The sequence below is a fragment of the Mobula hypostoma genome, chromosome 1 (genome assembly GCF_963921235.1).
Source record: "Mobula hypostoma chromosome 1, sMobHyp1.1, whole genome shotgun sequence".
Taxonomy (NCBI): Eukaryota; Metazoa; Chordata; class Chondrichthyes; order Myliobatiformes; family Myliobatidae; genus Mobula; species Mobula hypostoma.
In genome coordinates this window covers 246125546-247278978 of record NC_086097.1, presented here as the reverse complement: position 1 = coordinate 247278978, position 1153433 = coordinate 246125546, and the positions used below count along the sequence as shown (strand labels likewise).

The 1153433-nt window shown below is 43.4% G+C and overlaps 5 protein-coding genes and 1 pseudogene across 11 annotated transcripts in view; 5 read left to right on the top strand and 1 right to left on the bottom strand.

Moving 5' to 3' along the window:
* Positions 1–89770, top strand: part of pou6f2 (POU class 6 homeobox 2) — a 711266-nt gene extending 621496 nt beyond the window's left edge. For both annotated transcript variants that reach the window (XM_063066795.1, XM_063066786.1), the window contains 4 exons: positions 27419–27628; positions 40058–40226; positions 64349–64517; positions 84573–89770. In XM_063066795.1, coding sequence (XP_062922865.1) covers positions 27419–27628; positions 40058–40226; positions 64349–64517; positions 84573–85077 — 1053 coding nt within the window. In that variant the 3' untranslated portion in view covers positions 85078–89770. The remainder of the gene's footprint in view (positions 1–27418; positions 27629–40057; positions 40227–64348; positions 64518–84572) is intronic.
* A 111021-nt stretch (positions 89771–200791) lies between these two features.
* otulina (OTU deubiquitinase with linear linkage specificity a) lies at positions 200792–220123 on the top strand. Its single transcript, XM_063066757.1, has 3 exons — positions 200792–200916; positions 214804–214925; positions 216966–220123. Exons 1-3 carry the CDS (start codon positions 200809–200811, stop codon positions 217405–217407), a joined length of 672 nt encoding a protein of 223 aa, XP_062922827.1. The 5' UTR covers positions 200792–200808; the 3' UTR covers positions 217408–220123.
* A 39053-nt stretch (positions 220124–259176) lies between these two features.
* LOC134356131 (ras-related protein Ral-A) lies at positions 259177–292543 on the top strand. The gene is made up of 5 exons (XM_063066773.1): positions 259177–259334; positions 280325–280491; positions 282389–282597; positions 287149–287323; positions 289706–292543. The coding sequence occupies exons 2-5, from the start codon at positions 280378–280380 to the stop codon at positions 289826–289828; spliced, it is 621 nt and encodes a 206-aa protein (XP_062922843.1). The 5' UTR covers positions 259177–259334; positions 280325–280377; the 3' UTR covers positions 289829–292543.
* Positions 292544–332251: 39708 nt separating this feature from the next.
* LOC134356117 (cyclin-dependent kinase 13-like) lies at positions 332252–468459 on the top strand. Of its 2 annotated transcripts, none has more exons than XM_063066747.1 (14): positions 332252–333402; positions 339531–340169; positions 367597–367770; positions 376692–376831; positions 393950–394120; positions 396124–396313; positions 403161–403217; positions 409112–409213; positions 409587–409664; positions 415668–415784; positions 424420–424551; positions 438027–438124; positions 452733–453185; positions 465053–468459. In XM_063066747.1, the coding sequence occupies exons 1-14, from the start codon at positions 332429–332431 to the stop codon at positions 465916–465918; spliced, it is 4191 nt and encodes a 1396-aa protein (XP_062922817.1). In that variant the 5' UTR covers positions 332252–332428; the 3' UTR covers positions 465919–468459. The 2 variants fall into 2 exon arrangements, with proteins under 2 accessions (XP_062922817.1, XP_062922808.1); XM_063066738.1 differs by having other exon boundaries at positions 438027–438226.
* A 40139-nt stretch (positions 468460–508598) lies between these two features.
* On the top strand, positions 508599–1071954 carry sugct (succinyl-CoA:glutarate-CoA transferase). 5 transcript variants are annotated; one of them, XR_010020283.1, is made up of 15 exons: positions 508600–508830; positions 554556–554601; positions 554698–554771; positions 558635–558720; positions 576282–576332; positions 604200–604320; positions 642884–642975; positions 676304–676447; positions 708947–709042; positions 729410–729481; positions 730165–730262; positions 738188–738290; positions 902035–902098; positions 1068224–1068484; positions 1071798–1071954. XR_010020283.1 is itself a non-coding variant. In XM_063066707.1 (14 exons), exons 1-14 carry the CDS (start codon positions 508761–508763, stop codon positions 848359–848361), a joined length of 1143 nt encoding a protein of 380 aa, XP_062922777.1. In that variant the 5' UTR covers positions 508599–508760; the 3' UTR covers positions 848362–848368. The 5 variants fall into 5 exon arrangements, 4 of the variants coding, with proteins under 4 accessions (XP_062922777.1, XP_062922763.1, XP_062922796.1 ...); XM_063066707.1 differs by lacking the exons at positions 902035–902098; positions 1068224–1068484; positions 1071798–1071954 and adding exons at positions 847604–847636; positions 848305–848368 and having other exon boundaries at positions 508599–508830; XM_063066693.1 differs by lacking the exon at positions 1071798–1071954 and having other exon boundaries at positions 1068224–1071772.
* Positions 535732–539683, bottom strand: LOC134356697 (modulator of apoptosis 1-like; annotated as a pseudogene).
* Positions 1071955–1153433: the final 81479 nt, after the last annotated feature.

The window sequence follows — 1153433 nt, the reverse complement described above, 5'->3', positions numbered from 1 at the left end:
TTGAAGATGTCTTCGATTCTGGGGAGGCTGGTGCCCATGATGGAGCTGGCTGAGTTTACAACTCTCTCCAGCTTTTTCCGATCCTGTGCAGTGGCCCCTCTGTACCGATGGTGATGCAACCAGTCAGAAAGCTCTCTGCAGTACCTCCGTACAAATTCACTGGAGTCTTTGGTGACGTACAAAATCTCCTCAAGCTCCTAATGAAATATAGCCACTGGAGAACCTTCTTTGTAATTGCATCCATAAGTTGGGCCTTTAGAGATAGTGACAGCCAGGAACTTGAGGGTGCCCATCCTTTCCACTGCTGACCCCCCATGTGTTCTCCTGACTTCCTGAGGACGGGTTGCCAGAACAGGGGCAAATCACATGGAGTTTTTGGCATGGGGACAGACGTCAGCACACCTAGTCTATGCCACCACATTGCTCCATGCACCCATTTCGTTCTCTCATCCTACCCTTTCCTTTTCCTTTCTCCTTCTTGTCCATATCTTGCACTTCCTTGAAAAGACTTTGGCCTTCTCTGTAACAAAACTATATGCACGCTTGGGGTGAAGTCACTTTTTCTATACCTTCATTGGATTATTACTGGATTTCACATTTATCATCCCTAGTTTTGGATGTTCAAGTAGAAACTCTTTCTCTTCCTTTACCCACTTCAAAGTTCAAAGAAGATGTATTAACGAAGTATGTACAGTCCAGTGCAAGGGTCTGAGGCACAATTTCAGACTCGGGTGTCTAAGACTTTTGCACTGCACTGTATCTGTCAATATGAAGCAGAGAGCGAGTTTGTAAATCTGGCGGGAGCAAAGGATGTTGGGATTTGTGAGGGTGGAGTGCCGTGGGAGGGGCGTGGGACAGATGGCAGAGGAGTGCCAGGAGCAGAAGGTGGCACGGGCACAGAGATACCAGCCCTGAGACACCAGGCAAGATCATTTGATTCCAAACAATTGGCGTATTGATCATTACAGAATGTCTCTCCAGTGCTTCCCGCTCCCTCCCCTCTCCCTTCCCCTTTTCCCAACCATGATTCCCCTCTCCCTGCCCCCTTCCCACTCTCAGTCCACAATAGAGACCCATATCAGAATCAGATTTATCATCACTCACATACGTCATGAAATTTGCTTTTTTTTGCAGCAGGAGCAGTACAGTGTAATACATAAAATTACTACAGTACTGTGCCAAATTCACAGGTACCCTAGCTACATAGCTACATGTGCCTAAGACCTTTACACAGTACTATATCACTGACACACAATATATAAAATAATATTGCCACAAATTAATTTTCTTTAAGATTAGATTATGAGGACACGCAGTCCTCTTTTATTGTCATTTAGTAATGCATGCATTAAGAAATGATACAATATTCCTCCGGTGTGATATCACAGAAACACAGGACAGACCAAGACTGAAAAACTAACAAAAACCACATAATTATAACATATAGTTTCAACAGTGCAACAATACCATAACTTGATGAAGAACAGTCCATGGCACAGTAAAAAAGTTCAAAGTCTCTCGGAAGTCCCACATCTCACGCAGACGGGAGAAGGAAGAAAACTCTCCCTGCCATGCCCGACCACAGTCCGACTCTGAGTCGTCCGAAAAACTTCGAGCTCCAATCAGCCCTTCGACACCGAGTACCGAGCGCCATCTCTGTTGAACACTTCGACCTCAGCCTCGGTTGCCAGCAGCAGGCAAAGCCGGGGATTTTGGGGCCTTCCCTCCGGAGATTCTCGATTGCACAGTAGCAGCGGCAGCGAACTGGGCATTCCAGAAATCTCTCCAGATGTTCCTCTGTGCCTTCTCACGTCTGTCTCCATCAAATCAGAATTGTGCACCGCATCCTACTTACAAATAAGATATCATTTCACTGGAGTGCTGAATAATAAAATATATTCTAGAGGATTGACATTTAGCATCAGGTGCATTTACAACACAAGTTAAAAAGTAAACTGTATAATGCTGCTGTGAGAGACCCGGGCGGTGGCAGGGAGCTCAGGAGTTTGGGGGGTATAGCTGTTTCCCACCTGAAGAGTCCTTGTCCTAATGCAGATTTCCTGATGGTGGGGGGTAAAGGAGATTGCTGGACAGATGAGAGGGATCACTGACAATTCTAAAAGGCCCTGCTCATGCAGTGTTCCTGGTAAATCTCTCTAAAGGGTGGAAGAGAATCAGAATCCGGTTTAATATCACCGGCATGTGTCGTGAAATTTGTCAACTTTCGGGCAGCAGTACAGTGCAATACATAATAATAGAGAAAAAAATTTGTGAATTACAAGTATATATATATTAAGTAGTTAAATATGTAGTGCAAAAATAGAAACAAAAAGTAGTGAGTTAGTCTTCATGGGTTCAATGTCCATTCAAAAATCTGATGGCAGAGGGGAAGAAGCTGTTCTTGAATCGTTGAGTGTGTGTCTTCAGGCTTCTGTACCTCCTCCCTGACGGTAGCAATGAGAAAAGAGCATGTCCTGGGTGATGGGGTGATGGGAGAGACCCTGGTAACCCCCTCAGCAATCCTCGTTATTTTTTGTAGGGTCTTGTGGCCAGATGCCTTGCAATTCGCGTTCCAGACGCTGCTGCAGATGGTCGGGGCACTCTCGATAGTGTTCCCGTAAAAGTTGTTTAGAGTGGCGGGGGTTGGGGGCCTAAAAACAAATGAGTAATGCAGCTGTTATGTGCAGCAGAGCAAAATAATCCAATTGTCAAACTGCTTTCGATTAAAGGAGTTTTACTACATTTGTAATCAATGGAAAAGGAATCATATAAAATGGATTACCAGTTCATAATGGGTGTTTCCATCGATGACCAAGGTACCCAGAGGCAAAATCATAGCCACATGAGTTAAATCAGCAATAAATGCATCTTGTTACAGGTCAGTCAATAAGTCAGTCATTTGTAACATAATTCATCAAATTTATTCACTGAGGCCCCCTCACTTTTAATTGTTTATAATACAATAAAACTATTTATTAAAATCAGTCTGATTATTGTACCAAGTTAGCATAAAAACTTATTAGAGTAGCGTAATGGTTAGTGTAACACTTTACTAACAAGAGATCAGGGTTCGATTCCCAGCACTGTCTATAAAGAGTTTATATGTTCTCTTTGTGATTGTGAGGGTTTCCTCCCACAGTCTGCAGGCGTACGGGTTAGCTCTAGTCAGTTGTCGGCATGCTATGTTGATGCCAGAAGCATAGTGACGCCTGTGGGCCGCCCAGCACAAATCCAAATGCACAAAGGAGAACAATCTATGCCTACAAACAAATTACTAAATCTGAGAACATCTGTTGGAGAGTCTTTGAAAGTGAGTCTGTAGGTTGTGGAATGCAAACAATGTAGTTATGAACGTTCTCACCCCAAAACTTCGACCGCTTATTCCCCTCCATAGATGCTGCCCAACCTGCTGAGTTCCTCCAGCATTTTATGTGTGTTTCAAGTTATATATGACAAATAAAGCTAATCTTCCTTCCTTTTTTTCTTTTTTAAAAGCCAGTCTAGAAATTATTCTGTTATTTAAGTTTGTTAGAATTGCTTGCTTACCCAAATCAACTAGAAACGCCTTAAAAGAATTCAGTTGTCCGTCTTGTCATCATGCTTTGGAACAAAGATTAAATCTGCAGTTTCAACAGGGCATTGAAAAAGAAACCTGGATCAGAAAGTACGGTCGTATGGAGAGATTCAAAGAGTAAATGTGTCACTTCTCATTGTAGAAGTAAGTGGCACAGCAGAGAACTCCAAATCCCTCTCTACTGCCCACCGAGAAGGTTCTTCTCCACACTCCTGGCACATTAGTGTGGCACACTTGGCATTCAACACAAGAAATGGACTTGCAGCATCTAACTGAGGACTGGGATGAGATTTAAAATCAGGTTTATTATCAGAGTTCAAACTAAATTTATTATCGGAGTACGTATACTGTATGTCACCATATACCACCTTGAGATTTATTTTTTGCGGGTGTTTACAGAAGAATACCTACTGTAAAAGAATTCCCTCCTCAACTCCATTCTAAAGGAACGTCCCTCTATTTCAAGGTTGTGCCCTCTGGTCTGAGACTCCCCCACTACAGGAAGCATTCTCTCCACGTCCACTCTATCTAGTCCTTTCAATATTTGACAGTTTCCTTTGAGATTCCCCCCTCATTCTTCATCACTCCTCATACATTAAGCCTTTCATTCCCAAAATCATTCTTGTGAACTTCCTCTGGACCTTCTCCAATGCCAGCACGTCTTTTCTTAGATAAGTAGCCAAAACTGCTCACAATGCTCCAATCCCTTTTAAAGCCTCAGCATCAATCCTTGCTTTTACATTCTAGTCTTGAATGAGGAGCCCAGTGGTTGAAGGGTGGTAACTGTTCCTGACCTTGGTGTGTGGGATCTAAGACTCCTGTACCTCTTTCCGGATGGCAGCAGCAGGAAGAGAATGTGACCTGGATGGTGGAGATTTTAGATGATGGATGCTGCTTGAAATGTAATGTGAATTTTGTTGTTTTGCGGCAGCAGTACACAGCAATACGTAAAATATAAGAGAATTTTACAGTAAGTGTATATGAAAAAATAATTAATGCAAAAACAGAGCAAAAATAGAAAGCATTCATGGACAATTCAGAAATCTGACATCAGAGGGGAAGAAGCTGGGTGTCTTCAGGGTCCTGTACCTCCTCCCTGATGGTAGTAATAAGAAGAGAACGCGTCCTAGGAGATAGCGGTCCTTAACGATGGATCCTGACCTTGACCCTTCATTTACTGGCCCTGACCTCTAACTCCTCTTAATCTCTGTCCTTAAACACTAAACTGACAACTAATTCCATGTGCTGCCCCCAAAACTTTCCCCACCGATCAGTAAACTATACCTGTGTAATGAGCTCTTCAGGCCTGTGTGGGGCACCAGAGAGAAATGGGCTCAGAAGATCTTAGAGCTCCGGAATTGGTTAATTGTTGTTTAACGAGAGTTGTTAATCCTTTAGAATTCCCTTGTGTTTTTCTCAAGCGACTCGCTCTTTGTAATGGGTCTCCTGGTGCTTTCTGTTCCAACCTGTTAAATTTGTTTTGATAAACTAAGGAATTCTGTGTTAATTGTATTATTTATGCAAACGCAAAATTAGTACTAATCACGTGGTCTTCGTTTTGAGAATGTTACTTCTCTCAGCAAAGCCACTAATGTTCTTTTGTAATTATTATGAATAGACTCTAATCACCGTCTTTACAGCGGAGTCCGTCTTTCCTCCGCACTTGGGTTCCGATGTTGACAGCACACATCCTGATAGTCTGAGCCGTGACCTCAATGGAGACCACAGCCCGACCTGATCCAATTCAGCAGGCAAACTTTTTGAGGTTTAGTTTCATGTGCATCTTTATTGTCCCATTACTTTGTTACATGGAGAGTACATGGGCATTCATGATCTAAGAATGTAAATGCTGATCAGAAAAAACTGATAACGATCAATTGAACAGCATCTCACATCAAAGTCACACATCACACATCAGCACCACTAGGAAGTCAACGTTTCGGGCCGAGACCCTTCGTCAGGACTAACTGAAGGAAGAGCTAGTAAGAGATTTGAAAGTGGGAGGAGAGGGGAAGATCCAAAATGATAGGAGAAGACAGGAGGGGGAGGGATGGAGCCAAGAGCTGGACAGGTGATTGGCAAAAGGGATATGAGAGGATCATGGGACAGGAGGCCCAGGGAGAAGGAAAAGGGGGAGGGGGAGAAAAGCCCAGAGGATGGGCAAGGGGTATAGTCAGAGGGACAGAGGGAGAAAAAGGAGAGAGAGAGAAAGAATGTGTGTATACAAATAAATAACGGATGGAGTACGAGGGGGAGGTGGGGCATTAGTGGAAGTTAGAGAAGTCAATGTTCATGTCATCAGGTTGGAGGCTACCCAGACGGAATATAAGGTGTTGTTCCTCCAAACTGAGTGTTGGCTTCATCTTTACAGTAGAGGAGGCATGCATGGTAGTGCGCCTTACCGCACCAGAGATTGAGGTTCAAATCCCCTCGAAGTTTGTACGATCTCCCCGTGACCATGTGGGTTTCCTCTAGATGCCCTGTCCTGCCTAAGGGTCTCGGCCTGAAACGTCAACTGTTTACTTTTTCCATAGATGCCGCCTGGCCTGCTGAGTTCCTCCAGCATTTTGTGTGTGTTCCTCCGGATGCTCCGGTTTCCTCCCACATTCCAAAGACATACATGTTAGGGTTAGTAAGTTGCAGGTTTGCTCTGTTGGCACCGGAGGCGGGCTGCCGTCAGCACAAACTCAGACTGTGTTGGTCATTGATGCAAATGACGCATTTCACTAACACAAAATACTCTGCTGCTGCTGGGGTCAAAGCAACACGCACAAAACGCTGGAGGAACTCAGCAGGTTGGGCAGCATCCGTGGAAAAGAACGGTCGACGTTTCGGGCCGAGACCCCACCTTCTTTATAGGGCTCCTGCCCCCTCCCTCTTCAGTCCTGACGAAGGGTCTCGGTCCGAAACGTTGACTGTTCATTTCCACGGAAGCTGCCCGACCTGCTGAGTTCCTCCAGCGTTTTGTGCGTGTTGCTTTGACGCATTTCGCTGTGTGTTTCAATGTTTTGATGTCTATGTGACAACTGAAGCTAATCTGAGGTGGAACAGTAGGAGGAGAGGAGGAGAGAGAGCAGCGCGCCGCGTGTGCGCAGCCCTCCGGTGAAAAATGATATCGTATCTGTTAAATAGGAGCCGTGGACAATTCTGATTTGATGGAGAATGGACGTGAAATCACAGAGGAACATCTGGAGAAATTTCTGAAACGCTCATTCGCTGCTGTTGTTACTGTGTGGTCGGGAATCTTTCAGAGGGTAGGCCTCAAAATCCCTGGCTTTCCCTGCTGTTGGTGACCGAGGTTGAGATCGAATCATTCGGACAGAGATGGCGCTCAGTACTCGGTGTCGGAGAGCTGATCAGAGCTCGAAGTTTTCGGATGACTCAGAGTCGGACTGTGGTCGGGCATGGCAGGGGGAGTTTTTCTTCCTTCTCCCGTCTGCGTGAGATGTGGGACATTTGAGAGACTTTGAACTTTTTACTGTGCTGATGGACTTCTTCATCAAGTTATGGTATTGTTGCACTGTTGTAACTATATGTTATAATTATGTGGTTTTGTCAGTTTTTTCAGTCTTGGTCTGTCCTGTGTTTTGTGATATCACACCGGAGGAAATATTGTATCATTTCTCAATACATGCATTACTAAATGACAATAAAAGAGGACTACGTGTCTTCATAATCTAATCTAAATCTAAACAGTAACGCAGTAGCTAGCGTAACACTACAGCAGTGCCAGCGATCACCGATTGGCTTTCGATTCCTGCCCATCAGGGCAAATGGGGCAGACAGGGTTGTCAATGTGACCCCCACGCTTACAGTGTTCATAGATTCTTTGGAGCAACACAGCATTGTGGTGGTTAGCCTAACACTATTACAGCACCAGCGGCCCGGGTTCAATTCCACCACTGTCTGAAAGGAGACATTCTTTCCGTGACCGTGTGGGTTCCTCCCACTTTCTAAAGACTTGCCGGTTAGGGTTAGTGAGTTATGGACAAGCTGTGTTGGTGCTGGAAGCATGGTGACAATTGTACACTGCCCAACACAATCCTCACTGATCCGGTTTGACACAACTGAAACATTTCAGTGTATACAGTACCGTGCAAAAATCTTAGGCACATGTAAAAAAAAATCTGTAAAGTGAGGATGCTTTCAGAAATAATGAAATGAGAAGTTTCTAAATACCAATAAAATCCCATAAAGAGCAGTAAACAGCAAAATACTAAATCAAATCAATATTTGGAGTGACCACCCTTTGCTTTTAAAACTACCTCAATTCTCTTAGGTACACACTGGTGTGCAGTTTTATCAGAAAATCAGCTGGTAGGTTGTTCCAAGCATCTTGCTACACTTCTTCTACTGACTTTGGCTGCCTGGCTTGCCTGTGTCTCTCCAGATAACCCCAGGCAGCCTCGATGATGATGAGATCAGGTCTCTGTTAAGGCCATCCCATCTGAAACCATATATTAAAAAATCTAAGGCTCCTCAGACTCTTACTGTATCTAGACTTACATGCAAGAAATAAGGCTTATCTTTATGTTTAACCTCCATCGTGCCACAGGCTCCTGTAGGGTGCAGTGACTGGAGACGAGTTGTAGGAACTCGGACAACTCTTTCCTTAACTACTTGAGGGGAAACAAGACCATAATAACAACCCTCTCTGCGCAAGTGAAAATATTTGATTGCCACACACCACCTTCATAAAAATGTCACAAGTTCAATTAAAAATAAATCTAGTGTCAGCCATACTGTCACCTTAAATGAGTAATGATCTCATTAAGTGCCTACCAGGCTCCAGAGAGGTGAACTAATGCAACATTGTGACAGCTGGGTTAAACAAGGAATAAAAATACAAATTAAATCCAAAATGAAGTCTTGCGTAGTTAGTAATGCAATTCCTTCTTTATCTGCTTTTTATGTCAAAAGAAAGTTTGCAATTGCTTTTTATAAACATTTTAAACTTTCTACCTAACCCGCGCCACAACACAACTTGTGTTCAGGTTAAGTATTTCTAAATTTCAAAGGGAGAGTCGTACAGATTGTAAGTTGTGGATTTGGGCATAGGACCGTAATATATAGGAGCACAATTAGGCTATTTGGCCCATCAAGTCTGCTCTGCCATTTCATCATGGCTGATCCATTTTCCCTCTCAGCCCAATCTCCTGCCTTCTCCCCAAATCCCTTCATGCCCTGACCAATCAAGAATCTACCAACCTTTGCCTTAAATATGCATAAAGGCTTGGCCCCCACTGCCACCTGTGGCAACAATTTCCACAGATTCACCTTTCTCTGGCTAAAGAAATTTCTCCTCATCCCCATTCTAGAAGGATGCCCCACTATTCTGAGGAACCGGCTGGTGGCATCAGCACTGGACTTCGGGGCGAGAGGTCCCGAGTTCGAATCCGGCCAGCACCCTTGCATGCTCTTCATCCGTGCCTGGGCTGAGTGTCGAGCTAACAACCCGACCTTGTAAAAGAAACCTGGAGAGGGATGGGCTCCACCAGGGCTCAGATGCCCAAGACACACTGTACGATGAGCATACCAAAAAAAAGCTTGTCATGATGGCACCCTGACGACTCCACCAGGAGTTAAGGGCGCGCACACACACTATTCTGAGGCTATGCCCTCTGGTCTTGGACTTCCCACCATAGGAAACATCCTCTCCACACCCACTCTATCAAGGCCTTTCACCTCTCTATAGGTTTCGATGAGGTGACCCCTCATTCCCCTGAATTCCAGTGAGTACAGGCCCAGAGCTATCAAACGCTTCTCATATGACAGGCCTTTCAATCCCGGAATCATTTTCCTGAACTTCCTTTGCACCGTCTCCAATATCAGCACATCCTTTCTTAGAAAGGAGGCCCAGCTGTACGCACTGGTAGTAAGCTGTGAGCGTGGGCACGTTACGTTGGCGCCAGAAGCATAGTGACACTTGCAGGCTGCCCCCAGCACAATCCTCGGACTGTGGTCAGTATCAGGTTCAGAATCAAATCTTATTGGAGTATCGTGTGTAGTTTTGGGCTCCTTATTTTAGAAAGGATATACTGACATTGGAGAGGGTTCAGAGAAGATTCACGAAAATGATGCCAGGAATAAAAGGGTTACTGTATGATGAACGTCTGGCAGCTCTTGAGCTGTATTCCCTGGAGTTCAGGAGAATGAAGGAGGATCTCATAGAAACATTCCAAATGTTACAAGGCCTGAACAGATTAGATATGGCAAAGTTATTTCCCATGGTAGGGCAGTCTAGGACAAGTGGGCACGATTTCAGCATTGCAGGAAGTCCATTTAGAACTGAGATGCGGAGAAATTACTTTAGTCAGAGGGTGGTAAATCTATGGAATTTCTTGTCATGAGCGGCTGTGGAGGCCAAGTCATTGGGTGCATTTAAGGCAGAGATAGACAGGTTCTTGATTAGCCAGGGCATCAAAGGGTATGGGGAGAAAGCAGGGGAGTGGGGATGACTGGAAGTGGCCATGATTGAAAGGTGGAGCAGACTCAATGGGCCGAATGGCCTACTTCTGCTCCTATATCTTATGGTCTTATTATCACTGATATCTTCTATAAATTCACTGATTTTATATTCCACTGAGGTTGGGTGGGACAACAACTAGAGGTCATGGGTTAAGGTTGAAACATCTAAGGAGAACATGAGTGGAAACGTCTTCACTCAGAGGGTGGTGAGAGTGGTACATGCCAGCTTGATGTCAACATTTAAGAGAAGTTTGGATAGTAGGTGTATGGAGGGATATATTCCGGGAGCAGGTCAGTGGGACTAGGCAGATTAAATGGTTCAGCACAGACAGACGAGATAGGCTGTATCTGTGCTGTAATTTTCTATGACTATATATGTATATCAGGAAATTTGTTGTTTTGCGGCACCAGCAATTATATTACGAATTACAGTATTAAGTTGTGCAAAAATAGTGAGGCAGTGTTCACGGGATCTGATGGTGGGATGGAGGGGAAGAAGCTGTGCTGAAACATTGATTACGTGTCGTCAGGCTCCTGTACCTCTTCCCTGATGGTCGCAATGAAAAGAGGGCACGTCCTGGGTGGTGGGGGTCCGTCATAACGGATGTTGCCTTCTTGAGGCATCGCCGTTTGATGTATCCTCGATGGTGGGCAGAGGAGTGCCCATGATGGACCTGGCTGAGATGAAAACCTTCTGCAGCTTCTTTCAATCCTGTGCAGTGGCCCCTCCATACCCGGCAGTTAGTCTCCACTTTATGTTTCAATGTTTCGATACACATGTGACAAATAAAGCTAATCTTTAAAATGCGGATGCCTCAGTGCATATTCACAACAATCTCACCTTCGTTCAACTGAATCAGACTTTTCCTGGTGCAATGGGCCCCGCGGAACGGGCTTGGATGGGATCGAGATCATATCCAAACCACGACAGAATGGAACCACACTAACAGTGAACCACACTAAAAGCCATGTCAAATGAGAGTTTGCTATTACATCTCCACTACCTCCAGCCCGACATCAAAGTGATTGACCTGCAACACCTTCTCATTCCCGGTCCCGAAATGGGACAATCTCATCGCGGCGGCAGTGATCAGAGCAGTCGCTCTTAGTGTCTCAGAAGTAGACAAATGCTGTGCCACTTTAAACATTGCAAAGGGGTGATCAATAACTCTGTTGAGATAGATTGGCCATGACAGTGGCCACCCATCCCTAATCTATAAGAGTACTAAGCACTTCAGTTGAAATTATTGACTCTCCCAGCAGGACACTCACATCCAAACTAGTCTGAAAATAAAACCAGACTGATGCAAAAGATGTGTGGCAAATCAAACAGGGCTGGAATATAGGAAAGAACATAGAACATTACAGCACAGTATGAGATCTTTGGTTCATGATGTTGTGCTGACCTTTTAATCTATGCCAGGATCAATCTAACCCTTCCCTCCTACAAAGCCATCTATTTTTCCTTCATCCGTGTGCCTTCCTAAGAATATTAAATGTCCATAATATAAGACCATAAGATTTTGGAGCAGAATTGGGCCATTTGGCCCATCGAGTCTGCTCTGTCATTTCATTATGGCTGATCCAATTTCCTCTCAGCCCCAATCTCCTGCCTTCTCCCCAAATCCCTTCATGCCCTGATCAATCAAAAATCTATCAACCTCTGTCTTAAATAGACACAAAGACTTGGCCTCCACAGCTGCCTGTGGCAAAGAATTCCACAAATTCACCACCCTCTGACTAAAGAAATTATAAGACCATAAGGCGATAATTATGCCTCATCTCTGTTCTAAAAGGATGCCTCTCCTTTCTTAAGCTGTGTCCTCTGGTCTTAAACTCCCCCATTATACGAAAAATCCTCTCCACATTCACTCTATCAAGGCCTGTCAACATTCAATAGGTTTCAATAAGGTCACCCCTCATTCTTCTGCATTCTATTGAGAAGAGGCCCAGGGTCTTCAGACACTCTTCATATGACAAGTCTTTCAATCCAGGAATCATTTTCACGAACCCCCCTTTCAACCTCTCCAATGTCAGCATATCTTTTCTTAGATAACGAGCTCAAACTGCTCACAATGCTCCATGTGAGGCCTTACCAGTGCCTTATAAAGCCTCAGCATTACATCCTTGCTTTTATATTCTGGTCCTCTTGAAATGAATGCTAACCTCGCATTCGCCTGCCTCACCACAGACTCAAGCTGATAATCAACCTTCAACCAACATACATCAAAGTTGCTGGTGAACGCAGCAGGCCAAGCAGCATCTATAGGAAGAGGCGCAGTCGACGTTTCAGGCCGAGACCCTTCGTCAGGACTAACTGAAGGAAGAGTGAGTAAGGGATTTGAAAGCTGGAGGGGGAGGGGGAGATGCAAAATGATAGGAGAAGACAGGAGGGGGAGGGATAGAGCCGAGAGCTGGACAGGTGATAGGCAAAAGGGTCACCCCCCCCCCCGTCTTTCTCCCTAGGCCTCCTGTCCCATGATCCTCTCGTATCCCCTTTTGCCTATCACCTGTCCAGCTCTCGGCTCTATCCCTCCCCCTCCTGTCTTCTCCTATCATTTTGCATCTCCCCCTCCCCCTCCAGCTTTCAAATGCCTTACTCACTCTTCCTTCAGTTAGTCCTGACGAAGGGTCTCGGCCTGAAACGTCGACTGCGCCTCTTCCTATAGATGCTGCTTGGCCTGCTGTGTTCACCAGCAACTTTGATGTATGTTGCTTGAATTTCCAGCATCTGCAGAATTCCTGTTGATAATCAACCTTTATGGAATCCTGCACAAGGACTCCCAAGTCCCAATGCACCTCAGATTTTTGAATTTTCTCTAACTACTACTCTCTGTGTTAAAAAAAAGCTACCTGTGACATCCTCCCTATACTTTCCTAAAATCACCTTAAAAGTTTGACCTCTTGTATTAGCCATTTCTGCCCCGGGAAAAGTCTCTAGCTGTCTACTCAAGTTATGTCATTTTGTACACCTCTATCAAATCACCTCTCATCCTCCTTTAATCCAAAAGAGAAGCCCGAGCTCACTCAACGACATACGACATGCTCTCTATATCTCCCCTGCATCCTCTCTAAAGCTTCCACACCCTTCCTACGCTGAGGTGACCAGACCAGACCTCAAAGTTCAAGTTCAGAAGTACTTTTGTTATCAGAGTATGTATACATTACAGAACCTTGTGATTCAAGATACAAAACCTTGATCCTAACACCGGGGTCCTCAACCTTTTCCGCACCGTGAACCGGTTTAATATTGACAATATTCTTGCGGACCGGCCGACCCGGGAGGCAGGGGTGCGGTGTACAGGTAGGGTTAAAACTCATCTCAACATGTCTTTTACAGATAGGGTTGCCAACTTTCTCACTCCCAAATAAGGGACAAAAGTAGCAGTCAAATACGGGACACTTTACCTCAGGAAAGACTACAATGACCATGAAGCCTTGCGCGGGCATCTGTGTGCGCATGGATGACGTGCATGCGCGTATGTGCCGATTCTTTTCCCCACAAATCGGTTTTGCCTTCATCTTCCCGACCGTACTGTATATACATTATTTCTACTTTATATTTATCATATCGTTTATCATAACATATGGTATTTATCATATCATTCCTGCTTTTACTATATGGTAGTGTTATTTTAGGTTTTATGTATTATTTGGTATGATTTGTTAGGTTTTTTTTTGGTCTGGGAAAGCTGAAGAATTTTTCCCATATAAATTAATGGTAATTAATGGCTTCACGCCATTTCGGCACGAAAGGTTTCATAGGAATGCTCTACCTTAGCAGGGGAAATACGGGACAAACGAATTTAGCCCAATATACGGGATGTCCCGGCAAATACGGGACAGTTGGCAACCTTATGTTCAAGTTCAACAGTGCGTGACAGGGAATGAGGAAAGGTGCAGCTGACTCGTATCATTTCCTCATGGCCCGGTAGCACATGCTTTACGGCCCAGTGGTTGGGGACCGCTGTCCTAACAGACAGCCGCGGAACAAGGAAACCCCAAAGAACCCATAAAAAAAGACCATCAAACAACTGATGTACAGGAAAAAACTAATCGTGCAAACAATAAACGCAGGCAAATAGCGATCTGAACTGAAGTTCACGAAGAGAGTCTGTCCACAGACAGTGCAGAGCAAACAGCAGCAAACTAAACTGGCCCTTTCCTCTCCTCAATCCCAACACCTTGAGGTTCTCAATCTGGCCCGCTGCAGAGATCATCGCCCAAACATTGGGTTCAGTCGCTTCAGTACACCTTGGGGCCTGGACCCTCCGCCTCGATCCAGGCTGTACTTGACCCTTCCAATTCGGCCCAGCACTTAAATCAACCCAACTTTGAGTCTTCCTCACTCGCGGCAACGGGCCCACTACATCACCTCGGCTCAGTTCTGCCACATCGAGTTGCCTCCAAGTCCAAAAGGGAAGTTGCAAACTATTGCTTGCAGTGGTTCATCGCCAGAAGAAGGGTGATTAATAAAGTATTTAATTTGCTTTCCTTATTTCATCGGCCACCAGTCAGAAGCCGCTGAAATTTACCAGCATCATCTTAAACCAGAACTGAACACAATATGCCAAGTGCGGTCTGACCAGAGTTTTATAGAGCTGCAACATCACCTCTTGGCTCTTGAACTCAATCCCCCAATTAATGCCAGCCAACGCATCATATGCATTCTGAACAACCCTATCAACTTACACTGCAGCTTTGAGGGATCTGTGGATGTGGACCCCAAGCTGTATTACATTGATTTTAATGATTGAAGTATGCCATTGGATCCGACTGTTTAATTCTTAGATTAGACTGTTTAATTGTTACTTTCTTTGCAGATTAACAATGAATTATCTGCTTGTATCTTAAATAGTTTTATATATACATGTAACAGTTTATTATGCTCCCTAGTGGCCACAGTATTATATGCAGTGTGCCCAAGTGTTTATAGGGAGAAGGCAGGAGAACGGGGTTGAGAGGGAAAATGGACCAGCCCTGATGAAATGGCAGAGCAGACTTGATGGGCTGAATGGCTTAATTCTGCTTCTATGTCCTATGGCCTCATTTGTATGATTTTGGAAAGCTCTGGAAGCTTCTCTGGTGCTGCTTTATTTGAATAGGGGATTTCTGATTATTGCTGACTCTTATCTGCAAATCTGAATGGAATGTTACTTATCTGTAGAAGCCATGTATCTATTTTCTATCTGTACTGTATTTTGTGTTAGGAGTTTATTATGTTCATTATGGTAGTTAGTCACGTGGGTTGGGGTGTGGCAGACGTGAAGAGTTTAGTTATTTATTTGCGCTTTGTGTTTGGGGTCAGTTTCGTTTGGGTAGAGCGAAGGGAGTGCGCAAGGGGGTGATTTCCTTTTTGTTGACAGCTTAAGACTGCATAGTTACATTTAAAATCGCTTCAATATATTTGTATATTCTTGGATACATTTAAGAACACTTGGTTTAAGTATGTTCATTGTGCTGAGATTGTTTATTTTGTTATATCGCTAGTTTTAGTTTCATTAGTTTTTATCATTTCAAGATTGTTTGTTTTACTAGTTTATTAATAAAAGATCAAAAGTATTCTTCGCCATTAGAGCTTCATTATTGGATAGCGTGTCATACAAGATCAAATCCACCCCCCCCCCATGCTTAGTCTCTAAGTGGTGTGGTTTGTTAGCGTAACTGCTGACCACGAGGCAACGCCATCTGTTAGTTTTTGTTCTGCTTTCTGTTGCTGTTACTGTTTGTTTTCCAATTTTCTTTGTTATATTAATACTTAATAAAATGATTGTGAAGCAACAAGTTTGAGCATCCTTCCTGACTTCTGAAAGAACCTTGGATTAAAAACATCAGACCAGCAATGGTCAAGATTACTTGGGTTGCATTTGGGCTATAACTCAGCAGGCTCGCAGCAATATCTCCCTGTGATACTACCGCAAGTAAGTTGACATTGCACGTGCTGGTGCATATGGCAATACATTTGACCTTGACTTTGGCTTTGATAAGAGGGAATGTTTCTGTCATTCATTCTATTGGGTTTCATGTTTCATAGATGTTTGTGAAGAGTAAGAAGTTCAGGTTGTATGCTGTATACATTCTCTGATATTAACTGTACCATTGAACCTTTGAATCCCTTCTAGTCTAAGGGAATAATGTCCATAAGACATTGGAACAGAATTAGGCCATTCAGCTCATCGAGTCTGCTTAGGTCACTCGACTCAGCTCGGAGATAGGGATGTAAATGATGAGCTGGGACCACTCCTTCATATTTCTCATCTTCCCCTGTAACCAGAGGGAATAAGCTCACTCAACTTCACTCGCCCCAACACTGAACTGATTCCACAACTCAATAGTTCCATTTAATATCAGAGAAATGTATGCAATACAGGGCATCAAAGGGTATGGGGTGAAAGCAGGGGAGTGAGGATGACTGGATGAAGTGGATCAGCCCATGAATGAATGGCGGAACAGACTCAATGGGCTGAATGGCCTGTTTCTGTTCTTATATCTTATGGTCTTGTGGTCTAATGTTCATCCTGAAATTCTTGTTCTATGCCAACATCCAGGAAAACAGAAGAGTGCCCCAAAGAATGAGTGACAGTAAAAACTTTAGCACCCCAAAGCCCTCTACTCCCCCCTCACATGCACAAGCGGCAGCAAAGCAAGGACCCTCTCCCTCCCCCTCCCCCACTTACTTCTACAAATAAAGCAATAGCACCTCCACCCACTAAGCACACAATCGCAAGCCCCAAGAAAGACCATGATCTGCAGAACAACAAAAGCTAACTGTTCACCCGATAATTCGACATACCACAGTCTCTCTCTCCCTCCCTCCCTAATAAAGGGAGAGAGAGATGTCACACTTTCACAGCAAGAGGGGAGACATAACAAAACAACTTGCTGATTTGCAATGATAAAGTCTGTTGCAGTGCTTCTTTCCAAGTTCTCCAACTCAAGAATCAGCAATAAACACCCCCACCAATGTGTGAGAGAGAGAGAGAGAGAGAGCACAATTCACCGAGTACAGAGCCTCTGACAGCTGATCCATTGTTCTCAATGTTCTGTTCTCTCCCGCAACGTTTCAGTCAGCGGTTCTGGCTTAGAATCAGCCCGTCCCCAGGGCTGCAAGGCCTCAAAACCCCCAAGGCGTGCTCGTCTTCTGGGCCGCATCCTTGGGATTTTGAAAAGCGCCCGGTGGTGAGCCCTCGGTAGTGGGTCCCACGACTGAAGTTTGAGTGTAATTCCAGGTCAGGGTCTGTAACAGAACCCCACCCACTCTGAAAAGGTAAAAGAGAGACATCAAAGGTAGAAATCAAGCTGTTTCCGCAGATGAGCTCGAAGGAGTCACTGTTCAGTGCCTCTGTCACTCCACACCATTATGGTGACCAGTACGTACTTCGATCATAAATGTATTTTGATTATGACCTTGACCTGGTACCTACTGGTGGACAGAGGGTGGGGTAAGCCCTTGAGATTCCGGGTCCCTGCTGGGAGCTATGCACTCACCCATCAGCGAGAACATGCTTCCTGCCTCCAGCGTGTCCAATCCCTTAATAATCTTATATGTTTCAATAAGATCCCCTCTCAGCCTTCTAAATTCCAGAGTATACAAGCCCAGTCGCTCCAATCTTTCAACATATGACAGACCCGCCATCCCGGGAATTAACCTTGTGAACCTATGCTTCACTCCCTCAATAGCAAGAATGTCCTTCTTCAAATTTGGAGACCAAAACTGCACACAGTACTCCAGGTGTGGTCTCACCAGGGCCCTGTACAGCTGCAGAAGGACCTCTTTGCTCTTATACTCAATTCCCCTTGTTATGAAGGCCAGCATGCCATTAGCTTTCTTCACTGCCTGCTGTACCTGCATGCTTACTTTCAGTGACTGATGTACAAGAACACCTAGATCTCGTTGTGCTTCCCCTTTTCCTAACTTGACTCCATTTAGATAATAATCTGCCTTCCCGTTCTTGCCACCAAAGTGGATAACCTCACATTTATCCACATTAAACTGCATCTGCCATGCATCTGTCCACTCACCCAGCCTGTCCCACAGTGAGCTTAGAAGCTGCGGTTACCGAAAATAAAGAGGTTCACCACTTGGCCGAAAGTAGTTTTCTTGATGCCACATATGGCATTATCAACAGAAACAGTTTGCAATTATTCTGAAATTGAGGGTGATCCTGTCTGAGAGAAGACCATAAGACATAGGAGTGGAATTAGGCCATTCAGCCCATCAAGTCTGCACCGCCATTGACTGGTTCATTATCCCTCCCAACCCCATTCTTCTGCCTTCTCCCCATAACCTTTGATGCCTTACTAAACAAGAACCTCTATACAACCTCCACCACCCACGTCATGCTCTCTTCTCACTGCTGCCATCAGGAAGAAGGTACAGGAGCCTTAGGACTCACACCACCAGGTTCAGGAACAGTTATTACCCCTCAACCATCTGGCTCTTGAACCAAAGGGGATAACTTCACTCAACTTCACTAGCCATATCATTGAAATATCCCCACAACCACTGAACTCAATTTCAAGGACTCTTCGTCTCATGTTTTTGATATTTATTGTTTATTTATTTATCATTATTATTATTATTTCTCCATTTTGTACTTATGGAGTTTGTTGACTTCTGCACTCTCTGGTTGAACACCATAGTTGGGTTGTTTTCTTTGATTCTGTTGTAGTTATTATTCTATGGATTTATTGAGTATGCCCACAAGAAAATGAGCCTCAGGGTTGTATACGGTGACATATATGTACCTTGATAATAACATTTACTTTGTGCTTTTTTCCATTAATGCTGCCTGGCCTGCTGAATTCCTCCAGCACTTTGTGCTTGCATTGCTTCCAGTTCTTCATAAGAACACAGATTCACAGATTTACCACCCTCTGGCTAAAGAAATTCCTCCACATCTCTGTTCTAAAGGGACATCCTTCTATTCTAAGGCTGTGCCCTCTGGTCCTACATCTATGCAGCTCTGCAAGACCCAGGCCCAGGAGAAATATTGTCCCTGGCAACTGTGATCTAATACAGTTGGAATCTCATTCTGCATGGCAGCTTTCAAACATGCACTGGTAGACTTTATTAATTTACTTTTTATCTTTCAATTATGCGATGGAAAGTTGCAAATTTTAGTTTATGCAGGTTGAGTGATATGAAAATTATGGGAGATCTTGTATATGTCTGTATTTAATTTAATACATACTCCCTTGTTTTAATCCAAATGGACTTGATGAAGGATATTGAGCACCCTGTCCACTGTCTTTTGTTTGTAAATTTGCTGATATCATGCAGCTTATAAGAGGCTGGGAGGGAGGAGGATGCCAATAGTGGTGAGAAGGTGGGGTTTATGTAGAAAAGGAGACAGTGGGGTTGGATGGTGGATTGATTAATAGCGTGTGATCGATAGTTTGTGTGATTGATTTAGTGGTTGCACATACTGTGTATGTGAGTGAGTGTGTGAAATAGTGTGTAATTCACCTTGACCAACCATTTCAATTCTACTCCCCATTCCCATTCTGGCATGTCTGTGCACACCATAAGAGCAGAATTAGGTCATTTGGCCCATCGAGTCTACTCCATCATTTCATCATGGCTGATCCATTTTCCCTCTCAGCCCCAATCTCCTGCCTTCTCCCCGTATCCCTTCATGCCCTGACTAATCAAGAACCTATCAACCTCTGCTTTAAATATACCCAGAGACCTGGCCTCCACAGCTGCCTGTGTCAACAAATTCCACAGATTCGCCACTCACTGGCGAAAGAAATTTCTCCTCATCTCCATTCTAAAAGGACACCCCTCTATTCTGAGGCTGTGCCTCTAGTCCTCGATGCTGCTACCACAGGAAGCATCCTCTCTACATCCACTCTATCAGGCCTTTCAGCAAGGTCACCCCTTGTTCTTCTGAATTCCAAGGAGTAGAGGCCCAGAGCCATCAAACAAAATATTTAGGAGACTGTTTACTGCTCAGAACAGAATTAGAATCTGAATCTGATTCAGAATCAGGTTTATGATCACGGACTTAAATCTCATAGTCTTATGGACTGGGTAGATCCCAGTGACTACAATGGTATCATCAGATTTGGCAATTGGTCATTAGATAGCAATCGTTACCACAGATGCTGCCGCACAGGTAATACTTTATGAAGAACTGGAAGCAATGCAAACACAAAGTGCTGGAGGAATTCAGCAGGCCAGGCAGCATCCATGGAAAAAAGTACACAGACTGAGATCCTTCATCAGGACTGGAAAGGAAGGTGGGAGGAGCACGGCTAAGAAGGTGGGGGGAGCGGAGGAAGAAGTAGAAGGTGGCAGGCGAAACCGGGAGAGGGGGAGGGGTTGAAGTAGAGAGTTCCGAAGTTGATCAGTGAAAGAGATAAAGCGCTGGAAAAGGCAGCAGGCCGGGCAGCATCTCTAGGAAGAGGTACAGTCGACGTTTCAGGCCGAGTCCTGACGAAGGGTCTTGGCCTGAAACGTCGGTCCTGACGAAGGGTCTCGGCCTGAAACATCGACTGTACCTCTTCCTAGAGATGCTGCCTGGCCTGCTGCGTTCACCAGCAACTTTGATGTGTGTTGTAAGAAAAGAGGGTGTGAGAGGGAAACAAGAATGGGCAATGGTGAACGAGGGGTGGGGGCTATTACTGGAAGTTTGAGAAATCGGTGCTCATTCCATTGGGCCGGAGGCTACCCAGACAGAATATAAGGGGTTGCTCCTCCAACCTCACCTTTTCTCATATTTGAAGAACTGTAAATTGGGTCCCAAGAAGCCAGCACTCACAACTGATAACTAGGGATACGGGCCAGTGGAGAACACTCAGTTATCCAGTTGGCCGGGGGCCAGAACAACAGCCATCCATTCAAAACGACTCAGACCGATATACGGTAAACACGAGCACTGGGCAGAAACAACACTCAACTGCGCACTCCTGATGCCACGTCGATTGGTGACAAAATGTTTGTGACCTAACCACCAGGCTCAGCAAACAACCCTACAAACAAGCAGCCAATCTTCTCTTTCATTTCAAACTTATAAAGAAAAAAACACCAACAATGTCATTATTTCCTGTTTTATCCGTCGTCTCTTTAAATCCTCCGAACAATAATAAGCTTCCCTTGCTAAAATTTTCACTGCCCTTAGGGTTAATGCTTACAGCGTTTAGGATGTCATTTTCATGTAGATAACAGCTTAAAAGTGCTATTAAACTTATTGTGTCCCGTGTTATGAAAAGCGACACTGTTTGAGTGAGGTGTTCGATGCTTTATTGCCTGATACTTCGAGGTGTAAAGACAATAAGCAACAGAAGGTGTATTAAGATAAAAAGCTGGGCCATTATCGCCACTGTGCAGTGAAGCCTTGTAAGATCTTATCAAACGTTTCCCATAGATTAACTGCTAATGTTAGGTTAAGGCTGCCAAGAAGCTCCTTTCCATTTGTAACCGTGCCTTGTTTAACAAGCGGCTCCTGATTTAAAATGCACTTTGTATGCAGAATTAAATGAGTTATCAATCAAATGTTTACATTAACCAGATTCATGAAGATAAGCTCAGTGGCCACTTTATTAGGTACAGCTGTACACCTGCTCATTAACACAATATCCAATGAGCCAATCATGTAGCAGCAATTCAATGCATAAAAGCATGCAGACATGGTCAAGAGGTTCAGATGTTATCAGATCAAATATCAGAATGGGGAACACATATGATCCAAGTGACTTTGACCGTAAAATGATTGTTGGTGCCATTTGGGAGTGATTTGAGTATCTCAGAATCTGCTGATTTTCTGGGATTTTCACACTCAACAGTCTCTAGCGTTTACAGAGAATAGTGCGGAAAAACAAAAAAAACATCCAGTGAGTGGAAAACGGAGGGGTCAGGGGAGGATGGCCAGACTGCTTCAAGCAGTAACTCAAATAACCATGCATTACAAGAGTGGTGTGCAGATGAGCATCTCTGAATGCATACCTTGAACCTTAAAGTTCACGGGCTACGGCAGCAGAAGACCTCGAACGTACATGCAGAGGCCACTTTGTTAGGTACAGGATTTATTAATTTGTTGATGTACAGCACGGAATTTGCCCTTCCAGCCCTTCGACTCACGCTGTCCAGCAATCTCCCAATTTAATCCTAGCCTAATCACAGGACAACTCGCAATGACCAATTGACTTACCAACCTGTATGACTTTGGACTGTGGAAAGAAACTGGAGCACACAGAAGAAGCTTGCGCGGTCACGTGGAGAGCGTACTAACTCCTTACGCAGTCACGAGGAGAACGTACTAACTCCTTACAGGAATTGAACCCGGATTACCTGTACCTCACGCTAACCACTATGCTACTGCACCGCCCCCAAAGTGGCCACAGAGTGTATGTTTCAACCCGCAGACTACAATATTAGGCAAGTAGATCGGTTGATTGAATTAAGGAATGCTCGGTGCTTTGGGGCTTCCTCATTGTTCTGATGAGATAATGTTTATTTGTCTACAAGGGACTCTGGTGCTAACTAATGAGGTTTGATGGATTCTCGGCTTTGCAGCAAGCCTGTGGCTGTACAAGTCATTACTTGGGAACGGGGCTTGATGGGAAGCACTTGCCTGTGCAGTATCTCAGCCGCTGAGACTCGCCGACATAATCAGGTCATAAAACTGGTCGCAGGCATCAGCAGAAAAATAAAGGCACACATACACATGCTCCCATCTCTCATCGTCAGAGTACAGTATTGAGCTTCAAAGCCAAATCCTTCCCTCAGCAAGCCTTTTCAATATCATATGCTTCAATCCTCCACTACCCTGCCCCATATTTTCAGATTTTGCAGTTTATGAAATACATTGTGATAATAAGAGACCCTTTGCCTTCGCTGGTTAAGGTTCGAAGTAAATGTATTATCAAAATCCATATTCATCACCATACACTTGAGATTTATTTTCTTGCAGGCATTGGCAGTAGAACAAAAAATATAATAGCTACACAGAGAGACTGAGAAACAACTAATGTGCGAAAGAAGACAATTTGCACAAATACAAAAACAGGGTGCATTTAAGGCCGATATTGATATGTTCTTGATTCATCGGGGCATGAAATATAAGAAGGAGAAGGCAAGAGAATGCGTTTGAGAGGGAAATGGATCAATCATGATGGAATGGCAGAGTAGACTTGATGGGCTGAATGGCCTAATTTTCTCCTATGTCTTTTGGTAATAATAAATACATAAATACTGAGAACATGAGTTTATACAGTCACAGAAGCATAGAGTCTTAGACCACTACAGCACAGAAACAGTCCCTTTGGCCCATCTAATCCATGCTGAACCATTATTCATAATAGAGCGAAGAGTCCTTGAAAGTTAGTCCATAGGTTGTGCATTAGAGTGAAGAATACATATATATTCAAATATGTTTACAATGTACTACTTCCAGACTTCAGTTTCATATAATTAATTATAAAATTAAATTTGTTATTGTATTCCGATTATATATAAAAGTACATTAATTGCAGCTTTGGGCAGCACAGTAGCATAGTGGCTAGCACAATGCTTTACAGTACAGAGACCCACGTTCAATTTCCACCACTACCTGTAAGGAGTTTGTACGTTCTACCTGTGACTGCATGGGTTTTCTCCGGGTGCTCCAGTCTACTCCTGCTGTCCAAAGACATATGAGTTGGTTTGTTAATTGGAGTTTATAAATTGTCCCATGATGAGGATTAAATTTGGGGATTGCTGGGCGAGGCTCAAGGGGACAGAAAAGCCTACTCCTCACCGTTTCTTGATAAAATAAATAAATAATGTCGCTTTTCTCTTCAATCTTTATTTTGCAGGTTTGTTTCTTTTTCTTTTACTGAGATACTATAGTAGAACAAGTCTTTAAGAATGAGTAAATATTAAACCTACTGTGTTGCCTTTAAGGCATTTATCTGACTTTGTTGGGACTACATTTTAAATGATCTGTTTGCAACTATTTTCTAGTTAAAGTTAAAGGTTGATAATTAAGTTACAGTATAACAAAGGTAAATTCATTGTCTATGGTATATCGCGGCATGTGATGACGTCACCTCTGCTTTCGCCGCATCTTATGTGTAACCTCCGGTTCGGAGAAGGTGTGAAGGTGGGTGCCATGCGTGTGGCATGATCGTGAAGATCTCCGTGACTACCCACAAAGAAACATTATAGAAGCAACGCCTTTTCACCATACGATGTTAATGTGGAAGAGTGAACAGTAAATGGTTAACCTTACTACGACTCTGTCTTCATTGGCTCCAGTTTAACTTGGTGTTTAGTCAGAGTTTCAACACACTGCACGAGAGCACTACACCTACTATGAATGAAAACAAGAATCGGAGGTGCAGATTAGAATTCACTATTGAAAAGGGATTTTTGTCCATAACCAGTCTTTCTAGAACACAGCATTCCATTCTGGGCAGCACAATCAGTGCAACACGTGACTGCACCAGCGTCAGCGATCGGGGTTCAAGTCCGGGCGCTACCTGTAAGGAGGCTGCACGCTTTTCCTGTGACCACGTGGGTTTCCTCCACGTGCTCTGGTTTCCTCCCGCATTCCAAAGATATACGGGTTAGGGTTAGGGTTAGTAAGTTGTCGGCAAGCAATGTGGGCACTGCAAGCAGGCTGCCTCCAGCACATAGAGCTATAGAAAAGTACAGCACAGAATCAGGCCCTTTGGCCCATTTAAACTGCCTACCCCCATCAACCTGCACTGGGACCATCGCCCTCCATGCCTCTACCATCCATGTACCTATCTGAACTTCACTTAAATGTTGAAATCAAGCTCGCATGCACCACTTGTGCTGGCAGCTCGTTCCACACTCTCACCACCCTCTGAGTGAAGAAGTTTCCACTCGTGTTCCCCTTAAACTTTTCACCTTTCACCATTAACCCATGACTTCAAGTTGTAGTCCCACACAACCTCAGTGGAAAAAGCCGGTTGCATTTATCTGATCTATACCCCTCATAATTTTGTATGCCTCCCAACCTTCTACATTCCAAGGAATAAAGCCCGGACATATTCAATCTTTCCTTATAACTCGGGTCCTCCAGAAGCGGCAACATCCTTGAAATCTGATGGTTGTGGATGGAAGTAATGCGTTTCACTCTATGTTTTGATGTACTCATGAGAAATAAAGCTAATCTCTTTATTTTTAGTCCGGAGTTGTGTGCATCTAAAGACTTAGGACAAAGGAGCAGAATTAGGCCATTCAGTCCATCAAATCTGTTCCGGCATGCCATCCAGCAAGACAAGCTCCAAGGCAGAGTACAAAGTAAATGGCAGGATACTTGGTAGTGTGGAGGAGCAGAGGGATCTCGGGGTACATGTCCACAGATCCTTGAAAGTTGCCTCACAGGTGGATAGGGTAGTTAAGAAAGCTTATGGGGTGTTAGCTTTCATAAGTCAAAGGATAGAGTTTAAGAGTCGCGATGTAATGATGCAGCTCTATAAAACTCTGGTTAAGCCACACTTGGAGTACTGTGTCCAGTTCTAGTCACCTCACTGTAGGAAAGATGTGGAAGCATTGGAAAGGGATAGAGGAGATTTACCAGGATGCTGCCTGGTTTAGAGAGTATGCATTATGATCAGAGATTAAGGGAGCTAGGGCTTTACTCTTTGGAGAGAAGGATGATGAGAGGAGACATGATAGAGGTATACATGATATTAAGGGGAATAGATAGAGTGGATAGCCAGCACCTCTTCCCCAGGGCACCACTGCTCAATACAAGAGGGCATGGCTTTAAAGTAAGGGGTGGGAAGTTCAAGGGGGATATTAGAGGAAGGTTTTTTACTCAGAGAGTGGTTGGTGCGTGGAATGCACTCCCTGAGTCAGTGGTGGAGGCAGATACACTAGTGAAGTTTAAGAGACTACTGGACAGGTATATGGAGGAACTTAAGGTGGGGGCTTATATGGGAGGCAGGGTTTGAGAGTCGGCACAACATTGTGGGCCGAAGGGCCTGTACTGTGCTGTACTATTCTATGTTCTATGTTCTGTGTTCTATCGTAGCTGATTTATTATCCGTCAACCCCATTGTCCTGCCTTCTCCTCATAACCTTCAACACCCTTATTAATTAAGAACTTATTAACTTCCACATTGAATATACCCAATGACCTAGACTCCACAGCCATCTTACTGAGGAAATTCACACATAGGCCTGTAAGCCCTATTCACTAACATACAGGAAATTCCATTAATAACTCTGCCTCCTCCCATGGTACTGCACCCAGACCATCACCCTCCATTCCTCTTCCATCTATTTAATGTCCCTTAAATGTTGAAATCAAACCCGTATTCACCACTTGTGCTGGCAGCTCATTCCACACTCTCACCACCCTGTCTGTGAAGCAGTTCCATCTCATGTTCCTCTTAGACAGTTCACCTTCCACCCTTAATTAATCCAGGATTAAACGGCTTGTCATATGAAAAGGGTTTAATGGCTCTGGGCCCATATTCGATATCATTCAGAAGAATGAGGGGTGACCTCATTGAAACCTATTAAATAGTGAAAGGCCTAGAGTAGATGTTGAGAGGATGTTTCTTATGGTGGGAGTGTCTAAGACCAGAGGACACAGCCTCAGAATAGAGGGGTGCCCTTTTAGAACAGAGATGAGGAGGAGTTTCTTTAGCCAGAGAGTAGTGAATCTATGAAATTCATTGCCACAGGCAGCTGTTGAGGCCAAGTCTTTATGTTTATTTAAGGCAGACATCTTTGATTGATCAGGGCATGAAGGGATATGGGGGTAGGCGAAAGGTTGGGGCTGAAAGAGGAAATGGATCGGCCATGATGAGATGGTGGAGCAGACTCGATGGGCCAAATGGCCTAATTCTGCTCCTGTGTCTTATGGTCTTAACCTTCGTCTCACCCAACCACAGTGGAAAAGCCCGTCGTCATTTACCCTATTTTCACGCACAGCTGTCTCTAGAGTTTACAGAGAATGGAGTGAAAGTCAAAAACCATCCAGTGAGCAGCAGTTCTGCCTTGTTACTGAGAAAGGTCAGAAGGGAATGGCCAGACTGGTTCAGGTTGACAAGAAGGTGACAGTAACTCAAATAACCACATAAAAAATTAATCTCAGGGTTGTGTATGCACTTTGATAATAAAATTACTTTGAACTTTGTACAGCAGTGGTGTGCAGAAGAGCATCTCTGATCACACAGCACACGGAACCTTGAAGTGGATGGGCTACAGCAGCAGAAGACCATGAACATGCTCTCAGTGGCCACTTTATTAGAAACAAGAGTTAGCTAAGACAGTGGCAACTGAATTTATAACATATTGTTCAGTGTACTCAATACTGTTAAATATTTCAACAGGAAGCCTAGTGGAGAAAATCACATTGAATTCCTTGCTGATGTTTTTCAATATATTCTTTTTTTCTCTCATTGTAGATAATTGGGACAATCCCTTTAATGTCGAACCCTACAGTGCCATCCAATCAAAATGCAGGTGGGACTCAAGGCATCCAAGTGCAACCAATTACCCCTCAGCTTCTGACTAATGCCCAAGGTCAGATCATTGCCACGGTGATTGGAAATCAGATCCTGCCAGTAATCAACACACAAGGAATTACACTGTCACCCATCAAGCCAGGCCAGCAGGTAAATATTTACCTCTTCCTATTCCGTCAGTGTTCATTTACCTTGCCAGGAGCGATACCCAAGGAGAAAAAAGTGGAAGGAGGCAAGGGTTAAGGTACAGATTAAAAATTTTAAAAAAATAGAGGGCAGGTTAAAAATTGTACCTTCATTGTAACACACACAAATGCCAGAAGAAGTGGGATCAAAAGAATTCAGGAACACGGCAGGTCTCAGCCAGAAACTGTGACTCTTTATTTCTGTCCATAGATGCTGCCTGACTTGCTGAAATCCTCCTGCATTTTGTGTGTGTTACTCTGGATTTATCTGCAGAATCTCTCCTGTTTATCATTTAATTTTTAAAAAAGCTGATGAATTAGCTCATGGAATTGAGGGATACCCCATTGTGGAACTGCTCAGAATCAGAATCAGAATTAGGGTTAGTATCACCAGCATATGTCATAAAATTTGTTGACCTTGCAGTACCTTGCAATACATAATAATAAAGAAATAAACTGAATTACAGTATATATATATATACAGAGAGAGCGAGAGAAATTAAACAAGTAGTGCAAAATTAGAAATAAAAAAGTGGTGAGGTAGTGTTTATGGGTTCAATGTCCATTCAGAAATCAGGTGGCAGAGGGGAAGAAGCTGTTCCTGAATCATTGATTCAGGCTTCTGTACCTTCTTCCTGATGGTAGCAATGAGAAGTCCTGCGTTATGGGGGTCCTCAACGATGGAATCCGCCTTTTTGAGGCATTTCTCCCTGAAGATATCCTAGATACTATGCAAGCTAGTGCTCCGTTTTATAACTGGACATCCATGGAAACCAAGCTAACCATAATAACCTCTAAATAAAAACCCTACTAGCAAAACTAATAACGCCACTAACCTGGGGGTGAAAGCAGGTGTCTCAGAACAAACAATACGACTCTAGGAGCAGGAAATGTGATGTATAGGTCACAAATGTCATTAAAGTCTCACAAGTGTTTTTTGAAGTGGACGCATTTACTCAAAGGCTTCATTGATCCGCACAAGCATCCCCTGTTTCCTATCTATTTTTCGACCTATTTCCCTTAAGGCATTGACTATTTTCTAAATGGGGAGAAAAATCTATCCTAGAATCTTTCCTGTAATACCACGGGCTCGTAGCTTGTTATGCAGCCTCATATATGGCACCTTGTCAAAGGCCTTTTGAAAATCCAAGTAAACAACATCTACTGACTCTCCTTTGTCCATCCTGCTTGTTATTTTCTCAAAAAACTCCAACAGATTTGTCTGGAAAGGTTTTCCTTTGAGGGAACCATGCTGATTTTGGCTGATTTTAGCATGTGCCTCTAAGTACCCCAAAACCTCATCCTTAACAATGGACTCCAACGTCTTCCCAGCCACTGAGGTCAGGCTAAGTGGCCTATAATTTCCTTTCTTCTGCCTCCCTCCCTCCCTTCTTGAACAGTGAATTGACATTTGCAATTTTCCAGTCCTCAGGAACCATGCCAAAATCCTGTGATTCTTGAAGGATCATTACTAATACCTTCACAATCTCTCTAGCTACTCTTTCAGAACCCTCAGGTATAGTCCATCTGGTCCAGGTGACCCATCTACAGACCTTTCAGCTTCATAAAGCACCTTCTTCTGAGTAAAAGCAACTCCACTCACTTCTGCCCCTGACACTCTTGAACTTCCACCACACTACTGGTGTCTTCCACAGTGAAGACTTCAGTTCACCTGCCATTTCCCTGTCCCCCATTACTACCTCTCCAGCATCATTTTCCAGCAGTCCAATATCTACTCTCACCTCTATTTAACTCTTCATATATCTGAAAAAAATATTGGTACCTTCTTTGATATCATTAGCTAGCTTACCTTCAAATTTCATCTTTTTATTCCTTTTGGCTTTTTAGTTGCCTTTTGTTTTTTTTACAGAAAAAAGCATCATTGTTAACTGATTTCTATAGTTCTGATATAGAAAACAGGGTGTTTTGTTCTAAGGGTGAAGTCTCCATTAGTACTTTTTACAGCATCCTGAGGGAATGTTCTTGTGGAGAGGCAGAGCAGCTGGGAAGGATCTGGGAGGGAGGGCTGGGAGTAGAAATTACAGCTGAAACATGGGAAGACATCTGTGATAGTGCTAAGAAAATTTCAATTTGTAATAGAACTAAAGCATTGCAACTCAAAATTCTTCATAGAGCCCATCTGACTCCAGATCATCTCTTGAAATTTAAGATGGGGGTTTCTCCAATGTGTTCCAAATGTAAAGTAAATACTGGAACTTTCACCTACTGTTTTTGGACTTGTCCCAAACTTCAGGCATACTGGGGTGTTATTTTGGGTGAAATGGAAAAGATTCTGAAGATGGAGCTTGAACTGGACCCAGTGTCTTTTCTCTTAGGCTTACCCAGCAGTCATATTATTAATGCACATCAGAAAAAACTTTTTAACATCCTGACTTTTTGTGTGAGGAAGAACATTTTACTTTGTTGGATATCCGATAAGGCCCCTGGACTTTTTGGTTGGCGTAAATTAATCATGGAATACATTCCTTTGGACTTTTTGATGTATGGTATACTCAAAAACAAATAGTTTTCATAAAACATGGCAACCTTTTCCGCAGTATGTAGATGTAAACCTGTCTGCTATACTAATAAGGGCTTCTGTATAGGATGTTGTGGTGATGTCTATATTTTGATGGAAGTGTTCTGATAGCTGATATCTGTGAGGGGAAGAAATGTAAATGTATCTCGAAATTGAAAGTTTTATTATGCTGAGCAATAAATAAATAAATACATAAATAAACAGATTTTTAAAAATTAAAGAGTTTCCCAATCCTCTAACCTGACTAGTTTTTGCTCTATTATATGCCCTCTCTTTTGCTTTTATGTTGGCTTTGACTTCTCTTGTCAGCCACAATTGTTTCATCCTGCGTTTAGAATACTTCTTCTTCTTCTTTGGGATGTGTCTATCCTGCGCCTTCCAAATTGCTCCCAGAAACTCCAGCCATTGCCATTCTGCTGTCATTGCTGCTAGAGTCCCCTTCCAATCAATTTTGACCAGCACCTCTCTCACGTCTCTGTAATCTGACATTCACTTTACTCCACAGTAATAACGATGCATCTGACATTAGCTTCTCCGTCTCAAATTGCAGGGAGAATTCTATCATTTTATCATCACTGTCTCCTAAGGGTTCCTTTACCTTAAGCTCCCTAAACAAATCCGGTCCATTATAAATCCAACCCAATCAAAAATAACTGATGGGCTCAACCATAAGCTACTCTAAAAAGCCATCTTGTAGGCATTCTACAATTTCCCTCTTTAGGGATCCAGCACCAACCTGATTTTCACAATCCACCTGCATATTGAAATCCCCTATGACAATAATAACATTTCCCTTTTGGAATGCATTTTCTACCTCCCTTGGTAATTTGTAACCCAAATCCTGGCCTCTTTTCGGATGCCTATATATAATTATATAATTCCTATCAGGGTCTTCATACCCTTGCAGTTCCTTAAATCTTCCCACAACAATTCCACATCTTCTGTTCCTATGTCACCTCTTTCTAAGGATTTGATTTCATTTTTTTTCCCAACAGAGCCATGCTACCTCATCTGCCTACCTGCCTGTCCTTTCAATACAATGTGTATCTTTGGATGTTAAACTCCCAACGATAATCTTCTTTCAGCCAAGACTCAGTGATGCCCACAATGTCACAGCTGCCAACCTCCAACTGCACTACAAGATAATCCACCTAATTCCATATGCTGTGTGCATTCAAATATAACACCTTCAGTCTGTGTTTGCCACCCCTGCAGTCCCCCGTTGCACTGCAACTCATCCCACTGACGGCAGCTCATCCCTATCACCTGCCTGTCCTTCCTGACAGTCTCACCACACACTGCCTCTGCTTGTATACCGACCACCCCATCCTCAGTCCTCTCCCTCAGTTTCCCATCCCCCTGCTAAATTAGCTTAAATTTACTGTGCAGTTTACTGCGCTGCTCACTACCTTCACTTTAATTATATTTTATTAACTTATTTGTGGCAATGTTTTGGTGTATGTGCTGTGTGTGATATCTGTTTTGTGGGTGCACCGTGGTCCACAGAAACATTGCTTCATTTGGTTGTATATCTATGTACAGTCAGGTGACACAAGCGGACAAAGTGATGACAGAGGTTGCATTGAGAATAAGTCTGGGACGTCATGTTGCTGATATTGCTGAGACCACAGCTGGAATATTGTGTGTATTTCTGGTCACCGTACGATAGGATTAAGCCAAAGAGAGTACAGAAAAGAAAAGATGGTGGGACAGGAAGATTTGAGTTACACAGGTAGGCTAGGACTGTTTTCCCTGGGGTTGGAGGATTCTGAGGGCTGACCTTTTAGAAGTTTGAAACATCATGAGGGACATGAATAAGGTGAACAGTCACAGTCCTTTTCCCAAAGTTATCTGCCACGCCAAATGACACAGGCAATCTTGCTCTTTTCATAACCATGATAGTTCTTGGCAAATTTTTCTACAGAAGTGGTTTGCCATTGCCTTCTTCTGGGCAGTGTCTTTACAAGACGGGTGATCCCAGCCATTATCAATACTCTTCAGAGATAGTCTAACCGGTGTCAGTGGTCACATAACCAGGATTTGTGATAAGCACCAGCTGCTCATACGATCATTCACCACCTGCTTCCATGGCTTCACGTGACCCTGATCGGGGGGTCTACACCTTGCCCAAGGGTGACCTGCAGGCTAGCAGAGGGAAGAAGCGCCTTACACTCCTTTGGTAGAGACGTATCTCCACACTACTGCCCTTATGTTCTAAAACAGAGCAGAAGATGCTGGAAATGCCCAGCAGGTCAGTCTGCATCTCTGGGAAGAGAAATCCCAAGCAGAGAGCTGGCTGTCTGGACCAAAGAATATACAACACAGAGCATAGGAAATTGCAGCACAGTTCGGGCAAGGACTTTTCTCAGGGCAAAAATGGTTAATATGAGAGGGGTATGATTTTAAGGCTATGGGGGAAAGTATAAGTGGGATGTCAGAGTTAAGCTCTTTACACAGAGAGTGGTGGGTGCTTTTGGCCCAGAAGGTTGTCTCAGTCTTTTAACCTACTCTAGAATCAATCAAACTTTTCCCTCCATTTTACTTTCATCCATGTGCCTGTCAGAGTCCCTTAAATGTCCCTAAGGTATCTGCCTCTACCACCATTTTGGCAACATTCACCCACCACTCTAGTATGACGCAGTACAGCACATTACAGTACAGCACATTACAGGCCCTTCGGCCCACAATGTTGTGCCGACCCTCAAACCCTGCCTCCCATATAACCCCCCACTTTAAATTCCTCCATATACCTGTCCAGTAGTCTCTAAACTTCACTAGTATATCTGCCTCCACCACTGACTCAGGCAGTGCATTCCACGCACCAATCACTCTCTGAGTAAAAAACCTTCCTCTAATATCCCCCTTGAACTTCCCACCCCTTACCTTAAAGCCATGTCCTCTTGTATTGAGCAGTGGTGCCCTGGGGAAGAGGCGCTGGCTATCCACTCTATCTATTCCTCTTATTATCTTGTACACCTCTATCATGTCTCCTCTCATCCTCCTTCTGTCCAAAGAGTAAAGCCCTAGCTCCCTTAATCTCTGATCATAATGCACACTCTCTAAACCAGGCAGCATCCTGGTAAATCTCCTCTATCCCTTTCCAATGCTTCCACATCCTTCCTATAGTGAGGCGACCAGAACTGGACACAGTACTCCAAGTGTGGCCTAACCAGAGTTTTACAGAGCTGCATCATTACATTGCGACTCTTAAACTCTACCCCTTGACTTATGAAAGCTAACACCCCATAAGCTTTCTTAACTACCCTATCTACCTGTGAGGCAACTTTCAGGGATCTGTGGACATATACCCCCAGATCCCTCTGCTGCTCCACACTACCAAGTATCCTGCCATTTACTTTGTACTCTGCCTCGGAGTTTGTCCTTTCAAAGTGTACCACCTCACACTTCTCCAGGTTGAACTCCATCTGCCACTTCTCAGCCCACTTCTACATCCTGTCAATGTCTCTCTGCAATCTTCGACAATCCTCTACACTATCTGCAACACCACCAACCTTTGTGTCATCTGCAAACTTGCCAACCCACCCTTCTACCTCCACATCCAGGTCATTAATAAAAATCATGAAAAGTAGAGGTCCCGGAACAGATCCTTGTGGGACACCACTAGTCACAATCCTCCAATCTGAATGTACTCCCTCCACCACAACCCTCTGCCTTCTGCAGGCAAGCCAATTCTGAATCCACCTGGCCAAACTTCCCTGGATCCCATGCCTTCTGACTTTCTGAATAAGCCTACGCTGTGGAACCTTGTCAAATGCCTTACTAAAATCCATATAGATCACATTCACTGCACTAGCCTCAGGACCCTCGCTACCAGTTTCAGGAAAAGTTATTACCTCTCAACCATCAGGCTCTTAAACCAGAGGGAATAACTTCACTGAACTTTACTTGCCACATCTCTGAACTGTTCTCCCAACCTGTGGACTCACTTTCAAGGGTCTTCATCTCATGTTACTGATACTTATTTATTCATTCATTCATTTGTTTAATTATTTATTCATTCTCTTTTGTAATTGCACAGATCGTTGTGTTTTTCTTCCACATTGGTTGTTTGCCCGGCCTGTTAGGTACGGTCTTTCATTGATTCTATTGTGTTACTTGTGTTTACTGTGTATGCCCACAAGAAAATGAATGTCAGGGTTGTATATTGTGACATATACATACTTAGATACTCTGAACTTTGAACTTTGGGAGTGAAGGGAGAATATTTGAACTTTGAACTTTGGGAGTGACGGGAGAATGGCAGGAGAGAGTGGGTTCATGCAGAAGAAAGGCAGATTGAACCTCATTCATTGGAAAGGCAGACTGAACAAGCAGGGAAGGATGTAAATTCCATGCCCTCTTAATTTTTGGCTTGAGTCTGCAACCTTTGTCCAATGAACTGAGTATCTAATGCCAGAAGGAAGGAAGGGTCAAAGTGCCCCTCAGGGAGCACATAATGTACGATATCAGGTTATCCACTCCTTTTGCACTACTTACCTTTCTTTTGGGTGGTGGGGTGGAAATACGTCTCTACCAAAGGAGGTGTAAGGTGCTTCTTCCTTCCGCTGGCCTGCAGGTCACCCTTGGACAAGGTGTAGCACCTGCTTAGTCCCTTCGATCAGGGTCACATAGAGCCACGGGAGCAGGTGGTGGATGGTCGTATGAGCAGCTGGTGCAGATCACAAGTCCTGGTTATGCGACCACTGATGCCAGGCAGACAATCTCTGAGGAGTATTGATAATGATTGGGGGTCACCCATCTTGTAAAGACGCTGGCAATGGCAAGTCACCTCTGCAGAAAAATTTGCCAAGGACAATCATAATCACCATGATCATCTACGTCATATGACATGGCACAAAATGATGATGATGTTGGCTTATTTTTTGTATTTCTTACTGTAAATTATAATGTATCGCACTGTACTCTTGCCTCAAAACAACAAATTCCTCGACATTTCACAACAATCTCAGCACCCTCTGAATGAAGAGGTTTCCCCTCATGTTCCCCTTAAACTTTTCACCTTTCACCCTTAACCTATGACCTCTGGTTGTTGTTCCACCCAACCTCAGTAGAAAAAGCCTGCTTGTATTTACTGTATCTATACCACTCATAACTTTGTATACCTCTATCTCCCCTCAGTTATCTATATTCCAAGGAATAAGGTCTTAACCTATTCAGTTTTTCCTTATAACTCAGGTCCCCCAGACCCGGGAACATCCTTGTACATTTTTCTGTATTCTTCCAACCGTATTTACACCTTTTCTGTAGGTGACCAAAACTACACATAATACTCTAAATTGGGCCTCATCAATGTCTTATACAACTTCAACATAACATCCCATCTCCTGTACTTAATACTTTGATTAATGAAGGCCAATGTGCCAAAAGCCTTCTTTATGACACTATCTACCTGTGACGCCTCTTTCAACGAATTCTGGACCTCCCAGATTCTTTTGTTCTACCACACTCCCCAGTGCCCTACTGTTCACTGTGTAAGACCTACCCTGGTTGGGCCGACCAAAGTGCAAAACCTCACACTTGTCAGCATTAAATTCCATCTGTCATTTTTCAGCCCATTTTCCCAGCTGATGCAGATCCCTCTGCAAGCCATGGTAGAATTCCTCGCTGTCTACTGCACCCCTAATCTGGTTGTGTCATTGCAAATTTGCTGATCCAGTTAACCACACTATCATCTGGATCATTGATATTGATGACAAACAACAAAGGACCCAGCACCGATCCCTGCGGCACTCCACTAGTCACAAGCCTCCAGTCAGAGAGGCAACCATCTATTATTGCTCTCTGGCTTCTCCCACAAAGCCAATGTCTAATCCAATTTGCTACCTCATCCTGAATGCCGAGCGACTGAACCTTTCTGACCAACTTCCCATGTGAGACCTTGTCAAATGCCTTGCTAAAGTCCATGTAGACAACATCCACTGCCTTGCCTTCATCCACTTTCCTAGTAACTTTCTCAAAAAACTCTATAAGATTGGTTAGACATGACCAGCCATGCACAAAGCCACACTGACTATCCTTAATCAGTCCATGTCTATCCAAATACTTATATATCCAGTCCCTTAGAATATCTTCCAATAACTTTCCCACAACTGACTCACCAGCTGATAATTTCCTGGTGTCTGTTTAGTGCCTTTTTGAAACAGCAGAACAATATTGCCTACACTTCAATCCTCCCCTGTCGCTAAGGGTGTTTTAAATATCACTGCTCGGGCCCTGGCAAGTTATGCACTTGCCTCCCGTGGGGTCTGAGGGAGCACCTTATCAGGTCCTGGGGATTTATCCACCCTGATTTGCCTCAAGATAGCAAACATCTCCTCTTCTGTAATCTGTACAGGGTCCATGAAGGCCTCCCGTGGGGTCTGAGTGAACACCTTGTCAGGTCCTGGGGATTTATCCACCTTGATTTGCCTCAAGATAGCAAACATCTCCTCTTCTGTAATCTGTACAGGGTCCATGAAGTCGATGCCACTTTGCTTCACTTCAATAGATTCTGCGTCCACATTCTGAGTAAATACAGATGCAAAAAAATAATTTAAGATCTCCCCCATCTGCCTTGGCTCCACACACAGATTACCATTCTAGTCTTCCAGAGGACCAATTTTATCTCCTGCAATCATATAAACCATATAACCATATAACAATTACAGCACGGAAACAGGCCATCTCGGTCCTTCTAGTCCGTGCCGAACTCTTACTCTCACCTAGTCCCACCGACCTGCACTCGGCCCATAACCCTCCATTCCCTTCCTGTCCATATATCTATCCAATTTACTTTAAACGACAACATCGAACCTGCCTCAACCACTTCTGCTAGAAGCTCATTCCATACAGCTACCACTCTCTGAGTAAAGAAGTTCCCCCTCATGTTACTCCTAAACTTTTACCCTTTAACTCTCAACTCAGGTCCTCTTGTTTGAATCTCCCCCACTCTCAATGGAAAAAGTCTATCCACGTCAACTCTATCAATCCCCCTCATAATTTTACATTCCTCTATCAAGTCCCCCCTCAACCTTCTACGCGCCAAAGAATAAAGATCCAACTTGTTCAACCTTTCTCTGTAACTTAGGAGATGAAACCCAGGTAACATTCTAGTAAATCTAGAAATCCTTTTGCTCTTAACAAATCTGTTGAACCCCTTAGGATTCTCCTTCACTTTGTCTGCTAGAGCAACTTCATGCCTTCTTTTAGCTCTCTTGATTTCTTTCTTAAGTGTTTCCTTGCATTTCTTATACCCCATAAACACCTCATTTGTTCCTACCTGCTATGCACCTCTTTTTTTCTCTTAACCAGGGCTTCAATATCTCTTGAAAACCAGCATCCCCTACACTTGTTATCTTTACGTTTTATTCTTCAGGCATATACAAGCTACTGTATGTACTCTCAAAATCTTGCTTTTGAAGGCCTCCCACTTACCAAGTACACTACTGCCAGAAAACACCTGTCCCAATCCACACTTCCCAGATCATTACTAATACCATTAACATGGAGCCAAGTTAATTACAGTTCATTGTCACCCTGGACACAAGAGGTTCTGCAGATGCCAGAAATCTTGAACAACACACACAAAACCCTGGAGGAGTTCAGCAGGTCAGGCAGCATCTGTGGAGGGAAGTGTACGGTCAACATCAACTTCAACTTGAACGTTTCTGGCCAAGAGTCCTGATGAAGGGTCTCGGCCTGAAATATCAACTGTTCATTGCACTCCATAGATTTCCCAGTGGTCTACATTTTTAATTCCAGTCCCCATTTCTATTCCGACATGTCAGTCCATGGCTTCCTCTACTTCCATGGTGAGGCCAGTCTGAGGCAGGAGGAGCGCAACATCTTAATTCCATCTTGGTGGCCTCCAACCTGAGGGTATCAACACTGAATTTTTCCAGCTTCCAGTAATTTCACCCCCTCCCCTTCGCTCCTTTTCCATTCCCCACCCTGGCTCCCTTCTGGCCCCTTCTCTTGCCTCGCCTGCCTATACCCTCTGTCTGGTGCCCCTCCTTTCAAGTGTTTATGACATGTTTTTGTTGGTGGTGTTAGTGGAAGAAAAATATTGGGAGAATTGTCTGCACTTTTTTAACTGTTGCCACGGGATCTTTTACTTCATTGGCACCCTCGTTTGACATTTAGACCTTAAAACCATAGGGCAAAGGGAGCATAATCAATCCATTGTCCATCGAGCCTACTCTGCTATTCAATCTATCTATGTCTTCAACATTCCATAGGTTTCAAAGAGATACCTCCCTCATTTTTCTAAACTCCAGGGCCATCAAACGCTCCTCATACACTAACCATTTCATTCCTGGATCACTTTTGTGAGCCTCTGGACCCTCGCCAGTGCCAGCTCATCCTTTCTAAGTTGAGGCCTTCATTGGTCAAGGTCAAAAATCCCAACTGTATCGATATGCCAGCCAGTAGGTAAACCAGGAGAGTAGAATATGGAGAGCAAGCTGTTGCCCGTGTAGTAGACTCTCCCTCTCCGCACAGCTGATGAATCCAAAGGAACAACAGAGACCGATACAGCTCGGTACCAGCAGCATCGCAGGAGTTGCCAGTCAGCGTTGAACTCAACGCAGGACTGCCTTAGGGACTCCAGCTCCGGATTTCTTCTTGGGGTTACTCCTGAAGTTTCCTGCATGAGTGGGTACAACCACAAGGTAGCGGAGGTTTGCGATCAGAGTCTTACTTCTCCTAGGTAAGCTGCCAACCACTGCTGACAAACCCCCCTCTGCCCAAAGCGACTGATTTTAAGGTGCCCGTAATTCGCCCTTTCCCTTCCTCCTGCCCGTAGGAACAGTTCCACCAGGCACAATAGCTGAGCCACATGTGAAGGCCAGGAGCTGGACTTGGCTGAATTGAATTAAATTGACTTTATCCTTACATCCTTCATATACACGAGGAGTAACAATTTTCACGTTACGTCTCCATTCAAATGTGCAATTATAGTCATTTATAATAAATATTATGTACAACAGGATAGTCAATATAACATAGAAATACAGTTGCGTCAGCATGAATTAAGCAGTCTGATGGCCTGGTGGAAGAAGCTGTCCCGGAGCCTGTTGGTCCTGGCTTTTATGCTGCGGTACCGTTTCCCAGATGTTAGCAGCTGGAACAGTTTGTGGTTGGGGTGACTGGGGTCTCCAATGATCCTTGGTAGAGACTATTTAAGATGCATGCCATTAGGAGCATTTAATAGATAGTGGGAGCTCTTCAATTGTGGTCTGACTAATGCCTTATAAAACCTCGGCATCACATATTCTAGTCCTCCTGAAAAGAATGCTAACATTCCCTGCCACCAACACAACCTCAAGTTAACCTGTAGGGAATCCTGCACAAGGGCTTTGCACCTCTGATTTCCGAATTCACATCCTGTTTCGAAAATATTGTTTAAATGTGTAGCCAAAAGGGAGGTTTGATGGAGGTGTACAAAATTATGAGGGGCATGGAGAGGGTAAATGCAGGAAGGTTTGCATCCACTGAGGATGGGTGAGACTAGAATAAGAGGTCATGGGTTAAGGGTGAAAAGTGAAATGTTTAAGGGAAAGTTCTCTCAGAATGTGGTGGAAGTGGTTCAATTTCAACATTTAAGAAACATTTGGATAGGAGTATGGTTGGGAGGGGTATGGAGATCTATGGTCTGGGTGCAGGCCGACTAACAGTTCAGCTTGGACTAGATGGACTGAAGGGCCTGTTTCTGTGCTGTTGTGCTCTATGATTCTATTCTTTGAAGCATTAGATCTGGTTTATGTGAAAACGTGTGAGAACTGATAATTGCTTTTCTGAACAAGTGAGTGTATTCTAACCTTTGGCCGTATGTTTGTGTGTTCTCTTTCCCCGCAGCCACCGCAGCCACAGCACCCGCAGGTAGGCCACGCAGTGTCGCAGGCTAACCTTCTGCACATGGCACATGGGCAGTCCTCCCTCGCACAAAGCCCGGTGCGTCAGGCCTGCTCTTCCTCCTCTTCGTCCTGTTCATCTTCAGCTCTGAGTGTCGGACAGTTAGTCAGCAGTAAGTAGGGGCTTCTCTCCGCAATGTTTTCCGCCCACCTCCTTTGTTCTCAGACAAGCACTCTGATGGGTTTAAAAATGCATCTGGCACAGAATCTTTGGTCTGTAGTTTCTTTCTCGAGTTCTGTCAAGGCCAGCTCAGTTCAAAGTTTCAAAGTACATTCAATATCAGAGAACGGATACTGTACACAGGTTTCCCCCGCCATCCGAAGGTAGAGCGTTCCTATGAAACAGTTCGTAAGCTGGAATGTCGTAAAGTGAAGAAGCAATTACCATTTATTCATATGGGAAAATTTTGTGAGCGCTCACAGACCCAAAAATAACCTACCAAATCATGCCAAATAACACATAAAACCTAAAATAACAGTAACATATAGTAAAAGCAGGAATCATATGATAAATACACAGCCTATATAAAGTAGAAATACTTTTCCACAATCATTGCTGCACTGTTCTCCGTAGCGAAAATCTCACGCAAGCGTTGTCGGCAAAAACAAAGCGCGAGCGCTATTGGCAGAAAATCTCACGCAAGCGCTGTTGGCAAAAACACTCTCTCCAGTAAACTTTAAGCTATGAAGCTGCCAAATCATACCAAATAACTCGTAAAAATACACAGCCGATATAAAGTAGAAATAATGTATGTACAATGTAGTATCACTTACGGAATCGGGAAGACAGCGCAGAGCACACGGATGATGGTGTGTTAGACTGAGTCATCGGAGTTTGGATGGTGCAGTGGTCCCCACCCTCCGGGCAGCGAACTGATACCGATCCGCGAAGCATGCAGGGGTACAGCGGTAGCCAGGAGGCACACAGCACATCTTTAAGAAAAAAGCCGAAATAAACATGTTAATTAATTAGGTGCCGTCCAGCACGTAAACATTGGCCCAGATCAGAGGCGATTGCCGATTGCGTCGCCTCTGATCTGGGCCGACAATTACGTGCCGGGTGGCATCTAATTATTTAGCATGTTTATTTCAGCTTTTTTCTTAAAGATTTGCTGTGTGCCTCCCGGCTACCGCTGCGTTCTCCGCGAATCGGTATCTGTCCGCGGTCTGGGGGTGGGGGTGGGGGTGGTGGGACACCGGGGTGTCATCTCATCATCGTCTGTTTCCATTAGGGCAGGCAGCTCATCTTCTCCTATGACTGCCCGCCTCGATGTCAAAGGTCGAGGTTCGTCGTCTGCTGTGGCTGATGTGGAAGGCTTGCTTGACTGCTGAGCCTCGCACATTTTTCTATCATACAGTTCTTTGAAAGGACTCAAACCATCCTGCAAATATCCCCTAAACCTACGTACCCTTTCAAAATTAAAGTCGTACTTTATCATTGCAGCGAAAATCTCACGCAGTTGCTTCACGTTCAGTTTGCTACTGCATTCGGTTTCGATTGTTATCCTTTCCTCTTCCAATTGCATCAGCTCTTCATCTATCAGTTCTTGGTCATGAGATGCGAAAACCTCTTCAACATCATCTTCGTCAGCTTCCGCAAGCCAAACTCACGTTGTCCTTACTTCGTTCACCACGATCAAAACGCTTAATTATGTCTAGTTTTACGCTAAGTGTAACACCCTTACGAGCTCTTCCAGGCTTTTCCGACACCTTAGAACTCATCTTGCTAACGGCTGCTCACAGACACGTGTTTAAGCAATGCCGGCGAGAATGCCGTTCCAAATCCGAGGGAGAGCAGCTGCTCGGGGCGCGCGCTGCTTTTTATCGCACGCTGATTTTTTTTGTAACAGTGAAAACACCTTCTGTTAGCAAAAACAGGGAACTAATGTAGGTCTTTCGTAACAGTGAGGTTTCGTAAAGTGAACACTCGAAAAGCAGGGGACACCTGTACAACCTGAAATTCATCCTTTTCATGGACATCCACAAAACAAAGAAACCCCATAGAATGATAGAAACATTGAAGCCCTGAAGCTCCTCTTTCCTCGCACAAGCAACAGCAAAAGCATCGACCCCCTCCACCCCCACCCACACCAGTAGAAGCACCGACCCCCACCTCCACCACCCCCCACACACACACACACACGTGCAGGCAGCAGCAGATGCACCAAAGAGTGCATTGGCCCAGAGTCCATCAAACTACAGTTCACAAACCGCACTTCGGTGTCTCAGACTCTCCACTGAGGGAGAGGCGGGTTGCTCTTGCCACAGCGAGAGCAGGGGCCAGAAGCTCGCTGTTCCAGAGTTACAATCTTCTGCATCACTTCACCAAGCCAGTTCTCATTGAGAGTCAAACTTAGAAGATTTTTACGGATCAGAATTAGAAACTCTACAGATTCTAATCAGACAAGGGAGCAAAGCTAGAGTATCCAGCCCATTGAGTCTGCTCCACCATTTGATTATGGCTGACGTATTTTCCCTCTCAACCCCTTCTCCCTTTAACCTTTGATCCCCCCCCCCCCAGTATCTATCAACCTCCACTTTAAATATACCCAATCACTTGGTCACCGCAGCCGTCTGTGGCAATGAATTCCCACCCGTTGACTAAAGAGATTCCTCTTCATCTCTGTTCTAAAGGGACATCTTTCTATTCTGAGTCTGTGCCTCGGATTCTAGACTTGTCCCACGATGCAAAAGTTGTCAACCTGGGGTCTATGAACCCATTGCTAAATGGCATTGGTCCATGACATAAAAAAGGTTGGGTGCCGTAATGTATGGATCTATTTCTTTTGGAGCAATGACCACCCCACCCCCCCCCCCACAACCAGCACTACATATTGATCTGTTGGCTGTGCAGGCACTGTCGCCTTTGCATGCACATTGTTTTCTGTCTCTGTCTCTGTCTCTGTCTGTCTCTCTCTCTCTCTCTCGCTGCAATATGAATAAACCAGTTAAAGCCATCTCCCCGCGTGCGTGCTTTTATTTAATCGGGATGTAGCTGTGCACAGGCGCAACGAATTGGCAACAAGTACGAACCTGAATATCAGAAAATATCACGAACCACACCAACAGCTACAGGATGAAACAGCAAGAGTTAAGCAGCACGAGAAAGCTCTCATGGAGGCTAACAAAGGAACGCGTGAGTAACTGTAAAAGACGCGCTGAATTTAAAGTGCAGATAACGTGGCAATGGCTTCAGTCAGAAAAGTTGTTGAATTTGATAGCACTAATGAAGGCTGGGAGTCATATATCGAGAAGGTTGAATTGTATTGTAACAAGAGCAACGTGGAGGAACAAAAGAAAGCCCCTGCACTTTTTAGCTCAATGGGCCTGTCTCTTATGCAACTTAGTAACCCCTGGAAACCCAGCAAGTAAGACATTCGATGGAACTGTTACAATTTTACAAAATCACTTGACCCCTAAACCAATGGTAATAGCTGAGAGATTTAGATTTTACAAAAGGAACCAGTCAAAGATGAAAACCTTTCTGAATACATTGCAGAAACGCACAAAATTCCCAGTACTGTGACTTCAGTGATGAACTTTCTGATAGATTAAGGGACAGGCTTGTATGTGGCATGCATAGTCAAAGCACTCTAAAGAGACTATTACTGAACGAGACCTAACCTTAGAACAGGCATTCACCATTGCAATATCATTAGAGACTGCAGCAAAGGATGCAGCAGAACTACAGAACAGGAAGTTAGAACGTGAAATGTACAAAATATCCCTGAATGGTACAAAAAGCCAAAAATGTTATTAATGTGGCAAATACTCTCCGGATGCAAATGACTGTTGGTTCAAAGAAAAAGTCTGCAGAAAGTGTCATAGGCAAGGTCATATAGAGAGAACAGGCAAGGTGAACAAAAAGCACACAACCAAATGAAAAGTCCCAAACACAAAACTAAGCAAATGCATAAAGTTACCGAATGTAAAACAGAATCGGACAACATAGAGTCTGACCAAGGTGAACTGTCATGCTAGGACTGCAAAGTACGACTGAAGCAGATCACAAAATCGTATGGATCACAACTGATGGTTTTCTCATTTACCATTAGAGAAGACCTCAGTGACTTTCACAGGCAAAATAGAGTCTCCCAAAGGCAAACTGAAAGTAAATGTGATGTATGGAGGCCAAAGACAACAGTTAGAGCTTTATGTGGAAGTGGAAGGCCAGCACTTTGCAGACGTGAATGGTTGAGAAAAATCCAACTAAACTGGTCCTCAATCAAAGCTCTCAGTGTGACATCAATAGGCAACGCAGGCCCAAAAGGAAGCATGAACCGGAGACTGTCACAGCTGCATATCCACTTATCCACTTTGGTGGCAAAAACAGGAAAACAGATTATTATCTGAATGGTGGCCGATTAGGAAAAGGGGAGGTGCAACGAGACCTGGGTGTCATTATACACCAGTCATTGAAAGTGGGCATGCAGGTACAGCAGGCGGTGAAAAAGGCGAATGGTATGCTGGCATTTATATCAAGAGGATTCGAGTACAGGAGCAGGGAGGTACTACTGCAGTTGTACAAGGCCTTGGTGAGACCACACCTGGAGTATTGTGTGCAGTTTTGGTCCCCTAATCTGAGGAAAGACATCCTTGCCATAGAGGGAGTACAAAGTAGGTTCACTAGATTGATTCCTGGGATGGCAGGACTTTCATATGATGAAAGACTGGATGAACTAGGCTTATACTCATTGGAATTTAGAAGACTGAGGGGGGATCTGATTGAAACGTATAAAATCCTAAAGGGATTGGACAGGCTAGATGCAGGAAGATTGTTCCCAATGTTGGGGAAGTCCAGAACGAGGGGTCACAGTTTGAGGATAAAGGGGAAGCCTTTTAGGACCGAGATTAGGAAAAACTTCTTCACACAGAGAGTGGTGAATCTGTGGAATTCTCTGCCACAGGAAACAGTTGAGGCCAGTTCATTGGCTATATTTAAGAGGGAGTTAGATATGGCCCTTGTGGCTAAAGGGATCGGGGGTATGGAGGGAAGGCTGGTACAGGGTTCTGAGTTGGATGATTAGCCATGATCATACTGAATGGTGGTGCAGGCTCGAAGGGCTGAATGGCCTACTCCTGCACCTATTTTCTATGTTTCTATGTTTCTATAATGCTAATGAGAAGGAGTCTGAGAAGAGGATTGGTAAACTCAAAGGCATGAACACCAGAATTGAACTGGGCGAAGCAGCAACACCAAGATTCCATAAAGCACGTCCATTGCCTTACACATAATGTCTTAGAGTGGATGCTGAACTGCCGGGCTTGGAGGCATCTGGAATTCTCTCCAAGGTTGAGTGGAGCAATTGGGCTACGCCCATTGTCCCAGTAATCAAGGGAAGGCTGGAGCCATTCACATATGTGGGTATTTCAAGGTGAGCATCAACCCAGTGCTGCGTATTTTCAGTATCCCTTACCACAAATAGAAGACATTTTTGCATCTTTGGCAGGCAGGAGAGGTTTTCAAAGATTGACTTGTCACAAGCCTATCTGCAAGTGGAGATTGAGGAGTCAAGCAGGAAGTTCCTCACAATCAGCACTCATAAGGGACTGTTCCAGTATAATCGTCTCATCTTTGGTGTCGCATCAGCTCCAGCAGTTTGGCAAAGAGCAATAGACCAAGTGCTCCAAGATATCCCAGGAACACAATGTTACCTAGACGACATCATTGTGACTGGCAAGAATAATGAAAAGCACCTCCAGAACCTTGGTAAATGCTTACTAAGCTGAGTGAGTATGGTCTGCATGCAAAGAGAGAGAAATGTGAGTTTTTCAAGAACGAGATTTCATATTGTGGACATGTCATTGATATGCAGGGCTTACATAAGTCACAAGAGAAGGCTGAAACAGTGCTACAGGCACCCAAACCAGAAAATGTGTCACAACTCAGGTCATATTTGTGCCTTGTAAACTACTACCATCATTGAATGCACTGTTGCAGACAAGAGCAAAGTGGGAATGATCAGAAAGATGTGAAAGAGCATTCAAGGAAACAAAGAGACTAATAACATCTGATGAACTGCTCACCCATTATGACCCCATCCCTGCCTATCAGATGGGCAATGGAGCCATTTTACTTTATACTTTATACTTTATTGTCACCAAACAATTGATACTAGAACGTACAATCATCACAGCGATATTTGATTCTGTGCTTCGCGCTCCCTGGAGTACAAATTGATATTATTATCAATTATTATATTAAAAATTGAAATTATAAATCATAAACAGAAAATAGAAAAGGGAAAGTAAGGTAGTGCAAAAAAACTGAGAGGCAGGTCCGGATATTTGGAGGGTACGGCCCAGATCCGGGTCAGGATCCGTTCACAGTTGGAAAGAAGCTGTTCCCAAATCTGGCCGTACGAGTCTTCAAGCTCCTGAGCCTTCTCCCGGAGGGAAGAGGGACGAAAAGTGCGTTGGCTGTGGTTTTGTCACACATTATGAAAGATGGATCTAAACACTTGATTGCGTTTGCTTCAAGATCACTGAGAACAGAGCACAACTACGCACAGATTGATCGCGAGGCCCTTAGTCTGGCATGGGTTATAAAGAGGTTCCACTACTACCTCTATTGACAAAAGTTTACGCTGATGATAGATCACCAGCTCCTTGTGCCCATTTTCAATCCCAGGTGGGGAATTCCAGTGACGACTGCTACCCGGTTATGATGTTCCTAGGAGCCCATTCTTATGACATAGAGTTCAAGGATACCAAACAACACAGCAATGCTAACACGAGGAAATCTGCAGATGCTGGAATTTCAAGCAACACACATAAAAGTTACTGGTGAACGCAGCAGGCCAGACAGCATCTCTAGGAAGAGGTACAGTCGACATTTCGGGGCGAGACCCTTCGTCAGGACTAACTGAAAGAAGAGCTAGTAAGAGATTTGAAAGTGGGAGGGGGAGGGGGAAATCCAAAATGATAGGAGAAGACAGGAGGGGGAGGGATGGACCCAAGAGCTGGTCAGGTGATTGGCAAAAGGGATATGAGAGGATCATGGAACAGGAGACCTAGGGAGAAAGAAAGGGGGAGTGGGGGAAGCCCAGAGGATGGGCAAGGGGTATAGTGAGAGGGACAAAAAGGAGAGAGGGAAAAAGAAAGTGTGTATATAAATAAATAAATAACGGATGGGGTACAAGGGTGAGGTGGGGCATTAGTGGAAGTTTGAGAAGTCAATGTTCATGCCATCAGGTTGGAGGCTACCCAGACGGAATATAAGGTGTTGTTCCTCCAACCTGAGTGTGGCTTCATCTTTACAGTAGAGGAGGTCGTGGACAGACATGTCAGAATGGGAATGGGATGTGGAACTAAAATGTGTGGCCACTGGGAGATCTTGCTTTCTCTGGCGGACAGAGTGTAGGTGTTCAGCAAAACGATCTCCCAGTCTGCGTCGGGTCTCGCCAATATATAGAAGACCACATCGGGAGCAGCGGACACAGTATATCACCCCAGCCGACTCACAGGTGAAGTGTCGCCTCACCATGCTAATGGCTTGTCACATCTTTCACTATTGGCAACTAAAAAAGAAAAGTCTTCAGAAGTGTTCCACACCGCATTGGTGAACCAGTTGCAGGTTACAAATTCCGAAATACAAAGAGAAACAAGGAATGACCCAACATTGTCAAAGGTCTATGAAATCACCATGCAAGGATGGACAGCTCATGGTAACCCTATGTTTCCAGGGTTCTAGGCAAAACAAGACCAACTGTTGGCATGTCAAAGGACGCTGATGTGTGGATCTCGTGTTGTGGTTCCCTCTAAACCGCACACCAGATTGTTAGAAAATCTTCATGAAGGACACATGGATACAGTCAAGATGAAGAGTCTCACCTGGAGCTACATGTGATAGCTGGGAAGAGATGAACAGATTGAAGACTTGGCCAAAAGAAGTTTGGGATGTCAAAAAATTCAAAATGCAACTGCACATGCACTGTTACACCCATGGGAGTAACCGTCATCACTATGGCAAAGAGTACATATTGACTTTGCTGAGTCATTCATGGACTCCATGTTTCTGATTGCTGTGGAAGCTCATTTGAAGTGGCTGGAGGTCATACCAAATTACATCAGCCACCTCAGAAAAGATTGTCTCTGTTCTGAGGACTATCTTCACCAGAAACGGCTACCTGAACAAATTGTGAGTGACAATGGACCACAATACACATCAGAATAATTCAGACTACTTATGACAAAAAATGGCATCAGACTTTTCAAGTCATCTCCTTACCATCCAGCAATGAATGGATTAGCTGAAAGGTTTATCCAAACATTCAAGAAGTCCATTAAAGTTATGGACAAAGAGGTCATTTCTCTCTAGCACGAGGTGGATAACTTCCTTTTTGTGTATCGGATCTCTGTTCATATGATGACAAATAAAACACCTGCAATGCTGTCCGTGACCAGGAATCTGAGCTCTCACATAGACCTCCTGAAACCAGGTCTACGGAGGGAAGTACAGAATAAACAGTTCAGCCTGTTGCCAAGTGAACCAGCAAGGAACTTCAAGATTGGACAGTAAGTCCGAGCACATGATTATCGAGAAGATGAGTGGATATCCGGTAGATTTGCTACAAGAACTGAAACACTAATGCACACAGTGAATGTTGGCGATCAGACATGGAGACGTCATGTGGACCAGATACTGGATGCTCAACTGAAGAACACACCTGAATCAACTATATCCAACAAGATGGATGCATTACAGACACCGGCCCGAAACGTCGGCTGTACCTCTTCCTAGAGATGCTGCCTGGCCTGCTGCGTTCACCAGCAACTTTGATGTGTGTTGCTTGAATTTCCAGCATCTGCAGAATTCCTCGTGTTTACTTCTCAGTGATGATGTCACTGACAGCAATGTGACACGGGAAACTGAGAACGTCGTCTTAGACAAGACCCTACCAAGCCTAATGCCACTCCACAGGTCCAGAGGCGCAACAAGAAAGTTATCGTTGACAAGACCCCTGCCAAACCTGATGCCATTCCACAGGTCCAGAGGTGCTATCCAGAAAGAAACAGAGTGGCACCCAAAAGACTGAACCTTTAGAACTGTGAAGTTAGATATGGACTGTTACTGTGGTGAAAGCATGTTTACTTGGAATATGGATTTATGAAGGGGAAATTGAATGTTTTATACATTTACAATTTTATGTTGCACTAATCTAAAGGGGGGAAAGTGTAATGTATGGATCTATTTCTTTTAGAGTAGTGACTCCCCTTAGCACTACATACGCATTGTTGTCTGCACAAGCGCTGTTGTCTACACATGCACATTGTTCTCTCTCTCTCTCTCGCTCTCTCGCTCTTTGTCTCTCACTGCAATGTGAATACACCAGTTAAAGCTGTCTCCCATGTGCATGCTTTTATTTAATCGAGATGTAATTGTGCACAGACACAACAGGCGCCCCTGCACCATTGGAAATATCCTCTCCAAGTGCACTCTGTTTAGGCCTTTCAGTATTCGATAGGTTTCACTAAGATCCCGTCCCCCCGCCCCCCCATTCTTCTGAACTCCAGTGAGAACAGGCCCAGAGCCATCAAACACTTATCATATGTTAACCCTTTCCTTCCTGGGATCATTATCACAAACAACTTCTTGACCCTCTCTCACGTCAGCACATCTTTTTCTCAGATAAGAGACCCAAAACTGCCAGATACTCATTATTCTAGTTATTAGAGTCCACCAGGTGTTTTACAATGACTGGTCATTAAAACATCATATCAAAAGAAGTGGAGTAAGTCTTTGACCAAGCATCGTAGGAAAGGGAATGGGGTAAAGACCAAGAAATAGGACTGAAGTGGTGTGCTCTAGCTGAACTGCCAAGGTGGGTATTTAGTTCATTCGTTACGTGCCATGGGTGATTATGGTATCATTACCAGGATTGTTCTTGGCAAATTTTTCTACAGAAGTGGTTTGCCATTGCCTTCTTCTGGACAGTGTCTTTACAAGATGGGTGACCCCGGCCATAATCAATACTCTTCAGAGATTGCCTAGCGTCAGCAGTTGCATAACTAGGACTTATGATAAGCACCAACTGCTTAATCGACCATCCACTAACTATTCCCATGGCTTCACGTGACCCTGATCGGGGGGCTGAGCGGGTGCTACACCTTACCCAAGGGTGACCTGCAGGCTAGTGGAGGGAAGGAGCGACTTACACCTCCTTTGGTAGAGATATAACTACGCCCCACCAGCCAAAGGTACTTTGTGAGTAGGGTAAAAGACCATAAGACATAGGAGCAGAATTAGACCATCTGGCCCATCTAGTCCATGCTGAGCTATTAATCTTCCTAATCCCATTGACCTGCACTTGAACCATAGCACTCAATACCCCTCCCATCCATGGACCTGTCCAAATGTCTTCTAAATGTTGTGATATGAGGATGAGGTTATGGAGTACTTGGTGACACAGGACAAGATAGGGCAATGTTAGCATAATTTCCTTCAGGGAAAATCCTGCCTGGCAAACCTGTTGAAATTCTTTGAGGAGATTACACGTAAAATAGATAAAGGGGATGCAATGGATGTTGTATATTTGGACTTTCAGAAGGCCTTTGACAAGGTGCCACACATGAGGCTGCTTACCAAGATAAGAGCCCAAGATATTACAGGAAAGTTACTGGCATGGAAAGGGCATTGGCTGATTGGTAGGAGGCAGTGAGTGGGAATAAAAAGGTCCTTTTCTGATTGGCTACCGGTGACTAGTGGTGTTCCGCGAGGATCGGTGTTGGGACCACTTCTTTTTCTGCTGTATATAAATGATTTAGATGATGGAATAGATGGCTTTGTTGCCAAGTTTTCAGGTGATACAATGATTGTTGGAGGGGCAGGTAGTGTTGAGGAAGCAGGTAGGCTGCAGAAGGACCTAGACAGATTTGGAGAATGGGCAAGACAGTGGCAAATGAAATACAATGTTAGAAAATGCACGGTCATGCACTTTGGCAGTAGAAATAAATGTGCAGACTATTTTCTAAACAGGGAGATAATCCAAAAATCTGAGATGCAAAGAGACTTGGGAGTGCTTGTGCAGAACACCCTAAAGGTTAACTTGCAGGTAGAGCTGGGGGTGAGGAAGGCAAATGCAATGATGGCATTCATTTTAAGATGTCTAGAATACAAGAGCAGGGAATGATGCTGAGACTTTATAAGGCCCTGGTGAGGCCTCACCTTGAGTATTGTAAACAGTTTTGGACCCTTCATCTGAGAAGAGATGTGCTGGCATTGGAGAGGGTCCAGAGGAGGTTCACAAGGATGATTCCAGGAATGAAAGGGTTATCATACAAGGAACGTTTGACAGCTCTGGGTCTGTACTTACTGGAATTTAGAAGAATAGGGGGCAGGGGGAATCTCGTTGAAACCTTTCAAATGTTGAAAGGCCTGGATGTGAAAAAGATGTTTCCCATGGTGGAGGAGTCTAGAACAAGAGGGCACAGCCTCAAGATAGAGGGGCACCCTTTCAAAACAGAGATGCAGAGAAATTTCTTTAGACAGAGGGTGATGATTTTGTGGAATTTATTACCACAGGCAGCTATGGAGGCCAGGTTGTATTTAAGACAGAGCTTATTAAGTTCTTGGATGGACACATCATCCAAGGTTACAGGGAGAAGACCGAGGAGTAGGACTGAGGTGGGGAAAAAAGGATCAGCCATGATTGAATGGCTGAGCAGACTCGATAGAGGTGTACAAGATGATAAACAGCATAGGTCGAATGGACATTTTCTTCTAAGTTTTACACTTTTGTTGCCTTGAAAATCCAGCTGGCTCCTCATTTTAACTTCTCCTTGTATAATCTCTCACATATTCTTATATAATTTTTTTAGTCTTTATAACTAATAATGTTTTTGTTGCATGGCTCACCAACACTCTACAAGAAATTCATAATACATGGAAATGTACAGTGCTGTGCAAAAGTCTTAGATGCATACAGTCCCTATAAAAAATATTCACCCCCCCCCCCGGAAGTTTTCATGTTTTATTTGTTTACAATATTGTATCACAGTGGAATTAATTTGGTTTTTTTTTTGACACCAATCAATTGAAAAAGACTTGGGTCAAAGTGAAACCAGATCTCTACGAAGTGATCTAAATTAATTACACATTTTAAACATAAAATGATTGATTGCATAAGTATTCACCCCCTTTAATACGACACATCAAATCATCACCGGTGCAGCCAATTGGTTTTTCACATAATTAGTTAAATGGAGATCACTTGTGTGCAGTTTCAATTGATTGTAGGGAAAATACCCCTGTATCTGGAAGGTCCAACTGCTGGTGAGTCAATATCCTGAAAAAAACTACACCATGAAGACAAAAGAACATTCCAAACAACTCCTTGAAAAGGTTTTTGAAAAGCAAAACTTGGGAGATGGATACAAGAAAAGTTCCAAATCACTGGCTATCCCTTGGAGTACAGTTAAGTCAATCATTGAGAAGTGGAAAGAATATGGCACAGCTGTAAATCTGCCTAGAGCAGGACATCCTCAAAAACTGAATGACTGTGCAAGAAGGGGACTAGTGAGGGAGGCCAGCAAGAGACCTATGACAACTTTGGAGAAGTTACAAGCTTCAATGGCTGAGATGGGAGAGATTGCACGTACAACAACTATTGTCCAGGTGATTCACCAGTCACAGCTTTATGGGAGAGTGGTAAAGAGAAAACCACTCTCGGGGGGGGACTCACATGAAATCTGGGCTAGAGTTTGCCAGAAGGTATGTGGGCTGTTCACTAATGATTTCCATGCAATCTGACAGAGCTTGAGCAGTTTTGTAAAGAAGAATGAGGGAAAAATGACAGTGGGAAAGTGTGTATGGAACTGGAGGAAATAACAGAGGTACTTAATGAATACTTCAGTTTTCACTATGGAAAAGGATCTTGGTGATTGTAGAGATGATTTACAGCAGACTGAAAAGCTTGAGCATATAGACATTAAGAAAGAGGATGTGCTGGAGCTTTTGGAAAGCATCAAGTTGAATCAGTCTCCAGGACGGGCTGAGATATACCCCAGGCTACTGTGGGAGGGGAGGTGAAGGAGGAGATTGCTGAGCCTCTGGTGATGATCTTTGCATCATCAATGAGGACAGGAGAGGCTCCGGAGGATTGGAGGGTTGCAGATGTTGTTCCCTTATTCAAGAAAGAGAGTAGAGTTAGCGCAGAAAATTATAGACCAGTGAGTCTTACTTCAGTGGTTGGAGGCGATCCTGACAGGCAGGATTTATGAACATTTGGAGAGAGAAAATATAATTAGGAATAATCAGCATGGCTTTGTCAAGGGTGGGTCATGCCTTACGAGCCTGATTGAATTTTTTGAGGATGTGACTAAACACATTAATTAAGGAAGAGCAGTAGATGTACTGTATATGGATTTCAGCAAGGCAATTAATAATGTACCCCATGCAAGGCCTATTGAGAAAGTAAAGAGGCATAGGATCCAAGGGGACATTGCTTTGTGGATCCAGAACTGGCTTGTCCACAGAAGGCAAAGAGTGGTTGTAGACGGGTCATATTCTGCATGGAGGTCGGTGACCAGTGGTGTGCCTCAGGGATCTGTTCTGGGACCCTTACTCTTCGTGATTTTTATGAATGACCTGGATGAGGAAGTGGAGGGATGGGTTAGTAAGTTTGCTGATGACACAAAGATTGGGGTTGTGGATAGTGTGGAGGGCTGTCAGAGGTTACAGTGGGACACTGATAGGATGCAAAACTGGGCTGAGAAGTGGCAGATGGAGTTCAACCCAGATAAGTGTAAGGTGTAAACACGAGGAATTCTGCAGATGCTGGAAATTCAAGCAATACACATCAAAGTTGCTGGTGAACGCAGCAGCCCAGGCAGCATCTCTAGGAAGAGGTGCAGTCGATGTTTCGGGCCGACACCCTTCGTCAGGACTAACTGAAGGAAGAGCTAGTAAGAGATTTGAAAATGGGAGGGGGAGGGGGAGATCCAAAATGATAGGAGAAGACAGGAGGGGGAGGGATGGAGCCAAGAGCTGGACAGGTGATTGGCAAAAGGGATATGAGAGGATCATGGGACAGGAGGCCAAGGGAGAAGGAAAGTGGGGGGGGAACCCAGAGGATGGGCAAGGGGTATCATCAGAGGGACAGAGGGAGAAAAAGGAGAGAGAGAAAAAGAATGTGCGTATATAAATAAGTAACAGATGGGTACAAAGGGAAGGTGGGGCCTTAGCGGAAGTTAGAGAAGTCGATGTTCATGCCATCAGGTTGGAGGCTACCCAGACGGAATATAAGGTGTTGTTCCTCCAACCTGAGTATGGCTTCATCTTTACAGTAGAGGAGGCCGTGGATAGACATGTCAGAATGGGAATGGGATGTGGAATTAAAATGTGTGGCCACTGGGAGATCCTGCTTTCTCTGGCGGACAGAGCGTAGGTGTAAGGTGGTTCATTTTGGTAGGTCAAATACAATGGCAGAATATAGTATTAATGGTAAGACTCTTGGCAGTGTGGAGGATCAAAGGGATCTTGGGGTCCGAGTTCATAGGATGCTCAAAGCAGCTGCGCAGGTTGACTCTGTGGTTAAGAAGGCGTACCGTGTACTGGCCTTCATCAATTGTGGATTGAATTTAGGAGCCGAGAGGTAATGTTGCAGCTATATAGGACCCTGGTCAGACCCCTCTTGGAGTATTGTGCTCAGTTCTGGTCACCTCACTACAGAAAGGATGTGGAAACCATAGAAAGGGTGCAGAGGAGATTTATAAAGATGTTGCCTGGATTGGGGAGCATGCCTTATGAAAACAGGTTGAGTGAGCTCGACCTTTTCTCTTTGGAGCGACGGAGTGTGACAGGTGACCTGATGGAGGTGTACAGTATAAGATGATGAGAGGCATTGGTTGTGTAGGTAGTCAGAGGGTTTTTCCCAGGGCTGAAATGGTTGCCACAAGAGGGCCCAGGTTTAAGGTGCTGGATAGTAGGTACAGAGGAGATGTCAGGGGTAAGTTTTTTACTCAGAGAGTGGTGAGTGTGTGGAATGGGCTGCCGGCAACGGTGGTGGAGGAGGATACGATAGGGTCTTTTATGAGACTTTTAGATAGGTACATGGAGCTTAGAAAATACAGGGCTATGGGGAACCCTAGTAATTTTTAAGGTAGAGGCATGTTCAGCACAACTTTGTGGGCCGAAGGGCCTGTATTGTGCTGTAGGTTTTCTATGTTTCTAAAATTGCAGTGTCCAGATGTGCAAATCTGCTGGAGACCTAACCACACAGACTCAAGGCTATAACTGCTGCTAAATGTGCATCTACTGAATACTGATTTGAAGGGGGTGAATACTTGTGCAATCAATTATTTTGTATTTAATAATTGTAATACGTTTAGATCAATTTGTAGAGATTTGTTTTCACTTTGACACAAAAACAATTTTTCTGTTGATCAATGTCAAAAAAGACAAATTAAATCCACTATGATTCAAGGTGGGACCTGTACAGATTGGATGGGTTGCACCTGAACTCGAGGGGGAGCAATATCCTTGCAGGTAGGTTTGCTAGCATGGTTCGGGAGGGTTTAAACTAATTTGCGAGGGATATGGGACCCAGAGCAATAGAGCAGTGAAAGAAGTGCATGGAGTAAAGCCAGATCTAACATACAGAGAGGCTTTGAGGAAAGAGAAGCAGAATAAACGGTGTAAAGACAGTAAGGTAGAAGGGCTGAAATGTGTGTACCTCAATACAAGAAGCATCAGGAACAAAGGTGATGAGCTGAGAGCTTGGATACATACATGGAATTATGATGTAGTGGCCATTACAGAGACTTGGCTGGCACCAGGGCAGGAATGGATTCTCAATATTCCTGGATTTCAGTGCTTTAAAAGGGATAGAGAGGGTGGAAAAAGGGGAGGAGGGGTGGCATTACTGGTCAGGGATACTATTACAGCTACAGAAAGGGTGGGTAATGTAGCAGGATCCTCTTTTGAGTCAATATGCGTGGAAGTCAGGAACAGGAAGGGAGCAGTTACTCTATTGGGGGTATTCTATAGGCCCCCTGGTAGCAGCAGAGATACAGAGGAGCAGATTGGGAGGCAGATTTTGGAAAGGTGCAAAAATAACAGGGTTGTTATCATGAGTGACTTTAACTTCCCTAATATTGAATAGCACCTGATTAGTTCCAAGGGTTCAAATGGGGCAGAGTTTGTTAAGTGTGTCCAGGATGGATTCCTGTCACAGTATGTGGACAGGCCGACCAGGGGGAATGCCATACTAGATCTCGTACTAGGTAATGAACCGGGTCAGGTCACAGATCTCTCAGTGGGTGAGCATCTGGGGGACAGTGACCACCGCTCCCTGGCCTTTAGCATGGAAAAGGATAACATCAGAGAGGACAGGAAAATTTTTAATTGGGGAAAGGCAAGTTATGAGGCTATAAGGCTAGAACTTACGGGTGTGAATTGGGATGATGTTTTTGCAGGGAAATGTACTATGGACATGTGGCCAATGTTTAGAGATCTCTTGCGGGATGTTAGGGATAAATTTGTCCCGGTGAGGAAGATAAAGAATGTGGGGTGAAGGAAACATGGGTGACAAGTGAGGTGGAAAATCTAGTCAGGTGGAAGAAGGCAGCATACATGAGGTTTAGGAAGCAAGGATCAGATGGGTCTATTGAGGAATATAGGGAAGCAAGAAAGGAGCTTGAGAAGGGGCTGAGAAGAGCAAGAAGAGGGCATGAGAAGGCCTTGGCGAGTAGGGTAAAGGAAAACCCCAAGGCATTCTTCAATTATGTGAAGAAAAAAAGGATGACAGGAGTGAAGGTAGGACCAATTAGAGATAAAGGTGGGAAGATGTGCCTGGAGGCTGTGGAAGTGAGTGAGGTCCTCAATGAATACTTCTCTTCGGTATTCACCAATGAGAGGGAACTTGATGATGGTGAGGACAATATGAGTGAGGTTGATGTTCTGGAGCATGTTGATATTAAGGGAGAGGAGGTGTTGGAGTTGTTAAAATACATTAGGACAGTTAAGTCCCCGGGGCCTGACGGAATATTCCCCAGGCTGCTTCATGAGGCAAGAAAAGAGATTGCTGAGCCCCTGGCTAGGATCTTTATGTCCTTGTTGTCCACGGGAATGGTACCGGAGGATTGGAGGGAGGCGAATGTTGTCCCCTTGTTCAAAAAAGGTAGTAGGGATAGTCCGGGTAATTATAGACCAGTGAGCCTTACGTCTGTGGTGGGAAAGCTGTTGGAAAAGATTCTTAGAGATAGGATCTATAGGCATTTAGAGAATCATGGTCTGATCAGGGACAGTCAGCATGGCTTTGTGAAGGGCAGATCGTGTCTAACAAGCCTGATAGAGTTCTCTGAGGAGGTGACCAGGCATATAGATGAGGGTAGTGCAGTGGTTGTGATCTATATGGATTTTAGTAAGGCATTTGACAAGGTTCCACACGGTAGGCTTATTCAGAAAGTTAGAAGGCATGGGATCCAGGGAAGTTTGGCCAGGTGGATTCAGAATTGGCTTGCCTGCAGAAGGCAGAGGGTCATGGTGGAGAGAGTACATTCAGATTGGAGGATTGTGACTAGTGGTGTCCCACAAGGATCTGTTCTGGGACCTCTACTTTTCGTGATTTTTATTAACGACCTGGATGTGGGGGTAGAAGAGTGGGTTGGCAAGTTTGCAGATGACACAAAGTTTGGTGGTGTTGTAAATAGTGTAGAGGATTGTCAAAGATTGCAGAGAGACATTGATAGGATGCAGAAGTGGGCTGAGAAGTGGCGGATGGAGTTCAACCCGGAGGAGTGTGAGGTGGCACACATCAAAGTTGCTGGTGAACGCAGCAGGCCAGGCAACATCTCTAGGAAGAGGTACAGTCGACGTTTCAGGCCGAGACCCTTCGTCAGGCCAAGTGGTTAAGGCATTGGACTCGCGACCTGAAGGTTGTGAGTTCAAGCCCCAGCCGAGGCAACGTATTGTGCCCTTGAGCAAGACACTTAATCACACATTGCTCCGCGACGACACTAGTGCCAAGCTGTATGGGTCCTAATGCCCTTCCCTTGGACAACATTGGTGTCGTGGAGAGGGGAGACTTCCAGCATGGGCAACTGCTGGTCTTCCATACAACCTTGCCAAGGCCTGCGCCCTGGAGAGTGAAGACTTTCCAGGCGCAGATCCATGGTCTCACAAGACTAACGGATGCCTTTATGAAGACGAGTTAGCCACCTTGTTCTTTTTCAGCAGCTGGATCTCCATGCTCCCATCTGAATGATGTTGTAAAGCTGTATTTTATTATATTTCTTCCAGCCTGAATTTGTAGTGAGTTTTTAGCTTTTTATTCTTCCCCCACTGCAGCCTGTTTTTCTTAGTCTTCCTCTTTATACTTACAGTCATAGAGCACAACAGCACAAAAACAGGCCCTTTGGCCCATCTAGTCCATGCCAAACTCTTACTCTGCTTCATCCTGTCGACCTGGACAATATTCCTCCATACCCTTCCCATCCATGCACTTATCCAAATTTCTCGTAAACCCATATCCGCGACTTCTGTGACAGATTGTTCCACACTCTCACCACCTTCTGAGTGAAGAAATTCACTCGTGTTCCCCTGAGCATTTCAACTATCACTCCTAACCCATGACCTCTAGTTCTAGTCTTCCCCACCCTCAGCAGAAAAATCCTGCTTGCATTTACTCTATCTATACCCCTCATAATCAACTAATTTACCAGTTTATTTAAATCAGATCAATATTTATTGCATTTTAAGTTTTGAAATCCAAGGTTTTGTATTGTTTTTTTTTCCCCTAAACAGATGAAGCTACCAAGGCTACTGCTTACCCTGTCTATACCCCTCATAATTTTGTATACCTCTATCAAATCTCCCCTCAGTCTTCTGTGTTCCAGGGAATAAAATCCTAACCTATTAAATCTTACCCTGTAAGTCAGGTCTTCAAATCCCAGCAACGTCCTTTTCTGCACCAAAATTTTCTGCACTCTTTCGATCTTATTGGTACCTTTCCTATAGGTGCGTTGAAGTTGTACAAGACATTGGTGAGGCCTAATTTGGACAGGTTTTAGATTTAGTTTATGAAGACATGCAGTCCTCTTTTATTGTCATTTAGTAATGCATGAATTAAAAAATGATACAATATTTCCTCCGGTGTGATATCACAAAACACAGGACAGACCAAGACTGAAAAAACTGACAAAACCACATAATTATAACATATAGTTACAACAGTGCAACAATACCATAACTTGATGAAGAAGTCCATGAGCACAGTAAAAAGTTCAAAGTCTCTCAAATGTCCCACATCTCACGCAGACGGGAGAAGGAAGAAAAACTCTCCCTGCCATGCCGACCACAGTCCGACTCTGAGTCATCTGAAAACTTCGAGCCTCCGATCAGCTCTCCGACACCGAGTACCGAGCGCCGTCTCTGTCCGAACGCTTCGACCTCAATCTTGGTCGCCAACAGCAGGCAAAGCCAGGGATTTTGAGGCCTTCCCTCTGGAAGATTCCCGACCGCGCAGTAACGACAGCAGCGAATGGGCGTTTCAGAAATTTCTCCAGATGTTCCTCTGTGGACCTGAGTTACAAGGAAAGATTGAATAAGTTAGGATTTTATTCCTTGGAGGGGAGATTTGACAGAGGTATACAAAATTATCAGAAGTATAAATAGGGTAAATGCAAGCAGGCTTTCCCCACTGAGGTTGGGTGGGATGACAAGTAGAGGTCATGGGGTAAGGGTGAAAGGTGAAGGGTTTAAGGGGAACATGAGTCTTCACTCAGAAGGTTGTGAGAGTGTGGAACAAGCTGTCAGCAGAAGTGGTGCATGCAAGCTCAATTTCAGTGTTTAAGAGAAGTTTGGGTAGGTACATTGATGGTAGGGTTTTAGAGGGCTATGGGTCGATGGGACTAGGCAGATTAAATGGTTTTGGCATGGACTAAAATGGCCTGTTTCTGTGCTGTACTTTTCTATGACTCTAACTCTAAATATGTAGTTGACCAGAACTGCACACAATATTGTCTTGCCTTCCATTCCTTCAACCAGTCCCCCACTCGAGACATTCATACCCACTCTGCTCCCAGCCCAGTCACTTCCACACCTCGTACACATGATGATACAAGTCCCATTTTTCAACAGAGGGGCTTTGCTATAATATTAATGTGTCTGGATCCTTGGGGTTCATTAAAGTGACGATAGTGTAGAATTGTCACTGTGCATGTAATGACTCACCCCTATTGAACCTAAAGTTCCAGAAGTTTTGAGGCAGTGAAAAAGGTGGCATCCATCATTAAGGACCCCATCACCCACAACATGCCCTCTTCTCATTGCTGCCACCAGAGAAGAAGTAAAGGAGCCCAAAGGCACACACTCAATGATTTTGGAACAGCTTCTTCTCATCACCCTCAGATTTCAAAGTTCACAGTACATTTATTATCGAAGCATGTATGCAGTATTCAACTCTGAAATTCGTCTTCCCCGCAGATGGCCACGAAACAAAGCTGAACCATGGAACCAACCCATTCAAAGAAAACCGTCAAACATCAAACCCCCATCCTCCCCCTCACACACAAAAACATTGTGCAAACAGCGACAAAGGCGTATTTCAGTACAGTCCAGCTCAGTGTTCGCTGTCTGCAGGCTGTCCCAATTCAAAAACCACCAATGGGCAATGAACCCATGTACACTACAGCACTACTCTTGATTTCTTGTTTTTTTATGAGGGGTATTGATCGTGTGGCTAGCCAGAGGCTTTTTCCCAGGGCTTAAACGGCTAACACGAGGGGGCATAGTTTTAAGGTGCTTGGAAGCAGGTACAAGGGGATGTCAGGGGTCAGTTTTTCACACAGAGAGTGGTGGTGTGTGGAATGGGCTGCCAGCGATGGTGGTGGAAGTGGATACAATAGAGTCTTTTAAAAGACTCTTAGATAGGTACATGAAGCTGAGAAAAATAGAGGGCTTTGCGGTAGGGAAATTCTAGGCAGTTTCTGGAGTAGGTTACATGGTCGGCACAACATTGTGGGCTGAGGGGGCTGTAAGGTGCGGCAGATTTCTTGTGTTTCTATGTCTTTCTCCCCTCTTGCACTATTTATTTATTTTTTATATATACATTTAATGTCATTTACCGTGTTTATTATGTATTGCAATGTACAGCTGCCGCATAACAACAAATTTCACAATGCATGCCAGTGATATTAAACCTGATCCTGATTTAAATTCTGATTCTAGAACAGAAAACACAGAGCAGTACAGCACAGGAACAGGCCATTCAGCCCACAGTGTTGTGCTGACCTGGCTAAAAGGCAAATCAAAATCACCCAAACACTAATCCCTCCCATCTACAGCATGTCCGTATCCCTCCATCTTCCTCACATCTATGTGCCTATACAAACACCTTTTAAAAGCCTCTAATGCATTTGCCTCTACCACAACTGGGCATCTACCACTCTGGCATCCCCCTCTCACCTTCAATGCATGCTCTTTTGGTATTAGCCCTTTCAACCCTGTGAAATAGATACTCTATCTATGCCTCTATCTTATAAACTTCCATCAGATCTCCCCTTGGCCTCTGGCACTCTAGAAAAAACAAACCCAAAAAACAAACCCAGCCTCCAGTGATAGCACACACCCTCTAAACCAGGCAGCACCTGGGTGAACCTCTTCTGCACCCTCTCCAAAGCACGAAGTAGATTTAAACATCACAGGCAGTTTAGTCAGTTCCTGTTTACTGGAGCTCTCTTTCAAATGGTAGTAAATAAACAAAGTAAATGAACCAATCAGTGAATCTGACCTATAGCTCTAAGTGTACTTGCAGCTTTGCCTACCTCAGTGCAGTGGCTGCTTTTACATGCATTTGTGTGTGTTTCAGTTGTAGGGTAACGTCGTGGGTGACAGATGACACACATTGTTCATAGTGGAAACTGTTCTACATAATTCACTAACACTGTCATTGAGTGGCATTCAAAGGTTAATTTCATTATCAAAGTATGTATGCAGAATACAACTCTGAGATTAGTCTTCTCCAGATAGTCATGAAATACAGAAAAACCATGAAAGTCGTTGAAAGAAAAGGCATCAACCTCCCTCCCGCATGGGGGAGAAAAAAAGAAACAAAACTCGGAGACCTCAACCCCTCCCTCACACAAAAGCTAAGAGATTGTCCACCCAGAAAACAGCAGCTACAACATCAAACCAGCCACCCACCACCATCTTCCCTCACACACAAAAATCTAGCAGATCGTTCACATGGAAAAACACTAACAAGAACATCAGACTCCACATCCCCAACTCCTCCCTGCTTAAAAACTAACATATCACCCAACCGCCAATCGGCAACAAGAAAACACTCTCTAATTTTAAGAGAGAGTGTCGGACGTAACGTCATCAGTGTAAGGCGACTCCTTTTTTGGTTTGTTCGTAATGGAATGAAGGGCTGCAGCTTTTGTTTAGCATGTAAAAGGACTCTCGCCTGTTTTATTCACAAAATCCTACATAATCAGTGTGTTCAGTTTTGGTTTATGCATGCCCGTGTGGAACAGTCATAGTCATAGTCATACTTTATTGATCCTGGGGGAAATTGGTTTTCGTTACAGTTGCACCATAAATAATAAATAGTAATAAAACCATAAATAGTTAAATAGTAATATGTAAATTATGCCAGGAAATAAGTCCAGGACCAGCCTATTGGCTCAGGGTGTCTGACCCTCCAAGAGAGGAGTTGTAAAGTTTGATGACCACAGGCAGGAATGACTTCCTATGACGCTCTGTGCTGCATCTCGGTGGAATGAGTCTCCGGCTGAATGTACTCCTGTGCCCACCCAGTACATTATATAGTGGATGGGAGACATTGTCCAAAATGGCATGCAACTTGGACAGCAAATATTTGCTCGTGCGTAGGTGGGTGTTCGTGTGTGTGCACCATTACACCGTGAGTTGAAATGTTCTCACTAGGAAGTCAGAGATCTTCCTTTTAGGCAATCCCTAGGTGACTTATTGCCGGAGTTTTGTGGGTCCTGAGGAGGTTCATGTGGGCACCGCAGACATTCACAGATAGGTCTCCAGTTGGCTGACTGTACAGGCGGATGAGTCATAAACACAGGAGATTCTGCAGGTGCTGGAAATCCAGAGCAACACACACAAAATGCCAGAGGAACTCAGCAGGTCAGGCAGCATCTATGGAGAGCAATCAGAATCAGGTTTAATATCACTGGTACATGTTGTGAAATTTGTTGTTCTGCAGCAGCGGTACAATACAATACATAATAAAAACTGAAGATTAAAGAAAGTATATATATTTTTTAAAAAGTTAAATTAAGTAAGCAGTGTAGAAAAGAGAAAGAAAAATAGTGAGGTAGTGTTCACGGGTTCAATGTCCATTCAGAAATCTGATGGCAAAGGCGAGGAAGATATTCCTGAATAGTTGAGTGTATGTCTTCAGGCTCCTGTACCTCCTCCTTGATGGTGGCAATGGGAAGAGGGCATGACCCACCTCACGAGGGTCCTTGAAGCTGTCCTGGATTCTGGGGAGGCCAGTGCCCATAATGGAACTGACTAAGTTCACAACTTTCTGCATCAATATTTCAAAGGGAAAAGAGTACAAGGTTTCATTTCTGCACGTGAGGCACAGCCAAAAAACTGGGAAGAGTGTCAAACATGTGATCAGCACAGGTTCCTCAATATCCTTCCCTCGCAACAATTAAAACCCAGCTCTCCTTGTCAATTGATAATACCATAAGACCATAGAGCCTAAGAATGAGATCATTCGGCCCATCGAGTCTGTTCCGCCATTCCACCATGGCTGATTCGTTATCCCTCTCAATGCCATTCTCCTGCCTTCTCCCATAACCTTTGACATCCTTACTAATCAAGAACCTATCAACCTCCACTTTAAGTATGCCCAACAACTTGGTGTCCACAGCTGGGTCTGGAAACATAGATTCACCACTCTCTGGCTCATCTCTGTTCTAAATGGATGTCCCTCTATTCTGAGCCTGGGCTCTCTGGTCATGGACTCCCCCACTACAGGAAACATCACATCCACTCTATCTAGGCCTTTCAATGTTTGATAGGTTTTAATAAGAGCCCCCCTCGTTCTTCTAAACTTCAACAAGTACAGATCCAGAGCCATCAAACATGACCCCTTTCATTCCCGAGGTTATTCTCATGATGCTCCTCTGGACCTCTGCGTGAACACACGTAGGCATCTGCGTCTGTCTGTATTTGTTTAATGTGTTTGTATTCCAGAGTGTTTACTCCCTGATTCACTGACACGCCTTGTTTATGCACTCACTGCAGATCCTCAGACAGCGGCCGGTGAAGTCGATGGAGTGAACCTTGAAGAAATTCGTGAGTTTGCAAAAGCATTTAAAATCCGACGTCTGTCTCTTGGTCTGACACAGACGCAGGTTGGACAGGCCTTAAGTGCCACTGAGGGACCAGCATACAGCCAATCTGCCATCTGCAGGTAGCTAAGTACTTTGTGACTTTTGGAATTTGACCAGTATGCTTGGTGAGTGTGTCAAAACATGTTTAACAGCAACTTCTTTCACTTCCATTCTGAGCAATGCAATTAATGACATCTGAAATAGGACATAAGCTGTGAAATTTGAAGCATAGTTTTTAAATAAATGAATAGTTGATATCTATCTTATCAATTTTATATTTTAAATTATCAAATAAATATCTGATGAATAAATTCATCAATTTTATTTTTTTATTTTATTTATTTAGAGATGGAATGTGGAATAGGTCCTTCTGGCCCTTCGAGCTGTGGCGCCCAGTGACCCACCAATTTAACTCTAGTCTTATCACAAGACAATTAAAAATGACAAATTAGCCTACTAACTGTATACTTTTGGACTATGGAAGGAAACCAGAGCATCTGGAAGACAGACACACACACACACACACACACACACACACACACACACACACACACACACACACACACAGGAATGAATGTGCATATTCGCTAACAGAGCATGTCAGAATTGAACTCTGAACCCTGACACCCAGAGCTGTAATAAGAGTCATGCAAGTCACTACGCTTATGTAATTGAAAGCGTAAAATATTTCCGTCAGAAATGAGATTGAAGGAGTGCAGAGAAAACTTACAAGAATGGTGCGGGACTGGAGGACCTGAGTTACGGGGCAAGATTCGATGGGTTAATACTTCATTCTGTGGAGTGCAGGAGATTGAGGGGAGGTTTGAAACATAGAAAACATACAGCACAATGCAGGCTCTTCAGCCCACAAAGCTGTGCTGAACATGATCCTACCTTAGAACTACCTAGGCTTTACCCATAGCCCTCTATTTTTCTAAGCTCCATGTAGCCATCCAGGAGTCTCTTAAAAGACCCTATCATTTCTGCCTCCACCACCACCGCCAGCAGCCCATTCCATGCACTCACCACTGTCTGCGTAAAAAAAACTTACCCCTGACATCTCCTCTGTACCTACTTCCAAGCACCTTAAAACTATGCCCCCTCGTGCTAGCCGTTTGAGCCCTGGGGAAAAGCCTCTGACTATCCACACGATCAATGCCTCTCATTATCTTGTGCACCTCTTTCAGGTCGCCTCTCATCCTCTGTCGCTCCAAGGAGAAAAGGCCACGTTCACTCAACCTATTCTCATAAGGTATACTCCCCAATCCGGGCAACATCCTTATAATCCTTGTTAGATACAGGTATACAAAATTCTGAGGGCTATAAATCTTAGAGGTATACGACATGATGAGAGGTGTAATTATGTGAGTGCATGCAGGCTTTTCCCTCTCAAACTCGGTGAGACTAGAACTAGAGGCCGTATTGTAGGTGCAGGGTGAAAGGTGAAATATTCAAGTGGATCCTGACAGGGATCTTCCTCACTCAGAGGGTGGTGAGAAGGTGGAACGAGCTGCCAGCGCAAGTGGTAGATGTAGGTTCAGTTGTAATATTTAAGGGAAGTTTGGATGAGGGGGAAATGGAGGGCTATTATTATCTATTCCTCTTATTATCTTGTACACCTCTATCATGTCTCCTCTCCTCCTCCTTCTCTCCAAAGAGTGAAGCCCTAGCTCCCTTAATCTCTGATCATAATCCATACTCTCCAAACCAGGCAGCATCCTGGTAAATCTCCTCTGTACCCTTTCCAATGCTTCCACATCCTTCCTATAGTGAGGCGACCAGAAATGGACACAGTACTCCAAGTGTGGCCTAACCAGAGTTTTATAGAGCTGCATCATTACCTCACGACTCTTAAACTCTATCCCTCGACTTATGAAAGATAACACCCCATAAGCTTTCTTAACTACCCTATCTACCTGTGAGGCAACTTTCAGGGATCTGTGGACATGTACCCCCAGATCCCTCTGCTCCTCCACACTACCAAGTATCCTGCCATTTACTTTGTACTCTGCCTTGGAGTTTGTCCTTCCAAAGTGTACCACCTCACATTTCTCCGGGTTGAACTCCATCTGCCACTTCTCAGCCCACTTCTGCATTCTATCAATGTCTCTCTGCAATCTTCGACAATCCTCTACACTATCTACAACACCACCAACCTTTGTGTCGTCTGCAAACTTGCCAACCCACCCTTCTACCCCCCAAATCCAGGTCGTTAATAAAAATCACGAAAAGTAGAGGTCCCAGAACAGATCCTTGTGGGACACCACTAGTCACAACTCTCCAATCCGAATGTACTCCCTCCACCACAACCCTCTGCCTTCTGCAGGCAAGCCAATTCTGAATCCACCTGGCCAAACTTCCCTGGATCCCATGCCTTCTGACTTTCTGATAAGCCTACCGTGTGGAACCTTGTCAAATGCCTTACTAAAATCCATGTAGATCACATCCACTGCACTACCCTCATCTATATGCCTGGTCACCTCCTCAAAGAACTCTAGCAGGCTTGTTAGACACGATCTGCCCTTCACAAAGCCATGCTGACTGTCCTTGATCAGACCATGATTCTCTAAATGTCCATAGATCCTATCTCAAAGAATCTTTTCCAACAGCTTTCCCACCACAGACATAAGGCTCACTGGTCTATAATTAATTACCCGGACTATCCGTACTACCTTTTTTGAACAAGGGGACAACATTCGCCTCCCTCCAGTCCTCCGGTACCATTCCCGTGGACAACGAGGACATAAAGATCCTAGCCAGAGGCTCAGCAATCTCTTCCCTCGCCTTATGGAGCAGCCTGGGGAATATTCCGTCAGGCCCCTGGGACTTATCCGTCCTAATGTATTTTAACAACTCCAACACCTCCTCTCCCTTAATGTCAACATGCTCCAGAACATCAACCTCACTCATATTGTCCTCACAGTCATCAAGTTCCCTTTCACTGGTGAATACCGAAGAGAAGTATTCATTGAGGGACTCGTTCACTTCCACAGCCTCCAGGCACATCTTCCCACCTTTATCTCTAATTGGTCCTACCTTCACTCCTGTCATCCTTTTGTTCCTCACATAATTGAAGAATGCCTTGGGGTTTTCCTTTACCCTACTCGCCAAGGCCTTCTCATGCCCCCTTCTTGCTCTTTTCAGCCCCTTCTTAAGCTCCTTTCTTGCTTCCCTATATTCCTTAATAGACCCATCTGATCCTTGCTTTCTAAACCTCATGTATGCTGCCTTCTTCCACCTGACTAGATTTTCCACCTCACTTGTCACCCATGGTTCCTTCACCCTACCATTCTTTATCTTCCTCACCGGGACAAATTTATCCCTTACATCCCGCAAGAGATCTCTAAACATCGACCACATGTCCATAGTACATTTCCCTGCAAAAACATCATCCCAATTCACACCCGTAAGTTCTAGCCTTATAGCCTCATAATTTGCCCTTCCCCAATTAAAAATTTTCCTGCCCTCTCTGATTCTGTCTTTTTCCATGATAATGCTAAAGGCCAGGGAGCGGTGGTCACTGTCCCCCAGATGCTCACCCACTGAGAGATCTGTGACCTGACCCGGTTCATTACGTAGTACTAGATCTGGTATGGCATTCCCCCGGTCGGCCTGACCACATACTGTGACAGGAATCCGTCCTGGACACACTTAACAAACTCTGCCCCATCTAAACCCTTGGACCTAATCAGGTGCCAATCAATATTAGGGAAGTTAAAGTCACCCATGATAACAACCCTGTTATTTTTGCACCTTTCCGAAATCTGCCTCCCAATCTCATTACAAGAGGATACGGGGCTGGGGGGGGTTGGATTCTCGTTGAAGCCTATGGAATGTTGAAAGGCCTCAACAGAGTGGATGCGAAGGATGTTTCCCATGATGGGGGAGTCTAGAACCAGAGGGCATAGCCTCAGAATAGAGTGATGTCCGTTTAAAACGGAAATGAGGAGGAATTCCTTTAGCCAGAGATTGATCTTACAGTAGGTGAAGACTGTCACAACATTGTGGGCCAAAGGGCCTGTAATGTGCTGCACTGCTCTGTGTTCTATTTAGTAGATCCAGCAGCAGCTCATCTGTGCATCAACACCAATAAGGCCTCCTTTATTGCACAAACACAAGATCATAAGATGTCGGAGCAGAGTTAGGTCATCGAGTCTGCTCCGCCATTCCATCATGACTGATTTATTATCTCTCTCGACCCCATTCTCCTGCCTTCTCCCTGTGACCATTGACATTTTTACTAATCAAGAACCTTTCAACCTCTGTTTTAAATACACCCATTGACTTTGCCTCCACAGCCACCTATGGCAATGAATTCCACAGATTCACCACCCTCAGGCTGAAGAAGTCCCTCCTCACTTCTTCTCTAAATGAATGTCCCTCTATTCTGAATCCATGCCCCCTGGTCTTAGACTCTCCACTATTGGAAACAATGTCTACTCTAACTCAGCCTTTCAATATTCCATAGGTTTCAATGAAATCACCACCCCCCCTACTCTCATTCTTCTAAACTCCGGTGAGTACAGGCCTTTAAATCTACACCTGCTTTATTCTGTTCCTTGGGATGCTGATGAGTTGTGCATTTTTCAGTCCAGCACACATGGGGCAAATACTGTAACTGAACCACTCAAACGCTTCAAACCACCCTTCAAACTATGTCTCCTGCCTGTTGTCTTCACATTCTGATCTAAAGGGCCTTGTAATTTTGGACCGTTCACTTGCTACTCCCTGTAACAGCAATAGATCGTTGATATAGTGTCCATAAGCCCGTTGGAGTTGCATTTCACTGTGTGTTCAGTTAATTGTTTTTTAAATTGTTTATGGATTACAACTCGGAATTCAACATCATCATGGGATATGGACACCGAGTGTATAGAAGTGAGGCAAATTAGCATCAGCTTCATGGACCCTGTACAAATTACAGGAGAAGAAGTGTTTATTGCCCTGAGGCAAATTAGAGTGGACAGATCCCCAGGGCCTGACAAGGTGTTCCCTCAGACCCTGTGGGACGCAAGTGCAGAAATTACTGGGGCCCTGGAAGTGATATTTAAATCATCATTAGCGACAGATGAGATACCAGAGGACTGGAGGATAGCCAATGTTATTCCGCTGTTCATGAAAGGCTTTAAACATAAACCAGGAAATTATAGGCCGGAGAGTCTGACGTCAGTTGTGGGAAAGTTATTGGAAGGTATTCTAAGGGACCGGATATGTAAGTAGTGGGATAGACATGGACAGATTAAGGATTGTCAGCATGGCTTTCTGTGCGGTACTTCATCTGGTGAATCTTGTAGAAATTTTCAAGGAAGTTGTCAAGAAAGTTGATGAAGGCAAGGCAGTGGATGTTGCTTACCTGGACTTCAGCAAGGCACTTGACAAGGTCCCGCAAGGGAGGTTGATCAAAAAGGTTCAGTTACTCAGCATTCAGGATCAGGTAATACACTGGATTAGACTTTGGCTTTGTGGGAGAAGCCAGAGAGTGGTAGTAGATGGTTGCCTCTCTGACCATAAGACGTAGGAGCAGAATTAGGCCATCTGGCCCATCGAGTCTGCTCCACCATTCAATCATGACTGATCCTTTTTTTTTCTCCTCCTCAACCCCAGTTCCCAGCCTTCTCTCCATAACCTCTGATGCCATGCCCAATCAAGAACCTATCAATCTCTGCCTTAAATACACCCCAACAACCTGGCCTCCACAGCTGCAAGTGGCAACAAATTCCACAAATTCACTGCACTTTGGTTAAGGAAATTTCTCCACATCTCTGTTTTGAAAGGGCGCCCCTCTATCCTGAGGCTGTGTCCTCTTGTCCTAGGCTCTCCCATCATGGGAAACATCCTTTCCACATCTACTCCATCTAGGGCTTTCGACATTCAAAAGGTTTCAATGAGATACACCCTCATCCTTCTGAATTCCAGCGAGTACCGATCCAGAGCCATCAAATGTTCCTGGTATGATAACCCTTTCATTCCTGGAGTCATCCTTGTGAATCTCCCCTGGAAGCCTGTGACTAGTGGTGTGCCACAGGGATTGGTGCTAGGCCTGTTGTTGTTAGTCATCGATATCAGCGATCTGGATGATAATGTGGTTAACTGGATCAGCAAATTTGTGGATGACACCAAGATTGGGGGTGTAGTGGACAGACAGGAAGGCTATCACGAATTGTAGAAGCATCTGGACCAGCTGGAAAAATGGGCTGAAAATGGCAGATGAAATTTAATGCTGTCAAGTGTGAGGTGTTGCACTTTGGTAGGACCAAACAAGGTAGACCTTACAGTGATCAGTAGGGCACTGAGGATTGCAGTAGAACAAAGGGATCTGGGAATACAGGTCCATTGAAAGTGGTGTCACAGGTAGATAGGGTTGTAAAGAAAGCTTTTGGCACATTGGCCTTCATAAATCAAAGTATTGAGTACAGATGATGGGATGTTATGTTGAAGTTGTATAAGACTTTGGCGGGGCCTAATTTGAAGTATTGTGGGCAGTTTTGGTCACCTGCCTATGGGATACATGTAAATAAGTTTGAAAGAGTACAGAGAAAATTTACAAGGATGTTGCCGGGTCTGGAGGACCTGAGTTATAAGGAAAGATTGAATAGGTTTGGGCTTCATTCCCTAGAACGTAGAAGATTAAGGAGAGATTTGATAGAGGTATACAAAATTATGTGAGTTATAGATAGGGTTAATGCAAGCTAGCTTTTTCCACTGAGGTTAGATAGAACTGCAACCTGAGGTCATGGGTTAAAGATGAAAGGTGAGAAGTTTAAGGGCAAGATGTGGAGAAACTTCTTCACTCAGTCATGAGAATATGGAATGAGCTGCCAGTGGAAGTGGGGCATGCAAACTCGATTTCAATGTTGAAGAGAAGTTTGGATAGGTATATGGATGGCAGGGGTATGGAGGGCTATGATTCTGGTGCAAGTCGACGAGGGTAGGCAGTTTAAATGATTCGGCATGGACTAGAGGGGCCAAAAGCCCTGTTACTGTGCTGTACTTTTCTATGACTCTATCATCATCCCCTCAGTACTAAACAACAGGCTTCAAAATATTAACTCCTTGTCTCTCCCCATCCTTGCTGCCTGACCTGCTGAGTTCTTCCCGTTCTGGCATTTCATCAGCTGTACTATTTTGTCCTAATATCTAACGGCCTCATTCATCTTCACCCACATCAGCAGTCCAACTTCATCTGATTGACCTAATTCGTTCTGCTTTTGATGGTCCCTAAAAAAACAACTCCAAGCTTTTCAACATTTTGTGTTCTTGATGCACTTCCTTCAGAGTGGGAAGGTGCTTTTCCTGCATTTTGAGATCCGTGTTATGGGGAATCACAGTAGGGGGCACTGAGCATATAGTTTGAAGTAGCCCTGCTCGATATGCTGCATCGATTGCTGGTGCAGACAGAGTTTCAGGGAGTTCACCACAGCAACCCCTGACTACTCTGACCCTCCCCACTGTCTTGTCAGCAGTTTCTGTGCAGAGAATTACTCTGTTTATTCAATCCTGTCAAAAAGATCACTATTTAAACTGGTCACTTTACGTATTTGTGCATTATGGCAAGATCGTCTTGCTGGCTAGACTCATAGTACTATGTAAATTTCAAAGACTACAGCTGGCTTAAAGAAGTAAGCACATAAAAAGAAATAGGATTATTTTGAACCTGGCTTGTGAAATAAGGGTTTGGTGGTACAAAGGAGCTTATAAAATCTCAAATGCCAATGCCTTATATAGTATTTTGCACTTAAATAAGGCAGGGTGGATAATGCCTTGTTGATTTCCATAATCCTCATTGTGATAAGCCATGAATCTCAGCAGTACAATTGGAAAAATAGGGTATATTTTGACTGATGGTGAACAGCGATCCAATTGTAGAACACGTGCCAGTACCGTTCTTCTTGTGTCATAGAGTCATAGAGCCCTAAAGCTCAGAAACAAGTCCTTCAGCCAATCTGGTCCGAACTGTTATTGTTGCCCAGTCTCATCAACATGCGTCTGGACCATGGCCCTCCATCCCCTGCCCATCCATGTACCTGTCCACATTTTTCTTAAATATTGAAATTAAACCTGCATCCAACACTTCTGCCGGCAGCTCATTCCACACTCTCACCACCCTGAGCGAAGAAGTTCCCCCTCATATTCCCCTGAAACATTTCACCTTTCACTCTTAATCTGTGACCTCTAGTTCTGGCCTTATCCATCCTCAGTGGAACAAGCTGCTTGTATTTGTCCTATCGATACCCTCATAATTTTGTAGACCTCTGTAAACTCTCCCCTCATTCTCCCATGCTGCAGGGAATAAAGTCCGAACCTATTGAAAGGACAGGGAGGGAGGCAAAAGAGGTGGGGGTGTGGCTGTGTTGATCAGAGATGGTGTCATGGCTGTAGAAAAGGAGGAAGACATGGAGGGACTGTCTACGGAGTCTCTATGGGTGGAGGTTAGAAACAAGAAAGGGTCAATAACTCCACTAGGTGTTTTTTATAGACCACCCAATAGTAACAGGGACATCGAGGAGCAGAAAGGGAGACAGATTCTGGAAAGGTGTAATAATAACGGGGTTGTTGTGGTGAGAGATTTTAATTTCCCAAATATTGATTGGCATTTCCCTTGAGTGAGGGGTTTAGATAGGGTGGAGTTTGTTAGGTGTGTTCAGGAAGGTTTCTTGACACAATATGCAGATAAGCCTACAAGAGGAGAGGTTGTACTTGATCTGGTATTGGGAAATGAACCTGATCGGGTGTCAGGTCTCTCAGTGGGAGAGCATTTTGGAGGTAGTGATCACAATTCTATCTCCTTTACCGTAGCATTGGAAAGGGATAGGAACAGACAAGTTGGGGAAACATTTCAAGTCAAGTCAAGTCAAATCAAGTCAAGTCAAGTCACTTCTTATTGTCATTTCGACCATAACTGCTGGTACAGTACACAGTAAAAATGAGACAATGTTTTTCAGGACCATGGTGCTACATGAAACAATACAAAAACTACACAGAACTACGTAATACAACACAAAAACTACGCTAGACTACAGGTTTAGGGCATTTTCCAGAGTTTTTGTTGAAATCATAAATGAATTCCATCTGGAGCTGAAGAACATTAGGACTAGGAGCAAGTTGAGACCAAATGTCTCCACCAATGAGTAAGATCAAAGATTCAAAGTACATTTATTATCAAAGTATGCATACATTATACGATCTTGAGATTTGGCTCTTAATAAGCAGTCACAAATCAAAGGAACCCAAAAGAACCCATATAAAAAAAGATCATCAAACACCCAATGTGTAGAGAAAAACAAAACACAGTCAAATAGCTTTCTGCACCAAAGTCCACAAGAGAGCCAAGTAAACCTGGTGGATCAGTGATCTGAACCGGTCTGCACCTCGCCTCGGGCCTGCCACGCTGACCTTCTTAATCAGGCTGGGCGCCTAAATCAACTTCCACACTTCGGGTCCAGCCACCTCAATATGGTCTGGGGCCTGGGGCCTGGGGCCTGGGGCCTGGAGCCTGCCGCCTCGATTTGACCTGCAACCGACACTTCTGATTCGGCAAGGCATTTAAATCTCTGTTCAAACATCGAGTTCTGTATGCTCTGGTGCCTGGGCGCCGCTGCTTTGATTCAGCCTGTGACCGAACCTTCAGATTCGGCATGGCGCTTAAGTCTCCATCCAAACATTGGAATTGGTCCACTCTGGTCCCCATATCTCACCGCCTCGATTCAGCCTTCAGCACAGTGCTTAAATCGATCAAACCTCGGGTTCTCCTCGCTCTTGGCGACTGGCCCACCTCCTCACTTCGCATCAGTCTGCCACATCGAATCGCTTTCAAGTCCAAAGGGACGTTACGGACTATTACTTGCGATGATGGTTTGCCAGAAAAAGTGTGGCTGGAAAAGTATTTAGTTGTTTTCCTTGTTTCATTAGCCAGAAGTCGCTGAAGTTCACCAGCACCATCTTAAACCATGGCTGATCTGATCTGGGCCCCGCCTCTGCTATATTACCTGTTCTTCATAACCCTAGAATCCCTTTTGATCTGCCTATCTTTTGAATATATTCAGTGATTCAGTCTCCGTAGTTTCATTTCTGGAACAACCATCATGCTTCTGAACTGGCGTGGATAACTTCAATCACCAGAACTCCAAACTGATTTTGATTCTACAGAAGTGCAAACACGAGGAAATCTGCAGAGGCTAGAAATTCAAGCAACACACACAAAATGCTGGTGGAACGCCGCAGGCCAGGCAGCATCTGTAGGAAGAAAATGTGTGGCCACTGGGAGATGCTGCTTTCTCTGGCAGACAGAGCAGATCAAGAGCGGGTCAAGAAGATTCAGTGGCTTGGCGGTCAAAATGAAGTTGTCAATTGGATGAGACATTGACTTTGTGGAAGAAGCCAGAGGGTGGCAGAAGATGGTTGCCTTTCTGAATGGAAGACTGTGACCAGTGCCGCGGGGCTCTGCGCTGGGCCCATTGTTATTTGTCATTTTCCATGTATAGATGAGCTGAATGATAATATGGTTAACTTGATCAGCAAATTTGTAGATAACACCTAGTTAAGGGGGACAGCGAGGAAAACTTTCAACGCCTGCAAGGCGATCTGGACCAGCTGGGAAAATGGGCTGAAAATTGAAGATGGAATTTAAAGCAGACAAGTGTGAGGTTTTGCACTTTGGTAGCACCAACCAGGGTAGGTCTTACATGGTGAATGGTAGGGCACTGAGAGGTGTGGTAGACAAAAGGGATCTGGGCATACAGATCCATAATTCCTTGAAAGTTGCATCAGAGGTAGAACATAGAACATAGAAAACCTACAGTACAATACATACCATTTGTCTCACAATGATGTGACAAACATGTACTTACTTTAGAAATTACCTGGGGTTACCCATAGCCCTCTATTTTTCTAAACTCCATGTACCTATCCAAGAGTCTCTTAAAAGACCCTATTGTATCTGCCTCCACAACCGTCACCGGCAGCCCATTCCACGCACTCACCACTCTCTGCGTAAAAAAAAAACATACCCCTGACATCTGCTCTGTACCTACTGCCAAGCACCTTAAAACTATGCCCTCTCATGTTAGCCATTTCATCCTTGGGAAAAAGCCTCTGACCATCCACACGATCAATGCCTCTCATCATCTTATGCACCTCTATAAGGTCACTGCTCATCCTCCGTCGCTCCAAGGAGAAAAGGCCAAGTTCACTCAACCTATTCTCATAAGGCGTGCTCCCTAATCCAGGCAAGATCCCCGTAAATCTCCTCTGCACCCTTTCTATGGCTTCCACATCCTTCCTGTAGTGAGGTGACCAGAACTGAGCATAGTACTCCAAGTGGGGTCTGACCAGGGTCCCATATAGCTGTAACATTACCTCTTGGCTCTTAAACTCAATCCCACAATTGATGAAGGCCAATGTACTGTATGCCTTCTTAACCACAGAGTCAACCTGCGCAGCTGCTCTGAGTATCCTATGGACTCGGACCCCAAGATCCCTCTGATCCTCCACACTGCCCTTACCATTAATGCTATATTCTGCCATCATATTTGACCCACAAAAATGAACCATCTCACACTTATCTGGGTTGAACTCCATCTGCCACCTCTCAATCCAGTTATGCATCCTATCAATGTCCCGCCGTAATGTCTGACAACCCTCCACACTATCCACAACACCCCCAACCTTTATGTCATCAGAAAATTTACTAACCCATCCCTCCACTTCCTCATCCAGGCCATTTATAAACATAACAAAGAGAGAGAAGGGGCTCCAGAACAGATCCCTGAGGCACACCACTGGTCACCGACCTCCAAGCAGAATACAACCACTCTTTGCCTTCTGTGGGCAAGCCAATTCTGGATCCACAAAGCAGGGTCCCCTTAGATCCCATGCCTCCTTACTTTCTCAATAAGTCTTGCATGGGGTACCTTATCAAATGCCTTGCTGAAATCCATATACACTACATCTTTGACAAAGCCATGCTGACTATTCCTAATCATATTATGCCTCTCCAAATGTTCATAAATCCTGCCTCTCAGGATCTTCTCCATCAACTTACCAACCTCTGAAGTAAGACTCACTGGTCTATAATTTCCTGGGCTATCTCTGCTCCCTTCTTGAATAGGGGAACAACATCTGCAACCCTCCAATACTCCAGAACTTCTCCCATCCGCATTGATGATGCAAAGATCATTGCCAGAGGCTCAGCAATCTCCTCCCTTGCCTCTCACAGTAGCCTGGAGTATATTTTGTTCAGTCCCGGTGACTTATCCAACTTCACCCTTTCCAAATGCTCCAGCACATCCTCTTTCTTAATGTCTACATGCTCAAGAGTTTTAGTCCACTGTAAGCCATCCCTACAATCGCCAAGATCCTTTTCCATAGTGAATACTGAAGCAAGGTACTCATTAAGTACCTCTGCTACCTCCTCCAGTTCTATACACACTTTTCAACTCTCCACTTGATTTGTCCTATTCTCTCACATCTTATCCTCATGTTCTTCACATACTTGTAGAATGCCTTGGGGTTTTCCTTAATCCTGTCCGCCAAGGCCTTCTCATGGCCCCTTCTGGTTCTCCTAGTTCCATTCTTAAGCTCCTTCCTGCTAACCTTATAATTTTCTAGATCTCAGTCAGTCCCTAGTTTTTCGAACCTTTCATAAGCTTTCCTTTTCTTCTTCACTAGATTTTCTACAGCCTTTGTACACCATGGTTCCTGTACCCGACCGTCCTTTCCCTGTTTCATTGGAACATACCTTTGCAGAATGCCACACAAATATCCCCTGAACATTTACCTCATTTCTGCCATATATTTCCCTGAGAACATCTGTTCCCAATTTATGCTTCCAAGTTCCTGCCTGATAGCTTCATTTTTCCCCTTACTCCAATTAAACGCTTTCCTGACTTGTCTGTTCCTATCCCTCTCCAATGCTATGGTGAAGGAGATAGAATTGTGATCACTATCTCCAAAATGCTCTCCCACTGAGAGATCTGACACCTGACCAGGTTCATTTCTCAATACCAGATCAAGTACAGCCTCCCCTCTTGTAGGCTTATCTACATATTGTGTCAGGAAACCTTCCTGAACACACCTAACGAACTCCACCCCATCTAAACTCCTTGCTCTAGGGAGATGCCAATCAATATTATGGAAATTAAAATCTCCCACCATGACAACCCTGTTATTATTGCATCTTTCCAGAATCTGTCTCCCTATCTGCTTCTCAATGTCCCTGTTACTATTGGGTGGTCTATAAAGAATACCCAGTCGAGTTATTGACCCCTTGCTCTTCCTAACTTCCACTCAGTAGACAATCCCTCCATGACTGCCTCCTCTTCTGCAGCCGTGACACTATCTCTGATCAGCAGTGCCACACTCTCACCTCTTTCGCCTCCCTCCCTGTCCTTTCTGAAACGTCTAAAGCCTGGCACTCTAAGTAGCAATTCCTGCCCCTGAGCCATTCAAGTCTCTGTTAGGGCCACAACATCATAGCTCCAAGTATTGATCCACGCTCTAAGATCATTCGCTTTGTACATGATACTTCTTGCATTAAAATAGACACATCTCAAACTATCAGTCTGAATGTATCCCTTCTCTATCACCTGCCTATCCTCCCTCTCACACTGTCTACAAAGCTTTCTCAAACGTGAGCCTACTGCCTCTTCCTCAGTCTCTTCAGTTTGGTTCCCACCCCCCAGCAATTCTAGTTTAAAATCTCCCCAGTAGCCTTAGCAAACCTCCCTGCCAGGATAATAGTCCCCTTTGGATTCAAGTGGAACCCGTCCTTCTTGTACAGATCACTCCTATTATGGATTATAAGACCATAAGACATAGGAGCAGAATTAGGCCATTTGATCCATCGAGTCCACTCCACCATTCAATCATGGCTGATCCTTTTTTTTCCCTCCTCAACCCCATTTCCTGGCCTTCTCCTTTGATGCCATGTCCAATCAAGAACCTATCAATCTCTGACTTAAATATACCCAATGACCTGGCCTCCACAGCTGCATGTGGCAACAAATTCCACAAATTCACCACTCTTTGGCTAAAGAAACCTCTCTGCATCTCTGTTTTGAAAGGATGCCCCTCTATCCTGAGACTGTGCCCTCCTCTCCTTGACTTTCCCACCATGGGGAACATCCTTTCCACATCTACTCTGTCTAGGCCTTTCAACATACAAAAGGTTTCAATGAGATCCCCCTCATCCTTCTAAATTCCAGAGAGTACAGACCCAGAGCCATCAAACGTTCCTCATATGATAACCCTTTCATTCCTGGAATCATCCTCATGAACCCCTCTGACCCTCTCCAATGCCAGCACAACTTTTCTAAGATGAGGAGCCCAAAACTGTTCACAATGCTCACCAATGCCTTATAAAGCCCAGCGTCACATCCCTGCTCTTTATTCTGGACCTCTTGAAATGAATGCTAACATTGCATTTGCCTTCCTCAGCACAGACTCAACCTGCAAGTTAACCTTGAGGATGTTCTTCACAAGGACTCCCTAGTCCCTTTGTATCTCAGATTTTTGGATTTTCTCCCCGTTTAGAAAATAGTCCGCACATTTATTTCTGCTACCAAAATGCATGACCATGCATTTTCCAACATTGTATTTCATTTGCTACTTTCTTGCCCATTCTCCTCATCTGTCTAAGTCCTTCTGCGTCCTACCTGTTTCCTCAACACTATCTAGCCCTCCACCAATCTTCATATCATCTGCAAACTCGGCAACAAAGCCATCTATTTCATCATCTAAATCATTTATTTACAACATAAAAAGAAATGGTCCCAACACAAACCCCTGCAGAACACCACTAGTCACTGGCAGCCAATCAGACAAGGATCCTTTTATTGTCACATACTGCTTCCTACCAATCAGCCAATGCTGTAACCGTCTTAGTAACTTTCCTGTAATACCATGGGCTCTTAACTTGGTAAGCAGCTTCATGTGTGGCACCTTGTTAAGAACCTTCTAAAAGTCCAAATATACAACATCCACTGCATTCCCTTTATCTATCCTACATGTAATCTCCTCAAAGAATTCCAACAGGTTCATCAGGCAGGATTTTCCCTGAAGGAAACCATGCTGACTTTGTCCTATCTTGTCCTGTGTCACCAATTACTCCATCACCTCGTCCTTAACAATTGACTAACATTTTCTCAACCACTGAGGTCAGGCTAACTGGTCTATAATTTCCTTTCTGTTGCCTTCCTCCTTTCTTAAAGAGTGGAGTGACATTTGCAATTTTCCAGTCCTCTGGAACCATGCCAGATTCCAGAGTCCAGACTAGATGGGCTGAAGGGCCTATTTCTGTGCTGTAATGTTCTATGACTATTGGACTCTATTGAAATATACTAGTGCTGCAAAATAATGAATTTCACAACATATGTTAAGTGAAATTAACCTGATTCTGATTCTCAAGCTAACTTTCTGTGTTTCATTCTCATGGGCATATGGATCTCTCCGTGCAACAGATTTCTGTACTCGCTTTTCTATTTAAATATTAAATATTGTCCTGTTTTTCTGTTTTTTTCTACCAAAGTAGATCACCTCACACTTCCCCATTTTGTAACTACACTGCCAAATTTTCATTCATTTAACCCATCTATTTCCCTCTGAAGATTCCAAAAGACCAAAGGAGCATTTACAAAATTATGATGCTATAGATTGGATTGATGCAAGCGGGCTCCTTCCTCTGAGGGTGGGTGAGACTAGAACTAGAGGTCATGGGTTAAGGGTGAAAGGTAGACTATTTAAATCGAGCTTGAGGGGGATCGTCTTCAGTCAGAGGGTGGTACAAGTGTGGAACGAGCTGCCAGCAGAAGTGGTGGATGTGGGTTTGATTTCAACAGTTCAGAGAAGTTTCGATAGGTACATGGATGAGAGTGCTGTGGAGGTCTGTGGTCCGGGTGCAGGTCAATAGGACTAGGCAGAATAATAAACATGAGAAAATCTACAGGTGCTAAAAATCTACACTCACAATGCTGGAGGAAGATTCTCAGCCCGAAACGTCAATTATTTACTCTTTTCCATAGGTGCTGCCTGACCTACTGAGTTCCTCCAGCATTTTGTGTAGGCAGAATAATAGTTTGGCACAGGCTAGATGGGCTGAAGGGCGTTATTTCTGTGCTGTAGTTCTCTATGGCTCTACGTAAGAGTTTTTCTGGACTCAGTGAACTCATTTTATTGAAAGCATTCACTCTAATGTTATCTACAGTTATATTTACAGTAGAGTTCACATAATACTGCTCTTTACTGTCAATCTTCTTCTGTGTCTGTTTTTTAAAAATTCTACAGCTCCTCCATTAACAAAGGCTCCGATATTAGAACCAAGAAATCAATGCCTCCCAGCATTGCCATGTGCAGTATCTTAACAATACAATTCCATCATTAAAAGAAGAAAGATCAATAAAAAGGTCCATTTTGCCAAACCTTATGTATGTGAAAAATGTTTAGAGTGAAAAGAAATATGAGGAGTGATTGATAAGTTTGTGGCCTAAGGTAGAAGGTGTCAATTTTAGAAAACCTAGCACATTTATTTTTCAACATAGTCCCCTCCTACATTTACACACTTAGTCCAGCGGTCATGGAGCATACGGATCCCTTCTTTGTAGAAGTCGGCGTCTTGGACCTCCAGTAAGTGGTCTACAGCAGGGGTGATTGATAAGTTTGTGGCCTAAGGTAGAAGGAGATGAGTTATACAGCTCTCGTTACATGTGCGTGCAGTTCAACTCTTTGAGTGATAATGCAGAAACTTTTAAGTTAATAACTCGTCTCCTTCTACCTTAGGCCACAAACTTATCAATCACCCCTGCTGTGGACCACTTCTACAAAGAAGGGATCCGTATGCTCCACGACCGCTGGACTAAGTGTGTAAATGTAGGAGGGGACTATGTTGAAAAATAAATGTGCTAGGTTTTCTGAAATTGACGTCTTTTACCTTAGGCCACGAACTTATTAATCACCCCTCGTATTGTCGCTTCTTGAGATTCCACAATTAGTGTGTCTTTATTTTATTTTACTTAGAGATACAGCACGGGAACAGGCCTTTCCGGCCTACTGTGCCTGCAGAGCCCGATTACACCCATGTGACCAATTTAATGGGAAAAAGTAAACAGCATTGGATGCCCCCCCTCCCTATCTGTTACCCCCATCACTGCACTGTACTGTAAACACTTTAAACCACTTTTAATAATACTGATTATGTTGTAAATGCATGCTGGTATAACTTCTAACTTTATTGCTTACATAGTTCTTTATAATTAATGAATGTTCACATAATGCTGCAGGAACTCAGCAGTTCCGGCAGCATCTACAGAGAGGAATAAACGGTCGACGCTTCAGGCGGAAAATCTTCATTGGGTTGTCTCATGAAATGTTGACTTCTGCATAGATGCTGCCTGACCTGCTGAGTTCCTCCAGCATTCAGTGTGCGTGCTGCCCTGAGTTTCCAGCATCTGCAGGATCTCTAGTGTTGATTGTTGATTTTTGTTCCATGTCACTCCCTGACCAACACATCACAGCAAATTCCTAACACATATAAATGTATATGATGAATAAAGTTGATCCTTGATCCTTCGGACCATATGGAAATCAGTCTTTTCATTGAAATATCATTGTGCTAACAGAATGATTTTAAAGTTCCGTAAGCACTCTGTTATAATGAATCTTGGACCATAAGACCATAATACCATAAGACATAGGAGCAGAATCCCAAACAAAAGAAAATCTGCAGGGGCTGGAAATCCAAGGCAACACACACAAAATGCTGGAGGAACTCAGCAGGCCAGGCAGCATCTATGGAAAAGAGAACAGTTGACGTTTCGGTTCAAAACCCTTCGGCAAGACTGGAGAAAAAAAGCCGAGGAGTAGATTTAAAAGGTGGGGAGAGGGAAGAGAGAAACTCAAGGTGATAGGTGAAACTGGGATGGGGAAGCTGATTAATGAAAGAGATAATGGGCTGGAGAAGAGGGAATCTGACTGAAGAGGACAGAAGGCCCTGGAAGGAAGAAAAGGGAGGAGGCGCACCAGAGGAAAGCAATGGGCAGGCAAGGAGATATAGTGAGAGAGGAAGAAGGGGGCGGGGAATGGGGAAGTGGGGGAGCACTACCAGAAGTTCAAGAAATCAATGTTCATGCCAGCAAGTTTGAGGCTGCCCAGACAGAATATAAGGTGTTCCTCCAACCTAAGCATGGCATCATCACGACAGTAGAGGAGGTCATGGATGCACATATTGGATCTGGAAGTGGAATTAAAATGGGTGCCCACTGGGAGATGTAACTATTCCTGGTGGAAGAAGCATAGGAGCTCGGCGAAGCAGTTTCCCAGTCTACGTTGGGACTCACCAATATACAGGCGACCACACTGGGAGCACCAGACTTAGTATGTGACCCCAACAGACTCACACGTGAAGGGTCGCCTTACCTGGAAGGACTGTTTGGGGCCTGGGTGGTAGTGAGGGAGGAGATGTAGGGGCAGGTGTAGCACTTGTTCCGCTTGCAAGGATAAGTGCCAGGAGGGAGATCAGTGGGAAGGGACGAATGGACAAAAGAGTTGTGTAAGGAGCAATCCCTGTGGAGAAGCCATCTCCAACTGGATCCCACCACCAAGCACATCTTTCCTTCCACCCCCCCCAAACTTTCTGCTTTTCCTTGTCCATTAGTCCCTCCCCACGGATCTCCCTCTTTGTCCTTATATTTGCACGCCCTAAACAGCCCTTCCAGGTGAGGCGACACTTCACCTGTGAGTCTGTTGGGGTCATATACTGTGTCTGGTGCTCCCAGTGTGACCTCCTGTATATCGGTGAGACCCAATGTAGTTTGGGAGACTGTTTTGCCAAGCACCTATGCTCCACCCACCAGAAGAAGAGGGATCTCCCAGCGGCTAACCATTTTAATTCCACTTCCCATTCCGATATGTCTATCCGTGGCCTCCTCCACTTCGTGATGAGGACATACTTAGGTTGGAGGAACAACACCTTATTTTCTGTCTGGGGAGCCTCCAACATGATGGCATAAACATTGATTTCTTGAACTTACAATAATGCCCCCACTTCACCATTTCCCATCCCCTTTTCCCTCTCTCACCTTATCACCTTGCCTACTCATTCCCTCCCTCTGGTGCTCCTCCCCCTTCTCTGTCTTCCATGGCCTTCTGTCCTCTTCTTTCAGACTCCCCTTCTCCAGCCCTGTATCTCTTTCACCAGTTAACTTCCCAGCTCTTCACTTCATCCCTCCCCCTTCAGGTTTCACCCATCACATTGTGTTTCTCCCTCCCCTCCCTCCACCCCCACCTTTTAAATCTACTCCTCAGCATTATTTTCTCCAGTTCTGCCGAAGGGTCTCAGCCCGAAATGTCGACTGTACTCTTTTCCATAGATGCTGCCTGGCCTGCTGAGTTCCTCCAGCACTTTGTGTGTGCTGCTAGGAGCAGAATTTGGCGACTTGGCCCAGCCATTCCATCATGGCTGATTTATTATCGATCTCAACCACATTCTCCAGCCTTTATTGAAAATTTTTTTTGAATTTGGTCATCTACAGAGTTATAGAGTGTAATTAAATGTGGTCTGTGCAAGACAGCCAAACGATCTTTTAAGCACTTACCCAAGGTGACATTCAGTTATAATGTCGCTGGTATGGAAATGAACAAGTAATTGATTCCTCTCATGTACCCTGAATGCTTGTCCACACCGTGAGGTCAGAACCAGGCTGCCCTGGCTAAAGTTTCCTCTCTCTCCTGTAACCCTGGGTGGAATCCTAGATGCTGCACAGTGCCTGATAGAACCTCCACCCTTTTTCCCATCCCTCACCCCCGTCCAGAGGTTGCAATCTGCTTTTCTCTGAATGGTTTAATTTTCCCAAATTAAATTGCCGTTCAGTGCATGGTTATCACATTTTACAGGTAATGTAGACACATTGTTGACTGGGACAATTGTTTAAATGTGTATGTTTATATGTTACTGGAATATAGTTTTGATAATTATCGTAGCAACGTGAATTAATGGAGTTTTAATTTTAAAATTAATTCTTTCTGGCAAATGGTCTTCCTGTAATGTCGCAGGGCAAATTCTAAGTGTTTCTGCCGCTTAATTGATCAGTAGGATCCCACCCTGGCAGAGCACCAGAGTAAGACTTTTCTTTCTCAACTTTCCTCAGACACACCATCCTGAGAAGCCACTTTTTCCTACCACAGGATGCCCAAGAGAGCTCTATAGCTAGCAGTCTGACAGCCAAACTGAACCCTGGCCTTTTATATCCTGCCAGGTTCGAAAAGTTGGACATCACCCCTAAAAGTGCCCAGAAGATTAAGCCCGTTCTTGAACGGTGGATGGCTGAAGCTGAAGCCCGCCACCGCGCAGGAATGCAGAACCTAACTGAGTTTATCGGCAGTGAGCCCTCCAAAAAACGCAAGCGACGAACGTCTTTCACCCCCCAGGCCTTGGAGATCTTAAATGCCCACTTTGAAAAGAACACGCACCCGTCCGGCCAAGAAATGACAGAAATCGCCGAGAAACTGAACTATGACCGGGAGGTAGTTAGAGTTTGGTTCTGCAACAAAAGGCAAGCGCTGAAAAACACAATTAAACGCTTAAAGCAACCTGAGCCCTCGACAGGCCTGGCCATGGAGCCTCTCACGGATTCTTTCGAAGAAACCTCATAAAAGAACTAAAGCTCCACCAATGGATCACGAGGCAACGTCTTCGGAAGAGCCCTGGTACTTCTGCAAGAGGAAGAATGCAGAGTGCTGTGTGGACACGTTTTCAGACTGTCTGTTGAGTTTACTATTGAGAAAAGCAACACATTATTGTGCGGTAGAATTAGTTTTAATGAAAAGAAACATCCAGTCTTTTAGCAGGCTGATACTGAACCAAATAGACATTTCTTGTACTGTAAAATATGTGAAAATATTTGACTGAGAAAGAAACACCTTCCATGAGTTACAGAGAGCTCTGTATTTCACAGAGGAAAGACGTATGAAGTTGTGCCTGTTACTCACTTACAGGTGCCAAGTGCTGCATTAATACTAATCTGTTAACCAAAGTCCGATAAACAAAAATAGCACCAGAATCAAGTTACTAGCCTACTGGTTTTGAACGTATGTTGTGTTTAAATTTTTACATTTGTGATTACAGAAACTGGATGAATTACTTTTCTTCCCCCCACCCCCTCTCACAGATTGTGTCTGTTTGTCACGTCGTGGTAACACAACTATGGAAACCATTACAACGTTGTCACTTCGTCTTTCTTACATGCTACTGTAAGACCAGAAATGTTTGTGTGCCAACAATTTCTAAGTAATAGGCAGCTGCCAGTGTTTCTGTGTGATGAGTTTTAAATTGCACTCTATTTTAGTAGTGTGTTACAAAAGGGGGATTATAGACACCGCCAGCAATGTAATGTTCGGTTCCCTTTAATTACAAAGTGGTCACAAACATGAAGAAGTTCTATTTAACGTTCTTGTGCCACAACATCAATTGTCTGTGTAATTGCAACATCGATGTAAAATGTGTGTGCAAAGCAATTTTTCCCAAAGTCTGTTAGCCAAAGAATTTCAATGCTATTGTGGTTAAGAGAGAATTGATAAAGGTTAAACGAGAGATTAGGATTGGGTCATGACCACACCATGGATTGTTTCATTGTTAATCTTAATTATTCCAAATACATATTGGAACAATGCATAAATTAAGGCATGAAACTACAGTAATCATATTTCATTTACAGTTCTTGTTTTAGATTGCCAAATATTTATCAGTTCCCCAAATCCCTGCAACACTGGGAGCAGAGATCTGCCAGATGTTCTCTTCAATTACAGGTGTGCTGTCTCTTTTGTTGGTCAATAAAGGTATTGCTGAAAATAGTCAATTAATCTAACTAAAGCTCTAAAAATGGGGAGAGAGTGCAGTTCAGTATTCGTTATTGAAAGTAATTTGCAGATGATAATTTGGCCCAGAAGGAATTAGAAATATATTGTAGATCTGAAAACACAAAGTCTTGTCCTCATCAGAACTCAGCAGAAGATTATTTTTCTTTGGAAACGATGGTTTTTCAGTTCTATTCTCTTTTTTCACACTCAGATCAGGTGCATTAAGCACCCAGTGAAAAGTAATATTTCACAATCAGAGTCACAGCACAGAAACAGGCTCTTCGACCCATCTAATCTATCAGGTTGAGTGAGACTATAGAACTAGCAGTCTTATCAGATACTTGTTTTCATAATACTCATTCTATCAATTTAAGATCAAATAAGGAGATTAAATAAATGTGGTTATTCCAATCTGAGGAGAATTCACCCCAAATGTATTCAAGATTCAAAGTATCAAAGTACATTTATTATCAAAGAATGTGTAAATTATACACCTTGAAATTTGTCTGCTTACAGGCAGTCACAAAAACAAGAAACCCAAAGAAACCATTTTTTTAAAAAAAGACCAAAAACCACTGCACAGAGAAAGAGAAAGAAAAAAAATTGCACTCTATTTTAGTAGTGTACTACAAAAGGGGAATTGTTAAATTAAGATGGCTGAGCTTTGAGTGATAAGACCCTAAGATATAGGGGCAGAATCGAGCCATACAGCCCATCGACTCTGCTTCACCATTCTATGATGGTTGAATTTAATATCAAAAAATATACACAGTATGCAACCTGAAATTCTTACTCTTCACAGACATCCACGAAACAGGAAAAACAACAAAGAATGAACAGCAGAAAACATTAGAAACCCCTCCCCTCCCCCTCCCGCACACAAGCAGCAGCAAAAGCATTAACTTCGCCCCCCCCCACCACCACCCTGCATGCAAGCAACAGCAAAGCCCTCAGACACCATGATCTAGACTTTCCATTGCACTTACTCCAACAGGTCACCGTTCATCTGCACGACCAAACAGTGAATAAAGCTGAGCGATAACAAAGCACCGCCAAGCTCACGACAAACATTGCATACAGTTATTGTGGGGGCACTAAAGAATGTCAGGACTGTTGCATATGCTCCCTGAAGCCAACTCAAACCATTGCACCTGGTTTGAAAGGAGATATCCTCTGGCAAATGAAGAATGGAGGACAAAAACATGGAGATTACATGGATTAAGAAAACAATTCTAGCCAGACTGCTGCCCTGAGGATCTTTATAATCCTAAACTCTTCAAGATCTCAGCTCAAAACACACCAGAAAGAGACACCATTCCTAACAAGCTACAGCCACACCACTTAACGTGTTATTACAGAACTGTTCTATTGGGCAATCTCATCATGACGACCTTTGCTTTGCTAAATTAGACCGTAATATCATCGTAGCAGAATTAATTCAAGTCTGCTCCACCTTTCTATTATGGCCAATTTATTATCCACCTCAATCCCATTCTCCTGCCTTCTCCCCGTAACCTTTCACACCCTTACAAATCAAGAACCTACCAGCTGTTGTTATATATTCAATGGCTTGTCCTTCACAGTTGTCTGTGGCAATGAATTCCACAGATTCACTGCCCTCTGACTAAAGAAATTCCTCCTCATCTCTGTTCTAAAGCCACGTCCTTGTATTCTGAGGCTGTGCCCTGTGATCCTAGACTCACCCAATTTATAGGAAACATCCTCGCCATGACAACTCACTCTTATAGATTGTGCACCTGCAAGTAATTCCTTGAATAGACTGAATCAATTAAGTTATAACCAAAATATTTTATGTGAAGTAGCACTCCAGTCCAGATATTATAATCATTTTTAAAATTGTAACCAATATTAACAAGAAAATATTGATAAAGAGTCTCAGCCCGAAACATCAACTGTTTGTTAATTGCCATAGAAATTAATATGTCTCTCCTTTCTCGGACAATATTTACCCTAAAGGAAACTACGCTGAGTTTGGCCTATTTTATCATGTGCCTCCAAGTAATCCAAAACTTCATCCTTAATAATGGACCCCAACATCTTCCCAACCACTGAAGTCAGGTTAACTGGCCTATAGTTTCATTTCTTCTGCCTTCCAGAGTGGAGTGACATTTGTAATTTTGCTGTCCTCAGGAACCATCCTAGAAATTAGCGATTCTTGAAAGATCATTACTAATTACTTTAAGGGGACCATGAGGGGGAATGTCTTCACTCGGAGGGTCGTGAGAGTGTGGGGTGAGCTGCCAGTGCGAGTGGTAGATGCAGGGTCAATTTCAACACTTAAGAGAAATTTGGATAGGTACGTGGATGGGAGGGCTATGGTCCAGGCTCAGGTGGATGAGACTAGGTGGGCCGAGGGGCCAGTTTCGGTGCTGTAGTGTCCTATGACTCTGTGTCTCTAGCTGCTGAGTTCCTCCAGCATTTTGTGTGTTTTGCTCTGGATTTTTGTGTATTTTGCAGAACGTTTTGTGCTTACTAGAACATTGTTGGCCATCAACAGAGACATTGCAATAGGACAGTTGATGTTATTACATTGTGTCTTACATTGGTGTCATATCCCTTATCCCGTTCTCTAGCCTGGTTTCGCATCCCCCTTCAATGTCTTTGCCTAACCGTAGAGAGTGTGAAAGTTTGAATACTTGAAAAGGTTTTAACACATCCACTCATTGCCACCACATTAGCAGATATAAAATATACAGAATGGAACTGAGAAAGATAAGTAGAGGCTTAATGTAACTCAAGCTGTAACCAAATATAGAATCAAAATGCCTTTGCTCATCTTATCAATGCTGGACCAAAGCTCTAAGTATTTGAGTATAGGTATATGCACATGGTATAGATGTGGCTCGATATTACAGACAATCTCACAATATTAAACTGTTACTTTTTAAATCTCTTTATAAATACTTTACCTCAACACTCTCCTTCGATTGCCCTAAATTACAACACTCGAAACCACTAATTTCCTTGTTAGACTTTAACGAATTGAGTGAAATCTGTTTGGGTTGAAGTTTGCATTGTTTCCGCTGAATGTGAACTGTCATGTGTTTTTGCTGATTTATAAATTACGAAAGCTCTATTTGTAGCACAGTGTCCATGAATTCATTTGCAAATGAGCGTTTTTTGCTAAAAAAAAGCTATGAAATTGTTGCCAGGGTTACTCAATTGCTGCAGAGAGTGAAGGTGTGAAACGCACCACTGTTGAACTGACAGTAAGGAGATTATCTTTTTGGGACTTTTAATGCAAAGGAGGATAAACACCGGAGGCAGAGACAAAACTCGCCAGATGAAGATCAATCCTTACTGTTCAGACATCTAAACCAAAGCTGACTTACCTGCACAGGTTGCTTCCCTTTTTTAGACTGAAGATACTGTACTTTATCCACAGCAATATCTGTATGGTCAGTTAAGCTGCACTTTGTGTGTTCCTACACAGCTTCAGATCTGTCACTTTTACTTTGTACCATAGAAATAAAACCAAACGTTTGAAATGATTTTTTTTAAACAAAATGGTTATTTCACGGATACTTCAGCCTTGACGTTGTGCGAAATTTCATGCCGATCCCTCCACAGCGTGGAAAGCATCCTCACTCTGGTCTTCGGGGAAAAAAAAACTTGATCTTTTTGGGTATCGTCGTTCCAGACATTTAGTGATGACCTTCAGCAGGTAGGTGTTGAATTTAAGAGGACTGCAATTCCGATCTACTGATTAACATTCCCTCATTAATAGTGGGTGAGTTAATTGTTCTTATTGTTGGGATAACCGCTGTTTTAACAAAATACTTCAGGTCACAGAAATCATAAATAATGATTTGAGTTTTTCTGTAGGCTAAGACTTCACAAGCAGAAAATGGCTGCGTTTATAGAAATCACTTTGTGGTTCCACAACATCCTAAAGCTTCTTTTGGTTATGACCTACATGTGCAAAATGCTAGAAGAACTCAACAGCTCAGGCAGCATCTGTGGAGAGGAACTTCATCAGGACTGGAAAGGAAGGGGAATGAAGATTGAATAAGACATTTGGAGGGGGAGGAGTACAAGCTTGAAGGTGATTGGTGAAGCCAACTGAGGGGACTGTAGGTGAGTGAGGGAGGGGTATGAAGTGACAAGCTGATAGGTGGAAGAGGTGAAGGGGCCAAGAAGAAGCAATCTGACAGGAGAGGAGAATGGACCATAGAAAAAGGGGAAGGAGGTTGGGCACCAGAGGGAGGTGATAGGCAGGTGAAGAGAAGAGAAGGGGTAAAAGGGGAGCCAGAATAGGGAATGGAAAAGGAGGGGTTAGGAATGATCAAAAATGAGAGAAATTGATGTACAGTACGTGCCATCAGATTGGAGTCCACCCAGACAGAATATAAGGTGGCCTCCTCAAGGCAATAGAGGCGACCGTGGATCAGCATGTCAGAATGGGGAGTGGAACTTAAATGATTGGCCATTTATTATGTGGACATGCTGAGACTCCATTTTCTCCCAGTTGGTTCAGTCCCTTCCCTTCTCCAAAGGCACTGCCTGACCTGCTGAGTTCCTCCAGCATTTTGTGTGTCTTCCTCCGGATTTCCAGCATCTGTGGAATCTCGTGTGTTTAAGTATTAACAATTAATACTTCAGAGTACCACAATCACCAATAACGATTGAGTTTTTTTCTGTAGACTAAGAACATTTGCGTTTATAGAAATCTCTTTATGATTCCAGCACATAATAAAAGATATAATGAAGGAAGTCAGCAGTGTCTATGGAGAGCTGTAATGAGTTAATATTCCATGCCGAGAACATTCATCAGGACTGGAAAGGAAGGGGGAAGAAGCCAGAATAAGAAGGTGTGGAGGGGAAGGAGGACAAGCTAGCAGGTGATTGGTGAGACCAGCTGAGCGAGAATGTGGGGGAGGGGGAGTGGGTGGAGTAAGATGCTAAGAGATGATAGGTGGAAGAGCTAAAGGGTTGAAGAAGCAGGAATCTGATGGGAAAGGAGAGTGAACCATGGGAGAAAGGGAAGGAGAAGGGCTCCATTTTATCCCCCTTCATAAATGCTTCCTGACCTGTTGAGTTCCTCCAACGTATTGTATGTGTAACTCTGGATTTCCAGCATCTGCAGAATCTCTTGTGTTAATTGTTGGATGTTATTGTATCAGAAGGGACTTTGTAGTGAAGTCTCAAACAAAGGAAAATCTGCAGATGTGGGAAACCCAAGCAACACACACAAAATGCTGGAGGAACTCAGCAGGCCAGGCAGCATCTATGGAAAAGAGTACAGTCGGCGTTTCAGGCCAAAACCCTTCAGCGGGACTGGAGCAAGAAAGCTCCAAGTACAAATCCAGTCCTGCTGAAGGGTCTCGGCCTGAAATGTCAACTGTACTCTTTTCCATGGATGCTGCTTGGCCTGCTGAGTTCCTCCAGCACTTTGTGTGTGTTGCTTGTACTAAAGTCTCGTGTGTGGGAATTGAGCCTACAGCCTTCTGGTCTGATGCAAGGATGGACTCGAGAGCCACAGCTGACAAACTTTGACCCTCCTGGCACAGAATCCAGTAAGCGCAATGTTCTTTTCACAGTCCGAGTGAAATGTTACCATGCATTTTATTTACATAATAGAACATAGAACAGTACAGCTCACTAAAGGCCCTTGGCCCACGATGCTCTGCGGTCCTTCAGTCCTGCTTCAAGATCAATCTAAACCTTCCCTTAATAGGTTTCAATAGGTACATTTAATGTCAGAGAAATATATACAATATACATCCTGAAATCCTTTTTCTTCGCAAACATCCACAAAGACAGAGGAGTGCCCCAAAGAATCGGTGACAGTTAAATGTTAGAACCTCAAAGCCCTCCAGCTCCCCCTCCCACGGTAGTAAGCAGCAGCAAAGCGATGACTGCCCCCCCCACCAGCAAAAAAGTATCTGCACCCCTGCACCGAGCACTCAAGCATGCAGCAAAGCATCAGTAAAGACACAGACTTGCAGTACCCCAAAGACTACTCGTTCACCCGATGATTCAACAGGACACGGGCTCTCTCTCTCTCTCCCTAATAAGGGAAAAAGAGATGTCCCCGTTTCACAGCGAGAGAGGAGACATAACAAAAACAACTCGCTGATTTATGATGTTAAAAATCTTTTGCGTCACTTTTTGTGAGCTCTGAGCCCAAACAACACGGGTCTCTGGGCACACAGCCAGCAGCCAGCTCGCTGCTTTCGATCTTCTTTTGCCCCGTCGTGTCTGCTCCGTCATTCAGTCGTGGCTGATCCTTGTTTGGAAGAGATTTACCTGGATGCTGCCTGGATGGAGAACTTGTCTTGTGAGGAAAAGTTGAGTGAGCTAGGGATTGGCAATTTGGCATGAAGGAGAGGTGACTATGATAGAGGTGTACAAGAAGATGGGAGGCATAGACTGAATGGACAGCCAGAGAATTTCTCTTGGGCAGAAATGGCTAACAAGAGGGGGTATAATTTTAAGGTGAATGGAGGAAAGTAGTGGGGGGGGGGAGACTGTGCAGTGGGTGCATGGAATACGCTGACAGGGTTGGTGGTAGAAACATTTAAGAAAAATGGAGGGTGATGTATGAGGGAAGGGTTGCACTCATCTTAAAATAGTTTAAAAAGTTGGCTCAACATCTGGGACCAAAAGACCTGTATTGTGCTGCACTGTTTTATGTTCAATGTTATATGACATAAAGATCAATTGCTGATATGGGCAGAGAAACGGCAGATGGAGTTTAATGGAGCCAAGTGTACTTTGTTCTATGTTCTGTTCTATCTCCATGTTAAATGAAAGATTCCTTTTATCATAAAGAGTGACTCCTAGTTCCATGTTCTCCCACAAGAGGAACCTTCCTCTCCATGTGTGCCCTGTGGAGACCTTGCAGAATTTCACACACCTACCTTTCAATCATCTAAGCCCCAGCAGCTGCAAGCGTGCTCATCCGACCTTTCTTCAGTGATGTACAGTGTAAGTGGTATAATTTCATGAGAACGTGGGCTTCCATGTTGTGAGAGAACAGAAATTATTGTTAAAGGACATTATTTTATTCTCTCCCATGGTTACTTACGGCTGAAAGCAAAGCTCCCATCCACTTTGGAGAGGTCAAGGAATGGGCTGCTTTTAAGGACGTAGTTGTTCTTTTCACACAATAATTTCAGGAACTTTGTTACAATGTTACACAGACCTCTTGAAGGTTGTGATTACCCATTTGTCCTCTGAGCACTGATCATTACTACATCTCCAGGAACAAAATTGTGGAGTAGAGTGGTCTAAAGCATTTGGAAGAGTACTGGTGAGGAGCGTAAAAGGCTTATATAACCTACCCCTTCGGCTAGTTCTGGTATTCACAGTAACATCAAAGTGAAGGATATATTCATACCAAAGAGAAACAGGTATTCTAAAGGAAAAAGACACAGCCATAGCTAAAAGGAGAAGTCAAAGTCAACATAAAAGCCAAAGAGAGGGCATATAATAGAGCAAAACTTGCTGGGAAGTTAGAGGATTGGGAAGCTTTTAAAAACCAACAGAAGGCAACTAAAAAGTCATTAAGAAGAAAGATGAAATATGAAAGTAAGCTATTAATGAGGTTACAAAATGTTTCTTCAGATACCTAAAGTGTAAGAGAGAGGCGAGAGTGGATATCAGACCACTGGAAGACAATGCTGGAGAGGTAGTAAAGAGGGACAAGGAAATGGTGGATAAACTGAATAAATATTTTTTATCAGTCTGTGCTATGAAAGACACTAGCAGTATGGTGGAAGTTCCAGATGTCAGGGGGCACGAAGTGTGTGAAGACACCATAACAAGAAAGAAGGTTCTCGAGAAACTGAAAGGTCTGAAGGTAGTTAAGTCACTTGGACCAGATGGTAAATACCCCAGAGTTCTGAAACTGGTGGTGAAAAGATCTTAGAAGCATTAGTAAAGACCCTTCAAAGGAATCACTAGATTCTGCGATGGTTCTGGAAGCCTGGAAAGTTGAAAATGTCTCTCCACTCTTCATGAAGTGAGAGAGACAGAAGAAAGGAAATTATAGGCCAGTTAGTCTGACCTCAGTGGTTGGAGTCGATTATTAAGGATGTCGTTTCAGGGTACCTGGGGGCACATGTTAAAACAGGCCATAGTCAGCATGGTTTCCTCAAAAGAAAATTTTGCCTGACAAATTTGTTGGAATTCTTTGAAGAATTAACAAGCACGATAGACAAAAGAGAATCAGTTGATGTTGTGTACTTGGCTTGCCAGAAGGCCTTTGACAAAGTGCTACACAAGAAGCTGCTTAACAAGATATGAGCCCATGGATTATAGCATTCCAAGTAAGATTCCAGCATGGATAAAATAGTGGCTAATTGGCAGGAAGCACAGAGTGGGAATAAACAGAGCATTTTTTGGCTGGCCACTAGTGACTACTGGTGTTCTAGAAACATAGAAAACTTACAGCATAATACAGGCTCTTCGGCCCACAAAGTTGTGCTGAACATGTCCCTACCTTAGAAATTGCTAGTGTTACCCATAGCCCTCTATTTTTTCTAAGATCCATGTACCTATCCAAAAGTCTCTTAAAAGACCCTATCGTATCCATCTCTACCACCATTGCTGGCAGCCCATTCCATGCATTCACCACTCTGTGAGTAAAAAACTTACCCCTGACATCTCCTCTGTACCAACTCCCAAGCACCTTAAACCTGTGCCCTCTTGTGGCAGCCATTTCAGCCCTGGGAAAAAGCCTCTGACTATCCACACAATCAATGCCTCTCATCATCTTATACACCTCTATCAGGTCACCTCTCATCCTCCGTCGCTCCAAGGAGAAAAGGCTGAGTTCACTCAACCTATTCTCATAAGGCATGCTCCCTAATCCAGGCAACAATCTTGTAAATATCCTCTGCACCCTTTCTATGGTTTCCACATCCTTCCTGTAGTGAGGCGACCAGAACTGAGCACAGTAGTCCTAGTGGGGTCTGACCAGGGTCCTATATAGCTGCAACATTACCTCTCGGCTCCTAAATTCATTTCCACCCTTGATGAAGGCCAACACACTGTATGCCTTCTTAACCACAGAGTCAACCTGTGCAGCTGCATTGAGCGTCCTATGGACTCGGACCCCAAGATCCCTCTGATCCTCCACACTGCCAAGAGTCTTACCATTAATACTATATTCTGCCATCATATTTGACCTACCAAAATGAACCACTTCACACTTATCTGGGTTGAACTCCATCTGCCACTTCTCAGCCAAGTTTGAAATCCTATCAATGTCCCGCTGTAACCTGTAACCTGTAACAGCCCTCCACACTATCCACAACACCTCCAACCTTTGTGTCATCAGCAAATTTACTAACCCATCCCTCCACTTCCTCATCCAGATCATTTATAAAAATCACGAAGAGTAAGGGTCCCAGAACAGATCCCTGAAGCACACCACCGGTCACCGACCTCCATGCAGAATATGACCCATCCACAACCATTCTTTGCCTTCTGTGGACAAGCCAGTTCTGGATCCACAAAGCAATGTCCCCTTGGATCCCATGCCTCCTTACTTTCTCAATAAGCCTTGCATGGAGTACCTTATCAAATGCCTTGCTGAAATCCATATACCCTACATCTACGGCTCTACCTTCATCAATGTGTTTAGTCACATCCTCAAAAAATTCAATCAGGCTCGTAAGACATGACCTGCCCTTGACAAAGCCATGCTGACTATTCCTAATCATATTATACCTCTTCAAATGTTCATAAATCCTGCCTCTCAGGATCTTCTCCATCAACTTACCAACCACTGAAGTAAGATTCACTGGTCTATAATTTCCTGGGCTATCTCTACTCCCTTTCTTGAATGAGAGAACAACATCCACAACCCTCCAATCCTCTGGAACCTCTCCCATCCCTATTGATGATGCAAAGATCATCACCAGAGGCTCAGCAATCTCCTCCCTCACCTCCCACAGCAGTCTGGGGTACATCTCATCTGGTCCTGGTGACTTATCCAACTTGATGCTTTCCAAAAGCTCCAGCACATCCTCTTTCTTAATATCTACATGCTCAAGCTTTTCAGTCCGCTGCAACTCATCACAACAATCACCAAGATCTTTTTCCATAGTGAATACTGAAGTAAAGTATTCATTAAGTACCTCTGCTATTTCCTTCGGTTCCATACACACTTTCCCACTGTCATACTTGATAGGTACTATTCTCTCACGTCTTATCCTCTTGCTCTTCACATACTTGTAGAATGCCTTGGGGTTTTCCTTAATCCTGCCCGCCAAGGCCTTTCATGGCCCCTTCTGGCTCTCCTAATTTCCTTCTTGAACTCCTTCCTGTTAGCCTTCTAGATGTCTAACATTACCCAGCTCTCTGAACCTTTCATAAGATTCCCTTTTCTTCTTGACTAGATTTACACCTTTGTACACCATGGTTCCTGTACCCTACCATAACTTCCCTGTCTCATTGGAACATACCTATGCAGAACTCCACACAAATATCCCCTGAACATTTGCCACATTTCTTCCGTACCTTTCCCTGAGAACATCTGTTCCCAATTTAAGATTCCAAGTTCCTGCCTGATAGCCTCATAATTCCCCTTACTCCAATTAAACACTTTTCTAACTTGTCTATTACTATCTCTCTCCAATGCTATTGTAAAGGAGATAGAATTATGATCACTATCTCCAAAATGCTCTCCAACTGAGAGATCTGACACCTGACCAGATTCATCTCCCAATACCAAATCAAGTACAGTCTCTCCTTCTGTAGGCTTATCTACATATTGTGTCAAGAAACCATCCTGAACGCAACTAGCAAACTCCACCCCATCTAAACCCCTTGCTCTAGGGAGATGCCAATCGATATTTGGGAAATTAAAATCTCCCATCACGACAACTCTGTTATTATTACACCTTTCAAGGATCTGTTTCTCTATCTGCTCCTCGATATCCCTGTTACTATTGGGCGGCCTATAAAAAACACCCAGTAGAGTTATTGACCCTTTTCTGTTCCTGACTTCCACCCACAGAGACTCAGTAGACAATCCCTCCATGACACCACCTTTTCTGCAGCTGTGACACTATCTCTGATCAGCAGTGCCACACCCCCACCTCTTTTGTTTCCATCCCTGTCCTTTCTGAAACACCTAAAACCCGGCACTTGAAGTAACCATTCCTGTCCCTGAGCCATCCAAGTCTCTGTAATGGCCACCACATCATAGCTCCAAGTACTGATCCATGCTCTAAGCTCATCTGCTTTGTTCACAACACTCCTTGCGTTAAAATAGACACATCTCAAACTGTCACTCTGAGCGCGTCCCTTCTCTATCACCTACCTATCCTCTCTCACACACTGTCTCCAAGCTTTCTCTATTTGTGAGCCAACCTCCTCTTCTCCAGTCTCTTCAGTTCGGTTCCCACCTGCCAACAATTCTAGTTTAAACTCTCCCCAGTAGCCTTAGCAAACCTCCCTGCCAGGATATTGGTCCCCCTGGGATTCACGTGCAACCCGTCCTTTTTGTACAGGTCACACCTGCCCAAAAGAGGTCCCAATGATCCAGAAATCTGAATCCCTGCCCTCTGCTCCAATCCCTCAGCCACACATTTATCCTCCACCTCATTCTATTCCTATTCTCACTGTCACGTAGCACAGGCAGTAATCCCAAGATTACTACCTTTGTGATGCTGCTTCTCAACTTCCTTCCTAACTCCCTGTAGGCTGTTTTCAGAACCTCTTCCCTCTTCCTACCTATGTCATTGGTACCAATATGTACCACGACCTCTGGCTGTTCTCCCTCCCACTGCAGGATATCGTGGACACGATCTGAAACATCCCGGACCCTGGCAATGGGAGGCAAACTACCATCCGATTTTCTTTCCTTCATCCACAGAATTGCCTGTTTGACCCCCTGACTATAGAGTCCTCTATCACTGCTGCCATCCTCTTCCTTTCCCTACCCTTCTGAGCCACAGGGCTGGACTCTGTGCCAGAGGCACGACCACTGTTGCTTCCCCCAGGTAGGCTGTCCCCCCCAGCAGTACTCAAACAGGAGTACTTATTGTTCAGGCGGACAGCCACGGGGGTACTCTCTAGCACCTGACTCTTCCCCTTCCCTCTCCTGACTGTTACCCACTTGTCCGTCTCCTGAGGCCCTGGTGTAACCACCTGCCTATAACTCCTTTCTATCACGTCCTCGCTATCCCTGACCAGACGAAGGTCATTGAGCTGCAACTCCAGTTCCCTAATGCAGTCCCTTAGGAGCTGCAGCTCGACACACCAGGTACAGATATGGCCATCCGGGTGGCTGGGAGACTCCAGGACTTCCCACATGTGACACCAAGCACAGAACCTCGGCCTCACACACATATTTCCTTTCCGCAATTAACACAGGTAAACCTACCTCACCTCGTTACCACCTAAGCCCGTTGAGCCAAAGCCCTCTCACTCCACTGGATATGGCGGTCTTCTTTTCAAACTTTTCCCGCTGAACTGGCTGACGTCACTCACCTGCGCAGTCTTGCCTCTCTTTTACCCGGAGTAGTAAAATGCCTTCGCTCCAGAAACCCTGAGCCGTTCCACTCGCAGGCTTCTTGCTTCGAATCTTCTATTGGTGTTTGTGTTGAGATCAATTCTTTGTGCATTATTAGACAATGATTTGGATGATGGAATTGATGGCCTTGTTGCAAAGTTTGCAGGTAATGTGAAGACAGGCGGAGGGGCATTCAGTTTTGAGGAGGTAGAGAGGCTACAGAAGGACTTTAACAGATTAGGAGAATAGGCAAAGAAATGGCAGATGGAATACAGTGTTTGGAAGTGTATTGTTATGCACTTTGGAAGAAGAAATGAAAGGGTTGACTATTTTCTAAGTGGAGATAAAATACAAAAAAACTGAATTGCAAAGGTATTTGGGAATCCTTCTGCCGGATTCCCTAAAGGTTAATTTGCAGGTTGAGTCTGTGGTGAGGAAGGCAAATGCAATGTTAGCATTCATTTCAAGAGGACAAGAATATAAAAGCAAGGATGGAATGTTGAGACTTTATGAAGCACTAGTGAGACCTCACTTGGAGTATTGTGAGCAGGTTTGGGTCCCTTATCATAGAAAGGATGTGCTGAAACTGGAGAAGGTTCAAAGGAGATTCACGAAAATGATTCCAGGTTTGAATGGCTTGTCATATGAAGAGCGTTTGACAGCTGGGGGCCTGTATTCACTAGGAATCAGAAGAATGTAGGGTAAGCTTATTGAAACCTATCGAATGGTGAAAGGTCTTGATAAGAGTGGACATGGAGAGGATGTATCCTATGGTGGGAGTGTTGTAAAAAAAATACTGCTTCTACTTATAACGATGTTTAGTGAGGCACAGAGAGATCTGTATTTACTGACAAGTACCTTTATTGTTCAAACTAACAAGTACGTGAATTCATACACTAAATACGTGAATTCAGACACTAAATACCTTGTGTGCACAACCGCTAAGTATCCCTGACTCTCCCGAATAGTCAAAGAATAGCAAAAATATTACCCGGGCAAAAGAGTTTATGCTGGCCAGGCATTCCTTGTTGTCTCGATTCACTCACCACATGTTTCACGCAGGGTTGCTCACGCTTGTATCTGCGATGGTTATTCTTCGAAGTTACCACTCCAGTACACACAAAGCATCCACTTTTATATCCATTCCTTATCAATTCAAATATTGCATTCCAGTGTCACTGGCCACAGGCCATGTGTCTGTCCTTTAACGCCTTGGTATTGGCTCTGATCCAAGCCAGCATACATTTATTGCCCTCTTCCCATCAAGTGACAGTCAATCATTTACGGCTCTTTGTTCTCAATCAGCAATGAGCTCGAATCACTTCAGGCAGGCATCAACCCCAACATTCACAAACCTGCATGTTATAGCCAACCAAAGAACATCTCACAAATAACCTCTTATTTGGAAATGATCTCCAGTCCAGCAGATTACCTGAAGAATCATTGTGTCTTCTTTAAAACGTTGATCAAGCCCAGCATGTCAGGCTTACAAAATGGAGAACAGAGTGTCTTCACGAAATGGCAGCCTCCATCCCCCAAGCATGCAGCAAGAACAAACACTGCTTCCACTGTCTTTGATTCATTTGAATTCACTGATTTGTAGATTGTCATTCTTTCTGGCCAAGAGGAGAGACTAAGACCGGAGGACACAGCCTCAGAACAGAGGTGCATCCTTATAGAACGGAGATGAGAAGGAATTTCTATAGCTAGAGAGTAGCGAATCCGTGGAATACTTTTCCATAGGCAGCTGTGGTGGCCAAGTCTTTATGTATATTTAAGGCAGAATTTGATAGATTATTGATTGTTCAGGGTACGAAAGGATATGGGACAAGGCATGAGATTGGGGCTCAGAAGAAAATTGGATCAGACATGATGAAATGGCAGAGCAGACACGATTAAACCAAATGGCCTAATTCTGCTCCTGTAGCTTATGATTTTATGGTCTCCCACATAGCCCTTCATTTTAAAATGTCCCTAATGTATCTGCCTCTTCCACTACCCCGGCAGCACCTTCTCTATTAGTCCCACTGCCCTCTGCATAAACAGTAATGTAGAGTGTGGAAGATAGAACATTACAGCACAGTAATACCCTTTGAACCATGCGTTTGTGTGTGGTAAACCATATATGTGTTGTAACTGGGTTAACCGTCTGGTCACGCCCCTCTGCTGACTGCCCCTGTGGCTCCTTCCACAGACCCCTGAATAAAGGTGATTTCGTCTTGCCCCTCCTCCTCAGTCCAGGGGCAGACACTCAGCATGGAGGTCGTATTTTACTGCAAATAAAAGCCTTTCAGTATTTACTCTACTGCAGTCTTTTGGAGTTATTGAAGGCGCTTCATTGTAGCAACCTTTTAAATTACTCTAAGATCAATCAAACCCTTTCCTCCTACATAACACTCCATTTATCTATCATCCATGCGTCCATCTAAGAGTTTCTTAAATGTCCCTAATGTATCTGCCTCTACCAGCACCCCTAGTGGGGCATTCCACTACTCTCTGTGTAAAGAAGCTACCTCTGACATTTCCACTCCCCCCAATACTTCCCTCAAATCACCTCAAAATTATAAACACGAGAAAGTCTACAGGTACTGGAAATCCAGAGCAACACACAAAATGCTGGAGGAACTCAGCAGATCCGGCCACATCTGTGGAAATGAATAAAGAGTTCTTCAGGACTGGAAAGGAAGGAGGAGTATGTCAAAATAAGAAGTTGGGATGGGTGGGGGGAAGGAGGATAGATAGGGGCTGGGTGAGTACATGGTTGAAGAACTGGAGAGTGGAGGAGATCACAGAGGTGAAACAGTGAAAGAGGTTTTCACTGAACTCCCGTCGAAAAGAAGATTTGTAGTTGGGCATTCCACAAAGAGTCTTTGTAGCAAAGCTGCAAATCATAAACACCAGAGATTCTACAAATCCAAAAGAAACGCACACAAAATGCTGGAGGAACTCAGCAGATCAGGCAGCGTCTATGGAGAGGAATAAACAGTCAACGTTTCAGGCCAAGCCACTTCATCAGGACTGGAAATGAAAGGGGGAAGACATCAGAATTAAGAGGTGTGGGGAGGGAAAGGAAGATAGCTAAAGGTGCTGGGTGAAGCCCCCTTTAAATGTAAATGTACTTTGCTGTGCAATTTTGCATTACCTCCCCTCTGGTTTCTGTCAGCAATGCATGTATTGAACAGCCAATTGCAGGTCACTAGGCAGAGGTACTGAAGAGAAAATGGCTATTCTGTCCTTGGGGATCTTTTTGACAATTCATGTTGGGCATAAACATTTTGTTTGCACATCAGCTTGTCTTGAATCTCCAGAAGCTGTCCAAGCAGTCTACCTCTTGCTATTGCTCTACCTTCTGCAAGAAAGCAGCGGCCATCGTCAATGACCCCCACCATCTGGGCCATGCTCTCTTCTCACTGCCGCCAAAAAGTCAAGAGGTACAGGAGCCTCGGGTCCCACACCGCCAGGTTCAGCAACAGTTATTACCCCTCGACCATCAGGCTCTGCTGCAAGCAAATAATAAATTTGCTAGATACTTGCCTAGCATCGGTCATGGCTAAGGGGCGAAAGGTGGAAAGATTAAGGGAACATGAGGGGAAAGGTCTTCACTCAGAGGGCCGTGAGTGTGTAGAATGAGCTGTCAGCACAGGTGCTCGATGCAATTTCAATTTCAACATTTAAGCGAAGTTTGACTAGGTACGTGGATGGTAGGAGTATGGAGGGCTATGGTCCTGGTGCAGGTTGATGGGACTAGGCAGTTTCAATGGCTTGGCACGGACTAGATGGGCCAAAGGGCCTGTTCTAAGACTCTGTGACTCTACGTCTGGAGCAAGAGGATAACTAGGGAGAGGGTAGGACCACTCAAGGGTAAAAGCGGGAAACATCTGCTTGGACGCAGAGGATATGGGTGAGGCCCTTAACGAGCACTTTACATCAGTATTTACCAAGTAGAAGGGAGGTGGAAGATAGGGAGATCATGCCAAGGGAATTAATGTGCGTTTCAAAGTAAAAGAGGAGGTAGTATTGGATCTCCTAAAGATCACTAAGGTGGAAACATCCCCAGCACCTGATAGGATATACCCAAGTTATCGAGAGAGGCTCGTGAAGAGATTGCTAGGGCCTTGACCAATATCTTTGTGTCCTTCCTGGCCACAGTCGAGATCCCAGAAGAATGGTGAGTAGCTAATGTTGTTCCATTGTTCAAGAAGGAACCAGAGATAATCGTGGAATCTATAGACCGGTGAGTCTCGTGTCAATGGTAGGGAAGTTACTGGAGAGGATTCTTATGGATGGGATTTATGAGCATTTGGAAAACCATGGCCCAATTAGGGAGAGCCAACCTGGCTTTATGTGGGGCAAGACATGTCTTACTAACTTGATTGAGTGTTCTGACAAGGTGACAGTGCTGATTGATGAAGGTAAAGTTGTGGATGTTGTCTACATGAATTTTGTAAAATGTTTGACAAGGTCCCTTATGGGAGGTTATCTAGAAGATGAATTTGCCAGTTGGATTCAGAACTGGCTTGCCCATTGAAGACAGAGGTAGTGGCTGACGGGAATTTTTCTAGCTGCAGGTCTGTGATTAGTGGTGTTCTGCGGGATATGTTTGTGATGTCTACAAACAGATATGGACAGAGTATATGGACAGTATCTTTTTTCTCACATTTGAAATGTCTAGTAACGGAGGGCATGGATTTAAGGTGAGAGGGGGGTAATTTCAAAGGAGATGCGAAGGGCAAGTTTTTTACAGAGAGCAGTGGGTAAATCACAAACACGAAAAACTATGCAGAAGCTGGCTTGCGCTGCGTGGGGTGGTAGTAGAGGCAGATACATCAGAGACTTTAAGAGGTGCACATGAATGTGAGGAAAACGGAAGGATATGGACATTGTATACACATAAGGGATTAGTTTAATTGGCTATTTGATCAGAAGAATGAAAGGAGATCTTATAGAAACATAAAATTATGAAAGGGATAGATAAGATGGAGGCAGGAAAGTTGTTTTCACTGGTAGGTGAGACTAGAACTAAGAGGCATAGCCTCAAGATTCGGGAGAGTAAATTTAGGACGAAATTGAGGAGGAACTGCTTTTCCCAGAGAGTGGTGAGTGGTGAATCTGTGGAATTCTCTGCCTAGCGAAGCAGAGGAGGCTACCTCAGTAAATATATTTAAGACAAGGTTGGATAGATTTTTCCATAGTAGGGAAATTGAGGGTTATGGGGAAAAGGCAGGTAGGTGGAGATGAGCCCATGGCCAGATCAGCCATGATCTTATTGAATGGTGGAGCAGGCTCGATGGGACACATGGCCGACTCCTGCTCCTATTTCTTATGTTCTTAAGTTATTATTACCAATTTATTTTGTTTGGTGCTACATTGTGGGCCGAATGGCCTGTTCCTTTGCTGTTCTGTGTTCTGTGTTCTATGACCGACACCTGGACCATGGCTCTTCCATCTATGTCCTTATCCAAATTTTTCTTAACTGTTGAAATCAAACCCACATCCATTGCTTCCACTGGCACCCTGTTCCACTCTTATACCACAGCATGAGTGAAGAAGTTTCCCCTTAAGCATTTCATCTTTCACCCCTATCCCCCAACCTCCAGTTCTAGTCTCACCAAACCCTAATGAGAAAAAGCCTGGTTGCATTTATTCTCCGATGCTCTAGGGAATGAAGTCCTCACCTATTCAACCTATTCAAGTCTTCACTCTCCAGGCCACAGGCCTGGGCAAGGTTGTATGAAAGACCAGCAGTTGCCCATGCTGCAAGTCTCCCCTCTCCACGACACCAACGTTGTCCAAGGGAAGGGCATTAGAACCCATACAGCTTGGCACCAGTGTCGTCGCAGAGCAATGTGTGATTAAGTTCCTTGCTCAAAGACACAACACACTGCCTTGGCTGGGGCTCGAACTCATGACCTTCAGATCACTAGTCGAATGCCTTAACCATTTGGCCACATGCCCACACATATATATGTACTTTAATATTAAATTTACTTTGAACTTTGAACAATGCTCCAAACTAGATCTGACCAACATCTTATACAACTTCAACACAGCATCTTGAATCTTGCTGTTATTTTACCTTATTCCACCTCAAAGCACTGTGTAATTATTTGATCTGTCTGAGTAACATGCAAGACAAGTTTCACTGCATCTTGGCACATATAACAATAATAAACCAATACCAATCAATACGAAATCAAGTCAGTACCTGGGACATGCTGCCTGGGGTGGTGGTAGGGGCAGAAACATTAAGGACTTTTAATAAATATTTAGATTGGCACATGAATGTGAGGAAAATGGAAGGATATGGGCATTGTGTAGGCAGACAGGATTAATTTAGTTGGCCATTTGATCAACAATTTAATTGACTTGCATGATATTATAGACTGAAGGACCTGTCCCTGTGCTATACTATTCTATGTTCAATGTTCTATGTTCCAATACCAATACCAAACCACTCAAGACTACATTTACACTTATATACATGACAGAGACATGGCCAAAGGTCTTTGCACAGAATATCATTCAGCACTGTGCAAAAGTCTAAGGCACATAGCTAGGGTGTCCGAGTCTTTTGCACAGTACTGTAGTAATTTTATGTATTGCACTGTACCTCTGCCGCAAAAGAGAACAAATTTTGTGACATATGTGAGAGATGATAAACCTGATTCTGACATGGATTGCTATAGTGGACTGAGAGTGGGAAGGGGGCAGGGAGCGGGGAATCATAGTTGGGAAAAGGAGAAGGGAGAGGAGAGGGAGCGGGAAGCACCAGTGAGACATTGTGTAATGATCAATAAACCAATTGTTTGAAATCAAATAACCTTCCCTGGTGACTCAGGGCTGGGAAGGTCTGCACCCACACCACTCCACCCACCTGGCACACCTTCTCTGCCACCTGTCCCACACCCCTCCCACGGTCTTCCCCCTCGCCATTCCCAACATCCTTTGCTCACACCAGATTTAAAAACTTGCTCTCCGCTCCATGTTGACATATACAGTACTGTGCAAAAGTCTTAGGCCTGTGGCTACAGTATATAAAACCACACAGGAGCAGAATTTGGCTACTTGGCCCATTGGGTCTGCTCTGCCCATTTCATCATGGTTGATCCAATGTTCCTCTCAGTCCAAATCTCCTGCCTTCTCCACATATCCCTTCATGCCCTGAGTTATCAAGGATATTATCAGCCTCTGCCTTAAATATACCCAATAACCTGGCCTCCACAGCTGCCTGTGGCAACGAATTCCACAGATTCACCACTCTCTGGGTAAAGAAATTCCTCCTCACCTCCATTCTAAAAGTACACACGTCTATTCTGAGGCTATTGCCTCTGATCAAAGACTGTCCCATCATAGGAAACATCCTCTCCACATCCACTCTATCAAGACCTTTCACCATTTGATAGTTTCACTGAGGCTACCCTTCATTCTTCTGAATTCCTCCGATTATAGGCCCAGAGCCATCATACGACAAGCCATTCAATCCTGAAATCATTTTTGTGGATCTCCTTTGAACCCTCCCCTCTCCACTTTCAGCTCATCCTTTCTAAGGTAAGAGGCCCAAACCTGCTCACAATACTCCAAGCGGCTCACTAGTGCTTTATTAAGTCTCAGCATTACATCCCATGCACTTCTCAACACTATTCCATCTGCCATTTCTTTGCACGTTCTCCTAATCTGTCTAAGTCCTTCTGTAGCCTCTCTACTTCCTCAAAACTACTTGCCCCTCCACCTATCTTCATATGATCTGCAAACTTTGCAATAAAGCCATCAATTCCATCATCCAAATCCTTGGCATATAACATAAAAAGAATCGGTCCCAACACAGACCCCTGTGAAATATCACTAGTCACCAACAGCCAGCCATAAAAGGCTCCCCTTATTCCCACTCTCTGCCTCCTGCCAATCAGCCACTACATTATCCATGCTAGAATCTTTCCTGTAATACCAAGGGCTCAAAGCTTGTTAAGCACCCTGTGAAAGACCTTCTGAATATCCAAGTACAAATCCAGTCCTGCTGAAGGGTCTCGGCCCAAGACATCGACTATACTCTTTTCCATAGATGCTACCTAGCCTGCTGAGTTCCTCCAGCATTTTGTGGGTGTTACAAAACATCAACCATTCTCCTTTCCCTATCCTGCTTGTTACTTCTTCAACGAATTCCAACAGGTTTGTCAGGCGAGGTTTTCCCTTGAGGAAACCACGCTGACTATGACCTATTTTATCATGTGCCTCATCCTTAATAATCAACTCCAACATCTTCCCAACCACTTTGGTCAGACTAACTGGCCTAAAGTTTCCTTTCTCTACCTCTCTCCTTTATTGAAGAGTGGAGTGACATATGCAATTTTGTAGTCTTCCGGAACCCTTCCAGAATCTAGTGAATTCTTGAAAGCTCATTACTAATGCCTCCACAATCTCTTCAGCCACCTCTTTCAGAACTCTGGAGAGGACACCATCTGGTCCAGGTGACCTATCTATCTTCAGACCTTCCAGTTTCCCCAAGAACCTTCTCTCTAGTTATGGTAGCTTCACACACTCATGTCCCCTATACCTGGAACTTCCATCATACTGCTAATGTCTTCTATAGTGAAGACTGATGCAAAATACTTATTCAGTTCGTCTGCAATTTCACTGTCCCCCATCACTCCCTCTCCAGCATTATTTTCCAGCAGTCCAATATCCATTCTCGCCACTCTTTCACATTTTTTGTATCTGAAGAAACTTTTGGTATCCTTTTTTAATATTATTGGCTAGTTTGCTTCTGTATTCTATCTTTACCTTCTTATTGACTTTTTAGTTGCCTTCTTTTGGTTTTTAAGAGCTTCTCAATCCTTTAACTTCCCACTAATTTTTGCTCTATGAAATGCATCATCTGTGCCTTTTATGTTGGCTTTGACTTCCCTTGTCAGCCATAGTTGTGTCATCTTGCCTTTAGAATACTTCTTCCTCTTTGGGATGTATATATCCTGTTCCTTCCAAGTTGCTTCCAGAAATTCCAGCCATTGCTGATCTGCCGTCATCCCTGCCAGTGTTCTTTTCCGATCAATTCTGGCCAACTCCACTTCTCTTTACTCCACTGTAATATTGATACATCTGACTTTAGATTCTCCTTCTCAAATTTCAGGGCAAATTTGGTCATATTATGATCACTTGCCCCTGAGGGTTATTCTACTTTAAGCTTTCTAATCAATCCGGGTTCATTACACAACACCCAATCCAGAATAGGATATATATGTGCCTAAGACTTGTGCACAGCTCAGAATATCTTAGTTATGATAGTCGCAGAAAATCCTGGACGGTGGTGAAGTAAGGAGCTGGGAGGTGATAGGTGGAGACACTAATAACTATTACCTCCCAGTTTCTTACTTAATCCCCCTTCTCCCACCCACCTACCTTCCCCCTCACCTGTTCTCACCTATCACCTGTCAGCTTCTACTCCTCCTCCACCCACCCCAACCACCTTTTTATTCAGGATTTCCCCCCTTCATTTCCAGTCCTGATGAAGAGTCCGAAATGCCGACTGTTTATTCATCTCTATAGATGCTGCCTGATCTGCTGAGTTTCCCCAGCATTTTGAGTGTATTGATCTGGATTTCCAGCATCTGCAGAATCACCTGTGCTTATTGATCTAACAACCAGCATATCCTTCAGACAGGGAGGAAATTGGAGCACCCAGGGGAAGCCTGTGTAATCCCAGGGAGAACATGTAGATATGCAAGCTCCACACCATGACTATAGAAAATAGGACCAGAATTAGACCATTCGGCCTATTGAGTCTGCTCCGCCATTTCATCATGGCTGATCCATTTTCCCTCTCAGTCCCAGTCTCCTGCAAGACCGTAAGAGATAAGAGCAGAATACACAACTGCATCCAAGACCAGGATTGGACATGCCTTATTTATACAGTACTATTGTGGTTCCTTTTCATAGCCGGGGGGGGAGGGGGGGAATAAACTCCCACTACCTATTAAATACTCCCAAATGTGTACATCTCAAATAGCCTCAACAACCAAGTCCAATTCCTGCCCTTCACAAGTGGCTTAGCTACTAAGCCCAATGAAACCATTTCTACTGAGAGGAAAAGGGGCAAAGGTGGGTTACTGGCACCTTAAAACCAGTTACTTCAGGCAGATGGGCCTTGTCAAGCATGGTTGGCAGTTCATCTAGAAGAAGGAAAACCCTAATCTCAAACCTCAGCTGACTTGTGGCTATACCCACTATGGGGAAGGCTTTGGGAGTAAACCGCGAGGAAACATCTGGTGCTGGAGTCCCTAAGGCAGACCTACACTGAGCTTAATGCTGACTGGCAACTCAGGAGATGGCACTGCTGCCCAACTCTGCAGTTCCTTTGCCATCGTCATAGTCATACTTTATTGATCCCGGGGAAAATTGGTTTTCGTTACAGTTGCACCATAAATAATAAATAGTAATAGAACCATAAATAGTTAAATAGTAATATGTAAATTATGTCAGAAAATTATCAAGTAAGTCCAGGACCAGCCTATTGGCTCAGGGTGTCTGACCCTCCAAGGGAGGAGTTGTAAAGTTTGATGGCCACAGGCAGGAATGACTTCCTATGACGCTCTGTGTTGCATCTCGGTGGAATGAGCCTCTGGCTGAATGTACTCCTGTGCCCACCCAGTACATTATGTAGTGGATGGGAGACATTGTCCAAGATGGCATGCAACTTGGACAGCATCCTCTTTTCAGACACCCCCGTGAGAGAGTCCAGTTCCATCCCCACAACATCACTGGCCTTACGAATGAGTTTGTTGATTCTGTTGGTGTCTGCTACCCTCAGCCTGCTGCCCCAGCACACAACAGCAAACATGATCGCACTGGCCACCACAGACTCGTAGAACATCCTCAGCATTGTCCGGCAGATGTTAAAGGACCCCAGTCTCCTCAGAAATAGAGACGGCCCTGACCCTTCTTGTAGACAGCCTCAGTGTTCTTTGACCAGTCCAGTTTATTGTCAATTCGTATCCCCAGGTATTTGTAATCCTGCACCATGTCCACACTGACCCCCTGGATGGAAACAGGGGTCACCGGGACCTTAGCTCTTTGTATTCATTAGCTGCGTGAAGAGGGGGAGCTTGCTGCATGGGCAACAACTTGCTCTCCATATTGCACTGCCCTGTCTTCTGTATCATGTCAACAGCTAGGATGCAACGTCCTCATGCAGGATTTCCCAAAGCTTCTCTTGCAGGTTGAGTCTGTGGTGAGGAAACACAGATGCAACGTTAGCATTCATTTCGAGAGGACTAGAACATAAAAGCGAGGATGTAATGCTGAGGCTTCATAAGCCAATAGGTCAAACCGCACTTGGAGTATTGCGAGCGGTTTTGGGCTCCTTGTCTTAGAAAGGGTGTGCTGGCATTGGAGAGGGGCCAAAGGAGAGTCACAAAAATGATTCTGGAAATGAGGAGCGTTTGATGGCTCTGGGACTGTACTCACGGGATTTTAGGAGAATGAGTTGGGATCTCATGAAAATCTGTGAGTGGATGTGGAGAGGAAGTTTCCTACAGTGGGGGAGTCTAGAACTAAAGGGCAAAGAGTCAGAACTGTAGGACATTCCTTTAGAACCAAAATGAGGGGGATTTCCTTTTGCGAGAGATGGTGATTCTGGGGAATTCATTGCTATAGAAGGCTATGGAAGCCAAGTTATTGGGTGTATTTAAAGTGGAGGTTGATAGGTTCATGATTAGTCAGGGTGTCTAAGGTTACTGGGAGAAGGCAGAAGAATAGGGTTGAGTGGGATAATAAACCAGCCATGATGGAATGGCAAAGCAGAAAAGATGGGCCGAATGGCCCAATCATGCTCCTCTGTCTAATGATTTCAAGTTCTAACCTCCCATGCACTGAGGATGAAGAAATGCCATCAACTGCAATTTACAAACTATTTTCTCAGGTCAACCCTATTTTTCCCCCACATGGCTGCAGTTACAGATTTACTGTTGAACAGCTTCTAAAAATTCTCAGCAAAGTCTATAGCAGTTTCGAAGCAGATCAGTGCTTCAAACTTCTATACCCATGCCTACAGATGAAAATGCCACTGTGTGAGTAGTTGGAAACTTCATGGAAGGGTGCACTGAAATCTAGCATCAACACAGGAAAAGCCCTCCCCACCGTTCAGCACATCGACATGGAGTGCTCCCACAGGAAAGCAGCATCCATTATCAAGGACCCTCACCATTGAGGCCATGCTCTCTCCTCACTGTTGCCATCAGGAAGGAAGTACTGGAGCCTTAGGTCCCAGAGTCTCATATACAGCATCTTGTCAAAGGCCTTCTGAAAATCCAAGTACACAACATCCACTGATGCTTTTGTCTATTCTGCCTGCTATTTCCTCAAAGAATTTCACCAGATTTGTCAGGCAAGATTTCCACTAAAAAAAACATTCTAACTTCAGCCTACTTTACCATGCGCCTCCAAGAACCCCAAAACCTCAGCCTTAATAATGGACTCCAACATCTTCCCAATCTCTGAAGTCAGACTAAATGACCAATCATTTCCTTTCTTCTACCTCTCTCCTTTCTTAAAGATTGCAGTGACATTTGCAATTTTCCAGGTCCTCCAGAGCCACTCAGAAATCTAGTGATTCTTGAAACTTCACTACTAATCCCTCCACAATCTCTTCACCACCTCTTTCAGGACTCTGGGTTGTAGTGCATCTGGTCCAGGTGACGTATCTTCCTTCAGACCTTTCAGCTTCCCAAACACCTTCTCCTTAGTAATAGCAACAACAATCAGTTTTGCCCCCTGACACTCTCATATTTCTGATACACTACTAGTGTCTTCCACTCTGAAGACTACACAAAATACTTATTAGGTTCATCTGCCATTTCTTGTCCCTCATTATTAACTCTCCAGCATCAATTTCCAGCAGTCCAATATGCACTCTCGCCTCTCTTTTACTCTTTTTGCAACTGAAAAATGTTATTATCCTTATTATTAGTAGTGGTATTTTATCCTTATTATTATTGGGAAGCTTAGAATTGGAGTCAGAATCAGGTTTATTATCACCAGCCTGTGTCGTGAATATTCCATCTTTTCTCTGATAGAGTCATAGTCATAGAACACTACAGCACAGAAACAGGCCTATCGGCCCATCTAGCCTGTGCCAAATCATTAATAAGCCCAGTCCCATTGACCTGGACCCGGACCATTGCCCCCGATACTCCTCCCACCCATGTATCTATCCAAATTTCTCTTAAAAGTTGAACCCGCATCCATCACTTCCAGTGGCAGCTCGTTCCACACTCACACCACCCTCTGAGTGAAGAAGTTCTTCCTCATGTTCCCCTTAAAAATTTCACCTTTCACCTTTAACCTATGAGCTCTGATTCTATTCTCACACAACCTCAATGAAAAAAGCCCACTTGCGTTTACCCTGTCTATGCCCCTCATAATTTTGTATACCTCTATCACAATTTTCCCTCATTCTCCTACACTCTAGAGGATACAGTCCTAACCTAGTCAATCTTTCCCAATAAATCAGGACCTCAAGTCCTGGCAACATACTTGTAAACATTCTCTGCACTCTTTCAATCTCATTTACATCTTTCCTGTCGGTAGGTGACCAGAACCTCACTCAACACTCCAAATTAGGCCTCACCAATGTCTTATACAACTCCAACATAACATCCCAACTCTTGTACTCAATACTTTGATTTATGAAGGCTAATGAACCAAAAGCTCTCTTTACGACCTTATCTACCTGTGATACCGTTTTCAAGGAATTATGGATCTGAATTCCCAGATCTCTCTGTTCTACCACACTCCGCAGTGCTCTATCGTTCACTGTGTAAGACCTAACCTGGTTGGTCTACCGAAGTGTAACAGCTCACATTCTGCATTAAATTCCAGTTGGCATTTTTCCACCCATTTTTCCAGCTAGTTCAGATCACGCTGCAAGCTTTGATTGTCTTTCTTCCTGTCCAACACACCTCCGATCTTGATGTCATCTGCAAATCTGCTAATCCAGTTATTGATATAGATGATAAATAACAATGGACCCAGCACTGAACCCTGCAGTAATCCACCTCCAGTCAGCGAGACAACCATCTACTATCATTCTCTGACTTCTCCTGCAAAGCTAAAGTCTAATTTACTAACTCATCTTGAATGCCAAGCCACTGAACCTTCTTGACCTACCTCCCATGAGAGACCTTGTCCACGTAGACAATATCCAGGGCCTTGCCTTCATCAACTTTTCTGGTATCACCTTGAAAAACTCTATACGTTGCGTGAGACACGACCTATCATGCACAAAGCCATGTTGACTATCCTTAATCAACCCCTGTCTATCCAAATACTTATATATCTGGTCCCTTAGAATACCTTCCAATAACTTTTCCACTACTCACCAGCCTATAATTTCCTGGTCTATTCATAGAGCCTTTCATAAACAATGAAACAATAATGGCTATCCTCCCATCATCTGGTACCTCTCCTGTTGCAAAGGATGTTTTGAATATCTCTGCCAGGGCCACTGCAGTTTCTGCACTTGCCTCCCACAGGATCCAAGGGAAACCTTATCAGGCCCTGGGGATTTATCCAACCTCAATCACCTTGGGAGCAAACACCTCCTTTGTAATCTGTATAGGGCCATTGACCTCACTGGTGCTTTGCCTCACTTCTATAGATTCTGTGTCTGTCCCTTGAGTAAACACAGATCCAAAAAATCCATTTCATTGAATTGACTTTATTACTTTCATCCTTCACATACCTGAGGAGTGAAAATCTTTATATTACATCTCCGTCTAAATGTGCAATTTATAGTAATTTATAATAAATAGTATGTACAACAGGACAGTCAATATAATATTGAAATACAATTGTATCAACATGAATTAATCAGTCTGATGGCCTGGTGGAAGGAGCTGTCCCGGAGCCTGTTGATCCTGGCTTTTATGCTGCGGTACCGTTTCCCGGATGGTAGCAGCTGGAATAGATCATGCCTGGTGTGACTCGGTTCCCCAATGATCCTTCAGGCCCTTTTTACACACCTGTCTTTGTAAATATCCTGAATATTTAAATATATTTAGATTATGAGAACACTCAGTCCTCTTTTATTGTCATTTCGAAATGCATACATGCATTAAGAAATGATACAATGTTTCACCAGAGTGATATCACAGAAAACAGGACAAACCAAAGACTAACACTGACAGAACCACATAATTATAACATATAGTTACAGCAGTGCAAAGCAATACCATAATTTGATAAACAACAAACCATGGGCATGGTAAATAAAGTCTCAAAAGTCCACGAGTCGATCGACTCCCAAGTCCCCGATAGCAGGCAGCAAAAGGGAGAAACTCCCTGCCATAAACCTCCAGGCACCGTCAACTTGCCGATGCCTTGGAAGCAGCCGTCCACAGCCGACACTGAGTCCATCCGTCCGAAAACTTCGAGCTTCCGGCCAGCCTCTACGATACAGCCTCCCGAGCGCCATCCTCTGCCGAGCGCCTTCGACTTCGCCCCGGCCGCTGAAACACGCAAAGCCGACGATTTCGGGGGCTTCTGCTCCGGAGATTCTGGTTACCACACAGTAGCAGCAGCAGCGAAGCAGGCATTTCAGAAGTTTTCCAGATGTTCCTCCGTACTCTCACGTCCGTCTCCATCAAATCAGAATTGTGCACAGTCCCCTACTTGACAGATAACAGATATCATTCATTCACCAGAGAGGCCGCGCGCGCTGCCGTCGCACCGCCATCCTCTCCTCCTTTATATAGTGGGAAGTTCACAACTACAGCTGCGCTGGGCTGTCCGCACCACTCTTCGCAGAGTCCTGCAATTGAGGGAAGTACAGTTCCCATACCAGGCAGCGATGCAGCCAGTCAGGATGCTCTCAATTGTGCCCCTGTAAAAAGATCTTCCCATCTCTTTTGGCTCCACATGTAGATTACCACTCTGGTCTTCCAGAGGACCAGTTTTGTCCCTGGCTATCTTTTTGCTCAATATATCTGTAGAAACCCTTAGGATTCTCCTTCCCTTTGTTTGATAAGGCAACCTCATGCCTTCCTTTAGCCCCTTGTGTTCTCTTGCATTTCTTATACTCCTCAAGTACCTGAATTGTTCCTGCCTGCCTATACTTGCTATGCACCTCCTTCTATTTCTTAACCGGGGCCTCAATATCTCTTGGAAACCTAAGTTCCATAAATCTGATCTCCTTGCTTTTTATTCTGACAGGAATATACAAACTCCGTACTCTCACAATTTCACTTTTGAAGGCCTCGCACTTTCTAAGTACTCCTTTGCCAGGAAACAACCTGTCCCAATCCACACTTGCCAGATCCTTTCTGATATCATCAAAGCTGACCTCCCTCAAAGTTAGAATCTCAACCTGTAGACCAGACTATCCTTTTCCACAATTACGTTGAAACTAATGGTATTAACATCACAAGATGCAAAATGTTCCTCGACACAAACTTACTTTCATCATCTGTCTCTCTCTCTCTCTTTCTCTCTCTAATAGGAGATCTAGTATCACTTTCTCACTCTCATTGGGACATTGTGAAGAGCCAGAGGTCCTGGTACATATAGGTACCAATGACATAGGTAGGAAAAGGGATGAGGTCCTGAAAGAAGAATATAGGGAGCTAGGAAGGGAGTTGAGAAAAAGGACCGCAAAGGTAGTAATCTCGGGATTACTGCCTGTGCCACGCGACAGTGAGAGTAGGAATGCGATGAGGTGGAGGATAAATGCGTGGCTGAGGGATTGGAGCAGGGGGCAGGGATTCAAGTTTTTGGATCATTGGGACCTCTTTTGGCGCAGGCGTGACCTGTACAAAAAGGACAGGTTACACTTGAATCCTAGGGGGACCAATATCCTGGCAGGGAGATTAGCGGGGGCTACTGAGGTGACTTTAAACTAGAATGGTTGGGGGGTGGGAATCAAATTAAAGAGGCTAGGCGTGAGGAGGTTAGTTCACAACAGGGGGATGGGAACCAGTGCAGAGAGACAGAGGGGTGTAAAGTGAGGGTAGAAGCAAAAAGTACTAAGGAGAAGAGTAAAAGTGGCAGGCTGACAAATCCAGGGCAAGCATTAAAAAGGGCCACTTTTCAACATAATTGTATAAGGGCTAAGAGAGTTGTAAAAGAGCGCCTGAAGGCTTTGTGTGTCAATGCAAGGAGCATTCGTAATTAGGTGAATGAATTGAAAGTGCAGATTGTTATTAATGATTATGATATAGTTGGGATCACAGAGACATGGCTCCAGGGTGACCAAGGATGGGAGCTCAACGTTCAGGGATATTCAATATTCAGGAGGGATAGACATGAAGGAAGGGGAGGTGGGGTGGCGTTGCTGGTTAAAGAAGAGATTAACGCAATAGAAAGGAAGGACATAAGCCGGGAAGATGTGGAATCGATATGGGTAGAGCTGCGTAACACTAAGGGGCAGAAGACACTGGTGGGAGTTGTGTACAGGCCACCTAACAGTAGTAGTGAGGTCGGAGATGGTATTAAACAGGAAATTAGAAATGTGTGCAATAAAGGAACAGCAGTTATAATGGGTGACTTCAATCTACATGTAGACTGGGTGAACCAAATTGGTAAAGGTGCTGAGGAAGAGGATTTCTTGGAATGTATGCGGGATGGTTTTTTGAACCAACATGTCGAGGAACCGACTAGAGAGCAGGCTATTCTGGACTGGGTTTTGAGCAATGAGGAAGGGTTAATTAGCGATCTTGTCGTGAGAGGCCCCTTGGGTAAGAGTGACCATAATATGGTGGAATTCTTCATTAACATGGAGAGTGACGTAGTTAATTCAGAAACAAAGGTTCTGAACTTAAAGAGGGGTAACTTTGAAGGTATGAGACGTGAATTAGCTAAGATAGACTGGCAAATGACACTTCAAGGATTGACGGTGGATATGCAATGGCAGGCATTTAAAGGTTGCATGGATGAACTACAACAATTGTTCATCCCAGTTTGGCAAAAGAATAAATCAAGGAAGGTAGTGCACCCGTGGCTGACAAGAGAAATTAGGGATAGTATCAATTCCAAAGAAGTAGCATACAAATTAACCAGAGAAAGTGGCTCACCTGAGGACTGGGAGAAATTCAGAGTTCAGCAGAGGAGGACAAAGGGCTTAATTAGGAAGGGGAAAAAAGATTATGAGAGAAAACTGGCAGAGAACATAAAAACGGACTGTAAAAGCTTTTATAGATATGTAAAAAGGAAAAGACTGATAAAGACAAATGTAGGTCCCCTGCAAACAGAAACAGGTGAATTGATTATGGGGAGCAAGGACATGGCAGACCAATTGAATAATTACTTTGGTTCTGTCTTCACTAAGGAGGACATAAATAATCTTCCAGAAATAGTAAGGGACAGAGGGTCCAGTGAGATGGAGGAACTGAGCGAAATACATGTTAGTAGGGAAGTGGTGTTAGGTAAATTGAAGGGATTGAAGGCAGATAAATCCCCAGGGCCAGATGGTCTGCATCCCAGAGTGCTTAAGGAAGTGGCCCAAGAAATAGTGGATGCATTAGTGATAATTTTTCAAACCTCGTTAGATTCTGGACTAGTTCCTGAGGATTGGAGGGTGGCTAATGTAACCCCACTTTTTAAAAAAGGAGGGAGAGAGAAACCGGGGAATTATAGGCCGGTTAGCCTAATGTCGGTGGTGGGGAAACTGCTGGAGTCAGTTATCAAGGATGTGATAACAGCACATTTGGAAAGCGGTGAAATGATCGGACAAAGTCAGCATGGATTTGTGAAAGGAAAATCATGTCTGACGAATCTCATAGAATTTTTTGAGGATGTAACTAGTAGAGTGGATAGGGGAGAACCAGTGGATGTGGTATATTTGGATTTTCAAAAGGCTTTTGACAAGGTCCCACACAGGAGATTAGTGTGCAAACTTAAAGCACACGGTATTGGGGGTAAGGTATTGGTGTGGGTGGAGAATTGGTTAGCAGACAGGAAGCAAAGAGTGGGAATAAACGGGACCTTTTCAGAATGGCAGGCGGTGACTAGTGGGGTACCGCAAGGCTCAGTGCTGGGACCCCAGTTGTTTACAATATATATTAATGACTTGGATGAGGGAATTAAATGCAGCATCTCCAAGTTTGCAGATGACACGAAGCTGGGTGGCAATGTTAGCAGTGAGGAGGATGCTAAGAGGATGCAGGGTGACTTGGATAGGTTGGGTGAGTGGGCAAACTCATGGCAGATGCAATTTAATGTGGATAAATGTGAAGTTATCCACTTTGGTGGCAAAAATAGGAAAACAGATTATTATCTGAATGGTGGCCGATTAGGAAAAGGGGAGGTGCAACGAGACCTGGGTGTCATTATACACCAGTCATTGAAAGTGGGCATGCAGGTACAGCAGGCGGTGAAAAAGGCGAACGGTATGCTGGCATTTATAGCGAGAGGATTCGAGTACAGGAGCAGGGAGGTACTACTGCAGTTGTACAAGGCCTTGATGAGACCACACCTGGAGTATTGTGTGCAGTTTTGGTCCCCTAATCTGAGGAAAGACATCTTTGCCATAGAGGGAGTACAAAGAAGGTTCACCAGATTGATTCCTGGGATGGCAGGTCTTTCATATGAAGAAAGACTGGATGAACTGGGCTTGTACTCGTTGGAATTTAGAAGATTGAGGGGGGATCTGATTGAAACGTATAAGATCCTAAAGGGATTGGACAGGCTAGATGCGGGAAGATTGTTCCCGATGTTGGGGAGATCCAGAACGAGGGGTCACAGTTTGAGGATAGAGGGGAAGCCTTTTAGGACCGAGATTAGGAAAAACTTCTTCACACAGAGAGTGGTGAATCTGTGGAATTCTCTGCCACAGCAAACTGTTGAGGCCAGTTCATTAGCTATGTTTAAAAGGAAGTTAGATATGGCCCTTGTGGCTACAGGGGTCAGGGGGTATGGAGGGAAGGCTGGGTTCTGAGTTGGATGATCAGCCATGATCATAATAAATGGCGGTGCAGACTCGAAGGGCCGAATGGCCTACTCCTGCACCTATTTTCTATGTTTCTATCTATATCCAGATTAAGGAAACTTCCCTGAACACAATTGACAAACTCTTTCCGATCCAGCCCTTTTACAGAATGGGAGTCCCAATCAATATATGAAAGCTAAAATCACCTACTATCACAACCTTATGTTTCTTGCACCAGTCTGCAATCACTCTACCAGTCTGCTGCTCTAAATCCTGTAGACTGTTGGGTGGACCCCTTCTGCCTTCCTGCCTGTCCTTTCAAAACAATGTGTATCCTTGGATGCTAAGCTCCCAACTGTGATCTTTTTTATTTATTTATTGAGATGTAGCACTGAATAGGCCCTTCTAGCTCTTTGAGCCTTGCTGCCCAGCAAAAACCTGATTTAATCTAAGCCTAATCATGGAACAATTTTCAATGACCAAGTAATCTACCAATCGGTTTGTCTTTGGACTGTGGGAGGAAACCGGAGCACCTGGAGGAAATCCACACGGTCATGGGGAGACAATTGGCAGGTGAGTGATCTGTTAATTTTTTGTGTGTATGGTGGGGGGTTGGGGGTTTGGTGCTACTGTGACTGTTCCTTTCCACGAGGAATTTGGGGATTATTACGTGTAGGGGGCCGTTGATTGTCATTGTGGCTGTTTTTTGCTGTGGGCGTGAGGGGAGGGATTTTGGGGTCTGCAAGTTATTTTCTTTTTAATGCCAGTTGGGGGGCCATTTTTCTTTTATCCATGCCCGTGGTCGTTCTGTACTTCATGGCTATCTGGAGCAGACAGATATCAGAGTTGTATTGCACATGCATACATTGACAATGAAATGAACCTTTGAACCTTTAGAACATACACATTCCTTACAGACAATGGGGCGGGAATTGAACCTGGGTCACCTGTACTGTAAAACGTCATGCTAACCAGTACGTTATCTTCTTTCAGCCATGACTCAGTGATGCCCACAACATGATGCCAGCCAATCTCTAACTGCACGACAAGATCACCTACCTTATTCTGTACACCGCGCACATTCAAATATAACATCTTCAGGCCTCCATTCATCCACACGTCAACTCACCTCTTGTCCAACACTTTGACTGGAATTTTACCCTATCGTCTGCCTGACCTTCCTCATGTTTTCATTGTACACTGCATCGACTTGTATATTGACTTCCCCATTCTCAGCCCTATCACTGTGGTTTCCATACCGCTGCCAATTTAGTTTAAAACCTCCCCAGTAGCTCTAGCATACAGGTCCAAAAGGATATTGGTCCCCCCTCGGGTTCAGCATGTCTTATGAGGCAAGGCTGAGCTTATCGTTTTGGCGCTAAGGAGGATGAGAGATGACTCGATAGAAAAGATAAGAAACATTTTCCCAGGCGAAAAGGACTAATACAAAGGGGCATTTAAGGTGATTGGAGGGAAGTATGGGGGGGGGATATCAGAGGTAGGTTTTTTACACAGAGAGTGGTGGGTGTGTGCGCGGAACCAGGGATGTTGGTAAAGGCAGATACATTAGGGAACATTTAGGAGATTCTGAGATAGACACATGGATGATAGAAAAATAGAGGGCTATGTAGGAGGGAAGGGTTGAATTGACCTTGGAGTAGGTTAAGAGGTTGGAACAACATTGTAGGCCGAAGGGCCTGAACAGTGTTCTGACGTACTATGTTCTATGCCTATGAGGCCCTCAGATGGTCAGGGTCAACCATGGGTGTTGCATCCCAGCTGTCTATGTGATATGTAAGCCAGACCAGTACGACAGGGAGAGCAAGCTGTTGCCCATGTAGCACACTCTCTCCACACAGCTGATGGACCCAAGGGAACTGATACGGTTTGGCATCAGCAGCATTGCAGGAGTTGCCTGTCAGCATTGAACTCAACGTAGGACTGTGTTAGGGACTCCAGCTCTGGATTTTTCCTCAGGGTTTACTCCTGAAGCCTTCCCCATGAATGGGTATAGCCGCAAGGCAGAGTTTTCCTCCTCCTGGTTGAGCTGCCAACCATAGCTGACAAGCCCCATCTGCCTGAAGCTACTGGTTTTAAGGTGCCAGTAACCCACCTTTGCCCCTTCTCCTTCTCAATAGAGATGGTTCCCCTGGGCTTAGTAGGTAAGCCACATGTGAAGGCCAGGAGGTGGACTTGGTTGTCAGAGGCTATTTAAGGCGCACACCATTGGGAGCGTCTAATATGTGGTGGGAGCTTATCCCCACTGCCACCCCCGGCTAAAACAACATTAAAGAATCATGTTTTATGATGTGAATGCTTTATCACCAGCCTCACAGATAATGCCTGCCAGATCCTGCTCAATAAAGAAAATAAATCTTTTCACCTCATTTACCAGCTTCCACACGCAGTTCCTGATCAAAATGTCCCAGTATGCCACCAACAAGGAAACACATTACCCTCAGAATTAGCTCCACCGCCAGGCTTCCTGGTATGAGAGCCACCAAGGCTTTGGAATGGGTGCGAAAATCTCCAGTCACTCAAAGTTCAAAAGTAAATTTTATTATCAAAGTACATAGATGTCACCATGTACAACCCTGAGATTCGTTTTCCTGCAGGCATGCTTAGCAAATCTATAGAATAGTAACTATCACAGGATCAATGAAAGATCAACCAGAGTGCAGAAGACAAGACTGTGCAAATGGAAGTATAATTAAATAGAAATATATAACAAGAACGTGGGATAACAAGCTATAAGAAAGTGGTTGAAAATAAATGGCATGCTATCAGGATAGATCAGGGAGGAATTCGGAAGGAGCTGTGTTGTCCAAAGCAGGAAAGGGTCAGTAGCATGATGAAGGATCCCACCCACCCTTCTCATGTTTGTCGCACTCCCATCCCGGATGAGGCTATGTAGCATCGACACCAGGACCACCAGACTCAAAAGCAGTTAGTAGTAAGGCTGATCAACACCTCCGCCCGCTGACCCACCCCTCCACAACCCCTAACACCAGCACCTGTCAGAGTCGCCTGGTGTGCACACACACCTGCCAGCCAGCATGGTGCTCAGGTTTCCTTCTCTTTATCTGCAGCTGTCACAATGTGCGCTGGGGATGCCGGAAGCCAAGTGCAGAGGAAAGACGGACTCCCATGCAGAGACGGCAATCAGGGTTTATTCATAAGAATTTCAAAAGAACATCAGTGGCTCGGCTGAGTGACGCCGCGAGAAGTAACGTTGTCAAAACTAGGACCCCATGCTTAGCTCTAATCAGGCGTCTGCTTAATTAATACCGTAACAGGGAATCCCCGAGACTATCAAAATAGACTTGACAAGTTTAAACACAACCCACCAGGAGTCCGCGTTACAAAGGGCGAATCGCTTGAGGCAAAACACAAGGAATTCTGAACGATTAAGCAATTCAGGTGGTTTAAACCTCAGAGCCCAATGCTCTCTGGCGCCCCCAGAAGTCCAAAGTGCTCATTACAGCAGCTACATTCAGTATGGCTAAACGTGACCAGCTATGTTCATGTTGGGTAATAGCATAGACTGGATGTATCGACTGTCCTGCTCCTGCTTCCAGTCCGGCAAAGTTGTGGGCCTGAAGATAAACAAGTCCCCTGGTCCTGATGGAATGCATCCCAGGGCACCGAAAGAAATGGCAGAAGTTATAGTAAAGGCTTTGGTGATAATTTACCAAAATTCTCTGGACTCTGGGCTGGTCCCAGCAGATTGAAAGATGGTGAATGTCATGCCACTGTTCAAAAAAGGATGTAGGCAAAAGGCAGGTAACTGTAGGCTACTTAGTTTAATATCTGTAGTTGGGAAAATGCTTGAAGCTATCATTAACGAAGAAATAGCGAGACATCTGGAAAGAAATGGATCCATCAAGCAGATGCAGCATGGATTCAGCAAAGGCACGTCCTGTTTGACAAACGCACTTGACTTCTTTGAGGATAATTCCAGAGGTCCAGTCAAGGCCAGGAGCAGAGCACTGGGAATTAAATAAAAATACAGAAGGGGCAAGCAGGGTGGCCATTTTTGGGAGTAGGCCAGCGGTGAGAGTAGAAGTGTCAGGCTTGGACTCAAGAGACTTTGATGAGAGGAGGCTGAGGCCAAAGAAAAAGGTTAGAAGATTTGGTCTTGGTTGCCCCTTGTACAGTGCAGGCAGAATGGCAGATATGGCATCGGAATGCTCCTCCTGTAGGATGTGGGAACTCATGGAACCTGATGGTCTTTCTGATGACAACACCTGCGGGAAGTGCAGCCAGCTCCAGCTCCTGAAAGACTGCATGAAGGAGCTGGAGCTGGATGAATTAAGAATCACCCAGGAGGAAGAGCAATTGCTAGATAAGACTTTTGAACAGGTGGTTACACCCAGCATGCAGAATTCAGGGAGTAGATGAGTGAACACCGAGAGAGGTAAAGGAAGAAAGAAGTCAACCCCTTTAGATACTGCTGAGGGGGGTGACCTATCTGGGCAAGGCAGCAGCCAAACCAATAGCACCGTGGTTAGCTCTGAACCTCAGAAGGGTATGGTGACGTCAGGCAGAGCAATAATTATATGGGGCTTGATAGTTAGGGGGATAGATAGGAGATTCTGTGGCAGCAAAAGAGATACCAGGATAGTGTGTTGCCTCCCGGGTGCTAGGGTCCAGGATGCCTCTGAGTGGTTGCAGAATATTCTTGAAGGGGAGGGTGAGCCTCTGGCAATGACCTTTGCATCACCAATAGGGACAAGGGAAATACCAGAGGATTGGAAGGCTGCAAATGTTGTTCGCTTGTTCAAGAAAGGGAGTAGAGATAACCCAGAAAATTATAAACCTGTGAGTCGTACTTCAGTGGTAGGCAAGTTGCTGGAGAAGATCCTGAGAGGTAGGATTTATGCACATTTGGAGAGACATAAACTGATTAAGGATAGTCAGCCTGGTTTTGTCAAGAGCAAGTCGTGCCTTATAAACCTGATTGAATTCTTTGAGGATGTGACCAAACACATTGATGAAGGTAGAGCAGTGGATGTAGTGTATATGGATTTCTGTAAGGCACTAGATAAGGTTCCCCATGTGGGGCTCATTCAGAAAGTAATGAGACATGGTATCCAAGGAGACCTTGTTTTGTGAATCCAGAATTGGCTTGCCCACAGAGACAAAGGGTGGTTGTAGATGGGTCATATTCTGCATGGAGGTCAGTGACCCGTGGTGTTCCACAGAGATCTGTTCTGGGACCCCTCCTCTTTGTGATTTTTATAAATGGCCTGGATGAGGAAGTAGAAGGGGCGGGGTTAGTAAGTTTGCTGATGACATGTTAGTAAGTTTGTTGTGGATAGTCTGGAAGGTTGTCAGAGGTTACAACAGGACATCGATAGGATGCAGAACTGAGCTGAAAAGTGGCAGATGGAGTTCAACCCAGATAAGTGTGAAGTGTTTCATTTCAGTAGGTCAAATTTGAAGACAGAATATAATGTTAATGGTAAGACTCTTGGCAAAGTGGAGGATCAGCAAGACCTTGGGGTCCGTGTCAATAGGGCATGCAAAGCTGCTGTACAGGTTGAAAGTGTTGTTAAGAAGGTATATACTGTGTTAGAAACATAGAAACATAGAAATCCTACAGCATGATACAGGCCCTTCAGCCCATAATGCTGTGCCAAACGTGTACTTACTTTAGAAATTACCTAGGGTTATCCATAGCCCTCTATTTTTCTAAGCTCCATGTACGTATCCAGGAGCCTCTTAAAAGACCCTATCGTATCTGCCTCCACCACCATCGCTGGTAGCCCATTCTCTGCGTAAAAAAAAATTTACCCCTGACATGTACTCTTTACCTACTTCCAGGCACCTTAAAACTGTGCCCTCTCGTGTTAACCATTTCAGCCCTGGGAAAAAGCCTCTGACTATCCACATGATCAATGCCTCTCATCATCTTATATACCTCTATCAGGTCACCTCTCATCCTCTGTCACTCCAAGGAGAAAAGGCTGAGTTCACTCTCCAATCCAGGCAACATCCTTGTAAATCTCCTCTGCATCCTTTCTATGGTTTCCACATCCTTCCTGTAGTGAGGCGACCAGAACTGAGCACAGTACTCCAGGTGGGGACTGACCACGGTCCTATATAGCTGCAACATTACTTCTCGGCTCCTAAGCTCAATCCCACAGTTGACGAAGGCCAATGCGCCGTATGCTTTCTTAACCACAGAGTCAACCTGCGTAGCAGCTTTGTGTGTCCTATGGACTCGGATTCCAAGATCCCTCTGATCCTCCACACTATCAAGAGTCTTACCATTAATGCTATGTTCTGCCACCATATTTGACCTACCAAAATGAACCACCATTAGTCCTGACGAAGGGTGTCGGCCTGAAACCTCGACTGTACCTCTTCCTAGAGATGCTGCCTGGCCTGCTGCGTTCACCAGCAACTTTGATGTGTGTCACCTCACATTTATCTGGGTTGAACTCCATCTGCCACTTCTCAGCCCAGTTTTGCATCCTATCAATGTCCTGCTGTAACCTCTGACAGCCCTCCACACTATCCACAATACCCCCAACCTTTGTGTCATCAGCAAATTTACTAACCTATCCCTCCACTTCCTCATCCAAGTCGTTTATAAAAATCTTGAAGAGAAGGGGTCCTGGAACAGATCCCTGGTCACCGACCTCCATGCAGAATATCTGGATCCACAAAGCAATGTCCCTTTGGATCCCATGCCTCCTTACTTTCTCAATAAGCCTTGTATGGGGTACCTTATCAAATGCCTTGCTGAAATCCAAATACACTACATCTACGGTTCTACCTTCATCAATGTGTTTAGTCACATCCTCAAAAAATTCACTCAGGCTCGTAAGGCATGACTTGCCTTTGATAAAGCCATGCTGACTATTCCTAATCATATTATGCCTTTCCAAATGTTCATAAATCCTGCCCCTCAGAATCTTTTCCATCAATTTACTGAATTTACTGAAGTAAGACTCACTGACATATAATTTCCTGGTACTCCCTTTCTTGAATAAGGGAACAACATCCACAACCCTTCAATCCTGCCATACCTCTCCCATCCCCATTGACGATGCAAAGATCATCGCCAGAGGCCCAGCAATCTCCTCCCTCGCCTCCCACAGTAGCCTAGGGTACATCTCGTCCAGTCCCGGTGACTTATCCAACTTGATGCTTTCCAAAAGCTCCAGCACATCCTCTTTCTTAATATCTACATGCTCAAGCTTTTCAGTCCACTGTAGGTCATCCCTATAATTGCCAAGATCCTTTTCTATAGTGAATACTAAAGCAAAGTATTCATTAAGTACCTCTGCCATCTCCTCTGGTTCTATACATACTTTTCCACTGTCACACTTGATTGGTCCTATTCTCTCACGTCTTATCCTCTTGCTCTTCATATATTTGTAGAATGCCTTGGGGTTTTCCTTAATCCTGTCCACCAAGGCCTTCTCATGGCCCCCTTTGGCTCCTAATTTCTTTCTTAAGCTCCTTCCTGCTAGCCTTATAATCTTCTAGATCTCTGTCATTACCTAGTTTTTTGAACCTTTTGTAAGCTCTTCTTTTCTTCTTGACTAGATTTACAATAGCCTTTGTACACCACGGTTCCTGTAGCCTACTATCCTTTCCCTGTCTCATTGGAACGTACCTATGCAGAACTCCACGCAAATATCCCCTGAACATTTGCCACATTTCTGCTGTAAATTTCCCTGAGAACATCTGTTCCCACTTTATGCTTCCAAGTTCCTGCCTGATAGCCTCATATTTCCGTTTACTCCAATTAAACGCTTTCCTAACTTGTCTGTTCCTATCTCTCTCCAATGCTATGGTAAAAGAGATAGAATTGTGATCACTATCTCCAAAATGCTGTTCCACTGAGAGATCTGATACCTGACCAAGTTCATTTCCCAATACCAGATCAAGTACAACCTCTCCTCTTGTAGGCTTATCTACATATTGTGTCAAGAAACCTTCCTGAACACACCTAACAGACTCCACCCAATCTAAACCCTTGTTCTAGGGAGATGCCAGTCAATATTTGGGAAATTAAAACCTCCCACCACAACAACCCTGTTATTATTACACCTTTCCAGAATCTGTCTCCCTTTCTGCTCCTCGATGTCCCTGTTACTATTGGATGGTCTATAAAAAAACACCCAGTAAAGTTATTGACGCCTTCCTATTCCTAACTTCCACCCACAGAGACTCGGTAGACAATCCCTCCATGACTTCTTCCTTTTCTGCAGCCGTGACACTATCTCTGATCAACAGTGCCATGCCCCCACCTCTTTTGCCTCCCTCCCTGTCCTTTCTGAGACATCTTTCTTTTTTTCTTTTTCAATATTTTTATTGATTTCTATATAGAAGAATACAGAGTCCAAGAGAATACATATTATAAAACAAAAGAGAAAATATAATAATACCAGATACAGTATATTGAATCACATTAACGAACTCCTTACCCTATATTCATATAGATTAGATTAATTCATGTATTAGAATATAAACAGTTCTATAGAAAAAAAGATCTATACCCACTACCAAAGTCGAAGCTGTTTGGGGAAAAAAAGGAAAAAAAACCTTATCAGATAATAAAATATGCTATTAACCAACTTCTGTACTTTAACGAGAAGTCAAAGATTATGAAAATAATTTTAAGATGGCCTCCACAAATTTTGAAAATCTTGGTTAGATTCAGAAATTGAACAGCAAATCTTTTCTACATTAAGGCATGCCAAAACATACTTTATACTTCATTGTCGCCAAACAATTGATACTAGAGCGTACAATCATCACAGCGATATTTGATTCTGCTCTTCATGCTCCCTGGAGTACAAATCGATAGTAAATATTAAAAATTGAAATTATAAATCATAAATAGAAAATAGAAAATGGAAAGTAAGGTAGTGCAAAAAAACCGAGAGGCAGGTCCGGATATTTGGAGGGTACGGCCCAGATCCGGGTCAGGATCCGTTCACCAGTCTCATCACAGTTGGAAAGAAGCTGTTCCCAAATCTGGCCGTACGAGTCTTCAAGCTCCTGAGCCTTCTCCCGGAGGGAAGAGGGACGAAAAGTGTGTTGGCTGGGTGGGTCGTGTCCTTGATTATCCTGGCAGCACTAATCCGACAGCGTGCAGTGTAAAGTGAGTCCAAGGACGGAAGATTGGTTTGTGTGATGTAACAATAGAGAAGCTTCATTTATTCATATGTTTTGGACACGTCCAAGTCTTGGAAAATATTGGAAGGCAGTATTCCAAACTTTTCATCCCGTAACCACTGAGCATGATTAGGTGGAACAGCATCCTTCCATTTAAACAAAAGCGCCCTCCTAGCCATAAAAGAGATAAAGCCAGAATGTGCAAATCAGATGTCTTCAAAATGATATCTTCCCTTCCAACAATACCAAATAGGGCAGTCAAAGGATTAGGCTTAAAATTTACTTTAAAGAGTACAGAAAAAGTTTGGAATACTTCCTTCCAATATTTTCCAAGACTTGGGCATGTCCAAAACATACGAATAAATGAAGCTTCTCCATTGTTACACCTATCACAGTAGGGAGATATATCCATATAAAAACCAGAGAACTCATCCTTGGTCATATAAGCCCTATGAACCACTTTAAATTGTAGGAGGGAATGACGAGCACATAAAGATGAAGTAGTAATCAATTTAAAAATTTCATTCCAAGTTTCTTGTTCCCAAAGGTTTCTGATTTTGTCTAAAGAATCATTTCTTATTCCCAACAACATATCATAAATATTGGATATTGAACCATTATAAAATGATTTCATATTAAGAATTTCATCTAATACGTTCTTATTAGGAAATGTATATAATTGAGACCGTAGAAAATCTCTAATTCTTTCTGAAACATCTAAAGCCGTGCACTCTAGGTAACCATTCCTGTCCCTGAACCATCCAAGTCTCTGTCATGGCCACTACATCATATCTCCAAGTACTGATCCACGCACTAAGGTCATCTGCTTTGTTCATAATACTCCTAGCATTAAAATAGACACATCTCAAACCATCGGTTTGAGTGTATCCTTTCTCTATCACCTGCCTATCCTCCCTCACACACTGTCTCCAAGCTTTCTCTATTGGTGAGCCAACTGCCTCTTCCTCCGTCTCTTCAGTTTGGTTCCCACCCCCTAGTGATTTTAGTTTAAACTCTCCCCTGTAGCCTTAGCAAACCTCCCTGCCAGGATATTGGTCCCCCTCAGATTCAAATGCAACCCCCTTTTTGTACAGGTCACACCTGCCCCAAAAGAGGTCCCAGTGATCCAGAAATCAGAATCCCTGCCCCCTGCTCCAATCTCTCAGCCACACGTTTATCCTCCACCTCATTCTATTCCTATACTCACTGTCACGTGGCACAGGCAGTAATCCTGAGATTACTACCTTTGTGGTCCTGCTTCTCAACTTCCTTCCTAACTCCCTATAGTCTGTTTTCAGGACCTCCTCCCTTTTCCTATGTATGTCGTTGGTATCAACGTGTACCACGACCTCGGGCTGTTCTCCTTCCCACTTCAGGATATCGTGGACGCAATCAGACCTTCATCAACTATGGGATTGAGTTCAAGAGCCGAGAGGTAATGTTACAGCCATATATGACCTTAGTTAGACCCCACTTGGAGTACTATGTTCAGTTCTGGTCACCTCACTACAGGAAGGATGTGGAAAATATAGAGAGGACATTGCCTGGATTGGAGAGCATGCCTTATGAGATAAGATGCCACATCAAAGACTTATCCATTAGATAGGGATGTATAGAGTTTGGGCTGATGTATTAGCATGGATAGAGGATTGGTTAACCAATAGAAAGCAGAGAGTTGGGATACATGGGTGTTACTCTGGTTGGCAATCAGTGGTGAGCCGTGTGCCACAGGGGTCAGTGCTGGGTCCACAACTGTTCACGCTATACATTAACGATCTGGAAGAGGGGACCAAGTATAGTGTATCTAAGTTTGCTGATGATACTAAATTGAGTGGAAAAGCAAATTGTGCAGAAGGTACAGAGAGTCTGCAAAGAGATATAGGTAGGTTAAATGCTGATTTATACTTGTGCATAATAGCTTATGCCGTAGCCTACGCAGGTGACCTACGCCATTATGAGCATTTATACTTGTACGTTGGTGTGTCTGCGTCGCTCTGCAATTCACCACAGTGGGGTTTCTATGCCACTGTGTGGAGTTTCTTCGTGTTGAAACTCAACACGAAGAAACTCAAACTTCAAACAATGGCGACTGAAACTGAAGGAGGGTGAATTTTCTGTGCTTGTCCAGCCACTGAGAGACATGGACAAGGAAATACATTTCAAATATTTTCGGATGTCGGCAGGTAGATTTGATGATTTGGTTCATCGTCTCCAACCATTTATTTTGCATCAGTGTACGCACAGTATACTCAGAGGCTGGCAATCACCATTTGAGTTTTAGCTTCAGGTGGAAGTCAACAGGCTGTAGCAGCTAGGTACAAACTGGCATCAAGCACAGGGTCCTCCATAATTTCGGAGGTCTGTAAAGCTTTATGGAAAGCATTGCAGCCAGAGTTCCTTCTCTGCCCTTCAGTCGCCCACTGGGAAGCTATTGCAACGTAGGAGGAAATGCGATGCTACCAAGCAGACCAATTACAGTTGTTTCGGTCTGCGTCGCCACGACGCGTAGTTACATTTTGGGAGAGGTGCGCGTTAGGCTACAGCATAGGGTTCGGCGTAGAGAACAGCATAGGGTACGCCGCTACGCCATACCTACGGCGAACATTTGACGCACAAGTATAAATCAGCCTTTAGTGAGCGGGAAGGGTCTGGCAGATGGAATACAATGTTGGTAAATGCGAGGCCATCCACTTTAGAAAGAGCAGATTGTTTTTTAAATTGCAAAAAAATGCAGCACGCTGCTGTGCAGAGGGACTTGGGAGTGCACGTGCATGAATCACAAAAGGTCAGTTTGCAGGTGCAGCAGGCTATCAGGAAGGCAAATGGGACGTTGGCCTTCATTGCTAGAGGGATTGAATTCAAGAGCAGGGAGGTCATGCTGCAACTATACAGGGTACTGGTGAGGCCGCACCTGGAGTACTGTGTGCAGTTCTGGTCTCCATACTTGAGGAAGGATATACTGGCTTTGGAGCCGGCGCAGAGGAGGTTCACCAGGTTGATGAGGGGATGGACTATGAGGTGCGATTGAGTCACCTGGGACTGTAGTCACTGGAATTCAGAAGAATGAGAAGCGATCTTGTAGAAACATATAAAATTATGGAAGGGATAGATAAAATAGAGACAGGAAAGTTGTTTCCACTGGTAGGTGAGACTAGAACTAGGGGACATACCTCAAGATTCAGGGGAGTAGATTTAGGATGGAGATGAGGATAAACTGCTTTTCCCAAATAGTGGTGAAACTGGGGAATTCTCTTTCCAATGAAGCAGTGGAGGCTACCTCAATAAGTATAGTTAAGACAAGAATGAATAGATTTTTTGCATAGTGGGGGAATTAAGGGTTATATGGAAAAGGCAGGGAGGTGGAGATGAGTCCATGGCCAGATCATCCGTGATCTTATTGAATGGCAGAGCAGGCTTGATAGGCCAAATGGCCGACTCCTGCTCCTATTTCTTATTTTCCTATGTTCTCAGAATCAGTTTTTTTAAATCAGGATTCAAGATTCAGGATTGCTTAATATAATTTCCAGTGCACAAATGTATAGGAGAACAAAATAACTATTACTCTGGATCCAATGCAGCACAAAAATACAATAAGATAAAAAAAACATAATAAAGAATGCACAATATAGCAAATAGCTTATGACAAAGGTGACATATGTTATATGTCTGACATGTTGTGAAATCTGCTGATTTGCAGCAGCAGACATGAAAATTATTCTAAGTTACGATAAGAACCATGAACTATAAGTAGTGCAAGAAGAGAACAAAGTAGCGAGATAGTGTTCATGGGTTCATGGACCATTCAGAGATCTGATGGCGGAGGGAAAGAAGCTGCTTCTGAAACGTTGCATGCGCATCTTGTGGCTCCTCTACCCGGGCTCTGATGGTAATAATGAGAAGAGGACATGTCCTGGATGGTGAAGGATCTTCACCAGGGTCTTCTGGAGGCACTGCGTTTTGAGGATGTCCTCGATGGTGGGGAGATGAGTCCCCCATGATGGAGTGGGCTGGGTTTACAACCCTCCACAGCTTTTTCCGATCTTATGCTGTGGCCTCTCCGTACAACTGATCAGAATGGTTTCTACCGTACATCTGTGAAATAGGTTTCTGTGTCTTTATACAGTATTTCAACACATTTGTTCCTTAAGGTGAATTAGATGAGAAATAGTACAAAAGATTGTCTTTCTACCCAAAGTAATTTCTTAACAAAGGGTAATCTCAGATGTTTATTAATACTGAGTGAGCTTTTGAACAGAGAAGGAAATTTGTGCTTTATTTTAGGAACTTGTCAATTGTGCACTGAGATTTTAAAAACATAAGAGAGAAACATCTTTCTGAGTAAAGTGCATTTACTACAGACCTGCAACAATGGTCTGGAGAATTCCTCCTGTGCAGAGAGGAGTATTGGACTTTTAAGCAGGTCTGTTAGGAAAACCACGCCCGGCTCTCTTGCTCAAGAGAACAAAACCAAATGAACAGGTCAAGTCATCTGACACATTTCCGTCCAATTTGTACAGTGGAATGTGTTCATTTTCTGCCTAATGGCATGTCATTTTAGGTCAAAAATAAATCTTGGAATCAGAACAGATTTTCCAGGGAGCAATCTTCCATCAACTATTGATTTTTTACACTCGCAAAGTCTGTACTATCTAATTTAACGTGACAGTATGTAGCACAATGGAGCAACAGCACCTTGGCAGCTCGCAGATCGACTTAGACCAGAAGGAACTTAGTGTCTTTATTTTGAAAAGTGAAAAAACAAAGCACTTCATTGTCGATCCATCTGGGAGTTGGTGTTGCTTCTAATTACATGTGAATGATTGAAAGCAACGTTCCACACAAAACAAAAATGACCTAAGCATTGGAAAAATCAAAATTATAAGCTGAGTTAAAAATTATGTTTTTGCTAATAACATTTTAACTGCATTAATGGAACAAACTGTGAAGTGGAGGTAAACAACAAAAGAGGCCTGAGCTGTAAGGACCCCCACCACCCAGGACATGCTCTCTTCTCACGGATGCTATCAGGAAGAAGGTACAGGAGCCTCAGGACCTACACCAGCAAGCTCAGGGACAGTTATTAACCTTCAGCCATCAGGCTCTTGAACCAGAGGGGATAACTTCCCTCAACTTCACTCACCCCTACATGGAAATGTTCCTGCAACCTATCGACTCACTTTCAAGGCCTCTTCATCTCATGTTTTTGGTTATTTATCGTATTTTTTAGTTTGTTGTCTTCTACACATTGGTTGTTTGTCTGTCTTGTGTGCGGTCTTTCATTGACTCATTGTGTTTCTTTGTATTTAGGCCATTAGGTATAGGAGCAGAATTAAGCCATTTGGCCCATCGAGTCTGCTCTGCCGTTTCATCATGGCTGATCCATTTTCCCTCTCAGCCCCAATCTCTTGCCTTCAATCTGTATTCCTTCACAGTCTGACTAATCAAGAATCTATCAGCCTCTGCCTTAAATATACCCAATGACTTGGTCTTCACAGCCGCCTTCGAATTCTGCTTCACCCATGACAATGAATTACACTTCGCCTGTAGCAACAAATATTTACAGACATCCCACCTCTCCTGGAAGTTCCGGGAGTCTCCCGCATATTAATAGCGGCTCACTGATGCCCGCAAATTATATACAATATCCCGGAGATTGATTTTTTGAGACCGAGTGAGTGAGAGAGAGAGAGAGAGAGAGAAAGCAAGAGAGAGAGCGAGAGAGAGCGAGAGAGAGAGCGAGAGAGAGAGAGAGAGAGCATGAGAGAGAGAGCAAGAGAGCGAGCACGAGAGTGAGAGAGAGAGACAGAGAGCACGAGAGTGAGAGAGAGCACGCCATGGCAGAGTGTTCCAAAAAAAGAAAATATAAAACGTACTTCATCCCAGACTACACTAAAGTGTACCCCTGCCTAACAGGGGTCAAATATAATGACAGTGTTGATCGCTGCACTGTTTGCAACAGTGACTTTTCTATTGCCCATGGTGGGTTAAGACTGTAAAAGACATGTTGAGATGAGTTTAACAGGTGTCATTCGTTCATTCGCATAGCTAACGTTATTTAAACTAGCTGGCTAGCTGCTAAGGAGCTACTCTATTGCAGACATCCCACCTCTCCAGAAGTTCCGGGAGTCTCCCACAAATTGATGGTGCTACCTCCTTGAAATGAGTTTTTGCAGGGTGGGATGTCTGCATTTACTGCGAATGCTTGCAAGGAAGTAAATCTCAGGGTAGTATATGGTGACATATATGTCTGTCTGTCTAGGTACCATATCCGATGCGGACGTTGGTGACCATGGTTTTCCATATAGATCTATCCTTCGTTTTTTGGATGACTTCCATTTCCTCGATGTGTAGCCACCTGGCTATGCTTTTGATGTACATAAGCCGAGGTCTTCCTCTGGGTTTGCTCCCCTCGATCTTTCCAGAGAGTATGAGTTTTTCTAGTTCATCTTTCCGCATGATGTGTCCTAGGAATCTGAGTTGTCTTTCTCTTATTGTTGGTATGAGCGATCGAACTGCTTGGGCTGTTCTGAGAACTTCTTCATTTGATGTGTGTGTGGTCCATGATATTTTTAACCTTCTCCTGTAGAACCATAATTCAGCTGCTTCTAGTCTCTTTTCCATTGCTGGGGAAATGGTCCAGCATTCACTTCCTTAAGTCAGGATAGAATAAATGTAGCACTGCAGTATTCTGTTTTTAGTGTACGTGCTCATCTTTCTGTCTGTTAATATGGTCTTCATTATTTGTACTTTGTATATATGTACTTCGATTAATCAACTTTCTTTAAACTTTGAATTACAAAAGAATCTGCTTTCTGCAAGAGCCAGGCCTGTGGCCTGTCAACGTTGCCAGTCAGAAAAGGGGATTCTTCTTCTGAGAGGAAAAGATTCAGTTGATCAAACCGCAGATACACAGAAAAGAGTTGTGTTCCCTTGTTCAAATGCAGCGGAGTTGCATTGTAACAGCATAGTGTGTCGGCTGCAGTTCCAGGCATGTTGGCAATATTTGTTTTCACTTTAACTGATTATTAAAAAAACATGTCCCAGGTTTAGAAAGAACCATTTACAACATCTCTGAAGTGCAGAGACATTCAGAACACACTCAAAATTGATGTAATATATGGAAGTGTGTTAGGTTACCTGCACAGTACATTGTGTTATATCTGTTAAAATCTTTCTCTGGGAAGGAAGAACCATCATCTTGAATAAAGCTAGATAAATATTTCATCATGCAGGTGGAATTTGCTTCCGATCTTTTAACCTCTGTGGGATTAATGCTGGGCTATTAATCCAATTTGTTTTTGTTTTAAAGCGCTGCCAGTACCATTAAGATAATAAAAGAATATCGTCTTCATAAAGTAAAGCTGTTATGGAAGGAATCATCTTTTCTCATTGAAAAGCAACATAAAATATTAACATATTTTGTAACCCCTTTTTAACAGCACAGTATTATTTCCCAACAGCAATGTAAAATTGCAACTGACGGTTGAACGAAGGGGAACAATTAAAACTAAAATCTGTAGCTCAAGTTCAGGTTCACGATCATTGTCGTCTGAGTGTACATATCTACTGTACTGCACGAAACTTTTAGGCACATATATGTAGCTCAGACTTTTACACAGTTCTGTATTTGTCAACTCGGAGCAGAGAGTGAGTTTGTAAATCTGGCGGGGGCAAAGGATGTTGGGAATGGTGAGGGTGGAGGCCGTGGGAGGGGTGTGGTCAGGTGGCAGAGAAGGAAGGAATGCTGGGGGGGGGGGTGGTGGCACAGGTGCAGACACATCCATCCCTGAGATACCAGGCATGGTGATTTGATTCCAAACAATTGGTTTATTGATCATTACAGAATGTCTCTCTGGTGCTTCCTGCTCCCTCCCCTCTCCATTCCCCTTTTCCCAACCCTGATTCCCCTCTCCCTGCCCCCTTCCCACCCTCAGTCACAATAGAGACCCATATCAGAATCAGGTTTACCATCACTCCAACCATACCATTGACTTTGGACGATGAAGATTCTGAATCTCATTGCCGAGCAAGCATTGACCAGAACACGAGGAGAACTCCCTTCTCCTTCGAACAGTGTCACGGAAACTTTGCGCATTCACCCCCGAAGACTCATACAGCTGTAGTTTGGTGTGGTGAGGCACGGGAGATCTTAAAGAAAGCAAGAGTCAATAAACTTCTTCTTTTAAGACCATCACCACCTCTGGGGCATAGTCCACTGACAGCAGCTTGCCAGAGTTATCTGTCCTGGGCCAGCCTTTCAAGCTGTCCCCAGGTATAGCCCATCTTCTCGGTGTCACCTTCAAGGCTGTGCCTCTGGGTGTTCCTTGTCCGGCCTCTCTTCTGCTTTCCCCAGGGATTCCTGGATGATAGGACGATGATTGGCCTTGTGTCTTCCATGGATTTCTGGCTTCCACCGCACGGCCACATATGTCTTCCAGGCAAAGATCCTTCCTTTCCTCAGGGATGAGGTCTTTGGATCTTCTGTTGGCGTTTCTGTAGCTCCGGATTTTTAGAGGATGGGGTTCCTAGTCCTGGGCCCAACACTCCTCCTCTTGCATCCGGGCTGGGGACCGTCCATGGCAGGGTTGTCAATAACATCAAGGAGCCATAGCAAGATGTGCCTCAGTAATAACCGCTGATAACTTAGGTCGGGCAAGTGAGAAAAAAAAGGAGGAGGGAAAAGCAGTGAGGAAAGTGGACAGTAAGTAAAGTCCTGCATTTGTATTTAGTGTAAAGCTTTACAGTTCCCGCTGTAAGATCAGGGTTCGATTCCTGACTCTTGCTAGCTCTTCTTCCAGTTAGTCCTGACGAAGGGTCTCGGCCCAAAACGTCGACTTTACCTCTTCCAATAGATGCTGCCTGGCCTGCTGCGTTCACCAGCATTTTATATGTGCGTTGGTTTCAATTCCTGACGCTGTCTCTAAGGAGTTTGTACGTTCTCCCCACGACCACGTGGGTTTCCTCTGGGTGCTCCGGTTTCCCCCCACAGTCCAAAGACGTACAGATTAAGGTTGGTAAGTTATGGGCGTGCTATGTTGAAGCCGGAAGTGTGGCCACATTAATGGGCTGTCCCTGGCGCATCCTTCGTCTACGCTGGTCGTTGGCACAAACACTATATGTTTCGATGTATATTTGACAAATAAAGTTCCTTTTTTTCTTTTGTTAAAAGTATTTTTTTTTATCCTTGTTCAACAAAGCAAGCACTGATAACATCTATTTCTTTCCTGGGGAAGCCAAACTTAGCGGATACGTTTCAGCTGAGTGCAGGTTCAACAGAAGGACTTTGGCAAGTGTGTGGGGATTTGCTGAAATGGTGAAACGGTGACCATTTAGAAAATGGAACTAAATTAATAAGAAAATTATGATGAGTTAACCAATAAAATATCCTGTAATCACCTAAGAGCACAGTTTAAAATTTGTTATTTATAATATTTAATGAAGGGTTGACAGGGCACCCACCCCAAACAGTTTCTCTTCTCCCCCCCTCCCCAATCAGACAGAAGATAAAAAGCCTGAAGACACATACCAACAGGCTCTATCCCACTGTTATCAGACTGTTGAATGGTTCTCTGGTGTATATGTAATAAGATAGACTCTTGGCCTCACAACCTACCTTGTTGTGACAATGCACCTTGTTGTCTGGCTGCTCTGCCCTTTCTCTGTAACTGTTACACTTTATTATGCATTAGACCATAAGACATAGGAGCAAGGTTAGGCCATTCAGCCCATTGAGTCTGCTCTGCCATTCCATCATGGCCGATTTGTTATCCCTCTCATTCTCATTCCCCTGCCTTCTCCCCTTAACCTTTGATGTCCTTACTAATCAAGAACCTATCAACCTTCGTTTTAAATATACCCAATGACTTGGCCACCACGGCCATCCATGGCAAAGAATGCATTCTGCCATTGTTTTCCCTTGTTATACCTCAGTGTACTGTATACAACTGATCTGTAGGACCAGATACAGAGAGAGATGGAGGTGTGTGCAGCAGGGTAGCTATTACAGCTCTGGGCATCGGAGTTCAGAGCTCGATCCCGGCATCCTCGAAAGGAGCTTGTACCTCCTCCCTGTGGAATGCACGGGGTTCTTTCCTGGGTGCTCCAGTTTCGTCCCTCAGTGTACAGACCTACCGTGTAGGTTAGGTGGTCATTGTAACTTGCCCCGTGATTCAGCTAGGGTTAATCGGATTTATTGGGGGTTGCTGGGCAGCGTGGCTCGAAGGGCCAGAAGGGTCTATTCTGCACTGTATCTCTAACTAAATAAATAAAGTATGAGAAATCAGATGTGCAGAGGAAGTGGCCATCACTCGTCAGCTCCAAAGTGTACAGGAAATGACGTCATTTGATGCCTATCCAACGTGGAAATGACATCATCAAGTGACCATGGGCCCCACCAAATTCAGAATAAGAATCGGGATTGTTATCAATGATATATCTCATGAAATTTGTTGTTTTGGGGCAATAGTACAGTGCGAAACATAAAAAAATTACACAAAAATACATTAAATTAGTGCAAAAGATGAATAACAAGGTAGTGTTCTAGGTGAGAGTAAGCGTTCGGCACGGACTAGAAGGGCCGAGATGGCCCGTTTCTGTGCTGTAGTTGTTATATGGTTATATGGTTTCATGGACCATTTAGAAATCTGAAGGTGGAGGGGAAGAAGCTGTGGTTCAAACGTTGAGTGTGGATCTTCAGGCTCCTGTACCTCCTCCCTGATGATAGTAGGGTGAACCAAAAGATGGATGCCGCCTTCTTGAGGAACTGCCTCTTGAAGATGTCCTCGATGTTAACCTGCAGCCATTGGTTCTACATCTGCTTTTCACTCCCCTACCTCAAGTCAGTTCTTCCTCACTTGTGTCACACTCTCATGCACAATATGCTCTTTGCTGTTTTATCTCAATTACCACAGTAATCATTAGTATCATGCACATGTAGTAGGACAGATGGGATACAAACTGATCTTGTATCTGTCACCATATACGACCCTAGGGTTCATTTTCCTGTGGGCATAATTATGAATAAGGTCAAAAGCTTTAAGTTCCTTGGGGTCAATATCACAAATGACCTGACTTGGTCCAACCAAGCAGAGTCCACTGCCAAGAAGGCCCACCAGCGCCTTTACTTCCTGACAAAACTAAAGCAATTTGGCCTGTCCCCTTAAACCCTCACTAATTTTTATAGATGCACCGTAGAAAGCATTCTTCTAGGGTGCATCACAACCTGGTATGGAAGTTGTCCTGTCCAAGACCGGAAGAAGCTGCAGAAGATTGTGAACGCAGTGCAGCACATCACACAAACCAATCTTCCGTCCTTGGACTCACTTTACACCGCACGCTGTCGGAGCAGTGCTGCCAGGATAATCAAGGACACGACCCACCCAGCCAACACACTTTTTGTCCCTCTTCCCTCTGGGAGAAGGCTCAGGAGTTTGAAGACTCGTACGGCCAGATTTGGGAACAGCTTCTTTCCAACTGTGATAAGACTGCTGAACGGATCCTGACCCAGATCTGGGCCGTACCCTCCGAATATCCGGACCTGCCTCTCAGTTTTTTTGCACTACCTTACTTTCTATTTTTCTATTTTCTATTTATGATTTATAATTTAAATCTTTAATATTTACTATCAATTTGTAATCCAGGGAGCGGGAAGCACAGAATCAAATATTGCTATGATGATTATACGTTCTAGTATCAATTGTTTGGCGACAATATAGTATAAAGTAAAGTAATGACCATAATGGAATCAATGAAAGACCACACCAACCAGCGAAAGACAACAAACTGCAAATACAAAAAGAAAGAAATAATAATAACAAATAAGTAAGCAAAAAATATCGAGAACATGAATGAAGAGTCCTTGAAAGTGAGTCCATTGGTTGTGGAAACATTTCAGTGTTGAGCTGAGTGAAGTTATCCCCCCTGGTTCAAGAATCTGATGGTTGAGGGGTAATAGATGTTCCTGAACCAGGTGCTTTGGAACAGCACTTACCCTCAACCATCACATGAAGGTTGGTGGTGTTGGGGACGGTGCAGAAGATTGTCGTAGATGCTCTTGGTTGAAGGGTAGTAACTGTTCCTGAACCTGGCGGTGTGGCACCTGAGACACCTGGACGTCCTTCCTGATGGCAGCTGTGAAACGAGAGCGTGACCTGGGAGGTGGGAGACCCTAATGGTGGGTGCTGCTCTCCTACAACAACATTTCATGTGGACGTGCTCAATGGTGGGGAGGGCTTTACCCCTGATGGACCCCCACCAAATTCTTTTAAGCATTCCCCATCCCACAGATTCCCAGTTAGATTAATATTATGGTCATACTTCGTTTAATTGCTTTCATTTCTACTTCCTCCAAACAATTGATTCCATTACTGACACGGTGATAGACAGTGAGAGGCAGCTTAATGCCCTTGCCACTAATCTATTTCAGCCATGTCTGGTGTGTCATTGTCTCTGTTGCTGTGATTGATATTCCTCAGCAGGAAATGGTTTTAAAGGAAAGTGCAGAATCTTAGACTTCCAGAAATCGTCTCCAGTACTCTTTCCTGTGCACCAATTTGTAGCCCAGGTCCTGTCTGCAGAGATGATTGAGTGCCTTTGGTAACCTACTGTGGGAAGACTAGGTGGCTCACATCAATCTGGCGCCAAATTACAAAGCAGAGTCACTGGAAAATCCAGCAGATTCTGGACATAAAGAAAAAACAAAATGTCTCAGACTTCCAAGGTAATGTTGCAGCTCTTTAAAAACCTGTTTAGATCACACTTGGGTTACTGTGTTCAGCTCTGGTTGCCTCACTATGAGAAGCTTTTGAGAGGGAGCAGAGGAGATTCAGCAGGATCCTGACTGGATTAGACAGCCTGTCTTATGAGGGAAGGTTGAGCGAGATGGGTTCAACGAAAAATGGATGGTTACGTGGGAGGGAAGAGTTAGATTGATTGTGGAGTAGATTAAAGAGTCAGCACTGTATCCTGGGCTGCAGTGATTTACTGGGCTGCGGTGATTGTACTGGGCTGCAGTGATTTACTGGGCTGCAGTGATTTACTGGGCTGCGGTGATTGTACTGGGCTGCAGTGATTATACTGGGCTGCAGTGATTGTACTGGGCTGCAGTGATTTACTGGGCTGCAGTGATTTACTGGGCTGCGGTGATTGTACTGGGCTGCGGTGATTGTACTGGGCTGCGGTGATTGTATTGGGCTGCAGTGATTTACTGGGCTGCAGTGATTTACTGGGCTGCGGTGATTGTCCTGGGCTGCAGTGATTTACTGGGCTGCAGTGATTTACTGGGCTGCAATGATTGTACTGGGCTGCAGTGATTGTACTGGGCTGCAGTGATTTACTGGGCTGCAATGATTGTACTGGGCTGCAGTTATTGTACTGGGCTGCAGTGATTTACTGGGCTGCGGTGATTGTACTGGGCTGCAGTGATTATACTGGGCTGCAGTGATTGTACTGGGCTGCAGTGATAATACTGGGCTGCAGTGATTGTACTGGGCTGCAGTGATTATACTGGGCTGCAGTGATTGTACTGGGCTGCAGTGATTTACTGGGCTGCGGTGATTGTACTGGGCTGCAGTGATTTACTGGGCTGCAATGATTGTACTGGGCTGCAGTTATTGTACTGGGCTGCAGTGATTTACTGGGCTGCGGTGATTGTACTGGGCTGCGGTGATTATACTGGGCTGCAGTGATTGTACTGGGCTGCAGTGATTATACTGGGCTGCAGTGATTGTACTGGGCTGCAGTGATTATACTGGGCTGCAGTGATTGTACTGGGCTGCAGTGATTTACTGGGCTGCGGTGATTGTACTGGGCTGCAGTGATTGTACTGGGCTGCAGTGATTATACTGGACTGCAGTGATTTACTGGGCTGCAGTGATTGTACTGGGCTGCAGTGATTTACTGGGCTGCAATGATTGTACTGGGCTGCAGTTATTGTACTGGGCTGCAGTGATTTACTGGGCTGCAGTGATTGTACTGGGCTGCGGTGATTATACTGGGCTGCAGTGATTATACTGGGCTGCAGTGATTTACTGGGCTGCAGTGATTGTACTAGGCTGCAGTGATTATACTGGGCTGCAGTGATCGTACTGGGCTGCAGTGATTATACTGGGCAGCAGTGATTATACTGGGCTGCAGTGATTGTGCTGGGCTGCAGTGATTGTACTAGGCTGCAGTGATTATACTGGGCTGCAGTGATTTACTGGGCTGCAGTGATTGTACTGGGCTGCAGTGATTGTACTGGGCTGCAGTGATTATACTGGGCTGCTGTGATTTTACTGGGCTGCAGTGATTATACTGGGCTGCAGTGATTGTACAGATCTGCAATGATTATACTGGGCTGCAGTGATTGTACTGGGCTGCAGTGATTATACTGGGCTGCAGTGATTGTACTAGGCTGCAGTGATTCTACTGGGCTGCGGTGATTATACTAGGCTGCAGTGATTGTACTGGGCTGCAGTGATTATACTGGGCTGCAGTGATTGTACTAGGCTGCAGTGATTATACTGGGCTGCAGTGATTGTACTGGGCTGCAGTGATTATACTGGGCTGCAGTGATTATGCTGGGCTGCAGTGATTATACTAGGCTGCAGTGATTGTACTGGGCTGCAGTGATTGTACTAGGCTGCAGTGATTATACTGGGCTGCAGTGATTGTACTAGGCTGCAGTGATTATACTGGGCTGCAGTGATTGTACTGGGCTGCAGTGATTATACTGGGCTGCAGTGATTATACTGGGCTGCAGTGATTGTACTAGGCTGCAGTGATTGTACTGGGCTGCAGTGATTGTACTAGGCTGCAGTGATTATACTGGGCTGCAGTGATTCACTGGGCTGCAGTGATTGTACTGGGCTGCAGTGATTATACTGGGCTGCAGTGATTTTACTGGGCTGCAGTGATTATACTGGGCTGCAGTGATTGTACAGATCTGCAATGATTATACTGGGCTGCAGTGATTGTACTAGGCTGCAGTGATTATACTGGGCTGCAGTGATTATACTGGGCTGCAGTGACTTACTGGGCTGCAGTGATTTACTGGGCTGCGGTGATTGTACTGGGCTGCAGTGATTATACTGGGCTGCAGTAATTGTACTGGGCTGCAGTGATTATACTGGGCAGCAGTGATTATACTGGGCTGCAGTGATTGTACTAGGCTGCAGTGATTGTACTAGGCTGCAGTGATTCTACTGGGCTGCGGTGATTATACTGGGCTGCAGTGATTTACTGGGCTGCAGTGATTATACTAGGCTGCAGTGATTCTACTGGGCTGCAGTGATTATACTAGGCTGCACTGATTATACTGGGCTGCAGTGATTATACTGGGCTGCAGTGATTGTACAGATCTGCAATGATTATACTGGGCTGCAGTGATTATACTGGGCATCAGTGATTATACTGGGCTGCAGTGATTGTACTAGGCTGCAGTGATTCTACTGGGCTGCAGTGATTGTACTGGGCTGCAGTGATTTACTGGGCTGCAGTGATTGTACTGGGCTGCAGTGATTGTACAGATCTGCAATGATTATACTGGGCTGCAGTGATTGTACTAGGCTGCAGTGATTGTACTGGGCAGCAGTGATTGTTCTAGGCTGCAGTGATTGTACTAGGCTGCAGTGATTGTACTGGGCTGAAGCTGGGGCTTTTCTCTTTGGAGCAAAGGAGGATAAGAGTTGACTTGATAGAAGTGTAGAAGGAGTTCCCAATATTTTTTATGCCAAAGACCAATACTATTGAGCAAAGGGTTTGTGGACACCAGGTTAGGAACCCCTGGTATAAGATGTAAGAGGCATTGATAAAGAGGACAGCCCTTTTCCCTGGGCAGAAAGAGCTAATAGGAGAAGCCATCATTTTAAGGTGATGTGGCAGGGGAGTCAAATGTAGGTGTTCACACAGAGAGGGGTGGACATATGAAATGCCCTGCCAGGGGTGGTGGTGGAGGCAGATACATCAGAAGCATTTAAGAGACTCTTAGGGAGGCACATGGATGATGAAAAATGGAGGGTTTTGTGAGAGGGAAGGATTAGAGCAGGTTATAAAGGTCAGCACAACATCTATGTTCTAAGATGACAATATAAGTGCAGCAAACCTAAGTAATACAGCACTGTGCAGAAGTCTTGGGCACATATACGTATATGTATCGCTAGGGTACCTTAAGACTTTTGCACAACACTGCACTTGTCAACGTGGAGCAGAGAGTGAGTTTGTAAATCTGGCAGGAGCAAAGGTTGCTGGGAATGGTGAGAGTGGAGCACTATGGGAGGGGTGTGGGTTAGGTGGCACAGAAAGAGTGCCAAGGGGTGGTTACAGGCGTGGTTGCAGACAGACCCAGCCCTGAGACACCAGGCAAGGTGGTTTGATTCCAAGCAATTGGTTTATTGATCACTATAGAATGTCTCTCTGGTGCTTCCCACTCCCTTCCCCTTTTCCAAACCATGATTCCCCTTCCCACTCTCAGTCCACAATCGAGACCCACATCAGAATCAGATTCTGAAGGTTGTGAGTTCAAGCCCCAGCCGAGGCAACGTGTTGTGTCCTTGAGCAGGGCACTTAATCACACATTGCTCTGCGACGACACTGGTGCCAAGCTGTATGGGTCCTAATGCCCTTCCCTTGGACAAATCAGTATTGTGGAGAGGGGAGACTTGCAGCATGGGCAACTGCTGGTCTTCCATACAACCTTGCCCAGGCCTGCGCCCTGGGGAGAGAAGCCTTTCCAGGTGCAGATCCATGGTCTCGCAAGACTAACAGATGCCTTTTTTTTAATATATATATGTGCCTAGGACCTTTGCATGGTACTGTACATATAGTACCTGTCTGACTACAGATTACAGAACAGCCAAATGCATAAACCCTGATAATTACTCTGGTGGAGGGGATACTGCATTGTGAGGCTTTACTCTGGCACAAATTCCGGAACCCCTGTGACCTGGTATTGGTTTATGCCTGCATGGAAGCAAGAACCCCAGTTAAATGACATCTTTAAAAGTTCAGGCATCCCTAGGCACATCACAGCCAATGGAATTACCTCAGAAAAGAAGTCACATTCTGCTTCAGAGAAATTAACAGCCAATTTGCACAGGAGAAGGGCTATCATGGGCTCCATCATAGAATACAGAGAATATAGCACAGAAACAGGCCCTTCAGCCCACAATGATGAGCTTCATTAACTCAAAAACACCCAAACACTAATCCCTCAAACCTACACAATGTCCATATCCCTCCGTCCTCTTACATCCATGCCTATCTAAACGTCTCTTAAAAGCCTCTAATGTATCATGGGCTCTAGCTTTGCCAGCATCGAGGACCACGTCAAAAGGCGACGCCTGGAGAAGGCGGCGTTCATCATTAAGGACCCCCGTCACCCAGGTCCCTGATGATTCCGTCAAGGAGGAGGTGCAGGATCAGGCCTGAAGACACACACTCAACATTTCAGGAACAGCTTCTTCCCCTCCGCCATCAAAGTTTCAAAGTACATTTATAATCAAAGTATGTATACAGTGTACAACCCTGAGATTTGTCTTCCTCACAGACAGCCACGAAACAAAGTAACACCAGACAACCCATCTAAAGAAAACCAGCACACAACAAAGACTACGAAACAACCCATGCGCAAACAAAACAACAAATCGGCCAAACAGCAAAAAGCCAATAACACACAGAAAGATTTCTGAACGGACAATGAACCCATGAACACTACTTCACCTTGTTTTTGCTCCACTTAACTAAATTTAATTTTTCACATAAATTAGTTATTGTAAGAAATCTTCTTGTTGCTGCAAAACAACAAATTTCATGACATATGCCAGTGATATTAAACCTGGTTCTGATTCTGAAAAGCTAGCGATTAAACGATGAGTGGTGACCTTTTATCTAATACAAACACGGGATTATGAGCCTTTTGAAATCCACCCCATTTGAAAGAATGGATCAGATTAGTTTAACGTTTTGATCCAAAACATGAGATTCTCGAACAACATCTGAACACCCCACAAAGTGTCTCTTTATGGAGTGTATCACTCAGTGGCCATTTTATTAGGTACACCTTTGCACCAACTCGTTAATCGAAGTTCAATGTAAAATTTATTATCAGAGTACATACATGTCACCACATACAACCCTGAGTTTCTTTTTCCTGCAGGCATACTTTGCAAACCTATAGAACAATAAATGTAAACAGGATCAATGAACTGCGCAAATGTAAATATAAATAAATAGAAATAAACAACGAGCAGGAAATAACAAGATAAAGAGTCCTTAAAGTGAGGCCATTGGTTGTGGGAACACCAGAAATAGAATGGGTGTAGTTATCCTCCTTTGTTCAAGAGCCTGATGGTTGAGGGGTAGTAGCTGTTCTGGAACCTGTATGCTGAATATAAATATCTAATCAGCCAATCAAATGGCAGCAACTCAGTGCATACAAGCATGCTGACATGGTCAAGAGATTCATACGTTGTTCAGATCAAACATCAGAGTGGGGAAGAAATGTGATCTAAGTGAATAATTGTTGGTGCCAGATGGGGTGATTTGAGTATCACAGACTGCCAATCCCCTGGGATTTTCACGCGCAACATTCTCTAGAGTTTACAGAGAATGGTGTGAAAAATTTTTTAAATCCAGTGAGCAGCATCTCTGGAAGTGAACACCTTGTTAATGGGAGAGATCAGAAGAGAATGGCCAGACTGGTCCAAGTTGACCAGAAGGTGTCTGTAACTCAAATAACCGCAGGTTACAACAGAAGAGCATCCGTGAGCGTGCAACACATCAAACCTTGAAGTGGGTAGGCTACATCAGTGTAAGACCACAAACAGACCCTCCGTGGCAACATTATTAGGACAATAACGAATCCCCTGTACTGGGCTACCAACCACTCATTGTTATGAGAGAGTTCGCTTATTTCATTCCAAAATAGACTGTCCCACGCGAGATCCCTTAAACTTTCCCTGATCCGCAAAGGCCAAGTCAAAGCCCAGAAAGAAATAATAAAGTAAAGCTTATCTCGCGCCCAGGAGACTAGAGTGGCTGGGAAAAGCAGCCCTAACAATAACATACAGACTAGAGATTCAGCTGATACCTGACAGCATGAACATCGATTTCTCTAACTTCTGGTAATTTCTCTCCCTTCTCCCTTGTGTAAGGGGGTTTCGTCTTTTATGTTACCGTGTAGGCTAATTAAAATGGCTTCTTTGTTATTTTATACTTGGGAATGTTTCTTTGTTATGTTATACTTGGGAATGCTCCTTTGTTATGTTAAATGCTGAGGAAGTCCTTCCCGCTAGCAGTTTGTTTTGTATTATCTATTGATAGGAGGACGAAAGAACTAATTGCGATAGTTGTTATGCTTTTGGTGGGTCTGAAGATACTGTATGCGTGGGGTTTTGGGGCAGAAGGTGGGAGAGAGGGACAGAGGATGGACCAGGTGCTGTGAGTCCGCTAACGGGGTCGGACCCCGAGCGGGGCGTTCGGCAAGGAGAGGAGACGGAGACGGACTCGTGTGGAACGTCTGGTTGACCACCATTGTTGGTCCCAGGCGGCTGGTTGAGGTAGTTCGAGGGGCCGCAGGGTGAAGAAGAAGGGTCCTGATCTCCAACTGTTCGTGCACGAAGAGATTGAACTTTGATAAGTGTGGCACCTTTTATTTTCCTTTTATATTTTATTCTCTCTTAATTATATAGTTCTAGTAATATCTATAAACTGTAAATCATTTAATCGTATCTGGTCTGTTATTTGGGCGGGGTGGGGTACATCACACAACATCCACACAAACTAATTACCCAGTTTGCCGGGGCCGAGGGCTGTTTCCCTAGATGACAGCGAGCCGAGCGACCCTGAGGCTGGCCAGGGGGGCTACACTTATCTCGTTTGCCATTCCCCATTCCGAATCCCATCTTACCCCTTCTCTACTCACCTGCCCATCTGATGGCCCTGCTCCTTCCTATGGTCCAAAGTACATGCATGTCACCATGTACAACCCTGAGATTCTTTTTCTGTGGGCATAGTTAGAAAATCTATAGAACAGTAACTGTAAACTGTAAACAAACTGTGCAATTGCAGATATAAATGAATAGCAATAAATAACGAGCATGAAATGACAAGACAAAAGAATTCTTAAATGAGTGTAGTTATCCTCTTGTTCGAGAGCCTGATGGTTGAGGGGTAGTAACTGTTCTTGAACCTGGTGGTATGAATCCTGAGGCTCCTGTACCTTCTACCTGATGACAGCAACGAGAAAAGAGCATGGCCTGGGTGGTGAGGATCTTTGATGATGGATGCTGCTTTTCTACAGCAACGTTCATGTAGATGTGCTCAATGGTTGGGAAGGTTTTACCCCTGATGTTCTGGGCCGAATCCACCACCTTTTGAAGGATTTTCCACTCAAAGGCATTGGTGTCCCCATACCAGGCCATGATGTTGCCAGTCAGCACACTTCCCACCACACACCTATAGAAATTTGCCAAGGCTGTTGATGACATGAGTCTCTGCAGAGTCCTGAGGAAGTAGAGGTGCTGTGCTCCGAGATGAGCTGCCAACCACAGCTGACAAGCACCATCTGCCCAAAGCGACTGGTTTCAAGGTGCCAGTAACCCACATTTGCCCTTTCTGCTGTCAGTAGAAACAGTTCCAACAGGCTTAGTAACTAAGCCACAGGTGAGGGCCAGGAGCTGGACTTAGTTGTCAAAGTCTACTAGAGTCATACATCATTGAGAGCATTTAGTAGGTAGTGGGAGCCTATCCCCATTACCACCCCCAGCTATAACAACCTTAAGGCATCTCTCCTAACAATACTACTGAAAATTTTACATACCGCTATAGGTCACCTCTCAGTGTCCTTCTCCAGAGAAAACAAACCCAGTATATCTAATCTTTCCCTATAACCGAGGACCTAACATCCTGGTGAACCTCCACCACACTGAGCTGATTCCACAACCTACAGGCTCACTTTCACAGCTCATGTTCTCAGTATTATTTACTTTTTGTTGTATTTCCACAGTTTGTCTTCTTCTGCATATTGGTTGTCTGCCAGTCTTTGTGTGTAGCTCTTCACTGATTCTATCTCCCAGTGGCCACACATTTTAATTCCACATCCCATTCCCATTCTGATATGTCTATCCACGGCCTCCTCTACTGTAAAGATGAAGCCACACTCATATTGGAGGAACAACACCTTATATTCCATCTGGGTAGCCTCCAACCTGATGGCATGAACATTGACTTCTCTAACTTCCGTTAATGCCCCACCTCCCCCTCGTACCCCATCCGTTATTTATTTATATACACACATTCTTTTTCTCTCTCTCCTTTTTCTCCCTCTGTCCCTCTCACTATACCCCTTGCCCATCCTCTGGGTTCCCCCCCTCCCCCTTTTCCTTCTTCCTAGGCCTCCTGTCCCATGATCCTCTCATATCCCTTTTGCTAATCACCTGTCCAGCTCTTGGCTCCATCCCTCCCCCTCCTGTCTTCTCCTATCATTTCGGATCTCCCCCTCCCCCTTTCAAATCTCTTATTAGCTCTTCTTTCAGTTAGTCCTGACAAAGGGTCTCGGCCCGAAACGTCGACTGTACCTCTTCCTAGAGATGCTGCCTGGCCTGCTGCGTTCACCAGCAGCTTTGATGTGTGTCACTGATTCTATTGTTTCTTTGTTCTACTGTGAATGCTTCAGAGCTCCATGGGCTCTGTTTACACTGCTCACTCCACAGTTTAGGAACAGCTTCTTCCCTTCTGCAGTCAGATTTCTGAATGGTCTACAGACTGATGACCACAAACTCACTATTCTTCTTCCGCACTTTTTTTAAATTTATAGTAATTTTTTGATGTATTGCACTGTACTGCTGCCACAAAACAACAAATTTCACAACAGGTCAGTGATAATAAACCTGATTTTGATTGTAAAGCAGCCACCATAATCAGCAACCAGCCTCCCCTCCACGGACTCTGTCTACGTTTCTAACTGCCTCGGCAAAGCAATCAGCATCATCAAAGACCCCGACCACACCAGACATTCTTTCTTCTCCCCTCTCCCCTCTTGCAGAAGGTCCAAAAGCCTGAAGGCTCGAGGATATCTTCTACCCCACTGTTGTAAGACCATTGAATGGTTCCCTAGTATGATAAATGGACTCCTGACCTCATGATCTACCCTATTATGATCTTGTATCTTATTGTCTCCCTACACTACACTTCCTGCAGAACCATAAAACTTTATTCTACATTCTGTTATCGTTTTACCTTGTATTACAGACCCCATGCACTGTGGGATGAATTGATCTGTATGAATGGTATGTTTTTTCCACTGTAAATAGGACGTCAACTAATTCACCAATTTATTCATAAGACCATAAGACCATAAGACAAAGGAGCAGAAGTCGGCCATTCAGCCCATCGAGTCTGCTCTGCCATTTTATCATGAGCTGATCCATTTTATCCTATTTAGTCCCACTGCCCCGCCTTCTCACCATAACCTTTGATGCCCTGGCTACTCAGATACCTATCAATCTCTGCCCTAAATACACCCAATGACTTGGCCTCCACTGCCACCCATGGCAACAAATTCCTTAGATTCACCACCCTCTGGCTAAAAAAATTTCTTCACATCTCTGTTCTGAATGGGCGCCCTTCAATCCTTAAGTCATGCCCTCTTGTACTAGACTCCCCCACCATGGGAAACAACTTTGCCACATCTACTCTGTCCATGCCCTTCAACATTCGAAATGTTTCTATGAGGTCCCTCCTCATTCTTCTAAACTCCAAGGAATACAGTCCAAGAGCGGACAAACGTTCCTCATATGTTAACCCTCTCATTCCCGGAATCATTCTAGTGAATCTTCTCTGTACCCTCTCCAACGTCAGCACATCCTTTCTTAAATAAGGAGACCAAAACTGCCCACAGTACTCCAAGTGAGGTCTCACCAGCGCCTTATAGAGCCTCAACATCACATCCCTGCTCCTATACTCTATTCCTCTAGAAATGAATCGTCATCTCCATATTGGTGCCAAGGTTAGGTGACTGTCATGAGTTCTGTGGCCTGAAGTAAAGTGTCGGACTTCTCGGGTTCTTGAGCACCCGTATTTACCAATCGTTACCTTAACTAGAGCCGTTAAGCCCCTGCAATTCCAATGTAATCTGGTCAAGTTAATTGTGACTGGCAGGGGTTTCCCGCAGGCTATGATTATTTAAAGAGGGCTCTCGTTTCGTGCCTTAGCAGAGCCATTGCGTCGGGGAGAATGAATCGTCTCGCAGTGTCGCTCCTCCCAGGCTCTGTCGGTAATCCAATGTCTAATCTCCTATTTCCATCTCCTCCTGGGGATTCAGCCGTTCCTCCACTCCTGGGTCAAGCAGTGAGCCTGCTGTCCACAGCTCCAGGGTTAAGCCAGGCCAGCGACCCCCCCCCCCCCCCGTAACAGAGAAAGCCTGCAGTTCCTCCGCACCTGGGCCCTCTGACAGCACACTGTGACAGTGACTTATTATAAGGAGGAAGGTCACGTAGATGCCATAATCAAAGAGAAATAAATCCATCTCATCTGTTGTGAGGGGCTGGAGAACAGTGTCTGTGTGTCTACACATGTCATCTCTCCTCCCCCACCCACCTCACTTGCCAGCTTCTACTCCTTCCCCCTCTCCCCCACCTTCATATTGTGACCCCGTCCTCTCCACTCCTCACGAAGGGTCGGCCTGAAACATAGAGTGTGTATTCCCCTCCATAGACGCTGCCTGACCTGCTGAGTTCCTCCAGCGTTTTACGAGTGCGTGCAGAAACATGACTCCAGGAAAACATCCCACGCGCCATCTACCTACAGCTATGGCACTCAGAGACTCGGACTACGCTATTATTTGTTGTGAACGTTTGTTTTTCTGCTGTTGTAATTATATGTGTTAGAGGTACCTTGTGCTGTGAGTGACTGTCAGTATTATATTTTCCACCTGGGCTGCGGAAGAAAGCTTGTTTCATTTAGTTGTATTCATGTGTACGGTTGAGTGACAATTAAACTTGAACTTGTTTAAAAAAAATTAAACTTGAACTTGTGTTGCTGAAGATTTCCAGCATCAGCAGAATCGCGTGTGTTTGTATTCTCATTATCTGTTGTCCTTTCTGTTATTTCACTTGCTGCAGTGATACGTCTTGACAACAAAATGCTGATGCTCATGATAACATGTTAGCACAGTGAAGCTCTAAAATCCTCAGAATCTGAATCAGGTTCATTATCACAGAAATACAGAGCTGTGCAACAGTACTAGGCATGTACATATAGCCAATAATACACACAGTGGGCTGCAAGAGCTCAGCAGGTCAGGCAGCATCTATAGATGGGAATAAACAGTCGACGTTTTGGCCGAGACCCTCTTACTTTAGCAGTTCCTCTTGTGTCTATGTATAGCTAGGGTGTCTAAGACTTTTGCACAGTACTGTATTTGTCAACGTGGAGCGGAGAGAGAGTTTGTAAATCTGAGGGGTGCAAAGGATGTTGGGAATGGAGAGGGTGGAGTGCTACGGGAGGGGTGAGGGACAGATGGCACAGAAGGAGTGCCAGGGAGCAGGGGGTGACGTGGGTGCAGACACACCCAGCCCTGAGACACCAGGCAAGGTCATTTGATTCCAAACAATTGGTTTATTGATCATTACAGAAGGTTTCTCAGGTGCTTCCCGCTCCCTTCCCTCTCCCTTCTCCTTTTCCCAACCATGATCCCCCTCTCCCTGCCCCCTTCCCACTCTCAGTCCACAATAAAGACCCATATCAGAACCAGGTTTATCATCATTCCCGCATGCCATGAAATTTGTTTTTTTTTTGAGACAGCAGTACAGTATGTCATGACAACACACGCAAATGCTGGAGAGACTCAGCAGGCCAGGCAGCATCTATGGAGGTGAGTACAGTCAACATCCGGGCCGAGACCCTTCAGCAGGACTGAATGGCTCCTCTGCTGATGGTCTTATGGTCTGTGTCCTGCTAAAGGGTCCTGGCCTGAAACAGGAATTGTTCATTTCTTTCCGTAGATGCTGCTGGAGCCGCTGAGTTCATCCCAGTAGCTTGTGCGTGTGTCGCTCTGGATTTCCAGCATCTACAGAATCGCTTGTATTTATAATCTCCCTAAACGTTCAGCTGTTCATGACCACTTCTGCCTGGTAGCCAAAGAACAGGAGGGCAGGGTGGGACACCACTTTCTGGGTGGGAAGGGTGGGCTCCAGTCTCTGGATGATGCCAGCTTCACACTGCACCTCAGGCATTCAGGTCAGCCCTGCCAGCACTCGAGCATTTCACCTTTCACATCCACCCATTTAGACCACATGACATTGAAGCAGAATTAGGCCATTTGGTCCATCAAGTATCCTCCACCATTGGATCATGGCTGATTTATAATCCCTCTCAATCCCATTCTCCAGCCTTTGTCCCTGGAACCTTTGACGCCCTGAATAATCAAGTACCCACCAACCTCGGTTTTAAGTATGCCCAACGGTCGTGGCCTACACAGCTGCCTGCAGCAGCAAATTCCATAGATTCACCAATCTGGCTGAAGAAATTCCTCCTCATCTCTGTTCTAAGGCAACGTGTTTCTCTCCTGAGGCTGTGCCTTCTGGTTCTAGTCACTTCTACGATAGGAAAGAGCCTCTTCACATCCACTTTATCCAGGCCTTTCTGTATTCAATAGGTTTCAATGAGATTCCCTCATATTCTTCTAAACTCCAGGGAGTACAGGTCCAGAGACACCAATTGCTCCTCATACATTAACCCTTTCATTCCGGGGATCATTCTCGTGAATCTCTCTGGAACCCCTCCAAACCAACACATCCCTTCTTAGAAAAGGGGCCCCATGCTATGTCTTGGTTTGGAGAAAATTAGAAGTCGAACCTTTGACCTTTATTTGATTTTGAGAAAAGATGGGGCTCATTTGCTCGTTATTATCATTTGAGTTAATTGATATCATTTTTCCACGATCTAATTGTAAATTTTTTAGTATATTTTTTTTTCTTGCTGGCGGTTTGATGTTTATTTTTAGAAGCTTTTTGTATGACGCATGGCTCCCGGGTTGTACACCCAATGGGTTCTTTTTTTTCCTCACTTTTCTGCTTAGTAGGTATTTTTTTTGTTATCACAAAATTTTTTTCCAATCTTTAAGATAATGTCTTTTTTGAGGCATTGTAAGTGTTGTTACTTCAATGTAATCATGTTATTTTTCCTGTATAATATAACAATAAAAAGATTTGAAAAGAAAGAGAAAAGGGGCCCAAAACTGCTCACAATACTCATGTGTGGTCTGACCAATGCCTTATGAAGCCTGAACATTACATCCGTGCTTTTATAGACTAGTCCTTTCAAAATAAATGCCAACATTGCAGTTGCTTTCCTTACTACATCTATGGTTCCCTTGCACCATTTTTTATGCGTGACGTTCAGACATTAACACATGAGAGGGGCTGTGTGGCTTAAATGCCGCAGGTATTTCAAGTTTTAATGCTTCTTTCAAGTTAAGTTTTGCTTGCCTGGTGTTGTTGGCAATTCTGGTGTTTATTTGGTAACGATAATCATCTGGAATATAATTATATCTACTATGTTGTGTCTTGTTACGAGGCACCAGGGTCCTCCAGGCTCTGATGTTCCTCCTCCCCGATTACGAGCTGAGGATTTTCGACTGTGAATCCTTTTAGTTATCAGTGTACCTGGGCTTTGTTTTGTTTCTCTACTCTGGCATCTACCTACCCTGTGTGTAGTGATTCCTGAGTCCCTACAAATCCTCCAGTAAAGATTATTCTTTGAACTCAACCATTGTCTCTAATCTCTGTCCGCACTTGGGACAACCTGGAATATATTTCTCCTGGTAGTGCACTAGTTAAAGATACTGAACTTCACCATAACCCAGCAACCACCCCTTAAGTAGCTATGTAGCTTATGTTATAGAAACATAGAAACATAGAAAATAGGTGCAGGAGTAGGCCATTCGGCCCTTCGAGCCTGCACCGCCATTTATTATGATCATGGCTGATCATCCAACTCAGAACCCTGTACCAGCCTTCCCTCCATACCCCCGATCCCTTTAGCCACAAGGGCCATATCTAACTCCCTCTTAAATATAGCCAATGAACTGGCCTCAACTGTTTCCTGTGGCAGAGAATTCCACAGATTCACCACTCTCTGTGTGAAGAAGTTTTTCCGCATCTCGGTCCTAAAAGGCTTCCCCTTTATCCTCAAACTGTGACCCCTTGTTCTGGACTTCCCCAACATTGGGAACAATCTTCCTTCATCTAGCCTGTCCAATCCCTTTAGGACTTTATACGTTTCAATCAGATCCCCCCTCAATCTTCTAAATTCCAACGAGTACAAGCCCAGTTCATCCAGTCTTTCTTCATATGAAAGTCCTGCCATCCCAGGAATCAATCTGGTGAACCTTCTTTGTACTCCCTCTATGGCAAGGATGTCTTTCCTCAGATTAGGGGACCAAAACTGCACACAATACTCCAGGTGTGGTCTCACCAAGGCCTTGTACAACTGCAGTAGTACCTCCCTGCTCCTGTACTCAAATCCTCTCGCTATAAATGCCAGCATACCATTCGCCTTTTTCACCGCCTGCTGTACCTGCATGCCCACTTTCAATGACTGGTGTATAATGACACCCAGGTCTCGTTGCACCTCCCCTTTTCCTAATCGGCCACCATTCAGATAATAATCTGTTTTCCTATTTTTGCCACCAAAGTGGATAACTTCACATTTATCCACATTAAATTGCATCTGCCATGAATTTGCCCACTCACCCAACCTATCCAAGTCACTCTGCATCCTCTTAGCATCCTCCTCACAGCTAACACTGCCACCCAGCTTCGTGTCATCCGCAAACTTGGAGATGCTGCATTTAATTCCCTCATCCAAGTCATTAATATATATTGTAAACAACTGGGGTCTCAGCACTGAGCCTTGCGGTACCCCACTCGTCACCGCCTGCCATTCTGAAAAGGTCCCATTTATTCCCACTCTTTGCTTCCTGTCTGCTAACCAATTCTCCATCCACATCAATACCTTACCCCCAATACCGTGTGCTTTAAGTTTGCACACTAATCTCCTGTGTGGGACCTTGTCAAAAGCCTTTTGAAAATCCAAATATACCACATCCACTGGTTCTCCCCTATCCACTCTACTAGTTACATCCTCAAAAAATTCTATGAGATTCGTCAGACATGATTTTCCTTTCACAAATCCATGCTGACTTTGTCCGATGATTTCACCGCTTTCCAAATGTGCTGTTATCACATCTTTGATAACTAACTCCAGCAGTTTCCCCACCACCGACGTTAGGCTAACCGGTCTATAATTCCCCGGTTTCTCTCTCCCTCCTTTTTTAAAAAGTGGGGTTACATTAGCCACCCTCCAATCCTCAGGAACTAGTCTAGAATCTAACGAGTTTTGAAAAATTATCACTAATGCATCCACTATTTCTTGGGCTACTTCCTTAAGCACTTTAGGATGCAGACCATCTGGCCCTGGGGATTTATCTGCCTTCAATCCCTTCAATTTACCTAACACCACTTCCCTACTAACATGTATTTCGCTCAGTTCCTCCATCTCACTGGACCCTCTGTCCCCTACTATTTCTGGAAGATTATTTATGTCCTCCTTAGTGAAGACAGAACCAAAGTAATTATTCAATTGGTCTGCCATGTCCTTGCTCCCCATAATCAATTCACCTGTTTCTGTCTGTAGGGGACCTACATTTGTCTTTACCAGTCTTTTCCTTTTTACATATCTATAAAAGCTTTTACAGTCAGTTTTTATGTTCCCTGCCAGTTTTCTCTCATAATCTTTTTTCCCCTTCCTAATTAAGCCCTTTGTCCTCCTCTGCTGAACTCTGAATTTCTCCCAGTCCTCAGGTGAGCCACTTTTTCTGGCTAATTTGTATGCTTCTTCTTTGGAATTGATACTATCCCTAATTTCTCTTGTCAGCCACGGGTGCACTACCTTCCTTGATTTATTCTTTTGCCAAACTGGGATGAACAATTGTTGTAGTTCATCCATGCAACCTTTAAATGCTTGCCATTGCATATCCACCGTCAATCCTTTAAGTGTCATTTGCCAGTCTATCTTAGCTAATTCACGTCTCATACTTTCAAAGTTACCCCTCTTTAAGTTCAGAACCTTTGTTTCTGAATTAACTATGTCACTCTCCATCTTAATGAAGAATTCCACCATATTATGGTCACTCTTACCCAAGGGGCCTCTCACGACAAGATTGCTAATTAACCCTTCCTCATTGCTCAAAACCCAGTCCAGAATAACCTGCTCTCTAGTTGGTTCCTCGACATGTTGGTTCAAAAAACCATCCCGCATACATTCCAAGAAATCCTCTTCCTCAGCACCTTTACCAATTTGGTTCACCCAATCTACAAGTAGATTTAAGTCACCCATTATAACTGCTGTTCCTTTATTGCACACATTTCTAATTTCCTGTTTAATACCATCTCCGACCTCACTACTACTGTTAGGTGGCCTGTACACAACTCCCACCAGCGTCTTCTGCCCCTTAGTGTTACGCAGCTCTACCCATATCGATTCCACATCTTCCCGGCTTATGTCCTTCCTTTCTATTGCGTTAATCTCTTCTTTAACCAGCAACGCCACCCCACCTCCCCTTCCTTCATGTCTATCCCTCCTGAATATTGAATATCCCTGAACGTTGAGCTCCCATCCCTGGTCACCCTGGAGCCATGTCTCTGTGATCCCAACTATATCATAATCATTAATAACAATCTGCACTTTCAATTCATCCACCTAATTACGAATGCTCCTTGCATTGACACACAAAGCCTTCAGGCGCTCTTTTACAACTCTCTTAGCCCTTATACAATTATGTTGAAAAGTGGCCCTTTTTAATGCTTGCCCTGGATTTGTCAGCCTGCCACTTTTACTCTTCTCCTTAGTACTTTTTGCTTCTACCCTCACTTTACACCCCTCTGTCTCTCTGCACTGGTTCCCATCCCCCTGTTGTGAACTAACCTCCTCACGCCTAGCCTCTTTAATTTGATTCCCACCCCCCAACCATTCTAGTTTAAAGTCACCTCAGTAGCCCCCGCTAATCTCCCTGCCAGGATATTGGTCCCCCTGGGATTCAAGTGTAACCCGTCCTTTTTGTACAGGTCACGCCTGCGCCAAAAGAGGTCCCAATGATCCAAAAACTTGAATCCCTGCCCCCTGCTCCAATCCCTCAGCCACGCATTTATCCTCCACCTCATCGCATTCCTACTCTCACTGTCGCGTGGCACAGGCAGTAATCCCGAGATTACTACCTTTGCGGTCCTTTTTCTCAACTCCCTTCCTAGCTCCCTATATTCTCCTTTCAGGACCTCATCCCTTTTCCTACCTAGCTTGATCTGGAGGAATGTTGTTTCATTTGGCAGTATACATGTACAGTCAATGTAAGACTGTGGAAATATCTCTAGCACATATATATATAGCTAGGACATTTGCACAGTCCTATATTTGTCAACGTGGAGTGGAGAGCAAGTCTGCAAATCTGGTGGGAGCAAAGAATGTGGGAATGGCGGGGAAGGAGTACCACGCGGGGGGTGTGCGACCAGAGGCAGAGAAGGAGGCCAGGGGTTGGGAGTGGAGCCGGAGCAGACACACCCAGCCCTGAGAAACCAGACGAGGTTTATTCATCGTTACAAAATGTCTCTCTGGTGCTTCCCACTCCCTCCATTCTCCCTCCCCCTTCTCCAAACCATGATTCCCCTCTCCGTGTCCCCTTCCCACTCTCAGTCCACAGTAGAGACCCAAATCAGAATCAGGTTTATCATCACTCACATGTCATGAAATTTGATTTTTTTTGCAGCAGTACAGTGCAATACATAAAATTATACAGTACAGTGCAAAAGTCTTGGGCAACCCCTCTATATATGTATGCCTAAGATTTTTGCACAGTACTGTATACAGCTGAATGACAATAAACTTGAGCTTGCAAATTGTTTTATTATTGTCATAAACTCTGAGGGACAGTGAAAAACTTGTCTTGCATTTCGTTCATGCAGATCACTCCATTACTTCAGTGCATTGAGGGTGACCAGTAATGGAGTGCAGAATAGTTGGCCTAAAAGATAATGGTGAGCTTCCAGTTTGAACCATTCCGGAGCTTTTGGTGAAACCATTCCCATGGTACTGTTAAGGTGGGAGTTCCAAGAGTTAAACCCAGACAAGGAATGGTATATTTACAAGTGGTCTGATGTGTGAATTTAAATATTAAGGATAAAGATTAGCTTTATTTGTCACATGTACGTTGAAACATCAAAACCGGCGGTGAGATGTGTCGTTTGTATTCATGACCAGCACAGTCCGAGGATGTGCTGGGGGCAGCCCGCAAGTCTCGCTACTCTTCCAGCACCAGCGTAGCATGCCCACAACTCACTAACCCCAACCCGTACGCCTTCGGAGTGCGGGAAGAGACTGGAGCACCTGGAGGAAGCACCCCTCGGACACGGGGGGAGCATACAGACTCCTTACAGACAGCGACAGGAATTGAACCTCAATTGCTGGCACGGTAAAGCGTAACACAGACAGCTGCATTACTGTGCCGCTTAACAATAAGAGAGTGCAGAATAATTGCCCAAAATAATGACAGCGAGCTACTATTTTGAACCATTGTGGACCTTTTGGTGAAAGCACTGGTATGGTGCCTTAGAGATGGGAGATCCAAAACTTAAACCTAGAGTCAATAAAGAAGTTAAGCCCATTGCCCCTACTGGGGCATAAGCCACCGACATCTGTTCACCAGAGTCCTCTGTCCTGGGCCAGCCTTTCAAGTTGTCCCCAAGTATAGCCCATCTTCTCAGTGTCACCTTCAAGGCTGTGCCTCTAGGTGTTTGTCCAGCCTCTCTTCTGCTTTCCATGAGGATTCCTGGATGATAGGACGATGATCAGTCCTGTGATTGCCACATGACTGCAGGAAGAGAAGATGGCGGCACGACACAGCGCGCGCATCCACTCCAAAATGTTATCATATTTGTTAAGTAGGGGCTGTGCACAATCCTGATTTGATGGAGACAGACGTGAGAAGCACGGAGGAACATCTGGAGAAACTTCTGAAATGCTTTGCTGCCGCTGCTACTGTGCGATTGAGAATCTCCGGAGGGGAAGGCCCCAAATCCTCGGCTTTGCCTATTGCCTGTTGCCCAGGGCCGGGACCGAAGCGCCCCGCAGAGATGGTGCTCGATGTCGGAGGGCTGGTCGGATGCTCGAAGTTTTCGGACGGACTCAGAGTTGGCTGTGGTCGGGTGTTTCCAGGGTGCTGCATCGGCAAGTTTGCGGTACTGGAGGTTCATGGCAGGGAGAGTTTCTCCCTTCTACCGTCTGCGTGAGATGATGGGACTTTCGAGAGACTTTGAGACTTTTTTTTACCGTACCCATGGTCTGTTCTTTATCAAATTTCAGTATTGATTTTCACTGTTGTAACTATATGTTATAATTATGTGGCTTTTGTCAGTTTTTTAGGCTTGGTTTGTCTTGTGTTTCTGTGATATCATACTGGAGGAACATTGTATCATTTCTTAATGCATGCATTAATGACAATAAAAGAGGACTGCGTGTCCTCATATTCTAATCTAATCTATCTTCCAGGTAAACATCGTTCCTTTCCCAGGGTTGAGGTCTTTGGAGTTTCTGTTGGTGTTTCTGTAGCTCTAGGCTAAGGGATGGGATTGCTAGCTCCATGTCCAACCCTCCTCCTTTCGCAGCCAGGCTTGAGACCGCCCATGGCAGAGAGAGGCAATACAGAAGCAATGCTATTTTTCCAAGTGCTCAGGCTTGCAAACTGAAGGGAAGCCTGCAGGGTGTAATGTTCTCTTCCACTCCAAGGATCACCACCTTGTCGTGGTGAAGATGCTTGTGAGTTCCTGAGATCCCAAGAGCGGTGCAGACTGGAATTGGTTCCTCCATGGCGGTAAGTTCAAGGGGGAGGTTTCAGAGAAAGACCAATCCAAACAAGACCTCAAAGGTAGAGTTGGAGGAAGCTGCTGAAACATCACAACAGCAGTGAATGTGGAGGAAGTCCTGCACTCCATGACACTGGACCCTGATCCTGATCTGTCAAAGACCATGCGATGGCTGCCCACGCATCAGCCTCTCCACGTCAAACAGAGTCACGCACAGGTGTTCTCCTCTAGGAGAATCCACCCTAACATCCCAGATTGTGGCAATCATCAAACAGTGAAGGGCAGGATTGTGAGGTGTGGAAGCCCCTCAGAAAATATGTGGATCTCAGATCAGCCTCTACAGCCACCTGAGGACCCACCAATAGAAAACCCTTTAGGAGAACATCATACCCAACTTGAGAGCTCACATTAATACTACTACTGCTCTGATGCGCCTGTAGCCTTTGTGACAGAGCTCACAGGTTTGGTTACAACACAAAGAGCATAAAAATATAAGACATAAGAGAAGGAACAGGCCATCTGCCCATTGAGCCTACTCCACCATTCAATAAGATCATGGCTGATCTGGCCATGGACTCATGTCCACCTACCTGCCTTTTCCCCATAACCCTTCATTACCCCACTGTACAAAGATCTATCCAACCGTGCCTTAAATATAGTTACTGAGGTAGCCTCCACTGCTTCATTGTGTGGAGAATTCACCACTCTTTGGGAAAGCAGTTCCTCTTCATCTCCGTCCTAAATCTTGAGGCTATGTCCCCTAGTTCTTGCCTCACCTACCAGTGGAAACAACTTTCCTGCCTCTATCTTATCTATCCTTTTCATAATTTTATATGTTTCTATGAGATCTCCTCTCATTCTTCTGAATTCCAGCGAGTACAATCCCAGGAAACTCAATGAATTGATTGGTCTGCCGTTAATGTACCGAGCCCCACAAAACGTTCCTTTTTTAAACTTTTCTCCCTGACCTGTGTGAAGCTCTCTCTCTCTCTCTTCGAATTGATTGGTCTGCCGCTAATTATGCCTAAGCAATGGAGACTGTAACGGAATGATGGAGGATTTGGCTAGTGTAGACTGGGAACACAGGCTATATGGTGAGACAGTTGAGGAACAGTGGGAGACTTTCAAAGAAATTTTTCACTTTGCTCAACAAAAATATATTCCAGTTAAAAGTAAGGACAGTAACGGTGGGGCGAGCCAGCCATGGATAACTAAGCAAATAAAAGAAGGCATCAAACTTAAAGCTCATGCGTAAAAAGTCATCAAGAGTAGTGGGAAACTGGAAGATTGGGAAAACTTTGAAAAGCAACAAAGTACCACTAGGCGAGTGATAAAGAAAGGGAAGCTAGATTATGAAAATAAATTAGCACAAAATATAAAAATGGATAGTAAAAGTATTTTATAATTATATAAAGTGGAAAAAGATGGCTAAAATGAATGTAGGTCCCTTGGAGGACAAGAAGGGGGAATTGAGATTGGGTAATGAAGAAATGACCAAGTCTTTGAATGACTATTTTGTGTTGGTCTTCACGGTGGAGGACACGTCTAACATGCCAAAGGGAGATGTTATGGATGAGATGGGAGGTGAGGACCTCGATACAATAGCTATCGCTAAAGAGGTAGTGCTGAGCAAACTTGTGGGCCTGGAGACAGATAAGTCCCCTGGTCCTGATAAAATGCATCCCAGGGTACTGAAAGAAATGCCAGAAGCTATAGTAGAGGCTTTGATGATAATTTACCAAAATTCACTGGACTCTGGGAAGGTCCCAGCAGATTGGAAGTTGGCGAATGTCACATCATTGTTCAAAAAAAGGACGTAGGCAAAAGGCAGGTAGCTATAGGCCAATTATTTTAACATCTGTAGTTGGGAAAATGCTTGAAGCTATCATTAAAGAAGTAGCGAAGTGTCTGGAAAGAAATGGATCCATCAGGCAGATGCAGCATGGATTCAGCAAAGGCTGAATCCCTTTGACAATCCCTTTCCCGTCTGACAAACTTACTAGAGTTTTTTGAGGATATAACAAGCACAGTGGATAGAGGAGAACAGGTGGACATTATTTACTTGGATTTCCAGAAGGTGTTCAATAAGGTGCCACATAAAAGACTTATTCATAAAATGAAGATGCATAGAGTTGGGGTGATGTATTAGCATGGATAGAGGATTGGTTAACTAATAGAAAACAGGGAATTGGGATACATGGGTGGTACTCTGTTGGCAATTAGTGGTGAGTGGTGTGCTGTAGAGGAACTGTTCACAAAACAGGTTAACGATCTGGAAGAGGGGACCGAGTGTAGTGTATCTAAGTTTGCTGATGACACGAAATTGAGTGGAAAAGCAAATTGTGCAGAAGATACTGAAAGTCTGCAGAGAGACGTAGATAGGTTAAGTGAGTGGGCAAGGGTCTGGCAGGTGGAGTACATTGTTGGTAAATGTGAAGTCATCCACTTTGGAAGGAACAATGAAAGAGCAGATTATTATTTAAATTGCAAAAATATTGCAGCACGCTGCTGTGCAGAGGGACTTGGGAGTGCTTGTGCATGAATCACAAAAGGTCAGTTTGCAGGTGCAGCAGGCTGTCAAGAAGGCAAATGGAATATTGGCCTTCATTGCTAGAGGGATTGAATTAAAGAGCAAGGAGGTTATGCTGCAACTGTACAAGGGACTGGTGAGGCTGTACTTGGAGTACTGCATGCAGTTCTGGTCTCTTTAGTTGGAGAAGGATATACTGGCTTTGGAGGTGGTGCAGAGGAGGTCCACCAGGTTGATTCCAGAGATGAGGGGGTTAGACTATGAGGAGAGATTGAGTTGGCCAGGACCGTACTTGCTGGAATTTAGAAGAATGAGAGGAAATCTTATAGAAACATATAAAATTATGAAAGGGATAGACGTAGGAAAGTTGTTTCCACTAGTGGGTGAGATTAGAACTAGGGGATATAGCCTCAAGATTCGGGGGAGTAAACCTAGGACGGAGCTGAGAAGGAACTGCTTTTTCCAAAGAGTGGTGAATCTGTGGAATTCTCTGCTCAATGAAGCAGTGGAGGCCACCTCAGTAAATATATTTAGATTAGATTATGAGAACACTCAGTCCTCTTTTATTGTCATTTAGAAATGCATACATGCATTAAGAAATGATACAATGTTCCTCCAGAGTCCTCCACAGAAAACAGGACAAACCAAAGACTAACACTGACAGAACCACATAATTATAACATATAGTTATAGCAGTGCAAAGCAATACCACAATTTGATAAAGAACAGACCATGGGCACGGTAAAAAAAAGTCTCAAAGTCCCAAGTCGATCGACTCCCGAGTCCCCGATAGCAGGCGGCAAAAGGGAGAAACTCCCTGCTATAAACCTCCAGGCACCGACTACTGCCAATGCATTGGAAGCACCTGACCACAGCCGACACTGAGTTCGTCCGTCCGAAAACTTCGAGCCTCTAACCAGCCCCTCCGATACAGCCTACCGAGCGCCATCCTCTGCCGAGCGCCTTTGACCTCACCCTGGCCCCCGAAACAAGCAAAGCCGAGGATTCGGAGCCTTCTGCTCTGGAGATTCCGGTTACCACACAGTAGCAGCAGCAGTGAAGCGGGCATTTCAGAAGTTTCTCCAGATGTTCCTCCGCACTCTCACGTCCGTCTCCATCAAATCAGAATTGTGCATGGTACCCTACTTGACAGATTACAGATATCATTCACCGGAGAGGCCACGCACGCTGCGTTGTGCCGCCATCTTCTCCTCCTCCCACAAGGTTTAAGACAAGGTTGGGTAGATTTTTGCATGGTAGGGGAATTAAGGGTTATGGGGAAAAGGCAGGTAGGTGGAGATGAGTCCATGGTCAGATCAGCCATGATCTTATTGAATGACGCAACAGGCTCGGTGGGCCAAATGGCCAACTCCTACTCCTATTTCTTACGTTCCTTTAATACATTGGTTTTCGATTTAACTATTGTGTCCTCTATTTGTATCAGAAACTCATTCATACTGTGATCACTGTTTGCAAGAAGATCCCTCACTACAAGATCCCCAGCTGCTAATTTTACCTGTCTCATTGCACAGGACCAGGTCAAAGATAGCACATTCACTTGTACATTCAGTGCAGGTGATAAATCATTTTAAGGATATTGTATTAAAATGAGCAAAAAAGCAATATTTTAAAAATGCAGGAGTGTCAGTCCCAGTTGTAGATTAATTGTATTTCACTGCCCCCTGCTGGTTAAAGCAATGAATTCATCATCTAACCATAGAACATGGGTCACTGCAGCAAATCACATTAGAGTAAAAATCAGAATCAGGTTTATTTATTATTACTAATATACTGTATGTCTTTTTTTTTGTTTTGCGGCAGCAGTACGGTGCAATACATAAATATGTATTGCAAATTACAATAAGAAATATAGATTAAACAAATTAAAAAGTAGGTCCAAAAGAGAGCCAAAACAGTGAGGTAGTGTTTGTCATTGATCCTTGGACCATTCTAAAGTCTGATGGTGGAGGGGAAGAAGCTGTTCCTAAAATATTGAGTGAGTGTCTTCCGGCTCCTGTACCTCCTCCCTGATGGAAGGAATGAGAAAGGGGCTTGTACTGGGTGATGGGGGTCTGTAATGATGGACGTCGCCTTCGTGCGCCATCACCTTTTGAAGTTGTCCTCCATGCTGGGGAGGCTAGTGCCCGTGATGGAGCTGGCTGAGTTTATAATTTTCTTCAGCTTTTTCCGGTTTGTAATCCTTCCCACTTGTTTCAAGAAGGCAACAATTATACCAGTGCCTAAGGGGAATAATGTGAGCTGCCTTAATGACTATCACCGGTAGCACTCACATCTACAGTGATGAAATGTTTTGAGAGGTTGAACATGACTAGACTGAACACCTGCCCCAGCAAGGACTTGGACCCATTGCAATTTGCCTATCGCTACAATAGGTCAACGGTAGATGCAATCTCAATGGCTGTCCACACGGCTTTAGACCATCTAAACAACACAAACACCTACGTCAGGATGCTGTTCATCAACTATAGCTCAGCATTTAATACCATCATTCCCACAATCCTGATTAAGAGGTTACAGAACCTGGGCCTCTGTACCTCCCTCTGCATCTGGATCCTCAACTTCCTAACCAGAAGACCACAATCTGTGCAGATTGGTGATAATAGGAGTGAGATATGCCAACTAGTGGAGTGGTGCCACAGCAACAACCTGGCACTCAACGTCAGTAAGATGAAAGAGCTGATTGTGGACTTCAGGCAGGGTAAGATGAAGGAGCACATACCAATCTAACTGACCTCCCTGTCACTTAGAGTCATTGAAAACTACAGGACTGAAATGGGCCCTCTGGCCCATCTCAACCATGCTGAATCATTTAAACTGCCTACTCCCATCAACCTGCACCGGAACCATAGCCTTTTACACCCCTACCATCCGTGTACCTATCCAAACTTCTCTTCAACCTTGAAATCAACTCACATGCACCACTGGCAGCTCATTCCACATTCTCATGGCCCTCTTGGTGAAGAAGATTCCCCTCATATTCCTCTAAACTTTTCACCTTTCACCCTTAACCCATGACCTCTGGTTGTAGTTCTACCCAACCTCAATGAAAAAAATCTACTTGCATTTATCCTACCTTAGATCACATTTCTTCCCCATTCTGATGATTGGTCTGAACAACAACTGAACCTCTTGACCATGTCTACATGCTTCTATGCATTGAGTTGCTGCTGCATGATTGGCTGATTAGATATTTGCATTAATGAGCAGGTGTAAAGGTGTACCTAATGAAGTGAACCCTGAGTATACCTTACTCCTGTACATCTTGTTGGTCAGGGTAGTGTTCTGGGCCCAACAATGTTCAGTATTGTTCTTCCTTCCAACATAATATCAGAAGGTGAGATGTTCAGTGGTGACTGCACGATGTTCAGTTCATCCACAACTCTGCAACCACTGAAGCTTGCTGTGGCATCTAGACAGGGGTTGACAGTGGCAAGTAACATCCGTGCCACGGAAGTATCAGGCAACAACCAACTAGAAAGACATAAGTTAACGTTCAAAGTTCAAACTAAATTTTACTATCAAGGTAGGTATATGTTGTTGGGGCGTATTCCAGAGTTATGGTATACAGCAAATACTAAATTCAACAGCAGCAGTCGTCAGACCTGAACATGGACTGTAGATTAAATTTAAAATGCAGCTCTGAACAATGGTCTTCCTGCGCTGCATTTTGGGGTTGATTCCAAAGGAACACCCCAATTGACCTCAGATGCCTGCATGTGCATGAATGCAGTCCAGAGTCAGTGGGAATTAACATTCTTTTTGAGTGTCTGGAGTGTGGGTGTGAAGATAAAGGTGTTTGAAAATTATATGTAATTCAAAGGAAGCATGGTAAATGCATTGTAGCTGTAAAGTTGTCCTGCTGGGACCTTTGATCTTTGGCATATAAAAATGTCCGGCAATATTGGGCCAGGCAGGCCTCAACTTCCAAGAGTGTCCTGAATATGATGCCCGCTGCTCGCTCTGCTGAATAAAGGCTTCTATATCCACCAGCTTCAGTGTTTCTCCAGTGATTTTGTACACATTACAACCTGTCACCAAACACTATCACAAACAAGAGAAAATCTGCAGATGCTGGAAATCCAAGCAACACACACAAAATGCTGGAGGAACACAGCAGGCCAGGCAGCGTCTACGGAAAAGAGTACAGTCGACGTTTTGGGCTGAGACCCTTCGTCAGGACTGCTGAAGGGTCCTGGCCCAAAACGTTGACTGTTTACTCTTTTCTGTTGATGCCTCCTGGCCTGTTAAATTCCTCCAGAATTTTGTGTGTGTCACCACATACCATCCTCAATTTCTTGCAAGGATTCACTATTGAACAAAGAAATACAATTGAATCAATAGAAAACTACAGACAAGACAGTCAAACTGTCAATGTGCATATACAAATAATAATAATAATAACAATAATAATAATGCAAATACAAATAATAATAATAATAAATATAAAAACAACTAGTACTGTAATTGATTCCGTAATTCTAACTCAAGCTTGGCGGGGAAACAGAAATCTTTCATGATACTGTATTGACTACCAAAAAGCATTTGACTCTGTCCCACACTCGTGGTTAATAAATGTTCTTAATATGTATAAACTACACCCAATAGGTGGAATTCCTTCCACATGAAGCATTGGCGTACTGTAATCACCCCATTAACACCACCATTATCAACACAAACCGAGGCATTCTCCAGGGCAGCTCTCTAAGCCCACAATGATTCTGTCTAGCTTTAAACCTGCTCTCTAATTTAATGAATCGGATGAAATTGGTTGTCAAATCAGAAACAATAAAATAAGCTACATCACGTCACATGCCGGCAATAATAAGCCTAATTCTGATTCTGACATACCTTTTATACATGGCTGATTTGAACCCTGGGACCATTCTCAGACAAGTAGCTATTTGTTAGGTAATGTGTGTGGACTCTGAACTGATTCCTACTCTGGGACAATCTAATCAGAGCAATTGAATGTGGACACAAGGAGCTTCAGGTAATGACCAGCTAATCCCGAGACCGTTCTCAGATGAGTAGCTATTTATAATATAAATTGCCAGACCTACCAAAGAAGCAATCTGTAATCTCATTAGGCTCTGTCTGGGTCGCCTCATTTAACTGGTTTGGACCAATCAGAGTTGAAAGACACAAGGCTGGGGTGGGCAGAACCATGAAACAGTGTTGATTGTAGCTCTGGCCTAGAACCAATAAAAAATGACCCAGGTAGGTCAGGTGACCTTGAGCCAATAGGTGAAGATCCAACAGTTCAACTGATGAGGAACAGTATAAGAGTCAGGAGCTTCCAATAGGCAGGGGTGATAACACTCCAGCAACCAGAGATCAACAGTTGAGGATAAGGAGGGTCCAACGGACGTGTGAAGATAGGAACGATGAGGAATGCCTAGTCAGTGTTGACTCCTTTCCCGGGTAATACCCTTTCTCTTCATTGTTTGTTCATGGAGGGTCAGGGGTTCTAATGGGGTGCACACAGGGAGATAATTTGTGAACCCACGTGCCTTTTAGCTGAGGCATTAAAGTTACTTGTCGGTAAATACAGATGCTCTGTACCTCACTGATCAATATTACAAGGGGTGATTGGTGTAACAGAATTGGCATCTATTCGCTCCTTCAGCAGTTAAGCTAAAGCAATTAATTCAAATAGTAGAACTATTTTTGAAAGACATAAAAGTGAACTTTGGACTGGATAAGTGCAGAATATTAGGTATAAAGAAAGGTGCAATAGAACTGGTAGAACTGTGACAGGGTCCTAGATTACCCCTATGAACTGTGCTCGTTAACCCCTATGAACTGTGCTTTTGAAAAGAGAGAGAGGGAGTTATTTAACACCAACAACTTGTTTTTAAAAGAGAGAGAGAGCGATGAAGACTGCTCACGGTTGTTCATACTTTCTTCAAGGACATTTGCCTGCTTGCATTTCTTACACACAGAGAGGAAGGAGGAGTTAATTGAATGATAGCTGGTATCCAGTACAGTGAAATAAATAGGAGGTCAGATGATATAGACCTTAGACACATGTTTTGGACACTGAATGAGCATTGTTGTGCCCACAGAAAAAGTGGGTTTTTTGGGAGGATCAACCAGGTGGATCGATCAGTGGCTCTTGCAGTGAAAGGAAAAGGCAGTGACTGGTGGGGAGTTGTCCATGTGTCCACCCTTGCCTGGGTGATAGCTCCACCACAGAATACCAGTCCCCTTTGTTAAAGTCGCAGTCAGTGACTTTTAAAGGATTTTGAAGGACAACGAGAAGATCGACGGCGTCAGTTTACCTGAAGATTCAAATCTCTCCCTCTCCCTCTCTCCATCACTACTCAACTCAATACCACAAACTGAACTGAACTTTACTCATCATCGTAAGACTAAACAACAGGAATTCTGCAGATGCTGGAAATTCAAGCAACACATATCAAAGTTGCTGGTGAACGCAGCAGGCCAGGCAGCATCTGTAGGAAGAGGTGTACCCTTAGACTTAGAAAGCTTGGTTTTTCATACATATATTTCCACACTTACTGATATACTTACTTATATATATAATCATTGCTAACCTGTTTGATTTATCTACATTTATGTTACTGTATTGCGTAGTTGCTAATAAATATTATTGGTTAATAGAAATACTGGACTCCAAGGTGTTTTCCATCTCTGCTGGTTCTTTATTTCCGTCATGGGGTACGTGACAGAATACAAAACAGAGCGGCAGGATACAATACAACCGATGGATGGATATGAAACATACACGATCTGGGATATCAACTCAGAAAGAAATTCGGTCATAGCGTGATAAAGGGAAAACTATTGGCAGGATTTACTTCAAGGCTTAAGAAAATCTGCCAAACAGAGCTCAACAGTAAAAATATAACAAAGGCAATAAGCACTTTCACTACATTGTATTCTTTTGGCACAATATCCTGGTCCAAAATTGGTTGGAGAATTTACAAAGAAAAATAAAAACTGAAATGACAAATTTCAGAAAACGTAATGTACATTCGAATGTGCTTGGATTAACACTACCTAGGACAGAAAGGGAAAGAGGAATAATAGACATTAAAAATCTACACAACAGTCAGATAAAACTTCTAAGGATATACTTTCATCAATGAAAGCAGGAATCAGCACTCCAAACAAGCATGTGCAATTCTGATAAGAAGTATACACCACTGAACTTAAGTGAGACCACAACCCAGAAAAATGAAGAAATTATCACCATAGATGAAAAAGTTAATCAATGGAAGAGCATGATCCTCCATGGAAGGCATCTTCATGACCTGAGCTCTCTAGATGTCAACAAGGAAGCATCAAACGCCTGGTTCAGAATTAGAGACTTCTTCCCAGAAACAGAAGGGTGCAGGACACAAAAAAAAAATCAAAAATACATAATAAAAAGACCAACAAATTCAAGATGATAAATGTAGAAAATGCCAAGAAAAACCAAAAGCAATCCAACACATTATAGGATCCTGTAGCAGTTTAACACAATCTGATTACTTACACAGACACAATCAAGTGGCAAACATCATTCACCAACGTCTTGCTTTAAAATATAAACTCATAAATGAAATCATACCTTACTATAAATACAAACCTGATCCAGTTTTAGAGTCAGAATACCACAAATTATATTATGACTGATCGGTTATTACAGATAGGACAATCCATAATAACCGTCCGGATGTAATAATACAGCATAAACAAGCAAGATCAACTTATTCAATAGACAGAGCCATTCCAAACACACATAACTTACAAAAATCAATAAGTGAAAAACACCAGAAATATGCTGAATTAAAAGAGGAAATTGAAAGACTTTGGAACATGAACATTATCCCAATAGTAATACCTACAACTAGTGTCATCCCAAAGTCACTACACAATGGCACTAAACAATTAGGCCTTCACAGTAATATCTGTGTAAATCTTCAGAAAGCCACAATAGAATAACCATCACTAGAATAGTCCGAAAGTTCCTAGTAATTTTGCAAATGAGCGTGCTTGGGTATGCCTGTACCTTGGGTTTTACCAACTTGAGCTGAGAAAAAAAAAATAAAATTGAATAAATAAAGCTGAGAATATTACAGTAGAATGATTGATACCAAATTCACCACCATCATCATTCATGGGCGTCACCATTTAGCTGAAACTCAACAGGACCACTCTCGGAAAAACTGACCGTAGGAGTAAGTCAGAGGTTACAGTGGGCCTCTTACCTCCTAACAATCCAAAATCTTTGCATAGTCTCATGTCTTCATTAATGCTGTTGAGGCTGAGAAGGGCAACAGCTTCAAGCTCCAGGGTGTAAACATCGCCAATATCTTTTCCCCATCCATCCAAGTTTTAGATTAGATTAGATTAGATTCAACTTTATTGGTCATTGTGCCAAGTATAGATACAAAGCCAATGAAATGCAGTTAGCATCTAACCAGAAATGCAAAGAATAGTGTTATTTACAAAATAACTGTGAATAAAAAGTAAGTGCTACAGCACACACATATGAAAGTACTGAGACAGTAGTTTCTACACTTCATCCTGCATTGTTATTGTTTTACCTTATTCTCGCTCAACACACTCTGTGTAATGCATCCTTGAACAGACTTCCTGTACGATACAGTGGACTCGGCCTCACAATCTACCTTGTTGTGATCTTGCACTTTATCATTTACCTGCACTGCACTTTTTCAGTAGTTTCTACACTTCACTCTGCACCGTTATTACCTTGTTCTACCTCAATGCCCTGTGTGACAATTTGGTCTGTATGAACAGCATGCAAGACAAGTTTTCACTGTGCCTCAGTACTTAAGGCAATAAGAAACCAATACTAATACTGAGAGATACCAATCCCAGCTGCATTTCTGTCACTGCAACACCAGCCATTAATATTTTTTCTCCCCTTTGGGTTCTTTACAAGCAGCAAAGAGAGATTAGGGTGACATTGGTGAAGACACCACATTTGTCTGTAATCAAACGTTGACTGATGCACTGTTCCAAAGCACAGACAGGGCCATTCATTTCATCAGAGCCTGATGCTATTTCTGGATTCGGGGTGTGGTGGGACATACCACTGTGGGGATTCAACCAGCATTCTGAATGAACATTCTTCAATTACCATGGTGATTCTCAAAGCGGGCTCTGCCACTAGCTGCCATCAACAAAGACATCGACCATCCAGTCCTTGCTCTCTTCTCGCTGCTGCCATCGAGTAGGAGGTACAGGAGTCTTAGGTCCCACGCCACCAGGTTCAGGAGCAGTTATTGCCCCACAACCATCAGACTCCTGAACCAGGGTGGATAACTTCACTCACCTGAATGCTGGACTGATTCTTTCTTTCTTTATACTTACTTACCTACTTAGACTCATCTCCCCTACTGGGGCACAGGCTGCCCACAGCATATTGCTAGAGTCCTCTGTCCTGAGCCATCAGCTCCTCAGAGCTTCTCCAGCTCCGGTTATCTTACGTGTTGGGGTTTCCTAGCCCCATTCCCACCCCTCCTCCATCTCCAGCTCCGGTTATCTTACGTGTTGGGGTTTCCTAGCCCCATTCCCACCCCTCCTCCGTCTCCAGCTCCGGTTATCTTACGTGTTGGGGTTCCTAGTCCCATTCCCACCTCTCCTCCGTCTCCAGCTCCGGTTATCTTACGTGTTGGGGTTTCCTAGCCCCATTCCCACCCCTCCTCCGTCTCCAGCCGGGCTGGGACTGCCCGTGGCGAAATTCCACAACCAATGGGCTCACTTTCAATGACTCTACAACTTAAGTTCTCAGTGTTGTTTATTTAATTACTAATTGAGTGATTTGCCTTCTTTTCCACATTGACAACAGACAATAGACAATAGGTGCAGGAGTAGGCCATTCGGCCCTTCGAGCCAGCACCGCCATTCACTGTGATCATGGCTGATCATCCACTATCAGTATCCAGTTCCTGACTTCTCCCCATAACCTTTGATTCCGCTATCTTTAAGAGCTCTATCCATCTCTTTCTTGAAAGCATCCAGAGACTTGGCCTCCACAGCCTTCTGGGGCAGAGCATTCCATATATCCACCACTCCCTGGGTGAAAAAGTTTTTCCTCAACTCCGTTCTAAATGGCCTACCTCTAATTCTTAAACTGTGGCCTCTGGTTCTGGACTCACCCATCAGCGGGAACATGCTTCCTGCCTCCAGCGTGTCCAATCCCTTAATAATCTTATATGTTTCCATAAGATCCCCTCTCAGCCTTCTAAATTCCAGAGTTTTCATTGGTCTTTTATCAGATGTTATGTTAAGTTGTTTTTCATAAGTTCTATTGTATTCCTTTATTTTCCTGTAAATACCTGCAAGAAAATGAATCACAATGTAGTATATGGTGACATACATACTTCGATAAGTATGTATCAAAGTACATATATGTAATCGTGTATAACCCTGAGATTTGTTTTCTTAAGCACATACTCAATAAATCCATAATAAAATCAATGAAAGACCTCACCATCTTGGGCATTCAACCCAATGTGTAAAAGACAAGAAACTGCGTAAATACAAAGAGAAAGAAATAATAATAATTATAAATAAACAATAGATACAATATCAAGAACATGAGATGAAGAGTCCTTGAAAGTGAGTCCATAGGTTGTGGGAACATTTCAATGATGGGGCAAGTGAAGTTGAGTGAAGTTATCCCCTTTGGTTCAGGAGCCTGATGGTTGAGGGGTGATAACTGTTCCTGGTATGAATCCTGGGGCTCCTGTACCTTCTTCCTGATGGCAGCAGTGAGAAGAGAGCATGATCTGGCTGTTGGGGGTGGGGAGGTCTCTAATGATAGATGCTGCTTTCCTGTGACAGCATTCGGTGTAGATGTGCTCAATGGTGGGGAAGTGCTTTAAATGTAGGTCTTTCCATTCAAGGGTATTGGGTGTTTCCATACCAGGCTGTGATGCTGCCAGTCGATATACTCTCCACCACACGTCTATAGAGGTTTGTCACAGTTTTAGATGACATGTCGAATCTTCGCAAGGAAGGTGAAGTGCTGCTGTACTCTCTTCGTGGTTTCACTTAGCGGAATGATAACACTGGGGAGTTTAAAGTTGCTGACCCTCTCCACTTCAGGTCCTCTGATGCGGACCAGCTCACAGACCTCTGGTTTCCTCTTCCTGAAGTCACTAATCAGCTCCTTGGTCTTGCTGGCATTGAGTAAGAGATTGTTGTTGTGGCACCCCTCAGCCAGATCTTCTCTTGGTAACTAATTCAATTAGTAACCGCCTCCGTCCGAAGTGATCTACGTGTAATACTGATCAGCTCACCGAATGACTCATTTCCGGTGACATTAACCTTACCGCTGTTTACATTTTAGCCACACTCACAATGCCGGAGGAACTCAGTGGGTCAGGCAGCATCTTTGCAGAGAGATAAACAGTCGACGTTTCAGCCGAGACCATCATCGGTGACATATACACTCAGCGGCCAATTGGTTGTGCATCTCCTGTAATGTGACCATTGAGTGAATGCTCGTGGTCTTCTGCTGCTGTGGCCCATCCACCTCAAGGTTCAACGTGTTGACCATTCAGAGATGCCCTTCTACGCACCACTATTGAATTTGTGTTACTGTCGCCTTCCTGTCAGCCTGAACCGGTCTGGCCATTCTCCTCTGACCTCTCTCATTAACAAAGCATGTTTGCCCACAGGACTACCACTCACTGGGTGTCTTTTTTGTTTTTTTTTGCACCATTCTCTGTAAATTCTGGAAACGTGAAAATCCCAGGAGATCAGCAGTTTTTGAGATACTCAATCAACCCGTCCGACTCCAACAATCACTCCACCGTCAAAGTCACTTTGATCACATTTCTCCTCCAGTCTGATATTTGGTATGAAGAAAGACTGAGCCTCTTGACCATGTCTGCATGCTTTTGTGCATTGAGTTGCTGCCACATGATTGGCTAATTAGATAATTGCATAAACAAGCAGGTGTTTATAATCTCAGGTGGTGATGAGAGGGCATACAGGAGTGAGATATGCCAACTAGTGGAATGGTGTCGCAGCAACAACCTGGTACTCAACGTCAGTAAGACAAAAGAGCTGATTGTGGACTTCAGGAAAGGTAAGACGAAGGAACACAAACCAATCCTCACAGAGGGATCAGAAGTGGAGCGAGTGAGCAGTTTCAAGTTCCTGGGTGTCAAGATCTCTGAGGATCTAACCTGGTCCCAACGTATCGATGTAGTTATAAAGAAGGCAAGACAGCGGCTATACTTCATTAGGAGTTTGAAGAGATTTGGTATGTCAACAAATACACTCAAAAACTTCTATAGTTGTACCGTGGAGAGCATTCTGACAGGCTGCATCACTGTCTGGTATGGAGGGGCTACTGCACAAGACCGAAAGAATCTGCAGAGGGTTGTAAATCTAGTCAGCTCCGTCTTGGGCACTAGCCTACAAAGTACCCAGGACATCTTTAGGGAGCGGTGTCTCAGAAAGGCAGCGTCCATTATTAAGGACCTCCAGCACCCAGGGCATGCCCTTTTCTCACTGTTACCATCAGGTAGGAGATACAGAAGCCCGAAGGCACACACACAGAGATTCAGGAACAGCCTCTTTCCCTCTGCCATCCCATTCCTGAATGGACCTTGAAGCTTTGGACACTACCTCAGTTTTTTAAATGTACAGTATTTCTGTTTTTGCACATTTTTTAACAATCTATTCAATATATGTAATTGATTTACTTGTTTATTTATTATTATGTTTTATTTTATTTATTATTATTATTTTTTCTCTCTGCTAGACTATGTATTGTATTGAACTGCTGCTGCTAAGTTAACAAATTTCACGTCACATGCCGGTGATAATAAACCTGATTCTGATTCTGAGTGTAGGTAACAGAAATAAAATGTAGAAGTTTTTCCAAAGTCAAGGAGAATTGGGTTTACATTTCATTTCTATTACCTGTATGTCAGACCAGTGGGTGAATGGGAGAGGTGGGATGAAGTAAGAAGCTGTGAGCTGATAGGTGGAAAAGGTGAAGGGCTGATGAAGAAGGAATCTGATAGGAGGTTAGAGTGGACCATGGGAGAAAGGGAAGGAGGAGAGGCACCAGAGGGAGGTGATTGGCAGGAGCTGAACATTTAAACTTTTCCTTGTCAATAGTCTCCGTGGTTTCTCGCCTCACTGACAACACAATCCCAATTTTGGTGTCCTATTCTGATTTCCAGAAAGCATGGCTGCCACTGAAGGGCTATTCATCTGGTGTAAGTGAAGATTCATGCGGAAAAGCAGCTACCAAACAGAGATAAATAAAACTCCGGGAATATCTCTCCCTGCCTCCTTCTCTACTTCTCCATTCACCCAGTCCGGTTACTTTCTCACCCCTTCAAAGTTCAAAGTAAATGTTAATTACTTTGTTATCATTATGTGGAATAAGCCATTCTGGCCCTTCAAAGCACACCGCCCAGCAATACCCTGATTTAACCCGAGCCTAATCACAGGACAATTTACAATGACTAATTAACCTGCCTACTGGTACATCTTTGGACTGTGGGAGGAAACCCACACAGTCGCAGGGAGAACGTACAAACTCCTTACAGGCAGTGGAGGGAATTGAACCCGGTCCATTGGTACCGTAAAGCTTTGTGCTGACCACTGCACTACTGAGATAAATTTATGACCAAAGTACAAATATTTCACCATATCCTACCTTGTGATTCCGCATCTTGCAGACATTCACTGGAAAAATAAAGAAATACAATAGAATCTATGAAAAAACATACGTACACAAAGACAGACAAACAACCAATGTGCAAAAGAAGACAAATAGAGCAAATAAAAATACTGAGAATGAGTGTAGAGACCTTGAAAGTGAGTCTGTTCAGAACTGTGGAATCAGTTCAGTGTTGAGGTGAGTGAAGTTATCTACACTGGACAGTTGAGGGGTAATAACTGTTTCTGAACCTGGTGATGTGGGACCTGAGGCTCCTGTACCTCCTTCCTGATGGCAGCAACAAGAAGAAGGCATGGCCTGGATGATGGGGTCGTTGATGATGGATGCTGCTTTCTTGTAGTAGTGCTCTCTGCAAATGCGTTCAAAGGTAGGGAGAGCTTTTACTGTGATGGACTGAGCTGTTTCCATCACTTTTTGTGGACTTTTCTGTTCTTGGGCATTGGTGTTTCCATACCAGATCATGAAGCAATCAGTCGGGATGCTCTCCAACGTGCGTCTATAGAAGTCTGGCAGAGTTTTTGGAGACATGCTGAATCTACATAAACTTCTAAGAAAGTTGAGGTGCTGTTGTGACTTCTCTGGCACAGCAATTCGTCGTTGCTGCTGTTGTGACTGAGCACACATTCAATTATCAGCCATTGGAAGTTCAGAGACAGTGCAGAAGCCACAATGGCACCAAAGAGCCTTCATTACAACCTCACAGGTGAAAAATAATCATGTCACCGAAGAAAGAAAGGAAATTTTAGGAAAAGACATTATAACCGTAACATTTTTTATAGTGTCACTTCACTTTCTGTCAAGAACATCATCCTGAGAGCATTCAAGGTATGTTCCACAGTACTGTGCAAACATCTTAGATATATAGCTATTTGTATATAACATATATAATATATATTATATTTAATAAATATACCTGTATATAGCATTTATTAAAGTGGAGCGGAGAGTGAGTTTGTAAATATGGTGGAAGCAAAGGACGAAGGGAAAGGTGAGGGTGGTGGCCGTGAGAGGGGTGTGGGACAGGTGGCACAGAAGGAGTGCCAGGGAGCAGAGGGTGACGCGGGTGCAGACACACCCAGACCTGAGACACCAGGCAAGGTCATTTGATTCCAGGCAATTGGTTTAATGATCATTACAGAATGTCTCTCTGGTGCTTCCTGCTCCCTTCCTGATGTGTTAACAGGAAAATAGATGTTGTAATTAACAGTGTTTCTGGAATTTACACGATCTTTCTCGTTTGAGCTGGTGAATAAATCAATTGTGTCACTTTCCGCGTTGAAACGTCAGATGACAACTAGCGTCTCCTCCTGGATCAACTGAGCAAATTCACTTCCCAACACTGATAGCAGAAGCTGAACTGTACAGTACAAATGCAGACTACTGGAGGAAATCAGCAGGTCAGGCTTCATCTATGGAGAGGAGTAAATGGTCGACGTTTCAGGCCGAGATCCTTCTTCAGGACTAGGAAGGAAGGGGGAAGAAGCTGGATTAAGAGTGGGGGGAGGGAAGAAACAGAAGCTGGTGACTGATTGGTGAGACCCAGTGAAGGCGAAGGCGGGTGGGGGAGGGGAAGATGAAGTGAGAAGCTGGGAGGTGATAGGTGGAAAGAGTAAAGGGTTGAAGAAGAAGGAATCTGATAGGAGAGGACAGTGGACCATAGGAGAAAGGGAAGGAAGAGGGACACCAGAGGGAGCTGATGGGCGTGTTGCCAGAAGTTAGAGAAATTAATGTTCATGCCATCAGATTGGAGGCTACCCAGATAGACCATAGATGTATCAGGTCTGCTCTGTCATTTCATCATGACGGATCCACTTCCCTCTCAGCCTCAAAGTCTTGCCCTCTCCCCATACCCCTTCATGCCTTTACTAATCAAGAATCTGTCAAACTCTACCTTAAATGTACCCAATCACTTGGTCTCCACAGCCACCTGCGGCAACGAATTCCACAGATTCAGCACTCTCCTGCTAAAGGAATTCCTCCTGATCTCCATTCTAAATGGACGTCCCTCTACTCTGAGCCGGTACCCTCTTGTCCTAGACTCCCCCCCCCCACTATAGTAAACACCCTCTGCACATCCAGTCTGTCGAGGCATTTCAACATTTGATTGGCTTCAATGAGATCTCCCCTCATTCTTCTGAATTCCAGTGAGTTCAGGCCCAGAGACATCAATCGGTCCTCATATGGTAACCCTTTCATTCCAGAATCATTCTCGTGAACCTCCTCTGAACCCTCTCTAATGTCAGCACTTCAATGTCAGCTCACGATACTCCAAATGAGGCCTCACCAGTGCTTTGTAAAGCCTCAACATTACAGCCTTGTTTTTAACATTTAACTTGTTAAGAGCCTCATGTGTGGCACCTTGTCAAAGGCCTTCTGAAAATACAAGGACGCAACATCAACTGGTTCTCCTTTATCTATCTTGCATGTTACTTATTCAAAGAATTCAAGCAGATTTTATCAAGCAAGATTTACCCTTGAGGAAACCATGCAGACTACAGCCTATTTTATCAAGTGCATCCCAAAACCACATCCTGAGCAATCAATTCCAACATCTTCCCAACCACTGAGGTCAGACTAACTGGCCTATAATTTCCTATCTTCTGCCTCTCTCCCTTCTTGAAGAGTAGAGTAACATTTTTAATTTTCTAGTCCTCCGGAAGCATGCCAGAATCTTCTTGAAAGAGCATTACTAATGTCTCCACAATCTCTTCAGCCACCTCTTTCAGAACCCTGGGGTGTACACCATCCGATCTAGTTGACTTCTCTACCTTCAGACCTTTCAGTTTCCCAAGAACCTTCTCCCTAGTAACGGCAACTTCACACACTTCAGGGCCCAGTCTCGAACTTCTGGCATACTGCTGGCGTCTTCCACGGTGAAGACTGATGCAAAATACTTGTTCAGTTCTTCTGCTATTTCCTTCTCCCCCATCACTACCTCTCCAGCATAGTTTTCCAGCGGTGTAATATCCACCCTCACCTCTCTTTTACTTTTTATGTATCTGAAGAGGCTTCCAGTATCCTTATATTTCATCTTTTCCTTTTGGCTGTATGACTTTCTTAGTTGCTGAGTTGTTGCTGCTCCAACCTGAGAGAGTGGCTAAAAGTGCTGCCTGACCCACTGAGCATTTCGTGTGAGTTACTCCAGATTTCCAGCAAAGTGTTTATGAAAGATATAAATCTCACTCCCCTTGACTTTGGAAAAACTTCTGCATTTTAAGTTGGTGCCCTGTCTGTCAGAAACTCATATCATTTTGTTCAGAGACAAAAGATAAAGAGATCTCTTCAAGGTGCAGGTTGATTGGACTAGAGAGAATAATAATTTAGATTATGAAGACACGCAGTCTTCTTTTATTGTCATTTAGTAATGCATGCATTAAGAAATGATACAATACACAGGACAGACCAAGACTGAAAAAACTGACAAAACCACATAATTATAACATATAGTTACAACAGTGCAACAATACCATAACTTGATGAAGAAGTCCATGAGCACAGTAAAAAGTTCAAAGTCTCTCAAATGTCCCACATCTCACGCAGACGGGAGAAGGAAGAAAAACTCTCCCTGCCATGCCCGACCACAGTCCGACTCTGAGTCATCCGAAAACTTCCAGCCTCCGATCAGCTCTCCGACACCGAGTACTGAGCGCCATCTCTGTCCGAACACCTCGACCTCAATCTCGGTCGCCAACAGCAGGCAAAGCTGGGAATTTTGAGGCCTTCCCTCCAGAAGATTCCCGACCGCGCAGTAACAACAGCAGCGAACCGGCGTTTCAGAAATTTCTCCAGATGTTCCTCTGTGCTTTCACGTCCATCTCCATCAAATCAGAATTGTCCACAGCCTCTATATAATGGATACGATATTATTTTTCACCGGAGGGCTGCGCACACGCGGCGCGCTGCTCGCTGTTATCTCTTCCTCCCGCCTAAGGTCTAACATAGTCTAGATGGGCTGAAGGGCCTGTTTCTGAGCTGTAGGGTTCTATGACTCTATGATTCTGTCAGCATCAGGTTAATTATCACTGACAGCAGTCATGAATTTTAAGGTAATTATGTGTCTCAAATTTCCCTGCAGACACTCCCTCCTCCCCCCCCCCCACTATCTGATCACTTCCTTCTTGGACGACCCACCAGGTTCGTTCACTGTGTCACTGTGACTATAATCAGAATCAGGTTAATTATCACTGACATGCTGTGGGGCCCATGAAATGATACTGTACCACAATGTGAGGACCAAACCTGGTAGTCAGGGAAACAGCTTCTTCCCGCAGGCCGTGAGGCCACTGAACTCCTGCCACCACCCAGGTCCCATCACGTGTGAAGCACCAGCAGCATCATACTGTCTACTTCTTAACTTACCAGAATGTGAATCACTTTATTGACTGTGTGTGAAATAAAGGCATCCGTTAGTCTTGCGAGACCATGGATCTGTGCCTGGAAAGTCTTCACTCTCCAGGGCGCAGGCCTGGGCAAGGTTGTATGGAAGACCAGCAGTTGCCCATGCTGCAAGTCTCCCCTCTCCACGACACCAATGTTGTCCAAAGGAAGGGCATTAGGACCCATACAGCTTGGCACCAGTGTCGTCGCAGATTAAGTGCCTTGCTCAAGGACACAACACGTTGCCTCGGCTGGGGCTCGAATTCACGACCTTCAGATCGCTAGTCGAATGCCTTAACCACTTGGCCACATGCCCACACTAGTGTGTGTGAAACAAACCAGAATTAATTGTGGTCCGGTGCCAACCGTAAAACACAGGACAATACCATAACAGACAACACAAGTTCAAAGTAAACTACATAAATGTCACCATTTACAACCTTGAGGTTCCTTTCCTTGTGGGCATACTCACTGAACCCAAAGCAGAATCAATGAAAGACCACCCAACTTGGGCATTCAACCTGAGTGCAGAAGTCAACAAATTGTCCAAGGACAAAAAGAGAGAAATATTATTAATAAATAAGCAATAAATATGAGATGAAGAGTTCCTTGAAAGGCTGTGGGAACATTTCAATGATGGGACAAGTGAGGTTGAGTGAGGTTATCCCCTTTGGTTGAGGTGTAGTAACTATTCCTGAACCTGCTGGTGAGGTCCTGAGGCCTCTGTACCATCTATCTGATGGCAGCAGTGAGAAGAGAGCATGGCCAAGGCAGTGGGAGTCTCTGATGATGGATGCTGCTTTCACGAAGCTGTGCTCAATGGGAGCAGGACTTTACCCGTGACAGGCCGGGCTACATCCATTACTTTTTGTAGGATTTTCCATTCAAGGGCATGGGTGTTTCCATACCAGGCTGTGATGCAGCCAGTCAATATACTCTCCACCACGCGTCAAGAGAAGTTTGTCAAAGTTGTAGATGTCGTGCTGAAACTCCATAAACTCCTAGGAAGGTGGAGGAGCAGTCATGCTTCCTTCGTAAATGCAATTACAAGCTGGACCCAGGACAGGTCACCGAGATAACAAACCCAGGAACCTGAGGTTGCTGGCCCTCCCTACCGCTGATCCTCCAATGAGGACTGGCTCATGGACCTCCGGTTTCCTTCTCCTGAAGTCAATAATCAGCTCCATGGTCTTGCTGACAACGAGGAGATGTTGAGGCACCACTCAGTCGGGTCCTCAGTCTAACCCCTGTATGCTGATTCATCACCACCTACAACAGTGGTGTCATCAGCAAACTTGGATATGGCATTGAAACATAGAAACATAGAAAACCTACAGCACAATACAGGCCCTTCGGCCCACAAAGTTGTATCAAATATGTCCTTACCTTAGAAGTTACCTATGGTTACCCATAACCCTCTATTTTTCTAAGCTCCATGTACCTGTCCAGGAGTCTCTTAAAAGACCCTGTCGTATCCACCTCCACCACCATTGCCAGCAGCCCATTCCACGCACTCACCACTCTCTGCGTTGAAAACTTACCCCTGACATCTCCACTTTACCCATTTCCAGGCATCTTAAAACTGTGTCCTCTCGTGCTAGCCATTTCAGCCCTAGGAAAAAGCCTCTGACTATCCACATGATCAATGCCTCTCATCATCTTATACACCTCTATCAGGTCACCTCTCATTCTCCATCACTCCAAGGAGAAAAGGCCGAGTTCACTCAACCTATTCTCATAAGGCATGCTCCCCAGTCCAGGCAACATTCTTGTAAATCTCCTCTGCACCCTTTCTATGGTTTCCACATCCCTCCTTTAGTGAGGCGACCAGAACTGAGCACAGTACTCCAAGTGGGGTCTGACCAGGGTCCTATATAGCTGTAACATTACCTCTTGGCTCCTAAACTCAATCTCATGATTGATGAAGGCCAATGCATCATATGCCTTCTTAACCACAGAGTCAACCTGCACAGCTGCTTTGAGTGCGGACCCCAAGATCCCTCTGATCCTCCACACTGCCAAAAGTCTTACCTTTAATACTATATTCTACCATCATATTTGACCTACCAAAATGAAACACTTCACACTTATCTGGGTTGAACTCCATCTGCCACTTCTCAGCCCAGTTTTGCATCCTATCGATGTCCCACTGTAACCTCTGACAGTCCTCTACAATATCCACAACACCCCCAATCTTTGTGTCATCAGCAAACTTACTAACCCATCCCTCCACTCCCTCATCCAGGTCATTTATAAAAATCACGAAGAGTAAGGGTCCCAGAACAGATCCCTGTGGCACACCACTGGTGACCGACCTCCATGCAGAACATGGCCCATCTACAACCACTCTTTGCCTTCTGTGGGCAAGCCAGTTCTGGATACACAAAGCAAGGTCCCCTTGGATCCCATGCCTCCTTACTTTCTCAATAAGCCTTGCATGGGGTACCTTATCAAATGCCTTGCTGAAATCCATATGCACTACATCTACTGCTCTACCTTCATCGATGTGTATCTCTCCATCAATTGAAATTGTGCTTAGGGTGTGACACTCCAAATTATCACTGACATGCTGTGGGGCCCATGAAATGATACTGTACGAAAACGTGAGGACAAAACCTGGTAGTCAGGGAAACAGCTTCTTCCCGCAGACCTCCAAATTAGGCCTCACCAACGTCTTATAAAACTTCAACATAACATCCCAACTTCCATGCTCATTACTTTAATTTATGAAGGCCAACGTGCCAAGATGTATTTGAGTTGTCACATGTACATGGAAACGTAGAGAGAAATGCATCGTTTGCATCAAATCAAATCGGAGGGGATTGTGCTGGGTGCCCGCAAGTGTCACCACACTTCCAATGCTAACGTAGTACGCTGACAGCTCACTAACCCTCACCCCTACATCATACACGGCCACAGGGAGGATGTACAAACTCCTTACAGAGAGCAGTGGGACTCAAACCCCTATCAGTGACTGCTAGCACCGTAAAGCAATTGCGGCAATCACTATGCTGCCATGAATCAAGTGTCTATCTCTGTTGCCTACTTGTTTCTTCACTTACATACACACCGAAACAGCGAGTTGCTGACCTCCACTCTCGTTGTTCCAGGAGCAACCTCTCCCTCCCTCGCTGGAGACAGAGAGTCTGTCTGAGATACCGTAGTGCTGGGTTATGGACTGTAGTGCTGGTGGACTCTGGGTCAAGGTCTCTTTGGGGGCTTTTGCTGTTGCATGTATGTTGGGGCCGGGGGTGGTGTCAGTGCTTCTGACGGCAGAGTGTACAGGGGAGTAGGGGGTTGATGGTTTTGAGTAAGCTTCTGCGAAGGGTGGAGAGAGGGAGGGCTTCGGGGCTGTATCTGATGTCCTGTCATTCATTCTTTGGGGGGTTTCTTATTTTGTGGATGTCTGTGAAGAGCAAGAATTTCAGGTTGCATACTGTATCCATTCTCTGATATTAAATGAACTAACATTGAAATTAACTGAAACATTCATTCTAAATTCCTTCAGTGTAAGCAACGGGAAACAGCAGATAAATTTTGTATATACACGCCTGGTGTATTGATAGAAATAGTGAGGGAACTCCCTGGTTAACATCCTAATCAGGTTCCTGGGTGTCCACATCTCTGAGGATCTATCCTGGGCCCAGCATATCGATGCAGTTACGACTGCAGCTATATTTCATTAGGAGTTTGAGTAGATTTGGTATGTCACTGCAAATTTTCTACAGATGTACTGTGGAGAACATCTAACTGGTATGGGGGCGGGGGTAGGAGCTACTACACAGGATCAAAATAAGCTGCAGAAAGTTGTGAACTCAGTCAGCACCATCACGGGTACTAAGCCTCCCCAGCATTATGGACACCTTCAAGGAGTGATGCCTCAAAAAGGCAGTGTCCATCACTAGGGACCCCCATCACCCAGGACATGCCCTCTTCTCATTGTTACCATCAGGAAGGAGGTACAGGAGCCTGAAGACACACACTCAACCATTCAGGAACAACTTCTTCCCCTCTGCCATCCAACTTCTGAATGGACAATGAACCCATGGGCACTCCCTTAGTGTCCTTTTGCTCTTTTTGAATTGAATTGACTCAATTCAATTCCTCAAAGGAAGTCTTGCCTGACAAATCTGGTGGAATTATTTGAAGAAATAAAATGATTTGGATGATGCAAATTGATGGCTTTGTTGCAAAGTTTGCAGGCGATATGAAGATAGGTGGAAGGGCAGGTAGTTTTGAGAAAGTAGAGAGGCTACAGAAGGACTTAGACAGATTAGGAGAATGGGAAAAGAAATGGCAGATGGAATACAGTGTTGGGAAATGTATGGTAGAAGAAATGAAAGGCTTGACTATTTTCTAAATGGAGAGAAAATACAAAATCCTGAGATGCAAAGGATCCTTGTGCAGGATTCCTCAGGGTTAGTTTGCAGGTGAGGAAGGCAAATGGAAGGTTGGCATTCATTTTAACAGAACTCAAATATAAAAAAAGCAAAGATGTAATGTTGAGACTTTATAGAGCACTGGTGGTGCCTCACTTGGAGTATTGTGAGCAGGTCTGGGCCACTTACCTTAGAAAGGATATGCTGAAACTGGAGAGGGTTCAAAGGTTCACAAAAATGATTCTAGGATTGAAAGATTTGTCATATCAGGAGAGTTTGATGGCTCTAGGCCTGTGTTCACTGGAATTCAGAAGAATGAGGGTTGACCTCATTGAAACCTATCGAACGGTGAAAAGCTTTGATGGAGTGGACGTGGAGAGGATGTTTCCTGTGGTGGGGGAGTCTAAGACCAGAGGACACAGCCTCAAAATGGAGGGGCATCCTTTTAGAATGGAAATGAGGAGGAATTTCTTTAGCTAGAGAGTGGTGAATCTGTGGAATTCTTTACTACAGGCAGATGTGGAGGACAAGTCATGTATATTTAAGGCAAAAGTTGATAGATTCTTTGGGAATGAAGGGATACAGAAGAAAGCAGGAGATTGGGGCTGAGAAGGAAATAGGATCAGCCACGATAAAATGGCGGAGCAGACTCGATGGGCCATATGGCCTAATTCTGCTCCAATGTCTTATGGTCTGATGGTCTCTTTGCAGGCAGCCACAAAACAAAGGGACACAACAGAACCCATTAAAAATAACCCACACAACAAAGACCGACATACATCTGATGTGCAAAAAAAAAAGAACAAATAATGGAAATGATAAAAAAAATTAAATGAATTATACACAGATCGTGAACTGAAAGTGAGACCACAGCCACAGAGCCATTCAGTTCTGCAGCCAGTCCGAAACCCCAGTGTCTGCAGAGCCACAGCTACAGAGTCAGGCTCAGTGCTACACCAGTTCAGGGCCCTGATGGGCGCAGGACAGCAGGAGATATTTTCAGAATTTGCATGTTCTCCCTGTGACCCTAAAGGTTTCCTTTGGTGCTGTGGTTTCCTCTCGCATTTCTAAAGACGTACAGGTTGTGGGCACGCCACATCAGTGCCAAAAACATAGGGACCCTTGCAGGCTGCCCCCAGTGCATTCTCGGTCTGTGTTGGTCACTAACGCATACGACGCCTTTCATGTATGTCTCAACGTTTTGATTCACATGTGACAAATAAAGCTGATCTTATACTTGTGCATGAATGTTTTGTGATAAACAGGAAGGTTTGTTTCTGTCCAGCAGAGGGCAGTCTAGTCCCACTGAGAAAGTAATGACTGATGTACAGATGTGCTAGGCTGAAAATTCTTTCACCTGTGGAAGCATCGCGCCGGATAGTCGAAAGACTTCTGTGCAAGACCACGGGAGAACACCTTTATTTAGAGATACAGTGTGGAACTGCCGTGTCTTCAGGAGTTTGTACGTTCTCCCCATGAATGCGTGCGTTTTCTCCAGGTACTCCAGTTTCCTCCCACAGTCCAAAGATGTCCCGGTTAGTACCCTGATCAGGCGAGGGTTAAACCGTGGGGTGCTGGCCAGAGCGGCTCAAAGGGCCAGAAGAGACTGTTCCACAAATAAATAAAACAATAAAAGAAAGCAGAGACTTGCCGCCCATCAACCCGAACCTAATCACGGGACAATTTACAGCGAACAATGAAACTACTAACTGGTAGATCTTTGTGGGGTGAATCCGGAGCACCCGGAGGTTTCCTGCTGTACACATCATACGAAGGGTGTGGTAGGATCATGTCGCGGTTAACGTAATGCTCTGCCAGCATCAGACACCTGGGTTTAATTCCCACCACTGTCTGTATGTTCCCCATGTAACTGCGTGGGTTTCCTTCCACATTTCAAAAACTGTGGGGATAGTAGTTTAATTGGCCACATGGATGTCATTGAGTGACATGGGTTTGTTGGATCCAAAGGGTCTGTTTTATACCGTTTTAACTATTTCCATGAAACTTCCGCTAATTGGGGTAGCCACTTACTTGTGCCAAAATGTACCGGTTCCGATGTGTCCCAATTAGCCAGAATCCACTTTCCATTCCTGAACCAAGTATCCACACTTTGTAGAGACACAAGAGATTCAGAAAATCCGGAGCAACCCACATAAGATGCTGGAGGAACTCAGCAGGTCGAGCAGCATCTATGGAGGGGAATCAACGGTCAATGTTTTTGGGTCGTGACACTTCATCAGAAAAGAGGGTTTTTGTCTTTGGAGTGAAGGAGGATGAGAGGTGACTTGATTGAATTGAATAGACTTTATTTCTTACATCCTTCACATACATGAGGAGTAAAAATCTTTATGTTACATCTCCATCTAAATGTGCCATGTGCAATCACAGTAATTTATAATTTATAATAAATAGAACAGTCAATGTAATATAGAGCAGAGGTCCCCAACTTTTTTTGCACCGCAGACTGGTTTAATATTAACAATATTCTTGCAGACCAGCCGACTGGCGGGGTGGGGGGGGGGATGTCCAAGTAGGGTTAAACTCACCTCAACATGTCTTTTACAGTTAGGGTTGCCAACTTTCTCACTCCCAAATAAGGGACAAAAGTAGCAGTCAAATCCCGGGATTTCCCGGAGAGACTACAATGACCATGATGCCTTGTGCGGGCACCTGCGTGCGCATGCGTGTACGTGCCGATTTTTCCCCCACAAATCGCTTTTGCCTTCATCTTCCCGACTATACTGTACATACATTATTTCTACTTTATATATTTATCATGTAATTCCTGCTTTTACTATACGTTAGTGTTATTTATTTTTGGTTTTATGTGTTATTTGGAATGATTTGGTAGGTTATTTTTTGGGTCTGGGAACGCTCAAAAATTTTTCCCATATAAATTAATGGTAATCGCTTCTTCGCTTCACTCCATTTCGGCACAAAAGGTTTCATAGGAACGCTCTACCTTAGCGGGGGAAATACGGGACAAAGGCGGTCCCATATGGAACAAACGAATTTAGCCCAATATACGGGATGTCCCGGCAAATACGGGACAATTGGCAACCCTATGTTCAAGTTCTACAGTGCGTGACAGTGAATGAGGAAAGGTGCAGCTGACTCATATCGTTTCATATCACCAAATCATATCGTTTCCTTGCAGCCCGGTAGCACGTGCTTTGCGGCCCGGTGGTTGGGGACCGCTGAATAGAGTACACTCAAATCAGCGTGAGTTAATCAGTCTGATGGCCTGGTGGAAGAAGCTGTCCCGGAGCCTGTTGGTCCTGGCTTTTATGCTGTGGTACCGCTTCCCAGATGGTAACAGTTTGTGGTTGGGGGTGACTCGGGTTCCCAATAATCCTTTGGGCCCTTTTTACACACCTGTCCTTGTAAGTGTCCTGAATCATGGGAAGTTCACATCTACAGATGTGCTGGGCTGTCCACACCACTCTCTGTAGAGTCCTGTGATTGAGGGAGGTACAGTTCCCATACCAGGCAGTGATGCAGCCAGTCAGGATGCTCTCAATTGTGCCCCTGTAGAAAGTTCTTAGGATTTGGGGGCCCATACCAAACTTCCTCAGTCGTCTGATGTGAAAGAGGCACTGTGGTGCCTTTTTCACCACACAGCTGGTGTGTACAGACCACGTGGTGTCCTCGGTGATGTGTACGCAGAGGAACTTGAAGCTGTTTACGCCCTCAACCCCAGATCCATTGAAGTCAATAGGGGTTAGCCCGTCTCCATTCTTCCTGTAGTCCACAACCAGCTCCTTTGTTTTTGCGACACTGAGGGAGAGGTTGTTTTCCTGACACCACTGTGTCAGAGAGATGACTTCCTCCCTGTAGGCCAGCTCGTTATTGTTTGCAGGTATACAAGATGATAAGAGGCATAGATTGGGTGGACAGCCAGACACTTTATCCCAGGGAGAAACGGCTGTTACCGGGGGGGCATAATTTTAAGGTGATTGGAGGTAAGTATTGGGGGGGGTGATATCAGAGGTAGTATTTCACACAGAGATTGGAAGGTGCGTGGAATGTGCTGCCGGGGGTGTGGTAAGGCAGATACACTAGGAACATTTAAGAAACTCTCAGACAGACACGTAGATGAAAGAAAAATGGAGGGCTATGTAGGAGGGAAGTGTTAGATTGATCGTGCAGTAGGTTAAAAGGTCAGCACAACATCGTGGGCCGAAGGGCCTGTACTATGTTCTGTTTTCTATAGACTATGTTAACTATTAGTAACTTGGTGTCTTCAAACTTTACTGGTGTCATGAAACAAATTTCTCATCATGAAAGTCAGTGATAGTGGAATTAACTCTGCGTCTGATAGCTCGTTTAGGAAAGGTGTCAAGGCTCTAGGCCTAACATGAACAATTCGATTAGCGTCCATGGGTATTAGGGTCAGCACAGGTGAGGTGGGCCTATGCTGTTCATTTCTGTGACTGTGATTTCCTGTGAATGTCACTTCCCATGGCGAGGTACTCTCCCAGCCCCAGTACAGCAGACAGCCAGACAGGGCTCTACAGGTCACGTCACCAGCTGAAGTGATGCAGCTTGCTAACGCTGGGAACTGCCATTTTAATGGACTGACTTTATACAATGCACCCTCCCAATCTTCATTTTCATTGTAACATTCCAGATGATTGCCGATACCCTCAAATTCTTCACAATTTCAAACTTGTTGAAGTCGGGAAATTGTTTTATTTTCGCTCGAGGCCATTTCTGGCATCTCTGAAACTGAACGCTCAAAACCACAGTGAGCAAAACAGTTTGGAATTCTCTTGCGGCTTATCTTTCGCCAACTATTAGTGACAATAATCACTGCTTTTTGAACAGAAACACGCGTAACCAACAGTAGGTGGAGATGAGTCCGTGGCCAGATCAGCCGTGATCTTATTGAATGGTGGATCAGGCTCTCAATGGGCCAAATGGCCGACTCCTGCTCCTATTTCTTATATTTAAAAAACTGATTGCTTTAAGTGCAGAATAGTGTCTAACAGCCACACAAGCACACACATCTGACACTAGTTAGAAACTGGTTGGCAACAGTCTCCAGTCCCAGTTATTTGGCATTGTGTCCCAAGTAAACAAAAGGAATTCCAGCTATTTTCTCATTTCGTGTTTGTTCTTTAAGAGTATCCCCAAATAAGCAGCTGTCCTGAATAACCGATGACTCAATTAACTGGAACCTACTGCATTTCGCAATCTAATTACTTTATTACAGGAACTAAACAGGGCATCTTCACTTGTGATTCACCATTGCACAATTGCAGCACCAGTCACATTGAGGTGATATCACTCTGCAAGTGAAGCCTAGGCAACTAGGTCAGAGCACTGGGAAGGGCAACCAACAATGAGCAACAGTGTTATTTAAAGTGGGTCACTGACCAGCTGCCATGCAGGACCTTGTGAAAGGCCTTGCTAAAGTCCATGTGGACAACATCCACTGCTTTTCCTTCATTAACTTTCCTGGTAACTGCAACGAAAAGCTCTATAAGGTTGGTTAGACCTGTCTGTAACTGTTAGGTTTTTATAAAAAGCGACATAAGACCATAAGACATAGGAGCAGAATTTGGCCATTTGGCCCATCGAGTCTACTCCGCCATTCAATCATGGCCGATCCTCTTTTCTATCTCCTCCCCAACCCTAGTTTCCGGCCTTCTCTCCATGACATGGTAGCACAGTGGTTAGTATGACACTATCACAGGGTCGGATTTTGAGAATAAGCATGTGAGGGTCCTTTTATGTGCTTAGCAAAACCTGCAGCCCTGGACCTCCATTACAAACAAACCAAAGCAGTCGTCTTACACTGACGTCATTATGTCAGACACCGTGCCTTAATGAGAACACAGCACCTCAATGACGGTGTTTGTGAATTATGTAGAACAGTTTCTGTTATGAACAGTATGTGTCATCTGTCACCTATAGCAGTACCAGCGACTTGGGTTCAATTCCACCGGTCTGTAAGGAGTTTGTACGCTCTTCCCGTGACTGTGTAGGTTTCCTCCGGGTGCTCCGGTTTCCTCCCACAGTCCAAAGGTGTATGCTCATTGGTCACATGGGCGTCGCCGGCCTGTTGGACTGGAAGGACCTGTCACTGTCTATATCAACAAAACCAAGCTAAAAACCATTCCATTTCAGCTGGTTTTTAAAAATGCATCTCTACCAAAGGAGGTGCCCAGTGCTCCTTCCCTCCACTAGCCTGCAGGTCACCTTGGGCAAGGTGTGCACTGCTTATCTCCCCCCCACGCGCCCCCCCCCCCGATCAGGGTGATGTGAAACCCCGGGAGCGGGTGGTGGATGGTCATATGAGCTCTCCTGGTGCAGATCACAAGTCCTGGTTGTGCGACCTCTGACAGCAGCAGACAGTCTCTGAAGAGTATTGATAATGGCTGGGGTCACCATCTTGTAAAGACTCTGGCCAGAAAAAGGAAAAGGAAAATCACTTTTGTGGAAAAACTTGCAAAGACCAATCATGGTGATGATATCCTAGGTCTTACGACACAGCACATAACCAACAAACGGTGCGCCAGTGTCTTCACTCTCGCTGATAGAGCTTGATGACAGTGACATTTAGAATGGCAACTGAGTCCTTGACTATATCTTAGTTGAGAAGCTCATCTATTTCAACAGACCAGCACTGTATGGCTTTCTGCAATTGGACCCTCCTATTTCAGCTTCTGTTTGTACGCAGGGAGAAGGAGTATAGCCTGCTGGTTTGACTTACCAAAGTGTGGTGGGGGTGGGGGGGGATGGACATTAGGCATTTTTAATGGCTGTGTAGCAGTGAATGTGTGTGTTTAGACCCCTGGTGGGACAGGAGATGCGCTGGTAGGATTCTGGCAGCACACCCTTGAATTAGGGCTGGTTATGGAAGTCACTAGCTATGATGAAGAGGGCCTCAGGGTATCTTCACTCAAAGATGTTGGTCACAGTGGATTGTTCATTGAGTGCAGGCTTCATCCAGTCCAGTTGGTTTCCATGGGTTCACTCTGCAGAAGGTTGTTCTGACATCTGTCCGCTATCTTGACCACTGTTGTAGGTATGCTGGAAGCTCTTGGGGTGGGTGGAGTCATTTCATTGCCAAACGACACTTTGTCCAAGGTTGTGAATTCCAGTCCTGTTTCTTCGAGGTGTTTACAGATGCTGCACAAAACGCTCTCAAGTGAATCTGTTAGGGCCACTCCAGTATTTCGAAGATCATGGGAATTCTTCCCCATATCCTGGTCCATGTGCATGCATCAACCTGTACCACAAAAACATGGTCATTGGATGATGGCATGGGACTTCTCTATATTTCCATTTCATTATTCCCGCCGCTGCTTGTAAGGAATTTCTGCCTTCTCCCCATGACCGTGTGGGTTCCCTGTGGGTGCTCCCACAGTCCAAAGACATACGGGATAAGGTTATTGAGTTCTGGGAATGCTAATTTGGTGCCGGATGGCAACACTTAGATTTATAGAGTATAGCGCAGAAACAGGCCCTTCGGCTCATCTAGTCTATGAGGAACCTTTTAAACTGCCCATTCCCATCAATCTGGACCTGGACCATAGCTCTAAATATCCCTACCTTCCATGTACCAATCCAAATTTCTCTCAATATTGAAATCAAGCTCGCATGCAACACGGGAGCTGGCAGTTCATTCCACACTCTCATGAGCTTCTGAGTGAAGGAGATCACCTTCTGTGGGCTACCCCCAGCACATGCTCAGACTGTGCTTCAGTCTCCTCCCACATTAACATAGAGGCCTATGGCAAATATCCCACATTCCAAAGGTGTACGGATTAGGGTTAGGGTTAGGGTTAGTGAGGTTTTGGACACGCTACATTGGTGCTGGAGACGTGGCAACACTTGTGGGCTGCCCCCAGCTCATCCTAAGACTGTGTTGGTCATTACTCAAATGACACATTTCATCATATGTTTCGATATACATGCGACAAATAAAACTAATCTAATCTAAAATAGTTTGTCTGCTATCTATTTCATCCACTTATGTGTAGCCACTCAATGTGGGGGTATAATTTTCAGATGACTGGAGGAAAGTATAGAGGGGGATGTCAGAGGTAGGTTTTTTACACAGAGAGTGGTGAGTGTGTGGAATGCACTGCCAGCAGTTTGGCAAAGGCAGGTACATTCGGGACATTTAAGAAACTCTTGGATGGGTACATGAATGATAGAAAAATGGAGGATTGTGTAAGAGGGAAGGGTTAGATTGAAAACATGAGCATGTCTGCAGATGCTGGAAATCCAAAGCAATGCACACAAAATGGTGGAGAAACTCATCAGGTCAGGCAGCATGAACAGAAATGAACAGTCAACATTTTGGGCAGAGACCCTTCTTCGTGGCTGGACAGGAAGGGGAAAGACACCAGAATAAAAAGGTAGGGGGAGGGGAAGGAGGATAGTTCAGAGTAGGTTAGCAGGTCACCATGATGTAGTGAGTCGAAGGACCTGTGCTACAACGCCCTATGTTCTGTGTTCTATGTTCAATGCTCTGTCCTCTATGTTCTATGTTCTATGTTCTGTGTTCTATGCTCTGTGTTCTGTGGTCTGTATTCTATGCACCATCTCCTGTTGCAGCCTGCAGTAATCTGGAGGTAAGAAATTAAAGCCGATATTTTATTTGGTCATCTCTGACCACCGAAACCAGATGCAGTACTTCTGGATCTAATAATCTCTCCATCTGGAAGCACTGTTCTTTTGACATTTCAAGGAAACTAAGTCTTTGCTTCCTGCATCACGCCTTCTCCATCTCTGGCTCCCTTTTCCGAAGGTCTTCCAATCTGACTCAATTAAATTTCAATTCGGATAACTCATTTAAAGGTCTTCAAATTTTGGTCAGCCAAAGACTTTTACCCAGCATGGAAATAGCTAAAACCCAGAGCATATTTTTAAGGTGATTGGAGTAAAATACAGGGGAGATGTCAGAGGTAGGGTTTTGCACACAGAGAGCACTGGGATGCCCCACTGATGATTCTGGTAGAAGCAGATACATTATGGACATTTAAGAGACTCTCTTATGCTATTGAAATGATGTAATGGTCTCATACCATTGGAATGATGTAATTGTCTTGTGATCGTGGGGTGATGTGATGTCACATGATGGCATGTTCCAACTGGTATAGAAGGGGAAACCGCAGTTGTTGCGTAGTTCGTTTTGATGGGAGTCCACCATTGGTAGTTACGCCATCGGAGGAGAAGAAGAAAGAGTGAGAGTGAAGAATCCCCAGCTCTGAATGAACTCCAAGATGATTGGGGTTAACCAACAGCATTCAGCGCATTACGGGCGTGACTGACATTTGGAATCGTCTGTACATGGCACGCACGTTTTGTTAACCCTGACATGGTTTGGGTATTGTGCGATGATCACTTTGTCGAAAGGTCAATTACTTTGAGAAATTGTATTCTGCGTCATAACTTCGGACAAGGCATTTCGGCTGGGAGATGCCTCAGCAGTGACGTCTTTACTTCGGGGACTGTTCCAAAGCTGGTTTGGGAAGTCTCTCCTCTCGACTATTTCAGGAATCATTTGGACTTACTAAATTACCACCTTAAGACTGTGCTTAAATAAGATCTGTTAAGAATTGTCTTTAAGTTCGACTGTTTGATAACTATAGAAGCATATCGCTGTTAACATCCGTTTAAGTTAATCGTTCGTTTACTGTTCCATGTTTATTTGAGTAGAGGTTAATAAATGCCGTTGTTTATTTTATAAAAACTCGACTCAAATTCATCTTTGTTGCCGCTGATTTATAACAATTCTGACTCCAGTGATACAGCCATTTCAACTGCTCTTTCAAATATGAGTTGTGCTTCAGTTAGGAGCCATTTTTGAATGATTCCACAAACTCAATGATCTTTCGTTGCATTATCAAACTCATTACTGAACTGTCAATGCTTGGGCAATATCTTCAATTCAGCCACATAAGCTAAAATGGACTCTCCATCATTTTGATTCTGATAATGAAGCAATGGGTTTGGTTCTAAATGTTCCTGCATTACTTTTAGGATAGCAGCAAAGCTCATTTCATCTGGTTTGGTTGGAGCAATTAACCCACAAAGCAAACTCTATCTCTTCCACCTGTTACAGGTAATAGGTAAGTGAATGAATGGACTTTTTTTTCCTTGCCTTTTTTTCAGGGAATAAAGAGCATGTCCGTAGGGTTAGTACTTTGCTCTGAGTGTCAGGTGTGGGAATCCTGGGAATCTTCCAGTCTCCCAGATGGCCACATCTGTGCCAAGTGCACCGAGATGCAGCTCCTGAGAGACCGTGTTAGGGATCTGGAGCTGCGGCTCGATGACCTACAGCTTATTAGGGAGAGTGAACAGGAGATAGAGAGGAGCCACAGGGAGTTAGTCACCCCAAGGCTGCAGGAGTCAGATAAGTGGGTGACGGTCAGGGAAGCGAAGGGAAGAGCTCAGATGGTAGAGAGCAACCCCGTGGCCATCCCCCTCAGTAACCGTTATCTCGTTTTGGAAGCGGTTGGGGGGTGGGGTGACTTGACAAAGGACAACCACAGTGATCGGGTCTCTGGCACTAAGCCTGATTCTGTAGTGCAGAAGGGAAAGATGAGTTGCACGGTGGGTTTTTTTTGGGGTTTTTTTTTTCCTTTTCTCTATTGATATATATATATATATATTAGTATACAATTATGTTACCTTAGTATGTTATGTTTAAATTACGTTGTTTGTATCACTTTTTTTCTGTATTAATATCTCCTGTAATTTTATTATATTCTAACAGTGTATTAGTGTCTATATGGCTTACCTTTTTGTATACTTATTCAATAAAAAGATTTAAAAAGAAAGAAAGAAGGGAAAGATGATGAGGAATGCAGTTGTCATAGGGGATTCCATCGTGAGGGGAACAGACAGGGGGTTCTGTCAGCCTGATAGAGATACCTGCATGGTCTGTTGCCTCCCAGGTGCCAGGGTATAGGATGTCTCGGATTGGGTGCAGAGTATTTTGAGGGGAGAGGTTGAACAGCCAGAAGTCTTGGTATACGTTGGTACCAATGACATTGGTAGAAAAAGGCAGGAGGTCCTGAAGAAAGAATTCAGGCAGTTGGGTAGGAAACTAAAAAGCAGGACCTCCAGGGTAATAAACTTGGGATTGTTGCCTGTGCCACGTGCTAATGAGCGCTGGAATAGCATGATCAGGTATATTGATGTGTGGCTGAGAGACTGGTGTAGGGGGCAGGGCTTCGGGTTCCTGGATCATTGGGGCATCTTCTGGGGGAGGCATGACCTATACAAAAAGGACAGGTTACACCTGAACCCAAAGGAGTCCAATATCTAGGTAGGCAGGTTTAATAGAGCTGTTAGGGAGGGTTTAAACTAATTTGGCAGGGGGACGGGAACCAAAATGACACTGGAGATATTGTAATGAGAGACGCGGAGATGGCAGAGGAACTGAATGTGTCATCTTGGAGTTCATTCAGAGCTGGGGATTCTTCACTCTCACTCTTTCTTCTTCTCCTCCGATGGCGTAACTACCAATGGTGGACTTTTCAGAGGCCTTTGACAAGGTGCCACACATGAGGCTGCTTAGCAAGATAAGAGCCCATGAATTACAGGGGAGTTACTAGTGTGGGTGGAACATTGGCTGATTAACAGAAAACAGAGGGTGGGAATAAAGGGATCCTATTCTGGCTGGCTGTTCTGGAGTTCCATAGGGGTCGGTGTTGGGACCACTGCTTTTTACGATGTATGTCAATGATTTGGACTATGGGATTAATGGGTTTGTGGCTAAATTTGCCGATGATACAAAGATAGGTGAAGGAGCGGATAGTGTTAAGGAAACAGAGAGCCTGCAGAGAGCAACACACATAAAAGTTGCTGGTGAACGCAGCAGGCCAGAGTCAAAGTTAAAGTAAATTTATTATCAAACTATGCATATAGGTATGTTGCCATATACTGCCTTGAGGTCCATTTTCTTGCAGGCATTTACAGGAAAATAAAGAAATACAATTGAATTTATGAAAAACTGTACAGACTGACAGACAACCAGTATGCAAAAGAAGACAAAATAAGCAAAAAAATTACTGAGATCATGAGTTGTGCAGCTCCTGAAAGTGAGTCCATAAGACCATAAGACATAAGAGCAGAATTAGGCCATCTGGCCCATCAATCATGGCTGATCCTTTCTTTTCTCCCTCCTCCTCAACCCCAGTTCCCGGCCTTCTCCCCACAACCTTTGATGCCGTGTCTAATCAAGAACCTATCATTCTCTGCCTTAAGTACACCCAGCAACCCGGCCTCTATGGCTGCTTGTGGCAACAAGTTCCACAAGTTCACCACCCTTTGGCTAAAGAAATTTCTCCGCATCTCTGTTTTGAAAGGGTGTCCCTCTATCCTGAGGCTGTGCCCTCTTGTCCTAGACTCCCCCACCATGGGAAACGTACGTTCCACATCTACTCTGTCTAGGCCTTTCAACATTTGAAAGGTTTCAATGAGATCCCCCCTCATCCTTCTGAATTCCAGCGAGTACAGACCCAGAGCCATCAAACGTTCCTCATATGATAACCCTTTCAATCCTGGAATCATCCCTATGAACCTCCTCCGGACCCTCTCCAATGCCAGCACATCTTATTTTTAGTTAAGGAGCCCAAAGCTGTTCACAATACTCAAGACGAGGCCTCACCAGTGCCTTATAAAGCTTCAGCATCACGTCCTTGCTCTTGTATTCTAGACTTCTTGAAATGAATGCTAATATGGCATTTGCCTTCCTCACTGCTGACTTGAACTTCAAGTTAACCTTCGGGGTGTCTGCACTAGGATTCCCAAGCCCCTCTGCATCTCAGATTCCTGGATTTTCTCCCCGTTTAGAAAATAATTTGCACATTTATTTGTACTACCAAAGTGCATGACCATGCATTTTCCAGCATTGTATTTCACTTGGATAGTTCAGTCATTCCACACAGACATGAAGGGCGTCGTTCAGTTCGACGGCTCTTCTTCGGAGGCCTTCAACATCCGCAGCGGTGTGAAGCAGGGCTGTGTGCTTGCCCCCACCCTGTTTGGCATCTTCTTCGCAGTCATGCTGAAGCACGCCTCTGGAACACCAACTGATGGTGTCTACCTCCACACCAGATCGGACGGGAAGCTGTTCAGTCTGTCCCGGCTGAGGACAAAAACCAAGATTCACGAAGTACTCATCAGGGACATGTTGTTTGCAGACGATGCAGCACTGGCAACACACTCTGAAGAGCAACTGCAACGCCTCATGGACAGCTTCTCAAGAGCCTGCCAGGACTTCAGCTTGACCATCAGCCTGAAGAAAACCAACGTGTTGGGCCAAGGCATTGAGCACCCCCTGCCATTACCATCAACAACTACGAGCTGGAGGTAGTTCATGAATTTACATACCTTGGCTCCACCATCACGGACAGCCTCTCCCTAGACCCCGAGATCAACAGACGGATCGGACGAGCAGCCTCAACATTCGCCAGGCTGACAAAGAGAGTCTGGGAGAACAGAAAGCTGATGATGCACACCAAAGTTGCAGTCTACAGGGCCTGCGTCCTCAGCACACTGCTTTACGGCAGCGAGACCTGGAGCCTGTACTAGAGACAAGAGTGGTGTCTCAGCGCCTTCCACCTTCGCAGCCTGAGACGCATCCTGGACATCACGTGGACTGACCAAGTCACCAACAATGAGGTCCTGGCCCGTGCCCAGATACCCAGCCTCTTCATCCTGCTCCAACAATGCTGTCTCCACTGGCTGGGCCACATACACTGCATGTCAGACGGGAGGATCCCAAAAGACCTGCTGTATGGGGAACTGGCCTCCGGCAAGAGAGCACAAGGGCGGCCCCATCTTCATTTCAAGGATGTCTGCAAGAGAGACATGAAGTCACTGAAAATGAACGTCGAGAGGTGGGAGGACATCACAAGTGATCGCTCTCACTGGAGGCTGGAACTACGCAGAGGTCTAAAAAGAGGAGAAGAGAAGCTGAGGCTTGCTGCTGAAGAAAAACGCACTCGTCAGCAAAACAGCACCAAGACAACACTAGAGGACAGTGCCTTCAAGTGCAGTTGCTGCAGCCGAGACTGTCACTCCCGTGTGGGCCTCTACAGCCACAACAGACGCTGCTCCAACACAGACTGAAGCAAGACTTTCCAGGCCCAGATCCATGGTGTTGCGAGACTAACAGATGCCACCACCACCATTTCATTTGCCACGTTTTTGCCCATTCTCCTAACCGGTCAAAGTCCTTCTGCGTCCTACCTGTTTCTTCAACATTACCTGCCCCTCTACTAATCTTCGTATCAACTGCAAACTTGGCAACAAAGCCATCTATTCCATCATCTAAATCATTTATATCCAGCATAAAAGGAAGCGGTCCCAACACCGACCCCTGCGGAACACCACGAGTCATAAGTTGTGGAATCAGTTCAGAGTTGAGTTGAGTGAAGTTATCCACACTGGTTCAGGAGCCTGATGCTTGAAGGATAATATCTATTCCTGAACCTGGTGGTGGGGGATCTAAGGCTCCTGTACCTTCTGCCTGATGGTAGCAGCAAGAAGAGAGCATGGTCTGGATGGCTGGGGACTTTGGATAGAAACATAGAGAACCTGCAGGTACGGTCTCGATTCCTTCTGCTGAATGACAGAGTTGGGTAGGCAAGCCACTCAAACAATGAAAGGGCTAAACCAGACAAAATGCCAGAGGAACTCAGCAGCATCTGTGGAGGGAGTAAACAGCCGATATTTTCGTCTGAGACCCTTCATCAGGATCATTGTTTCAGCTTGAAATGTCGACTGTTTATTTTTCATCATAGATGCTGCCTGACTTGCTGAGTTCCTCCAGCATTTTGTGTGTGTGTTACTCAAGATTTCCAGCATCTGCAAAACCTCTTGTGATAATGTAAGTGGGCCACATGAATGGCAATGGGGTTATATTCGTTTGTTGTTAAAAAAAAATTCACACCTCCGAATGGAACTACCTTGAATGCACCATTTTACACTGCTACCTGCTTTGCATAAATATCATGAATGAATAGAGATGTGTGGCATGTGACTCGCGTAACCAGGAAACGGCCGCTGACGTAAGATCGGGTCACGTGGCCGCTCGGCCGTCCGCTCCTCCCCGTTTCCCCGCCTCCGGGCGACAATGTGGCGGCTGAAGTTGGACCCGGGCGACGATGTGTTCGATGAGGAGGCGGATGAGCTGCGGCTGCCGCGGAACGAGTGGAATGTCTGCATGGGGAACAGACTCAAGGTACGGGTGGGGCCTGGCCCACGGGGGACGGGGACCCTCTGTCCCTCTTCTCCTGGCCGAGGGACGGGGACGGGTGGGCGAGCGGCCCTGCGCCCTCTGTCGCACTTGTACTGGTCCAGGGATGGGAACGGGTGGGAGCCCGGCGTCCGCTGACAGGGCTCCCTCTGTCCCATCTGTACTGGACCGGGGATGGGAACGGGTGGGAGCCCGGCGTCCGCTGACAGGGCTCCCTCTGTCCCATCTGTACTGGTCCAGGGATGGGAACGGGTGGGAGCCCGGCGTCCGCTGACAGGGCTCCCTCTGTCCCATCTGTACTGGACCGGGGATGGGAACGGGTGGGAGCCCGGCGTCCGCTGACAGGGCTCCCTCTGTCCCATCTGTACTGGTCCAGGGATGGGAACGGGTGGGAGCCCGGCGTCCGCTGACAGGGCTCCCTCTGTCCCATCTGGACTGGACCGGGGATGGGAACGGGTGCTGGCGTGGGCAGTAAGTCTGCACCTTCTGTCCCCCTCTTGTGATGAAATTATACATTTAATACCTGTTCACAGTTGGAACTTGAGTATGATGTTTATCAAACGTTAAATAACTTCTTCTGCCGCTGTTTTATTTATGGGGTTGCCACCAGTTTGAATGTGGCTTGTTGAAATAGTCATGATGCTCTTGGTTTGGTGATGAGAGTTTGTCAAAACCTTCTAATTTTGATCAGTAAAATGTATAAAGTTTGTTTACTTTTTGGTCTCTAAGTGCAACCAACTGAAAATACAGGAACATGTATATTTAGATTTGTATTACTAAAGTTTACAGAATTGCTTGCACCTGGCACCTTTAGTTACTACCTCAAAGAATTCTAACAGGATAGTTATTTCTCTGATAGTGACAAACCTGCTTGTCAGATATCAGAGCATCCACATAGTTTCTGATGCAGCAGGGAAATGTCACACATTGGAAGGTCTAGATAGAGTGGATGTGGAGAGAATGTTCCCAATAGTGGGGGCATCTAGGACCAGAAGGTACAGTCTCAGATTGGAAGGACATCCAGTTAAAACAATGATGTGGAGGATTTTCTTTAGCCGGGGGTGGTAAATCTGTGGATATATTTAAAGCAGCTGATAGGTTCTTAATTAAAATTTCAAAGTAAATTTATTATCAAAGTACAATATACGTCTCCATATACAACCCTGCGATTTGTTTTCTTGCAGGCATACACAGTAAATCCAAGAAACATAATCAAATCAGTGAGAGACCACACCCAATAGGACGGACGAACAACCAATATGCAAAAGGCAACAAACTGTGTAAATACAAAAGAGGATAGAATAATAATGAATAGATAACCCAATGAGATGGAGAGTCCTTGTAAGTTAGTCCATACATTGTGGGAACATTACGGTGATGGGGCAGGTGAGGTTGATTGAAGTTTTCCCCTCTGGTTCAGGAGCCTGATGATTGAGAGGTAATAACTGTTCCTGAACCTGGTGGTGTGGGTTCTGAGGCTCCTGTACCACCTTCATGATGGGACCTGGGTGTTGGGAGTCCGTGATGATGGACGCTGCCTTCCTGCGACAGCAATGTAGAGTGAGTTCAGTGGTGTGCCGAGCTTTACCCATGATGGACTGGGCCATGTCCATTATATTTTCAGGATTTTTCCATTCAAGGGTATCTGCGGTTATCCATGATGTAACCAGGCAATAAACTCCCCACCGCACATTTATAGAAGTTTCTCAAAATATTCAGATGTTATGCCAAATCTTTGCAGGTTTCTAAAGAGGCAGAGGCACAGCTGTTAGTAAAGGTGTGAAAAATTATAGGGTGAAGGCAGGAGCATGGGGTTGAGAGGGACAATACATCAAACAAAATTGAATGACTGAGCGGGATGGATGAGCCAAGTGGCCTCATTCTTCGGAAGAGGACCTGACTGTGACCACTCTCTAATGAGTAAATGGATCCTTTGGGAAGTTGTTTTGCACGAGGCCAGGCCCGCAGCACAAATTGCAACATGCTCCAGGTGTGTGGAGTTACCATAACTAGAGTGAAGTTTCTTGGGAAACTGAAAGGTCTGAAGGTAGATAAGTCACCTGGACCAGATGATGTACACCCCAGGGTTCTGAAAGAGGTGGGTGGAAGCATTAGTAATGATTTTTCAAGTGTAACCTTCAGCCTCGGCCAGCAGGTGTTCGACTAGGGGAAAACACTTCTGGCCCCGCCAAACTGAGAAATCTCGTCTGTGTGGATGTTGCGTGATGTGTTTCCCGGTTACAAATCCACAATATCAAACAGTACACAATATGCGATTAAATGATTGATCTTTATAATTCTTAATTTGACTATATGGTTAGTAAAGAAACAGAAAAGGGCCCATTCTCATGAAACAGTCTATTGAACATCGTTGGAGCTCACTGTTCAGTCATTTGTTCCCGTCGACCTCCAAGCGTAGACGTCCCTCGGACCCTTGCTCCTCAGTCCACTCCCTCCGGTGGTCTTCCAACTCTCTCCATTCGCGTCCTATCTCTCCATCGCTCTCTGACGAAAGACTGCGGAAAAATCCAGCTTCCAGACACACAAGAAAGAACAACATTTCTCCCATTGGATAGCCCCTGCAGTCCAAAGTTCTGTTATCTCTAGTCATAACCCAAACATTGCTGCTACAGAGAAACCATTACCTCAGCAGTGGAACATTACATAGAAGCCATGAAACCCTACAACATGTTACACAAGAATCACTAGATTCTGGAATGGTTCTGGAAGACTGGAAAATTGCAAAAGTCACTCCACTCTTCAAGAAGGGAGAGAAGCAGAAGAAAGGAAACTTTAGGCCAGTTGGTCTGACCTCAGTGGTTGGGAAGACATTAGAGTCGATTATTAAGGATGAGGTCTCATGGTACTTGGAGGTACATGATAAAATAGGCCACAGTCAGCGTGGTTTTCTCAAAGGAAAATCCTGTCTGACAAATCTTTTGAAATTCCTTGGTGAAATACCAAGCAGGATAGACGATGGAAAATCAATTGATGTTGTGTACTTGGATCTTCAGAAGGCCTTTGACAAGGTATTACACAAGGCTGTTTAACAAGCCACGAGCCCGTCCTATTACAGGAAAGATTCTAGCATAGATAAAACAATGGCTGATTGGCAGGAGGCAAAGAGTGGAAATAAAAGGAGCTCTTTCTGCCTTACCACCGGTGACTAGTGGTATTCCACAGGAGTCTGTATTGGGAACAACTCTTTTTACGTTATATACCAATGATTTGGATGATGGATTGATATCTTTTTTGAAAATTTTGCAGACGATATGAAGATAGATGGAGGGGTTATGGAGTACTTGGTGACACAGGACAACATAGGACAAAGTCAGCATGGTTTCCTTAAGGGAAAATCTTGCCGGATGAACTTTGAGGAGATTACAACTAGGATAAAGGAGATGCAGTGGATGTTGTATATTTGAACTTTCAGAAGACCTTTGACAAAGTGCTACACATGAGACTGCTTACTAAGAGCCCATGGTATTACAGGGAAGTTACTGGCATGGTTAGAGCATTGGCTGATTAGTAGGAGGCAGAAAGATTAGGAGAACAAGAAAGTGGCAAACGAAATACAATGTTGGAGAATGCACTTTGGTAGAAATGTGTGGACTATTTTCTGAATAGGGAGAAAATCCAAAGGAACTTGGGAGTCCTTGTGCGGAACACCCTGAAGGTTAACTTGCTGGTTGAGTCGGTGGTGAGGAAGACAAATGCAATGTTAGCATTCATTTCAAGAGGTCTAGAATACAAGAGCAGGGATGTGATGCTGAGGCTTTATAAGGCACTAGTGAGGCCTCATCTTTAGTATTGTACATAGTTTTGGGCTCATCTAAGAAAATATGTGCTGGCATTGGAGAGGATTGAGCGGTGGTTCACAAGGATGATTCTGGCAAAGAAAGGGTTATCATACCAGGATTGTTTGATGGCTCTGAACCTGTACTCACTGGATTTCAGAAGGATGAGGAGGGATCTCATTAAAATCTTTTGAATGTTGAAAGGCCTAGTCAGTAGATGTAGAAAGAATGTTTCCCATTGTCGGGAAAGTCTAGGACAAGAGGGCACATCGTCAGGAAAGAGGAGTGTCCATTTAAAACAGAGGTGCAGAGAAATTTCTTTAGCCAGAGGGTGGTGAACTTGTGGCATTTGTTATCACAGGCAGCTGTGGAAGCCAGATCATTAGATTTACTTAAGGCAGAGACTGATAGTTTTTGATTGGACATGGCATGAATGGTTACGGAGAGAAGGCCGGTGAGTGGGACTGAGGAGGAGAAAAGTAGCTCAGCCATGATTGAATGGCGGAGCAGACTTGATGGGCCAAATGGCCTAATTCTGCTTCGATATCTTGTGCTATACAGCATCCTCTATCCCTTGCTCCTGAGGAAATTACCTATTTCATACTTGTTTATAGTAGGTACTATTTTAGCAAACAATAAATATTTTTCCTCGCCATTTTCTATGTTCCAGGGATGTTCCTGCCGTGAATGCATCCAATTTTGGTTCACATTCAGGGTGGTCTTAGTTTGACAAAAACAAAGAACTTTGGTTATTAAACTTACATTGGTAAACTAAAGTTTGTTTACATTTTGATCTCTAAGTGCAATCAAATTAAAATACGATAACACATTTATTTGAAATTATACTTATAAAATTTGCAAAATTGCTTGCATCTTGATACCTTTCAGAAATGTACAATGAGAATCCATTTTATTAGCACTGCCATATCAAAGTTCAAAGTAAATTTGTTGTTTTGCGGCAGCAGGTCAATGCAAGACAAAAATTACAATAATTTACAATAAGGAATGTATAAAAATAGTGCAAAAAGAGGAAAACATGGACCACTCAGAAATCTGGCAGAGGAGGAAAAAGCTGCTCTTAGAATGATGAGTGCATACTCAGGCTCCGGTGATGAGAAGAGGGTATGTTCTGGATGGTGAGGGTCCTGAATGATGCCTCCTTCCTGCGGTACCATCTTTTGAAGATGCCCTTAATGGTGAGGAGCTTTGTGCCCGCGATGGGGGTAGCTGAGTCTGCAACCCTCCGTAGCTTTTCTTGATCCCGTGGATTGGACCCCTGTACCAAATACTGATGTAACCAGTCAGTACATAAGGTAGAAATTTGCTTTAGTCTTTGTTGACATGCTAAATCTCATTAATCTCATGCCATTGGCGTGCCTCCTTCATGATTGTATGAATGTGTTGGGTCCAGAATAGATCATCAGAGATGTTGACACCCGGGAACTTGAAACTGGCCCCCCCCCTTTCCACTGCAGATCCCTCGATGAGAATGTGTGTGTGTGTGTGTGTTTTCCCCCCGCCTCCCAACTTCCCCTTCCTGAAGTCCGCAATCAGTTCCTTGGTCGTACTGACACCGAGTGCAAGGTTGCAGTTGTGACGCCGCTCAACTAGTTGATCTGCTCTCTCCTTTGTGCCTCTATCACCATTTGAGATTCTGCCAATAATAGTTTTGCCATTGGCGAATTAATGGATGGCATTTGAGCTTTGCACACTCGCAGTCCCGAGTGTAGATAGAGAAGATCAGTGGACTACACATGTATCCCTGAGGTGTGTCGGTGTTGATCATTAGCGAGGAGGAGACGTTATTTTTGATCTGCACTAAATGTGGTCTCCCGATAAAGTCAAGGATCCAGTTGCAGAGGGAGGTACAGAGGCCCAGGTGTTGAAACCTGTTGAATAGTACTGAGGGGATGATGGTATTGAGTGTTGAGCTGAAATCAATGAACAGCAACCTGAATTGGGTATACTGTTGCTGTTATCACATTCTCTAAATGTGTAGTGGAATATGGCTGCATCGCAGTCTGATATAGAAAATCCTACAGAAAGTACTGGAGACAGTCCAGTACCTCACGAGTAAAGCCCTCCCATCCATTGAGCACATCTACAAGAAATGCTGTTGCAGGAAAGCAGCATCCATCATTGGGTATCCCCACCATCACTCAGGTCATGCTGTCGTCTAGTTGCTGCCACCAGGAAGAAGGTACAGAGCCTCGACTCGTATCACCGGGTTCAGGAACAGTTATTACCCCTCAACCATCAAGCTCTTGAACTGTAGGGGTAACTTCCTTTGCCCCCATCACTAAAATGATCCTACAACCTGTAGCCTCACTTTCAAGGACTCTTCATCTCGTGTTCTCGATACATATTGCTTACTTGTTTATTATTATTTCTTTTTGTATTTTCACAGTTTGTTTTTGGCATTCTGGGCAGTCCTTCTATTATGGTTATTTATAGATTAATTGAGTATTTCCACAAGGGAATGAATCTCAGGGTTGTATATGGTGACGTATATCTACTTTGATAATAAAGTTCACTGAACTTTGAAAAATTGTTTCAGATATCAGAGCGTCCACATAGTTTCTGGAGTAGTACAGTTTTATTGACAGAAATTGAAATACAAAGTTTTTTAAAAATGGGAAAAGAAACATTAAAGATTAGCCTAAAGATTAAAGGTTTGGCTTTATTTGTCACATGTACATCAAAGCGTATAGTGAATGCGTCATTTGTGTCAACGACCAACATTGTCCAAGGATGTGCTGGGAGCTGCCCACAAGTGTCGCTAAGCCCACAATTTACTAATCCTAAACTAAAGCACCCAGAGGAAATGCATCCAGTCACGGGGTGGGAAAGAGGCATACGAACTGCTTATGGACAGCGGTTGGAAATCAAACGGCCACCTTCCAATCACTGGTGCTTTAAAGCTTTACGATAACTGCTTCATCTGTGGCCACATTGAAATAAGTAAATGGGTCTCTTGGTAAACTTGCACAAAAGATGCCCTGCAGTAAGTATTTGAAAGAATTCTTGTCAGCATGGTAGGTACATAGTGCTAGAAAGTTTGTGAACCCTGTAGAATTTTCTCTATTTCTGCATAAATGTGACCTAAAATGTGATCAGGTCTTCACACAAGTCCTAAAACTAAATAAAGAGAACCCAATTAAATTAACCACAAAAAAATTTTACTACTTAATTTATTGAGAAAAATGATCCAACACTGCATGCATTTGTTGGAAAGTATGTGAACCTCTGGGGTAATGCCTTCTACAAAAGCTATTTGGAGTCCAGTGTTCTAATCAATGAGATGAGATTGGAGATGTCGGTTGTAGAGGTGCCCTGCCCGATATTTAAAAAAAGATATGAAGTCAAGTTACTGACAGAGCCTGTTCTTCTCGAGAAAGATTTGTTTCTGTGCACCGTGCATCAATCAAAACAACTTTCAGATGACCTTTGAAGAGCTGTGGAGATGCACAAAGCTGGAAAAGGCTACAAAAGCATTTCTGAAGACCCGAGTGTTCATCAGTCCACAGTTAAAAAAAAATGTCTGCAAATGGAGGAAATTCGGGTCTGTTGCTACTCTCCCTGGGAGTGGGCGTCCTGCCAAGATCACACCAAGAGCACAATGTGCAATGTGAGGTGCAAAAGAACCCAAGGGTAACAGCAAGACCTGCAGAAATCTCTTGAACTTGCTAAAGTCTCTTTTCTTATGTCCACTGAACAAGAATGGTGTTCATGGAAGGACACCATGGAGGAAACCACTGCTCTCCAAAAAAAATTGCTGCGTGTCTCAAGTTTGCAAAAGACCACCTAGATGTTCCACAGTGCTGGGACAATGTTCTGTGGACAAGGGGGTCACACCAGTTACTGAAAGCAAAGGTTCACATATGTTTTCCAAAAAATACATGTAATATTGAATGACTTCTCTCAATAAATAATGTTTTCGAGTTTATTTAATTGGGTTCAGGTTCTCTATCTCATTTTAGGACTTGCTTGAAGATCTGATCACATTTTAGGTCATATTTATGCAGAAATAGAGAAAATTCTACAGGGTTTTCAAACTTTCTAGCACCACTGTAGTTGATGCAATGGCGTTACTTTTATTAATGGTCTGAGAGGCTAAATAATGCAGCTGCTGGGACTGGGTGTAGGTGTGGGCAGCAGCCCTGTAGCCTCTGCCCCTCTCTCATGGTGAGGGTACATTATTTCTGTACGTGTTCTCTGATAACAGGGCAAGTGGAGGAGTCCAAGACCAGAGGGCGTATCCTCAGAAGAGAGGGATGTCCATTTAGAATGAAGATGAGGAATTTCTTTAGCTAGAGAGTGAATCTGTGGAATTCGTTGCTGCACATGGCTATGAGGCCTGGTCATTAGGTATATTTAAGGCAGAGGTTGATAGATCTTTGATCATTCAGGGCACGAAGGGATATGGGAAGAAGGCAGGAGATTACAAGTTGAGAGGGAAAATGGATCAGCCATGATGAAATGACGATGGGCCAAATGGCTTAACTCTGCTCCTATAACTTTGTGGTTTAAAAATGATTGTAAACTGCAAAACTGCAAATCCATCCCCCAGCAACAGTATGTGAACAGGTTCTTGAATATTCAAATTCATGGGGTGATATGATAAACCTGTGCACTATTTCTACAACTTACCTGGCAAACTTGTTCTGCAATTACCCTTAGTCTTACTGACGTTGAGCGCTGTTACCCTGTTCTTATTGAGAGAAATGTCCATGCATGACCCCAGTTGTTTGTGCTCGAGGATATAACAACAGACTTTAACTGTTTCTTTTAAATAGGCATTGGATTTTGTCCCTGGTAGTTTATTCATGGGAATTGGAGGGCCACCTTTACAATCTACCAACCAATGAAAATGTTCCTGTCAGCTGGAGATTTGTTAATGTTGTTATACCAAGGCCATTAGCTGCATTATTGAACGTTGGAGATGGCTTATAAATTTACTACTGTGTAACAGCCTATAAACAACGTTCCCTCTAACTTGTCATGACCAGTGTGCGCAAAAATCTTGTGCCGTGCAATTTTTTATCCAGTGACAATGTGTGCACTAATTTTTAAGTGGAAAGCAAACCTAAAGCTATTCTAAGCATAATAAATTACCCAAGTCCAGTTTGTTGATAGCTTTTGGCGTAGCAGTTTCTACTGACTCATTAAGCCATTCTGCTTTAAATGAACTAGCAGTTCTTTGGTGCTTCATGTCCTTTGCTTCTTTGGAATTCGACATTGCCTGCAGAGTAAATTCTCTCGAGCTGCACAAGGTTGGCAAAATCTTCATTTCCCACATGCATAACTTCATTTGTTTATCTTTGCCATCTGATTTCTACCTCCTAAAGATTAAAGCACTCAAGCTGTTCTAATTAACTGGCAAACAATGCATCACGAGTCAGCTGCCTGCAAAGCTAAGCTTCTGTATTCCACTCCAGACATCAATCACATTTGATTGTTCTAGCTTATTTTCCACTATTGTCACATGCTGACAGCTGCACTTTACAGAGAAATGGGATTGGTCTGTACACACGTAGAAAGCAACATGTTTTCTGCATAATTTTCATTTACTGTTTTGTCAGTTAAAAAGAAATAAGTTTCCATCTTGTCTTCGAACTTTTTAAACGATCAAAGTACATTTATTGTCAAAATATTTATACATTATATAACCTTGAAATTTGTCTCCTTATGGCAGCTACAAAATAAAGGAACCCAAAAGAACCCATTTTTAAAAAAGTTCACAAACACAGTGTGCGGGGGCGAGGGTGGAACAAATCATCGAAACAATAAAGGTAATCAAGTAGCATTCAGAGAGAAAGTGAGTTCACAGACACGAAGCCTGAGGCAGGCCACAGCCTCAGTTCATCGCAGAGCTGAGTAGGTGTCGAGTAGCAGCAAGCAGGACTGGCCCAACCCTTGCTCCTGCTCCTGACACCTTGCTTTTTAATGTCGCCCAGCATTTAAATCATCCAAACATCGGGTCCTTCCTCGCTCACGCTCTGCCACCACGTTTCAGCCGGTACCTGACCTTTCCAGATCGGCCAGTGATCAAGCCTCAGTGTTTTTCCTTACTCTCGGCATTGGTGGATAGGCCTCGACTCTGCCTTGCCTCGCTTGCTTCTCCATTTGTTTGCGGTGATTGTTTACCGGAAAAAGTGGTATTAATAAAGTAGTTGCATTCTTTCAAAGTTGCTGGTGAACGCAGCAGGCCAGGCAGCATCTCTAGGAAGAGGTACAGTCGACTGTACCTCTTCCTAGAGATGCTGCCTGGCCTGCTGCGTTCACCAGCAACTTTGATGTGTGTTGCTTGAATTTCCAGCATCTGCAGAATTCCTGTTGTTTAGTTGCATTCTTTGTTTTGTTTGCTGTCGCTGGGCTTCACCACTGCCATCTTAAACCAGAAATTATTTAATAACAAAAAGATAAAGTAGTTTTATTATTTGTCACATGATATTGAAACACCAAGTGAAAGGTGTCATTTGTGTTAAATTATCAAGGATTGTGCTGCACAGACCACAAATATCTCCAAATATAGCACGCCCACAGCTCACTAGCTTTAAGCTGTACGTCTTTGGAATGTGGGAGGAAACCAGAGCACCCGGAGGAAACTCGCACAGACGGAGGAAACGTACAAACTCCTTACAGACAGCAGCGGGATTCAAACCCTGTTCTTGGAGCTGCCACTGCCAAACGATATGCTGTCTGCAACTGATGTGAGGAATCAGTTGCAGACAGCTCTTTGTGTCGGCAGAACCGGTTTGGCTCTTTGAAAAAGGAATCCAGTGCTTTATGGAAATTCTCGCTTTCAAGTAACTCATTAAGTTCAGAGGGCTGTTGCCGGTGCTCACTGACTGAAGAATCCTGGGCCCTCCTGTCTGGAACAACGTAAGGAGGATCCAATGCAGAGGATTGATAAAGGCTGCAGAGAGGTGTAGTCTCGGCCAGCTCCATCATGGGCATTGGAATCCTTTTGAAGATGTCCTTGATGGTAAGGTGAGGCCCCCAATGGACAGATCCATCATAAATTACCTTCACCACCCAGGACATGCCCTCTTATTGCTACCATCACAGAGGTGGTACAGGAACCTGAAGGTGCACACCCTATTTCGGAGGAACAGGTAATGGTCCATGGACCATTACCTCACTCTTCGTCTTTTTCATAACTTATTTTAATTATAACTTCTGGTAACCTTTCTGTCTTGTACTGCTGCAAGAGATCAAATTTCACAGCATATGTTAACATTGATAAGATTGAAAGAGTACGGAGAAAATTTATGATGTCGAAGCTTGAGGAACTAAGTTCTAGGGAAAGGTTGAATAGGTTAGGACTTTATTCTCTGAAGTGTAGGAGAATGAAGGGTGATTCGATAGAGGTGTATAAAATTCTGGATGGCAGGGTGGAAGTAAGTCTACCAGAGGAGGTGTAAGGTGCTCCTTCCATCTGCTAGCGTGCAGGTCCCCCTTGGGCGAGGTGTAGCACCTGCTTAGCCTCTCTGATCAGGGTCACATGAAGCCACGGGAGCAGGTGGTGGATGGTCGTTGAGCATCTGGTACATATCACAAGTCCTGGTGGTGCGACCATTAATGCCAGGCAGACAATCTGAAGAGTATTGATAATGGCTGGGGTCACCTGTCTTCTAAAGACACTCCCAGAAGGCAATGGTAAACTACTTCTGTAGAAAAGTTTGCCAAGAACAATCATGATGGAAAGACCGTGATCACCTATGTCATATGACATGGTACATAACGAACAAACTCCAGTTGTTATGACTTGAGGAACTAAGTTCTAGGGAAAGGTTGAATAGGTTAGAACTTTATTCCCTGGAGTGTAGGAAAATGAGAGGAGATTTGACAGTATCACTCTCGCTTCGGCTAGCGGCTTAATATAGGAGATGATAGCCCCCCGGCCCGGCCAAACTTAAGAAATCTCATTTGGGTGGATGCTGCGTGATGTGTTTTCTGTTACAAATCAGTACCCCAAAATAACAAATAGTACACAACATGCAATTAAACAATTGAGCTTATAATTCTTAATTTGACTGTATGGTTAGTAAAGAAAACAAAAAGAAAAGGGGCCCATTCTCATGAAACAATCTAATGTGCAACGTTGGAGCTCACTGATAAGGCCACTCGTCCACCATCGACCTCCTCCGATCGTCGCTGACCTTCGGACCCTCGCTTCAAGTCCACTTCATCCGGCGGTCTATCAACTCTCTCCATTCGCATCTTCTCTCCTCATCTCTCCCCGGAAGAAGGCCATGAATTCTTGGCTCCCAGACACACAAGAAAGAACAACGTCTTACTCTAGTCATAACCCAAACATTGCTGCTACACAGAAACCATTACCTCAGCAGTGGAACATTGCAGAGAAGCCATTACATTAGCAGTGAAACCGTACAGCGTGTTATAACAGAAATATACAAAATAGACGGGTAAAGATAGGGTAAATGTAAGCAGGCTTTTTCCACTGATGAAGCTATCCTGAGTCTGTTCACTCCATTTCCCAACCCCCTGCCAAATTGATTTAAACCCTTCCAAAAGCTCTAACATACCTGCCCACGTAAATATTGGTCCCCCTTGGTTCAGGTGCAACCCATCACTTTTGAACAGGTCAGACTTCCCTCAGAGGAGATCCCGATGATCCAAGAACTTGAAGCCCTGTCCTCTGCGAAAGCTTCTCAGCCATGCATTAATTTGCCTTGTTTAATTTAATCTTGTTTCTACCCTCACTGGTGCCGTGCACAGGCAGCAATCGCAGAAATTACTACCCTGGAGGTCCTTCTCAGCTTTCTACCTAGCTCTATAAATTCTCTTTCCAGGACCTCATTGCTTTTCCTTCCTAAGCCATCGGTACCGATATGTACCAAGATATAACGCTGCTTTCCCTCCCTCTCCAAAATGCTGTGGATGCGATCTGAGACGCCCCTGTCCCTGGCACCTTAGAGACAAGATACCATTCAGGTGTCCCATTCACATCCTCAGCGTCTCCTCCCTGCTCCCCTAACTAATCAGTCCCCTATCACTACCACTCCCCTCTTCTGCCTCTCTCCCTTCTGCACCACAGACCCATGCTCAGAGCCAGTAACCCGGTCTCCATGGCATTCCCCTGGGAGCTCATCCCTCACTGCAGTATCCAAAATGGTGTACTTGTTATTGAGGGAAATGGCCACAGGATTGCTCTGTGCTAACTGCCTATTCACATTTCCATTTCTCCTGACAGTCACCCTGTTACTCGTCTCCTACAACCTTGGGGTGACTACTTCCCTGTAACTGTGATCAATTATTCTCTGTCTGTCTTTCTGTCTGTCTCTCATCCAGCTGCTGCTCCAGATCCCTAACATGGTCTTCAAGGAGCTGCAGCTGGATGCACTTTACACAGATGTAGTTCCCTGGGAGACTCTTGGTCTCCCAGGACTCCAACATCCAACAGGAAGAATACACAACAGCCATGTACTACACTAGGTACAGTGAGAGGGGGGGAGAAAAGGGAACCTTAACAGTAGCTTACCCGGAGCCAAAGCCTCTTTCAAGCTGAAGCCTCCTTTGAGCCAAAACCTGACACTCCTGCTCTCACCACCAGCCTATTCCCAACAGTGGCTGCCCCGTTTGTCCCTTCTGTGCTTTTAAAGCCATATGTCTGGATTGTGGGAGCCAACAACTCATAACACTAACCTTGCATCTTTTGGAATGTAGGACACTGGAGCCAACACAGCATGCCCACAACTTACTAACCCTATCCCATTCCTCTTCGGAATGTGGGAGGAACCCAGAGCAGCTGGAAGAAGCCCATGCGGTCATGGGGAGAACGTGACTGTGGAGGGAATCTGAACCTGGGCCAGTGGCACTGCTGTAGTGTTACGCTACCTTGCTGCCCTGAGTTTTCTGATTCCTTATCCAGTCCTCTCTCATTAATCCAACAATATAGTAATTATGTCTTCCTTCTCCGAGCAGGAATTCGCTTTTTAAAAATATGATTGTTAGGCAGAGCATTTGTAAGTTGAATGTGCATTGCCACGCCATCAAATGCAGATAGCCAGCTTTGATTCAGTGATTACTTTTAACTGTTTATTTCTAGGAAGGCTATCGGGACGGGCTCAATGCTGGCAGAGAATCTACGTTACAGCACGGTTTCAATAAAGGCTACCAGGAAGGTGTGAAGAAGATGTTGATCCCTGGACAGATGCGAGGGCTTCTGAGGTGAGTGCATCGAGGGGTATACAACGCAGTTTCCAGACTGCTATGGCTTTTCTTTGTGATTCTGTAGTCCACTTACTCACAGGACAGTGTATCTTTACCAAGTGCACAGACAATGACCATTTTGCAGAACTTTCTTGCTGAACATGAGTTTTCTTTCTTCCTGTTTTACACAGAACAAACACCACAGTACAGTCTCGGTAGCCCACAATGTTGTGCTGACATTTTAACCAACTCTAAGATCAATCTAACCCTTCCCTTCTACATAGCCCTCTGGTTTTTCTATCATCCATGTGCCTATCTAAGAGTTTCCTAAATGCCCCTAATGTATCTGCCTCTACCACCACCCCCAGCAGGGCATTCATTGCACTCATCACCCTTGGTGTAAAAAGAAAAACTTACCTTTGACATCCTCTCCATCTTACTTTCCTCCAAAATTATGCCCCCTCATATTAGCTAGGAGATAAAAGTCTCTGGCTGTCCACTTGATCTATGCCTCTTATCATCTTGTGCACCTCTTATCAAGTCACCCTTCTTCACTCCAAAGAGAAGCCCTAGCTCTCTAAATCCAGCCTGCATCCTGATAAATCTCTTCTGCACCCTGTCTAAAGCTTCCCTTAATGAGGCAACCAGAAATGAACACTCCCAAGTGTGGTCGAACCAGGGTTTATAGAGCTCCTCACATCAACATTTCCTCACTCAATCCTCATTGTACTCTTCAATGTATTCTTTATTCCCATACTTGTGCCGATCAGGATTTCTTTTTTGAATATATTTATACTACCAATTCAATCACTTCATGTTATCCAGGGATATATCCGTTCGTGCCTTGAGGAAAAGCTGCATAGATAGAGGCTCAGAGACATCTATACTGATGAGGCATGGATAGAGTGGATTTCCTTTCTCGAGGAAGAAATGGCTAATACCAGGAGGCATAACTTTAAGGTGATTGGAGGAAAGTATAGGGCAATGCCAGAGGGCAAGTTCTTTACACAGAGTGGTAGGTGCCTGGAATGCCCTTCCAGGGATGGTGGTGGAGGTACATGTATCCATTAGGGACAGCTTAGAAACTTTTAGATAGACACAACGATGATAGAATGGAGAGTTATGTGTCTCAGGGAAGGGTGAGATTAGTCTTGGAGTACGTTAAAAGTTACAGCTTAATAAAACTAGAGGATTGCGTACAGTTCTGTTACATTACTGCCTATTATATCACTGGTGTTTAGGGCAACAATGAAGTTCCTCCATCTGTTTGTCCATACTGTTGCACAAATATAAAAGGTTCTTAACTGCTGTTTCCGTAACAATTTTTTTGGACTAGTCAGGGTTATTATGTCTGAGCTGCATCTCTGAACCTGAAGGATCAGTGGACCACTCTTAGTCTGGCCTCTACCCTTTGACCTGTTTGGCATGGGTGACCCTACCAAGAGCCAAAGCATAAAGCCCTGACTCCAGCCAACATAGCTCTCTGGGTCATGGAGGCACACGAGCCTCCAAACCGTGATGAGGTTGTGGTCCTCACAGAGGATACAGTTTTGGTGGCTTTGGAGAGGGTGCAGAAGAAGTTTGCCAGGATGTTGACTGGATTAGAGGGCATGTATTATTACGAGAGTTTGGATAAACTTGTGTTGTTTTCTCTGCAGCGGTGGAGGCTGAGGGGAGATCTGAAGGTTTACAAGATTACGAAAGGCACAGATAAAGGAGACAGACAGTATCTGTTTCCCAGGGTTGAGATGACTAAAACCAGAGGGCATGCATTTAGGGTGAGAGGGGATAAATTCAAAGGATATGTGAGGGATGAGTGCCTGGAATGCACTGCCTAGGGTGGTGGTAGAGGCAGAAACACGAGAGACTTGTAAGAGACCTTTCGGATTGACACATGAATGTGAGAAAAATGGAAGGACTGGGCATTGTGTAGACAGAAGAGACTAGTTAGCCATTTGATTACTAATTTAATTTACAGTTCTTTATATTAGCATTTGTGGTTCATGAGTTTTGCATCAGAAATACTAATGAATAAATCTGTGTTTTCAATTTCCGCAGTGCACTGCTGTCATGGTGTCACCTCAATAAAAATGATCCTAATCTCCTGTCCAAAGTAAATCAACTCCTTGATGTTGCTACCCAACAGGAAGAAGTTATTTTTAGAAACCTGAGTTTACCCACCAGGGAAACCAATGTCAGTGATGTGACCGAGTGCATTGAGGACATGGGATTGGACACTGGACCAGAGCAGCCGGATAGGGATCATTCCAATGAGGCTGTGAGCAAAAACTGCTGCCCTACTGCCAGTGGAACGGGACAACATGATCCTGGAACAAACCGGACTGGTTTAGTTCACCAGACATGCGGCAGAAAATCATCAGGAATTAATGAAGCAGAAATGGTTCAGCAGCTTTTTCGAGACTGCGAGCTCTTGCTGAAAGACTATCAAATACCAGTGGATATAGCGCATATTTTCAGTGACAGCCATATCTGTCAATAAATGAGTCTATTCCCTGCTGGGGACTTTTGTAAAGTAGGAATAGTTGAGAATATTCAATATCTGCTCAGATATTTAAATTTAATGAACAGTAGTTTCAAATAATATTTGGTTATGTTGTGTTTTATACAAGAAAAAAGTCTTTGTGCATAGTCATCACCAGCCCCTGCCTACCTGCCATGTAAGTGTATGTATGTATATATATATATATATATATATATGTATATTACACACTCATACATATACACTTACACACACAGAAAGGCATTGAAAAATAGCGACACAGTAGTACAATACTTTACCAATGACCCGAGTTCAGTTCCTGCTGCTGCCTGTAAGAAGTTTGTATGGTCTCCCCGTGACCACATGGGTTTCCTATGGGTACTCCAGTTTCCTCCCACAGTCCAAAGGGTTGGTAGGTTAATTGCCACTGTAAATGGTCCCGTGATCAGGCTAGGGTTAAATCGGGGGCTTGCTGGGCGATGTGGCTCGAAGGATCGGAATGGCCAATTCCATGCTGGATCTTAATTTTTAAAAAATGTGTATAAATGGCAAGCGATACCCACCCTGCTCATGGACTGTTTGTCCCCGCTAGGACCACCAGACTCAAAAAGTTACTTTCCCCAAACAGCAAGGCTGATCAAAACCTTCAACCACTAACCCAGCCCTCCACACCCCTAACCACCACTATTTTATCATTTCCTGCCAGTCACCTTATGTACAGACACTCCTGTGCCTAGCGTCACTTTATGGACGTACAATCAGTCTATGTACATAAGCTGTCTTATGTTTGTTTTTATTACTGTGTTCTTTGTCTTATTGCTTTTTTTTCCTGGTGCTGCATCAGATCTGGAGTAACAATTATTTTGTTTCCCTCTACTGTGTGCTGAAAATTAAACTATTTTGAGTCTTGAATTTCTTTGTCTTGACTTATCCTTTGTAACTTCCCTCCAGTGACCTACAAATATAGATTACAGAACAGGAACAGGCCCTTCAGCCCACAGTGTTAAACTGGTAATCGAAAGGCCAACTAAACTAATCTCTTCTGCCCACCCAACGTTTATATCCTTCAATTTTTTTCCTCACATTCATACGCCTAATGTCTCTGCCATAAACAGTGCATTCCAGACATCCACCACTCCGTGTACGATAATAAAAAAAAGTTGTCCCTCGCATTTTAAGTTTATTTAAAACAATCAGTGCTTCCAGTGAGAAAATCCATCCTTAAGTGATGTATGGTGGGGCTCATCAGCAAAAATGATGAAACAATGTACAGGGAGGAGGTCAATCACCTAGAGAGCTGGTGCAGTGATAACAACTTGATGCTTAATGTCACCAAAACCAAGGAGATGATCGTCGATTTCAGACGGTCTCTGCCTGAGCACCCACCACTCAGCATCAGCGGCTCCACAGTGGAGAGAGTGGAAAACGTGAAGTTCCTTGAGGTGCAGATCTCGGGACAATCTCACCTGGTCCAGGAACACCACTGGGATTGTGAAACGGGCCCAGCAGAGATTGCACTTTCTGAGGAAGCTTAAACAAACATCACTCCCCACTAACATCCTAACTACATTCTACAGAGGCGTGGTTGAGAGTGTGCTGACCTTTTGCATCACAACCTGGTACTCCAGCTGCAGTGCTGTCGACAAAAAAGCCTTGCAGAGGGTGGTTAGGGGAGCAGAGAAGGTTATTGGGGTCTCCCTACCTTCTGTCCAAGACCTCTTTCAGAGTCAATGCCTCCAGAAGACAGGGTACATCATTAAAGACCCCTCACACCCTCTCCATGAACTGTTTGTTCTTCTGCCATCAGGTAAATGTTACAGGAGCATCAAAACTAAAACCACAAGGTGACTAAACAGCTTCCTCCCACAGGCAGTCAGACTGCTAAATAGCTGCTCTACCTGACTCTGCTTTGGACACTTTTAACTTGCACTAGACACTTATAACTTGATTTTAACTGACATGTGGCTGTTGTGTTTTACTATTTATTGTTATGTTTATTATTTAGTATCACGTTTGTTATGTTATGATTGCATTGCTCCTGGGAAACGCTGTCTCATTCTGCCCTGCAGAGCTGATGTACGGTTAGAATGACAAAGTTTTTTGAATCTTGAGTGTAGCTTGGAGACATAGCCAAGTTCCTCACATGTCCCGAAGAAGGGTCTCACCTCGAAACATTGACTGTTTATTCCCCTCCAGTATTTTGTGTGTGGTGCTCTGTGACATCACCTGACCCAATGCCACAGCTGTTTAGCCAATGAGCTCTCTTACAGTGAATTATAATTGATTTTCTTTAAGAATATTACCTCAACTGTATCAAATTGCTTTGCTTCCCAATTTAAAGTTTGTATCATTCACAATAAATAGGCCCACAGTCGTCTGCTGTTATTCAATTAAAATCACAGCTGATCTGTCTGTAATTTCAACTCCTCCATCTGTCTATATCCACTAGATCAAGTGGACAGCCAGAGACTTTTTTTTCCCCAGGGCAGAAATTGCTAATGCAAGGGGGCATAATTTTAAGGCGATTGGAGGAAAGTATTGGGAGGGATATCAGGAGGTTTGCTTTTTAGAGGGTTGTGGGTGCATAGAACACCTTGCCAGATCTAGTGGTAGGGACAGCTACGTTAGGGAGTTAAAGAAATCCTTAGGCACACAGATGATAGGAAAATAGAGGACTATGTAGGAGTGAACGGTAAGATCGATTTTTTAAGAACAAGGTCAGCAGGACATCGTGGGCCAAAGAGCCTGTACAGTGCTGTTATGATCTACGTAACCTCAATGCCTTCTATGCTCACTTTGATCGTCAGGACAGGGAGGAACCATTGCACTCCCCCACGTCTCCCAATGATCCTTTGGTCTCAGTATTTGAAGATGTCGTGCGGGCTGCCTTCAGCAGAACGAATCCAAGGAGAGCATCCGATCCGGACGGAATACCTGGCCTAGAACTGAAGACCTGTGCCGACAACTGGCTGTTGTGTTCACGGATTATCTTCAACCTCTCACTCTGGCAGTACGTGGTACTCACCTGCTTCAAGCAGGCTTCAGTGGTACTGGTGCCCAAAAAGAGCGTGGGAACCTGTCAAAATGACTTGCCCAGTGGCACTCACAACCACGGTGATGAAGTGTTTGAGAGGCTGGTGTTGAAGCACGTCAGCTCCTGTCTCAGTGGCGACTTGGACCTGCTCCAATTTGCCTACCAAAGCAACGGGTCTACAGCAGATGCCATCTCACCGGCTCTTCACTCAACCCTGGAACATCTGGACAGCAAATACATCAGAATGCTCTTTATCGATTACAGCTCAGCATTTCACACCATCATCCCCTCAAAACTAATCAGTGAACATCAGGACCTGGGCCTCAACACCCCCTGTACAATTGGATCCTGGATTTCCTCATTGCAGACCCCAGTCAGTTCGGATTGACAACATCATCTCCAAAATCTTCATCAGCACGGGAGCACCACGAGGCTGTGTGCTTAGCCCCCTGCTCGACTCGCTTTACATTTATGATTGTGTGGCTCAGTACAGCTCCAACACCATATACAAGTTTGCTGATGACATTACTGCTGTGGGCCGTATCAAAGGTGATGATGATGATCAGCATACTTGGAGGGAGATTGTAAATTTGGCTGTGTAGTGTGATAAACAACAACCTTTCACCCGATGTCAGCAAGACCAAGGAATTGATTGTAGACTTCAGAAGAGGGAAGCCAGAGGTCCACGAGCCAGTAATCATCAGAGGATCAGAGATGGAGAGGGTCAGTAACTTTAAATTCCTGGATGTCATTATCTCAGAGGATGCGTCATATACTATTGCAAAGAAAGCACAACAGCTCCTCTACTTCCTCAGGAGTCTGCGGAGGTTCGGCATGTCAACAAGAACATTGACAACCTATAGATGTGTGGTAGAAAGTGTGCTGGCTGGCTGCATTGTGGCCTGGTACGGAGCCACCAATGCTTTTGAGTGGAAAATCCTACAAAAGGTAGTGGGCTCGGCCCAGTCCATCACAGGTAAAACCCTCCCAACCATTAAGCACATCTACATGAAGTGTTGGCGTAGAAAAGCAGCATCCATCATCAAAGATTTTCACCACTCAGGCCATGCTCTTTTCTCTCTGCTACTGTCAGGTACAAGACCCTCAGGACTCGCCACCAGGTTCAAGAACAGTTACTGCCCCTCAATCATCAAGCTCTTGAACAAAAGGGGATAATTAAAGGACTCAGTTGCATTGTTATTTCATGTTCATTATTTATTACTATTTATTTATATCTGCATTTGCGTAGTTTGTTTACAGTTACTGTTCTCTAGATTTCTAGGTAGAAGGGGATAACTACACATTCAATTTCTTGTGTTCCCACAACCAATGATCTCATGTTAAGGACTCTTTATCTTGTTATTTCATGCTCTCTTTTTTTTTATTATAATTGCATTTGAAGTTTGCTGTCTTCTATGCTCTTTCACTGATTCTGTTTACAGTTACTGTTCTATAGATTTGTTGAGTATGCCCACAGGAAAAAGAATCTCATGGTGAAATGTGCGTACTCTGATAACAAATTTTACTTTGAACTTTGAACCTTTCAGCCTCTTGCTTAAGAAGAACTCATGTACCATCTTTCCTGCCTTAAAGATGTTCACAGTTCACTGTGGGAGCCATGTTTTCTATCTGCATTGTATTGTTATGGTAGTTTGTCACATGGGTGGGAGCGTGCTAAAAGCGAAGGGAATAAGTTGCGTTTTCATGCTTCTCTTTAGTTTTAGAGCTGGGGAGTGCCGGGGGTGATATCTTTTGTGACCAATTAATTATGTTTGAAATTGCTTAATTCTACTTTACTTAAGTCCACTTAAATACATTTAATATCTTTAATTTTCGTTAAATGCTGAGTTCCTCCAGCATTTTGTGTGTTACTCGGATTTCCAGCATCTGCAGATTTTCTCTTATTTACGTTTAATATCGCCAGTTTTAGTTTCATTAGTTTTATCATTTTAACATTGCTTTGCAGGTTAATAATAAAGAATCAAATACATTTCTTCGACTTTTTGAACATTATTTGGGATTGGATCAGAAGGCGCGTCATAGAGGATAACTCGCTGTGCTTGGTCCCTAACAGTGGTGTTGGTTTGTTCGAGTTGCCCCAACAACTGCGTTTTGAGGTAAAGGTTCAAAAACTTGCAACTCTCAGAGGGAAAAAAAAAAATTCACCTCATCTTAAATGGTAAGTCCTTAATTCTACAGGAAGAAGTGACCCCGAGTTCTAGATTCTTCCATAACAGGTAATGCCATTTGTGTCGAGACCTTTTGGAAATCTTGTGTGTTTCAATCATATCCCCACCCATACAAACTTCAACAAATACAAAGCTAGCTTGTTCAACATTATTTTAAAAAAGCCAGCCCGTACCTTATATTGGCATCATTAGCATATTTTCTTAATAAGACCAATACTGTAGTCATGGGAGATTTTAACATGCAGGTCGATTGGGAAAATCAGGTTGGTAATCAATTTTGAGAGTGAGTTTGTTAGATGGCTATGAAATGGCTTTTTAGAGCAGTTTGTCATTGAGCCGACTCGGGGATCAGCTATACTGGCTTGGGCCGGAAGAGAGGGAGCTTAAGGTAAAAGAACCCTGAGGAGGCAGTGATCACAATATGATTGAGTTCAACTTGAAATTTGATAGAGAGAAAGTAAAGTCTGATGTAGCAGTATTTCAGTGGAGTAAAGGAAATTACAGAGGTATGAGAAAGGAGTTGGCCAAAGTAAATTGGAAAGAGGTGCTGACAGGGATGACAGCAGAGCAGCAACGGTGTGAGTTTCTGGGAAAAATGAGGAAGGTGAAGAATAGATGTATTCCAAAAACAAAGAAATACTCAAATGGCAAAATAGTAAACTTGTGGCTGACAAGGGAAGTCAAAGCTAATGTAAAAGCAAAAGAGAGGACATACAGCAAAGCAAAAGTTAGTAGGAAGACGGAGGATTGGGAAGCTTTTAAAAACCTACAGAGAGCAACCAAAAGAATCATCAGGAGGGGAAAGATGAAATATGAAAGCAAGCTCACAAACAATTTCAAAGTGGATAGTAAATGCTTTTGCAAGTACAGAAAAAAAGGGAAATGAGAGTGGGTCTAGAACCATTAGAAGATGAGGCCAGAGAAATAATAACAGGGGGACAAGGAGATGGCAGCTAGATTAATAAGTATTTTGCATCAGTCTTCACTGTGGAAGACACAAGCAGTGTGCCAGATATTGACAGGTGTGAGGGAAGAGAAGTGAGTGCAGTTACTATTACAAGGGAGGAGGTGCTCAAAAAGCTGAAAGACCTAAAGGTACATGAGTCACCCGGACCAGATGAATTGAACTCTAGGGTTCTGAAAGAGGAAGCGATAGAGATTGTGGAGGCATTAGTAATGATCTTCCAAAAATCACTGGATTCTGGCATGGTGCCAAAAGGAAATTAAAGACCAGTTATCCTGACCTCAGTGGTTGGGAAGATGTTGAAGTCAATTGTTAAGAATGAGGTGATGGGGGGTACTTGGTGACACAGGACAAGATGGAATAAAGTCAATATGGTTTCCTTAAGGGGAAAAATCTTGCCTGACAAACCTGTTGGAATTCTCTGAGGAGATGACACGTAGGATAGATAAAGGGGATGCAGTGGATGTTGTAAATTTGGACTTTCAGAAGGCGCCACACATGACACTGCTTACCAAGTTAAGAGCCAATGGTATTGCAGGAAAGTTACTGGCATGGTTAGAGCATTGACTGATTGGTAGGAGGCAGTGAGTGGCTGCCAGTGACTAGCATTGTTCCGCAGGGGTGGGAACTGGGACCACTTCTTTTTATGCTATATATCAATGACTTAAATAATGGAATAGATGGCTTTGTTGGCAAGTTAAACCATAAGATATGGGAACAGAATTGGGCCCTTCAGTCCATCAAGTCTCCTCTGCTATTCCATCATGGCTGATCCCGGATCCCACTCAACCCCATACACCTGCCTTCTCATCATATCCTTTGATGCCCTGACTGATCAGAAAACTATCAACTTCCATTTTAAATATACACACAGATGTGGCCTCCTGCAGTCTGTGGCAGAGCATTGCACAGATTCACTACTCTCTGGCTAAATAAAATCCTGCTTATCTCTGTTCTAAAGGGTCACCCCTCAATTTTGAGGCTGTGGCCTCTAGTTATGGATACCTCCACTACAGGAAACATCCTCTCCACACCCACCCTATCTAGATCTTTCAACATTTGGTAAGTTTCAATGAGATCCTCCTGAATTCTTCTCAATTCCAGTGAGTACAAGCCCAAAGCTGCCAAACGCTCCTTATATGTTAACCCCTTCATTCCCGGAATCATCCTTGTGAACCACCTCTGGACTCTCTCCGATGACAACACATCCTTTCTGAGATATGGGGCTCAAAACTGTTGTCAATACTCCAAGTGTGGCCTGACTAGTGACGTATAAAGGCTCAGCGTTATCTCCTTGCTTTTATATTCTATTCCATTTGAAATAAATACCAACATTGCATTTGTCATCTTCACCACAGACTCAACCTGTGAATTAACCCTCTGGGAGTCCTGTATGAGAGCTCCCAAGTCCCTCTGCAGCTCTGATGTTTGAACCTTCACCGCACTTAGATAATAGTCCGCACTATTGCTCCTTTTACCAAAATATACTATCATGTATTTCCCAACAATGTATTCCATCTGCCACTTTTTTGCCCATTCTTCCAATCTGTCTAACTCCTGCTGCAATCGCATTGCTTCCTCAGCACTACCTACCCCTCCACCTGTCTCTGTATCGTCCACAAACTTTGCCACAAAGCCATTAATTCCATTATCCAAATCATTGACAAATAAACAATGTGAAAAGTAATGGTCCCAATACTGACCCCTGAGGAACACCACTAGTCACTGACAGCCAACCAGAAAAGGCCCACTGTATTCCCACTCGCTGCCTCCTGCCTGCCAGCCATGCCAGTATCTTTCCTGTAACACCATAGGATTTTATCTTGTTAAGCAGCCTCATGTCTGGCACCTTATCAAATGCCTTCTGAAAATCCAAGTAAATGACATCAACTGCCTCTCCTTTGTCCACCATGCTTGTTACTTCCTCGAAGAACTCCCAACAAATTTGTCAGGCAAGATTTTCCTTTACAGAAACCATGCTGACTTTGACTTATCTTATTAGTCTCCAAGTACCCTAAAATTTCATTCTTAATAATAGACTCTACCACTTTCCCAACCACTGATGTTAGGCTAACTGACTTTGCAGATGCGACGAAGATTGGCGGAGGGGCAGGCAATGTTCAGCAGTGTTAATAATAGGCTTCAGAAAGACTTAGAGTAGGAGAACGTGCAAGAAAGTGGCAAATGAAATACAATGTTGGAAAATGCATGATCATGTACTTTGGTAGTAGAAATAAATGTGCAGACTATTTTCTAAATGGGGAGAAAATCCAGAAATCTGAGATGCAAAGGGACTTGTGAGCCCTTGTGCAGAAACCCTAAATGTTAACTTGCAGGTTGACTCTGTGGTGAGGAAGGCAAATACAATGTTAGCATTCATTTCAAGGCGTCCAGAATATAAGAGCAGGGATGTGATGCAGAGGCTCTATAAGGCACTGGTGAGGTCTCATCTTGAGTAATTGTGAACAGTTTGAGCACCCCATCTAAGAACAGATGTGCTGACATTGAAGAGCATTCAGTGGAGTTTCACAAGGCTGATTCCAGGAATGAAATATTTATCATACAAGGAATGATGGCTCTGGGTCTGTACTCCCTGAAATTCTGAAGGATAAGGAGGGAATCTCATTGAGACTTTTTGAATGTTGAAAGGCCTTGACAGAGTAGATGTGGAAAGAATGTTTCCCATGGTGGGAGAGTCTAGGACAAGAGGGCACAGCCTCAGGTTAGAGGGGTGTCCACTTAAAACAGGTGCGGAGAAATTTCTTTAGCCAGAGGATGGTGAATTTGTGGAATTTGTTACCACAGGCAGCTGTGGAGGCCAGGTCATACGGTGTATTTAAAGCAGAGATTAATAGGTTCTTGATTGGACACGGCATCAAAGGTTACGGGGGGAAGGCTGGGTAGTGGGGCTGAGAAGAAGATAAAAGGATCAGCCATGATTGAATGGCAAAGCAGCCTTGATGGGCCAAATGGCCTCATTTTGCTCTTCTGTCTTATGGTATTATGGTCTTAGAATATCCCAGATGTATTGTCACCATTTAATTGAAGTAAACCTCCAAAGTTTACATTCAATTCCTCCCAACAAAAACAAACACGTCAGCTTTATTACTTGCGTTCTGTAAGACCATAAGACATAGCAGCAGAATTAGGCCATTTGGCCTATCGAGTCTGCTCTGCCATTTCATCATGGCTGATCCAATTTCCCACTCAGCCCCAATCTCCTCCCTTCTCCCCATATCCCTTCATTCCCTGACTAATCCGGACTCTATCAACCTCTCCCTTAAATACACATAAAGACTTGGCCTCCCTTGTCACAACAAATTCCAGAAATTCGCCCTCATCTCCATTCTAAAAGAATGCCCCTCTATTCTGAGACCGTGTCCTCTGGTCCTATAAACACCTTCATCATAGGAAGCCTCCTCTCCACATCCACTTTATCAAGGCCTTTCTAAGATGAGGGGCCCCAAACTGCTCACAATACTCCAAGTGAGGCCTCACCAGTGATTTATAAAGTCTCAACATTACATCCTTGCTTTTATATTCTCGTCCTCTTGAAATGAACGCAAACATTACATTTGCCTTGTGTTTAGAATGGTACTATCACAAATTTTCAAATATTTACAGTCTTTGAATGACTGAATAAAATCTGTTCTTAGAGAATACACACAGCACAGGAACAGGCCCTCACCCCACAGTGTTTTGCTGAACCAATTAAATTAGTCATCAAGTGACCAACTAAACTAAGACCTTCTGCCTGCACAATGCCCATATCTTTCCATTTTCTTCTCCTTCATGTGCATATCCTAAAGGTCTTTTAAAGGTCCCAAATATATCTGCCTCTCCCCACGTCCCTGGCAGTGCATTCCCAACACCCACCACTCTCTGTATAAAGAATAACTTGCCCCTCCTATCTCCTTTGAAACTGCTTCCTCTGAAGTTAAATGCATTCCCTCTGGTATTACACATTGCAACCTTGCAAAAAAGATCATGTCTGTCCAGTCCATCAATGTCTCCTAATCTATCAGAACCCCTCAGCCTCTTGTGCTCCGGAGAAAACAACCCAAGTTTGTCCAACCTCTCATTGTAGCACACGCCCTCTAATCCAGGCAGTATCCAGGTAAACCTTTTATGCCCCCTCTCCAAATCTCCAAATCCTCAACATCTTTCCTTTTAGTGGGGTGACCAGAACTCCAGATGCAGTCGAACTGAAGCTGCAACATAACTTCTTGACTTTTAAACTGAGTAACTTATAAAGGCAAGCATTAGGGGAAGTATATCTTTAACTGCTGGCTTCGTCAGTGTGTGGTACCCACCTGCTTCAAACTTCAATTATACCGGTGCCCAAGAAGAGCGTGGTGACCTGCCTCGATGGCTATTGCCCAGTAACACTTACATCCACAGTGACGAAGTGTTCTGAGAGGTCGGTGATGAAACATGTCAGCTTCTGCCTCAGAAGTGACTTAGATCTACTTCAATTTCTGTACCAGAGCAACAAGTATTTCATTGGCTCTTCACTCAACTCTGGAATATCTGGATAGCAAGGTGCATATTTCAGAAACAAACAAGAGAAAATCTGCAGGTGCTGGTAATCCAAGCAACACACACAGAATACTGGAGGAACTCAGTAGATCAGGCAACATTTTTGGAAAAGAGCACTGCTGACGTTTCAGGCTGAGACCCTTTGGTAGTCGTGCATTCAACACCATCATCCCCTCAAAACTAATCAATAAGTTCCAAAACCTTGGCTTCAATAACTCCTTGTGCAATTAGATCCTCAATTTCCTCACTTGCAGACCCCAATCAGTTTGCAAGAACATCTCCTCCACGATCTCCGTCAGCACAGGTGCACCACCTGGCTGTGCGCTTAATCCCTGGCTCTGCTCACTTTACAATCAGCTGTGTGGCTAAGCACGGCTCCAATGCTATGTTCAAGTTATGACCACTGTCGTGGGCCAAATCAAGGGTGGTGACAAATTAACATATAGAAGAGAGATTGAAAATCTGGCTAAGTGTTGCCACAACAACCTCTTACTCAATATCAACAAGACCAAGAAGCTGATTATTGACTTCAGAAGAAGGAAGCCAGAGATCCATGAGTCAGTCCTCAGCTGAAGATCAGAGGTGGAGAGGGTCAGCAATTTTAAATTCCTCGGTGTTACTCAGATCCTGGTCACAGCAGGTAAGTGCAATTACAAAGATAGCATACCAGCGTCTCTACTTTCTTAGGAGTTTATGAAGATTTTAGCACAACATCTAAAATTTGACAAAAGTTTTTAGTAATACACACAAAAAGCTGGAGGAACTCAGCAGATCAGGCAGCATCTATAGAAAAGATAAACTGTTGACTTTTCAGGCCGAGACCCTTCTTCAGGACTTCTATAGATGGGTATGTTGACTGGTTGTATCACAGCCTGGTATGGAAACATCAATGGCCTTGAATGGAAAATCCTATAAAAAGTAATGGGTACAGCTCGATCTGTCAAGCCCTTCCAACCATTGAGCACATCTACAAACATTGTTGCAGGAAAGCAGCATCCATCATCAGGGACCTCCACCACATAAGTCATGCTCTCTTCTCACTGCTGCCATCAGGAAGAAGGTACAGGAGCCTCAGGACTCGCACCACCAGGTTCAGGAACAGTTTCTACCCCTCGATCTCCCCCTACCTTCTTACTCTGACTTCTCAACTTTATCTCCAGTTCTGATGAAGGGTCTCAGCCCAAGGCATCAACTGTTTACTCTTTTCCATAGATGCTGCCTGATCTTCTGAGGTCCTCCTGCATTTTGTGTGTTGCTTGGATTTCTAGCATCTGCAAATTTTTCTCTTGTTTGTGATGGTTACTATTCCATAGATTTATTGAGCATACCCAGAAGAAAATTAATCTCAGGATTGTATACGGTGATGTATATATACTTTGCTAATAAAATTTACTTTGAATTTGCATATACAAGGACAGTCAGGTCCTCTGAATATCACCAACTTTTAATCTGTCAAGACTTCAAAGCAACACTGCCTTTCCATTTTCCTTCTGTCACAGTCGATAACCCTGCACTTTTTCATATTATCTTCCATTGGTCTGTCCTTGCCCATTCCCTTAGCCTATCTGCATCCCCTCTCTGTGTCTCCCTCAGGCCTCACTGCCACTCAACACTATATCAACTCTCCCTGCAAGTTGTACCTCAGTGTGTACATGTAGAAATTAGCTGTATAAATTACTCGATTATTAATTCCATTGACTTGGTTCATTGTGAGCACATAGGGACAAAAAACATGCACTAATTAATTCATTCAGGCAAATTTTGACTCTGCACTATAGTGCAAAAAGATAACTCTCTTTAAATACTCCGTCAGTAACTATTTTCATGATCACGTGCACTGTGATATCTATAATAGCTCTAGTTTATTGAGCATCACTGGGAGAGCCAGCCTTTATTGCCCCTTATTCAAGGGGCTTCCTCTAAGACAACCACAACCTTGTTGGAGGGTTTGGAGGATTGCATGCATATGGCGTTCATCAACTGTGGGGTTGTGTTCAAGAGCCGTGAGGTAATGTTACAGTTATATAAGACCTTGGTCAGACCCCACTTGGAACACTGCGCTCAGTTCTAGTCACCTCACTAAGGAAGGATGTGGATACTATAGAGACAGTGCAGAGGAGATTTACAAGGATATTGCCTGGATTGGGGAGCATGCCTTATGGGAATAGGTTGAGTGAACTTGGCCTTTTCTCCTTGGAGCGACGGAGGATGAGAGGTGACCTGATAGAGGTGTATAAGATGATGAGAGGGATTGATTGATTGATTGGCCTTCATAAATCAAAGTATTGAGTACAGGCATTGGGATGTTCAAGACTGCTAGATTGTTTAATGTCATTTTCAGTAAAGAGTGTAAATTGAACAAAATAATTGTTACTCTGGATCTGATGATAAATATAAATAACATAGCTTATTTACTTAGATTGATTGAATGTCCATAAAGTAACACCAGGCATGAGTGTCTGTACATAAGGTAACTAACAGGAAGTGATGAAGTAGTGGTGGTTTGGGGTAGGTGGCTGGAGGTATTGATCATTCTAACTGCTTGGGGATAGTAACTGCTTTTGAGTCTGCATACAGTTCTGGTCACCCCATTATAGGAAGGATGTTGAGGCTTAAGAGGTTTACCAGGATGTTGCCTGAATTAGAGGGCATGTGCTATCATGAGTTGGAGAAACTTGGGATGTTTTCTCTGGAACAGCAGAGTCTGAGGGGAGATCTGACAGGGGTTTATAAGATTGAGAGGCATAAATAGAGTATCTGTTTCCCTGGCTTGAAATGTCTAATACCAGAGGTCATCTATTTAAGGTGAGAGGGGAAAATTTCAAAGGAGATGTGAGGGGCAAGTTTTTTTTTAACGCAGAGGGGTGGGTGCCTGGAATCAGATACAGTATTGTACATTAGAGACTTTCAAAAGACATTTAGATAGGCACATGAATGTGAGAAGAATTGAGGGATATGGACATGGAGTAGGCTTAAGGGATTGGTTTAGTTGGACACTGAAAGGTCTATTCCCCTCCAAAGATGCTGCCTGACCTGCTGAGTTCCTCTACCATTATGTGTGCATTGTTCAAGATTTCCAGAATCCGCAGAAACCCTTGTGTCGATGCACACAAGACCCCCATGCCCAGGACATGCCCTCTTCCCACTAGTACCATCAAGGAGAAGGCAGAGGAGCCTGAGGGGACACACAATATTTCAGGAACAGCCTCTTCCACTCTGCCATCAGATTTCTGAATGGAGAATGAACCCATTTACACTACCTCACTATTTTTGCTCACTTTTTGCAGTATTTATTTCATTTAGTTTTATATAATGTGTATAAGATGATGAGAGGCATTGATCGTGTGGATAGTCAGAGGCTTTTTCCCAGGGCTGAAGTAGCTAGCACAAGAGGGCACAGTTTTAAGGTGTTTGGAAGCAGGTACAGAGGAGATGTCAGGGGTAAGATTTTTACGCAGAGAGTGGTGAGTGCGTGGAATGGGCTGCCAGCGACGGTGGTGGAGGTGGATACGACAGGGTCTTTTAAGAGACTCCTGGACAGGTACATGGAGCTCAGAAAATTAGAGGGCTGTGGGTGACCCGAGGTAATTTCTAAGCTAAGGACATGTTCAGCACAGCATCGTGGGCCGAAGGGCCTGTATTGTGCTGTAGGTTTTCTATGTTTCTATAATCCTGTATTTCTTACTGTAATTCTGAGACCTGCTGTTGGTTGGAGTCGACAATGGATATTCCATGCCAGCTGTCTACATTATATACAAGCCATTACACAAACCAGGGCAGTACGATATGGCGAGCAATCTGTTGCTCATGTAGCAGGCTTTCCCTATCCATGAAGCTGATGAATCCAAAGGAAAGGCAGAGACTGATACAGTTTGGCACCAGCAGCATCGCAGGAGTTGGCAGTCAACATTGAACTTGCTGAAGGACTGCCTTAGGGTCTCCAGCTCTGGAACGTTCCCTTGGGGTTTACTTCCGAAGCCTTTCCCATGAGTGGGTGTAGCCACAAGGCAGCAGAGGTTTGATTTTCCTTCTCCTAGATGAGCTGCCAACCATAGCTGATGAGCCCCATCTGCCCAAACTAACTGGTTTTAAGGCACCAGTAACCCACCTTTGCCCCTTCTCCTGTCAGTAGAAATGGTTCCACCGGGCTAGGTAGCTAAACCACACGTGAAAGCCAGGAGCTGGACTTGGTTGTCAGAGGCTATTTGAGGCACACGCCATTGGGAGCATTTGAAAGCAATGGGAGCTTATCCCCATTACCATGCCCAGCTACAAAATTCATAGTTGTTTTTTATTATTATGTATTGCAATGTTCTGCTGCTGCAAGACATATGTCGGTGATATTAAACCTGATTCAGATTCAGTACAGAACTAATACAGATACGATAAGGTAATTGCAAAATCCAAACACAGCATTCCCTATGAGGACACTGGAATTTTAGTAACAATGAATTCAATGCAATTCTATCATCAGACTCTGCTTCACAAAGAACTAATTATCTGTGAAGATAATCCCAACACTCTTCTACGCTATGTTTTAAACTGTGTTTAGTTTCCTTTCTTTTGTACAACAATGTGCTGCCGGACAATGCAGGGGCCACACAGCAGCTGAGGCAGCGTCTCTGGGGCAGACATGGTTCATGTTAACCGCATAAGGAGCTTGTACCTTCTTCTTGTGAACGTGTGGGTTTCCTTTGGGTGCTCTGATTTCCTCCCACAGTCCAAGGATGTGCTGGTTGGTAGGTTAATTGGTCATTGTAAATTGTCCTGTGATGAGACTAGAGCTAAACAGGTGGGTTGCTAGCAGTGCAGATTGTTCAAGTTGAAGTTTAAAGTTCAAAGTAAATTTATTATCAAAATACATAAATGTCACCATATACAACCCTGAGATTTGTTTTCTAATGGGCATACTAAGTAACTGTAATAGCCATAATAGTCATAGTCATAGTCATACCTTATTGATCCCAGGGGGAAATTGGTTAAATCATAATAGAATCAAGAACCAAACATGACAACCAACCAGTGTGCAAAAGAAAACAAACTGCACAAATACAAAGAAAAAGTGATATTATAATAATAAATATTGAGAACATGGGATGAAAAGTCCTTGAAAGTGAGTCCAGAGGTTCAGTAACGGGGCAAGTGTTGTTGAGTGAGCTTATCCCCTGTGGTTCAAGAGCCAGATAGTTGAGGGATAGCAACTATTCGTGAACCTGATGGTGTGGGTCCTGAGGCTCCTGTACCACCTTCACAATGGCAGCAATGAGAAGAGAGCATGTCTTGGATGGTGGGAGTCTTTGATGATAGATGCAGCTTTCCTGTGACAACAGTGCAAGTAGATGTGCTCAATGATTGGGAGGACTTTGCCCGTGATGGACTGGGCCATATCCACTACTTTTTGTTGGATTTTCCATTCAAGGGCATCAGTGTTTCCACACCAGGCCGTGAAGCAGCCAGTCATATCCCTCCACTATACATCCTTAGAAGTTTGCCAAAGTTTAGATATCACGCCTGTGGTAAACCATATATATATTGTAACTGGGTTAACCGTCTGGACACGCCCCTCTGCTGACTGCCCCTGTGGCTCCTCCCACAGATTCCTGAATAAAGGTGATTTTTGCCTTGCCTCCCCCTCTCAGTCCAGGGGCAGACACTCAGCATGGAGGTCGTATTGTACAGCGAATAAAAGCCTTTCAATATTTACCCAACTTCAGTCTTTTAGAGTTATTGAAAGTGCTTCAATGCCAAATCTTTGTAAACTACTAAGAAAGTTTAATTGTCATTCAACCATCCATGAATACCGTTAGGTAGAAGATGCAGGTGCCTCAGAACTTGCACCACCAGGTTCAAGAACAGTTACTACCCCTCAACCATCAGGCTTTTGACCAAAAGAGGATAATTGCACGCATCTATGGAGATGTTCCCACAACCAATGATCTCACTTTAAGGACTCTCTACCTTGTCATTTCATGCTCTCGTTATTTATTGCTATTTATTTATATTTGCATTTCAACAATTTGTTGTCTTCCACGCTTTTGCTCTTTCATTGATTCTGTTTACAGTTAATTTTCTATAGATTTGCTAAGTATGCCCGCAGGAAAAAGAATCTCAGGGTTGTACGTGGTGACATGTATGTACACTGATAATAAATTTTACATTGAATACCCATGAATACAGCAAAACAAAATAGTGTTCCTCCAGGACCGAAGTGCAAAATGCAGTATCAACAGTTACACACAGCACAAGGCACATATAAGATAGCAATAAAAATACAGTCACACTAAAAAATATAATATAGCCAGTGCCATGTTCTGTAGATTGTTGTCATCAATACAGTGATAAATAAAGCTCATCTTAAAAACCCTTGCTAATATTTATCCAGTGGCCAACCATTTTAATTCCAGTCCCCATTCCCATTCCAATATGTTGATCAGCGGCATCTTCTACTGTGGGTTGGAGATGCAACACCTCTTATTCCATCTGTGTACCCTCCAACCTGATGACATGAGCATCAATTTCCCCAACTTCCAGCAATTGCTTTCCCCTTTCTCTGCTCTCCTTTTCCATTCCCCATTCTGGCTCCCCTCTTACCCCTTCTCTTCTCCTCATTTGCCTATCACCTCCCTCTGGTGTCCTTCCTCCTTCCCTTTCTCCCATAATCCATTGTCCTCTCCTATCACATTCTTTCTTCAGCCTTTTACCCTTTCCACCTATCATTCCCAGCTTCTCATGTCACCTCCCCCCCCCCCGCCCCGGTCTCACCTATCACCTGCCAGCGTGTACTCCTTCCCATCTCCTTATTCTGGCTTCTTCCCCCTTCCTTACCGGTCCTGATGAAGGGTCTTGGCCCGAAGCATTGACTCTATTCCCCTCCAGAAATGCAGCCCTCCAAGAGGACCACAACCTTGTCATAGGGTTCAGAGGCTTGTGTGCCTCAATGACCCAGAGGGCAATGCCCGCTGGAGTCAGGGCTTTATAGGCTGTTGTAGGGTCACCCATGGGTAACAGGTCAAAGGGTGGAAGCTGGACTAAGAGTGGTCCACTGGTCCTCCACATTCAGAGGTTCAGCTCAGGACTAACCACACTGACTGGTCAAACAAAATTGTTACGGAAACAGCAATCAAGAAAACATTCTTTGCTGCCCTAAGCACCAGCGGTGTATTGGGCAGTAAGTAAATAGATGCCGCCTGAACTGCTGAATTCCTCCTGGATCCAAACCAGAACATCTGACCATGAATCACAGGTTCAATAGAGGTGAAGGATTTCCTTAATCCAATACCTCTGGATTAACTATTCCCTACTCCCTTACAGCTCTAGCATCATGGATAGGGGATGAGTTTGTGGTGGAGATGAAGGAGGTCCCATGAATATGATTGTCAGATTGGTGAGTAGGGTTGAGGAAGTCCTGAGAGACTCCAAGCATGGTCTGGACTCTTCCCGTGGACAGTTCTTCACTGCACTCTGTGGAATCTGAATTAAAAACACAAAGTGCTGGGAGTACTTGGACAATCATGGGGTCTTGGAGGTAAAGCCTCAGTTCAGTGACCTCCTGTCAGAGAGGGGTAGGGAAGGTGTTATACTGTAAAGGAAGTAGGGAGGAGGGAAGGAATGGGACAGTTAGCAACAGGGAGGCAGGTAATGGTCAGTGATGAAAGTGATGATGGTATACTTTGGTTGTGAATAGAACCTGTCAGACTCTCAGCAGTGGGTTTGTCCAACTGCTGGTCGGAAGACCAAGAGCTCCTTGAGCACCTCTCAAGTGCCAAAACCATGGAACTTGTGGGGACCACCTCCCCTGAGCTTAACATAGAACAGAAATCTACAGAACATTACAGGCCCTTCAGCCCACACGTACCCTACTCTAGAAGCTGCCTAGAATTACCCTACCACAAAGCCCTCTATTTTTCTAAGCTCCATGTACCTATCTAAGAATCTCTTAAAAGACCCTATTGTATCCAATAGAAAACAGAAAACATCTACAAGGATGTTGCCGGGCCTTGAGGACCGTATGTGTAGGGAAAGGACAATTATGTTAGGACTTTATTCCTTGGAGCATGGGAGAATGAGGGGAGATTTGATAGAGGTGTACAAAATTATGGGGGGTATAGATGAGGTTAATGCAAGCGGCCTTTTTCCACTGAGGTTGGGTAAGATTAGAACTAGAGGTCATAGGTTATGGGTGAAAGGTGAAATATTTAAGAGGAACTTCCTTCACTCAGAGGGTGGTGATAGTGTGGAACAAGTTGCCAGCAGAAGTGGTGGTTGGGGTTCGAATGCAACATTTAAGAGAAGTTTGGATATGTACATGGATGGGATTGATATGGAGGGCTATGGTCCAGGTACAGGCTGATGGGACTAGGCAGATTAACAGTTTGGCGTGAACTAGATGGGCTGAAGGGCCTGTGTCTGTGCTGTTGTGCTCTGAGTCTATGACAACCGTCAGGTCAGTTCCCTGTGCCCCGACTTTAACTTGCATCCTGCAAACCCCTACACTATCAGCAAGGAGGTCTTTGACCCCAATCCGTAACTAAACCCAAATCAACTGCCTCTGCTGAGCAGATGGTTGCCACTCTCAAGGTCAAATTCAACTTTATTGTCATTCAGCTGTACACGTGTATACCACCAAATAAAATAATGTCCTCCAGATCAAGGTGCACACACAGTACATATAACCCATGTGCCATATTTGTTTGTTAATGACACCACTGTTGTAGGCTGAATCAAAGCTGGTGATGAATCAGCATGTAGGAGGAAGATTGAAAATCTGGCTGAGTGGTGTCAGAACAACAACCTCACACCCAATGTCAACTAGACCAAGGTGATGATTATAGACTTCAGGAGAAGGAAAGTAGAGGTCCATGAGAGGACCATCGGAGGATCAGAGGGCAACAAAGGGGATGACTATACTCACTTGCCCATCCATTGAGATGTTCCCACAACCAATGATCTCACCTTAAGGGCTGTGGAAGACTCTAGCAGTGTGCCAGAGGTCTTTGGGTGTCAGCAAGGAGTAGTAGGGTACCATCATCATTACAAAGGAAAATGAGCGAGCAAACTGAAAGGTCTTAAGGTGGATAACTCACCTGGACCAGATGGACTGCATCCCAGAGTCCTCAGAGAGGTTGCTGAAGAGATAACAGATGCATTGGTCATGACCTTTCAAGAATCACTTGATTCTGGCATGGTCCTGGGGAACTGGAAAATTGCAAATGTCACTCCACTCTTTAAAAAGGGACGAAAGCAAAAGAAAGGAAATTATAGGCCAATTAGCCTCAGCTCAGTGGTTGGGAAAGTGCTGGAGTCCATTATTAAGGATGAGGTTTCGGGGTACTTGGAGACTAATGATAAAGTAAGTCAAAGTTAGCATGGTTTCTGTAAAGGGAAATCTTGCCTGACAAATCTGTTGGGCTCTTCAAGGAAGTACCAGCAGGGTGGGCAAAGCAGAGGCAGTGGATATCATTTACTTGGATTTTCCGAAGGTGCCATGTATGAGGCTGCTTAACAAGATAAAATCCTATGACTTTATAAGAAAGATTCTGGCATGGATAGCGGAATGGCTGACAGGCAGGGGGCAGCGAGTGGGAATGAAGGGGGTCTTTTCTGGTTGACTGCCGGTGACTAGTTGTGTTCCTCAGGGGTTAGTCAGTATTGGGACTGGGACTTTTCACATTGTTTGTCAATGATTTGGATAATGGAATTGATGGCTTTGTGGCAAAGTTTGTGGATGATACGAAGATAGGTGGAGGGCTGAGGAAGCAATGCGATTGCAGCAGGAGTTAGACAAATTGGAAAAATGGGCAAAAAAGTGGCAGATGGAATACAGTGTTGGGAAATGTATGATAATATATTTTGGTAAAAGGAATAATAGTGTGGACTATTATCTAAGTGGGGAGAAGGTTCAAACATCAGTGGTGAGAAGACACCTAGGATTCCCCATGCAAGACACCCAGAAGGTTAACTTACAGGTTGAGTCTATGGTAAAGAAGGCAAATGCAATGTTGGCATTTATTTCAAGGGGAATAGAATATAAAATCAAGAAGGTAATGCTGAGCCTTTATAAAACACTAGTCAGGCTGCACTTGGGAGTATTGTCAACAGTTTTGAGCCCCATATCCCAGAAAGGATGTGTTGTCATTGGAGAGGAGGTTCATGAGGATGATTCTGGGAATAGAGGGGATTAACATATGAGGGGCGTTTGGCAGCTTTGGGCCTGTACTCACTGGAACTTAGAAGAATGTGGGGGATGTTACTGAAACCCACAGAATGTTTGAAAGGACTAGATAAGGTGGATGTGGAGAGGATATTTCCTATGGAGGGGGTATCCAGAACTAGAGGGCACAGCCTCAAAATTGAGGGATGACCTTTTAGAACAGAAGTAAGGAAGAAATTTTTTTAGCCAGAGAATAATGAATCTGTGGAATGCTCTGCCACAGACTGTGGTGCAGGCCAAGTCCATGGGTATATTTAAAGAGGAAGTTGATAGTGTTGTGATTGGTCAGGGCATCAAGGGATAAGGTGAGAAGGCAGGTGTATGGGGTTGAACGGGATCCAGGATCAGCCATGATGGATTGCCAGAGCATACTTGAAGGGCTGAATGGCCTAATTCTGCTCCTATGTCTTATGGTTTTATGGATTCTTGTTACCTCATGTTCTCATTTATTGCTATTTATTTATATTTGCATTTGCACATTTTGTTGTCTTCTGCACTCTGATTTTTTACTGATCCTGTTTACAGTTACTATTCTATAGATTTGCTGAGTATGCTCACAAGAAAATAAATCTCAGGGTTGTTAATGATGACATAAATGTACTCTGATAATAAATTTTACTTTGAACTTTAAAGGTAGTTTTTTTCCCCCACACACAGAGCCGTGGGTGTGCAGAATGCACTGATGTGCTGCCAGGAGTGATGGTAGTGGTAGATACATTTGGGACATTTAAGAGACTGTTAGATAGGCATATGGATGTAAGAAAATCGTTGGTGGTTATGGGCTGTGTAGGAGGGAAGGGTTAGATTGATCATGGAGTGGGTTTATATTGGTCAGCACAATATTGTGGGCTAAAGGGCCTGTTCCCATCTGTACTATTCCATGTTCTAAAGAAAGAAAGATGGGGTTTATTTGTCTCATGTACATTGAAACATGCAGTAAAATGTGTCACTTACATCAACAACACACACAGTCCAAGGATGAGCTGGGGGAAGCCCACAATTGTGGCCACTCTTCAGTCGCTAATATAGCATGCCCACAACTTACGAACCTTAACCTGTACATTTATAGATTGTGGGAGGAAATAGGAGCTTCCAGAGGAAACCCATGTAGTCATGGGGAGAACGTAAAAACTCCTCACAGACAGTGGCATGAATTGAACTTTGATCTTACAGATGCCTCTATACCATGCCACTAAATTGATGCTATGTGCTGGTGACACTCTGAGAGGAAGTTTCTCATTGCACGTGTGTATACTTGTATTTGTACACATGACAATAAGCTGAACCTTAACTTGGAAACTGGCTATCCGAACTAGTTCTTTCACAGTCTACTGAGGGAAGGCACACGGTTTAACTAGATACAATTATTGGCTGGTATTATATATGGGCATAGATTGAGGAATGGTTAAATGATAGAAACAAAAAGACTTGAATAAGCAAGTGATTCCAGATTGAAAGGGTGTAATTAATTGAGTGCTGGGATATCAATGTTCAGAATCTAGGTCAATGATTTGAATGACCGAGTTAATAAATCCAATCCTGCTGATGCTAACAATAGAGTTGTGAGGAGGAGGAGGCACAGAGCTGATACATTTCAGCAGATGTACTGTCGAAATTCTGGGTGGCTGGGTGAAGATACGTCTCTACCAAAATAGGTTTAGGGCATTCCTTCCCTCTGCTAGTCTGCAGGTCCCCCTTGGGCGAGGTGTAGCACCTGCTTACCGCCCCCCCCCCACACATCCCACTGATCAGGGTCACGTGAAGCCATGGGAGCAGGTGGTGGATGGTCATATGTGCAGCTGGTGCATATCACAAGTCCTGGTTATGACCAGTGACTCTTGGGTGTTGGGGTCGGTGTTGAGGCCGCTTCTTTTTACGCTGTATATCAATGACTTAGATGATGGAATAGGTGGTTTTGTTCTCAAGTTTGCAGATGATACAAAGATTGGTGGAGGGGCAGGTTAGTGTTGAGGAAACAGGTAGGATGCAGAAGGACTTTGACAGATTAGGAGAATGGGCAAGAAAGTGGCAAATGAAATATAATGTTGGAAGATGTATGGTCATGCACTTTGGTAGAAATAAATGTGCAGACTATTCTCTAAAGGGGAGAAAATCCAGAAATCTGAGATGCAAAGAGACTTTGTGCTGAACACCCTAGAGGTTAACTTGCAGGTTGAGTCAGCGTTGAGGAAGGCAAATACAATGTTATCATTCACTTCATAAGGCCTAGAATATAAGAGCAGGGATGTGATCCATCTTCTAGGCGAAGATCCTTCCTCTTCCAGGGATGAGGTTTTTGGAGCTTGTGTTGGCATTTCTGTAGCGTTGGGTTTTTACGGGTTGGGGTTGCTATTGAAGGAGTACTTCAATGGAGGAAGAGCAAAGAGATTTCGGGTCTGGAAATCTAAGCTCAGGGCTAGTCAGCTGAACTCATAATTACGAGAGAAAGGAAGTCAGGGAAGCACAAGACAGAAGAACAGTTAGAGCACAGGGATTTAGGAGGATTGTAAAGTAAGAAGATGTGGCAAGAAAAATGAAGCAGTAAGATCTTGGGGAGATTGGAACAAAGAGAAATGAATTTTAAAATCAAGTCTTTTGTGAACAAGGACCTCAGTTACAGTACTGTGCAAGAGTCTTGGGCACATGTCTGTATTTGTTAACATGGAACGGAGAGGGACCTTGTAAATCTGGCAGGAGCCAAGGATGTTGGGAATGGCGAGGCAAATGCCATGTTAGTATTCTTTTCAAGAGGTCTGGAATACAAGAGCAAGGATGTACTGCTAAGGCTTTATAAGGCACTGGTGAGACCTCACCTTGAGTATTGTGAACAGTTCTGGGCCCCTCATCTTAGAAAAGATGTGCTGGCATTGGAGAGGGTCCAGAGGAGGTTCACAAGGATTTCAGGAATGAAAGGGTTATCATACGAGGAACGTTTGATGGCTTTGGGTCTGTAGTCACTGCAATTCAGAAGGATGGGGGGGGGATCTCATTGAAACCTTTTGAATGTTGAAAGGCCTAGACAGAGTAGATGTGGAAAGGATGTTTGCCATGGTAGCAGGGAATAGGACAAGAGCACATAGCCTTAAGGTAGAGGGCGCCCTTTCAAAACAGAGATGCAAAGAAATTTCTTTAGCGAAAGGGTGATGAATTTGTTGTCACAAGCAGCTGTGGAGGCCAGGTCATTGGGTGTACTTAAGGTAGAGATTGATAGGTTCTTGACCGGACATGGCATCAAAGGTTATGGGGAGAAGGCTGGGAACTGGGTCTGAGGAGGAGATAGAAAAAACGGATCAGCCATGATTGAATGGCGGAGCAGACTTGTTGAGCCAGATGGCCTAATTCTGCTCCAATGTCTCAAAGTCTTATGGTTGAACACTCAAATTGGTGCAGTCTTTCATTGATTCTGTTATGGTTATTATTGTATGGATTTATTGAGTATGCCCACCAAACAATGAGTCTCTGGGTTGTATATGGAGACATATATGTACTTTGAGAATAAAGTTACTTTGAATTTTGAATAACTATTCCTGAACCTGGTGGTGTCTCCTTACTGATGGTAGTAGCAAGAAGAGAGCATGACCTGGATAATGGGGGTCTTTGATGATGGACGCTGCTTTCTTGTGGCAGGACTGCATGTAAGTGTGCTCAATGGGCTGTATCCAACACTTTTTGTAGCCTTCTCCATTCCTGGGCATTGGTGTTTTCACACGAAGCCATGATGCAACTGGTTAGGATATTCTCCATTATGCATCTATAGAGATTTGTCAGTAAACACCAGGATGAATGAGCCTTGAAATAAAATAAGAAACAGGAAGCAAGATGTTGGAAGCGCTCAGCTCTCTGGATGGTGAAAGGTTGAAGCTGAATAATTTGGAGAACTAGTGCAGCCAAATTTTATCACGAGTCAGCACTGAGAGTGCTGGGATGGATGTAGCTCTCCACCAAAGGAGGTGTAAGGCATTTATTCCCTCCACTAGCCTGCAGGTCTTCCTTGGGCAAGGTGTAGCACCTGGTTATCCCCACTGATCAGGGTCATGTGAAGCTATGGCAGCAGGTGGCGGATGGTCCTATGAGCAGATGGTGCTAATCACAAGTCCTGATTATGCGACCATTAATGCCAGGCAGACAATCTCCGAAGAGTATTGATAATGGCTGGGGGGGGGGGGGGTCACCCCTCTCGTAAAGACACTGCCCAGAAAAAGACAATGGGGAAACCACTTCTGTAGAAAAATCATGGTCAAGACCATGATGGCCCATGTCATACGACATGGCACATAATGATGATGATGAATGGGGCAGTATGGTAGTGTAGTGATTAGCACAATGCTTTACAGTGCAGGCAACCTGGGTTTAATTCCCACTGCTGCCTGTGAGCAGTTGGTACGTTCTCCCTGTGATTGTGTGGGATTCCTCCCACAGTTCAAAGACTTGTAGGTTAATTGGTCATTGTAAATTGTCCTGTGATTAGGCTAGTATTAAATCAGGGGTTACTGATGGTGTGGCTGAAAGGGCCAAAAGGGCTTATTCTGTGCTGTATCCCAATCAATCAATCAATAAATCGATAAATAAATAAGTGACGATGATGATGATGTTGCAGTGAGAGGTCAACAGAGGCAAGAAATATTTCAACGTAAATTTATTATCAAAGTACATATATGTCATCATGTACAACCCTGAGATTCATTTGCTTGTGGGCAATCACAATAAATACAAAAAACACAATAGAATCAATTAATATGTTGAGGGAATTGCATAAAAGCACGTCATCACTAACATCCCATTAAAACAAGAAAGGGCTTTTCCTGATACATCCAATCAGATTATATACATAAATTGTTTCTAAGAATTCTGATAGTTTCTAAAATGTTAAATCCCACAAAAAAAGATAACCAACCTTGTGCAAGGATAAAAATAATGCTGTGTATCCTCTAATTGAATCCCACAGCATGACACTGGGGAACAAGCATCCGAGAAATGCAAATAAAAATAAGCCATGCGAGGGAAAAAAAACAGTGGTGGTCTAAATGCAGGAAAAAAGTATAATGACAAATTAAAAAAAGAATGTCCCTGAGAAACTCTTTAACATAAAGAAATGAATCATTCTCAGCTCCATTGATGCAGTCATCATAACATCCCCAAAACCATAAACGAAAGTGGAGATCATGCGTTTAAAAATAAAGATTGCATGTGTACCGTCAGTTTGAAAGTTATGTGTAAGTTTTACTGTAATGTAGCATCGATTTTGACTGATAGGATTGAGTAAGGGTTTTGAGTGATCTTGAGTCTATTTTGACTGACATTCAAAATAATTTATTACTAAATATTCTGACTCAGTGGTTTGTACTTTCACAGCGTCAGAGTGTCCCATAGCTTTATACCTCCAGAAGATTCGTTTTTGAAATGTAGTCACTTTTGTAATGCAGGAAACACATCAACAACTTTACATGCAGCAAACTGCCCCAAAGACTATTGATAATGGCCAATCTCATTCAGGAATACGAATTAAGAGATAAATATTGGTTTGGACTCTGGGAAAAACTTCTGTTCCTCCAGTAGATCTACTTAATCCTCCTAGGGAGCAGGTATGACCTTAGATAAACACCTTGTCCAAAAGTAGTAGCACTGCCATCACACAAGTGGTATGATGTTCTCCTAAGGGGTTGCCTATTGGTAGGTACACAATCCAGGATTTTAGGGTGGATTCCAACTATGGAGAATGCTTATGCGTGACTTTGTTTAATATGGGGAGGCTGATGCACAGAGAAGACTGCCACATGGTGCTTGACAGATTAGTGTCAGGGTCCAGTGACATGGAATGCAAGAGGACTGAGGACCCTTCACGGCTGCGGCCTTCCTCCACCATCACTGCCGTTGTGATGTGTCATCATCTTCCGACAGTTCCACTGTTAAGGTCTTGGTTGGATCGCTGTTTGTCTGGCACCTCCCACTTGACATTACTGCCATGGAGCTAAGTGCCAATTGCATCATTCTCAGGACTCAGGAATTTACAAGGCTTCTCCAACAAGACAAGGTAATACTCCTCAGAGAGGTTTTGTCCAAAAGGCAACACCTGCAGTCATAGAACAATGCCTTCCTGTTCATTTCCAGACTGAATTTTACACATTCATTCATCGAAACATATGAAAATATCTTCCAATTCTTTCTTCAATTTAGACTACATTGAACGCGGTAGTGTAGTAAACAAGAGAAAATCTGCAGGTGCTGGAAATCCAAGCCACACCCACAAAATGCTGGAGGAACTCAGCAGGCCAGGCAGCACCTTTGGAAAAGAGTACAGTTGACGTTTCAGCCCTGCTGAAGGGTTTCGGCCTGAAGTGTCGACCGTACTCTTTTCCATAGATGCTGCCTGGCCTGCTGAGTTCCTCCAGCATTTTGTGGGTGTAGTGTGGTAGTGTAGCAGTCAGAAATCCCCACTGCTGTCTGGAAAGAGTTTATATGTTTTCCCCAAGACCACGTGAGTCTCCTCTGGGTTCCTCCGACGTTCCAAAGACGCAAGGTTTAGGGTTAGTGAGTGGTGGACATGTTATGTTGGCGCCAGAAACATGGAGACATTTGCGGGCTATTGCTGGCACATCCTCAGACTATGTTGGTTGTTGATGCAAAATAATGTATTTCACTCTGTGTTTCGATAAACATGTGATAAAGGCACCACATTCAATTTCGAGGAAACTCATTACACACAAAAGTATTCTCTCTGAAGCAAGCATCAGACACTTGTCCTGGTACAGCAAAAGCAAGTGGCAAGTGCCACTGAGCCAGGCTGTAATTACTGAACCACCATGAGAAGATAGTTGTGGGGGGGGGGGGTCCTCACTGAAATTTATTCAAGGCTGAGACAGATTGGACATGGAGAGAATGATTTCTATAGTGGGAGAGTCCAGGACCAGAGGCACGGCCTCAGAATGGAAGGACATCCTTTTAGAACAGAACTGAGAAGGAATTGATAGGGTGGTAGGTCTGTGGAAGTCATTGCCACAGACAGCTGTGCTGGCCAAGTCATTGGGTGTATTTTAAGCAGAGGGTGAAAGGCTCGTGATTAGTCAGGGTGTCAAGGGTTATGGGGAGAAGGCAAGAGAATGGGGTTGAGAGGGATAATAAATAGGCCATGATGGAATGGCGGAACAGACGCAAGTGCGGGAAGCATCGGAAGAACTGGCGGCAGCGGAAGGAAGGCAGAGCACCACCAAATGTGGTGAGGCAACAAACCAGGATAGTGTGTTGTCTTCCGGGTGCAAGGGTCCAAGACGTCTCTGAGCAGTTGCAGAATATTCTTGAAGGGGAGGGTGAGCAGCCAGAGGTGGTGGTACATGTTGGTACCAATGACATAGGCAGGAGAGGGGTAGAGGTCCTGTGCAGTAAGTTCAGGGAGTTAGGAAGGAGGTTGAAGAGCAGGACCTCCAAGGTGGTAATATCCAGATTACTCCCAATGCCACAAGCTAGTGAAGGTCAGAAAAGGGAAGATAGCACAGATGAATAAGTGGCTGAGGAGATGGTGCAGGGGGCAGGATTATTGGAACCTTTTCTGGGGAAGGGGGTGACCTGTACAAGTGGGACGGGTTGCACCTGAACTGGAGGGAAACCAATAATCCTGGGCAGGAGGTTTGCTAATGCTATTGGGGAGGGTTCAAACTAGATTTGCAGGGGGGTGGGAACTGAAGTGAAGATGCACTCAGCCTGAAGGTTTCAGATGTGTCTCTTTTAATGCAAGGAACATCATAAGCAAGGCGGATGAACTTCGAGTGTGGATCAATACATGGAAATATGACGTTGTGGCCATTACAGAAACTTGAATGTTTCAAGTTTCAGGGGCAGGAATGGCTGCTGAGTGTCCTGGGCTTTAGATGTTTCAAAAAGGATAGGAAGGGAGGCAAAAGAGCATTGCTAATCATGGCTGCAGAAAAGGAGTTAGTCATGGAGGGATTGTCTACTGAGTCAATGTGCGTGGAAGTCAGAAACAGGAAGGGGGTAATAACTCTACTGGGTGTTTTTATAGACCCCTCAGTTGTAACAGAGACATTGAGGATCAGATAGGGAAGCAGATTCTGGAACAGTGCAATAATAATAGAGTTGTTGTGATGAGAGATTTTAACTTTCCTAATAGACAATAGAAAATAGCTGCAGGAGTAGGCCATTTGGCCCATCGAGCCAGCACCGCCATTCACTGTGATCATGGCTGATCATCCACAATCAGTACCCCGTTCCTGCCTTCTCCCCATATCCCTTGACTCCGCTATCATTAAGAGCTCTATCTAGTGAAAGCAACCAGAGAATTGGCCTCCACTGCCTTCTGAGGCAGAGCATTCCTCAGATCCACAACTCTCTGGGTGAAAAAGTTTTTCCTCAGCTCAGTTCTAAATGGCCTACCCCTTATTCTCAAATTGTGGCCTCTGGTTCTGGACTCCCCCAACATCGAGAACATGTTTCCTGCCTCTAGTGTGTCCAATCCCTTAATAATCTTATATGTTTCAATAAGATCCCCTCTCATCCTTCTAAATTCCAGTGTATACAAACCCAGTATCCAACCTTTCAACATATGACAGTCCCGCCATCCTGGGAATTAACCGTGTGAACCTCCGGTGCACTCCCTCAATAGCAAGAATGTCCTTCCTCAAATTTGGAGACCAAAACTGCACACAATACTCCAGGTGTGGTCTCATCAGGGCCCTGTACAACTGCAGAAGGACTATTTTGCTCCTATACTCAACTCCCCTTGTTATGAAGGCCAATATGCCATTAGCTTTCTTCACTGTATGCTGTACCTGCATGCTTACTTTCAGTGACTGATGAACAAGAACACCTAGATCTCGTTGTACTTCCCCTTTTCCGAACTTGACACCATTCAAATAGTAATCTGCCTTCCTGTTCTTGCCACCAAAGTGGATAACCCTACATTTATCCACATTAAACTGCATCTGCCATGCATCTGCCCACTCACCCAACCTGTCCAAGTCATCCTGCATTATCTCAACATCCTCCGCACATTTCACACTGCCACCCAGCTTTGTGTCACCTGCAAAGATTGACTGACATCTCTATAGAACAAGGGGTTTAGATGGGATGGAGTTTGTTAGGTGTGTTCAGGAAGGTTTCCTGACGCAAGCCAACTAGAGGAGAGGCTGTACTTGATCTGATATTGGGAAATGAACCTGGTCAGGCATCAGGACTCTTGGTGGGAGAGCATTTTGGAGATAGTGATCACAACTCTCTCCTTTACCATAGAGCTGGAGAGGGATAGGAGCAGACAATTTGGGAAAACATTTAACTGGGGTGGGGGAAATATGTTGCTCTTAGGCAGGAACTTGGGAACATAAATTGGGAGTAGATGTCCTCCGGGAAATGCACAGTAAAAATGTGGCAAATTTTCAAGGAACATTCTACTTAGGTATGTTCCATTGGGGCAGAAAAAGGATGGTAGGGTAAAAGAACCATGGTGTACAAAGGATATAGAAAGTCTAGTTAAAAAGAAAAGCTTCCAAAAGGTTCAAGAAACTAGGTACTATTAGAGCTCTAGAAAGTTACAAGGTTGCCAGGAAGGAGCTTAAGAATGGAATTAGGAGAGCAGGAAGGAGCCATAAGAAGACCTTGGTGAGCAGAATTAAGGAAACCACAAGGCATTCTACCAGTATGTGAAGAGCAAGAGGATGAACCATGTGAGAAGAGGACAAATCAGGTGCAATAGCGGGAATGAATGCATGGAGTCAGAGGAAGTAGCAGAAGTACTTAATGAATACTTTGCTTCAGTATTTACCTGGGCTTCTCCGTGGATTGTCACCTTGTCGCGGTGGAGAAGCTTGTGTGGTCCTGAGATCCCGAGAGCAATGCTGTCTGGAGCTATGTTCCTGGTAGGGTCACCCATGGCAGTAAGGTTGAGGGTGAGGTCCCTGACAAAGAACAATCCAACCAAGACCTCAACAGTGGAACAGGCGGACGAAGTTACTTCAAACTCAACGGCTGTGAAGGAGGATGAAGGCTGCCACAAATCCTTCAGCTCCAACTGTTGTGGTTTCTATGCCATTGGAATCAGTTGGTTGATTTGTGAAGTATCGTGTGCTTCTTGGAGTGCAACATCAAGTACACGTAAAACAAATACACGCACAGGTGTCTTCACTCTGTGAGCCACTTCTTCAGAACGAAGACCATCATCCTTGACCTCGAGGGATAGCCACGACGACGATGATTTACCCAGGAAAAGGACCTTGGTAATTGTTGGGATGGCTTACAGCGTACTGAAATGCTTGAGCATATATATGTACATTAAGAAAGAGGATGTGCTGGTGCTTTCGAAAAGCATTAAGTTAGATAAGTCACTGGGACTGGACGAGATGTACCCCAGGCTACTATGGGAAGCAAGGGAGGAGATTGCTGAGTCTCTGGCAATGATCTTTGCATCATCAATGGGGATGGGAGAAGTACTGGAGGATTGGAGGGCTGCAAATGTTGTTCTGTTGTTCAAGAAAGGGAGTAGAGATAGCCCCAGAAATTATAGACCAGTGAGTCTGATTTCAGTGGTGGGCAAGTTGTTGGAGAAGATCCTGAGAGGCAGGATTTATGAGCATTTGGAGAGACATAATCTGATTAGTGATAGTCAGCATGGCTTTATCAAGGGCAGGTCATGCCTCACGAGCCTGATTGAATTCTTTGAGGGTGTAACAAAACACATTGATGAAGGTAGAGCAGTGAATGTAGTGTATATGGATTTCAGTAAGGCATTTGATAAGATGCACCATGCAAGGCTCATTCAGAAAGTAAGGAGGCATGGGATCCAAGGAGACTTTGCTTTGTGGATCCAGAATTGGCTTGCCCAAAGAAAGCAAAGGGTGGTTATAGATGGTTCATATTCTGCATGGAGGTCGGTGACCAGTGGTGTTCTGCAGTGATCTGTTCTGGGACCCCTCCTCTTTGTGATTTTTATGAATGGCCTGGATGAGGAAGTAGAAGGGTGTGTTTGTGAGTTTGCTGATGACACAAAAGTTGGGGGTGTTGTGGATAGTCTGGAGGGTTGTCAGAGGTTACAACGGGACATCGATAGGATGCAGAACTGAGCTGAAAAGTGACCAATGGAGTTCAACCCAGATAAGTGTGAAGTGGTTCATTTTGGTAGGTCAAATTTTAAGTCATAATATAATATAAATGGTAAGACTCTTGGCAGTGTGATCAGGAAGATGTTGGGGTCCGTGTCCATAGGACACTCAAAGCTGCTGCATATGTTGACGGTGTTGTTAAGAAGGCGCATGGTGTGTTGGCATTCATCAACCGTGGGATTGAGTTCAAGAGCCAAGAAGTAATGTTACAGCTATACAAGACCTTAGTTAGACCCTATTTGGAGTACTGTGTTCAGTTCTGGTCACCTCACTACAGGAATAATGTGGATACTATTGAGAGAGTGCAGAGGAGATTTACAAGGTTGAGTGAACTCGACCTTTTCTCCTTGGAGCGACGGAGGATGAGAGGTGACCTGATAGAGGTGTACAAGATGATGAGAAGCATTGATCATTTCTCAGGACTGAAATGGCTAACACTAGGGGACATAATTTTTAAGGTGCTTGGAAATAGGTACGGGGGGATATCCGGGGTAAGTTTTTCCACACACACAGTGGTGGGTGTGTGGAATGCACTGCCAGCGGTGGTTGTGGAGGTGGATACAATAGGGTCTTTTAAGAGACTCTTAGATACATGGAACTTAGAAAAATAGAGAACTATGCCGTAGGGAAATTTTAGGGAGTTTCTAGAGTAGGTTACATGGTCAGACCAACATTGTGGGCCAAAGGGCCTGTAATGTGCTGTAGATTTCTACGTTCTATGTACAATTCTGCTCCTATGTCTTATGCTCTTATCTCCACACAGGACAAGGCACTGAAAATAGAGAGATAGATACTGTATTTTATTGATCCCAAAGGAAATTACAGTGTCACAGTAGCATTATAAGTGCACAGATATAAATAGTAGAAGAGAAGTAGAAAGAATTTTTAAAAAGTTATCACAAACACTATCAGGAGGGTTCATCACTTCCCCAGCTACAGGTTGACTCATTATCGAGGTTAAGAATGACCTCATATAGCGCTCTTTGGAACAGCACAGTTGTCTTAGTCTGTTACTAAAAATGCTCCTCTGTTCAGCCAAGGCGGCATGCAGAGGATGAGAAACATCGTCCAGAATTGCCAGGATTTTCCAGGGGGTCTTTTGTTCTACCACAGGCTCCAGTGCCCAGTTTGACTCCTATAACAGACCCAGCCTTTCTAATCAGTAAATACATCCATAAAGGTGCAGAGAACTTTTACCATCTGTTGGAACTTAATTTGGCCATTGATATCAGTCTAAAAACAACCTGGTAAATTTAAGTTGCAAACTTAATCTGCTTTATATTAAGTTCAGAGACCAAAGCTTAGTAAAAGAAGTAGGTTTTAAGGAGTGCACTTAAGGAGAGAAAGGAAACAGAAAGAATTTCAAACTTTGCAAGTTCAAAAGTTCAAAGTAAATTCATTATCAAAAGTACACACAGTACTGTGCAAAAGTCTCTGGCACATATATATAGCTTGAGTGCCTAAGACTTGCACAGTACTATATTTGTTAACATGGAGCAGAGAGCAAGTTTGTAAATCTGGCGGGAGCAAAGGATGTTGGGAATGGCAAGGATGGAACGCCACAGGAAGAGTGTCGGAGAGGTGGCAGAGGAGTGCCAGGGACCTGGGGTGGCGCAGGTCCAGACACACCCAGCCCTGAGAACTCCAGGCAAGGTCATTTGATTCTCCAAACAATTGGTTTATTGATCATTACAGAATGTGCCTCTGGCGCTTCCTGCTTCCTTCCCTCCTCCTCCTCTTTTCATAGAACATAGAACATAGAATAGTACAGCACGGTACAGGCCCTTCGGCCCACAATGTTGTGCCGACCCTCAAATCCTGACTCCCATATAAGCCCCCAGCTTAGATTCCTCCATATACCTGTCTAGTAGTCTCTTAAACTTCACTAGTGTATCTGCCTCCACCACTGACTCAGGCAGTGCATTCCACGCACCAACCACTCTCTGAGTAAAAAACCTTCCTCTAATATCCCCCTTGAACTTCCCACCCCTTACCTTAAAGCCATGTCCTCTTGTAATGAGCAGTGGTGCCCTGGGGAAGAGGCGCTGGCTATCCACTCTATCTATTCCTCTTATTATCTTGTACACCTCTATCATGTCTCCGCTCATCCTCCTTCTCTCCAAAGAGTAAAGCCCTAGCTCCCTTAATCTCTGATCATAATGCATACTTTCTAAACCAGGCATCATCTTGGTAAATCTCCTCTGTACCCTTTCCAATGCTTCCACATCCTTCCTATAGAGAGGTGACCAGAACTGGACACAGTACTCCAAGTGTGGCCTAACCAGAGTTTTATAGAGCTGCATCATTACATCGCGACTCTTAAACTCTATCCCTCGACTTAGGAAAGCTAACACCCCATAAGCTTGCTTAACTACCCTAACCATCTGTGAGGCAACTTTCAGGGATCTGTGGACATGTACCCCAAGATCCCTCTGCTCCTCCACACGACCAAGTATCCTGCCATTTACTTTGTACTCTGCCTTGGAGTTTGTCCTTCCAAAGTGTACCACCTCACACTTCTCTGGGTTGAACTCCATCTGCCACTTCTCAGCCCACTTCTGCATCCTATCAATGTCTCTGCAATCTTTGACAATCCTCTACACTATCTACAACACCACCAACCTTTGTGTCGTCTGCAAACTTGCCAACCCACCCTTCTACCCCCACATCCAGGTCGTTAATAAAAATCACGAAAAGTAGAGGTCCCAGAACAGATCCTTGTGGGACACCACTAGTCACAATCCTCCAATCTGAATGTACTCCCTCCACCACCACCCTCTGCCTTCTGCAGGCAAGCCAATTCTGAATCCACCTGGCCAAACTTCCCTGGATCCCATGCCTTCTAACTTTATTAATAAGCCTACCGTGTGGAACCTTGTCAAATGCCTTAGTAAAATCCATATAGATCATATCCACTGCACTACCCTCATCTATATGCCTGGTCACCTCCTCAAAGAACTCTATCAGGCTTGTTAGACACAATCTGCCCTTCACAAAGCCATGCTGACTGTCCTTGATCAGACCATGATTCTCTAAATGCCTATAGATCCTATCTCCAAGAATCTTTTCCAACAGCTTTCCCACCACAGACGTAAGCTCACTGGTCTATAATTACCCGGACTATCCCTACTACCTTTTTTGAACAAAGGAACAACATTCGCCTCCCTCCAATCCTCCGGTACCATTCCCGTGGACAACGAGGACATAAAGATCTTAGCCAGAGGCTCAGCAATCTCTTCTCTCGCCTCGTGGAGCAGCCTGGGGAATATTCCATCAGGCCCCGGGGACTTATCTGTCCTAATGTATTTTAACAACTCCAACACCTCCTCTCCCTTAATATCAACATGTTCCAGAACGTCAACCTCACTCATATTGTCCTCACCATCATCAAGTTCCCTCTCATTGGTGAATACCGAAGAGAAGTATTCATTGAGGACCTCGCTCACTTCCACAGCCTCCAGGCACATCTTCCCACCTTTATCTCTAATCGGTCCTACCTTCACTCCTGTCATCCTTTTTCTTCACATAACTGAAGAATGCCTTGGGATTTTCCTTTACCCTACTCACCAAGGCCTTCTCATGCCCCTTTCTTGCTCTTCTCAGCCCCTTCTTAAGCTCCTTTCTTGCTTCCCTATATTCCTCAATAGACCCATCTGATCCTTGCTTTCTAAACCTCATGATGCTGCCTTCTTCCACCTGACTAGATTTTCCACCTCACTTGTCACCCATGGTTCCTTCACCCTACCATTCTTTATCTTCCTCACCGGGACAAATTTATCCCTAACATCCCGCAAGAGATCTCTAAACATCGACCACATGTCCATAGTACATTTCCCTGCAAAAACATCATCCCAATTCACACCCGCAAGTTCTAGCCTTATAGCCTCATAATTTGCCCTTCCTCAATTAAAAATTTTCCTGTCCTCTTTGATTCTATTCTTTTCCATGATAATTATAAAGGCTAGGGAGCGGTGGTCACTGGCCCCCAGATGCTCACCCACTGAGAGATCTGTGACCTGACCCGGTTCATTACCTAGTACTAGATCTAGTATGGCATTCCCCCTGGTCGGCTTGTCCACATACTGTGACAGGAATCCGTCCTGGACACATTTAACAAATTCTGCCCCATCTAAACCCTTGGAACTAATCAGGTGCCAATCAATATTAGGGAAGTTAAAGTCACCCATGATAACAACCGTGTTATTTTTGCACCTTTCCAAAATCTGCCTCCCAATCTGCTCCTCTGTATCTCTGCTGCTACCAGGGGGCCTATAGAATACCCCCAGTAGAGTAACTGCTCCCTTCCTGTTCCTGACTTCCACCCATATTGACTCAAAAGAGGATCCTGCTACATTACCCACCCTTTCTGTAGCTGTAATAGTATCCCTGACCAGTAATGCCACCCCTCCTCCCCTTTTTCCGCCCTCTCTATCCCTTTTAAAGCACTGAAATCCAGGAATATTGAGAATCCATTCCTGCCCTGGTGCCAGCCATGACTCTCCTCTCCCTGCTTACTTCCCACTCAGTCCACAGCAGAGTCCCATATCAGAATTAGGTTTATCATCACTCACATGTCATGATTTTTTTTGTGGCAGCAGTACAGTGCAATACATAAATTTACTAGACAGATAGGTAGTTTATTGATCCCAAAAGAAATTACAGTAGAAATTATGGTGTCACAATGCCATTACATGTACATACATATGCAAATATTAAAAGAGAAGTAAAAAAGAATAAAAAATAAGTTACCTCAAACAGTCTAACAGGAGGGTGTCATCACTTCCCCAGCTACAGGTTGACTCATTATAGAGCCAAATGGCCGAGGGTAAGAATGACTTCATATACTGCTCTTTGGAGCAACACAGCTGTCTTTGTCTATTATTAGAAGCACTCCTCTGTTCAGCCAAGGTGGCATCCAGGAAGTGAGAAATATTGTCCAGAATTGCCATGATTTTCTGCTCTGTCCGCCAGAGAAAGCAGGATCTCCCAGTGGCCACACATTTTAATTCCACGTCCCATTCCCATTCTGACATGTCCATCCACGGCCTCCTCTACTGTCAAGATGAAGCCACACTCAGGTTGGAGGAACAACACCTTATATTCCGTCTGGGTAGCCTCCAACCTGATGGCATGAACATTGTCTTCTCTAACTTCCGTTAATGCCCCACCTTCCCTTTGTACCCCATCCCTTATTTATTTTTCTTTCCCCTTTTTTTCCTCTTTTTTTCTCCCTTTGTCCCTCTCACTATAACTCCTTGCCCATCCTCTGGGTCTTTCCCCCGCTCCTCCTTTCTTTCTCCCTAGGGTTCCCGTCCCATGATCCTGTACCTTCTCCAGCCTCATATCCCTTTTGCCAATCAACTTAACAACTCTTAGCTCCATCCCTTCCCCTCCTGTCTTCTCCCATCATTTCGGATCTCGCCCTCCCCCTCCCACTTTCAATTCTCTTACTATCTCTTCTTTCAGTTAGTCCCGACAAAGGGTGTCGGCCCGAAACGTCGACTGTACCTCTTCCTAGAGATGCTGCCTAACCTGCTGCGTTCACCAGCATTTTTTGTGTGTGTTGCATGATTTTCTGTAGGGTCCTTTGTTCTATTGCAGCCTCCAGTGTGTCCAGTTTGACCCCTATAACAGGGCCAGAGTTTCTAATCAGTTTATTGAGCCTGTTGGCATCACCCACTACAGTACTGTGCAAAAGCACCCGAGCTATATACATATGTGCCTAAGACTTTTGCACAGTACTGTATATGTCACTATATACTACTCTGAGATTTGTTTTCTTGTGGGCATTCACAGGAGGACGAAATACACAGAATAAGTGAAAAACTACCACACACACAAAGACCGACGAACAAATGATGTGCGAAAGGAGACAAACTGTGCAAATAACATAATAAAAAATAAATAGTAAGTAAATAATACAGAAAACATGAGTTGTAGAGTCCTTGAAAATGAGTCTATAGGTTGTGGAATCAGTTCAGAGTTGAGGTGAGTGAAGTTATCCCCTCTGATTCAGGAGCCTGATGGTTGAGGGGTAATAACTGTTCCTGAACCTGGTGGTGTGGGTCCTGAGGCTCCTATACCTCCTTCCTGATGGCAGCAGCAAGAAGAGAGCATGGGCTGGATGGTGGAGGTCCTTGATGATGAGATCTGAAGTCACTGCCGACAGTGGAAGATCAATTATATATTGCAGGGTGTATGAAGATTAACAAAGGTCAGACTGCCTTTTTAATACACTTTCAAACCTGAATCTAAACCAAGTGCAGAACGTAGGCAGCTGCAACCACTTTAAAGCAAGTGGCCTTGCTATGCAAATGAACTAACTTGCTGCTGCACGAGAAGAGTGAGGATATAATTTGCGGCACAGTAATGTGTCCATGAATGTAACCAAACCTCACTGCTGCATAACCTACATAGAGCTGGAGGAGCTCAGCAAGTCAGGCAGCATCCATGGGAAATGGACAGCTGAAATTTCAGACTGAGGCTCTTCATCCAGAGCGGAAAGTTTTTGACCTGAAACACTGACTGACCACAGACACTGCCTGACCTGCTGAGCTGCTCCAGCACTTTCTGCAGACTGCAGCATCTGTATTTAGAGATACAGCACAGTAACAGGCCCTTCTGGCCCAATGAATCCGTGTGACCAATTCACCTATTAACTGTATGTCTTTGGAACGTGGGAGGAAACCAGAGCACCTGGAGGAAACCAACGCGGTCATGGAGAAAATGTACAAACTCTTTACAGACAATGGCGGGAATTGAACCCAGATCTTTGATACTAGAATAGTGTTATGCTGACCACTACATTATTGTGCTGTCTATTCTACTATGTACAGAATAATCTGTTGGGATGGCATGTCAACAATAGTTTTTCCCTTTATCTTGTTACCTGCAACAATAATAAACCTATAACCAATTAAAATATACGAGTTCCTGATTGGTCTCACGTGTCTTATGTCACTGCTGGTCTTTTAATATTCTTGGCACATTACTCCATTCCACCAGACAAATATGAATCACAGCTTGAACAACCCATTACGGATTCCAGAGGAACTGAAGCTGACTGTCCTTGTCACGTGTCCAGCCGCTTGAAGGGAGATTCCAGTTGGACTAACAATCAGCCAACATAAAATTAAACCATGTACTCATTTGCAACCCAAAGACAAGATTTGTCAGAAGTATTCAGTCAGTTGTTATATCACCAGACCCTCCACTAGTCAGGCTCAACTATGGATGTTGCACCCTAGTCATCAGCATGACACCCAAGCCAGGGCAGTACAATATGGAGAGCAAGCTGTTGCCCACGCAGCAGGCTCCCCCCTCCCCCACCCCCCCTCTCCACGCATCTGATGAATCCAAAGACCGGCAGAGACTGAAACAGTCTGGCACCACCAGTGATGCAGGAGTTACCAGTCAGCGTTGAACTCAATGTGGGACTGCCTCAGGATTCTTCCCTGGGTTTACTCCTCAAACCTTTCCCGTGAGTGGGTCTAGCTGCAAGGCAGCAGAGATTTGAGAACAGAGTTTTCCTTCTCCTAGATGAGCTGCCAACTACAGCTGATGAGCCCCATCTGCCCGAACCCACGGGTTTCAAGGTGCCAGTAACACACCTTCGCCTGCTTCTCCTGTCAGTAGAAATGGTTCCAGCAGGCTTAGTAGCTAAGCCACACGTGAAGGCCAGGGTCTGGACTTGGTTGTCAGAGGCTATTTGAGGTGCACACCATTGGGAGCATTTAATAGATAGTGGCTATAACAACATGGACTATGAGGCAGAAAATATACAGACTAATGGATAAGGTTTTTCAAAAATATTGTCACCAATTTTTAACAAATATATTTCAAATGCCATCAATTAAACAAGTAAGAAATATGACAGCACTATGCCATGAATTCTAACAAGATGAAATAAGAAAAAGATTAATTTAATTACTTCCACTTTTCTTTATCTTCAGTCAAAGAGAAATGTCCTTGGTACTAATGTAATTGTACTATATATGGCTACAAACTGCAACTTCACATTTTGATTTCTAATATTTGATAATGAGTATGAATTCCAACCAAGTTTAACTTAATTTTGAGAAACAGCAAGCTAACAGGCCCTTCCAGCCAAACAAGCCTCATCATCATCATCATCATCATTATGAGCTGTGTCATATGACCTGGGCAATCATGGTCTCATGATCATGATTGTTCTTGGCAAATTTTTCTACAGAAGTGGTTTGCCATTGCCTTCTTCTGGGCAGTGTCTTTATAAGATAGGTGACCCCAGCCATAACCAGAACCTGTGATATGCACCAGCTGCTCCCATGGCTTAGTATGACCCTGATCCGGGGGGGTGGGCTAACCAGGTGCTACACCTTGCCCAAGGGTGACCTGCAGGCTCGAGGAGGGAAGGAGCGCCTTTTTCCTCCTTTGGAAGAAACGCATCTCCACCCCACCCCCCAACACGCCGTTGTTGCCCAATTACAGCCATGTGATCAATAAACCAACGACATGTATGTTCTTGGAATGTGGGAGCACACCGGCGCACCAGATGCCGTAGACAACCCCAACAGATTCACAGGTGAAGTGCTGCCCCACCTGGAAGGACTATTTGGGGCTCTGAATGGTGCTCAAAGAGGATGTGAATGGCAGATGCAGCAACTTCAATGCGATCCTATCATTAAACACATTTTTTTCCCCACCACTCTCTGCTACAGGAGCCTAAAGTCCCACACCACCTGGTTCAGGAACAGTTACAACTTTTCAACCACCAGGCTCCTGAACCAGCGTGGAAAAACTTCACAATGAACTGATTCCACAATTTACGAACTCACTTTCAGGAATTCTACAACTCATCTTCTCAGTATTCTTTACTTGCACAATGTATTCTTTTGCTAGCCTCATTCCCCTTGCCCATCTTTTTATCCTGTTTGTTCGTCATAAAAGATGCTGCCCGACTTGCTGAGTTTTCCCAGCACTTTGTGTGTGTCTTCTTTTGCCCATTGATTGTATAGACTTTCATAAATTCTGTCTATAGGAAGAGGTACAGTCGACGTTTCGGGCTGACACCCTTCATCAGGACTAACTGAAAGAAGAGCTAGTAAGAGATTTGATCTTCTTAGCTCTTCTTTCAGTTAGTCCTGACGAAGGGTGTCGGCCCGAAACGTCGACTGTACCTCTTCCTAGAGATGCTGCCTGGCCTGCTGCGTTCACCAGCAACTTTGATGTGTGTTGCTTGAATTTCCAGCATCCGCAGATTTCCTCCTGTTCATAAATTCTACTGTATTTCTTTATTTTCCTGTAAATGTCTGCAAGAAAATTAATCTCAAGGTAGTATATGGTAAAATATTTATGTTCTAGATTATCCCAAATTCAACTAATCCACTATTTGCAACTACGCCATTAACTACTGGAATTCAGTCCACAATTTCCTTTTCTTTTCCAGTCGCCGTTCTTTAACTGGAGCTGGAGCTGCCAGCCCCAAGAGCGCCACACCCATTCCCCCGCTCTGTTGCTACCCTTACCAAACACCGCGGTAAATTTTACCACGGTAAAGCACTGCATCAACAGCAGGGGTGAAAAGACTGTGAGATTTACACCAGCCGAGGCCACTCGGTTCCCACTTGCCTGCACAAAGCCCGCGCCATGGCGGGCCCCCGCCCTCGCCCAGGGTTAGCAACGCTCCGGAAGCGGCGGTGCCGGCGCGCGACGTCACTTCCGCCGCCACCACCACCGCCTGGTTGTTGTCTGACGTTCGGCCGCCGCTCCCTCTGACGCCGTGATCGGAGCGGCCTGGGTGGGCGGCAGTCGGCGGGGCTGGGCGGGGCTGGGCTGGGCTGGGCGACGATCGCTGAGCGCAAGGAGGGAAGGAGCGTCGAGGAAAGATCGGTCACGACCGCCGTCGACGGTGGGTTTGAAGTCTGTGGAGGGGTGGGTGGTGGGACTCCGGTCCCGGGCATTCAACCGTTGTCCCGGCCCCGGGATCCGATTCATGGGGAGACCCCATCCCCGGGCCTTCATGGTACCACACCCCGCGGGGAGACCCGGGCCTCGATCCCCAGGGAGATGCCGTTCCCGTGCCTCCACGGCACCACGCCCCTGATCCACGGGGAGTCCGCAGGCCCCCACGGTACCTCACCACCCTCAACCCCCTCCCCAATCCCCCGTCCCCCAGCTCCTGTTACCGAGCCTCCAGCGTACCACCCCCGATCCATTGGGAGTCCCCGTCCCTGGTCCATTCAGTAACTGAGTTCAGGAACTCAGCAGGCCTGGCAGAGTCTATGAAAAAGAGTACGGTCGGCGTTTCGGGCCGAGACCCTCCAGTAGGACTCAACCGCTGCAAAGCCCCTCCGTCCCCGGGCCGCTCATCAACCCGCCCTGTCCCCCCACCCCTTTTACGGGCTTGTTCTACTCCGAACCCCAAATCGCTAGGCTACCTACTAAACTCACCTCGCCCACTTCCTTAAATATGATTTCTGTAGTGGAGTAAGGTGCTTGGCGGGAGTGTTAGTAAATACAATTTGACACAGCTTCTCTGAATCGGGTATAGTACTGTGAAATTTGTTGTCTTTTTGCGGTTGCAGTGCTTTGAAATAAAGCTAAATTACAATATTAACTAAGAGCAAAAGGAGAGTTCATGGGTTCATTGTTTATTCAGAAATCTGATGGTGGAGGTGAAGAAACTGTTCCTGAATCATAAAGTGTGTGTCTTCAGGCTTCTGTACCGCCACCTTGATGTTAGCGATGAGAAGAGGGCATGTCCTGGGTGATGGCTGTCTTTGATGATGGATGTTGCCTTTTTAGAACATAGAATAGTACAGCACGTTACAGGCCCTTAATGTTGTGCCGACCCTCAAACCCTGCCTCCCATATACCCCCCCCCCCACCGTAAATTCCTCCATATACCTGTTTTTGAGGCATTGCCTTTTGAAGGTGTCCTTGATGCTGGGGAGGCTAGCGGCCACGATGAAGCTGGCTGTGTCTACAACTCTGAGACAGGTGACCAATGGGGAAGTTCCAGCATTCCTTTTCAAAGAGTATCAAAGGGGAGATGCAGTGTTTTGGAAAACAGGTTCCAAGTGTCGTTAAAAGCACACCAGCAATAAATCCATTACCTTAGATACAAGGGGCATTAGATTAAAATAGATTGTGGAGCCAGGGAAGAGGAAAGGGTTTGAGAGTGAACGTGACTTTTTGGTTAATGAAAACAACGGCAAGTATGCTGAAGCAGCATCGGCAGAGGGAAATGGACAGTCAATGTTTTGAATTGAGACCCTTATAGAGCCTTATAACACAGCAACAGGCCCTTTGGCCCATTTTAGTCCATGCTGAGCTGTTATTCTACCCAGTCCTATCGACCTGCATCTGGATCATAGCCCTCCTGTCTTGTGGGGGGGGGGGCGGGTGAGTGCGTGCCTTATTCTGATTGTCGAAAGCTACTTCCATTGTGGTTGGTTTGTTTAAAAGGAGCACCTGCTTTTCCCATTGGATAGGTGCCCGGTGTCCCCTTTCAAATGCCCTTGGTGTATAAAACAGCATGTGAACGGGGCTTGCTCTCTTCTTCCTTTGTTTAAGACATGACCATTGGGATGGTCTGCTTGGCACGCACTTTTAACCAAGTAGGTAAATTGAATGTACGAATGTCTATTGAGTATTCGGCTTTGTCGTGTCAGTAACTTGGGGAACATGAATTTTTACTGTTTGTAAATAAATGATCACTATACCTACTTGCAGAGAGTGCTTTCTGTAACACTTGCTAGACTCACAAACATGATTGAATATTACACCTGTATGTATTTCCTGTATAATATAACAATAAAAAGATTTGAAAAGAAAGAAAGAATATTACACCTCCATACCCCTCCGATCCATGTACTTAACCAATCTTATCTTAAGTGTTGAAATTGGACCCATATCCACCTCTTCTGCTGGCAGCTCATTCCACACACTCACCGCCCTCTGAGAGAAGAAGTTCCCCCCTCATGTACCCCTTAAGCATTTCACTTTTCACACTTAACCCATGACCTCTAATTCTAGTCCCACCCAACCTCAGTGGAAAAAGCCTGCTTGTATTTACCCTAACTATAGCCCTCATAATTTGTATGCCTCTATCAAATCTCCCCTCATTCCCCTACACAGAGAATAGAGTTCTGACTTACTCAGTCTTTCCCTATAAATCAGGTCTTCAAATCCTGGCAACAGCTTTGTAAATTTTCTCTCTGTTGCATGTTAATCAACCCCTGGTGATCTCTTCTGTGTCAGGGACTGCACAGGCTTCAGAGTAAATGGTTTTGGATTGCCTGTAGTTTATGGAGGATATATTAAGGAGGACCTCAATATGGCCATCAGAGGTGGCCTCGAGATGAAGCCTTACAGACTGGTTTGAAGAGGAGCGAGCTGTAGCAAAGTCACGTGGGGTTATGGTGACAATTTTGTAGAACACTCAGAATGGTTTTCTGACACATTAGAAAAGAATTTTCTAAATGTTGTGCAAACGTTCCCTCATCCATCCTGTGGGACTTGACTGGATGCTTCTTGCATGTCCACTGAGTGTGTATAGTGTCCCAATTATCAGGAACAAGGCTTCAAGATAGATTAATGTCGTTTACCGTTCACAAGTGTCAAGAGCAAAAATAATTGTTACTCCAGATCCAATGCAGCATTAAAAAAACACAATAAATATAAAGAGAGCTTATATACATTGATTGTATGTTCATAGGCACAGGAGTGACAGGAAATGATGAAGTAGTGCTGTTGGGGTGGGCTAGTGGGTGGGGGTGTTTATCAGCCTTCCTGCTTGGGGCAAGTTAACTGTTTCTGAGTCTGGTGGTCCTTGATGTGGATGCAACGTAGCTTTCTCCCTAAGAGGATAGGGACAAACAGTCCATGAGCAGGCTGGGTGGGATCCTTCATGATGTTACTGTTGTTTTTTTTCCTGTATCTCTGTCCTTGCTAGTGCCAGCGATACACTCGATAGTTTTGATTACCTGTTGTTCGCTGCAGCGTAGTTTCCTTGAATGGCTAGTTGATTTATTTCTGTTTTGAATTTTGTGTGGTGAAGGGGAGTATTGAATAAAGTAGCAACAGGATATTTTACTGCATTAAAACAACAGTGTCCAGAGCCTCGAACTGCTTCTCGCTCAACCCTGTGTGGTATTGTCAACACGTCTGTTCATGTTGACTCAAGAGTGTCCTGAATCTGAGGTACAATGTTCACTCTTGTGCTGTGGGGTTTGAGTTTATTTTTTAACTCAAATTGTCAAGCTACGCTGGTAATGTTTCTCATATTCTGATTAGTCTAATTAAGTGAACATTTAATTTGCCAGATTCTTTCCCACTGCCCCTAGTTTGCACTTGATAATCTGGTTATTTCTACAAGTAGGAGTTGGATTTACTTTAATTTCAGGAATACTTCATTGTGTGCGTACCTGTTCCTTACTGGTTGGATGTTTGAAGTCTTGAAAGGAGATAACCAAAATAGAAAATCATGCAAAGGCCATCGTGTGGGGTGAATTGCAGAAAATCATCAATCCTGAAAAACTCCTTCCATTGTCAGTAACCAGAAATTCAAAATAATTGGCAAAAATAGTCAGAAGAAATTAACTAAAAGCTCTAGTGAGTTATATCATCAAAGTAGGAAGAGGAAATGAGATTTGGAAAATCTTAAAAGGGAAAAATCTTCAGGGAATGTTGGGGGGGGGCAAAGTAGTGGGTGTAGAGTGGAAAAGTGTTTAGAGTTGATTCTATCAGCATGGATCAAAAGGCCTCCTCCATCGATTTCAAGGCTCTCTAGCTTGTACTTGAAAGAATCAGGTTAATATCACCAGGTTATGTTGTGATATTTGTTAACTTTACAGCAGCAGTACCATGCAATACGTAATGTTTTATATAATATATGAAAAACTAATTGCAGTAAATATATATAAATTAAGTAGTGCAAAAATAGAGATTAAGAAGTAGTGAGGTAATGTTCATGGGTTCGATGTCCATTCAGAAATCAGATGGCAGAGGGGAAGAAGCTGTTCCTGAATCGTTGCGTGTGTGCATCCTACCTGATGGCTGCAATGAGAAGAGGGTGTGTCCTGGGTGGCGGGGGTCCTTAGTAATTGAAACTATAACAATAAGTTTTGATATTTTTAAAGATGGTCACTGAACATGGATGTTTTCATTTTCTGATTTATTCCCTTAGATTTTAACGTTGTCACCACCTAATTGCCTTTGATTAATGCTCTTTATTTAAAAGAGGTTGAAGAGGAAAATTATTGTCTACAAATCTCCTTGCAATATAGTGGTTTAAAATTGTATTGATTTAACATTATCTCAAATTATAACGTTCATTGTGGAAAGGGAGTCTGACTAAAATAAATGAGTTTGTATTATAAACAGGAGAGATTCTGCAGATGCTGAGAAACCTAAACCATCACGCAATGCTGGAAGAACTCAGCAGGTCAGGCAGAATCTAATGATAACTGGTGATAATGATATGATTTCTCTTTGCAGGATATAGATGTTGTCTGACCTGCTGAGTTCCTCCAGCATTTTGCGTGTTATGTGTGAGTTTGTATTGGTCTTCACTAAAAACTGATAACATTCCTGTGGTTATTTGTTACCCAATTTTGATGATATAACTTTTTTTGATGTCCAATCTAATCCTTGTTCTCTTGCTCAGTGTTGGATGGAGTTTTCTGGAGTTTTCTACACCGAGCAAGAGGTAAATTAATGTTAATTTTCTTAATTTCTAAGTGAACTGTGAGTGTTGCTGGCAACGTGGGCATTTCATAGAACAATACAGCAAAGTTCAGGCACTCTGGTACACAATATTATGTCAGCTTTTTAACCTACTCCAAGATCGATCTAACCTTTCCCTCCTACATAGCCCTCCATTTTTCTGTCGTCCATGTGCCTACCTAAGAGTTTCTTAAATGTCCCTAATGTGTCTGCCTTCACCACCACCCACCACTGTCCGTGTAAAGAAGTTACTTCTGTAATCCCCCTTACACTTTCCTCCAATTACCTTAAAACTCTGCCCCCTGTTAGTAGCTGTTTCTTCCCTGGGAAAAAGCCTTCATGCCCGTCCCTAATCCCTTTTGAGAAGGTTGTGCCGAAGCACCCCACTGAACTGTTAAAATCCAAATTAAGCTGCTTCCACATCCTAACTTTGACCTGGGAGTCCGTATCCCACCACCTGTAAATGACCACTGTTCACATTTGGGTGTTGCAGGTTCTGCAGGTGCTGGAAATCCAGAGCAACACACACAAAATGTTGGAGGATCTCAACAGGTCAGGCAGCATCTCTGGGAAGGAGTAAAGAGTTTAGTTTTGGGCAGAGATTCCTCTTCACAGCTGCTGTTGACCTTCTACAGAACTTTGTTCTGATTTACTAGTTACAGAAATGTTAGACTTTGCTTCTGCTGTTCAGCATGGATGGAATTTTTTAATTTATAGTTATTAGATTGGCATGTCCTGGTCAAACATTACTTCCGCGCCTGCTATGTTCCTCTACTGATGTTTAACTAGGCTTGGTTAATGATGGTGATGGTGTTACAGACAGCTCAAGAGACATCTAGTTTTAAGCTGCTAGGTTTTCAGATCCATCCATCTGCGTGCATTGGGGAGTGTCCTCAATGTGAAGTTGTCTTTACCAGTGGCAGTTAGATTGGTGAGGACAAGACACTATTCACTCACACCGCTATCTCCTTTCAGTAGACGTGGCATTGTTGATTTATACTACGATTCAAAGTTCAAAGTAAATTTTGTTGTCTGAAGTACATAGTCACAGTTTATTTTCTTGTGGGCATACTCAGCAAATCTAAAGAATAGGAACTATTGCAGGCTCAATTATAGATTGACTAGAGTGCAGAAGACGACAAACTGCAAATGCAAATATAAGCAAATAGCAATAGATAACGAGAGCATGAGATAATGACATAAACAGTCCTTAAAGTGAAATCATTTCAATGATTGGGCAAATGAGTGTAGTTAGAAAGATAGAAAACCTACAGCACAATACAGGCCCTTCGGCCCACAAAGTTGTGCTGAACATGTCCCTACCTTAGAAATTACTAGGCTTACCCATGACATCTCCTCTGTACCTACTCCCCAGCACCTTAAACCTGTGTCCTCTTGTGGCAACCATTTCAGCCCTGGGGAAAAAAGTCTCTGACTATCCACACGATCAGTGCCTCTCATCATCTTGTACATCTCTATCAGGTCACCTCTCATCCTCTGTCGCTCCAAGGAGAAAAGGCCAAGTTCACTCAGCCTGTTTTCATAAGGCATGCTCCCCAATCCAGGCAAGATCCTTGTAAATCTCCTTTGCACCCTTTCTATGGTTTCCACATCCTTCCTGTAGAGAGGCAACCAGAACTGAGCACAGTACTCTTAAGTGGGGTCCTATATAGCTGCAACATTACCTCTCGGCTCCTAAGCTCAATTCCACGATTGATGAAGGCCAATACACTGTATGCCTTCTTAACCACAGAGTCAACCTGCGCAGCTGCTTTGAGCATTCTATGGACTCAGACCCTAAAATCCCTCTGATTCTCCACACTGCCAAGGGTCTTACCATTAATACTATATTCTGCCATCATATTTGACCTACCAAAATGAACCACTTCACACTTAAGCAACACAAACAAAAAATGCTGGTGAACGCAGCACGCCAGGCAGCATCTATAGGAAAAGGTACAGTCAACGTTTCGGGCCGGGACCCTTTGAAAGAAGAGATAGTAAGAGATTTGACTTTTGTGTGTGTTGCTTGAATTTCCAGCATCTGCAGATTTCCTCGTGTCTGCACTTTACATTTATCTGGGTTGAACTCCATCTGCCACTTCTCAGCCCAGTTTTGCATCCTATCAATATCCCACTGTAACCTCTGACAGCCCTCCACACTATCCACAACACCTCCAACCTTTGTGTCATCAGCAAACTTACTAACCCATCCCTCCACTCCCTCATCCAGGTCATTTATAAAAATCACCAAGAGTAAGGGTCCCAGAACAGATCCCTGAGGCACACCACTAGTCACTGACCTCCATGCAGAATATGACCCGTCTACAACCACTCTTTGCCTCCTGTGGGCAAGCCACTTCTGGATCCACAAAGCAAGGTCCCCTTCGATCCCATGCCTTCTTACTTTCTCAATAAGCCTTGCATGGGGTAACTTATCAAATGCCTTGCTGAAATCCATATACACTACATCTACTGCTCTTCCTTCATCAATGTGTTTAGTCACATCCTCAAAAAATTCAATCAGGTTCGTAAGGCAGGACCTGCCCTTGACAAAGCCATGCTGACTGTTCCTAATCATATTATACCTCTCCAAATGTTCATAAATCCTGCCTGTCAGGATCTTCTCCATCAGCTTACCAACCACTGAAGTAAGACTCACTGGTCTATAATTTCCTGGGCTATCTCTACTCCCTTTCTTGAATAAAGGAACAACATCTGCAACCCTCCAATCCTCCGGAACCTCTCCCGTCCTGATTGATGATGCAAAGATCATTGCCAGAGACTCAGCAATCTCCTCCCTCACCTCCCACAGTAGCCTGGGGTATATCTTATCCGGTCCCGGTGACTTATTCAACTTGATGCTTTCCAAAAGCTCCAGCACATTATCCCCTTTTGTTCAAGAGCCTGATGGATGAGGGGTAGTAACTGTTCTTGAACCTGATGGTGTGAGTCCTGAGGCTCCTGTACCTTCTGCCTGATGGCAGCAGCGAGAATTGAGCATGACCTGGGTGGTGGTGATCTCTGACATGATTCCATCATTGAATGTCATTTTCCCCAGTCATTCTGTGCTCCAGAATGAAATGGGGTAATGAGCCGATAGAACTGCTTGATTGGTAAAGCCTGACTTGTTGAGACAGCATTCATAATACATTGTGGTATGCCTGACTGACTCATCCCTTTTAATTGCATATTGTGGTTGGGATCCCTGGCTGCCTGTTTAATGTGTCTGTTTAAGGTAAAGTTTAACAAAACGATACTGTACTCTTGTCCATATCGCTGTTCATTAAAGCAAGGCTTTCTCTTCCTCTGTGTAATTTGAAATACAGCAGTTTGTTCACAGTGAGGGAAAAGGATTTCTGTCGTGTTTAACTTGTCTGAACAAGTATTTTAAAACATTGTGATATCGCAGTGTTGATTTGAAGCTGAACTGGTGCTGCTCCTGCAGTTCAGTGGCCCTAACTTGATTTCTAGCAACACCTTGGTCGTGGTATTCTTTGTTACAGGCAACTTTATTTGTAAACACTGTTGCATGGGCGTTAACCTGATTTGAGGAAGCTTTTAACTTCAGGCTGTAAACTTTTTGTATGTGTGTGTGAGAGACGGTATGGTTGTTATTCAGTTGCAAGTTAGAATAAGCACCACACCCAAAAAATGAATCTAGGCACCAGGAAGCTGCAGAATGTGTCACCTCTTCATTGTTTTTGTGGAAAAGCGTGGCGATTATTGGTTGTAATGGTGTCAGCGTAAATTGCTTTTATTTGAATTTATTGGTGAATATATTGTTACGATAAAGTAAGAATTAAGCTGAGACTCCTATCTGAATGACCTGTTCATTATATAATATAGTATTATAGAAAGTTCATAAAGATTGAACAAGCATTCAGGTTCCTTGCTTTGGTTTACTGGTCTGGCTCATTCCAAAACAATTTAATCCAGGACATTTGTCTCTTAAGATTCACAACCCTTCTGGCTAAAGAAATCCCTCCTCATCTCTGTTCTAAAGGGACGTCATTGTATTCTGAGGCTGTGCCCTCTGGTCTAAGACTCCCCCACAACAGGAAACATCCTCTCCACATCCAGTTTATTCTTAATGCATTTGCTTTGTCTGTTTTGGGTCATTGTAATCTTGTTGAACGTGGCTGGGTGACTTAATTTGAGATCAGATCACTGGAAAAACTGAATCTGGTGATTTTTTTTTATCGTGTCGCACCAGACAGTCAGCCATTCTTGTCTGGCACGTGGTGTCAGGATTGGTCTCCTTTCGGATTAACCGGGCCACAATATGAATGTTCCTGACTCGACTCTTTTTTTTTACAAGGCCGAGTGAATAGCTCGATGCTTAACCCGGCATGGATGGAAAGTGTGCTGGGGTGGCGGGGGGTGGCCCAACTTGGATTCGAACTCAGGAACCTTCGTTCCGGAGTACAGCGCTGATGCCATTGCGCCACCAGCCGGCCAATCTGGTGATAATGGAGTCGTTATTAAGCAATCAGAAAAAAAAAGTTGTGAATGCTTCATCAACCAGCTAAAGGATCAGGAACCTTTTTTTTCATGTTTTGAGGAAATGGGCATTGCTGGCATTATTAATGTATTAGGTCCAAAACCCTAACAGTTCTGGACTGTTCAGTCGGTGTAAACATATAAAACTTAGTATTACAATACATGTCCTTCAGCCCACAATGTTTTGCTGAACTTTTAATCTACTCCTTGACCAATCTAACCCTTCCCTCCTACATAGCCCTCCATCTTTCTATCATCCATGTGCCTATCTAAGAGTTTCTTAAATGTCCCTAATGTATCTCCTCTACCACCACCCCAGGCAGTGTATTTCACACACTCTTCACTCTCTTTGTAAAGAACTTACCCTTGACATTCCACCCCCACCCCAAATACTTACCTCCAGACACCTTAAAATTATTCTACAAGTGCAAATTTTTCCGTTTTGTGTAAAGTGATCAAGAACAGTAACTACCCCCGAACCATCAGGCTCTTAAACAAAGGGGGGGCTATTTTATCTTGTTATTTCATGCTCGTTATTTATTTATTATCTACATTTGCACAGTTTCTTTACAGTTTGCAGTTCTTGATGTTTACAGTTTACAGATCCTGTACAGTTACTGTTCTGAAGATTTGCTAAGAATCTCAGGGTTGTGTATGGTGACATCTATGTACTCTGATAATTTTTACTTTGGAGTCATGAACAAGGACTGAACCTGAGGACGAATTCTGTATACATGGAAGCGGTGAAAAGCTTTTCACCTCTTCATTCTTGTCTAGCTAGAAGTGGACAGGGTCAAGTGATGCCCTATGTAAGGGACGAGTTAGTCGTGGCAGGTTGTAAAGAGTGAGCGGTTGTGAGCAGTTTTTTTTTGGAGCTCAGTGCTAGTTGGTGAAATTTACCCTTGCATTTCTTGCAATTGTGCAGCTATCGTACAAAGTCCAATTTCAAAAATTGTGAGAGAACTTTAGTCTGTAGCGGAGTGGTGAACCTACAGCAGGCTTGCCCAAGGTGGCACATGCAAAATTTTGTAGCACACAGCATGCGGTGTTGCCTCTTGATTCTTTAAACTCCACCCGTAAAGATAGATAATAAATATCTTTATTGCCAAATGAAGGAGTGAATGATTTGTTTTACATCTTGAGAGCAGCGCGACATTTTCACAGGAACAGTCTCACACCAGCGTTGTACCAGCTAGAATGTTGCCTGAACACGTGACATTAGGTGATACGTTATGAAATCCTCATAGATTTCATAATCCTCAAAGATTTGGCCCCCCTGCCCCATGGTATCCTTCCCATTTGCTGTGGCGTTCCATCTGCTCTTGCATTGTTTGATCAAGCTCCGGCATGATTTTGCTGTTTCCCATCTGTTCATTAGGATTCATGTGTAAATGACCTAATATCAAATTCACTCCAATTAAGTCCTTGCACGTAATCCCACAAAGTCCGCAGGGGATCTCTTGTAGTCTACAGCAATACTCAATAAAATAGCTAAAGGATGCAAAGGGAAACTGCTATTCAGGAAATTTTTAAATTAAAAAAAATAATGTGCAGCTTTCTGGAATGGATTTTTGAGATTTTTCAGTAGAATATTACAGCTGGCCATTGTAATCTCATTTGTCCTTGGACAAATATTGGTGGCCACAGTGTGACACTGGAAATGTTTTTGGATATATAAAAGTCATTTTGAATTTATTAGGTAGAGCACTTGTTTAATTTTTTTCTTTTTTTTTTGTGATGAAATCTAACGATTTGCAACCTTGCTTAATTAAGAATGCTTTTCCTACCATGTATACAGTTGATCTAGTTAATTGGGCTGTGTTATTTGGGACAACTCTTTAAGGACAAAAACTAATCGATAAGATAGGTGGGAATCCCTTACTTTGTTTGGGACTAGCATTACTCGCTTAGTGCACTTGTGTGGCTATTACACACTACACCATGCTTAGAGAGAACAGTTTTTAAATAGTGTCATTTGTGTGCGTTTCTGTAAAAAAAAAGTGGTTTTTTTGTCACTGATAGATGGTGATAAATAAGCAGTAAGACAATTCAGAACTGGTTTGCTCACTGTGGTTTCAAGTGTTCTCAGAGATGCCAGTAATAGCCAGGAATGAAGATGAAATGATTTCACTACTTCAAGTTGGAAACTACAAAAAATTTGAAGGTATTGACAATCATCTTGAATATTACAATGAAAATAAAGATTTGGAGGATGCGATTGTCAAAAGGCATTCTATGAAGGTAGTCCATGATCTGCACCAGGTGTCTGTCCTGATTTTATTCAATTGTAATAATCAAAAGAACACAGCAGTGTACACTGGATGAATTCCTCTGTCGATAATTATTGGAATCTAATACACAGTTGTATTGGTAGTGTTCTAATGTGTTCTGTATTTCACTTAAATATGTAATTTGTTACTCAGTTAAATGGTAGTTTATCTTTTTTGTACCTTTTTAACTGTTCCCATGAAACTTCAGCTAATTGGGGCAGCTGCTTAATTGGGCCGAGATGTCTGGTCCCGATGTATCCCTGTTAACTGGAATCCACTGTATTGTAACATTGTAACTAAATGTGCAACTAATGAGCAGCCTGGTGCCATATCAGTGCCCATTGCTCTCTGTAAGGAGTTTGTACCTTCTCCTTGTGACCATGTGGATTTCCTCCCACATTCCATGATGTACTAGTTAGTAGGTTAATTGGTTGTTGTAAATTATCCTGTAAAGAGGCACTCAGAAATGAACACACTATTCCAAATGTGGTCTAACCAGAGTTTTATATAATTGCAACATTACCTCGTGACTCTTGAACTCAAATTTCCCCGGACTATTGAAGGACAACATACCATATGCTCTCTTAACACCTGTGTCAACTTGGATTGCAACTTTGAGGGATCTATGGACGAGTTACAGATGTTGATGGATGAAACTGCACTTGACATCTTGTGTGCAGTTCTGGTCACCAGACTATAGGAAGGATACGATGAACCTAGAGAGGGTGTAGAAAAGATTCTGACACTGGAGGACTTGAGTTATAAGGCAAGACTGGGTAAAATATTTTGCAGTTTTTCAGTCCACTTGAACACTGTTTGAATCATAATCTCTGGAATATTATTGGTAATGTATTAAGATATTGAAACTTTTCTGCAGGGTTTCCCAGCCTGGGATCCATGGACCCCATGGTTAATGGTAACGGCCAGAGACATAAAAAAGATTGGGAACCCCTGCTCTAGTGCAATATTTATGGTGTCACATTCCTGATTCGGTATAGTTCATTTGTAACGTCAAAATAATGCCCGATACCTGGCTCTTACTCATTCGTTTGTTATGTAATGTGTCGTATCAGGTGGGCGATCATGACCATGACTGTTCTTGGCAAATTTTTCTACCAGAAGTGGTTTGCCATTGCTACCTTCTGGGCAGTGTCTTTACAAGCATTACCCTAGTCATTATCAATACTCTTCAGAGACTGTCTGCCTGGTATCAGTGGTTGCTTAACCAGGACTTGTGATATGCACCAGCTGCTCAAATGACCATCCACCACCTACTCCCATGGCTTCACGTAACCCTGATCGGGGGTGGGGGGTGCTACAACTTGCCCGAGGGTGACCTGCAGACTAGTGGAGGGAAGGAGCATCTTGCACCTCCTTTGGTAGAGACTTGTCTTTATTGTCGCCAAACAATTGATACTGGAGCGTACAATCATCACAGCGAAATTTGATTCTGCGCTTTGTGCTCCACCATCCCCCAAAGCTATTACTACTAAGGCAAATTCATTTTGTCTGCAGTCTTTTTCATTAAAAATTACAACAGCCTATACAAGACTGCACATCTCCTAACCACTATTATAATACAATTTAAAAAATTATTTTAATCTTTTTTCTTTGCTCATTTTTTTGTAGATTTTTATCATCTATTTTGCAAGAGATATACCAGTTCTTCTCTTTTTAATTTTGTATTATCCTCTAGCTTATGTCATTCCAAGGCTGGGTTTTCCTGACAAGTGCAGCTCTGGCTGTTTGGGAACATAATTAATATGACACAGGACCAGTATGGATAAACACTCTCCATTGCTTCCTTGGCATTTTAGTCATTAGGAAATTGGACCATGGACCGTCTAGCTTATCACAAGGTTGCAAATCCCTGGAGAATGGAGTTGCATTCTTCAGTTACTTATGAATTTTTAAATAGTTTAGATGCCAGTTTGGGCAACCCATTCTTTATGGCTGCTCAGATTACAGAAATTCGCTCATACAGATCTCAAGATTCACTGCCCGAAAATCTGAGATGTGATTTAAAATTGGCATTCACAGAATTGGTGTGGATTTAAAAAAGTAAATAAAATAACACAATTTTCTCATCTCGCGATTATCGCCGCATGCACAGATGATGTGACTTTGCATTACTAAAAAATTGTGATATGGCCCATTTTCCAGGAACACAATCTGCTGCTCCCCCATAACAAAGGGATCACTTGTATGTTGCTATAGACTTGAATTATGTTAATTTCAAAAATGAATCTCGGGGAAGTATATGGTGACATAAATGTATTTTGATAATAGATTTACTTTGAACTATGAGTAAGATTCTGCAGTTGTTCAAATCCAATTTGCAGCACTTTAGTAGTTTTTGGAAAGTTTTGGGGATTAACAGATGTCTTCGAACAACCTAGACCCGTTGGGTTACATCTCTTATAAAGCAGCTGATACCTCCTTCCTTTCCTGACGTTTCAACCTCTGCCTTGCTCTGTAAAGTTCAAGTTCAAAGTAAATTTATTATCAAAGTACACATCACCATATACAGCCCTGAGATTCATTTTCTAAGTAAATCTAAGGAACATGATAGAATCAGTGAAAGACCACACCCAACACGACGGACAAACAATGTGCAAAACACAACACATTGTACAAATACAAGAGGGATAAAAGAAATAATAAATAAACAATAAATATCAAGAACGTGAGATGAAGTGAATCCATAGGTTGAGGAAATAGATCAGTGATGGGGTAAATAAAGTTATCAGAATCCTTTATTATCGCCAAGTATGTGGACACATACAGGGAATATGATGCCGGTTGCCCTGAGCTCTCGCTGTACAAAATCAAAAAGCAAACAAAACATTAGTGCAAATAATCGTGAACTATATACAATGAGGTATGCCTGTGTATGTACAGGTGAACTTGGTTTATAATAGACTAAAATTCAAGTGTTCATAAGACTGATGGCATACAAAAAGAAACTGAACTTGTACCTATTTGTCCTGGCATACCCACTGTATTAAGAGTCTGATGATTGAGGCCTAATAAATTCTCCTGAACCTAGTGCCATGGTTCCTGAGTCCCCTGTACCAACTTCCTGATGGCAGCAGTAAGAACAGGGTGTGGCCTAGGTGCTAAGGGGATGGACTGGGCTGTACCCACTATCTTTTGTAGGATTTTCCGTTCAAGGGCATTGATCTACCATATCAGGCTGTGATGCAACCAATCAATATACTCTTCCACTGTACATCTAGAGAAGTTTGTCAAAGTTTTAGGTGTCATGTTGAATCTTCGCAAACTTCTATGTAAATAGAGGCGATGCTGTGGTTTCTTAGGAACCGCACTTAGAGATAGATTGATACTTTATTGATCCCAAAGGAAATTATAGTTTTACAGTAGTATTACAAGTGCACAGATAAAAATATTAAAGAGAAGTAGAAAGAATTTAAAAAAAGTTACCACAGACAGTTGCACAGGAGTGGTCATCGCTTCCTGTGCTATAGGTTGACTCACGGTAGATCCTTATGGCCAAGGGTAAGAATTACCTTACAAACAGCTCTTTGGAGCGCCGCAGTTGTCTTAGTCTATTATTGAAAGTGCTCCTCTGTTCAGCCAAGGTGGCACACAGAGTGTAAGAAACGTTGTCCACAATTGCCATAATTTTCTGTAGGGTCCTTTGTTCTACCACAGCCTCCAGTGTGTCCAGCTTGACTCCTATAACAGAGACAGCCTTTCTAATCAATTTATTGAGCCTGTTGGCATCAACCGTAGGAGGTTATACTGGCGACAACAAATTGGTAGAGCACGTGAAGGAGAGGCTGGTAGAGCACGTGAAGGAGAGGCCTACGTACTCCAAAGGACCTCAGTCTCCTCAGGAAGTAGAGATGATTCTGGCCATTCTTGTACACAGCCTCTATGTTGGTGCTCCACTCAAGTCTGTCATCTGGATGCACCCTCAGGACAGAACCTCTAAAGTGATACCGAAGAATTTAAAATTGCTGACCCACCCCTCCTCAGATTCCCTAATAAGGTCTGGCTATGGACCTCTGGCTTCCTGTTCCTGAAGTCAATCAGTTCCTTGGTCTTGCTGACATTGATTGAAAGGATGTCGTTGTGGCACCACTTAGCCAGCTTTTCAGTTTCCCTCCTATATGCTGATTTGTCACAACCTCTGATTCAGCCAACAACAGTGATGTCGTCTGCAAACTTAATTATGGCATTGGAGCTGTGCTTAGCCACACAGTCAGAAGTATAAAGTGAGTACAATGGGGGGGCTAAGCATGTAGCCTTGTGGTGCACCTGTTCTGATGGAGATGGTGGAGAAGATGTTTTTGCCATTCAGAACTGACTACGGTCTGCACCTGAGGAAATCGAGGATCCAGTTGCACTAGGAGGTTTCAAGGCCAAGGTCTTGAGGCTTGTTGATTAGTTCTGAGGGGACAATGGTATTGAATGCTGAGCTGTAGTCGATGAAGAGCATCCTGATGTATGCATCTTTGTTGTCTAGATATTCTATGGTCGAGAGAAGAGCCAATGAAATAGTATTTGCTGTTGACCTGCTGTGACAGTAGACAAATTGAAGTAGATCCAAATTGCTCCTCAGGCAGGAGTTCATACTTCTTCATCACCAACCTCTCAAAGCACTTCATCACAGTGGGTATAAGTGCTACTGGGCAATAATCATTGAGACGGGTCACCAAGTTCTTCTTAAGCACAGGTATAGTTGAAGCCTGCTCGAAGCAGTTGGATACCTCAGACTTCCAAATTGAGGGGTTGATCAGCACAGGCCTCGGTCAGGTACCCCATCTGGGCTGGATACACTTCATGAGTTCACCCTCCTGAAGGATGCTGTCACGTTGGCCTGAGTGCCTGATTGCTATCGGCTTTCGGCAGTATATAAACTGCGGTTAGGATCACGGAGGAGAACTCTCTTGGTAAGTAGAACAGTTGGCACTTAATTGTTAGTTGTTTCAGGTCGGGGGAAAAAAAAGGATATGACTAAATTGCCATGACTGAGCACCACAAAGAGTTTATGCACTTTGGTGGTAGAAATAAATGTGCAGACTTTTCTAAACGAGGAAAAATTCCAAAAATCCTAAAATCTGAGATGCAAAGGGATTTGGGAGTCCTTGTGCTGAATACCTTAAAGGATAACTTAGACCATAAGACATAGGAGCAGAATTAGGCCATCTGGCCCATCGAGTCTGCTCCACCATTCAATCATGGCTGATCCTTTTTCTTCTATCTCCTCCTGAACCTTAGTTCTCGGCCTTCTCCCCGTAACCTTTGATGCCATGTCCAATCAAGAACTTATCAATCTCTGCCTTAAATACACCCAAGGACCTGGCCTCCACAGCTGCATGTGGTAACAAATTCCACAAATTCGCCACCCTTTGGCTAAAGAAATTCATCTGCATCTCTGTTTTGAAAGGGTGCCCCTCTATCCTGAGACTGTACCGTCTTGTCCTAGACTCCCCCACCATGGGAAACATCCTTTCCACATCTACTCTGTCTAGGCCTTTCAACATTCAAAAGGTTTCAATGAGATCCCCCCTCATCCTTCCTGAATGCCAGCGAGTACAGACCCAGAGCTTGCATCCCTAAGGCAGTCCTATGTTGAGTCCAGTGCTGACTGGAACTCCTGTGACACCAATGGTGTTAAACTGTATTGGTCTCTGCCATTCCTTGGATTCATCAGCTGTGTGGAGAGGGGGAGGCTACTACATGGGCAACAGCTCACTCTCCGTATCGTACTGGCCTGGCTTGTGTATCATGTAGACAGCTACGACGCAATATCCATGGCCGATCCCGACCAATGGAGGACCTCCTCTCTCTTCTGGTTATTTTTCTGTTCTGTTAAAGCTGAGGCATTGTGTGGTGCATTTGACATTGGCTTAGGACTGTGGTTTCCAAACAGTGGTTTCCAAATTTGTTGTCTGTTGAATTGAACAATTGAATGGGGTGGTATTATGTCACACATCTGTGAACAGGAACAAGAGGAATCTCCTCCTTCCTCACTTCCATTCAGGGCCCCAAAATAGTTCTTCCAGATGAGGCAACACTTCGCCTGCAAATCTGTCAGAGTCATCTACTGTTTGTACATGTTCGGCACAGCATTGTGGGCCAAAGGGCCTGTATTGTGCTGTAGGTTTTCTATGTTTCTACTGTATCTGGTGCTCCTGGTGCAGCCTCCTGTACATTGGTGAGACTCAGCATAGATTGGGGTCTGCTATGTCAAGCACCTTTGCTCTATCTGCAACAGGCAGGATTTCCTGGTGGCCAGCCTTTAATTCCAACCCCTATTCCCATTACGACATGTAAGTCTATGGCCTCATTGACTGCCATGATGAGGTCACTCTCTGGTTGGAGGAACAGCACCACATTCTGTTTAGGTAGCCTCTAACCTGATTGCACGAACATTGAAGCAACACACATCAAAGTTGCTGGTGAACGCAGCAGGCCAGGCAGCATCTCTAGGAAGAGGTACAGTCGACGTTTCGGGCCGAGACCCTTCGTCAGGACTAACTGAAAGAAGAGCTAGTAAGAGATTTGAAAGTGGGAGGGGGAGGGGAAGATCCAAAATGATAGGAGAAGACAGGAGGGGAAGGGATGGAGCCAAGAGCTGGACAGGTGATTGGCAAAGGGGATATGAGAGGATCATGGGACAGGAGGTCCGGGAAGAAAGACAAGGGGGAGGGGGGGAAAACCGGAGGATGGGCAAGGAGTATAGTCAGAGGGACAGGGAGAAAAAGGAGAGAGAGAGAAAGAATGTGTATATAAATAAATAACGGATGGCGTACGAGGGGGAGGTGGGGCATTAGCGGAAGTTAGAGAAGTCAATGTTCATGCCATCAGGTTGGAGGCTACCCAGACGGAATATAAGGTGTTGTTCCTCCAACCTGAGTGTGGCTTCATCTTTACAGTAGAGGAGGCCGTGGATAGATATATCAGAATGGGAATGGGATGTGGAATTACAATGTGTGGCCACTGGGTACTCTTCATTCTGGTAATTTCTTCCCCCTTCCTCTTTTTCCATTCCTCTTTCTGGCTGCCCACTTACCCCTTCTCTTCTCATCTGCCCTTCACTTCTCTCGGGGTACCCCTCCACCTTCCCTTTCTCCCATGGTCCACTGTGCTTGCCTTTCAAATTCATCCTCCTTCAGCTCTTTGCCTCTTCCACAGATCACTACCTGGCTTCTCATTTCATCTCAACCCCCACCCATCCATCTCTGTCTCACCTGGTTTCACCTCTCATATTCTACTTTGTACTCCTTTCTCTCCCCCACCCCCTTCCTTTCCAGTTTTGATGAAGGGTCTCAGGTAGAGTCATCTCTATTCCTCTCCATAAATGCTGCCTGACCTGCTGAGTTCCTCTAGCATTTTGTGTGTGTGTTGCTATGGATTTCCAGTATCTGCCGAATCTCGTGTTTATGAGTAGAATGATGAACTGCATTTAATAGAAGCAAATCACCTGCAACAAACAGAAATGCCGTTCACCTTTCCAACAAAAAGCTGATTTGCTCAATTTGTTTCTTGACTATGAACATGTGAATTAGAACCAAGCCCACACAAGAGCTGTTTTATATTTATTTCATGTGAATTCAGTTGTATCAGGTTCATTAATCTGATTTGTTTTTGTTGGAGATTACAAAGGGTTACAGGAAAGGGCAGGTCACCAGAACTGAGTCCACAGCCACATCAGACACGATCTTATTGAACGGCAGAGCAGGCTCAATGGACCAGATGGCTGATTCCTACTCCTAGTTCTTCTCAACGCATCAGAGTTTCTGCAGATGCAGTAGATCTTGAGTTACAAGCACAAAATGCTGGAGGAACGCAGCAAGTCAGGCAGCATCTATAAAGAGGAAGAGATGCTGCCTGACTTTTCAGGCTAAGACCCTTCGTCTTCCTGGTTCTTATGTAACTAGACTTTTGAGTTTTTTTTTGAGGCCTGAGTAATATTAGACAGCAAAGCTATGTTAGTGAAGTTGGTGGTTCCTGTTTATTGTTGAACCATTGTTTGTACACTTCACCATGATCTATCACTATTATTTCATCTGATGCCCTCTATTGTCGGGCCTTCCTTGGTTGCATGGTTTCATAATTGCTTGAAGTGCTTTACAGTCATGCAAGGAGATTAGCAATAATTCAGAGATGTGAAGAATATAGGCCTGACCCAGGTTAATTCCTTAATCTGATGTGGAGAAGCAAGTAACTTGAAACTCAATAGTGTGCTGTTTCATGTTTGTGAGCAGGATATCCATCCCCAGCCTACACACAGTACCTTGTTTTCCTACCTTTAGTTGACTGTGAGAATTGAGAATCACGTTAACAGTCTCAGAAGTCGAGAGAACCCAGCTAGGAAATTCTGTGTTTGCATGATACTGTAGATTCCATCCAAAAATACTGCTTTATCATGAATATTGAATCCAAGTACAATAGTTTCTGTAGATTCAAGATTGTTAAATCTCACGTAGCCTTCTCCCTGATGAGAGTGGAACAAACAGTCCAGGCGCAGGGAAGGGTGGCTAGGATCCTTCACGACGTTACTGGTCTTTGTACTGTCCTTGGTGATGGATAGGCTGGTGCCAGTGATGCACTGGGCAGTCTTGACTACCCATTGCAGAGCCTTCCTGACCGCCGCAGTGCAGTTCCCGAACCAAGCCACGATGCCACATGTTAGGATGCTCTGGACTGTGCATCTGTAGGATGTGAGTATAGATGTACATAGTCCAGCTCGTCAGGCTCCTAATACGGCAGAGGTATTGGTGAGTATACCTGAGCGAGATGTGCACTCCCAGGAGTTCGAAAGTACTCGCAATTTCCACTGCTGTGCTGCCGATATAAAGAGGGGTGTGAGTGGTGGTTTACAGTTAATAGATTTGATTGCCTTTAATTTTGATGGTTCTTTCATCAGATGGCTTGACTTTAGCTTCTGGTAGTGATTTTAAAATGTGGAAAGTTTCACTTTCAAATGCAGAAACAACCTGCTGCTTGTTCCTTGCTACCAGTTTTCAAATAATCACGTGGATTTTGACTTCATTATGTTAGCTGAATAGTCAATCCAACTTCATTATTACTGTTAATTCGCGTACTATTTTACAATTAGTTCTGACTTTAATGGGCTTCATTATACCTAATTAAGACGATGGCCTTGCATTCAACTGTGTTCTTACAAAAGTAGGCAGCCTTCCTTCTGCATTCAGTAGATGGTATAAGAACAGAAAATGAAAGCAGAACAAGGCCAGATGGCCTCTCAAACCCACTGTGCCATTCAAATGATTGTGCTCCTGTCTTTCACATCTATGTAATCCCAGACTGTGCCAGTTTTTCTGGTGTCACCATTATTATTTGGACACTATGATTTCAAAATGTACCCGTGTTTCAAGGTTGTTTTTAATTCATGTTTTAGGTGGAAATTCATCTATCAAACTTCACACTCGGCAAATCTCCTACATTCATAAAATGGCAGCAACCAAGACCAAAGGCCAGAATTCCTTGGCACTCCACAAAGTTATTATGGTTGGAAGTGGTGGTGTGGGAAAATCTGCCCTAACACTGCAATTCATGTATGATGAGGTAAGAATATTTCTATTGTACCCTCTTTTCTCTAATGATTAGTTATATTAATTTCTTGTATCTTCGATAATAATTTGAAAGTTTTTCTCTTTTGGGGCCAATGTTCTGTAATAAATAAATATAATATCTTTTCATTAAAAAACCAGGGAGCATTTAAAATGCCTGAGAATCGGGATCATGTTTAATATCACTGGCATATTTGCGGCAGCAGTACAGTGCAGTACATAATAGGAAAAAAACTGAATTACTGTAAGTATGTAAATAGTTAAACAAGCAGTGCAAAAATAGGAAAAAAAGTAGTGAGGTAATGTCCATGGATTCAATGTCCGTTCATAAATCAGATGGCAGAGGGGAAGAAGCTGTTCCTGAATCATTGAGCGTGTGCTATCAGGCTTCTTGATAGCAATGAGGAGAGGGCGTGTCCTGCGTGATGGGGGGGGGGGGGTCCTTAACGATGGATGCCGCCTTTTTGAGGCATCGCTCCTTGAAGCTGTCCTCGATCTTCAGATAAAATTTAATATCTTTTACAGAGACTTAAATATTCCGATTCAGTAATTTGATTGTAGATTATTGATGCATTAATCTGATTGTTCTAGACTGGAAGGAATTGCAATGAAGCTGTGTGCTTACATATTTAATGTAATGGAACAATCACACGAGAAGAATTAAATGACCAAACATACATTCCAGTTTAGGTGCTGTTCTCCGTACTATTTTTTTGGGATTTGGAGGGGGAGGTGTGACTGGACTTACTGGCCATTCATAGTTGCCGTTAGAAAGTTCTGTGCACACAACCGGCAGAATGGTGGTATAGTGGTTAGGGTACCTAAGATTTTTGCACAGTACTGTACCTGTTAATGTGTATCAGAGGAATCTGCTGTAAATCTGGTGGGAGCAAGGATGTTGGGAATGGTGAGGGTGGAGCACTGCTGGAGGGGTGTGGGACAGGGGTCAGGGGTTGCTGCGGGCATAAACACACCCAGCCCTGAGACACCAGGCAAGGTCATTTGATTCCAGACAATTGGTTTATTGATCGTTACAGAAAGTGTCTCTGGTGCTTCCTGCTCCCTCCCCTCTCCCTGCCTCAGCTGTTTTTGTCTCAATTATGGGAACATTTCAGATTGAAACTGAGTCTGGAAGAATGGGGGGGGGGGGCGGAAGAGGGTAATCTCAATGAAACCTATTGAATATTGAAGGCCTAGATACAGTAGAGGATGTTTCCAGTAGTGGAGGAGTCCAGGATCAGAGGGCACAGCCTCAGAATAGAAGGATGTCCCTTCAGAAGAGAGATGAGGAGGAATTTCTTTAGCCAGAGGGTGGTGAATCTGTGGAATTCATTGCCACAGATGGCTGAGGAGGCCAAGTGATTGGGTATATATAAAGCGGAGGTTAAAGGTTGTGGAGAGAAGGCAGGAGAATGGGAGTGATACATCAACCACGATGGAATGACGGAGCAGATCCAGTGGACCGACTGGCTTAATTCTGCTCCTATGTCTTATGGTTTTATAATCTTTAAACAGATTATCCAGTCAGGTTTTCAACTCAGGAATAGTAACTGTGTTTCTTCTCCCCAAGATGCACCCTGACCTGCTAAGTATTTTCAGTATTATCCCTTTTTGCTTTAAACATATCAGATGATCATTTGTATCCAAAGTTTTAGTAAATCCATTTTGATATGTCTTATCTATTTTGTTTTAAATTGGATATTCTTGTAATGTTAGATGTTTAAGTGGCAAAGTCATTTAAATTGTTGGCTTAAATAATGTTTTAAAATGCCAACTTGCAAACTGTTTATGTTTCCCATTCTCCCAAAACTTGCATTTGGTTTCTAACAAATTAGTGTCTGCATCACAAAGACTGTATTGAATCACTGTTTGTAACATACTGTCTATTTTAGTTTGTTGAAGATTATGAGCCTACGAAAGCAGACAGTTACCGGAAGAAAGTGGTTTTGGATGGTGAAGAAGTCCAGATCGACATCCTGGATACTGCAGGTCAAGAAGATTATGCTGCAATCAGGGATAATTATTTTCGTAGTGGAGAAGGCTTCCTGTGTGTTTTCTCCATCACTGAGCAAGAATCTTTCGCAGCTACTGCTGACTTCAGGTGTGTTTTTATATATAACCCAGTAGAAATATTTTCATAAGCAATACTATTTTACTTGGTGTTTTTACTGTGTTTTATGAAGATATTAACCTGATAAGGGAGCAGCCGAATACAAAGAACCTCTAAAAGGACCACAACCTTGTCGTTTTTAAAAACGCAAACATGAGGAAATCTGCAGATGCTGGAAATTCAAGCAACACACACAAAAAATGCTGGTGGAACGCAGCAGGCCAGGCAGCATCTCTAGGAAGAAGTACAGTCGACGTTTTGGGCCAAGACCCTTCGTCAGGACTAACTGAAAGAAGAGATAGTAAGAGATTTGAAAGTGGGAGAGGGAGATCAGAAATGATAGGAGAAGACAGGAGGGGGATGGAGCTAAGAGCTGGAAGGTTGATTGGCAAAAGGGATACGAGGCTGGAGGCCTAGGAAGAAAGAAAGGGGGAGGGAAGCCCAGAGGATGGGCAAGGAGTATAGTGAGAAGGACAGAGGGAGAAAAAAGAGAGAGAGAGGGAAAAAAATAAATAGCAGATGGGGCCTCCCATCCCATGATCCTCTCCCTTCTCCAGCCTTGTATCCCTTTTGCCAATCACCTGTCCAGCTCTTGGCTCCATCCCTCCCCCTCCTGTCTTCTCCTATCATTTCGGATCTCCCCCTCCCCCTCCCACTTTCAAATCTCTTACTAACTCTTTCAGTTAGTCCTGACGAAGGGTCTCGGCCCGAAACGTCGACTGTACCTTTGCCTATAGATGCTGCCTGGCCTGCTGCATTCACCAGCATTTTTTGTGTGTTCTACAACCTTGTGCTTTGGAGGCTTGCTTGCCTCAATGACCCGGAGAGCTGAAGTCACTGCTTTATGCTCTTGGTAGGGTCACCCATGCCAAACAGGTCAAAGGGTAGAGGCCAGACGAGGAGTGGTCCACTGGTCCTCCAGGTTTGGAGTCAGCTCAGGGCCCGACGTCAAAAAAAGAATTGTAACGGAAACAGCAGTGAAGAATCCTCCTACATCTGAGTATGATGGTATTCCTGAGTCTCCGCCCGGAACTTGCATGGCTGACAGTAATGAAAACTGAGAGGAAGTTACTGACATGATGAAGAAAACCCCTGAACACCACCAGAGATGGAGGACCTTCATTGCTGCCCTAAACACCAGTGGCGTTACAGGCAGTAATGCACTGATATAAAGAAAACAACATTCTTAAAGTTCAGGTGACTTTTCCCCAAACAAGTGCAATTTTATTTGCTTTTCTCATTTTTAATCTCCACAAGAATAAGGACACAGTTAGAGGTTGATATGTTCATTTATCTAACAAATCAGTGTTATATATTTTGTGAAGGCACATTTTGTTTAATGTCCATAATGGCATCTTGCTCTAGGATTTGTATATTACTCAGCGTTTAGGTTTTTTAGACTCGCGTATTCAAAAATGTTCCACTTTAATGGGGCCACCAACATATTCCAGTCTATACTATATGGCATTAGCATGGCTAACTAAGCTTTTTCAAAGGACAACGTCCTATCTCTAAAGCACTGAACTGTATTATAAGGAATAGGGCAACTAAGCTGTAGCCACTGTATCATGACTATTTCGAACATTTTTCACTATCCTCTTTACCTCTTCATTTGTAACACAAATGGGTGGCTAGGATAATGAAGAATGCCACACTCTTTAAACTTATGACATATTCTTAATTTGCCATTCCTTTGTCTTTTTGAACCTGAAAGCTAATTTTTTTTATTGAGATGCCGCACAGAGTAGGTTCTTCTAGCCCATCCGGCAACCCGTGATTTAACCCTAGCCTAAATTGAATTTGGCATCTAAAGGAAATTATTGAAAGCTGTCCAGAGAATATTAAGCTTAGTACAGTTTACAAGAATTTAGGAGACTAATCCTAGAAGAGCATAAGCCCGCCTCAATTTTATACGGGTTCATTTTCTCCTTGGTAAGGTATTTTAAAAGTATAAGAACATAATAAGGGAAAGGATTTAGTTTATACTTGGTTCAGCTTATATCTAGTAGAACATAAATCAGTGCAGCACTGTACATGTTGTGTCGAAATTTTAATCTACTTTAAGATCAATCTAACCCTTCACTCCTATATAGCCCTCCATTTTTTTATCATCCACGTGCCTATTAAGAGTTTCTTAAATGTCTCTAATATATCTGCCTCTACCACCACCCCAGCAGTGTGTTTCACACACCCCACCCTCTGTGGCAGGGGGGGGGAATTAATTTACTTCTGACATCCCATTATACTTACCTCCAATCACCTTAAAATGATACCCGCTTGTATTAGCCGTTTCCACCCTGGGAGAAAGTCTTTGGCTATCTACTTATGCCTCTTATCATCTTGTACACCTCTATCAACTCACCTCTCATCCTCCTTCGCTCCAAAGTGAAAAGCCCTAGCTTGTTCAACCTATCTTTATAAGACATGCATCCTGGTAAATCTCCTCTGCACCTTCTCGTCCACATCCTTCCTGCAATAGGCAGCAAAAACTGAAGGCAATATTTCCATTGTGTCCTATAACGAGGGTTTTATGGAGCTATAACGTTACCTCACAGTTCATGATATTTCAGATATTTAATTTCTTTTGATATTGCACTTTGTGGCTCTGTTGTGGGCCTAAAGTTAAAACATTGACATACCAATATGGAAAAACTTAACTTTAAGAGCACGGCTGCGAGCGGTGCTACTGTAGCGTAGTGATTAGCACGATGCTATTACAGCTTGGGGCTTCAGAGTTGATAGTTCATTTCTGAGGTCCTCTGAGAAGTTTGTATGTCCTTTCTGTGAGCATGTGGGTTTCCTTTGGGTGCTCCAGTTTCCTCCCACAGTCCAAAGACGCAGCGGTTAATAGATTAATTGCTCATTGTAAATTGCCGTTATTTAGCTAGGGATAGATAGGTAGGTAAGTTGTTGGTTCCATGCTGTATCTCCAAACCAGGGGTCCCCAACCTTTTTTGCACCACGGACTGGTTTAATATTGACAATATTCTTGCAGACCGGCCGACGGGTGGGGTTGGTGTTAATCACGATCGGAATATAGGTGATAAGCCAACTGTAAGTCACTTATAAGTGGCTAATACACTCAATTTAGTTTCTAAAAGGGTTTATCTAATGAAATTTATATTAAACACAGTGCATATTTTCCTCGCATGAATATAGTGATAAGTCAATTATGTCACTTATAAGTCAATAGCATCATAACATTTTAAGTAATGTTTGGATATTAAACACAGCGCATATTTTCCCCGTATGAACATATAAAATCATTGTGACGCACCAATATCGCTGAATCAGTGGGAGTTCTGGGCTTGTTCCCCTGCAACAAGACGGTGCCATCGAGGGGTGATGGGAGACAGCGATACTTGAAGGGGGTTCCTTATGTCCAGTCTATTCCGCAATTTAGTTTTCGTTGCATTCATTGCAGAGATATGTTGGAAATGGAGGCAACGTTTTCAGTGCTTTCGTGGCTATCTCAGGATATTCAGCCTTGACTTTGATCCAGAATGCCGGCAGAGATGTTATATCAAACATACTTTTCAGCCCGTCGCCATTTGCAAGCTTGAGGAGTTGATCTTCTTCCTGCGCTGACGTGGATGATTCACCGGGGACATTCACAAATGTGTCATGGACCCGTTCCTTTGCACGTCTTGGGTCATTTGCGGTTGGGTATTAACACTCAAATTCTGTTGACAGTGAAGTTAGGTGTTCGCGCACCAGCTGTGGGAAGGATGGTGCAACCTCATTCTCTCCCAAAATCCCAGCTAATGTTGGGAACATGTCAAATATACCCCTGTCCACTTGCCGTCCCCATAGTTCCATTTTGGCTTTGAAAGCAGACACTTTATCTGCCAACTTGAAGACAGTTGTCATCTTCCCCTGAAGTGACAAATTGAGTTCATTGAGCAGGTTGAAGATGTCACACAGATAAGCAAGTTTTGCTGAAGTGTGCTGCCAGTGGTGACTTTTTTCCTGAAAGAAATCTCTGTAGCTGCTCTCTTAACTCAAAAACCCTGGCCAGGGCTCTCCTCCTTGATAGCCACCTGACTTCAGTGTGTAAGAGAAGGCGTTTGTGCTGTGCATCCATTTCCTCGCAAAGCTGCTCAAACAGACGTGAGTTAAGGGCTTTTGCTTTGATGTGATTGATAATTTCAACAACGTCACTCAATATGCTGTTAAGATCAGGTGACATTTTTCGGCTAGTCAGCATTTCCCTGTGTATGACACATTGTTAATGACCGACTGATGACCTCGCGTGGGTAATGACCTTGCATGCGTTCAAGTTCAACAGTGGGCGTGACCGGGAATGAGGAAAGGTGCAGCTAGCTGGCTCATATCGTTTCCTCGTGGCCTGGTAGCGTATGCTTTGCAGCCTGGCGGTTGGGGACCACTGTTCTAAACAATATAAAGAAGTCTAACCAATAGTACCATTATTACATTTTCACACGTGTGAGATAGCCTACTCCACTTTTCTACACAAAATGCATCTAAGAATTAACATGAAGCAGAATTTCAAAGATTAAATTTGGGGTTTTCTTTCTCCAGGGAGCAAATTCTCAGAGTGAAGGAGGATGAGAATGTTCCCTTTCTACTGGTCGGCAATAAATCAGATTTGGAAGACAAACGACAAGTGTCGGTGGATGAGGCAAAGAGCAGAGCTGAACAATGGAGTGTGAATTACGTGGAAACATCTGCAAAGACAAGGGCAAACGTTGATAAGGTGTGGCCATCTCAGTGAAATTTGTAACCACATTTTCCAGATGCTGGAACTGTGAAGTAAAACCAACTTGCAAGTACACAGGTCAGAAAGCATCTACCATGAGCAACACACACAAAATGCTGAAGGAACTCAGCCAGTCAGGCCGCATCTACAGAAAGGAATGAACATTTGATGTTTCAGGCCAAGATTTCCTCAGTCCTGTGTATTCCTTTCCATAGATGCTAGATGCTGACTAACCTGCTGAGTTCCTCCAGTATTTTGTGTGTGTTGCTGTGGATTTTCCTGTGTTTGTGATTCTACCATGAGCAAAGTGGAGCTGTTTCAGGTTGATGTACTTAAACTGTTAACTTAATTTCTTGTTCCGTAAATGTTAAGTATTTCCTGTGGGTTTTTTTTTTCTATTTTAATCCAATTTGAGGTTGTTACACATTGCAGCTTTTCCCTTTTGTATATAGAATTACAAATGTTTTCAATTGACTTCAGTTTTTTTTGTATAGAATATTAGAATTTTCTGACAGGCATTCATATGCAAGTAAGATGGGATCACTGACATGAGAAGAAAGAAAGATCCAAAGTGCAGTGCCATTTTACGGTCAATCAAAAGGGTGAAGGATGGGAAAATAAGTAGGATGTAACAAAATATATTGACCAGTTAAAGTCCCTTTCTTTGGATCTGATGACCCATTAGTGTGGTTTTGTACTTTTTTTTAGCTGAAGAAAGAAGGGAAGAAAAATCCTAATGGTGAATGGGCCTTGATGGGATGTGTTTCTTTTATGGTTACTGAGACAATTGCTGCAGGAAGTCCTTAGGTCCAGTTCAGAAATAATTGCCGGAGAAATTTACAAAATAGTGACATTAAAGGAGTTCAGTTATGCTCCAAGTTTGCTTTAAATTTTGAATACCTTGGCACAGATGATTTTGCCACCCAAATGAATATAGGTACTATGAGTTTTGCAGTCTTCTGCCCACCCCTCTACAAGAAGTCTTTGCAAATTTTTATTCCTAATTAATTAATTACTTCCTTTCCTTGTCTTAGGTTAAATCTGAGTTGCAGTTGACCTTAATTTATTGATTGATTGATTGATTGAGATACAGCATGGAAGAGGCCCTTCCAACCGTTCCACCCAGCAACCCCCGATTTAACTCTGGACTAATCATGGGGCAATTTACAATGACCAATTAACCTACCAACCAGTATGTCTTTGGAATGTTGAAGGAAACTGGAGCACCTGGGGAAAACCCATCCATTCCATGGGGAGAACATATAGACTCCTTACGGATGATACCGGGATTGAACTCCAAACTCTTATGCCCTGAGCTATAATAGTGTTATGCTAATCACTGTGCCACTGTGGTGCCATTCTTTACACTATGCTAAGTTTGGAAAAAAGGTTTGCAAAATAGCGAAGGTTAGTAGATTTAGTTACGGTGAATTGTAGGAGGATAGCAGGTGAGTCATTGGGCAGTTGATACGAAGAATACATTGCAGAAGCATAATTGGGAGAATGATGCGGTTTCTCTAAGAACCAGCAAACATTCAAATGGTTACCTCCTTTACCATAAAAGTTGAGATAGTAAAATATGAGATATACAGAAGCAGTTTGGAATACCTAAATGGTAGCGGGAGTGGCACAGTAGTCTAGTGGTTAGCCCATCACTTTACAGTGCTCACCAGCTGTGGTTCAATTTCCACCACTATCTGTAAAGGGTTTGTACCTTCTTGCGTGGGTTTCTCCCACGTTCCAAAGACATAGTCAAAGTTAGCAAGTTGTCGGCATGCTACGTTGGTGCCAGAAGCATGGCAACACTTGCACAATCCTTGCTGATTTGAGCTGACACAAATGATACATTTCATAATGTTTTGATGTACAATATGTCAAATAAAGCTCATCTTTATTTGGTAAATTCTTGCACCTTGAAGTTAGAAAGCTGTCTAAGATGTTTCCATAAGTCGGCTTTTCTTCTTCCCCCCCGCCCCCCCCGATGCAGGCCCTTCATGGTCTGAGTCGACATTCCCTCCCTCCTTCTTCCCCTTAACCTTCATTCAATTCCTCTCCCATTTTCCTTTAGAACTCAGTGTGTGTATAACCTGAGGAATTCTGTGTGTGGCTTTCTGACGAAGTGCTCACTTTTATATCAAAATATTTGCTTTGCATTTTAGGAAGAAAAAGTATCATAGTTAAATTCTAGCCTGAGTTAAAGATCTTGGTCATGCTCCCCTTATGATGGATTATTGAACTGTGATTTCTTTTAGACTAGCATATGAAACCATCGCAAGTATTTCCCAATTTAATATTTTTAACCTTTCAATGTTTTAGCCTGCTGTGTTAACTCCTACATGTGTGCAATTCTCTAACTCCAAATTCTTTCTTTCCTTGCAGGTTTTCTTTGACTTGATGAGGGAAATACGAGCAAGAAAAATGGAAGATAGTAAAGAGAAGAATGGAAAGAAGAAAAGGAAAAGCATAGCTAAAAGAATCCGGGAGAGATGCTGCATTTTATAAACTTGGTAGACTAAACTATTTTAGAAGTCCAAGCATACTAAGTATTTCATTTCATTTGCTGTTCCTTCATAATGATTGAAGGTACACTAATGTCATACAAATTCAGATTTCCAAAAGCATGAATTGGACCCAATTTTACAACAGACTATCAGGAGGTTTAATGTCAATTCAAAGTACTTTTGTGCTGTGTCAATTGGTATATAGGCATTGGGTTTATATCCTTTTATCACAAGTACCATTGGAAGTTTTTTTTTGAATGGATTTTCGGGGAAAGGTTAATCAGTTCAGTCGTTTCAAATACACAATGAAGAGGTAACTTCTCTTGCAAGGCAATGCATTTTGTTAAATCACATTTTGAGTTCAAACTGTTTTTGCAAATTCTGTGTAATTTTTTTTACTTCCTTAGTACAACTAATCTAAGTGCTGATATTTGGGAGAGGAATATTTGGTATTAAGGGAATCTTGCTCTTACCAAATGTGCTCTTTTAAAAAAACTGCCTCCCTGTATATTCAGTTATTAACGCTGATTTTTTACCTTTGATTTTTTAAAAAAATCAAATACACTTGCTGTTTACATTTACATCAAGAATTATCTTAAGCTGTTGCTAGCTGAGACAAAGCTTGGTGCATAATAGTTTGGAAAGCCTCACTAGAGTTTAAGCAGAGAAAACTGTGAAACTATAAAGTGAGTCTCAAAGTAGATTTAGTTGGATTATTGGCAGCTTACCTTTGGATATTTTGTGTTGCTTTGACCTTTATAAATTTGCTGGAAACCCACTGAAGCTATTAATCTGGAGCTGTGTGTTTCTGATGCAGGTTAGACAGAAAGTAAGGCTTCTTTTAGAGTGCACACGTTTTTGTCACTAGTCACACTGAAATTAATAGGAAAAAGTTTGCACATACTGTACATTTTTTTACTTTGTTTTATTTCACAGTATTCTACACAAGTCTCTTGTGAGAAGTCAGTAGCTCATACAAATGTTGAATCATTAGGCCTTAATAACAAAATGGATTAACACTTTTCAAGTCTAATAAAAGTACAAGAGCACTTGCTGTTGAGTTCTACAACTTTGGTAGTTGGATGGTTGAGAAAAACATGTATTCTCGTGTTTTTTGAGTATTGTCTTCCTGAAATGGTCTACATTTTGTTTAGCCTTGAGCAAATGGAAGATCTGACTTCATCACTGTGCTTTGATATCAAGACTGAAAATTGAGAAGCTGTTTTGTAAATATCTAAGCTTAAATTATGATCTCCAGTTTTTAAACTACAAATAATTTATTACATTTCCATCAGTGAATTGATCTGCTTTTCTCTTTGGGTTAGCAATGGAGCTTGATCATATTAAATTTTACTTTGGTATATGGGTTGATGGAGTTTGTATTTCATTAGATAATTCATATACAATAGAACTCTCAGCTATTTTAATTTAACCCACCCATCCGTAAATCCACTGTACCAAATGAACAGCTGTTTTTTCAGTACTACCTTTGAAGACATTTAAAAGTATTATTTCATTGGATGCAAAATCCTGTCTTCCATCTTGTGCTTTTCCCATTTGGCAGGTTGGATTAAAGTGAATCTCCATAAAAATTTGAGAAAACCTTGTAGGTATGCTGTCACACAGCAAGGGAACGTAAAGATGATTAACATTAGGCACGAGTTACTGGGTTTGCTCAAGACAACAAACTGTTCATGTTTTGTGTTACCTAGCTTTCCAGAATTGCATGTAAATGGATCTCAGTATGTCATATCAAATGATTGTGAGTGGAACTTTGTTTTTTTTTCAAATGATTCACTGATGCACAATAGATATATAATCAAGCTGAGCTGTACTATAGCAAAGCAATGTAAAACTTGTATATAGAAACTTATCTGAATATGCCTTAAATTGAAATTTTTACAGGTTACATCCATCAGGAATGTGGCAAATGAATTATGCAGATGAAAACTGCTAAAAACCCTGTAAAATAGTGCCATACTTTTGGGTCTGCTGGCCTAGAACACAATACCATCTTCAGAATTATGCATTACAGTTCAAAGAGCAGTTTCTTTTTTTTTGTAAAAATATATGTATTGTCTGTATTGCAGTCCTTAGCCCTGCAGAGAAGCGGTGGGGAAAGTAGAGGTATGAAGAAAGGTTTAGTTTGGAAGCACATTCCCATTCCATTTTGTTCACTTTCTATTGACAGAGATTCAGACAAAATTTAATATAACTGCAGATGAATTCTTCGAAGTTCAACTAGGAACACGAGGACATTGTCACTAAATCTGGAGTGCTGAGAATCTGGAATGTATAACCTAGTAAATATCATTTTTTTGTCTTTTAGATGTACCGTTTACCTTTGTCACATGTATATTCAACTTGTCTTTTTCAATCTAGGGTTCATTTGCACTGTATAGAATTGAGGGAATTGTTGCAAAATATAGACATTGTTTTAGACATTAGCTTGGGTCCTTTTTTTCTACTACTTGTGTGCATTGCATAGCTGTGAAATTTGTATGGCAGTGTGAATTTTTAAAAAAGTGAAAGTGAATCTAACCACTAGCATGAGGCTCACAGTAATTGGTGAAATTTGGGTTTAATGGTGTTATGAAGCTGAAAAACACAATTAAGTGTTAAAAGGCTGATGCCCTTGCCCTAATAACATTTTAATTGTATGCTAAACTACTAGAAATAAAATAACATTTTTACAGCATCTTGTATTTATTATGCATTATTACTACTTTGCTTACCAATAACAAAAAATCTTATAATGTTTAACCTTAACTTTGTATAATCTGTTTATAGAAAATGACTACAAGAGTGATAACCTTAATCAGAGTTCCATTCTCTTGTCTACAATCATAATTATGATGAAATGATTGAAGGTGTTTTACTTTCAGGGTATTGAAGCAAGTACCGAAACATGAACCAGATGGCATTATAATAATTAGAGGAAGTCTCTGATGTGTGTTCAATTTCAGGCACCAGATGAAATGATATGATACCTCTGCATTTAGCTTTACTGACAATTAAAAATACTTATTCCCAAAACCCATCAGAGGCTTCTCGAGGTGAATGGGGAAGATCGGAGTGATGGCAAAACCTCCAATAGAATGATGTGCAGAAGTCATGGAGACAGCCAAGACATTGATTATTTCTGTGAATAGATTGTATTACTTAAAACACCAATGGAATTAGCTGGTTGTGTCAGAGGGAATATATCTTTAAATTAAAGAGTGGGATCGGAATGGACTAAATTTAAGAAAATTTATCGTGGTGAAAAGTTGTAGAAACTAGGAACAGTATAAATGAATAAAGAATTCTAAGATTGAGAGCAGAGTACTTAGCCATGAATGAAATAAAATGAAGTTAATACAACATAGTTGAAGGGCAATAGGTGATGTAATAAGAAGAAATTTCATCTATTTTAAAGATTTAAGATTTGTGATGGTACAAAAACTTCCACATTCATTCGTTACATAAACACAAGAAGATTTGCAAATGCTGGAAATCCAAAGCAACACCACACAAAATGCTGGAGGAACTCAGCAGGTCAGGCAGTGTCTATGGAAATGGGCCGAGACCCTTCTTCAGGACTGAGAAGGTGGGGAAGGAGGATAGCTAGAAGGTGATAGGTGAAGGGTTGGAGAAGAAGGAATCTGGTAAGAGAGGAGAGTGGACCAGAGGAGAAAGGAACAAGGACCAGGGGGAGGTGATGGGCAGTTGAGAAGAAGTGAAAGGTCAGAGTGGGGGAGGGAGGGGTGGACTTTGTTCATGGAGAAATCGATATTCATGCTGTCAGGTTGGAGGGTATGGACAGAATATAAGGAGTTGGCACTCCACGCTGAGAATGGCCTCCTCTTGGCACAAGAGGAGGCCATGGATTGACATGTCAGAATGGGAATGTGAATCAGAATTAAATTTAATAGACATCATTCAATTTATTAACTTAATGGACATCTTTCAGTTTTAATTGCAGTAGTATAGGGGAAATGCATAAGCTGCTTCCAGTATTCAGGATTCAGGAAACAAAGTTCTGTACTATTATTAAGAATTACATTAAAATTATGGTTATATGATCAAATATTAGTAAATGAATTACTATATCCAAAAGCCCCACACCGGTCTGTGCATGAGCTGCAAATGCTAACATGCATGCTTAAAAGAAAAATGTATTTGCAATGGATTCTGGTTAATTGGGCCATCAGTTAATCTTGGCAGCTGCTGATTTGAAACAACTCTAACTAAGAAAATAGATGGGATTCCCTTTGTTTATTTGGGATATTAAGCTGCTTAACTGGGACTGGAGACTCTTGCCAAACAGTTTCAAACTAGCGTCAGTCATGTGCATGTCATAGAGCCATTAAGACACAGACAGTCTTAGCATGAAATTTTTAAATGGTATTATAGGTCGACCCTCACTAATCCGGCACCATTGGGACCTGAGGAGTGACGGATTAGTGAAAATGCTAAATTACAGAAGGATCACATTAAGCATAATTAGTGTCGGATTATCGAAGGAACCGGATTACAGGTAGTCAGATTAATGAAGGTCGACCTGTACTTGTGTTTATGTTGTTATCCATTTGAGCTGATGGACTCCATTTCTAAAAGCAATAATTTTTCTTTCTTTTTCCAATATTTTTATTGATTTTTATACAGAAGAATACAGAATCCAAGAGAATACATATTATAAAATAGAAGAAAAAATATAATAATACCAGATACAGTGTATTGAATCACATTAACAAACACCTTACTCTATATTCATATAGATTAGATTAATTCATATATTAGAATATAAACAATTTTATTTAAAAAAAGATCTACACCCACTACCAAAGTCAAAGCTGTTTGGGGGGAAAAACCTTATCAGATAAAAATATGCTATTAACCAACTTATGTACTTTAACGAGAAGTCAAAGATTATGAAAATAATTTAAAAACGGCCCCCACAAATTTTGAAAATCTTGGATAGATTCAGAAATTGAACAACAAATCTTTTCTAAATTTAGGCATGCCAAAACTCGTTAGATTCTGGACTAGTTCCTGAGGATTGGAGGGTGGCTAATGTAACTCCACTTTTTAAAAAAGGAGGGAGAGAGAAACCGGGGAATTATAGACCGGTTAGCCTAACGTCGGTGGTGGGGAAACTGCTGGAGTCAGTTATCAAGGATGTGATAACAGCACATTTGGAAAGCGATGAAATGATCGGACAAAGTCAGCATGGATTTGTGAAAGGAAAATCATGTCTGACGAATCTCATAGAATTTTTTGAGGATGTCACTAGTAGAGTGGATAGGGGAGAACCAGTGGATGTGGTATATTTGGATTTTCAAAAGGCTTTTGACAAGGTCCAACACAGGAGATTAGTGTGCAAACTTAAGGCACACGGTATTGGGGGTAAGGTATTGGTGTGGGTGGAGAATTGGTTAGTAGACAGGAAGCAAAGAGTGGGAATAAACGGGACCTTTTCAGAATGGCAGGCGGTGACGAGTGGGGTACCGCAAGGCTCAGTGCTGGGACCCCAGTTGTTTACAATATATATTAATGACTTGGATGAGGGAATTAAATGCAGCATCTCCAAGTTTGCGGATGACACGAAGCTGGGTGGCAGTGTTAGCTGTGAGGAGGATGCTAAGAGGATGCAGGGTGACTTGGATAGGTTGGGTGAGTGGGCAAATTCATGGCAGATGCAATTTAATGTGGATAAATGTGAAGTTATCCACTTTGGTGGCAAAAATAGGAAAACAGATTATTATCTGAATGGTGGCCGATTAGGAAAAGGGGAGGTGCAACGAGACCTGGGTGTCATTATACAGCAGTCATTGAAAGTGGGCATGCAGGTACAGCAGGCGGTGAAAAAGGCGAATGGTATGCTGGCATTTATAGCGAGAGGATTCGAGTACAGGAGCAGGGAGGTACTACTGCAGTTGTACAAGGCCTTGGTGAGACCACACCTGGAGTATTGTGTGCAGTTTTGGTCCCCTAATCTGAGGAAAGACATCCTTGCCATAGAGGGAGTACAAAGAAGGTTCACCAGATTGATTCCTGGGATGGCAGGACTTTCATATGAAGAAAGACTGGATGAACTGGGCTTGTACTCGTTGGAATTTAGAAGATTGAGGGGGGATCTGATTGAAACGTATAAGATCCTAAAGGGATTGGACAGGCTAGATGCAGGAAGGTTGTTCCCGATGTTGGGGAAGTCCAGAACGAGAGGCCACAGTTTGAGGATAGAGGGGAAGCCTTTTAGGACCGAGATTAGGAAAAACTTCTTCACACACAGAGTGGTGAATCTGTGGAATTCTCTGCCACAGGAAACAGTTGAGGCCAGTTCATTAGCTATATTTAAGAGGGAGTTAGATATGGCCCTTGTGGCTACAGGGGTCAGGGGGTATGGAGGGAAGGCTGGGGCAGGGTTCTGAGTTGGATGATCAGCCATGATCATAATAAATGGCGGTGCAGGCTCGAAGGGCCGAATGGCCTACTCCTGCACCTATTTTCTATGTTTCTATGTAACATCCCGTAACCACTGAGCATGATTAGGCAGAACAGCATCTTTCCATTTAAACAAAAGCGCCCTCCTAGCCATAAGAGAGATAAAAGCCAGAATGTGCAGATCAGATGTCTTCAAAATGATATCTTCCCTTCCAACAATACCAAATAGGGCAGTCAAAGGATTAGGCTTAAAACTTACTTTGAAGAGTACAGAAAAAGTTTAGAATACTTCCTTCCAATATTTTCCAGACTTGGGCACGTCCAAAACATATGAATAAATGAAGCTTCTCCATTGTTACACCTATCACAGTAGGGAGATATATCCATATAAAAATGAGATAACTTATCCTTGGTCATATAAGCCCTATGAACCACTTTAAATTGTAGGAGGGAATGACGAGCACATAATGATTAAGTATTAATCAATTTAAGAATCTCATTTTAAGTTTCTTCAGAAATTGAAGTCTGTAAATCTTGTTCCCAAAGATTTTTGATTTTGTCTAAAGAATCATTTCTCATTCCCAATAACATATATAAATATTGGATATTGAACCATTATAAAATGATTTCATATTAAGGATTTCATTGAGATCGCAGAAAATCTCTAATTTGTAAGTACTGGGAAAAAAAAGGGTTTTTGATAAACTAGTTGACATTTGTTCGAATGAAGAAAGACTTCCTTCAACAGATCCCGGAAACATGTAATGCCCAATCTTTCCCATTGTTTAAAAACTACATCAGTCATAGAAGGCTTAAAAAAAAAATTTAAAATGGGACTAGAAAGGGAGAATCTCAATAAACCAAAGTGTAAATTGTATCCAAATCCTCAAAGTATGTTTGACTACCACATTTTCAGTTATCTTACTTAAGGATAAAAGAAGTGAAGATCCCAAAATAGAGATAATAGAAAATTTATTAACTGAGTTAGCTTCTAAAGAAACCCACCCAGGACAGTCATCATGATTAATATAGTATAACCCAAAATGTGAGATTCTGTTTATTAGCTGCCCAGTAATAAAACCTAAAATTTGGTAAAGCTAAACCTCCATTCTTTTTAACTTTCTGGAGATGGACTTTATTCAGTCGAGGACGCTTATTTTTCCATATGTAGTAGGATAAAATAGAGTCCAGAGAGTCAAAAAAGGATTTAGGAATAAAAACGGGTAAAGCCTGAAAGAGGTATATAAATTTAGGTAAAACATTCATTTTAATAGAATTAATTTGACCAATCAATGATAACGAAAGGGGTGACCAATTTGATGATCTTTTTATATAATTTAATAAAGGAAGAAAATTTTCTTTAAATAGGTATTTATAATTCTTAGTAATTGTTACACCCAAATAAGTGAATTGGTTTCTTACCATTTTAAAAGGAAGGTTCATATCAGTTAATGGCAAATTATTCAAAGGAAAAAGTTCATTCTTGTGTAGGTTCAGTTTATATCCAGAAAACTGACTAAAACAAGAGAGCAAAGAAAGAAGAAGGTAATGAAGTTTCGACATTAGAGATGTAAAGCAATCAATCATCCGCATAAAGTGAAACTTTGTGGGTAGTACCCTTCCGTAAAATACCAGCGATATCATTAGATTCTCGAAAAGCAATAGCTAAAGGTTTTAAAGCCAGGTCAAAAAGCAAAGGACTCAAAGGGCAACCTTGTCTGGTTCTACGTTGAAGTTTAAATGGTTTAGAATTCTGAGAATTAGTAAGAACCGGAGCAAAAGGGGATAAATACAGTAATTTAATCCATTGAATAAAGTTGGACCCAAAATTAAATTTTCTAAGATTTTAAATAAATAATGCCATTCAACCCGATCAAAAGCCTTTTTGATCATTTTGTTTGACTTTTAAAAAGAAAATTCAAACCCTTGCTACGATTGCATGAGGAGAGTTGACTCAAAAAAAATTTACCCTAGATATCTATGCTGATTTTGTTCACTTATAGTCAGGCATGATAGCGTAGTGGTTAGCACGACATTATTACAGCTCAGGGCGTCAGAGTTTGGTTTCCAGTGTCCTCCATAAGGAGTCAGTATGTCCTCCCCGTGGAATGCATGGGTTTTCTCCGGGACCTCCCGTTTCCTCCCACAGTCCCAAGACATACCAGGTCGGTTAATTGGTCATTGTAAATAGCCCCGTGATTAGGGTAGGGTTAAACCTGGGTTGTCGGGGGTTGCTGGGCAGTGCGGCTCGAATGGGCGCAAGGGTCTATTCCATGCTAAAATAAGTCAAAAGTTCAAAGTAAATTTTATTATCAAAGTACATATATGTCACCATATACAACCCTGAGATTCATTTTCATGGGGGCATACTCAGCAAATGTATAGGATAGTAATTTTAACAGAATCAATGAAAGATAAACCAGAGTGCAAAAATAAATAAATAAAAATTAAAACTCCATGGCAGCGTACACCGAATAAACTCCTCTTTTGAAAATGGTATGAATTCCTAATAGTTCCATAGTACTGTAGTAACATTCGTCTGGCCAGGGGTGTAGTAGTATCAGCACTGGACTTCGAGGCGGATGGTCCCAAGTTCGAATCTGGCTGGGTCCCAACCTGGGCAGCAGTTGTATCTGTGCAGAAGGAAGGCCTGACGATCTACTTCTGTAGCTTGCCAAGAAAAACCCTTTTTCACTTCCATGAAACTTCAACCTAATGGGGCAATCACTAATTGGGCCAAAGTGTACTGGTCCTGATATGTCCCAATTAACTGGAATCTACTATACTCGTTTAATGTCATACCAGTTTTTGAATTGGTATTCAGGCAACTCTTGTTGTCTGTTTGGGTAATGGAAATTCGTTCTTACAAAATTCACAAATCACTACCTAAAAATTTGAGGTACTTAATAAAATTCACTCTGACTCTGTGAGGGAAGCAGTTTAAATAAACTCTGCCTTCACCCTAACTTCTTGACACATGTGCAAATGATGGAGCTTTGTGCTATGGAAGATCTTAAGACTGTGAGAGCAGAATCTATGGAATTCTTTGCCACAGGCAGCTATGGAGTCCAAGTGTTCATGTATATTTAAGGCAGAGGTTGATTGATCAGGGCATGAAAGGATACGTGGAGAATGCAGGAGATGAGGGCTGAGAGGAAAACCAGATCAACCATGATGAAATGGTGGCGCGGACTCAATGTACCAGATGGCCCAATTCTGCTCCTGTATCTTATGGTCTAATTAGGCCATTTAGCCCAGCGAGTCTACTCTGCCATTTTATCGTGGCTGATCCATTTCCCCTAACCCTGATCTTCCGCCATGATATGGACTTGGAATGTAACTCCTCCATGAGGCAGGAGTCACCTGTAATATTTCAAAAATGACAATGTCGACTCATCAGTGGTGCTGAGTAAGAGCCACACTTACAAAATGTGGCATTTTTGGGGTGAGAATTTAAATGTGTCCATCTTAGGCACGCATAAGTGAATCCATTGGTGTTATTTTAGAGAATCAGTGCCTTTGTGGCATTCTGACTGATTGTTATCCTTCACAATCTGTTCATCAGTCATACTGTGATCACTCGAGTCAAGTATGATGCTCTCCTTAGGGGTTGACAACTGGTGAGGCTTCAGGTGGCTGTAGACTCCATTCTGAGATCCACATATTCTGAGGGGCTTCCAAATCTCATAGTCCTGTCCCCTTCACTATTTGATGATTTCTATGGAGATTTAGTCCGGGATGTTACAGTGGATTCTCTCAATGGAGAAAGCCTGTGCGTGTCTTAGTTTAACGTGGGGGCTGATGCACAGGCAGCCACCACACGGTCCACGGGGTCAGGGTCCAGTAGCGTGGAATGTAAGACGACTCGGGACCTTTCACTGCTGCAGCCTTCCTCTGCCTTCACTGCCATTGTGAAGTGTCATTAATCTCTCCCAGCTCCACCGCTGAGGTCTTGATTAGATCGCCCCTGTCTGGAACCTCCCACTTGACCTTAACTGCCAGGAACTAAGCACCAAATGACTAAACTCCAGATGACATCGCTCTTGGGATCTCGGGAATTCTCGAATCTTGGGGAAGAATCTGCTTATTATCCAGTTCATATGTGAAATTGCTGTGAGCAATTTGTTATGCTTTCTAGATTGCAGGATTTGGAAAGTCATGTGGTTGTGAAAGATGCTCAGGAATGTAAATCTTGAAGTTGAATGTTGCATAACAGGAGCATGAGGGATATTTTTGAAATACTTTTTGTTCACTGCAAGTGATTCAGCTGTAGAGTAGATATTTCGGAATGTAATTCAGTACAAGTATGTTTCACTTCAACTAATTTTTGCATGCTGGTAGTTTTTCAGGAACTGAGTACAAGAGTTTGAATATGTTATGTTGAAGTTTTTTAAGGGGTTGTTGAGGCCGCATTTGGTGTACTATGTGCAGTTCTGATCACCTATCTACACGAAAGATGTCAATAAGGTTGAAAGAGTACAGAGAAAATTTACAAGGATGTTGCCAGGATCTGAGTTATAGGGAAAGGTTGAATAGGTTAGGACTTTATTCCACAAGACATCAGGCCATCTGGCTCATCAAGTCTGCTCCCCATTCAATCATGGCTGATCCTTTTTTTTCCTCCTCAACCCCAGATTCCCGGCCTTTTCCCCATAACCTGTGATGCCATGTCCAATCAAGAACCTATCAATCTCTGCCTTAAATACACCCAACGACTTGGCCTCTACGGCTGCGTGTGGCAACAAATTCCACAAATTCACCACCCTCTGGTGAAAAAAATATCTCCGCATCTCTGTTTTGAAAGGGTGTCCCTCTATCCTGAGGCTGTGCCCTCTTGTCCTAGACTCTCCCACAATGGGAAACATCCTTTCCACAGCTACTCTGTCTAGGCCTTTCAACATTCGAAAGGTTTCAATGAGATCCCCCCCTCATCCTTCTGAATTCCATCGAGTACAGACCCAGAGCCATCAAACGTTCCTCATATGATAACCCTTTCATTCCTGGAATCATCCTTGTGATCCTCCTCTGGACCCTTTCCAATTCCAGCACATCTTTTCTAAGATGAGGGGCCCAAAACTGTTCACAATTCTCAAGGTGAGGCCTCACCAGTGCCTTATAAAGCCTCAGCATCACATCCTTGCTCTTGTACTTAGACCTCTTCAAATAAATGTTAACATGGCATTTGCCTTCCTCACCACTGACTCGACCTGCAAGTTAACCTTTAAGATGTTCTGCACAAGGACTTCCAAGTCCCTTTGCATCTCAGATTTTTGGATTTTCTCCCAATTTAGAAAATAGTCTACACCTTTATTTCTGCTACCAAATTGTATGACCATGCCTTTTCCAACATTGTATTTCATTTGCCACTTCCTTGCCCATTCTCCTAATCTAAGTCCTTCTGCATCGTACCCGTTTCCTCAACACTACGTGCCCCTGCTCCAATCTTCATACCATCTGCAAACTTGGCAACAAAGCCGTCTATTCCATCATCTAAATCATTTATATATGGCATAGAAAGAAGTGGTCCCAACACCGACCCCTGCAGAACACCACTAGTCACTGGCAGCCGACCAGCAAAGGATCCTTTTATTCCCACTCGCTGCCTCCTACCAATCAGCCAATGCTCTAACCATGCCAGTAACTTCCCTGTAATATCATGGGCTCCTAATGGACCCCAGTTGTTTACAATATATATTAATGACTTGGATGAGGGAATTAAATGCAGCATCTCCAAGTTTGCGGATGACACGAAGCTGGGTGGCAGTGTTAGCAGTGAGGAGGATGCTAAGAGGATGCAGGGTGACTTGGATAGGTTGGGTGAGTGGGCAAGCTCATGGCAGATGCAATTTAATGTGAATAAATGTGAAGTTATCCACTTTGGTGGCAAAAATAGGAAAACAGATTATTATCTGAATGGTGGCTGATTAGGAAAAGGGGAGGTGCAACAAGACCGGGGTGTCATTATACACCAGTCATTGAAAGTGGGCATGCAGGTACAGCAGGCGGTGAAAAAGGCGAACGGTATGCTGGCATTTATAGCGAGAGGATTCGAGTACAGGAGCAGGGACGTACTACTGCAGTTGTACAAGGCCTTGGTGAGACCACACCTGGAGTATTGGGTGCAGTTTTGGTCCCCTAATCTGAGGAAAGCCATCTTTGCCATAGAGGGAGTACAAAGAAGGTTCACCAGATTGATTCCTGGGATGGCAGGACTTTCATATGAAGAAAGACTGGATAATAAATGGCGGTGCAGGCTCAAAGGGCCGAATGGCCTACTCCTGCACCTATTTTCTATGTTTCTATGTTTCTATGTAACCTGGTAAGCAGCCTCATGTGTGGCACCTTGTCAAAGGCCTTCTGAAAGTCCAAATATACAACATCCACTGCATCCCCTTGATCTATCCTACTTGTAATCGCCGCAAAGAATTCCAACAGGTTCGTCAGGCAGGATTCTCCCTGAAGGAAACCATGCTGACTTTGTCCTATCTCATCCTGTGTCACCATGTACTCCCATCACCTCATCCTTAACAATTGATTCTTAACATCTCCCCAACCACTGAGGTCAGGGTTCTTTTACCTTAAGCTCCCTAATCGCCTCCGGTTCATTACATAACACCCAATCCAGTATAGCTGATACCCTAGTAGGCTCAACGACAACTGCTCTAAAAAGCCATCTCTTAGGCATTCAACAAACTCACTCTCAGAGTTTCAGAGTCAGATTTATTATCACTGTCATATGGGGTGAAATGTGTTGTTTAGCAGGAACAGATCAATGCAAAAGACAATTACTGTAAATTTAAAAATAAGTAGTGTGACTAAAGGAATAATGAAGTAGTGTTCATGGGTTTTATGGACAATTCTGAAATCTGAAGTTGAGGGGAAGAAGTTATTTCTGAATCACTGAGTGTGGATCTTCAGGCTTCTGAATCTCTTCCTTGGTGCTAGTAACAACAAAATGGCCTTCCCAGTTGGTAAGGGTCTTTATTGATGGATACTGCTTTTTGAAAATGCCCTCAATCATGGGGAGGCCTGTGATGCAAGTGGCTGAGTCCATAGCCTTTTGCAATCCTGTGTATTGCAAGTCTCCTCAAACTAATGAAACAGAGCCACTAATATGTCTTCTTTGTGTGAGGTATAGGGAAGCAAAGCATCATTATTTGAAATAAAACCAGTCGGGCATCCTATTGGTTATATTTTAAACACGAGAGATTCAGCAGATGCTGGAAATATATAGCAACCCACACAGAATGCTGGAGGAACTCAGCAAGTCAGGCAGTATGTATGGAGGGCAATAAACAGCTGATGTTTCAGGCTGAGATCGTTCATCAAGACTCAGGCCTGGAGCGAAGAAAAATGGTTGGTTGTCTACAGCAGGTATAAGGGAGAAGCAGCAGTACCAGTCCCCTGCCACCTATGCCACTGGTGCTAAGTGCTCGCCCATTCACTTCTCCACTTCATGTTTAGAGTGTTAGTTGGTTTCGATAGAAGCCAGAAATAAACAATATTTTAACCTGTGTGTGTATAGTTTCTGTTATCTCCCCACTCCCACCCATAAATATGCCCAATGACTTGTAAATTCTAACAATGCACATAAGGCACATAAAGTTTTAGATCAGAAATTTGAAATTTTAGAAAACAGCAAAAAAAACCTAAAGAGGTCATTAGAAAATTCAATCTGAGGGAGAACTTGCATATAATATCGAAACAAACGGCAAGAATACAGCACAGAAATTGGTCCTTTGGCCCATCTAGTCTACCTATTCCCATCGACTTGCACCGGGACCGTAGCCCTATGATCCATGTACCTATCCAAACTTCTCAAACATTGAAATTGAACTCACATGCACCACTTGCGTTGGCAGCTGAAGTGATAAGAATGCAAGTGTGATATCTCTAGAGAATAAGGCAGGCAAATGAATAACAGGAAACAAAGATATAGTAAATATGTTATTTGCTTTGCAGCTGCTTTCACCATGGAGTGCACTGCAAATATCCCAAAGTTAACAGAATAATTGTTGAATTTATTTTGAATAACTGGTGAACTAATTTCAAATAACTTAGAGGTACTTGTAGTAACAAAACTCCAATCATAAGGGATGAACTATTTAACCGCTGGGGCCCATTGACCTGTAACCAAAGGTTTTAAAGGAAGTGGATATTTTTCAAACTCTCCGAGTTCTGGGAGGGTACCAGAGGATTGGAAAACAGCCAATGACTCTGTTGTTCAAAAAGGGAGCAAGACGAAGTGAGGAACCAGTTAGTTCCCTGAAACCATAACCATAACTGCTATGTGCTGTTGGTAGTGTATTTTGCAGCTTGGCCCCAGAGGAACACTGTGTTGTTTGGCTGTATTCATGTATGGTTTAATGCTAATTGAACTTGAACTTGAGTTTAACACCCATAGTTGGCAATAATTAGAGGAAATAACTAATCATTTAGGGAAAAAAAATCAAACTTGGCCAATATAGTTTCATAAAGGAGCTAAATTATGTTGACAAACTTTAAGGATGTGAAAGGGGAAAGCTGGTTGAGGGGAACATGCAGATGAAGTGTATTTAGATTTCTGTAAAACATGTGGTAGGTTACCATACAAGAGCTTGGTGAGTAATGTAAGATCCTGAAGCGTGGGGGGACGTATTTTAGCATAGATTAAACACTGGCTGCCACATTGAAAACAGTTGGAATAAATGGGTCTTTTTCAGACTGGAGGGGTGTAACTAATGGATTTCCCCAGGGTTGGGTCATTGTCCCTCAGTTATTTACTGTTGGGGTCAGGCAGACAACAATCGTTTCAGCCAGAGCTTGGAAGAACAGGAGAAGGGTCTTGACAGGTTGGATGTGGAGATGATACTTCTTCTTACAGAAATCTAGAGCTTATTCTTTAAAAATATACTTGCCCATTCCTTGGACTCTGCTTCCACTGGTCTTTAAATATTTAAGAGAGGGCTAAAAACGTTTCTCAATCACCTTGATGGTGAAAGGTTACCCCTGGTGAATGGGAAACTGAGATTACATTCAGATTAACCACATCCTTGTTAAATGGCAGAGCAGGTTCAAGGGGAAGACTGGCCTTTTTCTTGCTCCTAATATGTGTTTGTAATTTGGGATCTGAGCTAACAAATTTGCACACAGAACATGACGTTGATCAAGTGGATTAATACTGACTGAACAGCTCTTCAGTAGAGTGCCATGAAACATGAATAAGATCCATTGATAGTCCATACTGTTGTAAGTGAAGATGAAAGGCTTTGTTTGGTAGTGAACAAGTGAGTAATTGGAACCGTTACACTACAATTAGGAATGCCTACTTTTTAATGCCTAGACCAAATTTCGGGAAATCTAATCATTTAGCTGTCCTCCTTGTATCTGCAAACAGGCAGAGCCTAAAGAACAAGGCTCCAGGGATAAGGACACCAAAGAGGTAGTCACAGGAGGCTGAGGAGCAGTTACAGGATTGCTTCAAGTCGGTGGACTGGGCTGTGCTCAAGGACTCATCAAAGGATCTGAAAAGACACACCATGGTTGGCACGGACTATATAAAAAGTTGTAGACAAGTATGTTCCCACAAAATCATCCAGACTCTCCCCCAACCAGAGGCCCTGGACGAATCGAGATCTGCAATCTGCTGAAGGTCAGATTAGTGGCATTCATGTCTAGTTAAATACGAGATCTAGGTATGATCTCTGGAAAGATATCTCGCATATGAAATGGCAGTTACGGACCAAACCTGAATCACTGAAGGATGCTCGACATCTGTGGCAGGGTTTGAATGCTATCACCTCCTGCCGAGTGAAACCGAGTGACAAGGCTTCGCTCCCAGATGAGCTCAATGCCTTCTATGATCGCTTTGACCATCAAAACTTGGAGATCTCCCAGAGCCCACACTGACCCTGTGATTTCAGTCTCTGAGGCTAATGTGACAGCATCCTTCAAGAGGGTGAACCCATAGAAAGCACCTGGCCCAGAATGGGTACCTGGCCAGGTACCAAAGATCTGTGCTGATCAACTAGTTCATCAGCATCTTTAACCCCTTGCTTCAACAGTCTGAGGTACCCATCTGCTTAAAGCAGGCTTCAATTATACTGATGCCTAAGAAGAATGTGGTGACCTGCCTCCGGGACTATTGTCAAGTAGAACTTGCATCCACTGTGATGTGCTTGAGAGGTTGGTGATAAAACATATCAACTCCTGTCTGAGAAGTGACTCGGATCCACTCCAATTTGCCTACCATCACAACCGGTGCCATTTCATTGGCTCTTCACTCAACCCTAGAACATCTGCACAGTGAAGATTCATATATCAGGATGCTCTTCATTGACTACAGCTCTGATTTCAATTCTATCATCCCTTTAAAATTAATCAACATGCTTCAAGGCCTTGGTCTCAATATGTCCTTGTGCAACTGGATCTTCGATTTCCTCATCTGCAGACTCCAGTCAGTTTGGATTGGCAACAACTCCTCCATAATCTCCCTTAGCAAAGATGCACAAGGCTGTGCTTAGCTCCCTGCTCTACTCACCTTATGCCTATGACTGTGAGGCTAAACACACATGCAAAACCATATTCAAGTTTGCTGATGACATCACTGTTGTTGGCTGAATCAAGGGTGGTGATGAATTAGCATATAGGAGAGAGATTGAAAATCTGGCTGAGTGGTGCCACAGCAACAACCCCTCACTCACTGTCAGCAAAACCAAGGAGCTGATTATTGACTTCAGAAGGAGGAAACTGGAGGTCCATGAGCCAGTCCTCATTGAGGGATCAAAGGTGGTGAGGCAGCAAATTTAAATTCCTCGGTGTTATCATTTTGGAGGATCTGACCTGGGTCCAGCATGTAAGTGCCTCTACTTCCTTAGAAGTTTGCAAAGATTCAGCATATTAAATAGAACTGATGAACTTCCATAGATGTATGGGGCAGAGCATGCTGTTTGCATCAGGGCCTGGCATGGAAACACCAATGTCCCTGTATGGAAAAGACAACAATAAGTAGTGGATATGGCCCAGTCCTTCACAGTTAAAGCCCTCTCCACCACTGAGCACATCTACTGGAAAGAAGCATCCATCATCAAGAACCCCCACCAGCCAGGCCATGTTCGGTTCTTGCTGCTGCCATCGGGAAGAAGGTACAGGAGACTCAGAACCCAGACCACCAGAAAGTTATTATCCTCAACCATCAGGCTCTTTAACAAGAGGGATAACTTCACTCTACTTCACTTGTCCCATCACTGAACTGGATTCACTTTCAAGGATGCTTCAATTCATGCTCTTGATAGTATTTATTTATTATTTCTATTTTTCTCTTGCTTTTTGTATTTTCACAGTTCATTGTTTCTTTTTGCACATTGGTTGTTGTCCATTCTGTTGGATTTAGTCTTTCATTGATTCTATTGTGTTTCTTTTATTTACTGTGATTGCCTGCAATGAATGTCGGGGTTGTATATGGCGATATGTATGTACTTTGGTAATAAGTTTACTTTGAACTTTGAATGATTTAGTTATCAGTGAGGGGGTACTGGAGCCAGAAGAGCAACACTCAATGATTCAGGAGCAACTCTTTATCCTTCGTCATCACATTTCTGAATGGTCTATGAATACAAACTTATTATTCCTTCTTGAGAATTTAAACATTTTTTGTAATTCATAGTAACTGTACTGCGCTAATTGACATGATACTGAAAAGATGGGAATTCCGAGTATGGATGCTAATTGTAGGAATGTGGAGAATTAGATGTTTTAAATTTTGTCTTATTTTAATATCCCATATCAGATTCGAAGAAGGAGTCCGAGAGTCTGAGTGGGAGTGCCGAGAAAGACATTTTTGAAATTTTCTTTATTTTTTTTCTCCAACGGCTTTCTGAGAGGCGGGACTGCGCAGGCGTGTGACGTCGGGCTGTGCAGCGCGGCAGATTTAAAAGGGCAGACATCCTGCTTCGGGTTTGATTCGAAGAAGGAGTCTGAGAGTCTGAGTGGGAGTGCCGAGAAAGACATTTTTGAAATTTTCGTTATTTTTTTTTCCAACGGCGTTCTGAGAGGTGGGACTGCGCAGGCGTGTGACGTCGGGCAGTGCAGCGCGGCAGATTTAAAAGGAACAAAGCCCCATAGAGCGGGCAGCGTAGTTTGCGGGCTGCGGAGTGAGCCGGGAGCAGAGTGAAGACATAAGGGCTTCGGCTCACCGGGCTTAGGCGGAAGCGGGCGAGGCGAGGAAGGTTTGACATTCATTTTCTGTTGCTGTTTGAGGAGAGGGGCATTATGAGTGTGAGGGCAGTTTGCTGTTCTCGGTGTCGGATGTGGGAGGCCCTGGAGTCTCCAAGCCTCCCGGACGTCTACATCTGCGCCAAGTGCATCGAGATGCAGCTCCTAAGGGACCGCGTTAGGGAACTGGAGCTGCAGCTCGATGACCTTCGTCTGGTCAGGGAGAGCGAGGAGGTGATAGAGAGGAGTGGAAGGCAGGTGGTCACGCCGGGGCCACGGGAGGCAGACAAGTGGGTCACGGTTAGGAGGGGGAAGGGGAAAAGTCAGGTGATGGGGAGTACCCCGGTGGCTGTGCCCCTTAACAACAGGTACTCCTGTTTGAGTACTGTTGGGGGGGACAGCTTACCCGGGGGAAGCGACAGTGGCCGTGCCTCCGGCACAGAGTCTGGCCCTGTAGCTCAGAAGGGTAGGGCAAGGAAGAGGAGGGCAGTTGTGATAGGGGACTCGATAGTATGGGGGTCAGATAGGCGATTCTGTGGACGCAGTCCAGAGACCCGAATAGTAGTTTGCCTCCCTGGTGCCAGGGTCCGGGATATTTCTGATCGTGTCCAAGATATCCTGAAGTGGGTGAGGAGCCAGAGGTCGTGGTACACATAGGTACCAATGACATAGGTAGGAAAAGGGATGAGGTCCTGAAAGGAGAATATAGGGAGCTAGGAAGGGAGTTGAGAAAAAGGACCGCAAAGGTAGTAATCTCGGGATTACTGCCTGTGCCACGCGACAGTGAGAGTAGGAATGCGATGAGGTGGAGGATAAATGCGTGGCTGAGGGATTGGAGCAGGGGGCAGGGATTCAAGTTTTTGGATCATTGGGACCTCTTTTGGCGCAGGCGTGACCTGTACAAAAAGGACGGGTTACACTTGAATCCTAGGGGGACCAATATCCTGGCAGGGAGATTAGCGGGGGCTACTGAGGTGACTTTAAACTAGAATGGTTGGGGGGTGGGAATCAAATTAAAGAGGCTAGGCGTGAGGAGGTTAGTTCACAACAGAGGGATGGGAACCAGTGCAGAGAGACAGAGGGGTGTAAAGTGAGGGTAGAAGCAAAAAGTACAAAGGAGAAAAGTAAAAGTGGCAGGCTGACAAATCCAGGGCAAGCATTAAAAAGGGCCACTTTTCAACATAATTGTATAAGGGCTAAGAGAGTTGTAAAAGAGCGCCTGAAGGCTTTATGTGTCAATGCAAGGAGCATTCGTAATAAGGTGGATGAATTGAAAGTGCAGATTGTTATTAATGATTATGATATAGTTGGGATCACAGACGGTGACCAGGGATGGGAGCTCAACGTTCAGGGATATTCAATATTCAGGAGGGATAGACATGAAGGAAGGGGAGGTGGGGTGGCGTTGCTGGTTAAAGAAGAGATTAACGCAATAGAAAGGAAGGACATAAGCCGGGAAGATGTGGAATCGATATGGGTAGAGCTGCATAACACTAAGGGGCAGAAGATGCTGGTGGGAGTTGTGTACAGGCCACCTAACAGCAGTAGTGAGGTCGGAGATGGTATTAAACAGGAAATTAGAAATGTGTGCAATAAAGGAACAGCAGTTATAATGGGTGACTTCAATCTACATGTTGACTGGGTGAACCAAATTGGTAAAGGTGCAGAGGAAGAGGATTTCTTGGAATGTATGTGGGATGGTTGAGGAACCATCCCACATACATTCGTAATAAGGTGGATGACGAGGAATGTCAAGGAACCAATGTATGTCGAGGAACCAACTAGAGAGCAGGCTATTCTGGACTGGGTTTTGAGCAATGAGGAAGGGTTAATTAGCAATCTTGTCGTGAGAGGCCCCTTGGGTAAGAGTGACCATAATATGGTGGAATTCTTCATTAAGATGGAGAGTGACATAGTTAATTCAGAAACAAAGGTTCTGAACTTAAAGAGCGGTAACTTTGAAGGTATGAGACGTGAATTAGCTAAGACAGACTGGCAAATGACACTTAAAGGATTGACGGTGGATATGCAATAGCAAGCATTTAAAGGTTGCATGGATGAACTACAATAATTGTTCATCCCAGTTTGGCAAAAGAATAAATCAAGGAAGGTAGTGCACCCGTGGCTGACAAGAGAAATTAGGGATAGTATCAATTCCAAAGAAGAAGCATACAAATTAGCCAGTGAAAGTGGCTCACCTGAGGACTGGGAGAAATTCAGAGTTCAGCAGAGGAGGACAAAGGGCTTAATTAGGAAGGGGAAAAAAGATTATGAGAGAAAACTGGCAGGGAACATAAAAACGGACTGTAAAAGCTTTTATAGATATGTAAAAAGGAAAAGACTGGTAAAGACAAATGTAGGTCCCCTGCAGACAGAAACAGGTGAATTGATTATGGGGAGCAAGGACATGGCAGACCAATTGAATAATTACTTTGGTTCTGTCTTCACTAAGGAGGACATAAATAATCTTCCAGAAATAGTAAGGGACAGAGGGTCCAGTGAGATGGAGGAACTGAGCGAAATACATGTTATTAGGGAAGTGGTGTTAGGTAAATTGAAGGGATTGAAGGCAGATAAATCCCCAGGGCCAGATGGTCTGCATCCTAGAGTGCTTAAGGAAGTAGCCCAAGAAATAGTGGATGCATTAGTGATAATTTTTCAAAATCCGTTAGATTCTGGACTAGTTCCTGAGGATTGGAGGGTGGCTAATGTAACCCCACTTTTTAAAAAAGGAGGGAGAGAGAAACCGGGGAATTATAGACCACTTAGCCTAACATCGGTGGTGGGGAAACTGCTGGAGTCAGTTATCAAGGATGTGATAACAGCACATTTGGAAAGCAGTGAAATGATCGGACAAAGTCAGCATGGATTTGTGAAAGGAAAATCATGTCTGACGAATCTCATAGAATTTTTTGAGGATGTAACTAGTAGAGTGGATAGGGGAGAACCAGTGGATGTGGTATATTTGGATTTTCAAAAGGCTTTTGACAAGGTCCCACACAGGAGATTAGTGTGCAAACTTAAAGCACACGGTATTGGGGGTAAGGTATTGGTGTGGGTGGAGAATTGGTTAGCAGACAGGAAGCAAAGAGTGGGAATAAACGGGACCTTTTCAGAATGGCAGGCGGTGACTAGTGGGGTACCGCAAGGCTCAGTGCTGGGACGCCAGTTGTTTACAATATATATTAATTATATATTAATGACTTGGATGAGGGAATTAAATGCAGCATCTCCAAGTTTGCGGATGACACGAAGCTGGGTGGCAGTGTTAGCAGTGAGGAGGATGCTAAGAAGATACAGGGTGACTTGGATAGGTTGGGTGAGTGGGCAAATTCATGGCAGATGCAATTTAATGTGGATAAATGTGAAGTTATCCACTTTGGTGGCAAAAATAGGAAAACAGATTATTATCTGAATGGTGGCCGATTAGGAAAAGGGGAGGTGCAACGAGACCTGGGTGTCATTATACACCAGTCATTGAAAGTGGGCATGCAGGTACAGCAGGCGGTGAAAAAGGCGAATGGTATGCTGGCATTTATAGCGAGAGGATTCACGTACAGGAGCAGGGAGGTACTACTGCGGTTGTACAAGGCCTTGGTGAGACCACACCTGGAGTATTGTGTGCAGTTTTGGTCCCCTAATCTGAGGAAAGACATCTTTGCCATAGAGGGAGTACAAAGAAGGTTCACCAGACTGATTCCTGGGATGGCAGGACTTTCATATGAAGAAAGACTGGATGAACTGGGCTTGTACTCGTTGGAATTTAGAAGATTGAGGGGGGATCTGTTTGAAACGTATAAGATCCTAAAGGGATTGGACAGGCTAGATGCAGGATGATTGTTCCCGATGTTGGGGAAGTCCAGAACGAGGGGCCACAGTTTGAGGATAGAGGGGAAGCCTTTTAGGACCGAGATTAGGAAAAACTTCTTCACACAGAGAGTGGTGAATCTGTGGAATTCTCTGCCACAGGAAACTGTTGAGGCCAGTTCATTGGCTATATTTAAGAGGGAGTTAGATATGGCCCTTGTGGCTACGGGGGTCAGGGGGTATGGAGGGAAGGCTGGGGCGGGGTTCTGAGTTGGATGATCAGCCACGATCATAAATAATGGCGGTGCAGGCTCAAAGGGCCGAATGGCCTACTCCTGCACCTATTTTCTATTTTCTATGAGTTGGAAGACAAACTTCCATTGTAAAGAATATAGACTCCTGTCTTTAGTGATTTTCAGTGAGTTCCACTGAAGGAAATCAAAGTAGGCATATTAGCTACAGATTAAACTCAATTGCTTATTTTAGGAGATTTTTCCATTAAAGTAACAGACAGATTAAATTGAATGCAAAGCCAAATTAAGAGCTGCTGGAAAGGTGACAAAAATATAGGTCATGGGTTTTAGATGTTTTTAAAGTAAGTGAATAGTGGGATGGAGTTCAATGAGGTAATTTGAATTTGAAAAAGTGAGTAAGAGAGAATAATTTAAAGACCATAAATTATAGGAGCAGAATTGGGCCATTTGGCCCATCTAGTCTGCTGTGCCATTTCATCATGGCTGATCAAATTTTCCTCCTGCCTTCACCCCATATGCCTTCATACCCTGACCAATCAAGAATCTATCAACCTCTGCCTTAAATATACATCAAGACTTTGCCTCCACAGCTCCCTGTGGCAAAGAATTCCACAGATTCACCACTCTCTAGCTAAAGAAACTCCTCCTAGTCTCTGTTCCAAAAAATGCTCCTCTATTCTGAGACTGTGTCCTCTGGTCTTGGACTCTCCCACCATAGGAAACATCCTCTCCACATCCACTCTATCAGGGACTTTCACCATTCGAAAGGTTTCAATGAGGTCACCGCTCATTCTTCCGAATTACAGTGAATACAAGCCCGGAGCCATCAAATGCTCTTCATATGTCAAGCCATTCCATCCTGGAATCATTTTCATGAACCTCCTATAAACCCTCTCCAATTTCAGCACATCCTTTCTAAGGGGCCTAAAACTGCTCACAATACTCCAAGTGAAGCCTCATCAGTGCTTTATAAAGTCTCAACATTACATCCATGCTTTTATGTTCTAGTCCTCTTGAAATGAATGCTAACATTGCATTTGCCTTCCTCACCACAGACTCAAGCTGCAAATTAACCTCCAGAGAATCCTGCACAAGGATTCCCAATTCCCTTTGCACCTCTTTCTCTCCATTTAGAAAATAGTCAACCTATTCATTTCTTCTACCAAAGTGCATGACCTGACATGTATTCCATCTGCATTTCTTTGCCCATTCTCCTAATCTGTCTAAGTCCTTCTGTAGCCTTTCTATTTCCACAAGGCCAGTCCACCTATCTTCATATCGTCTGCAAACTTTGCAACAATGCCATCAATTCCATCAACCATATCATTGACGTATAATGTCAAAAAGAATCGGTCCCAACACAGTCCCCTGAGGAACACCACTAGTCACTGGCAGCCAGCCAGTAAAGGCACCCTTTATTCCCACTCTTTGCCTTCTGCCACCAGCCACATCTTTATCCATGTTAGAATATTCCCTGTAATACCATGTGCTCATAGCTTGTTAAGCAGACTCATGTGTGGCACCTTGTCAAAGGCCTTCTGAAAATCCAAGTACACAACATCAACCAATTCTCCTTTGTTCTCCTCCGATTTTCCTGTTTGTTATTTGAAGTTATAGAAACATAGAAACATAGAAAATAGGTGCAGGAGTAGGCCATTCGGCCCTTCGAGCCTGCACCGCCATTTATTATGATCATGGCTGATCATCCAACTCAGAACCCTGCCCCAGCCTTCCCTCCATACCCCCTGACCCCTGTAGCCACAAGGGCCATATCTAACTCCCTCTTAAACATAGCCAATGAACTGGCCTCAACAGTTTGCTGTGGCAGAGAATTCCACAGATTCACCACTCTCTGTGTGAAGAAGTTTTTCCTAATCTCGGTCCTAAAAGGCTTCCCCTCTATCCTCAAACTGTGACCCCTCGTTCTGGACCTCCCCGACATCAGGAACAATCTTCCCGCATCTAGCCTGTCCAATCCCTTTAGGATCTTATACGTTTCAATCAGATCCCCCCCTCAATCTTCTAAATTCCAACGAGTACAAGCCCAGTTCATCCAGTCTTTCTTCATATGAAAGACCTGCCATCCCAGGAATCAATCTGGTGAACCTTCTTTGTACTCCCTCTATGGCAAAGATGTCTTTCCTCAGATTAGGAGACCAAAACTGCACACAATACTCCAGGTGTGGTCTCACCAAGGCCTTGTACAACTGCAGTAGTACCTCCCTGCTCCTGTACTCGAATCCTCTCGCTATAAATGCCAGCATACCGTTCGCCTTTTTCACCGCCTGCTGTACCTGCATGCCCACTTTTAATGACTGCTGTATAATGACACCCAGGTCTCGTTGCACCTCCCCTTTTCCTAATCGGCCACCATTCAGATAATAATCTGTTTTCCTATTTTTGCCACCAAAGTGGATAACTTCACATTTATCCACATTAAATTGCATCTGCCATGAGTTTGCCCACTCACCCAACCTATCCAAGTCACCCTGCATCCTCTTAGCATCCTCCTCACTGCTAACACTGCCACCCAGCTTCGTGTCATCCGCAAACTTGGAGATGCTGCATTTAATTCCCTCATCCAAGTCATTAATATATATTGTAAACAACTGGCGTCCCAGCACTGAGCCTTGCGGTACCCCACTAGTCACCGCCTGCCATTCTGAAAAGGTCCCGTTTATTCCCACTCTTTGCTTCCTGTCTGCTAACCAATTCTCCACCCACACCAATACCTTACCCCCAATACCGTGTGCTTTAAGTTTGCACACTAATCTCCTGTGTGGGACCTTGTCAAAAGCCTTTTGAAAATCCAAATATACCACATCCACTGGTTCTCCCCTATCCACTCTACTAGTTACATCCTCAAAAAATTCTATGAGATTCGTCAGACATGATTTTCCTTTCACAAATCCATGCTGACTTTGTCCGATCATTTCACCGCTTTCCAAATGTGCTGTTATCACATCCTTGATAACTGACTCCAGCAGTTTCCCCACCACCGATGTTAGGCTAAGTGGTCTATAATTCCCCGGTTTCTCTCTCCCTCCTTTTTTAAAAAGTGGGGTTACATTAGCCACCCTCCAATCCTCAGGAACTAGTCCAGAATCTAACGAGTTTTGAAAGATTATCACTAATGCATCCACTATTTCTTGGGCTACTTCCTTAAGCACTCTGGGATGCAGACCATCTGGCCCTGGGGATTTATCTGCCTTCAATCCCTTCAATTTACCTAACACCACTTCCCTAAAGACTGGATGAACTGGGCTTGTACTCGTTGGAATTTAGAAGATTGAGGGGGGATCTGATTGAAACGTATAAGATCCTAAAGGGATTGGACAGGCTAGATGCGGGAAGATTGTTCCCGATGTTGGGGAGGTCCAGAACGAGGGGTCACAGTTTGAGGATAGAGGGGAAGCCTTTTAGGACCGAGATTAGGAAAAACTTCTTCACACAGAGAGTGGTGAATCTGTGGAATTCTCTGCCACAGCAAACTGTTGAGGCCGGTTCATTGGCTGTGTTTAAGAGGAAGTTAGATATGGCCCTTGTGGCTACAGGGGTCAGGGGGTATGGAGGGAAGGCTGGGTTCTGAGTTGGATGATCAGCCATGATCATAATAAATGGCGGTGCAGGCTCGAAGGGCCGAATGGCCTACTCCTGCACCTATTTTCTATGTTTCTATGTTTCTATGTATTTCACTCAGTTCCTCCATCTTACTGGACCCTCTGTCCCTTACTATTTCTGGAAGATTATTTATGTCCTCCTTAGTGAAGACAGAACCAAAGTAATTATTCAATTGGTCTGCCATGTCCTTGCTCCCCATAATCAATTCACCTGTTTCTGTCTGCAGGGGACCTACATTTGTCTTTATCAGTCTTTTCCTTTTTACATATCTATAAAAGCTTTTACAGTCCGTTTTTATGTTCTCTGCCAGTTTTCTCTCATAATCTTTTTTCCCCTTCCTAATTAAGCCCTTTGTCCTCCTCTGCTGAACTCTGAATTTCTCCCAGTCCTCAGGTGAGCCACTTTCTCTGGCTAATTTGTATGCTACTTCTTTGGAATTGATACTATCCCTAATTTCTCTTGTCAGCCACGGGTGCACTACCTTCCTTGATTTATTCTTTTGCCAAACTGGGATGAACAATTGTTGTAGTTCATCCATGCAACCTTTAAATGCTTGCCATTGCATATCCACCGTCAATTCTTTAAGTGTCATTTGCCAGTCTATCTTAGCTAATTCACGTCTCATACCTTCAAAGTTACCCCTCTTTAAGTTCAGAACCTTTGTTTCTGAATTAACTATGTCACTCTCCATGTTAATGAAGAATTCCACCATATTATGGTCACTCTTACCCAAGGGGCCTCTCACGACAAGATCGCTAATTAACCCTTCCTCATTGCTCAAAACCCAGTCCAGAGTAGCCTGCTCTCTAGTCGGTTCCTCGACATGTTGGTTCAAAAAACCATCCCGCATACATTCCAAGAAATCCTCTTTTTTCAAAGAACCCCAACAGATTTGTCAGGCAAGATTTTCCCTTGAGGAAACCATGCTGACTCCAAGTACTCTGAGACCTCATCCTTAATGATAGACTTCAACATCTTCTCAACCACTGAGATCAAACTAACTGGGTTTTAGTTTTCCAACCATAAACAAGAGAAAATCTACCTACAGCAAAAAGGACTGCCGAAGGGTCTCCGACTGAAATGGCGACTGTACTCTATAGATGCTGCCTGGCCTGTTATGTTCCTCCAGCATTTTGTGTGTGTTGCTTGGCCTATAGTTTCCTTTCTTCTGCCTCTCTCCCTTCTTGAAGAGTGGAATCACATTTGCAATTTTCCAGTCTTTCAGAACTATTTCGGAACCTATTGATTCTTGAAATATCATTACTAATGCCTCCGCAATCTCTTCAGCCACCTCTTTCAGAACCCTGGGGTGCACACCATCTGGTCCAGGTGACTTATCTACCTTCAGACCTTTCAGTTTCCCAAGAACCTTCTCTCTAGTTATGGTAACTTCACACACTTCATACCCCAGACACCTGGATCTTCCACCATACTGCTAGTGTTTTCCACAGTGAAGACTGTTGCAAAATACTTGTTCAGTTCATCCACTATTCCATTGTCCCCCATTACTACCTCTCCAGCATCGTTTTCCAGCGGTCTGATATCCATTCCCGCATCTCTTACACTTTATGTATTTAATGAAACTTTTGGTATCCTCTTTAATATTATAGGCTAGCTTACTTTCATATTCCAGCTTTACCTTCTTAACGACTTTTTTAGTTGCCCTCTGTTGGTTTTTAAAAACTTCCCAATCCTCTAATTTCCAACTAATTTTTGATCTATTGTATGCCCTCTCTTTGGCTTTTATGTTGGCTTTGAATTCTCTGAATAGCTTTGATTGTGTCATCTTTCCTTTAGAATCCTTCTTCCTCTTTGGGACGTGTATATCCTGTGCCTTCCGAATTGCTTCCTGAAATTCCATTGCTGCTCTGCCGTCATCCCCACCAATGACCTTTTCCAATCATTTCTGGACAACTCCTCTCTCATACCTCTGTAATTCCCTTTACTCCTCTGTAATACTGACACATCTGACTTTAGCTTCTCCTTCTTAAATTTCAGGATGAATTTGATTATATTATGGTCACTTGACCTGAAAGGTTCTTTTACCATAAGCACTCTGATCTAATCAATTTTGGTTCATTGCACAACACCCAAACCCAAATAGCTTGTTCTCTAGTGGGTTCAACAACAAGCTGCTCTAAAAAGCCATCTCGTACGCACTCTAGAAATTGCCCCTCCTGTAATGCAGCACCAACCTGATTTTCCCAATGTACCAGTATATTGAACTCCCCCATGACTATTGTAGCATTGTCCTTTTAGCATGCATTTTCTATCTCCCGTTATAATTTGTAGGCCACATCCTTACTACTGCTTGGTGGATCTGTGTACAATTCCCATCATGGTATTTTTACCCTTGCAGGTCCTTAGTTCTAGCCACAATGATTCAACATCTTCTGACCCTATGTCACCTCTTTCTGAAGACTTGATTTCATTTTTTACCAACAGAGCAACGCTGCCCCTCTGCCTTCCTGTGTATTCTTTCGATACAATGAGTACCCTTGGACATTAAGCTCCCAGCTATAATCTTTCAGCTATGATTTACTGATACCTAGAACATCAGACCTGCTAATCTGCAACTGTGCTGTAAGTTCATCTACCTTATTCCGTACATTAAGCACAACACCATCATACAACACCATCAGTCCTGTATTCACCCTTTCAAAATCAAATCAATTCAAATTTAATTATCACTCAGACCATACATGGATAGTCGAATGAGACAGCGTTCTTCTGGGGCCTATGTGCATAACCTACATTCAAAAATAGTGAGAGACAGAAAAAACCACACACACACACACACACACACTCACACTCACTCATTGTTACTCAAGAAGACACCTGTATAGTCCGAGCGACGTGCAAATTGATGGTACAGCTCCAGGCAATCCAGCCTCCTTCAGCTAGTCGAACACTGGAGGGCACTGGCAGGAGAAGCCAGCTCCCAACTGAGCACAAACTCCACACGATATCACCTCAAGCACTGTCTCACCTGGACTGCAGCAGTAGGCGAGCCCGCTTAAGGCCTGGTCCTCGCTACAACCAAGGCAACACTGCTGTTTTGTCACTCGTCTCCCCACCAATCAAGGGAAACAGGCCTGTGCCACCTCACATTATCGATGCCCAAAAGGGTCTTGCAATCACAAAGTCTTTCGATTTTGTCCACCTCTTACGTTGCAACTCATCCTGCTGACTGCAATTTTGCCCTATTCTCGCTATACAATGCCTCTGTTTGTAAACCAGCTGCCTCATTTTCAGCACCATTGTCCACCTTTCTTACGTTACTCTTGCAATAAATATATGCAGCTCAGGACACTAGTCGCACCATGCTCAACTTTTTGATTCATAACTTTGTCTGAGGTCTTAACAACATCTGCCTCCACAAACTCTCCACTAATTATTCTGGCACTCTGGTTCCCATCCCCCTGCAACTCTTGTTCAAACCCCACCGTGCAGCATTAACAAACCTTCCCACTAGGATATTAGTCCCCCTCCAGTTCAAATGCAATCCGTCCTGTCTGTACAGGGCCCACCTTCCCTGGAAGAGAGCCCAGTGATCCAGAAATCTTATGCCCTCCCTCCTACACCAACTCCTTAGCTACGTATTAAACTGTATAATCTCCCTAGTTCTAGCCTCACTAGCATGTTGCACGAGTAGCAATCCTGAGAACATAACGCTGGATGTCCTGCCCTTTAACTTAACACCCAACTCCCTATGCAGAACCTCGACACTCATCCTGCCCATGTCATTGGTACCTACATGGACCATGACTTCTGGCTGTTCACCCTCCCACTTAAGAATACTGAGTACTCGATCCGAGATACCCTGGACCCTGGCATCCGGGAATCTCGTTCTTGCCCACAGAACCTCCTACCCGTTCTCCTAACTAATGAATCCCTATCACCACAGCATGCCCCTCCCTTCTGAGTCACAGACACACACTCAGTGCAGAGATCTGACCGCTGTGACTTTACTCTATTAGGACACCCACCCCCTCTCCCCTCCCTGACAGTATCCAAAGTGATATATCTGTTGTTTCTGTTGTTGAGGGGGATGGCCACAGGGATACTCTGCACTGGCTCCTTAACCCCTTTCCCCATCCTGACTGTCACCTAGCTTCCTGTGTCCTGCACCTTGGGTGTGACTACCTCTCTATATGTCCAATCCATCACCCCTTTAGCCTCCCGAATGATCAGGAGTTCATGCAGTTGCAGCTCCAGCTCCTTAATGCGGAGTGTTAGAAGCTGCAGCCAGATGCACTTCTTGCAGTTGTCGTCAGGGTCACTGGAGGTCTCCCTGCCTTCCCACATCCTGCAAGAGGACCATTTCACTATCCTACCTGGCATCTCTACTGTCCTAGCTGAGCAGATATAAAGAAGAGAAAGAAAAAAAAAACTTGAGGCTTTAGCTCTTCAAGGCTTCAGCAAAGAGAGCCTTCACTCAGAGAAAGTCAAAGGAAAGAAACGCTCAAGACCACCACTCTGATGATGGCCACAGCGCTTGCCCTGGCTTCCTTTAATTTGTTCTTACTAATTAATTCCAAATGCCGATGGGTCAACTATTACACAGCTACAACTGCTCATACCTTTTATCCTTGGGCAGTGAACCTGACTGAAATCCCATCCTCTCCAAACCTCTGATATCCGGATTGGTCGCTGGTCGAAGCTGTATTAAAGACTTCTCTTTATTTCATTTATTTTTTCATTTATTTTGAGATGCAGTGTGTAACAAGATGGCGCCGGTATCTGGCGACTTTGCGCGTGCTCTCCCGAGCAAACTGCCCTCTACAATATCCTGTACCCGAGAAACACTTCTAAACCTCCAACCTGCTACATCTAGCAAGATCAACAACTCACTGCATCGATGGAAACCTGGAAAGATGCACTATTTACCGAGGAAGCCTGGGAAAAGAGCTGGGCTGCTGGGCAGATTGAAGCTGAGGGGCTTCAGGGTCCCTATGCCCACCATCCTACTAGCTAATGTGCAAGCTATAGAGAACAAGGTGGATGATCTTAAAGCGAGACTCACCTACTGCAGGGAGATGCAGAACTGCTGTGTATTCTGTTTCACCGAGACCTGGCTCTCCCCTGCCAACCCTGACTGTGCCATCTGACCAGAGAGATTTTCGATCCATCGGATGGACCACACGGCGTCTTCGGGCAAGAAGAGGGGAGGTGGTGTCTGCCTACTGATCAACACTGCATGGTGCTCGGACACAGTGGCACTGACAAGCTCCTGCAGCCCGGACATGGAACACCTGTCGGTGAAGTGTTGTCCCTACTATCTGCCACGGGAATTCACCTCGGTCATACTGACAGCAGTCTACATTCCCCCCCCAAGCGGACGTGGAGTGTGCTCTGAACATACTGTATGCCAACATCAGTGAACTTGAGACCAGGTATCCGGAGGTTTTGCTCATTACAGCCGGGGACTTCAACCAGGCCAACCTCAGAAAGGCACTGCCAAAATTATACCAACATGTCTCCTGCCCTACTAGAGGCCCGAATATACTTGACCACTGCTACACAAGTCAAGGATGCCTACCGTTCCGTCCCACGACCTCACTTCGGAAAATCGGACCATCAGGCCGTACTCCTCCCGGCTTACAAACAGAAACTGAAGCGGGAGGTCACGGTGTCAAAAGTGGTGTCGCGTTGGACGGAGGAAACGGATGAGGTCCTCCGTGACCGCTTTGAATCGGTGGACTGGTTAGTATTCAAGGACTTGGCAGCTAACCTCGATGAGTATGCCTCAGCTGTCACGGACTTTATCTGAAAATGCACAGAGGACTATGTGTCTCGCAAGACGATCCAGGTATTCCCTAACCGGAAACTTTGGATGAATTATGAGGTCAAGTCCCTTTTGAAGGCTAGAGCTGCGGCTTTTAGGTCCGGGGATACCAGTCGCTACACGGAATCCAGGCGTGAACTCCGGAAAGCCATTAAGAGCGCCAAGAGGCAATATCGAACCAAGTTGGAAGCCCAGGCTAACCAAAGGGATGGCAGTAGACTATGGCAGGGTCTAAATGAGATCACTGGGCGCAAAGAAAAAGCTGGGAATATCAATAACTGTAGCGCTTCTCTTCCTGACGAACTTAACATATTCTACGCAAGATTCGAACAGAAGAGGAGCATCCCGCTCCCTCCGGATGAACCGGACCTGGTGGCATCGAGATTCATCGTCACCGAGGAGGACGTTAGAAGGGACTACAGCTCTGCCTTTAAAACCATCATTCCAAATAAACTGATTCCTACGCTCCAGAACCTGGGCCTTAGCACTCAGATCTGCAGCTGGATCTTCAACTTTCTCACAGACAGGACCCAGGCTGTAAAAATAGGGGACAAGCTCTCCTCTACAACCACTCTGAGCACCAGTACCCCACAAGGCTGTGTACTCAGCCCCCTACTGTACTCACTGTACACCCATGATTGTGTAGCCAAGTTTCCATCAAACTCAATATATAAGTTTGCTGATGACACCACAATTGTAGGCCCTATCTCGGGTAATGATGAGTTTGAGTACAGAGGCGAAATTAAGAACCTGGTGGTATGGTTCCCTCAACGTCAGCAAGACAAAGGAATTGGTTGTTGACTTCAGCAGGAGTAGCAGACTGCATGACCCAATTTACATCGGTGGTGTGCAAGTGGAACAGGTCAAAAGCTTTAAGCTCCTCGGGGTCATTATCACAAATGACCTGACTTGGTCCAACCAAGCAGAGTCCACTGCCAAGAAGGCCCAACAGCACCTTTACTTCCTGAGAAAGCTAAAGAAATTTGGCCTGTCCCCTGAAACACTCACTAATTTTTTATAGCTGCACCGTAGAAAGCCTTATTCTAGGGTGCATTACAACCTGGTACGGAAGTTATCCTGTCCAAGACCGAAAGAAACTGCAGAAAATCGTGAACACAGCCCAGCACATCACACAAACCAATCTTCCGTCCTTGGACTCACTTTACACCGCACGCTGTGGGAGCAGTGCTGCCAGGATAATCAAGGACACGACCCACCCAGCCAACACACTTTTCGTCCCTCTTCCCTCTGGGAAAAGGCTCAGGAGCTTGAAGACTCATACGGCCAGATTTGGGAACAGCTTCTTTCCAACTGTGATAAGACTGCTGAATGGATCCTGACCCGGATCTGGGCCGTACCCTCCAAACATCCGGACCTGCCTCTTGGTTTTTTGCACTACCTTACTTTCCATTTTCTATTTTCTATTTATGATTTATAATTTAAGTTTTAACTATTTACTATCGATTTGTACTCCAGGGAGCGCGAAGCGCAGAATCAAATATCGCTGTGATGATTGTACACTCTATTATCAATTGTTTGGTGACAATAAAGTAAAGTAACAGGCCCTTCGAGCTGTGACACCAGCAGCCCACCGATTTAACCTTAGCCTAATCATGGGACAATTTACCAATTAACCTAATAACCGGCACACCTTTGGAATGTTGGAGGGATCAGGAGAGAATCCCTGCGTTCCATGGGGAGGATCTACAAACTCTTTATAGAGGACACTAGGATTTTAACTTTGAACACTGATGCCCTGAGCTGTCATAGCGTTGCACTAACTGCCATGCTGCCAGGGTTCCCAACACGATAATTCATTCTAGAACTCGACTGGTTACCAGCCATGCATAAACAGCTTAGATACTTATGTTCAATGCATTCATGTGGAGGTTTCCAGAGGATTATTAATACCTCTCAGGTCAAGTCACAGTGTTGCAACTCATGGCTCATAACCACAGCTTTTCCAAACAGAAACAGCAGTTTAATTCAGACTAGGTCATTTTCAATGGGAAGGTCTCAGGACAGTTCTGGAGCCCATACGTGCTCAGTCGTAAATACACGGCACATGAGATTGCAGATGTTGGTATCTGGCGCAAGACCATACAAGACAGTTACAGAATGAGGCCATTCCATCATGGCTGATTTATTATCTCTCTCAATCCCATGCAGCTGCCTTCTCCCCACAACATTTGACCCCTGACTAATCAAGAACCTCCACTTTAAATATACCCAATGACTTGGCCTCCACTACTGACTATGGCAATACATTCCACAGATTCACCACCCTCTGGGTGAAGAGATTCTTCCTCATCTCTGTTCCAAATCTTCGTTTCTCTATTCTGAGGCTGTGCCCTCTGGTCCTAGAGCCCCCTCCCCCCACTATAGGAAACATCCTCTCCACGTCCACTTTATCTATGCCTTTCAATATTTGATAGGTTTCAATGAGATCTCCCCTCATTCTTCTGAACTCCAGCCAAGTACAGGCTCAGAGCCATCAAATGCTCCTCATACACGAACCCTTTCATTCCCAGAATAATTCTTGTGAACCTCCTCTAAACTCTCTCCAGTGCCAGCACATCTTTTAGGTAAGGGGCCTGAAACTGCTAACAATACTCCAAGTGCAGTCTGAACAATCTATATACTACTAAAATTCTCATGCTGTTTGTCTGTTTGTGACCTCCAATTAGCCCAAACGGTGCATTACAGCAGCACTTTTTTTGACTAAATCGACTTAAAATGCACTAACTTACAGAATGCATGCAAAGTTCAGGGTTATATATTCGTATAAAATTGCTCACTCGTCAATCAACAGGCCCTGCTTTCCACAACCCAAGCTGATTCCACCTTCCATGGAAACCGCGATGCAACACCACGACGCATGCACACGGCCAGCCTCAGCAGCCCCTCACGATGCTCACAGCAGCGACACCAACTGCAGCAAAAGGGCAGGGCTGTCACGTCCATTTAGGAGAGCGTCAACCACACTATCAAGAAAAATCAGCATCCTGGCGGCTTTGGTGTTACTGCTTCGTATCTTCCATCAAGCATTAGGGTAAAAAAAAAGGACAACTTAATTATGCCACATGGAACGAGAAGGGGGATATTATGGTCAAGAGATGATGCCAAACGTCATCGTGAAGCAGCAAGGAGAGGGAGAGAACAACAATCAGATGAGGCCAGGGCCGCATGACTCCAGGATCAAAGAGTCAGGACAAAAAAGATGAGAGAAGAAGAGACAGAGGAGGAGAGGCATGCACGTCTCCAAAATGACAACAAAAGGCACAGAAGGAGGAGAGAAGAAGAATTGGATCAGGCCAGGGCCGCATGACTCCAGGATCAGCGAGACAGAACAAATAGTAGAAGAGATGAAGAGACGAAGGATGAAAGGGCTGCACACCTCCAGAATGACAAAAACAGGCGGAGAAGCAGCAGAAAGGAAGAGACAGAGGAGAAAAGGAAAGATCAACTAGAGAATATACGGCAAAGAGTACCCTATTGAATAATGAGCAAAGAGAAATATATGAATATGTGTGCCACTGCTTGGAAAGGAATCCCTCTTCAATGATTTTCATTGATGCACCAGGAGGAACGGGCAAGACATTTATCATCAACTTGATCCTCACTAAAGTTAGGAGAGATGGAGGCGTTGCTATTGCTGTAGCATCATCAGGTATTGCAGCAACATTGATGCCTGGTAGTAGGACAGCGCATTCAAGATTCAAAATACCCCTCAAAGTCAATGGAGAGGCCCTTTGTAACATCGATAAAAACACCAATACTGTAAATATACTCCAAAATATACTCCGACGCTTATTGTCTGGGATGAGTGCCCCATGATTAGCAGCCAGAGCTTTGAAGCCGTGGACTGGACTCTTTGCTATGTATGCGGCAAGAATGAGGCCTTCGGGTGTATTTTAACCATTTGCTGTGGCGATTTCCATCAGCTTCTAGCAGTTGTGAAATGCGGAAATGATGCTGATGTGGAGAATTCATGCATAAAAAAATCCTACCTATGGAGAAGCTTCATCAAGTTTCAATTGAAGAGAAACATGCGATTGAGTGAGGGAGAAAGACGATATTCTGAGTTCTTATTGGATGTTGGAGAAGACAAGATTGAGCAAAATGAAAACGATGAAATCGAATTACCTGAAGATATGATTCTGCCAGCAAAAACTATGGAAGAATGCATTGATTTCATCTACCCGACATTCGACAATCCTGCAGAACTGTTCTCGAGGAATTCTATCTTGGTTCCTCTCAATGAAATGGTGCGAAAAATAAACTTCACATGCATTAGACGCTTCCCCGGAATCATGAAAGAATACTGTTCCTTCCATACCGTAAGTGAAGGAGCTATCGCCACTCATTTTCCAACAGAATTCCTTGATGCGGTCGAACTGTCTGGATTGCCACCACATAAACTGGAATTGAAGAGGGGATCTCCCATTATTTCAATGAGGAACTTGGATCCACCAAGGCTTTGCAATGGAACATGAATGATGGTGGAAGAACTGCATGATAGTCTCATCGTAGCAAAGATAAACATTGGTGAGTTCAAAAATGACATTGTCATGATCCCAAGAATTACTCTCTATTTATCAGAAGGGGAAGATGTCCCTCTTCAGCTGAGCCAGTTCCCGATACAGTCATGCTTTGCTATGACTATACATAAGGCGCAAGGCCAAACCATGGAGAATGTGTTGATTTATTTGGAGAAACCGGTATTCCAGCATGGTCAGCTGTGTGTGGCTTTAAGTGGGGGGAAAAGAAATGAAAATGTTAGAGTATTCTTGAGGAGTGGCAGATCAACCAGAAATGTTGTCATCAGAAGTGTCCTTCGTTAAACGAGGAGAAGCTATATTTGTCTTGCTATGTGTCTTTCTTCTTTAATAAACTGAGTTTTTCTTCTTTAATTTCTAAAGCACATCACATCAGACTGCACTAGCTTTCTCCCCAAGGGTGCCCCAATGGGTCACCTGGTTATCTAGTGCCTTATAAAGCCTTGGCATTACATCGCCTGCTTTTATATTCTAGGCCTCTCAAAATGAATGCTAAGATTGCATCTGACCTCCTTACCACTGACTCAACCTGCAAGTTAACCTTTAGGGAAACCTGGACGAGGACTCCCAAATTGCACCTCAGATATTTGAATTTTCTGCCCATTTAGAAAGTAGGCTATGCTTTTGTTCCTTCTACCAAAGTGCATGACCAGACACTTGTCTACATTATATTCCATCTACCACTTCTTTGCACGTGCTCCCAATCTGCCTAAGTCCTTCTGCAGACTCCCTGCTTCCTTGACTCCAGCTGCCTTCGGGCCTATCCATATTGTCTGCAAATTGGTCACCAATTCCATCATCCAAATCACTCATATATAATGTGAAAAGAAACAGTCCCAATACTGACCCTTATGGAACACCACTAGTCACAGAGAGCCAACTAGAGTAAGCCCCGTTTATTCCTACTCTTTGCCCCCTGCCAGTCAGCCGATCTTCTATCAATGCTAGTATTTTTCCTGTCATACCATGGGCTCTTAATTTATTAATTAGCTTCATGTACAGCAGCTTGTCAAAAATTACATCCACTGACTCTTCCTAGTCTATGCTGCCTGTTATTTCCTCAAAGAATTCCAGCAGATTTTGTCAGGCAAGATTTCCCTTTATCACGTGCCTCCAAATATGCAAAAAACCCATCCTTAATAATAGACACCAACATTTTCCCAAGCACTGAAGTTATGCTAACTGTTCTATAATTTCCTTTCTTCTACCCCCCTCCCTTCTTAAAGAGCAGGGTGACATTTTACAATTTTCTAGACCTCTAGAACTATTCCAGAATCTAGTGAATCTTCAGTCCGCTGGAGGAACACAACAGGTCAAGCAGCATCTGTAAAACTGTAGTAAACCATATATATGTTGTAACTGGGTTACCTGTCTGGACATGCCCCTCTGCCGACTGCCCCTGTGGCTCCTCCCACAGAATCCTGAATAAAGGTGATTTCGCCTTGCCCCTCCCCCTCAGTCCGGGGGCAGACACTCACCATGGAGGTCGTGTTGTACAGCGAATAAAAGCCTTTCAGTATTTTACCCAACTTCAGTCTTTTGGAGTTATTGAAGGTGCTTCAGGGAGGAAAGAAACTAATGCTATTTTGGTCAAAGCCCAGTATCAGGACTGAGGGTGGAAGCACGGATGGCCAGTAAACTCCCAGGTTAGGGGCCTGTGAGAAGTGACAGACAGTTCATGCCAGGTAGAAAAGGGTGAGTGGGGTGGTGTTGGAAGACCGCAGCAGGTGAATGTTGGTTGGAGGTACAGAGAAACAAAAAAGGGGTAAACCAAATGGAACAAGGTAGAGGGGAGGGTGATAAGAGACAGCTGCTAGAGGGAGATGCACAGGAATGCAAAACGCTACAAGTTCTGGATTCACATAAATAAAGGAGGTGAAAATGGGAACCAGAAGGGATTAAGGTGAATAATGGTTGGAAACAGATTTCTTTTTTGAGTGGGTGGGGGGACGTGTGTGTGAAGTGGGTAATGGAGCCAGGAAGAGGAAGGGGCAGAGATGGGAGGGGGGAGGGGACAAAATGGGAGGACCAGAGGATTAAAAGATTTCATGCCACTGGATTGTAGATTACACAGGCAGAATATAAAGTGTTGGCCCTCCAGGTTGCATAGGGCTTTATTATGGCAGTACAGAGGGTCAGGGATGGACAGGTCAGTGTGGGAATGAGAATAGGAAGGAGAATCAAAACAGTCTCCAACTGTAAACTTGGGATTGCCATTGCAGACCGAGCATGGGTGTTCTGCAGAGCGGTCACTGGGTCTCAGCCTGGTCTCACTGATGTAGGGGGAGCACTGAGTGCAGTAGACCAGGTTAGAGGAGATGCACATGACCTTTCGTATATATGTTTCACATTACACTGATTCTTAAAATGACAATGAACCATAATTTGTGGTAGTTTAAAAGAATTGCTTCAAAATATGGGCCATGTGCTGTAAAGCAAGTTAGAGCTTTCCCATTTAATTGAACTGAACGTTTCAAAGACAACTAAATATTTTAGGATAGGGTATAAAATGGGAAACTTCTACAGAGGAGTGGGACAGAGTAACAGCTGTACAAATATATGTTTTTGCGCGTGGTGGGAGAGGGGGTTTGATGGTTTTCTTTGCTTATCTCCATGCTTCATGACTGTCTGTGGCGAAGGGTTGTAAACTGCATAGATACTTTGATTAATAAATGTACTTTGAACTTTAATGGAGCAAATGTGGTTGACAGAACTTCTGCAGAGAGGGCCAGGGCAACAGGGTAAGTTCTACAGAGGAGTGAGACAGGGTAACTCGTACAAAAGAACTGGAATTAGTACAGAGGAGTAATAGGAATTAATGTCATAGAACATAGAATAGTACAGCACAGTACAGGCCCTTCGGCCCACAATGCTGTGCCGACCCTCAAACCCTGCCTCCCATATAAGCCCCCACCTTAGATTCCTCCATATACCTGTCTAGTAGTCTCTTAAACTTCACTAGTGTATCTGCCTCCACCACTGACTCAGGCAGTGCATTCCATGCACCAACCACTCTCTGAGTAAAAAACCTTCCTCTAACATCCCCCATGAACTTCCCACCCCTTACCTTAAAGCCATGTCCTCTTGTATTGAGCAGTGGTGCCCTGGGGAAGAGGCGCTGGCTATCCACTCTATCTATTCCTCTTATTATCTTGTACACCTCTATCATGTCTCCTCTCATCCTCCTTCTCTCCAAAGAGTAAAGCCTTAATCTCCCTTAATCTCTGATCATAATGCACACTTTCTAAACCAGGCAGCATCCTGGTAAATCTCCTCTGTACCCTTTCTAATGCTTCCACATAGTGAAGTGACCAGAACTGGACACAATACTCCAAGTGTGGCCTAACCAGAGTTTTATAGAGCTGCATCATTACATCGCGACTCTTAAACTCTACCCCTTGACTTATGAAAGCTAACACCCCATAAGCTTTCTTAACTACCCTATCCACCTGTGAGGCAACTTTCAGGGATCTGTGGACATGTACCCCGAGATCCCTCTGCTCCTCCACACTACCAAGTATCCTGCCATTTACTTTGTACTCTGCCTTGGAGTTTGTCCTTCCAAAGTGTACCACCTCACACTTCTCCGGGTTGAACTCCATCTACCACTTCTCAGCCCACTTCTGCATGCCATCAATGTCTCTCTGCAATCTTTGACAATCCTCTACACTATCTACAACACCACCAACCTTTGTGTCGTCTGCAAACTTACCAATCCACCTTTCTACCCCCACATCCAGGTCGTTAATAAAAATCACGAGAAGTAGAGGTTCCAGAACAGATCCTTGTGGGACACCACTAGTCATAATCCTCCAATCTGAATGTACTCCCTCCACCACCACCCTCTGCCTTCGGCAGGCAAGCCAATTCTGAATCCACCTGGCCAAACTTCCCTGGATCCCATGCCTTCTAACTTTCTGAATAAGCCTACCGTGTGGAACCTTGTCAAATGCCTTACTAAAATCCATATAGATCACATCCACTGCACTACCCTCATCTATATGCCTGGTCACCTCCTCAAAGAACTCTATCAGGCTTGTTAGACACAATCTGCCCTTCACAAAGCCATGCTGACTGTCCCTGATCAGACCATGATTCTCTAAATGCCTATAGATCCTATCTCTAAGAATCTTTTCCAACAGCTTTCCCATCACAGACATAAGGCTCACTGGTCTATAATTACCCGGACAATCTCTACTACCTTTTTTGAACAAGGGAACAACATTCGCCTCCCTCCAATCCTCCGGTACCATTCCCGTGGACAACGAGGACATAAAGATCCTAGCCAGAGGCTCAGCAATCTCTTCTCTCGCCTCATGGAGCAGCCTGGGGAATATTCCGTCAGGCCCCGGGGACTTATCTATCCTAATGTATTTTAACAACTCCAACACCTCCTCTTCCTTACTATCAGCACGCTCCAGAACATCAACCTCACTCATATTGTCCTCACCATCATCAAGTTCCCTCTCATTGGTGAATACCGAAGAGAAGTATTCATTGAGGACCTCACTCACTTCCACAGCCTCCAGGCACATTTTCCCACCTTTATCTCTAATCGGTCCTACCTTCACTCCTGTCATCCTTTTTTTCTTCACATAATTGAAGAATGCCTTGGGGTTTTCCTTTACCCTACTCGCCAAGGCCTTCTCATGCCCCCTTCTTGCTCTTCTCAGCCCCTTAAGCTCCTTTCTTGCTTCCCTATATTCCTCAATAGACCCATCTGATCCTTGCTTCCTGAACCTCATGTATGCTGCCTTCTTCCACCTGACTAGATTTTCCACCTCACTTGTCACCCATGGTTCCTTCACCCTACCATTCATTAGCTTCCTCACTGGGACAAATTTATCCCTTACATCCCGCAAGAGATCTCTAAACGTCGACCACATGTCCATAGTACATTTCCCTGCAAAAACATCATCCCAGGAACCACTAAACTCTGTACTACTTTGCAGGGTTATAACTTAACTAGAGAATAATCGAACATTAACGCCCTTCCCCAACCAGGACATGTCCTTTTTTCATGACTATCACTGGGGATGAGGTACAGGAGCCAGAATACCCACACTCACTGTTTTAGGAACAGCTTCTTCTCCTCTGCCATCAGATTACTGAATGGTCCACAAACACTACCTCTCTATTTCCCTCTTGCACTATTTACTTATTTATTGTAACTTCTGGTAATTTTTTTTATCTCTTACTCTGTACTGCAGCCGCAAAACGATAAATTTCAGAACATATGTCAGTAATAATAAACCTGACTGTGAATGTTTTCCTGGACCACTACATTTCTGAATGATCCATAAACTCACGAACCCCATGTCATTATACATGTCTGCACTATTCATTCATTTCTGTAATTTACTGTAATCCTATGTCTTTGCGCTGAACTGCTGCCACAAAGCAACAATTTTCATTCCATAAATCAGGGATAATAAAGCTGATTTAATAATAAAATGATAAACTTGTTTTTCAATTTGTAGTCAGTGAACCTGATTTTTTTTTAAATTTATCAGAAGTCAGTGTTAAACCTGATTCTGAAGTCAGGGACGAGGTAACAGTTGCACGCATAAGTAACGGAGCGAAACGTGGTCACAGAAGCAAACCTTGTCCCGGGTTATTGCTGTCATTAGACGGCGTTAAGCTGCTCCATTCCCCCGGGAAGGTTCGAACGCCAGACCCGGGCTCCGGTTCTCCTCACCGCGCTCACAGGCCCGAACGGCCGGATGTGGGGCGAGTGACGTCGACGAGGGTTTCCGTGCGCCCCGGTGTGGCGGCCATTTTGTGAGTCGGCGCGGAGGGGCATCGCGCGCCGCGGAGGCCCGGATGTACCGGCGCTGCTAGAGTCGCGGCTGCAGGGCCCGGTGGACAGGAGAGGGCAGGGCCTTGTGTGATGTCCGGCGGCGCCGAGCCCATGGAGTGAGGGGGGTCGGTCGCTGCTCGTCCCCCGCGAGTCAATGCCAAGCACGGAGACCCGCGGCGGGAGCCGGGGTCACAGCCCCAGCGTCAGGAGACGCCTGAGTGAGAGCGGCCTGGCGCAGGCCCGGGACCAGGGCCGCTGCGCAACGGCCACCGCTCCCCGTTCCTCGAGTTCGCGGCGTAGGAAACGCCGCAAGAAGCGCTCGGCCGAGAGCCGGGCCCTGCGGCGGGATGGTAAACACCCGGCGGTGGCAGCGGCTGTCGCCGCAGCAGCTGGCGCCTCCTCGGGCCCGTCGGCTCTGCCGCTGTCGCTGCGGGGCTTGGTGGAATATGAGAACGTGAGCTCGCAGGCGGAGGGCGCCGCCAGCCGCCGGCCCACCGAACGCTGGCGAGAGAAGGAGCGACGGAGGCGGGGCCGGGCCAAGGAGAGCTCCCGGTCGCGGGCCGACGGCAAGAGAAGCAAGAGCCGGAACCGCAACAAGGCGGCGGCGGCATCGGGGGCCGAGCAGTCGGGCCAGGAGGCCCGAGGGAGCCGCGCCTCGCATCGCACTGACAAAGAGACACCCGCCGCTTACCGGGAGCCTCCGCCGCGGGCTTACCGGGACTTGGATTGGGATACGCCGCGGGCTTACCGCACCTCGGCTTCGCCCGGGCCTCGCAGCCCGGTGTACAGGGAGCCGAGCCCGTACGGGACGGCCGTGCCTTGTTATCCGCAGGTGTACGGACCCGGCGCCGGCCACAGCCCCGTCAGGCCGGGCGCCTTTGACCTGTACGGCCGCAGCCCCCCGCCGCCGCTCTTCGCCTTCAAGCCCCTGTACGGTTCGCGGGAGCAGGGCTTGCACCCCGGCTACACGGGCCGCTCTCCCAGCCCCTACTCGGTTCCCCGCCGTCGCTCGCCCAGCTTCTCCCGGCATCTCAGCCCCTATGAGTTTGGCGGCCTCTCTCCCAACCCCTACTCCAGCAGCAGCCGCCGCCGCTCGTCCAGCCCATTCAGCCGGAGCCCCGAACTCAGGTCAGTCTCTGTGGGGGAAGATAACCGGGCAAGGGGTGGAGAAAAGTTATGTGATTATTGTATTGCCTTGATGGGTATTCAATATCGTAAAGTAACACGGCTTATACAACAAAGGTTATTGCAAAGTTAGTGGTTATACAATCCAGAGGTTCCTTTAAGAATGTGTACAGTATACAACTTGAAATTCGTACATTTCACGGACATTCACGGAACAAGAACTGCCCCACAGAGTGAATGATAGGAACATCGAAGACCCCCCCCTCCCTCCGCACAATTAAGTGTGCTGGTGTCAAATATGGTACGTCAGTAATTCCATAGAACTGACACATATTATTCACCTTTCCACTTCAGTTTACCTGATGTCAAATTCTTCCATAGCAGATAGATTTTTACTTTTAATTACAAGAGTTAGTGTAAAATCTAGTAACATATGTCATAGCATTCCCATGAATTGAGTTTCGTAGTGCTAAGGGCTCAGTGTCCAATGTCTTATATTAAATCCTGAAAAGTAATAAGATTTTAAGTTCTATTATGTTGAATTGGTGTAACGTCAGTGCTCTTGCAAAGTTAGATGTGATCTGAAGGAAAGATTGTCAATGAATGATCATTGTCTGGGCTAATCCAATAAATTTTTGTATTTTTGATATTTATGTAATAGACATTATGTAAATTATAATCTCAAAAGTTTTAAGCAAGATGAAATGCTTTATGTTTCGTGGCTCTTGACATTAATTCCTACAGCTCTTGCTCTTTAGCAGCCTTTTAGGTACATGATAATACCGTTTTCCTTTCAGATAGTTCATGAGATCGTGATTTCCCTGTTTTAATAACACTTCAGCACTTACGAGCTAAAATACCTGTTAAGTATAAAGCATTCTGGCATACAAGGCTATCTGTTGAGGAATTGATTTTGTAAAATTAACAGTTGGTAGTAGCTGTAGTCACAGTGTTGGTAATGTGTGAAGTTGGAGTGCATTGTTGTATGCATGCTTTTGTATTGCATTATTTGCACCATTGGTGGTTTTATGTACTACTGCTGCAAAATGAATTTCATGTCAGATTGGTCGATGATAGATCTGATTTTGTTATGGAGTATTTCATGGGATTTAGAACATTAAAGCGCAGTAGAGACCCTTTGGCCTACTATGCTGTGTCAGCCTTTTAACCAACTCCTATCAATCTATCCTTCTTACATAATCTTCTGTTTTAATGAGTCCTAATGGGGACTGTTGGCCCGAAATGTCACCTCTTTATTCCTTTTCATAGATGCTGCCTGACCTGCTAAGTTCCTCCAGCATTTTGTGCATGTTCCCCTCCATTTTTCTATCATCTACTTGCCTTTTAAGGGTTCCTTCAATGTCCCTAATGTACATGCCTCTATTACCACCCTTGGCAGCCTGGCAGAGTGTACCATGCCCTTTCCTCCTCCCCGCCCCCCCCCTTTATTAAATCATAAGAAATTGGAACCATCTGGCTTGTCGAGCCTGCTCTGCCATTCAATAAGACCATGGCTGTTCTGACCATGGACTCAAATCCATCTGCCTTTTCTCCATAACCTTTAATTCTCGGATTGTGCAAAAATCTTTTCAACCTTGTCTTAAATACATTTACTGAGGTAGCCTACACGCTTCTTTGGGTAGAAAATTCCACAGATTCACCACTCTGGGTAAAGCAGTTCCTCCTCATCTCCCTTGAATCTTGAGGCTATGTTCCCTAGTTCTAGTCCTGCCTACCTCTGGAAACAATCTATCCCTTTCATAATTTTATGTTTCTATAAGATCTCCTCTAATCCTTCTGAATCCCAGATGATTCAATCTCTCCTCATAATCTAACCCCCTCATCACTGGAATCAACCTGGTGAGCCTCCTCCAAAGTCTCAAGTAAGGAGACCAGAACTGCACACAGTACTCTAGGTGCGGCCTAACCAGTCCCCTGTACAGTTGCAGCATAACCTCCTGCTCTTAAATCCGATCCCACTAGCAATGAAGGCCAATATCCCATTTGCCTTCTTGACAGCCTGTTGCACCTGCAAACCAACCTTTTGTGATTCATGCACAAGCACTCCCAAGTCCCTCTGCACAGCAGCATGCTGCAATCTTTTACCATTTTTTTTCCTTTTCTTTTTTTTAATTTTATTTTTATTTGGATAAGGAATTCACAATTATCATGTACTTTTTTCACACATATAACCTTTTCCATTTTTTTATATGTATAAAACTACAATTATTTATACATTCTTAAGTACACATTGAGATGATATAAAAGGAAAATAAACATTTAAATAGATAATTATGTACTGTGGTAAATCTAACCTATTAGGCTAAGTAATGAAATTAGTTGTTAAGAAAAATGGTAATAATAGTTTCCATACAACCCTTCTGGACCATTTCCACTGGTCCAAAATGTTGCATACAAGCCTATATACCAACCATTGTAGGTGTTTATATCCCAATTTGTTCGTGCTTGTTCCTGCCCGCCGACATAATTATGCAATCCCTATGTACTTATTTACTTAATTTTTTCATTTTTTTTATCCCTTTGCCAAATCTTTCCATTTACTTGTGTTAATTCTCTATTTTCCAAAAAAAAACAAACATTTAGACTAGGGGTGCTTACGTTAGCAATATTACTGTGTTGATGAGAAGAGCAATATAAATCATTAGGAGAGTCATCTAAAGTCTGCTCGCATTGGGGTTATATATTCAATCCATTTATTCCAGATTTGATAAAATGTTTCTTTTTGAGTTCTCAGGGAGTAAGTCAACTTTTCCATTTTAAATATTTCCAAGATAATTTCGTACCAATCTTCTAATGTAGGTGGTATTGGATTTAGCCATTTTCTAGTGATTGATTTCTTACTTGCCGCTAAGAGGGCCTGCAGCAACTTTGTATCTTCCTTCTGTTCAAGGAACAATACATGCCCCAAATAGAGCGTCTCAAAGTTCAGAGGTATCTGGGACCTAAGTACCTTAACTAATGTTCTATGAATACCTTCCCAAAAAAGACTTAATTTAGGGCAATCCCAGAAAATATGAAAATGATTTGCCTCCTTGGAGCCACACCTTCTCCAACACATCACATTTGTATCTTTATATTTTTCCTGATATGGGGTCTTGAAGTATCTTATAATGTTTTTCCAACAATGTTCTCTCCAAGTAATCTTTTACCATTTAAATAATAATCTGCTCTTCCATTTTTCCTTTCAAAGTGGATGACCTCGCCCACTCACTTAATCTATCTATATCTCTCTGCAGACTCTCCATATCCTCTGCACAATTCGCTTTTCCACTCAATTTAGTGTCATCAGCAAACTTAGATACACCACACTCAATACCCTCTTCTAGATCATTAATGTATATCATGAACAGTTTCTGGCCCAGCACCAACCCCTGCGGCACACCATTGATTGCCAACCAGAGTAACACATATGTATCCCAACTCTCTGCTTTCTGTTGGTTAACCAATCATCTCTCCATGCTAATACATCACCCCCAACTCTATGCAACCTTATCTTATGGATATCTTATAATTTCCTTCAGTCACCTTAAAATGATGCCCCTTGTATTAACAATTTCTAGCTTGGGAAATAGTGGGGTGTGGTTTCTAGTTTGCAAGGATGAGCTGGCATTATAACTAAGTTATCTCTGCTGTAGAGTCAAAGGGAAGTTGGGCATTATAGAGAGAGTGTAAACTACCTGAGAGTAAGGGTAATGGGTCTGTATTAGAAACTGGCACAGGCCCCAATGGCTTGAATAGACAATGGCCATTTTAAAGCACTTTCTGATCTTTCAGCAAAAAGTTTTCTTTTTGTAAAAACACTATCTCAGCCTTCATGGATAACATGAGGCCTGGCTATTAATTTGAAGTAATCCCCAGATGGTAATGCAGGCATATTTTGGTTCTGATTTGAGACCTGAAAGATAATGCTTAGAAACATATCTATCACATAAAATTTTAATCAAAACTGAAAGATAGAATGGTGATGATGTTACTAGGCGGTCTCCAAAGGGTTGAACAGTTATCCTGAAACTAGAATTTGAATATATATATATATATATATATATATATATATATATATATATATATATTTATTAATTCAGGTGAGGAAACTGGCTAGAGACCCACAGAGTAATGTGGGGGCACTTTAATGACTCTCAGAACAGACCTTGTAAGCTACTGGTCAATTTTGCAGCCAAAGACCATATGAAAAGAATGATTTATTTTGGAAAGTTGAGTGCTCTAATTCTTGAACTAGTGATGTTTGAGACTGACTCTTCAGATCCAGTTATTTTTTTGTGCACAGGGCTGCTCAGGTTCTCTGAGACAACATTCCATCTTTTGCAGCTCCAGGTATATTGCTCATGCCCAGCATTTACAGTGTAGACAATACAAACTTTTGTGCACAATGTGAGGAAAAACTACTCATTTTCAGCACTCTATGAAATGTTTCATTGAAATTTATAGTGCAGAAGAAGGCTATTCAAACCATTTTGTGAAGTCCATACAAAAATGGGTTTAACTAATCCTGGGTCTGTAAGTTGCATCAGACACGCATTCGATGGAATGAGTGCAATGACTTTCAGACAAAAATTGCAGTCCATCATCCCCTCTTCACTTGGTTCCACTAATCATCTAACAGCTCCTGTCTCTCACCCCTTGATGTGTTTTACCTTACTGAAATGAGCCAAAAAGGAAAAAAGAATGAAATAAATCTGCAGATGCTGGAAATCCGAGCAATACATACACAAAATGCTGGAGGAGCTCAGCAGGCCAGGCAGCATCGATGGAAATAAGTACAGTCGACGTTTCGGGCTGAAACTCTTTGGCAGGACTGGAGAGAAAAGGCTGAGAGTAGATTAGAAAGGGGGGAGGAGGAGAGAGAGAAATGTCAGGTGATATGTGAAGCTTGGAGGGGGAGGGATGAAGCAAGGAGCTAGGAAGCTGATTGGTGAAAGAGACAGAAGGCCATGGAAGAAAGGGTGGGGGAGGAGCACCAGAGGGGCATGGGGTTGGGAAATGGTGAAGTGGTGGGGCGGGGGGGGGGAATGGAAGCATCACTGGAAGTTTGGGAAATCGACGTTCACCCAAACAGAGTGTTGTTAGGTGTTGTTCTTCCAACCTAAGTGTGGCCTTATCCCGACAGTGGAGGAGGCCATGGATGGACATAATGGAATGGGAGTGGAAGTAAAATGGGTGGCCACTGGAAGATCCCGCTTGTTCTGGCGGATGATGCGTAGATGCCTGGCGAAGCCGTCTCCCAGTCTACATCTGGTCTCACCAATACATAGGAGGCCACACCGGCAGCCCCAAATGCAGTATACGACCCCAACAGACTCTCAGGTGAAATGTCGCCTCACCTGGAAGGACTGCTTGGGGTCCTTAATGGTAGTGAGGGAGGAGGTGTAGGGGCAGGTGTAGCAGTTATTCCACTTGCAAGGATAAGTGCCAGGAGGGAGATCAGTGGGGAGGGACGAATGGTCAAGGGAGTTGCAAAGGGAGTGTTCCCCATCGAAACAGTAAGTGGGGGGAGGGAAAGATGTGTTTGGTAGTGGGATCTCGTTGGAGATGACAGAAATTTCGGAGAATTATGTGCTGGACATGGAGGCTGGTAGGGTGGTAGATGAGGACAAGAGGAACCCTATCCCTGGTAGGGTGGCGAGAGGATGGGATAAGAGCAGACGTGTGAAATGGAAGAGCTGTGGTTGAGGGCAGTGTTGATGGTGAAAAATACCAATTTTAGGTGTTGAATAGCCATTGTAATTCTAGCATATTCTGGCATCTTCCCCCTTCCCTTTCAGTTTTGATGAACTGTCGACTTACTTATTCCTCTTCATAGATATTACTTGACCTGTTGAGTTCCTCCAGCATTTTTTTGTATTGTTCTGGATTTTCCAGCATTCGTAGAATTTTTTGTATTCATAGTAATTAAAACAATTGAAACTTTCATCTACTTTGTGAATCCATGTGGGTCAATTCGAACATTTTTCAATGTGTATTTCTTATGGCAAGAAACTGGCATCAAATGCTCATGCCTACTTCTTCAGGCTTTATTTGCCTTCACAATAAATGACCTGCACTTTTTATTTAATTAATTGGATCTTTATTGGTTTCATGATTTGCACTTTCAGGAGACCCAAGTCACGGAGCAGAAGTCCATATTATTCCAGACGCTCAAGATCTCGCAGCAAGCATCGTGTTTCAAGGTCTCGTAGTCGGCAGTCAAGCATTTCACCAAACAGTTTAACTTATAAGACTAGTCTTGCTGCTGAGCTGAATAAGCATAAAAAAGCAAGAGCTGTTGAAGCTGCTAAGAATAATGCTAAAACCTCTAATGCACTTAATGTGACTGCTGCCAAGGCAAGTGGCAATGCCAGTTCAACAGCAGGCCACACATCTCAGACAAAGGATACAAAGGAAGCTGGTAAGCTCAAGTCAGAGCGAGCACCTGCTTCCCCATCGAACACTGGAATCCAAGCGGCAGTTAAAAACGAGAAACTGAAAACTAAGCCGATTTCCCAGGAGGTAAAAATAGACCCTGAGTCAACCTTGGACAAAAAGGAAGCGGTATTGGTGAACCTGGTAACAAAAACTCCCAAAACGCCATCACTTAAAGTGGAGTCAACCACACCAAAAGAGAAACCCAGGCAAGCTCTGCCAAGTGAGTCTACAAAGGAAAAAGAGAAGAATTCACAGCCACTTACATCAACGTTACCACCACTACCTCTGCCCCTAGTGCTGACCAAGGAGGAGCCAGAGGGTGTGAGCAGGTAAAAGATGCTTTTCAGCATAGCTGGGACAATCTAGTGAAGAACTTGCATTGAAGCCTGGTTTACAGTAATTTTACACAATGCTCTTTTGGAATAGACTTGAAGGCTTTTCCTGGATTTTCACTGGATTTTAGAAGAATGGTGGGGGGGAGATCTCATTGAAACCCATCGAATATTGAAAGGCCTAGATACAGTGGACGTGAAGAGTAGGTTTCCTATAGTGGGAGAGTCTAGGATCAAAGGGTGCTACTTCAGAATAGAGGGACATCCATTTAGAATAGAGATAAGGAGTAATTTCTTTAGCCAAGGATGGTGAACCTGGAACTCATTGCCCACTGATGGCTGTGGAGGCCAAGTCATTGGGAATATTTAAAGCAGAAGTTGATAGGTTCTTGATTAGTCAGGGTGTCAAGGGTTATGGGGAAAAGGCAGGAGAATGGGACTGAGGGGATAATAAATCAGCCATGATGAAACAGTGGACCATACACAATGGGCAGAATGGCCTAATTCTCCTGCTGTGTCTATTCGAGCTATTTGTTTTCAAGGATGCAGTTATTGTTTTGGAGATGGTGGTGACTTTTATGAACAGGAAAAGTTGGGCTTGCGTTTGAGGAAAGTTCTTTCTGAAGGTACCTCAAGACTTGGCAAAGTGCTTCACAGCCACTGATTGACTTTCAAAGTGTTGCTTTAGGAACATGGAGTATCTACATTGTTCACAGCTTTGTTTCACGGGTAGCAATACAGTACAGGTGACCCTAGTGCTACACTAAGGGTGGGGGTGGAGGGGGCAGGGTGCATTTCTGGGACAAGGTCCATATTGCATTTTTTTTCCATAATGCAAAGCTGCATCAAGAAGCGTAAGTTATTTTTTTTAAATGCAAATTTTATTTCTTGGATTCCATGAAAGCAAAATTTATTACACATCAAATTTTTGGGTCATGAATTGTGAATTCTGTAAGATGAAATTTCCTTCACCCAAATGCTGGAACAGGGAGTTCGCTCGTAAATACACACAAAACACTGGAGAAATTTAGCAAGTCAGGCAGCATCTATGGGGCGGAATAAACGGTCGATGTTTCGGGCCAAAACCCTTCATCGGGATTGGAAAGGGAGAGGGCAGAAACCAGAATAAGAAGGTGGGAAGGGTAGGTGAAGGAGTACAAGCCAGCCAGGTGATAGGCGAAACCAAGTCAGGAGCAGGTGAGAGGTGGGGGATAAGTAAGAAATTGGGAGATGATCACCTATCACCTGCCAGCTTGTACCCATCCCCTTTATTCTGATTTCCTCCCACCCCACCCCAGCCCCATTTTTATTTATTGAGCTACAACACGGAACAGACCCTCCCAGCACTTCAAGCAAGTGATACCCCAATTTAACTCTAGTCTACCAACCGATATGTCTTTAGACTGTGGAGGAAGCTGGAGCACCCGGAGCAAACCCAGGTCATCATGGGGAGAACATACAAACTCCTTTAGGCAGTGGTGGGAATTGAACCCAGGTTGCCTGTACTGTAAAATGCTGTGCTAACCGCTATGCTATGGTGCCGCTCTTTTCCGGTACCTTTCTTACCCTTCCCTCCACATAGCGCTCCATTTTTCTTTTATCTATATACCTATTTAAGAACCTCTTAAATGTTTCTAATGTATTTGCCTCTATCATCATCCCTAGCAGCTTGTTCTACAAGCACACCATTCTACGTAAATAAAAAGAACTACTGATTCCCCCACCCCCAACCCATATTTTCTCTAAATTATGCCCCTTAGTTTTAGCCATTTCTGTTCTGGGATTAATTTGCAGGCTGTCCACTATCTATGCCTCTTATTGTCTTATACACCTCTTAAGTCACCTCTCTTCCTCCTCCATTCCATTGAGAAAAGCTCTTGCTTGCTCAACCTGTCCTCATAAAAACGTGCTTTCAGATCCAGGTGGCATCCTGATATCACACACAAAATGCTGGAGGAACTCAGCAGGCCAGGCAGCATCTGTGGAGGGGAATCAGTCAACGTTTCGGCCCGAAACCTGGACTGCACTCTTTGCTACAGATGCTGCCTGGCCTGCTGAGTTCCTCCAGCACTTTGTGTGTGTTGCTTGGATTTCCAGCATCTGCGGATTTTCTCTTGTTGGTGACTGGCATCTTGACATGAAATATTTCAAAATGGGTAAAAGCTAACTGGTATCGACTGCCTCCCACATACCGTGATTTCATCTGCTCCACACCTCTTGGCCAATGTAGCAGTAAGAAAAAGATTGCGCACAGTGTGTTATTTTCTCCATCTCTGTTGCATTCGATGCATGCTGGAGCCATAGCTGTGCAGTAGAGCCTGCAGTAGAGGTGATCCCCTGCATGGCAGCCATTTGGGTAATGGAAATATTCCCTCACCAAATTCACATCACTACCTGAAAATTTGAGATGCAGAATAAAATGTGCTCTCACGGAGTATATGTTATACATCCACAGATGTGGCGCTTTTATTTTTGGAAAATTGTGATACAGAACCTTTCGTAATCAGGCAATAAGGTCATGAGACATAGGAGCAGAATTAGGCCATTTGGCCCATGGAGCCTGCTCCACCATTTCGTCATGACTGATATATTTCCCCTCTCAACCCTAATCTCCCGCTGCCTTTCTACGTAACCTTTGATATCCTTACTAATTTGGAGCTATCAACCTCCGCTTCAAGTATACCCAATTACTCGGCCTCCATAGTCATCTGCAGCAATGAATTGCACAGATTCAGTCCCATCTGGCTAAAGAAATTCATCCTCACCTCTGTTCTGGAGGGATGCCCTTCTGTTCCCGAGAGTGTGCCCTCTGGTCCTAGACTCCCCCGCTATTGGAAGCAACCTCTCCATGTCCACTCTCTTAGCCTTTCAAGATTCAGCAGGTTTCAGTGAGATCCCTGCCCTCCCCCCCATCCCCCATAGTGATATGGGGGTTACTTGTACACAACTTTGGAGGTTGTGATAATGGAATAATTTCAAGTTGTGAAATTGATTTTAATGAAATTGGTCATTCGTATGTATCAGTAATGTGCTAGGAGGCTAGCTGAGCACGGTAGAGCTGTGACTGTTGTAAAGTGGCAAAAAGAGTGTGAGTGAGAATAAGCTGATGTAATTGCTTTGATAGGAGCTTGCACAAATCCATTCGGATGCATGATGACCAATGGTATTGACGGGAATGGTTCCTTTCCTGGATACTTCTGAAACATTTGTTTGACATCCTAACTTGTTAAGCAAAATATTTAAAAACAGCAAGATATCTACCTCTCTTAATTTCTCTATCCCACTGATATAATGGCATTGTTCAGTTGTTAATATGGATTATAAAGAACACTTTGGATTATAGCTCCTTGAAAGTCGCTGCACAGCTCAATGAGTTGTTTAAGAAGGCTTGTGAAATGCTTGCTTAGAGGTTATGTTGCAAATTTAAAACTCTGGTTGGGCCACATCTGGAGTATTGCACACCGTTCTGGTTGCCCCACTATAAGAAGGATGTTGAGACTTTGGAGAGGGTGCAGAAGATGCTTGCCAGGTTGTTGCCTGGTTTAGAGGACATGTGCAATCACGCGAGGCTGGATAAACGTGTTGCTTTCTCTGGAGTGCGGAGGCTGAGTGGAGAGCTGCTGGAGATTTATAAAATTATGAGAGGCAGAGATAGTGGACAGAGTATGTTTCCCAGGGTAGAAATGTCTAATACCAGAGAGCATGCATTGAAATTGAGAGGGGGTAAGTTCAGAGGGGATGTGAGGGGTAAGTTTTTTTTTACTCAGAGTGGTGGATGCTGGGAATGCGCTGCCTGATATGGTGGTAAATACATTAGAGACTTTTAAGAGATGGTTGGATAGGTACGTGGATGTAAGGAAGATGGAGTGAATATGGGCATTGTGTAGATAAGAGGGATTAATGTTTGGGTGTGTTTGATTTGCCTTTTAGCTGGTTCTGCATAGCATTGTGGGTCGAATGGCTTGTTTCTGTGCTCTACTGTTAAATGATTCATAAGAACATAAGAAATAGCTGGAGTTGGCCATCTGGCCCATCGAGCCTACTCTGCCATTCAATAAGATCATGGGTGATCTGGCCATGGAGTCGTCTTCACCTACCTGCCTTTTCCTCCATAACCCTTAATTCCTCTACTATGCAAAAATCTATATCGTCTTAAATATACTTACTGAGGTAGCCTCCACTGCTTCATTGGACAGAGAATTCCATAGATTCACCACACTTTGGGAAAAGCAGTTCCTCCTCATCTCCGTCCTAAATTGACTCCCCCAAATTTTGAGGCTATGTCCCCTAGATCTAGTCTCACCTGCCAGTGGAAACAACTTTCCTGCCTCTATCTTACCCATCCCTTTCATAATTTTAGATGTTTCTAAGATCTCCTCTCGTACTTGTGAATTCCTTTTATTCCTCCTGAAGTCTTTTATGTGGCACCTTATTGAACGCCTTCTGGAAATCCAAGTAAGTAATGTCCATCCGTTCCCCTCTATCCACTGCACTTGTTATATCCGCAAGAAACTCCAGTAAGTTTGTCAAGCCTTTGCTGAACCCATGTTGCGTCTGCCTGATGAAACCATTTACTTTCCTTCTTTTTTAAGTTGCTGCACAGTACAATTATATAACCATTATGATGCAGCCAGAGTTCTGGACCAGATCCAGAGACACAAAGTCAAATCCCACCATAATTGCTTTTTTATCAAAAATAAATTGAATTGGAAGGAAAATATGGTCTTCAGAACAATAACCATGAAACCACTTGATTTCCATTAACTCAACTGGTTTACTAATGTCTTTCAGGTAAAGAAACCATAGCTTCAAGCATTTTTCCATCTACAGATGTTAAACTAACTGGCCTGTAGTTGCCTGCCTTTTACCTACATCCTTTTTTGAACAGTGCGTGACATTTGCTGCCTTCCCAGAGTCCGGAGAATTTTGGTAAATTATCACCAAAGCCTCAACTATAACCTCTGCCATTTCTTTCAGTACCCTGGGATGTATTCCATCAGGACCTGGCGACTTGTCTAATTTTAGGTCCACAGATTTGCTCAGGACTTACTGTTTAGTGATGGCTATTGTTTTGAGGTTCTCGCTCCCCCCCCATTGCCTGTGTATCATCTCTTTCAGACATGTTAGACGTGTCCTCCACTGTGAAAACCAACACAAAATGGTCATTCAAAAGCTCAGCTGTTTCCTCATTACCCAGTACCAATTCCCCCTTCTCATACTGTAAGGGTCCCTTGTCTGCTTTATATAATTATAAAAACTCCTACTCTCCATTTTTATATTTTGTGCTAGTTTATTTTCATGATCTATGTTCCCTTTCTTTATTGCTCGTTTAGTGGTTGCTTTTTAAAGTTTTCCCAGTTTTCCAGTTTCCCACTACTCTTGGCAACTTTCTACGTACAAGCTTTTTGTTTGATGTCTTCCTTTATTTCCTTCATTATCCAGGGCCTGCTCTTACTGTCCTTGCTTTTAACTGGAATATACTTTTATTGAGCACTGTGAAAAATCTCTTTGAAAGTCTTCCGCTGTTTCTCAACTGTCCTACCATATAGCGTAATGTCCCATGACTGCAGGATATCCCTGCACCCTTTGGACAATGAAGTGTAGTTGGTTATCACATAATGTGGCATTCTGAAGCCTGTGTTCTTGATTAATAATGTCACTTCAACTCATTGCCAATGAATAATGAAATGCTAGAAAGGTGTTACATCATGCGATGTATGTTATGTCAATACATCAACCTTCAGAACTGTACAGCACAGGAGTAACAACACAAGCACAGGAATAGGCTCTTCAGTTTGCCAATCTGCCTGTGCAAGGTCCATATCCCTCTGTCTCATCTCTTTTGTTGATATCCCTGTTCAAATGCCTCTAAATGTTATTATTGGATCTACTTCTACCATCTCTCCTGGCAGTGCATTCTAGGCACCTATCCCTCTAAGAATAAAAAATTGCCTCAAGTCTCAACTCTCCCCACTCTTACCTTATAGCTTTGCTCTCTAGTATTTGACATTTCTTCCCTGGGGAATAAGACACCTGTCTTTGTCTCAAATTTTATGCTTGTGTTAGGTCACCCCTCTGCCTCTGATGGTTCAGAGTAAACAACCACATTTAACACTTACAACACGCTGGAGGAACTCAGCAGGTCGGGCAGCATCTGTGGAAAAGACTGGTTGACGTTTCGGGCCGGAAGGATTCTGGCCCGAGACATCAACCAGTCTTTTCCACTGTTGCTGCCCGACCTGCTGAGTTCCTCCAGTGTGTTGTGAGTGTTGCTTTGACCCCAGCATCTGCAGAGTATTTTGTGAAACAATCACATTTGTCCAGCCTCTCCTTGTAGCTAATCCTCTGTAAGCTGGGCAACATCCTTGTGACTCTCATCTGTACCTATTCCAAAGTCTTCACACCCTTCCTGTAATGCAGTGACCAGAGCCAAATGCATTTCTCCAGATATGGCCTAACCAAAGTTGTTATACATCTTCCAAGATGGCTTTTTGACTTGTGTATTCAACATCCTGGCAGGTAAAGGTAAGTACGCCATAGTCCCTATCAACTTGTGTTGCCTCTTTCGGGAAGCTACAGACTTGCAACCAAAGATCCCTCTGATCAACAATGCTCTTGTCATTTACTGTATACTTTCCCCTTGCTTATGACCTCCCAAAGTGCAACACCTCGCACTAGTCCAGTTTAAACTTTTTCTGCCATTTCTTTACATTCATTTCTAAGTAGACCATATCCTAATGTACTGAAAATCTATTTCAAAGTTCAAAGCAAATTTATTATCAAAGTACATAAATGTCATAAACAACCCTGAGATTCATTTTCTTGTGGGCATCCAATAGCCATAATAGGATTAATAAAAGACAGCACCAACTGGACATACAACCAGTGTGTAAGAGACAACAACTAAATACAAAAAGAGAAATAATATTAGTAAATAAATGAACAATAAACATCATGACATGAGATATTGAAAGTGAGTCCAGAGTTTGTGGGAACAGCTCAGTGATAGAGCAAGTGAAGTTGAATGAAGTTATCCCCTCTGGTTCAGGAGCCTGCTGGTTAAGGGGTAATAACTATCCCTGAACCTGGTAGTGTGAGCCCTGAGGCTCCTGTACCTCCTTCCTGATGGTAACAGTGCGAAGAACCATGTCCTGGGTGGTGGGGGTCCTGATGATGGATGCTGCTTTCCTGTGACAATGATTCGTGTAGATGTGCTCAAATGCACCTTCAATGGGATTTTTATCTAATACTAAAATAAGAGTTGGAGGCTTTAATTAACCTTGTTGCATTATTGTCATTTGTCTTTGAGCTGAACTTTGGTAATGAATCTGGTTTTGTTTTAAAGCAATAGTCATTGCTAGAGAACACTTCAGGAACTTTACTGTAAAACTTGACATTAATTTGGTGAGAAAAGTCTTGTGCTTGAAATTTTAGTTCCACATCGTAGTATGAACTGGATTTAAATAAGGGAAGGAGTATTTACCGCTTCTAATAACATTGCTTTGGTGAAGTTTTGATTATCTTTGTCTATAGAAGGTTTGTTCCGGGATAATCATTGTTAAATAGATCAGTTAATTTATTAAGAGTTATTATGTTGTTCTAATACTATTCTATTTTGATAATCTTGTTTAAAGTTCTTGAGTCATGCAAAGACGAGGCTGTTGGGCATTGAAACAAAATTTGATTGATTTTACAAACTTGGCTGTCTTCCCACTTTGGATATGTTGGACAGCTTTCTGGAGAAAATGTTCTTATTACGGTTTTGATTTACTTCTGGGGAAAATGCTCTTATGGTTTGAATTTCTTAAAGAGCAAATTTATATTCATTTTAAGAGCAGGGTTTTGCTGGAATGGCTTTTAATATAGTGAGATTAAGAATGCCGTACATTTTTGCAGAAGAGCATTTTGTTTGCATTCCTTCTGTCAGTATTTGGCCAAGACCCGGGAGTGGAGGAAAATGGTTAATATCTTAAACACCATGTTTTGATGTCTTATTTTCCCAACTGTTTGTCCTGAAATTCAACTTTTCTTTGGATGTTTTGATAATGTAATTTACTTGGGCTTTGAGTATAAGGAGTTACCAATAACAAATCTTTTCTCTCAATTGGCTTTTTCATTTAGGTGATGTGAAACTGGGTATTTTTGATTTCAACCAAGTTGAGATGTAATTAATTATCTCTAAATGGCTCATTAAATTTCCCCTGGAGGCTTAAAGAACAAATATAACATTTGGTATGTCACGTAGCACACAAGGTAAGAGGCTACAAAATTGATCCCTGATTTCTGCCAGTGTTTGGAATGATCTGTGTTAGTGATAGCAGTTCCACCAGACCTCTGGACTATGTACATGTTAGATAAGAACATCGGTTGGTATTCTGTGTGCTTATGTTTATTGTTGACTGTTGTCACCTTAGCCAGGAGATGGCTGCTTGTAGTTTTTCTCTAAGAGTGTCAGGTCTTCTGCTCTGCCAGCAGAAAATACCAGGTGTTGGTGCCAAAGTTAGGTCAAAGGAAAGTTGGTGTTGAGGCAGAATTTGGATCCAATTCCTTGCAAGTTAGGACAGAATATTTCTTGAGGAATACCATTTCTAATCATGGAATCCCTGATGGTGACATCAGAAAATGCTGCACACAGTCTGAGCATACTTCTGTTGGATGAGTAACGAATTCATGTGATCTCCTAAAAGTTTTGTATTTTCATACTAGGTTAACTTTGTTATACTTGGATTAAAAAAAAAATCAAGTAAAGTGAAGAGACATACATCATTTGCAAAAATATTATAAATTACCTTGTCATTTTAAGTAACTGCTCGACATGAAAGCATAATGTTTCTTGGTTTTTATTCCATTGTAATTAAGTGGTCTGACTGACTAACAAAATTTAAAGGTCATATTAAATTAAAAGACAAACATGCTCCCTAATTAAGACAAGCAACACACATCAAAGTTGCTGGTGAACGCAGCAGGCCAAGCAGCATCTATAGGAAGAGGCGCAGTCGACGTTTCAGGCCGAGACCCTTCGTCAGGACTAACTGAAGGAAGAGTGAGTAAAGGATTTGAAAGCTGGAGGGGGAGGGGGAGATGCAAAATGATAGGAGAAGACAGGAGGGGGAGGGATAGAGCCGAGAGCTGGACAGGTGATAGGCAAAAGGGGATACGAGAGGATCATGGGACAGGAGGTCTGGGAAGAAAGACGGGGGGGGGGTGACCCAGAGGATGGGCAAGAGGTATATTCAGAGGGACAGAGGGAGAAAAAGGAGAGTGAGAGAAAGAATGTGTGCATAAAAATGAGTAACAGATGGGGTACGAGGGGGAGGTGGGGCCTAGCGGAAGTTAGAGAAGTCAATGTTCATGCCATCAGGTTGGAGGCTACCCAGACGGAATATAAGGTGTTGTTCCTCCAACCTGAGTGTGGCTTCATCTTTACAGTAGAGGAGGCCGTGGATAGACATGTCAGAATGGGAATGGTATGTGGAATTAAAATGTGTGGCCACTGGGAGATCCTGCTTTCTCTGGCGGACAGAGCGTAGATGTTCAGCAAAGCGGTCTCCCAGTCTGCGTCGGGTCTCACCAATATATAAAAGGCCACATCGGGAGCACCGGACGCAGTATATCACCCCAGTCGACTCACAGGTGAAGTGATGCCTCACCTGGAAGGACTGTTTGGGGCCCTGAATGGTGGTAAGAGAGGAAGTGTAAGGGCATTTGTAGCACTTGTTCCGCTTACACGGATAAGTGCCAGGAGGGAGATCAGTGGGGAGGGATGGGGGGGACGAATGGACAAGGGAGTTGTGTAGGGAGCGATCCCTGCGGAATGCAGAGAGAGGGGGGGAGGGGAAGATGTGCTTAGTGGTGGGATCCCGTTGGAGGTGGCGGAAGTTACGGAGAATAATATGTTGGACCCGGAGGCTGGTGGGGTGGTAGGTGAGGACCAGGGGAACCCTATTCCTAGTGGGGTGGTGGGAGGATGGAGTGAGAGCAGATGTACATGAAATGGGGGAGATGCGTTTAAGAGCAGAGTTGATAGTGGAGGAAGGGAAGCCCCACCTCCCCCTCGTACCCCATCTGTTACTCATTTTTATGCACACATTCTTTCTCTCACTCTCCTTTTTCTCCCTCTGTCCCTCTGAATATACCTCTTGCCCATCCTCTGGGTCACCCCCCCCCTGTCTTTCTTCCTGGACCTCCTGTCCCATGATCCTCTCGTATCCCCTTTTGCCTATCACCTGTCCAGCTCTCGGCTCTATCCCTCCCCCTCCTGACTTCTCCTATCATTTTGCATCTCCCCCTCCCCCTCCAGCTTTCAAATCCCTTACTCACTCTTACTTCAGTTAGTCCTGACGAAGGGTCTCGGCCTGAAACGTCGACTGCACCTCTTCCTATAGATGCTGCTTGGCCTGCTGCGTTCACCAGCAACTTTGATGTGTGTTGCTTGAATTTCCAGCATCTGCAGAATTCCTGTTGTTTGCCCTAATTAAGACATTTTGATTCTGATGAATAAGACCAGGGTTGAATGTCAATGCAGTTCCTGGAAGTTCTCCCAGTCTCATGTTTTTCCATCGGGAGTTGGAGAACCCTTGGATTTGGATTAACGTTTCTTTGGAGATGAGGGTGAACTTTGGCAAGGGACTTTACTTCCAGCAGCACTACCAAGTAAATGTTTAAAGTTCCAATGCTGTGTTCTTAGGAATGGAGGTGAAGTCATTTATTATGGAAAAAGGTTCTAATATTATTGACAAGATGTCTGTGTTTCAGATTTCTCTCTGATAATAAACTAAATTTATGTTTTTGTACTTAATGGGTAATAAACAATAATTCTGCAATAGAGACATATGAAGGGCTTAGTGAAAATAGTGTTAAAAAGATTTATTCCCTTCATCATCATCATCATCATCATTATGTGCTTTGTCGTATGATTGCGCAACCATGACCATGATTATGTTCTTGGCAATTTTTTCTGCTGAAGTAGTTTGCCATTGGCTTCTTTTGGGCAGTGTCTTTACAAGACACTGAGAGTATCAATACTCTTCAGAAATTGTTTGCCTGGTGTCAGTGGTTGCATAAACAGGACTTATGATAGACACCAGCTGCTCATACGACCATCCAACACTTGCTCCCATGGCTACACTGACTGATCAGGTGGGCTAAGCAGGTGCTACTCCTTGCCCAAGGGTGACCTGCAGGTTAGCAGAGGGAAGGACCATCTTACACCTCCTTTGGTAGAGACATATCTCTACCCTGCCAATAATAGACTGAATGTGACTTGTTTTTGTACTTGATGGATAATGAACACCAACTCTCTGTGATAGAGCTGTGTTAAGAGCTTTGTGAAAATAGTGTTTAAAAGATCTATTCTCAATATAGAAGTATCTCAGGAGAAAATGGAACCAAATATTGACCAATCCCCTGGTGGGGGAAGGAGAAAAGGATTGTTTAAGCACTGAGAAGCAGTGATACATTATTAAAGCAGACCTGGGGCATAGTTTTAAGAGCTAGCAAGTATTGTGGCTAATTGGAGAAAGTTGATTTTTAAGAGTACAGAATTAAAACATTTTACTATAATTAGGTGGGGCATTGTTCAGAATATCCTTATATATAGTTTTCCTCTACTTAGACCAAGGAAGGATTTATGGTCCTAAAAAAAATGCCAGGTGATCTTGTTGAATGTCAGATTTTGCACAAGAGCCCAAATGACTTCCATTCCATTATTCATACTCTTATTTCCCATGAATGAATAAACTATTTAGCCAAGAAGGGAGTTTTTGTGAATTGCTTACAATTTTTAAGGTACTTGACAATGGGAGGGTGTTCTTTCGACTGAGAGTTCAGAAGTCAAAGTACCAATAATAGATATCACCTGAGCTGAGAAATTTCTTCACTCACATGAAGACACGTCTATCAGATACATGTCTTCATACTTAATTGTTAATAGAGATTGACAAAAGATAATAGATTTTCTCAGCTAGTGAGACAAAAGAATAAATCAAAGTTGGAAAGTTCGTAGAAATTACTGATATGGAACAGGCTTAGGGGTGTGAAGGGTAATATGCAAATGGTGTGCTTTTGTTCCCATTATTTTTTCCTCAGGATTTAAAGGTTGTCATGTTCTTGTGGCACCTTATTTGTATTCAACAGCAGTTTCATTAACCTGCTGGGTTATGAATAGATTTGCCATCAACTTAGTGTATAACAATTGGACTTGTCTTCAGACCTTGATTTTTACCATTTACTATCTGAATTAAAGCATTCACTTCATTGTGGTTGTTGTCCCATTGGCAAATGACATTTCCACAGCTGTGATTCTAATAAGCCATAGGTTGATGTAACTTTGTAGAACTTAGTTATTTGCCTATACTACTACTCTTGCTGATTCACAAGTTTTGAGAATTACTGACTACTTTGAGGTTCAGAATATTCATCATCATTATTATGTGCTCCATCTTATGGCTTGGGCGATCGTGGTCTTTGACCATGATTGTTCTTGGCAAATTTTTCTACAGAAGTGGTTTGCCATTGTCTTTTTGGCATTTCTTTACTAGGCGGGTGACTCCAGCCATTACCTATACTCTTCAGAGATTGTCTGCCTGGCATCAGTACTTTTGAATGCCTTGAAATTATATTTCTATTCCATATTAAACTGCTTTATTTGAATTGGTTCAAATATGCAATGAACCATCAGACTTTTGATACGGGATAATTTTACTCAACTTGACTCATCCCCAACATTGAACTGATCCCACAACTTATGAATTCACTTTCAAGGACTCTTAACTTGTGTTCTCCATACTTACTGCTTATTTATTTTCTATTATTTTGATTCTTTTTTTATTTTGCACATTGGTTGATTGTCTGTCTTTGTTTGCAGTTTTTCATTGATTCTTTTGTGTTTCTTTTTATTTATTGTGAATGTCCGCAAGAAGATGAATCTCGGGGTTGTATATGGTGACTTACATGTACTTGGATAGAAAATTTACTTTGAACTTTGGTTGCTACCCTCTGGTCAGATGTGTTGCATTGCTTTCTTTGGTTGTTCTGCTCTGTGAACTGCTGTTAACGCCGTAGGATCTTTCAATCTCTGGACATTCCTACTCATTCACATTGTCACTTGACCAAACCATGTAGTTCAATTTTATTTATTGTACATCTTTTGAAACTGCAAATAAAATCCTCACCAAAGAAAAGCCCAAATTAATATGAGATTGGGAATAAAGTTTGAGTTGATTTCCGTGGTTCAACAGCATTAATGTTACTGCCTATAGACAGTGTGTGTGTGTGTGGCTGTAGTATTGGTACTCTCAACTGCATTGTGTTGTTGTTTGTGCATTGTACGTCGATGAGGACCTCGACACCATTATTGATGGTGTCGAGACTAGCGCGTGACTTGGATTTAAGTGAGGGAGAGTTGCGCAGCGTCAGCCTCACTCTCTCTTCCCAATTCCCATCTGGATCCAGTGGCAAGACAGAGTCGAGACGGCTGGAGATGGGACTAGGCGCAGTGGATGACCAGGACGTCTTCTGTGTCTTGTCCTGCTCTACACGTTCCACGACGCTTGCAGAGACCGCCTTCTTGACCATTGGACCTTACATTGGTCTCGTCCGCTCAATCCGCCGGAGTCTGTCTTCACATGCTGGGATAGACAACTCCCTATCTCACCGAGGGTTTGAGACCTGTCAGCTACCCTCACTTGGTTTAGCCGGCTTGTCGAAGCCGTTGCCCGGGGTGTGGCCACTGTCGCATGCAAACAGCTACGGGGAGCCACAGGTGAGAGCTGAGTGCCAGGTGGGGACCAAAGGTGGACTAACCGCCTTGAAAAGGACGCGACATGTTACCCCACCAGAGGTGCTACCCCTCCCTGACACCCCATCCACCCCAGTGTAATTTACTCAACTGCATACACAAATAACCGTAGTGGGGTGTTGTCTATCTGGTCTAGTTGAGTTATCCACCTTCATGCCTTTCAACTTTCCCAGCACCACCACCTTAGTAATGGCCAACACACTCACCTCTGACCAGTGATTTTCTGGCATGTTGCAGGTGTTTTCCTTTGTGAAAATTGATCCAAAGTACTTAGTTCCTCAGCCTTTTCCCTGTTCCCTATTACTACTCAGATATCATGGCAACAAAACTTCTGTCTTTGTGCCTTTTTGTGTCTAATATCTGTGATAATATGTCTACCTCGCCCCTCTTGACTTTTCTAGACTGTCTATTCTATCCTTTAGCCCTAAATGCTTGGGATATTTTATGCTTAAGGTTCATTGGTTTTCAAGTTGTTTATAATGTACAGGTGGCCCCCGTTTTCTGAGCATTCGTTTTACGACACCTCGCTGTTACGAAAGATCTACATTAGTTACCTGTTTTCACTAACAGAAGGTGTTTTCACTGTTAGGAAAAAAGGTAGCGTGGGCCTGAACAGCCAAGCTCCTCCCCTGGAACTGCATTCTAGCCGGCATTGCTTAAACACGTGCTTTATCTCAATTTATTTTGTACATCCAGTAGCAATGTGAGTTCTAAGGTATCATAAAAGCCTAAAAGAGCTCGTAAAGGTGTTACACTTAGCGTAAAACTAGACATAATTAAGCGTTTTGATCGTGGTGAATGAAGTAAGGACATTGCGCGTTGAACTTGCCTGCGTCCACCATTTGCACTATACGCAAAGAGAAAGAATTTTGAAAGCTGCCGATGTTACTGTTGGTTCTGCTCGTAGCAAAGTGATCTCCCTTAGTCGGCACCCAATAATGGATAAAATGGAAAGTCTATTGCTTGAGTGAATTGATAGGTGTACAAAGCATGGTGTTCCATTAAGTTTTCTTATACTTAGGGAGAAATCAGTCAGTCTTTTTAATAAGCTGAAACAGAAAGCACTGGACAATGGTGATGGAAGTGTTGCGAAAGTGGAATTTAAAGGTAGTCAGGGGTGGTTTGATCGGTTTCTGAAGTGAGGGCAGCATCATAATTTAAAGTGGTCCCTAACCTCCTGGCCGCGGACCAATACATTGCCGCGAAGAATGCAGTGGTGCAGCGGTAGTCGGAATGCACCCAGCACATCTTTAAGAAAAAAAGCCGAAACAAACAAGCTAATTAATCAGGTGCCACCCGGCACGTAAATGTCGGCCCTGATCAGAGTCAATTGCCGATTGTGTCAGGTGGTTATTTGTATAAGCAAGTGTTTAACTGTGACGAAACTGCAATTTATTGGAGTCTTCCAGATTCTGGTAAGTGAAACTACACTGTACATTAATCAATTCCCCCCCCCCCCCCCGGGACTAACCAATTTCCCCCAGGATCAATAAAGTATGACTATGACATACATTATTTCTACTTTATGCAGGCTGTGTATTTTTATCTGTTATTTGGTATGACTTGGCAGCTTCATAGCTTAAAGGTTACTGGAGAGAGTGTTTCTGCCGAGAGCACTTCCGCGAGATTTTTGCTGCGCTAGGCAGTGCTGCAGAAAAGTACTTCTACTTTATATAGGCTGTGTGTTTATCATATCGTTCCTGCTTTTACTATATGTTACTGTTATTTTAGGTTCTGTGTGTTATTTGGCATGATTTTGTAGGTTATTTTTTGGGTCTGGGAACGCACAAAAATTTTCCACATATTAATGGTAATTGCTTATTCACTTTATGACGTTCCGGCTTACGAACCGACTCATAGGAATGCTCTACCTTCGGATAGCGGGGGAAACCTGTACATGAAAGCAAAATAATTTCCAGTAGAGAGGTTAATAACACACCCCATAAACCTGGCTCTCTCATTATAATTGGGAACTGTGCTAATTAGGGACCATTTTGCTCTTTTAATTTAATATGACTTTTAACTTCATTTGTTGGACAATTATTTTCAATAAATAATTGCAATAGAATAAAAACTAGGGAACATTGTGCTTTCACATCAAGCAGTTACTTAACTAGCTGAAAAATGACAAAATAATTTAAAATATTCTTTTGATTCTTAAGCTTATATGAGCTTTTAAACATTGTGTATTCTCAGTGTTTACAGTTTTGTAAAGAAAACGATTCCATTGTTCTACTTTGAGAAGTGCTCTGCTCAATTGCTCTTAAGATGACTTCCTCTTATGATTTGTTCAAAATTAATATTTTTACTGTTAGTGTACCATATTAAAAAGCAAACATTATATTGGTTGTTTCCAGGTCCTAGTATCTTGTGACAGTAATGATATTCTGCTGTTAAGTTCTGTGAAGTTGGAAACTGATGACTAGAAGTGGGGGCTGCTGCGTATGAAAGCATTGTGCATAGCATCAGTGACTCAAATGTTCACCAGTGCCAGAAACTGATTTAAGAATTCAGCTAATTAGGCTATACCATTAATGTTACTGAAAAGAAATATCGAGACCCTGAGAACTTAAAAAGAAAAATAATTAGCACATTCTCCTTTCCAAAGTGGCTTGCGGGAATACTTAGAATACACTAAAATAAGGTAACTGAGTTTAGCTTTGTCTGATTTGATAAATCAAGCTTCCCAGGTATATTTGGCAAGATTTTCCAAAAACAGATGGAATGGATGCTGATGACCTGAAGTGAAGTTGTGTTTTTACAAGGTTTTTGGGAATGATACATCTGTCATTTTCTTAATGCAATTTGGTATATTTTGAAGTAATGTTCTATAATGCATTCCTTTTCAAAATGATTATTAAAAACAAATGCCTTACTGTGAATGTATATCCCCAGCAAGAGCTGTTCCTTGTTTGGAAAGTTCTAGGTAAGGGATTCTCAACCTGGGGTCCGCGGACCCCTCGTTTAATGGAATTTCTCCATGGCATAAAAGATATTGGGAACTCCTGTGTTGATTTTGATGGCTCAGCATTCTCAGTTCTGAGATGGTGTAAGCTCCAGTCCTTTTCCAGAGATGTGAGCAGAAATCTAGGCTGGTTCTCCTGTTCAATACTGAGCTGGGCTGTGCTGTTCTTTCACTTTCTCAAGTCAGTTAGTGAATGCCATAATATGCTGTATCAGTAAGGCAGATTGTACTAGCCATTGTACTTGTTGTGTACGATCTGCTGGGTTTATTTCCTGTGCTGTAGCAATGATTGCACTTAAAGTAATTCATTGGCTCTGTGTCGCTTCAGCACACAGTGTAATTGAAATGGAAAGTGTTCTGTGATAAGTATGTTTCTCTTGCACTGTTTTAGTTTGAGCAATGCTATGACAGTAACTTGGGAAACACAGTAATGCAGCTGATGAAGCTATTGCCTGTCAACATCAGAGGCCTGGGCTCAGTCCCGGCCTGTGCACCATTTATACTTTCTCCTTGTGACCGCATGAATAGTCCTTTCATGAACAGCACTGGGTGCTCTGGTTTCCTCCCAAATTACAGGTTGGTAGTTTGGTTGACTGGGTAATTTCCTCTGGAGCAGGGGTTCCCAACCTTTTTTATGCTATAGAACCCTGCTCTAGAGTGTGGATGAGTGGTAAAATCGGGATGGCAGAGAATGGGAATGTAGAGTAAAGGGAAAAAATGGGGGATATGTAGGAATGCTGTACATTGGGTGGTATATTCAGTGCTGGCTTGGGTAAAAGGGTTTACAAGTTTTCGTTCTTCATGTATAATGGAATAGGTATATTTCTCTCTCAATTATGTCATGCCATCACTAACTTGCTCTTATTCCCACCTCGGTACTAATACCCAACGTAACTGCTGCTAAAACTTTAGTGTCTTTGTTTTTTTAAGACTTAAACAGCTTGAATGTTTTACTGTTTTACTCTCTGGAAACTTGAGACCTTTGCCTTCTGCCGCCTTCTACTTTTCAGCCAGTTCTGTTTATTCATTAATCACTTGTTAACCTGCTTAACTTTCTAGTTAAATAGTATCTCTGTTTTTAAAATGCCTTTCCTCCTCGATTTTAGGTTTTTCCATAGTGTAGCCTCTCCCTATTTCAGTAATGTGCGACCCTAAAACATTCTAGAATATGAGTACTTAAAATCAGTGAGTGTAGTGGAACCTAGGAGTACAAGGACATAGTCCTTTGAAAGCAGTGTCACAGGTAGGATGTTGCAATTGGCATTTAATATGCTGGCTTCCGTTAGTCAGGCTCTAGGTATAATTTGGGACATTATGTTATAGTTATACAAGTCATTGGTGAGGCTGCACTTGGAGTACTGTGTACAGTTTTGGTCACTCTTACAGGGGGAAAGAGGTAGTTAAATTGCAAGGTGTGCACACATTTTTAAGAATGTTGCCAGGACTAGAGAAACTGACTTATAGGGAGAGATTTTTCAGGCTAGGTCATTATTCCTGGAATATAGGAGAATGACGAGGCAACCTTGTTGCAATCTTTAAAATTATGACAGGTATGGATAGGGTGGATGGGAAGAGGGTGGGAAAGAGCAAAACTAGGGGCCATAGATTTAGAGTGAGAGGGGAAAGATTTGAAAGGGACTCGAGGGGCAACTTTTTCACGTAGAGGGTGGGTATATGAGTTGATCTCTGAGGAGGTGGTTGAGAAGCACTTCGGGTATGTGGAGTTGTGGGTCTTCAAGGAATGAGAACTGTATGCAGGAAATTGGTAGGAGCTGAATGGGCATTGTAGTCGGCATGGGCTTGTTGGGCAAAAGGGCTTCATTCTGTACTATATTGCTCTATGACTCTAAACAGGAATAGGCTATTTAATCTCTTGCAACACACAAAATGCTGCAAGAACTCTGCAGGCCAAGTAGCATCTATGGAAAAGAGTGCACAATTGGCATTTTGGGCCGCAACACTTCTTCAGGACTGGAAATGAAGGGTAGAAGTCAGAGTAGGAAGATGGGGTGAGGAGAGGAAGAAGTGCAAGGTGGCAGGTGATAGGTGAAACTGGGAGAGGAGGAGGGGTGAAGTTGATTGGTGAAAGAGAAAAAGGGTTGGAGGAGGGAGGAGTCTGATAGAACAGGATAGGAGACCATGGAAGGAAGGGAAGGGGGGAGAAGCACCAGAGGGAGGTGATGGGTAGGTAAGGAGATAAGGTGAGAGAGGGAAATGGGAGTGGGGAAAGGTGAAGGAGAAGGAGGGGTACAATTAATGTAAGTTTGAGAAAACTATGTTAATGCCATCAGACTGGAGGCTACCCAGACAGATTATAACTTGTTGCTCCTCCAACCTGAGTGTGGCCTCATTGCTACAGTAGAGGGTGCCATAACCTGACATGTCAGAATGGGAAGTGGAATTGAAATGGGTGGTTATAAGGAGATCCTGCTTTTTCTGACAGACAGAGTGTAGGTGCTCGGCAAAGCGGTCTCCCAATCTATGTCAGTTCTCACTGTACAGGAGGGAGCACTGGATACAGTAGATGACCCCCAACAGACTTGCAGGTGAAATATCGCCTCACCCGGAAGGACTATTTGGGGCTTTGAATGGTAGTGAGGGAGGAGGTGTAGAGATAGGTGTGACACTTGTTCTGCTTGCAAGGATAAGTATCAGGAGGAAGGTCGATGGGAAGGGATAAGTGGTCAAGGGATTCGTTTAGGGAGCAATCCCTGTGAGAAGTCGTGGAGGCCAAGTCATTGGGTGTATGTGAGGCAGAGATAGACAGGTTCTTGATTAGCCAGGGCATCAAAGGGTATGGGGTAAAAGCAGGGTAGTGGGGATGACTGGAAGAATTGGATCAGCCCATGATTGAATGGTGGAGCAGACTTGATGGGCTGAATGGCCTACTTCTCCTATATCTTACGGTCTTATGGAGAAAGGAAAGCTGTGCTTGGTGGTGAGATCCAGTTGGAGATGGTGGAATTATGTGCTGGATATAGAGGCTAGTGGGGTGGTAGGTGAGGACAAAAGGAACCATATCCCTGGTGCAGTAGCAGGAGAGTGTGGTGAGGACAGATGTGCCTGAAATGGAAAAGATGCAGGCAGCATTGATGGTGGAGGAAGGAAAGCCCCTTTCTTTAAAGAAGGACAACATCTCATTAGACCTGGAATGAAAAGTCTCATCCTGAGAGCAGATTCGGTGGAGACAGTAACTGAGAGAATGGGATGGCATTTTTACAAATGACAGGGTGGGAAGAGTTATAGTCCAGGTAGTGGTGAGAATCAATGGGTTTATAAAAGATATCAGTAGATAAACTATCTCCAGAGATAGACAGATCGAGAAAGTGGAGGGAGGTGTCAGAAATGGGCCAGGTAAATTTGAGGACTTCGATGGAGGTTGGTGGCAAAGTTGATGAATTCGATGAGCTCAGCATGGGTGTAGGAAGCAGGACCAATGCAGTTGTCGATGTGGCGTAGGAAGAGTTGAGGAGTGATACTGGTTAAGGCTTGGATCATGGAAGTGAGAGGAGCCGAATGAGAAATTATTGAGAGTGAGGACCAGTTCCACCAGATGGAGGAGAGTGTGGTGGAGGGAAACTGGTTGGTTCTGTTGTCCAGAAAGAAGTGGTGAGCTTTAAGGCCCTCCTGCTGGGGGATAGAGGTATATAAGGACTGGACATCCATAGTGAAAATGAGACAATTGGGGCCAGGAACTTGAAGTCATTGAAGATCAAGAGCATGTGAAGTGTCATGGATGTAGATAGGAAGGGACTGAACCGGGGGATAAAACAGAGTCGAGGTATGTAGATATAAGTTTGGTGGGGAAGGAACAAGCAGAAACAATGCGCCTACCTGGGCAGGCAAGTTGGAGGAGCTACACCTTGTATTCCATAGCCTCCAACCCATTGGCATGAACATTGATTTTTTGCACTTCTGTTAATCTCCATCCACATTACCATTCCCCATTTCTGTTTCCCTCTCTCACCTTATCTCCTCCGCACTAATCCTAACCTTATTATTAAACCCGCCAATAAGGGGGATGCTGTTGTAGTCTGGCGTACTGATCTCTACCTTGCCGAGGCACCTCCTCAATCGTGACCCCACTAAGGAGCACCAGGCCATTGTCTCCAACACCATCACCGACTTTATCCGCTCAGGGGATCTCCCATCCACTGCTACCAACCTTATAGTTCCCACACCCCGCACTTCCCGTTTCTACCTCCTACCCAAGATCCACAAACCTGCCTGTCCTGGCCGACCTATTGTCTCAGCTTGCTCCTGCCCCACCGAACTCGTTTCTGCATACCTCGACACGGTTTAATCCCTCCTTGTTCAATCCCTTCCTACCTATGTTCGTGACACTTCTCACGCTCTTAAACTTTTCGATGATTTTAAGTTCCCTGGCCCCCACCGCTTTATTTTCACCATGAATGTCCAGTCCTTATATACTTCCATCCCCCATCAGGAAGGTCTCAAAGCTCTACACTTCTTTTTGGATTCCAGACCTAATCAGTTCCCCTCTACCACCACTCTGCTCCGTCTAGCAGAATTAGTCCTTGCTCTTAATAATTTCTCCTTTGACTCCTCCCACTTCCTCCAAACTAAAGGTGTAGCTATGGGCACCCGTATGGGTCCTAGCTATGCCTGCCTTTTTGTTGGCTTTGTGGAAAAATCTATGTTCCGTGCCTATTCTGGTATTTGTCCCCCACTCTTCCTTCGCTACATCGACGACTGCATTGGCGCTGCTTCCTGCACGCATGCAGAACTCGTTGACTTTATTAACTTTGCCTCCAACTTTCACCCTGCCCTCAAATTTACCTGGTCCATTTCCGACACCTCCCTCCCCTTTCTAGATCTTTCTGTCTCTGTCTCTGGAGACAGCTTATCCACTGATGTCTACTATAAGCCTACTAACTCTCACAGCTATCTGGACTATTCCGCTTCTCACCGTCTCTTGCAAAAACGCCATCCCTTTCTCGCAATTCCTCCGTCTCCGCCGCATCTGCTCTCAGGATGAGGCTTTTCATTCTAGGACAAGGGAGATGTCTTCCTTTTTTAAAGAAAGGGGCTTCCCTTCCTCCACTATCAACTCTGCTCTTAAATGCATCTCCCCCATTTCACGTACATCTGCTCTCACTCCATCCTCCCGCCACCCCACTAGGAATAGGGTTCCCCTGGTCTTCACCTACCACCCCACCAGCCTCCGGGTCCAACATATTATTCTCCGTAACTTCCGCCACCTCCAACGGGATCCCACCACTAACGACATCTTTCCTCCCCCCCCGCTCTCTCTGCATTCTGCAGGAATCGCTCCCTACGCAACTCCCTTGTCCATTCGTCCCCCCCATCCCTCCCCACTGATCTCCCTCCTGGCACTTATCCGTGTAAGCGGAACAAGTGCTACACATGCCCTTACACTTCCTCCCTTACCACCATTCAGGGCCCCAAACGGTCCTTCCAGGTGAGGCAACACTTCACCTGTGAGTCGGCTGGGGTGATATACTGCGTCCAGTGCTCCCGATGTGGCTTTGTATATATTGGCGAGACCCGACGCAGACTGGGAGACCGTTTTGCTGAACATCTACGCTCTGTCCGCTAGAGAAAGCAGGATCTCCCAGTGGCCACACATTCCACATCCCATTCCCATTCTGACATGTCTACCCACGGCCTCCTCTAATGTAAAGATGAAGCCACACTCAGGTTGGAGGAACAACACCTTATATTCCATCTGGGCAGCCTCCAACCTGATGGCATGAACATCGACTTCTCTAACTTCCGCTAAGGCCCCACCTCCCCCTCGTACCCCATCTGTTACTTATTTTTATGCACATTCTTTCTCTCACTCTCCTTTTTCTCCCTCTGTCCCTCTGAATATACCTCTTGCCCATCCTCTGGGTCCCCCCCCCCCGTCTTTCTTCCCGGACCTCCTGTCCCATGATCCTCTCGTATCCCCTTTTGCCTATCACCTGTCCAGCTCTTGGCTCTATCCCTCCCACTCCTGTCTTCTCCTATCATTTTGGATCTCCCCCTCCCCCTCCAACTTTCAAATCCCTTACTCACTCTTCCTTCAGTTAGTCCTGACGAAGGGTCTCGGCCTGAAACGTCGACTGCACCTCTTCCTACAGATGCTGCCTGGCCTGCTGCATTCACCAGCAACTTTGATGTGTGTTGCTTGAATTTCCAGCATCTGCAGAATTCCTGTTGTTCACCTTATTTCCTTACCTGCCCATCAACTTCCTCTGGTGCTCCCTCCCCCTTTCCCTTTCTTCCATAGTCTTCTATCCTATCTTATCAGATTCCCCCCCTTCTCCAACCCTTTATCTCTTTCACCAGTCAATATCCTAGCTCTTTACTTAACCCCTTCCTCCTCAGTTTCACCTATCACCTACCACTGTATTTCTTCCACCCCTCCCCTCACCTTCTTAGTCTGACTCCTTCCCCCTCCCTTTCCAGTACTGATGAAGGGTCTCAGACCAAAATGTCAGTTGTTTATTCTTTTCTATAGATACTGCCTGGCTTGCTGAGTTCCGACATTTTGTTTATGTTGCTTTGGATTTCCAGTATCTGCAAATTTTCTTATGTTTAATTTAATTACTCAATTGATCGAGCATTTATTGAAATTATGATTGATCGGTATGGGCCAGTTGGGCTGAAGGTCCTGCTTTATGTTGTGTTACTGCAACTATGACTACAATCAAGGAATATCCCCATTTTTAGCTTAGTATTGGGCGGGGGGGGGGAAGGAGCATCATTAATCTCCTGAAGTAACTGGGACTAAGGAGCTCTGGTTGCGAAGTCTGAGCATGAGTGGTTATCATCATTGTGTGCCATGTAGTATAACCTGGGTGATTATGGTCATGATTGTTCTTGGCAAATCATTCTACAGAAGTGGTTCGCCATTGGGCAGTGTCTTTACAAGATGTGTGACCCCAGCCATTATCAGTACTTCAGAGATTGTCTGGTGTCAGCAGTCACATAACCAGGACTTGTGATATGCACCAGCTGCTCATTTGACCATCTACCACCTCCCATGACTTCACATGACCCTGATCAGTGGGGGGGGGGGGTGCTAAACAGGTGCTACACCTTGCCCAAGGGTGACCTACAGGCTAGAAGAGGGAAGGAGCATTTTACACCTCCTTTGGTAGAGACGTATTGGTTTGACTGGCAACCATTCTTGCCTTTCATACAATGAAATCTGTGGCTGCTTGTTCACATTAAAGGGTCCAAAATAAGTAGGTTATTAGTTAGTGAGTAATGCTTGATTGTGATGTTGGATGTCAGGAAACAGCTAAAAGAGTGGAAGGCAAGAATGGTAAGATCGGGAGCTCAGGGTGACAAGGGACGTTGAGGGTTTGAGGAAGAAACAAAAATTATATTATAGTGTGTGTGCAGTGATCAGTGCCAGTAATCACTGACCAGGGTTTGATACCCTCCACCGTCTGTAAGGAATTTGGGCACTCTCCCCTTGACTGCATGGATTTTCTCCGGGTACCCTCACATTCCAAAGATGTACAATTAGGGCTGATAAGCTATGGGCATGCTGTTATAGCTCCAGAAGCATGGTGATACTTGCGGTCTGCCCCCACATAATCCTCGGGCTGTGATTATTGATACAAACAACACCTTTCACTATGTTTTCATGTGCATGTGATAAATGAAACTAATCTTTAAATCTTTCAGCTAATCCTTTGAAGAGAACATGGTAGGTGGTGAGTTCAGGGCAAGGCATGTTGATGTGTTAGAGTGCATTTACTTTGAGAAGACCGAGATCTAACCTGTCTTGGAATAAACAATTGTTTGTAGTTCCCAGTGCTTGGTGAGGTACTTGGGATAGTAAATTCTGTTCCTTTATTTAAAAAGGGCAGCAGGTGCAAGTCAAATAATTACAAGCCAGGAAGTCTTAGATTAATGGTAGAGCCATTACTGAAACAAGTTGTACGGGTCAGGATTTATCTTAATCTTTAAAGGCTTTGTTCATCTGAAATTACTTTTTCATTTGATAGGATTTTTTTGAAGACAAGATCATGTGTGGTAAGCTAGTTCAAACAGTTAGAGCTCATGACATCGAAGACAAACTTGCAAGTTGTATAAAAAACTACCTTCATGGGAGAGATGGTGGTGACAGGGAGTTGTTTTTCTGATTGAAAGTTTGTGGGTAGTGGATGTACCTCAGGGATTATTGCTGGCACATTTGTTTATATTGTGCAATGACTACTTGGATGTGAATGTTGTTGTATGATGAAGCTTGGAGATGACCAGGAGCAAGGTATTGATCTGCTAGAAAGTTGGGTGGAGAAATGTTAACTGGCATTTGAGGCTTAAGAAACTCTTGCCTTTGTCAGCCATGCATAGAATGTAAGAGCAACGATGCTGTGTTACAGTTTTATAAAACAGCGGTCCCCACCACCGGGCCGCAGAGCATGTGCTACCGGGCCGCGAGGAAACGATACGAGTCAGCTGCACCTTTCCTGATTCCTGTTGAACTTGAACATAGGGTTGCCAACTGTCCCGTATTTGCCGGGACATCCCATATATTGGGCTAAATTGCTTTGTCCCATACAGGACTGCCCTTGTCCCGTATTTCCCCCCGCTAAGGTAGAGCGTTCCTATGAAACCTTTCATGCTGAAATGGAGTGAAGCGAAAAAGCAATTACCATTAATTTATATGGGAAAAATTTTTGAGCATTCCCAGACCCAAAAAATAACCTAACAAATCATACCAAATAACACATAAAACTGAAAATAAATAACACTAGCATATAGTAAAAGCAAGAATGATATAAATATACAGCCTATATAAAGTAGAAATAATGTATGTACAGTATAGTCAGGAAGATGAAGGCAAAACCTGATTTGTGAGGGGAAAAATCGGCACGTACGCACATGCGCACACAGGTGCCCGCGCAAGCCATCGTGGTTATAGTAGTCTTTCCTGGGGTAAAGTGTCCCAGGATTTGACTGCTACCTTTGTCCCTTATTTGGGAGTGAGGAAGTTGGCAACCCTAACTGTAAAAGACATGTTGAGGTGAGTTTTAACCCTACTTGACCACCACCCCCCACCCCCGGTCGGCTGGTCCGCAGGAATATTGTCAATATTAAACCGGTCCACGGTGCAAAAAAGGTTGGGGACCCCTGTTATAAAGCATTGGATAGTTCTGTTCACCACTATGGAGGATTGTGCTGGAGAGGACGCAGAGGAGATTCACCAGCATTTCAGTTGGGAGACATTGGATAGGGCTGGATTTGTTTCCCTCAAGGAGAGGAGGATGAGGGGCTGACCCGAGAGCAACATTAAATTGAGCGGAATCTATAGTAAGGATCTTTCTTCCCTTTGGCGTGTGGGGTTATACAAAGGAGAAAGGCATGGGTCTGAAATGAGATGTAAGCTTGGAGGGGATTTGAGGAGATATGTTTTTCAGTTGTTGATTCTGAAGTACTCGTTGGGAAGGTGGAGACGGGTAGTCTGAAAACATTACAAAGTATTTACGAGTACTTGAATCACCGGAACATTGGGTTATAACCAAGTGGTGGTAAATGGGATTAATATAGATGAATAATGAACAGCTGAAGAGCTGAATTATATGACTGACCTTTGAAGTACAAACATCTCCCTTTCAACTGCAAGTAATCTTTCCAAATAAGCTCTCTTAATTTGAAGGATGCATGGTATCAAATCAGATTAATTAATACTGACTCGTATGTCATGAAACTTGTTTCGTGGCTGCAGTGCAGTCCAAGGCATTGAGTTACTATAAATTACAAAATAAGTAGTTTAAAGAAAACAAGAATAATGAGGCAAACACGAGAAAATCTGCAGATGCTGGAATTTCAAGCAGCACACATAAAAAATGCTGGTGAACGCAGCAGGCCAGGCAGCATCTATAGGAAGAGGTACAGTCGACGCTTCAGGCCGAGACCCTTCATCAGGACTAACTGAGATAAGAGACAGAGATTCGAGAGGGGGAGTGGGAGATCCGAAATGATAGGAGTAGACAGGAGGGGGAAGGATGGAGCTAAGAGCTGGAAAATCAATTGGCAAAAGGGATATGAGGCTGGAGAACGGAGAGAATCATGGGACGGGAGGCCTAGGGAGAAAGAAAGGGGGAGGGGGGAAGCCCAGAGGGTGGGCAATTAGTATAGTGAGAGGGACAGAGGGAGAAAAAGGAGAGAGAGAGAGGAAAAAAATTAATAATAAATAAATAACAGATGGGCTATTAACGGAAGTTAGAGAAGTCAATGTTCATACCATCAGGTTGGAGGCTACCCAAACGGAATATAAGATGTTGTTCCTCCAACCTGAGTGTGGCTTCAACTTGACAGTAGAGGGGGCCATTGATAGACATATCAGAATGGGAATGGGACGTGGAATTAAAATGTGTGGTCACTGAGAGATCCTGCTTTCTCTGGCAGACAGAGCGTAAGTGTTCAGCGAAACAGTCTCCCAGTCTGCGTCGAGTTTCGCCAGTACATAAAAGGCCACATCAGAAGCAACGGACACAGTATATCAGCCCAGCCGACTCACAGGTGAAGTGTCACCTCACCTGAAAGGACTGTCTGTGCCTTTGTGTGTTAATTTAAATAAAAAATATGCATTGAGAGGAGGAAATTACATGTTTGATTGCCATTTAGCAATCAAATGGATTTATTTAATGAAATTTTATCTTTTCTAATTACAGCCCAAAAGAAGGGGTCTCAATAAAGCCAGTGAAAAAGGAGCCTGAACGAAAGTCTCGACACTTACTTACAGACCTTCCATTGCCACCTGAACTTCCAGGATCTGATTCAGCTTCACCAAAAACTCCTGAAGAGAAGAAGTCAACTCTTCAGTCACAGATTAAAAAACGGCCCAAGTGAGTGATAATGTTTTATTTTGAAGATCTGTATTTCTACATGAATCATTCCAGGCACCTTTGAGGATTGTAAATGTAGTTATCAATTCCATTTTTCATTCATATGACCATAGTTATGACAGTAACTGCAGGTCACCTCAATGATGTTCTCAGGCATGATAAATGATTTCAAACAACTCGAGTCACTTTTGAGCTGTTCAGAACATGCACCTCTGTTCTACCAAAGTGCATGACCGTGCTCTTCACAACATTATATTCTATCTGCTACTACTTACCTTCTGTCCCTTTTGTATTTCCAAATTTGCCTGGCGTATTGAACACAGGCAAAAGGGCAATGTCGCACTAAAGTGGGCCTTTTCTGGTTGGTTTGCTGGTGATTTGTGCAATGCAGGAGCTGGTGGTGAGGCCGCTTCCTTTCACATTATGTCAATGATTTGGATGAAGGAATTGACAGATTAGGGAATTTGAGTCCACGGAAGTAGATGGGTATCCAATTCCATTTTAGTTTTATAAGTGTACTAGATTAGTTGATTCAGTCAGCAGGTGTGTTCAAAAAGTCATAAGACCATAAAGCCAAGGGGAAGAATTGGGCTATTTGGGCCATTAAGTCTGTTCTCATTTGTTCATGGCTGATTTATTATACCTCTCAACCCCATTCTCCTGCCTTCTCCCTGTAACCTTTGATGTCCTGACTAATTAAGAACCTATCAACTTCCACCTTAAATACACCGAATGACTTGCTTGCACAGCCATCTGTGGCAATGAATTCCACAGATCCACTACGCCCTGGCTAAAGAAATTTTTCCTGGTGTTCTAAATGGTTGTTCTTCAGTTTTGAAGCTGTGCCCTCTGGTCCTAGACTCCCTCACTATAGGAAACTTCCTCTCCATATCCATTTTCTTCATCCTTTCAATATTCGATAGGTTGCAATGAGAGCACCCCTCATTCTTCTAAACTCCAGAGAGTACAGACCCACAGCTACAAAACACTCCTCGTATGTTAACCCTTTCATTCCCGTGTTCATTCTTGTGAACCTGCTCTGGGCTGTCTCCAGTGCCTGCACATAAGGAGCCCAAAGTTGCTCACAGTGCTCGAAATGTGGTCTGACAAATGGCTTTTAAAGCCTCAGGGTTACACCCTTGATTTTGTATTTGAGTCTTCTCAATAAATACTAACATTGCATTTGCTTTCCTTCCCAACAACTCAACCTGCAAGTTAAACTTTTGGGGAATCCTGCACGAGGGTTCCCTGGACTCTCTGTGCTTCTGATTTTTAAAAATTTTCTTCCCATTTACGAAGTAGTTCTTCGACCAACATGCACGACTGTACTCTTCACTACATTATATTCCATTTGCTACTTCTTTGCCCATTCCCCCAATCTAAGTCCTCCTACAGACTCCCCACTTCCATAATGCTATCTGCCCTTCCACTTACCTTCGTATCGTCCACAAACATGCCCACAAGGCCATCAATTCCTTCATTCAAATCATTGACATATAACGTGAAAAGAAGTAGCTCCATCTCTGACCCTTGTGGCATAGCAAAAGTTACTGGCAGCCAACCAGGAAGGTTCCCTTTATTCCCAATCTTTGCCTCCTGTCGGTCAGCCAATCTTCTTTCCATGCTAGTACCTTTCTTGTCATACCATAGGGTCTTACATTTTTAAGCAGCCTTATGTGTAGCACCTTTTCAAAGTCCTTCTGAAAATCCAAATAAACAACATCCACTTACTCTCCTTTTTCTACCTTGCCAGTTATTTCCTCAAAGAATTCGAACAGGTTTGTCAGGCAAGATTTCCACTTAAGGAAACCATGGTGACTTTGGTTGACTTTTCTCATGTGTCTCCAAGTACCCTGCAACCCCATCCTTAGTAATGAACTCCAATATATTTCTAGCTATTGAAGTCAGGCTAACTGGCCTGTCCACCTTGTCCCCATTCCAACCTCACTCCTTCGGAACGCTCTGCTCTCCACTCCCTCCGCACTAATCCTAACCTTATTATTAAACCCGCCGATAAGGGGGGTGCTGTTGTAGTCTGGCATACTGACCTCTACCTTGCCGAGGCACAGCGACAACTCGCGGATACCTCCTCTTATTTACCCCTCGATCGTGACCCCACTAAGGAGCACCAGGCCATTGTCTCCCACACCATCACTGACTTTATCCGCTCAGGGGATCTCCCATCCACTGCTACCAACCTTATAGTTCCCACACCCCGCACTTCCCGTTTCTACCTCCTACCCAAGATCCACAAACCTGCCTGTCCTGGCCGACCTATTGTCTCAGCTTGCTCCTGCCCCACTGAACTCGTTTCTGCATACCTCGACACGGTTTTATCCCCCCTTGTTCAATCCCTTCCAACCTATGTTCGTGACACTTCTCACGCTCTTAAACTTTTCGATGATTTTAAGTTCCCTGGCCCCCACCGCTTTATTTTCACCATGAATGTCCAGTCCTTATATACTTCCATCCCCCATCAGGAAGGTCTCAAAGCTCTACGCTTCTTTTTGGATTCCAGACCTAATCAGTTCCCCTCTACCTCCACTCTGCTCTGTCTAGCGGAATTAGTCCTTACTCTTAATAATTTCTCCTTTGGCTCCTCCCACTTCCTCCAAACTAAAGGTGTAGCTATGGGCACCCGTATGGGTCCTAGCTATGCCTGCCTTTTTGTTGGCTTTGTGGAACAATCTATGTTCCATGCCTATTCTGGTATCTGTCCCCCACTTTTCCTTCGCTACATCGACGATTGCATTGGCGCTGCTTCCTGCACGCATGCAGAACTCGTTGACTTTATTAACTTTGCCTCCAACTTTCACCCTGCCCTCAAGTTTACCTGGTCCATTTCTGACACCTCCCTCCCCTTTCTAGATCTTTCTGTCTCTGTCTCTGGAGACAGCTTATCCACTGATGTCTACTATAAGTCTACTGACTCTCACAGCTATCTGGACTATTCCTCTTCTCACCCTGTCTCTTGCAAAAACGCCATCCCCTTCTCGCAATTCCTCCGTCTCTGCCGCATCTGCTCTCAGGATGAGGCTTTTCATTCTAGGACGAGGGAGATGTCTTCCTTTTTTAAAGAAAGGGGCTTCCCTTCCTCCACTATCAACTCTGCTCTGAAACGCATTTGCCCCATTTCACGTACACCTGCTCTCACTCCATCCTCCTGCCATCCCACTAGGAATAGGGTTCCCCTGGTCCTCACCTACCACCCCACCAGCCTCCGGGTCCAACATATTATTCTCCGTAACTTCCGCCACCTCCAATGGGATCCCACCACTAAGCACATCTTTCCCTCCCCCCCGCTCTCTCTGCATTCCGCAGGGATCGCTCCCTACACAACTCCCTTGTCCATTCGTCCCCCCCATCTCTCCCTCCTGGCACTTATCCGTGTAAGCGGAACAAGTGCTACACATGCCCTTACACTTCCTCCCTTACCACCATTCAGGGCCCCAAACAGTCCTTCCAGGTGAGGCAACACTTCACCTGTGAGCCGACCGGGGTGATATACTGCGTCCGGTGCTCCCGATGTGGCCTTTTATATATTGGCGAGACCCGACGCAGACTGGGAGACCGCTTTGCTGAACATCTACGCTCTGTCCGCCAGAGAAAGCAGGATCTCCCAGTGGCCACACATTTTAATTTCACATCCCATTCCCAGTCTGACATGTCTATCCACGGCCTCCTCTAATGTAAAGATGAAGCCACACTCAGGTTGGAGGAACAACACCTTATATTCCGTCTGGGTAGCCTCCAACCTGATGGCATGAACATCGACTTCTCTAACTTCCGCTAAGGCCCCACCTCCCCCTCGTACCCCATCTGTTACTTATTTTTATGCACATTCTTTCTCTCACTCTCCTTTTTCTCCCTCTGTCCCTCTGAATATACCTCTTGCCCATCCTCTGGGTCCCCCCCCCCCCTGTCTTTCTTCCCGGACCTCCTGTCCCATGATCCTCTCGTATTCCCTTTTGCCTATCACCTGTCCAGCTCTTGGCTCTATCCCTCCCCCTCCTGTCTTCTCCTATCATTTTGGATCTCCCCCTCCCCCTCCAACTTTCAAATCCCTTACTCACTCTTCCTTCAGTTAGTCCTGACGAAGGGTCTCGGCCTGAAACGTCGACTGCACCTCTTCCTACAGATGCTGCCTGGCCTGCTGCGTTCACCAGCAACTTTGATGTGTGTTGCTTGAATTTCCAGCATCTGCAGAATTCCTGTTGTTGGCCTGTAATTTCCTTTTTTTGCCTTCCCTGCTTCCTTAAAAATGGAGTAACATTTGCAATTTTTCAGTTGTTCGAAACCATTCCAGAATCTACTGATCCATGAAAGATAGTTAATCCCTCCACAATTTCTTCAGCTACCTCTTTCGGAACACTGAGGGTAGTCCATCTGGTCCAGATGGATTATCTGCCTTCAGACTTTTCAGCTTCCCAAGCACCTTCTCCTTAGTAGTAGCAACAACTCTTATTTCTGTCCCCTGGCACTCTCAAATTTCTGGTATTCTGCTAGTGTCTTCCACAGTGATGACTGACACAAAATACGTATTAAGTTTGTCCACTATTTCTTTGTCCCCCGCTACTACCTCTCCAATGTCATTCTTCATCAGTCCAATATCTGCTCTAGTCTCTTTTACACTTTACATATTTGGGAAAAAAAACTTCTTGTATCCTTTATATTATTGGCCAGCTTACCTTCATATTTCATTTTTTTCCTTTTTTGTTTTCTGTTGGTTTTTAAAAGCTTCCCAATCCTCTACCTTCCCATGAATTTTTGAAATATTATATGCCTTCTCTTTGAATTTTATGCTGTCTTTGACTTCCCTTGTCCGCCATGGCCGCAACCTCTCTTTAGAATAGTTCTTCATTTTTGGAATATATCTTTCCCAAACCTTCTGAGTTTAAACCTTAAACACCAGTCATTGCTATTCTGCCTTCGTCCCTGGTAATGTCCCCTTCCAGTCAGCTTTGGTCAACTTTTCCCTTAAGCCTATGTAATTTCCTTTGCTCCACTGTAATACATCCAATTTTAGCTTCTTCTCAAAATGAAGAGTGAATTTTATCATTATGATCACCTTTCTCCTAAAGTTTCCTTTACCTTCAGCTCCCTAATCAAATCTGGGTCATTACATAACACCCACTTCAGAATTGCTGTTTTCCTAGTGGGTTTAAACACAAGCTGCTCTAAAAAATCATCTCATAGGCATTCTACAAATTCCCCCTCTGGGCTCTAGCACAAATTTGATTTTTCCCAATCTCTGCATATTGAAATTCCCCATGATTTTTTGCAACATTACCTTTTTACATGCCTTTTTTTCTCTCCAGTTGTAATTTGTATCCCACATCCTGGCTATTCTTTGGAGGTCTTTATGTAACTCCCATCAAGGTCTTTTTACCCTTGCAGTTTCTTAACTCTAACCACAAGAATTCTGCATTTTTTGATCCTTTGTGACCTCTAAGAATTTGATTTCATTTTTACCAAAAGAGCCACCCCACACCCTTTGCCTACCTGGCTGTCCTTTTGATATAGTGCGTATCCTTGGATATTCAGCGCCCGACTATGATCTTCTTTCAGCCATGACTCCAGAGATGCCCACAACATCATGCCTGCCAATCTCTAACAGCGCTTCAAGATCATCTACCTTATTCTCCATACTGCATGTTTTCATGTATAACCTTGCAACAGTATAATCCTGTATTCATCACCCTTTTTTGATTTTTGCCCCGTTACACTGACTGCAATTTTGCTATCTGCCTGTCTTTCCTCACAGTCTCACTATGCACCACATCTAGTTGTATACCAGTTGCCCCATCCTCAGCCCTATCACTCTGGTTCCCAACCCCAACAGCTCTGGCAAACTTGCCTGCTAGGTTTTTGGTCCCCATTGAGTTCAGGTGTAACCAACCTTTTTGTACAGGTCATATCTTCCCCAGAAGAGATCCAAATGATTCAGAAATCTGAAACCCTGCTCCCTGCACCAATTCCTCAGCCATGCATTCATCTGGCAAATCATACTTTTCTTACCTCTCTGGCGTGTAGCACAGGCAGTAATCCAGAGATTGCTACCTGAGAGTCCTGCTTTTCAGCTTTGTGCCTAACTCCCTATATTCTGTCTTCTGGCTTTTCGCCCTCCCTCTTTAGAATGCTGTGGACACGAGCCCAGACATCCCTGGTACCTTATGAGGACAGGCAGTCCTCTTTTATTGTCATTTAGTAATGCATGTATTAAGAAGTGATACAATGTTCCTCCAGAAAGATATCACAGAAACACAAGACAAACCAAGACTAAAAAAACTGACAAAAACCACATAATTATAAAATATAGTTACAACAGGGCAAGACAATACCGTAATTAGATGAAGAACAGACCATGGGCATAGTAAAAAAAAAGTCTCAAAGTCTCTCAAAAGTCCCATCATCTCACGCAGACGGTAGAAGGAAGAGAAACTCTCTTTCTGCCATGAGCTTCCAACGCCGCAAACTTGCCGATGCAACACCCTGGAAACACCCGACCACAGCCAACTCTTGAGTCCGTCCGAAAACTTCGAGCCTCCAACCAGCCCTCAGTCACCAAGCACCATCTCTGCCGAGCGCTTCAATCCCGGCAACGGGCAGTAGGCAAAGCTGAGGATTTGGGTCCTTCCCCTCCAGAGATTCTCGATCGCACAGTAGCAGCGGCAACGAAGCGGGCATTTCAGAAGTTTCTCCAGATGTTCCTCCGTGCTTCTCATATCCGTCTCCATCAAATCAGGATTGTGCACGGTACCTATTTAACAAATACGATAATCGTTTCGGAGCAGCCGTGCGCACTGTGTTGCGCCACCATCTTCTCCTCCCCTCCACCTGGGAGTCAACATACCATCCTGGTGTCTCTTTCACATTCCCACAAACTGCTTTCTGCTCCTCGAATTATGGAATCCCCTGTCACTACTGAACTCCTTTTTTTTTTCCCCTCTTCCCTTCTAAGCCACAGAACCAGACTCAGTGCAAGAGCACTGCTCTCTGAAGCTGCATTCCCCCAGTAGTATCCAACGCGGACGCGGTATACTTATTATTGAGGGGAATGGCCACAGGGGTATTCTGCACTGGCTGCCTATTCACTTTTCCTCTCCCGACAGTCAACCAGGTACAGCTTCCTATGACTACCTCCCTGTGGCTCCTATCTTATCAGCTCCTCACTCTCCCATATGATGCGAAGGTCATGGTGCTGCAGCTCCAGTTCCTTAACGGTCTCTTGAGGAGTTGCAGCTTGATGCATTTCATACAGATGTAGTTATCAGGTAGCTGGAGGTCTCACAAAGAAGAGAGCAGCTCCTCCAGACCCATTCTCAGTGGACCAGCAATGCACTAACAGAAAAAAAAATAGTTTTTAGCAGCATACCTATTTTCATTTGAAAGTTGTCAAAATTTCTTGATACTGACGCAGATATGATCAGTGTTGATGCATAAACTTGACCTGTTAAAGCTTGTACTACGTGTGAATTTTTTACATATTCCTAGCAATGCACTGCATGATCCAAGTTGTTTCTGCTGATTTTTCTTTAACATAACTGTTTCTTCTCCTGCCCACAGCTCTGTGTATGTCATCAAAGTTGAAATATAGCCATTCTGTGCAAACCCAAAGAGACTTTCAAATTTAGTCCCACTAGAATCAGGTTTATAATCGGTGACATGTGTCGTGGATTTTTGTTTTCTGACAGCAGTATAATGCAATGCGTAAATTGCTCTTAAATTCCAATAAAAGTATTAAGTTGTGCAAATACTGAGACAGTGTTCATGAACTGGTCAGAAGTCGGATGACGCTCGGGAAGAAGCTGTTCTTTCAAAGCTGAGTGTAGGTCTTCAGGCTCCTGTGCCGCCACCTCTGATGGTAGTAATGAGAAGTGGGTATACCCTGAATGGTGAGGATCCTTGATGATGAATGCATCTTTGGAAAATGTCGTCAATGGGGAGGAAAGTGTCTGTGATGGAGCTGGCTTAGCATACAACCTACTGTAGCCCCTTTTGATCCTGTACATTGGAACCTCCATAGCAACTGGTGATGCAACCTATCTGTAGAAATTTGCTATCTTCTTTCTATTTCCTCTGGTTGTGCAAATACAAAAGAAATGATCATTAAATATCAAAAATGAGTTGTACAATCTGTGAAAATGAGTCTACAGATTGTGGAAAGTTGAGGTTATTCTTGCTGGTTCAGGAGGAGCCTTGTGTTTTTTGGATAATAATTGTTCCTGAACCAAGTGGTGTGGGTCCCAAGGCTCCTTTATCTCCTTCTCAATGGCAGCAGCAAGAAGAGAGTATGGCCTGAGTGGTGGAGGTCCTTGATGGATTCTGCTTTCTTGTGGCAGTGCTCAGTGGTAGGAGGAGCTTTGACTGTGGACTGAGCTGTATCCATCACTTTTTGTAGGTTTTTCCATAATGGGACATTGGTGTTTCCGTACCGGCCCAGTCAAGGTAATCTCCACTGTATATCTATAGAAGTTTGTCAAAATTTATGTGACCTGTCAAACTTGCACAAACTTCTAAGAAAATAGAGGCGCTGTGCTGCCTTCGAAATGGCTATTAATGTGCTGGTCCCAGGACAGATCTTCTGGTGTGAAAATGCCAGGGAATTTAAATTACCGACTCTTTTCACCTTCAGGTCCTAATAAGCTCATGGACCTCCAGTTTCTTGCTCATCAATAATCAGCTCTTTGGTTTTGCTGACTGGGGAGTTGGTATCATTCTCTCAGGTTTTGAGGTGGTGGTTGGTAGGCAAGGAGCTTGCTGCTATTGGGTGAGTGATTTTTAAGTTACAGTTTGCATTGACAAGCAGTGCTTTTAATGTTTTGACTCTGAATCTCTTCTGTTATATTCATATTACTCCTAATCATCCATCTGTTAATTGATTATTTTTAAGTTTGTAACTGTGATCTTTTTATTTATAGAATTTGTGGTCCTCGACATGGTGAGACAGAAGTGACGGAAATTGACTGGGGAAAACGTTGTGTTGACAAATTTGATATCATTGGAATAATTGGGGAAGGAACATATGGCCAAGTCTACAAAGCTAAGGATAAGGATGCAGGTAAATTGTTATTCCTTAGTGATTTATTTTGTAATACTGTTCATATTAAGGAGCAGAGTAGGTTTAATATTTTGGGTTACTGAAAAAATGTTACTTTTTAACAATGCCTGATCTGAGTCATTCCAGCACTTTCGAGAAATGTGGCATTTGTATATGATAGGATATAGAGCAGTACAGCACAGCCCCATAATGTGTCAAACCAATTAAGCTAGTAATCAAATGGCCAACTAAATTAATCCCTTCTGCCTACACAGTGTCTGTAATCTTCCATTTTCTTCACATTTATGCGTCTATCTAAATGTCTCTTAAAAGTCCCTAATGTATCTACCACTATCCTAGGCAGTACTTTCCAGGCACCCACCACTCTGTGTTTAAAAAAAACACTTGCCCTTCACATCTCCTTTGAACTTGCCCCCTCTCACATTAAGTGCATTCCTTGTATGAAACGTTTCAGCCCTGGGAAAAATACAGTCCATCTATTCCTCTCGTAATCTTATAAACCTCAATCAGATCTCTCCTCAGTCTCTGCCTCTCCAGGGAAAGCAACCCAAGTTTGTCCAAAACCTCTCATTTTAGCACATGTTCTCTAATCCAAGCAGCATCTTGTTAAACCTCTTCTACACCCTCTCCAAACTCTCTGCGTTCTCCATATAATGGGGTGACCAAAACTGTATGCAGTGCTTCAGATGTGGCCAAACTAGATTTATATAAAGTTGCAACATAACTTTCTGACTTTTAAAATCGGTGCCTTGACTAATAAAGACACACATGCCATATACCTTAATCACCCTGTCAACCTGTATAGCCACTTTCATGGAGCTGTGTACTTGGACCTGAAGATCCCTCTGCTCATCAGCACTGTTAAAGATCTTGTCCTTGACAGTGTACTGTCTCTTTACATTTGACCTAACAAAAAGGGCATGGATGAAAGAAAAATGGATTGCTATGCAGAAGAGAAGCATTAGATTGATTTTGGAGTAGGTTAGAAGATTGGTGGAACAAAGGGCCTGTTCTTTGCAGAACAAAGTCACCAGTAAGCACTTTATATTCTGTTTTTCTTGTTGTAGAGTTTTTTTTTATCACTTATCCTCCCCTAGATATGAAAGTACTATTATAAACAGGTTGCCCTATATATTGTTATCTTTGGATTTGTGCTTTCCTCTCAGTTAGCACTTTTAATTGTCTCCCGCATAGTTGTTCCTCAGAAAAGGCAAGGGTAACTTGTCATCTCATTTCAAGTTTCTGCCTACTCCAGTCTGCATTAGGCAAGTTGTAAAATGTAGCAGAGGTTTAAATGTTCTTTGTATTGTCCTTCAAAAAATGAAGAGCATCTTGTTGATTTGATACAAAGTGAGGATCTTAAACACAAGCAAATGTGCTGATGCTGGAAATCCAAAGCAGCGCACAAAATGCAGGTGGACTTGGTGTCTCCAGAGGGCTGAGTCCATCCAGTCAGCCTCGCATGTTCTTGCACCAGGACAGGGCCAGGGTCGGGCAGCACCTATGGAGAGAAATAAACAGTCAACTTTTTGGGCTGCAACCCTTCATCAGGACTGAAAAGGAAAACGGAAGGAAATAGAATAAAAAGGGGTGAGGGGGTGGAGGAGAAAAAGCTGTTGATAGATGAAACTGGGTTATTGGGTGGGTGGGGAAGGAGGGGGTGGTGAGTGAAAAGCTGAGAGATGACGGGTGGAAGAGTAAAGGACTGGAAAAAGAGGGATCCTATTGCGGTGTGAACGATATGTAGCTTGGTCCTGCCTATAGTGTGGTATCTTTTCAAATTTTTTGTAAATATGTAAATTAGAGCAGGCCAAATGGTCTCTCCAGGCTGCCCTAGCATTTAAGAAATTGTGGCTGACCATCCATTCCCTGTTGAAGAGGTGAGTTCCAATGATTCATGATCCCTGATGTAGAAATTTTACCTCTTTTTTTTTTCAAAAGCCCATTTCTGGTAAGATGGCAGTGCGCTCGGATGCAGAGATCACTCTGGGTCCAACAAGAATTCATCCTTGATGTCTTTTTTATGATTGATGGACATTGTTGGTTAGCAAGAACATAGGAAACTGTTGGTCTACCCCATCTGTGAGCTGCTTGATAGCAGTGGAGCTGGATTTGCTATGTACCAATGTTGTGTTGTCACGTATCATTATTGTGCTGAGACAGTGCACAGTCCCCCAAAAAAAAGTGTGAGTATTGTCTTGGATGTTTTCCTTGTGATAGCAAAACCCTGTTGGACATTGGTAACGTAGAATACTGCAAATCATGTTCACTGGTTCTTTGGTGAGACTGACAGTGGGAGAGCTGCGTTGCCTCAGTTGTGGTGAGGATCAGGCTTTCAGGCTGCAGGATCACTTGTTGCAGTGGCCCAAGAGAATCCAAGGTGGTTGGAGAGATTGGAGGCCTCTGTGAGAGCTGGAGCCAGTGCTGGGTTGGGGGCTGGTCCCCTCTTGGTGCTGCTCCCCAGTGTTCGCTCAGTGGAAGAATAAGATGGACTAGGACAACATCCCATGCACCATTATTCTACAGGCTATGCCATTCAGGGACTTTTTGTGACTCTATGTTTTCTGCTATCATAACCACATGTGATGTGTGCTGTGGGTAATGTTTTGCACCTTGGTCCTGGAGGAACACTATTTCATTTGGCTATATTCATGTACGGTTGAGTGATAATTAAACTTGGACTTGAATTTTCACTTCAGTGAAATGAGTGACTTCCCATTTTAAATAGGCAATCTCCTGTTCTAGATTCTCCCACTAGGAAATGTCCTCTATACACCTTCTCAGAGACCATAAGCAGGTGCAAGCTTAGCCTGTCCAACCTTTTTGCATAAGAAAAGCTGTTCATTACAGGTATTTAATAAACTTTTGAGATTGCAAAGGGAGCTGGAAAAGGCATGTAATAAGGGTAATGTCACAATTGTAATGGAGGGCTTCAGTATGCAAGAGGATTGGGAAAATCAGGTTGGTGTTGGATTGTAGAAGAGGGAATTTGTTGAATGCCTCTGAGATGGCCTTGTGCTTGAGCCTACTCAGTGAAAGGCAATCTTAGATTGGGTGTTGTGTAATAACCCAGATCCTATTAAATAAAGGCATCTGTTAGTCTTGCGAGACCATGGATCTGCACCTGGAGAAAGTCTTCACTCTCTAGGGCGCAGGCCCGGGCAAGGTTGTATGGAAGACCGGCAGTTGCCCATGCTGCAAGTCTCCCCTCTCCACGACACCGATGTTGTCCACGGGAAGGGCGTTAGGACCCATACAGCTTGGCACCAGTGTCGTCATAGAGCAGTGTGTGATTAAGTGCCTTGCTCAAGGACACAACACGTTGACTCGGCTGGGGCTCGAACTCACGACCTTCAGGTAGCTAGTCCAGTGCCTTAACCACTTGGCCACGTGCCCACAATCCTATTAGGGAGCTTAATCTAAAGGAACCCTTAGGAGGCAGTGATCATAATGATTTGAATTCATACTGCAATTTGAGAGAAAGAAGCATAAGTCACACTGGAATAGAAGGAATTCCAGAGGCATATGAGAGGAGCTTGTCCAAGTGGATTGGAGAAAGATACCAGCGGGGATGAAGCGAGCAGAGATGGCTGAAGTTTCCGGGAATAGTTCACAAGGCTCAGGATGGATATGTCCCACAGAAGTAGTTCTCAAATGGCAGGGTTAAGCAACCGTGGCTGACAAGGGACATTAAGGACTGCATAAAAGCCGAGGAAACAAAAGTGAGTGCGAAGTTGGATGACTGGGAAGCTTTTAAAATCCAGCAAAAGGCAACTAAAGAAGCTATAAGAAGGTAAAAGATGAAATATGAGGGCAAACTAGCCAATGATATAAAGCAGTAATATATGAAATTTTTTTCCCATTTATTTAAAGAGTGAAAGGGAGGTGGGAGTTGATTTTGGACCACTGGAAATTGATGTTGGTGAGGTAGTAATGGGGGACCAAGAAATGGTAGATGAACTTAATGAGTAGTTTGCATCAGATTTTTCTGTGGAAGACACCAGCAGTGTGCCAGTGGTCCATGAATGTCAGGGAGCAGGAGTGAGTGCCATTGCTAATACAAAGGGAAAAAGTGCCAGCCAAACTGAAAGGTCTTAAGGTGGAGAAGTCACTTGGACCAGATGGACTACATCCCAGAGTCCTGAGGGAAGTTGCTGATGGAATAATAGATGCTTTGGTCATGATTTTTCAAGAATCATTTGATTCTGGCATAGTCCCAGAGGACTGGAAGATTGCAAATGTCACACTACTCTTTATGAAGGGAGGAAGACAAAAGAAAGGAAATTATAGGCCAGTTAGCCTAACCTCAGTGGCTGGGGGTGTTGGAGTCTATTCTTAAGGATGAAGTTTCTGGTTACTTAGAGTATAATGATAAAATAAGTCAAAGTCAGCATGGTTTCAGTAAAGGGAAATCTTGCCTGACAAATCTGTTGGAGTCCTTCGAGAAAGTAACAAGCAGGGTGGACAAAGGAGAGGCAGTGGATGTCATTTACTTGGATTTTCAGAAGGCATTTATTAAGGTGTCTCTCCTGAGGCTGCTTAACAGGAATAAAGGAGGCCTTTTCTGGTTGGCTGCCAGTGACTAATGGTGTTCCTCGGATCATTATTGGGACCACTACTTTTCATGTTGTTTGTCAGGGATTTAGATAATGGAATTGATGGCTTTGTGGCAAAGTTTGCAGATGATATTGTTACGTACCCCGTAATTGGGTTGCCAAGCCAGCAGAAATGGACCACTCGTTGGAGTCTGGATTACTAGGAGCTAATAAAGTTTTACTAAAGGAATAAGTAACACAGTACTCTAATAGTAAACATATAAATGCAACAGGTTAGCAATGATAATACACATGTACACAGAACTAGGGTAATAGGAATCAACCAAGCTCTATCGCAGTCTAGGGGTAAAATGATCAGTCTTAAGTGACGCAGAGTTCAGTTCAGCTTAGTACAGTTCACAGTAATCACTGTTGTGCCGTTGGGGGAGGGGATGCAAATTTGATTCAGGCAGACCTTTGATGTTCTTCGCAGTTGATTTCGGGCTGACCCTTTTATGTCTTCTATCCCGCTGTGGTCACCGACTGTGACCCCTCCGTTCCGGATACGACCGTTCTTCCGCGGTGAACTCGGCACCCAGGCAAGGGCGGGACACACACACCAAGTTCCCACCGATCGTACCTTTACACCCTGTGAGTCTATGGTCGGTTCCCACAAACTGGACCTCCAAACTCCTACCAACTTGTGGGGGCACACCGCTCTTCCAGGGTCTCGTTATCTTGTGATCTCGTGGTGTGTGTCGTGCCTTAGCGAACCTGTTCTTTTTATCCCCCTGCTGGGGTATCGCCTGTCCATCAAACTTCAAACAGTTCAGATTCAAAGCAACCGGTCTGTCAATATTCTGAATTGTGTTTCTTTTCCGTTATCTCTCTCTCCTCTCTCATTAACATTTTAAATGTTTCTCCATTGTCTCCCTTATCTCTCTCATTAGCATCAATTGTCTGATAACTTGGTTTGTCATCACACCCCTACCCTTCAAAGGATTTTTACCGGGGTAAAAATTATGGGCATGAATACATTATTAGATACACCACACTAATATACAGGGTCATCAGCTATTCGGCTAATACAGAGAACTTTAAGTTTTCAACACCTTGACAGTCAGCAATCACATTGTCCATTCCTTTTATGTTTTATTTTAATATCAAATTCCCGTAAGACCAAGCTCCAACTTAGCAACCTTTTGTTTTTATCCTTCATAGTGGCCAAAAACACTAATGAGTTGTGATCAGTGTAAATTATCAGTGGTTTCCGTGCCAGACAAATATAACAAAGGTCGTCCCACACAAACTTTGCATTCGTTGGCAAGAGCTTAGTGAGCGGGAGGGTAATATCCGCAAAGTTTTTGCAAAACTTCTGATAGTACCCCACCATCCCCAAGAACCTTCTCAGGGCTCTCTTGTCTGTCGGAGTGGAGACTTCAGAGATAGCCCGCACCATAGCCTGCATTGGTGCCAGCTGCCCCTGTCCTACCACAAATCCCAGATAAGTGACCTTCTCATGGCCGAATTCACTTTTTGTGAGGTTCACTGTCAGGTTGGCTTCCGACAGCCTCTTAAACAGTTCCTCTACTGCTACAATGTGCTCCTCCCACCTGTCACTCCAGACCACTAAATCGTCAATATACGCTTCTGCGTTCTTTAGCCCTTTTGTCACTGAATTAATCATCCTATAGGGGTGTTGCTTACTAGGCTGACCTGATGTGACAACACTATGTACCGGCTCTTTGCATCGCCTCGGGACATCCGGACATACGTCTGCGTGCTGGTTAATTAGCATACTCAGCGGCTCGCTCTGTTCGGGGGTTAAGGGAGAGACCTTATTAGCAAAGTTGGCCAAAGCAATAGAGTTCTCCCATCTGGTCGGCCTCATACTTACCTTTTCAGAATGGGTTTTCCCCTTATCAGGTGGCACCCTAGCCTCATTAATTTTTATGATAACACCGACTAGGTCTGCTCGCTTATCGTGGCAAGCTGTTAACGTATCAATAGGCTGTGTTGGCTCACGTCTACAATACTCAATAATATCCTCCCTCATGCTCGGTCAGTAAAACTCTTTCATAATTCTATTGACTGTCTTCCTCACCCCAAAATGTCCACCGAGGGGTATCTTGTGGGCCAGGTTAAAAATCTCATCCCCATAAATTTTCAGCACTACCACCTGGTGCACCACCCCCCATTCCTCATCTGTGGGCACGGTACTTGGTCTCCATTTCCTCATCAGTACTCCCTCCTTCACATAATAGCCCACTGGCTCCCTTTTTAATTCTGCTCCGGAGAGAGCTGTCTCCGCCAAAACCATTAGCTCCTTGTTCCTGTGCCTATATAAATTCCTTTCCTGCTAATGATAAGTCTACTCAACTCCCTCACTTCCTTCCATTTCACTATGCTCCTTCTTCTCACTTTCGAACCCCTCCTGGTACAAGGCTGGTAAAAACGTCTCAGCTAAATCTACATTCGCTTCGGCAGCCTTTCTGGACATGCGCCGAGTCACTGCGCAAACGGGATAAACCTGTGAGTCTATGGGCAGGGCCCACTGCTTCCTCACATTCTGGAACCTCTGCCGGTATGCCTCTGGGACCAACTCATAAATCCTGAGTGTCGCTTCTTTCACCACATCATACCTCTGGGCATCTTCTGCGGACAATGCCGAGTAAGCTTGCTGAGCCTTCCCTTTAAGTACGCTCTGAAGCAAAACAGCCCACTTATCCCTCGGCCAGTCCTGACTTGCAGCGACTTTTTCAAAATGTAGAAAGTACCGATCAACATTGGCCTCCTCTAATGGGGGAACCAGCCTAACCTCCTGGGTCACCCTGGACCGTCCACCTTGGTTTTCGGCATGGGACGCTGCGCTAGCGTCATCCTTAACTTCTCCAGCTCAAATTCCCTTTCCTTCTGCTTCTCCCTCTCTTGTTGTTCTAACTGCCTCTCTCTCTCTTGCTCTAACTGTTTCTCTTCTTGTTCTAGCTGCCTTACCCGGAACTCGTGCTCGAGTCTCAATTTTTCCATCTGCAGCTGCACTGCTTCTCCACCAGGTTTGCCCATAGATACCACCTCCAGCTCCCTTTGGCGAAACACACCTTTAGATACATAATGCGCAATGATAGCTCTGTGCATCTCCGCTCTCCTCATTGTCGACTTCCCCTTAAAAAGATTCAACCGTTTGGCAACAGTCGCCAATTCTGATTTCCTAGCATCCTCTAATGCCTCCAAAGTTGGCGCCTTTAGAAATTCCTCAATCTCTATTTCTGCTGTTTGCCCTTTCTTTCTTTCGGGAATTTTAACCCAATCAATTTACCCAGTCCCAAATTTGGCATTCAAAATCACGGACGAGATCCCCACTTATGTTACGTACCCCGTAACTGGGTTGCCAAGCCAGCAGAAATGGACCAGTCGTTGGAGTCTGGATTACTAGGAGCTAATAAAGTTTTATTAAAGAAATAAGTAACACAGTACTCTAATCGTAAGGATATAAATGCAACAGGTTAGCAATGATAATACACACATGTACACAGAACTAGGGTAGTAGGAATCAACCAAGCTCTATCGCAGTCTAGGGGTGAAATGATCAGTCTTAATTGACGCATAGTTCAGTTCAGCTTAGTACAGCTCGCAGTAATTGCTGTTGTGCCGTTGGGGGGGGGGGGGATGCAAATTTGATTCAGGCAGACCTTTGATGTTCTTCGCAGTTGATTTCGGGCGGACCCTTTTATGTCTTCTATCCCGCTGTGGTCACCGACTGTGACCCCTCCGTTCCGGATACGACCATTCTTCCGCGGTGAACCCGGCGCCCAGGCAAGGGCGGACACACACACCAGGTTCCCACCGATCGTACCTTTACACCCTGTGAGTCTATAGTCGGTTCCCGCGAACCGGACCTCCAAACTCCTACCAACTTGTGGGGGCACACCGCTCTTCCAGGGTCTCGTGATCTCGTGATGTGTGTTGTGCCTTAGCGAACCTGTTCTTTTTATCCCCCTGCTGGGCTATCGCCTGTCCATCAAACTTCAAACAGTTCAGGTTCAAAGCAACCGGTCTGTCAATATTCTGAATTGTTTCTTTTCCGTTATCTCTCTCTCCTCTCTCATTAACATTTTGAACGTTTCTTCATTGTCTCCCTTATCTCTCTCATTAGCACCAGTCGTCTGATAACTTGGTTTGTTGTCACCATATGAAGATAGGTGGAGAGGTAGGTTGTGCTGAGGAAGTAATGTGATTATAGCAAGACTTAGCCAAATTGGAGGAATGGGCAAAAAAGTGGCAGATGGAATAGAGTGTTGGAAAATGTATGATAATGCATTTTGGCAAAAGGAACAATAGTGCAGACTATTATCTAAATGGGGAGAAGGTTCAAACATCAGAAGTGCAGAGGGACTTGGGAGTTCTCGTGCAAGGCTCCCAGAAGATAAATTTACAGAGTGAGTTTGTGGTAAAGAAGGCAGATGCAATGTTGGCACTTATTTGAAGGGGAGTAGAATATAAAAGCAAGGAGATGATGCTGAGGCTTTATAAGACACTGGCCAAGCCGCACTTGGAGTATTGCCAACAATTTTGGGCACCATATTTCAGAAAGGATGTATTGTCATTGGAGCAAGTCCAGAGGAGGTTCACGAGGATGATTCCGGGAATGATTTTTTGGCATGTTTAAGCCTGTACTCACTGGAATTTAGAAGAATGCATGGGGTCTCATTGAAACCCACTGAATGTTGAAAGGACTAGATAGGGTGGGTGTGGAGAGGATGTTTCCTCTGGAGGGAGTATCCAGAGCTAGCCACAGTCTCGAAATCGAGGGTTGAGCTTTTAGAACAGAGATAAGGAGTTTTTATAGACAGAGAGTAGTTAATCTGTGGAATGCTCTGCCACAGACTGTGGTGGAGGCCAAGTCTGTGGATATATTTAAGGTGAAAGTTGATTGATGCCCATCGGGAAACAAAGGATATGGCGAGAAGGTGGGTGTATGAGCTTGAGTGTGATCCAGGACCAGCCATGATGTAATGATAGAGCAGATTTGATGGGCTGAATGGCCTAATTCTGCTCTTGTCTTATGGACACTTGATTGCTGCACAGCACAATTTTCACTGATTTGATGGAAACTGTTTATTTCAATGTATTTTTGATGTACATGTGACAAATAAGTCTTTCTTGCACTTTCACAAAACTATATTGGCTTTGCCTAATAACCTTGAAATATTTTCCAAGTGCTGTCCAATACGATTTTTAAGAACTTCTAACATAGCTACTAAGCTAACTTTTGTTGTTTGCTGCTCTCTCCCTTTTTGAAAAAAGGAGTTGCGTTTACTGTTTTTTGATCTAATAGAACTTTTCCAGATCCAGGTGACTGTAGAAAAGTAAAACTAATCCTTTAAGCATCTTATTAGGCACTTAAGACCAAAGGCTGAAGTGCAAGGGCACCTAGGGTGTTATCAGCCTGAAGCTTCAACCATTTGCTCAGTGCTATTTTACCGAGTTCTCTCCTTCCCCATTTTAAGTTCTTTAATTCTTGGATGTTACTTGGAGCAGCCATCTCATGAGGGCTGATGAAAACTTAAGTTTGTTTCCATTATTTATTTCTTAGAGTCACTTTACTTAGGAACAGTGTCTTTTGCTTTACACATTTAAAATGTCTGTGGGAACCTTTATCATTAATTCACCTTTATGGCCCTTGTGGCTACGGGGGTCAGGGGGTATGGAGGGAAGGCTGGGGCGGGGTTCTGAGTTGGATGATCAGTCATGATCATAATAAATGGCAGTGCAGGCTCGAAGGGCCGAATGGCCTACTCCTGCACCTATTTTCTATGTTTCTATGTTTATTTTGGAGATACATTTTTTAAAAATTGGATGTTTAAAATTAGACATTCCAAAGACACTGTGTTGGTAAGTTAATTCGTCACATGGGTGTAATTGGGCAGTCTGGGCTCATTGGACCGGAAGGGCCTGTTACTGTGCTGTATCGTTCTTAAAAAAAATTGAAAAGATGGCTTCCGCTGTTTTATCCAGTGGCAGCTGCAAATCATGTTGAAATCACGTAGCTCATTGTTTGAGTAGAATTTACAGCCTCTTCAGCAATCTTGGTGCAATAATCTTCTGGCTTCTGTAATGAAAAAAAATTGGTAAATCAAGGAAAGTAAATCATGAGTTGATGTTAACAAAGGAAAAGTACATGGTTGATTGTGAACAATTCGGGGACTTCCGGTAGAGCTCATGGAGTGAAGTCGTGTTCTTGACTCGCTCCATTACCTCTGAGTTTTTCTTCTTATGATCAGCTATATTTTAATTAACCATTAAGGCAGCGACTTCTACAATATTTTGAAATAAATTGGGCTCTTTGATAATCGGATGCGTTTAAGGTCTGCTATGTCTAAGAATGGAAAAAACGGGAAGGACGGCAAACCTCCGGTTAGACCGAAAGGTACTGATTTTCCTCCGACTGAACCACCGCTGACTTTGAAAGCTATATCGGAGCTAATTCAAAGGGAAATTTCAATCTCTGTTACGGAGCTGATTCGTGCGGAAATTTCAACCTCTGTTACGGAGCTGATTCGTGCAGAAATTTCAATTAATTTCCAGAAAATTGCCGATTCAATCGATAAGATACAAACATCTATTACGGAACATCAGTCGGCTATATCTGATCTTCAAAAATCCACGCAACAAAGTGAGCTCAAGATGGAGAAAATCGAAGAAACAATTAATGTAATGAAGAAGAAACTTGACTTTCTGACCTTTAAAAATTCTGACTTAGAATCCAGAATGCGACGGCAGAATCTTCGAATGATTGGGGTGCGTGAAGCTGTTGAATCTGATAACCCTATGAAGTATATTTCTCAACTTTTAAAAGATGCATTTCCTACTGTATTGCCTGACCAACCACCGTTATTGGATCATGTTCACAGAGTTCCATCATACTCGTCTAAGTCAGATAAACCTCGACATGTTATATTACGTTTTCATTACTTTCAAGACAAGGAGAAACTGTTTCGTTTCGTTCGATCTAAAGGTTACATTGATTTTTTGGATCTTAAGTTCCGATTCGTGGAGGATTTCAGTAAACCAATTCGGGATCAATGGGTTCGTTACAGATCTGTGATGTCGGAACTCTACAAGATGGATTTAAAACCAGCGCTGCTTTACCCTGCACGTCTAAGGATTCGTACGTCGGATGGAGCCCTCCGTTTTTTTGAATCTCCATCGGATGCCCAGAGTTATCTGGATCAATTTTCACCTTCAACATCTTAATCGTAATTTTTAACTATCTCCGTTTGATCGGAGGTTGTGAATTTGTCAGTTTTAATTTTTTTTTTGCCTTATATGGGCAGAAAAGTTTATTTTTGATTAATTAATATGGTTGCTAAACTTTCTTTCTATCTGCGTCATTCCTTTCTTTTTCCCAGGGGATTCTGGGTGGTTATTCCCTCACCGTCATTCTACGTATTTCCTTTGAGGCCTTAAATTTTGTAGTTTTTAAATCTACTTCTTTTTGTAGGTTTTCATAACTAGTTTATGTTAATAATCTCATTTCTTTTTTTGTGTACTTAATAGGGTCTGGGGTTTGTTGCGGTTTTTTTTATATTTTCTGGCTTTTTCTCTGTTATATTGTGTTTGTTTTAATTGATTTACCTTTTTTTATTTTTTTTACTGTTTTATAACTAGCTGATCTTTTTTATATTTACACTTTTTTTAGGGAGCATATACCGGAAGTCATGGGGGTAGTTTTAGTGCTTGCTTCTTTCTGGCCGGTCTGTGTTAGATTTAGCCTTGGGCTCATGGGGTGGGGGGTGGTGGGAGGGGCTTCACGTTTTAGTTTCTTTTTTCTTGGGCTATGTATACTATTGAAGTATTGGTTGCGTTCTGCTTCCCGGTATCTCTTATTTGTTCTGTTCCCTTTCTGGGTTCATGGGTCGAGCCTATCGTCAATCCTCCTTGTTGCGGGTTGACTTTAGGGTTTATGGAGTCTATTATTAATTTTGTCTCCTGGAATACTAATGGTCTTAATCATCCTATTAAAAGGAAAAAAGTTTTTAAAGTGTTCCGGAGACTTAAAGCACAAATTTTATTTTTACAAGAGACCCATGTGCGGAGGGGGGACAGACTACGTTTTTTTAAATTCTGGAAGGGATAACAGTTTCATTCGAACTCCAACGCTAAGATTCGAGGCGTCTCTATTTTTATAGACTCCTCAGTTACTTTTATACAACATGATATTATTTCTGATCCGAATGGTAGACTGCTATTGGTTAGTGGTCTACTATTTAATAAAAAGGTAGTTTTGGTTAATGTTTATGCTCCTAATATGGACTGTTCGGAATTTTATAAATCATTATTTAATCAGTTCCCGAATTTGAATGAGTTTTCATTGATCTGGGGCGGAGATCTTAATACCTGTTTATCTCCAGCTTTGGACCGTTCGGCTCCTCTACGGACCTTACCTAACAAATCTGCAACTTTGTTTAATTCATTCCTCTCTGATTCTGGGTCGACGGACATTTGGCGTTTTTTGCATCCTTGGAAAACGATTTTTCTTTTTTTCACATGTTCACCATTCCTATTCAAGAATTGATTATTTCTTTATTGACTCTCGTCTTATTTCTTCAGTGATTAAATGTGATTATGACTCTATAACCATTTCGGATCATGCTCCACTTAAGCTTTCTATTAAAATTCAGGCCAATACACAAAATAATAGACAATGGTGTTTTAATTCGCTGTTGCTTCAGGACTCGGACTTTATTAACTTTATGAATGAACAGATTGATCTTTTTTTTACAATCAACTATACAGAGGATATTTCTGTGAACATTCTTTGGGATACTTTTAAAGCTTATATTCGTAGTCAGATTATCTCATATTCTGCTGCTTTGAGGAAGAAGCTGAAGCAGGAGGAGTTGGTAATTGTGGACAAGATTAAGGAAATTGATAAGAAATATGTTACAGCTCCCTCTGAGGAGTTATATAAACAAAGAACTGAACTTCAAATGGAACACAGTTTATTACTTTCGTCCTCGATTGTAAACCAATTAAAGAAAACAAGAAGTGAATTTTATGTACACAGTGACAAAATTGGCAAACTGCTGGCTAATCAATTGAAGTGTAAGTATGCTAAATCTCAAATTAATCAGATTTATAACCAAAATGACCGACTGATACTTGATCATGCAGGGATTAATCAAACCTTCTGTGATTTTTATTCTTCCTTATATCAATCAGAGTCTCCTCGAGACTCTAAATATATGAATGATTTTTTTAGATAACCTAGATTTCCCTGAGATTTCACAGGATATGTCTTCTATGCTAGATACTCCCATTACCACTGATGAGATTAAGAATGTTATTTCCTCTATGAATTTGGGGAAAGCTCCTGGCCCTGATGGGTTTACCGTAGAATTTTATAAATGTTTTGCACCTTCATTAATCCCTTGGTTCTGTAGGGTTTTAGAGGCTTCATTAAAACTTGGTAAACTTCCCGAATCTTTCAATAGAGCATCAATTTCTCTAATATTAAAGAAGGATAAAGATCCTGCTCAATGTGCATCTTATAGACCAATATCTTTATTAAATGTTGATTCTAAAGTGTTTTCTAAGTTATTAGCAAACAGATTAGAAAAAGTACTTCCTTTTATTATTTCGGAAGACCAAACGGGTTTTATTAAAGGTCGTTACTCTTTTTATAACATTCGCACACTGTTAAATATTGTTTATACCCCCTCACAAAATGTTCCTGAATGTGTTATCTCTTTAGATGCTGAGAAAGCTTTTGATAGAGTAGAATGACCTTACTTATTTAAGGTGCTTGAAATGTTTAATTTTAGCTCGAAATTTATATCCTGGATCAAACCGTTCTCCTGTGGCCTCGGTCCGTACTAACTCTCTAAGCTCACCTTTTTTCCCTCTTTTTCGAGGTACTCGACAAGGTTGTCCTCTTAGTCCTTTATTATTTGATATTGCATTAGAACCTCTTGCAATTGCCATTCGAGAATCTCCAAATATTACTGGGATAACACGGGGCTTAAAGTCCCATAAAATATCACTCTATGCTGATGACTTACTTTTATATATTTCTAATCCTCCAAAATCCATCCCTGCTGTTTAGAGTTATTAGCACAATTTAGTCTCTTTTCAGGTTATAAATTAAATCTTAGTAAGAGTGAACTTTTCCTGATTAATAAACAACTTCCCTTATATCATAACTTTCTGTTTAAATTGATTAATAATTATTTTTCATATCTTGGGATTAAAATTACTTGTAAATACAAAGATTTATTTAAGATTAACTTTTTACCCTTAATTGACCATATTATTCAACTTTCATCTAAATGGTTTCCTTTATATTTAACTTTGATTGGTCGTATTAATGCAGTTAAGATGTTTTTTTTGCCAAAATTTCTATATATATTTCAGGCATTACCAATCTTTGTCCCAAAATCTTTGATAAAGTTGACTCAAAAATTTCTTCATTTATTTGGCAAAATAAAAACCCGAGGCTGGGTAAAATACATTTACAGAAAGCTAAGAGAGATGGAGGCTTAGCATTACCTAACTTTAGATTCTATTATTGGGCAATTAATATTTGACATATGAAATTTTAGTTACTTGACCAGGATATACTATCTATTCCTAAATGGGTAGCATTGGAATTACAATCTGTTCAGGGCTATACACTTGGCTCTATTTTAGGTTCCTCTCTTCCTTTTGATTTGAAACGCCTCAAACAGGTATCTAACCCGATAGCTAAATATACCTTACGTATTTGGTTTCAATTCAGAAAATTTTTTGATCTTAACCAATTTGGGCTAGCGATTCCTATTTTAGGTAATATATTTTTTCCTCCCTCTTTTACGGATCATGCTTTTCAAATTTGGAAGACTAAGGGTATTTCACGGTTTTTGAATTTATTTTTAGATGGTTCCCTTATGTCTTTTGAACAATTATCTAATAAATATAATTTATCAAGAATACATTTTTTTTAGATATCTACAAGTTAGAAATTTCCTAAGTACTATACTTTCTTCCTTTCCAATGCTTCCTCCTACATATATTTTAGATTCGATAATTAACCTTAATCCATGTCAGAAAGGTGCATCGGCTATGATTTATAATATTATTATGAAACTTAGGAAAGCTCTATTTGATAAGAATAGGGTAGATTGGGAACAGGAATTGGGGTCTATCATTTCCGTGGATGACTGGGGGCAGATTTTACAATTAGTCAATACTTCCTCTATCTGTGCTAAATATTCCCTAATTCAATTTAAAGTTGTTCATAGAGCACATATGTCCAAAGATAAATTAGCTCACTTTTATTCTCATATTAATCCTTTTTGTGATAGATGTCTGGGGCAGATAGCCTCTTTAACTCATATGTTTTGGTCTTGTCCTACTCTGGAAACTTTTTGGAGAGACATTTTTAATATTATCTCCAAGGTATTGAATATAGATATCTCTCCTCACCCTATTACTGCTATCTTTGGACTACCTAAAATTTCCAGTAACCTTTCTCCTTCAGCCCGTAGAATGATTGCATTTCTTTCTTTAATGGTGAAAAGATGTATCTTACAACATTGGAAAGAGCTTAATGCTCCAACTACCTTTTTTTGGTTTTCTCAGACGATATTATGCTTGAATTTGGAGAAAATTAGAAGCAATCTTTATGATTCCTCACTTAAATTTGAACAGACCTGGAGATCTTTTATTCAATATTTTCATTTAATGTAATTTTTTTTCTCCTTTTTTTTGCTCCATATTTATATACCCTTCTTGTTTTTTTTTACTGTTTTTAATGGAGGTCGGGATTGAGGACGTGATTTTAAGTTTTTTTAACTCTGCTTGGTTCCAAGTTAGCCCATTGCTTTGCTTTGCTTTTAGTTAGTTGCACGGTGGTTTTTTTTGGGGGGGTTTTTTTTTTCTTTTTCTCTATTGATATATATATAAATATAAAAATTAGTATACTATTATGTTACCTTAGTATGTTATGTTTAAATTACATTGTTTGTATCATTTTTTTTGTATTAATATCTCCTGTAATTTTATTATATTCTAACAGTGTATTAGTGCCTATATGGCTTACCTTTTTGTATACTTATTCAATAAAAAGATTTAAAATGAAAAGATTGTGAACAATTCTACATGAGGCTTCTGCTCATGCTTGGCAAGATTATGGAAGTCCAAGATGAGCTGGATAATAGATCCCACCTAGTGCTCTGCCGTTGGGCTCATTGCTGAGCGCGACAGCAGAATGGTACATTTGAAAGATTGCCAAGACTTGGAAAAAGAAACGGCACCTAACTGTTTAGAGTTATTTTGTTAGACTTAAGTATTGATTGTCAGTACTTTGAAATGTTTAAATTTTTAAAATTTTATAATCTATTTGATTAATATTTAAATGTGCATGTCAGAGATTCTCCAAACGTCAAAAGCCTTATGCTATTGAGCTGTCAAGGGCCACTGACTTTCCAGGACAATTTCTGTATCTTATGGGATTCCATTATATCAATAGAAGTGTTTGTTGCATGTTGCCAGCTCTCAATGTCTCTGAGAAACTGCAAATTAATAGTTGTACATTTGTTTTCAGGTGAAATGGTAGCTTTGAAGAAAGTCCGCTTGGACAATGAAAAGGAGGGCTTCCCTATAACTGCTATTCGAGAAATTAAGATACTCAGGCAGTTACATCACTCAAGTATCATAAACATGAAAGAAATTGTGACAGACAAGGAAGACGCATTGGATTTTAAAAAAGATAAAGGTACCTTTGCCCATTAGAATTATTTTCAAAGTGGTTATTTAGACTCTCCATAATTTAGATTTGTTGTAACAGATTGAATGGGTTTGACTATACATTTGACTAATGCAAGTTGTACAGAATGCTGGCTGTGACTAATGAATTTTGAATGTGCATGCTTCAATCTTGGTTTTAAGCCATAGCATGGAAACCTTAGATGCAGTCCCTGGAAGATCTTAAATTAAAATAAATGCCGAAGATTATATTATGCGTAGTCTTAGAATTCTCTTGATTTTTTCCATATCAAGAATTTATCCAGTTCCCTGTTCATACTGTTAAATCTACTTCTGCAATCCTGTCAGAAATGGATTCCAGATCAAGCGCTCATTACTCATGTTTTTTCCCCCCGGTTTGCCAGTTATTTTAAATCATCATTTCCTTTTGCTGACTCATGTTGCTAGAACAACCCAATTATTTGTTGGTTTCAGGATGTTTCTTGCTTTACCTCCTCTAACTGTTACCCCCTTGACCAATTCTGCTCTCAAAAAATGTTTTCCTACTTCCTTGTTGTAACTTCCAGCTGGAATAACATTCAGTAAATATTGACCATTCCCAGCCATGGCCTTGGCATCTTTCCAAAATGAATCCAGAACTGAAGGCAACCCACAAACTGCAGTTAATTTAAATTCCTAGATGTTGTACTTTTCATAAAATTACTGACATCTTGAAAGACTTGTCTGCTTAATCAGCTGGTACTGTATGCACTAGTCATTTAGACACTATTCAGCAATACATTTAGAATAATGTTTCTTTATTCCTAACTAATGTATCACAACTCTATATTTTGTCAAGTGCCTGCTCATTTCAAAGTCTGTGCTTCCCTAATGATTGATTGATTTATAATGCTTCCAATTTTGCATTACATGTGCTCTACAAGTTTAAATATGTCCATTTTGGTCCCAAAAGTGAATCTCAAGGACACACCATATTGTCCCTCCTATCTGGAAAGATAGTTTTTCAGTTGTGACTGAGTCTTGTTACTTTGGAGTCCTTATTGTAATAAAGTTGTTATTCCTAAGGGCTTCAGTTTTGCAGACAATTTGATTGGTATTTTTAACATTCCTTTTGAAATTGTTTTGCATAACATCAATTGCAATCAGCACTCTCCATCACGTTATCGGAAACTTGTCTGCAGGGCATTTGTTCAAGTCTTCAGTATTTTCTGAAATACCAGTTAATTTTTGTCATGATTAATACCACTCAGATTTCCCATGTCAGGTCAACTGGTAGTTGAATTTATCTGTCCCACTTTGTGGGAGATGTAACATTTGGAATGTTTTAATTTGCTCTCTTGCTCCAAAGGAAGACTGGAAAGATAGCCGGAACTAATTCAATTTCCTCCCTTTCTTCCTCTATTGTGTAGAAGTCATGTCTATATTATCTTACATGTAACCCAATATCTGTTTTCATTCTCTTCAATTTGTCTGCAAACTTTTTAAATTGTGACATTGGGAACATCATCTGTAATGACTGAGGTTAGTGTAATGCTTTACTGTTCCAGTGATCAGAGTTCAATTCATGCCACTGTCTGTAAGGAATTTGCACATTCTCCCCATGACCATGTGTGTTTCCTGCATTTTCCTCCCACATTCCAAAGACATATGGGGTAGGGTTAGTGAGTTAGGGTTCACTATCTTGACACCAAAAGCATGGCAACACTTGTGGACTGCCCCAGCACATCCTTAATGCAAGTGACACATTTCACTTTATCTTCCAATGCACATGTGACAAATGAAAAGCTAATCTCTTTTGAAGTATTTATCTCAATCAAGTTCCTTGCATTCACAGGATGATATTTTTGGTCTCTAACATAATTTCCATGTTCTTGAATGTAAAGCACATAATATCCATTTTTCCAAGATGGAAATGAGCTTAGTTCCTCTTTGACAGCATTCAACAATTTCTTATTACTTGATAGTAAATCTGGCCATGCTACTTTACAATATATTCTATTTGATCTCTCCCAGGTGCATTTTATTTGGTATTTGAATATATGGATCATGACTTAATGGGACTATTAGAATCAGGACTGGTGCATTTCACTGAAAACCACATCAAATCTTTTATGAGGCAACTTATGGAAGGTCTGGACTACTGCCATAAGAAAAATTTTTTGCATCGTGACATCAAGTGCTCCAATATTTTACTTAATAACAGGTATTCCTATTTTCAGCTCAGTAAATCGATCGCCAAAGATCTAAAATGATATGTTTGTATATTAACAACAAATTTGGAGAATCAGTTTTGAGCCCTTTGTGCTCTTAATGTTATATGATTCTTTATGATTGTTAAATGTTTTGTTGTATGTTGCGCTAACACACCATAGCAAATTCCTAATACATGTAAATGTATATGGCGAATAAAGTTGATCCTTAAAGTACTGCTTATTGTACTTCAATACTTCAGGTACAGGAAGGTAATGGCTGTTATTCAATATTCAGTTCTGGACTTCGTATGTACTACAAAGTCTGAAGGCCCGCAACTGACCAGTTTTGGATGCATCACTTTGCCCTTCTGAATTCCACTCATTTGTAGAGATCCCAGATCCTGTTAATTTCAATGAGATTGTTAGTGTACAAATTATAGCAGTCCAGAAGCTGTTACATTTAGATGCATTCCAGAAACTTTTAAAAATTACATTAATCTATTTTTATAATTCCTGGAATAAAAGCCTCTCTCATGTTGGAGGAACAATACCTCATATTCTGTTTGGGTAATCTCCAATCTGATGGCATGGACATCAATTTATTTCTTTCCATAGATGCTTCCTGACCTGCCAAGTTCCTCCAGGATTTTGTATGTGTTACTCTTTGTAATTCCTGGATCCCATAACATAGTTTAGGACTTTTGGAGTCTTCACTGCATCTATTTGTTTTTACCTACATGTGTATTCTACGAACAAGAATGGGACAATATTTCTCAGCTGGTGTGATATATAATTTGTTATTCCTTAATGTTCATCCTTGCCCTCCCCTCTCCCCGGATTGATTCCTAAATTGTATTTAATTTCCTCAATCTGGGTGATTGACCCAAATTAGAAACAACTTGGCATCACCTTGTGAGAAACCCCACTTGATACCTGTATCTGTATCACTTATTTAACAAGTATCGCTTTGATTTTTCAATCAGCCATTATCTTATCATTCCTAGGTTTTAAGTTGAGCTCCATCTGTCCTTTAAGATCCACGTTCCTGAAAACTATTACACAACATCAGGCTTTGTACGGTCCACACAGAATTCCCTTAAAAGGGGATTAGTAGGCAGTATTAACTTTCTGAAACCATCATAGCTTAAGTTTACAAGCTTACTGTGCAGGTGATCCTCCAGTATTTTGAACTTGTGCAAGGGTATAGTTTGGTGATTTATCTTTCTGCTCTATGAATTTGGACACTCACTTGCTTTCGATTAAGTACAATTTTGATTGTCTCCTTCTACCTTAATGAAGACCTGCATATAATGTATTGTCTTATTTAGGGAGTAATTGTATTTGGATATTTGAGTTTTCCCTCATTTATCCAACTTCAATGTTTTAAAGTCAATTTCTGCAGTTATTTCATGCTGAGATTTCTTGTTAGTGTTGCTCCAGTTCCCTCTCTTGTCTGTCCTTTTAATCAAAGATTCTTGTAGCTGGTGTTAACCTTGCCTTTCTCTTTGTAATTTAGAATTCATTATTGATGTTTTAATCTAGTTTCCTACCCAATGTTGAGATGTACATCATTTAACTTGCATTTAAATTGTGATTTATCCTTATTGTGATTCAATTTGGAATGCTTGATTTTTTTGTTGCTTAGAATTCAATCTCACTTTAAATTAACCCCATACAGGGAAGTAAAAGTATGGGTCATGTAAATGACTGACACTTCTAAAAATTAAACCTTGAGTGGTCATGACCTAACCGATTAATATTTTGGGTGGCTTGTTCATTTAGCGTATATTGCATTTTTGTAGAATTATAATTGCATGTAAGCCTGGCTGGTAAAAGACGCCAGGTTTCCTTCCTGGAAGTACATTAAAGCTTTTGGCAATGTAAGTGCCTACCCCGACGCTTTTCACATCCTTACCCAAGACTGCAGTCAGGCTAGCTTGAAGAAATGTCTGCCCAATTACTATCAACACGTCACCTGCAGCACCAGTGGACCCAATACACTCAACCACTGCTACACTGTCACCAAGAATGCCTGTCGTTCCATCCCTAGATCACGTTTCAGGAAATCTGATCATCTGGCTGACCTCCTACTCTCTGCACACAGGCAGAGGTTAAAGAGTAAGGCACCAGAGGTAAGGACAGCTAAGAGGTGCTCATGAAAGACAGTGGAGTGACCACAGGATTGCTTCAAGTCAGTGAACTGGGCTGTGTTCAAGGTCTTATCAGAGGATCTGAATGAATATGCCACGGTTGTCACAGACTCTGTGAAGACACTTGCGGACAAGTGCGTCCCTGCAAAATCATTCAGAGTCTTCCCTAACCAGAAGTCGTGGATGAACCAAGAGATCGACAATCTTCTGAGGAATAGATTGGTAGCGTTCAGGTCTGGTGACCAAGGAAAGTACACGAGATCCAAGTATGACCTCTGGAAAGCTATCTCACATATGAAATGGCAATTCTGCTAGAATCACAGAAAGATGCTGGACAGCTGTGGCAGGGCTTGAGTATTATCCCTTTCTACAAAGCAAAACCAAGCTACAAATGTGATAATGAGGTTTCGTTCCCAGATGAGCTCACTGCCTTTTATGTTGCTTTGACCAAAAGAACATGGAGGCACCTTCACAAACTCCCACAGTCCCTGACGACACATGTGATTTCAATCTGAGGCCAACGTGAGAGCATCCTTCGGGAAGGTGAGCCCATGGAAAGCATCCAGCCCGGATAGAGTACCTAGCTGATCAACGGGCTGCAGAGTTTTAAAGATGAAAGTCCGTCACGAGCCTTGTGGCCCATCAGGCCGGTGCTTATGCTGGTTTCCGTGGCGTGAAGCAACTGGGAGTACGAGACTCCCCCCGGATAGGACGCCAGTCTATCGCAAGGTTAACCCCCAGCATTTTTGCTGGTACCCACTTTCAGCTGGGCAAACTGGAGCATTGTGTAGTTAGGTGCCTTGCTCAAAGACCACACGCTGCTTCGTCTGAGGCTTGAACCCATGAGCTTCAGGTAGCTAGTCCAACGCCCTAACCACACGCCACACCCGCAGAGTTTAATGACATCTTTAACCTCTCACATCAGCAGTCTTCAGAATGTTGTGACCTACCTCAATGACTGTCATCCAGTAGCACTTAAAACCACTGTGATAAAGTGCTTTGGGAGGTAGCCCCCTTCTCTACTCACTTTATTATTATGACTGTGAGGCTAAGTACAGCTCCAATGCCATATTTAAATTTGCTGTTAGCCGAATCAAAGGTAGTGACAAATCAGCATAAAGAAGGGAGACTGGAAAATCTGGTTGGGTGGTGCTACAACAACTTTCACTCGTCAACGAACCCAAAGGACTGATTATTGACTACAGGAGGAAGAAACCTGGGGACATTAGGGGACCAGAGGTGGGAGAGGGTCAGTAGCTTTAAATTCCTTGGCGTTATCACTTCAGAGAATTTGTCCTGGGACCAGCACATTAGTGCCATCACAAAGGGGACACAGCAGTGCCTCTACTTTCTTAAAAGTTTGTGTAGATTTGGCGTGTCACGTAAAATTTTGACTACCTTCTACAGATGCCCAGCAGAGTATTCTGGCTGATTGCATAATGGAAACACCAATGCCCCAAAATGGAAAAAGCCTCCAAAAAGTGGTGGATACACTCTAGTCCATCAGAGGAAAAAACTCCCCCAACTATTTGGCACATTTACAAGGAACACTGCCACAAGAAAGCAGCATCCATCATCAAGGACCCTCCCCCCCTCATCCAGGCCATGTGCTCTTCTCACTGCTCCCATTGGAAGGAGGTACACGAGCCTTGGATCCCACACCACCAGATTAAGAAACAGTTATTTTCTTTCAATCATCAGGTTCCTGAGCTGGTGTGGATAACTTCACTCACCTCAACACTGAACTGAATCCAAGATCTATGAACTCTAAAACTTGTGTTCTCTGTATTACTTATTTACTTGCTACTTGTTTCTTTCTGTATTTGCAGTTTAGCTTTGGTGCACAATGGTTGTTTCAGTCTTTGTGTGTAGTTTTTCATTGATTCTATACTATTTCTTTGTTCTACTGTGAATGCCTGAAAGAAAATGAAACTCGGGTTGTATATGGTGACGTACTTTGATAATAAATTTACTTTGAGCAGCTTAAATAGCAGTTACTGATACTTAATTTATTACTTCTGAATTGTTTAAATTGATTCCAAGTAAATTTGTATGTTTTGAATTACTAATCCTGTGGCATAATGGCTGGGATAAGGAATAATGTAGTAAAATTTTCCAAAGTGCTTAAGTTCCCATCTTATTTAATCACATGTATAAAAATGTCATTCAAAAGGCAGATTATTTTTGTCCATTATATAAACACATGGTTTGACTAGGAATTTTACAATTGGGCAGGTATCAAATGGATTTTTAATAAGGGGAAGTTATCTCAATTGTTGACTCATACCTTTTCCCGGGGAAAATATGCATTAAAGAATCAACTGTGATCTATCTCATGGTTGAATTCGCCAAGAGTATTCCCCATTTTAAATTTAACTTGAATTTGGCATTATGTAAGTGATAGGCATGTTTCCGAGAGGAGAAAAAATTGATAACGTATGTATGTTTGAAATTGAATTTTGGAATGTTGACTTGTTATGAGAGTGCTTAAAGCACTGTACATTCACTCCACTCACTGAATGCTGTTCATCGACTTCAGTTCAGCATTCAATGCGATCTTCAGAAGCTGGTGGGTAAACTGTCCTTGTCTCAACACCTCCCTCTGTTACTGGATCTTGGACTTCTTGACATGGAGACCTTAAGACACGTTTGCAACAACATCTCAAGCTCCATCACGCTAAGCACTAGCGCTCCCCCAGGTCTGCATGCTCAGCCTGCTGTACTGCCAGATCCAGCTAAAAGTTCTCTGATGAGACTACAGTTGTTGGTGTCATCAGCAACAATGAAGAGTTTGCATGGGGGTAGAGCAGTGCAGCTTGTGAATTGGTGCGAACGTAGCAACTTGTCTCAATATGGACAAGTTTAAAGAGGGAATTGTGGACTTCAGAAAGATGTAGGCTGACCGCTCCACTGCATGTGCACAGCTCCTCTATGGAGAGAGTTAGGAGTATCAAGTTTCTTGGAGTGTGCATCATGATCTCACCTGGTCCCTCAACACCAAGTCTTTAGTCAAAAAAAGCACAGCAGCACCTCCACTTCCTGAGGTGAGTGAGGGTCCCCACCCCATTCAAACCAGGAACATCACTGAGTGTTTAGTCCAGCTGTATGGAAATTACAAGGTACCTGACTGCAAGATTGCCGCAGGCTGGGAGAATCATTGATGTCTCTCTTTACCCCCAGCCCCACCCACAATCCAGGGCGTGCACCAGAAGTGCTGAGTTCGCAGAGCCCTCAACATTGCCAAGAACCCCTCCCATCCATCCCACAATCTTTTTGACCTCATAGCGGCAGGCAGAAGGTCCCGCAGTTTCATAACAAAGACAGTGAGTTTGGGTAACAGCTTCTTCCCACAGGCTATGAGATTTCTGAACATCCTACTTCCACCAAGTACACATTATTTATGACAGTGCCAGCTGCATTATACGGTTGTATATTTAACTGTGTCGTATATTGTACTTTATGTCAACTTTTCTGAATATTTTTTATATCTGTAAATATTATTGTGTTAATATCACTGTATGCCATACATGTACTATGTTTTGCACCTAGGTCCCTGAGGAACATTGTTTCCTTTAGCTGTGTATTAATTTATTTATAGATTTCTTTTCATACAATGTAGTTCAAAGTGCTGTACAATTGGGAAAAGTGCAAACAGGAAAAGAAAAGACAAATGATGTTAGTTAAAAGCAAGGTTAAATAAATGACATTTAAGTGTTAATTGAGTCTGCATCCCTTATAGTTTTACGTATTGAGTTCCACAATTTAGGAGTGTAGTTTAAAAAAAAAATTTGACCTCCAATTTTCTTTTTGAGGGAGATTGTTTAAATTTAAGAGATCAGCGAAAGAAGACCTGAGAGCTTGAGCAGTATAAAATGGAAGCATACATGTGTATGATTGAATGACAATGAACTTGAACCAAATTACTTGAAATAGATTTCCAGAGTTAATGGAATATAATTATCTGAATATTCAGATCATGTGAAAGATAAAATATTTGTGTGTTGGAATGCCTTCACAAAGCAGAAAGTGCTAGAGATGTTCACATCAAGCAACAGTCTAATGCTAATGTCTTGGTTATTGTCCTTTGTGTATATCTGGGGAAAGATTGTGCAAATACTAAGTTTATAATTCATAGGTTATGCAGCCCTGAGTATCAGTGTTAAATTTTATTGGAATGGCAGTTGGATAAAAAAGTAAAATCCTTGAAATTATCCATCAGTTGTGCAGAATTCCTTACCAGCACTTTTGCAGAGACGCCATCCCTTATGAGGAAATGAAGGACAGATGTATCAGAAGTTTACTTGAGAAGCAGGATAAAGGTTCAGAAATAGAAGGATGTTGTTCTCAGTTTATTTAATACTGGAAATGTAGTTTATTTGTAATAATTTTTCGATCATAGTGATTTGTGCCAGGCTCTCATTTTGGAGATCATGATGTGAGTTTGCTGATACTTTGTTAAGTACATTTTTAAAATACAACATCAAACCCACATTCTTGATCTCTGGGACTTAATGAATTTATGATCCTGCCATTTTAGATGCAGTTGCAAGTATTGAGAGCATTAGGTTTTGTTGTTTTTTCTAACTTTAGTGTACTTCATGTAGTGTAACACTTATTACATAAATTACCTATTTTTAAATTCACATTTTGTTAGTAACGAGAGAGATGAAGGTTTTGAATGGAATAATGGAATTTTCTTTGTCACCAGGGGACAGATAAAACTTGCTGATTTTGGGCTCGCTCGACTTTACAATTCAGAAGAAAGGTATGTAGCATTTTAACAATATTTCATATTGATTTTAATGAGCCTCCTGAACAAAGCATGTTTCCACCCACTCAATTAAACTATGGATGAAGTGTTTGTTAACTTCAACTACCCATTATTGCTTCTGAATATTACCAATTACAGGTGTGCGCCGCTTAACGTCCATTCGGACAACGTCCAATCGCATATATGTCTGTAGTCCCAATCGGAGAACGTGACGTAGCGGACGTAACCAGTCTTGTGTATCGCGCGTCTCTTGAGTGTAGTAGCGTTATCTGTTTAATTTTCTTTCGAAAATATTATCGTAAAGTGCATCATGGCTTCCAAACGTAGCTAAACCACTCCTAGTGATAGCAGCAGCAAGAAGCAAAGGAAAGGTATTGATTTGGAAGTGAAACAAAAGGTTATTAAACAATATGAAGGTGGAAAACTAGTGAATGTAATTGCTTGGGGTTTAGGCATGTCGCACTCGACAATCACGACGATCCTGAAAAACCAAGAAAAAAATTCTCGAAGCTGTTAAAGGATCGGCTTTACTGAAAACTACAAGCCTCACAAAAATGCGAGAGGGACCTATATCTGATATGGAGAAATTGCTAATGACATGGATTTAGTCAATACAGGTACACTACAGTACTCCATATAGGTTTGCGAAGTATATAACATGGTGTTCGCACAACGTCCAAATCACATAACGTCCGATTTCACAGAACATATCGTGGATGTTAAGCGACGCATACCTGTATTAGGAAAGATCTTCAATACTGTAAAAATTGATCATAATTTTAATGCTCACGTGAACTCTGTAGCAGGTAGGAGAAATAGGAGTAAAATTAGGCCAATTTTTCAAATTTGCTACATTATAATGAAATGCAAATGAGACACTTCAACTTGAACTTCCTGCATTATCTCCATATTCTCTGTACCTCCATATTAACTTTGTGGTTCATTTATTGTCCCTGTGAATATTTGCATCTTTCAAGAAGCTTGCCAAAATTGTCAGGTAATTCTCTAACTTTCCTGATGCCACATACAGGTCCTTTCACTAATGTGCAATCTACCAGGCTGTTGTCCTAGATTTTCTTTCTCTCCTTTCCAACATCTAGGGACAATTTTATAGCCAGCACATTTCTGGACAATCAAAACCAATGCATCCTCTTAAAAACCTTAAAATGTAGATCACTGCAGTGACAGATATTTTGGCCTTCTACTGTAATTCCCCAAGACACTTGCTTTACCAAAACAAATTAATTTTATTAATTTTCTTATTTTCAGTTTTATTGTAATTTGATCTTTTTCCTTGGCTTTTATAAGTACAGTATTTGTTTACTTGTCCGTTCACTTCTATTCCCTATTATTTCTCCTCTCAATTGTGAAGAACCCATTTAGTTTTTTATTTTATTTAAACTTGTTCTTTTGTATGTTAATGTTTTTCTAATGCTGATTATTGCATCACACAAAATGCTGGAGGAACTCAGCAGGCCAGGCAGCATCTATGGAAAAGTGTAAACAGTCCTGATGAAGGGTCTCGGCCCAAAGCATCGACTGTTTACTCCTCCATAGATGCTGCCTGGCCTTTTGAGTTCCTCCAGCATCTGCATATTTTCTCTTGTTTGTGATTAATTACTGCATGGTTGTTACACTATCCTATTACATTTTATTGTGGTTTTTGCTTCAGCAAGCAAGGAATATGCCTAGTGTGCGTTAATGCAGCAGGAACAGCACATCTGTAGCTTGTCAATAGCTGTGGCATTTTTTTTAAACAGCTGTTACTGTATATTCAAACTTTGTATATTCCCCTTAATTTCAAAAGAAACCACCTACAATAAATGTCCAGGAGCAAGAGACAGTATACACAAAGATGTGAAATAAAAACAATCATTGTGGTCCACGATTCAATAAAATCACCACTGATCTTTCACCTCGGCCATGGTTTCCCCATTATATCCATAAATCTCTCCTTCTCTAATTTCAGTATTCTAAATGACTGTTGCTACATGCGCTTCATGAGCAAAGTAGTACTGTTTGGATGAAGAAATTTCTTGAGTTATTTCAAAATGCTGCTCCTTTAATTTGAGATTGTGAACCTGATTCTAGGCATTGACAAGAGAGCACATCAGTTCTATGTCTACCTAGTCACTCTCTTAATATTAGAGTATGATACCAATCTGCCTAATTCCTCCTCATATAGCAACCTTCTATCTCAAAATCAGCTGGTGAACACTCACTTTTGTGTCATAAGTGAAATTGGTTAGTTTTCAGTGTATTAGAAAGGTGGAATGGAATCAAAGATTGGTGCAAAATAGTATTGGAATAGTGACAACTTTTTAGACAGATTCACATTCGGAAGAAAGAAAAGACATTAGAAGTTAGAAATCCTGCAAGGCTGACAGTGCAGGGATTCAAGTTAAGTAAGAGTAAGCTTGGGTTTCTTGTATAGTGAAAATTCAAGCCTAATACTAAAAATGGGAATGCTGGTTTTATGTGACTGGAGTGGTTATGGTTACAAAGGTGCACATACAGTACCTATAAAAAGAATTCCACCCCCTTGGAAGTTTTCATGTTTTATTGTTTTACAACATTGAATCACAATGTATTTAATTTGGCTCTTTTTGACACTGATCAACAGAAAAAAGACACTTTCATGTCAAAGTGAAAACAGATCTCTACAAAGAGAATTAAATTAATTACAAATATAAAATGCAAAATCAATTGATTGCAAAAATATTCACCCTCTTTAATATGACACACTGGTGCAGCTGTTTGGTTTTAGAATTCACGTAATTAGTTAAATGGAGATCACCTGTGTGCAGTCAAGGTGTTCCAATTGATTGTAGTAAAAATACCCCTGTAACTGGAAGGTCCAACTGCTGGTGAGTCAGTATCCCGGCAAAAACTACACCACAAGGACAAAAGAACAAGCAATGCCACAAAAAGGTTGTTAAAAAAAACATATGTCAGAGGTGAATACAGGAAATTTTCCAAGTCACTGAATATCCCTTGGTGTACAGTTAAGTCAGTCATCGAGAAATGGAAAGAATATGGCACAGCTGTAAATCTACCTAGAGCAGGCCACCCTCAAAAACTGAGTGATCGTGCAAGAAGGGGATTAATGATGTAGGGCACCAAGAGACCTATGACAACTCTGGAGGGGTTACCAGTTTCAGTAGCTGAGATGGGAGACACTGCGCAAACAACAACTATTGCCTGAGTGCTTCACCAGTCGCAGCTTTATGGAGAGTGGCAAAAAGAAAGCCACTGTTTAAAAATACTTGCATGAAATCTCAGCTAGAGTTTGCCAAAAGAAATGAGGGAGACTCTGAGGTCAGCTGGAAGAAGGTTCTATGGCCTGATGAAACCAAAATTGAGCTTTTTGGCCAACAGACTAAACGCTATGCTTGGCGCATCATCAAAAATACACCATCCCTACCGTGAAGCATGGTGGTGGCTGCATCGTGCTGTGGGGATGCTTCACTGCAACAGGCCCTGGAAGGCTTGTGAAAATGTAGGGCAAAGTAAATGCAGCAAAATACAGGGAAGTCCTGGAGGAAAATCTGATGAAATCTCCAAGAGAACTGAGACTTGGGAAAAGATTTGTTTTCCAGCAAGACAATGACCCCAAGCATAAAGCCAAAGTAACACAAGATTGGCTCAAAAACAGCAAAGTTAATGTCCTGGAGTGGCCAAGTCAGAGTCCAGACCTCAATCTAATTGAGAATTTGTGGCTGGACTTGAAAAGAGCTGTTCACTCACAATCCCCATGCAATCTGACAGAGCTTGAGCAGCTTTGTAAAGAATGAGGAAAAATTGCAGTGTCCAGATGTGCAAGACTGATACAAACCTATCGGCACAGACTCAAGTCTGTAATTGCTGCTGAAGGTGCATCTACTACATACTGACTTGAAGAGGGTGAATACTTATGCAATCAATTATCTTGTGTTTAATAATTGTAATAAATTCAGACCAATTTGTTGATATTTGGTTTTTACTTCGACGTGAAAGAGTCTTTCTGTTGATCAGTCTCAAAAAGCCAAATTAAATGCACTGTGATTCAATGTTTGTAAAACAATAAAACATGAAAACTTCCAAGGAAGGTAAATACTTTTTATAGGCACTATAGTTGAAGAGTGAAGGGAAGATGGGGAAATTTCACAATATGGAAAAGATACTAAATTAACATTTGTTCTTTAGTAAAGAAAAGACTGTGATTGTAAAAAATAAAGGGTGAAGTTGCAAGTGAAAAAATAAAGTTAGACTTTTAAAAAACTTGCTTCTCTACAAATATGTGCATCTTGCGATGTCTGGGGATGCAGAGTTGAAGGTAGTGAAGGCTGTGCATGCAATCTATCAGCATTTCTTTGGTATGTCATTTGTGTGTAAATATTGCACGATTGCCAGTCGATAAAATGAAATAAAAACTAGCCATTTCTGGCCACTAGTTGGTCTAAAAACCATTTAATTTGGGGTATTTACACTGGATTACAGTTAATTGGGACTCGTAGGGAAGTGGCCCAATTAAATGAATGGCTCAAGTAGCCTAGGTTTCATGGAAATAGTTGAAGTACAAAAAAACGAAGTAATAAATTATGCAGTTAAATACCATACTGAACAACTTAAAGCACTATCAATACTAATGCACACTATAAAATTATATTAATTCCTAATACTTATTGGTGGAGGAATTCATCCATGTTGCGTTCTTTTGATTGTGAATGAACAAAACCAGCACCTACACCAAGTGCAGATCATGGACTGCCTTCGTATAATGTTGATGATTCTATCCTCCAAATCCTCAGTTTCATTGACACATTTAGGATGATTGTCGATACCTTCAGTTCTCTGTAGTTTCTAATTTGTTGAAGTAGTGAAGTGGTTTCATTTCATTCACTCCCATTTCTGGCATTTTCCAGCCTGAATGCTTGAAACTGCAGTGAGCAAAACAATTCTGGATTGTCTTGTTGCTGCATTTTTAACACAAACACATGCAGCTGACGCTAGTTAGAAACTGTTTAGCAACAAGCTCCTGCCCCAATTAGGCGGCATAGTGTCCCAAATAATCAAAGGAATCCCATCTATTTTCTCAAATAGTTCTTGTTCTTTAAAAGTTGTCCTTAAGAAGTGGCTGCCCCAATTAACCGATGGCCCAATTAAAAGGAATTTGGACAGATTATCAGGTAACAGAAAACACACTTGGGGAAAATAGCTTATTTTCTTGTTGGCAGGCTGTTAATTTATCAGTCACTACACGGATTGGGTTTAGTGCCTCAGGTGTAGATGGTAAAATAATACAGATGGCAATGCAGAGGATTTAAAGGTTAATAAAATATCAAGAAATCATTATAAAAGGTTTCCATCCCTGACTGTCTGTACCACTTAAGGGGTTGTCCTTTGCATAACTGAGCAGAATATCTGCTGCAATAAATGCCTGCTCCAATTTGCCCACAGTGTGCTCATTCTCCAGGAGAGAGCTGTGAGCACCAGTAGATGCCTTGCCTAGTACCTCACTTTTGGGGAGGAATATTCATTCTAAACAATTTACTTTAAATTTAACATAACATTCCAGTCCACGCAGACAAGATCTTTAAAAAAAAGTTGTAATTGAGTTCCATAGGATGGTATAATCAAATTTGGCATGTACTGAATCTAAATTTCACTCTCGTGTGGAAATTACCGCATGCAGCAATTCTAACTCTATACGAGAAATGTAAAGGATGCAGATCGCGTAGGTGGTGTGTTCGAGGTCCTGGCAAATCTTAATTAATGCTCTTGGCACTGGATGGAGGTGGAAAGCTTTATTTGCTCTTAGGTGTATTTCCATCACCACAGCCTTCATTTATTTTGTTTACCTTGGGTTTTGGAGGTTCTGGTGTTTCATTCTCTGTTTATTATTTCAGTCGGCCTTACACAAATAAAGTCATTACGCTCTGGTATCGGCCTCCGGAACTCTTGCTTGGAGAAGAACGATATACACCCGCTATAGATGTATGGAGTTGTGGGTAGGTGACTCGTTGAAGACTGCCAGGAAAATCATAGAAAAGTTTTTTTAAAGTTTTATTTGGATATACACCATGGTAACAAGTTGTTTTGGCCTAATAAGCTCGTGCCACCCAATTAGTCCCATGTGACTAATTAACCCATAAGTCTTTGGGATGTGGGAGGAAACCAGAGCACCTGGAATAGATCCACGCAGTCATGGGGTGAACGTATAAACTTCTTACAACCGTAGAATTGAATCCGAGTCGCTGGCACTGTAATAGTGTTATGCAAACTGCTACGCTTTAGCATGCTGCCCCTGAAATACAGAAGTATTTTGTTATCACATAATTGAACATTAGCCTGAAGATGTTTAAAACCTTTTACTTTATACAGGTGTATTCTGGGTGAGTTGTTTACGAAGAAGCCCATCTTTCAAGCGAACCAAGAACTTGCTCAGTTGGAATTGATCAGGTAGGTATTGATGTTAAACTTTGCTAAAATTAAAGTCCATGTTACGATTTACAAACTGTGCTGTTAGTGTGCTATGAAATAATTCCTAAAATGTAATAAAATAGAGGAAATTCAGGAAATAATTTAAAGTAATGACAGTCATAATGAGTTAGGCTATTGATTGCCACCTGAAAGCTTAAGCCTGATAGTTGAGCCATAAAACAAGTGAACAGATTTAGGCCACTCGGCCCATTGAGTCTGTGCTGCCATTCCATCATTGATTTATTATCTCCCTCAACCCTATTCTCCTGCTTTCTCCCTGTAGCTTTTAATCCCCTCACTGATCAAGAACCTATCAATCACTGTTTTAGATGTACCCAGTGAATTGACTTCCACAGCTGTCTGTGATAAAGTATTAAGGGAATTGGGGGAATTCTCAGATTCCTGTAAATAATGGGTTAAGGTTGAGTACTGTGTCTGTGTATTCTGGTTTGTGAATGGCTACAGCATGTTTAAGATGTCTCACAGCTGCTTCTTTGGAGTGAGATAAGAGGTAAAGCTCACACAGATCCACAAAAGATGTCTCCTGATTTTTCACACCTTTTGGTTTTGACAGAAGGTGATTGCTGATGGAGATAAGACGGGACATTCCTTTCTTAATTAAAGCTTAAATTTGGTGGAGTCTATTACCTAAGTTGTTAAGTTTTGCTCTATTTGAGTAGCTGGAATGTCTATTGAACTGATTGTTCTTTTGTATCGGTGGCCTTATAAATTGTAACAATTCTGGGAGTCGAGCAGTGAACTTGTTTGATCCGCCAGAGGGATGAGAACGTTTCTCCCCCTGATGTCAGGACCAAGTTCCCTCGCCGGCTGAGCTCAAAGAAATAAACTGGTGAAAAGATAATTAACAATCTTTTTGCGCTGTGGTTATTTGGTCTGGTGAATTTAAGTTTACATCTGTGGCAATGAATTCCACAGACTCACCACCCTCTGGCTAAAGAAATTGCTCCTTGTCTCTGTTATAAACAGACATTCTTCTATTCTGGGGCTGTGCCCTCTGGTCCTAGACTCACCCACTATTGGAAATATCCTCTCTATGTCCACTCTTATCGAGGCCTTTCAATATTCGGTAGGTTTCAATGAGATTCCTTCCTCATTCTTCTAAACTCCAGGGACTACAGGCCAAAAGCCATCAAACTCTTCTGATACGTTAACCCTTTCATTCATGAATCATTCTCATGAACATTCTCTCAGTTTACAATAGCAAGATTTGCTAAATTATCACCTTGTTAATTGTATGTGGGTGGTGTAGTGTACGCAGTCTCTGAAACAGAAAGTTTGGGCACCCGTAGAGTACTACAGCACAGAACCAATCCTTCAGCCCAGTCCCGTTGACCTGCACTCCTCCCATCCAAGTACCTATCCAAATTTCTCTTAATGTTGAACTAGAACCCACTCTGCTCGCAGCTCATTCCACACTCTCACCACTCTGAATGTAGAAGATCCCCCTCATGTTCCCTTTAAACATTTGAACCTTGAACCCATGGCCTGTAGTTTTAGTCTCAAGCAACTCCATCCATGCCCCTCATAATTTGGTATAACTCAAAGATTCATTTATTATCAAAGTATGTATCCATATACAACTCTGAGATTAGTCTTCTCTAGATAGCCACGATACAAAGAAAGAACATGAAAATCGTTTCAGAGAGAAACATCAAACCCACCTGCATCCCGCACAAAAAAGAATGGCATCCCGATCATCAACCTTCCAAACCCTTCCTCGTACAAAATGCAGCAAGAGCATTGACCTGCACAACAAAATGGGGAAAAAAGGTGAAAACACAAAATAAAAACCATGTCCAAAAAAGTCCATAGTCCATAAACGCAAAAGTCCAATCCATAAACACTGAACTGTAGTAACGTCCTCCTTCATCATTGAAAGAAGGACACCACACGAAAGCAGAAGCCTATCCACTGATCACAAAGAGCCACACAGCAATTGAGATCAAATCTTAAATATTTTGGCTGAGTTTCTTACTCACATGACCATTAAAAGCACCTAAAATGCCAAAACAGACTGATTTCTTGCTCATGCCACGAGGCTCACTCCTCACAAATTCATTTGGTAGCCGTTATGTCAATGAATTAAAGATTACAGAGAGAAGGCAGGAGAATGAAGATGAGAGGGAAAATAAATCGAGCATGATAGTATTATGGAACAGATTTGATGGACTGAGTGGCCTAATTCTGCTGTTATGTCTTATGGAATCTTAAAGTGAATAGACTCTATAAAAACGCAGACATGAGGAAATCTGCAGATGCTGGAAATTCAAGCAACACACACAAAAAATGCTGGAAGGGTCCTGGCCCGAAACGTCGACTGTACCTCTTCCTATAGATGCTGCCTGGTCTGCTGCGTTCACCAGCATTTTTTGTGTGTGAGACTCTATAAAAAGTTACTTTGCTCATTTTGGTCTGTCCTTGCTCACCTGACACATGTTTGGCTTTGTCACAAAGTAACTTGATTTAGAAGTGTGAAATGTGCCCTTTGTTTTTTTTCTCTCTGTCTACTGTATCATGTAAAATGTAGGCTGCTCACTTGTGACCCAGATGTAATAAAATTATAATCATAATACAATATACCAATTTAGTTTAGTACCTGGTTCATGGAGTTATTTTTAAACTGTCAAATATATACAAAACTGTTCAGAACTGAAAAGCAAAAAAAGCAGCAGCTGCTGAAAACCTGAAATAAAAATAAACACTACTGGAAGTTCTCAGCAAGTTGAGCAGCATCAGTAGTGAATGCCAATATTTCAAATCAGAACTAAAGAAAAAGAAAAATTGAGTTTTAAATCGTATAGTCAGAAATTACAAAGAAGAGGGAAGAATGAAGCAAGCAAAAGAAAATACAGAGGAAAATTTTCAAGGATTTTGCCAGGGCTTGAGGGCATGAGTTGTAGGGAGAGGTTGAATAGGTAAGACTTTTATTCCCTAGAATGTTGGAGAATGAGGAGAGGTTTGATAAAGTACATAAAATTGAGGGGTGTTGATGGGGTAAATGCAAGGAGGCTCTTCCCTCTTAGCTTAGGTGAGACTACAACTAGAGGTCAGAGTTTAAGTGTGGGAGGTGAAATGTTTAAGGGGGAACTTCACACTCGGTGCTGTGTATGGAACGAGCTGCCGGCAGAAGTGGTGGATGTGGGTTTGATTACAACATCTCACAGAAGGTAAAATAAGCATATGGATGGGAAGAGGATGGAGCGCTGTGGTGCAGGTGTGGGTCAATGAGAGTATGCTGAAAAACCATTAGGCATGGACCAGATGGGTGGAAGATGGGTTGTAGTGCTCTATAATTAAATGTATGTGATGATGTGGGGTCTAAAATGGACTGACACAGGTTATGGTGGTGAGGGCCTGTTCAATCACCACTGATGTCAAGTGGTCTTTTTGGAAATGAATGACAATCTCAACTTCTGAGGACTCCAACATGCCTATCTGGACGATGTTCATCAAACTTGCATTGGGTTTTGTTGGGCAAAGGGTTGGAAGATCAGAATGGGATTTGAAGAATTAAAGTGACAAACAGCTAGATACTCAGAGCAGTGTGCACACAAAAATGCTGGAGAGGAATAAACAGTCAGTGTTCGGCTGAGACCCTTCATCAGGAATCGTTCTTTTCAGCTGAGTGGAGGTTGTTCCATAAAGCAATCAGATAACATGTAATTTAAAAAACCTGCATATATGGAAAGAGTAATGATTTAATAATTAAGAAGACTTAAGCAGAACAGAGAAAGTGAAGGGAAAAAGATAGTCGTATTTTTTTAGAAAAGATGGGGGAGGAAAGCTGAGTGAAATGGGTAGAGGAAGTTCAGGGTTCGGTTTCTGTTTGATGTCAATGAATACCAAGAGAGAACAAGCACAGCAATGTGATAAAGCTGTGAAATGCAGGATAGGGTTGAAGCTGAAACTATGAAGAGAAGGCAGGAAATGCTCACTAGATCAGGTAGTGATTTGATCTGTCACCCAGGTGTTTGGTTTCCTTCAGTGTAGAGGAGACCAGATTGTGATCATAAAATTCAAAGTACAATCTATTCAAAGCTGGATTTGTGTGCACTCGTAATGCATATAAGCTCCCATAATATTAAAATCAAAAATCCAGTGTATGTGCACACATTCGTTCCTATGCAGGACAGCACTCTACACTTTCAGCTATTGTTTCTTATCAGTGGTGTTGTTAAATTGAATGGTCATTAAGGTGATCATAATCCAGATAATCATGAAGACAAGGATAATTTGCAGATGCCGTGTAGTCAATCCCAGTAAGAGGTATCTTTGAAGAGCATAGCTTCCCCTTACATAGCATGCGGCCCATGCCATTTAGCATTCCAGGACAAGATAATTATGCAAGTGAAGCATTGTAGGGTGACACTTATTATGGGTCAGTTACTTTACTAAATCTGTATTATTGGCCTTTAAAGTCTAGATTTAATTGGTTATTAATATCTGTTATTGTACTGTGATTGATGATTCATAATGGAAATGGAGAAATTAAACATCTGCAAGGTTAGCAATTTGTCAATATCTGCATCCAACTAGTCACTTTCTGAAAGAAAAAAACAGGTTTTTCCTTATTCCAAGTTTAGAACAGTGTGGTGAGAAGGGCTATGCTGTCCTCGTGCATAATAAAGTGCAATTGATAAATGAGTGCCAGTTGTCAGAGTTGAGTTAACTGGTGGTGACGTGTTTTTGATGCCATTCGTTGCAATACTGTGAAGATATGGTTATCTTATTGAGTGATATTGTGAATTTTCTGCACTATGGACAAACTAGACTTAAGGGTGTCTGTAAACAGAACTAGTTTGTTTCCCTGGGAACTCAAGTGAATAGCCTCATCTCCGCTTGGTCCTCTGGAAGGAAAGGGGTGAAAAGGCATATTCTGGGGTCGTATAGGAAGCTGCTGTGAAATCAAGGCTTGGGAGCTTTATTATTGAAAGTTGGGTAATGCAGCACTCTTGACTGAGAGTTCCAGCATCTCAACACTTCTGTGTAAAGCTGGTGGCAATGTCAGTGAAGGATATTGACACTGGAGTAATCCAGCAACATGTGATGCTCAAGTCCCTTAGTGCACTCTTGTCTAATAGCTGACCAGAAAGAGGGTACTTTTAGCTACCACAAAGTAGTCTTTGGTAAGCGCTTCTTTAAGTAAATTGTAAATGTCTTTCTAGAAAAAAAGAATGACCTTTTAAACAGCAATGATTAAAAAGTACAAGCCATCTCTTCTGTACCAGAATATTTCTTGCCCTTATTTCAGCAGGGTTTTAAGGGGAGGAGGATTCCAGAATAATGATAATTGATCAATATTGCTGAGGTGCGGAGGGGGGAAACTGATGCGTATCAGGCATAATCACTCATTGTCTTGCAAAGTCAAAGTCGAGCTCACTGTCATATCCCCAAGCACATATATACACAGCTGCTTCCAGTTGCATCATGAGCAGCTGGCAACAGATAACTGAGCATGCATAAAGACACAAGTTTTCCAAAGTTAAACAAGACAGAACACAAAACAGGGAAAAAAAAAGTTCATTGTAGTGCCAAGTCGTCATAGTGATGATTTGGGCTGAGTCTGCTGCACTTTGCAGTTTCTTGTGCTCTTGTCTGCTTACATAATAATTGGAAACGGCAACAGGAAATGAAAATGTCTGCAAATTCTGAAACAAAGCCTGAAAGGCCTGGCGGCATCTGTGGAGAGCAATCTGCTCTGTTCCCCTTCATCAGAAGAGACGATATCCTGGTTTGTTCTGTGTTGTGGGGAAAAGTCAAAACTATTTGGACATGTTAGGTTCAATAACCTGCATTTTTCAAGGTGGCAACTATTAGGTCAAGCTCTCTGGCATTAGTTGGCATACACTGAAGGGTTTGGTAATGGATTTACTGCATGTTCAAGCAATAGTAGTATTTTGGTAATGTCATAATGTACTAAAAAGAAATTATGGTTCATCCATCAACTTGTTTGTCTGACAGTCGAATCTGTGGTAGCCCATGTCCAGCAGTGTGGCCTGATGTGATTAAACTACCATATTTCCACACAATGAAGCCAAAGAAGCAGTATCGCAGACGGCTAAGAGAGGAATATTCTTTGTAAGTATCAAAGTTCAAAGTAAATTGATTATCAAAAAACATAAATGTCACGATACACAATCCTACGATTCATTTTCTTGTGGGCATACTCAATAAGTCTATAGAATAATAACCATAACAATCAATTAAAAGACTGCCCGAGTTGGGCATTCAACCAGTGTGCAGAAGACAACAAACTGCAAATACAAAAAGAAAGAAATAAAAATGGTAAATAAATAAGCAATAAATATCGTGAACATGAGATGAAGAGTGAGTCCATTGGTTGTGAGAACATTTCAGTGATGGGGCAAGTGAAGTTGAGTGAAGTTATCCCCTTCAGTTCAAAAGCCTGATGGTTGAGGGGGTAGTACCTGTTCCTGAACTTGGTGGTGGGGGCTCCTGTACCTCCTCCCTGATGGCAGCAGCAAGAAGAGGATGATGGAGGTTCTGGCTGATGAAGATCCCTGATGATGGATGCTGCTTTCCTGCAACAGTGTTTCATGTAGATGTGCTCGGTAGTGTAGAGGGCTTTACCCTTAATAGACTGTGCCATATCCTCTACTTTCTATAGGATTTTCCGTTCAAGGGCATTCGTGTTTCTGTACCAGCCTGTTTTTACTGAAAACACTGGGGCCTTTCAATTCCCTGGCCCTGACTGCCTCATTTTCACCATGGATGTTCAATCCTTATTTATTTATACCTCCCATCAAGAAGGTTTCAAAGCTCTCCACTCGTTTCTTAACAAAAGAATCAACCAATTCCCCTCCACCACCACCCTCCTCCATCTGGTAGATCTGGTCCTCTCCCTCAACAATCTTTCCTTGGGGTCCTGCCATTTTCTCCAGACTGGAGGTGTAGCCATGGCCCCAGGTATGCCTGCCTCTTTGTTGGCTATGTAGAACAGTCCTTGTTTGACACCTTCCCTGGTAATACTCCCAACTCTTGCGCTACATTGACATCTGCATTGGTGCTGGTTCATGATCTCATGCTGAGCTTGTCAGTTTCATCAATTTTACCTCCAACTTCCACCCTGCCCTTAAATTCACTTGATCCATTTCTGACACCTCCCTCCCCTTTCTTGATCTCTGTCTCCATCCTGGAGACAAACTTTCAACTGATTTCTTTTATAAACCTACCAATTCCCACAATTATCTTGACTATACCTCTTCACACGCTATCTCCTATAAAAATGCTATTCCCTTTGTACAGTTCCCGCGCCTTGGTCTCTGCCATATTTGTTCTTTCCTTTGCCGGAAATCGGCGAATGGGGTTACATTCCTCCACTATTGATGCTGCCCTCACCCACATCTGCCCCATTTTCCAAACATCTGCGCTCATGTTATCTTCCTGCTGTTTTAACAGTGATAAGAGTTCCACTTCCCAACCACCCTATGAACTTGCGCATCCAACTCACCATCCTCTGCAACTTCTGCCATCCCCAAAAGGACCTTACTACTAATCTCCTTCTTGCCACTTATTCCTGCAAGTGACCAAAGTGCTACACCATTCAGGAGGCAGCACATAGGAATAAAAGGGCCTTTTCTGGTTAGCTGCCAGTGACTAGTGGTATTCCTTGAGGATCAGTATTGGACCACTACTTTTCACATTGTTTCTCAGTGATTTAGAGAATGGAATTGATTGCAGTTTACGAATTATACAAAGATAGGTGAAGGGGTAGGTAGTGCTGAGGAAGCAATGCAATTGCAGCAGGACTTGGACAAATCGGAAGAATGGGCAAAAAAGTGGCAGATGGAATACATTGCTGGGAAATGTATGATAATGCATTTTAGTAAAAGGAACAATAGTGCAGACTATTATCTAAATGGGGAGAAGGTTCAAACATCAGAGGTGCAGAGGGACTTGGGAGTCCCTGTGCAAGATTGCCAGAAGGTTAATTTACAGGTTGAGTCTGTGGTAAAGAAGGCAAATGCAATGTTGGCATTTATTTCAAGGGGAATAGAATATAAAAGCAAGGAGATAATGCTGAGGCTTTATAAGACACCAGTCATCCCGCACAAGGGCTATTGTCAACAGTTTTGGGCTCCTCTCAAAAAGGATGTGTTGTCATTGGAGAGAATCCAGAGGAGGTAAACAAGGATGATTCTGGAATAAAGGGGTAACATATGAAGAGTGTTTGGCAGCTTTGGGCCTGTACTCATTGGAATTTAGAAGAATGGATGGGGATCTCATTGAAACCTACCAAATATTGAAAGGACTAGACAGGGTGGATGTGGAGAGAATGTTTCCTAAACTAGAAGACACAGCCTCAAAGTTGAGGGGCGACCTTTTAGAACAGAGGTAAGGGTAGTGAATCTGTGGAATGTTTTGCTACAGATTCTGGGTATATTTAAGGCACAAGTTGATAGTTTTCTGATCAATCAGGGCATCAAAGGATATGGCGAATAGGCAGGTGTATGGGGTTGAGTGGGATTTGGGATCAACCTTGATGGATTGGCAGAACAGACTCAATGGGATGAATGGCCTAATTCTGCTCCTATGTCTTATGACCTTATTCACCTTCTCCCTTGCCTCCATGCAGAGTCCCAGTGTCCGGCACACCTGATGTGGCCTCCTTGACATTGGTGAGACCATTTGTAAACTGGGCGACTGCTTTGTCGAGCACCTCTGCTCCTTCTGCCAAAAGCAGAACTTCCCGATGGCCAAGCATTTTAATTCGCATTCTCGTTCTGACATACAGGTACAGGGCCACCTCTTGTGCCACCCTCAAGGAGGACGAGTGACACCTTATATTTCATTTGGGTAGCTTCCAACCCACTGGCATGAATATCGATTTCTCCTACTGGCTAAAAAAAGACAACCTACTTTCCCTTCTCCTTCCCTCCCATCTTCTATTCCCCACTCAGGCCTCCTCACTTACCTATCACTTGCCCCTGGGTCCCTTCCTCCTTCGCTTTTCTCCTACAGTCCTCTCTCCTCTCCTATCAGATTCCAGCCCTTTACCTTTCCTATCCACCTGGCTTCACCGTACACCTTCTTGTTATGCTCCTTCTTTCCCACCCCACCTTTTTATTCTGGCATCTTCCCCCTCCCTTTCCAGTCTTGAAGAAGGGTCTCAGCCTGAGATGTCGGCTATTTATTCATTTCCTTAGATGCTGCCTGGCTTGCTGAGTTCCTCCAGCATTTTGTTTGTGTAGCCTTAACAAGAAATAGGGATTGATCATAGATTAGGATTAGGAAGTCTCTATTGGGAATATGGTGTAATAGGCTAATACTAATAAGATGCCAGGTTCTAGTAGCAGAAATCCTGCCATTTATTCTTGTGCTGTAAGAATCCAGTTTTTATATCAATAGGGAGAGGGGATGCTCATGTCTAACAGCTGAAATTAAGAGGTTAGTTTGACACATTTAATAATAGATGACATTCGTCTAAGTTTCATGTCCCAAGTAGAGTAAGAAAGTAGAAGTCCATGTTATTGAAGTAATTTGGCAAGTTGAATTCAAGATTCCTTGGTGGGAGAAAGCAGGGAGGTAATGGTTGCCAAGGCTGATGCTAACCAGATTTCTGCCTTTTCATGGAATTTGCAAATGATTTGGAAATTTATGGCAGGGATTGCAACTAAGAGGTTTGCTAATGATTCCCAAATTAACAAGGTGGCGGATAGGAGGAAGATTTTAGGTTACAGAAAGATATCTATGAATGGCTTATGTTGGTACAAATATGGCAAATGGATGCCAATTGGAGTGTGGGATGAATCACTTTGAGGGGACAAAAAAAAAGCAAAAGAACAAAGGAGCTGCCAGCATTGGGTCCGTATCCCTCTATGCCTTAGACGTAACAGTTATATCTGATTCCACCGCCACTTCAAGATCAACTATTCTCAGCATATTTTAAAAAAACTTTACCCCAAATCTGCTTGAAAACCCCTTCAGCCTATGCCCTCTTGTTTCTCATACTCCTACCATGGGTAAAAGCTCCATCTATGGCATTTTCTCACCTACCTATGACTTGCTGCTGGGAAAATGCACTCCAACTTATCCACTCTCCTCATAACACATTCTTCAATCCAGGCAACAGACTGGCGAATCTCCTGTGCACTCTCACCTGCACAATCATATCTTTCCTATAGTGTGACAACAGTCTGACTAGTGTTTTATAAGGTCTCAACATAAAAGTTGAGCTGTTATATTCCGTGCAATGCACATATGCATTCACCCTATCTACGTGCATTGCCATTTCCAGGAGACTATGGACAATGCCAATGTCCCTCTGTTTACTATTCCTGTATTCATCATTTCAATTTTTAAAATCTAATCTATTTAGTATTTTACTTTATTTCCAAAATGAACCCACTAGATTTCACAAATTCAACCTTGGGTTTGCTTTTATGAACTGAAGGTTGCACAACACAAAGGTTAAGTCCATCAAAGCCTTTAAGAGATTATAAAATATGCTGAAGATAGATTAAGCAAGATGATGCTTGTTTCATCTTGAATTAAATTTGTCTAATTCATTACCTGAAAACGAGTCTAAAGCTCAGATATGCAGTGTCCATTTCTTCTCTCATATTTACTGGGAGGCCAATAAACCAGTTAACTTCACTCGCTGACTTCCTTTTTTTTAAATTTTGTAATAAACTAAGGAATGAAACAATATTTTACTATGCGGCAATCCAACCTCGTGAGTGCAATGCTGTAGTAATTAGCCAGCTGAATTACACGTTTGACAAAATATATTAAATCTTTGCTATGGGCAATTTCAATTGTATGGAACAATGTATAACATATAAATAGTTAATTCACTTCATTTTAAATTTCAACAATTGCACATTTCTTAAACAGAGTGGGACTCCAATCACCAAGCTAAACATTCAGTCATGGGATTCCAGTTTAAATTGTTAAGGATATGGTATGTTGGTACTGAAAGCATGGTGACACTTGCAGGCTGTTCAGCTCAATTCTCGCTGATTAGATTTGATGCAAACCACATATTTCACTGTATGCTTTAAGGTACGTGACAAATAAAGCTGGAACTTTATTTCTATAACACGAAAGCTACAATTTTTATAAAATTAATCTTTGTCTTAAGTTTTAAAACAAAAATGAATAAAACTTGTCTTCTTTTAATGGGTTCAGAGAAATGTTTTCATTGTCCATGTGCATCTCACTCAGATGGACTGCAAAAGTAGTTTTTTAATGCTGAAGTCTTTTTTTAAACCTAGAATTAAGATCTAAACAATAACAAAATATGCTGCTATCAATTGGGATGAGCCTTGTCAACCCTGGGCAACATAATATAAGCTGTCAAAGCCTAAAAACAGGCACAGGGATGATTTAGTTAGATCATTCAAAATGCTGGCAGCAGACCTGGCATTCATCTTCCATTTTTAGTGACTTGTCAGGAGGGATCACAAAATCTCAATGACTGCTGCATAATGTTAATGTTGTGAATAGGAAATCATTTTAAATTATATTGGATGAGGTTGTTAGAGGCAAACAATATTATCTTTGCTCTCCTTGCAACAATATGCCTTGTGCTTCAGAGTTTGAACTAAAAATGATGGAAGCCATGCCAAGGAAAACCACATTGCAAGATGACCAAATGCCTAATCGAAGAGATGAACTTGTCAAAAACTGTAGAGTGGAATTCTTAACGCTGTATTCGACAACGCTGACAAGTTGACTTGCAAATCCATGTTTGTGCTTCTGGAACCAAATTTACAACAGAGAAACTGTTGTAAATAGGTACAATAGGATAGGGTGATTTCAATAAAAGCTGAAAAGATTCTGGCTAGTTGTCAATACACAATGATAACCTATTATGCAAAATAATAAAGGAACATTAAAACTCTGTTATTGGTGCGGCATGGTTTAAGCATCTGGTATGGTGGATTAGAGCCCTTCTTTCTCCCCAGTCACCACTCCTTCGGTCAGCAAGCTTGGTAAAGGAGGATTGGAAAATTTTAAGTTTCCTTGAGTGGAACAAAAACAACAAGAGACTTCACAGTCAACACTCCCCCCCCCCCCCCGAAACACTAAATAGGATTCAACCATATGTTATGAATTGTTGAAGCGACAGTGTGGTTCATGATGTACTGTGTACAGAATACTCTGACAAGACTATTCATACAGTCTGACATGTGGCATCTAGATGATAAGAAATGGCTTGTTTCAATATCCAAAGCATAGAATACAAGAGCCATGATATCAGGCTATACTAGAATTATAGCCCTGTGTACAATTCCAGTCATGATCCCTCAGGATGTTGACACCAGAGGGTTCAGAAGGGATTAATGAGCATATTGCAAAGGCTGACAAATTAGTTATGATAGGTGATTAACTCAGTTGTAGTTGTTTGCTTTAGAACAAAGAAAACCTAGGGGAGATCGGTAAAATTGAGTAATCTAGATTTGTTAACAGAAATATCCTATTCCCTTGAGGGTAATGACTTTTCATAGATATTAGGCTGAATAATGTATCCCCTATAGATTTGATTCTATGAAGGACGCGGTCTGAAGCTGAAATATTTGCGATCTTAAAGTGACAGTTCTTCATTAGACATCCCTCATCTATCTGTTTCCCTTTTAATTATGGAACTTCAAACTGATTATCTAGAGCCTCAGCTGTCGAGTGGTTGAGTAGCAATCTATTAGTACATCTCACTTTTAGCAACAGCTATTTTTGCATTTCAACTCACAAAATATCTCAAAACCTTTCTCAGTAATTGGTTTAGTATTGTCAGATTTACTGAGAGTGAGAAGTTGTTTTGCATGCTGTGTGAACAGGTAGGTCAAGTCAAGTCAAATTTATTTATAAAGCACATTTAAAAACAACCCATGTTGACCAAAGTGCTGTACAAACCATAACAGGTAGCTAAAATCACAAATACAAGAAACACAGATATAAGCAACAAGACGCACAGCTTATTGGCACAAAATAAACAACACATGAGCCTCAGCACAAGCCAAAAATCACCCACATCAGGAAGATTCAATCACAAGTGAATAAAGGTAAGTTTTGAGCCTGGACTTAAAAGAGTCAATGGAGGGGGCAGGTCTGATAGGGAGGGGAATGCTGTTCCACAGTCTAGAGGCTACAACAACAAAGGCACGGTCACCCCGAACTTAAATTTAGATCGTGGGACAGCCAGGAGCCCCAAGTCAGCTGCCCTGAGGGACCTGGAAGTAGAATAAGGGGTTAGAAGGTCTGTGATATAGGAGGGGGCCAGCCCATTTAGGGCTTTATAAACAAACAGGAGAACCTTAAAATCAATTCTAAACCATACTGGAAGCCAGTGGAGAGAGGCCAGGATAGAAGTAATATGGCCCCTCTTCTAGGCACCTGTCAGGAGCCTGGCTGTGGCGTTCTGGACCAGTTGCAGGCGGGACAGGGACGACTGACTAATCCCAGTATACAGGGAGTTGGAGTAGTCCAAGCGGGAGGATATAAGGGCGTGGGTGACTTTCTCGAGGTCTTTGAAAGAGAGAAACGACCTTTGGCAATAGTACGAAGCTGGAAAAAACTGGCTTTTACTACTGCATTAACTTGCTTGTCAAACTTAAAGGCGGAATCAAATACTGAGGTTCTACAAAAACACAATGCAGAATAGTGTTATAGTTACTGAGAAAGTGGAGTTAGGTGGATAAGATGCAAGGGTTATGCTGAGGTAGATTGAGATCAAGATGCCTGTTCATGAGTGTTACGACAGCAGGAAAGAGATTGTTCTTAGGCCTGGTGTTAGGGGTTTTCAAGCTTTTGTATCTTCTGCCTGATGGAAGAGGGGAGAGTGGCCCACTGTAAGGGGTCTTTTATTATGGTGGCTGCTTTCCTGAGGTAGCAGGAGATGTAATCAGTAAAATCCTCTGTCTCTTGCCTTATCAATTTTATTGCCCCTTCAGTGCTTTGTTAACCTATTCCAAATTGGCCGAACCTCCTATTTCTCTTCCATAATCCTATCTATATATTCCATTATCACTTGAAAATATTTCCTCTTCTGGGTGATCAAATATTTTTAGGTCTTAGCTCTTGTATGCAAAAGGACTACTTTCCAAGGCCGAGCTGTTAATGATAAAGATGGTTGGAAAACATTGGAAGCTTCATGCCTTAATCCTTAATTTGTCATTGCTGATATCAGAAAAAGAAATCATCTAAGATTTATTGTAGTGCTAGACTTACAACTAGCCTCAAAGCTGTAGTCTTTTTCTGTTAACGTATATTCACTGTTGACACACAATGTACTACAAATATTTCTGGGACTTACCTTTACAAAGATCTTCTCATCAGGCTGCTTGTGTCATTTTCTTAACTTCTGTAATTTTAAACCTACCCCCTCTAATTGTGAGAGAGATGTCTTCAGATGTTGGATTTAATCAGTGTGGATACATGCTTATGACTTCATTGATATCCTATTCTTTGTTGCTCCATCTTTGTAAAATATACTGCACATAAAGTTTGAATCTTATTTTGGAGTGACTGTATTGTTTATTGGGGGCAGGGTGCAGATACGTTACTACCAAAGGAGATGTAAGGTGCTTTTGTCATCTGCTACCCTGCAGGTCACCCTTAGGCAAGGTGTAGCACCTGCTTAACTTGCGTTTAGATGTAGTTCAAGGAAATGCAGTAAAAATTGTGAACTTATCTGAAGATGTTGAAAGAGATGAAGATGGGCTTATTTCCAATGTTCTGTTTATGCTTTCAGTATTCCGGCAACTGCTTTGGATCTCTTTGATCACATGTTAGCTTTGGATCCCAGTAAGCGCTGCACGGCAGAGCAGGCTCTTCAGTCCGACTTCCTGAGAGAGGTGGATCCTACAAAAATGCCTCCGCCTGAGTAAGTCATTCTTTGGACTTCTGATTGCATTAGGACCTTCTGCACAAAATGCCAGATTTGGGGGAGAGAAGAAAAATTGATGTTCAGCTAGTGTTTGCATTTCTGTATGGGAGTTGCTGGGTTCTAATCAACTCAATCTACAGTTATTCTACAGAAAAGATTATCATGGATGTTTTTAATGAAATCACAATGTAAACCTCCAATAAGCAGGATGGTCTTAATTAGATGGTTAGGAAAGTTGCATCAATGTGATTTGAATCACAGCTCCCAGAGGTTAGGTGACATTGCTCTAAAAGCAGCAAATCCAGAATAATAAAGCATTAGTGGTACTGCAGCAAATTACTTGAGGGGCTGCAGATGTCTGTTTTCTTGGGTGAAGACTTGGTAGTGAGTTCCTCTGTGGACTTAGCTCCATGCTAAGATCAAACCATTATTTTTATTCGTAGAGACTCAGAAACTGTTTTATTGCTTGGCAGGCAGCAGTTTCATAGATTCCTCATGTCCTCTATCATAACTGAAGTCCTTCATTTATGCAACACACAAAATGCTGGTGGAATGCAGCAGGCCAGGCAGCATCTGTTGGAAGGGTTACAGTCAACGTTTCGGGCCGAGACCCTTCATCAGGACCCTTCGTGGGTGCTGACAAAGGGTCTTGGCCTGAAACGTCGACTGTACCTCTTCCAATAGATGCTGCCTGGCCTGCTGCTTTCCACCAGCAATTTGTGTGTGTGGCTTGAATTTCCAGTATCTGCAGATTTCCTCGTGTTTGTATTTTTCCTTCATTTATGATAAGATAATTGCAAGTATCGGTACAAATAAACAATATTAACAACTGCACATCAGAAATATAAACAGATGAGATTGGAAACACTCAGCAGGTCTAATGACCAGTTTGACACCTGAAATATTAACACTCTGCTTGGCCTGCTGAATGTTTCTAGCACTTCTGAGCAACTTGCAAGAGTTTTTTGGAAAACAAAAATTGAGAGGCCTCCATTTGTCGGGGTCGACTATGAATATTGCATTCTAGCCATCTATGTAGCTGATATACAAGCCAGGGCAGTACAATATGGTGAGCAAGCTGTTGCCTATGAAGCAGGCATCCCCTCTCCAGGCATCTGATGATACCAAGGGAACGGCAGTGGCATCGCAGGAGTTCCCAGTCAGCATTGAACTCAATGTATGACTGCCTTATGGACTCCAGTTCTGGATTTATTTGAGATCAGTATTTTCCTTCTAAATGAGCTGTCAAACACAGCTGAAGAGCCCCATCTGCCCGAAGCAGACAAAAATTAAAATTGCAGTAACTGAAGGCCACACCATTAAAGCTGTACAAAATGTACAGTTTGTCCCGCGAGGCAACATAAGTGGCATTAAAGATGGTATTGCTGCCTCAGCTCTAGTGATGAAAGTTCAAATCTGACATCTACTGTTGTCTGGAGATAGTTTGCATGTTCTCCCTGTGAACACAATGATTTTCTTAACTCTTCCCAGCGATGTGCCATTTGTTGGGTACACTGGCTACCGTAGGTAGGGGATGGGGCAACGTTAGTATGGCAACTGTGAGGGGATAAAATACAGGGAAATAAGGTGGAGGATTGGAATAGACTTGAGCTGAATCTGAGAAGTTACCAGCTGACTGGATAGACACAATAATGAATGGAAAATGAAGGAATACAAGCAAGTGACTATGTAGGCCTGTTAGTTTTACATCTGTTGGCAAAATGTTGCAGTCTAAAATCAAGAAATAACCTGTGATTTAGAGAAGCTTAATGCAATTAAACAACATCAGCATGACTTTCTGAAGGGTTAATCAAGTTCAAAAATTTTGCTGAAGTGCTCCAACGATGTAACAAGCGGAGTCAGTAGACTACCTGTAGATGAAGTGAATTTGGATTTGTAGAATGCATGTTTATATTTTTGCTTACAAGATCAGTGTGTTTTTACTTAAAACCGAGGCACAGAGGAGCTCCTCACTGAGAGTGGGGAATCTCTGGAACCCTCTACCACAGAGGGTTATTAAGGCTACATGCTCTTGTGTATTCACAATGAACTTTTGAATAAACATGGAATCAAGAGCTATATGGGGAGCTAGCACAGAAATGAAGGCTGGGCCATGATATTAATTGGCATGGATGCTAGACTAGCAGAGTAGCCTGCTCCTCCCTCTCTGTGATGTCATATGTTCATGGAATGAGGATTTGCAAGTGATGCTCTTCTAGTGTGTAGGTTGTACTTTTTTTTTCACTTGGAGGCAAAGGGCTGAATGACATAAGACATAGGAGCAGAATTAGGCTATCTAGCCTATCAAGTCCACTCCGCCACTTCTTCATCGCTGATCCCGGATCCCATTCAACCCCATACACCTCTCTCACCATATCCCTTGATCTGATCAATCAGGACTCTTGTCATCTTCCGCTTGGCCTCTACCACAGTCTGTAGCAGAGCATTGCACAGATTCACCGCTCTTTGGCTTAAAAAAAATTCCTCTTTCCTTCTGTTCTAAAAGGTCACCCCCTCAGTTTTGAGGCTATGCTGTCTAGTTCTGGACATCCCCACCAGAGGAAACATCCTCTCCACATCCACCCTACCGAGTCCTTTCAGCATTTGGTACGTTTCAATGAGATTCCCTTGCATTCTGCTAAATTCCAGTGAGTACAGGCACAAACCTGCCAAATGCTGCTCATATGTTAACCCCTTCATTCCCGGAATCATCCTCGTGAACCTCCTCTGAATGCTTTCCAATGACTCTTATCCTTTCTGAGATATGGGGCCCTAAACTGTTGACATAACTCCAAGTGTGGTCTGATTAGTGTCTTATAAAGCTTCAGCATTATCTCCTTGTTTTTATATTCTAAATCCCTCTGCACCTCTGTTTGAATTTTCTTCCCATTTACTAATGGGACAGTCCTGCTAAAGGGTCTCAGCCCAAAATGTCGACTGTATTCTTTAACATTGCCTTGCCTGATGAGTTCCTCCAGCATCTTGTGTGTGTTGCTTGAATTTCCATCATCTGCAGACTTTCTCTTGTTTGTGGCTGTCACTGTGTAGTTATACTGCAAAAGAGCAGCTGTTCCAACCAACTGGATGGGTTGAATGGAATCCACCACTTTCTATCTGGTCACCATATTTATGATTAGAGCTGTTGGGGAGGGTTTAAGCTGACTTGGCAGGGTGGTGGAAACCGGAGTGAAGGGACTCGGGGAAAGGACTGAGGATAAAAAAGTAAAAATAGCGTGCAGTCAGATTGTCAGGAAGGGCAGGAAGGTGATGGGACTTAGTTGCAGCAAACGGACTGAGTATCAAATCATTAGGGATGCAGAGTCAAAAAGGACAGCAAATACTTTACTCAAGATGTATCTAAATGTGCGGAGTATAAGAAATAAGGTGGATGATCTTGTTGCAATATTACAAATTGCCGGGTAGGATGTTGTGGCCGTAACTGAATTGTGGCTGAAGGATGGTTGTGGTTGGGAACTGAATGTCCAAGGTTACACGTTATATTGGAGGGATAGGAAGGTAGGCAGAGGGGGTACTGTGACTACTGGTGAAGAATGGCATCAAATCAGTAGAAAGATGTGACACAGGATTGGAAGGTGTTGAGTCCTTGTGGGTTGAGTTAAGAAACTACAAGGGTAAAAGGACGTTGATGGCAGTCATGGGAGATTTTAACATGCAGGTCGATTGGGAAAATCAGGTTGGTAATGGATCTCGAGAGTGAGTTAGTTGAATGCCTAAGAGATAGCTTTTTGGAGCAGTTTGTCATTGAGCATTCTAGGGATCAGCTCTACTGGATTGGGTGTTATGTAATACTTTATACTTTATTGTCGCCAAACAATTGATACTAGAACATACAATCATCACAGCGATATTTGATTCTGCGCTTCCCGCTCCCTGGATTACAAATCGATAGTAAATATTAAAAATTTAAGTTATAAGTCATAAATAGAAAATGGAAAAATGTAAAGTAAGGTAATGCAAAAAAAAACCGAGAGGCAGGTCTGGATATTTGGAGGGTACGGCCCAGATCCGAGTCAGGATCCGTTCAACAGTCTTATCACAGTTGGAAAGAAGCTGTTCCCAAATCTGACCGTACAAGTCTTCAAGCTCCTGAGCTTCTCCCGGAGGGAAGAGGGACAAAAAGTGTGTTGGCTGGATGGGTCGTGTCCTTGATTATCCTGGCAGCACTGCTCCCACAGCGTGCAGTGTAAAGTGAGTCCAAGGGTGGAAGATTGGTTTGTGTGATGTGCTGCGCCATATTCACGATCTTCTGCAGCTTCTTTCGGTCTTGGACAGGACAACTTCCGTACCAGGTTGTGATGCACTCTAGAAGAATGCTTTCTACGGTGCATCTATAAAAATTAGTGAGGGTTTTAGGGGACAGGCCAAATTTCTTTAGTTTTCTCAGGAAGTAAAGGTGCTGGTGGGCCTTCTTGGCAGTGGACTCTGCTTGGTTGGACCAAGTCAGGTCATTTGTGATATTGACCCCAAGGAGCTTAAAGCTTTTGACCTGTTCCACTTGCGCACCACCGATGTAAATTGGGTCGTGCGGTCCGCTACTCCTACTGAAGTCAACAACCAATTCCTTCGTCTTGCTGACGTTGAGGGATAGGTTATTGTCTTCGCGCCATGCCACCAGGTTCTTAATTTCCTCTCTGTACTCAAACTCATCATTACCCGAGATATGGCCAACAATTGTTGTGTCATCAGCAAACTTATATATTGAGTTCGATGGAAACTTGGTTACACAATCATGGGTGTACAGTGAGTACAGCAGGGGGCTGAGTACATAGCCTTGTGGGGCACCGGTGCTCAGAGTGATTGTAGAGGAGAGCTTGTCCCCTATTTTTACAGCCTGGGTCCTGTTTGTGAGGAAGTTGAAGATCCAGCTGCAGATGTGAGTGCTAAGGCCCAGGTTCCGGAGTTTAGGAATCAGTTTATTTGGAATGATGGTATTAAAGGCAGAGCTGTAGTCAATGAAAAGGAGCCTTATGTATGCGTCTTTATTCTCCAGCTATTCTAAGGAGGAATGTAGAGCCAGAGAGATGGCATCTGCTGTTGACCTGTTGCTCCGGTAGGCGAATTGCAAAGCATCGAGGTTGACCGGTCGGCTGTGGTTGATGTGTGCCATAACCAATCGCTCGAAGCACTTCATAGCAATTGATGTCAGAGGCACAGGTCGATAGTCATTCAGGCATGCCACCTTGCTCTTCTTCGACACCGGGATTATCATTGCCTTCTTAAAACACGAGGGGATCTTAGACCGATGCAAGGAGCAGTTGCAGATGTCAGCAAACACTCCAGCTGGCTCGCTTGCACAGGCCCGGAAAACCCATCCTGGGACGCCATCTGGGCCCATCGCCTTCCTTGGGTTTATCTTTAGGAAGGCCCTTCTAACGTCCTCCTCGGTGACGATGAATCTCGATGCCACCAGGTCCGGTTCATCCGGAGGGAGCGGGACGCTCCTCTTCTGTTCCAATCTTGCGTAGAATATGTTAAGTTCGGCAGGAAGAGAAGTGCCACAGTTATTGATATTCCCAGCCTTTTCTTTGCACCCAGTGATCTCATTTAGACCCTGCCATAGTCTACTGCCATCCCTCTGGTTAGCCTGGACTTCCAACTTTGTTCAATATTGCCTCTTGGCGCCCTTAATGGCTTTCCGGAGTTCATGCCTGGATTCCATGTGTAGCGACTGGTATCCCCAGACCTAAAAGCCGCAGCTGTAGCCTTCAAAAGGGACTTGACCTCATAATTCATCCAAGGTTTTGGGTTAGGGAATACCCAGATCGTTTTGTGAGCCACACAGTCCTCCATGTATTTCCAAGTAAAGTCCGTGACAGCTGAGGCATACTCATCGAGGTTAGCTGCCGAGTCCTTGAATCCTAACCAGTCCACCAATTCAAAACAGTCACGGAGGACCTCATCCGTTTCCTCCGTCCAACGCGACCCTACTTTTGACACCGTGACCTCCCGCTTCAGTTTCTGTTTGTAAACCGGGAGAAGGAGTACGGCCTGATGGTCCAACTTTCCGAAGTGAGGTCGTGGGACGGAACGGTAGGCATCCTTGACTGCTGTGTAGCAGTGGTCACGTATATTCGGGCCTCTAGTGGGGCAGGAGACATGTTGGTATAACTTTGGCAGCGCCTTTCTGAGCTTGGGCTGGTTAAAGTCCCCGGCTGTAATGAGCAAAGCCTCCGGATACCTGGTCTCAAGTTCACTGATGTTGGCATACAGTATGTTCAGAGCACACTCCACGTCCGCCTGGGGGGGAATGTAGACTGCTGTCAGTATGACCGAGGTGAATTCCCGTGGCAGTTAGTAGGGACAACACTTCACCGACAGGTGTTCCAGGTCTGGGCTGCAGGAGCTTGTCAGTGCCACGTGTCCGAGCACCACGCAGTGTTGATCAGTAGGCAGACACCACCTCCCCTCGTCTTGCCCGAAGACGCCGTGCAGTCTGTCCGATGGATCGAAAATCCCTCTGATCAGATGGCACAGTCAGGGGTGGTAGGGGAGAGCCAAGTCTCAGTGAAACAGAATACACAGCAGTTCTGCATCTCCCTGCGGTAGGTGAGTCTGGCTTTAAGATCATCCACCTTGTTCTCTATGGCTTGCACATTAGCTAGTAGGATGGTAGGCATAGGGACCCTGAAGCCCCTCAGCTTCAATCTGACCAGCAGCCCAGCTCTTTTCCCAGGCTTCCTCAGTAAATAGTGCATCTTTCCAGGTTTCCATCGATGCAGTGTGTTGTTGTCAGCTCTTTGAAGTTGGTGGACGCGTCCCGTGGAGATCGATCGGCGGGTCGGGTCCCGAAGCCGACACTTAATCCCGGAGGGCCTGGCTCCTTTCTGAAACAAGTCCGTAAGCTGAGCCACGGTTGCAGAGGCCTCCGCTCCAGCCGAACCTCGGGCTCGATTTCCGAGGTCGGCGGCGGACGCCTCACTTTCGGCAGCAGTGGATGTCCATCAACGGGGCTTTACAGTGGTCGCTCTGGGGAAGTGTCTGGGGCACCTTGAGGTCTCCGACATCACTTCTGCGTGGTCGTCTGCTCCAGAGAGGTGCTGGTCGGAATGGGTCGTGTCTCCAAGCGCTCCGGCATGGTCGCAGACCGTGAGTCTCCAGGAACGTGGTGGGCCTCGGACCAGCCCTTGCTAGTCGGGTCCAGGTGCGGTCCGGAGTTGAAGAAGCACTTCTGGCATGGAGATCTCCAGCTGGGTCAGTAGCTTTGCCAGGGTGTTGTTGATCTTGCTAGATGTCGCAGATTGTAGGTTTAGAAGGGTTTCTTGGGTATAGGATAGTGTAGAGGGCGGTATGCTCAGGAGAGCATGCGCAGAGTCACCAGTTACCGGCGCTATCTTGTTCAGGAAGATTATGGAGCTAAAGGTAAAAGAACCCTTGGGAACCAGTGATCACAATATGATTGTATTCAACTTGAAATTTGATAGGGAGAAAGTAAAGTCTGATGTAGCAGTATTTCAGTGGAGTACCGGAAATAACAGTGGTATGAGAGAGTTGGCCAAAGTAAATTGGAAGGAGCTGCTGGCAGGGATGTCAGCAGAGCAGAAATGGCGTACGTTTCTGGGAAAAATGAAAAGGTGCAGGACATGTGTATTACAAAAATAAAGAAGTACTCAAATGGTAAAATAGTATAGCCATGGCTGACAAGGGAAGTCAAAGCTATTGTAAAAGCAAAAGAAAGGCCTACAATAAAGCAAAAATTAGTGGGAAGATGGAGGATTGGGAAGTTTTTAAAAACCTACAGAGAACAACTAAAAAAATCATTAGAAGGGAAAAGATTAAATATCAAAGCAAATTAGCAAATAATATCAAAGTGGACAGTAAAAGTTTTTAAAAGTATCTTTAAAAATAAGAGATGAGAGTGGATATAGAACCGTGAGAAAATGAGGCAGGAGAAATAATGGGAGACAAGGAAAGGCTGATGAATTATTTACATCAGTCTTCACTGTGGAAGACACTGGCAGTACGCCTGATGTTGTAGTGTGTGAAGGAAGAGAAGTGGGTGCAGTTACTGTTACAAGGGAGAAGGTGCTCAAAAAGCTGAAAGACCTAAAGGTACATAAGTCACCCCAACCAAAGGAACTGCACCCTAGGGTTCTAAAAGAGGAGCATTAGAGATAGTGGTGGCATTAGAAATGATCTTTCAAAAATCATTGGAGTCTGGCATGGTGCCAGAGGACTGGAAAACTGCAAGTGTTACTCCACTCTTTAAGAAAGGAGGAAGGTAGCTGAAAGGAAATTGTAGACCAGTTAGCCTGACCTCAGTGGTTGGGAAGATATGAGAGTCAATTGTCAACGATGAGGTGATGGAGTACTTGGTGACACAGGACAAGATAGGACAAAGTCAGCATGGTTTCCTTCAGGGAAAATCCTGCCTGACGAACCTGTTGGAATTCCTTGCGGCGATTACAAGTAGGATAGATAAAGGGGATGCAGTGGATGTTGTATATTTGGACTTTCAGAAGGCCTTTGACAAGGTGCCACACATGAGGCTGCTTACCAGGTTAGGAGCCCATGATATTACAAGAAAGTTACTAGCTTGGTTAGAGCATTGGCTGATTGGTAGGAGGCAGCGAGTGGGAATAAAAGGATCCTTTTCTGTTTGGCTGCCAGTGACTTAGTGGCATTCTGCAGGGGTCAGTATTGGGGCCACTTCTTTTTATGCTATATATGAATGATTTAGATGATGGAATAGATGGCTTTGTTGCCAAGTTTGTAGATGATATGAGCATTGGTAGAGGGGCAGGTAGTGTTGAGGAAACAGGTAGGACGCAGAAAGACTTAGACCAGTTAGGAGAATGGGCAAGAAGGTGGCAAATGAAATATAATGTTGGAAAATGCATAGTTCTGCACTTTGGTAGTCAAAATAAATGTGTGGAATATTTTCAAACCAGAGAGAAAATCCAGGAATCTGAGATGAGTGGGGCTTGGGAGTCAGTGGTGAGGAAGCCAAATGCCATGTTAGCATTTATTTCAAGAGGTCTAGAATACAAGAACAAGGATGTATTGCTGAGGCTTTATCAGGCACTGGTGAGGCCTCACCTTGTGTATTGTCAACAGTTTTGGGCCCCTTATCTTAGAAAAGATGTGCTGGCATTGGAGAGGGTCCGGGAGTGAAGGGGTTATCATGTGAGGAACATTTGATGGTTCTGGGTCTGTACTCACTGGAATTCAGAAGGATGAAGGGGGATCTCATTGAAACTTTTGGAATGTTGAAAGGCCTAGACAGAATAGATGTGGAAAGGATGTTTCCCATGGTGGGAGAGTCTAGGACAAGAGGACACAGCCTCAGGGTAGAGGGGCGCCTTTCAAAACAGATGGGGAGAAATTTCTTCAACCAAAGGGTGGGGAATATGTGGAATTTCTTGCCACATGCAGCTGTGGAGGCCAGGTTATTGAGTGTATTTAAGGCAGAGAATGATAGGTTCTTGATTGGACATGGCATCAAAGGTTACAGGGAGAAGGCCGGGAACTGGGGTTGAGGAGGAGATAGAACAAAGGATCAGCCATGATTGAATGGTGGAGCAGACTCAATGGACCAGATGGCCTAATCCTGCTCCTATGTCTTATGGTCTTATTATTTCTGAGCCCAAGAAGGTCCAGAAGTGTGGAATTCAATTTGAATACTGCCAACGGTCTGTCTGAAATACTCTTCCATAAATGTGTCCAATCTTACTCATTTGATTTATACTTCCAATCTACTTGAGTCTATCAGGATTAGTTCAAAGACAGTTTGCTTATGGAAAGTTGAGGTGAAATAATTAACATTATGTGTGAAAAGGGTGATGCTGGAGTTTAGAGAAAGAGAGGGATAACTTCATAACTCCATTATTTAGGGAGGGATGATGGGAATCTGAAATGGCTTCCCTCAAGGTAATTACAAACTAAGGTGATTATATTTCATTTGTGCAAAGGTAATGTTATAAAACCAAATTGGGGCTAGGAATTAATATGCAAATTATTCATGAAGTAATTGAGTGGCCCGAAAAAGTTCAACTGCAGTTCTGACTGGAAAACATTTCATTAAAATCAGTAATTCTGAACACCTGTCAGAATGCTAGCTTTTCCTGCATGTTTCTGGTCTTTAATAAAAATGAGAAAGCCTTCTACAAGTAATGGAAGACTGAGCAGGTCTTCTTTATTCTGGGGCTGAAATAGCACCAAGTCCATCAATGGGCCTTGCTGCCTTAGAGTAAGTGCGCAAGTTCTTCTGATATTGAACACGAAGGGGCCGAGTTGAGTGAGGAGACCCCTCATTTGCTATAGTAGTTCACCAGTCTTGGGGCCACATGAGTGGCAACGGTCCTCCTGGTTTTCAGGAATGTGACGATGCTCATGGTGGCATCGAGCTGCCATCTTGAATCTTAATAGAACACTACTTAACACATTGATTCTGAATGTAAGATTGAAAAGGCATTGCATGGTTTACTCTTGTAAATTTTTTTTATTTATGATGTATATTTTTTTAAATTTGGATGCCACAGTAGCATAGCTTTAGCTATTACAGCTCAGGGTGTTTTGGAGTTCAGTTTCGGTGCTGTTCTGTATGGAGTCCCTGTACATCCTCCCTGTGGAACATGTGGGTTTTCCCCGGTGTTCTGGTTTCCCCCCACAGTCCAAAGACCGGGTTAATTGATCGTTGTAAATCCAAAGTGCTGATTGCGCAACCTCCAACTCTGACTCCAGCCTTGACCTCCAGGCTGGGTCTTCACACACTGCTGCTGGAACCCCTATCACCCCTTTCCCCACCACCTCTCCGCAATCCCATCTCTCACAGCTTCCACCACCAGCTCTTGGGCCTTCAGAGACTCCATCTTTATCTCATACCACCATCCCTGAACACCCCAAACCTCCTTCTCAAACACTACCAACCCCCTCCCCTCCCCACCCCGATCCTAGCTCTCATCTGTGCTGGGTCTTCACTATTCCTTCTGACCTCCTCCTCTCTGAGGCAGAATGTTCTGTCCTCATTAAGGATCTCACCATTGTCCCCCTGCGTCCACACCTCAGTGAGTTCCGTGACTGCCATGATGCTGAGCTTTTCTTCTGCCGCTATCATCTTCGAGCCTCCTCCTTTGGCGAGGACTCTCCACCCCTGCACCGATGACCCCTTCTGCCATCTTCAACCCTTCTCCTCTTCCTGGACACCCTGCCCTGGTTTTCTGCCTGCTCTGGACCTTTTCATTGATAACTGCTTACGGGACATCAACTGTCTCAACTTCAACACTCCTCTCTCCAATTCCAACCTCGCCCCCTCCAAGTGCTGTGCTCTCCATTCCTTCTGCACTAATCCTAACGTAACCGTCAAACCCACGGTTAAAGGGGGTGCTGTAGTCGTCTGGCAGGAAAGTGGACCTCTACCTTGCTGAGGCGTAGGGACCACTCTCAGACACCTCTTACCCCTCGAACAGGATCCCAGTGAGGAGCACCAGGCCATTTTCTCCCACACCACCACTAACTTTATGGGGAGCTCCCACCCACTGCCATCAACCTCATAGTTCCCGAACCTCACACCTCCCATTTTTACCTCCTACCCAAGGTCCACAAACCCGCTTGTCCAAGTAGACAAATCATTTCAGCTTGTTCCTGCCCTATATACCTCGACTTTGTCTTATCCTCCCTAGTTCAATCCCTTCCTATCTACATCTGTGACTGAAAAGATCCAGAGTGTGTGAACAGTGATTTCAAGTTACCTGGCCCCCATCATCTATTTTCCACTATCCAGTCCCTGTACACCTCCCTCCTCAACCAGGAAGGCCTCAAAGCTGTCTGTTCCTTTCTGGACACCAGACCCAACCAGATCCCCTCCACCACCACTCTCCTCTAACTAGCAGAACTTGTCCTCACTCTTAATAATTTCTCCTTTGGCTCCTCCCATTCCCTTCAAACAAAAGGTGTAGCTATGGGCACTCACATGAGTCCCAGCTATGCCTGCCTGCTTATCGGCTACGTGGAACAGTCTGTGTTCCAAGCCTACAATGGTATCCATTCCCCACTTTTCCTATGCTACACCGATGACTGCATTGGTACTGCTTCCTGCATCCACACGGAGCTCGTTGCCTGCAACTTCCCATCCTGCCCTCAAATTTACCTGGTCAATTTCCAATACCTCCCTTCCTTTTCTTGTTCTCACTGTCTTTATCCCTGGAGACAGCTTATCTACTGATGTCTATTATAAACCCACGGACTCTCACAGCTACCTGGACTATACCTTTTTCCACCCTGTTAAATGTAAAAATGCCAAATGTAAAAATTCCTCCATCTCTGCTGCATCTGCTCTCAGGATGAGGCTTTTCATTCTAAAACTAAGGAGATATCCTTTTTCAAAGAAAGGGGCTTCCCTTCCTCCACCATCAATGCTGTCCTCAACCACATCTATTCCATTTCACGCTCAAACCATCCTCCTGCCTCCCTACCAGGGGTAGGGTTCCTCTTGGCCTCGCCTACCACTCCACCAGCCGCTGCGTCCAGCACATAATTCTCCGTAACTTTTGTCACCTCCAGCAGGATCCCACCACCAAGCACATATTTCCCTCTCTTCTGACACTTATCCTTGCAAGCAGAACAAGCCCTACACCTGCCCCACACTACCTCCCTCGTTACTATTCAGGGCCCCAAACAATCCTTTCAGGTGAAGCAACACTTTGCCTGTGAGTCTTTTGGGGTCATATGCTGTGTCCTGTGCTCCCAGTGTGGCCTCCTGTATATCATTGAGAGATGATGTAGATCACAAAGTACCTAAGCTCCATATGCCAGAAGAAGCAGGATCTCCCAGTGGCCATCCATTTTAATTCCATGTCCCATTCTCCTTCCAAAGTATTTATCCATGGCCTTCTCTACTGTCATGATGAGGCCACGCTCAGGATGGAGGAACAACACCTTGTATTCCATCTGGGTAGCTTCCAACCTGATGGCATGAACATGGATTTCTCAAACTTCTGGTAATGGCCCCGCCATCCCTTCAGCATTCCCCATCCCCTTTTCCCTCTCTCACCATACCTCCTTGCCTGCCCATCTGCTGCTCTTCACCTCTTCTTTCTTTCATAACCTTCTGTTCTCTCCTAACAGACTCTTCCTTATCCAGCCCTGTATCTCTTTCATCAGTCAACTTCACAGCTCTATACTTCATCCTACCCCCTCCTGATTTCACCTTTTGACTCGTGATTCTCTCTCCCCTCTCCCACCTTTTAAATCCATTCCTCATCTTGTTTTTCTCCAGTCCTGCCGAAGGGTCTCGGCCCAAAATGTTGCCTGTACTTTTTTCTATAGGCGCTGCCTGGCCTGCTGAGGTCCACCAGCATTGTGTGTGTGTTGTTTTAATGAATACAGTTTATTTTGATAATTTTCGAAGCAGAAGTAGGAATAATGCTCATAAATAGTTATTGGTGTAGAGCTGCTGAGAGAACACAGAAAGTGCATCTTAAAACACAACTAATTATATCAATATTTCTTCCTAGCCTGCCACACTGGCAAGATTGTCATGAATTGTGGAGCAAAAAACGGCGAAGACAGAAGCAGTCTGGAATTAGTGATGATACAGCACCAAAAGTTTCTCGTAAGGACTCTGCTTTAAGTTTGGATGATAGCAGGAACAACACACCTCAAGGCTTACAACTCCCTCAACATAAAACTCAGGGCAATTCCAGTATAGGAATAGGTCAGTGATAACTCTGCTTTCTGTTGGCTTTGTTTTCTCATTTGTGCTGCTTGTTCATTAATAAAAGGGTCTGCTACAAATATGCCTTCAGCTCGTCTCCATGTTCTGTCCTTAAGGCTCCAAAACTGAAATTTGGCTTTGTTTCTCTGTTAAAACAGAATGTGCTTTAAGTGGCATTGATGATAAAGTGCTAGACTGACTTCCTTGTATATGTAAAATTAACACTAAGGTGCTGTTGAACTCAAACGCTCAGTCAATACAATCTCTCAGTTAATTGACATTACTGCTCCTTTACATGGCTGTTGGGCTTGCTGTCCCCAAAAGTTAACTACCTATTGACTACCATTTTGATTTTATCTTTTTAATGGTACCTTTTGTTTCTTCAACTTTGTATGTGTATGCACGTCTCTCTGCCCTCCTATTTCACACTGTGCAATTGCGCCCCTCTTTATGTCTGGCCTTGATGTCTCTTCACCTCTTCAATTTTCCTCACATCATGTGTTCTGTTTTCTGGATGCTTCCTCGGCACCACCTTTCTTGTCCCTATGTCTCTCTCTTAATTTGCAAATGTTAATGTGCTTAATTTAAGCTTCGGAGCACTGACCCCTCTGAACTAGATAGTTGTGGGTTCATGCAATAAATCAAGATTTAAATACACAATATAGATATACACATAATTGCATTACTGAAGATTTTTGAGTTATTTGATAATTCAGCGTCTCCCAAATTTGGGCTAAATGAAGAATTGTAGAGTTCACTCGTATGTAACTAATTTCTCATCCTTATCGAATGCCATCCAAGCCTTAAAATGTATTAATAAGCTCTTTGTGTGGTACTTTACATAGGTTTTTGAGCCTTAAAACAATTATTTGTGTTTATGGTTTATGACTTTAAGTTCAGAGATCTGTTTGCAAATAACTGAAAAGACCATGATAACTAAGGTGCATCTTTAAACACTGCTTTTCAATTGTTACTTTCACGCTCTTTGTCCTACTAACTCAGACAGTTATTTGGGAACCAGCAATGTATTTGGATTCCAACTTGTATTTTCAACCTCTCTTCTTGTCTGGTGAGCATTCAGAAAACAAAATTTCATTTTAAACCTGTCGCATTATGATTGTGCCCCAGGTGTCCAGCTACAGTTTACCCCATGGACTATAGGTAAAGGATATATTCCAAAATTTCATCAATAATTTCAATATTTTGAAATGACCAACCTCAATATCTGAGCATCCTGAAAAATTTAATTCAAACCGTGTTGCTGATTTTCTCGTAAGTGACCTATTGTGCACTCATAGTCCCTGAATAAGTTTATCATTTAACTCATCAACTCTAATTTGGTCAATTTTGACTAATTATTGAAGGGAAACTGGACTGTACTGAACGGGAGGGTACAATAGAAATTTATACAAGTTTTTTTTCTTACAAGGAAAGGTATATATTAATGGAGGAAAAAGCTTCAGATTTGCTTATCATTTTTGTCTATATTAATGAATGTTCCTCATTAGATGTTAATTTATGATAATAGTCGTGGAGCACAGTGACTGGCCTTTTGGCCCATCTACTCCCTGACTACCTGTTACCAATCTACTCGCACTCAGACTATAGCCTTTATACCCTTCCCATCGATGAACTTGCATCCGGCACTTGCATTAACAACTCCTTCCACACTCTCATAATCATCTGAGTGAAGTGTTCCCCCTCAGGTTCCTCAAGTATTTCTCATCAAGATTTTTATTTTACCGTTGCAGTTTCTTAACTCTACCCACAAGGATTCTAAACCATTCCTTCCTCTTTCTAAGCTTGTGATCTCATTTTTCTTCCCAACAGAGCCACCTCACCCCCTCTGCCGACCTGTCTGTCCCTTCAATACAAGGTGTATCCTTGAATTCCCAATTATGATCTTTCAACTACGATTAATTAATGCCCACAATGTCAAAACCCAATCTCTAACTGTGCTACGAGATCATATTCTGTATCATGCATGCATTCAAATATACTATTACATCTTCAATCCTGTATTCATCACCCTTCTTGATTTTTGCCCCCATGTTACAACTCATCCCACTGATTGCAATTTTACCCTATCAAGAACTTGTTTTTCCTCAGTCTCACTACACACTGCATCTACTTGTATATCAACTGCCCTATCCTCAGCACTATCACTGTTTCGTATCCCCATGCCAACTTAGTTTAAACCCACCCCAAACTTATACTTAACGTGCCAATTTAATTCTTCAAAGCAAGCAAAAGAAAAATAGATGAATAATGAAATTAGCAGATTTGGATTTTTTTAAACCATTCAGTAATGTAAAAGATAACAAGTGTTCGGAGTTAAACACATCTTTTACATTACTGAATGCTTTAAACTCTTGAATGTGCAGAGCTAAGAACTAAGTTGCAGAACAGACAGCAGAATAGTTACATAAAACTGGGACAAAAATGGAATTTGAAGATGGTCAGGATTGCAAAAAGTATTTGTTCAAGAGGATCAATAAAGGGACTATCGTTCACTATTTAGTTAAAGAATTGGCATTGTGGAATTGGAAGTACTATTTTAAAGTTTGCAATAGGTACAAAAACAAGTAGATAATAAAGTAAAATATACTTCCTTTTCAGAAATGCTCTTCTCCGTACTCCAGTATGCATCAATGAAAGTACCTGGAGGCATGGAGAAGAGAAAGTTTGTTCAAAAATCTAGGAGGATACAAACAATTTTGAACAGGCTGGAGTTTCTTTTAAATAGAAAAGAGACAATGACAGAATGTAATCTTTGGGAATTAAAAAAAATTAAAAGGCTAGATGTGGATATGTTTTGGTTTGTGGCTTACTTGAGACCTGGGGGAATAAATATTAAAATTATAAATCCAAAAACTGACAATGAGAAGAATTCCCTTTGCTTGGCGATTAGACTGCAGCAACTAGCATTTTGTAGTGCTTGAGATATACAGTACCCCCAAATAGTTACAAGGGGAAGCTTAATAAACTCAAGAAATAGATAAGTTGATGTGGTTATATTTTTCAATCAAGGGACTGGCGTGTAGTTTGCAAGAAGCACAAACACTTATTGCACCAAATAGCTTATTTCAGTGCTGCAGTTATCTGGTAAAAAGGGAGAATTTGGACATCTTATTTTATTTATTTTGAGGTGCGGTGCAGAACAGGCCGTTCGGCCCAGCGAGTCACTGTCTAGCAACCCACCCATACAGCACCATTCTAATCACAGGACGAATGATAATGACCAATTAACCCACTAACTGGTATTTCTTTTGTTCGATTGTTAAGGTTGAGGTTTCAAGGTACTTGGATGCACATGTAAAATAGGCCAAAGTCAGCATAATTTCCTTAAGGGAAAATCTTGCCTGATAAATCTGTTGGAATTCTTTAAGGAAATAACAAGCAAGATAGACAAAGAAAAATCAGTGGATGTTGTGTACTAAAGGCCTTTGACAAGGTATCACACTTGAGGCTGTTTAGTAAGATAAGGGCCCATGGTATTACAGGAAAAATATTAGCATGGACAGAGCATTGGCAAAGAATAGGAATAAAGGGAGCCTCTTCTGTTTGGCTGCTGGTGATGAGTGGTGTTCTGCAATGATCGGTGTAGGGACCGCTTCTTTTTATGTCAATGACTTGGATGATGGAATTGCAGGTTTTGTAGCCAAGTTTGTAGACAATACGAAGATAGGTAGAGGGGCAGGTAGTGTTGAGGAAGTAGAGAGACTCCAGAAGGACATAAATAGATTAGGAGAATGGGCAAAGAAGTTGAAGATAGAGTACAGTGTTGGGTAGTGTATGGTCACGCACTGCGAGAAAATTAAAATATCTAAGGTGCAAAGGGGTTTGGGAATCCTTCTGCAGGATTCCCTAAAGGTTAACTTGCAGGTTGAGTCTGTGGTGAGGAGGGCAAATGCAGTGGCAGCATTCATTTCAAGAGGACTAATATGTAAAAAGGAGGATGTAATGCTGAGGCACTGTAACTTAAGGCACTAGTGAGGCCTCACTTGGAGTATTGTGAGCAGTTTTGGACTACTTATTTAAGGAGGGATGTGCTGACATTGGAGAGGGTATAGAGGAGGGTCATGAGAATGATTCTGGGATTGAAAGACTCATTTTATGAAGAGTGTTTGATGGCTCTGGGCCTGTACTCACTGGAATTTGAAAATTGTGAGATCTCATTGAAACCAATCGAGTGTTGAAAGGCCTAGATCGGGGGTTCCCAACCTGTGGTCCACAGATCCCTCGGTTAATGGTAGGGATCCATGTCATTAAAAAAGATTGGGAGCCCCTGACCGAGATAGTGGATAGTTGTTTCCTGTAGTGAGGGTGTCTAGGACCAGACAGCCTAGAGAAGCGTCCATTTAGAATGGAAATGAGGAATTATTTTAGCCAGAGGGTGGTGAATCTGTTGAATTCGTTTTCGCAGACCAAGACCAGGTCATTGAGTGTATTTGAGGTGGAGGTTGACAAATTCTTGATAAGTCATGGTGTGAATGATTATAAAGAGAAGAGAGGAGAATTGGGTTGAGAGGGAAACAGATCAGCCATGATGAAATGACGGAGTAGACTTGATGGGTTGAATGGCCTAATTCTGCACCAATGTCTGATGGTCTTTGGACTGGGAGGAAACCAGAGCATTCAAAAGAAACCCAGGTGCTCACAGACAACATTCAAACTCCTTACACACTGAGCCAGAATTGAACTCTGTACTTCAGAACCCCACCCCCAAATGTTAATAGCGATGTGCGAACTGCTACACTACCATTATGCCCCATAGGCAAGGCCTTTGAATACCAAGGCCCAGGTGACCATTGCCCAGTGCTGTGTGCTCGCTTGTCACTTATCAGCCCATGCCAATGCATCTTAATCTTCTGGATCAGCCTGCCATGTGGTAGGATGACGCTATTAGCTTTGAAGTGAAAGCTAGCAGAATAGAAAAGAGTGAATTATTTCCATTTTTTTTGGAATCAAGGTGTCACTTGCATAAAACATAGAACAGTACAGCCTTCAGCCCACCATGTTGTGTTGATCCTTAACTTAGGCCACAATCAATCTAACTCCTCTTCCACACGATGCTGCATTTTCTTTCATCCATGTGCCTTTCTAAGAGTTTATTAAATATCCCTAATGTACCTGCCTCTACCACCAACCCTGGCAGTGTGTTCCACACACCTATCACTTTCTGTGTGAGGTGGAAAAAAACACCTCTGACATCCCTCCATGCACTCCTTCAAACTCTTTCAAGTTATACTCCCTTGTAGTAGCCACATCTGCCTTGGAGAAAAAGTCTCTGGCTGTCCACTCGATCAATACCCCTTATCATCGTGTATACCTCTATAAAGTCACCTCCTCTCCTCCTCTCCTCCGCCACTCCAAAGAGAAAAGCCCTTGCTCACACAGTCTATTCTCTTAAGACATGCTCTCTAATCCAAGCAGCAAGCATCTATTGCTAAATCTATAATTGCCATTAGAAAGCAGCGAGAAGCCATCTTGAACCACAGCAGTCCTTTTGGTGAAGGTATTTTCGCAGTGTCTTTGGTACGGAATTCTTCGATATAGTAAAAACAGCCCTTACCTCAACACTGATTTGATCCTACAACCTGTGGACTCAACTTGAAGGTCTCTACATCTCCTGTTCTCAGTATTATTTACTTACACATTTATTTGCAGCTTATCTTTTGCGTTTTAGTTGTTTGTTCGTCTTTGTAGTTTTTATTGATTCTATTGTATTTTTATTCTACTGTAAATACCCATAAGAAAATGAATCTCAGGGTGATATATATATATATACTTTGATAAATTTACTTTGAACTTTGTATTCTCTGATCTAGATATGTGACTTTGAGGTGGAATCTGCTGGTGGTGGTGGTTTCCATGCCCTGTGCTTCTTGAAGGTGGAGGTTGCAGGAGTGGGCTGTGCTGTCAGTAGCCTGGCAAGGAGCTGCAGTGTATCTTGTGGATGTTGCACACTATAGACTGTCTGTCATTAGATGGAATCGATGGCTAAGTTGTGTAGTATGCCTGTCAAAAAAAGCTGCTCAACCTGTGTGGTGCTGAATTGCTTGAGTTTTACTTTTCTAAGCACATGTTGAACAGTATCCTATCTCGAGATTAATTTTCTTGCAACCATTTACAGGAAAAGTAAATCCGTTGGATAGGGTTAACCATGGATGTCCCATCCTAGCTGTCTATGTGTTACACAAGCCAGTGCAGTACGATATGGAGAGCAAGCCGTGGCCCCTGCAGCAGGCTCCCTCTCTCCACACAGTTGATCAATCCAAAGGAACGGCAGAGATTGATACAGTTTGGCACCAGCAGCATTGCAGGAATTGCCAGTCAGCGTTGAACTTGACGCTGGGTTGTCTTCAGGACTTCAGCTCTGGATTTTTCCTTTGGTGTTTACTCCCAAAGCCTTCCCCATGGTTGGGTATAGCCACAAGGCAGTGGAGATTGGAGATCAGGAGTTCCTTCTCCTGGCTGAGCTGCCAACCATGGCTGACAAGCACCATCTGCCAAAGTGACTGGTTTTAAGGTGCCGGTAATGCACCTTTGCCCCTTTTCCTGTCAGTAGAAACTGTTCTGCTGGGCTTGGTTATCAGAGGCTATTTGAGGCACATACCAATGGGGGCATTTAATAGGAAGTGGGAGCTTATCTCCACTACAGGCCCCGGCTATGACAATAGAACTTATGAATAACTACATCAAGACTGACAAACAATCAATGTGCAAAAGAAGACAAACAGTGCAAATGGAAGAATAATACTGAGTGCATGAGTTGTAAAGCAAATTGAATGTATTTCATAATAATCCGGATTTGTACCTTGTAGGTGGTGAAAAGGCATTAGTTGATATGGAAGCAAGTCACCTGCTACAGTACAACCATTTTCTCAATAGTTGTATTTATCAGGCTCTTGAACCAGAGGGGATAACTTCACTCAATTTTACTTACCCTGTCACTTAACTGTTCCCACCTATCAACCTACTTTCAAGGACTCTTCATCTCATGTTCTCATTATTTATTGCCTATTTGTGATGTATAATTTGTGTTTTTCACATTTGGCCCATTTTTTTCATGTTGAATTTAAAAATCAGCACTGATCCTAGTAATAAACCTGGTGGCACACTATAGAACATAATTAGCCTTTTAGCCCACTATATTGTGACAGCCCTTCAACCTACTCCTCCATCTCCTCCACAAACTCCATCAGCCCAAGGTGCTCCTCTGGTTTTTGCTTAGCCCCCTGCTCAGTTCACTTTATACTTGGACTAAGAGGTAAGTACAGCTCCAGTGCCATATTCAAGTTTACTGACGGTACCACTGTTGTGGGCCAAATCAAAGGTGGCGATAAGGCATATAGGAGGGAGATTGAAAATCTGGCTGAGTGGTGCCTCAACATCTCCTCAAAAACATCTCCTCAATATCAGCAAGACCATGGAGCTGATTATTGACTTGAAGAGGAAACCAGAGGTCCATGAGCCAGTCTACATCGGGGGATCAAAGGTGGAAAGTGCTGGAAACTTTAAATGACAACAGTGTTATCATATCAGAGGATCTGTCCTCAGTCCATCATGTAAGTGCCATTACAAAAAAAGCACGGCAGTACTGCTACCTTTTTTCCTGTTTCAGAAGTTTGCATGACATCTAAAGCTTTCACAAGCTTCTATAGAGATGGTGTGGAGAGTATATTGACAGGTTACACAAAGGCCTGGTATGGAAACACCGATGCTCTTGAATGGGAAATCCTACAAAAAGTAGTGAACACAGCCCGGTCCATCACAGGTAAAACCCTCCCCTCTACTGAGCACATCTACACAGAATGCTGTCACAGGAAAGCTGTATCCATCATCAAGTTCCACCACCATTCAGGCCGTGCTCTCTTCCTGCTGCTGGCACGAGGAGGAAAGTACAGGAGCCACAGTGCTGGGTTCAGGGAGAGTTACTACTCCTGAACCATCCAGAGAGGATCACTCCACTCAACTTCTCTCACCCTATCGCTGTTCCCACAACTTACAGACTCACTTTCAAGGACTCTTCATCTCATGTTCTGTATATTTTTATTACTAGTATATTATATCTTTTGTATTTGCACAGTTGTCTTTTGCACAATGGTTGTCTGTGCATGCCATTGGGTGCTGTGATTCCATTGCATTTCTTGGATTTGCTGTTTTTGCCCGCAAGAAAATTAATCTTAGGGTTGTATATGGTGACATAAATGTACTTCAATAATACATTTGCTTTGATTGCTTTAAGATCAATCTGACCCGTCACACATAGCCCTTCATTTTTCTTTCAGCCATCTGCCTGTCTTTAAGAGTCTCCCTAAATGTCCCTATTGTATCTGTCTCTACCTCCACCCTTGCAACATGTTCCATAAGCCCACTACTCTGTGTATTTTAAAAAACACTACCTCTATACTTTTCCTCTAATCACCTTAAACTATGCTATGCCTCTAATTGTATTAGCAATTTCTGCCCTGGGAAAAAGTCTCTGGCTGTCCACTCTTCCACTGCCTTTTATCAGTTTATACTTGACTTTATACTTTATTGTCGCCAAACAATTGGTACCAGAATGTACAATCATCACAGCGATATTTGATTCTGCGCTTCCCACTCCCTGGATTACAAATATTAAATATTAAAAATAGTAAAATTAGTAAATATTAAAAATTTAAATTTTAAGTCATAAATAGAAAATAGAAAAATGGGAAGTAAGGTAGTGCAAAAAAACCGAGAGGCAGGTCCGGATATTTGGAGGGTACGGCCCAGATCCGAGTCAGGATCCGTTCAGCAGTCTTATCACAGTTGGAAAGAAGCTGTTCCCAAATCTGGCCGTACGAGTCTTCAAGAACTCTGTCAAGCCAACTCTCATGCTCCTTCATTCCAAAGAGAAATGAGAAATAGACTATGCCTACGCTTCCTAAACAAACTGGGTAAACATTTGTTTTTTATCCTAAGCAATCTTGAGTACATCATGCCACCACCCAATTTAGCCAATGGACTTGAGTTTAGTTTGGAAGCTTAAGTTAATTTATCATTAAATGCTTTTTGGAATGTAAATACAATGGATTCTGGTTAATTGGGACATATCAGGACCAGCACATTTTAGCCCAATTAAGTAGTAGCTCCAATTAGTTTCATGGAAGTTTCGTGTTAAAGGTATTAAGAAAACACAAACTGAGTAACAAATTATGTTTCAAGAGAAAAACCCGCAGATGCTGGAAATCCAAGCATCACACTCAAAGTGATGAAGGAATTCAGCAGGTCAGGCAGCATCTATGGAAAAGAGTACAGTTGACGTTTTGTGCCAAGACCCTTCAGCAGGACTGGAGGAAAGAAAGAGAGAAACACCTGAAACGTTGACTGTACTTTTTTTCCATAGGTACTGCCTGGTCCACTGTTCCTCCAGCATTTCATGTGTGCTGCAACAAATTATGTATTTAAATTAGAATACTATCAATGGGTACTGCAGTACTATAAGATTGTGTATTAGTTCCTAATAGTTAATGGTAGAGGAATTCATCCAGTGTATACAATGAACAAAATCAGCGCAGACACCTAGTGCAGATAGTGGACTGCCTTCATGCAATGCTTTTGATGATTGCGTCCTCTAAATCATCATTTTCATTGTAACATTCAAGAGGATTATCGATACCTTCAAGTCCTTCAAAGTTCCTAATTTGTTGAAGTGGTGAAATAATATCTTCACTCCCAGCTGTTTCTGGCACTTCCAAACCTGAATCTGCAGTGAGCAAAACAGTTCAGAATTTTCTTACTGCTTTTTTTTTTACCAACTGTCAGTAACAAAAATCACAGCTTTTGAACACAAACATGTGCAACTGACTAAAATAAGCACCGGGTAGCTTCTTATGGCGACACACGTATGCAGTAGACACTAGTTAGAAACTGTTCAGTAACAGTTTCCTGCCCTAATTAAGTGGCATAGTATCCCAAATAAATGAAAGGAATCCTGCTATTTTCTCAATTTGATTTGTCCCAAATAAGCGGCTGCCCTGATTAACCGATGGCCCCATTAACCAGAATCTCCTGAATGTAGATTAGCTGCACTAACCTCATCAAGAGATTCAGTCCAGTTAGTTGTAATGATTTCCCTTACTGAATCTTCCATATACTGATCTTTTCATCTATTGATCCAAGTGTCTGACAGCTTATTATTCTAAGAAGGCTTTGAAAAGCTCATCCACTGATAGGACTATAATTCCTAGATTCATGCTTCTCTTTCTTCTTTTCCTGTATTTGAGCAGAAGTGGAAGATTTTCCCACCTGGACCAGATAACAGTGCCAACAACCTTCCTAGCAACTCTATTTTTATCCTACCCAATAATTATTGAATCTGAGTTTACTGCAGCTTTGGCAAAGTCCTTTTTAATAGATGTTGATGCAAGGTATTCATGTGTGAGCTCAACTGTATTTTCTGCCTACATTAATAGAAATCCAGTTTGGTCCTAAATGGACCCATCAGCCCTAACAATCCACTTGCTGTTGGTTTAAATTCTTTGGTGCAATGGTCAGACATTCCTTTCTCTGTCTTGCTCCCCCTCCCCCACCTCAAAAACATGGGCTCTTCAACTCCAACATTCTCCACTTCCTTGGACCATACTTAAAAATTGCCACCTCCTCTTGTAAATCAAAAGTTCCGCTCTTTCTCTCTTGCATTAGAATATAGAACAGTACAGCACTAGACGGACCATTTGGGCCACAATGCTGTACTGATCAAGATGCCATTGGCATCACGATTACTGCAACATTGTGGGGCAAATGTCGTCCATCCATATATCCCTCAATTTCCCTCGTATTCGCATGTCTATCCTGAATTCCACCAAGCTTTGTTTCCACGATTTCCCTGGTAACCAATTCCAGGCAACTAACCATCCTATGGTGTGGTGTTTTTTAAACTTGTCCCTTACACCCCTATAAACGACCCTACTCCAGCCTTAAAAATGTGTCCTTTGATATTTGACATTTCTACCCTGGGAACAAGATTCTGACTCTACCTATCTCTGCTAAATATTTCATTTGATGTTGGAATTGTTAAATTTGCAAGGTATTCAGTTTATTTTTTTTTTAAATTTTATTTTTATTTGGATAAGGAGTTCACAATTATCATGTACTTTTTTCACACATATAACCTTTTCCATTTTTTTATATGTATAAAACTACAATTATTTATACATTCTTAAGTACACATTGAGATGATATAAAAGCAAAATAAACATTTAAATAGATAATTATGTACTGTGGTAAATCTAACCGCAAGGTATTCAGTTTATATTGGTAATTTACATGCAGAACTTTTCTATCTACTTTCCATTATTTGATAAAAAATATTCTAATTATTAGCATAATAGCTACTTTATTATTCCTTCACTTCAACCAAATAGTCTCTTTGACACCACCCCCCACCCCCCCATACATTTTCTCTTTTAAGCCCTGTTAACATAGAACTGAGAATATTACCGCACAGTACAGGCCAACCTTTTAACCTACTCCAAGATCAATTGAACTCTTCCCTCGTACAAAACTCTCCATTTTTCTATTTCTATCATCTACATGCCAGAGTTTCTTAAAATATCATTAATGTATTTGCCTCTACCATAAATTGAGTGGAAAAGCAAATTGTGTAGTAAATATGGAGAGTCTGCAGAGAGATGTAGATAGGTTAAGTGAGCGGGCAAGGGTCTGGCAGATGGAGTACAGTGTTGGTAAATGCAAGGTCATCCACTTTGGAAGGAAAAATGGAAGAGCAGATTATTATTCAAATGGTAAAAAATTGTAGCTTGTTGCTGTGCAGAGGGACTTGTGAGTGCCTTTGCATGAATCACAAAAGTTTGGTTTGCAGGTACAGCAGGCCATCAAGAACGCAAATGGAAAATTGGCCTTTATTGCTATAGGGATTGAATTTAAGAGAGGGAAGGTTATGCTGCAACTGTAGAGGGTACTGGTGAGGCTGCACCTTGGGGTACTGTGTGCAATTCTGTTTCCTTACTTGAGGGATATACTGGCTTTGGAGGCAGTGCAGAGGAAGTTCACCAGGTTAATTCCAGAGATGAGGGGGGTTAGACCATGAGGCGAGATTGAGTCGCCTGGGACTGTACTCGCTGGAATTCAGAAGGATGAGAGGAGATCTCATAGAAACACATAAAATTATGAAAGGGTTAGATAAGATAGAGGTAGGAAAGTTGTTTCCACTGGTAGGTGAGACGAGAACTGGGGGACATAGCCTCAAGATTTGGGGGAGTAAATTTAGTTCTGAGATTATGAGGAATTGCTTTTCCCAGAAACTGCTAAATCTGTGGAATTCTCTGCCCAATGAAGCAGTGGAGACTACCTCAGTAAATATATTTAAGACCAGGTTGGATAGCTTTTTGCGTAGTAAGGGAATTAAGGGTTATGGGGAAAAGGCAGGTAGGTGGAAATGAGCCCATGGCCAGATCAGCCATGATCTTATTGAATGGCAGGGCATTCCATGCACCCACTATGATTTTAAAAAACTTGCCTTTGGCACTAAACTAAGATTTCCTTAATTTCACTTTTTTCCCCCCTTTTCTGAATGCATTATGCTCGGTGACAGCAAGTACTTTTTTAAAAAAAAACTTGGAGTCCCTTATCACAATTGCAAGTAATCACTCACAACCATAGTAACCACTTCATGCATTTGCACTTGCTCCAAAATGAACTGTTTTTGATAATCCACCTAACTCTCACAGTTATACAAAACAGAAACTGGCTTCTTAGCCCATCACTTCTGTAATATCTATTAAACATCCATCTGCTTCAATCTCTTGTTACATTTTACATCACTATCAAATCTCCCAATTCAAGTGACAGTTAACTGTGGCAATTTACCTACCAATTAGCGTGTTTGGCTGAAACCATCTGGTTTGCTCCAATTATTTAAATTGAGTGATGTCCCTCAGTTTTCAATACTTTTAAATGATATATTTAGATGTCTGCCACAGCTTTAATTATCCAATATGCAAGAATAATTAGTCCTTTTTGTGTTTAAATGTAATGTATGAGGAGTGTTTGGCTATGGACTTGTATTTGCTGGATTTTAGAAGAATGAGGGGGGAATCTCATTGAAACCTATCAAATATTGAGATACCTGGATAGAATAGATGTGGAGAGTATTGGACTAGAAGGCATAGCCTCAGAATAGAAGAATGTTTAGAATAGATGAGAATTTTCTTTATCTAGTGTTGAATTTGTTCAATTCATTGCCAGAGATTGCTGTGGAGGCCCAGTCATTGTGTTTATTTATAGCAGTAGTTGATAGGTTCTTGATTAATAAGGTCATAAAAGGTTATGAGTGGAAGACAGGAGGAGGAGAGAGAAAATAAATCTGTCAAGATCGAACTGCAGCATAGACTTGACGGGCTGAATGGCCTAATTCTGTTCCTATGTTTTTTGGTCAGATGTGATTAAATTCATGCTGACACCAATATGTTACCAATGGCAAAGCCTGCACAACTTAATCTCACAAGTAAGTGGCACTGAGGTAACCAAAAGATTGCTTGAAGTCCTAGGATTTCTAGTTCCTTTAGGACCTCTGCCATCTTTCTTTCTAGGTCATTAGTTTTAATATGGATAAGGTTTTTGACTCTCCTATACAATGTACTGCAGTATCCTAGGCCCTGCTGCCAGATAAATGGCATACTGAATAAGGATCCTTTCTGTTCTAATCCCCAATTATCATCGTGCTAATGCGCTTTGTTGCACTTTAAGGGTCATCACCTTTGATTAGCTTAACTGAGTTTGATCACATTATATTCTGTGTGTAGCAGATAGCATTACGCTGTACAGTGCAAACAATCGGTTCAATTCTTGCTGCTGTCCGTACAGTTTGTACATTCTCCCTGTAACTATGTGGGTTTCCTCCAGGTGCTCCAGTTTCCTCCCATGTTCCAAAGACAAATGAGTTATGGTCAGTGAATGATAAGTTGACAATGAAAGCATGGCAATACTTGCTGGCTGCTGACACATCCTCATACTGTTGATCGTTGACACAAGCAACGCATTTCACTGTATGTTTCAGTATATGTGTGACAAATAAAGCTAATCTCTCTCATCATTATTAAATCACTTAGTGAACTTAGTGTCGGCATTCATTTCCATTGCCATCTGTAAGGAGTTTGTGCATCCTCCCCATGAATGCATAGGTTGTTTCCCAGTGCTTCGGCTTCCTCCCATATTCCAAAGTCATACCAGTTAGTGGGTTAATTGGTCGTTGTAATTTGTCCTGTGCTTAGGCTAGGGTTAAAAAGGTGGGTTGCTGGGTGGTGTGGGCCTGTTCCACTCAGTATCCCTAAATAAATACATTAAATTTATCTGCATTCACAATATTTAAAAGTTGTCATGACTGATCAAATTTCTGTATTTATAAATATGCATGAAGTATTTGAAGATCTATAAAATATGTGCTAAGCTTTTAATTTTAAAGATGTCCTGTATTTTTGCTGAGCTTTAAAGGAGGTGTATTTCTCTGCAGAGAGTAAAGGTACTGGACAGCCGCTAAACCAGAATGACCTGGCCATCCTTGTGAACCTGTTGAGATCCAAGAACAGTCTTAGCCTGGCACATCTCGCTCAAGCGTTGAATATTAAGGTGAATCCGGAGACTCAGCAGCAGCTCAGCACAGTGAACCTTCCAGCCGGAGTCCTGGCAGCAGCTGCTAAGCAACAGCAAGAAGTCGAGAAGCCACCAGTGGTAACACCGTCTGTGCCGCCTCAACCCACGCAGCCACCACAAAAAAGTGAGATTGATTCCGCTCAGACCGCCATTCAGAGTGCACTGGCCGTTTTATTAGCCCAGCTGATTAAGACACCTCAGCCAAAAGAAAAGGAAGTTGTTGCTGAGGCGGAGAGCACTGTTTCTGAAGTTGAGATGCCAGCGGAACCCCCAGAACCCCCGGATCCTCCTGAACCCATGCCTGCCGGACTTGGTACGTTAACCTGCACTCACTTTCACTTTGCACTTATTTTAACTCCAGCGAATACAAGCCCAGTGCCATCAAATACTCCCTTTCATTCCCAAAATAATTCTCATGAACCTCCTCTGGACCCCCTCTAATGGAAGCACAACTTTTCTTAGATAAGGGGCCCGAAACTGCTAACAGTAGTGTTAGTGTTGTCTGACCAGTGCCTTGTAAAGCCTCAGCATCACATCCTTGCTCTTATGTTCTTGTCCTTTTGAAATGAATGCTAACGTTGCATTTGCCTTCTTACCACTGACTGAACTGGCAAGTTAACCTTTAGAGAATCCTGCACAAGGCCTCCCAAGTCCCTTTCCACCTCAGATTATTCCGTTTTCTCCCTGTTTAGAAAATAATTTACACCTTTAATTCCTTCTGCTGAAGTGTACAATCATACACTTATGCTATATTCCATCTGCCACTTCCTTTGTCCATTCACCTAATCTGTCCTACAGACTTGCTGCTTCCTCAACACTACCTGCCCCTTCACCTATCTTCATATCATCCAAAAACTTGGCCTCAAAGCCAACAATTCTGTCATCAAAATCATTGACATAACGTGAAAAAAGCAGTCTCAGTCCTGACCCCTGCGGAACACCGCTTGTCACCAACAGCCAACCAGAATAGGCTCCCTTTATCAATCTTTGCCTCCTGCCAATAAGAGAATCTTCTATCCATGCTTGTATCTTTCCTGTAAAATCATGGGCTCTTACCTTGTTACGCAACTTCATGTGCAGCACCTTGTCAAAGACCTTCCGAAAATCCAAGTAAACAACATCCATTAACTCTCCTTTGTCTATCTTGCCTGTTATTTCCTCAAAGAATTCCAACAAATTTGTCAGGTGAGATTTTCCCCTGAAGGAAACCTGACTTTGGCCTACTTTATTATGTGCCTCCAGGTACTCTGAAAATTCATCCTTACTAATGGGCTCCAGAAGCTTCCCAGCCACTGAAGTCAGACTAACTGGCCTATATTTATCTTTTTTCTGCCTCCATCCCTTCTTAAGGAGTGGAGTGACTTAACAGATCGTACCTTCCCTGTAGAGATCCCAATGATCCAGAAATCTGAAACCCTGCTCCATGCACCACTTCCTTAGCCATTCATTCATCTGTGCTACCATCCTTTTCTTGCTCTGACTGGGTTACTAGGAGTAACCCAGAGATTACTACTTTGGAGGTCCTGTTCCCAAACTCCCTATATTCACTGTGCAGGACCTGTACCCCTTTCTACCTAAGTCATTCATGCCAATGTGCAGTACAACCTGTGGCTGCTTACCCTCCCACTTACGATTCTTCTGTAACTGCGCTGAGACATCCTGGACCCTAGTCCCTGCGAGGCAACATACCATCCTGGCTTCTCTTTCGTGGCCACTCAATATTCTGTCTGTCTCCAAACTAACTCTGGAGAGGGTCCAGAGGAGGTTCACAAGAATGATTCCTCCACTACATTCACATGTGCATTGGTGCTGTTTCACGCACCCGTGCTTGCCTCCAACCTCCAATCTGCCCTTAATTTCACTTGGTTTATTTCTGGCACTTCTCTCCCCTTTCTTGATTTGTCTCCATCTCTGGAGACAAACAGTTGACTGACATTTTTCATAAATCTGATTACTATGGCTGCCCCGACTAAACCTCTTCCCACCAGAGATGTCCTCCTCCTTCAAAGAACAGGGTTTCCCTTTATTCACCATTGATGCCGCCCTCACCGTACCTCCTCCATTTCCTGAACATCCATGCTTACCGCATCTTCAGTGATAGAGTTCCCCTTGTTCTTACCAATCATCCCATGAACCACCACATCCAACACATCATTCTTCACTGCTTTCGCCATCTCCAAAGGGATCCCACCACCAAACAAATTATCTGTCCACTCTGCTTTCCATGGGGATCACACCTTCCGTGATTTCCTTGTTCATTTGCACTTCCCCCGTTAATCTACCTCCTGGCACTTATTCTGCAAGCAGTCTAACTGTTGCACCTGCCCATTCACCTCAGTTCAGGGCCCTAAACAGTCATTCCAGGTGAGGCAACACTTCACCTGCCAATTTGCTGGGGTAGTCTACTGTGTCCAGTGCTCCTGATGCGGCCTCTACATTGGTGAGACCTGTTGTAAATTTGGGGACTGCTTTGTTGAGCACCTTCGCTCCATCCGTCAAAAGCAGAACTTCCCAGTGGCCAAACATTTTAATTCCCATTCCCATTCCCATTCAGACGTTGCCTCCTCTTGTGTCATGATGAGGTCACTCTTGGAGGAGGAACAACAGCCTGTATTCTGTCTGGGTAGCCTCCAACATGATGGCATGAGTATTGATCTCTCCTTCCGGTAACAAAAAAAAAATTCCCTCCTCCTCCCCTCTTCTATTCCCCACTCTGGTCTCTGCCGTCTTGTCTATCACCTTCCCTAGTTCTACACCACCTTCCTTTTCTCCTATGGTCCACTCTTCTCTATCAGTTCTTTCCTCTCCAGCCCTTTACCTTTTTTTACCCACTTGACTTCACCTATCACCTTCCAGCTATCCTTCTTCCCCTCTCCCCACCTTTTTATTCTGGTGTCTTTCCACTTTCCTTTCCAGTCCTGAGGAAGAATCTCAGCTCGAAACATCGATTATTTATCTATGGATGCTGCTTGACCTGTTGAGTTCCTCCAGCATTTTGTATGTGTTCCTCTTTTGCAATCTGTATATGGTTCAGGCCCTCTGCTGCTTTCTACGCTTCTATAGACTCTGTTCCCTTCTCCCAGTTAAATACAGATGCAAAAACAAACCATTTAAGATCTCCCATTTTTTGTTTTTGGTTCCATGTATAGAATATCATTCTAATCTTTCAGAGGACCAGTTTTGTCCTTTGCTATCCTTTTGCTCTTAATATACCTGTAGAAGCCCTTGGGATTCTCCTTCACCTTGTCTGCTCGAATAACTTCAAGCTTTCTTTCAACTCTACTGATTTGGTCCTTCCTGCCTATACCTGCTATGCACCTCCTTTTTCTTAACGAGACCCTCAATATCTCTCAAAAACCAAGGTTTCCTAAACTTGTTATGCTTGCCTTTTATTCTGACAGGAACATCCAAACTTTACTCTCAAATTTTTACTTTTGAAGACTTCCCTCTTACCATGTACACCTGCCAGAAATCAACCTGTCCCAATCCACACTTCCAGTTCCTTTTTGATACCATCAGAATTGGCCTTTCTCAACGTGTGGACCAGACCTGTTCTTTTCCATAATTATCTTGAAACTAATGGCATTATGATCACTAGGTACAAAGTGTTCCCCGACACAGACTTTTGTCACTTGCCCTGTCTCATTCGATTTAGGAGATCTGGTATTGCACTCTCTCCAGTTGGGACTTCCATGTACTGTTTAAGGAAACTTTCCTGAACCCATTTGATAAACCCTTGCCCATCTAGACTTTTTACAGTATGGGAGTCCCAGTCAATATGTGGAAGTTAAGATCATCTAATATCACAACTTTGTTTCTCTTTGTCTGTAATCTCTTTACAAATTTGGTCTTCTAAATCCCGTGGACCGTTTGGTGGTCTCATTAACATGATCATCCCTACTTTATTTGTCAGCTCCACCCATAGAGCCTCAATAGATGAATAGCCTCAATAGTCTGTCCTGTCTGAGCACTACTGTGCTATTTTCCCTGACAGTAATGCCACTCCTCCCCTTTTAATCCCTCCTACTCTATCATGTCTTAAACAACAGAACCCTGGAATATTGCGCTGTCAAACTTGTCCCTACTTGTAACCAAGTCTCACTAATGGCTACAACGTGTGCTGATCCATTGCTTTACTTACAATACTCATTGCTTTGGAATATACACAACTTGGAACATTAGTCCCACCATGCTCAACTTTTCAATTCCGGACTTAGGCTTAACAACATCTTTCTCTACAACCCCTCCACTATGCAAGTCTAGTTTAAACGTCTTCTTCGTCTGTATAGGTCCCACCTTCCCAGGAAGAGAGCCCTATGATCCAAAATTCTGAAGCCCTCTCCTTAGCCACATGTTAAACTGGACGATCTTCCTAAGTCTGGCCTCAGTAGCATGTGGCACAGGTAGCAATCCTAGATTGCAACCCTGGAGGTCCTGTCCTTTTCCTTAGCACCTAACTTCCTGAGCTTACTTTGCAAGATCTCATCACCTTCCCTACCTATGTCATTGGTACCAAAATGGACCATGACCTCTATCTGCTCACCCTCCCACTTGAGAATGCGGCGGACTCGATCTGAGATGTTCCTGGCCCAGGTGTCTGGGAGGCAACAAACCATCCAGGAATCTCGTCTCATCCATAGAACCTCCTTTCTGTTTCCCTAATTGATGAATCCTCTATCACTACAGCTTGCCTGTTCTCACTCCTTCCTTTCTGAGCTGCAGAGTCCTGACTGCTGTGACTTTCATCTCCCCCCCACCGCCCCCCCAACAGTATACATAGTGAGGGGATCGGCAACAGGGGTTCTCTGCACTAGCTACCTACCCCCTTTCCCCCTCCTGATGGTCAACCAGTTACCTGTATCCTGCACCTTTCTGTATATCCTGTTTTATCAACCACCACCACCCTCCCAAATAATCTGGAGTTTATCCAGTTCCAGCTCCAACTAGGGGAGAACCAGTGGATGTGGTATATTTGGATTTTCAAAGGCTTTTGACAAGGTCCCACACAGGAGATTAGTGTGCAAACTTAAAGCACACGGTATTGGGGGTAAGGTATTGGTGTGGGTGGAGAATTGGTTAGTAGACAGGAAGCAAAGAGTGGGAATAAACGGGACCTTTTCAGAATGGCAGGCGGTGACTAGTGGGGTACCGCAAGGCTCAGTGCTGGGACCCCAGTTGTTTACAATATATATTAATGACTTGGATGAGGGAATTAAATGCAGCATCTCCAAGTTTGCGGATGACACGAAGCTGGGTGGCAGTGTTAGCTGTGAGGAGGATGCTAAGAGGATGCAGGGCTTGGATAGGTTGGGTGAGTGGGCAAATTCATGGCAGATGCAATTTAATGTGGATAAATGTGAAGTTATCCACTTTGGTGGCAAAAATAGGAAAACAGATTATTATCTGAATGGTGGCCGATTAGGAAAAGGGGAGGTGCAACGAGACCTGGGTGTCATTATACACCAGTCATTGAAAGTGGGCATGCAGGTACAGCAGGCGGTGAAAAAGGCGAATGGTATGCTGGCATTTATAGCGAGAGGATTTGAGTACAGGAGCAGGGAGGTACTACTGCAGTTGTACAAGGCCTTGGTGAGACCACACCTGGAGTATTGTGTGCAGTTTTGGTCCCCTAATCTGAGGAAAGACATTCTTGCCATAGAGGGAGTACAAAGAAGGTTCACCAGATTGATTCCTGGGATGGCAGGACTTTCACATGAAGAAAGACTGGATGAACTGGGCTTTACTCGTTGGAATTTAGAAGATTGAGGGGGGATCTGATTGAAACGTATAAAATCCTAAAGGGATTGGACAGGCTAGATGCAGGAAGATTGTTCCCGATGTTGGGGAAGTCCAGAACGAGGGGCCACAGTTTGAGGATAGAGGGGAAGCCTTTTAAGACCAAGATTAGGAAAAACTTCTTCACACAGAGAGTGGTGAATCTGTGGAATTTTCTGCCACAGGAAACAGTTGAGGCCAGTTCATTGGCTATATTTAAGAGGGAGTTAGATATGGCCCTTGTGGCTACGGGGGTCGGGGATATGGAGGGAAGGCTGGGGCGGGGTTCTGAGTTGGATGATCAGACATGATCATAATAAATGGCGGTGCAGGCTCGAAGGGCCGAATGGCCTACTCCTGCACCTATTTTCTATGTTACTTAACACAGGGTGTTAGAAGCTGCAGCTGGATGCAATTCTTGCAGGTGTAGTTGTCAGGGAGACTGGAGGTCTCCCTGCCTCCCCACATCCTGCAAGAGGAGCATTCAGCTATCCTGCCCGACATTCCCACTGTTCCTTCCCCCACCTCTGCCCACGGAAAGACTCCTGGTTCCCTGTCTGTCTGTATCTTGTTTTACGGCGGTTGGCATCTAGCTTAATGGTGCATTACCACCACCCTCTGCTCCAGAATGTGCACTAGGCATACATTCTAAATCCCTTCAATCAATCTCAATCTCTATCTATCTATCTATCTATCTATCTATCTATCTATCTATCTCTATCTCTCTCTCTCTCTCTCTCTCTCTCTCTCTCTCTCTCTCTCTCTCTCTCTCTCTCTCTCACACACACACACACACACACACACACACACACACACACACACACACACACACACACACACACACACACACACACACACACATATATATATATACACAAACCTACACTTCACCCTCCCATCTTTGACCATCCTAGTATCCTATTCCTGTTTATTCGTCATATTCTATAAAAAAACCCCTGTACCCCTTAAAAACACTAAAAATACCCGGACTTGTGCTCTCTCACCCATGCCCAGCAACCCTTTTAATGTGAATTCCTGCATCCCCAACTCCCTTAATTTATTTCTCATCATCTCTCTCTGTATCCCATACTTCCTGCAACACAAAACTACATGTTCTACTGACTCCTCTTCCTGACATTCCTCACACAATCCTATCTGGTGTTTCCCTATCATTTTCAATGTTTTGTTTAATGCACAATACCCCAGCCTTAAACTAGTCCACACAATTTCCTCTCTTCTGTTTCCATTACCTACCCTAGTAACTGCAACACTCTTTTGTATTTGATATAAATGCCTCCCTTTCTCCTCCCTGTCCCATCTTTCTTGCCACATTCGGTTGACTTTTTCCCAGATTACACACTTAACCTCTGCTTTACTGATACTAATGTGCATTTCCACATTTTCTGTTTTTAACGCCCTCTTTGCCATCCTGGTTCCCTTCCACATCAGTCTCTTTATATAATAGCCACTTAACTTATCAGTCATCACATCTCTGGCATGCAGCAGTGGGCTATTATTACAAAGGAGAATAGGCCTCACCCAAGATTAGGATCAAACTCAGGCAGTGGTGCTAATCATCGAGTCATTATATCTTCTTTACCATGCATCCTTTCCTGAGTCCCTTCACGCTGCTTCCCATCCCCCTGCCAAATTATTTTAAACCCTCCCCAACAGCTCTTATAATATTGTTTCCCCTCAGGTTTAGGTGTAACCCTTCCCTTTTGTACGGATCATGCCTCCCTCAGGCTACATCCACACTAGACCGGATAATTTTGAAAACGCTGGTTTTGAGTGAAAACGACAGGCGTCCACAATAGGCGTTTTTCAAAATATCTCTGTCCACATTAAAACGGATATTTGGGCGAATCTACTCCTACTGGGCATGCGCAGACACATCTACAGAAAACAAGCGAAGGGAAAACGGTATAATATTTGCGTTTCCGCGGCGGCGTTGTGCTATTTCCATTGGTCAAAAACTAGAGTACCTACAACAACAGCGAAAGAAAGTTTTCAACAATGTCTTCGAGGAATACGAAGAAAACCTCCACTGGAAAAAGCAGACCGGACTTCTTCGTTTAGACAGACAATGAAGTTGAGCTGTTTCTGTGAGTTACAAACGACTACAAAGTCAGCAAAGCAGTGGAGAACGTGGAGATGTTTAACTCCAAACAAGCTATTAACGTAGACAATAAAGTAAACAACACATGCATGAAGCCGTCCTCTACCCAAGATCAACAAGAGAGTGGAATCTTCTGCCGCCAGACCTGCACAGTATTTCTGACATTAATATTTTTAAAGATAGACTCAATCAAATCAATTTAGGGGATCTAGTCAAAAAAGTTCACTTTACAATTTAACTCTCACACCGTTCACACCGACTGCGCGTTGTAACAGCCGTCCGGCAGTGCTTGTGCAGTACCAAGCAGAAGCAGAAAAAGCATTGTTGTTGTGGTGTTGTCACGACAGTGTTTTTAAATATCTCCGTTTACCCCGTCCTCACTACAACGCGCAACAATCGTTTTTAAATTTACACACTCTGGAGAGTGTTTTAGAAAAGCTCCATTTTCGGGGGATGAAAACGCCGTTTCAATGTGGACAGAGGGTCAAAACGAAGAGCAAAAGCTTCGTTTTCAATATTATCCGGCGTAGTGTGGACGTAGCCTCAGAAGAGATCCCAATGATCCAAGAACCTGAAGTTCTGCCCCCTGCGCCAGCTTCTTGGGCACGCATTTATCTGCCAAATCATCCCTCACTGGTGCATGAGTGGCAAAGGTAAAATCCAGAAATTAATACCCTAGAGGTCCTGCTTCTCAGCTTTCTGCCCAGTTCTCTAAATTCTCTCTTCAGGACCTCTCTGCTTTTCCTTCCTATGTCATTGATACCAATACGTACCAAGACATCTGGCTCTACTCTCTCTCCCTCCAAAATGCTGTGGACGCAATCTGAGACGCCCCTGACCCTGGCACCTGGGAGGCAGCATACCATTCGGGTTTCTTGTTAACATTCACAGAATCCCCTGTCTGTTCCTCTGACTATTGAGTCCCCTATCACTACTGCTCCTCTCTTCTTCCACTTTCTGTTCTGTACCACGGACCCATGCTCAGTCCAGTAACCTGGTCTCCATGGTATTCCCCTGGGTGGTCATCCCCCACAACAGTATACTTACCTTTGAGAAGAATGGCCACAAGTATGCTCTGCGCAGACTACTACCCTGTCACTCCAATTGATGATCTCACTCTTCCATGCAAGCCAAAGGTCATCCAGCTGCTGATTCAGATCCCTATCACGGTCTTCAAGGAGCTGCAGCTGGATGCACTTCACGCAGATGTAGTTCCTTCTGAATCTCTAGGTCTCCCAGGTCTCCAAAATCCAACATGAAGGACACAAATTGGCCATTTAAACTACACTAAGTACCCCTGACAGTAAGAAAAAGGGGTAACTTAACAGAACCTTACCCAGTCAACTTGCCCAGAGCCAAGCCTCATGTGTGGCACCTTGTCAAAGGCCTTCTGAAAAAATAAGTACAGAACATCAACCAATTCTTCTTCGTCTACCCTGCTTGTTATTTCGTCAAAGAATTCCAACAGATTTGTCAGGCAAGATTTTTCCTTGAGGAAGTCATGCTGACTATGGCCTATTTTATCATGTACCCTGAGACCTTATCCTCAACAATCATCTCCAACATCTTCCCAACCACTTTGGTCAGACATCTGACCTATAGTTTCCCTCCTTTTTGAAGAGTGGAGTGACATTTGCAATTTTATGGTCTTCTGGAATCATTCCAAAGTCTAGTGATTCTTGACAGATCATTACTAATACCTCCTCAATCTCTTCAGCCACCTGTTGTCCTTCATGGGAGCCCTTCTGCCTTCCTGCTTGTCCTTTTGATAGAATATGTATCCTTACATTAAGCTCCAAGCTATAATCTTCTTCCAGCCATAATTCATAATACAACATCATACCTGCCAATCTGCAACTGTGCTACAAGTTCATCTACTTTATTCCATGTACTGCACACATTCAAATATAACACCTTCAGCCCTGTATTCATCCTTTTCGATATAGAAACATAGAAAACCTATAGCTCAATACAGGCCCTTTGGCTCACAAAGTTGTGCTGAACATGTCCCAACCTTAGAAATTACTAGACTTCCCCACAGCCCTCTATTTTTCTAAGCTCCATATACCTATCCAAAAGTCTCTTAAAAGACCCTATTGTATCTGCCTCCACCACCATTGCCGGCAGCCCATTCCACGCACTCACCACTCTCTGAGTGAAAAAACTTACCCCTGACATCTCCTCTGTACCTACTCCCCAGCACCTTAAACCTGTGTCCTCTTGTGGCAACCATTTCAGCCCTGGGAAAAAGCCTCTTTGACTGTCCACATGATCAATGCCTTTCATCATCTTAAATACCTCTATCAGGTCATCTCTCATCCTCTGTCACTCCAAAGAGAAAAGGCCGAGTTCACTCAACCTATTCTCATAAGGCATGCTCCCCAATCCGGGCAACATCCTTGTAAATCTCCTCTGCACCCTTTCTATGGCTTCCACATCCTTCCTTAGTGAGGCGACCAGAACCGGCACAGTACTCCAAGTGGGGTCTGACCAGGGTCCTATGTAGCTGCAACATTACCTCTCAGCTTCTAAATTTAATTCCATGATTAATGAAGGCCAATGCACTGTATGCTTTCTTAACCACAGCGTCAACCTGCACAGCTGCTTTGAGCGTCCTATGGACTCGGACCCCAAGATCCCTCTGATCCTCCACACTGCCATTAGTCTTACCATTAATACTATATTCTGCCATCATATTTGACCTACCAAAATTAACCACTTCACACTTATCTGGGTTGAACTCCATCTGCCACTTCTCAGCCCAGTTTTGCATCCTATCGATGTCCCGCTGTAACCTCTGATAGCCCTCCACACTATCCACAACACCCCCAACCTTTGTGTCATCAGCAAACTTACTAACCCATCCCTCCACTTCCTCATCCAGGTCATTTATAAAAATCACGAAGTGTAGGGGTCCCAGAACAGATCCCTGAGGCACACCACTGGTCACCGACCTCCATTCAGAATATGACCTGTCTACAACCACTCTTTGCTTTCTGTGGGCAAGCCAGTTCTGGATCCACAAAGCAATGTCCCCTTGGATCCCATGCCTCCTTACTTTCTCAATATTGTACTTATCAATATTGTCCACCTTTTACCTTGCAACATATCCCATTGGCTATTTTGCCTTGGCAACAGCTTCTCCTCACTGCACGTTGCTTCTGTTTATGAACGAGCTAGTGTCTTCAGCCCTATCCATCTGCCTTTTCAATGTATTCTTGCATTAGTAACTTTGATAAAGATTAGAAAGGCTATTAATGTTACTGTGATGCCTGCATTCAGGAAATGTTTTGAGCTTACTATAATTAAAGTATGAAAGTAAATAGTTTAAATTTGACCGATTTTATCATTCAGTTTGTACAGAGTAAAGTAATATCATTGCCCATGAATCGTGCTGTTAGAACATTACAGCACAGCGCAGGCCCTTTGGCCCACGATGTTTTCCTACTCTAAAATCAATCTATCCCTTCCCTCCTACATAGCCCTAGATTTATCCATGTGTTTATCTAAGAGTTGCTTAAAAGCCCCTGATGTATCTACCTCTAGTAGGGGGTTCCACACGTTCATCACTCACTCTAACAAACTTACCTCTGACATTCCTCTGCCCCCGCCCCCCCATACTTTCCTCCAATAACCTTAGAATTATGTCCTTTCGTATTAGCCATTTCTTTCCTGAGGGGAAAAGTTTCTGGTTACCCTCTTGATTCATGCCTCGTATCATCTTGTATACCTCTATTAAGTCACCTCTCCTTCTGAGAGAAGAGCCTTAGCTCACTCAATCTAATTCTCCAGGGTTTGGAGCGGGTGGCTTGTGTATTAGCTCATCCATTAACAGGTTTAAGTTTCATGTTTCCGTACATTGAAGCTATATGCTGTGTGCCTGCATCCACATGTTTTGTGCCATGACCACCTTTAACACCATTCCTGTTGGAGCATTAGTTTAATTCTGTGAGCAGGAGTTACCTTGTGTTCATCTGCATCACTTTCAGTGAGTTTGGTTACCAGGGCACGGGGATATTCCATGCTTAAGGTACAACCGCTTTGCATATGTCTGAAAAGGAGTAAACATGAGATTCTGTGGGTGCTGGAAATCCAGAGCAATGCACACAAAATGCTGGAGGCATGTCCGAAACATCAACTCTTTATTTCCCTCCATAGATATTAAATTCCTCCATCATTGTATTTCCAGCATCTGTAGAATTTCTCGTGTTGGTTCTGATTTAAAATCTTACAATTTTGTACAACATGTACAATGTAACACATAGTCATAACGCTAACCTTTGCAGTTTCAGATTTCGACGATCACTCCACTGGTCAGTTGGATCTCAGTGTCTCAGATCAGTCACCAGTGCATGAGCATCCTCGGATTCTGCCCCCAGACCAGAGACCTCCAGAGCCTCCGGAGCCTCCACCTGTTTCGGATGGAAGCTTCCAGGCTGAAGACCAGCATGAGGCCACCCCTTGCTCTTCGAGTGATCCAACCGCAGGAGTGAAGGCGGCCCTTCTGGAGCTCTTGGCTCAGCACCAGGCCCAGGAACTAGGACAGCCAGCTGTTGACTATCGAGCGGGCAGCAGCTTGAGAGCTGCTGCAGACTACGGGGATGGATTTGGGACATCGTATTCATCGAGCAATTTCAATAGTGATGGGTACAGCAGCAGACTTGGCAGGGGCACCTTCCTGGGCAGTGCGGATGCCCCCAGTCATTCGCTCCTGGATTCAGTCTCGTCGACGTTCAATGCTCCATCATCTCGCACTGGTAGTGCACACCTACATTCTGGTTACCCTGAGGCCTTTCCTAGCTCAGTAACAGCTTACAGAGAAAGTATTGGTTATCTTGGGAACAGTGCTATGCAGTTCACTGGAGATAAAGACCACAGATTTGAATACAGTCGCACTGCGCTGCCCCCGCTGGCCAGCAGTGGAAGTAATCCTGCAGCAATACCTAATAGTACTAATAGTGCAAATGTGCCTCTTGCTAAAAAACTGCAGAATTACGGATTTGTTGCCAACAGACAAGAGAACCTAGCTACCACTGGCTCTCTTCACGGACAGAACTGGGGATCCCCTGGGCGTGGAGTAGTTTATTCTCATGCCTATAGTGGGCATATTAGCACACCAACCATCGGACGAGGCAGAGGTTTACCATATTGATTTGCAGACCAGACTCCATCTGGTATACATGAGTTATACACTGATAGACAGCTGGGAAGTCCTCTGCATTGACGTGGTTTGTAGCAGGGATTTTTTAAAAAAAAATGTAAAGTGTATATTTGAATGCAAATACAAGTTATTAGATTTGACAAATTTGAAGTGTGTTCTATTACAAAAACTGATTTGTACTCACAGAGAAGTAATGAAGAAAACACTAGGCTTCTCTCACGAACTGCAACATTTTCCCCATCTTCCTCTTTCGTTTAGTTTTAAAAAGATTATTTTTATGATTCTCTTTTGACAGGTTACACCCATTGGTATTGTAGGAATTTTGAGCGGAATGGAGTTTCTAGGCTAGCTGACATTTGAGGTACTTGTTACAAAAAAATAACAAGACTACAGCCAAAAGATTGGCAAAAATTCTGTATGTGAAGTGCTTTTCTGAGTTTGGACCAACTATTATCTGTGAGCTACTTGACGCTGCAAGTCTCTTAAGTAGTGTGCTTTTAGAATAAATATCTAATTAGCAAGTAGTTGTCATAAACTTGGAATTATTGAAGGAAGTGTGGTGAATTCACATTGTGACTGAACACCTCATGATTTACCCCATTTATAAAATAAGTCTGTGGTCCACTTCCCTAAACAAAATGGACCAAGATGTCAGAAACTTTGAGTAAAGTCCTTGCAAACACTGTTGCCTTGTTTTGTAGTCTACTACCAAACAATTCATACTAAATAAAAAAAAGCTGCAAACATCCGCTGACCCCCGTATTTTTACATCCGTCTTTCTTTATTCCCTTAGGCAGTTTGTTTCTGCCTGTTGTCAAAGTAGTTTACATGGCATCAAACAATGGTAGCTACAATCAGGATTTGAAAAGGAGGGGTTTTAGCAGAGATTTTTCTGCATTGGTGAACTTTTCTCACAATTTGTGTTACAAGACAATTATTTCAAAAGCCTTTTGCAATGCTGGTTGTAGTTTGAAGCAAACAGTCAAGTAAGTGACACCTATTATTCCCGATGAATTAATACTTTAATTCAATCTTCAAACAAGTTTATAAACTCTTTTCTTTTGACGTGTCAGATCTCACAAGTCATTAGTTGTTTTGAAGTATTCATTGCTGTAAATAAATGAAAATTGTCTGAAGGGATCTGTGAGGAAGGAAGCTGACATGACTACAGTTCTGGGCGTATCGTTTTGTTCTAAAGAGGAAATCTATCTTATTGAAATTGAAATGGATTTTTCATCTCTGAATTCCTGTATCTTATTCTTGGACTTGAGGGGCGCTGATGATGAATTGGATCCAAAGCAGCCTGCAAACCCAGGTTTATTGACTTGGCAAGAATTCCTCCTTAATTCGCGTGGAAGTATAAAACTGTGCGCTGAAGTGGAATGTTATTTTGGTGCACGATGAGTGGAGTATGGTGGTCCACATCCCGAATCACTGCTCTGCTCACCATGGTTCATTTTGCCATCACATCCTATATACGAGCTTTCTGGTGCTGGACATACAGCAGAAGATTCTACTTGCAATGAAATCATTGTTGCATTTGACAGGCACATTTGATTTTACTCAGTCTTATATTTTTCGTTAGTTCAATCTCCCCAAAGCAAAGTCTGATTATAGACCAGTAAACTTCCATGTTAAATTTATTTTAACCAATTGGGTGCATTTACATTTTATTATCTTACATTTAGCTCATTCGAGCAAATTTTCAACTGGGCACGTTTGGCAAGGGTGTATAAAATTAAAGTCTGTTAATAGCTGTTCCATGCACTTTGGGGTGATACCATTGCTGGGATTAGAAAATTGCAGAGTGTTGGTGAGTTAAAGATTTTTCAAACCTGCTTAAGATTTATTAAAACTTTATTTTCCCCACTAATAAAATAATCCTTGTGTAATTCATTGGCAGTCAGAATTTTGATTAAAACAAGTGTACATTTCAAAGTCGTGTTCTATTCCTTTATTTTCTGTGCCCAATTTTTTTTCCCCCAAACATACAATGTAATAAGATCTCAGGTGCCCAGACGGAGTGGACATCATTACTTACTGTGAACTAGCGCTGCCCTGTACAACAATTGCTATTGTTACACTTGTATAAATGAAGACTTTTTAACTTTCACTGTTGTGCATAAAAGGTACAGGTTAGATATCATTCCAAAATTGTAATATACTGTACTCGGGGATAAATGGGCACATTGACATTTTAATGCACACTCAGCTGCAAAATGCTTCCCCATTCACCCTGAATCAGTTGGGTATTTTAGTTCCAAGTCTTCAGGACATCATTCTGTTAGCCTGCTTCGTATTCTCTTCGGAAGAAGAATTCAAAGTAAAAGCTATTTATACTGTAATGTTTTATGAATACTATGGCCTTTTCAAAAAGTTACATGTAATTTGTTTAAAAAAATTCTGGCATTGTAATTTTGTATGGATCTGTAAATAAAGATGGAGATTAATTTCTGCAAAACTTCTGTTTGCACTGCCTGTGAATGTGGGATGGATACTGTACGCTGAGGCTTGGGCCAAGTGCAGCCACCAGCTTAATGTTATAAATATTTTCTCAACAGGAAAATTTGGTGAGCATTTGAAAAGAATTATTAAAGAGTGCAGTGGCCTCATAAACTAGGGAAAATTTAAAAGGGAATAGAATTGGTAAGAAAATGTATGATTTTTAATTATTTTATGGTAATTTTATTTATAAATAATTTTTGAAACTAGATTGTTGGACAGTTCTCCTGCAATAAACCTTACAACTGAATTTGTTTAATTAAGATGATCATCATTACAGTGCTGCAAAGGAATTCTAAATTCTCTGCTGTCTACATTCTCTCCACTTTAAAAACAATATTGACGACTGTGAATATTTTTGTTACGCCTGCGCGGTGCAAGAATGACAATGGGCAAGTATGATTAAACGCTTTTACAGAGTCGTGTTTGGCACAGTACACGCTTGGTAACTTAGTGTAGTGACAAACTGGGCTTGCCAAGCCAAGAGCATGTGTACTCAAAAGACCGAGCCCAAAAGAGATTGCTTCCTGCACGTAGGATTCCCAGTCAATCACCGCACGTGCCACTTGCCGCATTCTCACAATATATGGTACAGTTTTTCTCTAAGATTTTTGACAGCATTGTGCTAACTGCTATGCTACTGTGCAGCAATTTCCAGAGCCAGCCAGTGATTAACAGTTCCCACCATCGCCTGTAAGGAGTTTGTACGTTCTCTCCGGGTGCTCTGGTTTCCTCCCACATTCCACATGTACAGGTTAGTATTGGTGAGCTACGGACGTGCTATGTAGGCTCCAGAAGCAATAGCAACACTTCCCGGCTGCTCAGAACAGTCCTTGCTGATTTGATGAAAACGACACGTTTCGCTGTATGCTTCAATGTTAGTGTGACAAATAAAGCTAACTTTTTCATCTTTTGTCTTGGTTCCAGAATACTTCAGTGGAAGTCATCCATTTAAGCTGAGGAAACAATCCTAAACCTGGGGTAACTGAACTGTAGAATGGTGTCCCGTAATGTGCTCAAGTAGAATAATACACGGTTAGTTTTCTCGAGGCACTTAAGCATCTTCTTTGCACTGACATACTGATGAACTATTGTGCTTATGGAAGTTGTCTAATGAATATAGAACATTTAGCACAGTATGGGTCCTTTGGACTGCAATGTTTTGCAGATCTTTTAGCCTACTCTAAAATCAATCGGACTCTTCCCTCCTGCATAGCCCTCCGTTCATGTGCCTACCTCAGAGTTTCTTAAGTACCTCTAATTTATCTCTCTGTACCACCATCCCCACGCGTGTTCCATGTACTCACCACTCTTATGTAAAGATCTTACCTTGGACATTCCCCCATACTTTCCTTGAAACACCTTAAAATTACGCCTCCTCGTATTAGTCATTTCCCCCATGGAGAGAAGTCTCTGACTGTCCACTCAATCGATGCCTGGCCATCTTGTACATCTAGAACATAGAAATCTACAGCACATTACAGGCCCTTTAGCCCACGATGTTGTGCCCACCATGTAACCTACTCTAGAAACTGCCTAGAATTTCCCTAGCACATAGTCCTCTATTTTTCTAAGCTCCATGTACCTATCTAAGAGGTTCTTAAAAGACCCTATTATATTTGCTTCCACCACCACCATCGGCAGTGCATTCCATGCACCCACCACTCTCTGTGTGGAAAAACTTACCCTGGCATCCCCTCGGTACCTATTTCCAAGCACCCTGGGAAGAAGACTCTGGCTATCCACACGATCAATGCCTCTCATCATCTTGTACAGCTTTATCAGGTCACCTCTCATCCTCCATTGTTCCAAGGAGAAAAGGCCAAGTTCACTCAACCTGTTCTCATAAGGTATGCTCCCCAATCCAGGCAACATCCTTGTAAATCTCTGCACTCCCTCTATAGTATCCACATCCTTCCTGTAGTGAGGTGACCAGAACTGAACACAGTACTCCAAGTGGGGTCTGGCCAAGGTCTTATATAGCTGTAACATTACCTCACAGCTCTTGAACTCATTCCCATGGTTGATGAAGGCCAACACACCATATGCCTTCTTAACAACACTGTCAAACTGCACAGCAGCTTTGAGTGCCCTATGGACGCGCACCCCAAGATCTCTCAGATTGTCCACACTGCCAAGAGTCTTACCATTAATATTATATTCTGTCTTCAAATTTGATCTACCAAAATGAATCACTTATCTGGGCTGAAGTCCATCTACTGCTTCTCAGCCCAGTTCTGTATCCTATCGATGTCTCGCTGTAACCTCTGACAAGCCTCCAGACTATCCACAACACCCCCAACGTTTGTGTCATCATTGGCTTGACCTCTATCAAGTCACCTCTCACCCTCTTTTGCTCTAAAGAGAAAGCTTTAGTTGCTCAACCTTTCCTCATAAGACATGGTCTCTAATCCAGGCAGTGTTCTGGTAAATCTGTTCTGCACCTTCTAAAGTCTCCATACCCTTCCTATAATGAGGTGATGAGAACTGAATACAATATTCCAAGTAACACACATAAAAGTTGCTGGTGAACGCAGCAGGCCCGGCAGCATCTCTAGGAAGAGGTACAGTCGACGTTTCGGGCCGAGACCCTTCGTCAGGACTAGAAGAGCTAGTAAGAGATTTGAAAGTGGGAGGGGGAGGGATGGAGCCAAGAGCTGGGCAGTTGATTGGCAAAAGGGATATGAGAGGATCATGGGACGGGAGGCCTAGGGAGAAAGAAAGGGGGATGGGGGGAAGCCCAGAGGATGGGCAGTATCGGATGGGGTATGAGGGGGAGGTGGGGCATTAACAGAAGTTAGAGAAGTCAATGTTCATGCCAACAGGTTGGAGGCTACCCAGACGAAATATAAGGTGTTCCTCCAACCTGAGTGTGGCTTCATCTTTACAGCAGAGGAGACCGTGGATAGACATATCAGAATGGGAATGGGATGTGGAATTAAAATGTGTGGCCACTGGGAGATCCTGCTTTCTCTGGAGGACAGAGAGTAGTTGTTCAGCGAAGCGGTCTCCCAGCCAGCGTTGGGTCTCGCCAATATATAGAAGGCCACATCGGGAGCACCGGGCGCAGTATATCACCCCAGCCAACTCACAGGTGAAGTGTCGCCTCACCTAGTCCAAGTGTGGTTTTCTAATGCTGAAAATTTTATAGGTATGTCCCAGAGGAGATTCTAAACATGATAAGGTATAAAAAGAAAATGCAGGGAAATCTTGGATCATAAAGAGTTCAAGCTCACGAAAAACCTCAAATATTCCATGATCTTCGTTGTATGATACACATTAGATCTCGGCCGGAAATATTGACTGTTTATTCATTTCCATAAAGGCTGCCTGACCTGCTGAGTTCCCTCAGCATTTCGAGTGTGTTGCTCTGGATTTCCAGCATCTGCAGAACCTCTTGTGTTTAGTTCATGTGAATTAGCTTTCTGAGCCTGTTCTGTCATTTGGGTTCAAGACTGATCTAATAGTTCCTCAAATCTGCTTTACAATCAACCTATGGCAACCTTCATTCCTTCCACACCCTTACTCATTAAGAATCTATTCCTTAAAATATTCAAACACTCTGCTTTCATCATCTTTTAAACAAATGATTCTGTAGCTGCTGGAAATGTGGACACACAATGCTAAAGGAACTCAGCAAGATCACGCAGCAGTTATGGAACCGAGTAAAGAGGCAATGTTGTGAGTTGAGGCCCTTTATCAGGACGCTACTCCTGGATTAGAGTGCATATCTTATGAGCAAAGGTTGAGCGTGCTAAAGCTTTTCTCTGGAATTTCAGCCTCTTTTGACTTGTTTCAAAGATTTTCAACTATCTAGTAAATAATACTGCGCTTCCTTTCCTAAGTGGATAACATTTAATAGTGATCACTAAAGTTCCAAAGTAAATTTATCATTAAAGCATTGTACTGTACTGCTGCCACAAACAACAAACTTCATGACATACATTGGTGATGATAAACCCGAGTCTGATTCTCTGGTTTGGTTTGGAGGAGGAGGAGGTCCTGCAAAAGAAAGTTTAGGGAGTTAGGTGCAAAGTTGAAGGACAGGACCTCCAGGGTTGCGATCTCAGGATTGCTACCCGTGCCATGTGCAAGTGAGGCTAGAAATAGGAAGATAATGCAGCTAAATACGTGGCTAAGGAGTTGGTGCAGGAGGGAGGGCTTCATGTTTCTGGACAATTGGACTTTGTTCCAGGGAAGGTGGGACCTGTTCCAACGGGACGGTTTAACCTGAACTGGAGGGGGACTAACGGCCTTGCGGGTAGGTTTGCTAGTGCTGCTCCAGCGGGGTTTAAACTAGATTTGCAGGAGGAGGGGAACCAGAGTGGTTAGAGCAGATAGTGAGGTGGAGGAGGATAAAGGTCATGCGAGGACTGCATGTATAGACAGAAGTCAAAGGTTTGTACGTGATAGACATGTTCTCAGGTGCATCTATTTCAATGCAAGGAGTATTGTAGGTAAGGCAGATGAGTTTAGGGCGTGGATTCGCACGTGGGATTACGACATTATTGCTATTAGTGAGACTTGGTTGCAGGCGGGGCAGGACTGGGGCAGTTTAATGTTCTGGGGTTCCGTTGTTTCAGACCTGATAGAGGGGGAGGGATGAAAGGGGGAGGAGTGGCATTACTAGTCAGGGAAAATATCACAGCTGTGCGTAGATAGAACAGCCCGGAGGGCTTGTCTACAGAGGCCATATGGGTGGAGCTGAGGAACAGGAAAGGTGTGACCACACTAATAGGGTTGTACTATAAACTGCCTAATAGTCAGAGAGAATGGGAGGAGCAAATCTGACGAGAGATAGCAGACCGATGTAAGAAACAGAAAGTTGTAATAGTAGGGGATTTTAACTTTCCACATATTCACTGGGACTCCCACACTGTGAAAGGGCTAGATGGCTTGCAGTTTGTCAAATGTGTTCAGGAAAGTTTTCTAAATCAATATATAGAGGAACCTACGAGAGAGGATGCAATACTTGATCTCCTTTTAGGGAACCAGACAGGTCAGGTGATAGAAATATGTTTAGGTGAACATTTTGGGTCCAGCGACCATAATGCCATTAGTTTCAAGTTAATTATGGATAAGTATAGGTCTGGTCCTCGAGTTGAGGTTCTAATGGAGAAGGCCCAATTTTGAGGAAATGAGAAAGGATCTAGGAAGAGTGGATTGGGATAAGTTGTTTTCTGGTAAGGGTGTGTTCAGTAAGTGACTTTTCATTGACTACAGCTCTGCCTTTAATACCATCATTCCAAATAAACTGATTCCTAAGCTCCGGAACCTGGGCCTTAGCACTCAGATCTGCAGCTGGATCTTCAACTTCCTCACAGACAGGACCCAGGCTGTAAAAATAGGGGACAAGCTCTCCTCTACAATCACTCTGAGCACCGGTGCCCGACAAGGCTGTGTACTCAGCCCCCTGCTGTACTCACTGTACACCCATGACTGTGTAGCCAAGTTTCCATCAAACTCAATATACAAGTTTGCTGATGACACAACAATTATAGGCCGTATTTCGGGTAATGATGAGTTTGAGTACAGAGAGGAAATTAAGAACCTGGTGGCATGGTGCGAAGACAATAACCTATCCCTCAACGTCAGCAAGACGAAGGAATTGGTTGTTGACTTCAGAAGGAGTAGCGGACCGCACGACCCAATTTATATCGGTGGTGCGCAAGTGGAACAGGTCAAAAGCTTTAAGTTCCTCGGGGTCAATATCACAAATGACCTGACTTGGTCCAACCAAGCAGAATTCAGTGCCAAGAAGGCCCACCAGCGCCTTTACTTCCTGAGAAAACTAAAGAAATTTGGCCTGTCCCCTAAAACCCTCACTAATTTTTATAAATGCACCGTAGCAAGCATTCTTCTAGGGTGCATCACAACCTGGTATGGAAGTTGTCCTGACCAAGACCAGAAGAAGCTGCAGAAGATCGTGAACACGGCGCAGCACATCACACAAACCAATCTTCCGTCCTTGGACTCACTTTACACCGCACGCTGTCCGAGCAGTGCTGCCAGGATAATCAAGGACACGACCCACCCAGCCAACACACTTTTCGTCCCTCTTCCCTCCGGGAGAAGGCTCAGGAGCTTGAAGACTCGTACGACCAGATTTGGGAACAGCTTCTTTCCAACTGTGATAAGACTGCTGAACGGATCCTGACCCGGATCTGGGCCATACCCTCCAAATATCCGGACCTGCCTCTCGGTTTTTTGCACTACCTTACTTTCCATTTTTCTATTTTCTATTTATGATTTATAATTTAAGTTTTTAATATTTACTATCGATTTGTAATCCAGGGAGCAGGGAGCGCAGAATCAAATATCGCTGTGATGATTGTTAGTTCTAGTATCAATTGTTTGGCAACATTAAAGTAAAGTGGAAGGTCTTCAAAAGCGAAATTTTGAGAGTGCAGAGTTTGCCTGTTCCCGCCAGGATTAAAGGGAAAGTTAACAGGCATAGGGAACCCTGGTTTTCACGGGATATTGGCGATCTGGTTAAGAAAAAGAGAGAGGTGTATAGCAGGTTTAGGCAACAAGGAACAAATGAGGTACTTGAAGAGTGTAGAAAATGTAAGAAAATACTAAAGGAAATCAGGAAGGCAAAAAGAAGACATGAGCTGCTTTGGCAGATAATGTGAAGGTAAATCCGAAGGGTTTCTACAAGTATATTAAGAGTAAAAGAATAGTAAGGGACAAAATTGGTCCCCTAAAAGATCAAAGTGGTCGTCTATGTGTGGAGCCTCACGAGATGGGGGTTTAAACAGTTTTTTTGCATCAGTATTTACTCAGGAAATTGGCATAGCGTATGTGGAAGGAAGGGAAACAAGCAGCAGTGTCATGGAACATATAGAGATTAAAAAAGGAGGAAGTGCTTGCTGCCTTACAGCGAATAAAGGTAGATAAATCCCCCGGGCCTCTCATGATATTTCCTCGGACCTTGAGAGAGACTAGTGTAGAAATTTCAGGGGTCCTGGCAGAAATATTTAAAATGTCCTTAGCCACGGGTGCGGTGCTGGAGGATTGGAGGGTAGCTTATGTTGTTCTGTTGTTTAAAAAAGGCTCCAAAAGTAAACCAGGTAATTACAGGCCGGTGAGCCTGACATCAGTAGTAGGTAAATTATTGGAAAGTGTTCTGAGAGATCGGTTATACAAATATTTGGACAGCCAAGTGCTGATTAAGGATCGTCAGCATGGCTTTGTGCGTGGTAGATCATGTTTAACGAATCTTGTAGAGTTTTTCGAGGAGGTTACCAAGAAAGTAGATGAAGGAAAGGCTGTGGATGTTGTCTACATGGACTTTAGTAAGGCCTTTGACAAGGTCCCACATGGGAGGTTAGTTCAGAAGGTTCAGACACTAGGTATCCATGTAGAGGTTGTAAACTGGTTCGAAATTGGCTGTATGGGAGAAGACAGAGAGCGGTAGTGGATGATTGCTTCTCAGACTGGAGGCCTGTGACTAGTGGTGTGCCTCAGGGATCTGTGCTGGGACCATTGTTGTTTGTTGTCTATATCAATGATCTAGATGATAATGTGGTAAACTGGATCAGCAAGTTTGCTGATGACACTAAGATTGGAGGCGTTGTGGACAGCGAGGAAGGCTTTCAAAGCTTGCAGAAGGATCTGGACCAACTGGAAAAATGGGCCAGAAAATGGCAGATGGAATTTAATGCAGACAAGTGTGAGGTGTTGCATTTTGGAAGGACAAATCAAGGTGGGACATACACAGTAAATGGTAGGGCACTGAGGAGTGCGGAGGAACAGTGGGATCTGGGAGTTCAGATACATAATTCCCTGAAAGTGGTGTCACAGGTAGACAGGGTTGTAAAGAAGGTTTCTGTCATCCTGGCATTCATAAATGTATTGAGTATAGGAGTTGGGATGTTATGGGGAGGTTGTGTAAGACATTGGTGAGGCCAAATTTGGAGTATTATGTACAGTTCTGGTCACCTAACTATAGGAAGGATATCAGTAAGAGTGCAGAGAAGATTTACTAGGATGTTGCCAGGCCTTCAGGAGATGAGTTACAGGGAAAGATTGAACAGGTTTGGACTTTATTCCTTGGAGCATAGAAGAATGAGTGGGGATTTGATAGAGGTTTACAAAATTATGAGGGGTATAGACAGAGTAAATGTGAATAGACTCTTTCCACTTAGATTAGGAGAGATAAATGCAAGAGGACATGGCTTTAGGATGAAAGGGGAAAGGTTTAGGGGGAACATTAGGGGGAACTTCTTCACTCAGAGAGTGATGGGAGTGTGGAACGAGCTGCCATCTGACGTGGTAAATGCGGGCTCACTCTTAAGCTTTAAGAATAAATTGGATAGGTACATGGATGGGAGAGGTCTGGAGGGTTATGGACTGGGTGCAGGTCAATGGGACTAGCGGAATAAAGTTACGGCACAGACTAGAAGGGCCGAATGGCCTGTTTTCTGTGCCATCGTGTTCTATGGTTTTTACAATGTGGAGATTTTATTGCATATTTCCTTAAACACTCTGTTTCTCATCTTGATGAAGGATCATTGATGTGAAACATTTCCATTTCTTCAGATGCCATATCATCAGAGTTTTTCCAGCATTTTTCAGTTTTGGTTGAGAAGGTTCTTTTGCAGGCAAGGAGTGAACCTCTAAAGTGTTGTGAGTATGAAACTTTAATGAAGAGCAAAGGTGGATTAATGATCAACCCATTTCTAATTAATCTCCTGCATCATTTCAGAATGTCAGAGTAGATTGTTTAGATGGGTTAGGGAATTTGATAACGATTCCAGAAAGCTATAGTAGAACAAGGTAATTATGGGTGGTGGGTGGTTAGTGGCACGGTAGTGTAGCAGTTAGTGCAAGGCTTGGCAGTGCCAGCAATCACCAAACAGCATTCAATTCCCACCCTGTCTGTAAGGAGTTTGCATGTTCTCTCAAGATGCCCTGCGTTCTTCCACATTCCAAAGACATATGGATTAGAGTTAGCAGAATTAGGCGTGTATGGGGAGTCCAGGCAGGGTTAGTTCTTCTGGTGAAAGGGCTTGTCGTGCCCACTCTGATTCAGCTCACTCACCTTTCGTTCCCACTGGGCATTCAGCTCTCACCTGTGGTTCCAGGCAGTTGCTTGCATGTGATAGCGGCCACAGCCCCAGCACAGAAGTCATGGTCATCCACGGTGACCAAGAAAGACTCCAGTCTGTGATGACCACTCGTACCACTGGACCCAGACTTCTGAGGTCAAGAGAGTGGAACCGCCCCAGTGCAACGGCTTTACCACTTTAAACTCTCCGTCGTCATTGTACACAATAGAAAACAATGTCTTTCTCTCTTTATTTTCATGTTTGCACGTTGAATCACATTGTATAAAAATGCTTTATGAATATTATAATTAATGTTATGTTTGTGTTTTTCTGCTAAATCCGATCCTGACTAACAATCATTTCACCCTCCTTAACACTCCTGTGCACTGAAGAATGGTAATCAACAATCCTGAAACTTGCATGGGAATGAGCAGTTGTGTTCTCTGCTTCATTAAATGAAGAGTGATAGACCCTATCCAAGGCATAAAGGCATCAGCTTCATGGATCCTATACAGATTACAGAGGAAGAGGTGTTTACTGTCCTGAGGCAAATCAGAGTGGATAAATCCCCAGGATTGACAATGTATTTCCTCGGACCCTACAGGAGGCAAGTGCAGAAATAGCGGGGGCTCAAGTAGAGATATTTAAATCATCTTTAACTACAGCAGAGGTACCAAAGGCTTGGAGAACAGCCAATGTTGTTCTGCTGTTTAAGAAAGGCTCTAAATGTAAACTAGGAAATTATAGGCCAGTGAGCTGTGGGAAGGTTATTGGAAGGCATTCTAAGGGACCAGATATACAGTCCCTATAAAAAGTATTCATCACCCCCCCCCAGAAGTTTTCATGGTTTTTGTTTTACAACATTGAACCACAGTAGATTTAATTTGGCTTTTTTGACACATCAACAGAAAAAGGCTCTTTCGTGTCAAAGTAAAAACAGATCGCTACAAAGTAAGTTAATTACAAATATATAACACAAAATAATTGATTGCATAAGTATTTGCCCCCTTTATTATGACACACCAAATCATCACTGCTGCAGCCAATTGGTTTTAGAAGTCACATCATTAGTTAAATGGAGATCACTGTGTGCAGTCAAGGTGCTCCAATTGAAAGTAAGAATACACCTGCGTCTGGAATGTCCAACTGCTGGTGAGTTAGTATTCTGGCAAAAACTACACCACAAAGACAAAAAAACACTCCAGGTGACTCCACAACAAGGCTATTGAAAAGCAAAAGTCAGGAGATGAATGCAAGAAAAGCATGGTGGTGGCTGCATCATGCTGTGGGGATGCTTCACTGCAGCAGGCACTGGAAGGCTTGTGAAGGTAGAGGGTAAAATGAATACAGCAAACTACAGAGCAATCACGAAGGAAAACCTGATGCAGTCTGCAAAAGAATTGCGACTTAGGAGACGATCTGTTTTCCATTAAGACAGTGCCCCAAGCATAAAGCCAAGGCTGCACGGAATGGTTCAAAACCAACAAGTTAATGTCCTGGAGCGGCTAATTCAGAGTCCAGACCTCAATCCATTTGAGAATTTGTGGCTGGACGTCAAAAGGTCTGTTCACTCATGATCCCCATGCAATCTTACAGTGTTTAATCAATTTTGTAAAGTAGAATGGGGAAAAATTGCAGTGTCCAGATGTACAAAGCTGATAGAGTCCTAACCACACACTCCACGCTTTAATTGCTGCCAAAGGTGCATCTACTAAATATTGACTTGAAGGGGGTGAGTAATTATGCAATCAATTATTTTGTTTTATATTTGTAATTCATTTAGATCACTTTAATCTGCTTTCACTTTGACATGAAAGGGTATTTTTCTGTTGATCAATGTAAAAAAAAAGGCCAAATGAAAATCCACTGTGATTCAATGTTGTAAAACAATAAAATATGTGAACTTCGGGGGGGAGGCGGGGGGGGTGAAAACTTTTTATAGGTACTGTGTAAGTACTTGGATAGACATTGACTGATTAAGGATAGTCAGCATAGCTTCATGCGTGGAAGTTACCAGGAAAGTGGATGAGCTCTACTTAAACTTGGTAAGGCATTTGACACAGACCTGCATGAGAGATTGGTCAAGAAGGTTCAAGATGAGGTCGTTTAGACATTGGCTTTGTGGGAGTTGCCAGAGAGTGGCTGTCTGACTGCAGGCCTGTGACTAGTGGTGTACCACAGGGATCAGTGCCGAGTCATTTGTTGTTTGTCATCTCTATCAACAATCTGGATGATAATGTGGTCAACTGGATCAGCAAATCTGCGGATGACACCAGGATTGAGGATATAGTGGAGTGCGAGGAAGGCTATCATGACTTGCAGGGGGATCTACGCCAGCTGGAAAAATGGGCTGAAAAATGGCAAATGGTTTTCAATGCACACAATTGAGGTTTAGCAGTTCAGTGAGACCAATCACGCTAGGTCTTGCACAGTGACCAGTCGGGCACTGAGGAGTGTGGTGGAACAAAGTGATCGAGGAGCACAGTCCGTGATTTGTTGAAAGTGGTGCCACAGGAATATAGGGTTGTAAGAAAATCTGGCACATTGGCCTTCATAAATCAAAATATTGAACACAGGCGATGGGATACCATGTTGAAGTTGTATAAGATGCTGGTGAGGCCTAATTTGGAGTATTGTGTATTTTGGTCACCTACCTACAGGAAAGATGTAAACAAGGTTGGAAGAGTACAGAGAAGATTTACCAGGGTGTTTGCTGGATCCGGAGGACCTGAGTACTGAGGTAAGATTGTACAGGTTCGGAACGTAGAAGATTGAGAGGTGACTTGATAGAGGCATACAAAATTATGAGGGGTATGGATAGGGAAAAAGCAAACAGACTTTTTCCACTGAGGTTGGATAGGACAACAACAAGGGTGGAAGGTGAAAAGTTGAAGGTGAGAAGTTTAAGGGGAACATGAGGGGAAACTTCTTCACTCAGAGGGTGGTGCGAGTGTGGAATGAGCTGCCAGCACAAGTGGTGCATGCGTGCTTGATTTCAACATTCAGGAGAAGTGTAGATATGCACATGGATGGTAGGGGTGTGGAGGGCTATGGTCCCAATGCAGGTTGATGGGAGTAGGCAGTTTAAATAGTTCGGCACAGACTAGATGATCTGAACTGCCTGTTTCTGTCCTGTACTTTTCTATGACACTAAATCACACAACTTTGCAAGGTAACACATAAAAATGCTGGGGGATCTCAGCAGGTCAAAGTTCAAAGTAAACAATGCTGAGATTAATTTCTATATGGCATTCACAGTAAACACAAAGAAATACAATATAATGAATGAAAAGCAGCACACAAAACAGACAAACAAACAGCCCGAGAAACTCTGCAGGTCAGGCAGCTTCTATGGAAGCTGATAAACAGTTGGCCTCTGGGACGAGAACCTTCTTCAGGACTGGAAAGGAAGGGGGAAGATGTTAGAATAAAAAGGTGGGGAAGGGAAGGAGGGCAAGCTGGAAGGTGATAGGTGAGGCCAAGTGGCTGGGGGAGGGGGAATTAAGTCGTACACTGAGAAATGATAGGTGGAACAAGGCAAAGGGCTGGAGAAGGGAATTGATAGGAGAGGAGGGCTCCAGGGAGAGGTGATCGTCAGGGGAGGAGAAGAGGTCAGAGGCCAGAGTGGTGAAGAAGAGGGAAGTGGGAGGATAAAAAATTACCATAAGTTGGAGAAATCAATGTTCACGCCATCAGGTTGGAGGCTACCTAGACAATACGAGAGTGGCAGGAGGCAATAGGCATCTCCTAATGGTAATGGGGATAGGAATTAAAATTGTTGGCCACCAGGAAATTCACTTGTTGTGGATAGACTGGAGGTGCTCTACAAAATGGTCCCCCAATCTATGTTTGGTCCCACCAAAGTAGAGGAGGCTGCATCAAGAGCACTGGATACAGTAGACAATCCCAACAGATTCACAGGTGAAGTGTTGCCTCACCCGGAAGGACCGTTTGGGGTCCTGAATGGTGATGAGAGAGGAGGTGAATGTGCAGATGTAGTATTTCTGCCGCTTGCAGGAACACGTGCCAGGAAGAAGATTAATGTTGAGGGTCAAAATGGACAAGGGAATTGTGGAGGGAGTGATCCCTGCAGAAAGCAGAGAGATGGTGAGGGGGAGGGTTGTGGAGTAAAGATGTGTTGGTGATGAGATTTTGTTGAAGAAAGCGGCATTTTTGGAGAATGGTATGTTAGATGCGGAGGCTTATGAGGTGGTAGGTGAAGACAAGAGGAACTCTATCACTGTTAAGGCGGTTGGAAGATAAAATGAGGGCAGATGTCTAGGAAATGGAGGAGGTGCGGGTAAGGGCAGCATCAATGGTGGAGGAAGGCAAAACGCGTACTTTGAAGAAGGAGGATGTCTCTGATGTCCTGGAAAGCAAAGCCTCATCTTGGAGACAGAAATGGTAGACACGAAGGAACTAAGAAAAGGCAATGGCATTTTCAGAGGAGATAGGGTGGGATGAGGTAGAGTCAAGGTAACCATGGGAATAGTTAGGTTTATGAAAGATGTCAGTCGACAGTTTGTCTCCTGAGATGGAGGCAGTGAGATCGCGAAAGGGGAGAGAGGTTTCAGAACTAGACCAAGTGAATTTAAGGGCAAGGTGGATTTTGGAGGCAAAGTTGATGAAACTGACCAGCTCAGCACCAATGCAGCCATCTGTAGCAGAGGAAGAGTTTGGAGCATGGCCTGTTCTACTAGGGAGGATCCCTTCTTCTCCATTCCTTTACCTTTTCCACCCATTACATCCCTGCTTCTTACTTCATCCTTCCTACCCCACCCATCTGGATTCATCTATCACCTTCTAGCTTGATCTCCTTCCCTCCCCCTATCTTCTTGTTCTGGCATCTTCCCCCTTCCTTTCCAATCCTGATGAAGGGTCTTGACCAGAAACAGCGACAGTTTATATCCATCCGTAGATGCTGCCTGACCTGCTGAGTTCCTCCACCATTCTGTGTGTGTGTGTTGCTCTGCATTTCCAGATTCTGCAGAGCCTTTTGTGTTTAGGACGGACAACCAGTGTGAATACAAAAAGTAAAATATTCAAAATAAATAAGCAATAAATATTGAGAACATGAGATGAGGAGTCCTCGAAAGTGGGTCCGTAGGTTGTGGGAACAGGTTCAATGCTGGGATGTGGGGAAGTCAGGTAGACACAACAAATTTCAGTGATATCAATTGATGTTTCAGGCCAAGGCCTCTCATCAGCACTGGAAAGCAAGGAGGGAGAAGCCAGAAAGTTGGAAGAAGGGGAAGGAGTACAAGCTGGAAGGAGATAGGTGAGATCCGGTGAGGAGGGAAGATGGGTAGTTGGGGAGGGTAAATGAAGGGAAAAGCTGGGAGGTAACAGGTGGAAAACTTAAAGGGCTGAAGAAGAAGGAATCTGATGGGAGAGGAGACTGAACCATGGGAGAAACACCAGAGGAGGTGGTAGGCAGCTGAGAAGAGATAAGAGATGAATTAGAGTTGGAGAATGGAAGAAGAGGGAAGGGGAAAAATTACTGGAAAAATCGATGTTCATGCCATCAGAATGGAAGCTACCTAGACATAACATGGGGTGTTGCTCCTCCAACCTGAGACTGCCTTCATCGTGGCAGTAGAGGAGGCCATAGACCGACAAGTTTCTCTTCAAATATTTTTATTGTTATACAGGAAAAATAACATGAGTACATTGAAGTGACAACGCTTACAATGCCTCAAAAAAAATTATCTTAAAGATTGAAAAAAAATTTTGTGATAACAAAAAAAAACCTACTGAGCAGAAAAAGTGAGAAAAAAAAAAGAACCCATTAGGTGTACAACCCCGGAGTCATGCGTCATACAAAAAGCTTCTAAAAATAAACATCAAACCTCCAGCAAGAAAAGAAAATATACTAAAAAACTTTACAATTAGATCGTGGAAAAATTATATCAATTAACTCAAATGATAATAACGAGCAAATGAGCCCCATCTTTTCTCAAAATCAAATAAAGGTTCAGAGGTTCGACTTCTAATTTTCTCCAAACTAAGACACAGCATCACTTGAGAGAACCGTTGTGACAAAGTGGGAGCTGATGTATCCTTCCACTTCAACAAAATGGCCCTCCTAGCTATCAATGTAACAAATGCAATAACACGTTGGTCAGACACAGGAATACCATGAATATTTTGAGGAATTATTCCAAAAAGCACAGTTAATTTATTAGGTTGTAAATTAATTTTAAGTCCTTTAGAAATTGTTGAAAAAACCGACTTCCAGAACTGTTCCAATATAGAACAAGACCAAAACATATGTGTCAGTGTAGCTATCTCAGTTTTACATCTATCACAATGACTATCAACATTAGAAAAGATTTTAGAAAGTCTCTCCTTGGTCAAATGATAACGATGTACAATTTTAAATTGAATCAATGAATGGCTAGCACAAATTGAGGAAGAGTTAACCAACTTCAATATCCGCATCCAATCCTCCATCATAAAAGTCAAATTAAGTTCCTTTTCCCAATCCTGTTTAATCTTAGATAAAGAACGCTTATCCTATTGTAATAATAAATTATAAATTCTTCCAATAGAACCCTTAATCAAAGGATTCATACTCATAATAATATCTAACAGGTCAGCCTCCAATATGTAAGCAAAATTACTTAAATATTTTTGTAAAAAATGTCTAACTTGAAGGTATTGCAGAAAGTGTGAGTATGAAAGAGAATATTTATCAATTGTTCAAAAGACATCAATCTATCTTCTTTAAATAAATCCAAAAAAGAATTAATACCTTTATTTTTCCAAAGTAAAAAAATTGGATCACTCAAAGAAGGCTTAAAAAAGTAATTTCGGTAAATTAAACTACAAAATTTAAATTTTTTAAGATTAAAAAAATTGCAGAATTGGAGCCAAATTTGTAAAGAGTACTTAATCACAGGATATAGGTTTAAATTAACAACTTTAACTAATTGCATAGGTAAAGGAGCTCCCAATAACGAGGTTAAATAAAACTGTTTTACAACTTTCAGTTCCAGGTCTACCCAAATTGGCCGATCACTCTTATCAACCCAGTATAACCAAAAAGACATATCGCACATTAACAGCCCAATAATACATTTTTAGATTAGGCAAAACAAGACCTCCATCCTTTTTCAATTTTTGTAAATGACATTTACTAATTCTTGGTCTTTTATTATTCCAAATAAAAGATAAAATAATAGAATCAATCTGATCAAAAAACTTCCCAGTTAAAAAAAACAGGAATATTCTGAAAAAAATATAAAAATTTTGGTAAAATCATCATTTTAACTATATGAATACGACCAGCAAGTGAAAATGTAAGTGGACTCCATCTACTAAATAAATACTTCATAGAGTCTACTAAAGGAACAAAGTTGGCTTTATAAAGATCTTTATATTTTTTAGTAATTATAATACCTAGATATCTAAAAGAGTCTGTAACTTTAAAAGGAGTATTATCATATATAGAGACAGAATCATTTAAAGGAAACAATTCCCTTTTACTAACATTTATTTTATATCCTGAAAAATCTCCAAATTCATTAAATAATTTTAGCAAGGCAGGAATAGATTTGTCAGGATTAGATCGATAAACAAATAAATCATCAGCGTAAAGAGAGACCTTATGCATGGTCTCATTCACAAAATTCCCATGGATATTTTTAGCCTCACGAAGAGCAATAGCAAGGGGTTCTAATATTAAGTAACAAAGGACTTGATGGACAGCCTTGCCCTGTCCCGGGTGAAAGCTGAAAAAAAGGAGACCTACAATTGTTAGTGACAACAGTAGCAATAGGGGCTTTATATATCATTTTAATCCAATTATTAAAATTAGCACCAAAGCCAAATTTCTCTAAAACATTAAATAAATATTTCCATTCGACTCGGTCGAACGCTTTTTCAGCATCCAAAGATACAACACATTGTGGAGTTTTAAAAGAGGACGAATATATAATGTTAAATAGTCTCCAAACATTTGAAAAAGAATAGCGATCCTTTATAAAGCCTGTTTGATCTTTAAAAATAATTTTACCCAAAATATTCTCCAAGCGATTGGCCATTATCTTTGACAAAATCTTAGCATCAACATTCAGTAATGAAATAGGTCTATATGAAGCACAGTCAGTGGGATCTTTATCTTTTTTAAGAAATAAAGAAATAAAGCTTCATAAAAAGTAGAGGGTAAGTCGCCTTTCACAAAAGAATCCTTAAACATTTCCAACATATACAGAGAAAGCAACTTTCCAAATTTTTTATAAAATTCTACAGGATAACCATCAAGTCCTGGGGACTTAACAGATTGCATTGAAAAAATGGCTTTATGAATTTCGGCTTCAGTAATTTGAGCATCGAGAGTTTTTTGATCCTCAGCCGAGATTTTAGGAAAAACAATCTTTCGTTAAAAAAAAGCATTCATTTCAGAGGAATCTAACGGACATTAAGATTTATAAAGCTCAGCATAAAAATCTTGAAAAATCTTATTAATTTCTTCGTATTCCTGAGCCAAGGTATCATCTTTCCTACGAACTTTCATGATTTGCCTTTTGGCTGCAGCCATTTTTAATTGAGATGCAAGCAGTTTATTATTTTTATCTCCAAACATATAAAATTGGCTCTTTAACTTAAGCAAATAGCCTTCAATGGGATGAGTTAATAACAAGTTATATTGTGATTGAGGTTCCACCCTCTGTTTAAAGAAATCAGTACTGCGGGAAATTGCATGGATATTATATAAATCTTTAATTTGTTTTGAAATTCTATCTAATTCTGCTTTAGTTTGTTTTTTAAGTTTAGCTGAATAAGAAATAATCTGACCATGTAAAAATGCTTTAAATGTATCCCATATAACTAATTTAGACATACCTCCTAAATCATTAAAAAGAAAAAAATTCTTTTATCTGGGTTTCAATGAAACTGACAAAGTCAGAATTTTGCAATAACGTCTGAGACATGCGCCAAGGTGGGTGGGCAAGAATGATATCGTCAAATTCAAAAGACAAACTCAGAGGCGCATGATCAGATATATCAATAGCGTTATCTTCGCAAGTTTTAACACTAGGCAAGAAGTGGGGATCGATTATAATATAATCGGTCCTTGAATATTTTTTATAAACATGTGAGAAGAAAGAATATTCTCTATTATCGGGATGGAGATACCTCCACAAATCAATCAACCCAAAATCAATCAAAAAGGAATTAATAAATGATGCGGATCGATTTGGAAGTCGCTGATTGGTTGAGCTCTTATCAATCATAGGATTTAGGCAGCAATTAAAATCCCCACCCATTATCAGCATGTATTAATTTAAATCAGGCAGTAAAGCAAGTACCTTTTTAAAAAAAGAAGGATCATCTAAGTTAGGACCATACAAATTAACCAAAACAACTTTTCTGTTACAAGGAGCTAGGGCTTTACTCTTTGGAGAGAAGGAGGATGAGAGGAGACATGATAGAGGTGTACAAGATAATAAGAGGAATAGCTAGAGTGGATAGCCATCGCCTCTTCCCCAGGGCACCACTGCTCAATACAAGAGGACATGGCTTTAAGGTAAGGGGTGGGAAGTTCAAGGGGGATATTAGAGGAAAGTTTTTTACTCAGAGAGTGGTTGGTGCGTGGAATGCATTGCCTGAGTCAGTGGTGGAGGCAGATACACTAGTGAAGTTTAAGAGACTACTAGACAGGTGTATGGAGGAATTTAAGGTGGGGGCTTATATGGGAGGCAGGGTTTGAGGGTCGGCACAACATTGTGGGCCAAAGGGCCTGTACTGTGCTGTACTATTCTATGTTCTATGTTCTATGATTGTTCCTTTAACAATTAAAAATCTACCATTAGAATCTGATTCAATATCCTCTTGAATAAATATATTAGGTTTAATAAAAATAGACACGCCTTTTGTTTTACTCTGAGAAGTAGAGTGGAATTGAAAACCATTCCACCATCTAAAAAATCTATTTTGATCTCCCGCCCTGATATGTGTCTCTTGAGCAAAAATTATATCAGGTTGGAATCGGTTAATAATTTTAAAAGTCTTTTTTCGTTTAATAGGATGATTCCAACCACGTACATTCCAACTTATTATATTAATCCATTTAAATACCAGACTATAATTTTATTCTACTTTATACATGCGCAGAGCACATACCAATACAGGATGATCAAAAATGGCGGTGATGAAGAATACAACCAAATAAAAAACATGCACGCTCCAGAACCACCCAATGGGAAAAAAACTCCTAACTCTAAACCCACCCACCCACACCCGGTAACACGAAAAAGGCAAGCGATCTACGATAGAATTCAAAGCTGCTGTCTGCTCTGTCTGTGTTTTCCTTCCCTCCCCCCAGTTAGTAAAAAAGTAGAGTGACCTTGTGAAAAAAAACAATAAAGTCTCAGCAAAAAAAGGTATTTACATTCCATCGACTAATAAACAAGAAAGAACCAAAATAATATTGTCTCTTAGCGAGAAAAACCAGCGCCATCTTCAAGTTTAATATTAATTCCCTAAAAAAGCTTTAAATTCAATTATAAAATGTTATAATAAAACAGAAAAAAATATAAAAAGCCCTATTAGTAGGAAAAAGCTACCAATTAGCTAATTAAAAAAAAAGAAACAAACCAAGTATTAAATTGGAATAGAATATCTTTATTGTCATTGTTGTGGAGCAATGAATCACAGTTTAGCAGCTCAACGTTTTGCGGCATGACAAAGAATATATACATAAAATAAACTCTAAAACCTCAGGAATGCAGTCCAAAATTAATAATATATGGATGGGGGGGTAGGACTATTGCACACCTGTCCTTCCTGGAAGTGTGATGCATTTAGCTGCCGCCGTCTTAGGACGGGGGCAGGAGAAGGGAAGGGGTTGTTATACATTTCACTGTTTGTGGGTAGAAGCTGTTAAGGAGTCTCTTTGTTTTCGTCCTTAATGCTCTGCATCTCTTCCCAGAAGGTAGAGGGGAAAACAGGTGATGTCCAGGATGAGTGGGATCCATTGAAATACAAGTAGCCATTTTTTGAAGTCTGCCAGTATAAATGTCTCTGAGGGAGGGTAATGTTGTGCCAATAACCCGCTCTGCTACCCTCACCACCCGCTGCAAGTCCTTCCTGTTCTGTTCTGTGCAGCTGGCAAACCACACTGCACAGCAATATGTCAGGAGGCTCTCTATAGTAACAAAGTTACTATTGATGTGTCCTCGGTGGATGTAGAGGCCAATCTGGAATCCGCATACTTAATCTGGGATGTTCAGGTGGATTCCCTTAATGGAGTATGCCTGTGTGTGACTATTTCAATGTGAAGCACGGGCAGCCACCACACGGCCCGTGACAGATCGGGGTCAGGGTCCAGTGACATGGAATGCCAGATAACTGCTGATCTGTGCTATTATGTTTGCTGTTGTGTGCTGGGGCAGCAGGCTGAGGGTGGCAGACACCAACAGAATCAACAAACTCATTTGAGTTGCCAGTGATGTTGTGGGGAAGGAACTGGACTCTCTCACGGTGGTGTCTGAAAAGAGGATGCTGTCCAAGTTGCATGCCATCTCGGTCAATGTCTCCCATCCACTACATAATGTACTGGGTGGGCACAGGAGTACATTCAGCCAGAGACTCATTCCACCGAGATGCAGCACAGAGCGTCATAGGAAGTCATTCCTGCCTGTGGCCATCAAACTTTACAACTCCTCCCTTGGAGGGTCAGACACCCTGAGCCAATAGGCTGGTCCTGGACTTATTTCCTGGCATTTACATATTACGATTTAATTATTTATGGTTTTATATTGCTTTATTTATACTCTATTCTTGGTTGGGGCAACCGTAACGAAAACCAATTTCCCTCGGGATCAATAAAGTATGAGTATGACTGTTATGACCCTTCACTGCTGCCACCTTCCTTCTCGCCGTCACTGCCGTTGTGATGTCTTCATCGTCTGGCAGCCCCACCACTGAGGTCTTGTTTGGATTGGTCTTTGTATGGAACCTTCCCTTTGACCTTACCACCAGGGGTGACCCTACCAGAAGCTAAGCTCCAGACAGCATCTCTCAGAAACGCACAGACCTCTCCACCACGGCAAGATGACGATCTTCAGGGAAGGATTTTATAGATTAGTTTTATTTGTCACATGTACATCGAAACACACAGCGAAATGCGTCATTGTGTCAAATCAAACCAGTGACGATTTTCTGGGCAGCCCACAACTGTCGTTCCATTTCCCGTATCAACATGGCGTGCCCACAACTTATTAACCCTAACCCATACGGGAGGAAATTGGAGTACCTGGAAAAAAAAACCCATGCAGTCACAGGGCAAATGTACAAACTCCTTACAGACAGTGGCGGGAATCGAACTCTGATCTTTCAGCAGGTGGTGTAATGGTCTTACATGAAATGCTGCTCTCCCAAGCTCCCTCATTCTTAATAATCTCAAGGTGAAGCCTCTGGAGAGTGACTTAAAAATCATAGCATTCTATTCTAACCCACGCAAGAGCGCGAAGTGAACTGAGTCGTCAGTTCATTCAGCATTTTGAATGATATGTAATTACACCCTTATTTGATAGTTAAAGATGAGAGTGGGATTAAAATAAATAGCTCTACTTAAGAAGTTGTGAAGCAAGCATAAAGGAGTAAATAACATCTTTCTTTACTATAATTGAATGACTTGAATGTATATGATATTTCAAGTTTATTATCATCTGACTGTACATATATACAACCAAACGAAACAATGTTCCTGTGGACCATGGTGCACCCACACAATATATATCGCATACACAAAACATAAAACAAATATTAAACATGAGCAATTCTGCAGATGCTGGGAATTGGGAGCAACACACACAAAATGCTGAAGGAACTCAGGTTAGGCTTCATCTGTGGAGAGGAATAAACGACATTTTGGGCCGAGACCCTTCATCAGGACTGGAAAGGAAGAGGGAAGGTGCCAGAATAAAAGGGCGGGGGGGGGGAAGGAGGCTAGCTCAAAGGTGATATGTCAAGCCAGGTGGGTGGGTGGGAAAGGTAAAGGGCTGGAGAGGAAGTATTCTTATAGGATAGGAAAGAGGCCAATAGGAGAACAGGAAAGAGGGAACCCAGGGGGAGGTTATTACCACAAATAAGTTAACAAAATATAATTCAAAGTGCCTGTCATGCGTAACAGAGGTAAATGATAAACAGCTCACTGTCCTGGTGACGAGACCTGGGTGGTGACAGGGTATTCATTAATCTCACAGCCAGAGGGAAGAAGCTGTCACCCAGTCTGACAGTCCTCGTCAGATGCTCCTGTACTTCCTTCCTGAGGGTAGTAGGTCAGAGAGATTGTGGGATGGGTGGTCGGGATCCTCAACAATGCTTCATCTGCAATGCTCCCAACAAATCTCACAAATAGAGGGAAAGGAGATCCCAGTGATCCTCATCCCAGTTCGGTACCACACAATGATGCAGCCTGACAGGACATGCTCTTTGAGAAAGTTGTTTCTTCACAAAGTGTAGCAAATATTTAATTTAGTGAAGTACTCCCTAAGGAGCTCCACCCCACCCCCTTAGCTCAACCCCCTTCCCCTTCAAGAAACAGAAGAATAGGAAACATGTCCCAGCAGTTATTTGTTTGATAGACTATAAAGACCATAAGACATAGGAGTATAATTAGGCCATTTGACCTCTCGAGTCTGCTCCACCATTCTATCATGGCTGATCCTTTTTCTTCCCCACTCTTCAGCCCCACTCCCCAGTATTCTCCCCGTAACCTTTGATGCCGTGTCCAATCAAGAACCTATCAAGCTCTGCCTTAAATACACCCAACGACCTGGCCTTCACCCAGCTGCCTCTGGTAACAAATTCCACAAATTCACCACCTTCTGGCTAAAGAAATTTCTCCACATTTCTGTTTCAAATGGACGCCCCTGTATCCTGAGGCTATGCCCTCTTGTTCTAGATTCCCCCACCATGGGAAACATCCTTTCCACATCCAGTCTGTCCAGGCCTTTCAAAATAGGAAAGGTTTCAATGAGATCCTCCCTCATTATTCTAAGTTCAGTATGTACAGGCCCCAAGCCATTAAACGTTCCCCATATGACCATTTCATTCCCAGAATCATCCTCCTCTGAACCCTCCCTAATGCCAGCACACCTTTTCATAGATAAGGAGCCCAAAACTGTTCACAATACTCAAGGTGAGGCCTCACCAGTGCCTTATAAAGACTCAGCATCACATCCCTGCTCTTATATTCTAGACCTCTTGAAATGAATGCTAACATTGCATTTGTCTTCCTCACCACTGACTCAACCTACAAGTTATTATATGCTCTAACCATGCCAGTAACTTTCCTGTAAAACCATGGGCTCTTAACTTGGTAAGCAGCCTCATGTGAGGCACCTTGTCAAAGGCCTTCTGAAAATCCAAATATACAACATCCACTGCATCCCCTTTATCTATCCTACTTGCAATCTCCAGAAAGAATTCCAACAGGTTCATCAGGCAGGATTCTCCCTGACGGAAACCATGCTGACTTTGTCCTATCTTGCCCTGTATCACCAAGTACTCCATCACCTCATCTTTAACAATTGACTCTAACGTCTTCCCAACCACTGAGGTCAGGCTAACTGGTCTATAATTTCCTTTCTGCTGCCTTCCTCCTTTCTTAAAGAGTGGAGTGACATTTGCAATTTTCCAGTCCTCTGGCACCATGCCAGAGTCCAATGATTTTTGGAAGATCATTTCTAGTGCCACCACAATCTCTACCACTACCTCTTTCAGAGCCCTAGGGTGCAGTTCCTCTGGTCTGAGTGACTTGTGTACCTTTAGGACTTTCAGCTTTTTGATCACCTTCTCCCTTGTAACAGTAACTGTACCCTCTTCTCTTCCCTCACACCTTCAACACCTGGCACAGTTCTAGTGTCTTCCACAGTGAATTCTGGTGCAAAATACTCATTTAGTTCATGTGTCATCTTCTTGTGCCCTGTTATTATTTCTCCAGCCTCATTTTCTAGCAGTCCTATATCCACTCTTTTATTTTTTGCATACTTGAAATGGGTTTTACTATTACGCAATGCCTCTTGCTGATCGGCTGCTTCTCAACTCAGTGTAACTCACAAAACTCTTCTTTTGAAATCTTGATTGCTGCTCTGATTAAAAAGTAGCTCTTACTGTGCACTCCTAATGTAGATTGTGTGTGTGAGAAAGAGAGAAGCAGAAGAAAAGAAGAAAAAAAATGAATACCCTCTTGAGGACTGTGCCCATGATGGAGTGGGTCCACAACCCTCTACAGACTCTCCCATCCATAACCCCATTAGGCATAGGAGCAGAATTAGGCCATTCAGCCCATCGAGTCTGCTCTGCCATCCCATCATGGCTGATCCTGGATCCCACTCAACCCCATACACCTGCCTTTTTGCCATATCCTTTGATGCCCTGACCGATCAGGAAACGATCAACTTCCGCCTTAAATATATTTGGCCTCCACCACAGTCTGCGGCAGGGCATTCCACAGATTCATGACCCTCTGGCTAAAAAAAAATACTCCTTACCTCTGTTCTAAAGGGTCGCCCCTCAATTTTAAGGCTGTGCCTTTGAGTTCTGGATACCCCCACCATAGGAAACATCCTCTCTACATCCACCCTATATAGTCCTTTCAACATCTGGTGGGTTTCAATGAGATCGCCCTGCATTCTTTACCACAGACTCATCCTGTAAATTAATCTTCTGGGAGTCTTGCACGGGGACTCCTAAGTCCCTCTGCACATCTGATGTTTGAATTTTCTCCCCATTTAGATAATAGTTCGCACTTCTGTTCCTTTTACCAAAATGCATTACCATACATTTCCCAACACTGTATTCCATCTGCCACTTTTTTTGCCCATTCTTCCAATTTGTCTAAGTCCTACTGTAATCACATTACTTCCTCAGCACAACCTACCTCTCCACCTATCTTCATATTGTGACGACAAACCAAGTTATCAGACGATTGATGCTAATGAATGAGGGAGATAAGGGAGACAATGAAGAAACGTTGACTTTGTTTTATTTTATTTTATCATTAGCCTCCAAATAGCCCAAAACCTCATCCTTAATAATGGACTCCAACACTTTCCCAACAGCTGACTAACTGGCCTATAATTTCCTTTCTTTTGCCTTCCTCCTTTCTCAAAGAGATCCTGGGCATTGGAACCTCTATACTAACTAGACAGTAATGCAACCTGTCAGAATGCTCTTCATCTGTAGTCTTTGAAGATTTGATGGATGGAGGAAAGGGGAAGGGGATAGAGATGGGTCAAGGGCGGCTAGGGTGAGAGTGGCATGGGGGACAAAATTAAGAAAACGAGAGGATTTGTGGGAGGGAGGGGAAAAGAGAAGGGAGAAAAGAAAAAGCAGGGGAGGTTACCAAAAACTGCGTAACACAACATTCATGGCATTAGATTGTAATGTGCAAGACCAAGCACTAGATGGCAGCAGAACCTCAATATTCGCGATAAATTAACGGTGGAAATCTTGGCGCGGTCGGCGAAGCAGGATTCCCAGACTAGCGAATGTTATTTTTCAACGCACATTTAATTCACTACATTCCAAAAAAGTTACATAATATCACAAGTTTCCAGTGGACATGGAGAAACAGAAATGGTAAAATTCCAAGGCAGTGTAATCGATGGAACCAGGCAAGAACAGGAAACGAGAGATCTGAAAGGCAGACAGGGAACCTGGGATCCGGAACCCCAGTGTGTGGACAGGAGAGTGAGATCTAGAACCCCAGCGTGTGGGAAGGAGAGTGAGATCTAGAACCCCAGTGTGTGGGAAGGAGAGTGAGATCTAGAACCCCAGTGTGTGGGCAGGAGAGTGAGATCGAGAACCCCAGTGTGTGGGCAGGAGAGTGAGATCTAGAACCCCAGTGTGTGGGCAGGAGAGTGAGATCGAGAACCCCAGTGTGTGGACAGGAGAGTGAGATCTAGAACCCCAGTGTGTGGGAAGGAGAGTGAGATCTAGAACCCCAGTGTGTGGGCAGGAGAGTGAGATCGAGAACCCCAGTGTGTGGACAGGAGAGTGAAATCTAGAACCCCAGCATGTGGACTGGAGAGTGGGGTCCTGGGCCCCAGTGTGTGGGCAGGAGAGTGAGATCTAGAACCCCAGTGTGTGGACAGGAGAGTCGGGTCCTGGATCCCAGTAGGTGGACAGAAGACTGGGGTCTGGAACCCCAGTGTGTGGGACTGGGAGAGTGGGGTCCAGAAGCCCAGTCAGTGGCCAGGAGTCGGGTCCGGAACCCCAATGTGTGGACAGGAGAATGAAATCTAGAACCCCAGTGTGTGGACTGGAGAGTGAGGTCTGGGACCCCAGTGTGTGGACAAAAGAGTGGGATATGGGTCCTAATTGAGGAGGAGGAGAAGATGGCAGTGATACGCAGCGCGCGCGGCCTCTCTGGGGAATGATATCTGTTATCTGTCAAGTAGGGGACCGTGCACAATCCTGATTTGATGGAGAAAGCCGTGAGAGTACGGAGGAACATCTGGAAAACTTCTGAAATGCCTGCTTCGTTGCCGCTGCTACTGTGTGGTAACCGGAATCTCCGGAGCAGAAGCCCCCGAAATCCTCGGCTTTGCTTGTTTCAGCGGCCGGGGCGAGGTCGAGGGCGCTTGGCAGAGGACGGTGCTCGGGAGGCTGTATCGGAGGGGCTGGTCAGAGACTCGAAGTTTTCGGACGGACGGACTCAGTGTCGGCTGTGGTGGGTTGCTTCCAAGGCATCAGCAGCTGTCAGTGCCTGGAGGTTTATGGCAGGGAGTTTCTCCCTTTTGCCGCCTGCTATCGGGGACTCGGGAGTCGATTGGGACTTGAGACTTTTTTTTACTGTGCCCATGGTCTGTTCTTTATCAAATTATGGTATTGTTTTGCACTGCTTGTAACTATATTATAATTGTTATAATTATGTGGTTCTGTCAGTGTTAGTCGTTGGTTTGTCCTGTTTTCTGTGATATCACTCCAGAGAAACATTGTATCATTTCTTAATGCATGTATGCATTTCTAAATGACAATAAACGAGGACTGAGTGTTCTCATAATCTGATCTAACGTGTGGATCGAGAGAGTAGGATATGGGATGCCAATGTGTGGATTGGGAGAAAAGGACCCAGGATCCCAACATGTGGACTGTGAGGTGGGATTCGGAGCCCAGAGATAAGACAGGGAATGCTAGAATTAAATCACACACTCAATGATTCAGGCCATCAGAGTTCAGAATGGACAACAAACCCATGAACACTACCTCACTACTTACTGATCTTTTTTATATCTACATTTGTTATAATTTATCATATATTTATATATTACCCTGTACAAATTTCATGACAGATGCTGGTGAAAGAATACCTAAACCTGAGGCTGTTGTCAGTGGGTGGGGATCGCAGGAACTGGGCTGCCAGTGAATGGGAAATACAACTGACACCTGACCCAGTGAGCCAGGAGCCAGCAGTCTTATCGGGACTTCTGAACAGTGGGATAAGGATTATCCGACCATTTGGAAATGCATCCTCGCAGGAGGATGTCCTTCCTGGGTCTCTGGGTCCCAGGGTCCCAGTTTCTCCCGCTCTCTTCCCACTGAATCCGATCTGCCTCCTGCACCCTCGTCCCACCCAGAGGGCCAGAGCTTCCTGTGCCCCATTCACCTGACCAAGTTCATTGGACCACATATCGTCCTTCACTGTGTAACATATTTAACAAAGAAATTTAGAAATCTGAATGAGGACTAATATAAGTAACATCCAAAATCTGTTAACACTAATATTTGGTCTTGGTATTGGTTTACTATCGTACAGTGAAAAGCTTGTACTGCCTACTGTTCAACAGACAAATCCCAAGTGTGCCATGAATCGAGTACAACATTGTTAAACGTAATGATGAATTGAGATCCAAGTCTGGATCCAATGAGGAATACCGTTGTTGATTGCCTGTTACCCTCCACAACATAAAATCTTGTCGAGAGAAAGTCTGGGGGAAATGTATTCATGGAGATGTTGATTAGAACTTCAATGCTCTGCTGACAGATATTTCAATGGTTTGGGGAAAGACAGTTAAATAATTGTGCTTGGGGTAATGGGTCAGGTGAGAGCACGGTGCAGTGTAAAACTGTTAGATTGCTCACAGAGCCAGTGTAGATACATAGTCATAGTCAAACTTGATTGATCCCGGGGGAAATTGGTTTTCATCACAGTTGCACCATAAATAAATAGTAATAAAACCATAAATAGTTAAATAGTAATATGTAAATTATGCCAGGAAATAAGTCCAGGACCAGCCTATTGGCTCAGGGTGTCTGACCCTCCAAGGGAGGAGTTGTAAAGTTTGATGACCACAGGCAGGAATGACTTCCTATGATGCTCTGTGTTGCATCTCGGTGGAATGAGCCTCTGGCTGAATGTACTCCTGTGCCCAACCAGTACATTATGTAGTGGATGGGAGACATTGTCCAAGATGGCATGCAACTTGGACAGCATCCTCTTTTCAGACACCACCGTCAGAGAGTCCAGTTCCATCCCCACAACATCACTGGCCTAACGAATACAGTGCCCTGACTGGATTTACAGTCTTCCCTCCCCCCAACCCCATACATATAGCTCCCTCTCCCCGGTCATGCCCTTCAACTCTAAATCCTTGCCCACACCAATGTCCCACTTTCCCACACACAATCACGCTTCACAAGTCAGCAGATGTGCATTCTGTACATTTCCCTCACCCTCTCTTTTCCACTACTCCCTCTAAGCTGCATGGGTGCGTGACCGCACAGTAACCAAAATGCTCCTGTGCACATAGCCTTTGTTGCCTTGCAGCTGGAATTTCCTTTAACATAATGTTAGCATAAGTTTGGAATTGTGTTAATATAATTTTGAAAGCTATTTTTATATAATTGTAAAACACCTTGTTATTATGTGTTAATGAATGTAAGCCATAAATTTTCTAAATAATAAATGTACCACAACCTTTACTTCAAAACATTTAAGAGGTTCAACTGTATTTACATTGTTAGTGTTTCAAGTTACAACACAGTTGCAAATTAAAGCAATAAACACAGAATGGAATTTAGCTCATTGTTAGTAAGTCACTGGCCCACTGAACACCGACACCATGGAGTCAAAACATTTTATTTTTGCCATTATGCTTGTCAGTTGTTTTAACAGCTGTTTACTTGTTAAGCAGCCCCCACGTGCGGCACCTTGTCAAAGACCTTCTGAAAAATCCAAGTTCACAACATCCACTGACTCTCCTGCCTGTTATTTCTTCAAAGAATTCCAACAGATTTGGTCAGGCGAAACTTGCCCTTAAGAAACCATGCTGACTATCACGTGCCTCCAAATATTCTGAACATCATTAACAATTGACTCTAACAGTGACTGTGAGGAGAAGGAATGGGAACGTGAAGAGGCAGTTAGCACAGAGCACCCCCGTGGCCATTCCGCTCAATAATAAGTATACCATTTTGGATACTCTTGTGGGGGATGAGCTCCCAGGTGAATGCCATGGAGACCAGGTTACTGGCACTCAGCATGGGTCCTTGGTGCAGAAGGGAAAGAGGGAGAGGAGGGGAGTGGTAGTGATAGGGGACTCAATAGTCAGAGGAACAGACAGGAGATTCTGTGGACATGAACAGCTCACCTGGATGATATGTTGCTTCCCAGGTACCAGGGTCAGGGACGTCTTGGATCACATCCATAGCATTTTGGAGAGGGAGGGAGAACAGCCAGATTATACCAATGACACAGGAAGGAAAAGCAAAGAGGTCCAGAAAAGAGAATTTGGAGAGCTAGGTAGAAAGCTGAGAAGCAGTACTTCCAGGGTAGTAATTTCTGGATTGCTGCCTGCGCCATGTGCCAGTGAGGGTAGAAACAGGATGATTTGGCAGATAAATGCGTGTCTGAGAAGCTGGTGCAGAGGGCGGGGCTTCAGGTTTCTTGGATCATTGGGTTCTCTTCTGAGTGAGGTAGGACCTACGTAAAAGTGACAGGTTTGCACCTGAACCCGAGGGGGAGCAAGAACCTAAGGGGGAGCAATAACCCATGGGCAGATTTGTTAGAGCTGCTGGGGAGGGTTTAAACTAATTTGGCAGGGGAATGAGAAGCAGAGTGAAGGGACTCAGGATTGGACGGATGGTAAAACAACAAAAATAGCATGCAGCCAAACTGTCAGAAAGGGCAGGCAGATGATAGGACATAATTGCAGCCAGCAGGGCGAGTCTCAGTGCACTAGGGATGCAGAATCAAAAAGGGCAGCAAATACAGTATTCAAAATGTTATATCTCGATGTTATATTTCAATGTTATATCTCAGTGTTGTATCTCAATGTTGTATCTCAATGTTGTATCTCAAAGTTATATCTCAAAGTTATATCTCAGTTATATCTAAATGTTATATCTCAATGTTGTATCTCAATGTTGTATCTCAATGTTGTATCTCAATGTTGTATCTCAATGTTGTATCTCAATGTTGTAGCTCAATGTTGTACCTCAAAGTTATATCTCAAAGTTATATCTGAAAGTTATATCTCAAAGTTATATCTCAATGTTACATCTCAATGTTACATCTCAATGTTACATCTCAATGTTTTATCTCAATGTTATATCTCAATGTTATATCTCAATGTTATATCTCAATGTTTTATCTCAATGTTATATCTCAGTGTTATATATAAATGTTATATCTAAATGTTATATTTCAATGTTATATCTCAATGTTGTATCTCAAAGTTATATCTAAATGTTATATCTCAAAGTTATATCTCAATGTTATATCTAAATGTTATATCTCAATGCATAGAGTATAAGAAATAAGGTGGATGATGTTGTACACCTGGACCATCTGGACAACACAAACACCTATGTCACGATGCTGTTCATCGACTATAGCTCAGCATTTAATACCATCGTTCCCACAATCCTGATTGAGAAGTTGCAGAACCTGGGCCTCTGTACCTCCCTCTGCAATTGGATCCTCGACTTCCTAACCAGAAGACCACAGTCAATACGGATTGGTGATAAGACATCCTCGCTGACGATCAACACTGGCCCACCTTGGGGTTTTGGGCTTAGCCCACTGCTCTACTCTCTGTACACATGACTGTGTGGCTAGGCATAGCTCAAATACCATCTATAAATTTGCTGACGATACAACCATTGTTGGTAGAATCTCAGGTGGTGATGAGAGGGCGTACAGGAGTGAGATATGCCAACTAGTGGAATGGTGTCGCAGCAACAACCTGGCACTCAACATCAGTAAGACAAAAGAGCTGATTGTGGACTTTGGGGAGGGTAAGATGAAGGAACACATACCAATCCTCATCGAGGGAACAGAAGTGGAGAAGGTGAGCAGCTTCAAATTCCTGGGTATCAAGATCTCTGAGGATCTAACCTGGTCCCAACATATCGATGCAGTTATAAAGAAGGCAAGACAGTGGCTATACTTTATCAAGAGTTTGAAGAGATTTGGTATCTCAACAAATACACTGAAAAACTTCTATAGATGTACTGTGGAGAGCATTCTGACAGGCTGCATCACTATCTGGTATGGGCGGGGGGAAGGGGCTACTGCACAGGACCGAAAGAAGCTGCAGAAGGTTGTAAATCTAGTCAGCTCCATCTTGGGCACTAGCCTACAAAGTACCCAGGACATCTTCAAGGAGCAGTGTCTCAGAAAGGCAGCATCCATTATTAAGGACCTCCAGCACCCAGGGCATGCCCTTTTCTCACTGTTACCATCAGGGAGGAGGTACAGAAGCCTGAAGGCACACACTCAGTGATTCAGGAACAGCTTCTTCCCCTCTGCCATCCGATTCCTAAATGGACATTGAACCCTTGGACACTACCTCACTTTTTTAATATATATTATTCCTGTTTTGTGCAGTTTTTGATCTATTCAATATATGTATACTGTAATTTATTTATTTATTTTTAATATTATGTATTGCATTGAACTGCTGCTGCTAAGTTAACACATTTCATGTCACATGCCTTGATAATAAACCTGATTCTGATTCTGATCTTGTTGCCCTTTTACAGATTGCCGGGTATGATGTTGTGGCCATCACTGAATCGTGGCTGAAGGGTGTTTGTAGTTGGGAGCTGAATGTCCAAGGTTACATGTTGCATCGGAGGGATAGGAGTGAAGGTAGGCAGAGGAGGTGGTGTGGCTCTCCTTGTAAAGAATGGCATCAAATCAGTAGAAAGATGCGACATAAGACTGGAAGATGTTGACTCCTTGTGGGTTTGGTTAAGACACAGCAAGGGTGAAGGGACCCTGATGGCAGTTATATACAGGCCTCCCAACAGTAGCTGGGATGCGGACTGCAGATTACAATGGGAAATAGAAAAGGCGTGTCAAAAGGGCAATGTTACGATAGTCATGGGCGATGTTGACATGCAGGTAGATTGAGAAAATTGGGTTAGAAATAGATCCCAAGAGAGTGAATTTATTGAATGCCTACGAGATAGCTTTTTAGAGCAGTTTGTCGTTGAGCTGACTTGGGGATCAGCTATAGTGGATTGGGAGTTACGTAATGAACCGGAGGTGATATGGGAGCTTAAGGTAAAAGAACCCCTAGGAGGCAGTGTTCAACTTGAAATTTGATAGGGAGAAAGTAAAGTCTGACATAGCAGTATTTCACTGGAGTAAAGGAAATTACAGTGGTAAGAGAGGAGTTGGCCAAAGTAAATTGGAAAGAGATGCTGGCAGGGATGACAGTAGAGCATCAATGGCTTGAGTTTCTGGGGAAAATGAGGAAGGTGCAGCATAAATCATTCCAAAAACAAAAGAAAAACTCGAACGGCAAAATAGTACAACCATGGCTGACAAAGGAAGTCAAAGTTAATGTAAAAGCAAAAGAGAGGGCATACAACAAACCAAAAGTTAGCGGGAAGATAGAGGATTGGGAAGCTTTTAAAAACCTACAGAAAGTAACTACAAGAATCATTAACAAGAGAAAATCTCTAGATGCCGTAAATCCAAGCAACACACACAAAGTGCTGGAAGAACTCAGCAGGCCAGGCAGCATCTATGGAAAAGTGTACAGTTGACGTTTCAGGCCGAGACCCTTCGGCAGGACTGGAGAAAAAAAACTGAGGAGTAGATTTAAAAGCTGGGGAGAGGGGAAAGAGAAACACCAGGTGATAGGTGAAACCGGGAGGGGGAGGGATGAAGTAAAGAGTTGGGAAGTTGACTGGTGAAAGAGTCACAGGGCTGGAGAAGGGGAGTCTGACAGAAGAGGACAGAAGGCCATGGGAGAAAGAAAGAAAAAGAATCACAAGGAGGGAAAAGATGACATATTAAAGCAAACTAGCAAACAATATCAAGGTGGATAGAAAAACCTCTTGCAAGTACAGGTATCCCCCGCTTTTCGAAAGTTCGCTTTACGCCACTTCGCTTTTATGAAAGACCTACATTGGTACCTGTTTTCGCTAACCGGAAGAAATCTGAAGAGGATTTTCGCTTTTACGATAAAAGTTGAAAAGTGAAAATAGCATTCAGCATTTGTTTTGCGGTGAGCACCCAGAGTAGCGAGAGTGGCGCCACCAAGCGCCTTCCCTGGGAACTACACTCAGCACCAAGCCGCCATAGCTTTGAACTGTGTCTGTGAGCATCTGTGCTTTATCTTGATTTATTTTGTGCATCTGTTAGCAAGATGTGTCCTAAGGTATCAGAAAAACCTAAGTGTTGTGAAAGTGAAATTTGAAGGTAGTCATGAGTAGTTTGATCGGTTTCTGAGGCGAGGGCGGCTTCATAGTTTAACGTTTACCGGAGAGAGTGCTTCCGCTGATACTGAAGCTGCTGAAAAGTTCCCAGAAGAACTGAAGAAAATAATTACAGAAGGTGGTTATTCATACAAGCAAGTGTTTAACTGTGAAGAAACGGCAATTTATTGGAAAAAATTGCCGAACAAGTCATTTATTTCGATAGAAGAAAAGCAGGCTAAGGGACACAAGGCATTGAAGGATAGGCTGTGTATTTATCATATCATTCCTGCTTTTACTATATGTTAGTGTTATTTTAGGTTTTATGTGTTATTTGGTATGATTCGGTAGGTTATTTTTTGGGTCTGGGAATGCTCAAAAATTTTTCCCATATAAATGAATGGTAATTGCTTCTTCGCTTTACACCATTTCGGCTTACGAAAGGTTTCACAGGAACGCTCCACTTTCAGATATCGGGGGATACTTGTATATAAAAAAAGAGTTGAGAGTGGATATAGGATCGCTAGAAAATGAGGCCGGAGAATTAATAATGGGGACAAGGAGATGGCAGATGAACAAAATAAGTATTTTTGCATCAGTATTCACTGTGGAAGGCACTAGCAGTATGCCAGATGTTGAAAGGTGTGAGTGAAGAGAAGTGAGAGCAGTTATTTTTACAAGGGGAAGGTGCTCAAAAAACTGAAAGACCTAAAGGTGCATGTGTCACCCGGGCCAGATGAACTGTACCCTAGGGTTCTGAAAGAGGTAGCAGTAGAGATTGTGGAGGCATTAGTAATGAACTTTCAAATTCACCAGAGGACTGGAAAATTGCAAACGTTACTCCACTCTTTAAGAAAAGGAGGAAGGCAACAGAAAGGAAATTATAGACCAGTTAGCCTGACCTCAATGGATGGGAAGATGTTAGTCAATTGTTAAGGATGAGGTGATGGAGCATTTGGTGACACAGAACAAGATAGGACAAAGTCAGCATGGTTTCCTTCAGGGAAAATCCTGCCTGACAAATCTGTTGGAATTCTTTCTGGAGGTTACAAGTAGGATAGATAAAGGGGATGCTGTGGATGTTGTACATCTGGATTATCAAGAAGGCCTTTGACAAGATGCCACACATGAAGCTACTTACCAAGTTAGGGGCCCATGGTATTACAGGAAAGTTACTGGCATGGTTAGAGCATTGGCTGATTGGTAGAAGGCAGTCAATGGGAATAAAAGGATCCTTTTCTGGTTGGCTGCCAGTGACTAGTGGAGTTCTGTAGGGGTCGGTGTTGGGACCGCTTCTTTTTATGCTGTAAATCAATGATTTAGATGATGGAATAGATGGCTGAGGAAACAGGTGGGCTGCAGAAGGACTTAGACAGATTAGGAGAATGGGCAAGAAAGTGGCAAATGAAATATGATGTTGGAAAATGCATGGTCATGCACTTTGGTAGAAGAAGTAACTGTGCAGACTATTTTCTAAGCAGTGAGAAAATCCAAAAATCTGAGATGTAGGGAGACTTGGGAGTCTTTGAGTTGGTGGGGAGGAAGGCAAATGCAAGGTTAGCATTCATTTCAAGAGGTCTAAGATACATAGAACAGGGATGTGATGCTGAGGCTTCACTTTAAGGATTCTGAACAGTTTTGGGCTCCTTATCTACATTTGTAAGAACAGATGAGGTTCACTTTAAGGATTCTGAACAGTTTTGGGCTCCTTATCTACATTTGTAAGAACAGGTGTGCTGGTATTGGAGAGGGTTCAGACGAGGTTCACAAGGATGATTCTGAGAATGAAAGGGTTATCATATGAGGAACATTTGATGGCTCTGGGTCTGTAGTCACTGGAATTTAGAAGGATGAGGGGGGATCTCATTGAAATCTTTCGAATGTTGTAAGGCCTAGACAGAGTATATGTGGAAGGGATGTTTCCCATGTTGGGGAGTCTAGAAGAGGTCACAGCCTCAGGATAGGGGGGCATCCATTTAAAACAGAGATGTAGGAAAACTTCTTTAGCTAGAGGGTAGTGAATTTGTGGACTTTGTTATCAAAGGCAGCTGTGGAGGCCAGGTCTTTGGGTGTATTTAAGGCAGTGATTGATAGGTTCTTGATTGACCACACCATCAAAGGTAAAGGGGAGATGGCTAGAAGTGGGGCTGAGGAGAGGCAAAAAAAGGTTCAACCATGATTGAATGGTGGAGCAGACTCATAGAAACATAGAAAACCTACACAATACAGCACAATACAGGCCTTCGGCCCACAAAGCTGTGCCAAACATGTCCCTACCTTAGAAATTACCTAGGGTTATCCATAGCCCTCTATTTTTCTAAGCTCCATGTACCTACCCAGGAGTCTCTTAAAAGACCCTATCGTATCCGCTTCCACCACTGTTGCTGGCAGCCCATTCCACGCACTCACCACTCTGCGGAAAAAACTTACCCCTGACATCTTCTCGGTACCTGCTTCCAAGCACCTTAAAACTGTGCCCTCTCGTGTTAGCCATTTCAGCCCTGGGAACAAGCCTCTGACTATCCACATAATCAATGCCTCTCATCATATTATATTATAATGTTGGACTAACATTCCCAGGAGTTCCAAAACACTTTTGTGCCAATGAACTGCTTTTGAAGTATAATCACCTTTGTAATGTAGGAAATGCACAGGCCCATAAATGATAAAGATCATTTGTTGTGTTTTAATTATGTTGATTAAGCGATAAATGCAGGATATTGAAGTGAGCACTTGGCAGGAAAAGGAACATAATGAGGTATGTACCAAATACTAGAACATTAAAGTTGGCAACATACACGTTTCTGCATGTCTGCAAAAATAAGTATTTGTGCCAAAACAGCAAATGACTGGATTATATTTTCCATGCTACATTTTAAAATATTTTATTTCAAACTGATAGATTTTCTAGATTACAGCTACTGTATAAAATATACTGTATGCAAAAATTGCTTTATACAGTAACAACTTCATTTTAACTCTACCTGAATTAGTTATAAGGAAACCAACTTCTCATTTTATCAACTCCAACATCAAGTTCAAGTTTATTGTCATCTATCTACAAATATTCAACCAACCAAAACAACATTCCTTTGGACTACGGTGCAGCAACAAAACATCTATCACACACAGTACATAAAACAAAACGTTACCACAGATATGTTAATGAAATATAATTGAAAGTGTGCAGCACAAGTAAGTGGTAAATAGTAAACAACTCACTATCCTAGTGACAAGATTTTGGCGGCAGCAGAGAATTCATTAGTCTCATCAAAATATTTGTAATCATAATGAAAGACAGTTCAAAATTATACTTCAAATTTTGAAATGTGCTTCTAACCTAAGTTATTTTTCCAGCAGGCAACATCTTGCAAGACATGGAGAATCCAAGTCTACCGATACTGCTTGACATGCGTAGTTAATTGAAAAGCCAAACTTGATCACCCATTGCCCTTGTGCTTGCTGATGTGTATTGACTCCTGATTCACCAGGACCTCTTGTTTGAAGTTCTTAACCTTGTCTTCAAATATCTTCATCGTTGTGCTCAATTGTGACTTTTCGGACTTCCATCACCCTGCAAACTCAATGTCCCTGTACCTCTCAGCTTTTAAGCATTCCTTGAGTACAACTCATAGACACAAGAGATTCTGCGGATGCTTTGTATCTTCAGCAACATACACAAAATGTTGCAGGTCAGGTAGCATCTATGGGGTGGAATAAACAGTTGACATTTCAGTGCTTTAGAGAAGCTCTTCAGAGCTGAGTTGAATGTCAGTGTGCACAAGAATATATGCATTGTTAATTTCAAACTCTCCTTAAAGATTTCATTACCAGAGCTATTCTGAAGAATAGAATCAAAGGAAGCATTAATAACAAAAAATATTTATGACGAATTTAAAAGGATGACATTATAATGAATGTCTTATCCAATCACCGTATTGCTGTGGTGGTGGTCCGTCATATCCGACAGTAACAGTAAAGTGAAAAAGCCATTGTACTGGGGCTGTTCCACTCTCTCGGTCCCATGGTAAAGTGGATGTCACAACCGGGGTTATCTCTTCCATTCCCCAATCACCCCATCTTTCTGAGACCTTAACAGTCCCTCACGTTCTCATCTACCACTCCATGAGTGTCTGCATTAAACACACCATCCTTTGGAAATCCCACCATCTTCAGTGGGATCCAACACCGAAACATACCTTTACCTTACTTCCCCCATCCCAACTCTCCACTTTCTGTAGGGATCGCTCCTTCCGTGATTCCTTTGTCTGTCCATCCCTCCCCACTAATCTATTTATCCCTGCATGCAAAAGACCATAAGACAAAGGAGCAGAAGTTGGCCATTCAGCCCATCGAGTCTGCTCCGCCATTTTATCATGAGCTGATCCATTCTCCCATTTAGTCCCACTCCCTCGCCTTCTCACCATAACCTTTGATGCCCTGGCTACTCAGATACCTATCAATCTCTGCCTTAAATACACCAATGAGTTGACTTCCACTGCCGCCTGTGGCAACAAATTCCATAGATTCACCAACCTCTGACTAAAAAAATTTCTTCGCATTTCTGTTCTGAATGGGCGCCCTTCAATCCTTAAGTCATTCCCTCTTGTACTAGACTCCCCCATCATGGGAAACAACTTTGCCACGTCCACTCTGTCCATGCCTTTCAACATTCGAAATGTTTCTATAAGGTCTCTCCTCATTCTTCTAAAGAAGTGCAACGCCTGCCCATTCACTCCTCCTCACCTGAGGCAACACTTCACCTGCAAATCTTCTGGGGCCATCCATGGTGTCCGGTGATCCCGAAGCAGCCTTCTCTACGTTGGTGAAATCCAACATAGACTGGGGGACTGCTTTGTTGAGTACCTTTACTCCATTTACAAAAAGCAGGATTTCTTGGTGGCCAACTATATTAAGTCAAACCCCATTCCCATTCCAACACGTCGGTACATGGCCTCCTCTTTTGCCATGATGTGGTCATTCTTAGGTTGGAGGAGTAACACCTTATATTTCATCAAAATAGTCTCCAACCTGATGGCATAAACATCAATTTCTCCAACTTCTGGTAATTCCCCCCGCCCCCCCCTTCTTCAGTTTCCCTTTCTGCCCCCTTACCTTTTCTCCTCACCTGCCTATCACTTCTGCCTGGTGCCCCTCCACCTTCCTTTTCTCAATGGGCCAAATCACCTAATTCTGCTCCTTTGTCTTATGGTCTAACATCTTCCCAACCACTGAGGTCAAACCAACTTTCATCTGCTTCTCTCCCTTCTTGAAGAGTGGAGTGACATTTGCAATTTTCCACTTTCGTACATTGTGGGTAGTAACAGTCTTCCCATGATCATGATTGTTCCTGGCAATTTTTTCTCCAGAAGTGGTTTGCCATTACTTTCTTCTGGGCAGTATCTTTACAAGACAGGTATTCTTCAGAGATATTCTTCAATAGTCTTCAGAGATTGTCTGCCTGGTGTCAGTGGTCACATAACCAGGACTTGTGATATGCACCAGCTGCTCATACGACCATCCAACACCTGCTCCTATGGTTTCACATGACCCTGATCGTGTTGAAGGCTGAGCAGGTGCTATACCTTGCCCATGGGTGACCTGCAGGCCAGTGGAGAGAAGGATCACCTTACACCTCCTTTGGTAAAGATGTATCTCCATTTTGCCACCCAATCTGTAGGTTACTGTGTGCTTTTTTTTGTTATTTTTGTTAAGTTCTTTATTTTATGGACACAAGAAAGGCTGCAGATGTTGGACATCCAAAGCAACACACACAAAATGCCAGAAGAACTCAGCAGGTCAGGCAGCGTCTATGGAAATGAACAAACAGTGGATGTTTTGGGCTGCGATCCTTCTCCAGGGCTTCTTCATGCTATTGCGTTTTTTTGTGCTGCATTGGATCCAGATTAAAAATTATTTCATTCTCCTTTGCACTTGTGGACTGGAAGTGACATTAAACAACCTTGACTCTTTCCTCCCCCCTCTCACCCAGAAGCTCTGCGACATCCCACACTGGACGCCGCCTCATCGAGTCGTCCGCTCTGCATGGTCCCGCCACCAGCCGCGCGCACGCCCTCATCTCCTCCCGCGGCCGCGCGCTCGTCCCCATCTCCTCCCGCGGCCGCGCGCTCGTCCCCATTTCCTCCCGCGGCCGCGCGCTCGTCCCCAACTCCTCCCGCGTTCGCGCGCTCGCCCTCATCCAACCCCGGGGCCGCGCGTTCGTCCCTATCCCATCCCGCGGCCGCGCGCTCGTCCCCATCTCACCCCGCGGCCGCGCGCTCGTCCCCAACTCCTCCCGTGGCCGCGCGCTCGCCCTCATCCCACCCCAGGGCCGCGCGTTCGTCCCTATCCCATCCCGCGGCCGCGCGCTCGTCCCCATCTCACCCCGCGGCCGCGCGCCCGTCCCTATCCCACCCTGCGCGCTCGCCCTCATCCCTCCCCGCGGCCGCGCGCACGCCGTCATCCCCCGCGGTCACCCCTCACCCTGCCTCCGCCAGCGAGCTCCCCACACTCACCCGCCACCGGGTCGGTCCTGTTTCCGCGGTGCACCTTTCCGGTTTGTGGTGAGATCGCCACCGGCGGACGGCGGCCATTTCCGGCGAGGAGATGCTGCGGAGGCGGGCGGCGGCGGGAGCAGGAGCGGGCTGGCGTTGGGTCTGGCGGCGGCTGAGCGCAGGTAGGGCCGGGCAGCGGAAGGCCCGTGTCCCGGGGAGTCCGCTCAACCACTCCGATCATCCTTAACAACCTCAGTCAGCCTCCCTCAACTCTCAAACTCCCCGAACCTCCCTCAACTCTCCTCATCCCACTACACCTCCTCCCTCAGATCCTCCAGCTCCCACCTCACCCACTCCCACGGTGAGACAGGCAGTTCTGGATGCTCTGCTGCTGTACGACAAGTTTGCTGCTTAGGAGAAAGTTCCTATTAATCCAGCGTAGGAGTTTCCATGTGCTGAGTTCAACCATGCATGAATACAGCCAAACGAAACAGATTCCTCTGGGGCCAAGATGCAAAACACAGTACCAACAGCACATAGAGTTACAATTACAGAAAAACATAGTCACAAGAAATAATATAGCCCAGGTCCCTGAGTCCATGGCCTGTAGATTGATGGTGCTTGGGATATTGTCCTGGTCTAGCAGCACCTTTGACTCAGGAGGGTAGAATTTGTTCTCTACAACAGAACATCTGGCTGGGGGTGCAGAGTGGAGCTTGAAAATTTCAATGCATCTTCAGTGGAAGTTGACTGCACCTTATTGTGTGGAGTCTGTGGGCAAAATGCTCTGCAATGGCTTGCTAAGCGAACCTTTCCCTATTTCTGATGAGGAAATCTGAGGTGTTGGAAATCTAAGGAACGCACACAAAATGCAGGAGGAACAGATTCTGGAAAGGAGTAATAATAACAGGGTTGTTGTGGTGGGAGATTTTAATTTCCCAAATATTGATTGGCATCTCCCTAGAGTGAGGGGTTTAGATGGGGTTGAGTTTGTTAGGTGCGTTCAGGAAGGTTTCTTGACACAATATGTAGATAAGCCTACAAGAGGAGAGGCTGTACTTGATCTGGTATTGGGAAATGAACTGGGTCAGGTGTCAGATCTCTCAGTAGGACAGCATTTTGGAGATAATGATCACAATTTAATCTCCTTTACTATAGCATTGGATAGGGGTAGGAACAGACAAGTTAGGGAAATGTTTAATTGGAGTAAGGGGAACTATGAGGCTATCAGGCAGGAACTTGGAAACATAAATTGGAAACAGATGTTCGCAGGCAAATGTACCGAAGAAATGTGGCAAATGTTCAGGGGATATTTGTGTGGGCTTCTAAGTAGGTATGTTCCAATGAGACATGGAAAGCATGGTAGGGTACAAGATCCACGGTGCACAATGGCTGTTGTAAATCTAGTCAAGAAGAAGAGTTTACAGAAGGTTAAAAAAAAAACTAGGTAATGATATGAATTGAGAAGGTTGTAAGGCAAGCAGGAAGGAGCTTAAGAATGAGATTAGGAGAGCCAGAAGGGGCCATGAGAAGGCCTTGGCGGACAGGATTAAGGAAAACCCCAAGGCATTTCATAAATATGTGAAGAGCAAGAGGATAAGACGTGAGAGAATAGGACCAATCAAGTGTGACAATGGAAAAGTGTATGGAACCGGAGGAAATAGCGCAGGTACTTAATGAATACTTCAGTATTCACGACGGAAAAGGATCTTGGCGATTGTAGGGATGACTTGCAGTGGACTGAAAAGCTTGAGCATGTGGATATTAAGAAAGAGGATGTACTGGAGTTTTTGGAAAGCATCAAGTTGGGTAAGTCACCAGGACTGGATGGGATGTACCCCAGACTACTGTGGGAAGCGAGGGAGGAGATTGCTGAGCCTCTGGCAATGATCTTTGCATCATCAATGAGGATGGGAGAGGTTCTGGAGGATTGGAGGGTTGTGGATATTGTTCCTCTATTCAAGAAAGGGAGTAGGGATAGCCCAGGAAATTATAGGCCAGTGAGTCTGACATCAGTAGTTGGTAAATTGATGGAGAAGATCCTGAGAGGCATAATATGATTAGGAATAGTCAGCATAGCTTTGTCAAAGGCAGGTTGTGCCTTACGAGACTGATTGAATTTTTTGAGGATGTGACTAAACACATTGATGAAGGTAGAGCCGTAGATGGATTTGAGCAAGGCATTTGATAAGGTACCCCATGCAAGGCTTATTGAGAAAGTAAGGAGGCACGGGATCCAAGAGGACATTGCTTTGTGGATCCAGAACTGGCTTGCCCACAGAAGGCAGAGACAGGTTATATTCTGCATGGAGGCCAGTGACCAGTGGTGTGTCTCAGGGATCTGTTCTGGGACCCCTACTCTTTGTGATTTTTATAAATGACCTGGATGAGGAAGTGGAGGGATGGGTTGGTGAATTTGCTGATGACACAAAGGTTGGGGGTGTTGTGGATAGTGTGGAGGGCTGTCAGAGGTTACAACGGGACATTGATAGGATGCAAAACTGGGCTGAGAAGTGGCAGATGGAGTTCAATCCAGATAAGTGTGAGGTGGTTCATTTTGGTAGGTCAAATATGATGGCAGAATATAGCATTAATGGTAAGACTCTTGGCAGTGTGGAGGATCAGAGGAATCTTGGGGTCCGAGTCTATAGGACACTCAAAGCTGCTACGCAGGTTGACTGTGTGGTTAAGAAGGCATACAGTGTATTGGCCTTCATCAATCGTGGGATTAAGTTTAAGATTTTATTTATTTATAGCCCTTAACTCGGCAGTGGAGTTATCGGGGCACCGTCTTTTGACAGTGCTTCTGTAGCAAGCTATTCTTGTTTTAACGAGGCCGAGTTGCTAGCTCAACGCTCAACCGGACTTGGATTCGAACTTGGGAACCTTTGGTCTGGAGCGTGGTGCTGATATTATTGCGCCACCAAGTGGGACACTGAGTTTAAGAGCCAAGGGGTAATGTTGCAGCTATATAGGACCCTGGTCAGACCCCACTTGGAGTACTGTGCTCAGTTCTGGTTGCCTCACTACAGGAAGGACGTGGAAACCATAGAAAGAGTGCAGAGGAGATTTACAAGGATGTTGCCTGGATTGGGGAGCATGCCTTACGAGAATAGGTTGAGTGAACTTGGCCTCTTCTCCTTGGAGTGATGGAGGATGAGAGGTGTACAAGATAATGAGAGGCATTGATTGTGTGGATAGTCAGAGGCTTTTCCCCAGAGCTGAAGTAGCTAGCACAAGAGGGCCTCGTTTTAAGGTGCTTGGAAGTAGGTACAGAGGAGATGTCAGGGGTAAGTTTTTCATGTAGAGAGTAGGGAGTGTGTGGAATGAGCTGCCGGTGGTGGAGGTGGAAATGATAGGGTCTTTTAAAAGACTCCTGGATGGGTACATGGAGCTTAGAAAAATCGAATGCTATGGGTAAAGCCTGGGTCGTTCTAAGGTAGGGACATGTTTGGCACAGCTTTGTGGGCTGTAGGGCCAGTATTGTGCTGTATGTTTTCTATGTAGCTCAGCAGATCAGGCAGCATCTAGGAAAAGGGTACAGTCGACATTTCAGGCCGAGACTCTTTAGCAAGACTGGAGAAAAAGAGATAAGTGGATTTATAATGTGGGGAGGGGAGGGAGAAGCACAAGGTGATAGGTGAAACAGGGAGGAGGAGGGGTGCTGTAGAGAGCTGGGAAGTTGATTGGTGAAAGAAGTACAGGACTGGAGAAGAGGGAATCTAATAAGAGGTAGAAGGTCATGGAAGGAAGAAAGTCGGGAAGGAACACCAGAGGGAGGCGATGGGCAGGCAAGGAGATAAGGTGAGAGAGGGAATAGGGGATGGGGAATGGTGAAGGGGGGGGAGGGACATTACCGGAAGTTTGAGGTCAATGTATATGCCATCAGGTTGGAGCCTACCTAGATGGAATATAAGGTGTTGTTCCTCTTACCTGAGTGTGGCCTCATCGTGACAGTAGCGGAGGCCATGGATAGACATATTGGAATGTGAAGTGGAATTAAAATGGGTGGCCACTGGGAGATCCTGCTTCTTGGTGCTCCTGGTGAGACCTGACGTAGATTGGGAGACCACTTTGCCGAGCACCTACGCTTCGTCCGCCAGAACAAGCGGTATGTCCCAGTGGCCACCCATTTTAATTCCACTTCCCATTTCCATTCCGATATGTCTATCCATGGCCTCCTCTACTCTCGCGATGAGGCCACACTCTGGTTGGAAGAACAACACCTCATATTTCGTCTGGTTAGCCTCCAAGCTGATGGCATGAACATCGATTTCTTGAACTTCCGTTAATGCCCCCCGTTCCCCCCCTTCACTGTTTTCCATCCCCTTTTCCCCTTCTCACCTTATCTGTTTGCCTGCCCATTACCTCCCTTTGGTGCGCCTCCCCTGCTTTTTCTTTCTGACTTCTATCAGATCCCCCCTTCTTTAGCCCAGTATCTCTTTCACCAATTAACTTCCCAGCTCTTTTCTTCACCCCTCCCCCCTCCCGGTTTCATGCCATCAGGTTGGAGGCTAACCAGACGAAATATAAGGTGTTGTTCTTCCAACTTGGGTGTGGTCTCATCAGCCTTGTGTTTCTCCACCCCCCCCCCCACCTTTTACTCTACTCCTCATCTTTTTCTCCAGTCCTGCTGAAGGGTCTCGGTCCGAAATGTCAACCGTACTGTTTTCCATAGATGGTGCCTGGCCTGCTTGAGTTCACCAGTATTTCGTGTGTGTTACTTTCCCTATGTAACACTCGCTTTGCCTAGTGGCATGATCTCGGGGTGATAACCCCCTGCCCGGCCAAACCTTAGAACTCTTGTTTGGGTGAATGCTGTGCGATGTGTCCCCTGTTTCAAATCAGTACCCTGTAATGACAAGCCGTGCACAGGATGTGGTTAAATAAATAAGATTTTATAACTCTTACTTGACCTATGGGATTAGTAGAGAAGCAAAATATAAAATAAAAAGGCGCCAAGAATAATAATTAGACAGTTCGAGCACAAGTAACTTGTTGGAGCTCACGCAGTATCCTCGGTCCACCATACGATTTCCTCCGAACTCCACGGGTCCCGAGCCCCCGCTCGCGGTCGGCTCCGCTAGCCAGCTCACAGCATCTCTTCGTATGCGTCTTCTCTCTTCATCCCTGTGGCACGTTCTCCCCAAATCCCACGCAAACAACAGCTTTCACACACACAAGAAAGAATAACATCTATCCCAATTGGTTTGCAAATGAATACAAGTCCCGTTATCACTGATTATAACCCAAACATGCTGCTACAGAGAACCCCTTACCTCAGCAGTTAACATTACAGAGAAGCCATTTTATTATAACACTACAGAGAAGCCATTTGATTAGCCTTAGCAAATAACATGAAAGAAGAAACCCCTTACACCTATTTCTCATTCTTCAGAATAATTCCTCACCCAGCAAAGCTCCAGGAATTTGGATCCTGCCCAGTCAGACCTTTCTGAAGCAGTTCCAAGTGATTTCAGTCGTCTGGCTATTTCAGTTTTCAGGGTTTGTGGTGTGGATCCACAAAAATGCTGGAGAAAGCTGTCTGATGTGAGAGTCTGTTTACTTAGCAGTACTGATTCAAAATTGTTTAATGTGATTTCCAGAATACAAGAGAATAAAATAATTGTTACTCCGGATCCGATGCAGCACAAAAACCCTCAATAAAATGAAGAACACAATAATAAAAACCAAAATAAATATAAATACAAATGATTGGTTATATACATAGACTGTATGTCCATAAAGTGACGCCAGTCGCAGGAGGGTCTGTACATAAGGTGACTTTCAGCAAGTGTGTTGATCAGCCTTACTGCCTGGAGAAAATAACTGCTTTTGAGTCTGGTGGTCCTGGTATGGATGCCGTGCAGCCTCCTCCCTGATGGGAATGGGACAGACAGGCCATGAGCAGGGCGGGTAGGATCCTTCATGGAATTGCTGGCATTTTGTAGCACCTTCCTGTATATATGCCCTTAATGGTAGGTAGGCTGGTGCTGGTGATGTGTTGAGAGGTTGTGGAGGTGACATGGCAGAGCATAGAGAGATTGGGAGTCCGCAGACTCTCAAGTACCAAATGGTGAAAGGAGGCATTTTGAGGGTAACAGGAAAAAGTGTTCAGTGATTTTTTTTGCTGGAGATAGAGCATGATTTTTTTCATAGGCTTTAGCGCATTTAAGAAATCCAGCAGCCTGCAAACATGAATTATTGTTGGTAAACTTCGATCTCGGCTGTGCAGTAAAGGCAACTTTGTTAGATCATTGATTAGCATGACGCTGTTACAGCTCAGGGTGTCGGACTTCAATTCTAATTCCAGAGTCCTCTGTAAGGAAGTTTGTACATTCTTACCGTGACTGTATGGGTTTCCTCCCACAGTCAAAAGATGTACAGGTTGGTAGGTGAATTGGTCATTGTAAACAGTCCTGTGATTCGGATAGTGTTAGGGTAGGGTTGCTGGGCAGTGTGGCTCAAAGGGCCACAAGGCTTTGTTCTGCGCTGTATCTATAAATAAATAAAGTTGAAACAAAAATTGTTGGAAACACTCAACAGGCTAGGTAGCATCCATGGAAAGAGAAACAGAGCAAATCTTTCAGGTCAGCGATGCTTTGTCAAAATCAGCAGAGTTCTGATACATTACCTCTAGCTTGACACGTTAACTCTATCTACTATACAATTAGCTAAAGTTACTAATTTAGACCTATACCCTGTGATTAAGCATTCTTTACAAATTTGGCTCCAGTTCCGCAAATCTTTTTAATCTTAAAAAATTTAAACTTTGTAGGATATCAAGTAGGTTTTTTTATACAGAGCGGTTGTTGTTATTCCTTTCCGTGCCTTGTGGTGCATCGGGTGGCATCCTTGCCATTTCTTTAGCACTTTTGTCTGTTTTTTTTACAAAGCTGAGTTGCTAGCTTGATGCTTAACCCAACATGGATGGAAAGTGTGTAAGGAGCTGGCTGAACATAAGAAATAGGGGCAGGAGTCGGCCATCTGTCCCGTCAAGCCTGCTCTGCCATTCAATAAGATCATGGCTGATCTGACCATGGACTCATCTCCACCTACCTGCCTTTTCCCCATAACACTTAATTCCCCTACCATGCAAAATTCTATCCAACTTTGTCTCAAATATATTTACTGAGGTAGCCTCCACTGCTTCATTGGGCAGAGAATTCCACAGATTCACCACTCTATGGGAAAAGCAGTTCCTCCTCATCTCTGTCCTAAATCTACTCCCCTGAATCTTGAGGCTATATCCCCTGGTTCTAGTCTCACCTACCAGTGGGAACAACTTTCCTGCCTCTATCTTATCTATCCCTTTTATAATTTTATATGTTTCTATAAGATCTCCTCTCATTCTTCTGGATTCCAGTGAGTACAGTCCGAGGCGACTCAATCTCTCCTCATAGTCTAACCCCCTCACCTCTGGAACCAGTCTGGTGAACCTCCTCTGCGCTGCCTCCAACGCCAGTCCATCCTTCCTCAAGTAAGGAGACCAGAATTACATGCAGTATTCCATATGTGGCTTCAACAGTACTCTGTACAGTTGCAACATAAACCCCATTGCTCTTAAATTCAATCCTTCTAGCAATGAAGGCCAACATCCCATTTGCCTTCTTGACAGCCTGCTGCACCTGCAAACCAACCTTTTGTGATTCATGCACAAGCACTTCCAAGTCCCTCTGCACAGCAGCATGCTGCAATCTTTTACCATTTAAATAATAATCTGCTCTTCCATTTTTCCTTTCAAAGTGGATGACTTCACATTTATCAACATTGTACTCGATCTGCCAGACCCTTGCCCACTCACTTAACCTATCTACATCTCTCTGCAGACTCTCCGTATCTTCTGCACAATTTGCTTTTCCACTCAATTTCGTGTCATCAGCAAGCTTAGATACACTACACTCGGTCCCCTCTTCCAGATCGTTAATGTATATTGTGAATAGTTGTGGGTCTAGCAGCGACCCCTGCAGCACACCACTCACCACTGATTCCCAATCAGAGTAACACCCATGTATCCTCACTCTCTGCTTTCTATTGGTTAACCAATCCTCTATCCGTGCTAATACATCACCCCAACTCTATGCATCCTTATCTTATGGATAAGTGTTTCATGTGGCACCTTTTCAAACGCCTTCTGGAAATCCAAGTAAATAACGTCCACCTGTTCCTCTCTATAGACTGCCCCAGTGGTGAAATAGCATTGTGCTAACTGCTACTCTACCCTGGTACTGAGATGGGTAGCGTGACTAGATGGGCCAAAGGGTTTGTGTCTGTGCTGTAGTGCTCTAAGACTCTGATACTAACAGAATTACACTTAGGAATGTTGTCAGCCAATTAATTTCAAAAAGAAAAGATCATTATTTCATTCATCAGTGTGATTTGCTGGATTTGAACCCGACAGCACATGGCTCGAAGTCCAGTGCTGATGTTGCTATACCAGCAGCTGGCTAACACAGAGTGGTGGTTGTGTGGAACGCACTGCCAGGGGTGTTACAGGTATAGTAGATTCATTAAGGGCATTTAAGCTCTCAGAGAGGCACATGGCTGGCTGTTCTGGAGGGAAGGATTAGATTGATTTTGGATTAGATTAACAGGTCAGCACAACATCATGGGCCGAGCGTGCTGTGCTGTAATATTCAATATTCTAGATGCTGCCTGACCTGAACGTATTCAATCACAAACGAGAAAATCTGCAGATGCTGGAAATCCAAGCAACACGCACTAAATGTTGGAGAAACTCAGCAGGCCAGGCAGCATCTATGGGCCGAAACGTCAACTGTACTCTTTTCCATGGATGCTACTTGGCCTGCTGAGTTCCTCCAGCATTTTGTGTGTGTTGTGAACATGTCCAATGTTTTTTTAAAAATTTCAGTTCTCTGCAATTTTTTTTTCATTTCTTAGGTAATCAAGTTCGAACATTTTTAGTATTTTCCCTTTGCCCTGTCACCAATATCCATACAGGGGGAAAGTGAGAAAGAAAAGAGACAATGAAGGAATGAAGATAGCCCATCTAGCATCTAGTGACGCAGTGCACCAGACTTTGATGTGACCGCTTGACCTATCGGTAGTTCTCTGCTTGGATTCTGGCATTCTGTGAGACCACATCCTGAAGTCCAAGACATGCTTGAATCAGTCAGACACATCGCTGATTATAGACTCAGTATAAACATATTTATAAATCATAAACTATTGAGGGTTAAAGCCAGTTCACTGTCTGGAACAGAGGATTGCAAATCGCATTGATGGATGCAATAATTTTCTTTTTGAAATTTATTGGCTATCAACATTCCTAACTGTAATTCTGTTAGTATCAGAGTCATAGAGCACCACAGCACAGAACCAGGCCCTTCAGCCCATCTAGTCATGCTACCCATCTTGGTGCCATGTTCAAGTAGTGGTTAGCGCAATGCTATTACACCTCTGGGGCAATCTGGAGTTCGGCGTTCAATTCCCATCGCTGCCTGTAAGTTTTCCCTGTACGTTCTCTGGGTGCTCTGGTTTCCTCCCACACTCACATCACTCTCGTGAGTGAAGAGGTTCCCCCTTGGCTTTGATCTGTGTTGGTAGTATTCGTGTTGGAGATTCAAACCCACTTAAATGATGAAACCTGCATTGCAGTACTGAAGTACTGAAGTAGGTGCTGCCTTTTTGATGAGATATGATATATACCATTACCTTCTTACTGTTCGAAGAAGAGCAGTAACTATAAGAGGTTGTTCATTGGAGTTGAAAGTATTTTGGAGATTGCAAAGCAGCTTTGTAAACTATACAAAAATGAGCTGCTGGAGTAACTCAGTGGGTCAGGGAGCACCTGTCGATGGACAATTGATGTTTTGAGTCGAGATCCTTAATTTGTACTGATGAAAGGGCATTTTATTTTGCTCCAGGTTCCAGAAATTGTGCCTCCAATGTAAGTGATCATAATTGAATAATAGAATTGTGCCTTCAAGCACCAGTATATGGAATATAGAACAGAACAGCACAGTGTAGGGCTGTGACGTGCTGACCTTTTAAGGCACTCTTAAGATCAATCCAACCCTTCCCTCTCACATAGTCCTCTTTTTTCCACCATTTAAGAGTTTCTTATATATCCCTAATTTGTCTGCCTCTGCTACTACCCATGGCAGGGCATTCCATAAACCCATCACTCTGTAAAAAAAAACTTAGCTCTGACATCCCCCTCCCAAAAGCTTTTCTTAAATTTATGACCCCTTACATTAGCCATTTCTGCCCTGGGAAAAAGTCTCTGGCTGTCCACTCTATCTATGCCTCTTACTGTCTTGAACTCCTCAATCAAGTCATCTCTCATCCTCCATGGCTCCAAAGAGAAAGGCTGTAACTCACTCAACCTATCTTCATAAGACATGCTCATCCAAGTATCATGTAATTGAAAATCTTGGCGAACTTCTATAGATGTGTGGTAGAAAGTGTGCTAATTGGCTGCATTACGGCCTGGTGTGGGAACACCAATGCCCTTGAGTGGAAAATCCTTCACCAGGTAGTGGATTCGGCCCAGTAAGTCATGGGTAAAATCCACTTAACTACTGAGCACATCTACATGAAACCTTGCCAAAGAAAAGCAGCACCCATCATCAAAGATCCTTACACTCAGGCCATGCTTTTTTCTCGCTGCTGTCGTCAGGTACAGGAGCCTCAGGACTCACACCACCAGGTTCAAGAACAGTTACTATCCCATACCATCAGGCTCTTTTAAGGACCTGTTGTGTTGTTATTTCATGCTCATTATCTATTGCTAGTTATATCTGCATTTGCAGTTTGTTTACCGTTAATGGGTCTTGATGTTACAGTTTACAGTACTATTCTATAGATCTGCTAAGTATGCCCGCAGGAAAAAGAATCTCAGGGTTGTACGTGGTGACTTGTATGTACTCCGATAACAAATTTTACTTTGCACTTTGACCTTCTGCAGTTCTGAGATATATAGATGAAAATGCTGGCTTTTGAATGAAATGTTAACGGGGTCCAGAGGATGTTTCTGAAAACGATCCAGGGAATGAAAGGGTTAATGTATGAGGAGCATTTGATAGTGCTGGGCCTGTATTCACTGGAGTTTCGAAGAATGAATGGGGGGTGTGGTGGGGGGGGATCTCATTGAAACCTGTCAAATATTGAAATGCTTAGATAGAATAGACGTGGCGAGGATGTCTTCTATAGTGGGGAAGTCTAGGACCAGAGGACACAGCCTCAGAATAGAAGGACATCCCTTGAGAACAGAAGTAAGGAGTTTCTTTAGCCAGAGGGTGGTGAATCTGGAATTCACTGCCGCAGATGGCTGAGATCTCATCTTTGGGTATATTTGAAACAGGATGATAGGTTCTTGATTAGTCAGACCATAATCTGATCCTATCCACCACTCTCATTAATCTTTGTGAAGTGCTATGCCTGTCCATTCATCTCCTCCCTCACCTCCATTCAGGGTCTCAACATTCCTTTCAGGTGAGGCAACACTTCACCTGCAAATCTGCTGGAGCTCACACACAAAATGCTGGAGGAACTCAGTAGGGGCAGTATCTATGGATAAAGTACAGTCGACGTTTCAGCCTGAAACATTGATTGTACTCATTTCCGTAGATGCTACCTGGCCTGCTGAGTTCCTCCAGCATTTTGTGTGTGTTGCAGCATCTGCAGATTTTTCTCTTGTTTGTAATCTGCTGGGGCTGCTTATTGTGTCGGGTGTTCATGATGCAGCCTCCTTTATATTGCTGCCTGGCCTGCTGAGTTCCTCCAGCATTTTGTGTGTGAACTCCTGCAGATGTGCATTGCTCAACAGCCCTTTATGTTTTGTACCCACATGGTTTCACCTATCACCTTCTAGCTATCCTTCCCCTCCTCCCACCTCTTTATTCTGTCTTCTTCCCCCTTCCTTCCCCGTCCTGATGAGCGGTCTCAGCCCGAAACGTTGACGTTTATTCATTTCCATAAATACTGCCTGACCTGCTGAGTTCCTTCAGTGTTTAGTATGTGAATCTTTGCTCATTCATCTTTAACTTGTGTGCGCTGCTAATTTCCCCAGCTATTTTACAGGATGTCCTGACAAGGACAAACTGGCAGTCTTGGTCAGATCTTGCCTGTCCTGGAACTACCCACAATAACCCAAAACTCCAAAGCCTCCCCTTCCACAATTCCCTTGCACAGCTGTACGGTACTGTAGCAATTAGTGTAACGTTTTATAGCACAAGCGATCACTGATTGGGGGTTTGATTCCTGCTGCTGTCTGTAAAGAAGCCGCTGGTTTCCTCCCACATTCCAAAGACACACGGGTTAGGGTTAGTAGTTATGGGCATGCTATGTTGGTGCTGGAAGCATGACCCAGCGTAATCCTTGCTGATTTGATTTGATGCTAACGACACATTTCACTGTGCGTTTCAGTGTACATGTGACAAACAAAGCTAATCTTTATCTTTGCCTCATGTTCCGAGTAACAAATTAATCTGTATTTGTTTTCCACTTTTTTTTACTTATGCTGGCATTTTACAAAAATCCCACTTTCTAACTTTGTTCCTCGCTCCTGAAAATCTGATTGTTGCACGTATAATGAGTTGCCTATTGGGAATCGGTGGAATGCATCATTAGCATGGAAACGTGGAAGATCTTGCTTTTTTCTTCCCCTTTTCACCGCCAAACAAAACATGTTCTTTGCCCTTCATGGTGCCCTTTACTTTATCACTGAGGAACCACTGAGCCACTTGGTTAAATTTTCTTGAAGTGACGTTAGGCATAAATGACCTTTGAGCTCCAAATGTAATCATGCAAAACTCTAGAATTCCAAAACTTCCTGTATTCGTGGTGTAGTTTCCATCCTCTGCAGAAATATACTGTGTCTTGTGAATCAAATCAGGTTTATTATCACTGACATACGTCATGAAGTTTCTTGTTTTGCGGCAGTAGCATAGTGCAATACAGTATAAATCATAAGAAATATATATTCAGTGGCCACTTTATTCTGTACCTCTGTACCTAATATAGTGGCCACTGAGTGTATGTTCATGGTCTTCTGCTGGTGTAGCCCAGGGGTCCCAACCTTTTTTGCACCGCGGGCTGGTTTCATATCGACAATATTCTTGTGGACCAGTCAACCAGGGTGGTTGGGGAGGGGGTGGTTCTTCAGGTAGGGTTGCCAACTTTCTCACTCCCGAATAAGGGACAAAAGTAGCAGTCAAATACGGGACACTTGTGTTTGCCCCGAGAAAGACTACCATGACCATGAAGCCTTGTGCGGGCACCTGTGTGCGCATGCGTGTACGTGCTGATTTATTTTCTACAAATCAGTTTTGGCTCAATCTTCCCGATTCTGTTAAGTGAAACTACACTGTACATACGTTATTTCTACTTTATATAGGCTGTGTATTTGTCATATCATTCCTGCTTTTACTATATGTTAGTGTTATTTTAGGTTTTATGTGTTATTTGGCATGATTTGGTAGGTTATTTCAAGTTCAACAGGGAATGAGGAAAGGTACGCTGACTCATATCGTTTCATATTGCCAAATCATATTGTTTCCTCGCGGCCCGGTAGCACATGCTTTGCAGCTCGGTACCGGTCTGCGGCCTGGTGGTTGGGGACCATTGGTGTAGCCCATACACTTCAAGGTTCGACTTGTGTGTTCAGTGATGCTCTTCTGCTGTTAGTAGATGCTCTACTGTTGTAACACGTAGTTGTTTCAGTTACTCACATCAAAGTTGCTGGTGAACGCAGCAGGCCAGGCAGCATCTCTAGGAAGAGGTACAGTTGACGTTTCAGGCTGAGACCCTTCGTCAGGATTAACTGAAGGAAGAGTTAGTAAGAGATTTGAAAGTGGGAGGGGGAGATCCAAAATGATAAGAGAAGACAGGAGGGGGAGGGATGGAGCCAAGAGCTGGACAGTTGATTGGCAAAAGGGATATGAGAGGATCATGGGACAGGAGGCCTAGGGAGAAAGAAAAGGGGAGGGGGGAAACCCAGAGGATGGGCAAGGGGTATAGTGAGGGGGACAGAGGGAGAAAAAGGAGAGAGAGGGAAAGAATGTGTGTATACAAATATATAACGGATGGGGTACGAGGGGGAGGTGGGGCATTAGCAGAAGTTTGAGAAGTCAATGTTCATGCCATCAGGTTGGAGGCTACCCAGACAGAATATAAGGTGTTGTTCCTCCAACCTGAGTGTGGCTTCATCTTTACAGTAGAGGAGGCCGTGGATAGACATATCAGAATGGGAATGGGACGTGGAACTAAAATGTGTGGCCACTGGGAGATCCTGCTTTCTCTGGCGGATAGAGCGTAGGTGTTCAGCGAAACGATCTCCCAGTTTGCGTCGGGTCTCGCCAATATATAGAAGGCCACATTGGGAGCGCCGGACGCAGTACATCACCCCAGCCGACTCACAGGTGAAGTGTCGCCTCACCTTGAAGGACTGTCTGGGGCCCTGAATGGTGGTAAGGGAGGAAGTGTAAGGGCATGTGTAGCACTTGTTCCGCTTACAAGGATAAGTGCCAGGAGGGAGATCAGTGGGGAGGGATGGGGGGGAAGAATGGACAAGGGAGTCGCGTAGGGAGCGATCCCTGCGGAAAGCTGTGCTTAGTGGTGGGATCCCGTTGGAGGTGGCGGAAGTTACGGATAATAATATGTTGGACCCGGAGGCTGGTGGGGTGGTAGGTGAGGACAAGGGGAACCCTATTCCTAGTGGGGTGGTGGGAGGATGGAGTGAGAGCAGATGTGCGTGAAATGGGGGAGATGCGTTTGAGAGCAGAGTTGATGGTGGAGGAACCTTTTTCTCCCTCTGCCCCTCCCACTATACCCCTTGCCCATCCTCTGGGTTTTTCCCTCCTCTCCTTTTTCTTTCTCCCTGGGCCTCCTATCCCATGATCTTCTCATATCCCTTTTGCCAATCACCTGTCCAGCTCTTGGCTCCATCTCTCCCCCTCCTGTCTTCTCCTATCATTTTGGATCTCCCCCTCCCCTCCCCCTCCCCCTCCCCCTCCCCCTCCCCCTCCCCCTCCCACTTTCAAATCTCTTACTAGCTCTTCTTTCAGTTAGTCCTGATGAAGAGTCTCAGCCCGAAACGTTGACTGTACCTCTTCCTAGAGATGCTGCCTGGCCTGCTGCGTTCACCAGCAACTTTGATGTGTGTTGCTTGAATTTCCAGCATCTGCAGAATTCCTCGTGTTTGTGTTTCAGTTACTGTCGCCTTCCTGTCAGCTTGAATCAGTTTGGCATTCTCCTCTGACCACTCATTAACAAGGCATTTTCAACCACAGAACTGCCACTCACAGGATTTTTTTGATCTTGCACCATGTAAACTCTAGATCAGGGGTTTGCAACCTTGGGTCCATGGCCCCCTCGCTTAATGGTAGAGGTCCACGACCTTGTGCGTGACAATCCCAGGACATCGGCAATTTCTGAGATGCTCAACCCACCCCATCCATGGTCAAAGTCACTTAGATCACATATCTTCTCCATTCTGATGTTTGGTCTGAATAACAACTCAACCCCTTAATGATGTCTGCATGCTTTTATGCATTGAGTTGCTGCCATGTGATTGGCTGATTAGATATTTGCATTAGTGAGCAGGTGTGCAGGTGTACCTAGTAATGTGGCCACTGTGTGTTGTTTAGTCCTCATGCAATTAATTACATCACCCCTCTGCAGAAATACACCATGTCCTGTGACCTATTTAATCAGCTCTGACCTTTTGCCACCTTACAATATTCAATTGTGTTCATGCTACACACAGTGGATTCTGGTTAATTGGGACATACCGAGACCAGTACATTTTGGCCCAATTAGGTAGCTGCCCCAATCAGCTGAAGTTTCATGGAAATAGTTGAAAAAGTATAAAAGAGATAAACGGTTGTTTAACCGAGGAACAAGTATTACAGAACACATTGTAATACTACCAATACAAATACAGTACTATAAAGCTGTATATTTGTTCCTAATAGTAAACGACAGAGGAATTAATTCAGTGTACGCTGCCGTGTTCTTTTGATTGACTGTAAATGAACAAAATCAGTGCTGACAGCTAGTACAGATATTGGACTGCCTTCATACAATGCTTTTGACGATTGAATCCTCCAAATCTTGCTTATTCATTGAAATGTTCAAGGTAATTGTCGATACCTGCAAATTCTTTGTGGTTCTTTGAAGTAGTGAAATGATTTCGTTTTCACTCCTGGTTGTTTTTGGCATCTCCAAGCCTGAATGCTTGAAACTGAAGAGAGCAAAACAGTCCTCTTACTGCTTGTTTCCTGCCAATTATTAGGGACAAAAATTACTGCTTTTTGAGCTCAAAGCACACGCGACTGACACGAGTTAAAAACTGTTCCTGCCCCAATTAATCAGTATAGCATTCCAAATAAATGAAGGGAATCCTGGCAATTTTCTCAATTAGTTTTTGTTACAGAAAAGTACAGCACAGAAACAGGCCCTTTGGCCCATCTATTCCATGACTAAACTATTTAAACTGCCTACTCCCATTCAAGGCCACCAAGACCATAACCGTCCATACCCCATCTTTAAGAGTTGTCCCAGATAAGCGACTGCCTTGATGAACAGATAAACAGATGATCTGGAATCCACTGTATCTTTTTAGTTTTCGTTAGACGCAATTCTCTTGCTCACATTCACTACTCTGATGCAGAGGAATAAAGAGTCGACCTTTCAGGCTGAGACCCTTCATCAAGACTGGCAGGTGGAGCGGACTGATGAAGGGTCTCGGCTCAAAACTTCGACAATTTATTCCTTTCCATAGATGCTGTCAGACCTGATGAGTTCCTCCAGCATTTTGTGTGTGTGCCATCTTAATTTTGTTTTTAAAGAAATATCTCTAGGATTAATGCAGAGCTGTTAAATAGTGTAAAATCCTTTCCGCTGTAAATATGTACGTACCTGAGTGCATCGGTTTTTATTGGTTCTTATCAGTGCTGCATGTACGCAACTTGCTATGCTGCTCTCTGAAATGATTTTGCTCCCTTTAGCTCAGCATAAATGAGATTATTCTTTGGTTAAGACTTTTAGACTGATGTGCCAAACCTCATGGTTTATTAAAATTTATCATCACATGTAAAGGGGATTTGTCAATAAGTTGTTTTGCTAAGTTTGTTTGGTGGAAAAGGCTAATAATGTCTGCTAATCAACTAACTCTCCTGGGAAACATTTGTTTGTAAAGTATTCACAGTCACATAGCTAACAGGACTTCCGAAAGTACCTAGTAACCATTTGAATATCTTTTGAAGGATAATCACTCTTAAGATCATAAGACATGGGAGCAAAATGAGGCCATTTGGCCCATCAAGTCTGCTTTGCCATTCCATCATGGCTGATTTATTATCCCTGTCAACCCCATTCTCTTGCCTTCTCCCCGTGACTTTGACACTCTTACTAATCAAGAACCTATCAGCCTTTGCTTTAAATATGCTCAATCACTTAGCCTCCACAGCTGTCTGTGGCAATGAATTCCACAGATTCACTGCCGGCTGGCTAAAGAAATTCCTCATCTCTGTGATAAGACTGCTGAACGGATCCTGACCCGGATCTGGCCGTACCCTCCAAATATCCAGACCTGCCTCTCGGTTTTTTTGCACTACCTTGCTTTATGTTTTTCTATTTTCTATTTATGATTTATAATTTAAATGTTTAATACATACTAATTTTTACTATTTTTAAATATTTTAAATATTTAATATTTGTACTCCAGGGAGTGGGAAGCGCAGAATCAAATATCGCTGTGATGATTGTACGTTCTAGTATCAATTGTTTGGCGATAATAAAGTATAAAAGGATATCCTTGTATTCTGAGGCTGTGCCCTTTGATCTTAGACTCCCCCGCTACAGGAAACGTCCTCTCCATGTCCATTCTATCTTGGTCTTTTAATATTTGATTGTTTGCAATGAGATTCCCCCTCATTATTTTAAACTCCAGTGAGTACAGGCCCAGAGCCATCAACCGCTCCTCTATCTAACCTGGGATCATTCTCGAGTAAATCCCTCTGCAAGTCGAGGTGAGTGAAGTTATCGATGTGGTTCAGGAACTTGATGGTAGAAGGGTGATATTTGTTCCTGAACCTGGTGCTATGGGACCAGGCTGTTGTACCTCCTTCCTGATGGCAGCAGTGAGAACAGAGCATGGCCTGGTTGGTTGCCGGGGCGGGGGGGGGGCGGTGGGGGTGGGGGGCTTTGATGATAGATGCTGCTGTAACAATAATGTAGTGTGCACGGGTTTATGGACCATTGAGAAATCTGATGGCAGAGGGGAGGAAGCTGCTTCTGAATCACTGTGTGTGGGTCTTCAGGCTCCTGTTCTTCCTTTCTGTAAGGAATGAGAAGAGGACATGTCCCAGATGGTGCGGGTCCTTAATGATCAATGCTGCCTTCTCGAGGCATTGACTGTTGAAGCTAACATTGATGGTGGGGAGCTGTGATGGAGCTGGCTGAGTCTACAATCTTGTGCATTGGAGACTTTATGCTAGACTCTGATGCAACCAGTCAGAGTGCTTTCCACTGAACAACCATTTTATTTGCGATATTGTTGATCTTGACAAGTCTGTTGGCCAGGAATGTGGTGAAAGTTCGAAGTTACATTTTTAGTATTTTATGTAGGACAGATCAATCTTTGCCTTAGTTTCTCATTTGGTGAAGGGCATTTCCATTACTTTCAGATTCTGAAGCTTTCATTTCAAAATTATGTTGCATTTTCATTTATCATGAGGGATTTCAATATGCAGGTAGCTTAGGAAAATCAGATTGGTGCTGGATCCCAAGAGAGGGAATTTGTAGAATGCCTATGAGATGTATTTTTAGAGCAGCTTGTGTTTGAGCCCACTTGGGAAAAGCTAATAATGGATTGTGTGTTGTGTAATGAAACAGATTTGATTAGGGAGCTTAAGGTAAAGGAACCATTAGGAGCGAGTGATATAGAACTCACTCGGCAGTTTCAGAGGGAGAAGCTAGAAGTATTGGACTAAGGGGAATTACATAGGCATGAGAGAGAAACTAGCCAAAGTTGATTGGAAAGGGACACTAGCAGGGATGACGGCAGAGCTGCAATGGCTGGAGTTTCTGGGAACAGTTCTGAAGGTGCGGGGTAGATACATCCCAAAGGAGGAGTATTCTAAAGGAAGGATTAGGCAACCGTAGCTTTTAAGGGAAGTGAAAGACAGGGTATATAGCAAAAACTAGTGGGAAGTCAGAGAATTGAGAAGCTTTTAAAAGCTAACAGAAGGCAACTAAAAAAGCTATAAAAAGATAAAAGATAGAACAGAATAGAACTTTATTCTCATTGCTCAAGACAATGAGATTGCAGTGCTACTCCAGTCCGTGCAAAACAGATATTTACAATGCGCGCGATGTAATAAAACACATTGATAAATGTAGTGTATATGGATTTCAGTAAGGCATTTGATAAGGTTCCCCATGCGAGGCTCGTTCAGAAAGTAATGAGGAATGAAATCCAAGGAGACCTTGCTTTGTGAATTCAGAACTGGTCTGCCCACAGAAGGCAAAGGGTGGTTGCAGGTGGTTTGTATTCTGCATGAAGGCTGGTGACCAGTGGTCTTCTGTAGGGATCTGTTCTGGTACCCCTCCTCTTTGTGATTTTTATAAATGACCTGGATGAAGAAGTAGAAGGGTGAGTTAGTATGTTTGCTGATGACACAAAAGTTGGGGGTGTTGTGGATAGTCTGGAGGGTTGCCAGTGGTTACAGTGCGACATCGATAGGATGCAGAACTGGGCTGAGAAGGCCAAGAGTTGGACTTGGTTGTCGGAGGCTGTTAGAGGTGCTCGTCATTTGGAGCACTTAATAGGTAGTGGGAGCTTATCCCCACTACCACCCTCGGCTATGACAACCTTAGGAACCTGTTCTATGGTGTGGCTTAATTTAAAAAAAAACATATGTGCATGCAACAAGTGATTTTGATAGTCTATAACACTCAAAGACCATTGACAAGCTGGGGTGTAGCGTTATTCAGCTGCACAACAGCCCTCGTGAAGAAGCTGTTTCTTTAGTCTTACTGTCTTGGCTAAGAAGTTTCTGTATCTCCTACCAGATGGCAGGCGATTGAACAGATAGTGTCTGGGATTGGATGTGTCTTCAGTGATGTTACAAGTGTGCCATAGGCATCGAGAATTGCAGATTGTCTCCAGGTCCAGCAGTTGATTCCCAATAATGAGCTGAACCATCCCAATCACCTGCTGGAGTGCTTTGTGATCTGTCTTACTGCAGCTAGAGTACCACACGGTCATTCTGCATGGTAATATGCTCTCTATTGCACATCAATAAAAGTTGTCCAGCAATTTTTGGGGCAAATTAGGTCTTAAGCACCTCAGGTATATAGCTGCTGTTGTGTCTTCCCTACCATCGAGGTTGTGTTGTTCATGCCCAAAAATGAAAACCCTTTTCACTACTTCAGAATTTAAGAATATGAAGCCAATGATATTAAATGGGATACAAAAAGGTTTTTTAGATATATGGAGAGTAAAAGAGGTGAAAGTGAATATTGGACTGCTGGAAAATGATACTGGAGAGGTAGTTATGAGGGACAAAAAAATGGCAGGTAAAAATGTCAGTGGAAGAAACTAGCAGTAAGTCAGAAATTCATATCAGGTTACTGCTTTGTTGCTATTACTAAGGAGAAGGTGCTTGGGAAGCTGAAAGGCCTGAAGGTAGATAAGTCACCTGGCCCAGATGGACTACATCCCAGGGTTCTGAAAGAGGTAGGTGAAAACATTGTGGAAGCGTTAGTCATTGGAAATGTCACTCCGCTCTTAAAGAAAGGATGGAGGCAGAGAAGTGATATTATGTACCAGTTAGCCTGATTTCAGTGGTTGGGAAGATGTTGGAGTCTATAATTGATCATGAAATTTCAGGGTACTTGGAAACACATGATAAAATAGGGCAAAGTCAGCATGGTTTTCTGGAGAGGGAAATTGTGACTGACAAATCTGTTGGAATTCTTTGAGGAAATAACAGGCAGGATAGACAAAGGAGAGACAGTGGATGTTGTTTACTTGGATTTTAAGAAGGCCTTTGACAAGGTGCCACACATGAGGCTTCTTAACAAGATAAGACCAGATGGTATGACAGGAAAGATACTAGCATTGATGGAAGATTGGCTGATAGGCAGGAGACAAAGAGTGGGAATAAAATAAGTCTTTTCTGGTTGGTAGTGGTGTTCTGCAGGGGTTCATGTTAGGACCGTTCCTTTTTACATTATAGGTCAATGATTTGGATGATGGAACTGATTAGTTTGTGGCCAAGTTTGTCGACGATATGAAGATAGGTGGGGGCAGGTAGTGTTGAGGAAGCAGGGAATTTATAGAAGGACTTAAACAGATGAAGAGAACGGGAAAAGAAATGGCCGATGGAGTATTGTGTCGGGAAGAGTATGGTCATGCAATTTGCTAGAGGGGATAAAGGCGTAGACTATTTCTAAATGGGGAGAAAATTCAAAAATCAGGGAGACTTGGGAGTCCTCGTGCAGGATTCCCTAAAGGTTGCTGATTGAGTCAGTGGTGAGAAAGGCAAATGTGATGTTAGTTGTCAGAATAGAAGGATATCCCTTTAGTACAGAGGTGAGGAGGAATTTTTTTTATCCAGTTGGTGATGAAACTGTGGAATTCATTGCCACAGACTGCTATGGAGACCAAGTCATTGAGTATATTTAAAGCTGAGTTTGATAGTTTCTTGACTAGTCAGGGCATCAGAGGTTACAGGAAGAGGGATAAAGAATCAGTCATGTTGGAATGGCGATGCAGACTCGATGGTCTGATTGGCCTAATTCTGCTCCTATGTTTTATGGTCTATGTGAATGTTGTCTGCATAGACTTCAGCAAGGCCTTTGACAAGATCCTGCATGGGAGGCTGTTTCAGAAGGTTCAGTTGCCTGGCATATAAGATGAAGGGGTAAATTGGATTCAAAATTAGTTTAGTTGTAGAAGCCAAAGAGTTGCCTCTCTGAGTAAAGGTATGTGACTAGTGGTGTGTCACAGGGATCGGTGCTGGGTCTATTGTTATTTGTCATCTGTATTAATGATTTGGATGATAGTGTTGCAAACTGGATCAGGATATTTTCAGGTGACACCAAGATTGTGGGCATAGTGGACTGCGAGGACTGACGAAGCTTGCAGCGAGATCTGGATCAGCTGGAAAAATGGGGTGAAAAATGGCAGATGGAATCTAATGCAGACAAATGCAATGTGTTGTACTTTGGGAGGACAAACCAGGGTAGGACTTACGCGGTTACTGGTAGAACACTGTGGAGTGTGGTCGAACAGAGTGATCTGGGAATACCGACCCATAATTCCTTGAAATGGCATCACTGGTGCATAGGGTCATAAAGAGAGCTTTGGCACATTGTCCTTCGTAAAAAAGACTATTGAGTACAGGAGTTGGGATTTGATGTTGAAGTTGTTGAGGCAAGATTTGGAGCATTGTGTGCAGTTTATTTGCTAGTTGAAGCCAGCTTCCTCCATGTCACTCGTTGATTGGCCGGTTTAAAAGTTGTGGCCACTCTTTTCTATTGGTGTGCTTGCTGTGGCACCAATTTCTGGTTCTGCCTACAGGAAAGATATCAATAAGATTGAAAGAGAACTGAGAAAATTTACAGGAGATTGGGTGAGTCTAGAACTGGAGGTCATGGCTTAAGGATGAAAAGTAAAATATTTATGGGGAACCTGACAGGGAACAACTTCACTCAGAGGATGGTGTCAGTGTGGAATGAGCTGCCAGCATGTCGAGTGGGCGGTTGGTTTATTTGCTGGTTGAAGCCCGCTTCCTCTATGTCACTGGTTGATTGGCCAGTTTAAAAGTTGTGGCCGCTCTTTACCATTTGTTGGTGTGTGTGCTACGGCATGGATTTCTGGTTCTGGGCACCTCAAGGGGTATAAGAATGGCACATGTGGGAGGCTTGGCTTCTGTTTGCTTTGTCCCCACGTCGCGACCAGTGCCGATGAGCCATTGGCAAGGTATGCTCTGCGTGCACTCTTAGCTAAGTATCTGCTGAATATTTAGTTTTGTAGCTTGTGCAGCTTGGGGGAACTTAAATGTTGGTCAAATCTTTTACTGCTTGTAAGTAAGTGATTAATATGCTTATTCATAATTAACATCTGCTGTCTTACTCCCCAAACCCGCGAACCTGCTTCCACATTACACAGCAGGAGTGGTAGATGCAGGTATGATTGCAAAATTTAAGAGAAGTTTAGATCGATACATGGATGGTAGGGCTCTAGTTAAAGTGCCATTGATAGGGCTACGCAAATTAACAGTTCAGCATGAACTAGATGGGTAGTTTCTGCTCTGTTGTACTCCATGACTCAATGACTTGAACTTGTTGTTCTTGTTGCCTTGATCTTCGGTAGTACTTTCCATTTCATTGTTTGTTATTTGGTTTGCATCATTTGATTCTCCTAAAGGCTGATTTATACTCGTGCGTCGAATGTATGCTGTAGGTATCGTGTACCCCTCGCCGTACCCTACGCCGTAGGGTGACGTGCACCTCCCCAAAAATGTAACTCACGCATCGTGGCGATGCAGACCGCAACAACTGTGATTGGTCCACTTGGTAGCATCGCATTTCCTCCTACGCATTTCCGATTGCTTTGCTCCACCATGTCTGTACATCATCATCATCATCAGGTGCCATGCCCAGTTTGAGCTTTGATTGCCATGGCCCACACGCTCCTGTTCGGGTCAAGTGGATCAATTCATTGGTATTCATTTCCAATTCTCTGGCTGCTGTCTCCATCATCATTTGTCTTTGTCTTCCTCTTGCTTTCTTCCCTTCAATCTTTCCCATAATTACCGTGCATTCTAACTCCTCTTTCCTAATCACATGTCCAATGAAGTTATGTTGCCTTTTCATGATCTCATACATTATTTCTCTTTTTTTGTTTGCTCTGTTCATGACATCCTCGTTAGATATACGTTTCGTCCATGATATTCTTTGCATCCTCCTCAAAAACCACATTTCTGCTGCTACAATTTATTTCCTCATGTTACTAGATATTGTCCAACATTCTGAGCCATATAACATAACTGGATAAACACAACATTTCAGTACTCTGAGGTGGGTTGTCATGCCTAGTTTAGTATTGGTCAGTATACTCTTCATTCTTGTAAAGGTGTCTTTTGGCATCCCTATTCTTCTTTTGATGTCCACTGTACATGTCTGTACACTGACGCGAAATAAATGGTTGGAGATGATGAACCAGATCGTCAAATCTACCTGCTGACATCTGAAAATATTTGAAATGCATTTCCATGTCTCTCATGAAGAAACTCAACACAGTGGCATAGAAACCCCACCGCCAACTAGCGTTTTGGCGGTGAATTGCAGAGCAACGCAGACACAACTATGCATGCTCGCTACGGCGTAGGGCTACGCAAAAGTATAAATCAGGCCTACGGCGTAGCCCGTATATATAAGTATAAATCAGCCTTAACTCTGAATGGCTTGAAGTATTTCTCTGTAATACTTACACAAGCTGTGTGTGAATAGATTTGGGTAGTTTCTTCTTTGAATTAAGGTGCTGGTATTTAGGTGTGCAAGCAGGAAAAGAAATGAAAATGTAGAATTTATAAAGTTAAAATCTCCTTGTTGATGGAAGCCAGGTTCATGTTTCAGTGCACCCAAAACTACCCATAGTTTATTTATCCTAGCTATCAAAACCTTATACTTACCAAAACATTGATTCCACTCTCCAGTGTCCACTGTACTGTGTCCAGTGTTGTTTGTGTAACGCTCAGCTATATCGGCTCGTATTTATCTAGGGGAAACCCCGTCCGCTGCCCAACTGTGTCTCCCGGTTGCGTCGGTTCCTGATTCGGCCTCAAAAACCTCAATCATCAGCCAGCACACAATGTACATTTTACAGATTACACTTTATAAATCTTACTAGGACTATGAGATTAATAGAGATACAACATAAAAGGAAAAGAAAAAGGTGCCAAACTTACCAAAGTTCAATTTCTTAGTGCGCACACAGTTGGAACTCAAATACCCGGGGTCTTCTCTCTTCACCCTGCGATCCACTCCGACCCCCTCGACTCGCAGCTCGGGACCACCCAAGGTGATTGAACAGAGCGCTTCCAGCACGTCCGTCTTACTCCCGGTCTCTCCTCCAAAAGCCCGCCGAAACCCCCGTTTCCCAGCCATATGAGACAATATCACCCCCAAAAAAAATCTCTTATCAATAATATAACCCAAACAAGCTGCAGTGAGAGAACCTTCTCAGCACTTAACATAACAAAGAAGCCATTTTGATTAACATACGCAGTAACATAAAAGAAGAAACCCCTTACACTCTCCCCCCACCAAATAAAAGTCATGCCCTCATGACATTAACAGAGTTAACCATTGCTCCTTGCAAAACAAAAAACCCAACCCAGGTGCATAAAGCAGTGACATAACTTCCCAGGGCAGTAGAGATCACACCCTGTTCTCCCGGCGCTGTATAGGTCAACCTCTCAGGGAGGTGCCTACTTCTGAGACCTCCGTACCTCCTCTGCCGACCCTTCCGGCTCAGACACCACGGGTGACACCCTGGGCCTTACCTGTCAGACCCTCACCCTCTCTCTCACTGTGAGCCCTCTGTCTCGGGTTCTGATTCCACCCTTTCTTCCCCCAATGCCGGCTGTATCTCAGGCTGCCCCCCAACACCCTCCCTCCTCTCACCCAACTCAGTGGTGGTACTGGGGAATTTGCGAATGGAAATAGGTGCCACACGTCCGAATCATCGTCTTCTGAAGCAGTATCCCTTTCCGGGGTGGGGACTGGTCCTGTCTCTTTTGCAGCGGGCTCTTCCCTCGCCCTACACCCTCGCAGAGTCCTCGTACTAGGCGTAAACTTCCATTTGGGCTCTTGGTCTACCTGCACTTCTCGACCCAGAGGTAACAGGTGGTTCCGATGGCGTACCTTGACAGGCCCCTTCCTGTCCTCGGGTCTCACCCGGTAAACAGGTAGATTCGGCATCTGCCTCTCTACCACATAGGGGGTGGCTGCCCAACGGTCCGCCAACTTGTGCTTACCAGGTAGTCCTATATTCCGTATAAGGACCCGGTCTCCCGGCAGTAGTTGGGCAAACTTCATTTTCTGATCATACCTCCTCTTATTCCCTTGATTCTGCTTGGTGGCCGCCGCCTCAGCCAACTGGTATGCCCCTTTCAACTCTCTCCTCATATCGGACATATACTTCAGATAGGGCTTTGAAGGTAATTCACCTACTTCAGTCCCAAAACACAGGTCAATGGGCAACCTCGCTTCCCGCCCGAACATCAGATAATAAGGCGAGTACCCTGTAGCGTCATTGCGAGTACAATTGTAACAGTGAACCAAATGTCCGATGTGCTGACTCCAGTTACTCTTCTGACTGATCTCCAGAGTCCCGAGCATGTCCAACAGGGTCCGGTTAAACTCCTCGGGCTGAGGATCACCCTGCAGGTGTTAGGGGGTGGTCCTGGATTTCTCGACTCCAAGCATACCCAGTAATTCATGGATAAGCCTGCTCTTGAAGTCCTGTCCCTGATCACTGTGGATCCGCCGGGGAAGGCCATAATGAACAAAGTACTTCTCCCATAACACCTTCGCCACTGTAGTCTCTTTCTGGTCCTTAGTGGGAAACGCGTGAGCGTATCTAGTGTAGTGATCCGTGATGACTAAGACATTCGCGGTGTTGCTGGTGTCTGGCTCAATAGACAGGAAATCCATATGCACCAGGGCCGTGGGTCCCGCAATCTGCAAGTGGGACAAAGGAGCTGCCTGCGCAGGCAGGGTCTTCCTCTGGATGCAGCGACTGCATTTCTTAAGTATTCATCAACCTCTCCCCTCATCCGGGGCCAGTAAAACTGGTCGAGTAATCCATAGGTCTTTTCCACTACCAAGTGCCTGGAATCATCATGTAGTGCCTGGAGCACAGTCTTCTGATACTTCTCAGGCATGACCAGCTGCCAACGCCGGGGGTGGTCCAGGGGCGACGTGACCCGGTACAAGATTTGGTTCTTCAGCTTCAACCGAGGCCACTCCTTCTGTAGTAAGGGCACTGAGGCGTGCTTCGCCTTCTCCACCTGAGCCATATCCCCCTTTTTAGCCGCGTACTAGATACTGCCAATGCTCGGGTCTTCACGCTGAGCTGCCCCCACTTCCTGGGGGCTCACCTCCGGCAGCTGCCTGTTCCTCAGAGCAGTCAAATTACAGTACCCAGTGGCTAACGCGTCATCGTCAGCCCCCAATTGATCCACTGCCCGATCCGGCCCCATTGGGACTCCTGCTTTAGTGTCGCTTGCAAATTGACACATGGCCTTCACTCCCGGGGCAGGGACACTCTCCCACTCCTCAGCCGTGCCTGACTCATCATGCGCCCGACGAGATAAAGCATCTGCATCGATGTTCGGACCCCCCGGCCAGTACTTCAGGCTGAACTCGTAGGCAGACAAGGCTGCCAACCACTGATGCGCAGTAGCGTCCAGTTTTGCCGATGTCAGGATATAAGTGAGAGGGTTGTTGTCCGTTCTCACCCCAAACTTGGCCCCATATAGATAGTCGCTCAACATGTCCACCACCGCCCATTTCAGTGCCAGGAACTCCAACTTGTGAGTGGGATAGTTTCTCTCAGATGGCGACAAACTTTGGCTGACAACCACCACCGGCCTCAATCCGTTGTCCTGTTCCTGGTACAGGACAGCCCCCAGACCCTCTCGACTGGCATCAGTGTGCAGTACATACGGCTTCCGGGGATCGGCTAAAGCCAACACCGGGGCCTGCGTCAGCGCCCTTTTCAGAGATTGGAACGTATCCTCACATTGAGCATCCCACCTCGATCCAAAGGGCTCCGCCGGGTTCAAGTATCCTCCTGCCTCCGGCCCACAGTCTCCCTTCCTTTTCTTCCCCACAGGTGGATAGCCACACAACAGCTGGTTCAATGGGTGACTCATTTTAGCGTATCCTTTCACGAATCGCCGGTAATACCCACAAAACCCTAAAAACGAGCGCAGGGCGCTCACCTTCTGGGGTCTCAGCCAGGTGGTCACTGCGTCTATCTTAGCCGGATCAGTAGCCACTCCATCTCGCGAAATTATGTGTCCAACATAGCCGACCGACGGCTTACAGAACTGGCATTTATCCAGGGAAAGTTTTAACCCTTCCTCCTTCAGCTGACTCAACACCTTCAGCAGCCACTCCTCATGTTCCTCCAGCGTAGATCCAAACACTATCAGATCATCCAGATACACCAACACCTCGAGCAGGTTCATATCCCCCACTGTCCTCTCCATGAGCCTCTGGAAGGTGGCTGGGGCCCCTGATATGCTTGGGGCATTCGTTTGAACTGAAAGAATCCCGGGGACAGATGAAGGCCGTCTTCTCTCTATTGGCCCCACTGATCGGAATCTGGTAATACCCACTCCGCAAATCCAAGACACTAAACCACTGCGCACCACTCAAACAGGCCAACGCGTCTTCAACCCTCGGGACCGTATACTGGTCGGGGACAGTGCGCTGGTTCAGGGTCCTATAGTCCACACATGTGCGTACCTTCCCATTTTTCTTCCTGGCCACTACTATGGGGGACGCACAGGGGCTCCGGGACTCCTCAATAATCCCTGCATCCTTCAACTGCTGCAAGTGCTGCCGCACATCTTCCATATCTGCTGGGGCCAACCGCTACGATCTTTCTCTAAACGGTGTGTCATTTGTCACCTGGATAGTGTGACGAGTGCTCTTGGAGCAGCCCACATCAAACTCGCCCTGAGAAAAGACATCCCCTAGCTTCAGCATCTTCTCCACCAGCCCTCTCTTGTACTCCGGCGGTTTGGGGGAGTCCTCAAAATTAAAGGCCTCATTGGTCAGTCACCCCCGTTCTCTAATAGTTTTCCTCCAGTGGGCTTCACGGGGGCGCTAGACATCATCGTCACCGGGAACAAGTGCGCGAGGGGCATCTTGCGCTTAAAGGTGATCTCCCTCTCCGTTGTGTTCCTTACAATCACCCCCATCCGGCATCCCTGTACAACCGAGGGCCTCTGCAATTCAGGTCTCACCAGTACCCCAGCCAGGAACCGGGATTCCCCTTCAAGGTCTTCCAGGGCGTCTACTAACAGGGCCTCGCCCGCCGGTACTCCGGGGAATCTGGAGGTCCCCATTACTAGTGCCACCTCCCCTGGCCGTATCACTTTAGACCTCGCCTGAGTACACCACATCGTCCCTCGTTTGCACTCAGGATCCAGCCCCTGGGGGTCACCCACTCCTTCGTACACCGCTCGGAACACTGGGTGTACCGAGCGGGTCTCCAGAAAGTTCTCCCCCGCCTTCTCCTTACAGGCTCCCAGGAGCTGTCGCACAAGAGGGGAGTTATTCCCCTCCAGAAGGGCAGCGTCACCGGTTTCCACCGGGTCCGGACAAACCAACACCAACATCTCAAAGGCTTCCGACACTCCCACATCGCCCTCCGAGAATTCCAATCTCACTGACAGTACCTATTGTACGGTTAATCACCATCATTTATGCCCCAAATATCCAGTGCATTAAACGGGGTTACTGGCAAATGCTTCAGATATTTGTTGTAGAACGACTGGTACAATAAGGTAACCTGTGATCCTGTGTCAAGGATGGCTCTTGCAAAGATTCCCTCTATCTATAGGGACACGCTGGAACGGGGTCCCACTAATCCATCCGGAATAAGGGCTTGAGCTTACGGGGGTCCCATGGCTGATTTCTGGGAACGTGGTCCTCCAGAGACTCCAGTCCGTTCCCTCACTGAGTCTCTCCCAGGTTTCCCAACACCTCTCCCTTCTTAGTCGCCAGGGGGCTTGCCCTCTGCAGGGCGCTTTGTCTCTCACAATCCCTCCGAAAGTGGGCCTCTTCCCCACAGCTTCCTCCTGAGACGCCCGCCACTCCCAGCCCACTGCGCAGGCCGTCCCCCAAAGGGGGTACTCTCCCTGTCCATCCCCTCAAGTGAGGGGTCCCTATCCCCCAGGCCCCCTTAGGTTTCTTGGTTCTCAACCTCCTGTACCGCTGGGGATTGTCCCCGGTGACCAGAGCCCCCTTTCCGGCCCAACGTGCTCTCATCCTCCCGCACCTCTCTAATCAGCTGCCCGAATGATGGAGGGGGACTCCTTTTATAGGACTGCCGGAGACTCCAAGCCACCTTGTCCTCCTCCAGGGAACCACTGAATATCTGACTCATCCTCAATCTCGCCACTTCGTCCGCCTTCACTACCCCTCAGCGCCGCAACCCAGTAAACATTCTCTCCAGTCAAAAAATGTACTCTGAGAGCTTTTCCCCTCTACCCTGCTGCATGTGGTGAAACTCCGCTAAGAGCTCCCAGGATTCTCCCGACATTCCAAACGCTCCCTCCAAAGCTTCCGGATACTCTGCCAGGAAAGCCAAGGGCTGTTCAGCTTTCAGCTCCCGGATGACACCGGCCGCCCCTCCCCTCAAACTTTCCACCAATCGCTGTCTCTTTTCCTCATCTGAGCCTGGCCACGCCTCTAACAACTGGGACATATTTTCGATCCATGTGTCATAGTCGTCCTCCCCTTCCGGGGTAGGTGTGGCTCCTGAGAAAATTCGCAGCTTCGGTCGGGGCCCCTCGGCCCTTCTCACCAGGGAGGTAATGGCGGCTGCTAACTTGGAGGTCTCACCTCTAGCTGGGGGAAGGGGCCTGGCCAAGCCTTCCCGCTCTGACCCCCCCCCACCACTGGCTACTGGCACCTCCCTTGGGGTCTCATCTAGCTCCTCCTCCAGTGTCTCCTCACTTTCTTCCTCCGGGAGGGTGTGGAGGCCTCACGGCCCCACCTCCCCCGGACACTGACTGTCGCTGGCAGTTCCAACGTCATGACGTCAGCACTCGTACGAACCAACACCCAGCTGGGTTCCACTTCTTTACCGCACCTTCTAGCTATCAGTTCTACCTGCCCGATACCTTTAATCAAACTCAACCCCCGTACTAGTACATCTCCTGAAATGCGGAAATCCACCCCACTTAACATGCACGCATGATTAACCGGTACGTCCTCTAACTCACACCAGCTTACCAGTTTATCTCGATCCATCTCCGCACTACTTAACGTGGCGATTTATACAGCTTACCGAAAATTCAATCCCTGATGTTGGCCCCCACAAATGTAACGCTCAGCTATATCGGCTCATATTTATCTAGGGGAAGCCCCGTCCGCCGCCCAACTGTGTCTCCCGGTTGCGTCAGTTGCTGTGCAATGCCACCTGATTCGGCCTCAAACATCAATCATCAGCCAGCACACAATATACAAATGTTTGTACATTTTACAGATTACACTTTATAAATTTTATTAGGACTATGAGATTAATAGAGATACAATATAAAAGGAAAAGAAAAAGGTGCCAGACTTATCAAAGTTCAATTTCTTCGTGCACACACAGTTGGAGCTCAAACACCCGGGTCCTTCTTTCTTCCCCCTGCAATCCACTCCGACCCCCTCGACTCGCAGCTTGGAACGACCCAAGGTGATCAACCAGAGCGCTCCCAGCATGTCCGACTTACTCCCAGTCTCTCCTCCAAAAGCCCGCCGAAACCCCCGTTTCCCAGCCATATGAGACAGAATATCACCCCAAAAAAAGAATAACATGGACACCCATTGGGTCATTCGCTCTCTTATCAATAATATAACCCAAACAAGCTGCAGCGGGAGAACCTTCTCAGCACTTACCATAACAAAGAAGCCATTTTGATTAACATACGCAGTAACATAAAAGAAGAAACCCCTTACATTTGTCATATACATTAATGATCTGGATGATGGAGTGGTAAATTGGATCAGTAAGTATGCAGATGATACTAAGATAGGTGGAGTTGTGGATAATGAAGTAGGTTTTCAAAGCTTGCAGAGAGATTTAGGCCAGTTAGAAGAGTGGGCTGAAAGATGGCAGATGGAGTTTAATGCTGATAAATGTGAGGTGCTGCATTTTGGTAGGACTAATCAAAACAGGACACACATGGTAAAACATAGGGCATTGAAGAATGCAGTAGAACAGAGGGATCTAGGAATAATGGTGCATAGTTCCCTGAAGGTGGAATCTCATGTAGATAGGGTGGTGAAGAAAGCTTTTGGTATGCTGGCCTTTATAAATCAAAGCATTGAGTATAGGAGTTGGGATGTAATGTTAAAATTGTACAATGCATTGGTAAGGCCAAATTTGGAGTATTGTGTACAGTTCTGGTCACCGAATTATAGGAAAGATGTCAACAAAATAGAGAGAATACAGAGAATATTTACTAGAATGTTACCTGGGTTTCAGCACCTAAGTTACAGAGAGAGGTTGAACAAGTTGGGTCTTTATTCTTTGGAGCGTAGAAGGTTGAGGGGGGACTTAATAGAGGTATTTAAAATTATGAGGGGGATAGATAGAGTTGACGTGGATAGGCTTTTTCCATTGAGAGTAGGGGAGATTCAAACAAGAGGACATGAGTTGAGAGTTAGGGGGCAAAAGTTTAGGGGTAACATGAGGGGGAACTTCTTTACTCAGAGAGTGGTGGCTGTGTGGAACGAGCTTCCAGCAGAAGTCGTAGAGGCAGGTTCGATGTTGTCGTTTAAAGTTAAATTGGATCGCTATATGGACAGGAAAGGAATGGAGAGTTATGGTCTAAGTGCAGGTCGGTGGGACTAGGTGAGAGTAAGTGTTTGGCACAGACTAGAAGAGCCGAGATGGCCTGTTTCCGTGCTGTGTGTGTAATGGTTATTTGGTTATTTGGTTAAATGCTTTATATAATCCCACTGTTTCCTGTTCATCTGTTTTCTTGTCAGAGACAAATTTTTGTGTTCTTTGATTTTACACATTAGAGTCAATAATTAAGTGCTTCACAGGAGAGCAAATTTAGAACAATATATTTTAACTGAGGGAATTTTACAGATTTATATTTAATTGAAGAGGGAAAAGTGTGAAAAATATCTTTAAAGAATGACTTGCATTTGGATAGTACTCCTTGCATCTCTAAGAGAACGTCTCAAAACACTTTACAGCCAATGAATACTTTTGAAATTACATTTTTAATATAGAAATGTGATAGCTAATTTGCGTTTGGATAGTACCTTTCACACCTCTAAAAGAACTACCCCTCAACCATCAAGCTCTTGAACCAAAGTAGATAACTTCACTCAACTTCACTTACCTCAACATTGAAATGTTTTCACAACCAATGGACTCACTTTCAAGGACTCTTCTCTATAATTATTTCTTTTTCTTCCTCCTCCTCCTCCTCTTCCTCCTCTTTCTCCTCTTCCTCCCCTTCCTCCCTCCTCCTCCTCCTCTTCCTCCCTTCTCCTCCTCCTCCTACCCCTCCTCCTCTTCCTCCTCCCCGCCCCCGCCGCAGCTTGTTGCCTTCTGCACTCTGGTTGAATGCCCTAGTTTGTTTATTTATTGAGATACAGCGTGGAATAGGCCTTTCTGGCACCTTCGAGCCATGCTGCCCAGCAATGCCCTGATTTATACCTAGCCTGATCATGGGACAATTTAGAATGACCAGTTAGCTTACCAGCTGGTACTGATCCTGGTGGCCAATCAGCAACGGGAGCAGCACACAGCAACGAGGGTTCTTGCACGTTGGCGACACTTGTTTAAAAGGAGAGCTTTGTGGGTGGTTCGGGCTCATTCTGATGGCCCGTTCAGCGGCAGGAGCAGGCTACAGCAACAAGGTTTTTCGCAGGTTGGCGACACTTGTTTAAAAGTACAGAAGGGTGGCTATTGTTGGGAGTAGGCCAGAGTGAGAGTAGGAGTGTCAGGCTTTGGCTTAAAGGAGGCTTCAGCTCAAAAGAATGTTGGCTCTGGGTTAGTTTCTGTTAAGGTTCTCTTTTTTTTCTCCTCTTACCCTAGTGTAGTAAATGGCCGTTGTGTGCTCTTCATGCCGGATGTTGGAGTCCTGGGAGACCCTGAGTCTCCCAGGGAACTACATCTACATGAAGTGCATCCGGCTGCAGCTTCTTGAAGACCATGTTGGGAATATGGAACAGCAGCTGCATGATCTTTAACTTGTATAGGAGAGCGAGGAGATAGTCGATCAGAGTTGCAGGGAAGTAGTTACCCCTAAGTTGCAGGAGGTGAGTAGCTGGGTGACTATCCAGGGAAATGCAAATGTGAAGGCAGTTAGTGCAGAGCACCCCTTTGGCTTCCCTTCAATAATAAGTATACTGCTTTGGATGCCGTTGTAGGGAATGACCACCCAGGGGAATACCATGGAGACCATGTTACTGGCACTGAGCATGGGTCCGTGGTGCAGAGGAGAAGAGGGGAGTGGTAGTGATAGGGGCTCAATAGTCAGGGGAACAGACAGGAGATTCTGTGAATGTGAATGGGACACCCGAATGGTATGCCGTCTCCCTGGTGCCAGGGTCAGGGACATCTCGAATCACATCCATAGCATTTTGGAAGGGGAGGGAGAACAGCCAGATGTCTTGGTACCTACTGGTACCAATGACATAGGAAAAGCAAAGAAATCTTGAAAAGAGAATTTGGAGAACTAGGTAGAAAGCTGAGAAGTAGGATCCCCAGGGTAGTAATTTCTGGATTGCTGACTGTGAGGGTAGAACCAGGATGATTTGGCAGATTAATGCGTGGCTGAGAAGCTGGTGCAGGGGGCAGGGCTTCAGGTTCTTGGTTCATTGAGATCTCTTCTGGGGGAGGTATGAGCTGTACAAAAGTGACGGGTTGCACCTGAACCCAAAGGGGACTAGTATTCTCACGGGCAGGTTTGATGGAGCTGTTGGGGAGGCTTTAAGCTAATTTGGCAGGGGGTGGGAACTGGAGTGAAAGGACTCAAGATAGGACGGATGTTAATAAAGATAGTGTGCAGTCAGACTGTCAGGAAAGGCAGGCAGATGACAGGACGAAATTGCAGCCAGCAGGGTGAGTATCAGTGCATTAGGGATGTAAAATCAAATGGGTAGCAAATAAGGTACTCGAATTATAAGAAATATAATTATAAGATTATAAAATTATACAGATTATAAGAACTAAGAGGGATGATCTTGTTGCACTATTACAGATTGACAGCTATGATATTGTGGCCATCACTGAACTGTGACTGAAGGATGGTTGTAGCTAGGGGCTAAATGTCCAAGGTTACACATTGTATCGGAGGGATAGGAAAGTAGGCAGAAGGTGTGGTGTGGCTCTGCTGGTAAAGAATGGCATCAAATCAGCAGAAAGATGTGATTTAGGATAAAAAGATGTTGAATCCTTGTGGGTTAGGTTGAGAAACTGCAAGGGTAAAAGGGCCCTGTTGGCGGTTATATACAGGCCTCCAAACAGAAGCTGGGATGTGGACCCCAGATTACAATGGGAAATAGAAAAGGCTTGTCAAAAGAACAATGTTATAATAGTCATGGAAATTTCACCATGCATGTTAATTGGGAAAATCAGGCTGGAAATAGATCTCAGGAGAGTAAGTTTGTTGAACACCTATGAAATGGCTTTTTAAAGCAGTTTGTCATTGTGCTTACTAGCGGTTCAGCTATACTGGATTGGGGGCTATGTATTGAACTGGAGATGATTAGGGAGCTTAAGGTAAAAGAACCCTTAGGAGGCAGTAATCACAATATAGATTGAGTTCAACTTGAAATTCGATTGCGAGAAAAGTAAAGACTGACTTAGCAGTATTTCAGTGGAGTAAGGGAAACGAATATCTAACGAGGATGTCATGAACAGAGCAAACAAAAAAAGAGAAATAATGTATGAGATCATGAAAAGGCAACGTAACTTCATTGGACATGTGATTAGGAAAGAGGAGTTAGAATGCACGGTAATTATGGGAAAGATTGAAGGGAAGAAAGCAAGAGGAAGACAAAGACAAATGATGATGGGGACAGCAGCCGGAGAACTGGAAATGAATACCAATGAATTGATCCACTTGACCCGAAACAGGAGTGTGTGGGCCATAGCAGTCAAAGCTCAAACTGGGCATGGCACCTAATGATGATGATGATGAAAGGAAATTACTGTGGTATGAGAGAGGAGTTGGCCAAAGTAAATTGAAAGGAGAAGCTGGCAGGGATGACAGCAGAGCAGCACTGGTGTGAGTTTCTGGGAAAAAATGGGGAAGGTGCAGGATAGATGTATTCCACAAATGAAGAAATACTCAAATGGCAAAATAATACAACTGTGGCAGACGAGGGTAGTTAAAGCTAAAGTAAAAGCAAAAGAGAGGGCATACAACAAAGCAAAAATTAGTGGGAAGATAGAGGATTGGGAAGCTTTTTAAAACCTACAGAAAGCAACTAAAAGCATCATTAGGAGGGAAAAGGTAAAATATGAAAGCAAGCTAGCAAATATTATCAAAGTACGCAGTAAAACCTTTTTCAAGTATCTAAAAAAATGAAAGATATGAGTGTGGATATAAGACTACTAAAAAATGAGGCCGGAGAAATAATAACGGAGGACAAGGAGATGGCAGATGAACTCAATGAGTATTTTGCATCAGTCTTCACTGTGGAATACAATAACAGTGCCAGATATTGAAGGGTGTGAGGGAAGATAAGTGAGTGGAGTTACTATTATTACTAGGGAGTAGGTGCTCAAAAGCTGAAAGACCTAAGGGTTCATAAGTCACCTGGACCAGATGAACTACACCCTAGGATTCTGAAAAAGGTTGCAGTAGAGATTGTAGAGGCATTCGTAATGATCTTTTAAAAATCATTGGACTCTGGCATGGTGCCAGAGGACTGGAAAATTGCAAGTGTCCCTCCACTTTTTAAGAAAGGAGGAAGGTAGCAGAAAGGAAATTATAGACCCGTTAGCCTGACCTCAGTGGTTGAGAAGCTGTTGGAGTCAGTTATTAAGGTTATGGAGTACTTGGTGACAAAGGACAAGATAGGAGACAGTCAACATGGTTTCCTTCAGTGAAAATCTTGCCTGACAAACCTGTTGCAATTCTTTGAGGAATGTAGAACATTGCAGGCCCTTTGGCCCGCAATGTTGTGCCGACCATGTAACTTACTCTAGAGACTGCCGAGAATTTTCCTAGTGCATAGCCCTCTATTTTTCTAAGCTCCATGGACCTATCCAGGAGTCTCTTAAAAGACCATATTGTATCCGCTTCTACCACTGTCGCCGACAGTGCATTCTACACACCCAACCACTTTCTGTGTGAAAAACCTACCCCTGACATTCCTTCGGTACCTATTTCCAAGCACCTTGAAACTATGCCCCCTCGTGTTAGCCATTTCAGCCCTGAGAAAAAGCCTCTGGCTAGCCACACAATCAATGCCCCTCATTATCTTATACACCTCTATCAGGTCACCTCTCATCCTCCATCACTCCAAGAAGAAAAGGCCGAGTACACTCAACCCATTGTCGTTAAGGTATGCCCTCCAATCCAGGCAACATCCTTGTAAATCTCCTTTGCACTCTCTCTATAGTATCTACAGCCTTCCTGTAATGAGGTGACCAGAACTGAACACCGAACCGCAAGTGGGGTCTGACTAAGGTCTTATATAGCTGTAACATTACCTCATGGCTCTTGAACTCAATCCCACGGTTGATGAATGCCAACACACCATATGCTTTCTTAACCCTGTCAACCTGCGCAGCAGCTTTGAGTGTCCTAGCGACACAGACCCCAAGGTCTTTCAGATCTTCCACGCTGCCAAGAGTCTTACCATTAATACTATATTCAAGTTTGACCTACCAAAATGAACCATTCACACTTATCTGGGTTGAAGTCCATCTGCCATGTCTCAGACCAGTTCCATGTCCTATCGATGTCCCGCTGTAACATCTGACAACCCTCCAGACTATCCACAACACCCCCAACCTCCTTTGTGTCATCAGCAAACTTACCAATTCACCCTTCTACTTCTTCATCCAGGTCATTTATAAAAATCACCAAGAGGAGGGGTCCCAGAACAGATTCCTGTGGAACAACACTGGTCAGTGACCTCCATGCAGATTACAAGTAGGAAAGATAAAGGGGATAGAGTGGATGCTGCACATTTGTACTCTCAGAAGGCCTTTGACAAGGTGCCACATGAGGCTGCTTAGCAAGTTAAGAGCCCATGGTATTACAGGAAAGTTACTAACATGGTTAGAGCATAGGCTGATTGGTAGGAGGCAGTGTGTGGGAATAAAAGGATCCTTTTCTGGTTGGCTACCAGTGACTAGTGGTGTTCTACAGGGGTCAGTGTTGGGAACATTTTCTTTTATTGCTGTAGATCAGTGATTTAGATGATGGAATATATGGCTTTGTTGCCAAATTTGCAGATGATGCGAAGATTGGTGGAGGGGCAGGTAGTGTTGAGGAAAATTAGGCTGCAGAGGGACGGACAGATTAGGAGAATGGGCAAGAAAGTGGCAAAAAAATACAATGTTGAAAAATGCATGGTCATGCACTTTGGTAGTAGAAATAAATGTACAGACTATTTTCTAAACAGGGAGAAAATCCAAAAATCTGAGATACAAAGGGACTTGGGAATCGTTGTGCAGAACACCCTAAAGGTTAACTTGCAGGTTGAGTTGGTGGTGAGAAAGGCAAGTGCAAGGTTAGCATTCATTTTAAGAGGTCTAGAATACAAGAGCAGGGATGTGATGTTGATGCTTTATAAGGCACTGGTGATGCCTCACCTTGAGTATTGTAGCAGTTTTTGGCTTCTCACGTAAGAAAAGATGTGCTGGCAGGCATTGGAGAGGGTTCATAGGAGGTTCACAAGGATGATTCCAGAAATGAAAAGGTTATCATACGAGGAATGTTTGATGGCTCTGGGTCTGTACTTGCTGGAATTTAGAAGGATGGGGTGGGGGGATCTCGTTGAAAACTTTCAAATGTTGAAAGGGCTAGACAGAGTAGTTGTGGAAAGGATGTTTCCCATGACGGGGAAGTCTAGGACAAGTGAGCACAACCTCAGGATAAAGGGGCACCCATTTAAAACAGAGATGTGGAGCAATTTCTTTAGCCAGAGGGTGGTGAATTTGGGGAATTTGTTACTGCAGGCAGCTGGGTGAAGGCCAAGTCGTTGGGTGTATTTAAGGCAGAGCTTGATAGGTTCTTGATTGGATATAGCATCAAAGGTTCCGGGGAGTGTGGCTGAGGGAAAAAAAAGATCAGCCACGATTGAATGGCGGAGTGAACTCTATGGGCCAAATGGCCTAATTCTGCTCCTGTGTCTTATAGTCTTATGGTCTTTGTGCACCCGGAGGAATCCATCGCGGTCACAGGGTGAACATGGAAACTCTATACAGGCAGTGGCAGGAATTAAACCTGGGTCACTGGTACTGTAAAGTATTGTGCTATCCACTACGCTACTAGTGGCACTTTCATTGAATCTGTTATGGTTATTATTAACATCAGAGTTATTGAGTATGCCCTCAAGAAAATGAATCTCAGGGCTGTATATGGTGACATATATGTACTTTGATAATAAAATTTACTTTGAACATCCCATAGGACTTTATAGCCAATGAATACTTCTGAACTTCTATTTTAATGTAGAAACGTGATGGTCAATTTGCATTTGGGTGGTACCTTTCACACCTCTAACAGAAAGTCCCAAACCACTGTACAGTCAATGAAGTTACATTTTGAATACGGAAATGTGACAGACAATTTACATGCCATGGGCTTTCACTATCAGTAATGTGGTTGTCTGAGTAATCTGTGCTTTTAGGAATGTGGATTGAGAGATAATTATTAGCTAGAAATAGGGAATAACCCTTTGCTCCTCAAAATTGTGTAGTGATGTATTTTATGTCTACACTGGAGAGCAAACTGAGCCTCAGATGAGAAAAGAATGTAAGATAACCTTTGCCCTGTGTAGTCACATAATAGATGTATTGGCATTATTTCAAAGACTAAGGGAGTCATCTCTGGTGCACTGGCCTATGTTTATCTGTGAGTCAACATCCTGATCGTTATCAGTGCAGATTCTGGAAGTTTGATGAGTGCAAGTTGGCTGATGTTGTTTCTATATTAAATTGGTAACTCCATTTCAAAATTGCTTAATTTGCAGTCAGGCACTTTTGAATGTGAATGTGAAAAACACATAAATGTGAGGCTTTCTTTACAACCATTTTAATGTATTAATATGATAGAAATGAAAACCTTACATTTACTAAAATTATCTTAAGTTTGATATTTTGGATATCAGGATGTCTGTTATAAGTTTTTTTTAAAGATTAACTTTACTTGTCACTAGCATATTGGAACAATGTCATTTTCGTCAATGGCCAACACACTCCTAGGTATGCTGAGGGCAGCCAGTAAGTGTCCGTACTTCCGGCACCAACATAGCATGGCTACAAGTTACTATGTTTGTATGTTCTATTTTTTTTAACACTGTTTCTCCCAGGTGCTCTGGTTGCATCCCACATTCCAAAGACTTGCTGGTAGGTTAATTGGCAACTATCAGATTCAGATTTATTAATCACATGTACATTGAAAGATAGTGAGATGTGTCGTTTCCATTAACAACCAACACAATCTAAGGATATGCAGGGGGCAAACTGCAGGAGTTGCCACACATTCCAGTGGCAACACATCATGCCCACCATGTTCAGCAGATAGCAGCAGCAACAAAAACGCAAAACAAAACAACAACAGCAAAGCAAGCCCCTTTCCCAGCCTCCCACCCACCCATCCATACACCCAAACAAGCCTCTAACCCTAGTAGGACAGGACACTTTCAGTCCTTGTTCTTGGATTCTTAGACTTGCAGACATCAGGCTCCATCCAACTTCAGACTTCACCCTGGGATGCCCATCACACTTTGCTGCAGGTTAATTGCAAAAAAGAAATCCAAGATTTAATGGACATTTGTGTAAATGTTTAATTTGAATAGCTAACCCAAGTTATTAATAGAGTTGGAGTAATTCAGCATGGAACCAGGCCCTTCAGCCCAACTGATCCATGCCAACCCAGATGGCTAATCCAAGCTGTTCCAATTTTCCCATGTTTGGCCCATATCCCTGTAAACCTTTCCTATCCACATACCTGTCCCAGTGCATTGTAGCACTTGTTATTGTACTTGATTCAACCGCTTTCTCTGGCAGATATACTGGCCACTCGCTGTGTGCAAAACATTGCTGCTCAAGTTCCTAATACATCTTTTCCCTCTGCCTTCTGTGAACAAGCCAGTTCTGAATCCATGTAGCCAAGTTCACATGGTAAAAAAGACATTCAACCTATCAACTTGCATGGCAACTTTGAGGGATCTCTGTACTTGGACCCCAAGACCCCTCTGTTCCTCTGTACTGCTCACAATCCTGCCACTAAACTTGTACTTCTCCAAGTTTGATCTTCCAAAGTGAATGACTTTACAGTTTTCTGGGTTGAACTCCATCTGCCACTTCTCAGCCCTGCTCTGTGTCCTATCAATGTCCCACTGCAACCTTCTACACTATCCACAATTCCATTGACCTTCTTGTCTTCCGCAGTCTCACCCTTCCACTTCCTCATCCAAGTCATTTATAAAGATCATGAAGAGCCAGGGTCCCAGAACAAATACATGTAGAACACAACTGATCACTGACCTCCAGGTAGAATACGCTCCATCTTTTATCACCCTCTGCCTTCTGTGAGCGAGCCAGTTCTGAGTCCACACAGACAAGTTGTCAGTAGAGACATTTCAGAAATGTCTCTAGTCCCACTATGTTGAGCTCTGGTGCTCCGTAGGGCTGTGTGTTCAGCCCGCTGCTGTTCACACTGCGGACACATTACTGTGTCAGGGTTCATCTCAAACCATATCATCAAGTTTGCGGATGACACAACAACGATGAGTTTATCAGGAGTGCTGTATACCCTGGGCCCTTAGTATTTTCAAAGATCCCATCTATCCATCCAGCATCCTCTTTCAATAGTTCAACGGTTCCATTTAATATCAGAGAATGTGTACAGAGAGGAAGTGGAGCGGCTGATGGACTGGTGTGAGAACAGCAATCTAAGTTTGAATGTGGAGAAGACCAAGGAAACGATTGTGGACTTTCGGAAGGTGCAGATGAACCACTCCTCCTACCCACACATGCATGCCTCCTCCGTAGAGAGAGTTAAGTGTGCCAAATTCCTGGGAGTCCATGTCACAAACTGATCTCTGAATATCACCTCCCTGAGTAAGAAGGCACAGCAGCACCTCCACTTTCTGAGGAGATTGAGGCCAGTGAGGCTTCCCACCCTCCTCACCACCTTGTCTGAATTTTTACAGGAGCATGATTGAGAGTGTCCTGACGAGCTGCATTACCACCCGGTATAAGAACAGCAGAGCATCGGACTGGAAATCCCCACACAGAACTGTGGGAACAGCTGAGAGGATCATAGATAGATATACTTCATTGATCCCGAGGGAATTTGGGAAATAGGGACCTTCCTACCATCTATCGGGGACATTTATCAGGAGTCAAGTCAGGTCAAATTTATTTATAAAGCACATTTAAAAACAACTCAGGTTGACCAAAGTGCTGTACAATCCATAACAGGTAGCTAAAATCACAAATACAAGAAACACAGATATAAACAACAAGGCACACAGCTGATAGGCACAAAATAAACAACACATGAGCCTAAGCACAAGCCAAAATATCAGGAGTTTATCAGGAGTGCTGTGTACCCTGGGCCCTTAGTATTTTCAAAGATCCCATCTATCCATCCAGCACCCTCTTTCAATAGTTCAACGGTTCCATTTAATATCAGAGAATGTGTACAGTATAGAACCTGAAATTCTTACTCTTCACAGACATCCACAAAACTTCAGCGTCGCTTATTCGAGTTCCCCTGATCCGGAGCCAGCAGACTCACTCTCCATTGAAAGATAGAGAGATACCACTGGAGTGTAGAGGCCTCTGACAGCAACGCCTGCTGTCTCAATGTTTCCATCTCCTGCGACGCTTCAGCTGGTGATGTCGGTGAGGAATCGAGTCATCCACAGGGATGCACCCCAAAGACATACATCTTCCAAGCTATTCCTGGAGATCTGAATCACTGGGCCGCTCAGTGAGTTCTGAGAGTGAGAACCCACCACCCATGAAGACCGTAGCTTGAGCACAGCTACAGATCATCAACCCCAGTCAACTTGAAAAGGAAAGAAGAGACATGAGAACAGGAGATTTAAACTGTTTCATGGACAGACTGGAAGAAGTCGCCCAGGCCCACAAAAATCGCTGGCGCCATCTTTAGCTTTTCCCACAACTGACATTCTACCATCAGGCAGGAGACTCTGGTGCATAAAGACAAGAAGACCATAAGATGGAGGAGCAGAATTCGACCACTTGGCCCATTGAGTCTTCTCCGCCATTCAATCATGGCTGATCCTTTTTTATCCCCCTCCTCAGTCCCACTCCTAGGCCTTCTCACTGTAACCTTTGATGCCGTGACCAATTAAGAACCTATCAAACTCCTCCTTAAAGACACCCAGCGACCTGGTCTCCATAGCTGCCTGTGGAAACAAATTCCACAAATTCACCACTCTGGCTGAAGAAATTTTTCCGCATCTCTGTTTTAAATGGACACCCCTCTATCCTGAGGCAGTGCCCTCTTGTCCTAGACTCCCCCACCATGGGAAAGCATCCTTTCCACATCTACTCTGACTAGGCCTTTCAACATTCAGAAGGTTTCAATGAGATCCCTCCTCATCCTTCTAATGTCCAGTGAGTACAGGCCCAGAGCCATCAAATGCTCCTCATAGGAAAACCGTTTCATTCCTGGAATCATCCTTGTGAAACACCTCTGAATCCTCTCCAATACCCCCACATCTTTTCTTAGATAAGGAGCCCAAAACTGTTCACAATACTCAAGGAGAGTCCTCACCAGTGCCTTATGAAGCCTCAGCATCACATCCCTGCTCTTATACTCTATACCTCTTGAAAAGTATGGTAACATTGCATGTGCCTTCCTCACCAACGACTCAACCTGTAAGTTAACCTTTCGGGTGTTCTGCACAAGAACTCCCAAGTCTCTTTTGCATCTCAGATTTTTGGATTTTCTCGCGTTTTAGAAAATATTCTTCACATTTATTTCTACTACCAAAGTGCATGATTATTTTCTAACAGTGTATTTCATTTGCCACTTTCTTGCCCATTCTCCTAATCTGCCTAAGTCCTTCTGCAGTCTTCCTGTTTCCTCAGCACTACCTGCCCCTCCACCAATTCTGAATAGTCAGAGTGGGAAACAGCTTCTTTCCGCAGGTCAACAACAGGAATTCTGCAGATGCTGGAAATTCAAGCAACATACATCAAAGTTGCTGGTGAACGCAGCAGGCCAGGCAGCATCTATAGGAAGAGGCGCAGTCGACGTTTCAGGCCGAGACCCTTCGTCAGGACTTCGTCAGGGTCTCGGCCTGAAACGTCGACTGCGCCTCTTTCCGCAGGTCATTAGGCTTCTGAACTCCCTACATCATCACGTTCGAAGTGACTCTGGATAATTTGTTCTGTAGCCTACAATATTTAATTTATGCACTTTGCTTTGTTTATCTATGCATAATTCATTGGTAGATTTAATTCTTCCTTTCCTGTGTTATTGTGTGTTTGTTTGTGTGTGTGTACTACTACTGTGCTTTACACCCTGGTCTGGTGCGGAGAAAAGTTATCTTGTTTCGTGGTAAACATGTATATAGTTAAATGACAATGAATTTTATTCGATTTGACTTGACAGTGACAATGATCCCTTTTCCCTTATTTTTATTTGTTTCCAAACTTACAGGAATCCTACTCTTACTGTATATCCATCTTGCACATTGATTTTAATATCTTCAACACTAACGGCTCTGCTTTCAGCTGGCCTGACCTGGGACTCCATTCCCAAAACTCTTCTAGTTCTCTCTTTTAACTTGTCTCTCAAGATCAGCACGGTAAAGTAGTAATTACCACAATGCTTTTCAGCATCAGCTATAAGTCCAGGGTTCAATTCCTGCAGCTGTCTGTATGGAGTTTGTACATTCTCCCCGCGACTGAATGGATTTCCTCTAGGTGCTCTGATTTCCTCCCACAGTCCAAAGATGTACAGGTTAGGGTTAACAAGTTGTGGGCATACTATATTGCCACTTGAAGCATGGCGCCACTTTGGGCTGCCTCCAGCACAATCCTTGCTGATTTGATTTGATGCAAACAACACATTTCACTGTATGTTTCAATGTAAATGTGACAAATAGAGCTACTCCTATTTAGATAGTTGACCAACTGTTTGTTCATCTGCTTTGCTATCCTTTTCTGTGGCTCAGGTTCAAAATCTATCTATTTGTTTCCCAGCACTCCTATCAAGCAGCCTGGAAGTTTGCAATAAAATTCTAAATGTTGTATAAGCTCATCAAAAAAAAAATGACCATTGTTTGTGTGCAGACGGGGTCATGAAAGTATCATGATTTTACAATTTCCAAAATTTTTTGTATATTTGTCATTCAGAACTTACACCTGATGATTTTCTCTCATTGTTTCAAAAGTTATCTACTCAGCCAGCTGTAGCAAAGACATAATAATACAATTGATAATGCAGCCAGACTGCGTTCCTGGAATCACCCTTTGTCTCAAATCTGTAGACCAGTCTGACTGGGCTGTCTACAATTTGCAGTGCGTTCCTTCTCTTTTAAGTCAATGCTATGTTTGTGTCACATCTTTCATGTGCACAACTTGGTCAGAGGCATACATGGAGTGGAGAAATAGCCAGAGACTGTTTCCTAGGGTGGTAATGGCTCATACTAGGCTGCATAATTTTAAGGTGATTGGAGATAATTAAGGGGATGTCAGAGGTAGGTTTTTTTACACAGAGAGTGGTAGGTGTGTGGAACACCCTGCCAGATACATTAGAGGCATTTAATATGCTCTGAGATAGGCACATAGATGATAGAAAAGTTGAGAATTATGTAGGAGAAAGGGGTTGGATTGATCTTAGAGTACGATCTATACTGTACTGTATTGACTGTGTTCCATGTAACTTGAATGTGTGTTATTTGATGATGACTTCTAAAACTGTGTTTTGGTTTACAGGAAATGTGAAACCGTTAGAAGGAATTAAAGTCCTAGACCTCACAAGGTATACTCATGTTCCATACCACAAATAAATCTGTTTATTTTGTGAGAATTTAGCAATGTGAATCTAATCATTTTTTCCTTTGCCTATTTCAAACAGGGTGTTAGCAGGACCATTTGCTACAATGATCTTGGGAGACTTGGGTGCAGAAATTATCAAAGTAGAAAGACCAGGTAATGGAATACTGAACTTGAATAAAAATATTGTTACAATCAGCATCTGTGGAATACAGAGTGAAGGTTGGTATGTTTGGTACATTTTATGTTTTCCGGTAGCCTTGACTTGGTGTTAATTTTCCTGCTCAACTCAGTCATCAAATTTGCCAACAACACAACTGTGATTGGCCTAATTACAAACAATAACAAATCTGCATATAGAGAGGAGGTGCTGAAACTGTCCAATTGGTGCAGGAACCGCAACATGTCAATCAACATCAAGAAGACAAAAGAAATGATAATTGACTTCAGGAAAGCAAGAGGTCCTGAATAAGTTCTATTATTCATAAATGGGGAGTTTTGAGTTTTTGGGAATGGACATCATCGAGAAGCTCTCTTGGTCCATCAACACAACCTTGATGGTAGGGAAGGCACAACGGTGACTGTACTACCTGAGGTGCTTACGGAGAGCTGATCTGCCTCAAAAATTGCTGCGACCTTTTATCATGCTGACATACAGAATGACAGTGTGGTACTCTAGTTGCAGCAAGACAGATCACAAAGCACTCCAACAGATCAGCACATCATTGGGACTCAACTACTGGACCTGGGGATGATCTACAACTCTCGATACCTATGGCATGCTCGTAACGTCATTAAAGACCCATTCCATCCCGGACACTGTCTGTTCAATCTCTTGCTATCTGGAAGGAGATACAGAAACATCTTAGTTAAGACAGTAAGTCTGAGAAACAGCTTCTTCCTGAGGGCTGTTATGCGTCTGAATAATGCTACACCCCGGCTTGATCAAAGTCACTTGTTGCGTGTAAATATAGGAATTTTTATTTTTTAATAAATAAAAGGGAAAATAAGAGGGAAAATAAATCAGCCATGATGGAATGGAAGAGCAGATATAATGGACTGAATGCCCTAAATCTGCTCCTACGTCTTATGGTCTTTTTCTACAGCCCTTTCTTTCCCAACCTTCACCTATCACCTTCAAGCTTAATCTGCTTCCTTTTTATTCTGGTGTTTTCTCCCTTCCTTTCCAGTCTTGATGAAGGATCCCAGCCTGAAACATCGACTGTTTATTCATTTCCATGGTTGCTGCCTGACCTGCTGAGTTCCTCCAGCATTTTCTGTGTGTTGCCTCACAACAGCGATGTGTTAAAGGGCATGTCTGAATGCACAACATGTTGAATCCTGGAGTGGATGGACTACCGTAGCAGAAGACCACATTACATTCCTCTCCTGTGCCTAATAAAGTTGTTACTGAGTGTTTCTGATGTGGCAGCAAGGAGAGAACAGGGACACTGGGGTAGCAATCATAAGGATGTCGGACATTAAGGGTTTTTTGTTCCAAAAATGGGAAAATATCCAAGAGGAGAGAACTAGCTAATGGTCTGGAAGGGAAGTTTGTGGTCAGTATGTAAGATTTACTATTTTTAGGTTTGTACTTTTTTCAAGGATGAGCTTGATTAAAATCCTGGGACTTATTTGTGTCCTACAGGAAATTAGTCAAGTATAGAAATCCTACTTAAAAGCAGAGGAGGTGGATTAGGTGATTTATGTGGAGTACAAACAAGCAATACATTTTATCAAGGCGACAGTCACAGTCTGTTCTTTGGTGACTTTCTGGGTAACTACGGCACACTCTCCTTTTCCCTCTATGTATTTTTTTGTAGTTACTCATATTCTCCCTCTCCCTCCCTCCTCCTCCTCCTCCCCCCTCTTCAGAACAGAGATGAGGAGGAATTTCTTTATCCTGAGGGTGGTGAATCTGTGCAATTTATTGCCACAGATGGTTGTGGAGGCCATCCGTGTCATTAGGTATATTTAGAGCAGAGGTTAATAGATTCTTGATTAGTCGGGCCATCAAAGGCAGGAAAACAGGGTTGACAAGGGTGTTGTATCTTTTTGAATGGAATGGTGGAACAGACTTGATGGGCTGAATGGCCTAATTCTGCTCAAATGTCTTTTGGTCTTATGGCAACTGAATCGCTCGAACGATATGTATCCAGTTGTCTGGAGAACATCCAAACTCCATCCTCAGTGGACTCATGGACAGGATTGAGCTCAGGCGCTGTGAAGCAGTGACTTTGTTAGCTGTGTCACCGTGCCACCCTGAACTTCTGGTAACCCGTTTGAAGTAAGAATATTCAAAATTGGGAAAGGGCTTTAGGAAGAAGGTTTGCAGAAGAAGTCCGGATTTTAGATAAATTCTTACCTTTCAGGATGATCCTGAACTAGTGAAGAGTAGTAAACAGCAAAGTGATCTTACAGTACTTTAAGTGCTTCAGCCCATAGAATCCACGGTACCCAATTACACCCTGTAGCCAATTAATGTACTAACCCGTTTGTCTTTGGAATATGGGAGAAAACCTGGGCACCCAGAGGAAACCTATGCAGTCAGGGAAATAAATTACAGACAGCGGCGGGAACTGAACTTGAGTCACTGGCACTGTAATAGCTAACCGCTGCACTACCGTGTTCGATGGATCTTAGATGCTGCTAATGTGCAGTTTAATAGGAAGGAATTGTTACTTTTTAATTCATTAAAACTCCCACTTTAATTATGAGAGATTATCCTTTGTAGATTTATTAACACAGCTTAAGAAGTGTTTTTATTTTATTTGGTGATACAGCACAGTAACTATCCCTTCTGGCCCAACAAGCCCACGATGTCTAATTGCACTCATATGACCAATTAACCAACTAACCCAAACATCTTTGGATTGTGGGAGGAAACCAGAGTACCCAGACAAAACCCATGCAGTCACAGGGAGAACATATAATCTCCTTACAGACTGTGGCATAATTGAACGCAGGTCACTGGTACTGTAAAAGCATAGAAATAGCTACACTACTGTGTCACCCCCTTATTCGATTAACTGTTTCTCTTGCCATTGTTTTCACTGACAGATTTTTTTTACAAGACTAATCCTTCCTTGAATATTTCCCCAGTTCTAGTGAATTCCAGTGTGGCACACTGGTTATTTGCTTCAGTCTGAATGCTTCCCAACATACCCCAGGGTTTTTCTGCGGCAGAGTTGAACCCAGGTCGCTCTGGTGGAGTTTCCCAAGTTCATCTTCTCGTGCACAAGCACCATTTTCCCCACAGAGACCTGAAAAAGGATAGCAAAACAACAAAGGGATCAAGAATAAACTTTATTCACTATATACAGTACTTCGCAAAAGTCTTAGGTACCCTAGATTTTTTAAATGGTATCAGATGGTATGGCCCCAACAGAGCCCTGATCTCAACATCATCAAGACTCTCTAGGATTGTCTGGAGAGACAAGCAAGTAAGACAGCCGAAGTCTGCAGAAGAACTGTGGCAAGTTCTCCAAGGTGCTTGGACCAACTTTGCCAGCTGAATTTCTTATAAAACTACACGACAGTGTACCAATTGATACAGTTTTAAAGGCATAGGGAGGTCACACCAAATATTGATTTGATTTAGTTTTTTACTGTTTACTCTTCTTTGTAGTATTTTTAGAAACTTCACTACTTTTGAAAGCATCTTCACTTTACAGAACCTTTTTTGCATGTGCCTCAGACTTGCACAGTGCTGTACGTTTATATGCATTGTGAGTTTGCTGTGGTATGTTGGTGAGGGTGTAACATGTAACAAAAAACAACATTTGGAAATGATCATAAATAAAGAGTTATATAAATATTAAACAAGTAATATCAAATTTATATAACAATAGAAATAAAGTGCAGATGTTAATGGTAAAAGAAACTAAAGTTAGAATTTAGGAAGTGAGATAATTAAGGAGAGAAAGGTAAAAAAATAAAAACTCATCTTTAATGTAGTAAAAGTAAGTAATAAAAAAGTAAGATGTGATCATATTGTTAAATCTTTCCCATGTTAACAGGTGCTGGCGATGAAACTAGAGCCTGGGGACCACCATTTGTGGGAACAGAGAGTATCTACTTCCTTAGTGTAAATCGAAATAAGAAGGTGAGGCTGAAACATTTGAATTGTAAGAAGTTTAATGTTTCTTGTGTCCTTCATCTGTTCAACTTAGATTTACAATACAGGTGTAAAAAGCCCACAAGCTGGTATCTACGTAGTTATTTGTGGGGGAGTTTTGGATCGAAGAGCGCAGACTCAGAATACACAGATGTCCCTTTGGAACAGAGATGAGGAAGAATTTCTTTAGCCAGAGAGGTGGTTATTCATTGCCACAGAAAGTTGTAGAGGCCAAGGCATTGGGTATATTTAAGGTGAAGGTTGATAGGTTCTTTATTATTAAGGACATCAAAAGTTACGGGAAGAAGGCAGAAGAATGCAGTTGAAAGGGATGATAAATCAGTCATGATAGACTGGCCGGGCAGATGATGGGCTGCCTTCTGCCTTCTGCACCTATTTCTTATTTACTGTGGCAGTGGAATGTGAAAACCCTGTGAGGTTCAAATAGTTCAATTTAATATCAGAGAATGTATACAAGGTACAATCTGAAATTCTTACTCTTTGCAGACATCCATGAAACAAGAAACCCCAAAGAATGAATGATAGAAATAGAATCCCAAAGCCCCCCTTCCCCCTCCCATGCAAAGCAGCAACAGAAGGATCGACCCTCCCCACTCACTCCCCTCACTTACACCAGCAGAACCACCGATCCCTCCACCCCCCAGCATGCCAGCAATAGCAAAATCCCTCAAAGAGACCTTGGTCTAGAGTCCATTAAAAACTTCAGTCCGTAATCCAGCACTTCGTTATCTCAGACGGGCTCTATCTCTCTTTTACCAGTGAGGGAGAGAGGGAAGCCCCTGCAACAATGAGTGTGGGGGACCAGCACTTGGTGTTCTGATGTTATAAACCCCCGCGTCACTTTTCCAAGCTTCCTGACTTGGGGGGAGGGGGTGGGAGGCAGGGAGGGAGAACATGAACAAGTGGGCCTTCTTCTGACAGCAGCGCACGCAGCATGGCCAGTGCGAAAACCCACCATTCGTGGAGAACCGTAGATCAAAGGTTGTGACAGATTATGTAGATACTGAAAATGCAGAGCAATGCGCACAAAATGCTAGAGGAACTCAGCAGGTCAGACAGAATCTATGGAGGGGAATAAATATTCGACGTTTCAGGCTGAGGCCCTTCATCAGGACTGGAAAGGAAGGGAGCAGAAAGCAGAATAAGAAGGTGAAGTTAAGAACTAAGTTGTACAAGTTGGCAGGTGAAACCGCATGAGGGAGAAGGTGGAGAGGATGAAACTGGGAGGTGGGAGGTGGAAGATTTAAAGGGCTGAAGAAGGAATCTAATAGGAGAGGAGACTGGACCATGGAAGATCAGGAAGGAGGGGCACCAGAGGGAGGTGCTGGGCTATGATAGCGAGTCTGGGTGATACATAGGCAGGGAGCTGTAGAGCAACAGAGACCACAGAGGGGGTTGTAGTGAGAGAGTGACAACCACGTTCCACCAACTGCATGTTTTATTTTGCAAAAAAATTTTCACCATATAGTATATTTTCTAATTTTTTACTTCAAAGGCATAAGGCTATCTGCAGGCAGTACATTTCAGTTTCAGATATGTGCTTCAGAAAAAGCTTTTTATAATGTCACTGTTAATTCACTTTTCCTTTATTTTGTACTAGTGGTTTTTAGCTTTAACCTCAACACTAAAGGGAATATCCTCCCTCTATTCATTTTGTACGTTCCTCATCATTTTATAAACTTTGATCATATTTTCCCCCCAGCCTTCTCCAAAAGGAACAGAGCCAAACTCTCTGATCTATCCTTGTAACTGTAGCCTCCTCATGACGGAACTCATTCCAAAAAATCTTTTCCAGATCTCTCTCCAATCCCTGCACATTCTTTCTAAAATATGAATGACAGAAATGAACACAATACTCCATGTGAGGCCAAGGAATTGCACAAAACACCTTTTTCAGTCGGGACACTTAATATAAAAGTTGAAAATCAAACAAAAGATCTGTTCATTGACTTCAGGAAGGGGGGTGGTACACATGCTCCTGTTTACATCCTTGTAACTTGAGATTGAGGAGCTTCAAGCTCCTGGGAGTGAACATCACCAATTCGCTGTCTTAGTCCAACTACATTGATGTCACAGCCAAGAAAGCTCACCATCATCTCGACATCCTCAAGAGACTAAAGAAATTCGGTATGTCTCTGAGGAACTCAGCAGGCCAGGCTGTATCTATGGAAAAGAATAAATAGTTGATGAAGGGTCTCTGCCGGAAAAGTTGATTATTTACTCTTTTCCATAGACGCTGCCTGGCCTTGCTGAGTTTCTCCAGCATTTTGTGTGTGTTGCTTTGGATTTCCAGCATTTGCAAATTTTCTCACCCCTGTTGACACCAATTTTTCTTGATGCGTCTCAGAAATCATGGATGCATAATAGCTTGGTATGGCAACTGCTCTGCACGTGACTGCAAGAAGCTGCAGAGGTGGGATACAGCTCAACACATCACAAGAACCAGCCACTGTGGCATGGACTTGGTCTAAACTTGCTGTCTCGGTAAAACAGACAGCATAATCAGAGATCCTACCCCACCCAGATATTCTCTCTTCTTCCCTCGTCCATCAACCAAAAGAATGAAAAACCTGAAAGCATGTGCCACTGGGCTGAAGAAGAGCTGCTACCCCACTGTTATCAGACTCTTGAACAATCCTCTTGTACGATAAGATGGACTCTTAGCTTCATAATCTAATTTGTGTGATCTTGTACTTATCATTTACCTAAGTTGTCCGTTTTTGGTATCTTATTCTACCTCAGTGCACTGTGTAATGATTTGATCTGTATGAAAAGCATGCAGGACAAGCTATTTACTGTGTCTTGGTACATGTAACAATAATAAACCAATATCAATATAAGACTTTCTCTGGGTCACGTTCATCCTGTGTGCTGTACTGTTTGCTGCATTACAGGAAAGATATATTGGAGAAGGAGCAGAAGAATTTCTCCAGGATGTTGCCTGGATTAGAGGATAATGTGAGGTTTGATGAATTTGGATTATTTTCTCCATAAGATGTAGGATCAGAATTAGGCCATTTCACCCATCAAGTTTGCTCGGCTACTTGATCACAGCTGATTTATTTTTCTTCACAACCCCATTCTCCTACCTTCTCCCCATAACCTTTGATGCCTTAGCTACTCAAGAACCTATTAGCTTCCACTTTAAATTACTCAATATCTTGGTCGCCACAGCCTTTTGTAGCAATGAACGCCACAGGTTCACCACTCTCAGGCTAAAGAAATTCTTCTTTGTCTGTGTTCTAAAGAAACATCCTTCGATTCTGAGGCTGTGCCCTCCAGTCCAAGACCCTCCCCCCCCCCCCACCTCAGTACTGGAATCATTTGCTGTAAGTTCATTCTGTTTAGGCCTTTCAATAGTTGTAGGTTTCAATGCAGTTAACCCCCCACCCCATGCCAAACTCCAGTGAGTACAAGCCCAGAGCCATCAAACAATCATTATACCTGACCATCAGAAAGGGTAGGAAGAGCTGGAATCCTCAGAATGTGCATCTCCTGCAAACTTCAGGTCTAACAAGAGGTCTCAGACCTGAAACACTAACTCTTTTTTTTTTCTCCTCAGATACACTCCACATTTTAGCAACAGCTTCTTCCCCCCGCCATCAGATTTCTGAACGGTCCATAACTGTTCACTATTTCCCTTTTATTAATTTTATTATTTCCCTTTATTAATTTACTAGTATAACTTGGTCATAAATTTTATGTATTGCACTGCACTGCTGCTGCAAAACAACAAATTTAATGACGTACAGTATTGTGCAAAAGACTTAGGCACAAATATACAGCCTGGAAGCCCGAGACTTTTGCAAAGTACCGTAGTAATTTTATGTATTGCATGGTACTGATGCTGCAGAAAAATTAATTTCATGATGTGCTAGTGAGGCTAGAACTAGGGAGATCATACAGTTTAATATGCGGCTAAGGAATTGGTGTAGGAGGGAGGGCATAAGATTTTTGGATCATTGGGCTCTCTTCCAGGGAAGGTGGGACCTGTACAGAAGGGACTGTTTGCACCTGAACTGGAGGGGGACTAATATCCTAGCGGGAAGGTTTGTTAATGCAGCACAGTGGGCAGTGGCGTATCTAAGGTGCGGCAGGTATGGCACGTGCCCTGGGCGCCACTGAGTAGTTTCTATTAAAGTCAGACAAGCCAGCCTCGGATAGTGAAAAAAGAATTTTCTTCAGATGTATGATCTGTCTTTGATTATCATGGGCGAGAAGCACTGGGATGGCCTTATTTCAGAGCATTGTGTAAGAAGACCATGAAACGTTTCTTCATGAAGAAGAAGGAAAGTAGAGCTGAAGGATGGAAGAGATGAAAGTTGGAGGCGGAGGAAGCCAAGAAGTCGAGCAAGTTCTTCATGCCCTTCTTTGAAAAGCCCGGAGTAAGTAGTTCAACACATTCCTTGGAGTCACCTACACTTGCTACAAGTTTGTTAGAATCCAAAGGTGGATCAAGTACAAATGCGTCACAAGTCGAGGAGGAAGTCAAGTCAGATAAATCGAGTATGACGAGATTAGGAGTGAGGCTGCCACAGAGAAGGTGAACATGACAGGAGGGGAAGACGACGGTGGTGGTGGTGATGTTGAGTTTATTGATGAGATTTTACCTGACGAGATTGAACCTGGCACTGAACCTAGTGAACTGGATGGTGTCAAAGAGCCTCGAACTGTCATACCAGAAGTGATTGAACAGCATGACAATGGACTTCTGAAGTTCCACAAGGATACTGGAAAAGCAATTCTGCCTGACACGTTGAGAACAGAAATAATAAAGCTGGGTTCAAAGTATTTCCAGAACAGTGAGAGGCCTTTCCTATCAACAAATAACCGCTCGATGAACGGAACTTGGTTCAAGAGGAAATTGGGAAATGGTCATGGTGAGGAAGTGACCTGCTCATGGCTGGTCTATTCCCCTTCTAAAAAGTCTGCATTTTGTATCTGTTGTCTTCTCTATTCCCGGTCAGACCATCAATCCTCATTGGAGCAGGAAAGTGGATTCAACCAGTGGAAAGCACCTGAAAGGATTAGTGTTCATGAAAATGCCAAGAATCATCAGGAATGCTTCATACAGTGGAAAGAAATGGAAATAAATTTAGCTGGAAACAGAGGAGTTATTGATGCACACATTGAGAAGGAAAAACAGAAGTGGCGTGATATCTTGACGAGAATCCTTCACTGCATAAAATTCCTTGCGATTCAGAACCTGGCTTTGCAAGGACACGGAGTCACTTCAGCTAGGCGATGACAGTGTGGGAAATTTCCTTGACTTACTGAAACTACTGGCCATCTTTGACCCTGTCATAAAAGAACACCTCACTCATTTGGAAAGTCCTGGATCCACGTTCTATCTTTCACCAGGTGTCCAGAACAAATTCATCCGTATGATGGCATCCACTGTTCACCAGAGTTCACTGAGAAGCATTCGTAAAGCCAAGTACTATGGTCTCATGTTTGACTCGACTCACCGTGAGCAGATGTCAGAAGTAGTGAGGTATGTGGAAGTTGATTTTGAGAGGAAAACAGTCCATGTTAGAGAGTCCTTCCTTGGTTTTATCCAGATAAGCCAGAAGGATGCTGAGAGCTTGGTTGAAGACATCTTGAAACAGCTAGAGAAGGACAAAATGGAACTACAAGTGCTATGACAATGCTGCTGTGATGGCTGGACACAGAAGTGGTGTTCATCAAAGAATAAGTGAGAAAAACAACCTGGCAGTGTTAGTGAATTGCGACAATCACTCGCTCAACTTGGTGGGTGTACATGCAGCCAAGCAGGATACAATGATGGTCACGTTTTTTGGAACCATTGAAGCTCTCTACGTGTTTTTCTCTTGTTCAACCCAGCGCTAGGAAAAACTCAAAAACGCCGTGCCTGTGGTTGTTAAGTCAGAGTCGAAACCAGGTGGAGTGCAAGGACCAGAAGCAGTGAAGTCCGTCAACAAATACCTTGAGGAGATACTTCAAGTTCTCCAGGACATGATAGACAATGAAAACAAGACCAGTGAAATAAGAAGATTCAAGATTCAAAGATTCAAAAAACTTTATTGTCACTCTAACCGTACATCAGCTCTGCAGGGCAGAATGAGACCGCGTTTCCCAGGAGCAGTGCAATTATAACATAACAAAAGCAATTATAAGAAGTTACGCAAGGCAGCTGTACAACCGCATGTTGAGTTACAATTTTCTGATTTTGCTAGGATTTTGGAACAAAGTACTCATTCGCATTGACTGTATTCAAAAGAGGCTGCAGGATCCTAGCATGAACTTCCACGATGCTGCCCTGGATTTGATAGCCCTCCGAGATCATTTTTATGATGAAAGAGAAGTGTTAGTCAGTGAGTCACTCAAAGAAGGAGTCGGTCTCTGTCAAGAATGGAATATTGAAGTTGGAAGATGTCAGAGACGAAAGAAACGAATGGCTGATGGGAACCCGAGAGACGCTGGGTTAACAGCTAAGGAGGATATGGAAAGAGTCATGAAGGGAACACTCAACCATCTTCACAGAGAAATGGACAGAGGGTTCGCTTGTTTGCACAACACTGATGCCAAGTTTGGCTTCCTTCTCGATGTCGAGGGACAGTGTCACAGCGCCCACAGTAATGACCTAAAGAAGTGCGAAAATTTGGGCGAATTGTACAGCTCTGATGTTGATGGACAGCAGCTATATGAAGAAATTTTGGATTGCAGAATGTTGCTATTAAGGCGGGTCAACATGAAAATATCAAGACCTGAAGAGCTTCTTGAATTTATTGTTCAGTATGGAGATGAGAGCGTCTTCCCCAGTCTTCGCATTGCTATTCAGATAATGCTAACCATTGCAGTTTCCATCGCCAGCTGTGAGAGATCATTCAGCAAGTTAAAACTAATACTTTTGTATTTGAGAGCCTCCATGGGTCAAGGCAGACTCTGTGATCTTGCTCTGCTGAGTGTAGAAAGAGAAGAAACTCAAAAAACTGACTTTAATCACATCATAGACCAATTTGCATCAGTGACAGCAAGGAAGGTGTAGTTATAATTTTCATGTAGTGCCATAATTTGTTAATTAAAAGATTAATGAGCTTGACTTGTAATTTTGAGCTGATATCATGGTAAAGTTATCTAAAAGATGGGTGTCAGATATTCGGACAGGGCGCAATTTCAGTGCTTGCCATAGGCGCTGTTTTCCGTAGATATGCCCCTGACCGTGGAGTTTAAACAAGAGTTGCAGGGGAATGGGAACCATAGTGCTAGAACAGTTAGTGGAGAGGTTGTGGAGGCAGATGTTGCCAAGACCTCAGACCAAGTTAGTAATCAAAAGGATGAGCATGGTGCACCAAAATTGAAAGGGGTGAATACAGGACTGAATGTGGGGTTGAGATTGCAAAGGGAGCTGGAAAAGGCATGTAGTAAGGGTAATGACACAATTGTAATGGAGGACTTCAATATGCAAGAGGATTGGGAAAATCAGGATCTCGAGAGGGTATTTGTTGAATGCTTACGAGATGGCTTTTCAGAGAAACTTGTGCTTGAGCTTACTCAGGGAAGGGCTATCTTAGATTGGTAGTTGTGTAATAACCTAGATTTTATTAGGGAGCTTAATGTAAAGGAAACTTTAGGAGGCAGTGATCATACTATGATTTAATTTATACTGCATTTTGAGAGGGAGACGCATAAGTCCCATGCATCAGTATCACAGTGGAATAAAGGGAATTAGGCATGAGGAAGGAGAATACTGATGGGTTGGTGGCAGAGCAGAGATAGCTGAAATTTCTGGAAATAGTTCACAAGGCGCAGAATAGATATGTCCCACAGAAGAAGTTGTTCTTAAATGGCAGTGCAACCGTGGCTGTCAAGGGGAGTTAAGGACTGCAGAAAAGCTAAGGAAAGGGCACATAATGTAGCAAAAGTGAGTGGGAAGTTGGATGATTGGGAAGCTTTTAAAAATCCAACAAAAGGCAATTAAAAAAGATATAAGAAGGGAAAAGGTGAAATATGAGTGCAAACTAGCCAATAAAGGAGGAGAAGATGGCAGCGCGCCTGCATGTGCTCAGCCCTCCGGTGAAAAATGATATCGTATCTGTTAAATAGGGGCTGTGGACAGTTCTGATTTGATGGAGAATGGACGTGGAAGCACAGAGGAACATCTGGAGAAATTTCTGAAAGGCCCGTCGGCTGCTGTCATTACTGTGTGGTCGGGAATCTTTCGGAGGGTAGGCCTCAAAATCCCCGGCCTTGCCTGCTTTTGGCGACCGAGAAGGAAGTCAAATCGTTCGGACAGAGATGGCGCTCAGTACTCGGTGTCGGAGAGCTGATCAGAGCTCGTAGTTTTCGGATGACTCAGAGTCGGATTGTGGTTGGCATGGCAGGGAGAGTTTTTCTTTCTTCTCCCGTCTGCGTGAGATGTGGGACATTTGAGAAACTTTGAACTTTACTGTGCTCACGGACTTCTTCGTCAAGTTATGGTATTGTTACACTGTTTGTAACTATATGTTATAATTATGTGGTTTTGTCAGTTTTTTCAGTCTTGGTTTGTCCTGTGTTTTGTGATATCACACCGGAGAAAATAATGTATCACTTCTTAATGCATGTATTACTAAATGACAATAAAAGAGGACTACGTGTCTTCATAATCATATCATACCAAAAGTTATTTCAGTTATATAAAAAGTAATAGGGATTTGTGAGTTGATATTGGACCACTGGAAAATTATGCTGTGAGGAAGTAGTGGGGGACAAAGAAATGGCAGATGAACTTACTACTTTTCATCTGTCTTCACTGTGGAAGATACTAGCAATGTGCCAGATGTCCGTGACTGTCAGGGAGCAGGAGTGAGTGCCAAAGGAAAAACTTCTAGGCAAACTCAAAGGTCTTAAGGTGGGTAAGTCAGCTGGACCAGATGGACTACATCCCAGAGACCTGAGAGAAGTTGCTGAAGAGATAACAGATACATTGGTCATGATTTTTCAAGAATCACTTTCAAGAAGGGTGGAAGGCAAAAGAAATGAAATTATAGGCCAGTTAGCCTAACCTCAGTAGCTGGGAAAATGTTATTAAGGATGAGGTTTCGGGGTACATGGAGACCAATGATAAAATAAGTCAAAGTCAGCATGGTTGCTGTAAAGGGAAATCTTGCCTGATAAATCTGTAAGATTTCTTCGAACAAGTAACAAGCATGGATGTTATTTACTTGGATTTTCAGAAGGTATTTGATAAGTTGCCATACATAAGGTTGCCTAACAAGATAAAATCCTGTGGCGTTACAAGAAATATACTGGCATGGATAGCGGAATGGTTGATAGGCAGGAGGCAGCGAGTGGGAAAAAAAGGGGCCTTTTCTGGTTGGCTGCCAGTAACTAGTGGTGTTCCACAGGGGTCAGTATTGGGACCGCTACTTTTCAATTTGTTTGTCAGTGATTTGGGTAATGGAATTGATGGCTTTGTGGCAAAGTTTGCGGATGATACAAAGATAGGTGAAAGGGTAGGTAGTGCCGAGGAAGCAATGTGATTGCAGCAGGACTTAGACAAATTGGAAGAATGGGCAAGAAAATGGCAGATGGAATACAGTGTTGGGAAATGTATGCTAATGCGTTTTGGTAAGAGGAACAATGGTGCAGACTATTATCTAAATGGCGAGAAAATTCAAACATCAGAGGTGCAGAGGGACTTAAGAGTCCTTCTGCAGGACTCCCAAAAGGTTAATTTACAGGTTGAGTCTGTGATAAAGAAGGCAAATGCAATGTTGTCATTTATTTCAAGGGGAATAGAATATAAAAGCAAGGAAGTAATGTTCAGCCTTTATAAGACACTAGTCAGGCAGTACTTAAGAGTATTGTCAACAGTTTTGGCTTCCATATCTGAGAAAGGATGTGTTGTCTATGGACAGAGTCCAGAGGAGGCTCACGAGGATGATCCCAGGAATGAAGGAGTTAACATATGAGGAGTGTTTGGTAGCTTTGGGTCTGTACTCACTGCCATTTAGAAGAACATAGTGGATCTCATTGAAACCTACCAAATGTTGAAAGGATGAGATAGGGTGGATGTGGAGAGAATGTTTCCTGTGGTGGGAGTATCCAGAACTAGAGATCACAGCCTCAAAGTTGATGGGTGACATTTTAGAATAGAGCTAAGAAGGAATTTTTTTAGCCAGAAAGTAGTGAATCTGTGGAATGCTCTGCCGCAGATTGCGGTAGAGGGCAAGTCCGTACGTATGTTTAAGGCGGAAGTTGATAGCTTCCAGATTGGTCAGAACATCAAAGGATATGGCAAAAAGGTAGGTATATGGGGTTGAGTGGGATCCAGGGTCAGTCATGATGGAGCAGACTCGGTGGGCTGAATGGCCTAATTCTGCTCCCATGTCTTATGGTATTATGGTCTTGTGGATTTTGAGACCTTCGTCAGTTAGAGATGACCATGGATATTGCAACCTAGCTGTCTAGATTTGCAACCCTGGGCAGTACGATATGGAGAGCAAACTGTTGGCCATTTTGTAAGCTGCCATTCTGCAGGCATCTGATGAACCCAGAGGCTAATACAGTTTGGCACCACTGGCATTGCAGAAGTTGCTAGTCAGCGTTAAACTCAACGTAGGACTGTCTTAGGGACTCCAGCTCCAGAATTTTCCTTAGGGCTTACTCTTGAAGACTTCACCATGAATCGGTTGGCCCCTGGTTGGCCGGTCCGCAAGAATATTGTCAATAATAAACCGGTCCGCAGTGCAAAAAAGGTTGGGGATCCCTGGTTTTGAAGGTTTACTCCACATTAATGTTTGGCATTAAAATTGCTCTATCTTGTAGCCAGTGATAATTGAAACAGAATTATGTGACATTTATTTGAGAAAATAGATACAGGTGTCCCCCGCTTTTCGAACGTTCGCTTTACGAAACCTCACTGTTACGAAAGACCTACATTAATATCCTATTTTCGCTTTCAGAAGGTGTTTTCACTGTTACCAAAAAAAATTCAGCGCGTGATAAAAAATCAGCGCGCGATAAGAGGCAGCACGCCCCGAGCAGCCGCTCTCCCCTGGATTCTCGCCGGCATTGCTTAAACACGAGCCTGTGAGCAGCCGTTTGCAGGATGAGTTTTATGGTATCGGAAAAGCCTGAAAGAGCTCGTAAGGGTGTTACACTTACGGTAAAACTAGACATAATTAAGCATTTTGATCGTGGTGAACGAAGTAAGGACAATGTGAGTTTGGCTTGTGGAAGTTGACGAAGATGATGTTGAAGAGGTTTTGGCATCCCATCACCAAGAACTGACAGATGAAGAGCTGATGCAATTGGAAGAAAAAAGGATAACAATTGAAACCGAATGAGTAATGATAAAGTACGACTTTAATTTTGAAAGGGTACGTCGGTTTAGGGGATATTTGCAGGATGGTTTGAGTCCTTATTAAAGAACTGTGTGATAGAAAAATACGTGAGGCTCAGCAGTCAAGCAAGCCTTCCACATCAGCCACAGCAGACGACGAACCTCGACCTTCGACATCGGGGCGGGCAGTCATAGGAGAAGATGAGCTGCCTGCTTTAATGGAAACAGGCGATGAGATGACACCCCATTGTCCCGCCACCCCAACCCCCAGGCCATGGACAGATACCGATTCGCGGAGAATGCAAAGGTAGCTGGGAGGCACACAGCACATCTTTAAGAAAAAAGTCGAAATAAACATGCTAATTAATTAGGTGCTGCAGACACGTAATTGTCGGCCCAGATCAGGGACCTTAAAGCTATGCCCCCTGGTATTAGACATTTCAGCCTCTCATCATCTTATACACCTTTATCAGGTATCTCTCATCCTCCGTCGCTCCAAGGAGAAAAGGCCAAGTTCACTCAACCTATTCTCATAAGTTACACCCTCCAATCCAGGCAACATCCTTGTAAATCTCTTCTGCATTCTCTCTATAGTATCCACAATGTTATTAATAATGGTTTTAGTTGAATTCCTTTACTTTCAAATTGGCAGTAAGTTGTTGCATGTCTTTGGTAGCGTCACCTTAATTTGTATGTTGAACTTATTTAGATGTTACATCCATCCCACAATGTGAGGGAGTAAAAATCTTTGCGTTATGACTCTGTTGCAATGTGAATTTATAAGTCTAATGGTTTGTAGAAAGAAGCTGTCCCATAGCCTGTTGGTCCTGGTTTTAATGCTGCGGTACCATTTGCCGGACAGAAGCATCTGGAATGGTTTATGGGTGGGGTGACTGGTGTCCCTGATGATCTTCTAGGCCTTCTTTCTGCACTTACTGCTGTAAATATCCTCAGTGGAGGGAAGTTCACATCCACAGATGCTCTGGGCTGTCCGTACCACTCTCTGCAGTGCTCAACGATAAACGTTGGTGCAGTTCCCATTCCAGGCGGTGTTACAAACCAGTCAGGATGCTCTCAATAGTGCCCCTATAGAAGGTCTTGAAGATTTGGGGGCTCATGCCGAACTTTTTCAGTTGCCTGAGGTGGAAGATTCGCTGCTGTGTTTTTTTTGCCACACAGCTGGTGTGTACAGTCAAGGTGAGATCTTCGGTGGTGTGTATACCGAGGAACTTGAAACTACTCACCCTCTCAACTGCAGTCCCATTGATGTTGATTGGGGCGAGCCTGTCTCCATTCCTCCTGTAATCCACAATCAGCTCTTTTGTTTTTTGGATATGGAGGGAAATTAAGCCAGAAGTTTAAGAAATGTTATACACTGTATAAAGCGAAAATGAAGATCTTGATCGTGTATTGGAAGAGTGGATTCATTAGCATCGGTGTGAACATATACCGTTTAACGGTAAACAGAAAATACTCTGCAGATGCTGGGGTCAAAGCAACACTCACAATGCGCTGGAGGAACTCAGCAGGTTGGGCAGCATCTGTGGAAATGATCAGTCACCGTTTCGGGCCGGAACCCTTTGTCAGGATTGAAGAGGGAAGGGGCAGAGGCCCTATAAAGAAGGTGGGGGGAGGGTGGGAAGGAGAAGGCTGGTAGGTTCCAGGTGAAAAACCAGTAAGGGGAAAGATGAAGGGGTGGGGGAGGGGAAGCAGGGAAGTGATAAGCAGGAAAGGTGAAGAAGGAATAGGGGAAAATACAATGGGTGGTAGAAGGAGGCGGAACCAAGAGGGAGGTGATAGGCAGCTGGGGAAAGGGGCAAAGTGAAATAGGGATAGGGGAAGGGAGGGGGAGGGAGTTACCAGAAGTTGAAGAATTCTGTGTTCATACCAAGAGGCTGGAGACTACCTAGACGGTATATGAGGTGTTGCTCCTCCAACCTGAGTTTAGCCTCATCATGGCAGTAGAGGAATGGGAATGGGAAGCAGAGTTGAAGTGGGTGGCAACCGGGAGATCCTGTCTGTTGTGGCAGACAGAGTGGAGGTGCTTGACGAAGTGGTCCCCAAATCTGTTTTGGGTTTCACCGATGTAGAGGAGGCCGCACCGGGAGCACCAGATGCAATAGATGACCCCAACAGACTCACAAGTGAAGTGTTGCCTCACCTGTAAGGACTGTTTGGGGCCCTGAATGGTGGCAAGAAAGGAGGTGTAGGGACAGGTGTAGCTCTTGCGCTTACAGGGATAAGTGCCAGGTGGGAGATCCGTGGGGAGGGACGTGTGGATCAGGGAGTCGCGGAGGGGGTGGAGAGGGAAAGGTGTGCTGAGTGGTGGGGTCCTGTTGAAGGAGGTGGAAGTTGCGGAGGATAAGGTGCTGGATCCGGAGGCTGGTGGGCTGGTAGGTGAGGACAAGGGGAACTCTGTCCCTGTTGTGGTGGCGGGAGGATGGGGTGAGGGCCGAAGTGCGGGAAATGGAGGAGATGCGGGTGAGGGCATCATTGATGACGACAGAAAGGAAACCATATGTTTAACGGTATGATGATTATGAAACAAGCAAAGATCGATCACAACAAACTGAAGATTGAAAGTGCTGGCGATTATTTAGCATGTTGAAGAAATTTAAGAAAACGCATGACAAAATTTTAAAAGATTTGTAGTCTGTTGATCATGAAGGAGCAGAGAAATTAATTGATGAGTTTGCCAAGGTCATCACTGATGAAAATCTAACACGCTGAAAGGCTGCACCAATACATATACAACTGATAAGTAGAGTCAGTTATCAAAGATGTGATAATAAGCACATTTGGAAAGTGGTGAAATCATCGGACAACACGAGGAATTCTGCAGATGCTGGAATTTCAAGCAACACACATCAAAGTTGCTGGTGAATGCAGCAGGTCAGGCAGCATCTATAGGAAGAGGTAGGAAGGGTCTCGGCCCAAAACGTCGACTGTACCTCTTCCTGTGGATGCTGCCTGACCTGCTGCGTTCACCAGCAACTTTGAAATCATCAGACAAAGTCAGCATGGATTTGTGAAAGGAAAATCATGTCTGACGAATATTATAGAATTTTTTGAGGATGTAACTAGCAGAGTGGATAGGGGAGAACCAGTGGATGTGGTATATTTGGATTTTCAAAAGGCTTTTGACAAGGTCCCACACAGGAGATTAGTGTGCAAACGTAAAGCACACGGTATTGGGGGTATGGTATTGATGTGGATAGAGAATTGATTGGCAGACAGGAAGCAAAGAGTGGGAATAAATGGGATCTTTTCAGAATGGCAGGCAGTGACTGGTGGGTTACCGCAAGGCTCAGTGCTGGGACCCCAGTTGTTTACAATATATATTAATGACTTAAACGAGGGAATTAAATGCAGCATCTCCAAGTTTGTGGATGACACGAAGCTGGGCGGCAGCGTTAACTGTGAGGAGGATGCTGGGTGACTTGGATAGGTTAGGTGAGTGGGCAAATTCATGGCAGATCCAATTTAATGTGGATAAATGTGAGGTTATCCACTTTGGTGGCAAGAACAGGAAAACAGATTGTTATCTGAATGGTGGCTGATTAGGAAAAGGGGAGGTGCAACGAGACCTGGGTGTCATTGTACACCAGTCATTGAAAGTGGGCATGCAGGTACAGCAGGCGGGAAAAGGCGAATGGTATGCTGGCATTCATAGCAAGAGGATTCGAGTACAGGAGCAGGGAGGTACTACTGCAGTTGTACAAGGCCTTGGTGAGACCACACCTGGAGTATTGTGTGCAGTTTTGGTCCCTTAATCTGAGGAAAGACATTCTTGCCATAGAGGGAGTACAAAGAAGGTTCACCAGATTGATTACTGGGATGGCAGGACTTTCATATGATGAAAGACTGGATCAACTAGGCTTATACTCACTGGAATTTAGAAGACTGAGGGGGGATCTTATTGAAACGTATAAAATTCTAGGCTAGATTCAGGAAGATTGTTACCAATGTTGGCAAGTCCAGAACGAGGGGTCACAGTTTGAGGATAAAGGGGAAGCCTTTTAGGACCGAGATGAGGAAAAACTTCTTCACACAGAGAGTGGTGAATCTGTGGAATTCTCTGCCACAGGAAACAGTTGAGGCCAGTTCATTGGCTATATTTAAGAGGGAATTAGATATGGCCCTTGTGGCTAAAGGGATTGGGGGTATGGAGAGAAGGCAAGGTACAAGGTTCTGAGTTGGATGATCAGCCGTGATCGTACTGAATGGTGGTGTGGGCTCGAAGGGCCTAATGGCCTACTCCTGCACCTATTTTCTATGTTTCTGTATGTATGGTGAACAAGTCTATGACAAAGACTGCTTACTGGTAGCACATAAATTCAGAGTCGGAAATGATGGCAATCCCAAGTTATCTCATTATATATTACAAACTGGAAAAAGATCTGAAATTTGAAACACTTCTGGCCCCAAGCAGTAAGGGGTAACTGAACCTGTTTAAAGGATGCAAGAGTTGCAGTGCCATCTAGTGTGACCTCATGGTAGCACAGTAATTACTGTGTCAGCTACTGAGGCCAATGAATATGGGGGCTGGCCATATTGCCAAGACTTCTCAGTAGCTCAAAAACATTCTACAATACAATTCATTATTAATCAGTGACTGATGACAGCACTACAAAATCAGTTTCTTAGGTTGCAAGGTAGCCAGTATCTTCATAGAGAGAAACAATGTTGTTTTGAAAAGCAAAATACTGCTGTAGCTGGAAATCTAAAATAAAGCAGAGAAGTTTCAAATTAGCCAATATGGACCGTGGTTGTTAATCCATAGTGAAAAATGCAGAAGCAGAACAAAAGAAAAAGAATTGTAGGCGGTATAGTGTGGAGGATCTGAAATATGGCTTTAGACGAGCACCAAGCTACCAACAGCAGCCAGTGTGTTTGTGTGTGTTAAAGTTTTTTCAAATGAGGCAATAAAATTGTTCAGGCACTTTGAACGTTTAAGAGAATAAACTCTGATAAAGCAAACAAGAATTTGGCTTATTTTCAGTCATTTCATGAAAGCTTTCAGCAATAGCACTTCAGACCAAAACAGTGATGGTTTGCGTGCTTCATACCAGATGAACCCAAAAATCTGAAATCCGAAACACTTCCAGCCCCAAGCATTTCGGCTAAGGGATATTCAACCAATATTATTATTTCTTTTTCTTTTCTTTCCGTTTGTATTTACACTGTTGTCTTTGCACATTGGTTGTTTTTCTGTCCTGTTGGTTGCAGTGATTCATTGATGCTATTGCTTTTCTTGTATTTACTGCTAATGCCTGATAGAAAATTAATCTCAGCGTTGTGTATGGTGACATATATGTAGTTCGATACTCTACCTAATTCTCCAATGGTCAGAGATGGAAATTTGCGAGTCTTACCAATTCTGCTGTACTGGCAACTCTTGTACCACACCCCCCCCACCCCTCCCCAGCCAATGTTTAGCTACTTTTCAAAGTTCAAAGTAAATTCATTATCCAAGTACATATATGTCACCATAGACTGCGTTGAGGTTAATTTTCTTGCAGGCATTCACAGAACAGAACTATGATATAATCAATGAAAAATAGAGAACTACATTAGAATCAGTGGTCCTTGATGATGGATGCGGCTTTCTTGTGGCAGTGTTCCTTGTAGGTGTGTGCAATGGAGGGGAAGGGCATTTGTGTTTGAATACCAGACTATGATGCAATTAGTCAGGATACTTTCTATTGTGCATCTATAGAAGTCTGTCAAAATTTTGGATTAAATGCTGAATCTGTGCAAACTTCTAAGTAAGTAGAGGTGCTGCCACGTCTTCTTTATGATGGCAGTTACTTGCTGGCCCCAGCACAGATCCTCTGTTATGATAATGCCAAGGAATTTCAAGTTCCCAATCCTCTCCACCTCTGATCCCCTAACGAGGACTGGCTCATGGACCTCCGACTTCTTCCTCCTGTAGTCAATAATCAGCTCCTTGGTTTCGCTGACGTTGAGTGAGAGGTTGTTATTACAACACCATTCTAACAGATTTTCAGTCTCCCTCCTCTATGCTGATTTGTCACCACCTTTGATTCAGCCAACAAAAGTGGCATCATCAGCAAACTTAAATATGGCTTTGGAGCTGTACTTAACCACACAATCACAAGTGTAAAGTTAGAAGAGCAGAGGTTATTTGTCTCATTTAAACTAGTAACTGATTATTTTACATGGTTGATCTAAATTGTTATGAAGTTATGTTTGATATCATCCCTTTTCTCCACAGAGTATAGCAGTAAATCTGAAGAATCCTGATGGGGTCCGTATAATAAAAGACGTAAGTCATTTTAAAATAGCTTCTTATTTCAAAGATTAAGAAAACTTTACATTGAAACATACTGTACAGATAAATGTGTCATTTTTGGCATCAAATCAAATCAGCAAGAATTGTGGTGGGCAGTATGAAAATGTTGCCGTGCAACTGGTGCCATTATAGCATGCCCACAACTTATTAGCTCTGAGTGTATGTCTGTGGAATATGGGAGGAAGCTGGAGCACCAGAGGAAATCTATGTGGTCATGGGGTGAACATACTTACAGGCAGCAGTGGGAAACGAACCCTGATTGGTGAAGGCTGGTGCTGTAAAGCTGATGATGGGTCTCGGCATGAAACATCGACTGTTTATTCCTCTTCATTGACGCTGCCTAACCCGCTGGGTTCCTCCAGCATTTTGTGTGAGTTGCTCTGGATTTCCAGCATCTGCAGATTTTGTCATGTTTACAATAATACTTCAATATTGTTTCTGCAATTATTGCGAAGAAAGCTTTGTTTTAAAGGTGACCAAAGTGACGATTAAAATGAAGAAAATTTATTTTCTGAAATGGACAGCAACAATTAAACATGTTTTTGTATCAACTACACTGCCATTCAGAAGTTCAGGTGTCCTGATGAAGGGTCTCAGCTCAGCTTGAAATGCTGGATGGGCACTTCACCCAGAATGTTTAGTTCCAGGAACTAACCTTATTCTGGGTGAAGTGTACATTTACAGTGCTCCTTGTGCCAGGGGAGTTTAGATTTGGAAACCAATATTGCCAGACGATCAGTGAGTATTCACAGCCAGATTTCATATATGAGTTGTTGAGGCATGAATTGTTTTTTTTTCCAAGATAAGATATATTAAATGTGAGGAATTGAGGATATAAAAAAATCATTTTGAACCTATGTAACCTCTGGCTAAAAGAATAATTGGGACTGAATAGGAATTTTTGAACTGAGGTAAACTCTTGTCTTCAGCAGTTAGCTAAAACCGGCTTATGTTAGTTCTCCCTTGGTTTGTAGAGAGACATTGAGAGTTTGATAACATTGTACATTGTACCTTTGTTTGAGTAGGGGAAGGAGGACTCACTGATAAGGACAGGAATGAACATCCATCTGTAATTAAGTCAGGGCCTAGCAAAGGGAATAACTGATAAGGACTGGACAGCACATACATCTGTAATGAAGCCTTGATATAGCGGACTCTCTTATCTGTAACTAAGTTTCTCTCCAAAAGACTTGGTGGGCGTACTAGTTCAAATGACATCTTGCAACAGTAATGTATGGAGCTTACTACGTATAAATATACGGCTGTAACTGGAGAGAGTGGGCCCACTTGTTGGATGGTGGCAGTACTTGAGTGCCTTCCCTCTGACAACTGGGTCTCAAACTCCTGCAGGAGGGTGCACAATAAACTGTTGTAACTGTAAGAAGTTAGTCTCCCGAGTTTTATTCAGATTCATCTTTAACAAATGTACACCATTTTAATCTAATTTTAATCCCAGTTTTACCCCATTAGCCACAATTACAATTGCTGGCCACAAATAACTGATATTGATGTAATGAGATAGGTGTAACTTGCACTAGTTCTATCTCAGAATGAAAATGATAGATTATGTTCCTTCTATTTATAAAAATTTATGTATTTATACAGTGCTATGCAAAAGTCTTAGGCATATATATATAGTGAGCCTAAGACTTTTGCACAGTACTGTAGTAATTTTATATATTGCATTGTACTGGTGCTGTAAAAAAATACAAATCTCATAACATATGTGAGTAATGGCAAACCTGATTCGGATATGGGTCTCTATTGTGGACTGAGAGTGGGAGGGGGGCAGGGAGAGGGGAATTATGGTTGGAAAAAGGGGAAGGGAGAGGGCTAGAACGGGAAGCACTCAAGAGATATTCTGTAATGATCAATTATCTGATTGTTTGGAATCAAATAGCCTTGCCTAGTGTCTCAGGGCACCCACACCACCCCTCCCCCACCCTCCCCCAGTACTCTTTCTCTGCCATCTGTCCCACACCCCTCTCATGGCACTCCACCCTTGCTGTCTCCAACATACTTTGCTCCCGCCTGATTTACAAACTTCCTTTCCACTCCATGTTGACAAGTACAGTACAGTACAAAATTCTTAGGCACCCTAGCTGTATGTATGTGCTTAATACTTTTGCACAGTACTGTAGATCTGCAGATTAGATTCCTTCTATTTATTTCTATTTACCATTATATTTATAAATTATATTCTTGGATTGATTTAAATCACTTTTCTGGATTCTTAAGAAGCAACAGGCAGAGGGTCTTACATTTTTCTTGCATTTCTGTCTTTAGAAAGATGCGTGAAATGAAATGATGATACAGTTTGCAGGGGAATCAAGTTGTTTAATCAAGGCTTCAGTACAGAGTTCATGAAGAGGGATCACAAATACATATGTGATGATATAAGCTAGAATGGGAGTGTCAAAGTTGCCTATGAGCACTGTCAATATTAACATAGAACATGGAACACCTCAGCACAGTACTGGCACTTCAGCCTACGATATACTGACCTTTTAACTTACTCCAAGATCAACCTAACCCTTCCCTCTTTCATAACTCTCCATTTTACTACCATTCATGTGCCTATCTAAGAGTGTATTAAATGTCCCTAATGTATCTGCCTCTGCCACCACCCCGGCAGGGTGTTCCATGCACCCTCTACACTCTGTTAAAAAAGAACTACCCCTGACTTTCCCCTTACGGTAGTACTACGATCACTTGAGTATGCAAGGCGTCAGACTGCAAGACCGTACAGATAATAGTAAGACCTGCTAAGAGATTTGACAGGGTCTCCCTCCCCACCCCCCCGCCCCATATTTGTGACATTTGGAGTGTTATAGATGAAAGGCTCCTTACCAGCCTTCTCACAGTGCCTTTGACTCATGGCTGTCAGGAAGGAGGTACAGGAGCATCAGGACTAGGACTGCCAGACTGGGTAACAGCTTCTTCCCTCAGGCTGTGAGACTAATGAATACTCTGCCACCACCAAGGTCTCGTCACTAGGACAGCGAGCTTCTTGCAGTTTACTGTTTACCTGTGCTGCGCACTTTGTGTATTTTTGAATTAATTAAAAAAATATTTGATGGTAATATTTGTTTTATATTTTGTGTATGACATATGTATTGTGGGTGCACCGTGGTCCAGAGGAATGTTGTTTGGTTGTATTTATGTACAGGCAGATGACAATAAACTTGTATGATGTTCTCCCAAGGGGTTATTCCCTTGAATGGAGGATGCCTGAATGTGACTTTGTTTGTTGAGGGGGTCCTTGACAGATCAGGGTCAGGGTCCAGTGGCATTGAAGGCCATATGACTGGGGATCCTTCACTGTTGCCATCTTCCTCCACCTTCACTGTTGCTGTGATTTGATCGGTGATATGAAATACTGCGGCATCTGCAACACTGAGATGGATAACCAGAGATTCAGATTTATTTGTCAAGTGTGCATCAAAACATACAGTGAAATGTGTCACTTACAGAATCAGAATCAGGTTTATTATCACCGGCATGTGACGTGAAATTTGTTAACTTAGCAGCAGCAGTTCAGTGCAATACATAATCTAGCAAAGAGAGAGAAAAAATAATAATAATAATAAATAAACAAGTAAATACATATATTGGATAGATTTAAAAAACATGCAAAAACAGAAATACTGTATATGCAAAAAAAGTGAGGTAGTGTCCAAAGATTCAATGTCCATTTAGTAATCAGATGCTAGAGGGCAAGAAGCTGTTCCTGAATCGCTGAGTGTGTGCCTTCAGGCTTCTGTACCTCCTACCTGGTGGTAACAGTGAGAAAAGGGCATGCCCTGGGTGCTGGAGGTCCTTAATAATGGATGCTGCCTTTCTGAGACACCGCTCCCTAAAGATGTCCTGGGTACTTTGTAGGCTAGTACCCAAGATGGAGCTGACTAGATTTTCAACCTTCTGCAGCTTCTTTTGGTCCTGTGCAGTAGCCCCTCCATACCAGACAGTGATGCAGCCTGTCAGAATGCTCTCCACGATACAACTATAGAAGTTTTTGTGTGTATTTGTTGACATGGCAAATCTCTTCAAACTCTTAATAAAGTATAGCCGCTGTCTTGCCTTCTTTTTAACTACATCAATATGTTGGGACCAGGTTAGACCCTCAGAGTGTCATGTGATTGGCAACAATGAATATATCGAGTCAGAATTTATATACAAACAAACATTTATTAAACCCTGATAAACAATGAAAAAAAAAATGAAAACCCTAACTGGAAGTAAACGGCTATGCGGCCATTTGGTAAACCACTACTCAGTACTAGTTCTTAAAGCAATAATGCGAAACCAGTTCTTAAAACGATAATGCAAAACCAGCTCTTAAAGCGATAAATTCAAACACAGTTCTTCGAATGGTAAATTTTAAAGTCCGAAAGATTTATAGAGTCAATCAGGAGAGACTTTCATGAAGTAACGAATTCCTCGAAGACACGGCGTCACTGCCACTCCCAGTCGGATCCTGCCCTTTCCACAGGATTCACGGTGATGGAAATAAAACAGTTTTAAAGGCACTGACCTTCCTCCTCCGTAGAATAATCTTGCACAGCCTTTCTGCCACTTTTAGCAGAGACTATCTCATGCAGATCACTCTTTCCTGAACGAATTCAGTAATGGCCGATCTTTTCCAAATCCGTCGAACGTCTCCTTCAGGGTCCCGTCTTCACTGTCTAATGTTACTGAAAAGATACATTAACAAACCTGGCAGCGATTGTCAAACTGCTGGCTCAGACTTCTGTACCTTACATTAGAACATAAAACTCCATTTAAAATCAAAACTGCGTCATGATGCAAATAAGCAGCGGAGTGGAGTATCTCATTGACGTTTTAACTAAAAAAAAAACTGCGTCACCAGGGGTCTTCCCCTTTTATACCCATGGTGAACATGTCATCACATGACCTCACATTGGCGGGAAAATTACATCAGGTGACCTCCAAAAGACCATTACATCATTCTCACAAGAAAGTCGCAAGATCTCCTTGAGGTATGTAACGAGAGATCTTGACACCCAGGAACTTGAAACTGCTCACTGTCTCCATTTCTGATCCCTCTATGTGGATTGGAATGTGTTCTTTCATCTTACCATTCCTGAAGTCCACAATCAGCTCTTCCATCTTACTGACAGTTGTTTCTGAGGCACCACTACACTAGTTGGCATATCTCACTCCTGAATGCCCTCTTGTCATCACCTGAGGTTCTGCCAACAATGGTTGTATCGTCAGCAAATGTATAGATGGTATTCGAGCTATGCCTAGCCACACAGTTATGTGTATGTAGAGAGTAGAGCAGTGGGCTAAGCACACAGCCCTGAGGTGCACCAGTGTTGATCATCAGCGAGGAGGATATGTTATCACCAATCCACCAGACTGTGGTCTTCCGGTTAGGAAGTCGAGGATCCAATTGCAGAGGGAGGTACAGAGGCCCAGGTTCTGCAACTTCTCAATCAGGATTGTGGGAATGATGGTATTAAATGCTGAGCTATAGTTGATGAACAGCATCCTGATGTAGGTGTTTGTGTTGTCCAGGTGGTCTAAATCCGTGTGGCGAGCCATTGAGACTGAGACTGCGTCTGCCGTTGACCTATTGTGGCGATAGGCAAATTGCAATGGGTCCAGGTCCTTGCTGAGGCAGGAGTTCATTCTAGTCATGACCAAACTTGCAAAGCATTTCATCGCTGTCGGTGTGGGTGCTACCCACATTAGTCATTAAGGCAGCCCACGTTACTCTTCTTAGGCACTGGAATAATTGTTGCCTTTTTGAAGCAAGTGGGAACTTTAGCCTGTAGCAGTGAGAGGTTGAAAATGTCCTTGAATACTCCCGCGAGTTGGTTGGCACAGGCTTTCAGAGCCTTACCAGGTACTCCATCTGGACCTCGCACCTTGCGAGGGTTCACTCCCTTTGAAGACAGTCTAACATCAGCCTCTGTGATGGAGATCACAGGGTCATCTGGTGCAGCAGGGATCTTCACACTAGTAGTTGTGTTCTCCCTTTCAAAGCGGGTATAGAAGGCATTGGGAATGTACAGTACGTCTTTGTAGGCACACAGTCATCTACACAGATTTTTATGAAGTCGGTAACAACTGCAGCATACTCATCCAGGTTCAAAGATGAATCCCTGAATACAGTCCAGTCCACCGATTCAAAACAGTCCTGTAGGCACTCCTGTGCCTCCCTTGTCCATACCTTCTTGGTCCTCACTACTGGTGCTGCAGTCTGCAGTCTCTGCCTATACTCAGGGAGTAGAAGTACGGCCAGGTGATCAGACTTCCCGAGGTGAGGGCGTGGAACAGCACGGTAGGGATTGTTGACGGTGGTATAGCAATGGTTCAGTGTGTTGTTTCCTCTGATATTGCAAGGAATCTGTTGGTGGTAGTTGCTTAGTGATTTTTTCAGACTGGCCTGGTTAAAATCCCCCCAAAATGATGGTGAAGGCATTAGGGTGCGCTGTTTCGTGCATGTTGATCCCATTGCTCAGATCATCTAAAGCCTGCACCTTGGCCTGAGGTGGAATGTAAACTGCTACCAAAATGACCCCAGAGAACTCCCATGGTAGGTAAAAAGGATGGCACTTAACTGCTAGATGTTCCAGGTCTGGTGAACAGAATTGGGACAGCACTGATATATTTGTGCATGTTTCCTATGGTGGAGTGTAGGACCAGAGGGCATAGCCTCTGAATAGAGGGATATCCATTTAGAATGGAGATTAGGAGGAATTTATTTCTCCAGAGGCTGGTGAACCTGTGGAATTCTTTGCCACAGGCGGCTGTGGAAGTCAGGTCATTGGGTGTATTGAGGGTAGAGGAAGACAGGATCTTGAAATATCAGGGTGTGAAGGTTACAGGGAGAAGGCAGGAAAATGGAGTTGAAGGGGAAATGGATCAACCATGATGAAATGGTGGGGCAGATCACATGGACTAAATGGCCTAATTCTGCTCCTACATCTTACGGTCTTAGGGTATAAAGTAACAAAATTTTATGATATGTTATCGATAATAAAGCTGATTCTGAATTTATTAAGTAGGTAAGTCTTATATATCCAGGGTAGGGTAGATTTCAGGAGGCCTTTGACAAGGTGCCACATATGAGGCTGTTTTACAAGCTATGAGCCCATGGTATTACAGGAAAGATTCTATCATGGGTAAAGCAGTGGCTGATTGGCAGGAAGCAAAGAGTGGGAATAAAGGGAGCCTTTTCTGACTGGCTGCTAGTGACTAGTGATGGTCTACAGCAGTCTGTGTTGGGAGCAATTCTTTTTACATTATATAATTTGAATGATGGAATTGATGGCTTTTTTGCAAAGTTTGCAGACAATATGAAGATAGGTGGAAGGGTAGGTTATTTTAGAACATAGAACAGTACAGGCCCTTCGGCCCACAATGTTGTGCCGACCCTCAAACCCTGCCTCCCATATAAGCTCCCACCTTAAGTTCCTCCATATACCTGTCCAGTAGTCTCTTAAACTTCACTAGTGTATCTGCCTCCACCACTGACTCAGGCAGTGCATTCCATGCACCAACCACTCTCTGAGTAAAAAACCTTCCTCTAATATCCCCCTTGAACTTCCCACCCCTTACCTTAAAGCCACATCCTCTTGTATTGAGCAGTGGTGCCCTGGGGAAGAGGCGCTGGCTGTCCACTCTATCTATTCCTCTTATTATCTTGTACACCTCTATCATGTCTCCTCTCATTCTCCTTCTCTCCAAAGAGTAAAGCCCTAGCTCCCTTAATCTCTGATCATAATGCATACTTTCTAAACCAGGCAGCATCCTGGTAAATCTCCTCTGTACCCTTTCCAATCCTTCCGCATCCTTCCTTTAGTGAGGTGACCAGAACTGGACACAGTACTCCAAGTGCGGCCTAACCAGAGTTTTATAGAGCTGCATCATTACATCGCGACTCTTAAACTCTATCCCTCGACTTATGAAAGTTAACACCCCATAAGCTTCCTTAACTACCCTATCCACCTGTGAGGCAACTTTCAGGGATCTGTGGACTTGTACCCCCAGATCCCTCTGCTCCTCCACACTACCAAGTATCCTGCCATTTACTTTGTACTCTGCCTTGGAGTTTGTCCTTCCAAAGTGTACCACCTCACACTTCTCTGGGTTGAACTCCATCTGCCACTTCTCAGCCCACTTCTGCATCCTATCAATGTCTCTCTGCAATCTTCAACAATCCTCTACACTATCTACAACACCACCAACCTTTGTGTCGTCTGCAAACTTGCCAACTCACCCTTCTATCCCCACATCCAGGTCGTTAATAAAAATCACGAAAAGTAGAGGTCCCAGATCAGATCCTTGTGGGACACCACTAGTCACAATCCTTTATCTGAATGTACTCCCTCCGCCATGACCCTCTGCCTTCTGCAGGCAAGCCAATTCTGAATCCACCTGGCTAAACTTCCCTGGATCCCATGCCTTCTAACTTTCTGAATAAGCCTACCGTGTGGAACCTTGTCAAATGCCTTACTAAAATCAATATAGATCACATCCACTGCACTACCCTCATCTATATGCTTGGTCACCTCCTCAAAGAACTCTATCAGGCTTGTTAGACACGATCTGCCCTTCACAAAGCCATGCTGACTGTCCCTGATCAGACCATGATTCTCTAAATGCCTATAGATCCTATCTCTAAGAATCTTTTCCAACAGCTTTCCCACCACAGACGTAAGGCTCACTGGTCTATAATTACCCGGACTATCCCTACTACCATTTTTGAACAAGGGGACAACATTCGCCTCCCTCCAATCCTCTGGTACCATTCCCGTGGACAACCAGGACGTAAAGGTCCTAACCAGATGCTCAGCAATTTCTTCTCTTGCCTTGTGGAGCAGCCTGGGGAATATTCCGTCAGGCCCCAGAGACTTATCTGTCCTAATGTATGTTAACAACTCCAACACCTCCTCTCCCTTAATATCAACATGCTCCAGAACATCAGCCTCACTCATATTGTCCTCACCATCACCAAGTTCCCTCTCATTGGTGAATACCGAAGAGAAGTATTCATTGAGAACCTCGCTCACTTCCACAGCCTCCAGGCACATCTTCCCACCTTTATCCTTAATCGGTCCTACCTTCACTCCTGTCATCCTTTTTTTCTTCACATAATTGAAGAATGCCTTGGGGTTTTCCTTTATCCTACTCGCCAAGGCCTTCTCATGCCCCCTTCTTGTTCTTCTCAGCCCCTTCTTAAGTTCCTTTCTTGCTTCCCTATATTCCTCAATAGACCCATCTGATCCTTGCTTCCTGAACCTCATGTATGCTGCCTTCTTCCACCTGACTAGATTTTCCACCTCACTTGTCATCCATGGTTGAGGAAGTAGAGAGGCAACAGAAGGATTTAGACAGATTAAGAGAATGGGCAAAGAAATGACAGATGGAATACAGTCTTGGGAAGTGCACAGTGATGCACTTTGGTAGGAGAAATGAAATGACTATTTTCTAAATGGAGAGGCAATACAAAAAACTGAGATGCAATGGGACTTGGAAGTATCTGTGCAGGAATCCCTAAAGGTTAATTCGCAGCTTGAGTCTGTGGTGACGAAGGCAAATGCAATGTTAGCATTCATTTCAAGAGGACTAGAATATAAAAGCAAGGATGTAATGTTGAAACTTTATAAAGCACTGGTGAGGCCTCACTTGGAGTATTGTGAGTCAGTTTGGGCCCCTTATCTTAGAAGGGATGTATTGAAACTGGAGAGAGTTCAAAGGAGATTCACGAAACTGATTCCAGAATTGAATGGCTTATCATATGAAGAGAGTCTGATGGCTCTGGGCTTGTATTCACTAGAATTCAGAAGAATGAGGGGTGACCTTATTGTAACCTATCAAATGGTGAAAGGCCTTGATAGAGTGGATGTGGAGAGTATTTTCCTATGGTGGGAAAGTCTAAGACCAGAGGACACAGCCTCAGAATATAGGGGCATCCTTATAGAATGGAGATGACGAAGAACTTCTTTAGCCGGAGAGTTGTGAATCTGTGGAATTGTGAAACTGTGGAAGCCAAATCTTTATGTATATTTATGGCAGAGGTTGATAGATTCTTGATTGGTCATGGCATGAAGGGTCATGGGGAGAAGGTGGGAGATTGAGGCTGAGAGGAAAACTAAATCAGCTTTGATGAAATGGCAGAGCAGACTCAATGGGCCAAATGGCCTAATTCTGCTCCTATATCTTACGGTCTTATGAACTTATTTTGTTTTTGCTGGTTTTGGTTGTAGCATTGAAATAAAAGATACATTTTATAATTAAGATGTGGTTAGTCTGACCAGTGACTGTTTCTAGTTCCCTTTCAAGTGACTCAGTTACTTGTGATAATTGAGAGGGTGGGAAAGGAACCCATTGTCCTATTTTAAACTTTAATTTCAGCATGTTGAAGCGTGTGAATTATCCTGATGTATTTATTTATTTATTGAGACGATTATGATAATGATGGTATCTGTCTGGAGTAAGTGGCACTGGAGCAGAACATATGGAGATCCTGGGCGGAACATATGGAGATCTTGGGATGCCCAGTTGTCAAGATCCCCCTCTCTGTCTCACCGGTGTGGCAACATATTGGCTGCAGGAGCTGCCAGAAGGATGTTCGGCGACGTCCAGCCGCCTGAGGTGTTCCTCTCTGGATTTGCTGTCTGGGTTTTCTCCTGCAGCCTTTGCATCTCCTGAGGCTGCCCATTAGGCAGTGGGGCTATTTACTCATAGCTGGGGATCTGGTTATTGAGATACATTGTGGACTAGGCCCTTCCGGCCCTTTGAACCACTCTGCCCAGCAATCCCCCGATTTAACCCTAGCCTATCACAAGACACCTCTAAAAGGACCACAGACGTGTCATAGGGTTTGGAGGCTTGTGTGCCTCAGTGACCCGGAGACCTATGGAAGCAGCAATGAAGGATCTTATATCTGTGTGTGTGACGGTATTCCTGAGTCTCCACCCGGGATTTGCATGATTGACAGTAGTGAACACCAAAAGGAAGCTACTGGCTCGATGAAGGAAGCTCTGAACACTGCCGGGATTAAGACCAAAAATTGTTTTGTAATGTATGAACCATGTGCAACATTGGCAAGCTGGCATAAATAACTGAAGAAATGTGTTGTTACAACCTTCATGTACTGGGCGTCAGTGAAAGCAGATAGACAGGGTCTAGCAGACTAAAGGCAGCAACTCGTGAAACAGTTTTATACTCAGCAAGGGAATGTGGTCAGCATCATGATGGTGTAGCTGTCATTTTGAAGAGAGGCATTGAGAGGTGCTTGCTAGAGTGGAAACCAATCAACAGAAGGCTGATGAGAGTCAGGCTGAAAGGGAAGCAAGTGAACATGACTGATCCAGTTCTATGACCCAAATAATGATAGTGACATTGAAGAAAAGGATGTTTTCTATGAACGGCTGCAATCAGAGGTAGAATTAGCACCATGCAATGACATAATCATAGTCGTGGGAGATCTAACTACTAAAGTAGGAAACCAGTGTGAAATCTACCTTCACCATTCTGCATTCAGAACAGATTCCAGGCCTTGCAAGACCTTGACGAGGATGTGTCAGTAGACAAGATCAACACAATGTGAAAATGGATTGCCTCAGTCTTCAAGGAGAGCAGTGAAGTTTGTCCAGAGCTAGAAAGAAGAATAAAGAATAGAGAAATCAGAAAACGTTCAGCCTTTTATGAAAGACAGAAAATTAAGAAGCAAACAACAGAAATTCTGCAGATGCTGGAAATTCAAGCAACACACATAAGAGTTGCTGGTTAACGCAGCAGGCCAGGCAGCATCTCTAGGAAGAGGTGCAGTCGACGTTTCAGGCCGAGACCCTTCGTCAGGACTCATTAAGAAGAGAGTGTTAGATGCAAAGTCAACACGGATTAAGGAGAAACTTCAACTCGCATATACTGAAGCTAACAAGAAAGTGAAGGGACTCTAAGAAAGATAAGAGAGTCTACATTGAAGACCTTGCAGGGGAGGCCAAAGCAGCAGCCAGTTGAGGTGATCAGGGAAATATATACAAGATTTCAAAATTGATATGCAGAAAGTTCCTGGCCAGATCCAGTGGTTGCATGAGAGATGAGAATAGTCAGCTTTTGACAACCGAGAAAGAGCAAGAAGCACAATGGACAGAATATTTCAGAGAATTGCTGAGTAGACCATCACCAGATGAAGAACCTGACATACAAGAGGCAGCAGAGGACCTCAACATCAATACAGATCCAGCTAAGAAAGAAGGGGTTAAATCATTAAAGTACAACAAAGTTGCAGGACATAACAACTTGAATGCTGAGCTGTTCAAAGCTAACCAAAATTTGCAGCAGCCATCCTGCAACCACTGTTTCTTATAATCTGGGAACGTGGACAAGTACCCAAGAACTGGACAAAGGGAGTTACTGTTGGGATCCCCAAGAAAGGAGCACTAAATAATTGCAGCAACTGACATAGTGTCACACATTTGTCAGTGCCCAGCAAGATTCTCATCAAAGTCATTGTCGATGTGTGTTTGAGAAAACAGCATGCTGGCTTCGGGAGAAGCAGAGGCTGTGTCAAACAGATCTTCACACCCTGTAACATCGTAGAACGGTGCGCGGAGGCGCAGATCTTCAGACGGTGTAACCGCGTAGAACGGTGCGCGGAGGCGCAGATCTTCAGACGGTGTAACCGCGTAGAACGGTACGCGGAGGCGCAGATCTTCAGACGGTGTAACCACGTAGAACGGTGCGTGGAGGCGCAGATCTTCAGACGGTGTAACCGCGTAGAACGGTGCGCGGAGACGCAGATCTTCAGACGGTGTAACTGCGTAGAACACTGCACGGAGACGTAGATCTTCAGACCATGTAACGTCATAGAACAGTGCACAGAGATGACTTTATGTGAATTTTATGGACTTGAAAAGCATCCACAAGGAGAGCCTCTGCTGCATTCTCAGATCATTCGGGATCCCTTCCAAATTTATCCAGCTTATCCTATGCTAACTTCACCTACACAGCTGGGGACAGGAATTTGAGCTTTGAAATCAAGACAGGAGCCAGGCAAGGCTGTGTGATGCCGGTGATATTATTTAACCTGGTGATTGGGTTGTGAGACAAATAACAAAAGATAAGCAGAGAGGCATTAGGTGGACTCTATTCTCTACCTTGGAAGACCTTGACTTTGCGGATGACAATGCATTACCATCACACACCAGCACACGCAAGAGAAAACTCAGTGCCGGTGTATCTTTGGTGGACAGGTTGGACTCAGAGTCAGCTGGAGAAAGACTGAGACCATGACCCTCAATGTAGAGTCTCTTCCTCCTGTCAAGCCATACGGCGCAGACTTACCCAGCACCGGCAGGTTCACCTACCTGGGCAGCACCATTTGGCAGGATGGTGGGACCAAGGACAACATTCAGGGTAAACTCAGCAAAGCTAGAAACATCTTCAGGTCAATGAGCAACATGTGGGGATCAACCTTGTTCACACCAAGGTGAAGCTGTAACAGAGCTGTGTTCTGTCCACACTCTTGTATGGGTCAGAATGCTGGCGCATGACACAGCGCAATCTTGCTAAGCTGTCGTCATTCCTCACCATGAGCCTCCAGAAGATCCAACATATTTTCTGGCTAAAAAAGATCTCCAACCACACCCTGCTCCTTCAGTGTCACCAAGAGGACATGGCCACAGTCATCATGAGGAATTGTTGGGGATGGATTGGGCACCTGTTGAGAAGAGAGGCTAACTCCGTCATCAAGACGGCACTTCATTCGACCCCTGAAGGACAGGGGAAATGTGGGAGACCAAAGACAACTTGTTGCCGTACCAGAGAGGTAGAAATAAGGGCCCTGAACCACATCTGGGGCACAATGGAGAGGATGCCAAGGAGAGACCGAGATGGAGGACCTTCATTGCCACCCTAAGCGCCAGCAACATAACAGGCAGTAACTAACTAACTATCACAGGAGAATTTATAATGACCAATTAACCTACTAACCAGTATGTTTTTGGACTTTTGGAGGAAATTGGAGCATTCGGAATAAACCTAAGCAGTCACGGAGAGGATGTATAAGCTCCTTACAGGCAATGGTGGAAATGGGGTTAAAATAATAGGCTTAAGTATCAGGTTGGTGCATGAGTTTACCAGTTAAGCACATCACTTCAGAATGCAAGCAATCGTAAGACCTTATCCCCACTCCCCTGCCTTCTCCTTTGATGCCATGGCTAATCGAGAACTTATCTATCTCTGCCTTAAATACACCCAGTGACTTGGCCTTCACAGCCTCTCGTGGCAACAAATTCCACAGATTTACCACCCTCTAACTAAAGTAATTTCTCCGTATCTCAGTTCTAAAAGGATGTCCTTCAATCCTGAAGTCACGTCCTCTTGTCCTAGAATCCCCTCCCATGGGAAATAACTTTGCCATATCTAATCTGTTCAGGCCTTTTAACATTCGGAATGTTTCTATGAGATCCCCCCTCATTCTCCTGAACTCCAGGGAATACAGCCCAAGACCTGCCAGATGTTCCTCATACGGTAACCCTCTCATTCCCGGAATCATTCCCGTGAATCCTCTCTGTACCCTCTCCAATGTCAGTATATCCTTTCTAAAATAAGGAGCTCAAAACTGCACACAATACTCCAAGTATGGCCTTACGAGTGCCTTGTAGAGCCTCAGCATCACATCCCTGCTCTTATATTTTATACCTCTAGAAATGAATGCCAACATTGCATTCACCTTCTTCACAACTGACTTCAACCTGGAGGTTAACCTTTAGGGTATCTTGCACAAGGACTCCCAAGTCCCTTTGCATCCCTGCATTTTGATTTCTCTCGCCATCTAAATAATAGTCCGCCCGTTTATTCCTTCCACCATAGTGCATGGCCATACACTTTCCAACATTGTATTTCATTGCCACTTCTTTTCCATTCTCCTAAACTATCTAAGTCTCTCCGCGGGCTCTCTGTTTCCTCCACACCACCCGCTCCTCCACCTATCTTTGTATCATTGGCAAATTTAGCCACAAATCCATTAATCCCATAGTCCAAATCATTGACATACATCGTAAGAAGCAGCGGCCCCAACACCAACCCCTGTGGAATTCCACTGGTAATAGCAGCCAGCCAGAATAGGATCCCTTTATTCCCACTTTCTGTTTTATGCCAATCAGCCAATGCAATACAGTAACTTCCCTGTAATTCCATGGGCTCTTACCTTGCTAAGCAGCCTCATGTGTGACACCTTGACAAAGGCCTTCTGAAAATCCAAGTACACCATATCTGCTGCATCTCCTTTGTCTACTCTGCTTCTAATTTCCTCAAAAAACTATAGTAGGTTAGCCAGGCAGGATTTTCCTTTCAGGAACCCATGCTGGCTTTGGCCTATCTTGTCAGGTGCCTCCAGGTATTCCGTAATCGCATCCCTAACAATCGATTCCAACAACTTCCCAACCACTGATGTCAGGCTAACAGGTCAAGAGTTTCCTTTCTGCTGCCTCCCATCATTCTTAAATAGCGGAGTAACATTTGCAATTTTCCTGTCATCCAGTACAATGCCAGAATTTATTGATTCTTGAAAGATCATTGTTAATGCCTCCACAATCTCTCCAGCTACTTCCTTCAGAACCCGAGGGTGCGTTCCATCAGGTCCAGTTAATTTATCCACCCTCAGACCATTAAGCTTCTCGAGCACCTTCTCAGTCGTAATTTTCACTGCACACATACTTCACTTCCCTGATACTCTTTAATGTCTGGTATACTGCAGATGTCTTCCACTGTGAAGACTGATGCAAAATATGCATTCAATTCCTCTGCCATCTCTGCGTCTCTCATTACAATATCTCCAGCATCATTTTCTATTAGCCCCATATCTACCCTCGTCTCTCTTTTACACTTTATATACAGTACTTAAAAAAGCTTTCAGTATCTTCTTTAATATTAGTTGCCAAGCTCCTTTCATAATTCATCTTTTCCTTTCTAATGACCCTCTTAGTTTCCTTCTGCAAGTTTTTAAAAGCTTCCCAATCCTCTATCTTCCCACTGGCTTTGGCTTCCTTGTATGCCCTCTCTTTTGCTTTTACTTAGGATCTGACTTCATTTGTCAGCCACAGTAGTGTCCTTCTTCCATTTGAAAATTTCTTCTTATTGGAATATATCTGTCTTGCAGTTCCCTCATTTTTTCGCAGAAGCTCCAGCCATTGCTGCTCTGCTGTCCTTCCTGCTAGTGTTCCTTTCCAGTCAACTTTGGCTAGTTTCCCTCTCATGCTGTTGTAATTTCCTTTATTCCACTGAAATACCAACACATTGGATTTTAGTTTCTCCTTCTCAAGTTTCAAAGTGAACTCGGTCATATTGTGATCACTGTTCCCTAAAAATCACTGATCATGTTTCAGTCTCCGCCACTGTCTGCAAAGAGATTGTACATTCTCCACATGACTGCATGGGTTTCCTCCAGGTGCTCCAGTTTCCTCCCACAGTCCGAAGGTGTCCTGGTTGTGGAGTAGACTTGATGGGCCAAATGGCCTAACTCTGCACCTATATCTAATGGTTAGGGTTACTAGGTTGTGGTCATGCTATGCCGGTGCCAGAAGTGGGTAAAGAGCCCAGCACAATCCCCACTGATTTGATTTGACTAGTTTCACTTTATGTTTTTGATGCACTTGAGACAATACTGCTAATCTTTAAAAATATTGATTTAGCATTACAGTACCATTGTTGCTTGCATGTTTTTCAAAAGCAGCATTGCTGTGAAAACTATAGGCCAAGAACAAGTTGTATTGAGTTGGAAACTAAATAGTGCTAATTATCTGCAGGCCGTGTGTCATCTTACATTTCTTATTCTAAGAACCTTCTGAACGTTTTTTTAAAAAGTATTTCTCCTGTTCCCACCCTGCCACAAATGATTTCAGCATCATGTTCTGGTTGTTTTCCAGTCGTTTGGCCTATTGCTGTATGGAAATCCAGATGCAAATGATTGCATGGCTGACAGATAAGTATGAGTAACGCATACCAAAGTGGAAAATAGGCTTTCGGTTCTCATACTTATGCAGTTATACATGTACACTTTTGTATGCATTGCAAAGTAAATGGAAACATTTGCAAGAGCTTTGTATTCATGTGCACACCATTACTTCTTTGGTTATTGTTTATATTTTATGAATCTGGTATAAAACCATAACATAAAGGAACAGGATTAGGCTGGTTGGCCCATCGAGTCTGCTCTGCCATTCCATCATGGCTGATCTATTATCCTCTCAATCCTATTCTCCTCCCCGTAAACCTTTGACACCCTGTCCAATCAAGAACCTACCCACCTCTGCTTTAAATATACTCAATGACTTGGCCCTATAGCCGCCTAGTCACCACCCTTTAGCTGAAGAAATTCCTTCTCATCTCTGTTCTAAAGGGACATACCTGTATTCTGAGGCTGTGCCTTCTGGTCCTAGACTCCTCCACTGGAAGAAACATCTTCTCCTCATCCACTCTATCTAGGCTTTTTAATATGTAGCAGGTTTCAGTGAGATCCCCCCCCCCCCATTCTTATAAACCAGTGTGTACATGCTCAGAGCCATCAAACACTCCTCATATGTTAATCCTTTAATTCCTGGATCATTCTCCTGGACTCTTTCCAATGCCAGCACATCCTCTGTGAGATAAGGGGCCCAAAACTGCCCACAATGTTCCATATGCAATCTGACCAATGCCTTATAAAGCCTCAGCATTACACCTTCGCATTTATATTCTAGTCCTCTCCTCTCTAGTATTGTTGACACCATGAAAATGGTTTTTAGTACCAATGTAACACATTTTGGAGAGGGATGCACCTAAATTATGACTAAAAATATCAATGCATTGAGGAACTGTGAATCAAAATTAAATGAACGTTAACACTACAAAGGAAGAAAATGGAACAGGAAAACAGATATTGGCAGCTTCTGACTAGACATGGTTCCAAGGGCTGTGTTGCCTGCCTGGTGCCCGGGTTCGGGACATATTACCTAACCTGCAGAGGATTTTGCAGTGGGAGTTACCGTGGTCCATGTGGGTACCAATAACTTAGGTAGAATGAGGAACGAGGTTCTGCTGAGGGAACTTTGAAGCTAGGGACTAAATTAAAAAGCAGAACCAAAAAGGTGGTAATTTCTGGATTACTGCCTGAGCCATGTGCAAATTGGCATAGGGTCAAGAAGATTAGAGGGTTAAATGCGTGGCTCAAGGATTGGTGTGGGAGAAGTGGGTTTGAATTCATGGGAAATTGGCACCAGTATTGGGGAAGTAGGGAACTATACAATGGGACGGGCTCCACCTGAACTGTGATAGGACGTGGATCCTAGCGAATCGCATAACTAGGGCTGTGGATATGGCTTTAAGCTAAATAGTGGGGGGGGGGGGTTCAACAGATTGGAGAAGTATGAATAAAGTAAAAAAGAAAAGTGTGGATAAAGATAAAAAGCAAAAGATAAAAAAGAGGAAAGTAAGAGTGGAGTGAAGAAAAGTCAAGTGCAAAAGAGAAAAAGATTACAAGATAGTAAAAGCACAATGTGTGTAAGGGCACTTTATTTGAATCCCCGTAGTATTCGAAACAAGGTCAGTGAACTTGTGGCACAAATCAGTACAAAGAGATATGATTTAGTGGCCATTACAGAAACGTGGCTGCAGGGTGGAGAGGATTGGGAATTAAATATCCAAGGATATCAGGTAATACGGAAGGATAGGCAGGAAGGTAAGGGAGGTGGGGTGGCGCTCTTAAATAAAGATGAGATCAGGGTGATAGAGACGATACAAGATCTAAGGAGCAGAATGGTGAATCCATCGGGGTAGAGATTAAGAATAGTAAAGGGAAAAAACTCACTGGCGGGAGTTGTCTATCAACCACCGAATAATAACTTTACAGTGGCACAGGCAATAAACAGAGAAATATCTGAGGCATGTAAGAATGAAACAGCAGTTATCATGGGGGATTTTCACATGCACATAGATTGGGTGAATCAAGTTGGTCGAGGCAGTCTTAAGAAGGACTTTATAGACTGCATCCACGATGGCTTTCTTGAACAGCATGTTACTGAACCTACAAGGGAACATGCTATCTTAGATCTGGTCCTGTGCAATGAGACAGGTAAAATTAGTGATTTTGTAGTTAGAGATTCTCCTGGAAAGAGTGATCACAGTATGAATGAGTTTCTCATACAGATGGAGGGTGCAGTAGTTCAATCTAAAACCAGTGTATTTTGCCTAAACAATGGAGACTACAATGGGATGATGGAGGGTTTGGCTAGTGTAGACTAGGAACACAGGGTATATGGTGGGACAGTTGAGGAACAGTGGAAGACTTTCAAAGAGATTTTTCACGGTGCTCAACAAAAATATATTCCAGTTAAAAGCAAGGACAGTAAGGGTGGGGATAGCCAGCCTTGGATAACTAAGGAAATAAAATAAGGCATCAAACTAAAAGCTGGTGCATACAAAGTCACCAAGCATAGTGAAGATTGGGAAAACTTTAAAAAGCAATAAAGAAAGGGAAGGTAGATTATGAAAGTAACTAGGAAAAAAATATAAAAGTGGATAGCAAAAAGTTTTTATACTTTATACTTTATTGTCGCCAAACAATTGATACTAGAACGTACAATCATCACAGTGATATTTGATTCTGCGCTTCCCACTCCCTGGATTACAAATATTTAATATTAAAAATAGTAAAATTAGTAAACATTAAACAATTAAATTATAAATCATAAATAAAAAATAGAAAAATGGAAAGTAAGGTAGTGCAAAAAAACTGAGAGGTAGGTCCGGATATTTGGAGGGTACAGCCCAGATCCGGGTCAGGATGCGTTCAGCAGTCTTATCACAGTTGGAAAGAAGCTGTTCCCAAATCTGGCCGTACGAGTCTTCAAGCTCCTGAGCCTTCTCCCGGAGGGAAGAGGGACGAAAAGTGTGTTGGCTGGGTGGGTCAATTATATAAAGTGGAAAAGGGTGGCTAAAATGAATGTAGGTCCCTTGGAGGACAAGAAGGGGGAATTGATATTGGGTAATGAGGAAATGGCAGAGGCTTTGAATGACTATTTTGTGTTGGTCTTCACGGTGGAAAGCACATCCAACATGCCAAAGAGAGATGTTATGGATGCAATGGGAGGTGAGGACCTCGATACAATAGCTATTACTAAAGAGGTAGTGCTGAGCAAACTTGTGGGCCTGGAGACAGATAAATCCCCTGGTCCTGATAAAATGCATCCCAGGGTACTGAAAGAAATTGCAGAAATTATAGTAGAGGTTTTGGTGATAATTTACCAAAGTTCTCTGGACTCTGGGCAGGTTCCAGCGGATTGGAAGATGGCAGATGACACGCCACTGTTCAAAAAAAGGATGTAGGCAAAAGACAAGTAACTATAGGCCAATTAGTTTAACATCTGTAGTTGGGAAAATGCTTGATGCTATCATTAACGAACAAATAGCGAAGCGTCTGGAAAGAAATGGATCCATCATGCAGATGCAGCATGGATTCAGCAAAGGCAGATCCTGTTTGACAAACTTACTGGAGTTATTTGAGGATATAACAAGCGCAGTGGATAGAGGGGAATAGATGGATGTTATTTACTTGGATTTCCAGAAGGCATTTGATAAGGTGCCACATAAAAGACTTGTCCATAAGATAAGGATGCATAGAGTTGGGGTGATGTATTAGCACGGATAAATGATTGGTTAACTAATAGAAAGCAGAGAGTTGGGATACATGGGTGTTACTCTGGTTGACAATCGGTGGTTAGCGGTGTGCTGCAGGGGTCAGTACTGGGCCCGCAACTGTTCACGGTATACATTAACGATCTGAAAGAGGGGACCGAATATAGTGTATCTAATTTGCTGATGATACCAAATTGAGTGGAAAAGCAAATTGTGCAGAAGATACGGAGAGTCTGAGGAGAGGTATAGATAGGTTAAGTAAATGCACTTTGGAAGGAAAATGGAAGATCAGATTATTATTTAGATGGTAAAAAAAAAATTCAGTATGCTGCTGTGCAGAGGAACCTGGGCATGCTTGTGCATGAATCACAAAAGGTTGGTTTACAGGTGCAGCAGGTGATCAAGAAGGCGAATGGGATGTTGGCCTTCATTGCTAGAGGGATTGAATTGAAGAGCAGGGAGGTTATGCTGCAACTGTACAGGGGCATTGCTGAGGCCACACCTTGAGTACTGCATGCAGTTCTGGTCTCCTTACCTGAGGAAGGATATACTGGCTTTGGAGGCGGTACAGAGGAGCTTCACCAGGTTGACTCCAGAGATGAGGAGAGATTGAGTCGCCTGGAATTCAGAAGAATGAGAGAAGATCTTATAGAAACACATAAAATTATGAAAGGGATAGATAAGATAGAGACCAGAAAGTCATTTCCACTGATAGGTAAAACTAAAACTAGGGGACATAACCTCAAGATTCGGGGGAGAATATTTAGGACGGAGATGAGGAGGAACTGCTTTTCCCAGAGAGTGATGAATCTGTGGAATTCTCTGCCCAATGAAGCAGTGGAGGCTACCTCAGTAAATATATTTAAGACAAGATTGGATAGATTTTTGCCTAGTAGAGGAATTAAGGGTTATGGGGAAAAGGCAGGTAGGTGGAGATGAGTCCATGGCTAGATCAGCCATGATCTTATTGAATGCCGGAGCAGGCTCGACAGGCCAGATGGCCTACTCCTGCTCCTATTTCTTATGTTCTTATGATTTCTTCAGTCCAGATTTCTCATGAAATGCCAAATATAGAATTGTCACATTGCTTTTCAACAACTATAATGCACTTTGAGCAAAGTCTAAGAGAATGGTGGGTTAGCAAGAGATGAGATAATTACGTGATCATTGAAATCAATTATGAAGCACTGAAGATAAAATGCTAATAATAAGTAATTAATTACTAAATTTCAGCCTGTAATCACTCTGCTGGTTTTCCTGCTGCCAAGCGTCCCCTTAGAAACTTCCACAGCTCTTAAAGGGTGATATTGCTCGCTTTGGGAACCACTGATCTAACCCTTCCCTTGCACATCACCATCCATGCGCCTATCCAAGAGTCTCTTGAATGTCCTTAATTATCTGCTTTTATCACCACCGCTAGCAGGGCATTCCATGCACCCTCCTCTTGCAATTAGCTTGAAATTATGCTCCCTCACATTAGCAATTACTGCCCTGGGAAAATATATCTGGCTATCCACTCGATCTGTCCCTCTTATCATCTTGTACAACTCTGTCAAGTCTCCTCGCCACCTCCTTCTCTCCAAAAAGAAAGGCCCTAGCTCACTCAATCTTTCCTCATAAGTTATGCTCTCTAATCCACTCCTGTTTCCTTCTCCAACCTTCTTATTCTTGTTTCTTCTCCTTTCCTGCCTGGTCTTGATGAAAGGTCTCAGCCCAAATCTCCAACTGTTTATTCCCCTCTGTTGTTATTCCTCTCCACGCCTTGTGGCACATTGGGCAGCAACCGTGCCATTTCTTTAGCATTTGTTTTTTTTACCAGGCTGAGTTGTTAGCTTGATGCTCAACCCAGCACACATGGAAAGTGTGCAAGGAGCCAGCTGGATTTGAACACAAGACCACTCACCTTGAAGTCTGACTGCACCACCGGTCTGCATGCCTCTCTGTAGATACTGCCTAACCTGCTGAGTTTCTCCACCATTTTGCTCTCTAATCCAGGCAGGATCATGGTAAATCTCCCATCACCTTCACTATGCATCCATCACCTTTGTTTTTAATTTCTTCTGCCTTTCACAGTTTCATGAGACCTGCATTCTGATCTCCTCTTCCCTTCCCCCTTAAGTCTTAAAATCTTCAGTTAGTTCCAATTCTGATGAAATGTCATTGAGATGAAATTTTAGCTTTGTTTCTCTCTATGTGGATAATGGCTAACTTGCGATTTCCAGTATTCCTCTCAAAATACTGGAGTAACTCAGCAGTTCCAGCAGCACCTATGCCAAGACCTGAAATGTCAACTCTTCATTCCTTTCCGCAGATGCTCCCTGACCTGCTGAGTCATTCCAGCATTTTGTGTGGTACTTTGGATTTCCAGCATCTGTAGAATCCCTCGTGTTTATGACTTCCAGTTCTTCTCACTTTATTTCAGATATCCAGCGACAGCAATATTTTGTTTTTTGAAAAGTACTGATGCTCACCTTATGCTTTTGCGGTCATTTCCTGGCATTTGAAAACCATGAGGAACAAATCCGTGCTCTAGATACAACATGATGTAGGCCCTTTGAGGGGAATTTCTGCAGTTTTGTGCTTCCTCTGGACTCCATAAGAAACTGATTTTGTAATGCTGTCATCAGTCAATGATTAATAATGAAATATATTATACAGTATCTTTGAGCTACTGAGAAGATTTGGCAATGTGGTCATTCCCCCATGTTGGCAGTGTTCATTGGCCTTGGTAGCTGACAGAGTAATTACTGTACTACCATGCAGTGACGCTAGATGGCACTGCAACTCTTGCAGCCTCCTGTATTTGTTCTGACTTTCACAGTTAGTGTGGAGTCTCTAACTAACCACTGCTCCAATAAACCCAAATAAATATACAAACATTAATGTCTATCTCTCCCAAGCTACTTCTTGGTACAATCTGCTGTGCTAATAGCATTAAATTTCAATTTGTGTGTTCTGTTTAACAGTGTTCAAAGTTCAAACTAAATTTATTATAAATGTATGTATATGTCACATTATACAGTAGATTCTGGTTAATTGAGGTAGCTGTTAATTTGGGACAGCTCTTAAAGTACAAAAACTAAATCAGGAAAATAACCGGGATTCCCTTTGTTTATTTGGGACACCATGCTAAGTGACTGGGTTGAAGAGACTGTTGCCGAACAGTTTCTAACTAACACCACGCGTGTGCACTTTCATGGTCGTTCTACTCTAATTGTGCTTAGAACAATTAGTTTTTAAATAGCTTTGGTTATGTGTGTTTGTGTTCAAAAAGCAGTGATTGCATACATTCTCTGATATTAAATGGAACTATTGAAAACTATTGACTATTGACAGTTGGCGAAAAATAAGCAGCAAGATAATTCAGAACTGTTTTGCTCACAGTAGTTTCAAACAATTAGACTTGTAGGTGCCAGAAATGGCTGGGAGTGAAAATGAAACAATTCACTACTTAAACAAGTTAGGACTTATAGAAGTATCAACAGTCATCTTGAATGTTACAATGAAAATGAAGATTTGGAAGATGTTTTGTATGAAGGCAGTCCATTATCTGCACTAGGTGTCTGCGTTGATTTTGTTCATTTACAGTCAAGCAAGAGAACACGGCAGATGAACTCCTCTGTCGATAACTATTGTGAACTAATACACAGTTTTCTAGTATTGGAGAGGTATTGGTAGCGTTCTAATTTGTTCTGTATATCATTTAATTACATAAATTGTTATTCAGTTTAACAGTAGTTTGTCTTTTTTGTAACTATTTCCGTGAAACTTCGGCTAACTGGAGCAGCCATTTAATTGGGCCAAAATGTACCGGACTCACTATGTCCCAATTAATCAGTATCCACTGTATTACCCTGACATTCATTGTCTTGCAGACATTTACAGTAAAACAGAGAAATGCAATAGAATCATTGAAAAACTCCACAGAAAGACTGACAAACAATCAATGTGCAAAAGGCAAGAAAATGCAAACTTAAAATAATAAATAAATAAATAATACCAAGAACATGAGTTACAGAGTTAGTCTGTAGTTTGTGGAATCAGTTCAGAGTTGAGGTGAGTGAAATTATCCACACTAGCTCATGAGCTTAGTGGTTAGAGCGTAAATTGTTCCTGAACCTGGTGGCAGTAGTGAATAGAGAGCTTAGTCTGGATAATGGGGGTCCTTGATGATGGATGCTGCTTTCTTGTGGCAATGCTCCTTGTGGATGTGCTCAACGATGGGGAGCGCTTTGCCTGTGGACTGGTATTTATCTACTCAGTCACAAAATTATGAAATGTTTTGGTCGTGAACAATTTTCCCAGGTCTGGTAATTGCAGTTCAATATAATCTAGTAGCTCTGTGGCGATCTTGTTCCACAGTAGTGTTTGCTGTGTACTATCTATTGCTTTATCATTGGTTTCACTGCCCTGAAACTCACCTCTGCATTCCTGCTCATGAACGTTTATTGCTGTGGTGAGGACCACCTTCCTCAGTTTTTCTGATCTACACTATGTCTGATGACTGTAGCTTTCCTCTGTCTTTGATGTTGGTATTAAATCTTGTCACATTGCCTGGTTTGGGGTGTGGAGAAGGGCGATTGACTCCTTTTATGTCCTGTTGTGTTAGGGAGCTTTGCACTTGATTTTACTACTCCATTTCCTTAGTCTAGTTAGATCTATGGGCATCAGCAATCATAAGACCATAAGGCCATATGACATAAGGACAGAATTCGGCAATTTGCCCTATCGAATCTGCTCTGCCATTTGATCATGGCTGATTTATCTCTCAATCCCATTATTCTACCTTCTCCCCATAGCCTTTGACATCCATACTAATCAAGAACCTATCAACATCTGCTTTAAATATACCCAACGAATTGGCCTCCACAGCCCGTCTGTGACAGTGAATTCCACAGATTCATCATCCTCTGGCTAAAGAAATTTCTCTTCATCCTTGTATTATGAAGTTTGTGGGCATGCTCAGTAAATCCAAAAACCATAATACTGCACCAACAAGGCAGACAACCAGCGTGCAAAAGACAACAAATTGTGCAAATACAAAAAGAAAGAAAAAAAGGAATAATAATAATAATATATAAATAAGCAATCGTTGTTGAGACTTTGACAGTAAAATGTACTATGAACTTTGAACATGAGATGAAGAGTCATTAAAAGTGAGTCCATAGGTTGTGGGAACAGTTCAATGATGAGTTGAGTGAAGTTATCCTCTCTGGTACAAGAGCCTGATGGTTGAGCCAATGTTCCCTCAAACAATTACTCCAACCAACTTTTGCAAGTTGTGATTTCCACCAGCATTTCTCTTTAGTTTGAATCAGGCATCTGCAATTTGTTGTTCTTCAACCTTCTGTTTATGCTTACGCCAATGATTTAGAAGTGAAGCTTATGTCAAGTTCAAAGTAAGTTTATTATCCAAGTAGATATTTATCACCATATATAATCCTGAGATTCATTTACTTGTGAGCATTCACAGTAAATATAAAGAAACACAGTAAATTCACAGTAAATATAAATTTGTTCCTGATGTTGGGGAAGTCCAGAACGAGGGGTCACAGTTTGAGGATAAAGGGGAAGCCTTTTAGGACCAAGATTAGGAAAAACTTCTTCACACAGAGGGTGGTGAATCTGTGGAATTCTCTGTCACAGGAAACAGTTTGAGGTCAGTTCATTGGCTATATTTAAGAGGGAGTTAGATATGGCCCTTGCGGCTAAAGGGATCGGGGGTATGGAGGGAAGGCTGGTACAGGGTTCTGAGTTGGATGATCAGCCATGATCATACTGAATGGCGGTGCAGGCTCGAAATGCCGAATGGCCTACTCCTGCACCTATTTTCTATGTTTCTAACAGAAAATAATAATTCTAATATATAAGCAATTAATTTTGACAACATGAGTTGGAGACCTTGAAAATGAGTGAGTCCATAGCTCACAAGATCACAAAATTGCTAGTGTGTTAAGGCGGTTCAAAAGTATGTTACTTAAAAGGAATTTACAGGCTGCGGATTGCAGTGAGAGTAGTTCAGAATCAGAATAATATCACTGGCATATGTCATGAAATTTGTTTACTTTCTGGCAGCAGTACATTGCAATACATATAAAAACTGTGAATTACAGTTGAGTGTGTGCCTTCAGGCTTCAGTACCTCCGTCCTGATGGTAGCAATGAGAAGAGGACATGTCCTGGGTGATGGGGGTCCTTAATGATGGATCTGCCTTTTTGAGGCACCACTCTTTGAAGATGTCCTGAATACTTCAGATGCTAGTGCCCATTGTGGAGCTGACCAATTTTACAACTCTGCAGCTTACTTTGATCTTGTGCAGTAGCCGCCCCATGCCAGACGGTGATGCAGCCAGTTAGAATGCCCTCCAGGGTACATCTGAGAAATTTGCGAGTGTTTTTGGTGACATATCAAATCTCCTCAGACTCCTAATGAAATAGCCACTGGCTTGCCTTCTTTACAGCTGCATCGACATGTTGGGTCCAGGTTACATTCTTAGAGATACCCAGGAACTTGAAATTGCTCACTCTCTCCACTTCTGATCCTTCTGTGAGGACTGGTGTATGTCCCTTTCTGAAATCCACAATCAGTTATTTAGTCTTCCTACGTTGAGTGCAAGGTTGTTCTATGACACCACTCAACCAGTTGGTATATCTCTCTCTTGTACGTCTTCTCATCTGCAAACAATGTTTTTACTGTCAGCAAATTTATAGATGGTTTTTGAACTGTGTGTGCCTAGCTACACAGTCATAGGTGTAGAGAGAGCAGAGCGGTGGGCTGAGCTCACATCCCTGAAGTGTGCTAATGTTGATTGTCAGCAAGGTGGAGATGTTACTTCTAATCCACACAGATTGTGGTCTTCTGGTTAGGAAGTCAAGGATCACAATTGCAGAGGGAAGTACAGAGGCTCAGGTTCTGTAGCTTTTTGATCAGAACTATTGGAATAATGATGATAAATGCTGAGCTATAATCAATAAACAGCATCCTGACATATAGTAGGTATATTTAGAAGCTTTGTAAACTGCCTGCAAAATGTCACCATGTTACACCAGTGCCATCTCGGGTGGAGGATATGCACCATTTAATGTTTATTGAAAATGTGTTTCTTATTGTTATTTCAATGTAATGTTTGCCATTTTTATATATCTGTAATAATTACAAAACAGGTCTTTGATTTGTGCCCTGCAGTTGGCATCTGTTTGCGATGTATTGATTGAAAATTATGTTCCTGGGAAACTGGCAGAAATGGGCCTTGGATACAAAGACATAGAAGTGATTGCCCCACACATTGTATACTGTTCAATTACAGGTAAGAAATTATTTGAACTTTCTTTTCAGATAACATATTTATAGCTTATCCAATCATAATGCAGAGTAGATGGAGCTTAAATTCTGCATTTGTCCTTTCTGAAGAGGAATCTCAGGGTTATATACTGCATACATACTTTGATAATAAATGTATTTTGAATCTTGGACAGTTAGGAGACTTAGATCATAAGACATAGTAGCAGAATTAGGCCATTCAGCCCATCGAGTCTGCTCTGCCATTCCATCATGGCCGATTTATTATCCCTCTCAATCCCATTCTCCTGCCTTCTGTCTGTAACCTTAAACGTCCTGACTAAATAGGAACCTATCAACCTCCTCTTTAACTATACCCAATGACTTGGTCTCCACAGCCCTCTATAGCAATGAATTCCACAGATTCACTGTCCTCTGGATAAATTCCTCCTCACCTCTGTTCTAAATCGTAGTCCATCTATTCTGAGGCTGTACCTTCTGGTCCTAGACACCCCCACTACAGGAAATGTCCTCTCTACGTCCACTTGATAGGTTTTAATGAGATCCCCCCCCCCAATTGAAGTAAACTCCAGCCACTACAGGCCCAGAACTATCAAATTTGTTTTTATATGGCACTTCTCTGTACATTGGGATGTGTTGAAGTGCTTTTCAATACCAAATTCTGATTTATCTATCACATGTATATTGAGATAGCCAGTGAAATGTGTCATTTTTGTTAACAGTCAGCACACTCAAAGATATTCTGGGAGCAGCGTGCAAGTGTTGCCACACATTCTGGTGCTAACATACCATGCCCACGATGTTTAACAGAACACAACAACCATCACAACAAAGCAAGACATACAACAGCAAAACAAAACAATGTTTTCCATCCCTCCCACCAGCGTCCCCCCCACCCGCTTACACATACAGACAGATATCCAACCCCAGGACAAGCCCCCCAGTCCATATCCCAGGTTCTCAGACTTGTAAACATCGTGTCTCTAGTCCTGGCCTATCAGGCTTCCTCTTCCAGACTTTATGATTATCCTTCAGGCTTTGATCTTTGGTATCCACTCTCAGATACCAGACTCTTAAACCTGAAGACATAGAAGCAGAATTAGCCCATTCAGCCCATCAAGCCTGCTCGTCCATTCCATCATGGCTGATTTACTATCCCTCTCAACTGCATTCTCCTGCCTTCTCCCCATAGCCTTTGACACCCTGACCAATCAAGAACCTATCCTATCGATTACTGCTTTAAATATACCCAATGACTTGGCCTCCGCAGCCATCTATGTTAATGAATTCCACAGATTCCCCACCCCTCTGTCTAAAGAAATTCCTCCTCAACTCTGTTCTAAAGAGATGTCCTTGTATTCTGAGGCTGTGCCTTCTAGTCCTAGACTCCACATCCACTCTATCTATTCCTTTGTACTGAATGTAAGGTTTTATTATATCTTGCTTTAGGATTCCCGTATTATGAGATTATTAATTAATCCTGTCTCATTTAAGGAAAAAAAGTCTAAAATAGACTGTCCCCCCACCTTCTAACTCTACTCTTAATCTTTCTTTCTCCAGTCCTGCTGAAGGGTCTCTACCCAAAACGTCAACTGTACTCTTTTCCATAGATGCTGCCTGGCCTGCTGAGTTCCTCCAGCATTTTGTGTGTGTTGCTTGGATTTCCAGCATCTGCAGATTTTCGCTTGTTTGTGCTAAAGTAGACTGTTCTTGGAAACACACTCAAAATGCTGGAGGAGCTACACCTCCTCCCTCACTACCATTCAGTGCCTGAAACAGTCCTTCTAGGTGAGGTGACACTTCACCTGTGAGTCTGTTGGGGTCATCTACTATGTCCGGGGCTCCTGATGTGGCCTCCTGTATATTGGTGAGACCCGACGCAGATTGTGAGACTGTTTCGCCAAGCACCTGTGCTCCATCCGCCAGAAGAGGTGGGATCTCCCACTGGCTGCTCACTTTAATTTCACTTCCCTTTCCCATTCCAATATATCAATCCATGGCCTCCTCAACTGTCACGATGAGACCACACTCAGGTTGGAGGAACAGCACCTTATTTTCCGCCTGGGTAGCCTCCAACCTGATGGCGTGAACATCGACTTCTCGAACTTCCAATAATCCCCCTTGCCCTTCACCATTCCCCATCCCCTTTTCATTGTCTTACCATATTGCCTCTCTCTGGTGCTCCTCCTCCCTCCTTTTTCTTTCTTCCTTGACCTTCTGTCCTCTCCTATTAGATTCCCCTTTCTTCAGCCCTGTATCTCTTTCACCAATCAATTTCCCAGCTCCTTACTTCTCCTTCCTCCCCCACCTGGTTTCACCTATCACCTTGTGTTTCTCCCTCACCTCCCCCACTTTTTAAATCTACTCCTCATCTTTTTTTTTCCTCCGGTCCTGCTGAAGGGTTTTGGCCTGAAACTCTTTTCCATAGATGGTGCCTGGCCTGCTGAGTTGCTCCAGGATTTTCTGTGAGTTGCTTGGTTTTCCAGCATCTACAGATCTCTCTTGTTTTAGACTGTTCTGTGGTTGGCTTTACAATGCTCCGTTCTGAAGCCTTTCCATGAACTTACCTCCAAAATCAATGTCGTATAGTTGTAAAAGTCCAGGAGTTGAAGCTGAATGCTGAAGACTGGAGACTGGAGGCACAGAGGCCTGCGGGGGGTGGGAGGGAGGGAGCAACAAGGCTTGTTTTACTGTTGTTGTTCATTGTTGTATTCTGTGTTGTTGTTCCGTCAAACATCCTGGGCTTGCTATGTTTGCGCTGGCATGTGCGGGCTGCCCTCAGCACACCCTCAGGTGTGATGGCTGTTAACACAAACAACACATTTCACTATGTTTCAGTGTACATGCAATAAATAAATCTGAATCTTGATACAACACATTGTCGCAGGAAAGCAGCATCCATGATCAGGACCCCCACCACTCAGGTCATGCTCTGTTCTCTCTGCTGCCATCAGGAACAAGGTACAGGAGCCTCAGGACTCACATTATTTGGTTCAGAAATAGTTATTACCCCTCAACCATCAGGCTCCTGAACCAAAGGGGTATAACTTCACTTGCCTTATCACTGAAATGTTCCCACAACTATGGACTTACTTGCAAGGACTCTTCATCTCATGGTCATGATATTTATTTCTTATTTATTTATTATTATTTCTTTCTTTTTGTATTTGCACAGTTTGTTATCTTTTGCACAATGGTTGAACGTCCAGTTGGTGTGGTCTTTCACTGATTCAATTATAGTTATTATTCTATTACGGATTTATTGAGTATGCCGGCCAGAAAATGAATCTCAGGGCTGTAACTGTACTTTGATAATAAATTTACTTTGAACTTCGAACTTTACCTCCTTTACCTAATAAAGTAGCCATGGAGTGTCTGTGGCTTTTAGCTGCTGCAGCCCATCCACTTCAAGGTTTTTTTCATGTTTTTCATTCAGAGCCACTCTTCTGCACACCACTGTTGCTGTGTTATTGTTGCCTTTTGCTTAGAGATACAGCATGCTTACAGGCCCTTCCCGCCCAACGAGCCTACGGCGCCCAATTACACAATGTGAATGATTAACCTACTAACCAGTATGGTTTTGGACTGTGGGAGGAAATTGGAACACCCGAAGGAAACCCACATCCATCACGGGGAGAACATACATACTGCTTGCAGTCAATGGCAGGAATTGAACGCTGGTCGCTGGGCTATATTGGCATTGTGCTAATCACTATGCTATTCTGCCGTCACACGCAAAATCTTCTACAGTTGTACTCAAGTTTGGGAGAGTGTGGGAGCTTCCCGCATAATTACCTATGCTATGGCAAGATGTGGGAAGCCTTCAACTATATGAGGTGCATCCTGACTTGGCCTGATCACCTCATGAAGTGGAGATTAACTATTAGTATGTGCATGGTCATATGATCTCCAGGACCGAGTGCGATTGGCTCACATTGAGGTAGTGCTAGAAGGGTGAGGAATAAGTGTGTTTGGGAACAGTATCCCAAATTAATTTTTTTTTCATCCTTCTTGGGCAATTATATTGCTGCTCAGAATAGAATGAGAATGCTCCAAATGTGATTGTATCGCTGGCTTAATAGAGTAGATGGCCATTTCCTACAAGTTATTTTCAAGTGCTTGTCTTACTTGTTTAAAATGTACTATTTCAATCCGAGTATAAAAAGTAATTATCTTTTTATGTTTGGGTTCAAAATCTTTTTCTAATCTGTGCAGAAAAATCTGATTTATTATGGTCGCTCTAAAAGTAGAACCCTCAAGAATGTAAAAGAAATGCAAGAAAAACATGTTTTAAAATTGCAGTAAATCTTTTCCAACTTTGACGGAACTGCACATGAATAGAAACAGCATATACTTTCTATATAACACTTTATTGTGAAGCTTATTGCATGTTTTGTCTCCTCAAGAGGGCTGGTTTAAAATACAGAGGATTCTGGTTAATTGGACCATCGGTTAATTGGGCAGCCACTTATTTGGGACAACTCTTAAAGAACAAAAACTAATTGAGAAAATAACCTAGATTCCCTTTGTTTATTTGGGTCACTATGCCACTTAATTGGGCACAGAAAACTTGCTGAATAGTTTCTAACTAGTGTCAGTTGCATGCATTTGTGTGGCTGATTGACACTGCACCAGGTTTAAAGTGAACAATTTTTAAATAGTGCCAGTTGCGTTGTTTGTCTTCAAAAAGCAGTACCACTAATAGTTGGCGAGAAATAAGTGGTAAGACAATTTGAAGCTGTTTTGCTCACTGAGGTTCCAAGCATTCTGGATTGGAGATGCCAGAAGAGAAAGTGAAATAATTTCATTACTTCAACAAGCTAGGAACTATGAAGAATTTGAAGGCAATGACAATCGTCTTGAAAGTTACAATGAAAACGAAGATTTGGAGAATGCAGTCAATGAAAGGATTGTATGAAAGCAGTCCATTATCTGCACTAGGTGTCCGCACTGAATTTGTTCATTTACAGTCAAGCAAAAAAAAATGGCAGCGTACACTGGATGAATTTCCCTGTTGATAACTATTAGGAACTAATATACAGTTTTATAGCATTGTATAGGTAGTATTCTCATTTGTTCTGTATTTCATTTAAATATATTATTCAAAGATCAAAGATTCAAATTATGTTTATTATCAAAGTATGTACACAGAATTTATCTCTGAGGTTCCTCCTCCCACAAGCAGCCAAAAAAATAAAGAAACACCATGGACCCCTTTCAAGAAAACATTAAACACCCAGTGTACGAAAAAAGAACAAATTGAGCAAATAGCAAAAAACAAGTGAACAACAAATAGAATATCACACATCAAAGCAGCAGGATTCAGTTCAGTTCAGCGTTGTGTCACTAGCCGTTGCTGGCTGCAGAGTCATTCTTTGCGATGTGCCTCAGTCTGCATTGATTGTCCTGATCAATCCAATCAAAAACAGCAAAAAAAAGTGTAACCAGAATCGTGAAAACATTGAATATGAACCTGGAAGTCCCCAAAATGAGTCCATAGTCTTGCCGATCTATCCTGGTATCGTGGATCCCAAGACTCCTGTTCTTTCCCCCGATTGCAGCTAACGAGAGGGAGGGAACACCTGCCCATCCTTTGCTCTCATCCTCGTCGACTTCAACTTGCTTGGTCTTAATCAGAGAGAAGCAATGGAATCGATCATGGGCTTGCACCCTCGATTCCTCAGTCGGAGAGAAGCAATGGAGTTGATCATGGACTCACACCATCGATTCCTCAGTCAGAGAGAAGCAGTGGAGTCGATCATGGGCTCACACCCTGGATTCCTCAGTTGGAGAGAAGCAATGGAGTCGATCTTGGACTCACATCTTCGATTCCTCAGTCGGAGAGAAACAATGGAGTCGATCATAGACTCACACCTTCGATTCCTCAGTCAGAGAGAAGCAGTGGAGTCGATCATGGGTTTGCACCCTCGATTCCTCAGTCAGAGAGAAGCAATGGAGTCAATCATGGACTCACATCCTCGATTCCTCAGTCAGAGAGAAGCAATGGAGTCAATCTTGGACTCACACCCTCGATTCCTCAGTCAGAGAGAATCATTGGAGTCGATCTTGGACTCGCGTTCCATCTCCAGTCTACCGGGCCTCCAGGCCGCACACTCTGCTCCAAATCTCATTGAATATCCTCGGAGAAAGCAAAGTGCCAGATTGCTCAACCAGCCCAAAAACCACCATCAAAATGTAAATCACAGGTCCTAATCGCACGCAGTTTAGTTGTAGAATCATATTTGAAAGAAGAACTAAAGGAAGAAGTTTCATGGAATGTCATTTGTCACGTTGTTTACTGGTGTCACACTGCAATTGTTACTCAGTTAAATGGTAATTTGTTCTTTTTTACACCTTTTAACTATTTGCATGAAACTTTAGCTAACTGGGGCAGCTGCATAATGGGCCAAGGTGTACTGATACCACTGTGTCACAGTTAACTAGAATCCACTGTATTCTATGTAAGCAACATGTGTGAAATATTGAAATTTACACTTTGATATAAATCACAGGTATATTTATATCAATGTACTGATAACTGTTAAGGTACTCTCTGCTTTGTGAATAAGTAGTTATATCACCTTATATTCCATCTGGGTAGCCTCCAATCTGATGGCAAGAACATTGATTTCTCTAACTCCCAGTAATTTCTTTCTCCCTCACTTTTCTTTCTTTTTCCAATCCCCATTCTGGTTCCCCTCTCACTCTTTCTTTTCTCCTCAGCTGCCTATTACATCTCTCCAGTGTCCCTCCTCTTTCTCTTTCTTTCGTAGTCGTTGTCCTATCCAGTCACGTTCCTCCTTCTTCAGCCCTTTACCTCTTGCACCTATCACCTCTCAGCTTCTTACTTAATCCCTCTGGCCCCACCCACCTTCCCCCTCACCTGGTCTCACTTATCACCTGCCAGCTTGTACTCCTCCTCCCCCCTTCACCTTCTTTTTCTGGCTTTTTTTCCCTTCTTTTCCAGTCCTGGTGAAAGTTCACAGTGTGAAATGTTGACAGTTTATTGCTCTCTATAGATGCTGCTTGACCTGCTGAGGTTCACCAGAATTTTGTGTGTGTTGCTATGGATTTCCAGCATCTGCATAATCTCTTAAGTAATTTAGTTAACTCATTACCAAGCACACTGATGAAGTCCTCTTCCAGCAGAGAGATTAGATTTTGTAAGTATATTGAAGTTGGGTCTTCAGTGGAGTTTTCAATCTCTTGTAGAACTAGAGGTCATGAATTAAGAGTGAAAGGTAAAATATTTAAGGGGAACCTGAGGGAAACATCTTCGGGTAGTGAGAGCATGGAATGAACTGTCCGTGGAAATGATGGATATAGGTTTGTTTTCAAGATTTAAGAGATGTTTAGGTAAGTACATGAATGTGAGGGCTATGGAGGGCTATGGTCCAGGTGCAGGTCAATGGACCAAGCAGAACAGTAGTTTGGCACAGACTAGGTGAGCGAAAGGAGTTGTTTCTATATTGTTATGTTCTACGATTCCATTGTCATGTAAAAGTATAAATCCTTAAGGCTTCAATTTCATGATTGCAATGAGGCCACATGCTAAAGTATTTTGACACTATTCATCATCTCTGTTAACAATTTGGATGAGAATGTAGTGCCATGGTTAGTAAATTTGCGGATGGCTTTCATGCCAGAAACAGTACTTACAACACATATTGACAGAAAATGTCAGAAACACTCATCAGGAGAGAGCAACAGAGTTGATGTAATCAGAACTACAGTATGCTAGTAACCAATGTATGTTAAATAGGAGAGAACAAGGAATATCTATGACAGGGTGCAGTCCAATTTCAGAATTATACAGATAGAGGTGGTGCTGGTAGAAGAAAGTCTTGTTAATCACAGCTGATCGATATGGAGATGTGAAAAACAGATTAATAAGGGCCTGTACTGTGTTGTGATTCTCTATGTTCTAACAAAAGAAGGTCCAGAGAAAGTTCACACAAATGATCCTGGAAACGAAAGGGTTAATGTATGAGGAGTGTTTGATGGCTCTGGGTCTATTACTAGAGTTTAGAAGAATGAGGGGGAAGGGGTGTCTCATTCAAACGTATGAATAAATGATGAGGAGTTTCTTTAGCCAGAGGTTGGTGAATCTGTGGAATTCATTGCCACAAATGGCTGTGGAGGTCAAATCAATGTGTATATTTAAAGCAGAGATGGATAGGTGTCAAAGATTAACGGGGAGAAGGCAGGAATATGAGGTTGGGAGGGATAATGAATCAGCCATGATGGAATGGCGGAGCATAGTTGGTGGGCTGAATGGCCTAATTCTGCTCCTCTATGTCTTATGGTCTAACAAATGAGAGATTGCAGAAACATTGGGATACAAAGCACTTCAGTTTTCTATAAATCTGAACTGAAAATGAATGAATGCTCGAAATGCTCAGTTTGTCAGGCAGCAGCAACAGTGAAAGTGAATAGTAATAACAGTACAGGTTGATGACTGGATGTAAGATGGGTAATCAGTAGATACATATTTGTTGTGTACTCATTATTTTACTGTAGAGAAACGTGCAAATTAGTTTACGCACATTCAGGAACCATATTTCTTGCAGGCATTTACAGGAAAATAGAAAATAGATACATTCCAATTTTTGTATAGTTTTTCCATAAGTAAGACCATAAGTTATAGGAGCAGAATTAGGCCATTTGCTACATCGAGTCTGCTCCATCATTTCATCATGGCTGATACATTTCCGTCTCAGCCCCAGTCTCCTGCCTTCCCCCTGTAACCCTTCATGCCCTGACCAATCAAGAATCTATCAACCTCTGCCTTAAATATACCCAAGGACTTGGTCTCCGCAGCTGCCTGTGGCAGTGAATTCCACAGATTCACCACTCTCTGGCTGAAGAAATTAATCATTGCTTCCATTCTAAATGGATGTCCCTCAATTCTGAGGCCGTGCCCTCTGGTCCTAGACTCCCCCAGCATAGGAAACAATCTCTTCACATCCACTCTATCAAGGCCTTTCATCATTTGATAGGTTTCAATGAGATCACTCCTTCATTTTTCTGAATTCCATGGAGTACAGGCCCAGCGATAGCAATTCTATATATTCTATTGTATTTTTTTATTTTCCATTTTCCTGCAAGTGCCTGCTAGGCAATGAAACTCAAGGCAGTACATGGTGACATACCCATACTTTAATAATAAATTTTCTTTGACTTTGATAAAATGTCAACAGATAAATTAACGTTTTTTATTGATACTTGGTAACAACATAGGAGGTAGCCATTTGGTCACCTCACAGAGGAATCACATTTCCCACTACTTTTTTCTGTAACCTATTCTCCCCATATTCTTAGCAGGTTCCAGGACATTCTGCTTTTAGAACAGGGGATCCCAACCTGAGGTCCACAGACCCCTCTGGTGTTCCTCAGGGGTCAATATTGAGACCGCTACTTTTTACATTATCAGTAATTTAGATAGTGGAATTGATAGCTTTGTGGATGATAAGAAGATAGGTGGAGGGGTAGGTATTGCTGAGAAAGCTATGTGATTGCAGCAGGACTTGCACAAATTGGAAGAATAGGCAAAAAAAGTGGCAGATGGAATACAGTGTTGGGAAATGTATGATAATGCATTTTGGTAAAAGGAACAATAGTGTGGACTATTATCTAAATGGGGAGAAGGTTCAAACATCAGAGGGGCTTTGGAGTCCTCGTGCAAGACTCCCAGAAGGTTAATTTACAGGTTGAGTCTGTGGTAAAGAAGACAAGTGCGATGTTGGCATTTATTTCAAGGGGAATAGAATATAAAAGCAAGGAGATAATGCTGAGATTTTATAAGACACAAGTCGGGCCGCACTTGGAGTATTGTTAACAGTTTTGGGCCCTATATCTCAGAAAGGATGTGTTGTTGTTGGAGAGAGTACAGAGGAGGTTCATGGGGATGATTCCAGGAATGAAGGGGTTAACATATGAGGGGTGTTTGGCAGCTTTGGGCCCATACATACTGGAATTTAGAAGAAAGTGGTGGGGGGGATCTCAATGAAACCTGCCGAATGTGGAAAGGATGAGGGTGAATGTGGAGAGGACATTTCCTATGTTGGGAGTATCCAAAACTAGAGGGCACAGCCTCAAAATTCAGGGGTGTCCTTTTAGAACAGAGGTAAGGAGAAATTTTTCTAGCCAGAGAGTAGTGAATCTTTGGAATGCTCTGCCAAATCTGTGGGTATATTTAAGATAGAATTTGATAGTTTCCTGATCGGTCAGGGCATCAAAGTATATGGTGAGAAGGCAGGTGTATGGGGTTGAGTTGGTTCCGGGAGTGGCCATGATAGAATGGCGGAGCAGACTCAATGGGCTGAATGGCCTAATTCTGCTCCTATGTCTTATGGTCTTAATGGTTGGGGTCCATTGCATAAATAAAGTTTGGGAACCCCTACCTTAGTCCTACATATCTTGGACTACTGTACAAGACCATAGGGTATTGCCTCAGAATACAAGGATATCTTTTTAGACAGAGATGAGGAGGAATTTCTTTAAGACTAGGTATTCTGCAGGTGCTGGAAATCCAGAGCAACACAAACAAAATACCAGAGGAACTCAGCAGGTCAGGCAGCATCTATAGAAATTAATAATCAATCTACATTTTTGGCCAAGACCCTTGGCCAAATCCTGATGAAAAGGGTCTTAGCATGGAATGTTGATTGTTTATTCATTTCCATAGATGCTGCCTAACCTGCTTAGTTCCTCCAGATTTTTGGAGGAATTTCTTTAGCCAGTGGGTGGTGAATCTGTGGAATTCATTGCCACGGATGGCTGTGGAGGCCAAGTCATTGGGTACATTTAAAGCGGAATTTGATGGGTTCTTGATTAGTAAGGGTGTCAAAGTTTATGGGGAAAAGGCAGTAAACTGGGGTTGAGAGGTATAATAAATCAGCCATGGAGTTAGTTGACATTTATGGGATATAGATCATTTGCAGATGTAGGTGGAGAAATAGCAGATGTAGTTTATTCCATGCAGGTGTGAGCTTTTGCACTTTGGGAAATCAAATGTAAAGTACACAGTTAATAGAGGGACCCTTAACAGTGTCGTTGTAACAAGGGATCCTCACATTCCCAACAAGGAGGAGGGTATGTAGAATCCACACCCGGACTGCCAAGCTCAAAAGCAATTACTTTCACAAGCACTAAAGCTGATCAACACCTCCACCCACTAACCTGCCCCTCCTCTCTACCACTATCTGTTAGAGTCTCCTTATTATTTTCATTCACTGAGATACAGTACAGAACAGGCCCTCTGACCCTTCGAGCTACACCACCCAGCAGCCTCTGATTTAATCCTAGCCTAATCACAGCACAATTTGCAATGACCAGTTAACCTACCAACTCATATGTCTTTGGACAGTGGGAGGAAACGGAGCACCCAGAGGAAACCCACATGTTCTCGGGGAGAACATAGAAACTCCTTGCAGGCAGTGGTGGGAATGTACAGACACTGCCATCTGATTCCTGGATGGACTTTGAACCCTTGAAGTCTTGGACACTACCTCACTTTTTTTTTAATATATGGTATTTCTGTTTTTTTGCATGATTTTTAATCTATTCAATATGCATATACTGTATAAAAGTATACAGAATAAGATTTATTTATTTATTCATTTATTTTTTCTTCTATATTATGTGTTGCATTGAACGGCTGCTGCTAAGTTAACAAATTTCACGTCACATGCCAGTGATAATAAACCTGAGTCTGATTCTGATTCCTGTACCTAGCAACACACATAAAATGCTGGTGGAACGCAGCAGGCCAGACAGCATCCATAGTACCCTGACGAAGGGTCTTGGCCCGAAACGTCGACTGTGCTTCTTCCTATGGATGCTGTCTGGCCTGCTGCGTTCCACCAGCATTTTGTGTGTGTTGCTTGAATCTCCAGCATTTGCAGATTTCCTCGTATTCCTGTACCTAGTGTCAGTTTATGGACATACAATCAATCTACAGTATGTATGTGAGCTATCATATGTATTTATATTTATTGTGCTTTTATTATTATTGTGTATTTATCTTACTTTGTTTTTGTGCTGCATTGGATCGGGAGTTTGTTCTCCTTTACACTTGTGTACTGGAAATGACATTAAACAATCTTGAACTTGATCTTGGGATCCACGTCATAGTTTCCTGAAAGTGGCCATGCAATTTGATAAGACATATGGCAGGCTTCCCTTAATTCATCAAGACACTGAATTCAAGAGCCAAGAAGTTACTTTATAGCTTTATAAAACTCTGGTTAGGCTGCATCTGGAGTATTGCATTCATTTCTCATTGCCCCACTATAGGAAGGATGTGGGAGCTATAGAGAGGGTGCAGAAGGGGTTTACCAGGATGCTACCTGGATTAGAGGGCGTGTGCTATAATGAGACTTCCTTTGGACAAACTTGGGCTGTTTTCTCTGGAGCTTGGGAAACTGATGGAAGATCTGATAGAAGTTTATACAGTTATGGCAGACAAAATAAACAGCATTCATCTTTTTTCCAGAACTGAATTGTTTAATACTCGCGGGCATTTAAGCTGAGAAGGAGTAAGTTCAGAGGAGATATGTGGAACAGGCTTGTTTTTGCAGAGAGTGGTGGGTGCCTGGAATATGCTGTCAGGGGGTGTTCTGGAGGCAGATACCATAAGACAAAGGAGCAGAATTAGGCCATTTGGCCCTTTGAGTCTGATCTGCCATTCCACAGGCTGCCTTGTATTCTACATTCCATGGGCACCATGGTAACATAGCTGTTAGCGCAACGTTATTACAGCGTGGGGTGTTCCAGAGTTCAGAGTTCATTCTGGTGCCCTTCTGTACAGAGTTTCTGTACATTTTCCGTATGGAATGAATGGGCTTTCCCTGTGTTCTCTGGTTTCTTTCCACAATCCACGGATGTACCGGGTAGATTAATCTTTGTAAATTATCCCGTGAATAGGTTAGGGTTAATTAGAGAAGCTGTTGATAGGGCAAAATTACAGTCAATTGGATGAGTTGCAATGTACGAGGCAGACAAAATTGGAAAGGGTGAACACAGGACTGAAGGTGCACAGTATACAGAATAAGGTAGACAAACTTATCACATTTACAGATTGGCGTCACTGAATCGTGGCTGAAAGAAGATTATAGTTGGGAGCTTAACAACCAAGGACATACATTGGATCGAAAGGACAGGCAGGAAGGCAGAGGGGGTGACATGGCTCTATTGGTAAAAAATGAAATCAAATCATTAGAAAGAGGTGACATAGGGTCAGAATGTGTTGAATCATTATGGGTAATGCTAGGGAACAGCAAGAGTATAAAGACCCTTTTGGGAATTATATACAGATTCCCAAATAGTAGTAAAGATGTGGTCTATAAATTACAACAGGAGATAGAAAATGCATGTCAAAAGTACAATGTTACAATAGTCATGGGGGATTTCAATATTCAGGGAGTTTGGGAAAATCAGATTGGTGCTGGATCCCAAGAGGGAGATTTTCTAGAATACCTATGAGATGGCTTTTTAGAGCAGTTTGTGGTTGAGCCCACTAGGGGGTCAGCTATTTTGCATTGAGAGTTGTGCAGTGAACCAGAATTGATCAGAGAGCTTAAAGTAAAAGAAACCTTAGGGGAAAGTGATAATAATATGATTAAATTCCCCCTGAGATTTGAGAAGGAGAAGCTAAAGTCACTGGAGTAAAGGGAAATACAGAGGCATGAGAGAGGAGTTGTCCAGATTTGATTGGAAAAGAACACTGGCAGGGATGACGACAGAGCAGCAATGGCTGGAATTTCTGGAAGCGATTTGGAAGGCACAGGATATATATATCCTAAGAGGAAGAAGTATTCTAAGAGGCAAGATGACACAACTGTGGCTAACAAGAGAATTCAAAGCTAATATAAAAGCCAAAGAGAGTGCATATAATAGAGCAAAATAGGTAGGAAGTTTTTTTTAAACCAAAGGCTGTGTTCAGGAAGGGCCAGAATTGCCTCTAATTCCCGAGGAGACTGAGATTGTCTGGAGTATGCAGGCCTCTTCTTCACATGTTCTACTAGACTGTTGTCGCCAATACAGTCTTCAATCTGGTGGCGTGTTGGGGCAATGGCATCAAGAAAGGTGGCGCCAGCACGCTCAATAAACTGATATGAAAGACTGGCTCTGTTATAAGAGTCAAACTGGACCCAATAGAGATTATGTAGAACAAAGGCCCCCTGGAAAATCCTGACAATTCTGGACAATGTTTCTCACCCTCCGCATGCCACCTTGCTGAACAGAGGAGCACTTTCAGTAATAGATTAAGATAACACGTTGCTCTAAAGAGCGCTATATGATGTCGTTCTTACCTCGGCTATTAGTTTCTATAATGAGTCAACTTATAGCCAGGGAAGTGATGACCCCCCCTCCCACCTGTTAGACTGTTATTAATTTTTGTTTACCTGAGCTCTGTTTAAGCTCTATTTACCACACCCTGCTATCGCGGACACCCTGTGCAATACTGTGCCATACTACCATCACTTCTTATCTGCACAATGTGAATGTTCACCCTTACTGTATAATATTGTGGTAATTCTTGCAGTACCATCTTATCAGTGTGAACCCAGAAATCTTGTAAATCTTGCAGTCTTTGACTTGAAAATCTTGTACGTCTTATTTTTAGGGTAACTTATTCTTTTATTCTTTCTTACTTCTCTTCTAATATTTGTAGATCTGTCCACTTGTAATGCTACTTGCCTTGCCTTGCCTTGCGCCCTAAACTCCTGGTGGAGTCATCAGGGTGCCATCATGACAAGCTTTGCACCAGTCTGTTCCATCTGTCGTGGTTGTGTGCCAGAGCCTGGGTCACCACAAATGTTTTCCCTGTCCATTCTTTAATGTTGTCCATCCACCTTTTCCTCTGTCTACCTCTCCTTCTTTTCCCCTCCACAGTTCCTTGTAGAACGATCTTTGCAAGGCCACTGGATCTTGTTACGTGGCCGTACCATCTCAGCTTTCTTTTCTTCACCATTGTGAGAAGGTCTTCATGGGGGCCACTGTGGTGCTGGATGGTCTTGCGGACCTGCTCATTAGTGTGTGGTCCAAGTATGAGATGTTCAAGATGTTGCGATAGCATCTCATTTCCAATGCCCGTATCTTCCTCTGTAGCTCTGCTGTAAGGATCCATGTCTCACATGCGTACAGGAAGATGGAGAATACCAACGCACGCAGGAGTCTGATCTTGTACTTCATGGTGATGTTGCTGTCCCTCCATATTGTCTTGAGTTTGGATAGTGCAGTCATTGTCTGTGCGGTTCTTGCCAGGACTTCTGGTCTTGATCCTTCATCACTGATGATTGCCCCCAGGTACTTGAACTGCTGCACTGTCTCAAGTTTCTGACCATGGACTGAGATGTCTGTTGTGATGGCACCGTTGACATTTGCCTTGAGCTTGGTTTTCTCGGCAGTTATTTCCATTCCAAACTTTGTGGAGGCTCTGTCAAGATGGCTGACCATGTTGGCCAGTTCATCCTCTTTTCCTGCAAGTCCATCAATGTCGTCAGCAAACCTTAGGTTTGTGATGTTCCTCCCTCCGATGCCTACTGTGCCCACATGATCTTCAAGGAAAACAATCATGATTCATTCCAGGAAGACGTTGATGAGAGTTGGGGAGAGGAGGCAGCCCTGACGGACTCCTGCAGAAGTATGGAACCACTCCCCGATGGTGCCCTGAGCGAGTACTGCACTGGTTGCCTTGGTGTAAAGCTGATGGATTGTATTCTCGGTAACTTCCGCCACCTCCAATGGGATCCCACCACTAAGCACATCTTTCCCTCCCTCCGCTGCTTTCCGCACGGATTGTTCCCTACGCGACTCCCTTGTCCATTCGTCCCCTCCATCCCTCCCCACTGATCTCCCTCCTGGTACTTATCCGTGTAAGCGGAACAAGTGCTACACATGCCCTTACACTTCCTCCCTTACCACCATTCAGGGCCCCAGACAATCCTTCCAGGTGAGGCGACACTTCACCTGTGAGTCGGCTGGGGTGATATACTGCGTCCGGTGCTCCCGATGTGGCCTTCTATATATTGGTGAGACCCGACGCAGACTGGGAGATCGTTTTGCTGAACATCTACGCTCTGTCCGCCAGAGAAATCAGGATCTCCCAGTGGCCACACATTTTAATTCCACATCCCATTCCCATTCTGATATGTCATTGAAAGTGGGCATGCAGGTACAGCAGGCGGTGAAAAAGGCGAATGGTATGCTGGCATTTATAGCGAGAGGATTTGAGTACAGGAACAGGGAGGTACTACTGCAGTTGTACAAGGCCTTGGTGAGACCACACCTGGAGTATTATGTGCAGTTTTGGTCCCCTAATCTGAGGAAAGACATCTTTGCCATAGAGGGAGTACAAAGAAGGTTCACCAGATTGATTCCTGGGATGGCAGGACTTTTATATGAAGAAAAACTGGATGAACTGGGCTTGTACTCGTTGGAATTTCGAAGATTGAGGGGGGATCTGATTGAAACGTATAAAATCCTAAAGGGATTGGACAGGCTAGATGCAGGAAGATTGTTCCCGATGTTGGGGAAGTCCAGAATGAGGGGCCACCTTTTGAGGATAGAGGGGAAGCCTTTTAGGACCGAGATTAGGAAAAACTTCTTCACACAGAGAGTGGTGAATCTGTGGAATTCTCTGCCACAGGAAACAGTTGAGGCCAGTTCATTGGCTATATTTAAGAGGGAGTTAGATATGGCCCTTGTGGCTACGGGGGTCAGGGGGTATGGAGGGAAGGCTGGGGCGGGGTTCTGAGTTGGATGATCAGCCATGATCATAATAAATGGTGGTGCAGGCTCGAAGGGCCGAATGGCCTACTCCTGCACCTATTTTCTATGTTTCTATGTTTCTATGTCTATCCACGGCCTCCTCTACTGCAAAGATGAAGCCACACTCAGGTTGGAGGAACAACACCTTATATTCCGTCTGGGTAGCCTCCAACCTGATGGCATGAACATTGACTTCTCTAACTTCTGCTAATGCCCCCATCTCCCCCTCGTATCCCATCCACTATTTATTTAAATACATACATTCTTTCTCTGTCTCTCCTTTTTCTCCCTCTGTCCCTCTGACTATACCCCTTGCCCATCATCTGGGTTCTTTCCCCCCCCTCCCCCTTTTCCTTCTCCCTGGGCTTCCTGTCCCATGATCCTCTCATATCCCTTTTGCCAATCACCTGTCCAGCTCTTAGGTCCATCCCTTCCCCCTCCTGTCTTCTCCTATCATTTTGGATCTCCCCCTCCCCCCCGCCACTTTCAAATCTCTTACTAGCTCTTCCTTCAGTTAGTCCTGACGAAGGGTCTTGGCCCGAAACGTCAACTGTACCTCTTCCTAGAAATGCTGCCTGGCCTGCTGCATTCACCAGCAACTTTGATGTGTGTTGCTTAAATTTCCAGCATCTGCAGAATTCCTTGTGTTTGGATTGTATGAATCAGCTTCTAGCCCATGTTGAATTTCTTCATGGTGGCCCATAAGACATCATGCCAGACTCTGTCAAATGCCTTTTTGAAGTCTATGAAGATACGGTAGAACTCTCTCTGATGCTGAAGGTATTTCTCACAGAGGGTGCGGAGGTTGAAAATCTGCTCAGTGGTGCTTCTGCCCTTACGGAAGCCTGCTTGTTCCTCGGCAATGATGTCTTCTGCCTGAGGTCTCAGTCTGTTCAAGATGATTCTGAGCATTACCTTGCTTACATGGCTGATCAAACTGATGGTACGGTAATTCTGGCAAAGTTGGAGATTGCCTTTCTTGGGAAGCGCAGTGATCAGCGACTGAGTCCAAGGTGTCGGCCATTCACCTGTCTGCCAGATCTTATTGCAGATGGTGGTAAGCATGTCTATCGTGGCCTCTCCTCCTTGCTTCAGCAGTTCAGCAGGGATGTTGTCAACTCCTGCTGACTTCCCGCACTTCAGTGATCATATTGCGACTTCAACTTCTTCATGCATGATTGGATAGTCTTCCTCACTGGAAGATTCCTGCACATTCCTAGGCTTGGATCCCCTTTGCTCTGGTTGTTGTACAGTTCTGAACAATACTCTAATGCTACTGTGACACTGTAATTTCCTTTGTAATCAATAAAGTATCTATCTGTTTATCTACCTATTTATCGAAATAAGTAGGAAAAGATGGAATAGGAAAGTAAGCTAACCAGTAATATTAAAGAGGATACCAAAAGTTTCTTCAGATACATAACATGTAAGAGAGAGATGAGAGTGGATATCAGACTGCTGGAAATAATGCTGGAGGGGGAGTAATGTGGGACAAGGAAATGGTGCATGAGATGAATAACTATTTTGCATCAGTCTTCACTGTGGAAGACATTAGATTAGATTAGATTAGATTCAACTTTATTGTCATTGTGCCGAGCACAGATACAAAGCCAATGAAATGCAGTTAGCATCTAACCAGGAATGCAAAGAATAGTGTTATTTACAAAATAACTGCGAATAAAAAGTAAGTGCTACAGCACACACATATTGAGACAGTACAATATGGGTGCAATACTGCTTAGTGCTGTGATGTGAGGTTCAGCAGGGTCACAGCCTCAGGGAAGAAGCTCTTCCTGTACCTGCTGGTGCGGGAGCGGAGGCTCCTGTAGAGCCTACTGGATGGGAGGAGAGTAAAAAGTCCATGATTAGGGTGAGATGCATCCTTGATAATGCTTTTTGCCCTGCCCAGGCAGCGTTTATGGTAGATGTTCTCAATGTAGTATGCCGGAAGTTTGAGAATGTCAGGGGGCAGAAGTGTGTGAATTTGACAATACTAGGGAGAAGGTTCTTGGGAAACTGAAAGGTCTGAAGGTGGATAAGTCACCTGGACCAGATGTTATCCATCCTAGGGTTCTGCAAGGGTTGGCTGAAGAAATTATGGAGACGTTAGTAATGTTATTTCAAGAATCAATTGATTCAGACATGGTTCTAGAGAAATGAAAATTGCAAATATCACGCCGCTCTTCAAGAAAAGGAGAGAAACAGAAGAAAGGAAATTATAGGCCAGTTAACCTGACCTGAGTGGTTAGGAAGATGTTGGAGTCGATTATTAAGGATGAGGTCTCAGGGTACTTGGAAGCACATGCTAAAATAGGCTGTAGTCAGCATGGTTTCCTTAAAGGAAAATTTTGCCTGATAAATTTGTTGGAATTCTGTGAATAAATAATACGCAGAATAGACAGTTGATGTTGTATACTTGGATTTTCAGAACACCTTTGACAAGGTACCACACATGAGGCTTCTACGAGGCCATGGTATTACAGGAAAGGTTCTAGCATGGATGAAGCAGTGGCTGATTGGCAATAAAGTGGGAATAAACGGAGCCTTTTCTGTTTGGCTGCCAGTGACTAGTGCTGTTCCTCAGGGGGTCTGTGTTGGGCCTGATTCTTTTTACATTATATGTTAGTGATTTGGTTGATAGAGTTGATGGCTTTGTTGCAAAGTTTGCAGATGATGTGAAGTTTTGAGGAAATAGAGAGGCTACAGAAGGAATTAGACTGATTAGGAGAATGTGCAAAGCTATGGCAGATGGAATACAGTGTTGGGAAGTGTATAGTCGTTCATTCACTTTGGTAGAAGAAATAAAAGGGTAGACTATTGTCTAAATGGAGAGAAAATTCAAAAACCTGAGGGACTTGGGAGTCTTCGTGCAGGGTTCTCTAAAGGTTAATTTGTAGGTTGATTCGGTGGTGAGGAAGACAATTGCAATGTTAGCATTCATTTCAAGGACTAGAATGTTAAAGCAAGGATGTAATACTGAGACTTTATAAAGCACTGGTGAGGCCTCACTTGGAGTGTTGTGTGCAGTTTTGTGCCCCTTATCTTAGAAAGGATGTGTTGAAAGGAGGTTCAGAAAAATGATTCCAGGATTGAAAGGCTTATCATATGAAGAATGTTTGATGACTCTGGGCCTCTACTCACTGGAATTCAGAAGAATGATGGGTGACCTCATTGAAACCTATGAAATATTGAGAAGCTTCGTTAGAGTGGATGTGGAGATGATGCTTCCTCTGGTGGGGCAGTCTAAGACCAGAGGACACAACCTCAGAATTGAGGGGCATCCTTTTAGATCAGAGATGAGGAGGTATTTCTTTAGCCAGAGAGTGGTCAATCTCTGGAATTCGTTGCCACAGGCATCTGTGGAGTCCAAGTCACTGTGTATAGTTAAGGTAGCTGTTGATAGATTCTTGATTGGTCAGGGCAAGAAGAGATATGGGTGAAATCAGGATACTGGGGCTGAGAGGGAAAATTGGATCAGCCATGATGAAATGGTGGAGCAGACTCGTGCACCCAAGGGCCTAATTCTGCTCCTATATTTTACAGTCTTGTGGGGTTGCTGGGGTGACATGACGTGACGGGCCGCAAGAACCTACTCTACACTGAACCGCGAAATAAATAAATAAATAAATTCCATTCATGGGGCTGATTTATTATGCCTCTCAACGCCGTTCTCCTGCATTCTCCCATTTGACGACCTTAATAATTGAGAACCTATCAAACTTTCTTTTTATATAAGGCTGTTATATAAGAGATGTTTAAGAGGCTCTTGGACAGGAAGGAATGTACAGGGAATGGAGGGATATGGACAGTTCAGGCAGAAGTCATTAGATGTCATTAGTTTGGCATAACATTATAGGCCAAAGAGCTTATTCCTGTACTGTACTGTTCTAAGTTCAATGTAGAGCAAATAGTAAGGACGTTTCCTGAATGTACTGAATGAGTGGAATGTTATAACATTCCATACAAATACAGGTTATTCTCAATGAATGAGAGAGGGTGCACTTGTATCTCTCTCATCATCAGCCCAACTACATCCTGTCACCCCAGCCTCCAAAGGTAACTTGCCAAAGGTCATGTGAATAACTCCATTAATTAGTTCCATATCACAACATGACTTCAGTAGAATCAGCTATGTAATGTATTAGATACACCTTCAATGCCTCTGGACTAGGCAGGGGGGATAGTCAGCCATGCGTGGCATAACATGTTTGTTTTCTTTGAAGCGGTGTAAACTGCAGAGGGCTGAAAGTGATCAATTCTGCATTGAAAATACTGCCATTTCCCAACGTAACCCAGCATGAACAACAAGTCATGTAATTGAGAAGCAGTAAGGTGCACATTGAAATGGAGATAATTTTACAATGTTGCCAAAATCTTGAATGAAAAGACAATAGATTTCTAAGGTTCTGCTGGGGACTAGATTATATCACGTCATGGGATAAACTAGTGGTACATTCTGTGCTTCAGTTATTTTGTGCCTTTGTATCTTTTGGCAGATTGTGCGAGGTTTTATCAGTGCATTTGTGCAAAATGGGAGATAATCAAGTCAACAGCCTGTTAAATTGTGTGCTTGAATTAAGCTGGATTAACATTGGACCTACTTTTTCTGTTCGGATTACTTCTCCAGCCCCACGTTGCCTGTCTGCAGGAAGTTCAGACATAATTAACAGGCGTGTTATCTGCGTGTAGGAAGTTCAGGGATATTGGAATGCTTCCACTGCATTGGCAGTACCTTACAAACGGGGATAATGACTGAAAATAAGAAAAGGCTGTGTAAAGAGGACTGTTTAAAAGTGGCTATTGTTTGAAAGTATGGGAATTTTCCACGTTAACCTAATGTGAGGGGTAAGGAAGATAAGGAGAGTCATAGAGCACTACAGCCCAGAAACAGTCACTTTGGCCCTTCTGGTCCATGCAGAACTGTTATTCTGCGTCCTCCAGTCAACCCACGCCTGAACATGGCCCTTCCATCCGTGTATTTATCCAAACTTTTCTGGTTGAATGTTGAAATCAAACCCCAATCCACCACTTCTGCTAACAGCTCACTGAGTCAAAAAGTTCCCCGTTATGTTCCCCTTAAACATTTCACCTTTCACCTCAACTCATGACCTCTAGTTCTGGTCTCACCCAACCTCAGTCGAAAATGCCTGCTTACATTTACTCTGTCTATACACTTGTAATTTTATATATCTCCATCAAGTCTCCTCTCATTCTCTTGCACTCAAGAGAATAAAGTCCTGACCTATTCAGCCTTACCCTAGAACTCTGGATCTTAAGTCCAGGCAACATCCTTGTAAACTTTCTCTGTGCTCTTTCAATCTTATTTACATCTTTCCTGTATGTAGGTGACCAGAACTGAGTACAATGCTCCGAAGTAGGCCTCACCAACATCTTAAACATAACATCCCATCCCCTGTACTCAGTACATTGATTTATGAAGACCAATGTGCCAAAAGCTTTCTTTATGACCCTATCTACCTGTGATGCCACATTTTAAAAATTATTGATCTGCATTCCCAAATCCCTCAGTCTGTTTCAATCAGAAGGCATTCAGGCTGTGTTTGAACCTGATTAGCATTTTCAGACAGATAGCTTGCTCAATTTCAGATTGCTGGCTTCCATGTTGCGAGCTGGTCCACTCCTGATGACCATCAAACAGAGTGATTGACTGAAATTGGTTCTCCTATAATGCTAGTTTATCACACAATAAAATATGATCCGGTCCATTTTCTGTTTGCATCTGAAGGCCACCCAGTTTTGAAATGTGTTTGGAAAAGGCAATGTCTCAAAAAGAAGGTGTCCATCACTAAGGATCCCCCTCGGCCATGACATGCTCTCTTCTTACTACTGCCATCTGACCAATACAGTCTTGCTGCAATCACACTGCTTCCTCAGCACCACCTACCCCTCCACCTATTTTCATATCATCCATAAACGTTGCCACAAAGCTATCAATTCCATTATCTAAATCATTGAGAAACAATGTGAAAAGAGGCGGTCCCAATACCGACCCCTGAGGAACACTCTAGTCACCAGCAGCCAACCAGAAAAGGCCCTTTTTTTATTCCCACTCGCTGCCTCCTGCCTGTCAGCCATTCTGCTATCCATGCCAGTATCTTTTTGTTAAGCAGCCTCATGTGTGGCACCTTATCAAAGGCCTTCTGAAAATCTGAGGAAATGACACCCATTGCCTCTCATTTGTCCACCCTGCTTGTTATTTCCTCGAAGAACTCTAATAACAGATTTGTCAGGCAAGATTTCCCTTTACGGAAACCATGCTAACTTTGAGTTATTTTATCATTAGTCTCCAAGTAACCTGAAACATTGTCCTTAATAATAGATTCCAACACTTCCCCAACCACTGAGGTTAGGCTAACGGGCCTATAATTTCCTTTCTTTTGCCTTACTGCGTCCTTAAAGAGTGAAGTGACATTTGCAATCTTCCAGTCCTCTGGGACCATTCCAGAGTCAAGTGATTCTTGAAAGATCATGACTAATGCATCCATTATCTCTTCAGCAACCTCTCTCAGGACTCTGGAATGTAAACCATTTGGCCCAGGTTACTTACCCACCTTAAGACCTTTGAGTTTGCCTAGCACTTTTTCCTTTGTAATACCAATGGCACTCACTCCTGCTCCCTGACACTCACAAACCTCTGGCACCCCAGCAGCTTCATTTTCCAGTGGTACAATATTGACTCTCACTTCCCTTTTACTCTTTATATAACAGAAAAAAAACTTTGTGTTCTGCTTTATATTATTGGCTAGTCTGCCCTTGTATTTCATTTTTTCCCTTCTCATAGCTCTTTTCCAACTTCCCACTCACTTTTGCTACCTTATATGCCCTTTCCTTGGCTTTTATGCAGTCCTTAACTTCCCTTGTTAGCCACAGTTGCCTAGCCCTGTGATTTGAGAACAACTTCTTCTGTGGGGTATATCTATCCTGCACTTTTTGAACTATACCCAGAAACTTGAGCCATCTCTGCTCTGCCATCATCCCAGTCAGTAGCCTCCTCCAATCCTCTTTCATGCCTGTGTAATTCCCTTTCTGTGTAGTTTCTGAAGAAAAAGAGAATCAGGAGGCATTCAGGCACCGGTAGGGGCATACTCTTCACACCCTTTTACAGAAGCGGAGTAGTGAGCATCCTTACATGCTGCATCACTGTGTGCCTTGCAAACTGCACTGCGGCAGACAGGAATGCTCTTCAGCAAGTTGTTAAAGCAGTCCAACGCATCGCTGGCACCAGTCTTCCCACCACCAAGAACATATATGCCAGAAAAAGGCCATCAATATCATGAAGGATCCCATATGGACTGTCCTACTCCCATCAAGAGAGGAGGCTACATAGCATCCATACTGGGACCACCAGGCTCAAAAACAGTTACTTTCCCCCAGCAGTAATGCTGATCAACACCTCCACCCATGAACCCCGACCCCCCCACACCGCCAACCACCACTAGTTTATCATTTCCTGTCAGAGTCAGCTTATGTACAGACACCCCTGTGTCTGTACATAACAAATAACAGAATAACAAATATCAGAATCCGGTTTAATATCACTGGCGTATGCTGTGAAACTTGCTGTCTTTGCATCAACAGTACAGTGCAATACTTAATAAAACCGTGAATTACAGTAAAAAATAAATAAAATTGTTGAATAAGTAGTGCAAAAATAAAAATAGTGAGGTAGTGTTCACGGGTTCAATGTCCATTCATACTTTGTTCTCCTTTACTCTTGTGTACTGGAAATGATATTAAACTCTCTTGAATTTTGAATCTTGACGGGTCAAATCCCAGTGCACATAAATGCAGACCAACGCAGGAATATATCCAGTTACACCTCAATGAGCGAGACCATCTGCTGCATGACAGCCTATAAATGGAAGACTTGTATTTATATTGCACCTTTCACAATCACAGTATGTCTCAAAAGAATGATCTGAAGGTTTTGGAGATTTACCAAAATGTGTCCTGGCATTGGGATATTAGAAATGTAGCTAAACTGGAGAAACTGGGTTCAAAAGTTCAAAGTAAATTTATTACCAAAGTACTTAGAATTTACCATACACTACCTTGAAATCCAGTTTCTTGCAGGCATTTACAGGAAACTAAAAATATAATAGAATTATATGAAAAACTTTATATAGACAGACTGACAACTAAAGTGCAGAAGAAGACAAACAGTGCAAACAAAAATTGTGCTGAGACAAGAGTCCCTGAAAGTGAGCCTAGGTCGTAGAATCAGTTCAGTGTTGAGGAGAGTGCAGTTATCCATGCTGGTCCAGGAGGCCCATGGCCTTTGCCAAACCTGGATGTGTGGGGCTTAAAGCTCTTGTACCTCCTTCCCGTTGGCAGCAGCGAGAAAAGAGCGTGGCCTGGGTGGCGGGGTCCTTGATGATGAATGCTGCTTTCTTGTGACAGGCAGATAGCAGAAACGTTTCATGAGATCAAAGGCATTATGTAGCTAAATTTCTGCTAAACACTGCTGCTTGGATTAACTGAAATGTTAATCTTGTAAGTCATAAACATCTGGGGATATTGTTGAGTCCAAAAAGAAAATGGAACATATCACATTTGATTATGTGAACAGCACAGCAGTGGAAACTGCAAGCAGTTTCAAACTCCTGGGAGTGTACATCTCATAGAAGCTCTCATGGTCCCAGAACACATTCTACACAATCGGGAAAGCTCACCAACACCTCTACTTTCTGAGGATGCTGAAGGGAACTGGACTATGCACATCTATACTCACACCTTTCTACAGATGCACAGTAGAGAGCATCCTAACATGTTGCATCACTGCATTGGACCGAAACTGCACTGTGGCAGACGGGAAGGCCCTACAATGGGTAGTCCAAATGACCCAGCACATCACTGGCATCAGCTTCCCCACCATCAAAGACATATAAACAGAAAGGAGCCAAAAGAAGGCCAGCAGTATCATGAAGGATCCCACGCTCCCTGCTCATGGATTCTTTATCCCAATCCCATCAGGGAGGGAGTTATGTAGCATCCAGGCCAGGATCACCAGACTCAAAAACAGTTACATTCCTCAAGCTGTAAGGCTGATCAACACCTCCACCCATGAACCCACCCTTCTACACCCCCCACCACCACTACTTTATCATTTCCTATTAGAGTCACTAAATATTCCAGTCCTCTGGGGCAATGCCAGAATCAAATAATTCTTGGAAGACCATCAATGCTGCCCTCAACTGCATCTCTTCATTTCATGCACGTCTGCTCTTACCCCATCCTCCCTCCACCCTACCAGGGATAGGGTTCCTCATGTCCTCACCTACGACTCCAGCAGCCTCCGTGTCCAGCACACAATTCTCCGAATCTTCCACCACCTCCAATGAGATCCCACCACCAAACACATCTTTCCCTCCCCCCCTGACTTTCTGCTTTCCAGAGGGTTCACTGCCTACGTGACTCCCTTGTCCATTCGTCTCTCCCCACTGATCTCCCTCCTGGCACTTATCCTTGCAAGCGGAACAAGTGCTACCTGCCCCTCCACCTCCTTCCTCACTACCTTTCAGGGCCCCAAACCGTCCTTCCAGATGAGGTGAGTCTGTTGGGATCATATACTGTGTCCAGTGCTCCCGGTATGGCCTCCTGTATATCAGTGAGACCCAACATAGATTGGGGGATTCCGTCACCGAACACCAGCGGGATCTCCCAGTGGCCACCTATTTTAATTCCACTTCCCATTCCCATTCCAATATATCCATCCATCGCCTCCTCCACTGTCATGATGAGACCACACTTCGGTTGGAAGAACAACACTTTATGTTCCGTTTGCCTCCAACCTGATGGTATGATCATTCATTTTTCGATCTTCCGGCAGTGCCTCCCCCCTTTCACCATTACTCATCCCCTTTTCCCTCTCTCGCCTTATCTCCTTGCCCACTCATTGCCTCCCTCTGGTGCTCCTCCCCCCTTTTATTTCCTCCATGGCCTTCTGTCTCTTTCGTCAATCAACTTCCCAGTTCTTTACTTCATCCCTCCCCCTTGAGTTTTCATCTATTACCTTGTGTTTCTCCCTCCCCTCCCCCCACCTTTTAAACCTACTCCTCATCTTTTTCTCTCCAGTCCTGCTGAAGGGTTTCGGCTGAAATGTCGACTGTATTCTTTTCCATAGATGCTGCCTGGCCTGCTGAGTTCCTCCAGCATTTTGTGTGTGGTGACGTGCCTAGTGTCACTATGGGCATATAATCATTTTATGTATATAAACTATTTTACATCCTTATATTTACTGTGTTTTTTTATTAATCTGTTCTTGATCTTATTGTTTTTTTTCCCCACTGCATTGGATCCAGAGTAACAATTATTTCATTCTCCATTACACTTTTGTACTGGAAATGACATTAAACAATCTTGAATCGTGAAAAAATAGCAATATGGAGAACAAATTTTGGTCAGTCACTCTGTTTGATGGCTACCAGAAGTGAATCAGCTAGGATGCTCCTTTTTTGTTGCAACACTCCACGTAAGTGCGCTCAACGGTGGGGAGGGCTCTGCCTGTAATGGACATGGCTGTATCCACCATTTTGTGTAGACTTTGCTCCTTGGTCTGCTAGAAGTATTTAAAGCTATGAGGTGAATAGAGAAAGTAGATAGAAGGAGATTGCTCTCCTTGGGATGGGCTGAAGAATTAGCCGCATAAAATGATGATGATTGGCCAAATAAACAGAAGTGACCTGACGAAATGCAAAGTAGAAAGCACATGAAAATGCTCAATGGGCAGGCAGCATCTGTGTATAGACAAACAGAGTTAACATTTCACGTTGCCGAATTTTTGTCTGAACTGACAGAAGAAGTTAGTTTTAAGTTGCAGGACTGGTGGGGGAGGGAGGGAATGATATATTATTGAGGGTAGAGAAAGAGAGGCAGAGACAGATAGAGAAAGAAGGAGTAGAGACTGAGACAAAGATAGTGGGGCAGACAGAGAGAGGATGAGGAGGGAGAGACACAGAGAAAGAGGGGAGGTAGATAAAATGAGAGAAGGTATTAGAGAAAGAGGGAGAGAGAGAAGAGAGATAGAGAGAGGGGAGAGAGACATAGAGAAAGGGAGAGAGAAAGATCAGAGACATGTATAAAACAGTGTAGCGGTTAGTGTGACGTTATTACAGCACCAGTGACTGGGGCTCAGTTCCTGCTGCTGTCTGTATGGAATTTGGACTTTCTCCCCATTACTGCACGTGCTTCTACCAAGTGCTCTGGTTTCCTTCCAATTCCAAAGACTTAAGGGTTAGTAGATTACTTGGTCACACGGGTGTAATTGGGTGGTGCAGGCTCGTTGTGCTGGAAGGGCCTGTAACCGCTGTTTCTTTAAATAAATAAAGATTAGAATTGTGCAGTATCAGAAGAGTCTCTTAAAAGACTCTGTTGTATCCGCCTATACCACCTTCACTGGCAGTTCATTCCATGCACCCACCACGCTCTGAGTGAAAACCTTATTCCTGACACCCCCCTTGTACCTACTTCCAAGCACTTAAAACTATGCCCACTCATGCCGGCCATTTCAGCCCCGGGAAAAAACCTCTGGCTATCCACACGATCCTGCCTCTCATCATCTTATACACCTCTATCAGGTCACCTCTCATCCACCGTTGCTCCAAGGAGAAAAGGCCAAGTTCACTCAACCTATTCTCATAAGACATGCTCTCCAATCCAGGCAACATCTTTGTAAATCTTCTCTTCACTCTTTCTATAGTATCCGCATCCTTCCTGTAGTGAGGTGACCAGAACTGAACACAGTACTCCAAGTGGGGTCTGACTAAGGTCTTACATACCTGTAACATTACCTCACGGCTCTTGAACTCAACTCCACAATTGATGTGGGCCAACACACTATGTGCCTTCTTAACAACACTGTCAACCTGCGCAGCAGCTTCGAGTGTCCTATTGTCATTGTCCCCAACATCTCACTGATCCTCCACACTGCCAAGAACCTTACCAGTAATATTATATTCTGTCTTCAAATTTGACCTCTTGAAATGAATCACTTCACACAGATGGGTTCAACTTCTATCTGCCACTTCTCAGCCCAGTTGGGCATCCTGTTGATGTCGTGCTGTAACCTCTGACAACCCTCCTGATTATCCACAACACACCCAACCTTTGTGTCATCAGCAAACTTACTAACCCACCCTTCTACTTCTTCATCCAGGTCATTTATAAAAATCACAAAAAGGAGGGGTCCAGAATAGATTCCTGCAGAACACCACTGGTCACCGTCCTCCATGCAGAATACGAACCACCTACAACCACCCTTTGCCTTCTGTCGGCAAGCCAATTCTGGATCCTCAAAGCAAGGTCTCCTTGGATCCCATGCCTCATGACTTTCTGAAAGAGCCTCGCATGGGGAACCTTATCAAATGCCTTACTGAAATCCATATACACTACATCCATTGCTCTACCTTCATCAACGTGTTTTGTTACATCCTCAGTGCATTTTCTAACAGTTATCTTTTCATGAAATATACTTTAATACTGGTCCATTCTGATCTTCACTCCACATTTTGTACCTAGTTCTGAAGAATCAGTGATAGTAATAGTGCAATCACTTTGGTCAAGAATGTTGTTCTCCAGGATCTACATATGTTGGTGCAATGATTGGCCACGGTCCAGCCCCCTTCTCCGCTTGCTGATCGCCATGGGACTTAATCTGGGATGTTAGAGTGGTTTCCCTAAATGGAGAACGCCTGTGCATGACTCTTTAATGTGTGGAAGCTGGTGCATAGACAGTCACCACACAGTCCTTGACAGACTGGGGTCAGGGTCTAGAAGCGTGGAATGCAAAATGTCTAGGAACCCCTCACTGCTGCAGCCTTTCTCCACCTTCGCTGCCATTGTGATATGTCATCATCTTCTGCCAGTTCCACCGTTGAGGCCTTGGTTGGATTGCTCTTTGGAACCTCATCCTCGACCTGACTGCCATGCACGACCTTACCAAGAGTTAAGGAGTAGATGGCTGAACTCGAGATGGCATCACTCTTAGAATCTCAGCAGCTTACAAGTCTTTTCACCACCACAAGATAGCGATCCTCGGAGAAATGAAGAACTAATTGGTGCATTATATGGAGCGATTGAAATCAATACTTTTTCCAGAGTTTCTCTGACCTACACTCAGTGGCCACTGTATTAGATACACCTGTACTCCTACTCATTAATGCAAATATCTAATCAGCCAACTCAGTGAATACAAGCATACAAATGAGGTCATGAGATTCAGTTGTTGTTCAGACCAAACATCAGAATTGGGAAGAAATGATTTTGACAATGGAATGATTGTTGGTGCCAGACGGGGTGCTTTGAGTATCTCAGAAACTGCTGATCTCCTGGGATTTTCATGTACAACAGTTTCTAGAATTTATAGAGAATGGTGCAAAAAATGAAAAAAAAATTCACTAGTGGCAGTTCTGCGGGCGAAAATGGCCTGTGAATGAGAGGTCAGCGGAGAATGGCCAGACTGGTTAAGCTGACCAGCAAGGAGACAGTAACTCAAGTAACAACGTCATGCAACAGTGATGGGCAAAAGAACATCTCTGAAGACACAACGTGTCGAACCTTAAAGTAGATGGGCTACAGCAGCAGAAGATCATGAACATACATTCAGTGCCCACTTTATTAAGTACTTAATTAAGTTGCCACTGAATGTATAAGCTGATCTCCTGGAAACTAAGCACTTGACATGTGATGTGTTAAGAAATAAGCCTTGTACCATGTCATTTCTGATTTAAAAGAATAGCCTTTTGACAAAATATATTTTGTGTGTAATGGTGTGTGTGCATCTGTGTGTGAAATTTAACCGTTTATAAAATATACAAAAGTGAAAGTGAGCTGTGAGTGATTTTCAAGCAACGCGCACAAAATGCTGGAGGAACTCAGCATGTCAGGCAGTATCTGTGGAAAAGAGTAAACAGTTGACATTTCGGGCCTAGACCCTTCATCAGGATGACTGAGTTCCTTCAGCATTTTGTGTGTTGCTTGATTTTCTGCAGATTTTCGTATGTTAGTAAGTAATGTTCATCTACTTCTTTGCTTGTAGACAATAGTAAATAATAAAGTTAATATTGATGACCAAAGTCATTTCTGTTAGATAGCACAGATTTCAGTTGTACGTTCAGAATCAGAATTGGAATCACTGACATCTGTCATGAAATCTGTTGTTTTGTGGCAGCAGTACAGTGAAATACATAATAAAAAATACTATAAATTAAATAAGAAAAATAGTATACACACACACACACAAGATAACTAGAGCAGAAAGAGAGCACAAATAGTGAGGTAGTGTTCATGGGTTCATTGTCTGTTCAGAAATCTGATGGTGGAGGGAAAGAACCTGTTCCTAAAATGTTCAGTGTGTGTCTTCTTCAGGCTCATGTAACTCTTCTCTGATGGTAGTACTGAGAAGAGGGCATGTCCAGGATGCTGAGGTTCCTTGATAATGGATGCCACCTTTTCAAGATGTCTTCATGCTGGAGAGGCTAGTGCTCATGATGGAGCTAGCTGAACTTGCAACTTCCTTCATCCTACACAGTGGTGCCTTCATACAGGCAGTGATGCAGCCAGTTAGAATGCTCTCCACGGTACATCTGTAGAAATTTGCTAGAATATTGGGTGACATACGAAACCTCCTCAAACTCCTTACGAAATATGCACCTGTTGTGCTTTCTTCGTAATTGCATCAATATGTAGACTATGCACATCTATACTCACATCATTCTACAGATGCACAGTAGAGAGCATCCAAACAGGCTGCATCATTACATGGTGTGCAAACTGCACTGTGGCGGATTGGAAGGCTCTACAAAGGGTAGTCTAAACTGTCCAGCACATCACTGACAAGAGCCTATGCATCACTAAGGACATATATACAGAACGGTGCCAGAAAAGAGTGAATAACATCATGAAGGATCCCACCCACCGTGCTCATGCACTGTTTGTCTCACTCCCATCAGGGAGGAGGCTATATTGCATCCTTGCTAGGATCACCAGACTCAAAAACAATTAATTTCCTCAAGCAGTCAGGCTGATCAACACCCCACCCGCTAATCCACCACTACTACTTTATCATTTCCTGTCAGCCTCCTTATCTACAGTGCCTAGTGTCACTTTATGGACAGACAATCAATCTATGTATATAAGCTACCTTTTGTATTTATTTTGGTTTTTTAAAAACTATTGTGATTTTTTTTTGTGCTGCATTGGATCCAGAGTAACAAATATTTCCTTCTCCTTTACACTCATGTCCTGGAAATGACATTGAACAATTTTGAATGGTGAATCTTGAAGCCTGAGTCTTGTTAGGAGTACAGGTTATTATTTTTACTGAGCAACCTTTTGTCAACAAAATTAATTAATTCAAATTATAAACTCCTCCAACTTATAGTTTAGAAAAGACCTGTAGTTTAGTTTCAATACCTTGCCTCATTGGAGCAGGTGGGTGTACTAGTCAGCAAGTGGCAATCTAGAATTAAAAAGCATCCAGCCAGGGAACTAATTTTCCCATGTGCAAAATCATTTCAAAATTAACATAGATATAATATACAGCACAATGAAAAGAGAATAAATATACAGGAGAAGGAAAACTCTGATTTTAAACCTTGCAGTCATACCCACCCATTGAAAAGGCTTCGGGAGTAAACCCCGAGGAAGAAATCTGGAGCTGGGGTCCCTAAGGCAGTTTGATGTTGTTTACAACTTCACTCTGGTAACCTCTGCGACGACACTGGTGCCAAGCTGTACGGGCGCTTGCCCTTCCCTTTTACTACATCAGTGATGTAGAGAGGGGGAACCCGCTGCATGGGCAACAGCTGGTTCTTCAAATCTTCCCGCCCAGGCTTGCACCCTGGAGAGGACACAGTCCACCAGAGGCACAAACTGATGATCCCCTGGACCAACGACTGCCTACTACTATAATATACATCACAATAAAAGGAGCATTGAATGAAATATTTTGTAAAACTTTTTAACTACAATTACTGGAAAGTTTGGAGTTTGTTTTAATGCTTCAGGACATTCTGAAGTCGTGTAGTGGCCACTTTATTTGGTACACCTGTACACTTGCTCATTAATAAAAATATCAGCTAATCATGTGGCAGCAACTCAATGCACAAAAGCATGCAGACATGGCCATGAGGTTCAGTTGTTGCTCAGACCAAACATCAGAATGGGGAAGAAGCGTGATCTCAGTGACTTTGACCGTGGAATGATCATTGGTGCCAGACAGGGTGGTTTGAGTATCTCGGAAACTGCTGATCTCCTGGGATTTTCATGCACAAGTCTCTCGGGTTTACAGAGAATCGTGCAAAAAAGATAAGCTGTCATTTAACTGCGTAACCAATTATGTATATAAATGAAATACAGAACAATATAGAACGTTATCAACACTACTATATATATAGATATAAACTGTGTATTAGTTCCTGATAGTTATTAATGGAGGAATTCATCCAGTGTATGCAGCTGTGTTCTTTTGATTGACTGTATATGGCCGGGGGCTGTGGTTGAGTGGTCGGCGACTTGGGCCGGCTCCCCCACCGGACTTAGTCTGGTGAGGAGGGTGTGAGGACACCCAGCAAGACTGATAAAAAACAAGACCTGACAAAGGGCGGATGAGCTCCTTGTGAGCCAACGGCCATCTTCTGTGGAAGAGATTAAAGCCTCACCACGTATCTATGAATCGTATGCTCTGCACCGAGTTAGAAGAGACATGATGAACTTGGGCGCTGCACCGTGTGCCTGGACCTGCCCAAGGCCTCTGCCTAAGGAAGGGCTGAGCTCGAAGAAGCGGCCACGGCTGGAGGCCGACACGGACTCGGGCTCGAGTTCGGCGGGGGCGGCGGCAGGCGGTGCTAAGGCGGCCAGCGAGAACAAACTGGAGGAGAGGCAGTACTGGGTGCTGTCGCAAGATCGAAGAAGATAGAGGTGCATAGCCACCAACCCCAGATTGCAGATGGCACCCACTGACTGACTGACTGATATGACCAAAATCAACTTAGTGCAGATAATGGACTGCCTTCATACGATGCTTTTGACAATTGCATTCTCCTAATCTTCATTTTCATTGTAAAATTCAAGACGATTGTTGATGCCTTCAAATTCTTTGTAGTTTCTAACTTGTTGAGGTAGTGAAATTGTTTCATTTTCATTCCCGGCCATTTCTGGCATCTCTGAGCCTGAATGCTTGAAATCACAGTGAGCAAAACAATTCTATATTGTCTTACTGCTTATTTCTCTCTGACTATCAGTGTCAAAAATCACTGCTTTTTGAACACAAAAACAGGCAACTGACTCTGTTTAAAAACTTTTTTCTAAGCACGGTGTAGTTTCTAATGGCCACACTAGTGATGCTAGTTAGCAACTGTTTGGCAACATCTTCCTGTCCTAAATAAAAGAAGGGAAGCCCAGCCATCTTCTCGATTGGTTTTTGTTCTTTAATAGTTGTCCTAAATTAGTGGCTATGCTGATTAACTGATGGCCCAATTAACTAGAATCTGGTGTACTGGGTGGAGGAAAATTACAAAATTGGTTAAGTTTAATTTTCATTCCTTTCATTAACGAGAATCTCACATCTTGGTTTATGTGGACTCCAAGTGCAGGTTATTGACTAAGATACGTGTAGGTGGATTCCATTGAACCTCAAGACTTTTATATCAAAATTATGTTGATGTGTATTAGTTCTAATGTCGCATTGCTGGAAGGAATGAATATGTATTGATTCCATGCTTGTGTTGAGTGGAAGGTTTTACGTGTCCTGCTCTGGTCTGATGCCACAAACATCATTAGGACCTATGCCTTGCTTGATTCCTTTACCTTTAAAGTTAAAAAAAAGTCCCACTCCTTCCAATTTTGCTGTTTCAGGGAATGAGGATGTGGGAAGATCATACCAGAGGCAGACTGAGGTAAAATTCCCCTGAGAGCAAATTGTGCTTAGGAATTAGTGCAAATGTTAATTCATCATCCATCCAGGCTAGGCTGTCTTCTCACTGTCTAACTGGCTGCATCACCATCTGGTATGGGGGTATGGGGGTGGGGGCGGTGTTGGGGGGTCTACTGCAAAAGATCAAGGTAAACTGCAGAAAGTTGTAAAATTAGTCAGCTCCACAATGGGCACCAGCCTCCATAACATCTAGGACATCTTCAAGGAATGGTGCCTCAAGAAGGTGGAGTCTCTCATTAAGGATCCCCATCACTGAGGACATACCATCAGGAAGGAGGTACAGGGAGGTACAGAAGCCTGAAGGCACACACTCAGTGATTCAAGAACAGCTTCTTCCCCTCTATTTATATACAGTATATATACATACACACACACACACAGTAATTTATTTACTTATTTTCTATATTATCATGTATTGCATTCTACTGCTGCCGCTAAGTTACAAAAGTTCACAACATGTGTTGATGATATTAAACCTGATTCTGATTCTACAGATTCACTTTCAAGGACTCTACAGCTCATGTTCTCACTAATATTTATTTCAAAGTTCAAAGTAAACATTCTCAAGGTGCCTATATGTCACAACCATGAGGTTCATTTTCTTGTGGGCATTCTCAGTAAGTACAAAGAAACAGAATCAATGAAGAACCGCACACAAGGTGCAAAAGGCAACAAACTGCAAATGAGTGAAGTTATCCCTCTGGCTCTAGGGCCTGATGGTAGAGTGGTAGTAACTGTTCCTGAACCCTGTGGTGTGGGTCCTGAGATTCTTGTACCTCCTTCCTGATGGCAGTGGTGCGAAGAGAGCATGGCCTGGATGGTGGGGGTCCTTGATTATGTTGCTTTCCTGAGACAGTGCTCCTTATAGACGAACTGAATGGTGGGGAGGGCCTTACCTGTGACGGACTGGGCTGCATCCATTACTTTTTGTAGGGTTTTCCATTCAAAGGCATTGGTGTTTCCATACGAGGCTGTCATGCAACCAGTCAGTATACTCTCCATTGTACATCTATCAAAGTTTTAGGTGATATGCTGTATCTTTTCAAACTTCTAAGAAAGTAGCGGCACTGCCATGATACTTTGTAATGGCACTTATGTGCTGGACCCAGGATGTAATATATCTTCCTTTGCATGTTAGTTATTTCACAGTCTTTGTCTGTGAGTAGCTTTTCATTGATTCTATTATGTTTTCTTTGATCTACTGTGAATGCCTGCAAGAAAATGAATCTCAAGGCAGTATATGGTGACATATACATACCTTGAACTTTGACATGTCCATGTATATGTTAGCAATAATAGACGTTGTTTATTATTTCTGGACATCGTTTATCATTTCTTGCTGTTGCTGAAACTTGAAAATGAAGTGCTGTATTTTTGTCTTTTTGTTGTCTGCCCATCTCGTAAGCTCTAATCTGAAAGGAGACTAAATCTGCCTCTTCAGGTCTTCTCCCAACATGTTATTCCCTTCAGGAAATTTAGCAGGAGGCCAAGTGAGATGAGTCATAGTTACTCCATTGCCTTTGAAGGAACCCCAGGGAAAGCTAGGCCCATATAAAGGCATTTAAAAACCAAATATAGTGTGTGTCTTTGATATCTATCAATTTTTGACCTGGAAAATAAATACAAAGATATTAAAAAAACACTTTTATGTCCTGATGTGAGGCAAGAAAGTTAAGAGGAAACAATAGGAGATATGGTCGGCAAGGTAGAGTAGGGCATAGCATAACACTTTACAAGACGAGATGTAAGATTGGGGTTGAAATCCTGGTGCTGCCTGTAAAAGTTTGTACGCTGTCCCTGTGACTGCATGGGGGTTCTTCTGGGTGGTTCGGTGTCCTCCCAAATTCCAGCGGTGTACGGGTTAGGGTCAGTGAGTTTGGGCATGCTATGTTGGCAAAGCTTGTGGTCTGCTCAGCACATCCTCTGACTTGATTTGAAGCAAACCAACATATTTCCCTGTACTTTTCAATTTACTTGTGATAAATAAAGCTAATTTTTAAGGTTTCTAAAAAAAATAATTTCATGTTTTTTGTGAACTTTGTTGTCTTAACTATTTGCTATTTTGAAATTCGCAAAGAATATCCAATCAGATATCAACGATTTTTTCCTTATATCCACTAATTGAATTAAATTCTCATTCTCTTCATATGTCCTTTTTTTAACCATCTTTCACACCACAACATTTAAATACCAACTTCTCTTCTCATGCCATCTGGTCTTCTTGGAACCGGAGAGAACTGAGTGCTATATATATTCTGATAAAGATAGGTGAAGAAAAATATGTCTATTTTTTAATTGCAAGTTATTTTCAAATCATTATATAAAGGTTCTTTAAATTAAAGCACAATTTATAACTCAGTGGCCATTTTATTAGGTACATCTGTAGACCTGCTCATTAATGCAATTATCTAATCAGCCAATCGTGTGGCAGCAACTCAATGCATAAAAGTATGCAGGCTTGTCAAAAGATTCAGTTGTTGTTCAACCCAAATGGCAGAATGGGAAGAAATGCGATCTACACACACAAAATGCTGGCCGGAACTCAGCAGGCCAGGCAGCATCTATGGAAGGGTTCTTGCTTGAGAAATGTGATGTAATCTAAGTGACTTTGACCGAGCAATGATTGTTGGTGCCAGAGGATGTCATTTGAGTAACTTAGAAATTGCTGATCTCCTGGGATTTTCATGCACAGCAGTCTCTTAAGATTGTATGAAAATTAAAAAAAAACATTTAGTGAGCAGCAGTTCTATGGGTGAAAATGCCTTGTGAATGAGAGGGGCCAGACTGGTTCAAGCTGACAGGAGGGTGATGGTAGCTCATATAGCCACGCATTACAGCAGTGGTGTGTGGAAAGGCAACTCTGAACACACAGCACAATGAACCTTGAAGTGGATAGGCTATAGCAGCAGAAGAGCATGAACATATACTCATTGGCCACTTTATTAGGTACAAGGGATACTTAATAAACTGGCCACTGAGTGTTTATGTACCCAATAAAGTGGCTACTGCATTTTTATGTACTGAATTAAGTGGCCATTGAGTGTTCAAAGGTTCTTGACTGTAAATTAAAGAGTGCAACACACATCAAAGTTGCTGGTGAACACAGCAGGCCAGGCAGCATCTCTAGGAAGAGGTGCAGTCGACGTTTCGGGCCGAGACCCTTCGTCAGGACTAACCGAAGGAAGAACTAGTAAGAGATTTGAAAGTGGAAGGGGGAGGGGGAGATCCAAAATGATAGGAGAAGACAGGAGGGGGAGGGATGGAGCCAAGAGCTGGACAGGTGATTGGCAAAAGGGATACGAGAGGATCATGGTACAGGAGGCCCAGGGAAAAGGAAAAGGGGGAGGGGGGGAAACCCAGAGGATGGGCAAGGGGTATAGTGAGAGGGACAGAGGGAGAAAAAGGAGAGAGACAGAGAGAAAGAATGTGTGTATATAAATAAATAAGGGATGGGGTACGGAGGGGAGGTTAGGCATTAACGGAAGTTAGAGAAGTCAATGTTCATGCCATCAGGTTGGAGGCTACCCAGACAGAATATAAGGTGTTGTTCCTCCAACCTGAGTGTGGCTTCATCTTTACAGTAGAGGAGGCCGTGGATGGACATATCCGAATGGGAATGGGACGTGGAATTAAAATGTGTGGCCACTGGGAGATCCTGCTTTCTCTATATTCTTTATCACTTTGGGAAAGCTGCAGCAGTTACTCAGGACACTAAATGATGTAAACATCAGTTGACATGAAAAATGAGAAACTTCGTGTCTGTGACTCTGATATTGTTTAGCTGGGTTTGTTCTTTTCAATGCATTAATCTTTACACGTTATATTCTTGTGTTTGATGTAGGTTATGGACAAACTGGCCCAATGTCCCAGCGTGCCGGTTATGATTCAGTAGCCTGTGCTGTGTCTGGCCTTATGCACATTACTGGTCCAGAGGTACATTTTATCTTTTAAATTCAGTTGCTGTAAAACTTCATATTATTCTTTTTGGTAGGCCAAAGCGGAAAGTGTAGTAGGGACCACTGCTGTTGGGTCAATACTTACTGAGATCAGCAGTAATACAATGTGCTGTCTGGTCCTGGATATATTTGCTTTTACAAAGATCACAGATCTATGATTCAACTGTTGGCATGACATGCAACAAAAGATGGCAGCATTCAACAATTATACAAAAATAAGAATTATATAAAAAAAAGTTAGAAGAAATAATCCCTCTAATTTTTTATAGCTGCGAGGACCAACTATTGCTCTGAGCAGGAAGGTTTTAGACTGCCTGAAAACTGCGCAGTATTTTAAATGTTATTTTTTAATATGCATACTCTGAATATTGACTAGACGACGCCTGCATTCAGCGGACTAGCAGTTCATTAAGAATGAGCTACCAACTTCCCTTCTGTGTTTATTGTTGCAATTTATAACAGTTTTGTAACTTAAAAAACTGACAATGTAAATATGTTGAAGCTCTAAAATGTTTCCAAGTTAATGTTATGCTACATTTATTATTTAGTAGATTTATGCATTATATGCATTAGCACATAATTAATTACAGGGTATTTCACAATTATATTAACATAGATATCAAAATTATATTCGCATAATTTCAAAATGATTTTAACATTATATAAAAGAAAATTCTAGCTGTGCGACAACAAAGGCTACGTGCCATGGGAACGTTTTAGTTACTGCACATCTCCACACTATGCAGTTTACAGGAAACTAGAAGTACATATATGGAATAAAATATGCAGAAATACATAAATACCAGCGGTTATTTAAAATAGAGATTGCATGGTAGCATAGTGGTTAGTGCAACACTTAACTGTATCTGTGACCCAGGTTCAATTCTCGCTGCTGCTTGTCAGGAGTTCATACGTTCCTACTGTGACTGTGTGAGTGTCCTCCAGGTGCTCCAGTTTCCTCCCAAAGTCCAAAGATACACCAGTTGGTAGGTTAATTGGTCGTTGTAAATTGTCTAGGCTAGGGTTAAATCGGGGGTTGCAGTGTGGCATGGCTCGGAAGGCCAGAAGGGCGTAATACACGCTGTATCTCAATTATAAGACGCAAACAACAATTATAAGAATTAGTTTAAAGTGTTTACAGTGCAGTGACTGGGATAATAGATTGAACTTCACTTTCACAGACCTTCGCTTTTTAACGCTTACATTTTTAAGAATCGTCTCGCCCACAGATAATAATGCAGTTAGTTGCATGGTATTGATGAATCATTGTACATTGTGATGAATAATCGGGTGCTTTTAGAGCTGTGCCCCTTGTGTGCCCGACTGATCAGATTGGGTGTTGTCTTGATTTTACTGTCATTTTGTGAATTGAAATAACTCTTAATTAAGAGTAGGGTGTATAGTTTGCTTTAGACGAGTGGCAGAGGTGATGAAATTCAGTGGGTTTAATTGCAGCACTGCACTAACTTAATGAAAGGCTAATGACGTGTTTGTGTATTGCAATATGCTTAATTGTTTTTGGGACATTCAACCATCCCTAGATCAGTAGGAGAGTGAGAGTTGATTAGATAATTCATTGCAAAACAACCAATGAGCAGTTTCTTGCAACATTTTATATGTTTATTGTCTGCTTATAGTTATTGATTGCCCACTGCTAGTTGTTCTAAAAAAGGTGATAGACATTCGGCACAGAACCAACATGGATAACTTCAGCAAAGTCTGAACTGGTTCTATAACCTTCAAGGACTCTACAACTCATGTTCTCAGTATTTTTTTTTTGTATTTGCACATTTATCTTCTTTTGCACATTTGTTATTTGTCATTTCTGTATAATTTTTCATTGATTCTGTAGTATTTCTGTCTTCTATTGTGAATTCCTGCAAGAAAATGAATCGCAAGATACTATAGTGGCATGCATGTACTTTATTAATGTTTACTTTGAACTTTGAGTAGATGGGCCAAAGGGCCTATTTCTGTACTCTGGTGCTCCCTGACTCTCGATGACATCTTTCTTTTGAATTTCTGCTAGCCTTGAAAATGATTTCATTAAAAACATAAACTTGAACATCAGATACTATAATTATACTTTCTCACAATGACCTCCCTGAATTTTGTTTCTTAGGCTTCTTGAATGAATCCCAGATATGTTGGCACCTCATCTTCCAATCTACTGAAAAGTAATCAACTGAAACAGTCATTCATATCTCCAGTCATGGAAGTTGTCATTCATAAGAATCACAAAGAACAGTAGTCTCAGAACAGACCCCTGCAGAAAACCACTGGCCACTGACCTTCAGGCTGAAACCACAGCAATTCTGTATCCACATAGCCTCCTGAATAATGAATGAAGAACCTTATCAATGCCTTACTGAAATCCATATAAGCATAGAAAACCTACGGCACACTACAGGCCCTTCGGCTCACAAAGTTGTGCTGAACATGTCCCTACCTTAGAAATTACTAGGGTTACCCATAACCCTCTATTTTTCTAAGCTCCATGTACCTATCCAAAAGTCTCTTAAAAAACCCTATTGTGTCCGCCTCCACCACTGTTGCCGGCAGCCCATTCCACACACTTGCCACTCTCTGCGTAAAAAACTTACCCCTAACATCTCCTCTGTACCTACTCCCAAGCACCTTAAACCTGTGCCCTCTTGTGGTAGCCATTTCAGCCCTGGGAAAAAGCCTCTGACATCCACACGATCAATGCCTCTCATCATCTTATACACCTCTATCAGGTCACCTCTCATCCTCCGTCGTTCCAAGGAGAAAAGGCCGAGTTTACTCAACTTGTTTTCATAAGGCATACTCCCCAATCCAGCCAACATCCTTGTAAATCTCCTCTGCACCTTTTCTATGGTTTCCACATCCTTCCTGTAGTGAGGCGACCAGAACTGAGCACAGTACTCCAAGTGGGGTCTGACCAGGGTCCTATATAGCTGCAACATTACCTCTCAGTTCTTAAATTCAATTCCACGGTTGATGAAGGCCAATGCACTGTATGCCTTCTTAACCACAGATATACAACATCTACTGCTCTACCTTCATCAATGTGCTTTGTCACATCTTTGAGGAATTCAATCAGTCTCGTGAAGTATGTCCTGTCCCTCACAAAGCCATGCTGACAATAACTAATCAGGCGACGCTTTGCAAATATTAGTAAATTGTGTCTCTAAGAATCTTCTGCAATAATTCGCCACCACTGAAATAAGACTCTCTGCTCTATAATTCCTAGGGTTATCCTATCCCCTTTCTAGAACAATGATATAACATTTCCCACCCTCCAATCATTTGGTGTTACTGCTGCGGCCAGTGAAGACACAAAGCTCATCAGCAATCTTTTCCCTCACTTCCCGTAGTAACTGGTAGTATATCCCATCTGGCCCCAGGGACTTAACTGTAATAATATTTTCAAAGGTTCCAGCACATGCTCTTTCTTAATGTCAACTTGCTCCAGCATATCAGTGTGCTTTACACTGTCCTTAGAAATGTCAAGATCCCTCTCACTAGTGAATATTGAAATCCTCTAAATCCAGGTATATGTTTCCTTTTCTATCCCAGATCGGCCATACCTTCACTCTGGTCATCCTCTTTTTTTCACATATGTATAGAACACCGGGGTTTTCCTTAATCCTTCTCGCCAAGGCCGCCTCACACCCCCTTCTAACTTTCCCAAATCCATCTTAAGCTCATCCCTGCTTAGTTTATAACTTTCTAGAGCTCTTTCTGGTCCTTGCTTCCTAAACCTTAGGTAAGTTTCTTTCTTCCTCTTGACCAGATGTTCCACATCTCTTGTCAACCACGATTTTTTCACTCCACCACCCTTTCCCTGCTTCCCTGGGACAAAACAATCCGGAACCCCAAACAAATGCTCCCTAAATAACCTCCACGTGTCTGTTGTGCATTTCCCTGAGTACAACTGTCCCAATTTATGCTCCAAAGTTCCTGCCTAATAGCATCAGTATTCCAATGTAATCATCATCATCATCATTATATGCCTTGTCGTATGACATGGCGATCATGGTCTTTCCTCTATTCATAACCATAATTGTCCTTGGCAAATTTTTCTACAGAAGTGATTTGCCATTGCCTTCTTCTGGGCAGTGTCTTTACAAGATGGGTGACCCCAGCCATTATTAATACTCTTCAGAGATTGTCTGCCTGGCGTCAGTGCTCACATAACCAGGACTTATGATATGCATCAACTGCTCATACGACCATCCACCTCCTGCTCCTGTGGCTTCATGTGACTCTGACTGGGGAGTAGGGACTAAGCAGGTACTACACCTTGCCCAAAGGTGATCTGGTAGAGGTGCATCTCCACCCCGCCACCAAATCATAATTCCACCTCTCCCACTTAAATCTTCAAGTTCAAGTTTAATTGTCATTCATCCATATACGCATGTGTACAGTGTTCCTCTGGGGCTAGGCTACAAAGCATATAATCAAAGCCAGCACATATGGTTATGATAACACATACTGTCACTAAAAGATATTAGCACACGTCCCTGAGTGACATGGCCTGAGAATTGATGGCAAAGGGTACGTTGTCCTGGAGCCGCGCTTATTCAAGAACAAGCACGTAGCAGTTCCTCATTTCACCTGACTCAGCTGCAGATGATGCTATTGCAGCTTGTCTTCCAGGACATGAAAACTGGAGAACATGGATTCTAGCATGCCTGTGACGCCTCAGTTCTCTCCCACGCTGCTCTTGGCATATCCTCCCCAGGGTGACTGTAACAGTTGATGCTGTAGCATGAGGTCGTGGTCCACACAATAACCAAGGCCACGCTGCTCCCCCGCTATTGGTCTTTCCGAAGAACCAATGAAGCAGCTGCTATTCCTGTCCAAGGCTATGATTAAAGTCAGGGAGTTGTGGTCACTGTCTCTGAAATACTCACCCACTGAGAGATCTCACACCTGACATGGTTGATGGCCTAGCACCAGATCCATTATGGCCTCTCCACTAGTCAGTCTGTCTACGTATTAAGGGATATGGCGTTAGTGCAGGAAAGAGGCACTGAGATTAGTCATAACTGAGCCAGCACAAGGGGCAAATGGCCTACTCTTGCTCCTGTGACTTAGTTTTATATTTGAGTTGTTCCCTTCTCACCAGAACATTTATTGTTTGTGACAACTTCATACTTGGCAGGTTTGGCTCCTGTACCATTGAAAAGTTTCAAAAATTACATTAAGTAAGACAATACACACAGCAGCCTCTTTATTAGGTTCTTCGTGTACCTGATAAAGTGGCCACGGAGTAGTCTTCTGCTGCTGTAGCCTAGGCACTTCAGGATTCAACCTGCTGTGTGTTCTGACACGCTCTTGTACACCACTGTAGAGGCATCACAGGCAAGCTTCACTGGAAGATGTGGATCATTATGTGTGAGTACTTTGTCTGACACACCATCTCCTTTGCCTTTTGAAAAGCCACCTCACACTGTGTTGTCCATTGCCATTTCTTCCTGTTCTGGAGAGGTAAAGAGTTCAAGAGGTGGAGCACAGTAGCCAGGTTTGGTAGGAACCGACTATAATAGTTGACAAATCCAAAACAGACCACAACTGTGACACGTCCCTTTGCCTTGGGGCATCTACCACTGTTTGACATTTCTCAGCACCCGTGTGTAATCCTTGTGCGTCAACAGTGTGACCACAGTAAATAATGCTTGGTTTAAAGAATTCATACTTGTTGCATCATGCTCTGAGCCCATAATCTTCTAATCTTTTTTAACACGTTCTGAGGTTTTGGAGATTCTCCTTCTCATCCTTACCAGATGATGACATTTTGGTAACCCTGAGTACCTGGACAGTCTTGTAGCACCTGGTCCGTATTTTTCTGCTGGAGTGCAGGTGCCGCTGCTACTCCAGAAATAAGCCTATTATAACAATAAAGCCCTTTGTGAGTGTTTATGGTGAGAAGCACTTTGGACTCTTCTTCCAACTCTGTCTACAGGAAAACCTCAGCTATCTCCATTTTGCTGAAGTGTTTTCCTCCAGAAAGGTTTGCAAAGATGTCTTCTATTCTGGGCAGAGGATATTGATCTACTTTAAGTTCTGGGTTGATAGTGACTTTAAAATCACCACAGATTCTGACAGACCCATTTTTCTAGACTACTAGGACTACTGACATTGCTCATGGGCTCCACTCAACCTTGGAAAGTATTGTTTTAGCTTCCATGCGATCCAATTCACTGGCTACTTTATCATGGATTATATAAGGAACTGGAACGACTTTGTAAAACATGGGTGTGGCATTTTTATTTAACACTGCTTTATGTTGAAATTTTCCAGTGCCATCCTCGAATACTGCTGTGGCATTATCCAGTACCTTTATTAATTTGCTTTCAGTTGACTCTCTTACAGGGGATGTGGCATGCAAATGGCGGATGGATCTTGTGTCATGTTTCAGCCAATCGCAGCCCCACAATGCTGGTCTTCCTGTTTTTTTCCACAATGTGGCTTGTTTGTTGTGTTTCACTTTTATGAAAGTCATATCCACAGGAGTTAACTTTTCTCCAGTATCACTTCTTAGTTGGATATAGAAACATAGAAAATAGGGGCAGGAATAGGCCATTCGGCCCTTCGAGCCTGCACCGCCATTTATTATGATCATGGCTGATCATCCAACTCAGAACCCCGCCCCAGCCTTCCCTCCATACCCCCTGACCCCCGTAGCCACAAGGGCCATATCTAACTCCCTCTTAAATATAGCCAATGAACTGGCCTCAACTGTTTCCTGTGGCAGAGAATTCCACAGATTCACCACTCTCTGTGTGAAGAAGTTTTTCCTAATCTCGGTCCTAAAAGGCTTCCCCTCTATCTTCAAACTGTGACCCCTCGTTCTGGACTTCCCCAACATCGGAAACAATCTTCCTGCATCTAGCCTGTCCAATCCCTTTAGGATCTTATACATTTCAATCAGATCCCCCCTCAATCTTCTAAATTCCAACGAGTACAAGCCCAATTCATCCAGTCTTTCTTCATATGAAAGCCCCGCCATCCCAGGAATCAATCTGGTGAACCTTCTTTGTACTCCCTCTATGGCAAAGATGTCTTTCCTCAGATTAGGGGACCAAAACTGCACACAATACTCCAGGTGTGGTCTCACCAAGGCCTTGTACAACTGCAGTAGTACGTCCCTGCTCCTGTACTCGAATCCTCTTGCTATGAATGCCAGCATACCATTTGCCTTTTTCACCGCCTGTTGTACCTGCATGCCCACTTTCAATGACTGGTGTATAATGACACCCAGGTCTCGTTGCACCTCCCCTTTTCCTAATCGGTCACCATTCAGATAATAATCTGTTTTCCTATTTTTGCCACCAAAGTGGATAACTTCACATTTATCCACATTAAATTGCATCTGCCATGAATTTGCCCACTCACCCAACCTATCCAAGTCACCCTGCATCCTCTTAGCATCCTCCTCACTGCTAACACTGCCACCCAGCTTCGTGTCATCTGCAAACTTGGAGATGCTGCATTTAATTCCCTCATCCAAGTCATTAATATATATTGTAAACAACTGGGGTTCCAGCACTGAGCCTTGCGGTACCCCACTAGTCACCGCCTGCCATTCTGAAAAGGTCCCGTTTATTCCCACTCTTTGCTTCCTGTCTGCTAACCAATTCTCCACCCACACCAATACCTTACCCCCAATACCGTGTGCTTTAAGTTTGCACACTAATCTCCTGTGTGGGACCTTGTCAAAAGCCTTTTGAAAATCCAAATATACCACATCCACTGGTTCTCCCCTATCCACTCTACTAGTTACATCCTCAAAAAATTCTATGAGATGCGTCAGACATGATTTTCCTTTCACAAATCCATGCTGACTTTGTCCGATCATTTTACCGCTTTCCAAATGTGCTGTTATCACATCCTTGATAACTGACTCCAGCAGTTTCCCCACCACCGACGTTAGGCTAACCGGTCTATAATTCCCCGGTTTCTCTCTCCCTCCTTTTTTAAAAAGTGGGGTTACATTAGCCACCCTCCAATCCTCAGGAACTAGTCCAGAATCTAACGAGTTTTGAAAAATTATCACTAATGCATCCACTATTTCTTGGGCTACTTCTTTAAGTACTCTAGGATGCAGACCATCTGGCCCTGGGGATTTATCTGCCTTCAATCCCTTCAATTTACCTAACACCACTTCCCTACTAACATGTATTTCGCTCAGTTCCTCCATCCCACTGGACCCTCTGTCCCTTACTATTTCTGGAAGATTATTTATGTCCTCCTTAGTGAAGACAGAACCAAAGTAACTATTCAATTGGTCTGCCATGTCCTTGCTCCCCATAATCAATTCACCTGTTTCTGTCTGCAGGGGACCTACATTTGTCTTTACCAGTCTTTTCCTTTTTACATATCTATAAAAGCTTTTACAGTCCATTTTTATGTTCCCTGCCAGTTTTCTCTCATAATCTTTTTTCCCCTTCCTAATTAAGCCCTTTGTACTCCTCTGCTGAAGTCTGAATTTCTCCCAGTCCTCAGGTGAGCCACTTTCTCTGGCTAATTTGTATGCTTCTTCTTTGGAATTGATACTATCCCTAATTTCTCTTGTCAGCCACGGGTGCACTACCTTCCTTGATTTATTCTTTTGCCAAACTGGGATGAACAATTGTTGTAGCTCATCCATTCAACCTTTAATGCTTGCCATTGCATATCCACTGTCAATCCTTTAAGTGTCATTTGCCAGTCTATCTTAGCTAATTCACGTCTCATACCTTCAAAGTTACCCCTCTTTAAGTTCAGAACCTTTGTTTCTGAATTAACTATATCTGCAGGCTTCAGTGGAATATCTTTGAAATGCCATTCAAGCACATTTCTTGCAATGACTGAAACAGCTGAGCCAGTGACCAATTCCATTTTAATTAATTTACCATTCATTTCTGGTGTCGCCTGTTAGTTTTAACATGTAAATCTGAAGGCTATTCAGTCCTGTGTCACTCTCATCATTAACAGATTTTTCATCAACAGTATGCAGATTAGTGCTCTTTTAGAATCTGCAGCTTAACTTTTTATCTTTTTCTCTACCCTGTGCAGTCAATTTATTTTTGTCTGCCTGACTTCATCATTGTATATGTCCTAATTTGTTGCATTTTCTGAAAGTTTTGCCTTTAAATCTGCATTGGTCTGGGGAATGTGAGCCCCTGCCTCAACGGTAACATAATTTATTCAGCCAGGCTAATTTCTGTTTAGACATTGCAATTTTGTTCATGCTTTCTTTCATTCCTGACCGCAACACAATTGTGTCTCTGCCTGCTGGTTCCATTGATACAGCTATTTCCTCTGCTCTTCTAAAGGTAAATTGTGCTTCTAACTGAAGCACAACTTACATTTTGAATAGATTCCATAAACTAAACGATCTCTCAGTGCATCGTTATGCCCCTAACCAAACTGACAATGCTCAGACAACTTCTTCAATTCAGCCACATATGCTGAAATGGAGTTACCTTCCTTTTGATTCTGTTTATGAAAGCTAAAATGTTCTGCAATCAACATTGGTTTTGGTTCTAAATATTCCTGCATTACTTTCATGATATCAGCAAAGCTCATTTCGGCTGGTTTGGTTGGAATAGTCAAACTTCTAAGCAAACAGTATGCTTTTAAACCCAATGCAATCAGCAAAACTTGCATTTGCTTCTTATTGGCTATTTTATATGCTTCAGCATACCGCTCAATTTGTTCTGTATACAATATCCAGTCAAATGTGTCTACCTTCCCGATGTAGCCAGTCATTTCTACTTTTACTTATGGTTATTACCACCCAGTACACACTGTTTATTTAACTTGACTGTGTTCTCTCTCCCTTCTGAAGAAACACATGCTGCGCTGCTTTTGTTTTTAACTCGATCACCTTGTTGTGCTTTTTTTAAAACTGGAATATCTCAGTGCACTTCAAAGGTAGTCATCACAGGTTCGTTTTAAAAATACCTCATCAGCACTGTTATATTTTCTAACTGCAAAACATAAAGAATAATTAAAAGAAAAAAAGCATGGAGCCAGGAGATAATTTGTGTTTGTCTGATTTTACTTTAATCGAGGTATGCATTATGATCTGGTGGTGTGATAATGCATGGTATTTACGTACTTTTATAATGCACAATGCATTATATAAACAACAAAGAATATCACTGAAATATTAAATACAGAATACAAATACAAAAAAAGTAAATAAATAATACTGAGACAACGAGTTGTAGAGACCTTGAAAGTGCACAGGCTTTGTGGTAATTTTAGAGTTTATTTCACTTATTTCATTGAGATAAAGTGCGGAATCGGCCCTTCAAACCACGCTGCCCAGCAATCCCCTGATTTAATCCTAGCCTAATCGCAGGATGTCTTTGGACTGTGGGAGGAAAGCGGAGCACCTAAAGGAAACTCACACAGTTGCTGGGAGAACGTTCAAACTCCTTACAGGCAGTGGCAGGAATTGAAGCAAGGTCACCTGTACTGCAAAAGGTTGTGCTACCCACTATGCTACTGTGCTGTGGGTTGCATGTAAGGACAGCACCTACACGTTGCTTTGAAAGTTTTACCACCAAGATGCTGCGTGAAATACCACAGATGCAGAGCTTCCAAAGAAGCAGGCAATTACAACTTAATTCTTGCACTGAACTGTCACCAGGAGCTGTGTCCCATTTACACTTTGACATCAGTAAGTGCTGACAGTCCATGATACCTTTGCTCCAAAATTAGCACTGTTATGAACTTGTCAATAGTGGAATGGGGGGAAGGGGAGTCAAATAATATTTAAAGTCTGAGTACTTGTGAGTTAAATTAAACTTAAGGAAGAGCTGTATGTTATATAATTGGAAAAACATTATTTGAGCAAAATATTCAGATGGGATGTTGAAAAACGCATGAGGCACTCAAGAGTTGGAGCACCGCAGTGTCATCCTGCAAGCTGTCAGTGAAAAAGATTTAAAGAAAAATGTGGAATTTAGGTGTCTTAAATCAACCTAAGGATATACCGAAATATGTTTCTAAAAGTGTCCTTAATCTTCCAGGAATTAAAAAAGGCAATTTGCAATGAGCAAGCTCTCACAAACATTGAAATAAATGACCAGATCATCTGTTTAGGCATTGTTTGAGGGAGAAATATTGACCACAACCCTACCAGGTCTTCCTGTCTCTTCAAGAAAAAAAGACCATGAGGATCGTCCGAGCCTTAAACATCCCGCCTGAAAGTTCGCAGAGGTGCACTCATCAGTAGGCTTAAATTATGAGTTCAAGCCTCTGAAGCTGCTGCTGTTCTGATTTCAAGACGAGAGTTCAGTCAGTGAGCTATGCCTTACAAAGTTCAAGTTCAAAGTAAATTTCTAATCAAACTGTGTATATGTCACCAGATACTACCCTGAGATTCATTTTCTTTCAGGCATTCACAGTAGAATAAAGAAATACAATAGAATCAGTGAAAATGTACACACAAAGACAGACTAACAAGCAAACTTTTTTTTTAAAGGCATCCGTTAGTCTTGCAAGACCATGGATCTGCGCCTGGAAAGTCTTCACTCTCCAGGGCGCAGGCCTGGGCAAGGTTGTATGGAAGACCAGCAGCTGCCCATGCAATTCCTCCGTCTCCGCCGCATCTGCTCTCAGGATGAGGCTTTTCATTCTAGGACGAGGGAGATGTCTTCATTTTTTAAAGAAAGGGGCTTCCCTTCCTCCACTATCAACTCTGCTCTTAAACGCATCTCCCCCATTTCACGTACATCTGCTCTCACTCCATCCTCCCACCACCCCACTAGGAATAGGGTTCCGCTGGTCCTCACCTACCACCCCACCAGCCTCCGGGTCCAACATATTATTCTCCGTAACTTCCGCCACCTCCAACGGGATCCCACCACTAAGCACATCTTTCCCTCCCCCCCTCTCTCTGCATTCCGCAGGGATCGCTCCCTACACAACTCCCTTGTCCATTCGTCCCCCCCATCTCTCCCCACTGATCTCCCTCCTGGCACTTATCCGTGTAAGCGGAACAAGTGCTACACATGCCCTTACACTTCCTCCCTTACCACCATTCAGGGCCCCAAACAGTCCTTCCAGGTGAGGCATCACTTCACCTGTGAGTCGACTGGGGTGATATACTGCGTCCGGTGCTCCCGATGTGACCTTTTATATATTGGTGAGACCCGACGCAGACTGGGAGACCGCTTTGCTGAACATCTACGCTCTGTCCGCCAGAGAAAGCAGGATCTCCCAGTGGCCACACATTTTAATTCCACATCCCATTCCCATTCTGACATGTCTATCCACGGCCTCCTCTACTGTAAAGATGAAGCCACACTCAGGTTGGAGGAACAGCACCTTGTATTCCGTCTGGGTAGCCTCCAACCTGATGGCATGAACATTGACTTCTCTAACTTCCGCTAAGGCCCCACCTCCCCTCGTACCCCATCTGTTACTCATTTTTATGCACACATTCTTTCTCTCACTCTCCTTTTTCTCCCTCTGTCCCTCTGAATATACCTCTTGCCCATCCTCTGGGTCACCCCCCCCCTTGTCTTTCTTCCCGGACCTCCTGTCCCATGATCCTCTCGTATCCCCTTTTGCCTATCACCTGTCCAGCTCTCGGCTCTATCCCTCCCCCTCCTGTCTTCTCCTATCATTTTGCATCTCCCCCTCCCCCTCCAGCTTTCAAATCCTTTACTCACTCTTCCTTCAGTTAGTCCTGACGAAGGGTCTCGGCCTGAAACGTCGACTGCGCCTCTTCCTATAGATGCTGCTTGGCCTGCTGCGTTCACCAGCAACTTTGATGTATGTTGCTTGAATTTCCAGCATCTGCAGAATTCCTGTTGTTAGCTGCCCATGCTGCAAGTCTGCCCTCTCCACGACACCAATGTTGTCCAAGGGAAGGGCATTAGGACCCATACAGCTTGGCACCAGTGTCGTGGCAGAGCAATGTATGGTTAAGTGCCTTGCTCAAGGACACAACATGTTGCCTCGGCTGGGGCTCGAACTCACGACCTTCAGGTAGCTAGTCCAATGCCTTAACCACTTGGCCACGTGCGCACAAGCAAACTAATACAATAAAAAACAATAATTATAATAAATAGTAAATAAATAATACTGTACTGTACTGTTCTACGTTGTATATTCTTTGTCTGGTAGGACATGGTAAAATGAAAGATACAAAAAGGAACCACGAACAGTTAAATATTCTGTCCTTTATTACATTTCAACAAAAAACATGTATTTTCTTGCGTATGTAAAACATTATTAGTTGAATATGAAACCATTTATGTTCTGTCAAGGAACATTCTAAAATAAGTTGAAGTCATAATATAATTAGCATACAAAAAGAAAATTAATTGATTGTTAATAAAACAATCAGCAGCCAAAGGTAGATGGTTCAACAACGGAAAGTCCATGTAGATATTTTGGCATGAAGATCAAAGTACCCACTGAACAATCCAAGATGTGGATCAGTACAGTTGGTTTCCAGTTTCTTCCTGGTCTCATGCACCAAGTTCAAGTGCAAGAGGTGAATTATTCCTGCCGCTGTTTTATATTCATGGTTATCATATGGCATTGACTAGAACTCATGGCAACAACTTCCTGTTCTGCACCCTTCCACCCAGCATGCAGTTGCAGTAGGTGATTCCAGCCAAATTATTGAAATGGAACTATGCACTCTGTCGAAATGTGCAGAAGAAGAAGTTAATGTTCTCAGTTCTGTGTACTGCCAAACACTTTACAGATTCAAGATTGTTTAATGTCATTTCCAGTACACAAGGGTAAAGGAGAACAAAACAATCAAGTCAAGTTCAGCTTATTGTTATTCAACCCTATACATGTATACTGCCAAACGAAACAATGTTTCTCTGGACCAAGGTGCACAACAAACTAACCAATAATAAGTTACATTTATGACAAGTTAAAAAGTGAACAGTACAATGCTACTATATGGACAGTTATATGATAGCTATATGGACAGGAAAGGAATGGGGGGCTATGGGCTAGTGCAGGTCTGTGGGACTAGGTGAGAGTAAGAGTTGGACATGGACTAGGAGGGCCGAGATGGCCTGTTTCCGTGCTGTAATTGTTATATGGTTATATGGTTACTAGCGTTTCATAATCGATGATCCTGGATGGTGGCAGTGAGTTCAGCAGTCTTGTGACCTGGGGGAGAAAGCTGTTTCCCATCATAACAGTTCTTGTCCTATTGCTACCCTGGATCCAATGCAGCACAAAAAACACAATAATATATGTAACATAATAATTATAAACTATGATAAATATAATTATATAAGATAGCTAATATACATTGATTGTATCTGCATAAAGTGACACTAGGCACAGGAGTGTCTGACCATAAGGTGACTCTGACTGGAAATGATAAAGTGTTGGTGGTGGTGGTGGGGTGGGTTAGTGTGGGGAGGTGCTGGTGTGCCTCACTGCTTGGGGAAAGTAACTGCTTTGAGTCTGGTGGTCCTGGCCTGGAAGCTATGTAGCCTTCTCCCTGATGTGAATGGGACAGACAGTTCATGAGCAGGGTGGGTAGGGTCCTTTATGATGTTCCTGGCCTTTTTCTGGCACTTTTCTGGATATATATTCTTGAAGGCAGGTAGGCTGTTGCCAGTGATCTGTTGAGCAGTTTTGAAGTACCATTTATCATAACCGTCCATAAGAATTTGCAGGGGGAAGAACTCGATGAATTGCAGTGCAGGCCATACTATGACTGGTCGGCCACTCGGGAGTGTAGTGGAACAGTGGGACCTAGGCATACAGTGCATTGTTCATTCAAGTTAGTGTCAAAGGGAGACAGGACAGGGCTATGAAAAGGCATCTAGCACTCTGACCTTCATCAATCAAGGCACTGTGTACAGAATTTGGGACATTATGTTGCAGTTGTATCAGTTGTTGGTGAGACTGCACTGAGATTACTTTGTACAATTTTGGTCATTTTATTATAAGCGACGTGCCTAAAGTGGAAAGAGTGCAGAGGGTTACATATTAATTGGCTGCATCACAGCCTGGTATGGAAACATCAATCCCCTTGAACGGAAAATCCTACACAAAGTAGTGGACATGGTTGGCCCAGTTCATCACTGGTAAAGCCCTCCCCACCACTGAGCACATCTACACGGAGCGTTGTGGCAGGAAAGCAGTCTCCATCATCACAGACCCTCACTGCCAGGACAGGCTCTCTTCTCGTCGCTGCCATCAGGAAGAAGTTACAGGAGCCTCAGGACTCTCATCACCAGGTTCAGGAACAGTTGTTATCCCTCAACCATCAGGCTCTTGAACCAGAGGGGATAATTTCACTCAACTTCACTTGAAATGTTCCCACAACGTTAAGAAAAAGATTGATAAAGAAAGGAAGAGAAATGTTCCCACAACCTTTGGACTCACTTTCAATGATTCTGCATCTGATGTTTATGACATTTATTGCTTATGTATTTATTATTATTTATTTATTTTTGTATTTGCACGGTTTATTGTCTTTTACACACTGGTTGAACAAAAGAGAAATGGTCTTTCATTGATTCTATTATGGTTATTATTCTATTATAGCTTTTTTGAGTATCCCTGCAAGAAAATCAGTCTCAGGGTTGTGCATGGTGACAGACTGTGTATGTACTTTGATAATAAACTTACTTTAATCTTTGACATTTGAACTTTGAGAAAAGCTTTACGAGGATGTTACCAGGACTAAAGGGTCTGAGCTATAGGGAAAGGTTGGCCAGGCTAGGTGTTTCTTCATTGGAACGCAGGAAAATGAGGGGAGACCTTATAGAAATGGTTAAAAGTAAATGGAACGAGCTGCCAGAGGAAGTGGTTGAGGTAGGTACCATGATATTATTTAAAAAGCACTTGGGTAGGTACATTGAGCGACAGGACTTAGAGAGATATGGGCTGAATGTAGGACGTTGGGAGTAGCTGGGTAGGCATGAACTGGATCGGCCAAAGGGCCTGTATTCATGATGTACAATGACTCCATGATCTTTACACTTCCTTAACTTTTTGAGTATTATTGTGGTTTGTGTGGGCACGTGGCCAAGTGGTTAAGTCATTCGACTAGCGATCTGAAGGTCGTGAGTTCGAGCCCCAGCTGAGGCAATGTGTTGTGTTCTTGAGCAAGGCACTTAATCACACATTGCTCTGCGACGACACCGGTGCCAAGCTGTATGGGTCCTAATGCCCTTCCCTTGGACAACATCGGTGTCGTGGAGAGGGGAGACTTGCAGCATGGGCAACTGCCGGTCTTCCATACAACCTTGCCCAGGTCTGCGCCCTGGAGAGTGAAGACTTTCCAGGCGCAGATCCATGGTCTCGCAAGACTAACGGATTGTGGTTTGGCTTGCTGCTCTGCGGAGTTTGCTCAACTCTGTGCTGGACTGAGTCCTTCTGAATTGGCTCTGTGGACTTCTGAATTGGCTGCAATGATGCCTGGTGTGGTGAACTTCAGTTCTGGATGCTGTTTGCTTGCCTTATTGTTTGCACGATTTGTTTTTATTTTTCTCTCTCCTCACATTGGGTGTTCAGCAGTCTTGTTTTTCATGGCTTCTTTCAGGGTTCTTTGTTTCATGGCTACCAGTAAGGAGACAAATCTCAAGGTTGTATGAAGTATATGTACTTTGATAATAAATGTGCTATGAACTTATAGACACTACAGGCTTAATTTATCCTGGTCACCTACTGGAATTTCTTCAGCCAGAGGGTGGTGAATCTGTTGAATTCATTGCCACACATGGCTGTGGATGCCAAGTCATTGGGTATTTTTAAAGTGGAGGTTGATAAGTTCTTGATTAGTCAGTGCGTCATATGTTATGGGAAGGAGGTAGGAGAATAGGGTTAAGAGAGATAATAAATCAGCCGCGATGGAATGATGGATCAGACTCAATAAGCCAAATAGCATAATTCTGCTGCAATGTCTGATGGTGTAAATTTTTCCCAACATTATTTCTGTGTTCTTTGGCCTCACCAGCACAAACGTGCACAATTACGTAAATAGCTGGTGGTGCTCTATGTTGTTACACAAAGATCTTGACCACTGTTGCTGATTAAACCTTCCAGTTCTTGTATGCAAGAAAGCTTTACTGTGATCCCTTCAAGGACAGCACACTTGTAGCCCAGATTTAATCTGCTCTTCCTGTTGGACAATATTTCCCACTTGACCCGTAGATTTAAGAGTGATATTACATTTGACCTAGAAGTTTTGTTTTGAAGTACGCTCACTGGCCACTTTATTTGCTACCTCGTGTACCTAATAAACTGGCCACTGAGTGTATCTTTGTGGTCTTCTACTGTGGTAGCTCATCCACTTCAAGGTTTGACAGTTGCATTCAGAGGTGCTCTTCTGCACACTACTGTGTAACTCATGGTTATTTGAGTTACTGTCGCCTTCTTGTCAGTTTGAACCAGTCTGACCATTCTCCTCAGACCACTCACATCAACAAGGCATTTCTACCTACAGAGCAGTCACTCTAAGGATGTTTTTTTGTTTTTCGCACCATTCTCTGTAAACTTTAGAGATTGTTGTACATGAAAATTCCAGCAGTTTCTGAGATACTCTAAGGACCCCATCTGGTGCTAACAATCATTTCACGGTCAAAGTCACTTGCATTACATTTCTTCCCCATTCTGATATTTGGTCTGAACAACTGAACCTCTTGAACATGTTTTTATGCATTGAGTTGTTGTCACGTGGTTCCTTAAGTTTTTTATAGCCGGGACAGAGGGGGTAGTGAGGATAAACTCCCACTACCTATTAAATGGTCCCAAGTCGTGTTCCTGGCCTTCACGCGTGGCTTAGCTACTAAGCCCAGCAGAACTGTTTCTACTGACAGGAGAAGGGGCAAAGACAGGTTACTGGCACCTTAAAACCAGTTGCTTCAGGCAGATAGGGCTGACCTGATGTGGTTGGCAGCTTACCTAGCAGAAGGAAAACCCTCTTTCAGTTTGCTTATTGCTCAAATCAGTTCACTGATGATACCAAAGCTTCTGCACTCCACTCTATCCTGTCCTGTCCCATCTGTAAAAAGGTGCATCATATTCCAGAATGCTGGTATTTAATGTGATCATCCCTCAGATACTGGTGGGTAAACTGTCCTTGCTGGGTTTCAGCACCTCCCTCTGTAACTGGATCTTGGACCTCTTGACAGAAAGGTCAGTCAGTTCGTGTTGACAGAAATATTTCTCACTGCATCATGCTGAACACCAGCGACCCCCAGGGCTGCATTACTGTACTGCTACATCATGCTGAATACCAGCAATCCCCCAGGGCTGCATGACTGCACTGTTGCATCATAGAAACATAGAAAACCTACAGCACAATACAGGCCCTTCAGCCCACAAAGTTGTGCCATATATGTCCCTACCTTAAAAATTACTAGGCTTACCCATAGCCCTCTATTTTTCTAAGCTCCATGTACCCATCCAGAAGTCTCTTTAAGAGACCCTATCTTATCCGCCTCCACCACCATTGCTGGCAGCCCATTCCACGCACTCACCATTCTCTGAGTAAAAAACTTACCCCTGACATCTCCTCTGTACCTACTCCCCAGTACTTTAAACCTGTGCCCTCTTGTGGCAACCATTTCAGCCCTGGGAAAAAGCCTCTGACTATCCACATGATCATTGTCTCTCGTCATCTTATACACCTCTATCAGGTCTCCTCTCATCCTCCGTCGCTCCAAGGAGAAAAGGCCGAGTTCACTCAACCTGTTTTCATAAGGCATGCTCCCCAATCCAGGCAACATCCTTGTAAATCTCCTCTGCACCCCTTCTATGGTTTCCATGTCCTTCCTGTAGTGAGACGACCAAAACTGAGCACAGTATTCCAGACGAAGTGGGGTCTGACCAGGGTCCTATATAGCTGCAACATTACCTCTCAGCTCCTAAGTTCAATTCCACAATTTATGAAGGCCAATACACCGTATGCCTTCTTAACCACAGTGTCAACCTGCACAGCTGCTTTGAGCGTCCTATGGACTCGGACCCTATGATCCCTCTGATCCTCCACACTACCAAGAGTCTTAACATTAATACTATATTCTGCCATCATATTTGACCTACCAAAATGAACCACTTCACACTTATCTGGGTAGAACGCCATCTGCCACTTCTCAGCCCAGTTTTGCATCCTATCAATGTCCCGCTGTAACCTCTGACAGCCCTCCACACTATCCACAACAACCTCAACCTTTGTGTCATCAGCAAACTTACTAACCCATCCCTCCACTTCCTCATCCAGGTCATTTATAAAAATCCCGAAGAGTAAGGGTCCCAGAACAGATCCCTGAGGCACACCACTGGTCACTGACCTCCATGCAAAATATGACCCATCTACAACCACTCTTTGCCTTCTGTGGGCAAGCCAATTCTGGATCCACAAAGCAATGTCCCCTTAGATCCCATGCCTCCTTCGTTTCTCAATAAGCCTTGCATGGGGTACGTTATCAAATACCTTGCTGAAATCCATGTACACTACATCTATTGCTCTTCCTTCATCAATGAGTTTAGTCACATCCTCAAAAAATTCAATCAGGCTTGTAAAGCATGACCTGCCCTTGACAAAGCCATGCTGACTGTTCCTAATCATATTATACCTCTCCAAATGTTCATAAATCCTACCTCTCAGGATCTTCTCAACCACTGAAGTAAAACTCACTGGTCTATAATTTCCTGGGCTATCTCTGCTCCCTTTCTTGAATATGGGAACAATATCTGCAACCCTCCAATCCTCCGGAACCTCTCCCATCCCCATTGACGATGCGAAGATCATTGCCAGAGGCTCAGCAATCTTCTCCCTCACTTCCTACAGTAGCCTGGGCTACATCTCATCTGGTCCTGATGACTTATCCAATTTGATGCTTTCCAAAAGCTCCAGCACATCCACTTTTTTAATATCTACATGCTCAAGCTTTTCAGTCCACTGTAAGTCATCCCTACAATTGCCAAGATCCTTTTCCGAAGTGAATACTGAAGCAAAGTAGTCATTAAGTACCTCTGCTATTTCCTCTAGTTCCATACACACTTTCCCACCGTCACACTTGACAGGTCCTATTCTCTCACGTCTTACCCTCTTGCTCTTCACATACTTGTAGAATGCCTTGGTGTACTCTCCACTCTCTGCAGAGAGCATGATTCATACCTTATGAATCATGCTGTATGCCAGCGACCCCTCCCCCGCCCCCCGCCAGGGCTGCATGACTGCACTGCTAGATCCAGTTCAAACCAAATCATCGGGTTTGACAGTAACACAAGAGTGGTTGGCCTCATCAACGACAACAACAAATGGTGTATAGAGAGTTGGTAGAGCCGCTGATAGAACAGTGCAAGCACCACAACTTGAGTCTCAATATGGACAAGACCAAAGAGATGATTGTGGACTTTAGGAATGTGCGGTCTGACCATTTCTCACTGCACAGCTCATCCGTGGAGAGAGTTAGGAGAACAGAGTTTCTTGGAGTGTACATAATGGATGATTTCACCTTATCCTCTGAGACCACCTCTTCGGTAGGGAAAGCACAGCTCTGTCCTCACTTCCTGAGGAGACTGAGGCATGTGAGGCTCCCACCCCTGTTATTCTAACTAGTTTTCACAGGAGCACCCATTGCGGGTGTCTTGACCAGTTGCATCTTAAACAGAATTAGGATCGGGTTTAATATCACTGGCATAAAGTATTGTGCAAAATTCTTCGGCACCCTAGGTTTTTTTTATATGGTTTTAGATGGTATGGCCTCCACAGAGCCCTGATCACAACATCATCGAGCCAGTCTGGGTTCCCTTGCAGAGACAGAAGCAAGCAAGACAGCCAAAGTCTGCAGAAAAACTGTGGCAAGTTCTTCAAGATGCTGGGAACAACCTACCAGCCAATTTTCTTTTCGAATTCCACGCCAGTGTACTTACGAGAATTGATGTAGTTTTAAAAGCAAAGGGTGGTCTCATGAAATACTGTTTTGATTTAGAATTTTTACTGTTCACTGCTCTTTATTGTAAGTCTTCTGTGATTTAGAAACTTTTCATTATTTTTGAAAACGTCTTTGCTTTAGAGAATATTTTTACATCTCTAAAACTTTTCCAAGGTACTGTATATCATGAAATTTGATGTTTAGAGGCAGCAGTAAATTGCAGTCCATAATGAAACATATTATATATATGTTAATGCAAAGAAAGAGGAAGAAATAGTGATGTAGTGTCCATAGGCACATAGTCCTTTCAGAAATCTGATGGCAGAGAGGAAGAAGCTGTTTCTGAAACATTGTGTCTTCATGCTTCTGTATCTCTATGATGGTATTAATTAGCAAAGGACATGCCCTGAGTGATGAGTGTCCTAAATGATGGATGCTGTGTTTTTGAGACATTGCCTTTTAACACTGTCCTCAATGCTGGGGAGGCTAGTGCCATGATGAATGAACTAAGTTTACAACTTTCTGCAGCTTTTTCTGATCCTTTGTAGTGCCTCTCTATATCAAACAGTAATGCAACCAGATAGAATGCCATGGTACATCTGTTAAAATTTGCGAGTGTCTTTGGTAACATACCAATTCTCTTCATACTTTGAATGAAATGTAATGCGCTGTAAGGTTTCATTGCTGTGCTAGGGAGAGAGAGAGATGAAGAGAGAAGACGCGAATGGAGAGATCTGGTAGACCGCTGGATGGGGTGGACTGGGAGCGAGGGTCCGAAGGGCAGCAACGATTGAAGGAGGATCGACGAAGGGGAAACCATGAGCTCCAACTTTGTGCACAGACTGTTTAATAAGATTTGGGCCCTTTTTCTTTCATATTTTGTTTCTCTAAGAAAGAGTTCTCTTGTGTCTAGTGTCAAAGTAAGAATTGTAAAGCTTAATCGTTTAATCGCATATGTTGTACTGTTTGTTATTTCGGGGTACTGATTTGTAATAAGGGACTCATCATGCAGCATCCACCCAAACGAGATTTCTTAAGTTTGGCCGGGCAGGGGGTTTATCATCCCCTATATTAAGCCGCTAGGCGAAGCGAGTGTTACAGAAATATACTTGCTGTCATGCCTTCTTAATTGCATCAATATGTTCGGTCCAGGATAGATCTTCAGAGATGTTGGCACGCAGAACTTGAAACTGCTCACCCATTCCACTGCTGATCCCTCAATGAGGACTGGTGTGTGTTCCCTTGACTTTCCCTCCACAATCAATTCCTTGGTCTTACTGATGTTGAGTGCAAGCCTGTTGCTGCGACACCACTCAACCAGCTGGTCTGTCTTGCTCCTGTGTGTCTCCTCATCACCATCTGAAATTCTGCCAACAATAGTTGTGTCATCAGCAGATTTATAGATGGTGCTTGAGCTGTGCTGAGCCACACAATCATGGGTATAGAGATAGTAGAGCAGTGGATTTAGCACGCATCCTTGACATGTACCAGTCTTGATAGTCAGCAAAGAGGAGATGTTATTTTCGATCTGCACAGACTGTGGTGTCCAGACGAAGAAGTCAAGGACCCAGTTGCAGAGGGCGGTACAGAGGCCCAGATTTTTAAGCTTGTTGATTGGAACTGAGGGTGTGATTGTGTTGAATGCTGAGATGTAATCAATAAACAGCAGCCTGACGTAGGTATTACTGTTGTCCAGGTGATCCAAGTCTGAGCAGAGAACCAGTGAGATTCCGTCCCCTGTAGACCTATTGTGATAGGCAAACTGTGTCCAGGTCTTTGCTTAGGCAGGTGTTGATTTTAGCCATGACCAAACTTTTCCAGTAAGACCGCAGCAGCTCAGACATAGTGGCTTCTCCTGGGCCAGCCTAAGGTGTTTTTGTCTTTTTAAAACATTTTTATGATCACAAAACCATGCTGGACATTAAAAATTTCAAGTACTCAGGTCTATCCAACTGCGAGTTTCTCACTGGTGGAGGAGTTGGACTTGGTGCAGAACCTGTGTTGCTACCTGCTGCAGAAGGGCATCGGAATCATTGTGTAATCTGACAGCAAGTGATTGTCTTAAACAGCAATCACAAGGCCCTGTTGTATGTCGGTAAATTAAAATACTGCAAGTCCGATAGCCGAGGAACTACGTAGCCTCAATTGTAGTGAGGACTAGGCTTTTTGCTGTGAGCTTGCCTGTTGCAGCCATTCAGGAGGGGAGACTCCGGAGTCGGTGTGGTGTGGCGTCCATGCTGGTGTGGGGCTGGCATATCTGTGTGACTGTATGTTTACTGCTATCATAATAATACGTGCTGTATGTGCCTTGTGCAGTGTGTGACTGTTGTGTACTTTGCACCTTGGCCCCAGAAGAACACTGTTTCGTTTGGCTGTATTCATGGGTATTCATGTATGATGAAATGATAATTAAACTTGAACTCGAATTGAACTTGAACCTGAACCTCTCAAAGCACTTCATTACTGTAGATGTGAGTGCCACAGCTTAATAGTCATTGAGGCAGCTCACCCTGCTTTTCTTGGGCACTGGTATGATTGTCGCCCTTTTGAAGTAGGTGGAAGGCTGCAGTGGTAAGAGATTGAAGGTGTCCTTGAACACTCACGCCAGTTGGTTGGCACAAGTTTTCAGTCCCCTACCAGGTACACTGTCAGGGCCTGACACCTTGCAAAGGTTCACCCTCTTGAAAGATGATTTGATGTCAGCCTCCAAAACAGAGATCACAGGATCACCAAGTACTGGAGAGATTCTCACAGGTGTAGTTTTATTCTCCTTTTCAAAGCGTGCTTAAAAGATAATGAGCTCATCTGGGAGTGCAGTCTTTCATGATGTTAGGTTTCACTTCGTAGGAAGTAACGGGCTGCAAACATTGCCAGAGCTGATATGCATCTGATTTAGTATCTAACTTCAATTGGGTTTAGAACATAGAACATAGAATAGTACAGCACAGTACAGGCCCTTCGGCCCACATTGTTGTGCCAACCCTCAAACCCTGCCTCCCACATAACCCCCACCACCTTAAATTCATCCATATACCTGTCTAGTAGTCTCTTAAATTTCACTAGTGTATCTGCCTCCACCACTGACTCAGGCAGTGCATTCCACGCACCAACCACTCTCTGAGTAAAAAACCTTGCTCTAATATCCCCCTTGAACTTCCCACCCCTTACCTTAAAGCCATGTCCCCTTGTATTGAGCAGTGGTGCCCTGGGGAAGAGGCACTGGCTGTCCACTCTATCTATTCCTCTTAATATCTTGTATACCTCTATCATGTCTCCTCTCTTCCTCCTTCTTTACAAAGAGTAAAGCCCTAGCTCCCTTAATCTCTGATCATAATGCATACTCTCTGAACCAGGCAGCATCCTGGTAAATCTCCTCTGTACCCTTTCCAATGCTTCTACATCCTTCCTACAGTGAGGCGACCAAAACTGGACACAGTACTACAAATGTGGCCTAACCAGAGTTTTATAGAGCTGCATCATTACCTCGCGACTCTTAAGCTCTATCCCTTGACTTATGAAAACTAACACCCCATAAGCTTTCTTAACTACCCTATCTACCTGTGAGGCAACTTTCAGGGACATGTACCCCCAGATCCCTCTGGCCTCCACACTACCAAGTATCCTGCCATTTACTTTGTACTCTGCCTTGGAATTTGTCCTTCCAAAGTGTACCACCTCACACTTCTCTGGGTTGAACTCCATCTGCCATTTCTCAGCCCACTTCTGCAACCTATCAATGTCTCTCTGCAATCTTCGACAATCCTCTACACTATCTACAACACCACCAACCTTTGTGTCATCTGCAAACTTGCCAACCCACCCTTCTACCCCCACATCCAGATTGTTAATAAAAATCATGAAAAGTAGAGGTCCCAGAACAGATCTTTGTGGGACACCACTAGTAACAACCCTCCAATCTGAATGTACTCCCTCCACCATGAACCTCTGCCTTCTGCAGACAAGCCAATTTTGAATCCACCTGGCCAAACTTCCCTGGATCCCGTGCCTACTGTGTGGAACCTTGTCAAATGCCTTACTAAAATCCATATAGATCACATCCACTGCACTACCCTCATCTATATGCCTGGTCTTCTCCTCAAAGAACTCAGGCTTGTTAGACATGATCTGCCCTTCACAAAGTCATGCTGACTGCCCCTGATCAGACCATAATTCTCTAAATGCCCATAGATCCTATCTCTAAGAATCTTTTCCAACAGTTTTCCCACCACAGACGTAAGGCGTAGTGGTCTATAATTACCCGGACTACTATCCTTCCATCTTTGTTTATTTGCTCCTAAAATAGCCTCTATAGCTCAGATCTGGATTTCTTGTATTATTGTAAACGTATAAAATCCTAAAGGCTAGATGCAGGAAGATTGTTCCAGATGTTGGGAAAGTCCAGAACGAGGGATCACAGTTTGAGGATAAAGGGGAAGTCTTTTAGGACCGAGATTAGGAAAAATTTCTTCACACAGCGAGTGGTGAATCTGTGGAATTCTCTGCCACAGGAAACAGTTGAGGCCAGTTCATTGGCTATATTTAAGGGGGAGTTAGATATGGCCCTTGTGGCTAAGGGGATCAGGGGGTATGGAGGGAAGGCTGGTACAGGGTTCTGAGTTGGATGATCAGCCGCATCATACTGAATGGCGGTGCAGGCTCGAAGGGCCGAACGGCCTACTCCTGCACCTATTTTCTATGTTTCTATTCTGCATCACCGACTTGAATGCCACAGATCTAGCCCTCAGCAGATTACGAATCTCCTGGTTCATCCACAGCTTTTGGTTTGGGTTCATGCAGTATGTTTTCAAAGACACACACTCACCCACAAAGGGCTTGATGAAGTCAGTGACAATTGTGCGTATTCATTCAGGCTTGAAGATAAATCCCTGAATATTGTCTAGTCCACCAACTTAAAGCAGATCTGTAATCGCTCCTCCACCTCCCTTGGTCATACCTTCTTGGGCCTCACCACTGGTGCTGCCGTCTTCAGTCTCTGCCTATATGCTGGGAGTAGAAGTACGGTCAAGAGATCACACTTTCCAAAGTGTGGGCATGGATTGGCCCAGTAAGTGTTCTTGATGGTGGCATAACAGTGATCAAATGTGTTGGCTCCTCTGGTTCACAGGTGATATGTTGGTGGTAGTTGTTCAGAGATTTCTTCAAACTGCTCTGGTAGAGATGTCCCACATCGATAGGAAAGGCATTAGGGTGCCGAGTTTTGTGCCTGCTGATTAATTGCTCAGCTCCGCTATTGCCTGCCTGATGTTGGCCTGAGGTGGAATGTACACCACTACCACGATGATGGTTGAAAACTGCCTCAGCAGATAAAATGGACAACATTTGACCACTAAATGTTCTAGGTCGGGTGAGCAGGATTGTGACAGAACTGCCACGCTTGTGCACCACGATGAGTTAATCATAAAGCATACACAACCTCATCTATATTGAAAAGACTGAACGGTCTTGTCTTTGTGGAGAGTGAAGAAGCCATCAGGCTGTACCATAACACACAAAATGCTGAAGGAAAACAACAGGAATTCTGAAGATGCTGGAAATTCAAGCAACACACATAAAAGTTGCTGGTGAACGCAGCAGGCCAGGCAGCATCTCTAGGAAGAGGTGCAGTCGACATTTCAGGCCGAGACCCTTCGTCAGGACTAACTGAAGGAAGAGTGAGTAAGGGATTTGGAAGTTGGAGGGGGAGGGGGAGATCCAAAATGATAGGAGAAGACATAATTCCACATCCCATTCCCATTCTGACATGTCTATCCACGGCCTCCTCTACTGTAAAGATGGAGCCACACTCAGGTTGGAGGAACAACACCTTATATTCCGTCTGGGTAGCCTCCAACCTGATGGCATGAACATCGACTTCTCTAACTTCCGCTAATGCCCCACCTCCCCCTCGTACCCCATCTGTTACTTATTTTTATACACACATTCTTTCTCTCACTCTCCTTTTTCTCCCTCTGTCCCTCTGAATATACCCCTTGCCCATCCTCTGGGTCCGGACCTCCTGTCCCATGATCCTCTCGTATCCCTTTTACCTATCACCTGTCCAGCTCTTGGCTCCATCCCTCCCCCTCCTGTCTTCTCCTATCATTTTGGATCTCCCCCTCCCCCTCCAACTTTCAAATCCCTTACTCACTCTTCCTTCAGTTAGTCCTGACGAAGGGTCTCGGCCTGAAACGTCGACTGCACCTCTTCCTAGAGATGCTGCCTGTCCTGCTGCGTTCACCAGCAACTTTCAAATGCTGAAGGAACTCAGCAGGCCAGGCAGCATCTAGGAAAAGAGTACAGTTGATGTTTCAGGCCGAAATGTTGACTGCACTCTTTTCCTAGATGCTGCCTAACCTGCTGAGTTCCCACAGCATTTTGTGTGTGTTCTCAGATTTGAATTGTCTTTATTACTTACACCCTTCAAATACACGAGGAGTAAAAATCTTTATGTTACGTCTCTGTTCAAATGTGCAATGTGCAATTATATTAATTTATAATAAATATTACATACAACAGGATAGTCAGTATAACATAGAAATACAGTAGCTTCAGCATGAATTAATCGGTCTGATGGCCTGGTGGAAGAAGCTGTCCCGGAGCATGCTGGTCCTGGCTTTTATGCTGCGGTACCGTTTCCTGGATGCTAGCAGCTGCAACAGTTTGTGGTTGGGGTGACTCGGGTTTCCAATGATCCTTCGGGCCCTTTTTACACACCTGTCTTTGTAAATGACCTGAATAGCGGGAAGTTCACGTCGACAGATGTGCTGGGCTGTCCGCACCACTCTCTGCAGAGTCCTGCGATTGAGGGAAGTACAGTTCCCATACCAGGCATGCTCTCAATCGTGCCCCTATAGAAAGTTCTTAGTACTTGTGAGGCCTTACCAAACTTCTTCAGCCGTCCGAGGTGAAAGAGGCACTGTTGTGCTTTTCTCACCACACAGCCGGTATGTACCGACCACGTGAGATCCTCGGTGATATTTATGCTGAGGAACATAAGGCTGTACACGCTCTCAACCCCAGATCCATTGATGTCAATAGGGGTTAGCCTGTATCCATTCCTCCTGTAGTCCACAACCAGCTCCTTTGTTTTTGCAATATTGAGGGAGAGGTTGTTTTCTTCACACCACTGTGTCAGGGTGATGACTTCCTCTCTGTAGGCTACCTCATTATTATTTGAGCCTAGGCCAATCAGTGTAGCGTCGTCAGCAAATTTAATTAGATTGTTGCTGTGGGTGGCAATGCATTCATGGGTATACAGAGAGTAAAGGAGGGGGCTTAGTACACAGCCCTGAGAGGCACCTGTGTTAAAGGTCAGAGGGGCGGAGGTGAGGGAGCCCACTCTTACCACCTGCTAGTGATCTGACAGGAAGTCCAGGATCCAGCTACACAAGGCAGGGTGAAGGCTGAGATCTCTGAGCTTCTTGTCGAGCCTGGAGGGAATTATGGTGTAGAATGCTGAACTGTAGTCCAAGAACAGCATTCTCACATAAGCATCCCTTGTCTCCAGATGTGTAAGGACAGTGTGTAGAGCTGTCGCTATTGCGTCATCTGTTGATCAGCTGTGTCGATAGGCGAATTGTAGGGGGTCCAGTGTGGGTGGCAGCGTGCTGCAGATGTAGTCCTTGACCAGCCTCTCAAAGCATTTGCTTATGATTGAAATGAGTGCGACAGGACACCAGTCGTTCAGGCATGTTACCGTGGTCTTTTTATGTACAGGGACAATGGTGGATGTTTTGAAGCAGCAGGGCACTCTGCACTGGGGAAGGGAGAGATTAAAAATGTCTGTAAACGCACCTGCCAGTTGTGCCATGCACATCCTGAGCGCTCGCCCTGGGATGCCGTCCGGTCCCGCGGCCTTGCGACTGTCCACCCGTTGGAAACACCTGCGTGCTTCGGCCTCAGAGATGACCAAGCTGCCTGCTGCATCATCTGCAAGTCTACTCAGGGGCTCAGTATTGGTGACGTCAAATTGAGCATAAAAAAGATTTAGCTTGTCTGGGAGAGAGGCATCATTGTTGGAAACTTCACTGCGTTTGGCTTTGAAGTCTGCGATGGTGTGCAGACCTTGCCATAAGCTGCGTGTGTTGTTGGTGTTAAGTTGGGTCTGGATCTTGTCTCTGTATTGTCGTTTCACTGTCTTGATGACTTTGCGCAGATCATAGCTGCATTTCTTGAGCTCTAGCTGTAAGCTCTGTCTTGTGCAGTTAGTGCTACTTGTACTACTTGTACTGTTGATGCAGGGTTTCTGATTTGGGAAGATCTTGACCGATTTCTGGGGTGCAACATCCTCGATGCACTTCTGGATGAAACTCGTGACTCCTTCCGTGAACTTGGAGACATCCTAGTCATGGAGGACGTTCCAGTCAACGTTATCAAAGCAGTCCTGTAGCATGGAGGCAGATTGGTCGGACCAACAGTGGATGGTGTTAACTATGGCTGCCTCTTGTTTAAGCTTCTGCCTGTACTTTGGCACCAGAAAAATGGAGGAATGACCTGATTTTCCAAATGGAGGGCGGAGGAGTGCTTTGTAAATGTTGCGGAAGGGAGAGTAGCAGTGGTCGAGTATGTTATCTCCCTGCGTGCTCACCTGGATGTGTTGGCAAAACTTCTGAGAGACTTTAGTCAGCGACACTTGATTAAAGTCACCGGTGACAATGAAGGCAGCCTCCGGGTAATCAGTCTCCAGGGTGCTGATGATCTTATACAGTTCTTTGAGAGCCAGGTCAGTATCAGTCTGTGGTGGAATATACACAGCTGTGATAATGACAGCCGTGAACTCCCTAGACAGCCAGAAAGGTTTACACAGCAGCACAAGCTACTCCAGGTCTGGGGAACAAAAGGATTTGAGGGCATGCACATTCCGGGGGTCGCACCAGGCATTATTGACAGTGAAGCATACCCGACCTCCTTTACTCTTCCCAGAGAGGTTTTTTGACCTGGAACAGGGAGAACCCAGAGGGCTTGATGGCATGATCTGGTATTTCCTCCGTCAGCCAGGTCTCCACAAAGCACAAAATGTTACATTCCTTTGTTTCCTGTTGGTAGAAGATTCTGGCTCTCAGTTCGCACAGCTTATTGTCCAAGGACTGAACATTAGCCAGGAATATGCCTGGGAGCGGCGGCCGATTAGCACGCTACCTCAACCTCACCAGGATGCCAGCCCTTCTCTCTCGCCTCAAATCCTGCTTCCGAGGGAGCGGCAGTAGTAGGTGACTCTCCCATTGATTGCGCAAGCAGGGCATCTCAGTGTAGAATAGGCGGCATGTAGTGGGTAAATGCCGTCTTCCCGATGTTCAGGAGAGCCAGTCTATCATATCCGAAGGAAATCGCAGAAATCAGAAGTATACTGTAAAGTTGGAACGGAACTTGCAATACTGTATGCGGCGCCATTTCCAGCAACTGCAGATTTTCTCTTGTTTGAGGCTGTAGCGCTCTGTCTGATATTGCAAGTGTGAGCTATCTATCCACAAAGCAGAGTATGCAGCAGTCCCTGATATCCTTCTGGTACAGCAATCTTGCTCTGAAGTCTATAATTTTATTTTCCAAACTGTAAAGTCACCAGCAGGATAGTCGGGATTGAAAGTCTAAGACTCTTGATTAGTAAGGTCATTAAAGATTACAGGAAGAAGGCAAGAGAATGGGTTGAGAGGGATAATATATCACCCATGATTGAATGGCAGAACAGACTCGATGGCCAAATGGCCTAATTCTACTCTGGTGTCTTAAGATCTTCTTGCCCTTTTTGTCACTTCAGTACAACAGCCTCTATACCTTGGTTTGGGATAGAAACATAGAAAACCTACAGCACAATACAGGCCCTTCAGCCCACAAAGTTGTGCCGAACATGTCCCTACCTTAGAAATTACTAGGCTTACCCATAGCCCTATATTTTTCTAAGCTCCATGTTCCTATCCAGGAGTCTCTTAAAAGACTCTATCATTTCCGCCTCCACCACTGCCGCCGGCAGCCCATTCCATGCACTCACCACTCTCTGCGTAAAAACTTACTCCTGACATCTCCTCTGTACCTACTTCTAAGCACCTTAGAACTATGTCCTCTCGTGCTAAGCCATTTCAGCCCTGGGAAAAAGCCTCTCACTATCCATACGATCAATGCCTCTCATCATCTTATACACCTCTATCAGGTCACCTCTCATCCTCCGTCACTCCAAGGAGAAAAGGCCGAGTTAACTCAACCATTTTTTAATGGGATAATGGACCATTTTCTGTTTCAATGACTGCAGAAAAAAATGCAGCGAGTTATATAAATTGAGGCAACAAAAAATATTGAAGCCTCTAGCAGTGCCTGACAATAGTTTAGGTGAATATCAGACTTCAAACCTGTAGCCAGGAAGTGTTTCACTAAGCCACTGATCAATACCTAGAACAGAATCCAGGTGTAATTGGTTGTAAACCATAGTTTTAAGTTATTAAAGAACTGAAAGTTATACACCAAAACCTCTCATAGATTGCTGACCAAGAATGAGCCAATGTCTTTATTGAAACCGTAAGACCATAAGACAAAGGAGCAGGTCAGCCATTCGGCCCATCGAGTCTGCTCTGCCATTTTATCATGAGCTGATCCATTCTCCCATTTAGTCCCACTCCCCCACCTTCTCACCGTAACCTTTGATGCCCTGGCTACTCAGATACCTATCAATTTCTGCCTTAAATACACCCAATGACTTGGCCTCCACTGCCGCCCGTGGCAACAAATTCCACAGATTCCCACCCTCTGGCTAAACAAATTTCTTCACATCTCTGTTCTGAAAGGGCGCCCTTCAATCCTTAAGTCATGCCCTCTTGTACTAGACTCCCCCATCATGGGAAATAACTTTGCCACATCCACCCTGTCCATGCCTTTCAACATTCTGTGCAAACCTGTGTATATACTTTCACCTTCTCTTTCATCTCTTAGGGTGCTTGACAGATGTGTCATTTTTCATTTTAATCTTTTGCAATAGCACAGAAAAAGACCATAAGATAAGAGATGAATTATATGTTTCAGCCCATTGAGTCTTCTCTGCCATTCAATCATGGCTGATTAATTTTCCCTTTCAACTCCATTCCCCTGCCTTCTTCCCGTAACCTTTGATGCCCTGATTAATCAAGAACCTATCAACCTCCGCTTTAAATATACCCAATGTCTTGGCTTCCACAACTGGCTGTGGCAATGAATTCCATAGATTCACTACCAGCTGAGTAAAAAGATCCACCTCAAATTGTTCTAAAAGGCTGTCCTTCTACTCTGAGGCTGTGCCCTTGGGTCCCAGGCTCCCCCACTATATGAAATATCCTCTCCACGTTAGCGAGCACTCCCTAAATCCCATGCAATTTAACTTACCATGTGAAAACTTATCAAAGCCCTGCCTGAAGTCCATATAGACTGGGTTTATGGTCCTGCCCTCATTGGCTTTCTTGGTTATTTATTGAAAAAAATTACTCAATTACATTCATGAGATATGATCTCCTGTGCACGAAGTTGTAATGGTGATTTCTATCTCAGCCATGGTTCTTGCACTTTTTTCCTAGCTTCCCACAGTGCTCTTGGATATAATTAATCAGACCCCAGAGATTTGGAAATTTAAAGTAAATTTATTATTAAAGTACATATATGTTGAGGTTAATTTACTTGTGGGCATTCACAGTGGAAATGTAAATACATTACCTCTTTTGTACACTCCTCTGGACTTTCTCCAATGCCAGCACATTTCTTCTTAGATAATGGGCCCAAAACTGCTCACATTACTTCAAGTGTGGCCTGACCAAAGCCTTATCTAAAAGAGAAGTTATTAAATTGAAATCAATATTAGTGTATATGTAATCCTAATCAATATTAAGGCAGACAGGGTAAATGCAAGCAAGCTTTTTCCATGGAGGTTGGGTGAGGCTAGAACTAGAGGTCATAGGCTAAGCGTGGAATGTGAAATATTTAAGGGGGGTGCTGCGGCTCTTCATTCGTAGGAGGTGGAAAGTGGAAGTGGTGACGGTGGGCTTCGTAACATTTAAGAAGTTTGGATAGACACATGAATTTTGTGGGCTGTGGTCTAGGTGGGTCATTGGGACTAGGAAAAATAACAGTTTAGCATGGATTAGATGGGCCAAAGGACCTGTTTCTGAGCAGTAGTGTTGAATATAGTTCGCATGTGATTATTTGTGTCCTCTTCTAAACATTCCTGATATGTTGATTCAAAGGGGATTGTTTGAGGAATGTTTGGCTTCATTTTATTGAGCAGTACTCCAAGAGGACGCTAATCAGATACAAAACATTCAGAAAGGTGAGCAAATACAAACAAACCCCTAAAACCACAACACATTCCTTCACATCCATTTGGGCCATGATTTCAAACAAGCTTTAGGATTTACACTGGTCTCAATGACATAAGCATTTGTCTTAAATCTGTAAGAGATTTTCAATTTGTTTTTGCTTTCTCATTAGGATGGTGACCCGGTTAGACCTGGAGTGGCCATGACAGACCTAGCTACAGGTTTATACAGTCATGGAGCCATAATGGCAGGGCTGCTACAGCGACAGAAGACTGGAAGAGGTCTATATATTGACTGCAATTTGCTTTCATCCCAGGTATGTCAATCAAATAAATATTTTCTGTACAAAAGTCTTGCAAAATGTTGACCGTTCATATATTTAACATTACACCAAGGATATTGGGAAGCCATATGTTGCAGAATAGCTTTGGTTTAGCTGATGAAGTAACTTCTTCAGTTCTAACTTCCTTCACATAGAATAGTGGTGAAACCAATTGTTGAGAAAAGTCTCGCAACATTAGAGGAGAAAGTCCAACAAGGCTTTACTGGATTCCTTAGCAAGCAAGGTACAGACAGAGGGTCCAAAAAACTCACAGGCAAAGTCAAAATACAAAAAAAAAACAAACTAGAGTTTCAGAAACTAGAGATTCCTACATACAAAGGCAAAACTTCAATAACAAAAGGTGATTCCAAGATGGAGCAAAAACAACACAAGGGACATGGAACTTATATCAGGCTACAAATAAGTGACAGGTGATAACGATGAAGTAATAATTATCTAACAGGTAGGTGAGCAGGAAGGGGTTGGCATTGTCATCACTGTCTCCTTCTTGTGGCCAGTTTGAGGTGTGAGCGTCCAGTGAAATAATGTCATTTTGTGTGAACGACCAATGCAGATTGTACTGGGGGCAGGTTGCAAGTATTGCCACACTTCCAGCGCCAGTGTAGCATTCCCACTAACCCTAACCTTTCTTTGGAATGTGGGAGGAAACCAGAGTACCTGGAAGAAACCCACATGGTCATAACAAACTCCTTACAATCCTCCAGTGGCAGGAATTGAACCCTGATCACTGATTGTTGGCACTGTAAAGCAATTATGCCAACTGCGACACTACCTTGCCTCTCCTTGGATGCTCATACATCCTGTAGAGGGCAGTAGGTTGGTGTCAGTCCAGGCTCTGGGTATGGAGGAGTCTGATGGCTTGGGGGAAGAAACTGTTACATAGTCTGGTCATGAGAGCCCGAATGTTTCGGTGCCTTTTGCCAGATGGCAGGAGGGTGAAGAGTTTGTATGAGGGGTGCATGGGGTTCTTCATAATGCTGTTTGCTTTGCGGATGCAGCGTGTGGTGTAAATGTCTGTAATGGTGGGAAGAGAGACCCCGATGATCTTCTCAGCTGACCTCACTATCCCCTGCAGGGTCTTGTGATCTGAGATGGTGCAATTTCCAAACCAGGCAGTGATGCAGCTGTTCAGGATGCTCTCAATACAACCTCTGTAGAATGTGGTGAGGATGGGAAGTGGGAGATGGACTTTTCTCAGCCTTCGCAGAAAGTAGAGATGCTGCTGGGCTTTCTTTACTATGGAACTGGTGTTAGGGACCAGGTGAGATTCTCTGCCAGGTGAACACCAAGAAATTTGGTGCTCTTAACGATCCCTATGGAGGAGTCATCGATGTTCAGCAGAGAGTGGTCGCTCCGTGCTCTCCTGAAGTCAACAACCATCTCTTTTGTTTGCATTCAGAGACAGGTTGTTGGCTCTGCATCAGTCTGTTAACCGCTGCACCTCCTCTCTGTATGCTGACTCATCGTTCTTGCTGATGAGACCCACCACGGTCGTGTATTTGGCGAACTTGATGATGTGGTTTGAGCTGTGTGTTGCAGCACAGTCGTGGGTCAGCAGAGTGAACAGCAGTGGACTGAGCACACAGCCCTGGGGGGCCCCTGTACTCAGTTTGATGGTGTTGGAGATGCTGCTTCCAATCTGGACTGACTGAGGTCTCCCAGTCAGGAAGTCTAGGATCCAGTTGCAGAGGGAGGTGTTCGGGCCCAGTAGGCTCAGCTTTCCAATCAGTTTCTGAGGAATGATTGTGTTGACTGCTGAACTATGAACAGCATTCGAACGTACGTGTCTTTTTTGTCCAGGTGGGTTAGGGCCAGGTGGAGGGTGATGGCAATGACGTCATCTGTTGAACGGTTGGGATGGTATGCGAACTGCAGGGGGTCCAGTGAGGGGGGCAGCAGGGTCTTGATGTGCGTCATGACGAGCCTCTAGAAACTGTTCATGATGATGGATGTGAGTGCAACAGGCCTGGGACAGTTTGGCCGTTGCTGTTGGTAGGGCTGCCTTGTGACTGCCGAGTTTTCAGCTGATAACAAATCAACCACAGCTATAGTATTGTGCAAAAGTCTTGGGTACATGTATATATCTAGGGTGCCTAAGACTTTTGCACAGTACTGTATTTGTCAACATGGGGCAAAGAGCGAGTTTGTAAACCTGGCAGGAGCAAAGGATGTTGGGAATGGGGAGGGTGGAGTGCCGGGGAAGGCGTGGCACAGCTACAGAAACACACAGCCCTGAGACATTTGATTCCAAACAATTGGTTTATTGATTATTACAGAATGTCTCTCTGGTGCTTTCCATTTCTTCCCCTCTCTCTTCCCCTTTTCCCAACCATGAATCCCCTCTCCCTGCCCCCTTCCCACTCTCAGTCCACAGCAGAGACCCATATAAGAATCAGGTTTATCATCACTCACATATGTCATGAAATTTGGTTTTTTTTGGGGGATGCAGCATGTACATAAATTACTACAGTACCATGCAGAAGTCTTAGTCACTCTAGCTATATACCATGTATGTGCCTAAGACTTTTGTACAGTACTGTATGTGCTACACTTGTCCATTCACCTCCTCCTTCACCAACATCTACAGTTCTCTCAGTAAACTTTCCTTCTAATTGGATGACTTGGCATCCTTATAACTCTTGCCCCTAAAGGAACAAGATTCATGGAACATAGAACAATACAGGCCCTTCAATGCATGATATTGGCCAAATCTGGATTTCCAGCATCTGCAGAATCTCTTGTGCTTAAGTAGCTGATAAGAAAATTTGTGGTGGTGTTGGTAGGATATTGACCCGCTAATAAGCCGAACAGAGCAATGCAGCAGACGATGCAATGCAGAAAGATGTAATACTGAGGCTTTATAAGGTATTGGTCAGACCGCACTTGGAGCATTGTAAGCTGTTTTTGGCCTCTTATCTAAGAAAGGACATCCTGGCATTGTAGAGGGCCTAGAGGAGGATAACAAGAATAATCCTGGAATGAAAAGCTTAACATACAAGGAGAATCTGATGCCTCTGGGCCTACACTCGCTGGAGTTTAGAAGAATGAGGGGAATTTCATTGAAATCTATTGAATATTGAAAGGCCTAGATAGAGTGGGCATGGAGAGGATGTTTCGTATACTGGGGAATCTAGCACCAGAGGCTCAGAAGAGAATGACGTCTCTTTAGAACACAGATGAGGAAAAATTTCTCAGAGGGTGGTGAATCTGTGGTGTTCTGATATTCATTGCCACCAATGGCTGTGGAGGCCAAGTCATTGGATTATTTAATCGGAGGTACTTGCTTTGTGGGAGGTCAAAGGTTACAGAGAAAAGGCAGGAAAATGTGGTTGAGATATATTTCGGGCCGAGACCCTTCATTAGGATTGGAGAAAAAAAGATGAGGTCAGAGTAAGAAGGTGGGGGAAGGGGAGGAAGAAATACAAGATAGTAGGGGATAGGTGAATTCAAGAGGGGGGAGGGGTGAAGCAAAGAGCTGGGAAGTCGATTGGTGAAAGAGATACGGGGCTGGAGAAAGGGGATTCTGATAGGAGAGGATAGAAGTCCATGGAAGAAAAGAGAAGGGGGAGGAGCACCAGAGGGAGGTGATGGGCAGGGAAGGAGACAAGGTGACAGAGGGAATAATAGGGAATGGTGGTGGTGGGAGTGGGTTGCATCACTGGAAGTGCAAGAAAGTGCTGAGGCAACACTCAGGTTGGAGGAGCAAGACCTTATATTCCATCTAGGTAGCCTCCAACCTGATGGCATGAACATCGATTTCTGAACTTTCGGCCTGAAATGTCAACTGTTAATTCCTTCCCATAGATGTTGCTTGGCCTGCTGAGTTCCTCCAATATTTTCTGTCTGTTACTTGGATTTCCAGCATCTGCAGATTTTCTCTTGTTTGTAAATCAGTGTTGAGTTTATTGTCATGTGCGTAAGTGTAACATAAGACTTCCTTGCAGTGGCATCACAGGCACATAGCATCAGAGATGCGACCGTGGGTGGGAAGGGATGTGCCCTTGATGTATTGGGTAGAATCCACTATTCTCTGATGTTTCTTACATTCCTGCACATTCGAACTCCCCTACCAGATCATGATGCAACCATTGTTTGGTTCTATCCTTGTTGTTTTGTGTTATTATATTATATTCATACTCAAGCGTCAGCATGATAGTGTAGCAGTTAGCACAATCGTATTACAGTGCCAGCTGTAAGATGGGGGTTCAATTTCCACTGCTGCCTGTATGTTCTCTCTTTGACCATATGGGTTGCCTCCGGGTGCTCCAGTTTCCACCCACAGTCCAAAGACATATATTTAGGGTTAGTGAAGGCGTGGCAGCCCTTGTGGGATGCCCAGCACAATCATTACTGCTTTGATTTGACACAAATGAGATATTTCACTGTATGTTTCAATGTATGTGTGACAAAAGTGATGAGATACGTGGTTTTGTTTTCCTTGGTGCTGAGCAGGCTGTGGGGCAGGGGTTGGATGGTGGGAAGGGGAAACCTGATAGAGATACACAAAATGAAATGCACAGATAAAAATAAAGGCATAGGAAGAAAACTTTTCCCCATGGAAGAGCAGAGGGTAGAGGTTAACATGAGCAACAAGAGGTTTAGGAGAGATCTAAGGAAGATCTTTTCATCCAGAGTGGTTAAATATTAGCTTTATTTGTTATCTGTACATTAAAACAATGAAACATACAGAGGAATGGATCGTTTATGTCAAATCAAATCAGCAAGGATTGTGCTGGGGGCAATCTGCAAGTGCCTTTGTGCTTCTGGCACCAGTATGGCACGAGAAGACTTGTACGGCCAGATTTGGGAACAGCTTCTTTCCAACTGTGATAAGACTGCTGAACGGATCCTGACCCAAATCTTGGCAGTACCCTCCAAATATCCAGACCTGCCTCTCGGTTTTTTTGCACTACCTTATTTTCCATTTTTCTATTTTCTATTTATGATTTATAATTTAAATTTTTAATATTTACTATCGATTTGTACTCCAGGGAGCACGAAGAACAGAATCAAATATCGCTGTGATGATTGTACGCTCTAGTATCAATTGTTTGGCGACAATAAAGTGTAAAGTATAAAGTAAAGTAAAATAAAGTATAGCATGTCTACAACTCACTAACCCCAATCTGTACGTCTTTGGAGTGTGGAAAGAAACCGGAGCTCGCGGAGGAAACCCATGCGGCATGAGGTGGAACGTACAGCACCTAACAATGGCGGAATTGAACTCAGGTTGCTGTCACTGTAAAGTGTTGCACTAACTGCTATGACACCATGGTGCCCACGACTGCAGTGTGGAACACAGTGTCTGAGAAGATGGTGTAGACACTGTCACAATATATAACAATCATCTGGAAGAACACTGAATTGCCAAGGTTACTGACTAAATGCTGGGAAATGGGATTTGTAAAAGAACGTAGAGGGTTGAGGGAAGATTTGATAGAGGTATACAAAATTATGAGGGGTTTTGAAAGGTTAGATACAAGCAGGCTTTTTCCACTGCGATTGGATGGGACCTTAGCTAGGGGTCATGGGTTAAGGGTGAAAGGTGAGAAGTTCAAGGGAAACATGAGGGGAGACTTCATCACTCAGAAAGTTGTGAGAATTTAGAATGAGCTGCCTGCACAAATGGTGCATGTGAGCTCGATTTCAATGTTTATGAGAAGTTTGGATAGGTACAAGGATGGGAGGGGTATGGATAGCTTGTTCTGGGTGCAGGTCGATGGGGCAAGTCGGTTTGGCATGAACTAGAAGGGTTGAAGAGCCTGTTTCTGTGCCGTAATTTTCTATGACTCTATAGTTGCACTGATACGGTGGACTGCAGACCTCTTTCTGCGCTGTATGACACCGTGCTTTCTCAAGTGAATATTAAGTGTTCTGTTGTGGAACCCTGCTGTATCAGTGACTTAATTAGTCAGAAAACAAAATACTGAAAGCCTGTTTTAGTACTCTAAGAACCCACAGGAGATTCTGAAGATGCTGGAAATCCAGAGCAACACACACAAAATGCTGGAGGTACTCAGCAGGTCAGGCAGCATCTATGGTGAGGAATGGAGAGGATAGTTAGAAGGTGATAGGTGAAGCTAGAAGGTGATTGGAAAGATAAAGGGCTGAAGAAGAAGGAATCTGGTAGGAGAGGAGAGTGGACCACAGGAGAAAGGGAAAGAGGAGGGGAACCCGGGCAGGTGAGAAGAAGTAAGGGGTCAGAGTGGGGAATAGATGAAGAGGGAAGGAAGAATTGATATTCATGCCATCAGGTTGGAGGTTATGCAGAGGGAATATAAGGTGTTGCTCCTCCGCTCTGAGCGTGGTCTCATCGTGGCATAAGAGGAGACCATGGACCAACATGTCAGAATAGAAATGGGAATTGGAATTAAAATGTTGGGCCACTGGGAAGTTCTGCTTTTGACAAATGGAGCAGAGGTGCTTGATGAAGTGGTCCGTCAGTTTATCCTTTCTAATCTCTCCATAATGTTTGTAAAATATTTCTGAACCAATTCCACAGCTGTTATCACGGCAGTAGATCGTCTAATCATTTCTCTCACTATTTCGAAACCTCACTGTTTGCCAATGAGTGGCACAGTTTCCTGTCCTTCAATGGTGATAGCCTTCCAGAAATACTTTGTTTGCAGAAATCATGAAAGGTGTTATATAAATACAAGACTTCATTAAAAGCCTAAGATGTAGGTCCCTCTCAACCCCATTCTCCTCCCTTTTCCACGTAACCTTTAACTCCTTGACTTATCAAGAACCTGTCAACCTTGCTTTAAATATACCTAATAACTTGGCAAAGAATTCTACAGAGTTATCACCTTCAGGAAAAAGAAATTTCTTCTCAGCTCTTTTCTAAAAGGGTGTCCTTTCTGAGGCTGTGACCACTGTAGGAAACCTTCTCTCTATGTCCACTCTGTAGGTCTTTCAATATTTGATAGATTTCAATGAGCCCCCCCCCCCGCCCACCATTCTTCTAAAGTCCAGCAAGTACAGGCCTAGAGCCATCAAATGCTCCTCATACATTAACTCTTTCTTCCCCAGGATCATCTCACGAACCTCCTATGGACCCTCTCCAATGCCAGTACATCCTTTCTTAGATAAGGATCTCAAAACTACTCACATAATACTCCAAGTGTGGTCTGTCCAATGCCTTATAAAGCCTCAGCTATGAGGAAAAATTGCTTTAGTGTTGTAAGCACTCTTTAAACTTTTAACCTTAGACAGATGTGTTATTTCATGTATTAGTGCTGGACGATTTCAAGTTTTAAAAGTCAAGACCCTTGTGCTTTTTGCAGCTCAACGATGTCCTTTGAATGCTACTGGTGAACAATAAGGATGTGGGTTTTGGATATGGTTTCAATTATGTTTTTTCGTTTATTTCTTCTGTAGTGGTTATCATACTTTTAGGAAGTTTTCAATATCCTTCCTGTGTTTAATTGCAACCAGCACTTCTATCACAAGTAGTCTCAGACTCTGTGGATATTGACATTAAGTTTTGAAGTCCATGACATTTGGAAAAGTTTTAAAGCAAACCTTTTTATTCAATTTTATTTTTACAAATTATTGAAACATATACATTTCTTCCTCAAGGAATTTTTATTTTGTGTATTAAAATTTGGAGCTATATTTGCCAAATTACCATTCCTGGTCTCTTGTTTCAAGAAGAGTTGAAGTAAACCCAGAAACAAGTTAGAGGAAGCAGAGACCCAGCAATCCCTGATGCTGCTTTAAAAATTGTTGCCATTTGTACATTTAATTTTATTTTGATTCACAGGGAAGGAAAAAGTGGATTAATTGGTCCTCGTAAATTGTCCTGTGATTCCTGTACCTAATAATTGTATGTTGCAATGGCCCATGCACTTCAAGGTTCGACATATTGTGCATTCAGGATGCTTTTTGGCACACCACTGTTGTAACACATGGTTATTTAAGTTATTGTCACCTTCCTGTCAACTTGAACCAGTCTGGCCATTCTCCTGTGTCCTCTCTCATTAACAAGGAAGGCATTTTTACCCACAGAACTGCCACTCACTGAATGTTTTTTTGTTATTTTTGCACCATTCACTGTAAATTCTAGAGATTGTTGTGTGTGAAAATCCTAGATAATCAGCAGTTCCTGAGATACTCAAACCATCCTTCTGGTCACCACAATTATTCCATGGTGAAAGTCACTCAAATCACATTTCTTCCCCATTCTGAAGTTTGGTCTGAACAACAACTGAATTTCTTGACCATGTCTGCATGCTTTTATGCATTGAGCTGATTACATATTCGCATTAATGTGCATGGGTATAGGTGTACCTAATAAAGTGGCCACTGAGTGCAAATGGTGCCAAATAAAAGGATGCTGTTCAGGGAGTACATGCATATTAACTTTAAGGAGTGGTGTTCATGAGTCCATGGACTGTTCAGAAATCTGACAGTGGAAGAGAGAAACTGTTTCTGAATTTTTACATGTGGGTCTTCAGTCTCCTGTGCCTTCTCTCCAATGGTAATACAGGTATCCCCCGCTTTTCAAACGTTCACTTTATGAAATCTCGCTGTTACGAAAGACCTACATTATTTACCTGTTTTCTCTAACAGAAGGTGTTTTCACTGTTACGAAAAAAGGCAGTGCGCGCCCCAAGCAGCCAAGCTCCTCCCCCGGAACTGCATTCTAGCTGGCATTGCTTAAACACGTGCCTGTGAGCATCTGTTTGCAAGATGAGTTTTAAGGTATTGGAAAACCCTAAAAGAGCTCATAAGGGTGTTACACTTAGCATAAAACTAGACATAATTAAGCATTTCGATTGTGGTGAATGAAGTAAGGACAAAGTGAGTTTGGCTTGTGGAAGCTGACGAAAATGATGTTGTAGAGGTTTTGGCATCCCATGACCAAGAACTGATAGATGAAGAGCTTATGCAATTAGAAGAGGAAAGGATAACAATGGAAACCGAATGCAGTAGCGAACGGACCAAAAGTGAAGTCATCCAGGAACTGAACGTGAAGCAACTGCGTGAGATTTTCGCTGCAATTGACAACAATGATTGCAGAAAAGTACAACTTTAATTTTGAAAGGGTACGTAGGTTTAGGGCATATTTGCAGGATGGTTTGAGTGCTTACAAAGAACTGTATGATAAAAAAATGCGCGAAGTTAAGCAGTCAAGCATACTGTCGTTTGTCAAGCCTTGCTCATCAGCCACAGAAGCCAACGAACCTCGACCTTCGACATTGAGACAGGCAGACATAGAAGAAGATGACCTGCCTGCCCTGATGGAAACAGATGACGATGAGATGACACCCCAGTGTCCCACCACCCCACCCTCTGGGCTGTGGAGAATGCAGCGGTAGCCAGGCCACACCCAACACTAAGAAAAAAAGCCAAAATAAACAAGCTAATTAATTAGGTGCCGCCTGGCACCTAATTAATTAGCTCGTTCATTTCGGCTTTTTTCTTAAAGATGTGCTGGGTATATCCCGGCTACTGCTGTACCGCTACATGCTTCGCAGATCGGTATCGGTCGCTGCCCAGAGGTTGGGAACCACTGCACCAGCCCAACCTCCGACGACTCAGCTTAACACATCATCATCAGTGTGCTCTGCGCTGTCTTCCCAATTCCGGTAAGTGATACTACACTGTACATACATTATTTCTACCTTATATAGGCTGTGCATTTTTATGTGTTATTTGGTATGATTTGGCAGCTTCATAGCTTAAAGGTTACTGGAGAGAGTGTTTCTGCCGAGAGCGCTTGCGCCGTGTTTCTGCCGAGAGCGCGCTTGCATGAGATTTTCGCTACAGAGAACAGTGCGGCCATGATTGTAGAAAAGTATTTCTACTTTATATAGGCTGTGTATTTATCATATCATTCCTGCTTTTACTATATGTTACTGTTTTTTTAGGTTTTATGTGTTATTTGGCATGATTTGGTAGGTTATTTTTTGGGTCTGCGAATGCTCACAAATTTTTCCCATATAAATAAATGGTAAATGCTTCTTTGTTTTACGACATTCCGGCTTACGAACCATTTCATAGGAACGCTGTACCTTCGGATGGCGGGGGGAACCTGTAACGAGAAACAGACATGCCCCTTACAGTGACAGTCCTCAGTGATGGATGCCACCTTCTTAAGGCACAGCCCCTGGAAGATGTCCCTGATGATGGGGAGGGTTCAACAATTCAAAGTACAGTTATTATCAAAGTAAGTATACAAAATGCAACTTGGAGACTCATCCTCCTGCAGACAGCCAGGAGACAACGAAACACCACGGAACCCACTCAAGAAAACATCAAACAACCAATGTGCAAAAAAGAAGAACAAATTGTGCAAACACCAAAAAGCGAGGGTACACCAGGAGTATTCAGTTTAGTTCAGTTTAGCACCACTATACAACTGCAGGCCTCAGAGCAACTTTTCACCAAAGCGCCCTAGTCTGCACCAACCGCCTCGACCAACAGCTCAAAAAACCAACAGAAAAACAATAACTACAATCTGGCAACTTGAACTTCAAAGCCCTCAGAAACAAGTCCACAGCAACGAGCCTTGTAGATCAATCCTTGCGACAGAGGTTCCCGTGACTCCAGCACTTTCCCTTGAGAGCAGCTAGTGCGAGGAAGGGGTAGACCAGTCAACACTGGCAGACAGTGCCAAGCACCTGCCTGTCCTCTGCTCTTGTATTCGTCGACTTCAACTTTGCTTGCTGCCTTCATCAGAGAGAAGCAATGGAGTCTCCAGGCCACCCACTCTGCTCCCAACCTCACCGAACTCCTTCAGAGACAGGAAAGCAACAGATTGCTGAATTGGCTCAAAAGCACACCATCAAAACGCAAATCTCAGGTTACAATTGCACGCAGTTTAGTAGTATAATCGTATTCATTATACGAGGGAGGAGATGATGGCGACACGACGCAGTGTGCGCGGCCGTTCCGAATGATATCGATTATGTGTTAACTAGGGGACGTGCACAATCCTGATTTGATGGAGACAGACGTGAAGAAGCACGGAGGAACATCTGGAGAAACTTCTGAAATGCCCGCTTTGCTGTCGCTGCTGCTGTATGATCGAGAATCTCCGGAGGGGAAGGCCCCAAATCCTTGGCTTTGCCTATGCCTGTTGTCGGGGCCGGGGTCGAACCGCTCGGCAGAGATGGTGCTCGGTGTTAGAGAGCTGGTCGGAGGCTTGGAGTTTTCGGACGGACTCAGAGTCGGACTGTGGTCGGATGCTTCCAGGATGCTGCATCGGCAAGTTTGCGGCGCTGGAGGTTCACCGTCTGCGTGAGATGATGGGACTTTCGAGAGACTTTGAGACTTTTACCATGCCCATGGTCTGTTCTTATCAAATTACGGTATTGCTTTGCACTGTTGTAACTATATGTTATAATTATGTGGTTTTTGTCAGTTTTTAAGTCGGTTTGTCATGTGTTTCTGTGATATCATTCTGGAAAAACATTGTATCATTTCTTCATGCATATGTTACTAAATGACAATAAAAGAGGACTGCGTGTCCTCATAATCTAATTTGAAAGAAGTAAAAGGAATAGTTTTGTGAACAGTCTGCAGGACATCGTCGTTGGTCATGTTGTTCATTGGAATGCTGATCGTTGTACCCATGATGAAGCTGGCTGAGTCTTGACCCTCTGTAGCATCTTGTAGTCCCGTGCATTGGAGCCTCCATACCAGACTGTGATTTCAACATTTAAGAGAAATTTGGATGAGTACATGGATGAGAGGAGTATGAGGGGCTATGGTCCAGATACAGGTCGACGAGACTTGGCAGTTTGATACAGACTAGATGGGCCAAAGAGCCTGTTTCTGTGCTATAACGCCCAATAACTATGACTATTAAAGAAGGGATGGAACCTACTCACATCACTGTACAATCGTGGTGTAAACACACAATTAAATGTTGATTAGATCGCACCACAGCCCATAATCTCATTTCCATATTACAGTATATCTGCAGGCTCTGTATCCATTTTCAATTCGAAACAAAGTATGTTTAAATAAAGCCATTAGATGCTAACTAGTTGTCCTGAAGAACTTCCATATTCTTTTACCAGTTATCTCTACGCTAAGGATCATTTTACAGTAGCCAGCGAACCTACTGGTGCAACTTTCAAGTGTGGAGGGAAAGTGGGGTGTTTGGTAGAAACTCAATTCAGGCAGCACCAAGATTAGAACAGAGTGCAGGCCCTTGCACCCACAATGTTGTGCTGACCTTTTAACCTTACTCTGACCCTGCCCTCCTCCATAACCCTCAAAGTTTCTTTCATCTGTGTGCCCATCTAAAATTCTCTTTAATGTCCCTAATGTATCTGCCTCTACCAGCAGCCCTGGCAGTGCCCTCCCTGCACCCACCACTCTCCCTCCCACATTCTCCTTACTATTTTCTCCAATCACTTTAAATTTAGCCCCCTTGAATTAGCCGCTTTCAACCTGGGAGAAAGCCTTCAGGCTATCCACTCACAGAAATAATAGAAAACCTACAGCACAATAGAGGCCCTTCGGCCCACAGAGTTGTGCCGAACACGTCCCTACCTTAGAAATTACTAGGCTTACCTATAGCCCTCTATTTTACTAAGCTCCATGTGCCTATCGAAAAGTCTCAAAAGACCCTATCGTATCCGCCTCCACCACCGTTGCGGCAGCTCATTCCATGCACTCACCACTCTCTGAGTAAAAAACTTACCCTTGATATCTCCTCTGTATCTACTCCCCAGCACCTTCAACCTGTGTCCTCTTGTGGCAACCGTTTCAGTCCTGAGAAAAAGTCTTTGACTATCCACACGATCAATGCCTCTCATCATCTTATACACCTCTATCAGGTCACCTCTCATCCTCCGTCGCTCCAGGGAGAAAATGCCGAGTTCACTCAACCTGTTTTCATAAGGCATGCTCCCCAACCCAGGCAACATCCTTGTAAATCTCCTCTGCACCTTTTCTATGCTTTCCACATCCTTCATGTAGTGAGGTGATCAGAACTGAGATAAGTAAAATAGTCAGTAGTCACTCTAAATGGAGAATTTCTATAAATGGGGATGTGCATATTTAATGGAAAAAGTTCACTCTTACCTAGGTTCAGCTTATAACCAGAAAAACTACTAAACTGAGCAAGCAAAGTTAATACTGCCGGAATAGATTTTCCAGCGTTAGAAATATATAATAATAGATCATCTGCATATAGTGATAATTTATGAGTCTCATTTCTACGGGTAATGCCAAATATATTAGGGGAGTCACGAATAGCAATAGCTAGCGGTTCCAAAGCAATATCAAATAGTAGTGGACTAAGAGGACAACCCTGCCTAGTACCACGGAATAGATGAAAAAGAGGGGATCTTTGATTATTAGTAAATACTGAAGCCAAAGAGGTGAGATATATCATTTTAATTCAAGATATAAATATTGGACTAAAATTAAATTTCTCAAGGGTGTTAAATAAATATGTCCATTCAACTATGTCAAAAGCTTTCTCAGCATCCAATGAAATAACAGATTCTGGAATTTTGGGTGAAGGCATATAAACAATTCCTCATTGTCCATGGGAATGGTACCGGAGGATTGGAGGGAGGCGAATGTTGTCCCCTTGTTCAAAAATGTTGTAGGGACAGTCCGGGTAATTATAGACCAGTGAGGCTTACGTCTGTGGTGGGAAAGCTGTTGGAAAAGATTCTTAGAGATAGGATCTCTGGGCATTTGGAGAATCGTGGTCTGATCAGGGACAGTCAGCATGGCTTTGTGAAGGGCAAATCGTGTCTAACAAGCCTGATAGAGTTCTTTGAGGAGGTGACCAGGCATATAGATGAGGGTAGTGTAGTGGATGTGATTTATATGGATTTTAGTAAGGCATTTGACAAGGTTCCAAATGGTAGGCTTATTCAGAAAGTCAGAAGACATGGGATCCAGGGAAGTTTGGCCAGGTGGATTCAGAATTGGCTTGCCTACAGTAGGCAGAGGGTCTTGTTGGAGGGAGTACATTCAGACTGGAGGATTGTGACTAGTGGTGTCCCACAAGGATCTGTTCTGGGACCTCTACTTTTCATGATTTTTATTAACGACCTGGATGTAGGGGTAGAAGGGTGGGTTGGCAAGTTTGCAAATGACACAAAAGTTGGTGGTGTTGTAGATAGTGTAGAGGATTGTCAAAGATTGCAGAGAGACATTGATAGGATGCAGAAGTGGGCTGAGAAGTGGCAGATGGAGTTCAACCCGGAGAAGTGTGAGGTGGTACACTTTGGAAGGACAAACTCCAAGGCAGAGTACAAAGTAAATGACAGGATATTTGACAGTGTGGAGGAGCAGAGGGATCTGGGGGTACATGTCCATAGATCCCTGAAAGTTGCCTCACAGGTGGATAGGGTAGTTAAGAAAGCTTCTGGGGTGTTAGCTTTCATAAGTTGAGGGATAGAGTTTAAGAGTCGCGATGTAATGATGCAGCTCTATAAAACTCTGGTTAGGCCACACTTGGAGTACTGTGTCCAGTTCTGGTCGCCTCACTATAGGAAGGATGTGGAAGCATTGGAAAGGGTACAGAGGAGCTTTACCAGGATGCTGCCTGGTTTGGAGAGTATGGATTATGATCAGAGATTAAGGGAGCTAGGGCGTTACTCTTTGGAGAGAAGGAGGATGAGAGGAGACATGATAGAGGTGTACAAGATAATAAGAGGAATAGATGGAGTGGATAGCCAGCACCTCTTCCCCAGGGCACCACTGCTCAATACAAGAGGACAGGGTTTTAAGGTAAGGGGTGGGAAGTTCAAGGGGGATATTAGAGGAACCTTTTTACTCAGAGAGTGGTTGGTGCGTGGAATGCACTGCCTGAGTCAGTGGTGGAGGCAGATACACTAGTGAAATTTAAGAGACTACTAGACAGGTGTATGGAGGAATTTAAGGTGGGGGCTTATATGGGAGGCAGGGTTTGAGGGTTGGCACAACATTGTGGGCCGAAGGGCCTGTACTGTGCTGTACTATTCTATGTTCTATGTTCTAAACAATACTCATTAATCTCCTAATATTAAAAGAAGGGTAACGATTTTTAATAAATCCAGTCTGATCAGCAGAAATAATTTGAGGTAATACATTCTCCAATCTCATTGCCAATATTTTAGAAAAAATCTGAGAATCCACATTCAGCAAAGATATAGGCCTATAAGATGCACATTCAGTAGCATCCTTATCTTTTTGAAGAATTAGGGAAATAGAAGCTCGATAAAAAGATTGCGGTAATTTACCTATAGATACCGCATCCCTAAAAACACTACATAGCCAAGGAGTCAGTGTAGTAGAGAAAAATTTTAAAAATTCTACTGTATATCCGTCTGAGCCAGGTGCTTTATCTGAGTTCATCGAAAAAATAGCATTCTTTATTTCCTCTACTGTAATAGGTATATCTAGTTTTGATCGTTCATTAGATGATAATTTTGGAATATTCAATTTCTTAAAAAATTCATGCATTATAGTAGAGTCATCAGGAAATTCTGATTGATATAAGGAGGTATAGAATTCTTGAAAGGATTTATTAATCTCGTCATGGTCAACTGTCAAAATGCCATCTTGTTTACGAATCTTAAGAATCTGCCATTTAACCGAGGCCGATTTCAATTGATTAGCCAATAGTTTCCCAGTTTTATCACCATGTGTATAGAATTGACTCTTAGTTTTGATTAATTGACTTTAATTGAAGATGATAATAAGAGATTATGTTCCATTTGAAGTTCAACTCTCTGTTTATAAAGTTCCTGATTAGGGGCAATAGAATATTTCTTGTCAACTTCTTTAATCTTGTCAACCAGTTTAAGTATTTCATTATTAGTTCACTTTTATAATCCAGCGGTATATGAAATAATTTGTCCACGAATATATGCTTTAAAAGTATCCCATAATGTCCCACTGGAAATATCCTCTGTAGAATTCATTGTAAAGAAAAAATTAATCAGTTCCTGAATAAACCTAACAAAATCCGAGTCTTGAAGCAAAGTGGTATTAAATTGCCATTGTCTAGAATTAGTAAATGTATCCCTTAAGTTAATAAGTAACTTCAACGGTGCATGGTCAGAAACAGCAATAGAATCATATTCACAACCAGTAACAAGAGGAATTAATCGACAGTGGATAAAAAAATAGTCAATTCTTGAATTCTGCTCTCAGGATGAGGCTTTTCATTCTAGGACGAGGGAGATGTCCTTTTTTAAAGAAAGGGGCTTCCCTTCCTCCACTATCAACTCTGCTCTCAAACGCATCTCCCCCATTTCACGTACATCTGCTCTCACTTCATCCTCCCGCCACCCCACTAGGAATAAGGTTCCCCTGGTCCTCACCTACCACCCCACCAGCCTCCGGGTCCAACATATTATTCTCCGTAACCTCCGCCACCTCCAACGGAATCCCACCACTAAGCACATCTTTCCCTCTCTCTGCTTTCCACAGGGATTGCTCCCTACGTGACTCCCTTGTCCATTCGTCCCCCCCATCCCTCCCCACTGATCTCCCTCCTGGCACTTATCCTTGTAAGCGGAACAAGTGCTACACATGCCCTTACACTTCCTCCCTTACCACCATTCAGGGCCCCAAACAGTCCTTCCAGGTGAGGCGACACTTCACCTGTGAGTCGGCTGGGGTGATATACTGCATCCGGTGCTCCCAATGTGGCCTTCTATATATTGGCGAGACCCGACGCAGACTGGGAGACTGCTTTGCTGAACACCTACGCTCTGTCCGCCAGAGAAAGCAGGATCTCCCAGTGGCCGCACATTTTAATTCCACATCCCATTCCCATTCTGACATGTCTATCCACGGCCTCCTCTACTGTAAAGATGAAGCCACACTCAGGTTGGAGGAACAACACCTTATATTCCGTCTGGGTAGCCTCCAACCTGATGGCATGAACATCGACTTCTCTAACTTCCGCTAATGCCCCACCTCCCCCTCGTACCCCATCTGTTATTTATTTTTATACACACATTCTTTCTCTCACTCTCCCTTTTCTCCCTCTGTCCCTCTGACTATACCCCTTGCCCATCCTCTGGGACCCCCCCCCCCTTGTCTTTCTTCCCGGACCTCCTGTCCCATGATCCTCTCGTATCCCCTTTGCCAATCACCTGTCCGGCTCCTGGCTCCATCCCTCCCCCTCCCGTATTCTCCTATCATTTTGGATCTCCCCCTCCCCCTCCCACTTTCAAATCTCTTACTAACTCTTCCTTCAGTTAGTCCTGACGAAGGGTCTCGGCCTGAAACGTTGACTGTACCTCTTCCTAATGATGGTGCCTGGCCTGCTGCGTTCACCAGCAACTTTGATGTGGGTTGCTCCAATTCTTGAATAGTGCTGGTATACATGTGAAAAAAATGAGAGCTCTTTCTCATTCGGATGTAAGAATCTCCAAATTTCTGAGATTCCAGAGTCGGTCATAAAAGAGTTAAGCTATCTCCAAGTACTGATCCACGCTCTAAACTCAACTGCTTTGTTGACAACACTCCTTGCGTTAAAATAGACACAGCTCAAACCTTCAGTCTGAGTGCGTCCCCTCTCTATCACCTGCCTATCCTCCCTCTTGCACTGTCTACAAGCTTTCTCTATTTGTGAGCCAACCTCCTGTTCCCCAGTCTCTTCAGTTCAGTTCCCACCCCGTAACAATTCTGGTTTAAACTCTCCCCAGTAGCCTTAGCAAATTTCCCTGCCAGGATATTGGTCCCACTGGGATACAAGTGCGACCTGTCCTTTTTGTACAGCTCACACCTGCCCCAAAAGAGGTCCCAATGATCCAGAAATCTGAATCCCTGCCCCTTGCTCCAATCCCTCAGCCACGCATTTATCCTCCACCTCATTCTGTTCCTATTCTCATTGTCACGTGGCACAGGCAGTAATCCTGAGATTACTACCTTTGCAGTCCTGTTTCTCAACTTCCTTCCTAACTCCCTATAGTCTTTTTTCAGGACCTCTTCCCTTTTCCTACCAATGTCATTGGTACCAATATGTACCATGACCTCTGACTGTTCTCCCTCCCACTGCAGGATATCTTGGACGCGATCTGAAACATCCCGGACCCTGACACCTGGGAGGCAAACTACCATCCGAGTTTCCTGCGTCCACAGAATCGCCTGTCTGACCCCCTAACTATAGAGTCCCCTATCACTGCTGCCATCCTCTTCCTTTCCCTACCCTTCTGAGCCAGAGGGCCAGACTCTGTGCCAGAGGCACAGCCACTGTTGCTTCCCCCAGGTAGGCTGTCCACCCCAGAAGTACTCAAACAGGAGTACTTATTGTCAAAGGGTACAGTCACAGGGGTACACTCTAGTACCTGACTTTTCCCCTTCCCCCTCCTGACTGTGACCCACTTGTCTGTCTCCCGTGGCCCTGGTGGGACCACCTGCCTATAGCTCCTTTCCATCACCTTCTCACTCTCCCTGACCAAGCGAAGGTCATCGAGCTGCATCTCCAGTTCCCTAACTCGATGCCTTAGGAGCTGCAGCTCGACACACCTGGTGCAGTTATGGTCGTCCGGGAGGCTGGGAGACTCCAGGACCTCCCACATCTGACACCGAGCACAGAAAATTGGCCTCACACTCATACAACTTCCTTTCTGCTATCTACCTGCTGCTGGTCATTTGGAATTGACTATTGGAATGGTCTGGAGTACATTGCAGGACAATTTGTAGCAAGGAGGAGTGGAGGTAAAATACTGCAAGTCTGGTTCACTGGTTAATTGGCAAGATCGACGCTGGGGGGCCTGCGTGGCCTCGGTTGTAGTGAGGCCAAAGTCTCATGCCGTGGGCTTGCCATTTGCAACAGTCCATAGAAACATAGAAAACCTACAGCACAATACAGGCCCTTGGCACACAAAGCTGTGCCGAGCAAGTCCTTACCTGAGAAATTACCTAGGGTTACCCATAGCACTCTATTTTTCTGAGCTCCATGTACTTGTCCAGGAGTCTCTTCAAAGACCCTATCGTATCCGCCTCCACCACTGTCGCCGGCAGCCCATTCCACACACTCACCACTCTCTGCGTAAAAAAACTTACCCCTGACACCTCCTCTGTACCTTCTTCCAAGCACCTTAAACCTGTACCCTCTCGTGCTAACCATTTCAGCCCTGGGAAAAAGCCTCTGACTATCCACACGATCATTGCCTCTCATCATCTTATACACCTCTATCAGGTCACCTCTCATCCTCCGTTGCTCCAAGGAAAAAAGGCCGAATTCACTCAACCTATTCTCATAAGGCATGCTCCCCAATCCAGGCAACATCCTTGTAAATCTCCTCTGCACCCTTTCTATGGTTTCCGCATCCTTCCTACAGTGAAGTGACCAGAACTGAGCACAGTACACTAAGTGGGGTCTGATCAGGTTCGTAAGGCATGACCTGCCTTTGACAAAGCCATGCTGACTATTCCTAATCATATTATGCCTCTCCAAATGTTCATAAATCCTGCCTCACAGGATATTCTCCATCAGCTTACTGACCACTGAAGTAAGGCTCACTTGTTTATAATTTCTTGGGCTATTTCTACTCCTTTTCTTGAATAAGTGAACAGCTGCAACCCTCCAATCCTCCGGAACCTCTCCCGTTCCCATTGATGCTGCAAAGATCATTGCCAGAGGCTCAGCAATCTCCTCCCTCACCTCTCACAGTAGCCTGGGGTACATCTTGTCCGGTCCTGGTGACTTATCCAACTTGATGCTTTCCCAAAGCTCCAGCACATCCTTTCTTTTTAAATCTTTTTATTAATTTTTCCAAAGTTATAAACAGAATAACAATGTTGATACAAAGAGATTGGAATTATCTTATTGTTAATAAACAGATGCAGAAAAGATTTCGGATAATACAGGTAAAATAGACTTCCAAACTCATGATGTAATTAATCATAAAGAAAAAAAGAAATAAAAAGAAAAAAAACAAAGAAAAAACCCCCCAAAAAAGAAAAAAAATGACTAAATACTAAACTCAAAAAAGCAAACCGAACAAGGCTAGACCAATATCTTAAATCGAACACGTTCAGTAATGTCATCAACTCCGCTCCTCTATTCATATATTTTAAGTTAATAAGAAGGATTCGGAAAGGTCAAATTACATCATATGAAAATGTTGAATAAATGGTTTCCAAGTCTCTTCAAATTTAATCAAAGGATCAAAAATATCACTTCAAATTTTTTCTAAATTTAAACATAATATAGTTTGGGAAAAGCATTGGAATGTAGTAGGAGGATTGGTTTCCTTCCAGTTCAATAAAATAGATCTTCTGGCCATTAAAGTAACAAATGCAATCATCCGACAGGCTGAAGATGATAATGATCTATGTTCTACCACTGGCAATCCAAAAACTGCCGTAATAGGATGGGGTTGTAAATCAAAACACAGAACTATTACGATAATATCAAAAATATCTTTCCAATATTTTTCCAAAAGAGGACAGGACCAAAAGATATGAGTTAAAGAAGCCACCTCAGAGTGACATCTGTCACAAATAGGGTTTATATGGGAATAAGAACGGGCTGATTTATCTTTAGACATATGGACTCTATGCACTACTTTAAATTGTATTAATATATGTGTAGCACATATAGAGGAAGTACTAACTAATTGAAAAATTTTATCCCATTTCTTTATAAGTATGCAAAATTGAAATTCCCTTTCCCATTCATTTTTAATTTTATCAGATATACCTGGCTGTACCACACAGGAGATTAGTGTGCAAACTTAAAGCACACGGTATTGGGGGTAAGGTATTGGTGTGGGTGGAGAATTGGTTAGCAGACAGGAAGCAAAGAGTGGGAATAAACGGGACCTTTTCAGAATGGCAGGCGGTGACTAGTGGGGTACCGCAAGGCTCAGTGCTGGGACCCCAGTTGTTTACAATATATATTAATGACTTGGATGAGGGAATTAAATGCAGCATCTCCAAGTTTTGCGGATGACACAAAGCTGGGTGGCAGTGTTAGCAGTGAGGAGGATGCTAAGAGGATGCAGGGTGACTTGGATAGGTTGGGTGAGTGGGCAAACTCATGGCAGATGCAATTTAATGTGGATAAATGTGAAGTTATCCACTTTGGTGGCAAAAATAGGAAAACAGATTATTATCTGAATGGTGGCCGATTAGGAAAAGGGGAGGTGCAACGAGACCTGGGTGTCATTATACACCAGTCATTGAAAGTGGGCATGCAGGTACAGCAGGCGGTGAAAAAGGCGAACGGTATGCTGGCATTTATAGCGAGAGGATTCGAGTACAGGAGCAGGGAGGTACTACTGCAGTTGTACAAGGCCTTGGTGAGACCACACCTGGAGTATTGTGTGCAGTTTTGGTCCCCTAATCTGAGGAAAGACATCTTTGCCATAGAGGGAGTACAAAGAAGGTTCACCAGATTGATTCCTGGGATGGCAGGTCTTTCATATGAAGAAAGACTGGATGAACTGGGCTTGTACTCGTTGGAATTTAGAAGATTGAGGGGGGATCTGATTGAAACGTATAAGATCCTAAAGGGATTGGACAGGGTAGATGCGGGAAGATTGTTCCCGATGTTGGGGAGGTCTAGAACGAGGGGTCACAGTTTGAGGATAGAGGGGAAGCCTTTTAGGACCGAGGTTAGGAAAAACTTCTTCACACAGAGAGTGGTGAATCTGTGGAATTCTCTGCCACAGCAAACTGTTGAGGCCAGTTCATTAGCTATGTTTAAAAGGAAGTTAGATATGGCCCTTGTGGCTACAGGGGTCAGGGGGTATGGAGGGAAGGCTGGGTTCTGAGTTGGATGATCAGCCATGATCATAATAAATGGCGGTGCAGGCTCGAAGGGCCGAATGGCCTACTCCTGCACCTATTTTCTATGTTCTATGTTTCTATGTTTCTATGTAATTTCATAATTATATCATAGATAGATGTTATTAATCCTTTCTGAAGAGGATTTAAACCTAAAATTTTATTGATGATACCAGTAGGGTATGAGGTCGGGAAGGTAGGCAACATAGTATTTAAAAAATTTCTTATTTGTAAATATCTAAAAAAATGGGATCTAGGCAAATCAAATTTCTTAGATAACTGTTCAAAAGACATGAAACAGTTATCCAGAAATAAGTCACGAAAACATGTTATACTTTTCGTTTTCCATATCAAAAAAGCTTGGTCCATAACTGAGGGTTCAAAAAAAATTTAGATATAATAGGGCTTGATAATATAAATTTGTTCAAACCAAAAATTTACGAAATTGAAACCATATTCGCAATGTATGTTTAACTATTGGATTAACCATTTGTTTATTCAATTTAGATAGTACAAAAGGAAGTGAAGTTCCTAAAATGGAAGCTGAAGAGAACCCTTGTACAGAGTAGCCTTCAAGGTTTACCCAATATGGGCTTGGAGTTATATTCCAATCTTGTGTCCAAAATATTAAATATCGAATATTAATTGCCCAATAATAAAATCTTAGGTTAGGCAGTGCTAAACCACCACCTTTCTTGGACTTCTGTAAATATTTTTTTACTTAATCTTGAATTTTTGTTCTGCCATATATAAGAGGAAATTTTAGAATCAATATTATCAAAAAAGGATTTAAGAATAAAAATAGGTATCATTTGAAATAAATATAAAAATTTAGGTAAAATAATCATTTTAATAGCATTAATTCGGCCAATCAGTGATAGAGACAGTGGGAACCACTTAGTAATCAGTTGTTTAACCTGATTAATTAATGGTAAAAGATTGAACTTGAATAGATCCTTATGTCTCTTAGTAATTTTAACTCCCAAATAAGTAAAATAGTCAGTAGTCACTCTGAATGGAGAACATCTATAAATGGGAACCTGCATATTTAATGGAAAAAGTTCGCTCATACCTAGATTCAGTTTAAAATCAGAAAAGCTACTAAACTGAGCAAGCAAAGTTAATAATGCCGGAATAGATTTTCCTGGGTTAGAAATATATAATAGTAAATCATCTGCATATAGTGATAATTTATGAGTCTCATTTCCACGGGTGATGCCAAATATATTAGGAGAGTCACGAATAGCAGCTCCAGCACATCCTCTTTCTTAATATCTAACATGCTTGAGCTTTTCAGTCCGCTGTAAGTCATCCCTGCAATCGCTAAAATCCTTTTCCGTAGTGAATACTGAAGCAAAGTACTCATTAAGTACCTCTGCTATATCCTCCGGTTCCAGCCAAACTTTTCCACTGTCACACTTGACAGTCCAGGAGGAGAGGTACCTGAGGCAGTGTGGCACGGCGTCCATGCGGCCCCTCATCGGTGTTGCTCTCCAGTGTTTGCTCGGTAGAAGACAAGCTGTATTGCGTACATGCATGCATGCATATGTTCGTCTGCAGACTGCTGAGAGCTGCTTGCTCTTCCTGATAACACCCATGCACCATCAATTTACTGGACATGTCACTCAAGGACTTGGGTTATGTATTTTTTTGTGTGACTGTATGTTTACTGCTATTGCAATTATACATGCTATATGTGCCTTGTGCTTTGTATGACTGCTGGGTCTGTGTTTTGCTTGAACCCAGAGGAACGCTGTTTCGTTTGTTTGTATTCATGGGTATTCATGTGTGGTTGAATGACAATTAAACTTGAGAGTCAGAAGGAAGATTCTTGTGTCAGTTGTGAGATTAACATTTTTATAATTACTGAACCATAAAAAATTCATTTTATTGCAGGATAAGGATTTTTGGTTTGTTCTTATGACTTCTGCACAATGGGATCAATGGGCAGAATGGCATAATTCTGCTCCTGGTTCAGGTTCAAGTTGAATTATCATTCAGCCATACATGAATACCTGTGAATACAGGCAAATGAAACACAACACCAACAGTCACACACAACACAAGGCATATATAGCACATATAAGATATTGGTAATATAGAGTCACACCAAAAAAACATAGTAGTCCAAGACCCTGAGTCCCTGAATGTTGCAGCAGTCTGCTGTCAAACACAATCCAGTTGTTTTCTGCCAAGTGAACACTGGGGGCAGCACCGACTCCAGCCTAGACACTGCATTGCACTGACACTGACTGTCTCCTGGTCGGCTCTAAACAGGTGACACTGGGGCTTGAGACCAAGTCCTCGTCTTATGGTTTTATGGCAGTAATCATGTTATCAGCTTATTGAAAACATAGAGACAGAGGGTGGGGGTGACTTCTGTCCTAAATGCTTTGATGCTTATAGGCCTTTGTAGCTCTAACTGTCGGAACACTAACAGCCAAGAGAATTCAGTCTGCAAGCAACCTGTGAATAGTTCATAATTTCTTTTTGTAGCGCTACTGAGGGTGTTCCTAGTGCATGATCATCCTGTGATTGTTTGAAAGCTGGGCGGCAGTGTTAGCTGTGAGGAGGATGCTAAGAAGATGCAGAGTGCCTTGGATAGGTTGGGTGAGTGGGCAAATTCATGGCAGATGCAATTTAATGTGGATAAATGTGAAGTTGTCCACTTTGGTGGCAAAAACAGGAAAACAGATTATTATCTGAATGGTGGCTGATTAGGAAAAGGGGAGGTGCAACGAGACCTGGGTGTCATTGTACACCAGTCATTGAAAGTGGGCATGCAGGTACAGCAGGCGGTGAAAAAGGCGAATGGTATGCTGGCATTTATAGCGAGAGGATTCGAGTACAGGAGCAGGGAGGTACTACTGCAGTTGTACAAGGCCTTGGTGAGACCACACCTGGAGTATTGTGTGCAGTTTTGGTCCCCTAATCTGAGGAAAGACATCCTTGCCATAGAGGGAGTACAAAGAAGGTTCACCAGATTGATTCCTGGGATGGCAGGACTTTCATATGAAGAAAGACTGGATGAACTGGGCTTGTACTCGTTGGAATTTAGAAGATTGAGGGGGAATCTGATTGAAACGTATAAAATCCTAAAGGGATTGGACAGGCTAGATGCAGGAAGATTGTTCCCGATGTTGGGGAAGTCCAGAACAAGGGGTCACAGTTTGAGGATAAAGGGGAAGCCTTTTAGGACTGAGATTAGGAAAAACTTCTTCACACAGAGAGTGGTGAATCTGTGGAATTCTCTGCCACAGGAAACAGTTGAGGCCAGTTCATTGGCTATATTTAAGAGGGAATTAGATATGGCCCTTGTGGCTACGGGGATCAGGGGGTATGGAGGGAAGGCTTGGGCGGGGTTCTGAGTTGGATGATCAGCCATGATCATAATAAATGGCGGTGCAGGCTCGAAGGGCCGAATGGCCTACTCCTGCACCTATTTTCTATGTTTCTATGAAATGTCAGTCTCCAAAATAGCAGCATGACCTGCCTGTAACCCATACTCCTTGTGGATGTCTGCTGTAGACTTGTACAGACACCATTGCCAATATGCTGTCCAACCTAATTTACGCTGTGGATATTAACTTACATCATCCAGGCTACTACCATCAGGCACAAGATACAGAAGCCTTAGTTCCCTGCATCACCGAGTTCAGCAACAGTTGTTACTGCAGGATGCTGATCTTTTTGATCTACAGCTCTTTCAGAAGTCACGAATATGCATAAATTCTGTTGCTCACAATTGTTAATTATGCACTAAGAAAACAAAGAGATTGAAGCTATGTCCACACTGCACCGGATAATTTTGAAAACGCTGGTTTCGAGTAAAAACGACAGGCATCCACACTAAGCGTTTTTCAAAATATCTCTGTCCACATTAGACGGATATTTGGGCAAATCTCCTCCTACTGGGCATGCGCAGGACACACAGAAAACAAGCGAAGAGGAAACGATATATTTGGTGCGCGTTTGTCCAGTTACGGAGTAGAAAAACTTAAAAGGAATTGCTCTTGGCTCTCGCGCAGGAGGGCTTAAAACTAAAAAAAACACAAATACTGGGGCGTATGGAGGCAACCGACAGGGAATTCAGGAACAGTATGACCCAACTGACGATGAACATTAAAAAACTGACTAACTCTTTTGCACTAATAAAGCACCTTGTTAAATGATAAAACATGACTGCATCAGTGTTATCTTGTATTTCCATACAATGTTACATTAAGCTGTTACACATCTATTGTCAGAGAAGTACTTGCATAAATAGGTAAACCACCCTGGTTCTTGGTTCTTGATCCTCCAAAATATTCCGCATGGAATTTAAACTGGAGGTGGCGGAGGGTGTTTTCTGTCATACAAGCAAGGACAGAAAACAGGGCAAAGTGAGTATACTTATTTATTTGGTAAGCTACGGGTCAAGGTATTTGGTGAGTACATTTCTAACTCTTCTGGCATCAGTCTCATTGCCGTCTGTTCTGAAATTGTTAGGTTCTGTGAAGCGCAGAATCAAATATCGCTGTGATGATTGTACACTCTAAACAATAAAGTAGTAATAATAATAAGAATAAGAATAATAAGAAAACAATGAAATGCTGTGCTGCCGTCATTTGTTCGAGCACATCATGACAGCGGTTTAAAAAGCTCCGGTTACCCCATACACACTACAACGGATATTAGGTGTTTTCAGATTTATTCACTCTGGAGACTGTTTCTGAAAATCTCTGTTTTCAGGGGCTAAAAACGCAGTTTCAGTGTGGACGGATGGTCAAAATGAAGAGAAAAAGCTTCGTTTTCAAAATTATCCGGCATAGTGTGGACGTAGCCTGAGAAAGGAGAGTAGTGAAACAGAAGACGATGACAGGGAAGAATTACAAAGTAAAGGAGACAGAGCCCACGTCTTCTTGCATCTTATGAATTTGCTAATTCAAATGAGTTTCCATAGATAAGGGTTAACCAATCAAATAGCCCCATTCACATAATGCAATACTTGCAACTGCCACCAAGTTGTTACAAAAGGAACTGCAACCACTAGAAAACACTGAACAATTATTGTAAAGAAAATAACAATTATAGAGCCTAACATTCCTCTACAACCATTAGGCTCCTGAACCAACATAATTAACTTCACTCACCACAACACTGAATTGATTAACAACCTACAGACTCACTTTCATAGACTTTTTACATCTCATGTTCTCAATTTTTTTTATTTGCCGAGTTTTCCTTCTTTCGCTCATTGTTTGTGTGTCTTCATGGATGTTTTTTCATTGATTCTAATCAATTGGGGTGGCCTGGTATCCTAGAGGTTAGCACAATGCTTTATAATAGCAGTGACCAGTGTTCAATTCCTGCCACTGCCTGTAAGGAGTTTGTACGTTTTTCCTGTGACCACATGGGTTTCCTCTGGGTGCTCCTGTTTCCTCCTATAGACCAAAAACAAACCGGTTGGTTGGTTAATTGGTCATTGTAAATTGTCCCGCGATTAGGCTCGGATTAAATCAGGAGGCTTGACAGGCCGGTAGGGCATATTCCACACAGATTCTCAATAATAAATACATTTATTTATTTTTTTCTGTAAATGTCTGCAAGAAAATGCATCTGTTAGCAGTATAGGATAACATATACATACTTAATAAATACGTAATAAATTTACTTTGGAATTTTCAACCTTGTATATCATTTTAGAGCAGTTGCTGTACAAAAAAGTAATTGTTACTTGGTCCAGCTTTCAGCTGGAAATGCTTTAAAGATAATGTTCAAGTGGTTTCACAATGGTGCGGCATTTATCTTCTTAGTAGAGTTCCAAGTTGTTGGCTGTTAAGGTTTCTTACTATAGCTTAAGATGAATTTGTGTTTAAAGTCACTGATGAACGGTCCCTGATGAAGGATTTCAGCCCAAAACGTTGACCATACTCTTTTCCATAGATACTGCCCAGCCTGCTGAGTTCCTCCAACAATTTTTGTGTGTTGCTTGGATTTCCAGTATCTGCAGATTTTCTCTTGTATGTAAAGTTGCCTAATATTAGTTTTCTCTCCAAGTGTATAGTAGTTAAAGTTCACTAATTGATTTGGATGTGATATGGCATGTTTTCCTTTTCCTAAGTCTCCTGATCATCTGCAAAAATTAAATGTAAAAAGAATGAAAGAGAAGATGATTGGAGCAATTTCATGGATTAATGTACACTCGGTGGCCATTTTATTAGTTACCTTCTGTATGCACATGATCTTCTGCTGCTGTAGCCCATCCATTTCAAGTTTCAATGTGTTGTGCATTCAGAGATGCTCTTCTGCACACACTGTTGTGGTTACTTAAGTTACTGTCAAATTCCTGTCAACTTGAACCAGTTAGGCCATTCTCCTCTGACTAACAAGGCCTTTTCACCCACAGAACTACCACTCACTGGATGTTTTTTTGCTTTTGCCTTCGTTCTCTGTGAACTCTAGAGACTGTTAAGCATGAAAATCCCAGGAGTTCAGCAGTTTCTGAGATGCTCAAACCACTCATCTGGCACCAGTGAGCATTCAATATCCAAAGTCACTTAGATCACATTTCTTCCCCAGTCTGATGTTTGGTTTGAACAGCAACTGAACCATTTCATCATGACTGCATGCTTTTGTACACTGAGTTGCTGCCACATGACTGGCTGATTATATATTTGCAATAATGATCTGGTGTACATGTGTACCTAATAAAGTGGCCACTGAGTGTGTAGTCATATCCACACAGAGCCTCTTTAATTTACCAATGTTGTCTCAGGCACAGAAACATTGATATTTTGGGGTTTAGTGTGTTAAATAACTACTGGGAGCACTAGTTGCTGAGAACAGCAATCTGCTGGAGGAACTCAGTGGAATTGTCAACATTTCAGGTCAAAATATGCCAAGTGCCAGACAGCTAGGATTTCAGAACAATCAGATGGCAGATTATTGGGACCTCTTCTGGGGCAGGTGGGACCTGTACAAGAGAGTCGGGTTACACTTGAACCACAGGGGGACCAATATCCTTTCAGGGAGGTTTGTTAGTGCTGTTGGGGAGGCTTTAAACTAGATTTGCAGGGGGATGGGAACCAGAGTGCCAGAGCTGACAGTGTGGCTGGGGTGAAAATAAATGATGTTGAAAGTTTAAGCAAATCCGCTGATAGAAAGGTTGTGAGTGGTGGTAAAAATCTTCTGAGGTGTATATATTTCAATGCTAGGAGTATTGCGGGGAAGGCGGATGAGTTGAGGGCGTGGATTGACACGTGGAATTATGATGTTGTAGCAATTAGTGAAACTTGGCTACAGGAGGGGCAGGACTGGCAGCTTAATATTCCAGGGTTCCGATGTTTCAGATGTGATCGAGGCAGGGGAATGAAAGGTGGGGGAGTAGCATTGCTTGTTAGGGAAAATATTACAGCAGTGCTCAGGCAGGACAGATTAGAGGGCTTGTCTACTGAGTCCTTATGGGTGGAGCTGAGAAACAGGAAAGGTATGGCCACATTAGTGGGATTGTATTACAGACCATCCAATAGTCAACGAGACTTGGAAGAGCAAATCTGCAGAGAGATAGCAGGCAACTGCAGGAAACATAAAGTTGTGGTGGTAGGGGATTTTAATTTTCCATACATTGATTGGGTCTCCCATACTGTTAAGGGTCTAGATGGTTTAGAGTTTGTAAAATGTGTTCAGGAAAGTTTTCTAAATCAATATATAGAGGGACCAACTAGAGGGGATGCAATATTGGATCTCCTGTTAGGTAACGAATTAGGGCAAGTGACAGAAGTCTGTGTAGGGGAGCACTTTGGTTCCAGTGATCATAACATCATTAGTTTCAATTTGATTCTGGACAAGGATAGATCTGGTCCTAGGGTTGAGGTTCTGAACTGGAAGAAGGCCAAATTTGAAGAAATGAGAAAGGATCTAAAAAGCGTGGATTGGGACAGGTTGTTCTCTGGCAAAGATGTGATTGGTAGGTGGGAAGCCTTCAAAGGGGAAATTTTGAGAGTGCAGAGTTTGTATGTTCATGTCAGGATTAAAGGCAAATTGAATAGGAATAAGGAACCTTGGTTCTCAAGGGATATTGCAACTCTGATAAAGAAGAAGAGGGAGTTGTATGAAATGTATAGGAAACAGGGGGTAAATCAGGTGCTTGAGGAGTGTAAGAAGTGCAAGAAAATACCTAAGAAAGAAATCAGGAGGGCTAAAAGAAGACATGAGGTTGCCTTGGCAGTCAAAGTGAAGGATAATCCAAAGAGCTTTTACAGGTATATTAAGAGCAAAAGGATTGTAAGGGATAAAATTCGTCCTCTTGAAGATCAGAGTGGTCGGCTTTGTGCGGAACCAAAGGAAATGGGGGAGATCTTAAATAGGTTTTTTCCTTTTTTACTAAGGAAGCTGGCATGAAATCTATGGAATTGAGGGAATCAAGTAGTGAGACCATGGAAACTGTACAGATTGAAAAGGAGGAGGTGCTTGCTGTCTTGAGGAAAATTAAAGTGGATAAATCCCCGGGACCTGACAGAGTGTTCCCTCGGACCTTGAAGGAGACTAGTGTTGAAATTGCGGGGGCCCTGGCAGAAATATTTAAAATGTCGCTGTCTACGGGTGAAGTGCCGGAGGATTGGAGAGTGGCACATGTTGTTCCGTTGTTTGCGTGGTAGGTCATGTTTGACCAATCTGTTGGAGTTTTTCGAGGAGGTTACCAGGAAAGTGGATGAAAGGAAGGCAGTGGATATTGTCTACACGGACTTCAGTAAGGCCTTTGACAAGGTCCCGCATGGGAGGTTAGTTAGGAAAATTCAGTCGCTAGGTATACATGGAGAGGTGGTAAATTGGATTAGACATTGGCTCGATGGAAGAAGCTAGAGAGTGGTGGTAGAGAATTGCTTCTCTGAGTGGAGGCCTGTGACTAGTGGTGTGCCACAGGGATCAGTGCTGGGTCCATTGTTATTTGTCATCTATATCAATGATCTGGATGATAATGTGGTAAATTGGATCAGCAAGTTTGCTGATGATACAAAGATTGGAGGTGTAGTAGACAGTGAGGAAGGTTTTCAGAGCCTGCAGAGGGACTTGGACCATCTGGAAAAATGGGCTGAAAAATGGCAGATGGAGTTTAATACTGACAAGTGTGAGGTATTGCACGTTGGAAGGACAAACCAACGTAGAACATACAGGGTTAATGGTAAGGCACTGTGGAGTGCAGTGGAACAGAGGGATCTGGGAGTACAGATACAAAATTCCCTAAAAGTGTCGTCACAGGTAGATAGGGTCATAAAGAGAGCTTTTGGTACATTGGCCTTTATTAATCGAAGTATTGAGTATAAGAGCTGGAATGTTATGATGAGGTTGTATAAGGCATTGGTGAGGCCGAATCTGGAGTATTGTGTTCAGTTTTGGTCACCAAATTACAGGAAGGATATAAATAAGGTTGAAAGAGTGCAGAGAAGGTTTACAAGGATGTTGCCGGGACTTGAGAAACTCAGTTACAGAGAAAGGTTGAATAGGTTAGGACTTTATTCCCTGGAGCGTAGAAGAATGAGGGGAGATTTGATAGAGGTATATAAAATTATGATGGGTATAGATAGAGTGAATGCAAGCAGGCTTTTTCCACTGAGACAAGGGGAGAAAAAAACCAGAGGACATGGGTTAAGGGTGAGGGGGGAAAAGTTTAAAGGGAACATTGGGGGGGGCTTCTTCACACAGAGAGTGGTGGGAGTATGGAATGAGCTGCCAGACGAGGTGGTAAATGCGGGTTCTTTTTTAACATTTAAGAATAAATTGGACAGATACATGGATGGGAGGTGTATGGAGGGATATGGTCCGTGTGCAGGTCAGTGGGACTACGCAGAAAATGGTTCGGCACAGCCAAGAAGGGCCAAAGGGCCTGTTTCTGTGCTGTAGTTTCTATGGTTCTATGGTTCTATTGAAATTTCATTGTTCTTCGTTTTTTTTTATTCCTAAGAGCAATATGAATTTGAATAAACAATGGTCCTTGCAAAAATCTTGAAATTTAACAATCAATTTAACAATCTGTTTCAAGGTCAAATTCAGGTTTAATTGTCATTCAACTGTACACAAATACCCATGAATACAGCTAAACAAAACAGCGTTACTCCAGGGGCAAGGTGCAACACACAATATCACCAGTCACACACAGCAAAAGGCACACATTGCTCATATAAGATAGCAGTAACCATACAGTGACACATAAAAATATATATATAGCCCAAATCCCTGAGTGCCATGTTCTGTAAATTAATGGTACATGGGTGTTGTTGGCAAGAACAAGCAGTTCTCAGTAGTCAGCAGAGAAATGTAAAAATAATTATAAATGTCTTCAATATTCTCTGATGATTTCAGCCCGGTTCATCACAGGAAAACCTTCCCTACCATTGAGCACATCTACAAGGAGTGCTGTGACAAGAAAGCAGCATCCATCATCAAGGACTCCCTGCATAAAGGCCATGCTCTCTTCTCACTATTGTCATTGGGAAGGAAGTACGGGAGCCTCAGGACCCATACTACCAGGTTCAGGAACAGTTATTAACCCTCAGCCATGCTGAAGCAGAGGGGATAACTTCATTCACCTCAACTCTGAACTGATTCCACAACCTATGGACTCATTTTCAAGGACCCTACAACTCATGTTCTCAGTATTATTTATTTTGTATATCGAAAGTGACAACCTTATTAATGATTAGGAAATAAATTTAAATGACGTATTTAGAAATTTTAAAAATACCCTTTAATTTTGGCAATCCTTGTTTTAACCAGGTTGCGTGCCTAACCCATGTGGCTGCAAATTATCTCAGTGGTGGTAAAGAAGCAAAGCGATGGGGTACAGCACATGAAAGCATTGTTCCTTACCAGGTATGTAACTACCAAAATTAAAATGGTAATTGGTTACAGCAACGCACACACAAAATATTGGAATAACTCAAAAAGTCAGGCAGCATCTATGCAGGAGAATTAACAATTAGCGTTTTGGGCCGAGTTCTTCATTATTAATTTTTTTAAAGTAGACCTCGTGTACCTAATAAAGTGGCCACTAAGTGTATGTTCATGGTCTTCTGCTGCTGTAGCCCATTCACTTCAAGGTTCAATGTATTGTGCATTCAGAGATGCTCTCTGCGCATGGTTATTTGAGTTACTATCTCCTTCCTGTCAGCTTGAACCAGTCTGGCCATCCCCCTCTGACCTCAAACAAGAGAATATCTTCAGGTGCTGGAAATCCGAGCAACACACACAAAATGCTGGAGGAACTCAGCAGGCCAGGCAGCATCTGTGGAAAAAAGTACAGTCGATGTTTCAGGCCGAAACCCTGCTTCGCCAATTTTCTATCCTTACTGCTCTTGTCTGTTTTATGCACTGGCCTTCAGTCTCAATGGTAGGCTTATTATGTGGTATCTTGTCAAATACATGTGACCTGAATTCACCTTGTCAAATTTCAAAGTAAATTTATTATCAAAGTAGGTATGTATATGTAACCACACAGTATACTACCCTAAGATGCGTTTTCATACGAGCATTCACAGTAGAACAAAGAAATAAAATAGAATCAGTGAAAAACTACACACAGAGACTGACAAACAACCATTGTGCTAAAGACTGAGAGACTGTTCAAATACAAAACGTTACAAAGTAATAACTAAATAAGTAAATATATAATACTGAGACCATGAGTTGAAGAGTCGTTGAAAGGGAATCCATGGGTTGTAGAATGTAGCATGCTTTATGGTGTCTTTCTTCAAAGTTTCTTACATAGAAATAATACATGTGGTGTGATGAAAGAATCAGCTAAAGAACTCAGACTTTATTGCCATGTTTGCTTGTGACTCATCAAAACAGTCCTATCCAATATCGCTCTTCTGTCTTCTTCCCACTTTCTTTTCAGTGCTGACGAAGCGTCTCAGTCCGAAACATCGACAGTTTATTCCTCTCCATTGATGCTGTCTGACCTGCTGAGTTCCTCCACCATGTTGTATGGCTCTAGATTTTCAGCATCTACGGAATCTCTTGTGTCTAACCTCATCTTTTCTATTTTTGCCATATGTTGAGAGTTATAGAAAATATCTTCTTCTGATATTTCCTGTCCCATCTCTTCCAAACTTTCACCTCCCATCTTCTTATTTCACCCACTTGTCCCTTCCCCATGACCCACCAACTTCCCCCCCCCACCTGATCTCATCTACTGCCTTTCAGCTTGTACTCCTTCCCCTCCCCTCACCTTCTTATTCTGGCTTCTTTCCCCTTCCTTTCCAGTCTGGACGAGGGGTCTCAGCCTGCAATGTCCACTTTATTCTTCTCCATAGATGCTGCCTGACCTGCTGAGTTTGTCCAGCATTTTGTGTGTGTTGTGCTGGATTTTCAGCATCTCCTGTGTTTACAGTTTTGCTGGTACCTTGTTTTAATAGACTGTCCCAGGAAAACCATGCGTCTTGAGCTAAACTTCCAAATTACAGTTTGTGGTACTCCTTACTAGTTACTAACATGTTAAAAATCAAGCACTTCTAACAGACTGAATGCACCCATCTGCTTGCAAACACAACTGTTCACAAGGATTAAAATGCACATCCCTCACTCCATGTGAGCTAAATTGGGATCACTATGAGATGCCCCTGTAATTGGATAGGACAGATCTGCGATTGGCAAAGAAACAGTGTTGGAAATTCCTTTCATTCCAGCTGGCAAAACAGCTTTTACTGCTATTCTGAATTCTAAGCTACAAAGACTTTCACTGTGAATTCCTCTGTTTTAACATAGCTAGCTGAAGCTAAATCAGTTTTCCATTGAGTCTTTAATGCAATTGACTTGAGAACCTGAGTTATAGGGAAAGGTTGATTAGGTTAGGACTTTAATCCCTGGACTGTAGGAAAATGAGGAGAGATTTGATAGAGGTATACAAAATTATGAAAGGTATAGATAGGGTAAATGCAAGCAGGCTTTTTCTGCTGAGGTTGGGTGATACTAGAACTAGAGGTCATGGGTTAAGGGTTAAAGGTAACCTGTTTAAGGGGAACATGGGGGGGAGGTTTCTTCACTCAGAGGGTGGAGGGGAAGTGGAACGAGCTGCCAGTGGAAGCGGTGGATGCAGGTTCAATTGAAATATTTAAGAGAAATTTGGGGAAGTACATGGATGGGAGGGGTATGGAGGGATTTGTTCCGGATGCAGGTTGATAGGACTCTGCAGAATAACAGTTTACATGAACTAGGTAGGCCGAAGGGTCCTGTTTCTGTGCTGTTGTGCTCTCTGACTCTAATCCAAATTTCATGTGTAGATATATCTATGGTCTTAATTTTGTCTAGCTCCTGTCCATTTGTCACATCAATAATTTGTATTTATGTAGCACCTTGTGTGTATATACCAGCTTGCTTCCCAAGTCATGGTCAAAATAGAGAAAAGATGGACAAGGCAGAGATGGGGTGAAGCTCTTTAACTGAAATGATGGACTATAAACGGGAGCTCAAGGAGTCATAAGAGACTGCAGGTGCTAGAGTAAAAGGCAGTACTGGAGGAACTCTGTACGTCCAAGCAGGCATAGGTCTAAGGTGAGGGGTAGAAGATTGACTTTGACTCTCAGTCCCGATACAGGATCTTGACTCAGAATGCCGACAGATGGTCAACTTTCCCCCCACAGCTGCTGCACAAACCACCGAGTTCCTCCAGCACTGCTTTTCCTCCATGACTGACCTGGTGAACCCCTCCATGGATCCTGCATGACCTGCTGTACTCCTCCATGGATCCTGCTCGATCTGCTGAACTCCTCCATGGATCCTGCCTGACCTGCTAAACTCCTCCATGGATCCTGCCCGACCCGCTGGATTCTTCCAGCATTTTGTGTGTGTGACCTATACCTTCTAGTTTTTAAATTCCCTTTGACTGGGAAAAAGATTATGTGCATTAACTCTCATGATTTTATCCACCTCCATTTGGTGGTCCCTCACTCCTATATATATTGGAATGTAGTCCTAGCCTGCCCAAACTCTCCCTATAACTCAGACCTTTGAGTCAAGTCAGTAAATCTAGTCGGCACTATTTCCAGTTTAATCGTGTCTTTCCTATAACAGGATGACCTCTTAGGGTGGCAGCAGTCTGGGTTCAATCATTGTCTGTAATAAGTTTGTACATTCTCCCTGTGACTGCGTGGGTTTCCTCCAAGTGCTCTGGTTTCCTTCCTCAATCCAAAAACGTACAGGTTAGTTCGCGAGTTGGTCACATTGATGTAATTGGGTGGTGCAGGCTCGTCGAACCAGAAGGGCTTCTTACTGGGCTATTTAAAAATCGTACACAATGCCCCAAAATTACATACTCACCAGTATCTTGTGCAACTAAAATATAGTATGCCGACTCCTACACTCAGTGCCCTGACTGATGAAGGCCAGTGTGCCAAAAGCTGCTTTCACCACCTCATCCATCTGTGATGCTGCTTTCAGCAAACTATGTACTGGCTCTCCTACATCCGTGTGTTCTACGAAACGCCCCAGGGCTTGACTATTCACTACAAGTCCCATGCCAGTTTGACTTCTTATATCTCGATCCTGCTGTGCCACCACTAACCAGTTATGCAAAAAAGGCAGGCATGTGTCTGAGTTCCCAAAATGCCAGTGGGAGTAGTTCCTGCAATACAAAGCTCATATGACCCTTGTGTTGTTGGCAGTAACACTGGCATCGATACCAAAAGTTATTTGCTTTGAAAAGCAAGATGAGAAGCAAAAGCAACGTGAACTGCAAACTCTGATCTTTATCATGTCAGTGTGCCAGCTGCCTGCAGCTTGCATCCATATAAAACCCTTAAAAGCATGTTTATGATTTACCATTTACTTACAGCACCATTTATTGTGTGTAAACAATTTATAAGCCAATGATTAGAAAACATTTCTTCTTGTGGCAGGCATTTCTGAGGACAAGGCATGATTACAAGAAGCTCTGTGAGGAATCTGCCTTAAGAGCTGGGATGTTTTCACTTAATTACTGACATATGTTTATTTATATTATTTTTAACTTGTTTTGAGCCTCTGAAATTGCCAAAGACACATCCAAACACTTGCTTCATATATAAAAGAGTGCTCAGCTCCAGTAATCCAGATAGTTCAGGCTTTTCTTCCTTACATCTGGTGACCTACTTGTGCAGCACAGGCACCCTGGAAAACTGAGAGATTGGACACTCCGTTCCCTTTCACTAACATTTCTTCTTTGATTTGCAAAATTGAAATTTTGGCAATAAAGCCAAACAACTGCATCTGAATAACATTTGGAATAATTGCAGTTGGTGTTGTGACAAAAGACAATAGGGACACTTCTCCGGGGATCGTCACCTTGTTCTGGTGAGGCTAGTGAGCTCCTGGCATCCCAAGAGCGATGCCGTCTGGCGCTTGGCTCCTGGTAGGGTCACCCGTGGCAGTAAGGTCAAGGGGGGCGGTTCCAGACAAAGAGCGATCTAACCAAGACCTTAGCGGTGGAGCTGGCGGAAGATGATGACACATCACAACGGCAGTGATGGTGGAGGAAGGCTGCAGCAATGAAGGGTCCTCAGTGGTCTTGCATTCCACGCCACTAGACTCTGACCCCGATCTTTTGAGGACCGTGTGGGGCTGCCCATGCATTAACCTCCCAGCATTAAACAGTCACACACAGACGTTCTTCATGAGGGTAGAGCACCCTAACATCCCATTTTAAGTCCTGTGGTGATCAGCAAGTGGCAAAGAGGGCAGGATTATGTGGACTCTGGAATGGCCTTTCTCAGCCACATGAAGACCCACCAAAGGACAACCACTTGGGAGAACATTGTACTTGACTTGAGTGATCGTACTATAAAAACTCTAATTTGGGTCATTAATTTTGTTGATGAACAGAGCTGAGAAATAATTTACAACTGTCTGGAGTGGAAATAGTGCTAATTTTCACATTCCATATCAACCTATCTCCACATTCACCAAGCTCAATGGATAGACGCCAATCGATATCCCTAAACATCAAGCTTTATGCCTCATTCTTGAAGAGAATCTGAAGAATCTTTAGATCGCCACTGAATCAGATGCAAGATGCAGCTTTGCAATCACAGACAGATCTCTACGAGAATAACATCAGCAGTATTATATGGCAGGCAGTTTTTATCAAAATCCCCACCATCCAGGCTATGCCCTCTTTTTGCTACTACCATCAGACAGGAGGTACAGGAGCCTCAGGTCCTACACCACCAGGTTCAGGAACAATTATTACCTTTCAACCATCAGGCTCCTGAACCAGCATGGATAACTTCACTCACCTCAACTCTGAACTGATTCCACAATCTACAGACTCACTTTCAAGGACTCTTTACAAGTTCTCAGTGTTATTTTTTATTTGCACAGTTTGTTTTTTTTTGCACTTTGGTTGCCTGTCAGAGGTTTTTCTGTTTACCGCAACCACAACCCTGAACTGATTCGACAACCTACAGTTTTACTTTCAGGGGCTCTACAACTCATATTCTCGGTATTACTTTTTGTTTTTATTTTGCACACTTTGTCTTCTTCTGTGCATTGGTTGTTCACCAATCTTGCCAATCTTTGAACTTCGGTCTGCAAACTGATCGCTGTTGTTAGGGACTGTGTTAGGCAGAGATTGATGGTGTTGTGGATAGTTTGGCGGCGAGTTGAGACTTTATTCGGCCACTCTGCCCATCGAGTCTATTCCGCCATTCCCTTATGATTTATTTATTTATTTTAGTGATACAGCATGAAACAGTCCCTTCTGGCCCTTCGAGCAGCTAATTAATCCTAACCTAAACACAGGGCAATTTACAATGACCAGTTAACCTACTTGGTACATATCTGGATTCTGGGTGGAAACCAGAGGGCGTGGAGAAGGCTCATGTATTCCACAGGGAGTACATTACAGAGCGGCACCAGAATTGAACTCTAAACTCTAGAATGTCCTGATGTGTACTAGTCTTGCGCTAACTGCCATGCTACCGTGGTGCCCACTCATCTCCATTCTCCTGCCTTCACCTTTGATGTCCTGACTAACCAAGAATCAGTCTCTGCTTTAAATATACTCCATGACTTGGCTCCCACAACCATCCTTGGAGCCATTCCACAGATTCACCTCTATCTAGCTAAAGAAATTCCTTCAAAAAGATACCTCTGTTTGAAATGGACATCCCGCTGTTCTGAGGCTGTGGCCTCTGGTCCTAGACTCCCCCCACTATACGAAATATCCTCTCTGCATCCACTCTATCTTGGCCTTTCAATATTCGATAGGTTTCAGTGAGATTACCCATCATTCTTCTAAGCTCCAGCGAGTACAGGACCAGACCCATCAAAAGCTCCTCATACAATAACCCTTCCATTCCTGGAATCGTTCTCATGAACCACCTCTGGACCCTCTCCAATGCCAGCACACCCTTTCTAGATAAAGGGCTGAAAACTGCTCACAATACTCCCAGTGTGGTCTGATCAATGCCTTTTAAAGACTCAGCATCACATTCCTGCTGTTATATTCTAGTCCTCTTGAAATGAATGTTAACATTGCATTTGCCTTCTTTACCTCTGACTCACTCTGCAAGTTGACCTTTATATAATCCTGTACAAGGACTCCTGAAGGTTTTTTGCACCTCTGATTTCTGAGTTTTCTTCCTGTTTAGAAAATAGTCTGGGCATTTATTCCTTCTATTAAAGTGCGTGGCCATGCACTTCTCTACAATGTTTTCCATCTGCCACTTCTTTGCCCATTCAACAAATCTGTCTAAGTCTTTCTGCAGCCTATCTGCTTCCTCAACACTACTTGTCCCTTCCCCTATCTTTGTATTGTCTGAAAACTTGGCCACAAAGTCATCAACTTCATCATCCAAAGTGCTGACATATAATGTGAAAAGAAGCAGTACCAATACTGACCCCAGTGGAACATTACTTGCCACTTCATGCAGTCACTTTGCCTCCTGCCAATCAGCCAATCTTCTGTCCATGCTAGTATCTTTCCTGTAATACTATGGGCTCATATTTTGTTAAGCAGCCTCATATAACCATATAACAATTACAGCACAGAAACAGGCCATCTGGGCCCTTCTAGTCCATGCCAAACGCTTACTCTCACCTAGTCCCACCGACCTGCACTCAGCCCATAACCCTCCATTCCTTTCCTGTCCATATACCTATCCAATTTTTCTTTAAATCACAATATCGAACCTGCCTCTACCACTTCTGCTGGAAGCTCATTCCACACAGCCACCACTCTCTGAGCAAAGAAGTTCCCCCTCGTGTTACCCCTAAACTTTTGTCCCCTAACTCTCAACTCATGTCCTCTTGTTTGAATCTCCCCTACTCTCAATGGAAAAAGCCTATCCACGTCAACTCTATCTATTCCCCTCATAATTTTAACTACCTCTATTAAGTCCCCTCTCAACCTCTACGCTCCAAAGAATAAAGACCTAACTTGTTCAACCTTTCTCTGTAACTCAGGTGCTGAAACCCAGGTAACATTCTAGTAGGTCTTCTCTGTACTCCCTCTATTTTGTTGACATCTTTCCTCTAATTTGGTGACCAGAACTGTACACAATACTCCAAATTTGCCTTTACCAATGCCTTGTACAATTTAAACATTTTTAACATTAAAAGACAATGCGCAGCACCTTGTCAAAAGCCTTTTGAATATCCAAGCAAACTGACTCTCCTTTGTCTATCCTGCCTGTTATTTCCTTACAGAATTCCAGCAGATTTGTCAGTTAAGATTTCCCCTGAAGGAAACCATGATGACTTTGGCCTACTTTATCCAAGTAAACTGAAACCTCATTCTTAACGATTGACTTCAACATTTTCCCTACCACTGAAGTCAGGCTAATTGACCTATACTTTCCTTTCTTCTGCTTCTGCCTTCTTAAGGAGTGGAGTGACATTTGCAACTTTCCAAATAATATTTGCTATATTATATGCCCTCTCTTTTGGTTTTTTGCTGTCTTTGACTTTACTTGTCAGCCACAGTTGCTTCGTCCTTTAGAATGCTTCTTCATCTTTGGGATGTATCTATTCTGTGTGCCTTTTGAATTGTTCCCAGACACTTCAGCCATTGCTGCTTTGCCGTCATCTCTGTTAGTCTCCCTTTCCAATCAGCTGTGGCCAACTCCTTGCTCATGCCTCTGAATCCTTTTACTCCACTGTAATATATTAATATATCTGATTTTATCTTCTCTTTCTCAAACTACAGGATGAATTCTATCATATTATGATCACTGCCTCTCAAGGGTTTCTTTACCTTAAGCTCTCTAATCAAATCTCATTCCTTGCACAACACACAATTCAGAATTACCTTTTCACTAGTTGGTTCAACCACAATCTGCTGTAAAAGGCCATCTGATTAGTATCCTCAAATTCCCTCTCTTCAGATCCAGCACCAACCTGATTTTACCTGCATATTGGAATTCTCCATTACTATCATAACGTTGTTAAAGAGCCGTGAAGTAATACTGCAGCTCTATGAAACCCTTGCAGCCAGGGAACTGGAAATGAATGCCAGTGAATTGATTCACTTGTCCCGAAACAGGAGTGTGTGGGCCATGGCAATCAAAGCTCAATCTGGCTATGGCACCTGATGATGATGAGCATCAGGTGCCATTATGACAATGATGATTAGGTAACGAACCGGCTCAGGTCACAGACCTCTCAGTGGGTGAGCATCTGGGGGACAGTGACCACCGCTCCCTGGCGTTTAACATTATCATGGAAAAGGATAGAATCAGAGAGGACAGGCAAATTTTTAATTGGGGAAGGGCAAATTATGAGACTATAAGGCTAGAACTTGCGGGTATGAATTGGGATGATGTTTTTGCAGGGAAATGTACCATGGACATGTGGTCGATGTTTCGGGATCTCTTGCAGGATGTTAGGGATAAATATGTCTTGGTGAGGAAGATAAAGAATGGTAGGGTGAAGGAACCATGGGTGACAAGTGAGGTGGAAAATCTAGTCAGGTGGAAGAAGGCAGCATACATGAGGTTTAGGAAGCAAGGATCAGATGGGTCTATTGAGGAATATAGGGTATCAAGAAAGGAGCTTAAGAAGGGGCTGAGGAGAGCAAGAAGGGGGCATGAGAACGCCTTGGCGAGTAGGGTAAAGGAAAACCCCAAGGTATTCTTCAATTATGTGAAGAACATAATGATGACAGGAGTGAAGGTAGGACCGATGAGAGATAAAGGTGGGAAGATGTGCCTGGAGGCTGTGGAAGTGAGCGAGGTCCTCAATGAATACTTCCCTTCAGTATTCACCAATGAGAGGGAATTTGATGAAGGTGAGGACAATATGAGTGAGGTTCATGTTCCGGAGCGTGTTGATATTAAGGGAGAGGAGGTTTTGGAATTGTTAAAATACACTAGGACGGATAAGTCCCCAGGGCCTGACGGAATATTCCCTAGGCTGTTCCACGAGGCAAGGAAAGGGATTGCTGAGCCTCTGGCTAGGATCTTTATGTCCTGGTTGTCCACGGGAATGGTACCGGAGGATTGGAGGGAGGTGAATGTTGTCCCCTTGTTCAAAACAGATAGTAGGGATAGTGCGGGTAATTATAAACCAGTGAGCCTTACGTCTGTGGTGGGAAAGCTATTGGAAAAGATTCTTAGAGATAGGATCTATGGGCATTTAGGGAATCATGGTCTGATCAGGGACAGTCAGCATGGCTTTGTGAAGGGCAGATCGTGTCTAACAAGCCTGATAGAGTTCTTTGAGGAGGTGACCAGGCATATAGATGAGGGTAGTGCAGTGGATGTGATCTATATAGATTTTAGTAAGGCATTTGACAAGGTTTCACACAGTAGGCTTATTCAGAAAGTCAGAAGGCATGGTATCCAGGGAAGTTTGGCTAGGTGGATTCAGAATTGACTCGCCTGCAGAAAGCAGAGGGTCGTGGTGGAGGGGGTACATTCGGACTGGAGGGATGTGACTAGTGGCGTCCCACAAGGATCGGTTCTGGGACCTATACTTTTTGTGATGTTTTATTAACGACTTATATTTTGGGTAGAAGGGTGGGTTGGCAATTTTGCAGACGACACAAAGGTTGGTGGTGTTGTAGATAGTGTAGAGGATTGTCGAAGATTGCAGAGACACATTGATAGGATGCAGAAGTGGGCTGAGAAGTGGCAGATGGAATTCAACCCGGAGAAGTGTGAGGTGGTACACTTCGGAAGGACAAACTCCAAGGCAGAGTACAAAGTAAATGGCAGGATACTTGGTAGTGCGGAGGAGCAGAGGGATCTGGGGATACATGTCCATAGATCCCTGAAAGTTGCCTCACAGGTAGATAGGGTAGTTAAGAAAGCTTATGGGGTGTTAGCTTTCATAAGTCGAGGGATAGAGTTTAAGAGTCACGGGTAATGATGCAGCTCAATAAAACTCTGGTTAGGCCACACTTGGAGTACTGTGTCCAGTTCTGGTCGCCTCACTATAGGAAGGATGTGGAAGCATTGGAAAGGGTACAGAGGAGATTTACCAGGATGCTGCCTGGTTTAGAGAGTATGCATTATGATCAGAGATTAAGGGAGCTAGGGCTTTACTCTTTGGAGAGAAGGAGGATGAGAGGAGACATGATAGTGGTATACAAGATATTAAGAGGAATAGGTAGAGTGGATAGCCAGCGCCTCTTCCCCAGGGCACCACTGCTCAATACAAGAGGGCATGGCTTTAAGGTAAGGGGTGGGAAGTTCAAGGGGGATATTAGAGGAAGGTTTTTTACTCAGAGAGTGGTTGATGCGTGGAATGCACTCCCTGAGTCAGTGGTGGAGGCAAATACACTTGTGAAATTTAAGAGACTACTAGACAGGTATATGGAGGAATTTAAGGTAGGGGGTTATATGGGATGCAGGGTTTGAGGGTCAGCACAACATTATGGGCCAAAGGGCCTGTACCGTGCTGTAGTATTCTATGTTCTATGTTCTATGATAAAACCCTGGTTAAACCACACTTGGAATATTGTTGTCAGTTCTGGTCCCCTCATTATAGGGAGGATGTGGAAGCTTTCGAATGGGTGTGGAGGAGATTTACTAGGATGCTGTCTGGATTAGAGAGCATGTCTTATGATGATAGGTTGAATGACCTTGGGCTTTTTGCTTTGGTGTGGAGGAGGATGAGAGATGATTTGATAGAGTTGTGCAAGATGATAAGAGACATAAGTCAAGTGGAGAGCCAGAGGCTTTTTCCCAGGGCAAAACTGGCTAATGCAAGAGGCCATAACTTTAAGGTGTTTGTTGGAATATCAGCGGTATTTCTTTTACACAGAGGGTAGTGAGTGTGTGGAATGCCCTGTGGTGGCGGTGCAGGCAGAGGACATCAGGGACATTTAAAGAACTCTTAGATAGGCACGTGGCTGATGGAAAAAATGGGAGCTCTGTAGGAGGGAAGGGTTAGATTGAAGCACAACAACTCCTCTTTCACTTCAGACAGCTGAAGAAGTTCGGCATGACTTTCGGCAGGACTATTTACAGGGTTCCATCAAGAACATCCTCTCTGGATGTGTCATCACCTGGTACGGGAACTGTACTACCCTCAATATGCAGGGCACTGCAGACAGCCCGGCACATCTGTGGACATGAACTTTCCTCTATTCAGGACATTTATAGCAGCAGGTGTGTAAAAAGGGCCCGAAGGATTATTGGGATCTCCAGCCACCCCAACCACAAACTGCTTCAGCTGCTACTGTCTGGCAAATGGTACCACAGCATTAAGGCCAGGACCAAAAGGCTCCGAGATAGCTTCTTTCACCAAGCCATCAGTCTTGTCAATACACATTGATCTGATTGCATATCTGACTGTATATACATGTATACAAAACAATTCTGTATACAATCTTAGTATTTTGGCAATATTGTCCCACATTTCCCCTCTTTATTGATGGTACATTGCGATGGAGACACAACATAAAGATTTTTACTCCCTTGGGTGTAAGAAATAAAATCAATAAATATGTCACCATATACAACATTTTGATTCATTTTCTTATGGGCACACGGACTTCAACTACTGCACAGAGTCTTGTCATCTTCAGAAGTTTTTGGATGACTCTGCCATAGTTGGATGCATCAGCAAGGAAGATGAGGCTGAGTACAGGTCTACGGTAGGAAATTTTGTCACATGGTGTGAGCAGAATTATCTGCAGTTTAATGTGAAAAAGACTAAGGAGCTGGTGGTAGACCTGAGGAGAGCTAAGGTACCGGTGACCCCTGTTTCCATCCAGGGGGTCAGTGCGGACATGGTGGAGGATTACAAATACCTGGGGATACGAATTCACAATAAACAGGACTGGTCAAAGAACACTGAGGCTGTCTACAAGAAAGGTCAGAGCCGTCTCTATTTCCTGAGGAGATTGAGGTCCTTTAACATCTGCCGGGCGATGCTGAGGATGTTCTACGAGTCTGTGGTGGCCAGTGCTATCATGTTTGCTGTTGTGTGCTGGGGCAGAAGGCTGAGGGTAGCAAACACCAACAGAATCAACAAACTCATCCGTAAGGCCAGTGATGTTGTGGGGATGGAACTGGACTCTCTGATGGTGGTGTCTGAAAAGAGGATGCTGTCTAAGTTGCATGCCATCTTGGTCAATGTCTCCCATCCACTACATAATGTACTGGTTGGGCACAGGAGTACATTCAGCCAGAGACTCATTCCACCAAGATGCAGCACAGAGCGTCATAGGAAGTCATTCCTGCCTGTGGCCATCAAACTTTACAACTCCTCCCTTGGAGGGTCAGACACCCTGAACCAATAGGCTGGTCCTGGACTTATTTCATAATTTACTGGCATAATTTACATATTACTATTTAACTATTTATGATTCTATTACTATTTATTATTTATGGTGCAACTGTAACGAAAACCAATTTCCCCCGGGATCAATAAAGTATGACTGTGACTATGACTATGATACTCAATAAGTTCATAAGAGAATAATAACTGGAACAGAATCAATGAAGGACCGCACCAACTTGGGCATTGAATTAGTGTACAAAAGACAACAGATTGTGCAAATACAAAAAGAAAGAAATAATAATAATAAATAAATAGCAATAAATATCAAGAACATGAGATGAAGAATCCTTGAAAGTGAGTCCATAGGTTGTGGGAACATTTCCATGATAGGGCAAGTGAAGTTGAGCGGAGTTATCCCCTTTGGTTCAAGACCCTGATGGTTGAGGGGTAATAGCTGTTCCTGATCCTGGTGGTGTGAATCCTGAATATCTTCCTCCTGATGGGAGGAGTGAGAAGACAGCATGCTCTGGGTGGTGGAGATCCTTGTTGTATTACTGTATGTCTCGCTGATCCTGTTTGATCTGTACCCTTAACCCTCGTCCAGGGCTGAATCCAAAGGTTCACTTATTGTCGAAGTTCGCATGTACAATACAACTCTGATATTTGTCTTCTCCAGATGTTCTGATTGCAGTATTTGTTAAATTTGTTGAATTTGGTTGAATTTATCAACCAAATTGATAATGAATACCAAATCTAAGCCAATTTCACTTTGCATGTTCAGATTCTAAGAATATTGATGTATCTGTCTCATTATTTATTTCAAATTACCTGAGGTATTTTTTCTGCCATTGGGTATTCAATTCAGGTTTTTTAACAAGTGAGTAATATAATATTAAAAAATTAAGATAAATATATTCCACATTTATTGAAAGGCATTTAATACCTAGTTTAATGTAGTCAAAAAACTATAGTTTTATTAGTTGAGTTTAATGAGATCACCAGGAAACACTTTGGAAACAATTCTTCAGATGAATGGACAAAGATTTCTGAATGCGTTAATGAGTGTAGTTCTGAGCATAATTGGAAGACTGGAAGTATTGTGTGGATAATGAAAAGAACTTCTATCATGAAAGAAAGCTTTACATTTGGAACAACACACATAAAGTGCTGGAGGAACTCAGTGGGTCAGGCAGCCTCCATGGAGGGGAATAAACAGTTGATGTTTCAGGCCGTGACCCTTCATCAGGAAGCAGTGGCAAATGGAAACAGTGAAAGTTAATAATTATGCAGGATGAGAAAGATATAGATACTGGGTCAGAGTTAGAATTATTGATACCAACATCTCCTTAGTTCTTCTGGAAAAAGATGTCAATTGATTCACTTTGGAAGGTCAAATTTGAAGACAGAATATAGGGTTCGTGGCAAGATTCTTAGCAGTGTGGAGAAGTAGAGTGGTCTTGGGGTCCAGGTCTCACTCAAAGTTGTCATACAAGTTGATATAGAATTTAAATTTAAATTTGAATTTATTTACATCTTCCATCAATCCTGCAACGGGAGGGTGTAAAACTCTTTGCGTTATAACTCTGTTGCATTGTACAGACATGCGAATTTGTAAGTCTAATAGCTTGCAGAAAGAACCTGCCCAGTAGCCTGTTGGTCCTGGCTTTCACGCCACAGTACCATTTGCCAGACGGAAGCATCTGAAACAGTTTATGGTTGGGGTGACTGGTGTCCCTGATGATGTTCCAGGCTTTCTTTATGCACCTGCTGCTATAAATGTCCTCAGTGGAGGGAAGTTCACATCCATAGATATGCTGGGCTGTCTGTATCACTCTCTGCAGTGCCCAGCCATCAAGGTTGGTGCAGTTTCCGTACCAGGTGGTGATACAACCAGTCAGGATGCTCTCAGTGGTGCCCCTGTGGAAGGCCTTGAGGATTTGGGGGCTCATGTCGAACTTCTTCAGTCGCCTGAAGTGGAAGAGACGCTGTTGTGCTTTTTTTTTGCTGTTCATGCAGTTCAACAGGCTGGTCCTGATAAAGGGTCTTGGCCCGAAAGGTATTGCTGTGGATTTCCAATATCTGCAGAATCTCTAGTGTTTATTATTTTGTCTCCCTTACAATTCTGACGAACCTAAAACATTGACTCTGTTTCCTTCCCAAAGGAGTGGGAAGTATTTCCCACACCTGCAGAATCTCTAGCGATTATGCTTTCTCATATTTTCCAGCTTTGCTATTTTATTCCTCTTTTTTTCTTTGATTCAGACATCAGAATGGATAGCTAACCAAAAATAAATCTGAACTCAAAAGATTCTCTGGATCATGAGTTCCCAACATGGGGTCCATGGACCCCTTGGTTAATGGTAAGGCTCAATGGCAACCCTTGGTGTAGATGTTAGAAATCACCAAACACACACACATACACACACACACACACACACACACACACACACACACACACACACACACACACACACACAGTGCCAGGAGAACTCAACAGGTCAGGCAGCATCTATAGAGGGGAATAAATAGTTGGTGTTTTGAACTGAGCTGAGACGCTTCATCAGGACACCTGAACTTTTGAATGGCAGTGTAGTTGATAGAAAAGCAAGTTTAATTGTTGCTGTCCCATTTCAGGAAATAAATTTTCTTCATTTTAATCGTCACTTTGGTCACCTTTAAAATAAAGCTTTCTTTGCAATAATTGCAGAAACAATATTGAAGTATTATTGTAAACATGAGAAAATCTGCAGGTGCTGGAAATCCAGAGCAACTCACACAAAATGCTGGAGGAACTCAGCGGGTCAGTCAACTGTGGGTAATTACTTACAGAATTATTGCCAGATTCAAATTCATTGATTTGTACATGGAAACCCTCAGCAAGATGCAGTGTTTGCATTAACAATCAGCACAACCTAAGGATATGCCAAGGGGCAGCTCACAAGTGTTGCCACACATTCCAGCGCCAACATAACATGCCCACAATGTTCAGAACAACACAAGCAACAACAGTACCAGAACCACAGCCACTAAACAACAACAGCAAAACAATCCCCTTTCCTCCCTTGCATCCTCCCGCACACACCCCCAGAGAGACAGCCACATTAATGGTCAGCAGATCCAAAAGACAAACGAGGGCAGAATTTCCATTAGATAACTTATTAATAGATTTTGATTAACTTACAATTGGTGAGACATTGCTGATCTCTTCTAAAAATTTTATTTTTAAAATGTTGTCTTAACTTAACAACTTGCCATTCCATTTTTCAGAGTATCTGCATTAATATTTCTTTCTTTCTGAGTAGTAAAGTATGTATTGAACCATGTGAATTCAGAGTACTTGTAGGATTTTAAAGGGTCACCTAAAGGTTAACAATTTATCACAGGCAAGGTTGGGTCCTAGCTTTGTGTGTAAAGGACCTTTGCATGCTAATTTGAAGTAATTTGAGCTGACAAAACAGAGCTTGTCAAAACAGGATCTCATTAAGTGTTGTTTTTGTGCATTTCCACTTGTACATGGTTGAATGAAGTTTAGTAGATGTACAGACTGTATAAAGTTAAGTAATTATGAATGAAGTCTCTATTGCTGATTCAACATTCTTGGGAAATGATCACCATCCAAAAGAGGAATTTGTGTTTGAGAGTGCGAATAAGACCAGGTCTGTGGGACTTGTATTCTGCATACGGCAGGGAAAGCCAGTTCTTTGCATCTTTTTGGAAGAATTGCTGGTAATCTTTTGTTGGTCAGCATAATTTGTAGTTGCACATTTTACTGATATAGCGAGGGAAATGATGTTCCCCCATGCACGAGAAGGTAACTGAAACAGAACTTTGAATGAATGCAGTTTCGAAACTGGAAACGATGAATTATTAGCATAGCCTTCAAATTACAGTTGGAAAATTTTGTGCTCAAGTTGGTAAAATGGTCTTGTAGAAATAAATATTACTTGTATTCTTTATCAATTGCTTTTTCCTTAAACTTAAACTTGCTTATACTCGAGAGCAGGAAGAGAAATAACAACCAAACTAAGACCTCATTGTATATCATAAACACATGAAATTATGCAGATACTGGAAACCCAGAGTAATACACACAAGTCTGCTTTGAGAACTTGCCACAATGATGAATCAGAATCAGAAAAAAAATTAATTACACCGGCATATGTCGTTAAATTTGTTAACTTTGTGGCAGCAGTACAATACAATGCAATGCACGATAATATAGAGAAAAATGCAACTGTGAATTACAGTTAGTATACACACTAAATAGTTAAATTAAATACAAAATGCAAAAAAATAGGACATTTAAAGAAAGTAATGAGGTAATGTTCATGTATTCAATGTCCACTCAGAAATTGGATGACAGAAAGGAAGAAGCTGTTCCTGAATTGTTGAGTATGTGCCTTCAGGCTTCAGGCTTTTGTAGCTCCTTCCTCATAGTAGCAATGAGAAGAGGGCATGTCCTGGGTGGGGCAGGTCCTCGATGATGGATGCTGCCTCTCTGAGGCACCACTTCTTGAAGATGACCTGGATACTATGGAGGCATAAGACATTGGTGAGGCCTAATTTGGTGTACTGTGTGCAATTTTTTCACCTACCTACGGAAAAGATGTAATAAGGTTGAAAGAGTACAGAGAAAATTTACAAGGATGTTGCCGGGTCTGTAGGACCTCAGTTATAAGGAAAGATTGAATAGATCAGGGCTTTATTCCTTAGAACGTAAAAGATTGAGAGGAGATTTGATTGAGATGTACACAATTATGAGGGGTATAGATAGGATAAATGCAGGCAGGCTTTTTCCTCTAAGGTTGGGTGGGATTACAACCAGAGATCTTAGGTTAAGGGTGAAAAGTTTAAGGGGAACATGAGGAGAATCTTCTTCACTCAGAGGGTTGTGAGAGTGTGGAAGGAGCTGCCAGCATAAGTGGTGCATGTGAGCTCGATTTCCACGTTACAGTGGCTTGGGTAGATACATGGATGGTAGGGTATGGAGGACTATGGTCCTGGTGCAGGTCGATGGGAGTAGGCAATTTAATTGGTTTTGGTAAGGACTAGAAGGGTTGAAGGACCTGTACTTTTATGTAACTTGTGATGGCCTCATTGTGGCAAATTCTACTGTCACGATGTGGGGACTCTCAGGTTGGAGGAGAAATACTTCATATTCCATCTGGGTAGCTTCCAAGCTGACGGCACGAACATTAATTCTTTAACTTCCAGTGTGTTTGAGTGTTGTAGTAACACTGAGTGTAAAAATATATTTTAAGGAATGTGCCCACCATTGGTTATTGGTAATTGAGTAGTGGAGTTGTGGTGCACGCAGGAATGTTTAGGAATGATTGGGATTTTGGAATTTGTCAGTAGCTGGGATTTTTTACTATTTGCATTAACATGGGCTGTGTATTTGTGCCTGGTCTTACTTATGAATTAAAGGATTCAAAGTACATGTATTATCCAAGTATGCATGCAGTATACAACCCTGAGATTCGCCTTCCTCAAAGACAGCCACAAAACAAGAAAATTATAGAACCCATTCAAAGGAAAACATTGCCCCCCCACAAGATGCACAAAAATTTGCGCAGGCGGTAACAAGAACATTTACCCCCCCCACGTGCAAAAAGCAAATCATGCAAACAGCAACAAGAAAGAACGAGTGAAAACACAGAATTTAAAACTCAAAATCAAAGAGTCCATATACAGTTCAGCTTACTTTTCCTTATCTGCAGGCCAGCCTGATTCAAAGTTACCCAAAAATAGCAACAGAATATAGAGTGACCAGGATCTACAGCCCCAAACACAAACTACAGACCATCTTCCAACAGTATTGAGGGTGGGGGGGGAGGGGGGGTGGGAGAGGGAGAGAGAGAGAGAGAGAGAGAGAGAGAGAGGGAGAGAGAGAGAGAGAGAGAGCGAGCAATATCAAATGCAGGAACCTACCACCTACCCTTGGGAGCAGTGAGTGAGAAGGGGAGAGAGAGAATCACACGCTGACACCTTCCTCTGACAACAGTGAGTGAGAGGCTGGTAGACAGCACTGAACATTCAATCGCCTTCCACACCTACTTGCCACATCTATAAGCTTCTCGATCTCAAGGCGATTTATTAGGAAGGGAACGATGAAAAATAGCAGATAAGGTGTTGACCACAGCTAATACTTGTGATCGATTTCCAGAACAACCTGATAGATATAGAAGTTTATGGTATACAAGATACATTTTGGCTCACCCAGTTTATATCATCCACCAAATACACTAACCCTCCATTTACCCCATTTTTTCCCAAATTTTACATATATTCTTATCTACTCTCCCTAGATTCAACCACTCACCTACACACCGGAGACCATAAGACATAGGAGCAGAATTAGGCAATTTGGCCCATCCAGTCTGCTCCACCATTCAATCACGGCTGATCCTTTTTTTCCCTTTTCCTGGCCTTCTCCCCCTAACTTTTGTCCAATGAAGAACTGATCAAGCTCTGCTTTAAAAACACCCAACGACCTGGCCTCCACAGCTGCCTCTGGTAACACATTCCACAAATTCACCACCCTCTGGCTAAAGTAATTTTTCTGCATCTCTGTTTTAAATGGACGCCCCTCTATCCTGAGGCTGTGCCCTCTTGTCCTAGACTCTCCCACCATGGGAAACAGTCTTTCCACATCTACCCTTTCTGGGCCTTTCGACATTCAAAAGGTTTCAATGAGATCCCCCCTCATCCTTCTAAATTCCAGCAAATACAGACGCAGAGCTATCAAATGTTCCTCGTGTGGTAACCCTTTCATTCCCGGAATCATCCTTGTGAAGCTCCTCTGAACATTCTTCAATGCCAGCACATCTTTTTTTAGAAGAGGAGCCCAAAACTGTTCACAGTGCTCAAGATGAGGCCTCACCAGTGCCTTATTAAGCCTCAGCATCTCATCCCTGCTCTTGGTATTTTACAGTGGCCAGTTATTCTACCAATATGCACGTCTATAGGATATCAGATGAAACCAGACAATTTTACTTATTTTATTTAGGGATCCATCAGCATAATAGGCTTTTCTGGCCCAACAAGACTGCACCACCAATTACACCCATGAGGGATACAGATGGGGTAAATGCATGCAGGCTTTTTCCAGTGAGGTTGCGTGAGCGGGACTGGAACTTGGAGGTTATGGGTTAAGGGTGAAAGGTGAAATATTTTAGGAGAACCTCAAAGGGTGGTGAGAGTGTGCTGGTGAGAGCCAGCGGAAGTGGTGGATGTGAGTTCATTTTCAACATTTAAGTGTACGTAGATGGGAGGGTTATGGAGGGCTATGTTCCAGGTGTGGGTTGATGGGACTAGGCAGAATAGCAGTTTGGCACAGACTAGATGGGCTGAAGAGCCTGTTTCTGTGCTGTGGAGCTCCATGACTCTATGAATGAAAGTCATGAGCAACTGGCTCTGGAGCACACTGGCACTTGTTTCTCACACTGCAAGTTTGATGGGTTATTGAATTCCTAGACTTTAATGAGGAGATTGTAATTGTCTTGCTTTTATTGTGATTTTACCTGTATTTTGCAGGCATTTAAGACAAAGGACGGATACCTGGTGGTTGGAACTGGAAATGATCAGCAGTTTGCAATTGTTTGTAAGGTAAAGTGTTTTCTTTCAAGTTGCTTGGTGCTTAATTGGGAAGAAGCTTCATTTGTGAGAACTTGGTCAAGAGTCACTGCAGGAACAATCAAAGACCGTAGGACACAGGAGCAGATCTTGGCCATTCACCCTTCTTCACTCAGAGGGCAGTGTGAGCGTGGTTGAGCTGCTAGCGTAAGTGGTGGATGTGGGTTTGATCATAGCAAATAAAACAAAAATAATACTGAGCACATGAGTTGTAGAGTTCTTGAAAGTGAGTCTGTAAAGTTGAGGTGAATGAAGTTATCTACTTTGGTTCAAGAGTTTAAAAGGTAATAACTGTTCCTGAACCTGGTGGCATGGGACCTGAGGCTCCTGTACCTCCTGCACAGTGGCAGCAGTGAGAAGAGGCATGGCCTGGATGGTGGATGTCCTTGATTATGAATCAGTGGGAATTGAAACCCAATCGTTGACCACTGGTGCTATAAAGCATTGTGCTAACCAGTACACTACCCTACCGCAATTCTACATGACCCTGCCTTTCTTATATCAAAGTGATTCATGAAAGGTTTTTCAGTTCGTCAAAACAATTTAAGTGGTACTTGGTCTTCGTTGTGCAGTCAGAATTCAAAATGTAGTAGTTAAATTTAAGAAGATAACAATGAATTTTATGCATATTGTAGTTAATCATTAATGTTTTCTAGATCTTATCATTACCTGCTTTAAGTGAAGAACCCAGGTACAAGACAAACAAGCTCCGAGTTCAGAACAGAGGAGATCTAATTGATGTTCTGAGTGCAAGGTTAGTCCTAAGCTCGGACAGTCATTGTGGTCAATAGTGCACATTTTAAGGAAGTAGCTATTCAAGTTTGGAGGATTCTGCATCATTGAGAGCTGACTTTGGGATTGATTGTGAGCATAAGAATTCATGGTGCTTTTAAGAGCCTAAGATGTTGTACGACACAAAATGCACTATATTGATGAAACATGCTGAAATTTGGAAGAATGAATACGTGACCTATTGAGACGTAATACAGAATTGCATAATGTATTACAAGCATACAAGACATTACAGAACTTAACACATCTGGTAAGATGATGGCATGCTTAGTCGCAGCGGCCTCTCCAGGTCCAACAAATAGTGCAAGTGCTTGTCTTAAACATTTTTCATGTGATTGCAAGACGCTATTGGATACTGGTACTACAGAACACTGTAAGTCCCGTTCATTGGTTCTGTGGTGAGACAGATGGCGGGGAAGCTGAGTGGCCTTGGTTGTTGCACAGACCATGCCCTCATGCTGCATTCTCGTCTGTTACAGCCACCCAGAGGAGGAGGTGCTTGAGGCAGTGCAGAAGAGAACAGTGGTGCACAGGGCACGCTAATATCTGTGCTGGGTTGGGGCCTGACCCCTTCAGGCTAATCGCTGGGAGAGCTCTCTATATTCACTCCTGGAAGACAAGCTGGAATTCCTTTAGCTATGGCTGAGCCAGGAGAGATGAGAAACTGCTACACGCATGTTCTTGCAGAAAACTGGCTTCAGGACAACATACCCTGTTGGTTTGTCTCTTAAGCCCCTGCCACTCAGAGATTTGTGCTAATATTATTTTGTGACTATATGTGCTGTTTGTGACTGTAGATCTATATTTTTCACTATAGTCCCAAAGAAACAATGCTTCGTTTAGCTGTACACAGGTGTATGGTTCAGTGATAATTCAACTTGAACTTAACAGGTTAGATGCTCAGCAGAACTATGGTACATACTGTCAGAATAACATATCATCTGGTTCCTTAAGGTTGTTATAGCCAGGGGTGGTTATGGGGATAAGCACCCACTTTTTATTAAATGCTCCCAATGGCATGCACCTCAAATAGCCTCTGACAACCAAGTCCAGGACTTTGCGTGTGGCTTAGCAACTAAGCCCGGCAGAATTGTTTCTACTGACAGGAGAAGAGGCAAAGGCGAGTTAGTGGATTCTTAAAACCAGTCACTTCGGGCAGATGGGCCCCTTCAGCTATGGGTTGGCAGCTCATCTAGGAGAAGGAAAACTCTGATCTCAAATCTCCACTGCTTTGCATCTATACCCACTCATGGGGAAAGCTTTGGGAGTAAATCCCAAGGAAAAATCAGAAGCTGGAATCTCTTAGGCAGTCCTACGTTGATTTCAATTCTGACTGGCAACCCCTGTGATGCTGTAGGTGCCAAACTATATAGGTCCCTGCCGTTCCTTTAGGCTCATCAGCTGTGTGGAGAGGGAGAGCCTGCTACACAGGCGATAGCTTGCTCTCCACTTCATACTACCCAGGCTTACGTATAATGTAGAGAACTGGGACACAATATCCAAGGTTGACCTCGATCCAGCGGAGGGCCTCAAACGAATCATCCATTTAAGGAAGAGTTGATGAGCAGTGTGTTCTCCCAGAGGATCGTGAACCTTTGAAATTCTTAAACCCGGAGAACAATTGAGTCATTAAATATATAAAGGCTGAAACAGACTGCCTATTGTTTCATAGAAGAATGTTGTTGTGAGATGTTACAGTAGATTAGGGCGTAGAATTGTTATGTTTCTTGTAGTTTATCTTTCCTATATTTGCTTTTACTCTTATATAATCACCTTTCTATGTGCAGTTGATCAGTAAATTTTCCAGTAATTGTAGTATAGCTGATTCTGTATTTTTCTGTACTTCACTCATCCTCTTCTCCCCTTCTGCCAGTTTCACCTATCACCTCCCCCATTTTCTTACACTGACTTCTCTTTCTTTCCGGTCCTGATGAAGCTTCTTGGCCCGAAACATCGTCTGTTTGCTCTTTTCCATTGATGCTGCCTGGCCTGCATTTTGTGTGTGTTGCTTTGGATTTCCAGCATCTGTAGATTTTCTTGTGTTTGTATCACTGGTCATTGTTATCTTTTCAGTCAGTGCTAGTATTTGTAGAGGACGACCCCACTACTTCCTCATTCTCTGCTCTGCTGTTCTTTTTTGTTCTGGTAACACTAAATAAAACAACAAGCAACAAGCAAAAGCTTTATGTCTCATTCTTGACTTCCTAACCTCTGGATCACAAAAACGTCAGGATCCAAAAGTGAACAGGCAGGACAGTGGAGTTGAGGCAAAGCTCTGATCAGCTGTGAACTCATTGAATGCTGGATAAGGCTATCTTGAGACCAGAGGACACAGAGGGGCATGGAGGGGCATTCATTTAGAATGGAGATGAGGAGGAATTTCTTTAGCAAGAGGGTAGTGAATTTGTGGAATTCATTGCCACAGGTGGCTGTGTAGGCCAAGTCATTAGATATATTTAAGGTAGAAGTTGATAGATTTTTGATTAGTCAGGGCATGAAGAGACATGGGAAGAAATTTTGAAAGGGATAGATAAAATAGAAATAGAAAAGTTGTTTCCATTAGTAGGTGAGACTAGAACTAGGGGACATTGCCTCAAGATTCAGGGTAGAAGATTTAGGATGGAGATGAGGAGAAACTGAGAGAGTGGTGAATCTGTGGAATTCTCTGCCCAGGGAAGCAGTTGAGGCTTCTTCACGAAATATATTTAAAATACAGTTAGATTTTTACATATTGGGGGAATTAAGGGTTATGGGGAAAAGGCAGGTAGATGGAGCTGAGTTTACGGACAGATCAGCCCTGATCTTATTGAATGACAGGGCAGGCTCGATGGGCTGGATGGCCGACACCTGCTCCTGTTTCTTATCTTCTTATGTAAATCAGGAGATTGGGGCTGAGAGGGAAAATGGATCAGCCATGATGAAATGGCAGAGAAGGTTCAGTGGCCAAATGGCCTAATTCTGCTCCTGTATCTTACAGTCTTATGGTCAGTACTTGTGTTCTTATGTCTCCAACCGCAACCTGAAGTTGAATTTGCCTGACTACACTGGGCACGAATCAAGAGTTTTGTGACAGTCAGGTTTACCAGTTCAATACTCAATGTACCAGTGCTATGCTTGTCACTCATTCTGCACTAAAATAAGAGCATTTAATGGCATAATGATGGCCATTTGGTTATACAAGATAATAGTTTTATTGAGTACAACAGCCTAAGTTCAAAGTTCAAAGTACATTTGTTATCAAAATACCATATGTTTACAAGGATGTTGCCTGGATTGGGGAGTATGCTTTATGAGAATAGGTTGAGTGAACTTGGCCTTTTCTCCTTGGAGCGACGGAGGATGAGAGGTGACCTGATAGAGGTGTATAAGGTAATGAGAGGCATTGATCGTATGGATAGTGAGAGGCTTTTTCCCAGGGCTGAAATGGCTTAGCATGAGAGGACATAGTTCTAAGGTGCTTAGAAGTAGGTACAGAGGAGATGTCAGGAGTAAGTTTTTACGCAGAGAGTGGTGAGTGCATGGAATGGGCTGCCGGCGGCAGTGGTGGAGGCGGAAATGATAGAGTCTTTTAAGAGACTCCTGGATAGGAACATGGAGCTTAGAAAAATATAGGGCTATGGGTAATCCTCGTTAGTTCTACGGTAAGGACATGTTCGGCACAGCTTTCTGGGCTGAAGGGGCTGTATTGTGCTGTTTTCTATGTTTATATACAACTCTGAAGTTTAATTTTTTTTTGTGGCATACTCAATAAATCCAATAACCATAATAATAAATAATCAATGAAAGACAGCATAATCTCAATGTACACACAGAGTGCAAAAGGCAACAAACTCTTCCAATATAAAAAGAGAGAAATAATAATAAATAAATATTGAGAACATATTGAGATGGTTGAGGGGTAATAACTGTTGAGAACATATTGAGATGGTTGAGGGGTAATAACTGTTCCTGAAAGACTTGAAATCATAGAAAGACTTAGTTTGACTGGATATGGAGAGGATGTTTCTTATAATTCAAGTTCAGTTTTATTGACATCTGACTGTACATATATAAAACCAAATGAAACAATGTTCCTCTGGACCACATTACACCCACAATACATATATCACACACAGCACATAAAACAAAATAAGTTAATAAAATATAATTCAAAATGCATGTGAAGTGTGCATGCAGCACAGATAAACAGTAAATAGCGTGCTGTCTTAGTGACGATATCTTAATGGTGACAGGGTATTAGTCTCACAGCCTGAGGGAAGAAGATGTTATCCAGTCCGACAGTCCTAATCCTGATGCTCCTGTAGTTCCTTCCTGATGGTAGTGGGTCAGAGAGATTGTGGGATGAGTGGTAGGGATCTTCAACAATCCTTTGGGCCCTTCATATACAACGCTCCAGGTAAATATCACAAGTAGTGGAGTGGGAGACCCCGGTGATCCTCTCCATGGTTTTTACAATCCTCTGAAGGATCTTGTGGTCTGATGTCCTGCAGTTTCCATCCCACACAATGATGCAGCCAGACACTTGATGGTGCTCCTACAGAAAGTTGTTAGAATGGGCCGGGGAGTTAGGCACACCTCAAACTCAGAAAGTGTAGATGTTGCTGTACCTTCTTGATGAGAGAAGAGGTGTTGTGGGTCCAAGTTAGATCGTCCGTTATGTGCACATCAAGGAACTTTGTGCTCTTCACTCTCTCCATGATAAAACCATTGATGTGCAAAGGAGGGTGGTCCACAATTATCTCTTTTGTCTTGTCCATGTTAAGACTCTTGTTGTAGTTCTGAAACCATTTGACCGGCCTCCTCTGGACCTCCTCTCTGTATGCCAACTTCTCATTGTTGCCGATGAGGCCAACCAATGATGTAGCGTCAGTGAACTTGATGATGTGGTTTGAGCTGGAGCTGGCAGTACAGACGTGAGTCAGCAGCATGAGTGCTCAACGTGATGGAGCTTCAGATGTTGCTTCTAACTCAGATTAACTGGGCTCTTTCCATGGTGAAGTCCACGATCCAGTTATAGAGAGGGGTGCTGAGCCCAAACAGGGTTCGGATTACCCACCAGCCTGTGAGGGATGACCATGTTAAACATCGAGCTGAAGTCGACAAATAGTATCCTGGCCTCTGAGACATTGTTTTCCAAGTGGGACAGGACAGAGTGGAGTGTCGAGGCTGTGGCATCATCAGTGGATCAGTTTGAGCGGTAGGCGAACTGGAAAGGGTCTGATATAGCTGGAAGGTGGGATCTTATCCAACCCATGACCAGCTGCTCAAAGCACTTCATGGTTGAAGTCGGTGCCGCTGGGTAGCAATCATTCAAGCCAGTTACTGTTATTCTCCTGGACACTGGAATGATAGTGGCTACCTTCAAGCCTGTGGGGACCGTGGACAGTTCTCGAGATGAAAAAGAGATGTTAAGACCTCTGTTAGCTGGACTACACAGTCTCTCAACACCAGGTATGTTGTTTGGCCCTGCAGTTTTGCGTGGGTTTATTCTGGCTGTAGTGCGGGAATCTAGGGCTAGAAGGTACAACATCTGAATACAAGGACATCACTTCAGAATAGATGAGAAATTTCTTTAGCTAGTGTGTGACAAATCTGTGGAATTCATTGCCACAAGTGGCTGTGGAGGCCAAATCATTGGGTATATTTAAAGTGGAGGTTGATAAGCTCTTGAATAGTAAAGGCATCAAAAGTTGCATGGAGAAGGTAGGAGAATGTGGTTGAAAGGGAAAATAAGTCAGCCATGTTGGAATCGTGGAGTAGACTCAATGGGCTGAATGGTGTAATTCTGCTCCTATGTCAAATGGTCCTAGGGTAATGGAGAAACTGAAGGAAATTCACATTAGGCAGAAAATGGTGTTGGATAGACTGATGGGACTGAAGGCTGATAAATCCCCAGGGCCTGATGGTCTGCATCCCAGGGTACTTAAGGAGGGGGCTCTAGAAATCGTGGACGCATTGGTAATCATTTTCCAATATTCTATAGATTCAGGATCAGTTCCTGTGGATTGGAGGGTAGCTAATGTTATCCCACTTTTTAAGAAAGGAGGGAGAGAGAAAACAGGGAATTATAGACCAGTTAGCCTGACATCAGTGGTGAGGAAGATGCTGGAGTCAATTATAAAAGATGAAATACCAGTATATTTGGGTAGCAGTAATAGGATCGGTCCGAGTCAGCATGGATTTACGAAGGGGAAATCATGCTTGACGAGTCTTCTGGAATTTTTTTGAGGATGTACCTATGAAAATGGACAAGGGAGAGCCAGTGGATGGACTTTCAGAAAGCCTTTGATAAGGTCCCACATAGGAGATTAGTGGGCAAAATTGGAGCACGTGGTATTGGGGGTAGGATACTGACATGGATAGAAAATTGGTAGGCAGACAGGAAACAAAGAGTGGAGATTAACGGTCCCTTTCACAATGGCAGGTAGTGACCAGTGGGGTACCGCAAGGCTCGGTGCTGGGACCGCAGCTGTTTACAGTATACATTAATAATTTAGATGACGGGTTTAAAAGTAACATTAGCAAATTTGCAGATGACACAAAGCTGGGTGGCAGTGTGAAATGTGAGGAGGATGTTATGAGAATGCAGGGTGACTTGGACAGGTTGGGTGAGTGGGCAGATGCATGGCAGATGCAGTTTAATGTGGATAAATGAGAGGTTATCCACTCTGGTGGCAAGAACAGGAAGGCAGATTACTATCTGAATGGTGTCAAGTTAGGAAAAGGAGAAGTACAACAAGATCTAGGTGTCCTTGTTCATCAGTCACTGAAAGTAAGCATGCAGGTACAGCAGGCAGTGAAGAAAGCTAATGGCATGCTGGCCTTCATAACAAGGGGAATTGAGTATAGGAGCAAAGAGGTCCTTCTGCAGTTGTACAGGGCCCTGGGAGACCACACCTGGAGTATTGTGTGCAGTTTTGGTCTCCAAATTTGAGGAAAGACATTCTAGCTATTAAGGGAGTGCAGTGTAGGTTCACGAGGTTAATTCCGGGGATGGCGGGACTGTCATATGTTGAAAGATTGGAGCGTCTGGGCTTGTATACACTGGAGTTTAGAAGGATGAGAGGGGATCTGATTGAAACATATAAGATTATTAAGGGATTGGACACACTAGAGGAAGGAAACATGTTCCTGATGTTGGGGGAGTCCAGAACCAGAGGCCACAGTTTAAGAATAAGGGGTAGACCATTTAGAACGGCGTTGAGGAAAAACTTTTTCACCCAGAGAGTTGTAGATCTGTGGAATGCTCTGCCTCAGAAGGCAGTGGAAGCTAATCCTCTGGATGCTTTCAAGAAAGAGTTAGATAGAGTTCTTAAAGATAGTGGAGTCAAGGGATATGGGGTGAAGGCAGGAATAGGGTACTGATTGTGGATGATCAGCCATGATCACAGTGAATGGCGGTGCTGGCTCAAAGGGCCGAATGGCCTACTCCTGCACCTATTGTCTATTGTCTCATGGTCTTAGATTATAGCAACATACAGCGGAGATGTCCTATGATTTATGGCTTTCCAAACTTCTGTTCGTAGTCATTTCAATATAAAATGTAATTTTCCTAACATACGTACTATGACCGGAGATAAAGACCAAAAAGCAAAATGAAATGCAGCTTAAAAAATTTTCAAGTATTTGTGAAAAATGGAAATAAACAGATCTATAAAAATATTAAAGGTCCTGCTGACAATACATTTTTGCTTGCTTTGATTGTTTTCAAATCAGGAAACATCTTATCTGGAGAATGTCTCCCACACCCTCAGGACAAGTGTTTAGTTCTGCAAATTATTGTGTATTTTTATTTTTTTGCTGGCTACTGCAAATTAAGTCATCTACTGCTGTTCAAATCCAAAATCAGTACATCATGTATAAACCACAAATCTCTTTTATGACTAGATTCTCAGAGAAGACAACACAAGAGTGGTTGCAACTGTTTGAAGGTAGTGGGATACCATATGGTCCAATAAACAGCATTCAGGAAGCGTTATCCGAACCTCAGGTCAGTTCATTGTCTTACATACCAAATGGGAAATTGAATGAAAATCATCTTCATCAAGATGGACGCTTTGTGTTAATGTATGTCTTTGGTTAATAATTAATTTTCTAATTGGAAAGAACCGACAGCAGTTCCAACTATCTTCTGAAGAGTGTCCTCATCCATATAAAACTGGTCTCATAAAACATTGGTGAGATCCGTTGCAAATTGGAGGACCGATTCATCACGCACCCCTGCTCCATCCGCCAAAAGTGGAACTTCCCCGTGGGCAAACATTTTAATTCCGATTCCCATTCCCCTCCTACATGTTGGTCCATGGCCTTCTCTAGTGCCACAAAGAGGCTACCCTCAGGGTGGGGGAGCAGTACCTTGTATTCCATCTGGGTAGCCTCTAACCCAATGACATGAATATCAATTGATTTTTCCTTACAGTAAAAATTTGTTTTTCTCCCCTCCCCACTTCTTGTGTTCCCCCCTCTGGCCTCTTGCCTCTTCTCACCTGCCTATCACCTCCCCCTGGGTTCCCTCCTCTTCCCCTTTCTCCCATGGTTCACTCTCCTCTCCTGTCAGTTTCCTTTCTCTCCAGCCCTTTAGCTTTCTCCCCTACCTAACTTCACCTATCACCTTCCCCCTCCCCCCCGACCTTTTTATTGGGACAGAATACCTCTTTTACCTGTATTTTGAACTCCAAACAGTCCTTCCAGGTGAGACAACACTTCATCTGCGAATCTGCAGGTCTCATCTATTGTGTCGGGTGCTCCCGGTGCAGTCTACTCTACACCCGAAATTGGGGGACCATTTCGTTGAACACCTCCGCACCATCTGCCACAAGTGGGACTTCCTGGTCGTCAAACATTTAATTTCAATTTCTATTCCAATGTGTCAATCCATGGCCTCCTCTTAGGCCAAGATGAGGCCACCCTCAGGGTAGAGGAGTAACACCTTGTATTCCATCTAGGTAGCCTCGAAGCTAATGTATGAATATCAATTTCTCCTTCTGATGAACCAAATTCCACCCCCTTCTCTATTCTCCACTCTGACGTTTTACTTCTCACCTGCCTATTACACCCCGCCCCGTGCCCCCTCCTCTTTCCCTTTCTCCTATTGTCCACTCTCCTATCCTATCAGATTCTTTCTTCTCCAGCCCTTCACCTTTCCCACCTACCTGGTGTCGCCTATCATCTTACAACTTGCCTCTTTCCTCTCCCCCCCACCATTTAATACAGGCATCTCCCCCCTTTCCTCTCAATTCTGAAAAGCGGTCTCTTTCTGAAATGTCGACTGTTTACTCTTTACCATTGATACTGCCTGGCTTGCTGAGTTATTCATATCCCCTTCCTGCTCACCTACCTTCCCCCTCACATGGTTTCATCTGCCAACTTGTACTCCTTCTTCCCCCTACCTTTCCAGTTCTGATGAAGGGTCTCAGCCTGAAAGTTGACTGTTTATTCCCTTCCCCTGATTTACTGAGTTCCTTCAGCATTTTGTGTGTTTTGCATTATGTTGTGTTTTTGTGTCTGTAAAAATATTGTGAACCTGTAAAACCTTGCTCACTATCATCATCAGGTGCCATGCCCAGCTTGAGCTTTGACTGCTATGGCCCACACACTCCTGTTTTGGGTCAAGTGGATCAATTCATTGGTATTTATTTCCAGTTCTCTGGCTGCTGTCTCCATCATCATTTGTCTTTGTCTTCGTCTTGCTTTCTTCCCTTCAATCTTTCCCATAATTACCATGCATCCTAACTCCTCTTTCCTAATCACGTGTCCAATGAAGTTACGTTGCCTTTTCATGATCTCATACATTATTTCTCTTTTTGTGTTTACTCTGTTCATGACATCCTTGTTAGATATTCATTTCATCCATGATATTCTTTGCATCCTCGGCAAAAACCACATCTCTGCTGCTACAGTTCGTTTCCTCATGTTTCTAGATATCGTCCCACATTCTGAGCCATAAAACATAACTGGATAAATGTAACATTTCAGTGCTCTGAGGTGGGTTGTCATGCCTAGTTTAGTATTAGTCAGTATACTCTTCATTCTTGTAAAGGTGCCTTTTGCCATCCCTATTCTTCTTCTGATGTCCATGTCACACTTGCCATCTGATATCACCCAGCTTCCTAAGTAGCAAAAGTAATGTACTTGTTTTATGTCTTCCCCATTTATTCTCAGCCTGTAGATAGGATTCTCCTTCCTTTTGGTTATCACCATACATTCTGTCTTTTTGCAATTGATAGATAGACCCATTTTTGCTCACTATATGTGCTGATTTCACCAAATTAGACTTTTAATTCATGTTACATTACAGTGTGAGATTATTCTTCAAGTACTTTTGTACTCTTAAATCTGTGCCTATGGTTTAACTGATGAATCATTTTAATAAAACCAACGTCTTATTTAAAAAATGAACCAGAACTATGTAACTTCCCCACAGAGATAGGCAAATAATGTGGCACATCTACTCTGGTTTCCAGCTGAGCTGCTTTTCGTTGTGTTGTGGGATATTTTATTACCCTATGTCATCCTTGAACATGGCAGTTTCTAGCCAGTTCAGAGGATATGTAAAGAGTCAACAGTATTGCTGTGGGTCTGGAGACACACATAGACCAGACTGGGGAGGACAGCAGATTTCCTTCCCTCAAGGACATCAGTGTACCAGATGGATTTTACAAGGGCTTTGTGGTTTCACGATCAACATTAATGGTGATATATTATATTCAGATGTATGGAAGTAACTGAATTGTAAGCTGCCCTTGTAAGATTTGAACTTGTGACTCGGGTTTACTAGACTCGTAACATAAACATTGTGCTACATACACACAATATAATTACTAGCTTTTCTCTGCTGAGGTTGCTGAAAGTAATCTGCAGTTTTTCTGAATATTAAGATTGCAACAATTGACTGTTGCTTTATTTTTTATATACTGATGGATGTATGTGAAGTACAATACAGTTCCTTTGGAAAGGAGATGACCTAACTTGGTTTTTATGGTTATTGAAGTGAAATTATTATCCAAGTACGTATATGTCACTATACACTACCTGGAGATTCATTTTCTTGTGGGCATACTCAAATCCAATAACCATAATAGAATCAATGGAAGACAGACAAACAGTGTGCAAAAGACACAAACTGTGAAAATACAAAAAGGAAGGAAACAATAATAATAAATAAGAATAAATATTGAGATCATGAGATGGAGAGCCCTTGAAAGTGAATTTGTAGGTTGTGGGAACAGTCCTGTGATGGGACAAATGAAGTTCAGGTTCCAGAGCCTGATGGTTGAGGGATAACAACTGTTTGTGAACTTGGTGGTGAATCCTGCGAATCTGGTACCTTCTTTCTGATGGCAGCAGTGGGAAGAGACCATGACTCTTTTTTAGATATTGGTGGTGGGGGTCCTTGATGATGGCTGTTGCTTTTCTGCGACAATGTTCTGTGTAGATGTGCTCAATGATAGGGAGGACTTTACCTGTGAGGGACTGAACTATATCCACTACTTTTGTAAGTTTTTCCATTCAAGGGTATTGGTGTTTCCATACCAGGCTGCGATGCAACCTGTCAATATGCACTATGCACTCCACTACGCATTTATTGAAGCTTTTCAAAGTTTTAGATGTCATGTCAAATCTTCGCAGTCCTCTAGGGAAGTAAAGGTGCTGCCATGCTTTCTTCGTAATTGCACTTGTGTGCTGGGTCCAGGGCAGATCCTCAGAGTAATAACACTGTGGAGTTTAAAGTTGCTGACCCTCTGATCCTCCAATGAAGATTGGCTCATGGACCTCCGGTTTCCTTCTCCTGAAGTCAATAATTGGCTCCTTGGTCTTGCTGACATTGAATGAGAGGTTGTGGCACCACTCAGCCAGATTTTCAATCTCCCTCCCATATGCTGATTTGTCACCATTTTTGATTCAGCCTATGACACATTTGGTGGCCTGTGAGAAGAGAGATGACCTGGATGGCAGGGGTCCCTGACAATGGAAGGTTATGCAAGGAACTGCCCAAAACTAGGCAATGTGATGAAGGGTTATATTCACTGTCTTATATGATGTGACACTTTAGACTCCAGAGATTCTGCAAATGCTGGAAATCTTGAACATCATCATCATTATCATCATCAGGTACCATGCCCAGTCTGAGCTTTGACTGCCACGGCCCACACACTCCTGTTTCGGGTCAAGTGGATCAATTCATTGGTATTCATTTCCAGTTTTCTAGCTGCTGCCTCCATCATCATTTGTCTTTGTCTTCCTCTTGCTTTCTTCCCTTCAATCTTTCCCATAATTACCGTGCATTCCAGCTCCTCTTTCCTAATCACGTGTCCAATGAAGTTACGTTGCCTTTTCATGATCTGATACATTATTTCTCTTTTTGTATTTGCTCTATTCATGACATCCTCGTTAGATATTCGTTTCATCCATGATATTCTATGCATCCTCCTCAAAAACCACATCACTGCTGTTACACTTCATTTATTCATGTTACTAGATATTGTCCAATATTCTGAGCCATAAAACATAACTGGATAAACGTAACATTTCAGTACTATGAGGTGGGTTGTCATGCCTAGTTTAGTGTTGGTCAGTGTACTCTTCATTCTCGTAAAGGTGTCTTTTGCCATCCCTATTCTTCTTTTGATGTCCATGTCGCACCTGTCATCTGATGTCACCCAGCTTCCTAAGTAGCAAAAGTTCTGTACTTGTTTTATGTCTTCCCCGTTTATCGTCAGCCTGCAGATAGGATTCTCCTTCTTTTTGGATATCACCATACATTCTGTCTTTTTGCAATTGATAGATAGACCCATTTTTGCACTTTCTTCAACAATTATATCAATTAAGTTTTGTAGTTCTTCCTCCGTACTTGCAAATAACACAGGGGAGAAAATGCACTCTTGTCTAACGCCTCTCTTGATTTTCGTAAACTGAATCACTTCTCCATCTATTCTTACAGCAGCAGTTTGTTTCCAGTACAGATTTCTAATTCGGCGGAGGTCTTTTGAATCTAGATTGGAGTTTTCTGTAATATTTCAAATAACTTATTGTGCTTCACTTTATCAAGTGCTTTTATGTATTCGATAAAACAAACAAACAAATCTTTTTGCACTTGAATAGCTCGTTCTGATAGTATCCTTAACATCAATATTGTGTTTCTTGTACCGTTGTCTTTCACAAAACCACATTGTTCTTTACTTATTTCAGCTTGTATCTTACTTTTAGCTCTTGTCATCAAAATTCTTAGAAGTATCTTGGTGATCTGACTCATTAAACTTATGGTCCTATGTAATTCAAATTCTATTGCTCCAGGTTTCTTAGGAAGAGTGATAAGTACTGATTTTTTCATCTCTTCTGGTATTATTCCAGTCTCATAAATGTCATTGATTAAATCAGTAAGTTTTTCAATTCCATAATCTTCAAGGGTGATAAGTTGTTCTATTACTAATTCATCAGGACCTGCCGCCTTTCCTTTCTTCATCTTATTTATTGCATTACGAACTTCAGTTTTTAAAAATACTTGGACCTTCAACTTTCTTCTTAATTTCTAGTTTTTTGCTTCGATCGTCTTCAAACAATTCCTGGATATACTCAGTCCATCTGTTCATAATCTCATCTTTTTCCATGATAATGGTACCGTCCTTTGCTTTCAAACATCCACTTGAAGAACAGAGGAGCTTTTTACCAGTGATATTCTTGATTTGTTGATGTAACCTTTTTGGATCAGTAATAGGGATTCTTTCTATTTGCTCACATTCCTCGTTTAACCATTCTTCTTTGGCTTTTTGACATAAGCTTTTAACTTTTTTATCTAAGGACTTACATTCTATAGGATTTGCTTTCTTCTGTCTCCTTTCTTCCATCAGATTTTTGATTTCATCTGTCATCCATTTATTCTTTGTGCTTTTTTCTTTCTTAGGAATCACTGACTTTGCTGATTCTACCAAGGCTTCCTTTAGAGAGTTAAATTTCATTTCTACATGATTGCTATCATCTTTAACAGATTCTATTTCTAGACTTTGAAATCTATTCCTTACTTCAATTGTACATTTTTGTCTTAAGTTTTCTTCTTTAATTAATTGCGAGTAGTCAAGGGATTGTTTGGGTTTTTGCTTCTTTAGTTTTTTAAGTTTTACTTTTACATGACATACTACTGGGTTATGGTCACTATTACAGTTTGCACCTGGATATGTTTTGCATTGAGTCACTGAGTTTCTAAATCTTTGGTTTATAGTAATAAAGTCAATTTGATTTCCAGTGTTATCACCTGGACTTTTCCAGGTCCACAAGCGTCTTGGATGGTTTTTAAAGTAGGTATTCATAATGACCTGATTATTCATTTTGCACCATTCTACCCATTTCTTACCTCTTTTGTTTCTTTCCCCTAGTGCAAATTTTCCTATGGTATTGCCATCAGAACCTTGTCCTACTTTAGCATTTAGATCTCCCATGACAATAACAATATCTTGAGATTTGCATCCATTCTTTGCTTGTTCAAGCTCTTCATAGAATTTATCTATATCCTCATTTGTTCCATCTGTTGTTGGTGCATATACCTGTATAATTGCTAAATCAAATGGTTGTCCTCTGAATCTAACAAGGAGCACTCTTTCTGATATTGCCCAATGTCCTAAAACACTTTTGTCATGTTTTCATCCATAAGAATTCCTACTCCATTAGTATGAGATGTTCCACAAGAATAAATTGGTGTTTTATTTCTATTCTGACATGTTCCAGCACCTATCCAACGAACTTCACTAATTCCCATGATGTTAATCTTTATTCTTTCCATTTCGTTTATCACATTGTCCAATATTCCTGCTTGATATAGGGTTCTTACATTCCAAGTGGCAGTAATTTTCTTTTGAATTACTTGAATTTTATGAGCAGTAGCTTGATGACGGGGATCCCCTGCTGGCCAGAATCAACCCTACCAAGCGAAGCATCTTCAGAATTGTCTTGAAGATCCTCTTGACAATGTTGTTGTGTGACACATTTTGTGAGTTTGACCATAGTTTCTTAGCAAATAGATTCTAGGAAACCTAGTATCTAGCAACGGTGGTTTGCTGTTGCCTACCGTTGGGCGATCTAAAGAAATCACCATTTCTCTTCCCAAATGTTCATCCGCCTGTACTATAGCCATTGACATTTGAGCTCCTAGCTCATCCACCTTCTCCGTCATAAGTTCAGTTACTGAACCTGCCAGATCTGCCGTTGGCCTTCACTCGTATCCTGAGCAGGAACCCTTGCAGGTGCTACTGTTCCGGGTCAGAGCGGCCCTGGAATGACTAAGGGATAACTGCACTTTCCCAAAAGCTCTGAACGTCCCCAGTCAGAGCCTCATCACCAGTTGCAGTTTAAAGTCATACCCAGGACTCAAATCTTGAACAACCCACACAAAATGCTGGGAGAACCAGCAGGAAAGGCAACATCTATGGTTGGGAGTGAACAGTCAACATTTCAGGCCGAGACCCTTCAACAGGATTGGAAAGGAAGGGGAAGGAAGGCAGAATAAGTAGGTGGGAGCGGTATTTGTTTTGTGGTAGCAGTAACAGTGCAAAACATAAAATTACCATAAAATGCAAAATAAATAACTAGTAAAAAAATTGAATAATGAGATAATGTTCATGGACCTTTCAACATCTGATGTTGGGGGGGAAGAATATGTTATTGAATCATTGTGTGTGGATGTTCAGTCCTCCCTGGTGGTAGTATTGAGAAGTGGTCATATCCCCGTCCTTAGTGATGGATGTCAACTTCTTAACTCATCATTTCTTGAAAATGCCCTTGATAGTAGAAAGATTGTGTCTATAATGAGGCTAGCTGAGTTTACAAACCTCTTCAAAAGATGCAAACTATTTATAATTTAGGAATAAGAAGAAAATTCCTCTGTAAACAAAATATTGAAAAAAATACAAGTGAAAATTAGTGAAATTAACCAAATAAATAATTAAATATATTATTGGGTAAAACAAAAGTGGGCTAGTCTTAATGAAAAGTCTTGGCCCAAAACAGTGACTGTTTATTCCCCTCCGTGATGGGATTACTGCCTGTGCCACATAACAGAGAGTATAGGAATAGGATGAGGTGGAGGATAAATGCGTGGCTGAGGGATTGGAGCAGGGAGCAGGGATTCAGATTTCTGGATCATTGGGACCTCTTTTGAGGCAGGTGTGACCTGTACAAAAAGGACGGGTTGCACTTGAATCCCAGGGGACCAATATCCTGGCAGGGAGGTTTGCTAAGACTACTGGGGAGAGTTTAAACTAGAATTGTTGGGATGTGGGAACTGAACTGAAGAGACTGGGGAAGAGGCGGTTGGCTCACAAATAGAGAAAGCTTGGAGACAATATGTGAGGGAGGATAGGCAAGTGATAGAGAAGAGATGTGCTCGGATGGATGGTTTGAGATGTGTCTATTTTAATGCAAGGAGTATTGTGAACAAAGCAGATGAGCTTAGAGCATGGATCAGTACTTGGAGCTATGATGTGGTGGCCATTACAGAGACTTGGATGGCTCAGGGACAAGGATGGAGGCAAAAGAGGTGGGGGCGTGGCACTGTTGATCAGAGATAGTGTCACGGCTGCAGAAAAGGTGGACATCATGGAAGGATTGTCTACGGAGTCTCTGCGGGTGGAGGTTAGGAGCAGGAAGAGGTCAATGACTTTACTGGCTGTTTTTTATAGGCTGCCCAGTAGTAACAGGGATATCAAGGAGCAGATAGGGAAACAGATCCTGGAAATGTGTAATTATAACAGAGTTGTCGTGATGGGATATTTTAATTTCCCAAATATCGATTGGAATCTTCCTAGAGCAAGGGGTTTAGATGGGGTGGACTTTGTTAGGTGTGTTTAGGAAGGTTTCTTGACACAATATGTAGATAAGCCTACAAGAGAAGAGACTGTACTTGATTTGGTATTGGGAAATGAACCTGGTCAGATGTCAGATCTCTCAGTGGGAGAGCATTTTGGAGATAGTGATCATAATTCTATCTCCTTTACAATAGCATTGGACAGAGATAGGAACCGACAAGTTAGAAAAGCGGTTAATTGGAGTAAGAGGAATTATGAGGCTATCAAGCAGGAAATTGGAAGCTTAAATTGGGAACAGATGTTCTCAGGGAAAAGTACGGAAGAAATGTGGCAAATGTTCAGGGGATATTTGTGTGGAGTTCTGCATAGGTACGTTGCAATGAGACAGGGAAGTTATGGTAGGGTACAGGAACTGTGGTGTACAAAGGCTGTAATAAATCTAGTCAAGAAGAAAAGAAAAGCTTACAAAAGGTTCAGAGAGCTAGGTAATGTTAGAGATCTAGAATGTTATAAGGCTAACAGGAAGGAGATTAAAAAGGAAATTAGGAGAGCCAGAAGGGACCATGACAAGGTCTTGACGAGCAGGATTAAGGAAAACCCCAAGGCATTCTACAGGTATGTGAAGAGCAAGAGGATAAGACATGAAAGAATAGGACTTATTAAGTGTGACAGTGGGAAAGTGTGTATGGAACCGGAAGAAATAGCAAAGGTACTTAATGAATACTTTATTTCAGTATTCACTATGGAAAAGGATCTTGGTGATTGTAGTGCTGACTTGCAACAGACTGAAAAGCTTGAGCATGTAGATATTAAGAAAGAGGATGTGCTGGAGCTTTTGGAAAGCATCAAGTTGGATAAGTCGCCAGGACCAGATGAAATGTACCCCAGGCTACAATGGGAGGTGAGGGAGGAGATTGCCGAGCCTCTGGTAATGATCTTTGAATCATCAGTGGGGACGGTAGAGGTTCCGGAGGATTGGAGGGTTGCGGATGTTGTTCCTTTATTCAAGAAAGGGAGTAGGGATAGCCCAGGAAATTATAGACCAGTGAATCTTACTTCAGTGGTTGGTAAGTTGATGGAGAAGATCCCGAGAGGCAGGATTTATGAACATTTAGAGACGTATAATATGATTAGGAATAGTCAGCATGGCTTTGTCAAGGGCAGGTCATGTCTTACGAGCCTGATTGAAATTTTTGAGGATGTGAGTAAACACATTGATGAAGGAAGAGCAGTAGATGTAGTATATATGTATTTCAGCAAGGCATTTGATAAGGAACCCCGTGCAAGGCTTATTGAGAAAGTAAGGAGGCATGGGATCCAAGGGGACATTGCATTGTGGATCCAGAACTGGCTTGCCCACAGAAGGCAATGAGTCATTGTAGATGGGTCATATTCTACATGGAGGTCAGTGACCAGTGGTGTGCCTCAGGGATCTGTTCTGGGACCCTTACTCTTCGGGATTTTTATAAATGACCTGGATGAGGAAATGGAGGGATGGGTTGTCCAAGGTTACAGCAGGACAATGATAGGATGCAAAACTGGGCTGAGAAGTGGCAGATGGAATTCAACCCAGATAAGTGTGAAGTCGTTCATTTTGGTTGGTCACAAATGATGGCAGAATATAGTATTAATGGTAAGACTCTTGGCAGTGTGGAGGGTTAGAGGGATCGTAGGGTCTGAGTCCATAGGATGCTCAAAGCAGCTGCGCAGGTTGACTCTGTGGTTAAGAAGGCATTCGGTGTATTGGCCTTCATTAATCGTGGAATTGAATTGAGGAGCCGAGAGGTAATGTTGCAGCTATATAGGACCCTGGTCAGACCCCACTTGAAGTACTGTGCTCAGTTCTGGTCGCCTCACTACAGGAAGGATGTGGAAGCCATAGAAAGGATGCAGAGGAGATTTACAAGGATGTTGCCTGGATTGGTGAGCATGCCTTATGAAAACAGGTTGAGTGAACTCATCCTTTTCTCCTTGAAGCGACAGAGGATGAGAGGTGTCCTGATAGAGATAAGATGATGAGAGGCATTGATGGTGTGGATAGTCAGAGGCTTTTTCCCAGGGATGAAATGGTTGCCACAAGAGGACACGGGTTTAAGATGCTGGGGGATAGGTACAGAGGAGATGTCAGGGGTAAGTTTTTTACGCAGAGAGTGGTGAGTGCGTGGAATGGGCTGCCGGCAATGGTGGTGGAGGTGGATACGACAGGGTCTTTTAAGAGACTTTTTGATAGGTACATGGAGCTTAGAAAAATAGAGGGCTATGGGTAAGCCTAGTAATTTCTAAGGTAGGGACATGTTTGGCACAACTTTGTGGGCTGAAGGGCCTGTATTGTGCTGTAGGTTTTCTATGTTTCTCTGTTTCTATAACTGCTGCCTGATCTGCTGAGTTCCTCCAGCATTTTTTGTGTACTGCTCAAGATTTCCAGCATCTGCAGAATCTCCTGTGTTTGTGGCGGGTGAAATTGATCGGTGTAAGTGAAGTGCACTTGTGATTTCTGCAGACTTCTTGAGTGTATTTTTTTTTAAAAAGAACAACAACACAACTAAATTTTTATTTAAAAAGTGCCTGGTAATTAAACAATACAAACACGTATGTATCAAGTCAGTCTATCATTGTGTGTAGTTTTTCATTGCTTCCATTGTATGTCTTTATTCTACTCTGAACACCTGCGAGGAAATGAATCTTAGGGTAGCACATGATGACATAGATGTACTTGGATAATAAGTTCATTTCGAACTTTTAACTTTGAACTTGTATTGTGCTTTCAAATCATTTGCCATGTCAGTGATCACAGCACCTCTCTAAATACTGTTCTGATTGTAGTCCTGATAATCCAGCCTGGTCATTCAGACTCAGTGAACTTGGATTTTAAACAAACGTACAGAGGTGAAAATCAATTTCCATACTTGCATTTTTATAACAGCATGAAAAGAGGTTTCCATATTTAACACACAGAGTGAGTTCATATTTAAAGATTTCTAAAATTTACAAATTCAGTTTCCTCTTTCAAAATTGTTCTTTGTATGCATGTGGTACAACAGATGTAGGGAATTCAGACATCTTAATCAGAACCTTATTGGCTTCCCTGCTCTGTTGAAACAGCACAGATGTGGTTTTAGATTAGATATTAATATTCACGTTGTTTTTTTAGCTTTCTGAGCTCCTCTGTGTTGCCCACTAAACAACAGTAAGTACAAAATTCACAGTAGTTGTCAATGGAGATTGCCATCCAAAGCTCTTTACTTGAGGGGGAAAGAAACTTCTGTCTAATGAAGAATTGTCCTGTATCTCACCTCACACCATTCAGATTAGAATCAACTCTTTCACAAAGCCTCTTTACAGAGCTTTGAATAGCTAGACCCTTTTTCCCAGGGTGGAAGTGGCTAACGCAAGGGGTGGGGAGACAATTTCACGTTGATTGAATGAAAGTATAGGGGGAGATGTCAGAGGTGATTTTGACACAGAGAATGGTGCGTGCCATGGGTGGTGGTAGAGGCAGATACATTAGGGACATTAAAGAAACTATTAGATAGTGAAGGATGATAGAAATATGGAGCACTATGTATGTAGGAGGGAAGGGTTAGATTGACCTTAGAATAGGTTAAAAGGTCGGTACAATGTCATGGGCCGAGTGGCCAGTACTGTGCTGTCATGTTCTATGTATAGTTCTCCAACCCATGTTTTATTTCATAATGAAGTGATTCCTTCACAGATGCTTCCATTGTCGCCAAGACACTTGTCTTTCAGTGCTATTCCCTCTAAGCTGCACGGGTGCTCACCCGCACAGTAACTGAAATGCTCCCATGCACTTGACCTTTGTTACCATGCAGCTGTAATTTTCTTTTATATGATGTCAATTTGAAGAGCCATGCAGTTTTTGGGGTGGGGGGGGCAAAAAAAATTCCTGCTCAGAGCAGTGGTTGGTCCACACAGCTGTTTAAAAAAAATCAGAGAGCATTGCATTTCAGGGCCATTCCCTTCTTTATAGAAGCAATTCTATATTGCTGGATTCCTCTTCTCATTGACGCCTCCCTCTCTAAAATCAGCACTTTCTTGTACATTATTTAGGAGCCCTTGATTCTTTCACCAGGAGTGAACATAATCTCAATTTAACCCTTTTCATTGTGTTAATGCAGTCTTTAAATGAAGAGGCCCTTTAGAAATAAAGTAAACTCCAGCCAGGTGAATTTTGAAGGGAAAAGGAGCCAGGGTTAGCGTAGGAAAGAACCTGAGCTTATGAAAGTGAAAGAAATTCAAACTCTTTGCCTTCCTTGGTATATCAATGGTATTTGGAATATTACAGCGCAGTACTTGTTGTAGCAACACACATCAAAGTTGCTGGTGAACGCAGCAGGCCAGGCAGCATCTCTAGGAAGAGGTACAGTCGACGTTTCAGGCCGAGACCCTTCGTCAGGACTAACTGAAGGAAGAGTTAGTAAGATATTTGAAAGTGGGAGGGGGAGGGGGAGATCCAAAATGATAGGAGAAGACAGGAGGGGGAGGGATGGAGCCAAGAGCTGGACAGGTGATTGGCAAAGGGGATATGAGAGGAATTAAAGTGTGTGGCCACTGGGAGATCCTGCTTTCTCTGGCGGACAGAGCGTAGGTGTTCAGCAAAGTGGTCTCCCAGTCTGCGTCGGGTCTCGCCAATATATAGAAGGCCACATCGAGAGCATCGGACGCAGTATATCACCCCAGCCGACTCACAGGTGAAGTGTCGCCTCACCTGGAAGGACTGTCTGGGGCCCTGAATGGTGGTAAGGGAGGAAGTGTGTAGCACTTGCTTCGCTTACAAGGATAAGTGCCAGGAGGGAGATCAGTGGGAAGGGATGGGGGGGACGAATGGACAAGGGAGTCGCGTAGGGAGCGATCCCTGCGGAAAGCAGAGAGGGGGGGGAGGGAAAGATGTGCTTAGCGGTGGGATCCCGTTGGAGGTGGCGGAAGTTATGGAGAATAATATGTTGGACCCAGAGGCTGGTGGGGTGGTAGGTGAGGACCAGGGGAACCCTATTCCTAGTGGGGTGGTGGGAGGATGGGTGAGAGCAGATGTACGTGAAATGGTACGCTCTGTCCGCCAGAGAAAGCAGGATCTCCCAGTGGCCACACATTTTAATTCCACATCCCATTCCCATTCTGACATGTCTATCCACAGCCTCCTCTACTGTAAAGATGAAGCCACACTCAGGTTGGAGGAACAACACCTTATATTCTATCTGGGTAGCCTCCAACCTGATGGCATGAACATCGACTTCTCTAACTTCCGCTAATGCCCCACCTCCCCCTCGTACCCCATCCGTTATTTATTTTTATACACACATTCTTTCTCTCACTCTCCTTTTTCTCCCTCTGTCCCTCTGACTATACCCCTTGCCCATCCTCTGGGTTCCCCTCCCCCTTTTGTCTTTCTCCCTGGGCCTCCTGTCCCAAGATCCTCTCATATCCCCTTTGCCAATCACCTGTCTAGCTCTTGGCTCCATCCCTCCCCCTCCTGTCTTCTCCTATCATTTTGGATCTCCCCCTCCCCCTCCCACTTTCAAATCTCTTACTAACTCTTCCTTCAGTTAATCCTGACGAAGGGTCTCGGCCTGAAACGTCGACTGTACCTCTTCCTAGAGATGCTGCCTGGCCTGCTGCGTTCACCAGCAACTTTGATGTGTGTTGCTTGAATTTCCAGCATCTGTAGAATTCCTGTTGTTTATGGTACTTGTTGTAATAACTTGTGGATTATTGTTTCAGCAGTACAAGTATTGAAATTTGTGCAGAATTGATTCAGAATCAATATCAGGTTTAATATCATTGGCATTGACATGACCACAGACTCTACTGCGGGGTCTACGTGCCCACGCTGGTGGGCTGCGCATTAGTTTCGGCAATCCTGCTTGTCATTATGCATGTTCCAGCTAATTACCGTTTCATTATGGTGGATTTTAACTCCCTTCTTGTTGTTCTAGTCTTGTCGAAACTTGACCAAAAGCACAGCAACATTTACGCTTCCTGCTTGCAGTCATCCTTGTCTGGGAAAGAGAACTACCATTTCGACAGACACAATGAGGAGCGGTATTCATTTAGTATTTAGTTATTGCTTCCAGCTGTGGTGTTGGCATTTTAACTTTCATTCTGAGAGTTTCAGTTAACGGCCCTGTTAGCCTAGCTTTTATTGTTATCCTTTTCCTTTCAATTCTGCAACAGTTCTCATTAAAGTCAGCAACCTGTTCACCTGCTTCAGTGTCTCCGTCTCGGCACTTTGGCTGTATCCGAATATTTTTGACTGGCATATGTTGTGAAATTTGTTGTCTTGTGGCAGCAGTACATTATGATACATAATAATAAAAATTATGTCACAATAAGAAGTATATATTAAACAAATTAAATAAGTTAGGCAAAAAGAGAGGGGGAAAAGTAGTGAGGTAGTGTTCATGGGTTCATTGTCCATTCAGAAATCTGAAGGCGGAGGAGAAGAAGCTGTTTCCTGAAACATTGAGTGTGTGTCTTCCGGATCCTGTACCTCCTCTCTGGTAGTACTGGGAAGAGGACATGTCCTGGGTGTTGGGGGTCCTTAATGATGGATGCTGTCTTTTTTGAGGCATTGTCTTTTGAAGGTGTCCTGGATGCTAGGAAGGCTAGTACCCATGATGGAACTGGCAGAGTTTATAACTTTTTGCAGCTTTTACTGATCCTATGCAGCAGGACATGACAGACCTTAGAAAGCTGACTGAAGCTTCTTAATCTACGATAGATCTTATATGAGGTTATAAAACCTCATTTCCTATCAGAAGTATGGTGTGAGTTCTTTTTCCCTGCATCTGACCCTCTGAATGTGATGGGCCAATTTTGAAGTACCACAAGGACGGTTGCAGACAGCAGAAAGACATCTTTCTGGAAGTGAGAAAAGATTGAAGAGGGTGATGTAACCTTTACACTGATGGACACAGTGAGAAGGCAGTCTCTTTAACCGTCCAATCAGAGAAAAAGAGCTAAACACAAGAGATTGTGCAGATGCTGGAAATCGAGAGCAACGCACACAAAATACTGGAGGAACTCAGAAGATCAGGCAGCATCTATGGAAAAGAATAAACAGTCAATGTTTCAGGCAAAGGCTCTTCATCAGTGCTGGAAAGGAAGGGGGAAGAAGCCAAAATAAGTAGTTGGGGTGAGGGGAAGGAGTACAAGCTAGAAGGTGATAAGTGAAGCCGGGTGAAGGGGGATAAAGTGAGAAGTTGGGAGGTGACAGATGAAGAAGTTAGTGGGCTCATCATCATAGCTTGTCGCACCAGACAGCCAGCCACTCTAGTGTTGTTTGGTTGATGTTGAGCAAGTCAGTGTCAGCTAAATCAGGTGAGAGTGGGCAGTTGGGTAGAACGTGTGCAATGTTCTGCACCCTTTCGCCACACTCATAGGATTCACTGGTCTTTAAACCCCACTTCACCATATTGTTTCCCGTCCTACAAACTCCCGCTCTTGCTCCGTTGAGAGTGCACCACTTACGTCTGTCAAGCAGTGCCCCGACTGGCAACGTTTCTGTGGGGTCTTGCACTGTATTGTTTGGTGGGGTTCTGGCTTCCGTTTTTTGCTAGAGGTCAATCCTTTATGTTTGGGGGAATGTTCCATGTGGTAGTTCCTCCACTGTAGCAAAGGTTTTCCTCGATTTTAGGCGGTTGGAAAGTGGCACATGATGATGTAGTGGGTGCCGTGGATCCGAGTTCTGTTTACCTTTTTCAATTTTTGTTGTAGTTTGTCTTTGGATCTCTGGGAGAGCAATGCCTGCAAGTCTGTAAATGATGTTAGTGGGTGTGGGGCGCAGTGTGCCCGTGATTATTCGGCAGGCTTCGTTAAGCAATGGGTCTATTTTCTTCGCATGGGCTGATCCGCCCCACACAGATGCACAGTACTCTGCAGGTGCATAGCAGAGCGCTAGGGCAGTTGATCTAAGTGTGTGAGCATTAGCTCCCCATTTCGTGCCTGCTAATTTTTTCAAGAGAGAATTGCGAGAGCCAACTTTCCCTCAGAGTTTTTGGATATGGGTGGCAAATGAGAGCGTCCTATCCAGTGTTACGCCCAGGTAAATTGGAGTCAGATGGTTTTCGAGCTCCTTCCCACACCAGAAGATCTTGAGTTTCCGAGCTGCTTGTCGATTCCTCAGGTGGAATGCACACACTTGAGTTTTTGATGGATTTGGGTTCAGAGACCATTTTTCATAATACTGCTTCATTGCTTCGAGGACTGCTGTAAGTTGTACTTCAACTTCTTGGAAGGAGTTAGCTTGTGTTGCTATGCATAGGTCGTCTGCGTAGATAAACCTGCGCGTGTTAGGAAAGGTTGGTTGGTCATTTGTGTAAGCATTAAATAGTAGAGGTGCCAGGACTGATCCCTGTGGTAGTCCGTTCTTTTGTGCTCGCCACCTGCTCTTAGTTCCATTCATTTCTACATAAAATCTGTGATTTTCTAGGAGGCTTCTTATTACTTTGACTGTGGTTTCATTCTTTAACATTTTAGATAATTTCAGTAGAAGGCTTCTGTGATTCACAGTGTCATATGCTGCTGTTAAGTCAATGAATACTGCTCCTGTAATTTGTCGCATTTCAAAGCCATCCTCAATACATTGGGTTAAGATCAGGAACTGACGACAGCAAGAGCGGCCTGGCCTGAACCCGGCTTGGTCTGGTGTTAGAAGATCTTCGAAAAGGGAATATTCTTTTCAGTGTGTGTCTCTTGTAGAGTTTATAGAGGGTGCAGAGCAAGGAAACTGGTCTGTAATTTTTAGGAGTTTTGGGATTTTTATTGGGTTTTAGGAGAGCAACAACTTTGGCTCTTCACTTTTTAGGTATGTTTAATGATCTTAGGCAACAGCTAAAAAGGGACAGAAGCCAGTGGAGTGCTTTAGGTCCAAAACGTTTAAGGAATTCATTAAGAATCGCATCAATGCCAGCAGCTTTGTTGGATTTTAGCTGTGATACTTCATCCTTTAATTCTTCTAGGGTGAGAGGTGGGAAGTTGTTATTCCTGTTTGAGAGAGCTGACTCCATCTCCTGATGTTGCTTTTTCTTTTGCCTCTGTTCCTTGTTATTTGGTTGACCATTTAGTATTAGTTGGTGGGCAACCTGACTGGGTGTTACAGCAGCAACTCTCTGTGGTGGTCTATTGTCTGAGTTGAGTTTCCAAACAGTTGCCCATGCCTTCTTACTGTTCTTGGTCATATCTGTGTTTTCTATCAGTTCCTGCCAACACTGTTGTCTCTCTTGGCTCAATAGGGACAGAACCAACTCTCCCATTTCAATTGTATTTTGATAGTATAAGTTGACATACTCATCATAACTTTGCTTGATATCACGAGTCAATCCCTGAATATATTTGGTTCTACAGCCTCTAGGTATGTTCTACTGCGCTACTTTCCAGATTAGTCGGACAAATTCATCAGAATGATCAGATTCTGGCGGTATGATATTGATAAGTTGATCAAGGATTTCTGCGAAAGATGTCCAATTTGCTTTTCTCAGGTTAAATCTTGGTAGGTACTTTGATGCTACAGGTCTCAGAACTGGAAGGGATTCTACCTGGACTGGACAGTGTTGGGATTTGGGTATATGTTGGAGGACTGTTCGTGTGAAGAGGTTGGAGCTTGCCGAGGTAACAAAGGCAAGGTCTAAATTGTATCCTTTTCTCCATCTGGCACTTGTGAAGGTAAGGGTGTCCTTTGACTCGTATAGTAGCTCAAGGCTGTTGTTTAGAGCCCATGATACAACTTCTTCTTCATTTGCATCGTCATCTTCGTATCCCCAGTTGGTGCTATGGCTATTAAAGTCACCAATAATGAGTGTACGGGGTCTTTCTTTTGTTACATTTAAAATGGTGACTTTGTTATGTTAATCTGGGGAATGCGGCTTTGTTGTGCTTTAACGCTGAAGAGAGTTTGTGCTAACAGTTTGTTTTACTTTAAAATGAGATAACAGGGTTCTATTAGCCAATGGGTGGTTATGTATCGTTTTGTTTTCGGATACCTTGCTGTATGATATGACTGTGGACTGAGTTTTGGGAGGGGGTCGGAGGAGAGACGAGAAAGACCGCGGATGTGTGGAGAGGCTCCGGTCGATCACTCAGGGTGGTCCCGAGCCGTGAGTTGACGGAATTCGGGTGGTCGTCTGAAGTCGAATTGAGCTCCAACATAGTGCGCAAAGAACTTGGACTTTGATAAGTGTTGGCGCCTTTTTTTTCATTACTTTCCTCTCTGTATCAAATGTATATTAATGTCATAGAATTAGTAATATCTATAAAGTGTATTTGTTAAAATTTACTGGGTGTGCTGGCTGATGATTGATGTTTGTGATTGATTCGGGCGGCAACCGACCCTGTGGGGAGTGTTGAGGCGGGTGCTGGGCTGGATTTCCCCTAGACATACACGAGCCAATGTAACTGAATGTTACATGAGGTACATTTTGTCTTGGAGATCTAGGTTAGTTGGCCACATGAATAGTTCATTAGGGGGTTTGTAGACCGAGATGATATTTATGTGTTTTGTTTCAACTTTCAGAAGTTCCATTGAGCCAACTTGGGTGTTTGCTGTGCTCATTACTATAGATTTATCTTTAACAAAGATTGCCCTTCTACAAGTTTGGCTAGGGGTGTCAATAGCCAAGTGCATTCCTGGCACATAGGGTTGGTTGTTCAACCTATGAGTTTCTTGTCTGCACAAGATGTCCGGTTTTAAGTTTGCCAGGATTTCTGCTTTACTGTGGCTGAAGCCTTCGATGTTGTGGCTAACGATTTTCATGATTTCTAATGGGCCGAGGGTTATCCTTTTACCACCCACTGGATCACTTGGTCTGGCGCGTAATGTCAGGATTGGTCTCCTTTCGGATTAACAGGGTCATGGCATGAATGTTCCTGACTTGAAGTTAAAGGGCTGAAAAAGAAGGAATCTGATAGGAAAGGGCACTTATGCCTCTTCCTTGGGGCAGGAGACTGTTGACAAGCAGTTTCTAGCTAGTGTGAAATATGTGCACTTGTGTGGCCATTAAGAAACTACCCTATGCCTAGAGTGAACAGTTTTTAAACAGCATCATTTGTATGAGATTGTGTTCAAAAAGCAGTGATTATTTTCACTGATGGTGAGAAATGAGTAGTAAGACAATTCAGAACAGTTTTACTTAATGTGGTTTCAAGCATTCAGGCTTGGAGATGCCAGGAATGCAAATGAAACTATTTCACTACTTCAACAAGTTAGGCACTACAAAAACTGAAAAGACAGGGTGTTGGGATCCCGGCCGAGAACTGATTTCGCTCGCTCTCTGCAATGGTCACTCCTCTCTTCATGGCACTGAGTGCTGAAGACTATCCGGCTGCTGTGCTCCGTGCCCACTAATACGATGAACTGATAAGTACGACTTTGGACCAGCTTTGAGGACTCAGTTTGGATCAGAATGTTGTCGTTCACTTCAATTATTTACATGAATTATGTTTTTCCCCCTTTCTCATGCATCGGGTGCTAGTCTTTTATTTTTATTTCTTTATTTTGGTTCTTTCAAGTTTCTTGCCTTGAGGCCACCTGTAAGCAAACAAATCTCAAGGTTGTATAATTTGTACATTCTTTGATAATAAATGTACTTTGAATCTTGAATATTATAATGAAAATGAAGATTTGGAGGAAGCCAATCACAAACAAGAGGAAATCTGCAGATGCTGGAAATCTAAACAACACACACAAAATGCAGGAGGAACTCAGCAGGCCAGGCAGCATCTAAAGCGTCTCGGTCTGAAACATCGACTGTATTCTTTTCCATAGATGCTGCCTGGCCTGCTGAGTTCCTCCAGCATTTTGTGTGTGTTATTTGGAAGATGCAGCCCTTTATCTCCACTAGGTGTCTGCACTGATTTTGTTCATTTAGTGTCAATCAAAAGAACAACCTTGAGAAATGAGAAAAATTGCAGATGATGGAAATCCAAGCAACACATACAAAATGCTGGAGGAGCTCAGCAGGAAAAAAGTATAGTCAATGTATCGGGCTGAGTCCTTTTGGCAGGACATTCTTGAGGTTCATTTTCTTTCAGGCACCAAAGAAAAATAAAGTGCAGTAGAATCCATGAAAAACTGTACACAACGAAGACTGACAAACTGTAGAAGAGGGCAAATCATGCAAATAATATAAAAGTAGATAAACAACTCTGGGAAAGTGAGCTGCAGAGTCCCTGCCAGTTCAGTGCTGAGGCGAGTGAAGGCATCTTGCTGGTCCAGGAGCCTGATGGTTGTAGGGCAGAAACTTTTCCTGAATCTGGTGGTGTGGGCCTCACGACTCCTGCACCTCTCACCCGATGGTAGTAGCGAGAAGAGAGAGCGATGGGCCAAACGCAGGCAGATGATATGAGCTCGTGGGGGATCTTGCCTGGCATGGAGCAGTGGGGCTGAACACCAGTTCATTTTCAACTCTTGCGCCTCAATGCTTTAACCTGTTCTGGAGTTCGCCCTTGTGTTCTCTCTCCTGGCTATGGCCTCATAAATTCAATTTACTTTGAAATTTGATGTGGGAATGTCAGCTTTTTGAGCAGAAGCTGGTAAATAAATTTGCCATGACTTTGGAAGATGTGCTTCATTGCAGTTTAGAAAATAGAGTAAGGGACAGGGGCAGGCCATTTAGCCTCTGATAATGGTCAGTCATCTACTTCAGTACCCTGAACCTGCCTCTCACCATTATCTCTGCAAATAATGATTTACGGTTTAAATGAAGGAGCACTAGTTTGAAAATTTAATTCTATTTTTCTGTCCAAAGGACCTGACACAGGATTTCAATCCGAAAGCCTGATGCAGGGCTCTGTGCGTTTCCTTCACGTGCTCGATTTTCCTCCCACATTGCAAAGATTTACAGGTTAGGGTTAATGAGATGTGTGCATGTTACGTTGGCGCCAGAAGTCATTATGTTGACACAAATGACTTCTTTCACTATACGTTTTGATGTAAGTGTCACAAATAAAACCTAATCTTTAATGGAAACATTGACAATTTATTTCCCCTCACAGAGGCTGCTCGACCTTCTGATTTCAAGATTCAAGATTGTTTAATGTCATTTCCAGTACAGAGTGTAAAGCAGAACAAAATATTACTCCAGATCCAATGCAGCAGAAAAAAAGCAGAATAAGATAAAGAACATAATAACAAAAAACACAATAAATACTGTATAAATACATAAGGTAGCTTATATACATTGATTGAATATCCATAAACTGGTTCTAGGACAGACACTAATCCTCCACCAGATTGCTAGTTGCTGCCTTACCAGCTGTGATTTGCCTGTATTTTAAGCGTTTATTTCAGATTTCCAAATTTCATAATGTCTTTCTTTTATATTGTTACTCAAACCAGACACATACCATGCATACATTTCCAATATTTTTTTGGCAAACTCTTGCACTGTCCATCTCTATCCGTTGGTTGTTTTTCCTGGCTATAATATTTTTGAGTCATATGTCAGCAATAAGGCTGACACGAGCACCACTTGGCACCAGCGCTGAGGTGTGGCTGCTGGAGAGCATCTGGAATTTTCTATCACATGAGGCCTGCATATCCTGTCTTATTTTGCTTTTGTTTATATTGTACAAAAGTACCATGTGGAGTGAGTTTTGTGAGTGAAAATGCAAACATATATTATCCTAAGCATAAAGTTTACTAAAACAGTTTAGTTAGCTCTTCCATCTGCCTAACGTTCTCAGGATGAATCATAATCAGATTTAATATCACCGGCGTACATCGTGAAATTTGTTGTTTTGCAGCAGCAATACATGTTTTGCAATACATGGTTATTTAGAAAAAAACTGTGCATTACAATAAGTAAAATTAATACAAAAACAGAAATAAAAAAGTAATGAAGTAGTGTTCATGGGTTCAATGTCCATTCAGAAATCTGATGGCAGAAGGGAAGAAACCGTTCTGTATCTCCAACTTGAAGGCAGCAGTGAGAGGAGGGTATGTTCTGGGTGATGGGGGACTTTAATGATGAATACCACCTTTTTGAGGCATCGTTGCTTGAAGATGTCTTGGATACTATGGAGGTAGCACACCCACCCCCTCCAAGTACCAGGCGTTGATGCAGCCAGTTGGAATGCTCTCCAGAGTATATCTGTAGAAATTTGTTTAGGTGACATATCAAATCTCCTCAAACTCCTAATGAAATATAGCCACTGTCTTGCCTTCTTTGTAGCTGCATCGATACGTTGGGACCAGGTTAGGCTCTCAGCGATACTAGCCCCCAGGAACTTGAAATTGCTTACCCTCTCCACTTCTGATAAGGTTTAACATTATGTGTATTGGTTAGTAAGATGGCGATGTGTTGGATCGCAGCACCTTCTACAGGGTCAGCCAAAGGTATTATTGTCCTTTTTAAATGTTTTATTTTACAATTGCAACACCCTGCTGGACATTAAGAACTTAAAGTACTGCCAGTATATTCCCATCAGTGAGTCACTCATTTGAGGAGAAACTGAAGGAGCTGGACTTGGTGCGGATCATGCTGCTGCCTGCAACAGGGAGGTGTTGGAGGAGTGGAAGCATGACGAAGGTGTGAAGTCTAACAGCGAGTGATCATCTTAGTCACTTTTCTTGTGATTGCAAGACCCTGTCAGACATTGTTAATGTGGAATGCTGCAAGTCTGGATAACTAATTTATTGATAGATGGCAGGGGAGCTGCTTGACTTCAGTTAGAGCAAAGATTAGGCCTCAAGCCACGGTGTTGCCTGTTTACAGCCACCCGGGAGATAGGTGTCCACCGGGGGCATTGTGATGTGACGTCCACACTGGAGTCAATGCTGCCCTCCCGCCCCCACCTTCGTGCTCACTTGGCGGAAGACAAGCTGTATTGTGTTTGATTGCAGACTGCTACAGCATTCATGGATCCAGGGTCTTGGACAACGTTTGTTTGACTGTATTTTACTGATATCTTATATGTGCCTTGTGCTGTCTATGACTGTTAGTACTGTGTGTTGTACCTTGGCCCTGGAGTAGCACTGTTTTGTTTGGCTGTATTTATGTGTATTCATGCCTGGTTCAATGACAATTAAATTTGAACTTGAAATAATCAGTTAGTAGGTCATTGTATATTGTCCTGTGATTAGGCTAGTGTTAAATAGGTGTGTTGCTAGGTAGCATAGCTCATCGGGCCGGATGGACCTGTTCTGTGCTATATCTCTAAGTAAGAAATAAAATAAAATAAATTTGAGTGTTGCACAAGCATTTCACAATTAATAGATGACTTATGGGCATTGCTCATATAAAAGCAATATTTGCCAAATCCATTGTATTCAGAACATATAGTTAAACGCTACCTGCTCCAGAGATCAGGGTTTAATTCTGCACGAGGCCTCACAAAGTGTAGAATCTACAGTATACACACAGTAGTGGGAATGTAAGCACCCACAGTAGTGCTGGATGATAAAAGACATTCCCAAACATGACAATCTTTACCTCTTGTGCGTACATGCAAATATCAATGGGGATTAAATAAAAACACATTCCTAATCGGTCCACAAAGAAATTTATGAATCACTGACCTGTAGTCATAATTAAGACAGAGTTTGGGCAGCACAGCGGCATAGACTGGGCAGCATGATAGTGTAGCTGTTAGCAAAATGCTTTACAGTGCCGGCATTCCAGGTTCAATCCTCGACGACGTTTGTAAGGATTTTGTGCATCTCCCCGACTGCGTGGGTTTCCTCTGAGTGCTCTGTTTTCTTGCCACATTGCAAAGGCATAGAGGTTAGGGTTAGTAAGTTGTGGGCATGCTGTGTTGGTGCTGAAAGGCTGGTAACATGTGGCCTGTCCTCAGCACATCCGCAGACTGCATTGGTTGTTGGTGCATACGACACATTTCACTGTATGTTCCAATGTTTTGGTGAATATGTGACAAATAAAATTATTCTTTGTCGTTATCTTTACCTGTGTTTCTAGTTTTTGCATCAGTAAATGGTGGGCTGTCTCCAATTCCAGAGATTTTAATGCACTAACTGACAGACACTTCAGTTCTGCTCTAGGGCAATGCTGATGCATTGAAGATGCCATACTAAAGTTGAAAAGTGACCAAGGATATTTTTGGACACTTCAAATGCTAGTTGACTGTCCCCAGGTCATTTCAGACTGTGTTGGTCATTGACTGCATGTATCGATGTTTCAGTGTACATGTGACATACCTTTCGCAGACAGTGGTGGGAACTGAACCCCGGTCGTTGGCACTGTAAAGTGTTGCACTAACTGCTACACTACCGTGCTGCCATGACACATGTTAAAAATGCCAGACTAGATTTTGGAATGGTGAAGTCTTTTTTTGGATGCATCAAGTGCTGGTAGACTTAAATTACCACCCTTGTGGATACCTCACTAGTTGGAAGAACACGAGGTAGGCAAAGAGGAAACCATGGTATGTTAACCTTACACTTATTCAGAAACTCAATATTCCAGGTTATATGTTTTCACCAGAATGTACATTCAGTTGCCAGTTTATTAGGCACCTCATGTGTAAGGTGGCCGCTGAATTGTTTATGGCCTCCTGCTGTTGTAGCCCATCCACCTCAGAGATGGATATAGGTGTTGAGAGATGCTCTTCTGCATGCCATTGTTGTGACATGTGGTTATTTAAGTTACTGTCACCTTCCTATTAGTTTGAATCAATTTTGTAATTTTCCTCTGCCCTCTCTCAATAACGAGACGTTTTCGTCCACGGGATTGCTGCTCATTGGATGTTTTTTGCACCGTTTCAGTAAACTCTAAAGACTGCTGTGCATGAAAATCTCAGGTGATCAGCTGTTTCTGAGATACTCAAACCACCCTGTCTGGCAGAAACAATCATTCCATCATCAAAGCCACTTAGATCCCATTTTATCCCCATTCTGATGTTTGATCTGTACAATAACTGAACCTCTTGACCCTGTCTGCATGCCACTATGCACTGAGTTGCTGCCACATGACTGGCTGATTAGATATTTGCATTAGCGTACAGGTATACCTAATAAAGTGGCCACTGAGTGTACATTAAATAGCAGACAGGATCCATCACTGTTGCTATTTAAAAACAAGACTAAAGATGAAGATTACTGTGGAGAGCATTCTAACTGGCTGCATCACTGCCTGGTATGGTGGTGAGGGCGGGGTGGGGGTAGGAGCTACCACACAGCATCCAAGTAAGCTGCAGAGAGTCGTAAACTTAGTCAGTTCCATCATGAGCACCAGCCTCCCTAGTACCCAGGAAATCTTCAAGGAAATGCGGCATCCATCATTAAGGACCCCCACAACCCAGGACATGCCTTGTTCTCATTGCTACCATCAAGTAGGAAGTACAGAAGCTTGAAGAGATGCATGCAATGATTCTTCCCTTCTGTCATCCAGTTTCTGAATGGTCACTGAACTCCAGAACACTAACTCACTGTTTTTTTATTTCTGTTTTTACACTACTTATTTAACTTAACTGTATACTTATACATGTTGCGTCCTTTTCAGGGCAGTTAGTCCACCTTTGGTCCCCACCTGGCACTCAGCTGTCACCTGTGGCTCCCCGTAGCTGTTTGCATGCGACAGCGGCCACACCCCGGGCAATGGCTTCGACAGGCCGGCTACAGGTGAGGGTAGCCGACGGGTCTCAAACCCTCAGTGAGATAGGGAGTTGTCTATCCCAGCATGTGAAGACAGACTCCGGCGGATTGAGCGGACGAGACCAATGGAAGGTCCAACGGTCAAGAAGGCGGTCTGTACAAGCGTCGTGGAACGTGTAGAGCAGGACAAGACACAGAAGATGTCCTGGTCATCCACTGCGCCTAGTCCCATCTCCAGCCATCTCGACTCTGTCTTGCCACTGGATCCAGATGGGAATTGGGAAGAGAGAGTGAGGCTGACGCTGCGCAACTCTCCCTCACTTAAATCCAAATCACGCGCTAGTCTCGACACCGTCATTATGGTGTCGAGGTCCTCATCAACGTCAATGATGGACGAACTTACATACAATTACATACATTACATACTTATACTTTATATACTTACTGCAATTCATAGTTTTTTTCTGTGATTATGTATTGCATTGTACTGCTGTCTGCAAGGTCAACAAATTTCACAACATAAGGCGGTGATGTTAAACCTAATTCTAAATCTGATTCTTATTTGCCACATGTATTGTTCATTGAAACACAGTGAAATATATTGTTTGCGCCAACAAACAATACAGTCCGAGGACGTGTTGGGAGCAACCTGCATGTGTCATCGCACTTCTGATGCCAGCATTGCCTGCCCTCAATTTACTAACCTGAATGTCTTTATTTTTGGGAATGTGCAAGGAAACTGGAGCACCTGGAGGAAACCCATGTAAACCCATACAATCATCTTACAGACAGCGGCAGAATTAAATCCCAATTGCTGGCAGTGTAAAATGTCACACTAACCACTACGGAGTTGCCCTGACATGGTATTAAAAATGCTGGACTAAGATTTGGAATAGTAAAGTCTTTTTTGGACACATCAAATGCTGTTAGATTGTCAAAGTACCACCCTTGTGCATATCTGTTTGACAGATTCACACTGTTTGGCAGGACACAGAGCAGTGTATTCCACACACTCTTGTTTAAAAAAAAACATATGCCCCCTCATATTAGCCACTTCCGTTCAAGGAGAAAGGAAAAAGTCTCTGGCTGTTCACTTCATCCACGCCTATCACTTAAAGGAGATAATTTCACTCAGTCTCACTTGCCCCATCACTGAACTGTTCCCACAACCAATGGACTCACTTTCAAGGACTCTTCATCTCATGTTCTCGATATTTATTGCTAATTTATTTATTATTAGTATTATTACTTTTTTGTATTTGCACAGTTTGTTGTTTATTGCTCACTGGCTGTACACCCAGTTGGTGCGGTCTTTCATTGATTCTATTATTGAGTATGCTTGTATGAAGATGAATCTCAGGGTTGTATATGGTGATATTTATGTACTTTGATAATACATTCGTTTTAAATATTTTTATAACCATATAACCATAAAACCATATGACAATTACAGCACGGGAACAGGCCATCTCGGCCCTGCTAGTCCGTGCCGAACTCTTACTCTCACCTAGTCCCACCGACCTGCACTCAGCCCATAACCCTCCATTCCTTTCCTGTCCATATAGCTATCCAATTTAACTTTAAGCGACAACATCGAACCTGCCTCAACCACTTCTGCTGGAAGCTCGTTCCACACAGCTACCACTGTTTGAGTAGCTGATATTGTGAAGCAACATCAGCTTAACCACAACCGACAATGTCCTAAAGTACAATGCTTCTTTTTCCTTTTCTTTCTTATAATAACATAATGAAAATCAAATGAATGTATGTATAGTAAACAAGCAAAAAGCAAAGGAAACCCTACCACCCCATCTCCTTTCCCCTTCCCAGCCCTCCCCTCCCCTCGCCCCTCCCGTATGTGCTGTTTGGGTCCTACTGTCCCCCACACTTAGCTCAGCTGTAGGTCTCTTCTAAATACAACAGTAATGGCTGCCATATTTTTTCAAATTCCTTGAGTCTGTTCTTGATAACGTATCTTATCCTCTCTAGATGCAGAGTATCCATTAATGCAGCCAGCCATTGTCTGAGTGATGGAGTTTCCTCCTTTTTCCAGAACATCAGTATGAGTTTCTTTCCATTAAGTATGCCATAGGTCAGGAGTTGTTGCTGGGTAGCCTGGAATTTATTTGAGCTCGCAGAAGTTCCAAAAATTATTAAAATGGGGTCTGATATTATCTGAACCTTTCGTACCTTCGATAGGACCTCAGATATTTGCTTTCAATACTCTTGTATCCTGGGACATAAAGCATAACTATGTAGCAGATTTGCCTCTGAGGGCATGCATTTCTCACACATTGGGGACACCTCTGGGAATACTTTATGAATCCTTAGTTTTGAGTAATGTAGTCTATGTAGGATTTTAAATTGTATTAAACAATGCCTGGCATTGATGGAACAGAAGTTAACATATTCCAAAGCCTCATTCCATATAACCTCAATCTCTATACCCAACTCCTTTTCCCACCCCTTTTTAATATTATCCATTGTTGTATGACACTTGTTTTGTATGGCATCATACAGATAGGCAATGATGTGTTCTGTCCCTAAACATGATCTTAAATGATTATCTAATTTATCAGGTTCTGCCGTCTCAAAACCAGAAAGATGTGATCTTATATAGTGTCTTAGCTGGACATACCTGAAAAAATTACTCTTTTGCAATCTGAATTTGTCCTGGAGCTGCCAAAATGATGCAAAAATCCCTTGTATGTATAAGTTTCCAACACTGCGTATCCCTAATTCTCGCCATGCATCAAAGGCCCCATTTATACATGAGGGAATAAAAGAGGGGTTCGCTGATATAGGTACAAGAAAAGATAATGTTCTGAGTTTCAAATGCTGATAATACATTTACTTTGAATTTTGAACTTTATCATCTTGTACACCTCTATCAGGTCACCTCTCATCCTCCTTCTCTCCGAAGAGAAAAACGCTAGCTTGTTGAACCTATCAATGGCCATTTCAATAAATAACAATAAAAGGCTAAAATAAGAACACAAGAGATTCAGCAGATGCTGGAAATCCAGAGTAACGGTCATAAAATGCAAGAGGAACTCGACAGGTCAGGCAGTGACAATACTATCCTCTTTAGACATGCTCTGTAATCCATGCAGCATCCTGGTAAATCTCCTCTGCAGCCTCTCTAATGTTTCCATGTTCTTCCTATAAAGAAGTGCCCAGTACTGACCACACTATTATCAAGTGTGGTCGAAGTAGGGTTTTACAGAGCTGCACCATTACCTCAAGGCTCTTGAACTAAGTCCACCAACAAATGAAGGTTTTCTTAAGTAGCCTATCAACCTACATGGCAGCTTTGAGGGATCTGTGGACATGGACCCCAAGATCCCTCTGTTCCTCCAAACTCCTAAGAATCCTGCCATTGACCCCATATTCTACCTTCAAGTTCAATTTTCCAAAGTGAATCATTTCACGCTTTTCCCGATTGAACTCAATCTGCCACTTCTCAGTCTAGTTCTGCACGTTAGGGTCAATGGCAATATCCTCCCCCTAATGCCATGAGCTCTGATTTTACCCACCAATCTTCTATGTGGTACCTTATCAAATGCCTTCTGAAAGTCAAGGTACACCACATCCACTGGATCTCCCGCGTCTATCTTCCTGGTTACATCCTCGAAAAACTCCAATAGATTAGTCAAGCATGATTTGCCCTTGGTCAATCCATGCTGGCTCGGCCCAATCCTATCACTGCTATCAAGATATGCCGCTATTTCATCTTTAATAATGGACTCTAGCATCTTCCCCACTACTGATGTTAGGCTAACAGGGTGATAGTTCTCTGTTTTCTCCCTCCCACCTTTCTTAAAAAGTGGGATAATATTAGCCATTCGCCAATCCTCAGGAACTGATCCTGAATCTAAGGAACATTGGAAAATGATCACCAATGCAACCGCAGTTTCCAGAGCCACCTCCTTCAGTACCCTAGGATGCAGACCATCTGGACCTGTTGCATTGCATTGAACTGCTGCTGCTATGTTAACAATTTTCACGTCACATGGCGGTGATAATAAATCTGATTCTGATTCTGATTCCTTCCCTCCACTAGCCTGCAGGTCACCCTTGGACAAGGTGTAGCACCTGCTTATCCCAACAATTAGGGTCAAGAGAAGCCATTGGAGCAGGTGATGGATGGTCATTTGAACAACTGGTGCATACCAGTCCTGCCAAAGTGTCTCGGTCTGAAATGTCAACTGTACTCTTTTCCATAGATACTGCCTGGTCTGCTGAGTTCCTCCAGCATTTTGTGTGTGTTGCATATCACAAGTCCTGGTAATGCGACAACTGACACCAGGCAGACAATCTCTGAAGAGTATTGATCATGGCTGGGTTCACCCATCTTATAAAGACACTTCTCAGAAGAAGGCAATGGCAAACCACTTCTGCAGAAATATTTGGTAAGAAATATCATAGAACATAGAATAGTACAGCACAATACAGGCCCTTCGGCCCACATTGTTGTGCCGACCCTCAAACCCTGCCTCCCATATAACCCCCACCTTAAATTCCTCCATATACTTGTCTAGTAGTCTCTTAAATTTTCCATGGTTGCCCACGTCATATGACACAGCACATAATGAACGCATGAGCCCAAATCTCACATCCCATACCATGGATCCAAAGCATCTTTCCCCATGATTTCCCACCCTTAGACCCTGAGATTTAATTATCCCTCGTTATCTATGTTGCTACTACTGATACACAACCATATTTAGCGTAATAGAGCAGTACAGTACAGATACAGGCCACTTGGCCCAAACAGTATATGCCAACCATACTAGCCCCAATTTCCTCCGGTTTGTCAATATCCTTCCAAGTCCCGCCCCTCACTGTAAGTATGCAAGTGCTGCTTAAATTACTGTGATATTATTGTCCCTTACCATACATTCTCGACATCCTCTCCCCCACCCACCCATCCACACATGCTCGACGTCCTCTCCCCCACCCACCCATCCACACATGCTCGATGTCCTCTCCCCCACCCACCCATCCACACATCCTCGACGTCCTCTCCCCCATCCACCCATCCACACATCCTCGACGTCTTCTCTCCCACCCACCCATCCACACATCCTCGACATCCTCTCTCCCACCCACCCATCCACACATCCTCGACATCCTCTCTGCCACCCATCCATCCACACATCCTCGATGTCCTCTCTCCCACCCACCCATCCACACATCCTCGACGTCCTCTCTGCCACCCACCCATCCACACATCCTCGACGTCCTCTCCCCCACCCACCCATCCACACATCCTCGACATCCTCTCCCCCACCCACCCATCCACACATCCCCGACGTCCTCTCTCCCACACACCCATCCACACATCCCCGACGTCCTCTCTCCCACACACCCATCCACACATCCTCGACGTCCTCTCTCCCACCCACACATCCACACATCCTCGACATCCTCTCTACTCACCAACCCATCCACACATCCTCGACATCGTCTCCCCCACCCACCCATCCACACATCCTCGACACCCTCTCCCCCACCCACCCATCCACACATCCTCGACGTCCTCTCCCCCACCCACCCATCCACACATCCTCGACGTCCTCTCCCCCACCCACCCATCCACACATTCTCGACGTCCTCTCTCCCACCCACCCATCCACACATCCTTGACATCCTCTCTCCCACGCACCCATCCACACATCCTCGATGTCCTCTCTCCCACCCACCCATCCACACATCCTCGACGTCCTCTCTGCCACCCACCCATCCACACATCCTCGACGTCCTCTCCCCCACCCACCCATCCACACATCCTTGACGTCCTCTCTCCCACCCACCCATCCACACATCCTCGACGTCCTTTCTACTCACCAACCCATCCACACATCCTCGACATCCTCTCTACCCACCAACCCATCCACACATCCTTGACATTCTCGACGTCCTCTCCCCCACCCACCCATCCACACATCCTCGACGTCCTCTCTCCCACCCACCCATCCACACATCCTCGACGTCCTCTCTACTCACCAACCCATCCACACATCCTCGACGTCCTCTCTCCCACCCACCCATCCACACATCCTCGACATTCTCTCCCCCATCCACCCATCCACACATCCTCGACATTCTCTCCCCCACCCACCCAACCACACATCCTCGACACCCTCTCCCCCACCCACCCATCCACACATCCTCGACGTCCTCTCTCCCACCCACCCATCCACACATCCTCGACATCCTCTCCCCCATCCACCCATCCACACATCCTCGACATTCTCTCCCCCACCCACCCATCCACACATCCTCGACACCCTCTCCCCCACCCACCCATCCACACATCCTCGACACCCTCTCTCCCCCACCCACCCATCCACACATCCTCGACATCCTCTCTCGCACCCACCCAACCACACATCCTCGACATCCTCTCTGCCACCCATCCATCCACACATCCTCGATGTCCTCTCTCCCACCCACCCATCCACACATCCTCGACGTCCTCTCTGCCACCCACCCATCCACACATCCTCGACGTCCTCTCCCCCACCCACCCATCCACACATCCTCGACATCCTCTCCCCCACCCACCCATCCACACATCCCCGACGTCCTCTCTCCCACACACCCATCCACACATCCCCGACGTCCTCTCTCCCACACACCCATCCACACATCCTCGACGTCCTCTCTCCCACCCACACATCCACACATCCTCGACATCCTCTCTACTCACCAACCCATCCACACATCCTCGACATCGTCTTCCCCACCCACCCATCCACACATCCTCGACACCCTCTCCCCCACCCACCCATCCACACATCCTCGACGTCCTCTCCCCCACCCACCCATCCACACATCCTCGACGTCCTCTCCCCCACCCACCCATCCACACATCCTCGACGTCCTCTCTCCCACCCACCCATCCACACATCCTTGACATCCTCTCTCCCACGCACCCATCCACACATCCTCGATGTCCTCTCTCCCACCCACCCATCCACACATCCTCGACGTCCTCTCTGCCACCCACCCATCCACACATCCTCGACGTCCTCTCCCCCACCCACCCATCCACACATCCTTGACGTCCTCTCTCCCACCCACCCATCCACACATCCTCGACGTCCTTTCTACTCACCAACCCATCCACACATCCTCGACATCCTCTCTACCCACCAACCCATCCACACATCCTTGACATTCTCGACGTCCTCTCCCCCACCCACCCATCCACACATCCTCGACGTCCTCTCTCCCACCCACCCATCCACACATCCTCGACGTCCTCTCTACTCACCAACCCATCCACACATCCTCGACGTCCTCTCTCCCACCCACCCATCCACACATCCTCGACATTCTCTCCCCCATCCACCCATCCACACATCCTCGACATTCTCTCCCCCACCCACCCATCCACACATCCTCGACACCCTCTCCCCCACCCACCCATCCACACATCCTCGACGTCCTCTCTCCCACCCACCCATCCACACATCCTCGACATCCTCTCCCCCATCCACCCATCCACACATCCTCGACATTCTCTCCCCCACCCACCCATCCACACATCCTCGACACCCTCTCCCCCACCCACCCATCCACACATCCTCGACACCCTCTCTCCCCCACCCACCCATCCACACATCCTCGACATCCTCTCTCGCACCCACCCAACCACACATCCTCGACATCCTCTCTCCCACCCACCCATCCACACATCCTCGACATCCTCTCTACCCGCCGACCCATTCACAAATCCTCGACATCCTCTCCCCCACCCACCCATTCACATATCCTCGACATCCTGTCCCCCACCCACCCATCCACACATCCTCGACATCCTCTCCCCCACCCACCCATCCACACATCCTCGACGTCCTCTCCCCCACCCACCCATCCACACATTCTCGACATCCTCTCCCCCACCCACCCATCCACACATCCTCGACGTCCTCTCCAGAACCCACCCATCCACACATCCTCGACGTCCTCTCCCCCACCCACCCATCCACACATTCTTGACATCCTCTCTCCCACCCACACATCCTCAACATCCTCTCTCCCACCCACCCAACCACACATCCTCGACGTCCTCTCTCCCACCCACCCATCCACACATCCTCGACGTCCTCTATGCCACCCACCCATCCACACATCCTCGACGTCCTCTCCCCCACCCACCCATCCACACATCCTCGACGTCCTCTCTCCCACCCACCCATCCACACATCCTCGACGTCCTTTCTACTCACCAACCCATCCACACATCCTCGACATCCTCTCTACCCACCAACCCAGTCACGAATCCTCGACATTCTCTCCCCCACCCACCCATTCACATATCCTCGACATCCTCTCCCCCACCCACCCATCCACACATCCTCGACGTCCTCTCTACTCACCAACCCATCCACACATCCTCGACGTCCTCTCTCCCACCCACCCATCCACACATCCTCGACGTCCTCTCCCCCACCCACCCATCCACACATCCTCGACATCCTCCCTGCCACCCACCCATCCACACATCCTCGACATCCTCTCTCCCACCCACCCATCCACACATCCTCGACGTCCTCTCTGCCACCCACCCATCCACACATCCTCGACATCCTCTCTCGCACCCACCCAACCACACATCCTCGACATCCTCTCTCCCACCCACCCATCCACACATCCTCGACATCCTCTCTACCCACCAACCCATTCACAAATCCTCGACATCCTCTCCCCCACCCACCCATTCACATATCCTCGACATCCTCTCCCCCACCCACCCATCCACACATTCTCGACATCCTCTCTCCCACCCACCCATCCACACATCCACGACATCCTCTCTGCCACCCACCCATCCACACATCCTCGACATCCTCTTTGCCACCCACACATCCTCGACGTCCTCTCTCCCACCCACCCATCCACACATCCTCGACACCCTCTCTCTCACCCACCCATCCACACATCCTTGACACCCTCTCTCCCACCCACCCATCCACACATCCTCGACACCCTCTCCCCCACCCACCCATCCACACATACTCGACATCCTCTCTCCCACCCACCCATCCACACATCCTCGACATCCTCCCTGCCACCCACCCATCCACACATCCTCAACGTCCTCTCTCCCACCCACCCATCCACACATCCTCGACACCCTCTGTCCCACCCACCCATCCACACATCCTCGACACCCTCTCTCCCACCCACCCATCCACACATCCTCGACACCCTCTCTCCCACCCACCCATCCATCCACACATCCTCGACGTTCTCTCTCCCACCCACCCATTCACACATCCTTGACATGCTCTCTCCCACCGACCCATCCACACATCCTCGACATTCTCTCCCCCACCCACCCATTCACATATCCTCGACATCCTCTCTCCCACCCACCCATCCACACATCCACGACATCCTCTCTGCCACCCACCCATCCACACATCCTCGACATCCTCTTTGCCACCCACACATCCTCGACGTCCTCTCTCCCACCCACCCATCCACACATCCTCGACACCCTCTCTCCCACCCACCCATCCACACATCCTCGACACCCTCTCCCCCACCCACCCATCCACACATTCTCGACATCCTCTCTCCCACCCACCCATCCACACATCCTCGACATCCTCCCTGCCACCCACCCATCCACACATCCTCAACGTCCTCTCTCCCACCCACCCATCCACACATCCTCGACACCCTCTGTCCCACCCACCCATCCACACATCCTCGACACCCTCTCTCCCACCCACCCATCCACACATCCTCGACACCCTCTCTCCCACCCACCCATCCATCCACACATCCTCGACGTTCTCTCTCCCACCCACCCATTCACACATCCTTGACATGCTCTCTCCCACCGACCCATCCACACATCCTCGACATTCTCTCCCCCACCCACCCATTCACATATCCTCGACATCCTGTCTCCCACCGACCCATCCACACATCTTCGACATTCTCTCTACCCACCCGTCCCACCATCATTTACCCTTTTCTCACATCTGTTTGTGTAGTTGGATGTGAGAAACACTTGTATTCAGTTCATACAGATCAAATCATTACACACAGCATTGAGCTAGAATTGGCTAAAACAATACCTGTGTGGGGAGACGTGTTAGTGTAGTGGTTAGCACAATGCATTACAGTATAGGCGGCCTGGGTTCAATTCTCACCACTGCCTGTATGAGGTTTGTATGTTCTCTGCATGACCGCCTGCATTCTCTCTGGGTGCTGTGGTTTCCTCCCACAGTCCAAAGATGAACTAGTTGGTAGGTCATTATTAATTGTCGCATGATTAGGCTGAGGTTAAATCGGGGGGATTGCTGGGTGGCATGGCTTAAGGAGTCAGATTGGCCGATTCAGCACTGTATCTCATTAAGAATAACAATGCCAAATAAAGTGTAAAAGCTGCCGAGAAATGTAAATGCCAAGAAGTGCACTATCATAACCAGTTTGATTGTGAGGCCAATAATTCATCTTATCGTGCATCTGTACACGTTATTGTACAAGATGTTCAAGAATCTAATAGCAACAGGGTAGAAGCTGTCCCTGAGCCTGGTAGTTCGTACTTTTGGGCTATTGTATCTTCTGTCTGCTAGGAGAGGGGAGAAGGAAGAAGGGAGAATGTCCTGGATGAGTGATTATGCCGGCTGCTTTACTGGGGCAGTGAGAAGAACAGACAGAGTCCATAGAGAGGGGGTTGGTTTCCTTGATGTCCACAACTCTAGTTTCTTGCGGTCCCACCCATGCAGAACATTTGCCATACCACATGGTGAGAGTGTGGAATGAGCTGCCAATGGAAGTGGTAGGTGTGGGTTTGTTTTCGATATTTAGGAGAAATATGAATAAGTACGTAAATGGGAGGGGTATGGAGTGTTACGGTCTGTCTGCAGGTCGATGGGTCTCCGGAAAGTAATAGTTCGGCACAGACTGGATTAACTAAAGGGCTTGTTTCTATGCAGCAGAAACTTCTTGCAAAGAAGTCCAAAGTTCAAAGTAAAATTTATTTTCAGATTACATACATGTGACCACATACATCCCTGAGATTCTTTTTCTGCGGGCATACTTAGCAGATCTACATAAGAGTTACTGTAAGCTGTAAACAAACTGAAGAAGGATCCAATGCTTTCCCGGCATATATGACAAATAAGCACGTCTTGTGCTTCCAGCTGGGTACATGTATTGATTTTAACTGACATTTCAATGATAAACCGATGACAAACTCTGCCATCTTCATCAAGGTTGACGCCAAAGCATGTCTAGTCCAGTGGTATATACACCCCTGTCGTCCATCCCTCCTGATTAGTTAGTCCTCATCCAATCAGATTTCCACTATCCCACCTTGTGTACAATTGAATTCCAGTTCTTACTTAGAGCGAGACCTTCATCTTTGTTAAAATCATTTTCCTCTCGTGTGATTTCAATGGCTTCCTTCACCAGGCAGTCTCAAAACCCACTGGAACATCACAGTACTTTTGTGCCGTCAAAGTCAATACTATGGCCATTGAGAATGCAGTGTTCTGCTACCGCCGATTTCTCTAGGTAACCCAAATGGATACACCTCCTGGACTCCTTGATGCGGGTTTCCACCATGCACCCCGTGCAGCCGACATAATCACTTGGACAGCTCTATCATGCACACGAGCCTCCACGTCATCTTGGACATCTTCAAATGGCGATGCCCCAAGAAGGCGGCAGTCGTCATTAAGGAACCTCAGCATCCAGGACATGCCCTCTTCTTATTGCTACCATCAGAGAGGAGGTACAGGAGCCTGAAGACCCACACTCAATGTTTAATCTACAGCTTCTCTTGCTCTGCCATCAGCATTCTGAACAGAGAATGAACATAAGACAAAGGAGCAGAAGTCGGCCATTCGGCCCGTCGAGTCTGTTCCGCCATTTTATCATGAGCTGATCCATTCTTCCACTTAGTCTCACTCCCCCGCCTTCTCACCATAACCTTTGATGCCCTGGCTACTCAGATACCTATCAATCTCTGCCTTAAATACACCCAATGACTTGACCTCCACTGCCGCCCGTGGCAACAAATTCCACAGATTCACCACCCTCTGGCAAAAAAAATTTCTTCACATCTCTGTTCTGAATGGGCGCCATTCAATCCTTAAGTCATGCCCTCTCGTAGTAGACTCCCCCATCATGGGAAACAACTTTGCCACATCCACTCTGTCCATGCCTTTCAACATTTGAAATGTTTCTATGAGGTTCCCCCTCATTCTTCTAAACTCCAAGGAGTACACTCCAAGAGCAGTCAAACGTTCCTCATATGTTAACCCTTTCATTCCCAGAATCATTCTAGTGAATCTTCTCTGAACCCTCTCCAATGTCAGCACATCCTTTCTTAAATAAGGAGCCCAAAACTGCCCACAGTACTCCAAGTGAGGTCTCACCAGTGCCTACACTACTTCACTATTTGCTCTCTTTTTGCACTATTTATTTATTTTTTATATATTTGTTATTGCACATGATAAAATAGGCTATAGACAGCATGGTTTATTTAAGGGTAAATCTGCCTGACAAATCTGTTGAATTCTTGAAGAAATAACAAGTGGGATAGACAAAGGAGATCAGTTGATGTTGTGTATTTGGATTTTGAAAAGGCCTTTGACAATGTGCCACACATGAGGTCATTTAACAAGTTAAAAACCCATGGTGTTCCAGGACGTATTCTAGTATGTATAGAGCATTGGCTGATTGGCAGGAGGTAAAGAGTGGGAATTAAGGGAGCCATTTTTGGCTGGCTGTCAGTGACTGGTGGTGTTCCACAGGGTTCTGTGTTGGGGCCGTTTCTTTTTACATTATATTTCAATAATTTGGATGGCAGAATTGATGACTTTGTGGCCAAGGTTTCTGAGAATATGAAGATAGGTGGAGGGGAAAGTAGTTTTGAGGATACAGAAGGACTTAAACAGATGGGGAGAATGGGCAAAGAAGTGGCAGATGGAATATGGTGTCAGGAAGTGTATGGCTACTTTGAGAGAAGAAATGAAAGCATAGATTATTTTCTAAATGGAGAGAAAGTTCAAATATCTGAGATGCAAAGGGACTTGGATGTCCTTGTGCAGGATTCCCTAAAGGTTGAGTCAGTGTTGAGGAAGATAAATGCAATGTTAGCATTTATTTTGAGAAGATTTGAATATATAAATAGGTATGTAATGTGGAGACTTTATAAAGCACTGGTGAGGCTTCACTTGGAGGATTATAAGCAGTTTCGGGCCACTCAACTAAAAAAGGATGTGTTGGCATTGGAGAGGGTTCAAAGGAGGTTCATGGTAATGATTCTAGGAGTAAAAGGGTTATCAAATGAGGAACGTTTGATGGCTGTGGGCCTGTATTCACTGGAATTCAGAAGAATGAGGGGTGACCTCATTGAAGCTTATCAAATGTTGAAAGGCCTCAATAGAGTGGACATGGAGATAAATGTTTCCTATGTTGAGTGAGGGGAGGCATGTTGAGGACTAGAGGACATAGCCCAAAACAGAGATGAGGAGGAATTTCTTTAACCAGAGAGTGGTGAATCTGTGAGATTTGTTGCCACAGGTGGCTGTGGAGAACAAGTCATTGATAGATCTGATTAATCAGGGCGGGAAGGAATGTGGGGAGAAAGCAGGAGATTGGGGCTGAGAGGGAAAATGGAGCAGAATCGATGGGGCAAGTGGCCTAATTCTGCTCCTATATACAGTATATGTCTTATAGTAACTTTTTATGTATTGCACTGTATTGCTGCCACAACACAGCAAACCTTTTGATAATAAACCTGATTCTAATACTGATCTAACGTTTAGATAACATTACATTGCTCTGGAATTCATGCTTACCAGTAGCTTACAGGGTAGAAAGCTGAATGGAAAAGAAGAATCCTGGCTAAACCATGGGCGCCATCATAGCGTACTGGCTAGCGCAATGCTATTACAGCTCTTAATACTTCAATCAGCTTGTACTTCAATCCCGCCGTCCTCTGTAAGGAGTCTTGTACACCCTCCCCGTTGATGCATGGGTTTCCTCTGGGTACTCAGGTGTCCTCCCAGACATACAGGTTGGGAGGGTAATTGGTCATTGTAAATTGCCCAATGGTTAGGCTAGGGTTAGGTTGGTGATCGATGAACAGGGCAACTCGAACAGCTGGAAGGGCCTATTCCTCATTATATCTCTAGGTAGATAGATGGACAGATAGATTGTTCATTCGTTATGTGCCATGTGGTATGACATGGGCGATTGTGGTCTTTCCATGACCATGACTGTGCTTGGCAAATTTTTCTACAGAAGTGGTTTGCCATTGTTTTCTTCTGGGCAGTGTCTTTCTTGTAAAGACAAGACGGGTGGCGCCAGCCATTATTGGTACTCTTCAGAGATTGCCTGCCTGGCATTAGTTGTTACGTAACCAGGACATGTGGTATGCACCAGCTGCTCATACAACCATCCACCACCTGCTCCTGTGGCTTCACGTGACCCTGATCGAAGGGACCAAGCAGGTGCTACACCTTGCCCAAGGGTGACCTGCAGGCTAGTGGAGGTAAGGAGCACCTTACATCTCCTTTGCTAGTGATATTTCTCCACCCCACTACCCTAGACACAGACAGACGGACAGTTAAGGCCTTTTGAAATCACTATGTGGCCATATTGTTGATACCTAAAATAGAAGCAGTATCTCCAGCCCAGCTGAAACGAGAAGGACATTAACTTTCATGAAAACATATGATCCTTTCAAACCATCTGTTCAAAATCCGAATTAAAAAATAAGAGCATACTAGTACTAATTCTATGCCAAAGCTCACGAAAAGCTGTTGCAATGACTATATCCATCAGCTCTTTCACCCTCTTGGAATTAATTCCAAACATTTGCACCTTCAATGTGAATTTGTTTAGCCAAGTTTAGTCATGATGAATGTGTAACACATCTTCCACTTTGCACATGTCTGCTGACCTGCAGAGTTTATGCAGAACCGATGCTTTTATTTCAGAGGATCAGCTTTGCAGGCTTTCTTTTCTGATGTGTTTTGCAGCCTATTAGAGGTTGTTTTTTTTTAAAAAGTCATGTTTATGGAGAGTTCCTGTTTTTCCAGAATCATGATTTGATTTGCAACAGAGCATAAGAGATTATTTCACAGTTTCGTGTAAACATTTGGCTTCCTTATAAAAAAAATCACTGTAGTATTTAGTAAAAGAGATTTTTATACTAACATCAATCAGTTGACGTAATATTTCTCACCATATATCTGCCAACCAGCTGTGCTATATCATTTATTCTCAAGCACACCTGGACTTTGCATTCATCTGGGGCAGGGCATCTTTTCACACCTACGGTCAGGTGGGAGGTACAGAAGCCTGAAGTCCCACAATACTAGGCACGGTAGTCCACCCATTAGCCGTAAGATCGGGGTTCAGTTTTTGCCACTGTCTGTAAGGAGTTTGTACATTTTTCCTGTGACCACATTCTAAAGATGTACGGGTTAGGGTTAGTGAGTTGTGGACATGCTACGTTAGTGCCGGAAGCGTGGTGACACTTGCAGGCTGCCCCCGACGCAACCCTCGCTGATTTGGTGTGATGCAAATGACGAGTTTCGATGTACCCGTGACCAATAAAGCTAATCCTTTTTTAATCTAGGAAAAAAAATTCATAGTTTATGTTTAATAATTGGCTTCTTTGAAACATCATTGCAGTATTTATTAAATGAAAATTTTTAAACAACCAGTTGATATAATATTTCTCACCATAAACGTGCCAGCCAGCTGTGTTATATTATTTATTTCAAGAACAGCTGAACATTGCATTGTGGGTAATCAAGTCATCAAAAATTCCCACCATCTGGGCCAGGCCTTCTTCTCACAACTACTATTGCGCATAGAACACAACGTTACAGCATAGTACAGGCCGTTCTGCCCATGATGTTGTGTTTTAAACTGCTCTGGGACCAATCTGGCCCATATGTCCTACATAACCCTCCATTTTAAGGATGTGCAGAATCCTGAAGTCCCACACAACCAGTTTGGAGAACAGCTACTTCCCTTCAGTTCTTGAATGAACTGGCAAAATTCTACTAACCACAGTTTAGTAAAACTATGAACACATTACACTGAAGTGGCCTTTGTGTCCTGTTGTAATTGTGTGTTCCTATAAAAATTGAATAAAATTTATGTTTGTTTATGTTTTTCTTGTGAATGCCACTGATACTGTAGGATGCTATGTCCTGTGAAGCTGCTGCAAGGAAGGTTTTCTTTGCACCTGTGCGTACATGTACTGGGCAAATATAGCAATAAACGTGACTTTGACTATGAACATGCTGTCTGAATTATAAAGTCCAGCATGAAGATTTATAGAAGGGCAAAAACAGTTATGCAACCTATTAAATAAGCTCTGTCTTTCCCGTCTAACATGTAACTTGACTTGATTCTGAAAGGGTTAACATATGAGGAGAGTTTGATGCCTCTGGGTCTGTACTCGCTGGAGTTTAGAAGAATGAGGGGAGGGGGATCTCATTGAAACCTACCAAATATTGAAAGGTGTGGAGAGGTAGTTTCCAATTGAGGGGAGCATCTAGGACCAGAGGGCACAGCTTCAGAAAAGAAGGATGTTGCTTTAGAACAGAGATGAGGAGGAATTTCTTTAGCCTGAGGGTAGTAAATCTGTGGAATTCATGGTCACCATTAGCTGTTATTGGCTATATTTAAAACAGGCTGGTAGGTGCTTGATTAGTAAGTGCGTTAAAGGTTACAGGGAGAAGGCAGGAGAATGGGGTTGAGGGGGATAAAAATCAGCCATGACTGAATGGTGGAGCAGACCCGATGGGCTGAATGGCCTGATTCTGCTCCTATGTCTTATATCTTATGATCTGCAGACATCTTGTCTACTGGTCGGAAAGTTGTTGGTTTGGATTTCACTCTAGGTCTTGAGTGCACAATACTGGCTAACAGTTCACTGTAGCTCTGAAAGAGTTGTGTAGAAGCAGAGATGACTACCCTGGAATTAGAATAGCTTCCTCGCACACTCAGATCCCAAGGGAAGATAGGGCTCTGATTTAACATCCCACCCAAAAGACAACATTTTGAATACCAACTTCAAAGTCAGAAAATTAAAAGTAAATTTTTTATCTGAGTATATATAGATCACCACAAACTACCTTGAGGTTCATTTTCTTGCAGGCATCCACAGAAAAATACAGAAATACAGTAGAATTTATGGAAAACTATACTTAACAAAGACTGACAAACAGCCAATGTGCAAAAAAGACAAATTGTGCAAATAATAAAAATGTAAATAAATAATACTAAGAAGATGAGTTGTAGAGTTCTTGAAAGTGAGTCCATGGGTTGTGGAGCCAGTTCAGCATTGAGGTGAATGAAGTTATCCACGCTGGTTCAGGAGCCTGCTGCACCATTCCTGGACGCGGGCTCTTGGCCTATATCTTTTTTGTGTGTTTGTACTTTACTGATACCTTATATGTGCTTGCTGTCTTATATGCGCTATACATATGCCTTGTGCTGTGTGTGAGTGTTGGTACTGTGTTTTGCACCTTCTCACTGGAGTAATGCTATTTTGTTTGACTGCATTCATGGGTATTTATACATGGTTGAATGACAATCAAACTTGAACTTGAGTCTGATGGTTGAAGGGTAGCAGGTTCTTCCTGAACCTGGTGGTGGACACCTAAGGTTCTGCTCGATGGTAGTAGTGAGAAAAATGCATCGCCTGGATAATGGGCTCCTTGATGATGGATGCTGCTTTCTTGTGGCATCGCTTCTTGTAAATCGGCTCAGTGATGGGGAGGATCTTGCCTGTGACGGACTGGGCTATGTTGAACTTGGTCTTAAAGTAACTTTGAATGTTTGAGGTAACGCAGCAGTTAGTATAATGCTATTACAGAGCCAGCGACCCAGTTCAATTCTGCCGCTGTCTGTAGGGTGTCTGTACGCTCTCCCCGTGATCGGTCCGTGGGTGCTCCGGTTTCCTCCCACATTCCAAAGGCATATAAGTTAGAGAGTTAATTGGGGATGCAGGCTTGTTGGGCCAGAGTGGCCTGTTACCATGCAGTATCTGTAAATAAAAATGCAAACCATTACATAGTTGAGGTTATTGTCATATGCAGAGTTACATGTAGGTACAGGTGCAATGATAAAAACTGACTTGCAGCAGCTTCAGAAGCACTGAACATCACATAAGCTGCATTCACAAGAAAACATAGATTAACCATAAATTATAGACAATTTTTACAAGAAGACACACTTAGAACAAAGAAAATCCACTCTAGTACAAAGTGTTGCTAAACTGTAGTGATTAGGGTTACATAGAACATTGACCAGTACAGCACAGGAACGACCCTTCAGCCCACTATATTGTGCCAAACCAATTACATTGATAATCAAGGGACCAGCTAAGCTAATCCTGTCTGCCTGCACAATGTCCATATCCTTCCATTTTCCTCACATTCATGTGCCTATCTAAATGTGTCTAATGTATCTACCTCTACCACCACCCAGGCAGTGCATTCCACACAGTCTCCACTCTCTATGTAAAAAACTTGCCCCTCACATCCCCTTTGAAGTTGGAAAAAAATTGTCTGTCTACTCTATCTATACTTCTCATAATCTTATAAACCTCTATTAGATCTTCCCTCCATCTCCACTGCTCCAGAGAAAACAACCCACTTTTGTCCAACATCTTGTTACAGCACTTGACCTCTTATCCAGGCACCATCCTGATAAACCTCTTCTGCATCCTCTCCAAAGAATCGACATCCTTCCTATAGTGGAGTAACCAGAACTAATACATCAGATGGAGCCTAACTAGAGATTTATAAGGTGCAACATAACCTCCTGACTTTTGAACTCAATGCCACAACTAATAAAGGCAAGCATGACATATGTCTTCTTAACCATCCTATCAACCTGTCTAGCCTCTTTCAGGGAGTTATGAACTTGGTCCCCAAGATCCCTCTGCTTATCAATGTTGTTAAGGATCTTGCCCTTAACAATGTCTCCTTACGTTTGACCTATCAAGCTACAACACTAACTGGTTAAACTCCATCTGCCATTTCTAAGCCTATACCTGCAACTGATTTAATTCCCACTGTATTCTTTGCCAGTCTTCTATGCGATCCACAGCACCACCAATTTTTGCACCATCTGCAAACTTACACCCATCTACATTTTCATTTATATACATCACAAACAGCACAGATCCTTGTGGAACACACTAATCACAGACCTTCATTTCACTGCTACCCTCTGTCTTCTATAGGCAAGCCAGTTCTGAGTCCAAATACTGTAGCGGATTCATCATAATCTTCAGGATGAGCCTCCCTGAACGGACCTTGTCAAATGTCTTACTAAAATCTATGTAGACAACATCCACAACTCTGCCTTCATCAATCACCGTAGTCACCTCGTCAATAAACTCAATAAAATTCGTTAAGGCATGACTTGCCCTTAACATACCCATGCTGACTCTCCCTAATTAGGCCATGGTTTTCCAAGTGCTCATAAATTCTATCCCTAAGAATTCATTCCAGTAGCTTCCTTACCAATGATGTTAGACTCACTGGTCTATAGTTTCCAGGATTCTCTCTGGTTCCCTGCTTGAATAATAGAACAACATTAGCTACTCACCAGTCGGCGGACCTCGTCTGTGGCTAGAGAATATGTGAAGATATTGGTCAAGGTCCCAGCAATTTCTTGTCTTGCCTCTGTCAATAACTTAGGGTATATTCCATCAGTCCTGGGGACTTATCCACCTTCATTCTCTTTAAGAGACCCAGTGCTATCTCTTCCTTTACCTTGAAATGCCCTATCATATCAACATGCTCAGTACATATCTCCCTATCCTTCTCCTTAGTAAATACTGATGTAAAGTACTCAATAAGGACATCCTCTGCATCCAAGCAAATGTTTCCCCCTTTATCCTTGAGTAGTCTGACCCTCTCTCTAATTATCCTCTTGGGCAACTTCAGAATAGAAGGATGTCCATTTAGAAGAGAGGTGAGGAATTTCTTTAGGCTGAGGGGTTTGCTTAGTTAGTTCAAGAGAGGCTGCCTTTGTAGTAGTTTGTTTTTGATTAAATTGAGAACTAGTTCAACACTAGAAGAAAGAATGTGTTTACGAAGTATAAAGTCCAGTGATGACATTTTGTTGTTTTCTGCAGAAGTTCTTATGATAATATGGAATGAAGTACTTGTTGTAACACTATTGGCATTACCAGACAATGCCTTGACAATCTAAAGATTTCTCTATGTTTGTGCATCGTAATGAGTTTAAAAGTAACTTGAAGTTGCCATGGATGAGCTGCTAGGATGAACTAAATCTTATTTTTTGACAATCTAGTACCTCCTTCATTGCGCTTTTAAACTCATTGCAATGCACAATGAATTTGAAAGCGCAGTGTAGGATGCACTAGACTGTCACAAAATAAGATTTAGTTCATCCTAGCAGCTCACCCATGGCAACTTCAAGTTATTTCTTTATTGATTCCAGAGTTTTTAAATCCACTGGGAATTCCTTATTTTAAAAAAAATTGTAATTGAACGCGGATTTCCTTCCAGTTGCTTTGAGCTAATCTTAGGTTTGAGCCATGCCACAGTGATCGCACTTATATTCCTGAGTTTGTAGGTTGTGGGTTTCAGCTGAGTTCCAGACACTTGAACACAAGAGTCTATTGAAACTTGAGAGTTTGATGGCCCTGGGCTGTACTCTTTGGAGTTTAGAAGAATGAGGGGGGAGTCTCACTGAAACCTACCAAATACTAAAAAGCTTAGGTTAAATGGACGTGGAGAGGATGTTTCCAATAGTGGGAGAGTCTAGGACCTGATTGCACAGCCTCAGAATAGAGGAGTATCCATTTAGAGCAGAGACGAAGAGGAATTTCATTAGCTAAATGGTGGCGAATCTGTGGAATTCATGCCACAGCCGGCTGTGGAGGCCAAGTCGTTGCGTACTGTATATTTAAAATGGAGGTTGATGGGTTCTTTATGAGTAAGGGTGTCAAAGGTTAAGGGGAGAAGGCGGGAGAATGAAGTTGAGGGGAGAATAGGTCAGCCATGATGGAGTGGCAGATCGGTTTCAATGGGCCAAATAACCTAAGTCTTCACCTCTGTCTTATGGTCTGAAATCCAGGCAAGCAATGTCATGTCATTGAATTAGAGGCCAGCATGCCCTCTTGGATGAACATTACAGATCAAAAGCTACTGGTAAGTTGAGGAGAGTTGCCCCAGATTTAAAGGCTCAAAACATGAATTTTAGCCATGAGATTGCCGGTCCTGGTGAAGGGTCTTGATTCAAAGCATCAACTATGCATTTCCCTCCATAGATACTGCATGACCTCCTGAGTTCCTCCAGGATTTTGTGTGTGCATGAGATTGTAGGGCCTTGTTCAAGTGCCCTATTGAATCCTGTTGTGTAGCAATCATAGAACAGAAAAAAGATGTTTTAAACCTTTCACATATGTCGAATGGTTGTTAGCTTAGCAGTATACAGGCTACAGGTTAATAATCACTAAAGACCCCTTCAGATTTTTGCTGTGGGATGGTTTTAATTGCCAGTCCAACATGCCATAAATCTGGTCGACATGGGTTGTTTCATTTGTGGAGCTTTGATTCAATTTGAAAGATGATGTTTTCTATTAAAAATGTAAGCTGGCAAAATAAAAAGCACCTTCTTCCTTACCAGCTTATCAACATATTAAGTTTAAGGGATCTCACTCCAGGTGCTGAGGAATGGGAATAATTTTGTAAACAGTCTCCAGCAGTTAGCCAGTTGCCAGGCCAAGAAAGAAAATGATGATACCTTGTAATTGATTTGATCACTCTTGGTACTAAAACTGGTTCCTGGTAAATTGGAAAGGAGGCTTGCTTACCTTCCAACGTTTGAATAAAGAACTATGGGGAGTGATGAAAATCCTTCATTCTCATTACACTAGTTCTGCTGTTCCCTGCTAAAGAAACTGCTGTTGCTGAGGCTTTATAAGCACTGGCTGGACCACACTTGGAGTATTGTGAGCAGTTGTGGACCCCTTATCTAAGAAGATATGTGCTGTCATTGAAGAGGGTCCAGAGGAGGTTCACAATAATGATCCTGGGAACAACAAGGTTTACATACCAACAAGAATTGGTATGTTACCAAATGGGCTCTGGGCCTGTACTTGCTGGAGCTTTAAAGAACGAGGATGGGATCTTATTGAAATCAGTCAAATATTGAATGTCCTAGATAAAGTAGACATAGAAAGGCTGTTTTCTGTGGTGAGAGAGTATAGGACCAATGGGCAAAGCCTCAGAATGCAAAGAATCCCTTTAGAACAGTGAGGAGGAGGAATTTCTTTAAAATCATAGAGTGGTACAGCACATAAACAGGCCCTTTGGCCCATTTAGTCCCTGCCAAAACCACGTAAACTGTCTACTCCCATTGACCTGCACCGGGACCATAGTGGTCCATATCCCTACCATCTAGGTGCCTATCCAAACTTCTCTTAAACATTGAATTAGAGCTTTCATGCACCACTTGTGCTGGCACCTCATTCCACTCTCTCATAACCCTCTGAGTGAAAAATTTTCCCCTCATGTTCCCCGTGAACTTTTTACCTTTTACGCTTAATCCATGACCTCTGATGACTTCAATGGAAAAAGCTTGCCTGCATTTACCCTATCTATACCCCTTATAGTTTTGTATTCCTCTATCATAATCTCTCCTCAATATTCTTCTTTATAAAGAATACAGTCCTAACCTATTGAATCTTTTCTTATAACTCAGGTCCTCCAGACCCAGCAACATCCTTGTAAATTTTCTTTGCACTCTTTCAGCCTTCTTTACATCTTTCCTGTAGGGGCTTGACCAAAACTATACACGATACTCCAAATTAGGATTCACCAACGCCTTGTACAACTTCAACATAACATGCCATTTTCTATACTCAATACATTGATTTATGAAGACCAAGGTGCTAAAAGCTTTCTTTATGATCCTATGAACACGTGACACCACTTTCAATGAATTATGTACCTGTATTCCCAGATCCCTTTGTTTTACCACCATGTTTAGCTAGATGGTGGTGAACCTGTGGAGGCCAAGTCATTGGGTGTATTTAAAGTGGAGGTTGATAGGTTTATTTATTTAGAGATTTTATTTATTTATTTATTGACAGGTTCTTGATTAGTAAGGTTACAGGGAGAAGGCGGGAGGATGGTGTTGAGAGGAATAATAAATCAGCCATGATGGAATTGCGGAGCAGACTCAATGGGCTGAATGGCCTAATTTTGCTCCTTGGTCATATGGAAACCCAGAGTCTCTAAACCAGGGGTTCCCATTTTTTTTTATGTCATAAACCTTACCATTAACCAAGGAGTCTGTGGACCCCAGGTTAGGATCCCTGCTCTAAACCATTGCTAGTTATGGTAGAGTTCAGAACAGTCTGGATTTTTATCTCATTTACTTATTTAGAGGTACAGAATGATAACAAACTCATCTGGCCCAATTAGCCCAATTACACCAATGTAACCAATTAACCGACTAGTCCAAACAACAGGAATTCTGCAGATGCTGGAAATTCAAGCAACACACTTCAAAGTTGCTGGTGAACGCAGCAGGCCAGGCAGCATCTCTAGAAAGAGGTACAGTCGACGTTTCAGGCCGAGACCCTTCGTCAGGTCCTGATGAAGGGTCTCGGCCTGAAACGTCGACTGTACCTCTTCCTAGAGATGCTGCCTGGCCTGCTGCGTTAACCGACTAGTCCATATGTCTTTGGACTGTCGGCGGGAGCCAGAGCACCCAGAGGAAATCCACACGTTCATGGTGAGAACATACAAACTCCTTGCAGTGGCAGATTTGAACCCAGGTCGCTGGTACGGTGATAGCACTAGGCTAACCACTATGCTACAGTGCTGCCCCCACCAAATCATCTGCTACAATGCTGCCCCTGTTATCACTGTTACTTTGGGGATCAGGCTAATGGCAATAATGGAGTAAAGTTTGTGGTCAGTATCAGAATCAGCTTTATTTCCCCTCATGTATGTTGTGATTTTTTTTTTCTTTATTAGCAGCAGTACAATGCAAAAATATTACTACACGTTACAAAAATAAATAAATAAATAGTACAAAAGATAGATAGTGTTCATGGACCATTCGGAAATCTGATGGTGGAGGGCAAGAAGCTGTTCCTAAAATGTTGAGTGTGGGTCTTCAGGCTCCTGTACCTTCTCCCTGATGGAAGGAATGAGAAGAGGGCATGTCTTGGATGGTGGGGGTACTTAATGATAATTACCTCCTTCTTGTGGCAACGCCTTTAGAAGATGTCCTCAATAGTGGGAGGTTCACGCTTGTGATGGAGCCGTCTGAGTTTATAACTCTCTACAGCCTCTTGCAATCCTGTGCATTAGAGCCTCCATCCCAATGGGGTGATGCAACTAGTGTGCTCTCCACTGTAGATCTGTACACATTTGCTAGTCTTCATAATCTGTCATAGTATGAGTATCCCAGAAGGCTGGACTTTGGACTTTGATTTTGTCTAATAGGCACCAGTGGCTCAGTCAGGGCTGGTGCTGTATTGTGTATGTCCTCCGACAAAGACCACATTCCAATTACTTTGCCAGTCAAAGGTCCCCTGATTCTCCCACTCTCTCCTGCCAAACATGAGAGGATTATGTATTCTCTGACTCATGTAATTTATTTATCTATTGATATTCAGCAGGGTATAGCCATTCTGTCCCTTCGAGCCACGGTGCCCAGCAATCCCCTGATTTAATCCTAGCCTAATTATGGGAGAATTTACAATGACCAATTAACCTACCAACCGTTACACCTTTGGACTATAGGAGAAAACTCAAGCACCTGGAGGAAACCCACGCTGTAACAGGGAGAGCGTACAGACACCTTACAGACAGTAGCTGGAATTGAACCCAGTCATCTGCACTGTAAAGTGTGAATACAAGACCATAAGATCATAAGATATAGGATTTTAACTTCGACACATTCCATCGTGAAATCATGTATGATAGTTTCATACCACAGGCTCCTCAACCTAAAGATCTTTACCTGCAGTTTCTCTTGTACAAAGCAGGATTACATTTGCCAAATTCAAATAGGAATTGAGAAAGGTTGAATAGATTAGGAATTTTATTCCCTGGAGCATAGGATAATGGGAGCATAGGGCTATAGACAGGGTAAACACAAGTAGCCTTTTTGCACTGAGGTTGGGTGAGACTAGAACTAGAGGTCATGGGTTATGGGTGAACGGTGCAATTTAAGGGGGAACATCTTCACTGAGAGTGTGATGATAATGTGGAACAAGCTGCCAGTAGAAGTGATGAATGTAGGTTCGATTTCAATATTTAAGAGAAATCTATATAAATACATGGATGGGAGGAGTATGGAGAGATATGGTCCAGATGTGAGTCAATGGGACAAGGCAGAATAAGAGTTAATCGCAGACTAGATGAGCTGAAGGGCCTATTTCTTTGCTGTAGTATTCTATGACTCTATTGGTGATAACGTGTTACTGCCCGCCGGAAGCAAATCTGGGCTACAGAGAGTTCTTCTGATAAGTTGTTCCAGACAAGCTTAACTTTCAGACTGAGAATAGCAGTCATGGATAACGTTCAGAGGATTTATCTGGAGGTTCTGATTATAGGTATGTTAAAAAAAATGGAGTAGCTGTGAGAGAACAAGGCGTGCATTTGCAGAGGCATTTCAGTTATTTAAAGGATTTATAAAGAAATCATTTAATGCATTAGTCCTGGAGATATGCTGTTATAAAAATGTATGGAATTTCAAAGGATTATTTTAGTAAAAGACACAAACCTTCCAGTGTTGCTTGGTTATTGAAAACTATAACAATACAAAGATTTTCATATAATTTGGATTATTAGTTGCTAAAGGAACAAGTCTGCAAATGTCTCTAAACCTTTGATAAAGTTCCTTGTGACATATTGAAAGAATGATTAACAAGCAATGGATTTAAGTAATTTATTATCACCTTTTTATATTTAGTATCAAACCTTCATTGATGATGTATGTTGGATGACATTTTTGAGAGACACAGGAGATTCTGCAGCTGCTGGAAGTGAGACCATAAGACCATAGGAGCAGAATTTGGCTGCACCATTTCACCGTGGCTGATACATATCCCTCTCAGCCCCAATCTCCTGCTTTCTGTCCATGTCCCTTCATGCCCTGACAAATCAAGAATCTATCAACCTCTGCCTTAAACATACTCAGTGACTTAGCCTTTACAGCAGTCTGTGGCATCAAATTCCACAGATTCAATGCTCTCTGGCTAAAGAAATTCTCCCTTATCTCCATTCTAAATGACACCCTTCTATTCTGAGTTTGTGCCCTCTGGTCTTAGATTCCCCCACCACAGGAATCATCCTCTTCACATCCACTCTTTTGAGGCCTTTCAACATTCCATAGGTTTCAGTGAGGTCACACCCCATTCCTCAAGCCAGAGTAGCACATACAAAATCCTTGAGGATCTCAGCAGGTCAGAAACATCTATGGTGGGTAATAAATAGTCAATGTTTTGGGCCAAGGCCATTCATTGGGTGCCCTTGCTGAACTCCTCCAGCCTTATGTGGGTGTAACCTTTGTGATAAATTCACTCAGTGGCCACTTGATTAGGTACCTCCTGCACCTAATGAAGTGGCCTTCTGTTGGTGTAACCCATCCACTTCAAGTTTCAATGTTTCAAAATTCAAAGTAAAACTTTTTATCAGAGTACATACATGTCACCACATACAACCCTCTTATTCTTTTTCTGTGGGCATAGTTAGCAAATCTATAGAACAGTAACTGTAAACAAACTGTGCAAATGCAGATATAAATAAATAGCAATAAATAATGAGCATGAAATAACAATATAACATGGTTCTTAAATTAGTCCTTAAATGAGTGTAGTCATCCCCTTTTGTTCAAGAGCCTGATGGTTGAGGAGTAGTCACTGTTCTTGAACCTAGTGTTGCGAGTCCTGAAGTACCTTCTACCTAATGGCAACAGTCAGTAAAGAGCAAGCGTGGGTGGTGAGGATCTTTGATGATGGTTGTTGCTTTTCTACAGCAGTGTTTCATGTGGATGTGCTCATTGGTTGGGAGGATTTTAACCTGTGATGTACTGGGTCGAATCCACTACCTTTTGTAGGATTATCTGCTCAGAGACATTGGTGTTCCCACACCAGGCATAATGCAGCCAGTGAGCACTCTTTCCACCACACACCTTTTTTTCCTGTTTCAATCTTTTTATTAGTTTCATAATAATACACATGACATAATAATGATACAAAGTTATTGGGAATACATTGTTATAATTGACATAGTTAAATATAAACCCAGTTGACACTTAAATGTTAAAACTCCCAATCATACAGGATACAGATGAACAATATAAAACAAAGAGAAATATCTAAAAAAAATCATGAAAAAGGAAAAAAAAACTATACCCCCCCCCCAAACACTAACCTAAACAGTATTAATCAACTAAACTAAAAAAAAGACATGGGCTGTTATGTAACATCATTCAAAAAAAGCATTAATGTCGACGACTCCGTTCCTCTCAACAAATATTACAAAGAAATAGAATGTTTGGAAAAGGTCAAATTACATCATATGAAAATGTTGAATAAATGGCCTCCAGGTCTTTTCGAATTTAATAGAGGGATCATAAACAACACTTCTAATTTTTTCCAAATTTAAACACAACCTAGTTTGAGAGAACCAATGAAATGTAGTAGGAGGATTAATCTCTTTCCAATTCATGTTTATCACATATAGAGGATGAATTAACTAACTGAAGAATTTTTTTCCCCATTTTTCAATCGGTACAATGATTTTAAGTTCTCTTTCCCAATCAGCCTTAATTTTATTAGATACATCAGGACATATATTCATAATTGTATTATAAATAATTGCTATAACACCTTTCTGAAAAGGATTTAAATCTAAAATTTTTTCCAAAATATCCATTGAGTATAAATTCAGAAAATTAGAAGAAACAGTATTTAAAAAATTTCTAACCTGTAAATATCTAAAAAAGTGAGATCTAGGCAGATTATATTTATTAGATAATTGTTCAAAGGACGTAAAACAATTATCCGAAAAAAGATCGCAAAATCGTACTATACCTTTCATTTTCCAATTCAAATATGCTTGATCCAGAGTGGAGGGTTGAAAAAATAAATTAGATGTAATAGGACTTGCTAAAATAAATTGGTTCAACACAAAAAATTTTTGAAATTGAAACCATATTACATAAAGTATGTTTAACTATTGGGTTATCCAATTGTTTATACACATCTATAGCAGTTTGCCAAGGTTTGCAATCAATGACATGCCGAACTTGCACAGACTCCTGAGGAAGTAGAGGTTCTGTTGTGCTTTCTTTGTAATTATATTTATATGATGGTTCCAAGACAGGTCATCTGAGATAGTGCCACCAGGAATTGTTGTTTCATATGTCATGGCTCTGGAGTGGCAGCCATGAGTTTGTCCGTTCAGGAGCCGGGATTAGATCGATCTTTGTCTGGCATCTCGTCCACAGCCATTCCAACATGGGTGGCCCTGAGTTGGCATCACTTCCACACGATGTCAACGTGTTGACCCGGTTTGTGGAGGACCAAGGAATTTGAAGTTACTGACCCTTTCCACCTCTCATCCCATTTTTTTTGGTTTTGTGCATTCGGAGTTGCTCTTCTACACACCACTGTGGTTATTTGAGTTACTGTCACCTTCCTGTCAGCTTGAACCAGTCTGGCCATTCTCCTCAGACCACTCTCATTAACAAAACATTTTGATACTCAGAACTCCAATTTACTGCATTTTTTTGGGGTTTTTATTTGCACCATTCTCTGTAAACTTTAGAGACTTATGCATGAAAATCCCAGGAGATCAACAGTTTGTGAGATACTCAAGCCCACCCCCTCTGGCACCAACACTCATTCCACTGTCAAAGTCGCTTAGATGACATTTCTTCCCCATTCTGATGTTTGGTCTGAAGAACAACTGAACCTCTTGACCATGTCTCCATGCTTTTATGCATTGAGTTGCTGCTACATGATTGGCTGATTAAATATTTGCATTAATAAGCAGGTGTACCTTATGTAAATGGTTCAAAATTAATTTATTCACAGTTATATCAGAAAATTAAATTGTGAATGAGGACTACTAGGTGAAATCCTTGTCTTTGATTTTGAATTTCCACAGTAGTGAAATTCTGCTGAGTTTGATCTCTATGTATCATTTGGTTACACAAATGCATAGTAATCCATTAGTTACCATGAATAGAATAGTCCAATATTTAAAAAATCATCTAATAAACTAAGGTGCTGATGATGCTTTGGTGTATGAATTTAATTGATTGGCCTTCCTTTCCAGTCCTGATGAATGGTCTGGCCCAAAATGTTGATTATTTATTCTTCTCCTTAGATACTGTCTGCTCTGATGAGATCCTCCAGCATTTTGTGAATGATACTCTGGATTTCCAGTATCTGCAGAATCTCTTAGTTTAGCCTTTTATCTTTATTTTAAAAAATGGCCGTTGATAGGTTGAGCGAGCTGGGGATTGTAGACTTCAGGAGAGGGAAAGCAGAGGTCCATGAGCCAGTATTCCCTGAGGATCAGAGGTGGAGAGGGTCAGTAACCTGGGTGTCACTATCTCAGACGACCTGTTCTGGACTCATCATATAAATGTAATTGCAAAGAAAGCATGACAGTGCCTCTACTTAGTCAGGATTCTGCGGAGATTCGACATGTCATCAAAAATCGTGACAAGCTTCTATAGATATGCATCAGAAAGTGGGCTGACAGGCTGCATTACAGACTGGTGTGGAAACACCAATGCCTTCAAATGGAACATCATACAAAAGGTAGTAGATTCAGCCCAGTACATCACGGGTAAAACCCTCACAACCATTGAGCACTTCCACATGAAACACTGCCAGGAAAGCAGCATTCATCATCAGAGATACCCAGGCCATGCTCCTTTCTCACTGCTGCCATCAGGAAGAAGGTGCAGGTACCCCAGGACTCTCACCAACAAGTTCAAGAACAGTTACTACCCCTCAACCATCAGGCTCTTGAACAAAAGAGGATAATTACACTCATCTACTGAGATGTTCCCACAACCAATGATCTCACTTTACGGACTCTTTATCTTGTTATTTCATGCTCTCATTATTTATTGTTACTTATTTATATTTGCATTTGCACAGTTTGATGCATTTAATGCTCTTGCTCTTTCATTGATCCTGTTTACAGTTACTGTTCTATAGATTTGCTGAGTTAAGTCCGCAAGAAAAGGAATCTCAGGATTAAAGGATTATATTGGTGATGTGTATGTACTCTGATAATAAGTTTTACTTTGAACTTTTTTCTCTCTCTTTGGAGGGAAGGGGGATGAGAGGCGATTTGACAGAGTTGTACAAGATGACAAGAGGTACAGCCAGAAACTTTTTCCCAGAGCAGAAATAGCTAATACAATGGGGCAAAATTTTACGGTGATTAGAGGAACGTATAGTGGGGATGTCAGAGGTATGTTCATAACACAGAGAGTGGTGGGTGCGTGGAACACCCTACCAAGGGTAGTGCTGAGGGTAGATACATTAGGGATATTTAAGAAACTCTTAGGTAGGCAGATAGATGGTAGAAAACTGGAGGGCTATATAGGAGGGAAGGGTTAGATTGATCTTAGAGTAGGTTAAGATGTCGGCAGAACATTTGAAGGGCCTGTACTGTGCTGTACAGTTCTATGTTCTATGAATTGGGAATAAAGGAGGCAGATTCTTGATTTCAACAATAAAGTTATTATTACCCAGATATTTTTGTTAGAAAACATCGCATAAGGGGGAAACGTGGTTCCTAAAATTAATTACAGAATAAAGCTTCTAACCAGGCAGGAATGAGTTATTTTTCTCAGTGTGATACATTTTTCTGCAGTACAGCAGTTCTGTAGTTCACAGTATGTTTATACAAAAATAGGCTGTGTGACATTCGTGAAAAATAAACTAACAGTTGAATTTCTAAATCAAAGTATGGAAACCGTCTTCTGAAGAAAAATAAATACTTGCTATTTCATGAAGAAGTTGTGATATTTGCACATATGACTTTATGCTAGTTTTAGATTACCACAGAAACACTTGTGAAAATTACATTATTTATGAGCAACATTAGGGGCAGATTTTTAGTGTGCTCCACTAACCTGATGTAACTTTATCGTAGGGACTGTTTTTATACTTTTCCAATCGACAGTCAACAAGAGAGGCCAATCTCCATGTAGCATGGAACTTTATTGATAAAACCTGTGCCCTATATCTTGCTATTTGGTTCAGATTTCTTTAACACACCAGTTCTTCCAGCATTTTTGAAAGAACACGACAGCACAAGACAGGTCCTTTCGGTCAACTATGGTGCTGATATTGTAACCTACTCTGAGATCAATCTAACCCTTCCCTCCCACATAACCCTCCATTTTTCTATCATCCATGTGCTTATCTAAGAGTTTTATAATTGCACCTAATGTACCTACCTCTACCATCACATCTGGCAGCACATTCCACATACCCACCACTCTCTGTGTAAAGAACTTATCCCCCCTAAACTTTCCTCCAATCACCTTAAAATTGGTGAAAGAGACAGAAGGTCGTGGAAGAATGAAAAAAGGGGAGGAGCATCAGAGGGAGGCAATAGGTGGGCAAGTGTTACACCTGCCCCTACACCTTATCCCTCACTACCATTCAGGGCCCTAAACAGTCCTTCCAGGTGAGGCAACACTTCACCTGAGTCTGTTGGGGGTCATTTACTGTGTTTGGTGCTCCCGGTGTTGCCTCCTGTACATCGGTGAGACCCGACACAGATTGGGAGACCGCTTCACTGAGCATCTATGCTCTGTCTGCCAGAACCAGTGGGATCTCCCAGTGGCCACTCATTTTAATTCCACTTCCCATTCCCATTCCGATATGTCCATCCATGGCCTCCTCCACTGTCGTGATGAGGCCACACTTAAGTTGGTGGACTAACACCTTATATTACTTCTGGCTACCCTCCAACCTGATGGCATGAACATCAATTTCTCAAACTTCCGGTAATGCCTCCCAACCATCACCCCCTCTCTATTTCCCATCCCCTTTTCCCTCTCTCACCTATCTCCTTGCCCACCCATCGCCTCCCTCTGGTGCTCCTCCCCACCTTTTCTTTCTTCCATGGCCTCCTGTCTCTTTCACCAATCAACTTCGCAGCTCTTTACTTCACCCCTCCCCCTCCAGGTTTCACCTATTACCTTGTGTTTCTCTCTCCCCTCTCCCCTCATCGTTTAAATCTATTCCTCAGCTTTTTTTCTCCTTTTCTGCCGAAGGGTTTCAGCCCAAAACATCGACTGTACTTCTGTCCATAGATGCTGTCTGCCTGCTGAGTTCCTCCAGCATTTTGTGTGTGTTGCTCTGGATTTCCAGCGTCTGCAGATTTTCTCTTGTTTGTGATTCACACTAAACCATTATTGTCAGAGAACTGTGCAGTACAGTGTTGGCCAGTAGCATTGAGGATATTAGTGTGCCCTTCCATCTACTGGTGGTTACTTGGTTCATAGATGATGTTTGTAGTGTTGAAGTACTCATTTTTTTGGCTTTTAAAACAAAAGCTTTACACTACACTGTCACTGCAGGACTTGTATGTGTTCAGGATAAAGAAGCAGACAGGAAAAATCAACGTAGACCCAACCCATCAGGGAAACTGCCTTTTCCAAAAGTTCCCTTTTGAAAGAAAGCTCTATAGAACTACTAAAACAAAAAATTCACTCATCTTCAAAGGTTTCTCCCCAAACAGTTAATCTGATCAACCATCTAGTTAGCTCCCCACACCCCCCTCTATAACGTCAGCCCTTGCACTGCACAGAAAACACTATAAACTGCTTTCTATAATGCTGTCTGCATTGTAAATATATGGTAGTATTTATGTATTTATACATATTCATAATTTAACCAACTTTTTTGTATAATTATTTAATCTTTATAATTGTGGTATGTTGTTTTTTTGTTGCCTGTCTCCCCCAACGCAAATTCCTAATACATGTAAATGTACATGGTGAATAAAGTTGATCCTTTCCCATGCTTGCTCCATTCACAATCTGCTGATCAGGTTGGATCTTTGCTTTCAGAAGCCTGTTGATCTCCGGTTTCCTCCCACACTGCAAAGACAGACGAGTTAGGGTTAGTGAGTTGTGGGCATGCTGTGTTTTGTGCCAGAAGCATGGCGACACTTGCAGGCTGCCTCCAGCACATATTTGGATCGTGTCGGTTGTTGACGAAAAACCGACACATTTCACTGTATGTTTGCATATACATGCAACAAATAGAGCTAATCACCTTGAAGTTCAAGTTTAATTGTCATTCAGCCACACATGAATATAGCCCAATGAAATGGTGTTCCTCTGGACCAAGGTGCAAATCACAATACACTCAGCACACAACACATAAAACTATGATAATAGAAAAACATACATACACAAAAAATATTAAAAAGTAATACTAATATAGCCCAAGTCTCTGAGTGTCATGGCCTGTAGATTGATGGTACATGGATGTTGTACTGGAGCCAAATTTCTGCAACAATAGCCCACAGCAGATCCTCATAATGTGCAGTCCTGCTGCAGACAAATGCAAGCCAGCTTGTCTTCTACTGAGCGAGCACTAGAGGGCAACAGCAATGGGAGGGGCTAGCCGTCAAACCAGTGTGGAGTCCAATGGCACGTAACCAACTCCGGCATCTCCTTCCTCGGCGGCCGCAGCAAGCGGTCCCGAAGCCCGAGGGCCTGGTCCACACCACAGCTGAGGCCACGCAACACCTCCTCTATCAGTCTCCCCAGTGAATCAGACGGGCAGTATCCTATATTACCAATGTTTAACAAGGTCCCAGACGATCACCCGCGCCTTCCGGTAGATCATGCACCGAGTTCCTGGCTGAAGGAGGCCGCAACACAGTGCGCTACAAGTCCAGCTCCTTCGCTATTCAGCAACTCACTAGTGGGGTAGACCTGCAGTTCTTGATATTCTTAATATCCTGCAGTGTCTTGCGAGTGTGAAAGAGATGTAAAAGACGAACAGTTACACCTTTGGTTGGATCCAGCAGGTCACTGCCATCTTACTGGATAACCGTATGCACCCAATCCTTGGAGAGTAATGAGGTTTCCACTTGCAGAAATGCTTCTCGATTATGGCTGATTAGCACTTCTTTTTATGAGATTATTGGCCTTGATTACCCTCCTGTGGAGTTGATCACTGTGGTGCAAAGTGGATTTTCTTGATGTTAATCTCACTTTTGCTTTTTGCTGCTTTGAGATCTTGTCCCTCGTTCTACTCTGATAATTCAGGGGAAAATAATTCGAGCACTTTTAAAAGATTTTTTGTCACATATACATCGAAACATACAGTTGCATCAAATCAGCATGGATTGTGGTAGGCAGACTGTAAGTATTGCCATGCTTCTGAAGCTAACAAAGCTTCAAAGTAAATTAATTTTCAAAGTACCTATATGTCACCATATGCAACCCTGAGATTCATTTTCCTGCAGGCATACTCAGCAAATCTATAGGATAGTAACTATAATAGGATCAATGAAAGATCAACTAGAGTGCTGAAGACACCAAACTGAGCAAATACAAACATAAATGAATAGCAATAAATAATGAGAACGTGAAATAACAAGATAAAGAGTCTTTAAAGTGAGATCATTGGTTGTAGGAACATCTCAGTGGATGGGCATGTGAATATAGTTATCCCTTTGTTCAAGAGGCTGATGGTTGTGGGGTTTTAGCTGTTCTTGAACTTGGTGGTTTGAGTCCAAAAGACCACAAGATATAGGAGCAGAATTAGGCCATTTGGCCCATCAAGTCTCTCTGTCATTTCATCATGGCTGATCCAATTTTCCTCTGAGCCCAAATCTCCTGCCTTCTCCCTGCATCCCTCCGTGCTTTGACTACTCAAGAATCTATCAACCTGTGCCTTAAATATGCATAAAGGCTTGGCCTCCATAGCTGCCTGTGGAAAAGAATTCCACAGACTTACCACTCTCTGGCTAAACAAATTCCTCCTTATCTCCATTCTAAAAGGATGCCCCTCTATTCTGAGGCTGTGTTTTATGGTCTTCGACTGTCCCACCATAGGAAACATCCCCTTCACATCCACTCCATCAAGGCCTTTCACCAAGTCCTGAGGCTCTTGTAACTTTTACCTGATGCCTTTCCCACAACTCTCTAATCCACGTGATCGTAAGACATAGGAACAGAATTAGGCCATTTGGCCCACTGAGTTTGTCCCACTGTTCCATCATGGGTGATTCATTATCCCTCACAGGAGTTCCCAACCTTGGGTCCGTGGACCCCTTGGTTAATGTTAGGGGTCCATTGTATTAATAAAAAGATTGGGAACCCCTACTCTATAAGACATACGAGCAGAGTTAGGCCATTTATTCAACCCTAACCATACATCTTTGGAATGTGGGAGGAACCCAGAGTGCCCAGAGGAAACCCACATGATTACAGGAAGAATGCGCAGGCTGCTTATAGGCAGCAGCGGGAACTGAATCCTGATCTTACAGCAAGCACTGTATAGTGTTATGCTGATCGCTATGCTACCCTGCCACGTCTTTTTCTAATCTTGCAGTTGGTTCATTAAGTTTTCTGAAACAAATTCTCCTGCAGACTGAGAGATCTATTTCCCTTCTCTTTCTATTCCTTTAACCTTGTACATTTGAGATGAGCCATACGACTTTTCTCCGCTCTTTTCCTGAGGTCTCGCTTGTATTGCATTGTCCAGAATTAGAAGCAGTGCTCATACTGTGGTCTGAGCTGAAATACCATCAGATTGTGAATTCGCTGACTCCTGCTACTCTCATGACCAAGTTCAATGCTCCACTTACTGATCAGCCTTTCTTTCCCTCCTACTTTGAACATTTAATCTGCTTCTTTGGTGCACGACAACAATTAATATATGAAAGCACAACTTGAGGCTAAAGACTTAAATTCCTTCAAACCAATATCTACTTCAGGCACAGAGTCAAGTCACAATATAGTCATTGCCTCCTCAGCAATGGCTTAATCACTGAGTATATTCAAGATAGGGATTGATGGATAAGAGGCACAGTCCATAAGACAAGGGAGTCGAATTAAGCCATTCAACCCATTGAGTCTGCCCTGCCACTTGATCATAACTGATTTATAACTGAGTCATAGACAAGTATAGCACAGAAACAGGGCTTTTGGCCCATCATGTCTGTGCTGAACTATTTAAACTGCCTACTCCCATTAGCTGATTGGGACCAGAGCCCTCTATACCCGTATACCGTCATCCATGTACCTACCTAAACTTCTCTGAAACATTGAAATCCATATCAGAATCAGAATCAGGTTTATTATCACCGGCATGTGACATGAAATTTGTTAACTTAACAGCAGCGGTTCAATGCAGTACATAATATAGAAGAGAAAAAAATAAAAATAATATTATAATAATTAAATAAATTGCACTATACATATATTGAATAGATTAAAAAATGTGCAAAAAACAGAAATACTGTATATTAAAAAAGTGAGGTAGCGTCCAAGGGTTCAATGTCTATTTAGGAATCGGATGGCAGGAGGGAAGAAGCTGTTCTTGAATCGCTGAGTGTGTGTCTTCAGGCTTCTGTATCTCCTACCTGATGGTAACAATGAGAAAAGGGCATGCCCTGGGTGCTGGAGGTCCTTTATAATGGACGCTGCCTTTCTGAGACACTGCTCCCTGAAGATGTCCTGGGTACTTTGTAGGCTAGTACCCAAGATGGAGCTGACTAGATTTACAACCTTCTGCAGCTTCTTTCAGTCCTGTGCAGTAGGCCTCCCACCCTCCATACCAGACAGTGATGCAGCCTGTCAGCATGCTCTTCACAGTACAACTATAGAAGTTCTTGAGTGTATTTGTTGACATGCCAAATCGCTTCAAACTCCTAATGAAGTATAGCCGCTGTCTTGCCTTCTTTATAACTACATCAATATGTTGGGACCAGGTTAGATCCTCAGAGATCTTGACACCCAGGAACTTGAAACTGCTCACTCTCTCCATTTCTGATCCCTCTACGAGGATTGGTATATTTTCCTTCATCTTACCCTTCCTGAAGTCCACAATCAGCTCTTTCGTCTTACTGACGTTGAGTGCCAGGTTGTTGCTGCAGCACCATTCCACTAGTTGGCATATCTCACTTCTGTACGCCCTCTGCTCACCACCTGAGATTCTACCAACAATGGTTGTATTGTCAGCAAATTTATTGATGATATTTGAGCTATGTCTAGCCACACAGTCATATGTATATAGAGAGTAGAGCAGTGGACTAAGCACACACCCCTGAAGTGCGCCAGTATTGATTGTAAACGAGGAGGATATGTTATCACCAATCTGCACAGATTGTGGTCTTCCGGTTAGGAAGTCAAGGATCTAATTGCAGAGGGAGGAACAGAGGCCCAGGTTCTGCAACTTCTCAATCAGGATTGTGGGAATGATGGTATTAAATGCTGAGCTATAGTTGATGAACAGCATCCTGACATTGGTGTTTGTGTTGTCCAGGTGGTCTAAAGCCGTGTGGAGAGCCGTTGAGATTGTGTCTGCCATTGACTTATTGTGGTGTTAGGCAAAATGCAATTGGTCCAGGTCCTTGCTGAGGCAATTTTCTCTGTACTCTTTCAACCTTATTTACATCTTTTCTGTAGGTGACCAAAACTGCACACGATACTCCAAATTAGGTTTCACCAATGTCTTCAACATAACATCTCATCTCCTATACTCATTACTTTGATTTATGAAGGCCGAAGTGCCAAAAGCTTTCTTTACAACCCTATCTACCTGTGATACCACTTTCAATAAACTATGGGCCTGTATTCTCAAATCCCTTTGTTCTGCCATACTCATCAATGCCCTACCATTCACTGTGTAAGACCTACCCTGGTTGGTTCTACCAGAGTGCAAAACCTTGCACTTGTGTGCATTAAATTCCATCTGCCATTTTTTAGCCCATTTTTCCAGCAGGTCCAGATCCTACTGCAAGACAAAATAGTCTTCCACTACACCCCCAATCTTGATTTCGTCTGCAAATTTGCTGATCCATTTACCACATTATCATTCTGATCGTTGATATAGATGACAAACAGCAAATGGCCCAGCACTGATCCCTGCGACACTCCACTAGTCACAGGCCTCCAGTTAGAGAAGTACCCATCTACTACCACTCTCTTGCTTCTTCCATAAAGCCAGTGTCTAATCCAATGTGCTGCCATTTATTGATTTATTATCCCTCTCAAACCTATTCTCTTGCTTTCTTCCCGTAACCTTTGATACACTTACTCATCAAGAACCTATCAACCCCCACTTTAAATATACTAAGTAACTTGACCTCGCAGCTTTTGTGGCAATGAATTTCACAGATTCACCACACTCTGGCTAAGGAAATTCCTCCTTATCTCTGTTCTAAAGGGATGTCTTTCTTTTTTGAGGCTGTGCTCTCTGGTCCTAAACTCTGCCATTATTGGAAACATCCTCTCCATGTCCACTCTGCTCAGGCAATCCATGTGCTTTCTAAGGTATTTAGAGTGGAGGTCGATATGTTCTTGATTAGGAAGGGTGTCAAAGATGACAGTGGGGAGGCAGGAGAATGGGGATGAGAGGGAAAGTAAATCAGTCATGTTCGAATGGTGGAGAAGATTCGATGGGTCGAATGGCCTGAATTCTGCTCTTTTGTCTAACGGTGTTATGGAGGAAGGAACATGGAGGATATGGGCTGTGTAGGAGGAAAGGATTAGAAACAGAAAACCTACAGCGCAATACAGGCCCTTTGGCCCACAAAGCTGTGCTAAACATGTACCTACTTTAGAAATTACCTAGAGTTACCCATAGCTCACTATTTTTCTAAGCTCCATGTACCTATCCAGGAGTCTCTTTAAAGACCCTATTGTATCTGCCTCCACCACCGTTGCTGGCAGCCCATTCCACGCACCCACCACTCTCTGCATAAAAAACTTACCCCTGACATCTCTTCTGTACCTACTTCTAAGCACCTTAAAACTGTGCCCTCTTGTGTTAGCCATTTCAGCCCTGGGAAAAAGCCTCTGACTATCCACATGATCAATGCCTCTCATCATCTTATCTCTATCAGGTCACCTCTCATCCTCCACCGCTCCAAGGAGAAAAGGCCAAGTTCACTCAACCTATTCTCATAAGGCATGCTCCTCAACCAGGCAACATCCTTGCAAATCTCTTCTGCACCCTTTCTATAGTTTCCACATTCATCCTTCCTGCAGTGAGGTGACCAGAACTGAGCACAGTTCTCCAACTGGGGTCTGACCAGTGTCCTATATAGCTGTAACATTACCTCTCGGCTCTTAAACTCAGTTCCACAGTTGATGAAGGCCAATGCACCATATGCCTCCTTAACCACAGAGTCAACCTGCGCAGCAGCTTTGAGTGTCCTATGGACTCAGACCCCAAGATCCCTCTGTTCCTCCACAGTGCCAATAGTCTTACCATTAATGCTATATTCTGCCATCATATTTGACCTACCAAACTGAACCACCTCACACTTATCTGGGTTGAATTCCATCTGCCACTTCTCAGCCCAGTTTTGCTTCCTATCAATGTCCCGCTGCAACCTCTGACAGTCCTCCACACTATCCACAACACCCCCAATCTTTATGTCATCAACAAATTTACTAACCCATCCCTCCACTTCCTCATCCAGGTCATTTATAAAAATCATGAAGAGAAGGCGTCCCAGAACAGATCCCTGACGCACACCACTGGTCACCGACCTCCATGCAGAATATGACCCATCTGCAACCACACTTTGCCTTCTGTGGGCAAGGCAATTCTGGATCCACAGAGCAATGTCCTCTTGGATCCTATGCCTCCTTCTTTTGCTTCCCTCTCTTTCTGAAACATCTAAAGCCTGGTACTCTAAATAACCATTCCTGCCCCTGAGCCATCTAAGTCGCTGTAATGACCAGAACATCATAGCTCCAAGTACTGATCCACGATCTAAGCTCATCTGCTTTGTTCATGGTGCTTCTTGCGTTAAAATAGACACATCTTAAACCATCGGTCTGAGCTTATCCCTTCTCTATCACCTGCTTATCTTCCCTTTCGCACTGTCTCCAAGCTTTCTCTATTTGTGAGCCAACCGCCCCTTCCTCCGTCTCTTCAGCAGGGTTCCCACCCCCCAGCAATTAAACTCTTCCCAATAGCCGTAGCAAACCTCCCTGCCAGGATATTGGCACCCTTTGGATTCACATGCAACATGTCCTTTTTGTACAGATCACGCATGTCCCAAAAGAGGTCCCAATGATCCAGAAGTCGGAATCCCTGCCCCCCTGCTCCAATCTCTCAGCCACACATTTATCCTCCACCTGATTCTATTCCTATACTCACTGTCACGTGGCACAGGCCTGAATCCCGAGATTACTACCTTTGTGGTCCTGCTTCTCAACTTCCTTCCTCACTCCCTGTAGTCTGCTTTCAGGACCTCCTTCCTTTTCCTACCTATGTCGTTGGTACCAATATGTACCACGACCTCTGGCTGTTCCCCTTCCCAATTCAGGATATCGTGGATGCAGTCAGAAACATCCCGGACCCTGGCTCCTGGGAGACAAACTACCATCCGCGTTTCTTTCCTGTGTGCACAGAATCTCCTGTCTGACCCCCTAACTATAGAGTCCCCTATTACTGCTGCCTCCTTGCTCCTGAGCCACAGGGCCAGACTCTGTGCCAGAGATACGGCCACTATTGCTTCCCCCAGGTAGGTCGTCGCACCCCCGCCCCCCGACAGTGGATTGGATTGATATTTGAGTAGGTTAAAAGGTCAGCATAACACTGTGGGCTGAAGGCCCTGCAATGTGCTGTACAGTGCTATGTTCTATTTTCTCTTTTGGATGGTAAGGGAATCAAGAGGTATGGCATTAGTACAAGAAAGTGCCGCTGAATTTAGAAGATCAGCCATGATCTTATCGAATGGCAGAGCAGGGGTGAGGGGCTGGATAGGCTATTCTTTCATGCTTCCATACAACTGCAAATGTTTGTAATTATGACAGAAACTTCTATTTCACACAGGAATGTTACTGCAAACCTACTGGGAGCTTTGTTACCCCAAATGGGGAGGCACGCTGGCAGGAGAAGTAGGTTGGAGATAGGATTACAACTTTGTAGCCCCGACCCCTCAGTTCATTTTCCTTGCCAGACGAGCTGTCCTCTTGGATTGAAAGCTGATGGAATTATTTCTGTTGATGTAGGTTTCACATGGATACACAGTTCATCAGTGTGGGGGGATGCCGTAATGCAGAAAAGTGCCTGATCTGCTGACACTCACGCATGCTCAGTGAACAAACTTGATGCCCTAAGTTTCGTGATCGAAGTTGACAGTAGTTTCATACACTAAAAGCATTCTGTATTAATTAGGAACTATTATACTTAACATGAATAGCCAGGCTATCCATTTGTGCTGTAGCCAAGTGTATCTGTGATACATATGATCTTCTATACATATGCGTGCCAGTTGGACACTATTCGAAGCATATAAACCATCGACCATTTCAGACAATATTACCTGAGAATACCCGAGTTCTACTCATTGAAACTTGTTGTGGTGGTTAGAATTTTGAACTACAGAGCTTCCTTTGTTAGTCTGCAGTGTAGTTAATCTTTCTGAGGAGAACTGCACCTCGGAACAGTAGTAATGAAACTAAAGCTGAAATAATTTTACATAAATGTTGGCAGACAGGTAAGGCTATCCAGTGACATTTGAAACCTTAATATGCACTCAGTGCCCACTTTATTAGATAAACTTGTACAGCCGCTCATCAATACAAATATCTCATCAGCCAATCATGTCGTCGCAACTCAATGCATAAAAGCATGCAGACATGGTCAAGAGATTCAGTTGTTGTTCAGACCAAACATCAGAAAGGGGAAGAGATGTGATCCAAGTGACTTTGATCATGGAATGATTGTTGGTGCCAGACCGGATGGTTTGAGTATCTCAGAAATCTCCTGGAATTTTCACGCACAACAGTCTCTAGAGTTTACAGAGAATGGTGTGAGAAACAGAAAAAAATACACAGTGAGTGGCAGCATTTCTGAGGGTGAAAATGGTTTGTTAATGAGAGAGGTCTGAGGAGAATGGCCAGACTGGTTCAAACTGACAGGAAGGCAACAGTAACTCAAGTAACCACACATTACAATAGTCATATACAGAAGAGCATCTCTGGGTGCACAACACATCAAGCCTTCAAGAAGATGGACTGCAGCAGCAGATGACTACAAATGGAGATTCAGTGGCCATTTTATTAGGTACAGGAAGAACCTATGAAGTGAAAATTGAGTGTATGATCTCAGTGTTTGGGTGGGAACCACAATATGAATGTTATTGTTGGAATTGCCATATCGCAAGCTGGTAAGGATACATTTTAAAACTTCAGTTTACTAACTAAGAAGAATACCCACCAGTTAAGTTGTCGGCTATTTGTTATAATCTGTAGTTTTATGCATTGGTCTTCATTATACTAGCATGATCCTGTCACAGAGCAAAACATGCAGACTGAATTTTGATTTTTTGCTGCATATGCCCGTTGAAAGAGAGAAACCTTAATTAAATTTCAGTTCTGTGGTCTTTTGTTTACATGAAAAAATGACAAGGTTTGCAATTTCCCAAAAGTGTAATTGAATTTCAGGCATGCCCCCGCATTACCAGGGATTGTGTTCCTAGTAAGATGATAAGAGCATAAGATATGGGAGCAGAACCTCATTCTCGTGCCTTCTCCCTATAATCATTGTCTCCAGCCCTTTACCTTTTCCACTCACCTGGCTTTGCCTAAGAGCTTAAAGCTTCCATATCCCAATTTCTAATTTGAGCTTCCTTCCCCTTTCTTTCCAGTCCTAATGAAGGTTCTTACCCTGAAACATCAACTGTTTATTTCTCTCCATTGATGCTGCCTGACCTGCTGAGTTCCTCCAGCACTTTGTGTGTTTTGCTAAACAAATTACTCTGTTTAATTGTGAATTTCTCACATTATGTATATTATGCTTACTGGATAGAATGTACTGTTGCATTGAGTATACCATAAGAGCAATGGTTTGAGAATTGCTCGTTTAATTCATCTAGATTAGAAATTAACATCTAAATGCCGGAGTCCAAATTGAGTGACCATTTCTAACCCTTTCATCACAGCCGATAGACAAGAAGACCAAAGGTCAAAGTACAAAACAAATTTATTATCAAAGTACAATATACTACCTTGAGGTTCATTTTCTCACAGGAATTCACAGGAATAAAGAAATGTAATACAATAGATTATATGAAACACAAACGCGAGGAAATCTGCAGATGCTGGAAATTCAAACAACAGGCACAAACTGCTGATGGAACACAGCAGGCCAGACAGCATCCATAGGAAGAAGCACAGTCAACGTTTCGGGCCGAAACCCTTCGTCAGGACTGACTGAAAGAAGAGATAGTAAGAGATTTGGAAGTGGGAGGAGGAGGGGAGATCCAAAATGATAGGAGGAGACAGGAGGGGGAGGGATGGAGCTAAGAGCTGGGAATTTGATTGGCAAAAGGGATACAAGGCTGGAGGAGGAAGAGGATCATGGGACGGGAGGCCTAGGGAGAAAGAAAGGGGAGGGGAGCACCAGAGGAAGATGGAGAGCAGGCAAGGAGTTATTGTGAGAGGGACAGAGAGAGAGAAAAAGAAAGAGAGAGAGGAAAGGAAAAAACAATCAATCAATCAATAAATAAATAAATAATCAGGTTGGAGGCTACCCAGATGGAATATAAGGTGTTGTTCCTCCAACCTGAGTGTGGCTTCATCTTTACAGTAGAGGAGGCCATGGATAGACATATCAGAATGAGAATGGGACGTGGAACTAAAATGTGTGACCACTGGGAGATTCTGCTTTCTCTGGCGGACAGAACATAGGTGTTCAGCGAAGCAGTCTCCCAGTCTGCGTTGGGTCTCACCAATATATAGAAGGCCGCACCTGGAGCACCGGACGCAGTATATCACCCCAGCCGACTCACAGGTGAAGTGTCGCCTCACCTGGAAGGACTGTCTGGGGCCCTGAATGGTGGTAAGGGAGGAAGTGTAAGGGCGTGTGTAGCATTTGTCCCGCTTACAAGGATAAGTGCTGGGAGGGAGATTGGTGGGAAGGGATGGGGGGAGCGCGGATGAATGGACAAGGGAGTCGCGTAGGGAGCGATCCCTGTGGAAAGCAGAAAGGTGGGGAGGGAAAGATGTGCTTGGAGGTAGGATCCCGTTGGAGGTGGCCTCCCGCCCCATGGTCCTCTCCCTTCTCCAGCCTTGTATCCCTTTTGCCAATCAACTTCCCAGCTCTTAGCTCTATCCCTTCCCCTCCTGTCTCCTATCATTTCGAATCTCCCCGTCCCCCACTCACTTTCAAACCTCTTACTATCTTTTCTTTCAGTTAGTCCTGACGAAGGGTCTCGGCCTGAAACATCGACTGTGCTTCTTCCTATGGATGCTGTCTGGCCTACTGCATATAATTTTGTAGATTATATGAAAAACACATAAACAATGATTGTCAAACAACTAAAGTGCAAAAGAAGTCAAACTATGCAAATAAAATTAATATGAATTGTAAAGGGTCATTGAAATTGAGTCTGTGTGTCACAGAATCAGTTCAGAGTAATTGTGAATTAAGTTATCCACACTGATTTGGAAGCCTGGTGGTTGAAGAGTGATAATTGTTCCTCAACCTGGGTGGCATAAGACCTAAGGCTTCTGGGCCTCCTGTCCGATAATAGTAGTGAAGAAATGAGCGTGGCCTGGATGGCAGAGTCATTGGTGAAGGATGTTGCTTTCTTGTGGCAGCGCTCCATGTAAATCAGTACATACGGTCATTCAGAATCAGAATCAGGTTTATTATCACTGGCACGTGTCGTGAAATTTGTTAACTTAGCAGCAGCAGTTCAATACAATACATACTAAAGAAGAAGAAAAATAAATAATAATAAATAAGTAAATGAATTACAGTATACATATATTGAAGAGATTAAAAATCGTTCAAAAAACAGAAATAATATATATTAAAAAAGTGAGGTGGTATTCACAGGTTCAATGGCCATTTAGGAATCGGATGGGCAAGTGGCTCCTCTATCATTCAATACGTTTCTGATTCATTCTCTATCTTGTCCATATTCCTGGTCAGACCCTGTATCCTTTGATTTACTGTCCATCTCAGCTTTAGATTCACTCAGCTTCAGAGCAGTTACAAACCTAGATGTATCAAATCGTAAGGTGTCATGGTCATCTGAGTAAACAAGTTTTAAATTTCAGGTCAAAGTGGCCAGATTCTGGGCGCACTACCTGAGAAAATATTCATCATACGCTTCACCTCAAGGTCTTGAGGTAGCCTCCCAATTTTTTGTCAGACATGTGATCAGAATTAAGCCATTCAGCCCATTAAGTCTGCTCCACCATTCAATCATGGAGGATTTATTATCCCCTCAACTTCATTCTCCTACCTTCTTCCTGTGATCTTTTACACCCTTACTGATCAAGAACCTATCAACTTCCACTTTAGATATACCTAATGACTTGGCCTCCACAGCTGTCTCTGGCAATGAGTTCCACAGATTTACCACCCTCTGACTAAATTCCTCCTCATCTCTGTTCTAATTGGATGTCTTTCTATACTGAGATTGTGCTCTCTGGTCTGCTATAGGAAACATCCTCTCTATGTCTACTCTTACCTTGGCCATTCAGTGCTTGTTAGGTTTCAGTGAGATCCCTCCTCATTCTTCTAAATTCCAATGAGTACAGGTCCAGAGCCATCAAACACTTCTCATACATTAACACTTTCATTTTCAAGATCATTCTCGTAAACCTTATGTCTTGCGGTGTTATGATATTCTCAGATACTTAGAAAATTAAAAAATCTGAGATGCAAAGGTACTTGGGAGTCCGCGTGCAGGATTCCCTAAAGGTTAATTTGCAGGTTAAGTCAGTGGTGAGGAAGACAAATGCGATGGTCCATTCATTTTGAGAGGACTAGAATATAACAGCAAGGATGTAATGTTGAGGCTTTATTAAAGATCTGGTGTGACCTCACTTGGAGTATTGTGAGCAGTTTTAAGCCCCTTATCTAAGAAAAGATGCTTTGATAGTGGAGAGGGTTCAAAGGAGGTTCACAAAAATGATTCTGGCATATTATATGGGGAGCTTTTGATGGGTCTGGGCCTGTACTCACTGGATTTCAGAAGAATAAGGAGGGATCTGATTGAAACCTTTCAAAGGCCTCAATAGAGTGGATGTGGAGAAGATGTTTCCTGAGGTGAGGGGAATCAAGGACCAGAAGAGACAGCCTCAGAATAGAGGGAATTCATTGCCACAGGTGGCCTTGGAGGCCGAGTCATTTGGTATATTTAGGTACATTTGGTTGATAGATTCTTGATTAGTCAGGGCATGAAGGGTTATGGGGAGAAGGCAGGAGACTGGGACTGAGAGAGAAATGGAATGGCGGAGCAGACGTGATGGGCCAAATGCCTAATTCAGTTACTATATCTAATGGTCTTACACTAATTTTCATAAGTTTCTGAATATTTAAAAGCAAAGTGTTTATTTTCTATAAAACAAGTCAGTATCTCACAAACAACAGGAATTCTGCAGATGCTGGAAATTCAAGCAACATACGTCAAAGTTGCTGGTGAACGCAGCAGGCCAAGCAGCATCTGTAGGAAGAGGTGCAGTCGACGTTTCAGGCCGAGACCCTTCGTCAGGACTAACTGAAGGAAGAGTGAGTAAATGATAGGAGAAGACAGGAGGGAGAGGGATAGAGCCGAGAGCTGGACAGGTGATAGGCAAAAGGGGATACGAGAGGATCATGGGACAGGAGGTCCGGGAAGAAGGACAAGGAGGAGGGGGGGTGACCCAGAGGATGGGCAAGAGGTATATTCAGAGGGACAGAGGGAGAAAAAGGAGAGTGAGAGAAAGAATGTGTGCATAAAAATGAGTAACAGATGGGGTACGAGGGGGAGGTGGGGCCTTAGCAGAAGTTAGAGAAGTCGATGTTCATGCCATCAGGTTGGAGGCTACCCAGACGGAATATAAGATACTCACATACTATTTGTCATCTTGTTTTCCATTCATTTAATTAATTTATTTGTTTAGAGATACAATGCAGAATGGGCCCAGCTGGTCCAGTGAGCCACCAGCAACCCACCTATTTCACACCAGCCTAATTACAGGACAATTTACAATGACAAATTAACATGCTAAACCATTGCTGTTTGGACTGTGAGAGGAAAATGGAGTACCCGGAGTAAACCACAGCACACAAGCAAACCCCTTACAGGCAGTGCCGGACTTCTACTCCCAACTCCAACGCGAGAGCAATATATTTTACGTTCTTCTCATTGATCAATTTCTCACCATGCATTACACCTTAAATGAACTAGATACTTTGCAACACCTTGTCATTTTGTCAAGTCATCAACATAAATTTGAAATGGCTGAAAATCCACTACTGATTTTATTTTTAACTGCTCAATTGGTAAGAAATTGCCAACATGATATTAATTATAATTTATCGTGGGACCGCATTGTGCAACTAAGCTACTAAATATGTTTTACTGGACGTTTATTGAAAACAGTAACTCCCTTAAATGATAATGAGTCTGGAATTTATGTATGATACTGTTTTCTTGCCAACTCCATTTGATTTTATGAAAATGTGATCTCAGTGAAGAGCATTTGTTTTACTTCTATTGGAGTGCAGATCATGGTAAGCACAGTCAAGATTTCCCAGAGTGTAATTCCAGTAAGTAAGGCTTGGCAAAAGATCACCGTCTTATTAGTTTGTCCGTGCAGTTTAAGGAACAGCAGTGGTCCTCCAACATGTTTCCTGATGAAATATTGCTCATAATTGAGTATGCGTTAATATTCCAACAAATCTGTGCTCCTGGAAATCCGAAAAGTCTGAAAGGTATTTTAACAAGATGAGAACTCATGGTATTACAGCAAAGTATGGATAGAGGATTGGCTGGCTGGCAGGAGGCAAAGAATGAGAGTAAAGGGAGCCTTTTCTGGTTGACTGCTGGTGACTAGTGGTGTTCCGCAGAGGTCGGTGTTGGAACCACTTCTTTTCATGTTGTATGTCAATGATTTGCATGATGGAATTGATGGCTTGTGGCCATGTCTGCGGACTGTATGAAGCTATGTTCAGTGGTTCAATGCAATGGTTCAGTGGAGGGCCAAGTAGTGTTGAGGAAGCAGGGTGTCTACAGAAGGACTTTGCCAGATTGAGAGAATGGGTAAAGCGGCAGATGGTAAGTTTGCGGATGACACGAAGCTGGGTGGCAGTGTTAGCTGTGAGGAGGTGCTAAGAGGATGCAGAGTGACTTGGATAGGTTGGGTGAGTGGGCAAATTCATGGCAGATGCAATTTAATGTGGATAAATGTGAAGTTATCCACTTTGGTGGCAAAAATAGGAAAACAGATTATTATCTGAATGGTGGCCGATTAGGAAAAGGGGAGATGCAACGAGACCTGGGTGTCATTATACACCAGTCATTGAAAGTGGGCATGCAGGTACAGCAGGCGGTGAAAAAGGCGAATGGTATGCTGGCATTTATAGCGAGAGGATTCGAGTACAGGAGCAGGGAGGTACTACTGCAGTTGTACAAGGCCTTGGTGAGACCACACCTGGAGTATTGTGTGCAGTTTTGGTCCCCTAATCTGAGGAAAGACATCCTTGCCATAGAGGGAGTACAAAGAAGGTTCACTAGATTGATTCCTGGGATGGCAGGACTTTCATATGAAGAAAGACTGGATGAACTGGGCTTGTACTCGTTGGAATTTAGAAGATTGAGGGGGGATCTGATTGAAATGTATAAAATCCTAAAGGGATTGGACAGGCTAGATGCAGGAAGATTGTTCCCGACGTTGGGGAAGTCCAGAACAAGGGGTCACAGTTTGAGGATAAAGGGGAAGCCTTTTAGGACCGAGATTAGGAAAAACTTCTTCACACAGAGAGTGGTGAATCTGTGGAATTCTCTGCCACAGGAAACAGTTGAGGCCAGTTCATTGGCTATATTTAAGAAGGAGTTAGATATGGCCCTTGTGGCTACGGGGATCAGGGGGTATGGAGGGAAGGCTGGGGCGGGGTTCCGAGTTGGATGATCAACCATGATCATAATAAATGGCGGTGCAGGCTCGAAGGGCCGAATGGCCTACTCCTGCACCTATTTTCTATGTTTCTATGGAATAGAGTGTAGGGAAGTGTATGGTCATGCTCTGTGGTAGCAGGAATAAAATCGTAGACTGTTTTCTAAATGGGGAGCAATTTCAGAAATCAGAGGTGCAAAGGGACGTGGCACTCCTTATGCTGGATTCCCTAAAGGTTAACTTGCAGTTGAGTTAGTGATAAGGAATGCAACTATTTTGTGTCGGTCTTCACGGTGGAGGACACGTCTAATATGCCAAAGAATGATGTTATGGATGAAATGGGAGATGAGAACCTTGATAAAATCACTGTCACTAAAGAGATAGTGATGAACAAACTGGAGGGTCTGAAGATAGATAAGTCCCCTGGTCCTGATGGGATGCATCCCAGGGTGCTGAGGGAATTGGCAGCGGTTATAGTAGATGCGTTGGTAATCATTTACCAAAATTCTCTAGACTCTGGGCAGGTCCCGGTGGATTGGAAGACAGCAAATGTCACACCGCTTTTTAAGAAAGGACATAGACAAAAGACGGGCAACTATAGGCCAAGGAACACACATAAAAGTTGCTGGTGAATGCAGCAGGCCAGGCAGCATCTCTAGGAAGAGGTACAGTCAACGTTTCAGGCCGAGACCCTTCGTCAGGACTAATTGAAAGAAGAGCTAGTAAGAGATTTGAAAGCGAGAGGGGGAGGGGGAGATCCAAAATGATAGGAGAAGACAGGAGGACAGTAGAGGGAGGGATAGAGCCAAGAGCTGGACAGTTGATTGGCAGAACTATAGGCCAGTTAGCTTAACATCTGTAGTCAGGAAAATGCTTGAAGCTGTCATTAAGGAAGAAATAGCAAAACATTTAGAAAGGAGTGGTTCCATTAGACAGACGCAGCATGGATTCAGAAAGGGCAGGTCCTGTTTGACAAACTTATTGGAGTTCTTTGAGGACATAATGAGTGCCGTGGATAGAGGGGAACAGGTGGATATCGTGTACTTGGATTTCCAGAAGGTGTTTGATAAGGTGCCCCACAAGAGACTTATAAATAAGATATGGATGCATGGAGTCGGAGGAAGTGTATTGGCATGGATAGTGGATTGGTTAACCAATCGAAGGCAGAGAGTTGGTATAAATGGGTGTTTCTCTAGTTGGCAGTCAGTGGTGAGTGGGGTGCCGCAGGGGTCGGTGCTGGGCCCTCAGCTGTTTACCATTTACAGTGATGATTTGGAAGAGGGGACTGAGTGTAGCGTAGCAAAATTTGCTGATGACACTAAACTGAGTGGAAAAGCAAATTGTACAGTGGATGTGGAGAGTTTGCAGAGGGATATAGATAGGTTAAGCGAGTGGGCCAAGGTCTGGCAGATGGAATACAACGTTGGTAAATGCGAGATCATCCACTTTGGAAGGAATAATAGAAGAGCAGATTATTATTTAAATAGTGAAAGATTGCAGCATGCTGTTGTGCAGAGGGGCTTGGGAGTGCTTGTGCATGAATTGCAAGAAGTTGGCTTGCAGGTGCAACAGCTTTTTAAGAAGACAAATGGAATTTGCTAGAGGGATTGAATTGAAGAGCAGGGAGGTCATGCTGCAACTATACAGGGTACTGGTGAGGCCGCACCTGGAGTACTGTGTGCAGTTCTGGTCTCCATACTTGAGGAAGGATATACTGGTTTTGGAAACAGTGCAGAGGAGGTTCACTAGGTTGATTCCAGGGATGAAGGGGTTAACTTATGAGGAGGAGATTGAGTCGCCTGGGACTATACTCTCTGGAGTTCAGAAGAATGAGAGGGGATCTTATAGAAACATACAAAATTTTGAAAGGGATAGATAAGATAGAAGTAGGAAAGTTGTTTCCATTGGTAGGTGAGACTAGAACTGGGGGATATTGCCTCAAGATTCAGGGGAGAAGATTTAGGATGGAGATGAGAAACTGTTTTTCCCAGAGAGTGGTGAATCTGTGGAATTCTGTGCCCAGGGATGCAGTTGAAGCTTCTTCACTAATATATTTAAGGTACAGTTAGATAAATTTTTATATAGTAGGGGAATTAAGGGTTATGGGGAAAAGGCAGGTAGATGGAGCTGAGTTTATGGACAGATCAGCCATGATCTTATTGAATGGCGGGGCAGGCTCGATGGGCCGGATGGCCTACTCCTGCTCCTATTTTTTATGTTCTGTGTTCTTATGTAAATATAATGTTAGACTTCATTTCCAGAGGACTGGAATTTACGAGCACGATGTGCTAACATTGGAGAAGGTTCAGTGGAGGTTCACGAGAATGATTCGAGGAGTGAAAGGGTTAATGTATGGAGAGTGTTTGATGGGTCTGGTCCTGTACTCATTGGAGTTTAAAAAGAATGAAGGGGGATCACATTAAACTTATCGAATATTGAAAGATTTAGATAGAGTGGTTGTAGGGAGGATGTTTCCTATAGTGGGGGTCTGGGACCAGAGGGCACAGCCTCAGAATGAAGTGACATCCCTTTAGAACAGAGATGAGGAAGAATTTTTTTAGCCAGAGGATGGTGAATCTGTGAAATTCATTGCCACAGACGGAAGAGGAGGCCAGATTATTTAAATCGGAGTTGATAGGTTTTTGATTAGTCAGGGCGTCAAAGGTTATGGGAGAGGGCAGGAGAAGGGGTTGAGAAGGATATTAAATCAGCCATGATTTAATGATCCATGATCAGCAGAGTAGACTTGTTGAGCTGAATGGCCTGATTCTGCTCTTGTATCTTATTGTCTTATCGTCTTATTTTCTGGGAATAACTACTGGGGCAGTTGTTCTGGAGCGGTTTATGTCATGGGGTTTTCTGTAGGGTGTCAGTTTCAGCATTCATTATTCTCTTTGAGATATTAAGAGGGGAATCCCTGATCCTCATAGAAATAAATTTTTGAACATATCCAGTGATGCAAGAGATTCTGCAGATGTTGGAAATCTTGAGCAACAAACTCACACTGTCGAGTAAAATGCACAAAATGCTGGACGGTGTCAGCGAAGTCAGGGAGCATCCATGGAGGGTAATGAATGGTTGATGCTTTGGCCTGGAACTCTTCATCAGGATCCTGATGAAAAGTCTCACACTGAAATGTTGACTGTTTATTTCCCTCCGTAGATGCTGCCTGACCTGCTGAGATCCTCTGGTATGTTTTTTTAACATTCCCATTAAATGCCTACCAGATTTTGCTGGAGGACATTGTAGATAGTAGAAATTAAAATTGTGAAATGATCCAGTTTCATATGTCTTCAAAAAGCTCCTGTCTGAGAGAGAATGTTACTTTAATTGTTCAACGATCAGTGACATGGGCTGATAGGATTTTTGTCCCAGGATTGGATGCCTGTGCAAGCAGGAGGCGTGAAGTCCAGTCAGTCAACAAGCCTGGAGTTTGAGCCTAGGTTTTGGCTAGTCTGAGGGTCAATACTGAAGTCTGAAGCCTGAAAGTCCAGAAGATAGAGCTCGATGACCAACACTTAGAGACTGGAGAACAGAGAATTCAGGCCTTTAGGGGGACTGTGTGTGTGTGTGTGTGTGTGTGTGTGTGTGTGTGTGTGTGTGTGTGTCTGTGTGTAGGAGGAATGGGGCTTGTTTTGCTGCTGTTGTTTTGTTGCTTGTTGGGTTCTGTGCCATTCTGCTGAACATTGTGGGTACGCTTTGTTGACTCTGGTATGTGTGGCAACACTTGTGGGCTGCCCCCAGCACACCCTCAGGTGTATGTATTGGTTATAAAAGCAAATGATGCACTTTAAAAAAATTATTGAGATACAACATGGAACAGGTCCTTCCAGCCCTTCGAGCTGTGCCTCCAGCAATCCCCAGTTTAATCCCAGCCTTATCATGAGACAAATTGCAATGACCAATTAACCTACCAACCAGAACGTCTTTGGACTTTGGGAGGAAACCGCAGCACCCAGAGCAAACTCAATTGGTTGGGGGAGAATGTACAAACTCTTTACGGGCAGCAGTGGAAACTGAACCCAGGTCACCTGTACCATAAAGTGTTGTTTGTGCTAACCACTATGCTACTGTGCGACCCCACTTTATGTTTTGATGTACATGTGATAAATAATTCTGAATCTGTATTGGCATGTGGGTGGGAAGGGATGCTTGGACTTTAACCCTTGTTCCACCCAGTTTCTGACAAAGAGTCTCTAAGTTCCTATTGAATAGTTTTTATCTTGCAGAGATGGTATCAAAATATCTGACCTGCTTTTCTCATAATTATGACGAGAAATATACCCCTTCAGAATTCTTCCTCCTTTGTTTATGTTGAGAGCACATATATTGTCCTTGAATTGTGTGGTTTCAGTGGGGTGAATCTGGAGTCTCATAAACACTAGAGATTCTGCAGATGCTGGAAACTTTTAGCAACACACACACACAGCTGGAGGAACTTAGCCGGTCAGCAGCATCTATGGAAACGAATAAACAGTCACCATTTCGGGCCGAGCGCCTTCTTTAGGATTGAATGAAGGGTCTTGGCCTAAAGCATCGATTGTTCGTTCCTCTCCATAGATGCTGCCTGACCTGCTGAGTTCTTGCAGTCTCATGTAGGTCAAGTCTGGTAATGATGGCAGAATTCCTTCCCTGTAGGGAACCACCTGGGTTTTTTGCAACATAAACTAGTAGTTTTTTATGTGGTAATTGTTACCAACTGTTAATAGTTTTTTTCCCCCGATTTCTAACTGACTGCAGATTTCACAGTTGTAATGCTGGAAATTGTACTCTTGTCGCTGGACTGTTAGTCACCATCTGTGAATTGCTTTTTTTCTGTATTTGCACACTTCGTCATCTTTTGCGCTTTGCTTGTTTGACCATCTTTGTTTGCGTGTAGTTTTTCATCGATTCTATTGTATTTCTTTGTATTTACTGAGAATGCCCACAAAAATGAATCTCAAGGGAGGTATATGGTGACAAATGCATACTTTTGATAATAAGTTTGGTTCCTTAAGGTTGCTATAGTGAGGGGTGGTACTGGGGACAAGTTTCCACTACTTGTTAAATGTGTCTCCAATAGCCTCTGACAACTGTCCAACTCCTGTCCTTCATGTGTGGCTTGGCTACTAAGCCTGATGGAGCCATTTCTACGGACAGGAGAAGGGGCAAAGGCAGGTTACTGGCACCTTAAAACTAGTTGCTTCGGGCAAATGGGGCTCATCAGTTGTGGCTCGCAGCTTATCTTGGAAAAGGAACACTCTGATCTCAAATCTCCGCTGCCTAGTGGCTATACCCACTCTTGGGGAAGACTTCGGGGGTGAAACCTGAGGGATAAATCCAGAGCTGGATTCCTGAAACTACACACAAACAAAGATGGTCAAACAAGCAAAGTGCAAAGTTGAGTTTAACGCTGACTGGCCACTCCTGTGACGCCATTGATGCCAAACTGTATCGGTTTCTGCCGTTCTTTGGATTCATCAGCTGTGGGGAGAGGGGGTGCCTGCTACATGGGCAACAGCTCGCTCTCCATATCGTACTGCCCTGGCTTGCATATCTAGATAACTAGGCCACAATACCCATGGTCGACCCTGACCTATAGAGGCCTCAGGGATAACAAACTTACTTTGATGGTTCAAGACTGAGTCTGTAGTCAAGTGATGTGTGAACATCGGAATTCGAACTCATTCCTGTTAGGAATATACGAGATTGGATGGTGGAACATTCTGGACTGCTTCACTTCATGACTTTTGAGACATGGTAATCATATGCATGTGAGTAAATCTGAGAAACTCTCAGCTGTGACTGAAAGGAATGTAAAAACTCCACTCTCCTAATGCAGTCTAAACATACCCACTAAACTCCACTCTCCTAATGCAGTCTAAACATACCCACTAAACTCCACTCTCCTAATGCAGTCTAAACATACCCACCAAACTCCACTCTCCTAATGCAGTCTAAATCTACGCACTAAACTCCACTCTCCTAATGCAGTCTAAACATACCCACTAAACTCCACTCTCCTAATGCAGTCTAAACATACCCACCAAACTCCACTCTCCTAATGCAGTCTAAACATACCCACCAAACTCCACTCTCCTAATGCAGTCTAAACTTACCTACCAAACTCCACTCTCCTAATGCACTCTAAACATACCCAGTAAACTCTACTCTCCTAATGCAGTCTAAACGTACCCACTAAACTCCACTCTCCTAGTATAGTCTAAACATACCCAGTAAACTCCACTCTCCTAATGCAGTCTAAACATACCCACCAAACTCCACTCTCCTAATGTAGTCTAAACGTACCCACCAAACTCCACTCTCTTAATGCAGTCTAAACATACCCAGTAAACTCCACTCTCCTCATGCAGTCTAAACATACCCAGTAAACTCCACTCTCCTAATGCAGTCTAAACATACCCACCAAACTCTACTCTCCTAATGCAGTCTAAATGTACCCACTAAACTCCACTCTCCTAATGCAATCTAAACATACCCACTAAACTCCACTCTCCTAATGCAATCTAAACATACCCACCAAACTCCAGCCTGATCCATGGAAAAAAAATATTAACTGTAAATAAACACAAAATGCCAGAGGAAGTCAGCAGGTCGGGAGGCATCTATAGAGGAGAATAAACAGCCAACGTTTTGGGCTGAGACCCTTAATCTTTCAGGACTGAATTTCTCTAACATTTTGTGTTTGTTACTCAGGGTTTCCAGCATCTGCAGAATCTCTTGCATTTACTGATTAACTATGTTTGTCTCATGTACATTGAAACAGTCAGTGAAATGCATCGTTTTACGTCAGCGACCAACATGGTTCGAGGATTGTGTAGGAGGCAGCCCAGGAGTGCTGCCACACTTTCAACAGCAAATTAGCATGTCTACAACCCACTCACCATAACCCATATGTCTTTGGAATGTGGGATGAAACCAGAGCACCTGGAGGAATCCCATGCAGTCATGGGGAGTACCTTACAGGGAATCTCCTTACAGACCGTGGTGGGAATCAAACCCCATTGGGTGATCACTAGGCCTGCAGTAGAGTTTATACTAACTGCTATGCTATAGTGCCATTCCAGAGTCATCTAATTAAAATCTACTTAATGTCCTCAAACTCTTTTTCTCCATAGACCATAAGACGTAAGAGCAGAATTAGGCCGTTCAGCCCATCGAGTCTGCCCCAGCATTTCATCATAGCTGATTTATTAACCCTCACAATCCCATTCTCCCGCCTTCTCCCAATAAGCTTTGATGGGAGACCTAGCTAATCAATGACCTGTCAGTGTCCGCTTTAAATATACCCAATGACTTAACATCCAGATCCATCCATGGCAACGAATTCTACAGATTCACAATCGCCTGGCTAAAGAAATTCTAACATTTCATTTGCCTTCCTCACCACCAACTTAATCTGCAAGTTAACCTTTTGGGATCCTGCATGATGACTCCAATGTTCTCCCCATTTAGTAAATAGCCTACACCTTTATTCCTTCAGCCAACGTGTGTGACTAGCACTTCACTACACTACATTTCATCTGCCACTGTTTTCCTCTTCACCCAATCCATCTAAGCCCTTCTGTAGACTCTGTGTTTCCTCAAGACTACCTGTCCCTCCACCTATCTTTGTATTGCATGTAATCTTAGCCACAAAGCCTATCAATTCCATCATCCTATTCATTGGCATACAACGTGAAAAGAAGCAGCCCCAAAACCAATCCCTTTGGAAAACCACTAGTCACTGACAGTCAAGCAAAAAAGCCCCCCTTTATTCCCACACTTTGCCTCCTGTTGGTCAGCCAATCCTCTATCAGTGCTAGCATCTTTCCTGTAATATCATGGGCTCTTGTCCTGTTTAGCAGCCTCAGGTGAGGCATGTTGTCAAAGGCCTTCTGAAAATCTAAATAAACAGCGTTCACTGACTCTCCTTTATCTATCCTGCTTGTTAGTATTCTCAAAGAAATACAACAGATTTGTCAGGCAAGTTTTCCCCTTAAGGAAACAATACTGACATTGGTCTATTGTGTCGTGTGCCTTCAAATACCCTGAAACCTCATCCTCTCAACCATTGAAGTCAGGCTAATTGGCCTATAATTTTTTCCTTCTGCTTCCCTCCCTCCCTTCTTAAAGAGTGGAGTAGCATTTGCTATTTTCCAGTCATCTGGAAATATTCTAGAATCCAGTGATACATGAAACATCATTACTAATAGAGTCATAGTAAAGTACAGCAAAGAAACAGGCCCTACAGCCTATCTTGTCCATGCTGAGCCATTTAAACTGCCTATTCCCATCAACCTGCACTGGGACCATAGCCCTCCACACCCCAACCATCCATGTACCTATCCAAATTTCTCTTAAAGGTTGAAATCAAGCTTGCATACACCATTTGTGCTAGCAGCTCGTTCCACACTCTCATGAACCTCTGACTTTCCTCTCATGTTCCCCTTAAATTTTTGCCTTTCATCCATAACCCATGGCCCCTAATTGTTGTCCTACCCAACCTCAGTGGAAAAAGCCTGCTTGCATTTACCCTATCTATACCCCTCATAATTTTGTATACCTCTATCAAATCTCCTCTCAATCTTCTACGTTCTATGGAATATAGTCCTAACCTATTCAATCTTTCCTTATAACTCAGGTCCACAGGTCCACCAGACCCGGCAACATCCTTGTAAATATTTTCTGTACTCTTTCAACCTTATTTAGATCTTTTAATAGAAACATAGAAACATAGAAAATAGGTGCAGGAGTAGGCCATTCGGCCCTTCGAGCCTGCACCGCCATTTATTATGATCATGGCTGATCATCCAACTCAGAACCCCGCCCCAGCCTTCCCTCCATACCCCCTGACCCCTGTAGCCACAAGGGCCATATCTAACTCCCTCTTAAACATAGCCAATGAACTGGCCTCAACAGTTTGCTGTGGCAGAGAATTCCACAGATTCACCACTCTCTGTGTGAAGAAGTTTTTCCTAATCTCGGTCCTAAAAGGCTTCCCCTCTATACTCAAACTGTGACCCCTTGTTCTGGACTTCCCCAACGTCGGGAACAATCTTCCTGCATCTAGCCTGTCCAATCCCTTTAGGATCTTATATGTTTCAATGAGATCCCCCCTCAATCTTCTAAATTCCAACGAGTACAAGCCCAGTTCATCCAGTCTTTCTTCATATGAAAGTCCTGCCATCCCAGGAATCAATCTAGTGAACCTTCTTTGTACTCCCTCTATGGCAAAGATGTCTTTCCTCAGATTAGGGGACCAAAACTGCACACAATACTCCAGGTGTGGTCTCACCAAGGCCTTGTACAACTGCAGTAGTACCTCCCTGCTCCTGTACTCGAATCCTCTCGCTATAAATGCCAGCATACCATTCGCCTTTTTCACCGCCTGCTGTACCTGCATGCCCACTTTCAATGACTGGTGTATAATGACACCCAGGTCTCGTTGCACCTCCCCTTTTCCTAATCGGCGACCATTCAGATAATAATCTGTTTTCCTATTTTTGCCACCAAAGTGGATAACTTCACATTTATCCACATTAAATTGCATCTGCCATGAGTTTGCCCACTCACCCAACCTATTCAAGTCACCCTGCATCCTCTTAGCATCGTCCTCACTGCTAACACTGCCGCCAAGCTTCGTGTCATCCACAAACTTGGAGATGCTGCATTTAATTCCCTCATCCAAGTCATTAATATATATTGTAAACAACTGGGGTCCCAGCACTGAGCCTTGCGGTACCCCACTAGTCACCGCCTGCCATTCTGAAAAGGTCCCGTTTATTCCCACTCTTTGCTTCCTGTCTGCTAACCAATTCTCCACCCACACCAATACCTTACCCCCAATACCGTGTGCTTTAAGTTTGCACACTAATCTCCTGTGTGGGACCTTGTCAAAAGCCTTTTGAAAATCCAAATATACCACATCCACTGGTTCTCCCCTATCCACTCTACTAGTTACATCCTCAAAAAATTCTATGAGATTCGTCAGACATGATTTTCCTTTCACAAATCCATGCTGACTTTGTCCAATCATTTCTCCGCTTTCCAAATGTGCTGTTATCACATCCTTGATAACTGACTCCAGCAGTTTCCCCACCACCGACGTTAGGCTAACCGGTCTATAATTCCCCGGTTTCTCTCTTCCTCCATTTTTTAAAAATTGGGGTTACATTAGCCACCCTCCAATCCTCAGGAACTAGTCCAGAATCTAATGAGTTTTGAAAAATTATCACTAATGCATCCACTATTTCTTGGGCTACTTCCTTAAGCACTCTAGGATGCAGACCATCTGGCCCTGGGGATTTATCTACCTTCAATCCCTTCAATTTACCTAACACCACTTCCCTACTAACATGTATTTCACTCAGTTCCTCCATCTCACTGGACCCTCTGTCCCTTACTATTTCTGGAAGATTATTTATGTCCTCCTTAGTGAAGACAGAACCAAAGTAATTATTCAATTGGTCTGCCATGTCCTTGCTCCCCATAATCAATTCACCTGTTTCTGTCTGCAGGGGACCTACATTTGTCTTTACCAGTCTTTTCCTTTTTACATATCTATAAAAGCTTTTACAGTCCGTTTTTATGTTCTCTGCCAGTTTTCTCTCATAATCTTTTTTCCCCTTCCTAATTAAGCCCTTTGTCCTCCTCTGCTGAACTCTGAATTCCTCCCAGTCCTCAGGTGAGCCACTTCCTCTGGCTAATTTGTATGCTACTTCTTTGGAATTGATACTATCCCTAATTTCTCTTGTCAGCCACGGGTGCACTACCTTCCTTGATTTATTCTTTTGCCAAACTGGGATGAACAATTGTTGTAGTTCATCCATGCAACCTATTTTCTGTAGATAGGTCACCAAAACTGCACACAATACTCCAAATTAGGCCTTACCAATGTCTTATATAACTTCAACATAACATCCCACTTCCTGTACTCAGTACTTTGATTTAAGAAGGCCAATGTGCCAAAAACTTTCTTTACAACCCCATCAAACTGTGACCCCACTTTCAATGAATCTTGGACTTGTATTCCCAGATCCCGTTATTCTACCGCACTCCGCAGTGTGTAAGACCTACCCTGGTTGAACTGCAAAACCTCGCACTTGTCTGCATTAAATTCCATCTGCCATTTTTCTGCCCATTTTTTCAGCTGGTCCAGATCCCGCTGCAAGCCATGATAGTCTTCCTCACTGTCCACTACACCCCAGTCTTGGTGTCGTCCACAAATTTGCTGATCCAGTTAACCAAATTATCCAGATATTTGCTATAGATGACAAACAACAGTGGACCCAGCACTAATTCCTGCAACACACCACTAGTCACAGGCCTCCAGTCAGAGAGGCAACCCTCTACTACCACTCTCTGGTTTCTTCCACAAAGCTAATGACTAATCCAGTTTATTACCTCATCCTGAATACCGAGTGACTGAACTGTCTTGACCAACCTCCCATGCAGGACCTTGTCAGATGTCTTGCTGAAGTCCATGTCGACAATATCCACTGCCTTGCCTTCATCAACTTTGCTGGTAACTTCCTCGAAAAACTATAATATTGCTTAGGTATGATCTACCACACATGAAGCTATGCTGACTATCCTTAATCAGTCCATGTCTATACAAATACTCATATATCCAGCCCCTTAGAATACCTTTCAATAACTTCTTTCCCATTACTGAAGCAGACTCATTGGTCTATAATTTCCTGGTTTATTTTTAGAGCCTTTCTTAATCAGCATTACAACATTAGCTATCCTCCAATCCTCTGGCACCTCACCTGTCACTAAGGATGATATAAATATCTCTTCTAGGGCCCCAGCAATTAATGCACTTGCCTCCCACAGGGTCTGAGGGAATACCTTGTCCTGGGAATTTATCCACCCCAATTTGCATCAAGACAGTAAACACCTTGTCCTCTTTAATCTGTATGGAGTCCATGAAGTTGATGCTGTTTTGCCTTACTTCTGTAGACTCTGTGTCTGTCTCCTGAGCAAAAAATCCATTTAAGATCTCCCCCATCTCTTTTGGCTCCATGCATGGATTACCATTCTGACCTTTCAGAGGACCAATCTAGTCCCTTGCAATCATTTTACTCTTAACATCTGAGGAATCCGTCCTTTTTTAAAAATCCAGAGCCTCAATATCTCTTGAAAACCAAGGTTCCCCACACTTGTTATCTTTACATTTTATTCTGATAGGCACATATAAGCTTTGTACTTCCAAAATTTCACTTTTGAAGGCCTTCCACTTATCACATACACTTTTGCCAGAAAAACAACCTTTCCTAATCCATACTAGCAGATCCTTTCTGATATCATCGGAATTGGATTCCAATTTAGAATCTCAACGCGCAAACGAGACCTATCTTTTTGCATCTTTACTGTGAAACTAATGGCATTGTGATCTCTAGATGCAAAGTGTTCCCCTACGCAAACTTCTGTCATTCCCTAATAGCAGATAAATATTGCATACTCTGTCATTGGGACTACTATGTACTGATTAAAGAAACATTCCTGAACTTATCTGATAAACTCGATCCCATCTAGTTCTTTTACTGTATGGGAGTCCCAATCAATACGTGACAAGTTAAAATCCCCTACTACTGCCTCCACAATATCTTTTAGATTAGATTAGGTTAGATTATGAGGACGCGCAGTCCTCTTTTATTGTCATTTAGTAATGTATGCGTTAAGAAATGATACAATGTTTCTCCGGTATGATACCACAGAAACACAAGTCAAAGCAAGACTAAAAAAAACTGACAAAAACCACATAATTATAACATATAGTTACAACAGTGTAAAGCAATACCGTAATTTGATAAAGAACAGACCATGGGCACGGTAAAAAAATGTCTCAAAGTCTGTCGAAAGTCCCATCATCTCACACAGACGGTGGAAGGAAGAAAAAAAAAACTCTCGCTGCCATGAACCTCCAGCGCCGCAAACTTGCAGATGCAGTACCCTGGAAGCACCCGACCACAGCCGACTCTTGAGTCCATCCAAAAACTTTAAGCCTCCGACCAGCCCTCCGACACCGAGCACCATCTCTGCCGAGCGCTTTGACCCCGGCAATAGGCAATAGGCAAAGCCAAGGATTTGGGGCCTTTCCCTCTGGAGATTTTTCGATCGCACAGTAGCAGCGGCAGCGAAGCAGGCATTTCAGAAGTTTCTCCAGATGTTCCTCCATGCTTCTCATGTCTGTCTCCATCAAACCAGAATTGTGCATGGTACCTACTTAACAAATACGATATCATTTCGGAGCGGTCGCGCGCACTGTGTCGCGCCGCCATCTTCTCCTCCCCTCCCCTTCATCTATCTCTTTCAGATCCCTGGGGTGTATACTGACTGGTCCATGTGACTTGGCTACCTTCCGACCTTTCAGATTTCCAACCACCTTCTTATTAAAGCAACTACACTTCTCCCCTGAAACTCGAATTTCTGGCATTTTGCTAATGTCTTCCAAAGTGCAGACTGATGCAAAATAGTCATTAAGTTTTTCTTCCATTTCTTTGTTCCCCATTACTACTGCTCCTACATCATTTTCTAGCTATCCAACGTCTACTCTCATCTCTCTTTACTCATTACATATCTGAGAAAACTTTCTATGTCCTCATTTATATTATTAACTAGCTTACCATCATATTTCATCTTTTCTTTCCTTATGGCTCTTTTAGTTGACTTCTGTTGATGTATAAAACCTTCCTAATCCTCTAACTTCCCACTAATTTTTGCTATATTATATGCCCTCTCCTTTGCTTTTATGTTGTCTTTAACTTACTTGTCAACCACAGTTGTATCATCCTCCCTTTAGAATGCTTCTTCATCTTGTGGATGTATCTATCCTGCGCCTTCTGAATGCCTCCCAGATTGCTGTTCTGCAGTCAACCCGACTAGTTTCCCCTTCCAATCATCTTTGGCTAGCTCCTCTCTCATGCCTCTGTAATTCCCTTTACTCCACTGCAATACTGATACATCTGACTTTGTCTTCTCCCTCTCAAACTGCAAGGTGAATTTTATCATAGTATGATCACTAAAGGTTCCTTTACCTGAAGCTCCCTAATCAAATGTAGTTCATTACGCAGCACCCAATCCAGAACTTCCCTTCGTGGGTTCAACCACAAGCTGCTCTAGAAGCCATGTTGTAGGCATTCTACAAATTCCCTCTCTCAGTGTCTTGCACCAGGGTCTTTTTATCCTTGCAGTTTCTTAACACTGCTCACAAGGATTCTACATTTTCTGATCCTTTGTCACTTCTTTCTAAGGATTTGATTTCATTTTTTACCAACAGATCCACCCCACTCTCTCTGCCTACCTGCCTGACATTTCGATACATTGTGTATCCTCGGACGTTAGGCTCACAACTATGATCGTTTTTCAGCCACATCTCGGTGATGCCCACAACATCATACTTGCTAATCTTTAAATGCGTAACAAATTCATCTACCTTATTCTGTATACTGCATGCATTCAAATTTAACACCTTCAGTCTTGTATTTGTCACCCTTTTCAATTTTGCCACCATGTTACTTCAACTCATCCCACTGATGGCAATGATGGCCTGTCCTTCCTCACAGTCTCACTACACACTGTATCTAGTTGCATACCAACTGCCCCATCCTCAACCCTGTCAAATTAAACCCTCTTCAACAGCTCTAGCAAACCTGCCCACAAGGATATTGGACCCCTTGGGTTTAAGTGTAACTGTCCTTTATGTACAGGTGATACCTTTCCCTGAAGTGATCCCAATGATCCATAAATCTGAAACCCTGCCCCCTACACCAATTCCTCAGCTACGCATTCATCTACCAAAGCAGCTCATTCATAGGTCTTATTCTTAAAAACAACTGTCTTCTCTCCACAGAATACATCTTTGTGCTAAAAGTGAGTTTCTGTAAACCACAGCAGCAATGTAAGAATGTCAGAAATAAAATAACTAGGTTGTAATGTAGCCCAACAATATACCCTGAATAATTTTAGAATTTGAATTTCATCAGAAATGTGAACCTTGGGCTGGGCAGAAAGGAAAACTGAATAACCAAACTGGAGATGAAGCAAGGCAGTGGTCCGGCTAAAGCACGTAGATGTTGGATGCTAAGGACTTGACGAAAAGTATAGTACATCTCTTCCAGGCAGCCAAAGATCATTCTGGACTTCCTCACCCCCTTCCCACCCAAATCCAAGCAGCCAAGTCGCAAACAATTCCATTCCTCTTACAGATGCTGCTCGATCTGCTAAGTTTCTCCAGTAGGTAGTTTGTTGCTGACGAAAAGTGTGTGCGATAGAACTAGAACATAAAACTCCTCAGCACAGTATAGGCCCTTCAGCCCACAATGTTGTGCCGACCTTTTAACCTACTCTAAGATAAACCTAACCCGTTCCTCCCACATAGCCCTCCATTTCTCTGTCATCCATGTGCCTATCTAAGAGTTTCTTACCTGCCCCTACTGTATCTGCCTCTACCGCCAATCCTGTGTTAGAAACTTACTTCTGATATCCACCTCGTACTTTCCTCCAATCAACTTAAAATTATACCCCTTTGCGTTAGCCATTATAGCCCTGAGGAAAAGTCTCTGGCCATTCATTTGACCTATGTCTCTATCAAGTCATCTCTCATCCTCCTGTGCCCCCAAGAGAAAAGCCTGAGCTCAGTCAACCTATCTGCATAAGAGCAACATCCTGGTAAATTACCTTTGAACCCTCTCTAACATCCTTCCTATGATGAGGTGACTAGAACCGAAAACGATATTCCAAAATGTGGTCTAACCAGGGTTTTATAGAGCTATCACATTACCTTATGGCTATTGAACTTATTCATTAACAAATGAAAGCCTTCTTAACAATCCTATCAATGTATGCGGCAACTTGGAGGGATCTATAGACATGGCACTCAAGATCCCTCTGTTGCTCCACACTTCCAAGAATCCTGCCATTAACCTTGTATTCTGCCTTCAAATTCAACTTTCCAAAATGATTCACTTCATACTTCTTCAGGTCGAACTCCATCTGCCACTGCTCAGCCCAGCGCTGCACTTTGTCAATGTCCTGTTGTAACCTACGCCAACCTTTTATACGATCCACAACTCCACAAATCTTCATTATCATCTGCACACTTACTAATCCGCCTTTCAACTTCATCATTCAAGCCATTTATAAAAATCTCAAAGAGTAGGGATCCCAGAACAGATCCTTGCAGAACTGATCACCAATCTCCAGGCAAAATATGCTTGATTGACTAGCATCCTCTGTCTTCTATGGGAAAACCAATCTGAATCCATATAGCCAAGTTTCTCTGGATCCGATGTTTCCTGATTTTCTGAATGAGCCTTGGGGAACCTTATCAAACACCTTACTAAAATCCATATACACCACATCCACTGCTCTATCTTCGTCAATGTGCTTTGGCGCTTCCTCAAGGAATTCAATCAGGCTATTGAGGCATGATCTGCCCCTCATAAAACCATGCTGACTATCCCTAATCAGACAATGCCACTCCAAATGCTCATCAATTGTATCTCTAAGAATCTTCTGTAATAATTTGCACATACAGGAGTAAGACTCACTGGTCTATAATTCCCACGGTTATCTCTACTCCTTTTCTTGAACAATGAATTAACATTTGCCATACTCCAAATCTTTTGTACTACTTGTGTGGCCAGAGTGGATGCAAAGTTCATTTGCCAAAGGCACAGCAATCTTTTCCCTCACTTCCCATAGTTACCTGGGGTATATCCCATCTAGCCTCAGGGGCTTATCCGTCCTAATATTTGTCAAAGATTCTAGAGCATCTCTTTCTTAACATCAACATGTACAATCATATCTGCCTATTTAAAGCTGTCCTCACAAATGTCAAGGTCCGTCTCACTACTGAATACTGAAGCAAAGTATTCACCAAAGGACCTCCGCTACCTCTTCCATCTCTAGTTACATATTTCCTCTACTATCCCTGATCGGCCTTACCCTTACTCTAGCCATCCTCTGATTTTCACATACAATACCGTGCAAAAAGTCTTAATCGCACACACTCACACTTTTGCACAGCACTGTATTTGTCAATGTGGAGCAGAGAGCATACTTGTAAATCCGGCAGAAGCAAAGATATTAAGATTAGAGAGGGTGGAGCACCGCTGAAGGGGCGTGGGACACTTGGCAGAGAAGGAGTACCAGGGGCAGGGGGTGGCACAGGTGCAGTTACGCCCAGCCCTGAAATAACAGGCAAGGTTATTTCATTGCAAACAATTGGTTTATTGATCATTACAAGTGGAGGGGATGCAGCTGTTTTTGAAATATCGCGTGTGTGTCTTCAAGCTCCTGAATCTCCTCCCTGATGGTAGCAATGTGTAGGGGGCACGTTCTGGACAATAAGGGTCCTCCGTGATGGATGCCTCCTCCCTGAGGCATCACCTTTTGAAGAAATTCTTACATAAGTAAACCTACTCCTAACAAGCTGGTCACTCAGAGATCACAGGACTGATTTTTAATGCTCAAGCAGCATTTGAAAAAGTTGCACATTTTAACAAGGGTGAAAAAAACAATTTCAGGTATATCTGAGGCTTGACATGTGCATCAGTAAAGATTCAAAAACCCTGTCATATTTCTTCCCCCAACAATGGAGCTCCTTGAATTGAGAATTTGTGTTTCCTTAATGTGATCTTAACCATGATTTCCCCCAGTGAGGCTTTGAGCCAGAGCCCTGCCAATATCAGTATGTTTTCCCTTTCTCTTATCAGAAAAAAATTACAAAGAAACGGCAAACAACAGGAATTCTGCAGATGCTAGAAATTCAAGCAACACACATCAAAGTTGCTGGTGAACGCAGCAGGCCAGGCAGCATCTCTAGGAAGAGGTGCAGTCGACGAAGGGTCTCGGCCTGAAACGTCGACTGCATCTCTTCCTAGAGATGCTGCCTGGCCTGCTGCGTTCACCAGCAACTTTGATGTGTGTTGCTACAAAGAAACGGCAAATGTTTTTGATCACCCTACAAAGAGTGAAGTTTGAGTAACTGCAGATGTCCAGGTGATGGAGTGTCTTTCTTTACCCTCGTCTATTTGCCGTTGAGGACTTCTCATTTTAATTAAAGTGTTTGGCAGACGGCTCATGTTTTCTCAACTGTAGAGTGGCTCATGACAAATTAAGTATTCGCTTGGAGGAGACCTGAATCCTCTGTGATATAATGTTTGTATGCCTTTGCAGTTTCCATCCAAATTTGAATGAAGTAATTAACCCTGGGTAACATTCCTCAAAGTTCAAAGTAAATTTATTTTTAAAGTATGTATATGTTACCATGCATTCAGTGGCCACTTGATTTGGTCCCTCCTGTGCCTGATAAATTGGTCACTGAGAGTATGTTGGTGGTCCTCTGTTGCTGTAGCCTGTCCACTTCCAGGTTCAACATGTTATGCTTCAGAGATCCTCTTCTGTACAAAACAGTTGTAACTCATGGTTATTTGAGTTACTGTCACCTTCCTTCAGTTTGAACCAGTCAGACCATTCTCCTCTGACCTCTCTCATTAACAAGGTGTTTACACCCACAGAACTGCCACTCACTGGATGTTTATTGTTTTTTGCACCATCCTCTGTAAACTCAAGAGACTATTGTGCATAAAAATGCCAGGAGATCAGAAGTTTCTGAGATACTCAAACCATCCTGTCTGGTGCCAACAATTACTCTACAGTCAAAATCACTTAGATCACATTTCTTCTTTAACGTGATGTTTGGTCTGAACAATAACTGAACCTCTTGACCATGTCTGCATGCTTTTGCGCATTGAGTTGCTGCCCCATGATTGGCTGTTTAGATATTTCCATTTATAAGCAATTGTGTAGGTGTACACTTAGAAGCAGAAAACAAGATTACTGAAGATAGCTTCTTACTTTATTGACCTGCAGTTCAAATTTCAAATTTAAAAAGAAATTGAAGTACATATACATTACCTTATACAGTGGATTCCTATTAATTTGGCTATCGGTTAATCAGAGCGGCCACTTATTTGGGACAACTCTCAAAGAACAAAGCTAATTGAAAAAAATTGCTGGGATTCACTTCATTTATTTCGGACACTGCTGCTTAATTGGAGCAAGAGATGTTGCTAAATATTTTCTAACTAGCATCAGTCGTGTGCACTTGAGTGGCTGTTAGATACTACACTATGCTTAAAGTGAACAGTTTTTAAATAGCATCAGTTATTTGTGTTTGTGTTCCAAAAGCAGTGATTTTTTTCAGTGACAGTTGGCAAGAAATAAGAGTTAAGGGAATTCAGACTGTTTTGCTCATGGTGGTTTCTAGCTTACAAGCTTGGAGATGTCAGAAATGGCCAGGAGTGAAAATGAATCAATTTCTCTACTTCAACAAGTTAGGAATTATGAAGAATTTGAAGATATCAATAGTCATCTCGCAGGTTACAATGAAAATGAAGATTTGGAGTGTGCAGTCATCGAAAAGATTGTATAAAGGCTGTCTACGCTGATTTTGTTCATTTAGAGTCAATTAAAAGAACACGGGAGCATAGACTGGATGGATTTCTCCGTCAATACCTATTAGCAACTAATACACTGTTTTATAGTTCTCTAGTAGTATTAGTAGTTTCCTAGTTCGAATTTTTCTGTATTTTATTTAAATACATATTTTGTTACTCAGTTTTTTAATATGTTTTTTAATTAGTTCAATGAAACTTAGGCTAATTGTAGCAGCTACTTAATTAGGCCAAAATGCACTGGTCCCGATGTATCCCAATTAACCATAAACTACTCTACTGACCTGAGATTCATTTTCTTGTGGATATTCCTAGTAAGTACCAAGAAACACAATGACAAACTGCACACAAACAAAGACGGACAAACAACCAATGTGCAAAAACAAGAAATAGTGCAAATGCAAACGCGTAAATAAACAAACAGCCTGACAAACCTGTTGGAATTCTTTGAGGAGATTACAAGTAGAATACAGTAGGGGGTGCAGTGGATATTGTATATTTGGACTTTCAGAAGGCCTTTGACAAGGTGCCACAGATGGTGCTTACCAAGTTAAGAGCCCATGGTATTACAGGAGAGTTACTAACATGGTTAGAACATTAGCTGATTGGTAGGAGGCCATGAGTGGGAATAAAAGGATCCTTTTCTGGTTGGCTGCCAGTGACTAGTGGTGTTTCGCAGGGGTCAGTGTTGGGACCACTTCTTTTTATGCTGTATATAAATGATTTGGATGATGGAGTAGATGGCTCTGTTGCCAATTTTGCAGATGATACGAAGATTGGTGGAGGGGCAGGTAGTGTTGAGGAAACAGGTAGGATGCAGAAGGACTTAGACAGATGAGGAGAATGGGCAAGAAAGTGGCAAATGAAATACAATGTTGGAAAATGCATGGTCATGCACTTTGGTAGTAGAAATAAGTGTGCAGACTATTTTCTAAAAGGGGAGGAAATCCAAAACTCTGAGATGCAGAGGGACTTGGGAATCCTTGTGCAGAACACCCTAAAGGTTAACTTGCAGGTTGAGTCACTGGTAAGGAAGGCAGATGTAATGTTAACATTCATTTCAAGAGGTCTAGAATACAAGAGCAAGGATGTGATGCTGAGACTTTATAAGGCACTGGTGAGGCTTCACCTTGAGTATTGTGAACAGCTTTGGGCCCCTCATCTTAGAAAAGGTGTGCTGGCATTGGAGAGGATCCAGAGGAGGTTCACAAGGATGATTCCAGGAATGAAAGCGTTATCATACAAGGAACGTTTGATGGCTTGGGTCTGTACTCGCTGGAATTCAGAAGGATGAGGGCGGATCTCATTGAAACCTTTTGAATGTTGAAAGGCCTAGACAGAGTAGACGTGGAAAGGATGTTTCCCATGGTGGGAGACTCTAGGACAAGAGGGCACAGCCTCAGGATAGAGGGTCGCCCTTTCAAAACAGAGATGCGGAGAAATTACTCTAGTCAAAGGATGGTGAATTTGTGGAATTTGTTGTCACATGCTGCTGTGGAGGCCAGGTCATTGGGTGTATTTAAGGCAGAGACCGATAGGTTCTTGACTGGATATGGCATCAAAAGTTATGGGGAGAGGGCTGGGAACTGGGGTTGAGGAGGAGAAAAATAAGCATCAGCCATGATTAAATGGCAGAGCAGACTCAATGGGCCAAATGACCTAATTCTGCTCCTATGTCTTATGGTCTTAAATAAATAAATACATACAAATAAGTAAATACATACATACATAAATAAATAAGTAAATAAATATTGCTAACATGTGCTGTAGAGTCATTGAAAGTGAGTCCATAGGTCATGGAATCAGTTTAGTGTTGAGTTGAGTGTTGTTATTCGCGCTGATTCAGTTTGAGGGCAATAACTTTTCCTAAAACTGGTGGCATGGGACCTATGTCTTCTGTACCTCCTGCCTGATGGTTGCAGCGTGAAGAGAATTTCATTTCCAGGTGGCATGAGAACTTTGCTGACATGATTCCCTGAACTGTGTTATTGTCTTGGCGGTGGGGGGGGGGGCTGTGGGTAGAGGTGGAGAGGGCTGGCAGTGTCTTTTGTTATTGCTTTTTCTGCTGCATCAGGTCATTTTGTTCTCCTTTGCACTCGTGCACTGAAGATTGATAATAAATGATATTGAATCTTGAATGATGTCACTCGTTATCCCCTCTGTAGCCTCTTTCAGTCTGGAGCATTGGAGCCTCTGTATCAGGCTGTGATACAACTAGTCAGAATACTCTCCACTGTGCATCTGTGGAAGTTTGCAAGAATCCAGAGACATAGCAAATCTCCTCAAACGCTCAATGCTTTTACTTTACTTTTATACTTTATACTTTATTGTCGCTAAACAATTGGTACTAGAACGTACAATCATCACAGCAATATTTGATTCTGCGCTTTACACTCCCTGGATTACAAATATTAAATATTAAAAATATTTAAAATAGTTAAAATTAGTAAATGTTAAAAATTTAAATTATAAGTCATAAATAGAAATGCAGTAGAGCCACTGGTGTGCCTTCTTTGTAATTGCATCAATGTCTTTGTCGGAGTTTGTTTTCTGAGATGAAGATACTCAGGAACTTGAAGCTGCTCATTCTTTCCACCACTGATCCCTCAATGAGGACTGGTATGTGTTCTCCTGACTTCTTCCTGAAGTCCACAATCAATTCCTTGATCGTGGTTGATCATGAGGTTGATGTTGCGACAGCACTCAACCAGCCAATCTATCTCACTGCTGTACATCTCCTCATCGCTGTCTAAGGCTCTACAACAGCAGTGGTGTCATCAGTGAATTTATAGATGACACTTGAGCTGTGCCTTGCCTCACAGTCATGTGTATTGAGAAAGTAGAGCAGTGGGCTAAGCACACATCCTAACGCAATAGGATTGAAATGTCTAATACCAGAAGGTATGCATTAATGGTGAGAGGAGGTAAATTCAAAGGAGATGTATGGGCCAAGTCTTTTACACAGAGAGTGGTGGGCGTCTGGTATGTGCTGCCTGGGGTGTTGTTGGAGGCAAATTTGATAGAGGCATTTAAGGGACTCTTAAATAATTACATGAGTGTGAGGAAAATGGAAAGATATGGACATGTGTAGGCAGAAGGAAGTAGTTTAGTTGGGCATTTAAATACATGGTAGCAATTTGATAGTGTAATGTTTTACTGCTACTGCTGTAAAGTTGGTGTTTAATTCCCGCCACTGTCTGTTCGGAATTTCTACATTTTCCCCATGACAATGTGGGTTTCCTCCAGGTGCTCCAGTTTCCTCCCTCATTCCAAAGACGTATGGTTTAGGGTTAGTAGGTTGTAGGCAGGCTATTTGGTGCTGGAATCATGGTGACACTCGTAAGCTGCCCTCATCACATCCTCGGACTGCATTGGTTGTTGATTCAAATGATATATTTCACCATTTGTTTTGATTTTTCGATATTCATATGACAAATAAATCTAATCTTCTAAAACGATCTTTTTTATCTTTTATTTGATACAATATTGTTGGCCAAAAGATCTGTTCCTGCCCTGTGTTTTATCAAAATGGTGAGAATTTTCAGAATCTGGATCAAGAGCTGATTAATGGGGTTAGTATAGATGGATACTTGTCGCTCAGCATGGATGCGATGGGCTGAAGGGCCTGTCTCTGCTGTACAACTCTGTATGTGAAATGCAAGGTGGATTGTGTTTGAACTATTCTTGCCAGTGGTTCTAGAATTAGACAGTATCATCTGTCCCCGTGCTATTTGATTTGCACAGTGTTTAATCTTATGCTTCAATCCCAAAGCTTGACATTATAACATTAATTGAAGCACCCTCCATTCTCTTCTGCAGAAAGCTTTAAGTTTATTTCTATGATTTTTCTCCCCCTCAAGTAACCTTACATTTTAGCAAGGATCAAGGATCAACTTTACTCACTATGTACATTTACATGAATTAGAAATTTGCTTGGTGTGTCGGTCAGGGCATGACGTGCAACTAAAAAACAGCATTCAACAATTCTAAAGTACAAAGAATTATATAAAAATTAAAGTTAGAAGTTAAAATTCAGATATGGAATGAAATGTGCATCCATTCATAAATATCAGCATGTATTTACAAGGTAAGCTGCATTACAAAGCATGGTTTAAAGTGTTTACAGTCCAGTGCAGTGACAGGGGTAATAAATAGAGGGGGCTGGTGTGGAAGCTAACTGGAATGGTTGATCAGATTAATTGCCAGGGGGAAGAAACTTTTAAGGTGACGTGAAGCTTTTGTTTTAATAGCCCTATAGCGCTTTCCAGATGTGTACAAGCAATGTAGGTTAATTAGTCATTGTAAATTGTCCTGTGATTAGGATGGGGTTAATTCTTTGGGTTGCTTTGGGTGGTGCAGTTCGGTGGACCGGAAGGGCCTGTATCTCTAAATAAATAAATACTGACATTGCTCACACATATTTTACATGTTATGAGTCCCTTTCCATACCCAGTACTGAAGTATGTGTGCATTCCATTTCCACATGGATTATGGCCACACTGCAACTCACCCTTGCCTGACATGCCTGTAAAGCAAAAGTTTCTGACAGCTATAATCTCAGTGCAGAATAGCATGGGTCAAAATGTCCTCGTGAGCAATGTTACCATATACTTAGTGGCCACTTTATTAGGTACACCTAAGTACCTGGTCATCAATGTGGTCTACTAACAGTGTGATATTGAAATTCGGGAGGAAACCAGTGCACCCAGAGGTAACCCACGCACACATGTGAAGAACATACAAACTTTCTTATACAGGAAGCTGAAATTGACCAGCAAACTCCAATGCACTGAGCTGTACTAGCATCACACTAGCTGCTACAGTACTACTGTGGTGCTCCAGTTGAGTATTAAGATGATAAACTTATTCCCTCATGTTTTTTGATACTGTCAGGTATGTAAACTTTGTTATCTAGCCTGGAGACCAGATGTCCAGAGGCCAGTCCTGGAGTTGGAGGACTGTCTGTGTGTATGGGTAGGAAGAAGGGAGGAAAGAGGCTTGTTTTATTGCTTGTTGTGTTCTGTGTTGCTCTGCTGAGCGTTGTGGAAATGCTATGTTGGCACTGGAATGTGTGGCAACACTTGTGGGCAGCCCCTAGCACATCCTTGTGTGTGTTGGTTGTTAACACATTTCACTATATGCATCGATGTATGTGTGATAAATTTTGTTTTGTTATTAAATTTTATTTTGAAAATCAACCCAACCTAGTTGTTCCTCAAAGTCATTTTATGCAGACTTTACAAAGGGTGGTTACCCCTGGCCTGGCGATCTCTGGCTCTAGAGATGTACGGTGGGAGCATTCTGATCCCACCTGGTGTCGAGGTGCCAGTGGACAGGATCGCAAGAGGCTGCCGAGGACATCTTCAGAAGGCAGTGCCTCAAGAACTTGGCATCCATCATTAAAGACCCTCACTCTCTGGGACATGCCCTCTTCTCATTACTACCATCAGGGAGGAGTGTTGCAGGTACTAGGGTAGGTAGTGGATACAGAAGAGAGGAAACTGTGTGGACTAGGTTAAGGCTGGGGCACTGTGCATTAAACAAAACATTGAAAATAATAGGGAAACACCAGACAGGATTGTGTGAGGGATGTCAGGAAGAGGAGTCGGTAGAACATGTAGTTCTGAGTTGCAGGAAGTATGGGATACAGAGAGAGATGATGAGAATTAATCTAAGGGAATTAGGGGTGCAGGAATTCACATTAAAAGGATTGCTGGGCATGGGTGAGAGAGCACAGGTTAGGGTATTTTTAGCTTTCTTAAGGGGTACAGGGTTTTTTTTTATAGGATATGATGGATAAGCAGGAATAGGGTACTAGAATTGCCAAAAATGGGAGGATAAAGTGTAGGTTAGGATATGTGTGTGTGTGTGAGAGAGACAGAGAGAGGGAGAGAGATTGGGTGAAGGAATTTGGAATGTAAGTCTATTGCACACTGTGGAGCAGAAGGTGGCGGTAATGCACCATTAAGCTGGGTGCCAACCACCATAAAATAAGACGGAGAAGAAGAAGAAGAAGGCCATCAGGGAGGAGGTATAGAAGCCTGGAGACTCGCACGCAACATTTGAAGGACAGCTTCTTTTCCTCTGCCATCAGATTTGTGAATAGTCCACAAACATTGCTGCCACAAAGCAACAAATTCACAACATAGGTCAATGATATACTGATTTTGATTCCATGTGGATAATGGGACTTCCCCCCTCTCCCTGCCATCGGATTTCTGAATGGTCGATGAACACTATCTCAATATTCTTCTTTACTGCAACTTATTTTTTATTGTAACATAGTTATTTTTATGTATTACATTGTACTGCTGCCACAAAATCACAGATTTCATGACATATTTTGGATAATAAATCTAATTCTGATTCTGTAAGCTTGCCAGTCTTGAGGAACAATGAGAACATGCAATTCTGAGTACAAAGGCAGAGAATTGCTTACATAGTACAGATCTGATTTCAAAAGCAAAGAAAACCAGCAGATGCTGGAAATCTGAAATGAAAATTTAAGAAAACGGGGTCACTCAGCATGTCAGGAAGCATTTGTGGAGTGAGAAATAAAGTTAATGCTTCTTCAGCAGAGATTTATTCGGAAGGTTGAATTCAAGGGTTGTGAAGTAATGTTGCAGCTCTATAAAACCCTGGTTAGGCCACACTTGATATATTGTGTTCAGTTCTGGTTATCTCATTATGGAAAGCATGTGCAAGCTTTAGAGAGGGTGCAGAGGAGATTTGCCAGGACACTGCCTGGCTTAGGGAGCATGTCTAATCTGTTTAAGATGAGTGAGCTAGGGCTTTTCTCTTTGGAGCAAAGGAGAATGCGAGGTGACTTGATAGAGGTGTACAAGATGTTAAAATTCAATAATCAAGTGAATAGCCAGAGACTTCTTCCCAGAGAGGAAATGGCAAGTACAAGGGGGCATAATTTTAAGGTGATTGGAGGAAGGTCTAGGAGCTATTGTCAGAGGTAAGTTTTTATTGCACAGAGAGTGGTGGATGTTTTCAATAAGGTTGAATGGGTACATTGAATGTCAGAGAAATGGGTGCAGCATACGTCCTGAAATCTTTTTCTTTGCAAACATCCACGAAAACAGAGGAGTGCCCCAAAGAATGAATGACTGTTAAACATTAGAATCCAAAAGCCCCTCCCACACACAAGCAGTAGCAAGGCAACGACGGCACCCCATTGGCAAAAAAACATCGGTGCCCCCCCACCGAGCTCTCAAGCAAAGCATCAATAAAGGCACAGACTTGCATTACCCCAAAGACTACTTGTTCACCCAGTAATCAACATACCACAGGCTCTCTCTCTCTGTCTCCCCCTAATAAGGAAAAAAGAGATGTCTCCGTTTCACAGTGAAAGAGGAGACATAACATATAGCTCGCTGATTTATGATGTTAAAAGTCTATTGTGTCGCTTTTTCTGAGCTCTGAGCTCAGAGAGCCGGCCCCAGAAAGGCTCAAGCCTCTGGACACACAGCCTATGGTAGCTAACCTGCTGCTCCTAATGTTCCATGTTCTCCTGTGACGCCTCAGTCAGGGGCACTGGCCTGGAATCAGCCCCTCTCCGGAGCCACGAAAATCTGACACCCTGAAGGCACGCTAATCTTCCAGGCCGTGTTTTGGGATATCAGAAAGCGGCTGGTTGTGAGGCCCTGAGAGCAGGTCCCATTCCCGCAAAGAACTGAAGTCAGAGTGTAACTCCAGGTCAGGGTCTTCAAAAGAACCTTGAACAAGTAAAAAAGAGTATCAAAGATGGAAATAGAGCTGTTTCCAAAGTTGCTAGCAAAGGAGTTATTGTTTAGCTCCAGCTGTAGCACATGTGTGGAATGTGCTGCCAGGCATGGTGGCAGATACATTAGGGACATTTTAGAAACACTTATATAGGCACATGGATGGTTGATAAATGGAGGGGTGTGTAGGAGGGAAGGGTTAGATTGGTCTTTGAGTGCTTATAAGGTTTGCAAAACATCATGGGCTGAACGCTGCACTATTCTATTCAATAGGAGGATGACATGAGAGTGGGGGATAACACTCTCTGCATTGCGTCAGTGAAATAGCATGGTGGCATGACTGGATCCATAGCTGCATTAAGAGTAACACTCACAAAATGCTGCAGGGACCCAGCAGGTTCAGGCAGCATCTATAGAGGAGAATAAACAGTCGACTAAGAGTGTAAAGGGGTTTGCATACGTCATGTTTGTCAGATCATTGTGTTTGATATGACAAAAGGATGACAGGAATGAAGGTAGGACCGATTAGAGATAAAGGTGGGAAGATGTGCCTGGAGGCTGTGGAAGTGAGCAAGGTCCTCAATGAATACTTCTCTTTGGTATTCACCAATGAGAGGGAACTTGAGGACAGTGAGGACAATATGAGTGAGGTTGATGTTCTGAAGCATGTTGATATTAAGAATGTTGTCCCCTTGTTCAAAAAAGGTAGTACGGATAGTCCGGGTAATTATAGACCAGTGAGCCTTGCGTCTGTGGTGGAAAATCTGTTGGAAAAGATTCTTAGAGATAGGATCTATGGACATTTAGAGAATCATGGTCTGATCAGGGACAGTCAGCATGGCTTTGTAAAGGGCAGATCGTGTCTAACAAGCCTGATAGAGTTCTTTGCGGAGGTGACCAGGCACATAGATGAGGGTAGTGCAGTGGATGTGATCTACATGGATTTTAGTAAAGCATTTGACAAGGTTCCACATGGTAGACTTATTCAGAAAGTCAGAAGGTATGGGATCCAGGGAAGTTTGGCCAGGCGGATTCAGAATTGGCTTGCCTACAGAAAGAAGAGGGTCGTGGTGGAGAGAGTACATTCAGATTGGAGGGTTGTGACTAGCGGTGTCCCACAAGGATCAGTTCTGGGACCTCTACTTTTCGTGATTTTTATTAACGACCTGGATGTGGGGGTAGAAGGGTGAGTTGGCAAGTTTGCAGACGACACAAAGATCGGTGGTGTTGTGGATAGTGTAGAGGATTGTCGAAGATTGCAGAGAGACATTGCTAGGATGCAGAAGTGGGCTGAGAAGTAGCAGATGGAGTTCAACCTGGAGAAATGTAAGGTGGTACACTTTGGAAGGACAAACTCCAAGGCAGTGTACAAAGTAAATGGCAGGATACTTGGTAGTGTGGAGGGGCAGAGAGATCTGGGGGTACATGTCTACAGATCCCTGAAAGTTGCTTCACAGGTAGATAGGGTAGTTAGGGTGTTAGCTTTCATAAGTCGAGGGATAGAGTTTAAGAGTCGTGAGGTAATAATGCAGTTCTATAGAACTCTGGTTAGGCCACACTTGGAGTACTGTGTCCAGTTCTGGTCACCTCACTATAGGAAGGATGTGGAAGCATTGGAAAGGGTACAGAGGAGCTTTACCAGGATGCTGCCTGGTTTAGAGAGTATGCATTATGATCAGAGATTAAGGGAGATAGGGCTTTACTCTTTGGAGAGAAGGAGAATGAGAGCAGACATGATAGAGATATACAAGATATTAAGAGGAATAGATAAAGTGGACAGCCAGTGCCTCTTCCCCAGGGCACCACTGCTCAATACAAGAGGACATGGCTTTAAGGTAAGGGGTGGGAAGTTCAAGGGGGATATTAGAGGAAGGTTTTTTACTCAGAGAGTGGTTGGTGCATGGAATGCACTGCCTGAGTCATTGGTGGAGGCAGATACACTAGTGAAATTTGGAGAAATTTAAGGTGGGGGGTTATATGGGAAGCAGGGTTTAAGGGTCAGCACAACATTGTGGGCCGAAGGGCCTGTACTATGCTGTACTATTCTATGTTCTATGTTCTAATAATTGGAGGGAGGAATAAATAACATTGTTGGTATTTTGGGAATGGTATAGGGATATTTGTTGATTTGTTATGTGCCATGTTGTATAACATGGCCAGTTATGGACTTTCTATGACCAAGATTGTTCTTGGCAAGTTTTTCTACAGAAGTAGTTTGCCATTAGTTTCTTCCGGGTGACCCCAGAACTTATCAATACTCTTCAGAGATTGTCTGCCTGGCATTAGTGGTCATATAATCACGACTTGTGATATGGACCAGCTACTCATACGACCATCCACTACCTGCTCCCATGGCTTCACATGACCCTGATCCAGGGGGCGGGGTGCTAAGCAGGTGTTATACCTTGCTCAATATCGACCTCCTTTGGTAGAGACGTATCTCCACCCCACCACCCACATAGTGATATAGTAACTGACACCAAGGTAATGTGTTCCAAGCAATCTGGGTGCAAGATTAGTTTAAAATTCTTGCCTAATAATCAATCTGCATTTAATTTGTGGTTAAAAAGTTGAAATTTTTTTGGAATCTCTGAACAGTAATAGGATTATATTTCGATTTGCGGTATATTTCTTTTACGGAGTCATCCTAGTGATACTGAAATCTTCCTCCCCACCATTTGATTTCTGTACGATCCATGAACCCACGACAGCTACTTCACTCTTGCTCTTTTGCATTATTCCTTTATTTATGTTTTGTAACATATAGTAATTTTTATGGGTTGCACTGTACATCTGCCACTAAACAACAAATTTCACAACATGCACTCAGTGGTCAGTTTATTAAGTATACCTGTATATTAGTGCAAATCATTTATTCATGTGTGGCACCTTTTCAAATGCCTTTTGAAAATCTAAGTAAGTGACATCCACTGCCTTTCCTTTGTTCACTCTGCTGGTTACTTCAGATTTGTCAGATTTGTCAGGCAGGATTTCTCTTCATGCTGACTTTGACTTATTTTATCATTAGTCTCCAAGTACTCTGAAACCTCATCCTTAATATAGACTCCAGCACTTTCCCAACCACTGAGGTTAGGTTAACTGACCAATAATTTCCATTCTTTTGCCTTAGAGTAGAGTGACATTTGCAATCTTCCAGTCCTCCGGGACCATTCCAGAATCAAGTGATTCTTGAAAAATCATGACCAATATCATCTGTTTTCTCTTCAGCAGTATCATCTGTTTTCCTCTCTCAGGACTCTGGAATGTAGTCCAGGTGACTTATCCAGCTTAAGACCTTTGAGTTTGCCTTGCACTTTTTCCTTTATAATAGCAATGGTACTCACTCCTGCTCCCTGACACTCACGGACCTCTGGCACACTGCTAGTGTCTTCCACAGTGAAGACTAATGCAAAGTACCCATTAAGATAATCTGCCATTTCTTTGTCCCCCATTGATACCTCACCAGCATCATTTTCCAGTGGTCCAATATCAACTCTCTCCCACTCACTTTTGCTACCTTATATGCCCTTTCCTTGGCTTTTATGCAATCCTAACCTCCCTTGTGAGCTACGGTTGCCTATCCCTGCCATTTGAGAACTTCTCCTGTGGGACATATCTATCCTGTGCCTTGTGAACTATTCCCAGAAACTTCAGCCACCTCTGTTCTGCCATCATACCTGACAGTATCCCCCTCCAAACCACCTAGGCATGCTCCTCTCTCTTGCCTCTATAATTCCCTTTATTCCATTGTGATACTGATACATGTAACTTATGCTTCTCCCTCTCAAATTGCAGTATGAATTCAATCAAATTCTGATCACTGTCTCCGTGGGATTCCTTTACATTAAGCTCCCTAATTGTTGTTGTTGTTGTTGTTGTTCGTCCTTCGTAGTCGAAGGTGACCATGGCTTCAAAGTCAAATAGGAGATTGGTGGCTGTGGGTCCGGAGGTGACTGATAAGGCCAATCCGGGCCCTGAAGGCTCGCCCACATGTGGGACACAAGTGGGTGGGTGCTGTCGTGGCAGTGGATGCTGCTTGGACCTTGCGCACAGCACACTTTCGTTGCGCCTCGATGATGCGCCTGACTTCAGCTGCACGGGCTCCTGTGGTGATCTTGCAGCGCCAAGCTGGACGGTTGAGGGCAAGCGTCTCCCACGTGTTGATGTCGACACCCAGGCCTTTGAGGGACGTTTTCAGGCAGTCTTTGTAACATTTCTTCTGCCCCCCGACTGAGCGCTTGCCCTGACACAGTTCTCCGTACAGCAGCTGCTTAGGCAATCGGCTGTCTGGCATTCTGACCACATGTCCAGCCCACCTGGCTTGGGCTTTCAGCAGGAGGGTGTAGACGCTGCAGAGCCCAGCTCATTCCAGGATTTCCGTGTCGGGGAAGCTCTCTAATAAGATCTGGGTTATAACACAACACTCAATCTAAGATAGCCTTTCCCTGATTAAGCTCAAGCACAAGCTGCTCTAAAAAGCCATCTCGTAGGCATTCAATAAATTCCCTCTCTTGTGATCTGACACCAACCTGATTTTCCCAATCTCCTTGCATAGTGAAGTCCCCCATTACAATTTGGCATTACCCTTATTATGTGCGTTTTCCAGCTCCCTTTGCAATCTCGACCCCATATATTGGCTACTATTTGGAGGCCTATATATGATTCCCATAATGTTTGCAGTTCCTTAACCCCATCCACCAAAATTCAACATTCTCTAACCGTGTCACCTCTTTGTAAGGATGTAATTCTATCTCTTACCAATAGAGCCACACCACCGCCTATGCCTTCCTGCCCGTCCTTTCTGTATAAAGTATATCCTTTGATATTAAACTCCCAACTATGGCTTTCTTTCAGCCACGACTCAGTGATGCCCACAATGTCATACTGACCAATACACCACAAGTTCGTTCACCTTATTCCGAAGACATTTAAATCCAGTACCTTTAGTACTGCATTCGTCACTCTTTTGAGGTAGAATCATTGGTGAGCTTTCTTAGCCATGGCATCAATGTAATTGAACCAAGATAGGCTGTAGGTAATGTTGACTCATAGGAACTTGAATTTCTTCACCCTCTCATCCTCAGCACCATAAAGAGGAACATAAAGAGGAAACAATACACCTGTGCACCTCTTCCAGAAGTCCATGATTAGCTCTTTTGCTATGGTAACACTGAGGGATGGTGGTGGGTCCCATATCTCCTTCCTGTGCTCCAACTGATTCTGGTTTGAGATACAGCCCTGCAGCCCACTACCATGGTGTCATCTGCAAACTTGGTGTTGCAAACCAAACAAATGTTGGTTTGTTGACTGCTTTCAGCAGATCTACAAAGGAGACCGACAGAACATTAGGTTCTCGTATATCATAATCTGGCAAATGTCTTCGATTACCCTTCCACTCACAGAAGGAAGGATAAATACTCCTGAGAGCAAGAAGGTTTACTACAGTTTGCCTAATAGGAGACTAATTTGTTGAGCAAGCTTTCATTTCCTTAGTCTTGTTTCAATGATTTATGCTTCTTCTGAAAGAGAGCTGGTGCAGTTAAATACTCTTCTGTGATGCTTCCAATAACTTTTCATATCATCAGATCGCGCAGGGCAGTTCTTTTTAAACGTATCAAAGACTTCAGTAATAAACAGGTTCCATCTGCTAAAGGCATGAAAATTGGCTGTGAGAGGACATTTGTGTAGATTGTTTCAAAGAATATACTCTATACTTTATTGTCACCAAACAATTCGTACTAGAACGTACAATCATCACAGCGATATTTGATTCTGCACTTCACACTCCCTGGTTTACAAATATTAAATATTAAAAATATTAAAAATTAGTAAATATTAAAATTTAAAATTATAAATCATAAATAGAAAATAGAAAAATGGGAAGTATGGTATTGCAAAAAAAACAAGAGGCAGGTCGGGATATTTGGAGGGTACGGCCCAGATCCAGGTCAGGATCCATTCAGCAGTCTTATCACTGAGGATATGAGGACCTGCAAACCATTTTCCGAAAGTCATCCAGAATATTTGTGTTTAGGACTAAGGATAAATACTTTGCCAAGTCCAATAGACTCTGTATTTTAATGTCCAGAGATGAAACATAGGGCCAACATTTCTCTTCCACCAAGTAAGATGGTGCCTTCTCTCACAACTGCTCTGAAAGGACTGTCATGGTTATATACCTATATCAGGTGATTGGATATTCACTCACAATCTAAAACATTCTTCCTCATTTTCTCAGCTGAATTATTTCAACTGAAAACTGAGGTCCACTAATAATCTATATTGTTCAAAAAAGTAGATGGCTTGTAGACCAACATGGGAACTGCAGATTCTTTCATGGATAGAACAGGAGATATTTGTGGGTGAGTAGTTTAATGGGTTTTACACTGGGCCTCAGTGTGCTCTCAGTGGATAGACTCAAGGTTTTCTGTGATATCTCCAATGCTTCTTCTCCACTTTGAATGGACATGGACTGGAAGTTTCCAGGAATCAGTGGAGAATGTTGCACTTGTTCAAGGAGTCTTTAAGAATGTCTTTGAATCTTCTCTGCCTGTCTGCCAAGGCTCCTTCTTTTGAGTAACCAGGATTGAACCATGTTCTGTTTCCAGGGTTTCTCTGTGGGCTTATCCAGATTTGTTGAGGTAAGAAAATTTTTTTTGATCTTTGCCTCATTTTTTGATGTACGCTGATGAGAACAACCCTTTTTATGATGCGTTTGAGTTTAATTCTCACAATGATAGAGAATCTTTAATGAAAATAGAACAAAAAGTAGGATTGTTCGTGGATCATAAATACAAGAGATTCTGCAGATGCTGGAAATCTTGAGCAACACGCACAACGTGCTGGGGCACCTCAGCTAGTCAGGCATGTATTAATTTAGCCCAGTAGGCTCTAAAGATCATTATAAATTAGTACTGTAACTTATTTGTGCTGATCAAATAAGCAACACTAGAAGTCAAAGTCAAAGGTCAAAGGTAAATTTACTGGACACCAGTAAAAAAACTGAAAATGTTGGAAACTGTCAGCAGTGCCTGTGAAAAATGAGACAGGATTGACATTTCATATCAACAAGCTGATGAAGCCACATCGATAATAGAAAATGGAAGACTATGTTGGAGAGAAAGGTTAGATTGATCTTGGAGTAGGTTAAAAGGTTGGTACACGTCATTGGCCAAAGCGCCTGCGCTGTGCTGTAATGTTCTATGTTCTATAAAATGTTAGCGTTGTATCTCATTCCATTTATGCAGCATGGCAGGCTGAGTATTCCTTAAAACTTCTGTTTTATTTTATTTGTGATCAAAAAACCCAGTTCTCTGATCTGCCTTCCAGTTCAGCACCACTCAGAGCTGCATGTGAAATCTCATAGATTCAGAGGTCAAAGATTTTCTCCTTAACCACTGTTCCCTCTAAGCTCAACGGATGTGTGGTCACGCAGTAACTGAAATGCTTCAGCGCACATAACCTTTGTTGTCACACAGCTGGAGTTTTCTGTTACGTAATGTTAATTTTGAAATCATGCCAGTATAATTTTGAAATCTATGCTAATATAATTGTGAAATACTCTGTAATTAATTGTGTTAATGAATATAATCCATAAATTTCCTAAATAATAAACATACCGTAACCTTTTAGACATTTTAGAACTTCAACCTATTTACTTTGTCAGTGTTTCAAGTTACAACACTGTTGAAAATTCTGACAATAAACACAGAATGGAAATCGATAGCTCATTGTTAATAAACTGCTGGAGCGCTGAACACTGATGATGTCTACTTGATATTCATTGTATATGCATATTACAAAAAAACATTTAAAGTACTGCACAGTTTCAAACCATCTAAAAATTTCCTGCTCAGATTAATGGTTGGGCTGTGCACCTGTAAAAGAACTTAGAGGGAACGTTGTCGGTAACTTGGAATTGTTTCCTGTGCTCCAGCACAGTATTTCCCTTTGGGATCAGGTTTATCAAATTACTTTATCAGTATAATAGGTCTTTCTCCATCTCATGTTTTCACATACGGGACTCCTTAACCTTCTTGATTGTACAGTTATGTTAACATACTCTTTATTAGTTACACCTGTATACCTGCTCATTAATGCAAGTATATAATCAGCCCATCATGTAGCAACAACTCAATGCATAAAAGCATGCAGACATGGTCAAGAGATTATGTTGTTGTTTAGACCAAACATCAGAATGGGGATGAAATGTGATGTAAGAGACTTTGGCCGTGGAATGATTGTTGGTGCCAGACATGGTGGTCTGAGTATCTCAGAAACTGATGATCTCCTGGGATTTTCACACAGAACAGTTTACAGAGACTGGTGCAATAAACCAAAAATATCCAGTCCTGCTGAACGGTCTCAGCCCGAAACGTTGACTGTACTATTTTCCATAAATGCTGCCCGACTTGCAGAGTTCCTCCAGCATTTTGTATATATTGCCTTGGATTTTCAGCATCTGCAGATTTTCTCTTGTTTGTGATTGAACATTCAGTGAATGGCAGTTCTGTGGGAGAAAATGCCTTGTTTGTGAGACAGGTCAGAGGAGAATGGCCAGACTGGTTTACACTGAAAGGAAGGTAACAGTAACTCAAATAACCACACGTTACAACAGTGGTGTGCAGGAGAGCATCTGTGAATGCACAACATATTGAACCTTGAAGAAGGTGGATACAGCAGCAGAAAACCATGAACATACACTCAGTGGAGATACCTAATAAAGTAGCCACTGAGTGTATAATTTACTTGAGATTCAGATTCAGATTTATTTATCACATGTACATCAAAACGTGTAGAGAATTGCACCATTTGCATTAACAACCAATAATCCCAAGTATGTGCTATGGATAAGTGTTTCCACACATTCCTGCACCAGCATAACATGCCCACAATGCTCAGCGGAACAGAACATACCAAGCGACAAAATAACAACAGCAAAACAAGCCTTGTTCCACCTGCCCACCACCCACACACATACACAGTCTTCTAACCCCGGGACAGGCCATCTTCGGCCTTCTGCCCGCAGTGGACTTGCAGACACTGGGCTCAGGCTTACCCAGAGGACTCGCAGAGATTCGTAGGCTTGGGATTCTGGACTTCCGATTGACCTCTGGGCTTTGATCTTTGGTATCGACTCATGGATTTGCCTCTGACATGAATTAGGGCTTTGGATGAAGGCCCAAACTCCAGGCCTCGAATGCCAGATTTGCCAATAACAGGATACCAAATCTCTTCACCTTCTGCCGTCCCAGTATCCACCACTCGACCACATACAGTTCCATGATCTCTATACCTTATTCAGTGAAGGGACCTAGACAAGCTGTTCTGTGCAGATATCACAGATATCTATAGAAATGAACTGATTCATTTTGTACACCTGGATATATATATAGTATTAACTGTTAAGTCAGCTATCACACCCATACACACTATTTCTTACAGTTCATCTGATCCTGTCATGTATTAACTCTTTGGATTAACTCTTTTTTCTGTACTAATACAACCAAATACAAATCAGAATCAGGTTTAATATCACTGGCCTATGTCATAAAATTTGCTGTTATGAGGCAGCAGTACATTGCAATAAATAATAGTAAAAACTACAAATTACAATAAGAAGTATATATATATTTTTTTTGAAAAAGCTAAATTAACACACATAAAATGCTGGAGGAACTCGGCCGGTCAGGCAGCATTTATGGAAAAGAGTAATGAAAAAGAGATGAAAACGGTCGATGTTTCCGGCCGAGACCCTTCATGGGGATTGAGAAGGAAGGGGGAAGGAGCCTGAATAAACAGGTGGGGGGGAGGGGAAAGAGACTAGCTGGAAGGTGATAGGTGAAGCAAGGTGGGTGGGAAAGAATTAAATAAGTAATGCAAAAAGAGAAAAAAAACAGAAAACAGCCTGTATTCCTACCTATCCTATCATTCCCAGATGAAGAAATTCCATATATTATTCCATATATAATACCTATATTAAACCTTTAGTGTTTAGGAAATGAAGAGAATAGGCCAACTTTAATACCAGTGATATCTTCATGTTGCTGTTAAAGATTAGCTTTATTTCTCACATACATTGAAACATATGCCATCTGTGTCAACGACCAACACAGTCTGAGGATGAGCTGGGGGCAGCCTGCAAGTGCAGCTATGCTTCCGGCGCCAACATAGCATGCCCACAACTTATTAACCCTAACACGTACATCTTTGGAATGTGGGAGGAAACCAGAGTATCAGGAGGAAACCCACGTGGTCATGGGGAGAAGGTATGAACTCCTTTCAGACAGTGGTGGGAACTGAACCGGGGTCGCTGGAGCTGTAAAGCATTACATTCACCGCTATGCTACTGTGTCACCCAGTCTCTGCCTTAATTACACTACTGTGCAAAAGTCTTAGGCACCCTAGCTGTGCCTATGTGCCCAAGTCTTTTGCACAGTGCTGTATATTTCAAGTGGTTGTTAGGAAACATTTTTTCCCTGGAAGGTGTCAATCATCTGAGGTATTCTTGTGGCTGCATTCATCCACATTGATGTCACAGCCAAGAGGGCTCACCAAAGCCTCTGCTTCCTCAGGAGGATAAAGACATTTGGCTCTTACTAATTTTTATCAATGCACCATTGAAAGCACTCTGTTTGGATGCATAACGGTTTGGTATGGTAACAGCTCTGCACGTGACCGCAAGAAACTGCAGCGAGTTGTGGACACAGCTCAGCACGTCCCAGAAACCAGCCTCCCCTCCACAGACTCTGTATATTTCTCACAGCCCCTGTAAAGCAGCCAGCATAATCAATACTACATCCATCCCACATATTCTCTCTTCTTCCCCTTCCATCAAGCAGAAGGTACAAAAGTCTGAAAGCACATACCGCCAGGCTCAAGGACAGCTTCTATCCCATTGTTATCAGACTCTTCAACTGACCTCTTGTACAAAAAGATGGACTTTTGGCCTTACAATCTACCTTGTTATGATCTTGCAGTTTATCATTTACCTTCACTGCACTTTCTCCGTAGCCTTTACACTTTATTGTCATTGTTTTACCTTTTTCTAGCTCAATGCACCCTGTATTAGTTTGATCTGTATGAACAGTGGGCAGATAAGCTTTTCACTCTAGAAGCATGTGACAATGCCAATACCAAGATTCAAGTACATTTATTATCAAAGAATGTATAAATTACACAACCTTGAGATTTGCTTGCTCACAGATAGCCACACAGCAAGAAATTCAAAAGAACCCAGTTAAAGAACAAAAAGAATGAAAATAAAAGTAAAAGACCAACACAGAAGAGAGATGAGGAGGCCAGAGGGAGATGAATCTGTAGAATTCATTGCCACAGACGGCTGCGGAGGCCAAGTCATTGGGTATATTTAAAGTTTGTTGTTTATTAAGAGTGCCAAAGGTTACAGGGAGAAGGCAGGAGAATGGTTTGAAAGGGATTAATCAGCCATGATAGAATGGCAGTGCAGACTCAATGGGCTGAATGGCCTAATTCTGCTCCTTTGTCTTCTGGTCTTCTGGTCTAAGAGTTCAAAAATTTTACCATTGTGTTCTTGAAATAACAAGATTGCTGAAGAAAAATTATGTAAATGATATATAAACAATAATCTCCATGAGGTGTGTGTTTCCAAATAATCCTTATGGCCTTTTATTCAATAGGCCGGAGTCATTCAATTCCTTGTACTCTTCCTATTGCAATCTTTACAACAGATTAACATATTGTAGAACTCTGTAGCACAGTAAAGGCCTTTGGACCAAAATGTTGTGCCAATCTCTTAACTTACTCCATCTGAACTATCCCTCCTACATAGCCCTCAATTTTTGTGTCATCCATTGGCCTATCTAAGAGTCTCATGAATGCCTGTCTCTGCCACCATCCGTGGCAGGGCATCCCACACACTCACCACTCTCTACGTAAAACATTTACCTCTGACATTCCCCCCTATACTTTCCTCCAATCACCTTAAAATTATGCCCCCTTGTCTTCTGCCCTGGGAAAAAGTCTCTGGCTGACCACTTGATCTATGCCTCTTATCATCTATCAAGTTACCTCTCATCCTATTTCAGTCCAAAGAGAAAAGCCTTAACTTGCTCAACCTATCAAGACATGTTCTCTAGTCTAGACAGTATCCTGTTAAATCTCCCCCGCATCTTCTCTAGACCTTCATGTCTATCCAGAACAATTAAGTCCCAGGTTGTGAGATCTACAGGAATGCGTCGATATTATTATACAGATTTAAATTACTCAGCAGATTTTATTGGAGTTACAGACTCACATTTACCCAGTTCTTATTGGTAGCATTCCTGGATTACTTTGAACTTTTTTTTATCACACTGATAATTCCTTCTCAGTGGGAGTGGAATCGTTTTAACTTACTGAGAAGTGAATAAGTAAAATTTATTGTTTAAGTAATGTCACTGGAGAATGAGACCCTAATGGTTTAATTCCCTGCCAAAAGAAACTGAAGCAATTAAACTATAAACATGAGAAAGAGTGCAGATGCTGGAAATCCAAAGCAACACACACAAAATGTTGGAGGAACTCAGCAGGTCAGGCAGCATCTGTCAGAATGAATAAACAATTGACATTTTGGGCCAAGACCTTCTTCGGGACTGGAAAAGAAGGGAGAAGATGCCAAAATAAAAAGATGTGGGGAGTGGAAGGAAGATAGCTGGAAGGCGATAGGTGAAGCTAGGTGGGTGGGAAAGGTAAAGGAATCTGATAGGAGAGGAGAGCAGACTGTAGAAAAAGGGAAGGAGAAAGAGAAAGGTGACAGGCAGGTGAGAAGTGTTAAGGGGCCAGAGTGGGGAATAGAAGAGGAGAGGGGGAGTGATTTTTTACTATCAGAATCAGAATCAGTTTATTATCACTGGCATGTGACGTGAAATTTGTTAACAGCAGCAGCACTTCAATGCAATACATAATCTAGCAGAGAAAAAAACTGATAATAATAAATAAAATAATTATTATAATAAATAAACAAGTAAATCAATTACATATATTGGATAGATTTTTTAAAATGTGCAAAAACAGAAATACTGTGCAATAAAAGAAGTGAGGTAGTTTCCAAAGATTCAATGTTCATTTAGGAATCGTTTGGCAGAGGGGAAGAAGCTGTTCCTGAATCACTGAGTGTGTGCCTTCAAGCTTTTGTACCTCCTACCTGATGGTAACTGTGAGAAATGGGCATGCCCTGGGTGCTGGAGGTCCTTAATAACGGACGCTGCCTTTCTGAGACACCGCTCCCGGAAGATGTCCTGGGTACTATGTAGGCTAGTACCCAAGATGGAGCTGACTAGATTTACAACCTTCTGCAGCTTCTTTCGGTCCTGTGCAGTATCCCCTCCATACCAGACAGTGATGTAGCCTGTCAGAATGCTCTCCACGGTACAACTATAGAAGTTTTTGAGTGTATTTGTTGACATGCCAAATCTCTTCAAACTAATAATAAAATATAGTTGCTACCTTGCCTTCTTTATAACTACATCGATATGTTGGGACCAGGTTAGATCCTCAGAGATCTTGACACCCAGGAACTTGAAGCTGCTCACTCTCTCCACTTCTGATCCCTCTGTGAGGATTGGTATGTGTTCCTTTGTCTTACCCTTCCTGAAGTCCACAATCAGCTCTTTTGTCTTACTGGCATTGAGTGCCAGGTTGTTGCTGCGGCATATCTCACTCCTGTACGCCCTCTCGCCACCACCTGAGATTCTACTAGGAGAAGAAATCAATATTCATGCCATCAGGTTGGAGGCTACCCAGACAGAATATAAGGTGTTGCTCCTCCACCCTGAGTGTGGCCTCATTGCGGCACACGAGTTGGGCATGGACTGACAGTAAGCTGCAATGCTACGATAGTACTGTTTGTTGTTTACCTGTGCTGCGCACTACATGTACTTTGAATTATATTTTATTAACTTATTTGTAGTAATATTTTGTTTTATGTGCTGTGTGTGATATATGTTTCGTGGGTGCACCATGGTTTGGAGGAACAATGTTTTGTTTGTTTGTATATATGTAAAGTCAGATGACAATCAACTTGAACTTGAACTTGTACAGAGTTCCTGCTGGAAATGTGAGATGGGTTCAATAGGAGGAGCTGTTGGCTCTGGAAACTCAGCTCACTGAGTTGGGAAGGGAGAGGGAACACTGTCCATCTGTGCTGCTATACTCACTGATAGCTTGCAAAGGGAAGCACTCCTCAGTTCTATAAAGATGGAAAAATAAAGAGAAACTTCAAATCTTAAGCAGCTACTTTCCCCAAGCGGTAAGGCTGATCAACACCTCCACCCTCCACACACCCAACCACGACTACTTTATCATCTCCTGTCAGTCTCCTTTACGTATAGCCACTTGTGTATCCAGCGTCACTTTATGAACATATAATTAATCTACATATATCTATCACTTTATGAACATATAATTAATCTATCTTATGTGTTTATATGCGGAGGTACACTCATACCCCACACCAAAAATATTCTATCAACCTTTCCGATTGCAAAATGGAGAAACTGAATTAAAACAGAAAAAAGGAACACTACAGCACAAATAAGAGAAGATCTGCAGATGCTGGATATCGAAGCAACACACACAAAATGCTGGAGGCACTCAGCAGGCCAGGCAGCATCTGTGGAAAAGAGTACTGTTGATGTTTCTGGCCAAGACCCTTCCGGAGGACTTAAATGTGCCTTAAGTACAGTGGCTTGCAAAAGTTTGGACACCCTTGGTCAAAATTTCTGTTACTGTGAATAGTTAAGTGAGTAGAAGATGAACTGATCTCCAAAAGTCATAAAGTTAAAGATGAAACATTCTTTTCAACATTTTAAGCAAGATTAGTGTGTTATTTTTGTTTTGTACAATTTTAGAGTGAAAAAAAGGAAAGGAGCACCGTGCAAAAGTTTGGGCATCCCAAGAGATCTCAGATAACATTTACCAAGGTCCCAGACCTTAATTAGCTTGTTAGGGCTATGGCTTGTTCACAGTCATCGTTAGGAAAGGCCAGGTGATGCAAATTTCAAAGCTTTATAAATACCCTGACTCCTCAAACCTTGTCCCAACAATCAGCAGCCATGGGCTCCTCTAAGCAGCTGTATAGCACTCTGAAAGTTAAAATAAACGATGTCCACAAAGCAGGAGAAAGCTATAAGGAGATAGCAAAACATTTTCAGGTAGCCGTTTCCTCAGTTCGTAATGTAATTAAGAAATGGCAGTTAACAGGAATGGTGGAGGTCAAGTTGAGGTCTGGAAGATGAAGAAAACTTTCCGAGAGAACTGCTCATGGGATTGCTAGAAAGGCAAATCAAAACCCCCGTTTGACTGCAAAAGACCTTCAGGAAGGTTTAGCAGACTCTGGACTGCTGGTGCACTATTTTACTGTGCAGTGACACCTGCACAAATATGACCTTCATGGAAGAGTGATCAGAAGAAATCCTTTCCTGCATCCTCACCACAAAATTCAGCATCAGAAGTTTGCAAAGGAACATCGAAACAAGCCTGATGCATTTTGGAAACAAGTCCTGTGGACTGATGAAGTTGAAATAGAACTTTTTGGCCACAATGAGCAAAGGTATGTTTGGAGTAAAAAGGGTGCATAATTTCATGAAAAGAACCCCTCTCCAACTGTTAAGCACGGGGGTGGATCGATCATGCTTTGGGCTTGTGTTGCAGCCAGTGGCATGGGGAACATTTCACTGGTAGAGGGAAGAATGAATTCAATTAAATACCAGCAAATTCTGGAAGCAAGCATCACACCATCTGTAAAAAAGCTGAAGATGAAAAGAGGATGGCTTCTACAACAGGATAATGATCCTAAACACACCTCACAATCCACAATGGACTACCTCAAGAGGCGCAAGCTGAAGGTTTTGCCATGGCCCTCACAGTCCCCCAACCTAAACATCATTGAAAATCTGTGGATAGACCTCAAAAGAGCAGTGCATGCAAGATGGCCCAAGAATCTCACAGAACTAGAAGCCTTTTGCAAGGAAGAATGGGCAAAAATCCCCCAAACAAGAATTGAAAGGCTCCTAACTGGCTACAAAAAGTGTTCACAAGCTGTGATACTTGCCAAATGGGGTGTTACTAAGTACTGACCATGCAGGGTGCCCAAACTTTTGCTTCGGGCCCTTTTCCTTTTTTGTTATTTTGAAACTGTAAAAGATGAAAATAAAAATGTAATCTTGCTTAAAATATTAAAGAAATGTGTCATCTTTAACTTTATGCCTTTTGGAAATCAGATCATCTTTTACTCGCTTAGCTATTCACAGTAACAGAAGTTTTAACCAGAGGTGCCCAAAATTTTGCATGCCACTTTATATCTGCCTCTACCACCACCCCTGGCAGCCCGTTCAGTGCATCCTCTACTCTCTGTGTAATGAATTTATCTCTGACATCCCCGCTATACTTCCCTCCAACTTAAAATTAGACCGCTTCATATGAGCCATTTCCTCCCTGCGAAAAATGTATTGCTTATTTATTTAGTATTACTATTTCTTTCCTTTTTATTTGCAGTTTGTTGACTTCTGCGCTCTGGTTATAGTTATTATTCTATTGATTTATTGAGTATGCCCACAAGAAAATGAATCTCAGTATGTTCCCCATGTATATGGTGACATATATGTACTTTAAAAATAATTTTATTTTGAACTTTGATTCTGAATGATAGACGACTTTAAGAGACTCTCAGATAGGCCATGATTGTAAAGAGATCTGGGCAAAATGCAGGCACGAGGGGTTAGTTCAACTATATGCCATTAGCTTAAACAAGGATCATCTTTATTCACCAGATATGTACATTTACATGTATTAGTAATTTGTTGTGTGTTGGCATGAGATTGCAACAAAAACAACATTCAGAAATTATAAAGAATAAAGAATTATATAAAAATAAGGTTACAGGTATGGATACAGAGTAAAATGCACATAAGGACATAAATAAGAGCATGTATTCACAATGTAAACAGCTTTTGTGGGCATGCTAGGTAGGTGCCGGTATGTGTGATGACACTTGCAGACTGCACCCAGTGTACCCTCACAAATGAGAAAAAATCTGCTGGAAATCCGAGCAACACACACAAAATGCTGGAGGAGCTCAGCAGGCCAGGAATGGTTTCAGCCTGAAACGTTGACTGTACTCTTTTCCTAGGTGCTGCCTGGCCTGCTGAGTTCGTCCGGCATTTTGTGTGTGCTGTCCAGCATACCTTCGTACGTGTTGGTTGTTAATGCAAGCAACACATTTCTCAGTATGTTTCAATGTACACTTGACCAATAAACTTGAACTATGTGCTCTCAAGAAGGAAACTTCAGTTAGGCACAACCTCATGGGCTGAAGGGCCTGTTCGTATGCCGATGAAGGATCTTGGCTGGAAATGTTGACTCTTCATTCTTCCAGCATTTTCTGTGTATTACTCTGGATTTCCAGCATCTGCAGAATCTCTTGTGATTATGATTTGCTGTTCACATGTTTTACTGTTTTAATACTCTAACAGTTAAAAAAGTAACTGTCATTAGAATAACACTTGGCTCCTGGTGGTTGTTCATGGTGTCCGATGAAGACGGGAAATGTGTGCAGGAGAGTTTTTAAAGTGGAAAAGCCATTGCACTGATTCAGTTCCACTCTCTCAACCTCAGAAGTCTGGGTCCAGTGGTACAAACAAGCATCACAAACTGGAGTCTTCCTTGGTTGCAGTGGATGACCATGATTTCTTCTGTGCCTTGTCATGCACCTCACTCTCCTCACTACTGTTGCAGTACTGCCTTCCTAGCCACTGGATCTCATTCGAGATCTCATCTACCCAGTCAGCCGGAGCTGACTGCACTTGCTAAGATAGGCGTGTCCCTATCAAACCGGGGTACAGGGCTCACCAGCTACCCTCACCTAGTTTAGCCCTCCTGTCGAAGCGGTGTACCAGGGATTGTCGCATGCAAACAGCTACTTGGAGCCACAGGCGAGAGCTGAGTGTCTGGTGGGGACCATGGTTGAGTGAGCTGCTCAGACTCAACGTGACAAGGCCCTTCACCAAAGGTGCTACCCTTCCCTGGACACCCCACACACCCCACTTAGCTTTTAAATTCAAGGCACTTTATCCCAATACCATTTTGAATGAAGACAAGAAAAGAATGTTCAGAATACGTTTCCTTAGTTTGAAATAATAATTGATGTTGCATGACAATAACTTTAATTGTCCTTGAAAAACAATCTGTAATATTTTGTGTAATTGATATGATCTTGCCTGGGCTGTATATCTATCATGTCATTGACAACTTAATTTGTCTAATTCTGTAGGCCAATCATGCTGTCAACTTTCACAAAATTAGCTTTTCAGTGGTGCCAACAATCATTTAGATAACAATGTTTACGAAAAGAATTAGCAAGATAGAATTGCAATGTCAGTCAACTGACCTAGTCGCATTGTTTTCAAGGATCAAGGAATGTGTAGGTCTGTAGCGATGTGCTACACACAGAGCTAGAAATAACGACACGCAGTCCGTAAGTCGCACTCGAGACTCGTTTATTCAAACTTCGCGGCACTGGCTTTTAAGCTGTTCCCTTCCAGCCCTCTCCGGGCGGAAATGACGTCAGAGGTGCATTACAAAAGTCTCTCCCCGCGTGCGGGCTATTTTGTGAGCCGGTTCACTTGTGTAGAAAGTGGGTCGCCACATAACCCCCCCCACCCCCAGAACCGGCGGAACACCCCCAATATCCACAGTCTGGATTGGTCTCTGTTTGGGCGGTCTGCCTCTGCGTCGTGGTGCCTGAACCTCGACCGGCTGCGCCAAGTCAACATGGGCCGGTTTGAGTCGGCCCACCGTGAAAACCTCCTCTTTCCCCCCAATTTCCAGAATGTACGTGGACCCATTGTTACTGATCACCTTGAACGGCCCCTCGTACAAATACAAACTTACAGTTCTGCAAGTCTTTGGGTACGCAGGTCGGGATCTATCTGTGCTGTGAAGTCAGTACGGGGGCCAGGTTGCCGAGCCTTTCGTGTAGTCTGTCCAGGACTGCTGTGGGTTCTTCCTCTTGCCCCCTTGAGGCTGGTATGAACTCTCCTGGGACGACCAGGGGTGTGCCATACACCAGCTCGGCCGACGAGGTGTGCAGATCCTCTTTGGGCGCTGTGCGGATTCCAAGCAGGACCCAGGGAACCTCGTCCACCCAGTTAGGCCCTTTCAGGCGGGCCATGAGAACCGACGTTAAGTGATGGTGGGAGCGTTTCACCAGTCCGTTCGACTGTGGGTGGTAGGCAGTTGTGTGGTGTAATTGTGCTCCCAACAGGCTGACCACAGCCGACCACAGGCTGGAGGTGAACTGGGCGCCTCTGTCGGAGGTAATGTGGGCCAGTATCCCGAAGCATGCTACCCAGTTTGCAATCAGCGCTCGGGCGCAGGAATCGGCGGTGGTGTTGTTGATCGCCTCTGGCCATCTGGTGAACCGGTCTATCATAGTTAGGAGGTACCACACTCCTCGCGACACTGGCAGGGGCCCCACGATATCCACATAAATGTGGTGGAACCTCCGGCGGGTGGGTTCAAACTGCTGCAGCGGGGCTTTGGTGTGCCGCTGCACCTTGGCTGTTAGGCACTGAGCGTACGTTTTGGCCCATTCACTGACATGTTTGTGAAGTCCATGCCACACGAACTTGCTGGAGACCATCCGGACGGTTATCCTGATAGATGGGTGCGCCAAGCCGTGTATGGAGTTGAAAACTCGCCACCGCCAAGCTGCCGGGATGATGGGGTGAGGTTGGCCGGTAGCCACGTCACACAGGAGGGTCCTCTCACCTGGGCCTACGAGGAAGTCTTGCAGCTGCAAACCCGAGACTGCGGTCCTGTAGCTCCAGCACCCCACCGACTGTTGTGTTGGATGCGTCCACTGTGAGGGCAGTTGGAACGTCCGTTCTGGGGTGCACCAGCATCGCGGCGTCTCCCAAGGTTTCCTTGGCTTTAACGAAAGCAGCTGCGACCTCTTCATCCCGAGTAATGTCATTGCCTTTACCCGACATTAGGGTGAACAAAGGGCACATGATACGGGCTGCTTAGGGGAAGAAGCGGTGGTAGAAGTTCACCATACCAACGAACTCCTGTAGGCCTTTGACTGTATTGGGCCGGGCAAAGTGGTGGATCGCGCCTACCTTGGCGGGCAGAGGTGTTGCCCCATCTTTGGTAATCCTGTGGCCGAGGAAGTCAATGGTGTTGAGTCCGAACTGACATTTGGCCGGGTTGATCGTGAGGCCGAAATCACTCAAGCGGAAGTAGAGCTGGTGGAGGTGGGACAGATGCTCCTGACGACTACTGCTGGCTATGAGGATGTCATCCAAATAGATGAATGCAAAGTCCAGGTCGCGTCCCACCGCATCCATTAGTCACTGGAACGCCTGTGCAGCATTCTTCAGGCCGAACGGTATTCGGAGGAATTCGAACAGGCCGAACGGGGTGATGAGTGCTGTTTTGGGGATGTCTTCAGAGTGTACCGGAATTTGATGGTACCCCCAGACGAGGTCTACTTTGGAAAAGATGCTTGCCCTGTGCAGGTTTGCTGCAAAGTCCTGTACGTGCGGCACGGGGTGGTGGTCTGGAGCTGTAGCCTCATCCAGTCTGCGGTAGTCGCCGCATGGTCTCCAGCCCCCGGCTGCTTTGGGCACCATGTGCAAGGGGGAGGCCCATGGGCTGTCGGACCGCCGTACGATCCCCAATTCCTCCATCCTCTTGAAGTCCTCCTTTGCCAGGCGGAGCTTGTCCAGGGGCAGCCTTCGTGCACGGGCATGGAGGGGTGGTCCGTGGGTCGGAATGTGGTGCTGTGCTCCGTGTCTGGGCATGGCTGCTGTGAACTGCGGTGCCAGAACCGATGGAAAGTCCGCCAGGATTCAAGTGAATTTGTTGTCAGACAGAGTGATGGAGTCCAGGTGTGGGGCTGGCAACTTGGCTTCACCCAGGGAGAACGTCTGGAAAGTCTTGGCATGGACCAGTCTTTTCCCTTGCAAGTCGACCAGCAGGCTGTGGGCCTGCAAGAAGTCCGCCCCCAAGAGTGGTTGGGCCACGGCGGCAAGTGTGAAGTCCCACGTGAACTGGCTGGCGCCGAACTGTAGCTGCACTGTGCAGGTGCCGTAGGTCTGAATCGTGCTGCCGTTTGCGGCCCTCAGGATGGGTCCCGTCACCATTTTGCGGGTGTCATACCCCGTCGGGGGTAAGACGCTGATCTCCGCTCCAGTGTCGACCAAGAAGCGGCGTCCCAACTGCTTGTCCCAGACGTAGAGGAGGCTGTCCTGGTGGCCAGCCGCTGTAGCCATTAGTGGTGGCTGGCCCTGGCGTTTCCCGGGAACTTTCAGGGCGGGCAACAACGGCGGGCTTCTGTGCCCCACCGCTGGTGGTAGAAACACCACTGTTCATTGGCCTCCTCAGTCCTTCCTCTGGGTTGTGTGCGCTCCATTGCCTGGCCTGGTCTGGCCTGCTGTTGGGCGCATGGCTTGGTAATCTGTCCGACGGACGCTCCGCTCTCCCCTTGGCTTTCCACAGCACGCCTGCCCGGGCCGCCACCTTCCGGGGGTCACTGAAATCTGCGTCGGCCAGCAGCAGATGTATGTCCTCGGGCAGTTGCTCTAGGAACGCCTGCTCAAACATGAGGCAGGGCTTGTGTCCTTCAGCCAGGGCCAGCATCTCGTTCGATAATGCTGACGGTGGCCTGTCTCCCAAACCGTCCAGGTGCAGCAAGCGGGCACCTCGCTCACACCATGAGAGGCCAAAGGTCCCTATGAGCAGCGCTTTGAATGCTGCATATTTTCCTTCTTTGGGGGTGACTGTATGAAATCCCCAACCCGTACGGCTGTCTCCTGGTCAAGGGAGCTCACCACGTAATAGTAACGTGTGGAATCCGAAGATATCTGCCGAATCTGGAACTGGGCTTCTGCTTGGTCAAACCACACGCCTGCTCGCAGCGCCCAGAAAGTTGGCAGTTTTAGCGAAACTGCGTGAACAGATGAAGAAGAGTCGATCATCTTTGGTCCAAATCCCGTTTGGACCGTCGGGGGTCACCAGTGTAGGGATGTGCTACACACAGAGCTAGAAATAACGACAGGCAAGTCGCACTTGAGACTTGTTTATTCAAACTTCGCGGCACTGGCTTTTAAGCAGTTCCCTTCCAGCCCTCTCCGGGTGGAAATGACGTCAGAGGCGTGGGCTATTTTGTGAGCCGATTCACTTGTGTAGAAAGTGGGTCGCCGCAGGTCAACAAAATGCTGGAGGAACTGAACAGGTCAGGCAGCATCTAGGGGGGGAATAAACAATTAATGTTTCGTTTAGAGACCCTTCATCAGGATTGGAAAGGAGGGGGAATAAGTTGAGGGTTGGGGGAGAGAGGTGAAGGATGTCTAGCTCGAAGGTGATCAGTGAAGCCAGGTAGGTCAGGGTGGACGTAAGGAGCAGGGAGGAGATGGGTGGAAAAGGTAAAAGGGTGGGAAAAAAGGGAATCTAATAGGAGAGGAGAGTGGACCATGGGAGAGAGGGAAGGAGAAGGAGGAGGAGAAATTTGGAATTTTAGCTGCCTTGGATGTACCTGATATTCTGGCATTTTAGAGAAATAGAGAATTCTAAATTTCCACTACATCACCATTACTAATCAAAACAAATGCATGAAACTTAGATTAATTATTCAATTGTAACATGCATAGTTTCATTGCAAAAACAATTAGCCAGTAATTATTTTTGCCTCTGTGCACATACACCCTACAGGTTTGTGACCCTATTGTAAAAATTTATATCCATAAAAGAAAAAGTGTTTGAATGTGCATGTTTTTAAAAAATAGAATCTCATGTCCAACTTGGAAAAATCAAAAGTTAACAAATATTTCTTATTCTGGCTTCTTAGCCCTTCCTTTCCAATCCTGATGAAGGGTCTTCCTACCATCCATCGGGGTCATTTATCAGGAGCACTGCAAAGACAGAGCCCTTATCTCACCAACAAACAACACACATCAAAGTTGCTGGTGAACGCAGCAGGTCAGGCAGCATCTATAGGAAGAGGTGCAGTCGACGTTTCAGGCCGAGACCCTTCGTCAGGACCTTATCTCACCCTTTGGTTAAGAAAGCATACAATGCATTGGCCTTCATCAATCGTGGGACTGAGTTTAGGAGCTGAGAGGTAATGGTGCAGCTATATTGGACCCTGGTCAGACCCCACTTGGAGTACTGTGGTCAGTTCTGGTCGCCTCCCTATAGGAAGGATGTGGAAACCATAGAAAGGGTGCAGAAGAGATTTACAAGGATGTTTTTTTTAGATTATGAGAACACTCAGTCCTCTTTTATTGTCATTTAGAAATGCATACATGCATTAAGAAATGATACAATGTTTATCCAGAGTGATATCACAGAAAACAAGACAGACCAAAGACTAACACTGACAAAACCACATAATTATAACATATAGATTTAGATTATGAAGACACGGAGCCCTCTTTTTATTGTCATTTAGTAATGCATGCATTAAGAAATGATACAATATTTCCTCCAGTGTGATATGACAAAACACAGGACAGACCAAGACTGAAAAAACTAACAAAACCACATAATTATAACATATAGTTACAACAGTGCAACAATACCATAACTTGATGAAGAAGTCCATGAGCACAGTAAAAAGTTCAAAGTCTCTCAAATGTCCCACATCTCACGCAGACGGGAGAAGGAAGAAAAACTCTCCCTGCCATGCCGACCACAGTCCGATTCATCTGAAAACTACGAGCCTCCGATCAGCTCTCCGACACCGAGTACGGAGCGCCATCTCTGTCCGAATGATTCGACCTCAATCTCGGTCGTCAACAGCAGGCAAAGCCGGGGATTTTGAGGCCTTCCCTCCGGAAGATTCCCGACCACGCAGTAACAACAGCAGCGAACTGGCGTTTCAGAAATTTCTCCAGATATTCCTCTGTGCTTTCATGTCCGTCTCCATCAAATCAGAATTGTCCACGGCCCCTATTTAACAGATACGATATCATTTTTCACCGGAGGGCTGCGCACGCAATGCAAAGCAGTGCAAAGCAATACCATAATTTGATACGGAACAGACCACGGGCACGGTAAAAAAAAGTTCTAAAGTCCTGAGACGATCAACTCCCGAGTCCCCGATAGCAGGCGGCAAAAGGGAGAAACTCCCTGCCATAAACCTCCAGGCACCGTCAACTTGCCGATACCTTGGAAGCAGCCGACCCTGAGTTCATCTGTCTGAAAACTCCGAGCTTCCGAGCAGCCTCTCCGATACAGCCTCCTGAGCGCCATCCTCTGCCGAGCACCTTCGACCTCTCCCCGGCCGCTGAAACACGCAAAGCCGAGGATTTCGAGGCCTTCAGCTCCAGAGATTCTGGTTACCACACAGTAACAGCAGTAGCAAAGCAGTCATTTCAGAAGTTTTCCAGATGTTCTGCTGGGCTCTCACGTCTGTCTCCATCAAATCAGGATTGTGCACGATCCCCTACATGACAAATAACAGATATTCATCGGCGAAGTGGCCACGCGCGCTGTCGTCGCTGTCGTGGTGCCGCTATCTTCTCCCCCCTCCCCATCCAGGATGTTGCCTGGATTGGGGAGCATGCCTTATGAGAATAGGTTGATTGAACACGGCCTCTTCTCCTTGGAGTGATGGAGGATGAGAGGTGACCTGATAGAGGTGTATAAGATAATGAGAGGTATTGATTGTGTGGATAGTCAGAGGCTTTTTCCCAGGGCTGAAATGGCTAGCACGAGAGGGCACAGTTTTAAGGTGTCTGGAAGTAGGTACAGAGGAGATGTCAGGGTTAAGTTTTTTTACGCAGAGAGTGGTGAGTGCATAGAATGGGCTGCCGGCAATGGTGGTGAAGGTGGATATGATATGGTCTTTTAAGAGACTCCTGGACAGGTACGTGGAGCTCAGAAAAATAGAGGGCTATGGGTAACCCTAGGTAATTTCTAAGCTAAGGACATTTCGGCACAGCTTTGTGGGCCGAAGGGCCTGTATTGTGCTGTAGGTTTTCTATGTTTCTGTGTTTCTTTCATCTAGCATCCTCTTTGACTCTACCATCAGGCATGACACTCCAAAGCATAAAGACAAGAATGGTCAGGATGGATACAGCTTCTTCCCTCAGGACATTAGGCTTCTGAACTCCCTGCCATATTGCTTTCGAAGTGTCACTGGTTAATCTTTTCTGTACCTTACAATATTTAATTTATGCATAAATCATCTGTAGATTTTATCCTTACTTGCCCAAATTATTGTGTGTCATCTGTGTGTTATGTGTACTACTGTGCTTTACACCCTGGTCTGGAGAAACATTGTCTCTTTTGGTGATATGCCTGTATATTGGTAATAGAAACTTGACTTGACATTTAGATGTACATTTTTAAAAAAAACTTTGCAAGCTGACAAATATTCGTATTATTACATATTCCAAATTTCACAAATTAAATATCTGTAGTGATAAAATGGGCAATAAAAATCAGAGAAGACATGTTTTTGTTTAATGTTACCAGCTTGATTGCCTTCAAATATTATGTCATCTCTGATACAACCGATTGGGGTCACTTTCAAGGATTCAAGATTATTTAATATCATTTCCAGTACACGAGTGTAAAGGAGAACGAAATAATTGTTATTCCAGGCTGATGCAGAACAAATCTAACACAAGACGATAAAGAACACAATAATAGTAAAAAGCACAATAAATATAAATACATAAGATAGCTTGTAGACATCAATTGATTGTACATCTATAGAGTGACGCAAGGCACAGGAGTGTCTGTACACAAGGTGACCCTGTGTCAGAAAGTGATAACGTGGTGGTGGTGGTGGGGGTGTGCTGTGCACATTAATACTCACGTCTTTTTACAGATGCACAGTAAAGAGCATCCTAACATGATGCATCACTGCATGCAGCAGACAGGAAGGCCCTACGATGGGTACTCAAACCTGGCCAACACAACACTGGCACTAGCTTACTCACCATTAAGAACTTACCAGCAGAAAGGTGTCTAAAAAGGGCTATTAACATCATGAAGGAAACTACCCACCCTGCTGGTGGACTGTTTGTCCCACTCCCGTCAGGGAGGAGGCTATGTAGCATCCACGCAAGGATCAGTAGACACAAAAAGTTACTCCCCCCATACAGTACAGCTGATCGTTATAAGAAACTTCCTCACTACATCCACTCTATCTAAGCCCCTCAATATTCAATAGGTTTTAATAAGAATCCCCTATCCCCCTTCCCACCCCATTCTTCTGAACTCCAATGAATACAGGCTCAGAGCCATCAAAAGCTCCTCGTGATTTAACCATTTCATTCCTGTCACCTCCTCTGGACCCTCTCCAATGCCAGCACATTCTTTCTTAGATAAGGGGCTCAAAACTTTCACAATGCTCCAAGTGTGGTCCGACCAATGCCTTATAAAGCTTCAGCATCACATCCTTGCTTTTATATTTTAGTTCTCTCAAAATGAATGCTAACATTGCATTTGTCTTCCTTACCATTGACTCATAGAAACACAGAAACACAGAAAACCTACAGCACAATACAGGCCCTTTGACCCACAAAGCTGTGCTGAACATGCCTTTAACTTAGAAATTACCTAGGCTTACCCATAGCCCTGTTTTTTCAAGCTCGATGTACCTATCCAGGAGTCTTAAAAGACCCTATTGTTTCCGCGTCCAGCACCGCCACCGGCAGCCTATTCCATGCACCAAACCTGCAAGTTAACCTTTAGGGAATCCTGCACAAGGATTCCCAAGTCCCTTTGCAGCTCTGATTTCTGAATTTTCTACCAGTTTAGAAAATAATTTACACCTTTATTCCTTCGAACAAAGTGTATGACCATACAATTCCCTACACCATGTTCCACCAACCACTTCTTTGCCTATTCTCCTAATCCGTCCAGGTCCTTCTACAGATCCCCTGCTGCCTCAGCACTATCTGATCTTCATATTGTCTGCAAACTTGTCAGGGTCACTGGCCTATAATTTCCTTTCTTCTCTCCTCATCCCTTCTTGAAGAGTGGAGTAGCATTTTCAATTTTCCAGAACCATTCCAATATCTAGTGATTCTTGAAAGATCATTACTAACGCCTGCACAATCTCTTCAGCAACCCTGGGCTTGTCCATCTGGTCCAGGTGGCTTATCTACCTTCAGACCTCTCAGTTTGTCAAGCACTTTCAACGTAGTACTGTAATAGTGATTATACCCATATAGGAGAAGATGGCAGCGCGATGCAGCGCGCAGCGGCCACTTCGGTGATGAATATCTGTTATGTGTCAAGTAGGGTGCTGTGCACAATTCTGATTTGATGGAGGCAGACGTGAGAGCACGGAGGAACATCTGGAGAAACTTCTGAAATGCCTGCTTCGCTGCCGCTGCTACTGTATGATCCGAAATCTCCGGAGGGGAAGGCCCTGAGTCCTCGGCTTTGCTTGTTGCTCGGCGGCCGGGGTGGGGTCGAAGCACTGGGCAGAGATGGTGCTTGGTGCTCGGTGTCGGAGGGCTGGTCGGAGGCTCAAAGTTTTCGGACCGACTCAGAGTCAGCTATGGTCGGATGCTTCCAGGGTGCTGCATCAGTAAGTTTGCAGTGCTGGAGGCTCATGGCAGGGGTAGTTTCTCCCTTCTACATTCTGTGTGAGATGTTGGGGCTATCGGGACTTTGAGACTTTTTTTTACCGTGCCCCTGGTCTGCTCTTTATCAAATTACGGTATTGCTTTGCACTGTTATAACTATATGTTATAACGATGTGGTTTTTGTCAGTTTTAGTCTTGGTCTGTCCTGTTTTACTATGATATCACACTGGAGGAACATTGTATCATTTCTTAATGCATGCATTTCTAAATGACAATAAATAAGGACTGAGTGTCCTCATAATCTAATCTAATCTGCCCCCAACTCTGTTGAATATCTGATATACTTCTGGTGTCTTCCACAGTGAAGACTGACACAAAATACATACAAAATACATGAGTTCATCTGCCACTTCTTTCTACCCCATCTACCTCTCCAGTATAATTTTCCAGTGGTCCAATATTCAGTCTTGCCTCTTTTTTACTCTTTAAAGGCATCCGTTAGTCTTGTGAGAGCATGGATCTGCGCCTGGAAAGTCTTCACTCTCCAGGGCGCAGGCCTGGGCAAGTTTGTATGGAAGACCGGCAGTGGCCCATGCTGCAAGTCTCCCCTCTCCACGACATCGACGTTGACCAAGGGAAGGGCAAGGGCCGATACAGCTTGGCACCAGTATCGTCGCAGAGCACTGTGTGGTTAAATGCCTTGCTCAAGGACACAACACGCTGCCTTGGCTGGGGCTCGAACTCATGACCTTCAGATCGCTAGTCGAATGCCTTAACCACTTGGCCACGTGCCCACAAGATGCCTGCGCTCCATCTTCCTCTGGTGTTCCCCTCCGTCTTTCTTTCTCCCTCGGCCTCCTGTCCCATGATCCTCTCCCTTCTCCAGCCTTGTATCCCTTTTGCCGATCAACTTCCCAGCTATTAGCTTCATCCCTCCCACTCCTGTCTTCTCCTATCATTTTGGATCTCCCCCTCCCCCTCCCACTTTCAAATCTCTTACTATCTCGTCTTTCAGTTAGTCCTGAGAAAGGGTCTCAGCCCGAAACGTCGATTGTACTTCTTCCTATAGATGCTGCCTGGCCTGCTGCGTTCTACCAGCAGTTTGTGTGTGTTGTCTGTCATATTATAATCACTGTCACCTAAGGGTTCCTTCGCCTTAGCTCCCAAATCAATTCTGATTCAATACACAAAACCCAATCCTGAACTGCTTTTTTCCTCGTGGGCTCAACCTCAAGCTGCTCTAAAAAAGCATCTCATTGGCATTCTACAAATTCCCTCCTTTCTGATGCAGCTCTGTCCTGATTTTCCCAATCTATCTGCATATTGAAAGCCTCCATGATTATTATAACATTGCCCTTTTAGCATGACTTTTCTATCTCCTGTTGTAACTTCCCAATCCTGTAGTTTCCCACAAATTTTTGCTATATTTATGTCCTCTCTTTTGTTTTTGGCTTCTCTTGTAAGGCATGGTTCCCTCTTCCTCTCTTTAGAATACTTCTTCTTTGGGATGAATCTGTCCTGCACTTTCTGAATTGTCCACAGAAACTCCAGCTGTTCTGCCTTTATCCCTGCTAGTGTCCTCTCACATGCATCTGTAATTTGCTTTACTCCACTGTAATCAACGAGTGAGACCAATGTATAGTGTCAAGACAATAAACAGAGTTGTCAGGGAAATTCAGCAAACTGGGAGAAAAGAAAAATGTAACAAAAAGATAGAAAGTATAATGTCATACAAAAAAGAATACCAAAAATGTCAGAGATATCAGAGTCAGCAATTAGTTTTTATAAGCACAAAAGAGAATAGCAAAAGTAATTGTAAGCCTTTTAATGTAAATGTGGTTGATGGTTCGAAGCTTCCTTTATTATCAAAGTATAAAACTCTGAAATTCCTCTTCTATGGACAGCCACAAAACATAGAACATAGAACAGTACAGCACAGTACAGGCCCTTCGGCCCACAATGTTGTGCTGACCCTCAAACCTTGCCTCCCATATAAGCCCCCACCTTAAATTCCTCCATATACCTGTCTAGTAGTCTCTTAAACTTCACTAGTGTATCTGCCTCCACCACTGACTCAGGCAGTGCATTCCACGCACCAACCACTCTGAGTAAAAAACCTTCCTCTAATATCCCCCTTAAACTTCCCACCCCTTACCTTAAAGCCATGTCCTCTTGTATTGAGCAGTGGTGCCCTGGGGAAGAGGCGCTGGCTATCCACTCTATCATGTCTCTCTCATCCTCCTTCTCTCCAAACCAAGAAAGAAAAGAACAGCAGCAGGATCATCAACCCCCAAATCCCTCCTCACCACACAAAAATACGAACAAACATGGAACAGACACATAAACTCCCCCAAATACCCCTCTTCACACACAAAAAAACGAGAAAGATTGTATGAAAAACACAGAATACCAAAAAAACCATAAGATAGAAAAAAAATCCACAGTCCAAGTCCACATCCAAAACTCAGAAAACCGGGGCAACATTCTTCCCTTTCCATTGCAGAGCAATCTCATTAGCAATAAAAAGGCAGTCTCTGTAGAACATTCTTCCCTTCTCCGTAGCAGAGCGATCCCCCAGCGATAAAAAGGCAGGCGGCCAGCGTTTCAATCTCCCTTGTCGCTTTAAGTGGTGAAATGGAGTCAAACATCGGCTCGCAGCCTTCTTGCCACGGGTTTCTGCATGCGGCCCCTTGGAGACTGTAGAGCACTGTAAAACCCAAACAATCTCCAAACTGCAAATCACAGGCTCCAACAGTTCCAGAATCACATTCAAGATGAAAAACAAATGTAAAAGTACATTTATGCTGTTTGACACGGCCACTCCTCCTGGTAGTGACCTCCTTCATGTAACATCTCTCTGGCTGAAATTAATTTAAAGACAAAAGAAAAGAGATTTACTTTATTTGTAACATGTACCAGGTGGCAGATCTCTTGGCGGGAGAGCAGTTTGGAGGTAGTGATCACAACTCTAGCTCCTTTACCGTAAAGCTGGAGAAGGATAGGAGCAGACAATTTGGGAAAACATTTAATTGGAGAGGGGGAAATATGCTGCTCTTAGGCAGGAACTTGGGAACATAAATTGGGAGCACATGTTCTCAGGGAAATGCATGACAGAAATGTAGCAAATGTTCAGGGAACATTTGCATGGCGTTCTGCATAGGTATATTCCATTGAGGCAGGGAAAGGATGGTAGGGTAAAAGAACCATGGTGTCCAAAGGATGTAGAAGATCTGCTTATGACAAAAAGAAAGGCTTACAAAAGGTTCAAGAAACTAGGTACTGTTTTTGCCCCTCCTCCCTGGGAGTTTTCATGTTTTATTTTTTACAATATTGAATCACAGTGGATTTAATTTGGCTCTTTTTGACTCTGATCAACAGTAAAAGATTCTTTCGTTTCAAAGTGAAAACAGATCTCTACAAAGTGATCTAAATTAAATATAAATATAAACAAAATAATTGATTGCATCAGTAGATGCACATTTGGCAGCAAATACATCCTTGAGTCTGTGTGGTTAGGTCTCCATCAGATTTGCACATCTGGACACTGCAATTTTTCCCCTTTCATCCTTGCAAAACTGCTCAAGCTCTGTCAGATTGCGTAGGGATCGTGAGTGAACAGCCCTTTTCAAGTCCAGCCACAAATTGTCAATTGGATTGAGGTCTGGACTCTGAATTGGCCACTCCAGGACATTAACGTTGTTGTTTTTAAGCCATTCCTGTGCAGCTTTGACTTTATGCTTGGGGTCATTGTCTTGCTGGAAAATAAATCTTCTCCCAAGTCACAGTTCTCTTGCAGACTGCATCGGGTTTTCCTCCCAATTTCCCTGTATTTTGCTGCTTTCCTTTTACTTTTCTTGTATCCCTCTCCTGACTTGTGCTTTTCAATAACCTTTTTGTTGGGTTACTTGGAGTGTTCTTTTGTCTTCATGACGTAGTTTTTTGCCAGGATACTGACTCACCAGCAGTTAGACCTTCCAGGTGTATTTTTACTTGACTGCACACAGTGATCTCCATTAAACTAATTATGTGACTTCTAAAACCAATTGGCTGCACCAGTGATGATTTGGTGTGTCTTGTTAAAGGGGGTGAATACTTTTCAATCAATTATTTAGTGTTTTAGATTTGTAATTAATTTAGATCACTTTGTAGGGATCTGTTTTCATTTTGACACAAAAGTGTCTTTTTCTGTTGACCAGTGTTAAAAAAGGCCAAATTAACTCCACTGTGATTCAATGTTCTAAAACAATAAAGCATGAAAACTTGCGAGGGGGCGGGGTGAATACTTTTTTTATAGGCACTGTATATCCTGTACATTAGGGAAGCTATGGAGAGAAAAATGCAGCTTGATTTTTGTATCTATTTCAAAACGTGAACAGGTTGGCTTTTTTTGCTATTTAATTGAAAAATTTGTGATGAACATGCTACCCAAACTTGCCACCAGTGGTCCCTACATTCATAGAGTTGCCTGGAGCAGGTGTGGAGGGCCAGCCCTCCCTTCTCTCAAGGTGTGGGTCTGATGGCCTTTCACGGAAAGCAAAGGGTTTATCAAATTTAACAAACTTTAATAGTCAGAAATATTTAACAGCTTTTAAAATAACATAAGTATTTCTTTTAATGTGTTACAAATGTAACTGACAAGTCAAGTCAAGTTGCTTTTATTGTTATTTCAACCATAACTGCTGGTATGGTACACAGTAAAAACAAGACAGCATTCCTCCAGGACCATGGTGCTGCATGAAACAACACAAAACTGCACTAGACTACCTGAAACAACACAAAACCACTAGATTACGTGAAACAACACAAAACTACATTAGACTTCAGACCTACACGGGACTACATAAATTGCACAAAACAGTGCAAGACAGCACAATAATTAATAATCAAGACAATAGGCATAGTAAAGGACAAATTACAATATAATAATAAATGATGTAAATGTAAACTGAGCAGGAATTGAGAAAGAAATGAGCAAAAATTGCAAAGGGAGTGAAGTGGTGTTCAGTTGTGTGTGTGTGTAGGTTGGTGTCAGTCTAGACTCTGAGTGTTGAGGAGTCTAATGACTTGGGGGAAGAAACTGTTACACAGCCTGGTCGTGAGAGCCCGAATGCTTTGGTACCTTTTGCCAGATGGCAGGAGGGAGAAGAGTTTGTATGAGGGGTGCGTGGGGTCCTTCACAATGCTGTTAGCTTTGCGGATACAGCGTGTAGTGTAAATGTCTGTAATGGCGGGAAGAGAGACCCCGATGATCTTCTCAGCTGACCTCACTATCCGCTGCAGGGTCTTGCGATCCGAGACGGTGCAATTTCCGAACCAGGCAGTGATGCAGCTGCTCAGGATGCTCTCAATACAACCTCTGTAAATTGTGGTGAGGATAGGGGGTGGGAGATGACTTCTCTCAGCCTTCACAGAAAGTAGAAATGTTGCTGGGCTTTCTTGGCTATGGAGCTGGTGTTGAGAGACCAGGTGAGATTCTCCGCCAGGTGAACACCAAGAAATTTGGTGCTCTTAACGATCTCTACAGAGGAGCCATCGATGTTCGGCAGAGATTGGTTGCTCCGTGCTCTCCTGAAGTCGACAACCATCTCTTTTGTTTTGTTCACATTCAGATACAGGTTGTTGGCTTTGCACCAGTCCGTTAGCCTCTGCACCCCTTCTCTATATGCTGACAATAAATAAAACACAAATAATTAAAATCTGTAAAATAATGAAAGAAACTACCTTTCTCTAGAGATCTGTCTAGGCCTCACCAAACCCAGAACAGGCAGCTTCCAGGCCTCCAGACCTTGGCCCAAGACTCTCTACATGCAGACATCAGGCCTCCAGCTTCAGAGTGCACCCCAGAACTCGCTGATCACAGGTTTCACCTTTGGGCTTAGACTGCTGAACTTGGTGACTAAGTTACAAAGATGCTTAAGAAATAGAAACATAGTTAGTCTATTCGGCATCTCATGGTACTCTGTCACTTTTCTGTGTTCATTTTCTTAATTCTCTTAAAACCTAAAAATTATATTGTTTTCTCTCCTGAACGGCTGTGTTACGCAACTCTCAAAGGTTCACCATTCTCCAGGTGAAAACATTTCCTCTCGTCTTCTGATGAAGATCTTGGCCTGAAACGCCAACTATCTGAATTGAATTGCCTTTTTTTCTTACATCCTTCACATAAAAATCATTACATTGCATCTCCGCCTAAATGTGCAATGTTCAATTTATAGTAATTTGTAATAAATAGTATGTACAACAGAACAGTCAATATAGCATAAAAATACAATTGCATCAGCATGAATTAATCAGTCTGATGGCCTGGTGGAAGAAGCTGTTCCAGAGCCTGTTGGTCCTGGTTTTTATGCTGTGGTACCACTTCCCAGATGGTAGCAGCTGGGGAACAGCTTGTGGTTGGGATGACTTAGGTTCTGAATGATTCTTTGGGTCCTCCATAGATGCTACCTAACTTGCAGAGTTCCTCCAGCATTTTGTGTGTGTGTTGCTCAAGATTTCCTGCATCTGCAGAATCTCTTGTTCAGGACAGAGAACCTATGGAATTTATTGCAAAGGACAGCTGTGGAATCAAAGCCATTAGGTATAATTAAAGCAATTATTTCTTGATTAGTAAGGACATCAAAAGTTACAAGGAAAAGGCAGGAGAATGGAATTAAGAGGGAAAATAAATCAGCCCTGATCAATTGGTATGGTAGACTCGATGGGTCTACTATACCAATTCTGCTCCTATGTCTATGAACTTGTGTTTATCTTATTGTCTTTGTTGCGAATGGCTATCCCTTCATTTCTGGATTGTCACCCCAGTTCTAGGTACTCCCGCAAAGGAAAATATCAAATCTGCATGTACCCTTAAGGTTGCTTCAGTGCAAACACTTCTGATCCCCATGATGATATGGATTTCCTTTGGGTACTCCTGCTTTCTTCCACATTTCAAAAGAAGCACAGGTTAGGCTTAGTGAGTTGTAAGCGTGCGATGTTGGCGCCAGAGACATGGTAACAGTTGCGGGCTGCCTCCAGCATATCCTCAAACTGTGTTGACACAAGAGAGTAATCGGATTAATTCCTTCTCACATAACAAACTTGTTTTTGTTTCTTTAAGTATTTTGAAAAAATATATATATACTCCGATTTACTTATCACATGTACATTGAAACATACAGTGAAGTGCGTCGTATGCATTAACAAACATTACAAGCAAGGATGTGCTGGGGGCAGCTTGCAAGTGTCGCCACACATAGCTGGGGGTATATTGATGTTTATGTATTTAGTGCTGTAAGAGCTTCTTCAAGCTTGATCATTGCTTAAACTGCAACTTGTTTGTTTGGGCTTTCAGATTCCACTAACACTAATCTGAATTAGGTTTAATATCACTGACTTATGTTGTGATATTTGTTGTTTTGCGGCATCAATACAGTGCAATACACAATAATATATATAAATATCAAATCAAGTTTAATTATTATGGAAACAACAGGAATTCTGCAGATGCTGGAAATTCAAGCAACACACATCAAAGTTGCTGGTGAACGCAGCAGGCCAGGCAGCATCTCTAGGAAGAGGTGCAGTTGACGTTTCAGGCCGAGACCCTTCGTCAGGACTAACTGAAGGAAGAGTGAGTAAGGGATTTGAAAGCTGGAGGGGGAGGGGGAGATCCAAAATGATAGGAGAAGACAGGAGGGGGAGGGATAGAGCCAAGAGCTGGACAGGTGATAGGCAAAAGGGGATATGAGAGGATCATGGGACAGGAGGTCCGGGAAGAAAGACAAGGGGGGGGGGGACCCAGAGGATGGGAAAGAGGTATATTCAGAGGGACAGAGGGAGAAAAAGGAGAGTGAGAGAAAGAATGTGTGCATAAAAATAAGTAACAGATGGGGTACGAAGGGGAGGTGAGGCCTTAGCGGAAGTTAGAGAAGTCGATGTTCATGCCATCAGGTTGGAGGCTACCCAGACGGAATATAAGGTGTTGTTCCTCCAACCTGAGTGTGGCTTCATCTTTACAGTAGAGGAGGCCGTGGATAGACATGTCAGAATGGGAATGGGATGTGGAATTAAAAGGTGTGGCCACTGGGAGATCCTGCTTTCTCTGGCGGACAGAGCGTAGATGTTCAGCAAAGCGGTCTCCCAGTCTGCACCTCCCTCCCCTTTCTAGATCTTTCAGTCTCTGTCTCTGGAGACAGCTTATCCACTGATGTCTACTATAAGCCTACTGACTCTCACAGCTATCTGGACTATTCCTCTTCTCACCCTGTCTCTTGCAAAAACGCCATCCCCTTCTCGCAATTCCTCCATCTCCGCCGCATCTGCTCTCATGATGAGGCTTTTCATTCCAGGACGAGGGAGATGTCTTCCTTTTTTAAAGAAAGGGGCTTCCCTTCCTCCACTATCAACTCTGCTCTTAAACGCATCTCCCCCATTTCACGTACATCTGCTCTCACTCCATCCTCCCACGACCCCACGAGGAATAGGGTTCCCCTGGTCCTCACCTACCACCCCACCAGCCTCCGGGTCCAACATATTATTCTCCGTAACTTCCGCCACCTCCAACGGGATCCCACCACTAAGCACATCTTTCCCTCCCCCCCCTCTCTGCATTCTGCAGGGATCGCTCCCTACACAACTCCCTTGTCCATTCGTCCCCCCCCATCCCTCCCCACTGATCTCCCTCCTGGCACTTATCCGTGTAAGCGGAACAAGTGCTACACATGCCCTTACACTTCCTCCCTTACCACCATTCAGGGCCCCAAACAGTCCTTCCAGGTGAGGCAACACTTCACCTGTGAGTCGACTGGGGTGATATACTGCGTCCGGTGCTCCCGATGTGGCCTTTTATATATTGGCGAGACCCGACGCAGACTGGGAGACCGCTTTGCTGAACATCTACGCTCTGTCCGCCAGAGAAAGCAGGATCTCCCAGTGGCCACACATTTTAATTCCACATCCCATTCCCATTCTGACATGTCTATCCACGGCCTCCTCTACTGTAAAAATGAAGCCACACTCAGGTTGGAGGAACAACACCTTATATTCCGTCTGGGTAGCCTCCAACCTGATGGCATGAACATCGACTTCTCTAACTTCCGCTAAGGCCTCACCTCCCCCTCGTACCCCATCTGTTACTCATTTTTATGCACACATTCTTTCTCTCACTCTCCTTTTTCTCCCTCTGTCCCTCTGAATATACCTCTTGCCCATCCTCTGGGTCCCCCCCCCCTTGTCTTTCTTCCCGGACCTCCTGTCCCATGATCCTCTCGTATCCCCTTTTGCCTATCACCTGTCCAGCTCTTGGCTCTATCCCTCCCCCTCCTGTCTTCTCCTATCATTTTGGATCTCCCCCTCCCCCTCCAACTTTCAAATCCCTTACTCACTCTTCCTTCAGTTAGTCCTGACGAAGGGTCTCGTCCTGAAACGTCGACTGCACCTCTTCCTACAGATGCTGCTTGGCCTGCTGCGTTCACCAGCAACTTTGATGTGTGTTACCACCGCATAAAAGCCAGGACCAACAGCCTCCGGGACAGCTTCTTCCACCTGGCCTTCAGACTGATTAACTCATGCTGATCTGAGTGCATTTCTATGTTACATTGACTGTTCTATTTATTATAAATTACTGTAATTGCACATTGCACATTTAGACAGAGACGGAATGTAAAGATTTTTACACCTCATGTATGTGAAGGATTTAAGAAATAAAGTCAGTTCAATTCAATTCACAAGTGAAGTATCCGTGAGACAATCTCTCACGGTGGTACTGCACCAACTGTGAAGCTTCAGAGTAGCAGGGAGCGACACGGTCTGCAGCTGGGACGGCTCCTCCGAACCCAAACTGGCTCCTCCGATATCCCAACCAGCCCCTTCGACACCTCTGCTGCTCTGCCGCCGACACCAGCCCAGCTACTCCGATCAACAAGCAGCTCACTGATGGAGTAGCTCTGCAGTACCCGATGTTCTTGGAGTAGATAAATTTAAACTGATCTTAGTTTGGGATCTTTCTCTGCACTGCAGTGAGTAGAATCAGCTGGAGACCATGTGGCATTAGGTCCCCTTTTGTTAGGTTACATAAAAATTATTTTTGACACTATCTTCTTTCATTAGTCTAAAGAAGGATTTAAATATGCAAGTGTCCTGTTTATGCCGGATCTGTGTGAGACAGTCTTAACTGTTATGTATGGGGCTATTGCCAATAAAAGCAATTTTGGATATCTGATTACATTCAGTCTCAGTCACTGGGAATAAGTGGATGTGTTAAATTGATCGCAGCTCCCCAGCTGTGATATTATGTGACAAATATCTTACCATTTACAACATCCTGCAGTATTCTGCTTTTTTGGAAAAAAGTTAATTGACACATCTTTTATTTCCTGGGAGTTGGGGGGAAGGTAAGCATCTGTATCAATTTAATGTATTGAGTTGCGATGTTATGTTGACGTTGTACAAGACGTTGGTGAGGCTAAATTTGAAGGATTGCATGCATTTCCGGTCACCTACCCACAGGAAAGATGTAAATAAGGTTGAAAGAGTACAGATAAAATTTACAATGATGTTTCCGGGACTTGAGGACCTAAGTTATAATGAAAGATTGAATAGGTTTGGACTTTTCACCCTGGAGCATCGGAGAATCAGGGGGAATTGATAGAGGATATACAAAATTATGCAGAGTATAGATAGGGTATGTTTCCACTGAGCATGGGCAAGACTAGAACTAGAGGTCATGGGTTAAGGGTGAAAGGTGAAATGTTAAAGAGGAACATGAAGGAGATTTTCTTAGCTCAGATGGCGGTGAGAGTGTGGAATGAGCTGCCAGCACAAGCGGTGGACACGGCTTAACTGCAACATTTAATGGAAATTTGGATAAGTACATCAGTGGGAGAGGTATGGAGGGCTGTGGTCCAGATGTGGCAGAATAACAGTTCGGCACGGTCTAAATGGACCAAAGAGCCTGTTTTTGTGCTGTAGTGATCTATGACTTTACGGCTGTATAATAAGAAGTAGAACAGTTGGTTTATGTTCATTGTTGCTATTAGAATACCCATTAATGATGTTAAACCAATTCTGGAGGCTGTTGAAACTGAAGACAGCACCACATCAAATTGTCACCTACCACATGCCTTTGCTCTTAACGTAAGTATGGATTAAGACTTTATAAGGCGTTGGTCAGACCGCAGTTGCAGTATTGTGAGCAGTTTTGGGCCCCTTATCTAAGAAAGGATTTGCTGGCATTGGGTTCAAAGAAGGCTCATGAGAACAAAAGAGATAATTTAGGAAGAGCGCTTGATGGCACTGGGTTTGTTCTCACTGGAGTTTAGAAGAATGAAGGGTGATCTTATTGACGCATGTAGAATTTGGAAGGCCGAGACAGAGTGGACATGGAGAGGATGTTTCTTAATGTGAGGGAGTATAGCACCAGAGGGCACAGCATCAGAATAGAGGGACGTTTCTTTAGAACAGAAATGAAGATGTATTTTTTTAGACAGATGATAGTGATTCTGTGGAACTCATTGCCACAGACAGCTGTGAGGGCCAAGTCACTGAGAATATTTAAAGTGGAGGTTGATAAATTCATGATTAGGAAGGTGTCAACAGTTACGGGGAGAAGGCAGGAGAATAGAGTTGAGGAGGATAACAAATCTGCCATGCTAGAGCAGATCCAACGGACCAGATGACCTAATTCTGTTCCTATGTCTTATGGTCATATGGTCTTCCTGGAGCACAGGAAAATGAGGGGGAATCTTGTAAATGTATACAAAATTATGAGGGGTACAGAGTGAATGTATGCAGGCTTTTTCCCCTTAAGCTGAGTGAGGTTAGAACAAGTGGTCATAGGGCATATAGATTGGTAACAGGTTTTAAGTTGTGACTATGCTATGTTGGCATGGGAAGCATGTAGACATTTGCAAGCAGTCCCCTGCACATATTCAACTTGTGTTGGCCATTGACACAAAGGATGCTTTTCACTCAATGTTTTGTAGTCCCGGAAACATCACTCAAAATCTGCGCCACGTGTACCTAATAAAGTGGCCACTGAGTGTGTAGACTGAAGTTGCAGATTTTTCTCTGCAGCTTTCATACATGAATACTTCAAAGGCAGAGCTGGACCACGTCAGTGTAAATTATATTTTCATGACAACCTTTGGCCACTAACTTTGTTTGTTTTCAGCCTCAACGCATCAAAGTAGATTGTTTTAAATCCAGTGCTAGCCATCCCTTGAGAGTTGTGTGATCTTTAATCATTCCCTCAGAAAATGCAACATTTGAAAAGGATGTAAGGAAAAGGCAGGAAATCGAGTGAGACAGTTGTTGTAAGAGAAGCCCAATAACAGACATTACGCTGTAAATTCAGCAGTTGTATGAAATAAAAGCCTTTTGCCCCATATCCAAGAAAGTATGTGTTTGGCATTGGATAGGATCCAGCAGAGATTAACAAGAATGATCCTGGGAATGAAAGGGTTGACATATGGGGAACGTTTGATGACTCTGTGCCTGTACTCACCGGAATTTAGAAGAATGAGGGGAGATCTCATATTGAAATTTGTAAAGTATTGAAAGGCCTAGATAGAATGGACATGGAGAGGATGTTCTCTATAGTGAGAGAGTCTAGGATCCTTTTGAATAAAGATGAGAAGGAATTTCTTCAGCTAGAGGATGGTGAATCTTTGAAGTTCATTGCCACTGATAGCTGTGGAGACCAAATAATTGGGTATATTTAAAGCGGAGGTTGATAGGTCATTAATTAGAAAGGGATTCAAAGGAGAAGGCAGGAGAATGGGGTTGAGGAGGCTAATAAACCAACCATAATGGAATGGCAGAGCAGGCTCGATGGGCTAAATGGCCTACTTCCACCCTTATGTCTTATGGTGTTATGGAAAAGTCTGGGAACAGAGGAATTTATTGAGCCAGAGGGTAATGAACCTGTGGAATTCATTGTCACAGACATTGGATATAATTAAAGCGGAGAATGATATGTTCTTGATTAGTAAGGGCGTCCAAGGTTACAGTGAAAAGGCAGGAGGACAGGGTTGAAACGGAAAATAAATCAGCAGATTCGATGGGCCAAATAACCTAATTCTGCTCCGATGTCTTATGATCTAAAATTATTTAGGTACATCTGTGTCTCAAGTGGTTCTGTAATTGGTCTATAAATCCATAGTTCATCTCCTCTGGGTTTAGAAATATTGGGCTGCCGTTCAGTATCATCAGCTACTCAAGAAGGTTTCAGTTTGAAAGAATGGCTGTGAAAATGTGTTATCCCCTCGGTGCCAATATGAGTGCAGCCCATTTGGAGCCATCAGTATATCCAGTGCCTGTATTAGTATAAATTGGCTAATGCAGTTCTAGATGGCTAGATAACCATTCAGGCAAAGAGGGTCCTGCCATCAGTGAGTTTGAGTTCAGGGTCTTATTCGTCGCCATCGGTGAGTCCTGTGGTCGATCGGAAGTTCGGAAGTCTGCTGGAGCCTGAATCTGTGAGGCCACCGGAGAAGTCAAACCCCAATGCCTTTCCCAGGGTTAAAGGGCTGCCTGTGTGTGTGTGTGTGTTAGGGAGAAGCAGTCTGGTGTTAAAGTTGTAGCTTTGTCACATGGTGCATTTTGTGTTCTGTTGAGCATTGTGGGCATGCTATGTTGGCGCCGGAATGTGTCCCGACACTTGCTGGCTGCCCCCACCGCATCATTAGGTTGTGTTGGTTGTTAACACAGATTATGCATTTCACTCAACACACATAAAAGTTGCTGGTGAACACAGCAGGCCAGGCAGCATCTCTAGAAAGAGGTGCAGTCGACGTTTCAGGCCGAGACCCTTCGTCACTGTATGTTTTGATGTACATGTATTAAATGAAGTTTGAGCTTTAAACTGTGAATCTGAACCGATGATGGTGTACCCTGTCTTCTCCCCTTTAAAGTTAAATTCTGTAGTTGATTAGACATAATAAAATGAATAATTGAAAGTTTTTGAATCTGGATGGTGGTATTCTTTTGGGCCCCCTTGTTCACCTAGACTGACCAGGGATCACAGATCCTTCAACTTCAGAATCAGAATCAGGTTTATTGTCACTGACATACCGTATGTTGTGAAATTTGTTGTTCTCCAGCATCAGTACGATGCAATGCATAGCAGATTACCATAAGTTGCTATAGGAAATATACAAAAAGTAAATAAGTAATACAAAATATAAGAGCAAAAAGTAGGTAACATTCATAGGTTCGTGGTCCATTCGTAAATCTGATGGCGGTGGGGAAGATGTTCCTAAAACGTTGAGTGTGTGTCTTCGGGCTCCTGTTCCTCCTCCCTGATGGTAGTAATGAGAAGAGGGCGTGTTTTGGATGGTAAGGATCCTTAATGAAGGATGTCGCCTTCCTGAGGCATCGGCAATTGAAGATATTCTTGATGTTGGGGAGTCCTGTGTCCATGTTGGAGTTAGCTGAATTTACAACTCTCTGTCGCCTTTTCCAATCATGTGCATTGGCACTTCCATACCAAACGGTGATGGAATGCTCCCTACGGTACAGGTATAGAATTTGCTAGTCTTTGGTGACTCATCAAATCTCCTATAACTCCTATTAAAATATAGCCATTGGTGTGCTTTCTTCATAAATACATCAATGTGTTTGGCCCACAATAGATCTTCAGCGATGTTGATACCCAGGAGTTTCAACCTGCTCACCCTTTCCACTGCTGACTCTCACTGAGGACTGGTGTGTTCCCTCAATTTCCCCTGCCTGAAGTCCACAGTCAATTCCCTGGTCTTGCTGATGTTCAGTACAACATTACCGTTGTAACACCACTCAAGCCTTCTCAGACCATCTGAGATTCTACCAAAACCGGTTGTGTCATTGGCGAGTTAATAGATGATGTTACTGACTGAAAATCCAAGAGGTTTATCAAGTGGGAGTTAATTATCATCTCTTTGACTTCAAGACCTATTCCCTTGCTTGAGACAGGCATGTTATTTCTGTCACAGAGCCCAATGGATTTTGTCACTTGTTACTTCTTAGACCATAAGACGATAAGACATAAGAGCAGAATTAGGCCATTTTGCCCATCAAATCTGCTGCACCATTCCATCATGGCTGATTTATTATCCCCCTTAGCCCCATTCTCCTGCCTTTTCCCTATAACCTTTGACTCCCTTACTAGTCAAGAACCTATCAATGTTCACTTTAAATATACTGTACCCAATGATTTGGCCTCTACAGCCATTTGTGGCAATGAGTGCCACAGATTCACCACCCATTGACTAAAGAAATTCCTCCTCACCTCAATTCTAAATGGACGTTCTTCTATTCTGAGGCTGTTCCCTCTGGTCCTAGACTCCCACACTATAGGAAACATTCTCTCTGCATCCACTCTATCTGAGCCTTCCAATATTAGATAGGTTTCAATGAGGTTCCTTCCCCTTCCCCATTCTACCAAAGTCCAGCAAGTACAGGGCCAGAGTCATCAAAGGTTCCTCGTATGTCAACTTTTTCATTCTCAGGGTAATTCTCAGAAAATTCCGCTGGATCCTCTCCATGAGATCCCCCAGATTTTTCTGGACAGAGATGTGACAAAGGGAGGATCTTGGATGATTTCTTGACTTGCCTCAAACCACCGTTGCTTATTTTAATCTCTCCATCTGTCCATTACACAGGCAATCCCAAAAGAATTAAGAAACATTCACTGGAATCTCACCTGCTTCCTTACTCATTTCCTTAGGAATTCTAGGATGTATCATTTCTGGCCCAGGTGTCCTATATTTATTTATTGCTTTTCTATTTCTTCTGGACACATGTTTTCCTAACCACGAAATTATTAATTCTCAAGTTAGTTGCAATCTGGAACTCATCCACCATCTTCATTTGTGAAAGCAATCTGAGGAATGAACTTAACACATCTGCTATTTCCTGTATCGTATTTCTACCCAATTTGTCTTATAAGGGATTTTACATAGTATTTTTACCTGCTTTATATTACATTTTGATCATTCTCATACAAAGAATGTACTGTGGTATGATAAAATAGACTCTTGACCTCACAATCTACCTCGTTTTGACCTTGCATCTCATCTGCCTGCACTGCACTTTCTCTGTAACTGTAACACTTTATTCTCAAAACTCTAAAGTAAATTTATTATCAAATGCACGATATACAAATCTGAGATTCATTTACTCGTGAGCATCACAGCAAATACAAGAAACGCAATAGAATCAATGAAAGACCACACCCAACAGGACAGACAACAACCAATGTGCAAAAAGCAACAACAAACTGTGCAAATACAAGAAAGAGAAAGAAAAAAGAAATAATAATAATAATATAATAAATAAGGAATATAATATCGAGAACATGAGATGAAGAGTCCTTGAAGGTGAGCCCGGAGGTTGTGGGAACAGTTTAGTGATGGGGCAAGTGAGAGTGAGTAAAGTTATCCCCTCCGGTTCAAGAGCCTGATGGTTGAGGGTAATAACTGTTGCTGAACCTGGTGGTGTGAGTCCTGAGGATCCTGTACCTCCTTCTTGATGGCAGCAACGAGAAGAGAGCATGACCTCGATGGTGGTGATTATCAGAATCAGGTTTATTATCACTGGCGTGTGACATGAAATTTGTTAACTTAGCAGCAGCAGTTCAATGCACTCTGTTATTCTGTTATTGTTTTACCTCAGTGCACTGTGTAATGAATTGACTGTATAAATAGTATGCAAGACAAGCTTTACAGTTGTACCGCAGCACGTGACAATAATAAACCAATTCTAATTCCAGTTTCAATTCCAGACTCAAAGTTGCACCTGTGGACTGGTTGGATTTCCATTGTCCTTTCCAGAGAATGCCGATGCTCTCTCTCTCTCTCTCTCTCTCTCTCTCTCCTCTGACAGCCATTGATATGTTGTTGTGAACATCCTGCCTTGAAAGGCTGGCACCCTTCTTTGAACTCTTATCACCTTATAACACTTAATAAGATAAGACGCATAGTTAGAGTGGGCAGTCAGCACCTTTTTCTCGGGGTGGAAATGGTAGGTGGGCATAATTTTCAGGTGATAGGACGAAATTATAGGGGGACGTCAGAGGTATGTTTTTTTAACACCTAGTTTGAAATGGCATAAGGGCAGTTTACACTAGAATATGATAGTACTTACTTACTTACTGCCTGTTATGCCTGCTGGCATTTAGGGCAGCAATGAATGTTCTCCAACTCTTTCTGTCCTTGGCCATCATATTTTCACACACAGATGTAGAAGGATTCTTCATTTCTCTTTCCATAACAGTTTTCTTTGACCGCTCAGAGTTGTTAGCCTTGTGCTGAACCCTCGAATCTGGAGGGCCACTTTGACCTGTTTGGCATGGGTGACCCTACGAAGAGCCAAAGCATAAAGTCCTGACTCCAGCCAACACAGCTCTCTGGGTGATTGAGGCAGGCAAATCTCCAAGCCACAAGAGGCTGTGGTCCTCTTTAGCTGGATCAGATGGTAAATCTGCACGATTACTGAGAGAATCAGAAGATGAGATGATATTCTGAATGCAGTTTCCAGCATGTTGCTGTGCAGTTCACAGAGCAGAGAACGTGATGCTGTGCTGACCTTTTAACCAACTCCAAGATTAATTTAACCCTTCCCTCACACAGAGCCCCCCCCATTTTTCTTTCATCCATGTGCCAGTCTGTAGCAAGAGTTTGTTAATTGTCCCGAAGGTATTTGCCTCTTCCACACACCCACCACATGATGTGTAAAAAAATTACCTCTGACTTTCCCTGAATACTTTCCTCCAATCACCTTAAAATTATGCCTCTTCATAATAGCCATTTCCACGCTGGGAAAAAGTCCCTGGCTGTCCACTCTGTCTAGGCTTCTTATCATGTTGCACATCTCTAGCAAGTCACCTCTCATCCTCCTTCACTCCAAAGAGAATAGCCCTAGCTCACTCAACCTATCCTCATAAAACATGCTCTCCAATCCAGGCAGATTTCCTCTGCTCTCTGTCTAAAACTTCTCCATCCTTAATGCGGATGTGGAATGCAGCAAACTTTGTGTGAATGCCTTCTGAATTTTGAAACAAATATTCATATTGTGAAAGCAATTTAAACAAAAACTCTAACATGGATGTAATTGAGGACTCAGTTCAAAATTCAGGTGTGTTTATTGTCATTCTTCAGTACACGAGTGTAAAGGAAAACAATTGATCGTTACTCCGGCTGTAGTACAGTATATAAAAACACAATAAATATAAATATAAAAGTAATACTACAATGTAGAAGTAACTCACAGATACAAGACACTTTGCAGATGCTGGAAATCCAAAGCAACACACACAAAATACTAGAGGAACTCAGCCTCCACAGAAATGAGTAAACAGTCGATGTTTCAGGATAAGACCCTTCTTTGGGAATGAGATGTCCACATAAAAAGATGGGGTAAGAGGAAGGAGGCTAGCTGAAAGGTAATGGGTGAAGCCAGGTGGGTGGGAAAGGTAAAGGGCTAAAGAGGAAGGAAGAGGAGAGTGGACCATAGGAGAAAGGGAAGGAGGAGGGGCACCAGGGGGAAGTAAAAGGCAGGTGAGAAGAAGTGAAAGGCCCGAGTTGGGAATGGGGAGAGGAGGAATTGTCCACTGGAAGGAGAAATCGATATTAATGCCATCAAGTACAAGCAACTTTATGAGTTAATTATGAAGAGACCACCTAGATGCATTTTTTGAAGATACTGTTAAGGTCTCCCAGGCCTCCTTGGTTTTATGTCCTCAGAGGGGATAGGTAATGTGGTTGGTATTTAACTGCGAGATATTTAATTGCCACAGAACAATGACTGTTGACTACAGAAGTGCATCAACAAATCTTAGTAACAACACTAGGTAATGCAGTCACATATAGATTTTGAACCACTGTAATTAAATTCTATTGGCTTTAGTTGTCCCCACACACCTGGACCCCCACCTTCCATATATTTCAGTATCTCACCTATAATTGAAATCCATTGAAACATTAAAGGCATCTTGTTTATGATATTAGTAAAAGCAGAAATACACAGCAGGCCCATCAGCATCTGAAAGGGAAAAGGCCGGTTAACATTTTTGTGGAATCTCTTTGTCAGTACAATCCTGTTTTAGCAGTTGTTTCTTGTTTCATTCTCATGGGTGTATCAGGTGGAGTGATATCACTGTGGGATCCAAAGTAGGCACAACATGTCTGTGCCCCCTGTTGATTAGAGTCTGTAACATTCAGAGTCAGATTACATAATATAATAATTAATTTTCAAATAATTGCTAATACAAGGGGTCATTACCTTTAAGACAGGGGTTCCCAACCTTTTTAATGCCATGGACCGCTGCAATCAACCAAGGGATCCATGGACCCCAGGTTGGGAACCATTGCTTGAAGATAATTGGAGGAAAGCATAGAGGGGATGTCAGAGGTAATTTTTTTACACAGAGATTTGTGGGTGCGTGGAACGTCCTGCTGGGGGTGATGGTAGAGGCAGATATATTAGGGATGTTTAAGAAACTCTTGGATAGGCGCTTGGTTGTTAGAAAAAGGGAGGCTATGTGGGAAGGAAGAGTTAGATTGATGTTGGAGTACCTTAAATGGTCAGCACAACATTTTGGGCTGAAGGGCCTGTACTGTGTTGCAATGTTCTATTTTCTCTGAAAAAGGGTCTAGTGCTTTCCTAGAGTTTGTCATCAGAACGTTGGTTAAAATCAATATCTGTACACGGATGGAAACCCAAGAAGAGTTTATTCATTCTATGTTCTCTGTTTTAAGCTTGGATTATATTAATTTCAAAGTGCAATTAATGCTTCAAAACAACTAACCTAAAGTTAATCATATCATGTACAATTTCTGAATTCAATGTATGCAAAATGTTGTCTGAAATTGGAATTGGCACTACTTTGCTAATGAAAACTTTGGAAATATGGCCAATGGATTCCCAGCCCAAAATTAGAAGGGACAAGCTGTTGTTGGGAGTAAGCCAGTGGTGAGAGTAAAAGTGTCAGGCTTTGGCTCAAAGGAGGCTTAGGCTCGCAATAACCATTTCAAAGTTGCTGGTGAACGCAGCAGGCCAGGCAGCATCTGTAGGAAGAGGTGCAGTCGACGTTTCAGGCCGAGACCCTTCGTCAGGACTAACTGAAGGAACTCTTCCTTCAGTTAGTCCTGACGAAGGGTCTCGGCCTGAAACGTCGACTGCACCTCTTCCTACAGATGCTGCCTGGCCTGCTGCGTTCACCAGCAACTTTGATGTGTGTTACTTGAATTTCCAGCATCTGCAGAATTCCTGTTTGTTCGCAATAACCATTGGTAGGTTTCTGTTAGGTTCCATATTTTGTTTTCTCTGACTGTACCTAGTGTAATAAATGGCGATTGTATGTTCTTCATGCCGGATGTTGGAGTCCTGGGAGACCCAGGGTCTTCCAGGGAACTACATTTGTGTCAAGTGCATTCAGTTGCAGTTCCTTGAGACCGTGTTAGGGATCTGGAGCAGCAGCTGGATGATGTCCGGCTTGCACAGGAGAGTGAGGAGAAGATCGATCAGAGTTAAGGGGAGTAGTCGTCCCAAAGTTGCAGGAGGCAACTAGTGCATTGACTATCAGGAGAAATGGAAATGTGAATAGGCAGTTAGAGCAGAGCACCCCTGTGGCCATTCCACTCAATAAAAAGTATACCTTTTTAGAATCTGCAGTGGGGGATGAGCTCCCAGGGCAATGCCATGGAGACCGGGTTACTGGCTCTGAGCATGGGTCTGTGGTGCAGAAGGGAGAGAGGCAGAAGAGGGGAGTGGTAGTGATAGGGAACTCAGTAGTCAGGGGAACAGACAGGAGATTCTGTGGGTGTGAATGGGACACCTGAATGGTATCTTGTCTCCAAGGTGCCAGGGTCAGAGGCGTCTCAGATCGCATCCACAGCATTTTGGAGAGGAAGGTAGAGCAGTCAGATGACTTGGTACATGTTGGTACCGATGACATAGGAAGTAAAAGCAAAAAGGTACCCGACATACCCGATCAAAACTTTTCCGTGGAGGGCTTCCAGACCGTTCGGGCTGACTGGAAGTGCACTGAGAGCGGTAAGCGTAAAGGAGTTGGGGACTTGCTGTTCTGGTTAACAACGGATGGTGCAATTCTGGTCATATTACGATCGAGGAACGTGTTTGTAGACCAGATATTGAACTTTTTGCTGTTGGACTCCGGCCATATTCCACCGAGATACAACACTGGGCGTCACGGGAGGTCGTTCCTGCCTGTGGCCATCGAACTTTGCAGCTCCTCCCATGGAGGGTCAGACACCCTGAGCCAATAGGCTGGTCCTGGACTTATTTCCATCTGGCATAGTTTGCATATTGTTGTTTGATTGTTTGTGGTTTTTGTTTTGCTATATTTATGCTCTACTCTTGGTTGGTGCAGCTGTAACGAAACCCAATTTCCCTCAGGATCAATAAAGTATATCTATCTATCTATCTATCTAAAAGAGAATTTGGAGAGCTAGGTAGAAAGCTGAGAAGCAGGACCTCCTGGGTAGTAATTCCTGGATTGCTGTCTGCGCCACACCCCAGTGAGGGTAGAAACAGAAAGATTTGGCAGACTAATGCGTGGCTGAGAAGCTGGTGCAGGGGGCAGGGCTTTAGGTTCTTGGATCGTTGGGATCTCTTCTGGGGCGGGGGCGGTATGGCCTGTTCAAAAGTGACAGGTTGTACCTGAACCCGAGGGGGACCAATATTCTCACGGGTAGGTTTGTTTGAGCTGTTGGGAGGGTTAAAACTAATTTGGGAGGGGGGTGGGAACTGGAGTGAAGGGACTCAGGATGCTTTTATAATAAAAAAGCAAAGAGTGTGCAGTCAGACTACAAGAAAGGCAGGCAGGTGATAGGACATAATTGCAGCCAGCAGGGTGGGTTACAGTGCATTAGCAATGCAGAATCAAAAAGGGTAACAAATGCAGCACTCAAGGTGTTATACCTGAATGCACGGAGTATATGAAATAAGGTAGATGATCTTGTTGCACTTTTACAGATTGTTGGGTAGGATGTTGTGGCCATCACTTAATCGTGGCTGAAGGGTGGTTGTAGTTGGGAGCTGAATGTCCAAGGTTACACATTGTTTCAGAGGGATAAGAAGGTAGACAGAGGGGGTGGCGTGGCTCTGCTGGTAAAAAATGGCAATCAAATCAGTAGAAAGATGTGACATAGGATCAGAAGACGTTGAATCCTTGTGGGTTGCACTAAGAAACTGCAAAGGTAAAAGGACCACTGAAGGCAGGCCTCCCAACAGTAGCTGGGATGTGGACCACGGATTACAACAGGAAATAGAAAAGGCATGTCAAAATGGGAGATTTTAGCATGCAGGTCAATTGGGAAAATCAGGTTGCAAATGGATCTCAAGACAGTGGGTTTGTTGAATGCCTACGAGATGGCTTTTTAGAGCAGTTTGTCAATGAGCCTACTAGGATATCAGCTATACTGGTTTTGTGTGTTATATAATGAACCAGAAGTGATTAGGGAGTTTAAGGTAAAAGTGCCCTTAGGAGACAGTAATCACAATATGATTGAGTTCAAACTGAAATTTGATAGGGAGAATGTAAAGTCTGACGTAGCAGTATTTCCATGGAGTAAAGGAATTTACAGTGGTATGAGAGAGGAGTTGGCCAAAGTAAATTGGAAGGAGATGCTGACAGGGATGACAACAGAGCAGTATTTGTGTTAATTTGATAGAAAAATGAGGAAGGTGAAGGACAGATGTATTCAAAAAAAACAAAGAAATACTCAAATGGCAAAATAGTCAAACTGTGGCTGAAAAGGGAAGACAAGGCAAATAAAAGCAAAGGAGAGATCGTACAACAAAGCAGTAATTAGGGGGAAGACAATGGATTGGGAAGCTTTTAAAACCCTACAGAGCACAACTAAAAGAATCATTAGGAGGGAAAGATGAAATATGAAAGCAAGCTAGCAAACAATATTAAAGTGGATAGTAAAAGCTTTTTTCCAGTATATAAAAAATAAAAAAGAGATGAGAGTGGAAATAGGACTGCTAGAAAATGAGGCCGGAGAAATAATAATGGAACCAAGGAGATGGCAGATGAACTGTTTGAGTATTTTGCATCAGTCTTCACTGTCAAAGACACTAGCAGTGTACCAGATGTTGAAGGGTGTGAATGGTGTGCAATTACTATTACAAACGAGAAGGTTTTCAAAAAGCTGAATTACTTAAAGGTACATAAGTCACCTGGACCAGATGAACTGTACCCTAGGGTTCTGAAAGAGGTAGCGGTAAAGATTGTGGAAGCATTAGTAATGATCTTTCAAAAATCTTAGGAAGCAAAAAGGAAATTATAGATCAGATAGCGGACCTCAGTGGCTGGGAAGATGTTGGATTCAGTTGTTAAGGATGAGGTTATAGAGTACTTAGTGACACAGGACAAGAAAGGACAAAGTCAGCATGGTTTCATTAAGGGAAAATCTCGTCTGATGAACCTGTTGGAATTCTTTGAGGAGATTAAATGTAGGATAGATAAAGGGGATGCAGTGGATGTTGTATCTTTGGACTTTCAGAAGGCCTTTGACAAGGTACCACACATGAGGCAGCTTACCAAGTTAAGAGCCCATGGTATTACAGGAAAGTTACTGGCATGGTTAGAGCATTGGCTGATTGGTAGGAGGCAGTGAATGGAAATATAAAAGGATCCTTTTCTAGTTTGCTATCAGTGACTACTAGTGTTCTGCAGGGGTCGGTGTTAGGACCGCTTCTTTTTAAGCTGTATATCAATGATTTAGATGATGGAATAGATGGTTTTGTTGCCAAGTTTGCATATGATATGAAGATTGGTAGAGAGGCAGGTTTTAGGCATCTGTTAATCTTGTGAGACTATGGATTTGCACCTTGGAAGGTTTCCAGGGGGCAGGCCTGGGCAAGGTTGTATGGAAGACTGGCAGTTGCCCATGCTGCAAGTCTCCCCTCTCCACGCCACCGATGTTGTCCAAGGGAAGGGCACTAGGGCCGATACAGCTTGGCACCGATGTCATCGCAGAACAATGTGTGGTCAAGTGCCTTGCTCAAGGACACAATACGCTGCCTCAGCTGAGGCTCGAACTAACGACCTTCAGATCACTAGACTGATACCTTAACCACTTGTCTATTGTCTGTTAACACAAGAGAGGCAGGTAGTGTTGAGGAAACAGGTATGCTACAGAAGGACTTAGAATGATTAGGAGAATGAGCAAGAGAGTGGCAAATGAAATACAATGTTGGAAAATGCATGGTCATACACTTTGGAGGTAGAAATAAATGTGTAGACTATTTTCTAAATGGGGAGTCCTTGTGTAGAACACCCAGAAGATTAACTTGCAGGTAGAGTCAGTGGTGAGGAAGGCAAATGCAATGTTAGCATTCAGTTCAAGAGGTCTAGAATACAAGAGCAGGAATGTGATGCTGAGGCTTTATAAGGCCCTGGTGAGGCCTCACCTTGAGTATTGTGAGCAGTTTTGGGCCCCTCATCTAAGAAAAGGTGCATTTGGAGGAGGTTCACAAGGATGATTCTGGGAATTAAAGTTTTATCATTTGAGAAACGTTTGATAGCTCCTGCTCTTTACTCGCTGGAATTTAGAAGGATGGGATGGGGGGCGGGGAATCTCATTGAAATCTTTTGAATGTTGGAAGTCCTAGAGAGAGTAGATATGGAAAGAATGTTTCCAGTTCCCCTCTACCACCACTCTCCTCCATCTATCGGAATTAGTCCTTAATCTTAATAATTTCTCCTTTGGCTCCTCCCACTTCCTCCAAACTAAAGGTGTAACCATGGGCACCCGCATGGGTCCCAGCTATGCCTGCTTTTTTGTTGGCTTTGTGGAACAATCCCTGTTCCAAGCCTATACTGGTATCTGTCCCCCACTTTTCCTTCGCTACATCAACGACTGCATTGGCGCTGCTTCCTGCATGCATGCTGAGCTCGTTGACTTCCTTAACTTTGCCTCCAACTTTCACTCTGCCCTCAGGTTTACCTGGTCCATTTCTGACACCTCCCTCCCCTTTCTTGATCTTTCTGTCTATATCTCTGGAGACAGCTTATCCACTGATGTCTACTATAAGCCTATGGACTCTCATAGCTACCTGGACTATTCCTCTTCCCACTGTGTCTCTTGCAAAACTGCCATCCCCTTCTCACGATTCCTCCGTCTCTGCCGCATCTGCTCTCAGGATGAGGCTTTTCATTCCAGATGAAGGAGATGTCCTCCTTTTTTAGAGAAAGGGGCTTCCCTTCCTCCAGCATCAGCTCTGCTCTCAAATGCATCTCTCCCATTTTACGCACATCTGCTCTCACCCCATCCTCCCGCCACCCCGCTAGGAATAGGGTTCCCCTGGTCCTCACCTACCACCCCACCAGCCTCCGGGTCCAACATATAGTTCTCCGTAACTGCTGCCACCTCCAACGGGATCCCACCACTAAGCACATCTTTCCCTCTCCCCCCTCTCTGTTTTCTGCAGGGATCGCTCCCTACGCAACTCCCTTGTCTATTCTTACCCCTCCAATCCCTTCCCACCGATCTCCCTCCCGGCACTTATCCTTGTAAGCGGAACAAGTGCTACACATGCCCTTACACTTCCTCCTTTACCACCATTCAAGGCCCCAGACAGTCCTTCCAGGTGAGGTGACACTTCACCTGTGAGTTGGCTGGGGTGATATACTGTGTCCGGTGCTCCCGATGCAGCCTTCTATATATTGGTGAGACCCGACGCAGGCTGGGAGACCGTTTCGCTGAACGCCTACGCTCTATCCACCAGAGAAAGCAGGATCTCCCAGTGGCCACATATTTTAATTCCACGTCCCATTCCCATTCTGATATGTCTATCCACGGCCTCCTCTACTGTAAAGATAAAGCCACACTCAGGTTGGAGGAACAACACCTTATATTCCATCTGGGTAGCCTCCAACCTGATGGCATGAACATTGACTTCTCTAACTTATGTTAATGCCCCACCTCCTCTTAGTACCCCATCCCTTCTTTATTTATTTATTTATATTTATTTTCCCTTTTTTCCCTCTCTTCTTTCTCCCTCTGTCCCTCTCACTATAACTCCTTGCCCATCCTCTGGGCTTTCCCCCCCATCTTTCTCCCTAGGCTTCCTGTCCCATGATCCTCTCCCTTCTCCAGCCTTGTATCCCTTTTGCCAATCAACTTTCCAGCTCTTAGATCCACCCCTCCCCTCCTGTCTTCTCCTATCATTTCGGATCTCCCCCTCCCCCTCCCACTTTCAAATCTCTTACTATCCCTTCTTTCAGTTAGTCCTGACGAAGGGTCTCGGCCCGAAACATCGACTGTACCTCTTCCTAGAGATGCTGCCTGGCCTGCTGCGTTCACCAGCATTTTTTGGGTGTGTTGCTTGAATTTCCAGCATCTGCAGATTTCCTTGTGTTTCCCATGGTGTGGTAGTCTAGGACAAGGGCATAGACTAGGATAGAGGAGTGTCTACTAAAAACAGATGCAGGGAAATTTCTTTAGCCAGAGGTGGTGAATTTGTGGAATTAATTACCACAGGCAGCTGTGAAGGCCAGGTCGTTGGGTGTATTTAAGGCAGAGTTTGATTGGACACGGCATCAACGGTTATGGGGAGAAGGCCGGGGTATGGGGGCTGAGGAGGGGAAAAAGTGTCAGCCATGATTGAATGGCAGAGTAGACTCGATGAGCCAAATGGCCTAATTCTGCTCCTATGTCTTATGGTCTAATTGCATATTGTACTGGAATTATTCTGATCTTTTGAAGAATTTCTTTGGTTTTCTTAATATCAGAATCACACGTATTATCACTGACATATCTATTTCATGAGGAGACTGAGGTCCTTTAACATCTGTCGGATGATGCTGAGGATGTTCTATGAGTCTGTGGTGGCCGGTGCTATCATGTTTGCTGTTGTGTGCTGGGGCAGCAGGCTGAGGGTAGCAGACACCAACAGAATCAACAATCTCATTGGTAAGGCCGGTGATGTTGTGGGGATGGAACTGGACTCTCTGGCGGTGGTGTCTGAAAAGAGGATGCTGTCCAAGTTGCATGCCATCTTGGACAATGTCTCCCATCCACTACATAATGTACTGGTTGGGCACAGGAGTACATTCAGCCAGAGACTCATTCCACTGAGATGCAACACAGAGCGTCATAGGAAGTCATTCCTGCCTGTGGCCATCAAACTTTACAACTCCTCCCTTGGAGGGTCAGACACCCTGAGTCAATAGGCTGGTCTTGGACTTATTTCCTGGCATAATTTACATATTACTATTTAATTATTTATGGTTTTATATTGCTATATTTATACTCTATTCTTGGTTGGGGCAACTGTAGCTGACTATGACTATGATGTTGTGAAATTTGTTGCTTTGTGACAGCTGGACAGTGCAATGCATAAAAAATTATTATAAGATACTGTACATAAAAATGTAAATAAATGGTGCACAAAGAGAGGAAGATAGTGAGGTCATGTTCATGAGTGCATGGTCCATTCAGAAACCTCATGGTGGAGATGAAGAAGCTGTTTCTATAATAATTAGTGTCTATCTTCAGGCTCCTGTAACTCCTCACTGATGGTAATACTGAGAAGAGGGCATATCCTGGGAGGAGAGGGTCCCCCAGTGATCAATGCCACCTTCTTCAGGCATCACCTTTTGCACATGTCCTCGATGGCCGGGAGGTTGGTGCTCATGATGGAGCTGGTTGAGTTTATAACCTTCTGCAACTTTTTTCCAATTCGGTCCATTGGCCCTTCCTGGTCATTGGCGCCTCCATACCAGACGGTGTTGCAACCAGTCTGCACGCTTTCCACAGTACATCTATAGAAATTTGCATGACATACCAGATCTCCTCCAACTGCTAATGAAATATAGCTGCACCCATGTGATCAATTAATCAACTCACCCATTTGTCTTTAGAATGTGGGAGGCAAATTGAGCACCCAGAGGAAACCCACGTGGTCACATGGATATCAACACATCTATTGAGATGTTCCCACAGCAAATGATCTCACACTGAGGACTCTTTATCTTATATCATGCTCGTTATTTATTGTAATTTACTTATTTTTGCATTTGCACAGTTTGTTGCTCATTGATCATTTTACAGTTACTGATCTGTAGATTTGCCGAGTATGCCCGCAGGAAAAAGAATCTCATGCGGTGACATGTATGTGCAATACTCTGATAATAAAACTTACTTTGAACTTTGGCACTATGGTACCACTACGCTACTGTGTCACCCCACTGGTGTACAGACTGCCTAATTCTTTTGTTTTCAACCTGGAAGTCATTGTCCGTATGACAAGGCACACCATTACTTCATTTATTACTTGGCTGTCATGTCCTAAAATGACCGCAAGCTATGAAATATGCACTGTAAATCCCAATGTGATTTTTAATACCCCTGCAAGAAGCTGAAGATCCAAATCATCTGTTCAGTAAGGGATCAGATGCAGGCTTGGTGCTGTTTGACAGCTCAGGGGCCACTGTGCCTGCAGGGAGTCGAGCTGGAGTTGCGGGGCCAGTCTCGTCACCCTCATTGCTCCTCTCAAAACGGCCTTCAGCCCCAAACAGGGGTATTTTAGATACCTCAAACACGAGCAAATCTGCAGATGATGGAGTTTCAAGCAACACACATAAAAGTTGCTGGTGAACGCAGCAGGCCAGGCAGCATCTCTAGGAAGAGGTATAGTCGACGGTTCGGGCTGAGACCCTTCGTCAGGACTAACTGAAAGAAGAGCTAGTAAGAGATTTGAAAGTGGGACAGGGAGGGGGAGATCCGAAATGATAGGAGAAGACAGGAGAGGGAGGGTTGGAGCCAAGAGCTGGACAGTTGATTGCAAAAGGGATATGAGAAGATCATGGGACAGGAGGCCCAGGGAGAAAGAAAAGCGGGAGGGGGGAAAAACCAGAGGATGGGCAAGGGGTATAGTGAGAGGGACAGAGGGAGAAAAAGGAGAGAGAGAAAAAGAATGTGTGTATAAAAAGAAATAACGGATGGGGTATGAGGGGGAGGTGGGGCATTAGCGGAAGTTAGAGGTCAATGTTCATGCCATCAGGTTGGAGGCTACCCAGACGGAATATAAGGTGTTGTTCCTCCAACCTGAGTGTGGTTTCATCTTTACAGTAGAGGAGGCCGTGGATAGACATATCAGAATGGGAATGGGAATGGGATGTGGAATTAAAATGTGTGGCCACTGGGAGACCTTGCTTTCTCTGGCGGACAGAGCGTAGTTGTTCAGCGAAACGATCTCCCAGTCTGCGTCGGGTCTCGCCAGTATATAGAAGGCCACATCGGGAGCACCGGACGCAGTATATCACCCCAGCCGACTCACAGGTGAAGTGTCGCCTCACCTGGAAGGACTGTCTGGGGCCCTGAATGGTGGTAAGGGAGGAAGTGTAAGGGCATGTGTAGCACTTGTTCCGCTTATGAGGATATTTTAGACATCTCTCTGTCAGTGGGCCAGGCTGTCCTCAATATTATTTATATTTCACATTGTTCTCAGTATTTCTTTTGCACCATTTGCAGGTCTATATTTATTGATTTAGCAATACAATGTGGAGTAGGCCCTTCCAGCCCTTCAGACCACACCCCAGCAACCCCCGACAACCTGGATTTAACCCTAACGTAATCACAGGACAATTTGCAATGACCCATTAACGTACCTGGTACACCTTGTTACTGAGGGAGGGAACTGGAGCAGCCGGGGAAAATCCACGCTTTCAACCGGGAGGATGTACAGAGACTCCTTACAGAACGGTGCTGGACTGGAACTCCAAACTCAGGAACGCCCTGAGCTGTCACAGTGTCACGCTAACTGCCACGCTACTATGGCACGTGTATAGTTTCTCATTGTTCCGTCATATTCCTATAAGTGCTGGCAAGAAAATGAATCTCAAGGTAGTATATGATGACATGTGCGTAGTTTGATGATAAATTTACTTTGACGTTGAATGTAGGTGAATGAGAGGTGACCTTACAGAAATGTTTTAAAGTTCTGAGAACAATTGATAAGACAGATGGTGGCAGTCTTTCCCCCGTGGTAGGGGAGTCTAAATCTCGGGGTCATGGGTTTAAGGTGAGAGGAAATAAACCTGAGGGACAACATATTTACACGGAAGGTGGCGAGTATATGGAACAAGCTGCCAGAGGAAGTGGCTGCACCGGGTACAATAGTACCATTTAAGAAGCACTTAGCACTTGAATAGGTACATGGAGAGGTGAGGGCTGGGAGGATATGAGCTGAACGCACGAAATTGGGACTAGGTGGGTGGGCGCTGTGGTCGGATTAGACTCATTGGCCTGAAGGGCCTGTATCCATGCTGTATTGATCAATGACCCTTGTTAGAACTGTTCGGCTGCCTCAGCGTCTGGTACGTAGGGGCCGGTGGGGGGGGGGGCACTGCACAAGATTGAAATAAGCTGCAGAAAGTTGTGAATTCAGTCAGTTCCATCATGGACACATGCCTCCCCAGTCTCCAGGATAACTTCAAAGAGCAGGCCTCAGAAAGGCACCATCCATTATTAAGGACTCCCCCCCCCAAATCACCCCGGACGTGCCCTCTTCTTATTGTTATCATTAGGAAGGAGGTACAGAAGCCTGAAGGCACACACTCAGTGATTCAGGAACAGCATCTTCCCCACCACCATCTGATTTCTGAATGGACATTGAACCCATGAACACTACCTCACTCCTATTTTTGCACAACTTACTGCATTCAACTATATATATATATATATAAATTATATAAACTGTAATTCACAGTTTATCTGATTATGTATCGCATTGTACTGCTGCTGCATAACAATAAATTTCACAATAAATGCCAGTGATATTAAATCTGATTCTGATTCAGATAGAGGGACTTTGACCTCATAGCATTGCCTCTGTTTCTCGTTGCACAGATATGGCCTGAGTGTTTCCAGATTTTCAGGTTTTACTGAACATCTCATCACCTGCTCTCGTGTTATATTTGCCACAAAATCCAGCAGCGCTGCATCGATGTACTCTGATAAGAGGCTGCTTCTGTTGTAGGTAGTACAATGACGGGTGGCTGGGTGGAGATATGTCTCTACCAAAGGAGGTGTAAGGTGCTCCTTCCCTCCGCTAGCCTGCAGGTCACCCTTGGGCAAGGTGTAGCACCTGATGAGCCCCCCCCCCCCACCCCGATCAGGGTCCCGTGAAGCCCTGTAAGCAGGTGGTGAATGGCCATATGAGCAGCTGGTGCCTATCACAAGTCCTGGTAATGCGACCACTGACGCCCGGCAGACCATCTCTGAAGAGTATTGATAAGGGCTGGGGTCACCCATCTTGTAAAGACACTGCCCAGAAGAAAGCAATGACAAGCGACTTCTGTAGAAAAATTTGCCAAGAGCAATCATGATGAAAGACCATGCCTTCTTCTGAGCAGTATCTTTACAAACTGAGTGACCCCAGCCGTTAACAATAATCTTCAAAGATTGCCTAGCATCAGTGGTTGCCCAACCAGAACGTATGACTACGTCATACGACATGGCACGTGATGATGATCATGAGTAGAATGAACTGAAATGACTCTGTGGTTAATGTTCTTTGGTTACTTTATATTGTTTGCGCAATCTGTCTTTTATTTTGAACACTGGGTGTCCGATGGTCTTGTGAAGTGAAGTCTTTTAAAGGCTTTATTGTGTTTTTTTGTGGCTGCCTGGATGAATACAAATTTCAAGGTTGTATACTATACACATATGTACTTTGATAATAAATGTACTTCAAATCTTTCACAAGGATGGGATCTCCAACTTTGATTAAAAAGGCCTTATCATGTAGGTGATCATGGTCAATGAACAGGGTTACAGAATCTCTTGTCTCGATATTATGTCAACTGTTTATTCTTCTGTGTTGAAGCTGCCTGACCAGCTGAATTCCTCCAGCGTGTTGTGTGCGATACTCTGGAGCTCCAGCATTTGCAGAATCACTTGTCTCAATATTATTATCATCATTGTCGTTGTCGTCTTTCAAATGCCTGTTACACCGCTGGCATTTAAGACAGCAGTGAAGGTCCTCCATCTCTGCTTGTCCTTAGCCATCTTCTCTATTGTGCCCCAGGTGTGGTTCAGGGTCTTCATTTCTGCCTCTATTGTATGGCACTGAGTTGTCTTTGGCCTCCTCTGCCCTTCAGGGTCCAATGAAGTGCTGTCTTGAATGGGGAGTTGGCCTCCCTTCTCATCATATGCTGGTTCTCCAGGTTCAAGGGGTTCAGCTCAGGGCTAACAAGCCTGACTGTTCAAAAAAAATGTTATGGAAATAGAAATGAAGAATCCTATCTCAATATTATGTCGACTCTATAGCTGCTGCCTGACCTACTTTGTTCTTCCAGCATTTTGTGCACTGCTCCCTCCTAGCTGCAGGGGTGCATGGCCGTGCAGTAACTGAAATGCTGTTACGCACAGGAGCATTTCTACAGCAACTTGTGTGTGACGTAATGTAGAGTGTTAATGTGCTTCCCATGTCTATGGTGCAAGGTGATCCAAAACAGTAAAATGCAGGCATTTGCTGAAGATCCAATAAAGTACTCTGAATTTCAAAGCCAAATTTCCCTCAAAATTGTGATAAAATTTATATATCAATGAATCTATTAATGGGCACCTTTGAAACACCTTTGAAGCCATTCAATCAGAATGAGAATCATGCTGTAAAATTTCCGGTAGCAGTACTGGGCAATGCATTAAAAAATTATTGTAAGCTACAATAAGAAATATAAAATAAATAAATAGTGCAAAAAGAGAGTAAAATTGATGATGTTTGTGGGTTGACTGTCCATTCAGAAATCTGATAGCAGAGGGGAAGAAGCTGTTCCTAAAACATTCAGTGTTTCTCTTCAGGCTCATATATCTCCTTCCTGATGGTAGTAGTGAGAAGAAGGTGGCGTGGGTTCTTAATGAAGGATGCCACCTTATGAGAAATTGTCTTTTGAAGATGTCCTTGATGATGAGGAGACTAGTGCCTATGATGGAAATGACTGAGTTTATAACTCTCTACAGCTTTTCCCGATCCTGTGCATCCGCACCTCCAGAGCTGGCATGATGCAACCAGTCAGAATGCTCTCCATGGTGCATCTGTAGAAATTTGCTAGTCTTTAGTGATGTAGCAAATGTCCTCAAACTCCTAATGAAATAAATGTACTTTTATTTTGATGTAGGAAATTTCAGTAGTTTAATGCTTATTAATCATTAGATATTTCATTATAGGGCTGGCACTTTAAAGCGTTTGCTGAACTGACATGATATCCTTTATATGACAGCCACTATTTCAGTCTATTGAGCTTTTTCCACAACCTTCTGCTCCCAGTGGGAGGCTCTGCTTACAGGGGCATGGAGTGAGAATCAAGGCTGCAAAATTATTGCCCATTCTCCCTGGGATTATAGAATTTTATAGCAGAAGGCCATATATTTTCTGAGTAGATTTTTGTAAGAATAGCTGCCAACTTTTAAGTGGCCAAATACTCACAATTTGTGACATACTGTGCAGCTAAGGCTATATTTATTTCTTCTTTCTAGGTTATACACAATGACCTCATTTTAGAAATGTACCATCCAACGGCAGGGAACATAACTGTTCCAGGTAGGTTAAAGGTCTCTTTTCTTCATTAGAGCACAACTAAACATCCCTTGCTGCTGTGTTCTGTTGTTAGCAAAGGAAAGTAATAAACAAGTATTTCAGTGTTTACTGTGCAAGCAGAGATCTTCGAAAATATAACGGAAGCACCAGTAATTTCTGTATTTACCACAGCTTTCTTCTTCGCTTTGGCTTATGTTGTTGAACTTTTTAGTTTATTTATTGACGTGCAGTGCAGAATAGGCACTTCAAGGCACACCCATGATTTAATCCTGTTTATAATTTGCAATGACCAATTCACCTACCAAACAGTACGTGTTTGGATTATGGGAGGAAACCCGAGCACCCAGAGAAAACCAATGCGGTCACGGGGAAAATGTGCAGCAACGGGAATTGATCCTATGTTGCCTGTACTATAAAGCATTGTGCTAACCACTCTGCTACCATGCCAATAGAACCTTTGGAAGCTTGATGTTAACACAAGGCTATTGAGGTCATGTGTGACCCATTGACCACACCACTCCAAAGCGGTCACATAACTCTTCCAAAAAGATGTGTCTTCTTGGTGAATCTCTCTTTGGAAAACTAGACAAGAATATTGAAGTCCTCTAGTATCACGGAAGCTACTATCCACATGGGAAGGTGTTAATCCAAGGATCACTCTGGTTGATAACCTTTAATTATGACTAGACAAAATATAGAGATGTATTATGCTTGAGGGGTGTACATAAACCTGAGGAAAGGTTGAAAGTTAGGGATTTTCTCCTAAGGAAGATGGGAGGTGACTTGCTAGAGGTTTACAAGATGATAAGAAACATAGATTGAATAAATAGTCAGAGACTTTTTCCCAGGGCAGAAATGGCTAATATCAAGGGGCATAACTTTAAGGTGTTTGGAAGAAAGTATAGAGGGGATATCAGTGGTTGGTGCATGGAACACCCTGCCAGGAATGGTGGTAGACGCAGATACATTAGAGACATTTAAGAGACTCTTAGACAGGCACGTTGATGATGGGGAAATGGCAGGCTATAAGTGGGAAGGAAGAGTTAGATTGATCTTGGGGTAGATTATAGGGTCGAAAGTTGACCCTGTAAGCCGAAAGTTGTGCACTGTGCCGCAGTGTTCTATGTTCTATAAGCATGTAAGTGGAGTGGAGGAGAGATGAAAAGAGAACATCTGCGACAGGGCAGAAAGCAAGAGAGGTTAGCAGGCAATTCATTTCCAATTAGTCTCTTAACCTTTGAGCTAGAGTTCCCTTCCGCTCCCCACTCAAGAATACTGAAATATTCTAACAGCAGATTGCTGTAACCAAACTGCTTAGAGTGATTTTTATGCAGAATTATCCTGTAGCGTCAACAGTGCTGGAGCCTTGAATAATTCTGTAAATCTAAAGATTTAAGTTCAGTGTTTTAAATGATGCTTTCAATTCCGTGTTTATCGGTGCTATGATCCTAAGATTTTTCGTTATTTCAACCACATTAATAAATGTTAATACCCTTCTGGTATTCAATGGTTTGATGTTTTACATTCTGTGTTTTTCCCTTGTTTTTTGCTGGGAGCTTGATGTTTTCTTTGAACGGGTTCCATGGTGTTTCTTTGTTTTGTGACTGTCAGTGGGGAAGACAAATCATACAACCTTTGATAATAAATGTACTTTGAATCTCTGAATCTGTAACACTATGAGTAAATACAATTCATTGAACCAGCGGTACTAATTTGGATATTTAATGTTGTATTGTTGGGAATGTCTGCTTAAAAAGTTGCATGGGTAAAGCGTACTGAATCAGAATCAGGTTTATTATCACTGACGTGTTGTGAAATTTGGTGTCTTACATAAAAACAATTACATAAGTTACAATAAGCTGTGTACATACATCTATTGATGCTTCTGGACACATCTTCAGTGATGTTCCTGGAATCATCGGGTGTTTCGGGTCTTTCAACATCATACAACCTCCTCCAGATGACCCAGCCGGGGCTGATCAGACCCCAGCTTGTGTCCAGATGGCTAGCTACTTATGACTCCATGGCTCCCCTCTTTTGAGCCACAGCCATCTTGAGGCCCTCTCTGCCGCATGGGTGGTACTGCGGATGGCTCTCCTCTTCCTCTCTCCCTCAATGCCCAAAATGCTGAAGGCTCTAACTAAGGAACAGGCTACGAATCTCCTACAACCAACCTCCACTGGGAGACACCTCGCTCTCCATCCAGCCTGCTGACAGTTGCTAACCAGTCCTGCATACTTGGAGAGCTTCCTTTCAAAGGCCTCTTCCAAGCTATCTTCCCATGGGACTGTCAGCTCCAGCAGCACCACTTGCTTAGTAGACTCAGGCACTAGGACAATGTCTGGTGGCATATAAAAAATATGTAAAAAATAAGTAAGTAGTGTAAAAAGAGAGTAAAATACTGAGGTCGTGTTCATGGTTCGTGGACTGTTCAGAAATCTGATAGCGGAGGGAAGAGGCTGTTCCTGAAATATTGAGTATTTTGTCTTCTGCCTCCTGTACCTCCTCCCTGATGGTAGCAATCAGAAGAAAGTAGTAGGGGTACTTAATGATAGATATTGTCTTTTTGAGGCAGTGCCTTTCGAAGATTTCAAAAATTTTAAGATCTTGGCTGAAATTAAATTTCTACCATAACGGCACGTTGTAGATACTAAATCTTAACAGGGCTGCACATTAGTGCAGCAGTTAGTGCAATTGCTTGACAGCGCATGGTTGTAAGATCAGTGTTCAATTCCCACCAGTGCCTGTAAGAAATTAGTAATGTCTGCCTGTGACCGCATGGGTCTCTTTCAAGTACTCCGGTTTCCTCCCATGTTCCAAAGACTGAGGGTTAGTAAGTAGTGGGCGTACAATGTTGGCGCTGGAAGCGTGGGGACACTTGTGGGCTGCTCCCAAGCGTAATTCCCAGACCATGTTGGTCAGTGACATAAAACCATGCATTTTACTGCATGTGTCGATGTACATGTGACAAATAAAGGTTATCTTCGGCGGTTGATCGGGGCAGGACTGCGCAAGCACGTGTAAGTTGGCCCGTGAGGCAGTGGGAGTATTTAAAAGAGAGCAGTTTGATGGAGCAGGCGACGGAGTAGAGGGGAACAGAGTAGGAACGCTTTGTCTCGAGAGCTTCAGCGAGCAGAGGCTGAGGACGAGCTTCACTCCAAGTGAGGAGAATGGTCTGCAGCGGTATTTTATTTGAAGCAAGGAAGGCGGCGAGGCTGTAGCGTATTGAGTAGGTCATGACAGCTGAGATCGGCCCCGTGGTTTGTTCCTCCTGCAGCATGTGGGAAATCAGGGATACTTCCAGTGATTGTGCAGGAAATGTGTCCAGCTGCAGCTTCTGGCAGACCGCATTGAGCGGCTGGAGCTGCAACTGGATTCATACTGGAGCATCCGCGATGCTGAGAAAGTCATGAATAGCACGTTCAGTGAGTTGGCCACACCACAGGTAAAGGCTACACAGGCAGAAAGGGCCACTAGACAGCATAGCAGTAGGCAGGTAGTGCAGGAGTCCCCTGGGGTCATCTCCCTCCTAAACAGATATACTGTTTTGGATACTGTTGGGGGAGATGTCTCATCAGGGGAAGGCAGCAGCAGCCGAGTTCATGGCACCATGGGTGGCTCTGCAGCACAGGAGGGAAGGAAAAGGAATGGGAGAGCTATAGTGATAGGAGATTCAATTGTAAGGGGAATAGATAGGCATTTCTGCGGCCGCAAATGAGACTCCAGGAGGGTATGTTGCCTCCCTGGTGCAAGGGTCAAGGATGTCTCTGAGCGGCTGTAGGACATTCTGGAGTGAGAGAGTGAACAGCCAGTGGTCATGGTGCACATAGGTACCAACGATATAGGTAAAAAACAGGATGAGGTCCTACAAGGTGAACTTAGGGAGTTAGGAGATAAACTAAAAGGTAGGACCACAAAGGTAATAATCTCTGGATTACTACCAGTGCCACGTGCTAGTCAGAGTAGAAATAGGAGGATATATCAGATGAATACGTGGCTTGAAAAATGGTGCAAGGGGGAGGGATTCAAATTTCTGGGGCTTTGGAACCAGTTCTGGGGGAGGTGGGACCAGTACAAACAGGACGACTGCACCTGGGCTGGACTGGAACCAATGTCCTGGGGGAGCATTGGCTACTGTTGTTCAGGAGGATTTAAACTAATGTGGCAGGGGGATGGGAACAAGTGCAGAGAGACAGAGGGGTGTAAAATGAGGGTAGAAGCAAAAAGTAGTAAGGTGAAAAGTAAAAATGGCAGGCAGGCAAAACCAGGGAAAAAATCAAAAAGGGCCACTTTTCAACATAATTGTATAAGGGCTAGGAGTGTTGTAAAAACAAGCCTGAAGGCTTTGTGTGTCAATGCAAGGAGCATTCGTAACAAGGTGGATGAATTGAATGTGCAGATACTTATTAATGAATATGATGTAGTTGGGATCACAGAGACATGGCTCCAGGGTGACCAAGGATGGGAGCTCAACATTCAGGGATATTCAATATTTAGGAGGGATAGACATGAAAGAAAAGGAGGTGGGGTGGCATTGCTGGTTAGAGAGGAGATTAACGCAATAGAAAGGAAGGACATTAGCCTGGAGGACGTGGAATCGATATGGGTAGAGCTGCATAACACTAAGGGGCAGAAAACGCTGGTGTGAGTTGTGTACAGATCATCTAACAGTAGTAGTGAGGCATTAAACAGGAAATCAGAAATGCATGCAATAAAGGAACAGCAGTTATAATGGGTGACTTCAATCTACATGTAGACTGGGTGAACCAAATTGGTAAGGGTGCTGAGGAAGAGGATTTCTTGGAATGTATGCGGGATGGTTTTCTGAACCAACATGTCGAGGAACCAACTAAAGAGCAGGCCATTCTAGACTGTGTATTGAGCAATGAGGAAGGGTTAGTTAGCAATCTTGTCGTGCGAGGCCCCTTGGGTAAGAGTGACCATAGTATGGTGGAATTCTTCATTAAGATGGAGAGTGACATAGTTAATTCAGAAACAAAGGTTCTGAACTTACAGAAGGGTAACTTTGAAGGTATGAGACGTGAATTAGCTAAGATAGACTGGCAAATGATACTTAAAGGGTTGGTGGTGGATATGCAATGGCAAGCATTTAAAGATCACATGGATGAACTACAACAATTGTTCATCCCAGTTTGGCAAAAGAATAAACCAGGGAAGGTAGTGCACCCGTGGCTGACAAGAGAAATTAGGGATAGTATCAATTCCAAAGAAGAAACATACAAATTAGCCAGAAAAAGTGGCACACCTGAGGACTGGGAGAAATTCAGGGTCCAGCAGAGGAGGACAAAGGGCTTAATTAGGAAAGGGAAAAAAGATCATGAGAGAAAGCTGGCAGGGAACATAAAAACTGACTGTAAAAGCTTTTACAGATATGTGAAAAGAAAAAGATTGCTTAAGACAAATATAGGTCCCTTACAGTTAGAAACAGGTGAATTGATCATGGGGAACAAGGACATGGCAGAGCAATTGAATAACTACTTTGGTTCTGTCTTCACTAAGGAGGACATAAATAATCTTCCTGAAATAGTAGGGGACTGAGGGTCTAGTGAGATGGAGGAACTGAGGGAAATACATGTTAGTAGAGAAGTGGTGTTAGGTAAATTGAAGGGATTAAAGGCAGATAAATCCCCAGGGCCAGATGGTCTGCATCCCAGAGGGCTTAAGGAAGTAGCCCAAGAAATAGTGGATGCATTAGTGATAATTTTTCAAAACTCTTTCGATTCTGGATTAGTTCCTGAGGATTGGAGGGTGGCTAATGTAACCCCGCTTTTTAAAAAAGGAGGGAGAGAGAAACCGGGGAATTATAGACCGGTTAGCCTGACATCGGTGGTGGGGAAAATGCTAGAGTCAGTTATCAAAGATGTTGTAACAGCACATTTGGAAAGCGGTGAAATCATCGGACAAAGTCAGCATGGATTTGTGAAAGGAAAATCATGTCTGACGAATCTCATAGAATTTTTTGAGGATGTAACTAGTAGAGTGGATAGGGGAGAACCAGTGGATGTGGTATATTTGGATTTTCACAAGGCTTTTGACAAGGTCCCACACAGGAGATTAGTGTGCAAACTTAAAGCACACGGTATTGGGGGTATGGTTTGATGTGGTTGGCAGACAGGAAGCAAAGAGTGGGAATAAACGGGACCTTTTCAGAATGGCAGGCAGAGACTAGTGGGGTACCACAAGGCTCAGTGCTGGGACCCCAGTTGTTTACAATATATATTAATGACTTAGGCGAGGGAATTAAACACAGCATCTCCAAGTTTGTGGATGGCTCGAAGCTGGGTGGCAGAGTTAGCTGTGAGGAGGATGCTAAGAGGATGCAGGGTGACTTGGATAGGTTAGGTGAGTGGGCAAATTCATGGCAGATGCAATTTAATGTGGATAAATGCGAGGTTATCCACTTTGGTGGCAAGAACAGGAAAACAGATTATTATCTGAATGGTGGCTGATTAGGAAAAGGGGAGGTGCAACGAGACCTGGGTGTCATTGTACACCAGTCATTGAAAGTGGGCATGCAGGTACAACAGGCGGTGAAAAAGGCGAATGGTATGCTGGCATTCATAGCAAGAGGATTCGACTACAGGAACAGGGAGGTACTACTGCAGTTGTACAAGGCCTTGGTGAGACCACACCTGGAATATTGTGTGCAGTTTTGGTCCCCTAATCTGAGGAAAGACATTCTTGCCATAGAGGGAGTACAAAGAAGGTTCACCAGATTGATTCCTGGGATGGCAGGACTTTCATATGATGAAAGACTGGATCAACTAGGCTTATACTTGCTAGAATTTAGAAGATTGAGGGGGGATCTTATTGAAACGTATAAAATTAAAAGGGATTGGACAGGCTGGATGCAGGAAGATTGTTCCCGATGTTGGGGAAGTCCAGAACGAGGGGTCACAGTTTAAGGATAAAGGGGAAGCCTTTCAGGACCCAGATGAGGAAAAATTTCTTCACACAGAGAGTGGTGAATCTGTGGAATTCTCTGCCACAGGAAACAGTTGAGGCCAGTTCATTGGCTATATTTAAGAGGGAGTTAGATATGGCCCTTATGGCTAAAGGGATCTGGGGGTATGGAGAGAAGGCAGGTACAGGGTTCTGAGCTGGATGATCAGCCATGATCATACTGAATGATGGTGCAGGATCGAAGGGCCGAATGGCCTACTCCTGCACCTGTTTTCTATGTTTCTATGCTCCTATCTTTTCTTGTAGGGTGCCACGCATGCAGCCAAAGTACTCTGGCCAGAGAGATATCAGTCATTGATGGAGTAATCTAAAAGTCAGATACTCCAAAGCAGTTCATTTCACTTACTTTCTGCCCATTACACCTGCAATGATGATCCTCCATCACAGATGAAGAAGGGTTCTTCATTGCTGTTTCCATAACAATATTGTTTGACCAATCAGGGTTGTTAGCCTGAGTTGAACCTCCGAACCTGAAGGATTGGTGGACCACTCATAGTCCAGCCTCTACCCTTTGACCTGTTTGGCATGGGTGACCCTACCAAGAGCCAAAGCACAAAGCCCTGACTCCAGCCAGCCTAGCTCTCTGGGTCATTAAGGCATGCAAGCCTCTAAACCGTGACAGGGTTGTGGTCCTCTTGGAGGAGTTCATTGCAGAGCCCAACTTATCTGATGCATCAGGAGGACCCAGAGTGTTATCAGGCCCATTCTCATTGACTTATAGTTGTGGCTGTATAAACTCAGTGGTCACTTTAATAGGTACAGGAGGTACTTAATAAAATGGTCACTGAGTATATGTTATCACAGAGTTTAGCATATGTGCTCAGTGTTCCTTAAACACATAGTTACTAGGAGCCTAGCTGCTGCACTGTGTTTATTCAGTAGTTGCTAGCTACTCGATCACAGTGATATATTTTATTGCAAAAGAAGATCAAGTTGTTCTGGTTATGAAACCACATCCTCGCTAAACCAGCCTGGCTCTGTCAATTTGCTTAATTATGTTAACCTGCCCAAATGTATTAACCTGTCTAATTGTTCCACTTACAACCCTGAACCTGCCTGATAAAGTTATCGTCCTGGCTGACCTTCCTACCATCACCTCAAGTAACCGTGAGTCAGAGTACAGAAAGGAGATCGATTGCTTAGGGACATGGTGTCATGGCAGTAACCTTTGCCCTCAGTGTCAGCAAAAAGCTGGGCGTTGACATCAGGAAGAAGGGGACAGTGCACATGCTCCTGTTTACATCAAGGGTACTGAGGTTGAGCAGGTTGAGAGCTTAGTGTTCCAAGGAGTGACTATCTCCAGTAGTCTATCCGGGTCTAACCATGTAGATTTCAAGGAGAAGACAACACACCAATGCCTCTACTTCCTCAGGAGGCTAAAGCAATTTCTCATGTCCCCTATAACCCTCACTAATTCTTTATTCCTTGGAGTGTAGAAGATTGAGAGGAGATTTGATAGAGGTATACAAAATTATGAGGGGTATAGATAGGGTAAATGCAAACAGGCTTTTTCCACTGAGGTTGGATGGGATCGTAATTAGAGGTCATGGGTTAAGGGTGAAAGGTGAAATGTTTCAGGGGGACATGAGAGGAACTTTTTCACATAGAGGGTGATGAGAGTGTGGAAATGATTTAAATGGTTTTACCACTAGATAGGCCGAAGAGCCTGTTTTTGTACTGTATTTTTCTATGATTCTATGACTCTAATTTTTATCAATGCACCATAGAGAGCATCATGTTACCATAAAAAACCCTCAGAGAGCTGTGGACGCAGCTCAGCACATCCTCCTCTCCATGGAATTTATCTAAACTTCTCACTGCCTCAGTAAAGCATCCAGTGTAATCAAAGACCCCTCCCACCCTAGACACCCAATTGGGCAGAAGATACAGAAGTCTAAAAGCATGTACCACCAGGCTCAAAGATACTTTCTATCATCATCATCATCATTGAGTGCTATGTCGTATGATGTGGGTGATCTTAGTCTTTCCATGACCGTGATTGTTCTTGGCAAATTTTTCTACAGAAGCGATTTGCCATTGCCTTCTTCTGGTCGGTGTCTTTACAATATGGGTAACCCCAGCCACTATCAATACTCTTCTGCAATTGTCTGCCTGGCATCAGTGGTCACATAACCAGGACATGATGTGCTCCAGCTCCTCATACTACCAACCACCACCTCCTTCCATGGCTTCACGTGACCGTAATCAAGGGGAGTGGGGAGCTAAACAGGTGCTACATCTTGCTGAAGGGAGACCTGCAGGCTTGTGGAGGGAAGGAGCACCATACTCCTTCTTTGGTAGAGACATATCTCCACCCTGCTATCCATAAAGCTTCTATACCACTGTTATAAGGCAACATGAGTAGTCCACTGATAGGCTAAGATCGACTGCTTGCCTCACAATCTACCTCATTATGAATTGCACCTTATTGTCTACCTGTAATGCACTTTCTCTCTAACTGCTACACTCTACTCTGCACTCTGTAATTATTTTCCCTTGTACTGTCTCAATGCACTGTTGTAATGAATTGGTCTGTATGAACATTGTGCAAGACAGGATTTTCCCTGTATGTTGCTACATGTGACTATAATAAGCCAATTTACCAATTATGCACTTTGAATTGTATGTCACATTGACAGTACCTCAGCTGCAGTGTCCGCAAGTGCCATCATGTTTCAGGTGTCATCAGAGCTTGTCCACAGCATCGTAATCCTAACCTGTATGTAACGCATTTTGGGCAGCTGAACCAGACTTAGATAGTGATTGGAAGTGCAGTGCTCAATGTTGTGGAACAGAGGGACCTGGAAGTACAAGTGTAGTTTACAGAAAGACACTGTCACACTGGAGAAGAGATCTACCATGGTGCTACCTGGACTGGAGGGCCTGAGTTATAGGGGAGGTTGGCAGAGTGCAGCACAGAAGAAAGAGGGGTGACCTCATAGAGGTTTAAATCAATCATGATGGGTACGAATAAGGTGAGCAGTCATAGATCTTTCCTCAGAGAGGGGAATCAAAAACTAGAGAGTACAGATGCAAGACAAGAGGAGAGAAATGTGAAGCTTCTTTTATAGAGAGGGGCATGAGTATCTGGAACAAGGGGCCCGAGGAAGTGGTCGAGGCAGGTATAATTACAACATTTAAGAGGCATTTAGATAGATATATGGAGGGGAAGGGCTTGAGGGTTATGGGGTGAACGCAGGGAACTGGGACTAGCAGGGAGGATGCTGTGGTGAGCATGGACCAGTTGGGCCGAAGGCACCCAATTTTATGACTAATTAGCCAGTATAATTAGGGATTATTTATTGATGCAGTATTGAATTCTGTATTAATTCATTAATATTAAGTGAAGATATTAATTCAGCAGTATAAAGAACCTTGTGATTCCAGATATATTAAATATTGTTGCTATAGTGAAATTAATATGTTGATAATCTACCCCAGAAGTCGGCTGGGGTGATATACTGCGTCCGGTGCTCCCGATGCGGCCTTCTATATATTTGGCGAGACCCGACGCAGACTGGGAGATCATTTCGCTGAACACCTACGCTCTGTCCACCAGAGAAAGCAGGATCTCCCAGTGGCCACACATTTTAATTCCACGTCCCATTCCCATTCTGATATGTCTATCCACGGCCTCCTCTACTGTAAAGATGAAGCCACACTCAGGTTGGAGGAACAACACCTTATATTCCATCTGGGTAGCCTCCAACCTGATGGCATGAACATTGACTTCTCAAACTTCCGCTAATGCCCCACCTCCCCCTCGTACCCCATCCGTTATTTATTTATATACACACATTCTTTTTCTCTCTCTCCTTTTTCTCCCTCTGTCCCTCTCACTATACCCCTTGCCCATCCTTTGGGCTTCCCTCCCCTTTTCTTTCTCCCTAGGCCTCACGTCCCATGATCCTCTCATATCCCTTTTGTCAATCAACTGTCCAGCTCTTGGCTCCATCCCTCCCCCTCCTGTCTTCTCTTATCATTTTGGAAATCCTATCATTTCTCCCCCTCCCACTTTCAAATCTCTTACTAGCTCTTCTTTCAGTTAGTCCTGACGAAGGATTTCGGCCCGAAACGTTGACAGTACTTCTTCCTAGCGATGCTGCCTGGCCTGCTGCATTCACCAGCGACTTTTGTGTGTGTTGCTTGAAATTCCAGCATCTGCAGATTTCCTCGTGTTTAGATTGATTTTAGAGTAGGTTAAAGGGTCGGCACTGTGCTGTACCATCTCATGTTCTGTTAATCAGCAAATCTATATAGTTCTGTAAGCCTTCCTATTAATCCTATTAGAATACCTTAATCCTGTTGCAGTGCATATGGCTGTTAACCCAGTAATATTAATTAGCATTTCTAATCCTGTAGTATTAGGCAGCATTACTAATCTACGACTACTATTCTTAATTTTACTTACTTGCTTACTGCTTGTAATGCCTACTGGCATTTAGGGCAGCAATGAAGGTCTTCCATCTCTGTCTGCCATTTGTCTTGGTGTTTGTGGTGTTCAGGGCTTCCTTCATCATGTCAGTAGCTTCCTCTTGGTTTTCACTACTGTCAGTCATGCATGTCCCAGGTGGAGACTCAGGACAACCGTCATATGCAGATGTAGGAGGATTGTTCGTTGCTGTTGCCATAAAAGCTGCAGGTGTTTAGGGCATCAGTGAAGGTTTTTCCATCACACATATAGAAAGACTTTTCATTGCTGTTTCTGTAACAGTTTTGTTTTACCAGTCAGTGTTGTTAGTCCAGAGCTGAACCCCCGAACCTGGAGGACTAGTGAACCACTCTTACTCTCGCCTCTACCCTTTGACCTGTTTGCCGTGGGTGACCCTAAGAAGAGCCAAAACAGAGAGTACTAACTCCAGCCAACATTGCTGTCCAGGTGACTGAGGCACACAAGCCTCCAATCCACAATAAGATTGTGGTCCTCTCCGAGATACTCTTAATCTAATGTTACTCAGTTATTCGAGCCATATTAAAAACTCCTGTTTATCATTTGACATTAAGTAGTTCTTTAAATGGGTTTTCTTCGGGTCCTCTGATTTCCTCTGATGTCCAAAGACATTCCGGGTAGGTTAATTGGTCATTGTAAATTGTCCCGTGATTAGGTTAGGGTTAATCAGGGTTGTTGGGTTACTGGGGAGGTGTACTGAAAGGGCCTACTCCACCCTGTTTTGCGAAATAAAAGAGATCTCCAATAAATGTTATGGATCGTTCTTTGTTTTTAATCCATAACTAGGACATTGCATAATTGCCCTGTGGAATTAAGTAATATCATTACATTGATATAATTTATCTAACAAAATAATCCAGTACTCTCAAGTAATTTTGTTAAGGTAGTGTTATTAAATAATTCAGACTCAGTTTTAACCATGTGTGTTATGTTTAACTAAATAAATAAGTCACAGCATCAGTCCATCTTCGTACTTGCTCAGGGTTACTAAACCTACAATAGTAAATCTCTGCACTTTTTTCAATCTTATTGATAGCTTTCTAATAGGATATCAATCCTAATGTTTAAATATTAATAAGATTAAAAGAGTGCAGAAAAAATTCAGAAGAATAATGCAGGTCTGGAGGACTTGAGTTATAGGGAAAGGTTGAATAGGTTAGGCAAGCAGGCTTTTCCCACTGAAGTTAGGTGGCATTACAACTAGAGGTTATGGGTTAAGGGTGAAAGGTGAAAAATAGAAGAAGAACATGAGGGGAACCCTTTTCTTTCAGAGGGTGGTGAGAGTATGGAATGAGCTGCCTGCAGAAGCTGAAGACTTCAATGTTTAAAAGGGAGTACTGTACATAAATGGGAGGGGTATAGACGGATATGTTCCAGATGTGAGCCAATGGAACTAGGAAGAATATGAGTTTGACACCTAGATGGGCCAAAGTTCCTGTTTCTGTGCATTGTGCTCTGACTGTATGTGGTTACTTGCTATTGACCATCCAAGACTATTTATTAGTGCTGTTACATAGTGATAACTTCTATTGATTCAGTAATGTTAACCTGCTAATGTTATATAGTGATCTTTACTACAAAGATATTTAGTAGCATTATTATCCTAGTCGGGTGTTGGGGTGGAGGTATGTCTCTACCAAAGGAGGTGTAAGGTGATCCTTCCCTCTGACAGCCTGTAGATCACCTTAGGGCAAGGTGTAGCACCTGCTTAGAACCCCCCTCCACCCCCAAACAGGGTCACATGAAGCCATGGGAGCAGGTGGTGGATGGTCGTATGAGTAGCCGGTGCATGTCACAAGTCCTGGTTAAGCGACCACTGACACCAGGCAAACAATCTCTGAAGAGTATTGATAATGGCTGGGGTCACCTGTCTTGTAAAGACACTGCCCAGAAGAAGGCAATGGCAAACCATCTCTGTAGAAAATTTTCCCAAGAACAATCACGGTCATGGAAAGAACATGATCGCCCACGTGATACAACACAGCATATAACGAATGATCGAAAATCTTAGTGGTAGTAAGACATACTGCTAATCCAGAATTAGTAAAAGTGCTAAATAGTTCTGAAACTGAGTAATGGTGTTAATCCACTGATACTGGGTAACACTGTTAATCCAACAATATTTAATATTGTTTCCCATGATGGGGGAGTCTAGTACGAGAGGGCATGATTTCAGGATTGAAGGGCGCCCTTTCAGAACAGAAATGCGAAGAAATTTTTTTAGTCAGAGGGTGGTGAATCTATGGAATTTGTTGCCACGGGCAGCAGTGGAGGCCAAGTCATTGGGTGTATTTAAGGCAGAGATTGATAGGTATCTGAGTAGCCAGGGCATCAAAGGTTATGGTGAGAAGGCGGGGCAGTGGGACTAAATAGGATAAAATGGATCAGCTCATGATAAAATGGCAGAGCAGACTCGATGGGCTGAATGGCCTACTTCTGCTCCTTTGTCTTATGGTCTTATGGTCTAATAAAATGTTTAGCTTGCTCTGTCAGTAATACGAAATAGAATTGTCAATGTTAAATAGTCCTGTTGCTAATACACTATTAAAATGTCACTGTTAGTCTGACAATGATAAATATTAATGCTAATCCAGCGATAGTAAGAGCAGCTGTTAAACACGGAATGGTGTGGTTACATAGTGTTTAGCACAATCGCTTTACATTGCCAGCAATCACCAGTTGAGGGTTGATTCCCGCTGCTGTCCGTAAGGAGTTTGCATGTTCGCCGCGTGACCGCGTGAGTTTCCACTCACATTCCAGTACCTTCCACATTCCAAAGATCAGCAGGTTAGGGTCAGTGGGTGTGGGCATGCAGTCTTGACACTAGAAGCATGGTGATGCTGTCAGACAGCCCCAGCACAATCCTCAGACTGTGTTGGTCATTGATGCAAATTACATATTTCACTGAATGTTTGCTGTTTCAATTTATATGTGAAAAATGATGCTAATCTTTAATCTTTGATCTATATCCCCGTGTATCCTTTGGCAATCTTCTGCTTTGCCCACAAGACTACCAATTCTGTGTCAGTGTACACTTTCCTACAGGAAAGATGTAAATAACGCTGAAAGAGTACAGAGAAAATTTACCAGAATTGGAGGACCTGAGTTATAAGGAAAGGTTGAATAGGTTAGGACCTTATTCCTTGGAACGTAGAAGATTGAGGGGAGATTTAATAGAGGTATACAAAATTATGAGGGATACGGATAAGGTAAATACAAGCAGGCTTTTCCCACTGAAGTTAGGTGAGATCCCAACCAGAGGTCATGGGTTAAAGGTGAAAGGTGAAATGTTTAAGGGAAGCATGAGGGGAAGCTTCTTCATATAGAGAGTGCAGAACAAGTTGCCAGCGCAAATGATGCGTGTGAGCTCAATTACAGTGTTAAAGAGAAGTTTGAATGGGAACATGGATAGTGGGGGTATGGAGGGCTATGGTCGCGGTGCAGATCGATGGGAGTAGGCAATTTAAGTGTTTTGGCCATGGACTGGGGCCTGTTTCTGTGCTGTACTCCTCTATAACTCTGTGAAATGTTAAACTATTTTTTATCTTTCACTGTGCAATGCTAAATACAGCACAGGAGATGTCTATTCATTCCATTAGGCTTGTACTAGTATTGGAAAAAGCTATCCACCTTGTCCCACTCTGCAGCTCTTAAATTGTTCTAATGTTTCTCCTTGGAAGTTAATGAATCTATGTATTTTGCACACTGCATTCCAGACTAAAATAGATGATTGTGTAAAAGAATTCATCCTCTTGTAACCTCTGCTCTTTTCCCAGTCACCTCTACTTTATGTAACAATTAATGTCATTTTATTGAAGCCAATAAACCCTCTTTATTGAGGCCAGCAGCCACCCTCATTAAGGTGCAGAACACCATCCCAAGTTCTCGGAGTTAATTTTGTTTTCCATTTAGAGACCCAACAAAGTACAGGCCTTTCCGGCCCAACGAACCGCACTGCTCAGCAACCCACCTAGTTTACCCCGGCCTAATCACAGGACAATTTACAAAGACCCACGCACACACGGGAAGAATGTACAAACTTTGTTTTACAGAGGACGCTGGAACTGAACTGTGAACTATGAAGCCCAGAGCTGTAACAGTGTCACGTTAATGGTGGTGCCCTATCAGAGGGCTTGTTTGGGATTTGAACCTGGCACCACTCGCATGTTCACATTTTTCTCCCAAAGTGAGAATCATATCCAGGGGTTCCCAACCTCTTTTATGCCATGGACCAATACCATTAAGCAACGGGTCCGTGGGACCCAAACTGGGGAGCACTGCCACTTACTTAGCAGTAGAAGTCATCAAATTCTTGCCTGCGTTCCAAATAATGGATGGATATCAGGATGTAAAATTAGAACACTCTCACAGGTCTTAAGAATCACAAAATACCTCTAAGTTTTTTATTATGATATGAATTCTGTGTGAGACATTTTTTCTACATATTGCTATGAGAAAACATTTGATATATATTTTAGAACGGGGGTGAAGATGAATTTCTTTAGCCAGAGGGTGGTGAATCTGTGGAATTCATTGTAGCAGCTGTGGTGGCCAAGTCATTGTGTATTGTAAAAGTGGAGATCAATAGGTTCTTGATTAGTCAGGGTTTCACAGGTTATGGGGAGAAGGCAGGAAAATGGGGTTGAAAGGGACATGATAGAATGACAGGTCTTATGTTATTGCATCTCATGAAGCGTCAAGCTAGTTTCAACATATATTTACAACATTAGCCCGTATTTTCCAAATAGCAATTAATTTTGCCACATGTTGTTGTTTTCCACAAGTTTTCCCATTACTGAGTGCAGCCTTTAGTTCCCACCTTGTCTGTACTTTTCAGTGTGTGTTGAATCATCCTCATGCTAGTTTTGTTACTATAATCCTTCGAACAACATGTTTAAGATGCACTGTATAATTTGGTAGCATAGTGTGGTGTCGAGTCAGGGCTACATTCTTTGCATGACCACACCTTAAGCAATAGTCACTCTTTTAGAGAATTACGTGGGAGACGTCAGTTTAGGTAATCTGTCGCTATATGTCATAACAAATTCCTCTCTCCCCATTTTCAACCTACATATATAAACAATGGTGGCTCTTCCTAAAGGGAATTTGTGCAAACTTGCTGCCATAATTGCATCAGACGTGGAAGAGCTGCATAACCAATAAAAGCAATCTGAGAATCTCATTGGTCCCAATGTTGTTCATTCTTATTTCTTCTCAGAATCAGGATTATTTTCACTGACGAATACTGTGAAATTTGGTGTTTTACCTCAGCCATATAGGGAAATAGATGAAATGAGAAGAGGGCATGACCTGGGTGGTGAGGGCACTTAGTGATGGATGCTGCCTTCTTGAGGCATCACCTTTTGAAGATCTCCTCGATGGTGAGGAGGCTCAAACTTCAAAGTACATACGTGTCACCTGAGATTCATTTTCTTGTGGGCATGCTCAATAAATCTAAAAAATAAAAACCATAACAGAATCATTGAAAGACCACACCTACTTGGGCATTCAACCAGACTGTAAGATACAACAAAACTGTGCAAATACAAAAAGAAAGAAATAATCATAATAAATAAATAAGAAATAAAGATCGAGAACATGAGATGAAGAATCCTTGAAAGTGAGTCCATAGGTGTGGGAACATTTCAGTGTTTGGGCAAGTGAAGCTGTCCCCTTTGGTTTAAGAGCCTCATGGTTGAGTGGTGGTGACTGTTCCTGCACCTGGTGATGTGAGTCCTGGGGCTCCTGTACCTTCTTCCTGATGGCAGCAACAAGAAGAGGGCATGTCCTAGGTGCTGGGGGTCTATGATACCCATGATAGAGCTGGCTGCAGTTCAGCAGTTCTTTCTGATCCTGTGCATTGCGCCTCCATACTGACGGTGATGCTCTTCATTCTGCTCCAGAATGCAATCTGGTTCCAGGGTTCCAGCACTAGTAACCTTTTGGAATACTTAACTAGGTTAGGAAGTGAAGGAGGGAAGCTGATGGCATGTGCTTGTCTGTCTGTTGTACATAGACTAAGACCATAAGACATAGGAGCAGAATTAGTCCATCTGGCCCATCGAGTTTGCTCCACCATTCAGTCATGGCTGATCCTTTATTTTTCTCCTCCTCAACCCCAGTTCCCGGCCTTCTCCCCGTAACCTTTGATGCCATGTCCAATCAAGAACCTATCAATCTCTGCCTTAAATACACCCAACAACCTGGCCTCCACAGCTGTATGTGGCAACAAATTCCACATATTCACCACCCTTTGGCTAAAGAAATTTCTCCACATCTCTGTTTTGAAAGAGCGCCTCTCTATCCTGAGGCTGTGTCCTCTTGTCCTAGACTCTCCCACCATCGGAACATCCATTACACATCTACTCTGTCTAGGCCTTTCAACATTTGAAAGGTTCTAATGAGATTCCCCTTCATCCTTCTAAATTCTAGTGAGTACAGACCCAGAGCCATCAAATGTTCCTCATATGTAAACCCTTTCATTCCTGGAATCATCCTTGTGAACCTCCTCTGGACCCTCTCCAATGCCAGCACATCTTTTCTAAAATGAGAGACCCAAAACTGTTCACAATACTCAAGGTGAGGCTTCACCACTGCCTTATAAAGCCTCAGCAATACATCCGTGCTCTTGTATTCTAGACCTCTTGAAATGAATGCGAACATGGCATTTGCCTTCCTCATCACCAACTCAACCGGCAACTTAACCTTTAGGATTTTCTGCACAAGGACTCCCAAGTCCCTTTGCATCTCAGATTTTTGGATTTTCTCCCTGTTTAGAAAATAGTCCACACATTTATTTCTTCTACCAAAGTGCATGACCATGCATTTTCCAACATTATATTTCATTTGCCACTTTCTTGCCCATTCTCCTAATCTGTCTAAGTCCTTCTGCATCTTACCCATTTCTTCAACACCACCTACCCCTCCACCAATCTTTGTACATCTGCAAACTTGTCAACAAAGCCATCTATTCCATCATCCAAATCATTGATATACAGCATAAAAACATACACAGCAGGGGCCGGTCCCAACATCGACCCCCACGGAATACCACTAGTCACTGGTAGCCAACCAGAAAAGGATCTTTTTATTCACACTCATTGCCTCCTACCAATCAGCCAATACTCTAGCCATGTTAGTAACTTCCCTGTAATACCATGGGCTCTTAATTTGGTAAGCAGCCTCATGTGTGGCATCTTGTCAAAGGCCTTCTGAAAGTCCAAATATACAACATCCACTGCATCCCCTTTATCTACCCTACTTGTAATCTCCTCAAAGAATTCCAACAGGTTCATCAGGCAGGATTTTCCCTGAAGAAAACCATGCTGACTTTGTACTGTCTTGTCCTGTGTCACCAAGTATTCCATCACCTCATCCTTAACAATTGACTCCAACATCTCCCCAACCACTGAGGTCAGGCTGACTGGTCTATAATTTCCTTTCTACTGCCATCCTTCTTTCTTAAAGAATGGAGTGACATTTGCAATTTTCCAATCCTCTGGCACCATGCCAGAGTCCAGTGATTTTGAAAGACAATTTCTAATGCTGCCACAATTTCTAACACTACCTCTTTCAGAACTCTAGGGTGCAGTTCCTCTGGTCAGGGTCACTTATGTACCTTTAGGTCTTTCAGCTTTTTGCGCACCTTCTCCCTTGTAACAGTAACTGCACCCTCTTCTCTTCCTTCACACACTACAACATCAGGCATACTGCTAGTGTCTTCCACAGTGAAGACTGATGCAAAATACTCATTTAGTTTATCAGCCATCTCCTTGGTTTTTTTTGTGTGTGCCATACTCTGCCAGAGCCTCGGCGACCACTTTTTCAAGTGGGTGTCTTGGAGGAAAGATTCTGTGACTGGTCCCCCACGTCCTTCTCACAGCGCAGTTTTTTTTTAACAAGGTCGAGTTGCGAGATCGACACTCAACCCGGCACGGATGGAAAGTGTGCCCGGGAGCAGCCCGACTGGATTCGAACTCGGGAACCTTCACTCCGGAGTCCGGCACTGATGTCACTGCGCCACCAGCCGGAACATCTCCTTGTACCCTGTTATTATTTCTCCTGCTTCATTTTCCTGCGGTCCTATATCCACTCTCATTTCTCTTTTATTTTTTAGCATACTTGGAAAAAAAAACTTTTACTATCCACTTTGATATTATTTTACACTATTAGTTCCAGAATCAAAAATGTTATCTGTATAGAAATGACTAAAAACTAGTGTTCAGAGACTAAACATGAAAAAGTCTGCAGATGCTGGAGCTCCAAAGCAACAAACACAAAATGCTGGAGGAACTCCGCAAGTCGGGCACCGTCTATGGAAATAATTAAACAGTCGATGTTTCAGGCTGAGACGCTTCATCGGGACTGAGAAGGAAGGGGAATGATGCCAGAATAAAAAGGTTGATGATAGGAAAGAGGCTCGCTGAAATGTGGTAGGGTAAGCCAGATGGATGGGAAAGATCAAGGGTTGGAGAAGAAGGAATCTGATAGGAGGAGAGTGGTCCATAGGAGAAAGGGAAGGAGGAGAGGACCCAGGGGAAAGTAATAGCCAGGTGAGAAGACATAAAAGGTCAAAGTGGGAAAAAGAGGAAGTGGGGGTGGGAAACTTGCTTATCAGAAGGAAATAGCGCTATTCATGCCATCAGGTTGGGGGCTACCCAGACGGAAGGTAAGGTGTTACTTCTCCACCTTGAGAATGGCCTCATCTTGGCACAAGTTGGGACCATGGACCAACATGTTGGAACGGGAATGGGAATCGGAATTAAGACATTTGGCCACTGAGAATTCCCGCTTGTAGGAGAAGATGGTGTGTTCTACGATATGGTCCCCCGATTTACGATGGGTGTAACCAATGTAGAGGAGGCCGTATCAGGAGCTCCAGATGACACCAGCAGATTTGCAGGTGAGGTGTTGCCTCACCTGAAAGAACTGTCTGGGGCCTTGAATGGAGATGAGGGAGGAGGTGAATGGGCAGGTGTAGCATTTAGCCCGCTTACAGGGGTAAGTGCCAGGAGGGGTGAATGGACAAGGGAATCGCAGAGGAATTGCTGTGGAAAGCAGAGAGGGGTGTGGAGGTAAAGATATGTTTAGTGGTAGGAACCCTTTGGAGATGATGGAAGTTGCGGAGGATAATGTGTTGGTTGTGGAGGCTGATGGGATGGTAGTTAAGGACAACAGGAACTCTATGTTATCCAGGCCTTGTGATATCATCTTTCCACAACATCCTAGAGACTTCTTGATTCTTATAAAAAGTGATCAAAAAGGCCACTGGAATCAGGCAAACCATGTTCATTGTGGAAGTAAAAAATGAGAAACAAGTTTATTATCACTGACATACAGGTGTACCTAATAAAGTGTCCACTGCAGTGGAACCTGGTGCAGTCTTCTGCTGTGGCCCACACTTCAAGGTTTGACGTTCAGAGATATTCTTCTGCACATCACTGTTGTAACGTGTGGTTATTTGAGGTACTGTCGCCTTCCTGTCAGCTTGAACCATTCTCTGACCTTTCATTAACAAGGCATTTTCACCCACAAAGCTGCTGCTCACTGGATGTTTTTTTTGGGTTTTTTGCACCGTTCTCTGTAAAAACACTAAAGATTGTTGTGTGTGAAAATCCCAAGAGATCAGCAGTTTCTGAGATACTCAAACCACCCCATCTGGCACCAACGATCATTCCATTGTCAAAATCATTTCTTCCCCCATTCTGCTGTTGGGTCTGAACAACAACTGAACTTCTTGACCACGTCTGTGTGCTTTTGTGCATTGAGTTGCTGCCACATGATTGGCTTATTAGATATTTGTATGAACAATGTACCTAATAAAGTGGCCACTGGGTATATATTGTGAAATTTGTTACTTTGCAATAGGAAAACAGTGCAATACATTTAAAAATTAGATAAGTAACAATCAAAAACATATAAAAATGAATAAGTAGTTCAAAAAGAGAGCAAAATCGTGAGGTAGTGTTCATGGGTCATTCAGAAAACTGACGGCAAAGGGAATACAGCTGTTCCTAAATCGTTGAATGCACATCTTCAAGGTTCAAGTTCAAAATAAAATTTGTTATCAGAGTCACCATATACACCCCTAAGATTGTTTTTCTGCAGGCATACTTAGCAAATCTGTTGAACAGAAACTGTAAGCAGGATCTGTAAACACCAGGAACTGTGAACAAACTATACAAATGCAGATCATAAATAAATAGCAATAAATAACAAGCATGAAATAACAAGATGAACGAGTCCTTCAATGGTTGTAGTTTTCCCCTTTGTTCAAGACCCTGATAGTTGAGGGAGAGTAACTGTTCTAGAGCCTGGTGGTGTGAGTCCTGAGGCACCTGTACCTTCTACCTGATAGCAGATCTCCTCTCTGACGGCATGTGACCAGTCAGAATGCTCTCCATGATACATTTGTAGAAATCTGCTAGAGTCCTCCTTTCACAACCGGACTTGGGGCCATCCATGGGGGAGTTTTGTTTTAATCTTCATGTGATTATTTGCCCATCAAAGCAGCAAGTGGAAGTGGAGAATCCTTCCATGATTTCCTTGTTCATTTGTCCCTCCCCACTAATTTCCCTGCCTGGCACATATCCCTGCAAGCGACAGAGGTGCTACACCTGCCCATCCACCTCCTCCCTTACCTCCTTCCAGGTGAGGCAATGCTTCACCTACGAATCTGTTTGGGACATATATTGTATCTGGTGCCCCCGAACACAAGCTAATAGGTGAAATCTGAAGGGGGAGGAATGAACTTAGGAGCTGGGAAGATGTTTGGTGAAAGAGACAGAAGGTCATGGAAGAAAGAAAAGAGGGGAGGAGCACCAGAGGGAAGTGATGGGCGGGCAAGGAGATGAAGTGAAAGAGGGCAAGGGGATGGGAAATGGTGAAGGAGAGGGGTGGTGGGGGGTATTACCATAAGTTCAAGAAATTGATGTTCATGCCATCAGGTTGGAGGCTACCCAAACAGAATATAAGGTGTTGTTCCTCCAACCTAAGTGTGGCCTCGTCACGACAGTGGAGGCGGCCATGGATAGACATATCGGAATGGGAATAGGAAATGGATTTAGAATGGGTGGCCGTGGGAGACCCCACTTTTTTTGGTGAAGGAGAACCACCTCATATTCCATCTAGGTAGCTACCAACCTAATGGCATCTCTCCAGGTAATTTTTATCCCTCCCCCTTCCCTCTTCTGTTCCCCACTCGGGCCAGTTACCTCTCTTCCTCACCTGACTATCACCTCCCTTTGCGTCCCCTCCTACTTCCTTTTCTCCTATAGTCCATTCTTCTCTCCTATCAGATTCCTTCTTCTCCAGCCCTTTACCTTCCCACCCACCTAGCTTCACTTATCACCTTTGAGCTTGTTCTCCTTCCTCTCTCCCCACCTTTTTATTCTGGCATTTTCCCCCTTCCTTTGAAATCATGATGAAGGATCTTGGTCTGATACGTTGATTGTTTATTCATTTCCATAGATGCTGCCTGACCTGCTGAGTTCTTCCCGCATCTTGTGTGTGTGCTGCTCTGGATTTCCAGTATCTGCAGTGTTTAGGAAGCATCTTGTGTTTAGGAAGTGGAGAGATATCAGATCGATGTAAATTGAAGGCAGATGGGAGTGGTCTTGAAAAGTTCTATCCGTTCCCATCAACAATAAGTATACCGTTTTGGATACTGTTGGTGGAGACGACCTACCAAGGACAAGTTGCAGTGGTCGCGTCTCTGGGACCGAGACTGGACCCTCAGCTCAGAAGGGAAGGAGGGAAAAGAGGAGAGCAATAGTGATAGGGGATTTGATAGTTAGGGGTACAGATAAGAGGTTCTGTGGGAGAGATCGAGAACCCAGGATGATCTGTTGCCTCCCCGGTGCCAGGGTCCGCGGTATCTCAGAACGAGTTCTCGGTATTCTCAGGAGGGAAGGTGAGCAGCCAGATGTCGTGGTCCATGTAGGGACCAGTGATGTGGATAGGAAGGAGTAGGAGGTCCTACAAAGGGTGTTTAGGGAGTTAGGTGCAAAGTTGAAGGACAGGACCTCCAGGGTTGCAATTTCAGGATTGCTATCTGTGCCACATGCTAGTGAGGCTAGAAATAGGAAGATAATGCAGCTAAGTACATGGCTAAGGAGATGGTGCAGGAGGGAGGACTTCATGTTTCTGGATAATTGGGCTTTGTTCCAAGGAAGGTGGGACCTGTTCTGACAGGACTGTTTGCACCTGAACTGGAGGGGGACTAACATCCCTGCAGGTAGGTTTGCTAGTGCTGCTCCAGGTGAGTTTAAACTAGATTTGCAGGGGGAGGGGAACCAGAGTGTTAGAGCAGATAGTGAGGTGGAGGAGGTTAAAGGTCATGCGAGGACTGCATGTGTAGACAGAATTCAAAGGTTTGTATGTGATAGAAATGTTCTCAGGTGCATCTATTTCAATGCAAGGAGTATTGTAGGTAAGGCAGATGAGTTTAGGGCATGGATTGGCACGTGGGATTATGACATTATTGCTATTAGTGAGATTTGGTTGCAGGAGGGCCAGGACTGGCAGCTTAATGTTCTGGGATTCCGTTGTTTCAGACGTGATAGAGGAGGAGGGATGAAAGGGGGAGGAGTGGCATTACTAGTCAGGGAGAATATCACAGGACAGCCCGGAGGGCTTATCTACTGAGGCCATATGGGCAGAGCTGAGGAACGGGAAAGGTGTGACCACACTAATAGGGTTGTATTATAGACCACTCAATAGTCAGAGAGAATTGGAGGAGCAAATCTGTAGAGAGATGGCAGACCGATGTAAGAAACAGAAAGTCGTAATAGTAGGGAATTTTAACTTTCCACATATTAGATTATGAGGACACGCAGTCCTCTTTTATTGTCATTTAGTAATGCATGCATTAAGAAATAATACAATTTGTTCCTCCAGAATGATATCACAGAAACACAAGACAAACCAAGACTAAAAAAACTGATAAAAACCACATAATTATAACATATAGTTACAACAGTGCAAAGCAATATCATAATTTGATGAAGAACAGACCATGGACACATAAAAAAAAGTCTCAAAGTCTCTCGAAAGTCCCATCATCTCACGCAGACGGTTGAAGGGAGAAACTTTCCCTGCCATGAGCTTCCAGCGCCGCAAACTTGCCAATGCAGCATCTGGAAGCACCCCAACCACAGTCTGACTCTGAGTCCATCCGAAAACTTCGAGCCTCTGACCAGCCCTCCGACACCGAGCACCATCTCTGCCGAGCGCTTTGACCCCGGCCCCGGCAACAGACAATAGGCAAAGCCAAGGATTTGGGGCCTTCCCCTCCGGAGATTCTCAATCGCACAGTAGCAGCAGCAGCGAAACAGGCATTTCAGAAGTTTCTCCAGTTGTTCCTCCGTGCTTCTTCACGTCTGTCTCCATCAAATCAGGACTGTGCACAGCCCCATATTTAACAAATACGATATCATTAGGAGTGGCTGCGCGCGCTGTGTCGCACCGCCATCTTCTCCTCCGCTCTTGACTGGGACTCCCACATTGAGGAAGGGCTAGATGGCTTGGAGTTTGTCAAATATGTTCAGGAAAGTTTTATAAATCAATATATAGAGGTACAAACGAGAGAGGATGCAATACTTCATCTCCTATTAGGGAACCAGACAGGTCAGGTGACAGAAGTATGTGTAGGCGAACATTTTGGGTCCAGTGACCATAATGTCATTAGTTTCAAGTTAATTATGGATAAGGATAGGTCTGGTCCTCGAGTTGAGGTTCTAAATTGGAGAAGGGTCAATTCTGTGGAAATGAGAAAGGATTTAGGAAGAGTGGATTGGGATAAGCTGTTTTCTGGCAAGGATGCGTTCAATAAGTGGAAGGCCTTCAGAGGCGAAATTTTGAGAGTGCAGAGTTTGCATGTTCCTGCCAGGATCAAAAGGAAAGTTAACAGGCATAGGGAACCTTGGTTTTCAAGGGATATTGGCGATCTGGTTAAGAAAAAGAGAGAGGTGTATAGCAGGTATAAGGCAACAAGGAACAAATGAGGTACTTGAAGAGTGTAGAAAATGTAAGAAAATACTAAAGAAGGAAATCAGGAAGGCAAAAAGAAGACATGAGGTTGCTCTGGCAGATAATGTGAAGGTAAACCCGAAGGGTTTCTACAAGTGTATTAAGAGTAAAAGGATAGTAAGGGACAAAATTGGTCCCCTAGAAGATCAGAGTGGTTGTCTATGTGTTGAGCCTCAGGAGATGGGGGAGATCTTAAACAGCTTTTTTGCATCAGTATTTACTCAGGAAACTGGCAGAGTGTATATGGAAGGAAGGGAAACAAACAGCAGTGTCATGGAACATATAGAGATTAACGAGGAGGAGGTGCTTTCTGCCTTACAGCGAATAAAGGTAGATAAGTCCCCCAGGCCTCTCATGATATTTCCTCGGACCTTGATAGAGACTAGCATAGAAATTGCAGGGGTCCTGGCAGAAATATTTGAAATGTCCTTAGCCACGGGTGCAGTGCCGGAGTATTGGAGGGTAGCTCATGTTGTTCCGTTGTTTAAAAAAGGCTCCAAAAGTAAACCAGGTAATTACAGGCCGGTGAGCCTGACATCAGTAGTAGATAAAGTATTGGAAGGTGTTCTGAGAGATCGGATATACAAGTATTTGGACAGCCAAGGGCTGATTAAGGATCTTCAGCATGGCTTTGTGCATGGTAGATCGTGTTTAACGAATCTTGTAGAGTTTTTCGAGGAGGTTACCAAGAAAGTAGATGAAGGAAAGGCTGTGGATGTTGTCTACATGGACTTTAGTAAGGTCTTTGACAAGGTCCCACATGGGAGGTTAGCTCAGAAGGTTCAGACACTAGGTATCCATGTAGAGGTTGTAAACTGGATTCGAAATTGGCTGTATGGGAGAAGACAGAGAGTGGTAGTGGATGATTGCTTCTCAGACTGGAGGCCTGTGACTAGTGGTGTGCCTCATGGATCTGTGCTGGGACCATTGTTGTTTGTTGTCTATATCAATGATATAGATAATAATGTGGTAAATTAGATCAGCAAGTTTGCTGATGACACTAAGATTGGAGGCGTTGTAGACAGCGAGGAAGCCTTTCAAAACTTGCAGAGGGATCTGGACCAACTGGAAAAATGGGCCAGAAAATGGCAGACGGAATTTAATGCAGACAAGTGTGAGGTGTTGCATTTTGGAAGGACAAATCAAGGTAGGACATACACAGTAAATGGTAGGGCACTGAGGAGTGCGGAGGAACAAAGAAATCTGGAAGTTCAGATAGATAATTCCCTGAAAGTGGCATCACAGGTAGACAGGGTTGTAAAGGAGGCTTTTGGCATCCTGGCATTCATAAATCAAAGTATTGAGTATAGGAGTTGGGATGTTATGGGGAGGTTGTATAAGACATTGGTGAGGCCAAATTTGGAGTATTGTGTACAGTTCTGGTCACCTAACTATCCGGAAGGATATCAGTAAGATTGAAAGAGTGCAGAGAATATTTACTAGGATGTTGCCAGGTCTTCAGGAGTTGAGTTACAGGGAAAGATTGAACAGGTTACAACTTCATTCCTTGGAGCTTAGAAGAATGAGGGGAGATTTGATAGAGGTTTACAAAATTATGAGGGGATAGACAGAGTAAATGCGAGTAGGCTCTTTCCACTTAGATTAGGAGAGATAAATATGAGAGGACATGGCTTTAGGGTGAAAGGGGAAAGGTTTAGGGGGAACATTAGGGGGAACTTCTTCACTCAGAGAGTGGTGGAAGTGTGGAACGGGCTGCTATCTGACGTGGTAAATACGGGCTCACTCTTAAGAATAAATTGGATAGATACATGGATGGGAGAGGTCTGGAGGGTTATGGACTAGGTGCAGATCAATGGGACTAGTGGAATAAAGTTTCAGCACAGACTAGAGGGACCGAATGGTCTGTTTTCTGTGCTGTAGTGTTCTATGGTTCTATGGTTCTAGGTTTAATTGACAAAAACAAGATTACAAGGTTTCTCATGATCAACAAACTATAGAGTTTGTGTGTTTTAAGTCGGTAGATGACTTTCTGTGCTCTTCCAGAATAACAAATGGACATTCAATAACACACGTAATAGGCATATCAGGCTACCTTGAGAACTGGAATGGGGAATTTTTGTCAGTAGTTATGATGCATGCTTTGACTTGTCCCCTTAAGTACTTAATCTGTTTCTGGGAGGACCCTTTCTTGAGAATCAACCTCTGTACAGCTCCTCCCCAACCACATCCATGTACCAAAAGCCCATCGTACTGAGTAAAGGAGAAGTTTTCTGAAGCAATCGTGGTGGTTTTCAATTAACAAGCTTGTAAAAATATTTTTGGCTTGACTTCCACCCAAGAGATTCTAATTGAGTTCAGACTTTTAAATAAAAACTGTGCTCATCCCTGTTAATGTGCTCCCACAGAGCACAACAATTATAGGTCTTCTCCAACACTCTATACCTTACTCCAGGTCAATACGAAAAGACAGGAAAAGACATGATCCCTAGAGACCAACAGGATCTAATTTTAAGAAGTGATCTTCCTGATAAATTACATACATTGTTTAACGTATTACCATGTGTTTAATGTAAGGGATCTTGTGTTTTGAGTCATTCAAAGTAAAATAAATTTATTATCAAAGTACATATATGTCACCATATACTGTCTTGAGATTCACTTTCTTGTAGGGATTTACAGTAGAACACAGAAATGCGATAAAAATGACAAATTACACGCAAAGACTGACAGAACAACCAATGGGCAAAAGGCAAACTGTGCAAATAATTAAAAATAAATAATACTGACAACATGATTTGTAGAGTCATTGAAAGTGAGTCTATAGGTTGTAGAATCAGTTCAGTGTTGAGATGAGTGAGTTTATCCAGGCTGCTTCAGGAACCTGATGGTTGAGCGGTAATAACGGTTCCTGAACCTGGTGGTGTGGGACCAAAGGCTCCAGTACTTCCTGCCCGATGATGATAGCAAAAAGAGAGTATGGCCTGGATGGTGGGGACAATGATGGTGGCTGCTGCTTTATTGTGTTAGTGCTCCTTGTAAACGTACTCAATGATAATAGAGGGCTTTGCTTGTGATGGGCGGGTCTGCATCCCATTCTCTGTGTTTTTCCTCATTTCATTACATACTCTCTATATTTATTTGACTTATTCTTGCTATTCGCCATATTTTGCCCCGGGAAATGAAGCATCCTGATGAAGGGCCGCAGCCCGAAACGTCGTGTGTTTATTTCCCTCGATAGATGAAAGTGATCCTGAACAGCTTTCATTGACCCAAAATTACGGACTGCTAGAGAAATGATGTAGGATTTTGGCCTGAATCGTTACTTCCCCCGTATAGATGTTGTTTGACCCACTGACCCAGCGTGAGGGAGAATAGAGGTGCCGCTGGCGGTCGTGCTGGTCTGTCCCCTCCTGTCAGTGCTGCCCTCCAGTGTTCGCTCGGTGGAAAACAAGCTAGACTGTGTTCACCTGTGGTTGCACCAGGACATGATGAGGTCTGCTGGGTGCTAGTGCTTTCAGAACAAGGATAACATCCCTTGGACAGGCAGTCTGCACACCATGACGCTCAAAGGCATAGGCTATAGTTTTTTGTGTGATTGTATGCTTTTCCTGCTATCGTAATTATATGTGTTACATGTGCCTTCTGCTGTGTGTGACTGTTGATAATGTGTTTTGCACGTTAGTCCCAGAGGAAGGCTGTTTCATTTTATGTGTACTGTTTAATACCAATTGAACTTAAACTTGAGTTCCTCCAGCAGTGTTGTTACAGAGTCAGCAAGCCCTCTCATCATCAAGAAACTATGGAGTATTCACTGTACATTTCAATGTACATGTGACAAATAAAGCGAATCTTTAAAAATCTAGCTAAAGTTAAAATCACACTTATTACTCAAATAGCAAAAGCCAGGAGTATTTTCAAAGCTTAAGATTGTTTATAAATTCATTTCATTTCTCTATTGTGCAGCATGGCAGAAGCAAACCTAATTGAACTCACCGTAATCATTAATTAAATCTGTAAAGAGACTACAGTTCTACCTTCCGGTCAAGGTGGTGCCAAGCTGTGGTCTCCATCAAGGTCAATGCCCAGAGTTAGTTGTTTTATCAGTTCGTAGGGATGGTTTTGGGACAGAGAAGGGAGTCAGAGATCAGACTGGTGTTTAGGGACAGGAATGTGCAGGAGATCAGCCCGGAGTCTAGGTCTTCTCTCCTTGCTCCGCATTCGAAGGCCAGTGGAGTGGAGGTGAGATGAAGGTCACCTGGAGTCCAGGACTCTGCTCCATGCCCAAAGACCAACGACATGGACGGGTGATGAAGGACACCTTTGCCCCAGGTTGTTGAGCCCCGGAAAGCGATGTCCATGGCTGCAAGAGGCACATGTGCCGTGAGTCGGTGAGACTGGAGTTTGAGGCCTGGATTTTGGGCTCCAATATCAGTTAGTCCTGCATCAATTCCGTAGATCAGAGATTGAAGGACGATTGGAAATCCAGAAGACAAAGTCTGATGGCTGGAGACTAGAGACTGGAAGCCCAGAGGCTTGTCCTGGAATTGGAGAACTGTTCACCTGTGTGTGTGGGTAGGAGGGAGGAAAGGGGCTTATCCTTTTATTCTTGTTTGTTCTGTTCTGTTTTGTTGTGTTCGGTATTGTTCTGTTGAGCAATATGGGCAGGCGTTGATGGTGCTGGAACGTGTGGCTACACTTGCCCCTAGCACATCGTTAGGTTATGTTAGTTGTGGACCCAAATGTTTCCATGTTCGTGTACTACTTACAAACTTCATGGCAAATAAAGCTAATCTTTGTATCTTTAGAAAGACAAAGAAGCAGCTTTAAATTATTGCTGTAATACCAACTCCTGCCCAAAGGGGTCACTAACTGCCATTGGCAATCCATAGTTTTTGAATTTGTGTCCCCAATATCTGCATGCTGCATTGAGAGGACCATCATGACAACATCCCAGGGACGTGCTAAGTGACATCTGGCAGGTATGTATTTTTCGGCCACTGAACACTGAATGCTTACTGCCATTGGAAGACTTCTGGAAGGTACTTAGTTCTACAGCACTTGCTTTATGAGCGAAGCAGAGAATGAAACACCATAAACGCAATTTGAGGATTTACCAATTGTTTTACAGCAATTGGCAATTTTATTTGCCAGTAAGTACGCAGTTTGACTCTGTGGTTAAGAAGGCATACGGTACATTGGGCTTTATCAATCATGGGATTGAGTTTAAGAGCCGAGAGGTAATGTTGCAGCCATATAGGACCCTGGTCAGACCCCGCTTGGAGTACTGTGCTCAGTTCTGGTCACCTCACTACAGGAAGGATGTGGAAACCATAGAAAGAGTGCAGAGGAGATTTACGAGGATGTTGCCTGGATTGGGGAGCATGCCTTATGAAAATAGGTTGAGTGAACTTGGCCTTTTCTCCTTGGAGCGACGGAGGATGAGAGGTGACCTGACAGAGGTGTACAAGATAATGAGAGGCATTGATCGTGTGGATAGTCAAAGGCTTTTTCCCAGGGCAGAAATGGCTAGCTCGAGAGGGCATATTTTTAAGGTGCTTGGAAGTAGGTACTGAGATGTCAGGGGTAAGTTTTTTACACAGAGAGTGGTGAGTACGTGGAATGGGCTGCCAGCGGCGTTGGTGGAGGCGGAAACAATAGGGTCTTTTAAGAGACTCCTGGATGGATACATGGAGCTTAGGAAAATAGAGGGCTATAGGTAAGCCTAGGTTGTTCTAATGTATGGACATATTCGGCACAGCTTTGTGGGCCGAAGGGCCTGTATTGTGCTGTAGGTTTTCTATGTTTCTAAAGGTAAAGAGGTGCAAGTTGTAAAACGCAGACCTCTGCATACAAACCTTTCAAAATCTGCTTTACAATTCTTATGCCAATGTGAAGTTAATGAAAGATCAAAGTTCAAAGTAAATTTTTTATCGAAGTACGTATATGTCACCATATACAACACTGAGATTCAGGTTCTTGTGGGCATTCACAGTAGAGCAACACATATTTTAGAGTTAATAAAAAAACTATACACAGATTGACAAGCAATGTGAAAAAGACAACAAACTCTGAAAGTACAAAAGAAAATAAATGAATTAATTAATCATATTGAGAACATGAGCCGTAGTGTCCTTAGAAGTTAGTTTGTAGGTTATGAAAGCAGTTCAGTGTCGAGGTGAGTGAAGTTATCCACACTGGTTCACACGCCTGATAGTTGAAGGGTCCTAATAGTCCGTGAGCCAGGACCCCAAATTTGGGCCACTGGTACCATCTGGGAGGAATAATTCTTATAGTGATTTTTGGCAAGGTATACACCCCTAGTGCTAGAAAGTATGTGATAGCATTGCAGTGCTGGTGGCTTTCTTTGCTCAGATGATGAACCTCCCAGAGAAGAATCCTTCTGTGTATGAGGCCTTCAAGACAGGCCCATTCTCAGTGCAGCTGTCAAGTAACAACCCCTTTGGGCAGATCCCTGTGGACCAGGCTATTGAAGCCACAGTGAACAAAGACACACAGACTCCTGGAGGCACATCACGGTTCAGCCTGAATGCTGGAGCTATCAAACATTACTACGTAACAGCTGAGCACCGCAGTGCATTCCTGGGACAGTTAAGGGAGATGGTGCAAGGCAAGAAATCAGAGCTTTGTCATGCGGAGCCACAGCGGCCAAGAATCCAGAAAGATGAGGAAGCAGTTTCAGCAGTGGTTAGCCTCATACATGAATGGGTCAATCCATTTGCAGAGAAGTGGGACCTCATTAGCATCTCTACAGCAAAGGCAGCCCCCAAGGACATTGCCTCCGACCTGACGAAGGCATATGAGATTGGTGAGCAATGCTATGCAACCTTCAAGTATGAGAGACTAGAGGAAGACCCACCAGCAAAGAAATTCCATGACCCAGTGAAAACCAACAAGCTGAAAACATTCAGTGATATGTGTAAGAAGAGAGAAGTGAAATCAAATGGGAGGGCGATCATCTTGAAAGCAGACAGGTCTTTGTTTGGACGCATCATAGTGATGGCACAAGGGCGCAGTCTATGTATGGAGGATATCCTTTCTCATCCCCTTAGACCATTGAGCTGGGCCCTGTCCACACCAGAAGGATTGCTGAGAAAGACAAATAAAGCTACTTTAGCCACAACCTTGCAGAAAAATATAGCAGTAAAAGAGCAACTCCCAGGAAACTCTGCTACAGTGGTTGATGGAATGAACTTGGTCCAAAGGCTGAAAGGTGATCAAGTTACTTTCAGAGATGTTGCCACAACAATTCTGGATATGACTCTGAGGGAAGGCAGTCACAGTAGCAGAATAGATGTTGTGTTCGACACATACAAGGAGAACTCCATCAAGAAAAGTGAAACATCTCTGGTCATGAGTTGCAAGATATCACAGGCACACAGATGGTGAGGCAGTGGAGAAGTTTCCTGGCCAAAGTCAGTAACAAAAATAGTCTTATTGGCTTCATAGTCCATGAATGGAGGAAGGCAAAGTACAGTGCAAAGCTACAGGAGAATATTCTGTATGCAACTGTGAAGGACAAATGTTACAGAATCACATCTCAAGACAGTGAGGATGTGTCAGCTCCTCAGTGTCGACAAGCAGAAGCAGATGGCCACCTACTTCTCCATGCTGCCCGTGCCACAAGAGAGGGATACCAATCTGTAGTGATCTTCTCAGAAGACACAGATGTCTTTATCATGTCTTTAGCATTTTGTGACAAGATGGAGGCCCCATTGTTCCAGAAGTGTGGCACTAGAACTTATACAAGGCTTGTAGACATTAGGAAGGTTGCTGCCATCAGGAAGGTTGCTGGAGGTTTGTAGGGCTCTCATCGGGTTGCATGCATATACAGGATATGACAATGTTAGCGGTTTTGCAGGCAAAGGGAAGACAAATGCCCTAAAACTTCTGACCAGCAACAGGGAAACTAAGGACACATTCTTAGAGTTGGGTCAGGAATGGGACCTCTCCCCAGAACTGATGGACAAACTGGAGGCATTTACACGTCTCCTGTACGCCCCAAAAGCATCGACCACCAAGGTCAATGAGCTCATGTATCACCTTTTCTGTGCCAAAAACGGTGAAATCGAAAGTCATCAACTCACACCATGCAAGGACTGCTTAACAAAAAATGCACAGTGAGCCAACTACCAGGATGGTATATGGAGAAGATGTTTGGAGAAGGACACAAAGTGCCAAGCCCTGTTGGCAGAGGATGGAAGATGGAGAGAGAAGAGGAAGCTGAACAGTTGGTGGTGCACTGGATGGAAGGCTGCAAGAACCCGAGGCTGTCCTGGATCTACTGGCCTGTAACTGTCTAAAAAAATATTCACTCCCAAGATGTATGTGTGTTGCAAATGGCCTCAGATGTACTGACATGTGTAGACTGGCAGACTGTGAGAACCAGGCACCCACCTCAGAGAGTGTGGAAAGTTCAGATGAAGATGTGGAAGACATGGAAAAATTGGAAAATTAAGATTATTAATAGGTTATGAAAGTATTGCAAACAAAGTATGGAAAGCAGTCTTTAATTAAATATATTCATTTTACAACCAAATGGGGCCTAGGTTATGGCCGTGTGGAACCACACATTTGAATTATTGTACTGTAATTCTATGTGCTATGACAAAAGCTTAAGATTGTTTTGATTTGATATAACAATATGGAAAATATCATGACATCGATAAAACTCCAGAAATCTCTCCAAATGAGGTTTTTTATCTTTTGGGGGGGTGGGGTAACATTTTCTGCTGTACTGATGTTAATATGGAATATATACAAAAAGTGATTACTTATTTGAATTCCTAAATAAATCCTCTACAAATCCATGTGATTATATGTCTCCTAGGGTTTTTATTGACTTTTCCAAAATAAGCAACAGACAAATATTTTTCTGAAAATGAAATGATTTACTCTACTGAAATTGGGCACTGTACTGTGAATGCCACCAATGACATAGTTTTCAATGTAGAATTTTATAACAACATTTGATGAAAAGTGCTTGAACTCAGCTATCATTGTGAGAAATTTCAATGTTGAGGGATCACTGATGACAAAATACCACTAGGTTGAATATATATGTTGTACTTTATATTGGCCACTTTTCAGAAATGCTGATTTTAGGGTAGTATTATAAAATGCATGATAGCACACACAAAGCTACCACTGGTGCAATGCTATCACATATTTTATAACTCTAGAGATATATACCTTGCCAAAAATCACTATGAGCATTATTCCCCTCAGATGTTACTGACCCACCTTACTGGCTCACGGACTATAACTGTTCCTGAACCTGGAGACGTGGGAGCTAAGCCTGCTGTACCTCCTGCCCAATGATGATAGCAAGAAGAGAGCACTTCCTGGGTGGTGGAATCCCTGATGATGGATGCTGCTTAGTGTTCAGTGGTGTGGAGGCTTTTTCAGTGATGGACTGGGCTGTAACCATAACTTGTAGGCTTTTCCATTCCTGGGCTTTGGTGTTTTCATACCAGGCCATGATACAACCAGTCAGGATACTCTCCACTGGTCGTCTATATAAAAGTTTGTCATAGTTTTCGATGACATGCTGAATCTGTGCAAACTTCTAAGAAAGTAGAGGCATTGCCATGGTTTCGATGTAAATGGCACTTATGTGCTGGCACAGAGAAGAAATCACCCATTACTTTAAACAGAATAACGTTGTACACGTTGCTAATACAACAAGGCATTCATTTGAAAATTGGTTGGCATGAATAATGAAGAGAGATAAGTTCACTTGGAAAGGAAAAGCTGAGTATTATGTATCTGGAAAGACAGTTTTACGCAAGGGCAGCAGATACAGTGGAAGCTGCAGACTTGTAGGTGTGTGGGAATGTTCCAAAAACTATCTGAGAAGTTTAGAGAAGCGTCTCACATTCTAATGGGCTTCTAATGAAAATCCATTCATTGTAGGGAAATCCAGCATTCCGATAAACTATTTCAAAATGAACTTCTAGGTCAAAATTTATTCCGGCTGAAAAAGGAAGGCATTCCCTCCTCTAATGTATTTTAGTTCTCTGCAAAACCCTGAAATATGAGCCTAAACAGTGTTTGGGTTTGGTGTCCACGGTGCATAGGAGCACAAGTATACCAGTAGGCAATTAAGCCTTTTGGGCTTGATTCATAATACAATTAAATCACGGCTAATCCATTTCCTAAATCCATTCATCTATCTCGGCTCCATAATCCTTTCATACTTCCAGCTGGAGGAAAAATATCTGTTGAGCTGGCACCCCTCGCCTTTTAGAACATAGGACATAAAACATAGGAGCAGAATTCAGCTATTTGGCCCATCAAGTCTGCATTGCCATTCCATCAGGGCTGATGTACTGTACCTCTCAACAGCATTCACCTGCCTTCTCCCCATAACTTTTGATGCCCTGACTAAGCAAGAACCTATTAACCACCACTTAAACCACATGGGTAGATTTAAGAAACTACAGGGGTAAAAAGAACTTGATGAGAGTTATATACAGGCCTCCGAACAATAGCCAGAATGTGGACTACAAATTACAATGGGAAATAGAGAAGACACATAAAAGGGCAATGTTGTGATAGTTGTGGAGGATTTCAACATGCAAGTGGTTGGGAAAATTGGATTGGTGCTGGGACCCAAGAGAGGGACTTTGTAGGATGCCTATGAGATGGCTTTTTCAAGGCAGCTTGTGATTGAGCCTACAAGGGTGACAGCAATTCTGGTTTGGGTGTTATGTAATGATACATTTTATTAAGGAGCTTAAGGGAAAGGAACCTTAAGGCAGTGTTAATATTATGAGAAAAATCAAAGTCCAAAGTAAATTTATTATCAAAGTACATATATGTCACTATATGCAACCCTGAGATTTAATATCTTGTGGGCATACCCTATAAATCCATAGCAGTTTGAGAAGGAGAAGTTAAAATTGGATGTATCAGTATTACAGTAGAATAAAGGGAATTACAGAGGCATGAGAGAGGAACTGGACAAATTTGATTGGAAAGGAATATAGCAAGGATGATGGTAGAACAGCAGTGGCTGGTGTTTCTGGGGGAAATTTGGAAGAACTGGAGTATTGTGCACAGTTCTGGTCACCAATTTATAGGAAAGATGTCAATAAAATTGAGAGAGTACAGAGGAGATTTAATTGAATGTTGCCTGGGTTTCATCTCCTAAGTTACAGAGAAAGGTTGAACAAGTTGGGTCTTTATTCTTTGGAGCATAGAAGGTTGAGGGGGGACTTGATAGAGGTATTTAAAATTATGCAGGGGATAGATAGAGTTGACATGGATAGGCTTTTTCCATTGAGAGTGAGGGAGATTCAAACAAGAGGACATGAGTTGAGAGTTAAAGAGCCCAAGTTTAGGAGTAACATGAGGGGGAACTACTTTACTCAGAGAGTGGTAGCTGTGTGGAACGAGCTTCCAGCAGAAGTGGTTGAGGCAGGTTCGATGTTGTCATTTAAAGCTAAATTGGATAGATATATGGACAGGAAAGGAATGGAGCGTTATGGGCTGAGTGCAGGTTGGTGGGACTAGGTGAGAGTAAGAGTTCGGCACGGACTAGAAGGGCCGAGATGTCCTGTTTCAGTGCTGTACTTGTTATACGGTTATATGGTTAAGGCGCAGGAGAGATGCATCCCAGAGGTGAAGAAGTATTGAAGGGAGGATGAGGCAATTGAGGCAAGGGAAATCGAAGGCAGCATAAAAGCAAGAACGAGGGCATATAATAGAGCAAAAATTAGTGGGAAGGCAGAGGATTGGGAAGCTTTTAAAAACTAACAGAAAGCAACTAAGAAGTCCTAAAGAGTGAAAAGATTAAATATGAAGGTAACCGAGCCAATAATATATATCAGGGGATACAAAAAGTTTTTTTTAGATATATAAAGAATAAAAGAGAGGTGAGAGCGGATACTGGACAGCTGGAAAATGACGCTAGAAAGGCAGTAATTGGCGGATGAACTGAATAAGTATTCTGCATCAGTCTTCACTGTGGGAGGCACTAGCAGAATACCGGGAACGCGAGAGTGACGGGACAGTGTAGTTGCTATTACTAAGGAGAGGGTGCTTGGGAATCTGAAAAGTATGAAAGTAGATAAGTCTCCTGGACCAGGTGAACTACACTCCAGAGTTCTGAAAGAGGTAGGTGAAGAGATTGTGGAGGCATTATCAATGATCTTATGAGAATCACTAGATTCTGGAATAGTTCCTGAGGACTGAAAAATTGCAAATGTCCCGCCACTTTTCAAGAAGGGAAGGAGGCAGAAGAAAGCAAAGTACAGGCTAGTTAACCTGACTTCAGTGGTTGGCAAGATGCTGGAGTCGATTATTAAGGATGAGGTTTGGGGTACTTGGAAGCATATTATAAAATAGACCAAAGTCAGCATAGTTTCCTTAAGGGGAAATCTTGCCTAACAAATCCATTGGAATTCTTTGAGGAAATAGCAGGCAGGATTAGATTGTTAGATTAGATTATGAGGACACTCAGTCCTCGTTAATGTTCCTCTGGTATGATATCACAGAAACACAAGACAGACCAAGGCTAAAACTAACAAAAAACACGTAATTATAACGTATAGTTACAACAGTGCAAAGCAATACCGTAATTTGATAAGAGCAGACCATGGGCACGGTAAAAAAAAGTCTCAAAGTCCCGATAGCCCCAACATCTCACACAGACAGTAGAAGGAAGAAACTCTCCCTGCCATGAGCTTCCAGCGCAGCAAACTTGCCGATGCAGCATCCTAGAAGCACCCGACCACAGTCCGACTCTGAGTCCGTCCGAAAACTTCGAGCCTCCGACCAGCCCTCCGACACCGAGCACCATCTCTGCCAAGCACTTCGACCACGACCCCGGCCGCCAAGCAACAGGCAAAGCCGAGGATTCTGCGCCTTCCTCTCCAGAGATTTCAGATCACACAGTAGCAGCAGCAGCGAAGCAGGCATTTCAGAAGTTTCACCAGATGTTCCTCTGTGCTCTCACGTCTGCCTCCATCAAATCAGAATTGTGCACGGCCTCCTCCTTGACAGATTACAGATATTCATCACCGGAGAGGCTGCGAGCGCTGCATCGCGCCGCCATCTTCTCCTCCTCCCGGATAGACAAAGAAAAGACAGTGGATGTTGTTTATTTGGATTTCAGAAGGCCTTTGACAAGTTGCCACACATGAGGCTGTTTACAAGATAAGAGCCCATGGTATTACAGAAAAAATACTGGCATGGATAAAAGATCGGTTGACTGGTAAGACACAAAGAGTGGTAATAGAAGGGGACTTTTCTGGTTGGCTCTCACTGACTAGTGGTGTTCTGCAGGGGTCAATATTGAGACTGTTTCTTTTCACATGATACATCAATGATTTGAATGACAGAATTGATGGCTTCGTGGCCAAGTTTGTAAATGATACGAAGGTAGGTGGAGGGGCAGATAGAGTTGAGTAACAGGCTGTCTGCAGAAGGACTTAAACAGATTGGGGTAATGGGCAAAGAAGTGGCAGATAGAATATAACATAGGGAGATGCATGGTCATATATTTTGGCAGAAGGAAGAAAGGTGTGGACTATTTTCTAAATGGGAGAAAATTCAAAAATCAGAGGTGCAAAGGACTTAAGAGACCTTGTGCAGGATTCCCGAAAGGTTAACCGCTAGGTTGAGTTGAGAGTAAGGTAGGCAAATACAATGTTAGCATTCATTTCGAGAGGATTAGAATACAAAAGCAAGGATGTCATGCTGAGGCTTTATAAGGCAGTATTCACGCCACCCTTGGAGTATTGTGAGTAGTTTTGCGTCCCTTATCTAACAAAAGATGTGATGGCATTGGAGATGGTTCAGAGGAGGTTCACAAAAGGATCCCAGGAATGAAGGGGTTAACATATGAGAAGTGTTCGACGACTCTGGGCCTGTGTATGCTGGAGTTTAGAAGAATGAGGGGAGATCTCATTGAAACCTATCAAATAATGAAAGGCCTAAATGGTGTAGTTGTGGAATGGAAAGAATCTAAAGTGGGAGAATCTAAGACCAGAGGCCACTGCCTCAGAATTGGGGGATGTCCATTTCGAACAGAGATGAGGAGGAATTTCTTTAGGGTGGTGAATCAATGGAATTCATTACCACAGCTGGCTGTGCAGGCCAAGCCATTGGGTATATTTATATTGACAGCTGACAGATTCTTGATTAGTAAGGGATCATAATTTAGCCATGATGGAATAGTGGAGGAGACTTGATGGTTCGAATAGCCTACTTCTGCTACTATGTTTTATGATTTATGTCCTTCTGACAATGCAAGAAAAGTCCTCTGGGTTTGGTTTTAAATTTATGTTATTTGTTCTGTGCCCTGCACCACAAGATCTGTAATATTTCCTTTAATCTTTTAAAATAGTGAAAACCTTGAAGTACGTTTACTGTTTACGTTCTGATGATCTGGTGAATACAAGATTGCTATTGTTGTGTAATCATACCTCGTTATGCAACACTTGGAATCGTGGAACGTGATGAATCTGTAGTGCACTCAGTCTATCATTAAATCCCTCGTAAGGATTAGCTTTATTAGTAACATGAACATCGAAACTTCAAAGCATACAGTGAACTGTGTCGTTTGCGTCAGTGACCGACGCAGTCTGAGGATGTGCGGGGGGGGGCGCCGTCCGCAAATGTTGCCATGCTTCCGCCGCCAACACAGCATGCCCATAACCTCCTCGCCCCAGCTCGTACGTCTTTGGAATGTGGGAGGAATCTGGAGGACCTGAAGGAAACCCACACAGTCACAGGGACAACATACAAACTCCCGACAGACAGCAGCAGGAATTGACCCTGATCATAATTGCTGGCACTTTTAAAGTGTTACGCTAACTGCTGTGCTTCGTGCTGCCCTTTATGGTTCATAACCCCGTACTCTATATTGAACATTTCCCAGTGTTCTGCTGAGTTGTGTCACTTCCTCTCCTACATACATCCTCAACCCCACCTCCCAGCCCCTAGATCTTTATGTCAACTATCTCACCATTATGTTTTGTAACTTCAAAACATTAATTTAAGGGAAGACACAGGAGTCCGAAATGTGAGTCTAACTTCATGTTTATTTTAAGCGAGGCAAGCACATGATAGTGTGATGACATATGTAATTCATGTATTTTTACATATAACCTGCGATGAGTTATTTAAATGAACAAGAATGCCTAATCAACCGATATATACACTATACAAGATTACTCAAATATTAAATATACAACACTCACCACCAATGTTCCCTTGATTTTTTTTTAGCAGTTGCTCAGACCACCTATTGCTCTTGGCAGGAAATTTTTACACAGCCCCTGGAAACTGCACAATACTTTAAATGTTTTTTTTTGTAATTACGATAAATACTTTGAATGAAAATTGAAAAATCACATGTATTTGAGTTTATTTATTAATTGAGGGGTATAATGAAATACAGTAAAACAAAGTTAACTTTTTCTCATCTGTCTTTATTCCGGCTGCGCAGTAACAAAAGCTATGTGTGCGGGAGTATTTCAGTTACCGTGCACCCGCGCAACTTAGAGGAAACAGTGCTCACCACTTCATTTCAGTAAGACATGACAATGGACTTCAGAATTCTCTATAAATTACAATTGTTCTTCATTTTTAAGAAATAGTCCATTTGGTTCAAGATGGATGATCTCACACTTACCAACTTGTGCTTGTGAGAAGTCAGTAGTATTTTTTTTAATTGGGGTACTTTCTAATTATTCATATTGAATTATACCAGCAAATTAGTTTCCTCATATATGATGCTATAACATTTAAGAGAAATTTGGATAAGTATATGGATGGGAGTGGTATTTAGGGCTTTGATCCAAGTGCAGATCAATGGGACTCGGCAGAATAACAGGTTATGTGTACTAGATGGGCTGAATGGCCTGTTTCTGTGCTCTATGACCCTATAACATCCAACTCCACTGGCTTTTAGTATTGGGCTCTTACGTGGAACTTCACTGAATACTTTCTGGAATCCTCATCCATTTATATGACTTAAACTTCAAAACTACAATTAGGTTTTGAGGCAAGACCCATTTATTACAAATCCATGATAGCTTGCTAATCAGCTCATTACTCTTTTAATGTACTCATGGTTATGTCCTTAATTATATATCCCAACAACTTCCCTAGCAACAGATGTCAGCTGAACAGCCCTATAACTTCCCGGTTTTTCTCAACTTAAATAATTGAGTTATATTTGCAATATTTAAATAAAATAAGTAAAATTCCTGACTGGAGTATATCAGAAGATTATGGTGAAAAGATCAAAAGCTTTTTCATCTCTGTTTAAACCCTAGGGTGGAGTTTACATGTTAGTCTGTCTTTCGAATGTCATTACGTTTTTCCCAATGAAGTTTCGGTGTCTGTAAGTGCGTGGCAAGCTTTGATTCATTATTGGTTCCTCAGAACGTCTGATACATCATTACCATTTTCCTCTTCTGGGAACACCAACACTGTATAATTATTCAACAAATACTTGCTTGTTTTCATCTGCAGTGCTACCTACATTTGCTTTTTAAAGAGCCCATATATACCCTTCACAGAACTTCTTATTTTTATTTAGAGATACAACACAGTAACAAGCCCTTCCAGCCCAACAAGATGATGTTTCCCAATTACACCCATGTTATCAATTAACCTACTAACCCGTACATCTTTGGACTGTGGGAGGAAACCGACACGGTGATGGAGAGGACGGACAAACTCCTTACAGACAGTGGTGTAATTGAATCAGTCTGGCAAACACTGTAATAGCATTATGCTAATCATTATCATAACCTACCACACAAAATGCTGGAGTAGCTCAGCAGGTCAGGCAGCATCTACAGAGAAGAATAAACAGTCAACTATTTATTCATTTCCATTGATAGTTATTCAGCATCTGCAGAATCTCTTGTTTAATTATTTTTGTATTTTGAATGGAGGCCGAAGGAATTCTTAACAAGGTTGAGTGGAGCCCAAGGGTAACGCCAGTGGTCCCAGTAGCCAAGAAGAATGGGTCTGTCAGGATCTGCGCTGATTTCAGATCACCATCAACACAATACTGAAAGTAGATTAATACCCTCTGCTCAGGATACAGGATATCTTTGCAAACATTTCTGGAGGGAGGCACTTCAACAAGGTGAACTTAGCTGAAGCCTACCTACAGATAGAGGTAGAAGAAGAGTCCAAAGAGTTTCTGATCATAAATACTCGCAAAGGGCTTTATCGTTATAATAGGTTTATTTTTGGAGTACCATCTGACCTACACTCTGGCAGAAAACTATGGACCAGGCGTTGCAAGACTGCCCAGGCACTTAGTGTTGCCTGGATGACATCATCATAAGGATGACAAGGAACGTCTTCAAGATCTCAAGATTGTTAAAAAGATTAGAAGATTCTAGACTCAGAGCTGCGTGCAACATATGTGGATTCTTTAAACCCAGCATTACTAACTGAGGCCACACTGTTGACGCACAAGGATTACAGAGGGGTGCTGAGAAAATTCAAACAGTGGTAGATGCCTCAAGGCAAAAGGACGTGTCGCAGTTGTGGTCTTTGTTTTGGATTTGTCAACTACGGTTCCTGCCAAACCTGGCTGCTGTGCTCCACATCTTGAACTCATTACTACAGATCAGGAAGAAATGGCAATGGACAACGCAGTGTGAGGTGGCTTTCCAAAAGACAAAGGAGATGGTGTGTCAGACACTGTACTCACACGTTATGATCCACATCATTCAGTGAAGCTTGCCTGAGACGCTTTGCTTTTGGTGTAAGTGCGTGCCTCATTAAAGCAAAAAAAAACAATGAAGCATACACGTTATCCCACTCTTCCCATATTTTTCTTTCGATTAGTTTTCTTGTTTTGGAGTTACAAAACATAGGTATGTGCAAAGAACACAGCTTCACAGAAATTTGAGGATGGTAGGGTGGGGAATGAGCCAACTTTTGGCCATTGCTGGAGTGGATTTGGAGGCGATTCGAAGCGGCAGGGCCCAGGTCATTGTCTTCCTGGCTGTGGACTCACTATTGTGAACATCCATTCTGACTGTTATTTGCTTACTTTTATTGTTTACATGATTTGTTTTTTCCTGCACGTTGGGTGTTTGATTGTTTTCTTTTAATGGTTTCTGTTGTGTTTCTTTGTTTTGTGGCTGCCTGTAAGTAGACGAATCTCAAGATTGTATATAGTATACATGCTTTAATAATAAACGTTCTTTGAACTTTGATAGACTAGTTAGATCGAAAACAACCCAACTCAACATACTGTAGTTTTGATTGTGCAGTCTCTCAAAGTTGTTTTTCAAAAAGGGCATCACTACGTATTTTTCCACACAGAAATATACTCAGTGGCCACTTTATTAAACTCCTCCTGTACCTAATAATGTTTCCGCTGAGCATATGTTTGTGGTCATCTTCAAGGTTTGATGTGTTGTGTATTCAGAGATGCTGTTCTGGACACCACTGCAGTAATGTGTGGTTATCTGAGTCACTGTTGCCTTCCTGTCAGCTTGAACCAGTCTGGTCATTCTCCTCTGCCCTCTCTCTCATTCCCGGTGGCCAAACATTTTAATTCCAGTTCCTATTCCTGTTCCGACATGTCGATCCATGGCCTCCCCTTGTTCCAAGGTGAGGCCGCCCACAGGATGGAGGAACAACACCTTATATTCCATCTAGGTAGCATCCAACCTGACGGTATGAATATGGATTTCACCTTCTGATAAAAAGTAACCCCTCCCCCTCCCCTCTTCTTCTTTTCTCCACTCTGGCCTCTTACTTCTTTTCACCTGCCTATCATCTCCCTTCTTCCTTCCCTTCAATGATCCACTCTCCTGTCCTATCATATTCCTTCCTCTCCAGCCCTTGACCTTTTCCACCCACCTGGTTTCACCTATCACCTCTAGCTATCCTTCTGTCCCTCCTCCCCCACATCTTTTTATTCTGACATCTTCCCCCTTTTCAGTCCTGAAGAAGGGTATGGGCTAGAAACGTCAACTACTTATTCACTTCCATAGATGCTGCCTGACCTGCTGAGTTTCTCCAGAATTTTGCTTTGGATTTTCAGTATCTACAGACTTTCTTATGTTCCTCATTAACAGGATTGTCTTCACCCATAGAATTACTGTTCACTAGAGGTTTTCTTTTGTTTTTTGCATAATTCTCTGCAAACTCTATGCGTGAAAATCCCAGGAGATCAGCAGTTTCTGAGGTACTCAAACCACCCCATCTGGCACCAACAATCACTTCCTGGTCAAAGTCAGTTAGATCGTACTTTTTCTCCATTCTGATGTGTGGTCTGAACAACATCTTGATCATATCTGCATGCTTTTATGCATTGAGTTGCTGCCTCATGATTAGCTGATAAGATATTTACAACAATGAGCGGGTGTACACGTGTATCTAATAAAGTGGCCACTGAGTATATATCGGCCATATGACACGTAAGTCTGGCTACGGTTGGTATTTTTGGTATATTTGGCTACCTGGTCCAACCACGTCAGTGCTGTACTGAAGAAAGCTCACCAGCACCTCTACTTTTACGGGAGGCTAAAGAAATTTGGCATGTCCCCTTTGACTCTCACCAATTTGTATTTTTGTACCATTGACCAGATGTATCACAGTTTGGTATGGCAACTGCTCTGCCCATGACTGCAAGAAAGTGCAGAGTTGCAGACATGTTTCGGTATGGCACAGAACGCGGCCGCCATCTATAGACTATTGCCTACACTTCTCTCTGCCTCGGCAAAGCAGCCAGCAAAATCAAAGGCACACTGCAGACACTCTCTCTTCTCCCCCCTCAAGGTCAGCTTCTATCTTGCTGTTATGAGACTATTGAACGATCACCTAGTACAAGATGGAGCCTTGACCTCACAATTTACCTCATTATGGCCTTGCATCTTGGTGCCAATCCACGCTGAACTTTCTCCTATAACTGTAACACATTGATTATGCTCTCAGTTATAGGAGTTTCACCAGAATGATTCCGAGAATAAAAGGGTTAACGGATGAAGAGCGTTTGATGGCACTGGGCCTGTATTCTTTGGAATTGAAACAAATGAGAGGGGGGATCTCATTGAAACCTATCGAATATTGACAGGTCTCAATAAAGTGGATGTGGGGAGGATATTTGCCAAAGTGGGGGAGTCTAGGACCAGCGGGCACAGTGTCAGGATTGAGGGGCGTCCATTTAGAACAGAGGTGATTAGGATATTTTTTGGCCAGTGGCTGTATCTGTGGAATTCATTGCCACAGGCAGCTGTGGAGACCTGGTTATTGGGTATATTTAAAGTGCGGGTTGATAGGTTCCTGATTTGTCCGGGCATCAAAGGTTATGGGGAGAAGGCAGCTGGATAGGGTTAAGAGGGATAATAAATAAGCCATGATGAAATGATGGAGCAGACTCAATGGGCCCAATAGCCTAATTGCTTGAAACTATTATTAAAGAAGAAATAGCAAGGCATCTGGAAAGAAATGGATCGATCAGGCAGGCGCAGCATGGATTCAGCAAAGGTAGGTCCTGTTTGACCAACTTACCGGAGTTCTTTGAGGATATAATGAGCACAGTGGATAGAGGGGAACAGATGGACGTTATTTACCTGGATTTCCAGAAGGCATTCAATAAGATGCCACATAAAAGACATCCAAAGATAAGGATGCATAGAGTTTCGGGTGATGTATTAGCATGGATAGAGGATTGGTTAACTCACAGAAAGCAGAAAGCTGGGATACATGGGTGTTTCTCTGGTTGCCAGTCAGTGGTGAGCGGTGTGCTGTAGGGGTCAGTGCTGGGCAGAAAGACTTGGGAGTTCTTGTACATGAATCGTAAAAGGTTTGTTTGCAGGTGCAGCAGGCTATCAAAAGGCAAATGGAATGTTGGCCTTCACTGCTAGAGGGATTGAATTTAAGAACAGGGAGGTTATGCTGCAACTGTACAGGGTACTGGTGTCCCTGCACCTGGAGTACTGTGTGCAGTTCTAGTCTCCTTACTCTAGGAAGGATATATTGGCTTTGGAGGCGGTGCAGAGGAGGTTCACCAGGTTGATTCTAGAGATGAGAGGGTTAGACTATTAGGAGAGATTAAGTCACCTGGGACTGTATTGGCTAGAATTCAGAAAGATGAGAGGAGGTTTTATAGAAACATAAAAAATTATGAAAGGGATAGATAAGATAGAACCAGGAAAGTTGTTTCCACTGGTAGGTGAGACTAGAACTAGCTGACATAGCCTCAAGATTCGGGGGAGTAAATTTAGGATGGAGATGGGAAGGAACTGCTTTTCCCAAACAGTGGTGAATCTGTGGAATTCTCTGCTTAATGAAGCAGTGGAGGCTACCTCAGTAAACATATTGAAGAAAAGGTTGGATAGATTTTTGCATAGTTGGAAATTAGGGGTTATGGGGAAAAGGCAGGTAGGTGGAGATGAGTCCATGGTCAGATCAGCCATGATCTTATTGAATGGCGGAGCAGGTTCAACAGGCCTGATGGCCTATTCCTGCTCCTATTTCTTATGTTCTTATTTTGCACCTACATCTTGTAAGACCATAAGACATAGGAGCAGAATTAGGCCACCGACCCATCATGACTGCTCTGCGATTTCATTATGGCTGATCCATTTCTCTCTCAGCCCAAGTCTCCTGCAGTTTATGGTCAATGATTCTACTTTATAATTAGCATACATGGGCTCAATTGCAACAATTAAGGGAAGTTTGGATAAGTACATGGATGGGACAGGTATGAAGAGCTCTGGCCCAGGAACAGTTCGATGTGACTATCCAGAGTAACAGCTCAGTACGGTCTGGAAGGCCTTACTTCTGTGCAGTAGAGCTCTGTGACTATCTCTCACACACACACATGCATCTACAGACCATTTGAAAAATAAGCTCTTACATTCCCTTCTAATTCAGAGCTGTGGTTTACTAACCAAGCTTACCACAAAACCCAGTGATGTTTTTTCAGATACATTGAGCAAGTTACTTTCAGATGAGTTGAGCTGATAGTTTGAGTGAACTCGGGCTTTTCTCTTTGGAGTGACAGGATAAGAGGTGACATGATAGAGGTGTACAAGATGATAGAGGCATAGATCAAGTGGACAGCCAGACACTTTTTCCCAGGGCAGAAATGGCTGATACAAGGGGGCATAGTTTTGAGGTGATGAAGGAAAGTACAGGGGGCAAGTTAGAGGTAGGTTTTTTTTATACGGACAGTAGTGGGTGCATGGAACACCCTGCCAGGGGTGGTGGTACAGGCAGATACATTAGGGACATTTAAGAGACTCTTGGCCAGGCGCATGGATGATAGAAAAATGGAGGGCTATGTAGGAGGGAAATGTTAGATTGATTGTAGAGTAGGTTAAAAGGTTGGCACAATATTGTGGCTGAAGGGTCAGTACTGTGCTATAATGTTTTATTTCTACGTTCTAACATTTCTTTACTGTAATTTCCTTTTCACTCTATTTATTTATTTGTTTGTTTGTTTATTGAGATACAGTGTGGAATAAGCCATCGAGGTGTGGCACCCAAGGTACCCACTCGGCAATTCAGCAACAGCTTCTTCCCCTCTGTCATCTGATTCCTAAATGGACATTGAACCCATTTTTACCTCACATTTTTTTATTTTTGTGCACTATTTTTCATGTAATTATTTTATATATATACTTACTGTAATTCACTTTTTTCTATATTACCATGTATTGCATTGTACTACTGCCACTAAGTTAACAATTTCATGATATATGCCAGTTATATTACACCTGATTCTGAAAATTATGAAGATAAAGATTAATAAACATTTAAAAATGCTCTTTTAGTGTGTGTCCACAAGGTATGTCCACTCTCTGTAAAAACCCTCGGACTTGAGTCAGAAATTAAACCTGGGCTTGGATAAAAGAAATTTCCACACACAGTGGACAAACTCTACTATCAAAAAGAACCTGAAACAACGATTTCAGCCTTAAACATTGACTCCTTATTCCCCTCCATAGATGCTGCCTGAACTGCTCAGTTCCTCCAGCATTATGTGTCTGTTACTCTGGATTTCCAGTATCTGTAGAATTTTTTTGTGTTTACATATTGTATTTATTTAGAGTTCAGTTTTAGTTTTATTGAGACTTTTAACTGCATATATAAACGATCATCAGTTCGCTATCTCTTAAGAGGGTAACACACAAATTTCACATTTTGTTTTCTTCTTTGGATTGATATCAACAGTTATGGTTGATGTCGCTGAACGTGAGAAATAGAAGCAGGGCCAGGCCATTTGTCCCCGTGAGTCATGTCTGATCTTTGATGTCAATGACATTTCCTGCCTTATCACTTGATTCCCTCAACATCCCAATGACTAAGCCTCCAGAGCCTTCTAGAGATTCTACAACATTTACTTCCATTCAACCTTCTGGTTCTCGGACCATCCAGCAAACCCTAATTACTACAGTTTAGCAATACTCAGACTACTTTGACCACCTTACACTAAAAGTTTTCAAATTTGTTCTACACATAAACATTCAGTCTACTTTATGATAAATTTATATTTTCATCTTGTTAATTCTACTCGTTAACAAGAATGGAAAAGCCTACAAAAACTAGTGATACAGCCCAGTCCATCATGGGTGAAGCCCTTGCCACCACTGAGCACATCTATAAGGTGCACGGCCACAAGGAATCAGCATCCATCGTCCAGGTCTGAAATAATCTCTATGGTCTTGTGCAGGGTGCCGGAGAGCGTTGGGCTCTGAGGTTTTTATAGCCCAATGTACCCGAATTAGTTCGTTGTTGTTTAACGAGAGTCACTAATCATTTAGAGTTCCTTGTGTTTGTTCTCAAGCGACTCACTCTTTGTAATGCTGCCTGCAAGTCTCCTGCTGCCTTCTGTTTATGCTTGTTATGTTTATTTTGATAGACTCAGGGATTCCATGTTTACTGTATATTTTAAGTGGACACCTTTTTAGAGTAGGGTCCGAGTTTTGAGAATGTTGTCTCACGGTGTCATTTGGCCAAGTCACTGATGTTCTGTCGGAATTCCAATGGATAATCTCTGGTTGCAATCTCTACATCAGAGTCTGTCTTTCCTCGCACTTGGTTTCTGACACTGCTAGCACACATCATGACACAGGCCATGCTCTCCTCTCATTGCTGGCATTGGAGTGGGGGTAGAGGAACAGTTATTATTCTTCACTGTAGTAACTGTCTGGTTCCTTAAATTCATTAAAGCCGGGGGTGGTGGTGGGGATAAGCTCCCACTACCTATTAAATGCTCCCAATAGCATGCGTCTCAAATAGCCTCTCACAGCTAATTCTATCTCCTGGCCTTCATATGTGCCTTGGCTACTAACCCCAGAAAGACTGTTTCCACTGACAGGAGAAGGGGCAAAGATGGGTTATTGGTACATTAAAACCAGTCACTTCAGGCAGATGAGGCTTGTCAGCTGTGGTTGGCAGCTCATAAAGAACATAGAACATAAAAATCTGCAGCACATTACAGGCCCTTTGGCCCACAATGTTGTGCCGACCAAGTAACCTATTCTAGAAACTGCCTAGAATTTCCCTAGCGCATAGCTCTCTATTTTTCTAAGCTCCATGTACCTATCCAAGAGGCTATTAAAAGGCCCTATTGTATCGGCTTCCACCGCCGCTGCTGGCAGTGCATTCCACGCACCCACCACTCTCTGTGGGGAAAAACTTACCCCTGATATTCCCTCAGTAACTATTTCTAAGAACCTTCCAAACCCCCTCGCATTAGCCATTTCAACCCTGGGAAAAAAGCCTCTGGCTATCCACACGATCAATGCCCCTCATCATCTTATACACCTCTATCAAGTCACCTCTCATCCTCCATTGCTCCAAGGAGAAAAGGCCAAGTTCAATGAACCTATTCTCATAAAGTATTCCCTCCAATCCAGGCAACATCCTTGTAAATCTCCTCTGCACTCTGTCTATAGTACCCACATCCTTCCTGTAGTGAGGTGACCAGAACTGAACATAGTACTCCAAGTGGGGTCTGACCAGGGTCTTATATAGCTGTAACATTACCTCATGGCTCTTGAACTCAATCCCACGGTTGATGAATGCCAACACACCATATGCCAACACCGTCAACCTGCGTAGCAGCTTTAAGTGTCCTATGGACACGGATCCCAAGATCTCTCAGATCATCCACACTGCCAAGAGTCTTACCATTAATATTATATTCTGTCTTCAAATTTGAACTACCAAAATGAAACACTTCACACTTGTTTGGGTTGAAGTCCATCTGCCACTTCTCAGCCCAGTTCTGTGTCCTATCAATGTACCGCTGTAACCTCTGACAACCCTCCAGACTATCTACAACACCCCTAACCTAACCCACCCTTCTACTTCCTCATCCAGGTCATTTATTAAAATCACAATGAGGAGGCGTCCTAGAGCAGATCCCTGTGGATCACCACTGGTCACTGACCTCCATGTAGAATACAAACCATCTACTACCACACTTTGCCTTCTGTGGGCAAGTCACTTCTGGATCCACAAAGCATACATCCATGCTTTCTGAAGGAGCCTTGTACAGGGAACCTTATCAAATGTCTTACTGAAATCCATATACACTACATCCACTGCTCTACCTTCATCAATGTGTTTTGTTACATCCTCAAAGAATTCAGTTAGGCTCGTAAGGCATGACCTGCCCTTGACAAAGCTGTGCTGACTATCCCTAATCAGGTTGCCTTGCCTTGTGCCCTTAACTCCTGGTAGAGTCGGAGTGCTGTCATGAAAAGCTTTGCACTAGTCTGTTCCTTCCGTCGTGGTTGTGTGCCAGTGCCTGGGTCACCACAAATATTTTCCCTGTCCGTTCTTTAATGTTGTCCATCCATCTTTTCCTCTGTCTACCTCTCCTTCTTTTTCACTCCACAGTTTCTTGTAGAATGGTCTTTCCAAGGCCACTGGATCTTGTTACGTGGCTGTACCATCTCAGCTTTCTTTTCTTCACCGTTGTGAGAAGGTCTTCATGGGGGCCAATGTGGTGCTGGATGATCTTGCGGACCTGCTCATTAGTGTGTGGTCCAGGTATGAGATGCCCAAGATGTTGCAATAGCATGTCATTTCCAATGCCTGTATCGTCCTCTGTAGCTCTGATGTGAGGGTCCATGTCTCGCATGCGTACAGGAAGATGGAGAATACCAATGCATGCAGGAGTCTGATCTTGTACTTCATGGTGATGTTGCTGTCCCTCCATATTGTCCTGAGTTTAGATAGTTTAGTCATTGTCTGTGTGGTTCTTGCCAGGACTTTTGGTCTTGATCCTTCATCACTGATGATTGCCCCCAGGTATATGAACTGCTACACTGTCTCAAGTTTCTGACCACGGACTGAGATGTCTGTTGTGATGGCACCGTTGGCATTTGTCATGAGCTTGGTTTTCTCGGCACTTATTTCCATTCCAAACTTTGTGGAGGCTCTGTCAAGATGGCAGACCATGTTGGCCAGTTCATCCTCTTTTCCTGCAAGTCCATCAATGTTGTCAGCAAATCTTAGGTTTGTGTTGTTCCTCCCTCCGATGCTGACTGTGTCCACATGATCTTCAAGGGCAACACTCATGGTTCGTTCCAGGAAGACGTTGAAGAGAGTGGGGGAGAGGAGGCAGCCCTGATGGACTCCAGCAGAGGTACGGAACCACTCCCCGATGGTGCCCTGAGCGAGTACTGCACTGGTTGCCTTGGCGTAAAGCTGATAGATTGTATGAATCAGTTTCTGCCCCATGTTGAATTTCTTCATGGTGGTCCATAAGGCAACATGCCAGACTCTGTCAAACGCCTTCTTGAAGTCTATGAAAATGTGGTAGAACTCTCTCTGGTGCTGAAGGTGCTTCTGCCCTTACGGAAGCCTGCTTGTTCCTCGGCAATGATGTCTTCTGCCTGAGGACTCAGTCTGTTTAAGATGATTCTGAGCATTACCTTCCTTACATGGCTGATCAAACTGATGGTACGGTATTTCTGACAAAGTTGGAGATTGCCTTTCTTGGGAAGCACAGTGATCAGCGACTGAGTCCAAGGTGTCAGCCATTCACCTGTCTGCCAGATCTTATTGCAAATGGTGGTAAGCATGTCTATCGTGGTTTCTCCTCTATGCTTCAGCAGTTCAGCAGGGATGTTGGTCAACTCCTGCTGATTTCCCACACTTCAGTGTCCAGTTTCCACTATTGCATCTGATTGATCCTATTCTCACGTGTCTCATCCTCTTGCTCTCCACATACTTAATCCTGCACACCAAGAGTTTTCTTTAATCCTGCTCACCAAGGCCTTCTCATGGCCCCTTCTGGCTCTCCTAATTACATTCTTAAGCTCCATCATAGCAACCTTGTAATTTTCTAGAGCTCTAACAGTACCTAGTTTCTTGAACCTTTCATAAGCTTTTATTTTCTTCTTAACTAGATTTTCTACATCCTTTGTACACCATGGTTCTTTAACCCTACCATCCTTTCTCTGCCTCAATGGAACATACTTATGCAGAACTCCATGCAAATGTTCCCTGAACATCTGCCACATTTCTGCCGTGCATTTCCCTGAGAACATCTGCTCCCAAGTTCCTGCCTAATAGCATCATATTTCCCCCTACCCCAATTAAAAGTTTTCACAAATTGTCTGCTCCTATCCCTCTCCAGGGCTATGGTGAAGGAGATAGAGTTGTAGTCACTTAAAGGAGATAGAGGTGTGGTCACAACCCTACAGGAGAAGGAAATCTCTGATCCCAAACCTCCACTACCTTGCATGGGGAAGCCTTTGAGAGTAAGCCCTGAGGATCAATCCATACCTGGAGTCCCTAAGGCAGTCAGATGTTGTGTTTAACACAGAATGGCAACTCCTGCAACACCGCTGGTACCAAACTATATCGGTCTCTGCCATTTCTTTGGATTCATTTGGAGGGCGGGAGCCTGCTGCATGGGCAACAGCTTGCTCTCTGTATTGTACTGCCCTGGCTTGCTTGTCTCGCAGACAGCCAGGATGCAACGTCCATGGTCAACCCCGACCAATGGAGGGCCTCATTACCCTTCAACCATCTCTGGCTTCTGAATCAGAGTGGATAACTTCACCTGTCTCAACACTGAACTGACTCCACAACCTATGGGCTCACTTTCAAGAATTCATGTTCTCAATATTATTTTCTTACTATTTATTTAATATATATTTTGTATTTTCAATTTTGTATCCTTCCGCATGTTGATTGTCAACCTTTGTGTGTAGTTTTTCATTGACTCTATTGTATTTCTTTGTTCTATTGTGAATGCCTCAAGCAAGTGAATCTCAGGGTGGTGTATGATCACATATTCATACTTCGGTAATAAATTTATTTTGAACTTATATTTTATGCTATGTGCCTGTAATGCTGCAGCAAGTAAGTTTATCATTGTAGCTGTGCATACATGTTCTTGTGCACAGCAAACTCAACTTTTGCTTTGACTTCAATGTAAAGGAATTTCTCCTCACCTACATCCTAAGTGAATTACCCCTTAACGTGAGCCAAAATGGCCACTCCCTTATTCCGACCCATCCCCACCCACCCCACCACCTTCTCCCGGACTGAGATGCAGCACCCCTTCTTCCCCAAGGTCTCCATCAGTGTAAAGGCTACCTAGCATTTTGGCAGTCCAAGTGTGCCAGTAAATTTTGGTGGAGCATAGCTCACGGGCAGAGATAGTACCATTGTCACAAAGACCAGAAGATTCAACATGGTGTGGGAGACTATATGTTCATATTTTGGTGACAGGTTTACTTTCACTGACATATGTTGTGAACTGGTTGTTTTGTGACAGCAATACAGTACAAAGCATAATTAATCACTACAGGTTAAAATAAATAGATAAGTAAATAAATACGTACATGTATACATATGTACATACATAGTGCAAGGGGAAGAGTGAGGTAGTGTTTATGGGTTCATTCTATCTACCTACTGCCCATTACACCGCTGGCGTTTAGGGCAGCGATGAAGATACTCCATCTCTGACAGGGTTCAGGGCTTCCTTTATTGTGTCAGCAGCTCCGTTTTCACTACTGTGGGTCATACATGTCCTGGGTGTAGACTCAGGAATACTGTAGCACACAGACATAGAAGGTTTCTTCATTGCTGTTTCTGTAACAGTTTTGTTTTACCAGTCAGGGTTGTTAGTCCTGAGCCGAATCCCCGAGCCTGGAGGACCGGTGGACCACTATTAGTTTGGCCTCTACCCTATGACCTGTTTAGCATTGGTGACCCTACCAAGTGCAAAAGCACAAAGCCCTGACTCCAGCCAACATAGCTCTCAGGGTCATTGAGGAGCCCAAGCCTCCAATCCCTAGAAAAAGGTTGTGGTCCTCTTGGAGGTTATGGGTTCATTCTCCATTCAGAAATCTGATGGCAGAGAGGAATAATCTGTTCCTAGAACGTTGAATGGGTGTCTGCAGGCTTCTGCACCTCCTCCCTGATGGTGGCATGAAAACATGACATGTTCTACATAGTGAGGATCTTTCATAGAGGATGCACCTTCTTGAAGCATCGCCTTTTGAAGTATCAAAGTTTATATACAGAATACAGCTCTGAGATTCATTTGTGGCTGTCTGCAGCAGGAGAAATCTCAGAGCTGTATTCTGTATACATACTTTGATAATAAATGTACTTTGACTTTTATGTTTTAATCTTTGAATGTTCTCAGTGGTGGGGAAGCTATGGCCTGTGATGGTGCTGGCTCAGTCCACAATGTTCTACAGCTTTTTCCACTCCTGAGCAGTGCCCCTGCATACCTGATAGTTACTTAGCCTGTCAGAAGGATCTGCAAACACGAGGAAATCTGCAGATGCTGGAATTTCAAGCTACACACATAAATGTTGCTCGTGAACGCAGCAGGCCAGGCAGCATCTCTAGGAAGAGGTTCAGTCGACGTTTTGGGCCGAGACCCTTCGTCAGGACTAACTGAAAGAAGAGATAGTAAGAGATTTGAAAGTGGGAGGGGGAGGGGGAGATCTGAAATGATAGGAGAAGACAGGAGGGGGAAGTGATGGAGCTGAGAGCTGGAAGGTTGATTGGCAAAAGGGATATGAGAGGATCATGGGAAGGACAGGAGGCCTAGGGAGAAAGAAAAGGGGAAGGGGGAAGCCCAGAGGATGAGCAAGGCGTATAGTGAGAGGGACAGAGGGAGAAAAAGGAGAGAGAGAAAAAAAATATATTACAATAAAAGATAAATAAATAACGGATGGGGTACAAAGGGGAGATGGGGCATTAACGGAAGTTGGAGAAGTCAATGTTCATGCCATCAGGTTGGAGGCTACCCAGACGGAATATAAGCTGTTGTTCCTCCAACCTGAGTGTGGCTTCATCTTGACAGTAGAGGAGGCCGTGGATAGACATATCAGAATGGGAATGGGATGTGGAATTAAAATGTGTGGCCACTGGGAGATCCTGCTTTCTCTGGCGGACAGAGCGTAGGTGTTCAGTGAAACTGTCTCGCCAATATATAGAAGGCCACATCAGAAGCACCGGACGCAGTATATCACCCCAGCCGACTCACAGGTGAAGTGTCGCCTCACCTGGAAGGACTATCTGGGGCCCTGAATGGTGGTAAGGGAGGAAGTGTAAGGGCATGTGTAGCACTTGTTCCGCTTACAAGGGTAAGTGCCGGGAGGGAGATCGGTGGGAAGGGAAGAGGGGCACGAATGGACAAGGGAGTCGCGTAGGGAGCGATCCCTGCGGAAAGCGGGGGGGGGGAAGGATCTGCACGATATATCTGTAAGAAGTTGTTGGAGTCTTTAGTGACAGAACAAATCTTCTCTAACTCCTGACAAAGTATAGCTGTTGACATGATTCCATAACCTACAGGCTCACTTTCAAGGACTCTACACCTCATTCTCAGTAGCTTTTATTTGTAATTGCTCAATTTGTGTTCTTTTGTACATTGGTTTATTTGTCAGCCTTTGTGTATTTAAGGCAGAGGTTGATAGATTCTTGATTAGTCGGGGCATGAAGGGATACGGGGAGAAGGCAGGAGATTGGGGCTGAGAGGGAAATGGATCAGCAGACAGACCTGATGGGCCAAATGGTCTAATTCTGCTCCTATACCTTATAGTCTGGTGGCCTTAAAATGAATCTCTGCTCGGGGTTGTATACTTCAATAATAAATTCACTTTCACTTTTATTTTGATTTTATAGTGACAATTCAGATGCCCTGGGGGGAGACTTAATATCTTGTTTGCATCAAAAACTAATCAATTTTCCTGAGAAATCTGAGTGCATGCACATTAATTCCAATGAAATGCACCAAAGTCTATTTTTAAATGCCTCAAAAATTTAGGGGATGTTTCTTTTATCCTTTTAAACACAGGGATGAGCCTTAATTTGTTGCATCTGGTCCACATGATGAAGCAGCACCAAGGAATAAGGAATATGTTGAACCCAGTATTGTACTGTTTATAGCTGTGTTAACTAAAAGCATCATGAAGAAGTGAAAGAGAATTTTGAACTAAGTGCACTCTCTTTCTTTAAAAAAAATGCCAAAAAAAAGGGTCTTGTTAAACACAAGAAATTCTGCTGATGCTGGAAATCCAGAGCAATACACATAAAATGCTGGAGGAACTCATCAGGTGAGGCAGCATCCATGATAAGATACTTCTTATGCCAATGTTGTTTAGGGCAGCAATGAAGGTCCTCCATCTCTGGTGGTGTTCAGGGCTTCCTTCATCATGTCAGTAGCTTCCTCTCGGTTTTCATTACTGTCAGTCATGCAGGTCCTGGCTGGAGACTCGGGAATACCGTCACACTCAGATGTAGAAGGATTCTTCGTTGCTGTTGCCTTAACCATTTTGTTTTACCAGTCAGGGTTGTTAGCCCTGAGCTGAAGGACTGGTGGACCACTGTTAGTCCTGCCTCTACCCTCTGGCCTGTTTGGCATGGGTGACCCTACCAGGAGCCAAAGCAGAAAGTCCTGACTGCAGCCAACATCGTTCTCCAGGTATTTGAGGCACGCAGGCCTCTAAACCCAATGACAATGATGTGGTCCTCTTGGAGGAGGCAGTGTCGTAGCGTGGATGAAATTACCGGAGAGACAGAGTCACTGGTAGATACAAAGCAGCTTCTTTATTCGACACAACAAGGTGCAGGCATCTTACGGACGGAGACGCTTTCCACAGAAAGGTCTGCTAGCTAAATGTGGGCTCGATATTTATATGCTAAACACAAAGGCAATCGCTATTTAAAAAGTTACAGACAATGCTTCCTATTGAAGCTACATACAAAATCTCACACCATCCTTTCCTCCTGATGCCAACATGTCTGGGTTGGTATCTACAGCCTTTAGGAATGTAAGTTAAGTCTACAGTACATTTATTTGGCATTTCCCGTGCTAACATAGAAGACAATTCATACAATTATTATTTATAATGTATAGGTGATACTGCCTTCAAAACTACAGCATCAGGCACCAGAAGCATCTGGTATTTACATCTTTTAGGAAGCCCATTGTGGTGGACTCAATCCACAGTCCTTTGTCAAACAGTTAAAATAGAAGTCTGGTGGCCAAAGTCATTTAAGTGTTAACAAATCATCTACCCAGAAAGAATCCACTCTAACAGGCAGCAACTATGGAAATGAATGAATAGTCAGTGTTTCATCATGAGACCCTTCTGTTGATTTTCCTGAAAAGTCAGCCATGGCCTGAGCGAGCTACGGCTTTTCTCTTTGGAGCAACGGAGCAGGAGAGGTGACCTGACAGAGGTGTACAAGATGATAAGAGGCATAGATACAGTGGACAGCCAGAGACCTTTTTCCCAGGGTGGAAATGGCTCATACCAAGGTACATAATTTTAAGGTGTTTGAAGGAAAGTATAAACGAGATATTAGAGGTAAGTTTTTGCACGAGAGGTTGGCGCATGGAATGTCCTGCCAGGGTTGATGGTAGAGGAGATACTTTACGGGTATTTAAGAAAGTCTTACACACCCGAGAAAATCTGCAGATGCTGGAAATCCAAGCAACACACATAAAATGCCGGAGGAACTCAGCAGGCCAGGCAGCATCTATGGAAAAGAGTAAACAGTCAACATTTTGGGCTGAGACCCTTCATCAGGACTGGTGAAGAAAGATGAGAACTCAGAGTAAGAAGATGGGGGTAGTGGGGTAAGAAGTATAAGGTAGTAGGTGATAGGTGAAACCAGGAGTGGGGGAGGAGTGAAATAAAGAGCTGGGAAGTTGATTGGTGAAAAAGATAAAGAGCTGGACAAGGGGAATCTGACAGGAGAGGACAGAAGGCCATGGAAGAAAGGGAAGGGGTGCGGAATCAGAGGGAGGTGATGGACAGGAAAGGAGATAAGCTGAGAGTGGCCAATGGAAATGGGGAATGGAGAAGGGGGCGACGTTACTGAGACTTTGAGAAATCAATGTACATGCCATCAGGTTGGAGGCTACCCAGACAGAATATAAGGTGTTGCTCCTCCATCCTGGGTGTGGCCTCATCGCAGCAGTAGAGGACTGACATGTCAGAATGGGAATGGAAAGTGGAATTAAAATGGGTGTCCACTGGGAGATACCGCTTTTTCTGGCGGACGGAGCGTAGGTGCTTGGCGAAGCGGTATCCCAATCTATGTTCGGTCTCACCGATATACAGGAGGCCACATCAGGAACACTGGATACAGCAGATGACTCCAACAGACTTACAGCTGAAATGTCGCCTCACCTGGAAGGACTGTTTTGGGCCCTGAATTTTAGTGAGGGAGGAGGTTAGGGGCAGGTGTATCACTTGTTCCGCTTGCAAGGGTAAGTGGCAGGAGGGAGACAGTGGGGAGGGACGAATGGTCAAGGGAGTTGTGTAGGGAATGATTCCTGTGGAACACAGTAAGTTGTTGAGGGGATGGATGTGCTTGGGGGTAGGATCCCATTGGAGATGGTGGAAGTATGGAGAACTATGTGCTGGACAGGGAAGCTGGTGGGGTTATAGGTGAGGACAAGAGGAACCCTATCCCTGGTGTGGTGGCAGGAGGATGTGGGAGGTCAGATGTGTGTAAAATGAAAGAGATGCAAGTGAGAGAAGCAATGATGATGGTGGCAGGGAAACCCCTTTCTTTGAAGGAGGACGTCTCCTTAGTGGAATGAAAAGCCTTATCCTGAGAACAGATGTGGCAGAGACTGAGGAATGGAGAGAAGGGGGTGGCATTTTTAAAAGGAACGGGGTGGGAAGAGGTATAGTCCAGGTAGCTGTGAGAAATTGTAGTTTTATAAAATTTATAAGCTGTCTCCAGAGATAGAGACAAAGAGATTGAGAAAGGGGAGGGAGGTATTGGAAATAGACCAGGTAAATTTGAGAGCAGGGTAGAAGTTAGAGGCAAAGTTGGTGAAATCAATGAACTCCACATGGGTGTAGAAAGCAGCGCCAATGCAGTCATCAATGTAGCGCAGGAAAAGTTGGGGACTGACACCATTGTAGGCTTGGAACGTAGACTGTCCAACATTGCAGACAAACAGGCTGGCAAATCTGGGACCTATGTGAGTGCTCACGGCTACATCTTTTGTTTGAAGGAAGTAGAAGGAGCCCAAGGGCCAGCTCCACCAGTTGGAGCAGAGTGGTGGTGGAGGGGAACAAGTGTCCAAAAAGAAATGGAGAGCTTTGCGGCTTTCCTGTTGGGCGATGGAGCTGTATAAGGACTGGACAGCCATGGTGAAAATAAGATGATCGGGGCCAGGGATCATAAAATCATTGAAAAGATCAGGAGCGTGTGAAGTGTCACAGATATAGGTAGGAAGGGACTGAACCGGGGGGGGGGGGGCGGGGGTGTAAAACTGAGTTGAGGTATGCAGATATAAGTTTGGTAGCGTAGGAACAAGCAGAAACAATGGGTTTGTGGATTTTGGGTATGAGGTAGAAATGGGAAGTGTGGAGGAGTAAGGGAACTATGAGGTTGGTAGCAGTGGATGGGAGATCCCCAGAGCTAATAAGGTCAGTGATTGTGCGGGTGACAGTGGCCTGGTGCTCCTTAGTGGGGTCTTGCTCGAGGAGTAAGTAAGAGGAGGTGGCTGAGAGTTGTCGCCTTGCCTCAACGAGGTAGAGGTCAGTCCACCAGACTACTATGGCATCCCCCTTATCTGTGGGTTTGATGGTGAGGTTAGGATTAGTGTGGAGAGCAGCGCATTCAGAAAGGGTGAGGTTGGAACTGGAGAGAGGAGTGGTGAAGTCAAGACGGTTGATGTTCTTAGAAGTTCTTAGATAGGCATATGAATGATAGAAAAATCTAGGGCTATGTAGGACAGAAGGGTTAGAATGATTATAGAGTAGGTTAAAAGGTTGGCAGAACATCATGGGCAAAGGTCCTGAACTGTTCTATGTTCCATCTGCATGAGGGAATCATTAACAAGCCAGAGATAAATCTATCTCCATTGGAGTCCAGTGCACTCAAATCCTGAGCCAGCTACATAAACTCCATTGGTAAATGAGCAGCCAAGACACAAGTGACTAATATTCAGGCTCACTTAAGCCTTTCTCTCCACTCTAAGGCATATCAGGAGCTTAGTGGAGGAGTCCTATATCTTATGATCTTATATTTATAGAACTCATAGCCATAGTAGTCATAGTCATACTTTATTGATCCCGGGGGAAATTGGTTTTCGTTACAGTTGCACCATAAATAATTAAATAATAATAAAAACCATAAATAATTAAATAGTAATATGTAATTTAAGCCAGGAAATAAGTCCAGGACCAGCCTATTGGCTCAGGGTGCCTGACCTTCCAAGGGAGGAGTTGTAAAGTTTGATGGCCACAGGCAGGAATGACTTCCTGTGACGCTCTGTGTTTCATCTCGGTGGAATGAGTCTCTGGCTGAATGTACTCCTGTGCCACCCAGTACATTATGTAGTGGATGGGAGACATTGTCCAAGATGGCATGCAACTTGGACAGCATCCTCTTTTCAGACACCACCATCAGAGAGTCCAGTTCCATCCCCACAACATCACTGGCCCTACGAATGAGTTTCTTGATTCTGTTGGTGTCTGCTACCCTCAGCCTGCTGCCCCAGCACACAACAGCAAACATGATAGCACTGGCCCACAGACTCGTAGAACATCCTCAGCATCGTCCGGCAGATGTTAAAGGACCTCAGTCTCCTCAGGAAATAGAGACGGCTCTGACCCTTCTTGTAGACAACCTCAGTGTTCTTTGACCAGTCCAGTTTATTGTCAATTCATATCCCCAGATATTTGTAATCCTCCACCATGTCCACACTGACCCCCTGGATGGAAACGGGTCACCGGTACCTTAGCTCTCCTCAGGTCTACCACCAGCTCCTTAGTCTTTTTCACATTAAGCTGCAGATAATTCTGCTCACACCATGTGACAAAGTTTCCTACCATAGCCCTGTACTCACCCTCATCTCCCCTGCTGATGCATCCAACTATGGCAGAGTCATCAGAAAACTTCTGAAGATGACAAAGGTTTGCAGAGTTAGAAGATTGTGGACTGGGAAACTGATAATACTGGCTTGCACATTAGGGACGTTTAAGGGATTCTTAGATAGGCACATAGATGATAGAAAAATGCAGGGCTATGTGGGACAGAAGGGTTAGATTGACCTTAATGTAAGTTTAAAGGTTAGCACAACATCATGGGCTGAAAGGCCTATAAATATGCTGTGTTCTGTGTCCTAAATCAGGTTCTTGATTCTCAACGTAACATTTATTGTCAACGAAACAAACTTTAGATTGGGAAGAGCACAGCCTCAGAATGGAGGGGTGCCCATTTACAATGGGATGAGAAGGAATTTCTTTAGCCATAATGTGGTGAATCTGTGGATTTCGCCGCCACAAGCAGCTGTGGAGGCCAGGCCATTGGGAGAGGTTGACAGATTCTTGATAAGTCAGGGCATGAAAGGTTATCAGGAGAGGGCAAAAGAATGGGGTTGAGAGGAAAGTGGATCAGCCATGATGAAATGGTAGAACAGACTTGATGGGCCAAATGGCCTAATTTTGCTCTAATGTCTATGTTCTTAAGTAAAGCAATTTGATACGTACTGCCTAAAGTAATATTCTTAAACAACATTAATTATAATTCATTGTAAGGGAGCTGGTTAACTTTAGATAAACAACTGTGGCAATGGATCAGGTGATGTCACAGAGGTGGTCAAAATGCTGAAGGAACTCAGTAGGTCAGGCAGCATCCATGGAGAAGAATAAACGGTCGACGTTTCAGGCTGAGGCCCTTCATCAAGCTTCATCATGAATTCACTGGAGTGGTTTGCCTGATTTGGTGATCACTGTGTAAGCCAAACTGTTGAAAGAAAATGTAAAATGAAGGGATTCAGTGATGAATCTGTTCATAATATATTGAAAATACTTTGGTCCAATACTACTGAAATCCAGAGCAACACACACAGAATGCTGGAGGAACTCAGCAGCATCATTGGAAACGAATAAACCGTCGACGTTTTGCGCTGAGACCCTTCTTCAGGACTCAAGAAACTGGAGTGGCATGGTAGCTTTGTGGTTAGCACAACACTCTGCTGTACCAGCAACCCGAGGTTCATTCCTCACCACCGCCGATAAGGAGTTTGTACATTCTCCCCATGACAGCGTGGGTTTCTTCACACAAAGGCGTCCCAGTTTGTAGGTTATTTGTCATTGTAAAAATTGGCCCATGATTAGGCTAAAATTGTTCCATAATTTGGCTAGGATTAAATTAGGGGATTACTGGGTGGTGTAGTTTGAAGGGTCAGAAAGACTTATTCTGCATTGTATTCAAATAAATAAATCAGGATTGGAAAGGAAGGGGGAAGAAGTCAGAATAAAAAATGGGAGGGGTGTGGTGCTAGAGGGTGATAATTGAAGCCAGGTGGGTGGAAAAGGTAAAGGGCTGGAGAAGATGGGATCTGGGGACTTCAGGCATGCCAGGAGTCACACTCATGTCCCCATCTACATCAACGGAACTGTAGTGGAGCATGTATCAAGCTTCAAATTCCTTGGTGTCCACATTTCCGAGGACCTCACCTGGTCCCTGAACTCCTCCATCCTGATCAAAAAGGTGCAACAGTGCCTTTATTTCCTGCAGAGCATGAAGAAAGCTCACCTCTGTCCCAGGATACTGACGGACGTTTACCGCTGTACCATTGAGAGCATACTCACCAACTGCATCTCAGTGTGGTATGGCAATTGTCCCGTATCGGACCGCAAGGCACTCCAGCATGTGGTGAAATCTGTCCAGCGGATTATCGGCACCCAATTGCCCACCATTGAGAACATCTACCATAAACGCTGCCTGAGCAGGGCGAAAAGCATTATCAGGGATGCATCTCACCCTAACCATGGACTTTCTACTCTTCTCCCATCCGGTAGGCGCTACAGGAGCCTCCGCTCCCGCACCAGCAGGCTCAGGAAGAGCTTTTTCCCTGAGGCTGTGACACTGCTGAACCTCTCATCACAGTGCTAAGCAGTATTGCATCTGTATTGTACTGTCTCAGTACTTTTATATTTGTGTGCTGTAGCACTTTTTTTATTCGCAGTTATTTTATAGATAACACTATTCTTTGCATTTCTGGTCAGATGCTAAATGCATTTCATTGGCTTTGTATCTGTACTCTGCACAATGACAATAAAGTTGAATCTAATCTAATCTAATCTAATCTGACAGGAGAGGAGAAACTTAGAAACATAGAAAATAGGTGCAGAGTGGACCATGGGAGAAAGGAAAAAGGAGGGGGAGTAATAGGCAGGTGAGCAGAAGAGGTAAGAAGCCAGAGTGGGGAACAGAAGAAGAAGGAAGGGAGAGGGGAAAAGAAAAAAATGAAAAAAATTTAGGAAGTTTGAAAAATTGGCAGGAGGAGAGAGAGCAGCACGCCGCGCGTGCGCAGCCCTCCGGTGAAAAATGATATCGTATCCGTTAAATAGGGGCCATGGACAATTCTGATTTGATGGAGACAGACGTGAAAGCACAGAGGAACATCTGGAGAAATTTCTGAAACGGCAGTTCCCTGCTGTTGTTACTGCACGATCGGGACTCTTTCGGAAGGAAGGCCTCAAAATCCCCGGCTTTGCCTACTGTTGGCGACCGAGATTGAAGTCGAATCGTTCGGATAGAGATGGCGCTCAGTACTCAGTGTCGGAGAGCTGATCGGAGCCTTGAAGTTTTCGGATGACTCAGAGTCGGACTGTGGTCGGGCATGGCAGGGAGAGTTTTTCTTCCATCTGTATGAGATGTGGGACATTGGAGAGACTTTGAACTTTTTACTGTGCTCATGGACTTCTTCATCAAATTATGGTATTGTTGCACTGTTGTAACTATATGTTATAATTATGTGGTTTTGTTAGTTTTTTTAGTCTTGGTCTGTCATGTGTTTTGTCATATCACACCAGAGGAAATATTGTATCATTTTTTAATGCATGCATTACTAAATGACAATAAAAGAGCACTGTGTGTCTTCATAATCTAAATTGATCTTCATGCTATCAGGTTGGAGACTACTCAGATGGAATATAAGGTGTTGCTCCTCAACTCTGAGATTGGCCTCATCATGTCAGAAGAGGAGGCCATGGACTGATATATCAGAAGAGGGAATGGGGATAGACATTAAAATGGTTGGCCACCAGGAAATTCTGTTTTTGGCGGATGGAGAGCTCCTGGTTTCCTCCAGCATTTTGTGTGTGTGTTGCTCTGGATTTCCAGCATCTGCAGAATTTCTAGTGCTTATGAAATGTTGAAGGAACTAACTTTCTGTAGTACCTCCTAACTCCCCACCCTTTTTCCATTCACCATTCTGGCTCCCCTCTTACCCCTTCTCTTCTCCTCACCTGCCTATCACCTTCTTCTTGTGCCTTTCATCCTTCCCTTTCTCCCATGGCCTAATTTTCTCTCTTATCAGATTCCCTGTTCTTCAACCCTTTACTATTTCCATCTATCACCCCAGCTTCTCACTTCATCCCCACCCAGCTACCTTCCTCCTCACCTGGCCATCACCTGCCTTCTCATACTCCTCCCCCTCACCCTTCTTCTTATTCTGGGTTCTACCCCCTTCCTTTCCAGTCCTGACGAAGGGTCTCAGCCCAAAACGTCGACTGTTTATTCCCCTCCATAGATGCTCCCTGACCTGCTGAGTTCCTCCAGCATTTTGTGTGTGTTACTCTGAATTTCCAGCATCTGCAGACTCTGAAAGCAGAGATGGGGTGGGATGGAGAAACAGAAAGATACAGACTCTTGGCACTGGACCTGTTTTGTCCCAAATCAATGTGTCCTAGTTTGGCGGAGAGGAAAACAAACTAAAGGCTTAATAATAACAGACTGGATTTTCATTGGAAAGATTTTTGGAATGTCTGAGTCCCACTGTTTTCTACAGCTGACAAAACGCCTCATTTAGTTTCATCCTATTGCCGTGAAAACAGGAAAATAGAACAGAATCAAGTGAAGCCAGCGTAGGATTATAAATGTGATACCTAACAGTCCAGCTGCACTGGCTAACACCCAGACACCTGGGACAGAAATCAGGAATAGACTAATCATTCAGCAACATGGATTCTTCAATAGCCTTTGACATATCAACTCAAGTGAGGATAGTGGGGATCTTTCTGAAGTTTCTATTCCACAGTCAGTTTCTGAAGCTCTTTTGTTGAAAGTAATGCATTACATCTGACTTCAGTGCAGAGTTAAGCAAAGTAGAGAGCTTCATCATGGCTTCAAAGATCTGTCAAGACTTCACCACAGATTGAGGATATTCAGCCAATAGTGTCGGTGTTAGCAGAGTAATGCTGCTGTCTACTTTAATCCCATTTTTTTTTCCTTTTTCCATTTCCTATTATATTTTTGAAGCAGCCATCTGGAAAGAATTCCCGTGCAGCTTCCATTTTGTCCTGTGATAATCCTGAGTTCATACCCCTTATTATCAATTCAACAACCAATTGAAACAATCTTTCCCCATTTGTTTAATAGCCCACAGTTCCTCTTCACCTGGCTTCACCTATTGCCTGCCAGCTTGTCCTCCTTCCCCTCTCTCCATCTTCTTATACTGGCTTTTTCCTCCTTTCTTTCCAACCCTGATGAAAGGTCCCAGCCAAAACTTTGACTGTTTATAAGACCATAAAACCAGAAGGTATAGGAGCAGAATTACGCCATTTGGCCCATCAAGTCTGCTCCACAATTTCATTATGGCTGATTCATTTCCTTGTCAGCCCCAATCTCCTGCCTTCTACCAGTAATCTTTCATGCCCTGACTAATCAAGATACTATCAATCTCTGCCTTAAGTATACCCAATCACTTGGCCACCACAGCCGAGTGTAGCAACAAATTCCACAGATTCACCACTGTCTGACTAAAGGAATTCCTCATTTCCATTCTAAAAGGACATCCCTCTGTTCTGAGGTTGCACCCTCTAGTCGTAAATTCCTCCACTGTGGGAAATATCCTTTCCAGATCCACTCTAGCGAGGCCTTTCAACATTCATTAGGTTTCACTGAGGTCACCCCTTATTCTGAATTCCAGTGAATACAGGCGCAAACCCATCAAATGCTTTTCATATGACAAGCCATTTACTCATGGAGTCATGACTCAGGAACCTCCTCCGAACCCTCTCCAATTTCAGCACATCCTTTCTTAGATAAGGGGCTCAAAACTGGTCACAATACTCCAAGTGAGGCGTCACTAGTGCCTTATAAAGCTTCAACACTAAATCTTTGTGTTCTAGTCCACTCCATAGACGCTGCCTGACAGACTGAGTATCACCAGAATTCTGAATGTGTTGCCTTAGGGGTCTGATGGGTTAAAAATTATCTCCTTAAATAAGCCTACTGTTTTTGTAAGTCTTTTTTTAACAAATCTCAAAAGTTAAGGATTCTTTTCCAGCAATGTAATAGTGAACATTCCTGTTCTTCACTGAAAGATTTAAACAGTACTGCACTGATCTGGGCAGATTGTACTGATCAAACCAGGAACAGCTGTTCACAGTTACCTGCAGATAAAAACTTACTCTAAATTAGTGGCTACTTTATTAGGTACACCAGTACATCTACTCATTAATGCAATTACCTAATCAGCCATTCACAGGGCAGCAGCTCAATGCATAAAAGCATGCAGACATGGTCAAGAGGTTCTGTTGTTGTTCAGACCAAACATCAGAACGGTGAGGAAATGTGATCTAACTGACTTTGACAGTGGAATGATTGTTGGTGCCAGACGGGGTGGTTTGAGTATCTCAGAAACTGCTGATCTCCTGGGATTTTCATGCACAACAAACTCTAGAGTTTACAGAGAATGGTGTGAAAAACGAAAAAAAAACATCCAGTGTACAGCAGTTCTGTGGACGAGAAATCCTTGTTAATGAGGGAGATCAGAAGAGAATGTCTAGTGGAAAGCAATGTGAGGGCCTCCATCAGTGAGAGTTGACCATGGATGTTGCATCCTAGCTATCTAGTTAGGCAAGGCAGGGCGGTACGATATGGAGAACAAGTTGTTACCCATGTAGTAACAGACATCCCACCTCTCCCGGAAGTTCTGGGAGTCTTCCGCATATCGATAGTGGCTCCCTGACGCCCGGAAATTATATACAATATCCCGGAAATCGGTGTTTTTGAGAAAGAGAGCGAGAGGGAGAGCGAGCATCCTGATTGGTCTCTCTTCGTGCTAAGAGTGGTCCCCAACCACCAGGCTGCGAGAATAACAATATGACTTGGTGATATGAGTCAGCTGCACCTTTCCTCATTCCCTGTCACGCACTGTTGAACTTGAACGCACGTGTCATCCATGTCAGCGCGGGAGGAAGATCAACTCCTCGAGCTTGCGAATGATGGCGGGCTGAAAAGTATGTTTAACGTAACATCTTTGCCGGCATTCTGGATCAAAGTCAAGGCTGAATATCCTGAGATAGCCATGAAAGCACTGAAAACGTTGCTTCCATTTCCAACATAACTCTGCGAAGCGGGGTTTTCTGCAATGAATGCAACGAAAACTAAATTGCAGAATAGACTGGACATAAGGAACCCCCTTCGAGTATCGCTGTCTCCCATCACCCCTTGATGGGGCCGTCTTGTTGCAGGGAAACAAGCCCAGGGCTCCCACTGATTCAGCGATATTGGTGTGTTGCAATGATTTTATATGTTCATACGAGGAAAATATGCGCTGTGTGTTTAATATCCAAACGTTACTTAAAATGTTATGATGCTATTGACTTCTAATTGACTTATCACTATATTCGTGTGAGGAAAATATGCGCTGTGTGTTTAATATTAAATTCGTTAGATAAACCCTTTCAGAAACGAAATTGAGTGTATTAGTCACTTATAAGTGACTTATCACCTATATTCCGGTTGTGATTAACACCCCCCCTCCCCCAGTCGGTCGGTCCGCAAGAATATTGTCAATATTAAACCGGTCTGCGGTGCAAAAAAGGTTGGGGACCTCTACTAAGTAGACCTATCAGTTTTCTTTGTGGGCGGGCTTTACAGTCGACCTCAAAAATAATGACAGTGTTGCTCGCTGCACTGTTTGCAACAGTGACTTTTCTATTGCCCATGGTGGGTTAAAATGTAAAAGACCTGTTGAGGTGAGTTTAGCAGGTGACATTCGTTCATTAGCATAGCTAACGTTATTTAAACTCGCTGGCTGGCTGCTAAGGAGCTACACTATTGATGTCCTAGATGATGAGGCCAAACTCTGTGTCAACTTGCTTAAAGTTGTAATAGAATAAACATGATAATATAATATAATATGTACATATTTTAATGTCACATTTTCTGCGTATACCCAACTTGGTTTACAAATTAGACAAAATCACCAAACAAAGTATTACATACACCCTTGGAGGTCGACCGGGGCGGGGGGGGGGGTGCTTCTTCCCTGAAATGAACTTTTGCAGGGTGGGATGTCTGTAGTAAGCTTCCCTTCTCTATGCATCTAATGAACCCAAAGGAATGGCAGAGACCAATACAGTTTGGTACCAGCTGTGTCGCAGAAGTTGCCAGTCAGCATTGAACTCAACATAGGACTGCTTTGGGAACTCCAGTTCCAGATTTTTCTCATAGCTTTCCCTGTGAGTGTGTATAGCCACAAGGCAGCAGAGGTTTGAAATCAGAGTTTTCTTTCTCTTAGATGAGCTGCCAACCATGGCTGGCGAGCCCTAACTGCCTGAAGTGACTGGTTTTAAGGCACCAGTAACCCACCTTTGCTCCTTCTCCTGTCAGTAGAAACAGTTCCGTCGGTTTTTAACATTCTGGTTATTAAAAGGCCTGAACAGATTAGATATGGCAAAGTTATTTCCCATGGTAGGGGAGTCTAGGACAAGAGGGCACAACTTCAGGATTGAAGGACGTCTATTTAGAACAGAGATGCGGAGAAATTACTTTAGTCAGAGGGTGGTAGATCTGTGGAATTTGTTGCCACGAGCACCTGTGGAGGCCAAGTCATTGGGTGTATTTAAGGCAGAGATAGATAGGTTCTTGATTAACCGGGGCATCAAAGGGTATGGGGTGAAGGCAGGGGAGTGGGGATGACTGGAAGAATTGGATCAGCCCATGATTGAATGGTGGAGCAGACTCGATGGGCCGAATGGCCTGCTTCTTCTCCTATATCTTATGGTCCTACGGTCTTATGATTTAGTAGCTAAGCCACACTTGAAGGCCAGGAGCTGGACCTGGTTGTCAGAGACTATTTGAGATGCACGCCATGGAGAGCATTTAATAGGTAGTGAGAGCTTATCCCTACCACCACCTCCAGCCATAACAACCTTAAGCAAGGCAACAGCATTCAAATAACCATGTGTTACAGCAGTGGTGTGCAGAAGGGCATACTGAATTCACAACATGTTGAACCTTGAGATACATCAGGAGCAGTACATTTTGGCCCAAATAAGTGGCTGTCCCAATTAGCCCAAGTTTCATGGAAATAGTTAAAAAGGTATATAAAAAGGACAAACTACTATTTAACCCAGCAACAAATTATATATTTAAATGAAATACGGAACAATTTAGAAAACTACCAATCCTATTGGTGGTTGTCTGGCATAACTGCTGGTAAGAGGAGACCTGTGCGGGAGAGTTTTTAATGTGGAAAAGGCTTGCACTGTGACTGTTACACTCTCTTGACCAGTGGTATGAGTAGTCATCACAAATAGGGCTTCCCTTCATTGCAGTGGACGTATTCTGTGCCTCGCCATGCCCTTCGCTCTCAACGTAGCACTTCAGACCCGCCTTCTTAGCTGTTGCATCTCATCTGAACTGTCTGCTGAAGCTGACTTTGCATGTTAGGACAGGCATGTCCCTGTTTCCCTGGGGTATGAGACCTGCCGGCTACCCTCAACCTGGTTTAGCCCATCTGTACCGAGGTGTGGCCACTGTGGCGTGCAAACAGTTACTTGGAGCCACAGGTGAGAGCTGAGTGTCTGGTCGGGACCAAGGGTTGCATTCAAGATGATTGTCAATACCTTCAGATTCTTTATAGTTCCTAACTTGTTGAAGTAGTGAAATCGTTTCATTTTCACTCCCAGCCGTTTCTGGCGTCTCTGAGCCTGAATGCTTGAAACTGCAGTGAGCAAAACAGTTCTGAATTGTCTGACTGCTTATTTCTAACAGTGACACTTTTTTTAACACAACCTCACGCAACTGATGCTATTTAAAAACGTTTTGCTCTAAGCACGATGTACACATGTGCACAAGACTGACACTAGTTAGAAACTTCCTTTTTTCCTCCTGCCGAAGGGTCTCAGCCCAAAACGTCGACTGTACTCTTTTTCATAGATGATGCCTGGCCTGCTGAGTTCCTCCAGCATTTTGTGTGTGTTGCTTTTTTTCTAGTTAGAAACTGTTCGGCAACAGTGTTCCTGTCCCAACAGACTGAGCACAGAGAGTGAGGTGGTGTTCGTGGTTTCATTGTCTATTCAGAAATCTGATGGTGGTGGTGAAGAAGCTGATTCTAAAACATTGTTGCTACTGTGTTGTTTTTCCAAGCATTGTGAGCATGCACTGGAGTATGTATCAACACATCCCCAGCACATCCTTGAGCGTTATGGTTGTTAACGCATACGATGCATTTCACTGTATGTTTCGATGTACATGTGTTAAATAAATCTGTATGTTAGCTTTCTGATGATGCTAAATGTTCGGTTTCATCCTGGTGTCTTTTCTTTAAGTTAATAATATGCTTTCTCTTGTGAAAAGGAATTTTTAGCAACTATCTTTATGGAAAAGTTTTGGCAGCATAAATTATTCTCACCAAATGTAATAAGTAAACAATATCGAAATGATTTTTATTGTTTTTATTTTGTTCATTTGTATGAGGTGATGAGGCATGGCTAGCCAGAAGCATCTGTAAGGAGAACACATGTTTTATCAGTTTGACTGTGCAGCTGTGTGGATGGAAAATCCAGAGAAGTCATTTTGGGGAGTGCTATTAGGCAGGTTAAGAAATTTCTCACGTCTTAAAGTGCTCGATTGTCAAGACCAGCAAGTGATAGTTCCCTGACAAATTCATAAGTCATTGTTCAGAGACAAACCCTACTGTCAGGAAGAGGGGCATGAAGCTGTATCCCTGCTGCTCTGTGAATTAACTTCTGCTCCCCCGTGCAGGAAGGAAAGAGGGTGGGAACATTACTGAGTGAAATAATACTCTTATTTCCTGTCATACTTTATTGATAACACCTCTGTTGTTTTGAAACAGCATTTTCTCTCAGTCTGTGTGAGCATCGCCATGGGACGTTTACAGATGAAGTTAAGTGAGGTCCAAACTTTGAATGTAGAAGTAAAGTTTTACTTGTTCTAATGAGGAATTTGTACCAGAAAAAGCATACGGGTGTCTTTCAGACATCAATGAGCAAGCTATATTTTTTATTATTATATCTAAAACATGACATTTTTATTTAAATTCTGCTTTAACTATCACTTAGGTTAGTATTCTGATTGCAGCAGAGGCTTGTCACTATTGCATTACCGTCTAGTATGGAGGGGGCCACAGCACAGGATCAGACAAGGCTGCAGAGGGTTATAAACTCACAGGCACTATCCTCCCTGCCATCGAGGACATCACTTGAGGGCTGTCGCCAGCACATTCATAGGTTGGGTTAGTTAACACAAACAATGCACTTCACTGTATGTTTTGATGATTTGGGGAAAAAATCCAAATGAATCTGAATCTGAATCTGAATCAATGGTTTAATGGTCAAGGGTTCAGTTTAATATCAGAGAATGTATACAGTATACAACCTGACAGAGAGTGGTGAATCTGGAATTCTTTGCCACGGGCAGCTGTGGGGAGGCCAAGTCTTTACGTATATTTAAGGCAGAGGTTGATAGATTATCGATAGGATGGGGCATGAAGGGATATGGAGAGAAGGCAGGAGATTGGGGCTGAGAGGAAAATTGTATCAGCCGTGTTGAAATAGCAGAGCAGACTCGATGGGCCAAGTAACCTAATTCTGCTCCTATATCTTATGTTCTTATGGAATTGATTATCCACGGACCACACCCCGAAGGTGCACATCTTCTAGGCTGCACCTGGAGATATCAAAAGGCCAGGCTGCTCAGTAAGTTCCGAAGCAAGACCCCACTACCCGTGGAGAACTATAGTTTGAGTTGCAGCTGTAGAACACGGACTCTGACAGGAACCCCAGCCACCTTGAAAAGGAGAAAAAAGACATGAGAAGAGAAGAATTAAAAACTTTCGCAGATGAACTGAAAGGAGTTGCACAGGTCTGCAAAAACCTCTGGCGCCATCTTTAACTCTTCCCACGCCATCGAGCAGGCAGCAGCCATCACGAAGGATCCTCACCACCGGCAGCATGCCCTCTTCTCATTACTACAATCAGGGAGGAGGTACAGGAGCCTGAAGAAAAGCACTCAACATTTTTGCTCCACAGCACAAACTCTACCAGTGGACAGCATTTAGATTCAAAGAGAATGCAGAATGTCCTGCAACACTCCTCGCTTTCAAGTGCAGCAAGAACCAGTCATGACTGAAATTATAATAGTTCTGTTTTAGGAAGCAACACAATGCATCAGTGAGAAGTAAATTTAATAAAGATTAAAGATCTGAAGATTAGCACGTGGAGGAAAGCCACGCAGTCATGGGGAGAACATGCAAACTCCTTGGAGACAGTGGCAGGAATAGAACCCGGGTCGCTGGCACTGTAAAGCATTATGCTCACCACTATGCTACCATGCCTCCACCAGGAGAGCAAAACTTGCAAATAAGTTAATAGGTTAATTAATAAATTAGGAAAATACTTTGCTACCAAAATCATTCCAGCCTTGGTTTACAAGTTCAAGTTCAAGTTTAATTATCATTCAACTATACATCAATATAGCCAAACGAAACAACGTTCCTCTGGGGCCAAAGGTGTAAAACATATTACAAACAGCACACAGCACACTGCACATGGCACATAGCATAAGTAGAACATATGTTTACAATTTCTGAATAGCATTCAGTCACAAAGGGAAACAAAAATCTATCCCAAGTCCCTGAGTTGTTCTTCCACCAAGCAAATACTGTATCACAGCACTGAGCGAACCCTGACGGACAGCACCAAATGAACACCGGAGGGCAGCACCGAGGGAACACCAGAGGGCAGCACCAAGGGAACACCAGAGGGCAGCACCGAGCAAACACCAGAGGGCAGCACCAAGGGAACATCAGAGAGTAGCACGGAGGGAACACTGGAGGGTAGCACTGATGTGAGGGGCCAACCCCTAACCCAGCACGAAATTTAGCGGCACACAGCCAACGCCTGGTCTCTCGCTGGTGACCACCAATAGAAGTCTCCAAAGCACGTGGGCCTTGTCAGCGCAACAACCAAGGCAACACAGTTCCCCTGCCAATGAGCCAGTGAACCAGGCTTGCAGTATTCTACATTACCAATGTCTGACAGGGACTATTTACTTGTCATAAGCATGTATTGTTATCCTCCCAATGCAAGGTTATCTTCCAAATGCACTGCCCATTCTTGGTTATAGATGGAGAAAGAATGTATCAGCTGTTATTTACTACGCTACAACCTACTCTATCGAGTCACAAAGAACATCTGGTCTTCTGTCCAGATGGTAAAATTTTGCTCAAACATGGAATAGTTTACCATGTGATACTCAGAGCAGATTTCCCCAAAAGTATTCAATTTAACTAGAAATTCCTAGTTAAACTACTGTGAATTCTTCTGTTAATGGACCAAAAACAATGATTGACATGAATTGGCCTGATGTTTCTGTATTCATGGTAGTGAACATAACAAATAAGCAGTATTTATATAATTTTACTGTTCCTTTTATTTATTTTATTTAGAGGTAACAGGGACTTGTGACCTAATTATACCCATATGACTAATTAACCAACTAACCCGTACACCTTTAGAATGCAGGAGGAAGAGCGCAGAGTACCCATAAAAAGTCAACATGGTTCATTGGGAGAATGTAGAAGCTTCCTGCAGACAGCGGCGAGAATTGAACCCCAGTCGTACAGTTGACGCTATAAGAGTGTTACACTGGTATGAATCAAGTTTATATCACCGACATGTGTTGGTGAAATTTGTTTTGCAGCAGCAGTATAGTGCAAGGCATTGTGATTATTATAAGTTACATAAGTAAATCAATAGTGTAAAAGAGAAATAGTGAGGTTAATGGATTCATTGCCCGTTCAGAAATCTGAAGGTGGAGGTGAAGAAGCTGTTCGTAAGATGTTGAGCGTGTGTTTTCAGACTCCTACACACATTCCCTGATGGTAGCAAGAAGAGGAAAGCCTGTGATGGTCCTTAGTGATGGATGCCTCCTTCGTCAGGCATCACTTTTTGAAGATATCCTCAATGCGGATTGTGCTCATGATGGAACTGGCTGAATGCACATCCGTCTGCAGTGTCTTGCAATGCTGTGCACTGGAGCTTCCACACCAGGCTCTGATCTCTCCCATTAACTAGGTGTTTTCCACCCACAGAACTGCTGCTCACTTGATCTTTTTTTCGTACCATTCCCTGTAAACTCTAGACTGTTGTGCATGAAAATCCCAGGAGATCAGCAGTTTCTGAGATACTCAAACCACCCAGTTTGGCACCAACAATCATTCCACAGCCAAAGTCACTTAGATCACATTTCTTTCCCATTCTGATGTTTGGCCTGAACAACAACTGAACTTCTTGACCATGTCTTTGTGCTTTTATGTATTGAGTTGCTACCACATGAATTATTGGCATTAACATGCATGTGTACAAGTGTAGTTAACAAAGTGGCCATTATGTGTGTGTATATATTATATAATGTACAGTATTGTGCAAAAATCATAGGAATATATATATATATATAGCTAAGGTGCCTAAGACTTTTGTACAATACTGTAGTAATTTTATGTATTGCATTGTACTGCTACCACAAAAATAATCATGATATATGTGAGTGATGATAAACCTGATTCTGATGTGGGTCTCTATTGTGGACTGAGAGTGGGAAGGGGGCAGGTAGAGGGAATCATGGTTGAGAAATGGGGAAAGGACAGGGGAGGGAGCGGGAAGCACCAGAGAGACATTCTAGAATGATCAATGAACCAATTGTTTGGAATCAAATGGTGCCTGGTGTCTCAGGGCTGGGCACTCCTTCTCTGCCACCTGTCTCACACCCCTCCTACGGGTACTCCACACTCGTCATTCCCAGCATACTTTTCTCACATCAGATTTACAAACTCACTCTCCGCTCTTTGTTGATAAGTACAGTACTTTACAAAAGTCTTGGGCACCGTAGCTGTAAATATGTGCATAGGACTTTTGCACAGTACTGTATATATATAAAATATATTTTATTCTAATTAGTAGTGTTGATACATTACACTATATTGCTGCCACAAAACAACAAATTTCACAATATATATCAGTGAAAATAAACCTGATTCTGATTCAGCTCTGGATAAAAACAAAACCAAGCAAAACATAAAGCAACAGGAAAGCAAGTCTTTTTCCTTCCCTCCCATCTCCCACTTACACACACACACACACACACCCCTCCAACTCCAGGATGGCCATCTCTGAGCCTCTGGTTGTTTGTCCTGGTGCACTCTTCAGACCCAAAAGGATTCATAATGTACGTAAATGCTGCTCTTAATCACATGGTCCAAACTTCTTCCTGGCTATATGTTCCCAGTAACGGGAGAGTCTAGGGTCAGAGGGCACAACCTCAGAATAAAAAGACGTCCTTTTAAGAGCGGAGGTGAGAAGGAATCTCTTTAACCAGAGAGTGCTGAACCTGTGGAATTCATTGCCACTGATGGCTGTGGAGGCCAGGCCAGTAGCTACATTTAACGTGGGGGTTTATAGGTTCGTAATTAATAAGGGTGTCCAAGGTTATGGAGAGAAAGCAGGAGAACGGGGTTAAGAGGGACGATAAATCAGTCAGGATGGAGTACGCTCAATGGGCCGAATAGCCCAATTCGGCATCAGTATGTCTTACGGTCTTATTATAACTGAATGAACGACTGCATTAGATGTATGTTAAACTATTATATCAGATCTCCCAGTTTCAGTGTAATCAGATGTTGATTACACCCGTTAGTTCTGAGGGTTACCCCTATGGTTATATCACTCTGGTTAGCTTGGTTACGGGCGCAATAAAACTTGTTAATTGATGCACCAATGACACAGCAGTGTGTTGGTGTTGATTTATTATTGTCACGTGTATCGATATGCAGTGAAAAACCTGACTTACATACTGCTCACACAGATCACTACACAGTGCATTGAGGTAGAAGAAGATAAAACAATAACAATGCAGAGTAAGGTGTAAAAGCTACAGAGAAAGCGCAGTGCAGGTAAACGATAAAGATCACAACGAGGTAGATTGTAAGGTCTAACTTATCGTACCAAGGAATATTTAATAGTCTTATAAAAGGGGAGTAGAGGCCGGTGGTATGTGCTTTCAGACTCCTGCGGCTTCTGCCTGATGGGAGAGACTGTTCAGGCTGGGTGCGGTCTCTGATTACGCTGGCTGCTTTACCAAAGCAGTGAAAAGTATACACAGAGTTCATGGAGGGCATGCTGGTTTCCATGCTGATCTGTGTTCACAGCTCTCTGCAGTTTCTTGTGGTTTTGGCAAATCTGTTGCCACACCAGCTGTGATGCATCCAGATAGACTGCTCTCTCTCGTGCATTCATAAAAATCAGAACTAAAGCTAACTGGAGTCATAGAGTACCACAGCACAGAAACAGGGCCTTCAGTCCATCTAGACCATGCCAAACTGTTATTCTTCCTAGTCACATCGACCTGCACCCAGACCATAGCCCATTGTATCCCTCCCATCCATGTACCTATCTGACCTTCTCTTAAACGTTGAAGTCGAACCTGCATCCACTACTTCCACTGGCAGCTCATTCCGCACTCTCATCACTCATGAGTGAAGAAGCTCCCCCTCAGGTTTTCCTTAAACATTTCACCTTTCATCCTTAACCCATGACCTCTAATTCTGATCTCACCCAAACTCATTTTAAAAAAAGCCTGCTTGGGTTTACCCTGCCCATACCTCTCAAAATTTTGTATACCTCTATGAAATCTCCCAACTCCTGTGCTCAAGCTGTTTTCTTTTGCCCTGACTCTAAAATTGTGACACATAACTAGAATCTGATCTTACACCCATGGTAACGTGTGATCTACAGGTGGGTGGATCTCCCTTGTGAAATGGAGCTAGACTGTGTGTTTTCAATAAAGTCTTAGTTTCAGTGCCAAATAAACGTTTCCATTTTATTGCCGCGAGAGCCAAAATTTTATCTAAGCAGAGGCCATAATGAGCAAAAGCAAAACACAGAGTGAAATTAGATCAGTACAGCATACAACAGCCCTTCGGCCCACAATGTTTTGCTCAACCAAATAAATTAGTCATCAAATGGCTAACTAAACTAATCTGTTCTGACTACATAATGTCCATATCCTTCCATTTCCTTCACATTTGTATGCTTATCTAAATACCTCTTAGAAGTCCTTAATGTATCTGCCACTACCACCACCCCAGGTAGCATATTTCAGGCACTCACATATCCTTTGAAGTTACCCCCTCTCACCTTAAGCACATGCCCTCTGGTATTAGACATTTCAACCCTTGGAAAAAGATACTGCCTGTCTATCAATGCCTCTCATAATCTTATAAACCTCTATCAGATCTCTCTCAGCCTCCGCCACTCCAGAAAAAAGAATCCACGTTTGTTCAACCTCTCATTGTAGCACATGCCCTCTAATCCAGGCAAAAAAAAAGAATATATTTTTTTCCAGATTATTTTCATGGGAGATGTACTTGTAATGTATTTCCAGCTGCTCGTTTAAAGTGCAACTCCTAGTTAAAGCTGATTGTTTATCACATTCTTGCCATTACACTTTATAAGATGGACAGCTAAATATGTGTTTGGAAATTCATCTCTGGTCACTAGGGGTAAACAATCTATATAGTAACTTCGGTATATTGTACCCTCCCTTTGAAATTTAATTCCATTGACGTCAGTAGAATAGATTTCAGAGCCAGACTATAGTAATGGAGTAATGTGGCCATAGTCTGGTCTCCCTGTTGCAAAAGGAGAAAATGGATGGTAATCAAAAATGATATACAAAAAAAAAGATTTTAAAAAATTGTAAGGAAAACTACCACAGAAGACCAAATAGGTAAATCTCTTTTCTTTAACGACCAGAAGTAGCAGAACTGGGTGGCATGGTAGCATAGTGGTCAGCACAACGCTTCACAGCAAGAGTGATCTGGGTTCAGTTCCCGCTGCTGCCTGTAAGGAGTTTGTACGTTCTCCCCCGGACCGCGTGGATTTGCTCCGGGTGCTCCAGTTTCCTCCCACAGTCCCAAAGACGTACCAGTTGGTTGGTTAATTGGTCATTGTAAATTGTCCCATGATTAGTTGTGAGGAAAACTATCACAAAAGGCTAAATAGTTAAGTCTCTTTTCTTTAAGAACAAGAAGTAACAGAAGTGATCTTCTGGAGCAGAAGGTTCCCAACCTTTTTTATGCCATGGACCAATACCATTAAGCAAGGAGTCCATGGATCCCGGGTTGGGAACTCCTGTTCTAGAGATTTTTAATAATGTGAAAAGATTCATCAGGATATTTCATAAGTCCATAAGATCAGCTTTATTTGTCACATGTACATTGAAACATATAGTGAAATGCATTGTTTGTGTCAAATCCGATCAGAGAGGGTTTGCACTGGGGGGGGGGCCACAAATGTCACCATATTTCCAGCAACAACATCACAGCCCATGACTCATGAACCCTAAACTGTACGTCTTTGGAACGTGGGAGGAAACTGGAGCACCCGGAGGAAACCCACACGGTCATGGGGAGAACGTGTGAATTCCTTACACACAGTGGCAAGAATTGAGCTCCAGTCTTACAGCTGGCACTGTAATAGCATTACGCAAACCACTGTGCTACAGTGCCACCATAATCACATTAGATATATTCCTGGAGAAAGTGTTTCAATTTCTGAAGAGCTCAAAACCAGAGGCCATAAACGTAAGATGCTTGGAATTGTGAGGAATTCAGTGAAGATCTCTTTACTCATTAAATATTGAGAATGTATAGTTTGAGAAAATATGGAGACTTTACGTGGAATATAGCTTTTCTTTGAATGGATTGCTTGTTGTTCATTTTCAACAATTTAATCTGAGTGCAACACTGGGACGTGATTTTCAGGGAATATTTAGAATGGTAGCTAGCGTAGCGGCTAGTGGTTAGCTTTTCAGCACCAGGTATAAATTGGGGTTTAGTTTCCTCCGCTCGGCTGAGAGTTTTCACGTTTTCCCTTGACCACATGGGTTTATCCTGGGTACTCCAGTCCCCTCCCACGTTCCAAAGATGTATGGTTAGTGAGTTGTGGCTATGCTACGTTGCTGCTGGAAGCACAATCCTTGCACTGTTTTGGTCATTGGCACAAAAGGTGCATTTCACTATATGTTTTGATGTACATGTGACAAATACATCTAAAGCTAAGCTAAAGTGTCCAACAAACTCCACCCTTCATATGGTGAACTCCCTGCTTTAGTCAGAATCAGATTTAATATCACTGGCATGTGTTGTGAGATTTGTTAACTTTATGGCAGCAGTACAATGCAAGACATGACAAATAACTATGGAGAAAAAACTGAGTACGTTAGTATATATATGTCCATTAAATAGTTATGTTTAAATAAGTGGTGCAGAATAACAGAAATAAGAAAGTAGTGAGGTAGTTCAATGAGTTTGTGAGTTCAATGTCCATTTAGAATGTATACAGTAATAAATTTTACTTTGACTTTGCCCACTTGGCACATTGGCCTTCATATTGAAACGTATAAAATCCTAAAGGGATTGGACAGGCTAGATGCAGGAAGATTGTTCCCGTTGTTGGGGAAGTCCAGAACGAGGGGTCACAGTTTAAGGATAAAGGGGAAGCCTTTTAGGACCAAGATGAGGAAAAACTTCTTCACACAGAGAGTGGTGAATCTGTGGAATTCTCTGCCACAGGAAACAGTTGAGGCCAGTTCATTGGCTATATTTAAGAGGGAGTTAAATATGGCCCTTGTGGCTAAAGGGATCAGGGGGTATGGAGAGAAGGCAGGTACAGGGTTCTGAGTTGGATGATCAGCCATGATCATACTGAATGGTGGTGCAGGCTCGAAGGGCCGAATGGCCTACTCCTGCACCTATTTTCTATGTTTCTATGTTTCTATAAATCAATGTACTGAGTACAGGAGATGGGATGTTATGTTGAAGTTCTATAAGACGTTGGAGAAGCCTAATTTGGGGTATTGTGCGCAGTTTTGGTCACCTACCTACAGGAAAAATTAAAACCAGGTTGAAAGAGTATAGAGAAAATTTACAAGGATGTTACAGGGTCTGGAGGACTTGAGTTATAAGGGAAGATTGAATAGGTTAGGACTATATTCTCTAGAACATAGAAAATTGAGAGATTTGATAGAGGTATACAAAATTACGAGGGGCATAGTTAGGGTAAATGCAAGCAGGCTTTTTCCACTGAGGTTGGGTGGGACCACAACTAGAGGTCATGGGTTAAGGGTGAAAGGTGAAAAGTTTAAGGGGAACATGAGAGGAACTTCTTCAATTAGAGGGTTATCAGAGTGTAAAATGAGCTGCCAACTGAAGTGGTGCACACAAGCTCGATTTCAATGTTTGAAGGAAGTTTGGATAGGTACATGGAAGGTAGGGTTATGAAGGGCTATGGCTCCAGTGCAGATTGATGGGAGCAGGTAGTTTAAATGATTTTGGCATGGACTAGATGGGCCAAAGGGCCTGTTTCTGTGCTGTACTTCTCTATGAGTCTATGACTATATAATAAGGCTAATATCTTGGCTGATAATTTGTTAAGAACAGACTAACTAGAGCAGTTTGCAGAGGAAGGAGGAAACCATGTTGAAGGCAAAGAACCTCTCCCCCCACACGGAAGCTTTAGTTCATGAACGGATGGTGCATTTCTATCTCACACGGCCTGTCACAGTGGTGTGAACTCGGGGAAAGGATCGGTCCCTCGTGTGTCTGACTTCATGGCAAAATCAGAGAGTCGGGGGTGACAAATTACCAGCTGAGGCTTTGTGACCGAAACCACATCCTGGTGTCAAAGTGAGGAATAAAACTTGCAAAGTTAAAATTATTGTAAAATATAGACATTAATAATAGGACAAAAAATGTGCAGCAGTCACAGCAGGGCAACAAATCAAAAGCCATACATGCGGAAGTCATCAGGGCTAAAATGGAAAACACATGGTGTGGAACATTAGGAGGACAGAGGTCTATGGAGACTTATGTAAATTAATGAAATGAAGCACAATAAAACAGGAAGCCACACACTTAACTAACAGTAAGTCAAAAGGGAAAATGTCAAAAACCTTTGGAAAATCCCAAACTGTTCTTACATCCAAAGGTAAAGTAAATGTTTGTTGGGAATTATTCGACAGTACTATATCTTTCCAAGAAGAAAATCAGGGCAATTCTATCAGCTGTTTTTCATGAGATGAGTGGCGGGTGGAGATACGTCTCTATCAAAGGAGGTGTCGGGCACTCTTTCCCTCTGCTAGCCTGCGGGTCACCCTTGAACAAGGTGTAGCACCTGCTTAGCCCTCTAATCAGGGTCACATGAAACCTTGGGAGCAGGGCTGGATGGTCGTATGAGCAGATGGTGCATATCACAAGTCCTGGTTATGCAACCTCTGACGTCAGGCAGACGATCTCTGAAATTGCCAACACTACTCATGGTCATGGAAAGACCACGTCTGCCCACCTCATAGGACACAGCACATGATGAACGTACAGTATGTTGTTCATGAAAAGCATACAAGTTTTATGGCATTACTTTCTGAAGGCTATGTTAAATGTTCTGTTCTACACTATCCTGGGTTCCCTAATGTTGCTGTAGCCATGGGTGGTAATGGGGACATGCTCCCACTACCTATTAAATACTCCCAAAGGCATGTATCTCAAAAGGCTCTGACAACCAAGTCCAGCTCCTGGCCTTCACCTGTGACTTAGTTTCTTAGCCTAGTGGAATTGTTTCTACTGACAGGAGAAAGGGCAAACACAGGTTACTGGCACCTTAAAACCAGTCGCTTTGGACAGATGGGGCTTGTCAGCCATGGTTGGCAGCTTATCTAGGGGAAGGAAAACTCTGATCTCAAACCTCCACTTCCTTGCGGCTATACCTATTCACAGGAAAGGCTGCGGGAATTAACCCCCACCCACCAAGGAAAAATACGGAGCTGGAATTTGCCACTAAAGCAGTCCTACGTTGTGTTCAATGCTGACTGACAACTCCTGCAACGTTGCTGGTACCAAATGGTATTGGTCTCTGCTATTCCTTTGGATTCATCAGCTGCATAAACAGGGCATTCTGCTACTTAGGCAACAGCTTATTCTCCATGTCGTACTGTCCCAGCTTGCGTATCATGTAGAGAGCTGGGACACAACATCCATGGTTATCACAACCAACAGAGGGCCTCATGCCATACTGACCCTTAAAACAAAAATATGATATGTAGCTATTCTAACCAAGTGGTTAAGGCGTTCGTCCAGTGATCTGAAGGTCGCTAGTTCGAGCCTTGGCTGAGGCAGCATGTTGTGTCCTTGAGCAAGGCACTTAACCACACATTGCTCTGCGACGACACCGGTGCCAAGCTGTAAGGGCCCTAATGCCCTTCCCTTGGACAACATCGGTGGTGTGCAGAGGGGAGGCTTGCAGCATTGGCAACTGCTGGTCTTCCATACAACCTTGCCCAGGCCTGCGCCCTGGAAACCTTCCAAGGCACAAATCCATGGTCTCATGAGACTAACGGATGCCTATAAAAAATATTCTAACAAAGGCCCATCCAGATCCTTATAAGAAGAATGAGGGTGGATCTCATTGAAACCTATCGCATATTGAAAGGCTAAGATAGAGTGGTCGTGGAGAGGATGTTTCCAATAATGGGAAAGTCTAGGACCAGAGGGCACAGCCTCAGATTAGAAGGATGTTCCTTCGGAACAGCGATGAAAAGGAATTTCAAAGGGTGGTGAATCTGTGGAATTCATTGTCACAGATGGTTGTAGAGGCCATCGTTGGGTATATTTAAAGTGGAGTTTGATAAACTCTTAATTAGTAAGGTCTTCAAAGGTTATGGGGAGAAAAGGCAGGAGAATGGGGTTGAGAAGGATAATAAACCAGCCATGATGGAATTGCAGAACAGACACGATGGGTCAAATGGCCTAAATTCTACTCCTATGTCTTATGGTCTAACAGAAGTATTGTATTCATCTATTCTAACCTGCAGAATAAGGCCTGCCCACAGCGATATCCCTCAATGTACAGTTCATTCTGCTGGATTAAGCTTTGGTTATAGCTTTCTATGGTTACATTATGTTTGCAAAAGTATGGTTTGTGATTAATAATTTTCTATATTTCACTTATAAAATGCAAAAAAATCTTCAATTTTGTTTAATGTTTTTCATGTCTGCAGAATATTCAAAAGCTGCTTAGAAAAAATGGATTGTATAATTCTGTATTTTTCATTGCCATGCAATTGAAAATTACTCCAACCTGTGTAAATAGTGTTCCTAATCATTTTGAGTCAAATCACACCAGCTGTGAAATTTGACCAGGCACTTTCTGACTTATATCATTCCTGCAATCCTGACTCAGTTTCTTCATCAGAAACATACAAGAACGCTATTCCCTGTGCAACGCCCCTCATGCCTTTAGGTCTGAGAAATATGTTGAATCCTGAAATGCTTACTGTTTTCATTGATGCTGCCTGTCCTGTTGAGTGTTTCCAGTATATTCTGTTTGTATTACCTTTTGGGATCACTCTCAACCTTCTTTTGATCCAAAGAGGAAAAACCACTACCTTACTGTCATAGGCATTTCTGTACAATGTTGTCCAAGTTCTTAGAGCATAAGACTTAGGAGCTGACTTAGGTCATTCAGCCCTTTGAGTCTGCTCCACCATTCCATCATGGCTAAATCATTATCCCTCTCAACCTCATTCTCCTGTTTTCTCCCTGTGATCTTTGAGATCCTTACTAATCAAGAACCTAGCAACCTCCACTTTAAATATACTCAGTGACTTGGCCTCCATAGCTGTCTGTGGCAATGAATTCCACAGATTCATCACCCTCTAGCTTAATTCCTCCTCATCTCTGTTCTAAATGGATATCCTTCTATTCTGAGGCTGTGCCCTCTGATACCATACTCACCCATTATGGGAAATATCCTGTCCACATTCACTCCATCTAAGCCTTTCAGTATTCAATAGGAGAAGTTTGGAGGATAACCTTGCAGGAGAACTGGGACAACATTGTGGAGAATTACCTCTGGTAGCGAGCGAGGGTTTTTCCCTTTGGAGAGAAGGAGGACGAGAGGTGAGATAGGCAGAGATGGAGTGAATAGCCAGAGACTTTTTCCCAGGGCAGAAGGGGGCATACAAGGGGGCAGCGTAATGTTAAGGTGATTTGAGGAAAATATAGGGGATCAGAATCAGGTTTAATATCACTGGCATATTCAAAGATACAAAGTACATTTATTATCAAAATATGTGTGCAGTATACAACCCTGAGATTTCCTCTTCTCACACACACCCATGAAACAAAGAAAACTATGGAATCCGTTCCAAAAAATACATCAAGCTCCCAGCACACAAAAAAGAAACGAATTGTGCAAGTGGCAAAAAAAAACAAGTGAGAAACAGAGAATATAAATCATCAAACCGCAAGTCAGTGAAACACTCAGGGAATGTTAGTTCAGTTCAGTCTAGCACTGTGTTGTGTGATAACTTCAGGCCACAAAGCCAGTCCACCCCGGTCAAAATCGCACAAAATAGCAACCAAAAAACACATCATAACGTGAGCTATGGAGTCCTATCCACAAATTGCGTTGAGTAAACCTTGTCCAGGATCCAAGACTCAGGCGCCATCATCCAACATCATCAAGCGAAGAGGGAAAGGAAGACTAGTCACACACAGGCACCTTCGCCCAGCGGCAGCAAGCGCAGGCCACTGAACACCCGCTCACCTTCCGCTCTCTTCCACATTTATTCCGATCCTCCTCGATGCTTTATTTAGCGAGACCGATGAGAAATGGAGTCGATCGTGGGCTCACAACCCGTCTCCATGCTTCTTGGCCTCCAGACTGCACACTTTACGCGAGACCTTACCCCACTCCCTCCGAGATAGCAAAGCACCAGGTTGCTCAATCAGCCTGAAAATGCACCATCAAAATGTAGATCGCAGGTTCCAATAGTGGCAGAATTATACTTGAAAGAAGAAGTAGAAGTAAAAAAGTTTCAAGAAGTAGTTTTGTCTGAAGGACATCACCTTTGGTCGCATTGTTCATTGGTGTCATGTATGCCATGAAATTTGTTGTTTTGCAGCAATACATTATAATACATAATAATGGAAACTATAAATTACAATTAGAAGTAAATAAAAAAAGATAAGTATGTAATATAAAAGAGAGAGTGAAAAATGTACTGAGGTAGTGTTCACGGTGATGCAACCAGTTAGAATGCTCTCCACGGTACATCTGTAGAAATTAGCGAGTGTCTTTGGAAACATATCAATTCTCCTCATACTCATAATAAAATACAACCACTGTCGTGCCTTCTACGTAATTGCATCAATATGCTGGGCCAAGGACAGGTCCTCAGAGGTGTTGACACCCAGGTACTTGAAACTACTCGCCCTTTCCACTTCTTCTCCCTCGATGAGGACTGGTGTGTGTTCCGACGACTTACCCCTCCTGAAGACCACAAAGGGGTCGTGAGAGAGTGGAATGACCTGCCAGCGCAAATGAAAAAACTATAAATTACACAAGAAATATATACAGCTCTGTGCAGGTCTTAGGCATATATATATGATTAGAGTGCCTAAGACTTTTCCACAGTACTGTAGTACTGCTGCTGCCAGAAAAAACAAATTTTATGACTTATGTGAGCGATAATAAACCTGATTCTGATATGGCTCTCCGTTGTGGACTGAGAGTGCGAAGGGGACAGGGAGAGGAGAATCACAGTTGGGAAAAAGGGAAGGGAGAGGGAAGGGAGCAGCACACACCAGAGAGACATTCTGTAATGATCAGTAAACCATTTGTTTGGAATCAAATGACCTTGGCAAACCCCCACCCCACCCCTGGCACTTCTTCCCTGCTACCTATCCCACACCCCTTCCGTGACACTGCACTCTCGTCAATCTCAACATCCTTTGCTTCCACCAGATTTACAGATTTGCTGTCCGCTCCACGTTAACAAATACAGTTCTATGCAAAGGTCTTAGGCACCCTTGCTATATATATGTGCCTAAGACTTTTGCACAGTTCTATTTAGTATATAAAATAAATTAAATAAGTAGTGCAAAAAAAAAAGCAAGAAAAAATGTTTAAATAGTGAGCTAGTGTACATGAGCTCATTGTCCATTCAGAAATCTGAAGACTGGATTATGATTCTGATGTTAGTGGTAATAAACTTGATTCTGATCCTGAATTTCAAACCTTCTGGCCTTAGAGCATGTAAATGAGTAACGATTCAGGAAGTATTAATTGCACTTTGTTGGAGGAAAGTTATACAGAGGGAAGTTGTGAGTGCCAATGAGTCTCTCAATGAACAAGAAAGAGAAGTAAACTTCTTATAAAAACTCCGAAAATGACTGCTGAAAATATTCTGCATTCCCCATATTCAGATGGAGATGGACTCCATCCATTATAAACTGAGCACTGAAGACACCAGGTAAAACTGGGAACCCGGCTGAACACATTTACTGCACCTGAAGCTCTTGCGTGAGTAGCATAACAAACTGTTTTATTAAAATGAAACCAAGCTGCCAGAGTTATTCAGTGCATGTTAGTGTACCTAGCAGGGAGCTTTTCAGTAGGAAAGATCAATCTGAAATAAGGAAAGTTATTATAACTTATAACGGCACTGAAAATTCAATTCTTGGCTTCAAAACAGACAAGTGCTGTAGTGTACAAACTGACAACAGCGTGGCGAGCTGACACATCCCAGCAGGCTGGCTGATGGAGAAGAGGGATACAGATGGGAAATGCAATGCAGAATCCTGTTTTAATTTAGCACCAGGCCATTGGATTGAAACTAACTCGGTAAGGAAGTAAGAACAGAGAACAGAAGAGGTGGTTTATGAACATTAAGGCCATTTGGGTTAAAATGCCAAGGACACACACAGAAGTTGGGTGACTAGAATGTTAAAGAAAATTAGAAAGCAAAGGAAGATGGTGAAATTCCTCTGTGTGTGAAGATAAAAATACTGCTGATGTAGTAAAGATAAAGATTAGCTTTATTTGTCACATGTACATTGAAACCTACAATGATAATGTCATTTGCATCGACGTCCAGCGTAGTCTGAGCATTGTGCTGGGGGCAGCCCGCTTCCTGCACCAACGTGGCAAAAAAGGAATAAAAATAAAAATAAAAAACTACACTTGAAGAGAAAAAAAAACACAAACATGCAAACAAGTGAAGCAATCAGAAACAGCATTCTGGCCTGAAAAGACAGGATGTCGGTTGGGACGAGAGCTGATTTCGCTCTTTCTCTGCGGTGGTCATCTCCATGGCGCCGCAGCTATGACGACTGTCCCGGCTGCTGTACTCCGTGCCTGCTAATATGATGAACTGATAAGTGAGGCTTTGGGCCTACTCCGGGCCTGTCTGGGGTTCAGATTTGAGGATTCATTTTTGGTTTGGAATGCCATTGTTGTTCGCTCCAATTGTTTGGATGACTTGTGGATTTTTTTCTTTCTCGTGGAGTGTTGGTTTTTATTCTTTCTTTCTTTAATTCGGTTCTTTCAGGTTTCTTGCTTTGTGGCTACCTGTGAGCAAGAAAATCTCAAAGTTGTATAATTTATATATTATTTGATAATAAACGTACTTGAACCTTGAATCTAATCCTAACCTTAACCATCTGTGTCTGGAATGTGCGATGAAACCAAAGTACCCGGAGGGAAGCCACACGATCACAGGTAGAAAGTACAAACACTTTGCAGACAGCAGCAGGTATAGAAGCTCTATCGCTGGCTGTAAAATACGATGTTAACAGCTACGCTAGATAGAGTGGACGAGGAAAAGATATTTCCAATAGAGGGAGAGTCGAAGACCAGAGGGTACAGTCTCAGAATATAAAAACACCCCTTTGGCACAGAGCTGAAAGGGTGAGGAATCTGTGGAATTCATTGCCACAGATGGCTAAAAAGGCCAAGTCATAGGGTATATTTTATTTATTTATGCATTTATTTATTTATTTATTCGTTCATTCATTCATTCATTTATTCATTCATTCATTCATTCAGATGCAGCATGGAATAGGCCCTTCTAGCCCTTTGAGTCACACTGCTTGGCAATCCCCCAATTTAATCCTTGCCTAATTATGGGACAATTTATAATGACCAGTTAACCTACCAAGTTTCCTTAAACTGTGGGAGGTAATGGGGAGAACGTACTAATTTCTTACAGGCATTTGCAGGAATTGATCCCAGGTCGTCTGTACTGTAAAGCTTCATGCTAATCACTACACTACCGTGCCGCCTCAGAAAAACAGAGGTTGATAGATTCTTAATTAGTAAGAGCATCAAAGGTTATGGGGAAAAGGCAGGAGAATGGGGTTGAGAGGGGATAATAAATTTGCCATAGTGGAATAGTGGCAGTCTTGATGGGCTGAGTAGCCTAATTCTGCTGCAATGTTTTATGGTCTTATTATGAAAGTGTTTTTAATGTTTTAGCCCGTAAGCAAATTGTGAGTTCAGAATCAGAATCCTGGATCATCCCTAAAATGTTGAGTGTATGTCTTCAGGCTCCTTCTCCTGTACCTCCTCCAGAATTTCTTCACATATCATTAAAGTTAATTTATAGTTGAGTCTGTGGTAAGGAAGGCAAATGCAATGTTAGCATTCATTTCAAGGGGACTAGAATATAAAAGCAAGGATGTAATGTTGAGACTTTATAAAGCACTGGTGAGGCCTCACTTGGAGTATTGTGAGCAGTTTTGGGCCCCTTATCTTAGAAAGGATGTGCTGAAACTGGAGAGGGTTCAAAGGAGGTTCATGAAAATGATTCCAAGATTGAATGGCTTGTCATATGAAGAGCATTTGATGGTTCTAGGCCTGTATTCACTAGAATTCAGAAGAATGATAGGTGACCTCATTGAAACCTATCGAATATTGAAAGGCCTTGATAGAGGTGATGTGGAGAAGTTGTTTCCTGTGGTGGGAGAGACTAAGACCAGTGGATACAGCCTCAGAATAGAAAGGTGTCCTTTTAAATCAGAGATGAGGAGGAATTTCTTTAGCTAAGAGTAGTGAATCTGTGGAATTCTTTGTTCTAGGCAGCTGCAGAGGCTAAGTCTTTATGTATATTTAAAGCAGAGGTTGATACGTTCTTGATTGGTCGGGGCATGAAGGGGTATGGGGAGAAGGCAGGAAAATGGGGCTGAGAGGATAATTGGATCAGTCATGATGAAATGGTGGTGCAGAGACGATGGGCCAAATAGCCTAATTCTCTCCTATACCTTATGGTCTTATCTGCTGTGTTCTGCACCACTAGGACCCCGTTCCAGTTGTACAATGTATGTGCCACTATTACACTCCAATATATGTCTCAAGAAAAGCTACGTAACAGAATTTTAACATCGTAAACCAGTGAGTTGTTTGTTATGTCTCCCCACTCGCTGAGAAAATGGAGATACCTCTTTCTCCGTCATTAGGGAGAGAGAGAGCCTGTGGTCTGTCGAATACCGGATGAAACACAAAGTCTTTGGGGTGGCTGCAATTCTGTGTCTTTGCTATTGCTTTGCTCACGCTTCAGTGCTTGGTGGCGGTGCCAATGCTTGTGTTTTTTTTGCCGGTGGGGGGGTGGGGATTGATGCTTGCTGCCGCTTATGCATGGGAGGGGGGAGCTGGGGGGGGGGCTTGGGGTTCTAACATTTAACTGTCAGTCATTCTTTGGGGCGCTCCTCTGTTTTCGTGGATGGTGCAAAGAAAAAGCATTTCAGGATGTATATTGTACACATTTCTCTGACATTAAATTGTACCTTTGATCCTTTGAAGTTCTGCCCGTGGCCATATGGCTTTCCTCCAAATGCTCCGGTTTCTTTCCTCAGTGCACAACCTGTATGAATTAGTAAGTTGTGGATATGCTATGTTGGCACCAGAAGAGGGACAACTTCTCATCTTTCCTCTTCTTTCAAGATATTGGCAGTTTGTCAATCTCTGATTAAAAACATCACACATACCCTTTGAGGATACGTCAAGCAGAGGTGCTCCTAAAGTACCAGATACCATTGATGAGCATCCAAGCATTTACAACTGTATCTTTTGCCAAAAACTGTGTTGAAAATCACTCATTTTACTGAACACAATAGTTATGTTATCAATGAATTGCGGGGTAGAAAACGTAGTGACAGGCTGGTTGCTAAAAGGCGAAAGCATTCAAGTGTCATGAGCCCTGCGGGCCACTGCAGCTTGCCATAGAGTGTTGGGCTTCTAGTTTTCTCGAGCATCCGTATTTACTAATTGTAGTTGTAATTAGAGTTTTTTTTCATTTTTTATTTTTTTTTGTAATTAGAGTTGTTAAGCCCTTATGCTTCGGTTTAGTCTTATCATGTTAATTGTGACTGGCATGGCTTTTCTGCATTCTATGATTATTTAATGTGGACTCCCGTTTAACTCTCATCGAGGGGTCCTTGTGTTGAGAATGATTTGTCTCACAGTGTTGCTTTGTTGTGCCACTGATGTTCTGTTGGTATCCCTATGTGTAAGCCCTTGTTTCGTCTCTAGCTGGAAGTCCACCACTCCTCCGCACCTGGGTTCAGTCTTTCCCAGCACTCACAGTGACGTTAAGATTTGTGTTGACACTTAATACGTTAATGGCAAAGACTGACCGATTAACCAGCTACAACAGTAATGGTGTCACTAAAGCAAGGAAACAGGCCCTTAGGTGGAACTGACCCGTGCTGACCAAGATATATCATAGACCATAAGACATAGTGACAGAATTACCATTCAGCCATACACATGAACACAGCCAAATGAAACAGCCTTCCTCTGGAGCCGAGGCACAAAACACACTGCCAACAGTCATACACAGCACACAGCACATGTAACAGATATAATTATGATAGCAGAAAAACATACAGTTAGAAAAAAATAAAGATAATACTAATATAGCCCACGTCCCTGAGTGATTGATGGTGCATAGATGTTGTCCTGGAGCCATGTTTCTGCAAGAGCAACCCACAGCAGTTCCTCATCTCGCTCAAGTGCAGCCACAGATGAACGCAATCCTGCTTGTCTTCCTGGGACTGAATACTGGAGGGCAGCACCCAACCCAGTATGGAATCCAATGGCACACAGCTGGGCAGCTGAAGCACGGTGCGAAACAAGTCCAGCTCTCTCTGTCCACTCTCACCTCCATTATCCCTCTCAACCTCATTCTCCTGCCTTCTCCCCGTAACCTTTGACACCCTTATTAATCAAGAACCTATCAATCTCCGCTTTAAATATACCCTCCACAGCCATCGTGACAATCAGCTCAATAAATTCACCGCATTCTGGTTAGTAAAACTCCTCCTCATCTCTGTTCTAAATGGGTGTCCCTTTTTTCTGAGGCTGTGCCCTCTGGTTTTAGACTTTCCCAGATAGGAAACATCCTCTCCACGTCCACTCTATACAGGCCTTTCAATATTCAATAGGCTTCAATAAGATTTCCCCCCCCCCCCAACTACCCCGGGATCAATAAAGTATGACTGTGACTAAATTCCAGCAAGTACAAGCCCAGAGTTATCAAATGCTCCTCATAAGTTTCATTCAAGGATCACTTTCGTGAACCTCCTTTGGACCCTCCAATGGAAGCATAGAAACATAGAAATCTACAGCTCATTACAAGCAATGGAGTTTAGAGTGTGAGGGAGCAAGTCCGGTTAGAGTGTGCAGTGGTCAAATGCATTTAGAGTGTGCAGAGGGCAAGTGAGATTAGAGTGCGGAGGTGGTAAATAAGATTAGAGAGTGTGGATGGCAGTAAAATTAGAGTGTGCGGAGGGCAAACCAGATTAGAGTGTTTAGGGGGGCAATCGAGATTAGATTCTGTGGGGTGCAAGCAGGATATGAGTGTGTGGAGGACAAGTGAGATTAGAGTGTCTGTGGGTCAAGCAAGATTATAGTGTGCGGAGGGCAAGTGTAATTAGACTGTCTGAGGGGCAAGTGAGATTAAGGTCCATGAGGGCAAGGGAGTCAATCAAGATCAGAGTGTGCGGGGGTCAAATGGGATTAGAGTGCGCTGTGGGCAGCTGAAATTAGAGTGTGGGGGGGAGCGAAAATAGAGTGAGTTGGGGGAAAGGAAGATAAGAGTGTGCAGAGGGCAAGTGAGATTAGACCGTGTGGATAGGCAATCAAGATTAGAGCGTGTAGAGGGCAAGTGGGATTAGAGTGTGCAGGGAGGAAGCGAGATTACAATGAGCAGGGGACAAACAAGATTAGAGTGTGCAGAGGTCAAGCGAAATGAGAGTGTGCCGGGGGCAATTGAGATTAGTGTGTGCGGAGCCTGAGCAAAGTTGGCCCGCTGCCTCTGACCAAGCAGATTTTGGCAAGCAGAGATTGTGTCTGATGATCAGGCTGAATATATTCACAAATTCATTTTGTGAACGTAATCGTCAGATTCATCTATCAAGTATGTGGGCTCTCAGAATTTACGTGTACACCTTCTGTAAACCAGCACAAGCAAAATGATGACGATATTAAAAAAATTAGTGGAAAGAAAGATTGGCTTTATTAGTCAATATTATAATATGAATGTTAAGAGTTGTAGTCTGGAGTGAAACCAGACATTGAGTCAATAATAAGTTCTGTGTATCAATAACCAGACTGCATTGTAAGGATGTGGCTAAGCCACAAGCGCGAAGAAGCAATGAAAAAGTGTCCTTCTTTAAAGAAGAAGCTAAGAATATTTATGTTGTTAACTGTTAAATTGTTCAGTGGCTTACACATTTCACAGTAATTGTCCCCATGACAACAGAAGCACTTGGGTGACGGGTGTTTCAAACTATTGTTTATTTAATCTCTAGTTTCCCACTATTCTACGTCAGAGCTCAGTGTGGAAAAGCTTACAACTCAGCAGACAACTCATTTTACATACTGGCAGACATTAGTCAGTTACCATGAAATTCATCTTTTTTTTTGCACTTCCAACTTCACCATTTGGAGTTCACCATCTTTATAACCAACTTGGCCATGGACGGCCCCAAGCCCGGCTGCAAAAGGAGGAAGGTTAGTCTTGGGCCTTGCAACCCCATCCCATAAAAGCCCAGAGCTACAGAAATGGCATTAGAAACTTCACAGACCTCACCCCCGAGAATGGAAACATCTTCACCTAGAAGCCATAGTCGAGGATTGAATACAGGAAATGGGATCTCCATCCACCAGAAAAAGTGGAATCTCCCAGTACCCACCTATTTCAATTCCGACATGTCAGTCCATGACCTCCTCTACTGCCGCGATGAAGCCACACTTAGGTTGGAGGGGAGTAAGACCTTATTTCTGTCTGGGTAGCCTCCAACCTGATGACATAAACATCAATTTTTCAAACTGCCGGTCATTGCTGTCCCCCTTTCACCATTCCCCATTTCCATTTCCCTCTCTCAGCTTATCTCCCTACCTGCCCATCACCTCCCTCTGGTGCTCCTCCCCCCTTTTCTTTCTTCCATGGTCTTTTACCCTGTCCTTTCAGATTCTCCCTTCTCCAGCCCTTTATCTCTTTCACGAATCAACTTCCCAGATCTTTACTTCATCCCTCCCCTTCTCCCGATTTCACCTATTTCCTACCATCTTGTACTCCTTCCTCCCCTCCCCCCACCTCTTACTCTGACTTCTCACCCTTTTGTCCAGTCCTGATGAAGGGCCTCAGCCCGAAATGTCAACTGTTTACTCTTTTCCATAGAAAATACTTGCCTGACCTGTTGAGTTCCTCCAGCATTTTGTGTGCTGTATTTTGATTTTCAGCATCTGCAGATTTTCTCTTGTTTGTGACAGGAGATGGGATGTTATGTTGAAACTGTATAAGATATTGCTGAGGCCTAATCTGGAGTATTGTGTGCAGTTTTGGTCACCTACTTACAGGTAAGATGTAAGTAAGGTTGAAAGAGTCCAGAGAAAATTTACAATTATGTTGCCTGGTCAGGAGGACTTGAATTATTGAAAAGATTGAATAGGTTAGGCCTGTATTCCTTAGAATGTAGAAGATTGAGAGGAGATTTGATAGACATGTACAAATTTATGAGGGATATAGATAAGGGGGCTTCTTCCACTGAGGCTGGGACGAACAACTAGAGATCATGGGTTAAGGGTGAAAGGTGAAAAGCTTAAGGGGAACATGAGGAGAAACATCTTCATTCAGAGGGTCGTGAGAGTGTGGAATGAGTGGATAGTGCAAGTGGTGCATGCAAACTCATTTTCAACTTTTAAGAGAAGTTTGGATGGACTATCGAGTGCTTTGGTGCCATTGCCGGTTGATGTGAGTAGGTAGTTTAAATGGGTCAGCATGGACTTGATAGGCTGTACTTTTCTGTGACTCTATGACTCTAAGCTATGTCTTGGTGATGGTTTAAAAGACTAGACCAGATAGAGGAATCTGGTGAACTACTGTTGGCACCCTATGTCCTAGTAGGGATATTGGGCTAAGTAAAAGAATCTAAATAACCAATTGTTCACAATTAGCATGGACTACTTAGTTGAATTTAAGACTTTTGGGAAGTATTTTCTCATACTTTTTTCTGTCTTTTTTAATTTTGTTCCATTAGTCTTTTTTTTCCTTTAGAACTTAGAACATTACAGGACAGTAACAATTACAGCACAGTACACGATGTGCATTGGCCTACGATGTTGTGTCAACCTTTAAACCTACTCTAAGATCAATCTGATTATTCGTCTTGCACCATTCTACCCATTTCTCGCCTCTTTCATTTCTTTCCCCTAGTCCAAATTTTCCTATGGTATTTCCATCAGCACCTTGTCCTACATTTAGATCTCCCATGACAATAACAATATTTTGAGATTTCCATCCATTCTTTACTTGTTTAAGCTCTTCATAGAATTTATCTATATCCTCATTTGTTCCATCTGTTGTTGGTGCATATACCTGTATAATTGCTAAATCAAATGGTTGTCCTCTGAATCTAACAAGGAGCACTCTTTCTGATATTGCCCAATGTCCTAAAACATTTTTGCCATGTTTTCATCCATAAAAATTCCTACTCCATTAGTATGAGATGTTCCACAAGAATAAATTAGTGTTTTATTTCTATTCTGACATGTTCCAGCACCTGTCCCACAAACTTCACGAATTCCCATTATGTTAATTTTTAGTCTTTCCGTTTCATTTATCATATTGTCCAATCTTCCTGCTTGATATAGGGTTCTTACATTCCAAGTGGCAATAGTTTTCTTTTGTGTTACTTGAATTTTATGAGCGGTAGCTTGATGACGGTCGGGGATCCCCTGCTGCCCAGAGTCAACCCTACCGAGCAAAGCATCTTCAGAATTGTCTTGAAGATCCTCTTGACACTGTTGTTGTGTGACACATTTTGTGAGCTTGACCATGCTTTTCTTAGCAAAGATTCTAGGAAACCTAGTATCTAGCAACGGTGGTTTGCTATTGCCTTCCGTTGGGTGAACTGAAGAAACCATCCAAGACGCTCGTGGACCTGGAAAAGTCCAGGTGATAGCACCAGAAATCAAATTGACTTTATTACTATAAACCAAAGATTTAGAAACTCAGTGACTCAATGCAAAACATATCCAGGTGCAGACTGTAATAGTGACCATAACCCAGTAATATGTCATGTAAAAGTAAAACTTAAAAAACTAAAGAAGCAAAAACCTGAACTACTGAATCCCTTGACTACTTGCAATTAATTAAAGAAGAAAACGTAAGACAAAAATTTACAATTTAAGTAAGGAATAGATTTCAAAGTCTAGAAATAGAATCTGTTAAAGATGATAGCAATCATGTAGAAATGAAGCTTAACTCTATGAAGGATGCCTTGGTAGAATCAGCAAAGTCAGTGATTCCTAAAAATGAAAAAAGCACAAAGAATAAATGGATGACAGATGAAATCAAAAATCTAATGGAAGAAAGGAGACTGAAGAAAGCAAATCCTATGGAATATAAGTCCTTAGATAAAAAAGTTAAAAGCTTATGTCAAAAAGCCGAAGAAGAATGGTTAAACAAGGAATGTGAGCAAATAGAAAGAATCCCTATTACTGATGCAAAAAGGTTACATCAACAAATCAAGAATATCACTGGTAAAAAGCTCCTCTGTTCTTCAAGTGGATGTTTGAAAGCAAAGGACGGTACCATTATCATGGGAAAAGATGAGATTATGAACAGATGGACTGAGTATATTCAGGAATTGTTTGAAGACGATCGAGGCAAAAAACCAGAAATTAAGAAGAACATTGAAGGTCCAAGTATTTTAAAATCTGAAGTTCGTAATGCAATAAATAAGATGAAAAAAGGAAAGGCAGCAGGTCCTGATGAATTAGTAATAGAACAAATTATCGCCCTTGAAGATTATCAAATTGAAAAACTTACTGATTTAATCAATGACATTTATGAGACTGGAATAATACCAGAAGAGATGAAAAAGTCAGTACTTATCACTCTTCCTCTGTACGTACATCTATTGATGCTTCTGGACACATCTTCAATGATGTTCCTGGAATCATCGGGTGTTTCGGGTCTTTCAACATCATACAACCTCCTCCAGATGACCCAGCCGGGGCTGATCAGACCCCAGCTTGTGTCCAGATGGCTAGCTACTTCATGGCTCCCCTCTTTTGAGCCACAGCCATCTTGAGGCCCACTCTGCTGCATCGGTGGTACTGCAGATGGCTCTCCTCTTCCTCTCTCCCTCGATGCCCAAAATGCTGAAGGCTCTAACTAAAGAACGGGCTACGAATCCCCTACAACCAACCTCCACTGGGAGGGTCATGGCTTGCAGCTTCCTATCAACCCCTCCCTTCGCCGTTGCCTCCAGAATTTGGTTCACATCTTCATCAAATTGCTTCCACGGTGAAGTCATGTTAGCTGCAGGCCATTTGATCCGCCTCCTGTTAGACTTCATGTTCGAGGGATTCGTTTGCAACACTTCCTAAGAAACCTGGAGCAATAGAATGTGAATTACATAGGACCATAAGTTTAATGAGTCATATCACTAAGATAATTCTAAGAATTTTGATGACAAGAGCTAAAAGTAAGATACAAGCTGAAATAGGTAAAGAACAATGTGGTTTTGTGAAAGACAAAGGTACAAGAAACGCATTATTGATGTTAAGGATACTGTCAGAACGAGCTATTCAAGTGCAAAAAGATTGTTTTATTGACTACGCAAAAGCATTTGATAAAGTAAAGCACAATAAGTTCTTTGAAATATTACAGGAAACTCTAGATCTAGATTCGAAAGACCTCCGCCTAATCAGAAATCTGTACTGGGAACAAATTGCCGCTGTAAGAATAGATGGAGAAGTGAGTCAGTTTACGAAAATCAAGAGAGGCATTAAACAAGGGTGTGTTTTCTCCCCTGATTTGTTTAATGTGTACAGTGAAACAATATTACAAAAAATAGGAGACATCTTGGGAAATAATTTTAAAAATTTAAAATAATTTCAGATATGCGGATGACACTATTAGTTGCAAGTACAGAGGAAGAACTACAAAACTTAATTAATATAGTTATTGAAGAAAGTGCAGAAATGGGTCTATCTATCAATTGCAAAAAGACAGAATGTATGGTGATATCCAAAAAGAAGGAGAATCCTAGCTGCAGGCTGAAAATAAATGGGGAAGACATAAAACAAGTACAGAACTTTTGCTGCTTAGGAAGCTGGGTGACATCAGATGGCAGGTGCGACATGGACATCAAAAGAAGAATAGGGATGGCAAAAGACACCTTTACGAAAATGAAGAATATACTGACCAACACTAAACTAGGCATGACAACCCGCCTCAGAGTACTGAAATGTTACATTTATCCTGTTATGTTATATGGATCAGAATGTTGGACAATATCTAGTAACATGAGGAAACGAATTGAAGCAGCAGAGATGTGGTTTTTGAGGAGGATGCAAAGAATATCATGGATGAAACGAATATTTAACGAGGATGTCATGAACAGAGCAAACACAAAAAGAGAAATAATGTATGAGATCATGAAAAGGCAATGTAACTTCATTGGACATGTGATTAAGAAAGAGGAGTTAGAATGCATGGTAATTATGGGAAAGATTGAAGGGAAGAAAGCAAAAGGAAGGCAAAGACAAATGATGATGGAGACAGCAGCCAGAGAACTGGAAACGAATACCAATGAATTGATCCACTTGACTCGAAACAGGAGTGTGTGGGCCTTGGCAGTCAAAGCTCAATCTGGGCATGACACCTGATGATAATGATGATAAGATCAATCTAACCCTTTCCTCCCACATAGCTCTCCACTTTTCTAGCATCGGTGTGCCTATCTAAGAATTTCTCAAATCTATGTGTGAAAAAACTATACTTCCCTCCAATCACCTTAAAATTATGCCCCCTTGTATTACCTATTTCTGACCTGGGGAAAAGGTCTCTGGCTGTCCACTCTATCTACGCCCCTTATCATCTTGTACACCTTTATCGAGTCACCTGTCATCCTCCTTTACTCCAAAGAGAAAAGCCCTAGCTCACTCAGCCTGACTCCACAGCCATGCTCTCTAATCCAGGCAGCGTCCAAGTAAATCTCCTTTGCACCCTATCGAAGCTTTCTCATCCTTCCTATAATGAGGAAACCAGAATGGAGCGCAATATTCCAAATGTGGTCTCACCAGAGTTTTACAGAGCTGTAACACACACATATATAATATATTGAGTGAGCTCAAGCTTTTTACTCCACATTATAGAGCCCTGGTTTGCGTATCACGTAGACAGCTAGTACATGATATCCATGGTCAACTGCGACCAACGGAGGACCTCAGTCAAGTTGTGGGAACAGTTCAGCATTGGGGCGAGTGAAGTTGAGTGAAGTTATCCCCTCTGGTTCAAGAGCCTGACGTGTGAGGGGTAGTAGCTGTTCCTGAACTCTATGTTGTGGCTCCTGAGGCTCTGCTCTTACCTTCACACTTCATTTCCCCTCCCTCTGCAACCCACCTTCCTCTTCACCTGGTCTCACCTATCACCTGCCAGCTCGTATGTTTTCCCCTCCCCACACCTTATTATTATGGTTACTGCTCCCTTCTTTTCCAGCCCTGAAGGGTCTCAGCCTGAATCGTTAACTGTATTTTCCCTTCCATAGATGTTACCTGACCCAGTCAGCTCCCTCCATAGTTTTGTGTATGTTACTCAAGAGTCGTGGGCACGTGGCCAAGCGGTTAAGGCATTGGACTAGCGACCTGAGGGTCGTGAGTTTGAGCCCCAGCCGAGGCAACATGTTGTATCCTTGAGCAAGGCACTTAATCACACATTGCTCTGCGACGACACTGGTGCCAAGCTGTATGGGTCCTAATGCCCTTCCCTTGGACAACATTGGTGTCATGGAGAGGGGAGACTTGCAGCATGGGCAACTGCTGGTCTTCCATACAACCTTGCCCAGGCTTCCGCCCTGGAGAGTGAAGACTTTCCAGGTGCAGATCCATGGTCTCGCAAGACTAACGGATGCCTTAACAAGTTACTCAAGATTTCCACTATTTGCAGTCACCTATGCTCTGTCCGCCAGAGAAAGCAGGATCTCCCAGTGGCCACACATTTTAATTCCACATCCCATTCCCATTCTGACATGTCTATCCATGGCCTCCTCTACTGTAAAGATGAAGGCACACTCAGGTGGGAGGAACAACACCTTATATTCCGTCTGGGTAGCCTCCAACCTGATGGCATGAACACTGGCTTCTCTAACTTCTGCTAATGCCCCACCTCCCCCTTGTACCCCCATCCGTTATTTATTTTTATACACACATTCTTTCTCTCACTCTCCTTTTTCTCCCTCTGTCCCTCTGACTATACCCCTTGCCCATCCTCTGGGTTCCCCCTCCCCCTTGTCTTTCTCCCCAGGCCTCCTGTCCCATGATCCTCTCATATCCCCTTTGCCAATCACCTGTCCAGCTCTTGGCTCCATCCCTCCCCCTCCTGTCTTCTCCTATCATTTTGGATCTCCCCCTTCCCCTCCCACTTTCAAATCTCTTACTAACTCTTCCTTCAGTTAGTCCTGACGAAGGGTCTCAGCCTGAAACGTCGACTCTACCTCTTCCTAGAGATGCTGCCTGGCCTGCTGCGTTCACCAGAAACTTTGATGTGTGTTGCTTGTGTTTATCAATTTTTTTCAGTGATACAGCATTGTAACAGGCCCTTTTGGTCCAACATGCCCCCTTACATGCGTGTGACAAATTAACCTGCTAAACTGTACACCTTCGGTATGTGGGAGGAAACCGGGCCACCTGAGGAAACCCTTGCCGTCACGGGGAGAAAGTGCAAACATCTTACAGGCAGGGGCAGGATCAGAATCAGGTTTAATCTGACCTGCGTATAGTGTGAAATTTGTTGTTTTGTGGCAGCAGTGCATTATGTGCCGTGTAGTATGACGTAGGATCTTGGTGAATTTTCCTACAGAAGGAAATTGCAATACATAATATTGAGGATGAGGGCCTCCATCAGTCAGGGTTGACTATGGATGTTGTGTACTATCTGTCTAGATACACAAGCCAGGGCAGTACAATATGGAGAGCAAGCTGTTGCCCGTGTAGCAAGTTCCCCCTCTCCATGCATTTGATGAACCCAAAGGAACAGCAGAGACCCATACAGTTTGGTACCAGCAGCATCGCAGGAATTGCCAGTCAGCGTTGAACTCAATGTAGGACTGCCTTAGGGTCTCCAGCTCTGGATTTCTCCCTCGCGGTTTATTCCTGAAGCCTTCCCCATGAGTGGGTATAGCCGCTAAGCACCAGAGGTTTGAGATCAGAGTTTTCCTTCTCCTAGGTGAGTTGCCAATCACAGCTAATGAATCCCATCTGCCTGAAGTGACTGGTTTTAAGGCACCAGTAACCAGCCTTTGCCTCTTCTCCTGTCAGTAGGAACGGTTCCCCCAGGCTTAGTAGCTAAGCCACACACGAAGGCCAGGAGCTGGACTTGGTTGTCAGAGGCTATTTGAGGTGCACGCCATTGGGAGCATTTAATAGGTAGTGGGAGCTTGTCTCCATTACCACTCCTGGCTAAAACAACCTTAACAGTAAAAATCTATAAAATACAATAAGTATATATATATTAAAAAGTTAAAGTAGAACAAAAGTAGAGAAAAATAGTGACATAGTGTTTGTGGGTTCATTATCCATTCAGAAATGTGATGGAGGAGGAGATGAAGCTGTTTCTGAAACGCTGACTGTATGTCTTCGGGCTCCTGTACTTCCTCCTTGTTGGTAGCAATGAGAAGAGGAAATGTCGTGGGTGATGAGGGCCATCAATGATGAATGCCACCTTTTTGAGTCATCGCCTTCTGCGGAGGATAGTGCTCATGATGGAACTGGCTGAGTTTCCGACTTTCTGCAGCTCTTTCCGATCCTGTGCAGCTGTTGCTGTCATAGCGTTACGCTCTAACCACTGTGCTACCTTGCTGCCCAGGTCTCGGACGGTATTTTCCTTCCCATGCATGAACACTTATCAGAAGTTAACAGTGACACAGATGCAACATGGCCCAAGATTTCCAGCACTTCTTAATCTTGTTTACATCTGTAGCAATTACAAAATCTGTTTTAATATTTAGCCCTTGGTTTGGCACTATTTATAGGGATCTCCAGATCAAAGAATAACTTCCCAAAACATGCTGTTGGGAGAAAGTACATTTTCTACTGTATGCCAGTGCTATACCTATGTAACATCACATAGGTCTCTTATGAGTCTGTCATTAAGTTCCTTTAAGGTTACAAGATATAGCAGCAGAATTAGGCCATTTGGCTCATTGAGTCTGCTCTGACATTTCATCATGTCTGATCCATTTTTTCTCTCACTCAATCTCCTGCCTTCCTCCCGTGTCCTTTCGTGCCCTGACCAATGAAGAATCTATCAACCTCTGCCTTAAATATACATAAAGACTTGGCCTGCACAGCTACCTGTGGCAACGAATTCCACAGATTCACCACTCTCTGGCTAAAGAAATTTCTCCTTATTTCTGTTCTAAAAGGATACCCCTTTATTTTGAGGCTGTGTCCTCTGGTCTTAAACACTCTCACCATAGGAAACATCCTCTCCACATCCACTTTCTCAAGGCCTTTCATCATTCGATAGGTTTGAAGAATTTACTTCTCTGCAAAAGTGTGTATGATATCATAATTTCCAAGTAATCTGTCCGTAAAAGTGAAAGCTAAGGTCATCACAGTGACTCTGCCACTGTATACAACGGTTTAAATTAGAGATCTCATTTGCTCTAATAATATATATTTATAGGGCATGGTAGCGTAGCAGTTACAGTGCCAGTGAATGGGGTTTAATTACACCTCTCTCTGTAAGGAGTTTGTACATTCTCCTCATGACCTCTGCTTTTTTCCGAGTGTTACGGTTTCCTCCCAAAGAAGATCAAGTTAGTAGCTTCAAAGTTGAAAGTTTAAAGTAAATTTATTATGAAAGGACATTTATTTCACTATATACAACCCTGAGATTCATTTTCTTGCTGGCATACTCCATAAATCCATAATAGAATAATAAACATACTGGAATCTATGAAAGACTTGGGCTTTTAGCCAGTCTGCAACGGACAGCAAACTGCAAATACAGAAAGAAAGAAATAACAATAATATATAAATAAATAATAAATATCAAGAACATGAGATGAGGAGTCCTTGGGATTGAGTCCATAGATTGTGGGAACATTTCAACGAAGAAGTGAAGTTGAGTGAAGTTATCCCCTCTGGTTCGGGAGCCTGATGGTTGAGGGATAATAACTAGTGGGTGTAGGTCCTCAGGCTCCTATACCTTTCTGAATGGCAGCAGCATGAAGGGAGCATGACCTCGATGGTGGGGGTCCCTGATGTTGGATGCTGCTTTCTTGCAGCAACGTTTTGTTTGATTGGGTGGCACGGGCTCATTAGGCAGGGAAAATAGATCCTAAGGATAAAGGTGAACTTTATTTGCCACACTTACATTGAAGTGTCAAAACATACAGTGAAATGCACTGCTCTGCGTCAATGACTGATATACCGAGAATGGTGCTGCGGGAAGCCCGCAAGTGCCACCATGCTTTCAGCATCAACATCGCATGACAGATACTGCTAGCCCTAACCCATACGTCTTTGGAGTGTGGGAGGAAACCAGAGCACCTTTGTGGAAACCCACGCAGTCATGGAGAGAATGTCAAAACTCCTTAAAGACAGTGCCAGGAATTGAACCCTGATCAATGGCCGCTAGCGCTGCAAAGGAAGGATCTGTTACTTCGCTGTATCCCAAAACAAATAAAAATAAAAACAAAAATAATGAGGCCTTCTGTTGTCAGGGTTGACTATTGATGTTGCATCCCACCTGTTTATGTAAAACGTAAGCCCATATGCAAGACAGGGCAGTATGGTATGGAAAGCAAGCTGTTGCCCATGCAGCAGGCTCCCCCTCTCCATGAATCCAAAGTAACGACAGAGACCGACACGGTTTGACACCAGTGGCATCACAGGAGCTGCTATTCAACATTGAACAGCATAGATCTGCCTTAGGGACTCCAGCTCTGGATTTTTCCTCAGGGTTCACTCCCAATGCCTTCCCCATAAGTGGGTATGGCCACAAGGCAGTGGAGGCTTGAGATAATCTTTTCTTCCTTCTCCTAGTTGAGCTGCCACCGAGACCCCTCTGCCTGAAGCAACTGGCTTTAAGTCAGCAGTAATCTTTCATTGCCCCTTCTTCTGTCAGTAGAAATTAGTAGCTAAGTCACACGTGAAGGCCAGGAGCTGGACTTGGTTGTCGGAGGCTACTGAAACACACGCCATTGGGAAAGTTTAATAGTTCGTGGGAGCTTGACTCCATGACCTTCTCCAGCTGTAACAACCTTAAGGAACCAAAGAAAACAAAAATAAAATCTCCAGTATCTGTATTGCAAAATCCAATTATGGATAAGCATCTTTATCAAGGTCAGTTTGATGAAAGACGTAAAATTGTAGTCCCTAGAAATGATATCAAAACATGGCCAGGAAATTCCTTCTGATGTCACCTTATGTTCACCATAAGCACAATATCTACTTAACATCTGAAAAAGTTATTTTGGCAAAATGAGACCATCTCTGGGGATACTTGCGGTCATGATATATAGCTCTGTTTTGCCTCTACACATGTTTAATTGAAAGATTTTGAATATACAACATATTTATCTGAGTCTTACTTAACAGGTGGGCAAATTATTGTAAACTTAGTCATCTCCATCATGGGCACTAACCTCCGTAATATCCAGGACATCTTCAAGGAGCAATGCCTCAGAAAGGCAGTGTTCATCTTTAAGGACCCCCATCACCCAGGTCATGCCTTGTTCTCATTGCTGCCATCAGGAAGGAGGTACAGAAGCCCAAAGGCACACACTCAATAATTCAAAAACAGCTTCTTCCCCTCTGTCGTCCAATTTCTAAATGGACATTGAACCCAAGAACAGTACCTCACTACTTTTTTATTTTTCTTTTTTCATTACTTAATTAATTTAACTATTTTATATATTATAGGCCTGTGAAAAGTATTCACCCCTTTGGAAGTTTTCATGTTTTATTGTTTTACAACATTGAATCACAGTGGATTTAATTTGACATTTTTTGACACTGATCAACAGGAAGAGACTCTTCCATGTCAGAGAGAAAACAGATCTCCATAAAATGATCTAAATTAAATACAAATATAAAACACAAAATAATTGATTGCATCCCAAGTATTTACCCCCTTTAATATGACACACCAAATCATCACTGCTGCAGCCAATTGGTTTTAGAAGTCACATAATAAGTTAAATGAAGATCACCTGTGTGCAGTCAAGGTGTTTCAATTGATTGTAGTAAAAATACCCCTGTAACTGGAAGGTCCAACTGCTGGTGAGTCAGTATCCTGGCCAAAACTACACCATGAAGACAAAAGAACACTCCAAGCAGCTCCACAAAAAGGTTATTGAAAAGCACAAGTCAGGGGATGGATACAAGAAATGTTCCAAATCATTGAATATCCCTCAGGGTACAGTGATGTCAATCATCAAGAAATGGAAAGAATATGGCACAGCTGTAAATCTGCCTAGAGCAGGCCGTCCTCAAAAACTGACCATGCAAGAAGGGGACTAGTGAGGGAGGCCACCAAGAGACCTATGCCAGCTCTGGAGGAGTTACAAGCTTCAGTGGCTGAGATGGGAGAGACTGGGCAACAGTTGTTGTATGCACAGGTGCTCCACCAGATGGGAGAGTGACGAAGAGAAAGCCGCTGTTGAAAAAAAAACTCACTTGAAATCTTATCTAGAGTTTGCCAGAAGGCATGTGGGAGACTCTAAAGTCAGCTGGAAGAAGTTCTGTGGTCTTCTGTTAGATTTCTGTCCATCAGACTAAATGTCATGCTTGGCATAAGCCAAACACTGCACATCATGAAAAAACATCATCCCTATCGTGAAGTATGGTAATGGCTGCATCATGCTGTGGGGATGCTTCACTGCAACAGGCCCTGGAAGGCTTGTGAAGGTAGAGGGTAAAATGAATGCAGCAAAATACAGGGAAATCCTGGAGGAAAACCAGAGAACTGCAACTTGGCAAACGATCTCTTTTGCAGTAAGACAATGACCTCAAGCATAAAGCCAAAGCTACACAAGAATGGCTTAAAAACAACAAAGTTAATGTCCTGGAGTGGCAAAGTCAGAGTCCAGACCTCAATCCAATTGAGAATTTGTGGCTGGACTTGAAAAGGGCTGTTCACTCACGATCCCCATGTAATCTGGCAGAGCTTGAGCAGTTTTGTAAAGTGGAATGGGGAAAAATTGTAGTGTCCAGATGTGCAAACTGATAGAGACCTATCCACACAGATTTAAGGCTGTAATTGCTGCAAAAGGCGCATCTGCTAAATACTGACATTGAAAGATTTGAGTAATTATGCAATCAATTATTTTGTGTTTAATAATTGTAATTGATTTAGACCAATTGGTAGAGATCTGTTTTCACTTTGACAAGAGTCTTTTCTGTTCATCAGTGTCAAAAAAGCCTAATTAAAGCCACTGTGATTCAATGTTGTAAAACAATCTGAAAACTTCCATGTGGGTTGAAGCAACACACATCAAAGTTGCTGGTGAACGCAGCAGGCCAGGCAGCATCTGTAGGAAGAGGCGCAGTCGACGTTTCAGGCCGAGACCCTTCGTCAGGACATACTTTTTATAGGAGATGGGGTGGTTCGAGTATCTCAGAAACTGCTGATCTCCTGGGATTTTCAAGCACGACAGTCTCTAGAGGTTACAGAGGATGGTGCAAAAAACAAAAACATCCACTGAGTGATAGTTCTGTGGGTGAAAATGCCTTGTTAATGACAGAGGCCAAAAGAGAATGGCCAGACTGGTTCATGCAGACTGGAAGACGACAGTATCTCAGATAACCACCCACTATAAATAGTGATATGCAGAAGAGAACGTTTGCTCAACACATCAAACCTTGAAGTGGATGGGCTACAGCAGCAGAAGACCACAAACATGCACTCAGTGGCCACTTTATTAGGTATAAACTACCTACTAAAGTAATCACTGAGTGTATATTGTATTTAAAATTGCAGAGTATCTTCAGATTGAAAGGATCACGTTCAGAGGCAGTTAGCTTCCAGGGATCTTTTCACTTCGGTCTTTCAACATGATCACATTTCCTCTGTGGTATTCATTTCTTCAATGAGGAGATAAAAACTACACAGAGGGCCTGTGTAATAACAGCAGAATTGCTTTCTTTACAGTGGGGTTGGGGAACGGTGCCACAGTAGGTCGAACTGCTGCCCCTAACTCCAGTAAAACCATGTCCATTCTGAGCTCAGTATGGAGTTTGCATACTCCCCATATAACTAGACACTTTTTTTCTGGATCTCCCTGCTTCCCCTAGGAGGCAGCGTGGTAATGTAACGCTTTACAGTGTCATCTGTACAACTGAGGTTCAATTTCTACCTCCATCTGTAAGGAGTCTGCACGTTCTCCCCGTGATCATGTGGCTTCCTCTGGGTGCTCACATTTCCTCCCACAGTCCGAAGATCAATGGTTGGGGTTAGTAAGTTCTGAGCATGCTACGTTGTCACATAGTGGCACTTGATTGATTAATTATTAATATATATTCCAGCCTGCTGAGCTGAGCTGCGCTGCCCAGCAAGCACTGATTTAACCCTAGCCTAATCACAGGACAATTTACAATGACCAACTGATTTACAATGACCACTGATTTAACCCTAGCCTAATCACAGGACAATGTACAATGACCAACTGGTGCATCTTTGTACTCTGGGTGGAAACCGGAGCACTTGAAGGAAGCCATGCAGTCACGGGGAGAACGTACAAACTCCATACAGGCAGCAGCGGGCTACTGCTACTACTTGCGGGCTGCCCCCATCAAACAACACATTTCACTGTATGTTTTGACGTACGTATGACAAATAAAGCTGACCTTTATCTTCATACAGAGGATCTGCTAGTTAACAGGTTAATTAGTTGCTCTGAAATACCTCTGTTGTATTTGGGAAACATAGAAACATAGAAAATAGGTGCAGGAGTAGGCCATTCGGCCCTTCGAGCCTGCACCGCCATTCAGTATGATCATGGCTATTCATCCAACTCAGAACCCTGTATCAGCCTTCCCGCCATACACCCTGATCCCTTTAGCCACAAGGGCCATATCTAACTCCCTCTTAAATATAGTCAATGAACTGGCCTCAACTGTTTCCTGTGGCAGAGAATTCCACAGATTCACCACTCTCTGTGTGAAGAAGTTTTTCCTCATCTCGGTCCTAAAAGGCTTCCCCTTTATCCTCAAACTGTGACCCCTCGTTCTGGACTTCCCCAACATCGGGAACAATCTTCCTACATCTAGCCTGTCCAATCCCTTTAGAATTTTATATGTTTCAATAAGATCCCCCCTCAATCTTCTAAATTCCAGAGAGTATAAGCCCAGTCAATCCAGTCTTTGATCATATGAAAGTCCTGCCATCCCAGGAATCAATCTGTGAACCTTCTTTGTACTCCTTCTATGGCAAGAATGTCTTCCTCAGAATAGGAGGATTGAGCTGACATTGATGTCAACGTGAGAGAAAATAGATCACAGGGATGTAAGTGGGGAATGAAATTGTAGGATGACATTGGGAATGCATATGAACATGACTGGCAAGATGCCTTGGTTCCATATTGGAGGGAAATGTGAGAAAGTGCTTTCAGTGACTGCAACGCCAAACCAAAGAATTCAAATAAATAATTTTTTTAAATGACTGGTTTTGAAACATGACTTCAAGGAGTTGAAAGGTGCAGACTTTTAGCAGAGGATTCCCAACAGGGGTTTAGGCAGTAGAAGGCATGTCTGCCAGTGGAGTGGAGGTGGAAACAGGTATTGATATAGGGCTGCAGGTGGCCATAATAATCTGCATACACAGCTAAGGAAGAATACGAGCTAATACAAGGGGGAATAATTTTAAGGTGATTGGAGGAAAGTATGGGAGGGCGTCAGAGGCAAGTTCTTTACACAGAGAGTTGTGAGTGTGTGGAACAACTTCCAGGTTAGAGGCAGATTCATTAGGGATATTTAAGAAACTCTTAGACAGGCACATGGATGATAGAAAAATGGTGGGGTCAAGTAGGAGTTAAGAGTTAGATTGACCTTCAGTAGGTTAAAAGGGGGACACATCATCATAGGCTGAAGGGCCAATTTGGTGTTGTAAGATTCTACTGTATGTTAAGAACTAAAATACAGAGCTCAGAATTTTAAACCATTCTCTCCTCTACTTAGCAGCAAGTTGGATTTTGGGAATAAGACGCATATCCAGGCAATATCTGATGGACCAAATCTCTGCCATCTGTAATATGCTGTAACGTCAATTCGGGGCCACACTGTGGTCCACAGTTATCTTGAAATGTCTCAGTTTCTGCAATGTACTGGAAGTCTCTCCAGGACAGTAATCCATTTACTCCACTCAGTAGAAAACAGAACAGATTCTGGGAGGTCACTGGGTTACAATTTTATTGCCTGATCTTACTTCTCACTTATAGTATACAGTACTGTGCAAAGGTCTTGGGCACATATATACTGTATAGCGAGGGAGACCTAAGTCTTTTGCACAGTCCTGTAGTACTCTTATGTATTCCACTGTACTGCTCTTACTGCAAAAAAAAATCATGACATGTGTGAGTGATGATAAACCTGATTCTGATATGGGTGCCTTTTGTGGGCTGCGAGTGGGAAGGGGGCAGGGAGAGGGGAATCATGGTTGGGGTAAAAGGGAAGGGAGGTCAGAATGGGGAATAGAGGACAATAGACAATAGGTGCAGGAGTAGGCCATTCGGCCCTTTGAGCCAGCACCGCCATTCACTCTGATCATGGCTGATCATCCACAATCAGTATCCAGTTCCTGCCTTATCCCCATAACCTTTGATTCCGCTATCTTTAAGAGCTCTATCCATCCCTTTCTTGAAAGCATGCAGAGACTTGGCCTCCACAGCCTTCTGGGGCAGAGCATTCCACATATCCACCACTCTCTGGGTGAGGAAGAAGCAGGAGGAATTTGTTTGCTGGAGGGAGAAACCAATATCCATGCCATCAGGTTGGAGGGTACTCAGCTGGAATATGAGATGTTGCTCCTCCACACTGAAGGTGGCCTCACCTTGGCACAAGGGGAGGCCATGGACCGATTCATCGGAACGGGAGTAGGAATTGGAATTAAAATATTTGGCCACCGGGAAGTCCTGCTTGTGTTGGCTGGAGTGGAGTTGCTCGAAGAGCAGGCAATTTTTTGTCATGGCTTGCTTGCTCTGTGTATTTGCCACAGGATATTAACTCTTCCACTGATACCTTCTGCCCAAGTTAGCTTGGCTTCCTTTTATTCACTGCAGTCCTAAATTTAACTCGAGAATTGGGAGAAGATAAGAACATGAGAAATAGGAGCACGAGTAGGCCATGTGGCCCATCGAGCCTGCTCCACCATTCAATAAGGTCATGGCTAAAATCATCTCCATCTTCTGCCTTTTCTCCATAGCCCTTAATTCCCCCACTGTGCAAAAATCTATCCAACCTTGTCTTAAATATATTTACTCAGGTAGCCTCCACTGCTTCATTAGGCAAAGAATTCCACAGATTCACCACTCTCTGGGAAAACTAGTTCTTCCTTATCTTCATCCTAAATCTACCCCCCGAATCTTGAGGCTATGTCCCCTAGTTCTAGTCTCACCTACCAGTGGAACCAACTGTCCTGTCTCTATCTTAGCTATCCCTTTCATAATTTTAATGTTTTTGTAAGATTCCAATGTGTCCCAAGTTTCAGACTCTTAACAGCTGAAGACACAACTAACAATTCAGCAATGATAATCAGAAGTTTAAATGCCTTAAGTAGCTGGCGAAGGTTGGCCATCACTGGGAGATAGGGCAGAAGAGACGGCTAGGGCGGACTTAAAGCCAGATTCAAGCGTGTGGCCCCAAGTGTGGAAAACAACTTGGTGTTCAGCCCCACTACTCTGTACCAGTCATGATCCCCTATCTGAGCCCGTACCATCTGCCTGCATATGGCTCATCTCCCTGTCTTCTTGCTGCTCCCATCAGGTGGGAAATGCAGGAGTCTTGGGTCCCATGCTGGAACAGTTGTTGCCCTGCAGCCTTTGGGCTCCTGAACAAGCATCACTCGCCTCAGAGCTGAACTGACTCCATGGTTTGTGGACTCACTTTCAGAAACTTTGCAGCTCGTGTTTCTTATACTATTTGTCTCTCATGGTCTCAATATTTATTGCTTATTTACTTATTATTATTATTTCTTTCTTTGAATTGACTTCATTTCTTACATCCTTCACGTACATGAGGAGTAAAAATCTTCATGTTACATCTCTGTCTAAATGTGCGATGTGCAGTCACAGTAATTTATAATAAATGAAGGTCCTCAGCAAGGACCTGGACCCATTGCAATTTGCCTATCGTCACAATAGGTCAACGGCAGATGCAATCTCCATGGCTCTTCACACGGCTTTAGACCACCTAGACAACACAAACACCTACGTCAGGATGCTGTTCGTCGACTATAGCTCAGCATTTAATACCATCATTCCCACAATCCTGATTGAGAAGTTGCAGAACCTGGGCCTCTGTACCTCACCTTGTAACTCGATCCTCGACTCCCTAACTGGAAGACCACAGTCTGTGCGGATTGGTGATAACATATCCTCTTCGCTGACGATCAACACTGGTGCACCTCAGGGGTGTGTGCTTAGTCCACTGCTCTACGGTCTGTATATGCATGACTGTGTGGCTAGGCATAGCTCAAATGCCATCTATAAATTTGCTGACAATACAACTATTGTTGGTAGAATCTCAGGTGGTGATGAGAGGGTGTACAGGAGTGAGATATGCCAACTAGTGGAATGGTGCCGCAGCAACAACCTGGCACTCAACGTCAGTAAGACAAAAGAGCTGATTGTGGACTTCAGGAAGGGTAAGACAAAGGAACACATACCAATCCTCATAGAGGGATCAAAAGTGGAGAGAGTGAGCAGCTTCACATTCCTGGGTGTCAAGATCTCTGAGGATCTAACCTGGTCCCAACATATCAATGTAGTTATAAAGAAGGCAAGACAGTGGCTATACTTTATTAGGAGTTTGAAGCAATTTGGCATGTCAACAAATACGCTCAAAAACTTCTATAATTGTACCGGGGAGAGCATTCTGACAGGCTGCATCACTGTCTGGTATGGAGGGACTACTGCACAGGACCGAAAGAAGCTGCAGAAGGTACAGAAGCCTGAAGGCACACACTCAGTGATTCAGGAACAGCTTCTTCCCCTCTGCCATCCGATTCCTAAATGGACTTTGAAGCTTTGGACACTACCTCACTTATTTTAATATACAGTATTTCTGTTTTTGCACATTTCTTAATAATCTATTCAATATACGTAACTGATTTACTTGTTTATTTATTATTATGTTTCATTGTATTTATTATTATTACTATTATTTTTTTCTCTCTCTGCTAGATTATGTATTGTATTGAACTGCTGGTGCTAAGTTAACAAATTTCACGTCACATGCCAGTGATAATAAACCTGATTCTGATTCTGAATAGTACAGTCAATGTAATATAGAGTACACTCAAATCAGTGTGAGTTCATCAGTCTGATGGCCTGGTGAAAGAAGCTGTCCCGGAGCCTGTTAGTCCTGGCTTTTATGCTGCGGTACCATTTCCCGGATGGTAGCAGCTGGAATAGATTGTGGTTGGGGTGATTCGGGTCCCCAATAATCCTACGGTCCCTTTTTACACACCTGTCTTTGTAAATGTCATGAATAATGGGAAGTTCACATCTACAGATGCACTGGGCTGCCCGCACCACTCTCTGCACAGTCCTGTGATTGAGGGAGATACAGTTCCCATACCAGGCAGTGATGCAGCCAGTCAGGATGCTCTCATTCGTGTTCCCTTTTTGCATTTGTTTTCTTTTGCACACTGGTTGAACTCCTAAGTTGGACAGTCTTTTATTGATTCTGTTATGGTTATTATACTATAATGGATCGGCTGAGTATGCCCACAAGAAAATAAATCTCAGGGTAGTATATGGTGACATGTATGTACTCTTAGTAAATTTATTTTGGACTTTGAACTTTATTATTTGTGCAATTTATCTTGCACATTGGATATTTATTGGTCTTTATTAGGTATGGTTTTTCGTAGATTCCACTGTATTTTTTTGTTTTCCGGTGGCTGCCTGCAAGAGATGAATCTCAATGTTGTGTATAGTACATATATTTTGATAATAAATGAAACATAGAAAATCTATAGCACATTACAGGCCCTTCGGCCCACAATGTTGTGCCAACCATGTAACCTACTCTAGCTACTGCCTAGAATATCCCTAGCGCATAGCCCTCTATTTTTCTAAGCTCCATGTTCCCATCGTAGAGGCTCTTAAAAGACCCTGTTGTATCCACTTCCACCACCACCGCCGGCAGTGCATTTCACACACCCACCACTCTCTGTGTGAAAAAATTACCCCTGATAACCCCTCAGTACCGATTTCCAAGCGCTTTAAAACTATGCCCTCTCGTGTTAGCCATTTCTGCCCTGGGAAAAAGCCTCTAGCTATCCACACAATCAATACCCCTCATCATCTTATACACCTCTATTAGGTCACCTCTCATCCTCCATTGCTCCAAGGAGAAAAGACCGAATTCACTCAACCTCTGGATTTCCAGCATCTGCAGAATCTCTTGTGATTAGAAATGAGAAATCCTAATTTGCCATCAGTATGGTCTGATGCTGGACTCTGTTTGGAACTCAACCTATTCTCATAAGATATGCTCTTAACCTTCTTAACAACACTGTCAACCTGTGCGGCAGTTTTAAGTGTCCTATTGACACAGACCCCAAGATCTCTCTGATCCTCCACACTGCCATTTATATTATATTCTGTCTTCAAATTGGACCTACCAAAATGAACCACTGCACACTTAACTGGGTTGAAGTCCATCTGCCCCTTCTCAGCCCAGTTCTGCATTCTATTGATGACCCACTTTAACCTCTGACAACCCTCCAGACTATCCACAACACCCCCAACCTTTGTGTCATCAGCAAACTTACTAACCCACCCTTCTACTTCCTCATCCAGGTCATTTATAAAAATCACAATGAGGAGGCGTCCTAGAGCAGATCCCTGTGGATCACCACTGGTCACTGACCTCCATGTAGAATACAAACCATCTACAACCACCCTTTGCCTTCTGTTGGCAAGCCAATTCTGGATCCACAAAGCAAGGTCTCCTTGAATCCCATGCCTCCTTACTTTCTGAAGGAGCCTTGCATGGAGAACCTTATCAAATGCCTTACTGAAATCCATATACACTACATCCACTGCTCTATCTTCATCAACATGTTTTGTTACATCCTCAAAGAATTCAATCAGGCTTGTAAGGCACAACTTGCCCTTGATAAAGCCATGCTGACTATCCCAAATCAGTTTATGTCTCTCCAAATGCTCATAAATCCTGCCTCTCAGGATCTTCTCCAACAACTTGCCTACCACTGAAGTCAGACTCACTGGTCTATAATTTCCTGGGTTATCTCTACTCACTTTCTTGAACAAGGGAACAACATTTGCAGCCCTCAAATCCTCCAGTACTTCTCCCGTCCCTATTGATGACACAAAGAGCATTGCAAAAGGCTCAGTAATCTCCTCCCTCACTTCCCACAGTAGCCTGGGGTATACCTCATCCAGTCCTGGTGACCTAACTAACTTCATGCTTTACAAAAGCTCCAGCACATTCTCTTTCTTAATGTCCATATGCTCAATCGTTTTAGTCTGCTTTAAGTCATCCCCACAATTGCCAAGGTCTTTTTCCGTTTTTCTTTGAAATTTTCAACTTTGAACGTAAAGAAATTACACAAATTGACAGGGGTAAAACAATGAGACTTCAAATATGGAAGAGATTTTTCAAATCAAGGTTTGTTTAAGTGATGTCTGGTTGTAGATCAGAAACACAGTAGTTTAGTGAAAAACTTTCATACAAGTCTGATACATGCATAAATATTGAACTCAGCAGGTTGGACAGCATCAATGGACAGGAATTAACAGTCAATATTTCAAGCCACAACCTTCTATAGGACTGGAAAGTGAGCAGAAGGCAGAATAAGAATGTTAGTGGGGGTAGAGGGGAAGGAATATAAGCTTGCAGGTGAGACCCCATCCTGCACCCATCCACCTTCCCGCCTCACCTGGTCTGCCGGTTTGTACTCCTTCCCTTCTCCCCTCCCTCTTGTTCTGGCCCCTGCCCCTCTTCCTTTCTAATCTTGATGAAGGGTCTCGGCCTGGAACGTCAATGGTTTATTCCTGCAGCGAGCTGTAAACTTAGTTAGCTCCATCATTGGCACCAGCCTCTGTAGTATCCAGGATATCTTCAAGGAGCGATGCCTCCAAAAGGTGGTGTCCATCATTAAGGGCCTCCATCGCCCAGGTCATGCCTTGTTCTCATTGGTATCATCAGTAAGGAGGTACAGAAGTCTGAAGACACACACCCAATGATTCAGGAACAGCTTCTTCCCCTCTGCCATCTGATTTCTGAATGGACATTGAACCCGTGAACACTACCTCACTACTTTCTTTTAATTTGCCTTGTACTGCTGCCACAAAGACAACAAATTTCACAACATTTGCCGGCCATTCTGATTCCATACCTCTCAGCCTGGCCTGCTGAGTTCCTCCAGCGTCTTGTGTGTGTTGCTCTGGAATTCCGGCATCTGCAGAATCTCTTGTGACTAGAAATGAGAATTCCTAATTTGCCATCAGTATGTCTGATGCTGGACCCTGTTTGGAACACAGACCTGCAGGGTTCTCTAGGTCCTCCGCTGGGCTATGTCTTTGTGAGTCCTACACCGGGCCAAACTTGGCACAGAATACTTATGAGGGGAACTTTATAGTTGTGAAGAAAACAGTCGGAAAAAGGGTAAGTTACTGTACATTTTTTATTTATTTATGTTAACAGTAATCAATCACACTCTACTTCCTCACAAACGTAATTACAAGCAGGAGTACATTCTGACTGTTCGCATGACCATCTGGTGCGGAGGGGTCACTGCACAGGATCAGAAAAAGCTGCAGAGAGTGTAAACTCAGTCAGCTCCATCATGGGCACCAGCCTCCCCAAACATCATGGACATATTGAATAAGTGATACTTCAAGAGGGCAGCATCCATCATTAAGGACCCTCAGCATCCAGGACATGCCCTCTTCTCACAGATACCATTGGGGAAGGAGGTACGGGAGCCTGAAGACACACTCTTTTTTTGGGAACAGCTTCTTCTCCTTTGCTGTTAGAGTTTGATACATTCTTGATTAGACAGGGCATGAAGGGATATGGGGAGAAGGCAGGAGTTTGGGGTTGAGAGAGAAATGGATCAGCCATAATGAAATGGGCCGAACAGCCTAATTCTTGTGGTCTTATTTCTGAAAGGTCCATGAACCCATGAATAGCACCTCACTATTTCATTCTCTTTTTGCACCACTTGTTTATATTTTTAAATATTTCTTCTTATAACTTGCTGTAATTTTTTATGTGTTGCATTGTACCGCTGCTCCAAACAACAGATTTTAGGACATGCGCCAGTGGTAATAAACCTGATTCTGACTCTGTTTGTAAATGGACGATTTTCATGGGTTTTCTGGGGATTTTGTTTTTAAAAGCTGATCACGTGTACATCTTGATTATTCCACCTTACATAGTTATTGAATATTTTAGGACTCCCAAAAGTCCTAAGTTACAGAAGTTTCCTCAGCAGCTTCACTGGGAGGGCCCCTTCGGGACACCGATATGATCATGTAACCTCTGCAAAGGATGGAACTACACAGGGTCTCGCCAGTTACGTACAGGACACTCAGCCAGCAGCTTCTACCCTATATGGTCACTCAGACCAGGTCAACATATGGCAGAGGAATATCCAGACTGCAAGTGGGCAGAGTCCCACACAGCTGAATCTAGGCCACCTTCATTGTGGCCTAGTCGTAGTACTATCACACGAGTCAAGTCTGATGTTCTCCTGCACAGAACTTTGGTTAACGGGAGGAGGCTGCTGCATGGGTAGCCACCACACAGTCTGTGACAGGTCAGGGTCAGGGTCCAGTGATATGGAATGCAAGACGACTGGCGGCCCTTCACTGCTGCAGCCTTCCTCCACCCTCACTGCCGTTGTGATGTGTCATCATCTTCCGACAGCTCCGCTGTTAAGGTCTTGGTTAGATCGCTCGTTGTGTGGAACCTCCCCCTTGACCTTACCACCGTGGGTGACCCTACCAGGAACCAAGCTCCAGACGGCCTCACTGTCAGGAGCTCATGAGCCTCTTCATCACAACAAGGTGACGGTCCTCGAAGGAGGATAATTTTGTACGATTTAAACACAGTTGATAATGGGTTAAGTAAAGGATTAATGTAATTCAGCTGGGAATTTGTGTGCACAGAGGAAATTAAAGCCATATAAATGTTTATTGGAAACATGAAATGAAAGATCATATAGGAACTGTGATCGTATTGAAAGACAGAAGTCAAAAGATCACTCCAAAGCTGACTTTCTGTTGTACATTAAAAAGAGAGCTTTTTTCATCTTACTTGCCATAAACTGTTCTATTCTTAACAATGGATAAAATCTTTGATGTTATTTTCCACCTAAGACACAGTAATCCTGGGGGCTTATAGTTACATGTGGTTCTTTCATCTGGCTCTGTTCCACCAGGTTCTGGAACAGTTGTTACCCTGCAACTATCGGCTCCTGACCGGCGTGGATAACTTCACTCACCTCAGCACCGAACTGATTCCACAATACTTACTCACTTTCAACGACTCGACAACTCATGTTGTCAGTGTTATCTATTTATCTGTTCGTCTGCGTGGCCAAGTGGTTAAGGCGTTCATGTAGTGATCTGAAGGTCGCTAGTTCGAGCCTTGGCTGAGGCAGTGTGTGGCGGCCTTGAGCAAGGCACCTAACCACTCATTGCTCTGTGACGACACTGGTGCCAAGCTGTATGGGTCCTAATGCCCTTCCCTTGGACAACATCGGTGGCATGGAGAGGGGAGACTTGCAGCATGGGCAACTACTGGTCTTCCATACAACCCTGGAAACCTTCCAAGGTGCAAATCCATGGTCTCATGAGACTAACGGATCCCTATATATTTAAAGTACATTTATTATCAAAGTATATATATGCAGTATACAACCCTAGGATTCGTCTTCTCCACAGACGGTCACGAAACATAGAACAATGGAACCAACCTCCCTGCCCCCCCCCATGAAAAGCCTTAAACATCAAACCCTCCCTCCCCCCATGCTAAAAAAAAAGATCAAAGAACACAGGATATAAAACACAAAATCAAAAATGCTTATTTCAATACAGTTCAGCTCAGTGCTCATTATCTATAGGCCACCCAATTCAAAAATTGCCCAACAGTTGTAACAAAAAAAGAGCGACCAGAACTAGAAACTAGAACACACAAAAACGGAATTTGAGTCCAAATTTTCAATCTGTATCGATTAAACTTTTCTCTGGCCCCATCCGCCGACAGCATCGAGAGAGAGAGAGAGATCACTCGACCGCAAGGACCCTCCCTCGGCAGCAGCAATGCGTAGACGCCTTCTCTGGTGGCAGTGAGCAAGTACTTGGTATACGGCACTGAACCACTCGTTCTCCTTCGATGACTTCAATCTTCCTCGGCGAGAGATGGAGTCTATCGTGGGCCCATGCCCCGTCTCCATGTCGCATGCTTTGGTCGCAGCCTCATTTACCTATTGATCTATAGAACTTATTTATTTTGCACTATTTCTCGTCTTTTGCACATCGGTTGTTGTCAGTTCTTGTTTATGTATATTTCTGCATTCATTCTTTATTTCCCTGTAAACGCTTGTAAGAAAATGAATCTCAGGATGGGTGGGGTTGGCACAGTAGTGTACTAGTTAGCATAATACTATTACAGTGCCAGCGACTCGGGTCCAATACCCGCCGCAGTCTGTAAGGAGTTTGTACATTCTCCCCGTGACCATGTGGGTTTCTTCCCACAGTCCAAAGGTGTATTGGTTAGTAGGTTAATTGGTAACGTGAGTGGAGGTGGAGAAGATGGCGCGACGGCAGCGCGGGCAGCCTTTCCGGTGATGAATATCTGTTATCTGTCAAGTAGGGGACCGTGCACAATCCTGATTTGATGGAGACAAATATGAGAGTACGGAAGAACGTCTGGAAAACTTCTGAAATGCCCGCTTCGCTGCTGCTGCTACTGTGTGGTAACCGGAATCTCCGGAGCAGAAGCCCCCGAAATCCTCGGCTTTGCTTGTTTCAGCGGCCGGGGCGAAGTCGAAGGCGCTCGGCAGACAATGGCGCGCGGGAGGCTGTATCGGAGGGGCTGGTCAGAGGCTCGAAGTTTTCAGACGGATGGACTCAGTGTCGGCTGTGGTTGGCTGCTTCCAAGGCATCGGCAAGTTGACGGTGCCTGGAGGTTTATGGCAGGGAGTTTCTCCGTTTTGCCACCTGCTGTCGGGGACTCAGGGAGTTGATCGACTCGGGGTCTTTCGAGACTTTTTTTACTGTGCCCATGGTTTGTTCTTCATCAAATTATAGTATTGCTTTGCACTGCTGAAACAAAATGTTATAATTATGTGGTTCTGTCAGTGTTAGTCTTTGGTTTGTCCTGTTTTCTGTGGTATCACTCCGGAGAAACATTGTATCATTTCTTAATGCATGAATGCATTTCTAAATGACAATAAAAGAGGACTGAATGTTCTCATAATCTAAAAATAATCTAAAATAATTGGGCCATTCCCTCTTCTCACTACCACCACAGTCCAGGAGCCTTGGATCCCACACCACCAGATTCAGGAACAGTTAATACCTTTCAACCATCAGGCTCCTAACCAGCATGGATAACTTCACTCATCTCAACTCTAAACTGATTCCTCAAACCCATTTAATAGACTCTACAACTCATTTTTTATTTATTGAGACACACCACAGAATCGGCCCTTCGAGCGACACCCCTAGGCAATCCCCTGATTTTAACCCTAACCTAATCACAGCGCAATTTACAATGACCAATTAATTTACCACCTCGTACGTCTTCGAACTGTGGGAGGGAACTCACGCGGTCACAGGGAGAACGTGCAAACTCCTTACAGACAGCAGTAGGAATTGAGCCCAGTTTGCCTCTACTGTAAAATATTGTACTACCCTGCCACCCCAATCTTCTCAGTATTGCTTATTTTTTATTTGCACCAGTTGCCTTCTTTTGCACATTGGTTGTTTATCTTTTTATGTATAGCTTTTCAATAATTCTATTGTATTTCTCTAATTTCATGTAAATGCCTGCAAAAAATAAATCTCAGGGTAGTATAGGGTGACATTTATGTACTTTGAAATTTACTTGTAACACACAGCAAAACCATGGGATTAAAGTGTACCTATCTGTTCTTTTTTCATGCCCCTTCTATGAAATAAAGTCCGAATTAGTTTCTAAATAAAGCTGGGCACACAGCACAAAACTGCACTAACTCAGCAACTTGTAGGTGATTTCACACATTGCCAAATTAGTAACACTCGCTTTCCAAGTGCATATGTCAAGGACTTTCATGTGGTAACTACATGAGTGTTTCAACCATGAATCGGTTCCTTTAGAAAAGGGAAAGTCCCTCCACTTCATTTGAAAGTACAGTCATTTAGTTTTTGATTTAAAAGAAATCTTATTATTCAAATCTAATTCAGAATTTAGTCACACAGACACAGCTTTTAGACTTTTTGAGATACCATATAGTCTGGGTGGTTGGACTCTGACACAAGTCTGGGTCTCATTTACTTCCTTCTGCATAACTTCTGTCTGTCTACAGAGGTCACGACCGACGCATGCTGAAGAAACTGAAAGGGAAACAAAACTAGACAAGGTGATTGGGAAGCAAAGATACCAAATAAAGTCAAAACAAAGGGGAGAAGCAAAGGGAAAGAGAAGGCTTTCAGGACAGATGGTCCAATAAAGTTTATATGGACTTGTTTCAGAGTTCATTAAAGGCAACATGTATGCGAGATAATGGGAAACAAATGGGCCTTCCTCACGGAAAGCCTCATGTTGACAGCTCTGATAACGCAGCACTCCCTCACAGTGGTACAGGATTCTGTTTCCCCGGGGATCGTCACCTTTTGGTGCTGCAGACGCTTGTCAGTTCCTGAGTTCCCGAGAACGATGCCGTCAGGAAGATAGCTCCTGGTAGGGTCACCCATGGCAGTTAGGTCAAAGGGGAGGGTCCAGACAAGGGGCAATCCAGCCAAGACTGCAATGGTGGAGCTGCTAGAAGATGATGTCTCATCACAGCAGCGGTGAGGGTGGAGGAAGGCTGCAGCAGTGAAGGATCCCCGGTCATGCTTGCGCTTCGTGCCACCGGACCCCGACGCCGATCTGTCATGGACCGTGTGATGGCTGCCCGTGTACCTGCCTCCCTGCATCACACACAGGCGTTCTCCATTGAGGCAATCCACCCTAACATAGCGGAAGACAGCCCCTTTGGAGAACATGGTGGCCGATTAGGAAAAGGGGAGGTGCAACGAGACCTGGGTGTCATTATACACCAGTCATTGAAAGTGGGCATGCAGGTACAGCAGACGGTGAAAAAGGCGAATGGTATGCTGGCATTTATAGCGAGAGGATTCGAGTACAGGAGCAGGGAGGTACTACTGCAGCTGTACAACGCCTTGGTGAGACCACACCTGGAGTATTGTGTGCAGTTTTGGTCCCCTAATCTGAGGAAAGACATTCTTGCCATAGAGGGAGTACAAAGAAGGTTCACCAGATTGATTCCTGGGATGGCAGGACTTTCATATGATGAAAGACTGGATCGACTAGGCTTATACTCTCTGGAATTTAGAAGATTGAGGGGGGATCTTATTGAAACGTATAAAATCCTGAAGGGATTGGACAGGCTAGATGCAGGAAGATTGTTCCTGATGTTGGGGAAGTCCAGAACGAGGGGTCACAGTTTGAGGATAAAGGGGAAGCCTTTTAGGACCGAGATGAGGAAAAACTTCTTCACACAGAGAGTGGTGAATCTGTGGAATTCTCTGCCACAGGAAACAGTTGAGGCCAGTTCATTGGCTATATTTAAGAGGGAGTTAGATATGGCCCTTGTGGCTAAAGGGATCAAGGGGTATGGAGGGAAAGCTGGTACAGGGTTCTGAGTTGGATGATCAGCCATGATCATACTGAATGGCGGTGCAGGTTCGAAGGGCCGAATGGCCTACTCCTGCACCTATTTTCTATGTTTCTATCATACTCAGATTGACTGATTGCAGTAGATTGGTTGTATAGTGCATAGTCCATGAGACAGAGGAGCAGAAATTAGGCCATTCAGCCCATCGTTTGCTTTAGTATTTCATCATGGCTGATTTATTATCCCGCTCAACCCCATTCACTTTTTTTCATGATTTCCAGTGGGCCGAGGGTTTATCCTTTCACCACCCACTGGATCACTTGGTCTGGCGCGTAATGTCAGGATTGGTCTCCTTTCGGATTAACAGAGTCACGGCGTGAACGCTCTTGACTCAACCTAGTATATTCAGGATGGCTTTGAAATGCGACAAATTACAGGGGCAGTATTTGTTGACTTAACAGCAGCATACGACAGAGGCCTTCTACTGAAATTATCTAAAATGTTAAAGAACGAAACCACAGTCAAAGTAATAAGAAGCCTCCTAGAAAATCATAGATTTTATGTAGAAATGAATGAAATTAAGAGCAGATGGCGTCCACAAAAGAACGGACTACCACAGGGGTCAGTCCTGTCACCTCTACTATTTAATGTTTACACAAACGACCAACCAACCTTTCCTAACACACGCAGGTTTATCTATGCAGATGACCTATGCATAGCAACACAAGCTAACTCCTTCCAAGAAGTTGAAGTACAACTTACGCAGTCCTCGAAGCAATGAAGCAGTATTATGAAAAATGGTCTCTGAACCCAAATCCATCAAAAACTCAAGTGTGTGCATTCCACCTGAGGAATCGACAAGCAGCTCGGAAACTCAAGATCTTCTGGTGAGAGAAGGAGCTCGAAAACCATCCGACTCCAATTTACCTGGACGTGACACTGGATAGGACGCTCTCATTTGCCACCCACATCCAAAAACTCCGAGGGAAAGTTGGCTCTCGCAATTCTCTCTTGAAAAAATTAGCAGGCACGAAATGGGCAGCTAATGCTCACACACTTAGATCAACTGCCCTAGCACTCTGCTATGCACCTGCAGAATACTGTGCACCTGTGTGGGGCGGATCAGCCCATGCTAAGAAAATAGACCCGTTGCTTAACGAAGCCTGCCGAATAATCACAGACACACTGCGCCCCACACCCACTAACATCATTTACAGACTTTCAGGCATTGCTCCCCCAGAGATCCAAAGACGCACTACAACAAAAATTGAAAAAGGTAAATTTAGAATTCGGATCCACAACACCCACTACATCATCATGTGCCAGTTTCCAACCGCCTAAAATCGAGGAAAAGCTTTGCTACAGTGGAGGAACTACAGCGCGGAACATCCCCCCAAACATACAGGATTGACCTCTGACAACAAACAGAAGCCAGAACCCCACCAAACAATACAGTGCAGACCCCACAGAAATGTTACCAGACGGGGCACTGCTTGACAGACGGAAGTGGTGCGCTCTCAACAGAGCGAGAGCGGGAGTTTGTAGGATGGGAGACAATATGGTGAAGTGGGGTTTAAAGACCAGCGAATCCTGTGAGTGTGGCGAAAGGGTGCAGAACATTGAACACGTTCTCCGCAACTGCCCACTCTCACCTGATTTAGCTGACACTGACCTGCTCAACATCAACCAAACAACACTAGAGTGGCTGGCTGTCTGGTGCGACAAGCTACGATGATGACCCCATTCACTTGCTTTATTCTCGTAACCTTTGAAACACTTACTAATCAAGAGCCTATCAACCTCCACTTTAAATATACCCAATCGTTCGCCCTCCACAGCCGTTGTGGCAATCAGTTCCGCAGATTCACCACCCTCTGTCTAAAGGAATTCCTCTTCCTCTCTGTTCCAAAGGGAGTTTCTTCCATTCTGAGGCCCTGCCCTCTGGTCCCAGACTCCCCCACCACAGGGAACATCCTCTCTCCACATCCACTCTGTCTAGACCTTTCAATATTTGATGGATTTTAGTGAGATCCACCCCATTCTAAGTTCCAACGAGTCCGGGCCCAGGGCCATCAAATGCTCCTCATGCATTAAGATGGAGCAGTCTGTCTCCATGAAGCAAGTAAGGTTAGTTTTATTAACACAGTCAAACTAGGTGAGTTGACCAAGCCAAGTTACCTCTATTGGGTGGGAGGGAGGAACAGGGCTTGCTTTGCTGTTGTTGTTTTGCTGCTTGTTGTGTTCTGTTTTGTTGTGTTTTGTGTCGTTCCGCCAAGCATTGTGGGCTTGTGGGCGCTGGAATGTGTGGTACACTTGTGGGCTGCCCCCAGCCCACCCTCAGGTGTGTTGGTTGTTAACACAGACCGTAAGTTCCACTTTATGTGTAGATGTACACGTGATAAATAAACTTGAATCTGGAATCTTTACTAAATGAAACTGTCGCTACTCACTGAGCTAAATTGTTTCTGCAAATGGAATGAAACTGCCTCAGGAAAAAGTGAGCCAAGCAGCCTCGATAAGGCAGCATCTTTTGCTAAAGATCCCTTGCCATCTAGGACATGGCCTCTTCTCTTGATTAGTCAGGGCGTGAGCAGTTATGGGGAGAAGGCAGGAGAATGTGGTTGAGAGAGAAATGGATCAGCCATGATGAAATGGCAGAGCAGACTCAATGGGCCAAATGGCCTATTTCTGCTCCTATGTCTTATGGTCTTCTCATTGTTACCATCAAGAAGAGGTACAGGAGCCTGAGGGTCCACATGCAACATTTTAGGAACAGATTCTTCCTCTCTGCCATCAGATTTCTGAATGGTTGATGAATGTATGCACTTTGAGAAGACTAGAATATACTAGAGAGGAAGTTGTGTTGCAGCTTTGTAAAGCTCTGGTTCGGCTGCATCTGGAGTATTGCATACAGTTCTGGTCACCCATTATAGGAAGGATGTTGAGGCTTTGAAGAGGTTTACCAGGATGTTGCCTGGATTACAGGGCTTGTGCTCTAATGAGAGGTTGGATAAATTTGGGTTGTTTTCTCTGGAGCAGCAGAGGCTGAAGGGAGATCTGATAGAGGTTTATAAGATTATGAGAGGAATAGATAGAGTAGGCAGGCAGAATCTTTTTCCCTTGGGTGGAATATCTAGTGCTTTTCAGGTGAGAGGGGCAATTCAAAGGAGATTTGAGGAGCAAGTTTTTTTTACATAGAGTGGAGGTGCGTGAAATGCATTGCCCGGGGTACTGGTAGACGCAGATACATTAAAAACTTTAAAGAGACACTTAGATAGGCACATGAATGTGAGGAAAATGGATGGGTATGGACATTGTGTGGGCAGAAGAGATTAGTTGGCCATTTGATTACTAAATTAATTGGTTTGGCACAACATTGTGGGCCTGTTCCTGTGCTGTACTGGTCTAGCTTTATGTTCTATAAAAGCAAGGATGTAATACTGAGGTCTTATTAGGCATTGGGCAGACAGCGTTTTGAGTATTGTGAGCAGTTTTGTGCTCCATGCCTAAAAAAAATTACATGCTGGCATTGGAGAGGGTCCAGAGAAGGTTCAGGGGAAGAATCCTGGTAACTATAGAGTACGAGAAGTATTTGATGCCTTCAGGCTTGTGCTCACTGGAGTTTAGAAGAACGAGGCGGTTTCTCATCAAAACCTTTCGAATATTGTAAGACCTAGATTGAGTGGATGTTTCCAATAGTAGAAGAGTCCAAGACCATAGACATAGTCATACTTCATTGATCCCGAGGGAAATTGGTTTTCGTTACAGTTGCACCATAAATAATAAACAGTAATAAAACCATAAATAGTTAAATAGTAATATGTAAATTATGCCAGTAAGTTATGAAATAAATCCAGGACCAGCCTATTGGCTCAGGGTGTCTGACCCTCCAAGGGAGGAGTTGTAAAGTTTGATGGCCACAGGCAGGAATGACTTCCTATGACGCTCTGTGTTGCATCTCGGTGGAATGAGTCTCCGGCTGAATGTACTCCTGTGCCCACCCAGTACATTATGTAGTGGATGGGAGACATTGACCAAGATGGCATGCAACTTAGACAGCATCCTCTTTTCAGACAGCACCGTGAGAGAGTCCAGTTCCATCCCCACAACATCACTGGCCTTACGAATGGGTTTGTTGATACTGTTGGTGTCTGCTACCCAGAGGGTAGTGCCTCAAAATACAGGGACATACCTTTAGAACAGAGATGAAGAGGATTTTATTTAGCCAGAGGGTGGTAAATCTGTGGAATTCATTGTCACAAATGGCTGCAGAAACCAAGTCATTGAGTATATTTAAAGTGTCAAAGGTTGCAGTGAGAAGGCAAAAGAATGGGGTTGAGAGGGATAATAACTCTGCCATGATCAAATGGGGACCCCCAGCTTGACCCCATCAGCTCAAGACCTAAATCTGCTCTATGTCTTATGATCTTATGGTCTAACTGACTAGGCAAGGCCAGTCGTACCGGATGACCCTTAATGGCACATCTGATCATACAGAACAAGGCGCTTACAAAGAAATGTTTGCAGTGTTAACTGAGGCAAGCTTAATCACATAAATTGCTGGAGCTAAGTTAACAAATGCTTCACAAAGTAGTGACTATGAAACAGATTTAGAGAGTAACTACAATTAGATACAGTGATTGAACTGGCGTTAAAGATCTCTTTGCATTCTGTATCTGCTGACAAAGTAACACGTCTTTTTATTTAATTTAAAAACATGCGCTAGCTTTGGTGAGAAAACCATGGGCAAAATCAGTGTTGTGCTGTCAATTGCAGCACTTTCAACCTCAGCAAAACATACCCAGTGAGCAGGGATTACATAAGGTACGAGAATACACGCTCTATATAGAATTGTTGCAGTGACTTCAACATTCAAAGTAAATTTATTACAGTAAGATTCACTTTCTTGTGGGAATTTACAGGGAAATAAAGAAATCTGATAGAATTCATGAAAAACTGTAAATAATGAAAACTAACAAGCAACAATATACAAAAGAAGACAAATCATGCAATAATAAAAAAAAAGTAAAAATGTAAATATCAAATCTTCACTTCACTTCCGGGACACCAACATCATGGATGACCCTAACGGCAGTTCTCATGGAAAACATCAAAAATTCTTGTTTTAGCCTGCTACGGCTGAGAACCATAACTGTATTTATGATGTGTACAGTCGGTGAAGCAGTTCTAATGTGATCTATTGCTGCTTAAAGTCAATGGAAATGGACCAGATGGTAGCCGGCGCACTGCCCCTTTAAGAAGCCAGCGGCGAAAGAGAGGTCAACGCACTGTTCTGATGGTGCAACACACACAAAGTGCCGGAGGAATTCAGCAGGCCAGGTAGCATCTGTGGGAAAAAGTACAGTTAACATTTCGGCCCATTGCTCGGATTTCTAGCATCTGCAGATTTTCTCTTGTTTGTGGTCTGATGGTGTGTTTTCGACTCCCAATATCAACTATCTTGCTGGCAAACATACAGTCTCTGGTAAATAAAATTGATGATCTTTGAGCTAGAGTGCTGTATCAGTTGGATATTAGGAATGCATGCGTCTTTTGCTTCACATAATGTGGTTAACCCCTCCTGTGCCAGATGCAGTGATTCAAATAGCACACATCAAAGTTGCTGGTGAACGCAGCAGGCCAAGCAGCATCTATAGGAAGAGGCGCAGTCGACGTTTCAGGCCGAGACCCTTCGTCAGGACTAACTCATCTGCAGAATTCCTGTTGTTTCAGTGATTCAAATAGACTGGTTCACAATACATTGTCAAGACAGGTCAATCATGTCTCTCAAAAGCTGAATTAGAGGTGTATGCCTCATGATCAACACCTCGTGGTATACTAATGTGTCAGTGACATCTCAATATTGCTCACCAGACCTGGAATACCTTGCAATTAAGTGGCAGCCATTTTATCTGCTGCAGGAGATTTCTGCGATCTTTTTGATGGCAGTGTATGTTCCACCTTAGACCAATGTCAAACAGGCTCTGGAGAGGCTGAGCAATGTAATCAACAGACATGAAATAACACAGCCTGATGCCTTCCCCATCACTTTGGGTGACTTTAACCAGGCCAGCTTGATAAAGTCACTAACTCGTTATCATCAACAAACCACCTGTAGTACCAGAGGAAATAACACCCTGGACCTCAGTTACCCTAAGTTCAAGAATGCCTACCGTGCTATCCCACTCCCACACTTTGGTAAGTCTGATCACCTGGCTGTAATTCTACTCCCTGAGTATAGGCAGAGACTGAAGACTGCAGCACCAGTAGTGAGGACCAAGAGGTTTGGACAAGGGAGGCACAGGAGCGCTTACAGGACTGCTTTGAATCAGTGGAGTGGACTGTGTTCAAGGAGTCATCCTCGAATCTGGATGAGTATGCCACAGTTGTCACCAACCTCATTAAAACCTGTTTGGATGAGTGTGTGCCTATGAAAACTTGCTGTACATTCCCAAACCAAAAGCCTTGGATGAACCAGGGGATTCATAGTCTGCTGAGGGCTAGATCTGTGGCATTTAAATCTGGCAGTCCAGGTCTGTATGAGAAAACCAGGTATGACTTGCGGAGGGATATTTTAAAAACCAAAAAAACAATTCCAGTGAGCTGGCTGGCAACATTGGATGCACGTCAACTTTGGCAGAGTTTGCAGGGTTTCCTACAAAAGCAAAATTTAACATCATGAGTGGCAGCGATGCTTCACTACCAGATGAGCTCAATGCCTTTTATACTCACTTTGAAAGGGAGAATAAAACCACAGTTATGAGGATCCTTGCAGCATCGGATAACCTTGTCTCAGAGGCCAATGTTGAACCCTTGCAAGGCAGCAGGACCCGATGGAGTACCCAAGGCTCTGAAAACCTGTGCCAACTGACTAGCGGGAATATTCAAAGACATTTTCAATCTCTTGATGCTACAGTCAGAAGTTCCCACCGACTTTAAAAGGGCAACAGTTGTACCAGTGCCCAAGAAGAGCAGTGTGAGCTGCCTCAATGACTATCATCCAGTAGCGCTCACATCTACGGTGATGAAATGCTTTGAGAGGTTAGCTAGAATCAACACCTGGCTCAGGAAGGACCTGGACCCACTGCAATTTGCCTATCGCCACATTAGGTCTACAGCAGACGCAATCTCAGTGGCTCCCCATGCAGCCTTGGATCATCTGGACAATGCAAATACCTATCCAAGATGCTGTTTATTGACTATAGCTCAGCATTTAACACCGTAATTCCTACAGTTCTGATTGGAAAGCTCCAGAACCTAGGCCTCTGTACCTCCCTCTGCAACTGGATCCTCGACTTCTTAACCAGAAGACCACAATCTGTGTAGACATCTCCACCCTGCAGACAATTAACACTGGTGCTCCACAGGGATGCATGCTTAGCCCACTGCTCTGCTCTCTCCACACCCATGACTGTGTGGCTAGGCACAGCTCAAATGCCATCTATAAATTTTCAATGTTACAATCATTGTTTGCAGAATTTCAGATGGTGACGAAAGGGCATACAGGAGCAAGATATACCAATTAGTTGAGTGGTGTCACAGCAACAACCTTGTACTCAACTCCTCTTACTTAATAAGTAAGTTTACAGATGTGCCTAATAAAGTGGCCACAGAACGTACTGTATATGCAGATCAAAGCTGTTGCAAGAGAACCAAAACCGAAAGGAAAATGTGAAAATGGCCGGTCAAATCAGACAGTGTCTGTGGAAAGTTAATATTACATGTGGTAAGCTTATATCTAAAACAAAGAAAACAACTTTCCTGAAACTGGTGAACTCAGCACCTGAAATGTTCACTGTTTTCACTTCACATTTTCAGTACCTGTAGTTTTATCGATTTTCTAACTTAATACGTGTTTTCTTTTAATTATCGCCTGCATAGAATCCTTGGTGGATTGGTGGGGGCAGACTCGATGGGCCAAATGGACTAATTCTGCACCTAAACTTCTCATCTAGAACTTGACAAACCATCGATATTATACACAAGAGATTCTGCAGATACTGTAATTCTACAGCAATATACAGAAAATGCTGGAGGATCTCAGTAAGTCAGGCAGCATCCATGGAGAGTGAATAAACAGTCAATGTTCCAAACTGAGACTGTTCATCAGGACTGGAATGGAAGGGGACAGAAATAAAGATTATTTTATTTATCACATCATCGACGCGTACAGTGAAATGCCTCATTTGTGTCAATGCCCAACTCAGTCTGGGGCAGCCTGCAAGTGTCACTGTGCTTCTGCTGCCAACAAACCTCACCCACTGTGGATTTACTAACCCATAAATCTGTGGAGTGTGGGAGGAAACTGGAACAGCTAGAGGAAACTCACATGGTAACGGGAAGAATATATAAACTTCTTACAGGGAATGGAAGGAAGTGAACCCTGATTTTACAGTTGGCATTGTTTTGGGCCAATCTACTGAGTTCTTTCAGCATTTTTGTGAATTCCTTCCTTCTTAATCTGGCTCCTTCCCTCTTCCTTCCCAGTCCTGATGAAGAGTTTCAGCCCAAAACATCAACTCTTCACTTCCCTCCATACATGCTACTGATATCCTCCAGAATTTTGTGTGACATAGAGTCATAGAAAAGTACAGCACAGAAGCAGGTCCTTTGGCCCATCTAGTCTGTGTCTAGCTATTTGAACTGTCTATTCCCATTGTTCTGCACTGGGACATAGCCCTCCATACCCCTACCATCCATAAGAACATTAGAAATAGGAGCAGGACTAAGCCATCTAGCCCATCGAGCCTGACTGATCTGACCATGGACTCATCTCCACCTACCTGCCTTTTCCCCATAACCCTTAATTACCCCACTATGCAAAAATCTATCCAACCTTGTATTAAATATATTTACTGAGGTAGCCTCCATTGCTTCATTGTGCAGAGAATTCCACAGATTCACCACTCTCTGGGAAAAGCGGTTCCTCCTCATCTCTGTCCTAAATTTACTCCCCTGAATCTGGTAGTTCTAGTCCCACCTACATGTGGAAACAAATTTTGTGCCCCTAGCTTATCTATCCCTTTCAGAATTCTATATGTTTCTATAAGATCTCCTCTCATCCTTCTGAATTCCAGCGAGTACCGTCCCAGGCGACTCAATCTGTCCTCATTGTCTAAACCCATCATCTCTGGAATCAACCTGGTGTACCTATCCGAACTTCTCTTCAGTGGTGAAATCAAGCTCGTATGCCCCACTTGTGTTGCCATAGAAACCACATCGCAATTTTATCCATTCCTTCAAACAGCTTTTAAAATGATGCTGTTGTGTCAGATTAACCCTCTTTATAGTCTAAAAGTTCAGTAGGAAATATGAGTGTTGACATGCATAGAAATACAAATACATATTTCTTTGAACCAATGTTATTTTCTTCAACTTCTGCCATGCCTTATTTAGAAAACTTTGCTGAGTAGCTGTGCTCAGGTTAAGGAGAATAAGCATTAGAACAACAAATATACATTAGTGTGCAAAGGTCTTAGGCACATATATATAGCTAGGGTACCTAAGACTTTTGCACAGTACTGTAGAAATTTTATGTATTGCACTGTACTCCTGCTGCAAAAAAAAGCACACAAATTTCATGATCTATATGAGTGATGATAAACCTGACTCTGATAAAGGTCTCTATTGTGGACTGAGAGTGGGAAGGGGGATAGAGATAGGGGTGCAACAAGAAGCACCCCTTGTAATAATGTTCAGTGAGACACAGAGAATCTGGATTTACCGACAAGTAACTTTCATTTTCTCAGCCAATAAGCACAAGGACTCCCAAGCTAACTACCTGTGTGCACCTTACCAGAATCCCTGACCCTCCATGAACAGTCAATGAAGAGAAAAGGTATTACTCCGGAAAAGAGTCTACGCTGACCAGACATTTCTTGTGGTTCTGATCTCCACGTGTCCATGGGGGTCCTCCTTATCCGCGATGGTTGGTCTCTGGTTACTGGAGAGTTATCACCTCTATCACTGGCATTTGTTGTTTTGTGGCAGCAGCACATTGCAATGCATAATAATAAAAAAAATAAGTACAGTAAGAAGTATATAAAAAATAGAAAATTGAATTAAATAAGTAGTTTAAAAAGAGAGGGGAAACAGTACTGAGGTTGTGTTTATGGGTTCATTGTCCATTCAGAAATCTGATGGTACAGGGGAAGAAGCTGTTCTTGAAACATTAAGTGTGGATCTTCAGGCTCCTGTACCTGCTCCCTGAAGATAGCAATGAGAAGAAGGCATGTTCTGGCTAATGGGGTGATGGCTGAGTAAAAAGCCCTAGTTCTCCGAACCTACCCTTATAAGACGTGCTCTCTAATTCAGTCAGCATCCTGGTGAATCTCCTCTCCATCCTCTAAAGTTTCTTCATCCTTTCTATAATGGGGCAAATAGAACGGAACGCAACACTCTAAATGTGGTCTAATCAGGGTTTTATAGAGCTGCAACATGACCTTGTGGCTATTGAACTCAGTCCCCTGAATAATGAAGGCCAAAACACCATACACTTTCTCAATAACCCCATGTGAGATAGAACCACAGTTATAAAGCATGGAAACAGGCCCTTCGGCCCAACTGGTCCATGCTGACCACAGCATCCTCCCTGCTAGTCCCAGCTCCCTGCGTTCAGCCCATAACCCTCAAGCCCTTCCCCTCCGTATATCTATCCAAACGCCTCTTAAATCTTGTAATTATACTTGCCTCGACCACTTCCTCGGGCCCCTTGTTCCAGATACTCATGCCCCTCTCTATAAAAGAAGCTTCGCATTTCTCCCCTCTTTTCTTGCATCTGTACTCTCTAGTTTTTGATTCCCCTCTCTGAGGAAAGATCTATGACTGCTCACCTTATTCGTACCCATCATGATTGATTTAAACCTCTATGAGGTCACCCCTCTTTCTTCTGTGCTGCACTCTGCCAACCTCCCCTATAACTCAGGCCCTCCAGTCCAGGTAGCACCATGGTAGATCTCTTCTCCAGTGTGACAGTGTCTTTCTGTAAACTACACTTGTACTTCCAGGTCCCTCTGTTCCACAACACTGAGCACTGCACTTCCAATCACTATCTAAGTCTGGTTCAGCTGCCCAAAATGCGTTACATACAGGTTAGGATTACGATGCTGTGGACAAGCTCTGATGACACCTGAAACATGATGGCACTTGCGGACACTGCAGCTGAGGTACTGTCAATGTGACATACAATTCAAAGTGCATAATTGGTAAATTGGCTTATTATAGTCACATGTAGCAACATACAGGGAAAATCCTGTCTTGCACAATGTTCATACAGACCAATTCATTACAACAGTGCATTGAGACAGTACAAGGGAAAATAATTACAGAGTGCAGAGTAGAGTGTAACAGTTAGAGAGAAAGTGCATTACAGGTAGACAATAAGGTGCAATTCATAATGAGGTAGATTGTGAGGCAAGCAGTCGATCTTAGCCTATTAGTGGACTACTCATGTTGCCTTATAACAGTGGTATAGAAGCTTTATGGATGGCAGGGTGGAGATATGTCTCTACCAAAGAAGGAGTATGGTGCTCCTTCCCTCCACAAGCCTGCAGGTCTCCCTTCAGCAAGATGTAGCACCTGTTTAGCTCCCCACTCCCCTTGATTACGGTCACGTGAAGCCATGGAAGGAGGTGGTGGTTGGTAGTATGAGGAGCTGGAGCACATCATGTCCTGGTTATGTGACCACTGATGCCAGGCAGACAACTGCAGAAGAGTATTGATAGTGGCTGGGGTCACCCATATTGTAAAGACACCGACCAGAAGAAGGCAATGGCAAATCGCTTCTGTAGAAAAATTTGCCAAGAACAATCATGGTCATGGAAAGACTAAGATCACCCACATCATACGACACAGCACTTCATGATGATGATGATGATAGAAAGTATCTTTGAGCCTGGTGCTACATGCTTTTAGACTTCTGTATCTTCTGCCCAATTGGGTGTCTAGGGTGGGAGGGGTCTTTGATTACACTGGATGCTTTACTGAGGCAATGAGAAGTTTAGATAAATTTCATGGAGAGGAGGATGTGCTGAGCTGCGTCCACAGCTCTCTGAGGGTTTTTTATGGTAACATGATGCTCTCTATGGTGCATTGATAAAAATTAGAGTCATAGAATCATAGAAAAATACAGTACAAAAACAGGCTCTTTGGCCCATCTAGTGGTGATAGCATTTAAACCATTTCCACGCTCTCATCACCCTCTATGTGAAGAAGTTTCCCCTCATGTTCCCCTTAAACATTTCACCTTTCACCCTTAACCCATGACCTCTAATTACGATCCCATCCAACCTCAGTGGAAAAAGCCTGCTTGCATTTACCCTATGTATACCCCTCATAATTTTGTTTACCTCTATCAAATCTCCTCTCAATCTTCAAAATAAAGAATTAGCGAGGGTTATAGGGGACATGAGAAATTGCTTTAGCCTCCTGAGAAAGTAGAGGCATTGGTGTGTTGTCTTGTTCTTGACATCTGCGTGGTTAGACCAGGACAGAATACTGGAGTTAGTCACTCCCAGGAACACAAAGCTCTCAACCTGCTCAACCTCAGTACCCTTGATGTAAACAGGAGCATGTGCACTGCCCCCTTCTTCCTGATGTCAATGCCCAGCTTTTTGCTGACACTGAGGCAAAGGTTATTGCCATGACGCCATGTCCCTAAGCAATCCATCTCCTTTCTGTACTCTGACTCACGGTTAGAAACATAGAAACATAGAAAATAGGTGCAGGAGTAGGCCATTCGGCCCTTCGAGCCTGCACCGCCATTTATTATGATCATGGCTGATCATCCAACTCAGAACCCAGCCTTCCCTCCATACCCCCTGACCCCTGTAGCCACAAGGGCCATATCTAACTTCCTTTTAAACATAGCTAATGAACTGGCCTCAACAGTTTGCTGTGGCAGAGAATTCCACAGATTCACCACTCTCTGTGTGAAGAAGTTTTTCCTAACCTCGGTCCTAAAAGGCTTCCCCTCTATCCTCAAACTGTGACCCCTCGTTCTAGACCTCCCCAACATCGGGAACAATCTTCCTGCATCTAGCCTGTCCAATCCCTTTAGGATCTTATACGTTTCAATCAGATCCCCCCTCAATCTTCTAAATTCCAACGAGTACAAGCCCAGTTCATCCAGTCTTTCTTCATATGAAAGACCTGCCATCCCAGGAATCAATCTGGTGAACCTTCTTTGTACTCCCTCTATGGCAAAGATGTCTTTCCTCAGATTAGGGGACCAAAACTGCACACAATACTCCAGGTGTGGTCTCACCAAGGCCTTGTACAACTGCAGTAGTACCTCCCTGCTCCTGTACTCGAATCCTCTCGCTATAAATGCCAGCATACCGTTCGCCTTTTTCACCGCCTGCTGTACCTGCATGCCCACTTTCAATGACTGGTGTATAATGACACCCAGGTCTCGTTGCACCTCCCCTTTTCCTAATCGGCCACCATTCAGATAATAATCTGTTTTCCTATTTTTGCCACCAAAGTGGATAACTTCACATTTATCCACATTAAATTGCATCTGCCATGAGTTTGCCCACTCACCCAACCTATCCAAGTCACCCTGCATCCTCTTAGCATCCTCCTCACTGCTAACACTGCCACCCAGCTTCGTGTCATCCGCAAACTTGGAGATGCTGCATTTAATTCCCTCATCCAAGTCATTAATATATATTGTAAACAACTGGGGTCCCAGCACTGAGCCTTGCGGTACCCCACTAGTCACCGCCTGCCATTCTGAAAAGGTCCCGTTTATTCCCACTCTTTGCTTCCTGTCTGCTAACCAATTCTCCACCCACACCAATACCTTACCCCCAATACCGTGTGCTTTAAGTTTGCACACTAATCTCCTATGTGGGACCTTGTCAAAAGCCTTTTGAAAATCCAAATATACCACATCCACTGGTTCTCCCCTATCCACTCTACTAGTTACATCCTCAAAAAATTCTATGAGATTCGTCAGACATGATTTTCCTTTCACAAATCCATGCTGACTTTGTCCGATCATTTCACCGCTTTCCAAATGTGCTGTTATCACATCCTTGATAACTGACTCCAGCAGTTTCCCCACCACCGACGTTAGGCTAACCGGCCTATAATTCCCCGGTTTCTCTCTCCCTCCTTTTTTAAAAAGTGGGGTTACATTAGCCACCCTCCAATCCTCAGGAACTAGTCCAGAATCTAACGAGTTTTGAAAAATTATCACTAATGCATCCACTATTTCTTGGGCCACTTCCTTAAGCACTCTGGGATGCAGACCATCTGGCCCTGGGGATTTATCTGCCTTCAATCCCTTCAATTTACCTAACACCACTTCCCTACTAACATGTATTTCTTGGTTACATGGTTACTTGAGGTGATGGTAGGAAGGTCAGCCAGGACAATAACTTTATCAGGCAGGTTCAGGGTTATAAGTGGAACAATTAGACAGGTTAATACACTTGGGCAGGTTAACATAATTAGGCAAATTGACAGAGCTAGGCAGGTTTAGCGAGGTTGTGGTTTCATAAGCCAGGACAACTTGATCTTCTTTTGCAATAAAATATATCACCGTGATCCAGTGGCTAGCAACTATCTATGAATGTGAACACCAGGATCCCTCTGTTCCTCCACACTGCTAAGAATGCTGCCATTAACCCTGTATTCTGCCTTCAAATTCAATCTTCCAAAGTGAATTACCTCACATTCTGGATTGGACTACTTGCTGAACATTTCCGGTATTTACTGCTTTTATTCCATATTTCCAGCATCTGCAGCCTTTCTGATTTTCAGTTGACACAGACGCGCGCACACGCACACACATACGCATACACACACCGTGGGCTAGGAGCTAGATGTGAAATTGCAGCTAAAGTGAACGTGTGTTTGTTATTGGGTGGAGGAGGAGGGTGGTGGGTATTGGATGCATGAAGTACCAGACGCAAACAGTGCAAATCCAGAATCAGGTTTAATAACAGCTTAAAATTTGTTGTTTTCTGGCAGCAGTAAGGTGCAATAAGTAGCAATAAGAAATATTAAACAAACAAGCAGCGCAAAGAGAAAGCAAAACAGTGAGGTAGTGTTCATGGGTTCATGGACTGCTTAGGAATCTGAGGGTGGAGGGGAAGAAGTTGCTCCTAATTATTAAAAAAGACTAAATTGCAATAGTAAATATATATATGTGTGTGTGTGTGTGTGATGATGGTGTCTGTCTGTCTCGAAGGACAATGGAGTAACTGGCACTGGAGTGACTTCTCCAGGGCCTGGGCGGAAGGTATGGAGATCCTGAGATGCCCAATCTTCAAGATCCCCCCCTCGGCCTTGCCAGTGTAGTCCAAAGGAAAGCTTATGAAGCAATACGTTTGGCACCAGCCTGGCTGCAGGAGCTGCCGGAAAGATGTTCTGTGACGTCCAGCCGCCTCAGGAAGTCTACTTCAGATTTTATGTTTAGGTTTAGTCCCGTAGCCTCTGTCTCTCCAAGGCTGCCCACAAGGCAGTGGGGCTATTTACCCATCGCTGGGGATCTGGTTCACGAGCACCAGGGTGTGTCCACGGTGCTGGTGGGCCTGCGTGCTACCTCCTCCCCGTCCTTTGTATTTAGGCTGAGTCCGAAAGGAGCTCAGTTTCCGTGTGCTGCCAGTGGGGAGGCACTACGTGAAGCTAGCTGTTGGAGAGGCTAGGTACTGAGAGACTTCAGCAAATTAGAAAAAAATTGTGAGGTAGTGTTCATGGGTTCATTGTCCATTCAGAAATTTGATGGCGGAGGGGAAGAGGCTCTTCCTAAAACGTTGAGTGTGAGTCTTTAGGCTCCTGAATCTCAACCCTGATGGTAGTAATGAGAACTGGGTATGTCCTGGGTGATGGGGGTCTTCATGATGGATGCTGCCTTTTTGAGGCATCGCCTTTTGAAGATGTCCTCGATGCTGGGGAGACGAGCACCAGTGATGGAGCTGGCTGTGTTTGCAACCTTCTGCAGCTTTTTCCAAGCCTGTGCAGTGGCCCCTCCATACCAGATGGTGACGCAACCAGTAAGAATGATCTCCACGGTATATCTGTCAAAACTTGCTAGAGTCTTTGGTGTCATACCAAATCTCCTCAAGCTCCTAATGAAATACAGTGCTGACTTGCCCAATTACAGGGAATTGCAATTGTATCAGGGAAATTCACAGAATCTCCTGGAGGATCACAGCTGATATGCGCAGCAAACAGTATGCGGTCCTGGAAACTGCATTCAAAATGCAAGAAGTCCTACACTGTGAGCTTGTAAAACAACATTTCCCACGGAGACTGCAGCATAACTGGCGAAGACTAATTTGAAATGTGCTAAACAGAAGTGGCATGTTACCGCCGCAGAATGACGTACTGCCTGTACAGGCGCCGATCGCCGATGCAAGGGATGGGAAAGAATGCAGAATGTTGCAAACTCAGCCAGCTCCATCATGGGCACCAGCCTCCCCAGCACTGGTGACATGGTCAAAGGGCCTTGAGTCAAGTCAAGTTCCTTGTTATTTAACTATATACATGTATACCATGAAACAAGAAAACACTTCTCATGACCAAGGTGTAAAGCACAGTAGTACACATAATACTCAGTAACTTGGGAAAATCTATGGATGAATTACACAGAAATAAATGAAGTGCATAAATCAAATATTGTAGGGTACGGAACGTATTAATGGGTGACAATTTCTTTCAAAATTTCTATTGATTTCTATATAGAAGAATACAGAGTCCAAGAGAATACATATTATGAAACAAAAGAAAAATATAATAATACCAGATACAGTATATTGAACCACATTAATGAACTCCTTACTCTATATTCATATAGATTAGATTAATTCGTATATTAGAATATTAACAATTTTATTAAAAAAAAGATCTACATCCACTACCAAAGTCGAAGCTGTTTTGGAAAAAAAAGGAAAAAAACCTCATCGGATAATAAAATATACTATTAACCAACCTCTGTACTTTAACAAAAAATCAAAGATTATGAAAATAATTTAAAAACGGCCCCCACAAATTTTGGAAATCTTGGTTAGATTCAGAAATTGAACAACGAATCTTTTCTAAATTTAGGCATGCCATAACATCCTGTACCACTGAGCATGATTAGGCGGAACAGCATCCTTCCACTTAAACAAAAGTGCCCTTCTAGCCATAAGAGAGATAAAAGCCAGGATGTGCAAACGGTGACATTTTGAATGTGAATGTGGCTGGGACTTAAGAAGCCTAATGGTCATCCTGACCGTTCTTGTTTTTATGCATCGGAGTCTCCTGTCTGATGGTAGAAAGTCAAAGAGGACGCTGGATGGATGGGTGGAATCTGTAATAATACTAAGGGCCCTGCGAACATGGCACTCCTGAAAAAAGGTCCCAATGTGTGGTAGTGAAACCCCCACGATCCTTTCACCTTTCACACTTAACCCATGACCTCCAGTTTTAGTCTCACCCAACCTCAGCGGAAACATCTTGCATGCATTTACCCTACCAATACCCTTCACAGTGGGATAATAATTCATCCATGATTGAATAGTACCTTGAATTCCTTCTCTCATCTGAAGAAGTTTGTTAGAGTAACAAGCCAAACCTCCTTAATCTCTTGAGAAAGTAAAGACACTGGAAATTCCTAGTCGTCTGTTTCACTACTAGCACTTACCATGTTTAGTCTAGTCTAGTCTTTGTTACCCCTGGGATTTCTCTTTACATTTGGACATTGACATGGAGTGTTACCACAAGAAAGCAGCATCCACCATCCAGCCCGTTCCCTCTTCTCACTACTACCACTGGTCAGGAGGCTTGGAAAGCCTTAGGTCCCACACCACCAAGTTCAAATACAGTTATTACCCTACAACCAGTAGCTGCTGAACCAGTGTGGATAACTTCACTCAGCACAACTCTGAACTGATTCCACAACCTACAGACTCGCTCTCAAGGACTCTACAACTCATGTGCTTTTATTTGCACAGTTTGTCTTTTGCATATTGGTTTGTCTGTTGGTCATTGTTTATGTATATTTTTTTTGTAAATTCTATTGTATTCATTATTTTTTCCTGTAAATGGGTGGTGGGAACACCTTACACCCTCACTAAAGGAGGTGTAAGGTGCTCCTTCCCTCCACTAGCCTGCAGGTCACCCTTGGACAAAGTGTAGCCCCTGATTAACCCCTCCCCACCCCCGATCAGGGTCAAGTGAAACCATAAGACATAGGCGCAGAATTACGCCGTCTGGCCCATTGAGTCTGCTCTGCCATTCAATCACGGCTGATCCTTTTTTCCATCTTCTTCTTAACCGCAGTTCCCAGCCTTTTACCCATAACCTGTGATGCCATGTCCAATCAAGAACCTATCAATCTCTGCATTAAATACACCCAACAACCTGACCTCCATAGCTGCTTGTGGCAACAAATTCTACAAATCCACCGCCCTTTGGCTGAAGAAATTTCTCTGCTTCTCTGTTTTGAAAGGGTGCCCCTCTATCCTGAGGCTGTGCCCTCTTGTCCTAGACTCTCCTACCATGGGAAACATCCTTTCCACATCTACTCTGTCTAGACCTTTCAACATTTGAAAGGTTTCAGTGAGATCCCCCCTCATCCTTCTGAATTCCATCAAGTACAGACACAGAGCCATCAAATGTTCCTCATATGATAGCCCTTTCATTCCTGGAATCATCCTTGTGAACCTCCTCTGGACCCTCTCCAATGCCAGCACATCTTTTCTAAGATGAGAGACCCAAAACTGTTCACAATACTCAAGGTGAAGCCTCACCAGTGCCTTAGAAAGCCTCAGCATCACATTCTTGAAACCATGGGAGCAGGTGCTGGATGGTCGTATGAGCAGCTGGTCTATATCACAAGCCCTGGTTATATGACCACTGACACCAGGAAGACAATCTCTGAAGAGTATTGATAATGCCTGGGGTCACCAGTCTTGTAAAGACACTGCCCAGTAAAAGGTAATGGCAAACCACTTCTGTAGAAAAATTTGCCAAAGACAATCATGGTCATGTCCATGATCACTTGCTTCATACAAACGGCATATAATGATGCTGAAATGCCTGCAAGAAAATTAATCTCAGGTTTGTATATGGTAATGATAATAAATTTACTTTGAACTTTGAACTAAATTTCTGCTAAGCAGGGAAATAGGGAGAAGGGATAACATTCAAGAGTAGAAATTGGTTTGGTCCATTGTTAAGCCCAGATCTGTTCATCCACTGTTCGTGCCAGGGCCAACTCACAATTGCTTCTCAAGCCTCCTTTACGTTCTGGTGCAAATTCGCACCATCTGTCATCTCCATTGGCAGCTCAGGCAAATTGGTAAATCAGTTTATCTACCAGTCACATCTACCAGGGTCCAGTGAAAAGCTTGTCTTGCATAGTGCTCATACAGTCATAGTCATAGTCATACTTTATTGATCCTGAGGGAAGTTGGTTAACATCAACAGATCACATCATTGCACAGTGCTTTGAGATAGAACAAGGCAAAACACTAACAGAAATGCAGAATATAGTGTTACAGATGCAGAGAATGTAAAGTGCAGGTAAACAGAAGTTGCAAGGTCATAACAAAGTAGATTGTGGGGGTCAAGATTCCGTCTTGTCATACTAGGGAACCATTCAAGAGTCTGATAACAGTGGTATAGAATTTGTCATTGAGCCTGGTGGTACGTGCTTTCAGGCTTTTGTATCTTCTGCCTGATGGGAGGGGGGAGAAGAAAGAATGTCCAGAGTGGGTGGGGTCTTGTCCTCTGATATTAGCAACAGTGAGGTTGTTTTACACATGCTAATGAGAATGGGTCACAAGTTCATTGTTTTCTTCCCATCGTTTGAAATCAGAGGGAAAAGGCTGAGTAAAACTTTGGAGAGTACATTGTAGATGAAATGGTATTACTCCACTCTGGAGAATGAGAATCTTTGTTGTGAACAATAACCATAGATGCAAAATGTAGAAACATGGGGTTTGAGTTGAAGAGCTGTGAGGTAATGTTGCAGCTCTACAAAACTGCACTTGGAATATCGTGTTCGGCTCTAGTCACCTCATTATAAGAAGGATGTGGAAGGTTTAGAGAAGGCAATTGGAGGAAAGTATAGTGGAGATGTCAGAAGTAAGTTTTTGTACGCAGAGATTGGTGAGTAGGTGGAATGCGCTGCTAGCGGTACGAAATTCTTAGCTAGTCATGTGGATGATAGAAAGATGGAGGGCTATGTAGGAAGGAAGGGTTAAATTGATCTTACAGTAGGTTAAAAGGTTGGCACAACATCATGGGCTGAAGGGCCTGTACTGTGTTCTACGTTTATGTTCTATGTCAAAGCAATGTTGTATGACTCTTTCATTCCAGATTTCAATCAGTTTTGAAGTTTCATCTGTTACTGAACAGGTTCATTGGTAATTTGGTTTATTGGTGTCACATCTAACAGGATACAGTGATATATCTGACTTGCATACCATCCATACGGATCTCCACATACGGACAATCACATTGATCCTTAAAGAGCCCTATTCTGTCCCTTGTCATTATTCTGCTCTTAATATACTTAACGAAGCCCCTAGGATTGTCTGCCAAAGCTATCTAATGTCCTCTTTTTGTGCTCCTAACTTCACTCAAGTGTAAAACATCTCTTATACTTCTCAGGGGGTTTGCTTGATTCCTGCTGCCTCCTTTTTCCTGATCAGAGCCTCAATATCCCTCGTGAATCAGGGGTCCTGAGCCCTTTTAGCTTTCTCGTCATTCTAAGAGGAACATCTTGGTGCCGAACACTCCATGTGTCACTTTTAAAAATCTGCCACCTAGCACATGTCTCTTCATCTGCTAACACCCAGTGCAGCAGCTCCTTGAGAAACAATCCGAAACCACTCCGAGACCGAGTGAGGGAATTTACATTGTGTGACGTGCTTCCAATTAACTGAGCTCCAAATTGAGAAAAGTACATCCGATACTTTATTACAAAACCAGCAAAGACGAACAATCAAAGATAGCAATAAAAACTAAGAAAACTAGCGTAGCGACAGTGAAATTGGCAGTCAACAAAAAATATTCATTCCCTACTCGCCCACTCTCTCACTAAACTAATGGAGCAAAGGGTGAAGACATAACTATCCTCATTTACTTCTACCCACGTGACAAAATAACCTGTAATAAAAATGCACAACACAAAATACAATACAGACAGACAGAAAATAGATACATCCAGGTAAACAAATGCCTAACTCCCAATACTTTGGGAATTAACTTCCAACTCTTAATGCTTTACAAGTTCCTATCTAATGGTACTGTTTCAAAACTAGCCTCAACCCAATTTAGGACTATTTTTTGTCTACAGCTATTTTAAAGTTACGGACACTGGTCATAATAGAGTTGTTGCGCACATGGGTGTTAGCCTTCATTCATCGGAGGATTGAATTCAAGACACACGAGGTAATGCTGCAGCTCTATAAAACTCTGGTTAGGCCACACCTGGAATATTGTGCTCAGTTTGGGTGCATCATTATAGGAAGGATGTCAAGGAAAGGCTACAGAGGAGATTTACCACATGGGTGAAAGAAAACTGGAGGGCTATGGGGGAAGGAATGGTTGGTTAGATTAGTCTTGGAGTAGGTTAAAGGGTCAACACAAAATCGTGAGCTGAAGGGCAACAGTTCTATGTTCTATAGTTCACTGACTTGCCAAATTTAACCACTTGCCAAGCCTCATTTCCCACTAGGCCTCCTCTCTAGTAGGGCCATCTATCTACCTTTTGCTTCAGAAAACTATACTGGACACATTTAACAAACTCAGACTGTAGAGGGTACATTGCAATGCAAATTCATTTGAAACCAATAGAAGACAACTAAAAAAGTCATAAGGAGAGAAAAGATGAAAATATTTAAGCTAGCCAATATTGCAAAACAGAATACAAAGTTCAAAGTAAAATTACACCCTATCCTCGTTATATGCAGGGGATACGTTCCTTGAAGTTGACACATAATGTGAATAAATTATTTAAATGGAGAAAATAGGGATGCGTTCTTGAGGGCTTCCTAAATATGTCTTATCTGTAATTTATTCACATTTTCATACCAATACGACACAAAAGCAGTACCACAAGGCAACATTTGTATTATATTTCATCAATTTAAGGTAATATTCAACGTAATAAATCATAGAAAGTTAACATACTAGGGTGTACAGTACTCACCAACAGTGGCAGGTGTGTTTGCTCCGGGAGATGAGTGGTTGTTGTGGTGTTGGGCAGCTGTACATGGATGAGCTGGATGGTTGTGTGTCGTCAGGATCATCGAGGACAGCAAGGGATGAAGGAAGACTCACAGAACTCTCAGTACTGCTGGCAGCAGGAGATGACACTGGTTTGAAGAAAGTGGTGAGGGTTGTTTGCTTGGCAGCATTTTGTTTTTCAGCATAAATTTGCTTGTAGGGAAGAAGGGTTGACGGCAGGGAACGACTGAAGTGCTGACTTCGTTCTAAACTTGGGTCCATGTCCATCACCATTTGTGCCAAGTGTTCTGCAGCCTTAAAAAATTCTGCCAGTTGCCTCAGAGTGGAAGACCTGACCTCTTTCCAGGATTCATCAATGTTGTTGATGGCGTGCCTGATGTTGAAAGACTTCCACCATTCCCTCACCATTGGTAAACTCCCGGGATATTCAAAATTGTCTGTTGCTTGCAGCATCTGAGAGGCAATTCGCCGTAAAAAATATGCCTTGAATGTGGATATCACACCTTGGTCGAGTGGTTGAATCGACGATGTTGTGTTAGGCGGCAGGAAACGCAATGTTATGTTAGGATGAATGCTGTCCATATGTTTAGGATGGGCTGGCGCATTGTCAAGCAACAAAAGAACTTTAAAGGCAAGGTTCTGTTCCCGGCAGTAGCGTTCAACCTCAATAGCAAAATGATTAGCAGACCAGTCTTCAAAGGTTTGACCAGTGACCCATGCTTTCTTGTTTGCTGCCCAGTGGACAGGAAGCATATTCTTACTCAAACCCGTAAGAGCATGGGGGTTTAGTGAATAGTAAACTAAGAGAGGCTTTATCTTACAGTCTCCTTCGGCATTGGAACACATAAGCAAAGTCAATCTATCCTTTGCTGCCTTGAAACCGATGCAGTTTTTTCATCCTTACTTATGTAAGTGCATTTCGGCATACGCTTCCAGAAAAGCCCGGTCTCGTCTGCATTAAACACCTGCTTTGGTGTGATGCCTAACTCAGCTATCATAGCCCGCAACTGCACAGGGTAGCGTCCCAGAGCTGTGTACCTTCACCTGATGCCGCCCTGTTTATAATTTCCAACTTTTTTTCCAAGTATTAAAGCAGTTCTCTGCTGCTTGGCTGATGGCCCAGGACTTGACATCGGACGCTTAGGAGGCATAGTTAAATACTTCAAGCACAAAATCACTGCACCGTAGCTAAAAACACAAAAGTTTAAGAGCGCAAGATCGCACATCCATATGTTGCCAAAGCCAATGCGAGACTGGCGGGGGTGAGACTGTGAGGTGTGCGCACGTGACTTGTATTGGCGGGAAAGCAGTGCTCTTCGCATAACTGTGAGCTTTGGACGCATATAACGAGAAACTGGTAGAAATAGGTTCCTCACATAACTGTGAATCCGCATTGTCTGAAGACGCATATAACGAGGATAGGGTGTATTGTCAAAGTACATGTGTGTCACCATATACAACCCTGAGATTCATTTTCTTGTGGGCATACTCAATAAAGCCATAACAGGATCAATGAAATACTGCACCAACTAGGACGTGCAAAAGGCAACAAACTGCAAATACAAAAAGAAAGACGTAGTGATAATAAATTAGGAGATGAAGAGTCTTTGAAAGTGAGTCCATAGGTTGTGGGGACAGGCCAAATTTCTTTAGTCTCCCGAGGCACTAGAGGCATTGGTGAGCTTTTTGACCATAACATCAATGTGGTTTTTTTCAGATATATAAAAAGAGAGGTGAGAGTGGTACAAAACTGCAGGGAAATGATGCTGGAGAGGTAGTAATTGGAATGAACCCCTTGTGGTAGCTGAAGAGTTTGTGAAGGTATTAGTAACAATCTTTCAAGAATCACTAGGTTCTTCACACTATCCGTGCCGGATCATGGTTTCTGTTGGACAAATCCTTCATCATCTTTTCTAGCTTCTTTCATTTCATTGTTCATCTTGTGCCTCATCAAATAGTTTGGCATAGACCGGATGGGCTGAACGGCCTGATTCTGTGCTGCACTTTTCTATGACTCTATCTCTGTTACACTTCCCTGAAATGTTAATAGTTATAAAAATGACCCAACTGTATATCTTTGTTCTGAACAAACTGAAATCTTTGTTTAACTTTTTTTTGTTTTGTAGTCATGTACTTTTCTGTTAAAAACCATCTGCAAATAAAATTTTAAATAGAAGGCCTAAAGCAGCTGCTGTAGATCAGACTGTAAACTTACTTTGCATTGTTTGGGAATTCTGTAAAATTATGTGTCATTCGCCCTTTCCATAAAAATTAAATATGTTTACTTCTATTTATCTAATCTTAAATAAAATAACAAATTGAGTGCTGAAGCTCAGCGGCAGTCATTAAGAAACATTGTTTGGTATGACCATGTCGAGTTTATTGTCCGATACACAAGAATGTATGCACAGTCACGATGAAAAATGTACTTGCCGTAGCATCACAGGCACATCATACTGCATAAGCAGAATTCACAAGAATCAAAGCATCTGTCCTAGGACCAGCACGTGACTGCCATTACAAAGAAGGCATGACAGTACACCTACTTTCTTAGAAGTTTGTGCAGATTTGGCATGTCATCTAAAACTTTGACAGTCTTCTGTGGATGCACAGTGGTTGCATCATGGCCTTTCAAGGAAACACCAATGTCCAAGAATGGAAACCCGACCAAAAGTGGTGCATGCAGCCCAGTTCATCACAGGAAAAGCCCTTCCTGCCATGGAGTACATCTACAAGGAGCGGTACCAAAATAAAGGACCCCCACCATTCAGGCCATGCTATCTTCTCACTGCTGCCATCGGGAAGGAGTTACAGGTGTCTTAGGTGCCACACCACCAGGTTCAGGTGCATTATTACCCTCCAACCATCAGGCTCCTGATCCAGTGTAGATAACTTCACTCACCTCAACTCTGAACTGATTCCACAACTCGCTTTAAGCACTTTACAACTCATGTTCTCAGTTTTGTTTGTTTGTTTATTTACCTATTATTATTATTATATTTTTACTTTTTTCTCAGCTGAAATTGTAAGATCTGAGGTACACTCATTTCTCAATTGCTAGGAATTTCAGGACTCTTCAAGTGGTGTTTAGTATTGTGGCTTTCTGAAGATTGATATAAATATTACTGTGTAGCCCTAATTTTTTACACAATAGTGTCGTGACTTTGGGATGATACCAGTGGTAGATATTACCATTAGGACAATGTATACCTTGATCATGTTCCATAGTCTTTCAATTTCCTCTTTTAATTCAGCATATTTCTGGTGTTTTTCACTTACTGATTTCTGTATGTTGTGTGTGTTTGGAATGACTATATCTATTAAGTAAGGTTTTCTTGCCTCTTTATCCTGTAATATTATATCTGGATGGATATTGTGGATTATTCTATAGAGTCATAGAGAAGTACAGCACAGAAACAGGCCCTTCGGCCATTTAAACTGCCTACTCCCATCAACCTGCACCGGGACCATAGCTTTCCATACCCCTACCATCCATGTACCTGTCCGAACTTCTCTTAAACTTGGAAATTGAGCTTGCATGCACCTCTTGCGCTGGCAGCTCATTCCACACTCTCATGACCCTCTTGAGTGAAGAGGTTTCTCCTCATGTTACCATTAAACGTTTCACCTTTCACCCTTAACCCATAACCTCTAATTGTAGTCCCATCCAACCTCAGTGGGAAAAGCCTGTTTGTACCTACCCTATCCATACCTCTCATAATTTTGTATAACTCTATCAAATCTCTCCTCAAGTTTCTACGTTCCAAGGAGTACATTCCTAACCTATTCAATCTTTCCTTAGGACTCAGGTCCTCCAGTCCTGCCAACATCTTTGTAAGTTTTCTCTGGATCCTTTCAACCTTATTTACATATTTCCTGTTGGTAGGTGACCCAAACTGCACACTATACTCCAAATTAAGCCTCACTAATGTCTAATAGAACTTCAACATAACATCCCTTCTCCTGTACTCCATACTTTGATTTATGAAGGCCAAGGTGCCAAAAGCTTTCTTTACAACCCTATCTACTTGTGACGCCACTTTCAATGAATTATGGACCTGTATTCCTAGATCTCTTTGATATACTACACTCCTCAGTGCCCTACCATTCACTGTGTAAGATCTACCCTAGTCTCGCACTTGTCTGCATTAAATTCCATCTACCATTCTTCCAGCTGGTCCAGATCCTGCTGCAAGCTCTGATAGTATTCCTCGCTGTCCACTACACCCACAATCTTGGTATCATCTGTAAATTTGTTGATTCCATTAACCATGTTATCATCCAGATCATTTGTTCTTTCCAGTCAATCCTGATTGCTGATTGCCTGCTGCTCAAAACCCCAAAATGCTGTGAATCTCTGCCTTATCTACTCAATCGGCAAACCTGAATGAGCTACGTCATCTCAGGCTTCGGATTTCGGATTGGCCGCTGCTCAAAAAATAACCTGTAATAATGGATCATCAATATTATTATTTGATTTTTTTGTATCTGCACAATTTGTATTTTGCATATTAGTTGTTTTTCTGTCTTTGTGCTTAGTTTTTCATTAATTCTATTGTATTTCTTGAAAATGAATCACTGGGGCATATATCGTGGCATATACGTATTTTGATAATAAAGTTACCGAAACCCCTTACCTCGCACAAAATCCAACAGATTGCCCACCCGGAACATGGCAGCTGAAATATCAAAAACCCCAAACCCCCAACACCCTCTCTCACACACAGAAATACAGCAACAAGAACAGTGGACCCCAAATCCCTAACCCCTCCGTCACACACAAAGTAACATATCGCCCACCCACCACTCAGCAACAAGACAGAAAATTCAAAACTGCAGGGGAGCAATATAAACTACAGTTCAATAATCACATAAATCTCAGAATTTCGAAACCATCCTCCCGTCAGCATTGAGGAGGGCGGCCGCGTGAACTCAGTCCTTCCGTGAAAAGCAACCACCACGTCGGGTCTGAACGCCACCGACTACCGCTGACCTCCTCCGCATTCGCCTCAGATCTTCAGTCTTCCTCGACGCTTTGAAATAGAGTCAGTTATGGCCCCACGCCCCGTCTCTGGTCTTCTCTACGAGGCAGGTCGTGCTCCTGGTCCTCTCCGGGGACAGCAGAGTGCTAGGTCATTTGATCAAATTCCAAACCGCACATCACAGGCTCCAATGGTTTCTGAAAGGAAATCAAGACAAAAAGAACAAGTAGAAGACGTAGAGGGAGTGAGATAATTGAAGAGATAGGCTAACTGGGAGATGTCGCCCAAGGAATCGTTATTCGCTGGCACCATCTTGATCGGAGGATGGTGATGAATCGGAGGGAGAATGAAGATCTAGCTAAGTGGTGCACATCAACAATCTTTCACTCAATCTCAGCAAAACCAAGCAGCTGATTATTGACTTCAGAAGGAGGAAGCTGGAAGTCCATGAGCCAGTCCTCGTCGGAGGATCAGAGGTGGAGAGGGTCAACAATTTTAAATTCCTCAGTGTTATTATTTCAGAGAGCCTGTGCTGGGCCAGCACATAAGTGCAATTACAAAGAAGGCACGGCAACACGACTACTTCTCTCGGAGCTTGCAAAGATTCGGAGTGCCAACTAATACTTTGATAAACAAGAGAAAATCTGCAGATGCCGGAAATCAAAGCATTACACACAAAATGCTGGAGAACTCAGCATCCAACCTGATGGCATGATTATTGAATTCTTGAACTTCCAGTAATGCCCCCCACTTCACCTTTCCCCATTCCCATTTCCCTCTCTCACCTTATCTCCTTACCTGCCCATCACCTCCCTCTGGTGCTCCTCCTCCTTCCCTTTCTTCCATGGTCTTCTGCCCTCTGCTCTCCTATCCGATTTCCCCTTCTCCAGCCCTTTATCTCTTTCACCAATTGACTTAACAGCACCCCCCCTCAGTCTTACCTATCTCCTACAACTTTGTACTTCTTCCCTTCCTCCCCCCATTTTCTTACTCTGACTTCTAATCTCTTTTTTCCAATCCTGATGAAGGGTCTCAGCCCGAAATGTCAACTGTACTCTTTTCCATAGAATTGAATTGAATTGAATTGACTTCATTACTTACATCCTTCATATACATGAGGAGTAAAAATCTTTACATTACATCTCCGTCTAAATGTGCAATGTGCAATTATAGTAATTTATAATAAGTATTATGTATTATGTACAACAGGACAGCCAATATAACATAGAAATACAGTTGTGTCAGCATGAATTAAGCAGTCTGATGGCCTGGTGGTAGAAGCTGTCCTGGAGCCTGTTGGTCCTGGCTTTTATGCTGCGGTACTGTTTCCCCGATGTTAGCAGCTGGAACAGTTCGTGGTTGGCGTGACTCAGGTCTCCAATGATCCTTCGGGCCCTTTTTATACACCTATCTTTGTAAATATCCTGAATAGTGGGAAGCTCACATCTACAGATGCGCTGGGCTGTCCGCACCACTCTCTGCAGAGTCCTGCGACTGAGGGAAGTACAGTTCCTATACCAGGCAGTGATGCAGCCAGTCAGGATGCTCTCAATTGTGCCCCTATAGAAAGTTCTTAGGATTTAGTCATAGCCATAGTCATAGTCATAGTCATGCTTTATTGATCCCAGGGGGAAATTGGTTTTTGTTACAGTTGCACCATAAATAATAAATAGTAATAGAACCATAAATAGTTAAATATTAATATATAAATTATGCCAGTAAATTATGAAATAAGTCCAGGACCAGCCTATTGGCACAGGGTGCCTGACCCTCCAAGGGAGGAGTTGTAAAGTTTGATGGCCACAGGCAGGAATGACTTCCTATGACGCTCTGTGTTGCATCTCGGTGGAATGAGTCTCTGGCTGAATGTGCTCCTGTGCCCAACCAGTACATTATGTAGTGGAAGGGAGACATTGTCCAAGATGGCATGCAACTTAGACAGCATCCTCTTTTCAGACACCACCATCAGAGAGTCCAGTTCCATCCCCACAACATCACTGGCCTTACGAATGAGTTTGTTAATTCTGTTGGTGTCTGCTACCCTCAGCCTGCTGCCCCAGCACACAACAGCAAACATGATAGCACTGGCCAGCACAGACTGTAGAACATCCTCAGCATCGTCCGGCAGATGTTAAAGGACCTCAGTCTCCTCAGGAAATAGAGACGGCTCTGACCCTTCTTGTAGACAGCCTCAGTGTTCTTTGACCAGTCCAGTTTATTGTCAATTCGTATCCCCAGGTATTTGTAATCCTCCACCATGTCCACACTGACCCCCTGGATGGAAACAGGGGTCACCGGTACCTTAGCTCTCCTCAGGTCTACCACCAGCTCCTTAGTCTTTTTCACGTTAAGCTGCAGATAATTCTGCTCACACCATGTGACAAGGTTTCCTACAGTAGCCCTGTACTCAACCTCATCTCCCTTGCTGATGCATCCAACTATGGCAGGGTCATCCGAAAACTTCTGAAGATGACAAGACTTTGTGCAGTAGTTGAAGTCCGAGGTGTAAATGGTGAAGAGAAAGGGAGACAAGACAGTCCCCTGTGGAGCCCCAGTGCTGCTGATCACTCTGTCGGACGCACAGTGTTGCAAGCACACGTACTGTGGTCTGCCAGTCAGGTAATCAAGAATCCATGACACCAGGGTAGCATCCACCTGCATCGCTGTCAGCTTCTCCCCCAGCAGAGCAGGACGGATGGTGTTGAACGCACTGGAGAAGTCAAAAAAGGGCCATACCAAACTTCTTCAACCATCTGGGGTGAAAGAGGCGCTTTTGTGCCTTTTTCATCATACAGCCGGTATGTACAGACCACGTGAAGTTCTCGGTGATGCTTATGCCGAGGAACTTAAAGCAGTTCACCCTCTCAATCCTAGATCCATTGATGTTAACACGGGTTAACCTTTCTCCATTCTTCCTGTAGTCCACAACCAGCTCCTTTTTTTTTGCGACATCAAGGGAGAGGTTGTTTTCTTGACACCACTGTGTCAGGGTGATGACTTCCTCTCTGTAGGCTGCCTCATTATTATTTGAGATTAGGCAAATCAGTGTAGTGTCATCAGCAAATTGGAGCTGTGGGTGGCGACGCAGTCATGGGTATACAGAGAGTAAAGTAGGGGGCTTAGTACACAGTCCTGAGGGGCACCTGTGTTGTGGGACAGAGGGGCAGAGGTGAGGGAGCCCACTCTTACCACCTGCCGGTGATCTGACAGGAAGTCCAGGATCCACCTACACAAGGCAGGGTGAAGGCCGAGATCTCTGAGCTTCTTGTCAAGTCTGGAGGGAATTATGGTGTTAAATGCTGAACTGTAGACCAAGAACAGTATTCTCACATAAGCATCCCTTGTCTCCAGGAGTGTAAGGACAGTGTGTAGAGCTGTGGCTATTGTGTCATCTGTTGATCGGTTGTGTTGGTAGGCAAATTGTAGGGGGTCCAGTGTGGGTGGCAGCAGGCTGCAGATGTAGTCCTTGACCAGCCTCTCAAAGCATTTGCTTATGATTGAAATGAGTGCGACAGGACACCAGTCGTTCAGGCATGTTACCGTGGTGTTTTTATGTACAGGGACAATGGTGGATGTTTTGAAGCAGCAGGGCACTCTGCACTGGGGAAGGGAGAGATTAAAAATGTCTGTAAACGCACCTGCCAGTTGTGCCATGCACATCCTGAGCACTCGCCCTGGGATGCCGTCCGGTCCCGCGGTCCACCCGTTGGAAACACCTGCGTGCTTCGGCCTCAGAGATGACCAAGCTGCCTGCTGCATCATCTGCAAGTCTCCTCAGGGGCTCAGTATTGGCGACATCGAATCAAGTGAAAAAACATTTAGCTCATCTGGAAGAGAGGTGTCGATGTTGGAAACTTCACTGCATTTAGCCTTGAAGTCTGCGATGGTGTGCAGACCATGCCATAAGCTGTGTGTGTTGTTGGTGGAGAGTTGAGTCTGAATCTTGTGTCTGTGTTGTTTCGCTGCCTTGATGACTTTGTACAGATCGTGGTTTCATTTCTTGAGTTCACGTTGATTACTGCCAGTGTAAGCTTTGTCTCTCATGGTTAGTACTGCTCGTACGGAACTGTTGATCCAGGATTTCTGATTTGGGAAAATCTTGACCAATTTCTGGGAGACAACATTCTCAATGCATTTCTGGATAAATCTCGTGACCCCTTTCGTGAACTTGGAGACATCCTTATCTTGGAAGACATTCCAGTCAACGTCATCAAAGCTGTGCTGCAGCATGAAAGCTGATTGGTCGGACCGACAGTGGACTGTTTTAACTGTGGTCGCCTCCTTTTTCAGCTTCTGCCTGTACTTTGGCACAGGAAAATGGAAGAATGATCTGATTTTCCAAATGGAGTCAGAGGAGTGCTTTGTAAGCGTTGCGGAAGGGAGGGTAGCAGTGGTCGTGTATGCTGTCTCCCCGTGTGCTCACCTGGATGTGTTGGTAAAACTTCTGAGAGACTTTAGACTGCAACGCTCTATTAAAGTCACCGGTGACGATGAAAGTAGCCTCTGGGTGTGCAGTCTCAAGGTGCTGATGGTCTCGTACAGTTCCTTGAGAGCCAGGTCAGTATCAGCCTGTGGCGGAATATACACGGCTGTGATAATAACAGTGTGAACTCCCTAGGCAGCCAGAAAGGTCTACAAAGCAGCACCAGGTACTCCAGATCCGGGGAACAAAAGGATTTGAGGGCAACACCAAGCATTATTGACCATAAAGCATACCCCGCCTCTTTTACTCTTCCCAGAGAGGTTTTTACACCTGTCCGCCTGGAACAGGGAGAACCCAGAGGACTCGATGGCATGATCTGGTATCTCCTCCATCAGCAAGGTCTCCACGAGGCACAAAACATTACATTCCTTTGTTTCCCACTGGTAGTAGATTCCGGCTCTCAGTTCGCACAGCTTATTGTCCAGCCTGCTTAGTTGCAACGTTTTGTGTGTGCTGCTCGTACTTTGACAAACTGCTGCAGATCATGTGGTGGAGAGTATATTGACTGGTTACATCACAGCCTGGTATGGAAATACCAACACCCTTGAACGGAAGATTCGACAGAAAGTAGTGGATAATGGGTAAAGCCTTCTCCATTGGGCATATCTACACAGAGGGTTACAGCAGGAAAGCAGCGTCAATCATCAGGGACCCCCACCACCCAGGTCATGCTGTCTTCCCGCTGCTGCCATCGGGAAAGAAGTACAGGAGCCTCAGGACTCACCCCACCAGGTTCGGGAACAGTTACTACCCCTCAACCACCAGGCTCTTAAAACAGTGGGGATAATCTTGCTCAACTTCACTCACCCCAACACTGAAATGTTCCTACAACCTATGGGCTTACCTTCAAGGACTCTTCATCTGACTGTCTCATTATTGTTTGTTTGTTTATGTATTTGTGTGTTTATTTATTTATTTATAATGTCTCTCTCTCTCTCTCTTGTATTTGCTCAGTTTGTTGTCTTTTGTGCACTGGTTGTTCGCCTTTTTGAGTACAGTCTTCCATTGATCTTATTATGGTTCTTAGACTTACTGAGTATGCCTGCAAGGAAACAAATCTCAGGGTTATATATGGTGACACATATGTACTTTGATAATAAATTTACTTGAAACTTTGAGAATTAGGCCATTCAGCCCCTCAAGTATGCTCTGCCTTTCCATCATGGCTGATTTATTTTCCCTCTGAACCTCATTCTGTCTACTCCCCATAGCCTTTGATGCCCTGACTATTGAAGAACCTTGCAATCACCACCTTACATATACCCAATGACGTTACCTCCACAAAAGTCTGTGGCAATGAATTCCACAGATTTGCCACCTCCTGGCTAAAGAAATTCCTCCATATCTCTGTTCTAATGGGATGTCCTCTATTCTGACTCTGTCCCCTCTGGTCCTAGACTCTCCAGCGTAGGAAACTTACTCTCCACATCCACTCTATCCAGGCCTTTCAATATTCAGTAGGCTTCAGTGAGATCCCCCCTCGTTCTTCTAAACTCCAGCAGGTATAGGCCCAGACAGTCAAACAGTCCTCATCTCTTTCCCTGGATCATTCTCATGGAGCTCCTCTGGACCGTCTCCAGAGGATGCTGAATATTAATATCTTGCATCAGTGTGAACGTGTTACAGGGAACTTTGCAGCTGTCTACTAGATATGGGCCACTGAGCTCATTGGCACAGTAGGGTGTTTACCCTGGAAAAACTTCCGGAGCATTCCACCATCCCTGCTTATAAGTTATTTTTTAAAATTTGGTAGCATTTGTTGAAGCATCAAAGAAAATATGTATTTTTCTGCCTGGTTGGTGGCAGGGTATGTTGGTGATATGGTTAGCGTGTTGCCTTTCTTCCAATTAAGAGTTCATGCTTGGCAGCATAGTGACTTCAAGAACAAGAACATAAGTGCTGGGTGCATTTTTAAAAGGGAAAGAAAATTGCTTGTCAAAACTGTGTTTTAACCCTCTGAGAGGCCAAAGTGTTGGGAACAGCACTTGGCTGTTCTTCAAACAGCAAAAAAGTTTGTCAAACAATTTTTCAATATGCTAATAATGTTCTAATAGCAATGTTATGCACAACAAAATTCAAGATTCAACATTGCCTAATGTCATTTCCAGTACGCAAGTGTAAAGGAGAATGAAATAATTGTTACTTCGGACCCAAGCAACACAAAAAAAAACACAATAAGATGAAGAACACAAAAATAAAAAAAAAACAATAACGAGTTAGACCGGCAGGAAGAATTTTTTAAAAAACAGCTCTATAGAGCGGGTGACAAAAAAGAGGGAGTCAAAGTAGGAGGGCTTTGGCTCAACGGGGCTTAGGCGATAACGGGGCAAGGCGAGGTAAGTTATTTGTGAAATATAGAAATAGGAATTATGCCTGTGATGCTTGTGTTCTGTATTGGGTGTTGGATGTGGGATGTCTGGGAGACTTTCAGCCTCCTGGACAGCCACATCTGCAACAGGTGCGTTGAGCTCCAGCTCCTTAGGGACCACGTTAGGGAACTGGAGGGGCAGCTTGCTCACCTTTGTCTGGTCAGGGAAAATGAGGAGGTGATAGACAGGAGCTACAGGTAAGTAGTCACACCAGGGACTCAGTGGGTAACAGTCAGGAGACAGAGGGGCAAGAGTCAGATACGAGAGAGTACCCCAGGTATGTTCCAGTGAGACAGGGAAAGGATGGTAGAGTGCAGGAACCATAATGTACAAAAGATGTTGAAAATCTAGTCAAGAAGAAAAGAAAAGCTTACGAAAGGTTCAAAAAACTAGGTAATGACAGAGATCTAGAAATTTATAAGGCTAGCAGGAAGGAGCTTAAGAATAAAATTAGGAGAGCCAGAAGGGGCCATGAGAAGGCCTTCGCAAGCAGGATTCAGGAAAACCCCAAGGCATTCTACAAGTATGTGAAAAGCAAGAGGATAGACGTAAGAAAATAGGACCATTCAAGGGTGACAGTGGAAAAGTGCGTATGGAACCAGAGGAGATAGCGGAGGTACTTAATGAATACTTTGCTTCAGTATTCTCTACGGAAAACTATCTTGGTGATTGTAGGGATGACTTACAGCGGACTGAAAAGCTTGAGCATACAGACATTAAGAAAAAGGATATGCTGGAGATTTTGGAAAGCATCAAGTTGGATAAGTCACCGGGACCAAATGAGATATGTCCCAGGCTACTGTGGGAGGCAAGGGAGGAGATTGCTGAGCCTCTAGCAATGATCTTTGCATCATCAATGGGGACGGGAGAGGTTCTGGAGGATTGGAGGGTTGCTGATGTTCCCTTATTCAAGAAAGGGAGTAGAGATAGCCCAGGAAATTATAGACCAGTGAGTCTTACTTCAGTGGTTAGTAAGTTGATGGAGAAGATCCTGAGAGACAGGTTTTATGAACAATTGGAGAGGTATAATATGATTAGGCCTAGTCAGCATGGCTTTGTGAAAGTCAGGTTGTGCCTTACGAGCCTGATTGAATTTTTTGAGGATGTGACTAAACACATCGATGAAGGTAGAGCCGTGGATGTAGTGTATATGGATTTCAGCAAGGCATTTGATAAGGTACCCCATGCAAGGCTTATTGAGAAAGTAAGGAGGCATGGGATCCAAGGGGACCTTGCTTTGTGGATCCAGAATTGGCTTGCCCACAGAAGGCAAAGAGTGGTTGTAGATGGGTCATATTCTGCATGGAGGTCAGTCACCAGTGGTCAGTGCCTCAGGGATCTGTTCTGGGACCCTTACTCCTCGTGATTTTTATAAATGACCTAGATGAGGAAGTGGAGGGATGGGTTAGTAAGTTTGCTGATGACACAAAGGTTGGAGGTGTTGTGGATAGTGTGGAGGGCTGTCAGAGGTTACAGCGGGTCATTGATAGGATGCAAAACTAGGCTGATAAGTGGCAGATGGAGTTCAACCCAGATAAGTGTGAAGTGATTCATTTTGGTAGGTCAAATATGATGGCAAAATATAGTATTAATGGTAAGACTCTTGGCAGTGTGGAGGATCAGAGGGATCTTGGGGTCCGAGCCCATTGGACGCTCAAAGCTGCTGCGCAGGTTGACTCTGTGGTTATGAAGGCGTATGGTGCATTGGCCTTCATTAATCGTGGAATTGAATTTAGGAGCCAAGAGGTAATGTTGCAGCTATATAGGACCCTGGTCAGACTCCACTTGGAGTACTGTGCTCATTTCTGGTTGCCTCACTACAGGAAGGAAGTGGAAGCCATAGAAAGGGTGCTGAGGAGATTTACAAGGATGATGCCTGGATTGGGGAGCATGCCTTACTAGAATAGGTTGAGTGAACTTGGCCTTTTCTCCTTGGAGTGACAGAGGATGAGAGGTGACCTGATAGAGGTGTATAAGATGATGAGAGGCATTGATCGTGTGGATAGTCAGAGGCTTTTTCCCAGGGCTGAAATGGTTGCCACAAAAGGACACAGGTTTAAGGTGCTGGGGAGTAGGTACAGAGGAGATGTCAGGGGTAAGTTTTTTACTCAGAGAGTGGTGAGTGCGTGGAATGAGCTGCCGGCAATGGTGGTGGAGGCGGATACGATAGGGTCTTTTAAAAGACTTTTGGATAGGTACATGGAGCTTAGAACAATCGAGGGCTATGGGTAAGCCTAGTAATTTCTAAGGTAGGGACATGTTCAGCACAACTCTGCAGGTTGTGCTGCAGGTTTTTCTATGTTTCTATGTATAAGATGATGAGAGGCATTGATTGTGTGGATTGTCAGAGGCTTTTTCCCAGAGCTGAAATGGCTAACACGAGAGGACACAGTTTTAAGGTGCTTGGAAGTAGGTACAGAGATGTCAGGGGTAAGTTTTTATTCAGAGAGTGGAGAGTGCATGGAATGGGCTGCCAGCGATGGTGGTGGAGGCGGATGCAGTAGGGTCTTTTAAGAGACTCCTGAGTAGGTACATGGAGCTTAGAAAAATAGAGGGCTGTGGGTAACCCTAGGTAATTTCTAAAGTAAGTACATGTTTGGCACAGCATTGTGGGCCAAAGGACCTGTATTGTGCTGTTGGTTTTGGAAATTCATTTGTGCTGTGGAGCAGGAAATCTCGTCACTGACATAGTGGTCTGGAATTTTGCTGGCATTGGCTCACAACTAGGAAGCAGCCTGGCCTAATGAGTTCCTCCAGCATTTTGTGTGTGTTGCTTAAATTTGCAGATTTCCGCTAGTACAAGGTTTGTGGGTTTGTTTACAGAATTGTTCAAGGAAACCACGCAAAGTAACTTGCATACGTACATAGATTGAATGTATGTCCATAAAGTGATGTTAGGTACAGGAGTGTCTGTACCATAAGACCATAAGACATAGGAGCCGAATAAGGCCATTCAGCCCATCGAGTTTGCTCTACCATTCCATCATGGCTGATCCCGGATCCCACTAAACCCCACACACCTGCCTTCTCGCCATAGCCCTTGAATTGAATTGACTTTATTTCTTACATCCTTCACATACATGAGGAGTAAAAATCTTTACATTACGTCTCTGTCTAAATATGATTTGTGCAATCATAGTACTTTATAACACTTTATAATAAATAGAACAGTTAATGTAATATAGAGTACACTCAAATCAGCGTGAGTTAATCAGTCTGATGGCCTGGTGGAAGAAGCTGTCCCGGAGCCTGATGGTCCTGGCTTTTATGCTGCATTTCTAAGGCTGTCAAGCCGAGGAGTTGTAGTGATAGTGGGGACAAACTCCCACTACCCCAAAAGTGCTCCTCACGGCATGCACCTCAAATAGCCTCTGACAACCAAGTCCAACTCCTGGCCTTCTCGTGTGGCTTGGCCTCTAAGCCCGCGGAACTGTTTCTACTGACAGGAGAAGGGGCGAAGACGGGTCCTGGTGCCTGAAAACCAGTCCTTCGGGTAGATAGAGCTTGTCAGCCTGGGAAGGCAGTCCATCTAAGAGAGAGAAAACTCTGATTTCTAACTTCCGTTGCATTACGGCCATACCCACTCATGGGAAAGGCTTTGGGAGTAAACCCTGAGGACAAATCCAGAGCTGGAATCCCTAAGGAAGTCCGACGTTGCCTTCAACGTCATTCTGGCAACTCCTGTGATGACATTGGTGCCAAGCTGTATCGGCCCTTGCCCTTCCCTTGGACAACCTCGGTGTCATGGAGAGGGGAGATTTGTTGCATGGGCAACTGCCGGTCTTCCATACAACATTGACCAGGCCTGTGCCCTAACCAGGCACAGATCCATGGTCTCGTGAGACTAACGGATGCCACCACCGTTTCCCCGATGGTAGCAGCTGGAATAGATTGTGGTTGGGTGACTCGGGTCCCCAGTGATCCTCCGGGCCCTTTTACACACCTGTCTCCATTCCTCCTGTCATCCAAAACCAGCTCCTTTGTTTTTGTGACATTGAGGGAGAGGTTGTTTCCTTGACACCACTGTGTCAGAGAGATGACTTCTTCCCTGTAGGCCACCTTGTTATTGTTTGAGATAAGGCCAATCAATGTAGTGTCATCGGCAAATTTAATTAGCAGATTAGAGCTGTGGGTGGCGACACAGTCATGAGTATACAGGGAGTAAAGGAGGTGACTCAGTACACAGCCCTGAGGGGCTCCTGTATTGAGAGTCAGAGAGGTGGAGGTGAGGGAGCCCACTCTTACCCTGATCGATCAAGCAACACTCAACTTCCAGCTTATATATATCAACAAACTTAGCCTCCACCACAGTCTGTGGCAGAGTATTCCACAGATTCACCACACTTTGGCTAAAAAAATTCCTCCTTACTATAAAAGGTTGCTCCTCAATTTTGAGGTTGTTCCCTCTAGTTTTGGATACCCCCACCATAGGAAATATCCTCTTTACATTCACCCTATGTAATCCTTTCAGCATTCAGTAGGTTTCAATGAGATTCCTCCTACATTCTTCTAAGTTCCAGTGAGTACTGACTCAAAGCTGCCAAACACTCCTCATATGTTAACCCCTTCATTCCCAGAATCATCCTCGTGAACCTCCTTTGGACTCTCTCTGATGACAACACATGCTTTCTGAGATAGCAGACCCAAAACTGTTGACAATACCCCAACTGCAGCCTGACTAATGTCTTATAAAGCCTCAGCATTATCTCCTTGCTTTTATATTCTATTACCCCTGAAATAAATGCAAAACATTGCATTTGCCTTCTTTACCACAGCCTCAACCTGTACATTAACCTGTTGGGAGTCTTGCCCAAGGACTCCTAAGTCCCTCTGCACCTCTAATGTTTGAACCTTCTCTCCATTTAGATAGTAGTCCACACTATTGTTCCTTTTACAAAAATGCATTTTCATACATTTCCGAACACCATATTCCATCTGCCACTTTTTTGCCCATTCTGTCAATTTGTATAAGTCCTGATAGAATCATATTGCTTGTTCAGCACTACCTACCCCTCCACCCATCTTCATATCATCTGCAAACTTTGCCACAAAGCCATCAATTCCATTATCTAAACAACAGGAATTCTGCAGATGCTGGAAGTTCAAGCAACATACATCAAAGTTGCTGGTGAACGCAGCAGGCCAGGCAGCATCTATAGGAAGAGGTGCAGTCGACGTTAATTCCATTATCTAAATCATTGACAAACAATGTGAAAAGCAGCAGTCCCAATACTGATTATTGAGGATCACCACTAGTCACTGGCAGCCAACCAGAAAAGGCCCCTTTTATTCCCACTCGCTCCTTCCTGCCAGTCAACACTCCTCTTTCCATACCAATATCTTTCCTGTAACGCCATAGGATGTTATCTTGTTAAGCAGTCTCATGTGTGGCACCTTATCAAACGCCTTCTGAAAATCTAAGTAAATGACATCCACTGCCTCTCCTTTGTCCACCCTGCTTGTTATTTCCTCAAAGAACTCTTAACAGATTTGTCAGGCAAGATGTCCCTTTACAGAAAACATGCTGACTTTGACTTATTTTATAATTAGTCTCCAACACTTTTCCAACTCCTGAGTTTGGGCTAACTGGCCTATAATTTCCTTTCTTTTGCCTTCCTCCCTTCTTAAAGAGCGGAGTGACATTTGCAATCTTTTCGTCCTCTGGGACCATGCCAAAGTCAAGTGATTCTTGAAAGATCATGACCATTGCATCCATTATCTCCTCAGCAACCTCTCTCAGGACTCTGGGATGTAGTTCCAGGTGACTTAACCACCTTAAGATCTTTGAATTTGGCTTCTTCCTTTGTAATAGCAATAGCACTCACTCCTGCACCCTGTTACTCATGGACCTCTGGCACACTGCTAGTAGCTTCCACAGTGAAGACAGATGCAAAGTACCCATTATGTTCATCTGCCATCTCTTTGTCCCCCATTACTACCTCACCAGTATCATTTTCCAGTGGTCCAATATCAACTCTCACCTGCCTTTTATTGTTTATATAACTGAAAAAGATTTTGATATACTGCTTTATATTATTGGCTAATTTGCCCTCATATTTCATCTTTTCCCTTCTTACAGCTTTTTTAGTTTCCTTTTGTTGGATTTTTAAAGCTTCCCAATCATCCAACTTCCCACTCCCTTTTGATACCTTATATGACCTTTCCTTTACTTTTATGCAGTCCTTAACTTCCTTTGTCAGTCATGGTTTCCTACCCCTGCCATTTGAGAACAACTTCTTCTGTGGGACATATCTATCCTGCACCTTGTGAACTACTCCCAGAAACTCCAGCCATCTCTGCTCTGCCGTCATCCCCACCAGTATCTTCGTCTAATCCTCCTGGGGAAGCTCCTCTCTCATACCTCTGAAATTCACTTTATTCCATTGTGACTTAAGATTCTCCCTCTCAAATTGCAGTATGAATTCAATCATATTATGATCACTGTCTCCTAAGGGTTCCTTTATGCTACGCTCCCTAATATGATCTGGGTTATTACACAGCACCCAATTTAAAATAGCCTTTCTTCCAGTAGGCTCAAGCACATGCTGCTCTAAACACCCATCTCTTAGGCATTCAACAAATTCCCTCTCTTATGATCCAACACCAACCAATTTTCCATTATAATTGTGACATTAGTTTTATTGCATGCCTTTTCCAGCTCCCTTTGCAATCTCAGCCCCAAATCTTGGCTACTATTTGGAGCCTATATATGATTCCCATAACGTTTTTTTTACTCTTGCAGTTTCTTAACTCCACCCACAAAGGTTCGACATTCTCTGTCCCAATGTTACCTCTTTACAAAGATGTAATTTCATCTCTTACCAACAGAGCCACACCACCGCCTATGCCTTCCTGCCTGCCCTTTCAATACAAAGCATATCCTTTGATGTTAAGCTCTCAACTATGGCCACGACTGAATGAAGCCGACAACGTCATACCGACCAATCTGTAACTGCACTGCGAGTTCATCCACCTTATTCTGAATGTTACGTGCATTTAAATACAAAACCTTCAGCCCTGTAGTCTTTGCCCTTTTTAATTTTGTACATGAGGTGACTGTAGGAAGTGATAAAGTAGTGGTAGTTGGGGGGGTTGTGGAGGGGTGGGTTAGTCAGTGGAGGTGTTGATCAGCCTTTCTGCTTGGGGAAAATAACTGTTTTTGAGACTGGTGGTCCTGGTGTGGATGTTACGTAGCCTCCTCCCTGATGGGAGTGAGACAAACAGTCCATGAGCAGTGTGGGTGAAATCCTTCATGATGTTATGGCCCTTCTCTGGCACCTTTCTGTAGGCTGGTGCCAGTAATGCATTGGGCAGTTTTGACTGCATTGGGCAGTAAAGCCTTCTTGCCTGCAGCAGTACAGTGATGCAGTTTGTTAGGATGCTCTCCACTGTGCACCTGTAGAAGGACGTGAGTATAGATGTGCATAGTCCAGCTTTCTTCAGCCTCCTCTGAAAGTAGAACATTGATAAACTTCCCCGATTGTGTTCTAGGAATATTCTGTTTATTGGGGGAACGAAACTATGCTTCAGTGTTATAATTCTCCATTCATGCAGGAGAATTGACTGATGATGAAGTAACTGGAATTTTAATTAAACAAAGCACTGCTTTTCTCATTTCCCATCACAATTCCTTCACTGTGGTTACTAATTGGGTTACACACTATTTCAAGTTCCACAGCTTTCTATTTGTGTCCCAATAATCACCATCTCATTTTGAGTGAGGTCTGGAGGTAGACAATAGTTTCAATAGAGGTTGAATAACTTGCGTCCTAATAGGCACACATCTTAATATAAACACCATGACAGTGCCATGGGGCTACGTTGAACTTATTCAATAAGGCTGTGAGTATGAGATTGAAGGAAATTTGTAATTTTAGTGCTCTCAGAGATGATTACTTGTTTCTCATCCAGATATTGTGACTTTCTAATGCTTCGACCATATCAAGGGTGACATTTATTTAATCGTATTGAAAGACCTTTGACTCTGTGCACTTCCAGAGATTTTGATGTTTTACACAGACTCAGTGGGCCAGATGCCCTCATTCTGTTCTTATGCCTTATGCTCGATGTTACAAAGAGCATAAGACAATGAGATATTAAGCCATTTGGCTCATCGAATCTGCTCTTTCATTCCATCATGGCTGATTCCTCTCAAACTCATTTTCCTGCCGGCTTCCTGTAACTTTTGACACCCTTACTAATCAAGAATCTATCCACCTCCGCTTCAAGTATACCCAATCACTCAGCCTGCGCAGCCGTCCATGCCAATGAATTCCAATTATTCACAACCCTGAAGAAAATCCTCCTCATCTCTGTTCTAAAAAGACATCCCTCTATATTGAGGCTGTGCCCTCTGGTCCTAGGCTCCCACCATGGGAAACATCCTCTCCTCACCTACTCTATGTAGGCCTTTCAACATTCAAAATGTTTCAATGAGATCCCTCCTCATACAATAACCCTTTAATTCCCAGAATCATTCTTGTGAACCTCTTCTGAAGCCTCTCCAATGTCAGCACATCTTTTCTTAGATAAGGGGCCCAAATCTGCTCACAATACTCCAAGTACAGTCTGAGCAATGCCTTATAAAGATCCAGCAATACACCCTTGTTTTTATATTCTAGTCCTTTCGAAATGAATGCATTTGCCTTCCTCACTACCGACTCAACTTGCAAGTTAACCTTGAGGGACTCCTGCACAAGGGCTCTTTGCACCTCAGATTTTTGGATTTTCTCCCCATTTAGAAAATAGTTCATGCTTTTATTTCTTCTAACACAGTGCATGACCACACACCTCCTAATGCTGTATTCCATCTGCTACTTCTTTGCCCATTCTCAGCCCAAAACATCAACTGTTTATTCATTTCCATAGATGCTGCCTGACCTGCTGAGTCCTTCCAGCATTTTGTGTGTGTTGCTCTGGATTTCCAGCATCTGCAGAATTTCTTGTGTTTATGCAAAATAGTGAGGTAGTGTTCATGGGTTCATGAACTGTTCAGAAATCTGATGGAGTTCCTGAATTGTTGAGTGTGGGTATATCTTGGACAGTGAGGATCCTTAATGATGGATGCGACCTTCTTGATGCATTGCCATTTGGACATGTCTTGTTGCTGAGGAAGCTCGCGCCCACAGTGGAAATGGTTGGGTTTACAACCCTCTGCAGCTTTTTCCGAGCCTGTGCATTACCGTATCATTACCAGACGGTGATGCAACCCAGTCAGAATGTCTTCCGCCGTACATCTGCAGAAATTTGCTGGAGTCTTTGTTGACATACCAAATCACCTCAAACTCCTAATGGAATATGGTGCTGACCTGCCTTACTTATAATTGCATCAATATGTTGGGCCCGTTTATTTAACCAGTCTCTGATCTAATGTGAAACTACAACCATCTTCCTCCCTTTGTTAGTACTCAGCTCTTTTTGATTACTCCACAGGTCCTGCTGTCAGGTTCAGTGACTTCAAGATATCCAGTCCGAAGCCGCCACCTTTGACTGGACAGCACACCATCGAAGTACTAAAGACTATGCTGGGTTACAGTGATAACTTTATCAAGGAATTACTTGCGGCCGAGACAGTCACTCAGCATGAACTAAACTGAAGGCTAATCTATACGAGAAAACTGGTTTTGAGCTTTCTGAGATCAACCTCTTTCACACTTTAGATCTTTTACAATTGCATACAATAAATGAAGCAAGGTAAATTGAGCTCCAGATTGTTGTAAGGCTGTTCAGCCGTGTTTTCTGTAATGTAATTAGCCGCAGAGTGATCAATGAAGATATATAATATGTTCCTGGTGTGGACCTTCAAAGCTGGTGCCCTAAAGGCCATATAACATTGGAGCAAAATTAGGTCTTTTCAGCCCATCGAGTCTGCTCTGTCATTCCATCACAGCTCAATCCCATTCTCCTGCCTTCTCCCTGTAACCTTTGACGGCCTGACTAATCAAGAACATATCAACCTCCATTTTAAATATACTCAATGACTTGGCCTCCACAGCTGTCTGTGGCAATGAATTCCACAGGTTCCCCACCCTCTGGCTAAAGAAATTCCACCTCATCTCTGTCCTAAGGGGATGCCTTTCTATTCTGAGTCTGTCCCTGTGGTAATAGATTCACCCACTATAGGAAACGTCCTCTCCACATCCACCCTGGAAACATCCTCTCCATGTCCACTCTATCTTGGCCTTTCAATATTCCATAGGTTTCAATGAAATTCCCTCATTCTTCTAAACTCCAACAAGTACAAGCCCAGAATGATCAAATGCTCCTCATATGTTAACCCATTCATTCACAGGATCATTCTTATGAATCTCCTCTGGATCCTCTCCAACGCCAGTACATCCTTTCTTGGAGAAGGGGCCCAAAAGTGGATGGAATTCAAAATAGTTGTTCAGAAATCTTTAGACAAATGCCTTTGTAAAGGTATAGAATTGATGAATGTTGTGGTGTTTGACTTGTGCAAATTCAACCACATTAACTTGATGGAAATTGAACTTCTCCAAGCCAGTAACTTTTACTGACATGTGGGCTAAAATACAAAATGTCACTGATAATAACTGCAAGGCCACTTTGAACTTGCCAAAGTCCCAGTGCCAAACACTGCTCATAGAAAGCATAACCTCACTGCAAATGTATAAGATGATAAGAGGCAAAGATTGAGTGGACAATCAGTGCCTTTCTTTCCTAGGCAGCAAATCACTGAAATGAGTGGACATATATTTATGGTGATCAGAGAAATGAGTGGGGGATGTCAAACGTAGTTGTTTTTAGAGGGCGGTAACTGCATGGAACACACTGCAAGGGGCGATAGTAGAGGTATATACATTAGGGCATTTAGATAATCACCTCTTAGATAAGCATGTGGATTAAAGGAAAATGGAGGGTTATGTGGGAGGGAAAGGTGAGATTGCTCTTGGGGTTAGCACATCATTCCACCACGGCTGATTTACTATCCGCTCATCCCCATTCGCCTGCCTTCTCCCCATAGCCTTTGACACCCCAACTAATCAAGAATCTATCAACCTCCGCTTTAAATATACCCAATGACTCGACCTCCATAGCCATCGTGGCAACGAATTCCACAGGTTCACCACCCTCTTGTGGCCAAAGGACCTGTACTGTCCACTGCTGTGCTGTGTTCTAACACAACAGAACTAAAACTTCAATGACAAAATTTCTTCTTTTATAATGCAAATAAAAGCAATTGGGAAGAGTTTTTAAGAAGCTAATTTTGTACTTCCTTAATATGTTGAAAGTGAGCTGATAAAAATGTTAATATATCCCTCACTTCTTACTGGAATCAATTATCTACACTACAGAATGTAAATTGTTTATATTTCATAGTTTGGACAAGCCGCAGATATTGTCTGAATAAACATTTCTATCTATTTTATGTGGCTTTCTTGATACAAACATTTCTGACTCATATGAAGAACCTTGAAGGAATGTAATGTTGAATGTCCACACTGGATCAGTTTGCAAATTTACTCCATAGTGTCACAACTTTGGCTGTGGCCATTGAAATAACTTTAGAAGGAAGGCTCTGGGCACAAGTAAAGCATTTTTTTTGCATAGATGAGTTTGGTGTTGGAAGCTGTCCCAATAATAAATACCAGGTCATCCACCTAATTCACTGAATTAGTTCCGTGGGATCAGAGGGGTTGGGGAGGAACACACACACAAACCACTGGAGGAACTCAGGAGGTCAGACAGCATCTATGGAAATAAATAAAGAGTCAACGTTTGGCGAAAGGTTACAGCCCAAAGCATCAACTCTTTATTCTTCTCCTTAGATGCTGCCTGACCTGCTGAGTTCCTTCAGGATTTTGTGAGCGTTACTCTGGATCTCTTCTGTGTTTATGGGTTGAGGATTGTTAAAGTTCCAGAGTTGTAATATTTCTTTCCTCGTAAACCTGGATTCGCTTGTGGTGCCGAATCCCCAGCTCAAGGACAAATACTCAGTGTGAGGATGGAAATTAAGTGCATAATGCAAGGTTAAATACACATTGCAAAGTTTTCAAGATTCAGGATTGTTTAATGTCATTTCCAGTATACAGGTGTAAAAGAGAAAGAAATAATTGTTACCCTGGATCTGATGCAGCACAATAAGATCAAGAACATAATAATTAAAAAAACTGTAAATAGAAAGCAACACGCACAAAATGCTGGAGGAACTCAGCAGGTCAGGCAGCATCCATGGAAAAGAGTAAACAGTAAACGTTTCAGGCCGAGACCCTTCACCGGGACTGGAGAGGAAGGGGGAAGACACCAGAATAAAATGATGGGGGGGAGAGGGGAGGAAGGTAGCTAGAAGATGGTAGGTGAAGCCAGGTGGGTGGGAAAGGTAAAGGGCTGGAGAAGAAAGAATCTGATAGGAGAGGAGAGTGGATCGTAGGAGAAGGGGAAGGAGGAGGGGACTCGGGGGAGATGATAGGCTGCTGAGAAGAGGTAAGAGGCCAGAAAGGGCAATCAAAGAGGGGAGGGGAAGGGAATTTTTTTTTTACCAGAAGGTGAAATCAATATTCATGTCATCAGGTTGGAGGCTACCCAGATGGAATATAAGGTGTTGCTCCTCCAGCCTGGGGGTGGTTTCATCTTGGTACATATACATAAGATAGCTTATATGCATAGATCATAGATTGATAAAGTGACACCAGGTATAGTAGTGTCTGTACATGGGTGACTAACAGGAAATGATGAAGCAGTGGTGGTTGGGGGAGTGAAGGTGTGGGTTAGCGGGTGGAGGTGTTGATCAGCCTTACTGCTTGGGGAAGGTAACTCTTTGTGAGTCTGGTGGTCCTGGCCTGGATGCCAAGTAGCCTCCTCCCTGGTGTGAGTGGACAAACAGTCCATGAGCAGGGTGTGTGGGATCCTTCATGATATTATTGACCCTTTCCTGGCACCCTTCTGTATAAACGTCCATGATGGTGGGTTTACAAGCGCATTTGTCTCGAAGTAATTCCATATTTCCTCTTTCCCTTGAAACTATTTTCATTATCTGTGTTTGCAGAGATCTTTTAAACAGTGGAATCTTGTTCAAGGTGTTCGGGCTGCGATGAAATTCTCAATGAAATTTATCTTAACGGTACGAAGTCAATGACATTTTATTATGATACTTTGATTATCAAGCCCGATGTACTTAAAATTGTTTTAAAATAAAAAGCATTTGGAAGGTTCATCTGACAGTATTTTTTAAATATTCTGACGTCAATATGTTAGGCAGTGGTTTGTTTAGGATTAATTTTTCTGGCAAATAGTCTTGAATTAATACATTTATCAAGAGGAATAAACAGAAAATAAGTACAAGAGAGACACAAGAGACGGCAGATGCTGGAATCTGGAGGAAAATCAAGTTGCTGTGTTCTGACCCAGACTTTTGTCTGTCCCTCTGCCTTCACAGGTTCTGCCTGACCTAATGAGACCTTCTGGAAGCTTGATTCTCTTCTTCACCCAAAATTTAAGTGGTTTAACTTGCAGAGCTTTACGTTACCTCCCACCTTTTCCAGCTGTTTCAACACATTCTGCAAAAAATTAGCTTTGCGGTACTGCTTGAATTGCAGATGCAGTACCCTGTTGTACAAAGCAGAGTCTCATTGACAGAAATCCCACTTAATGATGGGATCGTGGGATTGCCACGAGAAGTAATTGAGTCTTTCAGTTTATATTCTGGGTGTGGATTATTAAAGATGGTCACCAAGACATGTCCTGCAGTGTGATAGCCAAGGAGTACAGATAACAAGTTGGAGAAAGGCTCAGGGAAGTGAGAGACAGATAAAAGCTTTCAGGGAGGCAGATGTGGGAGAGAAAATCCCAGAAATTCTGCAGAATTATGGGAGACAAATGCTTGGGAGTGTGGGAGAGAGAGACCCAGGAGTTTTTCAGGGGGAGTGTGGGAGAGAGGGGCGTGGGACTTTTACAGGAGGGGTGTGAGAGAGAGGGGCTTGGGAGCTTTACAGGGGGAGTGTGGGAGAAGGGGGCTCCGGTGTTTTACAGGGGGAGTATGGGAGAGAGGGGCTTGGCTATTTTACAGGGGGAGTGTGGGAGAGAGATGGTCAGGAGTTTTAGGGAGACTGGGAGAGAGAGGCTTGGCTGTTTTACAGGGGGAGTATGGGAGAGAGAGGCTCAGGAATTTTAGGGAGTGTGGGAGAGAGAGGCTCGGCTGTTTTACAGGGGATGTGTGGGAAAGAGACACCCAGGAATTTTAGAGGGAATATGGGAGCAAGAGACCTGGGAGTTTTAGGGAGAATGTTGGAGAGAGAGATAATCACGGACATTTTGGAAACAATGGGAAAGAAAAACAATGGAGCTTGGTGGGGGGTGAGGGAGAAGTGCAGGTGAGATATATGCCCAGGAGCTCTGAGGGACATGTGTAAGGGACAGCCACAGGATTTCTGTGGGAACTGCAGACTGGAGAACTGCACGCCCAGCTCTGCAGCAAGTTACAATAAAATGTACCTGGCATGTGAAGTTTAAACAAAGAATTTTGATTGTGCCTACAATTAGATTAATAGTGGACTGGTTAATATTGGATAGCATGGTGAACAACTTAGTCTGTATGATTAAGGTAAAAAAAAATTTTAAGATCGCTCTGAAGTATGAGAGGATGTAAGATATAAAGTGTGGGTCATTTGCGAAACAAAAAAAAACTAGCCTTGCAGAATTTACAGCATGCTACCCAAAAATCAGGGAAGGGAAGATATTTCCGTTGGCTGAGGAAACTAGAACCAGTTTCAACAGTCTCAGAATAACTAGAATCAATGGCTTATATATATGAAATTTGTTGCTTGCTTTGTGACAGCACACAGTTACGATAAGTTAAAACAATAAATAAATGTGCGAAAGGTGAATAATGAGGTCGTTCTCACACTGGAGGAACTCAGCAGGTCGGGCAGTATCTATGGAGAGGAATAACAGTCGACGTGTCAGGCAGAGACCCTTCACTAGAACTCATAGGAATGCGTGGGATAGTAATCATGGGTTCACGGATTGCTCAGAAATCTGGTGATGGAGGGGAAGAAGCTGTTCCTAAAATGTTGAGTGTGCACTTAAGGCTCCTGTTCCTCTTCCCTGCTGGTAGCGATGCGAAGAGGGCGTGTCCTGGATGGTGAGGGTCCTTAATGATGGACACCACCTTTCTGAGGCATCACCTCTTCAGGATGTCCTTGATGGTGGGGGGGAGGCTTGTGCCCTTGATGGAGCCAGCTGAATCTACAACCCTCTGCAACCTCTTGTGATTATAACACTTCTATGTTTATTTATTTACTCGTTTCAGATAAATTCAGTGAGAGCAAATTCTAGTCTACATCTCAGGTTTTTGGGCAGCGTGCTGTAAACTTTATACGGGCAACTTTTTTTGTTCGGCAAACGACCCTAACTTGGGAGATGCCTATATTATACTGCACAGAGTATTCAGGTATTGAATACCTGAAACATGTGCTCAATATGCATCCAATACAAACGGCTCTCAAATCTGTGGTGTTACCACTGTATAAATTAGGATTAATAAGATTCAAGGATCAAGGATCAACTTTATTCACTATATATATATGTGTGTGTGAGAGAGAGAAAGGGGGAGCGGCTTCCGTCAGTCAGGGTCAAACATGGATATTGTGTCCTAGCTGTCTAGATATGCAAGTCTGGGCAGTACGATATGGAGAGCAAGCTGTTGCCCATGTAGCAAGCTCCCCCTCTCCATACATCCGATGAACCAAAAGGAACGGCAGAGGCCAATACAGTTGGCATCACAGGAGTTGCCAGTCAGTGTTGAACTCAATGTAAGACAGCTTTAGGAACTCCAGCTCTGGAGTTTTCCGTCGGGGTTTACTCCCAAAGACTTCCCCATGAATGGGAATAGCTGCAAGGCAGCGGAGGCTTGAGATCAGAGTTTTCCTTCTCCGAGATGAGCTGCCAACCAGTGCTGATGAGCCTCATCTGCCCAAAGCGACTGGTTTTAAGGCGCCAGTAACCCACCTTTGCCCCTTCTCCTGTCAGTAGAAATGGTTCCGCTGGACTTAGTTGTCAGAGGCTAAACACAAAATAATCTGCAGATGCTGGGGTCAAAGCAACACTCACAACACGCTGGAGGAACTCAGCAGGTCGGGCAGCATCCGTGGAAAAGATCGGTCGACGTTTCAGGCCGGAACCCTTCAACAGTCCTGACGAAGGGTTCCGGTCCGAAACGTTGACCGATCTTTTCCACGGATGCTGCCTGACCTGCTGAGTTCCTTCACCGTGTTGTTGTCAGAGGCTGTTTGAGGTGCACGCCTTTGAGAGCATTTAATAGGTAGTGGGAGCTTATCCCCACCACCAACCCCAGCAATAAGAACTTCAGGGAAAGTATTTACATGAATTAGGAATTTACTGCGGTGTGTTTGTGCAACATCCAACACCAAAAAAAAGAATTTTATTATAAATCGTGTTAGAGGTTAAAGTATGGATATGAAATAAAATCTGTATAAATACCAACATGTAGAACTGGGATGAGGAAAAATGTCTTTAGCCAAAAGGTGATGAATCTGTGGAGATCATTGCCATAGGCGGCTGTGGAGGTGAAGTCACTGGGTATATTTAAAGCAGAGGTTGATATGTTCTTGATTAGTCAGGGCGTCAAAGGTTATGGGGAGAAGGCAGGAGAATGGGAATGACAGGGATAATAAATCAGCCATGATTGAATGGCGGAGCAGACTCGATAGGCCAAATGGCCTAATTGTGCTCCTATGTCTTATGGATTAATGGTATTAACAATGTAAAGAGTATTATAAAACGTGGTTTAACATGTTCATAGAGTAGTACAGCGAAAGCAGTAATAGATGGAGGGGGTGGGAGAAGGGTTAACTAGAATGGTTGACCAGATTAACTGCCTATAGAAAGAATCTTTTAAGATGGTGTGAAGTTTTTGTTTTAATAGCCTTATAGCACTTTCCAGAAGGGAGCTGTGGAAAAAGACAATTTGTAGCATGGAAAGTGTCCACAATGATTTTCCTGCCTGAATCTTTGTCCCGGACATATATGAGTCCTGCATTGATGGTAGACTGCAGCCAATGGCATCTTCTGACCTGACAGTCACTGTAGTTTTTGTGTATTGTGAGAGGGCACTGTCCCAAACCAGGAGGTAATGGCTAATGTGAGGATGCTGTCTGTGATGTCAGTGTAGAATTGCACCAGGAGCCTCTGGGGAAGTTGGAATTTTACTGACTGCCACAAGTACATCCTCCGCTGAGCCTTTTTGTTAATGAAGGAGATATGGTTCTCCCACATAAGGTCCTGCAAAATAATGATGTACAGGAACCTGAATGTTGTCTCTCTAGAGCAGGGGTTCCCAACTTTTTTTAATGCCAGGAACCAATACCATTAAGTAAGGGGTCTGTGGACCCCAGGTTGGAAAGCCTGGAAAATTCTCTCTATATTAAAGATATCCTTCTCAATCTACAGGAGAAAGCAATTTACATGTTGGATTGGAATGAGCAGTGCCCAGCTAGTCATAGCAAAGCTATGCTGTGCCACGTGCACAAACTGTGTCCAGTTCGAAGAAAGAGGCCATGGAAAACAATGAGAGGAAATTATCTGGTGCTGCTTTCTTGGGTTTGACCAGCATTTACTTCACAGGGTTAAGCACTCAGCTGCCACCTCATTAGATACACCAGTACACCTGCTTGTTCATGAAAATATCTAATCACAATCATGTGGCAGCAACTCAATGCATGAAAGCATGCAGACATGGCCAAGAGGCTCAGTCATTGTTCATCACAAATATCAGAATGGGGAGGAAATGTGAGAAATGCGATCTGACTGACTTTGACCATGGAATGATTGTTGGTGTCTGATGGAGTGGTTTGAGTATCTCAGAAACTGATTATCTCCAGGGATTTTCCCAAAGAGAAACTACTTTACAGAGAATGGTCCAAAAAAAACCTAGCAAGTGGCAGTTCTATGGGCGAAAGCGCCTTGTTAATGAGAGAGGTCAGAGGACAATGGCCAGGCTGGCTTTAGCAGATAGGTCACCAGCAGTAAACCGAACAGCCACTTGTTACGACAGTGGTGTGCAGGAGAACATCTCTGAATGTCGCAGTTTGAAGTGGATGGGCTACGGCTACAAGAGAACACGGATATATACTCAGTGGGCTCGTAATTAGGTACAGAAGGTATAGTGGTATCACGAGACAACTACAAATTACCCTATTTTGGTGGAAAGAAAGTTTCAAGCCTAATGCCGTGATCATCGGCATTTTTTTAGCAGTGAAATATTCTCAGTCTGAGTTTGCTATGACATACCAGCTATTGAACAACTTTGAAGTGCCTGTAAAGAAACTCTAGACCTTAAGAGTGTTTTGACCAGTCTAGATATTTATATAAATCTTTGGTATGTCTAGGAAGTAAACATGGAATGCTCCCAGCAACTGATCTTATCATGTGGTTTCACAATAGTGACGGGAATCTACATCCCACCATGTATGTTCTTACAGTAGTTAACTCTAATTACATCAAATATAAAAAATAGGAACTGATTCCCAACCTTGATGCTAAAACAAGTTATAATCAACAGAGGTAAGATTTTTTCTGGAGCCCTACAAGTATATTCTGCAACCAGCAGCCACAGAAGATCTCAGCCCATTCATTAAGCATGTACTCTTGATGTGCATGCACCACATATGATCATTTGAAAAAAAAATCATCCTATAATTTTGGCTTGTTAATTTCCTTTCTTTAAAATCATTTTCAGAACACTTATAGCCTGATTTTCTCCCTTCAAAGGCAGTAAACAAATTCAGATTGAAAAGGAAAATAATTTCAGAAAGCTGACAGGACCTGATTGAATTCAAGTAAAAGATTACTCATTAAAAAAGCTGTCAGTCAAGTACATATTTCAATAAATTACAAAATCTATTTGAGTTAGACTGTAATATGATTATTCTGAATATGACTGCATCCAATATTCTACGCAATATTACGAAATAAAAAAGACAGTTTAATCTACATTCAGTCGCCAGTTTATTAGGTATGCCTGTACACCTGTTCATTAATGCAAATATCTAATCAGCCAATCATGTAGCAGCAACTCAATGCGTAAAAGCATGCAGATATGGTGAAGAGGTTCAGTCGTTGTTCAGACCAAACATCAGAATGGGGAAGAAATGGGATCTAAGTGACTTTGACTGTGGAATGATTGTTGGTGCCAGATGGGGTGGTTTGAGTATCTCAGGGACTGCTGATCTCCCGGGATTTTCACATACTACGAAACCCGAGTTTACAAGGAATGGTGTGATGAACAAAGAAACTTCCAGTGAGTGGCAGTTCGGTCAGTGAAAATGCCTTGTCCTCAAGCTGTCAGGCAGGTGACAGTAACTCAGATAGCCATGTGTTACAACAGTGGTGTGCAGAAGAGCATCTCTGAATGCACAACACACTGAATCTTGAAGTGGATGGGCTACGTCAGCAGAAGATAACAGCAGGTTCCACCCCTGCACTGAATAAAGTGGCCACTGAGTGTATTTTCCTGAAATCCTGGCTATGGAGGCTGAAGGCTCAGCTGTCAGTGACAAAATGGCAGGCGCACAGTGATCCAGTCTTCACCTACAGCGTCAAGCTAAGAGAGATAAAATGGAGGGTCGACTGAAAACAAAGAGAAATTTGTAGAAAATGACAAGATTTTCATATTTGGTAATGCAGTTTGAGGAGATGTCCATGAGAACAAGGCTGATGGGTGGAAGGGATTTAGTATTGGCTAGGATGAGTGCTTCCTTCCCTCAAACTTCAGTCTACCTTCCTTTGTCTATCTCCATCAGCATTATCATAAACATTCTTCTGATGCTGGAAATCTGGAGCAATGCACCCAAGATGTTGGATAAAATGGACGTCTTGGACTGAGACAATAGACAATAGGTGCAGGAGTAGGCCATTCAGCCCCTCGAGCCAGCACCGCCATTCACTGTGATCATGGCTGATCATCCACAATCAGTATCCAGTTCCTGCCTTATCCCCATAACCTTTGACTCCACTATCATTAAGAGTTCTATCTAACGCTTTCTTGAAAGCATCCAGAGATGCTTCTCATCCCTCTAAATTCCAGTGTATACAACCCCAATTGCTCCAATCTTTCAGCATATGACAGTCCCACCACCCCGGGAATTAACTTTGTGAACCTACGCTGCACTCCCTCAATAGCTAGAATGTCCTTCCTCAAATTTGGAGACCAAAACTGTACACAATACTCCAGGTGTGGTCTCACCAGGGCCCTGTACAACTGCAGAAGGACCTCTTTGCTCCTATACTCAACTCCCCTTGTTATGAAGGCCAACATGCCATTGGCTTTCTTCACTGCCTGCTGTACCTGCATGCTTACTTTCAGTGATTGATGAACAAGGACACCTAGATCTCGTTGTACGAGACCCATGATCAGAACTGGAAAGGAATGAAGCAGATGCCAGAATACGAAGGTAGGGGGTGGGGAGAGGGGAAGAATACAAGCTGGTAGGTGATATCAGGTGAGGTGGGTAAGTGGGGGAGGGAAGGGAGCTGGGAGGTGATAGGTGGGGAAAGGTAAAGGGCTGAAGAAGTAATCTGATTGGAGAGGACAGTGGACCATAGGAAAAAGGGAAGGAGAGGGGTGCCAGGGGAGATGGCAGATGAGGAGAAGAGAAGGGGTAAGGGGGAGACAGAATGGAGAATGGAAAAAGAAAAGGGGGGCAGGAGAAAACACTGCAAGTTAGAGAAATTGATGGTCATGCCATTAGGTTGGAGGCTATTCAGAGAGAGTACAAGGTGTTCTTCCTCCAACCTGAGAGCGGCCTCATTGTGACCGTAAAGGGGGCCAATAATGGGAATGGGAAGTTGAATTGGAATGGGTGACCACTGGGTAACCCTGCCTTTTGTGGCAGGTGGAGTGAAGATGCTTCTCCAGTCTACGTAGTATCTCACCAAACAGAGTCAGAATCAGGTTTAATATCACCAGCGTATGTTAACAGCGGCGTGACAATGCTATATATAATAATAGCAAATAACTGAGTCAAATTAAATAAGTAGTGCAAGAATAGAAATAAAAAAGTAGTGAGGTAATGTCCACTTAGCAATTGGATGGCAGAGGAAGAAACTGTTCCTGAATTGTTGAGTGTGTGCCTTCTGGCTCCTGCACCTCCCTCCTGATGATAACAATGTGAAGAGGCCTGTCCTGGGTGATGGAGGTCCTTAACGATGTAGAGGAGGCCATACCAGGAGCACTGGATACAGTAGATGACCCCAACAGATTTGTAGGTTGAGCGTCGCCTCACCTGGAAGGACTGTTTAGGGCACGGAATGGTGGTGATTGAGGAGTTGTAGAGGCAGGAGTAGTGCTTGTCCCGTCTGCAGGGATAAATGCCCAGAGGGCATTCAATGGGGAGGGATGAGTGGACAAGGGAGTCATGTAGAGCGTGATTCCTGTAGAAAGTGGAGTGGGCGTGGGGGAGATAAAGGTGTGTTTAATGGTAAGATCCCATGGTAGAGAATGATGTGCTGGAAGCAGGGGCTCTGCAGTGGTAGATACGGTCAAAGGGAAACCCTAGCCCTGGTATGGTAGCGGGGGGATGGGGTGAGGGCAGATGTGCAGTAAATGGAGGAGATGCAGGTGAGGGCAGCATCAATGGTAGAGGAAGTAAAACCATGTTCTTTGAAGAAGAACATCTATGATGTTCTGGAATTGAAAGTATCTTCCTGGGAACAGATGCAGAAGAGAAGGAGGAACTAAGGGAAGGGAATAGCATTTTTACAAGTGACAGGGTGGGGAGAGGTATAGTTAAGATAGTCAGTAGGTTGATAAAAGATATCAGTGGTCAGTCTGCCTCCAGAGATGGAATCAGAGAGATTGAGAAATGAATTGATTTTTTTTAATTGAATTGACTATTATTCTTACATCCTTCACATATAAAAGGCATCCGTTAGTCTCGCGAGACCATGGATCTGCGCCTGGAAAGTCTTCACTCTCCAGGGCGCAGGCCTGGGCAATGTTGTATGGAAGTCCAGCAGTTGCCCGTGCTGCAAGTCTCCCCTCTCCACGACACCAATGTTGTCCAAGGGAAGGGCATTAGGACCCATACAGCTTGGCACCAGTGTCGTCGCAGAGCAATGTGTGGTTAAGTGCCTTGCTCAAGGACACAACACGTTCCCTCGGCTGGGGCTCGAACTCACAACCTTCAGGTCACTAGTCCAATGCCTTGGCCACGTGCCCACATATGTGAGGAGTAAAAAACCTTTACGTTATGTCTCCATCTAAATGTGCAATGTGCAATTTATAGGAATTTGTAATTCATAGTATGTACAACAGGACAGTCAATATAACATAGAAATACCATTGTATTTGCTGTGCGGCAGCTTCTTCCACCAGGCCATCAGCGTGAATTAATCAGTCTGATGGCCTGGTGGAAGAAGCTGTCCCGGAGCCTGTTGGTCCTGGCTTTTATGCTGCCGTACCGTTTCCCAGATGGTAGCAGCTGAAACAGTTTGTGGTTGGGGTGACCACACAGCTGGTACATACAGACCACATGAGATCCTTGGTGATGTGTGTGCCGAGGGACTTAAAGCTGTTCACCCTCTCAGTCCCAGATCCATTGACATCAACAGGGGTTAGCCGGTCTCCATTCCTCCTGTAGTCCACAACCAGCTCCTTTGTTTTTGCGACATTGAGGGAGAGGTTGTTTCCTTGACACAACTGTGTCAGGGTGATGATTTCCTCTCTGTAGGCTGCCTCGTTATTATTTGAGATAAGACCAATCAATGCAGTATTGTCAGCAAATTTAATTAGCAGATTGGAGCTGCAGATGACAACACAGTCATGGGTATACAGAGAGTAAAGAAGGGGCTTAGTACATAGCCCTGGGGGGGCTCCTGTTTTGAGGATCACAGTGGCAGAGGTGAGGGAGCCCACTCTTACCATCTGCTGGCGATCTGACAGGAAGTCAGAAAAACTGACAGAAAATCTTTTTCACCCGGAGAGTGGTGGATATATGGAACGCTCCGCCCCAGAAGGCTGTGGAGGCCAAGTCTCTGGATGCTTTCAAGAAAGAAATGGATAGCGCTCTTAAAGATAGCGGAATCAAAGGTTATGGGGATAAGGCAGGAACTGGATACTGATTGTGGATGATCAGCCATGATCACAGTGAATGGCGGTGCTGGCTCGAAGGGCCAAATGGCCTACTCCTGCACCTATTGTCTATTGTCTAAGTCCGGGATCCAGCTGCACAAGGCAGGGTGAAGGCCGAGGTCTCTGAGCTTCTTGTCAAGCCTGGAGGGAATTATGGTGTTGAATGCTAAACTGTAGTCCAAGAACGACATTCTCGCATAAGCATCCTTCTCCAGATGTGTAAGGACAGTGTGTAGAGTTGTGGTTATTGTGTCATCTGTTGGTTGGTTGTGTCGGTAGGTGAATTGTAGGGGCTCCAGTGCGGAAGGTAGCATGCTGCAGATGTAATCCTTGACCAGCCTCTCAAAGCATTTATTTTGAAATCAGAAATGGATCAAATGAATTTGAGGGCAGAGTGGAAGTTGGAGGCAAGTTTGATGAAATCGATGAGCTCAAATGGGTGAATGAAACAGTGCCAATGCAGTTGTTGATATAACACAGTACAACATCGACGATGTTTTCACTATCAACATTATCCACTCTGTTTTCTTTCATACATTTATCAAGCCTCCCCTTGAATAATCTACATCAAAAGCTCTCATCACTGGCCCCCTTAACAATCTTTCAACTCTGTTGTTTGAAATTGGCTGGTTGAACAGAACTCTGGTACCCCACCTCCTTCCCTTTCCTCTATGGTCCACTCTCCTCTCCAATCAGACTCTTCCTTCTTCAACCCTTTACCTTTTCCACCTATCATCTCCCAGCTTCTTCCTTCATTCCCCCACTCACCTTCCCCTTCACCTGATCTCACCTAACATCTGCCGGCTTGTACTCCTTCCCCTTCCTCCACCATCCATGCTGGCTTCTCCCCCTTCTTTTCCAGTCCTGATGAAGGATCTCAGACTGAAACTTCGACTGTTTATTCCCCTCCAAAGATGCTGTCTGACCTGCTGAGTTCCTCCAGCATTTTCTGTGTTTTGCACTCAAGACTTCCAGCACCTGCAGAATCTCTTGAGTTTATTAAAACTATGGTGAGTGGTTTATTTTTTATGTTACATGAAGTTTGCTTTCGTATTAATTATTTATTGTTGAATATTGCAGGATCAGTGGTGGTGTGGGAGAGGGAAACATTGGGTAATTGTGCCATGGAGTTGCCATGTCCTTAATGGCACCCACATACACATGCCCTCACTATTTATGCAAGGGGCTCAGTTATTATGATTACGAGAACACTCAGTCCTCTTTTATTGTCATTTAGAAATGCATACATGCATTAAGAAATGATACAATGTTTCTCCGGAGTGATATCACAGAAAACAGGACAGACCAAAGACTAACACTGACAGAACCACATAATTATGACATATAGTTATAGCAGTGCAAAGCAATACCATAATTTGATGAAGAACAGCCCATGGGCACAGTAAAAAAAAGTCTCAAAGTCCCGAGTCGATCGACTCCCGAGTCCCCGATAGCAGGCGGCAAAAGGGAGAAACTCCCTGCCATAAACCTCCAGGCACCGTCAACTTGCCAATACCTTGGAAGCAGCCGACACTGAGTCCATCCGTCCGAAAACTTCGAGCTTCCGACCGGCCTCTCCGATACAGCCTCCCAAGCGCCATCCTCTGCCGAGCGCCTTCAACCTCGCCCCGGCTGCTGAAACACGCAAAGCCGAGGATTTCGGGGCCTTCTGCTCCAGAGATTCTGGTTCTCACACAGTAGCAGTGGCAGCGAAGCAGGCATTTCAGAAGTTTTCCAGATGTTCCTCCGTACTCTCACGTCCCTCTCCATCATATCAGGATTGTGCACGGTCCCCTACTTGACAGATAACAGACATCATCACCGAAATGGCCGCACGCGCTGCCATCTTCTCCCTCCTCCCGGGAGTTATTGCTCTTTCTTGGGAGTGGGGGTTGCCTAAGGACTGACTTCTGAATGTAGATTGGTTATTCCCCTCCATAAATGCTGCCTGACTCGTGGAGTTCCTCCAGCACTTTGTGCATGTTACTCCAAATTATTTATGTTGCTTTCATGTTCCGACCATTTCCTCACCTGGTTCAAGCATTCTTGTCATGTTTACTTTTAGCGTTAGTACTTCAGTAAGACCATTGAAGCAACTGATTCCCAAGCTAGTTTGGATTTGGAATGTCTGTCATTATCTGCCATTTCCCGATTCCCTGGAAGTATATCTATCCCCTTGTCTCGTGAAAGGCCATCTTGTCCTTCAACACTCCATCTCAAAGGTCAAAATTAAACGTAAGTTTATTATCAAAGTACATATATGTCTCCATATACAACCCTGAGATTCATTCTCTTGTACGCATAACCATAATAGAATCAATGAAAGACTGCACCAGCAGGGCTGAAGGTCGGTGTGCAGTAGACAACAAACCGTGCTGCATCAGTGTCTGGTATGTGGCGGGAGGCATAAGATCGACGTAAGTTGAAGAGGCTTCTGACATCAGTCAGCTCCATCATGGGTACTAGCCTCCGCAGTATCCAAGACATCTTCAAGGAGGGGTGTCTTGGGAAAGCGGCATCCATCATTGATGGTCCTCACCACCCAGATCATATCCTCTTCACATTGTTACCATCGGGAAGGGAGTACAGAAGCCTGAAGGCACACGTTCAGCGATTCACGGGGCAGCTTCTTCCCCTCTGCCATCCGATTTCTAAATAGACACTACCTCACTACTTCTTTATTTCTGTTTTTTTTTGCATAACATATTTTAACTTAACAATTTAATAGACATATATATACTTGTTATCATTATACTGCTGCTGTAAAGATAACAAATTTCATGACATATGGCAGTGATATTAAACCTGAATTTGAGCACGTAGGTTATCATTCCAGTGATGGGGAAAGTGAAGTTAGTGAAGTTATCCCCTTTGGTTCAAGAGCCTGATGGTTGAGGGGTGATAACTGTTCCTGAACCTGGTGGTGTGGGTCCTGTGGCTCCTGTATCTTCTTCCTTGATGGCAGCAGCGAGAATGGAGCATGTCCGGGATGGTGGGAGTCCCTGAAGATGGATGCTGTGCTCCATAGCCAGACATTCTCTTCGGCTCATTTTAACTGATTTTTCTCTGTCCTCTTACCTCCTAATACCCAATATTGTTATCTTCTCCTAATTTTTGTATGGCGTCTCTGCCTTACTATGTTTGCTTTTCTCAGTGTTATGTTTTATAACCTCAAAACAAACTAATTCAAAGGAAGACACGAAAGTCCAGGAATGCAGGCCAAACTTCATGCTTACTGTAAGTGAGGCATGCACTTATCACGTGGTAGTGTGATGACATATGCAACTTGTGTATTTTTACATAATACCCGTAATTAATTACTTAAATAACCAAGAATGCTGAATCAAACAACATATACACTGTACAAGATTACTCAAACATTACTGAAATATTAAATACACATCACTCACATTTGTTAAAGTCATCTTCCTCAGCCATTGGATTTTTGACCTTTCGTTGTCTATGCCCTGGGCCTTACCACTTTCTCGTAAGGGAAAATGACTCCCACATCTCTTGAAGGACTTCTGTTTTTCATATCACAATTACAGTTGTTCCTCACTCGTTCCTCAGTAATATTCTCCCATATCCTGTGTTTTGTTCTTCTGACATAAGGTATACTTGCTTTGTTAATCTAGGCTGTAGCCCTTATGATGGGATTGAAGCTAACTGCAGAGTGATTCTTTAAACCCATCGGTAATTCACATTCTCCTGGTACCGAAGATTAATTTTCATTGTTTGGTCAGCGTGGAATTGAGTACAGGAGATGAGATGTCATGTCGAAGTTGTTTAAGACATTGGTGAGGCCTAATCTGGAGTATTGTGTGCAGTTCTGGTCACCCACTTACAGGAAAGATGTAAGTAAGGTTAAGGTGCACAGAGAAAATTACAAGGATATTGCTGGGTCTGGAGGACCTGACTTATAGGCAGAGACTCAATAGGTTAGGGGTTTATTCCTTGGAACATAGAAGATTGAGGGGAGATTTGGTAGAGGTATATAAAATTATAAGGGGTATAGATAGGGTAAATGCAAACAAGCTTTTCCCACTGAAGTTGGGTGGGACTACAACCAGAGGTCATGGATTAAGAGTGAAAGGTGAAAAGTTTAAGGGGAAACTTCTTCACTCAGAGGGTCGTGAGAGTGTAGAATGAGCTGCCAGCGCAGGTGGTGCATGCGAGCTCAATTTTAATGTTTAAGAGAAGTATGAATTAAATCATGACTCATCCATTTCCTAAATCCATCCATCTTTCTGGGTTCCATAATCCTTCTAGATGGGGAAAAGGAGATTATTTGTTGAGTTAGCACCCATTGCTTTTTAAACCATTAGACCATAAGACATAGGAGTAGAATTAGGCCATTTGGCCCATCAAGTCTGCTGTGATATTCCATTATGGTTGGTTCATTCATTATCCCTCTAAACCCCAATCTCCTGCCTTCTCCCCGTAGCCTTTAACCCCCCCCCTTAAGAACCTATCAACCTCTGCTTTAAATATATCCAATGACTTGGCCTGCACAGCCATCTATAGTCATAGTCATAGTAATACTTTATTGATCCTGGGGGAAATTGGTTATCTGTGGTAATGAATTCCTGCAGTCGCTGGAGTTTAGCAAAAATGAAGGGTGGAGGATCTCATTGAAACCCACCAAATACTGAAAAGCCTTATAGAGTGGGGGAAGTTGAGAACCAGAGAGCACAGCCTCACTTAGAATGGTAGCACATCCCTTTGGAACAGAGATAAACTTAATTAACAGAAGATATTCTGCAGATGCTGGAAATCCAAAGCAACACACACAAAATGCTGAAGGAACTCAGCAGGCTAGGCGGCATCTACGGAAATGAATAAACAGTCGACGTTCCGGGCCAAGAAGGGGGAAGACGCCAGACTAAAACGTCGGAATGGGGTTGAGGGGAAGGAGGATAGCGAGAAGGTGATAGGTGAAGCCAAATGGGTGGGAATGTTAAGGTGCTGAAGAGGAAGGAATATGATAAGAGAGGGGAGTGGGCCATTGCAGAAAGGGAAGGAGGGACACCAGGAAGAGGTGATAGGGAGGTGAGAAGAGGGAAGAGGCCAGAGAGGGGAATAGAAAAAGAGGGAGTGTTTTTTTTAACTGGAAGGAGAAATTGATATTCAGGTTAGAGGCTACCCAGACAGAATATAAGGGGTCACTCCTTCACCCTAACAGTGGCTTCAGTTTGGCACAAGAAGAGGCAATGGACCTACGTGTCAGAATAGGAATAGAAATTAAAATGGTCGGCCGCTAGGAAACTCCACTTCTGGTAGATGGAGTGGAGATGCTCGAAAAAGCAGTCCCCCAATTTACAACAGGTCTCAGCGATGTGGAGAAGGTTGGATCAGGAGCACCAGATACAACAGGCAATCCCAAGAGATTTGCAAGTGAAGTGTTGCCTCACCTGGAAGGACCGTTTGGGGCACTGAATTGCATTGAGGGAGGAGGTGAATGGGAAGATGTGGTAATTTGAGCACTTGCAGAGATAAGTGCCGGGAGGGAAACTAGTGGGGAGGAATGAATGGACAAGGGAGTCACTGAGGGAGTGATCCACATGGAAAGTGGAGAGCAGGTGAGGGGGGAGGTAAAATGTGTTCGGTCCTAGGATCCCTTTGGAGATGGCAGAAGTTGAGGAAGATGTTGTGTTGGACGCAGAGGCTCATGGGGTGCAGGTTATGCCAAGAGGAACTCGATCTCTGTTTAGGAGGCAAGAAGATATGGTGACTGCGGATGTCTGGGAAATGGAGGAGATGCAGGTGAGGGCAGCATCCATGGTGGAGGAAGGGAAACACCATACTTTGAAGAAGGAAGACATCTCTTGATGCCCCGGAAAGGAAAGCTTCATCCTGGGAACAGATGTGGTGGAGGCAAAGGAACTGAGAAAAGGGAATAGCATTTTTACAGGAGACAGAGTGGGGAAGAGGTCTTGTCAAGATAGCCATGGGAACTGGTAGTTTATAAAAGTCATTGGGAGACAATTTGTCTCCAGAGGTGGAGACAGAAAGATCAAGAAAGGGAAGGAAGGCATCAGAAATGAAGCAAGTGAATTTGAGCGCAGGGTGGAAGTTGGATGCAAAGTTTATTAAATTGACAAGCACTGCATGAGCGCACGAAGCTGCACCAATGCAGTGTCAAGTGTAGTGAAGGAAGAGTTGGGGATTACGGGGGAAGGCTTGAAACATGGACTGTTTTATGTAACCAACAAAAATCAAGGCATAACTGGGGCCCATGCAGGTGCCCATGGCTACCCCTTGGGTTTGGAGAAAGTGGGAAGAGCTGAAGGAGAAATTGTTGAGGGTGAGGACCAGTTCTGCCAGAGCGAGGAAGGTGACGATGGAGGGGAAGTGGTTGGTTCTTTTGTTGAGATAGAAGTGGAGAGCTTTAAGGCCTTCTTAATAGGGGATAGAATTTATAAGGACTGGACACCCTTGGTGAAAATGAACCTGTTGTGTGTTCAGAGATGCTCTTCTGCACACCACTGTTGTAAGTGTGGTTATTTGAATTACTATCACATTCTTGTCAGTTTGAACCAGTCTGGCCATTCTCCTCTGACAATATTTTCAATAGACAATAGACAATAGGTGCAGGAGTAGGCCATTCAGCCCTTCGAGCTAGCACCACCATTCACTGTGATCATGGCTGATCATCTACAATCAGTACCCATTTCCTGCCTTCTCCCCATATCCCTTCACTCCGTTATCTTTAAGAGCTCTATCTAACTCTTTCTTGAAAGCATCCAGAGAATTGGCCTCCACTGCCTTCTGAGGCAGAGCATTCCACAGGACCCTCTGTGTGAAAAAGTTTTTCCTCAACTCCGTTCTAAATGGTCTACCCCTTATTGTGTGCATTGTTTTTCTGTCACCCCAGAAGCTTCCACATTATTGCCAACAGAGTAATTCTGAATTTTTGTAAAGTTTTTGTTCGCAACTGACTTCTAGCATTTCTTTGACAGGATCTTCTCTCTCTTCTCCCTCTCTGTGATCATGGCTGCTCTCCAACTCACCTGCCAGCTCGAACTTCTACACCTACCCACCCACCCCCCAACTTTTATTCTGCTCCTCCCTCCTTCTCACCCAGTCCTGACGAAGGGTCTCGGCCTGAAACGTCGACTGTATATTCCTCTCTATTGTTACTGCCTGACCTGCTGAGTTCCTCCAGCATTTTGTATGTGTTGTTTTGGTCTTACAGTATCTGCAGAATCTCTAGAGTTTGCTTATAGTTTTCCTTCTTTAGCAGAAAATAATAAAAGCGTTCCTCAGGTCTGCGAATTCCATATTGGAGGTCTGTTCAGACAGGTGTCACGAGGGCTTGTGACACACTCTGCAGACTGGCGTGTCTATGAGACCATAAGACATAGGAGCAGAATTAAGTCATTCAGTCCATCAAGTCTGCTCCCCCATTCCATCATGGCTGATCGCAGATCCCCCTCAACCCCTTACACCTGCCTTCTCGCCATGTCCTAAAATGCCTTGACCAATCGGGAAACAATCAACTTCTGCCTTAAATATACGCACTGATTTGGCCTCCACCGCAGTCTGTGGCAGAGCATTCCACAGATTCAGTACTGTTTGGCTAAAAAAATACCTCCTTAAATTCCTCTATTCTTAAAAGTTGCCCTTCAATTTTAAGACTGTGCCCTCTAGTTCTGGAAACCGCCACCACAGGAAACATCCTTTCCACATCCACTCTATCTAGTCCTTTCAACATTCAATAAAACTTAAATGAGATCCCCCACATTCTTCTAAATTTCAGTGAGTACAGGCCCAAAGCTGCCAAATGCTCCTCATATGTTAACCCCTTCATTCCCGGAATCATCCTTGTCAACTTCCTCTGAACTCTCTCTAATGACAATACATCTTTTCTGAGATATGGGGCTCAAAACTGTTGACAATACTCCAAGTGCAGTCTGACTAGTGTCTTATAAAGCTTCAGCATTATCTCCTTGCTTTTATATTCTACTCCTCTTGAAATAAATGCCAATATTGCATTTGCTTTCTTTACCACAGACTCAACCCGTAAATTAACCTCTGGGAGTCTTGCACGGGGACTCCTAAGTCCCTCTGCACCACTGATGTTTGAACCTTCTCCCCATTTATAAAATAGTTTGCACTATTGCTCCTTTTACCAAAATGCATTATCATACATTTCCCAACACTATATTCTATCTGCCACTTTTTTTCCCAATTTGTCTAAATCCTGCTGCAATCACATTGCTTCCTCAGCACTACCTACCCCTCCACTTATCTTCGTATCATCCCCAAACCATCAAGCCATCAATTCCATTATCGAAATCATTAACAAACATTGTGACAAATAGCAGTCCCAGTACTGACCCTTGAGGAACACCACTAGTCACCAGCAGCCAACCAGAAAAGGTCCCTTTTATTCCCACTGGCTACCTCCTGCCTGTCAACCATCCATGCTAGTATCTTTCCTGTAACGCCTTAGGATTTTATCTTGTTAAGCAGCCTCTTGTGTGGCACCTTATCAAATGCCTTCTGAAAATCCAAGTCAATGATATCCACTGCCTCTCCTTTGTCCACCCTGCTTGTTACTTCCTCGAAGAACTCTAACAGATTTGTAAGGCAAGATTTCCCTTCACAGAAACCATGCTGACTTTGACTTATTTTATCATTAGTCTCCAAATACACTGAAACCTCATCCTTAATAATAGACTCCAACACTTTCCTAACCACTGAGGTTAGGCTAATTGACCTATAATTTCCTTTCTTTTTCCTTCCTCCCTTCATAAAGAGTGGAGTGACATTTAGAATCTTCCAGTCCTCTAGGACCATGCCAGAATCAAGTGATTCTTGAAAGATCATGACCAATTCATCCATTATCTCTTCAGCAATCTCTCTCAGGACTCTGGGATGTAGTCCATCTGGTCCAAGTGACTTATCCACCTTAAGACCTTTGAGTTTGCCTAGCACTTTTTCCTTTGTAATAGCAATGGCACTTATTCCTGCTTCCTGACATTCACGGACTTCTAGCATACTGCTAGTGTCTTCCACAGTGAAGACAGATGCAAAGTACTTATTAGGTTCATCTGCCATTTCGTGGTCCCCCATTACTACCTCACCAGCTTCATTTTCCAGTGGTCCAATATCAACCCTCACCTCCCTTTTACTCTTTATATCTGAGAAAAACTTTTGGTATGCTGCTTTATATTATTGGCTGAACCAAGAAAATCTGCTGCCCTGTGGCTGGAGCCTTGTCTGTGTGGGTGGGTGGGTGTTATTCTTGTGTCTTTCTGCTTGCGTTGTGCTGTGGGCGTGTTATGCTGACACTGGAATGTGTGGCAACACTTGCAGGCTGCTCCCAGCACATACTTGGCGGTGTTTCTTGCACAAATGGTGCATTTCACTACAACACTCACAGAATGCCGGAGGAACACAGCAGGCCAAACAGTGTCCATGGAAATGAAGAAACAGTCAACGGTTTGGGCCGAGACCCTTCTTTAGGACTAAAAAGGAAGGGGGAAGACGGCAGAATAATTAAGGTGAGGTGAGGGGAAGGAGGCTGGCTGGAAGGTGACAGGTGAAGCCAGGTGGGTGGGAAAGGTAAAGGGCTGAAGAGGAAGGAATCTGTTAGGAGAGGAGAGTGGACCTGAGGAGAAAGGGAAGGAGGAGGTGATCCAGGGGGAAGTGATAGGTAGGTGAGAAGAGGTAAAATGCCAGAGTGGGGAATAGAAGGATATGGGAGGTGGAGGGGAAACACTCTTACAGGAAGGAGAAATGGTAATTCCTGCCATCAGGATTGAGTCTACCCAGAAGGAATGAGATGAGTTGCTCCTCCACTCTGAGGGTGGCCTCATCTTGGTACAAAAGGGGGCCAGGGACCGACATGTCAGAACAGGAATGGGAATTGGAATTAAAATGTCGGGCCATTGGGAATTTCCGCTTTCAGCAGATGGGATGGAGGTACGTGTTTTGATGGGCATGTCATAAACAAATTAATCTGAATCTAGTAAATGACGGCCATAACAGATTTAATTCACCTCCCTAGATACCACAGGAGAAATTAGTTCTAACTGCAACCCTTCCGACTGTTCCATTGCAACAGGTCAGTTTTCTCTACTATCATTCCGTTGACAACTACCCTTCAAAAAAACACCGTGGGATGTCCCAAATGCTGCAATCTACATTATCAGCTGCATCACATCCTCTTCAGTTGGTACTATTGTGGGCTTCACAACACAGAACATTACAGACCTTCAGCCAACAAAGTTGTGCCAACCTCTAACCTTTCTCTCCTACATAGTCTGCCATTTTTCTTCTATTCTTGTCCCCATATAAGAGTTTCTTAAATCTCCCTACTGTTTCTGCTTCTACCACCACACTTGGCAGTGAATTCCACACACCTACCACTCCTTGTGAAAAGAACTTACACCTGACATCCCCCCTATATTTTCCTCCAATCATGTTAAAATTATCTACCCCTTGTAATAGCCACTTCTGCCCTGGGAAAAACCTCTGGCTGTCCACTTGATCTATGTCTCTTATCATCTCGTACTCTTTTTTTTCCTCTTTGGAGCGAAGGAGGATGAGAGGTGTCTTGACTGAGATGTACAAGACGATAAGAGGCATAGATTGAGTGGACAGCCAGAGACGTTCTTCCCAAGGCAGAAATGGCTAATACAAGAGGCATAATTTTAAGTTGATTGCAGGAAAGTACAGAGGGGATGTCAGAGGTAAGGTTCAGAGAGAGGTGGGTGCATGGAACACCCTACTAGGGGTGTGGTAGAGGCAGCTACATTAGTAGCATTTAACAGACACTTAGATAGGCATATGGGTGACAGAAAAACAGAGGCTAAGTGGGGGGAAGGCTTAGATTGGTTTTTGAGTAGATTAAAAGGTTGGCACATCATGGGTTGAAGGATATGTACCATATTACACTGTTCCATGTTCTGTTGGAGTTCTGCTTACAGTGTAGGGTTTTGTGAATAAGCATGTGAGAGTCATTTTATGTGCTTAGCAAATGTCGTAGCCCTCTACTTCCATTCTAAACAAAAGCAGTTGTCTTACACTGATGCCATTAGGTCAGACACTGTCTCTTAAAGTGAACTCAACAAGTCAAAGACAGTGTTTGTGAATTATGTAGAAGAGTTTCTATTATGAACAACATATGTTATCTATCACCCATGACATTACCCTATTACAGTTTTTGTTGCCTTGTTATAGGAAGGATGTGGTTGAAATGGAAAGAGTGCAAAAAAGATTTATGAGGATGTTGCCAGAACTAGGGGCCTGAGTTATAGGGAGAGGCTGGCCTGTCTAGATCTTTGTTTATTCCTTAGAATTTAGGAGGATGAAGGACAACCCTGCAGATGTGTTTAAACTTCTGAGCAGAATAGATAAGGTGGATGGTGGCTGTCTTTTCCCCAGGGAGGGGAGTCCAAAAGTAGATTTAGGGTATGCGGGAAGATTTAAAAGAAGCCTCCGCTCCATCAGCCAAAAGCGGAACTTCCTGGTGGCCAAACACTTTAATGCTGATTCCCGTTCCCATTGTCCATGGCCTCCTCTTGTCCCATGATGAGTCCACTGTTGGGGTGGAGGAGAAACACTTCATATTCCGTCAGGGTAGCCTCCAACCTGATGGCATGAATATAGATTTCTTCTTCAGGTAAAAAAAAAGTCCCTACCCCTCCCCTCTTCTTCTCTTCCCTACTCTTGCCTCTTATGTCTTCTCACCTGCCTATCATCTTCCCCTGCGTCCCCTCTTCTTTCCCTTTCTCTTGTGGTCCACTCTCCTCTCCTATCAGATGCCTTCCACTCCAGCTCTTTACCTTTCCCACCCACCTGGCTTCACCTATCACCTTTGAGCTATCCTCCTTCCCCTCCCCCCCCCCCCTTTTTATTCTGGCATCTTCCCCCTTCCTTTCCAGTCCTGGTGAATGATCTCGGCCCGAAACGTTGACTGTTTATTCCTCTCCATAGAAGCTGCCTGACCTGCTGAGTTCCTCCAGCATTTTGGGTGTGCTGCTTTAAAAGAAACTTGATGTTCTGGGTTGTTGCTGTTTGACTGTTGACAATTTCAACCAGATTGTGTGAAATTGATTAATGTTATTGATCCTTTAGTGCTTCCCCCAAATTGCTTCTTCCTCAAGAGGACTGCCTATTGGCCAAATGATTGATCATTCTTCTCCCTGCCCCAGGCACTGGGTCTTCCTTGTGATAGTTAGTCTCCCCTGAGTTCTCCCTAATTTACCTCTGAAACTCTTCATTATTTTCTTTCCTTATCTAGTCAACTTTAATTCTGTTGGTTCTGGTTTGGATCCGAGTGTAAATTTATTATTTTTCTTATAGTTTAACTTCCCTGTACTTGCTTATAACTTTATATATATATATATATATATATATATATATATATATATATATTGCAGATGTGTATAACTGTTCAGTTAATTTTCATTGCAATAATTATTCTATGATTTTGTATCTTTCTAAAGGTTCCTCAGCAGCCTGTGTCACGCCACTGAAACTGACCGTTTCGTAGTTTCAATATTTCACCCAGCACTCTATTTTTAAAAAAACTACCCCTGATATCCCCACCACCCTATACTTTCCTCCAATCACCTTAAAATTGTGCTTCTTTGTATTAGCCATTTCTGCCCTGGGGAAAAGTCTCTGGCTATCTACACAATCTATGTCTCTATCAAGTCTCCTCTCTTCCTCCTTTGCTCCAAAGGGAAAAGCCCAAGATCGCTCAATCTGTTCTCATAATACAGGCTCTCCAATCCAGCAGTATCCTGGTAAATCTCCTCTGCGCCCTCTCTGTCATAACCACAGATTCGGTAGCGCAGCAGATTGGGCAATTGTGCTCGTGAACATGCACATGTCAGCTAATTATTATTTCATTGTGACAGTATTTAACTCCATTCATTCCGTCATGGTGTTTGTCGAGACTTGGACACGGACACAGCAACACTTCACTGCCTGTATTCCGCCTGAGAACTTGGACTGTTGAGTCAACTGAATCTGAAGACTAGCGGTATTCATTTGATGTTTAGTTATTCCTTTTCAGCCGCAATGTAGGCTTCGTTTTCCATTTGAGAGTTTTAGTTAACGGCCCTGTTTGGCCTAGTGTTTATTATTTTATTTTCCCTTTAACAATGTTCGCATTAAAGTCTGTGAACTATTGACCCGCATCAGTGTCTCTCACTCTGCACTTGGGCCATGTCCGAACGTGGTAACAGCAAGTCTTGACAAACACCATGACGGAATGAATGGAGTTAAATACAATCACAATGAAATAATAATTAGCTGACACATGCATATTCACGAGCGCAATTGCCGAATCTGCTACGCTGCCGAATCCGTGGTTGTGACACTCTCTAAAGCTTCCACATCCTTCCTATAATGAGGTGACTGGAACTGTACACAATATTCCAAGTGCAGTCTAACCAGGGTTTCTGCTGAGTTCCTCCAGTACTGTGTGTGTGTGCCTGTGTTGCTCTAGAAGCAGATCGTGTATGCGTCCTGAAGAAGGATCTCAGCCTGAAACGTTGACTGTGCACTCTTTTCCATAGATGGCTGCCTGGTCTGCTGAGTTCCTCCAGCGTTTTGTGTGTGTTCCTGCATCTACAGATTTTCTCTTGTTTGTGTATGAGAAGAGATTACCAACATAAATGGAATTCCAAAAATGTTTTATAGAAATTATAAACTATAAAAGGAAAATGCACGAAAGGAGAGAGCCCATTAAAGATGAGATCAGAATCAGGTCTAGTATCACCAGCATATGGCAGGAAATTTGTGGTCTTTGAAGCAGCAGTACAATGCAATACATAATAGTAGAGAAAAGCTGCATTACAGAAAGTATATATATATATATATATATCAGTTAAATAAATAGTTCAGCAATAGAAATAAAAACATATTGAGGCAATTCTGGCCTCTTGTGTCTTCTTACCTGTTTATCACCTACCCCTGGGACCCCTCCTCTTTCCCTTTCTCTTGTGGTCCACTCTCCTCTCCTATCAGATTCCTTCCTCTCCAACTCTTTACCTTTCCCACCCACCTGGCTTCACCTATTGCCTTTGACCTATCCTCCTTCCCCTTCCCCGTACCTTTTTATTCTGGCATCTTCCCCCTTCCTTTCCAGTCCTGATGAAGCCTCAGCCCGAAATGTCGACTGTTTATTCTCTCTCCATAGATGCTGCCTGACCTACTGAGTTTCTCCAGCATTTTGTGTGTGTTGCTTGGATTTCCCATGGGTTCATGGGTTCAATGTCCATTCAGAAATCGATAACAGAGGGGAAGAAGCGGTTCCTGAATTGTTGAGTGTGTGCCTTCACACTTCTGCACCTTCGTCCAGAGAAGAGGGCATGTCCTGGGTGATGGGGGTCCTTAATGATGGACGCTGCCTTTTTGAGGCATTGCTCCTTGAAGGTGTCCTGGATACTTCACAGGTAGTGCTCATGATGGAGCTAACTGAGTTTAGAACTCTCTGCAGCTTATTTCAAATTGGGAACTTGCACTTGTGTAATCAGGTATCTCAAATCAAATCAAGCTTAATTATCATTCAAACCATACATAGATACAGCTGAATGAGAAAGCATTTCTTTGGGGTCAAGATGCAAAGCATTCAAAATAGCAAGCGAACATTCAAAAATAGCAAGTAATAGAATTCAAAATAGCAAGAAAAAAGCATATTTAATTGAAAATAAACCTATATATCACCCAGGACCCTGAACAACAGTCTCTGCCAGTCAATGGGACGGTCTCCTGCACACAATGCAGCCTGGCATTATACCATGGGAGGGCAGCACCAATGGGGGATGCCAGGTCCCAGCCGAGCTCAACCATGCTGTAAACCAGAGGTAGGCAACCTTAAGCACAAATGATTTTCTAGCATGCGTTACTTGTTAATTTGAGGCAAAACATAACCGGATGTACTTAAATGGATAATTCCCATATTTGAAATATTTTATGGCAATTATCTGGCCCACCGTCCGCTCATTAATACGCGATCCAGCGCACAGAGGCAAAAAGGTTGCCGACCTCTGCTGTAAACACTTCAGCGTTTCTCACCTGGTCTGCATCAGCAGACTCACCTGAGGCTTGAGGCCTAATTCTCGCTACAGCCAAGGTTACTCTGCTCCCACTTCACCTGTCCAGCCATTATCACTGTCCGACAGAGTCTTGTGATCGCAAGTGGAATGTCTGAGACAATCTCCCACGGTTATACTGCACCAAATTTGATGCTTCCGAGTAATGGGCAGCAACACGGTCTGCAGCCAAGACAGTTCTTCCAACATCCCGACGGGTTCCTACAAACCCAAACCGGCTCCACCGACATCCCAATCAGCTCCTCTGATATCCTGACAGGCTCCTCCGACACCCCAGCCAGCTCCTTCTCCACCATCCTGGCCGCAGCTGGACGCTTCGACACCTCAGCCAGCTCCTTCTCCACCACGCTGGCCTTGGACAGCCCCTTTGACACCTTGGCCAGCTCTCTCTCCAGAATCACAGCCAGCCAGTTCAATACCTTGCTTTCAACAAAGAAGAACAGGTTTCCAAACTAACAATGATGGAGAAGATGGCTGGGATCCAGCAGGAGGAAATAGCGCCACCCCGACAGCTCATTCTGTTCACTCACCACTCTCTGGGTGATAAACTTGACTTTCAGGTTTTTTTACATGCAGAGCAAACTCGGTAGGCCGAATGGTCTGATGCAGCTCTTATGTCAAATGTCTTATGGTTGTGATGGATAGTCACTGTGCAGGGCCAGGGGTGTCTCTTTTTGCTGAGTTCAGCTTTCTAACATAGTAGGTAAGACTACTAAAGATCAAGGAGTTGTTTTTGAGTAAGTTAAAGTTCCAACCAATATTCTTTATTCAGCTTCTTATTGTAAACAGAAGCCAATCTTCAGTTCTTAATGTGAATGGCAAGTAATAATTTCTAAGAGTAAACGTGGCAACTATCTGCCTGTGAGTTTGACGTCAGTGGTGGGTAAATTGATGGGTATTCTTAGAGATGGTATATATAATTATCTGGATAGAGAGAGTCTGATCAGGAACAGTTAACACGGATTTGTCCATAGAATGTCATGTTTGACAAATCTTATTGAATTTTTTGATGAGGTTACCAGGAAAGTTGATGAGGGTAGGGCAGTGGATGTTGTCTATATGAACTTCATGGGGCCTTTGACAAGGTTCCACACAGAAGGTTAGTTAGGAAGGTTCAATCATTAGGCGTTAATATGGAAGTAGTAAAATGGATTCAGCAGTGGCTGGATGAGAGACGCCAGAGATTAGTGGTGGATAACTGTGTGTCAGATCGGAGGCCGGTGTCTAGTGGTGTGCCTCAGGGATCTGTACTGGGTACAATGTTGTTTGTCATATATATTAATGATCTGGATGATGGGGTGGTAAATTGGATTAGTAAGTATGCAGATGATACTAAGATAGATGGCGTTGTAGATGATGAGGTAGGTTTTCAAAGCTTGCAGAGAGATTTAGGCCAGTTAGAAGAGTGGGCTGAAAGATGGCAGATGGAGTTTAATGCTGAAAAATGTGAGGTGCTACATTTTGGTAGGACTAATCAAAATAGGACATACATGGTAAATGGTAGGGTATTGAAGAATGCAGTAGAACAGAGGGATCTAGGAATAATGGTGCATAGTTCCCTGAAGGTGGAATTTCATGTGGATAGGGTGGTGAAGAAAGCTTTTGGTCTCCTGGCCTTTATTAATCAGAGCATCGAGTATAGGAGTTGGGATGTAATGTTGAAACTGCATAGGGCATTGGTAAGGCCAAATTTGGAGTATTGTGTACAGTTCTGGTCACCGAATTATAGGAAAGATGTCAATAAAATTGAGAGAGTACAGAGGAGGTTTACTAAAATGTTGCCTGGGTTTCATCTCCTTACAGAGAAAGGTTGAACAAGTTAGGTCTTTATTCTTTGGAGCATAGAAGCTTGAGGGGGGACTTGATAGAGGTGTTTAAAACTATGAAGGGGATTGATAGAGTTGACGTGGATAGACTTTTTCCATTGAGAGTGGGGGAGATTCAAACAAGAGGACATGAGTTGAGAGTTAAAGGGCAAAAGTTTAGGGGTAACATGAGGGGGAACTTCTTTACTCAGAGAGTGGTAGCTGTGTGGAACGAGCTTCCAGCAGAAGTGGTTGAGGCAGGTTCAATGTTGTCGTTTAAAGTTAAATTGTATAGATATATGGACAGGAAGGGAATGGAGGGTTATGGACTGAGTGCAGGTCAGTGGGCTAGGTGAAAGTAAGAGTTTGGCATGGACTAGAAGAGCGGAGATGGCCTGTTTCTGTGCTGTAATTGTTATATGGTTATATGTTTGTAATAATTAGTCTGAAATTAAGAGGACAGTTTTGCAAACAAACCACAATGTCTTTTGAGCTCAGATTGCTAGCCCACAGCTCCAGGCTGATTGCTCAAGTGATGTAGTGTAAGAGAATGGGTTTATATTAGTTGGGCTGACAACACAGTTTAAGTTATTTAGTTCAAGGAAGCTTGCAGAACAGACTGATACTATCACTTACCACATCAAATAGCTGATCTATCAATAGTTAGAAGATCTGTGTTCTCAGAGAGTCAACATTCACAGCATTAATTTTGGGTGTTTGGCCAGAGGTTTTTGGACCACCTGTGTGAAGAGATATCTGAAAAATTGTCTTGTGTGTGAAGTCACCATGTAGCAGGAAAAGTTTAAATGTAAGAGAGAAGTCGGGCTTGTTAGGGAATGGTCAAAGAATGACAGAAAGACGATATGAATTAGAATCCTTCCCTGCCTTCATCTGCAACTTACGGGTATGCCTTTTTAGCTTTAGGAATTGTACCTGTGTTTTGGAAATCCTTTGTGGTTTAGAAAATGTTTGTAATTTGGAAACCTTTTATAAGATAAAAATCACCTCTGAGCGTTAAGTGTGTTTTCAGAACTTTATGTAAATTTAGACCATAAGACATAGGAACAGAATTACGTCATTTGACTCATTGAGTCTGCTCTGCCATTCAATCATGCCTGATCCTCTTTTTTTTCCTCCTCCTCAACCCCCTTTCCTGGCCCCTACCATTTACCTTTGATGCCATGTCCAATCAAGAACCTATCAATCTCTGCCATAAATACACCCAATGACCTGGCCTCCACAGCTGCATGTGGCAACAAATTCCATAAATTCATCACCCTCTGGCTAAAAAAATTTCTTCTCATCTCTATTTTGAATGGAGGCCCCTCTATCCTGAGGCTTTGCCCTGTTGTCCGAGACTCTCCCACCATGGGAAACATCCTTTCCACATCTATTCTGTCTAGGTTCTTTCGACATTCAAAAGGTTTCAATGAGATCCCCTTTCATCCTTCGAAATTCCAATGAATACAGACCCAGAGCCATCAAACTTCCCTTGTATGATAACCCTTTCATTCCTCGAATCATCCTTGTGAACCTCCTCTGGACCCTCTCCAATGCCAGCATATCTCTTCGAAGATGAGGAGCCCAAAACTGTACACAATACTCAAGGAGAGTCCTCACCAGTGCCTTATAAAGCCTCAGCATCACATCCCTGCTCTTATATGCTAGATCTCTTGAAATGACTGCTAACCTTGCATTTACCTTCCTCACCACCGACTCAACTTGCAAGTTAACCTTTAGGACTGTTCTGCACAAGGACTCCCAAGTCCCTTTGCATCTCAGATTTTTGGATTTTCTCCCCGTTTAGAAAATAGTCTGCATATTTATTTCTACTACTATTTTCAAACATTATATTTCATTTGCCACTTTCTTGCCCATTCTTCCAATCTGTCTAAGTTGTTCTGCACCCTACCCATTTCCTCAACACTACCTGCCCCTCCACCAATCATCGTATCATCTGCAAACTTGGCAACAAAGCCATCTATTCCATCATCTAAATCATTGACATACAGCATAAAAAGAAGTGGTCCCAACACCGACTCCAACGGAAAATCACTAATCACTGGCAGCCAACCAGAAAGGAATCTTTTTATTCCCACTCACTGCCTCTTACCAATCAACTAATGCTCTAACCATGGTAATACTTTCCTGTAATAATATAGGCTTTTAACTTGGTAAGCAGCCTCGTGTGTGGCATCTTGTCAAAGGCCTTCTGAAAGTCTAAATATACAACATTCACTTCATCCCCTTTATCTATCCTACTTGTAATCTCCTCAAAGAATTCTAGCAGGTTCAGCAGGAAAGATTTTCCCTGAAGGAAACCATGCTGACTTTGTCCTATTTTGTCCAATGTCACCAAATACTCCATAACCTCATCCTTAACAATTGACTCCAACATCTCCCCAACCACTGAGGCCAGGCTAACTGGTCTCTAATTTCCTTTCTTAAAGAGTGGGTAACATTTGCAGTTTTCCAGTCCTCTGGCACCATACCAGAGTCCAGTGATTTTTGAAAGATCATTTCTAATGCCACCACAATCTCTAATGCTACCTCTTTCAGAACCCTAGGGTGCAGTTCCTCTGGTCTGAGTGACTTGTGTATCTTTAGGTCTTTCAGCTTTTTGAGCACCTTCTCCCTTGTAACAGTAACTGCACTCACTTCTCTTCCCTCACACACTACAACATAGTGTCCTCCACAATGAAGACTGATGCCAAATACTCATTTAGTTCATCAGCCATCTCCTTGTCCCTTGTTATTATTTCTCCTGCCTCATTCTCTAGTGGTCCTATATCCAAGCTCATCTCTTATTTTTTCACATACGTGTATCATTAACTATACATGAATTATGTTTAATCTACTTTGTTAGCTGAAAGTATCTCCTCCTTGGTATGGAGGGGGAACCACCACTCAAATAGTCATTACTGGCAACTAAACTCGACATGGACGATAAACTGGGAAGAGATCTAGCCTTTGAAGAGTAGGTGAGTACAGTACAACCTCCTGGAAAGGATGGTTGGGTAAAGAAACCATGGTGTACAAAGGATGTAGAAAATCTATTTAAGAAGAAAAGAATAGCTTACGAATGGTTCAAGAAACTAGATACTGTTAGAGCTCTAGAAAATTACAAAGGTGCCAGAAAGGAGCTCAAGAATGAAATAAAGAGAGCTAGAAGGAGCCAAGAGAAGACCTTAGCAAACAAGATTAAGGAAAACTCCAAGGCATTCTACAAGTATGTGAAGAGCAAGAGGATGAGCCATGTGAGAATAGGACCAATCAGGTGCGATAGTGGAAACATGTGCATAGAGCTGAAGGAGGTAGCAGAGGTACTTAATGAATAAGTACTTTGCTTCAGTATTCACCAGTGAAAAGGACCATGGTAATTGTAGTGATGACTTACAGCGGACTGAAATGCTTGAGTATTTAGACATTAAGAAAGAGGATGTGCTGGAGCTTTTGAAAGGCATTAGGTAGTCGGGACCAGGCTTCTATGGGAAGTGAGGGAGGAGATTGCCGAGCCTCTGGCGATGAACTTTGCATCATCACCAGGGACCAGAGATGTACCGGAGGATTGGAGGGTTGCAAATGTTGTTCCCTTGTTCAAGAAAGGGAGTAGGGATAACCCCAGGAGATTATAGACTAGTGAGTCTTAGTGGACAAGTTGTTGGAGAAAATTCTGAGAGGAGGATTTCTGAGCATTTGGAGAGACATAATCTGATTAGGGACAGTCAGCATGGCTTTGTCATGCCTTATGAGCCTGATTGAATTCTTTGAGGATGTAGCAAAATACATTGATGAAGGTAGAGCAGTAGATGTAGTGCATATGGATTTCAGTAAGGCATTTGATAAGATTCCCCATGAAAGGCTCCTTCAAAAAGTAATGAGGCATAGGATCCAAGGAGGCCTTGCTTTATGGATCCAGAATTGGCTTGCCCACGGAAGGCAAAGAGTGGTTGTAGACGGGTCATATTCTGCATGGAGGTCGGTGACCAGTGGTGTGCCTCAGGGTTCTGTTCTGGGACCCCTCCTCTTTGTGATTTTTATAAATGACCTGGATGAGGAAGTAGAAGGGTGAGTTAGTAAGTTTGCTGATGACACAAAGGTTGGGGGTGTTGTGGATAGTCTGGAAGGTTTTCAGAGGTTACAGCGGGACATTGATAGGATGCAGAACTGGGCTGAGAAGTGGCAGATGGAGTTCAACCCAGATAAGTGTGAGGTGTTTCATTTCAGTAGGTCAATTTTGAAGACAGAATATAATATAAATGGTAACACTTTTGGCAGTGTGGAAGATCAGTGAGATCTTGGGGTCCGTGTCCATAGGACACTCAAAGCTACAGTGCAGGTTGATAGTGTTGCTAAGAAGGTATATGGTATGTTGGCCTTCATCAACCGTGGGACTGAGGTCAAGAGCTGTGAGGTAATGTTACAGCTATATAAGACCTTGGTCAGACCCCACTTGGAGTACTGTGTTCAGTTCTGGTCACCTCACTACAGGAAGGATGTGGATACTATAGAGAGAGTGCAGAGGAGATTTACAAGGATGTTGCCTGGATTGGGGAGCATGCCTTATGAGAATAGGCTGAGTGAACTTAGCCTTTTCTCCTTGAAGCGATGGAGGATGAGAGGTGACCTGATAGAGGTGTATAAGATGATGAGAGGCATTGATCATGTGGATAGCCAGAAGCTTTTTCCCAGGGCTGAAATAGTTAATATGAGGGGACATAGTTTTAACGTGCTTGGAAGTAGGTACAAGGGGGATTTCAGAGGTAAATTTTTCACACAGAGAGTGGTGGGTGCGTGGAATGCACTGCCAGTGAAGGTGGTAGAGGTGGATACAATAAGGTCTGTTAAGAGTCTCTTAAATAGGTACATGGAGCTTAGAAAAATAGAGGGCTATGTGGTAGGGTAAATCTCTGCTGCTTCTAGAGTAGGTTACATGGTCGGCACAACACTGTGGGCCGAATAGCCTGTCATGTGCTGTAAATTTCTATGTTTCTATGCCCTTTAGTGAAGGTACCTGTAGCTATCTATATCTGATAGGAATTAAGATCTTCGTTTGATATTAGAATTTCACAGTCAGCAAACTCTTTTTCAAAATTTTTATTGATTTCTTTCATAAAAGAATACAGAGTACAATAGGATATATAATATATATTGATTACAATATATTGAAATCACAAATATAGTCTCATTACCCCATATCCATATACATTAAATTTAAACATAATATTGGAAAGGGATAATTTTATTATACAAAAAAATCTAAACCCACTACCAGAGAAAAAAATAGCTGTTTGGTTAAAAAAAAGGGAAAAAAGCCTTATCGTATAATAAAACATATTGTTAGCCAACATCTGTGCTTAATAGCAAATCAAAGATTTTGAATATAATTCAAAAAAAGTCCCCACAATGTTTAAAAAAAAATCTTGTCTAGGTTCAGAAATTGAAAAGCGAATCTTCTCTAAATTTAAGGATGACATAACATCATGTAACCAAAGAGTATGACTAGGTGGAGAGGCATCCTTCCACTTAAGCAACAATGCCCTCCTGGCTATAGGAGACATAAAGGCCAAAATAGGCAAATCATGTGTCTCCAAAATAATATCATTTCCTCCAACAATACCAAATAAGGCAGTCAAAGGATTAGGTTTAAAATTTACTTTAAAAAGCACCGAAAAGGTTTGGAATACTTCCTTCCAATATTTTTCAAGACTCGGACAAATCCAAAACATATGGATTAGTGAAGCTTCTCCATTGTTACGTCTATCACGATGGGGAGATATAGCCGAATAAAGACAAGACAGCTTATCTTTAAGCAACACATACAAAATGCTGGTGGAACGCAGCAGGCCAGGCAGCATCTATAGGAAGAGGTACAGTCGACGTTTCGGGCTGAGACCCTTGGTCAGGACTAACTGAAGAAAGAGTTAGTAAGAGATCTGAAAGTTGGAGGGGGAGGGGGAGATCCAAAATGATAGGAGAAGACAGGAGGGGGAGGGATGGAGCCAAGAGCTGGACAGGTGATTGGCAAAAGGGATATGAGAGAATCATGGGACAGGAGGCCCAGGGAGAAAGACAAGGGGGAGGGGAGCATCAGAGGAAGATATAGTGAGAGGGACAGAGGGATGATATAGAGAGAGGGACAGAGGGTTTCTCATGTTTGCAGCTTATCTTTAGTCATGCGGGCCCTATGAACCACTTTAAATTGTAGAAGGGAATGACGGGCACATAACGATGAGGTATTAACCAATTTAAAATTTTCACTCTAAGTATCCTCAGAAATTAAAATCTGTAAATCTTGTTCCCAGAGATTTTTAATTTTGTCTGAAGGAATATTTCTCATTCCCAGCCACATAACATAAATATTAGATATAGATCCATTACTCAATACCATCACACAGTCTAAATATTTTCCCCCTCACTTTAAACATGGAGTCATAGAGCACTACAGCGCAGATCCTAAGGTTGAAAGGTTCTTGATTATTAAGGGTGTCAAAGATTACAGGGAGAAGGCTGGAGAATGAGGTTCACAGGGATAATAAACCAGCCATTATGGAATGGTGGAGTAGACTCGAAGGATTGAACAGCCTAATTCTGCTCCTGTGTCTTATGATCTTATGGTCTCACAACCTTTCAGGGGTAATGTTGTTTCAGACGGAGAACGGCTGATACCTGCAATATATTGCCAGGGATGATGGAATTAGATACAGTTACTATGTATCCATCATTAAGGACCCCCATCACCCAGGACATGCCCTCTTCTCATTGCCACCATCAGGGAGGAGGTACAGGAGCCTGAAGACGCACACTCAGTGATTCAGGAACAGCTTCTTCCTCTCTGCCATCAGATCTCTGAATGAACCCGTGTACACGGCATCACTTTCTTGTTCTTTTTGCACTGCTTATTTAATTTAAACTTCATATATATTTACACTCGTGTATAACTCTTATAGTAATTTATAGTTTATATTATAATGAATTGCAACGTACTACTGCCGCAAAACAACAAATTTCACGACAAATGCCGGTGATGTTAAACCTGATTCAGATTCTGCTGTTTGAGAGGTTTTTGAACCAACACGTAAATAGACAGAGGATAGAAGGAACCGATGTTAATGTTGGAACGTGGGATTAGAGTCGGTGGGAAAGAGCAGCACGGACGGGTTGTGCTGAAGGGCCTGTTTCTCTGTGACTTTTCAGCTCCGTGTCATAGACCTGATCTTGGCTAAATAGCAACATCAGAAGGTCATGCTGAACGGTTCTGTTCCAGAATGGACAAAGGCAAATGCAGGTGCCCCTGAGGATAATTAACGTCCCAGCCTGGGGTGAGAGTCATAATTACTAAACTGAAGACAGAAGGCACGTTAACTCTTCTTTCCACTCCCACACAGAACTGTCCGTCCATAGCCTTGACCTTCACTCGGACCTCAACATTGCAAATGTTGGTCTGGGTGACGACTTGGGAACAGAAGGAAGGCATTGAGCTTGAATCTGCTCCTTCATTCCATCATGGCTGATTTATTTTCCCTCCTCAATCCCATTCGGCTGCCTTCTCGCTGTAACTTTTGATACCCTTACTAATCATGAACTTATCAAGCTCTGCTTTAAATACACCCAAAGACTTGGCCTCCACAACTTTCCAGGGCAATGAGTTCCATGGATTCGCCACTCTCTAACTAAAGAAATTCCTCTTCATCGGTTCCCTCTATTCTGAACTGTGCCCTCCGGTCCTAGACTCCCTCACTAAAGGAAATATCCTCTCCATGTCCATTCTATCTAGACCTTTCAACACTGGATCAATTTCAATTAGATCCCTCCTCACTCTTCCAAACTCCAGCAGGTACAGGCCAAAGCCAGCAAACGCTCCTAATACATTAACCATTTCCTTCCCAGGATCATTCTCGTGAACATCCTCTGAACTCTCTTTTCTTAGATAAGGGGGCCAGAACTGCCCACAATACTCCAAGTTTGCCCTTATAAAGCCTCAGCATATAACATAATTATATCTGAAACCTCCAGCGATGGTGTGCATCTGTTTGAATTACGACGGGACTGTGGAAGTGTGGGTCCAAACACCACTGGTATTGAGGCAGCTGCCCTTGGGTGAGATACGCTGAATGTGAAGTGTTTTGTATTGTACTGTGTATCTAATAACAGATACACCTGGCTATGTGTATTGTTGAAAGAGAGAAGTTATACAGAGCATGTTTAGACTCGTTGAACCATAAATATTCCCTGGGTATGAAATGAGCTAATTTCCAAATTGCAGACAGATGACTGATCCTTACACGCCTTCAAATTGAAGTGTAAACCAATCCCAGGCTAGACCAGAATGAAATGTGTGAGATACTACCATTGGACTGACGAATGGTCTCGGCCCAAAACGTCAACTGTACCTCTTCCTAGAGATGTTGCCTGGCCTGCTGCGTTCACCAGCAACTTTGATGTGTGTTGCTTGAATTTCCAGCATCTGCAGAATTCCTCGTGAGAGAAATGAAAATTCGTGCAACGCGATGTTGTAATCTGGAATGCAACATTGAAAGGTCATTGATAATGTTGAAAGAGAAATTGGATAAGTTCTTATTTACACAAGAGATTCTGCAGATGCTGAAAATCCAGGACGACACATGCAAAATGCTGTAGGACCTCAGCAGGTTAGGCAGATCTATGGAGCGATTTCAGAAACTGTGTCATACTATTGGCTTTTGGGACCACCCGGTAAAGGAAGCCATTGAGATAAAACTAAAGCAAAAGCATTTTAACAAAGGCAAAGGCCTCACTCTAAATAAGAACTGGATTTCCATTGTAACCAAGTGGAAACCTAATTGGATGAGGACTGAGGCCTTTAACATCTGCCGCACGATGCTGAGGATGTTGTACGAGTCTGTGCTGGCCAGTGCTATCATGTTTGCTGTTGTGTGCTGGGGCAGCAGGCTGAGGGTAGCAGACACCAACAGAATCAACAAACTCATTCGTAAGGCCAGTGATGTTGTGGGGATGGAACTGGACTCTCTGACGGTGGTATCTGAAAAGAGGATGCTGTCCAAGTTGCATGCCATCCTGGACAATGTCTCCCATCCACTACATAATGTACTGGGTGGGCACAGGAGTACATTCAGCCAGAGACTCATTCCACCGAGATGCAACACAGAGCATCATAGGAAGTCATTCCTGCCTGTGGCCATCAAACTTTACAACTCCTCCCTTGGAGGGTCAGACACCCTGAGCCAATAGGCTGGTCCTGGACTTATTTCATAATTTACTGGCATAATTTACATATTACTATTTAACTATTTATGGTTTTATTACTATTTATTATTTATGGTGCAACTGTAATGAAAACCAATTTCCCCCGAGATCAATAAAGTATGACTATGACTATGACTAACCAATCAGGTGGGACAGTTGATTGGTTAGTCCTCATCCAAACATCACCTAAACTAGACCTGCTGAGGCATCATTCCTGATGAAGATGGCGGAGTTTGTCATTGAAAAGTTGAATATCATCAATAGCTGTAGCTGGCTGGAAGGCCAAGAGGAATTTATTTGATACTATAGGCCAGATAGCTTAACATCTGTAGTTGGGAAAATGCTTGAAGCTGTCATTAAGGAAGAAATAACAAAACATTCAGAAAGGAGTGGTTCTATTAGACAAACGCAGCACGGATTCAGAAAGGGCAGGTCCTGTTTGACAAACTTACTGAAGTTCTTTGAGGACATAATGAGTGCTGTTTATAGAGGGGAACAGGTGGATGTTGTGTACTTGGATTTCCAGAAGGCGTTTGATAAGGTGCTGCACAAGAGACTTATAAATAAGATATGTATGCATGGAGTTGGAGGAAGTGTATTGGCATGGATAGTGGATTGGTTAACCGATAGATGGCAGAGAGTTGGTAAAAATGGGTGTTTCTCCGGTTGGCAGTCAGTGGTGAGTGGGGTGCCGCAGGGTTCGGTGCTGGGCCCGCAGCTGTTTACCATTTACATTGATGATTTGGAAGGGGGGCTGAGTGTAGCATAGCAAAATTTGCTGATGGCACTAAACTGAGTGGAAAAGCAAATTGTACAGAGGATGTGGAGAGTCTACAGAGGGATATAGATAGGTTAAGTGAGTGGGCCAAGATCTGGTAGATGGAATACAATGTTGGTAAATTAGATTAGATTAGATTAGATTAGATCCAACTTTATTGTCATTGTGCCGAGTACAGATACAAAACCAATGAAATGCATTTAGCATCTGACCAGAAATGCAAAGAATAGTGTTATTTACAAAATAACTGCGAATAAAAAAGTGCTTCAGCACACAAATATGAAAGTACTGAGACAGCACAATATGGGTGCAGTACTGCTTAGCGCTGTGATGTGAGGTTCAGCAGTGTCACAGCCTCAGGGAAGAAGCTCTTCCTGAGCCTGCTGGTGCGGGAGCGGAGGCTCCTGTAGCGCCTACCGGATGGGAGGAGAGTAAAAAGTCCAAGGTTAGGGTGAGGTGCATTCCTGATAATGTTTCTTGCCCTGCCCAGGCAGCGTTTATGGTAAATGTTCTCAATGGTGGGCAATTGGGTGCCGATAATCCGCTGGGCAGTTTTCACCACACACTGGAGTGCTTTGCGGTCCGATATGGGACAATTGCCTAACCACACTGAGATGCAGTTGGTGAGTATGCTCTCAATGGTACAGCGGTAAAAGTCCATCAGTATCCTGGGACAGAGGTGAGCTTTCTTGATGCTCCGCAGGAAATAAAGGCAGTGCTGCACCTTTTTGATCAGGATGGAGGAGTTCAGGGACCAGGTGAGATCCTCGGAAATGTGGACACCAAGGAATTTGAAGCTTGATACACTCTCCACTACAGTTCCGTTGATGTAGATGGCGGCGTGAGTGTGACTCCTGGCATACCTGAAGTCCACAATGATCTCCTTGGTCTTCTGGGTGTTAAGGGCCAGATTGTTGTCGGCACACCACGCAGCCAGGTGCTGGACCTCGTCCATGTAGGCCGTCTCGTCATCCCCTCTGATCAGGCCAACCACTGTGGTGTCGTCTGTGAACTTGATTATGGAGTTAGAACCATGTACAGGAACGCAGTCATAGGTGAAAAGGGAGTACAGAAGAGGGCTCAGCACACAGCCTTGAGGCACGCCGGTGTTCAGGGTGAGAGTGGAGGAGGAGAGGTTGTCTAGCTTAACTGATTGGGGTCTGTTAGTCAGAAAGTCCAAGTCCAATTGCAGAGGGATACACTGATACCAAGCTGACGAAGTTTGGTGATCAGCTTGGCGGAGATCACAGTATTGAACGCTGAACTAAAGTCAATGAACAGCATTCTGACATAAGAGTTGGAGCTGTCCAGGTGGGTCAGGGCAGAGTGAAGTGCCGTGGAGATGGCGTCCTCTGTTAACCTGTTGGTGCGATAGGCAACTTGATGGGGGTCCAGGGTAGAGGGCAGACAGGATGTGATAGAATGTGAGATCATCCACTTTGGAAGCAATAATAGATTATGATTTAAACGGTGAAAGATTGCAGCATGCTGTTGTGCAGAGGGACTAGGGAGTGCTTGTTCATGAATCGCAAAAAGTTGGCTTGTAGGTTCAACAGGTTATTAAGAAGGCAAACAGAATGTTGGCCTTCATTGCTAGAGGGATGGAATTCAAGAGCAGGGAGGTCATGCTGCAACTATACAGGGTACTGGTGAGGCTGCACCTGGAGTACTGTGGGCAGTTCTGGTCTCCATACTTGAGGAAGGATATACTGACTTTGGAGGCGGTGCAGAGGAGGTTCACCAGGTTGATTCCAGAGATGAAGGGGTTAACCTATGATGCGAGATTGAGTCACCTGGGACTCTCTGGAATTCAGAAGAATGAGAAGGGATCTTATAGAAACATACAAAATTTTGGAAGGGATAGATAAGATAGAAGTAGGAAAGTTGTTTCCATCGGTAGGTGAGACTAGAACTGGGGAACATTGCCTCAAGATTCAGGGGAGAAGATTTAGGATGGAGATGAGAAACTGTTTTTCCCAGAGAGTGCTGAATCTGTGGAATTCTTTGCCCAGGGAAGCATTTGAGGCTTTTTCACTAAATATATTTAAGATACAGTTGGATAGATTTTTACATAGTAGGAGAATTAAGGGTTATGGGGAAAAGGCAGGTAGATAGAGCTAAGTTTACGGACAGATCAGCCATGATCTTATTGAATGGCGGGGCAGGCTCGATGGGCCAGATGGCCGACTCCTGCTCCTATTTCTTATGTTCTTATGTTATAAGCCAGGAAAGCACTAGAACCGTGGTCATAATATGATTGAATTCATACTGAAATATAAGAAGGAGAAGCTAAAGTCAGAAATACAGTGGAGAAAATGGAATTAGAGAGGCATGAGAGAGGAGCTGGCCAAAATTGATTGGAAAAGAACACTGGCAGGGATGATAGCAGAGCAGCAATGGCAGGAATTTCTGGAGGCAATTCAGAAGGCACAGAATATATACATCGCAAAGAGGAAGAACATAGAACATAGAATAGTACAGCACAGTACAGGCCCTTCGGCCCACAATGTTGTGCTGACCCTCAGACCCTGCCTCCCATATAACCCCCCACCTTAAATTCCTCCGTATACCTGTCCAGTAGTCTCTTAAACTTCACTAGTGTATCTGCCTCCACCACTGACTCAGGCAGTGCATTCCACGCACCAACCACTCTCTGAGTAAAAACCTTCCTCTAATATCCCCCTTGAACTTCCCACCCCTTACCTTAAAGCCATGTCCTCTTGTATTGAGCAGTGGTGCCCTGGGGAAGAGGCGCTGGCTATCCACTCTATCTATTCCTCTTATTATCTTGTACACCTCTATCATGTCTCCTCTCATCTTCCCTCTCTCCAAAGAGTAAAGCTCTAGCTCCCTTAATCTCTGATCATAATGCATACTCTCTAAACCAGGCAGCATCCTGGTAAATCTCCTCTGTACCCTTTCCAATGCTTCCACATCCTTCCTATAGTGAGGCGACCAGAATTGGACACCATACTCCAAGTGTGGCTTAACCAGAGTTTTATAGAGCTGCATCATTACATTGCGACTCTTAAACTCTATCCCTCGACTTATGAAAGCTAACACCCCATAAGCTTTCTTAACTACCCTATCCACCTGTGAGGCAACTTTCAGGGATCTGTGGACATGTACCCCGAGATCCCTCTGCTCCTCCACACTACCAAGTATCCTGCCATTTACTTTGTACTCTGCCTTGGGGTTTGTCCTTCCAAAGAAGTAGTCAAAAGGCAAGATGATATAACCATGGCTAACAAGAGAAGTCAAAGCCAACATCAAAGCCAAAGAGAGGGTGTATAACAGAGTAAAAATTAGTGGGAAGTTAGAGGACGAGGAAGCTTTTAAAATCCAAGAGAAGATAATAAAAAAGTCATTAAGAAGGAAAAGATGGCATAAGCGAAATTAAGGTAGCCAATAATATTAAAGAGGATACCCAGAGTTTCTTCAGATACATAAAGTGTAAAAGAGAGGCGAGAGTGGATATCTGACTACAAGGATGTTGCCAGGACTTGGCGGTCTGTGTTATAGAGAAAGGATGAATAGACCATACATAGAACCCTTCAGCCCATGAAACTGTGCCAACCTTTTATCCTGCTCTGAGACCAATCTAACCCTTCCCTCCTACATAGCCCTCCACTTTTCTATCATCCATGTGCCTATCTACGAGTTTTTAACTGCCCTGAATGTATCTGCCTCTAACACAACCCCTGGCAGGGTGTTCCACACACTCACCACTCTCTACATAAAAAACCTACCTCTGCCGTCCCCGCTATACTTTCCTTCAATCACATTAAAATTATGCCCCCTCGTATTAGACATTTCCACTCAGGGAAAAAGTCTCTGGCTGCCCATTCGTTCTATGCCTCTTATCATCTTGTACACCTCCCCTCATCCTGCTTCACTCCAGAAAGAAAACCCCTAACTCACTCAACCTCTCCTCATGAGACATGGCCTGTAGTTCATGCGGCATCCTGGTAAATCTCCTTGCACCTTCTCTACATCCTACATCATAGACAAGAACATAGAACATAGAAAACCTCCAGCACAATACAGGCCCTTCGGCCCACAAAGCAGTGCCAAACATGTCCTTACCTTAGAACTATCTAGGCTTACTCATAGCCCTCTATTTTTCTAAGCTCCATGTACCTATCCAGGAGTCTCTTAAAAGACCCTGTCATTTCTGCCTCCACAACCATTGCTGGCAGCCCATTCCACACACTCTCCACTCTCTGCGTAAAAAAAAACAACTTACCCCTGACATCTCCTCTATACCTACTTCCTAGCACCTTAAAACTGTGCCCTCTTGTGCTAGCCATTTCAGCCCTGGGAAAAAGCCTCTGACTCTCCACACGATCAATGCCTCTCATCATCTTATACACCTCTATCAGGTCACCTCTCATCCTCCGTTGCTCCAAGGAGAAAAGGCCAAGCTCACTCAATCATAGACACAGTCTGCTCTTCTTCTAAACCTGCAGGTATTCTTCATCCTTAGCAAAGAGCATCCCACACGTGAATTCCTATTTGGAAAATGATCTCTGATATATCATTCATTTTGAGAGAACTAGAATATAAAAGTAAAGATGTAATGCTGAGGCTTTATGAGATGTAGGTTAGACCATATTTGAAGAATCAGAATCAGGTTTAATATCCCTGGCATATGTCATGAAATCTGTTGCTTTACAGTAAGACGTGTGTGTATGTGCGCGTGTGTGTACATATATATGCATATAATATTTATAAGTTTATTTGAATAAGTATTGCAAAAAAAGAAAAAAAGATTACTGAGGTTGTGAAGAAGCTGTTCCTGAATCATTACGTGTGTGCCTTCAGGCTCCTGTACCTCCTCCCTGACACTAGCAGTGAGAAGAGGGCATGTCCTGGGTGATGGGGGTCCTTAATGATGAATGCCTCCTTTTTGAGGCATCGCTCCTTGAAGATGCCCCGGGTGCTGGGGAGGCTGGTGCCCATGAGGGAGCTGACTGAGTTAACAACTTTCTGCAGCTGGTTTTGATCCCATGCAGTGCCCCTCCCAATATGGTGATGCAGCCACTTAAATGCTCTCCATGTTTCATCTGTAGAAGTTTTCAAGCCTCTTTGGTGACATACCAAGTCTCTTCAAACTGCTAATGAAATATCACCGTTGGTGTGCTTTCTTTGTATCTGCATTGTAACGTTGGGCCAAGGATTAGTCCTCAGAGATGTTGACATCCAGCAACTTAAAATTGCTCACCCTTTCAATTTCTGATCCCTCAGTGAGGACTGGTGTGCACTCCCTCATGTTCCTCTTTCTGAAGTCCACAATCAATTGTTTGGTCTTACTGACGTTGAGTGCAAGATTGTTGCTGTGACACCACTCAACCGGCTGATCGATCTCATTTCTGTGTGCCTTCTCGTCACCATCTGAAGTTCTGTCAACGTGAACAGTTTGGGCCTCATATCAAAGAAAATAAGGCCCAGAGGATGTTAATGACTGTGGGAGAGTCTAGGGTCAAAATGAGAGGGTGTCCCTTTAGTATAGAGATGAGGAGGAATTTCTTTTGCCAGAGGGTGGTGAATCTGTGGAATTTACTGTGAAGGTCAAGTCATTAAGGCAGAGGTTGATGGGTTTTTGATTTGTAAGGGCATCAAACATTATGGGGAGAGGAAAGGAAAATATGGTTGAACGGGAAAATAAATTAGCGATGAATGGATGGTGGAACAGATCTGGTGGGTTGAATGACCTAATTCTGCTCATAAGGCTTATGCTCTTATGGTAGGGTCTTTGTTGGGTCCACTTTCAATTAGTTCAAACTGTAAAGGGTTAATTTAGAAAACCAATTCACAAAATGCTGGTCACAAGAAGTCTCACAAAATGGCATTCTCTACATCTTTCACCTCTTTGGCAAAAGCAAAGATATCTGTGTGTCTACTTATCTGCTGCCCCCAACTTTTTCCAGCTAGCTGCTTTGCAGATTTTTAAAATTTCCTCGGGCCAATCCTTTGCATCTCATTTTGATGGTGCAGAAGACCACAGACAGAAAGGTCAGAGTGAGATGGTGGATCTGTGCAGATTGGTGATAACATATCCTCCTCTCTGACGATCGACACTGGCACATCTCAGGGGTGTATGCCTAGCCCACTGCTCTACTCTCTCTGTATACACATGACTGTGTGGCTAGGCATAGCTCAAGTACAATCTACAAATTTGCTGACGATACAACCATTGTTGGTACAATCTCAGGTGGTGATGAGAGGGCGTACAGGAGTGAGATATGCCAACTAGTGGAATGGTGTCACAGCAACAACCTGGCACTCAACGTCAGTAAGACGAAAGAGCTGATTGTGGACTTCAGGAAGAGTAAGACGAAGGAACACATACCAATCCTCATAGAGGGATCAGAAGTGGAGAGAGTGAGCAGCTTCAAGTTCCTGGATGTCAAGGTCTCTGAGGATCTAACCTGGTCCCAACATATCGATGTAGTTATAAAGAAGACAAGACAGTGACTATACTTTATTGGGAGTTTAAAGAGATTTGCCATGTCAACAAATACACTCAAAAACCTCTATAGTTGTACAGTGGAGAGCGTTCTGACAGGCTGCATCACTATCTGGTATGGAGGGGCTACTGCACAGGACCGAAAGAAGCTGCAGAGGGTTGTAAATCAAGTCAGCTCCATCTTGGTGTCTAAGATTTAAAACCATAAGACCATAAGATATAGGAGTATAAGTAGGCCATTTGGCCCACTGAGTCTGTTCCATCATTCAATCATGGGCTGATCCAATTCTTCCAGTCATCCCCACTCCCCTCCTTTCACTCCATACCCTTTGATGCCCTGGCTAATCAAGAACCTATCAATCTCTGCCTTAAATACACCCAATGACATGGCCTCCACAGCTGCTCGTGGCAACAAATTCCACAGATTTACCACCCTCTGACCAAAGTAATTTCTCCGCATCTCAGTTCTAAATGGACGTCCTTCAATCCTGAAGTCATGCCCTCTTGTCCTAGAATCCCGTAACATGGGAAATAACTTTGCCATATCTAATCTGTTCAGGCATTTTATTTGACGAAGGGTCTCGGCCTGAAACGTCGACTGCACCTCTTCCTACAGATGCTGCCTGGCCTGCTGCGTTCACCAGCAACTTTGATGTGTGTTGCTTGAATTTCCAGCATCTGCAGAATTCCTGTTGTCAGGCCTTTTATTATTATTTTTATTTTATTTGTTTTTTTTTCTTCTGCTAGATTATGTATTGCATTGAACGGTTGCTGCTAAGTTAACAAATTTCACGTCACGTGAAATAAACCTGATTCTGATTCTGATTAAATGGGCAAGCAAAGAGGACTTCAGGTTCATTCCTGTGGACGGAACACTCCAAGCCATCTCCCAGTCAGCAGTTTCTCCGGTGCACATTGTGGGCACTGAAGATACATTGGATTGGAGGAAGGAAAGTGAATCTCTGCTTCACCTGGGTGCCTTTTGGGAAGGGAAGAGGTGAAAGAGGCATTGTATACCCTCTGGTCCTATGAGGATGTGAAATTTGAAATTTTCCTGTCCTCTGGAACCATTCCAGAATCTAGTGAAAGATCATTTCTAATCCCTCTGTAATCTCTTCAGCCATCTCTTTCAGAACCCTGGGGTTCGGTCAATCTGGTCCAGATGACTTATCTACCTCCAGACCTTTCAGTTCCCCAAGCACCTTCTCCTGTGGAGGGAGCACTCCAAGCCTCCTGCCACCTGCCACTCTCACATTTCTGGCATTATGCTTGTGTTTTCCACAGTGAGGACCAACACAAAATACTTTAAATTCATCTGCAATTTATTTGTCCCTCATTACTATCTCTGTCATTTTCCAGCGCTCCAATATCCACACCCACCTCTCTTTTACTCTTTATATGATGGGGAATATAAATTAGATTTGATTAGATAAGATTAGTTCAGATTTAGATGCAATGCTGCATAAGAGCCTTAGGCAGAATATATAACCAGGGTGCCTAAGACCTTTGCACGGTACTGTAGTAATTTTATGTTTTGCACTGAACTGCTGCCCCCCAAAGAAAACTGATTTCATGACATCTGTGAGTAATGATAAACCTGATTCTGATATGGGTCTCTGTTGTGGACTGAGAGTGGGAAGGGGACAGGGAGAGGGGAGGGAGCGGGAAGCACCACAGAGACATTCTGTAATGATCAATAAACCAATTGTTTGAAATCAAATAACCTTGCCTGGTGTCTCAGAGCTGGGTGTGTCTGCACCCACACCATCCCTCCCTCCTTCTCTGCCACCTGACCCACACCCCTCCACCCTCACCATTCCCAACATCCTTTGCTCCTGCCAGATTTACAAACTCACTCTCCGCTCCACGTTGACAGATACAGTACTGTGCAAAAGTCTTAGGCACCGTAACTATATATTATCACCGTAAGCATTATCAGGGATGCATCTCACCCTAACCATGAACTCTTTACTCTCCTCCCATCCGGTAGGCACTACAGGAGCCTCCGCTCCCGCAGCAGCAGGCACAGGAAGAGCTTTTTCCCTGAGGCTGTGACACTGCTGAACCTCACATCACAGCGCTAAGCAGTATTGCATCCGTATTGTGCTGTCTCAGTACTTTTATATTTGTGTGCTGTAGCACTTTTTTATTCGCAGTTATTTTGTAAATAACACTATTCTTTGCATTTCTGGTCAGATGCTGAATGCATTTCATTGGCTTTGTATCTGTACTCGGCACAATGACAATAAAGTTGAATCTAATCTAATCTACTATTGCACAGTACTGTAGATTAGATTATATTTATTCATTAATCACATGTACATCGAAACATACAGTGACATACCAACACAACCTAGGGATGTGCTTGGGGCAAGTGTCACCACACATTCTGGCACCAACATAGTATGTCCACAATGTTCAGCAGAATAACTCAAACAACAACAATGACAACAGAATAATATTAACAAAACAACAGTAAACCAAGCCCCTCTCCTCACTCCCTCCCACACATACATACAGTCCTCCAACCCAGGACAGCCCCCTTCGTGGCCCCAGCCTCCACTGGACTCGCAGACTTGCAGACTCACACATATATCAAGTTTAATTGTCGTTCAAACCATATATGGGTACAGCTGAATGAGACAGCATTCACCTGGGGCCAAGGTGTAAGATCATGCACACGCTTTCAAAGTAATACAAAAGAGAAAAAAGAACATAGTCATGTCAGAAAGCAGATTTTTAGACCAAGTTTCAGAACGACGAATCCCACAAATTGATGGTTCCAGGCAGTCCAGCCTGTGATTCCATTGATCCACCACTGGAGGGCAGCACTAATGGGAGAGACCACTCCCAAATGAGCCTGGACGCCATGCTGCAACACAAGCCTGAGGACTGAGGCCTAGTCCTAGCTACAACCAAGCAGACACTGCTGCCTGGACACCTGTCTATTGACCAAACAAGGGAAGCAGGCCTGCAGCAAACAATGTCCAACAGGGTCTTGAGATTGCCAAAGAAACAGTCACTCACTCACTCACGGTTTCACTGCATGCTGTCCTCGTGCCAACTCAAAACAACGACTCCGGTGCCTCCGAGTAGCACACAGCAGCACGGTCACCATCCAGGCCAGCTCTTCCAAAACCAATCTGGCTCGAGTTACCCGGCCCGACGCCCTGATACAAAATCCCTGGCTTGCCTTCTCCGAAACTGAAGGGCTGCTCTTATGACATCCCAGCCGGCTACTCCGAGCAAGGTGGACCGGCTGTATAGGTTGTTATTGGAGTAAAGAATAGTCTTACTATGTATAAAAACATATTTAACAAGGGAAAAAAGCTCCTCCGGTTAGCCCCCGAGAGGCCGCTGCATGTATAAGTGCCGCCATCTTACCAGAAGGCAAATAGTATGGGTATGTGACGGAAGGTTGATGTTATATTCCTCTACATGTCTATGACCCCATGACAAATTAAAGCTCAAGAACACAAGGTATTCTGTAGGTGCTGGAAATCCAGAGCAAGACAGACAGACAGACAGACACACGCACACACACACACACACACACACACACATACACACACACACACAGAAAATGTTGGAGGAACTCAGCAGGTCAGGCAGCATCCATGGAAATGAACAGTCAATGTCTTGGGCTGAGACCCTTCATCAGGACTGGAAGGGAAAGGGGAAGAAGCTGGAATAAGTACGTGAGAGGGAGGGGAAGATGTACCAGCTAGGAGGTGGTAGGTGAAGCCAGGTGGGTGGCAGAGGGGGGCACGTAGAAACTGGGAGGTGATGGGTGGGAAAGGTAAAGGACTGAAGAAGAAAGAATCTGATAGGAGAGGAGAGTGGACCACAGGAGAAAGAGGATGGGTAGGGGCACCAAGGGGAGGTGATAGGCAGGTGAGAAGAAGAGGGGAGCCAGAGTGGGGAATTGAGGGGAGGGAGATGGGGGGAAATTGCCGGAAGCTGGGGATATCGATGTTCATGCTGTCAGATTGGAGGCTACCCAGAAGGAATATAAAACTCAAGATGTTGTTTTTGAAACTATGTTGCCTCTGTGTACTGTTGTTAGACAATGGAGAGTTTCAGTAGTTGCTATGCCGGTCGAAATGACATACAGAGGGATTTGGCTCATGAACCTCTTCAATCAAATGATTTGCCCTACGGAGAAGGTTCTGCAGAAGATTAAGTAGGAAACAGCTATACAAATAACTGGAAAAACAATTCCTTCAGAGGATGTGGGAACGAGATTTTACTGTGAGGAAATAGAAAAACCAAATCTCAGGCAAAAACTTGCTGCAGAGACCCGGGAAATGAAGGGCTAGAAATAATTCTTGAAGTCTTTTGGTTTTAAAATTACGATTGGGATATCGAAACTTACAGTGAAATGCACTGTTTGTGTCAAGTCAAATTAGCAAGGAGTGTGTTGGGCAGCCTGCAAATATCACCACACTTTCAGCACCAACAATGTAGGCTGACAACTCACTAACCCTAAGTGTAGGTCTTTGGACTGTGGGAGGAAAGCAGAAAACCTGGAGGAAACCCAAGCGATCATGGAAAGAACGTACAAACTCCTTACAGGCAGCAGCCGGTATTGAACCCGTGATGGTGGTTGCTGGCACTGTAATAGCGTTACGCTAACCGCTACACCACCGGGCTGCCCCATGTAAGGGTGGAATTGAATCCCAGTCTTGGGTGTAAAGAACGATGAGTCAGCATATAGAGAGAAGGTGCAGCGGCTAACGGACTGGTGCAGAGTCAACAACCTGTCTCTGAATGTGAACAAAACAAAGGAGATGGTTTTTGGCTTCAGGAGGACACAGAACGATCACTCTCTGCTGAACATCGACGACTCCTCTGTAGCGATCGTTAATAGCACCAAATTTCTTGGTGTTCACCTGGCGGAGAATCTCACCTGGTCCCTTAACACCAGCCCCATAGCAAAGAAAGCCCAGCAGCGTCTCCACTTTCTGCAAAGGCTGAGAGAAGTCCCTCTCCCACACCCCATCCTCACCACATTCTACAGAGGATGCATTGAGAGCATCCTGAGCAGCTGCATCACTGCCTGGTTCAGAAATTGTGCCATCTTGGATCGCAAGACCCTGCAGCGAATAGAGAGGTCAGCTGAGAAGATCATCGGGGTCTCTCTTCCCGCCATTACAGACACTTACACCTCACGCTGCATCCACAAAGCAAACAGCATTATGAAGGACCCCATGCACCCCTCATACAAACTCTTCTCCCTCCTGCCAGCTAGGAAAAGTCACCAAAGCATTCGGGCTCTCACGACCAGACTGTGCAACAGTTTCTTCCCCCAAGCCATCAGACTCCTCAATACCCAGAGCTTGGACTGACACCAACCTACTGCCCTCTACTGTGCTTATTGTCTTGTTTATTATTTATTGTAATGCCCGCACTGTTTTGTGCACTTTATGCAGTCGTGGGTAGGTCTGTAGTTTAGTGTAGTTTTTGTGTTGTTTTACGTAGTTCAGTGTAGTTTTTGTATTGTTTCATGTAGCACCATGGTCCCGAAAAACGTTGTCTCATTTTTACTGTGTACTGTACCAGCAGTTATGGTCGAAATGACAATAAAAAGTGACTTGACTTGACTTGAAGTGTTGTGCTAACATTTACACTACTGTGTCACGCTGACTGAACATGACTTTGTCATATCACTCAGCCTCATAACATTTACACTCCAGAGGAAAAATGCCAACCTCTGTTTCACAGCATTAAAGACTAAAAGAAGGTGGTCACTGCGTGGTCAATAATCCTGGAAAAGATAAATTTGTCAGGAAATGAATGGATGAAAATCATGTGTTGTTTAATGACATGCAGCCCCAGAGGGAAGTTAACATCCCACATTCTAGTCATGCGGAAAGGTGTAGGTCTGATAGAAACATAAAGCTACATGAGATAAATTGAACTAAATCTTGAGCATTCATTTCAGATTTTTAACCATTACGCCATAAGATGCAGGAGTAGAATTAGGCCATTCAGCCCATTGAATCTGCTCACCGTTCGATCATGGCTGATTTAGTATCCCTCTCAAACTCCTGTTTCTCCCTGTAACTTTTAATACCCTTACTAATCAAGAATCTATCAATCGCTACTTTAAATATACCCAACAACTGGCCCCCCACAGCCTCACTTCCATGAACTCTTTGCAACTTGTAGCTGTTACTTGAAAACAAACCAAAACTGCTCAGAGACAAAGCACAGGGGTGATAGGGGAGGAGGGGACAACGGGGACGGGGGGTGGGGGTTGACGCTGGATGACGCACTCCACAATATCAAAGTTCCAAAGCCAAAGAAGTTATTGAGAAACCAGCCGAGACGAACTATCTTGTAACGGTAAGCTAATGAAGCTAACACTAGCGGTATACTGAAATAAACATTCTAAGCATAATCAAACGTACTTAAGCCAAGCATTCTTAAACGTGGTTAAACGATAAACAAAGTGAAGCAGTCAACAAAAAGATATCATTCCCAGCTGCCTCTAACTCTAACCAGACTAAAACTGGCCTTAGACAAAGCCTGAATATGTAACTGTACTCTTCGCTGCTACCACGACCCCCACCATGTGACAAATTACCCATATTAAATGCGAAACACCAAATACAATACAGACGAGCAGAAAACAGATACATTGCTCTCCGTCTACACAATCCATCGGCTCGTTTTATTTGGATTTGCAGTTTCCCTTCGTTTGCATATTGTTTGTCACTCTTTTTGAGTAGTTTCCCTTCACTACCACTGTATTTCTTTATTTTCCTGTAAGAAAATGAATATCAGGTTTGTATATGCTAAAAATATATGTACTTTGATAATAAATTTACTTTGCAATTTGCATTTATTGCTCATAATTTGGTCTCCTGTACATTGGTAGAACCAAGGGTAGACTTGGTGACCATCTTACAGAGCACTTCCTGCCATCTCGAGCACGTCACTTTAACTCTCTTTGTCTTTCTCAATTGTGCACTGACCTGTTTGTCCCCGGGCTTTCCTCATTGCTGTAGAGAGGCCACGTGCAAGCTGGATAGGCAATGTCTCATGCTCCACTTGGGCAACTACAACCTAATGGTGTGAAGATTGATCGCTGCATCTTCAGGTGACTTTTCTTCATCCCATCTCCTCCACAGCTGGCTCCACCCTTCATCTGCCAGCCTCTGCCCTAGCCTCCATCTCCACCCTCTGTTCTCCACCATCATCTACCCATCATCCCCTCCCCATCTGGTTCCACCCATCACCTCCGCTCCTGTTCCACCATCAGGCTCCACCGATTAGATTGGTAGGTGAATAGGTAGATAATTGGGCAAGAGGGTGCCAGCGACCAACACGACTAACGGCGATGTCCTGCAGACAGTTCATGCAACAACTTCATTTAAGTATACTATACTAGTAATCTGTGTGTAATTGGAGCCCGTAATTTACGACTTGGTAATGTGTTTTTGGGCCAACTGAGTGATCTGACCGTAAGACAAAGGAGCAGAAGTCGGCCATTCGGCCCATCGAGTCTGCTCCACCATTTTATCATGATCTGGTGCTTTTGTTGTCTCTGAGGGAATTCAGCATGGTTGAGAGTGAGGTTAGGAATGGCGTGTGCTGCTTAATGGCGGCGTGCGAACCCATGATGGGCTCCAATTCTTGATCAACTCGCTGATTAAAGTGTCGGGCAAGATTCAGGCCAGCAGGGACAAGAGCGGAAGGTGAGCAGGTGTTCAGCAGCATCTACCTTGTGTTTGACTAATCTTTCCCCCCTCTCCCCACTCCCTCTTTTGCCCCCACTCTCCCCCTCTCTCCCCTTCCCTCTCTCCACCCCCTCTCTCCCCCCTCCCTCTCTCCCCCCTCCCTCTCTGCCCCTCTCCTGTCAGGGGAATGTGCAGGAGTCTTGGGTCTTGAGCAAGCTTTGATCTGTGCTGGTTATGGACTGGACCCTGCAGTTCGCCTTATACAGAATGTGTTTCTGGATACTCATTTTTTAACTGAATTTTGTGTGGTTTTGATCAGGGTGGACTGACTTTGCAGTCTGCAGACAACAAACGACACCGCTCTAAATGGAACTGAACTAAACATTCCTAGACTGTTTCAAGGACTGTGTGGTTTGATGTTTTATATTCTGTGTATTATTTGCTTGTTTTTTTGCCATTTTGCGCAAAGTTTTTGCGCATTGGGGATTTGATCTTTTCTTTGAACAGGTTCCCTGCTTTTCTTTGTTTTGTGACTGTCTGTGGGAGATGAATCTCAGGGTTGTTTCCTGCACTCATACTTTGGTAATCAATGTACCTTTAACCTTAGATTGTGCTACACTGGTCTATGCTCTGTACACCTGCCTGCCGCTATCCCGACTTGTATCATCCTGCTACTTACCAGCAATTCACCCTGATAGAGGATCTTGAGCTAAAACATCGACACCCGCCTATCATCTCCACAGAGGATGACTCACCCTGGTTTCTTCCAGCACTGTTTGTGGCTCACTGTTTGTTTCCTGTTGAGAAAGCTCTGTAAACAATGATGCCCTTTAAAGTTCAAACTTCAATTTAGCACTAAAGGCTTCTCCAATTAATTTTTTAATGAAAAATATTTCCATCTCATACAACAGTTTTTCCGAGCTTTACCTGCATTATTAGATTCCTGGACAATTTCTGTTCATGTGTCGAGATTATAATTTAAAAGAGTTCATTAATACAATTGAGAAAAGGTGGAACAAAGATGAGATTCAGTTTCTTCCAGTTAGTCCTGACGAAGGGTCCCCGCCCGAAATATCAACTGTACCTCTTCCTGTAGATGCTGCCTGGCCTGCCACGTTCACCAGCATTTTTTGTGTGTGTTGCTTGGATTTCCAGCATTTGCGGATTTCCTCGTGTTTGCGTATATAAAATGAGGAATTATTTATAAATAATGACTAACAAAGTTTGAGATTAAAGGATGGATATGTAATAAAATGTGCATAAATAAAAGAAATACCAGTATGTATGGAGTAAATGACTAGGATGGTCTTGCTTCTGTGATTCAGTGTGCCTGAATCATGATGTCTTTGCTGTTCCACCGTCATCCCCGCCCCCTCCAAGAAGATGTGTTTAAAAGCACACAGATGCTCAATGTGAGCTTATTTTAAGTTAACAAGTGGCTCAAAGTAAAGACAAGATTTCAATTGGTACAAAATGACCTGACTGGTAATTCCCTAAAGACCTCAATCATTTACAATAATGCTCTGTCTGGTTATCAAGCTGGTTATTCACCAATAGACATCTACTCCCTCTGCATTCAGGAGAGGGCCTAGAATTTACTGAGCAAAGTATCTCCATATGTAACAAGCATTACTGCTAGGGAGTATTGTAGCAGTGTGACTTTTGCCAGGATTAAGATTTATGACCATTTTGCTTAATCTTGGCCTATGTTGTCAAGTCAGGAGAGGCTGGATTCCTCCTTGCCTTGTCATCCCCATGAACTGGCCAGAGTTTCACATCACACACACATCACACACACATCACACACACACACACACACACACACACACACACACACACACACACACACACGCACACACAAGATGCTGGAGGAACTCAGCAGGTCAGGCAGCGTCTTTCAAGTCGACGTCTCGGACCGAGCCCGTGTGTGTGTTGGACAAGATTTCTGACACCTGCAGAATTCCTTGTGTTCCCCTTGTGCATGTTCACCACTGGGGTCAATTAACCTTAGAACATACTGTACAACATAGAACACTACAGCACAGTCAAGGCCTTTGGCCCATGATGTTGTACTGACCTTTTAACCCAGTCTAAGATCAACCTAGCACTTCCATCCCACAGAGGCCTCCATTTTTCTAACACCCATTTGCCTGTCTAAGCATCTCTTAGAAGTCCCTGATATATCTGTCTCCACCACTACCACTGGCAGGGTTTTCCACACACTCATGCCCCTCTGTAAAAAAAATTACCCCCGACATCCCCCCAATCTTTCCTCCAGTCACCTTAAAATTATGCCCCAGTGCTGGGGAAAAGATTCCAGATGTCTACCCGCCCTATGCCCTTATACACATCTATCAAGTCACCTCGCATCCTCCTTCACTCCAAAGGGAAGAGCTCTGGCTTGCTGAACGTATCCTCATAAGACATGTTCCCTAATCCAGGCAGCGTCCTGCTCTGAACCCTCTCTAAAGCTTCCACATCCTTCCTGTAATGAAGTGACCCGAACCAAACACAACACATGTGGGGCCGAACCAGGGTTTTATGGAGCTGCAACGTTAACTTTGTGGTCCTATTTCTTAATGAACCTTGATGCAATCACAACCAGAAAGCTGCAAGGAGGAGACAAAAGAGACTGCAGCAGCTGGACCCTGAGGAAACAAACTACCTGCTGGAGGAACTCTGCAGGTGGGAGCAGTATCACTGAGAGGAAAGAAACTGCATCGTGCCCCCCCCCCCCACCATTGGACAGAAGATACAAAAGCCTGAAAGCACCAGGCCTGAGGACAGGTTCTATCTGCTGTAATAACCTATTGAATGATTCCATAGAACAATAAACACAAGAGGTTCTGCAGATGCTGGAAATCCAGAGTAAAGAGTGACGTACTCAATCTACAGGGGGAACTCAGCAGGTCAGGCAGCATCTATGGAAAGGAATAAAGAATTGACATTTCTGGCCTGGACACGATCAGAACATAGAACATAGAAATCTACAGCACATTACAGACCCTTTGGCCCACAATGTTGATCCTATCGTATCCACCTCTATCACCGCCACCAGCAGCCCATTACACGTACTCACCACCCTCTGCCTAAAAAAAACTTACCCCTGACATCTCCTCTGTACCTGCTCCCAAGCACCTTAAAACTGTGCCCCCTCATGTTAGCCATTTCATCCCTGGGGAAAAGCCTCTGGCTATCCACACGATCAATCTCTCTCATCAGCTTATACACCTCTATCAGGTCACCTCTCGTACTCTGTCACTCCAAGGAGAAAAGGCCAAGTTCACTCAACCTATTCTCATAAGGCATGCTCCCCAATCCAGGCAACATCCTTGTAAATCTCCTCTGCACCCTTTCTATAGTTTCCACATCCTTCCTGTAGTGAGGTGACCAGAACTGAGCACAGTACTCCAAGTCAGGACTCTAGGATGATAAGATGGACTCTTCACCTTGTTGTGACCTGGCACCTTATTGTCTACCTGTGCTGCACTTTTTCCTGTAATTGTAACACTTTATTCTGCTTTCTGTTATTTATCCTCAATGCCCTGTTGTAATGAAATGATCTGTATGGATGGCATGTAAATGAGATTTTCACTGTACATGTGACAATAATATATCAATTTTACCCCTTGTTATACTTCAGTGAAGAGACCTTTATGCCCTTCACCTGATCCAGCCCTGCCTCACTCTGATGAAGAGTCTCAGCCCAAAATGTTGACTGTTCATTCCTCCCCATGGATTCTTCCAGCATTTTGTCTGTGTTCCTACCTTAGTCCTGACTGCTTCCTCATTTCTGTTCTTCTCAGAACAGTAACAACCATGTAAACACTCACAACACGCTGGAGGAATTCAGCAGGTTTGGCAGCATCCGTGGAAAAAATCGGTCAACGTTTCGGGCCAGAACCCTTCATCAGGACCTGCTGAGTTCCTCTAGTGTGTTGTGAGTGTTGCTTTGATCCCAGCATTTGCAGAGTATTTTGCATGTAAACATTCCATTGGGAATTTAAACCTTAGCAGTTGTAGACTTTATGTCAACCTATCAACCTTCAGGCCATACCATTTGTGTTAAAGCTATTTTGCAACTGTATGTGCCGGGTCCTAACTGTATGTGCTGTGTGTGACTACTGTAAACGTACTGTGTCTTACACCTTGGCCCAGAGGCACTGTCCTGATGAAGGGTCTCGGCCCAAAATGCCGACTGTTTACTCTTTTCCATAGATGCTGCCCGGCCTGCTGAGTTCCTCCAGCATTTTGTGTGCATTGCTTTGATTTCCAGCAGCTGCAGATTTTCTCTTGTTTGGGGTTAGTAGGTTAATTGTTTCCATGGGTGTAATTGGGCAGGGCGGGCTCATTGGGCCTTGGGGCCTGTTACCGTGATGTATGGGTGTCCAGGAAGGGGCAGCACCTCCGGTGAAAGGGCTTTCGTGTCCATTCTGGGAGCTCACTCACCTTTGGTCCCCACTGGACACTGAGCTTTCATCTGTGGCTCCAAGTTGCTATTTGCACGCGACAGCAGCTGCACCCCAGGACACAGCGTCAACAGGCAGGCTAAACCAGGTGAGAGTAGCCAGCAGCCTCATACCCCGGTGAGATAGGGACATGCCTGTCCCAGCATGCAAAGTCAGCTTTGGCAGACCTGGGCAGATGAGGTCTACAGTGAGATCCAACGACCAGGAAGGCAGTACTACAACGCTCCGTGGAGAGCGAAGGGCATGCTAAGACACAGAAGATGACATGGTCATTCGCTGCAACCAAGGAAGACCACAGCGTGTGACGCTTGTTTGTACCACTGGAGCCAGACTTCTGAAGTCAAGAGTGGGGTTCCCCCAGTGCAATGGCTTTCCCACTTTACAAGCTCTCTTGTCTATGTTTCCTCTCACTGTTGGGCACAATGGACAACCATCATCTCTAAACAAAATAAAATTTATAAAAATAAAGTCTCGTATTTGCAGTGCTGGCTCTTTGGAGATTTTCCAGTGTGTGAGACTCGTATTCCATCATAGTGCCAGTGAGATTATGATGCAGGAACGACCTCAAGCCTAAGAAACAGATGTAGAAGTGAACAAGTAGGCCAGGGAATTAGACCAGAGTGAGATGTTCCAGAGTAACCCATTATGAAGAGTTCAAGTTCAAGGCATTCATCTGGACAGGGACAGTGTTTTTCAAAGCATTAGAACTATTTGCAAGCATTGGCAGGAATCCACAATGCAGTACAAGCAAGATAGTTTACATGAATTTCAATTCAGTGACCGCACTGTTAGAAGAATCTGCAAATAAGGTGATATGCAAAAAGCTCAGCATTAGTACCACGACCGAGGTGTTACTCAGTCAGTGCGGATGGCATTGACGTTTGAGGCTGCACAATTTCTGCGGGGAGAGGTTGGTCTTTACAATAGTTCTCTTGTTGCTGAACGGCCTGAAGTGCTTGGTTTTAAGCGAGGACTTCACTGCAAAGTGGCGGTGATTTAGCTGCTCCGAAGGTGCCATGGGGCAATGTGATAAAAGTATTATTATCACAGATACAGTGAGGCAAACCAGACTGAAAACAGTATTGTGAACCTTAGAGACAATGAGCCTGGAATGTTCTGTTCTCATTAAGGACTTCCACCACCCAGGACATGCCCTCTTCTCATTGCTACCATCAGGAAGGAGGCACACACCCAACAATTCAGAAATAACTTCAGATTTCTGAATGCACATCAGACCCATGAACACTGCCTCATTACTTTTTTTGCCCTGCTAACTTTTCAGTGCATATTTATATATACATACTGTATTTCACAGTTTTTATTATTCTGTTTTGCAATGTACTGCTGCCTCATAACGAGAAATTTCACAATGTATATTAAATCTGATTCTGAGAACAGCTAAAAATTTAAAAAATTTGTAGATAGAATGCCAGGAATACAGTCAAAAAGTTCAAAATAACTTTATTATCGAAGTACATATATGTCACTGTGTACCTTGAGATTCATTTTCTTGCAGACATTTACAGGCAAATAAAGACATACAACAGAATTTATGAATTACTATACGTAACAAAGATTGACAAAATTCCAATGAGTGAAAGAGGACAAATCGTAGCAATAATAAGTCAAAAGTAATTTTTTTCAAGTTCTATTTATCTCGAGATACAACGCAGAACAAGCTCTTCTGAGTGATCAGCGCTGCCCAGCAACACACCGATTTAGCCCCTAGCCTAATCACAGGACAATTTACAATGACCAATTAACCTGCCAACTGACATGTCCTTGGACTGTGGGAGGAAACTGGAGCACCCAGAGGAAACCCATGCACTCTCAGGGAGAATGTACAAATTCCTCACAGAGAGTGCTGGAATTGATCTCCGAATTCCGGAAAGCTCCAAGCTGTAATAGCATCACACTAACCACTAGCTACCGTGGCGCACATCTATGATTTCAGTAAATAATTCTGAAAGGAATGATTCGGTTTCCAACTGTCCCTATATCTCCCTGCAGAAAACTATTGCACAGTTTCTTTCATCAATAATTTTATTTATGTAAATATTTGTTGATTTGCATGGGTTAAGTTTTAGAGGGCAAGCATTCTGGTGTTCTTAAAGTGTACCTTTAACAGAATAGTGTACCCTGTGCTATGACTTTAGGGTCATAGTCATAGAAAACTACAGGACAGGAACTTGCCCTTCAGCCCATCTAGTCTGTGCCAAGCATTTGAACTGTCTAGTCCCCTCGACCTGCACCTGGACCGTAGACCTCCATGCTACTCCCTTCCATGTACCTATCCAAACTTCTCTTAAATGTTGAAATCGAGCTCACATGCACCACTTGCACTAACAGCTCGTTCCACACTCTCACCATTCTCTGGGTGAAGAAGTTTTCCCCTCCTGCTCCCCTTAAACATTTCACCTTTCACCCCTAACCCATGACCTCTAGTTGTCGTGTCACCCAACCTCAGTGGAAAAAGCTGCTTGCATTTACCCTATCTATATCCCTCATAATTTTGTATACTTCTATCAAACCTCCTCTCAATCTTCTATATTCTAAGGATAAAGTTTTAATCTATTCAACCTTTCCTTATAACTCAGGTCCTTCAGTCCTGGCAACATACTCTTTCAATCTTAGTTAAATATTTCCTGTAGGTAGTTGACCAAAACTGCACATAATACTCCAAATTAGGCCTCATCAATGTCTTTTACAATTTCTGTACTCAATACTTTGATTTAGGAAGACCAAGGTGTGAAAAGAGTTCTTTATTTCCCTATCCTCCTGTCAGATCACTGGCAGGCATGTAAGAGTGGGCTCCCTCACCTCTGCCCCTCTGACCCTCAACATAGGTGACCCTCAGGGCTGTGTCCTAAGCCCCTCCTTTACTCTCTGTATACCCATGACTGTATTGCCACCCACAACTCCAATCTGCTAATTAAACTTGTTGACGATATTACATTGATTGGCCTTATCTCAAATAAAAATGAGGCACCCTACAGAGAAGAAGTCGTCACCCTGACACAGTGGTGTCAAGAAAACAACCTCTCCCTCAATGTCGCAAAAACAAAGGAGCCGGTTGTGGACTAAAGGAGGAATGGAGACGGGCTAACCCCTATTGACATCAATGGATCTGGGGTTGAGAGGGTGAACAGCTTTAAGTTCCTCGGCACACACATCACTGAGGATCTCAAGTGGTCTGTACACACCAGCTGTGTGGTGAAAAAGGCACAACAACGCTTCTTTCACCTCAGACAATTGAAGAAGTTTGATATGAGTCCCCAGATCCTAAGGACTTTCTACAGGGGAACAATTGAGAGCATCCTGACTGGCTGCATCACTGCCTGGTATGGGAACTGTACTTCCCTCAATCGCAGGACTCTGCAGAGAGTTGTGCGGACAGCCCAGCACATCTGTAGATGTGAACTTCCCGCTATTCAGGACGTTTACAGAGACAGGTGCAGAAAAAGGGCCCGGAGGATCATTGGGGACTCGAGTCACCCCAACCACAAACTGTTCCAGCTGTTACCATCCAGGAAATGGTACCGCAGCATAAAAGCCAGGACCAACAGGCTCCGGGACAGCTTCTTCCACCAGGCCATCAGACTGATTAACTCACACTGATACAATTGTATTTCTGTGCTATATTGACTGTCCTGTTGTACATACTATTTATTAAAAATTACTATAAATTTCACGTTGCACATTTAGACGGAGACGTAATGTAAAGATTTTAACTCCTCATGTATGTGAAAAATTTAAGAAATGAAGTTCAATTCAATTCAATTAAAACTGTTATGTCACTTCCAATGAATTGTGGACCTGCATTCCTATATCCCATTGTTCTACCACACTCATCAGTGCCCTACCATTCACTCTGTAAGACCTATCTGCATCTGCAAAATCTCTTGTTTTTAACTCCAATTTATTTTTCATTGCCAAAGCTGCTCATTGTAGAAGGATAAATAAAAAATACACAAATGCAAAATTATAGATGCAAGGCTGTGAGAAGGAAGGAAAAAGTCATGGATATGGCCCAGTCCATCACAGGTAAAGCCCTCCCCACCACTGAGCACGCCTCCACAAAACTCTGTTGCAGGAAAGAAACATCCATCATCGGGGACCCCCACCATACAGGACATGCTCTCTTCTCACTGAAGAAGGTACAGGAGCCTCAGGACTCTCACCACCAGGTTCAGGAACAGTTATCACCCCTCAACCATCAGGCTCTTGAACCAAAGGGGATAGCTTCACTCAACTTCACTAGCTCCATCACTGAGATGTTCCCGCAACCGCATCAAGTTGGGTGTTAAACCAGTGCGCAAAAGACAAATTATGCAAATACAAATCAAAAGAAATAATAATTTTAAAAATGAATAAGCAATAAATATCGAGAACATGAGGTGAAGAGCCCTTGAAAGTGAATCCATAGCTCCACCTCTGATCGTCCAATGAGGACTGGCTCATCGACCTCTGATTGCTTTCTCCTGAAGTCAATAATCAGTTCCTTAGTTTTGATGAAGAAGAACATCAGGAGTTTGAGGAGATTTGGTAAATTATCAAAGGTTGTAACAATTTTGATAGATGTATCACAGAGAGCATTCTGACAGGTTGCATCACGTCTATTCTGGAGACACCAATGTACAGGAACGGGAAAATCTACCAAGGTTTGTAAACTCAGTCGACTCTGACATGGGCATAAGCTTCACCATCATCAAATGACCCCAAGGAGGTGCAACCATCATTATGTTCAAAGTAAATTTATTATCTAAGTACATTTATGACACCACATACAACCTTGAGATTCATTTTCTTGTGGGCATACTCAATAAATTCAAAACAGAATAATATGTTCAATTGATTTGCAAAAGAAACTATGCAAGTACAAAAGAGAATAATAATAATAAATAAATAAGCAAAAAGACTGTGTCCTTTCCAGGGCAGGACCTTGAAGACTACCTCACTATTCGCTCTCTTTTTGCACACCTGTTTAATTTTTTAACCTATATTTCTTATTGTAACTTACAGTAATTTTTAATGTATTTGCACTGTACTGTTGCTTCAGAACAACAAATTTCATGACATATGTTAGTGAGATTAGACTTTATTCTGATTCTGATTCAGGAACCAATGGAAAAATACAGTTTGGGGGCTTCCACTCAAAATATTCAACAGAGAGAAAAATCTGCACTCCCCCAGGTCACCTCAACCTATGGGACAACTTTGAATGATCGTTTCTTGTGTTTAACTTGGTCGAGGCTTCACTGACGGAAAGTGGAACTTCTGTCAACTTTCAGCAGGTCAGACAACATCTGTAGGAAGAGCAGCGTGTTCAGAGTTGTCTTGTTCTCTTTCCAAAAATGCTCCTGAGCACTTCCAGCAATCGGTGTTTTTATTCCAGATTTCCAGCATCTGCAGTTTTATTTACAGTTTTAAAGGCTTTTCTAATTCTGATACAGTACTTAGGAGGTTAAAGAAAAAAACTAGCTTTATCCACCTGATTATTCACCTGGTATTTTTGTACTTTTTTGGTTCCTTAAGGTTGCTATAGCTGGGGGTGGTAATGGGGACAAGTTCACCCTTCCTATTAAATGCTTCCAGATCTGTCACTCATTTAGCCTCTGACAATCAAGTCCAGTTCCTGCAACACACATCAAAGTTGCTGGTGAACGCAGCAGGCCAGGCAGCATCTGTAGGAAGAGGCGCAGTCGACGTTTCAGGCCGAGACCCTTCGTCAGGACTAACTGAAGGAAGAGTGAGTAAGGGATTTGAAAGCTGGAGGGGGAGGGGGAGATGCAAAATGATAGGAGAAGACAGGAGGGGGAGGGATAGAGCCGAGAGCTGGACAGGTGATAGGCAGAAGGGGATACGAGAGGATCATGGGACAGGAGGTCCGGGAAGAAAGACGGGGGGGGGGGTGACCCAGAGGATGGGCAAGAGGTATATTCAGAGGGACAGAGGGAGAAAAAGGAGAGTGAGAGAAAGAATGTGTGTATAAAAATGAGTAACAGATGGGGTACGAGGGGGAGGTGGGGCCTTAGCGGAAGTTAGAGAAGTCAATGTTCATGCCATCAGGTTGGAGGCTACCCAGACGGAATATAATGTGTTGTTCCTCCAACCTGAGTGTGGCTTCATCTTTACAGTAGAGGAGGCCGTGGATAGACATGTCAGAATGGGAATGGGATGTGGAATTAAAATGTGTGGCCACTGGGAGATCCTGCTTTCTCTGGCGGACAGAGCGTAGATGTTCAGCAAAGCGGTCTCCCAGTCTGCGTCGGGTCTCGCCAATATATAAAAGGCCACATCGGGAGCACCGGACGCAGTATATCACCCCAGTCGACTCACAGGTGAAGTGATGCCTCACCTGGAAGGACTGTTTGGGGCCCTGAATGGTGGTAAGGGAGGAAGTGTAAGGGCATGTGTAGCACTTGTTCCGCTTACACGGATAAGTGCAATTCCTGTTGTTTGCGTTTAAGTCCAGTTCCTGGCCTGGCAGAACCATTTCTACTGACAAAGGCAGGTTGATGGTGCCTTAAAAGTAGTCACTTCAGACAGATGGGGCTACTGAGCTGTGGTTGGCAGCTCATCTAGGAGCAGGGAAACTCTGATCTCAAACCTCCACTGCTTTGTGGCTATACCCACTCGTGGAGAAGGCTTCAGGAGTAAATCCTGAGGGAAAAATCCAGAGCTGGAGTCCCTAAGATAGTTCTACACTGAGTTCAATGCTGACAAGCAACTCCCATGACATTGCTGGTGCCAAACTGTATTGGTCTCTGTCGTTCCTTTGGGTTCATCAGATGCGTGAAGAGCAGGAGTTTGCCACATGTGCAACAGCTTGCTCTCCATACTGTGCTGCCTTGGCTTGACAGCTAGAACACAACATCCAGTTGACCCTGACCAACGGAAGTCTCATATCTTAGATTTCTGTATTTTTGCACATTATTCCATAAAGATGTAAATAAGGTTGAAAAAGTACAGAAAAAAATTACATGGATGTTGCTGAGTCTGGGGAACTTGAGTTATAAGGAAAGATTGAATAGGTTTGGATTTTATTCCTTAGAATGTAGAAGTTTGGGAGGAGATTTGATAGAGGCATGCAAAATTATGAGGGGTATAGATAGGGTAAATACAAGCAGGTTTTTTCCACTGAGGTTGGGTAGGACTACAACCAGAGGTCATGGGTTAAAGGTGAAAGATGAAAAGTTTAAGGGGAACTGAGGGGAAACTTCTTCACTCAAGGTGGTGTTAGTGTGGAATGAGCTGCCAGTATAAGTGGGGCATGCAAGCTCGATTTCAACATCTAAGAGCAGTTTGGAAGGGTAAATGGATGGTAGGGATATGGAGCTTTTGTTGCCAGTGTGCAATGTGGGCAGTTCACCCACAACCCAAATGATGGTCACACGCGATCGTGTGGAACTGGAGCCACTTTCTGTAAATAAATGTCTGTTAGTTTTACCCAGGGTGAGTCTGTCTTTTATCAAGAACAAACATAGCAGGTGGCATGGTACTACAGGGGTTAGCATAAGCAATTTACAGCGCCAGCGATGACCAATCAGGGTTTGATTGCCAGCACTGTCTGTGGTTCGTACACTCACCACATCACCCTGTGGGTTTACTCCGCGTGCCCTGGTTTACTTCGCCTTTCACCTTTTACGTTCCAAAGATATATTAGTTAGGGTTAGTAAATCGTAGGCAATTTAAATTAGATAAGTAAATTGTACTCACTGGAACTTAGAAGAATGAGGGGTGACCTCATTGAAACCTATCAAATGTTGAAAGGCCTCAACTGAGTGGATGTGGAGAGGATGTTTCCTATGATGAGGGAGTCTAGGACCAAAGGATACAACCCCAGGATAAAGGGATGTTCATTTAGAATGGAGATGAGGAGGAATTTCTTTAGCCAGACAGTGGTGAATCTGTGGAACTCATTGACACAGACAGCTGTGGAGGCCAAGTTATTAGGTATACTTAGGGCAAAGGTTGATAGATCCTCGATTGGTCAGGGCATGAAGGGATACAGGGAGAAGGCAGGAGATTGGGGCTGAGAGGGAAAATGGATCAGCCATGATGAAATGGTGGAGCAGACTCAATGGGCCAAATGGCCTAATTCTGCTCCTATAGTTTATGGTTTTATGGCATGCAATGGAATGTGTGGTGACGCTTGCAGCCTGCCCCAGCACAACTTTGGGTGTGTGTTTGTAACACAAATGATACATTCCACTACATGTTTTCATGTACATGGGATAAATAAATAAATTGGAATTTGAAAGGAAAATCTGAATCTGGTGACGGTTGTGGGTTGCCCTCAGTACATCCTCAATGTAAAAGATGCCTTTCACTGCATGATTCGATGCACATGTGACAAATAAAGCTAATCTTTAATCTACATAGTTTCAGTGAATTACATTTGCAAACTATTAAGCTCTACTGCACAAGGAGTTAATTAGGCTTGACTGAATATGTGAGTATTCACTGATTTTATCATTGTCCAAAACACTGGGAGGTCAGTTAATTAGGCACACCTGCTCATTAATACAAATATCTCATCAGCCAGTCGTTGGTCAGCAACTCAATGCATAAAAACATGCAGACAGGGTCAAGAGGTTGCTCAGACCAAACATCAGAATGGGGGAGAAAAGAAATGTGACCGAAGTGACTTTAACCATGGAATGATTGTTGGTGCCAGATGGGGTGGTTTGAGTATCTCAGAAATTGCCGATATCCTGGAGTTTTCACACACAAGAGTCTCTAGAATTTACAGAGAATGGTGCAAAAAACAAAAAAAAAAATCCAATGAGCAGCAGTTCATAAGAACACAAGAAATAGGAGCAGCAGTGGGCGATCCGGCCCATCGAGCCTGCCCCGCCATTCAATAAGATCATAGCTGATCTGTCCATAAACTCAGCTCCATCCACCTGCCTTTTCCCCATAACCCTTAATTCCCTTACTATGTAAAAACCTATCTAACTGTATCTTAAATATATTTAGTGAAGAAGCCTCAACTGCTTCCCTGGGCAGAGAATTCCACAGATTCACCATTAGCTGGGAAAAACAGTTTCTCCTCATCTCTGTCCTAATCTTCTCCCCTGAATCTTGAGGCAATGTCCCCTAGTTCTAGTCTCACCTACCAATGGAAGCAACTTTCCTGCTTCCATCTTATCTATCCCTTTCAGAATTTTGTATGTTTCTATAAGATCCCCTCTCATTCTTCTGGATTCCAGAGAGTATAGTCCCCGGCGACTCAATCTCTCCTCATAAGTTAACCCTTTCATCCCTGGAATCAACCTGGTGAACCTCCCCTGCACTGTCTCCAAAGCCAGTATATCCTTCCTCAAGTATGGAGACCAGAACTGCACACAGTACTCCAGGTGTGGCCTCACCAGTACCCTGTATAGTTGCTGCATGAGCTCCCTACTCTTGAATTCAATCCCTCTAGCAATGAAGGCCAACATTCCGTTTGCCTTCTTAATAACCTGTTGTACCTGCAAGCCAACTTTTGTGATTCATGAACAAGCACTCCCAGGTCCCTCTGCACAACAGCATGCTGCAATCTTTCACCATTTAAATAATAATCTGCTCGTTTATTATTCCTTCTAAAGTGGATGATCTCGCATTTACCAATGTTGTATCTGTACAATTTGCTTTTCCACTCAGTTTAGTGTCATCAGCAAATTTTGCTACGCTACACTCAGTCCCCTTTTCCAAATCATCAATGTAAATGGTAAACAGCTGAGGGCCCAGCACCGACCCCTGCAGCACCCCACTCACCACAGACTGCCAACCAGAGAAACACCCATTTATACCGGCTCTCTGCCTTCTATCAGTTAACCAATCCACTATCCATGCCAATAAACTTCCTCCAACTCCATGCATCCATATCTTATTTATAAGTCTCTTGTGCAGCACCTTATCAAACGCCTTCTGGAAATCCAAGTACACAACATCCACCTGTTCCCCTCTATCCACGGCTCTCATTATGTCCTCAAAGAACTCCAATAAGTTTGTCAAACAGGACCTGCGCTTTCTGAATCCATGCTGCGTCGGTCTAATGGAACCACTCCTTTCTAAATGTTTTGCTATTTCTTCCTTAATGACAGCTTCAAACATTTTCCCTACTACAGTTCCCGACTAACTGGCCGATAGTTGCCTGTCTTTTGCCTACATCCTTTTTTAAAAGTTCTGTGGGCGAAAATGCTTTGTTAATTACAAAGTTCAAAGGAGAATGGCCAGACTGGTTCATTAAATATCCATAAGACATAGGAGTAGAATTAGGCCATTTAGCCCATCAAGTCTACTCCACCATTCAATCATGGCGATCCTTTTTTCCCCTCCTCAGTCCCACTCAGTCCCACTTTAGCCCCACTCTCCGTCCTTCTCTCTCTAACCTTTGATGCTATGTCCAATCAAGAACCTATCGATCTCTGTCTTAAATGTACCCAACCACCAAGCCTCCACAGCTGCCTGTGGTAACAAGTTCCACAAGTTTGCCACCCTCTGGCTAAAGAAATAAATGTCCCTGCATCTCTGTTTTCTGTGGTCGACCCTCTATCCTGAGGCTGTGCCCTCTTGTCCTAGCCTCTCCCACCATGGGAAACAGTCTTTCCACATCTACTCGGTCTAGGCCTTTCAACATTTGAAAACTTTCAATAAGATCCCCACTCATCTTTCTAACTTCCAGTGAGTACAGTCCCAGAGCCACCAAATGTTCCTTGTATGATAACTCTTTCATTTCCAGAATCATCCTCTGAAACCTCTCCAATGCCAGCACATGTGTTCTGAGATGAGAAGGCTAGAACTGTTCACAATACTCAAAGTGAGGCCTCACCAGTGCCTTATAAAGACTCAGCATCACATCCCTGCTCTTGTATTCGACACCTCTTGAAATGAATGCTAACATTGTATTTGTCTTCCTCAACACTAACTCTACCTGCAAAGTTCATCTTTAGGTTGTTCTGCAGAGGGACACCCAAGTCCTTTTGCATTTCAGATTTTTGGATTTTCTCCCTGTTTAGAAAATAGTCTGTACATTTATTTCTACTACCAAAGTGCATGACATTGCATTTTCCACACTGTATTTCATTTGCCACTCTCTTGCCATTCTCCTAGTCTGTCTAGGCCCTTCTTCAGCCCACCTGTTTCCTCAACACTACCTGCCCCTCCACCGATCTTGGTATCATCTGCAAACTTGGCAACAAAGCCATCTATTCCATCATCTATTTATATACAGCATAAAAAGAAGTGGTCCCAACACTGACCCCTGCGGAACACCACTAGTCACTGGCAGCCAACCAGAAAAGGATCCTTTTATTCCCACTCGCTGCCTCCGACCAATCAGCAAATACTTTAACCATGCCAGTAACTTTCCTATAATACCATTGGCTCTTAACTTGGTAAGCAGCCTCAAGTGTGGCACCTTGTCAAAGGCCTTCTGAAAATCCAAATATACAACATCCACTAAAATCCCCTTTATCTATCCTTCTTGTAATCTCTTCAAAGAATTCCAACATATTTGTTAGGCAAGATTTTCCCTTAAGGAAACCATGCTGACTTTGTCCTATCTTGCCCTGTGTCACCAAGTACTCCATTACCTCATCCTTAACAATTGACGCCAACAAATTCCCAATCACTGAGGTCAGGCTAACTGGTCTATAATTTCCTTTCTGCTGCCTTCCTCCTTTCTTACAGAATGGAGTGACATTTGCAATTTTCCAGTCCTCTGGCAGCATGCCAAAGTCCAATGATTTTTGAAAGATCATTGCTAATGCGTCCACAATCTCCACCGTTACCTCTTTCAAAACCCTAGGGTGCAGTTCATCTGGTCCAGGTGACTTAAGTACCCTAGGTCTTTCAGCTTTTTGAGCACCTTCTCCCATGTAATAGTAAGTGGATTTAGAATTGGCTTGCCTGCAGAAGGCAGAAGATCGTGGTGGAGGGAGTACATTCGGATTGGAGGGTTGTGACTAGTGGTGTCCCACAAGGATCGGTTCTGGGAACTCTACTTTTCGTGATTTTTATTAACGACCTGGATGTTGGGGTAGAAGGGTGGGTTGGCAAGTTTGCAGACGACACAAAGGTTGGTGGTGTTGTAGATAGTGTAAAGGATTGTCGAAGATTGCAGAGAGACATTGATAGGATGCAGAAGTGGGCTGAGAAGTGGCAGATGGATTTCAACACGGAGAAGTGTGAGGTGGTAAAGAGAAGGAATATTTGTTTTTCTCTCATGTCTATCATACATATTCCAGGATTGATTTTTTTTATTGATAGCCAAATGATTGCATTAGTTTGATCCTGTGAATATAGAGAGATTGCTGTTTCAGATCACGCTTCTGTGTTTCTATCTTTAAATCTCCCTGGTCTTCTTCAAACAAATAGATTCCGGAGGTTTAATCTAACTTCGTTATCTGATAAAGATTTTTTAAAGTTTATGGAGAGACAAATTACTTCTTTTTGAAGAGAATACGTTAGAGGAGACTTCTCGTCTTATCAGATGGGATGCCTTTAAGGCGTATATTAAAGGACAAGTTATTTCTTATACTGCAAGTATTAAGAAAAAAGCTGATAAAGAGAGAAGTGATTTAGCTAATCAGTTGAAACAGTTAGACCAAGAGTATGCCTTGGCTCCAGAACCTGCCTTATATAAAAGACGTGTTGAAATTAAAACTAAATATGATCTCCTTTTAACTTATCCAATTGAAACCCAACTTCTAAAGGATAAAAGTCAATTTTATATTCATGGTGATAAAATAGGTAAATTATTGGCTGATCAAATTAAAACCTTTACAGCTAAGCAACAGATTAAAGAAATATGCAAAGCTGATGGTGATAGGACAACCGATTATTTAGAAATAAATGATACTTTTAGAGAATTTTACTCCAAACTTTATACTTTGTAGTTCTGAATCTTCTAAGGATAACACTGTAATGAACAATTTTTTTAGATCAACTAAACATTCCTACATTTTCTGCCGACAACAGAAAGTTGTTGGAGCAACCAATTTCTTTTGAGGAAATTGTTGAGGCTGTGCGCTCATTACATTTGAGGAAAGCTCCAGGCCCAGATGGATTTTCTGGAGAATTTTACAAGACCTTTTCCTCACTGCTTATTTATGTTCAGTTTTTTTGGATTCATTTAAGTCAGGCAGACTCCCTCAATCTTTTTAAAAGTCTTTCATTTCTCTTATTCTTAAAAAGAATAAGGATCCAACTGAATGCTCTTCTTATAGACCAATCTCTTTACTTAATGTTGATACTAAGATCCTATCTAAAGTTTTGCCCCATAGGATTGAAAATATTTTACCATCTGTCATTTCTGATAACCAAACTGGATTTATCAAAAATCGACATTCTCACTTTAATATTCTTCGGTTATTAAATGTTATTTATTCTCTTTCTAACATGATATCAGAATATGTGGTATCCCTAGATGCTGAGAAAGCTTTCGACAGAGTTGAATGGAATTATTTGTTTAAAACTTTAGAAAAATACAATTTTGGACCCGTTTTCATTCAAAGGATTAAATTACTTTATTTATCTCCTTCCGCTAGTGTTATCACTAATTCTCATAATTCCAAACTATTTACACTTCAACATGGCACCAGACAAGGCTGTCCATTGAGCCCTTTGCTTTTTGACCTGGCCTTAGAACCCTTAGCCATTGCCTTTCGAGCATCTAATGATATCACCGGTATTTTAAGGAGAGACACTATTCATAAAGTCTCGCCGTATGCTGATGATTTGCTGCTATTTATTTCTAATGTTGAGACTTTGTTACCCCATGTGCTTTCTTTACTCTCCTGTTTTACCCAGTTCTCAGGTTATAAATTAAACCTATTTGAAAGTGAACTTTTTCCTTTGAACAATTTGATACCTACAAATTCTAACCTTTCTTTTAAAATTGTAATAAGAAACCAATTTACCTACTTAGGTGTAACAATCACTAAGATCTATAAGTGTCTATTTAAAGAAAATTTTCTTACCCTATTGAATCACGTAAAAACGATACTATCAAATTGGTTGCCTCTTTCGTTATCGCTGATTGGTCGAATCAACTCTATCAAAATGAATATATTACCTAAATTTATATATCACCTTCAGGCATTGCCGGTTTTTATTCCTAAATCCTTTTTTTGATTCCCTTGACTCTATTATATCTTCTTATATCTGGAAGAATAAGCATCTAGATTAAACAAAATTCATCTTTAGAAAGATAAAAAGAATGGAGGATTAACCTTACCAAACTTTAGATTTCATTATTGGGCAGTTAATATAAGAAATCTTACATTCTGGTTATATTACATAAATCGTGAGGATTGCCCGATGTGGGTGTTTTTAGAAGGTAACTCTGTTAATAAATTCTCTATTATTTCTCTTCTTGGATCCTCACTCCCTTTGTCTCTGAGTAAGTTAACTGATAATCTGGTAGTTAAACACACCATGAGAATTTGGATACAATTCCAAAAATACTTTGGCTTGTTGAGATTTTCTTTTTCGAGTCCCATTTTTTCTAATTATTTTTTAAACCCTCTATGATTGATGTGGCTTTTAAAGAATGGGATAGATTAGGTATTAAATGCTTTCAGGACTTGTTTGTAGAGGAAATTCTTTTTTCGTTTGAACAACTGTCAACTAAATATAGTTTACCCAAAACTCATTTTCGTTGATACCTACAAATAAGAGATTTTTTTTACAGTCTCAAATAAGTACATGTCCTAAGAGTCCTGATAAGAATCTACTAGATGTAATCTTTAATTTGAAACCTTTTTATAATGGATCTATATCTAATATTTATAATATGCTTCTGGGAATGAGAAGTGTTCCTTTATATAAAACTAAAAATCTTTGGGAACAAGATTTACAGACTTCAATTTCTGAGGAAACTTGGAATCAATTTTTTAAATTGGTTAACACTTCATCGTTATGTGCTCACCATTCTCTCCTATAATTTAAAGTGGTCCATAGGGCCCATATGACCAAGGATAAGTTGTCTCGTTTTTATTTAGATATATCTCCATATTGTGATAAATGTAATAATGGAGAAGCTTCACTCATTCATATGTTTTGGACATGTCCGAGTCTTGGAAAATATTGGAAAGAAGTATTTCAAACTTTCTCGATACTTTTTAAAGTTAACTTTAAGCCTAATCCTTTGACTGCTTTATTTGGTATTGTTGGAGGAAAGGATATTATTTTGGAATCATCTGACTTGCACATTTTGGCTTTTATGTCTCTTATGGCCAGAAGGACGCTCTTGCTTAAATGGAAAGATGCGGCCCCTCCTATTCACGCTCAATGGTTACGTGATGTGATGTCATGTTTAAATTTAGAGAAGATTCAATGTTCAATCTCTGAATCTAGTCAAGACTCTCAAACATTGTGGGGACCTTTTCTGAATTACCTTCAAAACCTTTGATTTGCTGTTAAAGCACAGATGATGACTAATAATTTTTCCCCTTTTTTTCTTTACTAATCAGCTTCGGTCTTGGTAGTGGGTTAGATTTTTTTTAATATAATAAAATTACTATATTCATAGGGTAAGGAGTCTTTATATGTGATTTCAAATAATGTATCGATATATATTTTTTTTCCTATGCTCTGTATTCTTATATGTAAATTAATTAATTAATGAAAATATTGGAAAGGAGATCATGAAAAGGCAACGTGACCTCATTGGACATGTGATTAGGAAAGAGGAGTTAGAATGCACGGTAATTAAGGGAAAAATTGAAGGGATGAAAGCAAGAGGAAGACAAAGACAAATGATGATGGAGACAGCAGCCAGAGAACTGGAAATGAATACCAATGAATTGATTCACTTGACCCGAAAAAGGAGTGTGTGGGCCATGGCAGTCAAAGCTCAAACTGGGCATGGCACCTGATGATGAGAATGAATGGGAAAACAAATCAGCCTGACCTTAGTGATTGGGAAGATATTGGGGTCAATTGTTAAGGATGAGGTAATGGAGTACTTGGTAACAAAGGGTAAGATAGGACAAAGTCAGCATGGTTTCCTTAAGGGAGAATCTTGCCTAACAAACATGTTGGAATTCTCTGAGGAGATTCTTTGTAGGAGTTGCCTATCAGCCACCAAATAGTAACTTTACAGTGGCACAGGCAATAAAGCGAGAAATATCTGAGGCATGTAAAGATGGAACAGCAGTTATCATGGGGGACTTTAACTTGCACATAGATTGGGTGAATTAAGTTGGTCAAGGCAGTCTTGAGGAGGACCGTAGAGTGCATCCGTGATGGCTTTCTTGAACAGCATGCTACTGAGCCTACAAGAGAACGTGCTATTTTGGATCTGGTCCTGTGCAATGAGGCAGGTAAAATTAGTGATCTTGTAGTTAGAAAGAGAAAGAGTGATCACAGTATGAATGTGTTTCTCATACAAATGGAGGGTGCAGTAGTTCAATCTAAAACCAGTGTATTATGCCTAAACAAGGGAGACTACAAGGGGGTGAAGGCGGAGTTGGAGAGGATAGACTGGGAACACAGGCTATGTGGTGGGACAGTTGAGGAGCAGTGGAAGACTTTCAAAGAGATTATCCATGGTGCTCAACAAAAGTGTATTCCAATTAAAAGTAAGGACAGTAAGGGTGGGGGGAGCCAGCCTTGGATAACTAAGGATAACTTAAAGCTCCTGCATGTGAAGTTGCCAAGAGTAGTGGGAAACTGGAAGATTGGGAAATCTTTAAAAATCAACAAAGAACCACTAAGTAAACAATAAAGAACGAGGGGATAGATTATGAAAAAAAAAACTAGCACAAAGTATAAAAACAGATAGTAAAAGTTTTTATGATTATATAAAGTGGAAAAAGGTGGCTAAAGTGAAGATAGGTCCCTTGGAGGATGAGAAAGGGGAATTGATATTGGGTATTGAGGAAGTATCTGAGGTTTTGAATGACTCTTTTGTGTTGGTCTTCACGGTGGAGGACATATCTAAAATGCCAAAGAGAGATGTTGTAGATACGATGGAAGCTGAGGACCTCGATACAATAGCTATTACTAAAGAGGTAGTGCTGAACAAACTTGTGGGCCTAAGTATGACCAGGTCCCCTGGTCCTGATAAAATGCATCCCAGGGTACTGAAAGAAATGGCAGAGGCTATGGTCGAGGCTTTGGTGATAATTTACCAAAATTCTCTGCACACTGGGAAGGTCCCAGCAGATTGGAAGAAGGTGAATGTCACTGTTCAAGAAAGGATGTAGGCAACAGACAGGTAACTATAGGCAGTTAGTTTAACATCTGTAGTTGGGAAAATGTTTGAAGCTATCATTAAAGAAGGAATAGCGAGGTGTCTGGAAAGAAATGGATCCATCAGGCAGATGCAGCATGGATTCAGCAAAGACAAGTCCTGTTTGACAAACTTGCTGGAGTTCTTTGAGGATATAATGAGGAGCACAATGGATAGAGCGGAGCAGATGGACATTATTTACTTGGATTTCCAGAAGACGTTCAATAAGATGCCACATAAAAGACTTCTCCATAAGATAAGGATGCATAGAGTTTGGGGTGATGTATTAGCATGGATAGAGGATTGGTTAACCAATAGAAAGCAGAGAGTTGGGATACCCAAGTGTTACTCTGGCTGGCAATCTGTGGTGAGTGGTGTGCTGAGGGGTTGCTACTGGGCCTGCAACTGTTCATGATATACATTAATGATCTGTAAGAGGGTACTGAGTATAGTGTATCTAAGTTTCTTGATGACACTAAATTGAGTGGAAAAGCAAATTGTGCAGAAGATACGGAGAGCCTGCAGAGAGATATAGATAGGTTGGGTGAGTGAGCAAGGTGTCTGGCAGATGGTAAACAATGTTGGTAAATGTGAGGTCATCCACTTTGGAAGGAAAAGTGGAAGAGCAGATTATTATTTAAATGGTAAAAGATTGCAGCATGCTGCTGTGCAGAGGGAATTGGAAGTGCTTGTGCATGAATCGCAAAAGGTTGGTTTGCAGATGCAGCAGGCTATCAAGAAGGCAAATGGAACGCTGGCCCTCACTGCTAGAGGGATTGAATTTAAGAACAGGAGATTATGCTGCAACTATACAGGGTACTGGTGAGGCTGCATCTGGAGTACTGTGTGCAGATCTGGGCTCCTTACTTGAGGAAGGATAGACTGGCTTTGGAGGCAGTGCAGAGGGGGTTCACCAGGTTGATTCCAGAGGTGTGAGGGTTAGATTATGAGGAGAGATTGAGTTGCCTGGGACTGTACTCACTGGAATTCAGAAGGATGAGAGGAAATTTGAAAGAAATACATAAAATTATGAAAGGGATGGATAAGATAGAGGCAGGAAAGTTGTTTCCATTGGTAGGTGAGACTAGAACTAGGGGACATAGCCTCAACATTCGGGGGAGTAAATTCAGGACAGAAGATGAGGAGAAGCTGTTTCTCCCAGAGAGTGGTGAATCTGTGGAATTCTCTGCCCAATGAAGCAGTGGCAGCTACCTCAGTAAATGTAGATTTTTGCATAGTAGGGAAATTAAGGGTTATGGGGAAAAGGCAGGTAGGTGGAGATGAGTCCATGGCCAGATCAGCCATGATATTGAATGGCGGAGCAGGCTCGACAGCCCAGATGGCTGACTCCTGCTCCTATTTCTTGTGCCCTTATGACAGTAACTCAAATAACTTTGTATCTGTACAGTGCAGAAGAGCATCTCTGCACACACAACAGTTTGAAACCTGAAGTCCATGGGCTATAGTAGCAGAGGACTATGAGTATGTGCTCAGTGGCCACTTTATTAGGTACAGGAGGTACACAAAGTAGCCACTGGGTGTATTTGGTGGGTTAAATGTTGGTTAAATGGTGTTCTGTTACCTTCCAAAAACAAGAAGTACCCCTGAAAACTCAACATGAGCCAAGGGCAGATGTAATTTGAAACGGGTCTTTGTGTTCATTCCCAACCCTTCTACACGGATACCCTGAGCAGGGGAAGTTGGTGTATTCGTCTGGTGCGGGAGACAGTAAAGGGGTTGTTTTAATTAGAACTTGACACAAACGGAGCATGGTGCACCAGAGCATGGCAGTGCTCGTTGTAACAATAGACAATAATATGCACATAACGAGATAAAGGCATCGTAAATCGGGTCACCTGTCCCCGTGCCAAGGCCGTAAATAAGAAGTGCTGGTGTCAGTAACTTTTCTTTCAAAGCCGTTTTTAAATGTAACTCAGTGAGTTCCTTTGCAGACTGGTAATCCGTGTCCTCAGATGACCGCGGGACTGCAGACTGCCTCAGTGATTCTCTCGCCCCGGCCCCTGACTCCCAAACTGCCTTGGTTCCTTTCTGAAGCGATTAGGTAAGGCTGTACATTTAGTCCAACCTATTGGGGAGGTGGGTGGGGGGTTCAGTGCTGGGCTGGTGGAATTTGAATGTAAACACAATGTATAGGCTGAGTTATGGAATGGAACGTCTGTGTAGTAAAGGGAGAGAGTTTGGCTTCGGCGGCAAATCAAATCTTGTCCATAACCTGGAAAAGTGCGTCTTTTCAAAAATTAATCATCGTACAAGAAGTACTCTGGGGATACATTGTAAGCCCGAATGCTAGGTTATATGTATGGTAAATTGTTAACCGTCGCACCACCGAGTACCAGTGCCCATGTTTGTGTTTATACTTGGGGCTACATCATATCGTTTCGGTAAACGGGTGATCGGCAAACGTAGCCTGGTGGTCTATTTTCGAACAAAAGTAAATAAGACGTTATAAGATAACGGCAATTAGGAAAAGTGATTATGGAAAACAAATGTGCATTTGAACTAAATGGCGGGAGGCCCTTGTAGCCGTTCCCCCTCAGTCAGCACCAAACTGTGCTGTCAATTGAGATACTAATTGACCACTTTACACACTGCATGTGACCAGTTAACTTGTCGAGCAGGGGTTCCCAACTTTTTTTATGGCATGGATGGGAATGGGAACCCCCGTTCGAGCACTTACCAGACGTTGCTGCGAGATTGGCAGGTTTATGTTAAGGGTTAATTTTGGAATTGCCTGCGAAATTTAGAGCATTGAATTCGTCTATTTTAATGTGATTTTTAAAAATCGCTTACTAGAATTAATAATGCAAAAGCCATTGTGGTTCCCCTCTCACCCCTTCTCCTGGCTTCCCTATCACCTCCCCTCTGGTGCCTCCCCTCCTTTCTTCCTCCTACGGTCCACTCTCCTGCCCTATCAGATTCCTCCTTCTTCAGCCCTTTACCTTTTCCACCTATCACCTCCCAGCATCTTAACTCATAGAACCATAGAACCATAGAAACTACAGCACAGAAACAGGCCTTTTGGCCCTTCTTGGCTGTGCCGAACCATTTTCTGCCTAGTCTCACTGACCTGCACACGGACCATATCCCTCCATACACCTCCCATCCATGTATCTGTCCAATTTATTCTTAAATGTTAAAAAAGAACCCGCATTTACCACCTCATCTGGCAGCTCATTCCATACTCCCACCACTCTCTGTGTGAAGAAGCCCCCCTAATGTTCCCTTTAAACTTTTCCCCCCTCACCCTTAACCCATGTCCTCTGGTTTTTTTTCTCCCCTTGCCTCATCCTTCCCCCCTTATCCACCCACCTTCCCCCTCATGTGGTCTCACCCATCTCCCGCCAGCTTGTTCTCCTTCCTCTTCCCCTCACCTTATTCTGGCTTCTTCCCCCTTCCCTTCCAGTCCTAGTGAAGGGACTCGGCCTGAAACATTAACTGCTTTATTCACCTCCATAGATGCTGCTTAACCTGCTGCTCAATTCCTCCTGCATTTTAGGGTTTCCAGCATCTGCAGAATCTCTTGGGTTTTCTTGACGTATCTAGTAGGGTCACATCATGGCAGCAGAGTAGGAGATGCAGAGGGGCAGAAAGGCAGCACTGTGGTTAGCACAACATCTTGTCAAGCAGGTGTACCTAATAAAGTGGCCACTGTTTCTTTGTTCTGGACTGCATCATCATCATCATCATCATCATGTACCATGTCATATTACGTGGGTGATCATCACCTTTGCATGGCCAGGATTGCTCCTGGCAAATGTTTCTACTGAAGTGGTTTGCCATCGCCTTCTTCTGGGCAGTGTCTTTACAAGACGGGTGACCCCAACCGTTATCAATACTCTTCAGAGATTGTCTACCTGGCGTCAGTGGTCATACAACCAGGATTTATCAGGGATTATCAGGGATTATAAGCATTATCAAGGATGCATCTCACTCTAACCATGGACTTTTTACTCTCCTCCCATCTGGTAGGCACTACAGGAGCCTCCGCTCCCGCACCAGCAGGCTCAGGAAGAGCTTCTTCCCTGAGGCTGTGACACTGCTGAACCTCTCATCACAGTGCTAAGCAGTATTGCATCTGTATTGTACTGTCTCAGTACTTTCATATTTGTGTGCTGAAGCACTTTTTTTATTCGCAGTTATTTTGTAAATAACACTATTCTTTGCATTTCTGGTCAGATGCTAAATGCATTTCATTTGCTTTGTATCTGTACTCGGCACAATGACAATAAAGTTGAATCTAATCTAATCTAATTTGTGTTATGCACCAGCTACTCATACCACTATCCACCACCTGATTCCATAGCTTCACGTGACCCTGATCAGGGGGCTAAGGAGGTGTTCAGAAGTTTTCGGATGTCCCTGCCATAGTTGGATGCATCAGCAAGGGAGATGAGGCTGAGTACAGGGCTACGGTAGGAAACTTTGTCACATGGTGTGAGCAGAATTATCTGCAGCTTAATGTGAAAAAGACTAAGGAGCTGGTGGTAGACCTGAGGAGAGCTAAGGTACCGGTGACCCCTGTTTCCATCCAGGGGGTCAGTGTGGACATGGTGGAGGATTACAAATACCTGGGGATACGAATTGACAATAAACTGGACTGGTCAAAGAACACTGAGGCTGTCTACAAGAAGGGTCAGAGCCGTCTCTATTTCCTGAGGAGACTGAGGTCCTTTAACATCTGCCGGACGATGCTGAGGATGTTCTACGAGTCTGTGGTGGCCAGTGCTATCATGTTTGCTGTTGTGTGCTGGGGCAGCAGGCTGAGGGTAGCAGACACCAACAGAATCAACAAACTCATTCGTAAGGCTAGTGATGTTGTGGGGATGGAAATGGACTCTCCAACGGTGGTGTCTGAAAAGAGGATGCTGTCCCAGTTGCATGCCATCTTGGACAATGTCTCCCATCCATTACATAGTGGACTGGTTGGGCACAGGAGTACATTCAGCCAGAGACTCATTCCACCGAGATGAAACACTGAGCGTCGTAGGAAGTCATTCCTGCCTGTGGCCATCAAACTTTACAACTCCTCCCCTGGAGGGTCAGACACCCTGAGCCAATAGGCTGGTCCTGGACTTATTTCCTGGCATAATTTACATATTATTATTTAATTATTTATGGTTTTATTACTATTTAATTATTTATGGTGCAACTGTAACGAAAACCAATTTCCCTCGGGATCAATAAAGTATGACTATGATTATGATACCTTGCCCGAGGGTGACCTGCAGGCTAGCAGAGGGAAGGAGTGCCTTATACTTCATCTGGTTGAGATGTATCTCCATCCACCACCACTTTGGCAAATTGGCCTTCATAAATCAAATTATTATACAGGAGTTGGAGAGGCCTAATTTGGAGTATTGTGTGCAGTGTTGGTCACCTACCTACAGGAAAGATATCAATAAGATTGAAAGAGTCCTTTAAAGCAACATATTTCAGACTACCAGAATAACTTTCATCAAACACACACAAAAATAGCAATGTTGACTCTCCTTGGCTCTTTTGCTGACTATCCTAAATTGGTCACCTACCTGTAGGAAATATATTAATGAGACTGAAAGAGTATGGAGAATATTTATGAGGATATTGCCGGGGCTTGAGGACCTGGGTGGTAGGGAGAGGGTGAATGCATTAGTATTATTCCCTGGAGTGCAGGAGATTGACAGTAGACAATAGACAATAGGTGCAGGAGTAGGCCATTCAGCCCTTTGAGCCAGCACCACCATTCACTGTGATCATGGCTGATCATCCACAATCAGTATCCTTTTCTTGCCTTCTCCCCATATCCCTTCAGTCCGCTACCTTTAAGAATCCAGAGAATTGGCCTCCACTGCCTTCTGAGGCAGAGCATTCCACAGAACCACAACCCTCTGTGTGAAAAAGTTTTTCCTCAACTCTGTTCTAAATTGTCTACCCCTATTCTTAAACTGTGGCCTCTGGTTCTGGACTCCCCCAACATCGGGAACATGTTTCCTGCCTCTAGCGTGTCCAATCCCTTAATAATCTTATATGTTTCAATCAGATCCCCCCCTCATCCTTCTAAATTCCAGTGTATACAATCCCAGTCGCTCCAATCTTTTATCATATGACAGTCCCGTTATCCCGGGAATTAACTTCGTGAACCTATGCTGCACTCCCTCAATAGCTAGAATATCCTTCCTCAAATTTGGAGACCAAAACTGCACACAATATTTCAGGTGTGGTCTCACCAGGGCCCTGTACAACTGCAGAAGGACCTCTTTGCTCCTATACTCAACTCCCCTTGTTATGAAGGCCAACATGCCATTAGCTTTCTTCACTGCCTGCTGTACCTGCATGCTTACTTTCAGTGACTGATAAACAAGGACACCTAGATCTCATTGTACTTCCCCTTTTCCTAACTTGACATCATTCAGATCTGCCTTCCTGTTCTTGCCACCAAAGTGGATAACCTCACATTTATTCACATTAAACTGCATCTGCCCTCTCACCCAACCTGTCCAAGTCACCCTGCATTCTCATAACATCCTCCTCACATTTCACACTGCCACCCAGCTTTGTGTCATCTGCAAATTTGTTAATGTTACTTTTAATCCCTTCATCTAAATTATTAATGTATATTGTAAATAGCTGCGGTCCCAGCACCAAGCCTTCCGGTACCCCACTAGTCACTGCCTGCCATTCTGAAAGGGACCCGTTAATCCCTACTCTTTGTTTCCTGTCTGCCAACCAATTTTCTATCCATTCATGGGAGATTTGATAGATGTAAACAAAATTATGAGAGGTATAGATAGGGCAAATGGAGACAGGGTTTTTTCCACTGAGATCAGATGAAACTAGAATTAGAGGTCACTGGTTAAGGGTGAAATTTAGGAGGAACCTGATGGGGATCATTAGCTGCACGCTAATGATGGTAAGAATAGCAAAATTAAATGGATGAATGTGTGGCTAAGTAACTGGTGCAGGGGGCAGGGTTTCAAATTCTTGAATCATTGGGATCTATTTTGAGGAAGGTATGACTTGTACAAAAAAGATGGATTACACCTGAACTCAAAAGGTACAAATATTCTAGCGGGATTGTTTAATATAGCTGTTAGGGAGGGTTTAAACTAAGTTGGCAAGGGGAATGAAACCAAGGTGTTAAGATCGAGGAAGAAGAAAATAGAAATAAGTCAAAAATACTGTGCAGCAAAGATGGTAAGAAGGACAGGCCAGTGAAGTGGCAACAGATGCTGATCTAAATGTACTGTACTTAAATGCACGCAGCATTAGAAATAAAGTGGATGACCTTGCTGCACAGCTGCAGGTTAAAAGATATGACATTGTGGCCATCACCAAGTCACGGCTAAATGATGGATGTGATTGGGAGCTGAATATCCCAGGATACACAGTGTACAGGAAGGATAGGAAGGTAGGTAAAGGGGGTGGCGTGGCCCTGATGGTAGGTAACGATATCAAATCAATAGAAAGAAGGGACATAGGATCAGGGAATCTCATAGAAACGTTTTGAATGTTGAAAGGGTTGGACAGAGTAGATGTGGAAAGGTTGTTTCCCTTGGTGGGTGAGTCCAGGACAAGAGGCCATAGTCTTAGAATTAGAGAGTACCCAGTTAAAACAGAGATGAGGAGAAATTTTTTTAGCCAGAGGGTCGTGGATTTGTGGAATTCGTTGCCACATATGGCTGTGGAGGCTCGATCATTGAGGGTGTTTAAGGGGGAGATTGACAGGTATCTAATTAGTCAGGGTATCAAGGGATATGGGGAAAAAGCCGGAAATTGGAACTAGATGGGTGCATCGTTTAGCTCATGGGGGAGCTGCGGAGCAGACTCGATGGGCCGAATGGCCTACTTCTGCTCCTTTGTCTTGTGATCTTCTTCACTCAGAGGCTGGTGAGAGTGTGGAATGGGCTGCCAGCGGAATTGATGGAAGGGGTTTGATTTCACATTTAAGAGAAGTTTGGATAGGTATATTGACGGGAGGAGTATGAAGGGCTATGGCCCAGGTGCAGGTTGATTGGACTAGGAAGAATAAAAGTCTGGCATGGACTAGATGGGGGGGCGGGTTGCGCAGAAGGCCTGCTCTGTGCTACTTGCTCTATGACTGTAATCTTGGCAGCTACTTATGATCTCCAGTCTATTGTCATCTTAACGTGGAGGCTTCTCCTATCTTTCTTGTATCTTCCTCGAATTCTCTTGGAAAGACTTCTTCTGGATGCAAGACTCTTCTTGGAATTGAATTTCTTAGTTTTGGGATCCCTAATTGGTCTATCAGGTTCTTAATTTTACTAACGGACATGAGGCTTGCTATTGTTTCTAAAAACCCAAAAACATTGACTTCTTCGTTTCTGTTGGGAAACCAATATGAGTCCAGCCACTGGAATAGGAAGTCTGAATTCAGTGGAAGTTAATTAACAGCACATCTGCTCAGGCAGTTCACAATTACCTGCAGAAACTTACAGTACTGCAGAGATCAAAGGCTCATTTGATGTGGAGGAGCTTGTGGGAAATAATTGACACCCATGAGTGGGCTGATCTGACAGTTCATGAGTCATTGTGGGAATTGAGATCCCTGTTCAGCTTTATCATCATTCATTCACTTCTACTACACGTCTGGGTTGTAATTAACCTCTTAAAATTCAGAGTGACTGTTGATTACTAATGTTATTGATGTAATTTTCCAATTGCTGTACATGAAGCATGAAAACAGTTTTGATACAGAATAAGAGATAAAGTATATAATGAAGCTGATGTTACCACGTGTGAAGTAAGCTATCCCTTGCTT

Coding starts and splice junctions, on each gene's coding strand:
- sugct (XM_063066693.1), top strand. CDS start 508,761: ATGCTGCGGAGGCGGGCGGCGGCGGGAGCAGGAGCGGGCTGGCGTTGG. Junction 604,321..642,883: donor TGTATACTGTTCAATTACAG/GTAAGAAATTAT, acceptor TGTTTGATGTAG/GTTATGGACAAACTGGCCCA. Junction 730,263..738,187: donor ATTGATGTTCTGAGTGCAAG/GTTAGTCCTAAG, acceptor TTTTATGACTAG/ATTCTCAGAGAAGACAACAC.
- otulina (XM_063066757.1), top strand. CDS start 200,809: ATGTGGCGGCTGAAGTTGGACCCGGGCGACGATGTGTTCGATGAGGAG. Junction 200,917..214,803: donor GCATGGGGAACAGACTCAAG/GTACGGGTGGGG, acceptor GTTTATTTCTAG/GAAGGCTATCGGGACGGGCT. Junction 214,926..216,965: donor CAGATGCGAGGGCTTCTGAG/GTGAGTGCATCG, acceptor CAATTTCCGCAG/TGCACTGCTGTCATGGTGTC.
- LOC134356117 (XM_063066738.1), top strand. CDS start 332,429: ATGCCAAGCACGGAGACCCGCGGCGGGAGCCGGGGTCACAGCCCCAGC. Junction 409,665..415,667: donor GCTCAGTTGGAATTGATCAG/GTAGGTATTGAT, acceptor TTTGTCTGACAG/TCGAATCTGTGGTAGCCCAT. Junction 438,227..452,732: donor CAATTCCAGTATAGGAATAG/GTCAGTGATAAC, acceptor ATTTCTCTGCAG/AGAGTAAAGGTACTGGACAG.
- LOC134356131 (XM_063066773.1), top strand. CDS start 280,378: ATGGCAGCAACCAAGACCAAAGGCCAGAATTCCTTGGCACTCCACAAA. Junction 280,492..282,388: donor TGCAATTCATGTATGATGAG/GTAAGAATATTT, acceptor TGTCTATTTTAG/TTTGTTGAAGATTATGAGCC. Junction 287,324..289,705: donor CAAGGGCAAACGTTGATAAG/GTGTGGCCATCT, acceptor CTTTCCTTGCAG/GTTTTCTTTGACTTGATGAG.